Consider the following 1153433-nt stretch of genomic DNA (forward strand, 5'->3'; position numbering starts at 1 on the left):
GCTTTATTGTGGCACCTGTGTCATCTTTGTAATCGTTTTGAACCCAGTTCAGCAAGTCATTATTGTAAGACTTGACGCAATAATGCGAATCGCACACTATTAGTGTGGGGAATTCGCAATCGGCATTTTGAAGCGCCATCTTTAAAGATCTTATTTCAGCTCGCTGAGTTGAGCAGTTTCTGAGTGATTCAGTTTTGGTGATTATTGGTCTGAATTTTCCAAAGCGCCAGTGACCTTTAACAATCGCACATGCTGCGTTGTAGGAATTTTTCTCTACATCATAATGTTGTGCAAATGTGTCCATGTAGATTACACATGTGTATTGTTCGAGAGGTAGAATTTCGATTGGCAGAGGATATTCTTCTTCATATTTTAGATCTTTTAGTTTTTTCATTTTCGGGTCAAAATAGTATTTCACGTCTTCTGCAGCAAGAGAATTTTCCCATTGTATCCATATCGGATCTAATGCCACAGCATTCAAATTGCGTGGGCTTGTTAAAGCATCAAGGGCTGATTCTGCTGTTAAAACAGTTATCCTTCTGCCTTGGGCTTGGGCTCTTTCTTTTGTTACAGCAGTTTGAACCGCTATTAGAATCTTTTCAGTAGAACTGAATTTCATTTCAGCTTGTGTGTACATGTGTGATTTGTAAGCTATAGGTACCGTTTCTCCCTCATAGAGGTCAGGTACGTGAATCCGCATCTTCCTGGGATGACTCGGATTACAAGGTTGTGTACGTTTTCGCGAGTTTGTAATTTTGTTTTAGCTAACATGTCTGTTTGCAATGATCTCAAAATTTCTGTGTGTTTCTGAGTCCAATTGATTGGTTTGAAATCAGGTTTTATTAATTCATAGAGAGGTTTAACCCTCTCTGCATACATTTGAATGTATGTTCTTCCGAAATTCAGGAAACCTAGTATTGATTGTAAGTTCTTCAGCGTTTTTGGTGCTTGGAGTACAGCGCACTTCTCTAAGAAGTTGTCTGCTAGGCTCTTGCCTTCACTTGATAATTCATATCCTAAAAATAGGACTGTTAGATGGGCAATTCGTGATTTTTTAAAGTTGAATTTGTAACCCTCTGCTGCGAACCCAAGTATTATGGTGTTCACTCTTTTCAAGTGAGTCTCCAGGTCATCATCTGTGAGATAGATGTCATCGACATAAGATAATGCTTCATCATCATATATTTGTAGTAACTCTGTTACCCTTGCTGAGAATAATCCTGGGCTATTCTTGAATCCCTGTGGGAGTCGACAGAAGTGTTTTTGCGACCCCATTATTGAGAACGCGGTCAAATACCTGCTCTCAGGTGCAATGTTTTGACAAAAGAATCCATTAGAGATGTCTAATGTCGTTTTGTATTTTTTGCGCACAATGTTATTCATTAGTGCTGCACTGTGTGAGTTTTGTACTGCAAATGTTGTGCAACAGGAGTTTAAGTGTCTGTAGTCCAAAACTATACGATATGAATCGTCTGACTTGGAGACAGGAAACAAAGGATTGTTCATTTGTGAGGTGCATGTTTCAATCAACCCCTGGTATTCAAGTTGATCTAAGATCTACCTGACTTGCTTTTTAGCTTCTTGTTTAACTGGGTACTGCCTTTGTGTAGTAGGTTGACTTTTTTAACTGGATTTTGTGGTGAGGAGAATCCTCATCCCATCCTACATGATTTTTATATAATGCAGGAGCTTGGGCCACTGCCCATTTTCTTGCATATATGGATTTTTTATGAATTGAAATATGATTTGAGAAGGCAGGCATAATCATTTCTTCGCCATGAGGGCACTCCCTGACAAACTCTGGTGGCCACTCTTTCTCAGCTAGAAGGATGTCATAGCCTTTCGAAAGGTTATCCCAAAAGAGACCCCTTACTTTCCTAGTCTTATCTCCCTCTATACGTAATGTTATGTCGTATATTTTATGAGGTTTGCTAACTCTGGTGTCTGCAGTTTCCACCTAAATGTATTCATTCGTGTCCACTGTCTCCAGAAGATTCATCCGGATCTTGCGAGCTATGGTCACTTCTGCTGCGCTGTCTAGCATTGTCTGGGCCCACTCTCCATTTTTCAGTTGTGTCCTCAGTATCTTCGGCATGTTTGATTATTTTAATACTGGCTACCTTCTTTCTTGGAAATTGTAATTTTTTACTTTGATGAGCAGGTTCCTTGTCTTTGGACTTGACGTGCTCTTCCCTGTGTTTTGACCGTCCTCTTCTTTCCGATTTCTGCGAGGAAGTCTGAAAAGATCGAGAGGGACGTGTATCAATATCTTGATATCTATCTGGTTTTTTCAGATTATCCCTATTTCTAAGGTTGTATCTTTTCTCAGAGGGCTCCCTCTGGGGAGACTTGTTTCCTCGGTCTGGAGATCTTTCTCTTCGTTGAGGAGAACTTCCTCTGGACTGGAATCTTTTTTCTTTTGCAGTGGATTGTTTATTACCATCCCAACTCTTTTTTGGAGTATTTAGATTATTTTTAATAAATGTTTTTTCAGGATTTTCAGTTAGTTGGGGTTTTACTGGTTTCCCACCCAAACGATCTCTTCCTAGTTCTTCATAGGATTTTTCTATGATTCTGTCAAGTTCAAATGGTTGTTCTGCTATATCTGTTTCTTTCAATTTTTGTAGGTAAGTTATATCCTCCATTGCCAATTGAACTAACTCTCTATATGACTTTGTTAATTCTTTTATTTTAACTAAGAGTTCTTTGCTTGACATTTTATCAATGTCGGGATGTGGTGTGTAGCTGGCTAGAACCGGCCATGTCGCTCCTGGTCTACCTAGTGGACCGAGCCTGGTGATGTGATTTTGATGTTTTAGGGCGCCTTTAAACCAGAGCAGGTGCTCTTGGTAATTTAGTGGGATTTCCACATCCTCGAAAGGAGTGTATTCATCCGGAGGTTCCTCTATTTTGTAATAGTGGAATTCTTTTGTTACAGCGTTTGCTGCTGGAAAGTTTATCCATGAATAGAATACCTCTGTCTGCCGATATTCATGGGCCTCTACCACGAATATGACTGTACCACCTCGTGATGTCAGTCCATTTTCTATAAGTTTAATAGTTATAGTTCTTCTTATGTTGACCGGAATGAGTATAGCATTCGGGTCATTTTCTTGGAGACCTGTGTCATCCGCTAGGAGTTGAGCAGCTATTCTAGCTCTCTCTGCTTCATCGTCACTTTCCACCATTTTACTGACAGAAAGTTTTGTTGCAGATCAAGTTTCAAGGGAAACAAAGATTAGGTGCACAATATTTTGGAACACTGTATCCTTCAACGTTGATTAAACCAAAAACTAATACATAGGAATCTCTTCCTACTAAGTTCCGGTGGATTTTAACCTTTTACCCACTCCAGACGTCTTTTGGAGTTTTTACGGGAAAAAGGGTCTGTGTGAAAAAGCACGACTGAGTTACTCTAGTGTCTTGCGTTAGTTTATCGCCTTACCAAACGTTGGGCGCCATGTACTGTAGTTCCTATATTCCCAATAGGCTCTGCGCATTGGAATAATATAAACAGCAGTGTAGACGTAGGACTGAGGTCGACTAGGTCTCTACTGACTATATTAGACTTAATTAGTTTTGCCAGCTAGCTCAGAGGTCACTAGAAACTTTCTAGAATAAACAAGGAGGAGTTTAACTACCCTAGATAGACAAGAAGGGGTTAGCTTCTGACAACCATAAAACATGACAACTTTGCTCCCTCAGAATAAGAGTGTATCTCTAGAGTCGTGTGAAAACAATAGACAGCTATTTCACTCAGTCAATCGTGCGTACTTAGTTTCACCAGAGTGCAGAGAAATAGAGAGACGGGCGTTTTCAATAAAAGGTGTTATTTATTGAGCAGTCTTCTTTCTCATGCAAGAGAAATGAATTGCCACAATTGCAATACTTATAGTAAAGTGCGTACAGTAAAAGGAGTATTATAAAATAATACTGTAAAAGCATTGATATGGTTTCTTAGCCATATGATACTTTAAAATAGATCAAATATATACATACATAAAAACATTGACTAACATACTCAACTGGTGCTTCTAAATACGCCTTCCCCGGTGTACCTGACCTAAGCCTAATACGTGGGAAGGAGTAAGTAAGTAGCAGTTTAAGTTAAGTTGGTTTTGCCAAGAATCTGAATCAAGAATTCTCTTTAAGGGTTTAGTCAGCTCCGTACCTGGGTAATAGAATGCAGGAGGTCTGGTATCTCTCTCTCAGGACTCGATATCCCAGCAACCCGTAAGGGCGGCTGGAAACACCGGAGCTGGATTTCTCGGCAGGAGAAAAGACAGCATCTCTCTCAGTGTGTCAAAAGGGAGGGGCGGCGTCCGTGGGCTCTCGCATCAGCTGGGCTCTCGGGCAAGTAGATAGCTGCTCTGCTCCAAACCACCGTGTGTTTGCTTAAGGCAACGTTGGTATATTTATACCTGAAAGGTGCCGGGTTTGACGTAAGGTTGGACATAAGACGTCAATAAAAGATGTCACTAAGAACTGGCCGTTCTCTCAGTGTTCGCAGGAGTTCTTGGACAAATCAAAACAGAAGCATGGGGAATTCCCAGGTTGCTGGAGGTTTGGTTTGTTTAAAGAATGCGTTGTACTTTCTAGGCGTCTGGGGAAGTAGCCTTGCTTAATTTGGACTGCATGGGCTACGACTAAATATGGATATGATTCTTATGCCTTTATAAGGATATTATTTATTATAGCCATACAAGGGCATAAATTGGGAATATCGAATTAGGGTCCTAGATAGAAATACAACAGCACAACATGTATTTTTAGCATTGCGGCGGGCAGTGCTTTCAGGGATGCGCCCGCCACTGTGGCAGGCGCATCCTAATTGCCCCCACGGGACCCCCACCCTTATGGCGGGCGGTCCCTTTTACCGTGAGGATGGACGGCAGACAAAGTCCGCCCGCAATCCTAATGATGCCCTTAGTTCCAGCATAGGTTAAGAAGGAGAAGATAAGTAGGATAAAGCATAGCCCCACCAGGAGCAGCCTCCCTGCTGCTCAGCCTGCATCAACCTACTGACACTCCACACGCAAATAGGCACACAAGCATTTCATGAGGTCATCACACATTCTAGCACTCATCCTGGCTGAGCAGTAGCGGAGGAGACAGCTAGGGAAGAGGATTGGAAGCAAGTAGTATGTGACAACCCCCTCGCCCAGTGATCAGGTCAGATCACTCTGATTTACTTTCAGATTAGTGGCTTTCAAATGAATAGTGTCTCCTCCTATTCCCACTCAATCTTAGAAGACAATGGCACAAAATTGCGCCTGATTCCTTTAGTGAAAAATGTGTACCCCCATCATTTGAAGAACCTATGGATATTAAGAACAGGCTTAGGGTCTTGAACGAGGCCATCACTTCTGCTACAGACTCACTAGCACTGGTGATATCTGAAAGTGGCGAGTGTAAAATAATTGTCGTACTCTACTGCGGTGAGTGAGCATAGCTAGCGAGCCCGAACAACCTTCTCCCCCAAGAACATTTTTTAAAAAGAGTTTTGAAAAATGGTGCATTTGCAAGCAAATTTGAGAAAGCAGGAAGTTTACTAAAGCAATTGTGAATATGCTCTAAAAAAGAGAGTGACCGGCAAAACTGTCAGTCTAATCGGATGCAAATCAGACGCCGGTCTACCATGTGCTCTATCCATCTATGGCACTGTGTGCTATTATTTCACTAGTGATGGTTTGTACTAAACTGATCTGGTATTCCTTGAATTCCACAAATACCATTACTGCAGATAATGAAACATTGTCAACCCTTAATTCATTTCAGACGCAAATTACCAAGTAAAAGAGAGGATATGCCTGGTATATGTTCCTGTTGCAGCCACTTGCATGGTTCTTTTGTACAAACTAGGACCTGTTCACACGGTGAATCTAATCCTCCAAATCCCATCCAACATGAAGCAGGCATCCTCCCTCCCCTCAGCTGATCACAACTCTGCAATGGCAGCATTGTGATTGGTGTGGATGGTGACTTAGCCGGTCGCACAGGTGTTCACACCGCGGATGGGGGGGGTTGCAATGCAGGTGTTCGCGCTGGAGGATTAAAAAGAAAAACTTACATTTACCAGGTCCACTCCGACATTTTCCTGCTGCTTTCCTGCCTCGGGCAGGAACATGAAGCAGGCATCCTCCCTCGCCTCATCCAATCACAACGCGGCAATGGCAGCGTTGTGATTGGTGCAGACGGCAACTTAGCCGGGCGCCTATGGGGAGGCCATTTTCTCTATGTGGGCTGCATGCATCCTACATAGAGAAAAGGCAGAGTGCGCATGACTGGTTTAGTCAGCCTCAGCGGGGCCAACCAAACAGTCAGGGTCCACAACAGTGGAAAAGCTACTCCTCCCCCCGTCCACCCACCCGCCCCCAACCAGGCATACCCTCCTGCCTGTCCCCAACTAGGCATACAGTTCTGCTTTCTCGCAGCACGAGAAGCAGAAACAGGAAATGGTATTTAAAACACCATTTCATGTTTCCACTTCTTGTACTGCGAGAAATCAGTGGGGTGGCGCTCCTACACCCATGTGGAGGAGCCACCCCTAACTAGCACCGATTTAACTGCAACATACTCACACCCCAAAGAAAAGGCAGTCTGGTATACCCCTGACCTGCAAAACGAAAAATCTAACTGTAAAATTTTGAAACAATTTGGCATAAAACCCATATGGGGAAAGAGAAATCTACCTATAAAACCTCACTCGCTAGTTACCACAAGAACATAAAAAAGGCGCAGAAAGCCCACATTATCTTAAGCCTAAATCAGGCGGGCAACTCTACCAAGGAACTTTATTAAGTTCTCAACTTTTTTACTAAACCCATTGCTTGTTCCAGCAGAATCCTCCCACTCAGGTGCCCTGTGATAACATAGATAATTACTTTGAAGAAAAAATCAAACTAATTTATGATCCTAACTCCCTGGATCCCCTTAATCTACCGCCTTCAACCCTGAGAATGAATGATGCCTGCCTTGAGCACTTTTCTGCTCTGCAGACACCACAAGTTGAAGCAATGCTGAGAACAGCGAAATTGGGTTCTCCTCTAAATATGGCAGCCTATCTGTTTGCCTCACTTGCCCCTCCTCTAGACCCCCTCCATCTGCAACATCCTAAACACCTCTCTGAGTGAAAGGGCACTCCCACTAGAATGCAAGGCAGCTCAAGTGCTACCGAGTAGGAAAAAAGCACAGGTACCCGCTGATGTGTAGGCTAATTATCACCAAATTTCGCTCCTTCTGCTCATGAGCAAATTGAAGGAAGGATACATCAACACTCAGCTGATGGGATTTCTTGAATCTCAAGGCATTCTTGATCCTTCCGAGTCTGATTTCAGACCTAACCACTCTACTGAAACCACCCTCATCGTTGTTACAGACTACATCGAACTGGCACTGGATAACTACATGGCAGTGCTGCTGGTTTTGCTGGATTTGTCAGCTGCCTTTGATACTGTCTCTCACCACAAGCTTATTCACCACCTGAGAGAGACTGGTATGCAGGGACAGTCATTAAAGAGGCTTGCAAGCTTTCTGGACCAGCGCACCCAAACGATAAACCTGAGCCCCTTTCGATAAAAATAATAATAATAATAATAGTCACATTTATAGAGCGCGTGGTTACACTCAGCCAGTGTGTCCCCGCGCTATGGTGCAACTGCTCAGATAGCCACAGCCTAACTTAACCCATCCTAACTATCCCAAGGGAAAAATATGCGTTTTCAGTTTTTTCCTGAAGGTGCCCTCCCAGGCCTCCATCCGGAGACTCAAGGGGAGTCTGTTCCATTGCTGAGCACCAGAAAACGGAATGAGCGCCTGCCCATCCTAGCTCTCTTAATTGCTGGAACACACACCAAACCCGTCCCCCTAGGTCTAATTTGGTGGGTTGGGAGATAAGGAGTGAGTAACTCAGACAAATAGGAAGGAGCCATCCCCTAAATAATACGGTGGCAGATGCACAGTGCCTTGAACAAGACCCTTACTCTTATCGGCTGCCAATGTAGGAGATCCAGCGCTGCCTTCGAAGAGGTCCTCCTTGGGTGCATGAGAACCAGATGAGCTGCTGCGTTCTGCACACCCTGTAGTCTAAGTATACATTTTGTCATTCCACCTAGATTTAAAATATTGCCATAATCCAGGCACGATGTCACCAGGGCATGAACCATGGTCTTCCTGGCTGCGGTAGGCAGCACGTCCAGGGTTTTATGCAGGCTCCTCAGGACTCCAAAACATGCGCCTGCCACCCGCTTGGCTTGGTGCTCAAAGGAGAGTTTTGTGTCTAACCATACCCCCAGGTTCTTTGCCTGAGCACAGGGCGTAGGGGTGGACCCTAAACTCTGTGGCCGCCAGGCCGAAGACCACACTGACGGGGCTCTCCTTATCACAAGCACCTAGGTCTTATTGCCATTCAATTTCAGGCAGTTGTTAGCCATCCATGCTGTCAGCTCTTGCAAGCATGCCACGAAATTGGAGGATGCCGTGTCCTTTGCCTGTGTCAGGGAGACCACCAATTGCTTGTCATCGGCATAGGACATGACCCAGATCCCAAATCCATCTGCAATCTCCACTAGAGGAGCCAAATAAATGTTGAACAGGGTCGGGCTCAGTGTCAAACAATGCGGCACCCCCTGTCTCATTTTAATGGCTTTTGAATATTGGAGCCCTGCCTCAACTGAAAACTGTGTTGCAACAGAAATGATCTCATCCAGCTCAGTGCACTGCCAGACACCCCTCCTTTTCTCAGACACTGCATCAGAGTGTGAAGGGCAACAGTGTCAAAGGCGGCACTTAAATTCAACAGGATTAAGGCCACCATATGGCCTGCATCCACATATTACTGGATGGTTTCTGTGGCAAAAAGCAGGGCAGATTCCGTTGAATGCCAGGCCTGGAATCCCTACTGAGTGGAATGCAGGAGATTGAAGTTCCCAATATGCGCTGTGAGCTGCATGTTAATCACTTTCTCCGATGTCATACCTTGAAGCTTACTAAGGGGGTTCCCAAGGGTTCTTGCCTCAGCCCCGTCCTGTTTAAAGTGTATGTGGCCCCCCTTGCCAAGATTATTAGAGAACATGGATTCACTTCCTATTTCTACGCAGACCACGCCCAACTAATCTTATCTTTCAACAATGACATTGACTCACCCAAACATCTTTGCTGAGGGCATGCAAGCAATATCTGGATGGATGACAGAAAATGTCTTCCAGCTGAATGCTGCCAAAACTGAGATCTTGCTATTTGGCACTGCTCAAACGATTTGGTCCACAAATTGGTGGCCTGCCACACTAGGCCCTGCCTCTATTCCGAAGCCCATGGCTTAATACCTGGAGGTCCAACTGGATAACTCTTTATCTATGAGAGACCAAGTTATGGCCACCTCAGGCTCCTGCTACCACTCTCTGAGCCTTCTCTTTAGAGTGTTCCAGTGGCTGTCCTTATCAGTCCTTAGAACGCTGATCCAAGCCCTGGTCATTAGCCGGCTCGATTACTGTAATGCTCTCTTAACATCGACCAATGAATCCCTCCTGAGTAGACTGCAGATGATTCAGAACATTGCCGCATGTCTGGCTCTTAATATGCCTCCTTGAACTTCTTCCCGGACTTTGCTGAGGCAGCTTCACTGGCTTCCTATCCACCAGAGAATTAAGTTTAAACTTTGCTGCTTAGCTCATAAGTCACTCTATGGTGGGAGTCTGAGCTACCTGGCGGAAAAACTTTTACCCCCTGGGCAGATTGCTTCATTCAGAGGGTAAAGAGCTGCTTCCTGTTCCCCACTATAGGAAACTACGAACAGGAGGCAAAACGTTTGGCTATCTAGCTTCGAAATATTGGAACTCATTGCCCATGGAACTGTGTACATGCTCCAATCTCCTCTTCTTCAGGAAACTCCTTAAGACTATTCCATTGGTGGGGCGTGGCCAACAACATGGCCGGCAGGACGTGAGCTCCGCCAGCTCCGTCCCACAGACCCGCTAATCCTGCTTTGAAATCCTGCCTGGGCTGTCCCAGCCCGTGGATTCTACGTCGGAACCACCCCGGACTCGATCGCAACCCCTGACATTGAGGAGGACTTCTGGGCTCGGCTGTGTGCGGTGGTGACGACGCTGCCGACGTCCGCAGCGCCGCCCTGTACTACGCGAGGCCGCGGTCTGGGCCTAGCGGCGGAAGGCTGACTGAGGGCGATCCGCCCGACAGAGTCGAGGGTGAGCTCCTGCATCGGGCGATTGCTGCGGGGACCCTTGCGCCCTGCGCCGCGTCTTGGTGGTGTCTCCGTGGCTGGAGATTGACGCTCCTTGGGTCCCGGAGGTGCCTGCTAGTTGGCCTGAAGAGGTCGCGGTGGCGCGCAACGGAGATCGGGGTCGGACCTGAAGCCCCTTGGTGGTGGCGCTCCCTGGGCCCCGGAGGTGCCCGCTGATCGGCGCGTGGGAATTGTGGTGCCACGCAGCGAGGATCCAGCTACGTGCTGCTACCCATCCTGAGCAGCGGAGTGGGCACGGAGCACAGGGGATCCTCCGAGGCCTGTTGCCGGCTGTGAGTGCTCGGGCCCTGGAGCCACGCGGAGCCTCCTATCCTGCTGGGGTGCCCGGCCTCCTTTCCCCTTGAGACGTGTTGCGTGAGTCCTGCGGCCTTGCTCCCCCCACACCCACGCTAGACTTGGATCGCTCCCCCTGCTGGGTGCCACCGCTGGGGGCCACTGAGGCGAAGCGCTATCCTGGTGGCGTTGTTCTTGGGCTACGACTGGCGCCCACCCGCCATCTTCACCTTCGTTTGGGGCCGCCTCCGGAGCGGAGCTTGATCTGCAAACGTGGGGAGACTCCTGCTGCGACCTGTGCTTATCCCTGTGGCCCTGGGAACCAGTCTGTTGCCGTCTGCCGATGGGGGCCTCTCTGGAGTGGCGTGAACGGGTGATCGGCTGACATTTCCTTACCTTGTGCCGGACTCTCGGCGTCCGCCGTTCCAAGTAAGGGGGAGATCCGCGGCCATTTTGCTGGCCTGGCTGTGGGGTAAACTGGCTTCTTCGTAATCTGTACTGAACATTACCATTGCTGGTCCTGGCCTGCTCCTGATCTCGGCCCCTGTGCCTCTGGATTGTTGGACCTCCGGGGCCCTTTGGCAGGCGCTAACTGTGGGTGTCATCCACATCACAAGATGGCGGCTCGAGGCGGTCGCTCCTCAAAAGGCTCCCAACCTAACACTATTACCCAGTATACCACCCCACGCCTGCCGTCGCAGAGAATCACGCGACAGACGGGACCGGAGGGCGACGGCGAGAGCCCTACAGAGCCATCCAGAGCTGAACTCCTGAAGGCTATCCAGGGTTCCCACTCTGCGCTGGAACGCCAGATAGAGACTGTTTCCATTGACGTGAATCTCCTCAGAACTGATCTTCACAAGGTGGCGGATAAAGTCTCGGATGCGGAGGGCAACATCAAGCAGTTGCAGGGTGAGGTGGCCTCCCTACAAAAATCTGTTGCGCAACTTACGTCTACTACCCGCGCATTGGAGAGACGGGCTGAAGACGTGGAAGGGAGAGCCCGCCGGAGCAACATTCGGGTCCTGGGAGTTCCGGAACGATTGGAGGCTGGGAACCCTGAACGATTTCTTGAGAATTGGATCCGCACACGTTTGTTCCCATCAGGATTATCTAATGTGTTCGTTGTAGAGCGGGCGCATAGAGCCCTTGTACCCCCTCCGCGCCCGGGGAAGCTCCTAGAGCCCTCATCGCGAAGATCCTGAACTATAAGGACCGCGACTGTATTTTGAAGGCTGCAAGGGAATCGGAGTCCCTGCTTCTGATTGAAAATAGCCGTGTGTCAGTGTACCCGGACTATACCCAGCAAGTACAGGAGCAGAGGAAATCTTATGTGGGAGTCAAACAAAAACTCCGCGAGATGAAACTTCAATATATGCTACTGTACCCTGCCAAACTCAAAGTGCTCTCACAGGGCCGTGCACACTTCTTTGAGTCGCCGGCGGAGGTGTGGGAGTGGCTCGAGATCAGAGGAGACGACCTCCCTCCGGGGGAGCGAGGTGGCCTGCGTGAGACTTGGGGGACCAGACCACGAAAAAAACATCGCAGCAGGAGACGACGCCGCTCTGGGTCTCGGGGGTCTCCTACATCTCGGCCCACAGTGGGAGCGGATGGACCTATCCTTATGGCAACGGTACCGGCGGGAGCGGACCCGGGCTCGGCTGCTGCTCCTGGCCCTGGTGACATCCTGGTGCCGGACACTTTGCTGGAAGCATCTTTGGATGCGGACTTTACTGCCCCGGTGGTCCCGGAGACGGCCCTCACTGAGCCAAGGTCAGAGTGAACTATTGATTGACTGGGGTTGATTGGCCCTGTCTGTGCGGATGATCTTACTGTGGGGGCACTCCTGTGGATGCACTGCTGGATTCCCCTGGCTCGCTCCTGTCGCTGGGGAGGTTTTCTGGGGTACTGGCTCATGTTTGACCACTTGAGCCCTGGTAACTTAGGGTGCGGGGGAGGTAGATGGGGCTCCTTTTTCTCCTATGTGACTTCTCTCCGCTATTATTAACGGGGGGTGGGGACGTGCCCAGGTACTATTCTGATATTGCTGGGTCTTTTCGGGGAGCTGGAAATTGGGGTGGGTGGGGTTGTTTTGTTGTGTGAGAGTGAGAGTGGAGTGTGTTGTATGGGGTGGCTGTGTACGTCCTGGCAGGGGAAGGGCGGGGTGGCGGTTCTGGTTGTTGCTATCCTTTCGCTCGTGGGTGGGGGGGGGGGGACCTGGTTTACTCAGAAGCTCTAGGTTTTGAAGTTGTTGGAGGGTGGGTTGCAATTTATGGGGAAAGTGTTTTTAGCATCAGATGCACGTTGAAACCGATTTGTAGACAGTTTACTGATAATGTTACTCCGGCAGATTCTCCTGTGGTGGGGACGGGGGGGCGACGGGTTCTGTTGTCTTCATACTATAGTTTGATTGAGCGCTATCATGGGCCATGGGTTTTAAATTTTTAACGTGGAATGTACGTGGCTTGGGTACTTGCACCAAGAGACACAGAGTCCTCACCTTCCTTAAAAGACACGGGGTCTCGGTCGCCTGTTTGCAAGAAACTCATCTAGATGATGACGGCGCACAACGGCTGTCCAGGAAGTGGAAAGGCCAGCTTTTTCATTCCTCCTTCTCTACATATGCTAGAGGAGTCCTTGTCTGGGTAGCCCCGGGGATCCCCTGCGCGGTTCAATATGTGGAGGCAGATGTCGATGGTAGATACCTGCTGGTGCGACTTAGATTGGATGACAAGGAGCTTTTGCTCCTTAATACCTATGCCCCGAACACTGATGACCCGGCCTTCTTTTCGCAGGTCCAGGATCTTGTGGCTTCGGGATTGGATGTACCCCTCCTTTGGTTTGGGGACTTCAATTGCGTACTGCACCCTGACTTAGATCGCCACCCGCCCCTGTTGGGCACTAAGCCCCGTATGACGGCCCGTCTGCGTGACGTTATGCATAATCTTGGAGCTATAGATGTGTGGCGTTCCTGTCACCCTGCTCAGAAGATTTATACATGTTACACCCCGACGCATGGTACCCACAGCAGATTGGACCGCGTTCTTGCGGCCAACCTTACCCCGTCCTTGACCTTGATGGTCACGCACCAGGCCCGATACCTATCGGACAATGCCCCGGTGACATGCGTGGCGCAGTGGCCTGATCGAGCGGCGCGTCCGCGAACGTGGAGAATGCCCGCTGACCTCCTGTTGGACCCGGTGGGCAAGGACCGTGTGGCGGAGTCACTGTCGGAATATGTGGAACTCAACTGGGGGGGGGAAGATCTACCCTTCTCTACTAAATGGGACGCCTTGAAGGCGGTAGTGCGTGGCGTCTGTATGGGCCTCACGTATGGGGTCCGCAAACAACTGATGTCTGATTTACAGAGAGAAGAGGCTGCGCTTCAACACGCCCAATCGAGCCCGGACCCTGACGCAACTGATCGGCGAACGGAGTCTGCTGCCTTGGCCTCAATCCATGACATACTTACTAGACTTGATAAGTTTACGTTGGGCCAGTATAGGCAACGCCTCCATCGTGAGGGGGATAAATCCGGCCGCCTGTTGGCCTGGATTCTTCGCCGCGAATTCGCGCCTGAGAAAATAGTTGCCCTACGCGACTCGGGTGGCAATGTGGTCCACTCTGAATCCGATCTCCTTGAGGTCCTCCGGTGCCATCTGCAAACTATATATAGGGCAGATCAGTCCATTACAGACGATGCCTGTCACTTGTACCTTGAGGACTTGGACCTCCAGACTCTATCAGAGGCGGATGTGAAGGACCTGGACACACAAATCATGCTAGGCGAGATAACAGCAGCGATGGCCTCCCTCCCCCGTGCGAAGGCCCCTGGTGGAGACGGTTACCCAGCCGAATTCTATCATTCCTTCGGGCATGTTTTGGCTCCCCTTCTCTTGCAGGTTTATAATGAGGCTCTGCGTACTGGCACCCTCCCGACATCTATGAACCAAGGAGAGGTATGCATGATCTTAAAGCCGGGAGGGGACGGTACTGATCCCGCAGCCTACCGCCCTATAACCCTGATTAACACGGATGCCAAGATCCTTACTAAGATCTTAGCCACTCGCCTTGCCCCGTACATGACTCGACTAATCCATTCCGACCAGTGCGGATTTATCCCGGGTCGTAATACGGCGATGAATCTGCGCCGCCTGAATCATGTCCTCCATGAGGTTCGGGGCAGGGAGGATCCACATGTCTTGGTGTCAGTTGATTTGACTAAGGCTTTTGACACAGTGCACTGGGGATATTTAATGCAGGTACTAACAAATATGGGGTTTGGACCTGGATTTTGTAATTGGATCAAGATACTTTATAGGGCACCCCGCGCTAGGGTGAGATTGGGTTCAGCCCGCTCGGAGGAGTGGACATTGGAGAGAGGCACCCGTCAGGGTTGCCCCCTGTCCCCTCTCCTGTTTGCCCTTGCAATTGAGCCCCTAGCCATCGCCGCTCGCATGGAGCTCCGACAGTGGGGGATAGTGGTGGGTGCCACTACCAATATAATCTCCCTTTACGCAGATGATGCGCTTTTTTATTTGACCTCCCCCTCTGAGGCTCTCCCTGTCCTATTGCGGCTCCTGGACCGATTTGGTGCAGCGTCTGGGTTGCGTGTTAATCTCGCCAAGTCTCTGGTCTTCCCACTGGTGGGCTATGCTCAGGACTCGGACGTGGATGTGCCCTATTCGGGTTTTAGATGTGAACGAGTGGCATTCAGGTACCTTGGCATCCAGGTGGCTACGTTGGATGAGACACTACTGACCTATAATATTGACAGAGTACTCTCAGCCCTCCACAAATCTGTTACCTTTTGGAATACGCTTCCCCTTTCACTGATGGGGAGATTGGCGATTGCCAAAATGGTGATGCTCCCTAGGGTCCTCTATAACTTGCAGAATACCCTCTGTCCGTTGCCGCCCCGAGTATTTCAGACCTTAGACTCGCTCTTCACCTCCCTACTTTGGGCAGGTGGTCGTAGTAGAGTGGCTTTACGTACGGTGACGCGGAGTTGGGAAGAGGGTGGCCTTGAGGCCCCAAGATTTGACCTATACTACTACGCAGCTCAGCTTCTCCCAGCAGCTCGATGGTTTGCTGACACTGAGAACTGGGAACTAGCACTGCTTGCTGGTATGGCTGATGAAAGGACCCTACAGGAGGCCCTGATGCAGGGCCGCGGCGCTGATTGCGCCCTGCCGTATGTGGTGCGCCACACAGCAGCGATCTGGCAGCGGTTCGTTGAAAAAGTATTGAAGCGGGCGCCGTTTCATAGGGAGCTCTCGCTTTGGATCATGGCCCCAATACTTCGGTTGGAAGAGAATATGTCCTTCAGGGAGTGGCGCTCTGGCGGTTGCGAGACGCTTGCGGACCTCTACCCGAACGATTCCTATGTGTCCTTCGAACACGCCTTGGAGTCCTTTGACTTACACGAGGGACAGTATCTCCACTACGGAGCCCTCCAGGACGTGGCCAGGACTACGTGGCCCCAGTACCCAGAGGCTCCCCCGTCTACGAACGTCCTGGACATAATTTTGTCCTGTGGGAGAGGCAAACGCTTGATCTCCCTTCTCTACTCCGCTATGCGTCGGGATTCGACCCCGCCGGTGGCACTGTCTTGGGCGGCGTGGGAGGCGGATCTGGGAATGGACCTGGACCCGGGCCAACGGAAACGGATCGGGCTTCTGACCCGTAAGGTCTCCTGCAACGCACGTTTTAAACTTATCCACTTTAATTTTGTCCACCGTACTTATATGACACCTGTCTCCCTACATCGTATATCGGCGGACAGACGACATAATTGCCCGAGATGTGGGGCGCGGAGGGCGGGTTTCCTCCACCTAGCATGGGACTGCCCCCTGGTTCACGACTTTTGGCGGAAGGTGGTGACTCATGTTGCTCGGGCCACATGGATTACACTCCTTTTGGAACCCATCCACTGCCTCCTGGCACTGGTGCCGAAGCCCAGAAAGAAAAAGTTATCCTATAAATTCTTGCAACTCCTGCTGGTCCTGGCGCGGAGGCGTGTGGCTATTACATGGATGGGTCAAAGGGCGCCGGAGTTTTCCCTGTGGCTGAAAGATGTGAGAGAATGGGCCCTGGCGGAAGAGACTCACATGCAGCGCACCCGTAGAGATAGTAAGCTACAGGATGATTTGATGGCCTGGAGGGTGCTGTGTATGGAGGGGCTGGAGGAGGATGATTCTGATGCCACGAGCGCGGAGTTGTTCTCCCCCACTGCTTCGGTAGCCGATTGTACTGAGGGGGAGTGTCTGTGAGAGATCTGGAACGGGTGTAGGGGCCCTATGTAGCCACACTGCTATTCCTTGCTATGTATATGCTTAGACATAACTACGTCTCCCATGAGCCCATGCGGCACTGTACCACCCGTGCCTCCCCTGATCCACACGTACCTGTTCTGCTGTGTTCGGTCCTGTGCTACTGATGCTGTTTCTGGGGTAATTGTTTGTTGTTTAATTGGTTATTTTTTGAAATGTGCTTGTACCATGAAAAAACCGGCGAATACAGTGATACGTATATGTCTCTCGCGCACAGCGGTGGTTTGATTATCCTGCTCCTACGCCGCCCAGCCCCCGGGATGTGGGCCATATTAGGCTGTGTATGCTCCCTGATACGTGATATTATGGTTTTATATATGTGAACGGCTTTTCATGATTGTGTCTGCTGTGCCCATGTCATGTTTTCGCAATAAAAACATATTTAAAAAAAAAAAAAAAAAAAAGACTATTCCATTACTGATTATGCTGACCTGTCTTTCGCCGCCTTCTGCAGAGAGGAGCTACTCCTTCAGGGAGAATCTGGCGCTTTATAAATCCCATACAAATTACCAAAGCGTAACAGATTTTAATACAAAGGACTAGCTGTCTAGAGATGGTACGCTTTTGTACAGCCTGACCTTTCTTTGCACCTACATAGCAAACAAAGAGTTGATCATCCACCCGTAAATCTTTTTTGCGGTCAAGGTAGAAGCACAGTGCAAGTTTAGGTTCCAGACGGTAGAGTCTATCCTCCTCCTTGGGAGGGTACAGAGGTGGTAAAAATGTGGGCAAAGTAATAGTTTGTCCAATGTGAAATTATGTAACCACATTAAGAAGGAACAGGGTCTTGTTCTGAGCACCACTTTGTCTTGGTGCACAGAGAAGAAAGGGGGCTTAGAAGAAAGAGCTTGAAGCTCACTCACCCTGCGAGCAGAGGTAATGGCAATCAGGAAGGCAGCTTTCAAAGTGAGTAGCCTGAGAGGACAGTTGCAAAGGGGCTCGAAGGGAGCACATATGAGATAAGTAAGAACGAGATTCAAGACCCACTGAGGCATTATGAAAGGAGATGGAGGAAAGAAATTAGTAATGCCCTCAAACACTTTATTTACAACAGGGGACTTGAACAAGAAAGGCTGATCAGGCATCCGAAGGAAGGCAGAGATAGCTGCAAGATAAAGCAAAACCAAAGAGGATGATGGACAGAGTGTTGAACATTGCAAGCATTTACCGCCAGTCAACTGATCTGTGTTTAATCCACCATCATTCTTTAGCTCACTCTGCCACCCCAGTTCAGACATGGCCATATGCAAATCAGTTTGACCATGTGCCTCATGGGAACAGTCCAGCCTGAACTACCAAGCCATGTCTTCCCTGGACCGGAAACAGGGGACTTGAACAAGAAAGGCTGGTCAGGCAGCCGAAAGAAGACAGAGATAACTGCAAGACAGCCTTTTAAGAGTGCCCAGTGCAGAGCCCTGCTGGACCAAAGAAAGTGTATACAAGAGGACCTCTGAAAGATGGTCAGAAAGGGGATCCACAGCCTTTGAAGGCACCATGCAACAAACTTGCTCCATCTACAGGCATATACCATTTTAGAGAAGGAACGCCTGGCTGCTAAGATGACATTACAGACTTCAGGTGGAAGGTCAAAAGCTGTCAATTGTCGTCTCTCAATCTCCACACAAGGAGGTGGAGACTGGACAGATTCGGGTGAATAACCGTCCCCTGCTGCTGCGACAGAAGATTCTCCCGAAGGAGCAGTTTGAGTGGAGGATTGATGGCCCTGCTCTGGAGCTCTGGGTACCAGACTCTTCGTGCCCAATTCGGAGCCACAAGAATAAGTTTGGCCCGGTCATACTTAATCTTCTTCAGAACTCTGGACAGAAGTGGTACAGGCGGAAAGACATACAGAAGGGAGGAATTCTACTCGCAACGAAAAGCTTTGCCGAGCGAGTGCCACCTTGGAAACTCCAACGTGCAGTATTGCTGACATTGCGTACTCTCTTCAGTGGCAAACAGATCTAACCAAGCCTCTCCCCACCCCTGAAAGAGATCTTGCAGCACTTCTGAGTGAAGACTCCATTCGGGATCCACCAAGCACCGATGGCCGAGTTCATCCGCCCTGGCGTTCAGAGAACCTGCCAGGTGTTGAACCACCAGGGTCATGCGCTCATGTTCCAGCCATGTCCAGAGGTGATTAGCCATTTGACACAGAGTCCACGACCTCACCCCTCCCTGTTTGCTGCAGAACCACATGGTGGTGGTCTTGTTTGTGAACATCTCCATCATTTTCCCCTTGAGAGAGGGAAGGAATGCCTTCAATGCCAGGCAGATTGCTCAGAGCTCAAGCACATTGATATGGAGCCCGGACTCCGCTGAAGACCAGACGCCTCTGATCTCTGCCTCTCCCAGATGGCCACCCCATCCCAGGAGTGATGCATCTGTCACTACTGTGAGGTCTGGATGGGGAAGAGAGAGATATCTGCCTCTGACTCACGCTTGGTTCATTAACCACCACTGCAGTTGTTGTGCAGTTCCCTCCAAGATCTGGACATAGTTGGAAACATTCCCCTGATGATTCACCCACTGGAATTCAGGTCCCACTGCAGAGCCTTCATATGCCATCTGGTATGATCCACAAGCAGGATGTAGGAGGCCATGAGGCCCAGCAACCTCTGGGTCATTCTCATCGATGTCAGCCATAGTCTGGAGGTGGGTGACGACAGCCTGGGGCGAGCCCGCCTTCAACAGCTAGTCGTTTAGTAGGGGAAGATTGGAACCCCTGATCTACGCAGATGAGCTGCAACCACCGCCATCACCTTCCTGAATACCAGAGGGACAATGCTAAGGCCAAAGGGGAGAACGGGGAGCTGAAAATGATCACAGCATACCGTGAACTGTAGGTAGCGTAAGTGGGCCGGCAGGACGGGGATGTGGAAATAGGCATCCTACAAGTCCAGCACCACTATGCAGTCTCCAGGGTCGAGGGCAGACAGGATCTGAGCATATTCAACTTCTCCTTTCGAAGGAAGCGGTTGAGACGCCTAACGTCTAGGAAAGGATGCAGGCCTTTGTCCTTATTGGGCACCAGACAGTAGCGGGAATAGCAACCACAACTTACTTCTGCCGCAAGAACCCTCTCGATGGCTAAATTGGCCAAGAGAGCTGAAACTTCCTGGCTTAGAAGTGCCAAATGATCCTCAGACATGCGATCGAAAGACGGTGGCATGGAAGGAGGGGTAGTCTCAAAGGGAAGGGAGTGGCCATTTCGGACTATTTGCAAAACACATCAACGTGATGGATTGCCAGTGGGGGAGGTGATGGTGAATCATGCTGCTCACTGGTTGTTGATGGCCCTGAAAGGTTGGACTAGGTAGGCTTGGAGGCTGCAGCAGGAAGGGGAGGGTGGACTGGCCCACCCACTGGGTCCCACGTCCACAGCCAAGCAGAGTCTGGGCAGCTTGCATGTACCAGTGGCTAGGCTGGGCAGGATGTGGTTGGGCGCCCCTTCCGTAGCTACAAAAGTGCCGAAAAGCAGACTGAAGTGGTCAGGAAGGTGCAGCGAGGCCCAGAGATCTGGCCATAGCATATGAATCTTTAAAAGCGATCCAGTGCCAAGTCTGCTTTGTCACCAAAAAGACGACGCCCATCAAAGGACATGTCCCCCGAAAAGTCAGATGTCCTCAACCAGGCTTAGCGCCGAAGGCCTACCGACATGGTAATCGTTCTGCTTAGTGAGTCAGTGGTTTCCAATCCACATCTTATTGTGAATTTGGCTGCGTCTCATCTGCCATTGCCTGGGAGAGAATGGCTCGGGCCTCCTCTGAGCACTGAGCAACACTTGCGCAACAGAGTCCCAGATGGTGTGGGAGTATTGGCCCAAAAAGCACGCGATATTTACGGACTGCAGTGCTAAGCTGGATGAAGAGAACATGCGCTTCCCAAGGTGATCCACCTTCTTGAATTCCCTATCTGGGGAGCAGAAGGGAATGCACCCTTGGACGAAGAGGCTTGGACCACCATACTCTCTGGGGAAGGGAGTTTGGTGAGGGAAACTGGATCGCTCGGGGCCAGGCGATGGCGATGAGCAATTGTCCTCTCCACAGGAGCCCCTGTGCTGGGCTTGGACCAGGCACCCAGGAGAGCAACAGTGAGGGCTTCATTGAAGTTCAATAGGGGTTCAGAAGTGGATGCCGCAGGCTGAAGCACCTCTGTCAGGAGGTTAGTACTGACTGCCACTGAACAGAGCTCAAGGCCCAAAACCTCGGCCGCCCTTCACACCATCACTTCGTAGGATGCTCCCTCCTCTGTAGCCAGGGTAGGGGGAGAAAGCATTCCAAGGTCTGGTGAACTGTCCAGACCACTGGCTTTACCCAGGCCCTCTCTCCAGTCCAGCCCTTCTAGCTGCTCTGCTAAAGGGTCCAGCGACCCCCTCCTAGTCCTCATCACCACCTTCTCAGTGGTAGGGAACACCAGGGACGATGTGATGGATTGCTAGTGGGGGAGGGGATGGAGAATCCTGACACCCACTGATTGTTGACCGACATCGACCAACGTCGATCAGGCTCTGGGTCCATCTCAGGGGTGAGGATGGGGACGTCATCGAACGTGGGCATGGCCGGCGCAGGGGGCGCTATCACCGGGATCATTGCCAGGAAAGGTAGAGTAAGATTGACTGGCGTCCATCCGGATCCAAGCCAGGATCCGTGGGCGTCCGCCGGGGTCAGAGCCAAAGTCATCGAAGGCCTAGGACCCCCGACCGGCTCCACGAGGCCCGAATGAGCGCTGGCAGAGTCGGGCTGCTCAGGTAGAATGCCTTGAAAAATGCTTAAGTTGAGCAGAGGATGAACCGGCTCCAGGAAACAGGGGTGAGGCACGGAGTCGTCCCTGAAGGAGGCACCAGAGACAGAGCCTTAGAGCGACGCCGCTCTGAGTCTCGGGTAGTGTCAGCCGACCTAAGGGGAGAAGGTGAAGTGTGGCTGTGCTTCTCCGCCTTCTTCTTGTGCTTCGACTTACCCGAAGACCTCAATGACTTGGAGTGCGTGGACTCTGTGAGCTGCCGCGAGACCTTCCTCTCGAATGAGACCGGGAACAACGTGTCGCCGGGCTCCAATAACTGTCGGGACCGGGTCATGGTTGCGCTCCAGACACCAAAGACACACAAGCTGAGGGTCCGTCACAGGCATAAGTTTGTGACAGGCATCACGAGGATTGAACCCATTCGAGCGTTGGGACATCCCTCGGGCCGAGGAGTAGAAAGATTAGATAGAAGTCGACAAAACGTCAAAAAAAGTTAGTCAAAAAGTGACTAAGGGGTAGCCCTCTCTGGATCTGCGCTAGGCTGATGGGAAAAAATAAAGAACTGACATTAGCGCACGGGGGTGACGTCTATGTAGGCATCGCTATGTCATCCTAGCGACCACGACGCCGACGACGGACGCAGAGTTGACCAACACCACCTACTGACGCTCAGGGGTACTGCTGAGTAAAAATTCTCCGGATACAGCTGACGTCTGACATCTGGGGGAAATTCTAAGGTAAGGAATCTATCTATAACTAACTGTGTCTTTCAGATATGAAGTTTAAATATATTATGGAAATACAGATACCAGCATACAGCTACATTTCTAAACATTTTTCTAACCTAAGGCCTTCAAACTATTCCCATGTTTATGGGATTTATTTCAGCTTTCCTGATTGGCTGTGTGCTCCAGCATGCCACAGATCTTACCCTGTTTACCATAATTTAATGTCAAGTTGTCCATCGGACAAAATAGACCTTAAGTCTTCTTGTACACAATACAAATGAACATGTCTCGGGCGTCGGGCAATATCAATCCCACTCCCCTGCTGTATAAGACTTGTCTCCAGTACTACACTGTTTCTATTTGAGGAGCAGTGGTTGGGGATGATATGATCAGTGATATCATCAATTTTTTAATTTTTAAATTTTTTTTTTATCAAAGATCTTTATTCGACATATTGCATGGTACACGTTACACATCTCACAATGTCTCGTACATTTGAACATAGCAACATCGTGAAGCACCGTAGTGCGGGTACGTTGGACACAGCCATTTAGCCGGCATCCCGGGGGCCCGGCGGCAAACAGTACAGCAAGTATGCAAAGCCAACAGCGGCAAACCATAACAATGCAAGAGCACGAGTGGCGCAGTGTGTGGTGGAGGTCTCATGTCGTCCTCAACTTACATGTGTCGTGCCAGTGCTCGCAAGTTGCGTGACCAGTGTCCTGTGTGCTTGTGTACCTGAAAATCTCTTGAGTATACGAAAACAATAACAGTGATATCATCAATTATGTATACTGAGGTAGCTAGCACTTGCTAATTATATGCTTAAAGACATTACTAAAATATGTTGTCACTTTGTGTGTGCTTGTACGTACAGCACAAGCAGTCTGGTTGGAAAATACCTATTGTAAGCTTACCAAAATCTCACAGAGTACTTACAGCCCGCCTATTGCTTATTGTTGGTTAGCTTTATTGTCACTCTAAATTCATGCTTCTTACACAAAGGATTTTATTATCATCTTGTTTGTGTCCCTCCCCTGGAGCATAGGCTCTTTGCCATCCTTTGATTTGGTTGACTTGAATCCTTTTGACTTCTGTAGACCCTCATCTAATAATTACTAAAATCCAAGGACCCCCACTGAGCCATTATTGTTATTTGAGAACCCCAGCGTCAGCAGTTTTGATGATATGAACCGCAAAACGGTACACAAATTAAGACATTTTATTTAATTCACAATTCTAATATCAAATAAGGCTACCCATCGTCTGTACTATATTGTTTGATGCACTTTCACTGCTTCTATGACTCAATATGAGGATGCAACTCAATTTTTAGTTTCCAATTTACAATTATATATTCCTTCACATTTGGAGAGTTTTAAAATGCTATATTTTGTATTTTCTTGTCACACTTGTGCAGTGGACCTACAGCATGTGGCACTGGGTGTGGCTGCATCATTGTGCCTTTTCTTGTTTTTTTTTACTTTTTATTTGTCCATGTTGCATAAGGCCTTGATGAAGCTGTACATCACTGCCAAAGGGCGTTGGCATAATCAAGGCCTCAAATGTGAGTCCTAATGGCTTTGACAATTCTCGATGAGGCACATCCCCCGATAAGTCCCTCAACCTTCGCATGTCAATCATGTGCTGTAAGCTAAGAGCCACCTATCGCTGTGCAGCTGTTCCTCCAAGCACCAGACAAGCCTCTCAGTTCAGGAACTAAATGCGTAAAGGCTGCTGAACAGGATGCTGCCTCTGTTATTGTAGTGTTCATCTGTCGCAAGCTTGCAATGCTGCACAGGAAAAAGTAAATCACAAGAAAGAAAGAAAGAAAGAAAGATGTGGCAAAGCCTAAAGTTTGAGTTGTAACAAGAATGCAAGTGTTAGCTTTTGTCTTTGCCAATGCTTGTTTGTTCTGGGTGCTGTTCCCCAAGAAAGGCTGTGATGGTTTAAAGAGTAGTGAAATATGTGCTGGTCCTGCATCTCTAACTGTCACCAATAGCATGCATCCTAGAATGCTGATGTCAGAGGGGTTTCGGAGGTGTATTGTGACGTAACTGCCCTGAGGGCCACATTAATAAACATACATGTATTATGTTCGCATACATTTGTGATTAGTTATTCAGTTCGCCCTCTGTTCTTAGTTGGAGTCATCAGTCTGGTTGACATAAGTGTAAAGGATTGAATTATACGTTTAATACTGAACAGGAGCCATCTGCTCAAGTAAAAAGGCAGGCCAAGGGCCCCATTAGGATAGCGGGTGGAAAATCACACCGACCGCCATGGAGGCGGAAAACAACCATCCACCGGGACCAAGAATAAACCGGCGGTCATATTAGGATCAACCACAAATAAAAACGACCGCGGCGGTAGCGGGCTAACAAAAAACGGCCGACGTGGGCGGTGACGTCCTTAAACCGACCGCTGAGGTCGGAAATGCAGGGGAAAAGCTACACCCCGCAAGCAAAGCGGAGACACCGCACGGGAAATTAGGATTTCCCCGATGGTCCCGTGGTACGAAACGCTGTTTCCGATCGCCGCGGTCGCACACTGCAGTGAATGAGAGAGCCAGCAGAAGAGCTGCAGCATAGCCACCGCAGCGGACGGTACATGAAAAACATGGCGGACGAAGCCAAAACACCGCAACAATACCTAACTGAGCACAAATCAAAGTAGCCATGCACCACAACTACACAAAAAAATACCAATGATAAAAAAAATGCAAAAATATAAAATACAATTCCCAGGACAACCCCCACAATACACCTCACAGCAAAAGCCCATTTGGACACACCCACACAGCTGAGTATAAAAACAGCTCCTTTACTGACCACAATCCTTTGCAACACTCCAGAAGAGAAGGGCAAACACCACATCTGAAAGGAGAGGCAAAACCACACACACACCACCACCACCATCACTACCACCATCACACCAGCACCAACAATCCCCCAGCACGCAACACACCTCACACCTCAACACCACACACACCCCTGCACCCACAACACCACCATGGCAGCAGAGAAAATGCCAAAATTCAAAGAGGGAGAGTTGACAGTCATGGTCAATGAGATAGTGAGAGTGGAACCACAACTGTTTGGTAGCCTGGTCCAACAGACACCATTATCCACAAGGGTACATCTGTGGAAAAGTATAGCCCAAAGGGTCAATGCCGTAGGGACCACCCCGCGATCCAAGGAGATCATGAACAGGTGGCATGATCTCAAGAGGGTTGTCAAGAAGAGGAGCAAGAACTGGGAGCTGGCGAACCGGACTGGCAGTGGCCCTCCCATCCCACAGAAAACATTCACACCATGGGAGGAGAAGGTGCTTGCCACTCCATCCTGAGAGTCTCACAGGAGTAAGCATGGGCGGATTTTGCGAGTCTGGCGTTCGCGAATGTGCGTATTTACGGATTCGCAATTCGCAGATTCCGCGAACTCTCGCGAATATGCGGATTTTCTTTTTTTGTGTTCGCAAGGGTTTCTGCCAGTTCGCGAGGTTTGTGTACCAGTTCGCAATTGCGAACTTACTTGTCGGCTCGCAACGGCCGCGACTATGTTGTTTCTACGTCTGGTTCATCATCACAGGTTTGCGAAGTTACCCTAGCGGTCGTACATGGGCGCGGCCATCCTGTTTGCGTGACATAATTCCGTTTCCGGGCGCTATGTGTAATCTCGCAAAGTGTGCGGCTCGCTAGTACAATTTCGCGTGTGATCGCGAGGAAAATCTTGCGCGAACTTACCCACGCGGTCGTGAACGGGCGAGGCCATCATGTTTCTCATTCATTGCTATGGTTCTGGGCATGCTTTCTGTATCCTCTCTGAATCTCCGCCATCCTTTGCTTGTTTGAAGTTTTTTTTAATCTATTTTACTCATTGTTTATCCTTCTTTTTTTCTAGCTCTATATTTTTGTGTTTTCGGCTACTTTTTGTTAATTTTAAACTACTTTTTTAAACTCTTTTCTTTTCTTCTTCCCTATTCTATTTCTTGTTTATTATTTAGCTTCCTTTCTGCCCAGACCATGGTAAAGGGAGCCGGGAAGCAGCCCACGAAGGGGAAGGGTCCCGCACCCCGTGCCCGGCTCCCGTGCGGGCGTTTGAGGGGGGAGAATGTCGCGCCCCGGGAGATCTTCAGCGCGGAGGAGGTGGCCGCACTAGTTTTTTATGCTCAGCGCCGCCTCCCCAGGACCATCATGGCAGGCGGCAGGATCACTAGCGGGTACGGGATCCGGGAGCGCCGGAAGCGGTGGGAGAAGGTGTGCTGGGCCATGTACCAACAATCTCGGGTCCGGCGCACCTACAACCAAGTCACCCACCGTTGGACGGATATCCTGGACCGGGAACGCGATCTGCTGGACCTGCTCGGACTTGAGATCCCCGGGCTTGGTGAGTAGTAGTAGCTATTTCTTTACTACTCTGTTTTCTCCTGCTCTGTGTGTTATTATCTTGCAAATTTTTGTTTTTTACCAAGAGCAATAATGCTGCTGATTACATTGTAGGTAAATTATATTTCAAAATCTTCTGTGCATTTCAGGTGCACTGCTCTCCTTCTCAATAGCGCTGCTACTATGCTTATTTGTTTTCGATTTTGTGTTCATTTCATTGGCCTGTGAAATTATGCATGAGTGTAGTTTAAAGAACTGTGTAATGCTAGACACTAAGGGTCGGATATTTAATTACCGGCGCATCCCTGCAAAGTAGCAGGGATGCGCCAGTAATTGTGCGCCACGCCACCACCAGCCATGGTGCGCCGTATTTACAATGCGGCGCACCATGTGCCCAAAACGTCACCGAAGCGTTACCCTTCTGTGCCGTAAAGGCGGCGCATTGCTGGAGTTGCGTCGCAACGATGGTGCAGCTCCAGCAATGCTCTGGGGTGCTCTATCTCCCCAATGCTGTGTCAAGCCGTACGTCTGCTTCAAGCAGGCGCAGGGTTTGAGTCACGCATCATTGTCCTCAAAGTGACCGATTAAAATCTTGTAGATGTCCCTCAGCCACTTTTAGGATGCATTCCTGCGCAGGAACGCCCTCCCTTGCGCCGGAACACCCCTGATGGCGCAGGGCTTTACAACGTGATGCATCTCCCATATGCGTCATGTTGTTAATATACGCCGCACCATGGCGCCTCTTTTGTTCTGCCGTTGCGTCACAAAAGTCACGCAACAATGGAGCAAAAGAGCCGCAAGGGGCTTCTAAATCAGCCCCTACAGACTCAAGTCCAGTCCTTCCTTTGTACACATGGCGATAAGAAGAAATAGTGGTTGTGGATTGATAGTTTGAGTATTTTAATGACTGGTTAATGTAGTAGGAAACTTTTAGTGTTGTCGCTGATCTGCAATCACAATGGACTTTGTCTGTCACTTTGCGTGCTGCGGACTGCTGCCTGCCAGTCCTAGGTGAACCTTTTTAGTAGTTTGTTTAGTGAGTTACATAAGAACTTTCCAAGTCGACGATCCGCAAATCAAGCAATACTAATAACATAGTAGACCACATGAGATCGGTCAATATATCCCGCGGAATAGTTGTCTATTTGCTATTTTGCCAAAATATTTTGTTATTGTTCTTTTGAAATGTTTGATTTGGTTGACAACAATCATCCATGTTTTCGGGTCTTTCTTTCTTTCATGTTGTACATCAGATCCCCCCAGGGGCAAGAGGACAGAGGAGGAGGTGGTTGCTGCTGCTGTTGTAGAAGGCCAGGATCGGCCAGGCGAGGGCTCCTTTGCTGGCCCCAGTAAGTTTTCATTTTAATATAGAGTACCTATTTTTTCCTAGCGTTCCTCATTCGATTTTTTCTAAATCGTCTTTGATCTTCTTGTAGACTGTATCTAAATTCTTATCCTGCCTCGACTATGACTCCCTGTGGTATTACTAGATTATTCTTATTAGTCTGTCTATGTAGCTAACTAAGATTGCACATTTGGCAATTCCATTGGACTCCCATTCTAGTCAGCAATAGCTCTATGCACTGAGCCTTCCCTGGAAAAAGGGACATTTTTACTTTAGATTAGACAGTCACAAATTATTACATTGTTTTCTGTCTTTTTTCACATTTCTTTATTCCTAGACCAAATATTATATAGTAGTGAGTGGTGTATTCTAACATTCTTAAATGTACTTTGTAGGTGGAACATCTGGTGGCGGGGCCAGCGCGGAGGTGGTGGTGTTGGATGAGGAGAACACTTCTGGGGAGGAGGCGGTGCAAGTGCCGGACGACACCAATGCGCCTGTGAGGGTTCACACGGTGGTGGCGGGCAGAGGTAAGCTATATATTCCTTACTTAATGAGATTGAAGACTGCAGAATGTGCTTTCTGGCCGGGTGTATTATAAATCAACCAGGTAGTAGCCTCCTCTAAATGTACTTCGACTTAGCTGTGAAGTTTTTGGCGAGAAGAATCCCAATCAGATCTGAGATGAACTTGATGGATGGGATGAACGAAAAGCGAAAGACGGGTGTAAGTAAGTGTGGAACGACGAGAAATTTAATGATGACTGGCAAAGAAGAATGATATGTGTTTGCTTGGTCCCCGAGGTGGATGGGAAGGAAAGAATATGGTATGGTGCATGGCTAGGTGAATGATGAAGCAAGGATGGGTGGAAGGAGAACAGCCTGGGTGGGTGAAACAGAAACTGTATGTGTGCATATACTTTGAATGGATGGATGCCTGGATCATGGTACTATCTGACTCTTATATAGCATATGTGTATCTAGAGAGAGTAGACGGTCACTGGATGAACTAAGTGTTACTTTGAAGAGCATGTAACACCGCACCCGCACGTCCGTTCCAGTGTAAGAAAGGCAAGGAAAAGAAGTTATAATTTTGTCCAAATACTACCATGAATAGTAGCAGTAGTTTGTATTGCAACTGCAAGCACAGCATATATCCGGTTATTACGGTGGACACTCCCTACCTCTCTTAATAAGTTTAGTTTAGTAGTAGTACGCCATTATGTGTGGGTGTATCACTGTTCACTCAATAAAAAGCAAAGCACCTAAAGTCATCCCATATGTAATCAAATACATCCCATGTGAAGTGATAGATAATCAGAATATTTAGCTTCTTCATTTTCCTTTTCTAGTAGTCATTTGCACTGTAGGGTGAAAGTTAAGTTAATTAAGCAGCAGCCCTTTTAACAGAGTATTCTCAGTGCCACCCGTAATAGAAAAGTAAGAGCTTCACCACCTGCATGTACTGGACCGGTACAGTAACGCAAGTCTGTCTCACTCATCATGGTGTGCGTCTGTTTTTCTCGGGTGCAAGTTCACTGCGCTGGCATTATGCCGGCTTGCAGAAGATAACGTACCAATTTTCCTAAACAAGAGAGAAGAAGAAGAAGAAGACTGGTGTACTGTCATAGTCGACTGTAATGGAAGTCCATAGTGCTCGTAGAATTTGTTCCTTAAACTCCCACTAATGTTAGAGCAAGGATGAAGAAGTGGGAGGTTAGATAGATACTGGCCTCAATAGTTATGTACTGTGTTTTCAAGTTGCTAGTTGTACTGTGACACAACTTTCTGCTCAATCATTTTGTGTTAATCTTAAGGAGCATTGGTTACAGACTATGTCTTTCTTTCTTCATATAGTTGCTCCTTCCAAATCAAAAAAACCATCAAGGAAGGAGCAGGCTCGAATGGCCCGGCAACGGAGGCTGGATGCCACTGTCGCAGAATATCGGCGGCTGCTGGCCCTGGAGGAGGAGGAGACGCAGTCTACCGGTACAACATCCACTGGTACAGCTGCATCCTCCTCCGTGCACCCCCGGGCTGCCAGCCAGCGCAGTGCTCCAGCGGTACGGAGCCGGGCTACCAAAGCCAACCGCCACCGCCGAGCAGCAAAGACATCAGCTGCCCCCGACAGGAGTTGCAAGGCACGCCAGCGCCGCTTATGCCTCAGAGTGTCCTACCTGGAGCAGGAGGTCTTAACATACAAGAACTTGGTGGAGGGCCTCCGCTCCGACCATGCCACCCTCCGCAAGGAGTATGATGCCCTGGCCGCTAAAGTAAACAGCATCCAGCCGTAGTGTCCCTTGCCCCTTTTTTAGAGACTTTTGGGGGGTGGGAATTGGGGGTTGGTTTTTTTTGGGACTTTTGAAGGACAATCGTTGGGGTTAGGGAGGGTCTTGCGGGAGATTATTTTGTTAGGGCTACACAAATATACTTTTTGAAACTTTATCTGAGCATACCTGTTTTTTACTGCTTTTGAGTCTGGTGGGTGGGGGTTTAACAGTAAGTTTGTTTTCCTGAAACTTAAGTCTGTGTCATTTTCTTCCTTTAAGTGTAAATGGCTAAATGTTTTCAACACTAAGTGCCTCTCACAGAGTAAGTGATCCCCCCTTTCCCACCATGGATTTTCTCCAAATCACTTGCAACCAAAATTACACATTCCCACGAGTGCTCTAAGACCCCAGAACTCAGTTGCAAAAATCAAGAACACCCTGAAACACATGTAATCCTGCTGCTAGGGCTAACCCTAACGAACCCTAAGTTCCAAAAAGTGCCAAAAGGCTTTTCCGCATGGATTATGTACAAACCAGTTTTATCCAGTATTAGACCTTCCCAGCAATGGCCCTAGAGCTGTCAACCCAGGCGAAAACAAGTAGAAGACCCCCAAACAGCCAAAAAGCAAAAGTACAAAAATTGGGACTTTGTCACTTTTCTGAAAATTTCCAAAATCACTCAGCGCGCGCTCTGCAGCTAGGCCCTAACTCCCCTCTGCCTCCATGGATTTCCTTCTAACCTCTTGCTATCAAAACTACCCATACCCAGCAGTGCTCCCAGACACCGAAACCCACCCACAAACACCAGGAAGCCCCCCAAACAGGCCCCCGAAAATGCTACATTGAGTGAAATGTCAGAAAATGCAAAAACTTTTCCCTCATGGATTATGTACAAACCAGTTTTATCCGGTATTAGACCTTCCCAGCAATGGCCCCAGAGCCGTCAACCCAGGCGAAAACAAGTAGAAGACCCCCAAACAGCCAAAAAGCAAAAGTACAAAAATTGGGACTTTGTCACTTTTCTGAAAATTTCCAAAATCACTCAGCGCGCGCTCTGTAGCTAGGCCCTAACTCCCCTCTGCCTCCATGGATTTCCTTCTAACCTCTTGCTATCAAAACTACCCATACCCAGCAGTGCTCCCAGACCCCGACACCCACCCACAAACACCCGGAAGCCCCTCAAACAGGTCCCCAAAAATGCTACATTGAGTGAAATGTCAGAAAATGCAAAAACTTTTCCCTCATGGATTATGTACAAACCAGTTTTATCCGGTATTAGACCTTCCCAGCAATGGCCCCAGAGCCGTCAACCCAGGCGAAAACAAGTAGAAGACCCCCAAACAGCCAAAAAGCAAAAGTACAGGTGATTAAAGTTTTAATTATATTAACTGTGCAAAACAAAGAAAGACAGACACACAGGAATAAAAGTGAATAAGGACGAAAAAGTAAGTTCTTGAGTCATTGGCCCATTTTCAGGGCTTGGTGTCAGGGAAGAATAGTTTGTCCTCATACTCTGCGAATTCAGGCAGGAGTAGGTCAGTGTCACCTAACACAGAAGAAATTCCCTCATCTAAGTTGCTGTCCTCCTCGTCTTCTTCCGTCGTGTAATCTGGTACTTTGTAATCTGGTGGTATGAGGTGCTGATTCATCTTGATCATTGTTAACCTCTCCACATTTTTGGGCGAGAGGCGGGTCCGTTAGCAAGTTACAATGCCACCAGCAGCACTGAAAACACGTTCAGAAGACACGCTTGCGAGTGGGCAAGACAAGTAATTTATAGCCAGGTTAGTGATCTCTGGCCACAATTCTTTTTTCCCATGCCAATACGCCAATGGGTCAGCATTAACATAGACCTCTGTTGAGTCATTCAGATAGTCCTGCACCATCGACTCAAGGTTCTCCACGTTTCCTCCACTTTGCTTACTTTTTGCTCGGACCTTTGGAGAACCAAACCCAAGCTCAGCTAGCCAATCCTCTTCATCACTCGATATTTCTGTTGTGTCTGGGGCAGATGATCCGGTTGCCAGTGTCTTTAACGGCTGAGAGGTCACTTCTGCCACAGCCACAGGTGCAGAAGTGGAGTCTTTTGACTGGGGATGGCCTGCTGATGCTGATGTACTGCCTTTTCCTTGAATTTGCTGCTGTTCTCTTTCAAACCTCATGGCTGACAAGGCTAGCCAACGTTTGTACTTTGTAACATCTTCATCACCAAAAGGAAATAATGCACTGCCTGCCAGCGCCTTTTTGTAGCGTGGATGCAGAATAGTAGCACAAATGTAATGCTGTTCTGAGTGGATCTTTTGAAGACGTTCATCGCCAAGTAGGCGCTCTAATAATTTCTCCGCCAAAACAAAAGCTTCTTGCTTTTCTTCATCTTTTTGAAACTTAGAACACACCGCCTTCAGTTTGTGCTCCAGCATGCGCAACAATGGGATAGCTTTTCCCAAATTACAGTCCTTCCTGCTGACTGCACGCGTGAAGACCACAAAAGGACGAAGCATGTCTGTCAGGCTTTTAACTAGCTCCCATTCCGCCGCATCTAGCCTCAGGTCCTTCTGAGCTGTACCCAGTGTTAAGAAATACTGATCAAGTACCGTAAACTGCTCATACAGATGCTCAAGCATGTAGAAGGTTGAGTTCCAACGTGTTGGCACCTCCTGGATGAGTGCTTTCACTGGCATTCGACGTTCATGAAGCAGGCTCCTCAGATGCTTCCGGGCCTTAAAAGAATGGCTGAAATGGTTGCACATTTTTTGGCAGGTGGCCACTAACTCACACGCTGGACTGTCTTTATCCAAGAATTTTTTAACAACCAGGTTTATACAGTGCGCCAAACACGGCACTCTGAAATAGTTACCCAGATCCATGGCCTTAACTACATTGGCGCCATTATCCGTGGAAACATAGCCAATCTTGCGTTTTTTTGGGGACAGCCAGTGAAAGACCTTTGTGTTAAACTCATTCAAAATGTTTTCTGCTGTATGACGTTTCTCCAAGCCAAACATGGCTAGTGTTGCATATTTCCGAGCAGCTTTAAAAACTTGGTCCAGGTCAGCACCTGCGTTTAGCTTTGCTTCAACCCCTGGAAAAGAGACCCAGTGTGCAGTGATGCACATGTAATCAGTGCCTGCGCCACTGGTCCACATGTCTGTTGTCAGATGTATAGTGTGAACAGCACTCTTCTGCAAAGCTGCCCCAATCGCCTCCAGCACATCTTCATGTAGTGCTGGAACCGCAACTCGGGCAAAATAGAACCGGCTAGGAACCTTCCATTTAGGGCACAGCGCTGCCACTAATTCTAGAAAACCAACCCCTTCTACAAAAGAAAAAGGGAGAAGATCCAGCGCTAGCATTTTAGCCAGCTTAGTGTTATGCAGACGCACCATTGGGTGGTTGCGTACATATGGCGCTTCTGAAAACAACGTGGTTCTAATGTTGCCCTGGACCATTTTACGGGATGATGATGACTTGTTCGACCCAGTTACGCTCGCTGATAAATTTTTTCGCATTGGTGTCTCACTCTGTCCCACACTCTTAGTGTGGCTCACAGGGGGTGTGCTGACAGGGGTACTGGGTGTAAGTAAAGTGTGTGACGCTCCTTCCTCCTCATCATCATCAGATGGAACATCAACGTTTTCTTGACTTGCAATTCGGGCTTCCTTGATCTCCTTTAGGTGCGCAAACCATTTGACAGTGTGCTGTCTCTCAAGATGACCTCTCTGGCCTCCAGTCCCATAGTTGGTACCAAGCTTACCACGACTAACTGCAAGCTAACAAATGCTACAAATGGCTCGGTTTTCCTTTTTTGGGCAAATACTAAAGAAGTCCCAAACTGCGGACTTGAAATGTTTGTGGGGCCGGAGGAGGCGATACTGGTGGTGGTCATGCTGCTGCTAATGCCAGATGAAGTGGAGGATGCGTATTGCTGAACTTTACTACGTTGTGCACTTTGCCCACCACTAATTGAGGTCGAGGTGGATGGAGGTCCCTTCTGGCGAGTAAGAAATTTGAAAGCGGTAGGTGGTGGTGTACTAGTTAACTTCAATGATTGTGGTATTCCCATTGCCTCCTCGTCGACTTCATCATCAAGCTCAGCAGCTTGTCGGGCTAGGGTCAAAATGTCTGTTTGCTGCATGCCCGCTGGGGCTTCAGTGATGTTAGTGATGACTGCGTCATCGTCGTGAGAGTCTTCAGCAGCAGTAGTATACGTCACTTCTTGTTGAGTGTCATCACACTCCATAACTATGAGAGTTTCGACGACCTTCCTTTTACGCTTAGCTACCTTTGTCAGATCATGGTGTGCCTCAGCCTCACTCTCAGACAGCAGTGGTGCTGGTTCCCAAGTAAGATCCATATCATCAGAAGGAGATGGGCTTGAAGAAGATGTAGACACCACCACCCTTGATCTTTTCCTTGCTCGGGATGTGGAAGACAATGAATGATCATCAGGAGGAGTGGCTTCCTCGAATGATACCTTGGCTTGATTGTCGATTTCCAGATGTGCCCCTACTTCTGGAGGAACAACTATTGTGGGCACTTGTTGTGCCCCTCCATGCACCCCTGCTTGTGCATCTCCTTGGGCTGCCTCTCCTTCAACATGTACTTGGGCTTGTACTTGCACATGTGGTTGTTGTTGCGGCTGTGGTTGTTCAACACTCGTCAGATGAGTTACAACAACCTGTGTTGATTGAGGGACATTGCTGCTGCTTTCTTGCGATGAGCCAACATCACTGGACGATGGTGATTGAACAAGTAGACTGGCTGCCTCTGCAGCACTCAAGGGCTTGGACTTAAGTTGGCGTGGGGGTGGTGGCACTGAGCCCAATGGAGCGGGGGTGCTGCTCCCAGCTTGGTCCCCAGCAGATCCCGCTGCTGCTGCAGGCGTATATTTTTTTTTGATTCCCAAAAAATGTGGCGGGCGACACACCAGTCTGCTTGGTAACTTGCTTCTTCTGCTCCTCTCTGGCAATTTTCTTGCTAGAGGAGCTACGGGGAACTTTTTTTGGGGCCATCTTCTTCAGATGTCACTCAGAACAGCAGGCCTCACTTGCACAAGTTGCAGAGTTGCCTGTGGCCACACGTGACGTTGTGCTGCACACACCGCAGCAGGACTTCTTCCTGGCACTGGTGGTTCTCTTGTGCACCTAAAAGCAATGGAAGACAGAGGAACATCAGTTAAACACCCCAAAAAGTCGAAAAAACCACAAAATTCAGCACAATCCCAGCCCACCCATGGCCTCAATGATGTTTAAATTCAAGAAGACACCCCACAGAAAGACTAGGCCCATGCACCACTCACTACCCCTGGGCATAATGGATGAAAGCTATGCAAAATGGGTGCACCCCAAGCACATGTTGGCTGTAGTAGCACTCAAGATGGCCACCACCACCCACATGGCCAGTCCACATCAACAGTACACCCCAAAAAAACGAAAAACACAAAAAAATCACCACAATCCAATGCCATCCATGATGTTTACATTAAAGAGAGTGAGAGCCCACAGGCAGACTCAGTCCATGCACCACTCACTAGTACTACCCCTGGGCAAAAAGCCCCAACCAGCAGCCCCAAAAAATCGACAAAAAGCACAAAATTCAGCACAATCCCAGCCCACCCATGGCCTCAATGATGTTTAAATTCAACAGGACACCCCACAGAAAGACTAGGCCCATGCACCATTCACTACCCCTGGGCATAATGGATGAAAGCTATGCAAAATGGGTGCACCCCAAGCACATGTTGCCTGTACCAGCACTCAAGATGGCCACCACCACCCACATGGCCAGTCCACATCAACAGTACACCCCAAAAAAACGAAAAACACACAAAAATCACCACAATCCAATGCCATCCATGATGTTTACATTAAAGAGAGTGAGAGCCCTCAGGCAGACTCAGTCCATGCACCACTCACTAGTACTACCCCTGGGCAAAAGGCCCCAACCAGCAGCCCCAAAAAATCGACAAAAAGCACAAAATTCAGCACAATCCCAGCCCACCCATGGCCTCAATGGTGTTTAAATTCAACAAGACACCCCACAGAAAGACTAGGCCCATGCACCACTCACTACCCCTGGGCATAATGGATGAAAGCTAGGCAAAAAGGGTGCAGGCCTCAGACACTGCCTGTCTTCAAAATGGCCCCTTGCACCCCAAGCACATGTGGAGGGCCTGCCTGTACAAGCACTCAAAATGGCCACCACCACCACCCACATGGCCTGTCCACATCAACAGTATACCCCAAAAAAACGAAAATCACACAAAAATCACCACAATCCAATGCCATCCATGATGTTTACATTAAAGAGAGTGAGAGCCCACAGGCAGACTCAGTCCATGCACCACTCACTAGTACTACCCCTGGGCAAAAGGCCCCAACCAGCAGCCCAAAAAATCGACAAAAACCACAAAATTCAGCACAATCCCAGCCCACCCATGGCCTCAATGATGTTTAAATTCAAGAAGACACCCCACAGAAAGACTAGGCCCATGCACCACTCACTACCCCTGGGCATAATGGATGAAAGCTAGGCAAAATGGGTGCAGGGCAGGCCTCAGACACTGCCTGTCTTCAAAATGGCCCCTTGCACCCCAAGCACATGTGGAGGGCCTGCTTGTACAAGCACTCAAAATGGCCACCACCACCCACATGGCCTGTCCACATCAACAGTACACCCCAAAAAAACGAAAAACACACAAAAATCACCACAATCCAATGCCATCCAGGATGTTTACATTAAAGAGACCACACAGGCAGACTCAGTCCATGCACCACTCACTACCCCTGGGCAAAAGGCCACAACAGCAGCCCCAAAAAATCGACAAAAACACAAAATTCAGCACAATCCCAGCCCATCCATGGCCTCAATGATGTTTAAATTCAACAAATTCAACAAATCAGTTGTATCATGCACCCATAACTAACCCTGGTCCTACTGGATACTGTGGCTACCCACAATATATTTTATTTAATGTTCTGAAAAAGTTCCAAAATTGAAGTTGCAGCAACTGTAATGCCCCAAACAAACTTACTTGTGAAAGTTGATTTCTAATCCAAAAGTGATCCAAAGAAAGTCAAAAAGGCCTCAAACCAAATATCCAGCAGCATCCACAAAGAGTAATCCTTCCAGGTCAAGGTCCAAATGAAAGTGACCAGCACATGAAGAAAGCACTGGGAGGAGCCTGCTGGACAGGAACAGGAAGTTGGAGACTTTAGTGGTCCACTTCCTTCCTCCCCCCCCTCAAAATGGACTCCTTGCTAAAAAAAAGTGCAGGCAAATGTCAACCTGAGGAGTGATTCTGATAAAAATCATCATTTTCTGAAGGTTTATGCTGTTTGCTGGTGGATTTCTTGTGCAGAATTGCAAAATCTGTATTTCGCGAGTGCGAGATTGTTGCTGCCCGCTGCACCTACGTGTTCGCAATTGCGAACTCTCGCGATGCGTGCTGTGCAAGGTGGCAAGCCGCGATGACGTAATCACGGTCAAAAAAACTCTCACGCGATCACGCAGCAAGATCCAAAATGGAGCAGCACACGCAAAATATGGAGAAAAACAACTCTGCAAACGCTGAATGACGGTAAGTGAAAGCCGCTCGCCGCAAAATTGTATCACCAAGCAAAAAAAATCCGCTGCGTGCGAATTTACGGATTTTCTGCAAATTCGCGAGGGTTCGCGGATTGCAAATTTGCCGAAAATCCTCAAATTCCGCGAGCGGAGCGGATTTTACGCCCATGCTTACACAGGAGTAGCCGGGGGAACGTAGGCTGGTAAGTACAAACAAATGGCAACCACCACACTGATAAGTACTTCCTTGCACAACCCAAACACCATTGCACTGTTCACCCTCACCTAACAGGTAGGCAGCCATCTTTACTGTGAGGCCTGCTGGGGGAGGCAGGCCTGCACTATCACGCCCACCATGTCCCCTGTCCCACACCTGAGCTGGATAGAGGCCTCCTCCGCACTGTTCCCCTTCACATAACAGGTAGGTAGCCATCTTCCCTGTACTGGCTGTTTGGTTGTGGGAGGGCTGTACCACGACTCCCACCATGCACCTTGTCCCACACCCCAGCAGCATGGAGGCCTCCCCTGTGAGAAGTTAGCCTGGTATATGATGTCCACTATTCTAGTGGGCACCTTGCATCAGTCTAAACGACCCTTATTTATGTTGATTGTAAAGTAAACCTTATAGACAAGCTATCCTAGTGGTAGCATGGACCAGCAGCCTTAGGTTAAAACTTCAGAGAGCATGTGAAGCCAGCTGTTTTACCATATATAATCCCTTGAATACCAAATGAAAGGACACCACACAAGGTATATATCAAATATATATGGATTTATTTCTAACACAACCCCTCTGAACTCTTTATGAGGTCAGAGATTGAAATACATTACAAGTTACTCATTAAACATACTTTAAGTTGCACAAATACAATTCTGCCCTAGAGGCCTCACAAACCATATACTAAGTAAGCGGTATAAGAACCACTTCAAGAATAGTGAATAGACCTAGGGCCTAGGGAATCGCTGGGGCTACACTACAGAACCAAAGGTTAGGAAGTAGGAGACCCACAGAAGTCACACAGTTACTGATTAAGGACACTTCCGGGTGGACTACAACAAAACCCCTTTAAACTAGTACACCTGGATAGTCAATACCCACGGGAGCACCAGAGTACTCGAGTTACTTCACCCAGGGAAGCCGGGTGCATAGGTGTCTTTTCGTGTCGGGTTTCGTCGATGCTTTCAATGGAGACCTCCAAAAGAAGTGCTGCAGGCGGCCGAAGGAAGAGTGTCCGGGTGGATCCAAGGGTGGATCAAAGAACTGAAGAACCTGAAAGCAGAGGGGACAGAGTCTGGGTCACTAGCCAGTGACCAGGAAGGAACCGGGATGGAACCAGGTGATGTCGCGATGCAAACAGGTGAATAGGTTAAGTTTGTCTCTGCAGCCACAAGGACCAGGAGGCATCGACGACAACCAGGAGCTGTATTCGAGCTGTCCCACAAAGGATCTAGTTGACTGCGGTGTCGGTATCCAGATTGGACCCAACAAGCCTTGGTAACCGCAACCCACGCAGGAAGTGAAGATTGGCTTGTGGTCAGACCAGCAAGGTCTGAGGAGCTTCTCTTTTGGAGGAAAGCTGGAGCAAGCCTGGAGCAATCAGGAAAGCAAGACGATTTCAAAGGTTTACCTTCCGGGGGCTCACTAGCCAATGGGCTAGCAACTGGGAAGAAGTGTCAAGCTGAAATGCAGGATCAGGCCCCACGTGGCACTTGTGGAGTGGGGAGGGCTGAGCTTCAGTGCAAATGGTGATTGGGTCTGGGGCTTCTTTTACTCCAATGCACAACTGCCAGGGTGGCTTGGTCATTGCACTATTAGCAAAGTAAAGGTAGTCCGGGGTAACCAGTCCCACGTCTCTCGTGTCTGCCACTGGTCTCAGATTTGCTGTGGATGTGAATCAAAGTCGGCGAAGTCTGGAAGTCCAGTTTCTGAGATGCTGAGTTGTCGGGTTCGGGCAGGAGCATCGACAAAGCAAACCAGCAAGTTACTGGTGGTGCCTGTTTGAACAGGGTGGTCAACCCTTGACCACAAGGGAGATGTCTTCAGTCATCTTTTCAGTATAGAAAGTCGAAGGTCCAAGAGTTTTGTTTCAGAGTTTCGTTCAGGGATAATCTAATGTCTCTAGACACAGCTCCTATCTTTATACTAATCTAACGGGCTGGATTACCTGCTAGGTCCCTCCTATGGGTGGACCTGAGAAGGGGGTGGTTACACCCCTTTCCCTTTGTCCAGTTTCACGCCAGAGCTAGGGGCTGGAGTGCCCCAGCAACTGGTTTGAACCGGGCTATGCATGGAGCACCTTGTGTGCCCCAGGCAGTGTCTGGAAAAGCATCTTTCCATTCAGCCCACCCTGCCCCCAATACACTCCAGGCTGTCTGGGGAGGTGCTAGCACCTCCCTCCACAGGAAACCTATTGGCCAGGCTTCCCTTGCTGGAGTTTCGGCCAGCTGCAGGAGGTCAGACTCGTGTCTGTGGCAGCAGCAACCATTTTGTGATGCTGAGGCTCTGTTTAATTTTAACCGGGTAAAGCAGTAACCAACATGTCTTCTCCCTCTAGAAGGGTGGAATGCTACCCCCGTCGCCAGGACTGGCAGGGGTGGGGGTAGTATTCCAAAGCATTTGACACCTTACATGACATGTGTTGATAAAGCCAAACCAAAGTTAGCATTTAACTACAAGGATTATAATGCACTTAAGAGTATATGGTATGGCTATATCATAGAACAGCTTTAAAGTCATGGTTCTGAAAGCTGCAGAGGGGCTCAGCTCATGCCAGAGCACCCTCTCACATAAAACCAAGCACTCTGCCTCCAGGATTGTCGAGGCCTACCATAGGAGTGACTTATAAGTGCATATGTGTCTATATATAAGGTTAGATATAGAAATACTATATCTAAGTAAGGGGTGATTACACCACCTTACCCAAGCTGAGTGATCAGCCTGTGGTTTCAGTTTGGATGGCCAGCCAGGGGTGGCATAATACATGCAGCCCCTGGTAGGCCTTGGATGCACCTATGTCCTGGGTACCCATGGTACACTATACAGGGGCTCACAGAGGTGACCCAATACCCAATCAGGTATGTACCAAAAGGACATGGAGTCCATTTTACAGAGAGAGCAGATAACCTGGGCCCTGAATAGCATGATCCCAGGCCAACTAAGTCAACAACCAGCTAAACACTAGGCAAAAAGTTGGGGGTAACCATATAGTCAGATATCCACCTAAATACACAACCCCCCCACAAACGAAAGGAGATAAGGCTATCCTTGAACAGGTAAGCCTATATTGCCTAACTGGCCATATAAGAAAGTATGGGCGAAATTTGCGAATTCGCGTTCCGTGAATTCGCGCAAAATCGAATTAGCAATCCGCGGATTTTTGTTTTTTGCGTGTTAGCGGGTTTTTTGCAAGTTCGCGGGGATTTTTGCGTGTTCTCGGGGCTTTTTGCGTGTTCACGGGCCGCTGGCATGGCGAAGTTACCCATGCGGTCATGTATGGGCACAGCACCCTCTGGTTCACCACTGCCATCCTCTGGTTCATCACTGCCAGCCTCTGGTTCACCACTGCCACCCTCTGGTTCACCCCTGCCATCCTCTGGTTCAGCACTGCCACTCTCTGGTTCACCCCTGCCACCCTCTGGTTCAGCACTGTCACCCTCTGGTTCACCACTGCCACCCTCTGGTTCATGACTGCCACCATCTGGTTCATCACAGCACCTCTGGTTCACCACTGCCACCCTCTGGTTAACCACTGCCACCCTCTGGTTCAGCACTGCCACTCTCTGGTTCAGCACTTCCACCCTCTGGTACAGCACTGTCACCCTCTGGTTCACCTCTGCCACCCTCTGGTACACGACTGCCACCCTCTGGTTCAGCACAGCACCTCTGCTTCACCACTGCCACCCTCTGGTTAACCACTGTCACCCTCTGGTTCAGCACTGCCACCCTCTGGTTCACCACAGCCACCCTCTGGTTCACCCCTGCCACCATTTCGTTCATCACTGCCACCCTCTGGTTCACCCCTGCCACCCTCTGGTTCATCACTGTCAGCCTCTGGTTCACCACTGCCACCCTCTGGTTCACCCCTGCCACCCTCTGGTTCAGCACTGCCAATCTCTGGTTCACCCCTGCCACCCTCTGGTTCAGCACTGTCACCCTCTGGTTCACCACTGCCACCCTCTGGTTCATGACTGCCACCATCTGGTTCATCACAGCACCTCTGGTTCACCACTGCCACCCTCTGGTTAACCACGGTCACCCTCTGGTTCAGCACTGCCACTCTCTGGTTCAGCACTTCCACTCTCTGGTACAGCACTGTCACCCTCTGGTTCACCACCGCCCCCCTCTGGTTCACCCCTGCCACCATTTCGTTCATCACTGCCACCCTCTGGTTCACCCCTGCCACCCTCTGGTTCAGCACTGCCACCCTCTGGTTCAGCACTGTCACCCTCTGGTTTACCCCTGCCACACTCTGGTTCATCACTGTCACCCTCTGGTTCATCTCTGCCACCCTCTCGTTCACCACTGTCACCCTCAGGTTCAGCACTGTCATCCTCTGGTTCACCCCTGCCACCCTCTGATTCATCTCTGTCACCCTCTGGTTCATCACTGCAACCCTCTGGTTCACCACTGCCACCCTCTACCGAGACCTTTTGTGACGCAGCGGCAGCACAAACGATGCGCCATGGTGCTGGGTATTAACAACGTGACGCATCTGGGGGATGCGTCACGTTGTAAAGCCCTGCGCCATCAGGGGCGTTCCGGCGCAGGGGAGGGAGTTGCTGCACAGGAACGCCTCCTAAAATTGACTGAGTGAAATCTACAAGATTTCACCTAGTCACTTTTAGGCCAATGCTGCGTCAAAACCCTGCGCCTGCTTGATGCAGCATTGGGGGGATAGGGCCCCCTAGAGCATTGCTGGAGCTGTGTCGCAAGCGCGACGCAGCTCCAGGAATGCTCTGCTTTTACGGCACAGATGCAAAGTTACCCATGCGGTCGTTTATGGGCACAGCACCCTCTGGTTCACCACTGCCACCCTCTGGTTCATCACTGCCACCCTCCGGTTCACAACTGCCACCCTCTGGTTCACCCCTGCCACCCTCTGGTTCACCACTGCCACCCTCTGGTTCAGCACTGCCACTCTCTGGTTCACCCCTGCCACCCTCTGGTTCAGCACTGTCACCCTCTGGTTCACCACTGCCACCCTCTGGTTCATGACTGCCACTATCTGGTTCATCACAGCACCTCTGGTCCAGCACTGCCACACTCTGGTTCACCACTGCAACCCTCTGGCTCACCCCTGCCACCCTCTGGTTCACCTCTGCCACCCTCTGGTTCATTACAGCACCCTCTAGTTCACCCCTGCCACCCTCTGGTACAGCACTGTCACCCTCTGGTTCACCACTGCAACCCTCTGGTTCACGACTGCCACCCTCTGGTTCATCACAGCACCTCTGCTTCACCACTGCCACCCTCTGGTTAACCACTGTCACCCTCTGGCTCAGCACTGCCACCCTCTGGTTCACACCACCACCCTCTGGTTCACCCCTGCCACCATTTGGTTCATCACTGCCACCCTCTGGTTCACCCCTGCCACCCTCTGGTTCAACACTGCCACCCTCTGGTTCAGCACTGTCACCCTCTGGTTCACCCCTGCCACCCTCTGGTTCATCACTGTCACCCTCTGGTTCATCACTGCCACTCTCTGGTTCACCACTGCCACCCTCTGGTTCAGCACTGCCACTCTCTGGTTCACCCCTGCCACCCATTGGTTCAGCACTGTCACCCTCTGGTTCACCACTGCCACCCTCTGGTTCACGACTGCCACCATCTGGTTCATTACAGCACCTCTGGTCCACCACTGCCACCCTCAGGTTAACCACTGTCACCCTCCGGTTCAGCACTGCCACCCTCTGGTTCACCCCTGCCACCCTCTGGTTCACCACTGCCACCCTCTGGTTCATCACAGCACCCTCTGGTTCACCCCTGCCACCCTCTGGTACAGCACTGTCACCCTCTGGTTCACCACTGCCACCCTCTGGTTCATCACAGCACCTCTGCTTCACCACTGCCACCCTCTGGTTAACCACTGTCACCCTCTGGCTCAGCACTGCCACCCTCTGGTTCACCACCACCACCCTCTGGTTCACCCCTGCCACCATTTGGTTCATCACTGCCACCCTCTGGTTCACCCCTGCCACCCTCTCGTTCAACACTGCCACCCTCTGGTTCAGCACTGTCACCCTCTGGTTCACCCCTGCCACCCTCTGGTTCATCACTGTCACCCTCTGGTTCATCACTGCCACTCTCTGGTTCACCACTGCCACCCTCTGGTTCAGCACTGCCACTCTCTGGTTCACCCCTGCCACCCATTGGTTCAGCACTGTCACCCTCTGGTTCACCACTGCCACCCTCTGGTTCACGACTGCCACCATCTGGTTCATTACAGCACCTCTGGTCCACCACTGCCACCCTCAGGTTAACCACTGTCACCCTCCGGTTCAGCACTGCCACCCTCTGGTTCACCCCTGCCACCCTCTGGTTCACCACTGCCACCCTCTGGTTCATCACAGCACCCTCTGGTTCACCCCTGCCACCCTCTGGTACAGCACTGTCACCCTCTGGTTCACCACTGCCACCCTCTGGTTCACGACTGCCACCCTCTCGTTCATCACAGCACCTCTGGTTCACCACTGCCACCCTCTGGTTAACCACTGTCACACTCTGGTTCACCACTGCCACTCTCTGGTTCACCACTGCCACCCTCGGGTTCATTACAGCACCCTCTAGTTCACCCCTGCCACCCTCTGGTACAGCACCACTGTCACCCTCTGGTTCACCACTGCCACCCTCTGGTTCACGACTGCCACCCTCTGGTTCATCACAGCACCTCTGCTTCACCACTGCCACCCTCTGGTTAACCACTGTCACGCTCTGGCTCAGCACTGCCACCCTCTGGTTCACCACTGCCACCCTCTGGTTCACCCCTGCCACCCTCTGGTTCACCACTGCCATCCTCTGGTTCATCACAGCACCCTCTGGTTCACCCCTGCCACCCTCTGGTACAGCACTGCCACCCTCTGGTTCACCACTGCCACCCTCTGGTTCACGACTGCCACCCTCTCGTTCATCACAGCACCTCTGGTTCACCACTGCCACCCTCTGGTTAACCACTGTCACACTCTGGTTCACCACTGCCACTCTCTGGTTCACCACTGCCACCCTCTGGTTCATTACAGCACCCTCTAGTTCACCCCTGCCACCCTCTGGTACAGCACCACTGTCACCCTCTGGTTCACCACTGCCACCCTCTGGTTCACGACTGCCACCCTCTGGTTCATCACAGCACCTCTGCTTCACCACTGCCACCCTCTGGTTAACCACTGTCACCCTCTGGCTCAGCACTGCCACCCTCTGGTTCACCACCACCACCCTCTGGTTCACCCCTGCCACCATTTGGTTCATCACTGCCACCCTCTCGGTAACCCCTGCCACCCTCTGGTTCAGCACTGCCACCCTCTGGTTCACCCCTGCCACCCCCTGGTTCATCACTGTCACCCTCTGGTTCACCACTGCCACCCTCTGGTTCACCACTGCCACCATCTGGTTAACCACTGTCACCCTTTGGTTCAACACTGCCACCCTCTGGTTCACCACTGCCACCCTCTGGTTCACCCCTGCCACCCTCTGGTTCACCACTGCCACCCTCTGGTTCAGCACTGCCACTCTCTGGTTCACCCCTGCCACCCTCTGGTACAGCACTGTCACCCTCTGGTTCACCACTGCCACCCTCTGGTTCACCACTGCCACCCTCTGGTTCAGCACTGCCACTCTCTGGTTCACCCCTGCCACCCTCTGGTACAGCACTGTCACCCTCTGGTTCACCACTGCCACCCTCTGGTTCATGACTGCCACTATCTGGTTCATCACAGCACCTCTGGTCCAGCACTGCCACACTCTGGTTCACCACTGCAACCCTCTGGCTCACCCCTGCCACCCTCTGGTTCACCTCTGCCACCCTCTGGTTCATTACAGCACCCTCTAGTTCACCCCTGCCACCCTCTGGTACAGCACTGTCACCCTCTGGTTCACCACTGCAACCCTCTGGTTCACGACTGCCACCCTCTGGTTCATCACAGCACCTCTGCTTCACCACTGCCACCCTCTGGTTAACCACTGTCACCCTCTGGCTCAGCACTGCCACCCTCTGGTTCACCACCACCACCCTCTGGTTCACCCCTGCCACCATTTGGTTCATCACTGCCACCCTCTGGTTCACCCCTGCCACCCTCTGGTTCAACACTGCCACCCTCTGGTTCAGCACTGTCACCCTCTGGTTCACCCCTGCCACCCTCTGGTTCATCACTGTCACCCTCTGGTTCATCACTGCCACTCTCTGGTTCACCACTGCCACCCTCTGGTTCAGCAGTGCCACTCTCTGGTTCACCCCTGCCACCCTCTGGTTCAGCACTGTCACCCTCTGGTTCACCACTGCCACCCTCTGGTTCACCACTGCCACCATCTGGTTCATTACAGCACCTCTGGTCCACCACTGCCACCCTCAGGTTAACCACCGTCACCCTCTGGTTCAGCACTGCCACCCTCTGGTTCACCCCTGCCACCCTCTGGTTCACCACTGCCACCCTCTGGTTCATCACAGCACCCTCTGGTTCACCCCTGCCACCCTCTGGTACAGCACTGTCACCCTCTGGTTCACCACTGCCACCCTCTGGTTCACGACTGCCACCCTCTCGTTCATCACAGCACCTCTGGTTCACCACTGCCACCCTCTGGTTAACCACTGTCACACTCTGGTTCACCACTGCCACTCTCTGGTTCACCACTGCCACCCTCTGGTTCATTACAGCACCCTCTAGTTCACCCCTGCCACCCTCTGGTACAGCACCACTGTCACCCTCTGGTTCACCACTGCCACCCTCTGGTTCACGACTGCCACCCACTGGTTCATCACAGCACCTCTGTTTCACCACTGCCACCCTCTGGTTAACCACTGTCACCCTCTGGCTCAGCACTGCCACCCTCTGGTTCACCACTGCCACCCTCTGGTTCACCCCTGCCACCCTCTGGTTCACCACTGCCATCCTCTGGTTCATCACAGCACCCTCTGGTTCACCCCTGCCACCCTCTGGTACAGCACTGCCACCCTCTGGTTCACCACTGCCACCCTCTGGTTCACGACTGCCACCCTCTCGTTCATCACAGCACCTCTGGTTCACCACTGCCACCCTCTGGTTAACCACTGTCACACTCTGGTTCACCACTGCCACTCTGGTTCACCACTGCCACCCTCTGGTTCATTACAGCACCCTCTAGTTCACCCCTGCCACCCTCTGGTACAGCACCACTGTCACCCTCTGGTTCACCACTGCCACCCTCTGGTTCACGACTGCCACCCTCTGGTTCATCACAGCACCTCTGCTTCACCACTGCCACCCTCTGGTTAACCACTGTCACCCTCTGGCTCAGCACTGCCACCCTCTGGTTCACCACCACCACCCTCTGGTTCACCCCTGCCACCATTTGGTTCATCACTGCCACCCTCTCGGTAACCCCTGCCACCCTCTGGTTCAGCACTGCCACCCTCTGGTTCACCCCTGCCACCCCCTAGTTCATCACTGTCACCCTCTGGTTCATCCCTGCCACCCTCTGGTTCACCACTGCCACCCTCTGGTTCAGCACTGCCACTCTCTGGTTCACCCCTGCCACCCTCTGGTTCAGCACTGTCACCCTCTGGTTCACCACTGCCACCCTCTGCTTCACCACTGCCACCATCTGGTTAACCACTGTCACCCTTTGGTTCAACACTGCCACCCTCTGATTCACCACTGCCACCCTCTGGTTCACCACTGCCACCCTCTGGTTCACCCCTGCCACCCTCTGGTTCACCCCTGCCACCCTCTGGTACAGCACTGTCACCCTCTGGTTCACCACTGCCACCCTCTGGTTCACAACTGCCACCCTCTGGTTCATCACAGCACCACTGGTTCACCACTGCCACCCTCTGGTTAACCACTGTCACACTCTGGTTCACCACTGCCACTCTCTGGTTCACCACTGCCACCCTCTGGTTCACCCATGCCACCCTCTGGTTCACCACTGCCACCCTCTGGTTCACCCTTGCCACCATTTGGTTCATCACTGCCACCATCTGGTTCACCCCTGCCACCCTCTGGTTCAGCACTGCCACCCTCTGGTTCAACACTGCCACCCTCTGGTTCACCACTGCCACCCTCTACCGAGACCTTTTGTGACGCAGCGGCAGCACAAAAGATGCGCCATGGTGCTGGGTATTAACAACGTGACGCATCTGAGGGATGCGTCAAGTTGTAAAGCCCTTCGCCATCAGGAGGCGTTCCGGCGCAGGGGAGGGCGTTCCTGCGCAGGAACACCTCCTAAAAGTGGCTACAAGATTTCACTCAGTCACTTTTAGGCCAATGCTGCGTCAAAACCCAGCGCCTGCTTGAAACAGGTGCAAGGCTTGATGCAGCATTGGGGAGATAGGGCCCCCCAGAGCATTGCTGGAGCTGCGTCGCAACAATGCGCTGCTTTTACGGCACAGATGCTAAATTACCCATGCGGTCGTGTATGGGCATAGCACCCTCTGGTTCACCACTGCCACCCTATGGTTCATCACTGCCACCCTCTGGTTCACCACTGCCACCCTCTGGTTCACCCCTGCCACCCTCTGGTTCACCCCTGCCACCCTCTGGTTCACTCCTGCCACCCTCTGGTTCAGCACTGCCACCCTCTGGTTCAGCACTGTCACCCTCTTGTTCACCACTCCCACCCTCTGGTTCATGACTGCCACCATCTGGTTCATCACAGCACCTCTGGTTAACAACTGCCACCCTCTGGTTAACCACTGTCACCCTCTGGTTCAGCACTTCCACCCTCTGGTTCATAACAGCACCCTCTAGTTCACCCCTGCCACCCTCTGGTACAGCACTGTCACCCTGTGGTTCACCACTGCCACCCTCTGGTTCACGACTGCCACCCTCTGGTTCACCACTGCCACCCTCTGGTTCAGCACTGCCACTCTCTGGTTCACACCTGCCACCCTCTGGTTCAGCACTGTCACCCTCTGGTTCACCACTGCCACCCTCTGGTTCACCACTGCCACCATCTGGTTAATTACAGCACCTCTGGTCCACCACTGCCACCCTCTGGTTAACCACTTTCACCCTTTGGTTCAGCACTGCCACCCTCTGGTTCACCACTGCCACCCTCTGGTTCACCCCTGCCACCCTCTGGTTCACCCCTGCCACCCTCTGGTTCACCACTGCCACCCTCTGGTTCATCACAGCACCCTCTGGTTCACCCCTGCCACCCTCTGGTACAGCACTGTCACCCTCTGGTTCACCACTGCCACCCTCTGGTTCACGACTGCCACCCTCTGGTTCATCACAGCACCACTGGTTCACCACTGCCACCCTCTGGTTAACCACTGTCACACTCTGGTTCACCACTGCCACTCTCTGGTTCACCACTGCCACCCTCTGGTTCACCCATGCCACCCTCTGGATCACCACTGCCACCCTCTGGTTCACCCTTGCCACCATTTGGTTAATCACTGCCACCCTCTGGTTCACCCCTGCCACACTCTGGTTCAGCACTGCCACCCTCTGGTTCATCACTGCAACCCTCTGGTTCACCACTGCAACCCTCTACCGAGACCTTTTCTGACGCAGCGGCATCACAAAAGATGCGCCATGGTGCTGGGTATTAACAACGTGACGCATTTGAGGGATGCGTCAAGTTGTAAAGCCCTTCGCCATCAGGAGGCGTTCCGGCGCAGGGGAGGGCGTTCCTGCGCAGGAACACCTCCTAAAAGTGGCTGAGTGAAATCTACAAGATTTCACTCAGTCACTTTTAGGCCAATGCTGCGTCAAAACCCAGCGCCTGCTTGAAGCAGGCGCAAGGCTTGATGCAGCATTGGGGAGAGAGGGCCCCCCAGAGCATTGCTGAAGCTGCGTCGCAAGAGTGACGCAGCTCCAGCAATGCGCTGCTTTTACGGCACAGATGCTAAGTTACCCATGCGGTCGTGTATGGGCACAGCACCCTCTGGTTCACCACTGCCACCCTCTGGTTCATCACTGCCACCGTCTGGTACACCACTGCCACCCTCTGGTTCACCCCTGCCACCCTCTGGTTCACCCCTGCCACTCTCTGGTTCACCACTGCCACCCTCTAGTTCAGCACTGCCACTCTCTGGTTAACCACTGCCACCCTCTGGTTAACCACTGTCACCCTCTGGTTCAGCACTACCACCCTCTGGCTCACCCCTGCCACCCTCTGGTTCACCTCTGCCACCCTCTGGTTCATAACAGCACCCTCTAGTTCACCCCTGCCACCCTCTGGTACAGCACTGTCACCATCTGGTTCACCACTGCCACCCTCTGGTTCACGACTGCCACTGTCTGGTTCATCACAGCACCTCTGCTTCACCACTGCCAGCCTCTGGTTAACCACTGTCACCCTCTGGTTCAGTACTGCCAACCTCTGGTTCACCACCGCCACTCTCTGGTTCAGCACTGCCACCCTCTGGTACAGCACTGTCACCCTCTGGTTCACCACTGCCACCCTCTGGTTCACGACTGCCACTGTCTGGTTCATCACAGCACCTCTGCTTCAAAACTGCCACCCTCTGGTTAACCACTGTGACCCTCTGGTTCAGCACTGCCACCCTCTGGTTTACCACCGCCACTCTCTGGTTCAGCACTGCCACCCTCTGGTACAGCACTGTCACCCTCTGCTTCACCATTGCCACCCTCTGGTTCATCACTGCCACCCTCTGGTTCACCACTGCCACCCTCTGGTTCATCTCTGCCACCCTCTACCGAGACCTTTTGTGACGCAGCGGCAGCACAAAAGATGCGCCATGGTGCTAGGTATTAACAACGTGACGCATCTGAGGGATGCGTCACGTTGAAAAGCCCTGCGCCATCAGGAGGCGTTCCGGCGCAGGGGAGGGCGGTCCTGCGCAGGAACGCCTCCTAAAAGTGACTGAGTGAAATCTACAAGATTTCACCTAGTCACTTTTAGGCCAATGCTGCGTCAAAACCCTGCGCCTGCTTGAAGCAGGCTCAAGGCTTGATGCAGCATTGGGGGGATAGGGCCCCCCCAGAGCATTGCTGGAGCTGCGTCGCAAGCGCGACGCAGCTCCAGCAATGCGCTGCTTTTACGGCACAAATGCGAAGTTACCCATGCGGTCGTTTATGGGCACAGCACCCTCTGGTTCACCACTGCCACACTCTGGTTCATCACTGCTACCCTCTGGTTCACCCCTGCCACCCTCTGGTTCACCCCTGCCACCCTCTGGTTCACCACTGCCACCCTCTGGTTCAGGACTGCCATTCTCTGGTACACCCCTGCCACCCTCTGGTTCAGCACTGTCACCCTCTGGTTCACCACTGCCACCCTCTGGTTCATGACTGCCACTATCTGGTTCATCACAGCACCTCTGGTCCAGCACTGCCACCCTCTGGTTCACCACTGCCACCCTCTGGCTCACCCCTGCCACCCTCTGGTTCACCTCTGCCACCCTCTGATTCATTACAGCACCCTCTAGTTCACCCCTGCCACCCTCTGGTACAGCACTGTCACCCTCTGGTTCACCACTGCCACCCTCTGGTTCACCACTGCCACCCTCTGGTTCATCACAGCACCTCTGCTTCACCACTGCCACCCTCTGGTTAACCACTGTCACCCTCTGGCTCAGCACTGCCACCCTCTGGTTCACCACCACCACCCTCTGGTTCACCCCTGCCACCATTTGGTTCATCACAGCCACCCTCTGGTTCACCCCTGCCACCCTCTAGTTCAGCACTGCAACCCTCTGGTTCAGCACTGTCACCCTCTGGTTCACCCCTGCCATCCTCTGGTTCATCACTGTTAACCTCTGGTTCATCTCTGCCACCCTCTGGTTCACCACTGCCACCCTCTGGTTCAGCACTGCCACTCTCTGGTTCACCCCTGCCACCCTCTGGTTCAGCACTGTCACCCTCTGGTTCACCACTGCCACCCTCTGGTTCACCACTGCCACCATCTGGTTCATTACAGCACCTCTAGTCCACCAATGCCACCCTCTGGTTAACCACTGTCACCCTCTGGTTCAGCACTGCCACCCTCTGGTTCACCACTGCCACCCTCTGGTTCACCCCTGCCACCCTCTGGTTCACCACTGCCACCCTCTGGTTCATCACAGCACCCTCTGGTTCACCCCTGCCACCCTCTGGTACAGCACTGTCACCCTCTGGTTCACCACTGCCACCCTCTGGTTAACCACTGTCACACTCTGGTTCACCACTGCCACTCTCTGGTTCACCACCTCCACCCTCTGGTTCATTACAGCACCCTCTAGTTCACCCCTGCCACCCTCTGGTACAGCACTGTCACCCTCTGGTTCACCACTGCCACCCTCTGGTTCATGACTGCCACCATCTGGTTCATCACAGCACCTCTGCTTCACCGCTGTTTGTTTGTTCATTCTTGTTACCGGGGCTCACCTGCTTCCTGATCCACGGCCGGGCTTGGCTCCGCCCCTAACCTCCTCGGACGACCGGCCGGGCTTGGCTCCGCCGGTCAGTAGGAAAAACTGCATTGCCCAGGATTCTTGGCTCCTCAAGGCTGACGCTACCACCGAGCGCGCCAGGAGGCGCTTAAAGCTGCGTCAGGGGCTGAGTCCCTTGCTGTTTGTTTGTTCGTTCTTGTTACCGGGGCTCACCTGCTTCCTGATCCACGGCCGGGCTTGGCTCCGCCCCCAACCTCCTCGGTTGACCGGCCGGGCTTGGCTCCGCCGGTCAGTAGGAAAAACTGCATTGCCCAGGATTCTTGGCTCCTCAAGGCTGACGCTACCACCGAGCGCGCCAGGAGGCACTTAAAGCTGCGTCCGGGGCTGAGTCCCTTGCTGTTTGCTTGTTCGTTCTTGTTACCGGGGCTCACCTGCTTCCTGATCCACGGCCGGGCTTGGCTCCGCCCTCAACCTCCTCGGACGACCGGCCGGGCTTGGCTCTGCCGGTCAGTTGGAAAAACTGCATTGCCCAGGATTCTTGGCTCCTCAAGGCTGACGCTACCACCGAGCGCGCCAGGAGGCGCTTAAAGCTGCGTCAGGGGCTGAGTCCCTTGCTGTTTGTTTGTTCGTTCTTGTTACCGGGGCTCACCTGCTTCCTGATCCATGGCCGGGCTTGGCTCCGCCCCCAACCTCCTCGGACGACCGGCCGGGCTTGGCTCCGCCGGTCAGTAGGAAAAACTGCATTGCCCAGGATTCTTGGCTCCTCAAGGCTGACGCTACCACCGAGCGCGCCAGGAGGCGCTTAAAGCTGCGTCATGGCCCTCGTCCCGCGAGGACGCGCGCGGGACGCGCCGGACGAAGCCCGGACAAAGGGCGGACAGTCTGAGACAGGAGACAGTCCGTGACTGGCCGGAACTGGGCTGGGCCAGGACCCCTGCCTGCTTCTACTGAGGCTATAGGTGTCATTTATTTATTCTGGAATACGCTGTAGATTCTTCTAATTTGTTAGCGCTCTTTGGTCTGGAGGTGATATTTTGTTTTAATTACTAATCAACGATTCTCAAAATGTCTAAACAAAGGTCCTCATCTGTACCTAATACCATAGACAATTATCTAGTACAGGTTGTGAGCAAAATTAATAGCACTAGGCAGATATCGTTGGGATTGAGCTCACCACCGGTCATTTCTACGCAAAGTGTACTCCCAGATCCTATTGTCATAGAAGATCCGGCACAGGCACAAGTACATGCTGTCGATGCTTTGCCTTCTGAGTCATGTTTCAACGTGGATCCTAATTTCGACCTGATTACACCTCTGGCTGATAACTTAGTTGATGATCAAGGTGATCAGTTAAACTCGAAAGTAGTTGATTCACCTCCCCCCGAACCTGTGCCTGTGACTAGAGCCATAAGAGCATGCCGGAAGGGTCAGAGTAAACGGGGTGGGCTACGTTCCAGTAGGAAAAGAATTACATCTCCATTGAAAATCGCTGCTACATCTGAAGTGAATAGTGAACAAGCTGAGAAGGAGATATTCGGTGATGATACGTTTAGTAAGCTAGTTAGTATACTTGATTTAAAGATCAATTCAATAATGAAACCTTTGGTAACTAAAATTGACCTATTAACCAGCTGAGGTAAATAGACTAGGGGGACTGCAAAACAAGGCAGTGAAGGAGGTGGATAACGTACCTACTTTAGCTTTAAGCAACGCTGTACCAGCGATAAATTCCCTTAGGGATGGGATGGAGAGTAGTAGTGATGATGTGAGATCAATTCTGCCTCCTACCCAGCAGGTAGCTGATAAAGGCATAAGGGCTCCAGCTAGAAAAGATATACCATCAAACCCCATAGGGAATAGTGTGGATCAAGGCCCTGTCCAACTAATTGTTGAGGCCTCTCCTCTTGTCTTGGTTTTGGCAAATGTGCCTCCTCTAAAAACAGGTCAAATAGAATCTAGCTCTTCTTTGATTAGTAAAGCTTACCACTGGTTATGCAATAACGTATTGATATCCCCGAGAGGGAAACAGCAGCTGGCAGGGGAGATCACAACGGCAAGAAGGGTGGACTGGATAGGGCCTACCGCAAAAAAACTAAAGGGGGATTGTGTAGTCTTGCACTTTTTAAGCCCAGAAACACTCCCCGAGCTATTACAACACATATTTCCTCCTCAACGTAGGAGTGCTGAGATTGTCCCGCTGACTTTGAATTTTTTCTATAGGAGAAGTAATACAGTAAATCCTAATATTTTAAAAACAAAATGGAACCTGGTAACAAATAATTGGGGCAGGGTTCCACAGTCAAGTGAGCGGGGTATTAGTGTTGTGAACAGATTTGCAGCATTGTCAGACCTGAATGATTGCGATTGACTCGAGAAGGCAGGTAATGGTAGACTTAATGTCCTTGATGAGTTAAATACAATTTACACTCCTATTGCCGAGGACTTTGGTACTCCTAAAGCTACTTATACCCTCCTAGGAAGTTCAACTAATGATATAAACTATCTGGCTAGTATTGAAAAGACTGAACCCCCCAAGATACCTCCCAATTCTATTGTAAATCCTGATTCTGATGTGTGTGCTGCTGTTCCTTTATCGGGTTCTAATATTGGAAATACCTTTGTGCGAGCAGATGGTTCTGATGGAGAAGCAAGTGTAACGAATCCTCTACCGACAAACTCGGATGGCCCTGTGGACATTGTGGGGAAATTCTTTTCTTGGAATATTGCAGGCCTGGGTTGCAAATTGGACTCTGGAGATTGGCTTCGATTTGTCAATTGTTTTGATATATGTATATTTCAGGAGACTTGGTCGTGTGAACCACTTTTTGCCCAAGGTTACTTGAATTACTTTGTGCCAGCACTTAAAGGCCCAAGGGGAAGACCAATGGGTGGTCTAACCATTTGGGTTCGACAGTCATCAAAACTGTCTGTTAAAGTAATTGAAACCGGACATAGAGACATTCAATTAATTACAATCAACTCTGATATTTTGGGTTTAGTAGTCATCTACAATGTATATATGAGGAGTACAGGCAGTGGGAGGTCAGAGGTTTTGGCGGCCTTGGGTTCCTTGCTTGATGTTTACTCCCAAGATTACCCGACTGTCATTGCAGGTGACTTTAATCAAACATTTGAACCTCTAGTGGCAGAAGAAGATTTTATTGGGGATGACGATGACTGGCACTGGGGGGTCCCGAAACTAGAGCTGAAACCAGTTGTGCGCTGGACTGAAGATGTGATCAGTATGAATGCTCTATGTTTAGAGAAAGGACTTAGAGCATTAAATGGTAGGACACAAAGCGATAAAAGTGGGTCCATGACTTTTGACAACGGGTGGCACAAGAGCAGAATTGACTATGTTCTCTGCAGTCTGAAATTATGGCCATTGTTAAGTGACATGGAGATTGTGTGGAGGAGTGAGAGTGATCACAACCCTCTGTGTATTAAGCATAAATGGTGGTCGTTACCACATAGGCAAATCTGTCTTAGTGCCCCTGTCCCACCGCAAATTGTTCCTAGCAATAATATGCGTAGATTGAGATGGACAAACGTTGTAACTAATCAAGAGGCAATTGACAATATTAAAACTGAGGTTGAAAAAGCTATAACAACCATGGAGCAATGTAATCAATCCAGGCATGTGCTGAGGGGTGTGACCGAAATCCATGATACTCTTTTCAAGGTAATTAAGCACCACTTTTTGAAGAGGGTAAAGGATAATAGTAAGAGAGTACCCAAAAATGCAAAATGGTATAATGCCGACTGTAGGGATGCCCGAATTGCCTTAGGTGCTGCACTAAAGAGTAGGGATACTTTGGCTATTCAAACTGCAAGAAAGAAGTATAAAGTCAGTATAATGAGTGCAAAGAAAGCCTGGGATGAGCTCCACTGGTCCGAACTAAAAAGCGCCAGTGACAAGAAAGACTCTAGATTGTTCTGGAGCATTGTTAAATGGGGTGGTGAGGGGAAACCCGAAGCCCCAAATAATAATGTTCCGGAAGAAGAATGGATAAGGTTTTTTAGTATGCAGTATGCGGACTTAAACCAGTTCACATGCATTACGGATATAAATTATGCCCACTTTAAAGACAATTTCTTTAGTCCACAAGAAATCCTGGGAGCTTTGAACACTGTAAACAGCGGCTGTGCTCCAGGCATGGATGGCGTTCCTGCCGACGTCTTTATTAACGATAAGGAGAGGTGGTGTAGGTACATAAGTCTCCTTATTAATTATATTGCAAGGGGTGCAGAAGTACCGGCATCCTGGCTGGGAGCAGTAATTATACCAGTCTTTAAGAAAGGCGATCGCTCCAAGCCTGGTAATTATAGGCCAATCAGCCTTATTGATACAATACAAAAAACAATAGGGCGTGTTATTGTGAACAGGCTTCTGGATTGGGCTGAGGACAATGATGCTTTGTCAGCATTCCAAGCGGGTTTCCGCAGGTCGACAAGTACTGTGGACCATGTTTTCCGTTTTAACTTACTACAATGGAAAACTGTGGTGCTGGGCGGAGGCAGCCTGTACGCGCCTTTTGTCGACCTGCGGGCTGCCTTCGACCTAGTCCCGCGGCTGAAGTTGTGGTCTGTCCTCAGGAACCTGGGTGTCCCTGACTTTAATAATGAGGCTCCATGAATCAACATTTCGCGAGAATACAGTGGGGGGTCAGGGAGTGGAGACAGCGGATTTCCCGGTAGAGCGGGGAGTCCGGCAAGGCTGCTCAATGGCCCCAACTCTTTTTACACTGTACATAAACGGAGTCGTATCTCCCATGGTAATGGCTGAACTGGATGCCCCTTCATTAGCTGGTATTAAAATACCAATACTAATGTTCGCTGACGATACGCTTATTTTATCAAAAACTCCAAGTGGTCTGCAGCGACCACTAGCTATTTTTTATTTATTTTGTTGCGAGCATGGTTTGGAGGTTAATGTGACAAAAACGAAACTTATGACTTTTAATCCCCATCCCAGTTTTAAATCCAAAATTATCATAAATGGACGACCCTTAGAAGGGGTGAAATCTTTTACTTATTTAGGAATTCACATCTCAAATAAGAACTCGTGGAGTAATCATATAGACATAGCTACATTGAGGCACAGGCAAATATCAGGTGCTATTAGTTCAGAGCACAGAAAGTCTCTAACGAAACCTGTTAAGCCTGCTTTGCAGGTATATGAGGCAAAAGCCCTTGGCTCTGCACTTTATGGTGCCGAGTTATGGGGCTTTGAGAAGGTGGCTGCATTACAAACCTCAGAAAATAAGTTTTTCCGTTCGATAACTGGCATCCCGAAAAGCACTCCATTATTGCCCCTCAGGTACGACTTGGGTAGAAAATCGGTTACAGACCTAGTCAGACTTCGACCAATCCTGTATTGGAGGAGGCTCTGGACCACGCCTGAGCTTTCACATTATGCTGAGGGGTTTTTAGATATTGCTAGAGCGGATACATTTCATAAAAATAGGTGGCTTAATTCCCTGAAAGTATTTCTGAATGACCTTGGAATGGGTCTGCTTTGGTCAGATCCAGTTGGATCAGTCTTCCCTACTAAAAGAGTTTTAAAAGAAATTTACTGGGACAAGGTAGCTTCCCGGGGTTGGACTAGCACTAGCTTAGGTTCTATGACTGAAGGATTCTTAGAGGGTAAACTGTATCCTTCTTTGGAATCTTATTGGGACTGTATAACAAAGCCAAGTGACCGAAAACTCCTATTCCAACTGAGAGCAGGTTCATTGCCCCTTCGAGCTTTGACCTCTAAATGGGAAGGTGGCGTAAATACTAGCTGTCCTGCTTGTGGTCACGCTAACGAAACTAAGGGTCACTTTTTGTTTTCTTGCACTGCTTACCTGGATCCAAGACGCGTATGGTTAAAACCAATGTGCAAGAATTTAGGGACTACTAGTAGTCTAGCTGCCCTGCGAATTTTATGTACTACTAGCGAGATGTGGATATTAATAGCAACTGCCAAATACCTTGGATGGGCATGGTCAATCAGACGGAGACTGCTAGTCACTTGACTATTCTCTGTCTGATATACTGAATGATTAAACTGGGCAGAGACTGCTAGTCATTTGACTATTCTCTGTCTAGGTGAACCACCTGTTTACACCCATCCGTGATATTTTTTTGATATTTTCCTTTGTAGGAAACTGTAAGACTTGATATTTTTCATTTTCTTTTTAGGAAATTGTAAGATCTAACCCTTTTTAAAATGTTTTAATGGCTAATTACTGATACTATATTTTTAAACCTTGAATTGCGAATTGAGTCATGAATTGTAAATAATATGCTTTTTTACCTTCTTTTATTGTAATTGATTGTTAACTGATTTGTATTTTTAAATTGTTTCTGCTTTTATGAGAGAACTCTCGAATAAAGCATATTTTGACTTGACTTGCTTCACCACTGCCACCCTCTGGTTCATGACTGCCACCATCTGGTTCATCACAGCACCTCTGGTTCACTACTGCCACCCTCTGGTTAACCACTGTCACCCTCTGGTTCAGCACTGCCCCCCTCTGGTTCACCCCTGCCACCCTCTGGTTCACCCCTGCCACATTCGGGTTCACCCCTGCCACTCTCTGGTTCAGCACTGTCACCCTCTTGTTCACCACTGCCACCCTCTGGTTCATGACTGCCACCATCTGGTTCATCACAGCACCTCTGGTTCACCACTGCCACCCTCTGGTTAACCACTGTCACCCTCTGGTTCAGCACTGCCATCCTCTGGTTCACCACTGCCACCCTCTGGTTCACCACCACCACCCTCTGGTTCACCCCTGCCACCATTTAGTTCATCACTGCCACCCTCTGGTTCAGCACTGCCACCCTCTGGTTCAGCACTGCCTGGTTCACCACTGCCACCCTCTGGTTAACCACTGTCACACTCTGGTTCACCACTGCCACTCTCTGGTTCACCACTGCCACCCTCTGGTTCACCCATGCCACCCTCTGGTTCACCACTGCCACCCTCTTGTTCACCACTGCCACCATTTGGTTCATCACTGCCACCATCTGGTTCATCACAGCACCTCTGGTTAACCACTGCCACCCTCTGGTTAACTACTGTCACCCTCTGGTTCAGCACTGCCACTGTCTGGTTCATCACAGCACCTCTGCTTCACCACTGCCACCCTCTGGTTAACCACTGTCACCCTCTGGTTCAGCACTGCCACCCTCTGGTTGAACACTGCCACCCTCTGGTACAGCACTGTCACCCTCTGGTTCACCACTGCCACCCTCTGGTTTACCACTGCCACCTTCTAGTTCACCACTGCCACCATCTACCGAGACCTTTTGTGACGCAGCGGTAGCAGAAAAGATGAGCCATGGTGCTGGGTATTAACAACGTGACGCATCTGAGGGATGCTTCAAGTTGTAAAGCCCTTCGCCATCAGGAGGCGTTCCGGCGCAGGGGAGGGTGTTCCTGCGCAGGAACACCTCCTAAAAGTGGCTGAGTGAAATCTACAAGATTTCACTCAGTCACTTTTAGGCCAATGCTGCGTCAAAACCGCAAGGCTTGATGCAGCATTGGGGAGATAGGGCCACCCAGAGCATTGCTGGAGCTGCGTCGCAAGCGCAACGCAGCTCCAGCAATGCGCTGCTTTATGGCACAGATGCGAAGTTACCCATGCGGTTGTGTATGGGCACAGCACCCTCTGGTTCAGCACTGTCACCCTCTTGTTCACCACTGCCACCCTCTGGTTCATGACTGCCACCATCTGGTTCATCACAGCACCTCTGGTTCACCACTGCCACCCTCTGGTTAACTACTGTCACCCTCTGGTTCAGCACTGCCACCCTCTGGTTCACAAGTGCCACCCTCTGGTTCACCCCTGCCACCCTCTGGTTCATCACTGCCACCCTCTGGTTCATCACTGCCACCCTCTGGTTCACCACTGCCACCCTCTGGTTCACCCCTGCCACGCTCGGGTTCACCCCTGCCACTCTCTGGTTCACCACTGCCACCCTCTGGTTCAGCACTGCCACTCTCTAGTTCACCCCTGCCACCCTCTGGTACAGCACTGTCACCCTCTGGTTCACAACTGCCACCCTCTGGTTCACGACTGCCACTGTCTGGTTCATCACAGCACCTCTGCTTCACCACTGTCACCCTCTGGTTCAGCACTGCCACCCTCTGGTTCACCACCGCCACTCTCTGGTTCAGCACTGCCACCCTCTGGTACAGCACTGTCACCCTCTGGTTCACAACTGCCACCCTCTGGTTCACGACTGCCACCCTCTGGTTCATCACAGCACCTCTGCTTCACCACTGCCACCCTCTGGTTAACCCCTGCCACCCTCTGGTTCACCCCTGCCACCCTCTGGTTCACCCCTGCCACCCTCTGGTTCAGCACTGTCATCCTCTGGTTCACCCCTGCCACCCTCTGGTTCATCACTGTCACCCTCTGGTTCATCACTGCCACCCTCTGGTTCACCACTGCCACCATCTACCGAGACCTTTTGTGAAGCAGCGGCAGCACAAAAGATGCGCCATGGTGCTGGAAATTAACTACGTGACGCATCTGAGGGATGCGTCATGTTGTAAAGGCCTGCGCCATCAGGAGGCGTTCCGGCGCAGGGGAGGGCGTTCCTGCGCAGGAACGCCTCCTAAAAGTGACTGAGTGAAATCTACAAGATTTCACCTAGTCACTTTTAGGCCAATGCTGCGTCAAAACCATGCGCCTGCTTGAAGCAGTCGCAAGGCTTGATGCAGCTTTGGGGGGATAGGGCCCCCCAGAGCATTGCTGGAGCTGCGTCGCAAGCGTGACGCAGCTCCAGCAATGCGCTGCTTTTACTGCACAGATGCGAAGTTACCCATGCGGTCGTTTATGGGCACAGCACCCTCTGGTTCACCACTGCCACCCTCTGGTTCACCACTGCCACCCGCTGGTTCACCCCTGACACCCTCTGGTTCACCCCTGACACCCTCTGGTTCACCACTGCCACCCTCTGGTTCATCACTGCCACCCTCTGGTTCACCACTGCCACCCTCTGGTTCACCCCTGACACCCTCTGGTTCACCCCTGCCACCCTCTGGTTCACCACTGCCACCCTCTGGTTCAGCACTGTCACCCTCTGGTTCACCACTGCCACCCTCTGGTACAGCACTGTCACCCTCTGGTTCACAACTGCCACCCTCTGGTTCACCCCTGCCAACCTCTGCCGGTGTTGGATCTAGCCCTGATCTCTTGACTGGGTGAGAGTTTTCTGCTTAATTCAGAGACTCTGTCCATCACCACCCCTTGTTGTTAATTATTTTGTCCACCCTAAGCGTGGAAGGGTATGCTCAGACATGAGTCCCTTGCTCACTGCACCATCAGGATTCAAGCAAGCCGGGCCGAAGAGGCTGAAATGCCAGAAACCGGTCCCCGGTAGCTTGTTTCCTTTCCAGTGTAAGAATTGGCTTTGTAGTTTGGTTTGCCCTGTTCCCATCATGCACTGGGACAGGAACAGACTAATTTGCATACAGCCAGGTTCTGAAACTGGGATGATGCAGTGAGCTAAAAAACGGTGTTGGATCTAGCCCTGATCTCTTGACTGGGTGAGAGTTTTCTGCTTAATTCAGAGACTCTGTCCATCACCACCCCTTGTTGTTAATTATTTTGTCCACCCTAAGCGTGGAAGGGTATGCTCAGACATGAGTCCCTTGCTCACTGCACCATCAGGATTCAAGCAAGCCGGGCCGAAGAGGCTGAAATGCCAGAAACCGGTCCCCGGTAGCTTGTTTCCTTTCCAGTGTAAGAATTGGCTTTGTAGTTTGGTTTGCCCTGTTCCCATCATGCACTGGGACAGGAACAGACTAATTTGCATACAGCCAGGTTCTGAAACTGGGATGATGCAGTGAGCTAAAAAACGGTGTTGGATCTAGCCCTGATCTCTTGACTGGGTGAGAGTTTTCTGCTTAATTCAGAGACTCTGTCCATCACCACCCCTTGTTGTTAATTATTTTGTCCACCCTAAGCGTGGAAGGGTATGCTCAGACATGAGTCCCTTGCTCACTGCACCATCAGGATTCAAGCAAGCCGGGCCGAAGAGGCTGAAATGCCAGAAACCGGTCCCCGGTAGCTTGTTTCCTTTCCAGTGTAAGAATTGGCTTTGTAGTTTGGTTTGCCCTGTTCCCATCATGCACTGGGACAGGAACAGACTAATTTGCATACAGCCAGGTTCTGAAACTGGGATGATGCAGTGAGCTAAAAAACGGTGTTGGATCTAGCCCTGATCTCTTGACTGGGTGAGAGTTTTCTGCTTAATTCAGAGACTCTGTCCATCACCACCCCTTGTTGTTAATTATTTTGTCCACCCTAAGCGTGGAAGGGTATGCTCAGACATGAGTCCCTTGCTCACTGCACCATCAGGATTCAAGCAAGCCGGGCCGAAGAGGCTGAAATGCCAGAAACCGGTCCCCGGTAGCTTGTTTCCTTTCCAGTGTAAGAATTGGCTTTTTAGTTTGGTTTGCCCTGTTCCCATCATGCACTGGGACAGGAACAGACTAATTTGCATACAGCCAGGTTCTGAAACTGGGATGATGCAGTGAGCTAAAAAACGGTGTTGGATCTAGCCCTGATCTCTTGACTGGGTGAGAGTTTTCTGCTTAATTCAGAGACTCTGTCCATCACCACCCCTTGTTGTTAATTATTTTGTCCACCCTAAGCGTGGAAGGGTATGCTCAGACATGAGTCCCTTGCTCACTGCACCATCAGGATTCAAGCAAGCCGGGCCGAAGAGGCTGAAATGCCAGAAACCGGTCCCCGGTAGCTTGTTTCCTTTCCAGTGTAAGAATTGGCTTTGTAGTTTGGTTTGCCCTGTTCCCATCATGCACTGGGACAGGAACAGACTAATTTGCATACAGCCAGGTTCTGAAACTGGGATGATGCAGTGAGCTAAAAAACGGTGTTGGATCTAGCCCTGATCTCTTGACTGGGTGAGAGTTTTCTGCTTAATTCAGAGACTCTGTCCATCACCACCCCTTGTTGTTAATTATTTTGTCCACCCTAAGCGTGGAAGGGTATGCTCAGACATGAGTCCCTTGCTCACTGCACCATCAGGATTCAAGCAAGCCGGGCCGAAGAGGCTGAAATGCCAGAAACCGGTCCCCGGTAGCTTGTTTCCTTTCCAGTGTAAGAATTGGCTTTGTAGTTTGGTTTGCCCTGTTCCCATCATGCACTGGGACAGGAACAGACTAATTTGCATACAGCCAGGTTCTGAAACTGGGATGATGCAGTGAGCTAAAAAACGGTGTTGGATCTAGCCCTGATCTCTTGACTGGGTGAGAGTTTTCTGCTTAATTCAGAGACTCTGTCCATCACCACCCCTTGTTGTTAATTATTTTGTCCACCCTAAGCGTGGAAGGGTATGCTCAGACATGAGTCCCTTGCTCACTGCACCATCAGGATTCAAGCAAGCCGGGCCGAAGAGGCTGAAATGCCAGAAACCGGTCCCCGGTAGCTTGTTTCCTTTCCAGTGTAAGAATTGGCTTTGTAGTTTGGTTTGCCCTGTTCCCATCATGCACTGGGACAGGAACAGACTAATTTGCATACAGCCAGGTTCTGAAACTGGGATGATGCAGTGAGCTAAAAAACGGTGTTGGATCTAGCCCTGATCTCTTGACTGGGTGAGAGTTTTCTGCTTAATTCAGAGACTCTGTCCATCACCACCCCTTGTTGTTAATTACCCTCTGGTTCATGACTGCCACTATCTGGTTCATCACAGCACCTCTGGTTCAGCACTGCAACCCTCTGGTTCACCACTGCCACCCTCTAGTTCACCCCTGCCACCTTCTGGTTCACCTCTGCCACCCTCTGGTTCATTACAGCACCCTCTAGTTCACCCCTGCCACCTTCTGGTACAGCACTGTCACACTCTGGTTCACCACTGCCACCCTCTGGTTCACGACTGCCACCATCTGGTTCATCACAGCACCTCTGTTTCACCACTGCCACCCTCTAGTTAACCACTGTCACCCTCTGGTTCAGCACTGCCACCCTCTGGTTCACCACCACCACCCTCTGGTTCACCCCTGCCACCATTTGGTACATCACTGCCACCCTCTGGTTCAGCACTGCCACCCTCTGGTTCAGCACTGTCACCCTCTGGTTCACCCCTGCCACCCTCTGGTTCACCCCTGCCACCCTCTGGTTCATCACTGTCACCCTCTGGTTCACCACTGCCACCCTCTGGTTCATCACAGCACCCTCTGGTTCACCCCTGCCACCCTCTGGTACAGCACTGTCACCCTCTGGTTCACCACTGCCACCCTCTGGTTCACGACTGCCACCCTCTGGTTCATCACAGCACCTCTGGTTCACCACTGCCACCCTCTGGTTCACCACTGCCACTCTCTGGTTCACCACTGCCACCCTCTGGTTCACCCATGCCACCCTCTGGTTCACCACTGCCACCCTCTGGTTCACCATTGCCACCATTTGGTTCATCACTGCCATCCTCTGGTTCACCCCTGCCACCCTCTGGTTCAGCACTGCCACCCTCTGGTTCAGCACTGTCACCCTCTGGTTCACCCCTGCCACCCTCTGGTTCATCACAGTCACCCTCTGGTTCATCACTGCCACCCTCTGGTTCACCACTGCTACCCTCTACCGAGACCTTTTGTGATGCAGCGGCAGCACAAAAGATGCGCCATGGGGCTGGGTATTAACAACGTGACGCATCTGAGGGATGCGTCAAGTTGTAAAGCCCTGCGCCATCAGGAGGCGTTCCGGCGCAGGGGAGGGAGTTCCTGCGCAGGAACACCTCCTAAAAGTGGCTGAGTGAAATCTACAAGATTTCACTCAGTCACTTTTAGGCCAATGTTGCGTCAAAACCCTGCACCTGCTTGATGCAGGCAAGGCTTTATGCAGCACTGGGGAGATAGGGCCCCCCAGAGCATTGCTGGAGCTGCGTCGCAAGTGCGACGCAGGTCCAGCAATGCGCTGCTTTTACGGCACAGATGCAAAGTTACCCATGCGGTCTGGTATGGGCACAGCACCCTCTGGTTCACCACTGCCACCCTCGGGTTCATCACTGCCACCCCCTGGGTCACCACTGCCACCCTCTGGTTCACCCCTGCCACTCTCTGGTTCACCACTGCCACCCTCTGGTTCAGCACTGCCACTCTCTGGTTCACCCCTGCCACCCTCTGGTTCACCCCTGTTACTCTCTGGTTCACCACTGCCACCCTCTGGTTCAGCACTGCCACCCTCTGGTTCACAACTGCCACCCTCTGGTTCACCCCTGTCACCCTCTGGTTCATCTCTGTCACCCTCTGATTCATAACAGCACCCTCTAGTTCACCCCTGCCACCCTCTGGTACAGCACTGTCACCCTCTGGTTCACCACTGCCACCCTCTGGTTCACGACTGCCACTGTCTGGTTCATCACAGCACCTCTGCTTCACCACTGCCACCCTCTAGTTAACCACTGTCACCCTCTGGTTCAGCACTGCCACCCTCTGGTTCACCACCGCCATTCTCTGGTTCAGCACTGCCACCCTCTGGTACAGCACTGTCACCCTCTGATTCACCACTGCCACCCTCTGGTTCACGACTGCCACCCTCTGGTTCATCACAGCACCTCTGCTTCACCACTGCCACCCCCTGGTTAACCACTGTCACCCTCTGGTTCAGCACTGCCACCCTCTGGTTCACCACCGCCACCCTCTGGTTTACCCCTGCCACCATTTGGTTCATCACTGTCACCCTCTGGTTCACTACTGCCACCCTCTGGTTCACCACTGCCACCCTCTTGTTCAGCACTGCCACTCTCTGGTTCACCCCTGCCACCCTCTGGTTCAGCACTGTCACCCTCTGGTTCACCACTGCCACCCTCTGGTTCATGACTGCCACCATCTGGTTCATCACAGCACCTCTGGTCCACCACTGCCACCCTCTGGTTAACCACTGTCATCATCTGATTCAGCACTGCCACCCTCTGGTTCACCACTGCCACCCTCTGGTTCACCACTGCCACCCTCTGGTTCATCACAGCACCCTCTGGTTCACCCCTACCACCCTCTGGTACATCACTTTCACCATCTTATTCACCACTGCCACCCTCTGGTTCACAACTGCCACCCTCTGGTTAACCACTGTCACACTCTGATTCAGCACTGCCACCCTCTGGTTCACCACTGCCACTCTCTGGTTAACCACTGTCACACTCTGGTTCAGCACTGCCACCCTCTGGGTCACCACTGCCACTTTCTAGTTCACCACTGCCACCCTCTTGTTCAGCACTGCCACTCTCTGGTTCACCCCTGCCACCCTCTGGTTCAGCACTGTCACCCTATGGTTCACCACTGCCACCCTCTGGTTCATGACTGCCACCATCTGGTTCATCACAGCACCTCTGGTCCACCACTGCCACCCACTGGTTAACCACTGTCACCATCTGGTTCAGCACTGCCACTCTCTGGTTCACCCCTGCCACCCTCTGGTTCAGCACTGCCACCCTCTGGTTCAGCACTGTCACCCTCTGGTTTACCCCTGCCACCCTCTGGTTCATCACTGTCACCCTCTGGTTCACTACTGCCACCCTCTGGTTCACCACTGCCACCCTCTTGTTCAGCACTGCCACTCTCTGCTTCACCCCTGCCACCCTCTGGTTCAGCACTGTCACCCTCTGGTTCACCACTGCCACCCTCTGGTTCATGACTGCCACCATCTGGTTCATCACAGCACCTCTGGTCCACCACTGCCACCCTCTGGTTAACCACTGTCACCATCTGGTTCAGCACTGCCACCCTCTGGTTCACCACTGCCACCCACTGGTTCACCCCTGCCACCCACTGGTTCACCCCTTCCACCCTCTGGTTCACCACTGCCACCCTCTGGTTCATCACAGCACCCTCTGGTTCACCCCTACCACCCTCTGGTACATCACTTTCACCATCTTATTCACCACTGCCACCCTCTGGTTCACAACTGCCACCCTCTGGTTAACCACTGTCACACTCTGGTTCAGCACTGCCACCCTCTGGTTCACCACTGCCACTCTCTGGTTAACCACTGTCACACTCTGGTTCAGCACTGCCACCCTCTGGGTCACCACTGCCACTCTCTGGTTCACCACTGCCACCCTCTGGTTCACCCATGCCACCCTCTGGTTCACCACTGCCACCCTCTGGTTCACCCCTGCCACCATTTGGTTCATCTCGGCCACCCTCTGGTTCACCCCTGCCACCCTCTGGTTCAGCACTGCCACCCTCTGGTTCAGCACTGTCACCCTCTGGTTCATGACTGCCACCATCTGGTTCATCAATGCACCTCTGGTCCACCACTGCCACCCTCTGGTTAACCACTGTCACCCTCTGGTTCAGCACTGCCACCCTCTGGTTCACAACTGCCACCCTCTGGTTCACCCCTGCCACCCTCTGGTTAACCTCTGCCACCCTCTGGTTCATCACAGCACCCTCTAGTTCACCCCTGCCACCCTCTGGTACAGCACTGCCACCCTCTGGTTCACGACTGCCACCCTCTGGTTCATCACAGCACCTCTGGTTCAGCACTGCCACCCTCTGGTTAACCACTGTCACACTCTGGTTCACCACTGCCACTCTCTGGTTCACCACTGCCACCCTCTGGTTCATTACAGCACCCTCTAGTTCACCCCTAGTACCCTCTTGTACAGCACTGTCACCCTCTGGTTCACCACTGTCACCCTCTGGTTCAGCACTGCCACCCTCTGGTTCACAACTGCCACCCTCTGGTTCACCCCTGCCAACCTCTGCCACCCTCTGGTTCATCACAGCACCCTCTAGTTCACCCCTGCCACCCTCTGGTACAGCACTGTCACCCTCTGGTTCACCACTGCCACCCTCTCGTTCAAGACTGCCACCCTCTGGTTCATCACAGCCCTCTGGTTCACCACTGCCACCCTCTGGTTAACCACTGTCACACTCTGGTTTACCACTGCCACTCTCTGGTTCACCACTGCCACCCTCTGCTTCATTACAGCACCCTCTAGTTCACCCCTAGTACCCTCTTGTACAGCACTGTCACCCTCTGGTTCACCACAGCACCCCTGCTTCACCACTGCCACCCTCTGGTTAACCACTGTCACCCTCTGGCTCAGCACTGCCAACCTCTGGTTCACCACCACCACCCTCTGGTTCACCCCTGCCACCATTTGGTTCACCCCTGCCACCCTCTGGTTCACCCCTGCCACCCTCTGGTTCAGCACTGCCAACCTCTGGTTCACCACCACCACCCTCTGGTTCACCCCTGCCACCATTTGGTTCACCCCTGCCACCCTCTGGTTCACCCCTGCCACCCTCTGGTTCAGCACTGCCACACTCTGGTTCAGCACTGTCACCCTCTGGTTCACCACTGCCACTCTCTGGTTCACCACTGCCACCCTCTGGTTCATTACAGCACCCTCTAGTTCACCCCTAGTACCCTCTTGTACAGCACTGTCACCCTCTGGTTCACCACTGTCACCCTCTGGTTCAGCACTGCCACCCTCTGGTTCACAACTGCCACCCTCTGGTTCACCCCTGCCAACCTCTGCCACCCTCTGGTTCATCACAGCACCCTCTAGTTCACCCCTGCCACCCTCTGGTACAGCACTGTCACCCTCTGGTTCACCACTGCCACCCTCTGGTTCAAGACTGCCACCCTCTGGTTCATCACAGCACCTCTGGTTCACCACTGCCACCCTCTGGTTAACCACTGTCACACTCTGGTTTACCACTGCCACTCTCTGGTTCACCACTGCCACCCTCTGCTTCATTACAGCACCCTCTAGTTCACCCCTAGTACCCTCTTGTACAGCACTGTCACCCTCTGGTTCACCACAGCACCCCTGCTTCACCACTGCCACCCTCTGGTTAACCACTGTCACCCTCTGGCTCAGCACTGCCAACCTCTGGTTCACCACCACCACCCTCTGGTTCACCCCTGCCACCATTTGGTTCACCCCTGCCACCATCTGGTTCACCCCTGCCACCCTCTGGTTCAGCACTGCCACACTCTGGTTCAGCACTGTCACCCTCTGGTTCACGACTGCCACCCTCTGGTTCATCACAGCACCCCTGCTTCACCACTGCCACCCTCTGGTTAACCACTGTCACCCTCTGGCTCAGCACTGCCAACCTCTGGTTCACCACCACCACCCTCTGGTTCACCCCTGCCACCATTTGGTTCACCCCTGCCACCCTCTGGTTCACCCCTGCCACCCTCTGGTTCAGCACTGCCACACTCTGGTTCAGCACTGTCACCCTCTGGTTCACCCCTGCCACCCTCTGGTTCATCACTGTCACCCTCTGGTTCATCCCTGCCACCCTCAGGTTCACCACTGCCACCCTCTAGTTCAGCACTGCCACTCTCTGGTTCACCCCTGCCACCCTCTCGATCAGCACTTTCACCCTCTGGTTCACCACTGCCACCCTCTGGTTCACCACTGCCACCATCTGGTTCATTACAGCACCTCTTGTCCACCACTGCCACCCTCTGGTTCACCACTGTCACCCTCTGGTTCAGCACTGCCACCGTCTGATTCACCACTGCCACCCTCTGGTTCACCCCTGCCACCCTCTGGTTCACCACTGCCACCCTCTGGTTCATCACAGCACCCTCTGGTTCACCCCTGCCACTCTCTGGTACAGCACTGTCACCCTCTGGTTCACCACTGCCACCCTCTGGTTCACAACTGCCACCCTCTGGTTCAGCACAGCTCCTCTGGTTCACCACTGCCACCCTCTGGTTCACCCCTGCCACCCTCTGGTTCACCCCTGCCACTCTCCGGTTCACCACTGCCACCCTCTGGTTCAGCACTGCCACTCTCTGGTTCACCCCTGCCACCCTCTGGTTCAGCACTGTCACCCTCTGGTTCACCACTGCCACCCTCTGATTCATGACTTCCAGCATCTGGTTCATCAATGCACCTCTAGTTCACCACTGCCACCCTCTGGTTAACCACTTTCACCCTCTGGTTCAGCACTGCCACCCTCTGGTACACAACTGCCACCCTCTGGTTCACCCCTGCCACCCTCTGGTTCACCTCTGCCACCCTCTGGTTCATCACAGCACCCTCTAGTTCACCCCTGCCACCCTCTGGTACAGCACTGTCTCCCTCTGGTTCACCACTGCCACCCTCTCGTTCACAACTGCCACCCTCTGGTTCATCACAGCACCTCTGCTTCATCACTGCCACCCTCTGATTAACTACTGTTACCCTCTGGTTCAGCACTGCCACCCTCTGGTTCACCCCTGCCACTCTCTGGTTCACCCCTGCCACCCTCTGGTACAGCACTGTCACCCTCTAGTTCACCACTGCCACCCTCTGGTTCACGACTGCCACCCTCTGGTTCATCACAGCACCTCTGCTTCACCACTGAAACCCTATGGTTAACCACTGTCACCCTCTGGTTCAGCACTGCCACCATCTGGTTCACCACCGCCACCCTCTGGTTCACCACCGCCACCCTCTGGTTCACCCCTGCCACCATTTGGTTCATCACTGCCACCCTCTGGTTCACCCCTGCCTCCCTCTGGTTCAGCACTGCCACCCTCTAGTTTAGCACTGTCACCCTCTGGTTCACCCCTGCCACCCTCTGGTTCATCACTGTCACCCTCTGGTTCACCCCTGCCAAACTCTGGTTCACCACTGCCACCCTCTTGTTCAGCACTGCCACTCTCTGGTTCACCCCTGCCACCCTATGGTTTAGCACTGTCACCCTCTGGTTCACCACTGCCACCCTCTGGTTCATGACTGCCACCATCTGGTTCATCACAGCACCTCTGGTCCACCACTGCCACCCTCTGGTTAACCACTGTCACCCTCTGGTTCAGAACTGCCACCCTCTGGTTCACAACTGCCACCCTCTGGTTCACAACTGCCACCCTCTGGTTCACCCCTGCCACCCTCTGGTTCACCTCTGCCACCCTCTGGTTCATCACAGCACCCTCTAGTTCACCCCTGCCACCCTCTGGTTCACCACTGCCACCCTCTGGTTAACCACTGTCACACTCTGGTTCACCACTGCCACTCTCTGGTTCACCACTGCCACCCTCTGGTTCATTACAGCACCCTCTAGTTCACCCCTAGTACCCTCTTGTACAGCACTGTCACCCTCTGGTTCACCACAGCACCCCTGCTTCACCACTGCCACCCTTTGGTTAACCACTGTCAACCTCTGGCTCAGCACTGCCAACCTCTGGTTCACCACCACCACCCTCTGGTTCACCCCTGCCACCATTTGGTTCACCCCTGCCACCATTTGGTTCACCCCTGCCACCATCTGGTTCACCCCTGCCACCCTCTGGTTCAGCACTGCCACACTCTGGTTCAGCACTGTCACCCTCTGGTTCACGACTGCCACCCTCTGGTTCATCACAGCACCCCTGCTTCACCACTGCCACCCTCTGGTTAACCACTTTCACCCTCTGGCTCAGCACTGCCAACCTCTGGTTCACCACCACCACCCTCTGGTTCACCCCTGCCACCATTTGGTTCACCCCTGCCACCCTCTGGTTCACCCCTGCCACCCTCTGGTTCAGCACTGCCACACTCTGGTTCAGCACTGTCACCCTCTGGTTCACCCCTGCCACCCTCTGGTTCATCACTGTCACCCTCTGGTTCATCCCTGCCACCCTCAGGTTCACCACTGCCACCCTCTAGTTCAGCACTGCCACTCTCTGGTTCACCCCTGCCACCCTCTCGATCAGCACTTTCACCCTCTGGTTCACCACTGCTACCCTCTGGTTCACCACTGCCACCATCTGGTTCATTACAGCACCTCTTGTCCACCACTGCCACCCTCTGGTTCACCACTGTCACCCTCTGGTTCAGCACTGCCACCGTCTGATTCACCACTGCCACCCTCTGGTTCACCCCTGCCACCCTCTGGTTCACCACTGCCACCCTCTGGTTCATAACAGCACCCTCTGGTTCACCCCTGCCACTCTCTGGTACAGCACTGTCACCCTCTGGTTCACCACTGCCACCCTCTGGTTCACAACTGCCACCCTCTGGTTCAGCACAGCTCCTCTGGTTCACCACTGCCACCCTCTGGTTCACCCCTGCCACCCTCTGGTTCACCCCTGCCACTCTCCGGTTCACCACTGCCACCCTCTGGTTCAGCACTGCCACTCTCTGGTTCACCCCTGCCACCCTCTGGTTCAGCACTGTCACCCTCTGGTTCACCACTGCCACCCTCTGGTTCATGACTTCCAGCATCTGGTTCATCAATGCACCTCTAGTTCACCACTGCCACCCTCTGGTTAACCACTTTCACCCTCTGGTTCAGCACTGCCACCCTCTGGTACACAACTGCCACCCTCTGGTTCACCCCTGCCACCCTCTGGTTCACCTCTGCCACCCTCTGGTTCATCACAGCACCCTCTAGTTCACCCCTGCCACCCTCTGGTACAGCACTGTCTCCCTCTGGTTCACCACTGCCACCCTCTGGTTCACAACTGCCACCCTCTGGTTTATCACAGCACCTCTGCTTCACCACTGCCACCCTCTGATTAACTACTGTTACCCTCTGGTTCAGCACTGCCACCCTCTGGTTCACCCCTGCCACTCTCTGGTTCACCCCTGCCACCCTCTGGTACAGCACTGTCACCCTCTAGTTCACCACTGCCACCCTCTGGTTCACGACTGCCACCCTCTGGTTCATCACAGCACCTCTGCTTCACCACTGAAACCCTATGGTTAACCACTGTCACCCTCTGGTTCAGCACTGCCACCATCTGGTTCACCACCGCCACCCTCTGGTTCACCCCTGCCACCATTTGGTTCATCACTGCCACCCTCTGGTTCACCCCTGCCTCCCTCTGGTTCAGCACTGCCACCCTCTAGTTTAGCACTGTCACCCTCTGGTTCACCCCTGCCACCCTCTGGTTCATCACTGTCACCCTCTGGTTCACCCCTGCCAAACTCTGGTTCACCACTGCCACCCTCTTGTTCAGCACTGCCACTCTCTGGTTCACCCCTGCCACCCTATGGTTTAGCACTGTCACCCTCTGGTTCACCACTGCCACCCTCTGGTTCATGACTGCCACCATCTGGTTCATCACAGCACCTCTGGTCCACCACTGCCACCCTCTGGTTAACCACTGTCACCCTCTGGTTCAGAACTGCCACCCTCTGGTTCACAACTGCCACCCTCTGGTTCACCCCTGCCACCCTCTGGTTCACCTCTGCCACCCTCTGGTTCATCACAGCACCCTCTAGTTCACCCCTGCCACCCTCTGGTTCACCACTGCCACCCTCTGGTTAACCACTGTCACACTCTGGTTCACCACTGCCACTCTCTGGTTCACCACTGCCACCCTCTGGTTCATTACAGCACCCTCTAGTTCACCCCTGCCACCCTCTGGTACAGCACTGTCACCCACTGGTTCACCACTGCCACCCTCTGGTTCACCACTGCCACCCTCTGGTTCATCACAGCATCCCTGCTTCACCACTGCCACCCTCTGGTTAACCACTGTCACCCTCTGGCTCAGCACTGCCACCTTCTGGTTCACCACCACCACACTCTGGTTCACCCCTGCCGCCATTTGGTTCATCCCTGCCACCCTCTGGTTCACCCCTGCCACCCTCTGGTGCAGCACTGACACCCTCTGGTTCAGCACTGTCACCCTCTGGTTCACCCCTGCCACCCTCTAGTTCATCACTGTCACCCTTTGGTTCATCCCTGCCACCCTCTGGTTCACCACTGCCACCCTCTGGGTCTTCACTGCCACCCTCTGGTTCACCACTGCCACCCTCTGGTTCACCCATGCCACCCTCTGGTTCAGCACTGCCACGCTCTGGTTCACCCCTGCCAACCTCTGGTTCAGCACTGTCACCCTCTGGTTCACCACTGCCGCCCTCTGGTTCATGACTGCCACCATCTGGTTCATCAATGCACCTCTGGTTCACCACTGCCACCCTCTGGTTAACCACTGTCACCCTCTGGTTCAGCACTGCCACCCTCTGGTACACAACTGCCACCCTCTGGTTCACCCCTGCCCCCCTTTGGTTCACCTCTGCCACCCTCTGGTTCATCACAGCACCCTCTAGTTCACCCCTGCCACCCTCTGGTACAGCACTGTCACCCTCTGGTTCACCACTGCCACCCTCTGGTTCAGCACTGCCACCCTCTGGTTCACCACCGCCACTCTCTGGTTCACCCCTACCACCCTCTGGTACAGCACTGTCACCCTCTGGTTCACCACTGCCACCCTCTGGTTCATGACTGCCACCCTCTGGTTCATCACAGCACCTCTGCTTCACCACTGCCACCCTCTGGTTAACCACTGTCACCCTCTGGTTCAGCACTGCCAACCTCTGGTTCACCACCGCCACCCTCTGGTTCACCCCTGCCACCATTTGGTTCATCACTGCCACCCTCTGGTTCACCCCTGCCTCCCTCTGGTTCAGCACTGCCACCCTCTAGTTTAGCACTGTCACCCTATGGTTCACCCCGCCACCCTCTGATTCATCACTGTCACCCTCTGGTTCACCCCTGCCACCCAGTGGTTCACCACTGCCACCCTCTAGTTCAGCACTGCCACTCTCTGGTTCACCCTGCCACCCTCTGGTTCAGCACTGTCACCCTCTGGTTCACCACTGCCACCCTCTGGTTCATGACTGCCACCATCTGGTTCATCACAGCACCTCTGGTCCACCACTGCCAACCTCTGGTTAACCACTGTCTCCCTCTGGTTCAGCACTGCCACCCTCTGGTTCACAACTGCCACCCTCTGGTTCACCCCTGCCACCCTCTGATTAACCTCTGCCACCCTCTGGTTCATCACAGCACCCTCTAGTTCACCCCTGCCACCCTCTGGTACAGCACTGTCACCCTCTGGTTCACTACTGCCACCCTCTGGTTCACGACTGCCACCCGCTGGTTCATCACAGCACCTCTGGTTCACCACTGCCACCCTCTGGTTAACCACAGTCACACTCTGGTTCACCACTGCCACTCTCTGGTTCACGACTGCCACCCTCTGGTTCATCACAGCACCCCTGCTTCACCACTGCCACCCTCTGGTTAACTACTGTCACCCTCTGGCTCAGCACTGCCAGCCTCTGGTTCACCACCACCACCCTCTGGTTCACCCCTGCCACCATTTGGTTCATCACTGCCACCCTCTGGTTCAACCCTGCCACCCTCTGGTTCAGCACTTCCACCCTCTGGTTCAGCACTGCCACCCTCTGGTTCACCCGTGCCACCCTCTGGTTCATCACTGTCACCCTCTGGTTCATTCCTGCCACCCTCAGGTTCACCACTGCCACCCTCTGGTTCAGCACTGCCACTCTCTGGTTCACCCCTGCCACTCTCTGGATCAGCACGGTCACCCTCTGGTTCACCACTGCCACCCTCTGGTTCACCACTGCCACCATCTGGTTCATTACAGCACCTCTGGTCCACCACTGCCACCCTCTGGTTAACCACTGTCACCCTCTGGTTCAGCACTGCCACCCTCTGGTTCACCACTGCCACGCTCTGGTTCACCCCTGCCATCCTCTGGTTCACCACTGCCACCCTCTTGTTCATCACAGCACCCTCTGGTTCACCCCTGCCACTCTCTGGTACAGCACTGTCACCCTCTGGTTCACCACTGCCACCCTCTGGTTCACAACTGCCACCCTCTGGTTCATCACAGCACCTCTGGTTCACCACTGCCACCCTCTGGTTCACCCCTGCCACCCTCTGGTTCACCCCTGCCACTCTCCAGTTCACCACTGCCACCCTCTGGTTCAGCACTGTCACCCTCTGATTCACCACTGCCACCCTCTGGTTCATGACTGCCACCATCTGGTTCATCAATGCACCTCTGGTTCACCACTGCCACCCTCTGGTTAACCACTGTCACCCTCTGGTTTAGCACTGCCACCCTCTGGTACACAACTGCTACTCTCTGGTTCACCCCTGCCACCCTCTGGTTCACCTCTGCCACCCTCTGGTTCATCACAGCACCCTCTAGTTCACCCCTGCCACCCTCTGGTACAGCACTGTCACCCTCTGGTTCACCACTGCCACCCTCTGGTTCACAACTGCCACCCTCTGGTTCATCACATCACCTCTGCTTCACCGCTGCCACCCTCTGGTTAACTACCGTTACCCTCTGGTTCAGCACTGCCACCCTCTGGTTCACCACCGCCACTCTCTGGTTCACCCCTGCCACCCTCTGGTACAGCACTGTCACCCTCTGGTTCACCACTGCCACCCTCTGGTTCACGACTGCCACCCTCTGGTTCATCACAGCACCTCTGCTTCACCACTGCCACCCTATGGTTAACCACTGTCACCCTCTGGATCAGCACTGCCACCATCTGGTTCACCACCGCCACCCTCTGGTTCACCCCTGCCACCATTTGGTTCATCACTGCCACCCTCTGGTTCACCCCTGCCTCCCTCTGGTTCACCACTGCCATCCTCTGGTTCATCACAGCAACCTCTGGTTCACCCCTACCACCCTCTGGTGCAGCACTGTCACCCTCTGGTTCACCACTGCCACCCTCTGGTTCACGACTGCCACCCTCTGGTTCATCACAGCACCTCTGGTTCACCACTGCCACTCTCTGGTTCACCACTGCCACCCTCTGGTTCACACATGCCACACTCTGGTTCAGCACTGCTACCCCCTGGTTCACCACTGCCACTCTCTGGTTCACCACTGCCACCCTCTGGTTCACCCATGCCACCCTCTGGTTCACCACTGCCACCCTCTGGTTCACCCCTGCCACCATTTGGTTCATCACTGCCACCCTCTGGTTCACCCCTGCCACCCTCTGGTTCAGCACTGCCACCCTCTGGTTCTGCACTGTCACCCTCTGGTTCACCCCTGCCACCCTCTGGTTCATCACTGTCACCCTCTGGTTCATCACTGCCACCCTCTGGTTCACCATTGCCACCCTCTACCGAGACCTTTTGTGATGCAGCGGCCGCACAAAAGATGCGCCATGGTGCTGGGTATTAACAACGTGACGCATCTAAGGGATGCGTCACGTTGTAAAGCCCTGCGCCATCAGGAGGCGTTCCGGTGCAGGGGAGGGCGTTCCTGCGCAGGAACACCTCCTAAAAGTGGCTGAGTGAAATCTACAAGATTTCACTCAGTCACTTTTAGGCCAATGCTGCGTCAAAACCCTGCGCCTGCTTGAAGCAGGCGCAAGGCTTGATGCAGCATTGGGGAGATAGGGCCCCCCAGAGCATTGCTGAAGCTGCGTCGCAAGCACGACGCAGCTCCAGCAATGCGCTGCTTTTACGGCACAGATGCGAAGTTACCCATGCGGTCGTGTATGGGCACAGCACCCTCTGGTTCACAACTGCCACCCTCTGGTTCATCACTGCCACCCTCTGGTTCACCCATGCCACCCTCTGGTTCACCCCTGCCACCATCTGGTTCACTACTGCCACCCTCTGGTTCACCCCTGCCCCCCTCTGGTTCAGCACTGTCACCCTCTGGTTCACCACTGCCACCCTCTGGTTCACCACTGCCACCCTCTGGTTCATGACTGCCACCATCTGGTTCATCACAGCACCTCTGGTTCACCACTGCCACCCTCTGGTTAACCACTGTCACCCTCTGGTTCAGGACTGCCACCCTCTGGTTTACCACTGCCACCCTCTGGTTCACCCCTGCCACCCTCTGGTTCACCTCTGCCACCCTCTGGTTCATCACAGCACCCTCTAGTTCACCCCTGCCACCCTCTGGTACAGCACTGTCACCCTCTGGTTCACCACTGCCTCCCTCTGGTTCACCACCGCCACCCTCTGGTTCACCCCTGCCACCCTCTTGTTCACCACTGCCACCCTCTGGTTCATCACAGCACCCTCTGGTTCACCCCTGCCACCCTCTGGTACAGCACTGTCACCCTCTGGTTCACCACTGCCACCCACTGGTTCACGACTGCAACCCTCTGGTTTATCACAGCACCTCTGGTTCACCACTGCCTCCCTCTGGTTAACCACTGTCACACTCTGGTTCAGCACTGCCACCCTCTGGTTCACCACTGGCACTCTCTGGATCACCACTGCCACCCTCTGGTTCACCCATGCCACCCTCTGGTTCACCACTGCCACCCTCTGGTTCACCCCTGCCACCATTTGGTTCATCACTGCCACCCTCTGGTTCACCCCTGCCACCCTCTGGTTCAGCACTGCCACCCTCTGGTTCAGCACTGTCACCCTCTGGTTCACCCCTGCCACCCTCTGGTTCACAACTGCCACCCTCTGGTTCACACCTGCCACCCTCTGGTTCACACCTGCCACCCGCTGGTTCACCACTGCCACCCTCTGGTTCATCACAGCACCCTCTGGTTCACCCCTACTACCCTCTGGTAAAGCACTGTCACCCTCTGGTTCACCACTGCCACCCTCTGGTTAACCACTGTCACCCTCTGCTTCAGCACTGCAACCCTCTGGTTCACCCCCGCCACCCTCTGGTTCACCCCTGCCACCATTTGGTTCATCACTGTCACCCTCTGGCTCAGCACTGCCACCCTCTGGTTCACCACCACCACCACCCTCTGGTTCACCCCTGCCACCATTTGGTTCATCACTGCCACCCTCTGGTTCACCCCTGCCACCCTCTGGTGCAGCACTGCCACCCTCTGGTTCAGCACTGTCACCCTCTGGTTCACCCCTGCCACCCTCTGGTTCATCACTGTCACCCTCTGGTTCATCCCTGCCACCCTCTGGTTCACCCCTGCCACCATTTGGTTCATCACTGCCACCCTCTGGTTCACCCCTGCCACCATCTGGTTCACCACTGCCACCCTCTGGTACAGCACTGTCACCCTCTGGTTCACCACTGCCACCCTCTGGTTCACCCACTGCCACCCTCTTGTTCAGCACTGCCACTCTCTGGTTCACCCCTGTCACCCTCTGGTTCAGCACTGTCACCCTCTTGTTCACCACTGCCTCCCTCTGGTTAACCACTGTCACCCTCTGGTGCACCCCTGCCACCCTCTGGCTCACCACTGCCACCCTCTTGTTCAGCACTGTCACTCTCTGGTTCACCCCGTCACCCTCTGGTTCAGCACTGTCACCCTCTGGTTCACCGCTGCCACCCTCTGGTTCATGACTGCCACCATCTGGTTCATCACAGCACCTCTGGTTCACCACTGCCACCCTCTGGTTAACCACTGTCACCCTCTGGTTCAGCACTGCCACCCTCTGGTACACAACTGCCACCCTCTGGTACACAACTGCCACCCTCTGGTTCACCCCATCCACCCTCTGGTTCACCTCTGTCACCCTCTGGTTCACCACTGCCACCCTCTGGTTCACGACTGCCACCCTCTGGTTCATCACAGCACCTCTGCTTCACCACTGTCACCCTCTGGTTCAGCACTGCCACCCTCTGGTTCACCACCGTCACTCTCTGGTTCACCCCTGCCACCCTCTGGTACAGCACTGTCACCCTCTGGTTCACCACTGCCACCCTCTGGTTCACGACTGCCACCCTCTGGTTCATCACAGCACCTCTGCTTCACCACTGCCACCCTCTGGTTAACCACTGTCACCCTCTGCTTCAGCACTGCCACCCTCTGGTTCACCACCGCCACCCTCTGGTTCACCTCTGCCACCATTTGGTTAATCACTGCCAACCTCTGGTTCACCCCTGCCTCCCTCTGGTTAAGCACTGCCACCCTCTGGTTCAGCACTGTCACCCTCTGGTTCACCCCTGCCACCCTCTGGTTCACCACTGCCACCCTCTTGTTCAGCACTGCCACTCTCTGGTTCACTCCTGCCACCCTCTGGTTCAGCACTGTCACCCTCTGGTTCACCACTGCTACCCTCTGGTTCATGACTGCCACCATCTGGTTCATCACAGCACCTCTGGTCCACCACTGCCACCCTCTGGTTAACCACTGTCACCCTCTGGTTCAGCACTGCAACCCTCTGGTTCACCACCGCCACTCTCTGGTTCACCCCCGCCACCCTCTGGTACAGCACTGTCACCCTCTGGTTCACCACTGCCACCCTCTGGTTCACGACTGCCACCCTCTGGTTCATCACAGCACCTCTGCTTCACCACTGCCACCCTCTGGTTAACCACTGTCACCCTCTGCTTCAGCACTGCAACCCTCTGATTCACCCCTGCCACCCTCTGGTTCACCCCTGCCACCATTTGGTTAATCACTGCCACCCTCTGGTTCACCCCTGCCTCCCTCTGGTTAAGCACTGCCACCCTCTGGTTCAGCACTGTCACCCTCTGGTTCACCCCTGCCACCCTCTGGTTCATCACTGTCACCCTCTGGTTCACCCCTGCCACCCTCTGGTTCACCACTACCACCCTCTTGTTCAGCACTGCCACTCTCTGGTTCACCCCTACCACCCTCTGGTACAGCACTGTCACCCTCAGGTTCACCACTGCCACCCTCTGGTTCACCACTGCCACCCTCTGGTTAACCACTGTCACACTCTGATTCAGCACAGCCACTCTCTGGTTCACCACTGCCACTCTCTAGTTCACCACTGCCACCCTCTGGTTCACCCATGCCACCCTCTGGTTCACCACTGCCACCCTCTGGTTCACCCCTGCCACCATTTGGTTCATCACTGCCACCCTCTGGTTCACCCCTGCCACCCTCTGGTTCAGCACTGGCAAAAAACAAAGGGGGAAATGAGCAAAAGGGGGCAGGGTACACCCCCCCTGACCTCCTAGGTTTGATGTGGGGGTCATAAAAGGGTCCCGCGGGACACATTTTTTTTCCTTTTTTTCGATTTTCGCAGGGGGAGCGCCCGGTACGTGCACCGGGGAGCGTATCGGGGAGCGTACCACGGGGAAAACCCAGTGAAATAGGAAAATAATAATTTAAAGTGATTAGAGGTAGGGTAGGTCTGCAAAGAGTTGTTGTGTTGTTTGGGTGTTTTAAGTACCAACATGTAGGTACCAATGCTGAGTCTTAAATTTAATGTACACCGTTTCCTCTGTAGATATATTGCATGTTGTTACAGAAGTTATTGTGGTATATGGAATCCATATCATAGTCTATCAGGAAAGCAGAAACAACATGGAGGCAGGAGTTGAAAAAGAGATGTCAAATACACATTGGAGATAATAAAGTGGGAGAAAGGAAGTAAATATGAGCAAAATTACTATGTAACACAAAAAGTTGCACAGTATACTATAAGTCTGACTTTATATTATAATCAATTTGGCACTAGTTTATGAATTACATATAAAAATGAATAATGTCTCGAACAATTTTTGATTATTAAATATAAATTTATTTTTCTGATTCTTTTTCAAAATTTAATAGAACTTCTAACAATATATTGTCTGGAATGTCCTCATTTTCAATCTGTGAATCTATTGCTTCCACACACTGAACTAATTCCTGGTCCAGTGACTCATCCATAAAATCAAAGTCAATATTCTCATCAATAATTTCTTCAGCGTTGTTCTCCAGAACAATTTCGAAAGAAATATTCTGTTCTCCTTCCACTTTCTTGCTGTAAATTGCCTAAAAAATAAATATATCAGTAGAGATAGAATTGAATTTGAATTTTAAAATATTTATAGAGCGCTCTTATACCGGATCGGTTTCATGGCGCTAGATAGCCGAGGATCGGTGAAAGGCGGGCTAGGCTACAACGGATCTGGAGAACAAGAAGGTCTTCAGTTGCTTGCGGAAATCCAAATAGGAGGGAGACATCCTAAGAGGGAGTGGGAGTGAGTTCCAGAAGGATGGAGCCAGCACTGCAAATCTGCCCCCCCCGGCCTTCTGTTTCCTGAAGCGTGGGACTGACAGGAGAGCCAGATGAGTGGAGCGAAGTTCTCTGGACGGGAGATAGGGGGAAATGGCTTCGCACAAGAAGACGGGGGCGGTCCCAGATCTAGCCTGGTAGGTGATACATCCCAGCTTGAAAAGGGCCCTCTCCCTCACTGGGAGCCAATGGAGGGACTGCAGCAAGGGGGTCGTATGATTGAACCTGGGGAGGCCAAAAATCAGGCGGGCCGCCTGATTTTGAATCAGTTGGAGTCGGCGGATAAGGTAAGCCGGTGCGCCGTTAAAGATAACATTCCCATAGTCAAGGCGCGAGAGCACCATGGCCATGAGAATGAGTTTGAGTGCAGCGGCAGAAAAAAAACGTGAAACCCTCCGGATAATCCGGAGGGAGAAAAAACAAGCAGACACAACAGAACTGATCTGAGTATGGAGGGTAAGCAGTGGATTAATGAAAATACCCAAAGTTTTAACTTTGGGAGCTGGGAGGGGGGGAGGACCAAGTGAAGAAGGCCAGAAGGAAGGGGACCAGGGACTGCAACCACCCCCCGTCAGGACCAATTCGGTCTTGTCCGGGTTTAGTTTGAGGTGGTTGCAGTTCATCCACCCTTGGATAAAGAGCATAACCTTCTGGAAGTTGGAAGACGAGGAGGGGGAAGACGAGAGGTTGAAGATAGGTTGGAGGTCATCGGCGTAATTAAACACCGAGACCTCCATCTGCTGTAAAGAAAAAATGAGGGGTGAGATGTATAAATTAAATAATAAGGGGGATAGGGACGAGCCTTGTGGGACTCCACAGGTCACCCTCCTAGGAGGGGCCGTGAAGTTAGCAAGATGAACGGCCTGCTCCCTGTCCGTCAGAAAGGAGCGGAGCCAGGCAAAGGCTGTGGCCCCGATGCCCGCCGCTTGGACACGGGTTAACAAGATGTCATGGTCCACCGTGTCGAACGCGGCGGACAGATCTAACAGGACTAGGGCCTGTGGTCGGCCGGTGTCGATCCCCTCCCTTAATTGATCCATCACCGACACCACTACCTTCTCGGTCGAATGCAGCGGGCGAAAGCCCGCCTGGCGGGCGGAGAGGCCGCCCGTAGATTCTACAAAGGAACTGAGGGACCTGGTGACATGAGCCTCTGAGACCTTCGCGAGGAAAGGGAGGAGGGAGATAGGGCGGTAGTTGGAGGGCAGGGAAGGATCCGCCCCCGCCTTTTTCAAAATAGGGATGATGACTGCCGACTTGTGAGCAGAGGGGACAGTGCCAGTGCTGAGGGAGTGGTTAATAAGGGTAAGAGGAGGAGAATGGCAGTTGGAGAAGAGCTCTTTTAGAACAAATGCAAGGCCAATGTCCTGAGGGGAGCCCGATTTGATCCGGGCCAGGAGGGGGAGCAGGGAATCTCGGGTGAGGAGGGGGAACTGAATGAGTGCGGGAATAGGAAGATTAGGGGGGGCAAGGGGTGGTGTCAGAGGTGAGGGGGGGATGTTGGCCTTGATGAGGGCAATCTTCTCGAAGAAGTAAGAATTAAGGGAATTACAAAGGATTTGAGAAGGGGGGATTTTGGGGGTCGCCCTGTCGGAGGCAGCAAGCTCGTGAACAGTGGCGAAAATCTCCTTTGGTTGGTTTTCAGCTGTCAGGATTCTGCCGGAGAAGTACTCCATTTTGGCTTTTAGTATATCGTGTTCATACTCTTTCAAAGACAAACAATAGTTGGTTTTGAGAAGGGGACAGTAGGTCCGACGCCAGGCGCGTTCGGCTCTACGAGTGGCAAGCTTTTTTGTCCCTTAAGGCAGGGGTGAACCATCGATTGGCCGCATGGGCGCGTTTAATGGTCACTCTCTTAAGGGGGACGATGGAGTTGCAAGCCTTTAGCAGCCAGTTGTTTATGGCAGAGAGCTGAGTGGGGAGGGATAGGTCATTGAGCTCCGGGCTGGTTGCCGCAAGGGAGGAGCAGACCGCGGGGAGGACCGCCTTATCCCACTTTCTGGCCCAGGTGTTTTTGGGCAAGGGGGGTTTGGGCGGCCGTCCGAGGTCGGCCGTAAAGGAAATGAGGGAGTGGTCTGACCAGGAACACGGAGAAATGATAGGGAGGTCCATAGGAATGTTAAAGGACCAGATTTGGTCAAGTTGGTGACCTTTGATGTGGGTGGCCGTACTGAGCTGAGGAAGGAAGTTTAGGCTGGTGAGCAAAGCCGTAAACTCCTTGGATCTTATGTCTTCAGCTTGGTCGTTTGGCCAGTAGTTCAGATCACCGAGTAATAGAATAGCGGAGTTATTCACCACAAGAGTGGCCAAAAGGTCCTCGATAGCGGGTAAGAAGTCAGGAGTGGGCTGAGGCGGACGGTAGAGGAGTACACAGGTTAAAGGTACCCCAAAAGAAATAGAGCGGACTACTAAGCAGTCCACAGCCGGGATCACAGGGGACGGTAGGGTTTGGAAGAGGAAGTCCGTGCGGGTGATCAGGGCCACACCCCCCCCAGTCTTCCCCCCTGAGCGGTCCTTCCTAATGGCCGAGTAAGTGGGAGGCAGTATGGACAACAGACTGGGTAGCGAATCGTCCCTGAACCAGGTTTCCGTGAGGAATAGCAGGTCAGGCTGGCGTGAGTCGAGCAGATGGAATAGCTCGAGTTGGTGCCCGACCGCAGACCTGGTATTGAGGAGGATCGCAGAGGTGCCGGATTTAGGATTATCAGGGGTGCATAGGGAAGTGTTATCAGGTCTAGATGGCGGCCTAATAAGGGTAGGGAGGGTGTGATGAGGCTGTAGGAATGGAGTGCAAGGGCACGGGGGAACAGGGTAGGAATTACATAAGCCAAGTGAGGCGATGCGTTGGGTTTAAGTTCAGACAGGTAGTTTTGATTTTTTAACAGTGAAGTTATCTTTGGGCAGTGTATGGTATCAGGCTGAAAGTAGAAATATAAAAAAGTGTATGTGATAAAGCCTAAGTAAATTCATAATTATACAAGACACGCCTAACTCCATCCATAAGTATAACAGAGAAGCCTATCTCAATCTATAACTATTACAGAGGGATAGTATATAACTATCAGAAAATGTTTTCCAAATTAACTTAAAGTGCACAACATAAATACTTCACTTTCCAAAATAACAACTTACTTTTGAAAAAGCAGTTGAAGTTCTCAGTGAAAATCTTTTTGAAATGTACTTCAGGAAGTAGTAGTCAAAATGGCTGTGTTTCCCTCTCTTTTTTTATATATATTCATGTACATAACCAATCAAATGTCATGAAATAATAGTAGAAAATGAAAGTAACATTTTAATTGGTTGTAAATTCTAACACTTCAGATGTGTTTTTGTCATGTAATTTACCTCAGGATATTTAGGCAGGGCTACAGGCCAAATGGTTCAATGGAATTCCACCAAATTTGGGTAAATGGTAGGGACTGGTATGTAGTATTGCCTAATCTATATTTGGTGAACTTCTCTACAGAGGTTTTTATGTAAATTAACTTTTAAATTTTTTGGGGAGCGCTTACCGGTGAGCGCCCCGATACGCGTACCGGTAGCGCTACGGAAGTTCTCCATCTTGTGTTTCGGAAGAATTGAGACACAAGATGGAGGACAAACAACGTTGGGAATGGGTATAAGGGGGCACGGTAGGCACTCCCTGACCCCCTAGGTTTTGGTATTCATTTTGAATTACTTGTTAATTAATTTTTAATTAATAATTAATTTTTATTAATTGATAATTATTAACCCTGGGCTTAATACTACGCTAGGGAGCACATAGTACAGTACCAAAACTGTGCTTAATCATGTAGCGTAGCAGCTAAATCAACATCATCAGATGCTTTGGAAAAACAAATTTAGATGCTTAAAAGCAATGAAAACATTAGGCAATGAGAGAGCTGATGATTTTGGGGTCCCCCCTAACCTAGGGGGAGGACCAAGCAGATGCCTTGAACACAGAGGCCCCCCAGAGTATTGCTGGAGCTGCGTTGCAAGCGCGACGCAGCTCCAGCAATGCGCTGCTTTTACGGCACAGATGCGAAGTTACCCATGCGGTCGTGTATGGGTACAGCACCCTCTGGTTCACCCCTGCCACCCTCTGGTTCACCACTGCCACCCTCTGGTTCACCACTGCCACCCTCTGGTTCATCACAGCACCCTCTAGTTCACCCCTGCCACCCTCTGGTACAGCACTGTCACCCTCTGGTTCACCACTGCCACCCTCTGGTTCACGACTGCCACCCTCTGGTTCATCACAGCACCTCTGCTTCACCACTGCCACCCTCTGGTTAACCACTGTCACCCTCTGGTTCAGCACTGCCACCCTCTGGTTCACCACCGCCACATTCTGGTTCACCCCTGCCACCCTCTGGTTCACCGCTGCCACCCTCTGGTTCATCACAGCACCCTCTGGTTCACCCCTGCCACCCTCTGGTACAGCACTGTCACCCTCTGGTTCACCACTGCCACTCTCTGGATAATAATAATAATAATCCACATTTGTATAGCGCACAATCACCCGTTAGGGTCTCTAGGCGCTGCGGGGCCGTCGGGAAGATTAAGCAAGCTATTGCCCAGAGTCGCATGGTGCTGGGCTAACCTGCCGCCGGAGCCGAGGATCGAACCGTGATCCCCAGATTCCAGCGTCAGTCGCCCTGGCCGCGGCGCCACCCTCTGGTTCACCCATGCCACCCTCTGGTTCACCACTGCCACCCTCTGGTTCACGACTGCCACCCTCTGGTTTATCACAGCACCTCTGGTTCACCACTGCCTCCCTCTGGTTAACCACTGTCACACTCTGGTTCAGCACTGCCACCCTCTGGTTCACCACTGCCACTCTCTGGATCACCACTGCCACCCTCTGGTTCACCCATGCCACCCTCTGGTTCACCACTGCCACCCTCTGGTTCACCACTGCCACCCTCTGGTTCATCACTGCCACCCTCTGGTTCACCCCTGCCACCCTCTGGTTCAGCACTGCCACCCTCTGGTTCAGCACTGTCACCCTCTGGTTCACCCCTGCCACCCTCTGGTTCATCACTGTCACCCTATGGTTCATCACTGCCACCCTCTGGTTCACCACTGCCACCCTCTACCGAGACCTTTTGTGACGCAGCGGCAGCACAAAAGATGCGCCATGGTGCCGGGTATTAACAACGTGACGCATCTGAGGGATGCGTCACGTTGTAAAGCCCTGCGCCATCAGGAGGGGTTCTGGCGCAGGGGAGGGCATTCCTGCGCAGGAACGCCTCCTAAAAATGGCTGAGTGAAATCTACAAGATTTCACTCAGTCACTTTTAGGCCAATGCTGCTTCAAAAGCCTGCGCCTGCTTGAAGCAGGCGCAAGGCTTGATGCAGCATTGGGGAGATAGAGCCCCCCCAGAGCATTGCTGGAGCTGCGTCGCAAGCGCGACGCAGCTCCAGCAATGCGCTGCTGTTTTTGGCACATGGTGCACCGCATTGTAAATGCGGCGCATCATGGGTGGCGGAGCTGCGGCGCACAATAACTGGCGCATCCCTTGGGATACGCCAGTTATTGTAAATTTAGCCAACGAGGGAGCACTTACTGATTAGACAGTAGAAAGTACTCCAGTTGAGTAGAGGTATTTCACAAAAAGGTGGCATCTTCGTGGACAAACACGCAGGGCGGGATTCATTCTGCCCCCTGTTAGACTCGTTTTTTGTGCCCTTCTGCCCTCTGTTAGACTCGTTTTTCCCTTGTTTTTCTGCCCTTCTGCCCCCTGTTAGACTCGTTTTTTGTGCCCTTCTGCCCTCTGTTAGACTCATTTTTCCCTTGTTTTTCTGCCCTTCTGCCCTCTGTTAGACTCGTTTTTTGTGCCCTTCTGCCCTCTGTTATTCCCTTGTTTTTGTGCCCTTCTGCCCTCTGTTAGACTCATTTTTTGTGCCCTTCTGCCCTCTGTTAGACTTGTTTTTGTGCCTTTCTGCCCCGTTAGACTCGTTTTTTGTGCCCTTCTGCCCTCTGTTAGACTTGTTTTTCCCTTGTTTTTCTGCCCTTCTGTCCTCTGTTAGACTGGTTTTTTGTGCCCTTCTGCCCTCTGTTAGACTCGTTTTTCCCTTGTTTTTCTGCCCTTCTGCCCTTTGTTAGACTGCTTTTTGTGCCTTTCTGCCCTCTGCATCACCACATCATACCTCAGCGCTACCCCAGCATCACTCAGCACCACCACATTATCACTCAGCACCACCACATTATCACTCAGCACCACCACAGCACCACTCAGCGCCACCACAGCATTACTCAGCACCACCACAGCATCACTCAGCGCCACCACATTATCACTCAGCACCACCACAGCACCACTCAGCACCACCACAGCATCACTCAGCACCACAGCATCACTCAGCACCACCACAGCACCACTCAGCGCCTCCACAGCACCACTCAGCGCCTCCACAGCATCACTCAGCACCATCACAGCATCACTCAGCACCACCACAGCACCACTCAGCACCACCACAGCACCACTCAGCACCACCACAGCATCACTCAGCACCACCACAGCACCACTCAGCACCACCACAGCACCACTCAGCACCACCACAGCATCACTCAGCACCACCACAGCACCACTCAGCGCCACCACAGCATCACTCAGCACCACCACAGCATCACTCAGCACCACCACATTATCACTCAGCACCACCACAGCACCACTCAGCACCACCACAGCACCACTCAGCACCACCCCAGCATCACTCAGCACCATCCCAGTATCACTCAGCACCACCACAGCACCACTCAGCATCATAACAGCACCACTCAGCACCACCACAGCACCACCACAGCACCACTCAGCGTCACCCCAGCATCAATCTGCGCAACCATTCAACAACAACTGGTTCAAATATGTTCTCTCAATGTTTCAAACTTTATTACAAATGTCACAAAAAGATGTTAATATTTCACTTCTGCTCTTGGATTTTCGTCACAATAAAATACACTGAACATAATCTTCACAAAAGTTATTTACAAAAGTTTAAGCTATTGCCAATATAAATTAAAATCACTTTTATTTAAGTATTAATTATTTAAAAAAATTAAAAGCCCTTGTAATTTGTAATATCAATACAGCTAAGTCACGTAAATACAAAACATGTTGCATTACAAATGCTATAGGTGTTACATTTGCGAAAGTTATAACTATTGGCATTGTAAATGACAAAGCTATTAATTTAGCTATTTTCAAAACCAATACATAAATAAAAAAAATTGTCATTTACAAGACCAATAGCTCAAACTTTCCTAATTCGAGACCTATTGTATTGCAAATGCTTGTTTTTATATCTGTCAGTGCTTCCTGTTGAGGTTTAATTTTCGTGACAGGCGCCTCATTGCCTACTTGTAACTATTCTCTGACCCTGCTTCAAGGGTCAGAGCAGGGTCAGAGAATAGTTGCAAGTAGGCAACGAGGCTCCAGGAAGCACTTACAGGCTTACAGCAGCAGGTGCCCAAGTTGAAGTTAATTTCTTTGTATCCCTTTTGTAAAAGGTTACAAAAAATTAGCTTCAACTTTTGCACCTGCTGCTGTAACCCTGTAAGTGCTTGGCTGAAAGTTCGTCCCCGCTGATTTGCGGATTTTACCGCGATTTTGCGAGATTTGCGGATCGCGAAATCGCAGAAAATCCGCAAATTCCGCGAGCGGAACGAATTTTCAGCCCTTGCTTACATATAAGGAAGTACCTGCGCTAGCATGGTTACCCCCTGTCTCATGGTCCACTAAGCAATCCCTCACCCTAAGGGTATCAGAGGGTCTCCACCATAGGGAATCTCTACCTGTGGTGTGTTTTGGCAAAGTAAAAGGCTGGTGCTGGGATGGAGTACTGAAGTGAGGCTCCACTAATGTAAGGCTCAGCTTCTTTCAATCACTATCCACCATATATGCCTTTCTTTCCATGACTGATTTGCACTGTGCTCTTCGGGTCAACCTCTGGCTACCTACATCTGGAGGTTGGGTCCTTTTGGTGGGACTAATGGAGGGACAGGTCAGGTTTGGGACCACTGGGTTCCAGGTTTGCCTGTGTCCAACAGAGTCCATCTGGGAGAGGTTCCTACACAAGGGTAAGGGAGTTCCCTCAGAGGTTTGAGGAATTGTCACCTGGCTATGGCTGCTAGACTGGGTGCCCCATATCTGCTGATGGGGGGTTCCTCTGGACAGAGGGCCCTTTGGGATCCACTGGCCTCCCTGACCTCTACAGCCCTGGGCTGACTGAGGCAGGGGATAGAGGGGCAGGTTAACTGCTCCAGACTGGGTCCCACCTTGGAAGGGTCCACTTACAGCAGGGGCTCTGTCAGGCCAGGCCTGGCTACCTCTGGGGCAGTTTCTTCACAAGGGGTAGGGTCAGTTCCCTGAGGAGGCTGACCCTCACCTAATGTCTGGTGGGAGGGAGACTTTTCTTCCTCTCCAATGCTCTCTGTCTGTGTGGTGTGATCCATAGATTCAGGCTTCAAAACACAAAAATCTGTTTGAGTTTGGGCTGTGACCATCACAGCCCTACCAACCTTTTCAGGAAGGCCTACCATTTTGGAATGGGCTTCTCTTTCTATCTCAGCCCAGGCTGAGATCTCAAGATCATTGCCCAGTAAACGATCTACAGGCAAGTTTGTAGACACCGCCACTCTCTTTGTGCCAGTGACACCTCCCCAGCTGAGATTTACTACTGCCATGGCATGATCTTTCTGCATTCCATCAATATTAGTCACCTGGTATGTGAACCCAGGTAAAAGCTGTTCTGAGGGGACTGGTCTCTCAGTCACCATAGTGATGCTAGCCCTTGTTTCCCTATAGGCCTCAGCTTTCTGACCATTGATGTGGGGCTCCTGTCTGTACTTGCCCAAGGTGTTGGAACAAGCAGTGAAGTTGACAAACCCCACGCCACCATCACAGAAAAGAGTTGCTGTATTAGAGGACCTGGTTAGGCCACCTGAGTTCCCCAAGTAAACCCAGCCAAATTTTTGGGGGCACTCCCACCACCTGGGGGATTACTACTAGTAGTAACAGGAGGTGTTGGAGTATTAGCTGGAGGAATATTTTCCTTATTGTTGGCTTTTGGGCAACTGCTTTCAGTTTTCCAATGGCCAGGTTGTCTACATATATGACAATAAGGTTTCTTGATATTAGAGGAAGGAGTTTGGGACCCACCCCCCTCAGAGGATTTTTGGTGCCCTGTAGTGGATTTGTCCTTAGAATTATCCCCACCTTTCTCTTGAGGTTTGGTAGAATTTTTCTGCTGGTCACCGCCCTGATTTTTAGGCCTAATCCTGGTTCTGACCCATTTGTCTGCCTTCTTACCCAATTCCTGGGGAGAGGTCAGATCAGAGTCCACCAGGTGATGGTGTAGAAGCTGTTTTTGACAATTATTAAGGATCTGCTCCCTCATAATCAAATTATACAATCTTGTATAGTCTTGTACTTTGCTGCCCAATAACCAGCCCTCCAGAGCCTTAGTAGCACTATCTACAAAATCAGTCAAGTCCTGAGTATGTGTCTTCTGGGTGTCTTAGAACAGCAACCTACACTGTTCAGTGGTTAAGCCAAACCATCTATTAGAGCACTCTTCAGGACAGTGTAGTTATCAGCATCCTTATCACTAACTGTGAGGAGCTTATCTCTGTCTTTATTTGAAAAGGAGAGCCATAGTATAGCTGCCCACTGACTTTGGGGTACCTGTTGTACTTTACAGGCCCTCTCCAAAGCAGTTATCCACTCGTGGCTGTCATCCCCACTCTGGTAGGGAGGGACAATCTTACTAAGGTTTCTATGGTCCTTTGACCTTTCCCTATCTCTAGGGATGTTGCTGCCACCAGTGGAATCTAATCCACTCAACTTTTGCTCTCTAGCAAGAGCCTTTGGCAAGGGCAATTTATTGCCTCTTGATCCTAAGCTTCATTTCCCTCATCCTAGCCTTATGCTCTCTTCTCTGAGGGGAAGTCATTATCCTAATTGCTGAGGTATCTGACTCTATTGAGTCACCAGAGTGGTGGGAGTCACTGGAAAGTGACCTCCTCCTTCTGTGCTCAGTGTTAGGCCTACTTGGGGGCCTGGATTGGATTCTCTCCTCTCCAGCCCCATGTAGTCCTAGGTTGACCTGGTTCAGTTCTCCAACTTGGACCTGATCATCATCCTCTTCATCATCAGAGCCCCCTGGATTGTCATCCTGGGAATCTTCTGTTGAGGGATGCCCCCCCTTCCACCACCTGTCAGATCTGGGGTTGCTGCCTTTTCTACATCATACTCCACTAATAGATCTCTAAGGTGTCTCAGGGTTGGACTCTGTCCTTACCTCAGTCACCTGAGTGAACACAAACTTCTAAGCTCATTAAAAATAAATGTGTCATAGTTAGAAGGGACCCTGGGAGGGTCAAATTCTGTGGGGAGAGACAAACTAGGCTCTCCTCTCAAGGACATTTTCTAGTGAGGTGTGGTGTGAGCACCTATCTACACTAAGTGTTACCTACTAGAACTTCTCTAGGAGTTGTAGTCAGGGTGTGCTAAGCCCTTTCCTCTACAACAACTGAATTCTGTAGAATTTAAGTATTATAAGACGTGATTTATATGTACCTCTAGGTACCTTAATGTGATCTTTCAAATGATATGCTAAGATCACATGGTAAAACAACAGCAAGCTCTTATCCCATCCGCTGCACACCAATATGACAAGTTAGCCTGGTATATGATGTCCACTATTCTAGTGGGCACCTAGCACCAGTCTAAACGACCCTTATTGATGGTGGTTGTAACGTCAACCTTATAGACAAGCTATCCTAGTGGTAGCATGGACCAGCAGTCTTAGGCTAAAACGTCAGAGAGCATGTGAAGCCAGCTGTTTTACCATATATAATCCCTTGAATACCAAATGAAAGGACACCACACAAGGTATAAATCAAATATATATGTATTTATTTCTAACACAACACCTCTGAACTCTTTATGAGGTCAGAGATCGCAATACATTACAAGTTACTCATTAAGCATACTTTAAGTTGCACAAATACAATTCTGCCCTAGGGGCCTCTCGAACCGTATACTAAGTAAGTGGTATAAGAACCACTTCAAGAATAGTAAATAGGCCTAGGGCCTAGGGAATCGCTGGGGCTACACTACAGAACCAAAGGTTAGGAAGTAGGAGACCCACGGACGGCACCTGCAGTGTCTAAACACAGGCGCGGGTTCTCATTTACTTACAATGGAGAACGAAGAAGTCACAAAGTTACTGATTAAGGACACTTCCGGGTGGACTACGACAAAACCCCTTTAAACAAGGCCACTTGGATAGTCAATACCCACGGGAGCACTGGAGTACTCAAGTTACCTCACCCAGGGAAGCAGGGTGCATAGGTGTCTTTTCGTGTCTGGTTTAGTTAATGCTTTCAATGGAGACCTGCAAAAGAAGTGCTGCAGGCGGCCAAAGGAAGAGTGTCCGGGTGGATCCAAGGGTGGATCGAAGAACTGAAGAACCTGAAAGCAGAGGGGACAGAGTCTGGGTCACTAGCCAGTGACCAGGAAGGAACCAGGATGGAACCAGGTGATGTGGTGTTGCAAGCAGGTGAAGAGGTGAAGCTAGTCTCTGCAGCCACGAGGGCCAGGAGGCGTCGACGATGACCAGGAGCTGGATTTGAGCTGTCCCATAAAGTATCTAGTTGACTGCGGTGTCGGTATCCGGATTGGACCCAACAAGCCTTGGTAACGGCAACCCACGCAGGAAGTGAAGATTGGCTTCAGGTCAGACCAGCAAGGTCTGAGGAGCTTCTCTTTTAGAGGGAAGCTAGAGCAAGCCAGGGTCAACCAGAAAAGTAAGAAGATTTTAAAGTTTTGCCTTCAGGGGGCTCACAAGCCAACAGGCTAGCAACCAGGAAGACACGTCAAGCTGAAATGCAGGAGCAGACTCCACGCAGCACTCCTGGAGTGGGGAGGGCTGAGCTTCAGTGCAAATGGCGCTTGGGTCTGGGGCTTCTCTTACTTCAATGCACAACTGCGAGTGTGTCTTGGTCATTGCACTATTAGTAAAGTGCAGGTAGGAAAAGGTAACCGGTCCCACGTCTCTCGTGTCCGCCACACGTCTAAGATTTGCTGTGGATGTGGATCGAAGTCAGAGAAGTTAAGAAGTCCAGTTTCTGAGTCGCTGAGTTGTCTGGTTCCAGCAGGAGCGTCGACAAAGCAAACCAGCAAGTTACTGGTGTTTGAACAGGGTGTTCACTCCTTGACCACAAGGGAGATGTCTTCAGTTTTCTAGTTGGTATAGAAAGTCGAAGGTCCAAGAGTTTCATTTCAGAGTTTCATTAAGGGATAATCTAATGTCTCTAGACACAGCTCCTATCTTTATACTAATCTAAGGGGCTGGGTTATCTGCTAGGTCCCTCCTATGGGTGTACCTGAGAAGGCGGTGGTTACACCCCTTTCCCCTTGTCCAGTTTTGTGCCAGAGCTGGGGCTGGAGTGCCCCAGCAACTGGTTTGAACCAGGCTATGCATGGAGCACCTTGTGTGTCCCAGGCAGTGTCTGGAAAAGCATCTTTCCATTCAACCCACCCTGCCCCAATACACTACAGGCTGTCTGGGGAGGTGCTAGCACCTCCCTCGACAGGAAACCTATTGTCCAGGCCTCCCTTGCTGGAGTTTCGTCCAGCTGCAGGAGGTCAGACTCGTGTCTGTGGCAGCAGCATCCATTTTGTGATGCTGAGGCTCTGTTTAACTTTAACCGGGTAAAGCAGTAACCAACATGTCTTCTCCCTCTAGAAGGATGGAATGCTACCCCCGCAGCCAGGACTGGTGGGGGGGTCGTAGTATTCAAAAGCGTTTGACACCTTACACAACATGTTTTGATAAAGCCAAGCCAAAGTTAGCATTTAAATGCGAGGATTATAATGCACGTAAGAGTATATGGTATGGCTATATCATAGAACAGCTATAAGGACATGGTTCCGAAAGCTGCAGAGGGGCTCAGCTCATGCCAGAGCACCCTCTCACATAAAACCAAGCACTCTGCCTCCAGGATTGTCGAGGCCTACCATAGGAGTGACATAGATGCATATGTGTCTATATATAATGTTAGATATAGGAATAGTATATCTAAGTAAGGGGTGATTATACCACCTTACCCAAGCTGAGTGATCAGCCTGTGGTGTCAGTTTGGATGGCCAGCTAGGGGTGACATAATACATGCTGCAGCCCCTGGTAGGCCTTGGATGCACCTATGCCCTGGGTATCTCTGGTACACTATACAGGGGCTCAAAGAGGTGACCGAATACCCAATCAGGTATGTACCTAGAGTACACGGAGTCCATTTTACAGAGAGAGCAGATAGCCTGGTGCCCCGAATTGCAGGATCCCAGGCCAACTAAGTCAAAAACCAGCTAAACACTAGGCAAAAAGTTGGGGGTAACTATATAGTCAGATATCCACCTTCCTACATCCCCCACCCAGGAGCATGTGTCAGCCATTGCACGGTTCGCCCTCAACTAACAGGTAGGTAGCCATCTTGTATTGGAGGACTGTTTGGGGGTGGGAGGCCTGTATGACAACTCCCACCATGCCCCCTGTTCCACACTCCAGCAGCATGGAGGCCCCCTCCACCCAGGAGCATGTGTCAGCCATTGCACTGTTCACCCTCACCTAACAGGTAGGTAGCCATCTTCCCTGTACTCGCTGTTTGGTTGTGGGAGGGCTGTACCACAACTCCCACCATGCACCTTTTCCCACACCCCAGCAGCATAGAGGCCTCCCCCACACAGGAGCATGTGTCAGCCATTGCACTGTTCACCCTCACCTAACAGGTAGGTAGCCATCTTCCCTGTACTGGCTGTTTGGGTGTGGGAGGGATGTACCAGGACTCCCACCATGCACCTTGTCCCACACTCCAGCAGCATGGAGGCCTCACACACCCAGGAGCATTTGTCAGCCATTGCATTGTTCACCCTCACCTAACAGGTAGGCAACCATCTTCACTGGGAGGAGTGTTTGGGGGTGGGAGGCCTGTCTCACGACTCCCACCATGCCCCCTGTTCCACATCCAGCAGCATGGAGGCCTCCCCCACCCAGGAGCATGTGCCAGCCATTGCACTGTTCACCCTCACCTAACAGGTAGGCAGCCATTTTCACTGGGAGGACTGTTTGGGGGTAGTAGAGCTGTACCACGACTCCCACCATGCACCTTGTCTCACACTCCAGCAGCATGGAGGCCTCCCCCACCCAGGAGCATGTGTCGGCCATTGCACTGTTCACCCTCACCTAACAGGTAGGTAGCCATCTTCCCTGTACTGGCTGTTTGGGTATGGGAGGGCTGTACCACGACTCCCACCATGCACCTTGTCCCACACTCTAGCAGCATGGAGGCCTCCCCCACCCAGGAGCATGTGTCAGACATTGCACTGTGCATCCTCACCTAACAGGTAGGTAGCCTGTGGTTGTGAGACCTGCAACACTATGTTATGTTATGTTTAGGTCTCTTTTATAGCGCACGGCTACCCCGAGGGATGTCCCGGCGCTTTGGCAAAGAGAACTGCAGAGAAGAGCACAGCACAGCTGCTCGCGGAGGCCGAAAGAGAAAATCATACTGAGAAAATCATACGGAGAAGAGCCAGGTTTTCAACTCCTTTCTGAAAGAAAGGAGATTGTTTGACTTTCTTAAGGAGACAGGTAGCTCACTCCAGCAACGCGGGACCAAGTATCGGAAGGAACGCCCTCCGATTCGGGCAAGTTTAACAGAGGGAACAACGGCTTTGGCCAACAAGGCCGACCGTAGAGTACTCCTTGGGACATAAAAAGCCAGACGCTTCCCCATATACTTAGGGCCAATCGAATGGAGGGCCTTAAAAGCCAGCGTCAAAACCTTAAAGGTGATTCTTTTAGCAATAGGCAACCAATGCAGTCTCTTTAGCAATTCCGAGGCTTTTGCCCTGCGTGGGAGACCAAAAATGGCTCTTGCAGCCGAGTTCTGTACAATCTGCAAACGGGCCAACAGGTATTTAGGCAGCCCGAGATACAGGGCATTCGCGTAATCCAGTCGCGAGCCAATTAGAGACTGCACAATGATTGTTTTGTGTTGCAGAGACAGCAAAGGAAGAAACTTCCGAAGCATTTTCAAAATGCCAAAGCATTTCCCAGACATACCGATAATTTGGGGTCCAAAAGAGAGGCCGTCATTACATTGCACACCAAGGTTTTTGGCTTTCGCAGAGGCCACATCGGGCGGAAACATGTCCAGGGGCCACCAGGTCTTCCAGCTGGGATCCGGCGGACATCTGAAAAAAAGCAACTCCGACTTGTCGGAGTTGCACTTCAGACTGTACCGCCGAAACCAGTTGAAGACCGCACCCAGGCATTCCCTGATCAAACCACCATCAAAAGCCTCTCCCTTCTTAGATGTAAAAAGGAGCTGGGTGTCATCAGCATAGGATATGATCCGGGCACCGAAGGACTACGCTACCGCCGCCAGATGGGCCATATAGATATTGAAAAGGGTGGGGCTCAGGATAGATCCCTGAGGGACCCCCACCTCTAGCGGCGGCATTTCCGCGGAGAACGGTGGTGCCCAGACCACTTGTCGACGGCCGGTCAGAAAGGATTTAAACCAGTCCCACGAAAGCCGATCTCCCAGAGTCTAGAAAGGAGACAGACATGGGGGACGGTGTCAAACGCCACCGACAAGTCCAGCATAACCAAAATAGCCTTCCCCCCCAGATCAAGCGTCTCTCTGATGGCATCGGTGAACTCGAGCAAAGCTGTCTCCGTGCTGTAATTAGCACGGAAGCCCGATTGAGAATCATGTAAGATGTTATTGCTCTCTATAAAGTTGGAAATAGAGAGCTGTACATGTTTCTCGATCACCTTTGCCAGAGCAGGGAGAAGGGAGATCAGCCTGTAGTTAGCATGGACAAGAGGATCCAAAGTGGGCTTTTGAGTAGTGGCAGGATCAGAGCATGTTTCCAGGCCGAAGGAACTTCGCCCGTAGTCAGGGAGAGATTGAGCAGCGGATTAAGCAAGCTGTTAATTGCAGGCGCTATTTTTCCTAGACATTTCGCTGGGCAAGGATCCAACGGTGATCCAGATTGAAGCCGGGAGAGAAGATCAAGGGAGGAAGTGACGGATAGGGAAGGGAAGTCCGAAAGGACTGGACTCTTCTCATCAGATGGCGAAAGGAGGGTGGCCTGTTGGCTAGCAGATAAACAGAGGCAGGCGCCAGGGAAAGTGTCCTGAATAGACTTAATTTTATTTATAAAAAAGTCCCCAAGCTGGCTAATCCAGACTTCGGAGTGAGAATGGGATGGCGAGCTCGAGGAGGGGGAAAGGAACTCCTTTACTATCCTAAAGAGTTCTTTGCTCCTATTTTCCGCCTCATCTATTCTGCGCTCCAGGTAAACTTTTCATCCCTCGGAGATATGCTTATGATAGGGCCTAATCGCATCCCGATATATAGATTTATCATCCGGGTCATACTTGTGCCGCCACATTCTCTCTGTTTTCTTGCAATCTTGGCGCATTTTCCCAAGAGAAGGAGTGAACCAAGGGGCCGAGACATGTCTGGCCACAGATTTAACTGGTTTCCCCGGGGCGAGCTCATCAAATCTAGCTACCAGCCACTTCTGGACAGAGTCTAAATTTTCCTCCAAATTGCCCGAGAGCCGACAGGGATGATAGCGAAGAGCATCGGACAGCAATTCCACAGTAACTTGATGAAATGGCCGCCCCATCCGATTCGCCTCTTTCAGCAATCTAGAACCAGTCAAAGCAGAAGAAAAAATGCAAAAGTCGATTAAAAAGTGGTCTGTCCATAGCACAGGACGCGGCAAGGACACTTCAATCATCCTAGTCGAGAGAATCTGGTCAATAGTATGGCCTTTTATATGAGTGGGGCTGGTAATATAAGAGATCAGCCCTAAAGGAGCAACAGTATCCTGCAATTTAATGCATGCCAATTGCATGCAATGCATCGATACAGGACATGTATGATTATTTGATGTTTCCCTGCACCATGTAACAACAGCCAGTATTGCATATAACAATGATACTAAAGTTATCTCAATTGTGTAGTTTAAAGACAGCAGATGACAATCAGCTAACAGAATACTTGCACATTGCACAAAACTAACCATTCCCCATCTAATTCACAGGTGATGAAGATCTTGCTGCTGAGGACAACATCGACCAGCAGAGCCAGTCTCCACCCCCGGTACATGGACTCTCTGATGTTGAGTCCCAGGACAGTTTGGACGATGAGCTCCAGGCTGGCCCATTTGGTGTGCCAAGGTCCAGCCGATGCCAAGACCCCATCCTCCCACCACCACGTCTGCTGCACCAACAACTGCACAGCAGACCCCTGCAGTCACGGCCTGTGCCTCCACCGCTGCCACCTTGGCCACCACCACCACCACCACCAGCACCCTCCCTGTCCCAGGGGACGACCAGAACACACCACCAACTGTGGAGGGCAGGGAAAGTGTGCGAGGACCCACCGTGGCAAGGCAACAGGTCCGTGGCAGCAGGGCAGGTGGGAGGGCCAGGGTCCCCCCCAGACCTCAGGAGGTTGGCACACCATCCCTGGACCACTTCACCAGAGTCATCGGTGCATATAAACAGGTCCAGGGACAAAGTGGCCAGCCAGACAAACCATTATGTGAGCTCATCCTGCTGATGAGGTCCATTGACACATGCATTAGTCAAATGGTGGACCTCATGGCCCAGCAAGTGGTGTTGCTGAGGGACAGGCCTGCGTCACAACCAACACCTTCGCCCCCTTCTGTTGTACTGCAGGATGACAGTGCACCATCCTCCCCTGCGCCAACAGAGAGGGGTGAGTCCTCAGATGCCGCTGGCCATTCAGCAGGCCCCACACCAAAAAGATCAAGGGGGCGTCCAAAGAAGAGCCCAGGAGTCTCTGGAGGCAAAGCACCAGCCACATGCCAGTCACGGAGCCAGCCCTGATGGCAACCTTCTTCCCCACTGCATTGAATGTTTGGACTGTCTTTCTCCACACTGCCTTGGCAATGGCACTTGTCTGTTGGACTGGGTCACCACATCCATGTGGTGTCTACTCTTGCATCTCATCTACTATGACTGTCAACTCACTGCTCCTTCACCACCTTCATGTAAATATTCCCGCACCCCTCACATGTCTACTTTGCAAATAAAATACCTGACACACCAGATTTTGTGCTGTTTTGTTTTTAGTGCAATATTGACAGTTTAGAAAATGTCCATGATGTGTCCAAATGATGTACAGGATGTAGGGCTATATTATTTTGAAGCACCTAGGAAAACACAACAGAACAACAGTCACTGGTGACATTGTGGCATCACAGACATAACACTACACAAAACATACACGAGTCAACAGGCATACAAGACAATGTGCAGCAGGTGTCAACAATTAGAGTCCTGCATATGTTCACATATGTGTACAGGTGTCAACAATTAGAGTCCTGCATATGTTCACATATGCAATGTCAATGCAACCTTTCCTACACACAGGTGACTCAACATGTGCCTGTCTGTACCATCTGCCCATAGCCCTTCACAACAACAACAACCACAACAGACAATGTACAAGTCGTACATCTTCACACACCTTCAAGTGAAGTAGTGGTTGATGAGCTGTTGACGTTTCTCCACTCCACTGTCCTCATCACTGGACTCAGGTCCTTGGGCAGGCGGGGGACTTGGTTCCTCTCCGTCATCCAGGAGCACGGGAATCCCTTTGTGAATGGCCATGTTGTGCAGCATACAGCATTCCACAACGATCTTGCACACCTTCCCAGGCGAGTATGCCAGTGCACTTCCAGTCCTGTCAAGGCAGCGGAATCTTGACTTGAGTAGGCCAAAAGTCCGCTCAATGACACGTCGGGTTCTGCCATGGGCCTCATTGTACCTGATGTCAGCCGGGGTCCTGGCATTTCTTAGTGGACTCAGCAGCCATGGACGACTGGGATATGCAGAGTCACCTAGGAATGACAAACACACATTGCAATGTTGCACAGGCAGAGGGCAGCAGGTCACAAACACACAGCACGCCATATCACTAGGCATACTCACCCACAATCCAAGCACGATCGGGATGCTGGTTAGCCATCATCTGGGGCACCATGCTGTTCCTCATGAAGTATGAATCATGGGCTCCCATGGGGAAATGTATGTATCGATCCTTATATCTCATCATGGCTGTAAGAACATCCCTCAGCACCATGCTGAACATGGGTTGCGACATCCCTGCAGCGCCGGCCACGGTCTCCTGGAAGGAACCAGTTGCAAAAAAGTGGAGGGCTGCTATCACTTTGTATGTGGGTGTGATGGCTGTTGGGTAGTGGCAACGAGGCTGCAGGTGGGGCTCCAACAGATCACAAAGGGTCTTCATGGTCGCTCTGTCGAGGCGGAATTTTCGGATGATCGCTATATCCTCCATGTCCTCCAGCACTGTCAGTTGACGTATGAGATTTGACCTCCTTCTAGTTGAGATGTACATGGACACATGTCATTGACAACCATCATGAGGTGGACTCAGCACATACTGTTAAGCATGTCACGCAAAACCTTAAAATTCCATGAGAGATGCGTGGCACACAAGGTCACGTGTTTAAATTTGAGACACACAGAGGACACACCAATCCATTTTCAATACACAGGTGCCGCAAACAAAACAGAATGTCAATGGAAATGCACAATTTCTGAACACCACATTCCACATGTGCATGCCTCATACCGTACCATCCTAAAAAATGTGTAAGATGACCATGAATGCCTCACACACATCTGCTGTACCTGTTACACCTCAATGCATCATGTGAAGCTGGCACACATCAAGAGCCCAATGATCACAGTAGATGGTAAACTTGTGTGCATGGGCTGATATGGTAGCACAAGTATGAAACAACGTCATACAGTGAGACAAGCCTTGCCAAGGTCAGCAATGACCCACAACACATTGATTTGTCACACATCATTGACAACAGCTTAACACTGTCAGACATCATCAACCATCAAATGCATCAGTGACATTGCAGGGACCACAGACCAATGTGTGTCACACATATCGTGCGACCACCTGTGCATTAAATCAATTAATGGCATTGTGTGCACAATGATGTGCCATTAAACATGTTGCTGCTGTGTACTGATGCAGTGTTCACCATGGAACTTGGCATTGCATTTGACTAAATTTGCGGTAGCTACCGCCTGTCCACAGTGGTGTGACATAAGCACCACCCCCTACACAAGTGTGGTAGACATTAGCATGGAGGCATGGGCTGCTGGCAGTGGGCATGCTGTACCACAAAAATGGCAGTTGCTACCTCCTGTCCACGGCGGCGTGACACAAGCACCACCCCTTACACAAGTGCGGTAGACATTGGCATGTGTTGCTGGTGGTGGGCATGCTGTGCCACACATACGGCGGTTGCTACCACCTGTCCACAGCGGTGTGACACAAGCACCACCCCCTACACAAGTGTGGTAGACATTGGCATGGAGGCATGGATAGCTGACGGTGGGCATGCTGCGCCACACAAATGGCGGTTTCTACCGGCTGTCCACGGCGGGGTGACACAAGCACCACCCCCTACACAAGTACGGTAGACATTGGCATGGGTCGCTGGCGGTGAGCATGCTGCGCCACACATATGGCGGTTGCTACTGCCTGTCTACGGCGGTATGACACAAGCACCACCCCCTACACAAGTACGGTAGACATTGGCATGGAGGCATGGGTTGCTGGCGGTGGGCATGCTGCGCCACACAAATGGCAGTTGCTACCGCCTGGCCCCTGCAGCGCGACACCACCATGGAGCATTGCCTAGAGCCAATGGGAGTGATGTTTGCGGTGGCAGGATGCAGGTTTGAAAATCGCGGAAGGGGTGCTCCGCCACCGTGGAGCCGGTCATTGGATGCTTTTGAACGATGCACCATCGCGGTAGCGCACCCCGGGCCCCTGCGGTGCATCACCACCATGGAGCATTGCCTACAGCCAATGGGAGCGATGTTTGCGTTGGGATGATGCTGGTTTGAAAATCGTGGAAGGCGTGCTCCGCCACCGCAGAGCCGGTCATTGGATGCTTTTGAATGAGGCAGTCCTGCACAACCAATAATTGCAGCTTTGCACCTCACAAACGAGCCCAGGGGGCTATACATCTGTGGGAGTGAGCCCCACATTTCCACTGCTCACAGAGCTTGCTGCCTGGGATTCTCTCCTGCTGCTGCCTGAAGTGCCTGCTGCATGGGAACCTCTCCTGCTGCTGCCTGGGACCCTCTCCTGCTACTGCCTGAAGTGCCTGCTGCCTGGGACCCTCTCCTGCTGCTGCCTGGGACCCTCTCCTGCTGCTGCCTGGGACCCTCTCCTGCTGCTGCCTGAAGTACCTGCTGCCTGGGACCCTCTCCTGCTGCTGCTGCCTGGAACCCTCTCCTGCTGCTACCTGAAGTGCCTGCTGCCTGGGAACCTCTCCTGCTGCTGCCTGAAGTGCCTGCTGACAGGGACCCTCTCCTGCTGCTGCCTGAAGTGCCTGCTGCCTGGGACTCCTCACCACTCACTTCAACCACAGGTGTTACATGTCCACAGGGATGGCAAGAACTGAGAAGATCCGTGCCAGTCCATTCACAAGTGAGGAGCTGCAGGTGCTAGTGGACGAGGTGCTGGCACAGTACCCGAGGCTGTATGGTGGCCCCAATGTAGTGGTAAGTTATCATTGAGAGTGCTGTTGGGCAGGGCGGCTGTCAGACATGCATGGGACTGGTGATGTGTGCGACCCACTGAGGGGGTTCAGGGCAGTCATCCTGCATGTGTGTGTGATTAGCATGTAGCCTCTACGCCCTTATGTATGCATGCTATAATATCAATTTGGGCCATGCAGAGTGCCCTTGTGAGGTGTCCCCCAGTTTGGGAATTAGGGGGGATTACAATTGGTCCTGAGTCTGTGTATTGCTACTGTTGTGATAGATGTTGGTACATGACACTGTGTAACTGGTCATTTACCCTACTTTTCTCCCATACCTGCAGCTGAAGGTACACCAGCGTAAGGCCGTGTGGAGGGCCATTGCTGCAAACGTACGAGCCCTGGGGGTATCCAGCAGACGACGCACCCACTGCCACAAGAGGTGGGACGACATCAGCCGGCTGGCAAAGAACGTGGCAGAGATGATCTTTGGGCTGCAACCGCGCACTGGTCGTCTGGCATGGCGCAACTTAACACCACTGATGGTCCGCATATTGGCAGTGACTAATCTGGAGTTAGATGCACGTCTGAAGGAGCATCACCAGCAAGGCAGGGGTGAGTATTTGGGGAGGGTGACTTTGCCTGGGAGCGTATGCATGTGTACAGAGCCTGTGGCAGCGGTGAGCCATGTTATGTTCATGGGGTGGTGCTGTGATGTGTCATGTGAGTGGCTGAAGGGATTTGTGCTAGTGTCAGGCATTGTACCAAACAGCCCTTACAAGGCTGGTCATCCCTGCTGTGCTTTATCATAGCCAGGTGTGTTTGGATCCACATGGTCATTCTGCATTGGGATGGTGTCGGAAATCTATTAGTGGGTGAACAGAAGGGTCCACTATCTGAGTGTGAGTTCATGTATTCCTACTTTGCATGCACCATGATTGTTGAGGGTCACACAGCTGACAACAAGGTGCCCCAGAGTACCACTTGGTGCTTGGTATGGCCTACTTGGCATTGTGGACTGTCATGTCCTAATAGGTGAGCGTGTTCTCCCCGCAGGTTCCTTGAAGGACTGTCAGTGGCAATGAGTGTTGGGATATGATAGGTGTGGGCATGGCAAGTTGTGTGTGGTACACTTCATCCACGGGCAAGGTGTTGTGCTGTGTGGCCTCAACATGACTCAGTCATGGCCGCTATTTAGTGTGGCAGGCACTGCTGTGGTGTATGTAGTATGTTGCTGCAATGTTTATGCATGGTGTGGTGGTCAGCATGTTGATTTGGGCATCCCCTGTATGCATTGGTTGTTTTGCTTTGTCCTGATGATATCATTTATACAACCCTGCATCTCTCTCTCATGCAGAATCGCCAGTGGGCACGGAGGAACGGGAGCCGGAAACCAGTGGTGGCGAGAGTAGCAATACAGCTGCACCGGAGGCCAGTGACACAGAGCTCACCAGCGCATCTGAAGGGGACAGGAGTATGCAGGAGGAATCCGTGGCTGAGACACAGAGCACTACATCATCTGATGCGAGTGGTGATGCATCCATGCTGTCAGGCACAGGGGATGGGGAGTCTGCTACATCATCTACCACTCAACGGCCAGTGCCCAGCCTCCCATCCACTTCCTCTGGTGCTGCCCGTATCTGTGCCAGTAAGAGGGGACGAGTTACATTCACACGTGGCACCGCTAACCCTGCACCTGTGCCCCCTGCTGCACTCAGTGCTGAGTCTGTAGAGCTCCTGCGCCAGCTTTGTGTGGGCCAGACCGCCCTGGTCAATGCCTTCAGCGACCATTACAAGAAATTAGGGCAGGTGGTTGCCTACATGGAGAGCATACACTCTGACGTGGGTGGGCTCCACCGTACAGTCCAAGCTTTGTCATCCGCAGTAACATCTGCCCTTCAACAAGCACATACCACCATTCCTGCCGAGGTGCCTTTGTCCACCCCCGAGTCAGTGGCCACATCAGAGGACAGGGACCACATTTTGCATGCTTCACAGACACGATACAGCACAAGGAGCACAAAGAAGACACAACCCAAGAGGTCCCGCCCACAGACACCATCCCCACAGAAGAGCAGAGCCAGCCCAAAATGCAAAGACAAGAGCCCGTCAGGGAAGAGCAAGGCCGAAAAAGCAATGAGGCTGACATCACCCTCACAAACCTCTGAGGCATCACCAGCAAAGGACTCTCTTGTCCCTAAACCTTCACGCAGAGCTAGGTGTGCAGTGTCTGTGCCCACTGAGGAGGTGTTGTATAGCAAGGTTACACCTAGGAAGGGCACAGGCCTACATCCCCCCAACACATCAACTCCAATTCTAGGCCCAGTGAATCAGGTGGAGGAGGGCACTGTAGGGGCCACCCCAGGCAAAGTGGCAAAGGAGGGCACTGTAGTAACCACCCCATGCAAAGAGGCAAAGGAAGGCACTGTAGGTGGGACACCTGGCAAACGAGGGCACTGTAAATCGGACAAGCAGGGGAAGGTGGTCCAGAGGCGTAGCCAGACAAAGCGTTCCGCAGGATCCAGCACAGAACCAGAGGGAGTGCCAGTGTCTGAACCTGATGCGGGACAGTTGGTGTGTGTACCCATTGTGTCATCACCAGTTCCCATTAACCCCAAGACAGGGAAGCCATTTTGCATTCCCAAAAAGTGGAAGGGCACCCCTCCAACCTCTCCCACCCACACTGTGTCACAGGTCTGCATGACTCCACCTCCACGTGCCACCATACCACCTAGTCCAAAAAGCCATCCAGCTTGCGACTGATAGCGACTGATAGCCCTACATCACCGGCTTCTCTGTCTCCCCAGTCAAGTGTTCCTACTGACCCCGACACACAGCCAGCTCCAAGTCCACCTGAGAGCCAAATGTGAGTGGCAGTCCCCCTCATACACCTGTCTCTCATGCAGGTGGGCTAGTCCTGACCATTGTTTGCCACCTGGGTGTGTTGCTGGCCATGGAAGGTTCCAGTCAAACACACTCACTGTGCAGCTTCTCATGTCCTGACTCTGCACTTGTCCCTGGCCACTGGCCTTGTTGTTCACTGCTGTTATGGCCTTGCCTGTGCAGCTTCTCATGTCCTGACTCTGCACTTCTCCCTGGCCACTGGCCTTGTCGTTCACTGCTGTTCTGGCCTTGCCTGTGCAGATTCTCATGTCCTGCCTCTGCACTTCTCCCTGGCCACTGGCCTTGTCACTCACTGCTGTTCTGGCCTTGCCTGTGCAGCTTCTCATGTCCTGACTCTGCACTTCTCCCTGGCCACTGGCCTTGTCGTTCACTGCTGTTCTGGCCTTGCCTGAGCAGTTTCTCATTTCCTGACTCTGCACTTCTCCCTGGCCACTGGCCTTGTCGTTCACTGCTGTTCTGGCCTTGCCTGCGCAGCTTCTCATGTCCTGACTCTGCACTTTGCCATGCCCACTGGCCCCGTTGCTCTGCTGTGTTTTTAGTCTCACCTGTGCAGCCACTCATGTACTTGATGTGCCACCTGCCCTGGACACTGGCCCCGTTGCTCTGCTGTGTTGTACTCTCACCTGTGCCATGGACACTGGCCCTGTTGCTCTGCTGTGTTGTACTCTCAACTGTGCCATGGACACTGGCCCTGTTGCTCTGCTGTGTTGGAGTCTCCCCTGTGCCCTGAACACTGGCCCTGTTGCTCTGCTGTCTCGTACTCTCACCTGTGCCATGGACACTGGCCCTGTTGCTCTGCTGTGTTGTACTCGCACTTGCAGCGGAGCCGCGTGAGGGTCGGTCATAAGGAATTACCTTGCAGTACTCGTAGCAGACTAGCACGAGGGACCCTCACGACCGGATTTTGGCTCATGGGGTAACTGAACCCCCATGAAACAGTCAGCTACTAAGCGGCGTTGTGTTGGGTACATTGATTTACCTGCACTATATATTTCACTTTTTGTACTTTTTAATAATCGTCAAAAAGAGAAACGTGAGTAAGGTGGGGATTTGTGTACCCCAGTCCTTAAGAAGGTTTTTTTTTTTAAACCGAAACATGTTGACACAGACAAAGAGGATGTGATGCACATTGTTTTGCATGCCATACATCCCACACTTAATTTTAATAGCACCAGCCCGGGGGCCCAAATAAAGTTTTTTTGTTGCCCCACGAGCCAGGTACTTTTTAACGTGTTACAAAAAACAGTGGTCCCTATTCGTGGACACAATGGTATACTGAGCTTATAATCACACACCTGATAAGTGTTATGTCTTTTGTCCAGCCGGACAAGGAATTTATTTAACAATTTTCTTAATAAAAACTGAATGAACACATTAATAACAAGTGGGCACAGCCGTGACCCACAACATTCAGACAAAACAACGAACAGAATGGTAAAAGGAGCAAAGCAAAAATATGTCTGTGTACTTGTAGTCAGTGTTACAGACAGAGATTGTTATAACCACACCATTGCATTTCACAATATTTTAAATGTCATATTGCATACGGGGGTTTTTTGGTCGACGACGTTTTGATGCCCAAGTTAAATGAGGGGCATCATAATCAGAACAAAAATATAGTCGTTGTTGTCTTTAAATATTACACTGCCTTTTAACGCAATTGCGTATCGCATCAGGCAATTCAACGGATCAGCAGATACCATGAACAATGGAGGAATCGGTACTGCAGTTTCCAGCGTGGAAAGTCGTCTGCATTGGGAGCATAACAGCTCGATATGCAGAAGGCGGCAGCGCTGTGGCGGACGGTGGGGTTCTGGTGTTGGTGTTTTAACATCACGACAAACCCCACTACGCACTCACATAAAAATCCTCACTCACACCACACATAGTCATTGTAAGTGCTCCCACGTATTCGTAGGTCGTAGCACACCGCACCACGTAGAGGGGTGCGATGACCCAGATGATGAAGCATGACCCCAAGGGGCCTGTTGGTGTGTGAGGGGTATCAAAACAACTAGGGTATCCCCCACCACTGGAGGATACACCCGCCATCGCACGAGTGGATTCTTTTTGTTTAAAAACGTACTCTCCCCTGTGCCATGGACACTGGCCCTGTTGCTCTGCTGTGTTGGAGTCTCCCCTGTGCCATGGACACTGGCCCTGTTGCTCTGCTGTGTTGTACCCTCACCTGAGCAGCCTCTCATGTACTTGCTGTGCCACCTGCCCTGGACACTGGCCCTGTTGCTCTGCTGTGTTGGAGTCTCACCTGTGCCATGGACACTGGCCTTCCTGTTTGTAGTTTGCCTGTGCAGATTATCTTGCATTTGATCAGCATTTTGTACCTTGCTCTTGTTTACAGTTTTTCTAATGTCACATCTGTGCAATATGTGAATAACGACACTTACTCCTATTGTGTGTTTTGTCACTGCCCTTGCTGATTAAAGTTATTTTTGTGTGTGCATTTGGTTGCCAGTGCCCCAAGCTCTATGTGTCACTTCAACATTGTCAAGCTCTTTGGCCGCATCACATTTTTAAACAGGGGTGACAGGGTCTTCAGTCCATTCAGACACTGATACTTGTGTTATCTGTGTTGGCTCTTTTACCTGTCATGCAGTTCTCTTTTTAGTGGTTTGCTATTGTTGGTTACGTTGTTGCCATGTCAGGCTGGGGTACACTGCCTGCACAGGGTGTGATGCTGTGCACAGGTTTGCATGCAGGCTGGGCACTGTCATGATGTATGTGTATTATTCCTGTATATGTGCCCAGCTATGTATGTGTATGGTCATCTTGTGTTGGCCCTTCGTTCTGGTCCCCTTGCATACATGAGATGTGTGCTCTTGGGTGGTGAGGAGGTGTGCAGTGTGAAGGGTGTGACTTTGTAGTGGGTGTGGATGTGTGTGTGTCCCTGGATTGTGATAGCCACACATGTGTCAGCCAGGAGTTGTGTGCCTGTTGTTTGGATTATCCTTCCCTGTGTAAATGATTGTATGCACTTGTGTGAGTTGTTTGTTGTGTACTGTGCAGTGTGTTGGTGTGTCCATGCAGTTCTATGTGACTCCTCCTTGTTGTTTTGGTCACTTATGAGTGTGGAAAGTGTGTGACTTGCACATCAGTGTTGTGTTTGTTTGATCCTCAATGTGTGTTGTGTTTGTTTGTGTGGACTGTGTGGCCCTGCTGCTCCTCACTGGCATTGTGTATGACTATCTCTTGCACTGCAGGCACATGGTGCCTTTTACCCTCCTGTTTGGCATGGTGTGTGGTGTGATGCAATTTCCTATGTGTGCCACTTGTGCCTAGCCATTGTGGGTCTGCATTCCCTCTATTTGTGTATGGTACACACCTCACATGTATAATACTGACATGCAAGTCAGTTGATTTTGATGTCAGCTGTCCCTTTTGTTTACATGTGTATGTGCCTCCCCATCCCTTCATTTGTGAGACTGTGCCTTGTGGTGCAGTTTTTGGGCCAAGAGTGCTGTTCCACTCTGGACATGGCCACATTGGTTTATGTGTGATGTTCTTGTGCTATTCATCAGTGTGGATTGCCCTTGCGCACTTGAGCTATGTATGCTGCCCAGTGCTCTGGTGTAGCTGGTTGTGCTCTTATATCCCAGAGTGGTGCATCCTGTTGTTGTTGTGTTGGATGTCTGTGTGTTGGCTGTGGTGTAGCTTCACTTCCTGGGTGTGTTGTTGCTTTTGTGCTAAGCTGATTTGTGGTGTGTGTGTTGAGGTTGTGTCAGTCATGTCTGTGTGTAGCTGTTGTGCACACACCCCTTGTTGTGCATACAATGCTGTGGGTATGTGGGCTTGGCATTGCCTGATGTGCATCCCCTGATGTCCTGTTGTGTTTGTTGATTTGTGCTTTCATGTGCATGTGTGGTTCGTTTGATGTGGCAGTGTAGGTCTGTGCAGGTGCAATTTTGTGTGATTTGTGTTATTTTGTGTGTGAGTTTAGTTCGTGAGTGATGATGTTGTGCACTCATGTTGTGTTTGTACTCACATTGCCTTTCCACAGTTTGGCTGGCAGGGTATATCTGCTTCTGTTGGGGGGGGGTTCCTGTGGAGTTTGTGTGTAGTTTTGGTCAGGCATCTGTTCAGACTATGTTCCTCTGCAACACACAAGCCCGGATACCATATTTTTACACAGTACCTAAAGTACACAAGGAAACAAGACCACCCCGGGACGACCGATTGTCTCAGGCTGCAACTCACTCCTAGAGCCCCTCTCAAGGTTCTGTGACTTTTTTTTTAACCCTCTAGCACAGGCTGCAACCACTTACATCAAGGACACCAAACATCTCCTGTCCCTCCTTCAAGACCTGGATTTTAACCCCACAACCCAGTTCCTTGTGGGACTGGACATTGAAAGCCTGTACACAAGCCTGCCCCAAGACGACACCCTCAAGGTCCTAGAAGAAGCCCTGACCAACTCACAATGTGAACACACCACACCGAGAAAATTTGTCCTAGACTGCGCAAGATTGGCATTAAAAGAAACCTTTTTTGAATTTGAGGGAACATACTACCTCTAGACAAACGGAACGTCCATGGCCAGTATTTTTGCGCCCAGTGTGGCGGGACTATACGTCTACCACCTGGAACAGTCACACATCCTCGAGCCCAACAACCCTTTCACGGAATCAATACTTTTCTGGCGTCGATACATTGATGACGTCCTCATGATATGGGAAGGCTCGGAGGAGTCCTTGAAGAACTTCCTGACCTGGCTCAACACACGTGATCCCTACCTACGCTTCACGTATACCAGCAGCAAAGACCAGCTACCTTTAGTGGACCTACTGATTAAGGCCACCAATGGTAAACTGTCAACCACCATGTATTACAAACCCACGGCAAGAAATTCACTACTGGCCTTTGAAAGTTTCCACCCACGACCACTAAGGGAGAACCTGCCCTATGCCCAATTTCTACGCATTAGGCGCAATTACAGCAATAAGGACTACAACACACAGGCCACAGACCTTTCCTACAGACTACAACAACGGGGCTATCCAACAAGGATCATCGACAGGACCAAGAAATGGGCAAAAAACCAAAATAGAGACGCCCTCCTGGAAACACCGACCCGTCAAGAAACAACAACACCATTGACCTGTGTCACCACGTACAACCCTATCTCCAATACAGTGGCTAAAATCATTAAGAAAATTGGGAGAATCATCAACACGGGTAAACGAGACTGGGACCTGCCCCTCTTCGCCTATAAAAAATCAAACAGCCTATGGGATCAACTCATCTCTACACGGCCTAGAACCACGGAAACCACCATCAACCCTACACTACATCAAGTGTGGAACCTCCCCAAAGTAACAGGTCACTACCCCTGTGGTGTTTGCAGCATTTGCCATCTCACGACACATACCAAAACCCTCAATCTGGAAACCGGAAAAACATGGCACAAACGCAAGCACACAAACTGCAATTCAACCAACCTAGTGTACTTGATTTGAGTGCCCATGCCAGCTCCGATACGTTGGGATGACCACGAGAAAAGTACGCACCATAATCACTGAACACAGAAGTACGATTCGGTGCAAGAAGACTATCAGCAAACTCACAGACCACTTCCTTAGGCTTGGACATACCACCAATGACCTCAGATGGACAGTCATCGAACAGATCCCTATCCACCCTACAGACAACGAGAAGCAGCTACGGAACAACGCTGGATCTACAGATTGTCAACCCACATGGAGGGACTGAATGATAATATTCCGTGGAACAGCCTCAGCAGATGAGGCCCCCCTTCTGTCAACACCTGACACATCATTTCCACTCTCCCAGTGCCATCTCACCAACAGGGCCCGCGCAGGGCCTGGGAGGACAATGCCCTGTTACATGTCCCAACACCAAACGTCCTCAGTGCAACGTACTGGCTCTAACACCTAGGTTGTGACCAACTCACTCACAGTTCCTTCTCAAAATGCACTAAACCATCACTCTGTGGGACGACACCAGATCCCGCCCACTGATGCCCCCTGAACCTTACTCCACCCGGCATGGCACTTAAACTCCACGGCCCGCCTGGACCCACTACACTGTGCCAGGGTATACACCCACACAAGACCATTATAACCCCATGATGTCCCTTCCCTGAAGAGCACCTGATAAGCATGGGCGGATTTTGCGAATTGGCAATCCGCGAAATTGCGTATTTACGGATTCGCAATCCGCAAAATCCGCGAACTCTCGCGAATTTGCGGATTTTTTTTGTGTTCGCAAGGATTTCTGCCAGTTTGCGAGGATTTTGTACCAGTTCGCAAACGCGAACTTACTTTTCGGGTAGCAACGGTCGCGAACATGTTGTTTCTACATCTGGTTCATCACAGCACACTCTGTTTCACCACTGCCACCCTCTGTTTCACCACTGCCACCCTCTGGCTCACCCATGCCACCCTCTGGCTCACCCATGCTACCCTCTAGTTCATCACTGTATATTATGGGTGGAAAAGCACACCTGCCCTGCCTCAACTGACATAAATGAATTAGGGGCTGATTAATGTGTTACTGAATTTGAACTTCCTCGCTGGAACCTGCTTCCTTATCTGTAATTGCTTACTCTGAGCCTGCTGTGAGGGTCAGAGCAGGGTCATAGAATAGTTGCAAGTAGGCAACTGAACTCTGGAGGGGCCCCTCAGGAAGCACTACAGGGAATGGTTATTAATGATACGATTGAACTTTTGCACCTGCTGAGTGCTTTCAGTTTTGCAAAAATCCAAATATCCAGCAGCATCCACAAAAAGTAATCCTTCCAGGTCAAGATCCCTGGCACCTGCTTCCTTATCTGTAATTGCTTTCTGTTGCAGTGTAATTTTTTAACAGGACCTTTGTTGTATACTTGTAGCTATTCTCTGAGCCTGCTGTGAGGGTCAGAGCAGGGTCATAGAATAGTTGCAAGTAGGCAACTGAACTCTGGAGGGGCCCCTCAGGAAGCACTACAGGGAATGGTTACTAATGATGAGTTTGAACTTTTGCACCTGCTGAGTGCTTCCAGGTCAAGATCCAAATCAAAGTGACCAGCACATGAAGAAAGCACTGAGAGGAGCCTGCTGGACAGGAACAGGAAGTTGGAGACTGTGGGGCACTTCCTCCCCCCCCCCCCCAAAAATGGACTCCTTGCAAAAAAGAAGTGCAGGCAAATGTCAACCTGAGGAGTTATTCTAATAAAAATCATAATTTTCAAGGTTTATGCTGCCTGCTGGTGGATTTCTTGTGCGAAATTGCAAATTTTGCAATCTCGCAATTGCGAGATTGTCGCTGCCCGCCGCATCTACGTTTTCGCGAGTGTTTACTCCCGCGAAATTGTATAGTATTCTAGTTGGCAAGTGCGACCAAGCAAAAAAATCCGCTTCGCACGGATTTACGAATTTTCGGTAAGTTCGCGAGAGTTCGCGGATTGCGAATTTACCGAAAATCCGCAAAATCCGCGAGCGGAACGGATTTTACGCCCATGCTTAGCACCTGAACCCCCCATGTGTAATCCCCCTGCACATTCTCATGAGCCCCCACACAGTGGGTTCATCACCTCCATTCATGGCAGAGCCAATATGCAGCAACATCACTGCACACTAGCGTACGTTACCTCCTTAGCCCTGCCTAGTTGCCGCTTTATACATAAATAGAGAGGGCGCCCCTCCATTATAGTGCACAGATGGAGCGCGACTCCCCTATATGGATTAGCACTCTCTTAGATGACCGCACATTTGCACGCGCATGTAAGCAATCTAGACATTCAATTGCACCATGAAAATAAATAGAGAGAGACATACACCTGCATGCGAGTCTTTCTTCTATTTCCTCTACTACAGGCATCTTCTCGAGACAACAGGAAGCTGAACACGCCCCGTTACACGTGCCCAGGCCAGAACACCTGACACAGCTAACAAGTAACACCTGGTGCTTTCTACTGGTATTTAAGCGCTCTCTACACTGAAGCTCACTTCTCACAGAGCCTCTGCCCGGACAACAGGTTCATTGCGGGCCCAGCGACATCGTGCAGTAAGTACCTGAACTCAACTTTGTTAACGGTACAGCCACCATTCATGCTGCCCCCGGCCGTGTCTGTGTGTGCATCCTTTTACCGTTACCTTGTTGGGTCCAGACTACACCCCCCCCTCAACAGCCTTTTTCCTTTTTTTACCCCCAATTTAGAGTGCACATGGTCCTGGCCCCTGGCTGATCTCCATGCTGAGTTGTTCGCTAAAATCAGGTGTAAGCAACTCCATTTTAGCCCGCTACCAGGAGCCTTTACTTAAATGTTATGTATGTCCTTTTTTACCCCCCCACAGGTACAACTCGAGAGGAAACACCTCTTGCACATATAAGCACCGTAGCGTGTGCTTTACACACAGGGCACTGACAAACTCATATTAACCCCTGTAACACCCTACACATATAAGGTCCTGACGAAAGCCAGTAGAGGAAAAGGCCTGACTGAAACTAGTTGACCGCACAGGACGTCGGAGGCCATAAGCCTACCGTGCACGTCTGATAGCCTTTGTTTTTATTGACTGCCTGGGGCCCACCATTAAAACAGTCTTTGGGACACCCAGGACAGTATTTTAAACCTCACTCAACCTCACTCACAGCACCCCCATGAACCAAAAATAACCCGCTCCGTAGTAATCTGGTGTCGAAGCACACCTGAGGTATACTCGGTACCTCGGGTGGGGCCCGATGATGAAGCATGCCACCAACTAGGTTGGTGTGTATGGGCCTTCATAAAACCTAATGGTTTTTCTCCAGCCGCAGACATACAAACAATCTAAACCAGAGCTAGTTCTCATTGATTGCTAACATCTGTTCAGGCTACCCTGTGTGTGCGTTCTGTTTGTGGATACACCCAGGGTGTGTGTATGTGCTGGGAAGTATTGTCAGCCTTGAGTTTGTGTGGCACTGGTGTTGTGTTCCTTGTCAGCTACTCATGCAGTGGCTGTATCCCTGGTTGTCTGTTGTGTGGTGCCGGGTGTGTATTGTGCTTGCTTGTTGCTGTGCTTGTTGGTGTGCATGGGGGTGCACAGGATGGGCACCTGGCCTGTGACTTGCTGGGGTGTGTTGATGTGTGGTTGGGGCTGGTGTGTCCCTGTGGTCTCTGTGCTCTGCCCATGTCTTGCAGTGGCCCTGCCTTGTGCATTGTGCGCATGTGTTGACCGCTGTGGTGACATGACCGGGAGCGGGACGTTGCTGCTCGTTCACGGTCGATGTGTGTCCCGAATGCAGAAGGGGGACTTGTTGGCAGGTGGATGATACAGGGGTGCCCTTGTGGATGTGTTGTGACCCCCAGCAGGGTGTCTATGGTGGACTTGGACCCTGTGTCAGCCCGTGTGCTGTGAGTTGTATTTGTGTATTTGCATACCTGTGGCGTCGTCCGCGGCGACCCAGTTGATGGTAGTGCAGTAGCAGGTATATGACCGGATGCATATATAGGGCTGGGTCCATGGCGTTCATGACCGGGTGGTGACAACAGGTTCTGTGCTATGGCGCTCCGCTATCGAGTTTCCGCCGTCTCTGGTTGGGCGGTGTCTCCGCTGCGGTGCGTCTGCCTGTTTGGGCCATCCTAATTTGTGGAGCGGGGCGGACGTCATTCCGCACGGTGGTGAGTTCCCATTGGATACCACCGCCACGGTGGCGGGCGCACTTTGATGGCGGTTCACGTCGCTCCGCGGCAGATGGAAAATGACCTATGTTTTGCTATACTAATATGGCAGACGTGAGTTCCGCTGTTCGCGGGAGGAAAAAGGCGTTTTTCCGCCCCACCAGCACCGCGGTAGTGTTTTATAGGGCGTACCTTATTTGTACCAAATTTGTAATATTTCTGTAAGTAAATCCCCCACAGCAGAGGTGCTTTACTAGCATTTCTTGTAGTTACCATAGAAGAGCAAAAGTTACCCTGAGCACGCTCCTGAGTGTATCGTCTTTAGTGCATAGATTGCGCATGCTGCGCTACATTATAAATTGGAGCAGTGTAAGTTTGATCCCATTTTGAAGTACTATAGCAGTGCGTTGTAATCATGAGTAGTCAATACTCGAAAATATGTTGTCTGATTAACGTTACTAAAAGAAGATGGAGTACCTCATGCATAAAGTGCTTCACATATAACCAGTACAATTTATAAAATGTTTTAAAGAAATGCGACTAATGAAGTTTGATGTACTCAATAATTTTTTAATTAATACTGTAGAAGAGAATACATACATGATGTGAAATATTGTAAGACTGATGAAGTGGAACGTTTAGAAGATTCATGTGACCTGCGACTTCTGACCCTGCTAGCAGGCAGGTGGCTCCCCACTCCACCACACGGCCTCCAGCTGCTTCGTGCCTGTTTTCTGTTGCCTGCCTTTTTCCCAGCTGTTCCCGCTCCTCCCGCCGCTGCGTCCCTGCGGCCCTGCCCCCCTGCCCCCCTGCTTCCCCATTTGCCACCCCGCTCGCACCTCCCAGCTGTTCCTCCCTCCCTCTCCCCCTCTTATGGAGACCGCCCAGCGGGCGCGCTGCTGGCGAGCCAAAGACAAGCCTGCCTGTGCCCCTCTGCGCCCCTCCGCGCCTGGACCGTGCCCAGCACCAGAACCCCTGGACCCCGCAAACGCCACAACACCAGATTCCGCTACGACGCCAGCACCCTCTACGCACTCAATGCCGGCTGAAACCATACCTGCTTCCAAGCCGCCCCAAAACGGACTCACAGACCTTTCTCCTGCCACACCTGCAGCTTCACCTGCGACAGAGCCACCAAACCTCCAAGGACTGGACCCAACCACCTCTGCTGCATACTCCTCAACACCTGCTCTGCACGCAAACACGCCATCGAGCTCTGGGATCTGCTCGACACCTCTGCCCCAGACGTGGTCTTCCTGACCGAGACCTGGTGGAACGACTCCTCGGTGCCTAACATCGCCATAGCCATCCCGGACGGCTACAAGATCACCCGCAGGGATCGCGCAAATGGAATCGGAGGAAGAATAGCCATCGTCCACAAGTCCACCCTCAAGGTAGCCACCCACATAGATGACACCCTCAACTCCCCCGAACACCTGCACTTCTGGATCCACACCGACCTCAACACCACCCTCAGAGGAACAATCATCTACAGACTCCCCGGACCCCGAGCTCAGTTCAGCAACTCCATCGCCGACCTCGCCAGCACCCACGCACTCGCCTCCACGGACTACATCCTCCTCAAGGACCTGAATTTCCACCTCGGGAACAACAACGACGCCAACTCTGCCACCCTGATCGCCAACCTCGCCAACCTAGGCTTCAGACAACTCATCACCGCACCCACCCACGCCGCCAGCCCCACGCTGGACCCCGTCTTCTCCACAGGCACCCATGTCACCTTCAACCACACTACCGAACTCCACTGGACCGTCGACCGCTGCATCCATTTCACATTCAAGAAACCAACCACACACCACCGCACCCAACAGCTACCTTGCCACTGCTGGAGCAAAGTCACCGAAGACCAACTGATCACCACCCTTGCCCAAAACCCACCCACCGACCCCACCAACCCAGACAGCGTAGCCTGCAACCTCAGACAGTGGATCTACGACTGCGCCAACACCCTTGCCCCACTCAAGAAACCCTCCAACAACGTCGCCAGCAAGAGAGCCACCTGGTTCACGGACGAGCTGCAGACCTCCAAACGTGCATGCCGGAAACTGGAGAAGATATGGCTCCACGAACGCACTCCGGACAACCACGCATCCCACAAGCATGCCACCCACAGACATCACCACCTCATCAGATTAGCCAAGAGATCCTCCTTCAAAGACCACCTGGATAACAACGCACACAACAGCAAAGAGCTCTTCAGCATCTTAAAGGAACTCTCCAACCCCAGCGCCAACACCAACGCCAATGCCAACGACATACCGCCCTCACAAGAACTGTGCAACTCACTAGCGATCTTCTTCCACCGCAAGATCGCTGACATCCATGACAGCTTCAACACCATGACCGCCCAGACTACGCCAGGCCCCACCTCCCCTGTGAACACCACCAGCGCCAACCGCCTGACCTCCTGGTCCAACGTCAACGACGACGAGACACGCAAGGTCATGAACTCCATGCACTCAGGCTCTCCGTCAGACCCGTGCCCACACCACGTATTCAACAAAGCAGAGGCACCCATCGCACTCCAACTATGGAAGGTCATCAACATCTCCTTCGCAACAGCGACATTCGCGGAAAGCTGGAAATACGCCGAAATCAACGCCCTCCTCAAGAAGCCCAAGGCGGACCCCAAGGACCTCAAGAACTTCCGGCCCATCTCCCTGGTCCCGTTCCCGGCGAAGGTAATCGAGAAATCGTCAACATGCAACTGGCCCGCCACCTGGAAGACAACAACATCTTGGACCCGTCCCAGTCCGGGTTCAGACGAAACCACAGCACCGAGAAAGCCCTCATCGCTGCCACAGACGACATTAGGCGCCAACTAGACAACGGCGAAACATCCGCCCTCATCCTACTGGCCCTGTCAGCCGCCGTCAACACGGTCTGCCATCGCACTCTAAAGACACGCCTCCAAGAAGCCGGAATCCAAGAGATGGCCCTTGACTGGACCACGTCCTTCTTCTCCGGCAGAACCCAGAGCGTCTGCCTCCCACCCTTCCGATCCGAAGCCACCAACATCATCTGCGGCATCCCAACGGGCTCATCCCTCAGCCCAACACTGTTCAACTTCTACATGGCCCCCCTTGCACAAGTGGCCTGCCAACACGACCTCAACATCATCTTCTACGCCGACGACACCCAGCTCATCCTCTCCCTCACCAAGGGCCCGCACACCACCAAAACCAACCTCCACGAGGGAATGAAGGCCGTCGCCGACTGGATGAGCAACAGCCGTCTGAAGCTAAACTCGGACAAGACGGAGGTACTCATCCTCGGACGCACCCCCTCAGCCTGGGACGACTCCTGGTGGCCGACCACACTGGGAACAGCACCAACACCCACCGACCATGCACGCAACCTAGGATTCATCCTGGACTCCTCCCTCTCCATGTCTAAACAAGTCAACGCCATCTCCTCCTCCTGCTACAACACCCTCCGCATGCTCCGCAGGATCTACAAGTGGATCCCGACCGAAACAAGAAGAATGGTGACACAGGCCCTCGTCAGCAGCAGACTGGACTACGGCAATGCACTCTATGCAGGAATCCCAGACAAACACCTCCGACGACTACAACGCATCCAAAACGCCTCCGCCCGACTGATCGTCAACGTCCCCCGCCGCAGCCACATCACCCCCACCTGAGAGTCCTACACTGGCTCCCCGTCGACAAGAGGATGACCTTAAAGCACACGCACACAAAGCACTCCACAACGCCGGACCAGCCTACATGGACAGCAGACTCAGCTTCTATACCCCCACCTGCCAGCTTTGCTCCGCCAGCCTCACCCTAGCCGCTGTCCCCCACATCAAATGAACAACCTCTGGTGGCAGATCCTTCTCCTACCTCACCGCCAAGACCTGGAACACCCTCCCTACCCACCTACGGCAGACCCAAGACCTACTCGCCTTCATAAGACTCCTCGAGACCTGGCTCTTCGAGCAGTAGCGGCACAACCTCCCCTCAGCGCCTTAAAACCCTCATGCGTAAGTAGCACGCTTTACAAGTACTCTGATTGATTGATTGATTGATTGATGTGTAAAACAACATTAGTTTCATTTATTAATAATTTCTAATGGTCTTTTGCTTTACTCATTTATTAAGGGATTTCATTTTACATTTGGGCACATATTTGTAACCCAGTGAACTTGTTAAATTAGCTTTACCTTTTAGGCCTGATGTACAATTTAGCGTAACCTCATGTATAATTTCAGCACAAGTACCCGATGCAGTTTAACATTTGATTCATGCTTAACCTGCAATTGTGGAGAAAGCTTCATTAGTTAGCATAGTGGAGTTTTTGTTTTCTTTAGATAGCAAGTCATGAATAGATGAAGTTGGCAGAGGAAGACACAGTAACAAGCTTGGGGATGAGATCTCATGGCAGAGGAAAACAATAGCCAAGGACGAATGAAGTTGCAACTTATTGATCTGGGTAAGGTGGTGCAATTATCCATTTTGTACTGAGAACTGTGGAAATTTACCAAAGAAGGTCGTCTGGGATGGTCTACTTTGAATGCTGATGATATTATATGCTGTTTAGTGAGGGATATGGATGAGACATCTTAGGACTTCGTGGGGAGCAGACCTATGCTTTTGCGCTGAGTGGTGTTATGCTATGAGACTCATGGTTTAAGCGCTTCTATCAAAGACTCCGACTGCTGACATCTTTCTTTCCTAATCCTAAAGTTCCTAATGCTAATTAGAGAGGTGGTCCTGGTAAGGTTAGGAAAGGTTAGGACTATTGCTCATTACCAACAACCAACTGATGCAAATTAACTCTCAAATTTCCTTCCTCATTACATGCATTGTTGTAATTGAATTGGTAGTATTTTTTCTTCTTTGTAGGGTAAATCTCTTCAGGAGATTTGGATACATTCTATTTGTTTTGTATTTCTGTACTATTATGCTAAGATTGGTATATGTGAATTTGTTTTTGAATTTATAATTAAACCCTACTAAACTGCTATTCAGTTGTGGACTGGATTACTGAGTTGCCACTAATCGGTTACAGTGTACTTACATTTTTAATTGTAATTGTGTTCTCCCTCTTACCCCTCATGCAGCTAATAAGGGTCCTGGATTTTAGGGTAAATGTCTAATTGGCCCAAGCTCCCTCAAAAGTGAGGCACTATTTCATTTGCCAGATATACCTGTGGCCACCTTGGAAGAGGACCTGGCAGACACACAGGACAGTGACTGCAACCCCCACAAACAAGTAATATGGAGTCAGTGTAGTAGAGATAACAATAGGCAGCTGAGCGTGAGGAACAGCACAGTCACCAGCTCTAATTCACATGACTGCAACACACCAAACTGTGGACGGTGTTCCCCGTTCAAAAATATAGGATAAATACACTCCAATGCAGGACTGTGACCTCACAACAATGCACAGTGCTTCCCCCTAAAGGACAGCGGCCCCTAGAAAATATTTAGGATTCAGACCACTGCCCAAAGAAAAGATCCCAATCCCTCTCACTAAAGGACTGTACCCTTTGTCTGCGCCATTGATCACCCCTTATCTTCTGTAGGTCTCTTCCAGTCTCACTCCCGTCCTGTCACTTGCAGGATCTGCATCACTCTCCCATTCTTCTCTCCATCGTTGAGTCCTGGACTAAAGAGTGGCTGTAGGGTGGTGGGGAAAGAGACCTTCGGGAAGGTAAAGAGCTGAGACCGGTCATCCACATTGTACACCGAGATCCTGCCTGCCTCATAGTCCAGAAAGAGACCCACAGCCCTGGGGGGCACACGGGGAGTGAGAATAGTGCGAGAGGAAGTGAGAGCTTTATATATACCATTTCTGAGCCGCACTGTCCAGAATCCATCCTCTGGTGTTAGTTTGCTCTTCCAATTCCTGTTCACAGACTCGTCGCACACCCCCAGGATCCAGTCCGTCTTGTCCCCCACCTCCACCTCCCAGTAATGCCTCCCTGAGCTCAGTGTCTCTTTTCCCAGGACAATGCGCAAATGAGTGAATCTATGGGGTGAGTATTTCACAGGCTGTGCTGCATATCCCTCTCGCACGCTACTGTCGTCCTTGTACAGGACGAGCCATGAATGAGCAGTTTGATGATCCAGGTACACCTTAGCTGCAAAACAGAGAGAAGCAGAGATCAGGACAAATTAAACAACCACAACAGAGATCATTACTACACATCAACTTCATACAAAAAACATCTAAATTAATAAACATTGCAAATCATGACTTTCTGCCCTTCTGTCCCATACAAGTGAGGTTCCAGGACCTGGTCTGAACTCTGTGCCGGACCTGGAAGGTGGGACTCTTGATACCTGCACAGCCTCCACTCTCCCCCATCTCTGACCCTCACCGGAACCGTCCGCAGGGCCTCACCTCTCATTGTCCCCCTGTCCTCTGTGTCTGTCTTCACCTCTCTCCTCTCATGTCCTGTGTTTTCCCTAACTGTATCTATGTTTCCATTGCTCATCCTATCTCCCTTCCTCACCCTGGAGTCCAATGGACAAGTGACTTATTCATGGGACTGAAGCACTGTGAACATGGCTCTTGTGTGCCCAGTTCAGTCTCCCCAGTGGATGTCTCCTGCCTCTGTCTCACTCTGTCCCCACTTCTTCTGTTTCCTTGGGTTTATCACTCCTCTCATTTTTCACTTCGTCTATTCTCACATTCTCCTCATGGTTTTCCACATTCTCATGTGATTTTCACTGCCCTCTCTCCCTTTTTCCTCTCACTCTGTACTTTCTTTTCCTTCACTTGGTCTGTTTCTCCCTGTGTATTCATTCCTCCTTCTCTTTCTCTACTCTGGCTCCTTCCCTCGTCCCACTGTTCTTTCCAACCTCCTATTTTCTCTCTCCCTCCCAGAGACCCACTGTGCCCTTAAGAAAAGACCCTGCACTGTTTGGGAAAAATTAACTCTAGGATTATAAATTGAACCAGGTGTAAAACCGAATAAAAGAGAGCAAGAGTGAGATAAAGAGGAAGAGCGGTGAGGAAGATGGATAGGTAGGGAAAAGGGAGAGAAGTGTGGAGAGATGACAGGGAACAATGAGGAAGGAAGGATAAACAAGAGACATGAGGGAGAGGTGAACAGGGAGGGATGTGGACAGGTGTGAGGACAGCGGAGAGAAGGGTAGGAGTGGTGAGGGGAGAGTAAGAGATATAAGAGGCTCAAGAGAAGAGAGAGGACAAGGAAAAAGGAGGGAGGGTTGTGGAGAGTTGTGAGGACAGTGGAGAGAAGAGTGGGAATGTTGAGGGGAGAGATAATAAAAGAGGGTCACAAGAAGAGAGAGGTTAAAAATAAACGCGAGGGAGAGAAGGACGATGGGAAGAGAATAAAGAGTTGAGAACCGTATACCAGCTTCCCCTATCGCTGCTTGCAGAGTGGTTCTTTTTGCCTGGTTTTGTCCTTTGAGCTTTTCTTCCACCGTCCATTACTGTTGTTCTTACATTGTATCACTGTGAGCCTTGCTACTGTGAGTGTTGGTGCAATTCTTCACTTTTGCTGCTTCTGTGCAGTGAACCGGCCTGCCTCACAGCTTGCTTGTTTACACCAAACACCGCTCCTGCCTCCCAGTGCTGCGCCCCCCTCCCACGACCTACTTAATGGAGGCCGCAGCATGACCCCATTGAGCAGGTCCATATACCAGCTCCTCCCTCCCCCTTGCTGCTTGCGAAGTTCTGCCTTTTGCCTGGTTTTGCCATCTGGGCTCTTCAGCAATCCATGACTGTTGTTCGTACTTTGTATCACTGTGTTCCTTGCCTCTGTTTGCGCTGGTGCAATCATTCACTTGATTGCTGCCCTTGTGCCACTATTGTAACTCTGTGTGCCTTGCTACTGTTAGTGTCATTTTTAGGTCTCGCCGTCAATGCGCATGCGCATTGAGCAGAGCGAGACTATGGGGGCTTAAACAAAGCTTACCTACACTGGAGATTCACTGGCGATTTGATGAAGTGCATGTGCACTTTTAACTCAATGCGCAAGCGCAATTAGTTAAAATGCGCGTGCACAGCATCAAATCGTCAGCTTAGTGCCGCCAGCAGCTCTTCCCGCTCCGCCCCCTGCTGCATCAAAGGCTTGGCGCTGTGCCTCAGCCCAGCCATTCTCCTCCCCTAATTACCCCCTGTGGCATCAAAGGCTTTTTCACGGCCGGCCGGGCTTTCAGTTCACGGCCGGCCGGCCGTGTCTCCTTTTCTTTTTTTTTTTTTCCATTAATTGAATGTCTTCCAGCAAGCTCTCCTCATCCGTAGCTTTAGGTGTGATGACAGCATTTCCTTATAAGATTACTGCTCTCTTGGGAATATATGAGGGCAGGAAGCCTTCTGAATTCGGCTGATCATTATCAGAGAGTGTTTTGGTGAAAATACGGGACTTTTCTTATGCGTGCTGCTACAAAAAGAGCTCAGCTCTCCTTAGCTACGGGAAAGCTGTTTGGCTTACTTCTGCTCGCTCAGCCAGCAATTGTGCCATGTGGTGTGTTTTTAGCTTTACTAGCTCATTGGTGTGTACTGGCTTGCCACTTTGCTGGAATAAAGTACCGGCCATAACGCTGAATACAACTTTCTTTTAATTAGTTCACCAGTTTGCTGCCAAGTGAATTTGAGAGTAATAGTGGCAATCATGTTTGAAACCGCATAACGTGAGCGGAATAAGCTTGCAAGCCGCAATCACCCCACATCCACCACATCCACCATCACATCCACCACCACCTCCACATCCACCACCACCGCATCCACCACCACATCCACCCTCACCCTCAACCCCTCACCCTCAACCCCTCACTCACCCTCACTCTCACTCACCCTCACTCACCCTCAACCCCTCACGCTCACTCACCCTCAACCCCTCCCCCTCACTCACCCTCACCCTCACTCACCCTCACCCTCACTCACCCTCAACCCCTCACCCTCACTCACCCTCACCCTCACCCTCAACCCCTCACCCTCAACCCCTCACCCTCACCCTCACTCACCCTCACCCTCACTCACCCTCACCCTCACTCACCCTCACCCTCACTCACCCTCACTCACCCTCACCCACCCTCAACCCCTCACTCACCCTCAACCCCTCACCCTCACTCACCCTCAAACCCTCACCCTCACACACCCTCAAACCCTCACCCTCACACACCCTCAAACCCTCACCCTCAACCCCTCACTCACCCTCACTCTCACTCACCCTCACTCACCCTCAACCCCTCACCCTCACTCACCCTCACCCTCACTCACCCTCAACCCCTCACCCTCACCCTCACTCACCCTCAACCCCTCACCCTCACCCTCACCCTCACTCAACCCCTCACCCTCACTCACCCTCAACCCCTCACCCTCACCCACCCTCACTCACCCTCAACCCCTCACCCTCACTCACCCTCAACCCCTCACTCACCCTCAACCTCACCCTCACTCACACTCACCCTCACCCTCACTCACCCTCACTCACCCTCAGCCCCTCACCCTCACTCACTCACCCTCACCCTCACTCACCCTCACCCTCACCCTCACTCACCCTCACCCTCTCACCCTCAACCCCTCACCCTCACTCACCCTCACCCTCACTCACCCTCAACCCCTCACCCTCAACCCCTCACCCCCTCACTCACCCTCACTCTCACTCACCCTCACTCACCCTCAACCCCTCACCCTCAACCCCTCACCCTCAACCCCTCACTCACCCTCACTCTCACTCACCCTCAACCCCTCACCCTCTCACCCTCACTCACCCTCACCCTCACCCTCACTCACCCTCACTCACCCTCAACCCCTCACCCTCACTCACCCTCAACCCCTCACCCTCAACCCCTCACTCACCCTCACTCTCACTCACCCTCAACCCCTCACCCTCAACCCCTCACCCTCACTCACCCTCACCCTCACTCACCCTCACTCACCCTCACTCACCCTCACTCACCCTCCCTCACCCTCACCCTCTCACCCTCAACCTCACCCTCACTCACCCTCAACCTCACCCTCACTCACCCTCACCCTCACCCTCACTCACCCTCAGCCCCTCACCCTCACTCACTCACCCTCACCCTCACTCACCCTCACCCTCACTCACCCTCACCCTCACTCACCCTCACCCTCACCCTCACCCTCTCACCCTCAACCCCTCACCCTCACTCACCCTCACTCACCCTCACCCTCACTCACCCTCAACCCCTCACCCTCAACCCCTCACCCTCAACCCCTCACTCACCCTCACTCTCACTCACCCTCACTCACCCTCAACCCCTCACCCTCAACCCCTCACCCTCAACCCCTCACTCACCCTCACCCTCACTCACCCTCACTCACCCTCACCCTCACTCACCCTCACTCACCCTCACTCACCCTCACCCTCACTCACCCTCACTCACCCTCACCCACCCTCAACCCCTCACTCACCCTCAACCCCTCACCCTCACTCACCCTCAAACCCTCACCCTCACACACCCTCAAACCCTCACCCTCACACACCCTCAAACCCTCACCCTCAACCCCTCACTCACCCTCACTCTCACTCACCCTCACTCACCCTCAACCCCTCACCCTCACTCACCCTCACCCTCACTCACCCTCAACCCCTCACCCTCACCCTCACTCACCCTCAACCCCTCACCCTCACCCTCACCCTCACTCAACCCCTCACCCTCACTCACCCTCAACCCCTCACCCACCCTCACCCTCACTCACCCTCAACCCCTCACCCTCACCCTCACTCACCCTCAACCCCTCACTCACCCTCACTCACCCTCAACCTCACCCTCACTCACACTCACCCTCACCCTCACTCACCCTCACTCACCCTCAGCCCCTCACCCTCACTCACTCACCCTCACTCACCCTCACCCTCACTCACCCTCACCCTCTCACCCTCAACCCCTCACCCTCACTCACCCTCACCCTCACTCACCCTCAACCCCTCACCCTCAACCCCTCACCCTCAACCCCTCACCCCCTCACTCACCCTCACTCTCACTCACCCTCAACCCCTCACCCTCAACCCCTCACCCTCAACCCCTCACTCACCCTCACTCTCACTCACCCTCAACCCCTCACCCTCTCACCCTCACTCACCCTCACCCTCACTCACCCTCACTCACCCTCAACCCCTCACCCTCACTCACCCTCAACCCCTCACCCTCAACCCCTCACTCACCCTCACTCTCACTCACCCTCAACCCCTCACCCTCAACCCCTCACCCTCACTCACCCTCACCCTCACTCACCCTCACCCTCACTCACCCTCACTCACCCTCACTCACCCTCACTCACCCTCCCTCACCCTCACCCTCTCACCCTCAACCCCTCACTCACCCTCACTCACCCTCAACCCCCTCACCCTCACCCTCACTCACCCTCACCCTCACCCTCACTCACCCTCACCCTCACTCACCCTCACCCTCTCACCCTCAACCTCACCCTCACTCACCCTCAACCCCTCACTCACCCTCACTCTCACTCACCCTCACTCACCCTCAACCCCTCACCCTCACTCACCCTCACCCTCACTCACCCTCACCCTCACTCACCCTCACTCACCCTCACCCTCACTCACCCTCAACCCCTCACCCTCACTCACCCTCAACCCCTCACCCTCACTCACCCTCAACCCCTCACCCTCACTCACCCTCACTCACCCTCAACCCCTCACCCTCAACCCCTCAACCTCACTCACCCTCACTCACCCTCAACCCCTCACCCTCACTCACCCTCACCCCTCACCCTCACTCACCCTCACTCACCCTCACCCTCACTCACCCTCACTCACCCTCACTCACCCTCACTCACCCTCAACCCCTCACCCTCACCCTCACTCACCCTCACTCACCCTCAACCCCTCACCCTCACTCACCCTCAACCCCTCACCCTCACTCACCCTCAACCCCTCACTCTCACTCACCCTCAAACCCTCACCCTCAACCCCTCAACCTCACTCACCCTCACCCTCACCCTCACTCACCCTCAACCCCTCACCCTCACTCACCCTCAACCCCTCACCCTCAACCCCTCACCCTCACCCTCACTCACCCTCACAACACATATTGTGTTACAATAGGTGTCACATTTGCGAAAGATAAAACTATTGGCATTGTAAATAACAAAGCTATTAATTTCGCTATTTTCAAAACAAGCACATAAATAAAAAATGTGTCCTTTACAATACCAATAGCTCAAACTTTCCTAATGCGAGACCTATTGCATTGCTGTGCTTCTCTCCCCTGCTGCACTCTCCTGCTCTCTAGAGATGTGGCCTAACTACCAGAGCTGCCATCTAAGTCACGTAAATACAAAACATGTTGCATTCCAAATGCTATAGGTGTCACATTCGCGAAAGTTATAACTATTGGCATTGTAAATGACAAAGCCATCAATTTAGCAATTTTAAAAACCAACAAATAAATAAAATGTCATTTACAAGACCAATAACTCCAACTTTTCTAATGCGAGACCTATTGCATTTGCAATGCTTGTTTACTTTTATTGCCTCTGTTCAGCGCGCCAGCCCATCTCACGGCTTGCTTTACCCACCGCTATCGCCTCCCTACGCCCCTCCCAGGACCTACTTCATGGAGATAGAAGAACAGCCACACCTCCGGCACATCAAAGGCCAGCATGGTCTGTTCCCATCCATGCCTGGACCACGGCCAGTGCCAGGAACTCTAGTTCATCCACCCCGCACAGCTCTGACTCCACAGATCTCTGAGCCCTGGATCCAGGCGCATCGACAACAACTGCTGCCACGCATCTCCAAGCACCTCCAGAAGATAGTTCTTGTGCTGGCACTGCTGCTTCACTTACAATACCAAAGCAACCAACAATGCCAGAGACACCACAAACATGACTGCATCCACCATGCGGAGCGAGACCGCCACTGCACAACTCCAGTGCATTCTACTTAACATACAATCACTTAGCAGACACGCCACGGAGATCTGGGGCACGATTTCATCCCTCACCTGGACATCATCTTCCTCACAGAGATTTGGCTTACCCTTTCTCCGCACCAGACATTGCAACCCCCGAAGGCTACAAGATAACACACCGGGACCAAACCAACAAACACGGAGTTGGAATTACAATCACATAGAAGGACACCATCCGCTGCTCGAGCTCTTCATACGACTATACCCAGATAAGGGAGAATCTCAACTTCTAACTTCACATAGACGGAAAAAGCACCATCAGTAGCACCCTCGCCTACAGACCGCCAGGACCATGCCCCAGCTTCTGCAACGCCATCCGTGACCTCATCGCCCCATTCACCATTGACTCCAAGCACTACATCTTCCTAGGGGATCTTACCTTCCACCTTGACGACCCCAGTGACACCAACACAACCGACCTCCTGGAAAGCATTAGCAATATTGGCCTCAATCAACTTGTCACCAACACTACCCACATCGCAGGACACATGCCCGACCACCATTTCCACGTCCAGCGACAGAGTCAACTACAACCACATCTCACATCTCACAGCTCAGCCGGACCAGCCACTACTTTGTCCACTTCACCATCTCAGGACCTACCAAAACTGGCACTAGGCCCCCCAGCTCCATGTGCAGAAACTGGAAGACTATATCAGAAGACCAGAGAAACAAAGTACTAAACTCCCACCTCCCAGACACAACACCCAACCCAGAACAGGCTGCGAAGAACTTCTTCCAGTGGATCACAGAATGTGCCAACACAATCACCCTTCCAAGCCAGCCAAATCCAAAGAACCTACCAGAAGAGCCAGCTGGTTCACCGCGGAGCTGAAATCCACCAAAAATAACTTCTGGCAACTAGAAAGGAAGTGGCACACCACCAAATACACTGGACACCATACCACCTTCAAGACAGCAGTCAACCAGTACTACATCCTCCTGAAAGAAACAAAAAAGAATGCACTAGCAGACCACATAGAAGCCAGCACAAACTGCAGCAGGGAGCTATTCACCACTGTAAAAGAGTTCTCCGACCCCACAGCTACCGAGAATGACATCAACCCCTCCCAAGAGTGGACTTCTTCCACAACAAGATATCAGTCCTCTTCGAAAACTTTAAACGCCAAACCCCTGCTGCTGACCACATCAGCCAGCTCACATCCACAAACTCAAACACCAAACACCTGCTCACCCATTGGGACCTTTTCACAACTCAAGTCACAATCTCTATCATGAACTCCGTGTACTCTGGAACACCCACGGACCCTTGTCCCTACCACTTCTTCAACCTCGAGAGCAAGCTGCTTGGCAACGAGCTCAAGAAAGTCTTAAACAGCTCCATCACCTCGGCCTCCTTCCCTGAGGACTGGAAACATGCTGAAGTGAGGCCCCTCCTGAAGAAACTATCCTCCGACCTAGTAGAACCGAAAATCTACCGACCCATCTTCCTGCTCCCCTTTCCAGTGAAGGCTCCCGAAGGCAACCAGCAACTCACCAAACACCTGGTACACAACAACCTCCTAGATCCCTCGCAGTCTGATTCTGAGCATGAGCCAACCATCGATGACATCAGGGCCCTCTTGACCACAGTGAAACAGCAGCCCTCATCCTCTTGGTCCTGTCAGCTGCCTTCGGCACCATCTCCCATCACAACTTGATTAACAGACTCCACCACATCAGAATCCTGGGAAACGCCCTCAAATGGATCGCCTCATACCTCGCCGGAAGAACCCAAAGAATCCTTCTCCCACCATTCACCTTGGAACCCAAACAGATAATCTGCAGCATCTCAAAGGATCATCTCTCAGACCCACCCTCTTCTACATATATATGACCCCCCTGCCAACACCTTTAGATCTCATGGACTCAACATCATCTCCTACACCAACAACACAATGATCATCTTCTCGCAGAGAGAAGACATCTCCACCACCAGAGCCAACTACTACAGATGTATGATGAACGTTGCTGACTGGCTGAGGGACAACTGTCTCAAGGTCAAATCAGACAAGACAGAAGTCCTTATGGATGGGAACAACACCTCTCCATGGAACATCGCAGGGTGGCCTGCTAAACTTGGCCCATCCCACCCCCCTCTCTGACAGACAACACCTGCAAGCTCAGCATTATCTTGAACAGCAGGCTTATGATGAAAAAACAGGTAAAGTCATTCTCATCTGCCTGCTTTCACACCCTACACATGCTCCACAAGATCTTCAGGTGGCTCTTGCCAACACCAGAAGGGCCGTCATGCAGGACATTGTCACTAGCAGGCTGGACTACGAGAACACATTCTATGCAGGAATCACCGCACATCTCCTGAAGGCACTACAGACAATACAAAACTCAGTTGCAAGACTTATCCTCTACCTTCCCAGATGGACCCACATCACACTGCACCTCAAGAAGCTACACTGGCTCCCGATCCAAAAGAGATGCCAGTTAAAAATGTTGACCCATGCTTACAAAGCCCTGCACAACAAAGGGCCAGCATACCTCAACAAATGAATGACCTTCCACCAACCGACCAGACACCTACGATCCACCTCCCTTTTCCTCCCAGACGCCCAAAAGATCCGCTGAAGCAAAAACGGAGGACGCTCCTTCTCACACCTGGCGTACAAAACTTGGAAAGACCTTCCACTGCTCCTTAGGACCGCCTCATTGCTCCGGGAATTCAATATAGAACTCAAGACCTGGCTGTTCAAATGAACAAACCACCATGTAGTAGTTAGCGCCTACAGCACCTGGAGACCCTTCTAGGTGATTTGCTGTGCTGTAAAAAATTATAAATTCAAACAAACTAAGGGTGAGAGAAGAACAAGAATAGAATAGAAAAGAAAAACCTAAATGAGGGGGAGAAAGAGTTAAGGCAAGCAGTGGCAATACCAATAGGCAGGGCCTTAGGACCACCTCATTGCTCTGGGAATTAAATAAAAAAAACTCAAGACCTGGCTGTTCACATCAACAAATCACCAAGTAGCAGTTAGCAACTACAGCACCTTGAGACCCTCTTAGGTGATTTGCCACGGTTTATAAAACTGTAAATGCAAACAAACTAATGGTAGAGAAGAACAAGAATATATTAGGAGAGAGAACCATGAGAGAGTGGGAGAAAGAGTTAAGGCAAGCAGTGGCAATACCAATAGGCAGGGCCACAGGATTTATATGGCAGGGAAAGAACCAAATTATGAATCTGTATTGGCTGAAAAGACAAAATATGTGGCGTAATGCAGCACATTTTGCAATGGTATTTTGTCATTTGTACACATGTTAACACTGTATCACCAAAGGTTTCACCTGATTTGTATGAGTTTAACATTCATATACTGCTGTAAGCAACTGAAAGGTGACCTGCTAACCTTTGCAAAGGGTTCTCCACTGTGCGGCAAGAAGTGTTGCTACGTGTTTAGGGACTTTTAAACTGTTTGAGCTAAAAAATATTTTTTTATTGTTAAAATCTGAAGAATATGCAGCAGATTATGAATTATGTGGCAACTGAATAAAAAATCATAACTATGTAGAGAACACCGCAGCCGCAAAATCACATAATTCCAGTGGCCCTTCCAATACAGCTGGTTTGAATGTGCTAATGCATGCAAAATCATGCCCTAAAGTGCATTTACTTTAGATGACTAAAAACAACTATGAAACTGGTGCCCGCTGGGCCTTATATTCATATGCTTAACTTTACCGGCAAACACACTAATTGGTTTCTCAACTACAATTGCAAAACCCCTTAATGTGATTCAGGTTAGCAGAGCAGTCCCTATTTACATCTCACATGATATACTGAGATCCTGTGAGAGGGTCCCAGCTTGGGGTCACGTTTTGTGCAAATCCCTGCACTAACCTGTACCAGCCAGCCCATTGGGGAACACCAGGTGGGGGAAATTGCAACACACGTCACCACCGCCGGGGCTCTGGAACAGTTTCTCGCGTCGCTCACCTTGGTCCCCCTCCATCTGGTGCTGGGTGAGTGCCTGGGGTCTGCTGAGGCTGTGGAGGCTGACATGGCTCGCATGAGGTGAGGAGTGTAGGCCCGAGGCTGGTGTATTCTGGGGATGCTGGAAGAAGCGCCCACCCACAAAGTGCCCCCTCTACCTCAGACGATTCAGCATCAGGAAGGGGTGTCTGGAACTCCGCTCCTGAGGATGTAGCCCAAATCCCACTGAAACCTGCCAAAAGACACCCAAGCAATAAACCACAACCTTCCCACCGGCCACTGATCTATACTACTACTACTACTACTACTACTACTACTACTATTACTACTACCCTGTGCCCCTGGGTACACTGTGAAATCTTCTGGGGAAGTCAGGAGCTGCTGCTACCATCTACAGCCCCACCTGTGTGGAAATGTGCACCTGTTGAGGTGGGAGCTGGGGACAACGATTCCCTTTGAGGTAACCCAAAATCTAACAAAACCTACCAGGAAATGGTGGAACAAGCTACCATAATAGCTTCCTGCTGCTTTGTCTAATACTTTTTTCATGAGTCCACTGAGGAATTTTGCGAAATACTGGTGGGGAGGCTGGGTGTGGCACCTATCCTTGGCTGGCTCCCATCTGTACATGGATATGCTGCTGCTGGAGCGGGAGCTAAAGACACTGACATCATGAGGGTAGCCTAAATCCCACCAAAGCTACCATATAGCCAGACCAAATCCTACTGAGACCATTATGACCCCAACAATTTGTGACTCTTGGGGGCATATTATCAAGGGATTTATCTCCGCTTTTTTGGCTTTAAAAGCCAAGAAAGCGGAGATAAAATTATCTCCCTATCAGCAACAGGTGCTAACACGCAAATTCACATGTTAGCACACTTTTTCTCTACGCTTCCCCTTGCATCTCTAATGAGATGCAAAGGGGGCGTTCCAGAGAAAAATAATAGGAGAAATGTTGCTAAGCGACATTTCTCCTATTATCAAGAATTTCGCTAACCCTGTTAGTGATAAAAAAAAGCAGTGCTAACCGCGGTTAGCACTGCTTTTTTTACACCTGGTATTTTTCTGACTTAGCCATGATATCCTATGGAAGGTGGATATCATGGCTAAGTTTGTGAGCCCCTATCATCAAGCTAACGCCAAACTTCGAGAGATTATCGTTGGTTTTCAAGCGATAATCTCTCATTTGGCAGTTAGCGTGAGGATTTTTATCACTTTTGAGATAAACCTTGCTAATAGCAAGTTATCTCTGCGATAATTTCCGGCAATGCTTAGCGTTAAAAAATTTGTTGCTAAGCATCATTAGCGATAAATATCGCTAATCGTTGGTAATATGCCCCTAAGTAACTCACTAATGCGATTTGCCAGCACTTGCCGACCATATGCGTCAGAATTATTAACTAATAAAGAACTAGGCACTCCCTCAATTGTCAAATGGAATCAAAAGCACACATTACACTAAACTACATGGCTGATAGTTAGAGGCTGGGGTGCCGCCAAGAAGTTCAATCTGGCGGGCTGCTTTTTGTCTTTACCACATCATGCATATACTATGTCTTGGTCCTCATCTGTGACTTCTGCCCATCCTTCCTCATGCCTAGCACGAGGGGCCCTGCCCGACTACGTCTATTAGTCCTTATCTACTCTGACAGCCTAGACTGATAATACTGCAGCAGGACCACTCACTAATGCCCCACCACAACATCACAACACTATAATGGAAAGGTACGACATCAACTCATACTGCATTAAATTCCTTTGAAACCTCTCCAAACGGGCGGCAAAAAACCTCAAGCACAAAACTCTGAGAGTATCCTGAAGTGCTAACTGCAGATATCTACTAGAGTCTGGAGAAGGTGGCAGAAAAATGGATTGATCTTCAGCACAAAAAAGACCTGCCAAATGGGGAGAGAACTTCCTTCAAACCCTTCACGCAATTAAAGCTACCACAACCCACATGGACACAAGCTCACTATATCCCCACTTCAGGACTTTAAGAGAGAACTGACCTAAACTGTCTATAGAAATGGGAACATCATAGTTCAAGCCACAGAACAAAACATAGCCATTTTTGACCGACACTTCACTGCCCTTTGCATCTTCCTGCCCTCTGGTGCTACCCCTGTCCCCTCTACCATTAAATCAACTCCTCCTCCCTCTTGCAATGAGGGGATTTTTGCAACCACACTTCCACCCCCCAAATCCACGCCTCTCAATTCCCCCACGCGGTCTCCGCCCACACCCCGTCCATCCCTCTCTACTGTGGAATACCTGGATGCTATGCTTTGACCTCCAGAAATATTTATCACCCCCATCGTCCCCATGTTCTCAACCCAGCCTGAGTGACACCCTGCTCCTTTTGCCCTGCTATCTTCCACCCCAATAGGATGGCTCCTTCCTGAGCCCCCACCCATGGCTCTGACTTGCCCCATTACCCCTCTCCCCTCTACACTATTTTGGATGAAATTGCGTAATTTCACATAAAAGCAAAGAATATCCACACCCTGCCCAAGCCACTCACACCATGGATAAACTCTGACCCTGCCACTAACACTCTGCACAACCCTAAACCCAAACGCTCCACGACCAAGACGTCGCAGCAGGAGGTTGAATTAAGGTTGAATGAATGGAAAATTCCCATAATACCCCCAGACAATGCCCTCTCCTCAAGATCCTTGAACAACTCTTGCCTTCCTAGGCCACCCTCCAAGCTAACCACCATCCAACCCAACCATTCTGAACAGAGAACTATTTCCACTCCGCACTTGTTGCTTACCAACTGCAGATAAGCAAACAAGCATGCCACTGATATAGCGAATACCATCCTACAGCATAATACGGACATCTGCTTTCTATCTGAAATCTGGCTAAACAACCACTCATAACCCCACAACGATCGGATCTCCCCCCAGGATTTTCAATCATTCGCAGAGACCCCAAAGGTGTGAGGGGTGACAGAGTATGTATGTATGTATGTATTGCGACTTATATAGCGCACGTATCACCCGAAGGCATCAAGGTGCTTGCCTTGGGAACCCGTCCTGGCTTTTCCCTGTGAGATAACCCCTACTGGGTATCCCCAGGGTGAAAGCCAGGCATCCCGCAGCAGGTGGGCCGCCGTAGTGGAGATTAAGCAACTATTGCCCAGAGTTGCAGCGTGGGACCCCATGATTAGAATAGGCACGAGGCGAGAATTATCGAGTCCTTGGACATTTTGGGCTCAGGACCCTGCCGCGTCGGGAATTGAACCCTGGTCCCGGGCCAGACCTCTGCATCAGGGTCTGCCGCTCTAATCAGTGAGCCACACTCCTCCACAGAGTAATACACAAAAGCGATCTCTGTTTAACTCCCTTCCACACTCCCAAACAAACTACCTTTAAATATCTAGGAGCTCATGCTCTCCACACATGAACACAACCCTACCAAATTCCATGTCATCTATCACCCTACTGGCAAAATTCACTATTCCTTGAAGACCTAGCAGGCCTAATATCACAAACCTCACTAAAAGACAGCATCACCATTATATTAGGATTCCAAAACTTGCACCAGAACAACACTACAGACCCCACAGTACAGACTCTCCCCACCCTCTTGGAGGCAAACGATCTCATCCAACATTGCAGCATGCAAATGCACAAGAAGGGCCCCACACTTGACGCAATCATCTCCAAGCACAACACACTATCTCTGCGCTCTATCCTACCATCCGACCAGTTAGAACACAATCAAATAGTCTTTGATCTAAATTACATCCATCACCATTCTCTCCAATGCAGCCCTCCCAAGCACTGGGTAAGAAACATCCAACAAATCCCCCAAGACGAGCTAGAAGCATTGTTGTGTGGCAATTTAGGCTCTGAGTGAATTTTCCCGATTCATGCCCTTATATAGGTACAATTCACGTTGCCCTTATATAGCCATATAAATCAAGCCCTTATTTAGGCATAGCCCATGCTACCCAAACACAGGCATGGATACTTCTACCCGTACCAAACGTCACAATGATTTCTTGGAAAATTGACTTAAGCAGTCAGGAACTTCCCCTTGCTTGATTATTGATTTCTCCAAGAACTCAGTTAGTTTTACAATGAACAACTATTCCCAAGGGGTTTATTATGACGTTCATATACCCAACTTTACGTCAAACTATGGCATTCCTAAACACCTTCAAGGTATAAATATACCTTCACTTGCTCTGGCAAACTACGGTGGTTCAGAGCAGTTCGAAGACCTACTTCCCGACACAGTTGGCTACAGCAAGTGCCAAAGGAAGCTGACTCTCCAACTGACGCACTGATCAGAAAGCTGCCCTTCTCCTGCCGAGAATCCAGCTCCAGTGTTTCCAGCTCCCCTTGCGGGGTGTTGGGAAATCGAATCCCGAGACAGAGATACCAGAGCTCCTTCATTCTAACTAAGGTATGGAGCTGATTAGAACCTAGAGAATCCTTTGGTAGATTCTTGGCAAAGAAAACTAAAACCTATGCTACACAATACTTACTTCTTCCCGTGTATTAGACTTAGGTTAGGTACATTGGGGTAGGCGTATTTTAGAAGCACCAGTTGAGTATTTTAGCCTGTGTATTTATGTATGTATTTTATATGGCTTAGAAACCATACAGTGCTTTTACAGTATTATACTATACTATTCTCGCTGTACGTAATATAATTTGCAGTGTGCATAATGATTGTAGCAGTTCACATCTCTTGCATGAGAAAGAAGACTGTTCAATAAAACCTTTTTATTGAAAACGCCCGTCTCTCTATTTCTCTGCAACTCTGTAGAAACGGAGCATGCACGATTGACTGAGTGAAATACTTATCTATTGTTTCCGTGACTCTGAGAGATATATTCTTATTCTTGGGAAACAAAGTTGTCATGTTTTTGCGGTTGTCAGAAACTAATCCCTTCTTGTGAATTCGAGAAAGTTTCTAGTGACCTCTGAGTTACCTGGCACACACACAATTAAATTTAGTATATTCGATAGAGACCTAGTTGACCTCAGTCCTCCGTCAAATCTATAGGATATATTATTCCAATGTGCAGAGCCTATTGGGAATATAGGAACTCCACTACATGACGCCCAATGTTTGGTAAGGCACTAATTTAACGCTAGATACTAAAGTAACTCATTTGTGCTTTTCTCAGAGATCCCTTTTTCCCTTAAAATACTCCAATAGACGTCTGGAGTGGGTAAAAGGATAATATCCGCCATAGCTGAGTAGGACGAAAATCCTATGTATTAGTTTTTGGTTTGTTCAACGTTGAAGGATACAGTGTTCCAAAATATTGTGCACCTTATCTCTGTTTCCTTGAAACTTGCTTTGCAAACTTTCAGTCAACAAAATGTCAAATAACGACAACACCACCCGAGAACGGTGGAGCTGCAGCCAATCCATTCGCTGCAGCTTTTAATATAACAGGTTTCCAAGAGACCGACGCGGATGCTATAAGCATTCCAGAAAATTTAAAGAAAGCCATCACTATCAAACTGGCCTATCAGCAAGAGGTGGTAGGGTAGTTTTCGTGATAGAGGCACATGAATATCATGAGACAGAGGTATTCTATTCATGGATTGTCTTCCCTGAAGCAAATCCAGTAACTAAAGTGTTTCACTTCTACAAAGAAAATGAACCACCAGAAGAATACATTCCTTTCGAGGATATTGAAATTCCATTAACATACGAAGATCATGCGCTCTGGTTTAAAGACGAGCTTAATATCTGCCATTAACGTTCAGCGTCTTAGAAAAAGGTAATCTTAGTTTCTGGACAGTCATTTTCAACTTTTTATTGAGCCCAATTTATTTATTCCTTCCCCTGGTTTCTTTTCCCTCCATCGACAGGCTCAATTGGCCTTCTTCATCTCGTTTTTCAAGCTCTCCAGCCCTATACTGAATAGTGCCATATTCGGGTATCTATTGGATCATATCAGGTATTTTCATTCGTTCAAGCTGGGGCTCCAGTTGTTGCTCCTTTTTATATCGCTTTCTTTGTCCAGGTCACTAGAATGATCACTTTGCATTTTATTCCCAGATTATCTCCGTTAATCCGCTCACAACATCTTCTTGTCCAGCCATTTTTCCTTGAGGTGGTGGTATACATGTACCGACCTGGTATGCCTTTGACCTTTTACTGTTCTATCCAGAGCTGGTGTATAACAAACTGTGTGATATTGCTCTGTTTTGTTTACATCGACAGTTGCCTGCATCAATCAGCGCACGATGGTTAGTTTACCATACGGCCTCTTATGAGATTGCTTCTAGGTATTAGGTACGCCTATAATTCCTCTAGTCGTATCAGCCAGAACTTGTGCATTACAATTTGTGAGACATTGTTCTCTTCTGTTTACATCGATAGGTGTCTATATCAGTCAGTGCACGCTGTTTAGCACATCATCCGGCAGTCTAAGATATCTTTTCTTGGTAAGGATGGATCATTTTTGTTACACTTTAGGTATTGGGTTTCATGCTATTACTGTGTCTACATCACCAGTCTCTATTTTACATATTCTTGGGCTCTGGATTCGGTGCACTATTCAGGTTTATACTCTTAGTGGTTTGCACATTTAGCATCTTTAATCTTTACTTCTGATCTTGTTATATCATTGTCACTTCACTTCTTTCGTCTTTATTTCAGCTTCTTATCTCAATCTTCTTCTTCTTCATTTCAGTCACTTGATTTGTCCCATATAGCCTGTTGCACCGGCACGGCTGACCACTTTCGCCTTGCACCATGTGTTCATGTTTGTTCATCATATGGCCTCAATGTACTGTACGAACCGATATCTTGTATGTTCATGTGTATATTTTGTTTATATTCAGAGTATCAAGCGGCTCTCCTGAAGAAGGCCTGCTTACGCCGAAACGCACCTAGAGAGTGTCATCTGATCTACTAATTATCCAGAAAACCCTTGTTAGATTTTACTTTCCAATCAATTTGATTGTAAATTTTTTTTTTTTATTATTATTTTTTTTTTTTCAACAACCTTTATTGATGAATTCTCAGATAACACTACTGAAGGCCAACAACCCGGAGGCAGGCAGCAATTTAAAGTCATTAATGTCCAATAAGGCAATACACAGCCTTCATGCCGACAACATATCCTGTCCGGCGGAAACTTATAGCAAGTATCATATCCATAATATTCAGTGTTCGTTATCGTCTCTGAGTCTCAGGTTCTTAATAGAAAATCAATATACTTAACCCAACCCATCCCACCCCCGCGAACTTACCCACTGCATTTCTTGACCTATGTCCTGTGAGTTTAACCAGCACACCACACTCCCGATTCAACCTCAATACTCCCCGCCTCTACCTCTATGGCACTCATCCAGGTCGCACATGGCCCACCTCCGTCTCATACCATGATGTCGCTACCACCCATCCTCAGCTCTCGGACGTACCAAAACACCCCTAGGCATTTAGGTGATAGTTAAGTCCGATCCCCCTTTCCTCAACCACTCTACCAGGGGCACCCAAATATCTACAGGTCTGGATCTCTGTGGCGTAGGTTCCCAGTAGGAGGCCAACTGATTTTTGCAATATACAGCCGAGGTTACCCAGCCTGCGATTGTCGGTGGGGCCCTCCTTTTCCAGAAGAGCGCAATCTGTCTTTTTGCCAACAGCAGCAACAAAGCTACCAATTTTCGTGAGTCGGTGGAATATCAATGACCAGGCCTAGCAGTGCCAACACAGGGTTCACCGGAATCTCGAAACTAACAATACAGCTAATATGCCGCATCACCTCCTCCCAATATGTCGCTACCTGCCCACATTCCCAGGTCAGATGGTAAAAACTGGCTTCCAACTCCCCGCATCTCCAACACTTAGCATCAGGCTGGAGTCCCATTCTGAAAAGTTGTCTAGGTGTTCGATAAGTTCTATGTAAGTAATTGAAATGAATTAACCTCAATCTGTAGTTTGGTGAGAGGTTTTCAAGCTGCGAACAGCAAAACCCCCAGTGCTTTTCGGTAATTGTCAGTGTAGTCTCCCGTTCCCAGTCCTCTCTGGATGTGCTCAGAATCACTGGCGCAGCGGACTGCATAGTACCATATATACGAATTGTCAATTTTCGAGAAGAGCCTTTAGATAAAACTTCTTCCAGCGCATGGAGAGTGGGCGGCATCGCTGGAAACCCCGGGAATCGAGCTTTGCACGCCTATCGCAGTTGGTAGTACAATAGTACGTCAGATGCAGTGGGGTCAGTAGGCCCACACATCTTCTCCAACTACAGAAATGAGTCTACGGGGTACAGATCCTCTGCCTTGGCCAGTCCATGCTTAAGTGCTCTATCCGCCACTCCTCTGTCTGTTAACAGGCTCAAGAGAGGATTCCCAGCCAGCGGCATTGATGGAGCGAAAAGGCCTGCAATGCCTGTGCGTTTGGCTAATCTCGACCATGCCCACCTTACAGCCTCTACCGTATCAATGTCCGTCGGGGATCTCCTGTATGGATGGTAGACAGTCACGATTTCAATGGCTACGTGTGGCTGGTATGGGATCGGGTGATGCCACTAATGGAGGAACTGTGCCTGTGCACTATATGCATATAATTCGAAATCCGGGGCAGCAAGTCCCCCCTGATTAAAGGGAAGTGTCAAAAGGTTCCAGAATACTCTTGGCTGTTCCCCCACCCAGACTAGTTCCAGGACAGCAGATCTTAATCGTTTAAAGAAGTGGCTAGTAAGGGGAAGCGGGATATTCACAAAGAGGTATAGAAATTTAGGTAAAACCACCATCTTTGTTATAGGTATACGGCCCGTTAAGGACAGAGGCAACGTCTTCCACCTCTGTAACTTGACCTCCAGCCAGTCCATCGCAGTGCCGTAGTTTGCAAGCCATATGTCCTGTATGGATCTACTAAACCAGACGCCCAAATACTTGACCTCACCCGTCGTCCACTCTATAGGATACTCAGTAGCACATTGTTTAGTATCATCAGTCAGCGGCATCATTACTGATTTTGCCCAGTTGATCTGAACACCCGTCAGGCCACCGTATCTCACAAATTCTCTCATAAGCGGGTCAAAGTTCTCTTCAGGCTTAGTCATATAAATAGTCATGTCGTCCGCATACATAGAAATGAGCAGTCCCCTGGAGGTGAAGCCGATGCTACGATGTGTATGATGTTGTCTGAGCCGAGCCGCTAGCGGCTCCGTAGCAATCGCAAACAGAAGCGGCGATAAGGGGCACCCTTGCCTGGTGCCCCTAGTGATGGAAATTGGTTCTGAGATGTGACCGTTCACCCTCACCCTCGCCATGGGGGCAGAGTACAATAATCTGATGTGCTGTATGAGTAACGGGCTGAACCCCATACGTGTAAATAAAGCAAAGAGAAATCTCCATTCCAGAGAGTCGAACGCCTTGGTGGCATCCAGCAGCGCCGCAGCTGCACTCACCCGGGGGTCCAGATAATGCAACAGACCAAACAACACCCTCAAATTATGAGAGGTGGATCGTCCCGGTACAAAACCAGACTGGTCCGACAGCGCAATTTGGGGTAACATATACTTTAGCCTGTCCACCAGTAGCCTTGCAAATATCTTTGCATCCAAGTTTATAAGCGAGAGGGGGCGATATGATTCAGGGCAGGTCGGATCTTTATTCGGCTTTAGAAGCGTTATAATCATGGCCTCTCGTAGTGTGGGAGGGAGAACCCCCACTTTCACAGCCTCTAGATACACTTTGTGAAGTCTCGGCGCAACAATGTCGATGTATTCTTTATAAAAGGCCGCTGTCAGCCCATCCAAACCTGGGGCCTTATCAGCCGGCATACCCGCTATGACCTTCCTAACGTCCTCTACAGTAAACGGGAGATCCAACTACTGTCTCGCCCCATCATTAAACCATGCTAAACTAATCGTGTCAAGGTAGTCTGTAATGTCCGTGTCGCTAGGTGTGGTCTGAGACATGTACAGAGAGCTGTAAAAGTTTGTCATTGTGTTAAGTATGTGTGATGGGGCAGGCGGACCGAACTTGACAATCCCAGCGGACTGTTGGTCCGCCACCCCCCTCTCACCTTGCCCCTTTTCCCCAGTTGCCACCTTGTCCGTGGAACGAGGACCCCGAGTCGGGCTGGCCGGATGACAACAACACCTTCTGCCCCTTTAAGGTCCCGGACCAAGAAGAAGAGACCCCGCCCCTCGACAGCGTCACCGCGTCAAAAGGCGGAAGCAGGAGGACAACGACGGACGGCGTTTCCCTGGAGAGAGCTGACGACGTGGAAGAAGGACGGCGGTATCCGAAACCGAGAGAGACCGAGAGCGACACTCCAGGAGGCCAACGTTTCAACGCTTCGCCCCGCCACGTTCCCACGGGAGGAGCGTGGCTACAAGAGGTACGGGGCTGGGTAGCGGGTTGGGTCGGGCGGAGGAGTCAGCCCCGTGTATAAAGTGTACCGCCCTTAGCATAATACCCTGCCTGTTCACGAGCACTCCTACCACACCCCTTTGATTAAGAAGAAGTGCACAGTATCACTGTTGTTTCCCTCACTCCCGGCCCTTCAGAGTGTTCCCGGAGCCACGCATTTATCTGACTCGAGTTTCCTTTCTTTTCGGTACCGGAGCGGAACACGGACCGGAGAGACGTCCCCTCCCTGATCACTACCACCCCTGTCCTGATACCGGGATCAGCCAAGCTGGAGAAAGCTACCTTTCCTTTGGACCCTGCAGTGCTTGCGAGAGAACGAGCAACCCCATTAATGAAAAAGACTTACATACCAATAAAGCCTTCCCTGAAACCTTTACTCAAGGCGCCAGTGTTTCTCTTTTACCCCGACACCTCCAAACTTTCCCATCTCAGTATCCGAAACCCCTCACGTCCCGACCCCCTCGGGACAGTATGTCTGCAGGCAATCTAACTATACCGCCAGCTCCGTCCGACAGTTTGGTGATGTATCACGCCCCCTGGGTATACGCAGTAGGGACGCCAGCGTCCTACCCGCACGGTCACCCTCACCATACCGCCGCGCCTGAGCATTGTCCAGGAAGGCAGCTTCCCTCTCTGCCTCCTCCTGATACTGCGTAAGCGTGGCTCGGAACTCAGCCTGTATGGATGACGAGGGGAACGAAGCGTTGCGTTTTCCAATGCGCGAGTTCCTTCTCCAGGCGAACCAGGGTGTCCCTAATAGACATGAGCACTCCTGTCTTAAGAGCCATACAATTGCCTCGTGTAACGACATTGAAAGCCTCCCATAGTATTCCTGGCGATTCAACCGACCCCTCATTAATTTCAAAATATTCTAGCAATTTCTCGCGTAGTTCCTCTCTAAACACCTGATCGAGCAGTGCTCTCGGGAGAAACCGCCAGCTGAAAGGTTGCACGTATAGCGGCGGGATGCAGATCAGGAGCCACACCGGTGCGTGGTCCGAATACGATCTAGGGAGTTGGTCGGCCTCCACCACCCTGGAATGCATATCTTTTGACAACAGCCAATAGTCAATTCACGACCAAGCATTTCTATGGGCAGACACACATATACCCATTCGCATCCCCGGGTGCAGGACTCTCCAGGAGTCAACCAGATCAGCCTCCAGCATGATGCCATTCAAAACCTCGGCTGCCCTGGGATGATGTTCTCGGGAAGCCCCCTGCCTATCATCATCAGGGGAAAGGACGACATTAAAGTCCCCACCCCACAACAGCGCTGCACCTCCGGACATCTGAACTCTCTGCCACACGGTCTGAAAAAAGGAGGGGCAATTCACATTTGGGCCATACACATTCACTATCACCATTCGCTCACCTCAGAGTGTACCCATTAACAATATATACCTGCCGTCTGGTTCGACGATCGTGGTGTGGGTAGTCCACTGTAAACCTTTCCGTACTAATATAGCTACACCCCTAGCATAATTGGAATAGGGCACCTCGACTATTTCACCCCACCTGCTGCGACTAAACAGACATGGGGTTGCAGGAGCTCTATGTGTCTCCTGCAATAAGCAGATATCCACCTGTTTACGCAGCAAATAGGCATTTAGCAATCTCAGTTTCTTCCGGTCATTCAACCCCCTCACGTTCCAAGAAAGACGTGAATGACTTCACAGGGATTCAGTAGTTACAGTATTATACACCGCATCTAGTCTCCCTCCAATCAACCATCGCCTGCTGAGGCCAGCCGACAGGGTAGATTCCCCCATCTGAAGATGTATGAGGCCAGTACAGTACATCAGTTGAGTCATGTAATATAGCATCAGAGGACAACGGCCATGAAGCCCACAGACAGTTCAAACACCCACTAAATGTTCTCTTTTGAAATGCAACAGCCTCCCTCCCCTTCAATACCCCAAAAACACCCCTCGGCACGTCCCCTCCCACCCCACCCACAGCAACCCCCAATCAGGTTGTGTCATTGTCTCACCCTCCCCCCCACCACAGACCTCAACACAAAACAGGAACAGCATCTGTACAAAGGGATACATCCCAGGGGGTACGCGGGTCAGCTGCCACTCGCCCCTGTACTTTTGACAGGGTGGCCGAGCAGCTTACGCCACACCTATATCTCCAGGCCCCACCCTAGGCATATCGAATACATGAAAAAACATTACAGGACCCAGGTTCAACAGTAGGCGGAGGGCTCGAGAAAACATACCCCCCATCAAACCACACAACATGTTAAGGCAAACAAGAGCAACCACTGTGTGTTCACTTCAAGCCAAAACAACTCAATAGTGCATATCCCACATAACCATCATTCAACATCACTTAGCTGCGCGTCGTGTTCCTGAGCCTCCGGCGTCGACTGTTGTCTCTGTTCCTTAGCCAGCTGTTTTGCATAATTTAACACCGCTTTGGCATCAACAAAGAAAGTGGGCCTTCCAGGGCCCTGAACACGCAACTTAGCTGGATAAATCAAAGCATATTTTGTTCCTATTTGTTGGAAAATCTTCTTCGCCGGTATGAACTCCCTGCGAGCGGCCTGTACCTGCAGAGTGAAGTCCGGGTAAAGCGCTATGTCATTTCCCTTATACTGTATCTTGCCCTTGTCCCTAGCGAGGTGCAGTATTGTGTCCCGGTCTCTGTAGTTCAGCACTCTGGCCAAAATTAGCCGCGGCGGAGCGCCTGGTTTGGGTCTGGGACCTAGATATCTGTGAGCTCTTTCAATCAGGAACATAGGGGACAGACCTTCTCCGAACAAGTCCTTCATCACGTCCTCTATGTAGCGCTCCATGTTTTGAATGTCTGTGGACTCGGCAATTCCCATTATACGTACGTTATTACGTCGCGATCTCGCATCCAAGTCCTCATTCTTTTGTTGGATCAAGGCCAGCACTTTGTCCATACCTTTCACCTTTTTATCCAGATCCATTTGACTCTCCTCAGTTTCCGTGACACGTGTTTTCAGCACCCCAACTCTGCCTTACTGTTTATCCATTCGGTGGGTGATGCCATCCATTCGAGCCGCTAGTGTATCCATCTTCGAGTCGATGCCCTTCAGTCTCTCCTTTAGTTCTTGAAACATAGATCAGACGTCCGCAGCTGGCAACTGACGGGCGCCATCTTCCGACCCATCTCGATCCGCGTTTTCCGGTTCAGGCTGCTTAGACGTTTTCCTCTCAAAGGTGATTTTGGGCTGACGAGTCTCTGGCTTCCCCATTTCCTCCAAATGGACTTGTCCCACTGCCAGTCCAGCTCCGGTTTGTGTTTCCAGGTTCACACCAAGCTGTGGCGCCGTAAACTATATCGTGAAGACTCTCAATCGGTCCACACCTCCAATGGCAACAGTCGCCTCCTGCCCTGCGTAGGTCGTGAAGTCAGTCCTCACTGGCGACACCAGGAGGGTCAGTGACAATGGGGCAGGCCTCAGAAAAGCACTAAAGCGCAGATCACCAGTAACTAAACATCAATCCCGTGGCGATCGTGGTGTTGGGGCCAGTACCACGCACAGGCATAGGGGAGAAGTAGGGGAGAAGTGGGGGAGGATGGGGCGGCAATCAGCTGTCACTCTTCTGCCCTCCTCGCCCTACACAGTGCCATGGGGAGATCTGCAAATCCAAAACGCACACCCCCACTGTGTCTTCATCAGGGCTCGATGGGCACCCCGCTCCAGTCACATGCAGCAACCACAGGTGAGCTTCCCTGACCTGCCAGAAATATGCTATCGCCGCAGGACTCTATAGGCGTGGGGAAGTTACTGCAGCATCAGGCATGCTATCCATACAAATGTCGCAAATGCATGTGCAGCAGCCGCCATGTGGCACTAGACAGCTGTCTGCCACAGCCCCCCCTCCCAGTGCCGCAACTCCTGGCGAGGTATCTTTAGTGCTTCCAATGGGTACCCCCAGACTTGCCAGCTTCCTATGACGCCGCAACTGCTCCAGCCACGATCGTGCACAAGAATTTCCGACGCGACTCCTACTCACAGCCTATGCAAGTATCACGTAGTGAGCGATCAATGTTACAGCCCTCTCCAACAATCCAGCTCACTCGGAGCTCTGCTGAAGTCTGCCGCAGTACCCTGGCGCCGGCAAGGTTCTCACGCTCCCACCTCCGGGCTCTCCAGCGCTCCCCCTCCACGTCACCCCAGGGTTGCACAGATATGCAGGCAGTTAGCTCACCATGGCCCCGCAGTCAGATCTACAGCGCAATCCTTCGTGGCGCTCACCTCGGTTGTCCGGCAACGCGCCTCTATATCCCACGCCAGGCAGCAGTGAACGTTTTACCGTGGGGTCCGCCACTCAAATCTCCGGTTCCGGCACGGGGCACAGGCCGCGCCTCCTCCTGAGAAGTGTCTTGGCAAGCGCACCTTCACCGTCGGCGCCCCGTCCCCAGAACTTCAATTATATTGTGCGGAGCACACATAGGAACCTGGAGACACAGGTGGGTCCGAGAAGCGGCGTGTTTAGCAAGGATAAATGCCGGATTTCAGGCTCGGCTAGCGGAGCTGCAAGATCAAGCAGCCATTCCGCTCGGTTGCCAAGCCACGCCCGCCAATTTGATTGTAATTTTAAAGTATCTGTGGATGTAATGTCATTTTGTATGTTTTTTGTTATGTTTTTGAAATAATGATTGTTTTAAACAAAATTCTTTTTAGTACAAAATAAATATATATTTTTACAATTCTGTTTATATAAATGTTTCCTGTTTTTTAGTACACTGAGGCTGTATATCTATTGCGTGTGCCGAACCTGATTTTCGACAGGGAAGTTGTTGCCTAGGAATTATATTATTTAAAATACTGTTGCCCTGTCCTAGGAAAGTTATCTAGTTTCAAGGGGTCCTTTTTATTACATTAAAGGCGCCCTAAAACATATAAATCATATTACCAGGCTCGGTCCACTAGGTAGACCAGGAGCAACATGGCCGGTATTAGCCAGCTATACACCACATCCTGAAATTAATGAAATGTCAGATGCGTGTGTCTCTCTCGGTGGTGTGTCAGTTGCATGTTTAGCAGCGAGGCGAGTGTGGTGAATGCATCACTGTGTCACAATGGCCTGTCTATACATTCTTTTACCATTTTTACTCACCAATCTGAGCTAGAACGGTGAATTAAAAAAAAAAAGGAGCATGAAAGCGTTGTTTTAAAACGCAGCACGAAAGTGCTTAAAATTATTTTTATTTACCAATGGGAAATAAATACTTAAATAAAAAAGTATGAAAGCAATGTTTTAAAATGCAGCATGAAAGTGCTTAGACATTGTTTTTTTCCATTAAAAAAGATGACTAGTTGCAGGAGCAGGTTGGAGGACTGGATGGGGGACAAACAACCCGGTGAGCCGAGGAGAAACAACACAGTGGTCAGGGGAGAAACAACACAATCAAAAGAGAGCAACATGGACCATATGGGGGAGGAGAGTAAGCACACACAGGGGAGAGAGCGCAACACTACTGTGAGTGGGGAGAGAAGCACTGGGGCAAGCGAAAAGGAGGGGAGATCACATACACTCTCATGGGGCTACAAGCCCCTGTATATTCTTGTTAAGCCCACAATATATCTTTTGCAACCACACACTTTGCGCTGTCTGTTAGGCTCGAACTAAACTAGGCTGGCCGGAGTGGGACCTCGCTGCTTTGATCTGTTATTGCACTGTTCTTTAAACTGTAATACTATCTGGTTGATATGTAACCGTGAACGTTGTATAAAATATAGGCCTTTAATATTTGCTTGGTACTTGGGACACTAATCAGTGACGTTTTCAGGAATCCCATGGATTGCTCTGCCTTTTCCTTTTAATCTACATGTAGATAATAAAAATGTGTACTGGTTAAGATGATTAAAAAATTCTACATGAAGGCTTTTATTGCTGTAATTTTACAGGGAACACACAAAGATGAAATGTGCATATATGTATAGGGTGGAATACACTTTAAAAGAAGCAGAGCTTGCTGTTCATTTTTAGACAGTGACAATTGCAATGTGTTATTAATGGTTTATGCTGTATTTTAATAATTGTGAAAATCGAAATGTATTTTTTCGCCCACTATTACTGTGGCGTGTTATGTTCGGGCACACATTATTTTGTTTGAGAGTTTGTATTCTGTTACCTTTTCATTTGAACAGAGCAAGTGGATAAAAATTAATTGTGATAATGCTGCACAAACTAACTCAAGGGATCGAAACTATTGTCTGGTCTTTTGTTAATTCGATACTGCTGCACAAAGTGGTTTTAAGGACAAGACAACGCTAAAATGCAATTCGACACAAACATTTGTAAATGGGGGGCAGCGCTGCAATGCAAGAAGTGCCTTTTCTAAAACAAACCGGAGCAGGTATGCAAAACTGGTCCTTTCTTAAACAAACAGGACAGCAATATCCCTGGACAGGCCCCGCTCATTAAATATTCATATTTATCTGCCCCTAGCTGGCGAGCCGTCTCCACCGAGGGTTTGGGGAAATGGCTTGGTGTTCGGCGATGGATTTTATGAGCATTACTTCATGATGGCATTAGCATGTGCTTTGATCCACGTGTGAAAGGCACCGGCTCGGCTCTTGTTGCCATATCCAGATGGCGGGACTGGGAACAAACCGTGGTGTTTCTGCATCTCTCAAAAGGCTGTCTAGACTGGCCCTGCAGCAGACAGATACCGCCGCCCATCAAATTAGCGCTTGTCAGATTTATGCTAATGGCTCACCAGAACCCTTCCTGTCACTGGCAGCAGCCACGATTTACACCGCCACAGTTATTTTGTCTTTCACGGGGACGGGGATGTGATTTCATTTTTTTTTTGTAAGTCTCCCTCCGTTTCTTTGAACAGGGGTCACAGTTCTGAAAGTGAAAGCGGTGGCTGCGGGTCAGGCACCGAGCTCGATTGATTGGACAAGCTTGCTGGAGGCCTGGTTAGAGGTTTTGTTGTAGACAAAATATGCCCCTCGTCCCCGTTCCGGTAGAACAGAAACATGTGCCGCATGTGTGCCGCCCTGGGCGCGCGGAGCTTTCAAGTCTCGCCCCGGCAATCCGAGCTGCGTGCGTCCGCGGCGCGAATTACCTCCTGACAGACAGTATATCCACGCGACTGGAAATGTTTTTCCAAGTCTGGGCAGCGCCCCTTTGATCTTACCTGTCTGGATTTGAGGGGCTTGGGTACAGCGCGATGTTAAGACCGCAGGTTTCTGGCACGGCGCCCGGTCATTCCATTTTCGCCATGTGTGCCTGGGCTTCAATAAATACTATCTGCGTCATGCGCACCTACCTCCGCCTTGTAACGGCTCCATTGGTTAGTGCAGGAACACACGAGTGCGCTGCGCCATCACATTGTTGTAACAGCAGCACGTAACGGTCGAGTTTGGCGTCTTCTGTGGAGGACTAGGATAGCGCCAAACTAGCTCAAAGAAGCAGAGCAATGTAAACACGTTTTCATAGTGGTGAGAAGCCAATAATACAAAGCAGAAGAGAGGTGAGAGTATGTTTTTCTGTGCAGGACACTTATGTTTCTTAATTCCGCCCACCGCCGAGATGACGCGCACAGAGGGGCGGAGAGGGAAGAATCGCGGGAACGCCCACGAATCTGGTCCGGCCATGACGGATAGATCTCTGTTCCAATGGCTAGCCTCCATTTATGGAGCTAGCCAATGGAACAGAGGGCGGATTCCAAAGCCACATACTATTCTCATTAGGTTTTCACCTGCGTGAAAAGCTGCGCAGTGCGCAGCTTTCACTTAGGCGAAACCTAAAAATCCTAAAAGGGAATAAAGTGACAAGCGCTACTTTGATCGAGGATTCCAATACCGTAGAGACACAGGTATGGCTCCTCTGAAAAGGATGTTTGTAAATGTTTTAATAGGATGTATGTGTAAACGGATAAGCCGCTAAGCGATTATAAAATCTACATGATATTCTATTATCTTTATATATCTTCCAGAAGAAGTATTGCAAGGTCTGCCGCATCTGAGAAGAGGGAACATTCATGCAATAAAACGGAAAATTGATGAGGTAACCACATAATGTTAAAAGCCTCTATGCATTGTCTTATCTATTACTACGTTGTCCTGTCACAAGCACTGAAGAAAGTCTGCTGATCTCCCAACGATGATGCACATTGCTTCATTAATTATTATATTATTTTTTATTATTTTATTATAACACTTATAAAGCGCGCTATTACCAGTCGGTGTCCTGGCGCTGTTATCCTGGCGAATTATTAGATTGTTCTGTCACAAGTTTTTACCAAAGCTTCTTGTTCTCCCAATGATATTGTTCAAAACTACATGAGCTTGTCTCATTTGAAATCACTTACCTAGGCTTTTTCCGTTCAGCTAGTGTAAATGTATATAAAGAAAATATATATTATGGTTTTAAGAGTAAGATAGTACTTATATAGCATTTTTCCATACTGTCTTACTTATATGGATTTTGAAGAATATGATCTGACATTGTAAATATGAACAGACAACGTATAATTTTATGTCTAAAAATTATTGAATTATGGAGTAGAGTTTGTATAGGGATCATGGCCTCCCACTGAAGTGACTGTTAAATCACAGTGTAAATATGTAAATAGAGCAGTAATGGATGTGTACTATGACCAGAATGGTATCCTGGCGCTAGGAGCAGCAATTGCTTAACCCTTCCGTGCGGGGCATATTCCCCCGCTGTGCTGGGGGGCAGGGGGCGCACGCAGCGCCCCGCTGCTCATGACGAGGTCAGCTCGTCATGAGGCACGGCGCTCGTGTGCTCATGACGAGCTGAGCCCATCATGACCACACCGGTTTGCGTGGAACGCTCAGCACAGCAGGGGAATTATCCCCGCGTTTGAGCTCAGTTCATCATGAGCACCGGAGCGCCGTGCCTCACGATGAGCTGACTTCGTCATGAGCACAGAAGAGGCTAGGGAGGGAAAAAAAGAGAGACAGCAATACATCAATACAGGCAACCCTTACTTGGGGAACAACCAGCTCTTTAAGGCCTTTCTAAATTTGAGTAGATCTGTCAGTGTTCTTAGTTCAGATGGCAGCCTGTTCCAATTCTGAGCAGCCTTGACTGAAAAAGCCTGTCCACCTTGTCGGACCTTTCAGAATTTGTGTTCTGTAAAAGATTTGAAGTAGCTGACCAAAGAACCCTCCTTGGGGCATATCTCCTTAGTTTGCGCTGCTGCAGAACAAGACCTCTAATATAAAGTACTTTAAACGCAATTGACTTAAAAAGGATCCTCTGTTCCACCGGGAGCCAGTGAAGTTCCCTAAGGGCAGCAGATGTAGAGGATTTTCGTGATTTATTCAGTGTCCGTTTTGCTACAGCAACCTGGACTCTATGCAGTCTGTTAATCAAGTAGCCTGGGCCCCTAAGAGGAGAGCATTACAAAAATCCAGTCAACTGACTCTGATCCTCCTTGCAATCATTGCCTTAGGATATGTAAGAAGAACAGGAATCAGCTTTTGGAGGCCCAAAGAAGTGCGAAACACATACAAGTTACTTTATTGACCTGCTTCTCTAAGGTTAGGCGATCATCAAAGGCGACACCAAGGAAGTTGCGTACTGCCTCCGAAACAGTACAACTCAGACTCTGTCAGTAGTGGCCAAAAGTTTGGGGTTAATGGTATCAGTATTTTATTTGCAGAGCAACAGAGAAATTCTGTTTTATCCCCATTTCACTACACTGTATGTCATTCAACTGTACAAACCCTACTATACGCTATTGCACTCCACTTTACGCTATTCCACTGTGTGCCACTACCTTCTACGCTAATCCACTCTATACCATTCCACTCTATGCTATTCCATTTGAGGCCTCTCCACTCTACGCCACTTCACTGTATGGTATTCCATTCTACCCCACTGCACTGTACGCCACTCCATTCTGCGTCACTCCACTGTATGCTACTACACTCTAGGCTATTGCACTGTGCGCCACCCCATTGAACTTCACTTCACTCTAATCTATTCCATTGTACAACACTCCACTCTATGCTATTACACTCTATGCAACTCCATCTGTGCCACTCCACTGTATGGTATTCCACTCTAACCCACCTCACTAGACGCAACTCCAGTCTATTCCACTATAGGTCGCTCCACTGTACGCTACTCCACTATAAGCTATTCAACTGTACAACACTCCACTATATTCTATTCCACTGTATGCCACTCCACTGGACGCTATTCAACTCTAAGCCACTCTACGGCACTCCATTCTATGCTATTCCATTGGACGCTACTTCACAGTATGCTACTCCACTACAGTATTCCACTCTATACCACTCCAGTGTATTTCACTCCGCTCATCACCACATTTCTTTCTTTGCTATTCCATTGGCTGCCACTCCACTGTACGACATGCCACTATACGCTACTCCACTATACAGTAAACAACTTTATGCCGCTCCACTGTATGCCACCCCACTCAGCACCACTCTATTCTATGCTATCTCATTGGACGCCACACCACTGTAGGGCACTCCACTGTATGCTATTCAACTCTACCCCACTCAACCTGCAAAGAGGTGCATAGGCGAAACAGAAAAGAAGAGTTCAGCTCTCCAGACTCACCTGTAAAAACTGCTCGCAGATAAAAACCTCAAAGAGATTCAGCTGTAGACCTGATTGAGCTGCTGATTCCTCCCTTCACTCTTGACTCTCCACTGCTTTGACCGCGCTACCGTGCCCACCCACTCAGAGGAACTCCAGTCACATAGCCTCCCGTTGTAAGGACATCACAGTAGGTTCAACCTCTGGTTGTCTTCTCGACTCCCCTGGCCTGCATTGTTTTGCTTCATCTTCCAAAGGTTTTCTGTTACCAGCTTCCCTGCTCCCTTTCGAAGGGATCTGCCGTAACTGTGCTCTTCTCCCTGGGGAAGCCAAAGGAGTTGAGCGAGTAGCATGGCGAGCACGCCTGTGGGCATAGTGAGTGGGTGGGTCAGAGAGAGGGTGAACGGGGTAAATGATTAAGCTGCCAAGAGGGTGAATGGCTAATCAACCAAGCACGGTGGTCACTACCATCATGATTGGCGTTAAATGTGAATTGTGAATAACAATCCGGAGTCTGAATCCTTTTCTGGAAATCCTTAATTTTAAAGTACAAGAAAGTTTCCTTGAGCTCTTCTGAGGTACTTAGGGTGAAGGCGCCAGTGGCGCAGGTTCACTTTTAAGGAGAGAGGGGGTAAGTTTGTCTGAACTGTACCTTCCTGAATTATTGTGTTTTTCTGAGCCTGTTGGGAATTTACCTGGGCAACGGGCTCAGTCAAGAAACAACAAAGAAACGGCTGGCCTTTTTAACCTTTAATATTAGCACATGACTACTCTGTGAATTGGAAATATTTTCTTGGCCTCTCCCCTGGACATTGGCCTTCAGGGAAGACATCAACATTGCCAGTCACTGATTTAAGAAAATTAAGCGACAATACAAGTCTTTAAAATCTACTAAACCCTCACAATGTAAGCATCAAAGGGCCAGATGTACGATGGAAAATTACATGCGCAAAAGTGTTTGCGACCCGTTTGCTCATGCAATTTTCCTCTGGGCCAAGGATTTACATTATCTTGCGAGTTGCAAACAATTTGCGACTCACAAAATAGTGTTTTGCGACTCGATATTAGGAAGGCGTGGTCTCTTCCTAATAGCGACTCACCAGCAATGTACGAAAGATCACAAAACACTTGCAATTTACTGCCCTCTTCAAAAGGCTGCTAATGCCATCGCAAAACGGGCTGCATAAAAAAAAAGCTGCTTTATTTAAAAACAGTCCCAGATATGGAGGTCTGCTGAGCCCAGCAGGCCACCATCTCTGGGAGGACCAGCCATTCCCAATGGGGTCGCAAATTGCGAGTGCCTCATTAATATTCATGAGCCTCGCATTTTGCAACACCATTGGGAATAGCAATCAGTCTCTGACACTGTTGTACATAGTAAATTGGGAGTCGCAATCAAGCGCAAATTGCGAGTCACAATTTACACTGGTCGTACCTCTGGCCCAAAGACTAAAAAAATAAAAAATAAAAGACCTGTCTATGATGCATTCGGATTCTTATAACACCTCTCCTTTCATATATAAAAAAAACCCTGCTTCTACGACGGTAACAGAATTAATCTCCAGTCATTATAATCTGAGAGCCAAACAATTTAAAAATGTGATCCCTGCAATAAGCAAAACCACCTATCGCTCTGGGTGGACTACAAGGGAGAACATTTGAAGTACAAAAAAGGAAAAAAACGCAGCTCGCCTCTGGAAACAGTTTCCCCAAGAGTCAGAGCAGCAGCACATTATTAAAGGGAATGCTAAAGGAAAAAAATGCAGTTCACAATGGCTTTCGTTGCATATGGTATATGACTATATCATGATGTTGACATATATAATAAATACAATACAGAACCTCACCAAATAAGGAAAAGAGACGCTTGTTTGTACTTGCTAACTGCTTCATCATTTTCGGAATTCAAGTGCATTCAATAATATAAAATGTAATGTGGAAACATCTTTTATGCAATATACATTGATTACTGCTAAAATATTCTTAAAAAGAGGGTTGATCAAATATGAAAAACGCAACTTACATGAAACAGATTGATCGGACTAATGGATAAATTAAGCCAGGATTACAGAGGGGCCCATATCCGAGTACCCACACCCACACCATGTCTAAGCAATCGACACTTCTGCTTGCATACATGTGCATCATACTGTACACTCCATATCACTTTCACTTCTGAGCACCACACAGTTTGCACTATTGTTGCACTACCAAGAATATAATGGATTTGCAACTTGAAGCGCCTCTGTTTTTAAATTCCCGTGTGTAATTTGCACGTTCTCACACTTGGACAAGTCAAGGAAAACAAGCATTTGCATTGCAATCGGTCTCGCGTTTGTTTAAGTTAGAGCTACTGGCGTTGTAAATGATATTGTTTTTTTACTTATGTTTTGTTTGTTTGTAGTGATGTGGATGTATGTTTGTACTTGAATTATGTAGTTTGAATTGGAATTGTTAGTTGTGGAATTGTGTGGGCTGGAATTCTGTGGTGTGTAGTGTGTTTGCGTCGTGGAATTATGTGGCATGGTGAATAGATAGGGGTGAGAGCTGTATAAAATAGATAGAAAGTAAGATTGAGAGTAAGATTGAGAGGGCTAGTGGTGATTGGTGTGGAGTAGTGTAGTGGAAATATGTTGCATGGTGTGTTGTGTAATTATGTGGAGTAATTAAATGATATAAACTGTAGTGGAATTGTGTAGAATGAGATAGTGTTGTGGATTTAAATATGTCGAATAATTTCTGGAGTTGAATTGTGGTGTTTGCACTGTGATATACATACCATGTCAAATGGAGGCATGTGGTTACTGTAAATGTAAATGTAAATGTAAATGTACAGGAATTTATATAGCGCAAATCACCAAGCGGTTTCTAAGCGCTTGCTTAGGGAACCCGTCCTGGTATTCCCCTGTGAGATAACCCCAGCAGGGTATCCGCAAGGTGAAAGCCAGGCATCCCGCCGCGAGGGGCCGTTGTGGAGATTAAGCAAGCTATTGCCCAGAGTCGCAGAGTGTGAACCCGTGAATCGAGTAGGCACCAGAGCGAGAATTGTAGAGTACATGGACATTTTAGGACACAAGACCCCGCCGAGCCGGGAATTGAACCCTGGTCCTGGGCTGTCCTCTGCTTCCAGGTCTGCCTCCTCTAACCAGTGAGCCACACTTCTCCATTACTATTAGAAATGACCCAGTGCAGCACATGTAATAAACGCTGTCCAGCCAAAATCGCAGAGGCAGCCCCCAACGGGGGCAAAAGAGGCCGGCGCCATAACCTACGCCGAGCCCCCCAACAAGAACCGGATTTGTTGGCGCGAAACAGCATGCCGAGAGAGGGAGGAACCCCCGCCCCCACACACTGTAGCCGCCATGGTGGCGCCAACCCCCTCGGCCAATGGGGGCCACCGCACCATTTGAATGGCCTTATGGGGGCGAAAGGCACGAGCCGGGGCAAACTTCGCCGGGGGGATATAAGCCTGCTTCCCCCAGTTTGGCTCCTATCTTTGGAGCGGGGGAGCAGCACGGACAAAGGATTTTTGAAGTGGAGCGACGTTTCCGAACGAGTTGAGGAGTCCGGCCCGGCGGGGAAACTTTCGTGCTGCCAGAGGAGCAACTGGGACAACCGAGCGGCCTACAGCGCGTCACGGCAATCCCTGTCACCCAGGACCAGTGAGGGCGAAGAAGCTCCCCCAAGGCACAGAGACCGGAGCACCACGGGGTGCAGCCCCGGCAAGTCCGCCACACCTCCACGGCGTAAAAGACACAACCGGTCCAGGCAGCATCGCTTACTCCGACATTTAAGCTCTACCCCCATAAGTCACCAGGAGAAGGGCCACCCTGTGCTCGGAGCACCAGCCGCTGGCAAAAGGGGGACAAGGTGGGACATCTGCCCGCCCAGCGCACTCGGAGCACTACTACCGCCCGGATAAGGGGCGGTCAGGGTCTGCTGCAGGAGTCGGCATAAGCGCTCACACGCAGGTGGAGCTGCTGGCTCGGAGGACAGGTGCAACACTGAGAGAGCGCGGCAGTCCCGGGACACGAGCGGTTGCCTGGCAACACGGGTGAGGTGCGTTGAGTAAAGCGGCAATGCCTCGCTCGATTCAATCAACGGGACCGCATTGGTGAGCAGAGCAACTAAAGTGAGGCGTATCAGTGAAAGCAGCAGCACCTCACTCGACCCCAGTAGCCTACAAGGGTACGGGTGCATAAACAGCGGTGGCAGCACCCCACCCGGCACCCCCCCCCCCCCCACAAAGCGAGCAGGAGGGGGAGCTTGAAAGTAGAACTACTAGGTGGCAGAACCACACCTCGAGGCCCGCAATAAAGAAACAAGCACAAGCAGCAGCAAGAAAAGAGAGAGTTTTGGCGCGTACTCCCAGTAGCTGCACCCCACCCAGTGGCGCAATATTGTACAACCACTAGGCAAGCGAGTAACACATGTTGGTGCATATTAAAGGTGGCAGCACCCTGCAATTTTCCTCAACTAACTAGGTGCACACTGCAGGCGGCAGCACCCCGCAATTTCTCCAACTAACTTTGTGCACAGCGAGCGGCGGCTGCGTGGGGTCTCCCACAAGGGCACGAAGGATGTCGCAGAGAGGCAACAAGCGGCAACAGGAGGACCTGGGAGAGCTGCTAAGGAGAATATGCGCAGCATCACAGGAGCATGGGAGCAACTGGATGGACCGATATGCGCCGAGTGTCAACAGCGACGAGGGGACGAGTGGTCAGCAACAGGCAGACAACAACCCCCGGCTGCCAAGAGGATAAGGAAGGGACCAGCCAAGTTTGCAGGGGCAGCCCCCCCAAACAAAGTCCCCCAGAAGAAGGCCCGACCATCTGGAGCCAGCAAGGCGGTGGGACCTAGCACAGGGGCCAAGGATGCAGCAACAACCCGGTGAGCATATTAGTGCAATAGTGAAGGAATGCATTAAATCTATGACACCATTGTTGTTAAAAAGCTTAAGTGCAGGGGTGGCAGGCACGGCACCAGAGGAGGAGGTATCGGAGTTACCTCGGCATCTCTTAGACTCAGGGCAGGCATGAGTGCAGGTGCTAGGGGGACAGGGCGCGGCAGGGCCCAGGGGGGACAGTGGGGCACCATTGGTGGCCTGGGTGGACATGAACAAACTAGGCAGCAATACCGCAGCGTCCCCAGTGGCAGACCCTTGCACAAGGCCTTCTCCAGGGCCAGCATCCATGACTACAAGAGCAACAGGACTGACATGCCTCAGACCCCTAGCGGTCAAGGAGAGAATATGGAGGAAAGAGTTTATAGACATCTTCTCCCTGTTGGAAATACAGCTAGAGGGGCTCGACCTGACAACATGCGATAGGAAGGACGAGGATAAAAGGGAGAGGCCAAGGGAGCACAAGGAAAGAAATTTCGATAACTGGCTAGATGCATTCAGAATCATGGCCTGCATAATAGTAGAGAAATTCCCGCGATGTACGGCCAACCTATGGCTTTATGAGGCCAACATACATAGGGCCCAGAGGCAGTTCCCGGGTGACGCCTGGCTGGAATACGACAAGGGTTATAGGCTCAAGATGCAGACGCACCCCGAAATGGAGTGGAACGAGGAAGATGTTTCTGGCTTCATCCATAAAATATTGGTGGCCAAGGAGGCTAGGTCATGGGCAGGGAGGAGTGAACAGCTCTTTCGGACACCCTTCCACAAGGGGAGAGGGAGGCCTTTTCAAAGGTCCAGGCAGGTCAGCACGTGGAAGACATCGCACGCCAGCAGAGCACCAGCAATATGCTGTGAGTTTGAGGCAAACGAGTGTATTTATGGAACAGCATGCACGTTCCAGCACACATGCTCATCCTGCGGGGGAGGGCATCCAACAGCAGCATGCAAGCGTAGGAAGGAACAAAAGGACGCATAAAAGCATTAGGGAGCCCACAGGGGCCACAGGGAAAAAGAAGGGGGCATCCTACGAGCAAGCATGGTCACCAATCAACACACATCAGTTACGAAGGCTAGCAAACAGATATCACAACAAAACAGATGCAAGGATGCTAGTGCACGGCTTTGAAGAAGGTTTCCCGATTCCTTTTTCGTGCTCCCTTCCACCTGGCAGCACCAGGAAGCTTAAACCAGCATTATTACATCCGGGGGTGGTAACTAAGAAATTGGAAAAAGAGAAATCTCTAGGCAGAATTGAGGGCCCCCTCCCCCCCCAAAGGGTTCAAGGACATAGTTCTCTCTCCACTAGGGATGGAGCATAAAAAAGAGAAAGGGCAGTACCGGTTAATACACCATTTATCTTTCCCCGATGGCATGTCAGTGAATGACAGGATCAGCACCGAAGTATGCTCAGTGAGCTACTCCTCAATAAACGCCATCAACCTGGTGAGGGCAACAGGGTGGGGAACCCTCATGGCATCGAGTCCACTTTCCGCTTACTCCCAATACACCCCAAAAGGTTCCACTTGCTAGGTTTCCAGTGGGAGGGGCAAGTGTATTTTGACAAGGACATGCCAATGTGCTGCTCAGTCTCCTGTGCATACTTTGATATTTTCAGCACCTTCATAGAGTGGGTGCTACATGACAGGCATTCGGCGGGTGGCAAACTGCATTACCTGGTTGACTTCCTCTTCACAGGCCCGGCGGGGTCAGCAGAATGTGGACGCACATTGGCAGCATTTGAGGACTTAGCAGGCGAACTGGGTATCCCCCTGTATAGGCCCAGCAACAACCATGACATCACTGGGAATAGAGTTAGACTCGATCGCTGGGACAGCCAGGCTCCCCCCAGAGAAAGTGGAGGATTTCAGGGCGGAAATCAAGGTCCTTTGTGGGCAAGAGAAAGCCACTTCGAGGGAGCTACAAAGTCTCATAGGCAAATTAAATTTTGCGGCTAGGGTGATCCCAGCAGGCAGGGCATTTTGCACGCGCTTGTTACAGCTAACATGCGGAATTACCCATAAACACCACCATGTGAGATCAGGGGGGGTGGTCAAGAAAGACCTACTGATATCGGACACCTTCCTGACAGACTGCAACGGTACCCTGATATGGAGAGAAGGCTGGGTAACTAGCAAACAGATTGCGTTGTTCACCGACGCTTCAGACAGCACAGGCTTTGGGGCGATCTTGGGCAACAAGTTGTGCGCAGGACAGTGGCCCAGCAGATGGCATAGGGAGGGCGTGTTCAACAATATCACCTACCTTGAGCTATTCCCCATCATAGTCACACTCACTGTATGGAGGCGGTCACTGCGAAACATGAAGCTGACACTATGGTCTGATAATAAGGGGGTGGTCCAAGCAATTAACAGGGGGGCAGCTTGGTGCCCAGACACTTTACGACTAATGCGGCGACTGGTTAAATTGCAGCTGGAGGGAAATATAGACCTGAGGGCCCGAAATGTACCGGGAGTAGACAACGAAGTGGCGGATGCCTTGTCCAGAGCAAGAATGGCGAAGTTCAGGGAACTAGCACCCAGCGCGGACCAGAACATGACCCCCTTTCCGGACAAACTGTGGGACCTGGCGGGATTGACTTGTCAGAACTGATCAGCCAAGCACTCGCCCCTGAGGCAGCCAGAAGGTATAGGAAGTATGCCGCCACAGTGATGCAAGTAGGCGGCATCCTGTCCCTGGGCGACGCGGGGGCAACGGTCAGGGCAACTGAAGTATTCATAAGACGGGCTTTCAGCGCCAACATATCCTAGTCATGGGCGCGGGCCCACCTGTCCGCAATCTCACATTACAGTAAACTAGTGACAGGGCAGGATCCGGCGGCATCGCACTACATCAAGATGGCTATGAAAGACTGGCAAAGCGCTGAGGGTACAAAAAAGGACAGCAGGCGCCCAATAGACTACACCAAACTCGGCGTACTGATGGGGGCATGGCAGGGCACTGCAAAGGACACCTTTGAGCTCCTAATTTTTAGGGCAGCATTTTCAACCACCTTCTTCAGAGCGTTACGGCTCAGCAAACTGGTGGCAGCAGCAAAAACCGAGGCGCTGCTTACAAGTGGCCGATGTAGTACCAAAGGCAGGGGGCGTGGAGATCCTGCTGAGACAGTCAAAAACAGATCAGGCCGGCAAGGGGGCATTAGTGAGGCTGCGATGCATAAAAGAATTGTTGCGCAGTTTGTTGCCTGCTGGCTTTCATGGCCATACGCCCGGCCCGTGACGGTCCCCTATTCAGGCACAGAGATGGCTTACATCTGAGCAAATTCCAATTTAAGGCAATCCTGCACCTCACGCTCAGCAAAGCGGGGTTGCCACCCGCTGGCTTCGGGTCCCTTTTATTCAGGATAGGGGCGGCCACAACAGCCGCACAACAAGGAATAAGCGAGGCTGGGATCCAGGCGGTAGGGAGATAGCGGTCAAGGGTGTACTGCACTTATGTGAGGCCACAATTGCTATAGGACGATGTGGTATGCTGGGGGGAAAGGAGGGGCACCCACCAGCTGGTGGACAGCCATGTGACAAATTTGTTTGATGTCCCCCCACCAGCAGGGCGAAGACAGCGGCTGGTATAAGTGGTGGGCCACTCATTCATAAGCAGGATGCACACCTGGTGGCGACAAGGGGGCCAAAAGTGGGAGGGATAGCCAGTGGATACCTGAGTGCGATGGTACGGCGGACCTGGGATGGGATGGGGCCAGCTTCCGGTGACCCTGGCAGAATTGCAGGCGGAGGTGGCCCGGCACCCAGACATCCTGATCATCCATCTGGGGGAAACGATCTATCCAGGCTGGGGCGGCAAGCCCTCCTCCACAACATACAGAGGGACCTCACTGAGGCAGCCAAAGCCTTCAAGAGCACCACTGTGATTTGGTCGGAGCTGATCAGCCGGAGGGAATGGCACAGGGTAGAATCCTCAAGAGTGGTCGAGAATTCACGGAAGAAACTGAACCTCACCATGAGCAAATTCTGCAGAACCAATGGGCTGGAGGCAATCAGACGCGGGCTCATTCACACGGGCCGCCCGGAGTTCTACACACAGGATGGAGTGCACCAGTCTGAGGAAGGCATGGGCATGTTCTGGAGCAACCTGTGGGGTGCCATGACTATGGCAGGGTGCAGATAAGGCTTTCCCAGGGGTAATGGGGAGCCCCCAGGAAGTCGGAAGCCTCCCTGGCGGAAAACGACGGGGAGAATGGTTGGTACAGAAGCACACCGGAGGGCGGTGTGGCGGGACAGGACCACTTGCCTGAGGATGTCTCACGGATGGGCGAGGGGACCGACGGACGGCGGGTAGAGCCACTCACCTTACGATGCCTCACGGCTGGGTGAGTCGGCCTACCAAGAGGGGGTAGCAAACAGAGACGGCGCTCACGGCCCAGCCCCCCACCAGTTGGCAGGGCGCAACAGGAGTCCGACAAGGTAGCGAGTTAGGCCTAAGTCCGGGACAGCGGCTACACCCCCCTTCACGCAGAAGACAAAGAAAACCCAACCGAACCACCTGTCAGTAAAAGAGTTATTTTTGCAAAGATGTGCAATAAATATGCTGATTGTCATAATGCAAAAACATGCCACACTGCCATTGACAACTGAATGAAGGTGGTACTGACCCGGTCTCTCCAATCACTGCACGGCCCCCGTGTGCCCTGATCCCGCCTCTGCTGCTGCTACCTGCTCTTGGCCTCTCTGCCTGCTGCCTATCCTTGGGCCCTGCTTGCCAGGCTTGTCCTCGCTCTCCCCGCATCGTTTTTCCCGCTCTTTCCCACCCCCCCTCCGCTCCCCGCCGCTGCCCCCCTGCGGCCCGCCTCCTTCTTCTCTCCCGCTCCCCATTCGCCCCCCCGCTCCCGCCTCCCAGCTGCTCCTCCCTCCCACTTCGCCATAAATGGCGGGGACCGCACGTACGCACAGCGGCCACGCGCAGCGGGCGCGCCAAAGGCAAGCCCGTCTACACCCGTCCACGCCCCGGAACCCCTGGACCTCGCAGGAGTCAGCCAACCCAACGGAGATACGACGCCGCCACCCTCCTAGCACTCAACATCGGCCGACAGCCAGCCTGCTACCAAGCCACCCCGAAAGGCACCCACGGAGCCTTCACCTGCCATGCCTGGAACCTCACCTGCACTTGGCCCTGCTCCAAGCCAGCCAGAACAGCCACCAACAACAACCACCTCAAGTGCATCCTGCTCAACACCCTCTCCGTCTGCAAACACGCCGTCGAACTCTGGGACCTCCTGGACAAAACAGCACCGGACGTCGCCTTCCTCACGGAACCTGGATGAACCTCACCTCAGCCCCCGACATCGCCATTGCCATCCGGGACGGCTACAAGATCATCCGGAGGGACCGCATCAACCTGACCGGAGGAGGCATCGCCATCGCCCACAGAAACACCATCCGCATCACGACCAACACCGACGACACCCTCACTGCCGCAGAGCACCTTCACTTCCAGATTCACGTCGACCCCAAGACCACCCTCAGAGGAACCCTCATCTACAGACACCCAGGACCACGCTCACACTTCAGCGAAGCCATCGCAGACTTCATCAGCCCGCTCGCCCTCGCCTCCCCCGACTACATCCTCCTAGGAGACCTCAACTTCCACCTGGAGAACGACAAGGACAACAACACCACCAACCTTCTAGACAACCTCGCCAACCTCGGATTCAAGCAACTGGTCAACACCCCCACCCATTACGCCGGACACACGCTCGACCCCGTTTTCTCCTCCAGCAACCACATCGCCTTCAGCCACACCACCGAGCTCCACTGGACCGACCACAGCTGCATACACTTCAACTTCAGGAAAACAACGACCCACCACCACCCGCGTCTAACCCCCGTAGATGCTGGAGCAAGATCACCACCAACCGACTCACCACCTCCTTGAGCCATAACCCTCCCACCAACACCACGGCCCCCAACGAAGGAGCCCGCAATCTCACACAGTGGATCACCGACTGCGCCGATGCCCTTGCTCCACTAAAAAACCTGCCTAGCAACATGAACAGCAGGAAAGCCGCATGGTTCACCAACGATCTCAAAGACTCCAGGAAGTCCTGCCGTGACCTCGAGAAAGCCTGGCGCCACAACCAGTCAACGGAAAACATGACCGCTCTTAAGAACGCCACCCGCAAACACCACCAGCTGATCCGCACCACCAAAAGGTCATCCTTCAGAGAACGACTGGACAACAACACCCATAACAGCAAGGAACTTTTCAACATCGTGAAAGAGCTCTCCAACCCCAACGCCATCAACAACGACATCACGCCTTCACAAGACCTCTGCAACTCTCTCGCCACTTTCTTTCACCGTAAGATCGTCGACATACACGACAGCTTCGGCGCCCAGAACTCGTACCCCGCCACCGAACCTACGTCCCCCACCACTACTCTGCGCGCCTGGACCCCGCTCAGCACGGAAGACACCACCCACACGATGAACACCATCCACTCGGGCTCCCCAGCCAATCCCTGCCCACACCACATCTTCAACAAAGCTGACTCCATCATCGCACCCAAACTTCAGGACATCATCAACAACTCCTTTGAGTCCACCACCTTCCCAGAGATCTGGAAGCACGCAGAGATCAGCGCCCTCCTGAAGAAATCCACCGCAGACCCCTCAGACCTCAAGTACTTCCGCCCCATCTCGCTCCTCCCCTTCCCCGCAAAAGTCATCGAGAAAACCGTCAACAAACAGCTAACAGCTTTCCTCGAGACGAACGGCTCTCTCGACCCATCACAGTCCGGATTCCGAGCGAACCACAACACAGAGACCGACCTCATCGCAGCCACCGGCGACATCAGGACCCTGCTCGACAACGGAGAAACCGCCGCCCTCATCCTGCTTGACCTTTCGGCTGCGTTCGACACAGTCTGCCACCTCACCCTGACAACCCGCCTCCGCCACGCCGGGATCCAAGGAAAGGCCCTGGAATGGATCACCTCCTTCCTCTCTGACAGAACCAAAAGAGTGCGTCTCCCGCCCTTCCTCGCATAAGCCTCCAAGATCATCTGCGGCGTACCTCAAGGCTCCTCGCTCAGCCCCACCCTCTTCAATGTCTACATGAGCCCCCTCGCAACCATTGCACGCAAGCACAACCTCAACATCATCTCCTACGCCGACGATAGCCAACTGATCCTCTCCCTCACCAACTTCCCCGCCTCCGCCAAAGCCAGCTTCCAGGACGGAATGAAAGACATTGCGGACTGGATGAAGCTCAGCCGTCTGAAACTGAACTCAGACAAGATGGAAGTCCTCATCCTCGGCCCATCCATCTCCGCCTGGGATGACTCCTGGTGGCCCCCTGCTCTGGGCTCCCCTCCCAAGCCCACGGACCACGCAAGCAACCTGGGCTTCATCCTTGACACCTCCCTCACGATGACCAGGCAAGTTAACGCCGTTACTTCCTCCTGCTTCAACACCCTCCGCATGCTCCGTAAGATCTTCCGCTGGATCCCCACTGCAACCAGAAAGACGGTCACCCAGGCCCTAGTCACCAGCCGTCTGGACTACGGGAACGCCCTCTACGCTGGGACCACTGCCAAACTACAGAAAAGACTCCAGCGCATCCAGAACGCCTCAGCACGACTCGTCCTGGACATCCCCCGACACAGCCACATCTCCTCCCACCTGAGGGACCTGCACTGGCTCCCCGTCATCAAGAGGATCACGTTCAGACTCCTCACCCACGCACACAAGGCTCTCCACGACTTGGGCCCCGAATACCTCAACAACCACCTCACGTTCTACACACCAACCCGCCAGCTCCGCTCCGCCAGCCTCGCCCTCGCCACCATCTCATGGATCCGCAGAACCACCACCGGAGGAGGATCCTTCACCTACCTGGCGGCCAAGACCTGGAACGCCCTTCCCACCCACCTACGACTCACCCAGGACCACCTCTCCTTCAGGAAGCAACTCAAGACCTGGCTTGTTTTTGAGCAGAAGCAGCCCCCCCCACCGCTCCCCCCCACCCCAGCGCCTTGAGACCCTAGCGGCTGAGTAGCGCGCTTTATAAATGTTTTTGATTGATTGATTGACTGAGTACCCAAAAAATATACGTGTATCCCTAATAAAAACAGCGGCCAACAAATGAGAGAGTGGGGCTGAGTGCGGGGGTTATTAAAATGTAAGTATCACAAAGACGAAATCCTTGTTTGCCTGACCCTGCCTGACCCTTCTGCCTATTTTAGCACCTAGAGGCAATTAAAGTTGCAGTGGGCGCCACACAAAATGGCCAATGTTGTATTTTTTTCTTACCGGCTATTGTACATATACTTGCTTCTGTACAGCTACAATACAATACATTAGCAGAGTACTGGAATAATCCTTAGTAATATCGGAAATCACTTTTCAACTAAGTGCAAATTGATTTAAATGCGGCATTAAAAAGTCCAGGCTTCTGCACTACTGTGTTCTAAATCCACTGGGCTCCCTGCCACTCCGCCCCTCCCATCAGCTCAGCGCAGGGATGGGGGTTCACAGTAATGTAGCAGACATCCACACTGCTTCACTACCTCACCCCCTCCGAGCACCAAGCATCCCCTCCCGCCCGCCATCTCTTTTCGCTTTCTAGCAACATTAACACACATGTAAAAGCCTGCCACTAAGAAGTGGCATGAGGTTAAATGACACCCCATCCCCTGCAGAATGTGAAGAGGGGACTGAGTCTTCCATATCTCAAAGATATTTATTGCCCTGAAACAGAATCCCCCACCCAAACGGGGTCTCGGAATGGTTTGGGGCCTTGCGTTATGCGCCTGCCACTAACTCGTTAAAAGACCGCAAGTGATTAAAGAAACACACATTTCCGGCACAGGATGTCTGCCTCAAAATTCAGCAAAAAATCCACACCAACAACCATAAGTCCTTTCGTTTAGAAAATGTTAACACATCTGCCCAAAAATGCCAACAGCTAATACGCAAAGATGCAATAAACCACCGATACCTCTCATAGGTATATATTGGCTTAAAAAACTTTGTGAACACTTTATCGAGAGCATTTTGTAAAATGTGATTCCACCCACACCTTCTCTGATCTGTGCGCCCGTACTTCAACCGATGCCCGCGAGCCAAAAGCAAGACAATGCCTCCTGGGGGGATCATTTTGGCAGGTATTTCATCACAGCAGTCTCGGGTTGTAGGGAGCACCGCTCATAGCCCCCATGCGGTGAGCGTGCCTCCTAGTAAAATGATCGGGCCACACTCAACAAGAGCCGGATTGCAGAGAGAGCGTATCCAGTGACCCAAACACGCTCTCTAAAGTTAGTTTACAAGTTGCCATATTCTTGATCTAACCTAAAAAAAAATTAACATTCCAAAGAAAGACGTACAAAACATCGCGCAGAAGTTTCACAAAAACAGTGGCAACCTTCATGAAACTTGCAGGCTGCAAATAAAAACAAAAACAAGGAACAAATAACAGGCAGCTGGCGCTGGGGGGGCACAATGAGGGCGGGTGGCCTGCAAACGAACTCCAGTAGGGTGAATGCATAGGGAACATAGTGAACAGCAGCAGAAACACTACAACAGACCCCGTGTCCCGGGAGGTGGCAGCGGGGAACAGCACCGCACGGGCTAAGAGTGGCGTGCCCCAGGAGGTGGTAGCGGGGGAAGGACACTGCTCGGGCTAAAAGTCGAGCAGTGTTTGTCTCTGCCGCCCCCTTGTCATGGGAGGAGCGAAGAGTGGCGTACCCCTGGAGGTAGTAGTAGCAGGAAGATGGTAGCAGAAGAAGGGCACCGCATGGGCTAAGGGTGGCGGCCCCGGGAGGTGGTGGCAAGGTAAGGCTACCGCACCGCCCAAGAGTGGTGTGGCGGGGGAAGAGCAACATGTGGGGAGATAGATATCCAGAGCAGAAGCACCTACGTCAGGAGCTGCGCTTGTAGTGTAGGGAAGGGAAGCAGAAGAAAAAGAGTTCTGCCATATAAGTGATAAGCCCTGAAGACATAGGGACACTCTACTTGGTCGGTGATGCTCACCCTGGAACGGAACTGACGTAGTGGGCTGCGGGAACCAATTAGCAGCCAGAAACTAAGAGCAACAGAGGACCTAATCAATGGCAACCAGCAGGCAGGATTACATTCCCGAATAAGTTTACAAGATGTCTTCCAGACAGCGCATGCGCGCACAATGCTGCCTCTTCTCCGCACAGCAGTTACCTAAATAACTCAAAATTAATTGATTGGAAAACCTACCTTACGAAAACCAAATCTGCTGTGCACCACCACGGTGCCTTTCGTTTGCATCAAAAAAGCCAGACTTTTTATTTCAAAGGTCTAATTTCAGGGCAAGAATACTTATTTGAAGGGAGACTAAAGAATTTGTTCAGAGACAAGATAAAAATACTTTTGAGGAAATGGTTCATTACCTCTACGTCCCTCGTCCTCGACACAGTCATCACTAATGAGGTATGTTATGTTATGTTATGTTATGTTAAGCTCTTTTATATAGCGCTCGAATCACCGAGAGGCATCTCGGCGCTTTACTCAGAATAGCTCCATAAGAAGGACAGCTCAAGAAGGGGGAAAAACTTAGAACAGAAATGCCACAAGACAGGAAACAAAACAGAAAACGCTTTTAGGTTCCACCCCCCTCCTGCCAGGTGCTATATTACACCCAACCACTAGAAGCACATCCTGTTTTGTTTCCTGTCAGTGGTTTACTTGATGGGAGACGCTTGGGTGAGTGCCGGGCACTTACCTGCTTCGCTTGTCCTGTGGCTTCCTCCTCTGCTGGGCTTTAGGGGCTCCCGTGGACCATCGTGGGATGCTGTGGAGTTGGGCTGCTGGGCTTCCCTGTCTCCTCCTGGGCTCGGGAGGCCTGTGTTGCGGGGCTCCGCGGGTCTCCCTGTTCTTGCTGCCCAGGTTTCCTGCTGCGAGATGTCCGGGTCAGTGTGGATGTTGCAGACCTCCGTTTTCGCTGATTCCCGGTCCTTCTGTGCCTCCTGGAGCGAATTGGACTTCTGCTGCGGCTGGCGGTGATGGTTGGTGGTTGTTCCCTTAGCGCTTGGCCGTGTTTTGGGCGTGCTTTGGTTACGTTTCCTCTCCACCCCCTGGGGGCGTTCCAATCCTCTGGCCTGCTTGTGCTTGTGCTGGCTCTGCCACCGTGGGAGCGGGCTCTTACTGCCGGGCTTCGTCTCTCCTATTCCCGGGATTACTCTCCTTGCTTCGGGTCAAGGGCTGTCCATGATCGTGCCCCGGCCCCCGCGTTGGCTGCATGCCGCCGCCTGTGATCCTGAGACTGCGGAGGTGAGGGCGGTCCTCTTCCAGGCTGCTGCCAGGCAGTTTACCTTCTACTGTCACATCACGGGAAGCGTCCTGTGGTTTCAGCACAGGCCCGGCTTTCCTTCGGACGCCTGGGTGAGCTCGGGCGTGCCTGTTGTTGCGCTGGGCGCTTTTCCTGCGAGGGTTTTCTTGAAGGCCCGCGCTTGCTGTTGGCCGCGGGTTCCCTTTTGGGTGACGCCCCCTTCTACAACTGAAGCCTCAGCGGGTGCACAAGGATTGCAGCCAGGAAGACACGCGCCACCTGCCTGCTCCAGCCGCGGGGCCCGTTGCCCTTGGCCTGGCTTTCCATTTCGGCCACGAAGCTGTGGCTCAAAGGTAGGTCTTGTTCCTTTGGTGGTGCCCGCCCTCACAGGCCGGGGTTCGGATCATGCCAATGTTGTAATTGTATCTCCATGTGGTGCATTTATATGTTTCAGACCTACCCCCCCTTGGTCCGGTGTTTGGTCGTATTCAAATGCCTTCCTTTGTGAGGAGGCGTGGCTGGGCTGCATGTTCCTCGTCAAGGCTTGTGTGTATGCTGTTGCCGGGTCACATGGTCCCTTGTCTTCGTATGGGCGGCTTGGTTCATTTGCTGGCAGGCTGGTCCCGCTCAGTTTGGTTGTCGTTGGTCTGCTGATCTGGGGGTCCCTGGTTCGCTCCCATGTTGTGGCGCACTTATGACTTGTTGCCCTGGCTGGGGGCTCTGCGGCAATGACGAGGGCTCCTGGAGCTGCAGGGGAGAGTGCTGGCCTGTGTCAGTGGTACGTGTGTTGCCGGCGCTCCCGCGCGGAGGTCGGCTTTTCAGGCATGCATCTTCGCGAAGGGGATGCTCTCTTCTCCTGTGCCATGGGGACTCGGCTTCTCCGGTGGTGCTGGCCAGTGTGGATGTTGGACGGATTTCTCTCCTTATCCTGGTGGCGCTGTCTGGTTTGATGGCAGGCGTGATGGCTGTTGGTGGTCCCTCTGGTACTGCTGGCTTGTTCCTCTGACTTTCCTTACGGTCTGGTCTGTTTCCAGGGTTCTCTTTCCTGATGTCTTTTCCCATGTTCGGGTGTTTGTGGGGTTTCCTGGTGCTTCTGCCCCCGGCTCCTCTCGGGATTCGGTCTTGCCTCGGTTTGGGAGGCCTGTTGCCTCTTCTCTGTGGGTACACCCTTCTGTGTTGGGTGTCCTGCTGAGGGGGTGGTTGGACCGGGATCGCTTCACCATGCCCTGGTTCTGTCCGTGCTTTCTCCTTTGCAGGTTATGGCGGACTCCTTGCCTGTTTCTGTCCCGGTGGGCTCCGTTGTCGCCTATCTTGTGGGGCGTCCTTCCATGGTGGATGTTGGCATCCTGAGGGGGGCGTGGATGTGATGGTCTGTCTGCTTTGGTGGGTGCTGACTCTCACCTTGCTATTCGCTCTGCCCTTTCTGGGGCCTCTGTTGCCCTGTCTTTCTGTCTGCTTTCCAATCCTTTTTCCACGATGCATGAGGGTGGCAGCTGTCCGGACTTGCTGGGGTACATGGAGCGCCTCACTGGATTCCTGTCGGACATCGCTTTTGATTCTGTGCGAGCTTCTGCTATGTCCTTGGGTTCCTCTGTTGCTGCCCGTCGGACTCTGTTGCTTCAGGAGTCGACGTGGCCTTGGCCGGTCTTTCCGCGGCAGTTTCAGGAGGCTTCCCTGCGGGGTGGTGGGTCTGGCCCGCATTAGTGGGGGACTTCGCCTGGTTTTTCCTGCTTGGCGTTTGACGTCTTCCGTCATATGGGTGCTGGATGTTTGTCTCGGGGTTCCGGATCGGGTTCCTGTCACCCCCCCTCCGGGGTGGTGGTGTCTCCGACTCCTCGGGACGCCTCCCGCCGCCTGGCCGTGCTGAAGGGTGTTTGTCTTTTGGCCGGTGAGCTTGCGGTTGTCCCTGTGCCTCGGAGGGTACTGGGGATTGGTGTCTACTCCGTCATCTCCCTTCGGGGTCTAGGCTCGTTTGTGTCGCAGGTCCCATTCGTGCTGGGGACTCTCCTGTGTGTGTGTTTCCGCGGATCCAGTCCGGGTGGGTGTTCTCCACTCTCGTTCTCCAGTACGCTTTCTTCACGTTCACTTGGCTGTGGGGGTTCAGGGTTTCCTGCATTTCTGCCTGGAGGGTCGGCTCTGGCACTTCTGCATTTTTCCTTTTGGTCTGCGGTCTGCGGTCCGCCCCCCCCCCCGGGTGTTCGCCGCTGTGGTGGCTCCCTTGGGGGCGCATCTCCATCTCCTGGGAGTGTCCGTGTTCCCCTGTCTGGATGACTGGATGGTCCAGGCCCCGTCTATGGGGGTCTTGCCAGCCACCTTCTCTTGACCATGTCTATGCTCAGGGTTCATGGGTTCTTGCTTCCCTTGCGTAGTGTCATCTTGTGCCTGCCGCCCGGTGGTCCTCCATCGGGCCGTGTTCGTCTCTGTGCTGGTCACGGTGTTTCTGCCGGACTCCCGGATTCTTCGTTTCCTGTCGTTGTTGCGGATGTGGTTGTCCCTTGCTACGGCTGCCCTCCTTCAGTGGCTGGAGGTTCGGGGTCATGTGGATGCTTCTGTCTTCCCCATCCCCTGGGCCGGGGTTCATCTGCGTTCTCTGCTGTGGTGTGTTCAGCGGTGGGTCCCCTTTTTCCTGTCTTGGCCTATGCTGTTCCTGTGCCTGTGTCGCTGGCCTTTGTTGCTGCTCTCCAATGGTGGCTGGTTTCTTCCCACCTTGCCGAGGTGATGTATGTCCATTTGCCACCCCCTCTGGTTTGTCCACGGATGCCTGTGCTTCCGGCTGGGGTGTGGCTTTGGTTCGTTGGCCGGTGTGGGCCCGTTGGCTTCAGTTGGAGTCCCGCAGATCATCCGGTGGTTGGGGCTGTCTGCCTTGGAGGGGGCGCTTCGCTTCTTCCGTCTTTGTCTGTGGGGTTGCCGTGTTCTGGTGAGTTCGGTCGACTGGGTGGCGGTGACCTTCGTCTTTCACCTGGGCGGGTCCCGCAATTCCTCCCAGTATCTGGCGGCCTGCTCCTTTCGGATTGGGCGGGGCAGCTTCTTCTGGCCCTCTCTGCTCAGCACATTCAGGGTGTGGACGCCATGGTGGTGGACTTCTTGTGTTAGTGCTTTTCCTTCGTCTCTGCCCCTGTGTCTGGCTCTCCGGACCTTTCGGATGCTTTGCATGAGGTTCGGGTCTCCGAATCTGGCCCTGTTTGCCTCCTGGTCCCCTGCCCTGGTTCCCTTGTTCTGCTCCAGGACCCCGGAGCAGGGCGCCTGGGGGGGGGATTGCCTTGTTTCTCCGGTGGCCTCCTTGGCTTTTTTCTGCTTTTCCTCCTTTTCCTCTGATTTCCACCTTCTTGCTGCAGGTTTGGCGGGGGAGGGCTCTGGTGGTAGCTGTTCTCCTGCAGTGGCCGGGGTGGTCTTGGCTTCCTCTGTTGCTGGGTCTGACTGTGGGTCCTCCTTGGATTCTGCCCCACTGCCCTTTTCCTCTGGGGTCCCCGTCTTACGCCCTTCTGGTTCCTCTCTCCTTGGCGGTCTGGTGGTTGTGCGGTTGTCTCTTGGGGTCCGTGGTCTGCCCAACCGCATTTTGTCCGTGTTGCGGGCCTCTCGTGGGAGACCACTTTGGCTTCTTGTTCCTTGCGCTGGACTTCTTTTCTGGTGTGTGTTCCTCTCTTTTTCTGTCTCCTACTTCTTGGAGTACTTACGGCCTTGCGTTGTTCTTCCCCGTTTTTGCTTCATCTTTGGATCTGCAACGTGCCTTGTCTGTTAAAAGCGTTTCCTGTTTTGTTTCCTGTCTTGTGAGATACCTCATTAGTGATGACTGGGTCGAGGACGAGTAGGACTAAGAGTAATGGGGATTACCGAAAGTAATCATAGCATTTCTGCACACAGTATGGCATCATTATTCACAGTAATACGCCTTCCAGATAAGTATTCCAGTAATGCTAACCGACTTGTGGAAGCAGAATGTCAAACACATAAAAATGCTCCTACACTGCCAGCAACAAAACCAATGAAAGGCAATGCCAAGGCGACCCTGTATAATTGCAATCGGCGAGTATGGCCGCAAACCCGACCAGACTTGCACATTTTCTCAAGCAGTGAATACTATGTGTAATGAATTAGGCACCTACAATTCCTTGCTGAATACATTTGTTAACTAGGTTTACTTTGAGAGTAATTAACACAAAATAGGATATATGCGATCACCACACCGAATAGACCTGAAGCTGACAGTGATGGTATCTGCCTTACAGAGAGGATGGAAATCTAGGTCGCCAAACAGGTTTTTTTCTTTTAAATGCTCTTAAAACTAAAAAGGCTATTTCCATATTTACCAAATCGCCCGACGCGGGTCTGTTTGATAATGCCATTTTCTAATTACACATGCCTCAAAATGTTGTAATGACCATGTTCTCAGAAAATGAGCTGGTCATCTGAGTAAATTGATGTGGTTGTCGTTTCACGTAACTATTTTAATATGAAGTGAATTCACCAGTGTTTGAAGGAGCGTGAGTGAGTGTCACTTAGTTATGTATTACACAACAACAAAAAACATGCACATTCCAGATCCAGTTGCAGATTCTGAAAAGCGGGCCTTAGCTAGCCTCCCACAGCCAAAAATCTTTAGAAGATCTGGGAGTGTGATTCTCCTGGCTTCTGGTGCTGAGCAATTTTAAACACAAAAGGTAGGGAAAGCTTGTTTCTCGTGACTGATAGGAAGCTGGAAAACTAAATATTCACTCCGGAAGAAATTAAATTGGAAGTTATCTCCCAAGCTGCAGGAATTGTCCTTTGCAATGGCAATAGCTGAAACTCTTTGAATTAAGAAATGCGAGATCTATTGCATTGCAACTGCTTGTTATTGTAAGCACTGCAGACAGATACCTCATTCCATTATGCATTTACTTTGTGAGGGGCAATTTGGTACGGGCCGCCTTGAATCAGGTACTCGGATTCTCCCACGCCGACAAAGCTTGATATAATTGAGGACGACCGCTTGGTTCAGCTAAGCTGGGTGCAGCTGGGTGAGGAACCACTCCTGTGGCCAGCTGCCACCGCGGTCAGTGGTTCGGTGAGCTGGGGGGAGTAACGGATTGGGGCGGGTCACGGTGCAGTATAATTTTGTTTTGAGAATATACAACCACTATCTTTGTGAGCTGTAACATATTGCCATTGCCACATCAGCTGAGCCAAACTAACTTTATTAAAGTATACCCACCTTTCTGCTTGCTTCACAAATCAAAACTACTCGCAGAAGGAAGTGGCCCTATGTTGCAAATATGAATGTGGGCACCTTGCTAACATATAAAGTGCGGCATCTGTGCATGTAAAATGTATGCGCATGGCGGTCCGTGGTAATAATAAAAAACAAATCATGAATACGGGCGCCGTGTTAAAACATCAAGCGCGACGCCCATGAAACGGGAGCAATGGCTAGCAAGAAATTTGAAAAAGTAGTCCCTAAAGGACCACATAAACACTTTACTGTGTAAGTAAACTGTAGCTGGTCGATGCTGCTCTGTAAAAAACTGAAATGATGTATAGGGAACACCAACTAATAAGGAGCCACTTAAGAAGAGCAACAGGGGAATGAACCAATGGCAAGCTGGAGGCGGGATTACACTCCTTCTAGAGATTACAGCAGTTCTTTCAGACAGCGCCAGCGTGCCGCCTAGACTTGCCCTAAAAAGGCAGCAGTGGAAAAACTAGAACCGCACAAGTAGCTCCCTATAGATGTGGTCAGTAAAAGAGAAGCAATATTACACAATAGTACAACAGACTACACCACTGCTGCTGCAAGGTACAAATAAGTAAACTGTAAAAGTAATGTCCCCTACAACGTATGCTATTGCCTGGAGCACAACAACATTTAAAATAAGATAGTGATTTGAATAAAGAAGGAAAATAATTTAGTAGTACTGGTATGAGGCATTGGTTTCTGACAATATAATAGTTATTTAGAGCTTTAACATTCAACAAAAAATAATCCTAATCCTTCAATGTTGCTTTTTATCGACAAGATGTGATTAATTTGGATAAAATTATTGATTTGGATGAAATCCGCGCAGCCAACACGTTTCATATGAAAATAATTTCTAAGGGCCACTATTGTGTAGCACCAAAAGGTTATTAGCATATAAAATATGCCTCAATTTGTAAAGATGGACGTAGATAATGTACATTTAAGTCGCTGATGTAGTGTAATGTTCCACAAATCTGAAGTATGTGAAGCTTCTGGTGTGGAACTATTGAGAGTTCTAATAGTGTGGTGAAGCATGGTTGATGTGCCCATGTGGGAGTCACCAGAATCAATGTGAGTGATGTTTGCCTGAGATTCCGAACAAGAAATGGAAGGAGAGGCGGAAAAGTGTAAGCAAATATCCCTGACCAATTGATCCATTGCCTTTGGGTAGAAGGTGTGGGAACCTGGAGACAAAGTCTGGGCATTTTGAGTTCTCTGCTGTGGCAAAGAGGTCTATTTGTGGAAAAAGTATGGAAAGAGAACTTGTGGGTGAAGTTCACATTTGTGTACTTGTTGCTTCATTCTGCTGAGGACGCCGGCAAGGATGTTGTCTGTCCCTGGAAGGTGTTCTACCAGTAGTTGGATTTTGTGATGGATTACCTAACGCCAAATGGTTTGAGAGTGGCATGGCAGTTGTAGCGTGCGTCCCCCATGTTTTTGTGCATAGTACATTGTTGTCACATTGTCTGTCTGGACTAGGACAACTTTCCCTAGCACATGAGGTAGAAACGCTTTTAATGCTAGCTGAACTACTTGCAGTTCTAGGTGGTTGATGTGATGGTTCTGTTGGGTAGTATTCCAAAGGCCCTAAACTGTTAATGTTGTAAATGTGCTCCTCACCCTCTTAGAGAGGCGTCTGTTGTAAGCACGACTTGTGGATTAGGGTAGATAATGGGCTGCCGTTTTGATACATTTTGTGTGTTTCACCACTGCAGAGAGCGATGAGTGCGGCTATCTACCAACACTAGATCTGTTAGCTGACCATGTGATTGATTCCACTGGTATGCTAAGCATTCTTGTAGAGGAAGCATGTTTAGTCTTGCATGAGGCACTATGGCAATGCATGACGCAATCATCCCCAGTAACTGCATGAAAGTTCTGACTGGTGGATACTGGTATGTTTGAAAATTGTGAAACCTGGCTGCATTGGAATATGCTAGAGCCATTTGAGTGTTTAGAATATCTCCAAACTATGGTTTTATTTGAGAGGGTTGAAGATGAGATTTTTGTCCATTGACCGTAAATTCCAACTGATGTTGAAGGTTTATAGTAGATTGTGTGTGTTGTACACATTTGGAATGTGTGTTGGATTTTATGAACCAATCATCTAGGTATGAGAAGACATGGATTTTCTGTCTTCGTAGATGTGCTGCTACCACTAAAAGGTATTTGGCGAACACTATGGGTGCATTTGTTACTCCGAATGGTAGTACTTTGAATTGATAATGATTTTTTCCTATCCCGAATCAGAGATAGTTCTAATGTGCTGGGTGAATGGGTATGTGAAAGTATTCGTCCTTAAGTCTAGTGTTGCAATAAAGTCGCCTTGCTGTGAAAGAGGAAGTACCTCTTGCAGTGTGACCATATGGAAGTGTTCTGATAATATGTTTAGGTTTAATGGCCAAGATTGGTGTTAATGAACCATCCTTTTTGGGAATTAGGAAGTATGGTGAATATACCCCTGATTTTTGTTGTTGTATTGGGACAGGTTCTATAGCTTATTTTGTTAGAAGAGCTTGTACTTCTTGTTTGAGCAGATGTTGGTGTTCAAAAGGTAGTTTGTGAATATGAGAAAGAATATTGAGAGGGTTGCTTGTGAGCTCCAGGCAATAACCATGATGGATAATGTCCAACATCCATTTGCCTGGTGTTATTGGTTGCCAAATGAGTAGAAATTGTTGTGATATTCCCCCAACAGGTGATGAACGAATGGGGGGGGGGGGGGGGGAGTGATAGCAAGCCACTGCTTGTTTTTGGATAGAGGTGTGTGTTGGTGTACCTCTACCTCTTCCTTTAAAATTGTTACCCCTGTATCCATCCTTACACACTCCTCTAGAGGGGGATGATTGTGTCTGTGTTTTGTATGAAGATTCACAGGCATCTGTGGTATTGGTTTTGTAGCCACCTCTGTAAAAGGAGCGATGAATTTAACCTCTAGCAGGAGACTGAAGTGCTCCCATTGATTTTGTCACTTCTGTATCTTTTTTATCTTTTCAAGCGATTTGGTCTATTTGAGGCCCAAAGAGGCGTTCCTTATCAAAGGTGCATTATGAATAGTTTGTTGAACTTCTGGTTTGAAACCAGAAATTCTGAGCCATGCATGTCTTCTAAGAAGGATGCTGGTGTTGACTCCTCTAGCTGCAGTATCTGCAGCATCCAACGCACATCTGATAGAGGAATTGGAGATAAGTTTCCCTTCTTGCACTATTTCCTGGTATTTTTCTGGGAGATATTGCAATAATTCTTCCATCTCATCCAAGTGTGCCTTATCATACCTAGCCAATAGGCCTTGTGTATTGGCTATGCGCCAATGGTTGGCTGATTTAGTAGGTACTTTTTTCCCTGAGGCATCTATTAGTTTTGATGCTTTATCCGGACGTTGTGAATTTGCCCTTTTATGGGCGTTAGAGACCATTAAAGAATCCAAAGGAAACTGGCCCTTAATAAAAACTGGGTCAGATGGTGGGGGTGGGGTTATATTTTTTGTGCACCTTAGGTGTTAGGATACGTGTCCTAACTGGATCCTTTAAAATATCCTCAGCATGCCTCATCATACCCTTTAACATAGGCAAGAATTGTGATGTTCAATATGTGTTTTCTAAAGTTTCATCAAATAGGAAATCCTCTTCTAAGGCTTCCTTATGTAAAGTCACCCTAAGGTAAGAGGCTGCCCTAGCAATTAACTCCTGATATGCAGAATTTTCATCAGGAGGGGAAGGTTTAGCCGGATATAGATCCAGTCCTGTGTCTACAGGTGAGTCAATATTCTAGTTGTCCCATGGATCAGGTGGTGGCTGAGTGTCATAATTATCTCCTATATCAGGACTTGTATTTGGAGAGCCTGGCGGTGTGATGTGTAGAAGGTCTGAAGCTGGTATAATAGATACTGGTGAAGAAGGTGGAGAGGTTTGAGGAATGTTAAAAGGACTAGTAGCCATGTCCTTTTTCTTCTTGAGAGGGATTTTATAATCAGTGCCTATTTTCCTTTTAGACAATGGTATTACTGGCTTAGTTGTAATATGCCCAGTGTCAGGATTTATATATATTTCCTTTTGCTTTGGACCCAGTTTTTGTTTTACTGTTTCTAGAATAGGCTCCGGTGGCTTTAAAGGAGCATCTTCATGTTTTGGTGCCAACATTTTCTGTGCAGAGCTGGATCTGTTCTTTTTATCTTTGGAGCCTGAATGTTTTGGAATCAAAGGGGTATTGTCTCGGCTCAAGCCTGAGCCTGAAGGATTTACTTTCTGTTTTGGTGCCAAGCCGAAAAGTGGGGCATTGGAATCAGAGTCCCGGTGTCTACCATGGCCTGGCAGCAGTGGTGGCCCAATAGCCTTTTGTCAGGTTAAAGCGGGTTTGGTGGGCAAAGGGGCATTGTTACTCACGGCACCCTGCCCATCTGGAATGTCATGGGACTCCAGTTCAATCTTCAACTTGGAATCGGAGTCCTGGATGAAGGAAGCCTCTTCCTCTTCCACTGCCAATGCTTCCATCTCTTCTTGCTCGATATCTTCTCAGAAGATATCAGGGGTCTCCTCGATTCTCTGTCCACTGCATGTCTCTTCATCGAGCCCGACCGTCCCGCAGAGTCTTTTTGGATTGGAACGATCAACAAGTGTTGCAGTCTTCATCTTTATGCTCCGTGGAGTGACAGCGGTTACAGAACTTATGAAGGTCAGTACACAGGTATTTGGAATGGCACCAAGGACAGAATTGAAATTCCATTGGCAGAAGACTTGGTGCTATATCTTCAAGTCGAAGTAGATAGAGGAAAACGATCTAGGCCGAGGGCTGCTATTAGAGTTTTCCGATTGAATAATGAAAGTTTTTGTATATTTATGACACGCAGAAGGTGGAATGTGAAAGAAAACAATACCAATGAGGTAAGTGAATTGTGTACAGAAGGGATCCCGATTAACGGTTTCAAATTGGAGCGCTGCAATACACGTCTGAACCAGATGGCAGAAAGAAAACAATCTAAAAGTGGAGTTGATGCCCATGAGCATTATCACCGAAAGGAGGGGTCAGCTTACCTTGTTACTGGAAAAGGCTTCTTCAAAGATATCCAACTTGCAAACATCCGGACTCAACACTAGATGGCAGGAGTATTCAAAGCATGTGTATCTACAGCACACATGACTTGAGCATGCAATTAAGCTTTGAATGGTACCAGGAACATCTTCACTGGATTACCAGTTAGACAAGGGAGTTAGAGTCCAATCACCCCCTTGAACAATGGCTTGAAAAGTCCCTCAAACTGTGAAAACAGATCCCTCTATTAGGTAATGAGGAAAAAGCGATGCTGCTAAATACCGCTCCGAATCATCTCAGTCAATCTTGTGTTTCGCACACCATTTCAGAAGATAATCCATCTACACATCCACGTAGCAGAAATGAAAATAAAAAACTAAAGAAATAGTTTATATCAATCAGGCATAAGACGCAAGCATTCAGATCAACACAGTTAGGCAGGTCTATCAGATTTTTTTAAACAAACCTGCCCAAGAAAAAATCAAAACACCTGTTGCATTAAGCAACCCTGCCTCCCCTGGGTAGCAAAAGAGTAATGGTCACAACAACGCCTCTTCAAAGGCGGTCATCAACTTTCAAGAGAACACATTCTATCAACCATTGGCCTGTTCTTTTAGTATTCAGCATGGAAACCAATTCCCTGCCACAATGGGCCTTACAGAGAGACCGGCATGTCCAGGCCAGGCTAGGCACCGCAGCCTGCACTCACCAAACAAAACGAAATCAAAGCATTTTCCAAATAGGGGCCAGATCAGAAATCCCAGACCATATCATCACCAATTGATCATCACATTTGAAAATGTCAGGTATCTATAAAAGGGATATCAGAGAGAGACTAGTACACCCATCATTGGTGATCTTCATGGGGAAGAAACAGAAAAAACTGATTCTAACATTCTGATATTCTCTCTAGAATATTCATCTAGAAGGCATGAGGTTATTCTTAATTGTGACAAAATTCTTCCCCTACTTCGCCTGTTTTATTGATTACATGGCTGCCTTCAACAAGGTCGATCGACATATATTGTGGACAAAGCTGGCAGCCTGGGGCATTTAACTGGCCTTGCATTGAGCTATAATCTTCTTATATTTTTATACCTGGGTCAGAGTAAAGATTGGAAAAGGGTGCACTGTCTCAAAAAAACACTTTACTAATAGGGGTCTGAAGCAGGGCTTGGTCCTTGCCCCTTTATTAGTTAGCTTTTACACTGCAGACATGGGGCCAGCTCATGGGAAGGCAAGATAGTTACCTCAAGGGTCATGAACACCCATGTACAAATTGTACAGTATGCTGATGATATTGTTCTGCATGATCACACGTACACAGGGCTGCAAAGGGCAGTAAACAAACTATTTGCCTATAACTGTGAAAACAAACTTGAACTAACTCCCCCTAGGTCTAGTGTTTTGGAAAGGTCCTGAAGAAAGCAGAGAAACATGACTATCTGGCCCATGCAAATTAAAGAATTCAGCATGCTACAAATATCTGGGCATTTGGCTGACAGAGAAATGCTCACAAAGATACCACCTGGTGAAGCTAAGGCACAAAGGAACTTCAGTGGCATTCGAATTTGTAAGCTTAGCACCAAACTCCAAAGTCCTTCGTTCACCCCATTATTACATGTCGCCAGAGCAAAATGAATGTTTTCTATGTCCAATAGGCCTTTTGAGGCAGTTTTGCCTCTATATCACATCTGATAAAAATGTAATACCTTTTGGAGAGTGTTTTATCTACTCCACTGTAAACTGTTCCACTGTACTCCATGCTACACCACTCCACTGTACGCCGGTACTCTGTATGCTGCTCCAAAGTATGCAACTCCACTCTATGACATTCTACTGCAGATCTTCCACTGTAAGCAACTCCACTAAACACTAATCCACTCTATGCCACTCCATCCATGCCACTCGTTTCGATGCCTCCCACTCTATGGCACTCTATGTTTGCTAGTCTACTCTGCCCCACTCCACTCTACTCCACCCCAGTGTACGCCACTGCACGCTACTCCACTATATGCAATATACCTCTATGCGACTTAAGTCTGTTATTTCTCTGTATGCCACTCCCCTATAAAACACTCCACTGTACACTATTCCAGTCTATGCCATTTCAATGTATGCTAACCCCTTCCGAGCGGTCCAACACATAAGTTCTCCAGTGCATCAGACGGCTCCTGTGCATCCAACACCATTGCAGAAGAAATCCCTCTGGTGCAGGGACCAGAGGGATTTCTTTTACTTCCCCAAAGCCTCAGGAGCTGGGGAAGAGTTTCCCGAGCTCCCGCTGCCCCCCACTCCGTTTCTATGAAATAACGATCAGCGCGCATGTCGCGCTGATCTCATTTCTTAGAAACTGAAATGAGTCTTTAGGCTCATTTCAGTTTCACTTTCTACGTGCTCAGGGGGCTATCTCAGCTGCCCCCTGAGCACGTAGAAAGACGTGAGAGGTATCATTGAAAAGGGGAGAATCATGCTTTCCAATGAGCGATCCCCAAACAGGGATCCACCCACTAGACACCAGGGAGGGGGGAGCGGCCCCTTGGGCAAGGGCCTTTGCTCCTCCCATAATATTTTAGAATATTCAATCTTTCTACCAACCTGTGGGGCAGATGGGTGCAGTAGCCCACAATACCACTAAACATCAGGGATTTTTTGGGGGCTCTTGTCTATAGGGTGGGGGCTGCCCAAAATGGGGATTCCAGTGCCCCCTCCTCTGCGCCACAATGACAACCTTTCTGACCCTCCTGCGGGGCAGTAGCCCCCAATCTGCCACCCCGGGGGGGCAGAAAGCCGACTAGATGGCGGGGATTTGTTATGGTAAATTTGAATTAGGGTGGGGGCAGCCAATGCCCCCGCCCCACCACATTAACAGACTTTCTGCCCTCCCTGGGGAGAAGATGGGGGTAGTGGCCCCCAATCTGCCCCCCCGGGGGGAGGGGGGAGAGATCCCGGTAAACACCAGCGATTTTTTTTTGGGCTCTTGTTTATAGGGTTGGGGCTGCCAATGCCCCCACTCCCCCACAATAATTACAGTATTTTTGCCCCCCCCCCCGGGGAGCAGATGGGGGCTGGGGAGGGGTAGAAAGCCCACAAGGTGGCAGAGATTACGCTGGCTTTTTTATGCATGGGGGTGGGGCTGTCCAGAATGGGGGAACGCTGGGTGGGAGTACATTTGTGGATCCACGTAGATTCCAGAACTTTCCCACACAGAAATTTCAGAAAAAGTTCAAAAACTCCAGCTAGGCACTTTGCCAAAAAGGGTAATTTTTCACTGTGAAATAGTGGTATGTCTACCCACACAAGTAAGGTACCGTTTTTCTTGAAAGACTTTGGGGAACGCGTGTGTTTACAAACCCCACAAATCATATAAAATGCATTTAAAATGGTTGTACACGAAAAATCGAGCATTTTGTATAGTACACATTTAAGGGAAATGACTTAATTGTTAGCATATGATATGATTTTAGCAATGCTAACTGAATGAATCACGAAAATTACATTTATGAAAATGGCTCTTAGTTACAGAATAAAAAGGTCGAGACCACCCCATAGCAGAATATACAAACTGTTTTGGTTTGTGGATTAGGCTAATATTGTTTCTAGGAAGTGTTCAAGGAATTCTTGTTCTCTATGAATAGTTCTACTTTAAGCAGAGTACTCTTGTGTCAAAGTTCAATTTTGGAAAAAAAGTCAAATCAAATCAAATGATCAGCGCACACATCGTGCTGATCTAATTTCTTAGAAACTGAAATGAGCCTTTAGGGGAGAATCTTGCTTTCCAATGCGCGATCCCCAAACAGGGATCCACACACTAGACACCAGGGAGGGTGGAGCAGCCCCTTGGTCAAGGGCCTTTGCTCCCCCAATAATATTTTAGAATATTCAATCTTTCTACCCCCCCTGTGGGGCAGTTGGGGGCATTAGCCCACACTACCACCAAACACCAGGGATTTTTTTTGGGCTCCTGTCCATAGGGTGGGGCTACCCAAAAGGGGGATTCCAGTGCCCCCTCCTCTGCACCACAATGACAACCTTTCTGTCCCCCCCTGCGGGGCAGTAGCCCCCAATCTGCCACCCCGGGGGGGGGGGCAGAAAGCCCACTAGATGCTGGGGATTTTTTATGGGTAATTTGAATTACAGTGGGGGCTGCCAATGCCCCCACCCCATGACATTTACAGACTTTCTGCCCTCCCTGGGGAGAAGATGGGGGTAGTGGCCCCCAATCTGCCCCCCTGGGGGGGAAGATATCCCAGTAAACACCAGCGATTTTTTTGGGCTCTTGTTCATAGGGTTGGGGCTGCCCAAAATGGGCATTCCAATGCCTCCCACCCCTGTGCCACAGTGATAGCCTTTCTGCCCCCCCCTGGGATGTAGATGGGGGCAGTAGCCCCCAATCTGCCACCCCGGGGGGTAGAAAGCCCACTAGACTCCGATTTTTTATGGGTAATTTTAATCAGGGTGGGGGCTTCCCACAACGGGCATGCCAGTACCCCCACCGCCCCACCACATTTACAGACTTTCTGCCCCCCTGGGGGTACAATAGGGCAGTAGCCCCCAATCTGCCTCCCTGGGGGGGCAGAAAGCCCACTAGATGCCAGTGATTGTTTTGGGGGGAATTTAATTAGGAATGGGCATGCCAATGCCCCCACTCCCCCGCAATAAGTACAGTCTTTTTGCCCCCCCTGGGGAGCAGATGGGGGCAGGGGGTAGAAAGCCCACAAGGTACCAGAGATTAGGCTGACTTTTTTTATGATTGGGGGTGGGGGCTGCCCAGAATGGGGGAACACTGGGTGGGAGTACATTTGTGGATCCATGTAGATTCCAGAACTTTCTCACACAGAAATTTTAGAAAAAAGTTCAAAAACTATAGCTAAGCACTTTGCCAAAAAAGGGTCATTTTTCACTGTGAAATTGTGGTATGTCCACCCACACAAGTGAGGTACCGTTTTTCTTGAAAGACTTTGGGGAACGCGGGTGGGTGGAAATCTGTGGATCCATGCAGATTCCAGAACTTTCCACCACAGAAATGTGAGGAAAATATATTTTTTTGTACAATGTTTTAGGTTTACAAGGGATTCTGGGTAACAGAACCTGGTGAGAGGCAGCCAAGTCACCCCATCCTGGATTCCCCTTAGGGTCTAGTTTTAAAAAATGTATAGGTTTGCTAGGTTTCCATAGAGAAAATTATATTAATTAATTGACTGTAATTAGAATTATTTATTTAATTGATAATTAGTTATGCAAATTGTGTAATTAATGTATTTTTAAAGTTTTATTTTAGGTGCAGGTTGTGGGATTTGTCGGGGTAAAGAGTATGAACTAAAGTAATAATACTTTTTTATTCAAATTAATTACTTAATGATAATTTTTTAACTGGTGTAATTCTTAAATTTTTAAGATACATTCTGGGTTTGGGTTGTTGGGTGTTTAGGGGGAAGTTAATTATGAAAAGAATGTACTTATAATGAATTACTAATGTATTATTTATTATTTAATTGACAATTACGTAAATTGTGAAATTATCATATTTGCTAAGTTATATTTTCAGTGTGGGTTGATGAGTTTGTAGAGGATATGGTGGGAAGTTAATTAAGTAATTATTATTATTAATCGGAATTGAAATATTTAATTTATTGACACGCTTGTAAAATATGTAATTTTTTATGTAATATATTAGGTATGTTTTGCATTTGTAGGATAATAGGGTGGGATGTTATTTAAGCAATACATTTAAAATTATTTATTCAGTTATTAGAATTGTTTTATTTATTACTTAATATGTTTATTGTGTAATTCTTTTTTATTTCAATTACATAATAATTGTTACCTGTGATATTTGTGGGAATTTAGGGGTCCATTAGGATGGACTGAAGTCCGCCCACCACCCTAGCGGTGCTGGGACTGGCCGCCAGTGGTGCGGCGGTCCCGCCATGATAATTAGGATGCCACCACGACAGTGGCAGTGGTATCCCACATATATTACATTTTGGCAGGTGGTGCTGTAACCAGCACCCGCCACAATGCAATATATGCATGTTGTGCATTGGCATGCATAACGTGACAGGCACTGCGCGGTGCCTGCCACCTTGTGCCAGCCAATGTTGCCGACCCCACCGACCTCAAGAACTGCCGCCCCATCTCGCTGCTCCCGTTTCCTGCTAAAGTCATCGAGAAGACCGTCAACAAGCAGCTGGCTGCCTTCCTCGAGACGAACGGATCCCTCGACCTCTCGCAGTCTGGCTTCCGGGCCAACCACAGCACCGAGACCGCCCTGATCGCAGCCACCGACGACATCCGAGCACTGCTTGACAACGGAGAAACAGCAGCCCTCATCCTCCTAGACCTCTCAGCGGCCTTCGACACTGTCTGCCACCGTACGCTAGTGCAGCGACTCAGCAACGTCGGAATCCAGGAGAAGGCACGGGATTGGATCATCTCCTTCCTCGCCGGAAGGACACAGAGAGTCCGCCTCCCCCCGTTCAGATCAGAAGCCACCGAAGTCATCTGCGGCGTTTCTCAAGCCTCCTCGCTCAGTCCAACCCTCTTCAACGTCTACATGAGCCCCCTCGCAGACATCGCACGCCAGCACAACCTCAATATCATCTCCTACGCCGATGACACCCAGCTGATTCTCTCCCTCACCATCGACCCCGCCACCGCCAGAGCCAACCTTCACGAAGGGATGAAAGAGGTAGCCGAATGGATGAAGATCAGCCGCCTGAAACTGAACTCGGACAAGACGGAAGTCCTCATCCTGGGATCCTCACCTTCCGCCTGGGACGACTCCTGGTGGCCCCCCGCCTTAGGCAGCGCACCCAAACCAACAGACCATGCACGCAACCTGGGCTTCATCCTGGACTCCTCCCTCTCCATGACCAGACAAGTCAACGCCGTCTCCTCGTCGTGCTTCAACATCCTGCGCATGCTACGAAAGATCTTCCGGTGGATCCCCACCGAGACCAGGAAGACGGTCACCCAGGCCCTCGTCACCAGCCGTCTGGACTACGGCAACTCCCTCTACGCCGGAACCACCGCCAAACTCCAGAAGAGACTCCAGCGGATCCAGAACGCCTCAGCACGACTCATCCTGGACATCCCCCGTCGCAGCCACATCTCCGGTCACCTGAGAGACCTGCACTGGCTCCCGGTCAACAAGAGAATCACCTTCCGACTCCTCACCCACGCACACAAAGCCCTACACAACCAAGGCCCAGGATACCTCAACAGCCGCCTCAACTTCTACGCGCCCAGACGCCAGCTTCGATCGACCGGCCACGCCCTCGCCGCCGTTCCCCGCATCCGAAGAGCCACCACAGGAGGGCGGTCCTTCTCCTACCTCGCCGCCAAGACATGGAACTCCCTCCCGACCCACCTCCGCCTGACCCAGGACCACCTCGCCTTCAGGAAGCAACTCAAGACCTGGCTGTTCGAGCAGTAGCGGACCCCCCTCCCCTAGCGCCTTGAGACCCTCTGGGTGAGTAGTGCGCTATACAAATGCTTGATTGATTGATTGATTGATTGATTGATTGATTGTGTGGTATCATGGGTACCCCCAAATGCAGCACACCACCCCTCTAAACCCGGGGGCCCGCAACAGGTCTCAAAGAGAACTCTGCATGCCTTTCCATGGCGGAGTCTCTGCCATGGATAGGCATTGAAAATGCCTCATTGTAATATGGATGGCATTGCCTGCAAGGCACCACACTATATTATGGGTCTTTTCTGCCCGGTAGGCAAACGTGAAGATTGCCTACCGATGGAAAAGAGGCAGATGTTCTTTCCATCCGCCGCGGTAAGCCCTGCCATGCTAATGCTGTGGGGGTAACAGGCCGTCCTGCAGGGTGTTTTGGCCATGCTAATGAAAAACTGGATTTAACCTCGTCCAAATCCCATCTAAAAGAGGTGACCAATTAGTTGTCATTGTCATAAGAAATTATCTCGAAGCTGCATGCTTTGATGATCTGTACCAAGGGGGCAACGTATATGTTAAATAAAGTGGGACTTAACAACCAGTTGTACCCCCTTATCAATGAGCAGGGAAAGGGATTTAAAATGGTCCAAGGCGATCTTTCAGAAAGTCAATGAACCATTAAAGTCCTTTGCCATAAACACCAATGTTATGCAGCCTGTGAATTAGGATATTATTGGGGACCATATTGAAAGCTGAGGACAAATCCAGCAGCACAAACATTGCCCTGATACCAGTGTCAAGGGTCTTACGTGGTCTCTGTGCTAAAAAATGCTCTGATTCGCAATTGAGAAGGGTCCAGGAGCCTGTGCTCTTCCAGGAATGCAGAGAGCTGCTTGTTTTTAGTGTTCTCCAAGATTTTGCTTAAAAGAGAGAGCAGCAAGATGGGGCAGTAGTTTGAGGGGTTTCCTGGATCAGCGTTAGATTTCTTAAATAGGAGACTTGAGTAGCTTTCCAGGCCATGGGACACAGAGTAAGTGCATAGAGAGGTTGAAGAGGGACATACGGGAGGAGCAAGGAGATTCTCATCAAAGTACTGGTGCGGGGGTGTCACAGGTCATGGGAAGAGCCCAATTTTGCTGATTCTAACCACAGTTGAATCTGCTCCAAGGTGCAATGTTCAAAACTCTCCAGATGACATGTAGCCTTTGTAGAGGGCAAACTAAAGTTATGTAGATCCTCTCGAGGTCTCCGGATTATAGGAAAATTTGCAAAATTATTTTCATTTTCTCCTCATAAAAATGCAGTAGAGTCACATAAGTCCTGAGCTGCCGGGACCACTCTTTAACTGCAGAGGTTAGTGGAACAACAAGCTCATCTGTTAGGATGACTATCAGTTTGAAAGAATATGCCTGTATGTAATGATTAAATGCCAATAAAATATAGTTAAAAAAAAAACAGGCTCATAGTTTGAAAAAATCATGAAGTGCTTTAAAAAGTACTTTTGTCGGGTTGCCTGCTTGCTCATTTTTTATTAAAAATATGACATGTTTCCTGACCTTTTGAGCATCAATTTCAATTCTTCTTTGTCCGAAGAGAATTTGGACTTTCACCATTACCTTTCTTACCTTTTGCACTTGGATTTCTCCATTTTTAATTCAGCCAAAAGCAGGACGTTGCCAGGTGCCTGTTTAAGGGGAGAGATTTGCTCAAGTGCCCAGGAGAAGGAATTATGGAAGTTAGCCAGAGCTACATTTAAGTTGGTACAACTAGGAGGCTCTAAAGGAAGATAACCCTGAGAAAAGGAGTCCAATGAGACATGTTTCTATTGTGTAGTAGCATGCCTAATCTTTTTTTTATCTTTGAAAACATATTTTATTGAGTTTAAGTGATACCCTCTGGGCTGTGGCCCAGCACATACATACTGAGACATTGGGTAAATAAAAAAATAAAAAACCCAGATTTTGTATGTATAATTAAAACCAATAACATTTAAAACCAAAGCAACATTGTGTAGACATTTCCTTTACCTGTAAAGTTTGTTAACCAAGTTGTAGTGTTTGTGACACTAGAACTATGATTTTGGATGTGACATGAGGTGACCTGGAAAAGATGTGGAAACATCTTCCCTAGGGGGTCTGGGAGGGAAGGGGAGGAAGCTCTATGTCCCGGTAGTCTGCCCATTTAGACCAAATTTTAAAGGACAACCTCTCGCCTGCAAAACAGCAATTTCCGCCCCCATGCATCTGTCCAGTTCCGTCCGCCACATCCCAATCACGGGGCAGATGTTCCCTTCCACATTGAAGCAATATCCCACTTAGCTATGGTCAAGGCCAGGAATAATAGGTGTTCTTTGTACAGTTTTCCCACAATTCCATCAGTGCTATGTAATAGGAATAATTTGGGGCCCAGACAGGCAGAGACCCTATGCCGAAAGGGCTACAACACAGTACAGTCCCAGACCATGTGGCTAACATTTCCCTCATCTCTGCCACAGCGTAGACATTGGGGGATTTCTATGACACCCATCTTCCACAGACAGAGTCGAGTATAGTACACCCGGTGTCTGTATTTAAATTGTATGAGGCGGTTTTTAGAAGATGCAGCGGTATTTAGAAGATACAGCGGCTCCCAGGGGACTGGCTATTGCCTCAGCCCAGTTGTCGTCCAACAAGTCTGGAATATCTGTCTCCATGCCCCTCTAGTCTTATGAAGGGTCGTTTTGGCATGTGTTGACAGGGTCTGGAATATCAGTCTAATTTTATGGGTGTCAGATCTCCCATGAGAAGGCGGCCCTCCAATGGGTGGAATTCTGGAAGAGAGTCCAATACACAAATTGTGGGTGTGATGGCATGGTGGAACTGTAAAATTGCGACTTATGTAAGTGAAATTCTGCCTGCAGCTGGTGGAAGGACTTCAGTGCGGTGCCCTTCATCATATCCCCAAGGGTGGAGATACCTATTAGGTCCCATTTACAGAATCCCGTTAAGGGGGCAACATGTCGCTGAGGATTGCCATGACACAAGGGGGTCAACCCTGTATCTCCAAATCCAGATAGTTTTTTGACTAGCATGTGGGAGAAAATCTAGTTTCTGTTTACTATATAGTAACTGAAGGAGGGGCTCCCCCTCCATCGTGAAGTGCTCCAAAGCAAATGCAGGATCTGACGGTGTACTATACTACCATTTAACCAATGGCTGTAACTTCCCTTATCTATGTCAAGCAGAATGGCACCTGTCAAAATGGTTGTGCTCCCGCAATTCTTATACTTGGTTCAAAATATCTCTATTCCTCTGTACGGGAGCTTCTTTGCGACTCTTCGCTCCTACCTCCTGCGTTTGGTGTGGGGCAGTGGCCAACCCAGGGTCAGCTGGGAAGCTCTCACTTTGCCCTTTGAATGTGGGTGTTTTGGGGTTCCTAATTCCCTTATTAAATATTTAATTGCAATGTGTATTTGTTTGCGCCACTGGTTCCATGCAGATGCTAGAATACCGTATCTCAGGCCTGAAGCAGACCTCGCCCTCCCCTGTCCCCTTTCAGTGCTATTGCCGGTGGGATGCCACGTGATCCCCAGGATTTACAAACCCTTTCCACAATCAGTTGGGCATGGAAACAACTACCTCACGTCATTGGGGCTGCACTGCTTTATTCTCGATCCCTCCCTTTTGCTGGGAACCTCTGGATCCCCATCATCAAGGAGGCTAAAGTCCAGCAGACACTTTCGAAATTTAAGCTGGTGACCTTTGGGGATTTATTCCCGAACAATCATGTTTTCTCGCACTGTGAGGACGCCCGCTTCTCAGACGCCTCCTGTCTTGACCATTTCATTTTATGTTGGTTATTGAGTGCACTGAGTTCTACTGTCCTGACTTACCCTATAGAGCCACCTGACTGCCCTACATTGTCACACCTCATCAAGGATACCAGTGGTGACCGCTTAATGTCCAAAATGTATAAAGCTTCTATCACAGTTCTTCCGCCTAGGGATTTGAAACTGAGACAGGCATGGGCAGCCCCTATCGGACTACCCATGGCATTCTTGTTGCAAACAAACCCGTAAGATCTCTTTTAATTATAGGCATAACATCTTACATTTCAAATTCCTCTCGTGGTCCTATGTCATGCCTTGCATTGTCCACCGGATGGACTCCTCCAGGCCTCACATGTCATCCTTGTAAGACCCCCGGGCAGACTTCGTGCATATGGCATGGTCCTGTACTAGCGTTGCCTCGTTTTGGGGCTGAAGTTTTCGAGGCAATCTCTTCAATGCTAGACCGATCCCTCCCTCCATCCCCCCTCATGGCCCTATTGGGATATGTTGGAGATCTCCCCAAATCATGTCAGTGTTTTTGTGCCGTCGCTCTATTGTTGGCTAAAAGGGAGGTTGCTATTTTCTGTGGAAACAAACGCTACCGCACTGTAACGGACTGACTGTATAGCATAAATTATTGCAATACCAGTACAGAATTGTACGCCCAGTTGCAACCCCTGTATCCCTCCCTCTTGATATTTGGCAACTCTTCAAATTGTACCTATTAGACCAGACGTTGTTGAGCTCACAAGCAGACCTAGAGCCCACCACCGAGCAGTAATACTGTACTTATTGTATTTCTTCATCTCTACAATGTATGTACCCAGGGTTATAGACTGATACGAAATGTTACGTTGTGGCGAAACGTGCATAATTGTGGATCTTAAGATCTTTTGATTGTCTTTGTTGGGAAAAATCGTAAAATAAAAGCTTTAAAAACACACAAAAAAAACCTGTGGCAGCCCTAGCTGTAGTGCAGCTCTACTTCACTCATTAGAATTGGCTGGGGGCAATGCCTCATGATAAATGAAAATGCGTGCACCCGGAGCACCCAAGCGCTGTTCTTAGGAGAAATGATTAGGTGGGACATAGGAGGTCTATAAAAATGCCCTAGGGGGACCAAGGTGATAGAACATCTTACCATAAAACTGCACCTGACATTAATTAGCAATTGACGTACCAACCATGGGAATCTAAAATTTACCAAAATACAATCTCCTTGGACAGCTGGTGAATTAGGCCCTATCCAAGTACATCTCCGACAAAGCAAAATATCTCTTGCATGGAGAAAGGACATGCCTCTGTGTTGGGCTAACCAATGTCTAACCAATCTAAGGTTTTAATTAATAATTCATCTTATGATTCACGTTGGTAATTTCTTGAGGAAGGTACTCCCAAAAGTACAACCACATAGGGGCAAGCAGCAAGAGGATGGCTATGACATTTAGTGGAAAAGGAGGCTACTTCGTTTGAACACTTATTCCAAGACCCTTCAAGGTTGGATGACTATGCTGAAATATGTGAGCTATCCTGGCTGATGAGGGCTGAAAGCCCGAAACCGGTCCTAGGATGCTTGTTTCCAGTCCAGGGCAGACCTGGCTTTGCAGTTCGGGCTGGACTGTTCCCATGGGGCACAGGGTCAAGACTGATTTGCATATGGCTGTGTTCAAACTGGAATGGGATGGTGAGCAATAAAAAAACGATGGATATAGGCCCAGATCTCTGTACTGGGGTGAATGTATGACATTGTTCTCTGCATTCTGTCCATCAACTGTTGTTTTTGAAATATGTGAGGGGTCTGCTCCCTGCCTGGTCAGTGTATGAGGTTTGCGCAACTGATCTGGGGGAGCAGAGCTACTAAATGGTGCAGGAGACCCGTGTGTTAATGCTCTGCCACCCGCCAAAGGCACATCCCTTTCTGTCACCATCATGCTGGGCCGGGTAGAACCATTTTTGGTGGTGCCTAAATGGGATACATGTCTGACACTGGATGAGGAAAAAGTCAGTTTGGTCTCAATAGAATCCAGAAGTGGAATCAAAGGGGAGAGTTCTGATTTGAGCATAACTCATAGCTTCCTAAAGAGAGTCTCTAATTGGCCTGTCAGGAGTTCATAGGTTGTGTTAGTAAGGCAATTCTTCTCATGTAATGATAAGAGAGGGACGTTGTGCTGTGTGCTATTACAGACTCAGACTCTTGCGGGACATCAGAGAAAGAAGGCACAGACCTTTGCATTTGCTTACATCCTTTGCCACGTTTTGGTCTCTTTATCGGGAATCCTTGCTTCTTGACATGTATGAGGTGTTCAAAATAGCGGGAGAAAAAGTATTGTTACAATCAATGGTAGATCCTTGAATGGTGGTAGGAAAAATACTATTTGAGGGAGAGACTGATGAAGATTCTGAGGGGGAGCAAGGTAAAAGACCAGCTGGCCCACTGTTCCCACCTACATTTAAGGAAAGCCTGCGCTCAGTCACTGTGATGTCGTTGCTGATAGCGCTAACAGCACATTCCAGCGTACAGTCTATAGACCAACAGCAACCTCCCAGGATAGTTCAGAAGTGGAAAACAAGAAGGAAAAGTACATCTATCTCATTGCCCTTTCCCAAATGCAGCCTCTCTGGCTTTGCTATGACATCCACAGAGTCTCTGAGCAAGAAGGGCTCAGAGTGGGCCCAGCCCATCCTCGGTCGGCTGCAGATGGGTGCGGAAGGGTCTGCTCTTGGACCACTGGATGACCGCATCTGGTTAAAGTGTCTCCTGGCGTGGGAAATGTGGCCCTCATTGTCTCTGGCACTGTTGGTGCTTGTGGTTCTGACCCCTATGTCTCAGTTTTTTCCCTCGCAGTGGGTGACCGCACCTTATTAAAGCACCTCCTGGAGTGGGAAATGTGTCCCCCATTGCTGCTGGCACTGCTGGGGCTTGTGGTCCTGCCCCCTCTGTCTCCGGTTGTGTCACGTACAGCGGGCGACCGCAACTGGTTAAAGCTCCTCCTGGCATGGAAAATCCAGTGTCCTGGGTCTCCGGTTGTGTTTTAAAATAGATATATTTTTTAAATGATTCCTCACCTTGCTCCTCCCTCCTTCCTCCTAATCGAGGTCGATGGCGATCGGCGGCTCGTGTTTCTTTTTGGCGTGCCTGTGATTAGAGCTTTCCCCGCTGCTCGGAAGCGAGGGGGAAAAAAACGGAAAGAAACGGCGCAACGGTTTTTGCCTCCCCCGATGTTTCTACGTTGAGGACGTTTGAACGCTGGCTGCCGGTTTCAAGATAGCCGGTGCCTTCTGGAAAAGCAATCTCGTAACCGCCAAGAGCAGGTGAGCTCAGCCTTGAGTTTAAGTCAAGGTTCTCCGGGGTTGCTTCCCTGCAATATGGAGTTCTTTTTCTTTTAGGGCTCCTCAGTACCGACTTTGTACAACTTGACAGTGTCTCACGCATAGGGGGGCAGTTTCCTGGACTTGGACTTATTTGTACTCAGCACCCTGATATTGGATACATAAAAGGAGAAGGGGGAGAGGAAAAAAACGTAAAAAACTTTCGGTGCCTTTTTTTTTTTTCACGAAAGGAAACTCGAGGCTCCTAACCCACTTGACAGATAAGAGGTTTTCTTTTTTTGTGTGTCTTGGGAGAAGTGGAAACTTGGGTGGCACAACCTACTGTTTATTTGACCTCAGGGAGTGGAGAAGAGAACTCTTAGTATCGCTAAGAGCAATTTTGACAATATGGGCAAGCTCCTAAAGGCGTGGATCAAAGCTAAAGCTCGGGGACCGCTTTGACCCTGAGTGGGCGCACAGAGGGGGGCTCTAAACTTACCTGCTATCCCGGATCTTTGCTAGGCACCACACTATCGCTGGGTCCCTGACGCTGTGGTTGCCCCCGCCGCCGAGCTGGTGACAACGCTCGGCCACGGAGCGGGGTGGAAACTACAGCTCCCAGCCTGCCTTGGGAGGACAACACCGCCCACTTCCTGCACAGCGCGCCTGGAGGCGCTTAAATCCCGACAGCTTCCTCCGTGTCGCGGAGCCTGGGCAGAGGGCGGGCCATCTGTGGCCATCCGAGGCCAGAGGAGGCCGGGACGGGGGCACCCCCCTCGGTTCTGAACTAATAAGGAAGAAAAAAGACAAAAGGTACAGATACCCATTGACATTTCTCTGTTTCTTAGGTTCTTCACAAGCATCACTATAGTGGAACTGTTGAACTAATATTTGGTAGTTGATGCTGATTACGCTATGACCTCCCAGAGTGACTTGCTTAGGGGAACGATGGACTATTATATTAAGAGGGCAACATTCCCTATTGCCAGTGAACTAGAGAGAATAGATCGATCTCCAGCTATGGATAGTTCTCCCAGTATGTGTTCTCCTTCTCAGTCTGCCGATGCAGCTCCAGTTATATCACTTCTGGAGGAACTGAACAAAATGTGTAAATCCACGTATGCTCGCGTGGATTCAGGAAATGTGCAAATCAGTGCTCCTATTAGCCCAATAGCAATGACTAGTCTTCGGTCCAGCAGTCAAGTTCAGCTAACCCAAAGCACACAGGGTACCCCCCCTTATAACACGTCCAAAAGAAAACTCTCAATCTGTAGTGTCCCCTCAGGTCTTTTCTGCTAAAAGGAAGAGAGATGGGGTTAAATAAATGGGGAGTCAGGCCAAGCAACAAAAACTAAACCCAAATCTCCCACTACCCAACATTTCCAGCCCTGACACCTCAAAAACACCTATCATGCTTCTTTATTGGCCTCGATAGAAAACATGATGAAGTCAATACTATCCCCATTGATTGATAAAATGGCTAGCCTAGAGAATAGGCTCACGGTGTCGAGGAAGCAATCAAGGCCAATTCGTCACTTGTAAAAACTTTGGCAGGACCCTCTCAACCACAGCGCCCTGCCCTCACTGAAATGCCTAAAACCACGATTCAAAGTAAGATCACCCGTAATCAACTAGTAACCCTATATTTGAAAACTTCAAATCCTCCGAAAGCTGCCACAACAGCACGGAGTTCTTACCCTAGGGTAGGGCCGAACAAAGAAATGACATCACATAAGGGAACAGCCGTTAATCGTGACAATATGTCACTCAAAACTAGCCATCTACATTTGCCACCAGAGGCCGCTCCTATTGTGTGCGTCCTCTCGGGAATCCCAGAACTTATAAAGGGGAAACATGAAAGTCATCAGAACCTAAGAAATAAGGTTGTGTTCTTGCTAACCAAAAACAGACCTCTGCCACCCACCATCGATGGCACCATACTAAGCGTTAGAAGGGTGGGCTGGCTAGGACCTCTTCCTAAAGATATTGCGGGCGATTTGGTGCTTGTAAAATTTAGGGAATAACTACGTCGTCCCATATCTCCAATCTTGGCAGCCACAAATAGGAGATGGTCCTATATCTATCCGGGGCCTAAGTGAATTCTACCCTAGAACATTATATGTCCCATCGCAATGTCAAAAAGCACAGAGCAACCATCTGATGGACAGAAGTGGTCTTGTATCGAGTGGTGCCTTCATTTCCACATTTAATCAATTTGATCTACTATCTCGCTCTCCAATGATTAGCTGATTTATTCTATCAATTTAATCCCATTTTAACAGATGTTATTTTTATGAAATGAAATGTATTGGTGTATATTTATGTATTGTTGTTGCTTTTATGATTTTTATATCGAAATTGAATAAAGCTAATCGAATCGGATATTTAATACAATGATATTCATTACATCAATATTTTGGTCACAGTATTTTGGTATGAGGATATTTTGAGGGTTGATATTGTGTCAGTGAACCGTTGACAGATTGGTCAGTCATGCTCTTCCCTGCTGCGTCTATCTTTTTAATTTCTTTGTCTGGTGGGCTTGCCTGTTTTGCAAGTTTGCCCTTTTTTCTCGCTGTAGCGACCACCAGTGAATCAGGAGGCAGTTGGACTTCAATGTATGTGGGGTCAGTTGGAGATGACTAGTACTTTTTTATGATACGGGCCTTGACTAGTTCTTTAAAGATGTCACATGTGCACCTCATTATACCCTTAAGCATATGCAGATACTGTGTGGATCATTGGCTGGAGGAGAGGGTTTCAATTACGAAATCATATTCTATTTGCTCAGTGTGGAGCTTGACTTTATGGTATGCAGCTGCTTTACCTATGACAGCATCGTATACAGTGGTGTCATCTGGGGAGAGGGCTTTGTGGGGTAGAGATAGGGGTCTGTGTCTGACGGTGGTTCCATATTATATGTATCCCATGGGCCATCAAAGGTGGAATGGAGTACTGGTCTCCATCAGCCTTTTCTCCCTGAAAGAATGAATAGAACCCTTTGGAGAATATGGTGCTGGAAAAGGCGGTGAAGGTGGTGCAACAGGTGATGGTGGTGGACTGGGGTGCACTGAGCTAGTAGCTTTGCCAGCCTTTCTTCCTGTCCTTCAGCAGTACAGGAATGTCCAACGCCTCCTCAAATGTTAGCTGTCACTTAGTTGGTTGTGCACCAGTATAGGGAGGGCTTGTCAGGATTCGGACAGTATCCGGTTGTGTGTTGTACTTTTGTCTGGAGTCTATTTTTTCTTTGAGCTGTTGAATGATAGGCTCAACCGGTTTGGATCCGGCCTTTTTTGTTGTGCAAATGAGTAGTATTTCAGCTACAACACAGCTTTTGGCACCAAGGGCTTCAATGCTGAGGGTCTTGGGTCCGAAGGTGTCGGTTTCAGCATCAAGTAGGAATGATGATTCGGTGCCGACACTATAGGCTCCAATGTTTGGCTCAACTCTGATGGTGTGGGAGTCGTCTCAGGAGCATGGGTCTTCTGATGTGTCTTGGACGCAGAGCCAGGGCTGGGTGTTTCTGACACAGCTATTTGGTCAGTTCAGGGTGTTACACGACCATTTAGGATGGCCTGTTGGTGTTGGAGCCAGAATGGATTCAGTCCTGTACATACAGCTTGTTCCAGTGTGAGATCCTGCATCTCTAGTTTGGTGCCATCATCTGCTGCTGACCCAGGGCATAGACCTCCTCCTGAAGGTAATCTGGTACAAAGATGTGTAGTGTGTAGTTGGCACTGATCAGGACATCTAAAGTTGTCAAGCTCATCGATCATGCAGTGTTTTCTTGGACTAAAAGGATTTGCAGGCTTCGCAGGTTGCTTCCAGAGGGTACAGAGAGGCACAAGTTACACACCTGGTGTTGGTCGGTGCGGGGAAACTTGGCGTGGAAGCGAGGGCAAAACTCGAAGGGCATCCGTTCCATCCGCAGATGGACATGGTGCCCGCTGGTATCAAAGTAGGTTTGCCCCGAAGGGGACCACGGTTCTCCCCAACGAGACAGATTTTGATGAACGACTGAAACTGAAGAAGGATAGAGTACTAACCGTGCTCGAAACAATACCGACATTAGGCCTCAAAACCAGGTAATGACGATGTCGAGACAGAGCAGAAGAACACTCATCCGAACCTGAGGGCGGAAGAAAACAAATGAACAATGGAGCCATGACCATGCGCATTACCAGCAAGAGGAAGAGTCAACATACCTTGTACCTCAAAAGACTTCTTCAACAAAAAACAACTTGCACACATCTGAGCCCAACACTAGATGGTGTGATTATACTAAACCTGTTTTGCCTACAGCCACACATGACTCGAACCACAGTTTATTCCTTATTTTAAGCAGAAAATCTTTTGTATTAGGAGCACTGGTGAAAGACAGGCCGCTGAAGCCCCTATTTTGCAGCGTCCCCCTGCCCTTCAGAGGGGCTTCCATTCAGCCCAAGGTCAATAAATAGCTGTGAGTTAAGGGAGACTCTGGGGCCCCTCATCACATTCTGCAGGGGGAGGTCATGATTTTGTGTCAAGTCACTGATTTGGAGGGAATCCAGCAGTCAGCAAACACTACATATTTCAGAATAGGTATATGCTGGATGCAGCACTATGGCACAGAAATCCAGAGCATGTGGACTGAGGAAGTGACAACAATTAAATTAGTAATTACACATGACAGAAATAGCTCATGAATGAAGATCAAAACAATTACGTTTGATGGATATTGAGATTTCACAGTTGGAATATAAAAACAGAATATGGTCACTGTGTAAAACAGGCTCCACTTACTGGCGAAGCGCCGTGCTCGTCTCCAGTCTAAATGTGAACATAAAACAAATTCAACTAAGACTGATGCTAAAACAATTTGCCATACATTTACAACAAAGTAGAACAGATATCTGCATTGTGTTTCATTGACCTATTAAAATGAAGAAAATAAGTTTGATAATTTGACAACTTAGAGCGCTAGATGGGTATTGTTTATTGTATCAAAATTCAAAATGATAAATACGTCTTTCAAAGCAAGATTCAATTAACTGCTAGTGAATATAGTAGTGTAAAGTACCAGGTCTATTATGCTAGTAAGGTTTTGATGTGTCTCAAGCTACAATGAATGGGTTATAAAAAGGTGTTTTCTTACCTGAAAAGAATTTTAGACAGAAGAGAGCTAAGAGATGTAGTTAAATCTAGATTGGATAAGTCTAGGGTTACATCACTTAATGTGAAATGTCCCAGTTCCCCAATTTTTTGTTTGTTGTGTAGTAAGTCGGAGGGTTCTTATCTCAGACTGCTTTATATAAAATATGGAATTTAACATCAAAGAAATGTCAACTAATCGTTTCGTAAATTGTTTTAGATGTCATTATAGGGTTGGGTTTGTCTTATTGCCTGTCAAACCTTGACCACTTTGGAATACACTTGGGGTTTTCTTCCAAACGGGACTTAGCTACAAAAGGACATAAGCAAGAAATATAGAAATGCATATAATCCGTACTACGGGCACCAGATTTAACTATTTGTTGCTGTTATGAAACTATCGGGCCTCAGTAATGATGAGATTTTCGAAAATAATTATCAACTGTTTGTAACCCACTATGGGGAAAATAAGAATGTTGAACCAAAATACTGCATGGAAAACCCACTAAGGTGAATGTAATGAATTGAACTACAAATACCGCAATGCCTACGGGCGATGATGTTCAAATAGAGGTTTGCGGGGCGAAAAAATGAGGAGTTATCTGTAATGCTGACTTGATAAAAAATATAAAATGCAAATGAATATTATCACAGTATTGACTTGTATTATCGATATTATGTTTTAATGAAATAACACGTCCTCAACAAGCACGCATGTCCAAAAACGTTAATGGTCCAATATCTTTGACAGCCGTTGTAACCAAAGAATACACAAAGGATGTATAGTTGGTAGCTCACTATAATGATGGTAACAGTCATATATTTTTTCAACAAGTAGAATGGTGATATAACACTATGATGATATTAGACCAGCCTAAGATGGCGCCCGCATTCTGAATTCAATGAACTGATTGCTCGAGTCCTTCTACTATGTTAACACTGCAGTGCATGTATTGTCCCGTTTTTCGGAATCACACTGTGTGAACAAGCCGCTACGGCGGTGAAACGCGTAACGGTGGGCTTATGATATTTAATAAACCCCTAATTTGATTGCATCCTACGAGTGTTTTCTGTGTCAGCGGATCCTGAGAGCGCGAGTGGGAACGCCGTTTTTTCTGTATACCGTTTTTTCTGTATATTGGAAGCCGGTTTCTCTGCCGGACTCGTGACACCCTGAGGATTGGGGACACCATTATGGAGTTTTTTCGTTACAAATATATATATATATATAGATATATATATACAGGCATTACCTGTTGGCAGTCGCCAGTAGGTAGTTATAGTTAGGACCTATTATCCATAGGAGAACCGCAACATTCTATTGGCATTAACTTTGGCGTTGATTGATGAATCTTCTTGATATTTTCCAAACTTTTTGCCAGCTCAGTTCCGCTCCTTCCCTGAAAGTTTGTGAGTGATTGGTCAAGCAGCGGGGGCCGAGAAAAAAGGTCCCAAAAAGTTTTTCCCCGTGCAATTTCCCATAGGACCTTTAGACACGGCTACAGCCCGAACGGCTGAACGGAATTACACCAAATTTGGCAGAGAGTTAGTCCTCAGTTCCGACTTGTGCCTTTTGCTTATATGGTGTCAATTTGTACAGTAGTTCCTGAGAAAATGACGGTTAAAGTCCTTTATATATCTATGGGCGTACCCAAAGCACAGCCTGCACGCACCCTGCCGTGCAGCAGCTGCATGCTGATTGGCTGTCAACAGTCAAAATCAGAAAGTGTTGCCAGCCATCTTGTGCCTCGGTAGAACCAAGGCACAAAAAAAAACAAAAAAACGCCGCAAAATGCTAAAAGGGGGCAGGGTAGACACATCCTGACCCTTTAGGCCTGCTCAGGGGGTCCCACAAGGACCCCCAGGGCCAAATTATTTTTTTTAAAGACGTGATCGTCCCTAATCCCCACCCCCTCCTAGCACAACTCTGCAAAAGCGCCCCCTGGTGCGTTTGCAGAGGGGAAACGAACTCCCCTTGAATACTGGAGGTCCCTGGGGGTCAACTAGCCCATTAGGAACCTCCAGTTGTAACTGTAAATGTATAGTGCTTTTCCTACACTACAGCTGCGTAAAGTGTCAGAAGAGTTGTCTCCAGTGACGATGTGTGTGTAACTTTGCAATCACGCCGAAGGGCGCCAGGGCCCCTTGAGCGAGCTGTCCATCATAGAGGGTAAAGGGCGGGAAGACACTAGTGCACACTGCTAGTGTGTGCAGCGGGGCCAAACGGGCTGGGCTTCTAGGCGAGTTCACATGCCTCTTCTGCTTATAAAAGGTCAGAGAGCAGCAGAGCAGCAGATGAGGAGAAAGTAGCTCCTGCTCACAGGAACTGCACGGGGATTGCGCACGTGAAAGTTATGGATGGAAAGGCCTCCATCAAGCATCACAGCTAATTTTCGACAGTAGGTATGGGGAGAAAGCACACCTGCCGAGCCTCGACGAAGCTCACGTTTTTTGGGCTGATTAATGTGTTACTTAATTTGAGCTTTAACTCGGGCACCTGCTTTATTTATATTTGTAAGTGCTTCCTGTTGAGGTTTAATTTTGTGACAGGAGCATCGTGCCAGAATGAATCCTGCCCTGCATATTTCCTCAAAAAGTGGCCCCCGATTTGTGCGATACCTCTACTCAACTGGAGTACTTTCTACTGGCTAATCAGTAAGTGCTACCTTGTTGGGTAAATGTATAGTGCTTTTCCTACACTACAGCTGCGTAAAGTGTCAGAAGAGTTGTCTCCAGTGACAATGTGTGTGTAACTTTGCAACTACGCCGAAGGGCGCCGGGTTCCCTTGAGTGAGCTGTCCATCATAGAGGGTAAAGGGTGGTAAGACAGTGCACATTGCTCGTGTGTGCGGTGGGGCCAAATGGGCGGGGCTTCTAGACGAGTTCACATGCCTCTTCTGCTTATAAAAGGTCAGAGAGCAGCAGAGCAGCAGATGAGGAGAAAGTAGCTCCTGCTCACAGGAACTGCACGGGGATTGCGCTTGTGCAAAGGCCTCCATCAAGCATCACAGATTAATGTGTTACTGAATTCGAGCTATAACTCGGGCAACTGCTTTATTTATATCTGTAAGTGCTTCCTGTTGAGGTTAAATTTTGTGAAAGGAGCATCGTGCCAGAATGAATCCTGCCCTGCATATTTCCCCAAGAAGAGGCCACCGATTAAGCGATACCTCTACTCAACTGGAGTACTTTCTACTGGCTAATCAGTAAGTGCTACCTCGTTCGGTAAATGTATAGTGCTTTTCCTACAGTGCAGCTGCGTAAAGGTCCAGAAGATTTGCCTCCTGTGATCGTGTGCCAAAAAAAACAAAATCCGCCCGCGAGCAAAGTGTGCAAACACAGCAAATTCAGGGATACCATGGAGTATGTAGATATCTCCAGGAGCATCACACAATTCCTGACAAGCACCACGAGCTTTGTCATCTATGCCATTGAATGTAGTTGTAAACGTTGGTACATTAGGAGTCCTACCTGCACTGCAAAGAAAAGGGTCCTTGAACACCTTAGGCCCATCTCGAAAAACAACCCAAAGTATCCGGTGGCGCGTCATTTTTATTACAAACATTTCTCCAACACTGCTGAGCTAATGTACCTGATCCTAGAACAGATTCCCAAAAATCCCAGAGGAGGGGACAGGGTACTTACTCTTAGACAATGGGAATCAAAATACATTATTGATTTTCAAACTAAACACCCGGGGGGATTAAACATGGATGAGGAATTGGCAATACATCTAAAGCGTTACAGATGAAAGTTTCTCTTTTCTGTTTTGACAATTTACCCTACTCTTTGTCTTTCTGTGTGATACAGGATTAGATAATCGTGATCTGGTTATCCGCTTCTTCTGGAGGAGGAGTGTGCATTAGAAAAAATTGTTTTTAATTTGTGCATATATTGTCTTTGATAATGTCTGCTTAACACAGGATACACTCGATTTTAATGTGTGCTTTTTTCTTTTTTCTTTTGTTCTCTCTGCAGGCTGAAAAGGAAGGGGCCCACTCACTGGTATAGACCATCACAGGCAGCCTACCCTTTTCACCGAGACTGTTCCTGTCACTTCACTCCTTAATTGGGTATTGTCACTGAACTGTGTTCTACAGCACGGGTAACGGACAACTACATTCCTTTGTCATCATGCACATCACCGGTGTGTCCCAAATATGGACACACTCTAACTGTTGTTGCTGGATCACTTTGGGCACTTGTCCGGTACTGTGCGTGAGCCATATGGCATGCCAGTTCTCTGTTTTCCCAGACCTTCACGTCCTTGCTGTGAGCTGGGCACTTGCCCATGATTCGTACCTTATGTAACAGCTGGCATTGCAATTATACTTATAATCACTTAGATTATTATTATTATTTTTGACCACATAACCTTCAATCACCCCCACCCCCTTTCTTTTGTGAACAGCATTTATATTGCTGATTAGCACTCAAGTTTGGCATATTTGATGCTATTACAGCTACCGCTTAGTGCATACATATGTCATAGCATATCTTGCATTGGCATAACACTTGTGTCGAAGGTCGGGGGACCCAGTTGCTTTTTGACATATACTTCACGGGGCTTTAACAGCATCATGCAGCTCGTTGTGAAGCCTATAACGGTGACTTGAGTGAACTTTTGAAGTATTGGTTTGTGATAAAGATGAAACTTGAGCATAACATTGTATCTATTTTAGGATACCAATGACATATGATTTATTGTATGGTCTTATAACCATTTGGTTCAGATTGTATTTGTAAACCAGTACAACATGGCTGCCATTGTTGTGGGCATGTCCCATTTCTATGTTTACTGTCTGTACTCGTGAAAACTTTATTTAACTTTCACTTCACATGTGTTCTGTTCATGTGATCAGGGCTGTTTTACAGTCGAAACGCGTTGTGGATTAAAACCGGGATATACTAAACTGATGTCTTGCCTCATAACCTGAGAGCGTACTTTGAAACTTTTTTGTCTTTGGGATATATGAATGTATATATATCAATAAATATATATCTCAGTGAATATATATGCATATCAATGAATATATAAATATGTATATTAATGAATATTACAGAGTGTTAAAAAACAAATACAACAGACTTTTTCATAGTATTTTTTATTTTTTATTTTTTCCTTTTTATTCTTTACTCTTGTTCTCACGACAAATACTAATAATACAGTGGTACTGTCTACACCCACAGTCAACATGTGCTTTGCACTACACAGCACTTTTTCAGTGCTGTCACAAATTAAAAAATATGAAAATCAATTATTATTATAAAACTGAACACAATACCAAAACAACCCCTGAATTTTCCAATTCCTCTAAATCTCTTCTATACACATTAGTTTAACATTATAAGTTCTGGATTCTCATATATAATAAGAACCACCAGCAGTTTGAATCACCATCATCGTTCATTTCTAGACAATATTCATCAGTATTAAAAAACTTTAACGCATCATGTTAGCAAACAGCTTTACATATATTATCCACATGTCCTTGTACCTAAGGGACGCTCATAGCACATAGTTTATTCCTGCCCTATGTATTTGTTCATACCTGAACAGAAGCGCTTCTATTATTTAAGCATTGTCTGCAGGATACTCAATTTAAGAAACATAATTGACCTTATTGTTTCTGTTCTTTAGCCTTTCCACATATATTTGGTTTAGTGTGTACTAAGTCTTCAAATCTTAATCATCATCATACTACGTTAACATGTTTACGCGTTTTTATTCATTCGATTACAACTATCCTATACATCCTCTCCTGTGCAAAGAGGGAGTATACGAAGACGAGTTGCCATCATATTAAGTTAGCATGTTTACGCGTGTTTATGATAAATTGAATACACAACTTCTTTAGAGAAGAATTTATTATGTAATTAATCGTGCTTTCCCGCGAAAGTATTGGAAAATTACTATATCATGACCGAGACCCATTGAATATTTTAAGTAAAATTCTTCTAGTCATGTTTTCATTAGCATTTCCTAGTGTTAAATGAATGTTTGGTTATTAATCTTGGTAATTAATTAAATCTCTGTTGCAAAGATGTATTCCATAGCCCAAAAGGAAATACATGATTCATCCCCCTCATTGCTCGTAGTATTTATTCATAGTTTTTTTTTATTTAGTTTGAGGCTAAGAGACTAAGCGCCCCATTAGGATAGCGGGTGGAAAATCACCCCAACCGCCATGGAGGCGGAAAACAACCGCCTGCCGCGACCGCAGAAAAACCGGCGGTCAAATTAGGATCAACTGCCAAAAAAGACCATCCGCGGCGGTAGCGGGCTAACAAAAAATGCCCGACGTGGGCGGTGGCGTCAAAAAACCTCAGCGGCGGTCGGAAACGCAGCGGAAAAGCTACAACCCACCGCAAGCAAAGCGGAGACACCGTACCGGAAATTAGGCTATCCCTGATTGTCCCGCGGTACGATCCGCTGTTTCCGACCGCCGCGGTCGCACACAGGGGTGAATGGGAGAGACAGCGGAAGAGCAGCAGCATAGCCACCGCAGCGGACGGTACATGAAAAACATGGTAGACGATGCCAAAACACCGCAACAATGCCAAACTTAGCACAAATCAAAGTAGCCATACCCTCCAAATACACAAAGCACATACCAATGAAAAAAAAATGCCAAAAAAACTTACATTTTCCAGGACAACACCCACAACACACCTCACAGAAAAATCCCGTTTGGACACACCCACACAGCTGAGTATAAAACCAGCCCCATTACTGACCACAATCCTTTGCAACACTTCAGAAGAGAAGGGCATACACCAGATCTGACAGGAGAGGCAAAAGAACATAGCACACACACCACCACCACCGCCACTACCACCATCACACCAGCACCAACCAACCCCCAGCACACAACACACCTCACACATCAACACCACACCCACCACACACATCCCTGCACCCAAAAACACTACAAACACCACGCACCATGGCAGCACATAAAATGCCCAAATTCACAGAGAGTGAGTTGACAGTCATGGTCAATTTGATAGTGAGAGTGGAACCACAACTGTTTGGTAGCCTGGTCCAACAGACCCCATTAGTCACAAGGACACAAATGTGGGAAAGGATAGTTCAAAGGGTCAATGCAGTAGGGACCACCCCGCGATCCAAGAAGGAGATCATGAAGCGGTGGCATGATCTCAAGAGGGTTACAAAGAGAGGAGAAGCAAGAACCGGGAGCTGGCTGACAAGACTGGTGGTGGCCCTCCCATTTCACCAAAACCATTCACACCATGGGAGGAGAAGGTGCATGCCATACTGCATCCTGAGAGTCTCACAGGAGTAGCCGGGAGAGTGGAGGCTGGTAAGTGCAAACAAATGTTAACCAACACACTGATATGTACATCCTTGCACAACCCAAACACCATTGCATTTTCCACCCTCAACTAATAGGTAGCTAGCCATCTTACTTGGGAGGCCCTGATTGGGGGTAGGAGGCCTGTACCATGACTCCCACCATGCCCCCTGTCCCACACCTGAGCAGGATAGAGGCCTCCCCCACCCAGGAGCATGTGTGAACCATTGTACTGTCCACCCTCACCTAGCAGGTAGGTAGCCATCTTGCTTGGGAGGCTTGTTTGAGGGTGGGAGGCCTGCACTACCACTCCCACCATGACCCTGTCCCACAGCCTACCAAGATGGAGCCCTCCCCCAACACAACCCAGAAGCATGTGTCAGCCATTGCATTGTTCACCAAACAAACTTACAGGTAGGTAGCCATCTTCCCTGTTCTGGCTGTTTGGGGGTGGGAGGACTATACCACGTCTCCCATCCTGCCCCCTGTCCCACACCTGAGCAGGATAGGGGCCTCCCCCACCCAGGAGCATGTGTCAGCCATTGCACTGATCACCCTCACCTATTAGGTAGGAAACCATCTTGCCTGTACTGGCTGTTTGGGGGTAGGAGGGCTTTACCACGACTCCCACCATGCCCCCTGTCCCACACCTTAGCAAGATAGAGGCCTCCCCCACCCAGGAGCATGTTAGCCATTGCAATGTTCACCCTCACCTAACAGGTAGGTAGCCATCTTGCTTGGGAGGCGTGTTTAGGGGTGGGATGCCTGCACTACCACTCCCACCATGTCCCCTGTCCCACAGCCTACCAAGATGGAGCCCTCTCCCAACACCACCCAGAGCATGTGTCAGCCTTGCATTGCTCACCAAACAAACTTAAAGGTAGGTAGCCATCTTCCCTGTTCTGGCTGTTTGGGGGGTGGGAGGCCTGTACCACGACTCCCACCATGCCCCCTGTCCCATACCTGAGCAGGATAGAGGCCTCCCCCACCCAGGAGCATGTGTCAGCCATTGCACTGTTCACCATCACCTAACAGGTAGGTAGCCATCTTGCTTGGGAGGCTTCTTTGGGGGTGGGAGGCCTGCACTACCACTCCCGCCATGCCCCCTGTCCCTCACCCCAGCAGCATGGAGGCCTCTCCCACCCAGGAGCACCTGGAAGCCATTGCACTGTTTGCCAAACAAACTTACAGGTAGGTAGCCATCTTCACTAGTCTGGCTGTTTATGGGTGGGAGACCTGCATCACTAAACACAGCACCAATTGCATGCAATGCATCGATACCTGACATATACAAGTACTTGTTGTTACTCTGCACCATGTAATAACGCCCAGTATTGCACTTAATAATAATACTGAAGTTGTCTCAATTGTGTAGTGTACAGACAGTGGAGGACACACAGCTAACAGAATACTTGCACCGTGCCCAACACTGACCATTCCCCATCTAATCCACAGGTGATGAAGAACTTGCTGCTGAGGACAACAACGACCAGCAGAGCCAGTCTCCACCCCCGGTACATGGACTCTCGGATGTTGACACCCAGGATAGCTTGGACGATGAGCTCCAGGCCGGCCCATCTGGTGTGCCAGGGACCAACAGGTCCCAGGCCACCATCCTCCCCACCACCACGTCTGCTGTAACAACAACAATATAGCAGACCCCTGCAGTCACGACCTGTGCCTCCACCACTGCCACCTCTGCCACCACCACCACCACCTTCAGGACCACCTGCAGCACCCTCCCTGTCCCAGGGGATGACCAGGACACAACAACGACTGTGGAGGGCAGGGAGAGTGTGCGTGGACCGACCGTGGTGAGGCAACAGGTCCGTAGCAGCAGGGCAGGTGGGAGGGCCAGGGTCACCCCCAGACCTCAGGAGGTTGGCACACCATCCCTGGACAACTTCACCAGAGTCATCAGGGCATAATAACAGGTCCAGGGACAAAGTGGCCGGTCTGATGAACTATTATGTGAGCTCATCCTGCTGATGAGGTCCCGTTGACACACACATTGGACAAATGGTGGACCTCATGCCCCAGCAAGCGGCATTACTGAGGGACAGGCCTGAGTCCCAAACAACACCTCTGCCCCCTCTGTTGTGCTGCAGGATGACAGTGCACCATTTTCCCCGGTGGCCACATAGAGGGGTGAGTCCTCAGACGCCGCTGGCCATGCAGCAGGCCCCCCTGCCAAAGCAATCAAGGGGGTGTCCAAATAAGAGCCTGGGTGTCTCTGGAGGCAAACCATAAGCCACACGCCTGTCATGGAGCTAGCCCTGATGGCAACCCTCTTCCCGACTGCATTGACTGTTTGGACTGTCCTTCCCCACACTGCCATGCGAATGGTACCTGTCTGTTGGACTTGGTCACCACATCTGTATACGTTCACATGTGAAATGTCACTGCCACATTTCCACACACAGGTGACTCAAAATGTGCCTGTATGTACCAACCGCGCATAGCCCTTCACAACAGACAATGTACAAGTCGTACCTCTTCACCCACATTTAAAGTGAAGTAGCGGGTGATGAGCTGTTGACGCATGTCAACTCCTTCCTCCTCTCCACTGTACTCATCACTGGACTCAGGTCCTTGGGCAGGCGGGGGCCTTGGGTCCTTACCATCATCCAGGAGCAGGGGAATCCCCTTGTGAATGGCCATGTTGTGCAGCATACAGCATGCCACAATGACCTTGCAGACCTTCCCAGACAAGTATGACAGTGCACCTCCAGTCCTGTCAAGGCAGCAGAATCTTGACTTGGGCAGGCCAAAAGGCCGCTCAATGACACGTCGGGTCCTGCCATGAGCTTCATTGTACCTGACGTCAGCCGGGGTCCTGGGATTCCGTAGTGGGCTCAGCAGCCATGGACGAATGGGATATGCAGAGTCACCTGTGAATGACAAACACACATTGCAATGTTGCACAGGCAGAGGGCAGCAGGTCACACACACAGCACGCCATATCCCTAGGCATACTCACCCACAATCCAAGCATGCTCGGGAAGCAGATTTGCCATAATCCGGGGCACCATGCTATTCCTCAGTATGTATGAATCATGGTCTGAGCAGGGGAATCTTGCACACACATGTGATATGGTCATGTGCACACTACCTGCACATTCATCGAATGATAATGTTTACGATTTCTAAAAAAGTGCTCAGCGACTGTGGTGTCACCAGACCTACATGGGTGCAATCGATGGCACCAACAACATGGGGGATGTGCCCAAGGAGATAGAAGTCACCCTTCACACTGGCCAATTCTGCTCCCCTGGGGAAATGTATCGATCCTTATATATCATCATGGCTGCAAGAACATCCCTGAGCACCAGGCTGAACATGGGTTGCGACATCCCTGCAGCGCTGGCCTTGGTCTCCTGGAAGGAACTAGTTGCAAAAAAGTGGAGGGCTGCCATTACTTTGTATGTGGGTGTGAATGCTGTTAGGTAGTGGCGACGAGTCTGCAGGTGAGGCTCCAACAGATCACAAAGGGTCTTCAGTGTCGATCGGTTGAGGCGAAATTTGCGAGTGATCGCTATATCCTCCATGTCCTCCAGCACTGTCAAGTGACATATGAGATTAGGACTCCTCCTAGTTGAGATGTAAATGGACAAATGTCAATGACAACCATCATGAGATGGCCACAGCACATACTGTTAAGGATGTCACGGAAAACCAAAGACTGCCATGAGAGATGCGTGGCACACCAGGTTACATGGGTGGACCTTTGAGACACAGAGGGCACACCTCTCCATTTACAGTACACAAGTGCCGCAAACAACACATAGATCAATGGGAATGCACACATACAGAATCCCAGATTCCACAAGTGCACGCCTCGTACCGTACCACCCACAAAAGTGTGTAAAATGACCATGACTGTCTCATACCCATCTGCTGTACCTGTCATACCTCAATGCATCATGTGAACTTGGTACACAGCAACAGCCCAATGATCACAGTAGCTGGAAAACTGTCACTTGTGTGCATGAGCTGATATGGTAGCACAAGTAAGTAACAACACCATACAGTGAGACAAGCCTTGCCAAGGTCAGCACTGACCCACAACTCATTGATTTGTCACACATTATTGACATCAGCTTAACACTGTGAAGCATCATCAAACATCAAATGCATAGGTGACATGGCAGGGACCACAGACCAATGTGCATCACACATAACGTGCGTACACCTGTGAATTATATGGAATAATGGCATTGTGTGCACAATGATTTGCCCTTAACCATGTTGCTGCTGTGCACTGATGGAGTGTTCACGATGGACATTACCATTGCATGTGCCCAAAATTGCGGTAGCTACCGTCTGGCAACGGCGGTGTGATGCCATCACCACCCCCTTCACAAGCGCGGTAGCCTTTGGCATGGAGACATGGGTAGATGGCGGTGGGCATGCTCCACCACCCAAATCACGGTAGCAACCGCCTGGCAAAGGCAGTGTGACACCAGCACCACCCCCTTCACAAGTGCGGTAGCCATTGGCATAGAGACATGGGTAGATAGCAGTGGGCATGCTCCGCCCCCCCAAATCGTGGTACCTACCGCATGGCTACGGCGGTGCGACACCGCCATGGGGCATTGCCTAGAGCCAATGGGAGCGATGATTGCGGTGGCATGATGCAGTTTTGAAAATTGCAGAAGGCGTGCTCCGCCACCGCGGAGGCGGTCATTGGATTCTTTTGAACGATGCACCATTGCGGTAGCCCACCCCGGGCCCCTGCGGTGCATCACCGCCATGGAGCATTGCCTACAGCCAATGGGAGCGATGATTGCGGTGGCATGATGCAGTTTTGGAAATCGCGGTAGGCATGCTCGGCCACCGCGGAGGCGGGCATTGGATGCTTTTGAATGAGGCAGACCTGCACAACCAATTGTTGTAGCTTTGCACCTTCATTCACACTGAATAGTAGATATGCCCCATCTCAGCCCAGTATAATTGCACATGTACACACTTCTGTAAGTGGATATTTTGTTGGTGAGTCCATGTGCCCCGAGGCCATACACATAAAAACACATATGTTCACAGGACATGCTCATTGAATGCTGTCCAGTCATGCACACAGTGTTTCTAGACACAGACACAGGTAGATATGTGATGTATGTAGTGGACACACATGCATGGGACTGGTGATGTCTGCTAGCCACTGAGGGGTTTCAGTGCAGTCAGCCTGCATGTGTGTGAGATTATCAGGGACCCTCTACGCCCTCATGTATGCATGCAATCACATATGTTTGGCCCATGTAGAGTGCCCTTGTGAGGTGTCCCCCAGTTTGTGATGGAGGGAGATGACAATAGGTCCTGAGTCTGTGTCTTGCTACTGTACTGACAGATGTTGGTTCATGACACTGTGTAACTGGTCATTTACCCTTCTTTTCTCCCATACCTGCAGCTCAAGGTACACAAGCGTAAGGCCGTGTGGAGGGCCATTTCAGCAAAGGTGCGAGCCCTGGGGGTATCCAACCAACGACGCACCCACTGCCACAAGAGGTGGGACGACATCAGCCGGCTGGCAAAGAACGTGGCAGATATGACATTGGGGCTGCAACCTCGCACTGGGCGTTTGGCATGGGGTAACTTAACACCACTGATGGTCTGCATATTGGCAGTGACTAATCCGGAGCTGGATGCACGTCTGATGGAGCTTCGCCAGCAAGGTAGGGGTGAGTATTTGGGGAGAGTGACTTTGGCTGGGAGTGGATGCATGTGTACAGGGCCTGTGGCTGCGGTGGCCCATGTGATGCTCGTGTGGTGGTGTTGTGCTGTGTCATGTGAGTGGCTGCTTGGATGTGTGCTAGTGTCAGGCACTGTGCCAAACTGGCCTTACAAAGCTGATCCTCCCTGCTGTGCTTTCTCATAGCCAGATGTGTTAGGATCCACATGATCATTCAGCATTAGGATAGTGTTGGGAATCTATTAGGGGGTGAACAGCAGGGTCCACTATCAGAGTGTGACTTCATGTATGCCTACTTTTCATGCACCATGATCGGTGAGGCCCACACATCTGACAACAAGGTGCCCCAGAGTACCACATGGTGCTTGGTATGGCCTACTTGGCATTGTGGACTGTCATGTCCTAATAGGTGTGTGTGTTGTCTCCTCCTGTTCCCTCAAGGTCTGTCAGTGACAATGAGTGTTGGGACATGATAGGTGTGGGCAGGGCAAGTTGTGTGTCTGGTACACTTAATCCACGGGCAGGGTGTTGTGCTGTGTGGCCTCAACATGGCTCAGTCATGGCAGATATTCAGTGTTACAGGCACTGTTGTGGTCTATGTAGTGTGATGCTGTAATGTGATTGCAGGGTGTGGTGGTCACCATGTTGATTTGGGCATCCCCTGTACTGCATTGATTGGATTGCTTTGTCCTGATGATGACAGTAACACAACCCTGCATCTCTCTCTCATGCAGGAAACCAGTAGTGGCGAGAGTAGCACCATAGCTGCACCGGAGGCCAGTGACACAGAGCTCACCAGTGCATCTGAAGGGGACCGTAGTATGCAGAAGGAATCCGTGGCTGAAACACAGAGTACTACATCATCTGATGCCAGTGGTGATGCATCCATGTTGGCAGCCACAGGGGATGGGGAGTCTGCAACATCATCTACCACTCAGCGGCCAGTGCCCAGCCTCCCATCCACTTCATCTGGTGCTGCCCATGTCCGTGTCAGTAAGAGGGGACCAGTTACATTCACACCCGGCAACGCTGAGCCTGCACCTGTCCTCCCTGCTGCCCTCAGTGCTGAGTCTGTAGAGCTCCTGCACCAGCTTTGTGTGGGCCAGACCGCCCTGCTCAATGCCTTCAGTGACCATGACAAGAAATTAGGCCAGGTTGCCTACATGGAGGTCATACACTCTGACGTGGGCATACACTCTGACGTGGGTGGGCTACACCGTACAGTCCAGGCTTTGTCATCCGCAATGACATCTGCCCTTCAACAGGCACATGCTCCCATTCCTGCTCAGGTGCCTTTGTTCACCCCCCAGTCAGTGGCCACATCAGAGGGCAGTGACCACGGTTTGCATGCGTCACAGACACGATACAGCACAAGGAGCACACAGCAGACACAACCCAAGCGGTCCCGCCCACAGACACCATCCCCACAGAAGAGCAGAGCCACCCCAGAATGCAAGGACAGGAGCCCGTCAGGGAAGGGCAAGGCCGAAAAAGCAATGAGCCTGACATCAGGCCCACATGCCTCAGAGGCATCACCAGCAAAGGACTCTCCTAAATCTCTCCAAATCTTCACACAGAGCTAGGCATGCAGTATCTGTGCCCACTGAGGAGGTACAGGGCAAAGGGCAACATCCCCCCACCACATCAACTCCAATTCCAAGCCCAGTGAAGCAGGTGGAGGAGGGCACTGTAGGGGCCACCCCTGGCAAAGAGGCAAAGGAGGACACTGTAGGTGGGAAACCTGGCAAACAGGGGAAGGTGGTCCAGAGGCGTAACCACACAAAGCATTCCACAGGATCCAGCACGTCACCAGAGGTAGTGCCAGTGTCTGCAGCTGATGTGGGACTCTTGGTGTGTGTGCCTGTTGTGTCATCACCAGTTCCCAGTAACCCCAAGACAGGGAATCCATTTCGTATTCCCAAAAATTGGAAGGGCACCCCTCCAACCTCTCCCACTCACACTGTGTCACAGGTCTGCATGACTCCACCTCCACGTGCCACTATACCACCTGGTCCAAACAGCCCTCCAGCTTGCAAAACCACTGATAGCCCTACATCACCTACGCCTCTGTCTCCCCAGTCAAGTGTTCCTACTGTCCCCGACACACAGCCAGCTCCAAGTCCACCTGACAGCCAAATGTGAGTGGCAGTCCCCCTCGTACACCTGTCTCTCATACAGGTGTGCTAGTCCTGCCCATTGTTTGCCACCTGGGTGTGTTGCTGGTCATTGAAGGGTACAGTCAAACACACTCACTGTGCAGCTTCTCATCTCCTGACTCCGCATTTCTCCCTGGCCACTGAAATTGTCATTCACTGCTGTGTTTGACTCTCCCCTGTGCAGCCTCTCATGTACTTGCTGTGCCACCTGCCATGTACACTGGGCCTGTTGCTCTGCTGTGTTAGACTCTCACCTGTGCAGGCTCACGTGTACTTGCTGTGCCACCTGCCATGGACACTGGCCCAGTTGCTCTGCTGTGTTGTGCTCTCCCCTGTGCCATGGACACTGGCCCTGTTGCTCTGCTGTGTTGGACTCTCCCCTGTGCAGCCTCTCATGTACTTGCTGTGCCACTTGCCATGGACACTGGCCGAGTTGATCTGCTGTGTTGTGCTCTCCCCTGTGCCATGGACACTGGCCCTGTTGCTCTGCTGCGTTGTGCTCTCCCCTGTGCCATGGACGCTAGCCCTGTTGCTCTGCTGTGTTGGACTCTCCCATGTGCAGCCTCTCATGTACTTGTTGTGCCACCTGCCATGGACACTGGCCCTGTTGTTCTGCTGTGTTGTGCTCTCCCCTGTGCCATGGACACTGGCCCTGTTGCTCTGCTGGACTCTCCCCTGTGCAGCCTCTCATTTACTTGCTGTGCCACCTGCCATGGACAATGGCCCTGTTGCTCTGCTGTACTCATGACATCTCAAATAACATCACGGATGACATCATTCAGTGAATGTGTGTTTTTCTGAAAATTAAATCTGTTTTATATATGTACATCTCAAGGTCGATGGAAGAATAAATGGGTATATGAGTGTCTAAATGGATGATTTTTTTTGTAAAATTGATTGTATAACTGACTGATTAGGTGTATCTTAGTGAATACATGGGTTAGTGAGTAATGTTTAAATATGTAAATATCTGTATCAGTCTCTCGCTTTGTGTATAAGTGGCTGCATGCGTTGGTGAGTAGCTACATGAGTGTCTATGTGGGTTATTAGTTGTTTTTTTAAGTAACAGGACGAGTGTCTGAGTGTCTGTATGGTTCAGTGGGGGGTATTACTTAGTGCATAGATGCATGAATGAGTGACTCACTGTATGTGTTGAAGACGGCATGTATGCAGGACTATATGGGTGGATGAGTGTGTGTATAGGTGTGTTAGTGAGTGAATGACTGTCTCAATAGTGTCTTTATGAGTGACTACATATGTTTTAAACTAGTATATGTGAGTATCGGTGTAGGTAAGAGATTGGAAGAGTTCCTGGATAAATAAGTATGTGTTTCTATAAGTGATTGTTTAAGAGAGTAAGTATGTGTAAGTTTCTGTAGAAGTAAGAGTGGTGGTGTGTGTATAACTGTATATACAAGTAAATGGATGTTTTATACTTTGTTTGCATGTGTGACTATGTGTGTGAGTAACTCTATGGATGTGTGCCAGTGTGTAACAGGATGTGTATGTGTATGAGTACATATGATGAGTGAGTACATGTATGAGTGACTGTATAGAACTGTTGGTGAATGAGTGGATGTGTGTGTAGATCTACTGAATAGGTGTGTTCTAACCGGTATTGGTATCTCCATTCTTTTAGCCCACCAGGTACCACCAGTATGCGCCACGGAGCTGGATTGCAGAGAGGTGTTCAGAGACCATGCCCCTTTTTACAACACTCTGCAACGTAGCTCTGTGGAGCTTATTGGAGGTACCTGGTGGGCTACTTGGCCCCCAGGGGACTTCGGGATTGAAGAGTAATTAATTCCCCAAATTGAAACGCGACAAAGGGCGTGTTTGCACAGATGCCACCTCAGGCCCGCCCCCTCCCTTCACCACTGTGCAAATGCACCTGTGGCGCATTTTAAGTTGGGGGATTAAGTCCCCTTGAATACTGGGGGTCCCTGGGGTGCAACTAGCCCACCAGCTACCTCAATCAAGTGCCACAGAGCAGCTTTGCAGATAGATGTAAAAAAGAGCGTGGCCTCAGAACACCTCTCTGCAATACAGCACCCGGGACTGGGTGGTCCATCACGGACCCCCCAATTTTACTATTTAGTGCCCCAGGGAAGTGAGCCCTCGGCACAGATTTTTTTTTAATCAAACGCAAATCAAGCCCCGGGGGATGGCGGTCCCCGGGGCTCTGGGGGCCTTTGAGCTCCCCACCCATTTATTTTCAAAGCTCCGGGGTAGCGGTCCCTGGGGCTAAGGGGGCTGTGAGCCCCTCGCACACAATTTTATAAAGCCCCGGGGGGTGGTTGTCCCTGGGGGCTAAATAGCAACAAAGCACGGGAGCCCGTGCTTTTTTTTTTTCTTGGCAGGATCCGCTCACCCTGCGTGGATTTTGCCGATTTAAAAAAAAAACATGTTTGGGAGCCTGGGAGTCATTGTGGGACCCCCTAAGCAGGCCTAGGGGGTCAGTGTGTTTTTACCTTGCCCCCTTTTTGCGTTTTGCACCTTACTTTGACTGATTTATTGTGCCTCGTTCTACTGATTGGGAACAAAAGGGGTTAGGTCCTTAATGTGGTGAGGGCTAGACCTAATAACATTAGTAAACAACACAAAATGCCCAAACCACAGTTACTCAATACAATTTTTTGATATAGGGTAAGAAACACTTTATTATCGCTTCCCTGGACACCATTATTTTGTGTCAATCATTTTGTATTTTCTATAATTTGAAAAAATTACTGACAGAAAAAAGACATTGATTGCAAATATTTACAAATATTTACACGGCTGGACTAATGTTAGCAAACATTAAAGGCAAAGACTATTTACACATTTAGAAATCATTAGAACACACAATAGAAAATATTCTCACATCAGACATTATTGAAAAAATAATAATACAAACATATCAATTACGAACAACAAAAAGCTAACAAACACTGAATGAGAGAAACTAGGGGTTGGGAAGATAAATGATTAAATATCTTGTATATTTTAGTGTTGGACCAGCCGGTCCTAGCTTTAGTGCAACAGTAATACTTTATATCTCCCAACCAATACTGCCGAGGCACAAGATGGCTGCCAACACTTCCTGATTCGGAGTGTTGACAGCCAATTAGCATAAAGCTTGTGATCAGCAGGGTGCACGGATCCTGCGCAGCCATAGATATCACTATATTTATTCCTTAATTTCTCAAAAACCACTGAACGGATTTACACCATTTTTAATAAGGTCGCTTTCTTGATCTAAGCAGTACCTTTTTGACAAATTTGGTGTAATTCCGTTTAGCAGTTTTTGCTATAACAGTGTCTAAATCTTCCTAAGGGAAAATGTTTTTTTCACCACTATTTTTTTAATTTCTCAGGAACTTTTGAATGGATTTACACCATTTAGAATAAAGGGCGCTTTCTGAACCAAGGGCTACCTTTTTGCAAAATTTTGTGTTATTCCATTCAGCAGTTCGGGCTTTAGCATGTCTAAAATGTCCTATGGGGGAAATGCATTTTGGGACCCCCCCATCAGTGATGTCATGAGGGATGTCACTGACCATGTCATGAGTTATGTAATATGTGACTTCATCAGCAGTGCATTGCGGGCGCGCGAGTTATAGTTAGCTGAACTAACTATGACGGGGGAATTTCAAAGGTTTTGTATGAATGAAATGTCCAGCTAACTATAACATGTGTGAAACCTATGGTTTTTTCAATGAATATATATATATATATATATATATATATATATATATATATATATATATATATATATATATATGTATATATATAGCCGTCTGGGAAACAACTAAATAAAGACTATACTTTGTACTGAATTGGGTTCGTGCTCCATGTTCTTTTGGAAAAGGAATTCGTATGAGGCCGGCTGGCAGTGGAGTTTTTTGGAATATATATATATATATATATATATATATATATATATATATATATATATATATATATATATATATATATATATATATATATATATATATATATATATATATATAAACTTTGTGTAACGCGAAAAGCGACAGGACAGACTGGTGCCGCCAAAGACCAAACTTTGGTATGGTTCCAGGGAAGCCTTGAAAATGGGTTTCTCCAGAGACACAACGGCCTTTGCATCACGGGGAAGGCATGAGACACGACCCACTGGAGGGTATTAAGTCATTGTGCTGAATTGGTGAACTACATGCACCACAAAGCTTTGCGACCGACTGTGGGCGCCCACCAGGGGGCGAATACTTGAAAATGAGTGAAATAAGTGTAGTTCTTGTTTATGCCTAATTGGATGTCAGCGGCGTATCTCTTTGAGAAAGTTCAAGACAAACGAACGAAACATGTCAGGACTGCCGGTTGCTTTCAAATAAAGAGATGCAAGCTTCGTTGAGGAGTGCGGCTATTACTTTCCTTGTGCAAGGAGGGTGTCTGGTTAATGTTTTAACGGCGTGGTTCAGCCGTAAGCAACGCACCGCCAGCAAGAGCGCCATAGTCTGCCCGCAATTGAACCGCCTTTGTGTAACGCGAAAAGCGACAGGACAGACTGGTGCCGCCAACGACCAAACTTTGGTATGGTTCCAGGGAAGCCTTGAAAATGGGTTTCTCCAGAGACACAACGGACTTTGCATCATGGGGAAGGCATGAGACACGACCCACTGGAGGGTATTAAGTCATTGTACTGAATTGGCGAACTACATGCACCACAAAGCTTTGCGACCGACTGTGGGCACCCATCAGGGGGCGAATACTTGAAAATGAGTGAAATAAGTGTAGTTCTTGTTTATGCCTAATTGGATGTCAGCGGCGTATCCCTTTGAGAAAGTTCAAGACAAACGAACGAAACATGTCAGGACTGCCGGTTGCTTTCAAATAAAGAGATGCAAGCTTCGTTGAGGAGTGCGGCTATTACTTTCCTTGTGCAAGGAGGGTGTCTGGTTAATGTTTTAACGGCGTGGTTCAGCCGTAAGCAACCCACCGCCAGCAAGAGCGCCATAGTCTGCCTGCAATTGAACCGCCTTTGTGTAACGCGAAAAGCGACAGGACAGACTGGTGCCGCCAACGACCAAACTTTGGTATGGTTCCAGGGAAGCCTTGAAAATGGGTTTCTCCAGAGACACAACGGACTTTGCATCATGGGGAAGGCATGAGACACGACCCACTGGAGGGTATTAAGTCATTGTGCTGAATTGGCGAACTACATGCACCACAAAGCTTTGCGACCGACTGTGGGCGCCAATCAGGGGGCGAATACTTGAAAAAGAGTGAAATAAGTGTAGTTCTTGTTTATGCCTAATTGGATGTCAGCGGCGTATCCCTTTGAGAAAGTTCAAGACAAACGAACGAAACATGTCAGGACTGCCGGTTGCTTTCAAATAAAGAGATGCAAGCTTCGTTGAGGGGTGCGGCTATTACTTTCCTTGTGCAAGGAGGGTGTATGGTTAATATATATATATATATATACATATACATATATATATATATATATATATATATATATATATATATATATATATATATATATATATATATATTCACTAACTTCTCCGTTTAGGAAAAATTGGGTCGCACACCCAAAGCAGTGCTTAATCTTATATATTTATTTGTATTTTGGCATACAAAAAGGCTGTCAGCGCGTATATTGATCTACGCGTTTCGGTGTATCTCCACCTTGTTCACGATCAACGGGTCATTCCGCCCTCAATGTTTTTAAATGTTTAGTCCATTTCTCGGTGACCATTTCCTGTCACGTGATTTCCTGCCAAGCATTCTGGTAGTTGTAGTTGTGTTCCTACAAGTTATTCATTTAGGTGAATTAAATGGTTATTTCCCAAAGTCTTTTCTGCCTTCCAATAGGCCTTATAGTTTTGATGTCATTGTACATAATGGATATATACATATAGATCAATTTTCAGAAAGGTTTTTTCATTGTTTTCAGTTTCACAGTCTTTACTGCCCTCCAATGGGCAAACTTTTCACGATTTTGCATCCATAGTGATTTTTTGTTGGTTGATCTTGATCCATTACTGTTCATTGTTATTGATTTCATAACATTTTGACACTTTATAAATGAACATACAGTTCTTCAGATTGATTCAACCCATGGGGGTGCAGTGTTCTCAGGTTTAGGATGAATTTGGATTCCGTTTGCCGTAATTTTCTTTCCCGATCTCCTCCGCGATCACCTTTTGGGATCATCTCAATGCCATAAAATTTCAGTTTTTGCCAGTCACCATTGTGGAATTGTTTCATATGTTTAGCTATGGCGTTGGACCGGTCTTTGTGAATCGTTGCCCTCATGTGTTGCAAAATCCTGTTTTTCAATTCAGCCGTGGTGCTTCCCACATACATCATGGGGCATGGGCATTCCACTATATATACAGTGAATGGTGTTTTGCAAGTTATACATTGTTTGATTTGCCATTTCTTTTTGTTTGCTAAGACAATCTCCTTCGTTGGTTTAGCAATCTGGCAAACTTTGCACGAATGACATTTGACAAATCCTTTTGTTTTCAACCAGTCATCCTTTCTCTTTTTTCTGAAGTGACTATGTATCATGTAGTCCTTCAAATTTCTTGCACGCCTATACGTTATTACAGGATGATTTCCCATAATCTCTTTGGCAGTGTTGTCCAATTGGAGTAATTTCCAGTTCTTTCTCAAGATTTTCGCTATTTGATTACTTTCTTGTGAGAAGTCAGTTATCATCCTGATTTGTTGTTTTTGCTCCTGTTTTTTAGTTAATTTTAAACACTCATCTCGAGATTTCAGATTTGCTCGCTCCCAACAATTTTTCACCACTTTGGGAGTATATTTCCTTTTTATGAATCTTTCCGTTGTTGATTTACTGTTTTTCTCCCATTGATCTTGTTCACTGCTAATCCTCCGAATTCTCAGGAATTCTCCATAGGGAATACTATTCAATAGTGACTTTTGGTGGAAGCTTGTTGCCTCAAGCGTTGAGTTCGTGGAGGTAAGTTTCCTGTGCAAAGCTGTTTGTACCTGTTCATTTCTAATGTAGATTTCTGTGTCTAAAAAGATGACTCTGTCTTTACTCATGGTGTACGTGAATTTTAGGTTTTTTGTACTTTGATTCAATATGTGGAAATATTCCTGAAATTCTTTTTCTGTTCCATCCCATATGATTAAAAGGTCATCTATAAATCTTTTCCAGCTGATGACTTTGTTTACTGCCATCTCATTAGTAATGTTCCAGGCTATCTCTTGCTCCCACCATCCCATCGCCAAACAAGCGTAACTAGGACTAAAGGCAAATCCCATTGCCGTCCCGCTGCGCTGTCTGAAGGTTTCATCTCCAAACGCAAAAATGTTTTCCTCTAAGCAAATCGAAATCATGCTTAACAACATTTCATTGTGGTGTTTGTATTGTAGACTTCTTTCATCAAGAAAATACTTACATGCTTGTTTTCCCATTTGATTATCAATATTGGTCTATAATCCAACAACATCCATCGTGATGAGATGGTATGAATTTTGCCAGGGCGTGTTTTGTAAAATTCGTAAAATGTCACTCGTGTCTTGAATGTAAGAATTTAAGTTTTCCACAAAAGGTTTTAGAAAGTGGTCAATGTATTCTGCCATTGGTTCTAACAAAGATCCTTTCGCGGAGACGATGGGTCTTCCAGGTGGCTTTTTCTGATCCTTATGTATTTTAGGCAAAAAATACATTGTTGCCATTACCGGGTGTGTCACAGTTAGAAATTTCTTTTCCATTACATCAAGTAGACCATCCTTTTCCCATTCTGATAATTTCCCATCAATCTTTGATTTTATTTCCAAAGTAGGATTTTGTTTTAGTCTCTCATAGAATCTTGTGTCCTTAAGTTGCCGATATGCTTCATTCATGTACGCAGTACGATCCCAGATGATTATGTTCCCTCCTTTATCGGCTATTTTGATTTCAATTCGATCATCTTCCGCTAAGTTTTTCAATGCCAAACGTTCTTCTTTTGTTAGGTTGTCATTGTCTTTATTCCATTTTAGCTTATATAAGTCTTGTATTACTGACTCCTGAAATAAATCAATTTTGTTACCTGGTCCTAGTTGGGGGTAAAATTTAGATTTTGGTTTTTTTCCACTTAAGCCTGCCCCACTTTGGGTTACCACCTGTGTCAGTGTTAAATACTCCTCCGATATCGACTCCAAGTTCATCAAGGTTAAAAAACCTTCAGTGTCTTTTAATTGTAAGTTCTCAGCGTCTGTTTCGGCTTGGCCTTTTAGTCTTTCCTTCAGGGTACGTTCTTTAAAAGCTTTTGCCAATTGGATTTTTCTCACATATAGATATAGATCAATCCTGACCTGTGCTAAATTCATGTGGCTTTTAGGACAAAAATTAATCCCTCTTTTCAGTAACTTGATTTCAGTTGGACTCAGATGTCTGTCAGATAGGTTCACCACTTGTAGCTCATCCGAAATTATTTCCTCCTCTGGCGCATGTTCCTTGTTTTTACCCCTGTTCGTTCTTTCACCACATTTGTTTCTTTTGCCTCTTCTGATGTGCTTCTCCCTGGCCATTGCCTGCCTTTTCCTCTTGTTCTTCGTGGTTGGAACTGTGGGGCTGGGCGATTTTGCTCCCAATATTTTTGATGTAACATGAGGCGCATGTCCCCTAAAAAAGACATCTTTCTGGATTCATCAGTTTCATTTCCTTCTGATTGGTCCGCTGAGCCAAGAGATGATGCTGTACTTGACATACTTGACATGCTTGCCCATGTCATTTGTTCTTTTAGCCCGTCGAATTTTCTTGCGAAGGTAAAGATACGGCCTTCCGCATAATCTTTGGTGTCACGAATGAACTTTGAATGTTTGCGGTCCCTCACAATATCTTCATGTTTTTCAATTTGAGTTTCTAGTTCTTCTTTGAATTTGGTAAGTTCTGGTGTGAGTTTCAATGTTGAAATTTCTGTTTCAATCTCCTTAAGTTGAATTATTAATTTTTCCAGGGAAATATCAATGTGTTTGATTAATATTTCCATCAGACCCAACGAAGAGCGTAATATGAACTCACCCCATTCCTGTAGTAAGTCATTAGTTGCATCCTGATTGTTTGGCATTAATAATATGCGTAATCCTCTGGGGACACGTTGTACTTCTAAATATTTCTTGAGTGTAAATATTTCCCATGACTTGTTGATTTCCTTACGACTTAGTTTTTCCCAAGTTTTTAATTTACTGCGTGCATCCGATTTTCCTGAGGTGGTCGCTGCACTCGCCCCACTCTCGGTGCTTGTTTTTTCAAACATGTCCGTTACAAGTACATTTCTCTTGGCAGCTCTTTGTTCCATAATGCGCGCTGACTTTTAGTTGCCTGTTATTTTCGATCGTCAAAAGCTTGCTCTGTTAGATTGTGCTTTCCAACCACGAAGAACAAGAGGAAAAGGCAGGCAATGGCCAGGGAGAAGCACATCAGAAGAGGCAAAAGAAACAAATGTGGTGAAAGAACGAACAGGGGTAGAAACAAGGAACATGCGCCAGAGGAGGAAATAATTTCGGATGAGCTACAAGTGGTGAACCTATCTGACAGACATCTGAGTCCAACTGAAATCAAGTTACTGAAAAGAGGGATTAATTTTTGTCCTAAAAGCCACATGAATTTAGCACAGGTCAGGATTGATCTATATCTATATGTGAGAAAAATCAAATTGGCAAAAGCTTTTAAAGAACGTACCCTGAAGGAAAGACTAAAAGGCCAAGCCGAAACAGACGCTGAGAACTTACAATTAAAAGACACTGAAGGTTTTTTAACCTTGATGAACTTGGAGTCGATATCGGAGGAGGATTTAACACTGACACAGGTGGTAACCCAAAGTGGGGCAGGCTTAAGTGGAAAAAAACCAAAATCTAAATTTTACCCCCAACTAGGACCAGGTAACAAAATTGATTTATTTCAGGAGTCAGTAATACAAGACTTATATAAGCTAAAATGGAATAAAGACAATGACAACCTAACAAAAGAAGAACGTTTGGCATTGAAAAACTTAGCGGAAGATGATCGAATTGAAATCAAAATAGCCGATAAAGGAGGGAACATAATCATCTGGGATCGTACTGCGTACATGAATGAAGCATATCGGCAACTTAAGGACACAAGATTCTATGAGAGACTAAAACAAAATCCTACTTTGGAAATAAAATCAAAGATTGATGGGAAATTATCAGAATGGGAAAAGGATGGTCTACTTGATGTAATGGAAAAGAAATTTCTAACTGTGACACACCCGGTAATGGCAACAATGTATTTTTTGCCTAAAATACATAAGGATCAGAAAAAGCCTCCTGGAAGACCCATCGTCTCCGCGAAAGGATCTTTGTTAGAACCAATGGCAGAATACATTGACCACTTTCTAAAACCTTTTGTGGAAAACTAAAATTCTTACATTCAAGACACGAGTGACATTTTACGAATTTTACAAAACACGCCCTGGCAAGATTCATACCATCTCATCACGATGGATGTTGTTGGATTATACACCAATATTGATAATCAAATGGGAAAACAAGCATGTAAGTATTTTCTTGATGAAAGAAGTCTACAATACAAACACCACAATGAAATGTTGTTAAGCATGATTTCGATTTGCTTAGAGGAAAACATTTTTGCGTTTGGAGATGAAACCTTCAGACAGCGCAGCGGGACGGCAATGGGATTTGCCTTTAGTCCTAGTTACGCTTGTTTGGCGATGGGATGGTGGGAGCAAGAGATAGCCTGGAACATTACTAATGAGATGGCAGTAAACAAAGTCATCAGCTGAAAAGATTTATAGATGACCTTTTAATCATTTGGGATGGAACAGAAAAAGAATTTCAGGAATATTTCCACATATTGAATCAAAGTACAAAAAACCTAAAATTCACGTACACCATGAGTAAAGACAGAGTCATCTTTTTAGACACAGAAATCTACATTAGAAATGAACAGGTACAAACAGCTTTGCACAGGAAACTTACCTCCACGAACTCAACGCTTGAGGCAACAAGCTTCCACCAAAAGTCACTATTGAATAGTATTCCCTATGGAGAATTCCTGAGAATTCGGAGGATTAGCAGTGAACAAGATCAATGGGAGAAAAACAGTAAATCAACAACGGAAAGATTCATAAAAAGGAAATATACTCCCAAAGTGGTGAAAAATTGTTGGGAGCGAGCAAATCTGAAATCTCGAGATGAGTGTTTAAAATCAACTAAAAAACAGGAGCAAAAACAACAAATCAGGATGATAACTGACTTCTCACAAGAAAGTAATCAAATAGCGAAAATCTTGAGAAAGAACTGGAAATTACTCCAATTGGACAACACTGCCAAAGAGATTATGGGAAATCATCCTGTAATAACGTATAGGCGTGCAAGAAATTTGAAGGACTACATGATACATAGTCACTTCAGAAAAAAGAGAAAGGATGACTGGTTGAAAACAAAAGGATTTGTCAAATGTCATTCGTGCAAAGTTTGCCAGATTGCTAAACCAACGAAGGAGATTGTCTTAGCAAACAAAAAGAAATGGCAAATCAAACAATGTATAACTTGCAAAACACCATTCACTGTATATATAGTGGAATGCCCATGCCCCATGATGTATGTGGGAAGCACCACGGCTGAATTGAAAAACAGGATTTTGCAACACATGAGGGCAACGATTCACAAAGACCGGTCCAACGCCATAGCTAAACATATGAAACAATTCCACAATGGTGACTGGCAAAAACTGAAATTTTATGGCATTGAGACGATCCCAAAAGGTGATCGCGGAGGAGATCGGGAAAGAAAATTACGGCAAACGGAATCCAAATTCATCCTAAACCTGAGAACACTGCACCCCCATGGGTTGAATCAATCTGAAGAACTGTATGTTCATTTATAAAGTGTCAAAATGTTATGAAATCAATAACAATGAACAGTAATGGATCAAGATCAACCAACAAAAAATCACTATGGATGCAAAATCGTGAAAAGTTTGCCCATTGGAGGGCAGTAAAGACTGTGAAACTGAAAACAATGAAAAAACCTTTCTGAAAATTGATCTATATGTATATATCCATTATGTACAATGACATCAAAACTATAAGGCCTATTGGAAGGCAGAAAAGACTTTGGGAAATAACCATTTAATTCACCTAAATGAATAACTTGTAGGAACACAACTACAACTACCAGAATGCTTGGCAGGAAATCACGTGACAGGAAATGGTCACCGAGAAATGGACTGAACATTTAAAAACATTGAGGGCGGAATGACCCGTTGATCGTGAACAAGGTGGAGATACACCGAAACGCGTAGATCAATATACGCGCTGACAGCCTTTTTGTATGCCAAAATACAAATAAATATATAAGATTAAGCACTGCTTTGGGTGTGCGACCCATTTTTTCCTAAACGGAGAAGTTAGTGAATGTACAGCGGCGTGGTTCCGCCGCAGGGGAATCGCACCAGCACTGAGCGCTGCGTGACCGAAAAGATGAACCGATTTTGGAGTATATATATATATATATATATATATATATATATATATATATATATATAGAGAGAGAGAGAGAGAGAGAGAGAGAGAGAGAGAGAGAGAGTTTATTCCATAGTTTCTGAGATGTCTGGCATTTGTAGTTGTTAGAAAGCATTTCTCGTGAAGCAGACCCTTACCCACCAACTGTGGTACGGGAGGCTTTGAAATGATTTCCATTTGCATAGAATTTGTTTATTCCTTACGTTAGTAGGGAGTCCAAGAGACACATATCTGATTGGTTTAGTTTTGGGGAGGGAGAATGGGAGCAGCCGTCTAAGGTAACCGTGTGAAAACTCAAAATCTCAATGTTGAAGATTGCATTTATGGTTTTCTTAATCCCGTTCCAGATTTGGTGAAGTTTTCTACATTGGAATAAAATATTGGAAATGGTGCCTGGGGAGGTTTGGAAGTACCAGCACAATGCTGAGCCTCGAAGCCCTAATCTGGAGAGTTTTCTCAGGGTTCCAGTACGCTTTGTGCAGTAACCAGTACATACATTGTAAAAGAGTGGGAAAGATTTTTTTTTTAGGGCATATGCCCAGATCTTCTTCCATTATACATTGTTCAAGGTTGAGTGCATTGAACTTGGGTTAGATTCAATCCACTTAGTTTCGATTTCGGACGTGATTCTTTCATTGGTGTTGGTAGAGTTCAGAGGCATGAATTGTGGAGGCTGCATGGGGTTTGATGAAGTTATAGGATTCAATGTTTTCAAGGTTGTGAGTCCTGTTATACTGCAAACATTTTAGGTTGTTTAATGGGCTGAAGTTTTTGAGGAAAAAGATATTGTTTGATGACCTTTATGGCGGTGCACCTTCAACTTTAAATTTTGTGTTGCTCCATAGGGAAGCTTATTCTTAGTTCTGAATTTTATGCAACAGCATTTTATCAGCATTTTATCCAATGATCTAGGGGCTGATATAGTATCCTTGAAAATAATGTGAGAATGTTGTATGGGGATTGTTTTGATTCTTAACAGTGAAATAATTTGGTTAGTGATTCTTCAATGTGAACCTACATCGGTGTATCTAGTGTTTCAGGTTGAATCCAATTTAAAGAAATTGGGTATGTTACTGCCTTTAGAGTTTCTTGTGGGCTATTGTACCTTTATTCCCTTTCCAAAGGAATTTGGAAATTATGGCATCTATATTTATGAAGTTGTTTGTTTGTTGTATGTGAAGCATGAATGTTTATTTGTGGGACAATCATCACACACCCCCACCATTAAGGAGAATATTCTCATTTATTTTCCTTATGTCTTCTAGGTTCTTTTTTAAGGTGTAGACCAAGGTGTTTGATCTACGAGGATTGCCAGTGTAGTTTTAGTATTGTTCGGAGTGGATGGAAGAGTTAGGTTATTTTGAGGGAAAACTTAATTTTTTTCAAGGTTCAGGGTATAGCCTGAGACCTGCGCGTAGAAGTTAATTTCGGAGAAGATTGCTGGGGTGGCAGTTTCACCCTCTTTTGCGAATATGAGTATGCTGTCTGCGTAGGCGCCCTCTTTGTAGTGAGTGTTCCCAATAATTATGTCTTTTAAAAGTGTGGTGGTTATGACGGAGACATGGAGATGTTCCATGACTAAGAGGTAGCAAAGGGGAGAAAGAGGACAGCCTTGTCTAGTTCCTTGCACTAAGTTTATTTTATTGGATAGGAACCCATTAATTCTGATACGAGCCAAGGGTTGGGCATAAAACACACATTTTTGACAGATAATGGCCTCTCCAAGGTTAAATTGTGCATGACAGCATGCAGAAAAGGCCAGGAGACCTTCTCAAAGGCCTTTTCTGCATCTAGGACCATGGCCATTATAGGTGATGTTAGAAATGTAGGTTTTTGAATGATGTGGCAGAATAGTCTAATGTTGTCTGAACCATGTTTATCTTTTATGAAGCTGATGTGTGCTCTGTGAATAAGGGATAGAAAAGTTCTCTCTAGTCTGGTCACTAGGATTTTTCCCTCTTTATGAATCAGGGTAATAGCGGCTTTGGAGGTTGTACCTGTGATTTTACTGGTTTTCTCTAAGTGATTGAAGAATTAGTTCATTTTGAAAGGCTTATAAGAGCTGTTTGAAAATCCATCAGGCCGTATTTATTTATTTTTATTTATTATTACATTTCTTAAGCGCTCAGCTACCCGTGGGTTTCCTGGCGCTGGGAGTATGAAACAGTATGCCAAAAGTGAGGAGGGAGTCAAATCAGCGAACTTACATATTAAAAAGCCAGGTCTTGATTCCCTTACGGAAAGTAAGGAAGCACATTTCAGAACGCAGAGGGAGGGGTAAAGAGTTCCAAAGAGAGGGAGCAAGCAGAGAAAATGAGCGACCTCCCATTTTTGCTCTCTTGATGCGTGGTATCCTGAACTTATACTGGGTGGAGGACCTAAGTGTGCGCGGTGGAAGATATTGCTGCACCAAAATAGATAAGTAAGGAGGAGCTTTTCCAGTCATGATTTTATGCATGAAACATAATGCCTTAAATTTAACCCTGCTCTCGATCCGTAGCCAATGTAGGTTACGCATGTGGGAGGAGGCTGAGGATCTGGCGGGTAAATTACAAATAAGGCGGACAGCCAAATTTTGTACTACCTGGTATTTCTTAGTGACCTCCTTACAGGCACCCAAAAGTAAGATGTTACCATAGTCCAGGCGTGAGATGACAAGCGCCTGGACTACGGATTTCAAGGTGTCAGCCGGCAGCATCCACGAGATTTTCCTAAGCCACCTGATGATGGTGGTACAGGTGGCAGAGACTTTCACGACGTGCTGCCTGAAAGACAGTTGGTTGTCCAGGAGGACCCCGAGGTTACGGGCAGCAGGAGTTGGAACGGGAAGCGGGCCCATCTCCGGCGGCCAGTGTTGTGGGCCCCAGAGCGAGATGTCAGAGCCAAACAGCAGCAGTTCTGTTTTCTTCCCGTTTAGTTTTAATTTGTGCTCCAACATCCATGCCGAAATCTGTTTTAGTCCAGCTTGAAGAGAAGAGAAAGGGAGATGCTTGTTGGTGGAGAGAGAGTAGATGACTTGAGTGTCATCAGCGTAGGAATATATAGAGAGACCTGCCTGTTCCGCCAAAAAAGCAAGAGGTCTCACATATAAATTAAAAAAAAGGGGACTGAGAATAGAACCTTGTGGAACACCGTGATTGGAGGGAAAAGTAGAAGAAACAGAAGTAGAGGAAAAGACTTGAAACGTGCGATTAGATAGAAAGTTAGCGATCCAGGCCAGGGCAGCACCATCGACACCCGCCTCTCTCAGGGTGGACAACAAGATGGAATGGGAGACGGTGTCGAATGCGGCACTCAAATCAAGCAAAATGAGTGCCACAGTCTCCCCGTTGTCCACTTTTTGCCTGATGGATTCTGACACACCAAGGAGAGTGGTTTCAGTCGAGAAGCCAGCCCGAAACCCGGATTGAGAGCCATGAAGAAAGTTAGAGGATTCCACGTGAAAATTAAGCAGAGAGTTAACATGTTTCTCCAAGATTTTAGAGGAACATGAAAGTAACGAAATAGGGTGAAAATTAGATGGGTTGTTGGGGTCTAGGTTGGCCTTTTTTAATAGTGGGACCACCATAGCGTGCTTCCATTCGTTGGGCACGATAGCTTCAGAAAGAGAAGCATTCAAGACCTTCAAAATAATAAGGAGTAGGGTAGGGTCCAAGGAGCTCAGGATTTGAGGGGGCATGGGGTCAAGTGGAGACCCAGATTTTATGTCCTGTAAATACTTTCCTAGAAGCAGAGGGGAAATGGGATCCCAAGCAAGGAGTTGGGGAGGCGAGGAAGTACAATAAGCGGAGGTGACAGGTGGGGGAATACATGCAGGTAAAACAACATGGGTGGACACAGCAGGAGAGGAGTTAAAGGAGTCATAGATCTTCTCAATCTTTTCGACAAAGAAATTGGCCAAAGCTTCACACTGGGGGGTATCCAGCGTGGGGGCCTTGGGTACAGTAGATGCACCTGACAACTCCTTCACGATTTTGAACAGGGCCTTAGGTCTATTCTGTGCCGTGAGGAGCGTGGTGTTCGCAAAGGAAGCTCTGGCACTATCACATGACGCGTGGTAGTTTTTAAGAGCGGCCTTATATTCCGCTTTCTGACCAGCATCATAATTGGAGCGCCATATGCGTTCCAATTTTTTGCATTTAGACTTTTCTAGGCGAAGGACGTCAGTAAACCAGGGAGCAGGTGGATGAAGAATATGTAGTTTGTTCTTTTGCATTGGGAGACAGGAATCCAAAGCATTAGTCAACCAACGTTTAACAGAGGGTAGCTCCTTGATAGACAAGTTAGTGGACAATGAAGGCTTGGAATTGGTGAGATACAGATTAAGTTTGTCTGTATCCAGGCGTTTCCAATTCCTGCTGTCTTTATGGGGGTGGGTGGGCATGGAAGGGTTAGAGGAAGCCATTTCAATAGAGAAATTTACAATAAAATGGTCCGACCAAGGGACCTGCAAAGAAGATTGATACGAAATGGTCGAAAGGTTAGAAATGATAGGGTCCAAGAGGTTGCCGGCCTTATGAGTGGGGTCAGAGTTGTGGAGATGGAGATCTAAAGCTGCCAGATCCTGTAAAAGACGTGTGGAAATGGCACACGAAGCAGAGTTAAAATGAATGTTGAGATCTCCAATAACCATAAAATTATTAGATTGTGCAAGGAGTGGGGCAACAAGATCCGGAAGGGAGGAAGCCCAGCTACTCGCTGCACCAGGGGGATGATAAATCAGCGTGCCGGTTAGAGTGAAGTGTGGGGTAAGTGATAGCTTAAAAAGGCCAGCTTCGCAGTTAGGGAACTCAAGGTCTTCCCATTTACAGGAGAATTCTCTCCTGAAAATGATGGCAATTCCTCCGCCCTCTTTAAGAGGCCGGTTGCGCCCAACATAGGTGTAATCGTTGGGGAGAGCCATGGCGATGTCAGGGCCAGAGCTGTCATTTAACCATGTTTCCGTTAGAAACATGGCAGCTGGGCTAACTGTCTGTAGAAGATCAAAAATGTCTCTCTTGTGTTTTGCGAGAGAACGACAGTTAATACTAATAAATTTCAGGAGGGGACCGGGCTTTGGTAAAGTAAAAGGGAAAGAACTGCGCCGAGGGGCAGGGTTCCAAAAGGTAGAAGACATAGAGTCTATCAGCGAGGAAGAAGATTCCAGTGAAAGATTGCAGGAAGGACATGAGATGGGCGCATTGTGACAGTTAAACACAAGGTGCGAGGTACATGGGGGACACCGTAACCGCAGTAAAGCAGTACGGGAATACGTGACACCATTTGGGGCAGCGAGGCTGGGCCCTGGGCACGTACTGGCGCGGACGGGCGCAGACGGGCTTGACTTGTGCGCGACTTCGGCGCGAAGTCGGCGCTCCCGCTGCGCTCGTCCGCTGCGCTTCCTCCATTCCCCCATTAAGTACTAAGGGCGAGGGACCACTAGACCGCTCACCTGCAGGGACTAGCGCAGGGCGGAAGTGGTGTCAGGCTCCAGGAAGTGCGCACCTCGGACTGGTCCTCCGCAACAAACGGCACAAGCCGGGGCGGACCGGGACCACAAGGGCAATCAAGTATAGGAAATGCGAGTATTGCAAACAAAAGGTAAGAATAAACGTTTAAAAGTGATCAGTCCGGCGCGCTTTTAAAATCAGCCGCGGACTTTAAGAGTGGATGTGCAAATAGGCAGAGTTACAAGTTCAACATAAATGCTTTTAAAATCAGCAAAGGTACAGCTTAAAACAATATGGCAATACAGCGTCCAACACACACACCGCCACCTGTATACTGTAATCGTTACTGGGGCTGGGAGCAGAGGCACCGATTTAAATAATAGAGCGGGCTCGGCACCACTAGACCGCTCACCTGCAAGGACTAGCGCAGGGCGGAAGTGGTGTCAGGCTCCAGGAAGTGCGCACCTCGGACTGGTCCTCCGCAACAAACGGCACAAGCCGGGGCGGACCGGGACCACGAGGGCAATCAAGTATAGGAAATGCGAGTATTGCAAACAAAAGGTAAGAATAAACGTTTAAAAGTGATCAGTCCGGCGCGCTTTTAAAATCAGCCGCGGACTTTAAGAGTGGATGTGCAAATAGGCAGAGTTACAAGTTCAACATAAATGCTTTTAAAATCAGCAAAGGTACAGCTTAAAACAATATGGCAATACAGCGTCCAACACACACACCGCCACCTGTATACTGTAATCGTTACTGGGGCTGGGAGCAGAGGCACCGATTTAAATAATAGAGCGGGCTCGGCACCACTAGACCGCTCACCTGCAAGGACTAGCGCAGGGCGGAAGTGGTGTCAGGCTCCAGGAAGTGCGCACCTCGGACTGGTCCTCCGCAACAAACGGCACAAGCCGGGGCGGACCGGGACCACGAGGGCAATCAAGTATAGGAAATGCGAGTATTGCAAACAAAAGGTAAGAATAAACGTTTAAAAGTGATCAGTCCGGCGCGCTTTTAAAATCAGCCGCGGACTTTAAGAGTGGATGTGCAAATAGGCAGAGTTACAAGTTCAACATAAATGCTTTTAAAATCAGCAAAGGTACAGCTTAAAACAATATGGCAATACAGCGTCCAACACACACACCGCCACCTGTATACTGTAATCGTTACTGGGGCTGGGAGCAGAGGCACCGATTTAAATAATAGAGCGGGCTCGGCACCACTAGACCGCTCACCTGCAAGGACTAGCGCAGGGCGGAAGTGGTGTCAGGCTCCAGGAAGTGCGCACCTCGGACTGGTCCTCCGCAACAAACGGCACAAGCCGGGGCGGACCGGGACCACGAGGGCAATCAAGTATAGGAAATGCGAGTATTGCAAACAAAAGGTAAGAATAAACGTTTAAAAGTGATCAGTCCGGCGCGCTTTTAAAATCAGCCGCGGACTTTAAGAGTGGATGTGCAAATAGGCAGAGTTACAAGTTCAACATAAATGCTTTTAAAATCAGCAAAGGTACAGCTTAAAACAATATGGCAATACAGCGTCCAACACACACACCGCCACCTGTATACTGTAATCGTTACTGGGGCTGGGAGCAGAGGCACCGATTTAAATAATAGAGCGGGCTCGGCACCACTAGACCGCTCACCTGCAAGGACTAGCGCAGGGCGGAAGTGGTGTCAGGCTCCAGGAAGTGCGCACCTCGGACTGGTCCTCCGCAACAAACGGCACAAGCCGGGGCGGACCGGGACCACGAGGGCAATCAAGTATAGGAAATGCGAGTATTGCAAACAAAAGGTAAGAATAAACGTTTAAAAGTGATCAGTCCGGCGCGCTTTTAAAATCAGCCGCGGACTTTAAGAGTGGATGTGCAAATAGGCAGAGTTACAAGTTCAACATAAATGCTTTTAAAATCAGCAAAGGTACAGCTTAAAACAATATGGCAATACAGCGTCCAACACACACACCGCCACCTGTATACTGTAATCGTTACTGGGGCTGGGAGCAGAGGCACCGATTTAAATAATAGAGCGGGCTCGGCACCACTAGACCGCTCACCTGCAAGGACTAGCGCAGGGCGGAAGTGGTGTCAGGCTCCAGGAAGTGCGCACCTCGGACTGGTCCTCCGCAACAAACGGCACAAGCCGGGGCGGACCGGGACCACGAGGGCAATCAAGTATAGGAAATGCGAGTATTGCAAACAAAAGGTAAGAATAAACGTTTAAAAGTGATCAGTCCGGCGCGCTTTTAAAATCAGCCGCGGACTTTAAGAGTGGATGTGCAAATAGGCAGAGTTACAAGTTCAACATAAATGCTTTTAAAATCAGCAAAGGTACAGCTTAAAACAATATGGCAATACAGCGTCCAACACACACACCGCCACCTGTATACTGTAATCGTTACTGGGGCTGGGAGCTGAGGCACCGATTTAAATAATAGAGCGGGCTCGGCACCACTAGACCGCTCACCTGCAAGGACTAGCGCAGGGCGGAAGTGGTGTCAGGCTCCAGGAAGTGCGCACCTCGGACTGGTCCTCCGCAACAAACGGCACAAGCCGGGGCGGACCGGGACCACGAGGGCAATCAAGTATAGGAAATGCGAGTATTGCAAACAAAAGGTAAGAATAAACGTTTAAAAGTGATCAGTCTGGCGCGCTTTTAAAATCAGCCGCGGACTTTAAGAGTGGATGTGCAAATAGGCAGAGTTACAAGTTCAACATAAATGCTTTTAAAATCAGCAAAGGTACAGCTTAAAACAATATGGCAATACAGCGTCCAACACACACACCGCCACCTGTATACTGTAATCGTTACTGGGGCTGGGAGCAGAGGCACCGATTTAAATAATAGAGCGGGCTCGGCACCACTAGACCGCTCACCTGCAAGGACTAGCGCAGGGCGGAAGTGGTGTCAGGCTCCAGGAAGTGCGCACCTCGGACTGGTCCTCCGCAACAAACGGCACAAGCCGGGGCGGACCGGGACCACGAGGGCAATCAAGTATAGGAAATGCGAGTATTGCAAACAAAAGGTAAGAATAAACGTTTAAAAGTGATCAGTCCGGCGCGCTTTTAAAATCAGCCGCGGACTTTAAGAGTGGATGTGCAAATAGGCTTGGAGCTTTCCCAGGTTTAAGGGAGTGTATTGCTTTTGTATTTTCCAAATAAGAGAAGGGTTGGTTGAGGGGCATGAGGTAAGGGTCGTAAAGTACTAGGAGCAGAATGTTCTACAAATATTTCTCACAATCAGCTATTGATGTGCTTTGGTTGGGGTTATAGAGGTCATTACAGAATTCTCTAAAAACATAAGTATTTCTAGTGGGTCTATGATGGTGGTTCCCGCTTTGTTCCTAATAGATGGGATATAGTTCAGGTTCTTTTTGAATTTGATATAATCTGCTAGTGCTTTGCCTTCTTTCCTTGATTCTTTAAATTTCTTAATAGTGTTGTGTTGCACCCAGATGTGTGCTCTGCTACTCAACTGCTTGTTTTTTAATGTTTTGAGTTGTTGTAGGAGTTCCTGTTTTTAATTAACCAGGACTTCCTTTTCTAATTGTTTAATTGATTGTTCTGTCATTGACTTGTTTGTTTTTTTACTTATATTTTGAAATAATAATAATGAGGTCTCCTCTGATGATAGCCTTCATTGCATCCCACAAGGTTTCTTTAGATATTTCATTGAAAGAAGTTAGCAATAAAGCTTTTTATTTTGTCAAAAAGTCATTGGTCTTTAAGGACTTTGTCGTTGAATTTCCATTGAGTCTGTTTGGGGAGATAATGACCAATATTTAAGACTACTGAGATACAGGCGAGGTCTGAATTTAGTATTCGTTTGATCGATGAGCGGAGGCAGCCGAGGTGAGTACAATATTTGTATATAGTCTGATCTTGGGAGTGTGTTGTGTGGGTATGAGAAGAAAGTGAATTTGCTTCCTGTTGGATTGTTAAGGTGCCAAATGCTTTTTGCTTAGGTTCCTCATTTGCTTATGAGATTTATTGGGTCTGTATTTATATGTGGAATTCTTATCAATACAGTATCCCGAGGGAGGTTCAAATATGCTGCTAGGAGAATGTGAGAGTCGTTTATTAGGTCACATCATTGTTTATTTAGAGTAATCCAGAATTCAGGTTGTTCGCTGTAAGGGCGTATCTGTTAATATAGTGAAAACTGTGACTGTTTTTAACGTTGATGATTAACCACCTGCGGTCATTGTTGTGGGTGTTGTTCACTACTTCTAGATTTGCTTTTTAGGTCGAGCTTTGATCGACCAGTTATATCTCTTCTGTGGGGTTTGGCAAACCCACTGATTGTCATTGGTTACTATCTGTGGCATTAAAAAATGCTTGCTTCTTATTGGTACTTTTCTGTCAAAGTCCCTACTTTGTTTGTTAGTTCTCTTTCTGACGATTTCACTCTGAGAGCATTTTAGTTGGCCATCATACAGTACAGTGTGGGATGCCTCGCTTCCCTCCTCACATCTGGCTTTTGCAGGTCAGGCAATGTTTTTTGTTTTGTTTTATGTAGCGCGAACTCAACCCGAAGGTATTAGAGCACCAGTTACGTTACACAAGGACACATTCAGTTTTGGGAAGGCACTGGGAGATTAAGTGATTTTTCCAGAATCACTGATATTGAGCCTACGCCCAAGCTCGAACCTGATTCCCCTGCCCCAAAGTCCGCAGCTCTGGCCATAAGGCAACACCGTCTCTCCTCACATTCTTTACAGCAACAGAAACAAAAGCGGTCTTTCACACTACTTGTTTTTCTCTCCTTCAGAAAGCTGGGCTTTTCAGGATTTCACACCCACTCTGAGCACAGCCAAATCTGTTTTATTGTGTTCCTTTGTTGTGCAAATAGGGCAATAACACTAAGGCTATTCTTGCCAGATATTGAGCAGTAAAAGGGGACTGGAGTAGAAGTCAACGGCTTGCACAAGTCACACAACCACTCCCACTCTACCTGACCTGTGTTGAAGACACTGCTTTCCATCCACTTTCAACTGCGGTCTTTTGAGCTCCTGGGCATGACCCAGCCTGCCTAGCTGTTTAATTGTTCAGCAGTCTCTTAATCAGCATGTAGGGAGTGATTGTTGGTTTTAAAGATTCTCATGTATTTACTTGCCCCCAAATCCTCAACATTTCTGTGAATACATTTGTTTTGCCAGACAAAGTGTATGTTTGCTTCTAGGCATTGTTGCGGTTTGTCGGGTACAGACAGACATAAAGGGGTCATGTGAATGCTTTTTTCAAGGACAGAACTTTAGTTACCTTTGTAACATGGAGCTTGGGAAGAAAGTGATGCCCAAAGTTCTGGAACTTAGGGCACAAAGGAAATTACATACTGTCCGCTGCTGGTGGGTTGAGTGGGCTCAGGCAGAATCAAGACGATTACATTAAGCATGTTGGGTGAGTAGCCCCTGACACTTTCATTGCCGATGGTTCCACTGCTCGGTGTCGGGTACCTATCTCTGGGGATTGGTAACCCTAGACATTTTTGCATATTTGCTCTTGCAGCCTTTCTTTAAAAAAGCAAGTTTTCTTCTTTTTTTTTTAGGGTTCCGGAGTACTTTTACAGTGTGTGTGTTTATTTACAGTGGGCAGTGCAGGAGCATGTGCAACAGACGAGGCAAGGTGGGCAACCCCTGACACCGTCAATGCCAAGGGTTCCACTGTCCCGGTGTCTGGTATCTATCTCTGGGAAAGTAGCAACCCTAGAAAATATGGGGGCATATTACCAAAGGGGGCGATAGGCAATTATTGCTGATTTAGTGGCCGTTTTCAGCCACTAAGCGGCGATCATTCTATCGCCCTATTAGCAAGCTGTCGCTAACTGATGTTAGCGACAGCTTTTAGGAGATAGCGAGCGGTTTGGGGCCCGCTTTGCATGTCAGCGATGTTTATCGCTAATGACATGCAAAGTGGGCGTACCCAACCCAATAGCAACTGAAAGCAGTCGATAACGTCGCTATCGCCTATTAACAAGGCAGGCGTAGCGTTTGAAATATTCGCGCTAAGCGCGAATATCTCCAAAAACGAACGCCTGCTCAAACCAGTTCTTAGCCAAGTTATCCAATAGGAGGTGGATAACATGGCTAAGAGCATTTTGTCGCTAATGCGTGAATATCGCTGTATTCTCAGCGATATTCATGCATTTCGCCGCTATCGCTGGATATTTGAGCACAATGGAGAAAAACGTTGCTAATAGCATGTTTTCTCCGCTAAAATATCCAGCGATTAAAAAAAATGCGCTAAGCGCATTTAGTGATAAATATCGCTATTCCTTGGTAATATGCCCCTTCGTGTGTTTGTTCTTCCTGGAAGATCATAGATCCAATTCTGTAAATGCAGGATGCCTGCTGACGCTACAACTCCCTGTGTGCACTGGTGTTTTATCTGAATGTACAGCATCAAAAACACGGTCTCTACTGACATTGAATCATCTGACAACTCTGGTGTAGTGTGTAGTCTTTCTGAGGCTGAGGAATTGATTACAGCTGAGGTGAATAGTAACAACATCTATCAACAGTGATAGCCACCCATTAATAGGAATAAAAAGACCATTTACATGTTATGTTATGTTATGTTAAATTGACTCTTCTATAGCGCACGGCTACTCGGAGGAGTGTCCCGGCGCTTTGGCGAAGAGTGAAACAAGGTTAGGTACAGCATAACAGTGATCCAGACAAGACACAGATTACAGAGTGAAAAGCCAGGTCTTTAGCTCCTTTCTAAAGGCTAACAGATTGGTCATCAGTCTTAAGGATCGAGGGAGATCGTTCCAGCACCGAGGCGCAAGGTACCGAAAAGAGCGACCTCCGATTCGAGAGCGCCTAATGGAAGGAACCACCGCTTTGGCCTCGAAGGCAGACCTGAGAGCTCTTCTGGGGACATAGAAGGCTATCCGCTTACGGAGATAGTGAGGACCAATTCCGTGGAGCGCCTTAAAAGCCAGAGTCAAGGTTTTAAACGTGACTCTCTTGGCCATCGGAAGCCAATGGAGTTGCTCCAAAAGCTCCGAGGCCCGCGCCCTCCGGGGAAGTCCAAAGATGGCTCTGGCCGCCGAGTTCTGCACCACCTGCAGACGGGCCATCAAATATTTAGGAAGGCCCAAATAAAGCGCGTTCACGTAATCGAGGCGTGATCCTATCAAGGCCTGCACCGTTATTCTTTTGTGATGAAAGGACAGCAAAGGGAGAAATTTTCGTAGCATCCTAAGGATGCCGAAACATTTCCCCGTCAGCCCAATGATCTGAGGTCTCAGGGAAAGGTCGACATCGCACAAGAAGCCAAGATTCTTCACCTTTACTGCAACCGTGGAAGGAGGGGACATATCACACGGCCACCATGACTTCCAAGCCGGGTCGGGAGAGCAGCCGAAGAAGAGCAACTCGGATTTGTCTGAGTTGCACTTCAGACTATGTCCCTGAAACCACTCAAAAACGGCTTCCAGGCATTCCCGAATCCGCCCGCCGTCGAAATCCTCCCCCTTGCCACACGAAAAAAGAAGCTGCGTATCATCCGCGTAGGAGATGATCTGAGCACCAAAAGACTCCGCCACCGCCGCAAGAGGGGCCATATAGATATTAAAAAGGGTGGGGCTCAGGATGGACCCCTGAGGAACCCCCACCTCGAGCGGCGGCATTTTGGCGGAGAACGGCGGTGCCCAGACCACTTGCCGGCGGTTGGTCAGGAACGACTTAAACCAATCCAACACCGTCCCACGAAAGCCTATCTCCCAGAGTCTTAAAAGGAGACCGGCGTGGGGCACGGTGTCGAAAGCCGCCGACAAGTCCAGCATGACCAAGATGGCTTTTCCCCCTCCATCCAATATCTCGCGGATGGCATCAGTGATCTCAAGAAGAGCCGTCTCCGTGCTAAAATTAGCACGGAAGCCCGACTGAGAGTCGTGCAGAATGTTATTACTCTCTATAAAGGTGGAAATAGAGAGGTGCACGTGCTTCTCGATCACTTTAGCCAGCGAGGGGAGGAGGGAGATTGGTCTATAGTTCGCATGTGCAAGAGCGTCTAAAGATGGTTTCTTCAGCAGCGGGAGGATAAGGGCATGCTTCCAAGCATCAGGTACCTCTCCGGAAGACAGGGAGGCATTGAGCATAGGATTGATCAGAGTGTTGACTGCCGGTGCAATTTTCCCCAATCACTTGGCAGGGCAGGGGTCAAGCGGCGAGCCCGATTTGAGCCGAGAGAGCAGATTCAAAGAGGAAGCATGGGAGATAGACGGAAAAATCCAGAGCAGAGGACCCGCCGCCTCTGCAGCAGAAAGCCCAGATACTGGGGGGTCAGCCAGAGGAGAAGGTGCCGGAAAAGAGCCCTGAATGAGTTTAATTTTATTGGTAAAAAATTCACCAAGTTGGCTGATCCAGACTGCGCTATGAGCATGAGTAGGTGTGCCGGATACAGGTGACACAAATTCCCGTACAACTTTAAAAATTTCCTTACTCATGCATTCGGCGGCATCAATTCTGTGCTCTAAGTACACCTTTTTTGCCTCAAAGATGTGCTTATGATAGACATAGATAAGCTCCTTATATTTGCTCTTATCTTCAGGATCATATCTTTGTCTCCAAGCCCTCTCTGCCCTCTTACAGTCTTGACGCATTGAGGCCAAGAGTGGGGTAAACCAAGGGGCCGATATCTGTTGACCCGCAGCCTTACTCGGCTTGCCTGGGGCAAACTCCTCCAATCTCATGGACAGCCATTTCTGAAACAGTTCCAGGTCCTGTTCCAGGAAACCTGTAAGCTGACAGGGATAACGAACAAGAGCGTCGGCTAGCATGTCCGCCGTGACTCGGTGGAAAGGTCGGGACAGTCTTGTTGCGTCAGTCACCCCTCTAGAACCAGATGAGACTGTAGCTAAGATGCAGAATCTGATCAGATAATGGTCGGTCCACAGGACTGGCATAGGAGAAGATGCCTCTATAGTCCTGGTGGAAAAGATCTGATCCAACACATGGCCTTTAACATGCGTAGGACTAACCACATAAGGGGTCATCCCAAATGGACACACCATGTCAGAAAGCTTGATGGTATCAGCGTCTAGGGGTTTATCCATGTGTAGATTAAAATCTCCCAGAAGGATACAGTGCTCAGATCTGAGACACGGCACAGAAAGAGCGGCCTGCAGGTCATCGAAGAAGGTGCCCAGCGGACCAGGAGCCCTGTAGATAATGATCCCAGAACAGGTTTGGCAAGGGGACAATTTAAGGGTGAAACCAAGGGCCTCGCAGCCAGCAATGGTCTCCACCGCGAAAGTCCGGCAGGGGATGCTGTTATCCACTATAATCGCTACTCCACCACCTCTGCCGTTATCTCTATCTCTCCTAAAGATGGTATAATTTGGAGGGATAGCAGCGGCAACATCGGGGGCGGAGCTTTCACTCAGCCATGTCTCGGTGAGAAACAGACACATGATTTTAGAGTCTGTTAGCAAATTCCAGATGTCTGTGGAATGCTTGCTGAGTGATCTGGTGTTGAGCAGATAACAGGGGTACTGGGGTGAGTTACATCCGGCAGCACCATCCTCCTTAGGGAAAAGATTCCAACCACAACCCGAACAGCCCTTCCTCAGCGACCGACCGCCCGGGAAGACATGATGGCATGCAGGCGCAGAATGCCTGAGTGCAGCTAACTCGCTAGCTGAATAACATAACATAACTCACAATATCTAAAAACACCGAACAAGCTAAAAAGCCTACCACGCCGCCTCGCCGCCCTCCGAGACGCTGACGAGCGCAGACGGGCAGGACTCTGGCACGACTCAGGCACAGAGAAGGCACGCCCGCTGCGCGTCACCGCTGCGCGCCATCAGGCGAGCTTTAAATAGGCAGCTCCCCCAGTCCACGAGCGTGAGGACGCTCAAAGATGGCGCTCAGAGAAACACACCACTACAAGATGGCGCTCCCCGCCCTCTGCCTCCCCGGAACCGGACCCGCTAAACAGCGGTGGGTATCCAAACAATTAGAGTGCGGGTGAGTGGCCAGAGACCCTGAGATTAAAACCAGGGGGAAAAGAAAGTAAAATTAAAGAAAATAAAACACGGGATGATTAAAATCCAGAGTAGCGCTGAGAGAGCGCGCGTGGGCTGCAGCAAAGCGCTGCTGCAATCCTGACCTCAGGTCCAATTCGCCAGGCTGATACTAAGGCAGCTCCGCCTTAAATAGGCAGCTCCCCCAGTCCACGAGCGTGAGGACGCTCAAAGATGGCGCTCAGAGAAACACACCACTACAAGATGGCGCTCCCCGCCCTCTGCCTCCCCGGAACCGGACCCGCTAAACAGCGGTGGGTATCCAAACAATTAGAGTGCGGGTGAGTGGCCAGAGACCCTGAGATTAAAACCAGGGGGAAAAGAAAGTAAAATTAAAGAAAATAAAAAACGGGATGATTAAAATCCAGAGTAGCGCTGAGAGAGCGCGCGTGGGCTGCAGCAAAGCGCTGCTGCAATCCTGACCTCAGGTCCAATTCGCCAGGCTGATACTAAGGCGGCTCCGCCTTAAATAGGCAGCTCCCCCAGTCCACGAGCGTGAGGACGCTCAAAGATGGCGCTCAGAGAAACACACCACTACAAGATGGCGCTCCCCGCCCTCTGCCTCCCTGGAACTGGACCCGCTAAACAGCGGTGGGTATCCAAACAATTAGAGTGCGGGTGAGTGGCCAGAGACCCTGAGATTAAAACCAGGGGGAAAAGAAAGTAAAATTAAAGAAAATAAAACACGGGATGATTAAAATCCAGAGTAGCGCTGAGAGAGCGCGCGTGGGCTGCAGCAAAGCGCTGCTGCAATCCTGACCTCAGGTCCAATTCGCCAGGCTGATACTAAGGCGGCTCCGCCTTAAATAGGCAGCTCCCCCAGTCCACGAGCGTGAGGATGCTCAAAGATGGCGCTCAGAGAAACACACCACTACAAGATGGCGCTCCCCGCCCTCTGCCTCCCCGGAACCGGACCCGCTAAACAGCGGTGGGTATCCAAACAATTAGAGTGCGGGTGAGTGGCCAGAGACCCTGAGATTAAAACCAGGGGGAAAAGAAAGTAAAATTAAAGAAAATAAAAAACGGGATGATTAAAATCCAGAGTAGCGCTGAGAGAGCGCGCGTGGGCTGCAGCAAAGCGCTGCTGCAATCCTGACCTCAGGTCCAATTCGCCACAGGGTGGTTAATCATTGTCAAAACTCAAACTTAGGGGTCGATTACGATGGCGGATGGAAGGACGACCGCCGTCCTGGAGTAGACGGAAAATGCCTTTTTACAGTCCGCCAGCCGCGGTCAGTCCGTCCGCCATATTAGGATGGGAAGCACTCTCAAATGTCCGTACGCCGCGGAAGAACATGCACCGCCGCGGAAATACACCCGACCCCGCGGCAGACGTAACCAATCCAGAGACACCACCGTACGGAATGACGTCTCCGACCGTCCTCTAAATCATGATGGCGGAAAAGCAACAGCAAATCGCAGCGGAAAAACAACCTGCCTGAACACGGAGGATTCACCACAGCAGAGAGACAAAACATTGCAGAGATACCCACCACAGGCAGATCGCCGTCATGGACCTAGCTCTACACGCATTTCCTATACTCTTCGTGCTTCACCACCAGCAAGTCATGGACCGTCGCCGCCGCAGGTACGCAAACACACCAATTGCTGTCGGAAGGGGAGTACATGCCGGGGCCGTGACGTGGGGAGGGGGAATGGCATGTTGGGGAAACAGCATTTACGATAGCACCAAAATATCAACAATGCAAGGAGACAACCAGGAATGACAAAGAGAAACCACTACACACAATTAACTTGCTTTATTGCACATAATAGTGGTTCAATCCTAGAGTAGCCAGGAGCATGGGCACTGGATAGAACAGAGCAGGTACATCTGAGGCAGCACATGATGGCACAATGCAGTATCATAACAGCAACAGGGCAGTGTTCATAACAGAGCAGGTACATCTGAGGCAGCACATGAGAGGGCACAATGCAGTATCATAACAGCAACAGGTCAGTGTTCTTAACAGAACAGGTTAATCTGAGGCAGCACATAAGAGGGGCTAAGTGCATCAACAGTCCATGGCAAGGCACAGGTACATCTGAGGCAGCACATGAGAGGGGCTCAGTGCATCAACAGTCCATGGCACAGAGCAGGTACATCAGAGGCAGCACATGAGAGGGGCTAAGTGCATCAACAGTCCATGGCACAGAGCAGGTACATCAGAGGCGGCACATGAGAGGGGCTAAGTACATCAACAGTCCATGGCAAGGCACAGAACAGGTACATCAAAGGCAGTACATGAGAATGGCTAAGTGCATCAACAGTCCATGGCAAGGCACAGGTACATCTGAGGCAGCACATGAGAGGGGCTAAGTGCATCAACAGCCCATGGCACAGAGCAGGTACATCAGAGGCAGCACATGAGAGGGGCTAAGTGCATCAACAGTCCATGGCACAGAGCAGGTACATCAGAGGCGGCACATGAGAGGGGCTAAGTACATCAACAGTCCATGGCAAGAAACAGAACAGGTACATCAAAGGCAGTACATGAGAATGGCTAAGTGCATCAACAGTCCATGGCAAGGCACAGGTACATCTGAGGCATTACATGAGAGGGGCTAAGTGCATCAACAGTCCATGGCACAGAGCAGGTACATCAGAGGCGGCACATGAGAGGGGCTAAGTACATCAACAGTCCATGGCAAGGCACAGAACAGGTACATCAAAGGCTGCACATGAGAATGGCTAAGTGCATCAACAGTCCATGGCAAGGTACAGGTACATCTGAGGCAGCACATGAGAGGGCACAATGCAGTATCATAACAGCAACAGGGCAGTGTTCATTACAGAACAGGTACATCTGAGGCAGCACATGAGAGGGGCACAGAGCATCAACAGTCCATGGCAAGGCACAGGTACATCTGAGGCAGCACATAAGAGGGGCTAAGTGCATCAACAGTCCATGGCACAGAGCCGGTACATCAGAGGCAGCACATGAGAGGGGCTAAGTGCATCAACAGTCCATGACAAGGCACACAACAGGTACATCAGAGGAGGCACATGAGAATGGCTAAGTGCATCAACAGTCCATGGCACAGAGCAGGTACATCTGAGGCAGCACATGAGAGGGCACAATGCAGTATCATAACAGCAACAGGGCAGTGTTCATAACAGAGCAGGTACTTCTGAGGCAGCACATGAGAGGGGCTAAGTGCATCAACAGTCCATGGCACAGATCAGGTACATCTGAGGCAGCACATGAGAGGGGCTAAGTGCATCAACAGTCCATGGCAAGGCACAGGTACATCTGAGGCAGTACATGAGAGGGCACAATGCAGTATCATAACAGCAACACTGCAGTGTTCATAACAGAGCAGGTACATCTGAGGCAGCACATGAGGGCACAATGCAGTATCATAACAGCAACAGGGCAGTGTTCATAACAGAGCAGGTACATCTGAGGCAGCACATGAGAGGGGCTAAGTGCATCAACAGTCCATGGCAAGGCACAGGTACAACTGAGGCAGCACGTGAGAGGGCACAATGCAGTATCATAACAGCAACAGGGCAGTGTTCATAACAGAGCAGGTACATCTGAGGCAGCTTATGAGAGGGCACAATGCAGTATCATAACAGCAAAAGGGCAGTGTTCATAACAGAAGAAATACATTTGAGGCAGCACAAGGACGTGGGTCAAGCGTCCCGTCCCATGGACATTAATAATGCAAGGGTGGTTACAATGGAAAATCTAGACACCAAGTACAATGACATGTGAGTGATGGGAGCTACACCTCACAGCACAGAATCTGGTGGACTGCTTGACCTAGTAGCCTCGGACACACTGCCAGCACCGGAAACAGGAGTGTGAGACACAGCCACAGCTCTAGTGACTGACACATGAGTCATAGACCCAGACACACTGGCAGCACCAGAAACAGGAGTGTGAGACACAGCCACAGCTCTAGTGACTGACACATGAGCCATAGACCCAGACACACTGACAGCACCAGAAACAGGAGTGTGAGACACAGCCACAGCTCTAGTGACTGACACATGAGCCATAGACCCAGATACAGGAGTGTGAGACACAGCCACAGCTCTAGTGACTGACACATGAGCCATAGACCCAGACACACTGCCAGGACATTTCCCTGTACAGTGACCAACAAATACCATGCCAGCATCTGAGACATGAGAGTGGCGGACACACACAGTGGCAGTACCTGAAACAAGAGAGGGCACAACTGACACAGTGCTACTACATGAGGCATGACAGCGAACAACAGACACAGTGCCACTATCTGACACATGCGAGTGAACTGCAGCTGACCCACTAGGACCACTGAAATGATGAGCCACAGGTCTGTATGGGCCAGGAGGCAGGGTGGCTCTGGGAGCTGGGGACAGCTGTACTTGAGCGACATTGGGTTGGTCAGGTGTCAATGGTGTGTGTCTATGTTTCTTAGGGATATGTAAGGGCACTCTGGACATGACTGGACTGGTAAGTGGTGCGGGCTCATCTGAAACATCACCCATCAAAGGTGGATCATGTGCTGGTGGGGTCTGCTCTCTGGGGACATGCTGGACCCTGCTTGACGTTTGCTGTGGCCCTGCCTTCTGCCCTCTGCATCATGGGTAATGGGGGTTGCAACAACAGTGTACGCCTTCCTCTGCTTCAGCGGGGTGTGGATGGGAGTAGAGGTATGGGGGACTCCACTGCTGACACATGTTTTTTACGTTCCTTCACCAACACCAGCCTCAGGGGACGCAGGGGTGATGTATGCCTGGCCTTAGTGGAGCTCGTGTCCATGGGAGAACCCTTGGCCCTGGGAGGTGCCTTGGCCGTAGGAGGTGTCCTGTCTCTGGAATGTGCCTTATCCATGGGCGGTGCTCTGTCCCTGGGAGTTGGCTTGTCCTTTGTAGTGTCCCTGTCCATTGTAGTGTCCCTGTCGTTTGAAGTGTCCTTGTCCCTGGGAGTGTCCCTGGCCTTGGGAGGTGCCCTGTCCTTTGAAGTATCCTTGTCCTTGGGAGTGTCCCTGGCCTTGGGAGGTGCCCTGTCCTTTGAAGTGTCCTTGTCCCTGGGAGTGTACCTGGCCTTGGGAGGTGCCCTGTCCTTTGAAGTGTCCTTGTCCCTGGGAGTGTCCCTGGCCTTGGGAGGTGCCCTGTCCTTTGAAGTGTCCTTGTCCTTAGGAGTGTCCCTGGCCTTGGGAGGTGCCCTGTCCTTTGAGGTGTCCTTGTCCTTGAGAGTGTCCCTGGCCTTGGGAGGTGCCCTTTCCTTTGAAGTGTCCTTGTCCTTGGGAGTGTCCCTGGCCTTGGGAGGTGCCCTTTCCTTTGTAGTGTCCTTGTCCTTGGGAGTGTCCCTGGCCTTGGGAGGTACCCTTTCCTTTGTAGTGTCCTTGTCCTTGGGAGTGTCCCTGGCCTTGGGAGGTGCCCTTTCCTTTGTAGTGTCCTTGTCCTTGGGAGTGTCCCTGGCCTTGGGAGTACCTTTTGAGGGGGATGCCTGTGTCACATGTGAATCCCTGTCCCCCAACACCCCTTGAGGATCCTGTGTGTCAACTCCAGGGTAGCTGATGTCGTGGTCTGTGAAAGATTTCCCTGTCCTAGGGGATGGTGTCTGTGCCCTCTGTGCCCTGCCTTGCTGCCTGTGACTGTTTCTAGTGCAATACCCAGAAAATGACGCCTGGTCAGAAATGTCACTCTCCCCTGAGACATCAAGTGGTGTGGATGGGGGAACTGAAGTAGAACCTTGTCCATGCGACTGCTGAATGGCTGCAGATACTGTGTTGGATAATGACTGAACTGTTCTGTGGAGACCAGCAACATCGCCATGCATCCCCCTTCAGGAAGGCGCTAAAAACTCATCTCTTCCCCAGGACAGGCTAAGCTGCTGTAATCTGTTGGTCTATGGTTCAAAGCGCCAGGATTCCCTTTGGGTGACAGGTTTGCGCTCTATAAGTATACCACAAATACAAATACAAATCCCCTCCATGAATGCTACCACCTGCCCCAACTTTCTATCGTGGTCTAGGAATGCATTGATCATGTTGGTCTGCCCTACACACAGCTGTCGCAGCAGATCAACCGCCTCAGCACAAAGGGCACTTTGTGTCACAGGGGCAGGGGCAGGGGCAGCGGGGCCTGCACCGAAGGCCACTCTGCTCCCCCTACTCTGGCGAGCACGAGCAGTACTTGTTGCAGTTGGTGGCAGTGTGGGCCCTGTGTGCTGTGTACCGAATGAAGGTGTTGATTGCCCACTCCCTGTGTCTACCAACAGTGCTGACTCACCACCACTGTCTGAAGATGAGGACGATGGTGTCTCCACATGTGAGTCCTCAGGGACAGTTCTGTCCCCCTCTCCGGGGCTGCTCTCTTCAGTCTCAGTCTGCGTGTGTGTGATCTCGGTTCCGGATGCATTGCCACCACTCATCCCTGTCGTCTGTGGGTCAGTGCCCTCGTCCAAAGCTGAAAGAGAGAGAAAAGAGGTTTACCTAAGTGTCACACTCACGTACTGAAAGTTACAAAATCAAAACTTCCTTGACTGTTGACCAACATGTAGCACCCATCCTGCACAAGAACCACCCCTACCAGACATCCTCATGTCAGAGAACCGGGGGTGCCTGTGAAACATGTATATCAAACAAACAGGGCAAGTGCATGCAGACCACCACACATGTGATGCCATGGGACCACAGACCTCAACGGCATGTCCTGGGCCCCTGCACTACAATGCAACTGGTATGTCCACCTGGCTGACATGGATGCTAACGCTCACTCCGCTAATGGCACCAACATGCAATTGCAGCACAACATACATACCACGGATGTCACTACCGTGTCTGAGCAGCAATACATGCATGCACTCACAAGTCACAAACACATTCAGTGTGCTTACCGCTAGTTTGCTGCTGCTCCCCTCTCAACCGGGCGGACAGGTCAGGATGCGTCACAGCTATGATACGGTGCATTAGAGGGGTCATGGTGCGTCGTGCAAGCCGGGATGATCTTGGAATCTGCCCCAGTGTCATCTCCGCCACATTCTTGCTGAGCCAGGAGATGTCGTCCCAGCGCTTGTGGCAGTGTGTGTTTCGTCTATTGCACACCCCCACTGCCCGTACATCACGTGCTATGGTCCTCCACAAGGCCCTGTGAAGGTGCAGCTTGACCTACCATGATGGGAGACAAGAGGGTAATGTCAGTGGACAGTTGGCCATTCACAAAGATAGGAGCAACACGTATCTTTCAGCAGCCATGCACAGTACAACACATGTGAAGGTCCCACAGCACACCGCCAAGATTGCAGAAGCCAGGAGTCAGTGACCACCTCATGCACACCAACATGTCCCCCACTGCACTTACCACCTGTCCGGGGGCACCGTAGAGCCGTTCATAGTGGCGGAGCACACCGTCCACAAGGACATCCAGCTCCGCTGTGGTGAAGGGACGAGACCGGATCTCGCGCACTCTCGGCATGCCAAGGTCCAGGACTGTGGCACAACAGCAGCAGTTGTTGGATTGCTCAGCAGCAGCAGGTAGAGGTGATGGGTGCAGGCAGCAGTTGTTGGATTGCTCAGCAGCAGCAGGTAGAGGTGATGGGTGCAGGCAGCAGTTGGTGGATTGCTCAGGAGCAGCAGGTAGAGGTGATGGGCGCAGGCAGCAGTGGCTGGAAGCAGTGGATGTGTGCTGCTGAAATTCACACATTTATAGGGCCCTGAGCTGATATCAGTGGCACACGTCTGCAGTAATTGGATTTCCGGGGCTGCCTCATTCAAAATGAGCCAATGACTGGCCCTGCTGTGGCGGTGCACGGCTTCCGCTATTTTTGAAATCGCTGACGCGCCCCGCGTTAACTGTTTCCATTGGCTACATGTGCAAGGACCGTCACGGTCACACACTGGCAACCGCATGTGCGCGCTACCGCGATGGTGCATCATTTGAAATTAATCACTCACTGGCATTGCAATGGTGGAGCACGCATTCCGTGGGGGCGGGGCAGGCTAACACATACATTTGAATGTGCAAGTGGAAATAGCAGTTGGTACCCCCCCTTACAGTCACCTTGCAGCACCCACCGCAGACCGCCGGGTGTGGGAGGTCACCCACTGCCGGCCCTGGCCGGTCACCCACCGCCGGGTGCTGGCAGTGGGAGACCGCCCTGTGTATAGATATTACCCTGGCCTGGATGGCCCTGGCCTGTCACCCACCGCTGGGTGCTGGCGGTGGGAGACTGCCCTATGTATTGATGTTACCCTGGCATGGATGGCCCTGGCCGGTCATCCACCGCTGGCCCTGGCCGGTCACCCGCCGCCGGGTGCTGGCGGTGGGAGACCGCCCTGTGTATTGATGTTACCCTGGCATGGATGGCCCTGGCCGGTCCCCCACTGCCGGGTGCGGGCGGTCACCCACAGCCGGCCATTGCCGGTTACCCACCGCCCGCACCCGGCAGTGGGTGCCCGCCCGCACCTGGCGGTGGGTGACCGGCCAGGGCCATCCATGCCAGGGTGACATCAATACACAGGCGGTTACCCACTGCCCGCACCCGGCGGTGGGTGACCGGCCATGGCCGGTGGTGGGTGACCGGCCAGGGCCATCCATGCCAGAGTGACATCAATACACAGGGCGGTCTCCCACCGCCGCACCCGACGGTGGGTGACCGGCCATGGCTGGCGGTGGGTGACCGGCCAGGGCCATCCCTTCCAGGGTGACATCAATACACAGGGCAGTCACCCACCGGCGGTGGGTGACCACCCGCACCTGGCGGTGGGTGACCGCCCGCACCTGGCGGTGGGTGACCACCCGCACCCGGCGGTGGGTGACCGCCCGTACCCGGCGGCCTGCGGTGGGTGCTGCTATGTGACTGAAAGGGGGATACCAACTGCCATTTCAACTTGAACATTCAAATGTATGTGTTAGCCTGCCCCGCCCCCGCGGAATGCATGCTCCGCCATTGCGAAGCCAGTGAGTGATGATTTTCAAACGATGCACCCTCGCGGTAGTGCGCACATGCGTTTGGCGGGGTGTGACCGTGATGGTCCTTGACCATGCAGCAAATGTTATGCACAATTGCAGTATCAAGGATCATCTTCTGTGTTGGGGGAAGGCGTACCCGGATGGCGTGTGTACACACACTGCATGTCTCCGCACACATGTAATGTTCATAGTTGTACATGTGTGTCAGGACATGTCCGGAATGCGTCAAGAATCATTATGTCATGTCAATGGCCCGTGTCCACGTGTCTCATTTATGCCCATTAGTTGCATGTGTGGTCATACTATTGACCTTGCCAGTGGTTAACAAAGGCCAGTGATGTGAACCCAAGTTGCGTCAGATGTGCATGGCTATGTGTTGACGTCTTGGTTTTGAGGTCACACGTGTCTATTTGTACACATCTACACAGTACATCAAGGCTGTGTACCCACATTCAGAAGCTGGTGTGAGTGTGTGGTTTGTGTGTGCAAGTAGCAATGATGGGGGTATACATGCATTCTGTGTATGCGTATGTGTGTTGCCTGTTGTATGCCCATGCCTGTCATGTGAGGATGCACAGCATTGTAGGTGGGGTCATGGGTGCATGAAGACAAGGAGGGTGTGTTCCATGTTTGTGTTGTGTGTGCACGTCCATGGGTGTCTGTGGGGACGCTTGTCCACACTTGGGCCCTCAGTCATGTGATGCTGGCTGTTCTTTCAACATGTGTGCACGTAACATTGGACATGTTTGCACACAGGATGTTGTTTGTGGGTGAACATTGTGTGTATAGTTAGCTGTAGTGCCTTATATTTCGGTCACGTCACACATACAATCAGTGTCTGCAACATGTATTATTTGTATTGTGTTGGTCAAGATGTGATAGTGTGGCACAGCTGTGAGGTGTTGGTCAATTGACATCTGCTCCCATCTACTCCCACACAGGAGGGCTCCAAATGTGCATCGAGCATACACTGTGCTGGAGGACATGGTTGAATAGGAGGTAATCCGCAAATTCCGGCTTGACCGACGGAGATTGCAGGACCTTGTAGCCCAATTGGCACCTCATCTGCAGCCACGCAGGCCATATCCAGGAGCTATTATACCCACAGCAAAGGTGATGGCGGCACTTCACTTCTTCGCGACAGGCACTTTCCAGTGCACAGTTGGTCATGCCGGGGGGATGTCCCAATCCATGTTCAGCATGGTACTGTGGGATATGCTGGATGCCATGATGCATTACAAGGATGATTACATCCATTTTCCACGTCCGGCAGAGCTGGCTGCAGTGAAAGGTGACTTCTATGCCCTGGGCCAGATCCCACACGTAGTGGGTTCCATTGATGGCACACATATTGGTCTGATTCCACCCCAGGCACGTGAACCCGTCTATTGCAATCGGAAGCACTACCATTCTATCAATGTGCAAGTGGTGTGCCTGGCTGACAACATCATCGCCCATGTGTGTGCCAGATTTCCCCGGTCCGCACATGACTCCCACGTCCTGCGGAGCAGCATTGTCCCCCAACTGATGGCAAATCTGCATCAAGAACGTGCGTGGCTTGTAGGTGAGTGTGCTGTGATGACTACTGTGGTGTATGTTTGCCATGCTGTTCCCACCAATCCTGGTATTGATGTATGTGTCTGTCATCCCCCCACCTAGGCGACTCTGCGTACCCAAACCGCCCGTGGCTGATAAGCCCCCTACGGAATCCTACTACACCAGGTGAAATGCGCTATAATGAGGCCCATGGGAGGACACATCGGGTGGTGGAACGTACATTTGGACTGCTGAAGTCTAGGTTTCGCTGCCTGGATAAAACTGGAGGGGCCCTGCCATACTCACCAGGCAAAGTATGCAAAATAGTGATTGCCTGCTGCATGCTCCACAACCTGGCCTTACGCAATAATATTGAACTGATCATGGACCCTGAAGACCAACAGGTTGCTCCGCCTCCCATCCCACCCATGTCCAGTGATGAGGACAGTGGGGAGGAAGAAGGTGTGGATCAGAGGCGTCAGCTCATTGCTCGCTACTTTCCTTGAATGTGAGTAACTACCTCTTGTGCTGCTGGTCAATGCGGGATGTATGTTTGCTGGTGATGTGTGGATGTGGTGTGTGAATGCTGCCTGTTCTGGTATGTTCTGTTCGCAAATGGGTGTGTGAGATGGTGTACATGCAATGCTCCCTGATGTGTGTCCTGTGATTCACTTAATTAGTGATGAGTGTGGTTTGTGGGATGTTGCAGTACGGTGTGGTGTGATGGGTGTGATTCAGTTTCCTGACCTGTGGTTGTTGTTCTCTCATTATCCCTAGGTCATTCCCACAGAGGCATGATTCTCAAGAACATTGATCCCTGCACCTGGTTATGACAACTACTAAGACAAACCTGTGTTTAAAACATGGAGGTCACACAGCATTGAGTGTTTACGTGGTGTTTATTTACAGGGTGTGGATTGATGCTAGTGCATATTTACAAATAGGTTTGGGGGGAAGTAAGAGGTGAAGGTCATGTCACATGAAAACACCGTGGGGACACCACATTGTGTGATGTACACCTAGTCCAACAGACGTGTGCCAATGCTTGGCATTGTGGGGCAAGGAAGGGTGAAGTCAGTGGCGGCCTCTCTTCGAGCGGGTGGATGGTGGATTGCCACTGCTCTCAGCTGGATCCAGCCTCGGACGGCCCCTCCGTCTTGGAGCCGGAGCGGAGCCAGCTGTGGGGGCAGGTTGTTCAGGGACGACCTCCTTGTCAGTGGCCTGAGGTGATGGTGGCGGTGGTGTTGGTGCCCTGTCCTGCTGGGCACTTGGGGGAGGGGGAGGTGATGTGGCGCGGGATAACCACTCCCTCCAAACAGCTGTTTGCTGCCCCATGAGGTCAACACTTTGGCCCATGCGGGTGTCCATGGACCGCAACAGCTGGCAGTTTTGTAGCGAGTCTTGGTGTGCCTAATCCACCTGCACCTGCTCATAGGAGGCATGTACTCTGGCGATGGCATCCAGGGTCTCATCTGCACAGCTCACAATGGCAGGTGTTGGTGTTGTGATACTGGCCAAGGTGGTGGAGGCAGGGATGTCCTGGGAGCCTGATGGCCCTGGGAGTGTGCTTGGGCCAGCATCGTCCTCTGCACCTGAGGTGTCCATGGAATCTTCACCAGAGAGTCCTGGCTGTGAGGGGGCGACTGGTGTTGGCAGTTGCTGGTTTCACCTGTCAAGTTGCAATCACCTGAGGGACAAGAATTTCAGAATCAATGCTGTGGACATGACAGGTTTGCTGTTGTTACATTACAAATTACTATAGAATCAGGACATGGTTGTTGGTGTCATCATGTTGGTGTGGTAGACAGTATTGGGCATTATGGTGGTGTGGAGGTGGGGAGACAATACTTGGATATGTGTGGTTCAGTCCCGCTATTGGATGGTGCCCCTGTGAAGAAGGCTACCTACCTGTAGGTTTGAAGGAGGAGATGCACTGGTCAGCAAATGGTGGGTGGACTCCATCTTGCTCTGGGATGGGACATGGGGGCCTGTTGGGAGTTGTAGTGCTGATCTCTCAGCCCCCACCCACCACCACCCTCCCTGTAGACATGGGGACCTGTTGGGAGTTGTAGTGCTGAACCCAGCCCCCACCTACCCCCACCCTCCATTTAGACATGGGGTCCTGTTGGGAGTTGTAGTGCTGGTCTCTCACCCCCCACCCACCACCACCCTCCATTTAGACATGGGGGCTGTTGGGAGTTGTAGTGCTGGTCTCTCACCCACCCACCCCCACCCTCCATGTAGACATGGGGGCCTGTTGGGAGCTGTAGTGATGGTCTCTCACCCCCCCCCCCACCCACCACCACCCTCCCTGTAGACATGGGGGCCTGTTGGGAGTTGTAATGCTGGTCTCTCACCCCCCACCCACCCCCACCCTCCATGTAGACATGGGGGCCTGTTGGGAGTTGTAATGCTGGTCTCTCACCCACCCACCGACCACCACCCTTCCTGTAGACATGGGGGCCTGTTGGGAGTTGTAGTGCTGGACCCACCCACCCCCACCTTCCATGTAGACATAGGGGCCTGTTGGGAGTTGTAGTGCTGGTCTCTCACCCACCCACCCACCACCACCCTCCCTATAGACATGGGGGCATGTTGGGAGTTGTAGTGATGGACCCACCCCCCACCCATCCCCACCCTCCATGTACACATGGGGGCCTGTTGGGAGTTGTAGTGCTTGTCTCTCACCCCCCACCCCCCCACCCTCCATGTAGACATGGGTGCCTGTTGGGAGTTGTAGTGCTGGTCTCTCACCCCTACACCCACCACCATCCTCCCTGTAGACATGGGGGCCTGTTGGGAGTTGTAATGCTGGACCCACCCTCCCCCACCCACCCCCACCCTCCATGTAGACATGGGGGCCTGTTGGGAGTTGTAGTGCTGGTCTCTCACCGTACCCCCCAACCCTAAACCACCCTTCCTGTAGACATGGGGGCCTGTTGGGAGTTGTAGTGCTGGACCCACCCACCCCCACCTTCCATGTAGACATAGGGGCCTGTTGGGAGTTGTAGTGCTGGTCTCTCACCCCCCCCACCCACCACCACCCTCCCTATAGACATGGGGGCCTGTTGGGAGTTGAAGTGATGGACCCATCCCCCACCCCCCACCCATCCCCACCCTCCATGTACACATGGGGGCCTGTTGGGAGTTGTAGTGCTTGTCTCTCACCCCCCCCCACCCCCCCACCCTCCATGTAGACATGGGTACCTGTTGGGAGTTGTAGTGCTGGTCTCTCACCCCTACACCCACCACCACCCTCGCTGTAGACATGGGGGCCTGTTGGGAGTTGTAATGCTGGACCCACCCCCCACCCATCCCCACCCTCCATGTACACATGGGGGCCTGTTGGGAGTTGTAGTGCTTGTCTCTCACCCCCCACCCCCCCACCCTCCATGTAGACATGGCTGCCTGTTGGGAGTTGTAGTGCTGGTCTCTCACCCCTACACCCACCACCATCCTCCCTGTAGACATGGGGGCCTGTTGGGAGTTGTAATGCTGGACCCACCCTCCCCCACCCACCCCCACCCTCCATGTAGACATGGGGGCCTGTTGGGAGTTGTAGTGCTGGTCTCTCACCGTACCCCCCAACCCTAAACCACCCTTCCTGTAGACATGGGGGCCTGTTGGGAGTTGTAGTGCTGGACCCACCCACCCCCACCTTCCATGTAGACATAGGGGCCTGTTGGGAGTTGTAGTGCTGGTCTCTCACCCCCCCCACCCACCACCACCCTCCCTATAGACATGGGGGCCTGTTGGGAGTTGAAGTGATGGACCCATCCCCCACCCCCCACCCATCCCCACCCTCCATGTACACATGGGGGCCTGTTGGGAGTTGTAGTGCTTGTCTCTCACCCCCCCCCCCCACCCCCCCACCCTCCATGTAGACATGGGTACCTGTTGGGAGTTGTAGTGCTGGTCTCTCACCCCTACACCCACCACCACCCTCGCTGTAGACATGGGGGCCTGTTGGGAGTTGTAATGCTGGACCCACCCTCCCCCACCCACCCCCACCCTCCCCCACCCACCCCCACCCTCCATGCAGACATGGGGGCCTGTTGGGAGTTGTAGTGCTGGTCTCTCATCCCCCCCCCACCCACCACCACCCTCCATGTAGACATGGGGGCCTGTTGGGAGTTGTAGTGCTGGTCTCTCACCCCCCCCACCCTCCACCACCCTCCCTGTAGACATGGGGGCCTGTTGGGAGTTATAGTGGGGGACCCACCCTCCATGTAGACATGGGGGCCTGTTGGGAGTTGTGGTGTTGGCTGCTTTGACAACATGCAAGCCTGGGAACGTAGGAGACAACATTTGTGGTTGTTCATGGTGGGTGCATTTGAGGCCAGGACTTCACATTTGGGTGACTGTGTGGTCCAGATGCATGGATTGGAGCCTGGGAGATGTGTCTTGGCAGTTGTGCAAGGCAGACCATGACAGTGTGATAGTGGTCATTGGTTTGTACTTACCAACCTCAAGTCCCTCTTCTATTCCTTCCAGGCTCTCAGGGTGCAGTATGCCCAGCACCTTCTCCTCCCATTCGGCAAATGGTATAGGCTCCGGTGGAGTGCCGCCGCCAGTGTGTTGTGCCCGCAGGTGGTTCTTGGCCCTGATGCCGTTCACCCTTGGCTTGAGGTCGTGTCACCGCCTCTGGATCTTGTGTTTGGTGCGTGGCACGGTCCCTGACGCATTCACTCTGGTCACTATCCTGTCCCACATGTTCGTTTTGGTTGCCAAGGTGGTCTGCTGGACTAGGGTACCGAACAGATGTGGTTCGACACGGATGATTTCATCCACCATGACCTTCAACTCACTCTCTGTGAACTTGGGGTTTTTCTTGGGTGCCATGGTGTGTGATGTGCAAGGTGTTGGTGTGGTGGGGTGGGGTGTGCAGGTGTGTGGTATGTAGGGATGGTGTTGTGGGGGTTTGTGTGGTGGGTGTGTTGGTGTGCAGGTTGTATGTGTGTTTGTGTGTGTCTGCTGTTTGTGCTATTCTGCCTCTTTCTTGCAGCTGTGCTGTGATGCAAAGGATTGCGGTAATGGGAGGGATTCATTTTATACTCTGTGTGGTTGTTGTGTCCCAATGGTTGTTGCCAGTCAGGTGTTCTGTGGGTGTGGTGACTTGGGTGCTTTTGTTTGTGCTGGGGGGGTGTCATTGGGGCGTGTAGTTGTTGGGGGTGGGTGTTTCAGGTGGGTGTGTGTCCTGTTTTGTGTGTTTTCTATTTACTTCCGTCTGCCATTTTTGAATCGGTTTGACGGCAGGGGGGATGTTCGTTTGGTACTTCCGCAGTCATGCTTCGTTTGTCGAAGCATTTTTTCCGCGGTGGTCGAGGAAGGTGGTGAGTTCCGTTGGGATGGCGGGGTTATCCTAATCGTGCGGCCGGACCCTCCGCAGGTATTGCGGCAGTTCGGCCTGTTTCTGCGGTCAATTCGTCAGCGGCGGAGGGTGTTTCTCTGGTACCGTCCGCTTACGGCGGTCTTTGGTGTGATACGTTCGCCGCGAACGGTGTTTAATGTGATCCGTCCGCTGCGGTCTGTATTTGATGACAGAAATATCATAATCGCAACCGTGGATTATTCGCGGTGCGGACGGGAGTATTTTTGCCGCAACCATGGCGGACGGAACACGTTTCCGTCCGCCATCCTAATAGGCCTCTATGTTCACCAATTCCAAAGTCAGCTGCTTTACCTGTTACGTTACGCGGCTGCAAACAAAAAAATAAGTAAAAAAACATAATTTAAAATGCCAGTAGCTCTACAATTCACAAATGCAAGACCGATTGCATTGTAAATGCTTGTTTAGTTATAAGGGTGAGGATCCCATTTTTCTTCTTAATGGCAGGGGAGGCGGTAAAGCTATTTATTCTCTGATTTTGCAGGGAGTTGCATTCTTTGTGTCCTAATTTTGTTTCTTGCAAAATAATTATATAACCCTTAGATTTAGTGCAATAATCCAACATTTTCCTGCACTTTACTGGCTGATTGATACCTTCTGTGCTGAGGGAGAGTAATTCAAGTGAATAATTAATCATGGTTCTAAGTTAGGTTCTTAGTTAGGGCAAAGAGATCTGAGCCCACCCATGGCAAGTTTAGTAGTAGGTCATATAATGAATGCTGTGGTTTCAAGTGTTTGTAAGCACACAGACATGTGATGTGTGATGGCCACCTATTAATGCTGAGATTGTATGTAGTATTGAGGTTGTGTCTTTGCAGAATTACATAGTGGTATAGGGGTAATGACAAGTGGAAGAATGCTACGGAAGTGGTTGAGTGGCGTGTGAGCCAGTTATCATTTTGGAGAAGTTTGATGCTTATGATTGTGACATCTGCAGGAAAAGGGGAGCATTTATAGAAAAGGAGAAGGGACATGGAGAACAAAAAAGGGATAAGAGAAGGAGATCGGTAAAAAGAAAAACCATTTAACACTCCCATATCCCACTCACGGAGTACCTTCTGGGAGACAGGGGGAGGTAGATGTCCCCGGGGGTCTGGCCGTTGAGGGGAGGGGAAAGAGAACAGGGAGAACAGCAGTCGCCGCAAGAAGAGAACAGGGAGCTGATAATAACAATAACTAACTTGTATCTTATGCATTCGTCGTTAAACATATTAGTGTCTAAACTGCACTGTCGAAATATTACTCTATCGAGTTGCAAAACATAACTGATAATAGTAATAACTTGTCCTTAGAGTATGCATCTATATGATATTATTTGTCTTAACCACAATATTTAAACACATATTAGGGGAGGAGAGTTGGCCTAACGGCTAGGGCGGTCGACCTTCGAATCTGGGTGTAATATAGTTGACAGTCTAGTAGCTGGGGGGCGGAGCTAGGAGTAACGTAGGAGACAACATTTGTGGTTGTTCATGGTGGGTGCATTTGAGGCCAGGACTTCACATTTGGGTGACTGTGTGGTCCAGATGCATGGATTGGAGCCTGGGAGATGTGTCTTGGCAGTTGTGCAAGGCAGACCATGACAGTGTGATAGTGGTCATTGGTTTGTACTTATCAACCTCAAGTCCCTCTTCTATTCCTTCCAGGCTCTCAGGGTGCAGTATGCCCAGCACCTTCTCCTCCCATTCGGCAAATGGTATAGGCTCCGGTGGAGTGCCGCCGCCAGTGTGTTGTGCCCGCAGGTGGTTCTTGGCCCTGATGCCGTTCACCCTTGGCTTGAGGTCGTGCCACAGCCTCTAGATCTTGTGTTTGGTGCGTGGCACGGTCCCTGACGCATTCACTCTGGTCACTATCCTGTCCCACATGTTGGTTTTGGTTGCCAAGGTGGTCTGCTGGACTAGGGTACCGAACAGATGTGGTTCGACACGGATGATTTCATCCACCATGACCTTCAACTCACTCTCTGTGAACTTGGGGTTTTTCTTGGGTGCCATGGTGTGTGATGTGCAAGGTGTTGGTGTGGTGGGTTGGGGTGTGCAGGTGTGTGGTATGTAGGGATGGTGTTTTGGGGGTTTGTGTGGTGGGTGTGTTGGTGTGCAGGTTGTATGTGTGTTTGTGTGTGTCTGCTGTTTGTGCTATTCTGCCTCTTTCTTGCAGCTGTGCTGTGATGCAAAGGATTGCGGTAATGGGAGGGATTCATTTTATACTCTGTGTGGTTGTTGTGTCCCAATGGTTGTTGCCAGTCAGGTGTTCTGTGGGTGTGGTGACTTGGGTGCTTTTGTTTGTGCTGGGGGGGTGTCATTGGGGCGTGTAGTTGTTGGGGGTGGGTGTTTCAGGTGGGTGTGTGTCCTGTTTTGTGTGTTTTCTATTTACTTCCGTCTGCCATTTTTGAATCGGTTTGACGGCATGGGGGATGTTCGTTTGGTACTTCCGCTGTCATGCTTCGTTTGTTGAAGCATTTTGTGCGCGGTGGTCGAGGAAGGTGGTGAGTTCCGTTGGGATGGCGGGGTTATCCTAATCGTGCGGCCGGACCCTCCGCAGGTATTGCGGCGGTTCGGCCTGTTTCTGCGGTCAATTCGTCAGCGGCGGAGGGTGTTTCTCTGGTACCGTCCGCTTACGGCGGTCTTTGGTGTGATACGTTCGCCGCGGACAGTGTTTAATGTGATCCGTCCGCTGCAGTCTGTGTTTGATGACAGAAATATCATAATCGCAACCGCGGATTATTCGCGGTGCAGACGGGAGTATTTTTGCCGCAACCATGGCGGACGGAACACGTTTCCGTCTGCCATCCTAATAGGCCTCTATGTTCACCAATTCCAAAGTCAGCTGCTTTACCTGTTACGTTACGCGGCTGCAAACAAAAAAAATAAGTAAAAAAACATAATTTAAAATGCCAATAGCTCTACAGTTCACAAATGCAAGACCGATTGCATTGTAAATGCTTGTTTAGTTATAAGGGTGAGGATCCCATTTTTCTTCTTAATGGCAGGGGAGGCGGTAAAGCTATTTATTCTCTGATTTTGCAGGGAGTTGCATTCTTTGTGTCCTAATTTTGTTTCTTGCAAAATAATTATATAACCCTTAGATTTAGCGCAATAATCCAACATTTTCCTGCACTTTACTGGCTGATTGATACCTTCTGTGCTGAGGGAGAGTAATTCAAGTGAATAATTAATCATGGTTCTAAGTTAGGTTCTTAGTTAGGGCAAAGAGATCTGAGCCCACCCATGGCAAGTTTAGTAGTAGGTCATATAATGAATGCTGTGGTTTCAAGTGTTTGTAAGCACACAGACATGTGATGTGTGATGGCCACCTCTTAATGCTGAGATTGTATGTAGTATTGAGGTTGTGTCTTTGCAGAATTACATAGTGGTATAGGGGTAATGACAAGTGGAAGAATGCTACGGAAGTGGTTGAGTGGCGTGTGAAGCCAGTTATCATTTTGGAGAAGTTTGATGCTTATGATTGTGACATCTGCAGGAAAAAGGGAGCATTTATAGAAAAGGAGAAGGGACATGGAGAACAAAAAAGGGATAAGAGAAGGAGATCGGTAAAAAGAAAAACCATTTAACACTCCCATATCCCACTCACGGAGTACCTTCTGGGAGACAGGGGGGAAGTAGATGTCCCCGGGGGTCTGGCCGTTGAGGGGAGGGGAAAGAGAACAGGGAGAACAGCAGTCGCCGCAAGAAGAGAACAGGGAGCTGATAATAACAATAACTAACTTGTATCTTATGCATTCGTCGTTAAACATATTAGTGTCTAAACTGCACTGTCGAAATATTACTCTATCGAGTTGCAAAACATAACTGATAATAGTAATAACTTGTCCTTAGAGTATGCATCTATATGATATTATTTGTCTTAACCACAATATTTAAACACATATTAGGGGAGGAGAGTTGGCCTAACGGCTAGGGCGGTCGACCTTCGAATCTGGGTGTAATATAGTTGACAGTCTAGTAGCTGGGGTGGGCGGAGCTAGGAGGAACGTAGGAGACAACATTTGTGGTTGTTCATGGTGGGTGCATTTGAGGCCAGGACTTCACATTTGGGTGACTGTGTGGTCCAGATGCATGGATTGGAGCCTGGGAGATGTGTCTTGGCAGTTGTGCAAGGCAGACCATGACAGTGTGATAGTGGTCATTGGTTTGTACTTACCAACCTCAAGTCCCTCTTCTATTCCTTCCAGGCTCTCAGGGTGCAGTATGCCCAGCACCTTCTCCTCCCATTCGGCAAATGGTATAGGCTCCGGTGGAGTGCCGCCGCCAGTGTGTTGTGCCCGCAGGTGGTTCTTGGCCCTGATGCCGTTCACCCTTGGCTTGAGGTCGTGCCACAGCCTCTGGATCTTGTGTTTGGTGCGTGGCACGGTCCCTGACGCATTCACTCTGGTCACTATCCTGTCCCACATGTTGGTTTTGGTTGCCAAGGTGGTCTGCTGGACTAGGGTACCGAACAGATGTGGTTTGACACGGATGATTTCATCCACCATGACCTTCAACTCACTCTCTGTGAACTTGGGGTTTTTCTTGGGTGCCATGGTGTGTGATGTGCAAGGTGTTGGTGTGGTGGGGTGGGGTGTGCAGGTGTGTGGTATGTAGGGATGGTGTTGTGGGGGTTTGTGTGGTGGGTGTGTTGGTGTGCAGGTTGTATGTGTGTTTGTGTGTGTCTGCTGTTTGTGCTATTCTGCCTCTTTCTTGCAGCTGTGCTGTGATGCAAAGGATTGCGGTAATGGGAGGGATTCATTTTATACTCTGTGTGGTTGTTGTGTCCCAATGGTTGTTGCCAGTCAGGTGTTCTGTGGGTGTGGTGACTTGGGTGCTTTTGTTTGTGCTGGGGGGGTGTCATTGGGGCGTGTAGTTGTTGGGGGTGGGTGTTTCAGGTGGGTGTGTGTCCTATTTTGTGTGTTTTCTATTTACTTCCGTCTGCCATTTTTGAATCGGTTTGACGGCAGGGGGGATGTTCGTTTGGTACTTCCGCAGTCATGCTTCGTTTGTCGAAGCATTTTTTCCGCGGTGGTCGAGGAAGGTGGTGAGTTCCGTTGGGATGGCGGGGTTATCCTAATCGTGTGGCCGGACCCTCCGCAGGTATTGCGGCGGTTCGGCCTGTTTCTGCGGTCAATTCGTCAGCGGCGGAGGGTGTTTCTCTGGTACCGTCCGCTTACGGCGGTCTTTGGTGTGATACGTTCGCCGCGGACGGTGTTTAATGTGATCCGTCCGCTGCGGTCTGTGTTTGATGACAGAAATATCATAATCGCAACCGCGGATTATTCGCGGTGCGGACAGGAGTATTTTTGCCGCAACCATGGCGGACGGAACACGTTTCCGTCCGCCATCCTAATAGGCCTCTATGTTCACCAATTCCAAAGTCAGCTGCTTTACCTGTTACGTTACGCGGCTGCAAACAAAAAAAATAAGTAAAAAAACATAATTTAAAATGCCAATAGCTCTACAGTTCACAAATGCAAGACCGATTGCATTGTAAATGCTTGTTTAGTTATAAGGGTGAGGATCCCATTTTTCTTCTTAATGGCAGGGGAGGCGGTAAAGCTATTTATTCTCTGATTTTGCAGGGAGTTGCATTCTTTGTGTCCTAATTTTGTTTCTTGCAAAATAATTATATAACCCTTAGATTTAGCGCAATAATCCAACATTTTCCTGCACTTTACTGGCTGATTGATACCTTCTGTGCTGAGGGAGAGTAATTCAAGTGAATAATTAATCATGGTTCTAAGTTAGGTTCTTAGTTAGGGCAAAGAGATCTGAGCCCACCCATGGCAAGTTTAGTAGTAGGTCATATAATGAATGCTGTGGTTTCAAGTGTTTGTAAGCACACAGACATGTGATGTGTGATGGCCACCTCTTAATGCTGAGATTGTATGTAGTATTGAGGTTGTGTCTTTGCAGAATTACATAGTGGTATAGGGGTAATGACAAGTGGAAGAATGCTACGGAAGTGGTTGAGTGGCGTGTGAGCCAGTTATCATTTTGGAGAAGTTTGATGCTTATGATTGTGACATCTGCAGGAAAAGGGGAGCATTTATAGAAAAGGAGAAGGGACATGGAGAACAAAAAAGGGATAAGAGAAGGAGATCGGTAAAAAGAAAAACCATTTAACACTCCCATATCCCACTCACGGAGTACCTTCTGGGAGACAGGGGGGAAGTAGATGTCCCTGGGGGTCTGGCCATTGAGGGGAGGGGAAAGAGAACAGGGAGAACAGCAGTCGCCGCAAGAAGAGAACAGGGAGCTGATAATAACAATAACTAACTTGTATCTTATGCATTCGTCGTTAAACATATTAGTGTCTAAACTGCACTGTCGAAATATTACTCTATCGAGTTGCAAAACATAACTGATAATAGTAATAACTTGTCCTTAGAGTATGCATCTATATGATATTATTTGTCTTAACCACAATATTTAAACACATATTAGGGGAGGAGAGTTGGCCTAACGGCTAGGGCGGTCGACCTTCGAATCTGGGTGTAATATAGTTGACAGTCTAGTAGCTGGGGTGGGCGGAGCTAGGAGGAACGTAGGAGACAACATTTGTGGTTGTTCATGGTGGGTGCATTTGAGGCCAGGACTTCACATTTGGGTGACTGTGTGGTCCAGATGCATGGATTGGAGCCTGGGAGATGTGTCTTGGCAGTTGTGCAAGGCAGACCATGACAGTGTGATAGTGGTCATTGGTTTGTACTTACCAACCTCAAGTCCCTCTTCTATTCCTTCCAGGCTCTCAGGGTGCAGTATGCCCAGCACCTTCTCCTCCCATTCGGCAAATGGTATAGGCTCCGGTGGAGTGCCGCCGCCAGTGTGTTGTGCCCGCAGGTGGTTCTTGGCCCTGATGCCGTTCACCCTTGGCTTGAGGTCGTGCCACAGCCTCTGGATCTTGTGTTTGGTGCGTGGCACGGTCCCTGACGCATTCACTCTGGTCACTATCCTGTCCCACATGTTGGTTTTGGTTGCCAAGGTGGTCTGCTGGACTAGGGTACCGAACAGATGTGGTTTGACACGGATGATTTCATCCACCATGACCTTCAACTCACTCTCTGTGAACTTGGGGTTTTTCTTGGGTGCCATGGTGTGTGATGTGCAAGGTGTTGGTGTGGTGGGGTGGGGTGTGCAGGTGTGTGGTATGTAGGGATGGTGTTGTGGGGGTTTGTGTGGTGGGTGTGTTGGTGTGCAGGTTGTATGTGTGTTTGTGTGTGTCTGCTGTTTGTGCTATTCTGCCTCTTTCTTGCAGCTGTGCTGTGATGCAAAGGATTGCGGTAATGGGAGGGATTCATTTTATACTCTGTGTGGTTGTTGTGTCCCAATGGTTGTTGCCAGTCAGGTGTTCTGTGGGTGTGGTGACTTGGGTGCTTTTGTTTGTGCTGGGGGGGTGTCATTGGGGCGTGTAGTTGTTGGGGGTGGGTGTTTCAGGTGGGTGTGTGTCCTATTTTGTGTGTTTTCTATTTACTTCCGTCTGCCATTTTTGAATCGGTTTGACGGCAGGGGGGATGTTCGTTTGGTACTTCCGCAGTCATGCTTCGTTTGTCGAAGCATTGTTTCCGCGGTGGTCGAGGAAGGTGGTGAGTTCCGTTGGGATGGCGGGGTTATCCTAATCGTGTGGCCGGACCCTCCGCAGGTATTGCGGCGGTTCGGCCTGTTTCTGCGGTCAATTCGTCAGCGGCGGAGGGTGTTTCTCTGGTACCGTCCGCTTACGGCGGTCTTTGGTGTGATACGTTCGCCGCGGACGGTGTTTAATGTGATCCGTCCGCTGCGGACTGTGTTTGATGACAGAAATATCATAATCGCAACCGCGGATTATTCGCGGTGCGGACAGGAGTATTTTTGCCGCAACCATGGCGGACGGAACACGTTTCCGTCCGCCATCCTAATAGGCCTCTATGTTCACCAATTCCAAAGTCAGCTGCTTTACCTGTTACGTTACGCGGCTGCAAACAAAAAAAATAAGTAAAAAAACATAATTTAAAATGCCAATAGCTCTACAGTTCACAAATGCAAGACCGATTGCATTGTAAATGCTTGTTTAGTTATAAGGGTGAGGATCCCATTTTTCTTCTTAATGGCAGGGGAGGCGGTAAAGCTATTTATTCTCTGATTTTGCAGGGAGTTGCATTCTTTGTGTCCTAATTTTGTTTCTTGCAAAATAATTATATAACCCTTAGATTTAGCGCAATAATCCAACATTTTCCTGCACTTTACTGGCTGATTGATACCTTCTGTGCTGAGGGAGAGTAATTCAAGTGAATAATTAATCATGGTTCTAAGTTAGGTTCTTAGTTAGGGCAAAGAGATCTGAGCCCACCCATGGCAAGTTTAGTAGTAGGTCATATAATGAATGCTGTGGTTTCAAGTGTTTGTAAGCACACAGACATGTGATGTGTGATGGCCACCTCTTAATGCTGAGATTGTATGTAGTATTGAGGTTGTGTCTTTGCAGAATTACATAGTGGTATAGGGGTAATGACAAGTGGAAGAATGCTACGGAAGTGGTTGAGTGGCGTGTGAGCCAGTTATCATTTTGGAGAAGTTTGATGCTTATGATTGTGACATCTGCAGGAAAAGGGGAGCATTTATAGAAAAGGAGAAGGGACATGGAGAACAAAAAAGGGATAAGAGAAGGAGATCGGTAAAAAGAAAAACCATTTAACACTCCCATATCCCACTCACGGAGTACCTTCTGGGAGACAGGGGGGAAGTAGATGTCCCTGGGGGTCTGGCCATTGAGGGGAGGGGAAAGAGAACAGGGAGAACAGCAGTCGCCGCAAGAAGAGAACAGGGAGCTGATAATAACAATAACTAACTTGTATCTTATGCATTCGTCGTTAAACATATTAGTGTCTAAACTGCACTGTCGAAATATTACTCTATCGAGTTGCAAAACATAACTGATAATAGTAATAACTTGTCCTTAGAGTATGCATCTATATGATATTATTTGTCTTAACCACAATATTTAAACACATATTAGGGGAGGAGAGTTGGCCTAACGGCTAGGGCGGTCGACCTTCGAATCTGGGTGTAATATAGTTGACAGTCTAGTAGCTGGGGTGGGCGGAGCTAGGAGGAACGTAGGAGACAACATTTGTGGTTGTTCATGGTGGGTGCATTTGAGGCCAGGACTTCACATTTGGGTGACTGTGTGGTCCAGATGCATGGATTGGAGCCTGGGAGATGTGTCTTGGCAGTTGTGCAAGGCAGACCATGACAGTGTGATAGTGGTCATTGGTTTGTACTTACCAACCTCAAGTCCCTCTTCTATTCCTTCCAGGCTCTCAGGGTGCAGTATGCCCAGCACCTTCTCCTCCCATTCGGCAAATGGTATAGGCTCCGGTGGAGTGCCGCCGCCAGTGTGTTGTGCCCGCAGGTGGTTCTTGGCCCTGATGCCGTTCACCCTTGGCTTGAGGTCGTGCCACAGCCTCTGGATCTTGTGTTTGGTGCGTGGCACGGTCCCTGACGCATTCACTCTGGTCACTATCCTGTCCCACATGTTGGTTTTGGTTGCCAAGGTGGTCTGCTGGACTAGGGTACCGAACAGATGTGGTTTGACACGGATGATTTCATCCACCATGACCTTCAACTCACTCTCTGTGAACTTGGGGTTTTTCTTGGGTGCCATGGTGTGTGATGTGCAAGGTGTTGGTGTGGTGGGGTGGGGTGTGCAGGTGTGTGGTATGTAGGGATGGTGTTGTGGGGGTTTGTGTGGTGGGTGTGTTGGTGTGCAGGTTGTATGTGTGTTTGTGTGTGTCTGCTGTTTGTGCTATTCTGCCTCTTTCTTGCAGCTGTGCTGTGATGCAAAGGATTGCGGTAATGGGAGGGATTCATTTTATACTCTGTGTGGTTGTTGTGTCCCAATGGTTGTTGCCAGTCAGGTGTTCTGTGGGTGTGGTGACTTGGGTGCTTTTGTTTGTGCTGGGGGGGTGTCATTGGGGCGTGTAGTTGTTGGGGGTGGGTGTTTCAGGTGGGTGTGTGTCCTATTTTGTGTGTTTTCTATTTACTTCCGTCTGCCATTTTTGAATCGGTTTGACGGCAGGGGGGATGTTCGTTTGGTACTTCCGCAGTCATGCTTCGTTTGTCGAAGCATTTTTTCCGCGGTGGTCGAGGAAGGTGGTGAGTTCCGTTGGGATGGCGGGGTTATCCTAATCGTGTGGCCGGACCCTCCGCAGGTATTGCGGCGGTTCGGCCTGTTTCTGCGGTCAATTCGTCAGCGGCGGAGGGTGTTTCTCTGGTACCGTCCGCTTACGGCGGTCTTTGGTGTGATACGTTCGCCGCGGACGGTGTTTAATGTGATCCGTCCGCTGCGGTCTGTGTTTGATGACAGAAATATCATAATCGCAACCGCGGATTATTCGCGGTGCGGACAGGAGTATTTTTGCCGCAACCATGGCGGACGGAACACGTTTCCGTCCGCCATCCTAATAGGCCTCTATGTTCACCAATTCCAAAGTCAGCTGCTTTACCTGTTACGTTACGCGGCTGCAAACAAAAAAAATAAGTAAAAAAACATAATTTAAAATGCCAATAGCTCTACAGTTCACAAATGCAAGACCGATTGCATTGTAAATGCTTGTTTAGTTATAAGGGTGAGGATCCCATTTTTCTTCTTAATGGCAGGGGAGGCGGTAAAGCTATTTATTCTCTGATTTTGCAGGGAGTTGCATTCTTTGTGTCCTAATTTTGTTTCTTGCAAAATAATTATATAACCCTTAGATTTAGCGCAATAATCCAACATTTTCCTGCACTTTACTGGCTGATTGATACCTTCTGTGCTGAGGGAGAGTAATTCAAGTGAATAATTAATCATGGTTCTAAGTTAGGTTCTTAGTTAGGGCAAAGAGATCTGAGCCCACCCATGGCAAGTTTAGTAGTAGGTCATATAATGAATGCTGTGGTTTCAAGTGTTTGTAAGCACACAGACATGTGATGTGTGATGGCCACCTCTTAATGCTGAGATTGTATGTAGTATTGAGGTTGTGTCTTTGCAGAATTACATAGTGGTATAGGGGTAATGACAAGTGGAAGAATGCTACGGAAGTGGTTGAGTGGCGTGTGAGCCAGTTATCATTTTGGAGAAGTTTGATGCTTATGATTGTGACATCTGCAGGAAAAGGGGAGCATTTATAGAAAAGGAGAAGGGACATGGAGATCAAAAAAGGGATAAGAGAAGGAGATCGGTAAAAAGAAAAACCATTTAACACTCCCATATCCCACTCACGGAGTACCTTCTGGGAGACAGGGGGGAAGTAGATGTCCCTGGGGGTCTGGCCATTGAGGGGAGGGGAAAGAGAACAGGGAGAACAGCAGTCGCCGCAAGAAGAGAACAGGGAGCTGGTAATAACAATAACTAACTTGTATCTTATGCATTCGTCGTTAAACATATTAGTGTCTAAACTGCACTGTCGAAATATTACTCTATCGAGTTGCAAAACATAACTGATAATAGTAATAACTTGTCCTTAGAGTATGAATCTATATGATATTATTTGTCTTAACCACAATATTTAAACACATATTAGGGGAGGAGAGTTGGCCTAACGGCTAGGGCGGTCGACCTTTGAATCTGGGTGTAATATAGTTGACAGTCTAGTAGCTGGGGTGGGCGGAGCTAGGTGGGCTGAGGGGAAGAGGAGGAGTGAGAACAGGATGAGGGCAGTTAGATAGGGACAGGGAGGACACTGGAAGTATACAATAAAGCTCCAGTTCAAAGATCCAATAGTGTCTGTATTTCTTTGTAGCACGATGCTACAACTGGCGACGAGGGTGGGATAGGCATGATCATAGCCTGCAGAACCCAATCGGAGTGCCCTGTCCCCTGCAGCATCGAGTAAAGAATCTGCTGCCTGGTAGTGCTGCCACCTGAGGAAAGAGGTCTGCAGCCGGTGACCCTGCTCCCCCCAGCGACTGTCGGAGCCCAGAGGGAGCCACTGGATCGAGCGTTGAAACGCTCAAGAAAAGAAAGCTGTTCGCGCTGGAAGCGCGCGTCACGCCGGATGCGTGCAACTTGGCACCCCAAAAGAACAGGGGTCGGGAGCTCACTCCGACCCTGTCCAGCACCCCAGATCGAGACCACGGTCCCCCGACGTTGTGGGCGCTGTCCCCGAGAGCCCGGTGTCAAGCGCTGCTGAGCGCGCTGGAAACGGAGCCCCGGGCCGTCGGAGGTCGGAAAACCTCACGCCCGATGCGTGAGGTTTGGCATGCCAGCGGAGAAGAAGAGCGGGAACATAGAAAGTAAGGCGGGAGCCCACCCCAACCTCACCTGGTAGCTGCGGTGGTCGAAGAAAAGTGAGCCCTGATGTGTGCTGCCCCCGAGGTTGCCGGCCGGTGAGTCCAGAGTGAGCTGGCAGTGCATGAATCAGGAGAGAAAGCCTCGTGTGTGACTGCAGTGACGCAGCCATCTTGAAGTCAGGCGCTTGACAGGACAGACCCCTTGATTATCATAGAGCGGCATTTTGAAGTCAGGCAAGAAGAGATAAGCAAGCATTGGTTGCAGCAAACAAACAAGCATTGGCAAGAAAAGACAAACAAGCATTGGCGAATGGAGACAAACAAGCATTGGCGAGAGCAAAGAAACAAGCCTTGGCGAGAAGAGACAAACAAGCATTGACGAGAGCAAATAAACAAGGAGTAAACAAACATTGGTATATGCAAATAAAACAAGCATTGGCGAAGACCAAACAAACATTGGCAAAGACAAGCAAGCAAGCATTGGTACATGCCAATAAACAAAGATTGGTGAATGCAAATAAAAAAGCATTGGTACAGCAAGCATTGGTACATGCAAATAAACAAACATTGGTATATGCAAATGAAACAAGCATTGGCGAAGACCAAACAAACATCGGCAAAGACAAGCAAGCAAGCATTGGTGCATGCAAATAAACAAGCATTGGTACATGCAAGTAAACAAGCATTGGTGCATGCAAATAAACAAGCATTGGTGCATGCAAGTCAACAAGCTTTGGTATGTGCAAATAAATAAGCGTGGATAACGGCGCGTGAACAACAATGAACAAGTCTTGGCAACCAAAACAGAATAAGCACATGCAAACACGAGAGTGAATCAACTAACAAGCACGAGCAACCACAAGAGTGACTTAACAAACATGCATTGACAAAACAAATGTCAGCACGGGTGAAAACGCGAACATTGAGAAACGCAAGCGAATGCGCAGTGGCGAATGTAATGAAGTAACCCGTGTCTGTAAAATAAAAGGAGCACAAGCGAACACAAGGACCAAGCAAAGACAACAGCACAATGGAACAAGCATAAGCAAGTGCAAGAGACAGATAAAGACGACGCTGAGCACAAACCGAAGAGCGCCGAAGGGAGAAGAGCTGCTGGGCAGAACTGCAGAAGACCCAGAGGAGGGCAGTACTACAGAGGACCCCAGAGAGAGTAGAACCATCCAAGTTCATTCACCGGCGCATACTGTGATGGTTACAAAGACTATCAATTTCTAAGCAAACAACCAGACCAAAGACCTTGACCAGAATCTCCCTCTCTCATGGCGGGAAGAGACGTAGCACAGCGGGTCACTCCATACATTGAAGTACCAGCCCCAGCGGTGCAGACTGATGATTGGATCTTGGATCTCAAACGACACTGGTGGCTCGAAGCCTTGGAAGATTTCTTAAAAGCCAATGGTGAGCAAAGAGAGAGAAAATGTCTGATACTACTCCTCCATCTGGTGGGTCCTGAGGGCCGATGCCCAATCAGGACATTTTCCAAAGAGGATACAGAAATCTATAAAAGACTCCAAAGGGAGCTCTGTGCCCACCTCAACGCACAGACAGATGTGGATCATAATCGCATGGTTTTCAATACAGCACGGCAGGAACCAGGCGAACCGTTGCCAAATTTCATCACTCGGTTGCAAAGTCTGGTACGAGGCTGCCACTTCAACACTTTTACAAATGAGGATGCGGTTCGACTTCGGATAGTTGAAGGTTGCACAAACCCTGGCACAAAGCGCAAGATCCTGCAAGGTCATTGGTCGTTAAAGGAAATCATCAAGAAGGCCGAAATTGGAATGCAAATCAAAGCAAGAGACGGATTGAAGGACGTGCACCTGAGAGCAAACCATCAAGATACCTGGGAAGACAGAACTCAGAAAACAAACAAAACTGAAAGGAGAGAAAGGGAAGGCAGACCAGCAAAAAGACAACGGGAAAGATACAGTGACAAAGAAAGTGACAAGGATTACTCAGAGTCAGATTCCTCAGCGTCCGACTACTCAAAGTCAACCAAGGATTACTCAGAGTCAGATGACTCAGAGTCAACCATCCAAAAGACAATGCCAAGGAGTTATTCACCCCCCAGGAGTTCCTCAAAGAGTCATTCAAAGTATGACACACAGTACTCTGATGAGGAAAGAGCGTCAAGTGGGACAGATCGCACACCTGGACAAGAGGGCATCCTGCACAACAAGTGGGAGAGAAAGACAAACCATAGAAGAAGGGGTCGCACTGGTCAACACCGGAAGTCAGCGCAAGAACATCAGTCGCCAAGCAGTGAAGACGAGTCCAAGGAAACATCTGGCAGGAGAACACATCACCCCCAGATCAGAGGTGTTAAAGCATCAAACAAGCGTGAAGGAGAAACAGGTCGCACAAGACGGACTGATCCTCCACAGCAACAAACCAGAAAAGATCCATGCATCCATGGCTCCCGCGACAACGAAGAAACGGAGAGGAAATTGTTAACTTCAGGCGAGAAGGACAAAGAGGCAAAAGCTTGGGATCAAGCACAAGGAACAAGCACGGGATCATCAAACAACCTCCCAAATGAGACAGCATTGAAGATGTTCCAACAAAGGCACACGGAGAAGCATCTCAAAGACAACTCAAAGGGAAATAGCAATTTGTCGCGGACTACGGAATTCAAAAATCCATTACCCAAGACAGTTTCAAAGAAACGTTTGAGAAGGAATGGGAAGAAGGATCTCTCTGACGCGGAGTGCACATCTATCCGATCCTGGAAGTCGACAAAAGACTAATGGTTTTAAGACTAAGAAATTGGTAGTCTTAGGGGACTTTAATCTTTGGCTAAATGGTTCCCTTGACGGGGGGTTCCGTAACCTACTCCACTCGTGCGAAGGCCTTGGCCTTTTTCAGCATGTGGTGGGTGCTACACATAAGGAGGGTCATAGCCTTGACCTTCTCTTTTCATGTCCTCACCTGCTGCACATGGGGGAAATTTCACCCATGGACTGGACAGACCATCTCCTAATTAAATTTTATGTTAATTTAAATGTTGCCCAGACCCGGCCTGCGCGTACCACCACTGAAATTCTGTGTAGGGACTGGAAGGCCCTTGCACGACTGAGATCCTCAGATTTGGTGTTTAAGGTCGGAGATTGTTTTTCCCGGGACAAACAGGTTGACAAGAATTTTGCCTCGTTGTGCCTTAGGATTACCGCGAGGGTAGACTCGCATGCCCCTCTAAAAAAACTTAGTTGTAAGGGCAGAGCCTCTGCCCCTTGGTTTAATGATACTCTGAAATCCACTAAATTAGCATGTAAACAGGCAGAGAGGAAATGGAGGCGGGGGTACAAGGATTCAGAAAGGCTGCTTTGGAAGCTCAAAATTGTTGAGTATAAGACCTTGATTCATAAATCCAAAGCAGAGTACTTTTGCTCCACGGTCTGTAATGCTTCAAACAGTTCTAGGAGCATTTTTAACATTCTGAACAGCCTCTCCAGTCCTGATTGCTCCAAGAACTCAATACCCCCCTCGCAGGAGCTCTGTGAGAACTTGGCTACGTTCTTCAGAGGAAAAATATTGAGATAATCATCAATGATTTCAAAGTTCCCACTGTTTCCAGCTGTTCCCAGACTCTGAGCGATCAGGCCTTGGAGGGTGGGGATAATGGCCCCTGTTGGCAGCCTGCTGATCAACTATCAGAGTTTCCACCCCTAGGGGAGGAGGACTTCAGTAGGCTGGCACAGGGCATTTCCTCTGGCTCGCCCATGGACCCGTTCCCGCACAAGATCTGGAAAGAGTATGAGGTGGAATTATTTCCTACTCTTTGCCTAATTTGCAACCAGTCTCTGGCCAGCGGTATAGTTCCCGCTCGCTGGAAACAAACCTTGGTATCCCCGCTGCTGAAAAAACCATCACTGGATCCAGAATGCTCTAAGAATTACAGACCAATTTATTTATTTATTTATTTATTTTGAGAGTTTTATATAGTGCGAACAAGATCTTTGCAGATAACAGAGCGCTTTACAAAGGCAGGTGGAAGGGTAGGGGAACAAGGGGGCATAGTAGGGAGGTAGATCATCAAGTTCATGTACATAGCAAAATATTACGTATAGTACAGGTATGAGGTAGCAAGGCATAGTTGGAGCGTAGGCCATTAAAAACGCTGTAAATAATACAGAATATTATTATTATAAAAAATATTACGTATAGTACAGGTATGAGGTAGCAAGGCATAGCTGGAGCGTAGGCCATCAAAACGCTGTGAATAATACAGACATCGAGAAAAAACTGATATGAGGGAACAAGGATCTAAGCACTTTAGTCTAATATAAGTCAAAACACACGTGCATAGGAATATATAGGCTATATCATAACAAAATACTGATAGTACTGTTCGCAATGTAAATCAAATGAATTGTTCAAGTGTATTTAGCCATAAGGATACTTTTGACTTCTTTCTTAAAAAGAATGGAGGAAGAGATGAGCCTCGTTTCAGGAGGAAGTGCGTTCCAGATCCTGGGCGCCATTCCAGAGAAGGAGCGTTTGTAAGTTTTTTCCTTCCGGAATCTTCGCGGTTTCAGCAGAAGATTGTTTGTGCTCCTGGTAGTTCTGGACCCACCGGAAATTGTCAACTTATGAGTGAGGTAGCTGGGTGATTTCAGGTGTATAGCCTTGTGCGTCATGCAGGCAATTTTCAGCTGTATTCTGGCTTCCAGAGGCAGCCAGTTCAAGGATTTGAAGTCAGGGGAGATATGCGAATGCTTTTTTGATCCAGTGATGAGTCTTGCAGCCGCATTTAGTGACGCTCTCAGGGGTGCAGTTGTCGTTAGGGGGAGGCCGCAGAGGGCCACGCTGCCGTAGTCTATGCGAGGGATGACTAGAGCTTGTACTGCTGTTTGGAAGTCTTTTGCTGGGAGGAAGGGTTTCAGTTTCCTCAAGGTATTTATTTGGAAGTTCGCCCCCTTAGTAGCCTTGCTGATATGCTGCTGCATGTTGAGGTTGGTGTCGAGTGTTATGCCTAGGGATTTTGCTGAGTCCACGATGGTCGGTTGGACATTGAGTGCTGTTAGGTGCTTAAGCCATGTTTGTGCGGAAGATATTTTCGTGGGAGGTGAGATTAGGAGGAACTCAGTCTTCATTGCATTGAGTTTGAGGTGGTTGCCGGCCAGCCAAGATTGGGTGCTTCTGATCGTTGAATTCAGACTCAGGATGTCTTTGGGGGATTGTAACTTGAGATATATTTGAGTGTCATCAGCGTACATGTGAAAGTGTACATTGGATGCTTGTAACAGGGTGGTGAGAGGTTCCATAACAAGGTTAAACAAAGTAGGGGATAGGCAGGATCCTTGAGGGACACCTAACGATACCGGTACTGGGGAAGACATCAGGTTTTTGCTCTTGAATTTTTGAGACCTGTTGTGTAGAAAGGAAGTGAACCAACAAAGCACAGTCCCAGAGAAGCCCATTCTTGTCTTAAGGAGTTCGAGTAAGTTCTCATGTTTCACTGTGTCGAATGCTGAAGAGAGATCAAGAAGGATGAGGAGGCAGGTATTATTTTGATCTAAGATTTGGATGGCGTCGTCAATTATGTGAGTCATCGCTGTTTCAGTACTGTGTCCTGCTCGGAAGCCTGATTGGTGTGGGTTGAGGAGATCAAACTGTTCTATGTGCTTTGTCATTTGTAGTTGGACGCATTTTTCTAAAAGTTTGGCGAGAGTGGGAATGTTGGTAAGCGGACGGTAGTTGTTTAGATCCGTGGGGTCGGCTATAGGTTTCTTCATTAACGGTGTAACTTGTCCAACTCTGAGGGAGTTCGGGATGGTTCCTTGTTGTAGTGAGCTATTGATAATTTTAGTCCAGAGTGGGAGTAGCAAAGGGATGAAGTCTTTTACGGCGTTAGCAGGAAGAGGGTCAGTGAGGTGATTCGATGGTTTTAGGGTGCTGAGTATTCTGTCAATTTCTTCTTCAGAGTAGGTGTCAAAGGATGACCATGTTGCATTGTTTTTTTAGTTTATTTGGTGTTATGCAGTTGGGTATTGAGTAAAGGCTTGCGTCAATGAGGAGGTCGCTCCTTATATTGTCAGTTTTTTTGTTAAAGAAAGCTGAGAAATCTTCACAGGAAGGAGTAGTGCTCGTGATGTCGACAGCTGGGGGTTGTTCCTTAGATTGAGATCGGATTAGCTCGAACAATTTACTTGGACGGTTTTTTGCTTGGTCTAGCTGCATTCTCTGACTTTGAGCGTTTTATTTTCCTGAAGTATGCATTTCTCTTTTTCCTCAGGGTTTTGAGATGCGATGTCGAGGGAACTGCTCTCCAGGTGCGCTCTGCCGTTCGCATAGCCCGTCTCTCATCGTTGAGACTCCCGTTGTACCATGGGTTGGATATCTTAGTGGATACTCTTTTCAGTTGCATTGGAGCGGCCTCATTGATTATTGAGGCCATGGAGTTGAGATAATGGTCAGTTAGGTCCTGAACGTCAGTAGTGTCGGTAGGGGGGAGTAGGAGATTGCAGCTGTTGGGGGGTAGAGAGTTTGGATTGAGTTTCCTCATGTCTCTTTTCCAAACTTTGGGCATGGCGTATTGCACCGGGATGAGTTTTACTTTTTCCTTGATGAGGAATGTGATAATATGGTGGTCTGACCAGTCACAAGGTTGTATTGAGTCGAGTTGAGTGGTGCCTTCTTTGGAAATGACCAGGTCGAGGATAGAGCCTTTGTCATGTGTCGGGGTGTTGCAAATTTGAGTGAGGTCAGAAGCGGTAAGGAAACTTTTGAGGCTAATAACTACTGCGTCACCACAATCATTCCAATGGAGATTGTAGTCACCAAGGTAAATTTGTGTGTTTTGCCGTCCTGCGTTGATTGATATTGTGTCCATGAGTTGTTGGGAGAAGATGAGGTTGTCCCCCGGGGGGTGGTACATGATGTGTAGTGAGCATACAGGTTTGTTCTCACTGGTGACATCAAGGCAGAAGTATTCACAGGAGGTAAGAGAAGGAGCGGTGACTTTATTAATAGAGAGGTTGCTCTTGTAAATGCAGGCGATTCCGCCACCTGTCTTGTTGTTGGACCTGTCAAGTCTAGTGATGCAGTAGTTGGGGGGGACTAGGATATCCATGATAGGATTGGAGGATTCAGTTAACCATGTTTCAGTTAGTATGGCCAGGTCAAGGTTCCTAGACAAGATGAGGTCAGCGACCTCCGTCGAGTGTTTTTGGGCCGATCTACAGTTGAGAAGTGTGCATTTGAGTCTGGGGGTGCAAGGGGAGATGGAGGGTTCCGTAGCGAGAGGGACTTTAGTGAGGTTGTTGGGAACAGAGCCTCTGTTGCTATGCCTGGGGTGCCTGATAGGGTTGGAGAGAATCGTGGGAATGGACATGTTCGTGGTGGCTAAGCTGTTTTGGGTTGCCGGCACATATGTGCTGAGTAGGGTGTGTATGTCGCGGTCCGATAGAGTCTTGATTGCGCGCTGGGGGCGGTTGGCGGTATTGCGAGAGGGGATAGAGGTCCAATGCAAGGAGCGATTAGGATGTGTCTTGATAGTGCGCTTAGGCCTGTTGGAGGTATTGCGAGAGGGGATAGAAGTCCCATGTAAGGGGTGCCTAGGATGTGGGGGGGAGTTGATCATTCGTTGAGAAATGGTGGTGAGGGGGGGTGCTCGGTGTGCGTGAGGAGTAACTCTTTGAGCGAGTGGAGCTCTTCTTTCACTTGGAGGAGGGTGGTCATGATTGTATCCAGCGTGCCGTTGGGAATGGGGTTAGAGTTATTGGAAGGGTAATCAGCGATAGGAGGGGTGAGGCAAATGCGGGACGAGTGGAGACTGGTCGTTGCGGGGGGGCAAGTGTAGTAATGGGGAGTGAGAGTGGGGGGGAGATGTTGAGGGGGGAGTGGGGACCAGGAGTGGAGGGGGGGCTAAGGGTGGGGAGTGAACTGTTGAGGGAAGAGTGGAGGCTTGGAGTGGCGGGGTGCAGGTGGTGGGGGGGAGATGTTGAGGGTGGGGTGTAGGTCTGGCATGGGTTGAGTGCCGAGAATATGGGGGGCGCTGATGAGGGAGGAGTGAAGGCTAGGAGTGGCGGGAGTGCAGGGGGTTGGGGGGGAGATGTTGAGGGAGGGGTGTATGTCAGGAGTTGTTTGAGTGGGGGTGGGGGGGAGATGTTGAGGGTGGGGTGTAGGTCTGGAATGGGTTGAGTGCCGAGACTGGAGGGGGCGCTGTTGAGTGAGGAGTGAGGGCTAGGAGTGGCGGGAGTGCAGGGAGTGAGGGGGGAGATGTTGAGGGAGGGGTGTATGACAGGAGTTGTTTGAGTGCAAAGAGTAGGGGGGGGTGTTGAGGGAGGAGTGGGGGCCAGGAGGGGGGGCGCAGGGAGTGGGGGGAGAGAGGACACGGCTAGGGGGGGAGCTAGGTGCGGCGGGGTGTAGGGAGTGGCGGGGGTGGAGCGATTGGGGGGGTATTTGGGATGGCATAGAGTCGGGTTGTGAGGGTCAGAGACGTTAGTTGGAAGTGAAGAGTTCTGGTTCAGTTGGATTGGGGTATGTGTGGAGGGCCGACGATTGGAGAGGTGCTCTTTGAAAGTGGGGAACAGGTTGTCGAGTAGTTCCAGGTTCCTGTCTGTGGATTGAATTAGAACAATCCCGTTATTGTAAATAGTGATGGCTGTACTGCCTGGGAAGAGTTTGGATGGAGCGATGGAGAGTGAGAGTCCATGAGCGGATTTCCTGATGGTGGAGACGTTGAGTAAGGCATGGAAAGATTTTCTCCATTGAGCTCTGCGTGCGGTGTGGAAGATGATATCAGTGTTCAGGGATCCATTTACTGGAGAGAAGTAGGTGTCGGCAAAGGGTCTTTCAGGGTGGGACCTCAGGAGGTTGTGTTTAAAGCGTTTAGCGGCTTTTTTTGTGAGTGCGGGTGGGTAGATTATTTTATATGTGTGCTTGCCGCAGTGATCCATGTTAGGAAGGCGAAAGGTGGGTGTGGGAGAGTGAGCAGAAGAGATGTGCAGGATCGCAGATATATGCAGACAAAATGTAACAAATAACTGTAGACAGTATGTTACATAGGTCAACGGAGATAACTGCAGACCATATGTTACAAGGGTCAGAAGAGGCACTAGTGAGACAGTATGTTACATAGGTCAAAAGAGATAACTGCAGACCATATGTTACAAGGGTCAGAAGAGGCACTAGTGAGAGAACTAAATATATGTGTTAGCAACTAGTTGCATTATAGGCATAAAAAGAGATGGGAGCAGCAAACATAGATATATTACCTACTGGCGGTCGCCAGTAGGTATATATAGTTAGGATTTTTTCTCTATGGGATTTTTCAAAATTCTATGTCTAATAACTTTGGCGTTTGTGGACGGAATTGGCTGAAATTTTCAGGAAAATGGAACATTTTGTTTCTGAGTAGCCCCTGAACATTTGGGGCGTTTCGTCAAGGGGGGGCCGAGAAAAAAGGGGGGTCCCAAAACGTGTTTTTAACATTGAGTTTTCCATAGGGCGGTTGGCCTCACTTTTAGCCCGAACGGCTGAATGGATTTGCACGAAACTTGGCAAAATTGTAGGGACTGGTAGCCCGATGTGCCTTTGCTAGGTCTCAATATATGTGCTCCAGTGGATTTTGAGAAATTAACATTCAAAAAAAGATATATATCTGTAACAGCGGACCGGGCAGCGCTCCAGTTCGCGTACTTTTCGCGTTATGGAGCTTTGTGAAGCGAAGCTGATTGGTTCTCCGGCGTCTGTAAACATTCCAAACAGTCCGTAGCGGCCGCCATCTTGTCTCTCGGTAGGATCGAGAGACAAGAGGAGGCCAAAGCGAAGGGGCAAATGACCATAAGGGGGCATAGTAGATCCTCCCTGACCCCCTAGGTTTGATGTGGAGGTTTTAAAAGGGCCCCGCGGGGCAAAAAAAAAAAAAAATAATAATAATCGAACGGCTGAATGGATTTGCACGAAACTTGGCAAAATTGTAGGGACTGGTAGCCCGATGTGCCTTTGCTAGGTCTCAATATATGTGCTCCAGTGGATTTTGAGAAATTAACGTTCAAAAAAAGATATATATCTGTAACAGCGGAACGGGCAGCGCTCCAGTTCGCGTACTTTTCGCGTTACGGAGCTTTGTGAAGCGAAGCTGATTGGTTCTCCGGCGTCTGTAAACATTCCAAACAGTCCGTAGCGGCCGCCATCTTGTCTCTCGGTAGGATCGAGAGACAAGAGGAGGCCAAAGCGAAGGGGCAAATGACCATAAGGGTGCATAGTAGATCCTCCCTGACCCCATAGGTTTGATGTGGAGGCTTTAAAAGGGCTCCGCGGGGCGTTTTTTTGGTGGGGTGCGCCCGGTTAGCGTAACGGGAAGCGGACTGGGGAGCGTACTACAAGGAATGAAGAATGATTGACTTTTAACTTATTGTATGTTTATAGACTTTTTTTTAACTTTTTTTTCTGCTGAGTGACGTCTTGGCCTATCTTCACGGGATGCAGTCCCTACCATCTCGGCGTTTAAGCCCAGGGGGACCGGTAGTGTGGGAGAGATAACGGGGCATATTATCAAGGGGGTTTATCTCCGCTTTTTTGGCTTTAAAAGCCAAGAAAGCGGAGATAAAATTATCTCCGTATTACCTAGCTGTCGCTAACACCAGTTAGCGACCGCTAGTAGGAGATAGCGACTATCTTGGGCCCCACTTTGCATGTCAGTGATATTTATCACTAATGACATGCAAAGTGGTCATGCCAAGATGTTAGCGACTGGAAACAGTCGCTAACATCGCTATCTCCTATTACCAACTTTTGGAGATATTCGCGCTAAGCGCGAATATCTCCAAAAAGTAACACCTGCCCTGAGCAGTTCTTAGCCATGTTATCCAATGGGAGGTGGATAACATGGCTAAGAGCATTAGCTCGGTAATGCATGAATATCGCTGACTTTTCAGCGATATTAATGCATTGCGGCCGTTTTTTATCGCATTTGCGATAAACCTTGATAATAGCAAGGTTTATCTGCGATAATTTCTGACGATGCTTAGCGGTAAAAAATTCGTTGCTAAGCATCGTTAGGGTAAATATCGCTTAACTTTGATAATATGCCCCAACGTCTGTTAACGTTCGATTCGAAGGAAATCAGGAAGTGTTGAAAAACATTGTCTGCGCCATCTTGCCTTTTTTCAAATGCCACACTTTTGTCGTGCACGGCAGCCATTTTAGATGACTTGACCAGACCCACTCTCTGCACGCTGTCGATCCTTAGCATGGCTCCCCACCCTCGCAAGCATCTCCCCCAGGCACTGGTCACCCCCGCTCTCTGTCTTATGCATGGGCAATAAACCTCCCCCCATCTGCGCTGCTCTTCCCTGAGAATCACACCCTGTGCCCGCCCGACACCTCCCTTTCGCCCTATTCACTATTGCACCCTCTGACACTCCTCTTCCTCTGTGTCCGATTGTCCAGGCCGGTCCCAGGCTATCAGCTAGCCCTGCAGATGTAGTTTATGGCCCCAGCTGTAAAGAATTACCCCTCTTCAAAGGAGTTATAGTAGATCAAGGCCCACACCCGATGAGATCCGTCACACCACACGCGTTCCTACTATCTGAAAACCATCCTGTATTGTGATTGGGGAGGGGACCGAGCCTGAAGCGGAAGATTCCAGGGATGACTCTTTGTACATCAAAGTTTTTACAATTATGTGTCACATTAAAAATATATAGCACTCCAACAAAGTAGTAGGATTATAAAACTTTAATAACTTATAAATATATACAACAAAACAAAAACAGTAAAAACATTTAAACATTTTTAGGGAAAAAGAAGGAAGTAGCGGTCGGTTGTGCGAATAGTCCCAAGGCAGCATAACGTCCAGATTTCTGGACGGCACCCAGGTGATGTTGCCTGGGTACCGCACTGATTTCGGTATCCGGCGTGGGGCGTCGCGGGGGGTGGGTCATCAGTAGCGGTCTGTTGTGCGAATAGTTCCAAGGCAGCAGAACGATGGCACCAAGGTGATGTCCAGTAAGTTGCCGCCCTCCGAATAACGGCGTGGGGCGCCCCGGGGGGGGGGGGGAGGCGGCGTGAACGGGCCTCCCCAGGTGGAGCCTCGTCTGCTGTAGTGGGGCGCCCCTTTACCGTTTCAGTTGCCATTCCGTCCGCTTTTGGTCCACTGTGTCAAAATCCGCAATTCAGCTGAGTTGCCGCCCTCCGAATAATGGCGTGGGGCACCCCGGGGGGGGGGGGAGGCGGCGTGAACGGGCCTCCCCAGGTGGAGCCTCGTCTGCTGTAGTGGGGCGCCCCTTTACCGTTTCAGTTGCCATTCCGTCCGCTTTTGGTCCACTGTGTCAAAATCCGCAATTCAGCTGAGTTGCGCCCACTCTTGCGGTGCAGCGATAGGCGGCTGTCACAGGACTCTCAAAATGGCGGCAGGCTCTTTCCTTTTTGGGCCTGGTCCACTGAAATGGCCCTGGGACACCTTGGAAATCGGACGCTTGTCTGCTAGGTCTTGGACCCCATTCTTGAAAGCGTCCCCTCCGCCTTGAGGATTCTACAAAAGTCTTGGGGGCCCCCGACTCCTGTAGGCTTCCGGTGGGGAGCGGCTGCCATGATTGCTCGCGGAATGACCACGACGGAGCCACGAGATGGTGGTGCTTTCATGCTGACGCCAGCTTCAGTCTGAAACATCCAGAAACAAGGTGGGGCTTTCATCGTTTGGGAAAAAAAAATAGTTTTCATCCAATGAAAAGTGTTATTTTTAGGTCATATGATCAAGCCTTCCATCATTAGGAAACCAAAAGTAAAATGAACCAATGAAAAGTTTTATAAACAAGTCACATCACCTGTTATGCGGCATAGGGTATAAAAAGCGTAGAAAATCCGTTGGCACGTGAGGCGGCGTCAGTAGCGGACCGATGTGCGAATAGGCCGAAGGCAGCACAACGCGCCAAGATCCGGATGGCACCGAGGTGGTGTCCAGCAAGTTGTCGCACTGGTGTGGCCATCCTACAATGCTGAAAGTCGGCGTGGGGCGCCCCGTTGGCCTGTGAGTTCGCGTCAGTAGCGGACCGATGTGCGAATAGGCCGAAGGCAGCACAACGTGCCAAGATCCGGATGGCACCGAGGTGGTGTCCAGCAAGTTGTCGCACTGGTGTGGCCATCCTACAATGCTGAAAGTCGGCGTGGGGCGCCCCGTTGGCCTGTGAGATGGCGGCAGTAGCGGACCGATGTGCGAATGGGGCCAAAGGCAGCGCAACAATATTTTCTGAATAGAAGACACCACAAGGCGCTGAGATGCCAAGATCCGGATGGCACCGAGGTGGTGTCTAGTAAGGTGCACTGGTGTGGCCATCCTACAATGCTGAAAGTCGGCGTGGGGCGCCCCGTTGGCCTGTGAGATGGCGTCAGTAGCGGACCGATGTGCGAATGGGGCCAAAGGCAGCGCAACAATATTTTCTGAATAGAAGACACCACAAGGCGCTGAGATGCCAAGATCCGGATGGCACCGAGGTGGTGTCTAGTAAGTTGCACTGGTGTGGCCATCCTACAATGCTGAAAGTCGGCGTGGGGCGCCCCGTTGGCCTGTGAGATGGCGGCAGTAGCGGACCGATGTGCGAATGGGGCCAAAGGCAGCGCAACAATATTTTCTGAATAGAAGACACCACAAGGCGCTGAGATGCCAAGATCCGGATGGCACCGAGGTGGTGTCTAGTAAGGTGCACTGGTGTGGCCATCCTACAATGCTGAAAGTCGGCGTGGGGCGCCCCGTTGGCCTGTGAGATGGCGTCAGTAGCGGACCGATGTGCGAATGGGGCCAAAGGCAGCGCAACAATATTTTCTGAATAGAAGACACCACAAGGCGCTGAGATGCCAAGATCCGGATGGCACCGAGGTGGTGTCTAGTAAGTTGCACTGGTGTGGCCATCCTACAATGCTGAAAGTCGGCGTGGGGCGCCCCGTTGGCCTGTGAGATGGCGTCAGTAGCGGACCGATGTGCGAATGGGGCCAAAGGCAGCGCAACAATATTTTCTGAATAGAAGACACCACAAGGCGCTGAGATGCCAAGATCCGGATGGCACCGAGGTGGTGTCTAGTAAGTTGTCGCACTGGTGTGGCCATCCTACAATGCTGAAAGTCGGCGTGGGGCGCCCCGTTGGCCTGTGAGATGGCGTCAGTAGCGGACCGATGTGCGAATGGGGCCAAAGGCAGCGCAACAATATTTTTGGAATAGAAGACACCACAAGGCGCTGAGATTCGGTTAGCACCGAGGTGGTGTCTAGCAAGCTATGCAGCTGAGTTGCGTGCGCACTTGCGGCGAATAGGTCGAAGGCAGCACACCAATGTTTTCTGAATAGAAGACACCACAAGGCGCTGAGATTCGGTAGGCACCGAGGTGGTGTCTAGCAAGTTGCCGTACTGGTGTGGCCATCCTACAATCCTGCTCCGAATAACGGCGTGGGGTGCCCGAAGGGGGGGGGGGGGGGGAGGCGGCGTGAATGGGCCTTCCTAGGTGGAGGCTCGTCTGCTGTAGTGGGGCGCCCCTTTACCGTTTCATTTGCCATTCAGCTGAGTTTCGGCCGCTCTTGATGCTACAGCGACAGGCGGCTGCAACAGGACTCTCAAAATGGCGGCCTGTTCTTTGGATTTGGGCCTGGTCCACTAAAATGGCCCTGGGACACATTAGAACTCGGACGCTCGAATTTTTTTTCCTTTCCTCTACATGCAAAAAAAGGTAAATGCCCGGTACGTTACACGCTTCATCTGCCACGATGTACTCTCCAGAGGAACCGAAAAAAAATATAGTTATGGTAACTATACCATGCATCGTCATATGGAGAGGTGGCACCGATTAATTATAGTGCTGCATAAAAGAGAGATTTGGAGGAGAACCCCCGACCTGCCAGTACATTCATCAAAGAAGTGGCACTGACAGCATCAGAGGCAAGGGAAACGGTCCCAAATATTTAGAAGAACTTTGGAAAGATTAAAATGACATGTTTAGATTGTGGCAAATTAATTTCATGTGGACAGATGAGTGTTACTCTAATAAATACAGCATATGAACATCATCATAGTCGATGGTTGGTAGAGACATTTTGACTATATCCTGGACCTGCCCGTCCTCGCCCAAAATGGCGCCGGAATAAATGGGACTCGTAACTCCTTGTTGTGTACTGGTTGCACAACCTTGATATCACGAGATACGTATGCAGTTTTGAAGCACATGGCGGGCGGGGACGAGAATAGATTGAATATTTCGATATCCCTATTGATATTAAGTTCTGATGTGTTATTGATTACTGTACTATTGAAAGTTCGAATTAACGTCACCCATGGTACTTGCCCGCAAATGTATATCTAGATAATTTTATTGTAAGTGGCCCTGTCGTACTTTAATTATAAAATGTACGTCCACCGATTCCGCAACTGTTAGACACTTTAGTTCTTGCAACCTAATGGCCCGCCCGTTACGTTCCTCTACAGTGTAAATGTCTACTCATCATATACGATTACAGTTTGCTCCGTGGCCGGCCCACGTGGTTATAGGCCCGTATTTGTATAATGACATTTTCACAATAAAGGTTTTTAAAAGAAAACATGGTAGTAGTATATACATTGGTAAAGTTTTTAATAATAGTCACTGTTTTCGAATCAGTAAAAGGCAAGTGAAATAAAGCAGTCCAATTACATGAAGGGTAAAAGGTATAATACGCAGGAACGCAGTAAAGATAAATGGTCAAGGGCTGTTGTGTTTTCTACTCCTGCAACATAAAGTGATCGATAAGAATCTGATATTCAGGCGTATCGGCGACTAAGACAGCAGGCCGACCCTCTTTTGCTCAACGGCTCCGTCATGGGACGAAGAAACGCCCTTTTTCTCGAAAAAGGAATATATTTTACTTGCAGGACAGTTGTAAATTTTCCGGGAAAGTACATTAGCCTGGAACATTATAACATATATTTAAGAAAAAATAATGTTCGAAAGCATCATTAGAGTAAGAAAAGTAAAATGAACCAATGAAAAGTTTTATTAACAAGTCATATGACCTGTTATGCTTACGTTACGCGCTGCGCGTCGCGCCCCGGATCACTTCCGGATGCGCTAACGCGGCGCGTCATATGACGCATTACGCGACAACGCAGGTCTAGAATATAGTCAAAATGTCTCCACCAACCAGCGGTCGGAACACAACCCCTTTCAGCAGGCTAAATAGTTCTGTTAAATGACAACAGAAGGGACAGGCAACAAGAACCATCAGTCAAAGAGGGGAGGGCTAGTTCTTCTTTACCGGGTCACGTTGGGGCGCTACCGGAACTGATCGAATTGGTAGTCTACAGTGTTTCTGGATGTTTCAGACTGAAGCTGGCGTTAGCATGAGAGCACCACCATTTCGTAGCTCCGTCGTGGCCATTCGACGAGCAATAATGCTAGCCGCTCTCCACCAGAAGCCTGCGGGAGTCGGGGGCCCCCAAGACTTTTGTAGAATCTTCAAGGCTGAGGGGACGCTTTCGAGAATGGAGCCCAATCTCTAGCAGACAAGCGTCCGAGTTCCAAGGTGTCGCAGGGCAATTTTAGTGGACCACGCCCAAATCTGAAGAGCCGGCCGCCATTTTGAGAGTACTGTGGCAGCCGGCTATCGCTGCACCGCAAGAGCGGGAGCAACTCAACTACATGGTGAGCGAGACGCTGTAGTCGAAAGAGCGGGCGGTAAACAGCTGAATAGCGGAAGAGGCACAGTGTAGCAAAGGCGGGCGGAATGGCAACTGAAATGGTAAAGGGGCGCCCCACTACAGCGTGTCTTTAGGTGAAACGGATTGTGGGACAAGGTCAATAATGGAAGAGTTACAAAAAGGCAAAAAGTTCCGCTTGATCCCGGGAGCCGGCCACCTATGTCGGGGGCGATCTCAGGCTACACCAGGAGAACACGACTTGGGGAGGGAGCCGGAGCCAAGCGCCCCCTCCGAGTCCGCGCCATCACACCGTCCCTCGGGGGCCTCCGTCAAGCGGTTCAGGGTGGCACCGCATTACATTGTTCACAAATGCAGTCACGTCCTCAAACAGTCCCCACTTTACTTTGACAATAGTGAAGCTGAAGCAAGTGCAAATAGGCTTCAGACAGTGTTACAAGCACTCCTCAAAACTTTGAACCATCAGAGTGCATCAGTTTCATGCTCGATCGATTGAGCTAGCCGGATCGGGCAACAAAAAGTATAAAATAGTTATGTAAATAGTTGTTTAATAAAATGTTTTACCCTGTTACTTTGCTGGTGTGTTGTATATATTTGTAATATTTGCATAGAGTTTATCGTTATTTTGGGCGGGGTGGGTGGCGGAGCCGAGCTGTATTGCAGCCATCATGGTGTGGAGTTCAGTTCATCTCAATAGTTTCGTGTTTGTCATGAGGGGTTGTTCCTAATGTTTCTATTTTAGCGAGGTCAAAAAGAGATCCCATTAGTGGCCTACTGATTTTGCTCGATTCCTTTTGTTTTTTTACACGATTTTTCGCTATCTGCAAAGACTAAACAGAGTATTGCGACTCTGTGCTTGTTTGTAAATAGAGAATGAACCAAAGAGAACCAATTCTAAAACAGTAAATGCTTGGATAACAATCAATCAAATGGAGAGAGAAGCAGGCACGACGGATTACAACGGGGGCAAAGGCCTGCGTTAACTACCCTTCACTATCTGCAAAGAGAGAGTACTCCTAATAGAAATGAGGGGGAGGGGTGGGGGCAGCATTCAAAGCAGATCAGTGTGCATAAACACGAAAATGTTTTTACTTACCACGTACTTGACATTCGACAGCTTATGATATTTGCTATTAAAAAACCATTGAAATTCACTGAAAAAACCATAGGTTAGAGACCATATATAGTTAGGAATTAGCATTTAAAAAACCTTGAAAATTCACTGAAAAAACCATAGGTTATAGACCATATATAGTTAGGGCTTAGCATTTAAAAAACCTTATTTTACTCACACAAAACCATTGAAATTCCATATATAGTTAGTTGCACTAACTATATATCGCGCACCCACAATCCACTGCTGATGATGTCACATATTACATCATTCATGACATGGTCAGTGACATCACTGATGACATCACTGATGACATCTCAAATGAGTGGAAGTATAAGTGTCTGGACAAAGGATTTAGTAGGTGCATGACTGAATGTATGAGTGAGTGATTAAATGTGTCTCACTGAGTGCATGGGTTAGTGACTAAACTGTCTTAATTTGTGCATCATTATGTCTGTTGTTCTGTAAACTGCTGCATGTGTTGTCCAGTAGCTATATGATTAACTATATGGGTTACTGATTGATTGTCCAAGTATTTGTATGGGAGACTGAGTGTGTGTGTGGCTGGCTGGGAGGTGTGTGACTCTGTGCAGATCAATGTGTACTTGTATCAATGATTGTATAAGAGAGTAAGTATGTGTTAGTATATGTTTGAAAATGTAAGGTGCTCTATGTTTAACTGTATAGATTAGAAAATGGAAGTGTGATTGATTCTTTACAGGACTGACTAGGTGTGTGAGTAACTCCATGGATGAGTGGCAATGTGTGAGTGCCTGTATAGGTGTATGAGTGCATATGATAGTGTAAAGATGAGTGATTGTATGTATGAATGATTGTATGGGTGAATGAGTGAATGTGTGTGTAGACGTAGGAATCAGTGAGTGCGTATGTAGTAACTAGTATTGGTGTGTCAATGGTTTCAAAAATTATACTCTGTATTTAACACTGGGTGTAACAGAGGTTATATTAAAATGTGAGGAGATGCATTGTATTGTCACATGAATGATATCATCAGTGATGTGGTCATTGATGTCAAATGAGATGTCATCAGTGATGTCATTTGAGATGTCATCAGTGATGTCATCAGTGATGTCACTGACCATGTCATGAATGATGTAATATGTGACATCATCAGCAGTGGATTGCGGGTGCGCGATATATAGTTAGTGCAACTAACTATATATGGAATTTCAATGGTTTTGTGTGAGTAAAATAAGGTTTTTTAAATGCTAAGCCCTAACTATATATGGTCTATAACCTATGGTTTTTTCAGTGAATTACTATATATATAAAACAATCAGATATGCGTATAATACTGCTGAAATATTGTAGCAAAAAACATATGCCCACTGCAAGTTAATGCGTCAAGTGACGCTAATGAGCATGGTGAGTTAGGTGCAGAGTGAGTTAGGTGTAGGTAAATATATCCAAGGTACACGTAGAAGTATAATACTGCAATAAAGGCATACACTCTATCACACTGAGGTGTAGGTACATAGATATGTGAAAGTGCGCTGTAGATGACATTAGTCTCAAAGAGTCCAGATCTTACAGTAGGGTCACTTTAAAGTGGAAATTACTGGTCCATAATGGGGGTACGGCAAGGGAGATATTACTACAGATTACTGTCCCCAGACAAATTAGACAATTTTGAGCAGATGTGGTAAACAATGTACTCGAGTGTGGTGATGTAAATACCTTTTTTTTTTGCAATTACTGCTGCTCAGCAGGTTGTTCAAGATGGCTGCCAAAAAAGTATATAAGGCAGCAGTGTTAGTCCTTTGTCAGTTGTTGTCAGTATTCGGATTGAAAAGTTTCCCTTTCTGCTGAGGGCGAGTTAGTCCTATTTCTGTGTTGCTACTTCCTGGTTGCTGCTTGGAGGGAGGAACGAGACTTATCTTCGTTTTAGTGCCCCTTGAACTAGTTGGAATGTATCCTCGCGGCCGAAGTAGGGGCGGTGGTGTAATTTATTGCTTGTTTGATGATGCTTTTATGGCCCCCGCCATTTTACACAAAGGAGACCATGGCGATGCAATCCAGCCGGCGAGAATCGTTTTAAAATGCACACCCCCCGATAGAAAGTCTGGCGGCCGATCGCAGCGTCCCTGGACCCTCTGCAGCTCCGCTTCCGCTAGTTCTCTGTGGCATCCGGGGGGGGCGCATGGGGGGTGTCTATATTCGATGGGGGCGGCCGGGCTCCGTCCAGCTCCCGCTCCAGCCGCCCGACCATCCGCGACGCTCCCTGTGAGCGCGCCCTCCCAAGCTCGAGCTGATGGTGGTGAAACCTCTCCTCAGGAACTGTAGCAGACCCACCGTCCCGCCCTGGGATCCGTCGACGGTCCGGTGCAGGCAAGAGGACCCTCCGATGAGGACCCTGCTCCAGCCCTTCTCACCAGCCGGACATCTCCGGGGCTCCGGTGCAGGCAAGAGGACCCTCCGATGAGGACCCTGCTCCAGCCCTCTCACCAGCCGGACATCTCCAGGGCTCCCGCAAATCTCCCGCCGAGCTCAGGCTGTGCCCCGCGGCGCCGGTGGTTGCAAGTGCTCAGATGGCCCACTTGCTCGGGACACCCGGGGCGATCACGTCGGCTGTCACAGGCGGGCAGGACTGCTCCGCACTACGTTCCCGCTGTCCTCCCGGCGCCTCTTGGGGTCGGTCCCTCGGGTGACGGCAGTCGATCCGAGTCCACTTCCACGCCGTCCGGCACCAGTGTCCAGGTTCCTCTGCTCTGAACCTTTCGCGCAGCGCCAGCCAGGTAAGATGAAATTGTTGCTCAAATCCAGTTACTCTTCATTCCAGTTACTTGTTGTGCCACTCCAGTTACTTGTGCAATCTGTTGCTCGCTGTGGTGGAGGTGCTGCAGGGTGCTAGCAGGGATAAAGTCCGAAAACGGGATCCCCAGCACTCGGAGCTCTCACCAGGAGCTCCTACCCGGCGGCCATCTTGTTACAAAAGAGTCTCTCTGTTACCTTGTCCTGCAAAGATTGTCGAACGCAAGGTTAGTCTATCACTTTCTAAACATCTGGAGCAACATCGGCAGCTTGAAGAATCGCAATTCGGCTTTCGCCCTGCCCATGGGACGGAGACGGCCCTGGTTACTGCCATGGATGAGCTTCAAATGCGTGCAGACAGGGGACAGGCAGCAGCCCTGATTCTGCTCGACCTGTCTGCCGCATTTGATACGGTCAACCATGATACCCTCCTGAATAGACTGCGTGAGGCCGGGGTGAGAGGCTGTGCCTTACGCTGGTTTCGGTCCTTTCTGGAGGATAGACAGCAGGCTGGGTCCCTTCCCCCTTTCCAATCTGCATTTTTCCCTGTGCCGCACGGGGTTCCTCAGGGTTCGGCAATCAGCCCCATTCTGTTCAATCTTTATTTAAAACCCTTGATATCTTTGATCAAATCATATAAGATAAATACGATTAACTATGCGGACGACACTCAATTGATCCTCTCCTTTGAGGGTGAGGACCCGACACCGGTGGAGGTTTTCCATGAGTGTCTGCGGGATATTGCCGGTTGGTTACAGGATAACTCCCTTCAATTTAACACTGGTAAAACTGAGTTGCTTTTCTATGCGGGGAACAGGATCCCACATCCCTTTCCTGACAATTTCTGGCCTCAAGAAATAGAGAAAAAGGTTTCACCAGTTAAAACTGTGCGTAACCTAGGCATTATGCTAGATAACAAGCTGACTATGGAGGCTCAGGTTGCGAAAACTGTGTCTTGCTGTTTTGCCCAGATTAGGTCCCTTCGCAAGATTATGCCATTATTACCTACCCACGCTCGGGCTTTGGTGGCTAGATGTACAATCTTGAGCAGACTCGATTACTGAAACGCCCTCCTACTTGAGTCCCCCAGCTTTCTGTTAGATTGACTTCAAAGAATTCAATCAGCGGCTGCTAGAATGGCCTTGGGATGGCCTAGAAGAGCGTCTGCATCTGCAGTTCTGGCCGAACTCCACTGGCTTCCCCTCAGGCAGAGAGTACAATTTAAGTCTCTCTGCCTTGTTTTTAAAGCCCTTCATGGGCTAGGTCCTAGAACGCTGCAATCTAAATTTGCCTGGTACACTCCCACCAGGGCGCTTCGTTCTTCCTCGGCCCGGCTGGTGAGAGTACCTAGATTAAAAAAAGTCAGGGCAGGGGGAACATCTTTTGGGGTGGCTGCGGCCAAACTTTGGAACAGTCTACCTTGGGAGATTAGACAAGTTGAGAAACTTCTCCCGTTCAGAAAATGTGTGAAGACCTGGCTGTTCCCTATGGTCTGAGTTCCTTAGTACCTTCTCGACATCCCTCCTCATACCTCTCATGGAGCCTCAGCGCCAGGATGCCTACAAGGCGACATTGCGCTTTATAAGCTTTATAAATAAATAAAATAAAATAAATAAATAAATTCACTGGTATTGAGTGCTGAAAGATGGCCTCATCTTGAGGATAATAGTTACTGTGATGTCAATACAAGACTGGACAATTTATTGCTCAGGTAGTAGTTGCAAAGGTTGAGGGACAGCTGCTTGTGGCTCACTGTAAACTGCTGTGCCTAGTACTGGTGTGTCAGGAGATCTGGCGAGGCCTAACAGGACATTGTGCTATGGACTATCTGTTTTGTGTGCAGCATTGTGCCTAATAGTCTTTGGAGTTTCCATGCATCACACGGGCAAACACACCGTGGTTCCTAGGATCTGAGGCAGTTTTCCACTTTGTCCTACATGGCACTGGGAGCTTTAAGCCTCATGCAGGCTAGCACATGAGTGTGTGAGCTCAGAACAGCAAAATCAGCAGTTGTCAGCAGTGTAGTTAGTCCAGGCAAACCTGACCGCCATAATTGTGTTGCCTGCCGGGTGATAGTGAGATTCAGCAAGAGTTGTAAGTGCTCGTGTTAGCATGCGCTAGTCCTTATCAGTGGAGGTGAAGCTAAAGAACCTTGTGAATTGGGACTTCAGAGAGGCCAGGCCCAGGCTCTACATCAATCTTAACACAGGTCTAACACCAGAATGTATTGGGTATTAGTATTGTCTGCAGACTGGGCATTCAGGTTCTGCAGGAGCGCAGAGACAGTGGGCGGTGCTGTGGGACTGTAAATGGGCTCAGGTCAGGCTTCACCCGTAAGTTGGAGCTGTGAAGCTCCCTGTCAGGAGTGATGTTGGGGTGTTGCAATGTAGTATATGGGAAGGCTTGACAAGGTTTGCCTTGTATAGGCTTACATCAGAGTTTCTGATTTCTTTAGGTCAAAGACTGTCACAGGTTGCCATAGATTGCCACAGATAGCAATCAGATCCTCCTCAGGTCTCCGCTAGATCACCTCCATGCTTCATAAGTAGTAAGCAGCTACAGCAGAGTGAGCTGGAGCGGAGCTTAGTGGGAGGTGCCATTTTAATTCATCAAGTCGAATGATTATTCCTTTTGCTTACTGTATTAGGAGGGCATCAAAGCACCAAAAAGGCACTTGTGGTTGGTCTTCACCTCCTACTGTTGGTTAGTATTGAGAAACACACAGTAGGCTTCTCTTCTCATGCCATTCTCTCTTCGGTGTGGGGGAGCTTCTGAGGTAAGTGGTCATCTTGTCTGGTCTCAAGCTATAAACCTACCTAAAGCACTCAAACATGAAAAATTCTACAGTTATAGTTATATCTTTAATTTATCATTTAAGCACCACTTCTAAAGTAATTTATAACTCACATTTATACTTACACACCACCTTAAAATTCAGATAACTTGCGCACCTCCGTACACAGTCTTCTCACCGAACTCACCACACTACTTCAAGTACTACTTCAGTATACCATGCAGTGTGTTCAAGCAAATTATGTAAGTGAGATGTCATAAGTGTTGTTTTTAATGCAGTGATTTCACATGCTGTAACTTATGTAATATGCAAGAGTCTAGGTAGTACATGAGGAAGGGTCGAGTGATAGTTAATGTAAACAGAAACAGCTACATCGCTCAGGCTTGTAGTCCATAATTCTGCTAAGCCTGATCAATCATTTGCTATGAAACTACTTTACAGCAATGGTTACACTTGAGTTAGTGTCTCCTTGAAATTAAAGACCCAAGCAAATATCTCATGTACATGCTATTTCCTACTATGTACTAAGAATAAGGTTTGCTACTGAACTCATTAAATAGGAGTAAATGCAGTAATCTATGTTCTAACAAACTTACCTAGTTCGTCTGGAAGTCTTTCTGTGGGACAAGACAAAAAACATGAAAAGTTAAATTTCTTACTTAGAAAGAGAGAAATGAAAACAGAAAGATAGCATGGCTTAATGCCCATCACTCTTCATTCCCCTTCCTCATTCCAAGCCTTTGTTGTGAGGAGGCTTTGCCTTCAGAAAGAACCCTTTAGTAGCATGAACATCTTTTCAATGAGGATTATTCCCAGCATGCAATGCACTATAAAATGGAGAATTCCCTAAACCACTATCCGTTTTTTAATGTCTGCGCTTTGAGATCCTTGTAACACTTTTGGACCCTCTGTATCTTCTACCCTGAACTTCTTTGGCCTATGGTTACACCCTTAGCTGTCTATCTTGGTCCTTTCTTTTTTTGTTGCTCCTCTCCTATGTGATCCCTTATGGTCAGACGGGGTGTGGAAGGGGCATGTACTTTCTTCAAGGCCATCTTTTTCTGAATTGAAAGAACTGATGGATAGTGAAGATCCAAGAAGAGTGATGTATTCAGGTGGCAACTTGGGCATAAGTATTGCGCGCCCCTGCAGCATGTCAGCCATGTTGGATTGGGTAGGCCAGCTGCATTGTATTTTCACTTTTTCTTGTCAATGTTTTTTTCTGTCTACCCTTGAAGCAGATTGCGCATCAGCAGATGATATCAAATCCTTCTCGTGGGTGGCTCTTCGTTATTTAAAGCTTGTTGTTTGATGTCTAATGCCTATACCTTTTGGTGCAAGTAGTTAATCGGGCTCTATGACAATAGTGGAGTAAAGGTGTTTAAAACAAGCTTATAATCCCTCTCCTGAGAGCTCTTTAATAGGTCAACACTTAGAGACTGCCAGACATTCTAAGGCATATATTTGTGTTTTATTGGCTGACACCTTTGTTGATTTCATATACAAGAAAACATCAGGAGAAACAGTACCTGGTGGGGTACCCTGTTACCTTTCCTTCTTTAATGTCCTTACAAGAGAGTGTGGCAGTATTGGTATATTCACATGTACCTGACTCTAGAGCAGCTGCGTCCCGTGCAGGTAAGAGCGGTGGGGCCAGGTTGGAGGGTGGGGGGGCTGTGGGAGATTCAACAGATTACTACGAGGGAAAATTAAATAAATAATTAATTTACCCTCGTCGCATGTCGAAAGTCCCCCCCTACCTCACCCGACTCCACAGCTCTTACCTGCACAGACCACGGCTGCCCTAGAGGTGGTCTGGATGACAAGAATGGAATTCCCAAATGCAAAGGAAGAGGTCCAAAGTACCAGTTCATCCTAATCGTCTATTCGTTGAGATTTACTACAAGATCAATTTATTTTATTCCAGTAGTGAAGAATACTATCCTTGAAGAATGGAAACAGATGAAAAAGTCTACTGTTCCAAAGTTCCTGACAAAGATGCATTCGATTGATGATCAAGATCTTCTGCAATCAGTGATGCTATTTCCTGTTTTACCTAATTTGGCAGGTTGTTATTCAGGGTTCGTAGAAGACACTTCACAGTCTGGGCCCTTGGAAAGAAAGGTGAATGCTGAATGGTGCTGTGAAGAAGGCTTACTTTGGGGCAAACCCGTGGACGTGTTCAAATGACCTTTAGGAGGGCAGACTCTTGTCTTAGCTGCAACAGGCACAAGGGAGTGCACCAAAAGCAGTGGAGCTTTGTGTATCCTAGGGGGCACCAACACAGGGTGGCACCCCTGTGCATGGCAGCTTACCCTTGAAACGAGAATTGTGTCAATGATGAAAAAGCACGGTGTTTGAGGCCAAACATGACACAATTTGGTGGTACCATAATGGAGCTGGCTCTCTCAAGTTTGCTCGGTAGCCAGCCGATGTTACTACATGGACCTCTGGTCACTTACAGTAAACCTTGCTTTACAGGGTTATTGTAGGGATATATTCGTATGAACATATATATCCACACCTTTAATATAATGCACTCTACCTCCTGGGCTTAGGAGGACAACCTTAAGAGTGACTTAATTACATTAAGGCATTGGTTTGGCACTGCAGCAGAGAGGCTGCTCGTGCACGGCTGCAATGTCAGATCTGCAGATGTACTTTTACTTTGGTCACACAGGGTGGGACAATATAGTGCTGCAGCCCTAGTGACCCCTCTTATCACCCTTGTCCTGGGTACCATTGGTACTATATACTAGGGACTTACAAGGTGTGATAAGTGACCTGCCAATTGGGTGTACCAATCAAACAGTTACAGTTGAAGGGAAAAAGCACTCACACTGGGGCCTGTTAACAGGTTGCAGTGCACTTCGGATTGATAAAGTCAAAATCTAGAGCAAAAGGTGGGTGGTGACCCTGACAAAAAGGGCACTTTCTAACATTCAAATATTACAGAAAATATGTCATTTGTGGTAGTGCAAGCACTAAATTGGAATTTTCCGTTGATTACTGCTTATGTGCAAGGCTTAGTGGGGGTACTACGATGGGGACACTGAATGCTGATGAGTAAAGTGAACACACTAAGTTATATTACACGTATTGAAATGTTTGATGTGGAGATAGAAAATGTGAATCTTATCAGAATTTCAGATAAGTTTAACTGTGCTTGAGTTAATCAGGAAACTTTTATATCATGGCCACCTTATCAGCTAAAATGTTTTTGAAAGTCGTTATAGTGGTACACAAGATATCAATCATATACTATTTGTTTGCACTGCCTTTCACTATCTGCGCCATTTATTAGCGACACCTTTCTTTATTAATTATAATGAAAGTACTGTAGAGGAAGCCCACCATTAGATATTTTTTCCTGATAAGGAATTGAGTAAAAAAAATTGATTTGTGATTTTTTTTTACATTTGTCCTGCTAAGTATTTTATTTAAGTAGTACGGTTAATGCTATCTTGTGGACCTCTTTTTGAATAAAGAATTGACTGTAAACTTTAGATATTGTCTAGAGCTCTGCAGTTGCATGAAGTAGAACTCTGTACTAGAGAGCCCATTATTCTGTGTAGTATCTCATCTAAATTCACTTTCACCAAGATAGGTATTGTTAGTTAATAATTATTGTGTGTGACTGAGTTCTGACTGTCTCCCCCCCACACAACAGCTCTGAGAAGACCCTAACTGCTTGTCCTCCCTATCCTGAGTCAAGTGTGGAAGGACTGTAGGTGTTACTAGTTTGCAGAACTGTAATAGGATTGACCACAGGATACCAGAAGGAAACAATCCCAACCCCATGGTTGAGGCCCAGGGGCCCCTTCCTGCACTGTATCCCCCTGTGGGTCTGGCAGAATGTTTTAAGGTCCACCTTGCCTACTTCTGTTCCCTTAACCTTCACCATGATGAATTATAGTTTCTTTGAAAAGAAAAGAGGTCTCTGCAGAAGAGAAAGGCAACCCTTCCTTGTGCTCTCCTCGCCATCTCCCTGTCCTCAGTTAATCCTCCCTCTTGAGATTCTTGCTATCAATCAAATAAACTGGAAACTGGAACATTGGGGTTAATAGAGACAACACTGGCCTTCTGTGCCCTGCAGAGTTCTGTGCAGATAGCACATGGGGAAAATGGACATCAGAGAGTCAGAAATAACCAAATATCCAAGGGTCTGCCCTTCGCCCTCAAATCTGATGCCCCGTTGCTTCTTGCAAAAATCGAATACGCCGCACCTGGAGGCAAACCACATCTCCCTCTAAGGCTGTTACAGAGCCTTGCAGCAGAAAATGCAGAATAGACAAAAACTGTACGTGAGGCTATGAGTGCCACTCTGGTCATGTTGTAATTGAAAACAGTCACTTTAATGTTGATGCCATTTAGGCTGCAATTCCGATTGGTGTGGCACAAGGTCCACATATGGATTAGTACCCCATATTTAGGCATATGGATCACCCTGTGCAGGAGGAATCTCATGATCTATAAAACTAATTGTAAAACTTGTTACTCTCTCCAAAGTAGCACAGATGTCACATGAGGTATGCAAAAGATGGAATAGCGCTTGCTCCAAATGTGGCCAGCGCTTCAATGAACCACTTCGGTTATAGTGAACAGCAGGAGGAAAGGAAAAAGGGGGGAGGAAAGTGTACAAAAACCAGCTACAAAGGTTGACCAATATTGCAAGTACTGTTATTGAAAAGGGATCTTTGTCCCAGTCATTGCCAGAAGATGCGCAAACTGGTCCTAAATAGACCCAACCTCAGAGGGTCATGTGAAACACATGGATTAACACTAGTGACATGACTGAGGCTCAAACTTGAGCCAGGAGCAATTTCCGGCATCAGATTGGATGACAGGTGTGATCCCTATGGGAGGAGCAGCCAAAGATTGTATTATGTACAGAATTGGTTCTGCTGCGAACTTTGTGGATCAAAAGGGAACTAAGGAAGAAATCCTCAACAGTGAATATCAAAGATATCATCAACATGAGAAAGAAAACTGAAGGACTTTGGTTTAGTAGAGAGAAGGAAACCTTCAAATACAAACATACAACAAAAGGCAGCTTTCGAGGGTTTGAAGGCGTAATTTAACACGGATAAGACCATCTTAAGTTTGCCTAGTTCCACACCACATCGTTATGAGCACGTTGTTCCCTTTTACATCAGTCACTCTTAGAGACTAAAAGAGAAGCTGAGGAGAAATTAAGCAGAAATTAATTATATTCAATGTGATGTATTTCCGAAGAATCAATTATTGGTAATTGGGTATTTACATAAACTAGCAGGTCCAGCTTTATATGCAGCTAGATTTTACAATCGTAAAAGTATGTAAAAACCTAAAGCCTGTCAAAAGGGACCAGTGCAGTACTGCCTCCATGGAAGTTTTGGTTTTTAGGATTGATGCACCTACAAGAGCCTGTTGGAAAGGGGCATTGGTGTACTGTCTGCCTGGTCCAATAACACATTTTTCCATCTCATTAGTTGAAATGCTGGCCCGCATATTAAATCAGGTAATAGCTTCCTATTGTTGGCTGATTTTAATGTGCATAGAGACCTTATAGAGAATTCTGATGCTCAGACCTTTTTGGCTGACCTGTCCCTATTAGGACTAGTTCAGCATAATAAGGGCCCAACTCATATAGCTGGCCATACTCTGGATATGATACTCTCTAATTCGTCCAAGATCGTATCTGATCACCCCAGGCATGTGAATTGGTCGGACCATTCTGTTATAGAATTTTCTATGCATGAAATGACAAAATCAAAAAATTGGAATCCGGCATCATCTTTTTCGCGTAGGCAGTGGCATAAGGTTTCATTGGAAGATTTTCGTGATGCATTAATCGTACCTCAATTTGAAGTATCAGATAACATCGTGGAAGCCTTATCCAAATATAATTCAGCTATTATCAATGCTATTGATTATATAGCCCCCATGAAAGCCTGTATGAAACGTTCTACTCAGCGTCAGGAAGCTTGGTTTACTGATCAGATGCGCTTGCAAAAGCAAGCATGTAGAAAGTTAGAAAGGGTTTGGAGGAGTACGCACACTGAGGAGGATCAAATTTGCTATCATCTCTCTCTGGCCAGTTACCGTAAAAATATCAAACTTGCTCGGAAAACTCATATAGCTTTACAATTAACTCAGGCTGGTAATTCATCAAAAACATTATATCAGATTCTACAATCCTTCATTAAGCCCAAGGCTTGTGAAAGTCTTGATCTACCTTCACAACAGCTATGTGATGACAGCTCCCTATTTTTCCCTCACAAGATAGAGGTGATTTATGACAAGATCACTAGGACGAGCAGTCTAATGAGCAGCTCTATGTCATCACAGACTCCTAAGCTATCTAATCCTATATTATGCATTGAATTCCCAGCCATTACCTTGACTGAGGTTGAAGCATTAATACACCAGGTTAAGTCTGGCTCCCCCTCAGATTACATCCCTGCAAAAATGTTTCCATCCCTGGTCGAGCTGCTTGGTCCCATGATCCGATCCCTTGTCAATCTCTCCCTCACAGAGGGTCTGGTGCCGCAGGAGTGGAAGGCGGCTCAGGTAAGACCTATTTGCAAGAATTCCAACACTCCCTGGACAGAATTGTCGAATCTCCGGCCCATTTCTCTTCTTCCTTATCTGAGCAAGCTAATGGAGAAGCATGTTAACATCCACCTGTCGAAATCTATCGAACAAACTGGAGGTTTAGATCATTCCCAATCCGGATTCAGGCCAAACTTTAGCACCGAATCTGCACTTCTTTCTGTGACTGATAACATCAGAATGTCCCTGGATAAAGGGCATTCTATGATTCTGGTGCTGTTGGACCTGTCCGCGGCATTCAACACGATCTCCCATGATACTATGCTCAGATGTTTGGAAGAGGTGGGGCTTGGGCGGCTCGGCCTTGTCATGGATGAGAAGCTTTTTATCTGGCCGCACGCAGAGTGTTAATATTGGCTCGTTTCGCTCTGCACCTCTGGAGCTGCCCAAGGGGGTTCCTCAGGGCTCTTGCCTGAGTCCTACTCTTTTTAACATTTATTTTGCCCCCTTGCCTCATGAGGTCATACGGGTTTATTCCCGTGTCATATGCTGACAACACGCAGCTCCTATTCCCATTCAGCATGTAAACCATGGCGGTTCAACAGACCTTCTCTGACAGAATGCGGGCTGTATCACAGTGGATGGTTACCAACTTCTTACAGTGTAATGTGGGAAAAACGGAGGTGATGCTCTTTGGTGAGGCCCCGCTGCTATGGACGCTGGATTGGTGGCCATCAGTTCTTGGCCCGACCCTGTTCCAAAGCAGGTGGTGAAGAACCTAGGTACTCGACTAGATCAAGACCTAACCTTAAAAGAGCAAGTAAATCAGATAGCTGGCTCTTCTTTTCATGTGATTGGATTGCTCCGAAGAGTGTCCAGGCTTTAGTGCTCAGTCGCCTGGACTATTGTAACGGGCTATTGATTTCGGCTAATGACACCTTACTTAGCAGACTTCAAGTAGTCCAAAATACAGCTGCAAGGCTAGTTCAGAATGTACCTCCCAGATCACCATCACACCCTCTTCTGGAAAAGCTCCATTGGCTGCCTATCCGCCAACGGATTAAATTCAAAACATTCTGTGTCATTCATAAAGCTCTCCATAATATGGGCCCCCCTTATCTGGCAGAGAAGTTTATCCCCTATATTTCATCACGTGATCTCCGCTCCAGTAATATAACTCTTCTCCAAGTTCCTTCCATTAGGAGGGCAAGATTGGGAGGAAAGGCTATTTCTTACCTTGGCCCTCGCCTCTGGAACGAACTTCCCATTACCCTCTGGTTATGGGCAGAACACATCACATTCAGAAAATTGTTTAAAACTTTTTTTGTTTTTGTTTCAAACATCATCCCTCCATAACTGTCTGTTTGAGTGCAGAGATACTCCTTCGGGAGTCGATTATAGCGCTATATAAACCCATAAATAGATAAACCCATAAATAATAGGAGCACGTGTGCTGTTTTCTGATAGCTAAGCAACACTGAACAAGCATTGGCAAACCCAACAGTTCTGTGATTAATTTGGCAACAAATGCAAACAGTGGTATAAAGAAAATGATGATTCAATATACTTGGACATTCAAACCAGCTTTTTTAGTGTTGCCAATGCTTGGTAGTGGTAGTGATAGCAGTGTTGCTGGTAGTGTGGCAATTGTGATGGTATCAGTATTAGTTGTAGTTTTGGTGGTGGCATAAGCTGCATTGTCATGAGTGGTGACATTGGTGGTATGGTATGACAGCTGATCTTTCTGACTTGAAGGATTAACATCTTAAATTGTGGTTTTGATAATCTGTAGTGAGCCAACTGGAACATACAATGCCCTGTCAAATCTATATGCAAAGTAAGAGTTGTGGACTTTCACCACCAACCGTGACCCGCTTCATGTAGGTTTGGCATTTTCATAGAATTCTGTGCAGCGTAATCTAAAGGGGCAACCAATGTAGTTAAGCATGGTTGTCTCCAAAGCAGGTTTTCAGCAAAACCACTGAAAATGTAACTTAAACTTCATTTAGTTTCACTTTGTACATTTATAGCTGGCCTCAATAATTTTGGCGTTCCTAAAAATCTGTCATTTATCCAGCATTCTTGGACCTTCACTGGGCACAGTCAACACTGCTGAAAAATTAAGTCAGGACACCAAAGTGTGCGCTCAGCTTTGTTAGATTCATCATTGCCTAATATCTATGGATAACACAACTTGATGACCTAATTCATACTCCCCAAGCTGAATGGTGAGAGGTGCCTGTAGTCTGGTAACTATACGTACCTGATAATCAGATTAGTCGATTTGTGTCAGAACCCTGTTTAGAGGGCAACAGGGTAAACAGGGATTACTGGGCCCAACCTAGATAGTTGATGCCTTTTACTCCTGATGTCTCAGGGCCCGCCGCTCTATAGATCCTGCTCATCTGGGTCAAGCAGCTCCTTCTTCACCTGACTCTCAGTTAGAAACCTGGCATGACAGTCAAGGCTCCCTCGGAGGGAAGTGTAGTAGCAGATCAGTGACACGGTAACACCTCCATGTGCAAGCAGCACACACAATAAATCAATGCCCAGTCAAATGCTTATTTTGTATAAAAGAAGTATTTTAATTCAAATTCTACGCATGAAAAGGTAAACAACATTCTAAAAGCAACAAGGCAGTTCCCACTTGAGTCAGGCACACTATTAGTTGTCAGGCCACTCTCTGTCCCCAACTCTCATGTAGCGAGTGAGCTCTTATTCTCTATTTTAATATGGATACAATAGGGAACAATACCCATTAGGCTACGCTCGAGAGTTCTCCCCCTTTCGGACTCAGCTCGTAAGTTCATAAGTAGTCACTTAGGGCTGCAAAAACCAAAGGCAGTATATCCCATGGGGAACAGTAGGCCCAGGTCTCAGCTTACCCATTATGAGAGTATGAAACCTGTCAGCGGTATGGCACGGTCTTGGCCCAGATCAGGCTGCACACGGTCACATGGACAGTTCCTGGAAGACGCCAGCTCTCTCTCTTGAGCCATGCTTACCAGTGACCTAATGAATGAAGTTGCTTCGGCTCCAGCAAACACACGAGAAGTCCCATTTCTCCTTCCTCTGGGTTGGGCGCAGTGTCCTTGCTCAAGTGGGGCTCCAACGGCTTCCTCTCTATCCTCTGGCCATCACAGATGCAAAACCCCTGCATACAGGTGGATCCAGTTTTGATCGTACCAGCAGATTCTGGTCACTGGCAACAACCTAGACCTCGGGCATCAGCATACCAAGAAGCCCCATTTGGCATATGGGGTCATTCCAATGAACCTCATTGTCCAGTCACACTGACCTCAAGTAGACTCCTCTGATGCCCTTCCTGGCATATGCAACTTATCGCAAATGGGTGGCGGCCCGATGGATGCAACACAGTGCCTCAGAACATGGTGACCCCTCCTGGCATACAATGGCGCCTATCTCTCAGCTCATCGTGTGGGCAATGGCCAGATCGGTGCTCACAGTTCTCAGTACACAGTGTGTGCCTCCTGGAATACGTGGTCAGTGATCATACAAACTCTGCATGTGGGTGACAGCCCGATTGATGCGGCACAGTTCTCAGTGCACGGTGGCACCTTCTGGCATGCGGGGTAACCTTTTTTCTCAACGATACACACAGGCGATGCCCAATCGGTGTGGCACAGTTCCTCACATCTTGCTCAGGAGCCCCACACATCTCGTCCCCCCTCTGGATCTCGCTTCCTACAACCCGCTGTTCTCTCTCACTGGCACACCGGTCTTGGTGAGCAGGCAGATACTGGTGTTCCAGGTTCTAGGGTAGGTGGTCTAGGTTTCCCTGGTCAATGTTCTCTTGCCCAGCAGGGAGACTAGAAGGCTGTGCCCTAGCCCAGGTCACAGGCAGACGTTTTGCAGAGCTTCGCCTTCTCATGCAGCCCGGCTGGCTGCTCAGCAGTTAGCAAGTTGGGGGTCTCGATCGCCCCTACTTCTTTTCCAGACACAAAATATAATTTAGTGTCTGAGTCTGAAGTTTTTATGTTGGGAATCTGCTTCTTTGAAATTGACATCATTTTATTTCTGCTTCCTTCTAAAAGATGTATGTCACAGCAGGTAGGACTTCAAAGCTGATTAACCCATAACAAGATTTATTGGAGTAACCACAGTTCACACCTGGATGTCAGCCATAGTGATATAAGCATGAAAAGAGTAATCCTGGGCCCACAGCCTATTCTTTAGGATTCCCTTATCCGCCCATCTCTTCCTTCATGAGATGTGTCCTGGCATCTTCCTTGTGATCTATCACGGAATTAAAGTGCCCTTTGAAGTGCACATGGAGAGCCTGGATCACCCATCCTCCAGTGTTTGTCCCACCCAGCTTACAGGAATGCAGCAATACAGAAACTCTGTCTGGAGAGATGCCTTTACTCCTCAGGTTTCACCAGGCAGGCCTGGGCTTTCAAAAATTAAACCCAAGGTCCTCCATTAAATGTATCCTTCTACACGTAGGGGCTCATTATGATCTTGGGCGGAAAGCCTCCACCTGACACCGACTCAGAATCGGGACCAAACGACTTGCGGTCATCTGTTCTGACCGCCGTATTTCGATGCGGCGACGAACACTGTTTGGTTGGATTCCCATAGTTTTCAATGGGAGCTCGTCTTACGCCCAACAACTGTCTGTAACACAAGCTTCTATGGGAAATAGGGGTGTGTGGAAAACCCTCCACCCTCCACCCATGGTGCCTGCCACACTTTGCAGGGTTTTTCAGGGGGGTTCCTTAGGTACCCCCTCGGCCATCAACCGCATACCGTGTGGGCTAGGGGGCCCAGCCAGCAGCACCCAAAGTCGTTTTCCGACAGCCTTTCAATATCAGTCAGTTTGACGCAGAAAGGCTGTTGGAAATGGACATTGTAATAAAGAGGGTGGAAAGGTTGCCCATAGGGTCGTACGATGCGGTTCTGACCGACATGAACACTCCGCGAGTCGTCTGAACCGATTCCGAATAACCGTGCATTTACTTTCGACCGCAAAGATCGCAATCGGGTGGTCGGAATGAAAACCGACGAGCTCATGGAGATTCCGACAGTCAGGAGGAGGCTTTCAGTCTGACATTGTGATGAGCCCCTTAGCGAAAATACCCAGTACATTCACTGTCCAGCACTGCTGTCCTTATGCATTATGCTACCACCGGCATACTCACATGTAGACCGTGCGTTGAGTCTCAGCACTACAGTCTGTACTGTACCAGAATGTGTCACTTTAAACACATACTGGCAGCACACACACATTTACCATGTGCATGCTGTTCCACACTTCACTCTCTGTTTAGTGTATGTCTTGCATGCTCATATGCATTCAGCACATGCTTTCATCACTTATATACTTATCCATCAACCTGATGTTGGCCATGGGTGAGTTAAACACACAGCAGTAGAACTTTTAAAAAGGTGAGTGAGCCTGTAGGCCTCACTTCACTGACACAGTGAAAATGGTCCTGTTCACTACTACTGACCATTGCTTGTGCTGTTTAATTCCTGGTGAAGGCCTCCCACCACTATGAGGGCAGAACTTTGGGCACCCTCCTGGTCCATCAAGACCTCAATCTCTTAAACAGGCCTATGTCGTGGCACACATGCATGATCCGTTTTCGCATATGACAAAAAAATCAACATTAGAGATCCAGACAACAAAACAGTGGGGCACTCAGGGCAGGAATACACATCTTTGCCATGCAGAGGAAGTTTCCGTCCAAACAATTTGTGAGACTGGTTTTAATATTATTTTTGTTTTATAGGAGCATAGCTTGCATTAACAATTTTTAATAAGTTTCAATAAATCAGCTGTTTGTTAAGCGCGAGTACTCACCCGTAAGGGTCTCAAGGCGCTGGGGGGCTAGAGGGGTCGCAGGTTCCTGTCAATCAAGGAGGGGGTCTGTCGAAGAGCCAGATTTTGAGGTTTCTTGCAAAGATGGGGAGCGATGTTATCTGTCTGAGGTGGAGCAGAAGTTCGTTCCAGGCTCTGGCCGTGCAGCAGGAGAAGGAGCGGCTTCCTGATCTGTTCTTTCTGGTGCAGGGGACCACGGCGTAAGAGAGCTGGGCTGATCGTAGGTCCTTTGGGGTGCGTGGAATTTGAGTCGGCTGTTCAGGTATGCTGGACGAGTGTCGTGGAGGGGCTTGTGAGCATGGGTTACCATCATGAAGGTGACTCTAGCTTCGATGGGGAGCCAGTGGAGTGTGCGCAGGTGCTGGGAGATGTGGCAGTGTCTTGGCAGGTTGAGGACCAGTCTTGCGGTGGCGTTTTGGATGTTCTGCAGCTTGCGGTGAAGTTTTTGTTTATTCTGCCATAGAGTATGTTGCCGGAGTCGAGCCTGCTGGTGACCAGGGCGTGAGTGATGGTCTTTCTGTGTTCGAGGTGGATCTATTTGAAGGTGTACGTAGGAGGCAGAGGGTGTGGAAGCAGGAGGACGAGACAGAGTTGATCTGGCGGTCCATTTTGAGCTCTGAGTCAAGGATGATTCCTAGGTTGCTTGCGTGGTCAGTGGGGGTGGGTGGGCTTCCGAGGGCGGGAGGCCGCCAGGTGCCATTCCAGGCTTCGGGGTTTGGGCTCATGATGAGTACTTCCGTTTTGTTGGTGTTTAGTTGTAGGCAGCTGTTTTTCATCCATTTGGTGACGGCTTCCATGCCTTCTAGAAAGTTGTGTCTGGCAGTGTTGGGTTCATTGGATAGGGAGAGGATGAGTTGGGTGTCGTCTGCGTATGACACAATGGAGAGTCCATAGGTTGTGACGATGGGGGCGAGCGGAGCTATGTAGACGTTGAAAGCACTGCAGTCGGAGCTTCGAGAGTTTAAAAATACATGCTCAGTAAATTGTTGATTTATTCCAGTATAAATTGTTACAGTTGTTTGCTGTTGAAGTTTTGTCTTCCAAAAGGTCCTTATGTTGCTCTTCATAGAATGCATTTCTTAAAACGAATGCATATTCTGTTTCCAGAGACAAGTACAACCATACCTAGAGGTTTCCACCTACAGAGACACATACGTGAATTAATATTTTGTACAATATTATATATTGGTGGATAAGCGATTGGAAGGAGCAAGAAAAGGGCCAAAGCACCCAGGTGCAACTGATATTGGTTGTGTTCAGAGTTTTACACAGTGGGTGATTTGTATCTGTGGTTGCAGGAGGTGGGCAGCGGCACTCATTTTCATGTTCAGAATATAATGCTGTGCAAAACTGAGAGGGCAGAACAGGTGAAAAGAGATAGATAGGAAAACAGTGCAAAAGAGAGATAACAGAAATGAAAAATAACTTTCATCAGGGAGACAAGGAGAAAGGAAGTGTCAGATGGTGTAATAAGGGAATTTTAAGCTGTGAGCACAATTATGCATCCTTGGTGCTCAGGGACCCCAGAACTCACCAGTGTAGGTGGCGGGTCCCTAAGGAGAGATTTGGGCATCTGTTTATTTATTTAACTTCAATTTAAGCACCGGTTTTTGCTTCATGAACCTGTGTATTGGGACAGCATGAGCTGCAGATAAGGAAGCTTAAAAACAAGCAGAGACAACCACTGTTCCCTGTTTCCAACCAGAGATCTATGGAATTAATGGACAATTTCTGACTTAAGTGTACTCTGACACAGCAATGTCTTAAAAACAAACAGGTATACAATTCTGTTCTGAGACAGCTCATGTGTTCAGGATGCGGCCTTTTAAACTGGCACCACAAATAGGGAGCAATGCACACATTTGTTCTTAATACAAACTAGAAACCGTTGGTAAGAGCAAACTCAAAATGCAACATATTTTGCACTCACCTCTAACTTGGCAGTATGTTTGTACAACGCAACGGTCTGGACGAGGGCATCTGCTTACACACAGACACATACATTTAAATTATATATTTTTAACACCCAACCATGCCTGATCTATAAAGTAATGCGATTTTCTAGATTTATGGTGACATGACATGTTCACCTTAATTGGCTTCTTGTATTATTGAAAGCTCAGGCCTCCCTTGTACACTCTCAAGTGAAAAACATTGCATAAATTCATGAAACACTCACCAGATTCTTCTGAAAGTTTTTCTAGATAAAGAAAAGATAAGAATGAATGTCAGAAAAACTTCTAGAGCTTCACTTAGTTGTATCAAATTGAAGTCACGATTATGCCTTTTTCATTCACTCCCTCTTATGAGCCTTAAACAACGCTCATCCCCACTCGTTTGAATCTTGTTCCTGCAGACCTGGTTATAATTCAGGTTTTAACACACAACCAAAAATCTTATAATAGCTGACAATCCACCGTACCTCCTGGCTGCAGCGCTCTCCACTACCTTATGTAATGCTTACATATTTTAGTTTTCAGTTTAATCCGAAAATACCTGATTATAACCGACCCTGTGAACATTTCCAGACCTAGTTTAAACTGGAATACACTTTTTTAAAGAGCCCTGTCGAATACCTTGGTACATGGTCACATGTCCATTGTGACTGTGGCTCAATGAGGGTCATGAGGAATAGTGGAGGGGCATCACATATACTACTTTCCCTACTCCCTGGATTTTGATGTCGTTTTTCAAAGGTCACTGACCAATTGCTGGTATCCTGTCTTCTACAGAAACCAGTCCAACACACAGCATCTCCCATGGTCCTTCAGGAGTCGATGCAAATGCTGCATGATGCAAGGTCTCAGCAGTAGGCAGACCGCATGTGATTCACTCGCCATCCCAGGCCCACGCACCACCAGCTGCCAGGACCTGCCAGCAGTAGTACCAGTGCCTGCTTCGTCAATCCAAGACCCATTATGCCACCCACTCCCGAAACACACCACCTATTCCAGACTCCACTCTAATGCCTGTCGGGATTCTTTTTCAATATACATTTACATGTACTGCATATAAAAAAATCAACCATAAAATAATTTACAATAATACAGTGGACATGGGGTTTTACAAGTGGAATGTCGAGTCAAAAGAAGAGAATATGTTACAATGAAGCACTCGGATTTGAGCATTTACATCAAATGTTTTAAGTTTCTTTATTAACCGTTTGATTAATTATTAATGTATCATTACAGTAAAATATGTATTGCTGTTTACCCTCACCCACCGGTCTCATGGATCTCAAAACTGCAGAGTCCCCCTGCACACGTGTACTTTTAACTCAATGTAAATTGTGCTTACAGATGAAGAGGGGCAACAGATAGAAATGCCAGACCCATTGTTGATATGGACATAGGCTCCTTTACGGTTGATTGTATATCCTAAAATAGAGCATGACACATCAAGTTAAATCTATGCTGTGCGACCCTTCGTGAGAAATGTTGCATCCTAAAACAAAGATTGATAAAGTTTTTTAAACTGGTAGTTAATTTATGTAGAGTCGCCACTCTAGTGGTTCACGCTGCGTCACGACGTAGCGTGAACGGCGGCCATTTTGGATTGCGCATTTCGAGCGCGATCATCCGGGTGCCGGAGCTGTGTGGAGGAACACGCTCGGCGCTCTGTGTGTAAGCAGAGAATTTATAAATAAATAACCTGCCTCATATATACACCACTTGTCTGCCTCCTATGTACAAGCACATCTTTACAATGGCGACGAGGTGATTCAAAAAAATAAAAACAAAGAGGACCCACTGCAGAGGCACGCTGGCCCTTGGAACCATCCCCACCATACACCCACGAACCAGGGAGCCGGGGAACAGGCAGAGCCACTGCAGGAGCACATGAGGAGCACACAGAGCGCGGCAGAAGCAGTTCATTGGGTGAGCCCACGTACCGGATGCCCAGAAGGGGCTAAGAGGGGCACCGCTGCGACGCACCACGTGCCCGTGTACAGCTAGGTGTCTCAGGTGCCTCACCCTGCTAGACCACAGGCCTGTCAGTAGCGCTGGTGGATCTAGGGGCCACAGAGACAGGTGTGAAGGACGAGACCCAGTCCCGACCGGGTGAAGACGAAGAGAACGGCGTGCCGGGCAGCCCCAAAGCTCAGAACATTGCGCCGAAAGGGCGGGAAACCATGTGCGCCCAATCCACCTCAGCGACGGCGCTAGTTCCATTCCTACCGAAACCAGGCGAACCCCTCATGAAGTGGGAGAATTGGAAAGAATACATCACCAACTACATTGAGGTCCTGGAGGATGAGAATGAAGAACCGTTCACGAACGTCAGAAAAAGGAGAATTTTACTACATAACTTGGGCCCGGAGGGGATCAGAGTGTTCAAGAATTTAGTACCCAAGCAGCGGCAATCGAGTGACGATGACGTATACGCACACGCACTAGAAGAACTCGACGAACATTACCGGCCGGCGGTCTGCGTATCCATTGACAGGTACAACTTCCAACAGCGGAAGCAAGAACCGGGCGAGTCTATCGACGATTATGTGGCGGCGTTGAAGAAGTTGGCATCCACATGTCAATTTGGAGGACTCCATGACGACTTCATCAGGGACCAAATAGTGATGCACACCACAATGAAGTCGGTGCAGGACAAACTATGGTCTTGCGGAGACACCACGTTGAAAGAGGCGATGGCAATGGTGAAGAAGGCAGAATTGGCACGCAGGTGTGCGGAGGCGGCGAAAAGGGAAATGGCGGCAAGGCCTATGGTCAACAGAATAGAGGTTGAAGAACCGAAAGGAGGGAACAGGAACACATGCTCCAACTACAAAGGACCCAATAAGTGGCAAGGGAAACCAGGTCTGCCAGGAAGGCAGTCAAAGGGGAGCAAGTCATCATGCTACCGATGTGGTAGCTGGAACCACGAGGCGAATGACAGACGATGCCCGGCCTTCCGGGCTAAGTGTATGTTCTGCGGAGTTATTGGACATTATGAGAAGGTTTGACGGAAGAAAATGGCCCGCAACACGGTGAAATTTGTTGATGGGGACCAGGAAGTCGGGGAAGGAAGAGACCAAGAGGAGGAAGATGAGATACTATGCATCGAGGACCAGGTTTTGAGTGTGAGCGGTAGAAGATCGAACAAACCGGTGCTGGACATGACGATTGGTGGCGTAACAATAAGTATCGTAGCGGACTCAGGCTCACCATATACGTTGGTACAAAGGGCACTATGGACAGGAAATTCCTGCCCCGCCTAGGCCCACATCTTGAACCGCCGGACATATTACCAGTCACGTACTTAGGTAACCGCATCCCCATAGCAGGCTACCGGCCTTTGACATTCGAATTCAGGGGACGCAGCGCCGATTGCAAACTGTACGTGACAGAGAAAGGTCCATTGGTACTGGGCTGGATGGACCAGGGAGATTTAGGCATCAAACTGGACCCTGGAGGAGCAGTGCAGGTACTGTTGACGGAACCAGAACAGTGGCCAGACCTGGAGAAGTGGAAAAGAGGCTTTCCCAAAGTGTTCGGTGGTAAAGTGGGGAAACTGGAGAAGTTTTCACACAAAATCATCCTCAAGACAGATGCCACACCAGTGTCGCATAAAGTGCGGAATGTACCGATAGCCGTGAGGGAGGCGGTGCAACAAGAACTACGCGATTTGGAAGGAAATGGCTTTATTGAACCCATCACATGCGCAGAATGGCTGGCCCCCCTGGTGGTGGTGATGAAACCAAACGGCAAGGCTGTGTGTGGACCTCCGCGAGCTAAACAAAAGTATCGTAGTAGAGAAGTTTCCATTGCCCCACATTGAGGAAATGCTGGCGAAGACGGAGGGAAAGGAATGGTACTCCACCATCGACTTGACGTCAGCATACCACCAGATAGCATTACACCCGGAGAGCAGGAGGTTGACATCGTTCACCACCCCTTTCGGATGTTACCAATTCTGCAGAATGCCATTCGGGTTGGCATCGGCTGCGGCGGTCTTCCAAAAGCTGATGCACCGCCTCTTCAAAGATGTGGAAGGGGTCCAATACTTCCAAGACGACATCTTGGTCATGGGAAGTGATCAAAGGGACCATGATACCAAATTGACCAGAGTACTGAGAGTGCTGGAAGAAAAGGGGCGGACAGCAGAATGGGAGAAATGCCACTTAGGCATGCCATCCGTCACCTACCTAGGACATGAAATTGGAGAACGAGGGGTCACTCCAAAGAAGGAGAACGTCAAAGCAATTTGTGATGCTCGGCCGCCAACCAGCAAAGAGGAAGTCAGGTCTTTCCTAGGCATGGCGGAGTACTATAGCAAGTTCATACAGCATTTTGCATCAAAAACCCACCACATGCGGATGCTGACGAGAGAAAAGACGGCGTTTGCATGGTCTGAAGAGACTCAGAGAGAGTTCGAAGGCGTCAAGAAGGAGGTGACTCAAGCTATACCCCTCAGAGGGTATGACCCACAAGGACGGACAATAGTCACAACAGATGCCAGTGACAAGGGACTTGGTGCAGTCCTTATGCAAGACAGAGAAGGAGGAGCAACGGAAACCCTCAATTTTGCATCCAGGGCTTTAACGGACACGGAAAAGAAGTTCAGTGTCATTGAGAAGGAGATGCTGGCGGTGGTCTGGGCCTTGGGAAGATTTCGCCAGTTCTTATGGGGCACAAGATTTCGACTGAGAACAGACCATAAGCCTTTGGTGAGAGTCCTCACATCCAGTGGGCATGCCAACACCACCCCGAGAATAGCGAAAATGACTCTGAAACTGCTGGAAAATCGATATGATGTTGAGTACATCCCGGGTAGCAGGAATAAAGTTGCTGACTATTTGAGCAGGGCATCAGCAATGGAAGAGGCGGAAGGAGACAAGGTAGAAGAGGATGAAATGGTGGCATTGATGGAGGACCCAGAGAAAGTAATCAGCAGCCAAGAATGGAAAGAAGCATACCTGGCGGATAAGGACCTTCAACAGGTGAAGGAGTACATCACAGGAGGATGGCCGGAGAAGAAACACCTGAGTGGAGAGATGAGAAAGTACTTTGAGGTGAGAGAAGAACTCTCACTTGATGACAAAGGAATCTTTATGTACCGGGGGGACAAAGTGGTACCCCCAGAAGGGCTCATCACCAGACTGCTGGCCATACTACACGAAGGCCACTTAGGGATTGGAAAGATGAAATTGAGGACCAAACAAGGCTACTGGTGGCCAGGAATGGACACGCAAACGGAACGCCATGTGAGGGAGTGTGGCCAGTGCCAGCAAGCCGATAAGACTATGACACCTTTGAGGCCGTCCATTGGGGAATTCGACACACCGAGAAATCTGTAGGAAGAGCTCTCCATTGACATTTTGGGACCCATCCTGGATGATTAAGGAACCCCGAAATACATATGTGTCCTAGTAGACAGATACTCGAAGTGGCCAGAAGTGCATGTCAAGGAGGAGATGGACACGGACACCATATTAAAGTTTCTCACCACCATCTTCCTCAGGGAAGGCATCCCCAAAAGAGTATTAAGCGACAACGGACCACAATTCACATCCGACAAGTGGTTAAAGTTTATGGAAAGCAGCCATCATGATGGGAAAGGACTGGGAGAAGGAAGTGTTACATATGATATGGGCGTATCGCATCACCCCCACAGGAACGGGGTACAGTCCCTTCCAGATCCTTATAGGAAGAGATCCGTTCACAAAGGACAACAGGGCGTGGAAGGACAAGACGGTGACCAGTAAGTGGTCCCCAGCGGTGGTGCAAGCAAACCTTGAAAAGGCCCAGAGAATATATTCGGAACACTACAACAGGAGGAGAAATGTAAAGGACACACAGTTGGAAGAAGGTGAATGGGTGAGAGTCAAGTTGGCCACACTTCAACGGAAAGGGGACAGCAAATATAGCAAGCCACTCCAAGTTAGAGAAGTGTTGGGCCGAGCGGCCAGGCTGAGTGACGGAAACGTGTGGTCCCAGGATCGCATGGCTCGATGTAATAAAATAGTGCAATGGGCCCCGGAGGCACGGGAGCCCGAAGTGTTAGACCAAGGCACATTGGGACATGATTCTGACAAAGAGGAAGGAGAAGAAGACAGCACAGAAATGGGATGGGGAGCAGAAAGTGAAAGTACCCCACATACGAACATTGCCAGACAAAGACAGGAAAAACCAGACGTCAAGGAGAGAGTGTTGGCCCACAAGGATAAGGAGACGGAGTCGATGATTCAGGTTGAGAGGAAGCTACAGCCACTCCGGTAAGGTGCACCAGAGGCGGGCGCAGGGTAGTGAGGCCCGCCAGATTCCGAGACAATGGAGATGGGAGAAGGACTATAATACCCCCGTAGACTGTATTACTTGGTTGGACAAAAAGGGGGAGATATGTAGAGTCGCCGCTCTAGTGGTTCATGCTGCGTCATGACGTAGCGTGAACGGTGGCCATTTTGGATCGCGCATTTCGAGAGCGTTCATTCGGGTGGCGGAGCTGTGTGGAGGAACACGCTTGGCGCTCTGTGTGTAAGCAGAGAATTTACAGATAAATATCCTGCATCATATATACCACGTGTCTGCCTCCTATGTACAAGCACATCTTTACAATTTATGCCAACTAATTGAGTGCTAATCTGATTAAAATTGTAAACTTTGCCAATCTGGCTGGATTGTGTGCCATGATTTCTGTGAAGCACAGGTCTGAAGCATCCCTGCAAGTCCTAACATTCTTTGCCCTGAAAATAGAGCGTAGCTGGCGACGGCGATCTTCGGCCAGTTTGGGGCAGCAGCAGAGCAGCTGCAGCCAGGATTCTTTGCGGTATGAGCAAAGCCTGCAAGAGACAGCTTCTCCCTTACGTGCCCAGGAAGGATTGAAATCTGTGATTCGGAGTGCGGAGAGTCTCATATTTTCCTGCGGGCCTAAGCTGTCAATGCGTCGCGTAGATAAGGTTGAGCTTTCCCAAAATGTATTTGGGGAAAGATTTACAAGCCCCTTGTGCCACTTTTGCACCCCTTTTAACATGGGAAAAGTGACGCAAAAGTGGGGCAAGGGGCTTGTAAATAAGCCCCTTTGTATCTAGTGACACTGTAAGGGTACTCGAGCGACGGTTTGTAGGGTCGTATCTTTAATTTGCTTTTTTATTTATTTTTTAAATTATTTTTATTTATTTTCAGAGGAGACAATTACCTTCACCGCCAGGCAGGGCGGAATCAGTTAACCAGTGAAATCAAAACAGAAAAAAAATATCAAAACCATTGTGATTGACCTTGCTGACATTATTCCTGCACATATAGACCATGTCGCACATTAACGAGCATTTGTCACGAAAAAGTACATTCACAGTTCAACATCCCTCAGTATCAAGGTTCGATTCACCCGGAGCCTGTGTCAGGAGGTATTGATTTAAGGGTTCCATTATATACTTGGCTTTAGAAGATGTGGGAAGTTCCTCTGCTTATAACTCGAGATTTTCTTTGCAATATACCATATCTCGAGCCCAGTGGTTTACACGGGGTCAGAGTACCCTCCCAGGTGAGTGCTGTGTGTTGCTTTGCTAGCAGGAGGGTAATTCTCACAAATTTACCTAGCTTCCCCTTCAGCTGAGGTACATAGCCTAATAAGCAGATCAAAGGTGTGCACCCCATTTGAACGACAGAGATGTTCTTAATACAGTTTGTTACTTCCTCCCAGTACTAAGCCACTGGCGGGCAATACCATGCAAGGTGCCAGAAGTCCACGTCCGATAGACCACAGCGCTTACAATTGCTTGTGTCCCTTAGACCAAAGGTATATCATTTAAGAGGTGTGTGGTATACCTGGTGAACATACTTAAAGTGTATAATTCTCAGATTGACATTGGGAGTGAGTTTTCCAGTGAGAGTGCAGATATGCTCCTATTCCAATGGCGTCAGAGGGGGGTCAAGTCTTTCACTCCAGCGACTCAGACTTCTGTCAGTATCTCTCACTTTCCCCTCTCTCACTGCTCTGTACAACTTAGTGACCATCTGGCGCCGTGTGGGTGCTACTAGGAGGAGCTGTAGAGCTTTTAGTGAGGACGGTTCAGCAGGGAATGTTGTGTAATGTAATTTAACTGCTAGCTTCAAGCGATACACCATGAACTGAAATTGTGGGGATTGGTTAGTAATGTGTTGCAGATTTTCAGATGTAATAAAGTGTCCATCATGATGCAAGTCTTGCATTTGGTCTATGCCGGCCTCTATAAGTAAATGCATCGAGCTCCGTTCTTGCGTCACTGTAAGTGCTGCATGATATGCCAGTGGTATGGCCAGAGCATATAGGGGAAGCTTGTCTGTGAGCCAGGCACCAATAGTAGAATCCAGGGTGTTGTTTTCAGACCTTGGCGTGCCTCTGCGTGTGTGTGTGAGCATTCTGGCTAATGGAATGGGGTGTGCGTCCCCGTCTTCCACTGTAACGTGGGGTGTGAAGGCATGTGGATGACACCAGCATATTGCGCCTGGGCGCACAGGTAGTAAATGTATAGATCTGGGGCATTGAACCCACCCCTATCATAATCCAATGTAAGCGTGTTCCAGCCCACTTGAGCTTGCTTACCCCCAAATCAGTCTGAGCAGTAGAGTTTGCACAGTCTTAAAAAATTGGGTGGTTCGTTTTATAGGAATATTACAGAACAAATATAAAAAGCGTGGCAGAATGACCATCTTTATGAGAGCAATTTGGTCCACTAGGGACAGTGGCAGGGTCAAACATCTGTCTACTTGTTGCTCCAGAGCTACGCAAAGTTTTCCTTAAATCTCTCTTATGACCACTTCAGGGTCTCTTCAGGGTCACGAAGCACCCAAGTACTTAACCAGCTCTATAGACCATACTAATGGATACTACATAGTAGGGGGAGCAGTCATGGTTGTTAATGGTATTACTACTGTTTTGTCCCAATCAATGGTGAGGCCAGAGAACAAGCCGAAGCAAATGTATACCCGCAGAACAGGGGCAAGGTATTGTTATGGTTCGTGGATAAACAGTACCATGTCATCAGAGTATAGAGATATGCCAACTGGGCGATGCCTAAAGTTTAATGCTGACTCTCCGTGACGCTGTTGGATCACACATGCCAGGGGTTCGAGCATAATGGCAAATAATAGTGGCAATAGAGGACAACCCTGATGGGTGCCATGCTCGATCGAAAAGGCTTGGAGGTGAGTCCTCCAAAGCGCACCATCACCGACCGGTCTGAGTACAGCAGTCGAACCCAACCCAAAAAGACACACGGAAATCCCATACGAGTAAAGATGTGAAACATGTACGGCCATTTGATCAGGGTTCAGCACATGAAACATAGCAAAAATAGTTCTTAAGTTGTGGGACGTGGATCTTTCAGGGATAAAACCAGACTGATCCAGTAGTATCAAGAGTGGCATTAATGGTTGGAGTTTGTTAGCCAGAATTTTAACAAGTATTTTCACATCTAAATTAATCAACGAGAGAGGGCGATACAAATCACACTGGGGTTTGTCTTTTTTGAGTAACGCTATGATCAGGGCCTGCCGAAGGGAGGGCGGCAATCTACAGGTCTCATGCTCCTCTGCATGTATCTCAAGCAGGTAGGGTGTCAATAGATCAACATAAGCTTTGTAAAATTCAGCTGTGAGGCCGTCCGGCGCTGGGGCTTTTTTGTTCAGCAGGGAGAGAATTGCAGCCCTCACAAAGGCCTCGTCAATAGGTTGGCTGAGATATTCGCATTTACCATCTCCCAGCCATGCACAGGCAATATCAGAGAGATATACAATGCATCATGGGAATTGAAGTCTGTATACCACATGATGAAAAAAAGAAATAATGTGTGAATACAACACATTTGAAATCATTGAATAAGATGAATAAATAAAAGCACAGGAAAACATCCTAAAGATTTATGTGTTGAATTTGGCTGGAGACCCAGCAATTGGTCGAACCTGTGCCCAGTGAGACAGGCCAAAACCATTTGGAACTGCAACCAAAGTGATTTTATAGATACACTCCGGAGCAGGGAGTGTGTTACTGGAGCACGGCAAACGGTACAATTTTGATAAAAACAAGCGGTGCACAATTCATTAACCAAAATATCAGAGAGATAGTCATCTAGGGCATCTTCGTTCAGGCTCCCACGCGAGGTATACATCGATGCGTAGCAGTCCCTAAATTGGTCTACTATATCCTGAGGCGCGAAGTGTTCGTCCCCCAGCGCATCCACTATTTTGGTGATGTGATGATGTTTAGCCCGAAACTTAAGCTTGTCTGCCAGGTCTGCCCCCCCCCCACCGTATGTCCTGGCGATGTGTCTACTTGATATATAATTCATCTCTTTTTGTTCTAGTGAGTCATTTTCTAGGAGTTGCTCTTATATGTGGGCTAGTGTGGATGTGCATGGTTGGGACTTGTACTCTTTTCCCGCTCTCCTAGTGCAGTCTCTATTTTGTACAGTTGACCTCAGATATCACACAAGATGCCTGCTGTGGCACTAATGCAGGCCCCTCTCACAGTTACTTTAAGAGCTTCCCACAAGGTAGACGCACTATCAACCGTGCCTACATTCAATCGAAAGTACTGCACTATCGCTTTCTGAATAGTGTCTACATAGATAAGGTCTAACAGGGCCTCAGCGTAGAACCGCTAGGTGAATGGACGGCATGGATTAGTAGGTATAATGAAGAGTAGCCACACTGAGGTATGATCTGATAATGTGCAAGGAAGAGGCCCAACCTCTGTAACCCATTCATTGGCCCCCTCGCTAAGAAGCCAATAGTCCAAGGGGGACCAACTGTTATGTGCAGGTGTGACATGTGTAACCCCACATTACAAATTCACCAAGCATCCACCAACCCAAGTTCCATCATGGCATTCCTGATGCATTGGGCCACCTTTAATGTGCAAGATACATGGGGACTGGAATTATCTTTATTGGGGTCCAGATGTGTGTTAAGATCGCCCCACCACAAAATGGCTACCTCTGGCCAGACACGCAGCCCATTGAGCATGCGATGAAAAACTTGTGGTTTGTCCACTACACAGCCGTACACATTAACAATGGTAATTAGTGACATACCCAACTTGCCATGCACCATAGCACAGTGCCCTTCGTCATCAATGTATGTTTTGATAGGTGTGAATGGTGACCTTTTTTAACCAGGATAAGGACCCCTCTAGTGTATGACGAGTAAGAAGAAGCGAGTTTGTATCCAGCCACTTGTGTGAAATCCCAGTCTTTACTTTATTGGTCAGGTGCGTCTCCTGTAGGAGAGCAATCTGAATTCCATGTCTATCCAGATAGGCAAATATTCGTCTGATAATTTGGAGGCCCCAGGTGGTTCAGCCGAGAAGCCCGCGCTGCGCCCTCAAAGCTCCCGTCCACGCCGCGGTCCGGATCCCAGCTCCTGGCGAGGTAAGGCAGGTGCCGCACTCATGCCGAGCAGTGGTCTAAGAAGTGGCAGGCACGCTTGTCACTCTGCAGCAGTGTCTTTAGTTGCACAGCCCCGCAATCAGCCAGCAACAGGTAGCCTGGCCCAGCGGCCCGTGCCACAGACCCAATCCCCACCAGTGTTAGGTGTCTCAGGCAACTGCGCCGACAGGATCACACTGCAGGCAGGGGCCCCTGAGACTCTCACCTCTGAAGGGGGTGCGCAATCAAGCCAGCACTCTCAAGGCTTCACACCGAACACCGGTCATAGGCGTAGCGTCTTACAGCCTTCTCAACAGCTGCCACGGGTGCAATTTCTCATGCGTGCAATGGCCAGATTTTGAAACTTCACGGCAGTAGGGGCAGAGCAGCAAGTCCAGGTATCGTCAGAGGCGCAGCATAGATATTTGGGCACTGGATTTCCAATACCTGCCTATTCACTGCTTTTTTCCCAGGCTGATAGCAGAATATTGTGTAAATGCAGGCATTCTACTTCAATCTGCCAAATACCTACTCATTCACAGCCATGACACGGAATGCTCAGTGACCTGTATACCTGGGGCATGACCTTTTAAAAAAAAAACACAGCTTTACATTATGCTGCATTATTTTTTAAGGTAACTACTGCCATTTTGTGTGTTCTACTGTATGGATAACTGAATTTCAGGGAAACTTTGAAGGAGTTTGACCTGATCGTCTCTGAAATAATCTGACTACTGTTTGGGAGAAACAGATCACATCCGGCGGCCATTTTAGTGTGCCTCATGTTCAGAGCGGTTACTGCTTCAGTGGTTTCCGTGCCTCCCTCTCACAGCTGGTCTGCCTATTTGTTTGGGACTGTGGCATAAGAGGCTCTGTCACCCATAGGGTATCTGGGGCACATCCTTTTTTTTAAATAGATTTTTATTGCGCCACATAATATTTAAAGAAAACTACTGTCATTCTGCCTACTCTACTGTGGTGATAACTGAATCTGAAAGTGCCTGACATAATCTGAGCAACCTATATAGGGGTAAAGATTTGACAAATACCCTGAAAGTAAAGCCTGAGGAGCTAGAACAATTAAAACAGCACTTTTCCTTTCAAAATATAAAAAAAACAATTCAATCTTTAAAGCTAACTAAAGCTGCGGAATCAGATAATCTCCCTGCTATTAATTTGAAAAATAATTCAGATTGGTGGGCCAGCTTTTTAAAAACAACCTTCCAACAAATTCTTGCAGAGGGGTCTTGCCCGGAAAGTTGGAAGGGCGTAATTATGAGACCAATCTATAAAAAAGATGATGCTAAGTTGCCCCACAACTATCGCCTCATAAGCTTTCTGGAAGTGGGGGAGAATGTCTTCCCCAAAATATTACTAGGGGTATTGAAAGCCTGGGCAGAACAGCATGACCTGATACCCATAGAACATGGGGGGTTTAAAGAAGAGCACTCAACCGTTGATCACTGCCTTAGTTTATGGGCGCTGGCAAGAAAGGCAATAGAAGTGCGTGGTAGCTTGTTTTGCTGTTTTGTTGTTTTCCGAGCCGCATTTGACTTGGTAGATCGCAATATATTGTGGAGTATGTTGGTAAAGCTCGGAATCAACAAAGCAGTTCTTTCATTAATCCAGGCTATGCACTCTAAGAATTGGGCTAGAGTAATCCTGGATGAACTTGTGACATTATCTAAGAAGATTCAGATAATGAATGGACTGAGGCAGGGCTGTGTTTTACCCCCTTTGTTATTTTCCCTGTTTTTATCCGACCTACGAACTACATTGAGTAAAGCAGGAGGTTTAAGCCCTGAAATGGGGGGAATTTCATGTCTGCTATACGCGGATGATTTAGTGATAAAAGACATGACAGAGTTAGGTTTACAAAAGAAACTGGATACCTTTTTAGAATACTGCAATAAGAAAAGCCTCACGGTTTATCTAGAAAAAGACCAAAATAATGGTATTTGGAAAAAGAAAAAGTTCCTTCTACTGGAGACTTGGGGATGTCAGAATTGGAATAGTAGATCGGGCATGTGGTTTGATAGTAGATTAAATTGGAAAGACCACATACAGACCTTAAAAGTGAGGTCCCTTTCCACAGTCTGGGGCCTTAAACAATTTAAATAGAAGTATGGAGGCCCATCGCTGCAACCAAAACTCGCAGCTTTTACTGCATCGGTCCAACCACAATTTTTATATGGTGTCGAGGTTTTATTCATGGGGGTAAATCAGATTAGAACCAAGAGGAGGGAAAATGTGTGAAGCAGCTTCTCGCCCTCCCATCTTCAACTATGTTACAGGCTCTGCGAGTAGAATGTCACCTCACAACCGGGAACTATCGGGGAATGCAAGCAACATTTAATTTCCGGAAAAAATTGAATGGATAAGGCCCCCTCAAAATAGCATATCTTTGTAAGAAAGAAATAGAGACCAGCGATCTCACTTGGGCGGTCCAAGCAAGGAATAAACTAGATAAGTTATGTGTTAAACTTACTCTAGAGCAAGACCATTGGAATGCAGCAGATCCCTAAGTGGGAGTTATGGGCAATTGTTAACAAGAAGGCACGAGAAGAAGACTTATGCTACTTAAAGAGCAAATCTTTGGCCCGGTTTCTGATAAATGGATGGGTCAATGATGATATCTTTCGCTATATAGAAGCTATGTCTAACCCAAAGCTCAGAAATGAATTATTGAAATTTAGAGTTGGCCTGCACCCAAGTAACATTAATGGGAATATAAAATCACTTATGTCGAACGACCAAGGCCTGTGCTCTTGTGGCCTACAAGTAAAATGCAGTAGCAAAATTTTTTTGCTAGATTGTTTGTGCTTTTTAGAAGAACGGAAAAAAAATGTAAACCTATTTTTATTGTTTATAAAAGTTTTAGTAGAGACCAAGCACTTAGTTTACTGACAAAAATGAGATTTTTAAATGTGGCATGTGCAATAGGAAGATTTTGAATTGCTATACAGGAGTCAATGAATGAAATAACATAGGTTGAAAAGATCATATGCTGAAAATTCAATCTTACCCACGATCTGGGGATTGCGCAAGTTTTTGTACAAATGTATAGCTAATGTATAAGCAAGTTCTTTCTGCCTTGGTGATGAAATAAGAGCCCTCACATGTGAGCCTTTTATGATATATGTTAGTAGGCCTTCATTGTGTTGTATGCTGTTTTATGGTAAAACCTTTTTATGGTTAAATATCCCAAATAAAAATATTTAAAAAAACAATCAAATCATTTTTTTAAAACTGATTTTTATTGCGCCACATCATTTTTAATGAAAACTACTTTCATTCTGCCTACTCTACTGTGGTGATAACTGAATCTGGGGGAAACTTTGAAAGTGCCTGACATAATCGTCTCTAAAATAAGCCTGACTACTCTTTGGAGGGAAAAAAGATCACATCCAGCAGTCACCTGTTCAGATCGGTTAGCACTCCAGTGGTTTCTCTGCCTCTCTATAAGACACGGCCTGCCTATTTATTCGTGGCCCTAGAGCGGATGCACTGGTCAAATGCTCTTAGGTAGGATGACCTACTCTTCATCTCGGCTGCTTGCCTTGCGGCCTACTATATACCAAGAACCTGCAACTTCTTGTGGAATCCCAATTGAGCTTTATCAAAATGCCGCAATGTGATTTTGCACTTTTTGACACTTGCACACCACCCCAAACCCATGATACAGGGCAGCAATCACTGCCGGAAATGGACACTGTGCATTTAACCAATTCCATCCAGCTCAAGTTTTTTAACTACAACTGTCATTATTAGGAAAACACCAATCTGAACTTTTCAACTTTCTAACAATACATGGCCCAGAGGCTGTGTTTCTGACTGAAACATGGTTAGATGAGGCCTCAGCGCCAGACATTGTAGCCACTCTGACTATCGGATTCTTGTAGTGAATCGCCTCAACTAGAAAGGGGGGCATTGCTCTTATTTCTAAAGAACGGTAAGTCTGTAAAATAGAAAAACTCACTATCCCAGACTGTGTAGCTCTATAGTTCTCTCTGACTCTCTCTAATACTTTCCCCATGTAAGGAACTCTGATTTATTACCCTTGCCCCAACCCCTCCTCCCCCCCCCCCAGACCGGCTGGCAACTGGAGTTCCACTTTAATGGAGATCCTATCCCCTTACCTTGTAAAGTATGCTAGCTTTACAATTTCAATATATATTTTGAAATAAGACATGCAAAACTGCCTCATCTCTTATTGAGGATCTCACGGCCCTGGATATCCAGCTTGTCGACAATCGTCCTACCCATGAGGCTGGCCATGTGCTTCAGTCAAATTTTTCAAATGAGAAGAACCTGTGACCTGACCATGCACTACCTCTAGCCTGCTCTGACATCTAAGCAGACCCCTTTTTCCTTCTGATTTGAGTGCACTACGGCCAGGGGCAGCCCAATCCTCCTTCTCTGGCAGGGACAGTTAAAGCTTAATGTGTCTGTCTTAAACTCTATCCTAGAGTCCAACGCTATACAATTCTGTAGGCCCAGACGTGTTCATCATTGATTAGTGGATCCGGTCTGCAGTTTGACTTCCTAATTCCAGTCACGACCAAAAATCATCTCAGAACCCTTCCACTGGCACTCTGGTTCAATGTTTCTTTACGCAAGATATTTTTTTCCGATTGAACGTGGTGAACAATTTATAGCACACATGACAAAGCAAAGTATAAGTTAGCCCTAAAAGATTACTACAAAAGCAGCTATACAGCTAGAGCCTCCTACTTCTCTGGTAATATTATAGTGGCCAAAGCTGCTTGAAAACGCGATTTGAAGTTGTTAAAGAACTTTCTGATCCTGCAAATACAGCCAAGGTTGTCTCTCTTTCACAACCTCAGTGTGATGAACGAGCCTCTTTCTCCTCAAAAAAAGTTGCAGATATTCAAGCCACTTTCTCCCCTACATCAGACAATAACTTGACAGACAGTTTTGTTACTCCCCTATCACAGTAGAGTATAACTCGCACAGGGTCCCTATGCTAAGACCTCATCACTGAGCTCATTTCAACCCCTGTACCCCCAGGCTCCAGGGTCCCTACTCACTTTCATTAAGTCGGGATCACCTCTTGACCCCTGCCCTCCCTCAGTGCTCGACACATTTGGATCATCCTCGATGGACTGTCTTACACAACTTCTTAATGTCTCACTTTTGAAAGGTATAGTCCCAAGGGCATTGAAACATGCAATAGTAAGACCCTTACTCAAAATACCAAATCTGAACTCCTTCATCTGGGCAAAAAACAGACCAATTTCCCTCTTGCCCCCAGTGTCTAAAGCCTTAAAAAAACGTGAATAAATAACTCGCAATGTACAGAGAACACATTGGCTTCAGGGGCGTTACACTGGCCCCCGCAGCCCACGCGGTGCGGGGGGGCCCCTAGCTCCAAGGGGCCCCCTCGGCACTGAACTCCGGCCGGGAGAGCTCCTGATTGAGCCGGGAGGGGGCCCCCCTAAGTACCGTGCAGGGAGACCCCCTCACTTTTCGTAACGCCAGTGATTGGCTTGCTCCTCCCCCCACAATTGGGCTTTAAAGCCGGCATAGTACAGAGTCTACCTAACTGGTAGTAACAGAATATCTAAGACAACAACTTGACAATGGTGGTAACACTGCACTCATCCTGCTAGACCTCAGGACAGCTTTCGACACAGTGAACCACAACATTAATCACCAAAGGTTAATGGCTGTAGGGGTGCATGACACAGCTCTGTCCTGGCTGAGCTGATTCCTTCAGCACTGTGTCTTCCGAGTTCACACCCAGCAGCTTAGCTCTGAGGAACACCTTCTTCTATTTGAGGTGCCTCAGGACTCCATTCTTAGCCAACTCTTTTCAACTTGTTTGTAAGGCCTTTTGAAGACATTTTAGAAACACCCTCCAGTTTTATGCTGATGATGATCAGGTCATTGTCTCACTGTCATCCCAGGGGAACCATAGTACAGAGGCACTGAATTGCTGCTTCAAACAAACCTGGTCCTGGCTGAACACTAACTCTTTGAAGTTAAACAGAGAAAAGACTCCTATCCTCAGCCCAGTTGAGAGTCATACAGGCCTAGGTAATTTTGAGGCTTGATTACGGAAACATTCTTTACCGAGGGGTCTCAAAGTACCTTCTAAGGCAAGTCCAGGTAGTGCAAAATGCAGTGATTAGACTACCACTACTACTAGCCTGCACCTCGTTCTGCACTGGCTCTCATCGAAGCATTGAGTTTAATTCAAGGCATTATACTTTGTCCACAAATGTCTCTCATACATTGGGCCCTCCTACTTAAGATCACCATACATACCCAACTGGCTCTTGCGTTCTAAGGGAGGCCAAGAGGTGCCGGTGTTTATCCACCCTGTAAGTTAGTTCCCCATCAGACATCCGGAAGGCAACTTCTAAGCCTAGGAGGTGCAGTACAGACATGTAGTGGCCAATATGCGCCATGAGGACCTACAAGGAAGTCCACTCTGTGCATAAATCAGTTGTGTGTCACAATCACCCCACCCCTCCAGTGTTTGTGAAGGATGAGCACCTAATGCTAGGAATGCTCACCCTTTGCCAGGGTTGGACAACTTGTACCTAACGTTGACACCAGATTTCAAGGTTGCCCCCAAAACCTTTACACCAAGACCTAAAAAATGACTGTCATGTATATTTATATCAAAATACACAGACACACCCGAACGCTCACGCATCCTGGCACTCAAATGCTGTTTGGAAGCACCACAAGGAAGTGAGAGTATCTAACAGGGAACCAGCTAGACACATGGCATGGCACTAGGCAATCGCTGGGCCTCCAAGGCAAATATATCAATGTTGCAGGTCTTCTGCCCTGGGGATACCTAAAAACAGCATCTATGCAACAAGTTACAGTACTCAAAAGGAATATTCCAATGACGAGCATGCAGCAATATCTACCATATGCTCACTGTCGCACCAGGTTAACGTTTCCTCTTCTCATTGCCTTTCTGAGCTAATATTATTGCTTAGAGCAAGACTGTTTCTCACCGTATGTAGTGGAAAAACTAAACTTTTTGGTATAAGTACCTGCAACCATCACTGACTTTCGGAACATTGCATGTGAATTTAGGGGAAAATGATCGGTGCCCCTTAGACCTGTACAAGATGGGTATATGTTCCGATGGGTGTCCTGTCTAACCTTTGGCTACAATATATGCCAACATTTTAAAATAGGAAAGTGGGAAATTTTAAAAGAAAAAGGGGGATGTATTGTTGTAAACGTATCTAGGGCCCTTATCAAATATTCCCGATTCATGCCCTTGTGTGGTTATAACAAATAATATCCTTATAAAGGCATAAGAATCATGTTCATATTTAGTCATAGCCAATGCAGTCCAAGTACGGCAAGGCTACTCCCATAGACTCCTAGAAAGCAAACCAAGCCTCCAGCAGCCCGGGAAATCCCCCTGCTTTTGTTTTGATTTGAACAAGAACTCCTGGAGTCCAGAAAGAACTGTAAGTTCTTAGTGACGTCTTATGTCCAACCTTACGTCAAACTCGGCACCTTTCAGGTATAAATATACCAACGTTGCCTTAAGCAAACACACAGTGGTTTGGAGCAGAGCGGCTATCTACTTGCCCAAAGCCCAGCTGATGCGAGTGCTGAAGGAAGCCGACCTTCCCATTGACGCACTGAGAGGGAAGCTGTCTTTTCTCCTGCCGAGAAATCCAGCTCCAGTGTTTCCAGTCACCCTTGCGGGTTTCTGGGAGATCGAGTCCTGAGAACGAGATACAAGACCTCCTTCATTCTATAACCAAGGTACTGAGCTGATTAGATCCTTAACTTAAACAGCAGCTCACTTACTCCTTCCCTGTACGAGGCTTACGTTAGGTACACCGGGGTAGGCGTATCTTAGAAGCACCAGTTGAGTACGTTTAGTCAATGATTTTATGTATGTATATACTTTATCCGTTTTAAGTATCATATGGCTCAGAAACCATAGAAATGCTTTTACAGTATTATTTCATAATACTCCTTTTACTGTACGCACTTTACTTTATGACAAGTATTGCAATTGGGGCAATTCACTTCTCTTGCACGAGAAAGAGGACTGCTCAATAAATAACAACTTTTATTGAAAACGCCCGTCTCTCTATTTCTCTGCACTCTGGTGAAACTAAGCATGCACGATTGACTGAGTGAAATAGCTGTCTATTGTTTTCACACGACTCTGGAGATATACTCCTTGTTCTGGAGGGAGCAAAGTTGTCATGTTAATGGGGTTGTCAGAAGCTAAACCCTTCTTGTCTATTCAGGAAAGTTAACTCCTTCCTGTTTACTCGAGAAAGTTTCTAGTGACCTCTGAGCTAGCTGGCATTCATAATTAAGTCTAACATATTCAATAGAGACCTAGTCGACCTCAGTCCTACGTCTAAACTATCGTTTATGTTATTCCAATGCGCAGAGCCTATTGGGAATATAGGAACTACACTACAGTATTTTCTACATCCAATCATATTGGATCAGAAGCAATTTCAGGTCTGAGACAGCCAAAATAAAGCCATTTTTAGCTTAAAAAATTCTGAATCTCCCAGCTGAATCGGGTCTGCTCCCCCTCCCTCTTCTCCTAGTAGGTCACTGCCCTCCACAAAGGAACAACCATTTTTCCATGCATGTAGAGTGACATTTAACTATATCTAATTTTTCTTCATTATTAAATCTAAATATTCTGATGAGGGGTTCTTCACTTCAATTCATACCTGACAATAGGCAAGTGATATATTTGTGCTTTTTAATGTCCCGCATCGCAGATTTAATAAGTTGGTAAGTGCGAGATTAAAGTGCTGGGGAATAACTCTGAGCATCTAAATAATTCGCTTATAACAGTGGAGAATGGAAAAATAAAGGCAAATAGCTGTGGGGAGCAACCCACTTGGGGGAAATCAAGAGGGGCCAGCAGAGCAGCTGCCTCTAGACAAGCACAGAGAGAATTTCCAGGTCAGGGTGAGACAAGCACAGAGGTAATGCTGTGGAGAGAGGGTAAGTCTCATTTCTATATGCTTTACCAATGTCCATTCTCTTGCTAGCTGTTGCTGTACTACCAATAAAGCATGGGATCTTGTCTCTTACCCTTCCACTCTGTCATGTTACTACACCTCGCTAGATTCACAAGTTCCTTCAATTTTCTAAGACATCCATAGTAAATCAACAATCTAAAATGCACTTGAAATAATCGGTGTTTCAGTCAATTCATATTCTGTGCGCTCTGCATATCCACAAATGTCCATCTCTTTCTGGAGGAATGTATCAATGCATGATCCACTGAAATTTTAAGGGAAGATAAAATAATGTGCTTTCCAATGGCCCCATACTGGCCAGTTCCCACAATCACACCCAGATGTAGATGACTCAGGCACTCACATAGCATTTGCTGACACATAGATTCAACCTTGTACACATCCCATTAAAGGCCAAATACCCTCAAAGTACAAAACACACATTCCTATTCAGGCTCATCAATGCTCGCTCAGCAGAGCTCGATGCAACAAACATTGCAAACATCATCACCTATCACATACTTGATGACCCCTTCAACAGACTTTTCTCGGATCATTCACTCATCTTTTGGTAGAAAAAGTTGTTTCTTTTTTAAAAACCATTGAGTCTGGATCCCCTGCAGATCTCTGTCCTCCCGAGATACTTCATCCGGTTTCTGAAATCATTGCTATTCACCTAACCTTAATTATGAATAAGATCTTGGAAACAGTCTGCTTCCAGACAGCCTGGTAAAAAAGCCTCAATTGTGCCGCTTGTCAAGAAACCCTCTCTTGATCCTTCAAAAGGGAAATATTACAGGCCTATCTCTCACCTACTACTTCCAGCAAACGTATTGGAGAGAGCAATGGATCAAGAGATTATATCCTTCCTAGATTCAAACAATTGTCTTGGCTCTACAAACCAGGGTGTTAGGCCTAGAAACAGTGCAGGGTCTGCCCTATTGGCAGCCACTAAAGAGATTAGATCTATTGTCGAAAGAGGTAACAGTGCAGCCTTGGTCCTATTGAATTTGTCGGCAGCATTTGCTACGGTTGACCATCTTTCCCGAGAGAACCGTCCTAAAACAATAGGCATAAAAGGGACAGCTTTCAATTTAATCAGGTCTTTTTCGAATAGAGAACAAGTAGTGACCCTAGAAGGATACACATCTGACCCCTTCATGCTTCGTTGTGGGGTCCCTCATGGGTCCTCATTAAGTCAAACCCTTTTTAATTCTTACATCACCTTATTTCAAAAGTTGATTACTATAATGCTTTTTTTGTAGGATCTCAAACACTTCGCCTCTACAAATTTCAGACTCTTCAAAACGTGACAACCAGAGTTCTGCAGAATCTCCCTAAGGTTTGGTCGGTTTCCAACTTGATCAGGGAACTCCACTGGTTTCCCATCTGGTCATGGATTCAGTTCTAAACGCTTTGTTGGGTCCACAAAAGGCTACAATAGAAAATGTCATTCTTTCTGCAGAATATCTTCAAGTGGTATTCCCCCTCACATACCTTAAGGTCTAGCACTGCAAATAAAGTTCAGGTACCCAGAATAAGATAATCCCATTGGGGTGAGAGATGTTTTTTCCTACTCTGCAGCAAGATGGTGGAATTTGTTACCTAATCATGTACGATCTCAACCCAATCTTCTGAAATTCAGGAAGGACTTAAAAACCTGGCTTTTTGACTCAGCATCTTAATTCGTTACTTCTTTTGAGTTTTTTGAATGTTTGTTCTCTAGATCTATTGCTCTCTCATTATTTTATTTTTCCTCATTGTGCTCTATTTTTCGGGACCCTAGCGCCAGACACCTTACTGGTATTAACACACTCTACAAAACCACCTAACATACCACAACATAACATAACCTCAGAACTGCTGTTCAATCCCTAGTATTCTTGTCTGCATAATGTCCAACTTATGGCCTCCCCAACTCTACACTGGCATCCCCTAGTGTCATCCAACATGATGCAGTACATCTCATCCAGGACATGAATAAATATGATCACATCAACCCCATTCTGATGCAATTATGTTGGCTCACCTTGCCAGCTCACACCATTTTCAAAACAAGCTGTATCATTTATACAATGGTATCAGGACCAGCACCTCTTATCTTGCAGACAAACCCACAATCTCTACCGGATCTTGGCACACATGCAGCCAGAAGTGTAAAGAGAAAAAGTAAGAAAGCAGGCCTTTTTCATGTATACAACCAGGGTCGAAGACAAAATCTTCATATCCATCAGAACAGCCTAAACTCTGCTCCAAATTTGGAAATAGTTAAAGACTCGCCTCTTTAAAGACCATTACATCCCAATGCATTAAACATTCACAACCCAGCTTCCTCTCCTCTTACTCATTGACTTTATGCTTGTCTTTCACCATGTAAGCTGCCTTTTGGTTAGTTTTGCACTACAGAAATACCATATTCATACATACATATATACATGATACTCACACATTTACTAGCAATAGTTTTTTTTATTAAAAACTCACCAAGATTTCCTGAAAGTTCTCCTGCAAGTTTACCTGGAAGAAAAAATTGGACAAATGTTGCCAATAAAACTTAAGAAAGTAATTAATGGTATGTTATAATCTATTCAAGACTTCATTTGACAATTTCATGTTATTTATTGCATGTAATAAACAGATAATACCATTGAATAATAAAAGGAGGAATAATATGGTCACACCGAAATTGGTGGGTTGAACAACATGGTGTCCTGTTTTCTAGTTTCTGGTCAGCAACATCTCCTAACATTTTAGACATAACACAATACTACACCTGCAGTTTCCTAACACAGTAGTACTTATCACATAAACCATGTCTTGTCTCCTCGGGGGTAGGGAGTAGAATTCCAGCAGAGTCAGATCCTGGAACGGAGGCAGCAGCCTTGCGTAAACTAAGTTTATACCTATGATGCAGATCACCTAACTACACACACCAGGTATTGCATCCAGAGATAAGCCCAGAGATCATGAATATATCCTTGTGTTCACAACATCGAGGGTAGGCTTAGGTATATATTAGTTGGATATATTAGTTGCCTTGGTTGGGTTGTTCATGGTATACAGTCTGCTAGTAATGTTGATTACGTTGCTCAGTTGTATGTGTTTACTTATGTCAGCACACTTGCTTCAAAATAGACTACGACAGTTTCAATAAATATATTGTAAACTTCCTTTGTGTCTTTCTTTTGTTTGCTATGGACATGCATGAGTGAAAAATTGAAGGTGAAGATCTGTTTCCATGGTTCCCTTGGGAATTATAGGTTCATGTTCTAGGTTTGTTGCAAACCCCTGATGCTCTGGAAAGGTTAGGAGTTCAAGTGAGGCATTGTGAGCTAGTCGGATTTGGGCCTACAGGTACTGATGTGATACAGAGACTCAGACCCTACACCCAGAAGACCTGGCCTCCCAAGGCACAGCTCTTCTTCCAAGCAGAATCTCTGCTACAATGCTATATGTTTTTTAGCTGGGTAACCTAATTCTTGCACCCCTCACACCATTCAAATGTACTGGTTTTTAGCATTGACTTTCTCATGGCACAGTCTTATCAGCAAACATTGCTATGAACCGGGAATAATATATAACTAAGAAATGATTGCAATTTGTCCTTGTACAGTTGAGATGGGGCATCTTGAATGGCTTTTACCGGTTTAATTTTTTGGAGATACACCCTTTTCATCCACACAATGCCCCAGGTATTCCACTACAATCACACCAATCTTGCACATTTCCCTTTTGATAGTCACCCCATTTTCCATAGTTAATATTTTACACAACACTTTGTCATGAGTTTCCTTGCCTCTGCCAAAGACAAGGATACCGTCTTAAAAAATCACATTAGGCATGTCCTGAAATAGTTGATGAATTGCTCTTTGGAAAACTGCGGATGCAGATGCCAAAGCAAATAGCAACCTCACAAATTGATACACCCCTTCAGGTGTAATAAACAACGTTAATGCCTAGACTCTACATGTAACACAATTTGGCGATATGCAGACCCTAGGTCTAGAATAGAGAATAGTTTTGCCTGTCGTCAACCTCTCACCTATATTAGGCAAGGGTTGCCTGCCTACCGAGATCACTGCATTCAAGTCACAGAGGTCCACACACTAGACGAGTCCCTTAGACTGGGGTGTATAAGTAAGTTACTGATGCAGACTCAACAGAACTAGAGGCCTACCTGTACCCTCTCTCCCTCCCTTAAGTGTCTGCGACTCAGGGGGCTGATCTCGATTAGCCTATTACACTCTTTGAAATCCAGGCGGCAATTCATGGACTGTCAACGGGTAAAGTGCCTGGCTCTGATGGGCTGCCAGTTTAAGGCTATAAAATATACCAAACAGCTTTAGCCCCACAATTACCCATAGCATACCGCAACTCACAAGAGACATCTGTATTGCCAATGATACTTCGTGAATCTTTGCTGGTATCATTGCCTAAACTAGATAGGAATGCAGAACTGCTTGGCTCTTATCGTCCACTAGCATTGTTAAACACGGACTACAAGATCTTAGCCAAAATATTAGCAAATAGACTAGCTCCTATGGTACCACACCTAGTGCATGCAGATCAGAATGGATTTGTACCCGCTCGTAGCACATTCCTGAACTTGCTATGCTTCTTCAGAGTGGCTCCCTACTCTAAAGAGCGCTGGCCTCTTTTTGGTTGTCTTGTACTCGAACTTAGAGAAAGCATTTGATACATTGGAATGGGGCTTCCTATTTGCCGCTCTCAACAAATACGGGCTAGGCGACTACATCTTAGGCCTAGTAAAATTATTATACACAAGGCCCACTGCTATGGTGAAAATGGGCCCCTACAAATCAAAACCGATCCCAATCAAACGCAGTACCAGACAGGGCTGCCCACTTTCTCCATTGCATTTTTCACTGGCCATTGAACCGCTAGCCACATCTTTGCGCAAAACGGGGGAACACTGGGGCATCCATATGGGGAATGGCACACATACAGTTTCCCTATACACAGACGTCTTGTTAATATATCTCCGAAGCACCCAGGCACCTTGTGCAGAAATAGAAAGAGCATAATCTGAATTCGCCTCTGTGTCAGGGTTCCGAGTAAAATGGGGAAAATCATGCTTGTATCCATTTGCTGAGACGACACCTGACCCACCTTTACTGATTAGCAACACCCTAGTATGCTAGCAGCAGTTGGCATTCAGATATTTAGGCATCCGAATTTATAGGGAATCAGGGGACCTCTTAGAAGGAAACCTCACACGTGCCATAACAGAAGTCACGCCACAATTGTTATTCTGGCGCCTACTCACGCTGAACACCATGGGCCGCATTGCGCTTCTAAAAATGGTAGTGCTTCCAAGGCTCCGTTACCATTTTGCAAATGTACCCCTATTTATCAAACCTGAGTTCTTCCGTATGTTCGAATGGGATATGCAGCAGTTTATATGGCACGGTACACGTAGTAAAGTAGTGCTGGCCAAGTTCTATTTGCCAACTGATCATGGAGGGCTAGCATTACGTCACATGGAGTATTACTATCTGGCGGCCCAGCTACAGTGGGTGGCTCACTGGAACAGCAGCCTGTACCTAACCGATACTGCTACAGATCAGCCAGGCCACACTCACACTCAGATCATAGCGCTGGTCCACCGTGGCAGGAAAGGAGCAGTGCCAGCCCAACTAATGTTGAAAGTTGCATACAACTGCTACCACCGCACTCCAAGACTCACAAAAGCAGTGGTCCCATACGCACCCTCTCTAGCCATACTCGGCACACCCAGACAGAACCATTCAACCATCGCCACAAAGCTCACCTTATGGGATGAAGCAATGTGTTCAAACCCTTGAAGACTTATATCAAAACAAGCAGCTTACGCAGTTTGGCGCGCTAGCAGAGGGCTGCGAGTTGCCACAGGGCCAGTTCCTATTACATGCTGCACTAACGCAGACACTGTTGTGAGATATGACACAGGAGCCCACAACTCACCTCACAATACAGTATCTTCATGTACAGGGCTTGGGACAACACCTCTTTAGATGGTTCACGGATTCACTGTGAGAGCACACTGCACACTCGCTGTTTTCGCTTAGGTAGCAATGGGACACATATTTACAGTGACGGAGCACCGAATGCGAATATGCAGTCATCCTGGAGGGACCTACACATATCCCCAGAAATGCCAGGTTCCACCTCATACAGTACTACATACTGCAAAGAGATTACATGACACCGGCTAGGATTAACCAATACTTTGGTCCAGATGATTCCCAATGCCCCAGATGCAAGTTGGTTGGCGGTGATCTCTTACACATGTTGTGGTCCTGCCCAACACACTCCACCTGTTGGGAAGCAGTTGCAAAACACCTAGCATGCATCCCCGGGCGCATGGTAGACTTTACAGGGATGTCTCCTGGGACTGCTTAAGAGTTCCAAAAAAACAAACTGACGTCACGATTCATAGATCTTGGACTCATCACTAGGCACTGGAAGTCCCTAGAACCCCCACCAAGGGAAGCTTGGAATCCATAATTTAACCTCTACAGTGAAGAAAATATCCTAAAAACACTTACGGCTTTGAATCCCTCCAATCACTTTATAGATCCTCTCCAAGCAACCCACCTAAAAGACTTCATTCCAATGTTAGTGCCTCTATGGACTAGGATCATAAACACTTCTCTTCTGCAAGGAGCCATCCTAGACATCATCAAAGCTGGGCAGGTTTCCCCCATCCTGAAGAAACTATCAGCGGGCCTGTCTGACTTGAATAACTATTGCCCAATATCCAACATCCCTACCCTCCCAAAACTATTAGAAACATGTGCAGCTTAGCAACCACATAGACCCCTTCAAAGTGCTTGATCAATTCCAATCCGGGCACAGTACCGAATCAGCCATGACCCACATTTGGGATGATGCATTCGAAATATTGGACGAAAACAAAGCCTGTTTGCTAATCCTGCTCGACCTATCCTCAGCCTTTGTTACCGTCAAAAAAGAAAACTTACTAGACCTCCTGAGACATAGAATAGGACGATCTGGAACAGTTCTACATTGGTTCACTCCCTTCCTCCAAAACAGAACACAAAGATTCAAGATCAATCAATCTTTCTCCAAGCCCACCCCAACCACTTTAGGAGTAGCCCAGGGATCTTCCCTCTCTCTGACACTCTTCAATTTGTTTATGGAACCACTCACTAAGCTTCTTAACTCCTCAAATGTCCTATATCACATGTACGCAGAAGACACACAACTCTACATTAAGGTCCACTCACTTGAAGACATCAAGCCCCTTAACTTGACGCTACAGAAAACACAGACCTGGCTCGCCAAAAAACACTTAAAACTAAACACCTTCAAAACAGAATTCATCTCAATCGCCCCCCACCCTCCCCCCCTCCCCGAGCCAAACAACCGTCATCCCTGAGTGGATGAAGAACCTAACTGCACTCGATGGCCGACCTCGGATTATAGACTCTGTGAAATCGCTAGGAATAACTCTGGATAATAAGCTTAATAAGCAGAATCACATCAGTGCAGCAATTAAAAGAGTACGTTATCAGACGAATACCCTGAGAAGACTGAAACCCTTCAAACCCCGCAAATGACTTTAAACAGGCAGTTCAGACTCTTGCAATCCCTAGAGTGGACTATGGGATTGTCAGTCTCTGTAGCCTTCCCAGATCTCCGACAGACCCCCTTAGAGCCTCAATCAACTCAGCCACTAGACTCCTCACAGGCTCCAGAAGAAATTGTCACATCTCCCTTAACTTTTGTGCCCTCAATTGGCTACCTCTCGAAGCCAGAATCCAACTAAAAATTGCCTGCCTGACACACAAGGCACTGCATCACAAAACACCAAGATATCTGGCGGAGAAATGTATTTTCATTTTTTATTTTAAAGGTTTTATATAGCACTGGCTAGACCCAGAGGTATCAGAGCGCTTTACATGAGTATCAGCCCATAATTGCAGGTTACATTGTTACAAAAGGTTACATAGTTATTAGAGCCTGGCAACATAGTGACAAGTAAGGTTGAGACAAACAAAAAGGACATATACGTAAGGGAAAAAGCAGGCAAGGGGAGATATTCAGGAGAGGAGGGGGTAAGAGCAGGGGAAGTAGAGAGAATGGAGGAGGGGAAGAGGAGGGGAGGGTGATAGAACACAGCATGGAAAGAGGGGGGAGGGTGACGGGGACACAAGCCGGTAGACGAGTCAGAGCTGCGTCCAAAGTCCAGTAAATGGTGATCCCAGGGGAAGTGGTATCATTTCCCCATCTCTGTTTCAAGAGGCTCCCTAAATGCAGAGGACTCTCTCAGAGGGGTCTCTGAGGCTCCAAGGCCTACATACTGGATCCTTCCCCAAAAAGGGGATAGGGAGTGCTTTGGCAAGGGGTGCCATACCATACCACAACTGTGAGTGGCTCTCTAGGTGCTGTGGACTCTCTCAGTGGGTTCGCTGAGACTCCAGAGTATAAATAATGGATCTTTCCCCAACAAGGGGAGAAGGAGTGCTTAGTTAAAGGGGACAAAAGGACAGGGGGGCTAGGCGGTGTAGCGGGCAAGGGGAAAGATTCAGGTGAGAGGGGATAGGTCATCCATGCTTTAATCACCTCACACTTGGACTATTCCAACAGCCTATATGCTGTAGCTCCGGCATACCTAATTAAATGACTACAATTGGTGCAGAATGCCGCTGGTAGGCTGATCTGTAATATTCCCTATCGCCACTCAATCACCCCTTACCTGAGGAAACTTCATTGGCTGCCAGTCATTTACCGCATCCAATTTATATCCTTAATGCTGGCTTTCAGGGCACTTAATTGGCCTTGGCCCGGCCTATCTCAGACACAGACTAAAGCCAGTTCAGCCTGCTTGCGCTCTGAGATCTAACGATCTTCGCCTTCTCTACTCTCCCCGCTTTCGACGTTCTAGGGAGGAAGAAGGACCTTCGCTGTGGTAATGGCCAAACTGTGGAATAGCCTCCCACTGAGTCTTCGGCTGATCACATCTCAACCAGTGTTCTGACGCAAACTGAAAACATGTCTGTTTTCCAACCTATAGCCATGCCGCCTGACTCCTTTGGTGCCGCCTCAGTCTGTAGCACCGGGACACCCCCGTTGGGGCTAGCCGCGCGCTTTACAAGCTTCAAAAATAAATAAGTAAATAAATAGGAGCAAAGGAAGTAGACAATGAGAGAAAGAGTGCTAAATGGGAACAGATATATAGATAGGAGACAAGGAAAAAGAATAGTTACAGAAATATGATCGAGGTGGGCGATACAGGGAGACGGGGAGAAAAACTGTGCCCAAAGTCCGGCTGGGTAGGTGACGGTCAGGGAATAAACCAGGGCCAATCTCATCAATAGCTGAACAGAGCAGCTCCACCAGGTGTCGGACATAGTGCTCGGACTCCGCTGTCAGGGTGGAGATCAGGAGTACTCAGAGATTGTCAGATTTAGGGGAGGAGAAACCATGGTCTGAATGAATTCCAGACACAGTCTTGTTAGGAATATGTGAGGAAGAGTTGAGTTAGGACTCTTGGAAGGCAAGGTCCTGGCATCAGGGTCAGGCAAATCAAGCGGGAAGGATCGGTAGACTACCGTGAACAGAGCACAATCAAAGAGAGATGTAAGCTACCTATCTTCTTTTTCCTTTCTTATTGATACCGCCTTGCAAGTCCACCTTGCAAGTCCGTTGCCATATAGGGCAACTCTTCATGGAGTGAGCTGCCGTCTTAGGTACCAGGTCAGACAAAACAGACTCGTATTCCTCCAAGGGTGATTTCCCAATCTGCTTTCTCCTGGCGTCGTGTAGACCCATGGCGCGGTAGTCTGCAAGACACCGAGCAATTATGTTGCTCCCGGTCCAAAAATCCACACTTCTCTCGCGCGGATCGTGTTGACAGGCTCACCCGGTCTTCCCCACACCAAGGGAACGCAGGGTGCACCGGCGCTCCGCCCCGACTCGCATAGCCCAACAATGCACACACTGCCAGCAATGCACACAATGCCATCAATGCACACAATTACCAGGAGAGACCTACGCTGTTTTAGATCTGCCACGCAGTTTCCAAGGAGAATCTGGCCATTTAGCGCTGACACTGTCCTTCGCATCTCTGTGGCAACCTCGCCAGCGCCGCAGCCCAACACTATGGATGTTCTCTTCTTGGGCGGTATGCGGACCGGCCCTAGGGGCCCCCCTTGGTTGCGGTGAAGGCGTTCACGGAGTCTGCTTAGTAGTGTGTGGGGCCGGGCCAGCCGAGGCACAGCGTACGTGCAGGTTGTTGTAAGGCCTGGAGTGGTGGGTAGGAGGTGGAGGCACCCAGAAGGGTGGGGAAGGAGGAGTGTGCAAGACAAATATTTACAGGAGAAAGTGGCGCAGGATAGCCAAGGACCAGGAGGCTAGTTTAGGGGGCCGAGGAATCGATTCAGGTGAGGGCAGCCACCAGCCTCAGCACTTACAGGACCCGGCGAGGGTGGAAGCTAATACAGGCCCTTCACCAGGAGAGGCAGGGTGCCATTTTAAGACCATCTATGAGTAAAGATGTGGTCCGATATGCGGCAGAGAGGAGCGTGAGTCACAGGTTAATCTGCTTCTGGACCGGGTGCGCGCTGCCAGATCAAGGGCCCTTTAGGCAATGCTTGGCAGCAGCCGATCGCGGGCTTGTAAGTCCGTCCGGGGAGTCCTTGGCGCCGATGTCCCTAAGGTGCCGCCATTTTGGTGTCAGGCAAGCGAGCCACGGGGCAGAGCAGTCTGGAGCGCACCTCGTGGGAGAGCAGCGATGGCGCCCCATTTGTTGCGGTGGGGCCCGGCTCACATCTAGTGCTGATATTAATATGGGAGGTCAAGGTCTTAAGGTGGCATCCTCCACTGGCACAAACAGGATCCGGTGATCAAGGCTACCCGGCAGCCGCCATTTTGCCTCATGGGTTTGAGATCCTTCCGAGGTCGCGCCAGGGACGATCCCGCGTCTAATGGAGCAGGTACGGGCTCTCTAGCGGTGCGCTACCTCTTCCGCAGCCGAAAGTGGCTGGATTCAGCCCCCGGGACTCTGGTATACTGCCAATCTCAGCTACCGAACAGCACGTAGAACCAGGAGCTGCCCATTTGCACTCCTACTAATTCTCTGACCCCAATTGGCTGGTATCAGAACCCCATCGGCTGGTATCAGAACCACTAGGAGTTCCAATAACCTTCTACTGAAACCACAACGTTTCCCTAGGAGAAAACATAGAACCGTACCTTCTCAGGACTGGTCCCCAGGATATGGAATTCCTTGCCTCCAGACACATGACTGAACCTGTCCACAACATTTTTCAAAAAAGAAGGGAAAGCGATTCTTTTGGCCAAATTCACTTGCACAATTGTTTACATTCATGAATATATATGTGCTAATCTATATTAGTTACCATTTCTGTATTAATCTAACTCACAGCATTTTTATGCTTATGTGTACCACCTATATTTGCCCTGTAAAGCGCTCTGATACCTGCAAGGGTCTTGTTCACACTATGCAAAACACTCAAAATAAAATAAAAAAATTCTTGCTAATCTGGGCACAGGCGGAAAGTGTAGCGCAGCGACAGGAAGACACAATAGGGCTACGGACGCAGCTGCTGGCAGCAGCATGGGATGCAAGACTTCAGGATTTCTGTATATCCTGGCAGGGACCAGTGGAACCCCAGGCAGCCCCCCAGGAGGTGGAAGAGACATGAGGGCACATAACTGTTACAGAGTGAGGCGTACGCCAATACAAGACTCAGATGCAGGGTCCACACAGCGCCCTAAATGGCATGCATCTCACATACACACCCAGGTCAAAATATAATAATCTGCAGAGCATGGGCAGGCATCACACAACCCCAACACTTAGACAGGGCAGATGCGGGGATAACATGTACCAATGGAGGGCGGCGACAAACTCCATCAGACGACAGTTAAAGCTCCACCCTGTTGATCGCAGAGATCTCACACACAGTTTTAACTCCCTGTTACTCAGTACCCCACCACAATCAATAAGCTGCATGGAAATTGTAAACATTTAACGTAGCATGTTACATGTGTGTAGGAATGTTTCATTGACGCTTCTCTTCTGCAATGTATACATACAAATGATTATTGTGGGATTTGTATTGTTCAGTGAAAACCAAATAAACACATGTAAACAAAAAAATAGGACATGGTGCCCCCCCCCCCGGTTACAGTTGACTCTAACATTCAGATTAATGAATTGTCCATTTATGTCCTTTAATATTAGCTTAATCCTCTTTAGGGCAGGGAGTACTGGATATAAGAATTTAGCACAGATAGACTCTCTAACGACCATCTGTCCCTCCAGATCAGCAATCAAGGTTTTTGATAATGTATCTGCCTTGTTTTTGTCTGCCCGATCGAGATTTCCAGCCTGTGGTTCGGTGTCAACCGGGGTGTTATCATGAGTTACGGCTGTGAGGATTTTCTTAAATTATTGTTTTTTCAATATCCTCTTCCTTTTAACTTGTTGGCGGGAATTACATGTTAAATCAGAGTGAGCCGCTCTTGTGGGATCCTACATGATGCCCAAAAAGCCAATGAAGACACACAGATTTCTTGCACCACTACTAGCCCCAGGTATCCCAGGGAGAGTTGGATCCGGTTCTTTACTCATGGTCAGCCTACATGGTGGTGCGAATGTGTCAGTACTACTGTCACTGGGACTACCTGGAATGGAAGAGCTGCCTATAATTACTTTAGGTAGAGTTTTTTTGTAGCCCCCAAACTCTCTTCTACAATTCCAGTTTAGTTATTAATTGTCCCCATGGCATCAGTCAAAAAGCATGCAAGAGTATTAGCTGTAAGTCTTTTCTTACTTGCTGTGTCTTACGTCAGCAAGGGTGTGTCGGATTTCCTCTTCCCCGTTACAGCAGCACAGGTGTCCGCTTGCGGCATCTGCCTTGGGCCAATAATGAGGCGGACACTTGAGGTGTATTTAAGTTATTATTCAATGCCCCGGAGAGCGCCGGGAACAGCTTCCACTCACTCTGCTCGATACTGCTGCTCTCTCCCAAAATGGCCGCTCTGCGCTCCAGGGGCACCTTTACCCCTTTTACTGAAAACGACATCCACAACATTCTTCAGAATATCAACACCTCCAAACACTTCAGAGACCCGTCAAGGAAATCAAGAATGCACTCATCCCCACCTGGACAAGGATAGTAAATGCTTCTCTTTCACAAGGCAGGATCTCTAGTTGCCTAAAAGCAGCTCAGGTTTCACCGATCCTAAAAAAAAACTAATGCTGACAAATCTGATCTCAATAATTTCCGCCCCATTACTAACATTCCCACCCTAGCAAAACTCCTAGAAAAATATGTTCAATCTCACCTTTGCAATCACATTGAGAACTATCAACTTCTAGACCCACATCAATCAGGTTTCAGGAAGGGACACAGCAGTGAAATTGCTCTCACACACGTTAAAAAATGCTTGACAAAAACGAATCTTGCCTCCTGATTCTCCTTGACCTGTCATCCGCTGTCGATACAGTTAACCATGATAACCTCTATCCATCCTGCAAAATAGAATGGGTTTTGCTGATCGGGTGCTACAATGGTTCTCTTCTTTCCTTCAGCACAGATCACAAAGAGTCAAGGCAAACCACTCCCTCTCCCAGCCCTCCCCTGTACTCATGGGGGTCCCCCAAGGGTCCGCCCTATCTCCCATCGTATTCAACCTTTTACTGGAACCTTTCGCTCATTAAACTCTATGAACATTCTCTTCCACATGTATGCGGACGACACACAACTCTATTGGAAAATATCTTTCTTAGATAACATCATCTCTCACAACACTACTCTTAACATCTACTCAAAACTGGTTAACTAAGAACCATCTCCTGCTCAACACTTCCAAAACAGAATTCCTGCTCATCTCCCCCACAAACCACATCCCCGAGATCAACCTCACTGCTTTCAATTGCACGCCTCTCATCATTGACTCAGCAAAATCCCTCTGAGTCACCTTCGACAAGCACCTTAATATGAAGAACCATATCAGTAATGTATGTAAGGGAGCAAACCATTTGTTGAGGTCACTCAGAATGATCAAACCTTCCTTCCACTAAAGGATTGCAAGTAGGTAGTTCAAGCGCTTGTCTTGCAGAGGCTTGACTACTTCTGCGCCTTCCCAAATATGCCCTGGCTCCTCTAAGGTCATCTCTGAATGCAGCGGCTAGATTGGTCTCTGGCACCAAAAGATACGATCATATATCCCCAGTCCTAAAATCTCTAAATTGTCAACCCTATGAAGCTCGAATTCAGTTAAAGATTGCAGTTCTGACTCACAAAGCCCTTCACCTCCCAGTTACCTTGCACAAAAACGTGAACTATCCTGTGCATCTCGAGCCTCAAGAAGTGCCACTACCTTTCTCCTGAAATCACTTATCCTGAACAAAAAAAGTACTTGTCGCTGAGCCTTCTCCGGCGCTGCACCAAGGATTTGAAACTCTCTTCCACCAGAAGTACGCAGAATTTCTTCAACGATGGCTTTCAAATTGGAAGCTAAACAATTCCTTATGAACAAATTCTTACCCTAATAGGGATACTTTCTCATGCTAGGTTGTTGAGACTGCTTTTGTTACTCATCTCATTCTTATTGTAAAGCTCTCTGTTATTCCTTGGGATCTTGTTCGCGCTATATAAAACTTTATAAATAAAAAAATAAAAAATACACCACATATCCCCCCAATTTTTACAACAACCCAATAACAGAACAATAACAACGTGGGTGGTTGCTGGGGGATGTGTGGACTAAGGGTGTTTTGCATGTGAAGATGCAAGGGCCTAGGTAGGAGTAGGGTGTAAAAAGGGTGTTCAATTTTCATGTCATACTCCTTTTACCTCCTCGGTAACACCACAACCCTGCCTGTGTCTGTGCGTTTAGAGGTGGTGCGTGTTCTTGTTTCGCTAGTGTTTCCAGGAGGGATGATCACTGCTTGGCATGGGGGATGTCTGACGCCCATTTTCTGACCCTCCAGTACTTTGGTTCTCTTGCGGTCTGTGTTGGACTGCTTCCTCTGCATTCCTCTGAGCACTGATGTCAGTCACTTCTTCCCTGGTGCTTGAGGTCCTGCTTCTCTGCTCTTCTATTTCTGGTGTCCGTTCTTCCTCGCCAAGGGACCAACTATCATTCATCTCTGGTGGATCCCCTCCTGTCTTGTCCCATCTCATTATTCTGTTGCATCGGGCCATTCTGTTCTGGGACCATAACTTTCCATCGCTTAACAGGGCAGATCTGGCATACATTTCCCTTACTTGCAGTGGAGTTCTGAACTTGCTTTCGCCTTTTTTCCTCAGCTGTGCTAGCTTCACTCTGACCCATTCACCCTTCTCCAGTGACACTTCCTTGACTTTGTGTTGTTTGTTGTACTGGTCCGTGTAAATACTTTGTGCTTTCTCCAAGTTGCTGCGCACAATAGCTGGCGACCATTTGCTTTGTAGGGTGAGCTGCATCCATGCCGCGTTATCTCTCGTAAACGAGTCACAACCCCGCAGGATCTTGAAAGGACTATACCCGATCATAGTAGGGGTAATGCGGTACGCCCACACTGTGCATCTTAGTTCCGACTCCCAGTTCTTCCCAGCGCTGATGGCTGCTTGTACTGATCCCATGAGCACTAGGTTAAACCTCTCTGCAAGACTGTTCCCCGCTGGATGATACACCGGGGTATGCTTAGTCACAATGCCATTTCGTTCCATGAATGCTCTCCATTTATCAGACGTGAACTGTGGGCCATTATCACACGTGATAACTTTTGGTATGCCTTCTCTAAAGAAGATGGCAGTGAGAAAGGCTAGAATTGTGTACGTGTCTGCAGTTTCACACAGGTCCACTTCTGGCCACTTGGAATATCGGTCTATGAGGATAATTGCACACTTGGGTACGCTCTGTGCATCCAGAATAGGGCCCAGAATGTCTACTGACAGTTCTTCGCACTTGTCGAGGCCTGGGAACACCCAGGTCTGCAGGGCACTCTACCCAAGTCCCTAAGGTTTCGTAACTTCAAAGATTATGCTTAAATGTTTTCATAATCACTGAATACCAACAGTATTACAATGTTTCATCCAAAACAAATTGTATTCAAAATCTTTTTAGCAACAAAAATTGTCAACACAAAAGGTAGATAACGAGCAGTTTCCAACGCACTCTGATTACTTTTATAGTTCTCTTTTTTACAAGAGGTACATTCAGTTTGCATTTTGCATGAAGATTTAAAACAAAGTATTCAAACAAAAAAGCCCAATGCATTTCGGGTTTAGAAAAACCCTTCTTCAGGGGTCATATTTTCAAATCTCTATATCTTGCACAGTTGCTGATAATCGTCCTACTGGCGGACACTACAATAAAAAACAACAGAGATACCATGCTTAGTCTAAATCATTTCAATGGCAAGTGTTGAATTACATTTATGTCATTAGGATTTGCACTTGAAAGAAAAACAGAGTGTGTTTAAAGGGTGCTGGTGCCTAGAGACTAAACCGAGCGTGTAAGAATGATTGCACTCTGGAAGATACCATAACCTTTGTACATTCTAGAGGGTTCAAATCCCTGATTTCTACTGTGCCTCTCTACATGGTGACTGTCAGTGCCGTTAAAGAGGTATTAAAGTGTGTTCATAAGTCAAACTCCGTGCCTGAATATTTACAGATTCAATAGTGACACAAATAGTAAAGAGTACTCCCAGACACAAGCTTCTGGGAGTGTATTCCTAAACAAATAAAACAGTGTCAATGTAAAAGCAAATTCAGCTCGGACATGCTTAAGCGGACATCCTCCTGTATACAGGTTCTGCAATGAACGGGAACAATAGCTTTCCGTAAGTCACCCTTCGTCTATGACCGACATGCTTGCAAAAAACCCAGAGGCTCGTTCTTCACGCCATCTTACCTAACGGTTTCCTCAGTGTATCCGTCTCTTCCGTGTGCAACAAACACAACAGTACTGCCCGTAATAACGAGACTGGTTTAAACAACCGGCATATTTCTACCCTTTGCAATGTTCAACAAAACTTTATTGAAACAACTGAGCAAACCAACCCGTATGCATCAGCATCGCCAGATATCATAAGATACAAGGTTTCAATGAAAGCTGATGTGATACTCATGATGTCAGAAAACAATCTCACTTGCTACTAATATACTGTGCACTTAGATTTCAGCGAAGTCATCCAATGTGTTAATGTTATGAATACACGATAAAAGCGACATACCCCAAAAATATGAGTGCAGCGACGCCAAAAAAGTGAAAGAGAGAAAGGAGAATAGGAAACATACAGGTAGATTCATCAAGCATTTTTGCAAGCGCAAACGGTGCGAATCGCAAAAATCGGCCGTTTGCGCGCGCAAAAATGGCATTTGAGATTCATCAATGGTTCATGAACTCGCAATTTGACAATTCGCAAATAATTGCGAATTATCAAATTGCGATCGCATTTAAGGAATCTCAATTTGAGATTCCTTAAATGCTATTCATGAACCAATTAAAATTTGCGAATTCGCAATTTCCTGCCGCTATTTACCGCGAAGTCTGACTTCGTGGTAAATAGCGAAAACTTAGAAAAATGCACTTTAGTGCATTTTTCTAAGTGGTATGTTACACACACACATGTCATTTGAACATGTGTGTGCGCAACATCAGGCTACATTTCCATTTCAGGGGTGCTACAGGGTGTCCTTTGGACACCCCTGGCACCCTTGAAATCGCATTCTTATTTGCGATTAGCAAATTGCTAATCGCAAATATGGATTGAATCCCCATTCATTCCTATGGGCCTTTAGGCCTTTAGGCCCATAGGAATGAATGGAGAGTTATTCCTTATTTGCGATTAGCAATTTGCTAATCGCAAATCAGGAGGCTGTAATAATCGCAATTTATTTTGAAATTTCTACATGAATCCCGATTTGTGGGTCCTTAATAACGATTCCTTAATAATCGCTATTAAGGACTCGCAAATCGGGACATTGATGAATCTGGGGGATAGTGAATGGTGGAGTGTGGTCATGTGCATATCCTTTACAAATAAAGAGTAACATCGTTATCCTTTGCTCATTAAATGCATATACTCAAGTGAACATAACATGAAAGCAAGAACTAACAGTATTACATAGCCTGTTTACTTTCATACGTAACCACTGCACATTTGTATACTTATGCTCTTAGGAACACAACAACTAAAGGAAAAACAACATTTCGTATTGATCATTCAGACCCCCTGGACTAAAAGTCCACAATTCAGATATTGACTGGGACTTTGGAGTATATCACAGTTACTTCGTTTGGAAAGAAAGGCACTATTTACAAAGAACTGGTAAAGTCCACATTTGTAAAGCGCACAATCACCCGTAAGGGTCTCTAGGCGCTGGGGGCCGTCGGGAAGATTAAGCGAGCTATTGCCCAGAGTCACATGGTGCTGGGCTAACCTGCCGCCGGAGCCGGGGATCGAACCGTGGTCCCCAGATTCCAGCGTCAGTCGCCCTGGCCGCGGCGCCACACCTCTCCCTTGATGGTACATTCTTTGACATTCACAGCTTCCGGGTAGATAGGATTACCGCTGAGACGTGGAGTCTCCTTAGTTTTCATAATCTTGACACTGATCCATGTTGTGATGAGTTCTTGACCACATCAATAGTAACACGACCATAACCAGCTTGACATACCCGTCCCTCTTAGAACCCATATCGGCCAGATTTTGGCTCACTGATTACCATTAAGTGGAATATTTCGACGCTTGAATACAGATTGACAAATTCAGTCATCTTTACGTTTTTTGCTACATAATTAGTCATCAACAGTGTTTATATCAGTAAAATACCTCGCAATTTCATCGTATTGACGAATTTTCTCAACTATCCCAGACCCCGACCGGGTTGGAATTATCACCGGTTTTTGGATTTTTCATTCCATCTATTACGACTTGGCCCTGAAGAGTCAGAGTTGACTGTTCTCTGACGAAACACGTGTCGGCTGGCTGGTTTCTATGCAAAAAAGCATTAAAAGACACAAGAAAAGTTATGGCGATCTTTTTCTTTCCATTTGTACTTAATGTGAACGTACTCTGTTTTTGATCTTATGTGTGCACAGGCCCTTGGCTAATATTGTATGTGGTTTGGAGTCCCAAACACTAGATTAGGGGTTAGTAGGGTCTCCCCTTTCCTGTCAGCACCATTTTACTTAGTGTTATGTCGATTTGACAGCCGTCTATCCTGCTGAGTGCAATTGTTCCCATTATACTTAAAACCTTCCCTGTGGATTCTACCCATCCCAGCACTGAGGGCCCTTTTTCTGCCACGTACAGCTTGCCCTCCGCGGTTCTGCCTTTGAACTCAAACTGAAGTGGGCGGAACCCCACCATGGGAATAGGCTCCCCTGTGAAGGTGACTGGGTGGATGTCTGTGGGGAGCAGGAGAGTACCTATGGTGTGTGAGCAATCTTGGCCCCAGATGTTGCGTTGGATGATGGTGTACGGGGACCCTGAGTCTGCAATCATCAATACATGCACCCCCTATGCATAATATACATGAAGGCTTCTTATTCCTGGAACAGCCTATGCCCAAAATCTGGTCATTGTTGCACAGAACACAATCTTCTTCTTCGCCCACCCCTTCTTCTGTGTCCGAGTCCTGCATGACACATTTCACAGAGGGCTTGCTCCATCTAATTTCTTGTCCTTCCATCCAGGCACCAAAAACTCAGAGCCAAGGGAAGCGGCCCAGCCTCTTCCATCCGCGCTGCAGGAGTGCCAAGAAGCCTTAGCATCGGGAGGACTGGTTCCGCCTCCCATGCCACAGATAGAATGCAACCAGCTGCCGAAAAGTCAAGTAAGTGTGGGGGCCTCGGACGGACCTCCAATCCCGTCCCGAGCTGCAAGAGTGCAGAGGAGACTTAGTAGCATCGGGATGACTGGCTCCATCTCTGCGCCACAGATGGGATGCTGGAGGACCGAGTCCCCCCAGCCATCTGCAGAAAAGTAAGTTAAGTTAAGGGGCCTCGGACGGTCTTCAATCACATCCCAAAATGACCCTTATCTTGCATTTCCTGCATATTTGTCCTCTTGCAGGACATGTGGTAATAGTTGAAAAAATGAACTTGCAGCACACATTTATAATAATATATGTCTTTGTCATGACCATTAGTGGACTTGTATTCTACTGTATTTTAAAACTTTTCTTTTATGTGGTCTTTGATATGCTTGCTATCTTGTCAACATTTCCAGACGCCTTCCCCTTCAGCCCTTTATTCACACTCTTTGTCCTTTTTGCAATATCTATTGCTTTCTGCAGTTACATTTTCTGAATGAACTAATCTCTCATTGGTCCTTTTGTCATCCACTTGCCATAGTTTATGTTCAATTGTTGCACGGCTATCTCAAATTCATCCATTTCCTATTCTTCATCTTCCATAACTTTGAACGGTGGAAAATGTTTTAGAACCCGTCAGCCTTCTGCTTAAACATTGCGGTAGGCAGTAAATATATCACAGCCAATGTCTACCACATATGCCTCAAAGTCTTCCTTCCAATCCTCCCAATTAGTTATCGGTTCACATGGATTGCACAAAAAGGTACTGGAGTAGGCATTCCTTCAATTGTGTATCGTATAGTTCACAGTTAAATGGCTGTTCTTTATTATATATATTTTTTCTCTTTTGTTGTTCTTTCTCCTGATACGCGCTGTAACGTCTTGTTTGTTATTTGGGCCTAAAGTTTCTCAGCTTTTCTGTGGAAGAAAGAATGAGCTTACTGTAGGTAGGCAACAAGATACTAATCACGCTATGCATCTGCTACTCAACTTGCTAGGCAACAGATCCCGGGTATGTGACATGCCTTGAGCGGTAGGCGCAGTTTGTGTGGTTGTGGGCACAGAACATGGCTCCTCTTTCATATTTGTGGTCTTTTCCCCCTCTCTACAATGCTATCTGGTGTCTCACCAAAATCATCTGAATGCTACTGTGCATTGTTGCTACTGGCCACCCATGAAGGAGATGAGCCTCAGTGGGTGTACTCCTCCCAGGGTAACTGGCCACAGTTTTTGTACAGTTTTTGTACTCAGGTTGGCCTCACTTGTGATGGAGCAAGGTTTCATTCGTAAAGAAACTTGCTTGGATTCAATCCTCTTGAATAACATGTAATAATGTAAGCAACATGTTCGTGGTGAACTAATAATTGCAGTACACTTCATCTACTTCATATAGGGGAAGCTTTTAAATGTACTTTACTAACCAGTAAGCCGAGTCTCTTAATATGGCTGCCAAAAATGCAGGAATCTTCTGCGTATGCATCTACTGCATCTCCGTAGTATGACCTCTTTCGCTTTGGTGGGAATTCTTTGCAGCTGCGCAGTAGTATCAAGATGGCCGCTTGAACTTCACATGTTAATGCACATATTACGCTTAAACTAAACCTTGCATGTCTTACTAAATTGGTAATGCAATAGTTAAAATAAATTAAGGGGATTAGAGTAGGAATAAGTGGTATACATTGCATTTATTTATTTATGTATTCTAGCATGTTTTTCTTTGGCTTTGCTATTAGTTCGTATTTGGGCCCGGAGGGTGACTGAAATCTCCATCTTGACTGAATTATGCGCAAGCGCACTGGACACTGTCAAACTCCGTACTGTGACATTGAATCCCAGACAAGGACACTTTAGCCAGAAAAGCGCCTGGGAACACCGCTTCTTGACCCGGAGAGGGGAAGGAGAAAAAGTCTAATTTTGCATACTTTATTAATGAAATTGATTCTGTGTGTTTTGGGAATAAAGCATGGGAAAGTGAAACTAAGGGGAGGGAACATAGAACAATGAACCTACGAAAATGATATTACATTAGTATGGTGTGATGACCTCTCCCCATCCTATTGTGTAATCACAAGTAGGGGATTCACGAACATTGAAACATTGGGGGATGGTACATACACTGAGAATAGTATAACTAAGGTATGCTCAGTCAGTTAGTTTTGTCAGACTTGTCACAGACCTGTCACTTACCCATCACTGAAGCAGACAATGGCAGATGCCAAGGAGGTCAGTGGCGCTGCTCGAGCAATCTGAAAGAAGAATCGAGCAAGGAGAGATGGAGTGAAAGAAGAGCCAAACAGATTGCTGAGGGAGAAGAATCTGTCCATCCAGTAGGGGGAAGAATCGAGGAGAGTAGCACCAGAGAGGTGTGTAACGCTGGTGTTACACTTAGAATAGGTTACCTGTCCTGTCCTGAACTGCTGGCTCCTGACTACTCAGGAGTCCCTTTTCCAGCTCCTTGGCCAGGGGTTGGTCCTAAAACCATTCTAGGTAAATATAAATCTGTGTGGTATGTCTTTGTACCATTTTCTTTTTCCACCCTTCCCAGGTACCAATGTTATGAGATTTTACTAAGTCTTTACGATTTTCTTTGATCATTCTCTTTATAAGTTGGTGCTTGACATGTATTGGTATTTGACTCACAACATTATTGCATAGATAAAGCTTTTAAAACTCTCCCAAGTCTGTGGTCATTCAAATTAAAGGTAAATGTCATTAACACCTATTATGCTAGCAACCTGATCCATCGATCAGAGGAAATTTGAGAACTAAGGTGATAAAGAATTGGTAAGAAATGGTGCACAGGTATAATTCACTATAAAGTAAATATAAGTCCCGATCACCAGCATATGATTGCTAGCTTATTGTATGAATGGTTTATGGGCCCATGTGAGCATGGTATTTTAGAAGAAACCCAAGCTGGTAATCTCGCTGCATCAGTAATTTCTCGATAGCAGAGCTATGTTTAAGTGTTAGTTAAGATAGGTAGTAAGTTGTGTATTGGAATATTGATTTATGTATTAACCAAGACCTGTATGTATTGTTTTATGTTGTCCAGAAATCCCCAGGGATGTTGAATAGCGGGTGGTAAATGGATGCCACACTGCAGTGAGGTTACTAGCCTTGATGAAGAAAGTGTGGAAAGTTAGGTAGAACTTGAAGCACTAGTTAGGGATTATTTTCTTGCATAAAAGTGAGAGTGAGTGGTAGCAAAGAAGTTTGCGGGTGAAACTTTGGTCTTATATCACCAAGAAAGGGTAATACTGAACGAGTAGCAAGTACTTTGCTGCTTGAGTGAATAGTAAGCAGAAGAGGTTTTACTCATAGTGTATTACATTACATTACATTACATGAAGGCTAAACAGAAAAGTTTTACTCGCAGCGGAAGAAATTGACTTTCCTTTGAATTGGTAAATCAGGCACAGTAGCAAATGCTTTTATGTTTTTAATTAATGAATTGTGTAAGTGAAATTGAAAGAAATTGAGTTTTGCATTACCTTGCAAAGGAAGGGTTAGTTGCGGGTGCTGCACTGACATCACTGAAAGCCGCGCTGAGATTGGTAGAAACAGCGGGTGTGTAGCCGAGGTAAAATTGTAAAGGAGGGGTGAGTCGGGAGGAGCCAAACTGATGTCAAAGAATAGTCACGTAAGCATTGGTTAAAGTAAATCAGTAAACCAAACGTTGATTGGTCATTTAAATTAAAGACGCGCTGGTATTGGAGAAGCATTAAAGTAGAAGTAAACAATTAAGTAATCACCAAAATAGAAGTTTTGGTGTTAATAGACAGTGAGAATTGCATGTGGAATGTAAATCCTACTATGATAGGGACCCATCCAGACAGAAGATTTATAGGTTTTGCCCACGAGCAGTACATTAGAGGGAAATCCAAACACAATGTACGGAGGGAATATGAAAATGTCATTTATGCAGAAAATTTAAAATTATTTTAAAACAGATATACCAATTAAAACTAGAGAAGGGGATTTGTATTCCTCCCCCCAAAACACTTGCATAATACATGATGATAGAAAGAGGCTACAGCACCTGAATATGGTTAGAAAAATTGCATAGAATACACAAAAGGTGATGAAGTATTAGCATTCCCTGAGTACGAAACATTTAATGAAGGAGTTTTACATAATTTACGACTCCGCATGAATGAGTTAGAGCCAAGACCGAGATTAACTCAGTATGAAGCCTTAGAAGAATGGGAGACTGAAGCATTGGAGCGAGACAGAACACGATGTAGTGGTAACATAAGTACATTTTATCCCAGATTTCCTCTCGAGACCCGAGACAATCAGATGAAACAATGGAGGCAAGCAATGGTGGTAGAAGGATTATATCCTGTACTGACCGCTGAAGAAACAACAGGAAGTAAATGTACAGAGAAAACAAAACATTTAGTGACTGGTAGTGGAGATTCAGAAGATGATTATTTTGAAGATATTTTAATGAAAAATCCTCCAGCTTATCAGGAAGAATTGAATAGAGTTACCCCTAGTACCCCGCTTCTGAAAAACCCTTTACTCCACAGGTTGTACACGAGAATACAATGGAAAGTGTACTTCAAGAAAAATAAAGGGAAGCAATAAATAAAAAAAGAAGTGAGTTAATTCAGAAAATAACCCAGCTGAATGAAAATCCTGAAGCACTAACGATACCAGTGACTATAGGTCCCGTTGTTCCCTTATATGGGGATAAGCAAAATTGTCCTAAAACTTCTGTCTTGACTACACCGATCACACAACCCAGAAAAGAGAATATAATAATTGATGATCAGACAATGGTGTGTGAGTCGATAATTTCTATAATGGATTTGCCAATAACTGAGCCAATAAAGGATACATTCGACACCTAGATGTAAATGTAAATGTAAATGTGCTGGACTTGTAAAGCGCACAGCTGCCCGTGAGCGTCCCGGCGCTTGCTTAGGGAACCCGTCCTGGTATTCCCCTGTGAGAAACCCCGGCAGGGTGTCCACAAGGTGAAAGCCAGGCATCCCGCCGCGAGGGGCCGTAGTGGAGATTAAGCAAGCTATTGCCCAGAGTCGCAGAGTGTGACCCCGTGAGTTGAGTAGGTACCAGAGCGAGAATTGTCGAGTCTGTGGAATTTTTGAGCCCGAGACCCGCCGAGGCGGGGAATCGAACCCTGGTCCACAGTCGATCTCAGTTTCCGGGTCTGCCGCCTCTAACCACTGAGCCACGCTCAAAAGAGGTACAAATTTAAACCTCAACAGGGATGAAAGGCGCCACTATAGTAACCCCAGAAGAAATAGAAAGTTGGACACAGGAAATAGAAGAAACTAAAACACAACCAAAAGTATTAGATATATTTAAATTGCGAGTAGAATTGAAAGAAATGATAGCTGGAAATGTAGGGATAGAAAGATTAAATACTTTCAGTGAAGAAGAGTTGTTGTTCATATGCAGAAGTATCACCCGAAATACGAAAATATTTCATGAAAAACTAATGAAGTTGGCTTCAGAAATGGGAATTGACATATGTAAATCTAAAGTATAACAGATTCGTATAGAGCAGAATTTTCTGACAAAGATTTAGAAAACATGAATGTGTCAGGTAGAAAATTGCCAGATAAAACAATTGTTGACATTGTTACAAAAATGGGGAGATTTGGATAGATGGTAGATTAGGTGGACAAAGAAAAAGGAAGAAGCACAGGCGAATCGAGTGACATCTGAGTATTTAATGAAAGAAGTAGAAAAGGTTGAAAGGTTGTGCCCAATGAGAGAAGTACCGGGAGGAGGTTATGTACATGTCACATGGAGCCGACAGGATATTTTATCATTTACAAATGATTTTCCAAAGCTTAGAGAAAAACCAGTAGAATGGTACAGGCAAGTCGAACGGTATGTGAAAATCTCGAAAGTTTTGCTGAAGGATTTAGATGGTTTATTTGACATTGTTGTTCCTGCTGATTTATGGGCCAAATGTAAAATTATAGTAGATTGGCATATTGATGAGTACCCAAGAGATGCAAAGACAGGAGCCCTGTCAGAAGATGTAATGAAAAAATATCATCAGGTAATTTCTTACCTGAATGGAAGATTCCCCCTAAAGAAACTGATTGGATAAAAATAGACAGAACAACCCAAGAAAAGGATGAGTCGGTACATGCATAATATGAACAGCTTTTACAGGTGTTTAAGCAGTACAGTGGGTTGGAAAACATTGAAAACAAAGACATGACACATTTTGTATATCGTTTTGTGTCTGGGTTAAGGTTAACTATATCACAAATGATTAAACAGCGCATGTTAAGCTGGTAAACGAAGCCCATAGATGAAATCCTTAAGTATGCAAAGTACTGTGGGGATGAGATTGACAATAGATGAAAGAATTTAGAAGAAAAGGTAATGTGGGCCCAAGTTAAATTAGCAGAGAAGCAAGAACTTCAGCTAAGCAATCAGGCAGAAAGCTTAGGAAAGGGGAAAGGTCATGGTGAAAATAGTGGGGGAAAAACAAGAGCGCGAATGAGCAAAGAGGCTAAGAAAAAGTTTCCTTGTCACGGATGCAGAAAATTGAGCATTGGAAAAACAAGTGTAAGCTTATACAGAATAATAAGGTCCAAACTCAAAATTTAAATCCACAGACGCAGAATGAGGTGTTAATGAGGCAACCGCAGCAGGTTGTACAGAGTAAATTGCCACCTGCCCCTATGCCAGATTTTGTGAGTCAAGCCAAGTACAGTGTGGGCACCGGCTACCAGGAAGGAAGTGGTAAGAAAAATTCTGTAACACCACAGTTTCTTTTGCAGGATTCATTTTATGAGGCACGACTGCAATGACGGTGCTTGAGAGGGGAGGAAAAGGAATACGTACTTGGTGCATCCTTGCCGGTAGATCAGTCAGGTCTATATATTGATGGTAAGGTTGAAGGAAATGACATCACCTTCTTATTGGATACTGGTGCTACCCATTCTACTGTGAGAACAGCAGACATCCCAAACCTACCCTTCTCAGGAGAAGCGATCCAAGTAGCGGGCGTTTCTAATAAACAAATTAGGACCCCAATTACGAAACTAATGTAGGTATGTATTGGCAACTTTAGAGAAATGCACAAGTTTGTTGTGTGTGACTCGAGTCCCGTGAACTTGCTAGGAGGAGATTTATTGTGCAAAATGAACTGCACAATTCTTTGCACACCAGATGATGTTGCAATTCAAACTCCTGATGAACACGGAATATACAAAATCATGTTAGCTAAACAAGGAACCAAAGTGAATGACATGTTTTTTATGATGACACCAAATGAGTTACCAGGTGAGGTCCAAACTACAGTAAATCCTGATGAGTGGGATTTCACCTTAATGGGACACCCTGTAAAAGAGTATGTTCCATATTCATTCATAATTCTATTGACAAGAACTCGAACTCAGTACCTTGTTCCTAGCTGGCTAACTAAATACGAGCGAGTTATATTAGGGGCTGAGAATGTAACAATAGCCAAATGTACTATCTTAAACCCCGCAATTCTGTTGCCAGATCCATGTTTTGAAGAGGTAAAAGATGAAGTCGATCATGAATGTCTCGACATCACTGAACTAAGTACCAAGCCTCGTCCAGACATACAGGAAGAACCCTTAAAGAATGCAGAACATGAGCTGTTTGTAGATGGCTCATGTATGCGCCATGAGGAAGGAGGACTGGGTGCTGCTTATGCTGTGGGCACATTGGCTGATATAGTTGAAGCATCCTATTTACCTGAAGTCAAGTCTGCACAAATAGCCGAATTGATAGCTTTAATTAAAGCTTGCAAAATTGGGAAAAATTGGAGAGTAACCATTTACACTGACCGTCAGTATGGTTACGGGGTTGTGCATGTCTATGGCGAAGCTCTAGACCCAAAGGGATTAAATGACTTCTTCAGGAACTCCTATTAAAAACGGGAATTATGTAAAAGAATTATTTAAAGCAATTCAGTTGCCAAAAGACGTGGCCATGGTCAAGTGTGCTGCTCACTTGTCAGGAAATGATAAGGTGACAGCTGGTAATCTTTATGCTGATCAAGTTGCCAAACATTGTGCTGAATACAAACTAGCAGTAAACAAGAAAATTGATGCTGTGGAATCAACTGCCAACTTATGCTACTTGGGGGCGTAGGAACATGGGAAAAGTGAGAGAATTACCAGATGAAGCCGACCTGAAGGAAAAGGAGGAGAGGGAGAAAATAGGTTGTCAAAGTAGGGCTGATGATGGTGTGTGGCTTTCCCTAGATGGAAGACCTGTGTTACCTGACTGTATGCTTGCACCCATGGCTAGAATGTATCATGGTGCTACACACATAGAGAGAGATGCTATGATTAGACTTTTTCGACAAGATTGGTTTAATGCAAGGTTCAGGAATGTCGCAGAGAGTCTTTGCTAGAGATGCTTAACTTGTCAACAAATGAACCCAGGCGGGAAAACTGTGGTCTGCACAGGAAAAATTTGAAAAGCGGAGGGTCCATTTATAAGACTTAAGATTGATTTCATTTAGTTACCTGGTTGTCAAGAATTGAAATATGTACTTGTCATTGTTTGTTTGTTTTCAAAGTGGGTGGAGGCATACCCAAACAGAAGGAATGACAGCTTGACAGTGGCCAAAATCTTACTGAGGGAACTCATTCCACGATTCGGTTTTCTAGTAACTATTGAATCAGGCCGAGGGTCTCATTTTAATAATGAAATAATTCGATTAATTTGTGAAGCATTTAAAATTGAACAAAAACTGCACTGTGCATACCATCCAGAGTCTTCTGGAGTGGTCGAACATCTGAATGGCACAATCAAGTCAAGACTGGGAAAGGTGTGTGCATCCACCCTGTTAAAATCTAGATTATGGCATAAACATTATCGGCGCCATCTTGTCCCTTTCTAGACTCGTACGTGCGCGTAAGCAGCAACCATTTTGAATGCCATGGCCTCTCTGCCCACTGCTGATAGCCAGCGCGTCTCTCTCCCTTACTCTCCGGCCTCGCAAGCATTCCCCCGCGCTCTGACGGCCCCCGATCTCTCCTGCCTGGGCCATAAACGCACCTCCAGCGCGACCCTGCCTCAGAGCCACATCCCATGCTGAACCCCCACACTCCTTTCATCTCATCTCCCATTGATAACCTCTTCCTCCTCGTCCATTGTCCGAACCGTTCCCAGGCCACCACCTAGCCTTGCAGCTGCAGTTTATTGCCTCTACAGTAGGAACTCACCCCAAATCAAAGGAGCGGGGATTAATCAATACCTTCACACCCCTAGATCCGACCGATCGCTCACATACCCGTTCCCAGCGGAATGTCCAGCTGCGCGATAGCCATCACATGCTGGGATCGGGGTGGGAACTCTACTGTAGATGTGTGTGGGAATGGACCTGAACCGGGGATTCCGAGGATGTCTTTCTGTACTTCAAAGAAATGTTACGGATGCAATGTATGCAATAAAACCATAAACTCGTGTATAAGAGGCCAGGCCTCAGAGATGCGGTTAGAGCACCTCGAGAAGATACCCTGTTGTCTGATTTGACGTGTTCTGCTCCGTCGGAATAAACTCCTGTTTCCTGCCTTCCTGTCTCCAGCGCCTGCCTCTTTGTTTGGTAATATTAAATGGTATGAGAGGCGGCTAACGCCGGGCAAACACTGAAGGTTCTTGGTCGACATCGGCCCTACCTTTCGACAATTGGCGTCCCAAACGTGGGGCCCATCAGCGACACGTGGATCCAGTGGGAGAGGTCCCAATGACAGAGTGAACAACTGCAACGATCGGGAAGAGCTCCTGCCCGATAGACCCTCGTCTGGCAGCCGATCATCCGAACTTCACCGGTTCTGAGCAGACCTCTCTCGAGTGATCTACGGTCCTGACTGGGAACCATCAGGAGTGCCACAGCAATTACGGAGAATAGAGGACGATCGGGCGCTGGAAGCGGAAGACGAGAAACTGTCCATACGGTCCGGGTAAGGTCGTGCATCACGACGAATTGCGAATTGATTGTTTGATTGTCATTGGAAAATACTAGTATTACGCATTTGATTGTTTGGTTCTGAGAGATTCTCTGTCTACAAACGGGGAAGGATAGGAGTATTCTCCCTTTGCAGATAGTGAAGGGTGGGTAGCGCAGGCTTTTGCCCCCGTTGTAACCCGTCGCGCCTACTTCCCTCTCCATTTGATTGATTGTTATCCAAGCATTTACTGTTTTGGAATTGGTTCTCTTTGGATCATTCTCTATTTACAAATAAGCACAGAGTCGCAATACTCTGTTTAGTCCTTGTGAATAGTGAAGGATAGGTAATGCAGGCTTTTGCCCCCGTTGTAATCCGTCGTGCCTATTTTTATCCCTCATTTGATTGATTGTTTGGCCGAACATTGATCATTCGGAATTGGTTCTCTTTGGGCTATTCTCTTTTCACAAATAAACACAGAGTCGCAATACTCTGTTTAGTCTTTGCGGATAGTGAAGGATAGATAGTGCAGACTTTTGTCCCCTTTGTAACCCGTCATGCCTATTTTTGCCCCGTTTATTGGTAGTTGGTTCAGCCCGGACCGCTTATTAGAGGTGAACCATCCGGCTCCACTGGAGGGCACCCCTAATAAGGACATGTTTACTAAATATGGACTAGTCACCGTGGCTTATAGTAAGCTGTATATACATATGGGGAGTGCGTAAAGACACACTCCACTCCCAGGTGCACTGCTAATGAGGATTCCAAATCCAACGTCAGTTTCAACCATTTCAGCTTTTTTTTCAATTTAATCTTTTTCTTCATTACTTTTTACGTTATATTCTTGTTTGACCAATCCACACGATGTTCATACTGTATTTTGGCAACTTCTCATATTTACATGTGTCCATCCGGACCTCTCGTGAAAATAAGATCCAAATACATCAAATTGTTCAAAGCTGTGGCATAAATACACGAGAAAGGATCGGGAAAGTCAGTGGCCACTGATAGGATCCTTTGATAACGATAAAATAAATGCGCTGAGAACAGCCCTTTATAACAATAAGACAACACCCACTATGCTCGATAGCTTCGGCATGTGGCGCAAAGAAACAGAACAGCGGAAAAGGAGAAATGAGGTCAGGTTAGAAAAGGAATTACGCAAAGCAGCTCACCTAGCCGCTAACAAATTGAAGGAAGAAATAAAAGAAAGAGAGGAAACCAAGCTAAAACAAGATTCCGAATCATCGGGCCAGTGTCCCGTCAGGACACCCTCTACACTTTACCCCGAGCTACCTTCGAAACAGCGAACGAACGATGATTTACTACTAGGTCCCCCGATCATCTACATGCCCCCTCCATACGCCCCTTCCCAACCCTTAGCGCAGCACCCGCAACCCCCAACGACAGGCGAGAGTAGTGCCGGAGCCTCGGTCCTCATGGCCTCTGCGCCGACCGAACCCCTCGCACTCAGCGCAGCGCGAGCAGCGACTTCAGATGATCCCGAAGCGGGGAGGAAAGACCCCGCGAGATCGAATAGATTAAGTAAGGATGAACGAGCTGGGATCGACAAGATTGTAAAGACACTGGTGGTGCGAAAGGAAAGTGAGGATTATGTAACGGATATGTACAATACATATTCCAATAGCCACAGACGACACTTTGTCGTACGCCTTTGTTACCATACCCTTAATGCCTATGAGGACCGATACCAAGGAAAAGGTCCTGAAAACGACTCTGTATAGGAAAATTGATGTCGGAGACGGAGACGAGTGTGATGTGGCGAACCTCTTCACGCGTACGCTTGAAGTTTTCCGCCACCTCACGGAACTGAAACCAGTGACTAACACTACGACTCCTGCAGCGACTGAAGCCAGAGTAGAAAAAATCGACACTATGATGCCCATAAAGGAGGCCGCCCCCTATTGGGTCCCCCCACGAGGACAGGGAACACACGACGATATTAACCACCAAGATGCGAGAGGGAGGGTAGTTTACAACTGGGTTTACCAACCATGGGATCGGCAAGACATCCTGACTTTCCGAAAGTCCTTGCCTGATCTGCGAAAGAACCCCACAGCCTTCTATACAGAATTAGCCACCGCTTTGGGTTCAACGATTATGACCCTAGCGGATATTGATTTGTTTTTTGGGTTATGTCTGCCAGCTGATGTGTGGAAGCAAATCCGGAAAGTCGACCACCTTGAGCTGTTCGGACATACCTGGATACAACTCGGTGATGTAGACAAACAGCGAGAGCCGGGACAGAAACCTTTGAAAGCCATCTAGACCTACCAGACAAGGTCGTGCAGAAATTAAAAACCTTAGTCCCAGAAAGGAAGGTGGACTGGTCGGTAGTAACGGCCTGTCGCCAGAAACCCCAGGAAGACGTATCAGAATACTTCTCCCGGTTTGAAACGGTGTTCTCCGATTACAGCGGCCAGGACATGACCACTGCAACCGGACATCACTTGTTTGTCCAGAACTATGTGAAAGGCCTGACACCAGAAGTCTAGCAGAAACTACAGACTAGCGAGAGTAGTTGGGCGGCTTCCAAGCCCGCAGCTATCCTCCAGATGGCTCAATACTATGAGCGACAAAAGAACGAGAATGATCAAGCGACTGAGAAAAAGAAAAAGGACTTGAAAGAGAGGGGGATGATTGGTCAGTTGCAAGGGGTGACTATAGGAAGGGAACAGTATAGAGGGAACTACCAGTCGAATGCTCCTAGAAATCCACCCCCTAGAGACCGCACACCCGCACCCGGCGCTCCACGAACAGACCTCGATGAGAACCAGTGTGCGTTTTGCAAAGGATTTGGCCATTGGAAGTCTCAATGCCCAGTTCTGCAAGAAGCACTCAGAAATAAAGACACTAGAGACGTAGCGGGCGGGCCAAGAAATAGAGGACAGGGACGAGGGCACACAAACGACACCAACAATGACAGACCTGACAGACCGAACACGTTTGACCGTCCCCGACAGAATCAGTGCCAACAGTCTGACTGCGACAATGCCCACGACTTTGCATAGGACTGCCAAGGGCAAGGAAGGGATCCAGTCGAGCTCTATGTTGACCAGCAAGGTCCTTATGTCACCGCTAAGGTCCTAGGTACGAAGTCTCCATTTCTGGTAGATACTGGTGCAACACGTAGTGCGTTGTCTAAACGATTGATTCCCAGGGCACCCTTGTCTGGCTCACATGTGACATCAATAGGTTTTGATGGAACGCCCTCCACTAATCCCTTGTCCACACCGATCTCTTTTAACTTGGACAATAACACCACTGACACAACATTTTTGCTCTCCTCCAACACCCCCGACGCTATTATGGAACTTGACTTGTTGAAACATTTTCGAGCTACTATTAGGTGTTCACAAGACGGAGTTCGAGTCATTCTGTACGACAACCCAACGCTGCTCGGATCTTGTCACACACAACGCATGTTTTCCATCACTGACGCTGACTTGTCCTTACTCGACACCCTACCTCTGTACCTATGGGCAAAGACTGACTCGGACGTAGGACGCATGATGATAGACCCTGTACACATTACTGTTCGACAGGACGCAGTACTCCCACAGTATCGGATATCGCCCGAAGGCGAGAAGGCATTGGTAAAAATCATCCAGTCCCTGGTAGATGCAGGAGTGGTAGAAGAAGTGGTTAGCAATGTTTGCAACAGCCCTATCCTACCCATTGTGAAAAAGCAGGGTGAGGGAGAAGAAAAAGCGTACCGCTTGATCATCGACCTACGAGAAATCAACAAAGTGGTTGTACCCCAGTACCCTGTAGTCTCAGACATCACCACCATTCTGACCCTGATTCCTTCCACTGCCACCACCTTCACGGTAATCGACCTCAAGAATGCATTCTTCTCCATCCCCATTCACTCAGACAGCCGCTACCTTTTCGGCTTCACTTTAAAATCCCGCTCATATAGATTTTGCAGAGCACCCCAGGGCTACACTGAAAGTCCAAGCATCTACAGCCAGGCCCTCAAGAGACAGCTGGATGCAGTCCAGTTGCCTGATGGAGTGGTGTTGATACAGTACGTCGATGATATCCTTTTGGCGGCCGACACCACTCCACTTGCAGTCACTGCCACCATCCAACTCCTGCACTTCCTCGCGGAAAATGGCCACAAGGTCTCCAAGAAGAAGTTGCAATTCTGCCAACCTCAAGTCACTTACCTTGGCCACCTCTTGTCCAAGGACGGGAGAAAACTCACACCCGATCGAATTCAGGCTATTCTGGAGACCCCTATCCCTAAAACCCCGAAGCAAGTCCGCTCTTTGGTAGGCCTCACCTCCTTCTGCCGACAATGGTTGCCAAATTTCAGCCTCCTTGTAAAACCACTACTTTCCCTACTGGCTAAAGATGTCCCCTTCCCGCTGCCTTGGACCCCTGAATGTCAATCCTCCTTCAAAGAACTACGAGACGCCCTTTGTTCAGCACCCATCCTAGGAACCCCTGATTATACAAAGCCCTTCTCTCTCTACACCCACGAAAGGGAGGGATGCGCTTTGTCTGTCCTGACTCAGACCATTGGCCCCAAACAACGACCGTGTGCCTATTTCTCTGCCACTCTTGACCCTGTAGCAAGAGCTTTGCCTGCCTGCCTTCGAGCAGTAGCCGCTGCTGCTGTCTCTATCCGACAAAGTGAGGGAATCGTACTCTCGAATTCCCTCACGGTACTAGTGCCTCATGCTGTTGACACCCTCCTAAACCAGACCAAGACACAACACCTGACCAGCGCACGACTGGATACGAACTGACACTGCTCGCACCTCACATCACGTTGAAACGATGCACCACTCTGAACCCAGCCACCTTGCTGCCTCTGCCTGAGAACGATCCCGATGTGCCCCCAATACATGACTGTGTGACCCTCACAGACGAACAGACTAGGAGTAGAGTTGACCTCCGAGACACTGCCTTCCCAAACCCTGACGGAGAGCTATGGGTAGACGGCTCTTGCATTAAACTCCCCGACGGCACCACCTCAGCTGCCTATGCAGTTACCACAGCCCGAACTGTAGTTGAAACCGCCCGCATCACGCAACGATCCGCCCAGGCGGCAGAACTGATTGCCCTCACACGAGCATGTATCCTAGCAAAGGGGACGACAGCAAACATTTACACGGACAGCCAGTATGCCTTCGGGGTGGTTCATCATTTTGGGCTCTTATGGAAGGAGAGGGGATTTCTGACATCTCATGGCACACCCATCCTGCACGGAGATCTAGTCTCCGCACTGACTGAAGCGGTTCTCCTCCCCAAACGACTTGCCGTAATCAAATGCCAAGCACACAAAAAGGTGACAGACATCATTGGACAAGGAAATGCACTGGCCGACATCACTGCCCGAAACACAGCTGAGAACAGGACGACGACTCGCATGTACGTGACTAGGTCACAAGCAGAAAAATGGACGGACGCTAGGGAAACTATTAGGGACATCCAAATGGCCAGCTCATCACAAGAATTGACTGAATGGGCACGGGTAGGATTAAAGGACGATGAAGGCTGCTGGCGGACAAAAGACACGAACAAATGGTTGCTACCCAACTCGTATCTGATCCCCATACTGACTATGGCTCATTCCCCTGCACACATAGGATCTGCCCCTATGACCGAACTTGTCTCCCGAGTTTGGCATAACGATAGAATTGCAGACTCAGCCAAACGATTAGTCCAGCAATGTCTAGTCTGCCTGCAACACAACCCTGGGAAAGGAACTGTCGTACCTCGGGGAGGGTTTGGGGTCCCCAACCATCCATTTGAAGACCTACAGATGGACTATATCCAGTTAGAGAGATGTCAAGGACTGAAGTATGTACTTGTTGTTGTGTGCGCAAATGGGTGGAAGCCTACCCGACGCGTGACAACACTGCCATTGCCACTGCAAAAGTACTACTGAAAGAGTTCTTCCCTCGCTACGGCCTTTGCCGTATTTTATGGAGTGACAATGGCCCCCATTTTGTAGCCGAGGTTATCCAGCTCATCCTGAAAGGACTGGGGGTACGACAGAAATTCCACGCAGTTTTTCACCCCCAATCTGCTGGACTGGTCGAGCGGCACAATGCCACATTGAAACTAAAACTGGCGAAAATAGTAGCTACCACAGGACTAAAATGGGCAGACGCTCTTCCCCTAGCATTGCTGTCAATGCGTTCCACCCCCACCAAACACCACTTGACCCCTTACGAGGTCGTTTTCGGCCGGCACATGAGTATCTGGTCCGCACCCAAACCGACATCTATTCACGACGTCCCGGACGTCCTAATGTCTGACTATCTGTATAACCTAACTAAAACACTGTCTGTTATTCATCATCAGGTGCTGCAGGCCATCCCTGATGCTTCCAGGGGCCCAGGACATACCATCCAGCCTGGATATTTCGTCCTGATTCGGAACTTCCAGCGGGAGAAGAGTCTGGAACCCCGCTGGACGGGCCCCTGGCAAGTCTTGATCACCACCCGAACAGCTCTTCGAGTGGAGGGGAAGCGAAATTGGCTGCATGCACATCACTGCAAGGAAATCTCTCTGACCCTGACATCGACCCAAGACGTGACCACCCAAGAAGAGCTCCTGCACAAAGACCGACCATCCCTGAGCTGCTACCCTGCAACAGAGACACTCGAATTGGCGAAATTCCCTGATCCCACTGTGCCATCCAGAGAAGGGTATAACCTGCGACGAAAGGAGGGAGCTTCGGTTAAGTAGACCACTGACTAAGTTACCATTCTCAGAGCGGCGGCCTAACGCTACAAAGGCTGCCATGAGAGAAACCAAACGAAGTCTGTGGTTCTGCCCACTACCGAGCACCTTGAAGATGATGGAAGCGCCGGGTACGAAGATGATGGAAGCAACCGGACATCCGAAGACCCACTACAGAAACCCGAAGACAAACAGGTTACACAGCTCAAAGACTATTGCCCTTTTTATCACTCTTCTCTTTTGCCTCCTCCTCATGACTACCCTCTGGATTGTGGAAGAGAGTGCCCTGGCTCATAAGACATTTCTAACAACTGCACAGCCTACCACCATGAAAGAACACTACCTGGTTTCTCTTTCACCCCAACTCCGAGAAAGACGTAAGGAGTTCTGGAACAACTCCTTCGTACAGTTGCTGCACCAACACAACCTTGCAGCCAATGCCACAAACTGCTGGATTTGTGGGTTGATACCACATGCCGCCGGACATTCCATCCCTTTCATCCCTTCGCCTTTTTCTATCCATGGTTCCTGCCTTGCTTGGCTGATCCTCTTACAAGAGAGTTACAAGGACAATACCACCTCCAGCGAAACTATGTCACACTTTTATCATGGGGTCTGGCTGAACAAAACAGGAAGAAATGCTGCTCCCTTTTGCCCTCTGACCTCCAACGTCTCTATCCACATGGACATCCCCGCTAAAGAGCGAATTGAAATGCAGGTATTCAACAACCTAGCCCGACCCACCTTCTCCTATCTCCGGAAACGAACAGCTGCCACCCTAACTGTAGCCCTATCTGTCGTCAATGTCTCGGGCCTTGTATGCATCAAAGGCCTTGGGACACAGATGGTGGGCCACAGTGCTTGCCTCATCACCAGAACTTTGGACTCAACTGATCCACCCTCCTTTGTCACCTCTCCGAACATGTACTTCATCTGTGGTACGAAAGCCTACACCTGGCTCCCAAAGGGCTGGGGAGGTACCTGCTACATTGCATTCATCCTTCCACCAACCTATGTGGCTTCAGCAAACCATCACCGACAAAAGCGAGCACGGGACATTGAGCAAGCCGACTCTGCCGGAGCACAATTCCTGGATGCAGTTAAAGGACTCGTCCCGCTCTGGGGACCAATGGCGAACAGCCGTGCCATCCGACATTTGACCCAGGCAGTTGAAACGACAATGAACATTACAGCTGGCATCCTCACGAACAACATGGCCGAGCTTCAGGCGGTCCGCCTGGTAGCCCTTCAGAACCGCCTCGTTCTAGACGTGGTTCTTGCGGATCGGGGAGGAGCATGCCGTATCATCGGGTCCAGCTGTTGCACCTACGTACCAGACAATTCGCCCTCAGTCTACAAAGCCATTGAACACCTCCACAGACTTTCCTCAGAGGTTCATCAGGAACAAGAAGATTGGTCGCTTGGGAGTTGGTTCTGGAGTGCTGTAAAGGACTGGGGGTGGAGGTTACTTATAATTGTATTGATACCGATTGTCGTAATATGTGGATTCTGCCTGGGTATTCAATGCTTGCCACCTCTATGCTCACTTTTGACTAGCTTTATCTGCCGTAAGACTCTGGACCTGATGAAGTAGATTCACAACAAGCGGAAGAAAAGGCTGATGGTTTTACAGCTGAAGGATCACAGGCAATAGTTCCTGAAGTAGCTGATCAAGAACAACCTAGCACTAATCAGGACAATTGGATCCTAGTAGTGGACATAACTGAAATTATTGTGAGAACAAGGAGTCAAACTCGATTAGAAAGACAATGAGATTGAGGACGAGACAGGAAATGAAGAACGCACTCAGATTACAGAAAATAAAGCTAATACCGAATCTGAGGAGGATAAGATAAGGAAAGAGCAATATACTCAGACAGAAGAAAATGAAAGCAACACCTGTGAGTCTGAGGAAGGACAGATAGGCCTTAGAAAAAATGCAAAGGCAGAAGAAAATCAAGAAATTAAAAGACCTGAGCAGGACCAGTTAGGTAAAGAAAAACAAGTTCAGGAAGAAGAAGGAGAACAAAGATATATTAAACAAACTCTTGAACAGGGTCAGAATAGAGAAGAAGAACCCATCCAGGCAGAAACGGCTTAGGTTATAAGCCATGGACAAGGTCAGATAGAGAGGAATTCAGAAGACGGATATAATCAAGTTGTGCCACAAATCAACGAAATCAAGAGAGCACTTGAAGAAACTGAAAGCACGGTACAAGCTAAAAGACTCAGGAAAGGTGATACTTGGCCTAGTATTATCAAAAGGCTGAAATATTCGCTTCAGACAATAAGTGAAGAACCTGACCAAGTAAATGAAGTGACAAGTCAATCTGGACCGTCGAATGAAAAGCCAAGAAGGAGAAGTCCACGACTGAAGAGACTAAACAATAAATACAAGGGTCCTGAATGGACATATGTGATTCTTGAAGATTTCGAGAATCTGGAAATAAGTGGAGATAGTGAGGAGGAATTAATGCTGATCGAATTGATGAAGAAGTGAGATCAAACTGAAGAAAAAATAATTCCCCAGGTTATATTCTGTACAAAAGTTAAAAAGAGGAGAGAAATCTCCTTATTCTGAAATGGTTGACAATAGAGATGCTGGAAAACCGAAGCAAAGCTGCATAAAAAGATGCTGTAGAATGTGTATATGTAGCACATGTTTAGTACTTATAGTATGGTTAGCGCTGTCAATAACCATTCCCTATCTAATGACCGCAAATAAACAGAATGACACTAGTGCACATGAAAAGGTAGCTAACATTAAGCAACACAGAGTAGAATAAGAAGCACCGATGAGACAGATTTACATCACAGTGTGTATAAAAATGTTACAGATTTAAATGTTTTTGCTAATCATGGAAGTTAGTGATTGTTATGTATGTATGAAATTGCCAACATCAGTAGCAGAAGGAGTAACATATCATCATTTATCACTGACATATGGGTATTTCATGTAGTATTTTAGCGCGTCTATTTTATAGAACAAGTAAATAACAATATTATTATGCTAACATAAATATGATCTTTTCTGGATTTCCTTTGCATAAAAATATGAACCCTGTCCTTAGCAGTAGAGATTCACAATTCATGGGTGAATATTTTCTAACAATGAAAACAATAGATATAGCTGAAGCACATACGCACAATTTAACCTGTAAGTTACATGAAGAAGAAAAAATATGTTTGAATTTAGTAGAGAAAAGGAGACAGGATTTCCATAGAAAGGCCTCTGAACCGAAACCTCACATACCTAAGTGGGCTGGGAGAGAAGACTTTTGCAACTGGCAAGACTCATGCTGCTATGTCCCTGGACTTTGAAAAGAAAGGGAACATCTGTCTCCATAGGTTAAAAACAGAGTATAACAATATATTTATTGGTTCCAGTGAATGTGAGCACAATTTTCTGATAATAGGGGGATGGGGACTAAAAGGTGGAACAGATCTAGTATTTCCTGGAGTTTATTATGTATGTGGGAACAAAGCTTACTGTAAGCTGCCTGACCACTAGTATAGGAGTTGCTTTTTCGGAATCACTGGAAGCAATAAAGACAATAACAGGCTAACATGCAAGAAAAGGGTTAGATTTTCAGAAATTGTAGGAGATATATTTAGTGCATAGATACCTTGAGTGGGAGTAATTCTGAATACACAAAGAATTTGTAAATTATCTACAGTGGTGGATTGCTTATTGACTGACACTGCTGGAGGATTTTTATTGATCAATACAGAATTAGTTGTGGTATGATCTATGGTTTTACAAAATCGACGTGCTCTTGATATCTTATTGGCAAAAGAGGGAGGAGGTATGTCAAAAATATCACAAATTTGGATGAAGACTTAAAACCACTGGAAGTTGAGAGTGTATCGAAGAAACTAACACATAGTATTTCTTCCATTGGTAGTTGGTTATCTATTGTAGGAAAAGTATTATAGGTTAAATGATGATGAAAATAAAAGGAATAACACTATTAGTCTTTTAATGGTTTGGTGCAATTGCTGCAGAAAAAGAAAATGGTATGGAGTGAATGAAAAGGGAAGGGAAAGAAAATTTGGTGAAATTCAGCTGGAAGAAAAAAAAGGAGATATTTACAAAAGAATGAAGGGTTTCCAAAAGAGAAAGGGAAATTCCAAATTGATAGAAAAAATAGAGATGGGAAATTGCTAACGTTGGCATCTAGTTTAGTAATTAGTGATGGCATAGAATGCCATCAAAGAAGGGATTGATGGAGCAAGGTTTTGTACGTAAAGAAACTTGCTTGGATTCAATCCTCTCGAACAACATGTAATAATGTAACCAACATGTTCATGGTAAACTAATAATTTCATTACATTACATTTAATTCATCTAGGGGAAGCTTTTTAATGTGCTTTACTAACCAGTAATCCGAGTGTCTTAATATGGCTGCCAAAAACGAGTGAATTATCTTCGCATGCGTCTACTGCATCAACGTAGTACGACCCCTTTCGCTTTGGTGGGAATTCTTTGCAGCTGCGCAGTAGTATCAAGATGGTTGCTGGAACCTCACATGTTAATGCACATGCTACGCTTAAAATAAACCTTGCATGTCTTACTAAATTGCTAATGCAATAGTTAAAATAAATTAAGGGGATTAGAGTAGGAATAAGTGGTATATAGTGCATTTATTTATTTCCGTATTCTAACATGTTTTTCTTTGACTTTGTTATTAGTTCGTGTTTGGGCATGGAGGGTGACTGAAATCTCCATCTTGACTGAATTATGTGCAAGCGCGCTGAAAATTGTCAAACTCCGTACTGTGATATTGACTCCCAACCAAGAACACTTTAACCAGAAAAGCTCCTGGGAACGCCCCCTCTTCACCCGGAGAGGGGAAGGAGAAAAAGTCAAATTTTTCAAACATTGTAAATGTAATTGATTCTGTGTGGTTTGGGAATACAGCATGGGAAAGTTAAACTAAGGGGAGGGAACATAGAACAATGAACCTAGGAAAATTATATTACATTAGTATGGTGTGATGACCTATCCCCATCCCATTGTCCAATCACAAGTAGGGTATTCACGAATATTGAAACATTGGGATGCGGGAGATACATGTAGAAGAGTATAACTAAGGTAGGCTCAGTCAGGTAGTTTTGTCAGACTTGTCACAGAGCTGTCACTGACCCATCACTGAAGCAGACAACGGCAGAGGCCACGGAGGTCAGAGACGCTGCTTGAGCACTCTGACAGAAGAATCAAGAAAGGAGAGATGGAGAGAAAGAAGAGCCGGAGAGATTGCTGAGGGAGAAGAATCTGTCCATCCAGAAGGGGGAAGAATCAAGGAAAGTAGCACCAGAGAGGGATGTAACTCTGGCGTTACACTTAGAAGAGGTTAACCTGTCCTGTCCTGAACCTGTCCTGAACTGTTGGTTCCTGACTACTCAGGAGTCCCTTTTCCAGCTCCTTGGCCAGGGGTTGGTGCTCAAACCCTTCTAGGTAAATATAAGTCAGCGACTGTTCCACCCCTCAACCACCATCTCCCAAATACAGCAGTAGATCATCGGCGTAGAGGGAGATCATGTGTGTCCTCCCTCCCAGACACATGCCTTGGTGATGCCCCTGCTGTCTGAAAATTGCCGCTAGTAGTTCGGTTGCCAAAGTAAACAGCGGGGACAGTGGGCAGCCCTGCCTGGTATCTCTATATATATTGTACGAGTGTGATATCACCCCATTTGTCCTAATGTATGCAGTTGGGTGGTTGTATAGTTGTTTTAACCACTTGATCTATCTCTCACCTATACAGAGGCGTTCCCTTGTGGCATATAGGAAGTCCCATATCACCGAGTCAAATGACACCTAGTCGGTATAAACCTGTTCTGGTTCTCGTGTATAAGCTGTGTCATGTGGGGTAAAAGTCAAGAGGCCAGGATTTTCCTCAGGACTTTGAAGTCAACATTGAGCATAGGGAGGGGATGGAAGTCCGACGCTCATACCTCCGAACCCTTTGTCTTCGGGAGGGGTATAACCAGGGCATCTCTGGTAGAGGGCGTCGATTCACCCTTATCCCAGGCCTCCACGTATAATGCCTCCTGTTTTGGAACCACACAAACAAATGATGGACCGGATGCTGAACAAATCATACATTCACCCACAGTCAAGAGATCCGGGTTAAATCCATTGTTCTTTTGCTCACCATGCCACCCCAGTTTAGACCAAGCCCTATGAAAATCAGTCTTGACCCTGTGCCTCAATGGAACAGTCCAGACCAAACTGCCAAGCCATGTCCTCCCTGGACCGGAAGCAAGCATCCTGGGACTGGTTTCTGGGTATGGCCTTTCATCAGCCAGGTTATCTTGGATCCAGTGGCACAGTGAGCAAGGGGCCTACGTCTGGGCATACCGATCCCACTTAGGGTGAAAAGTACTACGCAAACAAATGATGGACGGAATGCTGAATAAATTGTACATTCATCCCCAGTCAAGAGATCTGGGTTAAATACATTGTTCTTTTGTTCAGCATGTCACCCCAGTTTAGACCCAGCCATATGCAAATCAGTCTTGACCCTGTACCTCATGGGAACCGTCCAGACAGTACTGCCAAGCCAGGTCCTCTCTGGACTGGAAAAAGCATCCTGGGACCGGTTTCTGGGTATGAACCTTCATCAGCCAGGCTAGCTTGAATCCAGTTTCACAGTGAGCAAGAAACCCACGTCTGGGCATACCCATCTCACTTAGGGTGAAAAGTGCTACGCAAACAAGTGATGGACGGAATGCTGAATAAATCATACATTCACACCCAGTCAAGAGATCTGGGCTAAATCCATTGTTCTTTTGCTCACTTACCTACCCCCATTTAGACCCAGCCATATGCAAATCCGTCTTGACCCTGGACCTCTTGGGAACAGTCCTGACCGAACTGCCAAGTCAGGTCCTCCCTGGACCGGAAACAAGTATCCTGGGACCGGTTTCTGGGTATTACACTTCATCATCCAGGCTAGCTTGAATCCAGTGGCACAGAGAGCAAGGGACTCACCCTCTGGGCATACCCACCCCACTTAGGGTGAAAAGTGCTACGGAAAACAAGTTTTGGAGCCAGCATCTGCACATATGTTGAGTAAAACTCCACTTGCAGACAATCCGGTCCCTGGCCATCTCTTTGAGTAAAGCACAAATTTCCATTTTTGTCATAGGCCCTCCCAGGCTCACCCGCAGAGTAGGTTCCAATGTCCCTAGGGGCAGAGCCACCAAAAAGTCAACTAAACCCTCCCACATATGTGGGCTCAGCTCACTGTACAACCCCTCGTAGTAGTCACTAAAAGTCTTGTTTACCGCCTTTGGGATGTACAGTACCGTCCCCTCCGCTGACCTAATCTGGGTAATGGGGAAGCCACCAGTTTAGGGGTGCACAAACCATGTGAGCAGTCTACCCGCTCTGCCCCCCTCAGCATATACTTGAATCTGGTACTCACATAGGTCCAGGCATTGCAGCTGCTCCAACGCCTTTTTGCGGTCCCTCCTTGTGTCTTCTAGTTTTTTATGCGTATCCACATTTGGCCATCAGTCGGGCCTCCCATCATTGAGTTTAGCCTCTAGTCTGTTAAGCTCCTCTAGTTTTTCCTTCCTCATCCCCACTGTTCGGCCAAAACAGTGTCTTCTCACCACTACCTTAAAGCTTCCTGCTCCATAGTCCTAGAGCTGGTCGTATCCTGGTTAAACTGAAAATACTCAGAAACTGCTGTCTGTAAAGAGGCTCAGAAACATGCATCTTCAGGAAAGCAGGGTCAAGCCGCCAAGTGGGGGTCAAGGTGGGCTCTGCCAGGGGGCGTACATGGATTAATAATGATTTATGATCTGATAATGTGCGCCCCAGATATTCAGTGTGGGCTATAGTAGGTCCCTGATGGGCCAAACAGGTATAAATGTCTAATCTAGTATGTAGGCTATAAAGATGTGAGTAGTATGAGTAGTCCTGTATAATCCTATGTTGAAATCTCCAGATGTCCCCCAGGTCCCACCACTCCAACCATTCCCTGAACACCTTCGTCACCTAGACACTAGTGTACCATTTAATGGGGGAGGTTTATCTGTCTAGATCAATATCAGCCACACAGTTAAAGTCTCCCCCTATCAGGGTGTTTGTTGTGTCTAGTAAGAAGAGGGGTGCTAACAGTTGCCTCAGATATTGCACCTGGTCCTGATTTGGGGCATAGATGCTTCCCAGCGTAATCACTTTGCCCAGTAACCTGCCCTGTAACAGGACATAGCTGCCCTGTGGGTCTATTAAGCAGCGGTCCAATTCAAAGGAGGTGCCAGCCCTGATTCACACTAGTGTCCCCCTCGAGAACGCCGAATAGGTAGTGGCGTATAGTTGACCTTGCCATGTACACGATAGTTGTGTCCCCTCTTCAAGTGTGAGGGGGTATCTCCTGCAGCATCACTATGTGTGCCCCCCCTGCGTATGAGGTAACTATGAATTTTGTGGTGCTTAGAGGCCGACCCCATTCCCCTCACATTCCAGGATATCATTTTCACTTCATGGTAACATGGTTGCAACATGGTAGGCATATTTATGCTCTAATGCCCTGCCAATCTCCAGCCCCCAGCCATCCCAAGGGTGAGGAGTTGGCCTAAAGGCTAGGGCGGTCGGCCTCCAATCTGGGGAACCCGGTTTGAGTCTCGGCAATTACGCTGAACATCCTGTTATTCTGGGCAAATCACTTAATCTCTCTCTGTGCCTAACCACCATTTTTTTTTTAATGAATGGGTCCTCATGTAACACAACTGGTGCTATGTTGAGCGCTCTGATACCCGATACCTTCAGGTCAAGTTTGCGCTATATAAAATTCCGTAAAATCCTGCAAGAATGAAAAACATCAGAAGTAGATGGCCTCCCTTAGTTCCTTAGCATATGCTAACTGATCAGGGAGGTTAAAAGTCCCTCCTGTAGCGGGTAGTACCTATTGAGTAGAGTGTCTCAAACCTTCCTGGCCTAGTCCCCTCTTGCCACCTCTGTTATCAAGCCATCTTCACAACTCTAAATGTCCCCATCCGAGGCAGGCGGAAAGGACCCATTCCTCTTATTTTACCATAGGGTGAGGGCCAGTCTCTGTGATCGCTGCTAGATAAGATAGTCTGCTGTGTGTGGGGTCACCACAGGGAGCACCATCTCACACTGGGCAGAGTCCCCAGTCCGACTCCTAAGATTTATGGTCGTAGGACGTCTCGGAGTCCCCCCTCCACCTGAGGTGCCATAACCTCTGCAACCACCTGTAGTGCCGCCAATCTTTCCTGCGCTGTCTGGGATGAAGATTCTCCTTGGGACCACTCAGTCTGGTTTCAGACCCATTCATAGCACCAAAACTGCCCTCATGGCTGCCATGGATGATATCCACATGATTTTGGAAAGAGAAGACACAGCAGTCCTCTCCTTCGGTACCTCTCCACAGCATGTGACAGTCTCCCACTCCATCCTCATTCAACTCCTATATGACATTGGAATCCAAGGATATGCACTTCGATGGATCTGCTTCTTTCTAACTGGTGCCTGTCACCATACCCCTCGCACACCCACTACCTCATCAGCGGAGCTCCACAAGTATCCTCCTTAAGCTTGACTCTTTTCAGTATTAATATGATCCCTCAAGCCAGCATCACTCTCATGACACCCTCTCCTATGCCGATGGCACACATGTAATTCTATCCCTTGTGGAAAAGATGCCCAGTCCCCAGATCAAGTTCAGTGCTTGTATGACTGAGATTTCCCACTGGATAATGATTGACTGTCTAAAGCTAAGACACCAACAAGGTTGAATTGTGAACTTCCGGAAGATCACCTTACAGTGGGACTCCACTTGGTGGTCAGAGCCAGGATCAACCCCTACCCCAACCTTCCATGCCCAGTTTACATCTGGTAAACTGTCTCTCTGCTTTGAAGGTAAATGTTTCATTATTAATTGCTTGTGATCGAGAGTCAGTTACCCTTTTTATCAGGAAAAAGGATTTTGTCAACAATCATAAAAAGCAAAAACTCCTTTTCCTGAACTTTACAACCAATTTCTATTACTTTGTCCCGTAAAGAGACATTTCACAGGTGGGAGAAGGGGTCTCGTCTATGCGTAGGTTACCAAATTTACAAGCTTTTTAAGTGTCAGACCAGGTTCAACATGAATGTATTTCCAAACACAAATTTCTTTAAAAAAGTTCTTTCATTTATTAAAAAAATATTTTTAAAAAACAACAATACATTGTCTCATTTACATTATACATCTTGTACTACACAAATCAATTACAAATATTATTTGACTTAGTTTAAAATCTTGATTGTCTTTGGCACCAAAACACCTCGTCGACAGTTTGTTTGTTCTCTGTTTTTATAAAATATGTTGCAGCGAATTTTTTTTTGAACTATGCCGATAAGCAAAGTTTAGAAATCCAAGTTTTTAAACTAAGTCAAATAATATTTGTAATTGATTTGTGTAGTACATTTAAACAGTCACATTTTAAAACTTTGCAGTTCAGAACACACACAGCTCTGGGTTAGTGAATAACGTTGTTCGCAAAAAATACAAAACCACAGTGGATAATTCCAATAGATTTTTCAGTCACTCTTTGACTCCTGAGAGCCATTATTTGACTGCATTCAGCTCGCTGGGCCATCAGCCTCCATATCGGAGATAGCCCACTGGATATAAGAATAGCCCTGGTGTGTTTGTGGCATGCATAGTGTAGGGGTGGGCATAGTTGGCAGAGTACTACTATGCGGTATTCCTCGAAAATTGAACAAAAACTCAGTGAATTCCAATTCCGCAACTACGCTCTGTCGAACTCCAAATTAATAAAACAGAAACCTCATATACTTTTGATAAAATAACAAGTATTTCTGTCTTTACATGCTAAAATGCATATAGTCAGGGGGGCGTGGCTAGCAAGCTACAATGGCGGACGGAGTCTGCTAGAGCTCCGGTGCCGCCGGGGCTTAACCATCCTGACAGGAGCTTCTGGGGGGGCCCAAACGAATCGCAGCAGGAGGCTTGGGAGCCGCAGAGACACTCGGAACCCCTGGTCCAAGTTTGGAGTAGCAGCGAGGGAGAACGGCCGGAGGTTGCGCCCGAGGTGTTTGCGGCCTCCCTCCTCGTGGGCAGCCGGGGACTAGATTTTTGAGCGGCCCGAGGGACCTCGGGTACTAAAAACCGGAAGTGCCGCACCTGGACCGGGGTGTACAGCTGAGCGCCCGGAGCCTCAACCGGACCGCCCGGGTGTCCTGCGTTGGGAGAACTGCCCCGTGACCGGAACGTCCCGACTGCGGGGGGCGCCTGGGAGCGGCACGGCCTGCACACATCGCGGCGCGGGACTGGCGGACCCTGTGAGCTGGACGGCACCTCCGCAGCAACACCGCTGAAGGTAGGGAAGCGGGGGTGACGATAACTGGACTCAAATTTGTGTGGCGCTCCCCCCGACCCCCGCTCCCTTCATCTCCCCATTCTTTCCTCCCCGGTTGGCTGCCAGGACGGGCTGGACCCCTGAGTGCTTCTGAGTCCATCTCCCGATACCGAGTGACGAGAACCCCGGGGAACCGGGACACTGCGCAGACACTGAGGCGGCCTAGACTGCGCTGGAACCCTAGGCACCGCGGCGCATCGGACTTTTGAGCGAAGGGCTGGCCAGAGCAAAGGCCCTATAGGAGGTCCCCCTGGGTGAGCGGCAGTGGGCACGAGTACTGGCGGGGACACCCGGCGATATTGGCGGCATTTTGTTGGGCATTCTCCCGGCACGGCTGAACGTATCCGATCCGTACCGGCCATGGGGCGCAAAAATGCCAAACCACCGGACAGCCGAGAAGGCCCAATTATGGCTGTGACCACCCAGGTGACTGCAGCGGGGGAGGCCCCCCGAGGACGTCCGGCCAGGACCCCAGTGGGGACCAACAAATGGACAAACTGGACCTAATTTTAAAGGAGATTAGAGACTCTAGGACGGTGATGGAATCGCAACTGGGTACCCTGACTACCAACCTCTCCTTACTAAAAGCTGATCATACTAAATTGGCCGACAAAGTCAAAGACCAAGGAATGGCGATAGCAGATATGACACCGACGGTTGCGGACCACACGGCCTCCGTCCAATGGCTGAAGCAACAGGTAGTGTCCCTGATGGACCGTGGGGAGGACGCGGAAGGCCGTAATCGGCGGAATAACATTTGCGTCATTGGCCTGCCGGAACGCAGTGAGGGGGCCCGCGCGACCGAATTTATGGAACAGTGGTTTCGCGACTATGTGGCCCCTGAGGGACTATCATCATTGTTCTGTGTGGAGAGGGCGCACCGGGTCCCCACTGGGCAGCCCAAACCTGGCCGGCCGCCACGCCCGCTGATCGTCCGGATACTCAATTATAGAGACAGGGACACCTTGCTGCAAAAGGCCCGAGAAAAATACCTCATAGAGTTTGAAAACCGGCGCATCTCCCTGTATCCAGACTATACTAATGTGGTACAGAAGCAACGATCATCGTACTTCGAGGTCAAGAAGAGACTCCAGAAGGCCAAGCTACGGTATGCTCTACTATTTCCGGCCCGCCTCAAGATAGTGTACAATAGGAAGACGCACTTCTTCGAAAGCCCCACTGACGTGGAGGAATGGCTTGAGGTGATGGACATTGAGGGTGACCAGGCCATAACCCCAGGAGCGTCGGTGGATACGCCCCAGCAAGACTCGGAACAAGCGGATGAAGCGTCCCTCGCCTTGGGCACGGGGCCGGGACGCAGGAGGCCCTCACGAGAACAGCAGGAAGATGGACAGCGGGGAGCCATCGCCCTGGTGGGCAACTTCAGGGAAGATCAGGCTACTATTAGTATGATCCACTCGGACTCTGAACACAGTATGGTACTGTTTCCGACTGTGACGCCTAGAGCTGCGGATGAACTACTGGACAACGGACGCGAGTGATCACCGGCGGAGATAGGAACAGCATACCCTGAAGATCACTGATATCCTTTTTCTGTTACCTGCCGGATGGCAGCACACACACGGGTGGGAGGAGGGAAGGAATGGATGACAGGCTAATATTGCAAAATACTGTACACTTGTGAGGGACGGGACAGAGTACATGCACCTCACAAATGACACACTGGTAGAGACTGAGGCAATGTAGAGGGGGTCCCGAGAGAACTTGGCACTGGAGTGGGACCCCCCGGAAGATATTTGGAATTGTTATCCTGATATTTACGCCCCTGGCGGCGCCGTTGAGACGGCGGCACCAAACTGAATGGCTAATTGGGTTAGATCTGTGCCTGGCCACCCCCCCACTGGCGTATGCACACATATTTGGTTGGTTCTGTTGCAGATTTTCTTGTTCGGCTCAGCAATGTTTTCATGCTGTGCCAGGTTAGTTTTGTTCTGGGGAGGGCTGAAGTACGTCTCCTGGCAGGCAATTGCGTCGTGCGCTAAGAGGTGCATGGCGTCATACAGTGATTATACCTGGGTCCGGTCATGGCTGAAACTATAGCGAGGTATAGACTGACAACCTGGAATGTGCGTGGGCTTGGGGCCATTCAGAAAAGACACCGGATCCATGCATTCTTATTACGTAATCACGCTCAAATCACCTTCATGCAGGAATCGCACTTGACAGTGTCCGAAGCAAACACCTTACGGAAGAGATAGAGGGGAACCGTAATTTCCACTTCCTACTCCGCCTTCTCCAGGGGGGGCTACTATTTGGGTACGCCATGGTACCCCTTTTGTAGAACTAGACCGGAGGGTGGATGAGCAGGGGAGGTATGTCCTAGTGAAGGGTACACTAGATGGCACCCTGTTGGTCCTGGGTAGTGTCTATGCCCCGAATTTTGATCAGGACACATTCCTCGCTAGGGTTGGTCGAGCGCTGGCAGATTGGGTAGGGGTCCCCTGGATCCTGGGAGGGGATTGGAATATGGTACTAGATGTGGGGCTGGATAGATCACACCCCCCTCTATAACTGACTGGAATACATAGAATGATGGACATGTTCCAAACTTGGCTTGCGGGATGGGGACTGGTAGACGTGTGACGTGCATTTCACCCAACCCACAAAGAATACTATTACTACTCACCAGTACACAACCTACACACACGACTGGACAGATTCCTGTGCTCTGCATCTCTGCTGTCCAAGTGTTCCTCATCCGAGTATCTGGCTAAAACCTTTTCGGATCACAGACCACACACATTAGACCTGCAGTGGGGTAGGGTGCCGTCCCCGGTGCCGACCTGGAGGCTCGACCCGCAGCTCTTGGAGGATGGCCCCTTCCGCAGGACACTGTCAGAGGCCCTAGATAACTACTTCCGGGAGAACTGGGACACGGCAACGTCGAACTTGGTGGTGTGGGACGCCATGAAAGCGGTAATGCGAGGGGCGGCCATTGGCCAACTGGTGGGAGCCCGGCAGGAAATTCACAAGAAATTGTGCGGGATCGAGGATCGGTTGAAAACCCTGGAGAGGGAGGCGAGCGTGGATCCTACCCGAAAGGGGGATCTACAGACTAGCAAAATCGAACACACGGAGCTATTGGAAACGTTATGGGTCATAGACCATAAAGAGTACCTATGGCGACAGCAGGCTGAATCAGACAGATCCGGGGCTCTGCTAGTCCGCCTGGTGCGAGACCGCCCTGACACCCCGGTTATCACACACATTCGAGACGGGTCGGGTAGACTAGTACACACACAGTCAGAGACTAACACGGCATTCCGAGATCACCTGCGGACCTTATACACCACTTTCCCCGTGACTGCTGCCGACGAGGTCAGTGACTTCCTACGAGACCTACCTCTTCTGACCCTGACCAGGGATGAGCGAGAGGGGATGGCCGGACCCATTACTCAGCAAGAAATACGAATAGCACTCCGATCCCTTAATCATGGCAAGACGCCGGGGATGGATGGACTCCCGGTGGAGTTCTACCAGACTTACTCTGCCACCCTGGTGCCTGTTTTAGAGACTGTCTACAAGACATCGTATGAGTTTGGGCATTTACCTGAATCAACGATGCAGGCCCTAGTTACCTCCATCCCTAAACCTGGTAAGGACGCTTTGGAGCTGACTAACTATAGACCCCTCTCGATGCTCTCCACAGAGTATAAGATACTCAGTAAGGCCATTGCTCTAAGAATACAGGCCCGACTCCCTGCTCTGATTCACCCAGACCAGTGTGGTTTCCTCCCCGGAAGGAGTACCTCCCAAAACATGCGGAGACTCCATTCTCTAATGGCGGCCACACCGCGGGAAATGCCCAGGGCTGGTTGTGTCGCACTGGATCTCCGGCAGGCGTTCAACTCCCTGGCATGGCCGTTTATGTTCGAGGTGTTGAGGCGCTTTGGCTTCCCAGATTCACTGCTTAAACTGATACAACTATTATATACAAACCCCACTGCTAAGGCATGTACCAGCAGATACATCTCGGACAGCTACCCCATACATAGGGGTACCCGCCAAGGTTGCCCATTGTCGCCCCTTTTATTTGTATTGACGTTAGATGTCTTGGCTATCGCTCTCAGAACTCACGCAGAGAGGGTGGGTATCTCCATAAGAGGGACCCACAACTTGATCTCGATCTATGCGGATGATATCCTGCTGTACTTCCGAGACTTGGAAGGGGGCCATGCGCCGTTAGCGGCCATACTTGACCGCTTCGGAGCTGTGTCAGGATTAGCCGTTAACCCGGCAAAATCTACAGGATTCTACTTCAGGGCACTACAGCACCCCCCAAATATTCAATTTGGCGGACACTTGATTCCAATAGCGCAGTCCACGTTTAAGTACCTAGGTATTAACGTATACAGATTGCCTGAGGATCAGATTGAGGGTTACATACGTAGAGCCATTAATGGTCTGCGCGGTAGTGTGGGATTCTGGACGTCACTACCCTTAACAGTCATGGGTAGAATTGCCGTCTCTAGGATGGTGATGCTCCCTCATATACTATAATATTTCGTCAACCTACCAGTCCTTATCCCTCGACAAGACTTTAATACGCTGAATACGATCCTAACCACGCTGGTATGGGGGACCGGAAGGAGGAGAATTAGTCTCCGGAAACTGCAACTGAGTACCAGACGGGGAGGCCTAGGGGTGCCGGACTTTCGGGGTTACTACTATGCGAGCCAGCTTCAGTGGCTGGCGAGATGGATTGCAGGTAGGGATCTACACGAGATTGACCTCACGTCTGATAGACTGGCACGGGGCGAATTACACTCTCTGCTTCTGCCTGGAGCCAGGATCCCTCGGGACTGCCACCCTCTATTACACACTGCCCTACTGTGCTGGGGGAAAGCACTGGCGTACATGTCAGAGGCCTCGCCTTACGCTGACAACATACCTCTACTAGGCGTGCCGACGCCGCAAGGACGACTGTCACGAGGCAGATCTCAACCCTGGACTGATGCAGGGGTAGACACAGTGGGTGATCTTTTTGGGGACGACACACTATTAGATCACCACTCCTTTTTGCAAATCACGGGGGCACCCCCGAAGCTCTACATCCTACATGCCACAGTGTCACATTATGTATGAACTAATTAGGCCCCGCAGCGAGTTAAACCTGCACAGCATGAACTGGTACACCTTCTTTATAATATGGGTAATGGGGGACGCCTGGTACACTGGCTCTACACTGGGGTTAGGGAACACGCTGCAATATCTCTTAACTCACTCCTGGACATTAGACTCCGGCGAGGTACTGACAGAGGGAGCTTGGAAGGTTATCCTAGAACACCTTAGAAAGGTGTCTCGGAACGTTAAGTTTAAGTTCATACAAGCCATGGTATTACACAGGGCATATCTCACCCCCCACAGACTACATAAAATGTTTCCAGACTCCCCCCATTGCTGTCCTCGGTGCAGAGCTGACGAGGCCGGCCTTCTCCATATGCTGTGGGCGTGCCCTTGTCTGTGGGGCTACTGGGGTGGGATTTGCCAGGCCCTTAGTACAATCACGGCCCTCCCGGTCCCGGAGGAGGTACTGCCTTGCCTGATTGGTCACCGGAAACGCCCTAAACCCCACAAGGCCCAGGTGAAGTTCCTAGACTTAGCCTTGCTGTTGGCAATCACGGTCCTAACCATGAGGTGGAAGTCTGCCAGGCCTCCCGACCTAGAGGTATGGCGTTCTGACTTACTCAGATGGGGCAGAGCAGAGGGAATGGTTTTGCGTAGGGAGGAAGAGGGAGGACAACGGAAATACCCGATTGCGCAGGAGTGGGAGCAGATGCTACTGGAGGTGGAGGAAATGGAGGGAGAGCAGGAGCCACTTCATGCAGACGGCCCCTAGGAGGGACAGAGCGGGGAGCGAGGTGGGATGGATATGTAGCGACCTAGCCCAGATAGCGTGCAGGTTGGTCAGCTGAGCATGAATACACTAGCTGAGATGCTAATGATTAAGGCCTGGACAGTATACCAGGTACTTGAATGGACCAGGAGACGTACGAAAAGGGGTGGAGGGAGAGGGGTGGGTGGGGAGAGGACAGACTGAGAAGATCATGGACGATTGTTATATATATAAGCCGAATGCACAGCAATGTAAGAGAAACTATACTGGAGGTGAATGGAGTATACTGTTTTACGGTTTAAGACTGTGCACGAATTATACGATCTGTTAGTAACAAGCTCTTACGGCTGCATCTTGATGGTCTGGAGTTACTAGTTGAGGGAGTTAAAAGAAAAGACTGTTCACTGATCGAATGTGTAATTGTATAATGTGATGATATGCAGTCGCTAATAAAGAGTTGAAAAAAAAATGCATATAGTCATTTCACAAAAGTGAAAATGAAAATTTAGTAAGCAGTGATAGAGGTGATGATTTTGGGATCCTCCGTAACCTAGGGAGAGAACCAAGCGGATGCCTTGAAAACAAGTTAAACTAAGGGGAGGGAAAATAGAACAATGAACCTAGGAAAATTATATTACATTAGTATGGTGTGATGACCTATCCCCATCCCATTGTCCAATCACATGTAGGGTATTCACGAATATTGAAACATTGGGGGGTGGGAGATACACGTAGAATAGTATAACTAAGGTAGGCTCAGTCAGTTAGTTTTGTCAGACTTGTCACAGACCTGTCTCTGACCCATCACTGAAGCAGACAACGGCAGAGGCCACGGAGGTCAGAGACGCTGCTTGAGCACTCTGACAGAAGAATCAAGAAAGGAGAGATGGAGAGAAAGAAGAGCCGGAGAGATTGCTGAGGGAGAAGAATCTGTCCATCCAGAAGGGGGAAGAATCAAGGAAAGTAGCACCAGAGAGGGATGTAACTCTGGCGTTACACTTAGAAGAGGTTAACCTGTCCTGTCCTGAACCTGTCCTGAACTGTTGGTTCCTGACTACTCAGGAGTCCCTTTTCCAGCACAAACCATTCTAGGTAAATACAAGTCAGCGACTGTTCCACCCCTCAACCACCATCTCCCAAATACAGCAGCAGATCATCGGCGTAGAGGGAGATCATGTGTGTCCTCCCTCCCAGACACATGCCTTGGTGATGTCCCTGCTGTCTGAAAATTGCCGCTAGTGGTTCAGTTGCCAAAGTAAACAGTGGGGACAGTGGACAGCCCTGCCTGGTATCTCTCTATATATTGTACAAGTGTGATATCGCCCCATTTGTCCTAATGTGTGCAGTTGGGTGGTTGTATAGTTGTTTTAACCACTTGATCCATCTCTCACCTATACAGAGGCGTTCCCTTGTGGCATATAGGAAGTTCCATATCACCGAGTCAAATGACACCTAGTCGGTATAAACCTGTTCTGGTCCTCGTGTATAAGCCGTGTCATGTGGGGTAAAAGTCAAGAGGCCAGGATTTTCCTCAGGACTTTGAAGTCAACATTGAGCATAGGGAGGGGATGGAAGTCCGACGCTCATACCTCCGAACCCTTTGTCTTCGGGAGGGGTACAACCAGGGCATCTCTGGTAGAGGGCGTCGATTCACCCTTATCCCAGGCCTCCACGTATAAAGCCTCCGGTTTTGGAGCCACACAAACAAATGATGGGCGGGATGCTGAACAAATCATACATTCACCCCCAGTCAAGAGATCTGGGTTAAATCCATTGTTCTTTTGCTCACCATGCCACCCCAGTTTAGACCCAGCCCTATGAAAATCAGTCTTGACCCTGTGCCTCATTGGAACAGTCCAGGCCAAACTGCCAAGCCATGTCCTCCCTGGACCGGAAGCAAGCATCCTGGGACTGGTTTCTGGGTATTGCCTTTCATCAGCCAGGCTATCTTGGATCCAGTGGCACAGTGAGCAAGGGACCTACGTCTGGGCATACCGATCCCACTTAGGGTGAAAAGTACTACACAAACAAATGATGGACGGATTGCTGAATAAATTGTATATTCATCCCCAGTCAAGAGATCTGGTTTAAATCCATTGTTCTTTTGCTCAGCATGTCACCCCAGTTTAGACCCAGCCATATGCAAATCAGTCTTGACCCTGTACCTCAAGGGAACCGTCCAGACTGTACTGCCAAGCCAGGTCCTCCCTGGACTGGAAAAAAGCATCCTGGGACCGGTTTCTGGGTATTACCCTTCATCGGCCAGGCTAGCTTGAATCCAGTGGCACAGTGAGCAAGACACCCACGTCTGGGCATACCCATCTCACTTAGGGTGAAAAGTGATGGACGGAATGCCGAATAAATCATACATTCACACCCAGTCAAGAGATCTGGGCTAAATCCATTGTTCTTTTGCTCACCATCCTACCCCCGTTTAGACCCAGCCATATGCAAATCAGTCTTGACCCTGGACCTCATGGGAACAGTCCAGACCGAACTGCCAAGTCAGGTCCTCCCTGGACCGGAAACAAGTATCCTGGGACCGGTTTCTGGGTATTACACTTCATCATCCAGGCTAGCTTGAATACAGTGGCACAGAGAGCAAGGGACTCACCCTTTGGGCATACCCATCCCACTTAGGGTGAAAAGTGCTACGCAAACAAGTTTTGGAGCCAGCATCTGCACATATGTTGAGTAAAACCCCATTTGCAGACAATCCGGTCCCTGGCCATCTCTTTGAGTAAAGCACAAATTTCCATTGTTGTCATAGGCCCTCCCAGGCTCACCCGCAGAGTAGGTTCCAATGTCCCTAGGGGCAGAGCCACCAAAAAGTCAACTAAACCCTCCCACATATGTGGGCTCAGCTCACTGTACAACCCCTCATAGTAGTCACTAAAAGTCTTGTTTACCGCCTTGGGGATGTACAGTACCGTCCCCTCCGCTGACCTAATCTGGGTAATGGGGAAGCCGCCAGTTTAGGGGTGCACGAACCATGTGAGCAGTCTACCCGCTCTGCCCCCCTCAGCATATACTTGAATCTGGTACTCACATAGGTCCAGGCATTGCAGCTGCTCCAACGCCTTTTTGCGTTCCCTCCTCGTGTCTTCTAGTCTTTTATGCGTATCCTCATTTGGCCATCAGTCGGGCCTCCCATCATTGAGTTTAGCCTCTAGTCTGTTAAGCTCCTCTAGTTTTTCCTTCCTCATCCCCACTGTTCGGCCCAAACAGTGTCTTCTCACCACTACCTTAAAGCTTCCTGCTCCATTGTCCTAGAGCTGGTCGTATCCTGGTTAAACTGAAAATACTCAGAAACTGCTGTCTGTAAAGAGGCTCAGAAACATGCATATTCAGGAAAGCAGGATCAACCCGCCAAGTGGGGGTCAAGGTGGGCTCTGCCAGGGGGCGTACATGGATTAATAATGGATTATGATCTGATAATGTGCGCCCCAGATATTCAGTGTGGGCTATAGTGGGTCCCTGATGGGCCAAACAGGTATACATGTCTAATCTAGTATGTAGGCTATAAAGTTGTGAGTAGTATGAGTAGTCCTGTATAATCCTATGTTGAAATCTCCAGATGTCCCCACCACTCCAACCATTCCCTGAACACCTTCATCACCTAGACACTAGTGTACCATTTAACGGGGGTGGTTGATCTGTCTAGACCAATATCAGCCACACAGTTAAAGTCTCCCCCTTTCAGGGTGTTTGTTGTGTCTAGTAAGAAGAGGGGTGCTAACAGTTGCCTCAGATATTGCACCTGGTCCTGATTTGGGGCATAGATGCTTCCCAGCGTAATCACTTTGCCCAGTAACCTGCCCTGTAACAGGACATAGCTGCCCTATGGGTCTATTAAGCAGCGGTCCAATTCAAAGGAGGTGCCAGCCCTGATTCACACTAGTGTCCCCCTCGAGAACGCCGAATAGGTAGTGGCGTATAGTTGACCTTGCCTTGTACACGATAGTTGTGTTCCCTCTTCAAGTGTGAGGGGGTATCTCCTGCAGAATCACTATGTGTGCCCCCCTATGTATGAGGTAACTATGAATTATGTGGTGCTTTGAGGCCAACCCCATTCCCCTCACATTCCAGGATATCATTTTCACTTCATGGTACAGTTGCAACATGGTAGGCATATTTATGCTCTAATGCCCTGCCAATCTCCAGCCCCCAGCCATCCCAAGGGTGAGGAGTTGGCCTAAAGGCTAGGGCATTCGGCCTCAAATCTGGGGAACCCGGTTTGAGTCTCGGCAATGACGCTGAACATCCTGTGATTCTGGGCAAATCACTTAATCTCTCTCTGTGCCTAACCACAATTTTTTTTTTTTTAATGAATGGGTCCTCATGTAACACAACTGGTGCTATGTTAAGCGCTCTGATACCCGATACCTTCAGGTCAAGTTTGCGCTATATAATATTCCATAAAATCCTGCAAGAATGAAAAACATCAGAAGTAGATGGCCTCCCTTAGTTCCCTAGCATATGCTATCTGATCAGGGAGGTTTCAAGGAGCTGACCACCAAAGCAGTCCCCTCCTCCCACCCAAGCGTCAGGGATAAAAGTCCCTCCTGTAGCGGGTAGTACCTATTGAGTAGAGTGTCTCAAACCTTCCTGGCCTAGTCCCCTCTTGCCACCTCTGTTATCAAGCCATCTTCACAATTCTAAATGTCCCCATCCGAGGCAGGAGGAAAGGACCCATTCCTCTTATCTTACCATAGGGTGAGGGCCAGTCTCTTTGATCGCTGCTAGATAAGATAGTCTGCTATTTGTGGGTTCACCACAGGGAGCACCATCTCACACTGGGCAGAGTCCCCAGTCCGACTCCTGAGGTGCCATAACCTCTGCAACCACCTGTAGTGCCGCCAATCTTTCCTGCGCTGTCTGGGATGAAGATTCTCCTTGGGACCACTCAGTCTGGTTTCAGACCCATTCATAGCACCAAAACTGCCCTCATGGCTGCCATGGATGATATCCACATGACTTTGGAAAGAGACGACACAGCAGTCCTCTCCTTCGGTACCTCTCCACAGCATGTGACAGTCTCCCACCCCATCCTCATTCAACTCCTATATGACATTGGAATCCAAGGATATGCACTTCGATGGATCTGCTCCTTTCTAACTGGTGCCTGTCACCATACCCCTCGCATGCCCACTACCTCATCAGCGGAGCTCCACAGTATACTCCTTAAGCCTGACTCTTTTCAGTATTAACATGATCCCTCAAGCCAGCATCACTCTCATGACACCCTCTCCTATGCTGATGGCACACATGTAATTCTATCCCTTGTGGAAAAGATGCCCAGTTCCCAGATCAAGTTCAGTGCTTGTATGACTGAGATTTCCCACTGGATAATGACCGACTGTCTAAAGCTAAGACACCAACAACGTTAAATTGTGAACTTCCGGAAGATCACCTTACAGTGGGACTCCACTTGGTGGTCAGAGCCAGGACCAAACCCTACCCCAACCTTCCATGCCCAGTTTACACCTGGTAAACTGTCTCTCTGCTTTGAAGGTAAATGTTTCATTATTAATTGCCACATTAATCTTACTAATCAGGGATGGAAAGGCCTGGAGAGTGTTGGTAGTAACTGACGATTGCGCATGTGCCCTGAGCTGCTGCACTACGGGAAACAGCGTTTACAACGCTATTTTCACAACGCATAGCCTTAAATGCGGTTGCTACAACCACTGCGTTGTTACCACATGCACCATTATATCGCAAGTCGTAACAACAACTTGCTGTAGGGGGCATGCAACACCAGGGAATGTGTTAAATTTTGAATCGAGCACCTTCCCTGCTGTTGCACAAACTGGAGTAGGAAGAGTAATTAATACTATTCCTAAATCCAGCGCGCCCCCTACAGCAAATCGTTATGACTTGTGATGTAAGGCATGTGTGCCGCGTTGTAAAGCCATGCGTGCTGAATGTATGCATAGTAACGTCATACATTCCTCCAGTACCAGCCTGCAAATATGTCCCAATCTCTTTCTTGACCCCCAGAAAGGAAGCCCTTTGAGCTAGAACTTTTGCTGTGAAGTTGGGAAAATGGACACTTTACTGGTACTGGTACCCATTACGTATGGTCTATTATTACGAGCACTGTGGATTAAGATATCACGGTCCTTTGTCACGTGGCCCATAGAGACATTTTAGTTGAGCATGAGCATGTTGCAGCTTGCCTGCTGCTATTGCGCACGTTACTGCACGTCTTTATTATTGCAATATTTCAATGACTGCTTTCACATGAGAACTCATCGCTGTGTTTACAGTGTGCATGTTCCTGGGATTTTGACTGAACATTATGTGCAAGGTCGAACAACAATGCCCCTTGTTATTTTATTCAGGCCAGACCTTAGCCCTTAGACAAAACATACCGATGCTGCTGTTGTTTGGACAATGTATTTTGGTTTTTAGTAGGGTACACAAATTAGGTGAGACACACTTGCAGAGGGACCTTTCCAGGGAGTAAAGCGAAACAGCACCTATGATATAAATCTACAATCTATAGGCTAAGGTGCAGGGTCTGCTGACAAAGCCCAGAGAGCTTCTAACATATGATAATACTTCTTCTTAGCAAGGGGAGAATGATTAGGCTCTATTGTCTTTTTTAGGATGACCCTTCATGATTTATGGACTGGCTGCAATGCTGACTGTTTTCGTACTATGCATTTTCCTGCTTGTTGTGACACGTAAACTGTATGTTAGGGCACGTTAGGTCAAATAAATATTTTAAACTATTTTGTGTCTCTGTCGGATCTTATTGTGGATGAGTACAGGAGTGTGAGCGAAAGGTTGTGTCTTGTTACCGCGATTCCTGAGAGATCGAGGAGTGTTGTGTTCTGGGGGTGTCTAATCACTTGGTTCTCTGTGAGTGAGTAGGAGAGCAAGTGAGACACTATAGCTAGTCGGTACTGGGCTTGTGGATACTAAGGTGGAAGGAAGACCTAGTCCCTATACACCAAGGTCCCATAATCCTGCGCATAGTTCTGTGTTTGTGCAGAACCCCTGCAACATGGTGTCAATGTTTGGTCTGGTTCTTATTCGAGAGACTCCTGAGTAGTGCTTGTGCTTGTCCACAGTTTCCTTTCACCGGTTTTCCGAGATGTCTGTGGTGAGTGGCTTAGCCTCCTAAATTGGTGTATTTATAGGTTTCTCAAGCTTGAATTTTAAGAGGTTTTATTTATCCTCTAGACCTGGTATTGCACTACATGTCGATCCTTTATTTGTCCCATTTCTAATATGTCAAAGCCGATTACTATTGCGGCACCTAAACGCTCTACAGTTACAGCGTATTTGACTCAATGTGGAGTCCCCAATGCGAGGGCTGATATAATTTTTGTTGTTGAGGTGGATACGGCTTACTGCTTCGAGGTCTCTTAATCTTGGGTTACATTTCCAGCAGTGGATGGGAATGATAATTTCTTTCATGAATATACAGCAGGCGCGGTATTTCAGAATTATCACCCTAATCGATTACTTGAAGTTCTGTTGACGGCCTGGGAGCATACTATTTGGTTCAATTGCGCCCTTCCTCACTCTGTTTCTGTGGTCAGTTTAGGACCCTTCTCAGTCGATAGTACCACTTGGCCCAGGTTGGCTGATTTCACACCTCATCCAAATTATCTTAGCAGAGCAATGTCAGTTACATACTTCAATGATACATATACATAGAAGTTTCATACAATTTATGTCACGTGATATTCAAGTGGGTCTGGCTGGAGCTGCCCCATAACCACCAGGACATGGTGATGATCTTGTCATTAGTCCCATCATGAATAATTCAGTGATGGGCAAGCGTCCACAGAATTGAGATGATCTGCCATATTGGCCTGCATAGAAATTTGAGGCTGTTTTTCTGCATACTACTCCTGTAGAAAAACACAGGATCCTTATGCTGAGATTACTGAGTGGTATTGTTCCTGCTTTAGCTGATTGCACCACCTGGGGAACGGTGTTTGCTGCGGTGGTATACACTGTGCTTTGCACCCCCTGCATGAGCATTCTACTGAGCATCCTCAAGAAGGTTCAACATGAACACGGGGCTGGCCCAGCCCTAGAGTTGGGGATGAGATTAGTGGGCATGTTCCCTATTGTCTCCAACATGATTCTGGCCAATGTCAAAAGTGAGGCAGTTAGCTTGCAAGTGCGTCAACGCCTATCGGCTGTGGCGCACGTTGACAAGCAAGGGCAGTTCCCGATTATTATTGCTGATGTGTTCACATCATTGGGTCGCAATAGTTTGGGAGGAAGACCTTTTACTCAGGTACAGAATAATACTCCTCCTGAAAAGGAGGGTTGTCCAGCCTTTCCTAAAAAGGATTGGAATAAACATCAGCTGCAGCAGCAGCAGAAGCCTGGTTCACGTGCTTGTTTGCCACCAACTGACGGTTCTGAATGTAGATATGATTTGTGTGACCGCTTTAAAATTAGGACGCCATCGAGGTTCCAGGTTCCTGATCCTTGTTCTCCTCCTTCCTTTCAGGATATGTCAGATCAACAGTTTGGTGGAGGAGGACGTCAGTGTCGCAGAGAAGGTCATTTTGTGCAAACAAGACGCAACCCGCAGCACTAGTTTGCTGTAAAAGCCAAACAGGAGGGACCACCTCAATATTATGCCCGCTTCTGGATGAAAAAAGTTGCCGCTTTGACAGCAAAGTATGCCTCAGACAGTGAGAATCCTGCTCCTCGACAGGAGTTGGGCGGTGACCCTCCTTGACAGCACGGCAGAGGTTACCATAGTGCGACAGACACTCCACCGACCTCTGAAGGCAAAAGCAACTGACACTTTTATTACAGTAGAGACAGCTGATACTCGAGCCACTCCTCCAGATAGACTTTATGAAGTAACCCTAAAATATTAAATGGCCAGTTAAAACAGTGTTTTGGGAAAACCTCACTTATTCACATGACTTTTATTGGTGGAGTCTGATTAGCCTCCCCCTTTTTCCTAGCTTCCTCTAGAGGGGAAGATATTTTTCTTCCTAGTTTTTTAAAATATGTCACTGATGATGACAAAATGGCATTTGCCTCCAAATGGGCTTTAGCCTTAGCCCCGGCGGTATATTGCAATCAGGCAGGTTGGAACGAGGGTTCCCCAGTTCATGTTATGCCTTTGCATTCTACAATTAAATAGGACGCAAACGCGTCTGATGGAGCAAGGATTCGCATATTACGCAACTTGCTTGTATTCATGAACCTCGAATAACTTGTAACAATGTAAATCAACCTCTTTGTCTTACTAATTTTCCCTTTATTCTGACATTTGGGTTGTCCTAGTGACGCTTGCATATGTGTTTACTAACTCAATAACGTTTGTATCCAAAATGGCCGCTGCTTGGCGGGTTTCTTTCTGCGCATGCGTTAGTCACACTCACGTGACGTGACGTACTTGCAGTTCTGGTGGGAATCTTTGCGCTTGCGCACTGGCTTTTAAAATGGTTGCTTGTGTCCTCACATGGTGAAGCTTGCGCTGTTGTTTCGTGTTCTTGTCTGTCTGCACTAATCTCTCACGCCATAGTATATTTTAAGTAAAGGGGTATAGAGTAGCTATTCATGGTATACAGTGTATTCCTTTATTTCTATGTTTTAATTTGTTTTCGCTTACTTTTCATGTACCGCGATATTGAGGGTCTGAGGGACACTCGAGAATCCATATTGAAATGCTGTTCTGCGCATGACAGACTTCGGCCGGTGACATTGAATGACTGCCAACCAGAGGTGGCGGCCAAACCGTGCCTGGGAAGATGCACCTTCACCCAGCCGAAGAACCGAAATGTTCTGCATTTGCAACATTTGTAATGTTTTCCATTGTATTCTGTAGAATAAGTCATGGGAAACCCAAAATCAATAGGCGGTCCCAGAATATGCAAAACTAGGCTTGTAGGAATAAATTGTGATTGATGTGTTGACCTATCCTACTTGGGGACGAATCGAAATTGGAGATTCTGACACTTGCAACATTTGGGGGGTGGTACACTGACCCGAAAACAGTATAACTAGCCTGGGTTTAGCTAGAGAAATTGTCCGACTTATCCGAATAGCTGACCTGTCATTGACCCAACGCACTCAATAGGTGACTGACACAGAGGGCTGCGGAGCACTCTGTCCGAAATATTCCATAAACTCAGAGGTTTTACTAAACCTTAAGTGCTGGCGGAGCACTTTGCTGGGGAATTCGCTACCCCAATCTGGCTGATAGCTGCAGAGAGGGTGGAGCGCAGGGGTTGCTTCCAAACTGCGGGTGCTGGTCGTTCCTTGGTGGTCCTGTCCTGATCCTAATCTGGGTTTCCTGTCCTGTCCTGGGGTGTCCATTCTGCACCTGCTGTCCTGTCGATGACTGTCCTTCCTTGGGGTTTTTCCTGTCCTTAACTGACCCGTGGCCAGGGTTGTTCTTCACACCAGTCTAGGTAAATATAGCGCTAAAAAGTCTATACTGCACCTTCTATCTTTCTGTCTTTGCTTTAATAAAGACATACCTTTGCATATGTTAATTTCCATGCTTTTCGCAAACTAGTAAAGGAAAGTCATACATTTATTTTCCTTAGCATGTTCCTATGTTTCCCTACCTTCAAAGCACATTTTTCTCCATACTGTTTATGAAATATAGATGTGGTTCATAATTTTATCCTATAAGCTGATTGAAATAAGGTTGCTAGAACTATAGCGTGTTCCATTCTTACCCACCCTATAGATGTATAGGATTCTAAAATTCTCACCCATCCTTTTTGAAGCATTATCTCAGTAGTGATATTCAATGTATGCTCCTTAAATTTGCCCCATCTATAGTTATTCATTCCTACGTTTCATCCCTGCAAAGTTTGATTAGTATGTTTCTTGTTCTTATCTTCCTTTAGACTCATAAATGGTTGCCCTGATTTTCTTCCAATATGGATATGTGCTCTTTGTTATCTTGATTATTGATTGCTTATTGATTATAAACTGTATGCTTTCTGAATCTGAACCTTAGATAAAGGTTTTGAAACTTCCTGAGTTTGTGGTCATTTATGAATATAAAGAAATATAAAAGTTGGTATTTGGTTGTCTGCCTTTCTTTTACAGCTAGCTCTCTGATCCATTGTGATCATAGGTACCCGTAACGCTGGATTGGTAAGTCGGGTACAGAAGAATTAAATAGGAAGGAACCAGGGTTACTGGTACTAGAGTGTGAGGTCACCTGATTAATGTATATGATAAATTGAAATATATGGGCCCGATACGTGTATGGTAAAATTATTGGCCGGGTGACCTGCGCGCTCTATCAGTAATTTTTTGGTAGCAGAGCTATGGTTAGGGACTAGTTAAAGTTAGGTAGGACTAGTTAAGAAGCTAGATAGGTCGGATGCTGCTATAAAGATTTTGCTGCTAAAGTGTAAATATATTGTTGATAATAACTCGATCGATCACGCGAAATGTTTTGCTTTGAAAATTATTAAATGTTTTAAATTGTTTTTCTTATTGTTATATTGATATATGTATTAACCCACTCGTTAGTAATTGTTTAATGTTTGTCTGGAATCCCCGGGGAATTGAATAGCGGGTGGTGAGGAGAATCCACGCCGTAGTGAGGTCACTTACTAGAGGAAAATTGGTGCAGGTTAGGTAGAACTGGAAGCACTAATTAGGGTTTTCTGAATGTATGTTTGAATAAATGATAGCAAAGAGTTCGCTGGAAAAACTTCTATTGTGACATAACCTAGTAAGGGTCACACAGGGAGGAGTAGCAGGTTCATCAGAGCTTGGGTGATAGCAAAAGGGTTCACTGGCGAAACTTTAGACTTAGTATATATCCCGAAAAGAAGTGTATGAGTCGAAGGAGTAGTAGGTTCCTAATGCTTGAGTGAAGGGTAGGCAGAAGAGATCTATCCGTAGTGTATGAAAAGTAGACAGAAGAGGTTTACTTGCAGTAAAACGTATCTTTCCTTTCTAGACACTCGAGTACAGTGGCGAATGTGTTTACGTTGTTAAATAACTAAAGCACTTGCACTTTAAAAGAGAAATAAAGTTTCCGTTACCTTGGAAGGGAGGGAGTCAGTTGCGGAGCTGCTCTGACGCCACTCTGTGCCGCGCTGGTATTGGTCGAAACAGCGGGTGTGTAGCGGAGCTGGAATGGTAAAGGAGGGGTGAGTGCCGAAGCGTGAGAACCTGTCTCGCGAAAAGGCCGCGCACCCATTGGTCGAAATTAAAAGACGCACTTGGATTGGTAGTGATTTTGTAAACAAAGGTTGCTTGTAGGAAGTTATATGTGGCATACGTATAGACCACACACTAGACCTGATCCCAGACATTTAGGGTTTGAGAACGATCAGTGGAAAGGGCATAACACCAGCATTATGTACGGAAACAAGAGAAAGCTGACCCTTGTAAATAAAGTAAAGAATTAGTTCAAGAAGGACAAACCTATCAAAACTAGGGAAGGAGTTGTCATTCCACCACCTAATACTCCCGCATCTTTTATGATGATTGATAAAGGGTACCACTCCTTGGAAAATTGGGTGGAATACACGAAAGATGACGGAATTTTGGCTTTTCCGTTAGAAGGTACATTTAATGGCAGGATTCTATTTAATTTGAGAACCTGAATGAATGATTTACATCCCAGACCTAGATTAACGCAATACAAAGCATTAGAGGAATGGGAAATCAAAGTTTTTGAAAGAGACAAGCCCCGATTAGACAAAGGGTTAACCAAATGGTATCCGAAACTGAAAGAAGAAACCCGAGATAAAAAGATGAAACAATGGAGACAGAATATAATAGTCGAGGGACTATATCCAATGATGTCAATGGGTGGTTCTGTGGGGGAGAAAAAGGCAGAAAAGACCAAGCACTGGGTAACTAGTGGGGAATCGGATGACGATTATCTGGAAGACTTGTTCATGAAGAATCCGCCTCCTTATAACGAAGGACCCAGATCCTCTAGTGTAGGGGATGCTTCTCGAAGGCCTCCTCATCAGGAAGGGGCTAGATCTGTAAATGTAGGAGACAGCTGTCAGGTACTTTTTTTTTTTTTTAGTTTTATATAGCGCGAACTAGAACCAAACCAAATCAGTTATCAGAGCGCTTTACATAGCACCAGTTACGTTACATGAGGACACACTTTCATTTTTTTAGGCACGGGGAGATTAAGTGACTTGCCCAGAATCACAGGGGGTTATTGGCGTCGTTACCGAGACTCGAACCCAGATCCCCAGATCCGAGGTCGAGCGCCTTAGCCGTTAGGCCAACCCCTCTACCTTCCTACAATGAGGGCCTAGGACCCATAGGTGCTAGGGATACCTGTCCAAGACCACCGTTTTGCGGAGAATCAAGATATTCAGGGGAGAGGGACTTCTGTCCGAGACCTCTATATGAGGAAGAAACAAGACCCGCAAATACAGGAAGCTTGTTCCCGAAACCTAATTATGGTGAAGGACCAAGTATGACACATCCAACTGCCCCAACTTTGACTCCGCAGATAGTACCCGAAATAAGTATGGACCGAATGTTGCAAGACAGGGAGCGAGAAGCTCTAGCCAAACAGAGAAACTAAATAATTCAGAAAATCTCCCAGTTAAATACATGCCCTGAAGCCTTGACAATCCCAGTAACTATTGGACCGGTTGTTCCTTTGTATGGGAATAACCAAGGGAGTCCAAAGACTCCGATTATTACCCCAACTGTAGCGCAGCCAACACAAGAGCCCTTAATCGTAGATGATCAGACAAGTGAATGTGAGTCTGAGGTTTCATTAATGGATTTGCCGATCAGGGATGCAGGAAAAGGTTTGCAGAAGAGACATAATCCTTTCAATACGAGAGAGATTCAAATGGAATCGACTTCGGGTACCAAGAGTGTCATGTTAGTGACTCCTGAAGAGATTGAGAGATGGAGTCGAGAATTTGAGAGACAAACTCCTCAGTCAAAACCCTTAGACATCTACAAGCTGAGAATAGAAATAGAAGAAATGATGGCAGGAAACGTGGGGTTAGACAGATTAAATACCTATTCCGAGGAAGAGCTTCTATTTATCTGCAAAAGTCTTACCCGTAATACCAGAGTATTCCATGAGAAATTAACAGACACTGCAGCTAGTATGGGAATAGATATTGGAAAATCAAAGTCATTACAGAACCCCTACAGAGTAGAATTCTCAGACAATGATTTAGAAAATATGAATGTGTCTGGAAAAAAAGTGCAGATCAAAGAATTGTTGAACGTGTTGCAAAAATGGGGAGACTTAGAAAAATGGAAAGCCAGGTGGGCAAAGAAAAAGGATGAGGTTAGATCCAAACAGACGTCTTCTGAGTTTGTTCTAAAAGAAGCTGACAAGCCAGAGCAGTTATATCCCATGCGCGAAGTGCCAGGTGGAAAATATGTGCACGTTCCATGGTCCAGACAGGATATTGTGTCCTTTACCAATGACTTTCCAAAATTACGAGAAAAGCCTGTGGAATGGTACAGGCAGGTGGAAAGGTTTGTAAAGGTGCAAAAATGCCTATGGAAAGACCTGGATGGGTTTTTCGACATAGTAGTTCCTGTGGATTTATGGACTGAGTGTAAGATTGCCGTTGATTGGCCTAATAAAGAATACACGAGGGACTCGGCTACAGGTGCTCCCTCTGATGAGGTAATGAGATAGAGAAAGGTATCAGAAAAGTTACTTCAGAAAGAATCAGAATAATTCGAAACATGCAATTACTCAATACTCAGAAAGAAGTCAGAATGTTCCTTGGAGTCGTAGGTTACTGCAGGCAATGGATTGTGGGATTTGCAGTCCTAGCAAAGCCTTTGATCAAAATGACAAAGAAAGGAGCAAAGGACCCAGTGGAATGGGATGACGAAAGCTTGACAGCAATCACGAAATTACGAGAATGTCTGTGTGCAGCCCCTGCTTTGGGAATGCCTGATTATTCTAAAGAATTTGCACTGTTTTGTGACAAACGAGACAATTGTGCACTGTCAGTCTTAACTCAGGAGCATGGTTTGACTAGACGTCCAGTAGCATATTTTTCTGCTACCTTGGATCCAGTGGCTGCTGGATTGCCCGGATGTCTAAAAGCAGTAGCTGCAAGTTGCACGAGTCTAGAACAGAGTGAATCCATTGTTATGGGACATCCTGTAACTGTGTATGTTCCACATGCAGTTGTAATCTTACTGACCAGAACTAAAACTCAGTATCTCACCCCTAGTCGGCTGACTAAGTACGAGAGGATTCTCGTAGGTGCTGCAAATGTAGTTATTACTCGGTGTAACATCCTGAATCCAGCTACCCTATTACCAGACTCAATAATTGCAGAAGCAAAGGGAGAGGTCGAGCATGATTGCATTGACCTGACAGAATTCAGTACTAAACCACGCCCAGATATCAAGGAAATGCCCCTGCCAGTAGAAGATAGCGAGCTGTTTGTGGATGGCTCATGTCTGAGACACGAACTTGTAGGTCTAAGTGCTGCTTATGCTGTAGTCACGGTAAAACGCACTATGGAAGCATCCTGTTTATTTGGAGTGAAGTCTGCACAAGTAGCCGAATTGATCGCATTGACAAGAGCCTGTAAAATTGGGAAAAATAAAAGAATAACAGTATATACTGACAGTCAGTACTGTTATGGGGTTGTGCATGACTTCGGCCAATTGTGGCTACAAAGAGAGTTTCTGACTTCTTCAGGTACTCCTATCAGAAATGGAAAAGTTGTACAAGAATTACTGGACGCAATCCAGTTACCAAAAGAATTGGCAGTGGTTAAGTGTGCTGCTCACAAATCTGGCACTGATCATGTGACAGTAGGAAATCGATATGCTGACGAAGTAGCCCAACATTGTGCCAGACACCGAATGTCTGTAAGCATCAAATTGGGGGGATATGGAAACAGCTGCCAACTTATGGTGTTTGAGGATGTGCCTACATGGGAAGAATTGAGAGATTGGCAGCATGCTGCGACACCAAAGGAAAAGGAAAAATGGAGGAAACTTGGTTGTCGACAGAGAAGTGAGGATGGTATCATTGTGGGCCCTGATGGTATGCCTGTGTTGCCTAGATGCCTGCTTGCTTCTATGGCCAGATTGATGCATGGAGATGCACACGTTGGCAGAGATGCCATGGTTCGGGTTTTCCAACAAACATGGTACAACCCAAAGTTCAGGAAGGTAGCAGAGTCACTCTGCCAGAGGTGCTTGACATGTCAGCAGTTCAACGCTGGAAAACGAACAGTAGTTGAAATGTGAAAAATTGGGAAGTCAGGAGGTCCCTTTGTAAGATTACAGATAGACTTCATTCAGTTGCCCCTTTGTAAAGGAATGAGATACGTCCTTGTCATTGTCTCCCTGTTTTCAAAATGGGTGGAAGCTTACCCAGCCAAAAAGAATGACGCCATGACTGTAGCCAAGTTGTTACTGCGAGAGTTAATACCTAGGTACGGGGTTCCAGTCACAATTGAATCAGATAGAGGTGGGCATTTCCAGAATGAGGTAATCGATCAGCTCTGTAAAGCATTCAAGATTACACAAAAGCTGCACTGTGCATATCGTCCAGAGGCTTCTGGAGTAGTGGAACAAGTAAATGGCACTATCAAGTCAAGATTAGGGAAGATGTGTGAATCTACTGGCATGAACTGGATAGAGGCTTTACCTCTTGTTCTGATGGGAATCCGAAGTATTCCAGACCGAAAAACAGGCCTGAGCCCCCATGAAATCTTGATGGGAAGAGTGATGAGACAAGCATGGGTACCAGGATACAAACTGATAAGCATTTCTGATGATTTGGTACTTGAGTACTGTAAGCAACTGGGTGACCAAGTGTGTTCTATCTCTCGCCAGATTGGGGAAGACGCCATCGCCAGTCCAACAACTCCAGTCCATAAATTGGTTCCAGGCGACTGGGTTGTACTCAAGAAGCATACTCGTTCAAATTGCCTTGCACCGAAGTGGGGAAGACAACGCCAAGTGATACTGGTGACCACAACAGCAGTGAAGTGTGCTGGCGTTCCAAAGTGGATCCATGCCAGCCATACTAAGAAGGTGATCAGAGACGAGAAAACTGACGCTGAAGGTTGTCCAGCTGAGGGGTCTCCAGACGATGGTCCTGAAGTAGCTGATGACGAACAACCGAGCACCAGTCAAGATGAGTGGATACCCATAATCGACCTAACTGATGACCCAATCAGAACAAGAAGTCAAACCTACGCCGACAGAGAGTGGAATAGTGAGGAAGAGACAGGAATAGGAGGAGACAATCAGATTATCGAAATCCATGTCAAATCTGAAGGAGAAGAAGATCAGATAGGGACAGAACAAGTGATCGACACACCTCCAAGAACTCCTGAGATTGAAAAGGGACAGATAGAGATTAGGGCGAAGGTTCAATCGGAAGAAAAGCAAAGGTTCGAAGTGCTTGAACAGGATCAGATAGAAATAGACGAACGTGTTCAGGACACAGAACTTGAAACGCCCAAAAGCCAAATCCAGTATACACCTGAACAAGGCCAGCTTAGTAACCAGGCAGAAGAAATAGATATAAGACCTGGGACTAGTCAGACAGGAAGGGAAGTAGCAGAAGCAGAAGTAACACAATCAAACGAGAATAAAAGAGCATTAGAAGAAAGCCAAAATATAGTGCCAGCTAAAAGACTCAAGAAAAAGAAAAATAGACTGAGACTGAAAACAGTAGAAGAAAAACTTTAGCAAGGAAGGAAAAGTTCACGTATAGCAGAGCAAGCTGGAGAAAGCTCCAAAAGGAGAAGTGATCGAATAAAAAGACTGAACGAAAAATATCAAGATCCTGAATGGACTTATTTTATATTGGAGGAATTTGAGGATCTTGATATAACTGACGAAAGTGACGAAGAACAGACAGCTGATCAGTCTGCCGAAGAAGACGAACCAACCTGAAGTTGCTCAGTGGAAGCTACCTGTGCAAAGTTACAAAAAGGGGTTGAGAACTTCTTCTAAGCGAAAATGTCTGATTCAAATGTGAATGGAAGGCCTAGATGTAATTGTTGTAAAACATGCTGCAAAGTATATATATGTAGTGTAGCTATAGTATTAATATTATGGATAGGACTAACAGTTTTTATTCCTTATATGATGAGCAAAAATACTAATATTGACCCTACACAGACCGTGACAAAAGACACTGAAGAACTGACAACACGAAGTGTAGAAAGACATGAGAAAGCACTTAGCATCAGACAAACTAAATCAAACTTAGAAGCACTAGATGAGGAAGGACTGCATTATCATGGAGTCAAGAACCAGACTCATTTGAATGTATTCGCAAACCTGTTAGTACATTATGTAGAAACCATGGAAATAGAAGATTGTTATGTTTGTATGAAGCTACCTACTTCTGTAGCCGAGGGAGTGACTTACCATCACCTGCCACTGACATATGGAATTTCTTGTAGTATTTTAGCTAGTTTATTCTACAAAAGAGGACCGTTACAGTACTACTACTCTAACTCAGACGTGATATTTTCTGAACTTCCTATACGTGGAAATCTGAATCCTGTACATACTAAAAGTGACGTTATACGTTATATGGGAGAATACTTTCTGACTATAGGTACAATAGATTTAAATGACGCACACAGAGATAACTTGACCTGTTCATTACATGAACAAGAGAAAATGTTTCTAAACATGGCAGAGAAAAGAAGGGAAAGTTTCTAAAGAAAGGCAAATGATAAAAGACAGAGAACTCCTAAATGGGCTGAAAACATGGAAAGCACCTCAAATGGTGGGGCGGGTCCTGCTTTGTTGCTGGATTTCGAGAGAAAAGGGAAACTTTGTCTTCACCGCGAAAAGACTAGTTATTATAATAACATTTTCATTGGTTCCAGTCAATGTGAACACAATTACAAGGTAATTGGAGGATGGGGTTTCAAAAATAGGTCAGAACCTGTGTTTCCCGGAATTTATTATATATGTGGAAACAAGGCTTATTTCAAATTGCCGGATCACTGGTATGGAAGCTGCTACTTTGGCATTGTCTTCCCGAAAATATACCATGTGAATGAAATTGCAGTGAAAACACTAATGGCTTAGTGCGTAGTAAAAGAGAAAGCGTAGGTGAAATAATGGGTAGTATCTTTAGTGCACTGATACCTGGAGTGGGAGTGGTTCTGAACACACACAGAATTTGCAAATTGTCAACAATAGTGGATCTGTTGTCTACTGACACAGCTCATTGATTTCTGTTGGTCAATACCGAAATGGTTGCGATCAGATCTATGGTTTTACAGAACAGACTTGCTCTAGATACCTTATTAGCAAAAGAGGGCAGAGTCTGACGGATGTTGAAAGCGCAACATTGTTGCACTTACATACCGGACAAAAGTGTGAAAATCGAAAAATATGTGAAAAACATTACAAATTTGGAAAAAGAACTCAAACCACTGGAGGTTGATAGTGCCTGGAAGAGACTTACTGATGGTCTCTCCGCTATAGGTCTTCTAACTTAGGTAAAAGTTTTTTGTTTAAGGTACTGATGCCAATTGCAGTTGTAGGCTTTATCATATTCCTCATATTTGTCTGTTGCAAATGTCGCAAACACACAAAGAAGTACACTGTGAATAAGAGAGGTGTGAAACGGAGTGTGGCTGAACTTGAATTGGAGGAACTGAATAATCAGATTTACAAAAGGGTGAAAAATTCTCACCCTAACAAAGATGTTAAGGAAAAACTGAATCGAATGTTGGAAGAGGTTGAAATGAATAAAGTCTGAAAAGTTGGCAACTGATTCCATTTGATTTTGTGATGATAGTAAATATCATCAAAGAGGGGATTGATGGAGCAAGGATTCGCATATTACGCAACTTGCTTGTATTCATGAACCTCGAATAACTTGTAACAATGTAATTCAACCTGATTGTCTTACTAATTTTCCCTTTATTCTGACATTTGGGGTGTCCTAGTGACGCTTGCATATGTGTTTACTAACTCAATAACGTTTGTATCTAAAATGGCCGCTGCTTGGCGGGTTTCTTTCTGCGCATGCGTTAGTCACACTCACGTGACGTGACGTACTTGCAGTTCTGGTGGGAATCTTTGCGCTTGCGCACTGGCATTTAAAATGGTTGCTTGTGTCCTCACATGGTGAAGCTTGCGCTGTTGTTTCGTGTTCTTGTCTGTCTGCACTAATCTCTCACGCCATAGTATATTTTAAGTAAAGGGGTATAGAGTAGCTATTCATGGTATACAGTGTATTCCTTTATTTCTATGTTTTAATTTGTTTTTGCTTACTTTTCATGTACTGCGATATTGAGGGTCTGAGGGACACTCGAGAATCCATATTGAAATGCTGTTCTGCGCATGACAGACTTCGGCCGGTGACATTAAATGACTGCCAACCAGAGGTGGCGGCCAAACCGTGCCTGGGAAGATGCACCTTCACCCAGCCGAAGAAGCCGAAATGTTCTGCATTTGCAACATTTGTAATGTTTTCCATTGTATTCTGTAGAATAAGTCATGGGAACCCCAAAATCAATAGGCGGTCCCAGAATATGCAAAACTAGGCTTGTAGGAATAAATTGTGATTGGTGTGTTGACCTATCCTACTTGGGGACCAATCGAAATTGGGGATTCTGACACTTGCAACATTTGGGGGGTGGTACACTGACCCGAAAACAGTATAACTAGCCTGGGTTTAGCTAGAGAAATTGTCCGACTTGTCCGAATAGCCGACCTGTCACTGACCCAACGCACTCAATAGGTGACTAATACAGAGGGCTGTGGAGCACTCTGTCCGAAATATTCCATAAACTCAGAGGTTTTACTAAACCTTAAGTGCTGGCGGAGCACTTTGCTGGGGAATTCGCTAACCCAATCAGAGTTCTGGCTGATAGCTGCAGAGAGGGTGGAGCGCAGGCGTTGCTTCCAAACTGCGGGAGCTGGTCGTTCCTTGGTGGTCCTGTCCTGATCCTAATCTGGGTTTCCTGTCCTGTCCTGGGGTGACCATTCTGCACCTGCTGTCCTGTCGATGACTCAATCAGTGATCAATCAATCAGTGACACTTATAAAGCGCGCTACATACCCGTAGGGTCTCAAGGCGCTGGGGGGGGGGGGGAGGGGGTGCCGCTACTGCTCGAACAGCCAGGTCTTCAGCTTCTTCCTGAAGGAGAGGTGGTCTTGGGTCAGGCGCAGGTCGGGAGGGAGGGAGTTCCAGGTCTTGGCGGCCAGGTAGGAGAAGGACCTTCCTCCCGTAGTCGCTCTTCGGATGCGGGGGACGGCGGCGAGGGCGTGGTTGGCTGATCGGAGGTGGCGTTTGGGAGCGTAGAAGTTGACTCGGCTGTTGAGGTAGCTCGGGCCTTGGTCGTGTAGGGCTTTGTGTGCGTGGGTGAGGAGGCGGAAGGTGATTCTTTTGTTGACGGGGAGCCAGTGAAGGTCTCTCAGATGTCCGGAGATGTGGCTGGTTCGTGGGATGTCGAGGATGAGTCTGGCTGAGGCGTTCTGGATCCGCTGGAGTCTCTTCTGGAGCTTGGCGGTGGTACCGGCGTAGAGGGCGTTGCCGTAGTCCAGTCGGCTGGTGACGAGGGCCTGGGTGACGGTCTTCCTGGTCTCGGTGGGGATCCACCAGAAGATCTTCCGTAGCATGCGTAGGATGTTGAAGCACGACGAGGAGACGGCGTTGACTTGCCTGGTCATGGAGAGGGAGGAGTCCAGGATGAAGCCCAGGTTGCGTGCATGGTCTGTCGGTTTGGGTGCGGTGCCCAGGGCGGGAGGCCACCAGGAGTCGTCCCAGGCGGAGGGTGAGGAGCCCAGGATGAGGACCTCCGTCTTGTCCGAGTTCAGTTTCAGGCGGCTGGTCGTCATCCACTCGGCTACCTCTTTCATCCCTTCGTGCAGGTTGGCTCTGGCGGCGGCGGGGTCGTTGGTCAGGGAGAGGATCAGCTGGGTGTCGTCGGCGTAGGAGATTATGCTGAGGTTGTGTTTGCGTACGATGGCCGCGAGGGGGCTCATGTAGACGTTGAAGAGGGTGGGGCTCAGAGATGATCCTTGGGGGACGCCGCAGATGACTTCGGAGGCCTCTGACTTGTACGGTGGTAGGCGGACTCTCTGCGTTCTTCCGTCGAGGAAGGAGATGATCCATTCCAGCGCCTTGTCCTGGATTCCGATGTTGCTGAGGCGCCGAACTAGGGTGCGGTGGCAGACCGTGTCGAATGCCGCGGAGAGGTCAAGGAGGATGAGGGCCGCTGTTTCTCCCTTGTCCATCAGGGCTCGGATGTCATCGGTGGCGGCGATGAGGGCGGTCTCGGTGCTGTGATTGGCTCGGAAGCCGGACTGTGATGGGTCGAGGGATCCGTTCGTCTCGAGGAAGGCGGCCATCTGCTTGTTGACGGTCTTCTCGATGACTTTGGCTGGAAACGGGAGGAGCGAGATGGGGCGGTAATTCTTGAGGTCGGTGGGGTCCGCTGTTGGTTTCTTGAGTAGAGCGCTGAGTTCGGCGTGTTTCCAGCTCTCAGGGAAGATGGTGGTGTCGAAGGATGTGTTGATGATGTCCCGCAGGTGGGGTGCGATGACAGCGTCGGCTTTGTTGAAGACGTGGTGAGGGCAGGGGTCGGTCGGTGATCCGGAGTGGATGGAGTTCATCGTGCGGATGGTGTCTTCGGTGCTGATCGGGGTCCAGGCGTGGAGGGTGGTGGTGGGGGGTGGTTGCTCGGTCATGGTGTGCGTTGGTTGGTTGTTGAAGCTGTTGTGTATGTCCGCGATCTTGTTGTGGAAGTATGAAGCGAGGGAGTTGCAGAGGTCTTGCGATGGGGTGATGTCGTTGTTTCCTGCGCTGGGGTTGGAAAGCTCTTTCACGATGTTGAAGAGTTCCTTGCAGTTGTGTGCGTTGTTGTCCAACCGGTCCTTGAATGCTGTTTTCTTGGCGGCGCGGATCAGCTGGTGGTGTTTCCGGGTGGCAAGTTTGAGGGAGGTCCTGTTGTCCGGTGTTGGTTCCCTTCTCCAGACTTTCTCGAGGGCTCGGCAGTTCTTCTTGGAGCTCTTGAGTTCGTCGGTGAACCATGGGGCCTTCTTGCTGCCGGGTCTGCTGGGCGGGGTCCTCAGTGGGGCGAGTTCGTCCGCGCAGTTGCTGATCCACTTCGTGAGGTTGTCGGCGGCCTGGCTGGGGTTCGCTGAGCTGGCAGGAGGGTGCTGGCTCAGGGCGGTGGCGAGCTGGTCTGCTGTGATCTTGTTCCAGCTTCTGCGGGCGGCCTGTTGCTGGTGTTGGTGGGTCGTCGTTCTCTTGAAGGTGAAGTGGACGCAGCTGTGGTCCGTCCATTGAAGCTCTGTGGCGTGGCTGAAGTCGATGTCTGTGCTGGAGGAGAAGACTGCGTCGAGTGTGTGTCCGGCGAGGTGGGTGGGGGTGGACACCAGTTGCTTGAGTCCCAGGTTGGCGAGGTTGTCGAGCAGGGTGCTGGTGTTGCGGTCGTTGTTGTTCTCCAGATGGAAGTTGAGGTCTCCCAGGAGGATGTAGTCAGCGGAGGGGAGGGCATGCGGGCTGACGAAGTCGGCGATGTCCTCGCTGAATTGCGTGCGTGGTCCAGGGGGTCGGTAGATCAGGGTGCCTCTGAGGGTGGTGTTCGGGTTGGTGTGGATCTGGAAATGCAGGTGTTCGGCGCTGGTCAGGGTGTTGTCGGTGCTGGTCGTGAGACGGATGGTGCTCCTGTGGATGATGGCGATGCCTCCTCCCATCTGGTTGGCGTTTCGGTCCCTCCGGATGATCTTGTAGCCCTCCGGGATGGCGATGGCGATGTCGGGAGCTGAAGAGGCGTTCATCCAGGTCTCCGTGAGGAAGGCAACGTCAGGGGCTGTGGTGTCGAGCAGGTTCCAGAGCTCGATGGCGTGTCTGTGGACGGAGCGGGTGTTGAGCAGGATGCACTTGAGGTGGGTGCTGCTGGTGTTCGACTTGGCGGGTGCTGGTGCGAGGCTGGTCCGGATGCAGGTGAACTTGCAGGCGTGGCAGCTGAAAGGTCCGTGGGTACGTCGTGGAGTGGCTTGATGGCAATCTGGGAGTCGGCCGGTGTTGAGAGCGGTGAGGGTGGCGGCGGAGTACGTCAGGCGGGTCGGTCGGGGTCTTCGTGGGCCAGGGGTCCTGGCACTGGGCGCGGTCCAGGCGCGGACGGGCGTAGACGGGCTTACCTTTGGCGCGCCTTCGGCGCACAATCGGCGCGCCCGCTGCGCGTGACCGCTGCGCGTTCGCACGGTCGCCATTTAAGGCGAAGTGCGCGGGTGGGCGGAGCAGCTGGGAGGCGGGAGCGGGGAGGGTACAGAATGGAAAAAGGGGCGGGGAAAAGCGGCGGTGGCGGGAAGGGAGGGCGGAGGGCGGCGAGTAGGCGGACAACAAGGAAGGAAAAACCAAAACACGGGGAAAATGGAATTAAAGCAAACAGGCACAATTTAACGACAAAACAAGGGCAAAATGAAAATAAAACAAAACAGGCACAATTTAACGACAAAACAAGGGCAAAAACAACCGCAGCGGAGGCAGCCGGCAACCAGCAAAACGAGGCAGCAGCGAGGCAGAGGGCAGGCAAGGGGCACACGCAGCAGCTGGTGGCCGTGCGGCGCGGGGGTGTCCCACAAGTGGGTCACACTCACCTGACTGTCCTTCCTTGGGGTTTTTCCTGTCCTTAACTGACCCATGGCCAGGGTTGGTATTCACACCAGTCTAGGTAAATATAGCGCTAAAAAGTCTATACTGCACCTTCTATCTTTCTGTCTTTGCTTTAATAAAGACATACCTTTGCATATGTTAATTTCCATGCTTTTCGCAAACTAGGAAAGTCATACATTTATTTTCCTTAGCATGTTCCTATGTTTCCCTACCTTCAAAGCACATTTTTCTCCATACTGTTTATGAAATATAGATGTGGTTCATAATTTTCTCCTATAAGCTGATTGAAATAAGGTTGCTAGAACTATAGCGTGTTCCATTCTTACCCACCTTATAGATGTATAGGATTCTAAAATTCTCACCCATCCTTTTTGAAGCATTATCTCAGTAGTGATATTCAATGTATGCTCCTTAAATTTGCCCCATCTATAGTTATTCATTCTTACGTTTCATCCCTGCAAAGTTTGATTAGTATGTTTCTTGTTCTTATCTTCCTTTAGACTCATAAATGGTTGCCCTGATTTTCTTTCTATATGGATATGTGCTCTTTGTTATCTTGATTATTGATTGCTTATTGATTATAAACTGTATGCTTTCTGAATCTGAACCTTAGATAAAGGTTTTGAAACTTCCTGAGTTTGTGGTCATTTATGAATATAAAGAAATATAAAAGTTGGTATTTGGTTGTCTGCCTTTCTTTTACAGCTAGCTCTCTGATCTATTGTGATCATAGGTACCCGTAACGGTGGATTGGTAAGTCGGGTACAGAAGAATTAAATAGGAAGGAACCAGGGTTACTGGTAGTAGAGTGTAAGGTCACCTGATTAATGTATATGATAAATTGAAATATATGGGCCCGATAAGTGTATGGTAAAATTATTGGCCGGGTGACCTGCGCGCTCTATCACGTCCATAAGTGAAATCCTCACCCAATTGGAATATCAGTGTGAAATCGAACCCTGCGTTTGATTGTTGAATAGTCCTCTTTTTCCGATATTGAAACCGGACGGTTCACATCGCATAGTTTTAGATTACAGACATTTAAACAGTCACATTTTAAACCTTTGGAGTTCAGAACACACACAGCTCTGGGTTAGTGAATAACGTTGTTCGCAAAAAATACAAAACCACAGTGGATATTTCCAATAGATTTTTCAGTCACTCTTTGGCTCCTGAGAGCCGTTAGTTGACTGCATTCAGCTCGCTAGGCAAACAGCCTCGATATCGGAGATTGCCCACGGGATATAAGAATAGCCCTGTTGTGTTTGTGGCATGCATAGTGTAGGGGCAGGCATAGTTGGCAGAGTACTACTATGCGGTATTCCACGAAGTTGAAAAAAAAACTCAGTGAATTCCTATTCCGCAACTACGCTCTGTCGAACTCCAAATTAATAAAACAGAAACCTCAAATACTTTTGATAAAATAACAAGTATTTCTGTCTTTACATGCTAAAATGCATATAGTCATTTCACAAAAGTGAAAATGAAAATTTAGTAAGCAGTGATAGAGGTGATGATTTTGGGATCCTCCGTAACCTAGGTAGAGAACCAAGCAGATGCCTTGAAAACAAAGAGCACATCTTGCTGAATGATTCGGTGGTGGTCCCATCCTCTCAGGACCACCACAAGCAAAGCATTGAAATTATTACCTCAGGCTGCAGTTCCACTAGTCATCACTAGGTGTCCCTCACGAGTCAAATGCAAACGCATTGAAAACCTTTCATGAAGCTGTAGTTCCACTAGTCGTTACTAGGTGTCCCTCATGAGTCAAATGCAAAAGCATTGACCTGCAGCTTGATGTAATAATTTCAATGCTTTTTCATTTGACTCGCGAGGGACACCTAGAAACGACTAGTTGAACTGCAGCTCTTTGTAGAATTATTTTGATATTGGATACTATAATATTCACTAATCTTGTCCCATAATGCTTTGCAGGGCCTTTGGTTGGGATTGCATGTTTGCCCATAACTGTGCTTGGGGTGGTCCTAAGAGGATGGAACCACCACTGAATCATTCAGCATGATATGGTTGTTGTAATCAAGGCATCTGCTTGGTCCTCCCCCTAGGTTTGGGGTAATCCCAAAATCATCTCCTCTCTCAAATTCAGCTTTATTCGATTTTACAAACTTGAAAATCATAAAAGCACAGATAAAAAAAGATAATTTCATTTTGCTATAGTTTCACATTTAAAAATCATCACAATTCTATAGACAACATAGGTAACATGGCGATTGGTAATTACATTGTGTTCTAAATTTAATAACAGACGTTAAAAAAGAGGAAACTGCCAATAAAATCAGTTGATTTTCTCAAAGTTGTAGCTTCAAAAACGCTACTTTACAGTATCTTAAGCCCATTTCCCTCAGAACTGGTTTAAAAAAGATTTTCCTAGGTCGTGTATAAAATTTACAAAATAGTACGCTGTGTAATGTTGTTTGACTAGAAATATCCTCGCACGGGCATAAGGGTAGATTTCCGGACCAGTCATTAACATTTGGAAATGTTATAATTCTGTGAAAAAACCCAAAATGGAAACGGGTTAGGAGCATCCGACAGAAACTACCCTGAGTCTGAGTCAGATAAGGTTGTATGCCCCGACATGTTAACATTAGTTGGTTCTCCATAACAGTTTTTTTCTCTCTTTCTTTAAGCCAACGTTTATTTTCCAGGTAAGTCAGGCAAACAGTTGTCAGAGATTTCCCATAGATTGTTTCCATGATTTCTGGCGCATCATAATATTCAGGGTGGCCAATGTCAGTCGCCATTTTTTTTAATATAACTGAGCCATGGAACTTTAGACACCTTTTCCAATTTAAGGCAATCTTCAATTACATCACGATTAAAACCAGTCTCAGTTGATGCCCATACAATATGCCAGACTAAAAACAGATTTAAATTGATAATATCGGAAATGTAAGGGAGACCAAGTTCCATATGGCAGGTAAAATTAGCAGTAGAACCAGGAACCGCCAGGAGATAACGTGTAAACGCATTTTCACATCGTTGAATCTGGTCAACCTCAACAAGCCCCCAGATACCTGTGCCATAAGTCGCTGTGGACATACATTTTGCTTTGTAAATAGCTAGTAACTCAGGGACAGGTCTACAGCCTAGTTTCTTTGAGAAATTAGTGACTGTGCCAAGTGGTCTAATGAACATCAGTTTTCTTGCCTGCATTGCCGTAGTCCAGGACCCAGACCGATCAAACGTGATACCCAAATAGGAGAACTTATCTGCACTTTCTACATTACTGTTGCTAATAAAGATGTCACATTTTTTCTTCGTTTTTTTCCCACAACTCATAGTAAAGGTTTTACTAATATTAACTTTTCAACCCTGTCATGCATGAAATTAACAAAGTTGGTGACTGTTCGTTGTAACCCCACCTGCGTCCTCGCCATAATAACAGCGTCATCCGTCTAGAGTAAAATGGGGACCGTGGTGTTCTTAATATTTCGGTAGTCCTGTCGATGCTCAATCAAAGCATTCCCCCTGCCTTCCATAGCGAATCCTGGCTCCTGCCTCCCTATACAGGATGGGTCAATTTCCATATCTTTAAGAACTCTCCACAATATTTCATGATTTACACAATCGAATGCTGAACTTAAGTCAACAAATGTCAAAAAAAGTTTCCCCTCCTTAGCAACCGTGTATTTACTTATAATCAACATTAAATTCAGACCTTGTTCAACCGTGCCCAGCTGTGCTCGGAAGCCATATTGTAGGTTTGATAGGAGACCTGTCTCTTCTGTCCAAGATTGTAGTCTGTTAAGAATCACCCTCCCCACTACTTTCAGAAGAGAGTCTAGCAGGGAGATAGGACGGTAGCAACTTTTAAAAATCTGGATCACTATAGTATCAGACCATGTGGAGATAAAACCATAACAACTACATCTACTTAAAACATTAGTTTGTAGAGGGGCCCATAATTCAATATTACTTTTATACACGTCCACGGGGCCATCCGGTCCTGGCGCTTTACCAGAGGCACTCTCTTTTAAGGCCCTAGTGACCTCCTCAATAGAAATGCTAATATCTATGGGGAATACTTCCTTCTTCACACTATCGTTAGTGATTTCTACCAATGGGGCTATCTAATTTTGTCCCATAGGATCATCATTATAGAGACCCGCAAAGAATTCAACCCACTTATCCTCAGAAATAGCAATGTCTATCTTATCAGTGTCCCTCTGTGTAAAGAATGGGGCATTCACTGCTGTCCATAAGGCGTAGTTATCTTTTCTTACACAAGCCTCGTGTAAAGTCTCCCATGCTTCTGTCTTCAATTGAGTCTTTCTCCTTTTTAAGGCCTGTTGATAGGAATATCTCGCCTGTCTTATTTCCTCTCTAGATCTATTAGGGCTATGCAATGCCTTATTCAAGAGGGTATGGGCTTTGCTACAATTTTTATCAAACCATCCCTTTGGCTTATTCAAAACCTGTTTCTGCTCCCTCATCAGTAAGTTTCAAGCCTCCCCTGATATATTACGGAAAGCATTTAAAACCTTGTTATCCACATTACCCTCAGCCAAACAGATTTCGAAATCATCAAAGTGTTATCAAATTATGTATATAGAGCACAGGATCCACTTTTGTCCACTTTAGGGAGTATCCATTACTACTAGCAAGATTGATCTTAAAATCATAGTTTGTCTTCTCTTGACTATTCGTTTTATCTGTCCTCTCCAATTCAAAAGCCATGCTAACATGATAATGATCACTCATTAAAAAATCATGTGTTGTAAAGGACTGAACTTTACATTGATATCTACTTGATACTAGGATGTAGTCAATTATAGAGTTACATACCCTACCGTTAAACGTAGGCTTAAAAGGTACAGTTAAAGTGCACAATTCATTTGCATAACCCAGGTCAAACTGAAAAAAATGTCATTTAACAGGTCCCCAATACACAGTGAGAAAAATGGGCAGATTGATCTTCTTTCTCTTTACCTAGACCACATATACCCCAATGTCTGGTGATATGTGTATTATTTGGGGTGGTGATTTTAACTGTTTGTTTGTGCCAGTATAGCCAATGGGCCACTGGCTATACCGGCACAAAAAAACAGTTAAAATCACCACCCCAAATAATACACATATCACCAGACATTTTGTCGTCCTAGCTACCCAAGATATTGCGTAGATTTTTGAGCACCCTTATAGTCTGAGGTTTGGGAATGTTATCATAAAAATTAATTAACACTAAACCATGTCCACCTATCTTGTTTATTAATAAAATTTAATAGTAGTTGCACTCACTTATAAGTTTTGTATTACATACCCCTGCCATATTGGAAACGTATGTACACAAGCCCCCTTTACTACACCTGTGCTCACTGCTAACCGCCGGTGTAAAAAAGGATCTGAAGCCAATAATGTGATGTTCCTTGTCTGACCATGTTTTCTGTAGAAAGATTATAGAAAAATGTTCTACAAAAGTTAACCATTCAGGGTTATTAACTTTGTTGGACAGGCCGCAATGTCCCAATAAAGAATTTTACAGGCCTCATTAGTATGCACCTTAGCTTGTCCCCCTCCTAGCTCACAAGGGCGCATATTTCCACATCACCTCTCTCATTGCCTTATGTTTTTCAAAGTTCGCTCTAGTGAATTGGTTATATGCTTTTGAGCATGTAAAGGTAAAGTTGATTTACCAAAGGGTTGTGGGTACAGTAGATAACTCCCTTGTGTAACGGAGTGGGAATTCTTGCATGAATTCCGTTTTTAGTGAAATTGTTCCCAAATCCAAAGTCTTACATCCATGTTGGATACAATGGGCTAGTTCTTTGACGTTGGCTGTTGACAATTTAATCTTTGATCCTTCTTTACAGACACAGCGTTTTTTACAATATCGACACGTCCATCCTCCTTTTTTGTCTTTGCTTCCTCTGGATCAATACAAATGTATTATCTACACTGATGGTTCTGCGCAGCCGGCAGTAGATTCTAAGCATGCTTATTCAGCAGCCTGCGCAATTGTGGCAGGACAGATCATTCATTGGGATTTTAAATTCTCCTTGGTGCAGACACAGTCTCTTGGCGATTGTACAGCTCAATTAGCAGTGCTACATGCTTTGGTTTTGGTACTTGAATTTGCTGATCCAGATGTTCCTACGCTTATAGTGTGCGTTTTGTTTTACTGTGTACAATCCTTCAATGACAACTTGTTCTTTTGGAAACAAAATGATTTTCATGATTCTAAAGGTAGCTCATTTAAGCATAAAACGCTTTGGGTTCAAGTGGCCACTCTTAAGGAACGGTTGCCGCTCATGGATGTTATCCATACTTTGGGCAATCAGCGCATGGGAGCGCATGGGAGCACGTGCTGTGGAAAATTCACTGCTGATGAAGCAGCCAAATCTGCAGTAGCTGCTTGTTCAATCAATCAATCAATCAATCAAAACATTTATAGAGCGCGCTACTCACCCGCAAGGGTCTCAAGGCGCTGGAAAGGGGGGGGGGTGCTGCTACTGCTCAAAAAGCCAGGTCTTGAGGTGTTTCCTGAAGGTGAGATGGTCCTGGGTCATTCGTAGGTGTGCGGGGAGGGAGTTCCATGTTTTGGCTGCCAGGTAGGAGAACGATCTTCCTCCGACGGTGGTTCTGCGAATCCGTGGGACGGTGGCGAGGGCGAGGCTGGCGGAGCGGAGCTGGCGGGTGGGAGTGTAGAACGAGAGGCGGTTGTTGAGGTATTCGGGGCCCATGTCGTGGAGTGCTTGTTCAGTAGCAGCGGTCACTAGGTCAATGACTAAAATTGGTGATGATATTCTGGCGGCTATAGCTGCTACGAAGGAGGGAACAGAACTTCCCTAAGGTTTGCCTTCACATTATTCATATCAAATGTCTTCTGATCAAGTCCCATTTGTAACTATTAAATCCGTTGAGGGTCAGCAGATCCCCAATGAGGACCACAGAATTTCTTTTATCAATGCCACTCATGAAGGCGTGGCTTCTGCGCATGGTGGAGTGACAGTGACAGTGTCTTTGTTACAGCAACATTTCTGGTGGCGTGGTTTATATCAGCAGGCATGTAAATATGTTCTTTCTTGTGACATTTGTCAACAAATTAAACCTTCTACTGTTGCACATCCACCACATAATCAAATTTACATTTCAAACCAACCGTTTGGTTGTGTCTATCTCGATCACTGTAGTTCTTTGACATCTGACTGCTTTTAAACAAATCTTAGTTGCAGTGGATTCGTGCAGTAGATTCCTTTGGATTTGGCTGCAACATTGTGTTGACGCTCGAACTATCATTAAAGATTTGCTTGTCTTTGTCGATACGTTTGCCTGTGGCACCTTCCATTCTGACCAAGGTCCTGCATTTGTCTCTTACCAGGATGTGATGATGTCTCTGAAGGTGCAGTTGCAATATTCAACTCCATACTGGCCTGAGGGCAATTTAGTTGTGGTGCAGATAATTTTTGACTTTGACAGCTAGAGTCTTAGGTACTGGCTGGGGTTGGCCGACTCATCTCTATGGAGTTCAACATGCACTTAATAATCTCCCAAGAAGATCTCTAGGTGGGCGGAACCCATAGAAAATGCTCTTTGCCATTAAAATGTTTGTGCCCAACCTTGATGGTCTAGACATTGTGGTGGCTGCTGCCAACTTTGACGTAGATAATCATTGTGCTGTGTTACAGGATCTACAAAAAGCTTGTGATTCTCAAGCAAAAGCCCATTTTTCCTCTTCCGCAGATCCGGCGGTGCTGATTCCTATTTCTGTCTGGCTTCCTAAAGTTGGAGACCAGGTATGGGAGAAACTAGAGAACAAAAAAACATTTGGCCATCATACCATGCACCGGTCAGAGCCCTTGGGTTAAAACGTACCTTTACTTTGATCGTGCCTCCTTTACCTGGTCATAAGGAGAATCGTTAAATTTCCATCAAGCTACACCATTTGACCAATACTAAATAGTATTTCTCAAGCATTCCACGCCAAGAACTCTCACTGAATCCGGTGGCTTCAACTTCCTTGACGGTTCCCAGAGTAATCGAGGGGGAGATGGAAACTTCAATATATTCATTGCCTGTTTTACCTTCTATTTCCACTAAAGCGGACATCAAGTATGCTTCTTCTCCAGTTGAGGTCATAATTGACATTCCTGAGAGTGCCATACATGATCCATCAGATGCTGCACAACCCCCGTTGTTTCAGTTGGGTTCCAGTGATTATTATATGGACCGCAACAGCTTTTCTTCTGAAACATCCTCTCTGTGCTCGTCTGTGGCAACACCCCCTACACATACCAGTCTTTTCATCATCTTGTTCAAAAAGACTTACCTGCTTCCCCCTGGAAATACATCTGGATGGTGCTTACACTCATATGCCTCTTCTTGTGTATTGGGTTTGTGACTGTGTTTTTCCTACTCATTAATGGCTATTATTTGCCTGACCGCTCTGCAGTGGACTTGGTTGATGGAGTTCTGGCTCCCCATACATCGTCTCATACAATGAAAAGAGATCAAACACTTGTGAATATTTCAGCATTCCCTGTTGCTATTGGCATAGTTTGGATTAAAATATCATATGATATGCATGGCCCGGCGGAACTTTTAAACATTGCATACATTTTCCGCATTTCCTTAGGAGATGTGGTTTAGCCAGACTTACACTCTGACGACCGGGATGTTCAGGCCGTTCATCCATTGTTTTCTGATTTAAAATATTATGCTGATTTTGACACTGAAGACTTGTATTTGAATTCAGCAAATTATGCTGATTTAGGGGCACATGCATCAATCCGCATTTTGCGATTTCTAAATAGCTAATTTTCCGATTCGCTATTTAGAAATCCCAAAATGCAATTCATGTAGGAATCGCAAAAAAATGTGATTCCTTAAAATTCCTTAGTTGCGACTTGCAAATAGCGAGTCGCAATTAAGGAATTGATTCCCATTCATTCCTATGGGCCCATAGGCCCATAGGAATCAATGGAAATTGTGCATGCAATTTGAAGGGTGTAAGGGTTCCAAAAGGATACCCTGTTGCACCCCTGAAATTCCAATTTTCACACATGTTGCACACACACATGCCCTAAGGGCATGCATGTGTGTGTACAATGTGACTTTTAAAAATGCATTTTTATGCATTTTTCAAAGTTTTGCCAAATCATCATCAACTTGAAGTTGATGGTAATTTGCATTTCTTAAAATAGAAATCACAATTTTTTGGTTGCATTGCATTTAGTGGATCGCAATTTGCGATTGCCTAATTGCAATTTAAGTAATCGCAAATATTGCGATTCCTTAAATAGCAATTTCTGCATTTGGGATGATGCATCTCAAATGCAAAAATTGAGGTCGCTAAGGGGCAAATTCGCAAAATCCACCCCTTTGCGAGAGCAAAAGAAATTGATGCATGTGCCCCTTATTCTGCTATCAACATTACAGCCATACTTTTTTACACAAGACCAACACTTTGAGACCATTTTTTTAATTTTACACAGTGGAAACATTGCCCAACACCTTTACAGGGCAGTTCTAAGACTCAACAGAGTAAATTTATATATTTTTCCAGTTACAATCTTTCAGACCCCCAGTCCTATATTTTTAGATTAAAGATCCCACCACTGACTAAATTTATGCTGGCACACACCAAATTGATTTACTCTACATCCTTCAGGAATGATTTGTCAGTAAAAGGTTATGAGCATTGGAAGGACACGATAGATTTAAAATCCATTTTGGCAGGTGCAAGGCACTGAAGTTTTGCATTGTGAACGTCTGATAACGTCTCAGATTTTATTTTTAAATGCCACGGTACAACATACTACGTGTTTTAGTTTAGCCACGGCCAAAAATCTAAATATTCCCTTGATTTCATTGCAGGCTGAGTATGTTACATGGCAGACACAAACTAACTACACAATTGAGGACTTTGCTGTCATGTTTCAAAATGGCACACTTAACTCTACAAATGTTTACCCCCTCAGATGGTTACTGTGGCCAACAAACTCCTATGCATGTCAGCTGTGTTTTCTGAATACCACAAACCAGCTTACACAAAGTAGACCTGATCCACGTTTCCCACATTCCCATTCGATTACCACATATTCAGTAGGTAAAGTCTGAGTGATTAAAGAAGTGCATGGGTAATGCCTGGGTGCATGCAAGAGTGGATGGGTAATGCATGGGTGCATGTAGGACTGCATGGCTAGTTCGTTGGTGATCGGAGGAATGCATTAGTTTTACCTGGGTGATTGCATGAGTGCAGGAGTACTGCCTGGATGATTGGAAGACTGCATGGGTAGTGCTTGGGCGTTTGCATGAGTGGATAGGTAGTGCCTGGGTGATTGCATGACTGCAGGGGTAGTGTCTGAGTGATTGAAGGAGTGCATGAGTAGTACCTGGGTAATTGCATCAATGCAGGGGTAATGTCTGGGTGAATAGAGGAGTGCATGGGTAGTGCCTGAGTAATTAGAAGAGTGCATAGGTAGTATCTGGGTGATTTTATATGTGCATTGGTAGCGGCTGGGTGATTAAAGGAGGGTAAGAGTAGTGCCTGGATGAGTGAAAGAGTGGAAAGATAGTACTCAGTTATTTCAGGAGTGCATAGGTAGTGCCTGGGTAATTTTATGACTGCAGGGGTAGTGCCAGAGTGATTGAATGAGTGCATGGGTAGTACCTGGGTGATTGCATGAATGCAGGGGTAACGTATGGGTGAATGCAAGAGTGTGTGGGTAGTGCCTGAGTGATAAGACGTGTGCATAGGTAGTGTCTGTGTGATTGCATGATTGCAGGGGTAATGTTTGGGTGATTGGAGGAGTGCATGGGTACTGCCATAGTGATTGAAGGAGTACATGGGTATTGCCTTGGTGAATCCATAAGTGCGTGGGTAGTGCCTGGGTAATTGGAATAGTGCATGGGTACTGCCTGGGTGATTGAAGGAGTACATGGGTAATTCCATACATGCATGGGTAGTGCCTAGGTGATTGGAATAGTGCATGGCTACCACCTGGGAGATTGCATGAGTGTATGGGTAGTGCCTGGGTGATTCCATGAGTACAGGAGTAATGTCTGCATGATTGGAGGAGTGCATGGTACTGCCTCAGTGATTTAAAGAGTGCAAGTGTAATGTTTGAGGATTAGAGAAATGCATATCAATGTAGTAGTAGAATTTATTATGCATGATTAATTAAAACCGTTGCATACATTAAAACGTAATAAAAAAGAAACATCTGTTCATATATATTTTAAAATGCTGTTAAAATAGTCCACATATTTGATTTCAGTTACTCATTAAAATAAAAAAGAGAAATTAGGAGGAGGAGGAGGACGTTTGCCACAGTTAATTGACCTCTTGCAATGTACTATTTAACTTTTTTCCAGTGGATCGCAGTGTTTTTGTAAAGAGCGCCATGGCCAACATAGGGAGACTCCTCAGTGTCGTTGCCTTAACACTTGTTTTCCGTCGACAACTTGCAACACATCGTCAGGAGGAACCCCTACGGAGTGATTGTAATGAAGATCACTGAGGCAAGCCTTTTTTACCACTTGTTACTATTTTAAATTTGATGAAAAGAGGGAGAATTTTTAGGACGTTAGCTCCGTTTATGACTCTTCTCCCACTTGTTCATTTTGATGGATTAATCTGTTTGGCATCTGTTGTTGAATGTTCCAAGGGCAACATGTGTGAGTTTTTCAGACTCTTGGCTGTTATGTCGAAAAACTTTGTTAGTCGACAATTTAGCTGCACTCTTTCTGGGTTGAAACACAGCAGTGCCGCTTGTCTACAGGTCCTAACTCCTTACTGTCTGAATACAGGTATTAAAAGGCTTATTCTTATGTCCCTTAGGTTATTGCAGGTGCAGATAACGTGTAATAGGTCCTCCACTCCGCAGCCACAGAGGCGACAAGGCTGATCACTGCCTTTTCTCTCCCAAGGGGGAAGAAACTGATTAATTACACCAATCCCCAAGCGTAGTTTTAAGAATTTTTCCTTCGTGGTTGTTTTTATTCCGATTTTCAAGTATGATTGTGGTTTTAAAGCTTTGTACATATTCAGTACTACCCAACCGTGAGATCGCGTGGATAGCGCATTTTTATCTTCTACGACTGACAATTGTCTAGATACCTTTGTTACGGTTTTTTTAAATACAGAGTGTGACACTGTAATGTTCCAGAGGTCTGTCAGTCCTAACAGTTTGATTGAATCCTGCAGTTACTCTATAGCTAGTGATTTTGTAGGGCGGAGTAACTCTGTCCAAATTTGGCTGTTCAGGGATCCTTCTGCTGTTTCTTTGACTTTATGCCAGCATTTTACGTATGCTCCCCTTCTTTCGATTAATTGTTTTTGTAGCCCAAACTCCAACCGTATTTGGGTGGGGAAGCATACCTAGGGAGCTGAAAGATGGCTCGATATGCGTTAGTTGTTGTATTCTCTACAGCTATTGCATCTTCCCCTTCATTGCTGAGCTGCCATATGTTATTGTAGGATGAAGTTTTGTTTGCAGGACTTTTATTAAAGGGTCAAGTGTTAGGTCCGGTAGGTGCTTCTTTTTAGGGGTTTTATAGACAAATATATTATTACCCCTTTCCTCCGCAAGGATTCTATCTGTGGTTTGAAAGTGTTGTTTTGGTCCAGTATTAATCATAGGTATTTGTAGCTGGGTGCTTGATCTAAGGAATGACCTTCCAGGAACCAATTGAAGCTTTTCTTCCTATGGTGATTTACTGCCATTATTCTTGTCTTGCTGTAATTTACTTTCAGGGCGTTCCGTTCTGAGAAGCTGTGAGTCACATTCAGGAGATGTTGTAATCCAATGTGGGTTTGACTTATCAGAACCAAATCTGCGGCATATAACAGGTTTGATAAGGTTATATTTCCTAGTTTTGGTGCATGATTTTTACACTTGGCCAGTTCCCCTGGTAAGTCCGCAAGGTAAAGATTAAAAAGCGACGGGGCTAGGACGCACCATTGTTTTAACCCTTTTGAGGTAGGGATTTATTTTGATACATGAGTCCCTGCACCAAACATTATCCTTATCCAAGTGTTTGTGTGCAGCTTTCTTAGCTGGTCCAAAAGCGGAGGTGGTATTCCCATTCCTTGTAGTTTTTGCCAGCGCTTTGTTCTGTCCACATGGTCAAAGGCGGCTGTAAAGTCTGTGAAGCAGAGAAACCGGGGATATTTCCCCTGTTTTGCTGCATCCATTAGTAAAGTTGGGGCCATAATGGTTGTTGTTGTCCCTTGACCTTGCTGAAACCCGGTTTGTGTTGGTGAAATAATGTGGTTATCTGAAGCCCAAGTTGTTAGGTCATTTACAATAAGCCCCGCAAAATATTTGGCCTCGGTGTCTATGAGGGCTATCAATCGGTAGTTTTTTTGCTCAGACCTCTTCCCCTGTTTGTAAATTGGGCTTATGATTGAGCCTCTCCAAGACTGTGGAATTATAGATGTTTCAAATGTATATTTGAAGAGAGGTTCTAGTGCATTGCTCCAAAATTCAGGATCATGTTTATACAACTTTGGCGGAATGCCATTGGGGCCTGGTGCCCCTGCCTGTCTTCCCTTTGCTATTTGTTTCGGGATCGAGGTTGTTTCCAGGCTGTTGGACTTCTCTTTTGTACTTGTATCATTACTTTGAGCCAGTCTTAAGTCCGCTTCCCTTTGTTGTTGGGTGGAGACTTGGGAGAATTTTCCATCTGAATGAACGCAGTTTTGGTTTAATGTCTCCTTTGTGGATCTGATGACTCTCTCAGTACTCGGGCTAGCGCTTAGAGCAAATGTAGAGTTGGTTTCATTAAAACAATTATAAAGAAAGTCAGCCCAGACCGCTTCGGAGATGTTAGAGTTTATACCAGGATGGGTTGGGCGTTATAGTCTGTTAATAGATTGCCAAAACTTGGCACTATTTTTCATGTTCGATTCGTAAAGTAGTTTAGCCCATAAATTGTTGTTCATTGATCTTTTCCAGTCCCATCTCCTTCGCTTTTACAGAGCTGTAGATTCACGGAGAGATTGCTGCAGTTTTTGATCTGCCGGTAATTTACAGAGTTGCCTTAAGATGTTGTTTATCATCTGTTTCATTTTTTTTTAGACACGGCTCATAGCCATTTTTGTTCAATTGACAGCCTTGCTACTCTGTTTCTGGTTAGTCCCAGTTGGTGTTTTGTCTCCATGTGACGTGATCAATTTTTCCCAACTGTCCATCAGATGATCTGAGTTTTCCTGAGCACAGATTAGTATATTTTGTGCTGTGCTTGATACTATCACCATATTGGTTGAGTTGCATCTTAGTAGTTTGAGATGTATTGCTTCAACTGACACTATATTCTTATCAGCTTCCAGTAGTAAGTCTGTCTTTGTTTTTAGCGTCAGCTCCTGTGGCATATGGTCACTCGATACATTGTTGCCTATTTTGAAAGTGGCTATTATTTTGAACAAAGATAAGGACATAAAAGTAAAATCCAGATGTGACTAGGTTTTTGCTGAGTGATATGTGGGAGCTGGTGGATTGTCCTCCTTGCAGCGACCGTTTACTGATCTTAAGTTTCGGTGTTCCAGTTCCTGAATAATAAATTTGGAGCACCGTGTTTGCTTCACTTTTTTTACGGGGCCTTGAGCTGGAATTCCCCATGCATCTGTAAGTTCCTGGGGGATGTCGTCATCATAATAATATTCACCTAAGAGGTGCGTGTTAAAGTCACCGGCCAGGATGATATGTTCGGTGTCTTCTTCCTCCATTACTCTGTTTAGTTCTTTAATCAGTTCTTTAGCTGTTTTTAATTTATATTTTGGATGTACATAAATGTTAATCATTATTACCTTTTGTGTAATTTGATTCAGGAATAATTTTACTATTGAAGCCTGGATACAACTTGGAGGAGTCATACCGATCTTTATAGGGAAGGTTTTGTTTATTCGGGTTATTGCAAATAGGGACCGTAGGCCCCCGGATTGATGTTCAAAGCCCATCCTCTTTTATTGCCGGAATAAAGCTAGAAGTATAACCTTGTAACTCAGGAGGTTTTTCTTCCCAGGTTTCCTGAATAAAGATGAGATCGAAGCGTTTTAAGTAATTTAGGACTTCTTCGTCATTTAGTTTAGATGCTAAGCCGTTTATGTTCCAAGTACACATGGTAATCTCTTTATTTGCCAGTTGTGGTTTTTGAAAATTAGACTTCCCCTGTCAATTTGGTTGAGTGGGTGTTATTGTTCGTTCTATGCTCCGCCAGTTGCTCATAGGCGAAAATCGGGTTAATACCGATTGACCTGGAGTTGAAGAGCTGCCCCTTGCTCCTTTTAGAATTTTCGTTGTTGGTAGCTGATCTTAAAAAAGGGGCTGGGTATGGTCGTTTTGGCACTGGTTTCAAGACTATCCCCCAACTTTGGAAGGTATTTAGTTCCTGTATTATTCTCCTTGCTATCTCTGGTGTTTTCCATCTGGTTTTTGTAACCTCTAGACTGGATTGAGTGCTGTTTGACTGAAATTAAATTGACAGTAGGTCCAGGGTATTAATGTTCGCGAGGTTGGGAATTGATTGCAGAAGTACATTTCCTCTATTTAAAATGTCTCCTCGACCCCATGATTTATAGTGGGGAGAAAAGATTATGGTGTCTGTCTTTCTTTATAGGATTCATAGTTTGTGTACTTTGGGAACTCCCCATTAGTTGTAGTGTGCTCTTCTGGCCTTATGTTATTTGTACTGATTGTCCTATGGTCCGTGCTATGTTGCAGCGTAGACGTTGTCTCATTAGGTTTCCTGATGATATTCTGCGCCATTGTGCCATGTTGGAAAATTGTGCTTAATGAATGTTGAGGCTCTTTTAATTTGTCCTGTGTGTGGCTACCCTGCTTCATTATTGTGTGTTGGGCGATATCGGTTAATGCATTGCTAGCTATTAGGCCCTTGCTAGAAACACTTTTCTTACGATGATTCTCCTGGTAACTCGGGAGGTTATTGTTTATTATTTGTTCTCTACCAGGGGTTATACTCGGTGCCTCGTTAGTGTCACTCTCCCTTCTTTGTGTTGTTTGTGAAGGGGAGGAATCTCCTAGCTGTGTCGTCGTTGGCTCCCTAGATCCTTCTTCCACTGCTTGGTCTGGAGAGCCTGTGAACTGAAGAAGCTGATTTGCTTGGTGCTTGATCTGAAAAAGTGTTTTCTTGTTTCTTCCTTTGCTTTTTTCTATCGCCGGGTGTTCGTTGTCATGGACTCTTTGTCAAATGATTCATTGATGTTTTTATTGTCTCCAAGACTTCAGGTTCTAGTTCCTTTTACCTGAAGGTGGGCGGGTCGTCACTCACTATATTGTGGATTTCATTTTTTGGTTTCATAATAGATATTAAAACACCCAGTATTAATGGAAGCGTGAGTAGTTTGTCCACTATTGGAGTGCAAGTGCATTCTTGTTGTTGTAATCTATCCTTGAGTGCTTCCTCTTGCCCTCGTTTTATTAGCCCATTCAAGTCGGCTAATTTCCAGTCAATCCCTGACGTAAAGTCAGCTAATGTTTGAAGTACTGTTAATTGAAGATCCATTTTGTGAGATTGGTATTGCAATGCTGCAGTTGAATATTGCATTGTACTCAGTAGTGCAGCCCAAATCGAGTCCTGGGTCTTATTGTTGTTTCCCCTGGGTTTGCACAATTTGTTAGTGTTCTTTGGTCGTGACTGTACGACGCAACTAGTTCCTCCCATTCTTGTGATGCTAAAAAAGACATATCGCCGTTAAGGTTATAGTTGCTTTCTTGAAGGAGCGGCTCACTCCATTCTGATATTGTAATGTCTTGAGATTTACCTGTTAAGGTTTGTAATTGGTTAGTTGGCTGGTGTGGAGTAATGGAAGTTTTATTTAGCGTTTTTTGCTCCCTCGGTTTGTTTTCTTCCTGGTTGACTGTTTTGCTGAAGGTGGTTTCGTGAAATCTGGAGTTGGTCGATTTTATTGGACGAAGTTGTTGCAATGCTTTGCATGTTTTGCAGGCAGTTTGTGGCTCCTCTGCCTGGCAGAGTTTGATTACATTTGGAGTCTATTCTAATTTGCGACCTGCCCAGCTGTTCCATTTCTGGAGTTGCATGCATCCTCCCCTCTGTGGCAGCCTTTGAGGGCTGTGAGGGCTCTTCGAAGATGTCTGTGATGAGCAGAGTGCTCACTGCAACTTCCTGCCTTTGCTCAATTTCAATTACCCTTATTTGTTCTTCATGACTGATATTACCGTTCTCTTTTTTGTTTGTAAGCCCCCTAATTGATTCCGACTTGTCATTTTCTTCTATTTTTTCTGGATTTTGTTGAAGTTGTTATATACTCCAGCTGATGTTTCCTCTTCCGTTGGTTTGGGGAGATTTTTCTGAATAAATTAACGTAACAGTTTCATTTGTTCCCTTAGATTGGCTTTTTGTTAGGGGTTGCAGGAGTTGATCTTGGTTTCCTGGTTGCAAAGGAGTTTGCAGTCCTTTTATTTCTCCTGTTTTTGAGAATATTATGGTCCCTGGGTCTTTTAGAAATGAAAACTTGGAGTGTATCTTGGGCTGAAATAGGGTGAGGTTTCTTGACTGCGATGAGCCCCTTATGCTTATTAAATCAAGCGTGTCGGGGCCTGAGCTCGTGGTGACTGTTGTGTCTGTTTTTTCCTCTGTTTTTGTTCCTTCTTCTGATAATGATTCTGATAATGATTTCTTTTCCTGTGTGGTTGAGATTTTTGGAATTAAGGTTTTGGTAAGGATGTTTTGAGGGAAGATCAGAGTCTCATTGGCTTCGTTGGTGTCTTTTCTAACTTCCCACGTTTTGTTTTTTGTCCAGGCGGGCTGTCTTTGCTGCTATCCCCATTTTCTCCCTCTTGCATTCTTTTTGTTGTTTTTTTCTGTGATCTTATATTTATTAGCAATTTTCTTTCTTTTCCGGAACTCATGGTCGCCTTCTAGCTGTAAATCTGTGTAAATCCGAGTTATAAGCGTTGAGGTGTTTTTGGATTTTTGTCACTTATTCCGCGGTGGGGGTAGTTGCTCGCCTTCTCACCTCGCACCTCGCACCCCGTACCTCACACTCCGGGCTCTCACCTATCCTCTCCTCTCTTTCCCTCTCCCTTTACTGTTCCTGGGTGTTGTCAGTTGCTGTACTCACTGTGGGTATTGAGTCCTGGCCACAGCTCTCCGGCCTGATGGACCTCTGACCCCTCCACCTGCTCCAGGCTCCAGGCTCCACTCCACTCCGCTCACTGGCTGCTGTGATTTCCTCTGCTGCTCGGCCACCTCCTAGTATCGCACACCTGTGAGGGAGGGGGATGGGGGCCGTTAGCAGCTGCTATCTTGGTGTTGCTGCAGTGCCGCCCCAGGGGTCCTGCCTCTCCATTTCTCCTTGGTGCAGAGACCGGCACAACCCCCGGAATGGTGTCTGTGTGAACTGTACACAACGCAGACCGGTTGAGAACCCTGCAGGGACTGCACGTCGGCAAGTCTCGAGTGTCTCGAGTGTCCGCGGGAGTCCAACAGGAGTCAGCCGGTCGACCCCGTTGTCCCCGGTGGCCCCATCGGCCCCAAACTTCCCACGGGGGTGCGATGTCTCGGGGTCCCGGCTCTACAGCTCTCTCAGCAACTCGACTCTGCGCACTCCACACTCGTCTGCGTCAGCTCCCTGTCGGCAGACCGTCGGAAAACACGAACTGGAAAACACGTGTTCCCAGCTGGATGATACCAAGTGGGTACAACGTTTGAAATATTGAGGTCTGTTCGATCGAGGTGCAGCATTTGAAATTTCGAAGATTCACGCTCCGGTTTGGAATCGAAAAAGTGTAGAGAAAGCATAGTTAATGCCTGGGTAATTGTATGAGTGTAGGGGTAATGTGTAGAGAATTAGAGAAGTATATAGGTAATACCTGGGAGAGTGGAAGAGTGTATCAGTAATGTCTAGCTGATTGCATGAGTGTACAGATAGTGCCTCGATGATTGAAACAGTACATAGGTAGTATCTGGGTGATATCATAAGTGTATGAGTACTGGCTATGTGATTGCAGAAGTGCATAGATAGTGCATGGGTGATTAGAGGAGTATGGGAACAGTGCCTAACTGTTTAGATGACTCTATGGGTAGTGGTTGAAAAAATGGATGAGTGCAGTAAAAGTCACTGTAAATATTAGTCCATATTATCATGCTTATTACATTACTTCTCCTACTTTTTTTATTAATGAAGATACAAAACTCAGTGGATCTATTTTAAAGTAGTTTTGCTGTAAACTGAATGTAAAATCTTTAGCATTACCGTCTGTAAAAAAAGAAGAAGGTAAAGTTTTATTGCATATCATAATATAGTTTTAAGAACACAACATAATTTTAGAATTATATAAAATATTCAGTTTCCTTTTTTGCTGTTCTCAGATTCTACTGAATTTCACCATACACAGTGATTTCAATGTAGATCATCATATAACAGCGGGGAAAAAATATAATCAATAAGATTGTTAAAAATGTACAACAAGTGCAACTAGGTGTTTAACTATCTACAGTTTGTAAATTACATTTTTCAACTCCATTAAATCTTTTACTTCTCTCAAGTACATTTTGGTAAAATATACATTCACATTTACATTGTGGATAATATAATGATCAAATATATAAACTACTTCTTTCAAACACAATTTTGCAAATGCAATAAGAATTAGCACAAACAATAATCCAAACACTAATTGTTCACATCTTCCCAATAGGCTGAATAATGTTTCCAAAACCATTTGCATTGCAAATATCCAAAATAAACTTGTTTATTTGTGTTTACATCTTCCCAATAAGCTGAATGAAGTTTTCAATAACTTTGGCATCAAAAATATTAGATATGAATTTGGTAATTTGTAAGGAAACCAAAATTTGAATTCCAAATTAGCATCATTACAATGAGTCCATCCTTTATTGAACTTTAAATACACAGTATATTGTCCGAATGTTGTAATAGGTCCATCATGAAAAACAATCGCCACAGCTTTAAAAGTTCTTCCTAAAATTGATACTTTGCCACAAAAAAAATATTTTCGTTTCCAATTTTCTTCCATCTGCTCTACAACGTTATAGCATTAAAATTACATATTGTCCAAATCTATCTATAAATAATATTGACAACATTTCTGATTTGCAATGAGAACATTTCATATCTTGTTTAGCTGTTTTTACTAATTAAAAGAGACTGTTTTGCAATCTGGTATCATCAAATATATGAATCGTCCAGTATCTATTTCAATGGTAGAAGAAAATGAACACTTTACACACTTATGATCCCATTTGTAACTTAGTCTAAACAAATGTTTAATTTATATTCCTTTATCTTCGAATACTTATGCACCTTGTTGTACATTAAATGTTAATTGCAAAGAATCAGTACATATATCCAAAAGATGTTGTGTGCCACAAGCAGTACGGATTTTATTTCTGATTTTAGTTCTATCAGTTACCAACTTTTGAAAAATATAATGTAATAAAGAGCATAATCTATTTTCTCGATTGCTCATAATTTCATGGTGAAGATCTTCTAGATAAAACACAACATTCACAATTACATTAGCACAGCAGTTGATACCTGAGCTATTTTCGAACTGGCATCCTACAATATCAACAACAGTGTCCATTTTCATTTTCTTTGCTGCTTCATCATTCTCTAGAATTGTTTTCTTTTTTTGAACCTCACTAGAATATTTGTCATTTTTTCGTTTTGGACACACTGTACGTTTTTCATATACAGGATATTCACCTAAGTTGGGAGCATACAGTCTTCTTAACCGATTATACTCTCTTACACAATTTGCATCAGCACTAACCTTTTTCTCATCAAAATCAATCAAATGCAAACCAGATAATGGTCTTACTCGAGACAATGTAACGGATGCCATGCCCTCTTTAAACACTGTACTTCTAATATTTACCAATGCATTATCTAAACTTAAAACATGGGATTTATGATTTGTTACAGCATATGCTAAAGTAAAAAGAAGGAAAATGCTACTTACCAGTATGCATCTGTTCTTGGCATGTAGGGCTGCTGACATCCATATCTTAGCATAGATCGCCGCCTAGTGTTGGGTCCGGATGTTTGTCCCGTGTTGTCTTGGAAGAGTCTTCGAAGTCTCACGTGATAGGTGACTCCTCCCCAGGACTACAGTGCGCATGGCATCTTCTCCATCCTCAGATTGTTTTTCGCCATTGTGGCAAAGATGGAGTATAGGAAAGTAAGAGATGACCATGTAAATGTATGTAATGAAGGTAACGATGCAGCTGCGACAGGCACGGGGGAGGAGGGTGGGCGATATGAATGTCAGCAGCCCTACATGCCAAGAACAGATGCATACTGGTAAGTAGAATTTTCCGTTCGAGGCATGTGGGCTGCTGAATTCATATCTTAGCATAGACTGTATGGCAGTTTCTCCTCTAGCGGTGGTCGCCTGTATCAGTTGCAGTGGTTTGAAATAGAGTTTTAAGGACAGCCTGGCCTACAGCAGCTTGTTGTTTGGCTTGCACGTCAACACAGTAGTGTTTTGTGAAAGTGTGTATGGTAGACCATGTAGCTGCCCTACATATGTCTTCTAATGGAATATTTCCTAGGAAAGCCATGGATGCCCTCATTTTACGCATTGAGTGTGCTTTAGGGGGAACTGTTAAAGTGCGCTTTGCTTTTTGATAGCATATTTGAATGCATTTAACTATCCATCTGGCTATTCCTGCTTTGAAAATGGGATTGCCCTTATGTTGTGGTGAAAAAGCGACAAATAGTTGCTTGGTTTTCCTGAATGATTTTTTTCTGTCAACGTAATATAAAAGAGCTCTTCTAACATCTAGTGTGTGTAGGGCTCTTTCAGCTACAGATTGCGGGTTTTGAAAGAAAACTGGCAACTCTATGGACTGATTGATGTGGAAAGTGGATATAACTTTGGGCAAAAATTTAGGGTTTGTACGCAGAACTACTTTATTGTGGTGAATTTGCATGAAAGGTTCCTGAATGGTTAGTGCCAATAGCTCACTCACTCGCCTGAGGGAGGTAATAGCAATTAAAAATGCCACCTTCCATCTTAAGAATTGTAGTTCACATGAATGAAGTGGTTTGAAGGGCGGTCCCATGAGTCTGGTAAGTACTATGTTTAAGTTCCAGACTGGAGAAGATTGATGCATTGGAGGGATAATTCTTTTAAGTCCTTCCATAAAAGCTTTGATAGGTGGGATTCCGAATAGGGACACGTGTTGTCTGTTTGGAAGATAAGCTGCTATAGCAGCGAGGTGTAGCCTTATGGATGAATATGCTAGGTTACATCTGTGAAGATGTAGCAAGTAACAGATTAAGTTTTGGATGGAGGCATCCAATGGATTGATTTGGTTATTATTACAGCAAATAAAAAATCTTTTCCATTTAGCTGTGTAACATGCTCTTGTAATGGGACGCCTTGCTTCCTTGATAATGTTCATACAATCTGGAAGCAAGTTAAGATATCCAAACTCTAAGACCTCAGGAGCCAGATCGCTAGGTTCATCTGATTGGGATCTGGGTGCCTGATTTCTCCATGGTTCTGTGTTAGCAGTTGTGGCTAGAGGCACAGTCTTTGGTGAGGAACTACTGAGAGTTCTAGGAGCGTTGTGTACCATGGCTGTCTTGCCCATGTGGGAGCAACCAGGATCATTGTGAGTGACTGTTGCCTTAGCTTGCGTGCCACTAATGGAATCATTGTGGTTGGTGGAAAAGCGTTCGCAAATCTGCCTGACCAGTTCATCCATATTGCATTGCCTTGTGACAACGGGGGTGGGAACCTGGCGGCGAAGAACGGGCATTTTGAGTTTTCGTTTGTGGCAAACAGATCTATGTCTGGATGTCCCCACTTGAGAATGAATCTCCCATTTGTGTATTTGTTGACTGTGTCGGCTTAGTAGGTCTGCTATCTGGTTGACTGTCCATGGGAGGTGTTCTGCCAGGAGCTAGTTGTTCTGAGGAATCACTCACTTCCATATGCTCTGTGCTAGGTGAGATAGTTGCAGAGAGTGGGTGCCCCCCTGTTTCTGGATGTACTACATGGCTGTCATGTTGTCCGTCCGGATCAACACAGTCTTGTTGCACAAGTATTTCTGAAAAGCTCTCATTGCTAGGAATACTGCCAGTAACTCTACGTGGTTTATATGTAGAGTCTTTTATTTGACTGTCCAGCGACTTTGGACTGTATATTGAAGGATATGGGCTCCCCAACCTGTCAGTGATGAGTCCGCTGTTAATACTACCTGTGGAACCGGCTCTTGGAACAGTCGCCCCTTGGAAAGGTTTTGTGGGTTCCACCACTGCAGAGAGTGGTAAGTGCGACTGTCTACCAACACTAGGTCTTTTAGTTGTCCTTGAGCTTGGTTCCACTGGCGTGCTAAGCATTCTTGTAAGGGACGTATTTGAAGCCGAGTATGAGGGACGATGAATATGCAGGAGGCCATCATACCTATGAGATGCATGAACACTCGAGCTGGCAGGGAATGTTGTGGCTGAAATTTTTGAATGAGAGATTGTATGTTGGCTATCCTGTCTGGGTTTGGATATGCCTTTGCTACGAAGGTGTCTATTGTTGCTACTAGATATTGCTGTATGTGGGAGGGTTTCAGATGTGATTTTGGGTAATTTATTGAAAATCCGAGATTGTGCAGTAGCTGAATCGTCTGTGAGGTATGGCTGGCACACTGTACGAACGAATTGGCTTTTATGAGCCAATCGTCGAGGTAGGGGAACACATGGATGTGTTGTCTTCTGAGGTTTGCTGCCACTACTGCTAGGCATTTTGTAAACGCCCTTGGTGCTGTAGTTACCCCGAAGGGGACGACTTTGAATTGATAGTGCTGACCTTCTATTGTGAACCAGAGGTATTTCCTGTGAGCTGGATGTATGGGTATGTGAAAGTATGCATCCTTGAGGTCTAATGTTGTGAGATAGTCGCCTTGCTGGAGTAGTGGGAGTACCAGTGGAAGAGTGATCATATGGAAATGATCTGAGTGAATGTATTGGTTCAAAGGTCTGAGGTATAATATTGGTCTGAGGGAGCTGTCTTTTTGGGGAATGAGGAAGTATAGAGAGTATACCTCTGTCCCTTGATGTTGTAATGGGACTGGCTCTATGGCACCCTTTTCTAGAATGGATTTCACCTCCTGTTGTAACAGCGCGATGTGTTCTTTGGACATTGGACGGTGTTTGGGTGGCATGTTGGGTGGAGTAGATTTGAGTTCCAGGCAGTAACCATGCTGGATAATTTGTCTCACCCACCTGTCTGTAGTAATGGCATTCCAGACTGGTAGGAATTGTGTTAATCTTCCTCCAACTGGTGTTAAGTGGTCTGGAGGGAGAGTGAAAAAGTCACTGTTTGTTGGCGGTGGAGGCTTGGGTGTTATTAGTACCACGTCCTCTGCCCTTGTTATTGTTTCCTCTATAACTTCCTCTATTGGAGCCTTTATTAAAGGTGCCTTGTGTAGTGCTTTTAAACGATGAGGCTGTTTGTGATGTGTTGCCTCTGCCTGAGCCTCGAAAGGAGGAGCGACGAAAGGAGCTCCTAAACTCTTGGAATTGAAGTACACCCATGGACTTAGCAGTGTCAGTGTCTTTTTTCATCTTTTCTAAGATGGTATCCACCGCAGGTCCACATAAGAAATCCTGGTTAATAGGTTGATTAAGTATGGTAGATTGCACTTCATTTTTAATACCTGAAATGCGAAGCCAGGCATGCCGGCGTAGCAATACAGTAGTGTTGACAGACCTAGCGGCTGTATCAGCTACATCAAGGGTGCATTTTATGGATGCGTTACTAATGAATTTCCCTTCTTGTATTAGGTCATTAGCTTTTGCTTTATAGGGTTCTGGTAGGTGTTGTAGCAATCCTTCCAGTTCATCATAGTGTGCTCTGTCATAGCGTGCTAGGAGAGCTTGTATATTAGCAATCCTCCAGGTATTTGCTGCCTGAGAGGCCACTCTTTTCCCTGATGCTTCTAGAATTTTTGACTCTTTGTCAGGAGGGGGAGCATCACCCGTTGTTTGTGAGTTTGCTCTTTTCCTAGCGTTAGACACGACTAGGGAGTCTAGTGGCAGTTGAGACCTGATGTAAGAGGGGTCTGTAGGGGCCCGTTTACATTTCTTTTCAATCCTTGGATTGAGGACACGTGCCCTGGCTGGGCCTTTAAAGATGTCTGGTGCGTGCTTTAGTACCCCTTTCAGCATAGGGAGTACACGTACACTCTTCTCAGATGTTGGGAAGGTGTTAAATAGGAATTCCTCCTCTATAGGGTCAGTGTGCATGTGTACACCATGATACTGAGCTGTTCTGTCCACTAGTTGGTTAAAAGCGTCAGTGTCGTCAGTAGGAGACGGCTTTGTTGGGTATGGAGTAGGATCGGGTATGGGTGTGTGTAATCTGTGTCATCAGGGTCATTATGATCACTCCATGTGTCATCTGGGATCCCTGGATCGTCAGGTGGTATAAAAACATCCTGAGGATCTTCCCCATGTCTTCTTCCTGATCATAATCTACAAGTGAAGGAGAATATGGCACATAGCGCATGTTAGGAGTGAAAGGAGGAGGTGTGTAAGGTCTTGAAGGGGTTGTGCCAAAGTCCTTTTTCTTAGGAGGAACAGGAGAAGGGGCTTCAGTGTCCAGACCTCTCTTGTGTTTATTGTAGACTATATGTCCTGTTTCAGGGTCTATTGGCAGTCTTTGTTGTGGATCTGGATGAAAGAGTTCTTCCTCCTCTGTCCGTGGCTGTGGCGTGAAGATTTTGCTTTTTTCGTCTCTACAGCTTTTTTCGGGTCAAGTGTCTCTTTAGGCTGGACTTTTTTATGCTGTGAAGCCTTCTTAGAGTCGACTAGGTTTTTCGGCTTGACGGCTTTTTTCGGTTCGACGGCCTTTTCAGGGTCGACGACCTGTTTCTGCTCAACAACCTTTTTCGGTTCGAGAGCTTCCTTTTGCTCGACGGCTTTCTTCGGCTCAGCGACCTTCTTCGGCTTGACGACCTTCTTCGGCTTGGCGACCTTTTTTCGGTTTGACAGCCTTTTTCGGCTCGGCGACCTCCTTTGGTTCGACGGCCTTCTTCGGTTCAACGACCTTATTCGGTTCGACGACCTTTTTCAGGTCAACAGCTTTTTTCGGCTCGACGACCTTCTTCTGTTCGATGGGCCTTTTCGGCTCGACTGCTTTCTTAGGCTCGTAGGCCTTCTTTGGCTCGAAGGCCTTTTTCAGATCAATGACTTTACTGGAGTCGACAACCTTTTGGGGTTGGGTGGCTTTTCTCGGTCCCGGGGTACCGGAAGGCTTGGGTGTGGACTTCGGAGCCGAGTCAGAAGGCGGGGCTTCTGAGGCAGTGTTTCGGTCGCGGCTAAGGCTTTTAGGCGATGCTTTGACCGGAGCCTTGTGTGGAGGTGGAAGCAGGGTGGGGGCTTTGGTACTCAATGTTTGACCCGGTGTGATCTGGTCATCGGAGTCCGACTGGTCTTCTAGGGTGACTATTTCAAGATCTTCCGAGCCCTCCGCCTCTGGGAGTTTATGTTCGTCGTCGAAAATGGTTTCCGGTTCTGGTGCCTACTGCTGCATTTCTAGTCGAGCAGCTCTTCAGTTCTGGATAGTCTTTTTGGACCGGAACAGAGCACAAGCTGGACAGTTTTCTTCGTTGTGCTCCGGAGATAGGCACCTGTTGCATACTCTATGCTTGTCGCTGTGTGGAAATTTGGCTCCACACTCTGGGCATTTTTTAAACAGGGTCCTTTCCATCAGCAGAAGGTTCACTTGGGGTCGAAAAAAGGTCCAACGACCCGGGTCGACGACCGGAGAGAAAGGGAAGTTTTGTCGAGTCGAAGGATACCGAGCAGAAACAATACAGTCGAAAGTATAAAGTTTTAGCGTTGAAAGTTGGAAAACTTCGGTCCCTATGTGCATCCGAACCCAATGGCGGAAAAAAACGATCTGAAGATGGAGAAGATGCCCATGCGTACTGTAGTCCTGGGGAGGAGTCACCTATCTTGTGAGACTTCGAAGACTCTTCCAAGACAAGAAGGTGCAAACATCGGGACCCAACACTAAGCGGCGACCTATGCTAAGATATGAATCCAGCAGCCCACATGCCTCGAACACTGTTTTCTACAAACATACAAGTCTTTTACAAGCACAAAATGAACAGCTGAACATCCAATGTTTTATCTCTTCAATCTGATCAAAGTTAATGTTCAAAAATTCAATTTAATCTCTGTTCTGAAAATTTTGAAAATCAACAACTTTACCCATTGCTCCATTTACTAAACCTTCTTCTACATTGAAATTACGCCGGAAAATTACCTAATAATTTACACATACAAATAAAGTTTTTTTTAAACCTGCAGTCTAACAGGCACATGCATCAAAAGAAAAAACGGTTGCTACTGGTATTTTTGCATTTGGGATGCATCATCCCTAATGCAAAAAATTGCAATTCAAGTAATCTCTAAATTGCGATTACTTAAATTGCGATTGCATTTAAGGAATCGCAAACTGAGATTCCTTAAATGCGATGCATTAAAGTAAAAAAGTTAGCGATTTCGCTAATAGGGGGCGCAAGTAATTTGCAAAAACTTTGAAAAATGCACTTTGGTGCATATTTCAAAGTTTCATGTTGCGCACACGCATTCCCTTAGGGCATGTGTGTGCGCAACATATGTGCACAGATCAATTTTAGGGTTGCAACAGGGTGTCCTTTTGACACCCTTGCACCCTGAAATTGCATGCACAACTTGCAAGGACCTATTGGTACTCGCAAATTGAGCATGCAAATTCCCATTCATTACTATGGACCTGTAGGCCCATAGTAATGAATGGGAAGCCATTCCTTATTTGCGACTTGCAATTTGCGAGTCGCAAATAAGGAATGTGTAGGAATCGCTAATTTTTACAGCGATTCCTACATGCATTTGCTTTTGCGAGTCCTTAATTGCGATTCCTTAATTATCGTAATTAAGGACTCGCAAAATCCTACCTTGATGCATGTGCCTGTTAGATACCGACTTTTCCAAAGAATCAAATTTTTACTGTAATTTCTTTGAGAAAACTATAGTAACTCCTTTGTGTTCCATTTTATCAATAGCTTCCATGTTCACTGTTGGTTGTTTTTCCAATTTCAAATGTTCTTGATTGAATGTAGAACACTCTTGGAATGTAGGCATTAGGCAAACTATAGACTTCTTTTCTCCAAATTATTTGTACACTAATTCAGCTGCTATGTTTTCAAAAGCAAACAACTTTGTTATAAGCTGACTTTGTAAAGCTTCTTTACTATCTTTAGTAAAAACACAAATTCTTATATTTTGAAGAACGTTTCCCTAATGTACATCACTTGCTTGTCGCATATTCTTAACAAGGTCTTCATATTCAAAATGAGACCAAATACTTTCCAGAGATTTCCTATTGTCTTCATGGACAAGTGTTTTAAAAACAGGTTGCCCTTTTACAGGAGTAAGTTGTTGTAGGTTGCCATATACAATTACATGTTTTCCTCCAAATCGAACATCATAATCTGTTTCCAAAATCTGTTGCATTCTCAAACGTACAAAGGCAGGCATTATGTTTGACACCAAGCTCACCTCATCAATAATTAGAAGTTTCATTTTCTTGCGTACTCTTGAAACTTCATAACAAGCTTCTCCAGATAGCTTATGCTATTCCAACTTATTTTCATGTTCAACTTGTAGCATGAGTAATCAATTAGTGTAATCCCTTTAATGTTATGTGCTGCTAACCCAGTTGGAGCGGTGACAACACAGGATACATGTGATTCAGTGATTTTGTGTAGATAACTAGTCAAAACTTTAATTAAGAAACGTTTTCCTGTTCCAGCTTTCCCACTGATATACATGTGAATAGGTTTAAATTATGTGCATTGGCATTCTTTTTATTATGCAATAAGCCATGCTGTATCTGTTGTGACACTTGTAGATATATTTCTTTCTGTTCAATATTTAGTTGTTCTTCTAACTTTTCCAACTCAATATTATCCTGTTGTTCTTGTTGCATTGCCATTTCTACTTCACTCATGGCTATTGCTTCTTCATTTTGAAGAATTGGTTGTCCTACTGGAGCTTGACTTAGTTGAGCAGAACTTTGATTATCTTGAGAACTGTATCTAGCTATTTCAGCTGCAATAGTAGTTTCCTGTTCAATCTCTTCATTCAACATTTGTAGATAATTTGAAAACATTGCTATCTTTACATGCATTAAAATAATCGTCATAGCAGTCAAAATCTTCAAGTAATTCCATTTCAGTACACCAAGGCTCGTAGAGTTGCAGAAGTGCTAAATAGAAAAATTCCCTTTTATCTGGAATTTCACAATTGAGTTTCCTCTGATTAATAAGATTTCCTTTGGCACGATTAACCAAACATACATCACATCCAATTACGGCAGATTTTTCTTTATTTATATTTTCTGTAACATTCTGCTTAAACCTATAATGTTGCAGTACTTCATAGAGACATATGTTTTCAAGATGTGGACTCATTTTGGTATAGTATGTATCCAACATATTTGGTTTAACAATATCTGTACTTTCCAGCTCATTCAAAGCTAAGTGTTTGATTTCTCGGAGAAATTTCAAAACTCAATTTTGTGTTGCAGCAAGACGTAGACTTACCTAAATGATTCCGTTTGACTTTGGAAATAAACTTGCAGATGTCAACCGATCCGAACATTCGTGGGATCCAATCTCTCGATGGGAAAGCATCTTCAAACTAAAGCTGTACAATTTATTACTAAGAGTCTTTTATGGTGAAATTTCTACCAACATTACTTTTAACTCCTTTTCAGATTTGGCTATATATGATGTAAAATAACGAGCATCAGAAATCAAATTGTCTGCTACATACTGAATATCCATGTTTGCATTCCACATTGTCAAAATCACTGGATTGTAGTCATTTATATACTTTGAATCTTCACTTCTTTTTATGTTGTAAGTATTCTTTGGAGGATTTTGAGTTATGTCTTATCACTGACATGAAACTGTTGATGCTTCCTCTGGAAATTACTGGAGGTGGGAATCCAAATCGACATTTTGTATAAAATGTTCCCTTTGATCTATGTTTCCGTCAATAATACTTTCCACATCGATGACTTTGAAACCGTAAAACTTGTTGTCTAAAGCAGTTTTCTCGCTTAGACAAAACAGTTTAATCAGAATCAGTTCCAATTTTAGGTGGATTTTTGTTCCATAATTACATGTGTATATGAGGAGCACCTCTGGCTTGGTACTCCTTTCTCCCAAAAAATCAGTTACTTCTCCAAGAGGTGGATTTTTTTTATTACAGATAAAGACATCATAGCTTGAAACCTATGATTAAAATATTTCCACACATTTACAGGATCCATCGAAAACTGTTCTCCAGCTGTCTTCAATTCAATGGGGGATATTCTCAAGGAAGTGATGGTGAGAGGCGTTAGCCTCCTTGTCGTAACGTCTCTCACCGCCACTTCGGAAACGCTAGGCTGCACCCTATTCTTGAGAATGTGGTGCAGCCTGGATTTTCCCCATGCAATGGCGTTAAGTTTCACTACTTAGCGCCAATCCAGACATCATTGCACCAGAGTGCAAGGGTGTCTGTGTGCAGGGGAGGGTTGTTTATGTACAGGAAGGTGCCCTTCCTGCACATAAACAATCCTAAAATACTATTTTATAACTTTCATGTGTGCTGATTCGTGCAGCGAAGATCAAAGTTACAAAATGGCAGTTTTGAAAAGGTTTGTTCATGTACAGGAAAGGACACCTTCCTGTACGTGAACAAGCCATGGCATTTTGCTTTTTCCATCTGTGCTGCACAAGGCAGCACACATGGAAAAAGCAAAAATGAGGAGAAATAAAGCATTTCTGCTCATTTCTCCTACTTAAGACCAGGAGTTTCCTGGTCTTAAGTTTGGCGCTGCCACCTATTATCGCCACCCTTGATAATAGGTAGTAGCATTGATCACAATGGGTGTTGTGGTGAAACGCCCAGCGCAACACCCACTGCACACCCCTATCATGCAAAATTTTGTGTGAAAGGGGCCTTTTTCTCAATGCAGCGTTAAGCCACTTAACGTGGCTTAAAGCAATGTTAAGTAGGTTAATCCTGCCTTGAGAATAAGGCACTGATCCTATCGCCACGGGAGCATCAGAAAAAGTGACGTTCCCATGGCGATAGAGGCTTTAGAATATGCCCCAATGTTTTTTAAATCTGAATTTGCTTCTGTAAAAATTCAAGTAAATTGTCCCATACGTATTCAGCACAGCTAAGTGTAACAAAACATGTGGGGGTTCCTAAGTTTCTCAACATACATTTAAGTTCTCCTTGATGATGACACGAATACTCATTAGCACCACGTTGACATGCCATCAAATTAATTAACTGAGATTCTAAATGATCATCTCTTTGTTGAACTTTGTCCAAGAATTCCTTTGCAGAAACATGTGTATGATGAATTCTTGTTTTTAATATGTGGTTCACTGCACATGAAAGTCCAGACAAGTCCCTTTCAAACAGAAGATGAAATAAATATGGAGCACACTGTAGAAATCTTGGATCTTCTGAGTACAATCTTGTTGTCTGATATTCTGAAGCTGGAAGTGGGGAAGAGCTGTGGAAAACAACGAGCTTCTAAACCTTTTTCCCAACTTTGTTCCTTTCGCTTTCTTTATTTGGAATAATTCAATAGTGTTTCCAATTACTTATTTTGAATGTAGAGGATGTATACTGCAATGTTCGTAAATTTCTTCACTCCTGGACTTGTCCACTTTTTAGATTTGGCCAGTTGAAATTTCTCTTTCATCTTCTAAATATATTTGTTGTTCTTCCATATAGAGTTTTATAATAAATATTCTTTTTTATAAGATATAATGTACCTTTTCGAAGTTTGGTGACATCTACTAATTCTTGCCATATTTTCCGACTCTTTATTGGTACACCATTAACTAGAATAACTATAGGTTTGTTGTAGTTTGACAGCGATTAAGTTGAGCGTTAGCGAAAGACATCCGAGTTCTAGCTGTTATCTTGACGTTTAGCGGCATCCATTTTGGATTCGTGACAGCCATTTTGTCTGCCACGTGCTGCCTCGTGCCGACCATGTGCGTTGTCCTATCTTTCTGCTCAAGGCCTTTGAATTTGCCCAGCAACAGGCTAATATTAGCATCTCTGTGTTTTTCTGCTGACCGTTAGGGTCCATATCTGCTAATGGTTAGCCCTACATTGGAATGTGTTAGCCGAGACCCCAAGACTGGTAACTCCTCCCACTGATTGATTGTGCCTCTCGATATTACCTTGTATGGACATAAAATGTGCTCTTATGCTTTGTACCGCCTTCTTTTGAGCCCCTGTGTGGGTATAAATAAACCATGTGTCTGGTAGCCCTTTGTGCTACTTCTCGTAGTGCTGAAGGGTACTGTCTGAACTTTAGCACCACTTCATGAAGTGTAATAAATTCTATGTTTTGCAATTCCAGTTTCCGTGCCAACTTTTTCCTTTGGGTCTGAGGACTACGTGCGGAGAAAGGCGAACCCCTTGCACTAGCGGGCCTGGCTGAGGCCTGCATGACAAATTGGCGCCCGGCACGTGGGGCTCATTGGCGACTCGGTTGCCCGAAGGATTGGTCGTGAGGAAGGTTCGGAACTTCCCTGAGGACGCGATCGCTGCCAGATAAGAACCGTGTCTTGGCATCCAAGGTGTTCCTTCCCTACTTTCCGATCCGACCATCCAGGCGGCGCCGGTCCTCGACTGAGATCTCTTCTGCTGGTCTGCCGTGCAGTGACGTTTGGTCGAATTTAGAACTTTGCAGTTGGAATCTGGACAGCCTATGATTGGTAAGAGCCGTTTTGCGGCGCCTGTTGTAGGTTTTGGCCTTTGGAGTGCCACGTATGATAAGGACGCTTATCGTGGCACGTTTGACTTTGGGATAGACTTGTCTACTTTGTTTGATCTTTGATTGGTTTGCATATATATGTGTTGCAACTCATATAGGCGGGCATAGCATGGAGTTTCTTTTCTCCGCTTTGATTTGTATAGAGCAACGTACTAAGAAAGTACCTTAAGCGCTCTTTCCCTATAGTAGTGTATATCTTGCACTATTTTTGAGCATGCCTGTTTGCCGCGCACTTTGAAAGATGTGCTGCTTGTTTGGTGGTACCAGTTTACGACTTGAGGAATCGCAGCCGGCTCCCCCCGAGGGGACTCCTAATCGAGACATGTATGTGAAGTTTGGTCTTTCTGCCATAATGTACAGCACGTTGTGGCATAAATACACCAAGAAGGATCCTGAGTTACGTTGGCCATTGCATGGGTTGTTTGATGCGCGAAAGGTTGAATATGTGGAGCGATGTCTGTTTGAGCAAAAGTCTAGGCGGGATATGTTTGAGAGTTTGCGAATGTGGGAGAAAGAAGTACGACAGCAAGAGAAGCGTGAGCAAGCGTTGATTGAAAAGGAACAGCGAAAGACTGTGTATGAGAAAGCGCTGGAATTAAGAAACAAAAGTAATACAGGAGTGAGAGGAGAAAGAACGAAGGTTACAGATATCTGGCCAATATCCTGTCCGTCAGCCTCTCTATCCTGTCCTTAATAAACCACAAGATGATTTTTTGTTATTAGATCGACCTCCACCTCCGTATATCGCTCCGTCTGCTCCGTCCGGGAATGATGAGGATTCCGATTCGGGACAACAGAAAGCGCGGGACACCCGATCTATGTTGTCAGCTGAACGTTTGGCCCAAATCAGACAAACTGCTCGTAAAGCATTACGTAGCACTGATTCTGCTTCCGATCTTTTTGCTATTATAAAGGATTGGTCAGAAAGGGAACAGATATATTTCACTGCGGCATTTGCTGATGAAGTTATAGAAATGTATCGAAAATATTCCCCAACATTAGAACCTGTTGATATCGCAAATGATCATAAACAGTTACGTGATGGTCTTTTTGTTTTTTCCCAGGTGGAAGACATGATTAGATGACTGGTTAAAATACGGAACGAGGCGAGATATCTGAAGGAGCAGAAAAAGCCTGCGGATACCGTTCCACAGACCAATCCGCCCGGAGAGCCGCAGCGTTCTATCTTCGTGACAGATAAGATAATACCAGTTGTCATGAAACCTATGCCAGAAGCTGCGCCTTTGTATGTTCCTCCTAAAGGAACGGGTGATAATGATGATAAAAATTCTGTCAATGCTAAGGGATATTTTATTTATAATTGGGTGTACACACCTTGGAATAGAACAGATGTAATGGCACTTAAAAATGCGTTGCCTGACCCGCGTAAAAACCCAGCCGCCTTTTACGAAGAAGTTGAGGGTGCTTTAAATTCTTGTGTCATGACTTTATGTGATATAGATTTGTTTTTCGGTCTCATTTTGCCCCCATTTTGGAGGACCGTTCGTAAAATTGATGATCGCGCTGTTCTTGGTGCCGAGTGGAAAGAGATAGAGCGCACAGATGCGGATAGAGAGCCCGCCCAAAAACGTATCAGCTAAGATTAGATCTTCCTGCAGCTATTTTGACTAAACTTAAAACGATTATTCCCCCTAAAAAGATTGTTTGGACTGTTTTAGCATCCTGTAAACAAAAGACAGATGAATCGGTTTCTGATTTCTTTACGCGTTTTGAGGAAGCTTTTCATGACTTTAGCGGTCAGTCTCATACTGACGATACCGGCAGACATCTGTTTGTCGATAAATATGTTTCGAATTTGTTACCTGGCATAGCAAGCCGTCTAAAAGCTAGCGAAAGTTCTTGGACTACGTCCTCTCCGGCCTCTGTTTTGACGATGGCTCAGTATTATGAGCGCCAAGAGGCGGAGGCGAAGGGGACCGAGGACAAGAAATCAAAAGAGTTAAAAACGAAAGTTATGTTGGCCCAAGTGTATGGTCCACCTTCTTGAGGTTATGATAGGGGCACCGAAAGAAATTATGACAGAGGTGGACGACCACCTCCCAATACTCCTTATGATCGTTTGGATGTATCTTCGAATCAATGTGCATATTGTAAACAGATTGGTCATTGGGCGTGTAATTGCCCAGTGTTACGTTCTCAGCAGGATGCTAGGGGGCGAGGTAAAGGGAGAACTGGTTCAGGTTCCTGGGGAATCGAGGAAATATGAATGATCGTGTCCGATCTGACATAAATACACGCCCACAGCAGAGACAGAACACATTTGATAGGCAAAATCAATGTCAAATGTCCAATTATGTTCAGCCTGATTTGTACGATTCTGTTCATGCATAGGATTTCCTAGGATGGGGTAAGGAATCAGTTGAAGTTCCAGTAGATCAGACGGGTCCCTATGTTACAGCACATGTTTTGGGCTCTACTGATCGGTTTCTGGTCGATACAGGAGCTACACGTAGCGGTTTGTCTAAACAATTGGTTCCGAGGGCTCCCCTGTCTGGCACGACTATTACTTCGATAGGTTTCGATGGAACACCTTCCCTTAGCCCATTGTCCCAGCCACTCCCATTCTATGTTGATAAATTCAATGCTCCATGTCCATTTTTGCTCTCCCCTAATACGCCAGACAACATTTTGGGCCTTGATATGTTAAAGTATTTTAGAGCCACTATACGATGTTTTCCTGAAGGGGTGCGAGTCATTTTGAACGATAATTACACAGAATTTGACAGAATTTGCCTGGTTACGGAAGATACTGCATTAGCCTCACTTCCTGAATCTTTATGGGCTACCTCAGACACTGATGTGGGTCGGATGATCATTCCCCCGATCCAGATTAGTGTCAAGGAGGGAGCTGTGTTACCTCGTTTGCCACAATATCGCATTTCACAAGAGGGAGAAGAGGCACTCATACGAATCGTACATGATTTGATTCGAGTTGGAGTTGTTGAAGAAGTCCCATACAATGTTTGTAACAGCCCGATTCTTCCGATTTTGAAGAGAGACACTGACACACGAGTTTACAGATTCATTATTGATTTGAGAGAGATAAACAAAATAGTAATACCACAATATCCTGTGGTTTCTGACATTACAACACTTCTTACTTTAGTCCCTCCAACTGCTACTACATTCACTGTGATTGACTTGAAGAACGCTTTCTTTTCGATCCCTATTCATCCTGATAGCCGATATTTGTTCGGTTTCACTTTGAATAATCGATCATATAGATTTTGTAGAGTTCCTCAGGGCTATACTGAAAGTCCGAGTATTTACAGCCAAGCATTAAGAAGAGAACTTGATTCTTTTGTACTGATCGAAGGTGTGGCTCTCATATAATATGTCGATGACATCTTGTTGGCGGCCGACACTCCAGAGCAGTGTGAAACATGTACTTTATCTTTGCTTTCTTTTCTTGCTACACATCATCACAAAGTCTCTCGGAAGAAACTGCAATACTGTAGACCAAAGGTAACCTACTTAGGTCACCTTTTGTCTAAGGAGGGACGTGCATTGACATCACATCGTATACAAGCAATTTTAGACACGCCAGTTCCTACCACACAGAAAGCAGTACGTGCATTTTTGGGTCTCACTTCTTTTTGTAGACAGTGGATTTTAGGATTTTCACACATTGTTAAGCCCCTGTTAGCACTTTTGACAAAAGATACCCCAGTACCTCTTCCATGGACAGAAGAATGTGAAAGTGCTTTTCGACAGTTACGACAAGCTCTTTGTTCAGCACCAGTGTTAGGTACACCAGATTACACAAAGATTTTCACACTTTACGTGCACGAAAAAGATGGATGTGCATTACCAGTGTTGGTACAGTTACACGGCGATGAGCAACGTCCGTGTGCATACTTCTCTGCAGTCCTTGACCCTGTTGCTAGAGCATTACCAGGATGCTTTCGTTCAGTTGCAGCAACAGCGGTGTCCATTCGACAGAGTGAGGGAATAGTTTTGTCACATAAATTGTTAGTGCTAGTGCCGCATGCTGTCGATGCCCTTTTGAATCAGACAAAGACGCAGCACTTGACTAGCGCTCGTCTTACAGGATATGAACTGACATTGCTAGCCCAGTCACAAGAAACGCATGATTGTATTTTTCTGACTGAAGAACAGACAAAGGGTCGCATTGATTTACAGGATACGCCCCTTCCAGATGTAGATGGTGAATTGTTTGAAATTGCCAGATGGTACGACCTCAGCCGCATATGCAATTACCACGCTTGAGACAGTAGTGGAGACCGCTCGCATACCACAGAAATCGGCTCAAGCAGCTGAATTGATAGCACTGACACAAGCGTGTGAGCTCAGTGCTGGTTTGTGTGTAAACATTTACACAGATAGCCCCTATGCTTTTGGAGTAGCGCATGATTTTGGCCTACTCTGGAAGGAAAGAGGCTTTCTTACATCTCAAGGAATACAGATAATGCATGGAGATTTAGTGCACAATCTCTTGACTGCATTGACGCTACCGAAGAAAATTGCCATAGTGAAGTGCAGTGCACATAAGAAAGTCACAGATAAGATAGGTCAGGGAAATGCTTTTGTAGATCGTATAGCACGTGAGACTGTAATGCAGAGGAATACCACTTCTATGTATGTAGTGAAGTCACAAGATGAAAGATGGCACGATGCTAGGCAGGAAGTGCGAGAGATACAAAAGACAGCTTCTGACAAAGAGCGTGAACAGTGGTCTAAAGGAGAGTTAGATGATGAAGGTTGTTGGAGAAACAAGCAAATGGATTGATGGAAGTTGCCTATATTTTTTGTGCAACCTATGGTTCAGATGGCACATGGGGTAGCGCATGTTGGAGCTATTGCAATGAGGAAAATGCTTACGCAAGTTTGGGAGCATCCAGAGATTGCCAACACAGCTAAGAGAATAGTACAGTCCTGCTTGATTTGTTTACAATACAATCCTGGAAAGGGGACACGAGTTCCGTCTGGAGGGTTTGTTACACCAACTGCACCTTTGGAAGTCCTGCAAATGGACTACATTCAACTTGAGCGGTGTAATAATTTGAAGTATGTTCTAGTGGTGGTTTGTGCCTTCAGTAAATGGATTGAGGCATACCCTATGAAAGATAATACTGCTATTACTTCTGCTAAGGTGCTACTGAAGGAGTTTTTCCCGAGGTTCGGTGTTTGCAGACTTTTATGGAATGATAACGGACCTCATTTTGTCGGGGAAGTTATCAAGTATGTCCTGAAAGGATTAGGAACTAAGCAGAAGTTCCATGCTGTGTTCCATCCACAATCTGAAGGATTGGTGGAGAGGTATAATGGTACTCTCAAGCTCAAAATCACGAAAATTCAAGCCTCCATAAATTTAACATGGCCAGATGCGCTGCCATTGGCATTATTGTCCATTAGATCAGTACCACATTCTAGGACGGGTCTTACCCCGTACGAAGTGGTATTCGGACGGCCGATGAATATTTGGGGAGTTCCAAAACCGAGTTCTGTGTATGATGTACCTTGTGTTTTAATGAATGACTATTTGGCACAATTAACTGACAGCTTGGTTTCTATTCATCAACAGGTTCGAGAAGCGCTCCCTGATAAATCCCAAGGTGAAGGCCATGAACACCGTCCCGGAGATTTTGTTATGCTGAAAGTCTTCGAGAGGTCAAGCAGCTTGGAACCAAGGTGGCGTGGACCAGAGCAAGTACTCCTCGCCACGAGAACGGTAGTCAGAGTTACCAACAAAAGGAATTGGGTCCATAGTACCCACTGCCGCAAAGTCCTGCCGACCTTGGTGGAACCTGCTGTGCTGACCGATCATCGGGATATCTTGACTTCGGAGAAAGACCCTGCTGTATCACCTGACGGATCTGTGGAGTTCTTCCCGGACCAGACGACTCCTGGAGCTGCACGCTATGATTTGAGATCGAAAAAAGTGATTTGAAGTTTTTTGTTGCGAGACTGGTTGAGCAACCGCTCTGGGTAGTGGAAACGGAGAGCCGATATGACAAGGGAGTGGGATTAGCCCTGCGTAGTGTAGTGACACCTGTCTTGGTCTGTGGTGAAGAAACCAACGTCTGCCCAGAGTAAAGAGCTCATTGACTATTTTTGTTTTTTTTATTTTTTAGTTTTGAAGATTTAGTTTTGTGACTATGAATGCTACTAAGAAGAAGATTTTAGGAGTGTTAGGTGTTTTTGTTGTTTTAACAGTCATAGCAGTGATCACCTGGTGTGTTGAGAGGGTGAGTCCTTACTCTTCCCTATCATGAGTATAAGCATTGAGAATCTTATTTGAATAACACTTTGTTCAGATGCTGCATCATACACACGATGCCACCAATACTACAAACTGCTGGATTTGTGGTATGCTTCCAGCTCATCAAAAGAAAGGTGGAACGCCGTTTATTCCACTTCCTTTTTCGCACAATGGTTCTTGTCGAGCCTGGTACACTCTTCTCTTTTCGAACAGAAAACCTGCAGTAGGTGGACTTCTCTTCCGCTTGAATAAAGAGTGTTATCAGGATGAACATGGTTATCCACAAGCGAATGGAACTATATGGGAATGGGAAGAATATCGACCGGACAATGCTTCTACACCTTATGTTTTCACCCATACAAGAGACTCTACCACAAGCAATGAATCTGTGATTATTGTAACGCGAACAAAAGCTAATCTCTGTGTGCAAAGTACTGGACGAATTCCAGTAGGAGATAGCGACTGTGTTATTGTATTAAATATGGATGGAATGAATGATAGTACTTTTCTGGCTTCACATAACACATATCTAGTATGTGGAAGTCATGAATATCATAGATTACCTATAGGGTGGTCTGGTATTTGTTATGTATCTTTTCTATTGCCCCCTGTTTTTCTTGCACCTGCTTCTTATCACCGAGATTTTAAACTGTTTCAAAATATTTCTATGAATCGTTATAAGCGAACAGTTCGGATCGATGATGTTGATCAGACAGACACTAGTCTACAGCAATATGTTGACTTTAATTTAGGTTTGTTCCCGTTTGTAGGTGCTGCATTAAACAGCAGGAAAATACGACGATTAACTAGAGTTGTGGAAGCTGTCACCAATGAAACAGCAGTAGCGCTTGGTAATATTACCGAGGAACTACAAGTTGCTAGGATTGTAACTCTTCAGAACCGAATGGTTCTGGACGTTATGTTAGCAGATAGAGGAGGAGCATGTAAAGTCATCGGAAGTAGTTGTTGCGTATACATTCCTGATAATTCACCTTCTGTATATGAAGCCATTCTTAAACTGCTAAGATAGCCTCTGATATTCATGAGAAGAATGGTACCTGGACATTTGCTGGATGGTTTTGGGCTTTGATTTCTGCTTGGGGTTGGAAATTACTGACTATTCTGTGTATCGCAGCTGCACTAATTTTCACTTGTTGCATGTGTATACATTGTGGCCCAATGCTATGTTCTATATGCATAAATGCCTGTATACTATCCAATCGAAATGCCGTAAAAGCGCAACAGTCGTTGGATAAGGAAGTGACAAATATAATGTGAATAGATATATGAGATGAATGCACAGATTACCCGAAAAGAGCATATGTCTTTAGCTAACGCTAAAAGGGTCGTCTGTTGTAGTTTGACAGCGATTAAGTAGAGCGTTAGCGAAAGACATCCGAGTTCTAGCTGTTATCTTGACGTTTAGCGGCATCCATTTTGGATTCGTGACAGCCATTTTGTCTGCCATGTGCTGCCTCGTGCCGACCATGTGCGTTGTCCTATCTTTCTGCTCATGGCCTTTGAATTTGCCCGGCAACAGGCTAATAATAGCATCTCTGTGTTTTGCTGCTGACCGTTAGGGTCCACATCTGCTAATGGTTAGCCCTAGATTGGAATGTGTTAGCCGAGACCCCAAGACTGTTAACTCCTCCCACTGATTGATTGTGCCTCTCGATATTACCTTGTATGGACATAAAATGTGCTCTTATGCTTTGTACCGCCTTCTTTTGAGCCCCTGTGTGGGTATAAATAAACCATGTGTCTGGTAGCCTTTTGTGCTACTTCTCATAGCGCCGAAGGGTACTGTCTGAACTTTAGCACTACTTCATGAAGTGTAATAAATTCTATGTTTTGCAATTCCAGTTTCCATGCCAACTTTTTCCTTTGGGTCTGAGGACTTCGTGCGCAGAAGGGCGAACGCCTTGCACTAGCGGGCCTGGCTGAGGCCTGCACGACAGGTTCACCTTCCTCTCTCTCTAAACAAACAGTTTCAATATTTTTCTTAAAATCTAAAGGTAAATACACAACTCTTCCTTTTAAACCTCTTTGTAAATCTGTTGGAGATAGCTTACCTGTTTTAGGCTCCATACAAACTATAGCCTGAAACGGGTGCACAGATTAAATAAGAATGGAGTCATATGTATTTAAATCTACCAGTTCCGTAGGAATAGCTACCAACTCTAGGTTATTATGTACAGCTCTAGCTGTCATTTTGTTCTCTTCTAATTTGTTGAAACAATATTTACAAATATGTTGATCACTACCCAACTCAAAACGACCTTCCACCAACAAATAAGCACCAAATTGCTGCCACTTATCATTGTTTTCAAAAAATACAAACATCGTTTGGTTTTTCACAAGAAACTACCTCAAACTTTGTAATTTTTTGTGCAAACTTCTCAGTAGTTCTTTCTTCTACCTCTTCTTCAACATCTACACTTATGAACCTCTCACTTTCTCTACACTCCTCTAGAGGACCAAAGAAACAAAATTGTATATCATCACAAACTTTTTTTATATCCGATACTGTACCATGCAAAAGAACAATGTTTATTTCACCTAAAGATAATTCAGGATTTTTACATAGAACAATCTTCTTACTAACTTCTGCATTTCTGACTGCTAACATTCTTAAATGATGGAAAGTACTTTGACACACTTTTCTAGAAAGACAAGCCAGATAATGACCCTGCAAGTTAGTATATTTTCTCACTTTACAAGGATCTAGTCCTTGCAATATCTTAACCTTCTGTTTCAAACTTTTATTACCATAATCTCGTAAGACATTTCGTAAAATATCAATAGATTCCTGTTGTATACTACAAATACTACTACAATCCCACTTATATTCTGCAGCTTGTGTACGTCTCCCTTGAACTTCTTCAGCTATTACTTCTTCAACATTTCTAGGAACCATCTTTTCTTATTCAATTGGACAACTGTTTTTAATCCACTAACAATGACCACTAGTATCAACTGCGTGAACTACTATATTTGGTTGAAAAAAGCTCTCTTCATTAAAAAAGGTTCAGTACTAGAAGTGTGCTTCCATTCACCAGAAAATGTTTAGCAACATTTAGTTTTATTAACTAGTCTTTTTCTTTTACTTTTCTCCTTCATAAACTGCATTGTTTTATCCAATGTTTTCATTCTCTTCAATACTAATATAAACAATTTCCTTTTCAATTCAAAAGCCTTTTCAGCTACAATATCAATCTGTTCTTTCTTGTTGTAAAATACCAGTCTTCTTTTATATTTGTTGCAATCTTTCAATACATTTTGTAGTATTCTACTTTTATACATTCTCTTCCTAATGTCTTTATATTCTTTCATCCTTCTTTTAAACATGGATTTCTTTTTCCCTATAACATGATTTTGCATTAATTTCTCCTTTTTTCTTTTCTTTCTGTTTGCTTGTAGTAGTTTTCTTTCTCTTTTCCCCATTTTGAAAATCAATTACATTTTATAAAAGGCTTTTAACAAATTATTTTGTTCTCTTATCAGAAGACTTTTTCTACAACATCACATGTTGTACTTCATCTACTTTCTGTTTTTCTCTATCCTTTAAATTGTTCTGTTTTCTTTTTGCCTTTTCTTTTGAACTTTTCTTGTCATCCTGAATATTTCTTAATAATTATGGAGAATTTCTAAAAGAAGCTACGTTTATTATCTTTCAAAAACATATTTATTATTAAAATAATTATATACAAATATTTTCATCTATGAATAAAGAAGTACATTGAGTAGTGCATAGGTGAATAGATAAGTGCAACAGTAGAACCTGGATGATTCCACAAATGCAAGGATAGCACATAATTAGTGCCTGAGTGATTGCATGACTGAAGGGGTAATATCTGGATGATTAATGGAGTACATAGCAAATCAGTGGGTGATTTTATAACTGCATGAGTTCTGCTTGGGTGATTGTAGGAGTACTGAGGGAATGCCTGAGTGATTGGAGAGGTGCATGGGTGATTTTATAATTGTATGAGAACTGGATGAGTGATTATATAAGTAAAAGGGTAATACCTGCACGACTGAAGGAGTGCAAGGGTAGTACCTAACTGATTATATAAGTTCATGGGTAGTGACTGGGTGATTGAAAGAGTACATGGGTAATACCTGGATGATTGCATGATAGCATAGGTAGTGCCTGGGGGGGTTCCTGAGTGCAGGGGTAATGCCTGGGTGATTGCAGCATGTCATATCCAGTGCCTGGATCATTTGAGGACTGCAATGGTAGTACTTGGTTGTTTTTATAACTGCATAAGTGTTGGGCCTAGCCAAATATAAAGCAGCAGACTATTACACGACTCAACCATAAGTCTCTCCAGATTGTTAAAAACAAGCATACATGCATCTCTACCTTTTCAAATCATCATTTCTAAAAGAAATATGTATACAATATTTCTGAAATATATAGAAACCTAGAAACTGAGACATGTAATAGATCTACCTGCGTGATTACAAAATGCCATGGGTAGTGCTTGGGTGATCGTATGACTCCAAAGGTAGTCGTTGGGTAATTGCAGTAGAAGATGTATAGTGACTGGCTAATTGCATGAGTGCACAGATTTTTTTTTAAACAGATTTTATTGGCATTTATCATTCAGCAAGATACAGGTACATTTTCATCCAGCCAGGAAATATCCACATATCCCAACATAGGATCCATCCCAGTGAGTTCGTATGTCCCCCCTCCCAGCCTCTGCTTATCCTATGACTGTCTACTACCTTATGCAGTGCTTGCTATACTGGATTCTCAGCAATGTTAACAATCTAACAGTACCACCCTACTACTCCCCCTCTCCCCCCTCCCCTGCTGCTGCCGACCTCCTTGCCACATTAACTCTTGCTGCGTACATGGTCTGGGTCCCATTCATACTCGTCGCATCCTTATGCCTTGTTCAAAGAGCTCACCATGTGGGTAGATGTTAGGGTACCACAGCCCAGTTATGTCTCCCCCTCAGCTCTTTCTTGATCCAGCTCCCAAGGGCTAGCCAGTCGGGATCCTGCCTGTGGCGTGCTAGGTGTCGACTCTTGGTCCTCATTCTGCAGATCATCTACCAACACCCCCCAGGCCTGTGCCCACTCCAATCGTCCTATACCTCTTTTTGCGTTCCGAAGCAAGATTCTATGTTCACAGCTTGCTCACTTAACTAGTTCCCTTTTCCAATTGCTCACCCCCAGTCCTGCCGGGGCCTTCCACTTGCTGGTGAGTTCACATTTCGCCAAAATGTATGCCAGGTTATGGAACCTGGCTGTGACCTTAGTTTTAGCGGAGTGGGGAAATAGGTTGATCAGTACATGACCAGGGGTGCATGGGATCTTCTTCTCTGTGACACGAGCTATCTCGCGAACCACCTCTTGCCAATATCCCTCTATCCTCGGGCAACTCCACAACATGTGAAGGTAGCTAGCCCCTATCTCCTGGCATCGGGGGCAACTCGCATCCTCCCGACCAAAATATCGGTTAATCCTGTCAGGGGTAATATATGCTCTATGCAGAGTATAAAAACTAATTAATTGGGATCGCGCATTGCGGGAGACCTTGGTGGCTTGGAGCAGTATATTGTCCCAATCCTTCCCCGCTATGGGGCTTCCAATGTCCACCTCCCATCTTTCTTTCAGGCTCCCCAGCGGCCCTGTGGAATTCCGTCTAATGGCTCTATAAACACATGAGACCACCTTAATGATACCGCCTGCTAGACTTATGTATTCGCATGTAGAATGTGGAGATGGTTCTAGTGTCCCCCAACCCCAATGACTACGCATGGCCCAAGTGACAGCCCCATATAGTAGAAAATGCCCCTGTGGGACATCTAAACTAGCTTGAAAGGCCTCAAATGTGAGAAGTTACCCATCGCCGAATACATTTCCTACCTTGGTGACCCCAGCGTGTGCCCACTCCTCCAACCCCCTCCACTGACCCCAGTGCGGGAGCGCCTCCAATAATGCCACAGGCATCTCCGGGGTATAAGGTCTTTTGGTTTTGGTTTTCTGAAGATACCTGATCCAGCAATTTCTTATTACTCTATGCTCTGAAGTGGTTAGTGTGCGCTGTTTAATTGTACCCGTGAATGTACTCAGGACAGCTGCTCTACTCAGGGTGAACGGGGGCGTCCTCCTGCCCGGATCTAGACTTCCTGCCACCCACTGTGTGAAGCGTTGGAGCTGCCCCGCCAGATAATATTTCTCCATATCTGGCACCGTGGCCAACACCACTCTGTGCCTGCTGGGGCCCCAGATAAATTCAGTCAGAATAGAATCGAGGTATCAGAACCACGCCTTAGGGATCCATACTGGGAGCGTGGTAAAAAAATACAACAATCGAGGCAATGCCACAATTTTCAGCAAGGATATTCGCCCCGCCACTGACAGGGGCAACGTCCCTCAGAACGCCATACTGCCTTTGAGCGATCAGAGAGCCCCCCCTATATTTCCCTCCTGAACATCAGAGAGATCATGATACACTCTGACCCCCACGTATATAAAACAGTGTGGTTCCCACTGAAGGTCTCCCCGGCTCGCCGGCGGCAGAGCCTCTCCCGCTATCGAGAAAAGTCGTGACTTCTGTCAGTTGATGCAGAGCCCAGAAAGAGCCCCAAACTCGTCCATCATATGCCTGTATTCTTCAGGAAAAGTAGCAAATCATCCGCATATAATGCGATATGGTGTGTTTGCTCTGCTAGCCGAATGCCCTCATATGGCGTCCCTGATTTTGCCACACACGCCAGTGGTACTACCGCCAGCACGAACAGCAGAGGGGAAAGGGGACACCCCTGCCGTGTACCCCTCTCCACACTGTACTTTAGGGAGATGGTGCGGCCTGTCCGTACTCGCACCACTGGGTCCGTACAGTATTTGAACCCATTGGATAAAGTCCTGCCCAACCCCATCTTTGCTAAACTGCATATAAGTATTCCCTATCAAGGCTATCGAATGCTTTCTCGATATCAATGCCAAAGATCGCCCCTTCCTGCGCCTCTACCGTACCCTGCTGTAACACTGCAAACAGCCTCCTGATGTTCAGGTTTGGGTTTCTGCTAGGGATGAGTCCCGCTTGATCTGAATGCACCAAAGATGTCATGTGTGGCAGTAGCCTGGTGGCCAATATCTTGCTGAGAATTGTAAAATCGAGGTTTAGCATCAATAGCGGATGCTATGCTGAGCACTCAGTTGGATTCTTGTCAGGCTTAAGCAGGGGAACCATTACCGCCTCCCTCGTTGTGGGTGGCAACCTCTTGCTCTCCCATGTAGCCATGTATAATTCCACGAGCCGGGGAGCCAGCTCCACCAGGTATGTGGCATAAAACTCCTGGGCAGTCCATTTGTGCCCGGAGTCTTCCCCCGTGCCATCGCTTTGACTACCCCCTGAACTCCCGTGCCGTAATCGCCGCTCCTAGTACCTCTGCGTCCTCCACCGCTAAAGAATGGAGCAGAAGGGGTGTCAAGTAGTCTGCTATCCTGCCCATGTCGCGATGGCCAGTGCTTTTATATAAGCGGGCGTAGTATTCCCTGAACCGGCCACTAATCTCCCCCAGTGTAAATAAAGGACGTCCTCCCTGGTCGTGTATCGTCAGTATAGTACTGCCCCTTCTGGATGGGTCACGAGCCATGCCAGCAATCGTCCGGCTTTGTCCCGCTCATCATGTGACATATCCATATATTTCTGGAAATCAAAGCATTCGTAGACGCTCTACTTGCACTGCCACCTCCTCCTTAGCTTCCAGGAGTTCCTGCCTCAATTCTGGGTGCTCCGGCCGCCTCTTCTCTAATGCCCCATCCGCTCTCTCCAGGTCTGCTGACGGACCCCAATAGATGCAGCCATGCAACACCCCGATCACAGCCTTGAAGGCCTCCCATTCTGTGATTCTAGAATCTGTGGTGCCCGCATTGTCAGTAAAATGATCTGTTCCCTGGTCTCTTGCTGAAAGACCTGGTCTTCAAGTGCTTCTGGTTTGAGGCGCCATGTAGGGACGAGCAGCAAAATCCTACTCCCCCAGTATCGGAGCATGAGTGGGTTATGGTCCGAGACCGTCCTAGTGAGGTATTCTGTCCCTGCCCACCTGGGTGTAGAGGCCCGGAGTGCTCAGAAAGGACATGTATATCGTGGGTGTGTGATAAATGTGAGTAGTCCCTATCTGTCGGGTTTGCCCTGTGCCATACGTCCACGAGCTCCCAGCAAGTCTGCCAATCCCTAAAAGCTCTAGCCACCACATGTACTGGGGAGTCTCGAAGAGGCGGGTGTGATCGATCCTTGTCAGTAGCTGCAATACAATTAAAATCCCCCCCTATTAGAACTGCCCCTGTCATGTACGGTGCCAGCACCCCCGACAGCTGCTCCAGAAACCTAGCGTGATCCACATTCGGGCCATATACATTGACTAGGGTAACATCCTGCCCGTCCAGCCTTCCGGAGACAATTACGTACCTACCCACTGGATCAATTTTGTGCTCTATAGGGTGGAAGGGGACTCCCGCCCGCACCCAAATCAGGACCCCCCGGGCAAATGCTGAATATGACGTGTAGAACGCCTGCCCTCTCCAGCGCCTGCGCAGAGCCTCACCTTCCTTATCCAGTACGTGTGTTTCTTGGAGCATCGCTATCTGCACCCCTCTCCTATTTAGCTGTGAGAATATTTTATACCTTTTACTCATAGAGTGCATGCCCCTAACATTCCAAAACATTATGCTGTAGGTTGCCTGTGTCTGCTGCATGAGTGCACATATTCACCCCATTGCATGCCCCAAGACCTAGTACCTCTTCGTGCAGCCTGCAGGCATCTGTTACAGAATGGCAGGTCGTGGCCTTTCCCCCCGTCGACAGCAGCATCCTTCCCCATGACCCAAAATACTAACCCCTTTCAAACATTACAAAAACAATCCCAACACCTCCTCCCCAGGACAAGTGAGAACAGCTCCCCCATCCAAACTATGCACGTCAGTGCTCAAACAAACAAAGTTCAGAGGTGGCGATCAGGCCATGGTCCACCGAGAGGTTTGCCATCCTCTTCACCCCTCCGGATCCCTTCCCCCCGGCTATCAGATCACAGATGGGCATCAGGGAACACCCGCAAGTGAGAAGTAGCATTATATTACCAACAGTCTCCTTTTCCTGCCCCCGGGCATAGTTCTGGAAATACATGCGCGCGTGGCCCACCTCACATCAGGTCGTCTACTTATCTGGGAGTTATGTGCGGCAGGGTCTGGCTGGCATCCCCCACCGACCTCGAGCTGGTCTCTGAGTCGGAGTCCCTCTGGTCTTCCCCAGAGTGTGATGCTGGTTCCCGGGTGCCTGCTGCCCTTAATGAGACCACCGCTGCGATCGCACTGGCCCTTGCTCGATTCACCTCTTCTGCCGTCTGGCTGTTCTTTGGAGAAGCCCCTCTGTCAGGGGAGCGCGGCAAGGCTTTATCCGCAGGACCATTCCCTCAACGCTGTTGCCCTAAGGGATCTTGTTCCTCAATCCAGCCCCATACGTCCTGGGGGGTGGTAAAGAAGGTAGTTCCTCCATTATGCACAATGCGCAGCTTGGCAGGAAAAAACCATAGAGTAGGACACCCCAATCTGGCGCAGTTTCCGCTTGACAGCCGTGAAGGATGCTCTTTGTTGCTGTACCTCTCGTGAAAAGTCGGGGAAGATCCATACCACACTGTTATTTAGTTTAAGCTGCCCTTTAAGACGCGCCTGTCAAAGCACATGGTGCCTATCCTTGTAAAACAAGAGACGGGCCACCACCGGCCTTGGCGGTCTGCCAGGTTACAGGGCCCCGGCCGGCACTCTGTGCGCCCGTTCCAGCGCAAAGAATGTGGACAACCCTTCCTCTGCCACTTCTGTGTGCAACCAGCGCTCGCGGAACTCCACCATATTGTTCCCTTCTACCGTTTCAGGGAGACCCGAGACTCGAATGTTATTCCGGCGGGCCCTATTTTCCGCATCCTCCGCCCGTTGCTCCAGAATCTGCAACCTTTTCTCTATGGCCGTGAGTTTGCTTAACGTCACCGCGACCGGCGGTCCCAGGCTCTCTATCTCTGCTTCCGTGGTCGTGACACGATCCGCCTGTTTTCTATGGCCCGCTCCAAGGAGGCCCAAATCTTCCCTGAGAGTGTCAATTTTAGTTTCCACCGCCAGTCGTGAGTGTTCTATGGCCTGCAGAATGTCCTGGAGGGAGAGGTCGCCCTGGGGCGTCCCCCCATCTTTTCTGGTCCCCGGGCGTAAGTCAGAGTTTCCCCAATCCTCGCCTACTCCCTCCTGTTACTCAGTGTCCCGCCTCTTGGTGGTCCGGCCCATGGTGACCGCAGGGCCAGCAATCTGTACTCCCAACGTGAGCTAGGACAGGATAAAGGTGAATGCAGGCACCCCCCGCCCGTATACGGTGTTCAAGACAGTGAGAGCTCTGCCCTGGGTACCTCGTCGCTACCTCTCCAGAGCTGTGGGCCCTCCACTCCACCCCGCAGGTGTCTCTCTTCACCGGCCCACCGTCACTCCACCTCCATGATGGTCGGTACTGGTGACAAGGCAGTCCGCAGTCAGGCCCACCATCTTGTGTACGCCTCTATCCCCAGGCCTCTTCTTGCTGCTTCCCGCCCTAGTGCCTCACCATGGACTCCTGGGACTTGCCCCCGCGCTCTTCCTGCTCTCGCTGCAGGGTCCCGTGCCCTCCTCTCCACAGCGCTTCCTCTGCTCCCTGCAGGTCACACAACTGACCGCCCCCCCTATACTCTCTACCATGAGAGGGGGTCAACTGCTTCCTCGCACACCAGGCTGTATCCGCCACCTCAGGGGGCCGAGTCTCCGCCGCAGCAGGCTCCTTCCAGGCCCCGCTCCTGTGTGGGGGCACTCGCCAGGTCCCGGGGCCCTCCGCAGCTCCTCCCCACACCACCTCCTTACCGGCAATAGAGCGAGCTCTTGCCACCTCCGCTGGCACTTGTCCTGCACCCAGGGCAGGAACACAGGGTGAGCGCCTAACAAGTCCTTCGCCTCCGGGGCCGTTAGATCAGCGCAGCCACCATTTTAAGCAGCCCATGGCTGCCAAGCGCCTGGCCCACCGAGGCTCTTCCCGATGCCGCCTACTCACCAGTGGCAGTCCCGGCCTCCACCTCTGCCCCGGGTACTGCTCCAGATGCCGTGCCCTCAGTGCCGGACAGCCCCCAAGCAGGCACCCAGGTCCACCGCTCTCCGGGCTCCGCTGTTACCGCGCAGCTGCCATTTTGTCCAGCTCACTACCTCGCCGGCTGAGTCGTCCAGCACCGTCAGGGGAGGGCTATCAACCCCTCAAAACAAGAGCCCCGGACCCCCCATAGGTTCCCACACCCTCAGGGTTGGTCTCCTTGCTCGGGGCTCCCCTGTAGCGGTCAGGATGGGGACAGAGAGGGGATCACCAACGGGAGCTCTGGGGTGCCCCTGGTGACTGTCTTCTCGCTCTCCTGCTAAGTTGTTTTTTTGCCTTGACATTTTTTATCTGTATTTTGTTTTCTGTATCTCATATTCTGGTTTACTCTGTTGGCGTTCCTCGTGCCCCTTGCCCTCTGTGCTCCCCCCGCTCCACGCTTCCCGCCGTTGCTCCCCTGCGGCCCCACCCCCTTTTGCCTTCTGTGTCCCTTCCCCTCACCCATTGGCCGCCCCGCTCCCACCTCCCAGCTGCTTCTCCCTCCCACTTGGCCTCTTATGGAGGTCGCCGCATGGCAGTGGTTGTGACCTGACCTCTGGTCGCTCCCTGCGCCGCACGGCTCCTCCTGTGCGCCCGTGACTCTCCCCTCGGCTGCCACTGACAGGAGTTCGCCACCGGAGTGCCCCTGGTGACTGTCTTCTCACTCTCCTGCTAAGTTGTTTTTTTCGCCTTGACATTTGTTATCTGTATTTTGTTTTCTGTATCTCCTATTCTGGTTTACTCTGTTGGCGTTCCTCGCGCCCCTTGCCCTCTGTGCCACCCCGCTCCACGCTTCCCGCTTCCCGCCACTGCTCCCCTGTGGCCCGTCCGCTTTTGCCTTCTGTGTCCCTTCCCCTCACCCATTGGCCGCCCGCTCCCGCCTCCCAGCTGCTCCTCCCTCCCACTTGCCCTCATATGGAGGTCGCTGCGTGGAAGCGCAGCAGACGTGTGCAGTGGACGAGCCGCTGGCGCGCTGAAGGTGCGCCAAAGGCAAGCCCGTCTGCACCCGTCCATGCCTGACCGCGCCCAGTGCCAGAACACCTGCACCCCATGCCCCCCTCTACGGTAGACTGCACTACGACTCCAGCACCCTCCCCGGACGACACCACCGATGCTGCAAGGCCATCCCGAAGCACACCCATGGACCATTCACCTGCCGGGACTGCAGATACATCAGCATCCAGCCCGCCAAATCACCAGCCAGAGAACCCAACCACCTCAGATGCATCCTCCTCAACACCCGCTCCGCTCGCAAGCACGCCATCGAACTCTGGGACCTCCTAGACTCTACCGCCCCCGACGTCCCCTTCCTGACGGAGACCTGGCTGAACGCCACCTTAGCACCTGACATCACCATAGCCATCCCACAGGGCTACAAGATCTCCCGCAGAGACCGCGCCAACGGAGTTGGAGGAGGAATCACCATCGTCCACAGAGACACCCTCAGAGTCTCAACCAACATCGACGAATCCCTCATCACTGCCGAGCACATGCACTTCCAGATCCACACCGACCCCAACACGACCCTCAGAGGAACACTCGTCTACAGACTACCCGGACCACAACCACAGTCCAGCAACACCATCGCCGACCTCGTCAGCACCCACGCCCTCACTTCCAAGGACTACATCCTCCTCGGGGACCTGAACTTCCACCTCGAGAACAACAACGATGCCAACTCCACCGCCCTGATCGATAACCTCGCCAACCTCGGACTCAAACAGCTTGTGACAACACCCACCCATGCCGCTAGACACACGCTGGACCCCATCTTCTCCGTTAGCCCGCACATCTCCTTCAACCACACCACCGTACCCCACTGGACCGACCACAGATGCGTCCAATTTACCTTCAGGAAACCAACCACACACCACCGCGCCCAACAGTTGCCACGCCACAACTGGGGCAAGGTCAACAAGGACCAACTGATCGCCACCCTCGCCCTGAGAGTACCCGCCGACCACACCAACCCCGACACCGCCGCTACAAACCTCAAACAGTGGATGAACGACTGCGCCGACACCCTCGACCCTCTCAAGAGCTCCACAACCAACCACACCTAGAAGAAAGCCGCCTGGTTCACCGAAGATCTCCGGACCTCCAAGCACACCTGTCGGAAGCTGGAGAAGAAATGGCTCTGCGACCGAACTCCAGGCAGCCTCACAGCCCACAAGCACGCCACCCGCAGACACCACCAACTCATCAGGACCGCCAAAAAGGACCGCCTTCAAGGACCGCCTAGACAACAACGCACATAACACCAAAGAGCTCTTCAGCATCGTAAAAGAACTCTCCAACCCCAGCTCCAACACCAACGACATTCCACCATCACAAGACCTGTGCGACTCCCTGGCCACCTTCTTTCACCGCAAGATCACCGACATCCACGACAGCTTCAACTGAGACACCCCCGTACCCACCACCAAGACCACCACCCCCGCGACCTCCACCCACACCAGCTGCCAGACCGCTAGGTCCAACGTCAGCAATGAAGACACCATGAAAACCATGAACTCCATCCATTCCGGATCCCCATCCGACCCGTGCCCTCACCACGTTTTCAACCTCGCCAGCACAACCATCGCACCCCACCTCCGGAAAACAATCAACATCTCCTTCGAAATAGCATCCTTCCCGGAAAGCTGGAAGCACGCCGAGATCAACGCCCTTCTGAAGAAACCCAAGGCAGACCCCAAGGACCTCAAGAACTTCCGGCCCATCTCCCTGCTCCCGTACCCGGCAAAAGTGATAGAGAAGATTGTCAACAAACAGCTAACCCGATACCTCGAAGACAACAACCTCCTTGACCCTTCCCAATTCGGCTTCCACAGCAACCACAGCACTGAGATCGCCCCCATCGCCGCCGACGACGGCATCAGGATCCTGATGGACAAAGGAGAAACAGCCACCCTCATCCTCCTGGACCTGTCAGCTGCCTTCGACACGGTCTGCCACCGCACCCTATCAGCGCGCCTTCACGACAATGGAATTCAAGAGAAGGCCCTGGCCTGGACCACATCCTTCCTCTCCAGCAGAACCCAGAGCCTCCGCCTCCCACCCTTCCGTTCAAAAACCACTGAGACCATCTGCGGCGTCCCACAGGGATCCTCCCATAGCCCGACGCTGTTCAACATCTACATGACACCTCTCGCCCACGTCGCACGACAGCACAACCTCAACATCATCTCCTACGCCGACGACATCCAGCTGATCATATCCCTCACCGAAGACCCCCACACCGCCAAAGCCAACCTCTACAGAGGAATGAAGGCCATCGCTGACTGGATGAAGGACAGCAGACTGAATCTGAATTCAGACAAAATGGAGGTCCTCATCATCGGACCCAGCCCATCAGCCTGGGACGACTCCTGGTGGCCCACATCGCTAGGCACACCCCCGGAACCCACCGACCACGCACGCAACCTGGGGTTCATCCTCGACTCCACCCTCTCTGTGACCAAGCAAGTCAACGCCGTCTCCGCATCCTGCTTCAACACCCTCCGAATGCTCCGCAGAATCTTCAAATGGATCCCTCTCGACACAAGAAAAACCGTCACCCAGGCCCTCATCACCAACAGACTCGACTACGGAAACGCCCTCTACTCAGGAACAACCACCAAGCTCCTGAGACGACTACAGCGAATCCAGAACGCCTCGGCACGACTAATCCTCGATGTCCCCCGACGCAGCCACATCACACCCCACCTGAGAGGCCTGCACTGGCTCCCAGTCAACAAGAGGATCACCTTCAAACTCCTCATCCACGCACTCAAAGCGCTACACAACACCGGACCAACATACCTCAACAACCGACTCAGCTTCCACACCCCCACCCGTAACCTCTGCTCTGCCGTCCTCGCCCTCGCCACAGTTCCTCATATCCGGAAAACCACCTCCGACGGCAGATCCTTCTCCTACCCCTCCGCCAAGACCTGGAATGCTCTCCCTACCAGCCTACAACAGGCCCAGGACCTGCTGGCCTTCAGAAGACTTCTGAAGACCTGGCTCTTCGATCAGTGACAGCCCCCCCGCGCCTTGAGACCCTCACGGGTATGTAGCGCGCTTTACAAATGCTTGATTGATTGATTGATTGATTGATTCAGGCTCCCGTCTCCATCTGCGACAGGCCACTCCCCCCTTTCATGAGTGCACACATAAAGGTTGAGTGCATGGAAGTGTATAAATAGCACCTGAAGGCATAGGTAAGTCACTGAGTAGTGCCTAGGTGAATAGATGAATGCAACAGTAGGACCTGGGTGATTCTATGACTGCAAGGGTAGTGTGTGGGTTATCACATGAATGCATAGGTAGACACTGCATGATTCTATGACTGCACGGGTAGTACGTAACTAGTGCCTGGGTGATACCATGACTACAGAGGTAATATCTTGTGGATTACAGGGTACATAGCAAGTGAGTGCGTGATGATTTATAACTGCATGAGTACTGCTTGTGATGTGATGTGATGTGAGATGGGACTTATATAGCGCGCTACCACTCCAAGGAGTATCTTGGCGCTTGGATTCCAGAAAATAACAGGTAGTAGATGAAAATCTACCAGTATAAGAAGCACATCATATGAGTCCCATGCATTCGGAGTTGGAGAGGGAGTAGATCCATGTTTTTAGGGACTTTCTGAATTTTTGTTCGGTAGTGGATTGACGCAGGAAAGAGGGAAGTTTGTTCCAAGCTTTCGCGCCAATGACTGCAATGGATTTTCCTCCTCTAGTAGACATTTTGAACCTGGAGACAAGGAGTAAATTAGCTGTGGAGGACCTGAGTGATCTTGACGGATGATATTGTTTAAAGTGTTTGCGCAAGTACAGTGGGCCGTGGTGGTGAAAGGCTCTGTACGTAATGGTGAGAACTTTAAAAAGTATGCGCTTGTGTATAGGGAGCCAATGTAATATATCCAGAGCTGTAGAGGCCGAAGATTTCCTAGGCAGTCTGAGGACCAGTCTGGCAGCAGCATGTTGGACCATTTGGAGTTTATGCAGGGCTGATTTATTAAGTCCTGCATAAAGACTATTACAATAGTCCAGCCTAGATGTTATTAAGGCAACAGCTACTGTACGTCTGGCGCTCAGGGAAAGAAGATCAAAAAATGTCTAAGACTCCTTATGATGCCGAAACATACCCCTGCTACTTCCTTGGCTTGTTGGTTAAAGGTCAGAGTGTTGTCGAACTTTATGCCTAGGTTTCGGGCAGCATTGATAGGGTTAGGGGGGGCTTCTGCCTGTTCAGGCCACCAGTCTTGTGGCGAGAAGGAATTATTAAGTCCGAAAGGAATGATTTCAGTTTTGGACGAGTTACACTTCAAATGGTTGTGTGACATCTAATTTAAAGGTTGCTGACAGACATTCTTTTAGTGTTTGTTCTGCGTTAGATTGATTTTTGTCAAGGGTCAGAACAAGCTGAGTGTCGTCAGCGTAGGCGACAGTACTAATGTTAAAGGAGGAAATTAGGTTTAGTAGGGGAACCATATACAGGTTAAATAAGGTAGGGCTTAAACTAGAGCCCTGCGGAACCCCTGTTTTAATGGTTTTTTCTTCTGAAGAAAAGTCACCTAGCCTTATGATTTGGTGCCTGTGTGCAGATAGTTTTTAAACCATTCGAACACGGTTCCTGCTATAAGTAAGGCGATGTAAAAGGATAGCATTGGATACCATGTCGAAAGCTGCCGAGAGATCTAGTAGGATCAGGACGGCATGTTTGCCCTGATCCAGGGCAGCACAAATGGTTTCAGTGGAGGACAGGAGTGCAGATTCAGTGGAGTGATGGGTCCTGAAACCTGCTTGACAAGGATGTAATATGTCATTTTCTTCAAGAAATGCCATTAATTGCTTATTTGCAAAAGATTCTGCAATTTTACAGATGGCAGGAAGAAGAGAGGTGGGAGGTAGATTAGAAAGTGTAGTAGGGTCTTGTGAAACCTTTTTCTGTAGTGGTTTCACTATTGCTACCTTCCATTGAGGAGGAATCTCCCCAGATTGGAAGGAAGAATTTATGATAGCGTTTATGTAGGGGTTAGCCTCCTGAGATATGGATTTAAGAAATGAGGGGGGACAGGGATCAGAAGGGGATCCTGATTTAAGAGTAGAAATTCCCTGTAGAGTGTCGTCAAGAGTGATGTGATTGAATTTTTCCCATCTGGGTTGATGGGGCTTGAGAACAGTTTCACTCTCAAGTTCTATTGTTAGGAATTGGGGAAAGTCGATGATGAGTGTTTCTATTTTTTGGGTGAAGTAAGAGGCTATATCGTTACATAAAGTCTGGGACGGGGGGATCTCTTGGGTAACAATATTAGGTTTAGTGCTTGGGTGATTGTAGGAGTACTGAGGGAATGCCTGAGTGATTAGAGGAGTGCAAAGATAGTGCCTGGGTTATTTTATAAGTGCATGGGCACTGGCTAAGTGATCGGAGGACTGCGTTGATCCTGACAGGGTGATTGGAGGAGTGCAAAGGTATTGCCTGGGTGATTGAACCAGGATCTAGCTAATGCAGTGGTGATTGCACAAGTGCAGAGGTAATGTCTGGGGAATTATTGTAGTACATAGGTATTGTCCTGGTGATTGCTTGAGTTAAGGGATAATATCTGGGGGATTATATGAATACATAGAAAGTGCCTGGGTGATTTTATAGGTGCATCGATAATGCCTAGCTGATTAGAGTACTATTGTGGCAGTGCCTCAGTGATTGGAGGAGTGTAAAGGTAGTGCCTGGGTGATTTTATAAATGCATGCATACTGGCGAAGTGATTGAAGGAGTGCATAGATCCTGAAAAGGTAATTGGATGAGTGCAACGGTATTGACTGGGTAATTAAACCAGTATACAGCTAATGCATTGGTGATTGCATGACTACAGGGATACTATCTGAGGGAATACAGGAGTACATAGAAAGTGCCTGGGTGATTTTATAACTGCATCAGTACTGCCTAGGTGATTAGAGTAATACTGTGGTAGTACCTCACTGATTGCAAAAGTGTAAAGGTAGTGCCTGAGTGATTTTATAAGTGCATAGGCACTGGCTAACTGATTGGAGGAGTGCATAGATCCTGACAGGGTGATTGGAGGAGTGCAAGGGGAATGCCTGTGTAATTAAACCACTGTATGTCTAACGCATTGGTGATTGCTGGAGTTATATCTGGGGGATTAGAGGAGTACATACCTAATGTCTGGTGATTCCATGATTGCATTAGTAATATACGGGGGATTACAGAAGTACATAGTAAGTGCCTGGATGTTTTACAAATGCATGTGTACTACCTGGGGAATTGGAGTAGTACTGCAGTAGTACCTAAGTGATTGCAGAAGTACAACATCCTGAGTACTAGCAGTATACTGAAACTGCAGCACAAACGTCAGGTCTATGACATGGTGTACACTTTTGCAGTGCAACTTAAAAAATTCTGTAACTACTCAGGGTGTTGGCATAAAAGCTAAATATAAGTCTGTTATAAATCTCACCATATTCCTGAAACTATACATGCATATATGCCTACCTTTTAAAATCATCATCATATATAACAGAAACAAACAAATAGACTGAAATTTATATTTCAAAGACACACCTACATTTCTGCTGTGTATTTCCAATAAACCTCTCCCCACACTCATAGAAAGTAGCCTAATCCATAATCCCTCCGGCAATATGTCTTAACACTCACTTTTATTCTGCAGCTTCAACATTCTACGAATATTGGGCCAAGTCAAACATAAAGCAGCAACCTATTACATGTCTCTTTCATAACTCTGACAATTTTCTTGAAAGCATGTATGCTTCTATCTATACCTATTGCCAAAAGCATTACACATATTAGAATACATGTGCAAATTGAAACACATAAGACAATTTTGCCACTGTGCACTCAAAATCAGATACGTTCATCAACATAATCTGTTTGATCTGTGTGCGTCCCAGTCAGGGGGCCAGTTCACTGGCACTGACAGTAGTAACACAAGAATGCTGGGAGGGAATACTCCCTCTAAGCTGGCTGGCACACTGTGAGAAGTTGGCCAGGCATATGCTGGCCACTAGTTATTGTGGGCACCTTGCACCAGTCCAAATAACCCCTTAGAGGTGATAGGTTAAAGACAACCTTATTTGAAAGCTATCCTAGTGGTAACTATGGAGAGCAGCCTACAGGCTAAGTCTTGAGGGAATGTAAAGTAGCTTGTTTTACCAGTCTATAATCTCTTGAACGACCAAATGAATGGAGACCTACACCAGGTATATATATAAAATATATGCATTTATTCTAAACACAGCCTACTAGTCTCTTTATGAGGCTAGAGGTCAAAGCACATACATTACAATTAATATATCACAGTAAATTGGCACAATATACATTAGGCCCTAGGGGCGAACCAAATCATATATTAAGAAAGTGGTATAAGAACCACGACTTAACTAGACACAAGGACTAGAGCCTGTAGAATTGCAGAGACCACAAGGAACCACCCAAGGTAGTGACACAGGGGACACGTGCAGTCTGAGAACAAAGCCGCGAATCACCGTTAGATTCTATGGGGAAAGTCGCTGTTGGAAATTTAATGATTAAGGACACTTAGGAGAGGATTTTGAGCAAACCCCTTTAGACTTAAGGGGTTCTAGGTCCAACACCCATGGGAGCACCGGAGTACTCGAGTTAGCTACCTCACCTAGGGAAGCCGGGTGCATAGGTGTCTTTGGGTCAAGCCTGGATCAAAGATGAGAGGAACCTGAAAGCAGAGGGGACAGAGTCTGGGTCACTTGCCAGTGACCAGAGGCACAATAGACGAATGCCCACCGATGTCGGGTGATTTCAGTTTGAAGAGGTGAATCTTGACTCTGCAGCCACGAAGACCAGGAGGCGTTGAGGACAACCAGGAGCTGGATTTGAGCTGTCCCACAAAGGATGTCGAGTGCTGCGTGTCAGGGACCGGATTGGACCCAACAAGCCTAGGCAACAGCAACCCACGCAGAAAGAGAAAAGATGCTTGGGTGCAGACCAGCAAGGTCCAAGGGACTCACCAAGTGGTGGAGAGTCAGGCCACTTCCGGAGCAACCAGGGAAACCCAATGAAAGTCAAATTTGCCTTCTCAGGGATCCACCAGTTGACGGACCAGGGATCACAAAGGTACCTTGAGCAAAAACACAAAGGGCCAGCTCACGGAACACTCGTGGAGTGTAGGCCAGCAATCTTCAGTGGAAAAGGTGCTTGGGGTCAGGGCTACAAGGAACCCAATGCAGAGCCTCAAGGAACATCGAGAAGCTGATGCACTTGCAAATGTGCACGGTGTCCAGGGGTTCCGGTTCCAGGGTACCCACAAGGGCTATGGGTCTCAGCTTTGCAGGGGATTCAGGTCAGGCTCAAGAAAGTCTGGAAATCTACCTCCTGTGTTGCAAATACTTCAGAGTCCAGCGGGAGCTTCGTAGATGCAAACCGCTCATATGCATCCTTGGTGCCTGCCAAGCAAAGGAGTAACTCCTTTACTCCAAGGGAGATTCTTCAGTCATCCAGCATCGTGCAGATCATCGAAGTTCCAGGATTCAGTATCAGAGTTTTGTCCAGATGTAATCTAAAGTCCTGTGGTCCAGAGTTCCTTTCTTATACCAAAGAAAGGGGTTGGACATACTCTGGAGACCCACCTATGGGAGGATCAGGAAAGAGGGGTTGCTAGACCCATTTCCTTTGTCCAGTTTCATGTCAGAGCAGGGTCTGGTAACCCCTGCAACCGGTTTGAACTGGACTATGCACAGGGACACCAAATGTGCCCCCAGTGCAGACTTCAAATCACTCTTGGAGTTCTCCCACCCAGCCCCAATACACTAAAGCCTGTCCGGGAGGTGGTTACACCTCCCTGTGGCAGGAAACCTATTGTCCAGGCCTCCCCAGCCAGAGTTTCGTCCAGCAGCAGGAGGCCAGACTCGCGTCTGTGGCATCCATTTTGTGATGCTAGGGCTCTTTCAAACTGGTACCGGGTATACAAGTGTGTACATGTCTCTGGCTCTAGAAGGGTGAAATCATACCCCCACCGCCTGGACTGGTGAGGGCGGTATGATTCCCAAGTGTTTGACACCAAACACAACATGTTTCCGTGCAGCCTTTCCAAAGTTAGGATTTACCGCAAGGTTATAATGCACTGAAGAGTATATGGTCTGGCTGTATCACAGAACAGCCCTAGAGAATAGATTCCGAAGGCTGGAGAGGGGCCCTGCTCATGCATGGGTACCCTCACACACAAAACCCAGCACCCTGCCCTCAGGATTGATAAGGCCTGCCATAGAGGGTCATTTATAGGTTTATATGCGTAGAGATTTAAGGTAGATATAGGTAACCTACATCTAAGTAAGGGGTGCATACACCATCTTACCCAGGCTGCAGTAGCAGTTCTGTGGTGTTATTTTGGAAGGCTTCCCAGGGGCGGGCACACTACAAACTGCAGCTCCTGGTAGGCCTCTGGGGTATCTATGCCCTTGGTACCTAAGGTACCATATACTAGGGACTCATTAGGGTACCCCAGTAACCAAAATGGAGTGTACCTAAAGTACATGAAATCAATTTAGAGAGGAACAGCTAGGCTGGGGTCCTAGATAGCAGGGCCAAGGCGAGACTAAAGTTGAAAACTGTGAAACATGAACAAAGAGTGGGGGTATCCATAAGAAGCAGATCCTACTCTCCTACCCGCACTTATTTCAAAACCTGAGGGTTTCTTGACAAAATGTAACCAATTTGCATGAATGTGATGATTTACACGCCTCTTCTTTTTTCAGATTTAAGAGTTTTATTCACTCAGTCATCATCTGTCAGTCAATAATCTTTTGTTTACATCCACATTGTGATATAATGTGATCATTCATTTGTAAACAACCCAATGCATTTCAGGTCACCAGATGGCCCTTCATCGGGGGTTACATTCATAAACCTGTGGGAATAAAACAAGAGGCTCTACTTAGCAGTCCAAATGGAAATAAATCATAGAAATCTGCCTATTGGCCATGTGCCTAAGTCAGCTAGCTATATTCCAAGTAATAGTTCCACGCATGCCTGACCCCGAAAGAGTCGGTGGTGAACGTGATTTGCCCCTATGAGCTTGCGCTTATGTGAGTTCATGCAAATTGGTTACATTTTGTCAAGAAACGCGCAGGTTTCCAAATAAGTGTGGCAGTCAGCTTACAGGGAGTATTCCCTCCCAGCATTCTCAAGTTGAAACATAACCACACTCACAAGACCGTAAAGGCTACACTTAACATTTCAAACCCACCTAGAGTTATGTTGCAAATTTCAAGTGAACTTTTACAGACTCTTATAAAGTGCCATAATCAATAATTCCTCTCTCAACAAATCCTAAACATCACTTTTGTACTACTACTGTTTCACTATTCTAGTACTAATTAGGTATGGAGCGAAGCGAACAGCAAAGCAACCCTTCACTTATCTTTGATCAAAGTGTTCTCATATTTCTAAAACCATGTATGCATATGTCTGTACCTTTTTGCTAGCAGCATCATATATAAAAGTAATACACAGATAAATGTATACCTGTGTTTTATACATCTATCATCTTCAGACGCATAACACATTCCATAATATACGTGCAAGTAGGCACATATTTCAATCACAACACCATCCACAGCTCAAAACTTCACAGATTACACTTCAATTTTCCCAACAGACACTTAAATTTATGCAGTACGTATGAAATATAACTTTCCACACAACATACAAATTACTCTAATAAATAACATCTCTACAAACAACTCAAACCTCACTTTTGGGCTGCTGCTTTACCATTCTACAAATACTTATAATGTTACACCTACCCAAATACAAAGCAGGAACCCTTCACATGTCTTTACTAAAAGTCTCACCATATTTCTAAAAACATATATGAATATGTCTGCACCATAACACTATCCAAACCTTAAAAATTCACAGAACAAACTTCCAATTTCAAGCAAAGACCAAACATTATGTGTCATATTTCAACTGTATCTCTACAGAAATTTAAAAAAAGAAGCCTTATCAATAATACCTTGTGTCAACATCTTTTAAACCACACTATTATGCTGCATCTTCACCATTCCACTACTTCCCACAGCATTGAACCTACCACATAAAACAACACCTCTTTGTAATACATTATGCACCTTCAATTGAATAACACGTGAAAATATATATACCAGTTGAGACACACTTGAGACAGAAGTCTATGCACACCTTTAAATCAGACAGTCTCCATCTCCAATTTAAAAGCAACAACTAAAATTATGCGCCATACTACATATGTACATATCATCTTCCAATATATACATATTATTATAAAAATCTATTTCAAACAACATTTAACTAACTACAATAAAACAAACTACAATACACATCTCTACATGAAATATATTTCAAACATCACAGTTCGTCAATAATTTTTAAAGATTGAAAATAAATCTACTACATAATACACCTCACAAATGTATAACTCCCCTTCCAAATTGATTTGTAGAATTTAAAATATCACAAACTCATAAAAGATTTTCCTATGCACACAATCAATGTAATGCACCACTCTCAGCAAGGTAAAAACAGTAATGGCAAACTTTCGCTCTCTTTCTCCACACAAATACATGTAAGTAACAAATCACATTGCTTCCTACATTATTTGAAATTATGAAACACATTTCTATTGGTTAGACATATGAACCCTTACCAACTGGCTTCTAAAAGAGCCTAAACTGTTTCTGGAATTTTTTGGAGTCGCGACTCCACCGTGCACCAAAGCGATGGGTCCGCAAATCCAAATGGGACTTCAAAAATATATTACAAATAAAAATACCACTAACACACCACTTCTAAAGCTACTACTGACTTTGGGGAATTATACCTTAATAATGTATCACCTATATATAAATTACAATTCCACATTTTAAGTCCACAGTTAAGTTTCAACCCTTGCCCCATTCTGCTTAGTACCAGTTTCCATGGTAACAGTTCATGGAACATTCAACTGAACAAACAGGTCACAAGTTCCCTATATGTTCAAGTTCAGCACGCAAGGTTACAAATGCAAACAGCAGGTGTTGTTGACTTTCGCAAAATATGAGCTTATCCTTTCTACTGTACCCTTCAAACATTTTTTACTAACCAATAATGAACGTGCTTTTTAAAGAAAATAACATGCATCCTATTTTTGAGTGTACAATGTTGTTAAACAGCCAATCAATTATCTACTTTTTAAAGAACAGCATCCTGTCCACCATTTTACATACCTCTCATTCAACGAACTGACTACCTCATCTACAGACATCTTTTGATTACTTCCAGACCTCACTTCAAGTTGATTACAGTATGGATTGTTGAACACAGCTATGTTTTCAGGTACAAAAGGTTTGCTGAATGCTGAGTATTGACAAAGATCTAGCTTTGTGAAATGTGGATCTTAAATAGATTGCACAGAGAGTATGAAAGTGGTACCAATTGATGTCTTTAGTTAAACCATTTCGCAACTCTAACCCCCTGATCTCATGATTGTGCACTGTGGTGGCAATGACCTAGGCAAATTGACTGAGGTAGGTCTGAAAGTGTTAATGAAGGACACCTTTGCACAATTGATGTTGTTTTTACCTCAAACGGTCTTTGCATACTCTAATATATTCCAAATACAGAATTAGAAGTGGTCAAATCAATTCTGTCCACAGATTGAGAAAGCTAGAAAGAATGTCAATAAAGCTGTTTCTGGTTACCTCAGTGACCATACGATGTGATACATCTATAACAGCAATCTACATTTTGATATGGAGGACATCTACAGAATTGATGGAGTACACTTCACAGATCATAGGAACAGAGTCTTTCTCAACAACCTAAAGCTGTGCATCCCCACTTACTTGTGGCTCCAACAGAGTCATAATGAAAACAAGGGCTCTTTTTTAAAGCCACCCTATAATCCAACTTGGAATCTTATTGTTTTTTTTAACATACATACTCTTTTCAATATTTTCAGGATTCGCAAACCCGTCGCAAATCTACAACACAGAAGCATGAATTCAAAGTACTACAACACAATACACTTTACAAGTTTAACTTTTAATTTTAAATGTATATATTTTTAGTAACTCTATCAATTTGAATCTTCTCATTAACTTCAACCACACTCCCTTTTTAAAACAACTTCACAAATGCAACAATACCATCTAAATGATATACTACAAAATTATTTATTTAAGGAGGAACCGCGAATCCAACGCAACGTTACATGGAGGGCCAAGCTGAGAGCCGCGTTGGAGTTGCAACTCCAAACTCGAAAGAAAAAAAAAACTCCCCACTTCCATTAGTGGTTATTCGCACTGGGGACACCATCCCCCGGGCCTGCCACCATTTTTTAAAAAAATATTCAGAAGGGGGACGAGTGGCCCCCTACTCAAGCCAATAATGGTCCCGGGGACCCCATCAACCTGGGCCTGCCACCATTTATTTTTAAAAAGATAAATAGGAGGGGGACCATCTGGCCCCCCTGCTCAGGCCCATATTGGCCCTGGGGAACCCAACCCCCGGGCCTAGCACCATTAAAAAAATAATAATAATAAAGAGGGGGGACCGTGTGGCCCCCCTCCTCTGGCCAATAATGGCCCTGGGAAACCCATCCCCCCGGGCCTGCTACCATAAAAAAAATATATCATAATGAGGGGGACCGCGTGGCCCCCCCTCAGGCCAATAATGGCCTGGGAACCCCATCCCCGGAGCCTGGCCTCAGCGTAGGGGAACGTGGGGGGAGCCCCAATTCCCTCACAGTCCCTGCCAGCTCTCCACCTTCTGCGGGAGCAACACTGCTTTTGGGCAAGGGGAGCTGCTCACATACAGCTCTCCATGCTAAAAAGCAATCTTCTTCGCTTCATGGAAGCGAGAGCAGGTTTTCTGCTCTCGCTTCCATGAAGAAAAGCAGAGTTTGCTATGGCAGGGCGGGAGATAGCAATGGCAATGTACCGGGTGGGCACCCCAGGACATTGCAGGAGCCAGGCCCTGGAGGGTGGTGGTCCCTGGGGCCTGGATCCATTGACATATTCAATGCCCCAGGGAGGTAGTGGTCCCCGGTCAGTGAGGGGGGGCTCGAGCCCCCGCAGTAATTATAAATAAAGCCCCTGGGGGGTGGTGGTCCCTTGGGCTGCAGGTGGAGGCTGTGTGACCTCCGCACATGATGCATAAAGCCCCGGGGAGGTGGCGGTGCCCGGGGCTGCTATATATTTACAAATTGCCCCTGGGACCTGGCACACCCGGGGTCTTAAGGAAAATGAAGCACACATTCATTTTTTTTTTTCTCGGAGGGATTCGCGCACCCAGCGTGACCCCTGCTGAGACAAAAATGCTTTTTTTTGTCGTTGACCAGCCCTAGAGAGTCAAGGTGTTTCTACCTTGACCCCTTTCATATATTTACAACCTTTTTCTACCTTTATGAGTTGACTCAGTTCTACCAAGCCACAAAATGGCTGGTATGGAGTATTGGCAGCCAATAAGAATGAAGCTTGTGCTCGGGAGGATTTGCGGCTCCTCCTCAGTGCTCAGATATTGATATTGTTATTTTTTTAATTTCTCAGGAACTACTGAACGGAGGTACACCATTTAAAAAAAAAAAGGTCCCTTTCTGAACCAAGGGCTACCTTTTTACCAAACTTGTTGTAATTTTGTTCAGCAGTTAGGGACATAGCCTGTTCCAAACATTTCTATGGAAATTAACACGAGGAAAAAGTGTTTTGGGACCCCCCTTTTTTCTCGGCCCTTCTGCCCCTGCTTGACAAATCACCCCCAAACTTTCAAGACATGAGCTGACCTGACCTGCTATGTAATTGCATATGAATAAAATATGCTGGAATTAATGACAACCTTGAGAAAGGAATATAAAAATGATAAACCTTTACAAGGCTACATATGGAATATGGAATACTAAATCAAAGATATTTAAAAAAAAGTGCACATTCATATCTGTTCAATTAGGATTCAAATAATTCAAAGTTTGTTATATAAGGGTCCGGATTAAAGGAGATTTTTTTGTTTCATTAAACGAAAAATCTATTATTTTTCTTATATAAATAATTCAGTCCCACCATGCTGGTATAGATAAACGGTCAGTAGACTTCCAATACTTAGTAATAGATTTGATTGCACAGGAAACAAGAAGGTCAAACAGATTCATATCCATATATGATAAAGGTATGGGAAGGGAAAAAGATTTGGTTACAATAATGTTAAAAGTTAGCAGTGAATCAAATTGAAATATATCCAGTTTTTTTTCCAAAGATTGGACCAAAACTCACAAATGAGCAGACAATCAAAAAACATATGTTGCAGAGTACCAGATGCAAGTTTACAATGCCAGCTATCTGGTGTATAATGTAATTTGACAAGAGTTAAATAGCAATTTGGTAATAGAAATGAATTGGCTTGGCAAAGAGACAAAGGCTACCGACCAGAAATATTGCAGAGTCACGTTTTCTTCATATTAACGATATCATAATTGGAATTAAGAATACGATTCCAAACTTGACGTAGCTGTGTGAGGTTGCAGGAGTTTGTAAAAATTTATTTGTTGTATGTTTTAGAAGCAATATGACTAGAGCACCTTTGCAGATTGAAAGACATCTCCATATCTGAACATAAAGAGTGAGGAATAGAACAATTATATGCATTGAGAGCTGCGTTACATAGGATGACAAACTGACAATATGCAGAGGATGGAATTCTATACTTGGATTTAAGATCAGAAAAGGTTAAAAATATGTTATTATGACAAATGTCGGAGGCATAAAATATAGATGAACTTAATGAGAGTTGTATTGAGGGGGGAAATGACAGAGGCAACATTAACAGCATGTATAGTATTTGAGGAGCAATCACCATTTTAATTGCTTTTATCTTCCTCCACCAGGATAAACTCAAAGAAGGCCAATTGTCAACTTGTTCAGTAAGGCGAGAAATTACTTTTTTATAGTTTATATCAAGTGTTCTTAACTGAATTTTGAAAATAAAATCCTAAGTACTTTAGAGTAGATGAATTCCTAATAATGTTGGTATTATTAAGCATATTTGGGGTACAATAAACATTGAGTGGAAAGAATTCGATATAATATATATCCTGAGAGTGAAGCATAATCTTGTATAATGTGCAAAACACTCGGAAAAGTGGTTATAGGGTCACTAATATCAAGTAAAATAGCATAAGCAGAAGTTTTTAGAATAGTGTTATTAACCTTAAATCCTGTATTATCTGGTGATTTACGTAGTAGGCATAATAAAGGTTCTATGACTAGCAGAAATATTAGGGATGAAAGAGGGCATCCTTTTCTCGTACCTCTATATAAGGGAAATGATTTAGAAGTGGAGCCATTAACATAAATAGTAGTTTGAGGCGCAGAATACAATGCTTTAATCATATAAAGGAATGTCTCTCTAAAACCAAATGCTTCCATAGTTTTAAACAACATTTTCCTAATAACTTTATCAAATACTTTTTCAGCATCCGAAGCCAAAAGGCTAATAGGGTACTTTATTTTGGATACTTAAGCAATAGTATAACATACAAGTCTTGTATTATGCGCAGATGAACTTCATTCATAAAACCAGTTTGGTCCAGGTGAATACGTTTTTTAAGTACACAAGATAGTCTAATTGCAATGACTTTTGCATATATTTTGCAGACTTGATTAATAAGTGGAATAGGGCCAAAGTTAGAAATCAGAGTATGGTCCTTATCTGGTTTGGGGAGAACACAAATTGTGGCATTCTTAAATGTACCCTCAGCAGAAGCATATAAAGCTACATTTTGAAACAAGGAAAGAAGAACCAGGCCTAATTAGGAGGAAATCGTTTTATAAAAATCTGCTGGGATTCCATCAAGACCAGGCACACTTTTGGACTTTAAGGATTTAATGGCAGACTGGACTTCCTCAATAGTTAAGGGAGAGTCTAGAGTATTTCTATCTGTACAGGGTAGTGATGGTAAATTACAATGAGCAAGGATTTAGTAGGAACATGGGGTTTACTATAAAGGCTTGAATAAAAATTATTGAAATTCGTGAGCTACTTCAGTAGCTGATAAAAGCAAGCGACCACTTGAGTAACGAATGGCAAGACTCTGTTTCTTATCTCTTTTAATGCATAAGTAGTTTGCAAAAATGCAACCAGCTTTATTAGCATTAAACTAGAAATGTATTTTCTGCTTACACATGTATAGATGTACACACTTGATAAGTAATGTATTATTTTCATATTGAAGGGATTTAAGATTTAGCTTAAATTGTAGATCATTCAAAGATATAAACTGTTGTTCCAATGTAATAATCTATTTCTCTAGCAGTGATAATTTGGAAATAAATAACTTGCTTTTATATGCCAATGTAGAGATGGAAACTCTTGGTATGTAACCTTTAAAATTGTCCCAATGATGAATTGTGAACTTTTGTAAAAATTCTGCAGTAGCAGTTACCAATTTGACTTGATTTTTTTCAGATAGTAAAGTGTCAGTATTCATTCTCCACCTTTGTGTATTTTGAGGAACATCAATCAATATGAGAATATGTAGAATGAGCATTAGAATACAATGTAAAGTCTTTGTCAGTAGGGTGTGCGATGTCTCGCAATGCACTTACCGTGCCTATTTCCTCCTTACTCCGTCATATCTCCTTCTCGCCCCAGGTGCCCAAGATTCATTGAGCAATTGATGAGCCTGCTCCGAAAGGCCTTCAAACTGACTTCCTTCCCTGAAATTCTCCAAACAAGAAGGTTCAAGGATCCCTCTACAACTAATGGATGAAAATCTCCTCCAGGTCCTACCAACATCTCCTCCATTATGGGAATCAAATAAGGCTCTTCTACTGCCAACACCAATAACCCTGGAAACCAAGGCTGTACCATCCAAAATGGAGTTATCATAACAATTTGACATCCCTGTTTCCTCACCATCAACAGAACCCTCTGTATAATTGAAAAACAGGGGAAATGCATAACCCTGAAGATTCCTCCAAACTTGCTGAAAAGCATCCACTGCTTCCACATGGGAATCCGCTCTCCAACTGAAATACCGATGCAACTTGAAAGTTAACCTTGAGCCAAACAGGACCACCTCCAAGGGTCTCAAAATATCCTGAATTCTCCTGAATAGACACACACTCAACTTCCAGTCACTGTAATCCTGCAGATACCTTGAATTCCAATCCACTGCTGCATTGAACAAACCTGGTAGGTACTCCGCCTGCAGACCTATTTTCTGCTCCAGACAATAACTCCAAATCAACTTTGCAACCTGAGTTATATTATTTGATTTGCTGCCACCGAACTGATTTATATTTAGGTATCAGAGTGCCTTACATAGCACCAGTTGCATTACATGAGGACACATTCGTTTTTTTGTTATGCACGAGGAGATTACGTGTTTTGCCCAGAATCTCAGGATGTTCAGCATCATTGCCGAAACTCAAACCCAGTTCCCCAGATTTGAGGTGGACCGCCCTAGCCGTTAGGCCAACTCCTCTCCCCCACTTTAATAAAAACATTTCATATCTTCAATTTTTTTCCAAAACTTTGCAGAGCTTCAAAAGACCTGCTCTCATCTCATACCCATTTACATGGCTGTGACTCTCCTTCCAAGACCATCTGCTTCCAGTCAGCTGCTGATCCAAACAAGCCCCCCAACCAGAAAGACAGTTTCCAAAACAAAAACTAATCATAACCCAAATATTGCTTAGACGTTCAAAGCTTCTAAATTTCTAACTACCAAACCAACTCCTCCTGCACTTCCGCAGATATTTGCACTTAATCTCCATAACACAAACCACTCCTGAGATCTTTAGCCTTCAACCTCTGCAAACCTCTCTAATTAAGCGGTACTCAAAAAAACACCTGAATTGAAGACAAAAATAATCCTTTTATCCTTGCTAAAGCTCATACCTCTTTTTCAGAAGCTGTTTCACTTCTGACTTTATCTTTACAATCCTCCTCTCTGGTAAACTCAAAATAGCTCAAGAAGTGTTCATCTGAAACCCCAGAAACTCCAATTACTGACAGGGTACCAGAACGTATTTCTCCAAATTTATTAAAATCCCCCGGGAATCCAGTAACTGCTGAACCACGGATATTGACTCATCAACTCCTCCCAATTCTGAGACATCAAAAGGAAATCATTGAACTACATACTCACACGAATTTCTCTCCCCCTGAGATACGAGGTCACCTGTCTTAGCACCTCCGTAAAACACTAAGGTGCTGACGACAGACCAAAAGGAAGGCAAGTAAACTAATAGCGAGTTCCCCTCCCCCTGACTTGCAGAAAACCTTGAGTCTCTATTGGAATGGTAAAATATGCATCTTTCAGATCCAATTGTACCAACCAATCATGTTTTTCCAAAATATCTCTCAATAGATGGATACGCTCCATCCTAAAATGCCTGTAAACTAGTTACCAATTTAAACCTCTCAAATGTATTACTGGACACCACCCTCTGTCCTTCTTCTTTATCAAAAATATCAAACTCACATAACCTATATGTTTGGTATTTACCTCTTCTATTGCCCCTTTCACCAGCATATTCTGTACTTCCATGCTTACCAACTCTTGCTTATACTTCTGACAAAATATTTCTACCTCCTGAACAGGCATTTCTCTGAACTCCATTGAGTACCCCTGTACCACCTTTAAAACCTATTGGTCCTTTGTTAAATTTCTCCAACTTTGAAGAAAATGTATTAATCTCCCCCCTATTTTTTTAGGGAAAGAAAAAAAATCATCCTCATACCTACCTTGAATTCCTTTTGCAAAACAAGCCATTCCTCTGGGTTGACGTCCTCTGACATTCCTTCCTCTTTGAGGATGGAAACCAGTGGCTCACTGGAAACCTCTGAAGAAAGTTTGTCCAAACGACTGGTACTGGAACCTTCAGTTACACCTTCTAGAGAAACGTCCCCTTGCTCCTGCCCTGTCAAATAAATGCCCTCCAAAAACCTTCCTAAAGGAAGGCTGAGCCTTATCCAGGGTAGTGAAAGTGGAAACGTACTTCCCTACTCCCCTTTACTAGCCTTTCACCAAATAGATATCCTTTAGGATTCTCACTAGGCTGCTTTCTTGCAAAATCGCCCAATTTTGGACTGATATGCATGAGGACTGCCTTCTGTCTCTCTGCCATTATGGCTGCGTTATCATTCCCAAGAAAACATACTGCTCTCTGAGACAAGCCTCTAAGTAACTCCATAGCCACAGACACTGAGTTTTTTCTGGCTTCTTCTGCCATGCCCAAAATTCTAGCTAGAGGACCAATTACATCTAGCAGACAATCCTAGCACTGTTTTAGTGCCCTTTCTGGGATCACAACCCATCTTGAATAAAAAATGTATTAGATCCGGATCTAGATCTGGGGTCAAGCAAGCTTTATTATCTAGTATACCCAATAGACCTTGCGCTCATCAGCAGTCAACCTTCTGATGGTACCTCGGACCAAGAAAGCCTTATGAGGCGATAGACGATTCACTGTTGCCTTGGCCAAACTGTGTAACACTTTCCCCCTCCACATTAAGCTCAGTCCCACCTTATTGGCTTTTAAGAAACAGGTAAAAACCTGGCTTTTCAACCAATAGTAAACCACTCCATGACCGTCTCTTTCCACTATGCGCAGCGCTGAGACACCCAAGGGTATTTGTGCACTTTATAAGTTGCTAGAAATAAAATAAATAAATAGTACTAAACATGAGCATCGTGCCACATCACAGACCAAGCTTAATTCTCCAATGGCTTTTTAATCCACCTGCTTATAAACTCTGCACATGAGCCAGAGGCCACCAATCTGCACTTCGTGGGTTTCTTATTAAATCTAGACTGGACATATCAATTCTCTGAGGGTACTTAACCAATCCCTTCTCCTTCCTTCCTGCCCTTTCCCTCCTTATCATAGTATAAATTCCAATCATCTGAATCCAAATGATCAAAAACAAATTCGGCAAAACTCTCAACAACCCAGTTATATGAATCATCATCAACAGGACCGTCATCATTCTGAGGTGTGCCACTAAGGACACCCTCTTTCGTGCTGCGCCGGACACCCTCTCACTGTGTGGTGCCAAGACCTCCTTTCTTACATGCCACAAACCTATTTTCATCTCTTTCAATGTTATTTCTCTTCATTTTCTTTTTACAACTTATTCCGTTAACCTGCTCATTCTCTTCCTCCTCCAAGGACCAACATTCCTCATCAGAAACCTTTCTTGCCTTTCTTTTATTTCTGAAAACTGATCCCAAAATCTCTTTAACTGAAGAACTTACCTCTTCTTGTACAATATTTTTCATATTATCGTTATTACTCTCCATTACTAATTGCTCACCTTCACATGCCACTGCTACTCCAATTTTTTTTTTTAAACACGTCTCTTTAAATCCCTCACTATTAATCATTTACTTCTTTCTGTTTTTTATATTTATTTAATAATATTTGCACCATTAAACTGCCCCCCCCACAAATATCTATTCTGTCAGGTTTTGCTGAGATCCCAGTCACTATTGTAACCTTGTACAGAAAATGGCCGCCCATAGTCTAGCAACGAAGCCGCGTACAAACCACGTGTCACATTGCCTAACTACGGAGGCCTGGTATTGACTTCCTTTTAGTTTCCCTGAACGCTGAGAGACTGGACTCTTAACAACTTCGTCAACCAAGAATCGCCACACTTAATCCTATGACGTTGCTGCGTTTCACAACGCAACACGTCATTAAACTAGAAAGGGCCGCATGGATCTGTTTCTCCCCGGCGCCGAGCGTCACCGAAGGACCTAAGGACCTGCACCTCTACGCTGCCTCGCTAGGTAATTCAGACATCAAAAACTTAACGTACAACTTCCTTCGCTTCGCTAGAAAAGCAAAATATTCTCAATTTTTTTAAATACCTCCTAATAACTGCACAGATACAAATATAATACCATCCAACTACATTACTAACAATTTTAAACAACAAAGACTTTTGACTGCTAAACACAAATGACAATGACATCATTCAATTCAATTCAATATGCTTTATTCGATTTCTTTTAAAAAAAATCCTAAAAGGTGGTACAATGAAATCATTTGTATTTGCCATCAATGTTTTATAGTCAATAAAACACACATATTTACATTATTGTTTTACGGTCATACAAAAATGGTACCGATCTTTTATAGTGCCTAGAAACAGTCATTAATAAAATGTATAACATTGTTTTTACTATCTTTAAAAAGAATATATAGACCTAGTAAGACCTTCATTAATTAAGGATTTGCAAAAATAAAAATGCAGGATGGCATTGTCTAAAACCTAGTAGTTTTAAAATTGCCTGGATCTACCTCTTTCTTTGTACTTACAGAAAAGGACTGCGTGTATTGTGGACTGCACTAACACGTCGTCACATGGACATTTATTTCAAATTTTTGACCAGTCGTTCATTACTGGGAAGTTATTAATCAATGGAAGATACCAAACCTAAAATGAGTCAGGACAAATCTATTCTGTAAACCTGTATTGTTTTTACGATAAGGCTGGATGCCATACATGGTCAGGATCAATTAATTGGACTGGGCTGTTGGCTTCGCTATTTCTGTGGAGAATCTATTTATCTCTAAAAAGAGTCATGCACTCACTTTTGAGATCTTTTCTCGCGACAGAAAGTATAGAGCTTGGATATTCCGGATGTCCCAAATCGTTTATAAAATCTTTTATATTTTTTAGCCATAGAATGTCAAGAGCCCAATCAAGCTTAGTACAGTCTCCTATTATGCCCCTGTTAAACTTGGTTTTCATGGTGATCCAGATCCTGTGCTACAAAAGAACTGGTTGTATTTTTTTTAGGTCCGTTACGTAGGGTATCCCCAACTCTGCTTAGCATGTATAAGTGGAAGAACTGCCTGGGTAGGCCAAATGGAATCTTAAAAAGGTGTTCAGCAACTGTAGGGGCTGGGTGTCAGAATAGCCCCATACACCAGCGCCATGTATAAGGGTAGAGACACATTTGCCCTGTTTATACTTAACAATTCTTTTCCCCAATTTTCTTGCATAATTCGCTACTAAAGCCGTAGACTTCAGGAATATAAGCTTCCTAGCTTTAACTGCCTGGGACCATGTTCCATTGGGATCGAAAAAGGATACCTAAATAAGGGAATGTCTTTGTAGGGTCTATCTTTTTATTATCTATGTATGTCTCTACACGTTGTGCTCCCTCTCCCACACTTCATAATAAATGTCTTTGAGATAGTAAATCAAAGACCCAAATTCTGCATGTATTCAGTGAAACTAGTTAAGACCCGTTGCAGCCCCAATTGTGTATGTGACATGAAGACGGCATCATCGGCGTAGAGAATGGCTGGTGTGGGGTGAATGCACAAGTTACTTACCTTCGGTAACGATGTACCTGTAAGAAACAGTAGTTAGTATTAGATTCCTTACCTTAGAATATCCCCAGGCATCAGGCTGGATCCGGAAAGTTTTCATCAGCAGTACCCCTCCGCGTCGGTAGGCGTCGTCTGCGGCTCCACATCCATCGTCGGCGTCATGATCGCTGGAATGACGTAGTCGGAGTACTTAGACGCCGCCCTCGTGCACTGACGTCAGTTCTGTACATATCTTTCCGCGCCAGGAATGCAGAGCCATAATAGAAACTGACACTGGTCCCATAAAACTAGCGCCCTGAAAGGGATGACCTTAACCCTAGATATCGGTTTGCAGAATGGGGAGGATGGGTGGGGCGGTAAGGAATCTAACACTAACTACTGTTTCTTACAGATATATCGTTACCGAAGGTAAGTAACTTGTGCATCTGAAAGAAACAGGTTAGTGTTAGAATCCTTACCTTAGAATAGATACCCCAGCAATACCAACACCGGTGGTGGGTCTCCGAACCAAGATCACACCAGAAAGTCCTGGAGAACGGAACGGCCAAAAAAGCCATCCAGTAGTGCTTAGCAAACGTGTGCAGCGAGGCCCATGTAGCTGCCTGACAGATGTCCTGCAAGGGGACTCAGAGCAGTAGTAGCTGCCGTGGCCCGAGTTGAATGGGCCCTGAGCCCAACAGGAGGCTCCTTTTTTGCCAAGGAGTAACACCGCCCGTCCCTTCTTAGCACTCACGTAACCAACAAAGAGCTGGTCGTCCACCCGGAACTGGCGTGTGCGGTCTAGATAGAACGAGAGCGCACGTTTTGGGTCCAGACGGTGGAGCCTGTCTTCCTCTTTCGAGGGATACAGAGGTGGACTGCCCGATATGAAAGGCTGTAACCACCTTGGGCAGGAAAGAAGGACGAGTTCTCTAAACAACTTTATATGGATGGACAGAGAGGAAAGGGGGCTTTGAAGATAGAGTCTGGAGCTCACTCAGGTAACCAGGAATGCAGTCTTAAGAGTCAGAAGACAAAGAGGGCAATTGTGAAGTGGCTCGAAAGGAGCGCACATCAAATAAGTAAGAACAAGGTGCAAGTCCCACTGAGGCATCATGAAAGGAACAGGAGGGAACATGTGCATGATGCCTTTCAAGAATCTATTTACAACTGGGGACTTGAAAAGAGAAGGCTGATCAGGAAACCTCAAGAAGGCTGAAATGGCCGAGAGATAGCCTTTGATAGTGCCCAGAGCAGAGCCTTGCTGGGCAAGAGAAAGAAGGAAGAGGAGAACCTCTGAAAGGGGGGTAGAGAGTGGATCCACAGCCTTTGCTGTGCACCATGTCACAAAAGTGTTCCACCTGCAGGCGTATACCGATTTTGTAGAGGAAAGTCTGGCTGCCAGAATCACATCACTGACTTCAGGAAGCAAGTCAAATGGCCTCAACTGTCGCTCCTCAATCTCTACGCATGTAGGTGGAGACTGGACAGGTTCGGGTGGAGGACCGTCCCCTGCTGCTGTGACAGAGGGTTCTCCTGAATAGGCAGATGAATCGTGGGATCGACTGACATACTGAGTAGCCCGGGATACCAGTAGCTTTGTGCCCAGTCCGGGGCCACAAGGATGACTTGGGCCTGGTCTCGCCTGATCTTCTTCAGCACTCTGGGCAGAAGTGGTATAGGTGGAAAGGCGTACAACAGACCGAAGCTCCACTTGCACTGAAAAGCGTTGCCTAGCGAGTGCCGCCTTGGAAATTCCAACGCACAGAACTGATGATATTGCACGTTGCTAGGGTGCGGTGAGAGACTGTGTTGAATGGCGCTGAGAGGTTGAGGCCTCCTTTTTCTCCTTTGTCAAGTAGGGTGTGGATGTCTGTTGTGGCGAGGAGGACGGTTTCTGAACTGTGTTTTTTTCTGAAGCTGGATTGGGAAGAGTCGATGATTTTGTGCTCTTCGATAAATTTTGTGAGTTGGCTGTTGATGGCTTTCTCGATGATTTCGCTGGGAACGGGAGCGGGGAGATGGGTCTGTAGTTTTTGAGGTCGGTGGGGTTCAGGGAGAGTTTCTTCAGGAGGGAGTTGACCGTGGCTTGATTCCAGTCATCGGGGAATGAGGCGGTTGATGGTGTGGCGGAGTATGGGTGCAATGGTGTCAGCGGCTCTGTTGAAGATGTGGTGAGGGATTGGCTTCATTGTCTTCAGTGTGTTTTCAGTGGTGAGGGCTGTCCAGTTGTCAATCGCTGGCTTCAGGGTGTCAGGGGTGGTTTGGCAGGGTTCAGTGTGTTTATTGTCTTTGTCAAATGTGTTTTAGATGCTCGTGATTTTGTGGTGAAAGAAGGTGCATGGGGCCAGATGTAGGTCAGCAAATACCGGTCGGTAACGGCCGATTTCGGCCGTTACCGACCGGTATTTGCTAATGGAGATGTAGGGCCCTGAAAATATACAGAATCTGTATATTTACCGATTCGGTAAATTTACCGATTCTGTAAAATACCGAATCGGTAAATTTACCGAATCGGTAAATACAGATGTAGGTGGCACTGAAAACAGTGCCACAGGCCATTACCGAATCGTTATTTACCATGGAATACTATTCCATGGTAAATAACAAATTCCTGTGTACATGCACATCTGTGCATGTACACCTGTGCCATGTGACACACATACATGCCCTTAGGGTGGAGACTGGACAGGTTTGGGTGGAGGACCGTCCCCTGCTGCTGCGACAGAGGGTTCTCCTGAAGAGGCAGACGAATCAGCCAGAACCAGGGGTGCAACAGGGTGTCAAAGTGACACCTTGTCCCCTTGCAAATTCGGTATTTTTACCGAATCGGTATTTACCGATTCGGTAATTACAGAATCCTACAGAATCGGTAAAAATTACCGAATTTTTACCTACATCTCATATACCGAATCGAGAGTACCGAATCGGTAAAATTCGGTATTCTAGAGTCCGTAAATGAGAATTACCTACATCTAGCCCTTAGTTTGTTGCAGAGGTCTTGTGAGGGAGGAATGTCCGTTGACACGCTGGTGGGTTGGGCAGACTCCTTGATGATGTTTTTTTTAGTTTTTTTTAATCTTTTTTCCTCATTCGCCTCTAACCTCAGCCGACCAAAGATCAGAAGGCTGCCACTGCTGCTCAAATTAGAAAAGTAGGCTGTAAGGTGATCTTTTCCGCCATCGTCTTCCACCTACCAGTGGTGTAAGCAACCTTCACTCCAGTTGCTGCCCTCCCGTTGTTGAGGGGAGGGTGGTTACACTCTCTCCAGAATTTGAGACTGAAGCTGGTAGCTAGAAAGGCCAAAACCCTGCTGAGTTACAGCTCATCTTCAGCACAGTCTGAGAGTTCCACTGAGGCTTAATCATGGGACAAAAAAAAACTCTAAACCAGAGTCCAGTTTAACAGACTGCTTCAAATGGCGTGCTTCTTAGAGTCCTTCAATCGGGCCAGATCTATTTTAGAAGTTTTATATACCGAGGATAACCAATCTGCTTGTATTGGGGGTGATGACTCGACCCATCTCCTACATATTTCCCGCCTGGCCAGCAAGATGGAAAAACATTTAAAATCTCGATCGGGGCCAGTGATGTCACTAAATACACCAAAGATTGTATGTTCCAGGGAAATTTGTTTTGTACGTCCCAAAATAGACGATAAACAATCTCCAATTTCCCTCCAAAATTCCAAGAGAGACGGACAAGCCCAAAATATATGCACATCCGAGGCGCTTTCTAAGTTACATTTTTTGCACCTTGCCGGTGGACCCCTAGAAATTTTTGAAAGCCTGGCTGGGGAAATGTAGGCTCTATATGTCGTGAAATAGTGATTTCTCCTCAGCCAAGCTGGCTTCATGACTGAGAAGAGAATGTTATAAGAAGTCTTCCACAGGACCTCCAGATCTGTCTCCGGGATGACTTCCCCCCCATAGCGCTTCGGCTAGCTTGAACTCGCCGTCAATAGCCTCTTCATTAGCCCTGAAGAAAGAGATCTCCTTCTTGGATACAGACTTATTAGCCAAATGTTCTTCCAGGGGATCCCCCCGGCCTAACGGACTACTCAAACTCTTGGACCATCCTAATAACTATAAATACTTAAGCTTTGATATTGCTCCCTCCAATTTATCGCTCAAAATGGCCCACGGTAAGAGAGATTCATCAACCGCAAGGTCCCCCCATACTAATAGCCCTGCGGTTTTCAAAGGGACAGCTAGCTGATCTTTTAGGCAGCTGGGAGTTCCTGGACTATCCCACATGGGGGCCAGCCTTGAATAATACTGAAGACATGTTAATTTTTTGATCCTAGCCCATATTTGAGCTATGCCACTTAGAACTTTCAGTCTGACTTTATTGAAAAACTTTTTGTCCCCTAACTTAATCAGAAAACATTCAGATGTAAACCCCAGTTGTTCTAGCATAGCTAACACATTTTACCTCTCCCTGAAGTGTCTGGGGATTTTAACAGCATTCTGGAGTGTGTTAGCTGAAAAGCCAAAAACTAGTATTGAATATCAGGGAGTGCCAAACCACCTTTCTCCCTTCTATGTCTAAGCTTCCTCCATGATATTCTAACAGCTTTGGAAGCCCAATCAAAAGAATTCATAGATTGCTGGAATTTATCTATTAATGATTTCTCAAAATTCAACAGAATAGTGTTAAATAAAAACGTTACCTTTGGCAAAATTGTCATTTTTATTAGATTTACTCTACCCAAAATAGATAATGGGAGGTGGACCCAATATTTCATTAGTTCTTGACACTCTTTCAAGATATTAACAAGATTGACTATTGCAATTTTATCTATTTCTGGAACAATCTTGATCCCCAGGTAACGCAGTTCTTTTTTGGTTTGGTATCGGCATCCCGGCAGGTTCCATGACATAAGCTTGGTTTTCTCGGCATTAACATCGTAACCGGAAACTCGGCCAAAATCTCTCGCTAGTTCAATCACCTGTGGAAAAGAGATTTCCAGGTCAGACGAAAGAATAAGAATATCATCGGCACACAGGGCCACCTTCCTCTCCCATGAGCCGCTCTTAAAAGATGTAAACTGGGTAAACAGCTCTATATATAGGTCGAAAAGGAGTGAGTGGAGAGAGGGGGCAGCCCTGTCTGGTTCCCCTTTTGATTTTAAATGGTGTAATCGTTCTACCATTCACCACCAACCTAGCTGAGGGCTCATTGTAGATACGGCAGATGGTCCGGCAGAATTTTGGCCCTAAATTTAGCTTCTCCAGTACTGCTATAAGGTATTTCCAGTTCACCCTATCAAATGCTTAAGTTGCATCCAATGTCATAGCCGCCAGGGGGATAGAGAAAGTGGATGTAAAATCTATTGCACCAATAAAATCATAAGTCAAATCAGACAAATTCCTACCTTTTACAAAGCCCTTTGGATCCGTATGTAAAAGATCACCTGCCACACCTCCTAGTCTGTCTGCCAATATCTTAGAGAATACTTTGTAATCTGAGTTCAACAAGGATATCGGCCTATATGACCCGCATTTTGTGGGAGGTTTGCCCGGTTTCAAAATTAGGGTAATATTTGCTTCCCCTCATGTGATAGGTGGTTGTGCTCCCTCTATCAAAATTTTGTTAAACATCTCAACCATGAAGGGGATAATGATATCGTCCAATTTCTTGTAAAATCTTGCAGGAAGGCCATCCGGCCCTGCAGCTTTACCCTTTTTACAATCAAAAAGAGCCTTCCTGACTTCATGATGCGTTATTTCTGCCTCCAGGCTTTCCCGATGAGTTATAGAAAGAGAAGGTAGCTGAATTGGAAGCAGCCAATCTTGTATGGATAGACTGTCGGAATCACTATCGTTCTTATATAATTCCTCAAAATAACCATGGAAGATTTCTGCCATCTCCGCCTCCCTGCTTATTATTGAGTTAGTATGGACATCTTCTATTTCTTTGATGTGATTTCTGACTCTGTCCTATTTGGCCTTCCAGGCGAGTAGCCTACTGGCCTTCTCGCCATATTCAAAGTGGGCAAGATTGCTTGCTTCCCACCTGCAGGAAATTCTTGTTTGAATTATATTTTCCAAAGAGGCCTTTAATAGATCTAATTCTACCCCTAACGTTTCTCTTAATTCTTGCTCTTCATCGGTTAAGCCGTTAATCCTATTCTCCAACACCTTCATTTGGCGCTCTACAGATGCAATTTCCTGTCTGTACTGTCTGTACTTGTAAACAGTTTTATTTGTAATCAACTCCCTTAAAAAGGATTTCAGGGTGTCCCATACGATCATAATGTCTGTCGATCCTATATTAATTTCCAAAAAGGTTTTATCCTCCTGGATCAAATGACCAGTTACAGTCTCATCTAAGAGGAGTGAAAGGTCGAAGGTCCAAACCCTCTGCTGTTCACCACCTACTAAATCCAGGTCAATCCATACTGCTGCTTGATCCTACAAATCGGGGGTTAAATATCCAATGTTTTTTGTATTACCCCTCAGATTATTGCTAATCAGTATGTAATCTATTCGTGATTTATGCCTGTATTTTTTATTGTAAAAGGATACTCCCAATTGTGTACCGGATTGCTCCCTCCATACATCACAAATAACATGTTGTTTCATCATTGCTTTAAAAAAAGCCCCTGGATTTAGAAGAAACTATAGCTCTACTTTTTGATGACTTATCCAAGTTTGGACTCAAAGCTATATTAAAATCCCCTGCCAAAATAATTGAATAAGGGAATTATAAAAGATTAAATAATATGCTCTTTAAAAATGAAGGATCGTCCTGAATGGGGCCATAATAACCCACAATTGTGAAAGGGATATCCTCTACAGAAATGTTAGTTATCACCCATCTGCCTCTTGAATCTGTTCTTACTTCTTGTAGTGTAGCATTTACTTGTTTTTTTTACTAAAATAGCTACACCTCTTACATTGGCAGTCTGACATGTACAGGCACAATGTTCCACCCACCTGAGCTTCCTACAGATATCATTCATCTCTTCTCTCAACAGGTGGGTTTCTTGTAAAATAATTACCTGAGCTGGTGTATCTCTTAAATACTGTAGGATTTGCTCCCTCCTGTTTTTTAACCCATAGGCCGTTCACATTTCAGGACAGACAGTGCAATGTTTTCATGGCGGATGGAAACCTTGGAATTTACCCCAGCCTACAGTACACCGGCACCAAACCAAAAACATAAAATCTTGATCTTCAGCTAAAGAAAGAGGAGAATGACTTTTTTTATTTTCTCCTCACTGATCCCACACCCGTGCCCTCTCCCCCCCCTGTTAGAACTTCCTCCCACCCCTCCCTGGAGAACCCTACCCCCATTTACCTGGACACATCCAGCTTCTGCCCGCTAGCAATCCCTACCTACTCCCAAAATTACTCTCACTATTTTAAGGCTATTTATATGCGTCAGCCACTAACTACATGCCCACTTATATGTCAAGAGAAAACATTTCTATTACCTGAGATATATATGTTGAAGACAGGGATAGTTGATTAAGTTTTTAGGTTCCCCAGGACCTCATCCACTTCCTGCACTGTTTTAGCAAGATACATTTTATTGTTAAACATGATTTTTAATTGAGCGGGACATTTTAATTGAACTGTTGCTTCTAGGTTCCTAAAATCGTCCATCCTTTTCCTCAACTCCCACTGTCTATCCAAAGTGGTGCGAGAGAGGTCTGATCTGATTTCAAAGGTAAAAGAAGAGTCTATGGATTTTATAGATTTCAATTTAAGGGCAGCTGTTAGGATCTCTTCCTTGAGGGAAAAAGTTAGAAAATGAATCAGGATCTTTCTGGGTTTATCTGATTTGGATGTTCCGAGGCCCTAATATGTACTGTGTCTTTAATGGGATATACAATAAAAGATTTGAGGTCCTCACCCTCCTTCCCTTTAGGTATATTTAAAAGCCGCAAGTTGTTACGCCTAGAATTGTTTTCCAACAACTCTACTCTTTCTCGAAGCACAGCTTCCTCCTTTTAAGCACTGAGATATCATTCTGGCTTCTCCCAAACCATCTTTAAACTGTCCAGTTTTTTCTCAAGTGATTCGCAGAATAGTCGAATCTCCCCCTGGTTTGATTCTGAGACTGCAAACCCCTTCTTGATGTCCGAGGCCATGGTGAAAAAGAAAGATTCCATCGATCTCCCCAAGGGACCCGAACTTCCTAAGGCTACCAAGGGGCCCTCAGATCTTACATCTGTCTCTATATTGGGCTCTACACTGACCTTTGCAAGAGCATCCATGGTCCCAACTAATGGCCCCCCCCAGTACTAGCCAGAATTATAGCATATTTTATTGGAGCGGCTCATGGCTAAATTAATTGCGGGGTCTGGTTCAGAGGGGTCAACAAGAGGCTCCAAAGGCTAAGATGACACATTTGGAGTATACAGAGGGTCTATCACAAGGGCCAACTCAGAGGCTGGAGCGGGGGGTTGGAGAAGAAGATAGTTGCAGAGACAGAGGCAGGGAAAGACTTGACTCAACGTCAGAAAGTGCAGACATTTTCGTTGATATTACCGGCTCAGATACCTCTTTCAGTGACTCTCTCTGTTTCCCTACCTCCAGCACTTGTGGAAGAACTTTAAAATACGATCTTAACAAGGGAGTTATTTTAATTTTTGCATCTGTTAACGTACCTTTCTTCTCAGATTTTTTAATGCCTTTCCCCTTATACTCCCGGTATGAGGAACTCTGACACTTATCGCCCTTATCACCCTCAGCATTTGCAGTTAGATTAACTCGGTACTCCTGTATTTTACTGGGCCCCCGATAACTTCACTATTCTGAGGCTGAGTCTTGGGCTCCTTTACACTAGAGTCTTTTTCTGCTCCTCTTTTCCTACCCTTTTTGGTCACTTTACTTCTCCCTACTTTAAAGGCCCCGCAGGCTCTCCCAGCTTCTCCACCTCCAAACCGCTGTGAAATCGGGGTGCGCTGGGTGGGCAAAGGGGACACAGAAGGCTGCTCTAACAACAAAAGATTTGCCGCCTCCAAGTCTCCTCTCTGACTAAGATTACGTAAGGAATAAGGAGGAGAGGACTTACCACACTTGCGGACCCCCTGGGCCACCGTTACCTCAAGACCTCTTTCCTGTGCTATTATGGCTGTATTTCCAGATAAATCTCTAACTACTTCTCCGGTGTCTCCCGACTCTTCACTTTCTCCCCCCGTCGCCGCCACCGTTACCCCGTCCAGGGCGAATATTCCATGCACATCGGCTCCCGCTGTCAGCGCCGCCCTGCCAGTGGTGTCTCTGCCTCGCTCCCTCCCGGAGTCGCTTCGCGCCAAACCTCCGTGGAAGAGACAGCGTGCTGCAAAACTCCGGCCCCGCCTCAGCTCCGGAGTGGCACGAAAACAGCACGGATAGTCCAGGAAAAAAAAAAATACATCTCACGTAAGAGATGCTTTACTAATTCCCAATTAGTGGCATACTTTGACCAAATGCTTCAATTGCTGCATGTTTGGAGTAGCAGGGTTTACCGCGGGCTCGTGACTGCTCTGCCTGCGGCCGCCATGTTCTCCTCCGAACTCCTTGATGATGTTGAAGAGATCTTTGCTGTTGTGTGCTTGTGTGGAGATTCTGTCTTCAATCGCTTTTTGTCTAGTTTTTCTGATGAGTTGGGGGTGGGCGTTGAAAGCAGCTCTAAAGTTGTTGTGTGCTTCTTTGGATTTGGTGTTCCTCTAGGCCTTTTCGAGGCAAAGGCAAGTGCGTCTGGACTCTCAAAGATCGATGGTAAACCATCTGGCTTTCTTGGCGTGGGTGTTGTTGTTTTTCTTGAGGGGGGCTATGGTATTGGTGCAGTCGTAGATTCATCTGTGCTCGGTTCGGGCTGCGGTGTTGGGGTCGTTGTTTCCCACAATGGTTGGGGTGAAGTTGCTGAGTGAGGAGGTGAGCTGGTCGTTGGTGATTCTGGTCCAGTTTCTTCATGGGAGCAGGTGCTGGTGTCTGTGGATGGTGGGTGCTGTGAAGGTTAAGTGGACTCATCGGAGGTCAGTACACAGGAGTTTGGTGGTGTGGTTGTAAGGTGATGGAGTTTCCTGTTGTGAAGAGGGGGTTGAGGGTGAGTACTGCCGAGTGCATTGGTTCGGTTACAATTTGGCGGTTGTCCGGGAGGGATGTGCTGTTGGGGTCCAGTTAGTTGTCGAGGTGGAAGTTGAGTTCTCCCAGCAGGGTGTAGTTTGTTGATGAGATGGCATGTGGGGAGATGATGTCCGTGATGGAGTTAGTGAACAGTCTGCGTGGTCCAAGGGTCGGTAGATGAGGGCTCCTCGGAGGGTGGTGGTAGGGCTGCTCAGTATCTTGAAGTGAAGGTGTTCCATCAGGTCTGTGGTTTCATGGGGGAGTTTGCTCAGGTGGAGGGTGGATTTGTGGACGATGGTGATTCCTCCTCCCGGGCGCTTGGGGTGGTCCTTCCTGGAGATCTTGTATCCTTGGGAAATGGTCATGTCTAGCCCTGAGGTGGTGTTGGTCCAGGTCTCGGTGAAGAACGCTACATCCGGATTGGTGCTGTCGAAGAGGTCCCAGACTTCAGTGGCATGTGGAGAGATCAGACATTGAGGAGGATGCATTGCAAGGTCTTTGGTACGGGTGTGTTCTTGCGGTCAGGTTGTGCAGGGTCCGTGTTCCTAGCGGTGCTGTAGGTTTGTCGGCAGCGGTGACAGCTGATGGGTCCGTGGGTGTCGGCTGGTGAGGCTAGCATGCAGTTGTTGGTGCGGCCCAGGTTGAGTGCGTGGAGTGCTGCTGGGTCGTAGAGTTGGCAGTGCGAAGTTCCTGGGTTCCTAGCGCTGGTTGGGTCGTGGACGGGCACAGGCAGCTTGCCTTTGGTGCGCCAGCAACACAGCCGTGCAGTGGCTGCCATTAATTAGGGGACTAGGAGGGCTGGACAGCTGGGAGGCAGGAGCGGGGAGGGGAGCTGGATTGGGATGGTCGCACTGGTCGTGCTGGTTGGGAGGGACCGCGAGGGCAGGGAAAGCGGGCAGGAAAGGAGGGAAAAGGAGGAGTAAAGGAAACATGAAATAGAGCAGAAAGGAGCAGAAATACAGAGAAGTGCAGGAAGGAGAAGAAAAAGAGGGTAGAAAAACTAGTGGAAAACTAGTGACAAAATGAGTGAAAAATTGAGCTAGAGAAAGGAAATAGAGGTCCACTATACCACTAGGGATGAGGCGCAGGGAAACCTGCGGGTGGAGGAGGGCCTCGAGCACCTAATACTCGAGAGTGCAGGGGCAGGCATCACTTAATGGTGGAGATACGAGGGAGGGGGAGCAATTTCACTCACAGTGTATTCTGTCAGTCCCCTTTCTTAAAGATCGGTACTAATAATGATTCTGAACATGTTGTAATAAAAACGGAGGAACAGCAAGCCGTTATCACTTGTGTCAGTGGGCTCCATTGGGCCAAGTTAGCTTTAAAAAGGTCTACGGTACGCCACCCGGACCAGGAGCTTTTCCTCCATTGCTAGGCTTGATTGCACCATATACCTCGTCTAATGTATTGTGAAGATCGATTGGGTAAACCCTTGTAGTAGAACAGCTGTATTTCATCTATGGTTGGCTTGTCTAGTGTGGATTTATACATATTTGTATAATGTTTCACTTATTCGTCTTCACCAATAGCAATTTCTATGGTGGGATATCATGGGGTACCAGAAAGGGAGAGGTGACTGCCCGCCAAAGAGCTGTGTTCTCTCTAGCCATTGTTGCTTTGTGTAAGGCTGTCCATGCTTCCCCTCTAATCTCCCCTTACTCTCTTTGAAGGCCTGTTTGTATTGCCGCCTGCACTCTTATTTCTCCACTGTTTCTTGGTGTTTTGTGAAGAACATGCTTCAGTTTTGTGTATGCTTTCATCAATCTAGTAGTAAACCATCCTTGATGTCTCTTATGTTCTTTTTTATTTTCCGCTGTTAGTGCCTCCTTAATTCCTCAGGCAATCTGCGCAAAGGCTTCTAAGATTTCAGCGTGTTAAATCTCCTCGTCAAGACAGGCTATCAAGGCTGATTGATGTTTACACACTATATTCTTAGTGAATTCGACTAGGTACATTTTAGACCACCGAAGTTAATACCCATTGATTTTATTAAGAACTCTGTCATGAATAAAATGCACGAGCTTGCCCTTGGTATTTATAATGGTACAGAGCTAGAATATCGATGTATAAATATCGATGTACAGAAATATTGAGGTAAAAATATCGTGGGATGGAAATATTGATGGAAAAAATATTGTGGTCAAGAATATCGATTGTTAGGTAAGTAATATTGATTACAAAAATATTGAAGGGTTAAATATTGTTTTAAAAAATATAGTTAAAATATTGAATTAATATTAATGTTATGTATTTTAGTGTTTTGTATGAAAATTGTTTGTAAATATGGTATATATGTGTTAAAATGTTAGTAGTTAATATTCTTTTAATACAATATAGCGTTTTTAGTTCCGTAGCGAGTTTTGGGTTAATAGGGGAATAGGGTGGGAAGTAATTTAATTTTATAGATTTTATTTATTACTTATAGTAGTTAATAAAACAATTTATATTGAATTTTGAGTTTTTAGTTCTGTAGCGGGTTTTGAGTTTATAGGGGAATAGTGTGGGAAGTAATTTAATCATATGAAATGTATGTAGTAATTTATATTTATTCATAATTGTATAGTTGTTCTGTTATTGAGTTAAATTTGTACATTAATTTATTAATTATTGTTTGACAATTAGTTGTTAATTAGTTTAAAATAATTATTAATAATTATGGCAATTGTTTACTACATTTTAGGTGTGGGTTGTGGCGTTTATAGGTGTTAATGGTGGGAAGTAATTTATTTTTTATTGACGAATTTGTAATTATTTGTTAATTAATTAGTAATTATTCATTGTAATTGTGTAATTCATTTTAGGTGTGTTGTGGAAATTATAGTGTTAAACAATGTGTAATTAATGACTGTTTATTATCTTTTTTAATAATAATATTTCCTAATTTAAATATTATTTATGTTAATAATAGAAATGAAATGCAACCCCTTCCCTGTGCCGAGAATTCCGGAACGGTGCGGGAGGGTCTAGGGGGTGGGCGCGGCGCTCCTGTACTTATGAAGGCTTCACGCTGTCATGAGTCACGGGCGGCGTGTGCTCATGACGGCGTGGAGTCGTCATGATCACGCCCACTCACTAATTCAGGCGGGGAATTATTCCCGCGTGGGCGGAGCGGCAGCCACATGACGACTCCACTCCATCATGAGCAAACCACGCCCGTGACTCATGATGGCGTGGAGCTGTCATGAGCACGCAACGGGTTAATAAAAATGTTTATTTTTTTATTGGTGTGGTTTTCAGCACTTTCCCTACTGTTGTACTCACTGGAGTGGAAATAGTAATTTTTCCCCCTCCGCTATCCAACACTTTCCCTACTGTTGCACTTACTGGAGTGGGAATTGTAATGTTTACCCCTCTGCTATCCAACACTTTCCCTACTGTTACCCTCACTGGAGTGGGAATAGTAATTGTTACCCCTCTGCTATCTAACACTTTCCCTACTGTTGCACTCACTGGGGTGGGGGAATAGTATTTTTTACCCCTCTGTTATCCAAAACTTTCCCTACTGTTGCACTCACTCAAGTGGGAATAGTAATTTTCCCCCTCGGCTATCCAACACTTTCCCTACTGTTGCACTCACTGGAGTGGGAATAGTATTTTTTCCCCTTCGCTATCCAACACTTTCCCTACTGTTGAACTCACTGGAGTGAGAATAGTAATTTTTACCCCTCCGCTATCCAACACTTTCCCTGCTTTTGCACTCATTGGAGTGGAATAGTAATTTTTACACCTCCGCAATCCAGCACTTTCCCTGCTGTTGCACTCACTGGAGTGGGAATAGTCATTTTTACCCCTCTGCTAGCCAACATTTTCCCTGCTATTGTAATTATTGTGTTGTGAAATATATGTTTTTTTTATCGTTTAATGTGTTAATTAACCGCTTCCGTGCGGCGCCGATTCCGCCCCTGTGCTGGACATTCCAGAACAGGGCGCGGTCGTGACGGAACCGTTCCGTCATCAGCACAGCTCAGCCGTGACTGATGACGGAACGGTTCCGTCACAAGCATGGAAGGGGTTATTTATAAGATGTTTTATTTTATTTTAAATTATTCATATATGTGTATATTTTATTTTTATATAATTTTAAAAAGTATAAATTAAATAAAGATAGTAGTTAATAAAAATGCATTTAAGTAAATATATGTATATGTACACATTTTTGTGTATTTATATTTTTTTAATTGTATATTTGTCATATTTAGTTAAAATATATATTAAATGTAATTTTTTTGTTGAAAATATTAATATTATTTAATATATTTTGTTTAAGATATATATATTTTTTAAGTCGATATTTTGTACTTCAATATTTTTTATTCAATATTATTGTACTTACCTGTTCAAGTTTGGGGAGTCGATATTTTTGTAATCGATATCTTTACATCAATATATTTGTAAACTATATTTTTTACATTGATATTTAAACATGGACCCATTTAAACATTGTTGGGCAGTTGACTGGCAAAACTCAAGGGGAATCGGTCACTTACGTAATTTTTATGCGTTTTCAAACATTTCATTCTTGTTGAGTGTCTGTTGGATATGATTATATGGGCAATAATCGAATTTGCAACTCTCCCGTTGAACAAAGGTACCAAGGGGGTACATAAATTGTTAGCAAAGCCTAAATCAAACATGAACAAAATCTCATTTAGACAATCCCCGTAGTTCCAATGTAGGAAGTGAGTGAGGTATTTTTTTATTCTTTTATTTTCAATTGAGAACTAGTTAAGCATTTGCTGCCTACTAGAAAAAAAAAAGTATACGATGTGGGCACCTAGCTGAGCCATCCATGAAGAAAGCATCCAAACCAGTGCCTGGGTTACGCTACTTTAAGGTTGAGACAATCATGGAGGTCCCACTCTCTGTGGCTGAAATTAATCTGGCCATTGATCAGCTGGCAACAGGAAAGGATCCCGGCAGTGATGACCTTCCGCTTGAATTTTATAAAACCTGTCAAGACCAGATGGTAATCGGTTCCTGGACATGTTTTAAACATTTAGGGAGGGAGGAGGCCGGCCACCAACCGTCGTGAGGCAATCATTTGTATGTTGCCACAACCCAGTAGAGACTTATTACATTGGCCAGCAAATCACCCTTTAATGAGCATTAATTTGAAAGAAATACAAGAATCTGAGAAAGGTACACTAAAACAGGATTCAGATGGAAATTCCCTATCTGGTACATCCGGGCCAAACCAGAGAGGCTTTGTGATTGGGAGGAGCACAGCACCCACGATCCACAACTTGTTTCATTTTTGTTTTTGTTTTTGTTTTTTTGTAAACAAATTTTATTAGGTTTTTTAACATTCAATAACGCATTATTTCAACACACTTTTGGATGCAATTTATGAGTGTAGTTATTGTTGTCATCAGAAAGTAAATCACAATTTCCCTCCCCTATTAAACAAACACAAATCAGAATTAAAATTTCCACCTTAGGGGACAAACATATCTTTTAGAATTCCGCTGTACTCAATTTTCTCCAAACGCCCAGGATTTGGTCCGTCAAAGCGTTGTTATAAAAGTTTATCACAACTGTAAAGTGATATTTACCAATTTCAATAATGTTTAATTGATAATGAATTTCAGAAATTGCCAAGGTTATCTAATTCACATTAAAATAATTTGATACATACGTAGTTAGCCCTACCTTAGATCTCCCATGTACCAAGGGAATTGCTGCAGTGTGAAAGGTCCTATACCCACTAATATGCATAGTATCCTCTGCCCAGGTCTCCTGAAAACAGAGAATATTAAATTTCTCTACAAAGTCCAACCTGAGGGGATTTGTTGCGTTTTTCCATAACCCTGGCACGTTCCAGAATAATACACTACATCTCTGTTAATATTACCTGTAGGTATTTTCATTAACCCTTTTGGAGTGGGGCGAAGTTGTGGGTAGAATGACTGAGTATAGGCCCGTATTTCCATATGTCCTTTCAACAGGATTATTCAATAAAGTATATGTGCCTGCATGATAAGGAGATAAAGTTCTTGGTGGCACGTCTACTATTAATCCTTTAACTAGTATTGTCCCAGTCTCAAAACTGCACTCTTATGTGTCTGGGGATATATCTAGAGTTTAAACATTACATAGTGCACCACCAGTGTCTGTCATGTTCAGTCAATCTACCTCTTCTAATGTTGGAATGCTATCAAACCGGTAATTGACCGGAATGTTATATACATAGTGTGCATTTTCATTTGCATCCCCATGTTTATTTCTTGGTCTTACCCTTATGTTAGTTGGTGGCTGATAGAAATATCCCAACGGCAATAGATTAGTACCATTACTAGTAATCGTTTTGCTACCCACTCTTCTGATAATATTTTCTACCAAGTGCGATGTTTTAAACAACAGTACCATACAAACACCATGCTAAATTTTGCGTTCTCTTCTGACCATTTTAAAATCTAAAAAAGTGCCTGCATTAGACTTATTTCCATACCCATCCAGTGCAGGGATTTATTTTTCAAGGTATCCCAGGATTCTATTTCCTGGGCGGCTAATCGCGATACGTTAGCTAACACTACTGTGTCCGCTCTTATCCTTCCTTGGATGTTTTTTAACATATCTTTGATCGAAGCCGCTCTGTTCATTAAACTGTCTAGGGCATCTCGTAAACACATGTCTAGGTCTTCCACTAATGTGAACAATTTGGTGGATTCTATTGAAGGGTTTTTAGATTTTTTTTCCCATGAAATCTACCCATTAATCCTATAGCTGGAATGGCTGGTATCATGATGTGTTTAGTATGTTTTTTACTAATGTTAATTTCTCTGGGAGTGCCTACTGGATTTCTGGGGTGTTTTGATGGCGGCTGTGTGTCACATTCACGGTCGCTAACAGTTATGTATTCCAACACATTTTGAACACAGCTATACTGGAACTGTTGGGCCTTAGAGGTCTCAGTAATTACCGCCAAATCTACAGCTTCCTCAGTGTTCATAGACACTGCTACCCCCAACCCACCTGAGTTTACCGTCTCTTCCACAGTTGTAATCTGTTTCTCAATCACCCCCATCGTCCCGGTGAGATATTTCATTCACGTTAAGGATGGTGTCGTGCCTTGGGAATGGCACTAGGACCCTGAGGTACAGGGTGGGGACAAAGATACCAGACACCACATCCGGTCAGGGGAGGGGACCAGGGGTCAGTCAGGAGCAGGACCTCGGAGCAAGAGGTCAGGGGCAACGAGTGGCAACCAGCGTGTACCAAAGAAGCAAATAAAGAAGTCTCCTGTGTTTCCTTGGTCAGGGAACACGACATCTGGTGACGAGGCGACGCACCCATCTGCGTGCTCATCGGAAGAAAACGGCGATTTTATACCAGGAGCCCACCCTGGATCGCATTGTGCCCAGAAGAAGAAGACTGCCCAAAGCGCCAACAAAGAAGGGCAGCGACGTGGGAGCCCACCCCAACCGCCGCGAGAGAAGAACAGACTGTGCCGGTAAGCGTAGTGCAGAGCAGCGCGAAGTTTAAAGGACTGGCCCGAGCTCACGCGAGAGTCTTGGCGGCCATTTTGAGGTCAGGCGTGAGGGCCAATCAGCGAGCAGCATCGCGCGGGCGGCCATTTTGAGGTCAGGCAACACCGCGATTGGCTGCGAAGTCTAGCGAGACTCTCGGCGGCCATTTTTAAGTCAGGCACAGGAGCCAATCAGCAAGCAGGAAACTCGGGCGGCCATTTTGAGGTCAGGAAAGCCACGAAAATAGTTAAAAAATGCCGATTTCAAGGGAAAAGAAGAAACATGCACAGGCAAAGTCAAGAAATAATAAAAATAAAGGAATTAAAGTAATAATAAGACAAAAACAAAGGAACACAAAAGAAATTACTGGGAAAATTAAAGAAAAAGAAGATAGAAAAGAAAGACAAGCCATAAAAGAAGGAAGAAAGAAGAAATGACAGACCCAAAACCAAGTGCACAATACAGAAGACCGCTACCATTCAGCCTTTCTGAACCACAAACAGGAATTAGATGGGAAAGTGGATAAGACGATTTGGAAATTATACGGAAGCCACGGATGTAACCAAAGCAAAGATGAGAGGTTTATTTGTAAACTTAGTGGGAGATGAAGCGGAGGACCTAATGGTAACTCTGCCGAAAGAAGAGATTGCCACCTATGACCAACTAAAGAAGTGTTTGACGGATAAATTTGATCCGCAGAGAAACTTTGATTTTGAACGATACACCTTCATGATTGCATTCCAACAAGCAGAAGAGCCTCTGGATGACTTCGCAACCAGATTGCGGAAGCTGGTGACTCATTGCGCTTTTGACAAATTTGACAATGAACTGGCAATAAGATTGCGCATCATCGAAGGCTGTCGTGACATCGATTTTCGCACAAGGATCCTAAAGGAACCAATCTCACTAGAAAACATTCTGGCACTAGGGAGTGCTGAAGCCCGGGCGACAGCACATGCAAACGAAATGGAACGTGGCAAAGGACGAGGCACAGAACAGATTCAGCGAATGACGAACAACCGCTCAGGAGGCTGGAGAAAAGAAAACAATGCCCAGACGGCGAAAAAACAGACAGAAGGGACTTGCTACAGGTGCGGACTAGAGTTCCCGCACAGAGGCCCATGCCCGGCTTTCGGCCAGACCTGCAGGAAGTGTAATGGAAGAGATCACTATGCCAGTGTGTGCCAAGGGAGAAAATTCAGAAATGACCAAGGAAGGCCAGGAAGAGCACGAATGCCGACAAACAGACACATCAGACATGTCGAGACAGGGGCAAGAAGCTCATCAATAGAATCTGAAGAAGAGGAAGTAGAAGAAAAAATTGAACGACTGTACCTCATGACCGCAGAGTCAGAAACAGATGAGGAAGATGATGATGAAAGAATATGCCTGATAGACAAGAAAAAGATAAAGAAAACAGAGTCAGTGAACATTAAGGTCGGGCCACATGAAGCAGAATTTGTCCTGGACAGCGGTGCAACGTGCAACATTATGTGCGTCTCGGAATATGACAAGATGGAAGTAAAGCCGATTCTAAAACCATCTCGAGTCAGAGTATTCACATGGGGGACCAAAAGACCAGTAACCAACATGGGAAAATTCAAAGAAGAGCTGACATACAAAGATCAAAAAACAACTGAAGAGATACATGTACTGAAAGGAGACATCCCGGCACCATGCTTACTGAGCAACGTCACGGCTCAAGTGATGGATCTTATGGCAATGACATACAGCATGTCAGAAAAGAAAAACATTCTGAAGGAATACCCCAAGTTACTAAGAGGGCTAGGAAAACTGAAAGACCGACAAATAACACTACACATTGACGAGACAGTGAGGCCAGTCGCACAGCACCACAGAAGAGTGCCAATACATCTGCAGCCACAGGTAGCCGAAGAGATAGAAGCATTGCTAAAACAAGATATAATAGAACCAGCGGAAGGACCAACGCCATGGGTATCGCCAATTGTGGCTGTTCCAAAGAAAGACACCTCAAAGATAAGTATATGTGTAGACATGAGGATACCAAACAAGGCCATTGAACGTGAACAACATCCTGGACCACACTTGGACGACATGATCAGCTGTCTCACAGGCACAAGGCGTTTTTCCAAACTGGACCTATGCAAAGGATACCACCAACTAGAACTGGATCCTCAGTCTCGGTACATCACAACGTTCTCCACCCACCTAGGTCTGTTCAGGTACAAACGTTTGAGCTTTGGAATCTCATCAGCGGCAGAAATATTTCGAGAAACAATAAGACAGATAATAAGGCCAATAAAGAACAGTTTAAATTACAGCGATGACATTTTAGTGTTCGGCAAGTCCGATGAAGAGCATGACAAAGCTCTAAGAGAAGTGTGCTCACACATGGAGCAATCTGGTTTGACACTGAATGAAGACAAGTGCGAACTAGGGCGAAATGAACTGGTTTTGTTCGGCCACATCTTCTCCAGGAAAGGAATGCGGCCGGATCACAGCAAGGTGGAAACACTGGAAAAAGCAAAACAACCAACGGATGTAGCGGAAGTAAGGTCATGCCTAGCAAGCTACTGCGCAAGATACATCAGAGATTTTGCCACTGTAAGTGCACCACTAAGAGAGCTGACAAAACAAGGACAAAGCTTCCTGTGGACTGCCGAATGCAGCAAAGCATTCGAAGAAATAAGACAAGCAGTCACAGCAGTGGATCATCTGGCCTATTTTGACCCGAGACTATGCACCGAGTTAACAGTAGAAGCCAGCCCAGTGGGACTAGGAGCAATACTGGTGCAGCATCAACAAGGGAGGGACTCCCAAGGCAAATAGTGGCATATGGAAGCAAGAGCTTGTCAGAAGTTGAAAAAGGATATTAGCAACCGGAAAAAGAAAGCCTGGCAGTGGTGTGGGCCTGCGAACACTACCACATGTTCATCTACGGGAAGCCATTTACAATAATAACAGACCACCAGGCACTCACGACAATTTATGGAAACCCAAATGCAAAGATACCGCCCACGATAGAACGATGGGGGATCCAGCTCATGGACTACAACTTTAAGATTATTCACAAGCCAGGAAAAGAGCACAACCCAGCTGACTATGTGTTGCGGCACCCTCTGCCACAGGCATCACAAGCAACAACGATGGCAGAAGAATACCTCAACTTTGCACTGAAGCTCAGCACGCCAACAACAATCACATTGGAAGAACTGCAGAAGGAGACAAAACGAGATCGCACCATGCAGGAATCAATGAAGATCACCAAGCAGCAAAGATGGAGACATGTGAACAGCAACAGCGATGTGGAAAAAGGGGTAGACAAAGAAGAACTTTTGGCTTTCAAAAGGGTAAATGAAGAACTATCGGAATGCGGAAACGGAATAATGCTGAGAGGCACACGGATAGTGATGCCCAGGACACTGAGAAAAAGGACAGTGGAGCTGGCACATGAATCACACAGAGGAATTGTAGCAACAAAGAAGATGCTGCGGGAAAAAGTATGGTTTCCGGGACTAGACAACATGGTGGAAGAAATGGTGATGCGCTGCCACATCTGTCGAATAACAGGACCGTCATCAAAGCCCGAACCACTGCAAATGTCTCCACTACCGAAAGCGGTGTGGACAGAACTGGCAGCGGACTTCTATGGGCCTTTGGAAACAGGAAGTTACCTGCTGGTGGTCATAGATGAATATTCAAGATTCCCAATAGTGAGACCAGTAGCATCAACGTCAGCAAATGCGACCCTGCCTGTGCTAGATGATGTGTTCGCTGCGTGGGGCTCACCCCAGACACTAAAGACAGACAATGGCCCACCATTCTCCGGCGAGGAATTCAAGAAGTTAATGGCGTACCTGGGAATAAATCACCGTAGAATAACGCCGCTATGGCCGCAGGCAAACGGCATGGCAGAACGGTTCATGGGAACAATCAAGAAGGCGATACAAAGAGCAAAGCTGATGCAAATATCAAATGGGCAGGCCCTCTGTCAGGTGCTAAGGGACTATCGCAACACAACTCACAGTTCCACGGGAAAATGCCCTGCAGAACTGGTACTAGGGCGCTCAAGCAGAACAAGACTGCCACAGCTAGAGGAGGCAGAGTAAACAGAACACAAGGACATCGCGACAAGAGGCAAGGAACAGAAAGCGAAAATGAAGGCGTATGTGGACCAGAGAGGACACGCGACGGGAACAACAATCAAAGAAGGAGACACTGTGCTAGTATGACAGAGACAAGTAAAAAAGTCGGACAGCGCATTCGCAAAGGAACCCCTGAGAGTGACTGAAGTCAAGGGGCCTATGATCACGGCATCAGTGGGCAGGTATCACATCACGCAGAACAGCTCCCATTTCAGAGAACTCAAAATAAAGGAAGAAGAGACGCCAAAGCAAGAACAGAGTGAAGAAACTGCACCAACTGAACCACCAACTGATGTCAGAGAAGAACGACCAAGAAGAGAGTGCAAGAAGACAAAGAGACTGATTACAGAGATGTAAAGAAAAACAATAAGGGGACAAGCATATGAAGGGAGGATAGATCTCTTCTCGCATATCTATCTCTATCTCTCTCTCTCTCTCTCTCTCTTTTATTCACAACAAAGGGGGAGATGTCGTGCCTTGGGAATGGCACTAGGACCCTGAGGTACAGGGTGGGGACAAAGATACCGGACACCACATCCGGTCAGGGGAGGGGACCAGGGGTAAGTCAGGAGCAGGACCTCGGAGCAAGAGGTCAGGGGCAACGAGTGGCAACCAGCATGTACCAAAGAAGCAAATAAAGAAGTCATTGAAACTCCTACAGTCTCCTGTGTTTCCTTGGTCAGGGAACACGACAGATGGGGTCTCTGAAATCTTTTTCTTTTTCCCAACGTGCCGAACATTTTGCAGAATAAGCAAGGTGAAAGCAAGTAGTAAACAACAATGACCAGGATGTTCAAAATGTCTGCAATGTCTATATATTTATTCGCAGTGCTTTTGTGAGCGTACTAAAGACTCAAGTGCTATACTTAGGGAAGTGAAAAATAGAAAAGTACATGCAGTCTCAACAATAGTGCCAATTTTGAGATAACTTACGGCACCCAGACTCCTGATTGGAGCCAAACATAATCGATGTTGGACAAAAGGACCACGGGGTGGCCCGGCCCTGCCTCTTCCTGTCAATGACGGACAAGGACGGGCCTGCCCTTGGCTCGGGCTTTGTCCGGGGGCGTCCCATGCAGCAGGGCATGGCCTGAACTTTGAAGTCGCTCTTGCGCCAGAAGCAATCTGTGGACCCTCCTTCTCAGCACAGCGGCCCACAGCAGCTGAGGCAACGAAGTATCCCTGTGACAGCATGTTCCTTGTTGTCCCACACAGCTGAGCATAGCCCGAAATCTTATGGCGCTCCCACAGCAGTCTGGGCAATGAAGTCCCCCTGCTGCAGCATGTTCTTTGTTATAACATCATTGTAAATAAGTGCAAACAGATATTTAACTGGTAGAGTAGTGAATGAAAGAGTAAGATCGCTGCTCTGCTTTAGTTTATATAGACTGTAGTGGAGTTCTAATTCTGGAATTTTAGGTATGGCTTTGATATGCTTTATAGTGCTGCAGTTTGGAGTGACAATAAAAGGTTAAGCATAATGTTAGCCTCCAGTCTTGACATGAAATGTACATTTTCCATATACAAATCAATGCAGGATCAAACAGGCTGTATCTATATCCAGCTTATCTTAATCTAGGGCGCAGGTCATAAAATTGCTTGCGCATAATAACAGTTTCTGTTTCAAAGTCTTGATTGATATAAACTTTATGAACTTCAACCATTAGCATTGGGATTTCTCTGACAGCCTTCCGAATAAGAATAAGATGATGGTGACGCATGGCTTTTAAAATCATTTGTCGCGGTTTAGACTGCGAAATGATGGAACACGATGAAACTTGTCGAATTCAACCTTTTCAGAGAATTTTAGTTAAAAAAGTTACGGTATGATAGTCTCCAGAAAAGATCTGCAGCATTGTGCCTCAATAGTTTCTGGCACTTTAAAAATACGCAGATTATATTGGGGATTCCTGTTTTCTAGATCAAGAAGCTGTTTCCTCAAAGGCACAATAAGATTAACCTGAGGAGACACTTGGTCAATCGCAGGATTATTATCTCTCATTTTAATGGCATTATCAGAGGTCTGCATTGTAAGCACTGCCACATCTCTCTGTAAATGCTGAATATCAGTAATATTATGTATGCTTGTATTTCTTCCAGAATTTTTTCCATTGATTCTGTGTTTGAATCCACCATTTTTGTATGGTAGGAGGAGGAGAAGATGCTTGTTTTCGTTTTTGATGGGAATTTTGTGTACTTTTAGCAACCATTTTATATAATTGCAAAAGAGAATTCCCTCAAAGACTGGTAAAATTGAATAAACGTGAAAATAGAAGATAAAATCCTCTAATTTGTGTGAAAAAGTAGGCAGAAATCCAGGGAAAAAGTGTAGCACATAACAACAAACTGAATAAATGCCAGGTGACAATAAAAAGCAGACCTTGACTTTAATACCAAAGAAAAAGGCAGAGCGGTACTTTTGAGGAGCAGCAGCAGACTGAATAAGACAGCCCTCTTTCAAGAATCATCCCTCAGACAGACTGCGAGAATGCAGGCATCTGACTGGAACATCAAACAGCAGAAGCAAAGTCACCAGTGTCAAAAAAACAAGCAAAAAAGCCTCTGGTAGGCGTCAGAGCTGCCCAAATCTCAATTCCCATGCAGTAGGAAACGTAAACACTGCAATTCGTCGGTAATTATCGTCGGAAAAACAACAATGACATCCCCCATCTTGGATAGCATGCGCTCCTGTAGTCCATCACTACTATTTTCACAAGACTGTGGGCAATGCCTCTTCTGTCGTAGTAGAATGGGAGGCTTTTAAAGTAGAAGTGATGAGTGCCTGCACGTGTACAACAATAGGTACCTGCAAAGCTATCTTAGATGACACAAAGCAAAACGGAGTCCTACCTACGTGGTCTGTATAAAGATGCCATTGCAGATCTCAACTTGTGAGATCATTTTAAGGAAGCCAGGGACAAGCATGATGGTCTCCTTGAACGCCAACGCTGTCTGGACATGGCAACATATATATCCAAAACTCATCCTGAAAACGATAAAGCACATAGACTGCTGGCGTGGCTGAACTGCACCACTTCTACACTCCAAAACTTACCATGAGAGATCCCTAAGAGGGCCTAGGGCACACTCAACAGGACATTAACTCGACTTTTATGCCATACTACGAAAAGCTTTAGACCTGAGCACATTGAAACACCTTGTTAAATATTTAAAGATTATACATGTATTGGCAGCAGCTCCCCAACAGTGGCCTGATCCGGCATGCATAGCCCTAGATCTAGAACAAAAGTTTGATACCATATTTTCGATTTATATGCTCGCTACGCTTTAGCGATTGGGCCTGAGGTCCTGGGTGCTGCACTGGATCAACCTCTTATACGTCAGACCCACAACAAGGGTAAAGACAGATCGCTATATCAAGGATAGCTACACAGTCGATGGGTATGAGACAGGGAGGACTCTTACCCTCGCTATTCTTCACCCTGGCAGTCAAACCTTAGGCAATAAAACTGATGGTCCTCGCGCATACCCATTTTTGAATGAAATTCACATTCTCTCTTTAGGCAAATAAAATGCCCATAGGTGGCATTAATGGGTAAAAGAAGGATAGGTTAGGGTTCTAGTCTGAGTGATTGCCAGTGGTTTCGATTAATTGCACGCATTTCTTTCATCGCAAGGACATCTGGCTGTGCTCACTTTGCCACTAAGCTGTACCTGACTGAAGAGCACTAGGGGGAGACCTGTCTTGGGTTGCTTGTGTTCCCGGTCTAGAGGACCAAGTTTTCAGTTCAGGCTATACTGTTCCTATTGGAATATGATCAAGGCTCATTCGCATATGGATGGGTCTAACCTTACCTGGCATTGGGGACAAAAGAACGATGGACTGGGATGCAAGCCAAAATAATTAACAGTGGCTGAGATTTTTTCAAGCATCAAAATTGGTTGGTAATGCACTCCTTGTTCATAGCTGTGCCTAATCCCGTTTTTATAATTTAATTGTGCACACTAGGTCATCCCCTTCTGATCCTGAGCACGGACAAAATTAATGAATTGCGCCTCCACATCAGGGGCGTGCTCTCCATGCCAATGGAATCAAGCTATCCAGGCTGATGAGGGCTGAAAGCCCGAAACCGGTCCTTGGATGCTTGTTTCCAGTCCAGGGAGGACCTGGCTTGGTAGTTCGGGCTGGACTGTTCCCATGGGACACAGGGTCAAGACTGATTTGCATTTGGTTACGTTCAAAGTGGAATGGCATGGTGAGCAAAAACACGATGGATTTAGGCCCAGATCTCTGTACTGGTATGAATGTATGACATTGTTCTGCATTCTGTCCATCAATTGTTGTTTTTGCATTCCACATGAGGGGAAGCATCCCCTTTGGACACTACTCTGGTCCCTAATATGGACCGTATTAGGGACCAGAGTTGTGCGCAAAAGGGACACTTCCCCCGATGTGGGGGGGAGAATTTATTAATTATTTCAAGCATCCCATCTAACATTTTCTTCTTTACTTAAGTGCAATGTCCTAAGTGCGACAGGTATGCCCTGATGTGGGGCCTGTGCTCACTTTTCAACCGGTACCAAGCTGCACCCGAATGAAGAGCCACAAATGGTCTTGGATTGCTTGTGTTCTCGTTCATAGAAGACCTGGCTTGGATGTTTGGGCTGAACCGTTCCTATTGGAGGTGAGTCAAGGCTGATTTGCTTAAGGTTGGGTCTAATCTGAGGTGGCACTGTGAGCAAATACCAGTGTCTGAGACTAATATAAGCATACCACTCATCACTTTTTTGATGCCTATCCTGCTTCAATAATTTCCCTTCGCCATCCCTGGACATTAATCTGAAGTCAGACCTAAATAAACCTATCGTAAAATCAGATGTATTTAAACAAATAATTTGCTTATGCCGGGGAAGCTCCAGGCCAAGATGGCGTCCTTGCAAGTTCCTATAAAGAATGGCAATCCATACTACTGTTGGAGAAATTATTCCTTCCCTTTGCAAATAAAGCTATGATTAAAGATTCTGCGGATGCAACAGCAGTAGTTTTTCACAGTTAGGGGAACGACCTGTCAAAACTTAAACCTGCAGATCCATTTAATTAATTGTGTTGGGGTGCAAAATAAAGGCAAATGTTTTAACAGCGAGACTTGAAAGAGTCCTGTACACATGAATCCACCCAACCCAAATGAGTTTTGTTAACGGAATACTCGTCTGCAATAATGTTAGTTTTTACTTTTTGAACAGGTCATAGAAAAAGCAAAACTACTCGAGTCTCCGGCTGTAGTCGTAGTAAGTAGCACTGGATGCATAGAAGGCTTTCAATTAGATTTATTTATTTATAGGTTTGTATATCGCTGGAATCAACTCACAGTGGAGTATCTCTGCGCTTTGACGCATGAAGAACACCAGGAGATAGATGGGGGTGGGAGCTAAATTTCATTTTTAAACAGTAAGGTTTTTAATTGTTTCCGAAATTGTAAATGGTCTGTGCATTGTTTAAGTGACAGAGGGAGTTTGTTCCATAGAGTAGGTCCTGCTATGGAAAGTGCCTTGCTTCCGGGTCTGGCTTTCTTGGCCCGTGGCACCAGCAAAAGAAGATTATTACCGGACCTAAGAAATCGAGTGGGGGTGTATGGAACAAATTTATTTTCCAAATAGGCAGGCCCTTGTCCATTTAAGCACTTGTGAATCAGGCAGCATGTTTTAAATTTCGTTCTCTGCCGGACTGAAAGCCAATGAAGTTGGTCAAGAAGGGGTTTGGAAGCAGTTCTGGGAGGGGCATTAAGGACCAAACAAGCCGCAGTATTCTGGATGACTTGAAGTTTGGCCAACACCCCTTCATTGGCAGAAAGCAGTAGACCGTTGCAATAGTCAATCCTGCTTAGAACAAGTGCCTGAACTAAAGTTCTCCTCACCGAATCAGGCAGAAGAGGAAAGACCTTGCGCAGTAGGCTGATGGTATGAAAGCATATACCTGAGATATAGTTAACATGTTGCTTGAGTGTCAGGTCTTGATCCAGACGGACCCCTAGATTTTTTACAATCGACTTGGGTTCAGGAACAACTCCCAAGTCGCTGGGCCACCAATCTGGGGACCAAAGCAGTTTAGCTTCTCCAAACAACATAACCTCAGTTTTACTGACGCTGCATTGAAGGCAGTTGGCCGACATCCATTGTGCCACTGCCTTCATACCGGCTGAAAAGGAGCTCTTCACTTCAGCGGAGATAGTTTTGAACGGGGAGAGGAGCTACGTGTCATCAGCATATGACACGGGGATGAAACCATACTTACGCATCACTCTTGCCAGGGGTGCCACATAGATGTTGAAAAGAGTGGGGCTCAAACAAGAGCCCTGTGGCACCCCTTTAGAAATCTCTACCTCCGCTGACCGATACGCACCCATGGTGACACTCTGGGTGCGGCCGGATAGAAAGCTCTTTAGCCAGGCAAGGGCTTTATTTTTGATCCCGGCGTTCGACAACCGTTCTGTCAAGATGGAGTGTGACACGGTGTCGAACGCCACTGATAGATCTAACAAAACCAGGATCACTGAAAAGCCCTTGTCTTGGTACATATGCAAATCGTCAGTCACAGATACCAGAGTGGACTCCGTACTATGCCTCGGCCTAAACCCAGACTGGGAATAGTCAAGGACGTCAGCCAATTCAATATACTTGGATAGATGGAAATTTACATGCTTTTCAGTTATTTTCCCAAGAAAGGGTAGCAATGAAATTGGCCTTAGATTAGCCAATTCAGTCCAAGGAATGGCGGTGTTTTTCCTAATGGGCCTGACGAGGGCTCTTTTCCATTCTTTAGGGACGTGGCCGGAACTAAGTGAAAGATTCACAAGTTGCTCAAAAATAGGAGAGAGCTGCTCTGTCAGAGCAGGTATTATCCTAGCTGGGATAATGTCATCCGGATTCCCACTTTTAATGTTGGTAGTCAGTGTAGAAATTTCCTCCAAAGAGATAGGGGGAAGAGATTCCAAAGAATGTATATCCTGTTTCAGCTCTGTATCAGCCTGGGAAAGTGCTGTTGTTGAGGAATCATTATTATTAACGGCACTGACTATTTTATCATAAATTTTGTCAATTTTAGTGGTGAAGAAATGAGATATCTCATCACACAACTGTTGGGATGCTACTTCTACAGATTCGCATGCTGTAGGCTTGACAAAGGTTTGCAGATCTTTAAGACTTTCGTGCATTCAGTGCTGTGAAAATTCAACAAGGAAATGCCTAGGTACATATGGTTATTGCTCTCTATGCCTAACCCACGGTGCCAAATAAAGTAAAAAGATCCCTGTAAGATCGTTGAATGCTATCACAATGCAACAGATAGGGATTGCCACTTTGAACTCTTATATTTTTATTAACAATTTAACCACTATTAGTAGCTGAAAGAATGAACCACAATAGTAAAGGGATTACCTTTTTCTCTGGTCCACAGATGGTGGCTGCAAAAAAAAGTTCAAGTGCTGATCTTCTCAGAAGATGCAGAAAGGGAAATCCCTGAAATTCTTTCTACAATAAACTAATTTGTGGAAGTTTCTGGCTACATGAAAAAACAAGGTTTCGGCCTTAAACACTATGGAATTGGAGGGTGCTAAAACAAATGTAAACAAGTTAAAATGCCAAGACATTCAATCTGGGATTATGGATCTATAAAAATGTAGAGGAATTGTAGAGATCAATTGAAAGAACCCTATTTAAAAAAGTTAAATACATGATACAGAATTGCCCTGCAAAGCATACAGGTCCTGATTACAATAGCGGGGAGACCACCACCAACAGGCTGTCATTGGCAGTGTCCCTGCCATCGGTGACTGAATCACTGCCCGCCACATTACGATAGTGGGCGGTGTGTTGGTGGTCAGAAAGACCGACCAACATGGTCCCAACGGTCAGAAGCATTCCGACCGCCAGACGGACTGTCCTCCAACCCTAGAATGGCAGTGGTGCCTGTCAGGCACTGCCGTGGGAATTACAATATCCCTTTCCGCTGGTCATTCTGCCATGGTCAACCCGATGTCAAATGGCTGGCAGAAACCGATTTGGGTGCCTGTAGCAGACCCCCCTTTCGCCATGGGGCTGGTACATGGTCCCTGGGGGGCACCTATGGTGTCCCGCTCCAAATCCTTGTACCATGTGGCAGGCACCGCATGGTTCCTGCATGTAGTGCAGGGATTTGTAAACACCCTATTTTTAGTATTGCGGCGGGGGCTGCTGACCGCATCCCCACTGCAACAGAAAATATAGGCAATGTGACTGCCGTGGTGGCAGTCACATTGTAATTCGGAGTGTGGGTTTCCATCTCGTGGGTGACCGATCCCTATTCCGAGATGATGGCGACGGACTTAAGTCCGTTCGCCATCGTAATGAGGGCCATGGATTGGAGGAGCAGGACTGAGTGCATTAAGATGAAGATTACTCCAAGGGCTAACTTAATTATCTGTATGTTTCCACTTCAAATTTCGAGGCTCATTTATGAAACATTAGTTAAACACATCTATAACTTTCACTAGAAATCCAAAAAAGCAAAAATCTCATTACCTAAACTCAGAATTAATAAGTCCCTAAATGGTTTCAACTTCCAAGATTTCTATAAATATCATCTGGTATTCTTTGTAAAACAGTGGGCTAACTGGATTAAGGCAAACAATAACTTTGCATCATTAAGACATCTAATAGAAAATAAGCTGCTGTTCCCACTAAAACCATTAGATACTCCTACAATGAAAAAAATAAATGTCACATTATCATAATATCATCCAAAAGATTGTTAATGCATTGAAATGCTTAGACAAGAAACTAGAACACTAAGGATGGCGGGCGGACTTTGTCTGCCCGCCACCCTATTGGGAAACGGGACCACCCGCCATAAGGGCAGGGGTCCCGTGGGGGCAATTAGGATGCGCCCGCCAGAGTGGCGTGCGCATCCTGCATTCCTGTCATTGTGGCCGCAGCACCGCCTGCCACAATGCCAGGAAGGCTTGTTGTGCATTGAACTGCTGGGGGGGTACCATGTGCACTCTCCACCCCCCCCAGAGTACCTGGGGGCCTGCAACGGGCCCCCGCAGTCTATTCCCGCATGCCTTGCCGCCACGGAAAGGCATCTTTCCACACCAACGTTAATATGGCTGGCCGTGTCTAACAGACACCTCCACCATATTAAACCTTTTTCCTCCAAGAAGTCTTTGGTCCAAACCCCCACAATTACTAAAAGACTACTCTCACCTCGGGTAATGCAGGAGTAAACTACTTATTTAAATGTGATCACGACCACCTAACAAATTGTCCCAACATACAGACCCTATCATGAATAATGTGACCAACTTACTCTCTTCACCACCTCTACTCTACTCCCACCACTGTTTCCAGTGGCTCTCCTTTGTTTACTCTCTTTCTGCTTTTATCATACTATATACTCCATCACAGTATCTCTGCTTTATTATATACCAAGATGAATGTCACTATCTCCACTTCTAACTGATCACTGCTACTACTTTGCATATTTTGCGAGCCAATTTGAGCTTTATTTAACAATATTAACTCAAATTAGGGTTTTTTATGGTTCTCTTTAACTATTGATATTGCAAGCTGAGAGCACATTCTATACAATTATTAACATACCAATGCAAGAAATATGTGACTATGGGCTACACACTTTACCAATTTATTGTATCACTGGATAATACTATATAGGGTCAAAACTGAAAAGTGTATGTCCGTGCTATGTTTCTCTTCACCTGTGTATGTCTCTATGAAAGTTTTGAATGGAAAGTTTGGAAACAAAAATGCTGAGCGGAATGGCCATATATTCTTTAAAGTAGAATGAGATAAGGATGTCCATGGCAATATCACAATACTGCACGTATCGCCAAATGTGTGCAGTGTGCAAAGGCAGGCGCATCTGGTTGGCCTGTAAGTTATTCTGGTATATGACAGTGACATCTTGGAGGGTATGCATGCCTAAGAGGAGAAAGTAGTAGTTGAGAGGACGGGAGTTCTTTCTGACTAGTACAACTCATCCATGCCAAAGGCTCCACAAAAAAGAATAGAGAGTAACTTCAGTGCTATGTCCAGTGGACAAGAGGGAAGAACAAGTGGTATGTTGGCCAAGTCTCCCCAAACGCTGATGAAAGAACTGAAAAAGTTTAGAAAAAAGGCTTTAATCAGTCACTGTCAGATGGGCACCATCAGATATAAGCAGATCTGACCAAAGATGTATTCTTATTAAAAACAACGTTCAGAATGTTGATTACAAGTCATGCACTCAATGGCCAAATGAGTGGAAGAAGCCACAATCTTTACAGCAGCTTTGGATGAGCAAACAAATGCTCTCAAAACAAGTGTGATGACCTAAAGAACAGATCTAGAAAAGATAATATGAAGATAAGAAATTGAAATAAATAAAAGATAGGAGAGTATATTAACACATATCTAAATAGCGCTGTTCAAAGAACACTGGAAGAAGACAGGCTTTCATGCCGTAATGGGGTGAGCAAAAAAGGTAGGGAAAACGGGACCCTAAGTTCTCTGACATAATGAGGAATGTTGTTGCCAAAATGTCATAGCTAACACTTATTGGACTACAACGGCACACTTCTCTTATAAATATGTTTTGCTCTAAATAAGCCCCAGGTCTCTGCGCACAAGTTACCCTTCAAAGCCTAGAAGGGAATAATAAAGAAAGGGCCTTACATATCCAACTGTCTCTCTCTTCTAATTAATGTGAATTTGTTTAACTCAATCACAAATGTTACCGATTATGAGGTCAATAATATCAAGGTATAGGTGTTAGACCTGACTGCCTTAGAGTGGTCTTCCCCTCAACTTTTTATCTTTCTCCTCCACTTTTCTGACCTCGGTGTTGCTGGTATTAGGACTCTGTGCACTTTAACACTGCTAACTAGTGCTAAAGTGCTGGTGCTTTCTTCCTTAAATATGGTAATATTGGTTCATCCCAAGTGACATATTTTATTTAAGTGCAGTGTAGTAAAGTGGTGCTACATGTACCCAGGGCCTGTATATTAAATGCTACTGGTAGGGTTGCAGCAGATTGTGCCATTACTTAAGTAGCCGTCCTTGAAGATCCTGTATGTGCAGATTTACTCTGCCATGTCATATTGGCAAAATAACCCTTTTGTCAGGGCCAAACCATCCCCTTTCATACATATAAATCACCCCTAAGATAGGCCCTGGACAACTCACAGGGCCAGGTGCAATGTATTTGAAAGGGAGGTCATGTAAAATTAACTTTTACATGTCCTGTTCGCGAAAAACTTACAAATACATTTTTCAGTACTGCAAGGGTCATCTTTCCCATAAGATAACATTGGGATTACCTAATTACATTTTATAAGTTTAATTACCAATTGAGAAAAAATAGGGAAGAGATAAACCCCTCAAGTCTGATATCTCTGAAATCACAATTTAAAATACAAACTCATGGTAAAGTCAGATTTCAAATTGCAATTCTGAAAATGCCACTTTAACCATTTTGTGCCTTCAGCCTGTCTCTGATCACATATCTGGGGTAGTTGGCATCTGGGATTTGTGTATTCCTACTAGACAGCCACACACAATGGGAGCTTAGGTGTGACTTGATGGGTCAAAAGCATGTCTTTGAAATCTCTCCCACTTCAAAGGCACCACTGGGTATAAGTACTGGACCTCAGACACTACCTTTTCAGTACACGTCTGGATTTGTGGATATTCTGCCAGGAAGAAGGACTGCTCTGCTGCTAAAGGACTGCCAATCTGCTGTACTGCTGCTTTGCTGAACTCCTGCCTTGATGTGCTGTCCTGCTACCTTCTTGCTTAGGTGAGAAGGACTGGATCTGCATTTTTCGTGAACCCTGAACCCAAAGTGCCTCCAAAGGCTATTTTAGCTGCCCTCCTGATCTGAAGTCTCAGGGACATAACAGAATTTTAATCACCCTGCTACTGCACCTGGACTCTGCCGTCTGAGTTGACCCTGCCAAGTGGTGCCACTCAGGTCCCAGACCCTTTGGAAGTGGGCTGAAGGTGAAATACCTTCTGTGGACTCTTCGGAACCAATGCATCTTCTGCTTAATTGCGCAATCCTGAGCAGTACCAACGCCTCAACACCCTACTGCATGGATTGTACCCGTCACAAGTGTAGCATTTATCCGAGCCCGGGAGCATACAAATAATCAGACCACACACGGAGCTCTGTATTATACTTCTTTATTCATCAGTGTAACTGTTAACTGCCCATAAAATTTCATGAATTTCTTAACAACCCCCAATCACTTACGTCACTATTCTACAGTGTCCATTAAGGATCAGAAGGGTCCAGCTATCTCTAATGCACACGACACTACATCTTCCCCCTTGTTAAATAAAAAGTACAAAGAAGTACTTTATTTATAAGAACTGTTCAATGAGTCATCGAGATGTTCAAATCAATCTTCAGAACTCGTTGCTGGAGGTTGAGGAGACATAAGAGAGGCATCCACGGCAGGCACAGGTGACAGAGACAAAGGTGCAGTCTTTGGGCTATCCGGAATCTCAGATGGACGAGTTTCACTCTGAATGTCTGAAGTCGATAAACCTCAAGGCAGTTGTTCGAAATAGGAATAATCTCTTGTGATGGACTTTCAAGGACTATGAGCAGTCACCATGTGTCCTTTACTAGTCACAACACTCAGGAGTTCAGCATCAAAAGGGGCATCAGACTTCAGTTTTCGTGTCGGCCTCACAATTACTTGGTCTCCTCTTTTGAATACAGTGCTACAAGCACTACGATGTCTATCCGCATAGGTCTTCATTTTGTGTTTGTGAGATGCATCAGTAATGTAAAGTTTATTAGTGTCAATAGATCTTTCTGTACTCCATTCTGGCACTGTGGTTACCATGGCTCTCCCAAACATTAAGGTGGTGGGGCTTTCACCTGCGGTAGAAAGGGGAGTCGACCTATATGCACAAAGAACTGATGTGAGTTCAATCTTTTCCAGTTTAGTGTGTTGAACGGTCTTCTTGAGGGTACTCATAAAACGCTCAATTACATCATTCGTCTGTGGCCAGATATGGGTGCTTTTCTGATGCTTGACATTAAGATGACTTAGAAAGTCTTGTCTATTGAAAGGCGGGCTATTGCCAGAATTCACAATCGAAGAGCACCCTATGTTGCAAAGATATTTTCTAACCCATAAATGACTGTCATGAGTAGCTGATGACAGCTTACCACAAGGTGAAAACTGGAGTATTCATCCACAACTACTACTAGAAGATGTCCATTGTCAAAAGGACTGAAGAAATCAATTGCAATATTCTTCCATGCATGCTTTGGAAAATCGACATGTTTAACAGATGTGGGGTTGTTTTGGATCACAAGCAGTTGCACAAATAACATGCCCATATTTTCTTTATAACCCTTTCATCAAGACGAGGGAACTACACTCTGTCCCGTAGAGCTTGTTAAGTAGCAACAATTCCACAATGTCCCTCATGTGCCAGATTAATTACTTCTTGTCTCAGATTCTCAGGTCTGCCAATGCTCAAACCTCGTAATATAAAGCGTTCTTGGATAAGTCAAAGTTCTTTCTGCACATGTTTTAATTCCTGGTATTCAATGTCATGAAGAGGTTGAGTATGTTTTCTCCAATATTGAGGTGTAATAATGTCTTTGAGTATTAGCAAATCTCGATCTGTGCTCATTCCAGCAATGATTTGTTCTACTGACATGGCATCAGGGGAATTGGAATTCACAATGAAGTTAACATGAGCATCAGCCACTTTAGAAGGTGTGCCATGACATGGGATTGATGCCCGTGAGGAGTAGTCAGCAGGGTTTTGATCTTTGCCTGGATGATGCACAATCATATAATCATACTCTAGCAGTTGTAACTCCCACCTCTTAATGTGAGGAGTAAGTAAGTAAGGAGGCATCTTGGCTTCAGGATTGTAAAAAATTGTGAGTAACGCCGGGTAGTAGGTAACAACCGTAAAGTGCTTTCCATACAGGAGCACAAGAAATTGTTCACAAGCCCACTCCACAGTGAGGCTTTTTTTCAGGTTGTGAGTAGGCACGTTCCATCGATGACAAACTACTGCTATCATGAGCTACAATATGTCTTGGTGAATTAGGATGTCCATTGTGCTGGGCAAGTATGGAACCAATCCCCACTGCGCTGGCATCAACAACAATCTCTGTTTGTAGTTTAGGATCAAAGTATGCCATTTCAGTGGCATTCCCAATTGCATATTTGAATTTCTTGAAGCTGTGTTCACATTCATGTGACCATCTGAATGGAACTTTTAGTTTAGTTAAGTCTCTCAACGGGGCGTCTTGTAGGGGAGGAGTGAATGACAAAGGTTGTACTTTACTTGGATCTGAAGTCATTCCCATATTAGAAAAGATATGACCTACGAATTTGAGTTTTGTTTTATAAAACACACACTTTTCTGAAATTAAAGTGAGGCTGGCATCAGCAAATATACTATCATGTTCCTTTCGGTTGGCCCCTGAAAACCAGTATATCATCACTGTAATTAAAAGCATGTTTGACTGGTTCTAATAGGTGAAGAATGACATCCTGAAAGAGTTCTGTAGTTGACAAGACTCAGAAACGTAGTATTTTATATCCTAACAAGCCAACATGAGTTGAAAAGGTAGTAATGTACCTGCTTTTTTCTTTGACTTGGTGATACCCTTTTTTACAAATCGAGTTGGGAAAAGACTTTGGCTCCATTCAGCTACGTAATCATGTCAATAATGTGTGGTCCTAGATGCCACTCTCTTTCTATTGCTCTTAGTTTGGTGCATATCAACGCAGATGTGCTAAGCTCCTCCCCTATCCTTTTTCAGCACTACCACTATGGGTGATACCCATGGCCTCGGAACAGTGGATCGCTCAATTAGGCTGTGTTTTATTAGCGTTTCAAGTTCATTCTCAACAGCCTCTTGTAAATTCAATGCAATTCGGCAATGTCATTGAGCAACTGGATGGATGTCCTCATTAATGTGAAGGTGCACTTTCATGGTCTTACGTTTCCCTAGTTAATGAAACAAGGATGGAAACTGACTCACTGTTTCATGATAGGCATTGATGCTGTAGCTTACAGAAATCAGCCCCATGTCAACAGCAGTATTGAAACTGAATACACACAAACTCGGTGAAGTGCCTTGCAGGAAATTAATTGGAGCTTGTACCTTCCGCCTTCTCATCCTTCATTTTACTAGAAATGAATCTTGATTTTGCAGTGATGGCGAAACAGCCCACTTATACACCTTGGCTTTCAACTGGGTTTCTCAGGGCACTGGAGACAGTTCATTGTATTTTTCAGCTGACATAATGTTTATCGATGCACCACTGTCTATGATAAAAGGTATAAAACACCAATTCACTTTCAGTGTGATTTTGGGACAGTGTCCAAAGACATTTTTGTGCTTTCACTTGTCGATCTCACTACGATAAAGATTCTTCCTTGCAAGAAGCTAATCCTACATGCACACATCGTCCAGTAGTCGGCATTGACATTTGCACATCCATTTTCCTCACTGTCACTTGACAATGACAAACCTTTAGAAGAGGAATTTGACGACAAATAATGTCCTTTACTTTCTGTTGGCCTCAACTGATGTTGCCGCTTTACCTTGTGGGTGTGGGTGGAACGTCTCTGGAAACTTCTGGCACCCATTTTGTTTTTTCGATGTTTTGCGCTTGATCTTTCCATCGCTTTGCAAACCTTTACAAAATGGTCTCTTTCTCACAGCCTTTGCAGATCTGTCCAATGGTGGGACATTCCCCTTCATAGGGGAAGGAAATCCACATTGACAATACTATTTCTTTCTTCTTTGGAGACATTATTGTGTGGCCTCCTAACTTGTGTTTCGGCTTGATTTTCACATTCAGCACTGATTCATTTTGGGCCATGTGAGAAGTTGGCCTGGTATGTGATGCTCACTAGTTCTAGTGATCACCTTGTACCATGCCAAGCAACCCTTATGGTGCAGGTTGTAAAGTCAACCTTATAGACAAGCTATCCTAGGGGTAGCATGGACTAAGCAGTCTTAGGCTAAACTCTGTAAAGGCATGTGAAGCAAGCTGTTTTACCATACACAATCCCTTGAATACCAAATGAAAGGACACCACACAGATATATATTGAAAATATATATAGATTTATTAACTACAATTACTCCCTGGACTCTTTATGAGCACAGAAGCACAAGCGTTAAACACAAGACAGTTTAAAATACACAAAAGTTGCACAATATGGATGAGCCCTAGGGGCCACCTAAACCATATACTAAGAAAGTGGTATAAGAGATACCAATCGAAAAGGAAGTAGGCCTAGGGCCTTGGGAATCGCTGGAGCTGTTCGGGACTAGCAGTGACTAAGTCGGGAAAGGCCCGCGGGACTCGGGTGCAATGTTTAAAGTGCACCCACTCACCAATGCAAAGTCTATGGTGCGTAAACAGTACAAAGTTAGTTAAAAAGGAACCTTCCGAGTGACCTAGAGGAATGAAACTTAAGACACAGACACTAGAGGTGTGTACCAGTGTGGGAACACTGGCGTTGCTGAGTTACCTCACCCACAGGGCGCGGTTGCATAGGGTCGAAGTAGTGTCGGGTTTCGTCACGCTGGTCGATGGTGCTTGGAGCTGAAGATGCTGCAGGCGGCTCGATGTGAAGAGTTCCGGTGGATCCAAGGGTGGATCTGAAGTTGTGAAGACCTGAAAGCAGAGGGGACAATGTTCAAAGCCACTAGCCAGTGACTACCGTGGAACCAGACTGGAACCAGGCGATGTCGGGTGCAAACAGGCGTTGAGGTGTAGCTTCTCTCTGCAGCCACGTGGACACGAGGGGTCGAGGAGGTCCAGGAGTCAGTCACGAGCTGTCCCACGCAGGTTTCTCGCTGTTGGCGGTGTCGGCAACTTGATTGGAGCAAACAGGCCTTGGCTAATGCAAGCCACGCAGGAATCAAAAAAGGCTTATCACTCAGACCAGCAAGGTCAGAGCGGGTGCTCCCTTTTACAGGAGCAAGGGCAAGCCTGGAGCAACCAGACCCGCAGTGTAAATTGAAGGTTTCGTCGCCAAGATGGCCGCTAGCCACGTGGCAAGTGGCCAGGATGGCGCATCGAGTTGCACGATGCAAAAGGGCCCCACGCAGATTGTGGAGATGCTGGAGGGATGATCTTCGGTGCAAGGGCTGCTCGGTGGTAGGGGTTCTCAGTCCCCAAAGCACAATGTCGAGGGTACCTCTGATGCTGCGCAGTCAGCTTTTCGGGGGTCTTCCAAGAAGTCCGGTCCCACGTCTCTCGGTGCCTCCACGGGTCCCTTCTTTGCAGGGACTGTGGATCGAGCGGTGAGAAGTCTGGGAGTCTGAATCTTGTCAGGCTCTGGGCTCGGGCTCCAGCGGGAGGCGGCGGCAAAGCAGACATCGAGTACCTGGTTGGTGCCTGTGTTCACAGGGTGGTCACTCCTTGGCCACAAGGGAGATTCTATTCCGTCTTCTGAGCAGCAGAATGTCGAAGTCCAGTCTTCTTCTGTATTTCAAGTTGATTCAGGATGATCTGAAGTCTCAGGACACAGCTCCCACTCTCATTCGAATCTGGGGGGCCGGATCACCTACTAGGTCCCTCCTCTTGGTGGAACCAGGAAGGGGAGTGGTTACACCCCCTTTCCTTTGTCCAGTTTCGCGCCAGGACTGGGGCAGGAAAGCCCCAGCACCGGTTTGAACTGGCCTATGCACAGGGACACCTTGTGTGCCCCAGGCATGTTTGATTCTATTCAGCCCTGTCCTACCCAATACACAAAATGCTGTCTGGGGTGGTGCTGGCACCTCCCAAGGCAGGAAACCCTTTGTCCAAGCTGCTGTGCTGGAAGGACTCCCAGCAACAGGAGGTCAGACTTGTGTCTGTGGTGGCAGCATCCATTTTGTGATGCTGAGGCTCTGTTTAACTTTAACCGGGGTTCAGGTTAGGTACATGTCGTGTCCCTCTAGAAGGGTGGAATGCTACCCCCGTCGCCAGAACTGGTGAGGGGGTAGTATTCCAATTCGTATGACACCTTACTCGACATATTTTGATAAAGCCAAACCCAAGATAGCATTTAACCGCGAGGATTATAATGCACTTAAGATTATATGGTATGGCAGTATCATGAAACAGCCAAAGGACATGGTTCCGAAAGCTGCAGACAGGCTCAGCTCATGCCAGAGCACCATCTCACACATTTCCAAGCACTCTGCCTCCAGGATTGATGAGGCCTTCCATAGGAGTGGCTGATAGGAACATATGTGTCCATTTTAGGTTAGGGATAGGCATACTACACCTAAGTAAGGGGTGGTTACACCGACTTACCCCAGCTGAGTGATTCAGCCAGTTGTGTCAAATATGGAGGCCAGGCCAGGGGTGGCACAATACGTGCTGCAGCCCCTGGTAGGCCTTGGAAGCACCTATGCCCTGGGTACCTGGGTACACTGTTACAGGGGCCAATAAGGTGAACCAGTTCCAATTTCGTTATGCACCTAAAATGCATGGGTTACAATTTAGAGAGAGAACAGCAGTCTGTGGGTCTGATTAGCAGGCCCACAGCCACATTAAGTCATAAACCAGTGAAGCAAAAAGCAAATATTTGGGGTGACCATAGGATAGCAGACCCTACTCTCCTACACAACCCCCCCCCCAAACGCAAGGACATTAGACTAATCTTGACCAGTTGTGTCTTCATGTTCTAAGTGGAAGTACCTGGAGAGACCATCTGCATTACCATGGTCAGTCCCTGGGCGGTGCTCCACTGTAAAGTCCATCCCCTGTAGGGAAATGGACCACCTGAGCAGTTTGGGGTTTTCACCCTTCATCTGATTAAGCCATAAGAGGGGCTTATGGTCGGTCTGAATCTTGAAGTGAGTGCCAAACAAGTATGGTCTCAACTTCTTCAGGGCCCACACCACAGCAAAGGCCTCCCTCTCAATGGCTGACCAACGTTTCTCTCTGGGGGTCAGCCTTCTGCTAATGAAAGCAATGGGCTGGTCTTGACCATCTACATTAAGTTGTGAAAGCACAGCTCCCACTCCCAACTCAGAAGCATCTGTTTGGACAATAAACTCTCTTGAGTATTCAGGACTCTTCAGGATAGGTGAAGAGCACATGGCCTTCTTCAGGTCATCAAATGCCTTTTGACAGCTTACTGTCCACTGAACCTTTTTGGGCATCTTCTTAGATGTCAGATCATTAAGAGGAGTCACAATGGACCCATAGCTCTTAACAAACTTCCTGTAGTACCCAGTCAGGCCCAAGAAAGCTCTGACCTGAGTCTGGGTAGTTGGAGGAGTCCAGTCCTTTATGGTCTGAATCTTACTCTCCAGTGGTTGAACTTGGCCTCCACCCACAAGGTGGCCCAAGTACACAACCTTACTCTGCCCTATCTGGCACTTGGTTGCCTTGATAGTGAGGCCTGCCTTTTGCAGAGCCTCTAGCACTTCCTTCAGGTGGACCAGGTGATCCTCCCAGGTGGAGCTAAAGACAGCAATATCGTCCAGATATGCTGCACAAAAGTCATCCAACCCAGTAAGGACTTGATTCACCAACCTTTGGAAGGTGGCAGGTGCATTTTTCAAACCAAAGGGCATCACCACAAACTGATAATGCCCACTGGGGGTAGAAAATGCTGTTTTGGCTTTAGACTCCTCAGCTAACCTGATTTGCCAGTAGCCAGCTGTCAAGTCAAATGTGCTCAAATACTTGGCAGAAGCCAATTTGTCTATGAGCTCATCTGCCCTTGGAATTGGGTGTGCATCTGTCCTGGTGACAGCATTGAGTCCTCTGTAATCCACACAAAACCTCATCTCTCTCTTTCCATCTTTGGTGTGAGGTTTGGGGACCAGAACCACTGGGCTAGCCCAGGGGCTCTCTGAAGGCTCAATGACACCTAATTCCAGCATCTTTTGCACCTCAGCCTTGATACAGTCTCTGACATGGTCAGGCTGCCTGTAAATTTTGTTCTTTACAGGAAGACTATCACCAGTGTCCACCACATGGGTACACCAGTTAGTCTGACTGGGTGTCAGGGAGAACATATGTCGATATGACTGCAAAACTTGTCTACAGTCATGTTGCTGATGTTCAGTGAGGCTGCCATCTAAGGCCACACCATCAACTGAGCCATCCTCAGGATTCTGAGTCAGCAGGTCTGGGAGAGGGTCACTCTCTCCCTCCTGCCCCTCATCTGTAGCCATGAGCAAGCCCATGTCTCTCCTGTCAACATATGCTTTCAGCCTGTTAACATGGAGCACCCTGTGGGGGCTCCTGGGAGTTCCTAGGTCCACCAAGTAGGTAACCTCTCCCTTCTTTTCAATGATTGTATGGGGTCCAGACCATTTGTCTTGGAGTGCTGCTGGGGCCACTGGCTCCAACACCCATACTTTCTGTCCAGGCTGATACTCAGTCAAGACAGCCTTTTGGTCATGCCAGGCTATCTGCAATTCCTGGCTAGCCTCAAGGTTTTTGGATGCCTTCTCCATATACTCAGCCATCCTGGAGCGGAGACCAAGTACATAGTCCACTATGTCCTGCTTGGGCTTTTTGAGAGGTAACTTCCATCCTTCCCTCACCAGACATAGGGGTCCTCTTACAGGGTGCCCAAACAACAATTCAAAGGGGCTGAAGCCAACCCCCTTTTGTGGGACCTCTCTGTAAGCAAACAGAAGGCAGGGCAGAAGGATATCCCATCTTCGCCTGAGCTTTTCAGGTAATCCTTTGATCATGCCCTTTAGGGTCTTGTTAAATCTTTCAACAAGCCCATTGCACTGTGGATGATAGGGAGTGGTGAACTTGTAGTTGACACCACATTCCTTCCACATAGCTGTCAAGTATCCTGACATAAAGTTTGCACCTCTATCAGATACTACCTCCTTAGGAAACCCCACTCTGGAGAAAACTCCAAGTAAGGCCCCGGCCACAACAGGAGCTGTTGTGGTCCTAAGTGGAATTGCCTCTGGGTACCTGGTGGCATGGTCCACCACCACCAGTATGAATCTGTGCCCAGATGCTGTAGGGGGATCCATTGGTCCAACAACGATGATGACAACGGCCTTAGATATTTGTCTTCCAACTCATAAAAACAAACCTCAAATCCATCACCCACCAGCACCATGGTTTACTGATGCGCTCCGTCAAGAAAAATCGAACTGCAAAAGATTGTAACGCATTTGGCGTTCCAAGTACAATTCTGACCAGAAATTAAAATATAAGGTAGCTCTTAAAGCTTATCATCTGTCTTGTGACACCGCCAGAGCCAATTTTGCCAGTACCTCTATTCTTACGGCACAAAATAGACCTAAGGCGCTGTTTAAAATCGTTAAAGAGCTTTCAGGTGCATCTGCGGCACCCAAAGACCCCTGTTTAAATTCTGCTCAATGTGAGGTTTTGGCCAATTTTTTCGTTGAGAAAATTGATAAAATCTACGATACTTTTAACTCTAATTCTGTTGGATCTACTAATTGCGATCCAATTTTATGCACTCCCGCTCTTGATATTAACCCTGGTTCCACTTCTGCATCTCCTCTTCTGTATGCCTGGGATTCTATTTCTCCCACACTTTTAAAAAAATATCTTCAAGATATTAAATCTGGCTCCCCTCTTGACCCAATGCCTCCTCAAGTCTTGAGAGCCCTAGATCCAGCCTTACTTCAGATTATCCTAAAAGTTCTGAATGCGTCGCTAACTGAAGCTATTGTTCCCAATGAATGGAAGCATGCTATGGTGGTTCCATTATTAAAAAAGGCCAATGCAGATCCCAACATCCCATCGAATTTCCGCCCTATCTCCTTGCTTTCATGTTTTTCCAAAATTTTGGAGAAACACGTTAACTCTTTACTTACCTCTTACGTTGAAACTTCTAATCTTCTTCATGGTTCTCAATCCGGGTTCAGGGCTGGTTTTTCCACTGAAACCACGCTTCTTGGAGTGTCGGAATCCATTAGACTAAAGGTGGACAATGGGGAGTCAGTGGCACTCATATTACTTGATTTGAGTGCCGCATTTGACACCGTCTCCCACTCCATCTTGTTGTCCACCTTGAAATCTGTGGGTGTCGGTGGCTCCGCCCTGGCCTGGATTGCTAATTTTCTTTCTGATCGCACATTTCAAGTGTTTTCTCCCACTTCTGTTTCATCTATCCTCCCTTCTAAACACGGTGTTCCACAAGGTTCTATCCTCAGCCCCCTTTTTTTTAATTTATATGTGAGACCCCTGGCTTTCCTGGCAGAACAGGCAGGACTCACGATTTATTCTTACGCTGATGACACGCAAGTCATCTATTCACTCTCTACCAATAAAAATTCTTCTTCCTCGTCCCTTCAAAATGGACTTCGACATATATCTGCATGGATGCATGATCACAAATTAAAATTAAATGGGGATAAAACTGAACTGCTTCTGTTTGGCCAAGACATCTCGCTATGGGGCCCACAACATTGGCCTATGGAGATGGGTCCTCTCCCTACCCCAACTACGAATGCTCGTAATCTTGGGGTCCTCCTCGACAATCAGTTGTCTTTTAAGCAGCACGTCGTGAAAGTCTCCGCCACCTGTACCACCATCCTCAGGTGGCTGAGGAAAATCACGTGGATGCTGCCTGCTGACACCCTGAGGACGGTAGTCCAGGCTCTTGTCATCTCACGCCTGGACTACGGGAACATCTTACTCTTGGGTGCCAGTAAGGAGGTAACTAGGAAATACCAGGTGGTACAAAATATGGCTGTTCGCCTTATTTGTAACCTTCCTGCTAGAACTTCAACCTCGTCTCACATGCGTAAACTGCATTGGCTGCGCATCGAGAATAGGATTAAATTCAAGGCTCTGTGCCTTATGCACAAAATCCTGACTGGAATAGCCCCACACTATCTATCTGTTTTAGTGCAGCGCTATGTTCCCCCTCGCGCACTAAGGTCCTCCACCCAAAATAAAGTGAAAGTACCGCGTATCAAGAGAGCTAAAATGGGAGGTCGGTCTTTCTCCCTGCTAGCCCCCTCTCTTTGGAACTCCTTACCTCTATCTTTACGCTCGGAAATGTGTTTTCTGACCTTTCGTAAGGGCATCAAGACCTGGCTATTTGATATGTAAGAGGTTGATCTAATGCTCCCTTCACCTTGTCTACTTTGTGTCTACTTTAGCGCCGGGAAACCTTCGGGTAGCTGTGCGCTTAACCAAGTGTAATTATAAATAAAAAATAAATAAATGTCAATCCCTACCCTTTCAAAGGGCACCCCCACCACAGGTAGTGGTATCAGGGGGGCCTTTGTGGTACCACCTGCTTTGCCACTTGCTTGGCAGGTTACACAGGAGCCACAAAACTCCTTTGTATCTTCTGACATGTGAGGCCAGTGAAAATGACAGACAAGTCTGTCCCATGTTTTGTTCTGGCCTAGGTGTCCAGCTAAGGGAATATCGTGTGCCAAGGTAAGAAGGAAGCCCCTAAATTGCAGAGGTATGACCAACCTCCTGGTTGTACCAGGCTTGGGGTCTCGACCCTCTGAATAAAGGAGCCCGTCATCCCAATAAACTTTATGGGTACCTTGAGAATTCCCAGCAGCCTCAGCAGCAGCCTGCTGTCTGAGGGGTTCAAGAGAAGGACAGGATAACTGAGCCTGCCCCAAGTCTGCCCTAGAAGGTCCCCCTGTCCCCAGAAACTCAACCTGATCAGGTTCAAGCTCTATAGGGACAGTTCCTTCAGGGGTCTCAGAATCATCTTCCTGTGAAGGCTGATCCTCACTTGTAGGCATTTGGGAAGGCACAGCCTTTACCCTCCTGTTCCTTGTCTTGGGAGGTACTTGGTCCATTGTTCCAGGATCCAAGACCTGAGGTTCAGAGAGGCACTTTTTGGCCTGTGACCTGGTCACAGCAAGGACATGTGATAATATCCCTAACATCTCTGCATGAGTCCTGTACTCAACTTCTGACCATAGAGAGCTCTCCAGGTCATTGCCCAACAAACATTCTACTGGGAGATCAGCACTAACCACAACTCTTTTTAGGCCAGTTACCCCTCCCCAGGAAAAGTTAACAATTGCCACACTATGTGTAGTAGTGACATTGCTGGCATTGGTCACCAGGTAATTATCACCTGGTATGTACTGTCCAGGGTCCACAAAGCTAGGTGTCACCATAGTGACACTGGCACATGTGTCCCTGTATGCTTGAGCCACTTTTTCATTAATTAAAGGTGTCTGTCTGTACTTGCCCAAATTATTGGGACTGATAGTAGGGGAAAAATCAATCTCCCCATCACAGATCAGAACAGCCTGTGTAGGAGTTCTGACTAGGCCAGAATCTCCATCAGCTCCCAAGGTGATACCCAGCACCCCCTTAGTCTGTGGACCAACACTGCCAACTGTGCTAGTGAGTGCAGGTGCCTTAGGGGCTGCAGTGTTGGGGGCTCCACCCTTTTTACAATCACTTGTCCAGTGAGTGGTGTTCTTGCAAAAGCTACACCAGGGTTTTCTTTGACCTTCTTTCTTCTTCTACTTGGAAGTTTGGGGCCCTGTTGAAGACTTCTGGTCTTTAGCTTTCTGCTCCCCACCCTTCTGGTCTGTTTTCTTTTGGTCCCCACCCTGGTTCTGGTTCTGGTTCTTTTGCTTAACTCTGGTTCTAACCCATTTGTCTGCCCTCTTTCCCAATTCTTGGGGAGAGGTTAGATCTGAGTCAACCAAATGTTGATGCAACTGCTGGTTCTGACGTTTATTTAAAATCTGTTCTCTCATAAGCAAATTATACAATCCTTCATAGTCTGTAACCTTACTTCCCAGCAACCAGCCCTCCAGAGCCTTAGTGGCACATTCAACAAATTCAGACCAGTCCTGAGTCTGTGTCTTCTGGGTATCTCTGAACATTAACCTGTACTGTTCAGTGGTTAAGCCTAACCCATCAATCAGAGCACTCTTCAGGACTAGGTAGTTTCTAGAATCCCCATCACTAACTGTGAGGAGTCTGTCTCGGCCTCTACCTTCAAAGGAGAGCCACAAGATTGCCGCCCACTGCTCCTGAGGGACCTGCTGTACTTTGCAAGCTCTCTCAAGTGCAGTCATCCACTTGTGGATATCATCCCCAACTTTGTAGGGGGGCACAATCTTACTCAGGTTTCTATTGTCATAGGACCTGTCTTTATCCTTAGGGATAGTGCTGCCACCAGTGGATCCTAATCCACTCTCTCTAGGCTGCCGTGCTCTAGCAAGTTTCTCTTTGGCCAGGGCAACTTCTAATTCTTGCTTCTGGATCCTAAGTTCAGCCTCTCTCATTTTGGCCTCATGTTCCCTTCTCTGAGGGCTAGTCAACTCCCTTCTGGAGTTGCCATGAGAACCTCTAGAAACATGGGAAGTATTGGATTCACCTGAGTGATTCCTCCTCCTCCTATGCTCCTGGTTAAGTCCACTTGGGGGTCTGAATGAGTTGGACCCACCTTCAGTCCCAAGTAAGCTTAAGTTAGCCTGGTTAAGCCTGCTGACTAACACCTGGCTATTTCTACCATCATCAGAATCACTTTCCTCCCCCTCTTCCTCTTCTTCCTCATCCTCTGGCTGAGTATCTCCAGTGACCTGGTCTTCCTCATCTATCTGGATGACAGGGGCAGGGGCATCAGTGTTATCATCTTCAGTGGGAGAGCCTCCATCTCCAGTCCCTGAGGGGCCTGGTTTGGGGGTCTTTAGAGCTTCAGACTAGTCTAACAGCTCTCTGAGGTGTCCTGCTGTAGGAGTAGGACCTGTTTTGATTCCTCTCATGGAACACAGTTGCCTCAGTTCCTTAAAAGGAAAGATAGCAAATTTGGATGGTGCCCTTGGAGGGTCACTCTCAACAGAGATAGGTCCAGTGGATCCCTCTGCTCCAGACATTGCTCTAGTGTGGTGGATGTGTTGCAATCTACCTACACTTGTGTTTTCCTACAAAACCTATCTAGTAGTTGTAGTCAGGGTGTGCTACTCCCTATCCTCTACAACAACTAAGTTCAGTAGAACTTAAGTATACTAGTCTTGTTTTAGTGTACCTATCAGGTACCTGTATGATCTTTCAAATGATACTCTCAAAGATTGTAATGGTAAAACAACAGCAAGCTCAAATCCCAATCCGCTGCTCACCAATGTGAGAAGTTGGCCTGGTATGTGATGCTCACTAGTTCTAGTGATCACCTTGTACCATGCCAAGCAACCCTTATGGTGCAGGTTGTAAAGTCAACCTTATAGACAAGCTATCCTAGGGGTAGCATGGACTAAGCAGTCTTAGGCTAAACTCTGTAAAGGCATGTGAAGCAAGCTGTTTTACCATACACAATCCCTTGAATACCAAATGAAAGGACACCACACAGATATATATTTAAAATATATATAGATTTATTAACTACAATTACTCCCTGGACTCTTTATGAGCACAGAAGCACAAGCGTTAAACACAAGACAGTTTAAAATACACAAAAGTTGCACAATATGGATGAGCCCTAGGGGCCACCTAAACCATATACTAAGAAAGAGGTATAAGAGATACCAATCGAAAAGGAAGTAGGCCTAGGGCCTTGGGAATCGCTGGAGCTGTTCGGGACTAGCAGTGACTAAGTCGGGAAAGGCCCGCGGGACTCGGGTGCAATGTTTAAAGTGCACGCACTCACCAATGCAAAGTCTATGGTGCGTAAACAGTACAAAGTTAGTTAAAAAGGAACCTTCCGAGTGACCTAGAGGAATGAAACTTAAGACACAGACACTAGAGGTGTGTACCAGTGTGGGAACACCGGCGTTGCTGAGTTACCTCACCCACAGTGCGCGGGTGCATAGGGTCGAAGTAGTGTCGGGTTTCGTCACGCTGGTCGATGGTGCTTGGAGCTGAAGATGCTGCAGGCGGCTCGATGTGAAGAGTTCCGGTGGATCCAAGGGTGGATCTGAAGTTGTGAAGACCTGAAAGCAGAGGGGACAATGTTCAAAGCCACTAGCCAGTGACTACCGTGGAACCAGACTGGAACCAGGCGATGTTGGGTGCAAACAGGCGTTGAGGTGTAGCTTCTCTCTGCAGCCACGTGGACACGAGGGGTCGAGGAGGTCCAGGCGTCGGTCACGAGCTGTCCCACGCAGGCTTATCGCTGTTGGCGGTGTCGGCAACTTGATTGGAGCAAACAGGCCTTGGCTAATGCAAGCCACGCAGGAATCAAAAAAGGCTTATCACTCAGACCAGCAAGGTCAGAGCGGGTGCTCCCTTTTACAGGAGCAAGGGCAAGTCTGGAGCAATCAGACCCGCAGTGTAAATTGAAGGTTTCATTGCCAAGATGGCCGCTAGCCACGTGGCAAGTGGCCGGGATGGCGCATCGAGTTGCACGATGCAAAAGGGCCCCACGCAGATCGTGGAGATGCTGGGGTCTGATCTTCGGCGCAAGGGCTGCTCGGTGGTAGGGGTTCTCAGTCCCCAAAGCACAATGTCGAGGGTACCTCTGATGCTGCGCAGTCAGCTTTTCGGGGGTCTTCCAAGAAGTCCGGTCCCACGTCTCTCGGTGCCTCCACGGGTCCCTTCTTTGCAGGGACTGTGGATCGAGCGGTGAGAAGTCTGGGAGTCTGAATCTTGTCAGGCTCTGGGCTCGGGCTCCAGCGGGAGGCGGCGGCAAAGCAGACATCGAGTAGCTGGTTGGTGCCTGTGTTCACAGGGTGGTCACTCCTTGGCCACAAGGGAGATTCTATTCCGTCTTCTGAGCAGCAGAATGTCGAAGTCCAGTCTTCTTCTGTATTTCGAGTTGATTCAGGATGATCTGAAGTCTCAGGACACAGCTCCCACTCTCATTCGAATCTGGGGGGCCGGATCACCTACTAGATCCCTCCTCTGGGTGGAACCAGGAAGGGGAGTGGTTACACCCCCTTTCCTTTGTCCAGTTTCGCACCAGGACTGGGGCAGGAAAGCCCCAGCACCGGTTTGAACTGGCCTATGCACAGGGACACCTTGTGTGCCCCAGGCATGTCTGATTCTATTCAGCCCTGTCCTACCCAATACACAAAATCCTGTCTGGGGTGGTGCTGGCACCTCCCAAGGCAGGAAACCCTTTGTCCAAGCTGCCCTCGCTGGAAGGACTCCCAGCAACAGGAGGTCAGACTTGTGTCTGTGGTGGCAGCATCCATTTTGTGATGCTGAGGCTCTGTTTAACTTTAACCGGGGTTCAGGTTAGGTACATGTCGTGTCCCTCTAGAAGGGTGGAATGCTACCCCCGTCGCCAGAACTGGTGAGGGGGTAGTATTCCAATTCGTATGACACCTTACTCGACATATTTTGATAAAGCCAAACCCAAGATAGCATTTAACCGCGAGGATTATAATGCACTTAAGAGTATATGGTATGGCAGTATCATGAAACAGCTAAAGGACATGGTTCCGAAAGCTGCAGACAGGCTCAGCTCATGCCAGAGCACCATCTCACACATTTCCAAGCACTCTGCTTCCAGGATTGATGAGGCCTTCCATAGGAGTGGCTGATAGGAACATATGTGTCCATTTTAGGTTAGGTATAGGCATATTACACCTAAGTAAGGGGTGGTTACACCGACTTACCCCAGCTGAGTGATTCAGCCAGTTGTGTCAAATATGGAGGCCAGGCCAGGGGTGGCACAATACGTGCTGCAGCCCCTGGTAGGCCTTGGAAGCACCTATGCCCTGGGTACCTGGGTACACTGTTACAGGGGCCAATAAGGTGAACCAGTTCCAATTTCGTTATGCACCTAAAATGCATGGGTTACAATTTAGAGAGAGAACAGCAGGCTGTGGGTCTGATTAGCAGGCCCACAGCCACATTAAGTCATAAACCAGTGAAGCAAAAAGCAAAAATTTGGGGTGACCATAGGATAGCAGACCCTACTCTCCTACACAACCCCCCCCCCCAAACGCAGGGACATTAGACTAACCTTGACCAGTTGTGTCTTCATGTTCTAAGTGGAAGTACCTGGAGAGACCATCTGCATTACCATGGTCAGTCCCTGGGCGGTGCTCCACTGTAAAGTCCATCCCCTGTAGGGAAATGGACCACCTGAGCAGTTTGGGGTTTTCACCCTTCATCTGATTAAGCCATAAGAGGGGCTTATGGTCGGTCTGAATCTTGAAGTGAGTGCCAAACAAGTATGGTCTCAACTTCTTCAGGGCCCACACCACAGCAAAGGCCTCCCTCTCAATGGCTGACCAACTTTTCTCTCTGGGGGTCAGCCTTCTGCTAATGAAAGCAATGGGCTGGTCTTGACCATCTACATTAAGTTGTGAAAGCACAGCTCCCACTCCCAACTCAGAAGCATCTGTTTGGACAATAAACTCTCTTGAGTATTCAGGACTCTTCAGGATAGGTGAAGAGCACATGGCCTTCTTCAGGTCATCAAATGCCTTTTGACAGCTTACTGTCCACTGAACCTTTTTGGGCATCTTCTTAGATGTCAGATCATTAAGAGGAGTCACAATGGACCCATAGCTCTTAACAAACTTCCTGTAGTACCCAGTCAGGCCCAAGAAAGCTCTGACCTGAGTCTGGGTAGTTGGAGGAGTCCAGTCCTTTATGGTCTGAATCTTACTCTCCAGTGGTTGAACTTGGCCTCCACCCACAAGGTGGCCCAAGTACACAACCTTACTCTGCCCTATCTGGCACTTGGTTGCCTTGATAGTGAGGCCTGCCTTTTGCAGAGCCTCTAGCACTTCCTTCAGGTGGACCAGGTGATCCTCCCAGGTGGAGCTAAAGACAGCAATATCATCCAGATATGCTGCACAAAAGTCATCCAACCCAGTAAGGACTTGATTCACCAACCTTTGGAAGGTGGCAGGTGCATTTTTCAAACCAAAGGGCATCACCACAAACTGATAATGCCCACTGGGGGTAGAAAATGCTGTTTTGGCTTTAGACTCCTCAGCTAACCTGATTTGCCAGTAGCCAGCTGTCAAGTCAAATGTGCTCAAATACTTGGCAGAAGCCAATTTGTCTATGAGCTCATCTGCCCTTGGAATTGGGTGTGCATCTGTCCTGGTGACAGCATTGAGTCCTCTGTAATCCACACAAAACCTCATCTCTCTCTTTCCATCTTTGGTGTGAGGTTTGGGGACCAGAACCACTGGGCTAGCCCAGGGGCTCTCTGAAGGCTCAATGACACCTAATTCCAGCATCTTTTGCACCTCAGCCTTGATACAGTCTCTGACATGGTCAGGCTGCCTGTAAATTTTGTTCTTTACAGGAAGACTATCACCAGTGTCCACCACATGGGTACACCAGTTAGTCTGACTGGGTGTCAGGGAGAACATATGTCGATATGACTGCAAAACTTGTCTACAGTCATGTTGCTGATGTTCAGTGAGGCTGCCATCTAAGGCCACACCATCAACTGAGCCATCCTCAGGATTCTGAGTCAGCAGGTCTGGGAGAGGGTCACTCTCTCCCTCCTGCCCCTCATCTGTAGCCATGAGCAAGCCCATGTCTCTCCTGTCAACATATGCTTTCAGCCTGTTAACATGGAGCACCCTGTGGGGGCTCCTGGGAGTTCCTAGGTCCACCAAGTAGGTAACCTCTCCCTTCTTTTCAATGATTGTATGGGGTCCAGACCATTTGTCTTGGAGTGCTGCTGGGGCCACTGGCTCCAACACCCATACTTTCTGTCCAGGCTGATACTCAGTCAAGACAGCCTTTTGGTCATGCCAGGCTATCTGCAATTCCTGGCTAGCCTCAAGGTTTTTGGATGCCTTCTCCATATACTCAGCCATCCTGGAGCGGAGACCAAGTACATAGTCCACTATGTCCTGCTTGGGCTTTTTGAGAGGTAACTTCCATCCTTCCCTCACCAGACATAGGGGTCCTCTTACAGGGTGCCCAAACAACAATTCAAAGGGGCTGAAGCCAACCCCCTTTTGTGGGACCTCTCTGTAAGCAAACAGAAGGCAGGGCAGAAGGATATCCCATCTTCGCCTGAGCTTTTCAGGTAATCCTTTGATCATGCCCTTTAGGGTCTTGTTAAATCTTTCAACAAGCCCATTGCACTGTGGATGATAGGGAGTGGTGAACTTGTAGTTGACACCACATTCCTTCCACATAGCTGTCAAGTATCCTGACATAAAGTTTGCACCTCTATCAGATACTACCTCCTTAGGAAACCCCACTCTGGAGAAAACTCCAAGTAAGGCCCCGGCCACAACAGGAGCTGTTGTGGTCCTAAGTGGAATTGCCTCTGGGTACCTGGTGGCATGGTCCACCACCACCAGTATGAATCTGTGCCCAGATGCTGTAGGGGGATCCATTGGTCCAACAACGATGATGACAACGGCCTTAGATATTTGTCTTCCAACTCATAAAAACAAACCTCAAATCCATCACCCACCAGCACCATGGTTTACTGATGCGCTCCGTCAAGAAAAATCGAACTGCAAAAGATTGTAACGCATTTGGCGTTCCAAGTACAATTCTGACCAGAAATTAAAATATAAGGTAGCTCTTAAAGCTTATCATCTGTCTTGTGACACCGCCAGAGCCAATTTTGCCAGTACCTCTATTCTTACGGCACAAAATAGACCTAAGGCGCTGTTTAAAATCGTTAAAGAGCTTTCAGGTGCATCTGCGGCACCCAAAGACCCCTGTTTAAATTCTGCTCAATGTGAGGTTTTGGCCAATTTTTTCGTTGAGAAAATTGATAAAATCTACGATACTTTTAACTCTAATTCTGTTGGATCTACTAATTGCGATCCAATTTTATGCACTCCCGCTCTTGATATTAACCCTGGTTCCACTTCTGCATCTCCTCTTCTGTATGCCTGGGATTCTATTTCTCCCACACTTTTAAAAAAATATCTTCAAGATATTAAATCTGGCTCCCCTCTTGACCCAATGCCTCCTCAAGTCTTGAGAGCCCTAGATCCAGCCTTACTTCAGATTATCCTAAAAGTTCTGAATGCGTCGCTAACTGAAGCTATTGTTCCCAATGAATGGAAGCATGCTATGGTGGTTCCATTATTAAAAAAGGCCAATGCAGATCCCAACATCCCATCGAATTTCCGCCCTATCTCCTTGCTTTCATGTTTTTCCAAAATTTTGGAGAAACACGTTAACTCTTTACTTACCTCTTACGTTGAAACTTCTAATCTTCTTCATGGTTCTCAATCCGGGTTCAGGGCTGGTTTTTCCACTGAAACCACGCTTCTTGGAGTGTCGGAATCCATTAGACTAAAGGTGGACAATGGGGAGTCAGTGGCACTCATATTACTTGATTTGAGTGCCGCATTTGACACCGTCTCCCACTCCATCTTGTTGTCCACCTTGAAATCTGTGGGTGTCGGTGGCTCCGCCCTGGCCTGGATTGCTAATTTTCTTTCTGATCGCACATTTCAAGTGTTTTCTCCCACTTCTGTTTCATCTATCCTCCCTTCTAAACACGGTGTTCCACAAGGTTCTATCCTCAGCCCCCTTTTTTTTAATTTATATGTGAGACCCCTGGCTTTCCTGGCAGAACAGGCAGGACTCACGATTTATTCTTACGCTGATGACACGCAAGTCATCTATTCACTCTCTACCAATAAAAATTCTTCTTCCTCGTCCCTTCAAAATGGACTTCGACATATATCTGCATGGATGCATGATCACAAATTAAAATTAAATGGGGATAAAACTGAACTGCTTCTGTTTGGCCAAGACATCTCGCTATGGGGCCCACAACATTGGCCTATGGAGATGGGTCCTCTCCCTACCCCAACTACGAATGCTCGTAATCTTGGGGTCCTCCTCGACAATCAGTTGTCTTTTAAGCAGCACGTCGTGAAAGTCTCCTGTACCACCATCCTCAGGTGGCTGAGGAAAATCACGTGGATGCTGCCTGCTGACACCCTGAGGACGGTAGTCCAGGCTCTTGTCATCTCACGCCTGGACTACGGGAACATCTTACTCTTGGGTGCCAGTAAGGAGGTAACTAGGAAATACCAGGTGGTACAAAATATGGCTGTTCGCCTTATTTGTAACCTTCCTGCTAGAACTTCAACCTCGTCTCACATGCGTAAACTGCATTGGCTGCGCATCGAGAATAGGATTAAATTCAAGGCTCTGTGCCTTATGCACAAAATCCTGACTGGAATAGCCCCACACTATCTATCTGTTTTAGTGCAGCGCTATGTTCCCCCTCGCGCACTAAGGTCCTCCACCCAAAATAAAGTGAAAGTACCGCGTATCAAGAGAGCTAAAATGGGAGGTCGGTCTTTCTCCCTGCTAGCCCCCTCTCTTTGGAACTCCTTACCTCTATCTTTACGCTCGGAAATGTGTTTTCTGACCTTTCGTAAGGGCATCAAGACCTGGCTATTTGATATGTAAGAGGTTGATCTAATGCTCCCTTCACCTTGTCTACTTTGTGTCTACTTTAGCGCCGGGAAACCTTCGGGTAGCTGTGCGCTTAACCAAGTGTAATTATAAATAAAAAATAAATAAATGTCAATCCCTACCCTTTCAAAGGGCACCCCCACCACAGGTAGTGGTATCAGGGGGGCCTTTGTGGTACCACCTGCTTTGCCACTTGCTTGGCAGGTTACACAGGAGCCACAAAACTCCTTTGTATCTTCTGACATGTGAGGCCAGTGAAAATGACAGACAAGTCTGTCCCATGTTTTGTTCTGGCCTAGGTGTCCTGCTAAGGGAATATCGTGTGCCAAGGTAAGAAGGAAGCCCCTAAATTGCAGAGGTATGACCAACCTCCTGGTTGTACCAGGCTTGGGGTCTCGACCCTCTGAATAAAGGAGCCCGTCATCCCAATAAACTTTATGGGTACCTTGAGAATTCCCAGCAGCCTCAGCAGCAGCCTGCTGTCTGAGGGGTTCAAGAGAAGGACAGGATAACTGAGCCTGCCCCAAGTCTGCCCTAGAAGGTCCCCCTGTCCCCAGAAACTCAACCTGATCAGGTTCAAGCTCTATAGGGACAGTTCCTTCAGGGGTCTCAGAATCATCTTCCTGTGAAGGCTGATCCTCACTTGTAGGCATTTGGGAAGGCACAGCCTTTACCCTCCTGTTCCTTGTCTTGGGAGGTACTTGGTCCATTGTTCCAGGATCCAAGACCTGAGGTTCAGAGAGGCACTTTTTGGCCTGTGACCTGGTCACAGCAAGGACATGTGATAATATCCCTAACATCTCTGCATGAGTCCTGTACTCAACTTCTGACCATAGAGAGCTCTCCAGGTCATTGCCCAACAAACATTCTACTGGGAGATCAGCACTAACCACAACTCTTTTTAGGCCAGTTACCCCTCCCCAGGAAAAGTTAACAATTGCCACACTATGTGTAGTAGTGACATTGCTGGCATTGGTCACCAGGTAATTATCACCTGGTATGTACTGTCCAGGGTCCACAAAGCTAGGTGTCACCATAGTGACACTGGCACATGTGTCCCTGTATGCTTGAGCCACTTTTTCATTAATTAAAGGTGTCTGTCTGTACTTGCCCAAATTATTGGGACTGACAGTAGGGGAAAAATCAATCTCCCCATCACAGATCAGAACAGCCTGTGTAGGAGTTCTGACTAGGCCAGAATCTCCATCAGCTCCCAAGGTGATACCCAGCACCCCCTTAGTCTGTGGACCAACACTGCCAACTGTGCTAGTGAGTGCAGGTGCCTTAGGGGCTGCAGTGTTGGGGGCTCCACCCTTTTTACAATCACTTGTCCAGTGAGTGGTGTTCTTGCAAAAGCTACACCAGGGTTTTCTTTGACCTTCTTTCTTCTTCTACTTGGAAGTTTGGGGCCCTGTTGAAGACTTCTGGTCTTTAGCTTTCTGCTCCCCACCCTTCTGGTCTGTTTTCTTTTGGTCCCCACCCTGGTTCTGGTTCTGGTTCTTTTGCTTAACTCTGGTTCTAACCCATTTGTCTGCCCTCTTTCCCAATTCTTGGGGAGAGGTTAGATCTGAGTCAACCAAATGTTGATGCAACTGCTGGTTCTGACGTTTATTTAAAATCTGTTCTCTCATAAGCAAATTATACAATCCTTCATAGTCTGTAACCTTACTTCCCAGCAACCAGCCCTCCAGAGCCTTAGTGGCACATTCAACAAATTCAGACCAGTCCTGAGTCTGTGTCTTCTGGGTATCTCTGAACATTAACCTGTACTGTTCAGTGGTTAAGCCTAACCCATCAATCAGAGCACTCTTCAGGACTAGGTAGTTTCTAGAATCCCCATCACTAACTGTGAGGAGTCTGTCTCGGCCTCTACCTTCAAAGGAGAGCCACAAGATTGCTGCCCACTGCTCCTGAGGGACCTGCTGTACTTTGCAAGCTCTCTCAAGTGCAGTCATCCACTTGTGGATATCATCCCCAACTTTGTAGGGGGGCACAATCTTACTCAGGTTTCTATTGTCATAGGACCTGTCTTTATCCTTAGGGATAGTGCTGCCACCAGTGGATTCTAATCCACTCTCTCTAGGCTGCCGTGCTCTAGCAAGTTTCTCTTTGGCCAGGGCAACTTCTAATTCTTGCTTCTGGATCCTAAGTTCAGCCTCTCTCATTTTGGCCTCATGTTCCCTTCTCTGAGGGCTAGTCAACTCCCTTTTGGAGTTGCCATGAGAACCTCTAGAAACATGGGAAGTATTGGATTCACCTGAGTGATTCCTCCTCCTCCTATGCTCCTGGTTAAGTCCACTTGGGGGTCTGAATGAGTTGGACTCACCTTCAGTCCCAAGTAAGCTTAAGTTAGCCTGGTTAAGCCTGCTGACTAACACCTGGCTATTTCTACCATCATCAGAATCACTTTCCTCCCCCTCTTCCTCTTCTTCCTCATCCTCTGGCTGAGTATCTCCAGTGACCTGGTCTTCCTCATCTATCTGGATGACAGGGGCAGGGGCATCAGTGTTATCACCTTCAGTGGGAGAGCCTCCATCTCCAGTCCCTGAGGGGCCTGGTTTGGGGGTCTTTAGAGCTTCAGACTAGTCTAACAGCTCTCTGAGGTGTCCTGCTGTAGGAGTAGGACCTGTTTTGATTCCTCTCATGGAACACAGTTGCCTCAGTTCCTTAAAAGGAAAGATAGCAAATTTGGATGGTGCCCTTGGAGGGTCACTCTCAACAGAGATAGGTCCAGTGGATCCCTCTGCTCCAGACATTGCTCTAGTGTGGTGGATGTGTTGCAATCTACCTACACTTGTGTTTTCCTACAAAACCTATCTAGTAGTTGTAGTCAGGGTGTGCTACTCCCTATCCTCTACAACAACTAAGTTCAGTAGAACTTAAGTATACTAGTCTTGTTTTAGTGTACCTATCAGGTACCTGTATGATCTTTCAAATGATACTCTCAAAGATTGTAATGGTAAAACAACAGCAAGCTCAAATCCCAATCCGCTGCTCACCAATGTGAGAAGTTGGCCTGGTATGTGATGCTCACTAGTTCTAGTGATCACCTTGTACCATGCCAAGCAACCCTTATGGTGCAGGTTGTAAAGTCAACCTTATAGACAAGCTATCCTAGGGGTAGCATGGACTAAGCAGTCTTAGGCTAAACTCTGTAAAGGCATGTGAAGCAAGCTGTTTTACCATACACAATCCCTTGAATACCAAATGAAAGGACACCACACAGATATATATTTAAAATATATATAGATTTATTAACTACAATTACTCCCTGGACTCTTTATGAGCACAGAAGCACAAGCGTTAAACACAAGACAGTTTAAAATACACAAAAGTTGCACAATATGGATGAGCCCTAGGGGCCACCTAAACCATATACTAAGAAAGAGGTATAAGAGATACCAATCGAAAAGGAAGTAGGCCTAGGGCCTTGGGAATCGCTGGAGCTGTTCGGGACTAGCAGTGACTAAGTCGGGAAAGGCCCGCGGGACTCGGGTGCAATGTTTAAAGTGCACGCACTCACCAATGCAAAGTCTATGGTGCGTAAACAGTACAAAGTTAGTTAAAAAGGAACCTTCCGAGTGACCTAGAGGAATGAAACTTAAGACACAGACACTAGAGGTGTGTACCAGTGTGGGAACACCGGCGTTGCTGAGTTACCTCACCCACAGGGCGCGGGTGCATAGGGTCGAAGTAGTGTCGGGTTTCGTCACGCTGGTCGATGGTGCTTGGAGCTGAAGATGCTGCAGGCGGCTCGATGTGAAGAGTTCCGGTGGATCCAAGGGTGGATCTGAAGTTGTGAAGACCTGAAAGCAGAGGGGACAATGTTCAAAGCCACTAGCCAGTGACTACCGTGGAACCAGACTGGAACCAGGCGATGTTGGGTGCAAACAGGCGTTGAGGTGTAGCTTCTCTCTGCAGCCACGTAGACACGAGGGGTCGAGGAGGTCCAGGAGTCGGTCACGAGCTGTCCCACGCAGGCTTATCGCTGTTGGCGGTGTCGGCAACTTGATTGGAGCAAACAGGCCTTGGCTAATGCAAGCCACGCAGGAATCAAAAAAGGCTTATCACTCAGACCAGCAAGGTCAGAGCGGGTGCTCCCTTTTACAGGAGCAAGGGCAAGTCTGGAGCAATCAGACCCGCAGTGTAAATTGAAGGTTTCATTGCCAAGATGGCCGCTAGCCACGTGGCAAGTGGCCGGGATGGCGCATCGAGTTGCACGATGCAAAAGGGCCCCACGCAGATCGTGGAGATGCTGGGGTCTGATCTTCGGCGCAAGGGCTGCTCGGTGGTAGGGGTTCTCAGTCCCCAAAGCACAATGTCGAGGGTACCTCTGATGCTGCGCAGTCAGCTTTTCGGGGGTCTTCCAAGAAGTCCGGTCCCACGTCTCTCGGTGCCTCCACGGGTCCCTTCTTTGCAGGGACTGTGGATCGAGCGGTGAGAAGTCTGGGAGTCTGAATCTTGTCAGGCTCTGGGCTCGGGCTCCAGCGGGAGGCGGCGGCAAAGCAGACATCGAGTAGCTGGTTGGTGCCTGTGTTCACAGGGTGGTCACTCCTTGGCCACAAGGGAGATTCTATTCCATCTTCTGAGCAGCAGAATGTCGAAGTCCAGTCTTCTTCTGTATTTCGAGTTGATTCAGGATGATCTGAAGTCTCAGGACACAGCTCCCACTCTCATTCGAATCTGGGGGGCCGGATCACCTACTAGATCCCTCCTCTGGGTGGAACCAGGAAGGGGAGTGGTTACACCCCCTTTCCTTTGTCCAGTTTCGCACCAGGACTGGGGCAGGAAAGCCCCAGCACCGGTTTGAACTGGCCTATGCACAGGGACACCTTGTGTGCCCCAGGCATGTCTGATTCTATTCAGCCCTGTCCTACCCAATACACAAAATCCTGTCTGGGGTGGTGCTGGCACCTCCCAAGGCAGGAAACCCTTTGTCCAAGCTGCCCTCGCTGGAAGGACTCCCAGCAACAGGAGGTCAGACTTGTGTCTGTGGTGGCAGCATCCATTTTGTGATGCTGAGGCTCTGTTTAACTTTAACCGGGGTTCAGGTTAGGTACATGTCGTGTCCCTCTAGAAGGGTGGAATGCTACCCCCGTCGCCAGAACTGGTGAGGGGGTAGTATTCCAATTCGTATGACACCTTACTCGACATATTTTGATAAAGCCAAACCCAAGATAGCATTTAACCGCGAGGATTATAATGCACTTAAGAGTATATGGTATGGCAGTATCATGAAACAGCTAAAGGACATGGTTCCGAAAGCTGCAGACAGGCTCAGCTCATGCCAGAGCACCATCTCACACATTTCCAAGCACTCTGCTTCCAGGATTGATGAGGCCTTCCATAGGAGTGGCTGATAGGAACATATGTGTCCATTTTAGGTTAGGTATAGGCATATTACACCTAAGTAAGGGGTGGTTACACCGACTTACCCCAGCTGAGTGATTCAGCCAGTTGTGTCAAATATGGAGGCCAGGCCAGGGGTGGCACAATACGTGCTGCAGCCCCTGGTAGGCCTTGGAAGCACCTATGCCCTGGGTACCTGGGTACACTGTTACAGGGGCCAATAAGGTGAACCAGTTCCAATTTCGTTATGCACCTAAAATGCATGGGTTACAATTTAGAGAGAGAACAGCAGGCTGTGGGTCTGATTAGCAGGCCCACAGCCACATTAAGTCATAAACCAGTGAAGCAAAAAGCAAAAATTTGGGGTGACCATAGGATAGCAGACCCTACTCTCCTACACAACCCCCCCCCCCCAAACGCAGGGACATTAGACTAACCTTGACCAGTTGTGTCTTCATGTTCTAAGTGGAAGTACCTGGAGAGACCATCTGCATTACCATGGTCAGTCCCTGGGCGGTGCTCCACTGTAAAGTCCATCCCCTGTAGGGAAATGGACCACCTGAGCAGTTTGGGGTTTTCACCCTTCATCTGATTAAGCCATAAGAGGGGCTTATGGTCGGTCTGAATCTTGAAGTGAGTGCCAAACAAGTATGGTCTCAACTTCTTCAGGGCCCACACCACAGCAAAGGCCTCCCTCTCAATGGCTGACCAACGTTTCTCTCTGGGGGTCAGCCTTCTGCTAATGAAAGCAATGGGCTGGTCTTGACCATCTACATTAAGTTGTGAAAGCACAGCTCCCACTCCCAACTCAGAAGCATCTGTTTGGACAATAAACTCTCTTGAGTATTCAGGACTCTTCAGGATAGGTGAAGAGCACATGGCCTTCTTCAGGTCATCAAATGCCTTTTGACAGCTTACTGTCCACTGAACCTTTTTGGGCATCTTCTTAGATGTCAGATCATTAAGAGGAGTCACAATGGACCCATAGCTCTTAACAAACTTCCTGTAGTACCCAGTCAGGCCCAAGAAAGCTCTGACCTGAGTCTGGGTAGTTGGAGGAGTCCAGTCCTTTATGGTCTGAATCTTACTCTCCAGTGGTTGAACTTGGCCTCCACCCACAAGGTGGCCCAAGTACACAACCTTACTCTGCCCTATCTGGCACTTGGTTGCCTTGATAGTGAGGCCTGCCTTTTGCAGAGCCTCTAGCACTTCCTTCAGGTGGACCAGGTGATCCTCCCAGGTGGAGCTAAAGACAGCAATATCGTCCAGATATGCTGCACAAAAGTCATCCAACCCAGTAAGGACTTGATTCACCAACCTTTGGAAGGTGGCAGGTGCATTTTTCAAACCAAAGGGCATCACCACAAACTGATAATGCCCACTGGGGGTAGAAAATGCTGTTTTGGCTTTAGACTCCTCAGCTAACCTGATTTGCCAGTAGCCAGCTGTCAAGTCAAATGTGCTCAAATACTTGGCAGAAGCCAATTTGTCTATGAGCTCATCTGCCCTTGGAATTGGGTGTGCATCTGTCCTGGTGACAGCATTGAGTCCTCTGTAATCCACACAAAACCTCATCTCTCTCTTTCCATCTTTGGTGTGAGGTTTGGGGACCAGAACCACTGGGCTAGCCCAGGGGCTCTCTGAAGGCTCAATGACACCTAATTCCAGCATCTTTTGCACCTCAGCCTTGATACAGTCTCTGACATGGTCAGGCTGCCTGTAAATTTTGTTCTTTACAGGAAGACTATCACCAGTGTCCACCACATGGGTACACCAGTTAGTCTGACTGGGTGTCAGGGAGAACATATGTCGATATGACTGCAAAACTTGTCTACAGTCATGTTGCTGATGTTCAGTGAGGCTGCCATCTAAGGCCACACCATCAACTGAGCCATCCTCAGGATTCTGAGTCAGCAGGTCTGGGAGAGGGTCACTCTCTTCCTCCTGCCCCTCATCTGTAGCCATGAGCAAGCCCATGTCTCTCCTGTCAACATATGCTTTCAGCCTGTTAACATGGAGCACCTTGTGGGGGCTCCTGGGAGTTCCTAGGTCCACCAAGTAGGTAACCTCTCCCTTCTTTTCAATGATTGTATGGGGTCCAGACCATTTGTCTTGGAGTGCTGCTGGGGCCACTGGCTCCAACACCCATACTTTCTGTCCAGGCTGACACTCAGTCAAGACAGCCTTTTGGTCATGCCAGGCTATCTGCAATTCCTGGCTAGCCTCAAGGTTTTTGGATGCCTTCTCCATATACTCAGCCATCCTGGAGCGGAGACCAAGTACATAGTCCACTATGTCCTGCTTGGGCTTTTTGAGAGGTAACTTCCATCCTTCCCTCACCAGACATAGGAGTCCTCTTACAGGGTGCCCAAAAAACAATTCAAAGGGGCTGAAGCCAACCCCCTTTTGTGGGACCTCTCTGTAAGCAAACAGAAGGCAGGGCAGAAGGATATCCCATCTTCGCCTGAGCTTTTCAGGTAATCCTTTGATCATGCCCTTTAGGGTCTTGTTAAATCTTTCAACAAGCCCATTGCACTGTGGATGATAGGGAGTGGTGAACTTGTAGTTGACACCACATTCCTTCCACATAGCTGTCAAGTATCCTGACATAAAGTTTGCACCTCTATCAGATACTACCTCCTTAGGAAACCCCACTCTGGAGAAAACTCAAAGTAAGGCCCCGGCCACAACAGGAGCTGTTGTGGTCCTAAGTGGAATTGCCTCTGGGTACCTGGTGGCATGGTCCACCACCACCAGTATGAATCTGTGCCCAGATGCTGTAGGGGGATCCATTGGTCCAACAATGTCAATCCCTACCCTTTCAAAGGGCACCCCCACCACAGGTAGTGGTATCAGGGGGGCCTTTGTGGTACCACCTGCTTTGCCACTTGCTTGGCAGGTTACACAGGAGCCACAAAACTCCTTTGTATCTTCTGACATGTGAGGCCAGTGAAAATGACAGACAAGTCTGTCCCATGTTTTGTTCTGGCCTAGGTGTCCTGCTAAGGGAATATCGTGTGCCAAGGTAAGAAGGAAGCCCCTAAATTGCAGAGGTATGACCAACCTCCTGGTTGTACCAGGCTTGGGGTCTCGACCCTCTGAATAAAGGAGCCCATCATCCCAATAAACTTTATGGGTACCTTGAGAATTCCCAGCAGCCTCAGCAGCAGCCTGCTGTCTGAGGGGTTCAAGAGAAGGACAGGATAACTGAGCCTGCCCCAAGTCTGCCCTAGAAGGTCCCCCTGTCCCCAGAAACTCAACCTGATCAGGTTCAAGCTCTATAGGGACAGTTCCTTCAGGGGTCTCAGAATCATCTTCCTGTGAAGGCTGATCCTCACTTGTAGGCATTTGAGAAGGCACAGCCTTTACCCTCCTGTTCCTTGTCTTGGGAGGTACTTGGTCCATTGTTCCAGGATCCAAGACCTGAGGTTCAGAGAGGCACTTTTTGGCCTGTGACCTGGTCACAGCAAGGACATGTGATGATATCCCTAACATCTCTGCATGAGTCCTGTACTCAACTTCTGACCATAGAGAGCTCTCCAGGTCATTGCCCAACAAACATTCTACTGGGAGATCAGCACTAACCACAACTCTTTTTAGGCCAGTTACCCCTCCCCAGGAAAAGTTAACAATTGCCACACTATGTGTAGTAGTGACATTGCTGGCATTGGTCACCAGGTAATTATCACCTGGTATGTACTGTCCAGGGTCCACAAAGCTAGGTGTCACCATAGTGACACTGGCACATGTGTCCCTGTATGCTTGAGCCACTTTTTCATTAATTAAAGGTGTCTGTCTGTACTTGCCCAAATTATTGGGACTGACAGTAGGGGAAAAATCAATCTCCCCATCACAGATCAGAACAGCCTGTGTAGGAGTTCTGACTAGGCCAGAATCTCCATCAGCTCCCAAGGTGATACCCAGCACCCCCTTAGTCTGTGGACCAACACTGCCAACTGTGCTAGTGGGTGCAGGTGCCTTAGGGGCTGCAGTGTTGGGGGCTCCACCCTTTTTACAATCACTTGTCCAGTGAGTGGTGTTCTTGCAAAAGCTACACCAGGGTTTCTCTTTGACCTTCTTTCTTCTTCTTCTTGGAAGTTTGGGACCCACCCTCAGTATTAGTTTGGGGCCCTGTTGAAGACTTCTGGTCTTTAGCTTTCTGCTCCCCACCGTTCTGGTCTGTTTTCTTTTGGTCACCACCCTGGTTCTGGTTCTGGTTCTTTTGCTTAACTCTGGTTCTAACCCATTTGTCTGCCCTCTTTCCCAATTCTTGGGGAGAGGTTAGATCTGAGTCAACCAAATGTTGATGCAACTGCTGGTTCTGAGGTTTATTTAAAATCTGTTCTCTCATAAGCAAATTATACAATCCTTCATAGTCTGTAACCTTACTTCCCAGCAACCAGCCCTCCAGAGCCTTAGTGGCACATTCAACAAATTCAGACCAGTCCTGAGTCTGTGTCTTCTGGGTATCTCTGAACATTAACCTGTACTGTTCAGTGGTTAAGCCTAACCCATCAATCAGAGCACTCTTCAGGACTAGGTAGTTTCTAGAATCCCCATCACTAACTGTGAGGAGTCTGTCTCGGCCTCTACCTTCAAAGGAGAGCCACAAGATTGCTGCCCACTGCTCCTGAGGGACCTGCTGTACTTTGCAAGCTCTCTCAAGTGCAGTCATCCAATTGTGGATATCATCCCCAAATTTGTAGGGGGGCACAATCTTACTCAGGTTTCTATTGTCATAGGGTTTCAAACAAGAAGCCCTATTCAGCCTGCATGCTATGGATCTCAGACTCCGTAACTCAAGGGGCCATACCTTATATTGGCTCACCAAACGGCCAGATCAAGCCAGTGCTGCGTTACAGGTCCGGACATGCCTTCAGACATACAAACAATGGTGTGCACAGACTACAACACATAAAAAAATTGTGTGAAAGCAAGGAAAGTACCTCACGGACGTAACACCCGAGGGGGTTCCCGGTCTATAAATGATCGGTCTACCCACTTCTCATCATCGGTTACTTTCCTTGCTAGGAGGATGAAAAGGAATGTGCCAGAAACGAGTGCACAAAACAGAAAAGAGAAATGAGAGAGGGAGTGTATAATTACACTACCTAGTAGGATAGAGAAAGTGTTTGGAAAAAGATTGACAAGTACCTACACCCAACACCAACAAACATAAATATAAAATAGTGAGGTTTGGCTGGCTGAATCGATTTTATTCTGGTGCTGCCAAACTTCACTTTTTTAAAAAAATGGTTAAATTGATACCATTAATGTTGTAACTGGACCAACATGTTTCATTGCCTTTTCATTGGCAATTTCATCAGGGCAAATGGTTGGGTCTCTTATTCTTTATCCTCCATAATTCATATGGGAACCTTGTGCTCGCACTTCATGAGTATACCGTCGAGCATCAAAAGAACGTCGTGTCAAAAGATCACGGATCCGTCTTGGAGACTCCTCAATGTGAGTCACCGCTGCCGAGTCCCTCCGGAAGCGCCGGAGGGACTCGGCAGCGGTGACTCACATTGAGGAGTCTCCAAGACGGATCCGTGATCTTTTGACACGACGTTCTTTTGATGCTCGACGGTATACTCATGAAGTGCGAGCACAAGGTTCCCATATGAATTATGGAGGATAAAGAATAAGAGACCCAACCATTTGCCCTGATGAAATTGCCAATGAAAAGGCAATGAAACATGTTGGTCCAGTTACAACATTAATGGTATCAATTTAACCATTTTTTAAAAAAAGTGAAGTTTGGCAGCACCAGAATAAAATCGATTCAGCCAGCCAAACCTCACTATTTTATATTTATGTTTGTTGGTGTTGGGTGTAGGTACTTGTCAATCTTTTTCCGAACACTTTCTCTATCCTACTAGGTAGTGTAATTATACACTCCCTCTCTCATTTCTCTTTTCTGTTTTGTGCACTCGTTTCTGGCACATTCCTTTTCATCCTCCTAGCAAGGAAAGTAACCGATGATGAGAAGTGGGTAGACCGATCATTTATAGACCGGGAACCCCCTTGGGTGTTACGTCCGTGAGGTACTTTCCTTGCTTTCACACAATTTTTTTATGTGTTGTAGTCTGTGCACACCATTGTTTGTATGTCTGAAGGCATGTCCGGACCTGTAACGCAGCACTGGCTTGATCTGGCCGTTTGGTGAGCCAATATAAGGTATGGCCCCTTTAGTTACGGAGTCTGAGATCCATAGCATGCAGGCTGAATAGGGCTTCTTGTTTGAAACTCGTTGAGTGGGGGACTGCCCTACATAGCCTCCTCTTCCCCTGGTATCCCTTTTGACTGATTTATTCTATTGTCATAGGACCTGTCTTTATCCTTAGGGATAGTGCTGCCACCAGTGGATCCTAATCCACTCTCTCTAGGCTGCCTTGCTCTAGCAAGTTTCTCTTTGGCCAGGGCAACTTCTAATTCTTGCTTCTGGATCCTAAGTTCAGCCTCTCTCATTTTGGCCTCATGTTCCCTTCTCTGAGGGCTAGTCAACTCCCTTCTGGAGTTGCCATGAGAACCTCTAGAAACATGGGAAGTATTGGATTCACCTGAGTGATTCCTCCTCCTCCTATGCTCCTGGTTAAGTCCACTTGGGGGTCTGAATGAGTTGGACCCACCTTCAGTCCCAAGTAACCTTAAGTTAGCCTGGTTAAGCCTGCTGACTAACACCTGGCTATTTCTACCATCATCAGAATCACTTTCCTCCCCCTCCTCCTCTTCTTCCTCATCCTCTGGCTGAGTATCTCCAGTGACCTGGTCTTCCTCATCTATCTGGATGACAGGGGCAGGGGCATCAGTGTTATCATCTTAAGTGGGAGAGCCTCCATCTCCAGTCCCTGAGGGGCCTGGTTTGGGGGTCTTTAGAGCTTCAGACTGGTCTAACAGCTCTCTGAGGTGTCCTGCTGTAGGAGTAGGACCTGTTTTGATTCCTCTCATGGAACACAGTTGCCTCAGTTCCTTAAAAGGAAAGATAGCAAATTTGGATGGTGCCCTTGGAGGGTCACTCTCAACAGAGATAGGTCCAGTGGATCCCTCTGCTCCAGACATTGCTCTAGTGTGGTGGATGTGTTGCAATCTACCTACACTTGTGTTTTCCTACAAAACCTATCTAGTAGTTGTAGTCAGGGTGTGCTACTCCCTATCCTCTACAACAACTAAGTTCAGTAGAGCTTAAGTATACTACTCTTGTTTTAGTGTACCTATCAGGTACCTGTATGATCTTTCAAATGATACTCTCAAAGATTGTAATGGTAAAACAACAGCAAGCTCAAATCCCAATCCGCTGCTCACCAATGTGAGAAGTTGGCCTGGTATGTGATGCTCACTAGTTCTAGTGATCACCTTGTACCATGCCAAGCAACCCTTATGGTGCAGGTTGTAAAGTCAACCTTATAGACAAGCTATCCTAGGGGTAGCATGGACTAAGCAGTCTTAGGCTAAACTCTGTAAAGGCATGTGAAGCAAGCTGTTTTACCATACACAATCCCTTGAATACCAAATGAAAGGACACCACACAGATATATATTTAAAATATATATAGATTTATTAACTACAATTACTCCCTGGACTCTTTATGAGCACAGAAGCACAAGCGTTAAAAACAAGACAGTTTAAAATACACAAAAGTTGCACAATATGGATGAGCCCTAGGGGCCACCTAAACCATATACTAAGAAAGTGGTATAAGAGATACCAATCGAAAAGGAAGTAGGCCTAGGGCCTTGGGAATCGCTGGAGCTGTTCGGGACTAGCAGTGACTAAGTCGGGAAAGGCCCGCGGGACTCGGGTGCAATGTTTAAAGTGCACGCACTCACCAATGCAAAGTCTATGGTGCGTAAACAGTACAAAGTTAGTTAAAAAGGAACCTTCCGAGTGACCTAAAGGAATGAAACTTAAGACACAGACACTAGAGGTGTGTACCAGTGTGGGAACACCTGCGGTGCTGAGTTACCTCACCCACAGGGCGCGGGTGCATAGGGTCGAAGTAGTGTCGGGTTTCGTCACGCTGGTCCATGGTGCTTGGAGCGGAAGATGCTGCAGGCTGCTCGATGTGAAGAGTTCCGGTGGATCCAAGGGTGGATCTGAACTTGTGAAGACCTGAAAGCAGAGGGGACAATGTTCAAAGCCACTAGCCAGTGACTACCGTGGAACCAGACTGGAACCAGGCGATGTTGGGTGCAAACAGGCGTTGAGGTGTAGCTTCTCTCTGCAGCCACGTAGACACGAGGGGTCGAGGACGTCCAGGAGTCGGTCACGAGCTGTCCCACGCAGGCTTCTCGCTGTTGGCGGTATCGGCAACTTGATTTAAGCAAACAGGCCTTGGCTAATGCAAGCCACGCAGGAATCAAAAAAGGCTTATCACTCGGACCAGCAAGGTCAGAGCGGGTGTTCCCTTTTACAGGAGCAAGGGCAAGTCTGGAGCAACCAGACCCGTAGTGTAAATTGAAGGTTTTGTTGCCAAGATGGCCGCTAGCCACGTGGCAAGTGGCCGGGATGGCGCATCGAGTGGCATGATGCAAAAGGGCCCCACGCAGATCATGGAGATGCTGGGGGGCTGATCTTCGGTGCAAGGGCTGCTCGGTGGTAGGGGTTCTCAGTCCCCAAAGCACAATGTCGAGGGTACCTCTGATGCTGCACAGTCAGCTTTTCGGGGGTCTTCCAAGAAGTCCGGTCCCACGTCTCTCGGTGCCTCCACAGGTCCCTTCTTTGCAGGGACTGTGGATCGGGCGGTAAGAAGTCTGGGAGTCTGGGTCTTGTCAGGCTCTGGCCTCGGGCTCCGGCAGGAGGTGGCGGCAAAGCAGACGTCGAGTAGCTGGTTGGTGCCTGTGTTCACAGGGTGGTCACTCCTTGGCCACAAGGGAGATTCTCTTCCGTCTTCTGAGCAGCAGAATGTCGAAGTCCAGTCTTCTTCTGTATTTCAAGTTGATTCAGGATGATCTGAAGTCTCAGGACACAGCTCCCACTCTTATTCGAATCTGGGGGGCCGGATCACCTACTAGGTCCCTCCTCTGGGTGGAACCAGGAAGGGGAGTGGTTACACCCCCTTTCCTTTGTCCAGTTTCGCGCCAGGACTGGGGCAGGAAAGCCCCAGCACCGGTTTGAACTGGCCTATGCACAGGGACACCTTGTGTGCCCCAGGCATGTCTGATTCTATTCAGCCCTGTCCTACCCAATACACAAAATCCTGTCTGGGGTGGTGCTGGCACCTCCCAAGGCAGGAAACCCTTTGTCCAAGCTGCCCTCGCTGGAAGGACTCCCAGCAACAGGAGGTCAGACTTGTGTCTGTGGTGGCAGCATCCATTTTGTGATGCTGAGGCTCTGTTTAACTTTAACCGGGGTTCAGGTTAGGTACATGTCGTGTCCCTCTAGAAGGGTGGAATGCTACCCCCGTCGCCAGAACTGGCGAGGGGGTAGTATTCCAATTCGTATGACACCTTACTCGACATGTTTTGATAAAGCCAAACCCAAGATAGCATTTAACCGCGAGGATTATAATGCACTTAAGAGTATATGGTACGGCAGTATCATGAAACAGCTAAAGGACATGGTTCCGAAAGCTGCAGACAGGCTCAGCTCATGCCAGAGCACCATCTCACACATTTCCAAGCACTCTGCCTCCAGGATTGATGAGGCCTTCCATAGGAGTGGCTGATAGGAACAAATGTGTCCATTTTAGGTTAGGTATAGGCATACTACACCTAAGTAAGGGGTGGTTACACCGACTTACCCCAGCTGAGTGATTCAGCCAGTTGTGTCAAATATGGAGGCCAGGCCAGGGGTGGCACAATACGTGCTGCAGCCCCTGGTAGGCCTTGGAAGCACCTATGCCCTGGGTACCTGGGTACACTGTTACAGGGGCCAATAAGGTGAACCAGTTCCAATTTCGTTATGCACCTAAAGTGCATGGGTTACAATTTAGAGAGAGAACAGCAGGCTGTGGGTCTGATTAGCAGGCCCACAGCCACATTAAGTCATAAACCAGTGGAGCAAAAAGCAAAAATTTGGGGTGACCATAGGATAGCAGACCCTACTCTCCTACAGGCCATTCCAGCCTCCATGTTAGCAGCTTCTTTGTTAGCTCATTCTTCCTCTCTAGCAGCCATGAGCACTCATTCCAAACTGTCTTGTTCAGCATGCAGTCTTAAGGATTCAGAGAGGCACCCATCTATTATTCCGAGATGCATTGCCTCTTCGTCACTGAACTTGTTGAGCTTGCAATGCTTAATGAGCAAATCCAAGCATTCTACAAGCTCATCCACTGTATCACCAGATTTCTGCCATTCTTAGTTGAAAATGTACCTTTCATAGTCTATATTTGGCACTGGATTGAACTTGGTGTTTAACGCCTCTTTTATTTGGCAGTAAGTCACTCTATCACCATGTGATATTTTCTTTATAACCTCTTTTAATCCTTCACCTGCCAAAGTCTTCAAATATGTAATGCCCTTTTTGTCATTTGCTTCTTCCAGAACATCAATGAAATCATTGAATGTTTTTATCCAGGCAGTCCATCTGTTGCCAGATTTCAGCTTTTTGGTGATATCAAAGAGGCAGTGGTTTTAGGAATGCACCAGCGCTGTATTTGATGCTCTTTTCAGCAGCCATTGGAAAAACAAAACTTCAATCAATCAATCAGGGGTTTGTTAAGCACAGCTACTTACCCGGAAGGGTCTCAAGGCACTGGGGAGGACAGGGGGGTCTGCAGGTCCTAAGCACTCACGGAGTGACGTCGCAGGTGAGTCAGCGGACTTCCATGGCCCACCAGGGTATGAGCAGTTCCGGACGCTCATGGCGATTAGTGGATAGCCAGGTCCTGAGGTCCTTCAGGAACTTGGAGAGAGTTGGTGTCTTTCGCAGGTGGGAATGGAGGGTGTTCCATGCCTTGGCCCTGAGGAAGGAGAAGGAACGACCTCCAGTTCTGTTTTTTTTTATAAGCGGTACCATGGTGATGGAAAGCTGGGCTGAGCGGGGGGATCTTTGTGGTGCGTCGAACGAAAGGCAGTGGTTCATGTAGGTGGGGCCAGTGTTGTGGAGGGCTTTGTGGGCTTGGGTGAGAAGTTCGAAACGTATTCACTTCTCGACGGGGAGCCAATGTAGTGCCTGCAGATGTTGGATGATGTGGCAATGGTGCTGTAGGTGGAGGACTAGTATGGCGGCAGTGTTCTGGATCTTCACTATTTCGACTGCTGCCCATGGCCTTTCAGTTGGTCCGGCGGGATCCCACAGCCTCCATACTTTTTGCTTGGGTGACGGCACCTGGTGCTGAGATCGGATGGCTATATTTACTCCAGTTCTGGTAAATGGAATCACATTCTCTATATATGGTTATCGCTGCCTCCAATTTTTCTCTGCATTTATATGCTTCCACTCACAGCGTTCTCTTGCAGTTGGCTGTCACCACTGGTTGCACTTTCTATACCTAGTCCTTCCTGCTTTAGCGTTTTCATTTGCATCAGGAACATTTCTGATTCTAGAACTTTATTACATCATTGCCTTTAGTGCTTTTTGGTACCTAGCTGTCACTGCCTTATAAGTTGTTGTATCGTATGAATGACAGCTCTGCGTTATGCTGTGGTGCAATAACTCTTATATCAGCTTTACAGGCAAATTTCTAGCCAAACACAAACAACTTTTGGTAAGGCCTTTGCCGTCTTCACAGACCTTGCACTGGCTGGAGTGGCACTTATCTCCATATACACTAACCATTGTTTTTTAACTTTGACTGAGGCACACGTGGTATGTACCAAGGAATACTCTCCAGGAGAGCACTCTCAGTTATTTGGGTTGTGAGTCTTACGGAATCCTCACTTGTCGCCTGCTCATCCTTCCAATCACAAGCATGTAAATAATCACACTACACCCCTCCAATCACTTATGTCACTATTCTATGGGACCAGAAGGGTCCCGGTATCTCTAAAACATACAACACTACAGCAACACTTGCATCACTCCTGCATCCCCACATCTTGAGACTGCCGTATTGCCTTTAGAACCGCCGCTACACAACACTATTCCCGATGCAAGCTCCTAGCTTCCCCGTCGAAGGCAGCCTCGACAACAAAACCAAAACTCTGCACTGCAGCTTCAATGCTCATTGGAATCGACACATTGTCCTGGCTGCGACTCACACCCTCGACACCGGCCTTCACATCATAAGCCTGTTGTCAGGATCCTCAACATCAACGCAACAGGACCTTTCACCGCGGCCTCGCTGTATCTCGAAACCAACAATTTGTCCCTGTTGAGTTACACATCTTTGACGCTGATCCATGCAGCCGTCCACAATCTGGGATTTCAGGTACTTTGTTTGAGAGGGCTTAGCTGGTTTCCTGTAGCTTGTCCACGCTCCATTATGATCAGCCTGAACTTTTGACTTTGTCCCGGTCCTGCGCGAACAGTTATCCACAGTTAGCGATTTATGATTCTTAGCTCTATTTTTCTACAACACTTAGACATTTAATATCTCCAGTTTTTCTTATTGGATTTTTTGCATTTACGTCTTGTTTTATTTATTATAGTTTGATGTTTTGTTCTATCCTGGTGTGGTATTTTTGTGTGTGGTGTTTCCACTGTTTTATAGTTTGAAGTGTTGCACAAAACTAAAGGTTTTGGAACTCAGATCAATGCTCCCTGCTACTCGAAGTAATAAGACACATATTTATTTGGTCACTAATATTGACATCTTTTCCTGAGAGTGTCTTGAGTGTAGTTGTGACTCCAATCTACATTATGGTGTGAGGTTTTGGTTTGCTCAATTACTGTGACCTTCAGTTTTAATTGCTAATCCGAACTAGATAGTATTATCCAACTCTCACTTCTAAGTGATTGGTGATTTGCCCTGTATGCCTTTACTGAAGCTCTGCCTTCTGAGATAATGGTCAAACTGTGCTGAGCTCTGGTGTTTCTCTTGCTCAGTGATACTTGACAACTTTCTAGCCTAATGTCCTGTAATATGTCTTCCAGTATCTGTGTGGTCAAGGTTCTATGCAGTTGAATGATCAGAAGTGTGAAAGCTGTTGTAGCCATGTCTGGATATGTGCCTGTGCACGTGTCAAGGTGTAGGCTGATTTTTGATGTTGAATGGTAACTCGAGAATAAAATGCTAATGCAGAATAGTGAGTAGCTTGCCCTACTGCTGTCTTTCATTTGGATCTTCATGGTTGTATAGGTGCAAAAAGGAGGGTTACTGGGGTATGGTTCAGTACCCCCAATATAACCATTTCGGAGTTCAGAAGGTAAATGACCTCTAAAGCTGCCTTTAAGTATGCTTTTATCTGGACACATTTGTGGTGTGTTCGAAGACAGGGGTCAACTGCTAGACTATATCTTCTGACAAATTCTTGCTTATTCTTTTAAAATGGAGAATGGTGTTTACTTTTAATTTCAAAGATAGAATATTTTGTAAGGTGAACTTTCTGACAATCTTGTCAAAGTAGTGAGAGTGATAGGAAATGTGTAGAATGTCAGTTTTGTTTCAAACTCACAACATTTTTTAAATATCTGTAAATAAACTGTACAACTATTTCAAAATGTATTATCAATTTCGAAAGCACAAATGTAATTCTATAAATTTTGTAGTTCAGAACTGTGATGAAAGCAAAGATGTTAATGGGATCAAAACAAATCAGACACTTGATGATGTGCAAATAATAAATATTTGCTGAAACCAATTTCATACATTTTCATTTTCACGCTATGGTTTATCAGTAAAACTGCCTGTCAGCGCGAATTTGGTAGTCATTTTAATGGAAAATCTGCTGTCTGTTAAATGATAGATTTGTGACAGTGTGCTCCAAAGGGCACTATTGGCTATATACCACACCCTTACCATTTCTTTGCTAAATGGGCGTGGCTTATTTGATATACTTACTCTTTGTGTGGCACATGGATTTTCACAATTCCTATAATTTCAGTCATGTAACATTGATGGCTGCACCTCCACTCTGAAAATTCTTCCAGCACGACTGCATGGCTGCACTGAAATTACCAAAACTAGAGTTTATGCTTCAATAATTAACTTGCAGTCACCTTTGATGGAAATCCATGTCAGAACTGCCATAAATCAGGTAAAAGTTAGAAGCAGCACATCAACACATCTTGTCTGAATATTTCACTGAATTTGGTACTTACTTTGTTTATTTACAAGATAAACGGTCCATGAGGTGAAAAGAATCCCAAGTGCTGTAATGGAGGCTGAGATTAGAAGGCGATTTAAAATGCATGAAGACATTTTTTGGAAGAAAGCATCTGAAAATTTGAAAAAAGATAGACACCCCGTTAACTTCATCAAAAGATTCACAGAGGGCAGATAGTGCTAATATTTTATCTTTCTCCAACAACAGAGAGCACAATAAGAACATTAATTATCACCTGTGGCTATCTCTCAGAAATCCAACCAGGCTATGCCAGAAAGATCAACCCATTAAAAAAGACATAGCAGATTAACCTTCTGGTGGGCTAACCACTGATTTTATTTATGGCAAATGGTGCATAAATGTGACCAGTAGAATCTCCTTTGCCTTAGCCAGACAGTACTGCAATGTGTAGAGGTGATGCTGCCAGCATTGTTTGCGGTTCAGTCTAGAGCGGGTGACTGGCCTGGAAGTCTTACAGGGTTCCAATCATGAAAAACCAACACAGAAAGGGTGCCCCCAACCAGCATGCTAAGCAGACTGGATGTGTGGGCTTGGCACTGACAATAAGCCCTCATGGCAGGTACATTTCCAATGTCGATATTTAATTTTCAAATTCCTGCCAGCCAAAATTGCTGCAGATTTTCAGATGGAGTTTTTTCCCGTATTGTCTCATCTGAAGCAGATTCAGAACTTTGGCTATGGAATCTTATTACTCTGGATAACTCTAAATCGATAACAGGCTGCATTTATGCCACTACTATTTGTTCTGGAGTCTGGCCTCTTAGAGAAAATTAGAAACTCATAATCAATCAATCAAGACACTTGTAGAGTGCACGACTCACCCATGATGGTCTGAAGGCGCTAACGGGCGGGGGCAGCTATAGGCCGAACAGCCAGGTCTTGAGACATCTCCTGAAGGTCAGCAGGTCCTGGGTCTGCCGCAGATGGGCGGGGAGGATGTTCCATGTCTTTGCGGTGAGGTGGGAGAAGCTTCTGCCGCCGGTGGTCAATCGGCAAATATGTGGGACTGTGGCGAGGGCAAGGTCGGTGGAGCGGAGCTAGTGGTTCGGGTGTAGAAGGACAGTCATTCGTTGAGGTATGCTGGTCCGGTGTTGTGGAGTGCTTTGTGAGCATGGGTGAGGAGTTTGAAAGTGATCCTCTTGTTGATCGGGAGCCAATGCAGATCTCCTAGGTGGGTGGGGATGTGGCTGTGGCGGGGGAGTCTGAGGATTAAGCGTGTTGAGGTTTTCTGTACGCGTTGGAGTCTTTTCTTGAGTGTGGTTGTGGTTCCTGCATAGAGGGGGTTACCGTAGTCCAGCCTGCTGCTGACGAATGCTTGGGTGACTGTTCTCCTGGTTTTGGTGGGGATCCATCTGTAGACTTTGTGGAGCATTCAGAGGGTGTTCAAGCAGGAGGAGGAGACGGCATTGACTTGCTGGGTCATAGAGAGCGTTGAGTCCAGGATGAACCACAGATTGCGTGCGTGGTTAGTGGGTGTTGGGCAGCTCCCAGCGAGGTAGGCCACAAGGAGTCGTCCCATGTGGAGGGGTGAAGCCAAGGATGAGGACCTGCGTCTTGTCTGAGTTCAGTTTTAGTCTACTGGTCTTCATCCAGTCTGCGACTGCCTTCATTCCCTCGTGGAGGTTGGAATTGGTGACGGCCGGGTCTTTGCTTCGGATCGGAACGGGGGAGGCGGACTCTCTGGGTTCTGCTGTTGAGGCAGGAGGTGATCCAGCCCAGGGTTTTTCCCCGGATCCCTGCGTCGTGGAGGCTTGTGCATAGGGTGTGGTGGAGGACAGTATCGAAGGTGGCCGAGAGGTCCAGGAGGATGAGGTCCTCGGTTTTGCCCTTGTCCAGTATGGTCCTGATCTCAGCAGTTGCGGCTATGAGTGCGGTCTTGGTGCTGTGGTTGCTGCAGAAGCCGGATTGGGAGGAGTCCAGGATGTTGTTCTCCTCCAGGAAGAGGGTCAGTTGTCTGTTGGCGGTCTTCTGGATCACTTTGGCCGTGAACGGGAGCAGGGAGATGGGTCGGAAGTTTTTGAGGTCCTTTGGGTCCTCCTTGGGTTTCTTGAGGAGGGCGTTGATCTCAGCATGTTTCCAGCTCTCTGGGAAGGTGGCGGTCTTGAAGTATCTGTTGATGAACTTTCCGAGTTGTGGTACCATGTTGAAGCTTGCCTTGTTGAAGATGTGGTGGGGGCAGGGGTCGGAAGGTGAGCCAGCGTGGATGGTGTTCATGATTTTGATGGTGTCTTCATCGTTGGCGCTGTTTCAGGAGAGCAGAAGGTTGGGGAGTTTCATGGGAGTAGAGTCGGCGGTGTTGTCGTTGTCTGTCATCTGCTCCTGAGTGTCGAAGCTGTTGTGGATGTCTGTGACCTTGCGGTGGAAGAAGGTACCAGAGAGTCGCCGAGTTCTTGTGATGCTGGCACGTCATTGGAGCTGGTGCTGGGGGTGGCGAGTCCTTTCACGATGTTGAAGAGCTCTTTGCTGTTGTGTGCATTGTTGTCGATGCGTTCCTTGAAGGAGTTTCTTTTGGCGGATAGGATGAGTTGGTGGTGTTTGCGTCTGGGTCTCGTGAGGGCAGTGTGGTTGTCAGGTGTCTAGTCCTTGCGCCATTGCTTCTTGAGTCTTTGGCAGGTGTGCTTGGCGTTCTGGAGGTCGGCGTTGAACCAGGTGGCTCTCGAGTCGGTGTGCCTGTTGGAGGGTTTCTTTATTGGCGCTAGGGTGTTGGCGCAGAGGTTGATCCATTGTCTGAAGTTGTGGGCTGCTGCTTTGGTCTCAGAGGGTTTGGGTTGAGGGGCTCGGGCGTGAGTGGCAATGAGCTGGTCTTCGGTGACTTTCTTCCAGCTGCGGTGTGGAATGCGTTGTGGTTGGTTGTGTGCAGTGGGTTTCTCGAAGATGAAGTGGATGCAGTGGTGGTCGGTCCAGTGGAGTTCGGGGGTTCCTGTGGATGATGGCGATTACTCCTCCTGGTTTGTTGTTGTTCCAGTGCCTGCAGGTGATCTTGTAGTGATCCGGGATGGCTATGGCTATGTCCGGTGCCGAGGAGGTGTGTGTAAAAATTACTCTATTTGATTTAGTTTAAATCATAAAAAGAGCGGCATAACCGCTAATACGCGTAAAATTCATGAGCAGGGTACAGATTAATTGATCAATTCTCGTTAAAATTCTCATAATGAAAGCTTTTTTAAAACAGAGTACAATTGATTCATTCAATCTTCTAATAGCGAGTCATGCTATAAAATTCTTGTGTAGACTGCGGACTGATTAACTGCACTTTATCACCTTGCATGGCTTGCCAGTTCAAGTTCTCTGTCTCTTTTTTCTAGTTCATTTGCAGCTAAACTCGAAAAGTTTCTTGCTTTACATGCCAATTGTACTGTCGAGCCTCCTAAACATTTTATTACGGCAGATCTACAACTCCTTATTTGTTCTCTTTTCATTATTGGCCGCAAGAGTTCTTTCCGTATGGATAATAATGCCGGACAAATGCAAAGTAGGTGGAGCAATGATTCATCTCCTTGTCCACAAGGCGGCACTCCATTGAGGACCAAGTCTGTTTCCATTTTGGGCTTAGGTCTTTAGATGAATAAACTCCCAGTCTCTGCAAAGTCAGTTGCTGCTTTTTGCGATTTGCAAAATGTTCCGACAGGTATGATTGAAGCTTTAACATTTTATATGTTGGCAACACCATCTATGCGTTGATTTTCGTGGTCAATGAGGCTTTGTCCTTTTCTGGAGATATTTGATTGATCATTTTGTTGGCTATTCGTTTGAACTCCGGATAGGATGGTATTGTGTGCCAAGCTTCCTACCTTTAAAGCTTCAATCGATTGCTTTAAAAAAATGGATAAACCGAGTTTCTCAATCTGGATTGCCTTTCAACCTCCAGCCAGCAGTAGTGTGCCAGAGACTCTTCCTCCGCTGCCCGCATTCTCCAGTAGTATTTTACCAGCGCTCCTTGTCTTGATGAGATCTGTTTTTTTAAACCGAATTCTAATCTAATTCGGGCTTGAGGAATGTGGCGCGGAATTGTGAATAGATTTTTGAAGAGGCTGGTTTGGGCGATGTTCTGAATTATTGCGTCTTTTGTGTTTAGGAGTTCTGAACTGTACGTGATTGATGGTAAAAATGTTGCTGCCAAAACCTATAATAAGTGGGTTGTCGAACAGCCACTAAGTTTTTTTTGCAAGGTTTTGAATGCAAATAATAGCTGTTTTGCTTTTGTTTCCCTCCTGATCCAGGCAGTTGCTGTTGATCGACCTAGTGGATTTTGGTATCTTTTTGTGTGGGGTTTGAAAAACACATAACCTTAGTTTTTTTAAAGTTTATATCTAATTGAGTTGAAGCTGTATATTCTGCTAGTTGGTTTATCAGTCGTGGGAGGCCCCGGGGCGTTTGAGATAACAACACAATGTCGTTGACGTATTGCAGAATTACTATTCTCACATTCCCCAGTTTTGGGGGTCCCCTAATATTTAATGTAAGTTATTATCTAAGTCGGCTGTATATACACCTTAAATAAACAGGGGGCTAGAATGCACCCCTGTTTTAAGCCATTGATGGTGGTTATTTTGTTTGTTAAATTTCGACCGTTCCCGATTTTTATTTGAACCCATGTTTTTGAATAGAGGTTAATTTTTGCCTTCAGTAGGTTTGTGGGGACTCCCCAGGATTTCATTTTTGCCCACATGGCTGATCTAGGGACCTTATCAAAGGCTTCTTTGAGGTCCACAAAGCATGCATGCAGAACTTTGGAGTTGGCAATGGCTTGGTTGGCCAAAAGCGTGACGGCAGATATGTTTGTTAAGGGGCCCATTTCGGCTAGGAAGCCTGTTTGTGTATTGGGAGATCAGTTTAGTGCTGTCGACCCAATCCTCTAGATCTTTCAGCAAATTTGCGACATAGATTTTTGCCTCTACATCAATGAGGACTATTAGTCTATAATTAGAGGGATTTGAATGGGCCCCTGATTTAAATATAGGGTGTAGTATGCTTCCTCGCCAAGAGTCAGGGATAGTGTGAGATTCCAAAATGTGAGCAAACAGTAATGATAGATGATTAGACCAAAATACTGGGTCTTTTTTAAACAGGGCGGTGCCGAGGAGGTGTTCATCCAGGTCTCCGACAGGAAGGCGAAGTCGGGGTGTAGGAGTCTAGCAGGTCCCAGAGTTCGACAGCGTGTTTGTGGACTGAGCAGGTTTTGAGCAGTATGCAGCTGCGAAGGGTGTGGCCTGCAGTGTTGAGGTGGGCAGGACTATCTGGTGTGCGCAGGCTGGTGTAGTTGCAATTTCAGCAGGTGAAGGGTCTGTGGGTGAGCTTCGGGGTGGCCTGGAAGCAGGTAGAGTTTCTGCCAGTGTTGAGTGCGTGGAGGGTGTTGGTGTCGTAACGGCATCAGGTCCTGTGGAGGTCGCTGGCCCAGGGGGGTCTGGCACTGGGCGTGGTCCAGACGGGCACGGACGGGCACAGACGGGCTTGCCTTTGGCACGCGTTTGGCACGCCAGCTGCGTGATGACGCAACGGTCGGCATTTGAAGGGGAGGGGGGGAGGGACGAGCAGTTGGGAGACGGGAGCTGGGTGGGAGGGGAGGGGTCAGAGGATAGCGGCGGGAAAATAGAAATACGAGGGGGAACAGAAGCAAAACAACAGTACAGTGGTAATCAAGGAATACAATGAAGAAAAGAGAGAAATACAAGGGGGGACAGAGCAAAACAATAGTACAGTGGCAGTCGAGGAATTAAATGGCAGAAGGCAGTACCAGGCAGGAGTACAGCAAAATAACAAGAGCAGCACCAGTCAAAAACGCAGTGAACAACACTCAAGAAGAGGAGACCAGGGCAGGCTCGAACCATGCACAGGAGGGCTGGCTGGGCACGAGGCGGTGCAGAGCACCGCAGAGCTGTTGGGGAGCTGCGGGGGGGAGTGAGAACCTTGGACCAAGGTCTGAGGATTTTCAGGTTTTCTGTGTCTGCGTTGTAGGTCCTCCCCAGCCCAGGTACATGCCAATGATTGTGCCCCACACAGGGCTGAGTATAACAAGTCTTCATTCTTCTGCATATAACTGTGAACATTCTAAACCTGCATTCAGTTCACTATGCACTAATGCTTATGTCACAGTTGTACAGAGTCTATCTGGAGTCACAATGGTTCCATCACTACAAACACACAACACTACATCTCCCCCTCTGATAAATAACAAGTTATAATTTTTTACAAATATAAACAATTAGAGCTCTTCAATGAGTCTTTATGGAGCTTGGATCACAAGTCCCGATCATGTCTTCAGAAACTTGGGACAAGCAGTTGAAATGTCATGATTGGCATTGGTGATGGAGAAACAGCAACAGTCAGGTGTTTCCTCACTTGTTTAATCAGACCCAGTTGTAGGAAGCTGACTCTTTATATACTATACCAAAAAGAGGTATGCTGTGAAAAGAGTCCAGGTATCCCATATAAGTGAACAGGGGCTTGCTCTAGCAATCCCAAGGTGCTCTCTTTGAGGTAACCCAGTCAAGCAGCCTTAGGCTTACCAGAGAGGAGTTTTAGACACTTTTGCATACACAGAGTCAATAAATGATGCACACACTCAAAAAGGGGATCCACAGCAATTTAGAAACATAGCAAGTATTTTTGTATATATTTTATAGTTTTAGCAATGTTAACCAGCAGTTCTTCTTTACACGTAATGCTTTTCTACTGGAGAAAGAATATTTACTGCATACATATACTTGCAATACTTTTCCATGTGACCCCTTTCGGTCATGGGGTGCAAGATGGTCAATTACCAAAGTTCCACCAACAGATCGGTCATGTCTGCCCTGATGAATCGAGTGCAGGAGTTCTGGAGGAGTTGGTAGCCTTGTGCGCTACACCGTAGAAGAGGAGATGGGCCAGGTGGAAATTGGCTGCAAAGGAGGACTTGGGGACAAGTTTGGGAGTTCCCAACAGGGGACTCAGTTACTGAGGGTCCTAGGAGCAGGGAGATGCAGTTGGTTTCCCTAGGTCTAGGGAAGCTTGGGTGCAGAGTCTTTGTAGCTAATTGGCTCTCATGCATTAAGGTGCTCACTGTTCAGTTGGGACCTGCAATGGGGACAAAAACAGGACATATGGGCCATTCTTAGTGCTGGCCTCTGCAGTGCTAATGTCTCTCATTGGCTGGTTGTCTTTGATGTCATTGGAGTCTGGACTGGACTGGACTTCAAAGAAGCTTTGTTGCGGTAAGATGTCTGGTCTCGGTGCGGGGAGGCTTATGGAGTTTCTGGAGTCCCCAAACTTAGTAGTAGGATGGACCTGTCCTCCTAAGGTGCACTGACCTCATGGGCTGCTACTTCCTCAGTGGACCCGGAGGTCAGCAGCTTCTTGGAATCGGTCTTCATTGTTGGTGCCTGCAGACTACAGGGAGTAGCTCCTCTACTAAAAGGGAGATGCTGGCTGGTTTGCGAAGTGCTAGCAAACCCCTGAGGCTTTTGGAGGATGTACAGCTACAGGATGAGTCAGCTCTTTGCAATTGTAGAGTCTGTAGAGGGCAGGCAGTGTCTGGTGCCATAAGTCCACAGAAGGCCTCTGTCCTTGCGGGGATCTGCTCTTCAGTGTCCTCTTCTTCTTTGTAGTCAATCAAACAGAAAGTTCTGGAGTCCGGGATCTACCTAAATACTACATTTAGGATCATTAGGTGAGTAAAGAGTAGTAGCCAATGAGCATCTTACCCTTGGGGTCACTATGCCCCCGGTATGACCACTTCCTGTGGGACTTTGGCATCACCAAGAATTTTCCTAGTGTTGGGCATATCAGGCAGCGCACCTTAGGGGTATGACAAAACTGGGTGTGCTCAACCCCTCTTCGCAAACTAATTTTTCATCTGTCCTGATGCCATATGGGACCCAGGGCAGGGGGTGGAAGCTTCCGGGTCTGGGGGATGCCAGGGTCACATATCGAAGGTGGCACAGGCTTTGAAACATTTGGCTTTGGTGTGCAGATTACTAGCCATCCTGTTTGGAGGAGATAGAAACACCTTCGAGCGCATCATTGTTCCAAACCTCTGAGAACAGGGCTTTCACCTCCGAGGAGGTCAGAAGCTTGAATGTGGTGGCAGGTTAGACTGTACCAGCCAGCCAGCCAGCCAGCAAACTAGTGGACTAGTAGGTTCCAGGGGGTACATCTAAGGTACCCTCTGTGGGTTTATGGGGTTCAGTGTAGGTTTACTAAAACAAGGTGTCTGATACCAAACATCTTTGGTTTCAGTGAAGCCATCATGCAGCTGGGGAACTCATAACCACCAGTGCCCGGTACATGTACTTAAGATGGTTTCCCTGTAGCTCAACATATATTGAAGGCAGTGTCTGCAGGCATGGCACACATGTGCCATGTTGTGTTTTCACTTGTGTTTGCACGAAGACAAGCAGCCTGCAATGGAAGTCTGCATGAGTGTGGTGAGGGGCCCTTTAGGGTGGCACAATACATGCTACAGCCCTTAGGGACCTTCTTTATTACCCATGCCCTAGGCACGAGGGATGACAGTTGGGGAACAATGGTGCAGTTTTAGGGAAAAGATCTAGCACTGGAGGCCTGGTGAGCAGGAACCCAGTGCACTTCTGTCAAAATTGCATCAAATACCAGGCGAAAAGTGAGGGTGACCATGTCAAAAGGAGCACTTTGTTGGAAGTGAAAGTAGTTTCACGTACTGAAATTTTTAGGATATTGGGCAGTCACTGTGTGCTTTCCTGGTCACAACATGAAATGGTTTAGCATCGAAAGGATATCAGACTTTCCTATTCTAGGCTGATGAACAAGCACTCGATATCGGCTAGTGAACGTGACATTCTTTTGCATGTTGACGTATGTCTGTATAGGCCTACATTTTCCTCTTACAATCCAAGTCTCTAATGCTTGTCTCTTTCTCAGTATTTTCTCTTCTGTTGGTCCTTTAAGGTAACTTGATGGTCATTGCTCTCCTGAACATCAAGGTTGCAGGGCTTTTACCTGTAGTCCGGTGAGGGGGTCAAGCGGTAAGCTCACAGAGTGGAATTCAAGACAGCTTTACGGTCAAGCTTTTCAAGAACAACAAGCAGGATGGCCTTCTTAAGAGTAAATAACCTACGAGAAGAAGGGTTTGAGGGAATTTTTTAAGACCTGCCCAGAATGAAGTCCCCCTAACTACAAACTTAATGACAAAAACCAAACTGGGGGTCTATAAGGGAGATGTTGGTGCTCCAAAATTACACGAACTGCCTAAAAAAGTGAGTACGTGCACTACACATAGTCTAACTACAAGTGCTCCTACGTAACTCCGCAAGTCGCAGCACGCCCCAGTTCGTAGAGGACTGGGATGGCCCCTATCATGAAGCATGTCACCGTGGGGAAACCCTGGTGAGTGAGGGGACTCAAGAAAGAAAAAGTATTTTCTTTCTTCAAGCTGGAGCAAGATTCAAGGAGAGGTGAGGTACACTCCCTGTACAATTCGGGTGAGTAATATAATATGGCCTGTTTGGCTCACAGTGAGGGGGCAGTGGTAGGTTTGTTCTTCGAGCAATTGGTTCTCACTGTATGTTTTGTTTCTTGCACAGATGTAATGAGACACCAGTTGATACAGAGGAAATCGATATTTGATTCATACACTGATATCCTTTATTTGATTTACTTTTTCACTTTCTAAAAGCACTAGCAGACTTTAAGAACTGTGGCCCTGACGAAAGCCTTGGGATATACTCCTGCTAGGCTGAAACATGTTGGCCCTATACATGCAGTTATATGGTTAGACTGCTTCTTTTGCACTGTTCTTCTTGTTTTTATTGAGGGAGAGATCAATTTCTAATAAAGTTTCTCTTATTGATCCTCTACCCTTTTTTAACTCAGTACACTTTTTAGTTTTTGCACTGCACTAGATCCCATCTTGATCTTAGTCTCATGGTCACCATAATGATTAAGGGTGCGACCCAGCAGAGCATAGGGAATGGATCAGTCTCGAAGATCAAGAGGCATACCATCCTGTGGAATCCCAACGTAAATGATATGAGGTAGGCAGGAAGATAAATAATATAACTTGTTTATTTAGATAGACCAGATCGCATCTACAGGAGCCCACGCCAACCGTCGCACTGGATACTCAGAATCAACTACGCAGAGCGTTCTGAGTTCTAGGAGCGAGCAGCTGTCACGAGTACACACACGAGGATACTACACATCCTCCTTCTTTGAAAAAAACAAATATAAGAAGATATATAAAAGAAAACAAACAAATGAAAAAATTATTACTAATACGAACTACTTCAACTAATACATAAATAAAGCAGAACAGCAACAAAAAGAATGTAATAAACTTTTACATAATGGCAAACAAATTACATTCCCACTTTGAAGTCTTTGAGCCATGAGGGAAGCTTTCTTACCCAAGGGTTTGATCTTTTGGTAGGAGGAATATGAGCTGCAATGCGTTTAGGCACAGAAGAGGAGAACTGCCCCTCATGAAGAGCGGGTGCACCAACAACCTTATTATGAGGAACACCAGTAATACGTGGTGATCCACCACTCAACCTAGGAACTTTAACAATTTTGGAAAGGCTCCAAACATTGCCATCTGTCAACTCTACTACCTGTCTACCTACTCTAACAACAAGCATGGGATCAGAAAAGTGTGACTCACCAGATCTAATGAAACCAGACTTCCTCACGCGTACCCAATCACCTACACTACATGGGCTACTACCAGCAGCACTGATTAAATCAGAACCAGGTGTTTTGCATTTGCCGTTAATAAGGTCCCTCATCCAAAGTTGGCTCATGTTACAAACACCCTTCCTCCCACGCATTTTTTTTGAAAGGAGACAAATCTCCCTCAAATCTAGGGGTATTCCTATAACTCCATAAAAGTTTCTTAACAGCATCATAACAATTTTCACCATTACACAGAGCCAGTTGTAAACCTTCCTTCAGAACTCTAATCCACCTTTCCACCATGCCATTACCTTGGGGATAATATACTGATGAATGTTTGTGAATTATCCCGTGGTTGCTACAAAACGACTTCATTTCAACAGAAGTAAACTGCGTGCCGTTATCAGATAAAAGTGAAACTGGGAAACCTTCTTTCTCAAAAATAGAATTTAAAAATTCAATGATGACTCTAGTGGAAACATGTGGCACAAATTTCACTTCAGGCCAATGAGAAAATTGATCAACTAAAACAATGGCATAAATTGGACTTTGGCCAAAACTCATTGGACCAGCAATATCAAGTGACACGCATTCCCAGGGCCTAGAAGGCCTAGTAAATGAATCACGTTGATATTTCACAACTTTCTGAGACTTGTCACTGACACAACATTCTACACAAGATCTAACCTTTCTTTCAATAAATCTGTCAACACCAGGCCACCAAAATTCACACCTTATTCTCCTTTTCATGCTTGACATCCCAGGGTGACCTTCGTGAGCCATATCCAAAATCGTTTCTCTAAGAGCTTGAGGAACTACCAAAAGTAGACCCCTCAACAGAGTATCACATTGAACAGATAGCTCTTGTGCAACATGGAAATACGGCAAAATACCTTGCGACAGATTTGTTTTGACAGGCCATCCATTCTTAACAAAAGACACAACATTCATGTAATCAAGATCATCACTACATGCAGTCCTCCATTCGTCTTCTTTAATACACCCATTGGACACCTCACAGATAGATACAACTTTATCAGGATCATCATCAGGAGCAACTAAATTGTCATCCTCAGTAGGCAACCTTGAGAGAAAGTCAGCTAAAACATTCTTTGCACCAGGAATGTATTCAACTATGAAATGAAAGTCTTGTTACTTGTATTGCCATCTCGCAATTCTAGAGGTAGCTTTACCAGAACCTTTGGTCGTGAAAAGATCTACGAGAGGACGGTGATCAGTTCTCACAACAAAATTGGTACCATATACATATTTGCGAAAGTATTCAATACCCCACCAACAGGCCAAGGTTTCCTTTTCCAAAGTGGAATATTTTATCTCAGCACCACGCAATGGTCTTCACGCGAAAGCAATGGTAACAAGACCAACTTTTTGTTTTTGCATCAGTACTGCGCCAATGCCTACATTGCTTGCGTCGGTGACAATGATTGACTTGCAATTGGTGTCAAAAGGAGATAAAGCAGGAGCAGAAATAATGCATTTTTTAACAAAATTAAATTGATCTTTACAATTGGTATCCCAAACAAATTGTTGTTGATTTTTCATCAGATTTCTTAAATGAGAAGTTTTGTCTGCAAAGGAAGGTATGAATTTGGCTAGCCCCAAAAAAAGACCTGAGCTGATCTTTGTTGCTAGGTTCAGGTGCATTTTCAATTGCTTTAACCAAACTCAACTTAGGAGAGATGCCTTTTTTACTAATGGAATGCCCCAAATAATCTACAGAATCTTTGCCAAACTTACATTTTTCCTTGGTGAGGGTAAGACCACTGTCTTGCAAAATTGATAAAACTTTAAATAGAACTTCAGAATGCTCACAATCATCTTTACCGAAAACCAAAATGTCGTCCTGAAAATAAAGGACATTAGACACATTTTTAAACAGGTTGTGCATGACTCGCTGGAATACAGAGGAAGCAGACACTAAACCAAAGGGCATCCTCTTGTACCTGTATGCTCCTTCGGTAGTTATAAAAGATGTAAGATGCTTACTGTCGTCATGGAGGGCAATTTGATGATATGCGTTGGATAAATCCAACGTAGTAAAAACTGCAGCATCTTTGAGTTTTGAGAACATCTCGCCAATGTTTGGAAGCGGATGTCTGTCAACCCAAACATTAGAATTTAGGTCACGCATATCAACACATAAACAAATCTTCCCATTAGGCTTGTGAGCAATTTCTTCGATTACATCAAGTGTACACAGTCTTTGAAGTTCCTTTTTAACGGACTCCCTTAAAGACAGCGGAATGTTGCGTACTTTATGTACTTTAGGTACTGCATTATGTTTCAAAATGATTTTGTGTTTAAATTTCTTTAACAAACCTAAATTGGAAGAAAAAACTTGAGGAAAAAGTGTTTCCCACTTGTTAACAGAGGATACATCAACGGAATTAACAAAATCAGAATATATCACAAAACTTGTTTAGGATGATTAGGATCAAGCTTCATCATCAAATCTCCTTGTTGTGGCCAACCCAATAGGCATGAACCATCCTTAGCCACATAAACTTTAGAAATAATGGATTTACCTTTAAAAGATAAGGTAGAGGAAAAATATCCTAGTACCTCTATTGGTTTTTTACTATAACCAAGTAACCTTATGTCAGAGGGAAATAAAGATACATCTGGAAATTCTTTCATAACTTCGTCACCTATTAAAGTGTGTCTTGCGCCAGAATCTGCCATGACTTTCATAAATTTGGAACCAATCTGTAGCATACAGAAAGGTGCATCTTTTTTTTCCTCTCCAATTTCATATACAGCAAGAAGGTCCTCATAGTCTTCATCATTAATACTATCCACTACTTGGACATCAGAATATTTGGTACGTCTGGGATCATAGGAGAAAATTCTAGGTCTGTTACGACTTTTGCACATACTAGAAAAATGGCCTTTAGATCTGCAATAATTGCAGAGTTGTCCAATTGCGGGACATCTTTTGTCCGTTGCAACGTGGCCAGGAAAACCACACTTAAAGCAAATCACTTCTTTTTTGAAACTTGGATTCATTGATGTAGAAAACGTTGGTTTACTGGAATAGTTTTCTACATGTTTCTTTCTGACAACTTGAACTTCAGAAATAGTAGGTCTTTCCACAGAAGATTCTTTTGACTTGTTTTCAGACAATTCTTTTATGCCTAATTTCATATCTTCAAAACGATGTGCAATATCTAGAGCTTTGGAGAGAGACAAGTCTTTTGCATCAAGTAACTTTTCTTGTAATTTTACATTTGCTACATTATGTACCAATTGATCTCTCACCATCTGATCGTGGAATTCTTGATAATTGCATTTGGCTGCCAAAATTCTTAAGTCTTTCACGAAATAATCAATAGGTTCAATAGGTAGCTGCTGTCTACTTAGAAATTTATGACGTGCCACAACTTCATTAACTTTTTTGATAAATTGCTTGTCGAGTTGCATAATGGCGTTTTCGTAAACATCAGTTTCTTTTTCAGAAGAATTGTCTACAGCTAGAGGAAGAAGATGAGAAAGAACTTGCCTGCCTTCGGCGCCAAGAGAATGTTTAAGAATGGCAAGTTTGCGTTTATCAGTATAATTCTCACCACCTATAGCCTCAAGGTATGCTTCAAAACCTTCACGCCATTGTTTCCACTCCAAAGGTGGTTCGCCTGGACTAGCTAAAAATGGAGGTGGAGCATTGAAACTTTCCATTCTGATGAAATATAATAATTCTGATGATTTAAATGTGTTTAGATTTGGTTAATTGTCTTTTCTCAAATGAATAAATAGATACATTAATGGCAAGTCAGAGATTATTATGATGTCATAAGCAATTGTGGTTCAAAAGTAAAGTTATAATATTGAGTAAGTCATTGTTTTAAAATTCACTTGAGAGAAAAGCAGCCCATTATGATGAAGATGGAATGTAGACACAGAAATCAGCCAGAGAATGCTTTGTGATGTTGCTCATACGTCATAGAGGGGAAGTTGCTAAGCGACGCTTTGTTGTGCTTCTTCCAGATGATCTAATTTGCCCATGTGTTGGGAAATAGTCTTTAAGTGCGCACGCGCGTTGTTAAGAACATTGAACGCGAGGTTGAGCGCATGCGTCAACTCGCGCTACTGAAAACTAAATGCGCGTTGGCTGAAAATGAAGGAAAATATATTAAAGTCTCACTGCTGGGCTGGACAAAGCGGGATTTTCACGAATATATGCAGCAACCAACAATGAAGCGTCCGAATGATTCTTGATTATGATGTAGCAGAAAGGCTTCGCAACGGTAATCTTGGTCCGGTTATACCGGGGCTGCAGGCTCCCAAATCGCGTGGATTTGTTTCTCCATCGTCGCCAGTGTGGAATCCCAACGTAAATGATATGAGGTAGGCAGGAAGATAAATAATATAACTTGTTTATTTAGATAGACCAGATCGCATCTACAGGAGCCCACGCCAACCGTCGCACTGGATACTCAGAATCAACTACGCAGAGTGTTCTGAGTTCTAGGAGCGAGCAGCTGTCACAAGTACACACACGAGGATACTACACATCCCTATTCGGATGACCAAATGAGAATATTTGATCTACATCTACTTTTGATGGGAATCCAATTTTCTCTGTACGGGTCTTATCAACAATCACAGTGGGTCCAATCAGCGAAGTTTGTTTCCTTACACATTGAATGGTAGCGAGATTGTTCTGATACTTTAAGCACGTACTCACTTTTGTAGGCAGTTCGTGTAATTTTGGAGCACCAACATCTCCCTTATAGACCCCCAGTTTGGTTTTTGTTATTAACTTCTTAAGAGTACTCATGAACAACAAGGCCATTGTCGAAAAGGGATGCTCTTCTGATGATTCACATTAGGATGATTCAGAAAGTCTCTGAATTCTCAACATGGTGAAAGGTGAGCCATTTTCAGACTTTAAGATCGCAGGAATCCCTCAGGGTGTGAAGATGCTGTCTAATCTCTCAATGATAGTTTTAGAGACCTAGCTTAAAGACTGAAGGCTCTTGACTCGTGTAGTCAATGAAAAAGCCTTGAAGAAAGAAAATACTTTTTCTTTCTTGAGTCCCCTCACTCACCAGGGTTTCCCCACGGTGACATGCTTCATCATAGGGGCCATCCCAGTCCTCTACGAACTGGGGCGTGCTGCGACTTGCGGAGTTACGTAGGAGCACTTGTAGTTAGACTATGTGTAGTGCAGATTGTGGGGGAGTGGGTGGAAAGTGATTAATAAATACCTTTCTAGTGGGCCTTAACACATTTTATTCTAGCTCCTAGGTTGGTATGTCTAAAAAGGGGGTCGCACTGACGAACCTAACTATAATGAGTTGGACCACAGTGTCAGATCAACATGTTTCGAGCTACCCCAAGCTCTTCCTCAGGACCACACAGGGACCAGCCCTGTGTTTGCCACTCCTAATGTTCCTAAATAGGAAATAAACAATTATGAAGCGTAGAAAAATAATGAATAAAGTGAACGCTGCTACTAATAAAGCATGCGTTGATGATACATACATTCCTAATGTCACATTGTATAACTGAAATGGTAAAATAAAAATTGCGTTAGAAAACAAAAGCCCCCCTCACTCTTGAGAGGGGTTGGTATTATTCTATGTCCACTCTTGTTGTGCTCCTTATGGGTGAGTTGCTCCATAATGGCGTGTGCAGTCTAGCCAGACATTGTGCCTAGAAATATTAGAAAACATGATTGGTAGTCATTACAGGTAAGCGTGAATGTGCCTAAAAGGAATCAGAGGCATGCTTATCTGACGTGCAGTGTACATGTCTATTAAACTAACATCAACATTCATTCACCACATTTAGCAGAGTAAAATCGATAATACACTCCATTTATACACAAGGTTAAGTAATTCATTACTTTTTAGTCTGAGAAATCTTGCTCCATGGACTCGGGGATGGCGGGGGTGGGCGGTGTCTCCCTGTAAAATAATCCTGCCGAAAATGAGATGTAATCAATGTTAGCAATCCCGGCAGGTATATAGGTTTTTGCGTCCTCCCACGGTCATAGGTGCCATGTAAGGAAATAAGTTTAGAGTATTTAGTCAGACCAAGTGCAGAAAATTACGTCGATAGATTCAACACCATTGGTTATGATGAAGTATTGTAATTGCCTGCTGTACCTGTGGAAAAACTGGCACTTACTTCATTTGAAGTGGCGCCGCGTCGTAGCACCTACTCTCATCCCCGTGTGACCGCATATTAATGTGTCTCCGGCGGGGCTTGGTAAAGTAGTTTCCGGGTTTCTACCACGTGGTCTAGAGAACTAGACCACGCGGGATTGTCAGTGCAATCGCCACCACCGGTGGAAAGGCTGGCGGCCATGTTAGGTGGATGCGCGGATGGGCTCCGTCACATTCCACTGGTTTTTACTTGCAAATATCGTATTGTGGTGTTTAAGAAATAATTTAGAGCATAGTAGATTACATTGGGATAATTATGGGAACGTAAAACAAAGCCCCAATATTTTTACAGTAGAAAAGTTATCAGTCGCGTTTTTGTATTATTTTACAGGCATTACTTTGCTGGTTTCAAAGAAGTTGATTAAGAGCATAGTAAATTACGTCTAGATAGTGGAAACGTAAAAAACAAGCCCCAAAGTTGTTGGAGAGAAAGTTATCTGTCAAGTGTATGTATTATGTGGTAGTTATGTGAACCATACGTTTGGACCAGTTACACACTGTACGATCATGTAGATAGAATACAGTGAATCTCCATATGTGGGGATTGCACAATGATATCTCAGTGCATGCTGGGCGCAGGGTGGGACAAGATCATTACTGTCTGCTGATTACCAGGATGTAATTCGGCAATTGGTCCCACTGTGGAATAAGTCATGATTGTTTAGTGATTCACTGAACGCACCCCAGGGTATATCGTCATTCAGGCCCTCGGTATCTGTTCGAAGTTTGAACACCCAGCGCTGTTCCCTCTCGTGCAGCCTTTTCTCTAGGTTGTCTCTATTGTTGATGTGTTCTAACACCACCCACCTTAATTCGTTGGGTGTGTGTTGATTCTCAACAAAATGTGTAGTTATTCTAGTGGCTGTACGCTTGCACCTTATGTTGCTCCTGTGTTCCACTATGCGGGTACTCACTTTTCTAGTGGTCATACCTACATAGTGGAGATTGCACGAACATGAAATGAGGTAAACTACTCCAGGTGTGTTGCAGTTGGAGAACTAGCGTAGTTCCCAATGGTAGTTGTTGTTAAAAGTGACCATTTTGGTTGCTGTGGTCAAGTGGCAGACACTACAGGTACTGCAGGGGTAGTGCCCTGTTGGGAGTGGGTGGAGTCTTCGTACACTGCCTTTATTTGCATTAGTTGTGCTTGGACGTGTGTGTACCAAATGATTCTTTAGGTTCATGCCACGTCTGTGGCTGAACATGGGTGAAGGTATGTTCAGACCCCCGCTGTTTAGTGTGTCCCAGTGTTTCTTCACTATCTTAGTGACTTTGTCTGAGGACACATTGAAGGTGGTTGTACAGATGGGCCTTTTGAGTTCTGAGTTGTTAGAAACCTTTGGTTCAAGAAGGGCTTCTCTATTGTTGTTAGAGACCCCTTTGCATGCCTTGGCTACCAGTTGTTTTGGGTAATTGTGTTGTTGGAGTTTAGCACTGAGATCCTTTGCCTGGCTTTTGTAATCTTGTTTATTGGAGCAATTCCTTCAAAGTCAAAGGAATTGTCCAAAAGGTAGATTCTGTTTGAGGTGCCTGGGGATGGAAACTGTCAAACTGGAGAAGACAGTTCCTTGCTGTTGGTTTGAAATGTGTAGTTGTAGCTAAAGTACCTTGTTGAGCCAGGATATTCAGGTCTAGAAACACCAAATGCTCATTGTGTGGGTGAATTTCAAATATGGGGCTTGTAAGTTAAGCCATATAAAGAACTCATTGGCATCTTCTTCAGTACTTTCCCAAATCAGTAGAACATCGTCTATATGACGTTTCCACAATTGGATGTAATGTAAATGGGGGTTGCTGTTGTTTAGAATCTTGTGCCTCTCTAAATGGTGCACGTTGAGACCAGCCACGCTCGGCGCAAATGTGCTGCCCATGCTGGTGCCGTGTTGTTGTCCTCATATCTAAAGAAATTCTCAGTGAGCGCTAATCTGCAACACTCCAGCACAATGTGTATGCGGGTGTGGTAGGCCCACTCGTTTTCAAAGAGAACTTTTTCAAGTATCTCAAGGGTTTCTTTGTGAGGGAGGGAGGTGTGCAGACTCTCCACATCCAGGCTGATGAGTATGCTGGATTTGGGGTCAAATGTTAGATCTTTCAAAAAGCACAGCACCGCTTTGGTGTCCTGTAGGTAGGCATCAGTCTTTTGTATGATAGGGAGTGAGAATGCATCTGCAAACTTAGACAGAGGTTCTAGTATGTCTAGAGTCCATGGAGCAAGATTTCGCCGACTAGAAAGTAACGAATTACTTAACCTTGTGTACACATGGAGTGTGTTATCCATTTTTTACTCTGTTAAATGTGGTAAATGAATGTTGATGTTAGTTTAATAGACAGGTACACTGTGCGTCAGATAAGCATGCCTCTGATTCCTTTTCGGCACATTCACGCTTACCTGTGATGACTACCAAGCATGTTTTTTTAATATTTCTAGGCACGATGTCTGGATAGACTGCACGCGCCATTATGGAGCAACTCACCCATAAGGAGCACAACAACAGTGGACATAGAATAATACCAACCCCTCTCAAGAGTGAGGGGGGCTTTTGTTTTCTAACGCAATTTTTATTTTACCATTTCAGGTATACAACGTGACATTAGGAACGTATGTATCATCAACGCATGCTTTATTAGTAGCAGCGTTCACTTTATTCACTATTTTTCTATACTTCATAATTGTTCATTTCCTATTTAGGAACGTTAGGAGTGGCAAACATAGGGCTGGTCCCTGTGTGGTCCTGAGGAAGAGCTTGGGGTAGCTCGAAACATGTTGATTTCACACTGTCCAACTCATTATAGTTAGGTTCCTCAGTGTGACCCACTTTTTAGACATACCAACCTAGGAGCTAGAATAAAATGTGCTAAGGCCCACTAGCAAGGTATTTTTAATCACTTTCCACCCACTCCAACAAAATGTGCACTACACATAGTCTAACTACAAGTGCTCCTACGTAACTCCGCAAGTCGCAGCACGCCCCAGTTCGTAGAGGACTGGGATGGCCCCTATGATGAAGCATGTCACCGTAGGGAAACCCTAATGAGTGAGGGGACTCAAGAAAGGAAAAGTATTTTCTTTCTTCAAGGCTTTTCCATTGACTACAAGAGTCAAGAGCCATCAGAATTTATGCTAGGTCACCTTGCGTTTTCATTTCAAACTACGTACCAGGAGGACGACCTAGCTTGATTACTCCTCCAACTCGCCCCAAACTTGTACTCTAATCTCTCAATGGCACATTCTTGAGTGTTAGATGAGAGACATTTGATCAATGGAAAATTGGAATATTCATCAACGATCACCATCAGGTGATGTCTGTGATTAAGAGGACCAAAGAATCCACTACAATTATTCATCATGCATGCATTGGCAACTCTGACATGTTTAACGGGCATTCATTGAATTTCAATGTCAGGCCTTTAATTCTCTTTCAACTCTGTCGTCGAGATGTGGAAACCAGACTCGATCTCTGAGAGCTCGTTTGGTGGCAACAATTCCATGATTCATGGGCCACTTCAAATATTTATTGTCACAGACTCTCTGAAATTACAATTCTTGAACCTCTTAGACTACAATCTATCTTAATAATGGACAATTAATCTTTAACATTCTTAAACTTTTGATGTTCACTGTCACTGGTAACAGGTCAAGGGTGGTGGTACCAAGACTGATGTGTAATAATGTCGTTCAGTTTCAACATGTCACTATCTTGAATTGTGGCAATGACACTTTGTTCAAACAAAATGGCATCTGGGGTGGTTGATTTCACTAAGAAATGTATGAAAGCTTCAACTATCTTAGAAGGGTTACCAGGGCATTGTAGAGGCACTTATGAGAAGTAGTCGGCAGGATCTTGTAATCGCAGAGCCCAGCCTTCAATGTGAGGCCTTTTTGCTTTTTGATTGCCAAAGATAGCCAACAGTGCTTGATGATAGGTCACAAGTGTGAATGGGTTCGACACAAGAATACATGGAAATGTTCACAAGCCAACACCACTGCTAAGCTTTCTTTCTCAGATTGTGAATAAGCAGGTTCAGTTTGGGACAACATCCAGACACAACACTTCTTTGAACATTTGGTTGTCCGTTGTGCTGTTCAAGGATGGCACCCTAGCCAACAGGCTAGCATCAACAACAACCTCAGTATAAAACTTTGGATGAAAATATGTATTTCAGTAGTGTTCTTAATAGCTTGTAGATTTTCTGTTAGCTGCTTTGTTCGCATTCATGTGACCAAAGAAAACAAAGATTTATTTTTTATTTTTCTCCAAGTCTCTTAGTGGTGCACTAACAATGGTAAAGTCTTGTATGTATCTAAAGCAATAGCTGGCCATGTCAAAGAATAAACATAACATGGAATCATCTTCTGGGGGACTGGCAGTCCCTTGCAATGTGGCCGGATCGGGTGTCATAACCCCATCGGAAAAGATATGACGAAAGAATTTTTACTTTGTGTTGTGGAACTCACATTTCTTGGCATTCAAAGTTAAACTTGTGTCAGCGAGCAGCTGACACTAGTGTGTTTTGTCATGCTCCTTCTGTGTAGCTCTGAAAACCAATATGTCATCACTGTAATTGAAAGCATTCATGACAGGCGGTAAGATACTTTGAATGACATCTTGAAATACCTCTGCAGCTGTAGACACACCTAAACCTAGTCTCTTGTAATGGAACAGAACAATATGTGTAGAAAAGGTTGTAATGTGCCTGCAATTCTCCCCGAGTTCCAACTGATTGTATCCCGTATTCAAATCCAGTCGAGAGAGTACCTTCACACCATTCAATTGTTTTATCATGTCAGCCAAGCAGAGACCTGGACTATCTAGCCTAAATATGCGCTGCGTGACTTACGATCATTCTCTGCTTGTATTGCCTTGATTTTATTATTTTAAAAATCCTATTTGCATTAGCTTCTTCGCGCTGCGCGCGTATTGGTCGCAGGCGCTTGTTCTCTTTAGTAATTCTCTGGGGAAGTCTAGGTAGAGCTTACCTGCACGTTAATAGTTGGCCACCTGCATTTTGTGGGACAGAGGGATACTGGGGCTCACTAGGAACGAATCGCACTGCTTTTGGACGCCATTTTGGGTTGGGTACCTAGGAGGGGATCATCTTTAGGCGCCATCTTGGGTGAGGGGCCAGTGGCTCGCCCTCACAGGACTCCCGCGATCCGTGGTATTTTAGATGGACACCTCCCAAGCGCGCAGCGTTGGCGTGCAGCGGGCGCGACGTAGGCTCGCCAGAGGTAAGCCCGTTTGCGCCCGTTCGCGCAACGGGCACGCCTAGGGCCTGTCATACTGCCTCTTCGGTTTCCCCTCGCATAGTTTACTCTAGTTCAGAGCTCCTGCAGCTCAGGCCGGAACAATCACCCTGCACTCAGCAGGACGCTGGTACTGGTAAGCCGGAGCTGCTTTCCTATGGCTTACTTTACGTTAGATCCCTTTGTAAGCACTATACTGAGATTGTTTTTCTCATTGAATCTCTTGGGCTTGACGTGCTGTTCCTCACGGAAACTTGGACATGGGTGGACAGTGATGTAGAGCTGGGACTGGCCTGCCCTATGGGCTATAAAATTAGACACACCCCGCCTAAAAAATAGAGGTGGAGGATTAGGTTTTATTTTTAGAGAAACTATAGCCCTCTCACAGTTGGAGATTAAGGAAGTACCTGGAAAGGGGGGACCACTCGGTCACTCCGCACTTATGGCTGGGTGCCCCGCCCACCCGGGAACCCAGGCATGCGTGGGGCGTGCCCCGGCTGGTATATCCATAGTGATGTAGCCGGAACACGCCCCTGCCGCATGAGGGGTGGTCCTAGAGTTTCCCGCCCGGAAGTCCGTGCGCTGAGGGCGGGAAGGAATACCGTCCCGCCTACCTGACAGAGGATAAAAGGCTCGAGATCGAAGAAGTCGTCCTCTTGTTCCCGCGCTCTGAAGGTTGTACCACTCGCCGCTCGTGAGCCCTCAAGGGAACAAGCAGGTCCACAACAGCGTTGAACCACTCGGTAAAGAGGGTCAACAATAAAATTGAGAGGTTGTTTCGGTCCGCCCACCTTCACAGTATACCTCACGGGTGCATCTGGGGGGATCACTGTTACTCTCGTGATGGCGTGCACCTGTCCAAGGCAGGGAACGACATATGGATTGGGGATCTCCTAGCATGGCTAGTGGGATTGAGGAGACATGACCTATAGGACTTTTGTGGGGGGGCCAGATGGTCGGTCAACCATCTGGCCTGTGGCGGTAAGGTCATGATCGGTGAGCAATTTTCAAGGTCCCTAGTGGGGGCGCCACCCAGTACAGATGGGAGCGCCCGGGGGGAGGCGGCCATTGGCCCCTCCCATGTGGGGGCGATGCCCAATACGTATGGGATCGCCCAGGGGGAGACGGCCATTGGCCCCTCCTAGGGGGAGACGGCTATATGCCCCTCCCAGGAATTTCCCGGGGGCTGGATAGCCGCTGCAGCGGAAGAGAGTGCGGGGAAAGGGGGGGAGTCTACGCTGTCCTTCTTACGGTTACCCCGCACGGGATCTCGGACGACCTTAAGATGGCGCCGAGTGGAAAAGGGGCCCCCAGGCAAGGGAAATTACAGTTGGCTACGAGGGTACAGCCCTCTGCGCAGGCGCCACTACGAGAGGGCGGATTTGGTGATAGGGATCTGACACCGGTTAAGACCTTGCCGTTGGCCCTTAACGATAGGATGTACAAAATTCGTATACAATGCACGATGCCATGATGTTAGACTCGGCTAGGAAATCTTTGTATTAGAGATTTGTTAAGGTTAGCCTCAATACCTGTCTTCATCAAGTGTAATGGAAGTTGAATTTTGTACATAAAAATGAAACGTTTTATTTTAAGTTTTAACTTTTGTTCCATATTTTAATAAATACGGCCGGGGGAGTCGTGAGGCTCCCCTGCCTTCCAAAAGCTCAAACTGTGTTTGTCTCCTACCATTGGGATTCATGGTGGAGGGGGTGGCGGGCATCCCAGACCATATGGAAAGGGGGGACCACTCGGTCACTCCGCACTTATGGCTGGGTGCCCCGCCCACCCGGGAACGCAGGCAGGCGTGGGGCGTGCCCCGGCTGGTATATCCATAGTGATGTAGCCGGAACACGCCCCCGCCGCATGAGGGGTTGTCCTAGAGTTTCCCGCCCGGAAGTCCGTGCGCTGAGGGCGCGAAGGAATACCGTCCCACGTACCTGACAGAGGATAAAAGGCTCGAGATCGAAGAAGTCGTCCTCTTGTTCCCGCGCTCTGAAGGTTGCACCACTCGTCGCTCGTGAGCCCTCAAGGGAACAAGCAGCAATTTTTGACCCACCCACCAGCCCCTGAGGCAGAAGTTCGAGAGGAAGAATAAGTAGTGATTACGTTAAAGTAGGGCACGTAACGTCGTGTCCAGTTTGAGTCCGAACTTGTGTACGCAAGGGACGACATGTTGATAGGCCTTTTTCTCCTTTGTAGATTGATAATAAACAGTATCATGTGCCCCGTTATGTTTTCTCCTGTTCGAAGAATGTTTATAGGGAGTCTCCTGCTCCGCGGGACGGGGAAAAGGGAGGAAATGCACCTAATTCTGTGACGATTTGATGAATGAATTTTTCTCAGTTAGTATGTTCCTAAAAACTGTCGTATTTATTTAATTTTTTGGTCGGGCGGTAAGGTCATGATCGGTGAGCAATTTTCAAGGTCCCTAGTGAGGGCGCCACCCAGTACAGATCGGAGCGCCCGGGGGGAGGCGGCCATTGGCCCCTCCCATGTGGGGGCGATGTCCAATACGTATGGGATCGCCCAGGGGGAGACGGCTATTGGCCCCTCCCAGGGGGAGACGGCTATATGCCCCTCCCAGGAATTTCCCGGGGGCCGGATAGCCGCTGCTGCGGAAGAGAGTGCGGGGAAAGGGGGGGAGTCTACGCTGTCCTTCTTACGGTTACCCCGCACGGGATCTCGGACGACCTTAAGATGGGGCCGAGTGGAAAAGGGGCCCCCAGGCAAGGGAAATTACGGTTGGCTACGAGGGTACAGCCCTCTGCGCAGGCCCCACTACGAGAGGGCGGATTTGGTGATAGGGATCTGACACCGGTTAAGACCTTGCCGTTGGCCCTTAACGATAGGATGTCCAAAATTCGTATACAATGCACGATGCCATGATGTTAGACTCGGCTAGGAAATCTTTGTATTAGAGATTTGTTAAGGTTAGCCTCAATACCTGTCTTCATCAAGTGTAATGGAAGTTGAATTTTGTACATAAAAATTAAACGTTTTATTTAAAGTTTTAACTTTTGTTTCATATTTTAATAAATACGGCCGGGGGAGTCGTGAGGCTCCCCTGCCTTCCAAAAGCTCAAACTGTGTTTGTCTCCTACCATTGGGATTCATGGTGGAGGGGGTGGCGGGCATCCCAGACCATATGGCTTTGAGCTCATGGGATTCTCCTTTATAGGGCAGATACGAACACTACATACCGGTGTCCTTTGTTATAGACCACCGGGTAATGTACCTTCAACTCTGCCTTAAGTGGTTGATATTCTCTATGACCTCTCCAACTCTCACAACAGACTGTTAGTGCTAGGAGATTTCAATATGTGGCCGAATGGGCCTCTGGACAATGCCTATAGCGATCTATGCCAGGCCTGCAGTAATATCCAGCTGCAACAGCTCGTTCTCTCCCCGACCCATTCAAAGGGCCATATCTTGGACCTAGTTTTGGCAGACGCTAAGCAGGTGTTGGTGAATGACATCATACCCCAATGCTGGACGGACCACGTACTTATCTCTTTTTCTCTCTACCTGCCGGCGAAATTCTCGAGCGACGCAGGGCGGAGACATACTAAAATGGGTAGATCTTGGTCCAGACTGTTACAATTACCAGTTCTGCCTACCCTACTTCCGGGGGGCTATGTGCTGGGTGACAATGTTGATGCAAGCTATATTAGTTTGTGCCAGCAAATCTCGAGCTCCTTGGATACGGTAGCGCAGCTGCGCAGATCTAGGGATAGACAGAATCGAGCGATGCCGTGGTACTCCAAAGACCTTCTACTGCTGAAGCAGAAATGCAAGCGGGCAGAAAGGGCTTGGAGGAAGCATTACTCAGATACAGCAAAGGCCAGTTTTAAACTAGTATTACAGGAATATAAAGCACAGATCAAATGTGCTAAGGTTGCCTATTTGGAGGATACATTGAACCAGGCAACTAATAAGTCGCAGACACTTTTTAAGATTGTCAATGACCTCTCTCATTATTATTATTATTATATTTAAGTTTATAGAGCGCGCAGCTACCCGGAGGTTTCCCGGCGCTAAAACCAAATTAAGGAGAAGAGAAACTGAGAAGTAGGGAGGTCGACTATTGGTTAAATAACCAGGTTTTTATCTCTCTGCGGAACTTAAGGTAACAAGATTCAGTACACAGGGACTGGCGAAGAGCGTTCCAGAGGGAGGGGGCCAGATAGGAAAACAAGCGGCCACCCTTTTTACTCTGGGTACCTGAAACCTATTCTGGTTGGAAGAACGAAGGGTACGGGCAGGGCAATAGTGATGAACCAATGTACTGAGATAGGGTGGGGCCCAGCCTGCATTGATTCTGTGCATAAGGCAAAGTGCCTTGAATTTCGTACGGCTTTCAATGCGGAGCCAATGCAAGTTACGGAGGGAGTTAGAAGTAGGGGATTTATTGGGAAGATTACAGAGCAGCCGAGCCGCCATGTTCTGCACTGTCTGTAGTGTCTGGGTTACCTCTTCACTTGCACCCAGGAGAAGAATGTTGCCGTAGTCCAGTCTAGAGGTAATTAAACCCTGGACTACGGTTTTCTGTGTCTCTAGGGGAAGCATCCAAATGATCTTTCGGAGCCATTTGATGATAGTAATGCAAGTGGAGGAGGTTTTGACCACGTGGTGTCTCATGGAGAGTTGGTCATCAAAGATGATGCCAAGATTACGAGCTGTTTTAGAGGGAACAGGGGGTTGCCCATTTGGGTGGGCCAATGTTGGGGCCCCCACAGAGTAGTGTTCTGGCCAAACAGGAGGAGCTCAGTTTTCCCCCGTTCAACTTAAGTTTATTTGCGTGCATCCACGTGGCGATGTTATTAAGCCCTACGCAGAGGGAAGAGGGGGTGGAGTGAGATCCCGTCGAGAGGGAATAGATGATCTGCGTGTCATCGGCATATGAATAAATAGTTAGCCCAGCTTGTTCCGCAATCGTGGCCAAGGATCTGACATATAAGTTAAAAAGTAAAGGGCTCAAAATGGAGCCCTGAGGGACACCATATGCCCATTTATAAGTTAGAGAAGCAGAGGAAGGGGAAAAAACTTGAAAAGTACGGTCTGTGAGAAAACTTACCAACTAGTTGAGGGCAGAGCCGGTGATGCCAGATGATTTGAGGGCATTAATAAGGATGGGGTGGGAAACTGTGTCAAATGCGGCACTCAAGTCAAGCAGGATGAGTGCCACGGTTTCCCCCCCATCCACTCGGCGACGGATGGTTTCTGAGACCCCCAACGGAGTAGATTCAGTCGAGAAACCGGACCTGAAACCTGATTGTGATGGATGAAGAATATTTCTTGATTCAATAAACCGGGTGAGTTGTGAATTAATGTGTTTTTCCAATATCTTTGAAAAGATGGGGAGGAGAGAGATGGGATGGAAATTGGATGGATTATTAGGATCAGCATTAGCCTTTTTAGTATAGGTACAATCCGACTGGCGCCACGAATATTATTCCTGCCTCCCAGGCCTTATGTGACTCACTGGTTGCTGCCTTCGAGGACAAGATCGTCACCATCCTGAACGGACTGGCTAGGCCAGGCCCTCTTCCCCGGGCTTCCCCGGACACGTCATCTAGTCTGGGTACTCCGTAAGAACCATCTATTCGGCCTCTGCTGAGCTGTTTCTCCCTTCCTGACTTTGAGGGGTTCTGTAAATTGGCGCTGACTGTGTCATCGCGTTCTCCGATGGATCCGCTTCCGCATAAATTCTGGAAGCTGTTCCAGAAGGAACTCTTCCACCCATTGTATTCCATCTGTCTTCAGTCTTTTAACACCGCGACTGTCCCGGAGAGCTGGAAATTGGCGGTAGTTTCACCCCTCCTGAAGAAACCCACACTCGACCCCACCTGCTTGTCAAATTACAGGCCCATCTCTCTGCTTCCTTTTCCGGTAAAGATCATGGAAAAGCTGGTTACCCGATCTCTATCTGGATTCCTGGAAGATAACATCGGGTTGGATGTGGCCCAGTTTGGATTCCGACCAGCGCATTGGACTGAGTCCGCGCTGGTGGTCGTGTTGGACAATCTTCGTTCGCGGGTCGACATGGGTCGGGCAGCCTTTTTAGTGCTGCTCGACATGTCGGCCGCATTCGACACGGTCAGCCACCCACCCTCATCAGGAGACTAGAGGAGATCGGGTGACAGGGCGGGCGAGGGACTGGTTAGTCTCGTATCTTAACAACAGACAGCAGGTGGTGGCATTGCCGCCTTTTAGGTCGGGAGTGCAGAAAGTAGGGCAGGGTGTGCCTCAGGGGTCGGCCATCAGCCCAATTTTATTCAATCTGTACCTCCGCCCTCTGATCCAACTGATAAGGTCCTTTGGTGTCTCAGTGTTTAATTACGCTAACGATACCCAACTGATCTTTTCCTTGGAGGGTAAAGATGCAGTCTCTATAGAGACATTCCATCACTGCATGACAGCTACAGCGGACTGGTTGCGTTCCCACTCCCTCCAATTTAACGGTTTGAAAACGGAGGTGCTGTACTGTTCCAATGTCCGCGTTCCTCGCCCTCTTCCAGATGATTTCTGGCCGTCCTCCTTCTTAGGGGCAGTGTCAGCAGCAGAGTCTGCTCGCAATTTGGGGGTTGTGTTTGGCCCCAACTTGCAATTGGATGCCTTTGCCAACAAAACCGTTGCTACGTGTATGTTGTTGCTGCGGATGTTGCGGAAAGTCCTGCTGCTACTCCCAGCACAGGCCAGACCAGAAGTGGTGCATGGGATCATTTTAAGCAGGCTGGACTACTGCAACGCTCTGCTTCTTGAAGCACCTAAATTACTGGTTGGTAAATTGCAGCGCGTTCAAAATATGGCAGCCAAACTGGCCCTCTCCCGGCCGCGCACGGCTTCTTCCATCTCTGCGCTGCGCGACCTGCATTGGCTGCCAGTGCATCAACGTATTCTTTTCAAATCCTCTTGCCTGGTTTTTAAAGCCTTGCATGGACGTGGTCCAGTTCTGCTGCAGAACTTGTTTTCCTGGTTTCCACCTCCCGGACCTTACGCTCTTCCTTTGCACGCTTGGTGACAGTTCCCAGGTTTCAGAGGGTAAGGATGGGTGGCTGCTCCTTTAGCTTTGTCGCTGCTAAGCTGTGGAATTCTCTCCCGCTTTTATTGAGGAGCCATGGTGAATTCCTGGCCTTCAAGAGAAGCCTGAAGACCTACTTGTTTCCTAGAGCAGCGTAATTTGTGTATGCATGTACTTAGCTATGTTCAGTCAGAGCGCCAGGATATCCTTTGGGTGACAGTCTGCGCTATAGAAGTGCACAATACATACATACATACATGTCGCTGTCTTTCAATTGCGTTGTTCGCTTGACCTTATCCACACAAATGCCTACAGCTCCTTCACTGTCTGTTTTCGGTACTACCACTATGGGAGAAATCCATGGAGTTGGACAAGTGGAATGCTCAATGAGATTGTATTTGAGTAAAGATTCAAGTTCTTGTTCAAGAGCTGCCTGCAAGTGAAAGCAAATTCGTCTGTGTCTTGTCCTTATTAATGTGTAATTGGACTTTCATAGTCTTGAGTTTCCCAACCCCGTTAAACAACAAAGGGAACTGATTTACTATTTTGTGATGAGCATTTATGTTATAGTTAAAAGATATCAGTCCCATATCAGCAGCGGTGCTTGATGACACACTTTCAAGTACATGAATGGGAGCTTATACTTTTGTTTTCTTATGTTCATCATTGCTACAAATGAACCTTGACTCTTTAGAGTCGTCGATGCAGCCCACGTATACACTTTAGTTTTCGATTACGTGAGTCAGTGTAATGGAGACAGTTCATTATATTTCTCCTCAGGCATAAAATTTTTGACGCACCACTATAGATATTGAAAGGTATTGAACAACCATGGTCTTTTTGTGTCATATTAAAACAATGTTTGAATGACTACGGTGCTATGTCATATCGATTTCTCTTGGACAGGTGTTTTTCCTCACAGATGGCCAGTCCAACATGCAAATTCTTCTCTGAGGTAAACATCACATGGCAAAACAATCTTCTTCACTTACACTTATCCGGCCAGATTCACAGAACTAACTGAAGACAAAATCCTAAACTTACTACTATTTTAGTATTCATATAAGGCACTTACTCAGTTTGGTGTTCACAGAAGGCACTTACACATTGATCAGTAAGTGCCTTCTGTGAACACCAAAATTAGTAAGTGCACTTACTCATTTTGTTATTCACAGAAGTCACTTACTCATCAATGAGTAAGTGCCTTTTGTGAACACCAAAATGAGTAAGTGCCTTCTGTGAATACCAAAATGAGTAAATGGTAGTAAGTTTAGGATATTGTCTTAAGTTAGTTCTGTGAATCGGGCCCAATATGAATATGGAAGAACTGTTAGATGAAGATGTAGATGTGGATTGACTTTGTTTGATGTTGATTTGCCACAGCTGATGTGGTTGCTTGGCCCTTTGGGCATGCATTAAATGTTGCTTCTGGAATATTTGGGCAGCAATTTTATCTTTGCGCCGTGATGGACTTACTTTTTCCTTCGCCTTGCACACTGTCATAAAATAGTTCTCTTTTCCACAGCCTTCGCAGATCTGCTCAAAGGCAGGACAGTTTCCTTTGTATGGAAATAAAAATCCACACCTGAACACAACTTATTTTTGGGTGGAAAATTCACTGTGGGCCTCACAACCTTTTGCTTTGGGTTATTTCTCAAATTCATGACTGACTCACTCTAGTCGCCTCTGGCCTCCGTGACAGCAGCTTGCCAATCAGCACGCTCTTCAGCTCTGGCAGCCATAAGAACTTGCTCCGAACTTCAGGGAGTTTCTTTCAACATTCTTCGCCTGAACAAATCTGACAAGTGTCTGTCAATCAACAAATTCATTGATGGTCTTACTGGGTCTCTGTCATTCTTGACTGAAGATGTACCTTTCATAATCTACATTTGCCATTGGATTCAACTTGAGAGTCATGGCTTTTTTTATTTGACCGTACATAATTTTGTCAGCTTGTGGCCTTTTATTTAAGACATCTTTTACACCTTCACTAGCAAGATTCTTAAGGTACTTGATAATCTTCTTGTTATCTGCTTTCTCAATTACATCAATGAAAACATCAAATGTCTCTATCCACGCAGTCCATCAGTCGCTAATATTCAACGTTTTGGCAGCATCGAATGGTGGTGGTTTCAAGAAGGTGGCAGCACTGCAAACATTAATGAGATTGGCTAACACTGAGGGTTTGAGCTCCTTCCAACACCACCTGTTGTCCTAGCTTCATCCATACCATCTCTAAGGCCCTGTTCTTTGCTGGCCTCTGAATCATCTTCGACAGCCTGCTGAACCTTCACCACCCTTTTGGTCTCCATGGGAGCCTGTGCTTTTGGGACACCTTGGGAGTTGTTCTGAGCCACCACTTAGCAGCTTTGGTGGTGGGCTACTTTGGGTATGGACAGCTCCTCAAGCACAACCCCGGGTGCTTTCTCAGGGGCAAAACGACTTTGTTCATTCAGCTCTGGTAAGCAGATGACTATTTTGGTATTTGAGTTTCATTGCTTAAAAGGGTCTCTTTGTTTCATACAATACCTGGTTGATCTCTGCTTCACAGCGTTGTTACTCCATATAAATGTATGGCTTTGAGTTTCTCACTAGTGCAATACCTCTTTGTGCGGCCTTCCAGTAGATACTCAGTCACCAATGTGTAGACTTCTTATTGAAGCGCTCATTAACTTCAAATGCTTTACACAGAACTAGGGCTGCGCTTTGACTTCACATATGCATGAGCAATTTGCTGGACCACAGCAAATTCTCTGGGAGAACACTGTCAATCTATGGGCTGCTTATCCCTTATCTTGTTGCCAGTTGTAGCATCCTCCCCAGCCCGGGTACTTGCCAATTACTATGCCACTCACAGAGCTTAATATAGCACTTCTTTATTCTTCTGCATGTAACCTCAAACTCAGCATTCTAAACCTGGATTCACTTTGCTACGCACTAATGCTTATGTCACAGTTCTACAGACTTCATCAGGAGTCGCAATGGTTTCATCATAACAAACTCACCCAACACTACATCCGTAAGTCTTTTTAAGCATGATAACGGTTGCTTTTTCGACGATCCCTGCACCAATTTAAAGAATCCATTAGAGCTAATCACCTTAGCTCTGTCATTGTCTCTTATGACCAGCCAACACATTTGAAGTATTCAAAAGCCTGACATACGTGTAATATTTTCAACAGCTGCTTAACTCAGTTCCTTCTCTTGGGCCGGTCCTAAAAACCTTTTACCATGCAGAATGGACTGAAGAAAAAGGGATATTTGTACTGAATAACCCAAGTACTCCCAGTGGGACTGAGGAGTTCTCACAAATGCTAGATAATATTGCATTCTTCTTGTTGAGCATTAAAATCATATCACCCTCTTATTTCAGCATATGTACACTGTTAGACTCGGCCCTATCTGGAGGGTCGCCCTTAATGTTTTACCTTCACTCCCTTTCTTTGCTGAACCCTTGGACTCTGCACACTGTACAGTGCTAACGTGCTTGTGCTCTTCTCCTTTAAACCTGCATTCGATTGCCAACTTGTATTTATTTGTAAATCCCTAGTAAAGTGTTACTACATGTACCTAGGGCTTGTAGATTAAATGCTACTGGTAGGCCTACAACATTCCTTGCACCACTGACTAAAGTAGTCTTTTAAAATATTTCTCAGGGCTGCGACTGCAGCCTGTAGTGAAGTTTTAAACTGCCATTTTGACAATGCAAAATAAACCTTTTGCCAGGTCTAAACCTTCCTTTTTCATACACATAAGGCACAACATAAGGCAGTGTGCATTATATTGAAACTGTAGGACAAATGGGGTCAAGTTTTCATGTCCTGGTGGTGATACTACAATAGGCCCAGTTTTTCCATCAGATAACACTGATTCACCTTATTACATCAATTACTTGATAACTTTGGGTTGGGAGCAGGTACAGAAGTCATGTTTACACCCAAATGAATTGTAGTTTAAAATCCTCTTTCATGGTGAAATCTGATTTTAAATCACAATTCTGAAAAAGGCAGCTTTAGAAAGTTGGCATTCTCTTTTCCTAACCATTTGTGCCTTCAGCCAATGCCTGGGTCACATGACTCTGCTGTTGAAGTTTGTGTATTCATGGCAGACAGTGAAACAAAAGGAATTGCGCATAGGCAGAATGGGCTGTTCTGCCACCCATGATGGCTGGGAGTAGAGCTGTTACCTGCATCACTTAAAATTCAATGAGCTTGCCTGCAGCACACACAAAGGAACCCGACACTAGTCTTTTGTCACCCCAAACGTCTTGGAGCCTTGGCAGAGGAAGAGAATAACTTTGCAGACCCAGATGTGGGGAGGCATAGGAGCATAGGGAATCCCTCAACTTCAAAGGCTGGTACCAGACATAGATTTTGGACCCTGAGGACACATCTTCAGCACACTCCTGTACCTGCGGAAATTACAAAAGAGGACTGCATTGGCCCCCAGTGGAGTGTCCAACTGCTTAAGGCTCCTAGAGGACTGCTCTGCTGCTACCAGAGCTCTGCACTGCTGCCTGTGGTATGCTCTGCTCTCTGAGAAGGAAGACTAGACCTGCTCTCTTCATCCTAGGCTACTTGAGTGACTCCAATTTGAGCTACAGGGACACAACAAGCTCCAGAGGCCTTCCTTCAACTGCCCAGCTTACTTGCTTATCTGAAGGGAAGCAAGATGAAGTCCAGCAAAGCCTCGCCGCACAGACAAAAGCTTCATCAGAACCTATGTTGAGCAGCGCAAAGCCCAGCAAAGGCCACACAGATTAAAGCTTTATTTGGACCAACACCGAATGACACAAAACCTTGCAAAGCCTTGACATACAGCTGCAAGCTTCATGAAAACTGGCGCCAAGCCCTGCAGAGCTTCTCTGCACAGATGCAAGCCTAATCAGCACCAACGCTGAGTGGTGCAAAGCCTTGCTCACAGCCGAGACCGTCATGTGAACTGACTGCGAATGACGCAAAGTAAAACCGTACAGACCTCACACTAAAGACATAATGTACAACTCTCAGCGGTCCTCTGACCAGACTGTACTCCATCGTGGTCAGCCTGAACTTGTGACTTTTCCCCAGTACAGCCCGACCAGAAACCCATAATTGGCACTTTATGCTTTTAGGTGCTGTACTTACCTAACATTTTGAAACCGCATATATTCAGTTCTACTGATTGGATTTTTGTTGTTCTAGTCCCATTTAATTTATTGAAATGTACTCTATTCTTTTAAATTGGTTTTGGATTTTTATTGAGCTGTGTTTTCACTTTATTACTGGTTATGTGCTGCATAAATACTTTACACATTGCCTGACTGCTTATGTGCCACCATACCAGAGGGTTAAACACAGGTTAATTCAGTGACTTTTTGTGGTTCACCCTGACAAGGATTGTGGTTGTTGTCTGGATGGGGCTTCCACCCCCCTCAACCATTAACCAAATTTCTTACATACACTTTTTACCCTGTGGAATGCTTCCAAAGATTTGTTGAGTTCAATAACACATCAAGGGGTGGTAGACAGACCCAAAAGAAGACTAAAGAAATTCTGTCCAACCCACCTAAGTTTGAAAATTCACCAGAGGTTCCCATTTGAGGACCGTCAAGTGAATGTTCAGGTAGAAATGTGTAAAAGTGTAATAATTTGCATCATGCATAAAAGTAGATTATGCTACACGTTACAGAATACAACTCTTAACTGCTTCAAGTTGATGTCTAGCTTCATCTATAAAGATTCTCTTTTTTTCACCAAAATAGAATGTTTATAAATTCACCTACATATTAAAGGGCAAAAGGAGCTTTCAATTGCCTTGATCTGGTATCATTTTGAGGTGAAACTCTAACTCTGTCTGCAACCCTCAAGTGTATTTTTTCCAATTTGCTACAAACATCAGAACCCTCTGCTATACTTGCTGGGTTACCGTACACTATAATCTCACTTGTAAATTATTCAACTCATTGTTTAGATGCTTGTTTTCATTATCTTGGGTCTGCTGGTTCACGCTATTAAGGGGAATAAAGTATTTGTGCACCCATTTGTTCTTTGATATTGTTGATGCAGTCCTGAGACCTCCGTGAGAATTACCCTTGGCTGACTAACACTCCTACTGCACCCAGCCTTGGTTGTATATAAATGCTATAGAGAAGATTGTGCTTTCTCCACCATTCTGCATTTACTGAGACCTTGCCAAATTCGATAAGGGGGTTACTGACCAAAAAACCTGTGCAGGCACTCCAACTTCTATTGGAGTTCTTCATCTGACATTGCACAATTCACATTGCCAAAGAACCAAGCTTCACCACAAGAGAGGAGGGCAGACACATATCATTATAGTGATTAGTAATGTCCTATGCATGGCTGTTTTTTTGTCTAAGGGACCTACACTCAATTCAATTCAAGTCAATACTTTATTCGGTTACAAAATATATATAACAATAAAAGCACATAATAAAGACAATTGATCAAAATATTTAAAACAATAAAAATATACAGAACAGGGGGGGTGAACCGTAAGCAAAGACAGAGAATCATTTTCAATTTATCATCATCATCATCATAAATCTTTATTTTGGCACACTGGCCATAAAAGATACATAAAAACAACACTTCATAGCACATTCATAAAAGAAGAATAGATGATTTACATGCAGGTGGATGGGTTAGGGAAAATACAATAAAATTCATAAATTAGATAAGAAGGCAAAATCTAAAAACATTATTATAAAATTCGTTTATACAGTTCCAGTAATTGGTATCATAGGAGCAATTCATATTTATACAACCATTTGATGAATCAGAGGAAGCACGTCAAATATAAACACATGAATACAAGCCTAAACAACTATAAGACCAGACCCAGTTTCTTGCGTACAAAGCTTGCTGCCAAAAGGAATCCGCTGATACAAAAGCCAATCACTTGTCTGGTGTCAGTTTTGATGATCCTGTATGCTTCTTTGTACGAGCGTACACCCATGACATTACACAGTGGCTTAATCCACTGCTTCCTGGATGATACGTACGCTACACAAAAGAAGAGGATATGAATATCGTCTTCTTTACTACTAAACTGCATGTCTCACTATTTGTTGGCTCCACTGGCTTAACCCATCGTGCTAGGGTTACATTCGTTTTCAGCATTCCTACCAAAATTTCAAATAAAGGCTTTTGGCCAAAGGTGGTCTGACCTCATCTAGGAATTCCTCAAAGTATGGAAAATCCTTGTGAGCCAAACAATTGTTTGTAATAGAACCACGTGCATGACTATTGGAGAGGTTGCATGTTATATAAGCCCAAAATTTCATTTTTACCAGTTTCTTATAACATTGCGTCAGACATAGGGGCTCTTCACAAAAATGTGGCAGCCCAATTCTACAAAGCCATGTTCGCACATGTTTCAACCATGCATTGGAATTATGCAAATCCAAACTCATTATTTCTGAAAGACCATCTCTGTAATCTCCGAGCTCTGGTGTACACCAGAGTCTCACCCAATATGAAAGTGGGCGTAGGATTGCATAATGGTCTGTGCGTTTCATGTTTAGGTCAAGCATTAAAGGTAGAAGTGGGGTGCGTTTAGGTAGTATTAAAAGACTTCTATAAAAATTGTTTTCGCTTTTCTGAAAAAGATTCCCAGCTGTTGGGCCCCAAATTTCTGCGCCATATAGCGCTGCAGACTGGGCCTCAAACTTAAACACTTCTAATGCTGGAGATACAGATTGACTAAGACTCGCCCCATGTTCTTTTTAAAATAGGCAAAGTATTCTGAGTCAAAAGTGTTTTGCTCTTCTCTGCTTGGGTTTTCCATGAATTCTTTGAATCAAGAGAAACACCCAAGTAGGTAAAATTTGACACTATTTCCAATTTCTGTTTGTTTAAAAAGAAGTTCCCCTTAAAAGTTTTATGCGGGTTTAAGTGCATACATTTGTTTTTTTTCGTATTTATCTCTAGGCCTTTTTTATTGCAGTATAGTTGGAATGAATTTAAAAGAGTTTGCAGACCTTTGGGTGTCTGTGAAATTAGGATTGTATCGTCCGCAAATAAGAGTGCAGGGACCCTTTCTCCAATCAGCTTGGGTGAATCATTGTTGCACTCCTCTAGGTGGGCTGGGATGTCATTAACAAACAATGAAAAAAGCGCGGGAGCCAGCAAGCACCCTTGGCGGACTCTACGCATTATTGGAACAGATTTTGACAATTCTCCATTTGGCCCCCAACGCACTATTGCATAATTCTTTTCATGAAGTCTTATGATCTGTTGGAGTAAGCAGACGGGCAACCCCTGCAAATACAGACAATCCCATAAACGATCACGCAAAACTAAATCGAAAGCCGCCCTTAGGTCTACAAATGCCACATAAATATGCCCTTTCCGTAAAAAAACATACTTCCAACAAAGGCAACAAAATCTAAAAACTTGATCAATCGTGCTTATACTACTCCTGAACCCAGCTTGGAACTTTGTAAGTATGGCATTCTCGTCCATCCAAGAATTCATACGTAATAAAATGTGCCTGGCAAATATCTTTTGTAAAATAACCATTAAACCGATCGGACGATAGTTTGACGGGTCATTCCTATCGCCCTTTTTAAAAATTAAAATGATTTCCGCACCCCTCCAGCTGTCAGGAAAACCTACACCAGTAACTAGAATATTAAAACGCCGATTAATATTAGGTGCCCAGACATTAATCTCATGTTTAAAAAGGTCGCCTGGGATTTTATCTAGACCTGGTGCCTTACCATTTTTAACTAGATTAATGGCTAACTCAGGGGCATATTATCAAGGACAGGCGATACATTATCGCTGCTTGTATCGGCAGGAAACTGCCGATAAAGCGGCGATAATGGCCTTGATAATATGCTCTATGAATTCCAATCGAAGCCCTGTTAGATGTGTTCACATCTAACATGGGCTTCAAATTGGAATTCATAAGTCCCCCAGATGGCCTGCCTCTAACTGAGGGTACTGCCTCTATATCGAAGGTCCTATATCCGACTCTATGTGGCATTTACAAGGCCCATGTTTCCTGTAGAAAACAGATGTCACTGGAGTCTATATAGCTGCTCCATTCAGGATCACAAAGATTTTTCCACAGGCCCGCTATGTTCCAGGATATCATTTTTATATTTGATGGAATACAACCCAACCTTTCTACATTAGGTCCATCCAAAATTATCTCTTGAGAACCCTCCGTTGGAACAGTAGTTGCCCCTATTATTTCTACTGTAGCACCCAATATTAGGGGCGGATTATGTCTCACCTGAACATCAATATCTAATGCCTCCATGTTCACCAGCTGGGCAACTGTTTCAGATTGGGGATCATGTCTCGCCTGTACGTCAATATCTAATACCTCCATGATCACCAACTGGGCAACTGTCTCGGTTTGGGAATCAGTGGTGTCATTACCCCCACCTCATCGTCAGGAATTAAAGACATTGATGAGGTTAGTCAATCAACCATCTCCAGAGTTGGTAAATCCCAGAATCTATTGGAGATGTGAAGAGGCAGTGGTGTTTCCACCCTTCTACCTACACCCTTGATAGTTGATCGATAAAAATACCAAAGTGGGAGAGCATTAATATTAGTGTTTACCTTCTCTGTTTCATCACATATTCTCAATAGGTGACGTACTGTATTAGGGCGATTAAAGTTTTAGACTATGCAGTCCCCTTCTATGTCCTTCCTTTGTTCACCAACCCAGCCTACCCTACGGACCATAATGATCTCATTCGCTTTTTGCGGGCTAAATCCTTTTGTAACCAATCCACAGCCTTGTTCGTAAGTGAATACCAGGATTCAGATTGATCTCTCTTTAGCGGGGGTACTCTTGTCAGAACTAAAACATATGGACATGCTGCTGGAGGTAATCTCAGATTGTCACTATTAGGGGTGACATTAGGATCACTAGACTTTAGGGTGTTCCTAGGCATGTTGCCATTACTAGGAAAGTGCAAATTCCCAGGTACTTGATCCAACCTTCTACCACCTAGACTCGAGATGTTAGTTCGAGGTTCGGACTCATTTAAGGATCGAGTATTCACACTTGGGTCAGCCATTACAGACAAGGGGACTACCACTGGGTTGGCCAAAGCATTCATACCAATGGGCACCTCTTTATTTCTAGCTACACTCAAAGTTTTCTCCACAAAGGCTTTCGTACCTTCCTCGAAAACATCTTTCCCCATTTTGATCATAACCTCCAGATCCATTAGACCCAAATGTATGCCTTTAATTTTATCGTCTAGGTCCTTCATTCTAGAAACCATAAGGTAATTTATTTGCTCCTGTATAGTCTGAAGGGTAGATTTAAAAATTTCAGCAACAACAGATTCCAGCGACTCAACTATGCTATTGGCACCAATGGTAGGCAAGGAATAAGCCATCTCAGTTTGTGTGCCGAACGATCTACTTTTGTGGCTTAAATTGTCTCTTACTTCCGCCTGACTGGTCATTGGATTCTGTTTTACCCCCACACCTCCCTTTTTGTTATATGTCCTTTTCCTTTGCAGCAAGGGTTTTGCTTTAGTTTTTTCCTGAGTCCCTTTGCGAGCCCCCCTCTGCCTAGTCACCATCGGCTGTGATAAAGATACCTCAGAATCTGCCTGGGATCTATCTGAAATCCAAGTGGAGACCACTGTTGTCATATCTGATGAACGCACAGGAGATGAAATATGCACACATGGTAATTGTGGTGTGTTTATAGAGGCTAATGGGCTAATGGCTTGATAAGAAGCTAAAGCTTACGGATCCAAGGATAGCCTTTTTTCCACGAGTGCAATCTCATGGCTAATAAGCGATTCTGCACGATGGAAAAAGCAATCCAAGGTTCCAGTTAAGCATTTCTGTTTGTTCATTTTAGTGCCCAAATATTCAATAGCAACTCAATATTCATCTATGTAACTGTGTTAGGATAATCACCAAATTTTACTGTGAATAGCAGGAGATAATGGAAACTAAGCCACAACAACTGGAACCCAGCTGTTATCAGGGGTAATAGACAAAGAGCAACAAAAATCCCTGGTTTACCACAAGTGCTTATAGAAAACAACTCAACAGAGGAGGAACAATACAATCCCACTGGCCCGGCCACTCATAGGACAAATGGCCAAACCTAATACTAGTACTAATAATAATATAGCAGAGTCAATAGTATATAACAGTCAGTGTTCCAAACCTAATCCTTAATATCACAGATACCTAGGATAAGAGCCAAGGGAGGTGGCCCAGCCCGGCCTCGTCAGGCCCCGGACGGCCACAGACGGTCCCGCCCTTGTCCCGGGCTTAGCCCGGCGCGGCCCGCGCGCGGTCCTGCGGCGCGGGGCTGCCCTCTGCTTAAAGGGCCTCCAGGTACAGAAATGGCGGTCGCGTCTTCCGCCACTGAGGAGCCTGGGGGATGTAGCCCCCTCCGCACTGCGGCTGCGAGGATGTGGAGTTGCGGCGGTGGGAGGGAGACCAGGACGACTGGTGGCGAGGCAGGGAGAAAAGGTAAGTTCAACAATGCCCCCTCGAGTGTCCTTAAAGCGCACGCTCCACCGGGGCTGCCCTCTGCTTAAAGCGCCTCCGGGCGCGGAAATGGTGGTGGCGTCTTCCGCCGCTGAGGAGCCTGGGGGATGTAGTCCCCCTCACCACTGCGGCCACGAGGATGTGGAGTTGCGGCAGCGGGAGGGAGACCAGGACGACTGGTGGAGAGGCAGGGAGCAAAGGTAAGGTAAAAAATGCCCCCTCGAGTGTCCTGAAAGCGCCCGCTCCACCGGGGCTGCCCTCTCGGGTTACCGTACACTATAATCTCACTTGTAAATTATTCTACTGATTGATAGTTTTCCTGCATCTAAAAACATTTTTTTTAAAAGCTGTTACACAGGCTACAACAAACACAGTCTCTAGTTGTTGAAGACGGACATATGCTGGCCGGCACAGCCTTATACCTAATGATTTTAGAATCGGGACAAGCCATATCTTGCTCTGTACAAAATAAAATTAGCAGAAAAACAAAACATGTATGGTAGATTGGTCAGAAGTGTCATCACAAGGACATTTACAAAGCTGTTTCGCCCAATCATTTGTAGTAGGAAAACTGAGTGATCTGTGCAGGGTACCCAATCTAAAGCGGATCAACAAAAATCTATCATAATCAATTGTTATAAGACGTAAGTATGGCTGCAAGCTGAAAGTAGTTAATAGTAGATTATGTGCTTGAACCATTTGTTTACTCATTTCAATGTACAATCTCCGTTCACTCAGAAAACTCAGATAGTTTCTTTTAAGATCTTTCCTACTGATACTAGTCATGGTCATTGGGTCATCATAGAATTCATGAAGACCTATATTATATAAAAATGTTTTGACATACAATAACCATTTAATACAATTCACCCCATCCAAGGCCCTACAATCATCTAGAATTCCTCGGCTAAGACTTGTTTCATAAGTTATCCATATCCTGTGCCACAACAGAACCGGTTGGATCTTTATAATGTCTTCCAAATATGTGAGACCCAGTTCCGTGTGGCAGATAAAAGAAGAGGCAGTGTTTGGGAACATCAACAAAAATCTTCAAAAAAGATATTTTCAGCTGTCTGCAGTGAACTTACATCCGCATAGCCCCATATACCGGCCCCATATGTGGCGACAGTGACAGATTTTGCTTTATAGATATCTAATAGTTCTACAGTGGGACGCCTACCCAGTTTCCTACTAAACTTTGTTAAAACAGAAAGGGTCTTAATGTATAGCAATCTCCTGGCTTTAACAGCCTGCACCCATGACCCTGTACGGTCAAACACGATTCCGAGATAGGGAAATAGCTTTGTATTTTCTATCTGATTTTATCAATAAATATGGATTTCATCTTTGTACATCCTGACCCACAATTCATTACTAAAAGTTTTCGAAGAATTAATAGTAAGACCTCTTTCAGTTATAAAATTTGCAAAGCTAGTTACCACCCTTTGCAGTCCCAAGGGGGTTCGGGCCATTAGGACCGCATCGTCCGCATATAACAATGCGGGAATGGGACGATTACCTGCCACAGGGAAATCCTTACATTCTTTTACCAGAACCTTTTCAAGATTATTTGTGTACAACATAAAAAGAAACGGGGCAAGGACGCAGCCTTGCCTCACGCCTCGTTTTACTTTAAAGTGTCCCGTGCATTCCCCGCCCATCCCAAACCATACCCGTGCCCTTGCCCCCAAATAAAACTCTCTTATAAAAGCGATTAGGACTAAATTCACTCCCAATTCTTCTAAAATCGATCACAGTTTATTATGCCTTACACAATCAAATGCTGATGATAAAACGACAAAAGCCCTGCTCAATTGTGCCCAGCTGGAGGCCAAACTGGAGGTCACTTATCACTGAATGTTGCTCTGCCCACTCCTGTAGTCTATTTAAAATGACCTGCCCCACTATTTTCACCTTCGAGTCCAGTAATGATATTGGTCGGTAACAGGCCGGCTCAATTCTATCGCCTTTTTTTATAAATCGGCACAAGGATGGACTCACACCATGTTTCGATCAGACCCCCGGAAATGGATGCATTAAATACTTGTGTCAAGAGGGCCCCATAATGGTATATTGGCTTTAAAAATTTCAACAGGGACGCCATCCGGGCTGGCAGCCTTTCCTCCCCGACTTGCAGCAATGGCCATGTTTACTTAACTCAACTCAAATACAAGTGCAGCCTGATGATTCCTTAAGACTGTGGCATATTCCCCTTCGGCACCCCTTGACAAAATACCATAGTCCACCACTTGACCCTCCTTTTCCTGTGTGGCTAGGGGTGGTTTGTCATACAGAGTCGAGAAATGCTCAACCCATCTATGTTCCGGGACTGCCAACTCTATAGTGGCTGCGTCCTTATCTCTGAGGAAAGGTAAGTTAACTACTTTCCAAAATGCACTAGAGTCTTTAATAATGGTTGCATCACGGAGGGCTGTCAGGCTTCGGCCTTCAAACTTTCTCTTCTACACTTTAGGGCACGATAATAGTCCTTTCTTACCTCTCTGATCTTGTCTCTATCTATAGGATCGTTATGTAGTGCAAGCTTAAGATTTCTGTACGCCCTAGTGCAGTTAACATCAAACCATCCCTTTTTTCTTTTACATTTATTGTTGCAGTTTACACTAATTGTCAGAGCCTTCTTATTATAGTCTGTAATTTTGTTGAAACTATCAATAATTTCTTTAGAAAAGGACCGCTTGAGCCTGTTCCAAGTGAGGTTGCCCCACCTCCGCTGCTCCTGCCCGCCGTGGCCAGGACCCTGCCCTGCTGAGTGCCGCGCACTGCCTTCGCACACCCCGCTTTCACCGCTGCTTGTCTGCTGCGGTGTGCCTGTTCCCCCCCTGTGTTTTCTGTGCGCCTGCTGCTTTGTACTGTCCACTAGCCCCCCTGGTATTTTCTCCCGTTTTCCGACCGTTTTTGCCTCCACTCGTATCTTCACCTATTCCCCCCGCTGTGTATCTTGCCTCCTCTTGTTATTTCTCCTGTCTCCCCCCGGTCCTTAACCTGTCCCCCCTCGCCTTTGCTCACTTGCCTCCCCCCTTTTTGCCTTCTGTACCCCTTGCCCCCTTACCTCCTGTCCGCTCCCTCGAGCCGCCCTCCTTCCCGCCACTGCCCCCCGGCGTCTCCACCCCCCCCTGCCCATTGGCCGCCCCGCTCCCGCCACCCAGCTGACCCGCCCTCCCGGCTCCTCACTTATGACGCCCCCAGAGCGACCGCGCAGCGGACGCGCGCAGCGGGAGCACCGATTGAGCGCCGAAGGTGCGCCAAAGGTAAGCCCGTCTGCGCCCGTCCGCGCCTGGACCGCGCCCAGTGCCAGGACCCCTGCCCTCCACCGCCGGAAGCCGACCCGATGGACCTACGACGCCACCGACCTCAACGCACTCAACACCGGCCGAACCCCGGGCTGTTACCGAGCCACACCGAGACGCACCCACGGACCCTTCAGCTGCCACTCCTGCAAGTTCACCTGCAACCGGACCCACGCCACACCAGCACCCACCAAGCCGACCTCCAGCAGCACCCACCTGAAGTGCATCCTGCTCAACACCCGCTCCGTCCACAGACACGCCGTCGAGCTCTGGAACCTGCTCGACACCACAGACCCAGACGTCGCCTTCCTCACGGAAACCTGGATGAACGCCTCCTCAGCGCCCGACATCGCCATCGCCATCCCAGAGGGCTACAAGATCACCCGGAGAGACCGCGCCAACCAGACCGGAGGAGGCATCGCCATCATCCACAGGAACACCATCCGCATCACGACCAACACCGACGACACCCTCGCACCTGCCGAACACCTGCACTTCCAGATCCACGTCAACCCCAAGACCACCCTCAGAGGCACCCTCATCTACAGGCCCCCGGGACCACGCACACAATTCAGCGAGGGCATCGCCGACTTCATCAGCCCGCACGCCCTCCTCTCCGCCGACTACATCCTCTTTGGGGACCTCAACTTCCACCTGGAGAACAACAACGACCGCAACACCACCACCCTGCTAGACAACCTCGCCAACCTCGGACTCAAGCAACTGGTGACCACTCCCACCCACTACGCCGGACACACTCTCGACCCGATCTTCTCTTCCAGCAAGGACACCGCCTTCAGCCACGCCACGGGACTCCACTGGACGGACCACAGCTGCGTCCACTTCAGCTTCAGGAGGACCACGCTCCACCATCACCAGCAACAGGCTCCCCGCAGAAGCTGGAACAAGATCACTGCAGACCAGCTCGCTACTTCCCTGAACAAGAACCCTCCCACCAGCACAACAAACCCCAGCCAACCAGCCACCAACCTCACGAAATGGATCAGCGACTGCGCAGACGACCTCGCCCCGCTGAAGACCCCGTCGAACAGACCCGGCAGCAAGAAAGCCCCATGGTTTAACGACGAACTCAAGAGCTCCAAGAAGAACTGCAGAGCAATCGAGAAAACCTGGCGCAGAGACCCAACCCCGGACAACATGACTGCCCTCAAGCTCGCCACCCGAAAACACCACCAGCTGATCCACGCCACCAAGAAAACCGCATTCAAGGAACGACTGGACAACAACGCACACAACAGCAAGGAACTCTTCAACATCGTGAAAGAGCTCTCCAACCCCAACGCGGAAACAACGACATCACCCCTTCGCAAGACCTCTGCAACTCCCTCGCCTCCTACTTCCACAACAAGATCGCGGACATACACAACAGCTTCAGCACTCAACCGACGCACGCCACGACCGAACCACCTCCCCCCACCACCAACCTCTGCACCTGGACCCCGATCAGCACCGAAGACACCATCCGCACGATGAACTCCATCCACTCCGGATCTCCGACAGACCCCTGCCCTCACCACGTCTTCAACAAGGCCGACGCTGTCATCGCACCCCACCTGCGGGACATCATCAACACCTCCTTCGACATCGCCACCTTCCCGGAGAGCTGGAAGCACGCCGAACTCAGCGCCCTACTCAAGAAACCATCCGCAGACCCAACCGACTTCAAGAACTACCGCCCCATCTCGCTGCTCCCGTTTCCGGCCAAAGTCATCGAGAAGACCGTCAACAAGCAACTGGCCGCCTTCCTCGAGACGAACGGTTCCCTCGACCCCTCGCAGTCTGGCTTCCGGGCCAACCACAGCACCGAGACTGCCCTGATCACAGCCACCGATGACATCCGAGCCCTGCTCGACAACGGAGAAACAGCGGCCCTCATCCTCCTGGACCTCTCCGCGGCCTTCGACACTGTCTGCCACCGTACCCTAGTACAGCGCCTCAGCAACGTCGGCATCCAGGAGAAGGCACTGGAGTGGATCATCTCCTTCCTCGCCTGAAGGACACAGAGAGTCCGCCTCCCCCCGTTCAGATCGGAAGCCACCGAAGTCATCTGCGGCGTTCCTCAAGGCTCCTCGCTCAGCCCAACACTCTTCAACGTCTACATGAGCCCCCTCGCAGCCATCGCACGCCAGCACAACCTGAACATCATCTCCTACGCCGACGACACCCAGCTGATCCCCTCCCTCACTAACGACCCCGCCACTGCCAGAGCCAACCTGCACGAAGGGATGACAGACGTAGCCAAATGGATGTCGAACAGCCGCCTGAAACTGAACTCGGACAAGACGGAAGTCCTCATCCTGGGATCCTCACCCTCCGCTTGGGACGACTCCTGGTGGCCCCCCGCCCTGGGCAGCGCACCCAAACCAACAGACCACGCACGCAACCTGGGCTTCATCCTGGACTCCTCCCTCTCCATGACCAGACAAGTCAACGCCGTCTCCTCGTCATGCTTCAACATCCTGCGCATGCTACGTAAGATCTTCCGATGGATCCCCACCGAGACCAGGAAGACGGTCACCCAGGCCCTCGTCACCAGCCGTCTGGACTACGGCAACTCCCTCTACGCCGGAACCACCGCCAAACTCCAGAAGAGACTCCAGCGGATCCAGAACACCTCAGCACGACTCATCCTGGACATCTCCCGCCGCAGCCACATCTCCGGACACCTGAGAGACCTGCACTGGCTCCCGGTCAACAAGAGAATCACCTTCCGGCTCCTCACCCACGCACACAAAGCCCTACACAACCAAGGACCAGGATACCTCAACAGCCGCCTCAACTTCTACGCTCCCAAACGCCAGCTTCGTTCGACCAGCCACGCCCTCGCCGCCGTCCCCCGCATCCAAAGAGCCACCACAGGAGGAAGGTCCTTCTCCTACCTGGCTGCCAAGACTTGGAACTCCCTTCCGACCCACCTCCGCCTGACCCAGGACCACCTCGCCTTCAGGAAGCAGCTCAAGACCTGGCTGTTCGAGCAGTAGCGGACCCCCCCCCAGCGCCTTGAGACCCTCCGGGTGAGTAGTGCGCTATATAAATGCTCTGATTGATTGATTGATTGATAGATGAAGTGTGTTCATCCAGGCAAGCTTTAAAGTTGTCATAGCAATTTGTTACTACTCCTGCCATAAATTCTACGGGTACCACTTTTTCCCTGCTTAGGGCATAACCATTTTGCCTCGACAATGAAATGTTCTCCAACATCAAATTAGGGCTCCTCGCCTTGCTTGCATTTTGTCTAAACAGCGAAATGATCACACTTTGAGGGAAATGATCACCTTACACAATTTGATGGTTACAGAACTCCTCAACAATCGATCCATAACGGTTAGATACCAAGAGGAAATCTATTGTAGTGAGAGCTCCACGCCTATTAAACGTGGGGCAAAAAGGTACAGGTGGGCTACATAAAGTGTTTGCGTACCCCAGATCAAATTCGAATATTATCTCATTCAGAGAGTCACCATACCTAGTATGTGGAAAATGGGGGGTAGTGGACTCCATATCATATGTGATACCACAATTCCCATTGTCTGAATATTGATAGCGGACAGTGTTAAAGTCCCCCTCCCCAGACTATATTCAGATCTTTACTGCCCGACTCCTGCAATTTAAGCAGATGGTCACTTATCGCCTTCAACACCTCTTCTAACATAGGATGAGGGGTATTATTATAGTAGTTCACAAGTATTACAACGCAAGTTGTGTCTACCGCTAATCTAATGATTTGAAAAAAGCAATCATCAACAATGATATCAGCCTTTACAAAAGTTACTAGATTTGAGACGTAAGTAAATAGCCCTGCTTTAGCTCTACCATGTTTGGAAGCTATAGCAGTAGTATACAAGGTCTTATATCCATTAATGTGTATTGGTTCCATTGTCCAGGTTTCCTGAACACTAAAGACATCAAATTGTTGTATGAATTTATTCCACAGGACATTGGTCACCTTGGATTTTAGACCTGCCACATTCCAAAACATAAAATTGCATCTGCCCTTTCCACTGGTAATTGTGTTAGATACGAGACTTTCATCTGAGCTTAAAGTCGGGGTATTGTCTCTCACTGTTATAATGAGCACTTCTTCAGTAAATACACGATTTACATTGCTGAGCGGGGCTATCAGGTCCACCTCCATAGTTACCTCTTGTGCTACAGTACCATGCGTATCAAGTAAAACCTTACCCCTCACAACAGACTCATCATTAAGTACGTTGATCATGTGAATATTATCCTGTTGTTGTAGCTCCATGCCCTCTCCAGTATGTACTATGGCCTGTCTATGGACCTGGATTAGATCAGACAAAGGTTCAGGCGCCCACATTCCAGATTTACAATTATTAAAAACTTCCGGACCTTTCAGTCAGTCTACTTCCTCCAGAGGGGCGAACTGACTTGACACCGGGATATTAAATATGGACCTACACTCATCTACAAGCCTGTCCTGGAAAATGCAACAGTGTAAGATGATCACCTTTGGATCCACCTGCGTAGTTGCTGCTAACTTCTACTCTGTATTTGGGTTTAACTCAAGTATTGTGCTACACTATTTCAGGGAACACATTCAGCAATCATTGATGTATTATATATCCATAACCTACATGATATTGTCATTATTATCTGTTGGATGTGTCCCATCTTGGATCTACGGTCGGTCAGATCTGTAGCAGATGTATGCCCCTGCACTGTTCACCTCCTGGGTCTGAATGAAATGTCCCGTCAAGACCCAGCTGCTTGCTGATGTTATTTGCCTCATATGCTGAGAATTTCCATTGCAAAACTGTCCCATAAATCTGGAAAGCTTCTTGTAGCAGAGAAACGTTCATGTGCCTTAATGGTTTGGGAAGTTTCTCTCCTGTTGCCAGCCTAAGCTTTTCTCTAATGACTGGCCTGACCCTCCCCAAACCTGACCCCATGCATCAGTGCATCAATAGAAATCTGCAACACAGCCTGATCCTGACCTGTTCAACCGTCCGGCCTAACAACCACAGAGTAAGGAACTTCTCCAAACGTAGGTCAAATCTTTGTTGTGCGGGCTCCAAGGCCTCCGAACTTCCCTACGAATTATGTCATTCATTAGTCCTTTCATTGTTGGGTGCAGACACCGAGGTTCCTCTTGACATGCCATGAATAACAGGGCTCTTGGAAAAGGTACTGTAGTACCTGATTTTACTGAGAACCATCAAGGAACAGCTGCAGTCTGCCTCCTGCCCTGAGAAATGTAGGAACAGAAGAAAATACAGAAAAATGTAGAAACAAATGTCATACCATTAGCAAAAATTACATAACCCTTCAAATATTTCGATTGTAAGTGTGACCAACAGGGAGTTGCATTATCCATGCCTGATTGCAGAATTAGGTCTGAGAAAGTGATTGCACCTGGCTGGTAGAGCTGGAGCACAAGAGTGCGGAGCCCCATCTGGTGAAAGGCATTAAGTGATTGTGATGGCTGAATCTTAGCAGTTGCTCCACAGAGATGTGTAAGTGGGTCTCGACCACTGGGAAGTGTGAGTGTATTTCACTTGTGACAGAAAAGAGAGTAAAAAGCACCATCTCCAACTTAATGATAACACAGCTGGGCTATGTTGAAGGCCCTGGTACCAGAGGGAATCTTCCTATGGAAAAACACATCCAAAATTAGCACAATATACTTCCCTTATCACTTGACGCTTAGGGTATTGAAGCCGAGCAATGCAAGGCTTAATCAGGGAGATGGTGTGGGGTTATAGACTGAGGGGCAGATCACTGTGGATGTTCTCTTGCATCACCCATAGAACCAGACACATTTCCAGATTTACGAGAAATCATAAATCTGGTGTTCCTATGCAACACCCATGGAACCAGACGCATTTCCAGATTTAGGAGAAATCGTAAATCTGGAAATGCGTCTGAATGCTACGATTCTCCAGGGGAGGTGACGGGAGGCACAACCAGGGGAAATTTATTAAATTCTCCTCGTTTCTTTTCCTCTTCTATGCGTGCTGTACACATAGAAATCACCTCTGGTGATTGGTTATGTACAGGAAGGTGTCCCTTCCTGCACATAAACGATCTACCCACGCCACGACGCAGGCATCCTTGCACCATGGTGCAAGGGTGTATGCGCTGGCACATGGCAGCAGTTTGTGCACCAGCGCAGGGGGAAGCACAGAGATGCAACATATTGTTGTAAATATGTCACATCCCTGTGCTTTGAAAGTGACTCAGTGTGGCGCAGGCAAATGGCTTGCGGCATACACTGAGCCACTTTCCTTGTAAATCTGACCCCTAGTCCTCAATAAACCAATTAGCACAATATAATAACAGAATGGCCAGCCAGTGCCTAAGCTTTTGACCTGAAAAAGTACTTTGCTTTTCAGCATTACTGTGGAAAGTAACCCTAGGCTAGTCTCATTGGACAAGCTTTCAGGATACCTTTAATGCCACTATCTCCCTTTTCGACCCTGTTGCTTCTTGGTAGTGTGTTCGAAATTTCGCAGTCATCAGTGGAGAGTCCGTCGTGCAGCAGTTTTTAGCTGGAACACACCACTTATGGGGTGAGGGGTACATTTGGTCTGTGTTTGCAGAATTAAGAGATCTGGTGAGTGGAATCAGCGCCAAATGCAGAGGCTGGCAGTTTCTGCCCCAGCTTTATACTAAAGTTGCACACAGTAGTTGTGTATTCCAAGAATCAGCTCTGAGGCTGGTTCTGGACAGTTTTGCCAATTTGTTTATTCCACCCATATTGGGGCAGCCATGGTCTTTGTCAGAAATCGAGGGCAGGAAAGTGGGGTAAAGCACGGTGTATAAAGGAGAAACTTAAAACAAAGGCACCAAAGTAAAGCAAACACATTTTGTTGTGTAGTTGCTACAAATCTATATAGGATATGCACGTTTTAGACAACATAAACTAAGGGATTGGTGTCCAGACTGATTCCAGACACACCCAAAGGATATGTTGGTATGTAGACCAGCTAGCTCACAGTGCCACTACAAGCCCCACAACCTTACCAAAGAGAGAATAGCTTCTGACAACTATCGAACATGACAACCTTGACCCTTCAGGGATCGTAAAAACCGTACAGTACTTTTTCTCAGTCACTCCTGCTTACTTGCTCTCGGAGATATATACAGAATAAATGATGGGGACGTTTTCGGTAAGCATTTATTGGTGTCCACCACCTAGTCGTGAACTCGTCTAGGAAAATTATTACCAATCCCGATGAGACCGCCTGTCTCTAATAGTGGTCGCCATCCATCTCAGTCTAAATCTTGTGGTGACTCACCAGTAAGTCATACTGTTTATCTTTATTGTATTCTTTTATATTGCTGTGTGGTATGTTCATTCCCCTACCTCTGCCCTTACTCATATTATATTTCTTGCTCAGTTCCTTAGATCGGTCAGCATTCCGATATCTCGATCTTTAGTCAGACACTTGGACTCCTCTTATTTGTATTGCAGTACAACAGAGGGTAAGCCTTCCTCTCCTAGGTGTTAGTCTGTCTGGGATCTTTTGTTATCGTCCTCTTGGTGTAGGGCTTCACAATAGTGAACGTGTGATTATTCTTGCAGCGATATCTACTATTTTGATCCAGAGCCCCGCCCCATGTTTTCTATGGTGTATCTATATGTCTGCATATATCCGCTGTTTTTAGCACTGTGGTAGGATTCTAACTTCTATTTTCTCTGTTGGTGCTTATAACCCTATACATCTGTTTCTGTCTAATGGTTGTTGCAGCACATGTATTGTATACTAGAACGACGCTGGTTCAATAAATGCTTACTGAAAAAGTCCCCATCATTTATTCTGTATATATCTACGAGAGCAAGTAAGCCCGAGTGACTGAGCTGTTTCTGCACTTATGGAGATTATCTTATTTTTTCTTTTATATCTATTTCTGTATATATTCTTAACTCTTCTTTCTAAGCTCTAAAATATTATTGATGCTGCATCTGATTTGAATTATTATATAACTTGTTGTCCCTACAGACTTATGAGGTATGTATGCATATAGAGCCCCTTACATTGCACATTCAGGAATTGTGCACAAACATGGGATGGCTGTTGGCCACAGTTACAATTTATTTCTCAGCGCCCTGATGAAGGAATTGGCTGTAAACTTCCCACCTCCGCAACGCGCGTCCGCACATTTCTTGTGTATTTGTTATTGTTATGTATTGTAATTTTATGCATGTCATTGTATATTTTTTGTTGTTTCTTTATTGATCTATTTATTTATGTTTGTGTTTTACTTCTACTTTTGAAATACACAATGTTTATTGTCTCTCATCATGGTTATGGGGCTCCATAACAACTGAGTCCACTGTTGCTGGATTTTATGTCAAATCTATGTATATGTGTGATATTTAAATGTTATTTATACAAATGATTTATACTCATTGAAAATGATATTATCCTTTTAAAATTACTTGTCTTTGGGACATGAGTATTTATGGATTTGTTACCTTTTTTGAAAGTATGTTCTATGGGGGGACTGTTCCTGTTGTTAGGTATTGGCATATAGATACATGACAATAATAATGCGTACTCCTGCGATGCAACCCTACAAGATGTACCTAAGTGTACCTAGCATGCATGTAGGTGTATAGCCAAGAATGCCCCTAGGAAAGAGCCCTTCACATTACCTGATGTAAGAGAACGAAGGACCCTATCTTGGACACCTAGCAAGGGATGTCAGACCACTGCTTGCTGGTGTGTCTGCGTGCTGGGACTTCAGCGTCTGTGTTAGAATGGAAGTCTTTCTCCTCTGGTTTGCCCAGCAAAGGGGTGGTGCTTATATACCGGACGGTACTCTCAGAGGTTCAACCTAGATGTGTCATAGCACTGTGGGCATATTGGGGACCCTTGTACAGAGTTATTATGCAGAAGATCGTAATCCTGCTGTGATACCTAGAATCATCATGCATAATAAGTTAGGCTAGTTTTCAGAGAAAACCACTCAACATTTATGCAGCACTTAACAAGGTAGAAGGTCAGTGCTAGAGCCGTTATGTAGAACAATGGTAGGACAATTGTAGGTAAAAGGTCATGCAACTACCTAGGCCTATATTGGGGTACATTGGGGCCCACCACACACCAAATGCTAAATGATGCCTTTTTAAAGAGCATAAAAAGACATTGCTAAAATATGAGCATAAAAACATGGCGTGTGTTAAAAAATAGTCAATATACTGTTAGACTGACTAAGCATGCGGAAAGCTATAGTGTTCAGTGAGAGCAAAAAAGGAAAAAAAATCATGTTTTCGAATTCCAATTTAGGTTGTTTTTTTTAAAAGTCTGAATTGTGCCCAGCACATGGAGAGCCATATGTCTATGTGTCCTGTGTGGGAGACGTAACATCACTGCTGCTTGCCTTCGCAGATGAGGGTCCCTGTAACACCTCTTGGATCAATGTCAATGGAGCAAAGGAGATACTCTCCTGTTCCTAAAGCTGTTGCTGTGGAAGCACTTGATGCTTGTAAGCCTGGTCCATTCCGACAGGAGCTGAAGCATCCCATGGAGGCTCTAAGAATTGCCAACATCAGAATTGGAATACACTGCGGACACTGCATTACATGGGCTTTTAATGGGTCTAGTAGTACATCCATGTCCGGAGGCGCAACCGACGGAGGTGTTGCATTCATATCCGCAGAATAAGCAGCAGAGTACAGCCAAGACACAGTCGACCCAGACTGATCTGAATGACAGACACCAATGCTCGCTTATCTCCCTGACAAATTATAGAACCGCTTAACGAACTCTAGCAGTCTGAACAACTAAGAGAGACTTCAGTGTCCCCACTTCTGCATCTAAATCTGTAAGGTAATTCCCAAGATCCATGGATGTATTCCTTACCCAAAGCTTCATACCTGCCTTTTCGTGGTACTGTAGACAATATGAAATTGGAATGTTGTTGCTGACAATGTTATATTCCCATGGATTAACCTATCTGTGGAAGGTGACTCGGCCACGATGAAAGGTAATTGGTCTAATATTTTAATGCGCAACATTGTATATTTTGCATCTCTTTGTGTGTGCCATTGTTGTCTGCCTGCCCGTTAAATTATAAGCAGAGAACAGAAATGTACTGTTGATATATCGCCAAGGCACATGACCAGAGCGCAATGACTGTAGTGTCCAGCTTAATAAAAGGATGGACCGTAACTGTGATTGTCCATGTTGAAGAATGTGCATGTCCTGTCCTATTATATCTATTGCGGAAGAGAGGAGTTGACCTAAAATCTAGGGTGGCCGACCTCGAATCTGGGCAGGTATACACCTGTTACAACGCAATTTTTACTCCGCACTACCACTACAACGCGACCATTACAACGCATACCATTACAACGCATTGCGCTGGGGGGCGCTCTAGGATAGGGAATAAGTTTAATTTTCTATCCAACACCTTCCCTAGTGTCCACGGGGACTGGAGTTGGAATAGAAAATTATACTTACCACTATCCAGCACCTCTAAGCGCTATGCGTTGTAACGGTATTCGTTGTAAATACCGCGTTGTAATGGTATGCGGAGTAAAAGTATGCGTTGTAACGCCATACATCCATCTGGGCAATGACGCTGAACATCCTGTGATTCTGGACAAATCACATAATCTACCCATGCCTAACAAAAATGAATGTGACCTTATGTAATGCAACTGGTGCTATGTAAAGTGCTCTAATACTCGGTTTGGGTCAAGTTCGCGCTATATAAAACTTTGCAAAAAAAAGATTTTTTTATACCAAATGTTGCCCAGTGTACAAATCCTGGATGTTAGTGTGGTCATGCAATTGTCGACCACTACCAAAGCCTTTTCTAGGTTAACACTATCAATTTTACGCAGTCTCTCCACAGCTTCCTGTTGAGAAATCTTCCATACTTCATTGTAAATAGTGTACAAGAAGCGTTTACCACGTGGTTTCCGGGGATACATTTACAAACTGCTCTGAGGGGGTGGTCGATATATGTACGGCTCCTGTGCAAGAGGGGAGGGGAAATGGGGCAGGAAGGGGATGATGTTGCTTCGCAGGTGCTTTTGCCTTGGCTGCGGGTCGGGTAGAGGCTGCTGAAAAGAGCAGCCCTTTCATCTGATGATTTTATATTTCGGATTTTCCAATTGTTAAAATTGGGTGTGTTCTTCCCACATCCATTAAAGCCTTCTTGTTTTAAAACCTAGAATAAGTGTTATGAGAGCAGACTATCCATGTCAGATCCTCTCCATATCATACATTGGGCAATAGTATCGGAATGCGCTGAAAGTGCAAATGGTGAAATATGCTAGTTTCTGGCCATAAAACACATTTTGGCATGAAAGAAGACGGAGTATGATCAAGCACTGATAAATTGCTAGCTTGTTGTAAAGTAATCCCCATGCAAACAAGGGCATACTCTTGAATAAACAGGAAATGCTCTGGAACAAACAAAACCATGATGAGGGGCGCAAAATGAATACATCCAAAAGGTGGTCTTTCTCTTACAACTGGGATGCGGGTGCACTTATGGAGCACTCACCGAGTACATTGTCCCATATGTTAACCAGCTATGATTGGAATCCCTTATAACAAGTCAATCAGCCATTTATTCTTATGGGGCAACAAAGGTGCTACAAGTGCATGCTAAGTCATCACAGTGGGTTCCCACTCAGCAGACAGGAGCGCAGGTGGTAAAATTCAATGACTCACTGATGTTGATATACAACTGTCAGATATCAGTGTGAGGTCTGTTTGGATAAAGGTGGTAAACAGTTTACTACTTTGTTTCAGATCAGAACTTGCTGAAGAACAGTTATTGCTCCCCAACTGCACTTAAATGAATAGCAATCTAATGGAAAACATGAGGCACCAGGCAGGCCCACTTCAGGCAGAGGTAAATGGAGAAGCAGCGTGAAGCTGCAGCTGTTGACCTGCATGGCCATTTTGTAGCAGCTCCTCAGTCAAGCTCCAAGCCAAGCATGAGTACACCACTCTTACTAGTTCCAAGAACTAATACCGAAAGCTGAGGGGTCAGAAGGGCCACAAGGAAGCAGGAGACAGTGGAGCAACGACTCTTCTACTATTCAGTAGAGTAAGCAGCACCCTTCCAGGCATAGTGAGGCAGTGTCTTCTGGTGCTGTTTGCAAAAGCTGTCATTTGGAATTGTCAAGACACTTTCATCACCTTGCTAAACACAAATGCACCTCTGGACAGATTTTTTCAAGCTGATGAGCACATTTTTGATGCGGCTCTGTGCTATTGAGTTTGTCAACTCTCTCCCCCCGAAAGCTTGCAATATACAACAAAAAGTGTGATAACCACTGTACTCATAGACATGAACTACTTATACATCAGTAATCATTGCAAACTGAAATGGCATAAAATACAACAAACATTGGTAAATACATTAGGTTTTGCTACATGATTAATAATAAAATGTAAATTGTAGCTAGGGGAATAGTTGTGCAATATAAGTTACTGAAGTGTTATGATTAGTTTTTTCATAAAGGCAAAATATTGTGTGGAAAGGGCGTCAGAGTTTCAACACTGGGCCACCATCAGCCAAAGTATGTGAACAAATGTGCGCAGCCAGGGAAAGGCGCAATTAACTAATAAAAATGTAGGAGAAACAAAGAAATGTAGCGTGCTTGCTGCCATGAGAAGACTTCTTAAAATGGTAAAGTAGTTCCAGCCATCAAAGCGGATGAGAAGTGGATGTGAATGAGGGATTAGGCCTCTGGATACTGATAAGAGAAACACACTAAAAATAAATGAAACTACAATGCTAAACCAGTTGAAAGTAAGGGAAACTAAAGTGACAAGCCCACAAACAAATAAAAAGTGAAGGTGGGATGTAAGCCCCTTATAAAGTACATTAACGCCTTTTGCGCTCATGACAAGGTCAGCTCGTCATGGGCGTAACCTGCGCTACGCGGATGACGAGCTGACCTTGTCACGTAACGCTGGATTTTAAAAATCGCAGCGCGCAGCGGGAAAACCGCTAGCGCGCATGCGGTTATATAGAATAGATTTCACGAGCACAGCGCAAGCAATGTGCAGGCAAAGCCTAAAAATGGCTACATATTGTTTGAATTTGGCCAAAAGCTTATCAGACACGCTGAAGAAGGCTGAAAAACATCTAGCCTCCCCCAAAGCACACAAAACCTTTCTCTTCCAGTTATTTCTCTCTTTATTTGTTTATAGGTTTATTTTATTTTATTGCAATCCCAGTTAGTCCTTTGTGGGTTCTTTTAGTGCCAGGAAGCTGCCTTTTACCAGCATACTCAATAAAAACTGCAACATTATTGTAACAGATGTAAGCCAGACATAGCTGCTGCAATATGCACTGAAAATCATAGCAGTATAAATCAATAAGCTTAAAGTACACTATAAGAAGGGGGCAATTAGTTTTTGCACATATGGAAAGGCGTTACAGGTAACTAAATAAGTCAAGGCGCTTTCAGTAATAGGAGAGAGAAACAGCACATTTAGAAGACTATATTCTAAGGAAAATGCTCAGTAGAAAGGAGTGCCTGTGGGTAAACAGGAAGCATGCTTTAAAAATCTGCTAAATTGAAGTGCCCTTCAAAGTAATTACATTTGAAGGTCTGGGTGTGGAAATTGGTGTTTGCAGACTACAAAATCCGATTGCTTTTTTCGGCTGATGTTGTTTACAAAGAAAGGCAAACGGCTAGTTTGAGCTTGTTAAACTTGGAGCATGCCAAAAGAGTAGTTTGGTCCTTGTATACTGGTCCTTGCCACCTTTGGAACGGCGTGTAAAATACAATCACATATTGAGGCTTTGTAAAAATGTTGGTGGGTTCGTTCTGGAAAATCAAGATACAACATGTTTACCACTGCATCAAACGTTTGGATCATAACCCTAAGGTGCCACAAGTACCAGGCTCCAGGCGCTTGCTTTTGTATATCAGAAATTGTGCAATATTGCAAAAAAATACTGATAATAAGATGTTTTCGAGTGAAAAAAACGCCCAGGACGGTTTCTAGGACAAACCTTCTTGCTTACAGAAATCTCGTGTAAATATGCAGCTCCCGCAGAAGGGCATTGGCAGCTGTGAGCCCCCGCCATGCAGCTGCTGTCCAGGATACTTTTTTACATCTTAATGAGCCTCAATATGTATTATGAAACATGACGAAAATTGATGTCTAAAATATAAGTGGTATTTCAAAAATTGACTTCACCTTACAGGATCCCCTGATGCATGATACCTCACCTGGCGCCCAACATTCAATACTTGATCGACTCACAATTTCCAGCATTCTAATGTGACCAATCAAGCCATACTCCCTGTAATGCTCTTCACTTAGTGACTTCCTGAAGAGCATTACTAGAGATCCTCTGGTGCATATCACACTTTGGCTTTCTAAGTAAGGGATTTCATCTTGTGGCCCCTTCTGTGTATAGTTATGTGAGTCTGCATTACACAGACATCCAACATGAGTGGCTCTGTGTGAGTTTGTATTTGGGAAGATGGATGTCTACAGGTGTACTAACCGGTGTGTAAGTTTTTATGCCTATGCCTTGCTGTAAGTGCACTACACAATGTTTATTCCCAAGGGTGTATGAGCAGAAGGAAGATTTTGTTTTGAAAAAAAAAGCATTTGTTACTCTTCACAAATATTCTCATCCTGTTCAAGAACACATTCCATTTCACTGTGTAAAGGATATTGGTACTGTGAGAAAACAACCTGGGATATGGAAGCTTGGCAATACTGTGCAAATTATATAGTCGCACATGAATGCATCCCTACATTTACAGCCACTTGGCTCTGCCAGTCTGGACTCCTCTAGGATAAAACTCGTTTGAGGCAAGATAAAGTTTGCCTCATCCATGTACTGCATGAGTTTTATCTGAGTGAGGAAACCTGTGTATTTATAAATGCTAGTGTTTCCTCCTGTGCTACTTTATGCTAATGAGGCAGTACCTTTACGATCCATCTTACATCACATATGTCGTTAATTATAATGTACCTTATCCCAGCACTCAATCAATCAATCAATCAATCAAGGAATTGTAATCACGCTACTCACCTGTGAGGGTCTCAAGGCGCTAGCAAAATGAGTTACCATTTTCTGGTCCAGCAACTTCCGTAAGACCTTGTTTACTGTTCTGACCTGTGAGTTGGCTGGTTTCTTGCGTTTCACAGCTGATTCGCGATGGATGGTCAGTGAAAGAAGTGCTCAAAGAACACTTTCTTGTAGTGGACTGGGAAGACGCCTCCAATCAGCACCTGCCCAGAGGCCCTATCTGTCCCAGCTTCGCCGGACACCACAAGACTACGCCATTGAAAGGATGACTGAGAAGAAGAAAATAACAAGTAAAGAAAATAAAGAGCTGTGGATAAGATAAGCTGGTGCACAGTAAGCACAGCTTGGGATAGAAGCAAAGCACAGTCTTCCCCCCTCGGTGATGCAGCCCATGCTCCTCTTGCTCCACCCTGTAGATGGGAACCAGTCTAGTGCTGGACGTAGTTGGCGTAGCGCCACTATGCAGAATTTTGGAAAACAATGTGTGGAAAACGAGCGCACGTCCTGAGGGTCCGTGTGCCCGGGACAGGGGCCCCTCGTGCCTGGGCAGGCTCCCCGATCTCCCCGGCCTGGCTGGGTTGAGAAGCAGGGACTGGCCCCGGGACCTGGGTTTCGGTCAGGGCCTGAGTTTGGGAACCCCTGTCCTGCAGCCTGCCAAGTGTCCATCTGCCCAGGACAAGGGTCCCTGGTGCAGAGCCCGGAGACCTGCAAGGCTCCATGGGTCCTGGGCAGTCCTCCCCTGGGTGTCTGGGTCCCAGGAGCGCCTGTGGGCTTCCCCATGCCTGATGCTCAGCGTAGGGTCTCCGAGCCCCTCCGAGCCCTGCAGCCCCCGAGCCCTGCAGCCCCCAGCCATGCAGCCCCTGAGCCCTGCAGCCCCCGAGCTCTGCAAGGGCAGGCATGAGCCCTCCAGCAAAGGCTCGGGGCAGGCAGATTGCCATTATTTCGGTCCCGGCCATCTGGTTGCACCTCTACCCTCGGCCATCTGGTCGCATGCAATGATTTCCAATGGGGTGACCAGATGGCCGGACCGGCCTGGAGTCCCGATGAGGGCTCATTTGCATCCCGGATCCCAGCCAGGGCTCCAGGAGGTTGGGCACATTCGCGTCTAGGGTTCCCTGAGCCTTGCCGTGTGCACGGGTTCTTAGTAAGAGGGGTAGCCTTCCTCCAGATTACTAGGGGCAGGGCATGCCGGGACACCCCTCCCGGGCTGGCAGTTCTCCGACAGGGACCAGATGGGCTATGCCCGTACAACACCTCCCTAGGCGTCCGGGGCTCCCTCCTCTGGCCCACAGCGTGGCAAAATGCCCATGACGGGCTCCATGGTTCCCGGGCAGTCCTCCCCCAGGCGTCCGAGCTCGAGAGCTCTGGTGGTCCTCCCCATGCCTGAGGCCCAGCCGGGGTCCCCGATCCCCCGGGAAGCAGGACACCCGAGCCCTGCGTGGGCAGGCGGCAACCATACCGCGAAGGTTCGGGGTGGGCAGAAGCGAGTCCTTTAGTCCAGGCCATCTGGTCGCACCTCTCTCCTCGGCCATCTGGTTGCCAAGAATGCTTTCCAATGGGGCGATCAGATGGCCGGGCTGCCTTGGAACTCCCGATGGGGGCTCAGTCACCTCCCCGATCTCAGCCAGGGCTCCAGGAGTTCGGACACATCCGGGTCTAGGGTCCCCTCCGTCACTCAGTGCGCACAGGTTCCCAGAAAGAGGGGTAGCTTTCCTCTGGATCACTACAGGCAGGGTATGCCGAAACACCCCTCCCGGGCTGTTCTCTGCCAGGGACCAGATGGGCTATGCCTGGGCAACAAGTCCCAGGGGTCCGGGGCTCCCTACTCCGGCCCGCGGCATGGCAAAGTGCCCAGGATGGGCTCCGTGGGTCTCGGGCAGTCGTCCCCCGGGTGTGCCGGTGCCCAGAGCCCCTGCAGGCCTCCCCGCACCTGAGGCCCAGCAGGGGTCTCCGAGCCCCCAGGAAGGCTTGACTCGGCTCAGGCAGATGGGAGTCCTTCCGGTCCAGGCCATCTGGCCGCACCTCTCCCCTGGCAGTGCTTTCCAATGGGGCGACCAGAAGGCCGGGCCGGCCTGGAGTCCCGATGAGGGCTCATTTGCCTCCTGTATCCCAGCCAGGGCTCCAAGAGGTTGGGCACGTTCGCGCCTAGGGTCCCCTGAGTCTCCAGTGCGCACGTGTTCTCAGAAAGAGGGGTAGCCTTCCTCCGGATTACTAGGGGCATGGTATGCTAGAACACTCCTCCCGGGCTGGTGGTTCTTTGCCGGGGACAAGATGGTCTATGCCTGGGTAACACCTACCCTCCGTCTGGGGGCTTCCTCCTCTAGACCACGACGTAGCCTTCCTCCGGATTACTAGGGACAAGGTACTCTGGGATCCCTCTCGGCCTAGCAGTCCTCAGCCGGCAGCTGGATGGGCCAAGATGCCGCCCCAGCCCTGGGTCTGTCCCTGGGCCTGCTGCATGGAAGGCTGTCCTGGATGGGGTCCGACAGGCCCGGGGAGTCTCCCCCGGCTGGGCTGGGTCCAGGTGCCCAGGGACCCTGGGGCGGGCGGCCTCCCCACCCCAGGCTCTGTCCTCGGTCCTGCTGCATGGCAGGGTGCCCGAGCAAGGTCCCGCAGGCCCAGGGAGGCTTCCCCTTCGCTTCTGGGCCTTAGAGCCCTGACTGTGTCCAGGGGGCTCGTCAGGCCCTGGGTCGGGTGCTATGGCCCTGGGCCCTGTCCCCTGGCCTGCCGCTCTGCCAAAGGCCTGGGACGGGGTTCCATTGTGCCTGGAGAGCCTCCCCTTGCTAGGCTGGGTTCAGGAGCTCTGGCCAGGGCCCCTGAGGGCCCCGGGGAGGGTGGCTTCCCCACCCTGGGCTCCGTCCACAGTCCTGCCATGTGGCAGGGTTCCCGGGATGGGGACCGGAGGGCCCTGGGATGCGTCCCCTGCGCCTCCAGGCCTGGGAGCCTCAGCTGTGTCCAGAGGCCCCGTCGTGCCCCAGGTCAGGTGCTCCTGCCCTGCCTGGCCTGCTGCTCCACCAAGGGCCCAGTACAGGGGTCCGCCGGTTCCATGAAGACCTCCCCTGCTTGTTAAGGTTTCCGTGGGCCCCGGGTCAGAGGGTCCGTCAGGTTACCCCTTGTGGCCTCCATGGCTGGGGCCCAACTGGGGCCCTGGGCCTCCGGTCCCCCATGCCTTGGCACCCGCTCACTCTTTCGTTGGGGCACAGAGTGACCAGATGGCTTCCCTTTCGTGCCTGGCCATCTGGTCACACCTTTCCCCTCAGCCATCTGGTCGCACCTATCCCCTCAGCCATCTGCTTGCACCCAATGCTTTCCTATGGGTTGACCAGATGGCCGGGCTTCCATGGAAGTCCCGATGGGGGCTCATTTGCCTCCCCGATCCCAGCAAGGGCTCTAGGAATTCGGGTACTTTCGCGCCTCGGGTCCCCTCTGTCACCTCATGTGCACGGATTACAAGAAAGGAGGTTATTTTCCTCTGCATTACTAGGGAGAGGGTCAGTCAGACTGCCGTAAGGTCCGGCAATTCTGAAACAGGGGAAGGCATAACCCGGGCCTGCCCGCCGGCTCCCCAATGGCCCGGGTACGCACCTGCCTCTCAGCCCCTTGCCGATGGTCCTTTTTCTCCGAGTTTGCTCAGGCAGACCTCTGTGAGGTCTGGCGATGCGGAGACGGGGAAGGCAGCACCCGGGACCGCCCGCCGGGTCACCCAGGGGCCCGTGAACGCACCTGCTTCTCAGCCCCTTCCCGACGGTCCTTTTTCTCTGAGTTTGCTCAGTTAGACCTCCGTGAGGTCTGGCAATGCTGAGACTGGGGACGGCAGCACCAGGCCTGCCTGCCGGGGCCCCCAGGAGCCTGGGTACACACTTGCCTCTCAGCCCCTTCCCGATTGTCCTTTTTCTCCGAGCCTGCTTGCCCCAGAAGCAGGCAGGGACCTTAAGCCAGCATAACCCCTGCGCAGGTTGGCCTGCCAGGGGATGCCCCAGCCGTACTCAATTGGGCACTCTCGGTCAGTTTAGGGATGGACTGCTTGGCCAGCCTCGGCTGTTGTTTTGAGCAAAGCGCTCCCACCCCGGCTGGACCGTCTGACTCGAGGGCCTGCTGCCTGGCAGGAGACCCTACCAAGCAGAGAGAAGGCCGAGTGGCCCCGGCAGCTCGAGCCCCCCAGTAGTCTGACCTGAACGGAAGGGGTTGGGTGGCGCCAGGCCCTTGGATGCTGCTGCCCGGCAGGTCCAAAGGCCCCGCGCGCCACGCCGGCATCCCTCTCTGCCCAGCATATTTCCACAGCAGCTCGGAATGACCACTCTGAAGGGTGCCACCGCTGCAAGGATTCGGCACCCCTGTGTCTCGCTCAGGCTGTGCCTCTCCCTCACGGGTAAACGGCTGGGCATGCCGGTGCCCATGCGGCCGCACCTTTCCACAGGTGACTCTAGATAACCTCGGGTCAATCGCACGTCCCTGTGACGGCGACAATACATTGGATGTCTGCCCCATCAACTTTCGATGTTACTTACTGTGCCTACCATGGTGACCGTGGGTAACGGGGAATCAGGGTTCGATTCCGGAGAGGAAGCCTGAAAAAATGCTACCACATACAAGGAAGGCAGCAGACGCGCAAATTACCCATACCCGGCTGAGGGAAATAGTGATGAAAAATAACAATACAGGACTCTTTCGTGGCCCTGTAATTGGAATGAGTACACTTTAAATCCTTTAACGAGGATCCATTGGAGAGCAAGTCTGGTGCCAGAAGCCGCGGTAATTCCAGCTCCAATAGTGTATATTAAAGTTGCTGCAGTTCAAAAGCTCGTAGTTGGATCTTGGGATCGAGCTGGCAGTCCGCGGTGAGGCGAGCTACCGCCTGTCCCAGCCCTTTCCTCTCGCACCCCCTTGATGCTCTTGACTGAGTGTCCTGGGGGTTCGAAGCGTTTACTTTGAAAAAATTAAAGTGTTCAGAGCAGGCCGGTCGTCTGAATAATTCAGCTAGGAATAATGGAATAGGACTGTGGTTCTATTTTGTTTGTTTTCGGAACTAGGGTCATGATTAAGAAGGACGGCTGGGGTCATTCGTATTGTGCCGCTAGAGGTGAAATTCTTGGACTGGCGCAAGACAAACCAAAGTGAAAGCATTTGCCAAGAATGTTTTCATTAATCAAGAACGAAAGTCGGAGGTTCGAAGACGATCAGATATTGTTGTAGTTCTGACCATAAACAATGCCGACTAGCGATCTGGCGGCGTTATTCCCATGACCTGCTGAGCAGCTTCCGGGAAACCAAAGTCTTTGGGTTCCAGGGGAAGTATGGTTGCAAAGCTGAAACTTAAAGGAATTGACGGAAGGGCACCAGCAGGGGTGGAGCCTGCGGCTTAATTTGACTCAACACGGCAAACCTCACCCGGCCCGGACACGAAAAGGATTGACAGATTGATAGCTCTTTCTCGATTCTATGGGTGGTGGCGCATGGCCGTTCTTAGTTGGTGGAGAGATTTGTCTGGTTAATTCCGATAGCGAACAAGACTCCTCCATGCTAACTAGTTATGCGACGCCCAACGGTCGGCGTCCAACTTTTTAGAAGGACAAGTGGCGTTCAGCCACACAAGATCGAGCAATAACAGGTATGTGATGCCCTTAGATGTCCGGGGCTGCATGTGCGCTACAATGCGTGTGTCTACCCTTCTCTGACAGGTGCGGGTAACCCGCTGAAGCCCGTTAGTGATAGGAATTGGGGATTGCAATTATTTCCCATGAACACAAAATTACCAGTAATTGCGGGTCATAAGTTTGTGTTGATTAAGTCACTGCCCTTTGTACACACCGCCCCTCGCTACTACCAATTGGATGGTTTAGTGAGGTCCTTGGATCGGCCCTGCCGGGGTCGGCAACGGGCCTGGCGGAGCGCCAAGAAGACAATCAAACTTGACTATCTAGAGGAAGTAAAGGTCATAACAAGGTTTCCGTAGGTGAACCTGCGGAAGGATCATTAACGGTGGAGTGGCCCGAGCGACCAACGGTGCCAGGCTGAATCCCTCGCCCGCCTCTTGCAAGCACACACCCTCAGCACAGGACCTGGCCCTGCCTTGGCGCGCCCCAGCCAGCAGAGCGGTCCACGACCACATGGGGCGCTCTGGTGAGGACTGGGACTTTGGCGGGCCTCTTCCCCCATGGAAAGGCCCGACTGATGCATGAGGGACCGGGGCGGGGGCGGCCCCTGTCCCTCTCCGAGATGGAACCCAAGCTCACCCGGCACGACCCCCCCCAGTGGTGGGGTGAACCGAATGGCAGTGCATCCCCGGGCTGGTACCACCCCTGCCTCGAAAAGGCCCTGGCGCCTGCCGGGCCCTCCCATTCCTGAGTCCTGGCCCGGCTGGGTTCCGGGCGACCGAGGAGCAGCCCTTGTCGCACGGCAGGGCGGCCTGGAAGAGAAGGGGTGAGGGCCTGCGAGGGGACCCTGGCACCTCTCGGTGGGAGGCGTGCGGGATGGGGAGCTGCCTGGCTCTTCCCTTCCGGCACCTGCGACCCATGCAAGGGTGATGGTGGGCCCCCAAGTGGACTCCCAGGATGATTGCCTGTGCCAGGGTCCCTCGCCGGGTCCTGTCACAGAGGTATGCCACTAGCGCGCCTGGCCCAGAGAAAGGGTCTGGTGACCGGTCCACCCTGGGCCCGTCCCGGGGCACCTGCCTGCATGCCGTGCATGGCTGCCTGTAGTGTCCCACTGGCTGCTAGGCCGCCCACCTATGTGGGCGGCTTCCCGGGGAGGGCGAAACCTCTCCAGATCCGATCTGGGAAAAGAGGGCGCACATGCTGCCGGGGCCCCAGGCCCACGCCTGGTGCCAGGGGTCTGCAGCTATGTCGGTTACCCACCCGACCCGTCTTAAAACACGGACCAAGGAGTCTAACACGTGCGCGAGCCGGAGGGCCGAGTGAAACTCTGTGGTGCAATGAAGGTGAGGGCTGGCATGCACCAGCTGAGGTGGAATCCCGCCTCGCTTCCAGCGGCGGGCTCACCACCGGCCTGTCTCGCCCACTCATTCGAGGAGGTGGAGCATGAGTATGTGTGATAGGACCCAAAAGGTGGTGAACTATGCCTGGGTAGGGTGAAGATAGAGGAAACTCTGGTGAAGGTCCATAGCATAGATGTGCAAATCGATCGTCCGACCTGGGTATAGGGACGAAAGACTAATCAAACCATCTAGATGCTGGTTCCATCCAAAGTTTCCCTCAGGATAGCTGGTAAAGTGAATGATTAGAGGTCTTGGGGCCGAAACAATCTCAAACTTTAAATTAGTAAGAAGCCCGGCTAGCGTGGAGTCTGGCATGGAATGCGAGTGCCTAGTGGGCCACTTTTAGTAAGCAGAACTGGCGCTGTGGGATGAACCGAATGCCGAGTTAAGGTGCCGGATGCCAACGCTCATCAGACCCCAGAAAAGGTGTTTGTTGATATAGACAGCAGGACATGGGCCATGGAATCCAATAAGGAGTGTGTTACAACTCACCTGCCGAATCACCAAGCCCTGACAATGGATGTCACTGGAGCGTCGGCCCCATACCCGGCCATCGCCGGCGCTGATAGCCATGGGGGCTAAGCTGCGATGAGTAAGAGGGCCTCTGCGGTGCACGCGGAAGCCTGGGGCAAGGGTCGGGTGGAGCTGCCGCAGGTGCAGATCTTAGTGTAATAGCAAATATTCAAACGAGAACTTTGAAGTGTGGAAGTGGAGATAGGTTCCATGTGAACAGCAGTTGAACATGGGTCAGTTGGTCCTAAGAGATGGGCAAATGACGTTCAGAAGGGACGGGCGTTGACCTCTGTTGCCCTTATTCTAATCCCCGAACCTGGAGTGGCAGAGATGGGCGCCCTCGCGCCGTCTAGTGCGGTAACACAAACGATCCCGGAGAAGACGGCGGGAGCCCCAGGGAGAGTTCTCTTTTCTTTGTGAAGGGCAGAGCGCCCTGGAATGGGTTCGCCCCGAGAAAGGGGCCCAAACCTTGGAAAGCGTCATAGTTCCGGTGAGCTCTGGCTGGTCCTTGAAAATCCGGGGGAGATGGTGTAAATCTCGCGCCGGGCCATACCCATATCCGCAGCAGGTCTCCAAGGTGAACAGCCTCTGGCATGTTGGAACAATGTAGGTAAGGGAAGTCGGCAAGTCAGATCCGTAACTTTCGGATAAGGATTGGCTCTAAGGGCTGGGTTGGACGAGGCGCCTCCCTCCGGGGCGGTGGCGACTCTGGACGTGAGCCGGCCCTGTGGATTGCCTCAGCTGCGGTGGTCGCCTCTCCCCATGCCCTCTCCCCAGGGGCGCGGGCTGGCATTCTGCCTCGGCCGGCACCCAGCAGCGGACTTAGAACTGGTGCGGACCTGGGGAATCCAACAGTTTAATTAAAACAAAGCATCACGAAGGCCCGAGGCGGGTGTTAATGCGATGTGATTTCTGCCCAGTGCTCTGAATGTCAAAGTGAAGAAATTCAATGAAGCGCGGGTAAGCAGCAGGAGTAACTAGGTAGCCAAATGCTTCATCATCTAACTAGTGACTCGCATGAATAGATAAACGAGATTTCCACTGTCCCTACCTACTATCTAGCTAAACCGCAGCCAAGGGAACGAGCTTGGCAGAATCAGCGGGCAAAGAAAGTCCTGTTGAGCTTGACTCTAGTCTGGCACTGTGAAGAGACATGAGAGATGTAGGATAAGTGGGAGGCCCTCGGGCCGCCGGTTAAATACCACTACTCTTAGAATTTTTTCACTTATCCGGTGAGGTGGAGGCGAGCTCTCGCTTCTGGCTCCAAGTGCCTGGAGCCTGCCGGGTGCGACCGGCTCCAGGGACAGTGGTAGGTGGGCAATTTTACTGGGGCGGTACACCTGTCAAACGATAACGCAGGTGTCCTAAGGTGAGCTCAGGGAGGACAGAAACCTCCTGCGGAGCAGAAGGGCAAAAGCTCGCTTGATCTTGATTTTCAGTATGAATACACACCGTTCCTTCTGACTTTTTGGGTTTCAAGCAGGAGGTGTCAAAAAAGTTACCACAGGGATAATTGGCTTGTGGCGGGCAAGCGTTCATAGCAACGTCGCTGTTTGATCCTTCGATGTCGGCTCTTCCTATCATTGTGAAGCAGAATTCACCAAGCGTTGGATTGTTCACCCACTAATAGGGAACATGAGCTGAGTTTAGACCGTCATGAGATAGGTTAGTTTTACCCTACTGATGATGTGTTGTTGCAATAGTAATCCTGCTCAGTATGAGAGGAACCTCAGGTTCAGACATTTGGTGTATGTGTTTGGCTGAGAAGCCAATGGGGCAAAGCTACCATCTATGGGATTATGACTGAACGCCTCTAAGTCCGGATCCCCCCTAACCTGTAACGATATGGCATTGCCGGGGAGGCTCGGTTGGCCTGGGATAGCCGGCCTCTCTGTGGGGGCGGGGGTGCGTAGAGCCACTCGCTTGGGGACCAGAGCGCGAACGGAAGGGGCCGCCTCCATCGCCCTTAGTGCACCGCATGTTCGTGGGGAACCTGGTGCTAAATCATTTGTAGACAACGTGATTCTGGGTCAGGGTTTTGTAAGTAGCAGAGCAGCTACCTCGCTGCGATCTATTGAAAGTCATCCTCTGAGCCAAGCATATGTCTCTGCATGCATGGTGGGTCCCTCTGTCGACCGGGCCGGCGGGAATGATACGGAGGGGGTAACGCGGGTTTGTGGGAGGCTGCCTACACCATGTGTCCTCCGGCACGGGAGCCACCCCTCCTGTCCATGCCCCACTGGGGTGTGGGGACGGGGGCCACCATCCCTTGCGGGTTGGCAGGGTGACCAGATGGCCTGGGCCAGTCGGGCCTCTCCTTCCCGCTACCCCAGTCGGGCAGGGAGGTGAACGGCAGCTCCGAGGAAGGAGCCTCCCAAGGGGCTGCCTCGGTGCGCCTGGCCACCCCTCGCCGGGCTGCAAGGGCAACTGGGTACGGCACCCTCCCAGGCCATCTGGGCTCTGGGTTGTCCCGGACCATCTGGTCACCTGGCTGAGTGACCAGATGGTGCTGTGGGCCGGGTGACCAGATGGCCCTGCGGGATGGGTGACTAGATGGCCCTGCAGGCTGGGTGACCACATGGCCGGCCGGGCTGACTCCAATTTTTGTCCTTCCCCAAAGTTCTGTATGCCCCCACTACGTGGAGGCTTCATAGTCGAGAAAAATGGGCACCCCGGGCAGGCCGTAAGGGTGAGGAGGTGGCCTGGGCTTAACCCTCCTTGGTTCCAGCCAAGGGTCCAGGCCCTGGGGCCTGGGGGTCGCCTGGCTAGGGTTCGAAAGCTGGGACCGGGCCCGAGGCTTGAGCTCCGTCCGGCAGGTCCTGGGGTGTGGGAGCACCCCATCTTCCAAGCCAGCCGAGGGTCCGGGCACTGGAAACTAGGGTCCACTGGGGACCGGGGGGCTTTCCCCAGCCTGGCTAGGGTTCTGAAGCTAGGTCTGGGCCTGGGGCTCGAGCTCCATCCGGCAGGCCCCGGGTTGTGGGAGCCCCTGTCCTGCAAGCCATCATAGGGTCCGGGCACTGGTTATGGTGGTCCATCAGGGCCCAGGGAGGCTCTCCCCAGCCTGGCTAGGGTTCTGAAGCTGGGTCCGGGCCTGGGTCTTGAGCTCCATTCGGCAGGCCCGTTGGTGTGGGAGCCCCCATCCTGCAAGCCATCAGAGGGTCCGGGCGCTGGTTACGGGGGTCCATCAGGGCCCAGAGAAGCTCTCCCCAGCCTGGCTAGGGTTCTGAAGCTGGGTCCGGGCCTGGGGCTTGAGCTACATCCGGCAGACCCTGGGGTGTGGGAGCCCCAGTCCTGCAAGCCATCAGAGGGTTTGGGCGCTGGTTACGCGAGTCCATCAAGGCCTGGGAGTCTCTCCCCAGCCTGGCTAGGGTTCCGAAGCTGTGTCCTGGCCTGGGGCTTGAGCTTCATCCGGCAGGCCCTGGGGTGTGGGAGCCCCCGTCCTGCAAGCCATTAGAGGGTTTGGATGCTGGTTACGCGGGTCCATCAGGGCCCGGGGAGTTTCTCCTCAGCCTGGCTAGGGTTCTGAAGCTGGGTCCGGGCCTGGGGCTTCAGCTCCATCTGGCAGCCCCGGGTGCGGGATCCCCGCATCCTGCAAGCCAGCCGATGGTCCGGGGGTCCCATCGGGGCCCGGGAAGGCACCCCTCAGCCTGGCTAGGGTTCAGAAGTTGTGACCGGGACTGGGCCCGGGGCTCGTGCTCCATCCCAGGTTGCGGGAGCCCCCCAATATGCAAGTCAGTCCGAGAGCTATGGACAGGGGTCTGGCCTGGCTAGGGTTCGGAAACTAGGACCGGGCCAGGGGCTTGTGCTCCGTCTGGTGGGCCCCGGGGTGTGGGAGCCTCCCATCCTGCAAGCCAGCCGAGAGTCCGGGCGCTGGGGATGGGGGTCCACCAGGGCCCGGGGAGGCTCTCCCCGGCCTGGCTAGGGTTGGGAAGCTGAGTCCGGGCCTGGGGTTCTTGCTCCATCCCAGGGTGCGGGATCCCCAATCCTACAAGCCTGCCGAGGGTCCGGGCGCTGGGGATAGGGGTCCACCGGGGCCCGAGGAGGCTCTCCCAGGCCTGGTTAGGGTTTGGAATCTGGTACTGGGCCCGAGGCTCGTGCTGTGTCCCAGGGTCCCAGGCTATGGGAGCCCCCCATCCTGGAAACCAGCCCAGAGACCGGGCACAGGCGATGGGGGTCCATGGGGGCCTGGGGAGGCTCTCCCTGACCTGACTAGGGTTTGGAAGCTGGAATCGTGCTCGGGGCCCGTGCTGCGTCCCAGGGTGTGGGAGCCCCCCATCTTGGAAGCCAGCCGAGGGTCTGGGCGCTGGTGACGGGGGTCCACCGGGGCCCGAGGAGGCTCTCCCCAACCTGGCTAGGGTTCAGAAGCTGGGACCGGGCCCGGGGCTCATGCTCCGTATGGCGGGCCCCGGGGTGTGGGAGCCCCCCATCCTGCAAGCTTGCCGAGGGTCCGGGCGCTGGGGATAGGGGTCCACCGGGGCCCGAGGAGGCTCTCCCGGGCCTGGTTAGGGTTTGGAATCTGGTACTGGGCCCGAGGCTCGTGCTGTGTCCCAGGGTCCCAGGCTATGGGAGCCCCCCATCCTGGAAACCAGCCCAGAGTCCGGGCACAGGTGATGGGGGTCCACCGGGGCCTGGGGAGGCTCTCCCTGGCCTGACTAGGGTTTGGAAGCTGGAACCGTGCTCGGGGCTCGTGCTGCGTCCCAGGGTGTGGGAGCCCCCCATCCTGGAAGCCAGCCAAGGGTCTGGGCGCTGGTGACGGGGGTCCACCGGGGCCCGAGGAGGCTCTCCCCAACCTGGCTAGGGTTCGGAAGCTGGGACCGGGCCCGGGGCTCATGCTCCGTATGGCGGGCCCGGGGTGCGGGAGCCCCCCCGTCCTGCAAGCCAGCCGAGGGTCCGGGCCCTAGGGAAGGGTGTCCACCGGGGTCTAGGGAGGCTCTCCCTGGCCTGGCTAGGGTTCGGAAGCTGGGACCGGGCCCAAGGCTCATGCTCCGTTCTGCAGGCCCCGGAGTGCAGGAGCCCCCCGTCCGGCAAGCCGGACGAAAGTCCGGGCGGCGCTGGGGAGTGGGGTCCACGTGGGGGCCCGTGGTGGCTCTGTCTGGCCTGGCTGCTTTCAGAAGCAGGGACCGGGTCGGGGCGCAGGGGTGGCTGGCTTTATCCACTACGCTGGCGGAACAGAGTTTTCTGCCCACCCCATAACCAGTCAAATGAGGAAAAGAAACAGAAGGAGGACATCAATGAGAAGGAGACAAGCACTCTAGTTGAAAACAAAGTGGCCACCGTAAAACGCCAGCACGTGCAATTCCATAACTTGAAACTAAGTAAGCCCCAATTGACTAGACTTAATTTTGAAATTGCCGTTTTCACTTTCCATTTGAATTTTAAACATAATAACACTAAACATATTATTTGCCAAATTTTCAAATAAATATACCTTTCAGTTTGTATGCAGAATAATTCACAATAGTTGTTGTGGTAAGCAAATGTTAACACTTTATTTTAATGGAGTTTTTATTGGCATGTGCCACTGAGTATTCAAGTTGTTCATCAATTTGTTGTGAATGCTACCCAAATAAATTCCCCCCTGAAGTGGATTCCTACTGTAGTGCATTCATCATCCGGAGCGCGGAGAAGGGGCATGGAGGAGCTACATTGAGATAATAATAGCGCATTGAGCTCAGGCCCTTGGGTTGCGCTGTAACTTTAAAGCAAGGGTGTATCTCTGATTTATTTTTTTTTTCCTCATGGCTGCTTGAGACCCTTAAAAGAAGTTCCACTAAAGCAGATTAACACAGTACTCTGCCGATGGGAAGCTGTTAAGATTAAACACATACAGAAGAACAGGAAATAGAAGCCTACAACCAATAGAAATGAGGAAAAGTAAAGCGAAGAGGATGTAGCCTTGCAGCTAGAGCGGTCAACCTCGAAGCTGGTCTTGGCAACGATGCTTAACATCCTGTGATTCTGGACAAATCAATAAATCTCCCCTTGCCTAACAAATTGAATGTGTTCATCTGTAACGAAACTGGTGCTCATGTAAAGCACTCTGATACCCAATGTCTCGGGTCTAGTTCGCGCGATATGAAATTCTTGTGACAAGCACAAGGACCAATAAGAAATGAAGGCAGGATGTAAGTCCCTTTTAAGATATATTTCATACAATAGATTTCACAAACATGATGCAAGCACTGTGCAGGCGAAACCTAAAAAGCCTGTGGGCTGGACACGATCACAAATTAGCAATGCAAAAGCTAAAGGGGCCTACTACAAACAAGCTGCTCCCAAGACCATATCTATGTATTATTGTTAGGTTGTTGTATTGTCACGAGCTCTAGCAGGAGGCAGAGCTAACAAATATCAAGCGAGTGAGCGGTCAGAGCTGCTGACTCCAGGGCTGGGGATCCCAGTTTGTGTCTCAGCAGTACAACACCCTGTGATTCTGGACAACTGGACAGTACTCTCAAGTGCTTCCTTTCTTTGCTGTCTATGTCCAGTATGGCAGTGCTTATTACATAAAAAATTTTTTTTTTAAATGTTATAAAATGTTTTTAAGATGTGCAACATTTCTAACTACTGTTTCATATTATCTTATGCACACTTTTTTACGGGAGTAATACACTGATACCTCAGCAAACACAAGAGGCCTCTCCAAACCTCTTCCTTGTCTCTGATTTGGCTCACAGTTTGCTTCCCATTGGCTGATAAGAGCATAGGAGACCAAAAACAGCACTCTCTGGCACACCGCTTGCAGAATCATTGAGTGATTAGCGACCTGCTTGTCATGTTCTGCTCGTGCGCCGGGAGGTACATCATACACCGGACACAGTTTCATCGTATACTCCTTTATTTGCATCGCGCATTACAGCGTGTTGGCATCTGGTCGGCTGCTGGTCAGCACGTCCGTCCCCATCTGCCTCCTAGCCATTGTGTGTCCCCTTCCTGTCCTCGTCACCGGATCTGGTGTCCGGTGACTTGGTCACTCTGCCTGAGGCCCCACAGGGTCCTAATGCCCCACTGTCCATTTCCCACACTGTCGGGTCATGACACCTCCCCCCTTGTTGCAAACAAAAGTTCGTGACACATTTACCATAGTCCTCATTCACAATTATATGGATGGGGGTGAACGAACGAGAGAGAGAGAGAGAGAGAGAGAGAGAGAGAGAGAGAGAGAGAGAGAGAGAGAGTACTTGTCATTCTACATTTCTTCATGAATCTAGTGTCTCCATCGCTTCCTTTTCCTCTATCTTCCACCGTCCATGTGGCTGCCGTTGTCGCTGCCATTTCTTCTTCCTCTGCCTTCTTTGTCCTTGAAATGCTATCTGTTTCTTGTTATTCGTTGTTGTTCGTCGGCAGCCGTTATCATCTATCCTTTCACTTTCGTCACCGCCAGTGACTCTTTGGAGAACTTGTTGTCTTGTCTCTATATTATTTCTGTATCAACACCTTTGGTCCTGGCCCTGAGGTGCCTCTTGCCTTTATTTCCTTGGTGGCGCTTGTCCGCTCTGCTCATTGCATGTCTTTGTCCTTTCTTCTTCTTTTTTTTTTTGTTTTTGCTGCTCTTTCTCCTGCGGTGTGTCTTTCCGTGTTGCTCCTTTTTACCCCTTTTTCTAGGCTTTCCTTGTCCTTTTGGCCTTTTTCTAGGCTCTCCTTGTCCTTTTCTCTTGTGTCCCTTTTGTGTCCTTTTTTCTTTTTCCTTCTTCTTCTTCTGTTATTCTCCTTTTCTTTTAGCATTTTCTGGGCTCTCCTTGTCCTTTTAGCCTTTTCTAGGCTCTCCTTGTCCTTTTAGCCTTTTCTAGGCTCTCCTTGTCCTTTTCTCTTGTGTCCTTTTTGTGTCCTTTTTTTTCTTCTTCTTCTTCTTGTATTCTCCTTTTCTTGTAGCCTTTTCTGGGCTCTCCTTGTCCTTTTAGCCTTTTCTAGGCTCTCCTTGTCCTTTTCTCTTGTGTCCTTTTTGTGTCTTTTTCCTTCTTCTTCTTCTGTTATTCTCCTTTTCTTTTAGCCTTTTCTGGGCTCTCCTTGTCCTTTTAGCCTTTTCTAGGCTCTCCTTGTCCTTTTAGCCTTTTCTATGCTCTCCTTGTCCTTTTCTCTTGTGTCCCTTTTGTGTCCTTTTTTCTTTTTCTTCTTCTTTTATTCTCCTTTTCTTTTCCTGTTTCTTTGGTCCCTTCTTTCCTCGTTATTTCACTCCTCTTTCTTCTTTCTTCTTTTCTTTATTTCCTTGTAACTTCTCCTTTGCTCTTTCTTTGTCCTTGTGTAATCTTTGTCCTTTTCTTTCTCTTTGTTGTTCTGCTTTCTTTCCTTTTGTTTTCTTTCTTTTCTTTGTTGGGTCTCTTTTCTGTCTTTTATGTAGCCTGCTCTGGCTTCTTCCACTCTCTTGTTTCTCTTTCTTATATGTGTATATATTCTTTCCTTCTTTCTCTTTCTCTATTGGTCTTTTTGTTATTCTCTGGTAATCTCTTTTCTTATTGCACCATCATCTTCCTTTGCCTTTTATTTCTCCTTTATTCTTCAATCACGACATTCATTTCCTTTGTCTCCCTTTTCAGACCTTTTCCGTGCTTATCTTCCTTTTCTTCTATGTCTTCTTTTTCTTCCTGTCTTTTCTTCTTGCTCGCGTTCTCCTTAATTCACCTTGTCTTGTGTTCTTCTTCTTCTTTGCCCTTTGCCTGGTTTTGAAATGGCTGCTCTCCTTTTTTCTATGACCTTTCCTTGAATGTCCCCTTCAAATGTCCGCCGTCATTCTCACAATATTTTGGTCGTCTTTGTTCTTCCTTTTCTTATTATGCCTCTTTATTCTCCTTACTTTTTGCCTTTTATTTCTCTGTTTCTGGCTTTTGGGTGTACTTCTTTTCTTCTCTTTTGTCTTCTTTTGCTCCTTGTTTTTCTTCTATGTTGTTTTTGTTGTGGGGGTCTTTAGTCCCTTTCTGCCTCTCTTTGCCTTTCTTTCTCTTCGTGTTCTATAATTGTCTCTTTTTCAATGTTGTCTCACTTCGCCTGTCCTTGAAATGGCAGCCCCGCTTTTCCTTATGGCCTGTTTCTCCAATGTCCCATTTAAAATGTCGCCGTTATCTCGCGAGATTTCGCGATCGAAATCTCGCTTTTCCTGACCTCATAATGGCCTCCTCCTTCGTTTTCCCTTTTTTTTAATTTGCTCAGCCGCCTGACTTCGTGATGGCCGCCGAGACTCCTGAGCTCTCGCGGGACCTCGCGCCTTGTTTTCAAAGGCCCGCGCTTTGTCTTAGCTCTTACCGCGATCTGCTGCATCTTTCCCCTGTCGCTGCTTGGTGGGCTCCCGCGTCGCTCTTCCCGTCTTCCATGTTTCTTGCGGCGCATCCAGGGTGAGCACCTTTATTCTTTTTTCTCACGATGGTGTACTTGCTGGACACACTTTGATCCACGCGTCGATCCGTTTCTTTACCTTCGTCGCCAGTTGTCATGTTCTGCTCGTGCGCCGGGAGGTACATCATACACGGGACACAGTTTCATCTTATACTCCTTTATTTGCATCGCGCATTACAGCGTGTTGGCATCTGGTCGGCTGCTGGTCAGCACGTCCGTCCCCATCTGCCTCCTAGCCATTGTGTGTCCCCTTCCTGTCCTCGTCACCGGATCTGGTGTCCGGTGACTTGGTCACTCTGCCTGAGGCCCCACAGGGTCCTAATGCCCCACTGTCCATTTCCCACACTGTCGAGTCACGACACTGCTTGCTGGCGTGGAACTGTTTAGCCACATTTAGAAACCTACTAAAGCTAATAGGAAGTTAAGTCATGCTGCCATTTATTTACATTGAATTCTGGTGCCTGTAGTTTATTATTTTATTGTAAGTGTTGGATTAGAAATACCAGACAACAATGGAAAATCGGCATAGTAAAAGCTACTTAAATCAAACATGGGTAAGTTCTTCCTTGAACACTGCGTTATTTGCAAACAAATGGCACATTATAATGCACTCATTACTATTGACACATTGCTTCACCGATAGCTCATTATCGGAACACTAATAGTGCTGGCATAGAAGCTGTATCTGAGAAAGGATGATAAAACAGGATAGCATTGTTGGTGGCAGAGGGCAGCGCTGGCCTTCAGCAATCTACTATTTAGCCCCTGGCACTCATTTTTTAATGCAATCTAAAATGTGATCTGTAGTTTCAAATGGGAGTTTCCCATCATCGATCCCAAGCAAATACCTTCAGACCTCAGTTCCATTACAATCTCCCTAATAGATGTCAAGTAAATCCAATAGTTTGCACACAGCCTAACGACTTCATTTATTTTGTTTGTCATGTTTTTGTTTGCTTCTACTTTATACTAGCTGTTTATTGAATGCTAGATGAGGTGGCACTTCCGGTATATGCAAGTAGTTTAGCCAGAAACAAATAAGACATTTACCCTACTTTTTGTTTACGTTGCGTCTTTTCATTGATGGAAATGAATTGCAGTGGAGGCTCCTCTGCTAAGGTGGAGGAGCGTTGCACCACTGCTTGAACTGTAAGGTGAATACACAAATTAAAATGATAATAACTTTATCATTTTGTTTGCTGTATGCAGCTTGCAGCTGACGCCAGGGGGAAGAGCTGGGCTCTCAGTGTCAAAGGTGAAGGACAGGGGGAAAAGTGTGGGCAGCACCTAAAGTGCGCATGATGGTTTGGCCTGTTGTTTCAGGTCCGCCAAAACATTATTTGCACTCTCCATTTTCCCCATGCAGGCTGTACTACAGCCTACGTGGAGAACATGCACAGTGGGCAGGCCCCTTCTGAGAGCCGAACCACAGGGGACAAAAAAAAAACGTACCTGATCGCTGCCTGCCACATTTTGCTCCTCCAGACTTCTTTTTCTTGGTAAAGGCTCCCAGACTGCACTGCGACCAATCATGACACTGCATGAAAGAAGCGTCAGGATTGGCTTGAGCGTTGGCAACTAGCTCTTCCAGGCAGACTGGGAGCCTGAGCCTGCTCTCTCCAGCCCCAGCAACTCAGCTGGGGCTGGAGAGAGCTTCACTGTGCATGCAAGTTTGGCCTGCCTGGGAGGGCCTTCCGAACCCTCATGTGCAGTAAAGGGAATACCCACCATTCCCCCACCAGCAGTGTCATCCTCTGGATCTGCCCCAAGACTCATCAGAGTCCAGGGGCTTAAAATAAAACTATAATAAACAGGTCTAAACCTGTTTTATTTGCTTGTGGTGCAGGGGACGGCACTCCTTCGCCCTAATGGAGTAGCTGCCACTGGAGACTACTGATTTCAAATCTAGTCTCCTACCTCCCGATTCCTGCTTGCAAAAACACGATTCTTCTGAAGGCTTCCGCCAACAGGGACTTGTCTTGTGTGACTCGGAGTATGTACTGCCAGAAACCTGATCCTGCAGGCTAAAACACAACATGTTTGTCAAGCTCTCATCACCTGCCCAAGAATTTTCTTTGTACTCCTGACAGGTAAGGAAAACATATACATTTAAATTTCTGATATCCAATCCTGCAGCAGCACATTTACAAATCCAATACATGCCAATAGATCCGATTCAGTCCTCAATAGAAGTCAAGGTTAGAAAATACATTCTCCAGATATTTTTTTTTTAAATCTCCCAATGTCCTCTAAAATGTTGCCATGTATATAGTGCAGATACATCTTTTTACTCTCATAACGTTCAAGACATTGGCCTCAGGCACAGACGGATTTAATAATTTCCACCCGCATGTTGCACATTGATCTCTGTAGGATTTGAATATATTTAGTGGATATCCTCTAGATACATCAGATGATCAAGTAGTATAACTGGTCGTTGGTCTTTTTCTACTACTCTATGTAGAGATCAGAGAGACCGATACAAAATTTACACCACATCATCTACTTTTGTGTTGAAAAAGTTGAGTAGAAAGAAAAGAAGGATATCCAGATGATGACACTGGCCACGTTTAGCAGTTGATGGAAATCTGACTGTTTCGTAATGTCTCTGTGATCGATAGCAGTTCTGATTATGGAATAGAATATTCCTTTTGGAGTTCTATTTAATAATAGTGAGTTAGATGGCTGATGGTTGCTGTGTTTTTTTTCTTTAATGTTTTTCTTGTTTGACCGACAGATTTTTATGTATTGAATACTGCAAAGCTTATTCCTACAGCCCCCTGCCCTAACTAACATTGTCATCCCAGAAAATGTTACATTGCTGGTGCATGCTCAGAGTGCAAGAAATGTGCTGACCCAGGCCATGATTACAAGTTGGGCCGTTAATTACAACCCATAGATAAACCCCTATTTACACACAGAATGGAATTACAAGTTTGGTTTTAATCATCCGATAATTATTAGATCGTTAAATTTCAGCAGGAAGGGGAACAACCAAGGTCCTGAAGCTGTGCGTAGTCCAGGAGCGGACGGGCACAGACATGCCTGCCTATGGTATGTCTTTGGCGTGCCCTCTGCGCGCACCGACTGCGTGTCCAAGTTGTGGCAGCCATTAAGTAGGTCTCGAGAGGGGCGAGGAGTAATGTAACTTCCTGTGCAGATGGCTGTTGGAAAATCCAGTAATGTCACTTCCTGTGCAGATGGATGTGAGGAAATCCAGTGATGCCACTTCCTGTGCAGATGGGCGATGGAAATGAGTCCTCTTGCTTGGCTTATTCTTTCAGACAGTTTTGGCGGGAAACCAGTGATGTCACTTCCTGTGCAGATAGATGATGGGAAATCTAGTGATGCCATTTCCTGCGCAGATGGATGATGGGAAATCCAGTGAAGTAATTTCATGTGTGTAAGAAGATGGCTCTCTATAAAGGGCACTAAATCGAAGTACATGGTGTAGAGCATGGTTCTCCAACGAGTCCAGTGGATCCCTTATTGGTTTACAGAGGCAAAAGTAGATAATACTAACGCTCTATTTGTGGAAGTGTGGGCGAGCAGTTAGGCTTATCAAAGATAGTGAAAAGCATTTGTTGTACTTACAGAGGCAATAAATGAAACACACACTCAAGAATAAATCTGTGACCAATTTGTAAAAATAATATTGATGTTTAAATAATGTTTCAGACCAAGAACCTTTTCCTACAGTACGTACTTTTTATGTTATGAATTTTAAAAGTTCTCAAAATGTATAAATTGCGCACAATAGAAGGCAATGGGAAACAAATTTAAAAAAAGCTATACAATTGCACATTGGGAGCTTCTCCGATTCGGCCGAGAGCAGGGTACTGAGGTCATTTGTAGCAGGCTCTATGAAGAAGGGGTCATCTGAAAACACACTGCACAGCTGCAGCGGTGGCACAGGTAAGCGCGGTGCAGATGGGGCAAGAGTCACCAGTTAACAGAATCGTGAAAATTTAATAAATAAATAAATCCTATTCTGTCATCTGTCGACTTGTGGAAAAGTAAATTTTGCCATGTTCTGTGTCCCTACGTGTCATCCATCATATGTTATGTGTGCATGATTAAATATGCATATGTATTCCCCATGTTCGATTAATGACGCAATTACAGTTGTGTCCACCTCTAGTATGCCAGTTTCCAGTCCTCGTGAATACTACGAATATCAGGCCTATGTAAAGCTACGTTGCCACGTTTCTCAGTGTGCACGTTATTCTATTATAAAGTCCCCGTTTCTAGGCCTCAAAAGGGCCTGGACACCAGATCCAGCTCCTGTCTCCTGAAGCCTCGCTGAGGAGCGATACAGCCCCCACCTGTATCCTCGACCCTTCACTTACTTCCTGCCTCGCAGTGCCCGGCCCAGCCTGGCTCAATCTCTGAGTCTGCCAAGAATATGTTATGATTCCAGTTATCAGTTCAGTCCTCCTTCTCTGCATTCCTAAGCTACTGAACTGCATCAATAGTTTCCGTCATTGTCTAGCCTTCACGTCTCCACGTTAGAGAAATACTGCATTTAATGGTCATTTAATATTCTTCATCACGCACTACATGTAGAATAATGCATGGTCCAGTCTTAGAATCAAGTTAGCCTTTCCTCTCCTGACTTCTAGTTTATATCAACATGTTCTCTAAACATCAGATACTAGATACTGTTTAGGTACATGTTGCCCTGACTCTCCAGACTTCAGTCTCTGCTCCTAGCACAGAGTTCATAGCCCCCAGCTTCTCCTAGTGATACGTCATTGCTAGTTTGCGCGCACCATCAGGTTAGAGGTCCCGGCTCCTTAGGTAGCCCCCTCCATGGTTTCCGCCCTATTCATGACATATTCTGTTACGTTTGCATCACATGTCTATGTATACGCCCAGTTACACCTCTTTTCGCCCTTATCTTTCGCGACTGCTACGCGTCACACCTTCTGCTCCACCCACTGCTACGCCTACTGCAATGTAATGCTATGTGTTTGCGTTATGTATATATGCTCATGTATTGTTATTAAAAGTCAGCGCGCTCATCCCAGATCCAGCCCCAGCAGCTGCTGGGCCCTGTCATCCTATTCCTATGCAGGTTGTCCTGTTCCTGTCCTTATGCTGTATTAAACCTGCAAAACTCCTACTACCTCGAATCTTGACTCTTATTTATTGAGCTATCTGTTATGATATATGTCTAGTCAAAAAGAGAGGTATTATTTATTTATTTACCACATAATGGCGCCCGAACAGGGACTTGCCCTTTCCCCACGCGTCGGTGAAGCCACGCCGACCCCCTGACCCTCTGCAGCCGTGACGGAACCATACCGTGCACCGGCAGATATTTCTGCTTCAAGTATCCCTCAGGCCCACGGAGGAGACGGAGGAGGCGGTCCAGCATCCAAACGAGATGGTGGAGGAACGCGGCGAGTCCCGACCAGAGCCCAAGCCGAGAGTCCAAGGTCCGAGGTATCCGGAGGTCCACCCGTAACTGAAGTCCGAAGTCCGTCGTCGTCGTAGCAGTCCAGTCCAGTCCGAGGCTTTCCGTTCTTGCTGCCCGGTGAGTACCATTACTGGGGTAGTATCTAGACAGGGTCAATCTAAATTGACTCTGGTCCGTGGGTTGGTGGTACACAGACTCACAAACGAAGTGTTCACCTAGGTGGATACGGGTCTTGATGCGTCCCTTTATGGGACCGGTATGTTCCGTACTGTTTCAGCAGTGCATCCAGTAACTCTAGTCTGTTCCGTTCTCGAGAAATTCTTGTGTTTCTGTTCTCAGTATTCCAGGTAATATTCTGTCCGAACTGTTATGTTATGATGTTGTTCAATGTATTTCCAATGTCGTGGTATGCCTGAATTGTTCTCCCAATTGTCATTGTTCCTCGTGTATTGTATTGTGTTCCGATTCAAGTTTACAATGTCTCTCTTTTCGAGATTACGTCAGCTAAAAACTAGAAAGGGTTTGTTAGAAGAAGCAGTTCCTGTTCCGCCGAGGGACAGTCCAGGTCATTTTATGTATCAGAAGCATGGCATAAGCGCCATATTGTATCTAGATTTATGGGTAGAGTATACCAAACGATTAGAAGAAAAGTATAGATGGCCCGTATCGGGTACATGGGATGCCGAATGCATCATGCGAGTAGAAGAAGCATTATGGAAAAAGAAAGCCAGACAGTCACAGAAAGATGCCATCGAGTTATGGCGCAAAGAAGCTCATAAAAGAACTGAAAAGGAAATCAGAAAGTCAGAATTAAGTAGAGAATCCTTAGAACGAGCACAAGAAAAAGAACTAATCGAGATTGGTGAACAAGTCAAAGCCGAACAGTCAGACAGACAGAGGCATGCCCTTAATAGGGGTATGTATCCTCTCTTTGCCGAGGGCTTGCCAAAAGCGACCCCAGAGGCATCCAGTAATTTCCCGCCACCATTAGTTCCGACCAAGCTACGTCACAAACAGACCGCAGCTGATATTTTTATTTCGTCCTATTTGGACGACACAGTCCCAGAATATGCAAATCCTGTTCGCGCCCCGCCAGTCCCTGTAAATCAGGCACTTCCCGCTCCTCCAGACACCGGAGTACCTGTTACGGTACCCCCGGTCCAGCCCGCCATACAAGTCCAGCCTGCATTTCCATTTCCCACTCTGCCAGGACGAAGAGCCTCAGTAGACGACTCTAGTTTAGGGGCCGCAGGGGGAGGTACTCCTCAAACCCCGCCGCCACACAAGCGTTTAACGACAGCCGAATTACATGCACAAGCGTCACAGCGTACGCCCAGACATCAGACTGTAGCAGAAATAAGAAAATCCCTTGCCGAATGCGGCTATGATCCAGTCCCAGGCGAGGATAATATGGTTTTATATTCATTCCGCGTAAGAAAGGTGGCCGAGTATCTAGTCACCTTACCGAATATGAAAGAAGATCTAGACAGAATATATCGTTTCATCCGTACAGGGGATGATCCAGAAAGCATTAGCGAGGCCATGTCTCAAAGGAAAGCCGAGATCCAGCTCATGATATTAAAGTTTCTGATCAATTGTCTAATAAGAGAACAAGATTACCCGTCTAAAGATCCGGCTGAAATGAAAACCCTGACAAGGTGGCGTGATAATATAGCCGAGGGTAAGCACAAGACCGTCGGTGCTATGGAGAGTATGTACAAGAAAATCCGTAGAGAAATAATAAAGATACACGACCAACGTAAAGCAGTACAAGTAAGCGAGAAAGAAAGTAATTCTGATACTGAAGAGGTAGAGGACGAGAATCCCGCCAGAATAGCGTATGTAGGAAAATCTAGATTTCCAGATCGCCATTTACGCCTAGAACACAAGTCTATTTTCCATCATCCAGCACCAGAACAAGGTTCACTAGAACAAGTGTTCCAAGCTACCGATCACATTCTGAAATCACGAATCGGTTACAGTGAGTTAAGTACCATGCATGAACAAGAACTAGCCCGATCAGCAGTCCGATGGATTACTGATTCTACCACTTTTCCAGACGAAATAGTGGCGCAAATGTTTCTGAAAATGCCCCCAGCCGAGCAACGACTGGTGGGTATGTATATGATTCAGCACCTCATTACTTTGTATGAGGGTCAGCACTCTGATCCAGGTCCGTTACATGATGTCCTGAACGAGTTACTCCAGTATAGATGGAAAGGTTTAGGTACCGACTTAATTAGTGTCATTTTAGAACAGCGTCACAAATATAGAACGTTTCTGAACCCGCATTTTGTTCATGTCTCACCTCCAGAAAGTAAACCATTTTACATGGAGAGACAGAATCCGTTACGAGAAGTCCACCCAGTTAAAGGAACGGGTGGCGAAATGCAGCGAGTGTTTGTATACACTCCAATAACAAAGATGGAACTCCTCGAGATGAAGAAATTAATTCCCTGTCATGACAAAGATCCAGCAGGGTTCCATAGAGAACTAAAAGACATGCTCCGTATGGGAGAATACACGTACCCAGATATAATTAAAATGTTAAAGGTTCTGTTGCCCGCAGGGGTGTATGAAAAGCTCAAGGAAAAAGAATGGGAGGTGGGAGAGAAAAAGATCGATTGGGCAGTTTTAGAAGCTGAAGACAAGGCACGAGTACCAGGTACCGGTCTTGGAGATAAATGTAAAGAATTACCGGAATTATTAATACAAGTTTTACCCAGATTATTGACAACTAGAAAAGAAGACTGGGATGCAATCTCAGCCTGTAAACAAAAGCAAGATGAGGATATTAGTGATTTTTATTCTAGATTTGAAAAATGTTTTAGCATCAACAGTGGCCTCAAGACAAGTAGTGAGTCATACCCTCACCTTTTTGTTACTAAATTAGTCGAGAATTCAAGTCCACAAATTAAAAATCGAGTTCTGAAAGTCGAAAGTACCTGGCAAGCTAATACCCCGTCCCAGATGTTGCAAATGCTTCAATACCACCAGAATAGAATCAGAGAAGAACAAGAACACGAAAGAAAACGTATGAAAGACACGAAAATGAAAGTACTAGTTGCACAATCTGTCCCTCAAGACAGTCAGAAGAGGGGTCCGAATCAAGCCAGTCATCCTGCAGCTCCCGTGAAAGGGAATTGCAATTATTGTAAACAGCCAGGTCATTTCATAAATGAGTGTGCAGTTCTGAAACACAACATAGCTACTGGTAAGACTAAAGAAAGACCACGTCCGCCTAGACAAGAACAAGTTTCACAGATTCCTCAGCCACAGAATGCACCACAGACAGTTACCGCACCGCAGCCTATTGCTGCAACACAGCACGTTACATCGCAGATGTACCAGTATGCACAGTCTGAGTATCCAGAGTACCAGCAGTATTCATGAAACAGCCTAGAGAGGGAGGTAGGCTTGCCTCTCATCGAGATACCTGTAGATCAAGAAGGTCCCTATGTTCACAGTCAAGTATTAGGGAAATACAGAAAGTTTTTGATTGATACAGGGGCAAGTAGGACCACTATTAGTCACGCCGAAGTTCCAGGGGCTCCGCTCTCAGGCTCAAGAAATGTTTCCCTTGGATTTTCAGGAAAACCTATCGTAAATGAGATTTCAAAGCCAGTTACTCTAGAAGTAGGTCCATTGTCCCGCACTACTGATCTGTTACTTACTAAGTCATGTCCAGAAAATCTATTAGGCATTAAAACACTGAAAGAGTTAGGTGCAGTTATATGCTGTTCCCCAGAGGGAATACGATTGTTCCTACGTGACTTTAAGGGTCACTATGTATTACGAGATTTTGATTCAAGACTGTCTAATGTTCCACAGCATCTATGGGCGCAAGGTCCAACTGATGTAGGTTACATGCAAATCACACCCTATCGTGTGACTCTCAAGCCAGGTGTAGTGTTACCACGAATCAGACAGTACAGATTGCCACCTGAGGCTGTAGCAGCCTTATCCAAAATTATTGACGAGCTCATGGCTCAAGGAGTGGTTGTAGAAACTGACTCCAATGTATGTAATTCTCCGATCATTCCAGTCATGAAACGTACTGATCCAAATGCACCCCCAGTATATCGATTAGTGATTGACCTACGAGAGCTTAATAAATGTATTATTCCGCAGTACCCAGTTGTCCCAGACATCTCTTCCCTATTAACGGCCATTGATTCCGAAGCCACGTTCTTCACTGTCATAGACCTCAAGAACGCATTTTTCAGTGTTCCTATTCATCCAGACAGCCAGTTTCTTTTCGGATTTTGTTTAAATGGAAGGAGCTATATGTTTACACGAGCTCCTCAAGGTTTCACAGAAAGTCCTAGTATTTACAGTCAAGCACTCAAAAGACAACTAGACAACATTCACATGCCAACTGACACTGCCCTGCTCCAGTATGTCGATGATCTACTGATCACAGCCCGTTCTGAACGTGCTTGCGAGCGAGCATCCCTTACAGTCTTGTATTTCCTAGCCGAGATGGGGCACAAGGTGTCCCCTTCTAAGCTTCAATTCTGTGTCCAGCAAGTGGTATACTTAGGACACTTGCTGTCCAAGAGGGGTAGGCAGTTGACATCAGACCGTATCCAGTTGATAGCGAGTCTTCCTCAGCCCAAGACCCAGAAGGAGGTACGTGCTTTTATCGGCCTCACTTCTTACTGCAGACAATGGATTCCTCAGTATGCATTTCTAGCCAAGCCACTGATACAGTTAACGACACAGGAGGCAGCCGTATCGACTGTCCTCCCTTGGACATCTGAACATACATTTAGTTTCAATGAGTTAAAGAAAGCCCTATGCCAAGCTCCAGTTCTAGCGACACCGAACTACAGTAAGCCTTTTACACTTTTCGTTACTGAACGTGAAGGTACAGCATTATCTGTTCTCACACAAGATCAAGCAGGACAATACAAGCCCTGTGCTTATTTTTCGAGCACATTAGATCCTGTAGCCCAGGCTCTGCCTGCGTGCCTCAAGTCAGTTGCAGCCACAGCACTAGCTATCAGACAAAGTGATTCCATAGTCTTAGGACACTCCTTGACAGTACAAGTTCCACATTCTGTGGAAGTTCTTTTAAACCGAACACAAACTCAGCACTTGACAATTGCACGTTTAACAGGTTATGAATTGACACTGTTCCAGCCACACATAGAAATCAGACGCTGCAACATTTTAAATCCTGCTACACTGTTACCATCAGTTACTTCGAATTCTGCCACACATGACTGCGTGGAAGTAGTTAACATTACGACAAAGCCAAGACAAGATCTGACAGATATTCCGTTACCAGACCCCGACCTGACACTTTATGTGGATGGTTCATGTATGAGAACTAGTACAGGAGAACTAGTCGCCGCGTATGCAGTGACTACTGACACCGAAGTTATTGAAACACACCGTATTGATACCCTGTCCGCTCAAGCAGCAGAGCTAGTTGCTCTGACACAAGCCTGCATACACGCCAAGAACTTGAAAGTTAATGTTTACACAGATTCACGTTACGCATTCGGAGTTGTACACGACTTCGGAGTGCTCTGGCAGGAGAGAGGTTTCATGACTTCTCATGGAACCAAGATTCAGCATGGTCTCCTTATTCAAGCTCTGTTAGATGCCATACACTTACCGACATCTATCGCTATCATGAAGTGCAAAGCACATACGAAAGTTACTGACATTATTTCTCAAGGTAACGATCTAGCAGATCGCACAGCCAAGCTTACAGCACAGACTCCAGACTTTCAAGTTAATCCGACACAGACACATACTCCAGATCCGACTACATGTATGACAGTTAAGGACCCTACACAAGATGTCATAGATATCCAGTTACATGCTACTCCCGAAGAAATCAAGAAATGGTCCGAACAAGGAGGGGTCCAGACAGATCAAGGATGGTTAACGAAGGGTAGAGCCACATGGTTTCTCCCCGACTCTATGGTTCAAGTCATTATTAATACCGCACATAGTCCAGCACATTTAGGAGAAAAAGCTATGTTAGACAGTATCCAGAACATTTGGTTCAACAAGCATTTACGAGCTGCAGCCAAACAGAAAGTCCGTACCTGTATGATATGTTGTCAGTTTAATCCAGGTAAAAGTGTCCCGGTGGAACAAGGTGGATTCCAGCCCCCTGACCACCCTTTTGAAGTCCTCCAGATGGATTATATTCAGATGGAGCGATGTCGAGGTTTCAAGTATGTCCTTGTAGTTGTATGCGCTTTGTCCAGGTGGACAGAAGCATATCCAGTCCCAGATTACACAGCCGCGACCACTGCCAAGCAGTTGGTTCGTGAGTTCTTCCCCCGTTATGGACTCCCTAGAGTCGTATATTCTGACAACGGCCAGCCATTCTCATCTGAACTCATGAAGCATGTTTCCCTTTTGTTAGGGTACCAGTGGAAGTTCCATTGTGTACGCCATCCTGAAGCAGCCGGTCTCGTAGAGAGACATAACCAGACTCTGAAAATCCGTATTGCAAAAGTGTGTAAAGAAAAAGGTGTGGACTGGCTAGTAGCTCTGCCAGTCGCTTTATTTTATATGCGCATGGTCGCACATTCCAGATCAGGTCTGTCCCCGTATGAGGTCGTATTCGGCCGCCCCCCTAACATGTGGGGTACTCCTAGACCCCGAAGTATTACCGATGTTTCAAGTAATATGCTGACAGATTACCTAGCTTCCTTGATGTCTGCCCTCAACTCATGTCGTTCACAGGTTGCCGCCGCATTTCCAGACAATACCGAGGTGGCACCGCATGAAATCGTTCCAGGATCCATGGTGATGGTCCGCAACTTTGACAGATCAAGTCCGCTGGAGCCTCGTTGGAAAGAGCCCCGACAGGTCCTCCTCACCACCCGTACAGCCGTGAAGTTGGAAGGACGCAAAGGCTGGGTACACCTTTCTCATGTCAAACTTTTTAATGGACTGAAACCCGTCTTAAAGAACATTTCCCAGGATTTGAAGGATTGCCAAAATATTGTTCTAGGACTGTCCCGCAAAAGACATTGCTACAACCCCTCCCCTGTTAGAGAAAACTCCGCAACAGGAGTACAAGCTAAAACTCCGGTCTAGTAAAATAAGTCAGTCAGTTTGATTGTCTAAGTCCTCCCCTAGGTGAAACGGTTAGACTGTTTCTGACATGTATAAAATAGACCCCCATAGTGAGAGAGTTAGTCAAAACTCAATCCGATGTATCGTTTTTCTATGTTTCATATTGTTTCTCAGCATTATGATTTCCTGCACCAGTTATGCATTTTTCTTGTATTTCCCAGTTCTTCATGTAAATAAGTCTGCTAATGCTACAGTAGAGCACACGTTTAGTGATCTGCCTCCTCATGAACTCTCTTACCGCCTCGCTATGCGAAATAACTCATTTATCCGCATGTTACATTACTCACACCAGTCCAGCAATGCCACTAATTGTTGGGTGTGTGGTCGACTCCCCCCTTTCCAGACACCGAAGGGAGTTCTGCCACTTTTTCCTTATCCATTTTCACATAATGGTTCGTGTGGAGCATGGTCCACGTTAACGTCATCCTCAACAGATATGTCTTTTCTTAACAGTACATGTTTTCCAGACAAGCAAGGTCTCCCCCACAGAACAGGGTTAGATCTAGAAAATGAAGTGTATAATTTAGGTAACTATTCTTCGAATTTCATGGTCCTGAATGTTCAGTCTGATACTACTCCAGACTTACCTGCTATTTCAGTATTACCAGTCAAAGGCGAATTATGTGTCCGACATAAGGGTTCCATACACGTAGGACATAGTGATTGTACTACTATTGTCAAGTATAGTGACAGTGGGAAATCTATTTTCAAAGCTTCACGTCATTCTTATTTTATTTGTGGTCAAACCGCATATGTTCGTCTGCCCCTCGATTGGGAGGGAACCTGTTACATTGCCTTCCTACTGCCACCAGTTTTCCTAGCCCCACCTGATTATCATAGAAATACACATCTAGTACACATTAGACATAAAAGGGAGTCCCCAATTGTCGATTATACTGAAACTGCTCTAGAACAGTATACAGATTTCAACAGAGGTTTCTTCTTCTTTATAGGACCTATCCAGAATAGTAAGCTAATCCGTAGGTTAACCAGAACCCTTGAAGCTGTAGTCAATGAGACTGCCTCTGCTCTAGGTAACTTAACCGAAGAGCAATCTGCTATGAGATTTGTAGTTTTGCAAAATCGTCTCGTCCTTGACGTCATACTGGCCGATAGGGGCGGGCCTGTAGAGTCATCGGATCTAGTTGCTGCATTTTCATTCCAAATAACGCGCCGTCTGTTTATTCAGCTATAACCAGACTCCATAAAATTGCCCATCTGATACACCAAGATCCAGGCACCTGGACATGGTCCGGTTGGTTCTGGAATATAATTTCCGCATGGGGATGGAAAATATTGTCCTTTCTAGGTATTGCAGTAGCAATCATATTCAGCTGCTGCCTCTGTATACAATGTGGCCCTGCGATTTGCGGCATTTGTGCTACCTCTTGTATTCCTAGTCCCAAGCCCCGTTCTAAATCCCGTTCCAGGATAATTCGAGACGAACAAATGATACTGTATGAAATGATAGACGGTATCATGAAAATTGATGTTTCCTGATGGAAACGTAGTGACAAGGAGGGAATGTGGAAAAGTAAATTTTGCCATGTTCTGTGTCCCTACGTGTCATCCATCATATGTTATGTGTGCATGATTAAATATGCATATGTATTCCCCATGTTCGATTAATGACGCAATTACAGTTGTGTCCACCTCTAGTATGCCAGTTTCCAGTCCTCGTGAATACTACGAATATCAGGCCTATGTAAAGCTACGTTGCCACGTTTCTCAGTGTGCACGTTATTCTATTATAAAGTCCCCGTTTCTAGGCCTCAAAAGGGCCTGGACACCAGATCCAGCTCCTGTCTCCTGAAGCCTCGCTGAGGAGCGATACAGCCCCCACCTGTATCCTCGACCCTTCACTTACTTCCTGCCTCGCAGTGCCCGGCCCAGCCTGGCTCAATCTCTGAGTCTGCCAAGAATATGTTATGATTCCAGTTATCAGTTCAGTCCTCCTTCTCTGCATTCCTAAGCTACTGAACTGCATCAATAGTTTCCGTCATTGTCTAGCCTTCACGTCTCCACGTTAGAGAAATACTGCATTTAATGGTCATTTAATATTCTTCATCACGCACTACATGTAGAATAATGCATGGTCCAGTCTTAGAATCAAGTTAGCCTTTCCTCTCCTGACTTCTAGTTTATATCAACATGTTCTCTAAACATCAGATACTAGATACTGTTTAGGTACATGTCGCCCTGACTCTCCAGACTTCAGTCTCTGCTCCTAGCACAGAGTTCATAGCCCCCAGCTTCTCCTAGTGATACGTCATTGCTAGTTTGCGCGCACCATCAGGTTAGAGGTCCCGGCTCCTTAGGTAGCCCCCTCCATGGTTTCCGCCCTATTCATGACATATTCTGTTACGTTTGCATCACATGTCTATGTATACGCCCAGTTACACCTCTTTTCGCCCTTATCTTTCGCGACTGCTACGCGTCACACCTTCTGCTCCACCCACTGCTACGCCTACTGCAATGTAATGCTATGTGTTTGCGTTATGTATATATGCTCATGTATTGTTATTAAAAGTCAGCGCGCTCATCCCAGATCCAGCCCCAGCAGCTGCTGGGCCCTGTCATCCTATTCCTATGCAGGTTGTCCTGTTCCTGTCCTTATGCTGTATTAAACCTGCAAAACTCCTACTACCTCGAATCTTGACTCTTATTTATTGAGCTATCTGTTATGATATATGTCTAGTCAAAAAGAGAGGTATTATTTATTTATTTACCACAGACTTCCCCCACCTCGTCCGTCCGCGCTTACATGCGCCGGCCGCAACTGCTGCACAGCGAGACTTAAGTCCTTGGGGTCCCACTCGAGGGAGCAAGTCACAAGGGCCTCATGCCCATGGGAGCACAGCTGGTTTGTCTTTACCCAGACTGACTGGGCTGGGTGCAGAGCAGATAGGCCAGCCAAGCATTGTACGTCAAGTCCTCGTGATAAGGGACAGTTAGGTTGCGTGGATGATTCTTGGACAGCTAGGCCACCCACCAGGTTGAAACCCACCCAGGTTTCAAGGGTCTTGAAATCTCTCAACAGGTGTCTGCACCCTGGGTTGTTGGAGTCTGAGTTGAACCCTTCATTCTTGGTATTTGGTGCAGGCGTACAATACCCCAGGTTTTGGTAGGGCACAACTCTAATAGGTCCTGGTGTCCTCTCACTTAGTGGGAGGAGAGGTCTGACCCCCTGGAGCTCTTATGACCTGGGTGCTGCTTCGGAGTCACTGAGGATCAGTACGCTCATAGACCAGACTTCGTGGTGTGTGCCTGCAGGCTGCAGGGGAGGAGTTCCTCTACCCTAAGGGAGGTTCTCGGCAATTGGTCAAAGGCTGAAGGTACTCCAGGGTACTTGGAGGCCTCACAGTTGCAGGACGAGATAGCATACCTTGATTGTTGAGTCCTGAAAGCAATAAACAGGGTTTGGCACCAATTTTCTGCAGCAGGTCTTTGGTTCTTGGGCCAGAAGCTCTTCTTTGTTCAATGCTCTTCTTGGGTCTGTCAAAACTACAGGCTCCAGGGATGCTACCTAAATACTAAATTTAGGTGCATTAAAGGGGGGTGACGGGTAGGAGCCAACGGCCTACCTTTAGGCTGCTTACACCCTCGAAGTAACACTTCCCCTGTGAGAAAGGACAATACCCTAACCCTGTTAGGTCAATTTCCTACGTCAAAACGGAGTAATTAGAAAAGTAGTGTCTACATTGCCTACCGTACCTTAGGGGTGGGGCTGGCTGAATGTGGGCACACCTCCTGATCTCGCAAATTTTCCTGCCTTTCCTCTCACCAAAAGGGGAGCAGGAAAGATGGTTTGGCATCCTCTACTATCTGGAGAGGCCTGGGTCACACTTCAAAGGCAGCATCACCTTTGAATCTTCCTGCCTTGGCCAGCCTTCCTGGACTGGGAGAGGAGTGAAGCATTTCCACCCAGAGTAGGCTGTGTTCCTGGCCTCTGAGAGGGCTTGCTCTCACCCCATGAGGTCAGACACATGTCTGGTGGTGGCAGGCTGGCTAAGGCTAGTCACAGACCATACCAGTGCTTGGTAGGTTTGCAGGGGACCCGCTAAAGGGTCTCCTGGGTGCATTTATTAATACATCCAACAGTGGCATCAGTGGGGATTTATTAAGACAAGATGTTTAGTACCAGGGAAGAGTGAAGCCATCATGGAGCTAGGAAACTCGTAATGACATATATCAAGCCCTTTCTATGGCCTGCCTGTGCACTTACAATTTTCAAGAATGTCTCAGATATTGCAGAGTCGTGGGACTATAAATGCGGGAGCTAAGTTATAAATGGGGCATTGCGGATCCTTCCTGGGGAGGCTGGGAGAGATGCCTACCCTTCGCATGCCCTATACATTGACCGTCCCATCTAGGACAAGCACCCAGGAGGTGAAATCATGGTGCGGTCCCAATGAGGGTAATGACATGGCTGGAGTGTTTGTGAGTTACCAGAATTCCTTTGTTGTGCCCTCGATACTCCCAACTCTGCCAGCACCAAGACTATGAAAGACTAGCACAAAGCCTCACTTAACTGCCCACCGATCTGAGCTCCCAGTCTCCCCTTTGCCAAGCCCAGTGCCTTTCAGCGAGGCCTTACAGTACAGAACTCTGAGCCCAACTTTGGTTACCACTCTCTCCCACTCATCGCATCCTGTCAATGGAGCCTTGCTGACTAGTGCAGTTTCTCCACTGAGGATCCTGCTCACAGTGACACATCCTAAGAATATAAGACAAGGATCATAGGTCCAGGTGTTTTGGCACATGTCCTGCATCCACCAATCTGTAAATATTCCATACATTTGAATAGTGCCTAAAACATCAATTTGATTGGTCTCAACATAGAATGCAATCCAGTCAATATTTTCATTATACTCTGTCTAAATATGTAATTGCAACTGCACTAAAAACATAAACTTGATTTGTCTCACTAATTACAACATAGGCTGCATTCCAGTCAGTAATATTTTATAATATCTTGTATTTATATGATATTGAGACTGCATGTCTTGTTCTTCTATCTGCAATTTTATTTAAAGGAGGAAATGGTTCTTAGTTCTTGCTTTTTTACGCCAAAATGGTTTGCTCAACTATTACATAAACTTAACATGATCTCCCAGCGCCAGGTCTGACCATGTAACTCCAAACTATTACCCATTTTACAGTTTTTTTTAATAAACAATGCAAAATATCCTTACCTGGATCCATGCATGCAGTGACCACTAATTTTGTCTTTGTCTTTCTGCCATAGTTTCCTCAGACCTCACTAACGAGGTCTTTTAACAACCTCAGTATGTTATTTCCTGTACTGTTAAGTTGCTGCTTATGCCCCCGCTCGCTTGAACACCCCTTATTAAGGGCCCCTTCCTCCCCTGTTCCCTCCCCTATCATGGACCCTAAAGATGCTGTTTTGCTGAATGCTGTGCTAGCCCCCTCAGGAAATGACTTGTTTTTAATAAACTACCCCTCCAACCTAACCAAAAATACAATCAGCAATCTCAAATATAAAATCCTCCACCTTAGGAAAGAAGCCTGTTTTATTTAACGCTACTTTTGCCACAATAAGGGCACCTTACTCAACGACTTATCTTCTTAACCAACCGACGTGCCAAATGGAGGAATGTTCTCTCATACTCACTCAACACCACAATAACTAAGGAAATCCCTCATGGCCATAAACTTACCATTGCACCCTCCACACTGTTCCACTGCAACACCACAATTTCGATCTACAACATCGGCATCCATACTCATTCAATCTTCAGACCATAACCTGGAACTCTTCTGTAGTCTATTCTCCTACCTCAAATACAAACTTACACGGCCGCTCCCCTTCCAATACCTTTCCTTATCCCCTCTGACTCCACCCTTAGATAACCCCCTCTCTCCACCAGCCCACCATCCCACCATCCCCCTCCGCTCCCACCCCTCTCCCCAAAAGGACACCCACCTATCTACAGACATGCGTGTTAGAAATGCTGAACTCTAGGTGTCAGGTTGTTACACTGTCCAAGTAGGAACCCTTCTTTCTAGTCAGGATAAGAGGGATACACTTCTAAAATAACCCCTGCTCACCACTTGGTAGCTTGGCATGAACAGTCAAGTTTATCTCAGAAGCAGTGTGTAATGCATTTGCACATAAAATGCAATAATGCAGTGAAAACACTACAAAAGGACATTTTAGAAAAATATCTAATATTTTGTCTGTGTAAAACAAGACCAAAAAAGAAAAAGATCCATCATACAGTGTTTAGAAATATCAATAAGCAAAAATAAACTTAAATACAGTTCCTTGAAGCCGATAGCTGCGTTCGGGGCTAACACGGCACCATGAACAACAAATCCAAACAGTTCTGACTGACCGGGGCATTGTGGGCAAACTACGGTGTCGGTAAGAATCGCAAAACAGTACCCTTAAAAATGCAGGGCATTGGTGGCCTTGTGAAGAGCCTCTAAGAGTCGGTGTTGGCATACATTGGTTCCAGAGGTTGGCGCAGGAGTCACACGCATTGTAGTTTGATATCAGTGGAGTCAGGAGCGCTGGTCTCATCAGGCGTCGGGGATGCGGTGCAAAGTGCAGCAGTGCAGTGTTCAGTGCTCTCAAGTCACATTGCAGGCAGCATTTCAGGGACAGTAATCTGGTCACCTGATTACTAGGGCTATTTAAGGCCAGGGTTTAGGGCATCTCAGCCCGGGTGTCAAGGCTAAGGGAGGAGAGGGCAAGGGTGAGTGCCTGTTTGAGCCTGTTTGAGACTGGTCGGTACCAAGGCCAGAAATGCTGTCCAATTTCTCATTCAGTAATACCCACCCTACACCATCTACATCCACAGAGTAACCCACTCACACCAAATGTACTCCACACATTTACTACAAACTAACCCTAGGCACAGTTCAATGTCTGAGCACCCACTATTAAACCACACAAACCACACCTATAGACCCTTCTATCCCAGCTACCACACATTTCTACCATCACCTACAAACAGTACACAACTATATCCTATACTTCCAACCAATCCACTCATCACTAACACAACCCAATTCTACACCATACTACATCCCATCCAGACACACACTCTCCACTCTGATTACTCTTAGCAGGCCCCCTTTGATCACTAACAAACCTATATTCAGCCTATCATCATTTGTCCAACCAACAACCTCCTCTTCTTTCTACCATAATAACACAACCGCACAACACATACACCTCACGTCACCACCTATTTTAACACTTGCAGGAAACAAGTCTAAGAGAAACATTCTTACCTCTACTTCATCCCCTCCTACACACAACATACACTCTACTAACAAACACATCACCACCACTCTACCTTACAACTTCCACTCGCAAACAATACTATCCAAACAAATCCATCTCATTAAACAAGTACACCAGCATCTCTTTTCACTACTCCTCAAAAACAAAACATATCACGCACACCAGCACAACAAAATCTCTTAAGTGCAACACCTCATAATAATTACCGTCACAAAATACAAACATACACCCACCTTTCAAACTACACAAGGAACAAACTCCAAAGCCAATCTTTCTCTCTTTCACCACACCACACCTAACACACATACAGCAACACAGCAATTCTCTTCCAAATGCCTCTCATCCATTGGACAATTTAGAACCTTACTACATGACCCACATTTTGCACCACCACTCTGAGTCATTCATCTTGCGCCCTAAACACACACAAACAATACAAGCAACGTGCCCACCTCACAAGTTCACTTCTCCATGTCTACTGCACAACAAGGTTACACCAAAAAAACAACACAGAGTACCAACTCACTCTCAAACACCGTCTCCATCATCTACACATGAAGACCCATCAAAATGCCTTCTTAGCCTGCTGGACGAGCACCACGTTACACAACAGCTACACGATTACTATCATAATACTGCTAATACCAGCAATAAAAACACACCTGCTACAAACCTACAAAATACTGATCACTCTTCTAAAAAGCAAAGTCTCACTGTCACCAAAGCACATTTTCTAAACTGTCTACTAATAAATGCTTGATTGCTCTCTAAAAACAAACATCAAATCTATGACCTTCTCACTGACGCAAAACCAGACATACTATTCATAACTGAATCATGGTTGGGAGATGACATGGCTCCAGTCCTGCATGAAGCCATTCCTCAAGGATGTGAAACGATCACCAAAAAATGTATAGGCAAAACATGAGGTAGCATAGCTGCTCTGTTCAGGCAAACATTACATATCACTAAAGTTGACAACAGCTTGATAAAGAATTGTGAGGCTCTTCTAACCAGATGCAAACCTTCACCGTCTTCCTCCTGTAAATTCCTGCTCCTTTACAGACCTCCACCTAGCAAGGCGACATTCCCAGATGCACTTCTAGCCACACTTTCAAGTACAGATCTGGAAACAATAAATTCTAAATGACTGGCTTCAGGAAGCTTTTGTCATCCTGATACCACTCAAAACCACACAACTGAACAAAAGAAAAAAGCACCTTGGAGAAATACTGAGATAAAAGACAAAAAACAACAAATTTGAAAGCTGCAACGTGCCTGGCTCAAAACAAACGCTAAACAAGACAAAGTTCGCCTATAGAAAATTAACAGATTTTACAAGTCAGCTATCAAAAAAGCAAAGAAAAGGTACTATCCAGACAAAATTCAAAATGCTAAGTGTGCAAATAAAGAATTCTATAAAATACTCAATGAATTTCATAAACCAAATTGCCTAGAAGGAATTCATCCAGTTACTCAAGATTTCACAGACAAACTGACAAATTCAAGTTCAAGTTCAAGAATTTATATAGCGCACTACTCACCCAGAGGGTCTCAAGGCGCTTGGGGATGGGGTTCATTACTTATCGAATAGCCAGGTTTTAAGTTCTTTTCTGAAGGAGGTGTGGTTCTGTATAAGGCGGAGGTGAGTGGGGAGTGAGTTCCAGGTCTTGGCCACCAAGTAGGAGAAGGATCTACCTCCCATGGTGGATCTTTGGATACGTGGAACTGCGGCGAGGCTTTGATTGGAGGATCTTAGTTGGCGGGTGGGTGTGTAGAAGGATAGTCGAGTGTTGAGGCATTCGGGCCCTAGTTTGAAGAGGGCCTTGTGTGCGTGGGTGAGAAGACGGAATGTTATTCTCTTGTTGACGGGAAGCCAGTGGAGGTCTTTCAGGTGGCCGGTAATGTGATCTTGGCGAGGGATGTCCAAAATGAGTCTCGCTGATGCGTTTTGGATGCGTTGCAGTTTTTTCTGTAATTTGGCTGTAATTCCGGCGTAGAGGGTGTTTCCGTAGTCCAGTCGACTCGTGACTAGTGCATGAGTGACAATCTTTCTTGTCTCAGAAGGGATCCAACGTAAGATTTTTTTGAGCATACGAAGTACGTTGAAGCAGGAGGATGAGTCGGCGTTGACTTGTCTGGTCATCGAGAGGGAGGAATCTAGGATGAAGCCCAGGTTGCGAGCGTGATCTGTGGGTATAGGTGCTGTGCCCAGAGCCGAAGGCCACCATGAGTCGTCCCAGGCAGAGGGGGATGATCCTAGGATGAGCACCTCCGTTTTGTCTGAGTTAAGTTTTAGGCGGCTGTTTTTCATCCATTCGGCTACTTCTTTCATGCCTTCGTGAAGATTGGTTTTGGCGGTGTTTGGGTCTTTGGTGAGGGAGAGGATCAGCTGGGTGTCGTCAGCGTAGGAGATGATGTTAAGGTTGTGTTGACGCGCGATGGATGCGAGTGGACTCATGTAGATGTTGAAGAGGGTGGGACTGAGTGATGATCCTTGTGGTACGCCGCAGATGACTTCGGTAGCCTCTGATTTGTATGGGGGAAGTCGGACTCTCTGAGTTCTTCCGGCGAGGAACGAGACGATCCAGTCCAATGCTTTTCCTTGTATTCCAACGTTGTTGAGGCGTTGTTTGAGGGTGCTATGGCAAACTGTGTCGAAGGCGGCGGAGAGGTCGAGTAGAATGAGGGCAACTGTTTCTCCATTGTCCAGTAGTGTTCGGATGTCATCTGTAGCTGCGATGAGAGCGGTCTCGGTGCTGTGTTTGGCTCGAAAGCCGGACTGTGAGGGATCGAGGGAGTTGTTGGATTCGAGGAAGGCGGCGAGTTGGCTATTGACGGCTTTCTCGATGACTTTTGCCGGGAAAGGGAGGAGGGATATGGGGCGGTAGTTTTTGAGTTCAGAGGGGTCAGCTGTGGGTTTCTTCAGGAGGGCGCTGACTTCGGCATGTTTCCAGCTTTCTGGGAAGGTAGCAGAGTTGAAGGAGCAGTTGATGACATCACGGGGATGGGGTGCGATGATGGAGTCTGCTTTGTTGAAGATGTGGTGGGGACATGGGTCGTTTGGCGAGCCAGAGTGGATGGAATTCATTAGGCGGATGGTGTATTCGGTGGTGATTGTGTTCCAGGCGCTTAGATTGTTGGAGGGCAGTTTAGGTTCTGAGGGGGGTGGGGAGGATTGTGCGTTGGAGCTGTTTTCGAAGCTGTTATGTATGTCGGCAATTTTGTTGTAGAAGAAGGAGGATAACGAATCGCAGAGGTCTTGGGAGGGAGTGATGTTGTTTGAGGCTGCGGTGGGGTTGGTAAATTCTTTGATGATGTTGAATAGTTCCTTGCTGTTATGGCCATTGTTGTCGAGTCGATTCTTGAGTGCTGATTTCTTGGTGGATCGAATCAGCTGGTGGTGTTTGCGGGTGGCTGCCTTGAAGGTGGTCATGTTGTCGGTAATTGGGTTTTTTCTCCATGTTTTCTCGAGAGTACGACATAGCTTCTTGGATTTCTTAAGGTCATCGTTGAACCAGGGGGTCTTTTTGCTGTCTTGTTTGGTGTGATGGTTTTTCAAGGGTGCTAATTCGTCAGCGCTGTGAGTGATCCATTGTTTGAATTTGATGGCAGCTTGGTTTGGGTCCGATGAGAGGGCGGGTGGTTTTTGGATGAGCGATGTGAGGAGTTGGTCTGTGGTGATTTTGTTCCATTTTCTTCGGGGAATAGGTTGTGGGGGGTTGTGGGTCGAGGTGGTTTTGTAGCTGAAATGAACACAACTGTGGTCCGTCCAATGGAGAGCTGTGGTGCGATCGAAGGAGATGTGTTTGCTGGAAGTGAAGATTGGGTTGAGCGTATGTCCGGCTATATGGGTGGGGGTGTCGACAAGTTGTTTGAGTCCGAGATTGGCCAGGTTGTCCAGAAGGGTGGTGGTGTTGCTGTCGTTTTTCTTTTCCAGGTGGAAGTTGAGGTCTCCTAGTAGAATGTAGTTCTCGGAGGCGAGGGCATGAGGACTGATGAAGTCAGTGATGTCTTCGCTGAATAGTTTACGTGTTCCTGGAGGCCTGTAGATGAGGGTGCCTCTGAGTGTGCTCCTGGGGTCAGTGTGGACCTGGAAGTGGAGGTGTTCGGCGGTGGTAAGGTTATCGTCGGAGCTGGTCGTGATTCTGATGGTGTTCTTATGGACGATTGCGATGCCGCCTCCTGTTTGGACGGTGCGGTCTTTTCGGATGATCTTGTAATTGTCCGGGATGGCTATGGCGATGTCGGGAGTTGATGATGCATTCAAATCATTACACGGACAAAGCAGACACGTTGTACTCAAACTTAAAACATAGACAAAGCACCAGCACTAACTCTTCAATAAAACAACAATCCAAGAATACTCTAATTCAGCCTCTCCATTCCTTCTAACACATTTCACACAATGAATTGATGGACCTGGTCAAAGTAAGTAGGCCTAAGTGGGCACAAAGGCATCCCCCTATTACTTTGAGGCCCAAGAGGAGGGGGGAAAGTGATCAATACAAAGAGAAAAACCTCTTATGTGGCCTATCTTATTTTTAACAGGGTATTGACTCTACTCAAAACATTTCCTTACAACATAGAGTCTCAGCACACAAATAAACTTTCTTTTTATTTATTTATCAAAAATATTTTTATACGTTTGTTTTTAATTTTCACACTTTTTTGGATTCAATTATATAAACATAGCAATTTGTACATAAAATAAAATCACAGTATTGTTTCAATCAGGAGAAAAGAAGCATTCTTTTAACTTTTCTAAACCATAATTTATATTTACAGTGACCCCCAAAGTTAACTCATCATTCTTCCATTCTCACCTTTCATTCTAGTCATACATACCAACTATCATACCACACAAACAGATATAAAATAACATCTGAACACAAATCCTACTCGGTATTTCTGTATATATTATATCCGTCAGTTCCTCAGTTTGACAGCAAAACAGAAGTCCATCAGTTTAGTTTTGATTACTTCTTCTTTTTTGCTTTGTTCTCGGGTAGGGCTCTCAGATGTGTGTCATGGCCTACGTACGTTTCGGTGAAACCAGATTAATGTCACCTTCATCAGGACCAAGAAAGCATATTTTCCATCTTAAGAAATGGTCTGGGGGTCTGTAATTATACAAATTATTGCATAGGGGTCTGTAATTATACAAATTAGTGCATGAGGGCATATTCTATACTGTATAAATAACCTAACAATACAGTCAATTTACTATCAAAAACATTAGTTAAACTACGGTGTGGTGCTTTGGAGTTAAACAACCGAACGTCACTCATGACTCACCAAAACCCGTGTTTGAAAAGCAAAGAAAATGTGATGGGGTTTAGTATAGAGTGCATTAGGAGAGCTCCTACATGCTAGGCAAGTCACAGCCATAAAGGAAAAACCCTTTGGTGAGGGCAAAAAAGAAAAAGAGTGATTTGGTAGAAGAGGCCTGCACAAGGTTTAATAAAGAAACACAAGTTTATCTTTGACCTACATGTCTCACGGGTAGCTGGAGGTGTTTTAAATCCTCTGCAGTATGGAACTTTCCAAGCAATTGTAGGGTGTAAGGATGGTTCTATTGGTAAAGGTAAAAATTTATAGAGAGATTAATATTTGTTATTTTAATTGTTTATTACTATCCTCAGAGACTAGGTACTAAGGTACCCGCTTACCCTTTAAGGATAAAATCTTCTCTCTGGGATGGAAGTCTATGATGCCAGGGTTAGGGAACTTCAATCAATGCTGGTCATCCATATTGGGGAGTTTTGATGCATCCGTTTAAAACCTGTCATGTAGGATTTATCTAAGAATTATTCGGTATTATTGTTGTCCTCGGAACCTATATAGACAATATTTCCCAAGAGGATCTTACCTAATATCAAACGTAGCTAAATGATATCTCAATCTCCGAGCAGTCTTCCTATTAATTTGGGAAGATTTAGAATTCCTGGATTTAAACTTCTCGGATAGCCAATCTACAGGAATAAGTAATTTGCAAAAAGCTGAACTGTTAGCGAGACGGCATACGTTAAGCAGGTTTTGCCTATGACATGCAATCATATAAACCATTGGTTAACAGAAAGCATCATGTCATTGAAGACTTTCTACAATATACTCTAGTTGCTCTCATGTAACGATATGCCCGGTTAAGGTGACCGTCATCTGGTTTTTTAAAGTGTGAGCCTGTCAAAAATTGAATCATCTAGAGCCACTGTGCATTTGGAGCCACGAGTATGAAACCAATAGTAAAAACAAAAATATCCCCGCATTTACCCAAAATCCAGAGATATTTAAAAGATGCTGGTAAGAAGGGGGCATAGCCAGATAGACTAGCGGCATGTGGTGGCCCGAATATGATTGCATCTGTTGTGCACCCAGTCTGTAATTACAGGAGTACCTGCTGAGATTATATAATCACAACCAGGAATGGTTTACTGAGAAACAACTGTCCTCCTGATAGGCGTAAAAATATTTACATTTTATTTAGGAGAAACTGAGGCAGTAGTTCTCGGTATAGGGGTTACTCATATGCCCACCAGGGCTGATCTACTAGAAACAGTTGCCTACCCGATAGGCGTGAGAATGTTAACAGAAATAAACACTATATTTAGGAAAAGCCGGGGCAGTAGTCTTCAGTGTAGGGGTTACTTATCTACCGGGCTTATCCCAAATAGGGATACAGATTAAGATAAAAGCTAATGAGTTTGCAAAATACCAAAGTAGAAGACCCATGTTAGAAAAGCTTGTCTATAAATGTCGGAGGGGAGGTCCTCGCGCCAAGAATTCTAATACTCCCACCCGTCAAGATCGACGTTTTAGGATAAGTAATACGAGAAGGAATGCAAAACAAGAAAGGATAGTAGCTGGCAGGTGCTCATAGGGCTAGATTGATAGTCAAAGTTGGAGCATTGAGTGATGTTACTTACCCAGTTTCTTGGCTCACGGCCACGTCTGTCCATCCGGAAGAAATCTACTGTAAAACGTCACCTTAGCTGCGTCCGGTTTTTATGGCGTAACGTTACAGGGCTTCAAAGTTGTAATTGCGATGATATGCCTAGTAACGCAAAAACGTCTAGCTCAGAGGGCGCCATCTTAAAAGGAGAAGTTCTCCTTCAAATAACTGATATTGTATATTTTTGCACCAGCAGTGTGCATTATTTAATACTCAGAAATTGATGGTAAACAATGCCAGTGATTCAACTCAGAAGTGTTCGAACTTTAAAAATGTGAACCAAATATCACGTCATGTGGCGTCAAACGTCTTCCCTCAATGGGCGCCATCTTGGAAAAGGAATTATACTTCCAAAGGAGCAATATTGTATACACATGCACCAGCAATGTGTAGTAAGGATTACTAATTGGATATCCTCAATTGAAATAGAAAAGCATCCGCTATTCTGTAATGTGCATCAATACTGCACAATTATCGCAGTGTTATTTTCGACTTTCTATCTGGGGTTAAGGACAATAAAGATATGTGTTTAAATATCAATATATCTACACATAGGATGTATATCGACTATGTGGAAGAGAGATTTTGCATTATTTATTACTACAATTGGTGACACACCTCTAATGTGTTCAAACTATGAGAATGTATAACCGATGTCACGTCATGTAAAGCAGACGTAGCCCCTCGGTGGACACCATCTTGGAAGAGGGAAAAATTACTACAGATAGAGCTGTATTGCATAAGCAAACACCAGCAATTTACAATGTTACTTACTAATGAGGTCTCCTCTTCGTATATTGGAGAGTGCCATGATTAAGACAGAAGAGTAGCCGCTATTGTATAATGTGCATCAATATTGCACAATTGTCATTCATATAGTTAGAAATTATCTAGTTGGAGTTTAAGACACTAGAGAAAAATACCTCAATGTCGATATATCTCCACATTAGTTTACTATGTGGAAAAGTAGTTGTTGCAGGTATAATACAGCTGCCATGCAACGAAGAAGTATTTATAATTAATAACAGATCCTACCTAATGTAGTAGTCTGTATCTAAAAGAGGATATGTCTGTACTGTGCACAAACAATCAGATTGTGCCGATCAGAAGACTTATCATAATTGCCAGATTGATGTTATTGATACTTGTAATTGTAATGGCTGGACTACTAAGATTTCTGTACCAATTATCACCCTGGAAGTTATAGATCTTCTGGTTCTATCTGACTCATAACAGCATTACTAGAAAACTAGGGAAAGATGTATTGTACCTATCGTAATCCCTGTAATGGAGAAGGAGTGTCACTGATAAAGGCTTATTCATAGTCCTCCAGGACAGAGGGACAACAATGTTTGCCATGTTATTGAGGTTGTGACCACCCAAATGATTTCCTCATTCAGGCCTTTATGAACCGTGTCTAAGGAAAAAATCCAATAGGTTTCTCTTTGTTTTCTTGTTTTGGCCGGATCTTTACCTGGTATTGTTTTCACACGTTCTAAGAGGAGCCACTTCATTTCATTTTGAGTGTGTTGTAAACTACGAAAGTAATTAACCAGTGGTGCTTGCTGCTTATTGGTTCTAATTGCAGACTTGTGTTCCGAGAATCTGATGCAGAACTCCCTCGAGGTTTCCCCGATATATCCTAGTCTGCATGGACACAATATCAGGTAAACAACATTAGAACTCCTACTGTTTGCCATGTGTTTGATTATTCCTGATTTATCTCCATATGTCCACTTCTGAGTAGTAATAGCCAAGCCACACGCGTGGCAGTTGGCACATCTATGATTGCCCAATGGTGGTGGTAAACCATCTATGGTTGTCTGTCTAGAATTGACCTGAGGCTTAAGTCCACTATACACTAGTTTGTCTCTGAGATTGGGATTCCTTCTGTATGCCACCAAGGGTTTCTGCAAACTATCTTCTCCTTCATTGACAGTGAGTATCTTCCAATTTTTATGGAGTATCTGCTTGATTTTGTAATTAAGGCTAGAGTGATCCACCACACAGACTAATTTTTCTAGGTTTTCCTTGGGGCTGTTGTTAATGAGGGCATTTCTGTTGTAGTATTAGGCCCGTTTAAGTGATGAACCAGTCTTCTAGGATAACCTCTTAATATGAGACATGTTTGCAGCTTTTCTGCATGTATCATAAAATCTTTCATTTTAGTGCAATTTCTTCTGATTCTTAAAAATTCCCCAAAGGGGATGGAAGCCTTTCCTGAGTCCATGATGACTCTGCTCGTTATAAACACCTATGTCACTTTATCTCGTGTAGATCAACACTGTTACTGTCTTTCCAGAATCCACTCTGACATCCTCTCGATATCAACATCTGTGAGACTCTATATCATGTAGATAGACTCACCGAGCAACAGCACCCACCATCTTCATACGTTCCAACCAGCCTTTTGCCTGTTACCTAAAACGCAAAATTACACCACTCTATCATGGTCGCGTTAGATATAAGGGTGGGCGTAATTCGCAAAGTAGCGCTACGCGAAGCTACGCGAGTGCACTTCGCACTACGCGAACTTCAGGTAGCACTCCGCGAGCTGCGTAGTAGCATGTTCGCACTGTGCAAGATGCATTTTCAATTATTGCACAGTGCGAACAAGCATCCGGCACTGTGCAATCATTGAAAACAGCATCTTGCACAGTGCGAGCTGCAGTTTTCTGCCGCTCGAGTAGATTTTTACTCAAGCGGCAGCTTTCTCAACGCGAACTGGTAGTTTCTCATTGCGAGCAGTCGCGAGCATGCACGACCACTCGCAATGAGAAACTTGACCTGCCCGCGTTGGGAGTCTCGCCGGGATGTCATTTTGCTTGCTCGCGGTCGCGAACATGATGTTGAGGACCACGAACAAGCACAAAATGACCGCTGCACTACTCTACACTGCGCTACGCGCGTTTGCACCGTGCTACGTGCAGCTCACGTAGTGTGAAGTTGCGCCAACTTTGCAAACTACGCGAGCATAGCGTAGTGCTTCGCCCAGGGTTAGTTAGATACCTCACACTATCATGTGACCTTCAATACACTCCCCGAGTCAGGTGACACTCTCGACTGCTCATAACGATAGCCGCCGAACAAGCCAGCACCTCCCGGACTCGGCAGCGCGGGTAGGTCATTTGGCTGCACACAAGGCTACTAAACGTGAGTAACAACTCTGAACCAGTGTTGGTTGATTTTACTTGTCATGTTTGCTTGTTTTTAAGGGGCGAACAGCGCAACAACCGGTTATTTTCCCCATGCAAAAAAATCCCCATGCCTGAAGAGGGTGATCCTCCTTAAAATACTTTCCAATGGTCCGAGAAAGTATTTACTGCCACAACGCGCATACAACACTTAGCGTCTAATAAGAGACCACAACATCCTTGGCACCCCCTTTTTTAAGTATACTATTGGCCAAGCCGAGAGTCGATTGATTGTAATCTGCTCATGCATCGCGTTGCGAGCCGAGCAGAACCTTACTGCACTAACGCAAGAGATTGTGCCAGGCCAAGTAAAATTTCCACATTATTTAGTGCCATTCCTATTATACTTTTCACAATAATCAGTGAATTTCCACAGACACTTACGCAGACACCGCTTTATCGACCTAGCGGACACACCATAACTGTTGAGCTGCACTTCCTGTGCCTTTGAATGCCAGTTTCTTCCTTTTTAAACAACTCACGGGGCACCCTTCGGAACGAGCCCGCTTTCCACAAGAGCCTTTAACTCCTTTACATGCATAGCATCTAATTTACTTATGCGACTGCTAAAGATTAAGAATATGGCTTCTGGGCTGTTCGGTCCCCGAAATCAGAAAGCAGCCCTTCCCGGGGGCTCTGCTTTACAACACGATTTCTTTCGAGCTATGACTTATTGAATAAACATATTTTTGAATCCACATGCCCCCAGAACTTTCTTTGCTGGTGTAGATAAATACTTGCACCATTCTGCACACAGAGGAATTGTTAAACAGTCTGTTTCCCTTTAAAACAGCATACAAACAGGGCAGAGAGCTCAGTCCTTTTTGGAAGAACCACCTTTACGCGAGTCACCTTTTCTCACGACGATCTCCACCCCTCCAAGACACCGAGGTTCATGTACACCCACAAACCTGCAACACAGGCAATCCAGAAATCAAGTTGTTTTTCCAGCCTTTGTACTGTTCTTTTCAGTTTCATTACAGTGTTATTTTGCTTTTCATTGAGTGCAACCATCCCTCCATGTATAGCCCTTGATACATGGGAGTGAAAGCCTGATGTGTTGACCGCCGGGTACTGTTGATGCCTGGAATCTAGACACTATTGGGTGAGTTCTGTACAATTTCTCTGCTGTTACCATTCATATCCCACATGGGCATAGAAAATCACCATAGCTCGCTGTGGGTATTGAACCACCACGATTGTTTAATACTTTGCTTGTGTTCAAACGTTATGTGCACACACCACTGAGTATTTGTAGTTTGAAGTCACTACAGGCACCGTCTAGCATGGTTTATCAATATATTTATCTGTAATATATGCACCCTTGTGCCTCCAATAACAGGCAGATCCAGGTCATCGCAGGTACATTGACACACTAAACATTGCACTGTGTTTTTTATGAACCTATGTACAAAACATATAATTGTTTAGTGTAGATAGTTCCATTCCTTTTGGTCCTGAAGAATCGGGAGCCAATAGACATGTACGCGAGAAACATGTTGACCGTAACAACTATTTGGGTCCCTCAAGCAGGGGTCCCTCAAGGCTTGATCACCTCGCCCATGCTTTTCAACACCTACATGAAGTCATTACCGGTACTGATCAATCAATTTCACCTCACGTTCTATAACAATGCAGATGCCAAACAAATACTCCTTCAGCAGGTATGTCCCAAAGACATTAGAAACGCACCAATTTTCAGTTTACTTAGAGCCGTGGATTAATGGATGACTTGGAGCCATCTCAAATTGAATGCTTACAAAACAGAAATACTCATGTGTGGCAATTGGAAACATTATAACCCCCTTGCTGCCTGGCCTTATGAACTGGGATCACCACCTAAAGTATTGAAGGAAGTAAGAAACCTCGGAATGACCATGGAATCCAAGCTATCGATGAATGCCCAAGTGGACTAACTAGCAAGATCAAGCTTTATCACAATAAAAACTCTGCGACAAATCATCCCCTATTTGGGATTTCCACACACGGTCCAAACTACCATCTACCTTGTTCTGTCCAAACTCGATTACGCCAATAGCCTCTACCACGGGTCACCTTTAACGACCATGAAAAGACTAGAGCTGGGCGTAGTTTGCGTAGTTTTCCTATGCGGATCTTACATAAAATCTCAGCGAAGTTCCGCAAGCGGAGGAGTGCAGTGTGAACTGCAGTTTGTGCAGGTATTCCTGCAGCTCAAGTAGAAATTTTTACCTGAGCAGCAGATCGCGCTAGCGAGCTTACCGTTCACGAACTTACCGAAAAAACTCCGTTAGCACATCGCAAAGCAGAGTTTTCTGCACTCTGCAAGCTCCGCGGAGTGCAGAGTGCAGAAAACTCCGCGAATGGAGCGAAGTTCACCACCCAGGCCTAGAAAAGACCACAACGAATTCAGAACATCTATGGTTGTCTGTCTAGAATTGTCCTGAGGCTTAAGTCCACTATACACTAGTTTGTCTCTGAGATTGGGATTCCTTCTGTATGCCACCAAGGGTTTCTGCAAACTATCTTCTCCTTCATTGACAGTGAGTATCTTCCAATTTTTATGGAGTATCTGCTTGATTTTGTAATTAAGGCTAGAGTGATCCACCACACAGACTAATTTTTCTAGGTTTTCCTTGGGGCTGTTGTTAATGAGGGCATTTCTGTTGTAGTATTAGGCCCGTTTAAGTGATGAACCAGTCTTCTAGGATAACCTCTTAATATGAGACATGTTTGCAGCTTTTCTGCATGTATCATAAAATCTTTCATTTTAGTGCAATTTCTTCTGATTCTTAAAAATTCCCCAAAGGGGATGGAAGCCTTTCCTGAGTCCATGATGACTCTGCTCGTTATAAACACCTATGTCACTTTATCTCGTGTAGATCAACACTGTTACTGTCTTTCCAGAATCCACTCTGACATCCTCTCGATATCAACATCTGTGAGACTCTATATCATGTAGATAGACTCACCGAGCAACAGCACCCACCATCTTCATACGTTCCAACCAGCCTTTTGCCTGTTACCTAAAACGCAAAATTACACCACTCTATCATGGTCGCGTTAGATATAAGGGTGGGCGTAATTCGCGAAGTAGCGCTACGCGAAGCTACGCGAGTGCACTTCGCACTACGCGAACTTCAGGTAGCACTCCGCGAGCTGCGTAGTAGCATGTTCGCACTGTGCAAGATGCATTTTCAATTATTGCACAGTGCGAACAAGCATCCGGCACTGTGCAATCATTGAAAACAGCATCTTGCACAGTGCGAGCTGCAGTTTTCTGCCGCTCGAGTAGATTTTTACTCAAGCGGCAGCTTTCTCAACGCGAACTGGTAGTTTCTCATTGCGAGCAGTCGCGAGCATGCACGACCACTCGCAATGAGAAACTTGACCTGCCCGCGTTGGGAGTCTCGCCGGGATGTCATTTTGCTTGCTCGCGGTCGCGAACATGATGTTGAGGACCACGAACAAGCACAAAATGACCGCTGCACTACTCTACACTGCGCTACGCGCGTTTGCACCGTGCTACGTGCAGCTCACGTAGTGTGAAGTTGCGCCAACTTTGCAAACTACGCGAGCATAGCGTAGTGCTTCGCCCAGGGTTAGTTAGATACCTCACACTATCATGTGACCTTCAATACACTCCCCGAGTCAGGTGACACTCTCGACTGCTCATAACGATAGCCGCCGAACAAGCCAGCACCTCCCGGACTCGGCAGCGCGGGTAGGTCATTTGGCTGCACACAAGGCTACTAAACGTGAGTAACAACTCTGAACCAGTGTTGGTTGATTTTACTTGTCATGTTTGCTTGTTTTTAAGGGGCGAACAGCGCAACAACCGGTTATTTTCCCCATGCAAAAAAATCCCCATGCCTGAAGAGGGTGATCCTCCTTAAAATACTTTCCAATGGTCCGAGAAAGTATTTACTGCCACAACGCGCATACAACACTTAGCGTCTAATAAGAGACCACAACATCCTTGGCACCCCCTTTTTTAAGTATACTATTGGCCAAGCCGAGAGTCGATTGATTGTAATCTGCTCATGCATCGCGTTGCGAGCCGAGCAGAACCTTACTGCACTAACGCAAGAGATTGTGCCAGGCCAAGTAAAATTTCCACATTATTTAGTGCCATTCCTATTATACTTTTCACAATAATCAGTGAATTTCCACAGACACTTACGCAGACACCGCTTTATCGACCTAGCGGACACACCATAACTGTTGAGCTGCACTTCCTGTGCCTTTGAATGCCAGTTTCTTCCTTTTTAAACAACTCACGGGGCACCCTTCGGAACGAGCCCGCTTTCCACAAGAGCCTTTAACTCCTTTACATGCATAGCATCTAATTTACTTATGCGACTGCTAAAGATTAAGAATATGGCTTCTGGGCTGTTCGGTCCCCGAAATCAGAAAGCAGCCCTTCCCGGGGGCTCTGCTTTACAACACGATTTCTTTCGAGCTATGACTTATTGAATAAACATATTTTTGAATCCACATGCCCCCAGAACTTTCTTTGCTGGTGTAGATAAATACTTGCACCATTCTGCACACAGAGGAATTGTTAAACAGTCTGTTTCCCTTTAAAACAGCATACAAACAGGGCAGAGAGCTCAGTCCTTTTTGGAAGAACCACCTTTACGCGAGTCACCTTTTCTCACGACGATCTCCACCCCTCCAAGACACCGAGGTTCATGTACACCCACAAACCTGCAACACAGGCAATCCAGAAATCAAGTTGTTTTTCCAGCCTTTGTACTGTTCTTTTCAGTTTCATTACAGTGTTATTTTGCTTTTCATTGAGTGCAACCATCCCTCCATGTATAGCCCTTGATACATGGGAGTGAAAGCCTGATGTGTTGACCGCCGGGTACTGTTGATGCCTGGAATCTAGACACTATTGGGTGAGTTCTGTACAATTTCTCTGCTGTTACCATTCATATCCCACATGGGCATAGAAAATCACCATAGCTCGCTGTGGGTATTGAACCACCACGATTGTTTAATACTTTGCTTGTGTTCAAACGTTATGTGCACACACCACTGAGTATTTGTAGTTTGAAGTCACTACAGGCACCGTCTAGCATGGTTTATCAATATATTTATCTGTAATATATGCACCCTTGTGCCTCCAATAACAGGCAGATCCAGGTCATCGCAGGTACATTGACACACTAAACATTGCACTGTGTTTTTTATGAACCTATGTACAAAACATATAATTGTTTAGTGTAGATAGTTCCATTCCTTTTGGTCCTGAAGAATCGGGAGCCAATAGACATGTACGCGAGAAACATGTTGACCGTAACAACTATTTCTCACTAACCGACACATAGATATGAGACATTACACTCCAATGACTGTCGGTTATACTCCTTTGAATTAGGGCAGGAGACCCCTAGAATAAAAGTCAAATTCAGGCACTCCCAGCCCTATTTTACACTAACTTTCACGTCTACACTTCTCTGGCCCCATACCCGCACTTCACAATACGGCTGTTGGATAAAAGATCTCCGGTAAAGTGCCCCTCTTTGAGCTGAGCCCGTTGGGTATTGCACCGCCGACCCGACAAGGAGCAGCCCATATGATGAAGCATGACACCTGCAAGGGTGTGTGAGGGCATTACAATCCAACAAATGGATTTCCAACTGTAGATCTCATTGAGACACAGTAGTTTCCAGCTCCCGGGTGACTTCTACTATACCTACATGAGGAACAGCACAAGCACTCCTTCCTTGATGGAATCTTTTTGGCACGATGGATGGAAGCTACTATGTTCCAAAATCTTATTTTTGGCTGTAGGTTTTCTAAAAAGACTCACTTCCAGCTGTCCTTCGCTGGCCTTGATCCATATATCTAGAAATTCCAGCTGATCCACAGAATAGTTGCACGTGAATTTAAGATTGTTGTTAGCCAGGTTCAACAAGGAGATCCGATTCTGAGCCTGTCCAAATAAAGAAGATATTGTCTATGAATCTATGCCATTGTGTTACATTTTCATAGAAGGGAGCTGCCTCATTACAGATATGTTTTCGTTCGAACTCACCCATAAAGCTGTTCGCTAAACTGGGGGCACAAGATGCCCCCATGCTGGTCCCCTTAATCTGGTGGTATGAGCTCTGTTTAAACTCAAAATAGTTGTGTTGTAACACAATCGTGAGGCACTCTAGAATGAAGGTATCAGGTCTGTCCCCAGGAACTCTAGCCAAGAGCGCAGCCACCGACTCAATGGCTCGGTCCTGGGGGATGTTGGTGTAAAGCGATTCAATGTCAAGGGTGACAAGAAGATGCATATCATGATTAAAAGGTGCATGCTCTAGTGTGGATATCATGTGACCTGTATCTTTAATATATGATGCATATTGGGTAGTAAGTGGGCATAAAAAGGCATCAACATTAACAGATTCTTCAAGTGGCTATCAAAAAAGCAAAGAAAAGGTACTAGTCAGGCAAAATTCTAAATGCTAAATGTGCAAATAAAGAATTCTATAAAATACTCAATGAATTTTGTAAACCAAATTGCCTAGAAGGAATTCATCCCATTACACAAGATTTCACAGACAAACTGACAAATCATTACGCGGACAAAGCAGACACGTTGGACTCATACTTAAAACAGAGACAAAGCACCAACACTAACTCTTCAACAAAACAACAATCCAAGAATACTCTAATTCAGCCTCTCCATTCCTTCCAAAACATTTCACACAATGAATTTATGGACCTGCTAAAAGCAAGTAGGCCTGCCCGCAGCCGTTCTGACCTGTGTTCACCGAAAACTTTCAAGACAATTCTTCTAACAACCTCTGCTGCCACTCCAGTAAGTAGAATCTTTAACGATTTCTTAACTACCGGAATAGTTCCAGAAGAACTCAAAAAGTCATACATATGCCCTTTACTGAAGAAAAAAAACTTGGACCCGCTGAACTGTGACAACTACAGACCCATTACAAATGGACCTTTCCTGGGTAAACTGATAGAAAGAGCAGCGTTCACCCAGATGTCACAATTCATTGAAAAGAATGCCATACTTTCAGACTTCCAAACAGGATTCCGACCAGGAAGAGGCACAGAATCTGCCCTCCTTGCCATCTAAGATGGCCTGAAGAACACAGTTCACAGCAACGGGGTTGCTGTACTACTCCTTTTGGACCTCTTGGCTGCCTTTGACACGGTTGACCATGACACTCTGATACAAAGACTCTACGAAACCGGCATAGAGGGGACTGCTCTAGACTGGATCGCGTCCTACCTTTGGAACAGAACTAATGGCATCCATACCCCACCTTTCTTGTCAAAACCATACTCTACAAAAGCAGGGGTCCCTCAAGGCTTGATCACCTCGCCCATGCTTTTCAACACCTACATGAAGTCATTACCGGTACTGATCAATCAATTTCACCTCACGTTCTATAACAATGCAGATGCCAAACAAATACTCCTTCAGCAGGTATGTCCCAAAGACATTAGAAACGCACCAATTTTCAGTTTACTTAGAGCCGTGGATTAATGGATGACTTGGAGCCATCTCAAATTGAATGCTTACAAAACAGAAATACTCATGTGTGGCAATTGGAAACATTATAACCCCCTTGCTGCCTGGCCTTATGAACTGGGATCACCACCTAAAGTATTGAAGGAAGTAAGAAACCTCGGAATGACCATGGAATCCAAGCTATCGATGAATGCCCAAGTGGACTAACTAGCAAGATCAAGCTTTATCACAATAAAAACTCTGCGACAAATCATCCCCTATTTGGGATTTCCACACACGGTCCAAACTACCATCTACCTTGTTCTGTCCAAACTCGATTACGCCAATAGCCTCTACCACGGGTCACCTTTAACGACCATGAAAAGACTAGAGCTGGGCGTAGTTTGCGTAGTTTTCCTATGCGGATCTTACATAAAATCTCAGCGAAGTTCCGCAAGCGGAGGAGTGCAGTGTGAACTGCAGTTTGTGCAGGTATTCCTGCAGCTCAAGTAGAAATTTTTACCTGAGCAGCAGATCGCGCTAGCGAGCTTACCGTTCACGAACTTACCGAAAAAACTCCGTTAGCACATCGCAAAGCAGAGTTTTCTGCACTCTGCAAGCTCCGCGGAGTGCAGAGTGCAGAAAACTCCGCGAATGGAGCGAAGTTCACCACCCAGGCCTAGAAAAGACCACAACGAATTCAGAACTCGGCTGCCAGACTACTCTTGTATATCAAACCGCAAGACCACATCTCACTTGCCTTGAAAGCCCTGCATTGGGTATAGGTTACCAGAAGATCCACGTTCAAGCTGCTTTGTATAGTCCACAAAGCGATACATGGAACGGGACTGCTCTTCATCAGGAATAAAATCACCAAACACATTCAAAAAAAGGAACCTCTGCTCTTGTGGCGTATTCCTATAGGTACTGTATCGATCCCCCTATTTCTGACCCTGGTCTGGTTAATAATTAACTAGCAGCCACCCAACGGCGCAACAACCCGTTATCTGATTATCCACACCACGGCACAGAAGCGCGTTATCTGATTAGGTCATAGTGCACGCCACCTCATTAGGCATGCACTATTTCTCCAGCCCCTAATAGGCATACGGAGTTCTCATAACAAATCAAACCTATGACAACCTGGGAAAATCCCTGCCGCCATTGTTTTGATTCCACCGAGAACTTCAGTAAAGAATGTGCTAACGACCAGTCCGTATGACATCCTTATTGACGTATATATGTCCATCCTTACGTCAATCTCGGCACCTTTCAGGTATAAATTTTACCGACATTGCCTTAAGCAAACACACGCGGTGGTGACGAGATTGGAGCAGCGAGACGTGCTGAGGAGCCCAGCTGAGAGCAAAGCCCACAGACGCTGCCCCGCCTTCCTGACGCGCTGAGAAGGACGCGCTGCCTTTCTCCAGCCGAGAAATCCAGCTCCGGCGCTTCCAAGCCGCCCTCGCAGGCAGCTGGAATATCAAGACCTGAGATGAGAGATACCAGCCCTCCAGACTTCTAGGTCCCAGGTACAGAACTGAATAACCCCTTACAGAGAATTCTTGAGTCAGTCCCTTGGCAACACAAACTTAACTTAAACTGCTACTTAGCTACTCCCGCCCACGTATTAGGCTTAGGTCAGGTACACTGGGGTAGGCGTGGTTAGAAGCACCAGTTGAGTACGTTAGTCAACTGTATATATGTATATATCTATTTTATCCAATTTTAAGTATCATATGGCTCAGAAACCATATCAATGCTTTTCCAGTATTATTTTATAATTCTGTTTTTACTGTATGCACTTTACTTAACTACAAGTATTGCAATAATAGCGATTCATTTCTCATGTACGAGAAAAGAGACTGATCAATAAATAACATCTTTTATTGAACACGCCCGTCTCTTCCTTTTCTCTACAATCTGGTGAAACTACGAATGCACTGAACTGACTGAGTAAAATAGGTTGTCTTTTGTTTTCACACGACTCTAGAGATACACTCTTGATTAGGGGAGAGCAAAGTTGTCATGTTCTATGGTTGTCAGAAACTAAATCCCTTCTTGTCTATCCAGAGAGGTTAAACTCCTCCCTGCCTATTCGAGAAAGTTTCTAGTGAACTCTGAGCTAGCTGGCAAACACTAAACTTAAAGTCTAATATCGTCAGTAGAAGACCTAGTTAACCTATGCCCTAGGTCTATACTATTGAAGGTATTATTCCAATGCGCAGAGCCTATTGGGATAATAGGAACTACACTACATGGCGCCCAACGGTTTGGATAGGCGATAAAACTAACGCAAGACATTAGAGTAACTCAGTCGTGCTTTTTCACACAGAGCCCCTTTTTCCCATAATACTACAAAGATGTCTGGAGTGGGTGAAAGGTCATATCCGCCAAACTTCATAGAGCGGAAACTCCTATGTAAGGTTCTTGGTCTATTCAACGTTGCAGGATACACTGTTCCAAAATATTGTGCATCTAATCTTTGTTTCCATAAGAAACCTGATCTGCAAACAAACAAAATCTTCTTGTCATAAAAATGTCAGACAATGAAGAAGAAAGAGAGGCAGCTAGAATAGCAGCTCAACTCATAGAAGAAGACAGAAGTCTAGTACAGGAAGACCCGGAAGCAATACTAATCCCGGTCAACGTAAGAAAATCTATAACTTTAAAACTTATAGAAAATGGACTGACACCGAGAGGTGGTACAGTCATATTCGTAATTGAGGCACACGAATATCGGCAGACAGAGGTATTCTATTCATGGATAAATTTTCCAGCAGCAAACGCTGTAACAAAGGACTTCCACTATTACAAAATAGAGGAACCTCCTGATGAGTACACTCCTTTCGAGGATGTGGAAGTACCACTCAAATTCCAAGAGCATTTGCTCTTGTTTAAAGGCGCCCTAAAACATAACAAACACATCACCAGGCTCGGTCCACTAGGTAGACCAGGAGCAACGTGGCCGGTCCTAGCCGGATACACACCACATCCAGACATTGAAGAAATGCCTGCACCAGAAATTTTAGTACAGCTAAAACAATTAATTAAAATACATAGACAATTAGTCCAATATGTAATGCGGACTTCAACTGTCCAACCAGTAATCAAAATTCCACAGCTGACCCCTCATCAGGGGAACACAAATAAAATTACACCACAGAACATACGGTCCTGTCTGGGTATGGTACCAGCTAAACGGGAACAAATTCCATTCTGGCTAGCACAAAAAATAACTCAAATAGAGGCGGTATTTCCAGATACCACTCCTCTTGAAAAACACAGGATTCTGACCATCTGTCTTCCAATGGGAATCGCACCACACGTGGAGGACTGTGACACTTGGGGTACAGTCTTTGCTTCCATTTACACAAAAACACATGGAGTTCCATCCATGTCAGTAATACCAGATGTGCTAAAACAAATTCAAGATGAATACGGTCCAGAACCCGCTTTAACTCTCGGTATGAAATTACTGAAAGACTTCAAGCAGGTCTCGGCAATATTACTAGCCAACATAAAAGGAGAAGCAGCAAATGTGGCGATCCGCCAGAGGTTAAAAGAGACAGATGTAGCAGACCAACCATCTGAAATTGCCAGAATTATAGAAAAATCCTATGAAGAACTAGGTAGAGATAGTTTGGGTGGAATACCAGTGAAGCCCCAACTAATTGAAAGCCCTGAAAAGGTATTTATTAAAAATAATCTAAACAGTCAAAAGAAGAGCTTGGATGGAAATAAACAATCCAATCCAAAAGAAAAAAGATTCCAGTCCAGAGGAAGGTCTCCTCGGCGGAGAGAAAGATCTCCGGACCAAATCATATTCCAATTCATAAAAAATATACACTTGCAAGAAAGTGGGCAGTAGCTCAAGCTCCTGCTTTATATAAAAATCATGTAGGATGGGATGAGGACTCTCCTCCTCACAAAATCCAGTTAAAATCACAACCCACTGCACAGAGGCAGTACCCAATTAAGCAAGAAGCTAAAAAACAGGTAAAAGAGATCCTAGATGAACTTGAATACAAGGGGGTGATTGAAACTTGCACCTCTCAAATGAACAATCCTTTGTTTCCTGTCTCCAAACCAGACAATTCATATCGTCTTGTCTTGGACTACAGACACCTTAACTCATGTTGCAAAACTTTTGCAGTGCAAAACTCGCATAGTGCTGCACTAATGAATAACATAGTGCGCAAAAAATACAAAACAACATTAGACATCTCTAATGGATTCTTTTGTCAGAATATAGCACCAGAGAGCAGATATTTGTCCGCGTTCTCAATAAATGGCGCTCAAAAAAATTTCTGCCGTTTGCCCCAAGGGTTCTAGAACAGCCCAGGATTATTCTCAGCGAGAGTAACAGAGTTACTACAAACATATGATGACGAGGCATTATCCTATGTCGACGACATCTACCTAACAGATGATGACTTGGATACTCACTTGAAGAGAGTGAACACCATAATACTTGGGTTCGCAGCAGAGGGTTACAAATTCAACTTTAAAAAGTCTAGAATTGCCCATCTAACAGTCCTATTTTTAGGATATGAACTATCAAGTGAAGGCAAAAGCCTGGCTGACAATTTCCTAGAGAAATGTGCTGTAATCCAAGCACCTAGAACACTAAAAAACTTACAATCAATTCTAGGCTTCCTAAATTTCGGAAGAACTTATATCATAAATTACGCAGAAAGGGTCAAACCCCTTTATGATCTAATAAAACCAGATTTCAAAAAAATCAATTGGACTCAAAAACACACAGAAATTTTGAGATCCTTACAAACAGACATGTTAATTAAAACAAAATTACAAACACGTGATAACACACGCAACCTTGTGATTCGAGTCATCCCAGGGAGATGCGGATTCACATACCTGACCTCAAATGAGGGAGAAAAGGTACCAATTGCATACAAATCACACTTGTACACAGAGGCTGAAAAAAGGTTCAGCATTAAAGAAAACTTTGTTCATGCGGTTCAAACTGCTGTAGCAAAAGAAAAATACCTAGCTGACGGTAGACAGGTTACAGTCAGAACAGCAAAATCAGCTTTCGAGGCATTAACAACCCCATGTAATTTACCGACAACGGCACTGAATCCAGAATGGTTATAATGGGTAAATTCTGTTGCTACAGACAAAGTGAAATACTATTTTGACCCGGAAATGAAAGACTTAAATAATCTAGAATATGAGAGAGAATATCCTCTGCCAATCGACATTCTGCCCTTACGACAGTACGCCTGTGTAATTTATACAGACGGCTATGCTCAACCACCAGGGTGGGGAGAACAAGCATACAACGCCACATGTGAAATTACAAAAGAAGTGTGGCGCGGAGGTAAACTAAGACCTCTATTGACAAAATCACACTCAGTGGAAAATAATTCAGAACAACAAACTGAAATCATAGCGTTAAAAATGGCGCTAGATAATGCCGATCGCGAATTCCCGACACTTATAGTGTGCGACTCGCATTACTGCGTCAAATCATACAATAACGATTTACAGGAATGGATTCAATACGGTTACAAAGATGACACAGGTGCAACAATAAAGCAAAAAGTGCTTTGGGAACAAATAGTTATTTTACAGAAAGAACTACTAAAGACTCACGTGATACACTCACTGAGTCATCAGCGTGATGGCGTTCACGTTGCAGGGAATTCATTGGCTGAGACAGCCACAGCGGTAGCAACTGGATCGGCTTCCGTAGCTAGAAAAAAGCGTGCAGTAAAATACATTGACGGTGAAACAATGCTGGCGGTGAAAACGTCATCGAAAGGCGACTGCTCAGCACTACCGATCAATTACCCGCTCAATTATACATACAGAATCGATGCAAACTCCGTTCCTTTTACTCGAATCCCTGGAGTGGGGGATAGAGTAATTCCAAACGAGGACAGGAGAGGCTTGTTAATAGCAGACGCACATATGGGCGAGGGTCTCAGACACCTCAAACTAAAAGATTCTCTGGAAGAATTACAATCAGTGTACTGGTGGCCAGGCATGCGCCTGCATCATCACATTTTTGTAAAAAACTGCCCAAACTGTAACAGAGATCGCAGTGGTGAAAGAAACGGTATATTACCTTGGCGTTTCACACGAGAAAGGATCAACAATAAAAAATAATGCCAATATGAATAATGCGTCGTATTAACATATAGAGACTAGTTTTCACTTATAATGTAGACCCCAACTTTCGGCTGACGCCAGAACTGTTATATCAAGATTTACAAGTCTATAATGGCATATACGCTAGAAGCATGCTACGTGATGACCATTATCTTTCCATTAACTCTCGGGCTTATGGGGAGTGCCTGGCCAGAATGAGCATTGCATTTGCGGGAATCTTCTCACTTCCTTCCTGAGGGATACGGGATGGTGTAAAGAAAAAACCAAAGGCAGAGAGCAATCTATAATAGCAAAGGTATTAGGTTCGGGAGCTGGGTGGGTCAAACTTCTAATAAGTGTCCAACACAGTCTAAATAACCTGCCAAGAAATTCTCTGAAAGGTTTCAGTCCGTACGAACTATTGTTTGGGACTAGAATGCTGATCTTAGATCTTGGCAGTCAGACTTCAGTGGTTAAAGATAAAAGCTTTGATATCAAAGATCGTTTGGCTATTTTGCAGGACTTAAACGAAACAAGGAAAGACCTGAGCAACATAAAGTTGAAACAACAGCCATCGACCACTGAAGAGAAACCACCTGTCCCAGCAAGGCCTGTCTGGATTCCAAAAGTCGGGGATCTAGTCAGAGAGAAGATCGCGGTAAAGAAGGAATTTGGGCCTTCTTACAGAAAAGCAGTTCCTGTCTTGTCTATCAACGGGACAAGATCAGTCGTACTACCGCCCCTTGCTGGTAAAAAGGAGAACAGAGTTGTATCAATCGACCTGGTAAAACCACAATCATGTGGCCGATAACAAACAGTAGGCCAAGTGGACTCCCGATAAGTAGTAGAACACCAAGGTTTGCTACAAATACAGAGGTTCACACTAAGAGGCTAATCACATTCGAAGTGCCTACAGAACATCAACAAGGACTATGCAACAAAGCAATGGAACTTAAACCTCTAAAAACCCAAATAAAAAGTTTTAGTCGAGACACACCGACCTACAATGAAGTAACATATGACTATGCTGATGAAACAAAGGAGACTTCTAGAACAAAAAGTAATCCAGAAGCAATTGGAACAATAGACAGAACAGCATCCGGCTACTTCATCAACTTCGATGATTCATCCGAAGATCAGAGTGAATCTAAGAAACAGCCATCAACAAAAACTTTCAAACAGAAAGCAAAGGAACTTTTTCAACAACTGAAAGCAACGTATCTGATTTCTCCATGGATTGAAATTTGGGTGGCATTAGGTGCATTTGTCCTCATACTTTGGCTCATCATGGTAATATGCTTGGGACATTTCGTGGAGGGAAAATATGCTACAATGGACACAGCAAGCCAGAAAATCAACTTGGTCCTTAAACCACACACATCTTCACACGTCGAGAAAAGAGAACTTTCTTCAGTCAACTTCACAGCCAATCCTATACCAGGCGGTATAGCATGGGACAAAACTGATTACGAAATCTATGGTCCGGTTGAGATCCTGAAATATCCACACCAGTTTAAGATATCATTAAGTGACTTTGTAAAACCTAGCACATTTGCTGATGATTGGGACTTTGAAAGTATTAATAATATGATGTCTGACTTAGTGATGTCTGCTAAATTTACAGAACATGATTATTTGCAGGGTTCGTCTAATTATGATGAGATGTACTGCTATAACCACTATGGTAACCATTACCTACATAAATCTGCACAACCTAGAAATGTTTTTAATTATAACCAATCGGAACATTGTGCTACTCCTCCAAAAGGGAGCTCAAAAACATTTTATGAAAAATATTCATACTTTTCAGGGTTTAACACAAGTAATGCAGAAACATTTTATTTCAAATTGTCAAATAAGACAGGTATGAAGACCATGCTTACAAACACAAAATTGATATATTCAGATTCATTTTTTGAACAAATGAATACATTTGGGTTTGATTTCTGGAACAATAACATTGAAACGAAAACAGTTTGGGGTACAAAAGATTGGCAAGTACAAGGTATAGAATCATTGTTTAGAGCCTGCATGATCCCAGAACAAATTATATTTTTGAACGACACTATTCAACAAACTACCTGTCTTGGCTTAGCCAAAATCAAAGATTTAAACAAACCGTCTATTCCTAAACCAACAACAGAGAGCAACAGCTCTATAGATGTTGAGATAGACGTAAACCATATATTAAACCAGAACAGAACACATCCTGATTGGAAACAATGGTTGATCTGGCCCACAGATACAAATAACTGTCAAGACAGATTCCTGAACAAAATACAGGGGTTCACTTTGACCAGGCCAGACCCTAGATATCCCCAAAGACAACATCCAGGGATAATTACCACATACAGTGTGGGCAAGCTCTGCCTTCAATGGCTACAAACATCCACACTGGCAGAAATTAAGCAACACCTAACTTTACTTACAGAAGGTGCTGACTTGCGTGATTTCATTATGGGACCACGCAAACAGCGTCAAAAACGTTTCATAGCGGCCTCTATATATGCAGCTTATAACGAAGCCTGGAAAGTAATTCAAATTGAGACAGCAGAGAAAATACGGGAAATTGACCGTATTAATTTGGAAAAATCACTTTCTGTGGTGGACAATGGGTTAATGACTCTATCCTCCAGGATTTATTCTCTAAACAGCATTGTGTCTTCAGCAATCGACATAATATCGCAAGACTTACTGTTGTTACAACACGGTCAGTCCCAATTGCGTTCTATTGTACAGCTTGGCTGGACGTTACAAAATCTGCGTTCAGGCTATGTGCCTTGGCGTTTAATCAACACAACGTCACTATTTAATATCTTTAACCTTACTGATAAACAAATCAGTATGGCACAGAAGGGTGCTGATTATACGATTCTGAGCATTGAGAAACTCGAGAGATTACCATTGACAATGTCAGAGCGACCTGTCATTGAATGGATAATACACGGGATACTTAATATTCCGATATCAACTTTCAGGTTTCAATACTGCCAAAAATATATACAGGCAGGCCAGTATGAAAGGTTGGGTAAAAGTTACATTAAGTCAACATGGAACTTGCCCTATACACACGCATGTGTCAGTAATAAAGGCCAGAATGTGTTTCTTAGTGGCAATAATTGTGCCAGGTCACTAAGTGGTTCACTTCTGTGTCAAGGTATTAGTTTGCATGGAGCCTGTGAAGGGACTTCAAATAACCTTTCATGTCACCAGCTAGGCACACCTGCAACAGTAATAGAAACATTCTTTAGGAGACTCTCGAACGGGAGTTACATTCTCATAGTAGATCACAGATGTTGTAGTTTGCTGCCCGGAAAACCGTATCTCATATCCGTGACGACGAAGGTCATGTGCTGTGGACGAGTATTGTATCCTAACGAAACTCCAGACAGGGAGGCAAGGTCATGGCCCAGCTTGAAAATTGCTTCTATTCGAATTGATACTTTAAGCAGAATGAAGACAGTGCTCCTACAGACGCCGACCAGGCTAACGTCATCAAAAGAAACGTATGAACTCCAAGTTGCAAGGACAACGGCAGAGATTAATTCACTGTTATCAACTAATTCCCCCATACATTTCGCAGAAATACTGAACGAAATCCTAAATATTTCTGATACCACTGGTATCTCCAGTGTATTTAAAGCAGTGTTTTCGGGTGCGTTAGTTCCATTCAAAGCCATCCTGGGTATTTTTCGAGATTTTGTCCATTTCATTTTTGGCAGACTTCCTCTTCTTTTGGGACTAGTGGCAGGTATACTATTTTTGATCCTGTTGCTTCGCTATGGCAAACATTGTCACAGACAAAACACCTGCGACAAGGGAAGAAACAATCCTAGCCATTGGGTACCGGGACCGGATAACTAAAGTCCTTGGACTAGCCCGGCTTAGAGACCTGAACATGACTTGGTTTCTTTCATTTAGACCGATGTGGCAACGTTGTGTTTTACCTGTATTAAGGTGCTTGCTATGCGGCGAAGAATGCGTGTTGGACACCTGTCTGACACTACAATCGGATGTGCCAATGGACGCAGAGACTTTGTTGGGTCCGGTCACGGCTCATGCATTGTGCTGTCCCCAGCGGCTACCAATCCTGATGACGGCATTCGTGGAGACTTCACCACTACGATTGAGGGGTAGTGAAGTACGAGATGAAAGCAGCATCGATCAGGTATGACCTTCTGTCAGCAATGCTGATCCAAACATCAATGGAGGTAATCATGCTCATGAATGCATGGTAACAACTTTTTCCAGGTTAGTGGAACTTTCACAGGAAGCTGTTGACAGTTTTTTCGACAGTCTAAATGATATGATGTTCTCACCAGAGCAGAAATAATGACTTTGAGCAAACTAGCACACGGCGTTCCCAACTCTCTGAATTTGGCCTTCAACTTTAATAATAAAGTAATATGAACAATTTTTCTCCAGTAACGGACAGCGGAACGTATTTTTCTCTTCCAACAGCCCCAAAATATTTTCAATTTTTTCGGGACACTTATCTTCTGCTTAAAGTAGAAACTATTCTTAGAGAACTAACTTTCTATTTTAGGTACTTTAGAGACATTAGCTGCCCTCTGGCATGTTCATAAGTATTTTTGTGTGTGATGAAATGGTCTCGCACTTTTCTTCTTGTATTAAGAGCCATTTCATGTGTTATTTTCATAATATTCATGCTGATTACAAATATGCGTAATAGATTTAGCATTATTATACTGCTTAAGTGCATATAGTACATATATTCATCTTTCGTATATTTCATGATTTCAAAATGCATATAATTGTATTTTGGGGTGGTACGGTATACACATACACAGCTTGTTTTGTTTACTATGCCTAGATTTGTAAATATGGACATAGTCTACGTGGAGTGGGTGTGGCGTATTCCTATAGGTACTGTATCGATCCCCCTATTTCTGACTCTGGTCTGGTTAATAATTAACTAGCAGCCACCCAACGGCGCAACAACCCGTTATCTGATTATCCACACCACGGCACAGAAGCGCGTTATCTGATTAGGTCATAGCGCACGCCACCTCATTAGGCACGCACTATTCCTCCAGCCCCTAATAGGCATACGGAGTTCTCATAACAAATCAAACCTATGACAACCTGGGAAAATCCCTGCCGCCATTGTTTTGATTCCACCGAGAACTTCAGTAAAGAATGTGCTAACGACCAGTCCGTATGACATCCTTATTGACGTATATATGTCCATCCTTCCATCAATCTCGGCACCTTTCAGGTATAAATATTACCGACATTGCCTTAAGCAAACACACGCGGTGGTGACGAGATTGGAGCAGCGAGACGTGCTGAGGAGCCCAGCTGAGAGCAAAGCCCACAGACGCTGCCCCGCCTTCCTGACGCGCTGAGAAGGACGCGCTGCCTTTCTCCAGCCGAGAAATCCAGCTCCGGCGCTTCCAAGCCGCCCTCGCAGGCAGCTGGAATATCAAGACCTGAGATGAGAGATACCAGCCCTCCAGACTTCTAGGTCCCAGGTACAGAACTGAATAACCCCTTACAGAGAATTCTTGAGTCAGTCCCTTGGCAAAACAAACTTAACTTAAACTGCTACTTAGCTACTCCCGCCCACGTATTAGGCTTAGGTCAGGTACACTGGGGTAGGCGTGGTTAGAAGCACCAGTTGAGTACGTTAGTCAACTGTATATATGTATATATCTATTTTATCCAATTTTAAGTATCATATGGCTCAGAAACCATATCAATGCTTTTCCAGTATTATTTTATAATTCTGTTTTTACTGTATGCACTTTACTTAACTACAAGTATTGCAATAATAGCGATTCATTTCTCATGTACGAGAAAAGAGACTGATCAATAAATAACATCTTTTATTGAACACGCCCGTCTCTTCCTTTTCTCTACAATCTGGTGAAACTACGAATGCACTGAACTGACTGAGTAAAATAAGTTGTCTTTTGTTTTCACACGACTCTAGAGATACACTCTTGATTAGGGGAGAGCAAAGTTGTCATGTTCTATGGTTGTCAGAAACTAAATCCCTTCTTGTCTATCCAGAGAGGTTAAACTCCTCCCTGCCTATTCGAGAAAGTTTCTAGTGAACTCTGAGCTAGCTGGCAAACACTAAACTTTAAGTCTAATATCGTTAGTAGAAGACCTAGTTAACCTATGCCCTAGGTCTATACTATTGAAGGTATTATTCCAATGCGCAGAGCCTATTGGGATAATAGGAACTACACTACACTCTAGAGTGGCACCTTGTCTCAAACTCCCAAGATACAAGAAAATAACCATGGGTCGCACATCCTTGTTTGTTCAAGCAGCCACACTGTGGAACTCTTTACCTTCCAACATAAGATCCATGGACAACGACCATATCTTCAGAAAACTACTCAAGAATGGGCTCATCCCCACATAAGCAACACACGCAAACAGAAATATACAGCACAGCCCTCTGTATATAAGCCTTTATTTGTACTGTAGATATGTACCTATATATGTGTATTGCTTTGTATAAACATGTCGAATAATTATTTTTAAAACATTTTTTTTTAAATGTGTAAGTACAACATCACTTGAAAACCAGAGGTTATCAAATGCATCTTTAATTTACATATACTTCCTTTATGCATCTATATAACTTCCATGTACGTGGATCTATATATTTATTACTTTTCTCCTAAAAAAGCATATTCAATGCACTACCCTTATTTCTCATCCTATACTTCTATCAATATCTTTATTCTACATATTCTTACCTTCTTTATGTATCTGGATACTTTGCATATACTTATAGATCTATATATTTATTACTTTCTTCTAATTCAGCATATCCAATAGACTACCCTATTTCTCACCATATACCTCTCTCAATATATCTTCTACCTCAACTCTCTGACTCATCTCAAACTTCTTTCTAATACTCTTTCCAATGCACTACCCTATTTCTCACTCTATATCTATTTCAATGTATCCTCTACACCCACTCTCTCATTCACCCCAAACCCCATATCACTACTGTGATCCCCAAAATATTCATTTCTAGAATCTGCCCTACTCTATGCCTTCTTGCATCATCTGATACCTCTTTTACTATACCGATCCCCCAAAACAAGCCTTTCTAAAATCTTCCCTCTAACTCTTCCCCTTCACATCCCTTTTTACTCATCCCAACTCTCCTCCTACTGCTATGACCTCCTAAACAAACCAAAAAAAGTCTAAATTCTTCACTCTTCTATCCCTCCACTATCCTTTTCAATCAAAATACCAGACTAACATGTCCACTTCTCACATTTTATATTTCACTATACTAATTCGCCACTAATCCTTTATGGGTTCCAGAGTAGCATGCTCCTCGACAAAAAAGCGCTTCATCACCCCATCAGGTGTAACAAGCGCTATGCTATATAAATGCAAAACCTTTTCCCTCTTCTATCCCTCCCCTACCCTTCTCAAGCCAAATAACTGAATAACATATCCATCACTCAAATTACTTTAATGGTTCCGGAATAGCATGCTACTCGCCAAACAAGCATTTACAATGCAACGGTTTCGCCTTTGGAAAAGTTTGAGCTATTGGCATTGTAAATGACAAAATTTTTATTTATGTTTTGGTTTTGAAAACAGATAAATAAATGGCATTGTCATTTACATTGCCAATAGCTCTAACTTTTCCAAAGACAAAACCGTTGCATTGTAAATGCTTGTTCATCCTGGTTTCCATATATTTTTCCCAAATATCACCTTTCCTGTATATTGAGTTCTCTCCGTTTCGCACGCTCTGTCACCCTTTCTCTCCTCTATTTCTCTTTCCACTCTACCTCTCACCATTTTCCCTCTCCGGTTTTCTTTTAATTTCTGCTGCTCTTTTTCTCTACACCTCTATTCTTTTGCCTTCTCTCTTTCTCTGTCTAACATTCACTCACCCAGGTACTCATCCTCTATTTCTTTAAATGCCCCATGTTGTCACTGTCATTCTAACATGCACTATCTGTTCCCCCTCTCAGTTTCACTCATTCTCTCTCTAGCTTTTTCTGTCCCTCTCTCCCAAGAACATATACACGCACATACAATTTCTTGTTCTTTCTCTCTTGTTTCTCTTTCTTTGTCACCCTTTGTCCTTCTTTTGGGTATCATTCTCTCTATTCTGTTGCTCTCTTTTCATAATAACTCACTCTGTCTTTCTCACACTCTTTTCTGCTAGTGCAGAGTTCATTCTGTACTTTGTGCAAAAAACTACCTATCCCTCTGTCTTCCTGTCTATTTATTCCGTGCAGCACTCTCCCCATCTATCGACCATGCCACATAATTCCACTGAAAAAATCCACTCCACTCCACACAATTCCACAACAATTCCAATCCAACCAACATAATCCCACTCCACACCATATACATCCACCCCTTCCAAAATAAAAAACAGGGGTAAAAGACATTGTCATTTACAACGCCAGTAGCTCTAACTCTTTCGCATGCGAGACCTATTGACATTGCCAATGCTTGTTATCCTTAATGCTGCTTGTTAACTAAGCAGGAGGAAGTTCCAGGGCCAGCGGCCATTGTTAGTGGAAAGGAGGCGATTTTGGTAAAGCACTGAAGAAAGACCTAGTTAGTAGTTTTAGTCAACTATCTCGAGAGGCAGGTCACGGCACATGGTTATTGTGGCAGGGTAGACTGAGGCTAAAGGTGAAGAAAATCACAGTGGCAAAATGTTAATTAACATACAAATAGTGTTCAATCTCCCTTTAATGTTGTACTTTTTTGTGTCAGATGGATTTCAAATGTCATTAGTGAATTATTGACTTCTGATTGAACTGAAAAAGCACTGTCCTTTGGTGTTAAATAGGATAGAGACCGATTGTGCATTTTAGCCCCTTGATTGATCTAAGTGTAACAATTAAGTCTTTATTTCAATCCGGGATTCGTCACTTAACCAAACTGTGTGATCTTTGTCACATCATTTTACTTCACTTCAAAGTGAAGTGTTTCATTTCCTTTACTCTCACATTTGAGAGCACCTTGCAGTATTTCAATCCAGGATGTGGTTGATACGAACCTCTTTTGTATATGTTTTACTAGACCATAATTTTGCTCCACTAGTAAAAACAATCCCATGTAATCGGCAAGTGACAATTGACTTGCATCTTCATGTACTCATGGCGTTGTTGTCACGGCACGAAGGGAGCTATGAATGAAAATAACTTCGGGGCAGATTTATGTTAACTGGCGCATCCCCAGGGATGCGCCAGTTAACATGCGCCACAGTGCGCCACTGCTCCGCCACCCATGGTGTGCCGCATTTATGATGCGGCGCACCATGGTGCAAGGCAGTGAGGATGCGTGACGCATCTCTCGGCGCACGGGTGGCGCATTGCAGGAGTCATGTCGCAAGTGCGACATGACTCCTGCAATGCACAGGAGCCACCTATCCAATGCATGCTGCGTCACCCTTACGCCTGCTTCAAGCAGGCGTAAGGAATTGACATAGAAAGTGACTGAGTGAAATCTCATAGATTTCACTCAGCCACTTTTAGGAGGCGTTCCTGCGCAGGAACGCCCCCCCCTGTGCAGGAACGCCTCCTTATGGCGCAGGGGTTTCCAACGTGACGCATCTCCTAGATGCGTCACGTTGTAAATAGGGCGCATTGTTTGCGCCGCCGTTGCGTCACATTACGTGACGCAATTGCGGCACAAGGAGGCGCAGGAGCCTCATAAATCTGCCCCTTCCCCTCTTAAATGTCACTTGATGCATTGCAGTACTATAATATAATAAGCGTAAACACTTGCAAATGTTAAAAGAAGATGCACAAAAAAATATTCTGATGTATGGCTCATGTTTTGGTTCCTACGGCCAAGCCAGGCTCTGACAGAGATCTCCACTCTCTCGAATAACTTAATTACTTGCTCTGAGCAAGCTGCTCACTTCTGATGGCGCCTGAGTTATTCATAGGGTCAGACTGGGACAGAAAATAGCTATGAGTATCAAAATAAAGGTGGCGTCTCTTAGGAAATCAGATAGATAAAAAAAATTGCCCACATTTGCAAACCGGACAGCTTTTAACCTATAAAGATAGGCTTGTATAGGTGTTAAGTGTTTTGCAAAGTATGGGAGACTGTATGCATTCTATGCTTGCTGCGGGCAATGTCTGTGGCATTATCAGGGAAATCAACAGCAAAAGTCGACGCACTAAACCATAAAAACAAGCTAACAGTCAGAAAATAACCCAAAACACTGATCTGTTAAACCAGCCCTTCTGTCACTGCAAGGCAGCCCTAAAGAAAGCCCCCTGCAATGGTGCGAATTATGGTTTGTTTTCCGCACAATTATAAATTTGCCACCTAAACCATCGTTTGCTGCATATTCTTTAGATTTAAATAAAATGTTTCTAGATTAACCGAATCAAAAAGTTACTAAAAAATGTGACAAAATGTTTTGCTGCACCGTGACAGGCCCTTTGCAACTTTCCAACGAGGTGAAACATTTGCCCAACTGCATTAACGTGTAAAAATGACCAAACAAATGTAGTAGGGTGACACAATTTGATATTACCGCATATTTTCCCTAGCCTTGCCCCATAATTTAGTCAACCCTGCGCAAAGTTTGTACTCTCCTGCCACATCACTCAAGTGGCCCTGCCTGTAGGCTATTTCTATTCTAGGTGTAGGTGCCCACAGGAAGGCTAGAGCATCGTCAGAGGGGGGGGGGCTTTTTTGTTGAAGATTTATATAGCGCGAACTCGACCCAAAGGTATTGGAGCGCTTTATAGGAGCACCAGATACGTTACACAACTACACGTTAAATTTTGGTAGGCGCGGGGGGATTAAGTGATTTTACAGAGAGCAAAGCCTCTCGCAAACCTGGTCCCCCAGCTTCAAAAGTCGGCCGCCCTAGACACACACATATCAAAAGGTCCTCACCTGACGAAAACCGTAGCAGAGGAGAGCCCTTTGAGTCCAATGGGTGTGGCGCGCCTGATATTGACCTTTTACCTTTTGTCACAATAGCGCCTCGTTGGAACAAGCGCTTCTCTGTGCGCACCAATGCTTGGCGCACACGGCCCCAGAGACAAACTCTATTTATAATCCAGCACAGAGCACCCCACTCATGGACATTGATACACTTGATGCCCGAGTGGGCGTCAGATCTGTTACTAGGAAAAGGGGCGATAATTAGCTCCTGCTGTGTCTTGCAGCCGTCAGTGAATAGCGCTAACTGAGAAAACAGGAACATTAGTTAAGGACCAATAAGGCAGTTGGGAATAGATAAAAAATCAAATAAATGGAGAGGCACTTATGGCGTATGGGGGCGTGTGTTTGTTCCAAATAGTATGGGCTGCACGAGGGAGAGAGGCTCACTCCGGCATCAGCAAATCCCTTAGGCACGCAAGGTTATTCAGCAAATCAATGGTGCCTTGTGGAGATAGGTTAAGTGGGCAGATGTGGCTGGGAGTGGGCGCTCTACATTTCAAGGGAGGAACAATGCTGCAGAAATCTCACATGTACAGCAGCGCATAAATCATCCTGAATGCGAAGAGCGGAGCTACCTTCCGGCTTCTCTGGTGGACGCGCTGAGTATGAGGGGCTGAGGCAGTGTGTTCTGTCAAAACCGGCTGCCGGAGAGCTTGTGCAGCGATTCAATGAGCCTCGGGGTATTTCCGATTAGCTACAGCTGATTAGCTAAGGCTGGGCCATATTAACCCATTCAGAGCCTCGCGGAGTCAAGTGAATTCAAGGGCCGTAGAGAAGGCATGAATCATAACAAGCATTGGCCGCACGGACGAAAAAGTAAAGCCATGCAGCCGCGAAATGAAACAAGTCAGGTCCTGGGCCGCGCTGTGATTGGCTGACGTCACGGGGGTGTCCCGGGCGGCAGCCAATCACAGCGCGGCCCAGGAATGACGTCACGGGGGTGTCCCGGGCCGGCAGCCAATCGCAGCGCGGCCCGGGACAAAGGGGCGGGGCTTAAAAAAAGCACCAGAAACGCCCCCGAATCGCGTTTTCGAGAGAAAGCGCGATTGACAGCCTCTGCCTCCCAATGGCTAGCCTCCATTTATGGAGCTAGCCAATGAGAGGCAGAGGCGGTCCGAACCTCACTACTAAAAACAAAAGATTTCGATTGGGAGGGGCTTCGCCCCTCGCCAAAGTCGAAACCTAAAAAGGGCTTCAACACCCCATCTGTGGAAGCGAGAGCTATATAAATGCAAACTTCTTTTTTCTTTTATCATTCCGCTATCCTTCTCTAGTCAAATAAGTGAATACCATACCCACCACTCAAATTACTTTCATATTTCACTATACTAATTCAACACTAATCTTTCACAGGTTCAGGTGTACCGTGATACTCACCAAAAAAGCGCTTCAATACCCCATCAGGGTTAACAAGCGCTATATAAATGCAAACCTTTTTCCCTCTTCTATCCCTCCTCTAGCCTCCAAAATCCAAATAACTAATATTCACCACTCAAATTACTTTCATATTTCACTATACTAATTCAACACTAATCCTTTATGGGTTCCGGAGTAGCATGATACTCACCGAAAAAGCACTTTGACGCTTCGTGAGGGGTAGTACGTGCAATATAAATGCAATTACAATGCAGTACAGTACAATTTGAAGTCTCTCCCACTTCAAAGGCACACATGGGTATAAGTACTGGACCTAAGACACCACCACTTTAGTATACTTCTAGACCTGAGGACATTCTTAGAGGAAGAAGAACTGCTGTGCTGCTAAAAGGACTGTCACTCTGACGGACTCTGCTGGACTCCTCCTTTGCTGTGCCTGCCATGCTGCCTCCTGCCATCCATGGCTAGGAGTAAGAAGTACTGGATCTGCATCTCTACATTCCCAGAACCTAAGTGACTCAAAGGGCTTGCCGGCTTGGCTCCTGCTCCGAAGTCGTAAGGACATCAAAGACTTCAAACAACCCCTCTACATCTGCTGAACTGTGCCAACTGTGAGTTATGCCTTGCCAAGTGGTGCCAAGCCAGTCATTGGTCCTTGGAAGTGATTTTTCTGGCTGTTTTCTATAAAATCCACGCATCACCATCATTTCACATGTCAAAACCAACGCCACTCCTCTGGCGCTGACCCATCGTCTGCTTCAAAGACTTCACAGAGCCGGTTGCATAGCTCGATGATGGAGCACTTACATCGCAAGAAGAAGATGCATCTCTGGTTGTGCAGCTCGGAACCGACACATCATCTACATCTAGCCAGATCGATGACGAGGCATCTCTTTGGGAAACATTGGCTACATTGCGGTCTTCACAACGCAATACCTTTACAGCGCGGGCATTACAACGCAAGTCATTACAATGACTTATGCTGGATGGCACTATAAGCTAAAGAATAGAATGAATTACTAATCCAAAAGAATTAACTTAAAGAATCAATAAAAACAAGGATTGATCATTTTTTGGGATTATCTTTATTTACAACCTGAGGATCCTATAATTAGGATGCAACATTGTGCGCAGGGGGTCACACCCTCCTTAGGATGTGCAGTAGTCATCGTATCATTACATCTTGTCACAGAGTGCAGTGAGGTCAGCAGTCCCACTGACCCCATCCCACTCTGTGATGAGATAGGGATTGCCACCTCCTCTCATTGGCTGACCCATAACAAGGTCAGGCAATCATAGGAGATGGCAGTCCCAATTGTTAGGAAGCACAGAGGCTTCACTCACGCCAACTGAGATCACCACTGTGGCTCAGGAAGAGACATTTTGTTGATTTCGGTGCATCCGTGCTTGTGTGTATGTATGAATGCATATGCATGTCTGGGTGCATGCTATGAATGGGGGTGTATGTTTCTGCATGTGAAAGCATGGGTGTGAGTCAGTGAATGTGCTTGGTGGCTCACCCGCCCTCTCTGCTCAAATTACTACTGCCAGTTAGATGAACTAGGATTGGTCTTTGACCAATATGGAAATCTTGCTAATGGTGTCCAAGAAAAGATCAATGACATCCCCTCTTAGTATATCACAACTCTGTCCCTAAGATTGGCTAGCCTTAACCGTTGAGAGGTCCTTATTTTACTATGTGCGACCTTCCAACCCGTGTTTTCATGTTCTATACCTGCTTCTCTGGAGCCCTGCCACCAGAAAGCGGCACAAATCTTCTCTTCCAGAGTTCAAGAAAAAAGCGAAGTTCTACCCCTCTCACCCCACATTGCTGTAAATATGTACTGTTCACATTTGGAAGTCTTAATCGTGACACATCAAATTGTAGAATGTACTTCTGCCTGCCTCTTCCTATGATGTTTAGTTAATATGGCCAGAATGTATATCGCAAATATTATCTATAGCTCAAAGTTAACCGACCGACCATCACATCTATGTACTATCATTAGTACTGTAATAAATGTTTCTAGTTGAATTGTTACGGTTGTTACTACTCCTATATAAATAAATATACACATTTTGTACTTTCACAGCACATGCAGATTGGTCAGGTTCTCACCTGTTATATGGAGTGTTGACTGCTTCCACTGACTCAGGATGGGGTTTCGGACCCAGCAGGACAATGTATTCGGATGACCATTGAAGATATAAATCGCCTTAACGTGAAACTGGAGGCTGTCATCCATAACCTTCACTTCGGTGGATGAGGACATGTTATTCCCATCTTCATCTCTCCACAGTGCTTCTGGCTCAGGATACCAGCCTGAAGATTCACACACAACTGCGATTCCTCCATTTTGTGACTTGTCCAGATAGATGTGTGGCTCAGAGCCCAGAGCTGGAAATAAAAACAAAAAGTATGTGGAAGGTTAGCTTTGAGCTTCCTACTCCTCTGTAAGAAGATTGGGCCGCAGTATTTAAAAGGGTACTCATGTCATGGTTGCTGTGCATATGCCAATGATGATTATACAAAATGAACAGTGCAGTAATTTCCTGTTTATTTTTCACAAGTTAAACTAACCACCTCTGTCATCAATTCCTACTGTAAAACATGTTACACGTCTTGGTCCCTAGGCCCAAGAATTGCACATTTCTTGTATCCCTTGACCGCCTTAATTTTCTCCAATTGTAATGCAAACCCAGGTTTCCTATATTCATTCCTGATTTATTTGCTACAATATTTTCCATTCTTTGGCACGAAACCATTGTCGAGCCAAAGGTCTTTCGATAAAATTGGAATGAAATCATAAGTTATTGCAACTGGGAAACAGGTTAGATATCTTCAGACTGTAAATAAAACAAAACCTTGACTTAGACAAATTGACCTTCGGGAAAAATTAGGTCGAAAACTAATATGGAAAATATAACATTTTCAGACGTTGCATAGCTTTAGTAATTATTTTCAAATACTTATAATAGAGGGTCTTTGTATAGTAGTTTGTTATCAATAAATTTGCTTCCAGTCAGGGACTGACGGTAATTGTCTCTAGTCACCAAAAACATGCCATGTGAGTTTTAGGTACAGAGGCTGCTTTTCTTAACACAATAACTGGGAGATCATGCCACAAGTCAAGACAGCCAACATCATGAGCACCTGAGGCCTTGGGCTTCACTGACATATTGGGTGCACAAAATGCCATTGAAGTGCAATATGCGTTTTACTCAGTAGCACACAACAGCTTCTAAGGATCGACTATTTCCTGGCGCATTGTTTTCAAACAAGGATTTCCTAGGGTCCTCAGGAATGTCAGAACCCTCCCCAATATGGGAAGAGCTTAGAAGCGGGGAAAGTGAAACCGGAGAGAGGGGTGGTGTATAGATTCTTGGTACCTTGAAAATATGGAATTCACTGATAATTTGTGAAAAGCAATTGATCAATATTTTGCAGAGAATGTGGGTACAGTTGACTTAGACAAGACACTGAGAGGCAGATAAGACGTTGATGAATGCTCATTGCAGGAGAAAAGAAAAACAAAAGAACTAAAATAAATGCAATCTATAGAGGAAGAGATTCTGGGAATAGAGAAGGTGTTTTGCTTGACACAGAGCCAGGAGATAAGGCATCATCCCAGCCGTACACAGGAATATAGAAGCATGGCTGAGAAGGACACAGACACCGGTTTCTTGGCCTTGCAATAAAGTCTTTATGAAGTCGGCAACAAATCCAGCCATCAGGCAGCCTTGCTGGGACACAGAGTACAACAGGAACTGTGTATCCGAAGTGATGTCACCCTCAGGGTTGATAGTATTGGGTAATAAAGACGTATGAGAGGCCATTTCAGATTACTTTGGAAAGTTATATAGGCCAGCTACGACAAGGATGAAATTGATACAGAAACTAGTAACACAATCAGATAATGTGGTGGGCAAATGGTCTAACCATGGAGTTGAATAGAAGTCTGGCCAATACATGTCTGCTACATATGTTTGAGGAAGCACTAAGTAAGGACCAGCTCAAATGTACCCAACGTTTGCCCACCATAGTAGTAATATTGAACGAAGCAACGCCAGCTATGACTGTGCCTCATATAAGTCTAGTTAGTTTGTTAAAGCAGAGGCTAGGATCCTTGTAAAAGTCCTAGCCCTCAGATTGCAATGAGTTATAATGACTTTGATCCATCTGGACCAATCAGGATTGAAGCCAAGGAAACACAACTGGTGATGTTCCTAGATCTGACTATGGCGTTTGACACCCTGGAATGACATTAATGTTTAAAGTATTGAAAAAAGATGGGGGTTGGCCCCAACCAAAGGGTTTGGATTGAGCCCCTATATGTGCAGCCATTAGCTAAAGTACAGGTCAATGGGGCTCTGTCTAACCCAGATGAGTTAGGCAGGATGTCCCTGTCACCTATTAATGTTAGCTTTGGACCTGCTGGCTGCATTTGTTAGAGCAGATTCTTCGGTCTGAGGGTTGTATTGGGAGGACTCATGGGTTGAAATAATGTCACTTTATTCAGATGATTTACTACTATATGTGGCTCAGCCCAATGTGACAACTGATAGGCGACTGCAAATACTTAGAGATTTTGTGAAAAAATATGCATATGGAATACATTGGGGAAAGTCACATTAGGGTGGCAATTCTAGACCTGCTGAAAGGCTGCCCAATACAGATAGCCACACATGGCTTCTGCTACCTCAGTAGCTATGTTACTGGAGATAGGAATGCTTTATTCGACCACAACCTCTAGACACTATTGCATACATTTATTTGCACTGCTGGACTTTGGAGGACTCTTCTAAAGTTCTCGCTACTCGGCAGGGCTTCCAAGTTTTAAATGATTTATTTGCCAATGTTGTTACATGTCCTTCAAAAGTCCCCGTAAAGGTTCCCAGCTGTTTTTTTCCACATACCAGGGGCTCAAATTTGGTTGGTTCTTGAAATGTTGGGGCACCACTGAAAGCACTTAGCAAGGTGATGAGAGAGATACATTATAGAAGTATAGTGCCACCAGATATTACAAAATACTAATGGGCCACGCAGCTGTCAACAGTCAAATACTGGGTATATACAACAGAGGATAAGCCTACAGTCAAGATTGACAGGCATGCCATAGGGAACGGGGCTATCCAGCAGGCGCTACACAGGCGTAGAATTGCTGCTGGCTTCCAGATACAGACACAAACAGTGGTACTGGCCTGCAGGGATGCCACACATTTCCTGGGGTGAGATGCAGTCCTGATGTGACACCCCCTGTAGGACAGTGAAATAGAAGAACTTCCTTATCCCAAACTTATATGAAAAACCTTTAGAGCTCCACTCCCTTACCATTTCTTCCAATAACCCCACCCCCATATTGAGGTCCCCGGCTAGCCAAGAAGGATTCTGCAATTTTTAAACTGAAAGGCAATAGAATGCAACTTTAAGTCTGGGAGGGCCAGTCCACATTTCGCAAGCTTACACCTCAGTTTATTCCAGGCAAGCTAGGCTCCCTTTGATGCCCAGACAAAACAGATTAATTTCCCCTGTATCTTTTCGGTTAGAGACTTGGGGAACATCAAAAGAATACAAATAAAAATGTACATCGGCCTAGGGAGAATCGCTATTTTAATTAGATTCATTCTCCCATATATAATCGGGGGGGGGGGGTTCCATCTAGCTAGTGATGTATCGACCTCCCTTACTACCCTCTCCAAGTTATTCTTTGGGATTTCTTCTAATGGTTTTATTATGCTTATTCCCAGATATCGGAACTCATTCTGTACTTCTCCCCTCCAATTCGGGAGATTCCAGCACATTATCTCGGACTGTGGATTATTAACCAAATAGCCAGATAGTAGCCCAAATTCTTTCACCAAAATTTCTACCCTAGGAATGGTTAAGACTGTGTCCAAGGTTTAAATTGGCAGGTCATCCGCATACAATGCAACCTTGTTTTTATAGGCGCCTGAACAAAAAGGAATGATCTGGGCATCTTGTCGCAGTACCTGAGCAAATGATTTGATATAAATATCGAACACCAATGGGGAAATAGGACAGCCCTGCCGTATGCCCCTTGAAATCCAAAAGCTACTGGTAAGTAAGCCATTGAGAAGGATCCTGGCTGATGACTATCCATACAAAGCTTTCAACGTAGAAATAAAACAGGGGCCAAAACCCATTATCGTCAAAACCTCCCACAGATAGGCCCAGCAGACGAGATCAAAAGCCTTAGTGGCGTCCAGTGTGACTACGGCCAAGGGGGTGGAGCGAGAAGTAGCAAGATCTATGCTGCCGATCAATTGCTGAGTAAGTTCCTGGTTCTGCCTCCCTTGGACAAATCCTTTCTGATTGGAATGTATAAGCTGGGGTACCAGTTTAGCCAATCTCCCTGCCAAGATACTGACAAAAATCTTATAATCTGCATTAAGCAGGGATATTGGACAGCACGATTCTGCCTTCCTGGTGTCCTTAGCTGGTTTCAGGATCAAGTCTATAGTAGCCTCCCTCCACGACCCAGGTACCCGCCTCCTCCCCTTATACACCAAATTAAACAGTGTCTCCCAAACTGGAACTACTTCCTCTTTTAAGAGTTTGTAGACCTCCAATGGAATTGCATCGAGACCAGCAGCCTTCCCACTCTTGGCTCTAGTCATGGCCCTTCTTATCTCTTCCTGGGTGATCGAGGCTTCCATGCACTCCTTTCCTTCTCTAGTCAATACAGGAATACCTATCTTCTCCAACCAATCTTTAAGCTTTTGAGGTTCTGGAAATATCTCTTCCGTATATAGTGAGGTGTTAAGAGAAATAACATGGTTCTGCATATCTTTCCAATTCTCGAGTACCTCGCCCTCAGGACCCGCAAATTCTTTGATCGTGTTCCTGGATTTCTCTACCCTGACTTTACAAGCCAGTAATGCCCTAGCTTTCTCCCGATACTCAAACTGTCTCATACTGCCTGCCTGCCTTCTTGCCATACACTTGCCATCCAATTTAAGTTTCTAATTTAACTGCGCCTCTTCAAGTCTTTTTAGCAGCCTCTCCATATCATCCCCACCCTTTGAGGTTTGTACAGAGGCCTCACGAATACCCACTTCCTTCTTCATACCTATCAATTCTGCCCTTTCTTCTCTTCCCTTAGTGCAGCCGATACTTTTTAATACCCTCCCAAATATATGTTTCAAAAGCATCCCACTCTATTCCCAGAGAGACTGAACTGGTGTTGATCAAGAAATACTCAGCTGTAGCCTTTTTTAGGGCAGACACCACCTCCTTATCTAAGAAGAGAGTACGCTTCAATGTCCATCTAATATTGGGATTCTGTAACGAGATTAGAGATTGCTGCTGGCCGGCCTGACTGCGCGACACTGCAGCTTGTGGGGCCAGCGGCGGGAGTGTGCAGCTGATCAGTGGGCATGAAGTGATCGTGAATAGAGGTGAAGGGCTGAACCCACCTGATGCGGCCTGCGCTTCCCGATCCTTCCTTAGAATAATATAAAGATGAACACTGTTAACGAGGGAGTAGGATACTGGGACAATTGCACGCAGCTGCCCCGGGAGAGAAGGTCACACACCACAGAGGCACCCACAGCCGAATGACTGAAGAAGGACAAGACCCTTGGAGGGACCACAAAGGACGAGGCCCCCGTGACTCACCTAAACCACAGGTAAACACGCCATACACGTCCTTGTCGTCCCCCGCTCCTGTTTGTGCGGACACTGCATCGGGGTGGCCCAAACCTAGGCCCAGCTACCCGCGGCCAGTTGGCATCAGCGCCAGGGTCCTGTGAAGCCCTATGACACAGCTGGAAAGCACGTGGCCCTAACAACAAGCAGAACGCTGCTGGAAGAAGGAGATTAACTCAGACCCGGTGGAACTCCCATTTGTCATGGCAGCCTGGCTTACGTCCTGAAAGGATCTCCACTGCTCACACTGTCCTATTATTAAAAAGAACAACACTGACCCTAGGTGCAGGGTTGGGAATTGGAGAGAGCACCCTTATACTTTCATTAAGATGTTTCAACAGCCTGAATAATAAGAGGCCCAGGGAGACACTCAATAAGTTGGGGAGTAAATCGTCTGTGGAATGGGTGCCAGAACTAATAGTGGTGCGCAGCTGCTCAACTTGAACGCGAAGACAGGACTGGTCTGAAAACATCTACAGTGACAATACATACTCACAAGCCCACACCAAAACCAGGTGCAGATACATATAAAAAATGGGACACACAAAAGATAGAAATCAGGACACTGAAGACACCATGGCAGCCTTGAACACCACGCCAGCTGAGGGGAACCCCCCACTTCCGAAGGCGCAGAGCGAGACAAATTGGACCTTATTTTGCAGGAGATAAGACAATCAGGCACAGCAATGGAACAGCAACTGGGCTTCCTCACAGCAGACATTGGTATAATTAGAGACAGCCATAAAATTCGTACAGAAAAGATGAATGTCAATAGAACGGCAGTATAAGGAATAATCCCAAAGCAAAAAGAACACTCGAACGCACTGGAAAAAATGCAACACCAGCTCGCAACTCTACAAGAACAAATAGAAGATGCAGAAGGGCAGTCACGCCGCAATAATGTGCGCATTATAAGCCTGCCAGAAAACTCAGAAGGACAAAACGCAACGCTATACATAGAATCATGGCTAAAGTCACTAATGCCCCCGGGACAACTAAGTTAAACATTCTGCATTGAGAGAGTAACACAGGGTCACAACTAGGAGGAGAGTGCAGGGTATGCCGCCTCGCCCTATAGTTGCCAGGGTGCTGAATTATAGAACCCGCGACCAGATACTGCGAGTGGCCTGAGAAAAAGTGCTGATCAATAAAGATAATGTGCGCATCTCCCTTTTTTCCAGACTACACACTAAAGTGCAAAGACAGAGAGCACAATATTAAGGAATCAAGCAGCATCTCCAGGCTTTACATTTGAAATATGCGCTCTTATACATGGCTAAACTCAAAATTATGCATGACCAAAAGAGTAACTTTTTGACATCCCAGCCTAAGCGTGGGAATGGCTTGAGAACACCTTCCCTGACCTACCTATAAATTCAGCCCACAGAGAGATGGAAGACTCACAAACCTGAATATGGCAGTCACAGCAGCACTGTTCCACAACAAAAAGGCAGGACAGAGACTCAACCCCAACACCCGAAAAGGCACTGGAAGGGCAGAGACGGGCCATCATATCTGCTGCCACTTTCAGGGACACAAGAGTAATCACGGATGAGGAATCAGCCACTGGTGGTGCAGCACAATCACAACCAGATAATAGCCTACCACTGCTCTCTTCGCTGTTGTCACAAACAGTGAACGATCTCCTCAAGTGTAGATCCACTCAAAGGTAACTGCATGGACTGGTCGGATATTTCAGGTACACTCTCTCTGAGGTGTAACTATTGAGTATCTGATATGCCTGTCAAGAAAATGGCACCTGGTTGCCTTGACCGATATAGTGTGTGTAGTTCCTATAAAACCTATACAGGATCTGCACGTTCAGACACCATTCACTGTAGGATTGGTGTCAGACTCATTCTAAACATCCCCACTTGGTCTGTTGGCCTTTGTACCAACTAGTCCACAGTGCCACTAGAAACTCCTCTTGTCAAGGAGAGAATAGTTCTTGGCAACCATCAAACATGGCAACCTTGATCCCTCAGGACAGTGGAAACAGTGTACTACTTTCCGCTCAGTCAATCGTGCTCACTTAGTCTCATAGAGGTGCCGCTCACTGTGCTTGCTTTGTTCGCCTGTCATCACCTGCTGTGCCTGACCTGCGAGGACTTCGGCTGGACTTAACTGGTGACTTTTCACGACCCCCACTTTGCGGGCGCCGTTCACAGGGCTGATTATTTGCGAACTACCAACACCGAGGGACTGCGAGGACCAGCAGGCTTTCCCACCCACGGCTGCTGCCTCTTCCCTCGGTGTCCACGCCCCTGCCTGGATCTCTGAAATACTTTTCGCGGCCCCCGCTCCGCGGGAGCCGCTCACTGTGCTTGCTTTGTTCGCCTGTCATCACCTGCTGTGCCAGACCTGCGAGGACTTCGGCTGGACTTAACTGGTGACTTTTCACGACCCCCACTCCGCGGGCGCCGTTCACGGGGCTGATTATTTGTGAACTACCAACACTGAGGGACTGCGAGGACCAGCAGACTTTCCCACCCACAGCTGCTGCCTCTTCCCTCGGTGTCCACGCCCCTGCCTGGATCTCTGAAATACTTTTCGCGGCCCCCGCTCCGCGGTAGCCGCTCACTGTGCTTGCTTTGTTCGCCTGTCATCACCTGCTGTGCCTGACCTGCGAGGACTTCGGCTGGACTTAACTGGTGACTTTTCACGACCCCCGCTCCGCGGGTGCCGTTCAAGGGGCTGATTATTTGTGAACTACCAACACCGAGGGACTGCGAGGACCAGCAGGCTTTCCCACCCACAGCTGCTGCCTCTTCCCTCGGTGTCCACGCCCCTGCCTGGTAGGGCTATATTTCACCTCACTTACTCCATGACGCAGGCCCGCTCTAGCCCATTATAGACCGTGTAAGACCGGACCGGGCCCTCCCTCCAACTCCTCCTGCGATATTAATTGTCTATGAACTGTATGTATCCTCCACTTCCCTTTTAAATAGATTTTAATTATATTTTTTAACGTTTGGATTTGAGATTGTATATTGTTCTTACACCATGTGTACACGAGGAAGTAGGAGCAAAACTGCAGCAGGAGGTGTTCAGTTAATAGGCCCTTTAGATAACTTTATCATTAGGGCAAACTGTTTCATTGATCAAGGCATCTCTGATCTAGAACATAGTGTGTCCCAAGACCTAGCTCTGGCAAAAAGATCTTCTATGGGCCATTATGCGACCGCTAGAACACCAGAGCAGGTCAGGAAGTCTGGCCCGACAGAAGTTCGTGCTGATATTCACAGCCTACCAAATGTGGTGGACTTATCAGCATCACAACTTCTATCGGATTCACAATTAAGTCTGGAATTGGAAAGGACCCCAGACTTGGCTGTGATTATTACACCAGAGGAAACGAGACAGCTGAGGGGGAGGAGGGAGGGCGCCGTACGAAAAAAAAGGGAAAAACGAAAACTCACAAAGGTCAATGAGACACGTGAGTTACCCAAAAACCAGGGGGAGAAGCCAAACCAAACCACACAGAGAGTGCAGGACAATAGGCATACTGAGCCTTCAAACCTTGTGTCAAATGAGATCCTGGGTCACGGAAGTATTGAGATATTGGCTAACACAGTAGGGGGAAGTAATGATAACGAGGCTGACAGTCAACTTGTAATAGAAATTGGAGAGTTACTTAAAGCCTATCTTTCCCCGATAGAAACCAGACTACTGCACGTTGAAAAGCAGTTAGTCAAACTGATTGCTCTCTTAAAAAACTCACTAAATAAGGGAGTTACAAAGATTGGGGGTAACAAACCAATTATTAATAAACCAGTAGGCCCACAAGTAAAAAATACGGTCACTGCAGGCGTAAATGTAACATCGAAAACCCCCACAGTTACAGAGAAGAAAAGTGTAGAAAAGCCTAAGGAACTGCAGATCAGGCAGGACAAAAATACACTCAAGGCCCCCACTCCAAATCCTAATAGGGACTGGAATATGGGAGTTTCAAATGGTAGACTAGCTGTTAACCTCCCCCTGAGGCCAGTCCTTTTGTGGTGGTGTTGACTGGGGTTCCAGAGTTGGTGGACCCCGTAGAGGAACCTAGTTGGTCATTAAAGAACAAGGTCCAATATTGGCTCAATATGAACCGACCGCTTCCATCCTATTGGTCGAGCAAGATCTTAAAGGTACGCAGGGTTCCCAGGGTGGACATGGAAGGAAAACAATTCAGGGTGACTGTGTTTTGATTAATTTCAAAGATCCAAGTACGGTGGATCATATTTGCTCATGGGGAACCCCAGGTAACAAGGAAGGTATAGAAACTAAGCGGCTCTCTTTTTTCTACCCGCCTAGGATTCGTATTGGCCCAGTCTATGAAGGGAACTGGCATAGGGTGGGCCATGGAGACCAGGGAGGTGACTGGGAGGAGTGGGGAGGTAACTTTTTCAGAAACCCTTCCAGGGACATAGCCTATAGGGACAGTTGGAGAGGAATTCCGACGACAAATAGGTATAGTTGCCTGGAGATGGTTGACTGACCATCACCGACAAAGGGGTCCCCGATTGTTTGTCAGGAGCAAGTTGACTCTACCCCCTTAGTGGTCAGCCCCTCGACCAACAATTTAAAATCACAAAAAGTCATTTTTTGGAACATTGCGGGCCTTCGCCCCAAGGTTGAAAATGGAAGCGCCCTGAATTTCTTGCAGAACCATAATGTAATCTGCCTTCAGGAGACATGGTCTACCGCCGAACTTCATCTGATAGGATATAAAACCTATTTTTCCTCAGCATTAGCAGGAACTATGGGCAGACCCAAAGGAGGATTGACTATCTTTATAGCCAACACAATACAAGGACTGAAAGTAACTGTAGTGCAGCTGGATGTAAATTACCAGCTACTGTGCCTCTCCTTTAGCAACACAGAGATTATCCTTCTGCTCAATTTCTATAATAATCTTTCGGAAGGGCAGGTCCTGAAGGTCTTGCTTAACCTGCGAGATAAGCTCTCTCAGATGACACAGGATTTTGGAGATAGAGTTAGTGTAAGCATTGCATGGGGGGGGATTTTAATCTGCATCCTTGCTCACGCAGTAGTAGTAACATCTGTGGGTTGGTGGATGAAAATGACAACCCCATAATCATTCTAGCATGGGGTCGTATCTGAATGAAGTTCTTTCAGCATTAGGTCTGACGATAGCCAATAAAGTGGAGCCGATTTCAGATTGGCTCGATCCAACATTCTTGGGGAGGGGCCATGAAACAACAGTCGACTATGTCCTATTATCGAATGCTTTGGCCAATAGAGTCATGAGTTTTGATCTGCCATTTAACACACTAAGCTATCATTCCGCCCTTAGTTTAGAACTTTATTTAACACACCCTCAGTCTTCCTCACAGACGATACTAACTGCACTAAGTCAGAACAATTTGCTTCTAGATAGGACCAATGGATACTCCCCAAGATGGGAGAAGGTAGACCCTGGGGAAACTACAGAAAAGGTGATAAGAGCAGCCTATCCATCTATTCTTAGATGCCTAGACCTAGCAGCTTTAGGGGAGGAAGTTTAAAGTAACTTTGCGGAAATTCTAGCAAAAATAAATGAAATACTGGCAGTAAAGATCCAAAGAGATCGACCCAGGAAAGTAGGGTGGTTTAATCATAGCTGTACGGCAGCTCACACAAAACTAAAATTAGCATTGAATAAAATCAACAGAGACCAACAGGCAATTAGTAAGCTTAGAAAAGTTTATAATATCGCACGCAAGAAGAGGAAGGGTGAATTAAAACAAGCCCTTTGGGACCAACTTCATAGAAAGCTCCATAGATAAAAATAGTGAGGCTTTCTGGAGAGTGGTAAAATCCCCCTTCCTAGCAGATGAAAAAAATCTCCCCAGAATTGAAGTAGCTATTGAGGAATCAGTTTGGGTGGCTCATTTCTCTAAAATATTTCAGAAAGACTCCTCATTAACAGGGATTGATGTAGCTTTAACCAATAGCCCCCCTGTGGTTTCATACCCTATCCCACTAGATTTTGACATCTCCGAGGTGCTTCAGGCTCTAAACGCTAGTAAAAACAGGAAAGCCCCGGGACCTGATGGGGTCCCTGTAGATCTATTTAAATATAACACGGATCTGTGGGCCCCGATGCTGACTAGGGTGTTTAAGGCAGTAATGGAGAAGGGCCTTTTGTATTCTTGGACCAAATCCATCATGGTTCCTATATTTAAAAAAGGAGACAGGCAGGAGGTATCCTGCTATCGCCCGATCTCACTGCTGGATTCGCTGGGCAAGGTAGTGGGTAGAGTCATGCTTAAGCGTCTCCAGCAGTGGGCCGAAGATGGTGGGGTCCTCTTGGACCTTCAATTCGGGTTTCGGGGGGCTTTGGCACAACAGAACAGGCCCTGAACCTATCAATGTTGCTGAGTAAATATGTCCACGTAAAGCAGGGCAAGTTATACATGGTGTATGTTGATCTGTCCGCTGCTTTTGATTGCGTCTGTCATGTAAAGCTCTGGTCTGTTCTCTCACAGATGGGTGTTGATGCTCCTCTTGTAGACTTTTTAAGGGAGTTATACTCGAGAGCCTCTGCGAGAGTACGATTTGGTGTAAAAGGCCAAATATCAGCGTCGTTTGGAGTAGAGCGTGGAGTCCATCAAGGGTGTGTCCTGGCCCCCTTTCTGTTTTCATTGTATACAAATGGCTTGGAGGTGGCAATGCTGAGGGGGAAGGGGGGCAGGATTTACCGCAAGTAAGGAAACGCCCGATTCCCGCTCTGCTCTATGCGGACGACGCCGTGATACTGGCCCGCACCCCGCGTGAACTACAGAAGGCTCTGGACAGGTATGCAGACTTTATGGGGAGCCTAGATTTACATATAAACATAAAAAAGACTTACGTAATGGTAGCTGACACAGGGAAAAAAGGGGCCAAAGACATATTTCTTAGCAAACAAAAACTTGAAACTACGGCCCAGTTTCCCTATTTAGGCATCATAATCGATGATAAATTGAACTGGAAAGCCGCAGTTGAGGCAAGAAAACGTCTTTTATGAGAGCTATTATAGCTCTCATAAACTTCTCTCAAAAGCTGGGCAAAAGGTCTCCGGTAGAACTTTTAAAAATCTATAACGCTAAATGTCAGGCAATAGCCCTGTATGGGGCGGGCGTGTGGGGCCATGCCAACACCAGTCCCTTGCAAGTGGCAGAAAACTCATTTTTGAGATTCTTACTAGCGGCACCTAAATCTGTCTCCACGTTCGCATCCCATATGGAACTGGGGATCCCGTACTTGGTGGACTTGATAAGAATTCAACCACTTTTACTTTGGCGACGAATTTGGTTATCGGAAAAAAATTCACTAACTAAGCAAATCATCGCAGATTGTATGTCCTTGGACCACTCACTGAAAAATAGCTGGCTTTTGTACAAGAGAAAGTTTTTGATTGACTTAGGCCTGGGGACATATTACACTACTCCTGAGATGATCCGTGAAATATCGAGGAAGGATCTGAAAGTAAGGGCACTGGGCCATTTAGAAGAATTAAGAATTGCTAATGAAGCAACGAAAGCCTCTGTTCAACATTCAAGTGCGGTCCAGACAACCTTGTCAATCCAGCCATACCTAACACACGATCTCAAGGTATTTGAAGGACTTCTTTTGACAAGATTTAGGCTAAACATCTTTCATCGATTAGTTGCTTTCCCAGTGATAAATAGCTGGGATCCAATTCTGATACCCTGCCCTTGCGATGAACTGTCAGAGCAGACAACTATACATACTGTTCTGTTCTGTAAGTTTTATCACGGCCGTCATAAGATGTGGCTGATACCCTTGTTGAAACTGTGGGGTATCAGACGATGTCGTCCAGCCATGTTGCGATTACAGTTTTTAGATTCTGAATGTACGTGTAACCTCATCGTCAATTTTTTTTAATGTATTTTTTAAACATAGAACAAACTTATGACAAGTTTGTTATTTGTGTATCGTTTGAATTTTAGAATCCCTATGTATTAGATAGCACAGTTTAGGGATCCCCAATGTTATCATGGGTAACTGTGTTCAATATGAATTGTAATGAATTTTTTTAATGGTGTGTACAATATGTTTTATATTTGCGATGCTGCTTTTTTATATAGTCTCATAGAAATACACAGAATAAACGGTATGGATGTTTTTCAATAAGTATTTATTGAACAGTCGTTATTCGAGTGTAAAATAGGTGAGCTGCAACAACCACTAGACAGTAACATATATAAATGATTAGAAGAACTAAGAAAGTAAAAGGATGGTAGATCTCTACCATCCTGCCATAATTATGACTACAGGCAGGTATATAAAATACATTACGATAAAAGTGCATACTCCTATGATGCTACCCTGACTAGATATACCTAAGTCTACCTTGCATGTATGCAGGTGTTAAGCCAAGAATCCCTTTAGGATAAATTCAACCCATTACCTTGATTGAGAGACTGTGGGACCCCGTCTTGGTCTTGAGTTGGACTCCTCACAAGGGATGCCTAGACCACTGTGAGCTTGAGTGTCTGCATGCAGGAACCTCAGTGTCTTGCGTAAGTGTGTCGGCAGGGAAGTCCTGTTCTCCTCTCTATGTCTTAGCAAGATGTGATGTTTATATACCCAAAGGTCTCCCCAGGGGTTCTACCTTGCTGTGCCACTTGTCAGACTTAGAATGGTGTCTGGAATTAACTTTATACATACTTATTATACAGGAGATGTTATTCCTGTTGAGCTTCCAAGAAACCTTATGCATAATGTATGGACTATCTACTGGTAAAAGGTCAGTCCCTTACAACCGTTATGTATGCAATGTAGGGAAGAATATAGGTGAAAGATTATGATGTTACTTGAGCCTATATTAGGGGATCTATATGGAATATAACACCCACTCCTCATCCGACTGGACAACATAATTAAATTCTAAGCTACAACTAGGCTGTCTAGGCACTGGTACACAAACAGCTATGGTCTAAAAAAACTAAAAATTCTAAAAAACAAAAATGTAAAAACAAAAGAATTGTCACTCAAGCAATAGGTCTAATGTGTCCGCTGATATAGTTCGAACCACAACAAGCATCCGAAAGCCATGTTCATAAAAAGTGTCAATATGTTTTGGAGTTCCAATTTTAGTTTGTTTAAAAAAGGCAGCATTTCTCCCAGCACATGACGAGCCAAATGTTCATGTGTCCTGGATGGTAGACGCAACATTACTGTTGGCCGCCTTCGCAGACGACGATCCCTGTAACACCTTGCAGATTATGTCAATTGAGCACAGATCATTTTCTGTACTGCCTGCAGCCAATACTGGGGCAGCCTGTGCGCCATCTGTGGCAGTTTGTACATGTAAGTGCCTGTATCTCAGCTGAGGACCTTGCGATCTGGAGATCAAAAATCTCTTGAGCTAAGGTTAAGGGCATGTGTTTCTGTAGAAGCATGGCTTTCATTCTCTTCAGAGTATCAAGCCGTATTAAAGAAACATTCAATAAAGGCCATAACTGCGTCTCCCTGACTGTGTGTGTTGGAGGAAACAATTCTTGCATACAGCAAGTAACCCTGGAGCATCCCACAACAACCTTGTTAGTTCAGCATCAAGCAACTCCATTTTGAAAGTAGCCTGAATACTGGAGTAATCACGGCTGCTGGGTTACCCCTCAAGTGACAGGATAGGTTCACTACTGAACCATTGCAGGCCCGTGCAGCGTAATATCCTTGCATATGAGAGAACCACTTGAAGCGTTCTCACAGTTTGTAAAGCTTAGAAACACTTCTAGATCCCCACTCCTGCATCGAAGATTCCTTGATCAATTCCCTACCCATTTCGTCATATCTGCCTGCTTGTTGTTGCTCTAGGCAATATTGAAACTGGAAAGTTTTGACCGGTAATGTTATATGGCCATGGATCAACCACTCTGTAGACGAAGATTCTGCCACAGTAATAGCTAATCTGTCCAGTTTTTCAATACGCAGCAATGTATACTTTGCTCCCCTCTGTGCCATTTTTATCTGCTTTTCTGTTAGATTATATGCAGAAAACAGAGATGTACTGTTGATAAAACGCCGACGCACGTAACCTGCATGCAAAGATTGCAGAGTCCAGCTCAATAACATAATAGAATACAATTGTGATTGCCCGTGCTGTAGTATGAACAGATCTTGTTCTAGTACATCAATAGCAGAAGATACAATGTTGCCCAGTGAATAAATCCTAGAAGTTAACATAGTCATACCATTGTCAACTACAGCTAAAGCTTTTCTAGTTTAATCCTATCTATTTCTCTCAGCCTCGCCATTGCTTTTTATTGGGGTTTTTTCCAAATTTCATTATAGACAGCATAATAGAAATGTGTTTGACGTGGCTTCCTGGGACCCAATAAAAAAATCCTGTAGGTCCACATCCTCTGTAAGTAAGGATAAGTGTTGTTTCACCTGTGTTAGTGTTGAGGTTTAAGCCAATTGAGGCATAATGTCCCAGCACTGTATGATGTCACCACCCCTGGATGTTCTCCCTGCCGTGCAGAGCAGGAATATCAACGTATAAACATCGAGGGACATAAATATTGCCGCAAAAATGTCGTGGGGAAGTAATAGAGACAACAAAAATATTGTGGATAAGAATATTGACTGACAGATAAGTAATATCAATTTCAAACACACCGACATTTTAAATATCGTTTACAAAAATATAGTTGACAAAAATATTGAGTTATTAATAATGTTATGTATTTTAGTGTTTTCAATGAGAATTGTTTGTCATTTTATTATATGTTTAACATTTTTAATAGTTATTCATTTATTTTAAGTTTAATTTTGTTTCCTTAGCGGGTTTTGGGTTTATAGGAGAAAAGGGTGGTAAGTAAATAAATTATATACAATTTATTGAATAATTAATGTGTTAATTGATTAATCAATAATAGTTTAATAATTAGCTGTTAATTTATTTCAATTTATCTTTTTTTTTTCTTGTCCTCATTTCACCTTAAGCATCTGCAATTTCGCATAAAGACCCCCTTTTTTTTCTTTTTTCCAAGCTGGGCGCCCTGGGTCCATGTTCTTGCATTCGCTTTTAGGCCGACCAGGCCAGCTTCTTTTGTGCGAGGATTGGTGTAATCATTGGACCGTAGGGACCTGAACCAACCTCATTTCTGCACCCCAGGTAATTAATGGTACCCAAATATTTCCCTCCCCATGGTCCAGTCTCGCCATACTTAATACTACTCCCAACCAGTTCTCATAATGCGGTGGCATGGGGTCTTTCCACAACCTGCAAATCTCCCTACGGGCCACTAGTAGCAAGCAGAGGAGTAGACCACTCGATTTATTAGATAATTGATTTGTGAGGTTATTTTCAATACCAAAAACAACTAAAGTCAAATTAAGATTAACTTTAATTTTAAAAATTTCCTCCAGTGCCCTGTCCACGTTCTCCCAAAAAACCCTTAAGTGAGCACATTTGAAAAACATATGTAAGTCGTCAGCCTCCGCTAAACCACACCTCGGACACTTAGGAGCTGAATTTGGAGCAAACCTTGCAATTTTTTTTGGTGTGCAATATAATCTATTCACCACAGAAAAGTGATTCTTCTTTAAAGAAGCTGACTTAACATACTTGTATAGGTTGTGAAGGGAAGTAAAAAACAAATCAACAGAGGCGTCTTCCAAAATTGATGAGTTCCTAGGGAGGAGGAAGATCTACATCCTCTGCGTCAATTAAAGCCCTATACCATAGCCCTACCTCCTTTTTCCTGGGATTTACATTTTGAAGTATGTTTTCAATTTCCCAGTTTCTACCTATAAGGCCTCTCTCAGCAGCAAACCTAGAGCATAATTGCAAATATTTAGCGAGAGAAGGAATCGCCTATTTTTGCCCTTAACACATCCCATGGATAGACTCCATCCGAAGATATTAAATCGGACCAGATAACGATTCCCGCCCTCCTAATTGGAATAGCCAAGATATCATTTAGGCAAACGGGAAGCCCTGGAGAGCCCCAAATTGGGGCAAAATCAGAGTAATATTTTATTCCCGATTTCGCTTTGATATTTTGCCAAACACTGAGAGCTGACCTTATTACTTTTAAACGTACCTTTTTGAAAAATCTGGGAGCGCCAATTTTATATAACACCCAATTCTCCCGCCCTCGAGGCGAACCATAGCATTCAGGATCTTCCCCCAATTAGAACCAGGAGGGCTAGAGAGTAGGCAGTGTATATTTTGTAACTGAAAGGCGAGGGAGTGCAGAGACACATCAGGAAGAGCGAGGCCACCCTTTAGTAGCCTCCGTTTTAACTTCTTCCAGGATAGCCTGGAGTTTTTGTTAGCCTATATGAAGCTCCCTATCTTACTTTGAATTTTACCCTAAGATTTCCCGGGAAGGCCGAGAGGAACAGCCCCAAACAGGTACGTCAACTTCGGCAGGATAACCATTTTGACCAGGTTTACCATGCCAAAAATAGTAAGGGGAAGATTCTGCCATTTCAAAAAGAGATGATCGATTTCCTTAGACACTTTCCTCAAGTTTGTGTCGGGGATATCCTCTATATCATGTGTTATAGTAATCCCCAGATACCTGAACTCCCCACAGTGCCTCCCGGTATAGCCCTCGACGCCCCAGCACATAACCTCAGTCTTGGAGGAGTTGACTGAGTATCCAGAGTACAGGCCTAACTCAACCAAGGTGTCCTCCACCCTGGGAAGCACCTCTCTGGGTTGTTGGTATAGACCAGCAGGTCATCAGCGTAGAGGGCCAACTTGCACATGTAATCAGATACCTGAAATGGGGTGATCTGCTCGTCAAGTCCCAAGGCTTGAGCCAGGGGTTCAATATGGATATTGAATAGCAGGACACCCCTGTTCTGTTCCCCTTTGAATGCTAAAACTCGATGTCAATAATCTATTGAGAAGAATGACGGCAGATGCCCCCTCATAACACCTAGTTAGTGTATCTACAAACTATGGACCAAACCCCATTGCTTTTAGGGTCTCACAAAGATATGTCCAATTGACTCGGTCAAATGCCTTGGCGGCGTTGTAGGCGGCAAGCGCCAATGGTTCTGACCGTGCCACCACCAGGTCAATACAACCAATTAGTTGTAGAGTTTGCTCTTGGATGTACCTTCCTGGCAAGAAACCCTTTTGGTCTTCGTTAATCAATTGGGGAGCGACCCTGACCAACCTCCCTGCCAGAATGCTAGTAAAGATCTTATAATCTGCATTCAACAGGGAAATTGGTCTGTACGAGTCAGCTCTAAGCGGGTCTTTACCGGGCTTCAGGATTAGCACTATTATTGCTTCCTTCCATGACTGTGGGATCCTACTTTCAGGGCTATAGATGAAATTAAACAGCTCACTGAATCTAGGCACTATAACGTCTTCCAAGATCTAAAATACCTCCCCCGGAAGTGCATCTGTCCCCGCCGCCTTATTATTTGTAATCTTTTTTAGGCAGCTCTTAATTTCTTTTTTAGAAATTGGACCTTCTAGCAAGTCCCGGCCCTCCCTTGACAGGCTAGGTAAATCTTTACTTTTAAGCCAATCTTCAATTAAGTCGGTGGAAGGAGCCCTATTTTCCTTATAGAGCTTTGAAAACAAAGACAGGAGACACTTCTGCATATCCTCCTGGTGACACAAAGTCGTACCACTCTCGTCTACTATCAGCTTATTGATGTTATTCCTTGCTCTATCAGATTTGATCTTCTGTGCCAAGGTGGCTCCTGCCTTTTCACCGTATTCATAATTCTCCATTTTATAAACTGCCCATTGGGCTCTAAGTTTTTGATCTAATTTGTCCCTGTAGGCCAAACGTTGGCACTCCAGATCCCTAAGGACTTGTGGCAGATGATCTGGTGGGCAGCTAGATCTAACTTTTTCCAACCTGGATATCTCCTTCTCCACATTTTTAAGTTCTAGCATCTCTTCCCTATTTTTGGAGCATATCCAACTGTGTAGCACTCCGCGGGTATGGGCCTTGAATGCATCCCAGACGTACTCCAGGGATGTTGAACCCATATTCTCAGTAAAGTACTCTACAGTTGATGTTTTGATGACTCTTATTAACTCCTCATTTGACAACATTGCCCTTGTTAGTGTCCAATTTGGAGCGGATATCGGTTTACCACTTAGATATAGGAAAGTTAATGGGGCATGATCGGATAAAATAGATGGCAGGATGGACATATCCACTAAATGCTCTAAACATGACCTATCTGTAAGAATGTAATCTAATCTTGAAGAGTGGCCATGCTTTTTACTGAAAAAAGTAAAACCTGGTTCGCCATCCTTCTTCGAGCTCCATAAATCTACTAACCCGAGCTCGTGCATCATGTTAATCACCGTCTGGCGCATACGCTGAGCTGCCACATACGGGCTAAGGTTAGACCTATATTTAGAGGGATTGAGGAGGACATTAAAGTCCCCGCCAATTATTATTGGAACAGTGACTTCTGCAAGTTTGGCCTGCACTCTAAGAAGGCAAGTCGGGTCGTCGACATTAGGACCATAGTAAGACACTATGGCTAGCTCCACCCCCCTATCACTACCTGCACCAAGATCCACCTCCCGGTTTGGTCAGTTAACGTGGCCTTAGTGGAGCTGCCTAAGTTAGATCTAAACAAAACCCTACTCCTTTGCTATGCATCGATTGCTCAGTGCAATGAAATCCCTCCACCCAATTATATTTGCCAAGGATAACTCTAGATTCAAGATAACTCAAGTGGGTTTCTTGTAAAAGGAAAACCTGGGCAGCGGATTGCTCCAGATATTTCATAATCAGCCTTTGTCTTCGGGGGCAGCGTTCGTTGACATTCCATGACAGGAAATTTATCTTATTAGATGTCATTCTATACCAGGTTTATCTCCTAGCTTTGACAAGCTAAAAGGGTACTTAGACTTAAACCTATAGTGAAAATGAGGACAATTTTTTTTACGTTTTCTCCCACTGCAACCCCACCCGTGCTCCCCCCGTCGCCCACCCACCCTCCCTCCCTTCCGTGACCCCGATCAACCCACTACACCCATAGGGAACCCTCCCTTTTTCTCTGGGCATACGCCTTTGGACAGAAGCCCCCCTTGATGTGTGGCTATAAACAAATACTTCTACACTTAATTTAGTGGATTGACTTTCCTCAGCTGCGCAGCCTGTTCATTCTTCTATTTCTTCGAAGAGACTCACCCTATTTTAATTTTGTCTGAATATTTTCGATATTCAATGTCCAGCACACCCTTAATAGTTAAGCCTTGCTTACGCATCCACTTCCACCACTGCTTCCACTGCTTTGTCTCTGATTGTTTCTATTAGGGAATCAACTTCATCAAGTTGGCGCATAATATACATGTGATTATTCCACATGATACGCAGTGACGCGGGAAATCTCAATTGGGTCTTAGCTCCCAGCGCATTCAATGTCGTCATTCTTTTCCCTAGTTCCCACTGCTTAGTGGCGGTGATATAAGAGACATCTGAACGAATAGAGAAAGAAAAAGCATTAGAAAAGGAACTACACTTTAGCTGTCCAGCTCTCAGAGCAAGAGACAATATTCTCTCCTTAATAGTGTATGTGAGGAAGTTCACCAAGATTTTCCTAGGGCGATCTCTTCCTTGAACCCTCCTAAATGGATCGCGGTGCACCCTCTGAATATCTACACTCAGGTCCATGCCTACATCCTCAGAGTCTGTCTGGATAGTAGCCTTCAGAAGGGAGACAACAAAGTTCTTAATAGCGTTCCCTTCCAGGTCTTCCGGGACGTTTAGAATTTTCAAGTTATTCTTCCTGGAATGGTTTTCCAACCGCTCGATGTCATCTTTCAAATACTGATTTTGCTTGACCATTTTACTCATTGAAGCAGATGACAAACTCAGAGCTTCCTAGATTTTTAGTAACTCTGCCTCAAGAGCGTCAGTTCTTTGTGTAACCTCCTCTACTTTCTGTGCAAGCACATCGCAGGCGGCCTGGATAGCTGCCTGGTTGGCCTCTGAGATGGTGAACCTCCTACTGATGTCATCTCTCAAACTTAACAGGATATTGGCCAACGTCCCAGGAGACAGATGGTCCTGCTAGCCCATGAGTGGGCTGAGTGGGTGGTGGGGATGACAGAGGAGACAGCTGGAGGGGCTCAAGAGTTCCAAGCAACTGATGTCCAGATTGAGACCCACCCCCTTTCACTGAAGTAATACTAAGGGTATCTTCCTGATCAGTACTCTGACTCTCCAGCGCCGAAAAGCTATTCGACAGTTCCACTGACGGGTGACTAGATACTGTATGGTCTTGCATGGGCAGGCTCTCCACACTAGCAGATTTGTTAGGTGTAGCAGAGGTGTTAGTGGAGGGCTGGAGGCTCTTTTCATTAACCACAAGACTTGCTGTAGTGATGGTGGGTAGAGTAGTAGTGGCTGGAGCAGCCATACCAGCGGAGGTAGGAATGGTCGCCATATTTAAAGCCTCAGCCTTATCCTTTATACTATTATTCTGCCCACACACCACAGTGCTGGTGGAGATAACCTTATAAAAGGATTTCAATGAAGGCTTGATTTTAACTTTAGTGCCTCCCCTAGTTTTTTTATGGCCTTTTCCTTTACCTACAGGCGTTCCCTCCGTCGCACCGGCGCCTGCCGCCTGCCTTGAAGTGGCTTTTACTACCACTATTGGGGGTGAAACAACCTTTGATTTAGGGATTACAGCAAGGCTACTAGGGGGCCTATTACGCAATGTATAGCGGCAAACCGTGGGCTCATGTGAGGATATTTCCTTAACCAGAGATAAACTGCTATCCGGGTTACTACCCACACACTTCTCCATACAATAGACAAATTGGTGCACAAGGTTTTTTGATTTGTACAATACAATACCCTCTTTATGTACCCCCAATACTGGACAGAAGCATATATTTTCCAAGTCCAGCCTAGTCTGGGACAGTGGCCCCCACCCCTTACTTGAGATCACCTTAATAACGTTCCCTGCACCCCGCACACTCTTGCTCCCAGCTCCAACCTCATTTCGCGCTGATTTAAAATCCAATGAATCAACCTCAGCATGCCGAAATAGATGCAGTGAGGGAGTCGTCGTCGCGCCCAGGGGCAGCCGAGCCTCTATCACAAGAGCCCACCGCCTCCACACCCAAGCCGCACCAAGGACGCGGCTACACGGAAGCTCTGAAGCCGCTCCGCCCCCTCTGTCCTGCCCCATCCACGCGCCGCCCCAGAAGGAGCCAGCGATGGCGCGAGAAGCACACAAATCACCGGGCGGGCAGGCGGGGGCATGAACGGGCGCGGATGAGCAGGCAAACAGGTGAACAGGCAAACGGAGAACAATGAGCAGGAAGAGTCCCCCTCCCGAAAAGAAAGGGTTATGTTGAGCTACACCGAAATCCTTCATCTAGGCAGCATCTCAGGGCGAGTCCAGCAGAGATCAGCCGCCGCAGTGATCAGTCAACCTCCTTTGAGCCACACATCGCAGGGAGCTCAGTCGCGGCCGTTAGCTTCCGGCCGCCATGTTCCCCGATGCCCCATTTCTTTCAATTAATCAATTAATAATTCATTATGTTAATTGTTTAATTAATTTTAGGTGTGTGTTGTGGTGTTTATATGTGTAAATGGTGTGAAGGGTGGTAAGTAATTAATTTTGTATTGAATAATTATTAAATATTTTTAAATTAATTTCCATTAACTAATAGTAATTATTAATTGTAATTGTGTCATTAATTTTCGGTGTGTGTTGTGGTGTTTATATGTGTAAATGGTGTGAAGCGTGGTAAGTAATTAATTTTGTATTGATTAATTATTAAATATTTTAAATTTAATTTCCATTAATTAATTGGTAATTATTAATTGCAATTGTGTCTGTCATTAATTTTAGCTGTGTGTTGTGATGTTTATATGTGTAAATGGTGTGAAGCGTGGTAAGTAATTAATTTTGTATTGATTAGTTATTAAATATTTGTAAATTAATTTCCATTAATTAATTAGTAATTATTAATTGTAATTGTGTAATTAATTGTAGGTGTGTGTTGTGATGTTTATATTTGTAAATGGTGTGAAGGGTGGTAATTCATTTTTTATTGATTAGTTCAAATATGTATACATTAATTTCCAATCAATTAATTGATTATTAATTATTATTTGTAATTGTGTAATTAATTTTAGATGTGTGTTGTGGATATTATGGTGTTTATGCTTAATTAATGATTTTTTATTATCTTTGTTATAATATATTTACATGTATGTATTAATTGTGTAAATATTGGAAATAAAATGTAATATAAATATTGATGTTTTTGTTTTTTATTGTTGTGGGTTCCAGGGCTTTCCCTACTGTTGCAGTCACTGGAGTGGGAATAGTAATTTTTGATCCTCATCAAGCAGTGGGGAAAGAAACATCGTGGACTAATATGGCAGTTCCAGCCTGCCAGGCTCGGGAAAGCCGCCATGTATGATCTTAAACTAACATGGCAGTTCCAGCCTATTAGGCTCTGGGAAACAGCCATGTTTTGATCTTCTTCCTAAACTGTAGAAGATCCTTTAGCTGTCTAAGTTCTAAAGGAAGGTTGTTCCAGAGCTTGGCAGCGGCCGAGCTGAATGCCCTGCCTCCCGACCGGGCTCTTCAGATTTTCAGAACTTTCACCAAACAGGTGGTGGCAGAGCGGAGGCACCTTGTTGGAGTGTACCATGAAAAGGTCTCTTGAAGAGGTGTAGGCCCAAGGCCATGAAGGGCTTTAAAGAACAAACACAGAGACTTAAACTGGACTCTCTGCACGTGAGTGGGAATAGTAATGTTTACCCCTACTCTATCCAGTGCTTTCCCTACTTTTGCACTCACTGGAGTTGGAATAGTAATTTATACCGCTACGCTATCCACCGCTTTCCCTACTGTTGCATTCACTGGAGAGGGAATAGTAATTTTTACCTCTCCGCTATCCAGCACTTTCCCTACTGTTGCACTCACTGAAGTGGGAATAGTAATTTTTACCCCCTCGCTATCCAACGTTTCCACTAATATTGTGTTAATTTTGTTATCAAATGTATGTTTTATTATTTTTTAATAGTTTAATGTGTTAATTAAATATATAATATTTTATGTAATTTTAAATTATTTAAATATGTGTATAATTTATTTTTATATAATTTAAAAAGTTTATAAATTGAATATAGATAATAATTAATAAAATGTATTTATATATGCCCACTTTTTTGTTTATATTTATTAAATCTAGGTTATTAGTTATAATTAGTTACAATATATATTACATTTAAGTTATGTCATTTTTTAAAGTCAATATTTTTCACTTCTATACATTTTACATCAATATTTGTGTGTCGATAATATTGTACTTACCTGTTTATGTATAGGAAGTCGATATTTTTGTTATCGATATTTTCACATCAATATATTTTACATCAATAATTTTAATGCTGATATTTTAACATAGAACCCTCTGTGTACATAGCGTGGATCTGGCCGATGGATACTGAACCCTTTTGGTATACCCCTGAATCTTTCCTGACATCTATTAGTGTCAGTGGGCCAAACAAACCATCCCTTCCAATTGGGGTCTGATCTATTGTATTGTGTAATGTCATCTACAGTACTACCTTCTTATGATGTTAAGTTACCTTCGGTATGTGACAGTGTTGGAAACCGTGGTGTGTTCAAATCCTTGTTTTTGGCTATTCCAAGACAGGTAGTCTGTTGCTCAGTATCATTCAAAAATATCATCTGCTGAGGAATGAAGCAAGCTCTAAATAGAGATTCTGTTCCCTGGACTTGCCAGTCTCTAAAACCCTAGACTGATTTTAAGTCTATAGTGTCCTCCCATAAGTCGAAACCCTGTTAAGACAGTTGGATAATAAAGGAAGCAGAATAAATCTAGTCAGCATATTTTTCTGTACTGATGTTGTTGCAACCTTATAGTAAAATTAGACTGGGTCAAAAGTATTGAACCCTGAAAAATATGAAAAACTCTATGCAAATGTTTTTGAACTACCTTTCGGTGGTGTAGGACAATGTTCTCACTGGCGATATGTGAAAATACTCCTAGGATTCTTGGATGTGTGTAGGAAATGATTACCATAATGTTGATAACAATAAATGGTGTTAAAATCTAAGGTGTCTCCCAACATTTCATTATTAGAAAATGCAGCAGATTGTTCCAAATCAGACAACATATTATTTACAGTTTCATAATCCCAATCATCGGAAAATGTACAGGAGGTAATGATATCATTTAAGGACATTTTAAATAAATGTGGTATTTTAGAAACTTCTGTCAGACCAAATATATCATAATCAACCTTGTTACATACTATACCATCAGGTATAGGATCTGCTGTAATGTTCAGTGATGACAAGTCGCTTTGTTCACAATGTGACGAGAAATGAGGTTTCAGAATCAGATTCACTTGTGATGCTGCACAGCTTTTTCGAAGATAAGTTTCATTAATGAGTAAGCTAAAAACAGTTACTAAGCCTATCCAGTAAAGAAAAAAAAGTATCCCGTGGATTACCCACAGTTCTAGCCAAGGTGACACCAGGTATGTTTTTTAAGCAAATTAAGAAGTCTTTTATTTGCTGTTGACGAGATTTTGGGGCTGGCATAGTAGTATGGCCTAAGACCTGCTTTGCGCGCATGTTATGTTAGCATGGCTTATTAGAAGTTTAAACGCCATTTTACCTGTTGCTGCTTTTGCACACAACACTGCATAGCTGTTTTTGTAAGTTAGCCTTCACGAAGGTCTACACATGAGAAAAGATTTTGTTTTCGACTTCTCTAAACTTACATCGTGCCCCTAGTCTGCTCAGTTAGTGCTGAAGCCATCAAGGTTATCAAAACATGGTAGCTGTTTTACGGCATGTTCGGGTAATGGTTTCTAGACACAAAAATTTGGCAGCTGTGAGCCAACTAAGATTCTGGCACCTTTATTATTTCACACTCGCCATGATTTCACACACTTGGGAGATTTCCGTTTCCAGGGATGCAGAGAGCCTATGCTGATCCAGATGTAATTCATTCTTACTGAGCGGAAAGGTAATGGGATCCCCCGAGCTAGCTTAGGAGACCTTCTTTAGTTTATAATACATGAGGGGTCATTAGGATGGCGGGCGGACTTAGCCCGCCCGCCATCCTATCGGTCTTTGGGACCACCCGCCATAAGGGCGGGGGTCCCGTGGGGGGCATTAGGATACGCCCGCCACTGTGGCGGGCGCATCGTGCATGTTTAGCATTGTGGTGGGCGGGGCTCTCAGCACCGCCCGCCACAATGCTAAACATGCACAAATGCATTTGCATTAACAAAGCGCAGGCACTGCACGGTGTCTGCCACTTTGTTAATGCAAATGCAGGGGGGTACCACAGGTACCCCCCCTGTGCACCCCCCACCTCTCCTTCACTCCGAGGGCCCGCAGGGGGCCCCCGAAGTGAAGACCGCATGCCTTTCCGTGGCGGCATTGCCGCCATGGAACGGCATCTATCCTGGGCCATCCTAATATGGCTGTCGATGTCAAATAGACACCGCCACCATGTTAGACCTTTTCCACCCCGGTCGCGGAAAAGCGGCGGACGGTCTTTCCGTCCGCCGTCCTAATGGGCCCCATAGTTCCTATATAGGGAGGGTGTTAAAACTAGGCACTATAGGACCTGTTTTCACCATCATTGTAATAGGATTTCTCCTTTTGCATTTTATGGAATTGTAACCATCCTGACCATATTATTTTTAATCATATGTCTGCTTGTGTTGGCTAAGATACTGCACATGAGATCACATCGTTAAAATAAATATTTTAACCTTACCGTGTCTCTTCTTTACTCCTATTGTGACTGGTATGAAAGTATAATAAAAGAGTGTTCTCACTTCCCACCATTCCTGAGTATGTACTAAGTCGCATGTTCTAGGTTGTCTAATCATTAGTTGCTTTGCTATAGGATGAAGAGCTAATGTGACACTGATGCTAACTGGTTGGGGTTTTTCTAGGTACTGAAGTGAGTATCTGGCACACCACAATTCACTGATGTCCTAGGTCTCTGTGCACAGTTCTGTGTATGAGCAGGATCCTTGCAACATGGCGCCGCCAACGAGTGTGGTCTTATTGTGAGATGCTCGAGTAGTGCTTATATCAGTCCACGACCCCCTCACTATTGTTTCCGGTTGACAGTGGTGATGGATAAAACCTACCTATACTTACATAGGTCTGTTCAAGCTTGATAATATAAAACGGTTTTCTATTGAATTACTACCCAGTTGTGCTTTTTATATTGCATTGTACCTATTTTTTCACTGTGTCGATATGGCTGAGGTTGATATTCCGGCACACAGTCTCTTGGCTGTACGGAATCATTTGCAGGATTTTCTTGTTTCTTTGGAAGGACAGGCAGTTGTTTTTATGGTATCGGCTGACGCGACGTACCCGTTTGAGCTATTTTACTCATGGGTCACGTTTACTGCGGTAGATGCTGTGTCTGATGTTTTTCACACTTACAACCCAGCTGCCGTCCCTGCAGAGTACGCTCCATATAGGACACAGGAAGCTCCAATTTCTGCTTGGCAGCATGCCGTTTGGTTTAATGGTGCCCTCCCACACGTTATAATGGCGGTCAGACAAGGGCCGTTGTCAATCCCAGGCACTACTTTGCCTGTTTTAGCTGCTTATACCCCGCATCCTAATGCGGGGCAGTTAACAGCTTCTCAACTAAGACTCCTTTATGCCTCTGCAGTGTCAGTAATAAGGGGTCTGGTTCATTACATTTCCCGCAACCTCCCGGGTGGGACCCCGGGGAGGAGGGGGGCGGCGCATCCAGTTGGGCCTAACTGACTGAAGCTTAGTCCCGTATGGTTAATGCGATTATGGGCAAGCGTCCCCAGGATAAGGATGAGATGCCAACTGGAGGCAGTGTTCCCGAATAACTCTCCTGTGGAGAAACACAGGATCCTAGCTATTAGTTTGCAGAAAGACTTAGTGCCAGACGTAAATGACTGCACCACTTGGGGTGTGATTTTTGCGGCAATCTATACTAGGTGCTTCGGCACCCGTCAATGGCTGTCCTGCCCTCCGTGATCAAGCGTGTTCAGGATGAACACGGACCGGAGGCGGCTGTAGAGTTGGGAATGCGACTGGTGGGAGCGTATGACATGGTTTGCGATCTCGTCTTTGCTAATGTCAAGGGAGATGCGGTAAGTTTCCAAGTGTCGAATGCTTTGCGTGATATCTCCAAGGCCGAGAAACCCCATCAGTTACCGGGAATTATTACGGAGGCTTATAAGACCGTTGGCCGTAAAAGTTTGGGTGTTAAGCCATTTGCTAAAAAACAAACACAGCAGCAAACGCAGCAAGCATCATCTGAGAAAGATGACCACCCAAAAGTTCAGAAACAAAATTGGAGTAAGAACAAAAAACAAGGGAAACAGCAACAGAAACAGGGGTCCCGCCCTGCTTCACCTATACCTGCCGCTACTGAGTGTACATATGAGTTGCGCGACAGCGCTACGATTAAGTCTCCTCATAGATTTCAGGTTCCTGAACAACGTTCTCCTCGGTCTTTGCAGGAAACATCGGTAACACCCACCAGTGGAGGAGGCGGCAGCAGAGGTCAAGGTGCCCAACAGAGCCTTGAGCAGCCTCGTAAGGCTGGCGGAAAAGGCAAGCAGGACGAGTTTTCGCGTCAAAGGCCCCAGTTGCAGAAGAAAAAAGTTGCTGCTGTAACAGCGAGATATGCCACAGATAATGAGAGCGCAGCTTCGGAATCTGACATGGGCGCTGACACTATTGGACTTCGCGGCGGAGATTACCATAGTTCGAGAGGCGTTGCGTCCTCTACGGAAGGTGACAGCGACTGATACCTTCATTGTAGTTGAGACAGCTGACACTACAGTGGCTCCCCCTGAAAGACTTTATGAAATTGTACTTATAATTGAAGGTGACATAGAACGTACCATAAAAGGAGTATTTTGAGAAAATCTTTCCACTACCTATGATTTTTTGTTGGCAGAGGTCAACTGGCCCCCACCCTTTGTCTTAGCTGCTCCCCAAGAGGATGAGGTGGTCCTCCCTAGTTTCGCACACACTGTACTGAAAGAGCAGGTGCTGCAGTTTGAAGAAGATTGGGCTAAGGCGCTTCCGTCGGCTTTGTACCATACTCACTGTGGATGGGACAAATGTTCGCCTCAACATGAGATTCTTTTGAGGTCTATGCCACAGCCTCAACCCCAACACCCCATGTTGCGTGATGCAAAAGCTTCCGTTGCGGAAATCCTTGAACAATTGGAATATTAAGGTGTGATTGAAACGTCTGTGTCTTCAATGAATAAAGCTCTTTTTACTGTGACCAAGCCAGATGGCTCGTACCGTTTGGTATTGGATTACTGCCACTTAAACTCACATTGCCGAACGTGCGCAGGGCAGAATATTCACAGTTCTGCTCTTGTAGATAGTCTCATGCGCAAAAGGTTCAAGACCACACTTGACATATGCATTGTTTTTTTTGTCCACAACCTGTCCCCTGGTAGGGCCTGATTTTGATGCGGTTAGGAAAGCATTCCCACCTAGGGCCTGATCCTGTTGCGGTTAGGGAGGCCTCCTAATGGCATTTGCTCCTTCCAAATTGGATCAGAAACGTGTCTTCCCGACCCAGGGCCCAATTATGATGCGGTTATGAAAATATGCTCCCATTGAAGTCAATGAGAGTCCAACCAAATCGTATCTGGAAGCATCCGGATGCATCCTTCTCCGTTGGTCGGACTCTCCCGGTCCGAGTGGGTCGGAAACCATTTCCAAACTGATTCGGTCAGGAAACTTTCCAACCCGCATCAGAATCAGGTCCTTAGTAGTCAATGGACAGTTTTTACCAGTGGGGGCAAACAGCACCACGTTCGCCGTTTGGCTATGGCCTATAAGAATAGTCCAGGCGTCTTTGCCACCCGCATTGTCTCTCTCTTGGAGAGACTCAACGCAGATGCATGTTTGTATGTGGATGACATCTATCTCACAGACGACGAACTATGGCCGCATCTGTGTCGCATTGATAGCATATTTTGTCAGTTTGCGGACTTCAGTTACAAATTTACCTTTGCAAAATCACACATTGCAGAGTATACAGTGTTGTTCCTGGGCTACGAGTTCAACAATGAAGGTCGAGGTTTAGCTCCTCACTTCCTGGAGAAATGCGCACTTTTGCGAGCTCTCACAACATTGAAGAAATTACAATCTTTACTGGGCTTTTTAAATTTCGGGCGTACTTACATTCCCGAATATGCCCAGCGTACCAAGCCTCTTTAAGCCTTGGTACAACCTGCTTTCTCCAAATCGTGCTGGCTGCCTGAACATTCAGTCATCTTGCAATCTTTGCAATCTTTGCAGGCTGATCTTCTAGAATCTAAATTCTTGTTGACTCGTGACAACCACACCAATCTGGTGATAAGAATCGTACCGGGGCGGTAGGTTTCACATACCTTACTTTTAATGAGGGTGACACAGTCCCTATCGCTTACAAGTCACACTTGTACAACTTCGGCTGAGTTGCTGTTTTCCACTGTGGAAAAAGTTTTAACAGCAGTGCAGATGGTGATTCTTAAGGAACGTGCACTGTCGCAGAGCAAGCGTATTTTGGTTGTTACTCCATATCCGACGAAAGCCAGTGTACCTAATTCCAAAGCTTTGCACCCATGGTGGATACAATGGGCCACATCCTTGACATCCCCGGATGTCACGTTCATTTTTGATTCCTCACTGCAGACTCAGGAGTATTTGCAGTATGAATTCGTTCATCCTGCTCCTCTGACTATGCGCCAACTTGAGGATTTCCGTTGTATCCTTTACATTGATGGCAGTGCGCAAGCGCTATGGTTCAAAGCATGCATATTCTTAGGCCTGCGCAATTGTGGTTGGTAATATGGTGGATGGTGAATTCAAGTCTGATGTCGTGCATACACAGACATTAGGGGACTGTACCGCCCAGTTGGCAGAGCTTCGTGCTCTGATGCTTGCATTGGAGTACACAGATCTCAGTGTGACTACTCTTATCATAACTGACTCATACTAATGTGTTCAATCATACAATGACAATCTACCCTTTTGGACTCAAAATTATTATTGTTACTTCAAAGGTCGCACAATAAAACATGAAATGATCTGGGTTTGAGTGGCTGAGCTTAAAGAGAGGCTGCCACTTGTTTTTGTAATTCATACTCTGGGTCACCAGTGTGTTGGAGTTCACACTGTTGGCTATTGTCTCGCAGATGAAGCTGCGAAGACAGCAGTTGCAACATACGCAGTAGCGGCGGTTACACGTTCCAAAAGTAAGATTGATGATGACATCTTGGCAGCTGTTGCTGCAACAGAAAAGGGATTTAATTACCCTAGAGATTTCCCTTCTAAATATTCATCATTTGAGCCCTGATAAAGTTCCTTATGTTAGAATTAACGACGTTGGTGACAGGTTAATACCCAACGCGGACCGCAGACAGACTTTGATTACAGCAGCCCACGCTGGGATGGCTTTATCGCATGCCGGTGTGTCAGCGACTGCATCTCTTCTCCAGCAACGGTATTGGTGGCGGGGTTTGTACAAACAAACGTGTGATTATGTCCTTAAATGTGACGTTTGTCAGCATATTAAACCTTCTACTGCTACACGCCCACCCCAAACACAGTTGTACATTTCTAATAAACCTCTTACGTGTGTTTATTTAGATCACTGCGGTCCTTTCCCATCTGATACTGCGTATAAGTACGTCTTAATAGCAGTGGACTCTTGCACGCGCTTTGTGTGGCTGTGACCTCAAAGGAGTGCTGATTCCAGGACTGTCATAAGGGATTGGCGTGTCTTTGTGGGAATTTATGCGTGTGGCACCTTCCATTCAGACCAGGGTCCAGCATTTGCCTCTAAGGCATACAAGGATGCCATGAGTTCTTTGGGGGTCCAAGTCAAATTTTCGTCTCCATACAGGCCTGAGGGTAATTCAGTTGTGGAGCTGATGAACCATGACTTAAAGCAATCCTTGAAGGCTAAGGATTTATGTACTGGCCGAGACTGGCTTACCCACCTTAATAGCGTTTGAACATGCATTAAATAATCTCCCTAGAAGGTCTCTGGGTGGGCGGACCCCATACGAAATGCTCTTTGGCATCAAAATGTTTGTTCCGGACCTTGATGGTCTGGACATGGCGACGGCGGCCGCATCCTTTGACATAGATGAACATTCTAATGTTTTGCAGAACCTACAGAAGACCAGAGACAGTCTTGCAAAGAAACATTTGCCCTCCACATCTGATGCTATATTGCAGATTTCGGTAGTCGGCTGGCTACCCCAAGTTGGAGAACTGGTCCGAGAGAAGATCGACAACAAGAAGGAGTTCGGTTCTTCCTATCGAGCTCCAGTTCCTGTGCTTAGTGTGCACGGTTCAAGAACAGTCATTTTACCTCCTCTTCATGGGCGAAAGGGGAACAGGTACATCTCCATTGACAATGTCAAACTACACAGGGTGGCCGATTCTTTAAAGTATGACACCTGCCGTTTCGTGTCCAGCAATGGTGCAACACTCTGTTTTGGGCCAGGATCCTGCCATTGGGCCTGATGTTGCTATTGAGATGAATACAGTTGTGTATCCTTTATTGAATACACCTGCTGGTGATCCTCCTAATGATACTGAATATACTTACCCCACTGACTTGTCTATGCCTGATTTGGAGACCTGTGTGGCTAATCAATCCCTTTTTTCATTTGACACTGGCTTGACAACATCTAAGTCCCCTTCGAAAGTTTTGATTTTTGCTACCTGGTTTAAAAAAGATTTTTTCATTCCACCTTAGACTTACATTTGGCTGGTACTTATTTCGATATTTATATTCATGTCCATCGGATTTGTGGTGTATTTTTTTCATTTTGTAAATGGACACTACGTTCAAGAAAGAACTTCAATTAGATTAATTGATGGAACTTTGGATCCCCACTCCTCTTCGCACATCATGAAGAGGGACCAGACTTTTGTGAATATAACTGCTTGGCCCATTTTAGATGGGATTGTATGGGATGCTGTAAAGTTCCAAATTCATGGGCCCACAGAGGTTATTAATGTTCCCAATGTACTCCGTGTTTCTATGGGGGATGTGGTTAAACAGAATATTTGCTCTGATGATTGGGATGTCCAGGCCGTAGAGGCTTTATTTTCTGATTTAAAATATTATGCTGCTTTCGATGCTGAAGATTTATATTTAGAGTCTGCAAACTATGGTGATTTGTACTGTAACCGTGGTAACCAAAAAGTGAGCAACCCAATATACCCTTGAGGGTTTGGGCAATAGATATGGTAGGGTGAAGATAACTTCAAGGGATTTTACTGCTATTGGATTATTAGCAAAGTTTCAAACAACAATTAGCGGCCTTACACACTGCAACAGCAAATATTTGGTCAATGTTAATAAGCCACCATAGGTGATCTCAATGAGAATGAGAGCAAAAGAAGGTGTATATGAAAAATTTGTATTTAATACTTCAAAAGGAATTAAAAAAGCGTTGACATACACGTTTTCTATCCGATCAGTAAACTAATTGTAAATAGGTAGAAAAGCGCTCACAATTGTTATAAAGAAGTTTTCCTTGACTGACATACATGAAATGTACTTCTTGTAACATTGTCATCTATTTTGTACCCTTTTAATTCCTTTTGAAGTATTAAATACAATTTTTTTGCTCTCATTCTCATTTAGATCACCTATGGTGGCTTATTAACATTGACCAAATATTTGCTGTTGCAGTTTTGCACTATCGGTACCAAGTGTGTAAGGCTGCTAATTGTTGTTTGAAACTTTGCTAAAAATCCAATAGCAGTAAAATCCCTTGAAGGTATCTTCTCCCTACCATTGTACGGTAACCAGCATTTTGGCAATCACTTTCTGCATAAGACAAATTCATTTAGAAATATGGTTAATTACACACAGTGGGGACACTGTCCGGCACCTGTTGAAGGAAGCTCCAAAACTCTTTTGACAAAGTTTTCTACTTCAATGATTTAAATCAATCAAATCCTAATGCATTTTACTTTAAGATGACTGAGAAGTCATCTTCCAAGGTTAGACTTACCCACACTAAATTACTGTATTCAAAGTCCTTTATTGACCAGTTGGCTGTTGGGGGCTATGAACTGTGAATGGATACTGTTGATCTTAAATTAGTTTGGGGTTTTAAAAGTTGGCAAGTTGGCAAGTTCAAGGCACAGAGGCTTTGCATCGTGCTTGTCTCATCCCAAACCATATATTGTTTCTGAATGCAACTATTTCACAAACGCCATGCTTTGGAATGGCTACTTCTAAAAAATTAAATGCTCCCTCATTTCCTGATTTGGGTGAATTTCCCCATTGGAATAATTACACCAGCACTTCCCTAGGTGAATTACAAGCCCTGTTGGGAAATTCCTCTTTTAATGTACTCAGCATTAATCGCGAAGGCTGGTTGTTATGGCAAACTAGTGCAAATTCCTGCCAGCACCGTTTTCTGGGTCTGGCCCCTGGCTATACAGCGGTTAGAGCAGATCCCCGTTTTTTAAGTCAACATTCAGCCAACACCTATTCTGTAGGCAAATTGTGTCAGAGTTGGCTCAAACACTCAACCTTAGCGTCAGTTAAACTGCATTTGTCAAAAGTGACTTACGCTGTTGAATTAAATGATTTTGTAAAAGGGCTTGCAGGAGGCAGATCAAAAATATGGATATAGGGGGGCGGGGCTAACCAGCGACGGAGATGGCCACCTGAAGCCCGAGCTCCTCAGCCTGCAAGCCTATCCTGTTATTATCCTGGTGATATCGGTGCCCATAAGAGAAGGGTAATACACTCCATGCTGCCCGGATGGTGCTGTGACACCTTGAGCCTGGTTCCGAGCGGCTGAGATCCGGAGAAGTGACCCTGCAGCCCAGCTTTGCAGTGCGACGCTGGGGGCAGAGCTGCGGCCTTGCGAAGGGCCGCATTGTCGACGGAGAGTGTCCGGAGGCCCTGCGGAGTGCACCGGAGAGCAGTTAAGTGCCCACTTGTAGGTTGTCCCCCGGGCGCAACAAATTGACGTGGGATTTCTGCTGCTGATGGGCGGTGCGGACGATCCTGCCGCTGGCCGCTCAGGGAGGATTGTGCCTGATGCCGAATTAACACATGCCGGAACGCTGTTCTCCACTGGGCCTACGCGATAGACGGCCATTACATGAGGTGACCTGTGGAGCTTTTGCCCGCTCCCTGCACAAACCGTTTCTTCTCGATACAGCACAACCTGGAGGCGCCACTACAAGAGAACTGGTCACCCATGATGTGGGGTGGTGCCCAGATTTCCTGAGTTTGGCCATCTTTGCCATGAGGTGCCGGCCCCCTCCGCCAGTACCCGCGGAGGGACACATGACTCGGGTACCAGCTGTGCCCAGAGGAGGATCTGTCGGCCGCCTGAGGAGCCACTGGGAGTTTGAGGTCTGACCGAAGTTGATGATAGTACCACCTTGCACTTCGGTTTGAGGTGAGAGAGCGTTGGGTCACGCGGGGCGCCAGTGAACTGCCTATTGTTGGCCTGGCTGGACTGTTGACGGATGGTTACCCCGTTATGCACTTTGTGGTTCATGTTTTTACGGGCGCTGCTGGTGAACTCCCAGTAGATTGAGGGCTTTTGCATTGCCGGGGCTGACCGTACCACTGCTTGCATCACCATACGTCTGGGCCTGGCCACGGAAACGATTTGTGAATTCTATCTCTGCGACGTTGCATAAATACCGAGACTTCCTGTTGCCACTAGAATACAGCACCTCCCTGGCATAGCGAAGCTCCGTGGAGATTGGGCGGAGTGCGACTGGGCCTGTTGTACGCCGCAATGGGCCGCCCGATAGAACGCAACCAAAGTTATCGTTTGACACAAGCAAAAAGTCGAAGAACCTGAATAATCCGCCCCCTGAAGATGACATCGGACCGGACCATGCGTCAGGCAGAGAGAGTGCCGAGCCGGACTTGCGTCAAATACTGCTCGCCATGGAAAAGAACCTACAGGGAAGCATTGCGTCTTTGGGTACCAAAATGGACGCGTTGACATATCGAATGGACCGCATGGCGGAGAGACTAGATAAGCATGCAGAACGAATAGATATTGCGGAGCGGCGTATCGGAGAGGTAGAGGAGAGCCCATACGACCCTGGATACGGAGCAAAAACAGCTTGGTAGAGTGCTCCAAGTGTTGCAGGATAAGGCTGAGGACCTTGAGGCGAGGTCTCGAAAATGTAACATACGAATAGTAGGCCTTCCTGAGAGTACCTCTACCGGTAATATGGAGCTCTTCGTGGAGGCCCTCCTCAAGAAGCTGCTGGGCGACTCAGCGTTCTCTGAGATGTTCGTGGTGGAGAGGGCGCACTGCACGTTGAGCCTGCGACCGAAACCGGGGGCCCCCCCTCGCCCGATAGTGGCAAAACTATTGAATTACAGGGACCGTGATGTGGCTCTTAAGTTAGCCAGAGAGAAACAGCCTTTACAATATGAGGGGAGCACACTGTCCCTGTTTCCTGACTTCACGGCTAGAGTCCAGGAGGCACGTCGGTTATTCGTACCCATGAAGCGCCAGCTGAGAGACCTAGGAGTCGATTATGCGATGCTCTACTGCGCCAAACTGCGGATTAACACACAGGGGCGATCTACGATCTTCACGGACCCGAAAGCGCTCCAAAGGGCTATGAAGGAATGGAAAAAGGACCAATGGAGTCTTGTGGAGGCTGAGCCGCTGGAGAAAGCATCGGGAGGATCATTGGAAGATCAAGACTGACTGCAGGTCATGTTTACACTGTTTCGAGACATTGGGGTTTACCCAGCGGATACAGCTATTTGAGGCGGGTTTTTCTTTTCCTGTAGCTTCTAGCACCTCCACGCAGCAGACGGACAGCTATGGTGTAGAACTGTGAGTGTATGGTGGCCCATTGATGACCTGCTTGGTAACAGTGAGTGGGGAGTGGCATGGTGGGGGGTCCACGCTCATTTACATTCTTCTGGTACTTGCTTGTATTTTATCAACATGTGCATCCCCTGCTGCCTGAGTTTACCCCAGCAGTGTGACGATGTCTGTAGAATCGATAGGGAATAGATGGCTAGCCGCCGGCAGGAATCCTGGTGCCTACATTACGTATGCTCCGTGGCTTAGTGTTATAACTGGGGCTCGCAGTGGGCACTGCCAGGTTACTGTGATTGCCAATGCTAATAGACACTTGCGGACTTTTATTTTAGCACAGTTTATCACCTACTTTCAGCTTTGTTAGGGCGAGGGGCCGGGGGCGGCGGGGAGACTGTTTTGTTCTGAATTTTCTAGTTTCTGAATTGCTGCGAGCTGGTTACCTATGCCCCTGTGTGTTGCACACTTGCCTTTGGTTGCTCTGTATGACCTGGGATTTTCGTTTTTGTTAAGATTGCTTAGTTGTTCTAGGATCATCTCAGAATGGGTGGTGAGGGGGAGGGAAGGTTGGGGAGTACGTGGGTGGGTTGCAAACTGGGGCGGGAGATGGGTTGAGTGGGAAATGGGGACGCGGCCAGGTTGGGGTTGGGCATGCGTGGGTGGGGGGGACGGTATTGCTGCAGACTTTTTTCATGTTGAAGTTTGACCGACTGATTGAATGTATTTCTGTTAACATTACGAGGATGATCTTCTTTGGCTGGGATTTCGAACGACACTTGCACTATTCACACGCCACGGATACAGAGTATGTTGACACACACTCTCATAAACTCTACTATGACCAGTCCAGTACATGTAGATGCCGTGACCCCTCTTTGCCCCCCCTTCTCCTGATATGCCGCATCCACCACGTGATAGTGACAGCATTACACTACTAACTTGGAATATCCGGGGTCTGAACGACCACCGGAAGGTCAGGAAGGTTCTTCAGTACCTCAACAGGCACGCGATAGACATAGCTCTGTTACATGAAACGCACTTGAGGGCGGTCAGCTCGACATTACGATATAGAGGGCTCCATACCCATGCTCATGCGGCAGGTTTCACCTCCAGTGCTAGGGGAGTACTGACTTGGGTTAACCCCAGGTCCCGGTTTGTTCTCCAACCGGTTGTTACGGACCCGGACGGTAGATATATCATCACGAAATGTACTGGCAAAAGCATGACACTATATCTGATTAATACGTATGACCCCAACTTTGATTGTCCCTCCTTTTATGTAACTCTTACGCATAAAATCAAAGACCTTGGTGACGGACACATTCTATGGGGAGGGGATTTCAATCAGACTAGGAACCCCACCTTGGATAGGTCGGACAGGCCTATTAGACGCCCGTCGGTCACGGCCCACGTTCTGGATGCGGAAATGACCAGATTGGGCATACAAGACGTTTGGAGGACTAAATATCCAACGCAGGGAGGGTACACACATTACTAGTCACAATATGACATACATACACGCATAGACTACTGGCTCCTCTCTGCGCAAAGCGCTGCAGCGCACTTATTCGGACCACTCACCCGTACTGATTACTCTTGATGCCCAGGCGGGTCAACCGCCACCTTTTTTCCTGGAGACTGCCCCCATACATGTTGCTGGACGATGTCTTTCACGAGGAGGTGGCTACAGAGATCGAGGATTTTTTCATTAGGAATGAAGGCTCGGTAGAATCATTCGCCACGGTCTGGGAGGCCTTCAAGGCGTATATTCGTGGTGTTCTAATTTCCAAACACTTTGGAGTACTTAGGTCTATCCGCGATAGACTAAAGTTGTTGGAGAGCAGACTAAAGGACATAGAGAGGTGCCAAGTCTCAGACCCGACTGAGGAACTGACGCAAGAACTAGCGCAAACAGTTAAGGAATACAACGAAGAGGCGGACGCAGAGGTCAAATACTTAGGTAAATACGCCATTGCCAGATCTTATGGCGAAGGTTAAAGGCCTGGTGCGGTCCTGGCCCAAATGGCCAAACAACGTAGGCAGAACGCAGTAAAACCGACCCTGCGCTCCCCTCTGACTGGAGAAGAGTTAGACGACTTGATGACGGTGGCGCGATTTCGCGACTACTATGCAGCACTATATGCCTCAAGGGGCCCAATGCCCGACGAACGTATCATGGATTATCTAACACACATTCAGTTGCCCTGGCTCACGAATACCCATCGGGAATTTTTGGCACGTCCGTTTGAGAAGGAAGAGATTATTTGGGCATTGTCATCAATGAGGGCATGTAGCGCACCAGGTAGCGACGGTTTTCCGGCCTCGTTCTATAAAACTTTTTCGGAGCTGCTGCTCCCGCAGCTGAAGCGACTAGTTGAGCAGATTGCGGAAGACGGGCGAATGCCACCTACAATGCGGGAAGCGGTCATTATCGCTCTCCTGAAGCCAGGGAAATCCTCAGATGACTGCGCCTCCTCACGCCTGTTGTCGCTTATTAATGTGGACGCCAAAATCTCGATCACGAATCGTATCAGCCCGCTGATACCGACACTGGTCGCCCCCGAGCAGGCTGGATTTGTACCACACCGCACACTGACTTATAATCTGCGTACTGTGTTCGCAGCTTTCCAACATACCAGACAGGAAGTGCCAGCAATTGCGGTATTCCTGAACATGGAGAAGGCATTCGATTCGGTTGAGTGGCCTTTCCTGCGGGCGGTACTGCTGCGCATGGGCGTTGGAGAACTATTTAACAGCTGATTAATGCAATATATACCTCCCCCACAGCGCGCGTCCATATAGGATCGTACACGTCAGAGCCCTTTAGAATTGAAAGAGGCAACAGACAGGGTTGCCCTCTGTCCCCTCTTCTGTACGCCCTGGTGGCGAAGCCCCTTGCATGCGTCCTGAGAGAGTACCACGGTCACCGAGGTCTCTGATTCCCCGGGTACAACTTGATAGTGTCTACATATGCTGACGACACCTTACTGTATGTTCTCGACCCAGACACGAACTTATCGAGAATATTGCGAGAGGTGGTGCTGTTCGGGTCCCTCTCTGGGATTAAAGTGAACTGGAACAAAACTGTGATGTTTCCACTCACCCCGGCCACCAACAGAGTGGATTCTGATTATACAATACAATGGACCACGGATGCCGTCAGGTACTTAGGGATAAAGCTCCATACTGACGCTGAAGTGGTCTTATGAGAGAATTACGGAGTGGCAGTCTCTAAGCTGGAAGACAACATAGATAAATGGATTGCCCTCCCACTCTCTTTGATGGGCCGTATCTCACTTTTGAAAAGATCGTCCTCCCCCGCTTCCTTTTCCTGTTCATCAACATCCCCATGGTACTATCTAGCACGTTTTTTAAACAATTGCACACCCAGATATTGCGACTGATATGGGCCGGCAAACAACCCAGGATAGCCTGGGACATACTGATCCGACTCTATAAGGACGGAGGATTACAGGCTCCTGACCTAGAGCTGCACTGAATGACTGCACTGGTGACCAGCCTGACTCCTGCAGACGCGGTCACTCCTTCCTGGCTCCCTGGCTATTGGTATCGTAGCGCTACACTCTCCACTGCATTTGTGCCTGCTTGCTCGCATTTGCTGATTTAATTATTTGTGCCTGTGTTTGAGCTCGCATTTTCCGCTATTATTCATTAAGCCTGTAATTAAGAATATCGCATCACCGATCGCATTGCCCGCATTGCTGCCCACTGCTGCCTAATTTATTTGTGCCTGCCTGCTCGCATTACATTAGTTAATAATTTGTGCCTGGGTCGTGCCCCAATCTCGTCCTGTCTGCCCTTTGTTGTTGTTTGCTGCCATTTTGTTGACTCCAGCCCGTCCCCCCCCGCTCCCGCCTCCCAGCTGCCCCTCCCTCGCACTGGTTAACTGGAACGTCCCGTCCGGAGAAGCTCTGTGACCAGCCTGACTCCTGAAGACGCGGTCGCTCCTACCTGGCTCCCTGGCTATTGGTATCGTAGCGTTACACTCCCCACTGCATTTGTGCCTGCTTGCTCGCATTTGCTGATTTAATTATTTGTGCCTGTGTTTGAGCTCGCATTTTCCGCTATTATTCATTAAGCCTGTAATTAAGAATATCGCATCACCGATCGCATTGCCCGCATTGCTGCCCACTGCTGCCTAATTTATTTGTGCCTCCCTGCTCGCATTACGTTAGTTAATAATTTGTGCCTGGGTCGTGCCCCAATCTCGTCCTGTCTGCCCTTTGTTGTTGTTTGCTGCCATTTTGTTGACTCCAGCCGGTCCCCCCCCGCTCCCGCCTCCCAGCTGCCCCTCCCTCGCTCCGCCCACCTCCACTACCCATTTATGACAGATGCATTTACGCGCAGCGTCTACGCGCAGCAGTCGCGCAGAAGGCGCGCCAAAGGTAAGCCCGTCTACGCCCGTCCACTCCTGGACCGCGCCCAGCGCCAGACCCCTTGGTCCTCGCAAACCCATCACCCCCCGCATCTCATACGACGCCGCAACCCTCACAGCCCTCAACCCCGGCTGTCCACAAAACTGCCATCAAGCCGCTCCTGGACACACCCATGGACCCTTCACCTGCCACTCCTGCAAGTTCGACTGCACCGGAACCCACACCAAATCCACCAACCCCAAACAGAGCTCCGACTCTAACCACCTAAAGTGCATCCTGCTCAACACCCGCTCGGTCCACAGACACGCCATTAACCTTTGGAACCTACTCGACACCACATCTCCGGACATCGCCTTCCTAACAGAAACCTGGATGAACGCCTCATCAGCTCCCGACATCGCCATAGCCATCCCGGACGGCTACAAGATCATCCGAAAGGACCGCACCAACCAAACAGGAGGAGGCATAGCCATCGTCCATAAGAACTCCATCCGCGTCACCACCAGCTCTGACGACAACCTCGCAACCGCAGAACACCTGCACTTCCAGATCCACACCGACCCCAAGACCACACTCAGAGGCACCCTCATCTACAGGCCACCAGGACCCCGCACACAATTCAGCGAAGACATCACTGACTTCATCACCCCACACGCCTCCCCTCCGAGGAATACATTCTTCTGGGAGACCTAAATTTTCACCTGGAAAAGAGCAACGACAGCAACACCACCACCCTTCTGGACAATCTCGGACTCAAACAACTTGTTGACACCCCCACCCACTATGCCGGGCACACGCTTGACCCTATCTTCACCTCCAGCAAGCACATCTCCTTTAATCACACCACAGAGCTCCATTGGACAGACCACAGCTGCGTTCACTTCAATTACAAAAAGACCACGACCCACAACCACCCTCAACCAATTCTTCGAAGAAACTGGAACAAAATCACCACCGACCAGCTCTTTACATCGCTTCTTCAAAACCCTCCTGCCAATTCGTCGGACCCTAACCAAGCTGCCACCAACCTCACACACTGGATCACCCACAGCGCCAACGAATTAGCAATCTTAAAAAACCATCAAACCAAACATGGCAGTAAAAAAGCCCCCTGGTTTAACGACGACCTTAAGAAATCCAAGAAGCTCTGTCGTACCCTTGAGAAAGCCTGGAAAAAAGACCCAAACACTATCACCCTTGCCACCTTCAAAAACGCCACCCGCAAACACCACCAACTAATCCGATCAACCAAGAAATCAGCATTCAAAGACCGGCTTGACAACAACGCCCACAACAGCAAAGAACTATTCAACATCATCAAAGAATTCACCAACCCCACCGCCAGCACCAACGACATCACTCCCTCCCAATTCCTCTGCGACTCCCTAGCCTCTTTCTTCCACAACAAAATCGCCGACATACATAACAGCTTTAACAACCAGTCCGAGGACCAGTCCACTACACCCACCTCCGAACCAAAACCTCCTTCGAACAACCTCTGCGCATGGAACCCAATCACCACCGAAGACACCATCCGCCTGATGAACTCCATCCATTCAGGCTCCCCAACAGACCCATGTCCCCACCACATCTTCAACAAAGCAGACTCCATTATCGCACCCCATCTCCGAGACGTGATCAACAGCTCCTTCAACTCCGCTACCTTCCCGGAAATCTGGAAACATGCCGAACTCAGCGCTCTTCTGAAGAAACCCACAGCAGACCCTACCGAACTGAAGAACTACCGCCCCATCTCGCTTCTCCCATTCCCTGCCAAAGTCATCGAGAAAGCCGTCAACAGCCAGCTCGCCGCCTTCCTTGAAGCCAACAAATCCCTTGACCCCTCACAGTCTGGCTTCCGAGCCAAACACAGCACCGAGACCGCCCTCATCGCAGCAACAGACGACATTCGAACACTACTGGACAACGGAGAAACAGCTGCCCTCATCCTACTTGACCTCTCTGCAGCCTTCGACACAGTCTGCCATAGCACCCTGATACAACGCCTCAGCAACATCGGAATACAAGGAAAAGCCCTGGAATGGATCATCTCGTTCCTCGCCGGCAGAACCCAGAGAGTCCGCCTCCCCCCTTTTAAATCAGAAGCCACCGAAGTCATTTGCGGCGTACCACAAGGATCATCACTCAGTCCTACCCTTTTCAACGTATACATGAGCCCCCTCGCAACCATCGCGCGACAACACAACCTCAACATCATCTCCTACGCCGATGACACACAGCTGATCCTCTCCCTCACCAAAGACCCTAACACCGCCAAAACCAACCTACATGAAGGGATGAAAGAAGTTGCCGAGTGGATGAAGAACAGCCGCCTAAAACTGAACTCGGACAAAACAGAAGTCCTCATCTTAGGCTCATCCCCCTCCGCTTGGGACGACTCATGGTGGCCACCGGCCCTGGGAACCGCACCCATACCAACGGACCACGCACGTAACCTGGGATTCATCCTTGACTCCTCACTCTCGATGACCAGACAAGTCAACGCCGTCTCATCATCGTGCTTCAACATCCTACGTATACTCAAAAAAACATTCCGCTGGATCCCCAACGAAACAAGAAAAACGATCACCCACGCACTGGTCACTAGCCGACTGGACTACGGAAACACCCTGTACGCCGGAACCACAACCAAACTACAGAAAAAAGTCCAACACATCCAAAACGCCTCAGCCAGACTCATACTTGACATTCCCCGCAAAGATCACATTTCTGGTCACCTGAAAAACCTCCACTGGCTTCCCGTCAACAAGAGAATAATGTTCCGTCTCCTCACCCATGCACACAAAGCCCTCTACGACCTAGGTCCCGAATGCCTCAACACGCGCCTATCCTTTTACACCCCCACTCGCCAGCTGCGATCATCCAATCAAGCCCTCGCCGCTGTCCCGCGCATCCACAGAACCACCATGGGGGGAAGATCCTTCTCTTACTTAGCGGCCAAAACTTGGAACTCTCTCCCCATTCACCTCCGCCTTACACAGAACCACCTCTCCTTCAGAAAACAACTAAAAACTTGGATATTCGATAAGTAAATTACCCCCCTTTTCCTCAAGCGCCTTGAGACCCTCTGGGTATGTAGTGCGCTATATAAGTGCTGACTTGACTTGACTTGACTATTAGAGAGCAGCTCAGGGAGCACATGCGTACAGTTGGATGCACGGTCCCGCCAATGCCCCCCACATACTTATCGAGGGTAATAGTGGCTGCTCCGACCCCGCTGCCGGCGCTCTTGGCTCGTCCTAGAGACAGGCGAATGGGACTGCTAGACTCCCTAAACTCGGTTACGCACGCCTGGTATCACCTTATGGATGCCCAGGCCTGCTCGCTGCTCTACGCACTAGATGCTAAGTTAGAGTGGTGTTCCTGGCTAGGCCCCTGTAACGACAAAGGAGTCGTATCGGCTCTACAGAAACTAAACTTAACTACTATGGGAGATCTTTTTGTCGACGGCAGTGCTCGGGGGTGGGAGAAGGTGGCTGTGGACAACGACCAGGCTGCCCAACCTCTCGTCAGGTATCAATTCCACAGAATACGGCTTGCAATGAGAGAGCTCTTAGGTGACGATATGGAGGAACCACCAGCGGTACAGACATACGACTATGTCGTCACTGCTAAATCTCCGACGCGCCTAGTGGCACGCCTTTACCATGAGAAAAGACTACCTCTTACACTAAGCCCAGATTAGCCTGGCAGGCAGACTTGGCGGTGGACCTCTCGGAAGAGAAATGGGAATATTGCTATGCCAATGTTAGGAAGGTCTCGCTTAATGGACGACACAGGTTACTACATTTTAAATTTCTCAACCGGGTGTACTATACCCCAAAACGCCTGCACAGGTATGGTTTGCGAGACAGTCCCAGCTGTGAGCGCTGTAGGGAGCTTGAGACTGATTTCCTACATCTTTCCTGGCTGTGCCCGAGGGTGGTGGACTTCTGGCGAGAGGTGTATGCAGAGGTGAATAGGGTTACGGCTCTATCGCTATCTCTGGATCCAATGTTGGCGCTGCTAGGCTACTCCAAGGAGATCGCCCCAGAGTTTTGACGCCTGGTAGACACTGCATTCCTGGTGGCGAGGAGATGTGTATCGCTCACCTGGATGAGAGGGCCCTCTCCCACTTTACATAGGTGGAACAAGGACATGACATACTGTTGCACTCAAACAGAACTGTACAGCGAATTACTGCCCCTCCGCAGTCGGCTGAAAAACTACTGGGCGCTATAGTGAGAGAAGGCCGGTGGCAGAGGAGACCGACACTGACGGTACAAACGCTAGCCCAGGGGAGGTAGATATCGGGAGACAAAACATATAACCAGTCACCGTGATACTTAAAGCCTGACTTGCATGGTGAGACACAAATGTACACTATCATAGACTGACTGCACTGATGTTGGGGTGGCTGTATGCGGCACTGGATGGCTGCGGGCACGAGGGGAGGTTACGTGCAGGGAAATTGTGTATTTATTTCATATGTGGCACGACGGCGCGGGAGATCCCCCACGGACATTATACCGGGACAGGATTGATGGTCAAGTGAACATTATGCATAACCTGTACTGTGAAATTGATTCATTGTGATGTAGTTGTCGGAATCCATGCCTTCATGACTGATTATTGCTTTGTTTTCTTTTTGTGTTTTCATGATATGCCAAAATAAAATAACAAAAAAATAAAATAAAACAAAAAGATGGATATATGCTGTTTATAACGAAGTTTGAAAACTGTCCCAAATCGAAGCTGCTTCTAGGCTCAGAGCTATTGAGCAGGCAAATTTAGAAAAGGTGCTTGCCATAGTAGATAATAGCATTAACACACTTTCTTCCCATATTTACAAATTAGATAATATCGTTTAATCTGTTGTTGATATTGTGCAAGAAGATGTTGCAGTTCTGTACCATGGACAAAATCAATTGCGTTCTATCATGCAGTGTGCATGGACCTTACAAACGTTAAAAGCTGGAAAAGTGCCTTGGGATTAAATGAACAAGACCTCTTTATTTTTGCCTTTTAATTTGACTGTTAAACAACAATTTATGTCAGTGAAGGATGCCACATTTTCCCTGTTGCATATTGAAAAGTTGGAACCATTACCATTTTCTGTGGCCATTTCAAATTCTTTGGTTTGGCTTATCCATGGGTTAATAACTCTACCCTTTCCTTTGTTTAAATTTGAGTCTTGCATGAAACACTATGCCATAGGCAGATTATAACCTTTATGTAGCAAATTTTTACATGAAGTGTAGAATCTCCCGTTTACAAATAGGTGCTTGAGGGAAGGAAAAGAGTGTACTTCCACACCAGATAACTCTTTAGTCTGTAGAAATCTGCAATTGCACGGTTCTTGTAATATTACAGCGCCGAATCTTGCATGTGTTTTGAAAGGCACTCCCGCCTCGGCTATTACACCAACTTTCACGCTGTTAGTAAACTGTAGTTATTTGTTATTAAATAATGAAGATTGCTGTGGTATGCTTGCCGGTGTTCCTTATATCGTTACAGTTTCCCAGCGTGTAGTTTGCTGTAAGAATGTCCTGTTTCCTCCTCCACATGGGGGGCTCAATGTTTCCATCTGGTCTTCTATTCCAACCTTGAAAGCAGAGTTCAACAAAATGAGTCGAATAAGAGCTATATTGTCCCAGAAAGAAGTTGCCCTTACATCTGTGCGTGAAACATTTGTCCTTCACTATGCAAACACTCGCACCGAGGTGCATGCCTTATTAAATACTGACCTGCCCCTGCATTTTGGTGCTTTGATTCACACAATCTTCAATGCCTCGTCGACCACGGGCCTAGCGCACTTTTTTAAATCAGTAAGTTCTGGCCTTGTGACGTCATTCCAAACTATATTTCATTCGATTTTTTCGTGTGTCTTCGGCGGTTTCCCGTTAATTCTCACTTTGGGAGCGAGTGTGCTGTTGTTGATTTGTTTACTCCGAAATGGATGCACATTCTGTGCCCCACAACGATCTGCCCCGGCTGCTCCAGCTTCATAACTGGATGCTAGGATACTATGGATCGCTGCCTCTGGCGACTCTGAGTGTGGCGTATGATTATCCTTCTGGTTTTCCTACTTTACTTGCCTGTTTTCCATTGCCTGGATTGTGGATTTGAATGGGCCCTGGATTTGTGTCTCTGCAACACGGTGTCTCCTGACCTGGATTTTAATCTACTAATGAGTCCCTAAGATGCTCATGATATAGATTGTTCTAGTTTCGGAATTATGTCCCACGCAGTGGCTCATGGGATTCTAGGCAATTGGAACATATGGACTGCGGCCAATGACTTTCTGGCACGCAGTTATCTCAAAGTAAGTCCGAGTTGTCCTCTGATGGTGCTAGAGGGCCCGGCTGTTGAAGAACATGAATGTTCATTTCCGTTGCTTAATTGGATGGCTGAAATGCTCATGGATGATGAAAACGACTTCCTATTGGAGGCAGTGGCAACGTACGGTGCCTATACGCTGTTGGATTGAGGTGTGACATTTTTCTCCTTCATAGACACATACTGCACTGGTGATAAAAAAAAGAAAAAAATTCTATCAAGCATGAATCATTTTTCTCTTTTTTAAGTCTTTTTCACACCATGGCCACCCGTGACTGTTTTCACTGACTTGGTTGCTTTTTGTTTCGGATTTTTTACTCCCAATTTTCAAGTTTGGCAAAATTCCTGAACTTGGTTCTGTCTCATTTGAACTTCAACTCTGCATTCTATGAATCTTGCCCCCTTTATTGTGTGTTCCCCGATCAATGGAGGGTGTAGTATGGCCTAAGGTCTGTTTTGCGCGCATGTTATTTTAGCATGGCTTTTTAGACGTTTAAACGCCATTTTACCTTTTGCTGCTTCTGCACACGACACTGCATAACTATTTTTGTAAGTTAGCCTTCACAAAGGTCTACACATGAGAAAAGGTTTTGTTTTTGACTTCTCTAAACTTACATCGTGCCCCTAGTCTGCACAGTTAATGCTGAAGCCGTCAAGGTTATCAAAACATGTTAGCGGTTTTTCGGCATGTTCGAGTAACGCTTTGTAGGCACAACAATTTGGCAGCTGTGAGCCAACTAGGATTCTGGCGCCTTTATTATTTCACACTCGCCATGATTTCACACACTTGGAAGATTTACGTTTCCAGGGATGCAGAGAGCCTATGCTGATCCAGATGTAATTCACTCTTACTGAGCGGAAAGGTAATGGGATCACCACGGGAACACCAAGATCTGCTGTATGGCACACAATACAAACTCATACAAACTCACACTTTAAAGTTGTTTTTGTCTACCAATTGCGATCTAGACAGATAGTCTGCCACCAAATTCCTTGCAAGTAGTATTGCCATTTGGCATCTCTGGGCATGGCTCTTCCACCAGTTTGTGTGGAATAGATCTGCCAACTATTTGTGGTCTGTGCGCAACACAACTGGGACACCTCAGATGTATGTCCTAAAGTACCCCACCACAACATAAGTGCCTCTTTCTCAATAGTCAATAAGTCAACTCAGACCACTATGTGATTACCTCTCCACCACCATCTTTCTTCTTTTGCAACAAAATTGGCCCAACACCATCATTACTAGCATCAGTAATGATAATGCAAAAATCACTGGGGTTGATTAGTTTTAAAAGTAGAGCACCCACAATACCAGACCTGATATTCTCTACAGCACATTGGAACTCCTCACTCCAAAAATATGCATTTACTTTTTTGACTGTATTTCTTAAGGGTTCCGTTTTTTGGCCAAAGTGTGTGACAAATTTGAAATAATATTTAAGTAAACCAAAATATTATAGCTGATGCTTATTCCTGGGATATATATCTTCCTCTATTGTTTTCAGAATTTTCAGCTCAGGTACTATGCCTTTAGCACTTTTGTGATCCACACCACTTACTTCAAACATGCATTTATCGGAACACATTGTCAAACCTCTCTCTTTCAATAACAACAAAACTCTGGTAAGCCTCTCACAATGCACCCCTACATTTCTACAAAACATCAGGATGTCACCTTGGAAATAGAAAACCCCTTTCTGGCCCGAGAATATCATCCTCATAAACCTTTGATGAACCGAAAAAGCTGACACACGGCTGCAAGGCCCATGTTTCAAATTGCTCTCCATGGGGTGACAAATGAGACGTTTGCAATTATCTGTTAAAATTATCTGCTGGTAAGCCACAGACAAATCAGGTTCCTAAACATCATACCCTCCTTCAAAGGTTATAGAATCTCAGGTTTGCAACCCACCCAAATATTACAGTATAAATTATGTAAAACTACACCCAACCTCAAAGTAGGGTGTCTTTTAAGAGCAAGAACAATTGGGTTCAACCACTAACACATTACTATAGATTCTTTAATCTCAAGCTCGCACCAGCTGTTTACTTCACACTGTAATTCATCCCTCAAGCACAGCAGTACTTTTTGAGTCATAGTTTATGGCAGTGTGTTTGAGTCTAATTTTGTGCTAAAAGCCAGGCAAACTGTTGGATCTCCACAGTCATTGTAGGACATACTCAAGCAGCTTCCATCCATGGCATCCATGGCATTGAAGAAACAGGATTTAGGTATAACATGATGTTGATGATTAGGGTTTAAAATTATATAAATTCCCTTTAATCATTCTACTTTAATAGTTTTAATCCATATTTATCTTCATATACTTCACTCATTACCCACGTTACTGGTGGTCGGGTTTTTACAAACAGACTCAGGACTTCATCCTTAGATGTGACATCTGCCAACAGACAAAGGGTTCCACTGTGGCACGTCCCCCACAGACATCTCTGCTGATTTCAAACAAGCCTTTGTCTTGGATTTACTTTGACCATTGAGGCCCCCTATCATTGGATGGGGCATACAGTTATATCTTAGCAGAAGTGGATTCCTGCTCTCAATTCAAATGGGTCTGGCCAGAGCCATTGACTGATGCCTGAACTATTATAAAAGATCTTCGAGGCTTCATCTGGACATACGCAGTTGGAACATTACATTTCGACCAGGGTCTGGCGTTTAGCTCTCAGTCTTACGAAGAGGCCATGGGAAGTTTGGGTATACCCCTGAGTTTCTCGCCCCCATACCATCCAGAGGGAAACACGGTAGTGGAGAGGGAAAACTGAGACTTAAAGCAGATCTTTAACAGTGAGGGCCTTAGGCTCAGGTCGCATTTGGGTCCATCATCTATTTGGGGTACCAGAGGGCTTTAAATAACATGCTAAGAAAATCCCTGGGTGGTCAGACTCCTTATGAGATCCTATTTGGGTTTAAGATGTGGGTCCCAGACCTCGATAATGCCAGCACAGTGTCTGCGGAAACACCCTTTGACATCATTGAATGTTTGGCTGTTTTACACGAACCAAATGACTTCCGGGACATACAAAGCAATGTCCAAGTAAATCGCACCACGACTGGAAAAGTGAAGATAATCCCGGCAAGGCCTGCTTGGATCCCAAAGGTTTGCGATCTGGTCAGAGAAAATATTGTGGACAAGAAAGAGTTTGGGCCATCCTATAGAGCCCCTGTGTCTGTCCTGGCTGTTGAAGGTGAACAATCTGTGCTTCTCCCACCCCTTGCCGGTCATCAAGAAAAAAGGTTTGTCTCCATTGATCTGATCAAACCACCCTATGTGGTAGATTCTCAACAGTAAGCCACGTGGGCTCCTGAGTAGTTACCAGTCTCCTCTTGCTACCGCCCAGGAGGTTCAGATGGAAGCTTTAATTACAATTGATGGCTGCTCTCTTAATCAAGAGACAACAATGTACAGCAACAAAGAATGTATTCTACCTGTTGCAAAAACTATGATAACTGTCAACAAGTACAGAAACACACATTTCAATTTGAACTCTTGAAAAGAACAAGGTCTACGTTAAAGTACCACAGATCCAGTATTTATCAAGTTCAACACAACCTGCTGAGATACCATGGATAGACTGGACCGCTTCTGGTTACTTCATCGACTTTGATCACTTCTGCTACACATCAGAGTAACCGCCGCCACTGCCAACTGAACTGAAGATGAGTGTTTTCAATCTTTGGCTGGAAAAAACCTTCTTTGTTTCTCCATGGTTACACCTTTGGATTACAATTGCATTACTTTTCCTGATCCTTTGGACTGGTTTTGTCACAGTGTTCTTTCAGCTTTTGAACAAACATTTTATTCCAGAATGCACTGTAGTACACATGGTAAATTTGGTCCTGAAAACCACGTGCATCATCACATGGTGAACAATGAGACTTGTTCCTCGTCAACATTTCAGCTGTTCCTGTTCTGGATCCGATTATATGGGATAGGGTATCATTCGATGTGAATGGTCCCCCTGAACATTTACAGATTCCACATTTATTTAATATTTCTTTGAATTACCTCATCATCCCTACTACTATGTTTGTGTTTTCTTTTGATGAGTTATACGATGGTACAACTAACTTTGATGACATGTTTTGTTTTCAACATTACGGACATCATTTTCTACACCAAGCTACAATTCCTCTTGAAGTTTTTAACTTTACACAATGGGAACATTGCCCTAAGCCACAAAGGAGTAGTTCAAAAGCATTCGCACAGAAGTTTGAATATTTTTATGGGTATGACACACCTGACCCAGCTTCTTTTTTTATAGGCTGTCACCATCACCTGCAAATAAAAATAAGTTAGACACAAAACTGCTTTTTTCTGCTTTTTTCCTTTCCCAACTCTCCGAACAAGGTTCCAACTGTTGGAGGGACCCAATAGATGTGAAATCTATCCGGTGGACTAAAATATAGCAGGTTCAGGGAACTGAGGATTTGTTTAGGGGGGCTCTATGATACTGCAACAAGTAATTTCCCTGACTAAAACTGTGCAACACACAATATGTCTTGGCCTTGCCAAGATAAAAGATTTGAACGCACCACGGGTTGCCACTCTTACACAATTTGAGAACTGGCAGCAGTTAACATCATACACTGAGGATTCCATAGAAGCTGTGTAAGTGTAAGCATACCCCATTTAGAAGGGATGGTTAGTCTGGCTATTTCCTCCATTTCTAAGTAACAGCAAGGGAATTACAGCAAATAGCCATGTGATATGTACAGACTGAACATTCGGGGTGGTGACAACCTACAGTGTTGGGAAGTTGTCCTTGACTAGCTAAAGACTTCAATACTGTCACAAGTACATCACTTGTCCCTTTTCTTTGATGACCTGGACCTACCAGATTTTTTAATGGGTCTTAAAAAACCATGCCAAAAGCACTTTTTATGCCATCTACAATGAGATATGAAAAATATCTCAACAGGAGGCTGCAGAAAGACTGGGCGAGATTGATAGTGCCAACTTAGAACAGGCTCTTTCAGTAGTGGACAAGGATATGACCATCTTAACCTCCAGGATATATTCCTTGGGTAACACAGTATCATCCACAATAGATGTTATGGAGCAAGACATGTCTGCATTACAACACGGACAGTCCCAACATAGGTTTATTCTATTGTTGAGTTTGATACTACATATATAACTTTCTGGCCACGTGCAATGGCTACACATTAACAACACAAATCTGTTTTCACTAACCACCTTTCAGAACAACAGATAGCTATGGCACAAAGGAATGCAAAATACACTATGTTAAATATTGAAAGACTGGAGAAATTACCCTTACAGTTGCTGAGATGGCATCCTTGTATTGGATAATCCATAAGTACATTACACTGCCAATCTCGACTTTTGACTTTCAGTACTGTCTACAAAATCATCAAGTGGGCAGATGTGAAGCATTGGTAGAAGGGTACCTATATCAACACTGAGAGCTTCCTTTCAAATTCCGGTGACGAAATAGGGATACTGAAGTTTTTCTTAGCGGTTCTGCGAGAATACTTTGAGTGGGTCCCTAGTTTAAAAAGATGTTTTGTAGCACGAAGCATGTAATACATCCGTGGTGAACTTGTCTTGCTACTTGAAAGTCTCTCAGGCAGCCTTGATACGTCCGACTTTCAGATTATTCTTGAATGAGAGTTAACTGATGTTGAACAGATGAGATTGCTGTGGGATGAAACCAGGGGTTACCTATGTGGTGACTGTGTCTTCCATCGTTTCTTGTTTTACAGAAGCCCTATTTCCACCTGCCTGTACATTTAGGGAGGATACACAATGGCCTTCAATTAATCTTAGCATTGTGCATTTTGATGCTCTGAGCAAACTAAAAGCCTTATTATTTAAAAAAGATGTGGACCTAACTTCAGTCAAAGAGACATTTGATCTTCAGGTGGAGCATTCCTCTTTAGAGATACAGGCGATACGCCACACCAACTTCCCACGTCATTTTGGGGAACTGGTGCATCGTATTTTTAACATGTACAGTACAGCTGGAAGAGCGAGGTTTTTCAGAAGCATAGGCTCTGGGCTAGTCAACACCTTCCAGATAGTGTTTGGAATAATTCCATCTTTTATTCCCTCCGTCCTCTTGACCATCTTTGGAGGTCTTCCGCGGATCCTGCTCCTAATTGCGGGGGTATTGATTTTAATATTTTTGATCAGCGATGGATGCCCCATTTAAAGATCAAATGGAGCTGTAACTGCTTCACCTCCTGTTGTGCCATGAACACATGGTGATTTGCTTTGGTACGGCTTTGCTTTGAGAACTGTATGAACCTTGGTTCCTGCTGTTCTGGCCTGTATGGCTTCACTGCGTGCAGCTACGTTCTGCTATTTCTGTGCACTTACGAGGTTTCAAAGGTCTTGTGCTTGGGATCGCCATTAGTTGAACCTACGGACATACACATACAGATGAACCCACTGAAGGCCAATGTATATACCTGTCCCTTGAGGATTCCATTGCTCCTTGCTGTGTTCTATAAGCCTTCCTGGGTTGCCTCCATGCATGGTATTTTGGATCTTGGCTTTGTCTTGATGGAACACCAATTAGCTGTCTTTGCTCCTGCAGTGGCTGATCTGTACTTCCTCTATTAACTTGCTCCGAGGTGTGTCTCTGGGATCATCATCTGCGGACGCAGGGAACAGAAATGTTTCGTCTGCCACTCGGAACACATAAACATCAGGCTCATCCGTGTGATGGGAACCTGTATTTGGCCTGGTTTTGATTTCCAACTATCTTTTAAATTGTCCATCATTTTTTAGCGTTAACATTTTTACTAGTGTCATTTAGTCATATGTAAATATGCATGTTACTGTTACATTTAAAGAGAAAAAATAGATAAGATCTCCAAAAAAAACAGTAAATGATAAACATCAGACCTAAGTTAATAACCTGGCGCTTGAGTATTCATTTGACAAACCCAGTTGTGTTTCACATCTTAAGTTAGAATCGGGAAACGTCCGTTTTTTCACAAAAGGAAATCAGAGCAAGGATCTTTCAATAGTTGAACAAGAGTAGCGAGACTTCTTTAGTTCTGTAGCGATGAAATAAAGCACAATCTATGGTCAGGGAGGAATTGTTTTGTAACAATTTAATTTTGAATCCAGACCCCACTGTCCGTAACTGAATCACTCCCCATTAGGAGACCCATATGGGTTTTATAGTTGGCACCCTACTAATTTTAATGATGGCCTGAAACCTGTTGTGTAGGCAGTGTGCTCTTTTGTATGACCGCAAACACTGAATGTTCTTCGTTTTTTTGTTGATGTCAAAAGCTGTGCTGCTAGTGCTTGCTCGCATGGGAAATTACATTGCATGACTGAGTCCAAGACCCCGCTGTAGTAGGCAAGAGGTTTGTGCCCCAGGGGATACTTTTGTGTCACAGCCACTGACATGACTCATCCAAAACTGTGGCTAAATGAGAAGAATTCCTTCTTATAGTTGGGCATTCCTAAAACGGAGGAGTGCTTTATCTCTGTTTTGAGCTTGCATGAGGCATTGTGCATCAGTTCCTCGTGGCCAGCTTTTGCCTTTTTCATTGCCTCAAGTAAGCGGGCACCAAGCTTGCTGTAGTCAAAGACCCACTGCTGGAAGTAGTTGTATAGTCATAAAATCATTTGCATACCCTGTTTCATTTTTGGTAGTGGCATACCTGTGAAAAAATCTGCATGTTCCAGCGTGATCCACCAACCGCCCACTGAGATTAGTTGACCCAGATAACTAACCTTTCGCTTTACATATTGCATCTTTCCCTTCTCTACTTTGAACTCTCTCAGCAAGTGTAGTCAGGAGAGGTCCTGATGATATAGGTCCTCAGAACGACTGCATATCAAGATGTATTTAGCATACTGTATCAGGGTGATATTCAATTGGAAGTTAATGAGGTCCTTCCTCAGTATACGATTAAAGATACTATAGGAATGACAGTACCCTTCCGGTAGTCTCTGGTATTGCAGCTGAAACCCTCAGAAAGTGAACGCGTTCAGCTACTGACTGTCCCGGTGCAGCAAAATGCTAATGAACGTGTTCTTGATATCTATTATGGAAAAAGAGCTGGCCTCTGCCGGTATGTTAGTATAATGGAGGGGTCAGGCACTGCAGAGTATTCAGGGACCACTATGTCATTGAAGGGGGCGCAGGTCCTGCACCAGCACCAGGCCCCTCCCTTATTCCTTTTGACCAGGAAGATTGGTGTATTGAATTAGGAAACCCCCTTGTGTAGGACCTCCTGATCAACTAGTGCTTGGATTGTGTGTGCTATACCCTCATCAGCTTCCTTGGAGAAAGGGTACTGGAATACCAGGGGTAAGATGGCCCCTTCTCACTGTATTATTCTAAATAGTTTGGCGGTATTGATGAGCTCCATGTCACAAGGTGCCTTTGCTCATAACTGTGGTGGTACTGCAGACAAATCTTGCACCAGCTATGTTGCCATTACCGCCATTGAAAACGGAACCCTATTCAGCAGTTCCACCCTAACCTTAATAGAATCTGCAAAGACAATTTCTGAGGCCCCTGGACACTCAATGAACAGCTTGTCATTTGTTCCCTCCCATATATTGAGACCAGGCATAACAAAGATTAAACATGCTCACAATGTGTTTGCTTGGTTGGTGGCCAGCAGGCCCACATATTCAGGCCTCAATAGCCTTCAAGCACAGCTGCACCTCCTCTTGGGGTTTCATATCATGGTGACCCTCCTGGCAAAACACAAATTTGCGGGGCAGCTGTAGCTTTCAGTCTAGCAGTCCCGGTGCATTAGCAATGATTGCCAGGACAGCATTAGAGAAGGCCGTCAGGTCGTTTGGTGTCACTCTTATTGGCTGATCAGTGCAGAATGGGTGGGTTAAAAACATGAGTCTTGATGGGGTAACCCCAGGGATGAGCTAGTCATTGTCCCATCTTCTGAAAAATGAATGGCCATGTTTATTTTGGACGTTAAATCCCTATGAGACTAGTCGGGGATGAGGGGCAATATAGCAGCTGTCCCTTCACGCAGCTTCCTTCCACGTCTGACTCAAGGGGTTTTGTGAAAGGAACCCTCATAACTGTGCACAAACCCTGCGTATCCATGGAGTCTTTGGATAAGGACACGATCCCTTCCTTTAAACATGATTGTATAGCCCATGTGTCATTTAGGAACCTGTAGGGTGTGTTATGTACCAGCACTGTCACTGTGGGTTCCTCCTCAGACTGTCATGCCACTGACAGCACAAGATACATGCAATTGGGTGTGTGCGTGTGTCATCCGTTGGATGCAGGAATGACCGTGTTGGACCTGTGGCTTATCTGGTTCTGGGAGCGGAGGACGGATTGTGACCCAGTTCCAGCTTCGGGAGTCCCCTGTACGACTTCCTCAAATCCTGCTACTATGTGTTTTATCCTTTCCGAACCTTTGCAGCAGCAACCTGTTTGATGCTGTTGCCTTCTGAGCCATTGCGGCCACAGCTGTTCTGACCAGGACCACCTGCTCCCAGCTCTGGGATTTTGCAGTTTTGTCATGGTTCCGTCCAACCTCTTCTTGTTTTCTCTCTCTCTCTCTTTCCTTCCTTTCTTGACTTGCCCATTTTACGAGGCATTACTGCATGTAGGGGATTTCCCCTCCCATATATGATGCAATACTCAACCACAGCCATGTCCTCTGGCTCAAATAATCCTTCCCTAGGTCAAGACCCATCAAATTGGTTCTCCTCCTTAGTCTAGTCTGCTAACAAGCAGCAGAAAAGGCCTGCAAAGAATTCTCCACTGTCTCTCGCTATTATCTCCATCAGGGTGAGCCTATAATTGTTATGTGCTTGGGTCCAGCAGTACCCACCCTCGTTGTTGGATTCCGGAGGACTGGGGCCCTTTTCCTCACCCCCACTAGTTGTATCACGATCTAGAACTGCTATGAATCCTCCTATGACTCAAATATGTTCACCTGAACTAGTGAAAGGGCATGTTGTCTACGTTGCTGGGGTTCGATAGGCTGAATGCGACAGACGGGGGGTCGAACTTCGAAGAGCTCTAGCACTGGACTGGGGTAATGCTGGGATTGCCTGGATCCACTGGCCTGTTAGATTGTTATACCTTACTTAACAGTTCATTGTTCATAGGGGACCCTCCCACTCCCTCGACCAGCAGACTAGTATAACCTGAAGCGGGCATCGGGGAGAGCTCCTCCATTCCTGCATATGGCTTGCTTTTCGAAGGCTTTTCGAAGATCGCCCATAGTTCTAGTAGTGCCTCTCTCCTGTCCCTTTTTGCTCTATATATTTGGTACATATGTGTAATAGTTCTAGTAGTGCCTCTCTCCTGTCTTTTTTGGCCCTATGTATTTGGTACATATGTGTGTCCTCAAGTGTTTGATTGTGTTAGTGTCAAAGGTTCCCTCGTTTAGCCAGGAAAATGCATGTGCCATAGTGTGTGCATGTTTTTTTCATGTCAGAACTTGCAATGTTTTTTAGCCTGTGTGTGGAACCTGGTTTGCATGTGTTTTAGTGGCAACTCCAATGATAAGCTGGGCAATTTTTAGGGGATAGATTCACCTCTAGCTTTTAGGGAACCTTAAGTTCTACTCTGGTTGTGGGCATATATATATACACGGGATTGCTTGTTCCAACTACTTTGCTATGAGATCAGTGTTATTTATAAATGCATCAACATGAACATTTCACAAACACAAATAGCAATGCATATGAAGGGTCACAACCTAGAGGAAATTACAATTATTAATTCAAACGCCATTGAATAGCAGACTTTAAATGCTATTAAATAGCAATTGTGAGAAATAGCAATGCCTTCATATAGCCCATTGAGTCATCGACAGAACACAATACTTAAGACAAAATACAGTAACATTAATTCACCAGCACCACAACATCAAAGATACATACATTTTCAATTATACTAAAGAAAAAACTGACTGAGAATTTGTTTTTACTTTGTCAAAAATACGTAATCCCCCTCCTAGTGCATGCTATTCTGTGACCAGGGGAAGCTTTGAGGGGTACAGATGACTAAGTGAGCCTGATAGACTGTCAATATCAGCTCAGGGACAAAGATAATAAATTATGCAGAGAGAAAGGAATAACTAGACAACCACAGGCCCTTTTTGGCCAAACACAAGCTACACCTAACCCCCAGAACCAATATATTTCCCCCTAATGCCTGAATCACACCCAGTGCACCATCTGTGTGACTCCCAGCAATCCAAATGAACAACACCTCTCACTTCTTTCAGATACCAACAGTGTTAAGAATCGGGTAGCAATGAGAAAACCCTTTTAGACTAGAAAATAAGTACCGGCTCTATATCATACCAAGGGCCCATGCATACCATTTGTGCGACACCCAGCGGTTCAAGCGTCAAACTACAATTACCTTTCCTAGCGTGCTGACGACCAAAAAAAGGTGACTTCTGCAGGAACGCGTCCGAGGCCGTCTTGTGACTACTCATTTCTGATACATAAAATAGGTAATATGCCATATTTCTGTCAGTGGCAGGGTACTCAGGTTACATTTTATCCTGCTTCCTAGTTTGACATATGCCAATTGCTGGGACTAAGGCTCTGATGTAGTCTCTTACCCTCTAACGGCGGCTTCAGGACAGACCTCCACCCCACGGATTCAGCTGAATTTTCAATCAATTAAGGTGTCTGCTCAACTTCATTGTTGTTTAACTGTGAATCTGCCCCGGCGGGGTCCGCTTCCTTTGGCTGCAGTCGGGTCGGAGGTATGAGTTAGCTCCTGGTGTCAAGGTTCATTGTTACTCACTATGCCAACACTCCCAGGAGCAGAATGACAAGATTTTCCAGATTCCGCCACTGGTTGGCCGTGCGAACCCCGACGGGGGAAAGGGGACTGAGAAGAGGCAGCATGGCTTTCTGGCCCTTTTCACTCTGCTTCCTTCTTTCTTCAGTACTGCAGTAAGCTCTTCCCTTTTCTTTCTTACTCTCTCTCTCTCTCTCTCTCTCTCTCTCTCTCTCTCTCTCTTCTTAGCATATGTGGATATCACTGTAACAGAAAGTACACCATTACTATTCCTCTTCAATTCCCCTCCTCTCTCCTTCCAACTCCTTTACTGTCTCTCTCTCTCTCTCTCCTTACCCAGAGTTGCTATCGCTTTTGCTCCTCTGTTATACTTCTATGGGGGTTTATTTCAACTGTGTCCTGCATTACACACAAAACTTTAGTACTCTTTATCACTGTGGCCTTTCTATGCCCTTATTTGCACGCATTCATTTATTCACCCACTCACTCCCTGCCTTACTTTTTCTCCTTCTGATTTCTTCTTTTCATTTCTTCCACAGGTGGTCTTCGGGAGCCAACGCTGTCAACAGGACAACAAAGGAAATTTGGAACTGAGGTACCAGAAGGGGAGTATAGAGGTTTTCTTATTACTAATTCCTATTTATTCTAAGACTATGAATTTCCCTAAGTCCTAAATCCTAACTAACTAACCAACACACAGAAGCGCTCTAACCTACGCCTAAGCCTGGCACCAAAAACTACACTATTTCCTATCTAACAGGATTCCTGACAAGAAGTGAGTTCTCCCTGAAATTCCGTTGGTGAACTACGCAGTTCAGAAATCAACCAACGCACTTCACAGCTGGTCTAGACCTCGTGCCCGGGTCCAGGAGCGCAAGACTGGACTGGCAACTGCCACTGCTGTTCTCCCTTTTGGGAGTACTTAGGAAAATGCCCGGTTGCGCGCAACAATCCCCCGCAACCATTTACGAGAGGGTGATCCTTTTGAAACCGGCTCATAAGCAGATACAGAGGAGCATTGGAGTACCTTAGCTCCTTTTCTCTGTACCCTGACAGTACCTTTCCGCAAGGTTAAACCTCTGGGCAGAGGTTTATGAGGATACTGCAAGTGAAAAATTGTGGTTAATCGAGGAGCATGAACTTCTGATCATTCCACCCAGGACCTATCCTCTGTGCCAAAACCCTTCCAGTCTACGAGATAGAAAGTTTTACCTTGAACAGACTTTGTCTAAGATTCTTTTAACTACAAATTCTTCTTGTCCTTCTACTAAAAGGGGTTCTCTGTTCCTCAATTCTTTCAAATGGGGTGAGACTTTTTAAGTAGGGAAACATGAAACACAGGGTGTATCTTCAGCTTTGGAGGTAGTTTTATTTTGAAAGTCACTGGATTCACTACTTCTTGCACAGACAATGGACCTACAAAACAGGGTTGGAAATTTCGATTTCCTTTGAGTTTTAGATTTCTAGTATAAACCAAACCCTGTCTCCTGCACGCAAATCAGGTTCTGGCCTCTTCTTTTTGTCTGCACTCTGCTTATAGTGTTCTTTTGCTTTCATTAAGTTCTTGGTGGCAGACTCGTGTACCTCACAAAGATGTTGTTCACACTCTTGAGCCGCAGGCACTGACACTTCTTGAGAGGAAACCACAGAATTTGGATGCCTTCTGTAATTCAAGTAATAAGGGGAAAAACCAGTAGAGACATTCTTTGTATTGTTATGCGCAAACTCTGCAGTCCAAAGAAGATCGGGCCACTCACCCCCTTGATCCAAAAGAAACAGTTTAAGATACTTTTTTAGCTCTTGATTGGCCCTTTCCGTTTGACCATCTGTTTGAGGATGAAAGCTCGTTGAATATTGTGTCTCAATTCCTAATTCCTTAGTGTAAGCTTTCCAAAAATGGGATAGAAATTGAGATCCACGATCAGTAATCAAAACCTTTGGGATGCCATGTATCTTAATCACACTTTGATTAAATTGTGTGGCAATTTGTTTTGCAGATGAATTTCCTTTCAGGGCAACAAAATATGCCATTTTTGAAAAGGCATCAACCATGACTAATACTGAACTGAATCCCTGACTAGAGGGCAATTCAACTATCAAGTCCATAGTTACTGTATGCCAGGGGTATGGAGGGGTAGGCAAAGGTTTCAATAAACCCTGAGGAGCCCACTTATCTGTCTTCCCATTGCACAAATCTCGCAGCCTTCCACATGAACTCGAACATCTCTGGCTAACCCTGGGCACCAAAATTGTCTCTTTAACAACTTCTCAGTTCGATGGATTCCAGAATGACCAGCCAACGGACTGTCATGGCAGTTGATCAATGCTTGTTGTTGAAGTTCTTGAATTGGTAAATACAAGGCCTTGGAATGAAATGGTAATCCATCGATAATTTCCCGAGTTGGATCCTTCAGAGCCCAACTCCGCATTTCTTCTGAAGTTAAGGATTCTTTGACTTCTCACTTGTGGCCCCAATGATCTTAGTTTCTGGAATTATTTTTTGTTAACAAATGAGATTCTTCTTTCCATCATTGTCAATTTGGGACAAGGCATCTGTATTCCCGTTATTTTTTCCCAGCCGATAAGTTATTACGAAGTCATAATCGGCAAAATACAGGGACCACCTAAACTGACGTGGCGTGAGCGTTCTGACTGACTTCAGAAACTGGAGATTCCAGTGATCGGTGAATAGAGTCACCTTATGCCTGGCTCCAGGAAGGTAATGTCGCCACTCTTGGAAGGCGTCTTTGATAGCAAGGAGTTCTTTATCCAAAATAGTATCATTTATCTCCGCCGGTTGTAGTTTTCTGGAGTGGTATGCTACCCGATAAAACTGTCCAGTTTCCTTGTGTCTCTGTGAAAGCACCCCCCACATGGCCTGCTTGGAGGCATCAGTCTCCAGGTAAAACGGTGAGTAGGATCCGCATGTAGCAGAATGGATGCAGAGGTAAAGCTCTTCTTCAAGAACTGAAAAGCATCTTCAGCCTCGGAAGTCAATTTGAAAGGTACTCCTTTTCATAACAACCTAGTGATAGGTGCTACCTTCAGGGAAAAATCTCAAATGAATCTGCGATAGAAATTTGCAAACCCGATGAAGCTCTGTATTTCTTTCACTGAGGTTGATGGAGGCCAAATTAATACCGCCTCGATCTTTTTAACATCCATGGTTAGGCCTTCTGTAGCAATCACAAATCCAAGAAATCCACAGATTTCACTCCAAAAGCACATTTTACTAGTTTTACATAAAGCTCGTTTTCCTTCAGACAATGCAAAACTCTTTTGACCTTTTGTTGGTGTTCTTCTGATGAGGAGTAAATCAAAATATCGTCGATGTAGACAATAGCGCATTGATCAATGAATTCCTTCAGGACATCATTAATGAAGTATTAGAAGGCTGCAGGTGCGATGCTTAAACCGTAGGGCATGATTTGGTACTCATACAATCCATACTTCTTTCTAAATGAAGTTTTCCCTTCCTCTTAACTTCTCACTTGGATTGAATGGTAAACTCCCTGCAAATCTAACTCCGTGAAGATTTTGGCATCTTTTAGTTGGTCTACAAGGGATAACGGTTCTTGATTGTAATCTTATTCAAGGCATGATAATCTATATACGTTCTCAATTCTCCATCACATTACTGAACGAAAAATAACAGTGATAAAACTGGGGACTGTGATCGTCGTATAAATCCGTTTTCCAAATATTTCTGAACATAATCCTTTAGATGACGGTTCTCAGCTTCGGTAAGTGCATAAATTCGACTACAAGGAAGGTTGATTTTGTAATCATATGTTTGATGTGGGGGCAACTTCTTTGACTCCGATTCACTAAAGACTTCCGCAAACTCATAGTATTCTACGGGTAGGCTCACAGTTTGCACCGCACAGACCATCATCCTTCGTTCGCATAATAAGGCTGCGGGATTTCCATTTTGTTCCTTCTGCTTTTCACCGAAGCAATGTTCCAAACAGTAACTTGAGTTAAACTTCACCGTTCGATCGCTCCAGTTAATCATTGGGTTGTGTTCTGTTAACCAAGGCAAAACCAAGATTATTCCGTACTGCGGGGCATCGATTAATTTGAATTGAATCTCTTCCTTATGACCAGCGACAGAGATGAGCTCCACAACTTCCGTAAGACTGGTTATGGAACCAGAAGATAAATTTATTCCATCAACGGCTCTGATGCTCTGATGGCCTCGCTTCTCTCTTTAGGTAAAGCCTTCAAACCAATGCTCGAGGCATATTTGAGGTCACAAAAGTTCCCCGTAGCTCCTGAGTCCATCATCATGACCACTCCTGAAAGAACACGATCCCGAAACCTTAGGGAAATCGTCAAAATGAGGTGTGGAGGGAAAGATTGCAGTGTATTAGCCACTTGGTGAGAAATTGGAGTTGTATCCTTGTTAGCAACCACCAGCTCAACTCCTTCTACTGGTGGTGCAGAGAGTTTTCCTTCGTGAAAGTTTTTGGCTTCTTGGGACATTCCTTTACAAAATGTCCATAATAAAGGCATAGATTATTCAGTCGACACTTTTTGTCAGGTTCGGTCTTAGCCGCGCCTACCTTACATGTTATGAACTTCACCTCCCATGATGCAATAGAGGAGGAAGTACTTTAGGCAACATTGCACTGGGACCTATGCTCGTAATTCTGACTCTGTTTCCTGTTTGCTTCCTGTTCGAGCATTGGGTGTCTTTGGAGCTAGCCTCTCCTGGATCGAGTGTTGTGCACAATCGGAGGCTGCTTCCTGCTCGCCGGGATTCGACGTTTGGCTGCTGCGGTAAAATTCGAAAAGCGGAGCGCAGCTGTTCGCTTAACCGCGCGCTACCGTTTCCGACTCTATATTTGGATTATGATTCCGGGAAGCGGAGCGCGGTGGTATTATCTTCGACGGTTGCTGTGTTCCCTCACACCCGGATTGGTTTCTGAGAATAGCGGAGCGCTGTGGTATCTCACTACGCGTTGCCGTGGTATCTATGGTCACAATTGGCATAAGAAGCGGAGCATAGCGGGGGTTCCACACGTTACCGTATTCTCACTTCTCTCGGATATTAAGGAGTACATTGTCCATCTTATACTGCATTGTTGAGAAGTTGAGCGTGGTGGTATTCTTGCCACACATTACCGTGTTCTCGGATCAAGTGCCTTCATATAACTATTCCACGGAGCTTAGTGGTGAAAGGAACCACAAGCTGCCGCGTTCGAGCTTATAACTTTAATTTCAAGAGGTGGAGGAAGAGTAGTACAGTAATTCCGAACTTACAACTTCACAGGATTATTATGACATTTTCCACTATAGGGAAGGAAGGGGTTTCCTAGTTCTGTAACTGCCGATTTCAAGAATTTGGGCGGCTTCCCTTATTGGAATTGCTTAAGGAATACTTTGCTTGAAGGCTAAGGCCTTAATTATGGTATGAATGTAAACATGACGCAACTGTGGATGGATGGTGCTGATGTGAGATATAACTATTTATGAGAGATTTCTGTATTTACAGATTTTACACGGGACGAGAGTGGCATTGGAGGAGCTTCTGCCTTGAGAGTGTGTTCTGCCCTCCAACAGGTATTGTGAAGTTTAGTGAGATCACATGAGAGTAGACTTGTATACATATGCCGTGTTTATATCATTGTTTTATCTCATTTCAGGTCCTTTTTCCCTGCTGTCCCCTTCCCATTCCTTTCCCTCGCTTGATGGTTCAAACACCATGTGTTTATACTTCAGGGTGTTAGTGACGTCAAGAGGTGGACCCCATTTAGCAACAACTGGATCCTGCGGAGCAAACATGCACTTTTCTTCCTCTTCTTTGGAAAGGGGGCCTTGATTGTTCCAATTTGCATGGGTTCAAAACCATGCTCTCTATCTCCAGATTTAACAACATCTGATCTGACCTGATCAAAACGAGGTACACTGGGCTGGAATTAACGTAGCCATTTTCCCCTTCTTTCCATTTGTCGATAGTCTGTCTCTAAGACCAGATCAATCAAGGCTGAAACTTCAGAAGGGCGATTTGTGATTTGTGACAAAGCGTCCTTTAAGTCATCTTTCAAGCCACGATAGAACAAGGCTGCCCTTTTGGCCTCCGGCCAATCTGTTTCTCTAACAAGTTTGTTAAATTGGGCAAGGTAGGTGACTAGTTCTCGATTCCTTTGCCTCAACTCCAGCAATTCATTATCCGTAGCCTGTGCAACATTCTGACGGTCAGAAATGCGCATAAATTCTTTCTTGAATTCCTCGAAGTTATATAAAATTAGGCCACAAAGCTGCATCTCCATTGAGGTAGGACAAGATGAAGGCCGTTCGAGAATGTGCATCCGGGAAAACAGTTGGGCGACTCATGAAATGCACAGAGCACTGAGTCAAGAAAATTTGAGCCTTTTGGGGAACCCCACTAAAGCGCTCAGGCGGGTCCAATGGAATTATTGGTACCAAGGAATGAGCAACCTGCATGGAGGACCCCACACTAGTCGCTGAACTCTGATTGAACATACTCGTCCCTGAAGGAGAGAAAAGGAACCTATTCCCAGACTCTTATCTCTTCAACTGGGCTGCCATTTCTTTGGTCTCACATCTAGTGGCCTCAATCTCAAATTTGGTTACCTTCTTTTTCTCCCTGTTAGATCTGGGGGTCTCTAGTTGGCAGAGGTAGGTACCACTGTCCAAATAGGGACCCTTGCTTCTAGTCAGGACAAGGAGATAACTCTCTAAGATAACCCCTGCTCGCCCTCTAGGTAGCTTGGCCTGAGCAGTCTAGGCTAATCAGAGGCAATGCGTAAAGTATTTGTACCAACACTCACAGTAACACAGTGAAAACACCACAAACTGATTCCACAACAGTTTAGAAAAATAAAGGTATTTATTCTAAAACTACACAAGACCAAAACGATAAAAATCCAACATACACGGTTCAAGAATATGGTTTCAAAGAGTTCTTAAGGTTGCGTTAAAGTTCTTCAAGTTGCGGTAAAAACAAACCACAGTTGCGTGAAAAGTTCACAGTTGCGTCACGTTTACTCACAGTACCTTTAGTTGCAACAAAGTTCCAAAAGCAGAAGCTGGTGCGGTGGAAAACAAGCGATGCGTCGCTCCTGAGACCCTGGGGAGGCGATGCGACAGCCCCGCTGCAGCAGCGGGCGTGTTGCGACGAATCCGGTCTGTATGGGGAGGAAGGCCACTTGTATGGATTCCGGTGCGTAGGTTCCGTAGGAAGTCTGTTCTCGCAAAGGCACGATGCGACGATCTCGTAGGTGCTGCGACGATCTCCGGGGCGACGATGCGCGGTCCAGCGGTGATCCTTTCTCTCGCAGCTCCTCGATGCGATGATTCTGCGACGACACTCGCAGCGACGTGATGCGGTCCGCAAGCAAGCGGTGCGGCGTTCTCACCCAGCGACGACAGGCTCTGCGACGATACTCGCAGCGATGTTCGATTCTCCCGCACCGGTCTGGTGCGTCCCGCAAACGGAGGATGCGACGTCTCTGGCAGCGGCGTCAGGCGCTGCGACGATCTCGACCTCCGTAGCGGCGGGAAACTTCTCGCACTGTCGGGGATGCGCTCCGCAAGCGAGCGATGCGACACTTTTCAATTTCGAAAGTCTCTCAAGCTTTTGTCTCAAGCTTCCCAGCACAGGTCCAACCTCCAGAGGCCCCACAACTGGATCAAGCACTCTAGGAGGGACAGAACTCACTCAGCAGAGTTCAGGGAAGCTGGGGGTGAAGTCCTTTTGTTCCTGGGACTTCAAAACAGGGAGCCAGCTCTTCTCAGGCCCTTGGAGATTCCTTTCAAGACAGGGGACACAGCTCACAGCAAAGTCCTTCCCCTCTCCTTGGCAGCAAAGCAACAGCAGGTCAGTCCAGCAGAGCAACAGCAAGACAATCTTCCTTCTTCAGAGTCAGCTTTCTCCTTGGCAGAGGTTCCTTCTTGATTTCCAGGATGATCTAATTTTCTGTTGTCAGGGGTCCTGTACTTATACCCCTAAAGTCTTTGTTCTCTTGGTGCATGTGGGCCCTGTGCCCGGTCTGAACCAGTTCTGGGTGGATCCTGAGCACTTTGTTTTGGTGGCTGCATCTTTCCTTTCAGAGTGAGGGGCAGGGTCCTCAGCCGCCCAGCAGGGGGGTGGAGCCAGCATTGTGGAAGGCAGGCACAGCCCTATTCAGCCCAGGTGCTAACTCCTCCCACCACTCAAGTCATTCAGCCTAGTGCTGACTCATCCATCCTGCCGGGGAGTTCCCCAGCCCCTGTCACTCACAAACCAGACAGTCAATACACAAACAGGCCCAGGCACACAGAAGGTTCAGACAAGAGAACAGCAACTTTCTAAAAGTGCTGTTCTCAAACACAGGATTTAAAAACAACCTTTCCTAAAAGATGTGTTATTAAATTCTGAGTTCAGGGATACTAGATACTTATGTCCTATCTTGTTCCTATGGGAAGAAATGCTGTTAACCACTGTAGCCAGCGTCCCCCATGTTAATCTATGGAGCAAGATAGCCTTACAATAGTGAAAAACGAAAATGGCTGTAATTCACTACCAGAACATGTTACCTGCACCAGTACATGCTCTACCTTTTACATACACTGCACCCTGCCCAGGGGGGTACCTTGGGCCTTCCATAGGGGTGACTGATGTGCACAAAAAGGGAAGGGTTAGGCCTGGTCAGTGGGGACACTGACCAGGAGGACATGGCAGTTCTAAACTGCCCATAGGCACTGCAGTGGCAGGCCTGAGACACCATTTTAGAGCTACTCATGTAGGTGGCACAATCAGTGCTGCAGGCCCACTAGTAGCATTTGTCATCACCAGCCCTGGCACACCCAGTGCACTTTACTAGGGACTTCATGGTGATACAAATATGCCAAACATGTATATTCAATCAGAATAACAATTTACCCAGGGAGCACTTACACTCTGGCACTGGTCAGCAGTGGCAGAGTGTCCAAAGCATCTAAACCAGCAAAAACGAAATCCAGCACAGCATCAAAAATACAGGAGGTAGAGGCAAAAAGATAGGGGAAACCACGCCAAAGATGCCAGGTCTAACACGTGTCCCCTCCAGCTGAAAATGGGGAGAACTACCCACCCTCTTGGGAGTTCTCTTCACTAAGGCGGAAAAACCTGGACAGACCATCAGCGTTGGCGTGTTCCGTACCAGGGCGGTGTTCCACCGTAAAGTCCATTCCCTGTAGGGAGATGGACCACCTCAACAGCTTTGGGTTCTCACCCCTCATATGCATTAACCATCTGAGGGGCCTGTGGTCGGTCTGAACACGGAAGTGAGTCCCAAACAGGTAGGGCCTCAACTTTTTCAGAGCCCAGACCACAGCAAATGCTTCTCTCTCAATCGCACTCCACCTCTGTTCCCTGGGGAGTAGTCTCCTGCTAATGAAGGCTACCGGCTGGTCTCCTCCCTCCTCAGTGATCTGTGAGAGTACTGCTCCCACACCATGCTCTGAAGCGTCTGTCTGAACTATGAACTCACGAGAAAAGTCAGGTGCCTTGAGCACCGGCGCTGTGCACATAGCAGTTTTCAGGGTTTCAAAAGCAGTTTGGCAAGCGTCAGTCCAGTCAACTCTTTTGGGCAACTTCTTGGAAGTGAGTTCTGTCAAAGGGGCGACAATGGTGCCATAGCCCTTGACAAAACGCCTGTAATACCCGGTGAGTCCTAAAAAGGCTCTCACCTCTGTCTGGGTCTTGGGGGGCTCCCAAGCCAGAATGGTATCAATCTTGGCCTGTAGGGGCGCCACCTGGCCGCTCCCCACCTGGTGTCCCAAATACACCACAGATCCCTGCCCTATCTGGCACTTGCTGGCCTTGATAGTGAGGCCTGCCCTTTGCAGAGCCTTCAACACTTCGCAGAGGTGTTGCAGATGTTCCTCCCACGTGGAGCTGAACACAGCAATGTCATCCAGGTATGCGGCGCTGAATTCCTCCAGCCCGGTCAGTACCTGGTTAACCAGCCTCTGGAATGTGGCAGGGGCATTCTTCAACCCAAAGGGCATGACACGGAACTGGAAGTGCCCCTCTGGCGTTGAAAATGCAGACCTCTCTTTGGCCCCATCAGTTAAGGCAATCTGCCAGTACCCCGAAGTCAAATCAAATGTACTGAGGTAGCGGGCAGCTCCTAACCGATCCACGAGCTCATCAGCTCTGGGGATGGGGTGTGCGTCAGTCTTCGTGACCGCATTGAGCCCACGGTAGTCCACGCAAAACCGGAGTTCTGTGGGGCCACCGGGGGTAGCAGCTTTCTTGGGGACCAAGACCACTGGGCTAGCCCAGGGGCTGCTGGAGGGCTCAATCACCCCTAGCGCCAACATCTTGGAAACCTCTTCCTTGATGCTGGCCCTGACCTTGTCAGCTACCCTGTAAAATTTCTGTTTCACAGGCAGACTGTCTCCAGTGTCCACATCATGGACGCACCAGTTGGTGACTCCTGGGGTCAGGGAGAACAGGGAGGAGAACTGACCCAACACTTGGCGACAGTCACTCTGCTGTTCTGGGGTCAGGGTGGGCGAGAGGACCACACCATCCACTGACCCATCTTGCTCCTTAACTGCCAGGAGGTCAGGGAGAGGATCACTATCCTCTTCCATTCCTGCATCGGTAGCCAGGAGCATGGTTACTTCAGACCTCTTAAAGTGGGGTTTGAGGCGGTTCACGTGCAAGACTCTCAGGGGCTGCCTGGGAGTCTTCATGTCAACCAGGTAGGTTACCTCGCTCTTCCTTTCCACCACCTCATATGGCCCAGTCCACTTGTCTTGGAGCGCACAAGGCTCCACTGGTGCCATCACCCACACTTCCTGCCCAGGTTGAAATTCGACCAGAGTGGTATTCTGGTCATACCATCTCTTCATTTCTTCCTGGCTTGCTTCCAGGTTCGCCTGAGCGAGCTTCCTGAAGCGTTGTGTCTGGTTGCGGATGGCCAGCACATAGCTGAACACATCCTGGGGGGTTTTCCCACGGGACTTTTCCCAACCCTCCTTCACCAGTGAGAGAGGTCCTCTAACAGGGTGGCCATACAGGAGTTCGAAGGGACTGAACCCTAAGGACTTCTGAGGCACCTCCCTGTAGGCAAACAACAGGCATGGTAACAAGACGTCCCACTTACGTCTCATGGGCTCCGCTAGGCCCATAATCATACCTTTCAGGGTCCGGTTGAACCTTTCAACCAACCCATTTCCTTGCGGGTGGTAAGGAGTGGTGAACTTATAAGTTACCCCACACTCCTCCCACAGAGACTTCATATACCTAGAGATGAAGTTGGTACCCCGGTCGGAGACCACCTCTCTGGGGAACCCCACACGGGAAAAGATCCCCATCAATGCACGGCCCACCACGGGTGCTGTGATTGTCCGGAGAGGGACTGCTTCCGGGTACCGAGTGGCATGGTCCACCAAGACCAGGATGAACCTGTTGCCTAAGGCTGTCTTGGGATCCAGGGGCCCTACGATGTCTATGCCCACCCGCTCGAAAGGGGTGCTCACCACTGGGAAGGGCTGAAGGGGGGCCTTCAGCTTCATTCCAGTCTTACCACTGGCTTGACAGGTTTGGCAAGATCTGCAAAAGGAACCAACGTGCTTTCTCATCTGGGGCCAGTGAAAGTGGGTGACAAGCCGGTTTAGGGTCTTGTCTTGCCCCAGATGTCCTGCAAGAGGCACGTCATGAGCCAGACCCATTAGGAAGTTTCTGAAGCGCTCGGGTACCACCAGCACACGGGCTGCACCGGGCTCAGCAAACTTAGGCTCACTATACAACAAGTCATCTTCCCAGTAGATAAAGTGATCTCTGGCTGCTCCACCTGCTGCCTGGTCTACAGCCTGTTGCCGCAGACCCTCGAGGGAAGGGCATTCTTTCTGCGCCTGGCAGAATTCCTCCCTGGAGGGACCACCTTCTTGCTGCCAATGGGTCAGCTCAGGCAATTCTCCCAGTTCGGCTACCTGTTCCCCTGTAGGTTCCAGGGCATCCCCCTCAGGTTCTGCTCCTTCCTGGACCGTGGGAACGGCTGGGGCTGGTTTCCCGCGCCCTCGGCCTCTTCCTCTCCTGGCAGGTCTCTGGGCCACTGTTTCAGGCTCCAGTTCTGCTGAATCACCCTTACTGGCTGCCATAGCACGCGTGGTCACACAGATCCACGCAGGCAGACCCAACATCTCCAAGTGAGTTCTGTGTTCTACATCCTTCCATGGAGAACTCTCCAGGTCGTTACCTAACAGACAGTCTACAGGCAAGGCATCACTGACAACTACCTCCAAAAGACCAGAGACTCCTCCCCATGCAAATGGAACTTTCGCCAGCTTGCAGAGGCGCACTGAACTGTCAGCTGCCACTACAGGGCGGAGTACACCAGGGATGATTTGCTCTTCAGACACCCACTGACACCTCACGGATGTCACGCTGGCTCCTGTGTCTCTCAAAGCCTCAACCTCCCTCCCATTGATGGTCACCTTCTGCCCATATTTCTTAGTGTTAGAGGGCAGTAAGGTTTCCTGGACCATCTCTTGGTCTCCTAGAGAGACAAGGGTCATAACCGCTAACTCCCCCCAATCACTAGAAACCAAATCCCCTCCCAAAGCTACACTAGCTAACGCTGGGGTGGGGGCACCAGTGGGTGCTTGCTTCTTCTTGGGACATTTTGGAGCTATGTGGCCCACCTCATTGCAGTGATAGCAGGTAGGTGGGCCCCTGTTGTCTTTATTGTCCCGCCTGCCCTTAGAGGGCCATGGCTGCTTAGGTTTGGGGGTTTGGGATTCCCTCCCCTGGGAACTATTTTGGGGCCCTTCTGAGAACTCCTTTTGGTTACCCTTGTCCCCCCCACTCTTCTGCTGGGGACCCTGCCCACCTTTGGCTGTGGTACCCACAATTCCTCTGTGGACCCTGGTACTGGTCCAGCGGTCCGCCTCCTTAGCAAGCTCAATGGGGTCTGTCAGCTTGCTGTCTAAAAGATGCTGGCGCAGCTCTGGAACACAAAGACTACTCAAGTGCTCCCAACTGATTAAATGCAACAACCCCTTAAAATCAGTTACTTTACTGCCCTTCATCCAACCTTCCAGTGCACGCGAGTACAAATTCACACACTCCATCCAAGTCTCAGACTCTTTCTTCTTGGAGTTCCTAAACTGCAGTCTGTACTGCTCTGGGGTAAGGCCATACCTGAGACATAAGGCCTCTTTCATATTGGGGTAGGTCATGGCACCTGCTAATTCTAAGGGCTCTAGAGCACTCCTCCCAGATGCCTCAAAATGTTTCCACAGGCCCGCCCCCCAATGCTGATCAGGCACACCATTCATCTTCAATGCAATTTCATACGAAGTGAACCAGGCATAAATATCCTCACCCCTATGGTAATTCTGTACCAGGTCCTTGGGAATATATACTTTACCCCCATGCACTGGCTGCGCGCTGCCACCATTAGAACTGGCATCCACCTCCTTGGCTTTAAGATCCAGTTCTCTCATGCTCAACTCATGAGCCAAAAGCAATTTCTTCTCTTCTAAGGCGCGGGCACTTTTGCTCTCCTCCGCCGCCTTTTCTCTCTCTTTATCCATTTCAAATTGCTTCATTTGCATTCTCATTTTCATGACTTCCAATTCATATTCTCTTACTCTCTGGTTTTCTTGTAACTCTTCTGGGGTGAGGCCCCTACCGGAGTGGTTGCTGCCAGCTCCTGAGCCTACTCTGCCCACTGGCAGATCTTTGATTTGAAAACCATTTTCTACATCCACATCATCTTCTCCCTCTTGTGCCTCCCAATGGGCCATCAAGATTTTCTGCAGCTCCTCCTTTCTGTAGGCGCTTTTTATGGGGCACTCAAACTCAAGGCAGAATTTCCTAAGTTGCTCAACTTTGTATGAATACAAATCTCCAATGGCAAACTCCATCTCTACTTCTGCCTCTTTACTGGGTGCCTTCCCATGCACAGACATGATGTGTTGAAGAGTTACTCAAAAATAGAAAAATCAAAACCAAAAACCAGTAGTATGCGGTGGCGTAGTGGTCTGCACTCACTAGTGATGTACACCAATTACTGTGGGTCAAGTACAAATACAAGTTCAAATCCCACCGCCTGACCACCAATGTTAGATCTGGGGGTCTCTAGTTGGCAGAGGTAGGTACCACTGTCCAAATAGGGACCCTTGCTTCTAGTCAGGACAAGGAGATAACTCTCTAAGATAACCCCTGCTCGCCCTCTAGGTAGCTTGGCCTGAGCAGTCTAGGCTAATCAGAGGCAATGCGTAAAGTATTTGTACCAACACTCACAGTAACACAGTGAAAACACCACAAACTGATTCCACAACAGTTTAGAAAAATAAAGGTATTTATTCTAAAACTACACAAGACCAAAACGATAAAAATCCAACATACACGGTTCAAGAATATGGTTTCAAAGAGTTCTTAAGGTTGCGTTAAAGTTCTTCAAGTTGCGGTAAAAACAAACCACAGTTGCGTGAAAAGTTCACAGTTGCGTCACGTTTACTCACAGTACCTTTAGTTGCAACAAAGTTCCAAAAGCAGAAGCTGGTGCGGTGGAAAACAAGCGATGCGTCGCTCCTGAGACCCTGGGGAGGCGATGCGACAGCCCCGCTGCAGCAGCGGGCGTGTTGCGACGAATCCGGTCTGTATGGGGAGGAAGGCCACTTGTATGGATTCCGGTGCGTAGGTTCCGTAGGAAGTCTGTTCTCGCAAAGGCACGATGCGACGATCTCGTAGGTGCTGCGACGATCTCCGGGGCGACGATGCGCGGTCCAGCGGTGATCCTTTCTCTCGCAGCTCCTCGATGCGATGATTCTGCGACGACACTCGCAGCGACGTGATGCGGTCCGCAAGCAAGCGGTGCGGCGTTCTCACCCAGCGACGACAGGCTCTGCGACGATACTCGCAGCGATGTTCGATTCTCCCGCACCGGTCTGGTGCGTCCCGCAAACGGAGGATGCGACGTCTCTGGCAGCGGCGTCAGGCGCTGCGACGATCTCGACCTCCGTAGCGGCGGGAAACTTCTCGCACTGTCGGGGATGCGCTCCGCAAGCGAGCGATGCGACACTTTTCAATTTCGAAAGTCTCTCAAGCTTTTGTCTCAAGCTTCCCAGCACAGGTCCAACCTCCAGAGGCCCCACAACTGGATCAAGCACTCTAGGAGGGACAGAACTCACTCAGCAGAGTTCAGGGAAGCTGGGGGTGAAGTCCTTTTGTTCCTGGGACTTCAAAACAGGGAGCCAGCTCTTCTCAGGCCCTTGGAGATTCCTTTCAAGACAGGGGACACAGCTCACAGCAAAGTCCTTCCCCTCTCCTTGGCAGCAAAGCAACAGCAGGTCAGTCCAGCAGAGCAACAGCAAGACAATCTTCCTTCTTCAGAGTCAGCTTTCTCCTTGGCAGAGGTTCCTTCTTGATTTCCAGGATGATCTAATTTTCTGTTGTCAGGGGTCCTGTACTTATACCCCTAAAGTCTTTGTTCTCTTGGTGCATGTGGGCCCTGTGCCCGGTCTGAACCAGTTCTGGGTGGATCCTGAGCACTTTGTTTTGGTGGCTGCATCTTTCCTTTCAGAGTGAGGGGCAGGGTCCTCAGCCGCCCAGCAGGGGGGTGGAGCCAGCATTGTGGAAGGCAGGCACAGCCCTATTCAGCCCAGGTGCTAACTCCTCCCACCACTCAAGTCATTCAGCCTAGTGCTGACTCATCCATCCTGCCGGGGAGTTCCCCAGCCCCTGTCACTCACAAACCAGACAGTCAATACACAAACAGGCCCAGGCACACAGAAGGTTCAGACAAGAGAACAGCAACTTTCTAAAAGTGCTGTTCTCAAACACAGGATTTAAAAACAACCTTTCCTAAAAGATGTGTTATTAAATTCTGAGTTCAGGGATACTAGATACTTATGTCCTATCTTGTTCCTATGGGAAGAAATGCTGTTAACCACTGTAGCCAGCGTCCCCCATGTTAATCTATGGAGCAAGATAGCCTTACAATAGTGAAAAACGAAAATGGCTGTAATTCACTACCAGAACATGTTACCTGCACCAGTACATGCTCTACCTTTTACATACACTGCACCCTGCCCAGGGGGGTACCTTGGGCCTTCCATAGGGGTGACTGATGTGCACAAAAAGGGAAGGGTTAGGCCTGGTCAGTGGGGACACTGACCAGGAGGACATGGCAGTTCTAAACTGCCCATAGGCACTGCAGTGGCAGGCCTGAGACACCATTTTAGAGCTACTCATGTAGGTGGCACAATCAGTGCTGCAGGCCCACTAGTAGCATTTGTCATCACCAGCCCTGGCACACCCAGTGCACTTTACTAGGGACTTCATGGTGATACAAATATGCCAAACATGTATATTCAATCAGAATAACAATTTACCCAGGGAGCACTTACACTCTGGCACTGGTCAGCAGTGGCAGAGTGTCCAAAGCATCTAAACCAGCAAAAACGAAATCCAGCACAGCATCAAAAATACAGGAGGTAGAGGCAAAAAGATAGGGGAAACCACGCCAAAGATGCCAGGTCTAACACTCCCTAACTGTCATGAACTCTTGCTGAATTTCCTTAAGAACATTCCCTAAATTTTTAAAATCGAACCCTTCATCCATTCTGCTCGGGTGAGTAGTGACGTGGGCTCTTCACTCTGTCAATGTTCATTGTTACTCACTATGCTGACACTCCCAGGAGCAGAATGACGAGATTTTCCAGATTCCACCACTGGTTTTCCCACAGCACCAACTCTAATAACTTGTGGCGTGCAAACCCCGATGGAGGAAAGGGGAATGGGACTGAGAAGAGACAACCTGGCTTTCTGGCCTTTTCCACTCTGCTTCCTTCTTCTGCAGTAAGCTCTTTCCTTTTCTTTCTTTCTTTCTCTCTCTCTCTCTCTCTTTCTCTCTCTCTCCTTAGCATATGTGGAAATCACTGTAACAGAAAGCACACCATTACTATTCCTCTTCAATTCCCCTCTTCTCTCCCTCCAACTCCTTTACTCTCTCTCTCTCTCTCTCTCTCTCTCCTTACCTAGAGTGCCTATGGCTTTTGCTCCTCTTCTATTCTTCCACGGCAGTTTGTTACATCTGTGCCCTGCATTACAAACAATACTTTAGTACTCTTTATCACTGTAGCCTTTCTTTGTCCTTATTTGCACGCATTCATTTATTCACCCACTCACTCTCTGTCTTACTTTTTTTCCTTCTGAATTCTTCTTTTAATTTCTTATATATTTGATCTTCAAGAGTCAACACCGTCAACAGGACAACAAAGAAAATCAGGAACTGAGGTACCGGAAGGTGAGTATAGAGGTTTTCTTATTACTAATTCCTATTTATTCTAAGACTGAGAATTTCCCCAACTAAGTCCTAAATCCTAACTAATTAACTGACGCACAGAAGTGCTCTAACCTACGCCTAATCCTGGCACCAAAAATGACCCTATTTCCCATCTAACTGGATTCCTGACAAGAAGCGATTTCTCCCTGAAATCCCGTTGGTGAAGTGCGCGGTTCAGAAATCAACCGACGCACTTCACAGCTGGTCTAGACCTCATGCCTGTGTTCAGGAGCATATGACTAGACCAGCAACTGCCACTGCTGTTCTCCCTTTTGGGAGTACTGAGAAAAATGCCTGGTTGCGCGCAATGATCACCCGCACCCATTTACGAGCAGGTGATCCTTTTAAAACCGGTTCATAAGCAGATACGAGGAGCATCAAAGTGCCTTAGCTGCTTTTCTCTGTACCCTGACTCCTGGCTGGCTTGCCCACCAGCTTTGAGCTGTTGCTCAAACATAAATTTACCTTCAAAAAGCAAAAAACAAGAGGTGTTCGGCAAAACAGGAACAGTTGGTTTAATCAAACACTTCGGCCGGGAGAACAGTTACGAAACAGAGTCTGAAGTCTGTCTCAAAGTACAATTGATCTGAGCGGGGTTTTATACATTTCTCTGGGCATCATAAAACTATTTCAGCATTACTTTTTAGGTAAATAATGAGGGCCGTTGTCTTGGAGTCATAAATAAGGTCCCCAATACCAAATGCAGGTGGGCCTAAACCTTACGTGGCTACGAGGGCCAGTGTGTAGCATGTCCAGATGTATTCCATGAGGCATACATCACTGCATGTACTGTGTGTGGTGTGTTCTGACTGGCTTAGTGTTCCATACATGATGTGACATCTGACTTTATGCAACACATTGCCTCCCTGGAAACTTTTTATTTAACCTCAGTCAAAATCATAACACTAATTTCGAGCTCATTTTAATGGGCGAATTTAACATTCATCCCTACAGTGACCTATGTTACGCAGGAGTGCAGGAGGGCCCAATTGGCTCAGTGGTTCCCCATTTTGAGCACACAAGGCCAGGAGAGGCTCTCGAAGAGTTGCTGGCCAATTTTTTTTTTTTTTTTATTGCAAGACTTTATTGCCATTTCCAACAACAGTACATACGTGCGCCTACAACTCTGAGGCCGGCTTAAAGGGTTCCATATGATTGGTATATATGCAATCGTTCAGGCCTTCTCCGGCCGTTTGCATTCTACGGATCTGAAAATTTGTTGGATCTCCAAAAACAATTAGTATACGGACATTGTAACCACTTGCATTTTATATTTTATGTAAAACAAAAAAATGAAAAAAGAACTTAATACGTGACTCAGTATTAACAGACACAATATTTCTCCTGCTTATCGGTATTAGCTCTACCCTGTTGGGTGTCGTATCTACAAGCCTCACTTGACTCCACCTCCCCTTTCACCCAACCCCTCCCATCTGCTCTTCCTGTATAAGATAAGGCGTATGTCCATTGAGCATGCCTCATTCAATACCCCGTAACAATCAGACAATTTCCGCCTCGTCCTCAGAACTATCGATGTCATCCTCCGGCAGTGGCTCGCAGATGTCCCCTCTGTAGGTGTTCCAATGCTGCCAGATCCCATTCCACTTGCGCGGGTTGGCTCTCACCTTGTACACCGCCCTCTCTGTTATCATGAGTGTGTCCATATTCCTGCTCCATTGCGCCAAGGTGGGGAGCTCCGCCGTCCCCCATTTTTGTGCAATGTCCCGTTTGGCTGTCATGAGACCTATCGTGGTCCACAGCCTACCATAATATGTTAAATCAGTAGGCCCCAACACATTCAACAGGCACACACGTGGGTCTAGTGTTAGTGTGGTTTCTAATGTTTGTGCGATGATACGGAGTACCCGCTGCCAATACCCCACGAGGCCCGCGCAGCTCCAAAGTGTATGTATGAAAGTGCCTACTTCACCGCACCCCCTAAGACAATATGAATGATCCGCCCTCTGCAATTTGTGTAGAGTCGTTCTCGTGTAATATATCCTGTGCAGGATTTTCAGTTGTACCAGGCGGAACCTAGCTGATATGCCTGCCTCACGTGGGGATGCAATAGCTGCGTTCCATTCAGATTCGTCAAATTCCCCGACTTCCTCCACCCATTTATCTTTCAGCTTTTCCAGTGGGTCAGGTAGATTATTGAGCAGTTTACGGTACGTTAGGGAAGTCGCACCCTCCTGCATAAAGTCTGTAAGCAGGCGGTCTTCAAGCGGTGAGGACTCCGGGGGTGTGGTGTCTGGTGGGATCACTGCCAGAAGGGCATGTCTAATTTGTATGTATCTAAACTGTTCTGTGTTTCCCAACTCATACTGCTGCTGAAGGGATGCGAATGGGAACACCCCCTCTCTAGACCACATGTCTCCCACAGTTGATATCCCAATGTTGTCCGTCTGGGTGAAGCCCTTAGTACGCCTCAAGTGTCCTAATGCCTTAGTGTCCCACAGCGGTGTGAGTTTCGTGATGATGTTGCTGGCCAATTTTAATGTATTTGAATCAAGCCATACCGAGGGGGAGGCAAGGGCAGTTACCTATAAGGGTACTGACCCCGGCACGGTGATAGATTATATTTTTATGACGTCTGGAATCTTACATAGGGTTGTGACGCACAAAGTAATTGTTTCGATATATAGTGATCACAAGCCGGTGCTGCTTGAGTTGCGCTGGGGCGACCCCATGGGCATTAAGAACAGCTCTTCTCAGGTGGGATCTGCTATACTCCCCAAGGACCAAGGGAGAAGGCTTAAGTGGGCAAAGGTAGTACCCGATACTTTTTTTCGAGGAACTGCTGCCTAAAATTCAGGGTAACATGGCGATTTGCCAGGACTCCAACGCTACCAATCAAGAAATTATGTGGGCCTTCGAGACTATATGTGCACATATCTCTACATAAACACACAAGTAGGCGGATTTGCTATATGTGATCTGCACATCACATTTAGTCTCTTTTCATGTATCAAAGCAGTGTATCATATCATCCCACTATTGAGTGCAAACTAGGTGTGTAATGCTTATCCACCTAAAGCATTGACAATTAGACAATCTGCCCACCCATGGTGTTACAGAATATCACATCCATAAAGTACAAAGAACACCTGTGCACAACATATCCAGTCACTTTTATTCCAGTGCCTTACACACGTGTGTCGGTGAAGCTTATGGCGTCTTACTGATGGAACTTATCATGGCTCCTGAATGAATATTTTGGAAGGGCTACACTTTCTATCTTATGTGCTTGGAAACATTGGATTAAATAATCAGACGAAGCGTACTTTTAGAGGGATTTATTGAGACGAATGTTAAGAAATATATAGTGCAAAGGATCATTGAAAACCTGCCTTGAGAAAGCCCGGAAAGGGCGAAACACGCGTCAGCTGTGAAGCACTTGATTTTAACAAAAAGAAAATAAAGTATTTTGTCTACACTACGTGATTCCCTTGGATTAAGAAGGAGTGTCTGGAAAAAGAATTTGCATTGAAACTTTGTGCTTAAGGCACTGGGATAAAAGTGACTGGATATGATGTGCACGGATCACTGAAATAATATCGACTACCAAAATATCGACTACCCAAAATATCGAGGAAAAAATATCTACAACCAAAATATCGAGTTTGTATGTACAAACAGGTAAGTACAAAAATATCGAGTACAAAATATCGTTTACAAAAATATAGTTGTAAAAAATATCAACTTTAATAAAAACAATGTTTAATTACATTAATATAAAAAATTAATTACTAAAATATAATTAACAATACTTAAAATAACTTTTAATAATTAAATAATTAATGAAAGTAAAAAAATAATATTTTTTTAATCATATTTTTTAAAACATATATATATATAGTAACAAAATTTAATTAAATAATAGCCAATATTATTAACGTACAAATACAAAAGAGTAAAAATTACTATTCCCACTGCAAAGAGTGCAACAGTGGATATATGACGTTACAACGCAACTTTTACAACGCATTACCATTACAACGTAAGTATTGGTAAGTATATAATAATTATTTTAATGTAAATTATTTAAAAATATTTAAATATAATTTAATTTAATTTCATTTCATTAAATTAAATTAATGTAAATTTAATTTTACTTTATTTTTACACTGTACCCCTGTACCCCAAAAACCCAAAACTGACCCTGAACCCTAAAAAAACCCTTTACCCAAAAACCCAAAACTGACCCTGAACCCTAACAATACCCCTTTACCCAAAAACTAAAAACTGACCCTGAACCCTAAAAATACCCCTTTACCCAAAAACTAAAAACTGACCCTGAACCCTAAAAATACCCCTTTACCCAAAAACTAAAAACTGACCCTGAACCCTAAAAATACCCCTTTACACAAAAACTAAAAACTGACCTGAACCCTAAAAATACCCCCTTACCCAAAAACTAAAAACTGACCCTGAACCCTAAAAATACCCCTTTAATTAAACATAATTAGCAATTAATCAATTAAATTAAATTAATTACCACTTACATTTTAAATAATTAACAAATATTATTTAATTACCAATTAATTAAATATTACTACCAATTAATACATTTACATATTTAATAAATAATAATTAAATTACTTCCCACCCTATTCCCCTATAAACCCACAACCCGCTACAGGAAATACATTATTTTAATTTACATAATTAGCAATTAATAAATTAAATTAAATTAATTACCAATTAAATTTTAAATAATTAACATATATTATTTAATTACCAATTAATTAATTATTACTACCAATTAATAAATTTACATATTTAATTAATTATAATTAAATTACTTCCCACCCTATTCCCCTATAAACCCACAACCCGCTACAGAATAAAATTACACAATAATGTAAAAAAAATCATTAATTAAAAATAATTATAACATAAAATGACACTTTTCACACATATTATAACATAAAAACACTATAAATAATTACATATTATTTAAAAAACGATATTTTTTACTATCTAGATTATATACTTGGATATTTTCACTTTCTATATTATTTACAGTCGATATTACTTCACTTACCTTAAAAACGATATTTTGGCTGTCGATATTCTGTCCTGTCGATATTTTCTCCAAACGATATTTAAAACTCGATATTCTGTCCAAACGATATTTTGGAGTCGATATTATGTCTGTGCACCGATGTGCACAGGTGTTCTTTGTACTTTATGGATGTGCACATATCTCGAATGACTTGTCCACCAAACCATGTCATCGGGGCAACAATCAATTTAAATGGTTTGACTCTAATTATGGGCCCTCGCACAAGCACTGAAGAACACCCTGAGAGACAAGGCACTTGTTGCTGATCTGAGGAGGGCGTACAAGCAAACAATCACCAGACGAAAAAATGACATAAAAAAGGCAGCATGGTAAAAATTACTCTCAATTGATGTATTGCCCGATAGTGGTCAGTTCTGGGCAACGATAAACCAGCCTTTTTTTTATGACTCAGAAAATACAATTATGGACTGTGTCATTCCTGAAGACAAATGGCTTCATCATTTCGGAGAAGTTTATGGCGACTCGGATTCCGGTTCCCCAAGTGTTCCACTGTTGGTGCCCGAGTCCGCGCCCCTACTTTTTAATTATGATGAAGTAGAGAGAGCAATTTTAGAGACCTCAAAAAATAAGGCCCCGGGGCCGGATGGAGTCCCTGCAGATCTTTATAGACATTCACCCAAACTTTGGGCTAAGGTTTTAACAAATGTCTTTTATGCTGCTAATGGTAACATTTTCCCTGCCACGTGGGCCACCTCCATCATTGTACCGATTTTTAAAAAGGGCAGCGAGGAGATCCCGCTTGTTACAGACCCATCTCCCTGCTAGTCTCTGCGGTTAAAATATTAGGCAGAGTCTTATTGTTTAAATTAAGGGATAATATAGAGAGCCGTGGGGTCTTGTCAAACCTACAATATGGGTTCAGAGAAAAGAGAGGCACCCTGGACCAGTGTTTGAACCTGCATCTCTTAATTTCCAAATATACGGTAGCGAAGGAGGGGTCATTATTTCTGGCCTTTATGGACCTCTCCTCGGCCTTCGACCTGGTGAATAGGGCTAAGTTGTGGCCAATCCTTTTGGAGATTGGCATTGACCCTTCACTTGTCAGCTTCATGGCGTCCCTTCACCAGGAGTTGTTTGAAACGGTCAGGGTTACTAAAGAAGGCAGGTGTACGAGCTACTTCAAATCAGAGCGGGGAGTGAGACAGGGCTGTATCCTGGCCCCCCTCAATTTGACTATTTATATTAATGGATTGGGAAATCACTTAGATGCACCAGGTGTGGACGTACCGCGTGTAGGAGATGCAATAATACCGGCTCTCCTATACGCGGACGACGCAGTCTTACTGGCTCGTACTGGGGTGGGACTACAGAGACTGTTGGACCTATTTGGGGATTTTATGGATCGGTTGGATCTGAAGATTAACGCAAAAAAAATCCCATTTAATGGTGGTTGGCCATCACAGAAACAAGTATAAATCTAAAATCTTTTTGTGCAAGGGTGAGGTTGTCTCCAGGGTCCCTGTATTTTCCTATTTAGGGGTTCTCTTTGATGAGAAGGGTACGTGGGGCCCTCAAATTAAGGCCAAGAGTATATCTGTGGCAAGATCTACGTCAGCTCTTATGGGCTTTTCAAAACGGTTGGGGGCCAGGCCCATGGGGGCCCTTTTAAAAGTATACAACACAAAATGCATCCCAATTGCCACATATAGCTCTTCTTTATGGGGCTACGTATCTCATGAAAAGATTCAAACAGTGGAAAACAGGTTTCTGATATACCTTTTGGCAGTTCCCCAGTCTACCCCAACCTTTTCGATCCACTCAGAGGTAGGCTTGGAATATGTTACAGATAAGCTGAAAATAGACCCATTAATATTCTGGGTAAAAACATGGCTCAGCCAAGAAATAACTTTGAACCATGCTATTTTGAGCGATGTTGTGGCATTGGATCATGCTAAAAGGGTACCCTGGCTGGAAAATCTGAGAAAAACATTCAAACAGTTAGGACGCCCGGAGCTTTATTTAACCCTATCTTGCATTAGGAAAGAGGATGTCAATTGGATCAAGTTGCACTTTGCAGAAAGGACTAGATTGGCTCGTGAGGAGCAGGAATTACTGAAACCGACAGTTAGATCGCATTATATGCTTTTAATTTCTCCCTCACTCGAACCATATCTAAAAATAGTGACTAAACCCTTTCATAGAGTCCTATTGACGAAATTTAGATTTAACCTGATACATTATTCCCTGGGTACTTATCAATCATGGGGCAAACCAGAAGGTTGCCCGCCCTGTAATTGTGACAATTTCTCGCAACAAGATACAATGCATTTTATTATGTTCTGCGGGTTTTATTCAGGAACAAGGGAAAAATATTTGCTACCAATCTTGAGAGAGGCTGGCTTTATCCAAGTCAGACCTGCTCTCACTTATCTTCAGATGTTGAGTAGCACCCGCAACATTTTTTATGTGGCTAGTTTTCTAGTTGCAGCAATTAGAATTAAAATGAAAAATGTGCCATTAAATGTATTAACCTAATCGATTTTTAATAACCAATCTGATTTTAACTTGATTAACTGCATCGTATTTGTTCTAAAGGGGCTTGCACTGAGTTTGTAAATATATGAATCGTTCACTTTTTCGCATGTATGTACATTTTTTATGTCTTTTATGATTTTAATTAATCGAATAAAGTGTATTTGACTGACTGACTGGCTGACTTTATGCTGTTATGGTAACATGCACACCCCTCCGGCCATGTGTGCTTTATTGGGGCCAATCTCCGGATCCCATTGTGGTGTCGCTGCACATATCTTTGGGATTGATCTGAGTTTCCTGTTCAAACATTTGTCTGCTGGCGACGTGCCACCCCATCCATCTGTGGCCTGTCAATCAGTAACCTCAGAACCAGGTTTCAGAGCCTGTCTGACCACAAATTTCTGAGTTGGGGTTGATGGAGAGTTCATGATAGGTGAATTCGATAATAGTGATGCAATTTTATTTCTATATACAAATGTATCATTGTGCACATCGACACCAACTGTTTTCAATAGTAACAATACCTAATTATTTAAATAGTCTACTCACAGCTAGACACCTCCACCATTCCCAGGATTTGATAGATTTTCAGGAGCTGCCCATACAGGTAAGAGTGGTGGGACAGTGTGGGGGGAAATCGACAGATTACGACGACAAGACGGCAATGTGGGGAGCGCAAAGTAAATTGTTTTCTTTTTTAAATTTTATTTTACCTCGTCCTCACCACCCCTATCCCCTGCCCCAGCACGCTTACCTGCAAGGGCTACTGACGAATTTTTTAATCACTGCTACATCACACGCCTTGCCCACTGTGTGAAACTGATGCCCAATATTCCCATCAAACTGAAAGTAAAATGACATTTAGTGTTCGGAATGGTGATTACATTGTGGGACATATGTACCAGGCTTGAGAATAACTATTGCTAATGCTAGTTAGTGGCAGTTTTTTTATCGCTGTTTACAGTGGAAAACTATCGCCATGTTAGCGACGTATTTACAAGACGTCCCTGGTGATAGCTTCAGGGATTGGAGGTGAAAACTGCCGCTAACAATAGCGTGATGGTGATAGGAATTCCGGCATTAGCGGGTGAAAACCAAAGATCGGCACATTGGCGGCAAGAAAACGTTGGTCAGCCCACAGTGAACTTTCTTGCCTCTAATGGAGGAAATAGCCCATCAGTCAACCACCAATAGAAAATAGGCAAAAAATACAATGACATGCAGAATGAAGCAGCCAGGGCCAAGTGCAGCACACATCAACAACCACCTCAAGCCACTCAACATCCAGGATGACCAGGATGAGAGCCTGGATGCCTTTGCTGGACTTGCATCTGGAGTCTGGTTGCCTCACTGGACCTGTGTCTGGGGCACGGATGCCTTCGCTGGACCTGCGTCTGGAGCCTGGTCGCCTCGCTGGACCTGCATCTGGAGCCTGGATGCCTCGTTGGACCTGTGTATGGTTGCCTTGCTGGACCTGCATCTGGAGCCTGGAGTGGGATGCGGAGGAGCTGTGGAGTCGATGAGCCGTGGCAGTAGACATTGAGGTGCAGCGATCGCGCGTATCTGGTGGTGAAGTCTGGCAGGTCACATGGAGACATGCTGCTGACCTGTGTGGGAAGACCACCTTAAATCCATTGGAGCTGTGAATGGTATAGGTACTCCTGCGCACTAATGTAGGGAGGTCTGCATCGCAAAATACAAGCCTCCACTACACCGGGTTGCATGGAGGGGATTACCAATGGTGGTCTATGCCTTTCTGCATTACAGGCCAGATGATGTTGCGCTGGCCGGACACTATGAATGGTGAGGCCCCTGAGCTGTGCCAAACCTGTGTGGTGTGAGCGCAGCAACTTCATGCCTAAGGGGGCCCTGCTGCATCACTTACATCAGGAGGTTCTCCAGCTGACTTTTGGTGACTGCTGTACCCAGGCTTGTGAAATCCCTGCTGGCTGAGACACAGGTTTGGAGAGAGTGCTGCAGATTGAGCCATGGTGTCAATGTCCAGGTAAGGAGAAGTTGGGACATGTAGCGGAGGAGGCACGGGGGTTGAGTCGCACAGGCCTAGCACCTGTAGATGATGCACCCCCAGTGGCAGATAATCCGCTCTGGCGGAAGAGCATAGCCCAAATTCTTTTAAGAGGAAAAATCATCCCATGATGATAACTTCCTTATGTAATCGTGCTATGTTTCCTTCGCGGGCGGGAGGGTGGGTAGGGGTGCTTCACTCATGGAGCACGTGGCAGGGGCAGAATGGCATACCCAGTCAAGTGCGCAATGACTGTTTGGTCGGCCCACTCAGTCTGCCCAAAGCAGTCATGCACACTGTCGTGTTCACAATGCAGGCTTCCTTACAGCCTGCATGGAGAACATGACCCCCCCCTCCAGACCCTGGCTTAACGCCTTGTCCTGGTGCCAATGACCAATCTCAATGCCCCATTGCAGCGCTTTTGATTGGCTTAGGAGAGAGAGTATGGCTGCCTACTTCCTGTTCCTGGAAGCAGATTCAGGAGAGCAGGAGCAACGAAGACATGGAACCCAGCCTCGAGGTAAGAGTTCTCTCATTTAAATATTTATTATACCCGCTCACACACACACACCCATGTCCACACCCAATCCAGCGTCCTTTCTGCCGTTTCCCAACTCCAAGCTGTCCAGCCCCCCGCATCACTTCTCAATAGCGGCTACTGTGCAGCCATGCATAGCGGGCGTACCCCTGGTGTGCCAAAGGTATATATGAAGTTATGACGCATACCATTAGATCGCATTCCATTACAATGCATTCTAATACTAGGCATAATGCAAAAGTAGGGAAGGTGTTGAATAGCCGAGATGTAAATATTCCCACTTCAGTGAATGCAACCCTGAAACTAACCTTTGCACCCCAAAGCAAACCCTGAACCCTAAAGTTCAACTTTAAGCTCCCAAAACACACCCTAAAAATCATATTTGACCCAAATGCACAACACAATTTTCCTAATTGACCCCAAAATACACCCCATATTTCAAATTATACCCCATAAAACACTTCAGATTTCAGCTCCGACACCCAAAACCCATACCCACCTTAAAACTAAACAAATATCCCATTACTGACCTCACAATGCGTTGTAATGGAATGCGATGTAAAGGCACCTGCGTTGTTGGGGTTGCATTGTAAAGGCATTACGATGTAATGCCTGTGTTGTAATGGACGTCTCCTGTGCCAAAGGCAAGCCATAGGCAAGCCCACCTGTGTCCGTCTGCCCCTGGACGCACTCAGCACCAAGCACCCTTCCTCTTGGACACTTAACAACAACAACAATAGCACCCTCCTCGCCATCAACCCTGGATATCACATCGCCTGCCAGGACCAACCTCTGTTCCGGACCGGACATCACCATCACTAACGGCTACTAAATCACCCACAAGGATCGCCCCGACCATACAGGAGGAGACATTGCCAACACCTACAGCAGCACACTCTGACTGACCATGCACTCTAATGACCCAACGGTGCCCATGGAACACCTCAACTTCCAGATCCGGAACAAACCCAACCCCATTCTCTGCGGTACCCTCATCTGCAGGTCCTCCGGGCCATGGACCCCCATTCTCCGATACCATTGTAGACCTCATTGTACACCAGGCTCTCCTATCCATCAACGACATTCTCCTCGGTGAACTCAAGTTCCACCTAGACAACCCCAGTGAGCAGAACACCACCCCCTCCTGGGGAAGCTCCCCAACATCATACTCAAGCAGCTAGTCACCGCAGCAAGCCACATGGCAGGACACACCGTCGAGAACATCTCCTCCGCCAGCGGGAGCTTCAACAACAGCCACACCACTGGACTCTTCTGGACCAACCATCATTGTACACATCACGTCTTCACCATGCCCACTGTACACCACCACCATCATCGCCCCCACTCACTGAGACTGAAGTTTCGTCATGTCAACTCCCTCAGCACCACCACCCCTCCAACGCTTTCAGACGATGGCACAGCAGCGCCCAACCGCAACTGATGGATAGGATATCCAACTGCGCCGACGCCAGGACACCCCTCAAGGACAGCACTGCGTCAGTACCTTACGCCTGCAATCAGGCAGGCATAAGAGTGACGCAGTGCCACAGAAATATGCTGGCCCCATGCATTGCTGGAGTTGCATCACGGTTGTGACACGACTGCAGCAATGTGTGACTTTTGCGCAGACAGATACGTCAGGATTCCAAACGTACCTGTCATTACTTGAGTCATGGAGCGCTGTCCAGTGAATACAGCACATCTGTGGTGTTGCAAGAAGCGGGTAGTGAAAAGTGTTGCAACGCTGTCTTGTCGCACCACTGCAACACTTTTTCATGAGAAAGGCCCAGGAATGCACACTATCTTATTGATGGTGTGCAGTCCTGCCCTGTTGTTTTGTCACTGGAAAGCACAGCAACATTCCTTGCATCACTGTCCTGCCTCTAACTGCAGTTAAATACAGTTTGTTTGGTCCTCCAAACTTCAAGATTCCCCTTGTAAATATTGCGAAGTCGGGTTAGCAGATGTTTTTGCATGAGAAAGCCTCCCTTGCATGCCATTATCTCTAACAGAAGTGGGGATCTTTATAATGGACGTTTTTGCCTGGAATCTGTCGCTAAAAGCTGTTAGTGACAGCTTGCGAATAACGGTGATAAAAATACTGCCACATTAGCGGCAGAAAAGTGCCGCTAACACAGTGTTAACTTCTGCTTCTTTGTATGTACGTTTACAGCCTTAGAAAAGTCCCAGGCTTGGGGGCCAGTTGCAGGGGTGAAACATGTGATGGGTTTTCCTACCAAACCAAATAAAATCAGTAGTCACCTATTGCAGAAAAAAAGTTACAAATAACCTGCAGGTTGTCCTTTATTATTGTTCATTTTACTTAAAGATATAGGGCCAGATGTAGGTGGCCAACTAGCGAGCGCTAACGCTGAAATTAGCAGAATTTCAGCATTTTGCGATTCCTTATTTTCATCTTGCATTTAAGGAATCACTAATTGCGATTCCTTAAATGCAATGTAAGTAGCCCAAAAGAAAGTGCACTTTAGCCTTAAGGAATCGCTAATTACCACCAACTTCAAGTTGGTGGTAATTAGCGATTTTCTTTAAAAAAAAATATTTTTTGCTTTTTTTAAAGTGCCATGTGGCACACATTCATGCCCTTAGGGCATGTATGTGCGCCACATGTGCACACATGCAAATTTCAGGGGTGCAACAGGGTGTCCTTTTGACACCCTGGCACCCTTGAAATAGCTCCCGCTATTTGCGATTCCTTAATAGCGAATCGCAAATAGTGAATATCTTCCTATTCATTCCTATGGGCCTCCTAGCTCATAGGAATGAATGGGTAGATATTTCTTATTAGCGAATCTCAAATAGTGAATATCTTCCTATTCATTCCTATGGGCCTCCTAGCCCATAGGAATGAATGGGTAGATATTTCTTATTAGCGAATCTCAATTTGCGATTCGTTATTAAGGAATATTAAGGAATTGCAAATATTTTAGCGATTCCTACCTGCATTCAATTTAGTGAGTCCATAATAGTGATTTGATAAAAAATCGCTATTAAGGACTCGCTAAATTGAATTTACCTACATCTGGCCCACAATGCAGCGTTTAAACACCTTTACTGAGTGATAAATGTGTAAATTATAACTAACATCAGGTAACAGGGCTTCCTTGTTTCTTAGTATGGTTATCTCGAATAACAATCAAATGATTCACTATTGGATCATGAACGGCTAAAGCCAATGCTGAAATGTTTTGCTTCTTACCTTGCTGTGGTGATCACTCCAAAACAACGCTGCAGTGGCAACTGTCTCCTCATATACCGTATATTGAGCACTAGGGGTCAGCTGCCCCCGTGATAGCACATTTAGAGAGAATGCAGCAAGTGGTTTACATCGTTGATTTGATCAATCAATCAATCAATCATGGACATTTATATAGCGCACTACTTACCCGGAGGGTCTCAAGGCGCTTGGGGGGGGGGGTGCTGCTACTGCTCGAACAGCCAGGTCTTGAGCTTCTTCCTGAAGGAGAGGTGGTCTTGGGTCAGGCGCAGGTCGGTCGGGAGGGAGTTCCAGGTCTTGGCGGCCAGGTGGGAGAAGGACCTTCCTCCTGTTGTCGATCTTCGGATGCGGGGGACGGCGGCGAGGGCGTGACTGGCTGATCGGAGGTGGCGTTTGGGAGCGTAGAAGTTGATGCGGTTGTTGAGGTAGCTCGGGCCTTGGTCATGTAGGGCTTTGTGTGCGTGGGTGAGGAGACGGAAGGTGATTCTCTTGTTGACGGGGAGCCAGTGCAGGTCTCTCAGATGTCCGGAGATGTGGCTGCGTCGGGGGATGTCGAGGATGAGTCTGGCTGAGGCGTTCTGGATCCGCTGGAGTCTCTTCTGGAGCTTGGCGGTGGTTCCGGCGTAGAGGGCGTTGCCGTAGTCCAGTCGGCTGGTGACGAGGGCCTGGGTGACCGTCTTCCTGGTGCACACTTTACATTGTGTTGATGCATTGGTGAGGGGGAATCTCGACAATCCCCCTGATATGAATGCTGCCTAGGTGTTCCCTATAACATTGGCCTTAATCCACAGCAGAACTAAAGAAGCAGCAACAGTTGTCATGACATCAGCTTCCAAAGCTACTGTAAGAGCAAGGGCTACTGCAGCAAACACAGCTCTTCAGACTAGGACACAGACAGCAACTTGTTCTCAGGGATGATGTAGTCTCTGTTAACCATCAAAATCCCTATTATTTAAGCCCCATGTACTTTCATTCTATAAAAACATCTTGTAATTAATTGTTTCTGTAAATGAACAAAGCTTAATAACAAGTCCTGGGTGAAACTCAAATCACACTGGTGTGAGTTGCGTAATTTTGGTGATTTCGCTTTTTGCTTGTTACGTGAAATTCCCGAAATTATGCCACTTTGCACAATAATGTGCCATTTACAGTAAAAACATACTTCAAATGCCCCATTCACAGTAAAAATTAACCTCAAACACATAAAAACAAGAGAACACTAATAGCTGCTGTTCACGATGTATGTGTTAAATGTGTCCTTGTGTCAAAAATGGACAGACTTGCATTTTACCCAATTATGTGCAAATTAAAAGTATTGAAATGACCCTCATACCATGGGAGGATGCTCCAGTTTTCACCCCAGATTTATTCATGGTGGTTTTTCTGTCACAAGGACACAACTCCAGGTTTATAGGGTCCGTCATTGATGTGCTAACAGCACAGTAATCAAACCCTGGGGCTGATCGTGCAATGTTCCTGTAGAATGCTGCCATCATTCGAGCACATCGAATAAAATCTTCCTGGTCTTCTCAATAGACAGTCCATGAATTCAGTATTCGTTGTTGAGCTTTTAACAGAAATGTGCTCATAATTTGGGCACTTCCAGGTCCCATAACAACCAGTCCTACAGCTGAGCTTTTCCTTGAGTAAAACCTTTATTACAGTGACAGGACCCCCATGATGGTGGTTCCTGTAAATGTTAATATATGTCTGCTGGACCGGTGAAAATCTGCAAAATTCGGAGCAAGGTTACTTCCTCAGGGAGACAGAGGGGCAGATTTACAAGCCCCTTGTGCCTCTTTTACGCCGCCGCTGAGTCACTTTTGTGAATCCAGCTCTATGGTGCGGGGTACCTACAACGTGACGCATCTGGGAGATGCATCGTGGCGCATCTGGGAGAAGCATCACGTTGTAAAGCCCTGCGCCACAAGAAGGTGTTCCTGAGCAGTGGGGGGCGTTCCAGTGCAGGAACACCTCCTAGAAATGGCTGAGCGAAATCTACATGATTTCACTCAGTCACTTTTAGGGCCATGCTGCGTCAAAACCCTGCCCCTGCTTGAAGCAGGCTCAAGGATTGATGCAGCATGTTAGAGATAGGTCACCCCGAGCCTTGCTGGAGCTGCGCTGCGCTTGCAATGCAACTCCAGCAATGCGCCGCATTTCCGCTGGGGATGCGTCACACATCTGCCCATCTGAGCACCAGGGTGCGCCGCATTTACAGTGGTGGCGCACGGGTGGGCAGATGCGTGGAAACTCTTCTGGCGCATCTCTGCTGATTAGCAGGGATGCGCCAGAAGTCGTAAATCTGCCCCGGAGTATTTTACTTTGTCGCCCTGATGGAGTAATTACCATACTACTCTGACATCTACATCGCCCTAATCTTAAAACCAGCATTATGACTGAGCTAAAAAAAAAAACACTGCCACACATTTTATGAAGGTCATTTCTATTCCTTTGATGCACACCTCTCTGAGAAGTTCCTGTAATGCTGAAAATGACTGAGCAGGGTGATTAATCGATACTTTCAGAATAAAATATACATTTCACTGACCTTCCACCTTTAGTTCCACTACTGCTTCGTCATAGAAAGATCCTGAATCATAGAAACATGTGTACAGGCCACTATCCGAATACCGGACGTTGTGTATTATCAAGGACACGTTGCCAGCTTTGATGCCATCTTTAATAAGGGTTGTCCTGCTTCTGTACTCTGCCATCTGGTTTTCTACCCGGTCCTCTCCGTCACGATACAAGTGGACAAGGTCCTGGTATTTGTATTTAAACCATCTTATGGTCATCTCGTGTGCATTGATCTCGGGTGACAGGTGACATGGTAACACTGCATCTTCTCCAGGAGGGATGACCAGGGGCAGATCCACTCCAATGACCGAAAATCTAACTGAGAAAGAAGAAGACAAAATACATAGAATAAAAAAGAGAAACTATATAGATGGACAAGAGAAGAAACAAGTAGCACGAAATGTACTAAGTGTAAATTGGGGCACAATACTCATATATGTTGCATGTTTTCCTGTTAGTGTACCATATAAAGTGCAAAGGCTCATGGACCTGTGTGAATATCAAGCCTTCCTAGGGTAAGTTACTTTGGGTAGAATCCTCTCTAATTTAAACTGAGACTACAATCTCACTAAGTACATGCCAAATAAGGTATAGATTAGGTTGATGTAGATTCCTTGTTCTGTATTGGATTCTTATTTTATTCTGTGCAAAAGATGCAGCACGCAGATTTCAATCCTTCAGAACATCCCAATACTCTTGGAATGAGACAGTGTTTGTAGGGCAAGCTCTCCATCTGACAGAGTGATGGAATTATCACTCCACCCCAGGAGCCTGCTGAAATCCATCATAGCGTTCTGACAGAGAATTGGGGTTTTCTCATCAAAACTGCTTTATCTCCTTCTCCGATCTCGAACATCATATCCGACAACTCCTAAATACATAGTCCGTACAACATATCTGGTCTGCCTAACATATGGAGTTCAAGAGATTTATCCAGTATTTAAAGGACACTAAATATATCTTTAAAGGAAGCCCCTTCATTAATTTCATGGCAGCATTTCGCAGAGTTACCAGTGGCTGTACAATTAACTAATTTTGGGTGGTATATTTGTCAACTTGTCTGGCAGAATAAACTTGAAACACGGTGGAGCAAATAACAGAGCTATTTGGCATACACTAAATAAAGTGGTTATACCTGCGGCGGTGCAGATAAGGGAACTATTTCTAACCAGTCTCTGTTATGTCCCTCAGGCCCTTATTTGTGTAGCAGTTTATAGTCTGTTCTGGGTATATAGCACTCAGAACTCGTGGATAATGTCAGCAGTTCCACTGGTTTGCATTCCTGTAGGTGTATGTTGCATGATTTAACTTAAAATCCTCATGCCGTCTATGAGGAAGTCATCCTTTTGACCCTGATCACCCCCATTTTCAGCTTGGGACTGGTGGTAACTGACTCTGACTGTGCCCTGGGCTCTGATTACCAGGATCAGAGCTCTGCTTTAAAGGTATATGGTGGTTAGGTATAATTACAATTGGCAATGAGAGACCCCTGTAAGCCCCCTAGTAATAAGGCAAGGAGGATTCAAAGTGCCTACAGTTCGCTAGTGTATAATAGGGCAAGGAGGTTTAGAGGCCCAGTAGATTTCCTGTACTGGAGTATGCACTGCTCTGTTATCTGCTGTCATTATAAAGGCAGCCTTGCTGTACAGAGTGTCTTTAAACTTAAATTATATGCAAGTTCGACTTTGGAATTAAAGGTATTTCCAAAGTTGTGATCTACTTTATTTTTACACATAACTCTCCCTAACATCGCCCCTAGGTGCAACATGGGTAGGCTGCCTCGTAACTATAAGCAGTGGCATTATAAAAGATGTTTTATAAGCCCTGGTGAGGGGGAAAACTGCCAAATTTGATTTCCCCATTGTAGATAATGGGCTCCATAGGCATTAAAATATTTTAAGTATAAATATCGACAGGAAGGAGATGTAATATCATTCAAGGTATCAAAATATTAGCTATGACAAGTCAATCAAAGTGCCACTGTTAGATTTATATTAACCAACACAGAAAATTATTTATTACATTTCTTTTCTGCAAGCCAAAGTCCAGCCGTCCAGCTGCCCTCTCCTGATTGGCTAGCCTCTGCCAGGCTGAGCCAAGCTGTCATAATGAGGTGTGAATTAGCCTGCTAGAGAGGCAATTAATTTCCTGTGGGAGGAGAACTGTAGCTGCAGAAGCTATAGGCAGGAAGGGGATGGAGTGGCCAAACTGGTCTTTAAAGTTACAATGGCACTTTGGGCCACCATCTATGTGTTCAGCGGAGCGCCGCCACCTTCTTGGAGTTGGGCCTTAATGGGGAATTTCTTGGACTTCTTCTCTCTGCTGGGGACTGCTCGTGCTCCCCCAGGATTGCCTCACCTGGAATAAGTGGGTTCCTGAATGCCCTCCAGATCTCCATTCACCATCTAGACCTTACAGAATCCCTCTTTCACTAGCCCTCACTCTTCCGCAGTAACTTCTGGTATGGTTCTGCTCTTAGACCCATTTGATATAACTATACCTGTAGATGAACTCAGATACCAAGGGTTGTACTCCCCAATCAAGGAATGATGGACTTCCTCCAGAGGGGACTTCATACATCCAACACGGAACTACCTCCTTGTCTAACTCGTCTAAACTGGACCAAATAGTAGTAGCAGTTGCCTTCACAAGAAGATTCTGAGAATTGAAAATTGATGCTGTTACAGTGGATGTTAATCTTCTCTGAGACAACCACTGGAAACTCTCAGATAGAGTTGTCCAGGCAGAAAAATCCCTAAAAGCAATCCAACCATAAATCAAAGATACTTTACGACAACAACAGGAGGGCCGTGTTCACTACTTAGAGGACAGAGCGGAGGGTCATTATTGACAGAACAACGTCCACAAGGTGGGGATGCCGGAAGGGGCTGAGAGCACAGACAGGGCTGGCGTCATGGAATCCTGATTTAAGACCCTTTTCTCCTCAGTGGCCTTGTTGCCCTTTTATTCTGTTGAACTTGCCAACCAGTTCCCTAGGAGGTGTCCTCCCGCCTCCTTGACCTTCGGGCCCGTGATGCCATCCTTGATGCATCCCTCAAGCAGAACCACCTAACAATGAAAAACAGGCACATCATGCTATTCCCAGATTATATGCTGGTGATGCAGCTGCAACAGGCTTTTTTTTATGGCGGTCACGAAAAAACCGAGGGAACTTGACATACAATACTCCCTGCTTTTCCCTGCCCACTTGAAGAGGATCTTTAACAGCAAAAACTTATTTTTCATGCATTCGCAAACAGTATGGGACTGTACGGGAGTCCCAATCTATAAATTATCCCAGTCAGTCTGCTGGGTTCGAGATGAAGTCTAGAGCACTGGTGGAGACCTAGCCTGCAAGCTTGAGTGTGCCCTGGAACCCCACCTCAAAACAATTGCAAATTACTCATCAAGCCAAACTGCAGCTAGCAGCTTCCTTCGGGGACCGGCCTTACCCCCAGATGTAGTCCCGCCACAAGTCACCCTGCAGACTGTTGATGAAATCCTCTAAGTCTCAGTTTATATCTGTCTCTTTCAGGAATCCGACCCTTTACTTTCTCATTCTGCAAACACCCCCTGCTTTGAGCCCTGGTCACCAACTCAGCTCCTTCCCACAGGCTCTCCAAAACAGGCTTCACTGTAAAAACCATGGGCTCGCCTCTCTGATGCTGTGCTCCTGCTCCGCTTTCACCAGCATGGACTGGGAATATGTCCTGTTTTGATGCGCTCCCTGCCTCATCCTCCTGGGTCTAAAACAGATTACACTTTCTTTGCTTCTTAGCAATTAGACGGTATGCGACTTGCCCACTGGCCAGTATATTCTTTGCCTGATGTTTTTTGTCTTATGTGTCTTGTTTACTTTACTGTTATTATTCCATCTCTCCACCTCCCCCTGGTGGGTTGAGTGCAACTGGAGGCCCCAAGGGGCACCCCGGGGTATACCCAGTGACGCAGTATACTATGCCCTCCAAGCCTACATATACTATGATCACAACAAGGAACACTCGTATGCATAACCCGCTCAAACATTATAAGATCCACTCTTTACTACAATGCCACAATGTTCACATACCCTATTTTTAAGAATCCCCCATTTACCAAGAGGAGGGCATCCATCTCCAAAAACATTGGAGAGGTCAGATCTTCAGCACAAACTACTAAATGTATGTTCGAGGGGTGACAACCTTGATTAGGGCTGGGGTCCCCTTTTTACTCCTCTGGGACCCACCTCTCCCTGGAATCCGACTTATACAAAATAGGAAGGGAGTATATCTCGGCAGAGTGTACAACAGTGATGTACCACCCAACCCAGGTAACTTTAACCTCTCTCTACAAAGAGGTTGCTTGAGTACTCCAATGTATATACTGGTCGACTCACATAGCACACACACATGCAGAAGCTGGCAAATCTGGTTGGCTGCTCAAATGGATTCTTTCATCTGAAAACTAGACCACCCCAGATTATGACCCCCTGTGACTACACAAATGGCTAGATCTATTCACAACAAGAACTCTGTCACACTTGCCTCCTCTTCTACAAGTCTCTCTATACTGCTACCCAATGCCGGCGGTACACAACTTTCTAGGGAAAACACCTCTTCCTAAGATAGGCCTAGTTACTCATACTGAAATAAATGACACCATTACTCCCCAGGATATTAAGGCCACTATAAAAGATCTTGCCTCGGGTAAAACACCAAGACTAGAGGGCCTTTCCATGGAGTTCTCAATGGCTCACTCTACCACCCTAGCTTCCAAGCTGGCCCGCGTTTATCAGAAGGCCCTTCAGACAGGGTCTTTCACCAACCTTTGAGAGAAGGCATTGCTAATCTGCAAACCCCAGAGGTTTCAATAGAACCTGCATCCTACTGGCCTATAACTATACATAATGTTGATTATAAGATACTTAGCAAAATCCTAGTGACCTGTCTACACAGACTTATGCCCACTTTAGACTGCCCAGACAAAAACAGATTTATACCTGGATAGAACACCTCTAGGAATAGCCAACAGCTTTAAAGACTCATGGCCCTGGCCTCACAATTTCACCATATTTATTATTTATTTATTTATTCAAAGTTTTATATAGCGCGAACAAGATCCTTACAGATATCAGAGCGCTTCACAGAGACAGGTGTAGGGGCAGCAGGAATGAACAGAGATAATGGGAGCAGTATAATAGTCACTAACATAGTAGGATAATAATAACGTACAGAAAACATATCAATATACAATCAGGTAAACAAGTAATATAAGACGGCACAAGTCATTGATCCCACTACAGAAGGGTTCAGGTAAACCTTGGATGTGTGAATGGCTTATACCAATTTCTTAGGATAGAGAGAACACTGGGTGAGGGCATCGGGAGGGTGATTCAATAAACCAAAGTGTATCATATATTGGTCGGTAGTAAGAGAGTAGCGTAGTAGTGTCACCATCAAGTAGGAGTATAGTGCCAAAGGACAAGGTGATCAGTGATACAAAGCGATGCAGAGTCTCTGATCCAGCACCTATAAAGTTCAGGAGATCTTGGCCAGAAGGATGGTTTTCACCTCTTTCTTGAAGAGTGCAGTGGAGGAGATAAGCCTGGTTTCAGGAGGGAGCGCATTCCAGATCCTGGGTGCCATTCCTGAGAAGGAGCGCTTGTATGTTTTCTCTTTCCGGAATCTACGAGGTTTCAGGAGTAGATTTTTTGTACTTCTATTGGATCTCGAACCTCCTGATATAGACAACTTTTGAGCGAGGTAGTTGGGTGCATTGTGGTGCACGGCCGAGTGTGTCATAACTGCAATTTTTAGCTGTATTCTGGCTTCAAAAGGCAGCCATTTTAGAGACTTTAAGTCTGGGGATACATGCGAATGTTTTCTTGAGCCAGTAATGAGTCTCGCGGCAGCGTTCAAGGAGGCTCTTAGGGGTGCTGTTGTGGATAGCGGGAGTCCGCTGAGGGCCACAATTCCGTAGTCTATTCAAGGGATGACTAAAGCTTGTACAGCAGTTTGGAAGTCTTCGGCAGGGAGGAAGGGTTTAATTTTCCTCAGTGTGTTGATTTGGAAATTAGCTCCTTTTGTGGCTTTGCTAACGTGCTGCTGCATGTTGAGCTTGGCATCAAGTGTGATGCCTAGGGATTTCGCCGAATCCACGATGGTAGGTTGGACATTGAGTGCTGTTAGTTTATTGAGCCAGGTTTGGGTGGTGAAAATTTTTGCCGGGGGTGAGATGAGTAGGAACTCAGTTTTCAGAGCATTTAGTTTTAGGTGATTATCGGCCAGCCAAGATTGAGTGTTAATGAGTGTGGAATTCAGATGTTTGATATCTTCCGGGGATTGTAGCTTTAGATAAAGTTGTGTGTCGTCGGCGTACATATGGAATTGAACATTGGATGCTTGGAGCAAGGTGGCGAGCGGTTCCATGACGAGGTTGAACAGTGTGGGGGAGAGGGAGGATCCTTGTGGAACACCTAGATCTGCAGGCACAGGTGTAGATAGCACATTGTCGATCTTGAACTTCTGAGACCGGTTATGAAGGAAAGACGAAAACCATTTGAGAACAGTTCCCGATAGACCCATTCTAGTGCTTAGCAGCTCCAGCAAGTTCTCATGTTTGACCGTGTCAAATGCTGAAGAGAGGTCAAGAAGGATGAGGAGGCAAGACTCATTGCGATCAAGGATTTGGAGGGCGTCATCAATTATGTGTGTCATAGCTGTTTCCGTGCTATGTTTCGCTCGGAAGCCTGATTGATGAGGGTTGAGGAGGTCAAATTGGTCAATGTGTTTTGTTAGTTGGAGTTGGACACATTTCTCCAGCAGTTTGGCCAGGGTGGGGATATTGGTGATGGGACGGTAATTGTTTAGATCAGACGGGTCAGCTGTAGGTTTCTTGAGTATAGGCGTGACTTGCCCCACCTTGAGGGAGTCTGGAATGAGACCTTGTTGAAGGGAGCTGTTGATGATTTTGGTCCAAAGAGGGAGGAGCAAGGGGATGAAGTCTTTTACAGCATTAGCAGGTAGGGGGTCTATGAGGTGATTAGAGGGCTTCAAGGTGCAGAGCAGTTTGTGTATTGCTTCTTCCGAGTAGGTGTTGAAGTACAGCCATGATGCCTTGTTTTTAGGTTGAGTGTTAGACATTCTGGTGTGGTTGGGGAATCGGCTTACATCCATGATGAGGTCATTTCTTATGTTGTCAGTCTTTAGCTTATAGAAAGCAGAGAAGGCTTCACAGTGTGGGGTGTCGCTTGTTGTGCTGTTTGATTGTAAGGGTTGTGTCTTTGCTTGAGTCTTGATTAGTTCAAACAGCTTTCTTGGCCTGTTTTTTGCTTGGTCCAACTGGCGGCTAAAGAAGTCCGACTTTGTGCGCTTTATTTTCCTGAAGTAGGCATTTCTCTTGTTCTTAAGCGTTTTGAAATGCAGTGATGAAGGGTCAGATCTCCAGGTGCGCTCTGCCACTCGCATAGTACGCCTGTCGTCACTGAGTCTACCGTCATACCAGGGGTTAGAAATTTTGGTGGAGACTCTCTTCAGTTGCAATGGGGCGACTTCATTGACTATTGTATTCATAGAGTCAAGGTAGTGGTCGGTCAGTGATTGAACATCCGAGGCACCTGAAGGGGGAAGGAGGAGATTGCCGATGTGGGGAGGCAGGGTAGAGGGGTTAAGATTCTTCATGTCCCTTTTCCAGGTTTTGGATTTGGTTGGTTGAGCCGGGTTAGGTTTAACTTTTTCGTTGATATAGAAGGTGATAATGTGGTGATCTGACCAGTCGCAGGGTTGGATCGCCCCCAGTTGGGTAGAGTCCTCTTTGGCGATGATGAGATTGAGTATCAAGCCTTTGTCGTGTGTTGGTCTATCGCATATTTGGGTGAGGTCAAGCGCATTAAGGAAAGTTTTGAGACTATTCACCACTGTGTCTTTCTGATCGTTCCAGTGGAGATTGAAGTCACCCAGGTAGACTTGGGTGGTCTGCCGACCGGCATTGGATGTGATCATGTCCATGAGTTGTTGGGTGAATATGAGGTTGTCACCAGGCGGGTGATAGATGAGATGTAAAGCACAAACTTGTTTGCCCTCGCTGGTGATGTCGAGGCAGAGGAGTTCACAGGAGGTAGGGGAGGGGGAGGTGGCTTTAGTAACGGCGAGGTTGCTCCTAAAAATGCATGCAATTCCCCCGCCTGTCTTGCCAGGCCTGTCCAGTCTAATGATGTGATAATTGGGGGGGTCCATAATGCAGCTGCTCAACTCTCAGTCAGCAAAATGACTTTGATACACTCAAACCCACTCTCAGATGGCATGCATGCTGTTTCGGTCTACGCAGACAATGTTCTGCTCTACCTGAAGGATACCCACTCATGCCTGGACAACAAAGTCTCTATGCTTGACAGGTTCACTTTGGCACCTGCCCACCTCGGTGCGATACAATTGCATTGGGAAGGCATTACGGTCCGTTATCCGGGTATCACCTTTACCATGACGATGCAGACTTGTGGGAGGAGAACCTTATTCAGTTTATCTCCTCCCTCAGAGGCCAGATTACACTTTGACAGACACACCCCCTATCTGTGGTGGGTCGAGTTGCCATAGATAAAATGGTGATACTCCCCAGGTCGCTTTTCTACTTGGTTAATCACCCATCTTTCTCACTAGTTTGACATTTCAGGACTTAAACACACTTCTAGGAGATCTGATATGGGCTAACAGCCAGTGTTCAGTTGCTCTTATCACTCGCCAATTCCCCCCAAGTAATATATACCTTTATTTGCGCATGAGTTTACAACGCATCCCATAACAACGCGGTTGTTGCAACAACAGCGTTGTTATTTCGCATACAGTTACAGCGCAAGTCGGAACAACGACTTGCTGTAGGGGCGCTGGATGCGGGAATATTGTAATTTACTATTCCGTGCGGACACTAGGGAAGGTGTTGGATTTTAAATCTGACACCTTCTTCTCCCTTAACGCAAGTAATTTTTCCGACTTGCGTTGTAATGGTATACGAAATAACCACGCCGTTGTTGTAACAACCGCGTTGTTTTGGCATACGTTGTTCCGCTTGAGAACTAAACGCTGTTTACCGTAGGGGGGCCTAAGTGCTCCCGACTGTGAGGGATACTACCCGCAGGCTAGCTGCAGTGGCTGGCCATGTGGCCATGTGGATAGCAGGAGAAGCGCTTGAGAAGACTGAAGACTCCGTGCACCACTGTGCCAAACATATACACTTGAATGGGTGCACAGACAGAATAGTGAGTTTTTAATTTCAATCTACCATAATATCGAGTTTTAAATATCATAGGTCAAGAATATCGACTGCAAGAATATTGTGGTACAGAATATCGACAGTAAGGTAAGAAATATAGTTTTTCTCTTATCGAAGACAGTACTATCGTTTGTAAAAATATCGCTGTTAATCATATCAATATTTATATTAGTGTTCTGTATTTTAGTATGTGTGTTAAAAGTATGTGATGTAATTTTTTTAGTATAGGTGTAGTTTAAAAAAAAAATTATTTGTTACATTTTTAGCAGTAAATACTTTTATATAAATACATTTTTGTATATTTTAGTTCTGTAGTGGGTTGTGGGTTTATAGGGGAATAGGGTGGGAAGTAATTTAAATATGATGAAGTAATTATTAATATTTATTTATTAGTATTTAGAATAAATGTATTATCAATAAATTATTAACTGCTTATTAATTCATATTAATTAATTGATAATTATATTAATTGTGTTCTTTTTTTAGGAGCGGGTAGCAGGTTTATAGGGGAATATGGTGGGAAGTCATTTAATTTTTAAAAACGTAATTATTAATATCTATTTATTCGTATTTAGAATTAATGTATTATTAATTAGTTATTAATTGGTTATTTAATTTTTATAATTATTTAATTGATAAGTATGTTAATATTAAACCTCTGCTATCCAACACTTTCTCTACTGTTGCACTCTCTGGAGTGGGAATGGTAAATGTTACCCCTACGCTATCCAACACTTTCCCTACTGATGCACTCTCTGGAGTGGGAATAGTACATTTTACCTCAACGTTATCCAACATTTTCCCTACTGTTGCACTCACTGGAGTGGGAATAGTAATGTTTACCCCTCTGCTATCCAACACTTTCCCTACTGTTGCACTCACTGGAGTGGGAATAGTAATTTTTACCCCGCCGCTATCCAACAATTTACCTACTTTTGTGCTCTGTGGAGTGGGAATAGTAATTTTTACCTCTGCGCTATCCAACTCTTTCCCTACTCTTGCACTCTCTGGAGTGAGAATAGTAATTTGTGCATCTCCGCGATCCAATACTTTCCCTACTGTTGAACTTACTGGAGTGGAAATAGTAATTTGTTCCCCTTGGCTACCCAAAACTTTCCCTACTGTTGCACTCACTGGAGTGGGATTAGTATTTTTACCCTTACGCTATTCAACACCTTCTCTACTGTTGCACTCTTTGGAGTAGGAATAGTTCATTTTACCTCTACGCTATCCAACACTTTCTCTACTGTTGAACTCACTGGAGTGGGAATAGTAATTTGTAACCCTCCGCTATCCAAAACTTTCCATACTGTTGCACTCACTGGAGTGGGAATAGTCATTTTTACCCCTACGCTATCCAAAACCTTCCTTACTGTTGCATTCTTTGGAGTGGGAATAGTAAATTTTACCCCAACGCTATCCAACACTTTCCCTACTATTGCACTCTCTGGAGTAGGAATAATAATGTTATCCCCTCCGCTATCCAATATTTTCTCTACTGTTTTAGTTAATGTAGTGTAAAATGTATTTTAAAAAGATTAAAAATATTGTAATATTTGTATTTGTTAAATATATATATATTATATTTTATACATATATGTTTAATAGATTTTTACATTATATGTATTACTTAAATTTTTAAATAGTTTTCACTATTTTTTTATTATATGTATTATGTACTCAATTTCACATTCTTTTTTATATATAAAAAAGATAGATTTAACAACGATATTTTTTTATCAATATTTTTGTACTTACCATTATGTAGATAGGACTTCGATATTCTGGACATTGATATTTTTGCGTAGATATTTATGTACCTTGATATTGTGACTAGATATTCTGTCAGTGATCCCATTCAATGAACTCTCCCTAACCCAGAGCCCACTTGTGACCACCCGAGGCTGTTGCATGTGACACTGCAGTGCCAGGCTAGGCTTCAGATGATCACCAAAACTCCTCTCCCTATGCTCCTGCTATCCCTCTGTGAGGCCTTACTTTGGACAGCATTACCCTTGATCAATCACAAATGACTCACTGTGGGGGGAGGGTCTCAACACATTAAGACTCTCATTCCAGTGCTCTCACTAATGACAAAATAGCACAGGCGATAAGGCCCCTTCTACCAAGTAAAGCCCTGGGCCTAACGGAGTGCCCATAGAGCTATACAAATTGAAAACAGATGCCATAACCCTGCGACTGCAGGCCATGTTTGAGGAGAGTAGGCAACTGGGTCAACTTCCACAGGACTAGAGGGTTGCAACGTTGGTCACAATCCATAAAGAGGGAAAGCCGAGGGGTAATTGCTCATCGTACAGGCCCAGCTCTCTGCTAAATGCAGAACCCAAAATACTAGCAAAACTACTAGTGAGCCGATTGGCCCAAGTTATAAACATACTGGTACACCCCGACCAGTCGGGCTTCATGCCCCACCGCAACACCGCACTAAACTTGCGAAGGCTGCATGGAGTGCTGGGCAGAGTAGATACAATTCAATGCAGTGGTGGTCGCACTGGATGCCACAATGTTATTTGACATCATCGAATGGCCATACCTCTACGCAGTTTTGGCTGAGTTGGGTTTCGGACCCAGGTTTATCGGATGGGTAAGGCTACTCTACTCAGCCCAATGGCGCAAGTAGTGGTTAACAATAAGCAATCAGAAATATTCGAACTAGGCCGCTGGACCCGCCAGTGTTGTCCACTTTCACCCTTACTCTTTGCTCTCTCATTAGAGCCATTAGCAGCAGGGATCCGAAGAGATCCAATGATAAGGGGGTTAAAATGGAAGGAGAGATGGGAAGACCGTATTTCCTTATATGTGGATGACATCCTACTATACCTTGCCTCACTGAAAATTTCGCTCCACGTAGTGCTTGACATTTTTACAACTTTGGGAAGAACTCAGGGTACAAGATTAACTGGAGCAAATACCTGCTGTATGTTCTACACAGAGATCCTCCTCCCCCACCCTGGGGCTGTCCTATACAAATAACAAAGGTGGGATTCCAATACCTGGGGGTGTTCGTCACATTGGACCCTAAACTCCGATACAAAGGCAACCTACTTCCAGGGCCGGACTGACAATTCTGGGCACCTGTCAATACCCCGTTAGGCTGGATGGGGTGGGGGCCGGTTTGGTGACAGGGGGGCGGTTTTGTTGCTGGGACCGATTTGGACCCTGAGGCATGACCGGTGAGCAAACAAGCACAATCTGCATAAAATGCAGCTGCTGTTGGTGCTCCACGCACCCTACGGGACTGTGTCCTTGATGTCACCCAAATGTATTTTAATCATTAAAATTCCACCTGTGACCTCTGACCTGGGCTGGGTGGATGCATCGTGATGTGCGGCGCGCAGTGAGGTCTACTCTCAGTCTGCGCGCCGCGGTATAGTCTTTCACCCTTAAGGAGTAGTCTGGAGACAGCACAAGCGCATTGAGGGTCGGTGAGTCGGGCAATAAAAAGTGCGTATGGAAGAGACGACAGAAAGACAGGCTGGCATGTATGGAGTTGAGCCTGCCCCCGTGTCTGCCGCCCAGCGCCCGCAGCCAATGGTGAGTGGCAGGTCATCCCCTCCCCTGCGTGAGTTTCATGACCAGGCGGGGAGGGCGGGGGACGCGATTGGGCCCAGGCCACAATTAAAAGCAAAAGCCATTAAAACACATAGCCTGCTTGGAGTTCGCTGGAAGTGGCATCACAGTCGTGAAAGGGGTTCTTTGTTGTATTAAGACACGTGGAGCTCAGTGTAACATACATTACGGATTGTCCTGGGGAACTTGAGCAGGTAGACTCAGACACACAACAAGATAACAATACAGAATCCTTTCACCAGCCGAGAACACCCAGGAATTGTGCAGATTCCTGCCTGTGTCTTCGTGCAGCGGCCTCTGTTTCACGTGATCACCATCAAAGTGCCAGTGAACTCACCAATATATGACGAAGTGGAAACAGAATAACCCCTTGAACTACACCAACCTTCAAAATCCGTGGCCGACGAAGGGCTACCCACAGGACCCGGGCCCTCTCCGGAATGCGGCCCCCGGGGAAAGCAGGTTGGCAGACCAGTCTTTTCCCCGGGGTGTTCGCGCGATAGGACGGGCGGGCAGGAAGTTAGTTTAGGGGGTGGGATTAGGGGGTGGGGGGTTAGGAGGTTCCTTAAGGGGACAGGAGGGGAAGGACTTCTTCTTCCTGTCCCCAGTGCCTCAGGGATTAGGTTAGTTTGTGTAACGGTGCGTTGGTTAGCGTAGGCGGGGAGTGACTTAGTGTGAGGGTGATGAGGATGAGTTGGAGGAAGGAGAAGTGCATGAGGTTGAGAGTTGGGGGAGGGCAGAGCAACGAGCAAGTTTGATGCTTTGCAGGAAACACAGGATGGCGCCGGTCGGGCCATCAGAGGAGGTGTGAAGCTGGCGGAGACGCGGCGGACGGAGCGGGACGCCCCGGCAACTTTATCAGGTAAGGGCGCCTGGTGGGACGCATGGGGGGAAGGGCCTAAAGGAGGGAGGAAGAAGACCTGCCGGTCGGTGGGTGTGGGGGACGGATCGGTGAAGGAGACAGGGCCCCCAGGTGACGCAAGGCCTGTGTCGCAGGATGGTAAGAAACAGGTGGCGACAGTGAGTGCGCAGACGGATAAGACTGAGGATCTGGGGGTAAAGACGATGGTGTGGAGAAATTGCGGAAGAAGTTGCCGTACATGGGCTTGGCGATGCCTTTAGGGTCGCATTTGTCCGAGAAGACGAGGGCAAAGATTTGGCGGCATGAGTACGTTGACGTGTTTAAACTCCTGCACAGGGAGATTCAGGCAAAGGAGGGGTCAAAGGAGGAAGAGTGGGAGTTGACCAGGCGGCCGAGAGTGCCGGTGACCATGGAGAACTGGACGTTGGCCTTTCTGATATATGTGAGTATCTATTGCGAGAAGCACGCGGATCGGGCGATTGCGCTGTTTAAATATATGGATGTGATCAGGAAGGCGCAGTTGCATTTTGGGGGTTATGCCTGGTTGAGCTATGACGAGGGGTTCAGGGCAAGGATCAGTGTTAACCCAGACAAGCCGTGGGGGGATGTGGACCAGGAACTCTGGGTCCAATGGATGTCGTCGACGCAGGCAGCAGCGTCTATGCATACGGCGAGTGGTCTTCCGGTCACCTACCGGTCCTTTCAGTCGCGTCCCGCCCAGTATGGGGCAGGTGGTCAGGGTTTTGTCGGAGGGCAGGGAACTCAGGCGGTCTGGACAGGGGCCACAGGGCAGCAGTACAAACCGGGATCTACTGGTGCCTGCTGGAGTTTCAACAAAGGTTTCTGCAATCTACCTTCCTGTAAATTTAAACATGAATGTTCCAAGTGTGGAGGGCGTCACGCAGTCACGCAGTGCCTCACACTGGCTACGCCCTCGGAGCAGTGGAAGTTTGCCAGAGGCAGGGGACAGCCTGGGCCGAAGGGCCCATACTCCGGTTAAGGTGGAGGCCATGGGTCCATGGCTCTCCCGGTACCCTGATAGAGAGGCGGCGTCGAGATTGTACTGGGGCTTTGTGGAAGGTTTTCGAGTTGGCTATCAGGGGCCGAGGGTGAGGCGTTGGGCTGAGAATTTACGGTCTGCAAAGGAATTGCCGGAGGTGGTGGCGCAAAAATTGGACAAAGAGGTCTCGGAAGGCAGGATTGCGGGCCCGTTTGTGGAGTGGCCGATGGTGGATCTCATTATCTCTCCTCTGGGGGTAGTGCCCAAGAAGGAGCCAGTGAGTTCAGGTTGATTCATCATCTGTCGTGGCCGGAAGGAGGTTCGGTGAATGACTTCATCGCGGAGGAAGACTCCAGGGTCTTGTATGCGTCGGTGGATGATGCCATGGGCCTGGTGCGGGCTTGCGGAAGAGGGGCGGAGCTGGCCAAGTGTGATATCAAGTCGGCCTTTCGCCTCCTCCCCATTCATCCTGCGGATTTTTCCGTGTTGGGCATGCAGTTTGGTGGGGCCATCTTTGTGGACCGGGTTTTGCCCATGGGCTGTGCGATTTCATGCGCGCTCTTCGAGACCTTCAGTTCCTTTTTTCAGTGGGCCTTTGTGGACCGCAGTGGACACCGGCTGGTGTCTCACTATTTGGATGACTTTCTGTTTGTTGGAGTGGGTCAGTCAGGAGAATGTGGCGCGGCCTTGGGTCAGTTTCAGCTGTTGGCACAGGAATTTGGGGTGTCGCTGGCACCGGAGAAGACGGAGGGGCCTAGTTGCTGTTTGACCTTCTTGGGAATCGAATTGGATTCGGCGGCCTGGCAGGCGTGTTTACCGGGTCGGAAGGTGGCGGAGATGCAGGAGGTTTTGAGGCAGGTGATCGGTGTCCGCAAGATTGAGTTGAGGTCTGTGCAGCGCTTGCTGGGTTTGTTGAACTTTGCTTGCAGGGTGGTGAGGGCAGGGAGGGCATTCTGTAGGCACCTCAGCATGGCCATGTCGGGGGCGGTTCTTCCCCACCACCGGGTCATGGTCACGCTGGGAGTGCGGGCTGACTTGCTGGTCTGGCTGGTGTTTCTGGAAGACTTCAATAGTGTCTCCTTGGATTTCGCGCGGGACAGGATGGTGTGGCAGGTACAATTCTACTCTGATGCTGCAGGAGCAGCTGGTTTCGGGATCTTCTGGGACGGCCGGTGGTGTGCGGAGCAGTGGCCGGCTCATTGGCTGCGACAGGGCAGGAGCATAGCGTTTCTTGAATTCTTTCCCCTGTTGGTGGCACTGTTGGTGTGGGGCCCGGAATTTCGGAACAGGTCGGCGTTGTTTCATGTTGACAACAGGACAGTGGTGGACCTGGTGAACAATCAGAAGGCCAAGGACCTGCGAGTGCTGCGCTTGCTGCGAAGTTTCATGCTGCTGTGTCTGCGCTTTAATGTGCTGTTCCGCGCGCAGCATGTGCCTGGCGCGAGTAATGACATTGCGGATGCGTTATCTCGTTCGCAGTGGCAGCGTTTCAGGAGGCTGGCGCCGGGAGCGGAGGCTTGCAAGACAAAGGTGCCGGAGGGTATCTGGGCCTGGGGGGAATGAGAGTGGTTGGTTTGGTGGAGAAGTCCATAGCAGAATCCACGAGGCGGGCGTACAGGTTGGCGTAGTCTGAGTTTGGGGCCTTTTTGGGCTGGACGAAGGGTGCATGACGGATGCCGAAGGATGTTTGTGAACAAGGGGTGGTGCGTTTTGTGCTGGATTGCATGGACAGAGGACTGTCTCAGACGACGATTGCGGGCAAGTTGGCAGGTGTTTCTTTTTACAGCATGGTCTATTTGTGTTTTGATCCGGCTAGGACAGATCTGCTGAGTCGTATGTTGAAAGGTTGGGGTAGGGTGAGGGCGGAGGGGGGAGGGAGGGAGTTGCCTTGCGAGGCTAACTTTTGATGTATTGGAAAAGGTGTTATGGGAGTTGCCGGATTGCTGTTATGATGGAGTTGAGGTGGCAGTGTTTCGTTTATTCATGGTGTGGATGTTTTATGGGGCGTTTCGGGTGTCGGAGTTGCTGGGGTCGCGTGGGGCACCGGGGAGGATGTTTTCGGATGTGCGTATCCGGCTGGGTATCTGGTTGGGACATACCAAGACGGATCAGGTTGGTCGTGGCAAGTGGGTGTGGCTGTCGGAGAGTGGTTGTCCAGCCGTGTGCCCGGTGCGTGAGTGGTTGGGTTTTTGTGGACGAGTGCAGAGGTCGGCTGGGGAGATTCTTGTACATGCTTCCTTGCGGCGTGTGATGCCCTTTAAGTTGTTGGCAGTGTTACGTTTGGCTTTGAGGAGGCTTGGCAAGGATCCTGCGCGTTTTGGCACGCACTCGTTTAGGATTGGGGCAGTCACAGCCGCGGCAGGGTTGGGTTGGTCGGTCATGGGAGAGGATCCGGCGGATTGGTCATTGGCGGTCGCGCTGCTGTGAACGCTACGTGCGCAAGTAGTGGGGGGGGGGGCGCGGGATAGGTGAGGGCGGCTGCGGTTGTTGTTGCAATTTTGTTTTGCCGTGGCACTAATCTTCTTCTCTTCGTAGGTTGTGTTCGGGGGCCGGGGGCCAAGACGGTCACCTGGATTATGGGACACTCGTTTGTGCACTGGGCCTCCAAGTATGCGGACAGGCAGGTGTACGGTCGTAGCCTGGGCCTGAGGAGCAGTCATCATGAGGTCCAGTGGTGGGGTAAGAGCGGAATGCGCTGGGGTGAGTTGTTGCCATGGCTCACGAAGAAGGTGTCACAACTGGGCTGCCTGGACATGCTTGTAATCCATTTTGGGGAAAAGGACTTGGTAAGACAATCGGGGGTGTCCTTGTTACACCTGATGCAGCGGGACTTGGAGGCAATGAGGAGCAATCTGGCTGGCGCCTGTATTGTTTGGACTGAGTTTATACCACGAAGGATCTGGAGGGGGGCACTTAAGCCCGCGGCCATTGAGAGGGCCCGCCGGAAATTGAACAGGGCTATGAGACTTTTCTGTGCTGATCATGAAGCTAAAGTGCTGGCTCATGGCGGGATCAGGCTGGAGGAGCCACTTCTCTTTCGAGATGATGGCGTGCACCTTTCCCACAAGGGGAATGCGTACTACCTTATGGAGTTGCGGGATTTGCTCAGTTTCCTGTGGAATGAATCGATATGGTGTAGGTGTGACTGAGTGTGAAAGGTGCACGAGTGGTGGGGCAGGTAACCACCCTCTGGGGGTTCCCTGGGTGGCGGGACCTGGGAGGGGTTGGGAGTCCATGACGGGCAGAATCACCCTTCCGGGAGGGGGTTACAGGTGCAGGATGGGGGTGTGGTAGATGGGAGTGCGATGGATGGAGATGATGGAGGAGTTTGGAAGTGAAAGGGGGAAGTGAATGGTATACGCGAAGAGGTCGTGGTGTGAATTGGGAGTGGCTATTGGAGTATGAGAGTGGATGATGGTTGAGAGACAGGATGTTTGGGGGGATTGTTAATTGTTAATGATATCATGTTGATTTTGGCTGTCATGCCTCTCCTAATAAATTGCCTTTTACGCTAACTGATGAGTGGAGTGGTTATTGCGCGATGCAGCCCCCGGGGAAAGCAGGTCGGCAGACCAGTCTTTTCACTGGGGTGTTCGCGCGATAGGGCGGGCAGGAAGTTAGTTTAGGGGGTGGGATTAGGGGGTGGGGGGTTAGGAGGTTACTTAAGGGGACAGGAGGGGAAGGACTTCCTCTTGCTGTCCCCAGTGCCTCAGGGATTAGGTTAGTTTGTCCGCCCACCCACCCTACAAGGTTTAAAGGAGTGGGGGTACTGGGCGTTTTTGTTTAACGAGTTGTGAGGCAAGCCTATTTAGGACAGGTTTGCACGGGGGTGTTTGCGGGACCTGGGAGGGGTGGGGAGTCCATGACGGGCAGAATCACCCTTCCGGGAGGGGGTTACAGGTGCAGGATGGGGGTGTGGTAGATGGGTGTGCGATGGATGGAGATGATGGAGGAGTTTGGAAGTGAAAGGGGGAAGTGAATGGTATATGTGAAGAGGTCGTGGTGTGAATTGGGAGTGGCTATTGCAGTACGAGTGGATAATGGTTGAGAGACAGGATGTTTGGGGGATTGTTAATTGTTAATGATGTCATGTTGATTTTGGCTGTCATGCCTGTCCTAATAAATGGCCTTTTACGCTAACTGATGCGTGGAGTGGTTATTGCGCGATGCAGCCCCCGGGGAAAGCAGGTCGGCAGACCAGTCTTTTCCCTGGGGTGTTCGCACGATAGGACGGGCGGGCAGGAAGTTTGTTTAGGGGGTGGGATTAGAGGGTGGGGGGTTAGGAGGTTACTTAAGAGGACAGGAGGGGAAGGACTTCCTCTTCCTGTCCCCAGTGCCTCAGGTATTAGGTTAGTTTGTCCGCCCACCCACCCTACAAGGTTTAAAGGAGTGGGGGTACTGGGCGTTTTTGTTTAACGAGTTGTGAGGCAAGCCAGTTTAGGACAGGTTTGCACGGGGGTGTTTGCGGGACCTGAGAGGGGTGGGGAGTCCATGACGGGCAGAATCACCCTTCCAGGAGGGGGTTACAGGTGCAGGATGGGGGTGTGGTAGATGGGTGTGCGATGGATGGAGATGATGGAGGAGTTTGGAAGTGAAAGGGGGAAGTGAATGGTATACGTGAAGAGGTCGTGGTGTGAATTGGGAGTGGCTATTGGAGTACGAGAGTGGATAATGGTTGAGAGACAGGATGTTTGGGGGGATTGTTAATTGTTAATGATGTCATGTTGATTTTGGCTGTCATGCCTGTCCTAATAAATGGCCTTTTACGCTAACTGATGCGTGGAGTGGTTATTGCGCGATCACCTACCTGGGGAACATTGGGAAGTAAAGGAACAGGAGATCTTGCATAAATTAGAGCCTTTGCCCAATGAAGTGAAAGGGAATCCCGGCACCAAGCCTTCTAAATGGACACAGGAAGCAAAACCTGGAAAGCATTGCGTTCCGATCCGTGGCAAACAGGTACATCCATGGAAGCGCAAACCGCTATATGATCTGCTGGAAAATCACAAGGGTGATATGAGAGAGGAACAATAGAGCAGAGGGACACCAGTAGAGCAGAAAGATACAGGCGTACAACTGAACACAGCTGCAGGGACAGGAACAGAGGTAATTGATCAGACAGAGACAGGTAGGTATCCAAACCGACAAAGAGGAAGAGAGGGGGACACTAGAACTTAGAGACAACATAGATTCACAACCAGAAAAAGAGAAAGACAAACACTAGAACACAGGGACATGAGCAGAGGGACACAGACACACAACCAGATAAGGATATGGTGAGAGGACCACTAGAACAGAGGGTCAAAAACACACAACCAGATAAAGATATATAAAGAGGAATGATAGAGAAGAGAAGAGGGATACCAGTAGAGCACAAAGATTCAGGCACACAACTGAACAAAAATGCAGAGAGGGAAACAGAGCAAATGAACAGAGAGACACAGGTACAAAACCTGACAAAGAGGAAGAGAGGGGGAAACTAGAACTTAAGAGACATGAGCAGAAATACACATGCACAGAATCAAACAAAGAGAGAAACACTAGAACCCATGGACACGAGGAGAGAGACAAACACACAACTAGGCAAAGATACAACATAGAGAGGAATGCTACCACCAGGAGGCACTACGTGTAGGGCTGCAGGGGTGCTGCTGCAATACCAAAATACCCACCATGGAGTTTAGAAGTGAATGAGCAATATAACCCCTTAACATTTACTGTAAGTTCATAGACAGAGGTCAAACGCCTGGCCATGCCTTTAGACAAATCAATGCTTATTCTTTTAACCTGGAGATTGGTGTTTTCTTTACTGTCTCCATTAGCTGTTAGGGAACCAGAAAAGAAGCACTTTTTGTAATTTTGAAGTGTGAAGGAAACAACGATTTTACTAGGATCAAAACAAAGTCACAAGACTTTACATGGTGATGCACACAACAAATATTAGCTGATAACAGATTTCCACAAATATTATTGTTTGTGCTGTAGGTAGTTTCACAAGTAAAACTGGATATTTGTGCACATGTAATGCCAATCTCGATGGAAAATGTGCTGTCTGTAAATGACTGTGCTACTACACAGTCCTCTAGTAGTATATTTGTGAGAGTGTGCCCTAATACATATCTGGCTACACCCCTCTCCTGCTGAAGGGGCGTGGCTCATTTGTAACACTTGCTCTTTGTGTGATGTTTGGATGTTTCACAACCCATGTGACTTCAGTGCAGTTACCTTGATGGCAGCACCCCCACTCTGAAAACTGAACCAGCACCATTGCTAGAAAGCAGGAAAGAAAGGATAAGGCACACAACCAAACAAAGACCAAAGGCAGACCTTGATCAGGCTGAAGCCTATATTTCAAGCTGGCTCCTTGCAGGAAGCAACACACATGCTTCATTAAAAAAACTTAAAACCGTCCGTCGGTCGGACGCTCATAAATGGTTTTCTCACGACCTTAGGGCCCAAAAACTAGCCATCCGCCAAAATGAACGGAAATGGAGGAGAGCTTACGATCCTCTTGAAAAAACTCGCTACCTGGCTGCTCGAGCAGATTATATGAAATACCATTATCCTACCTAAAGCGGCTTTCTTCTCTAGCATAATAGAACACTCAGACAATAAATCCAAGGATATCTTTGCTATCGTCAATAAGCTCGCTAACTCGGAAAGAACTTTGCCCAAGCCATTGGTCACTCAGGACCTTTGCAACTCCCTGAATCAATATTTCCTTGATAAAATTGCTACTATTAAATCCAGCATTCCGACTATGGCCCCCTCCACTCCCCTCCCCGCAATTCCCCCCAGCACCCACTCCCTAGACCATTTCCCTCCTCTCGACGCACTTTCTTTACAAGCCCTTTTGACTAGGGTTAAATCTGGCTCTCTTCGCGAGTGCTGCCCCCTCACATGCTAAAAAACATTTATTCGGTATTATCCCCTCCGATCTTGACGCTTCTTAATGCATTTCTATCCCAAGGCGTGGTCCCCAAACCTTCAAGGAGGCGGTCATTGTACCCCTTTTAAAAAAAACAGGGGCAGACCCCTCAACTCCCTCCAATTACAGGCCAATTTTCCTCCTCCCCTACTTGGCTAAGGTACTGGAGGCCCATGTCACTTCACACCTTTCAAACTTCATCGAACAATCCAACTTCCTGGACCCCTTCCAAGCTGGATTTCGACCCGCCCACTCTACTGAGACAGTCATCACGGCTGTCTTGGACTCTCTCCGCAATAACGCCAGATAGAGGAATCACCCAGGCCCTGGTCCTGCTAGATCTTTCGGCTCCGTTTTACACGGTCGATCATAACATCCTTCTCGACTGTGTCAAACAGGCCGGGATCTGCGACTCAGCCTACAGTTGGATCAGGTCCTTCCTCAGCGACCGTACCCAAGCTGTCTGCCTGGTCCCTTTTTAGCCCCTAAACTTCATACCTCTTGCGGGGTCCCTCAAGTCTCCTCGCTGTCCCCCCTCCTGTTTAACCTTTACATGTTCCCTCTGATTCAGTCCCTCAAAACATTCAAAGCCGTCACCTTCAATTATGCGGATGATCTACAACTCATCTTCACCATTGACAATACCTCTGATTCAATCCAGGAGTTTCAGAGCACTATGCTCCACATCCGTCACTGGATGGATTCCAACCAGTTGAAACTAAACCCCGGTAAGATCGAACGGGTCCTTAACGGTAAAATCAACTCTTCTGGGGCCCGCACTACTGGCCATCAGAACTTGGCTCCCTCCCCACCCCCTCCGCCTCCGTCAAAAGTCTGGGGGTGTTCATCGACAAAGATTTGTCATTAAGAACCCAAGTGAGCACAGTTGTGTCCACATGTTCTTCCAGCTTCGGAAGATTAGGAAGATAAGCCGGATGCTCACCCAGCCAGCCCTGATCCAGGTGGTGATAGCCCTTGTACTATCACACCTGGACTACGCAATTCTATTTATTTGGGCCTCCCTATCACCCTCAGTAAGCGCCTTCAGATGGCTCAAAATAAGGCAGCCAGATTGATTCATCGACTGCCACACTGGCAGTCAGCAAGGCCCCTTCTAAAACAACTTCACTGGCTTCCCATCTCTCAACGAGTTACATTTAAAACGGCCTGCATCATCTTCAAATCCCTCCATGTCCGCAGCCCTCAATTTATCATCGACCTCCTACCCAGATACATTCTCTCTCGTAACCTCCGATCTTCCAATCAAAATCTCTTGACCATTCCACCTTATAAACTTCAACGCCAGGGAGGCCGCAGGTTTGCCACTCTTGCCCCCAAACTATGGAACCTCCTTCCCTCAGAAATCCGCTCTTGCACCAACCTTTTGATATTTAGGAAACAACTCAAAACTTGGCTATTCACCCAGGCCCATGCTTAACTCTCTCTTTATTCTTAGCATCTGTCAGTCAGCGCCATGAAACCCCTGGGTGTACGAGCGCTATTCAAAACTTTGTTAACATAACATAACAAAGAGAAAGAGAAGAGAACACTAGAACATAGAGATGCAATCAGAGACACACAGGCACACAACCAGACACAGGTACAAAGAGAGCATCACTTGAACATAGGGACACTAGCAGAGAGGCACAGACACACAACCAGACAAAGGTACAAAGAGAGCATCACTTGAACATAGGGACACAGAGAGGCAAAGGCACACAACAAGACACAGGTACAAAGAGAGCATCACTTGGACATAGGGCCACTAGCAGAGAGGCACAGGCACACAACCAGACACAGGTACAAAGAGAGCATCACTTGAACATAGGGACACTAGCAGAGAGGCACCGGCACACAACCAAGTCTTCATCAGCTCAGACTTTTCAATTAGCGGCAGGGCTGGACGAGAGAGCCTCTGCAGATTACAAGGGACAGAAACCAGTGCTGGTCGGAGGCAGAGCAGGAAAAGGCTGAAAGCGAGATGTGTATGGTTTAAAGACCAAGGAGCAGGGCTTGAACCACCTGGACTGTCCTCGTTGTCCATGCATAGGGGAAGTGCCTGCATTCCTAGGCATGAGGGCGGCTCAGTCTGGGTGATGGGACCAGATCCCTGGGGTCGACCTGGAGCCATGGCCTGCCGCCTCAATGTATTGGACAAGAAGGTAAAAATTATGAAATTCATTATTTGTTATGACACAAGCTTTTTCCATGCATAAAAGTGTCAAATAAAAAAGACAAGACATGAGACTTATCAAGATATTGCAAAAATAGAAAGGCAACATGGAAAAACAAAACTTGGTAATAGAATTTTTTTCTGCAGTGAACTTAAAGCGCAGGATCGGCAGCCTCATTTCTCTTCCTAGTAACTGGCTGTAGATATATACTGTACTGGCGCGCACTTACGTCACATTTCTAGCATTTCCGGAATGGGTGGATTGTAGGTGAATGAGTTTCTGGTGAGAGGCACTTCCGCCATTGCAGCCTCAAGCCTGAGTGATAACAGTCATCAGTGGCAGCAGCCTGAGAGATGCCACTTGTAGCTGATGCCTTCGTGGGCTACATAACAGGTGTTCCTATCCCCAGGGGCAGATGTAAGCCAGTGTCTGAAACAGCTCTCCATGCATCGCTGCACACAAGGAGCATACGTTGATTCAGCACCTTCTGAGAAGCTTTTTCAGGTCCTTCTTACATTGCACATGGGGATGACAAATCCCGGACATGTGTTGCTCTGCTTGGGAAGGGCTTAACCTCTGTAATTGTTTTTATAGTGACACTAGATCCATAACACAGTGAAAACATTCATTCTGTTCACTAACAGACACAATAATGGCTTTGGATACTCCAGAAAGCCAAGCTGATCATCATACCTGAAACCCAAAGACGGGGGAACAGCATCAGCCCCTGAATACAATACAGGAGTGCTACATTACCTGGTACTATATACTTGCTATTGTGCAGACAGTCACACCTGTCTTGCTCCATCTGCTGAATACGTACATCTCTGTGCCTGTATTTGTTCACTTCGTATCAAAGTCTACAGTGATGGCTTTTTGAATACTTTTATATTGGTCCCTGCTTGTGCCTCGCAACGCCAATGGTGTTAGCCTAATAGCACTGGCTCTGCAACTTATCTGGTCAGTCTGGGCAATGATCACATGGTGTGCAGCACAGGTATCGGACACAGCTACCTTTTCTAAGCAGTGGTCAACCTGATGCCATCTTGCAGCACCCACACTGTGTGGGACGCGGACTAGGGCCACACAGTGATTCCTAGGGAACTGGCCTGAGATAACTCCTCTTAGGACCAAGAGAGCTCTGGAGTCTCAGGTAGCCCTAGTCAGTGCAGCCTATAATTAAAGATTTAGCACGCAGTGACCGCGCTGGTGCTGGTCCAACTTTCAGTGCATTCAGCGTCACGTAGTGAATAGCCTGGTGTTTGTAGTAGCTCTGTGGCAGCCACCGCCTGCTGCTGTCATCTGGTGCTACAGGGTTGGGCAGCAGGCAGCGGGGCGCCTGCTGCTCAGCAGTGCTGATAATCACTTTTATTAGGGTTGAGCAAGCAGTTCTATAGTCAAGGCTAGTACAGTGTCCTGGATAGCTGTAATGTGTGCCTCAGTCTCCTGATTTCTGGTGCTTTGCAGCAGTTGCAAGATCTTCTTAAAATTACTCGATGCTCCAATGGGTGTAATGTCTGATATTTCTGTTTACCTCCTCTTCATTGCTTGATTTTTGCTTGCAAGAAAGTGTCACTCATAGAAGTTGAAATGTCACTCACAATTACACTGAAATTGTGAAAATGTCACACACAACATTCTGAAACCTTGGCAGCTATGTTAAACTAATCGTAAATACTGCTACTGGTCTCCTCATTGGCATGTAGAAAATAGGCAACCCCTCCCTGAAGTAGCCATGCTGGCTCTGGCCGTGGAGCTGCATCATGTTTGAAACCATCATGCGCGTGTAACAAGAGGGAGAGAGAGGACTAGATAGCTAGTCCGAGTCCCCGAGGGTTTATATGTGATTAATCAAAGAGGACTAGGTGCCACTGGGTGGGCCCGATGATGAAGCATGCCACCAACTAGGTTGGTGGGTGAGGGCTTCATGAATACACCAACAAGGTGCCCGTGACAGAACTAATTAGAGTACTGCAACACTTTGGTCAACTTAAGCTAGTCCTCTTTGATTAATGACATATAAACCCTCTGGGACTCGGACTAGCTATCTAGTCCTCTCTCTCCCTCTTGTTACACGCATATATAGGCAGCGCACAGCTGCGAGAGTCTAACAACATCACCATGGCCGAGAACCATGGCCTTACCTTTACGGAGGAGGAGGTCAACGATATTCTCGCAGACCCCTCTTTTCAAGTTGATTTCAACATCGCTAATTCCATAGCCCAAACAACTGACTGGGAGACCCTCACTGAGAAAAAGAGAAACAGGATCCGCACCATCCTCCATGGAGTGATCCTAGCCCAATATGTCAAAACCAACACGGCCCCAAGAGGACTGATTGTCACCAACGCACCCAGGATCTTCCTAGATGACCCCACCTTCAGGAAGGACTGGGCCCAGATCGCCTGGCACTGCACCAGGGACTGGATGATACCAATTATAAAAACTGCCAAACGCCTTTCAGAAGCCATCGTAATTGAAATCCAATTAACAGAAAGCCACTTCAAAACAACCCTGACAGCCTACAAAAAGAAATTAGACGACCAAAATAAAGAAGTTAACGAGTACAAGGAGTACCTGACCCAAGCTAAAATTAAGAAATTTGAGAAAGACCTCAAAAAATGTAGCTATGCCAAAGTCTTTCCATACTCTGAAGAAGACTTTACCCCACCAGCCAATAACTCAAATGCCTCAGACTCCTCAGCAGATGACAGTTCCGCATCCAGTGACTCTAGCAACAGCTCACACAAACGGGGTGGCAGAGGCCGCCGCGGACAACGCTGGCCAAACACTTGGCAGGGAGGACAACCTGGACATTACTTCGGGCCCCCAACGAACTTTGGCCCAATGCAAAACCCCTACTTCGGATACCAGCCAATGTATACACCTGGCCCCATGCCCCTATTCCCAGGAAACCACGGACCCCACATGCCTCCTTTTTTAGGACAGGGCAGAAGAACACGCGGAAGGAGAAGACACAACCCGCAACCACAAGTACACTGGGCCGAAGACGGGAACCCAGTGAGCGCGAACACTCGCCAGAAGGCATCCAGCCAACCGGGAACCAGCAAACCATAAACCAAGCAACCCATGAGTCCATGGTGTTTAACCTTTCTAACATTTCACTGACACCCAAACAGGTCTCAGTACTAGAAAAGGGACTATCCTTCATGCCAACGACTAGATTGGACAAATTTAAACTGCACGTGGAACTGGCGGAGTTCATGAGGAAACTAAAACTCAAGGCCTTCTTCGAGAAACCCTCGAGGGACGACTCAACTCCCACTGAAAACCCTAATATCACAGGCCTGAGGACCAAATCCACCTTCACCCCGCCACCCTCCACAGTGCCCCCAGAGATCACCACTTTTGAATTGGCTGTTTACAATGATGTTGAGAACCTAGAACCTACCAACCACTTCAACAACCTGTCGAAGGAAGACAGAGAAATCATCCAGGAACTCAAAAACAATCCCTCTATCATAATAAAACCTGCCGACAAGGGAGGAGGCATCGTGCTCTTAGATAAACAGGACTATGACACCGAATGTCTTCGACTACTAAGCGACCAAAGAAACTATAAAAAATTGGAACATGACCCAACCAACCTACTACAAAGCACTATCCAGGCACTAGTGAAGACCGCCCATCAGGCGGAACACATCTCCAAACAAGAAGCAGAGTACCTCTGCCCCCAAAAGATAAAAGTACCATACTTTTACACAGTACCAAAAATACATAAAGGTATTCCCCCCCCCCCCCGGGCAGACCTATAGTGTCTGGCATCAACTCCCTTCTGGAACCCCTCTCTCGCTATTGCGATTTCTTTCTTAATCCACTGGTCCAGCAAACACCCAGTTACATCAAGGACACCAAACACTTACTACAAGTCATCAACAACACTGAATTCAACCCAGAAACCCAACTCCTGGTGGGCCTGGATATTGAAAGCCTTTATACCAGTATCCCCCAGGACGCCACCATCCAAGTCCTGAGACAGGTACTCATGGAGTCCCCATGGCCACACCGCACACCCAGAGACTTCATCCTCCAATGTGCCACAATAGCACTAAAGGAAAACTATTTTGAGTATGAGGGAAGCCTGTACCTCCAAACCAACGGAACTTCAATGGGCAGCGTCTTCACCCCCAGCGTGGCAGGACTCTATGTCCACCTCTTTGAGCAGACCCACATCACCCACAACACCAATCCCTATACCGGGAATATCCTCACATGGCGTCGATATATTGACGACATCCTTATGATCTGGCAGGGATCCGAAATAACTCTACAACGCTTCCTCACTTGGCTCAATGAAAGAGACCCATTCCTGAATTTCACAAGCACCTCAAGTGCAAGCCATTTGGCGTTCCTTGTTCTGAACATATGGGCCAAAGATGGCCAATTGATCACTACCACCTATTATAAGCCTACCTCAAGGAACTCACTCCTCCACTACACAAGTTTCCATCCCCGCCCTTTAAGGGAAAACTTACCATTTGGGCAGTTTCTGCGTATACGCAGAAACTGCACTCAAGCAACCGACTACAAAAATCAATCGGCAGACCTGTCTAAGAAACTGGAGGAACGAGGCTAACCCCGGGCCATCATTAATAAAACCAAGAAAAGAGCCAGGAACCAAAATAGGGAGGCCCTTCTGGAAACTGTACCCAAGGACAAGAGTGACCAACCCATCACGTGTGTCACCACATTCAACACAGCCTCCAATGAGGTGGCGAAGCCCATACGCAGAAACTGGAAGATCCTTAACTCTGGACAACGACAATGGGAAACCCCTAGGTTTGCCTACAAAAGGTGCAACAACCTGAAAGACCAACTCGTGAGCACCCGCCCCAGACCCCTGACCAATAGAGAACCCAACACTATCCTGAAAGCGTGGGGCCTACCTAAAATTTCTGGACATTATCCATGCAATGACTGTAGCGTGTGCCATCTTACCAGCCATACGAAAACATTGATACAAGAACCAGACAAAGTGTGGACTCAACGCAGCCACACAAACTGTAATTCATGTAACGTGATCTACCTACTTACCTGCAGATGCGGCCTCCGATACATCGGTATGACCGCCCGCAAAATAAGGACTAGAGTCACAGAACACAGGAGCACAATCAGGTGCAAGAAGAACATTAGCAAATTGACCAGTCATTTCATCACCCAGGGACACACCCCCAATGACCTGACCTGGACCATCATCGAACAACTACCGGAACTGGCAGTGGATAATGAGAAGAAATTACTCAGTAAGGAACAACGCTGGATATATCGCCTATCCACCCAAACCAATGGCCTCAACGACGGCATACCGTGGAACTCAGTCACACCCTAGACCTACACTAGTCACAGTTACCTCGCCTTTGTACAGTGGTGAGTCCCCCGTGCCATAGTCCCTCTGTACATAGACATAGATCATGCTCCCCCTTTATGTGCACCACTAGGCTGCCATAATCATGGGCACATGCTTAAACCCCCTTAATATTGCCATGTCAACTTTAGCGCGCAGCGCATGTGCATTACGCAGTGATTAACTGGCCGAACCACTCTGGGACGCGGCGCGTCTCACAGGCATGTTTCCCCAACATTAGCGCATACGTGGCCAACGCTGATCCCTTTGCGCCTGCGCAGATAGACCTCGCCACACCTAACACGGGTGTTGCCACTTTCTCCGTACCAACGGCGGCATATATTACCTGCTAAATAGTTGCTACATATACTTTAATTACTTTATCGCGCTATCATACTGAGCATGCGCAAAAGACTAGTGTGCAAAGCATGAGCATGAGCAGTAACATTATAATCACGCTATCATACTGAGCATGTGCGAGAGACTAGTGTGCAAATCATGAGCATGAGCAGTAACATAACAATCGCGCTATCATACTGAGCATGCACGAGAGACTAGTGTGCAAACCACGGACATGAGCAGCAACAACACAAAGGGGTAGTCTTTCCACCCTGACTATTCCCACAGGTGCAAAAAATCAAGTGGGGAAGGGTCACTTGTCCTGCATGAACCACGGTATGCAGGAAATCTTACAAAGGTGTCTCCAATAAAAAACCCTCATGCACGTGTTGGGTAGCGTGGTAAGCGGTGTATCTTGATTCTCCGCTCTTTATACACGTGTGTGCATAATCATAGGGTTAGTTTCGGTATGCAGCCTCCACCAGGAGGATCTTACCCTTGGTTAAAAACAGTAGTGACCCAGTGATGTGGACAATGTGCAGGAAAAATATAAAAAAATCACCCGGATAGCCAGAAAAAGAATTTTATTAGATCTGGGTTCGGGTGAATCCCGTGAGGGAATGCTCGAAGATTGTGCGTTCTGGTGAAAAATATTAGGTTTTCAGGGCGCACGAGCATTAGTGAAAATTAAAAATGGCCGACATGTTTCAGCCCACTGCCGGGATTCGGACTTAGGGGCTTTCTTCAGGACCAATAGTGGTAGGTGAGGGTGATACTAGTTTACTAAATGTTAGCAACTAAGTGTTTAGAAAAGGGAAAATTCTCAACCTGTTTCTGTTCTTCAAGGTCGCGATGTACCTATAAATCAGATGTGATATATATATACAAACAAAAGGGTAAGGGAGACACATAATGTAGTGAATTCACTACTTGACAACACAAATTAATGCGACTTAAAATGGCAATACTTCATAACCCCCAGTAATTGGCAGTGTCAACTCTCTCTTTCTCCAACAAACGTGTACCATGCAAAAAGAGGGTTTTGTAGTGATGGTGTGTCCTACAATCATGCACGGCAAGGTGGAGCTTGAATGTCTCCTTTTGGTCTCTTAACCACTACTATCAATACGATGTCATTAGGCTCTTTGTAACATGTGTACTGTAGTAAAGTCTCATGCAATAACATTATGAATTATTCGTATTTGTGACATTAACGTTTCTGAAGAATTCAGCTCATAACGTGCGCACTTTGGAAATATCTATAAACGCCCATGCCGTTTTAGTAATCGCGCTAGAAAGCATACCTGAAGTGTATGTCATTTACACCTCCTTCGGATAAAACAAGGGCTTCAAGGGGGCTAGATGTGGAGGAACGTGTAAATGTTAGCAAGATGGGAAGGATAATACTTGCGGTTTTGTAGCTGGGTTGGGTAGAAGTCGAGTACCTAATGCTTCACTCCTCGCGCCTTGGATTACGCTTCAGCTGCCTCTTGTGACCCGGAAGTAGCGGGGCTCCTCTTCCGGGTCGCACTTAAAGTCCCGAGTCTAGAGTAATAGAAAAGGAACTAGCTGTTTTCTGTTGTGTAGGATATCGGAGTTTTCGGAAAAATACCAATACTAAAAAGCGAAAATTGGGGTTGTACTAAATTGGAAATTTTGTATGGGCTGTTGATATTAAGGTCATCAAAAATTAACCAAAATGATTTATGTAAGGATTTTCTTATTCGGTAAAACAAGTCTGTTATTATGACTCTAGGACTTGTGATTATCTCCTGTATTCCGGAAGTCGTCAAGGTACCACTAGGTGGACTAAATGAAGATGTTTAATTATCATGTCGTAGTCACAGATAGGTGAAACGCTATATGGTCAGCTATGTACTCGGATATTAGAAGGGACCACATTGGTGCTTTTGGGGCTGTGAGAGAAATACATGGTCATATTAATGCTTCCATAAATGAGTGAATAAAGTGTATACCAAGACGTCTTATGTTTCAAGTTTGCAGTTCTTATCTCAGCACACTCAACCAGAAAATATTATCATTCAGACCTCTCGTGTCTGTCCCCAATCGATGTATCCAACGTTGTTCCTTTTCATAAAGGATCCTTTCGGCATTACTGTCCTTTGTCTCTAACGTTTCGAGGACGACCCAATTAAGTTCGTCCACTGTGTGGTTCTTTTCTAGGTAATGACAGGCCATCTTCGTTGTACTCTTTTTACATTTTACGTTGCTCCTGTGTTCCCCAATCCTTTTTTTTACTTTTCTGCACGTCATACCGATGTAATTTAGCAGACAAGGGCAGGTAATCATATATACTACATGACTGGTGTTACAGTTAGTGTGTCTCCGTATCTTCCATTTGAAATTGGGAAGTAGTTGTAATTCTGTTGTTGGCTGAGTCAAACTGCAAACTGAGCACGAACCGCACGGGTAATGACCAGTGATCGGGGGATTCCCCCAAAGATTTATTCTTTCCTGTTGTTTGACAGGAGGTGGTCTTGTATGAACCAAGATATCTTTTAGATTTCGGCTCCGTCTGTTGGCAAATCTTGGTTTTGGCCAAGAAAGAGTGCCGGATGTGAGAATCTTCCAGTTTTTGTTGATGATCTTCTTGACTTTGTCAGTTACTGGACTGTAAGTAGTGACACATGTAGTTAGGCTCTCTGGTTCTGTTTTTGTTGTTGTCTCTAATAGGCCTTCTCTGTTTTGGTTATGGGCTCGTTTTTTGCACTTATTTACCACTCGCCTCGGGTAATCTCGATCTTTTAGTTTTTCACACAGATCTTCTGCTTGGGCCCGATATTCATTGTTCTTGCTACAGTTCCGCCTTAGTCTTAAGAACTGGCTGTAGGGAAGATTTTCCCTCAGAGGACGAGGATGAAAACTCTTAAAGGATAAGAGACCGTTCTTTGCTGTTTCTTTGAAAAAGGTGCGCGTTTGTAGATATCCAGCTTCTGCGTAAATCGTGATATCAAGGAAGTCTATGCTCCTCTTGTCTGCATTGTACGTGAACTTTAAGCAGTTGTCTCTTGTGTTTATCCAGGTATGGAAATCTTTGAGTTCTTCTGCGTTTCCTTGCCAAATTAGCAGAATGTCGTCGATATACCGCTTCCAGAGCAGTATATGACGAATATAAGGGTTGGATTCTGTGTGAATATGTGTCCCTTCGAAGGTGCTCACATATAAACCGGCCACGCTTGGGGCAAAAGTACTGCCCATCGAGGTTCCATGGCATTGCAAGTACAGGGTCTCCTTATATTGAAAGTGGTTCTCCGTGAGGGCGAGGCGGCAACATTCCAAGACAAAGTGCCTGGGGGTTTTGTGTGGCCAGTCTGTGTCAAAAAGTATTTTTTCTAGCATCTCAAGCGTCTCTTGTTGGGGTAGGCTCGTGTAGAGACTCTCTACATCGAGTCCTACCAGCATCATGGAGTCAGGTGAGTATGTGACATCCTTCAGTAGATTCAACAGATCTCTAGTGTCTTTTAGGTAAGTTGGTGTTTTCTGTACCATTGGTTTTAAGTAGTGGTCCGCAAACTGTGAGAGGGGCTCTAAGACTGACCCGATGCCTGAGACGATCGGTCTTCCAGGAGGTGGTATTCGGGCTTTATGTATTTTCGGCAACGAATAAAAATAGGGAATTTTTGGATTCTTTGTTACCAGAAAATCAGCTTCTTTTTTGGATAGCCAGTTATGGGCTTCTGCTTCCTCAATCATCATCCTTATAATGGTTTGTAATTTGTTGGTAGGATCTGTAGTGAGTTTCTTGTAAAACATTTCGTCTGACAGTAGGTCAAGGCACTGTCGGTCGTAGCCAGCTGCAGATAGTATGACTACACCTCCCCCTTTGTCAGCTGGCTTGATTATGATTTGTCCATCATTTCTCAATTCATCCAGTGCTTTCTGTTCTGCTCTTGTTACATTTTGAAAGGGTCTCTGTTGGTTCAATGCTAATTCGTCTATCTCTCTCATAATTGCTTGCTCAAAAGTGGCAATTTCAATTGGAATTTGAGAGTTCAGTGGGCAGAAGGTGGACTTATTTCTCAAGGATGTGTCACCGTCTGGGATGTATTTCGGTTGATCCTTGAAGAAGGCTTTCAACTTCAGTGTACGGCAAAATTCTGCCAGTTCACATTTCGTTTTAAAGATATCGGTTTTTGGGGTCGGGACGAATCCTAGGCCTTTGTTGAGGATGCCTTCTTGTTCTTTTGTCAAGACTTTGTCAGTTAAGTTCACGATGAGGGAGCAGTGTTGGGTTTTGTTACGCTCCTCGTTTGAACCTGACGTGTTTGGTCGGACCAAGTTATTCCTCGTTTCTTCCCTCGTTGTTGTTGAGGTTGGCCTCTCCCTAAAAAAGGAACCCTGGGTTGGAAATTCTGTCCTTGTTGATGGGGTCCTTGTTGATTCATTGGAGGGGGGCCTGGGAAAAAAGGGTTCATCCAGCTCTGGTATTGAGGATTGAAAGGTTGGAATGGAAACCCTTGGTGATCCACCTGAAAAAAGGGTGGACGCCATGTGTTCCGGCCTCTTCGGTTGCTTCTCCTGTTTTGTTGTCTACCTCTATTGTAGTTGGGGAATTCGTCACCACTTTGATCCGACCCATCAACTGAGGATCCACTAGTTGATCCATAATTTGATGCATTGTCATTAAATTTGTGATCCTTATTACTATAAGGGTGGATGCGTTCCAGAGAGAACCTTTTCAGCTCTTTTGCCAGCTTTTGTAGCTTTGTCTGCTTTTTGCATTAAAATAAGGAAATTGAAGGGTCAGATATTTCCTACTCCCCCCCCCTTGATTAGCATATTCCCACAGGTGCTCATCATTACCTTGTTAACCATAGTATAAAAAGCCCACATGTCGACAGGCTCATTCTACCGGAGGACGACGGCGGGACAACAGGTACAAGGCAGGCACTGACCAGAAAGACTGTGAGTATGACAAACCTGATAAGCCTCCAAACAACAAACTGGGTAAGCGCTTCTTTCCTTACAGGCCCCTAACCCCTGCAGCCTATCTCTTTTTCTCCCATAGGGACATCCCCTTACCGCTTCCCTCCAGGAAGCCTTGGCTAATAACCCAAACCGTAAGAACAATTTTCTTGCACCCTGCCACACTAAGTCAACTCCTTACAGTGTGATTTTCGTGTTTTAGCCACACCACGCTCCTAATTAGTCGCGTATTTTCACTCTGATGGCACCACCAGTACCATCACACCTAGCCGACTATAGTCCTCTCATCTTGCACTATAGATCCGGCCACCAAAGCATTGTTGACCATATGTCTAAATTGACTACTGACTCTCTCTATAAATGTTTTGTCCTTGTCCTTAATGTTTGTTTGTACAGGTATGCATGAGAAGGGAATCCCCCTCTCACATATAGAAAAACGCCTTAGTGAGTGTATCACATAGTCTGTACCACAACACTAAGTCTGTTTTATTTCACCACACCTTTTAAAAAACGGTCCTGAGGAAAGCCAGAATACTCTAAGGCACTGGGTGAAACATGTCGACCATCTGAAGGATGCAGGGGACAGTAACTCGCCACCCTTACGCGTCCTGTAGCCTTACTTTTAACCGCTGGTGACGGCCCAGTTATTAAAATTTAATTTACCCTCGGGTACTGGGACCACCACCAAGCCGTTTTAAATCACAACTCACTCAACCTCACTCACTGCACTCTCAGCAATATACCAGCTCCGCTGTAATCAGGCGTCGTAGCACACCCGGGACATACTAGGTGTCACTGGGTGGGCCCGATGATGAAGCATGCCACCAACTAGGTTGGTGGGTGAGGGCTTCATGAATACACCAACAAGGTGCCCGTGACAGAACTAATTAGAGTACTGCAACACTTTGGTCAACTTAAGCTAGTCCTCTTTGATTAAAACCATCATGCGTCACTTAAACAGACATCAGAAACAACCCTGCATACCTAGACCAGAACTTGGCAATCTCAGGTGGACAGTGTGCACAGGAAGCCAAAACATTGCCAAATTGGAGACCAGGAGACGCTGCACCAAAAGACTGGAACGCTGCCCTCTATAGGGGTCTGGAGCAGCATCCAGACTGACCTAAAAACTGCTCAAATCCTGCGGTTCAGAAGATCCTCAAGAAGTCCTTGTTCACTAAATACTGCCAGCTTACTTGTTGGTTACCCATCTAAACTATACCATGGGCTCCTGACATTTATAGCTCCATTGCTTCGCCAGACACATTCATGCTTTAGAAGTACTTCTACATCTATTTTGTAATCATGAATTACATAAATGATTCTCGTTTGGATTTAAATGCATGCAAATTTCTTTTGTGGGCATTCTAAATCTGCCATGGCTTTAGCTGTTTTCAACCCGCATTCTCCTATACGTTTACTAGGTGAGGGTAGTTTATCCTACTCACTGAAATTTGTGTGAAGAAAGCTTGCAGTCATTCTGCCCATGCTAACGTGTTGATGCGTGTTGGCAAAGCGTGGACTGTTGCTGTGCTTTACTGGTCTTCTGCACAAAAAAAAAAAATAATCTGCAGACCGTGGTATATACCTGCCTGAGAGGGAAGCTTGCACTGCTTCCTCTTATGTTGCCTTGTGCCCCTCCTGTTAGGAAAGTGCGCATGCTTGATGCACATCTCGTAATTGTGCTGTCTGCATTAGGGAATCTTGTGCCGTTGATGTACATTTCTGAAAAGGTGAAGCTCGAATACTCTTGCATGTGCAAAATATTGAACTTGTATTGAATTATTTTCTTTAGCAGCAGCCATGTTTTGTATACGGAGATTTACGAACTGACTCGTGTTTTAGAATGCAGCTATTAATGTAGTCTGTTTTGGGCTCGTATGGGCCTGTGTGCCTGCAGCAGAGAAGTGGTTATTGTTTTGATTGACATGTGTGGTCTTTTTCCTTCACTCCATAGAGACCATCAACCTTGATGGCAGTGGAAGGCTCTCCTTCCCGGAGAAAAACCAGGGCCCGGTCAGGCTGGCAGTGTTCGAGGGCTGGTTCTTCTCATAGAGTCTGTGATCTGCTAGGCGGGGTGTTGGCTCCTCGGCATTGTTCGTGGGATACCCTGAAAGGCCTCAAGATGCCGCCCTGTGATTAATGTTGCCTTAAAAATCTGATTAGATGTTATCTCTGGCCACCGTAAATGACCAGCCCATCCATTACCAAGCAGTCTGTTCTAGTCGCTTACACTAGGCACCAGGTCCTGGCTGCGGCGATACCAGTCTCAGCACTGAAGTGTAACATATTAGTTGATGCACATATTTTCGAGATTCGAACCGCCAACTCCCATGCTACTGTGATGCCAGCACAGGGTGCGGAAAAACTGCCCATTCAGGCAGGTATATTTCCTTATCTCGAAACAGAAGTGAGAATAGCTCAGCAGGTGGGGACACTTCTTGCTCGATCTGGCTGGAGCCCCGTGATCATAAGCCATGAAGCAAAGGACATACATGCTTCAGAATATTGCCTATCAGTACATAAATCAGAATACCTACGCAGTGTATCCTCTTCTTTTCATGTTTGTGTTCTTCTATTTCTCTAAATTAACCGTAAGCGCTTTATGTATTCAGTCGCTACTTGTATATGATGCCATTGAACACAGTGCCCCATGCCCTCTAGTGGGAGATGCAGTGACATCCACCTTCATGAGCCTCCTTGCAAATAGATGCGTGTGAAATAGCAGCACGTTGGTTGTGCAGTGCAATAAATACTGCCTTACTTTCCCCCGGGTAGATTCCATCTCTGGGACTCTCACAGACTTCCTTGCCAGACTAATAGTTATCGCCCAGCTGTGGAACAAACTCATTTAAAAACAGGAACAGCCAATGCCAATTGATTGGGCTTTTGTATAGTGGATAATGTTAGTCATCATCAATGCTACACGGAAGGGGTAGCACAAGGCCTTCCCACGCTCAGTCTCGTTCTGCTGAGGAACAGGGCTTTAACTGGGCCGGGTCCTGCCGGTGTAGTTCTAAAAAGCATGCACTGAGACGGGTCCCTATTGGGCACTCTATTTTGCCCTCACCCTCAGGGTGAAAAAAACAATCTCAACTCTGCAGCAGTGCCACCCTTCGCTGCCTTTAATGCAACTTTAAAGAGCCTTGTTATCATTCTTTCAAAGTCTCATCATTTTAGAACTGACGCATTTTCAATATTATAAACTACGGAGCCATAGTTGTCGCTTATGTATCTTGAGCAACTAACATCAATTGACAAAGCCAATAGTGCTGGCTTGTTGTAGGTATAATGTTACTTGCTGTATTATGTCTCTGCGGTACAAAAGGGGGTGGTGATGGACGGAGCATCTGAACCAATCAAACACTCACACCCAGTCAAAAGATCTGGGTTTGATCCATCACCGTTCTTTAGCCCACTCTGCCACCCCAGTTCAGACATGGCTATATGCAAATCAGTCTGACCCTGTGCCTCATGGGAACAGTCCAGCCCGAACTGCCAAGCCATGCCTACACCGGACCGGAAACAAGCTTCCGAGGACCGGTTTCTGGCATTCCAGCCGTCTTCAGCCCGGCTTACTTGAATCCAGTGGCAAAGTGAGCAAGGGATTCACGTCTTCATTATGTATCTGGATGCAATGACAGACGCATCAAAATACCAATCGGGAGAACATACTCTGCTAAGCACAGGCTATTAGCTTAGGTATTTTAAGCCACGGCCTCAATGACATCGACCATGCCCCTTTGAGAAACCCCCCTAACCCCAACCCAGTTTTTGTATCACACTTAAAGCCCTGATGAAGATCATTTTAAACCTGTCGCCATGATCATGTTAAACAATAATAGGCCTCGGCCACCGACCTAATTTGAGGCCCCGGCATTTGAACCTATACAAATTATAAAGACAAACCAGAATGTCACCCCCACTCAAGATTAGAAAGAGAAATAGTTTGACGATTTATTTAATTCATTTTTGTCCACCTAGGGATTTTATTCAGGGGACTCAGAATTATGTAGTTGTAAGCCAGGAGAGAGATTTTTCCGGTTACAGAGGACTCCTTCCAGGCATCTGACAGCAAAGCTATCTCTTAGGGGTGAAATAATTCCCACAGGCACGTTCCGGAGAGCTCTTCCTCGGGTTACAGGGTCTTCAGGCAACCCTATATTCTTCAAGATGAAGCCCAAAGCTTTGTCTCTTCTGACCACATTCTGCGAGACCCCTAGAGGCCTGAGGGCTGCCCCAGTCACATGACACAATGCTGAGGGCTAAGTGAGGATCTGAGTAGGAGGCTGCAGAACAACTTATCATGGAGCTCAGGCGGATTCAGTTCGGGAATCCCAAAGAAGCTCTACATAGTAAGCGAAAAATTAGGAGCAGGATGCACTGGTACTGTCTTCATAATCGCGGATGTGATCTGTGGACCTCTTTAAGGCATTAGCTACTCAACTACATTGGAATAAATGCAAGAGCTGAGCCTTCAAAATGTAAGTCATACAACCAGGAAACTCTGCTGGAGAATAACTATAATCACACAAAACTATTGAGTTAATGAGATGATTTCTAATTGCATACAATGTTCTATCTATATTTTGTTTTACACTACCTGCACATTTTGTAGTGCTTTCTGTGTATATATAATGTGGTAACAACCAACGTACATATTGGGTTAAGGTGTTTTGGCAAGTGTGGCAGAGCTATACTTTCATTTTGGGTCCTATTCTTCAGCCTTAAATCTGCCCTGTGTCTTCACCAAGTCTCTGAGCTCATTCACGGGACTTCTCCACAAGCTGGTGATCTCTGTCCATTCATGCCTGAAAGACTGGATGATTCATAAAGGGTCATGCATAATGTCACTTCTCGGGTATGCAAGGTGCTCTGTCATCTTGGATTCTTTGTAAACTTGTCCAAACCCCCTCTCATACCAAAGTGGGCTCACCCATTTATCGACTCCTTCTCCGGGACAGATCTGTGTGCGGTATTTATACCCGATGCTCTGGCTCGCCTTCAACTCAAGTATCATTAAAATCATTTTAAACACTGCCCTGTTGTCACTAACAGTAACAGCAGCCTGGTGACTCTTGCAGCATCAGAGGCTCGCATCTCATCGGTGATAGTGAGGCCCGTGCTGTCTCTAGATGCTGCTCTGCACTCTGTCACGGACTCCGGAACTTGTATTTGCATAAGCTGATCCCTCCTTAAAAACATGGTAAAATTGGCTTATACCGAATTGGAAAATTAAATTTACTTGTAAGTCCCTAGAAATGTTGTTCTACATGTACCCAAGGACTGTAAATTAAAGGCTGCCAATGGGGCTGCAACACTTATTGTGCCACCCACGTAAGTAGCCTATTTAAACATGTACCAAGGCCAGGGCCTGTCATTGAGTCTGCCTGTGCAGTTGTAAAACTGCCACTTTGAGCTGGCAAAAGGAACCTTTTGCCAGGCCTAAAAATATTCCCTTTTGCTACATATGTCACCAGGATGTCACCACTAGAGCAAGCCCTTTCCATAAGGCAGGATGCAGTATGCAGAGTGCAGTGTATTTAAATGGTTTGGAATATACTTTTAAGTTTTATATGTCCCGGAATAGGCAAGGCTGAATTGCTACCCTTGTTCTTTGTGTGATTCTTGAATTGTTCACAATCCCATGACTTCAGTGATGTACAGGCAACATTGATGGCAGCACCCACACTCTGAAAAGTTTTCCAGTGCCAATGGCCTGGGTGCCTTTATGTGAATTGTTAATGCTTTCTGGCTAGGGTGCCATGTGAAACATTTCCATGCCAACTGGCAGCCGGGGTGATTATGTGTGACGTTTCCATGCTTTCTGGCCTGGGTGTTCATGTGCGACGTTTCCATAGGCTCTGGCCTCAGTGACCTGGAGGCTCATTTGTGACATTTCAATGCTTTTTGGCCTGGGTGCTTATGTGTGCTATTTCCATAGTTTCTGGCCTCAGTAACCTGGAGGCTCATTTGTGACATTTCAATGCTTACTGGCCTGGGTGCTTATGTGTGACGTTTCCGTGCTTTCTGGCCTGTTGTGATCAGGCCTGGGTCAGTGCCTAAGAGCGTATGTGTGAATCTCCAGTTTCAGGCCTCAGTTTACGTAAGATGCTTCATTTGAGCATTGTTTACAAAACTCGTAGCAGTCGGGCTCGCTCGCTGCGCTCACTCGCTGTGTGCCAGACGGGGGCTGGTCTGCCAAAATTTGCCAGGGCTGCTTTCAGTTCCCAGTCCGGCCCTGCCTACTTCCCCCACTGCAGAGGTTAAAGAGTGATGTTGCTAGTCGGAAGGCGCTGCCCCTTACATTGCTGGGAAGAGCAGCACTTTTAAAGATGATGTCGCTGCCACACTTCCTCTATGCCTTTCAAAACTCCCCAGATCTGGTCCCAGCGAGATATTTCAAGGAGATAGAGGGCCTACAGCGAGAAATACTGTGGGATGGTTGACCCCGAATAGCCTTGCACAAACTTGTACTCAGTTAGTTCTGATGGAGGATTGGGCTGCCGGACATCAGGAAATACTATTGGGCATCTCACCTAACATCCATAAATCATGGCACGTATTGTGGGGGAGGAGATCCTGCATACAGAATGGACAAGGGGCTTCTCCTGGGCAGAAACTACAACACAGCACTTTATTCAAGACCCCAACAATACCACTTAACGGGGCCAACAAAGCACTCTGCCCAGATCTGGCACCCAGCGAACCGAAGCTTGGGGTGGGAACAGAAACTCAAGTTGGCCACTCCTTTGTGTGACTCAGAACAGTTGGGCATCCTGGGGAAATCAAGAGGGTTTCACAAATGGGACCTAATTGGGATCTCAAAGATTGGAGACCTATGGATTAAGGGAGAGATGGTGTCTTTTGCCTCACTCCAGCGTGAACATGAACTAGCTGGCACTGAATATTTCATGTTCCTGCAGGTAAGGCATGCACTCAAGTCAAAACTCGCAGAGGGAACCACCCCCCCCCCAGAATCCTCCCCACTGGAAGACAGGTTACTAGATGGGTACCTCCCAGATAAAGCAAGATCCTTGACATACAAAAAGTTAATAAACAACACGACTGATCCCCTTGGGCCAATAGGTGAGCGCTGGGAGGGAGACAGACTGGAAGTAGATGATGAGGAGTGGCAGAAGGCGGTGGCCTCCCCAAGGGACATGGCGATCTCCTCCAGACTGAGCCTAGTTCAACTCAAAATCCTACACAGAGTGTATGTTTCAGGGCCCAGACAGGTGCAAATGGGGAGGGTGCCAGACGGTAAATGCAGGAGACAATGTGGCCTGGGGGGCACCTTTATTCACATAATATGGGAGTGTGGGAGAGTGCCGAATTATTGGAAGAAGATTCATGACTGTATGGGAGAGGTGTTAGAAACTGTGATTAGGCCCAAAGCTAAGCGATGTCTGTTAAATGTCTGGGAACCTACTGACTACACTAGCAAAGAAAAGCTATGGGTCAGTCTGGGTTTGATGGTGGCTAAAAGAAATATTGCACAGCTGTGGGGGGCAGAGGTGTCGCCGAAACTGGAGGCCTGGAAGGCGGATATGGACTGGTGCATGACAAGAGAGAAAACGGTATACATAGCACGCGGCTACCCCAGAAAATGGTCTGCTGTATGGGACAAATGGAATGTCTACAGGGGAAATATTTGTGCTCCCCCAGACTTACCCTCCTTGACGAACCGCTAACACCATGAAGACTTCAAGTTACTGTGTCTCATTGAAAAGCATCCTGTAAAATGATGCTGTCAAAGTTCTGTTGTCATAATATCTTCAATATCCAACTGTAATGTCGAATATGTTAAGGTTAATAAAAAGAATTATATATTTTTTTAAAGACTCTTATTCCAAAACTGTTTCCTCCTCTCCTCCCAAGCCCTACAAGGCCAATTTGCATTACACACTGGGCAATTCCTAACTTATGGACTAGTAACGTGTAATCTACTTGCCAGATGGGGTGTAACTGAAACTGAACCACCTATGCATCAGCTGACACAAACTCTCTATACCATAGGTACGGCCTAACACATCGTCACTTGGCTTTATAAAACACAAATCTAAGTGTTTCCCCTAACATTCAGCGATTACAGGACTCTTGGGAGACTGAATTTGGAGAGCCCTACAGGACAAAGAATGGATTGAGGTATTGGCTCTTCCTCCCAAGATCTCTCGGAATGCTAGATTTAAACTGATTCAATAATTTATTCTATGCCCAGTGCACCTTTCACCAGCTAGACTCCACAGAATATTCCCAGAAGTGACTTCTAACTGCTCCTGCTGATCCTCTGACACTGCTGACCTATAACACATGCCCTTCCCTTTTGTCCTATTGGACCCAAGTCTTTCAGACACCTTCTAACTGTATCCCTTCAATCTACTTGGTAGCAGGAGTCCAGACCTTTTTCTCTGTTTACAACATCAAGGAGCACATTCATGATTTATAGATTTAGCCCTCTTCTTGGCAAAAAAGCAAAATCACACTTAACTTGAAGACCCCACGCCCTCCTATGATACACACTTCAAGCACATCACACTTATAGTGGGTCCAAGCGGAAAGCAGTGCTTTACATAGGGAGGAAAAAAGATTTCTGTATTCATTCACTGGCTACTCCTTCAATCGCTTATGGGCTGATTTGGACAAGAGTCCCAGAGATGAAATGTTCCCTCTGTAGTGTCCTGGGTGCCCGCTCATTATGACTCGTCTGTTATTCCATGACTGCCCCTACAGTCGGAAAGCAGTCCCAGAGAGCCCCAGCTCACCACAACACTTTTTAGACAGGAGCACCACTAAGGCACAATGTCGCTGTCCCCTTACCCTGTATCACAATAGTCTCATCCCATTCCCCTAATGTGTGAGGGGGCTATATTTACCATTTCCCTGACCCTGGCTGAAGTTTGTTCTTTAGTCTTGTTTTTACTTGTCTATTGGATCGTAAATTGGTCATTAAGACCCACTCATCCTTACTGTGCCCTTTACTCATTGACTACATTTTTACTTTACTACATGACCCCATCCTTCACCCTAAGGAGGGCATTAATCAAATGTTTCTCCCTGCCACTTTTCGACTTGCCTCTGTACTCTAAATTCTCAGAGGTTAAGTGGTTACTGGGTAAATCCCTTCAGACCTGTTCCGGCTCCCGTCACATTGTGATGATGTTTTTCTTTCGAAGTTTAATGTAACACAAGTCCTTGTTGGGATTTTACAAAACAAAGCCACTGGATAGTTCTATTGTGTTGTAAAAACCAAAAGTAGCGCAGCGCATTGTGCTGCCTTCTGGTACATTGCATCAGGGAGGCATTCCATGGGTGGTCCATAGGCGTTCCCGTGCACCAACTCTTTTTTTTGCTGCAAACCTATTTCTACAATGACTTATAAACCTGGACTTGAGGCAAAATTCAGGACCTGTTCCATGCTAGCATAACAAAGAGAAATATATTTGTCTTTGAGGAGAAAACCTCAAATGATAGTTATTTTCGCATAAACTATCCTGGCCATTATACAAACACCCTTTCACTACGGCACAAGAGTACCTGCGTTGGCTCAAGATAGCACATAGTGCCCCATCGCATAGGGAGCAGAACTGTGCCATTTCTTTGAAGAAACGTTGCAGTTCTGCTCTTTTAGGGGTGACACAGTGCAGCAACTTTGCTCACTCTGTAGCACAATTTGCCCCATGAAGTATGTTGTAGTACTGTGGATGTGGCATGTTGAAGTAACACTGTTTTTTTTGTTCTTTTTTTAGTGTCCTTATTGGAGCTACAGCAGCATCAAAAAGTTAATTGTTATTTTAGCTTTTTGACTTTTACCCTTTGTCACACAGATCTCATAGACGCCCCCACAGGTTTAAAGCAATAATTCTGTCTCCTGCGTGTGACAATGAGTTTTTGAAGAAAGGTTGTAGACAGTTTGAAGCGATGGTGTCTCGGTGGATGACTGCTGCCCAGGGCCTAACTGGAGTTATAGAGGACAGCTCTGAGGCAGGATCAGATACTAAGACAGCATCTATGGGAGAGGAAAATGGAGCAGAATCTGAAAGTTTTTTTTCAGTCGGCAGAGTTCCATCCAATGACTCATCTTTCATCAATTTAGAGGACCATGGTCACGGAAGTCGTGATTACCTTTCGGTGTGTGCCTCAGAGCTACCGTAGCTGGGCAGACCAACCCAGAAAGCAGATAAGTGCATCAGCAAGCACAGTCAGAGTGATCTCATCACAGTCCCCCAATTTAGTGCATTCCCAAATTTCCCTGTTTACTGGTTGTAAAGTCTACGCAGCAATTAAATTTTGTTTTTGGCCAATTGACTACATCCAACTCTTTTTGGCTTTTAACTTCCTTGAGGAAATTGTGCAGCAAACAAATGTGCACACAGAACAATTTCTGAAAGAGCATGGACATATTCTTTGGCCTCATTCTAGTGCACATTGTTTGACTCTCACTTCCCTTGAGGAGTTGAAGACATTTTTAGACCTTAAGCTCAAAATGGGTTAGTGCACAAACCAAGCTTGCAGTCCTACTGGTCTAATCACACGATTTGGGTAACAGCTATCTTTGCTAAATACATGAGCAGAGATCGATTTTTTGCTATTGGAGCAATGCTGCAATTCAATGATAATTCTAATACATTGCCCTGGGACCACCCAGATCATGAACGGTTGTTCAAAATTCAGCTTGTCATTAAGCATTTGTTTCCAGGTTGTCAGAGATTTATACTCCTGGAAACAATTGATGATCCCTTGATCCTTTCAATGGGTGGCTGCTGTTCAGGCAGTACATACCAAGCAAAATATTATGTTCTGTCATCAAGTTGTAAATCCTGTGTGAGAGCTCTACTGGCTATGTATAAAGATTGAGTGTGTAAACAGGGAAGGACTTTGCTCTAATCCTTCCTGGTTACCCATTTACTCTAGGAGTTGGGGCAAAAAATGTATGGGAGTTTGTCCAGCCACTACTTGAAAAAGCTTATAACTTTTATGAGGACAACTTCTTTACAGGAGTTAAGCAGTTTACTGAGCTGTTCAACGCTAGCACTGTGGCATATGGTAGAGTTCGATGTCCCCGCAAAGGATTCCCACAGGATCTTGTTTGTCAGGAGGTCCAGAAAACCCAGAGCTCTGTGTTTTGTTCCAATGAAATGCTTGCATTCAAATTCCCTTATTGGCGTTATATGTACATGCTTACTACAGTCAATGAATGGAACACTTCCCTCTTCATCTTTTGTGGTCGGTTAGTGGAAGTTCACAAGCACATCTGTATACTTGCTTACAACAAGTAATTGGGCAGAGGGTGTAACAATGACCTGGTTCTTAAGCCATAACACTGGAGTCATGATGCTTGCACTTGGTAAAAGAAGCTGTTTACCCACCTAATCCAGATGGCAACACTCATACTTAGTATAAGGTTCAGCTTACTTACCTGATCCAGATGGCAACATAAATGTTTATGTTGGTTATTGCCAACCATCACGGGAAGACCCATGCCTTTTCCTTGCATACAGTTGACAATCATTGATAATCTTATTGCTACAGAAGCAGCAACCTCCACTTCATATGCTTTGGAAGATGAGGAAAGACTGCGGACTCAATACTTTGCAGACAGTCTTCCTGGAACAGCTAGAAAGGCACAACCATGTTGTCTTTGCAGAAACTGCTCTAATCAAGGAAACATGAGATTCATTGGTACTGTCCCCAATGCCCATCTCAGCCAGTCTAAGGTTTTTCTGCTTGCTTTATGTTGTATCATACAGAAGTGAAGTATTAGCAAGTTGGCTGAGGTGGAACTGCCATAACATATGTCTATCATGGCTAAGCATGGAGACATACCTTCCATGGTCCACTACTTCACTAGACAAGCAGCTCTACAAATTGTTTACATCTGCTTGCGGAAATCATGGACTTATGGATGACCTTCTCAGCACCTTTATCCACCGTCAGAGCATGGTAGGTTTTTTGTCAGCGAATAACAAGTGCATTACAGTCACCACACTGCACATAACAGCGGACGGGACATAAGCTGCAATGTCATGGAGTACCCTTTGTGGGGAAAAACATAAAGTCTTTAGGAGGTTTAGAAGAGCTTTTTAGGGATCTTAGGCAGTTTTTCCAAACATGTTTGCCTTAGTTTTAAAAGTAGATAGGCTCACTCAGCACAATGAATGTGTGGCTGGAAAGGCAGTGTTTGGCACCCCCAAATTGCATCCCCAAACTGAAAGGAGTTGTATTTAGCACAATGAGTGCACTAACAGCGCATGAAAGACACGTTTTCCTAAGCTTCAGGTAGCTAGAAAAGTAAGGTGTTAGTAAAGATTCACTTAGCAAGTGTATGGGATGAGTCAGGACTACAAGGCTACAGTGACATGACCAGGTAGGAAAAGCTTGGGCCAGGTGTGCTTTCACAGGGATATCTGTAATCATAACACCATTTACAAGAGGGTTTATTAGAAACAGATGTCCCCAGCAGGATCTAGCTGCACACACTGCAACTTCCAATCCAGGACTGATCTCTTCTCATATCACAACATTGTTCTCTTGGTTCAACTTTCCATTCCATGCTCCGGATTACATCATACACTCTACAGTATCTCATAGATTGAAGGTAGATAGTCAGGGTAGTAGAGATACACAAATGCTGCCACTTCATCATTATCGAAGGACTCAACCCATTCAGTGCCGCAGTCACCCGAATATATTTAGTTAGTCCCTCACTCAACAAAGCATATAGCTCCAAAACCATACAGAATGCAGCAGCCCCTCCGATTGATCTAGTCCTTGGTTTCATTTGTTCCTGTCACGGGCACTAGGTCAAGTCATACAAGCGGGGTATTGTTTCTATCGGCACAAGAGGGTTAGCACTGGGGGGTTGGACTTTTATGTACTGCTGCTGATTCTGGAAGTTTCCATCACAGAAATGTAAGGAATATTTAATTTTTCAGCCAAATATTGAGGTTTGCAGGGCATTGTGGGTAGGGAGACCTCATGTGATCCCCCTGGAACCTTATGGGTGTTTACTTTAAAAAATATGTATGGTTAGTAGATTTCCATGGGTGGTGGCTAAGCATGGCCCCTTAAACTGCGTGGGAACACAAGGTGGTAGGAAATTTGTGGATCCCTGCAGATTCCAGAACTTACTGTCACAGAAATGTGAGGAAAATATGTTTTCAGTCAAAGGCTGAGGTTTGCAAAGGGTTTTGGGTAAAATTACCTGGTGAGAGCCACAAAAGTCACACCTTCCTGCAAAAAAGGGTCATTTTTCATTCCAAAAATATTATTAGTCTATGTTTCGTTTTGGGCCCTTTCCTGTTGTTGGCACGTACTAGGCACACCCACACAAGTGAGGTAGCATTTCTATCGAGAGGCTCAAGTAAGGCTGGGTGGTATGAAATGTGAGGCTCCCTGCAGATTCCAGAAATTTTGCTCACAGAATTGTGATCAGAATGTGCATTTGTACTCCTAGTTTGAGGCTTGCAGGTGCTTCTTTGTAGAATCTCCTGGTGAAAGCCACAGAAGACATGCAGCAGTGGATTCCCCTAGTTGTCTAGTTTTCAGAAATTTGCAGGTTTGCTAGGTTTCCCTAGGTGTCGGCTCAGCTATGGACTAAGATCCACATCTATCCACATTGAAAAATGGTCAGTTTTCAGTGGAAAAATGTGATTTGTCAGTGTTGCATTTTGGGCACATTCCTGTCGCGGGCATTTAGCCTACCCACACAAATGAGATACCATTTTTATCGAAAGACATGTGGAAACAAAGAATAGTAGAACATGTGTTATTAACAGTTGGATTTTGCTGCATTTGTGCCTTCCAAATGTATACCAGTGTGTAAGAAAGTAGACATTTTGGAAAAATGCCATCTGAATCACATGCTGGTAATGGTACCCATATATTCAGAGATGTACAAATAGCCACTGCTCATAAACTCCATATCGGATGCCAATTTCAGAAATACAGGGTTCCCTGATACTCATTTTTTACTCTACATATTTCACCTCATAAATTGGTCAAAACCTAGGTACACAAAGAAATATCATTGTAAGTTGCAGCTCAGTTATTGGCTCTGGATACCGCAGGTTCTTGGACAACATACAAATCCTATATATCTTCACAACCAGAAAGGTCTAGCAGACCTAATGTTATATTGGTTTTGGAAATCGGCCATCATGACAAAAAGTTACAGATGAAAATGTTGTCACAAATGGCAGTTTTTTTGTACTAATTTTCAGTATTTCTTTACTTTAACAGTTAGTTTATTCGGGAAACCCTTGAGGTATCTACATATTTGACCATTCCTGAATTCAGAATTTTTATTATAGCTTTCCTGGCTCATCAGTGTGTTTCACACTGGTTTCCGTCTCAAACTGAAAGTAGGTCAAAAGCGCACAATTCAGAAAACCTCTTTGAAAAATACCAAAACTGTGATTAAAAAAGGGATTTTTAGATTCAGCTTTGCATGTTCCTGAAACCTTGGAAGATGGTGACTTTAGCACAGAAATCATTTAGTTAATGCCAAGTTTCCCTATTTTCCCCACAAAAATCAAAATATAGTTATGTTTTGCCAAGTTTCTAGTTCCCTTGCAAAGGAAACCACAAATCCACAAACGTTTAGAATCCCAAGGATGTTGGAACAAAATGACATGCATTTGGCATGGATACCTTATGTGGAAAGTTATGGAGTCCTCAGCACAACGAACCCTAAATAACCAAAAAAGGGAGGAAAAACCACAGCAGTCAAGGGGTTAGCAAACACCACATGCCCATGCAGTGATGAGACACAGGAGAGCTTGGAGCAGTGGCTAATTAGGTCCTGATTCTTCCACCCCATATTTAAAACCTGCTATGTTGTGTGAAAGAGGCAAGGCAGCACAGCAAGCAAGTTTCTCTTTAATTATTTTAACTTGTGTTCATGTTTTGATGAGAGGCCCAGCATAAAGGTGCAGAGGCATCACAACAATGGCATTAATGGGCAGATGCACCTGACCACCAGGAATATGTATTTTCATTCAGGGAAAGTGTTGAGATGATGGGTGAGATCCTGAAAAATCAGGACACTCCACGTAAATCCGGGATGTCTGGTCACCCAAGCATAGAGATGCAGTCGTTAAGATACTTTGTAGAGCACAAGTAGCCAGCTCCTCTCCCATTCCCCCAGACAATATGTCTCTGTATGTCAGATATGTTTCCATGGTTTAGCTTACACAAACAGTGCAGGAGCAAGTCATGAAAAGAGACACACATTTTGGAAGAGCGCCATCACATTTAAGAGTTTCTGCTAGATTTGATACCAATACAATATCACATCATGTACCTCACTAATGCCGAGTAATTCTGTTCTGGTTCCTGACAGTTTTGCAGTAAAACTTGAAGTAAACAGAGCAACTCTGACATTACAACTCACCAGTGAAGAAAAAGGTTTATGTGCCATTTGGTGGGTGTGACTTTCAGTACCAAGATTAGTGCAAGATTACCAGGCATCATTGCAAACTTGCCCAGCACTGGTGCAGTTTATAAATATACACAAGGCAATAATGTTATAAGAGTCACACTACTCTCTACTGTTTGGAGAATTCATAAAACAGTGGTGCTCAAAACACTCCAACACACCTGTTACCCTGATGTGTATGTCTGGATCAAAGACATTTTTGCCCAGAACCCATTCAGAGATGGAGAGTAGCGGAGCACACTGATATATATATATATATCTATATATATATATATAGATATATATATATATATATTCCAGCTCCGAAGTACCCAACGTACAAAGGAGCACCCGGACCTCAGCTGCACACAAGGAGCCTTGAATGGTAAGCACGCCTCCAGCACAACGATATCCTTTAACTGTTCAAACTGCCCTGGATGCCTGACGCGTTTCGAAGTGTCCCCACTTCTCTTCAGAGGCTTTGGCAGTTATGAAGGAGCGCTTGAGGCACCACCCCCCTTCTTGCTTAGATGCACGCCCTGGATGGGACTTATGGGACTTGTAGTGCCTCACGTCGCGCTAATGTTCAGTTGGTAACTTTTCAAGCCCACAGATGAGCCTCGCTGTGTGGAAGTCGTGCAAAATCCATACGCTGCTGTCCCATGTTCTCGGCCCGTAGTCAAGACCGCATGGCCCCCGGTTCTTTCAGGGTGGTGCTCCTTCCGCGGCATGGGTCACCGCGTAAATATTCCAGCTCCGAAGTACCCAACGTACAAAGGAGCACCCGGACCTCAGCTGCACACAAGGAGCCTTGAATGGTAAGCACGCCTCCAGCACAACGATATCCTTTAACTGGTCAAACTGCCCTGGATGCCTGACGCGTTTCGAAGTGTCCCCACTTCTCTTCAGAGGCTTTGGCAGTTATGAAGGAGCGCTTGAGGCACCACCCCCCTTCTTGCTTAGATGCACGCCCTGGATGGGACTTATGGGACTTGTAGTGCCTCACGTCGCGCTAATGTTCAGTTGGTAAGTTTTCAAGCCCACAGATGAGCCTCGCTGTGTGGAAGTCGTGCAAAATCCATACGCTGCTGTCCCATGTTCTCGGCCCGTAGTCAAGACCGCATGGCCCCCGGTTCTTTCAGGGTGGTGCTCCTTCCGCGGCATGGGTCGCCGTGTAAATATTCCAGCTCCGAAGTACCCAACGTACAAAGGAGCACCCGGACCTCAGCTGCACACAAGGAGCCTTGAATGGTAAGCACGCCTCCAGCACAACGATATCCTTTAACTGTTCAAACTGCCCTGGATGCCTGACGCGTTTCGAAGTGTCCCCACCTCTCTTCAGAGGCTTTGGCAGTTATGAAGGAGCGCTTGAGGCACCACCACCCTTCTTGCTTAGATGCACGCCCTGGATGGGACTTATGGGACTTGTAGTGCCTCACGTCGCGCTAATGTTCAGTTGGTAACTTTTCAAGCCCACAGATGAGCCTCGCTGTGTGGAAGTCGTGCAAAATCCATACGCTGCTGTCCCATGTTCTCGGCCCGTAGTCAAGACCGCATGGCCCCCGGTTCTTTCAGGGTGGTGCTCCTTCCGCGGCATGGGTCGGCACGTAAATATTCCAGCTCCGAAGTACCCAACGTACAAAGGAGCACCCGGACCTCAGCTGCACACAACATGGGACAGCAGCGTATGGATTCTGCACGAATTCCAAACAGCGAGGCCCATCTGTGGGCTTGAAATAGTTACCAACTAAACATTAGCGCGATGTGAGACACTACAAGTCCCAGAAGTCCCATCCAGGGCGTGCATCTAAGCAAGAAGGGGTGTGGTGCCTCAAGCGCTCCTTCATAACTGCCAAAGCCTCTGAAGAGAAGTGGGGACACTTCGAAACGCGTCAGGCATCCAGGGCAGTTTGAACAGTCAAAGGATATCGTTGTGCTGAAGGCGTGCTTACCATTCAAGGCTCCTTGTGTGCAGCTGAGGTCCGGGTGCTCCTTTGTACGTTGGGTACTTCGGAGCTGGAATATTTACGCGGCGACCCATGCCGCGAAAGGAGCACCACCCTGAAAGAACCGGGGGCCATGCGGTCTTGACTACGGGCCGAGAACATGGGACAGCAGCGTATGGATTCTGCACGAATTCCACACAGCGAGGCCCATCTGTGGGCTTGAAATAGTTACCAACTGAACATTAGCGCGATGTGAGACACTACAAGTCCCAGAAGTCCCATCCAGGGCGTGCATCTAAGCAAGAAGGGGTGTGGTGCCTCAAGCGCTCCTTCATAACTGCCAAAGCCTCTGAAGAGAAGTGGGGACACTTCGAAACGCGTCAGGCATCCAGGGCAGTTTGAACAGTCAAAGGATATCGTTGTGCTGAAGGCGTGCTTACCATTCAAGGCTCCTTGTGTGCAGCTGAGGTCCGGGTGCTCCTTTGTACGTTGGTTACTTCGGAGCTGGAATATTTACGCGGCGACCCATGCCGCGAAAGGAGCACCACCCTGAAAGAACCGGGGGCCATGCGGTCTTGACTACGGGCCGAGAACATGGGACAGCAGCGTATGGATTCTGCACAAATTCCACACAGAGAGGCCCATCTGTGGGCTTGAAATAGTTACCAACTGAACATTAGCGCGATGTGAGACACTACAAGTCCCAGAAGTCCCATCCAGGGCGTGCATCTAAGCAAGAAGGGGTGTGGTGCCTCAAGCGCTCCTTCATAACTGCCAAAGCCTCTGAAGAGAAGTGGGGACACTTCGAAACGCATCAGGCATCCAGGGCAGTTTGAACAGTCAAAGGATATTGTTGTGCTGAAGGCGTGCTTACCATTCAAGGCTCCTTGTGTGCAGCTGAGGTCCGGGTGCTTCTTTGTACGTTGGGTACTTCGGAGCTGGAATATTTACGCGGCGACCCATGCCGCGAAAGGAGCACCACCCTGAAAGAACCGGGGGCCATGCGGTCTTGACTACGGGCCGAGAACATGGGACAGCAGTGTATGGATTCTGCACGAATTCCACACAGCGAGGCCCATCTGTGGGCTTGAAATAGTTACCAACTGAACATTAGCGCGATGTGAGACACTTAAGTCCCAGAAGTCCCATCCAGGGCGTGCATCTAAGCAAGAAGGGGTGTGGTGCCTCAAGCGCTCCTTTATACCTGCCAAAGCCTCTGAAGAGAAGTGGGGACACTTCGAAATGCGTCAGGCATCCAGGGCAGTTTGAACAGTCAAAGGATATCGTTGTGCTGAAGGGTGCTTACCATTCAAGGCTACTTGTGTGCAGCTGAGGTCTGGGTGCTCCTTTGTACGTTGGGTACTTCGGAGCTGGAATATTTACGCGGCGACCCATGCCGCGAAAGGAGCACCACCCTGAAAGAACCGGGGGCCATGCGGTCTTGACTACGGGCCGAGAACATGGGACAGCAGCGTATGGATTCTGCACGAATTCCACACAGCGAGGCCCATTTGTGGGCTTGAAATAGTTACCAACTGAACATTAGCGCGATGTGAGACACTACAAGTCCCAGAAGTCCCATCCAGGGCGTGCATCTAAGCAAGAAGGGGTGTGGTGCCTCAAGCGCTCCTTCATAACTGCCAAAGCCTCTGAAGAGAAGTGGGGACACTTCGAAACGCGTCAGGCATCCAGGGCAGTTTGAACAGTCAAAGGATATCATTGTGCTGAAGGCGTGCTTACCATTCAAGGCTCCTTGTGTGCAGCTGAGGTCCGGGTGCTCCTTTGTACGTTGGGTACTTCAGAGCTGGAATATTTACGCGGCGACCCATGCCGCGAAAGGAGCACCACCCTGAAAGAACCGGGGGCCATGCGGTCTTGACTACGGGCCGAGAACATGGGACAGCAGCGTATGGATTCTGCACGAATTCCACACAGGGAGGCCCATCTGTGGGCTTGAAATAGTTACCAACTGAACATTAGCGCGATGTGAGACACTACAAGTCCCAGAAGTCCCATCCAGGACGTGCATCTAAACAAGAAGGGGTGTGGTGCCTCAAGCGCTCCTTCATAACTGCCAAAGCCTCTGAAGAGAAGTGGGGACACTTCGAAACGCGTCAGGCATCCAGGGCAGTTTGAACAGTCAAAGGATATCGTTGTGCTGAAGGCGTGCTTACCATTCAAGGCTCCTTGTGTGCAGCTGAGGTCCGGGTGCTCCTTTGTACGTTGGGTACTTCGGAGCTGGAATATATATATATTTATATATGTATATATCTATATATACATATACATATATATTGAGTTGGTATTTTACCAATTCAAAGCTGTAATATTGTTCCTGGAGTGATAAATGGCTTTTGTTATTTGACAGCTCGGCAAGGACTGCACTGTACTAGTCCTATGCTTAAAGACTTTGCTGTTTAAATGGCGAAAGACTTTGTCATTTTCTATCTCGGCATGGATAGCACTGTCTAATCCTATGCTTAAAAACTTTGATAGAAAAACAGATATTTGAGGTGAGCAGATCTAGAGTGTCGCTGGTGTTGAGAGTGCTCTAACAGGAGCTGCTTTCCACCTAAACTGAGACCTACCCAGAGTTCTCTCCTTCTTTTTTGCATAATTTATGCGTCACTCTATGCCTGAAAGGGTTTTGTTTTGACTTAATACTGGGTGCTCCCTTGTGTCTGGACAAAGCTATACCTCTCTGAAGAGCTCTAATTAGAGCGAAACACTGTGTCAGGGGTTGCTTTTATTCATTTCAGGTTGGCTTGAGTTGGTATTTTACCAATTCAAAGCTGTAATATTGTTCCTGGAGTGATAAATGGCTTTTGTTATTTGACAGCTCGGCAAGGACTGCACTGTACTAGTCCTATGCTTAAAGACTTTGCTGTTTAAATGGCGAAAGACTTTGTCATTTTCTATCTCGGCATGGATAGCACTGTCTAATCCTATGCTTAAAAACTTTGATAGAAAAACAGACATTTGAGGTGAGCAGATCTAGAGTGTCGCTGGTGTTGAGAGTGCTCTAACAGGAGCTGCTTTCCACCTAAACTGAGACCTACCCAGAGTCCTCTCCTTCTTTTTTGCATAATTTATGCGTCACTCTATGCCTGAAAGGGTTTTGTTTTGACTTAATACTGGGTGCTCCCTTGTGTCTGGACAAAGCTATACCTCTCTGAAGAGCTCTAATTAGAGCGAAACACTGTGTCAGGGGTTGCTTTTATTCATTTCAGGTTGGCTTGAGTTGGTATTTTACCAATTCAAAGCTGTAATATTGTTCCTGGAGTGATAAATGGCTTTTGTTATTTGACAGCTCGGCAAGGACTGCACTGTACTAGTCCTATGCTTAAAGACTTTGCTGTTTAAATGGCGAAAGACTTTGTCATTTTCTATCTCGGCATGGATAGCACTGTCTAATCCTATGCTTAAAAACTTTGATAGAAAAACAGACATTTGAGGTGAGCAGATCTAGAGTGTCGCTGGTGTTGAGAGTGCTCTAACAGGAGCTGCTTTCCACCTAAACTGAGACCTACCCAGAGTCCTCTCCTTCTTTTTTGCATAATTTATGCGTCACTCTATGCCTGAAAGGGTTTTGTTTTGACTTAATACTGGGTGCTCCCTTGTGTCTGGACAAAGCTATACCTCTCTGAAGAGCTCTAATTAGAGCGAAACACTGTGTCAGGGGTTGCTTTTATTCATTTCAGGTTGGCTTGAGTTGGTATTTTACCAATTCAAAGCTGTAATATTGTTCCTGGAGTGATAAATGGCTTTTGTTATTTGACAGCTCGGCAAGGACTGCACTGTACTAGTCCTATGCTTAAAGACTTTGCTGTTTAAATGGCGAAAGACTTTGTCATTTTCTATCTCGGCATGGATAGCACTGTCTAATCCTATGCTTAAAAACTTTGATAGAAAAACAGACATTTGAGGTGAGCAGATCTAGAGTGTCGCTGGTGTTGAGAGTGCTCTAACAGGAGCTGCTTTCCACCTAAACTGAGACCTACCCAGAGTTCTCTCCTTCTTTTTTGCATATATATATATATATATATATATATATATATATATATATGTCAAAAGCAAACATCCCTTGTTGGAGAAGGAGCGGCCAGCCAGCTGGTGCAGGTGACGAGTCAAGGACAAGGCTCGTAAATTATTTGTAATTCAAAGAAAACACCGCACTCTTCTCGGATGATTAAAGCAATTTAATCCAGTTTTGTAAAACTTCCTTCACCTACGCGTTTCGAACAGTAAATGTTCTTGATCACGGTAGTAACAAGTCCGTTTTTACTTTCTATTATTTATACCCTCCTTCCCACTTAGACAGTTAAGATGCATTGTGGGGGGGGGGGGTAGTTTGTTGCATGATTACCTTAACATTATCACTGCATAAATACGTAGTTATTTATGCAGTGATAATGTTAAGGTTGATAATAACCAGTGGCCGAATAATAATGGAGATAAGAAATTGATACAAGATTGAATTGTAATCATGCAACAAACTACCCCCCCCCACAATGCATCTTAACTGTCTAAGTGGGAAGGAGGGTATAAATAATGGAAAGTAAAAACGGACTTGTTACTACCGTGATCAAGAACATTTACTGTTCGAAACGCGTAGGTGAAGGAAGTTTTACAAAACTGGATTAAATTGCTTTAATCATCCGAGAAGAGTGCGGTGTTTTCTTTGAATTACAAATATATATATATATATATATATATATATATATATATATGTAGATATATACATATATATATATATTAGACCGAAATGCATTGGGACACCAAATGGCTAGAGAACTGCTAACGTAAAGAAACCTGCTGTCATAACAAGCGGCTGGGTCCTGCCGCAGAGAACGCACCGCCACTTAAAGGAGCCCCCACAACTGCCTACACTTAGACCCACATCTTTTGACTGCGCAAGCAATTCCAGGGAGGGGCAGCCGCCAGGGACCGGACCTTGGTTCACGGCCCTCATTGCCTCGAAAATAGGTAAAATGAGGCGAAGGTGTTTAGCAGCAAGGAACAGTAATTGCGTGCATCGCTCCCCAACGGGGCACAGCAGGAGCGGACTACGAAGACCAGAAAGCCTCAACTGACCGGCCGACTGCGGCGCCCACCAGGGGGCAATCATCCCATCAAGTCCCTAGAGTGACGCCCACCGAAGGGTTACAACATTAAAAACATGAGGCAAACGACATCCAACCTCTCCTCCTTTTGCCGATGCCACTAGCCCCCTTGAGAAAGGTCTATGTTTAGACCGAAATGCATTGGGACACCAAATGGCTAGAGAACTGCTAACGAAATAAAAGACTTTCGAAATTACCTTCAGGAGTGCGACTCACCTCATTCTCGTAAAGAAACCTGCTGTCATATATATATGTGTTTATATATATATATATATATATATATATATATTCACTGAAAAAACCATAGGTTATAGACCATATAAAGTTAGGAATTAGCATTTACAAAACCTTGAAAATTCACTGAAAAAACCATAGGTTATAGACCATATATAGTTAGGAATTAGCACCTTATTTTACTCACACAAAACCATTGAAATTCCATATATAGTTAGTTGTACTAACTATATATCGCGCACCCGCAATCCACTGCTGATCATGTCACATATTACATCATTCATGACATGGTCAGTGACATCACTGATGACATCACTGATGACATCTCAAATGACATCACTGATGACATCACTGATGACATCTCAAATGACATCACTGATGACAACATCCAGTGACTGTATTTTTCTGTAAAGTTAAAATATGTCTTACATATTGAAGAATGAGTGGATGTATAAGTGTCTTGATGAAGGATTTAGTAGGGGCATGACTGACTGTATGAGTGACTGATTAAATGTGTCTCACTGAGTGCATGGGTTAGTGACTAAACTGTCTTAATTTGTGCATCATTATGTCTGTTGTTCTGTAAACTGCTGCATGTGTTGATCAGTAGCTATATGATTAACTATATGGGTTATTGATTGGTTGCCCAAGCATTTGTATGGGAGACTGAGTGTGTGTGTGGGTGGCTGGGAGGTGTATGACTCTCTGCATAGATGTGTGAGCAGTTGATTCACTAGATGTATGGGTTCAAAAGTGCATGTGGAAACAGCTGTATGGGCGGTTGACTGTGTGCATGAGTGTATTGGTGAGTGAATGGATATCTCAGTGCTACATGTCAAAGTAAGTACATATGTAAAATACAGTACATGTGAGAGTTGACATATATAAATAACTGTGCATAAGAGCCAGTGAATGTGTGAGTGGCCGTATGGATCATTGTGAACTTGTATCCAGGATTGTATAAGTGAGTAAATATGTTTTAGTATATGTTTGAATAAGTAAGGTGTGTATAACTGTATAGTTGAGGAAATGGAGGTGTGATTGATTCTTTGCATGACTGACTAGGTGTGTGAGTAACTCCATGGATGAGTGACAGTCTGTGAGTGTATGTTTATACTGAGTGTATCTAAGATTATATAAGAGTCTGAAGAGGTTCATCATAATATCACATGAATGATGTCATCAGTGATGTGATCAGTAATGTCAAATGAGATGTCATCAGTGATGTCATCAGTGATGTCCTTTGAGATGTCATCAGTGATGTCATCAGTGATGTCAAATGAGATGTCATTTGAGATGTCATCAGTGATGTCATCAGTGATGTCATTAGTGATGTCATTTGAGATGACATCAGTGATGTCATCAGTGATGTCATTTGAGATGACATCAGTGATGTAATCAGTGATGTCATTTGAGATGTCATCAGTGATGTCATCAGTGATGTCATTTGAGATGTCATCAGTGATGTCATCAGTGATGTCACTGACCATGTCATGAATGATGTAATATGTGACATGATCAGCAGTGGATTGCGGGTGTGCGATATATAGTTAGTACAACTAACTAAAGCGGCGACTAAAGCGGCGAGCTAGGCTGCGGATGCACACTCGCTGTGGCTGCTGCATCACTTTTTAAAAACGAATGTTTATGCTGATCTTAAAAGCACTTCTGGAATTTTATTTTGTTGTGTGCTAGCGCGCAATTGTATTTCTCTTTTTAACTTACCTGCCACGCTCGTGACCCCGGTCCGCCCCGGCTTGTGCCGTTTGCGCGGAGGGTCAGTGAGAGGAGCGTCACTTCCTGCCTGCCGGCAACACCACTTCCGCCCTGCTTCCAGACATCGCAGGTTAGCGGTCTAGTGTTGCCGAGCCGGTGTAGTTATATTCTTGCTCCCAGCGCCCGGCCAGTGACTAAAGCGGCGAGCTAGGCTGCGGATGCACACTCGCTGTGGCTGCTGCATCACTTTTTAAAAACGAATGTTTATGCTGATCTTAAAAGCACTTCTGGAATTTTATTTTGTTGTGTGCTAGCGCGCAATTGTATTTCTCTTTTTAACTTACCTGCCACGCTCGTGACCCCGGTCCGCCCCGGCTTGTGCCGTTTGCGCGGAGGGTCAGTGAGAGGAGCGTCACTTCCTGCCTGCCGGCAACACCACTTCCGCCCTGCTTCCAGACATCGCAGGTTAGCGGTCTAGTGTTGCCGAGCCGGTGTAGTTATATTCTTGCTCCCAGCGCCCGGCCAGTGACTAAAGCGGCGAGCTAGGCTGCGGATGCACACTCGCTGTGGCTGCTGCATCACTTTTTAAAAACGAATGTTTATGCTGATCTTAAAAGCACTTCTGGAATTTTATTTTGTTGTGTGCTAGCGCGCAATTGTATTTCTCTTTTTAACTTACCTGCCACGCTCGTGACCCCGGTCCGCCCCGGCTTGTGCCGTTTGCGCGGAGGGTCAGTGAGAGGAGCGTCACTTCCTGCCTGCCGGCAACACCACTTCCGCCCTGCTTCCAGACATCGCAGGTTAGCGGTCTAGTGTTGCCGAGCCGGTGTAGTTATATTCTTGCTCCCAGCGCCCGGCCAGTGACTAAAGCGGCGAGCTAGGCTGCGGATGCACACTCGCTGTGGCTGCTGCATCACTTTTTAAAAACGAATGTTTATGCTGATCTTAAAAGCACTTCTGGAATTTTATTTTGTTGTGTGCTAGCGCGCAATTGTATTTCTCTTTTTAACTTACCTGCCACGCTCGTGACCCCGGTCCGCCCCGGCTTGTGCCGTTTGCGCGGAGGGTCAGTGAGAGGAGCGTCACTTCCTGCCTGCCGGCAACACCACTTCCGCCCTGCTTCCAGACATCGCAGGTTAGCGGTCTAGTATTCCCTCCCATAGGTATAAATGGCAGTATGGAGGACGCGCAGCGGACGAGCGCAGCGGGAGCGCCGACTTCGCGCTGAAGTCGCGCTCAAGTCAAGCCCGTCTGCGCCCGTCCGCGGCCGACCAGGCCCAGGGCCCCGTCGTAATGCCCCTTTGCTAACATATTCCTTCTCTGAGCTTCGTAGTTTGACTCTCCCTCTGCCCATCTCTGACCAGGCCACTAGGGCTGCCCAACAATGCGGCATCCTAGTTCCCTCAGATATTCCTACCCTGATCACTACCTCCCCCCTTGACCTTTCTCCTTCTCCTCCATCTTCCTCGCCCCCTCCACCTGTCCCTCTGAGGATGCAGTATCTAAACACTCGTTCCTTAGTCCGCCATCAGCTCGAAGTTTTCCAACTCTTGCATGATGGCTTGATCGACATCCTCCTCTTGACCGAAACGTGGCTAAATGAGGACTCCGGCCCTGACATTTTAGCCGCAATTCCAGCAGGTTATTACATCATGCAAGCCAACCGACCTGCTGCCAAGACGGGTGGAGGGGTGGCGGCCATTATCCGCTCTGAATTAAAATTCTCGGAGCTGGCTATGACCCCTATCCCCAAAACTGACTGCCTCACTATAAAATTTTCTTCACCCAAATCATCCTTCGTCTGTGTCTTGGTCTATAGGCCTCCGGATCATATGCCTCTCTTCTCCCAGCTTTTTGGCGATTCCATCTCCCAGCTATCGATCAATTATGCAAACATCATGATCATAGGAGACTTTAATTATTGGCCATCCGATCCCCACGAAAGTCATCTTTCCGTGGAATTTACGGACCTACTTGCAGCCATGAATTTCTACCAACATATTCATACCCCCACTCACTGCAAAGGTCATGTCCTTGACCAGGTGTGGACATCTAATCTTGACATTTCCCCTCCTTCGGTACTTCCCTGTCCCTGGTCTGATCACTGTTTAATTTCTTTTTTTCTTTACCTTAACATCCCTTGCCCTCCTCCCCTCACTAAAAACCTATCGGCACGTAACTGGAAGAACGCCAATATATCTGACTTCCATGCTCTACTGGCCTCTTCAGCCCCAGTCCCTGCAATCTTGGTCAATGATCAAGCCGCCCACCTAGAACAATGGCTGTTAACTGCTTGTGATAAAGTTGCTCCCTATAAAACGATCAAAGCTAAGCGTCCCCACGACGCCCAACGCTGGTTTTCTGATCAGCTTAAGACTGATAAACTTGCGCTGCGTCAGGCAGAGCGCCGGTGGAGACGCAATTACGATCCCCATCTAAAATTGATCTAAGTCACTACCCTAAATACTTATAAAAAAGCTATACTATCTGCCAAAACAGCCTATTTCTCTCAAAAAATTCTGGATTCCAACACCAAGGCTAAAGACATCTTTTCCATCGTCACTGAGCTCTCCCTGCCAGATAGGGTTACTCCACAACCTCAACCTACCCAAACCCTATGCGACTCTTTGAATTCCTATTTTACAGATAAAATTTCTACTATCAAAGATAATATTCCTCCCCCCTCATCACCTTCCACTCTACCCCCCCCTCCAATGAACCCAAGCCGTTTGATTCAGTTTCCACCTATCTCTCAAGAGGAATTCTTCGTCCTTCTTCGTAAAGTCAGTTCAGGATCACCTAATGACTGCTGCCCTCCCCATATTCTTAGAGAAGCCTTTCTGTCATGTCCTAGCCCCCCATTAGCCTTGCTTAACCACTCTCTTGCTTCTGGGGAGGTCCCTCGTTCCTTCAAACAGGCAGCGGTTATTCCCATCCTTAAGAAAACCAATGCCGACCCCACCGTGTTAAGTAACTACCGCCCAATTTCCCTTCTTCCTTATTTGGGTAAAATTCTTGAGACCTATGTTACTCGCTGCCTGAGTACCTTTATAGAGAATTCCTCCTTCCTGGATAACCAACAAGCTGGCTTTAGACCCCTCCACTCCACCGAGGCGGTCATAGTAGCCGTCATGGATGCCTTGAGGAAGGGGGCCGACAATAACATCCCCCAGGCCCTCGTCCTCTTGGACCTGTCGGCTGCTTTTGACACGGTCGATCACACCATTCTGATCGACCGTGTCAACAATGCCGGTATCCAGGGGATGGCCCTCGAATGGCTCAGATCTTTTCTGAGACATCGTACTCAGGCAGTACACTTATCTACCTTTTCTGCCTCCTATTCACCCCTTACTTGTGGGGTCCCTCAGGGCTCCGCGCTCTCACCTTTATTGTTTAATTTGTATCTTCAGCCCCTTCTTGTCTCCCTCCGGAATACCCCTGTCACTATCTTTAACTACGCAGATGACCTTCAGTTAATTTTTCCTATTTCTAACCTCCCTTCCTCCTGTTCCAACTTTCAGTCCACCATGCTCAACATCGCTGAGTGGATGCTTCATAGTCAATTAAAACTAAACCCAACAAAAACTGAGCTGGTACTAGTTGGGGGCTCCACCAATCCGTGGAATTCTAGCTTTTGGCCCCCCTCTCTGGGTACTCCACCTGACCCGGTTGGCACGGTGAAGAGTCTGGGGGTGATCATTTCGGAGGACCTCTCTATGAGGCCACAAATCAATGCAGTCACCTCATCCTGTTTTTTTCATCTTAGACGGATTCGTAAGATCAGCAGGTTCCTCACTAGAGATGCTCTGATCCTAGTCATCCTAGCATTGATCACCTCCAGACTCGACTATGCTAACACGTTGTATGCCGGAATTCCATCTATCCACCTTCACCGGCTGCAACTTGTCCAGAATCAGGCAGCTCGCCTCATCTTTCGCCAGCCTAAGTACCAGCATGTCACTCCTCTCCTACGTAGTCTTCACTGGCTTCCCATCACCAAACGCTGTCTCTTTAAGCTTGGCTGTGTCATTTTTAAGGCCTTGTCTGACTCAGCCCCAGCATTCATTACCTCCTGTCTGACACGGTACGTCCCTCATAGAGACCTCCGATCCGCCACCCTCAATCTCCTGGTCATTCCCAAATCCAGGCGGAAAAAGCATGGTGGCCTTAGTTTTTCCGCCATGGCACCTACCACCTGGAATTCCCTTCCTACTGCACTTCGTCTCTGCCCTACTTACGATCATTTCCGTAAGCTCCTCAAAACTTTTTTATTTCAACAACTACCTGAGTAACTTCCCCACCCTAGCTGCTGCTACGTCAAGAGCGCCATGAAACCGTTGGTGAACGTGCGCGGTATAAATATTTTTAACGTAACGTAACGTAACTATATATGGAATTTCAATGGTTTTGTGTGAGTAAAATAAGGTTTTTTAAATGCTAATTCCTAACTATATATGGTCTATAACCTATGGTTTTTTCAGTGAATTTTCAAGGTTTTGTAAATGCTAATTCCTAACTATATATGGTCTATAACCTATGGTTTTTTCAGTGAATTTCATTGGTTTTTTAAAAGCTAATATCTATAGCTGTAAAATGTATTCTTCTTTAAATCCCAAAATATATGTTATATGTTTATTAATAATTTTTTTTTTAATATTTTTTTTTCTTCGCTCCCGGTTCGCGAACCGGGAAGCTTCCCGTTAGCTCAATTTGATGCCGCGACCCGGTCCGCGAACCGGTAAACGTTCCGTTTGCGCAACTGCCGCGTTAGAAATCAACATCGTGACGCGTCGCGGAAGCGCGACGTATCACGTTGTCGCGTAATGCGTCTTATGACGCGCCGCGTTAGCGCACCCAGAAGTGCTCCGGAGCGCGAACCGAGGCGCGAAGCGCAGCGACCCGGAAGCGATCCGGGGCGCGTTCCGTAGCGTGTAACATAAGCGTAACAGGTCATGTGACTTGTTAATAAAATTTTTCATTGGTTCATTTGACTTTTGGTTTCATAATGATGTAAGGCTAGGTCAGGTGACCTAAAAATAACACTTTTCATTGGTTTAGAACTATTGTTTTTCCCAAATGATGAAAACCCCTCCTTCTTTCCTCACTCTGACTTTCATCTTTGTGAGAGGAAGACCTTTTTTGATAGTTCAGCAATAGCTTCATTGGTAGCTTCAGCTGGTGGACCCCCACCACCACCACCACCTCCTCATGGGAAGAGAGGACCACCTCCCCAGTTCATCAGCAACACAGAGGAGGAAGAGGATGAGCAAGAGGAAGAGGAGACAGAAGGACCACAGTTTTTAGAAGAGCAGCCCCGGGTTTCTCATCGGAAAACCAGTTTTATTTGGCAGTTTTTTTCGATCCCTGAAGGGCAGAAGAAAGTAAATGCCAGATATGTCACCTGCCTCATATGTAAGGAGAAGTTATCTAGAGGCACCTTAAAAAAATACAGCTTCGGTAACTACACCATGCATCGTCATATGAGCAGGTGGCATCCATTAAACTACAGCCGGGCAGAGATGCGTGACCAGCAGGACAACCCAACAACTCCTGTGGCCAGGTCATCATCACAGATATCTTTGACAGCAGCACAGGCACGGGAAACCGTGCCAAACATTCAGGACAACTTTGTCCATATGAAGTTCACCTGCTTGTATTGTGGAGCATTACTGTCTTGTGGTAATATGAGTATTACCTTAATCAACCGAGCTTATGAAAATCACAATTGCCCTAAACGCCGCAGACAGTAATTTTTTTTTTTGCTCCTGTTGAGCCCTTTCCAATGCCTGTTTTTTGTTGTTTCCCCTCCATCAAAAACCAAAAAAAACATAAAACTGTTCAAAAAATAAAAAAATAAAAAAAAATGTTCAGAAAAATAAAAAAAAAATATAAAACAACAAAAACATAAAAAAAAGTTCTTTTCAGAACTACCTCCCCTTTCAAAAAAAATTGCTAGAATGTTTAGCACTCTGGCAAGCTCTATTTCTTTTGGTTCGCTTCCCCGTTCGCTTCCCGGTTCGCGAACCGGGAGCGAACCAAAAAAAAAAAAAAAAAGAAGAGTTAGTATAAGGGAAGTAAACAGAGAGTAATGTAAAAAGAAAGACAGCTATAGGGAGTAAACCAGAGATACTGTTTAATAGATCTATTTACCGAAGAAAAGATGGAAGAGGGTATAATTGTGAAAAACAAAATAAAAAAGAAGTGAAAGAAAAAAAAGAGAGTAGAACAATAACAAAGAAGAGTTTCTTGGAGAATGTGAGTGAATGTTCAAAATAAGATTAAAACATGTGGAATAACAGAGAGAAAAAACAGAAAACAGAAAAGAAAAAATAACAGAAAAAGATTAATTGAAACAGCAAAGAAATGTAAATAACATAGAGCCATATCATCAACATAGCCAATAAAAGTTTTGCAGCTTTTATCGGCAGAAATGTGTCGCTAAAGCCGCTTTTGCGGCAGAAAACTGCCGCTAAAACCACTTTTGCAGCAGTTTTCTGCCAATAAAAACAGCAATAGTTTTAATGGCTGTGTTCATAATATGCCCCTTAGTGTGCTTCAACTACACAGAGAAAGCATTATGAACAAGTAGTGAAAGAGTGATCAGTCAAAGACACTAAGAGTAATAGAGACGGAGTGAGTGAACAAGAGTGAGGAACTATGAGAAGAGAGGGACTGAGAAAAAGAGTGGAAGGAGTTGAGTAAGTAGGTAATAGAGAAAGGAATGAGGAAAGTAGCAAAGGCAGGAAACTGAGGGTTAAAGAAATGAAGCTGTGGAACTAATAGTAGGTGAATGTGATAGAAAAGTAACGAAAAGAGTACAAAACATTTACCTTATAATTGTCGTTAACTTACTCACTTTTTATTTTTATACTTTCAATCTGTGAAAGAGAGAACAAACATTTGAAAAATATTAAAACATGTATTTAAAAATTAGAAAAGACAAGGGAAAAGATTGAAGGACAAACAGTTTTTCAACAACTTTGACACTTACAGAAGCTTCTGCTTCTCCAGGCCCCCTACACAGTCCTAAAGATATACATTTTAAACTAACAGTATCTTGATGCAGATGAAGTGAGGCCTATCTTAAAACATGGTGCATCTTTTGCACTGCTGTTGTCTCACAAAAGTGTCACAAGACACTAACATTTTAAATGATTGTTTCAGGATGCCAATAAGATGTGTCCTATCCAGAGGTTTATTTGAGGTGAGGCCTACTCAGGGATCCAAATGAAATTTCGAGTTGTTGAAGAGAACAGAGGACATAATACATGTGAAGGCCTACCAATGAAGTAAGTCATGTCCACTTCACTCTTTAACAAAGGCCAGACCTCTTCTGTGTCCGTGGACAGACCTAAAGTTCATCTGCACAATGTCATTCGTAAACTTAGGAAACACTGGTGATGTAATTGAAAAATGTGGAGTTTCTTTTCCTCATTTCACAATCACATCACCTGTGTTGCCTTTGGTTAGGTATCTCATAGTGCAGATGGAGTCTAGCATATCAAAGAGTACATAGAAGTTGAGCAGTATATACAACAATTTTGACATTTACAGAAGACTTAGCTTCTTATCTTGTTGGAGATGAAGTCAGGCCTGTCTTGCAACATGGTGCATCTTTTGCATCACTGCTGCATCGGTTTCATGTGGCACGGGTTTTTTACAGCATGACACATCTGCCTAGATGCATCAATTTGTAATTTTGTCGCCTCATAGCAAATCTTTTGCACCGCCGCTGCATCACAAAAGTGACGCACAGTGGCGCAAAAGAGGCATACACCTATCATAAATCTGTCCCTAACATTTGAAATGATTGATTCAGGATGACGATAAGGTGTGGCCTCTCCAGAGGTTTGTTTAAGGTGAGGCCTACTCAGGATTGCAGATCAAATTTATGCTTGTTGAAGAATACAGAGGAGATAATACATGTGAAGGCCTACCAATGAAGTAAGTCATGTTCACTTCACTCTTGAACAAAGGCCAGACCTCTTCTGTGTCCGTGGACAGACCTAAACTTCCTCTGCACAATGTCATTCGTAAACTTAGGAAACACAGGTGATGTAATTGAAAAATGTGGAGTTTCTTTTCCTCATTTCACAATCACATCACCTGTGTTGCCTTTGCTTAGGTATCTCATAGTGCAGATGTAGTCCAGCATATGAAACAGTACCCAAAAGTGCAGCACTGCATGCAACAACTTTGACACTTACAAAAGCTTCAGCTTCTGCATGCCCCCTACACAGTGCTAATTATATACATTTTAAACTGATGGTATCTTGCTGGAGATGAACTGAAACCTATCTTGCAACATGGTGCATCTTTTACACAAAAGTGACCCACAGCGGAGCAAAAGAGGCGCACGGCCATCATAAATCTGACCCTAACATTTTAAATGATTGTTTCAAGATGCCGATAAGGTGTAACCTATCCACAGATTTGTTTCAGGTAAGTCCTACTCAGAGTTGCAGATGAAATTTAGGTTTGTTGAAGAATACAGAGGAGATAATACATGTGCAGGCCTACCAACGAAGTGAGTCATGTCCACTGCACTCTTGAACAAATGTCAGACCTCCTCTGTCTCCAGGAACAGGCCTAAACCTCATCTACACAATGTGATGTGTAATGTTAGAAAACACAGGTAATATAATTGAAAAACGTGCAATTTTTTTTGCTCATTCCACAATCATATCACCTGTGTTTCCTTTGCTTAGGTATCTCATTGTGGAAATGTAGTCTATCATATGAAAGACTACGTAGAATATGAGCACTGTATGCAACAACTTTGACACTTACAGAAGCCTCACCTTCTCCATGCCTCCTACACAGTTCTACATGTACATCATAAATGCAAACAGTACAGAATTAATTATACATGTTAAATGGTTTATTTTTGCTGTTCTCAGAATGTATCAAATTTCACTAAAAACAGTGACTTGAAGGTATTCATCATATAACAGCAGGGAAAAAAACCACAATCAAAATGATTGTGTTTAAAAAACCCATACAACATAACAAATCAGAATTCAGAACTCCTTAAAGTTAACTTACTTTCCATGACGTCGAAGGATGTCCTATGAACAGCTTACACTCTGTTGTGCTGTTATTACTTTCAGCCCGCCACTTTCTGAAAGAAAACCTCCATCGTTTTGAAAAATATGTTACATACAATAAATGACTTCTCGCTCTCTACCACACGTTTCCACAAGGCCAAATCATGTCAGAGCCATTTATAACTCTTGGAATTCTTGTAAGCCAATCCCGTCATGTTGTATTTCCGCAACTTTCAGAATTAAAATGTTGAAGATCATTTTCACAATCCTGGACTACTAATAGCTTACCCTTCTTGCTCACTCATGTTCTACATTTCCTATGACACTGATACTGCTTACTATGAAGCAGACTTACACTACCTCTATGACTACTACAATTATTTAATTCTCTACATCACTTTTAATCACAAAGCAATATAAAACAGTAGACAGCATTGCAGACTTACATTCCCTCTACTCCATGTTTTGATTGGCTGCTTGAATTAGCTTATAAAAAGAAATAGTTTTTCTGAACTCATTCAAAGTGCACTTATTTTTCCATGACGTCCAGTGTTATGGTAAGAAGTTATGTCTCTGCACTACACTTATCCTCAAGGCCAAATCGTGTAGGAGCCATTAGAACTTCTTGAAATTCCTCAGAGCACATCCCGAGATGCTTTCCCTAAAATTTTGGTTTTAAAAACACCAGGTAAGAATTTTTAAGGTCATACGGCAATTTTTTTGGGAAAATTAAAACAGAATCGTTGCAGAATGACCAGCCATTTCTAGACTTTAAATAAGCTCTGTAATGTCCTGATGTTATTGAAGGACCGTCATGATATATAATTGCTACAGTTACAAAAGTCCTTCCTGATATTGACAACTGTGAAGCCACGAAATTTTTAATTAAAGTTGTCAATTTTGTTCCATCAGGCCTACATCGTTGGAACATTAAAATTACATACTGGCCATATGTTCGTATAAATAATGTTGAAATCATTTCAGATTTACATTGGCTACATTCCATGTTGTGATCAGCTGCTTTTACTAGCTTATTAAAGGAGACTGATTTACTGTCTGGCAAAGTTAAATATATAAATCTTTCTGAGTCTACACTAGTAGTACTTGATACCCTACAGTTCTCGCAGTCATGCTGCCATTGATAAGAAAGCCCAAACAGGTGATCTACATCTACACCTTCAGCATGCAATACATCAAGCATATACATTAAAAACTCCTGACAATCTTGCTGACTATTTTGAGAGAATTGTGTTTGGCCTGAACATCTGTCTAACAGATTTCGAATTTCAGACACACTTTCTATTTTTGTTCTATCAGTGCTACATTTCTCTAACACAGAATTTAACAAACTGCATAATCTTTGATCAGAATTGACCACAATCTCTTCTTTTACATTTTCTAGAGAAAACAAAACATTAACCACTACATTAGCATAGCAGTTGACACCAGAAGTGTTTTCAAATTGAAAACCAACAACATCTTCAACAGAATCCTTTTTGTTTCTGCTTATAATTTCAGGTTCATCGACTTTTCGTCTTTTTGCTACAACCTCCCCAGTATTGGTCACATTTCTTCGTTTCCGGCCTACCACACGTTTCTCAAACAAAGGATATTGAGGCAAATGTGGCGCATACTCTCTTCTCAACCTATTGTATTCCTTAACACAATCTAGATCCGCACAAATGTTTGTGACATCACACTCAATCAAGTACAATCCCGATAAAGTTCTAACTCTTGACAATGCCACATATGCCATACCCTCCTTGAACACAGAACTGCCAATATTCACCAATGCACTGTCTACACTTAAACCTTGCGATTTATGGATTGTCACCGCATATGCCAAGCAAACAGGAAACTGCTTACGGCGAACATATAAGTCTTTTACAAGCAAAAATCTAGCAGAACAACGACCAATTAGCTGTACTTCCTCAATGCCATCAAATTTAATTTTTAAAAATTCAATTCCATCTCTATTTCTGTATTTCACAAAATCAACAACATTACCCATTGATCCATTTACCAGACCTCTTTCAACATGTAAATTCCTTCTTAAAATTATACGGCAGTTCAAGCACACATTCAGACTCTTTTCAAAACCTGCAGTTTTAGATATAGTCTTCTCTAATGAATCCAATTTTGATTTCAAATTCTCAGACAAAATAATTGTTGATCCCATATGCTCTACTCTGTCAACAGCTTCCAGTTTCACAATCTCTTGCTTTTCTAAATTCAACATGTTGTTGTTGAAGATGGCACATTCTGCAAGAGTTGGCATCAAACATATTCCAGATTTCTTCTCAGTAATTTTCTGAAAAATATTCTCAGGCACAACATCTTGTTCTGGATATAAATTTGACAGTAATCGTGCATGTAAAGCTTCTTTCCCATGCTCGGTCACTTTTCCTATTCTAACATCTTGTAGAATATTCTTGTAAACTTCATCCTTCGCCTGACGCATATTTTCATGCAGTTCAGCATAATTGAAGTTTAACCATATATTGACATTGCCAATGCTCCCTAGGCACTTCCTGGTATCTTCATGCGTGAGCATTTTGAACACAGGTTGCCCTTTCACTGGTGTCAGCTGCAGAAGATCTCCGAAAACAATGATGTGTTTGCCACCAAATAACACATCATACTCTGTTTTGAGAACTTCTTGCATTCTCAAATGCACAAAGGCAAGCATGACATTGGAAACCATGCTTACTTCGTCAATGATAAGAAGTTTCATTTTCCTCAAGATTCTTGAAACTTCACAACAAGCATCTCCAGATAGCTTGTGATATTGTAATTTGTTGTCATGCTCCACTGGCAGCATCAGTAAACGATGTAAAGTAATCCCTTTAATGTTATGTGCTGCCAGTCCAGTTGGAGCGGTGACAACACAAGACAGCGATGACTCAGTCCTTTCCTGCAAATAACATGAAATTGCTTTAATAAGGAAACTTTTTCCAGTTCCCGCTTCTCCACTCACGTAGAGTCGGACAGGCTTCAACAACGTACATGAGCACTCTTTCTTCTCATGACTTAATCCATGATCAATTTGCATGGTAACTTCGTCATATATTTTCCTCTGCTCAACGTTGAGTTGTCTTTCCAACTCTTCTAAGTTAACCGCATCCTCCTGAGCATGTGCCATGGCTCTTTCCACTTCATTCATAGCAGTGGCAGCTTCATTTTCGATAACAGGTCCTCCTAGTGGATCCTGACTCAATGAAGCAGAACTCTGACTGTCCTGTGAACTGTCTCTGGCAATCTCGGCTGCAATCGTTGCTTCCTGCTCGATTTCCACATTCAACATTTCTACATATTTGGGAAAAGCAGGACATTCTATGGTCTCCTTGGCGGCAGTGACAGAGTCTTCGTAACAGAGGAAATCTCCAAGCAGTTCCTCTTCTGCACGCCAAGGCTTGAAAAGTTGCAAAAGTGCTAAATAGAAAAACTCCTTTTTTTCAGGAGATTCGCCACTCAATTTTCGATGGTTTACCAAGTGGCATTTTCTTTGCTTGACCAGACATCCCTCACTTCCAATTACAGCATACACTCCTTTCTCAGTATCTTCTTTGATGTTCCTCTTGAATATGTAATTTTGAAGAACCTCATACAGACAAACATTCTCGAGGTGACTGCTTCGATTTGGATAATATGTATCCAACATGTTGCTCTTCAAAATGTCGGTACTGTTTGGCTCCTTTTCCGCCAAATACTCAATTTCCCGCACAGGTTTCAGAACTCGATTACGCGTTGCAGCAAGACCAAGACTCGCCCAAACGATACTCCTAGATTTGGCATAGAGACTTGCTGAAGACAACCGGTCAGAACATTCGTAAGCTCCGATTTCTCGATGCGACAACATCTTCAGACTGAAACTGTACAACTTCTTACTGAGGCTCTTTTCATGGGAAATGTCCTCCCACATATCCTTCAATTCTGTCTTCTCTTTTTTGGTGATGTAAGATGTCACATACCGAGCCACAGCCATACAGTTATCAGCCACAAACTGTATATCCATGTTAGCATTCCACATGGACAAAATCACCGGGTTGTAGTCGTTGATGTACTTGGACTCTTCGTTCCTCTTCAAATTGTATGTGTTTTTAGGTGATTTCTTCATCACATTATGTCGCAGCGAAGACATCAAACTGTTTACTCTTCCTTTAGAAATCACCGGTCGTGGAAAGCCGAAACGACATTTGGTGTAGAACTTGTCCTTGTTTCGGAATTTACGACGACAGTACTTTCCACAACGATGGCTTTGGAAACGTAGAACTTTTTCTCTTAGGCTTTTCTTCTCCTTTGCGTTTGGAACAGCACACGTAGAATACTGTTGTATGAAACTCATCACTGAGTCTTCTGGATCTGTTCCAAATTTAGGTGCATCCTTGATCCACAACAGCATATGTATGTGAGGAGCACCTCTTGCTTGGTACTCCTTTCTCCAGAAGAAATCCAACACCTCTCCAAGAGGTGGATTCTTCTTATTCATGATGAAAGACATCATAGCTTCAAATCTATGATTGAAGTACCGGCATACATTGACTGGATCCAAAGAGCACAGTTCTCCGGGTGTCTTGAATTCGATGTTTTCGATGTTTCCATTTGCCTCTCGTAGAAATTCAAGTAAGTCTTCCCAGCCATACTCGGCACAGCTCAGAGTGAGGAACCATGTGGGAGTTCCTAAGTTCCTCAGCATACATTTTAAATCACCATGACGACGGTACCAGTACTCATTAGTACCACGCTGACACGCCATGAGATTAATCAGGTGAGAATCCAAAATACTGTCTTGGACATTGACTTTATCCATAAAGTCACTTGCCGAGATGTTTTGCATGTGTATACCACTTTTCAAGATGTGGTTCACTGCATATGACAGTCCAGACAGATCGCTTTCAAACAGGAGATGAAACAAATAGGGAATACATTGTCGAAACCTAGCATCTCCTGCATACAATCGCAAAGTCCGGTATTCAGAAGCAGGAATTTGATGAGGTCGCTCATCATATCTTCCTCCCTGACCTGTTGGAAAAAGCTGTGGGAAACACCGAGCTTCCAAACTTTCCTCCCAAACACTAATGGGACTCCCTTTGGCTTGTTTCATTTGAAACAACTCAATAGCATTCCCCATGACTTCCTTGGAATGCAAAGGATGAACACTATAATGTTCATATATTTCTTCACTAGTAGAGGGTTCTACTTTCTCAATTTGACCAGCACACAAATCGCTATCCTCTTCCTCACTTACTTCCTCCTCTGCAACATATATATTCTTATAGTACTTATTATTTTTTTTCAAGTACAATGTTGCCTTTTTGACTTTCCTAACATTCACTAAATCTTGCCATATTTTCTTATTCTTTGTCCGAACCCCATTAACTAAGATAACCAGAGGGTCCTCTTCCACTTTTTCTACTCCAATTGTGTTAATGTTTTTCTTCAAATCTAGAGGCAAATAAAACAACTCTTCCCTTTAATCCTCTCTGTAAATCTGATGGAGGCAATTTCCCTGTCTTTGGCTCCATTCTTACAATAGCCTGAAAGGGATGGATACTTTGAATCAAAATAGATTCATAAGTATTTAAATCCTTCAATTCAGAAGGAATCTCAACCAATTCCAGATTATTATGAACTGCTCTAGCAGGCATCTGGTTTTGATTTAATTTGCTACAACAATAAGTACACACACGTTGATCCGATCCCAAATCAAAACAATTTTCTACCATCAAATATGTTGTGAAATCCTTCCATTCACTATTATTTTCCCTTTCACTTTTTGCATATAAATCCACTAACTTAGTCTGATTCTTATAATAAGTGCGTCGACAACACACACAAGTGAAATTAGGCCTCTCACTTGATTTCACCTGAAACGTCGCAATTTCCCTCTGAAAATTATCTGTACTGGAAACCTGTACACTATCTTCCACATTACCCTCTTCTTCTTGGTCAATTTCAACATTCTCCTCTTTACTTCCAAAGTAACAAAACTCAATTTCTGCACAAATATTCTTCACATCTATTTCAGAACCATGCAAAAGAGCAGCGCATAATTGTTTAAGCATAATTGCTGGACTCTTAGCATAATACAACATTCTAACTAATTTCCTCACTTTATTATGATGCACTGCTAGCATCCTGAAATGATGAAAAACACTCTGGCATACTCTCCTGGAAAGACAAGCCAGTGAATGACCATGCAAACCTGTCACTTCTCTCACTCTGCAAGGATCTAATTCTTGCAACAACTTCATTTTCTGCTTCAAACTTTTCTTATTAAATGTCCGTACAAAATCACAAAGCAAATTGATGGAATCCTGTCGCACACTGCAAATACTACTACACTTCCAGGTGTACGCAGGACCCTTAGGACGTCTTCCTAAAACCTCATTACCTAACACCTCTTCTGTCTCTGTTGTCACAAGTTTTTCTTTTTCAACTGGACAACCATCTTTCACTTCATAAGCTCGACCACTGGTGTCAACTGCATGCACCAAATCATTATCCTGGAAATAACTCTCCTCATTAAAAAATGCCTCACAACTTGAACTATGCATCCATTCTCCGGAAAAAACTTCACAAAAATTACTACGATTAACTATTCTCTTCCATCTACTATTTCTTTTGAAATCATAAATTGCCTTGTTTAGCTTCCTAATTCTATTGATTATCAAAATAAATAACTTACGTTTAATTTCAAATGCCTGATCAATAACTTTCTCAACTTTTTTTTTTTCTCTTATAAAAAACCACTTTGGCCCGACTGGCCCGACTGGAAAAATGGCCCGACTGGAGCTGGAGGGCAAGATGGCCGCGGACCGATCCACTGAGTGAGAGGCTGCTTTTCCTCTCCCCTCTCTTGGAGTGAATAGCGGAGATATGCGGATGCAGACGAGAGTTTTTCAAGTGCACAGATGTTGAGTAATACTGGGAATAAAGGAGACACTGCTGTAACCTTCTTACAGCTGGGAAAATCGATCTATAATCGAGTCGTCTTGGCAGAGCGGCTACTAAGGTTTATTGCCAGTTACCTCAGGACCGAGGTAGTGGCTGAAGACATTAGGGAAGCGCTACTTCCAGTACTTCCAGAACGCAAGAGCAAGCAGAGTATGCCCTCGCAGATTACAACGAGAAAGCAAACCACCAGAATCAAGAATCTGGATACAGATGCCGAGATGGACTCAGCCGCCAAGAAAAGAGAGCTGAGGAAGAAAGAAAAGGAGCGCGAGGCTGAGTTGAAAGCCGAGCAGAGAGCGGAGCGCCAGGCAATTGCAGCAGCCGCCAATGCAGGTCGCGCGGAGAAAAAGGCACACAGAGCGGAGGCAGCTGAGAAAGTGACGGCGTCAAAGGAATCAACACCCAGAGCAGGAAGAGGTGCTCTGAGGCAGCCTACCTTGGTCGAATCCTTTGGCAGGGAGACATCCACAGACAGAAACAGGACCCCAACCCCGGCTGATGCAGTGGTTAACAAGACGCCATTGCCATCACCACGAGACACGGCTCCTGGAGAGACAGAGAAGGAGGTGGCAGAGTCAGAACAAGTCGGGACAGCGCAAGTGCCGAGGGAAGCCGGGTCCAGCATAGACGATCACAGGGCAGAGGGCGTTACAGAGCCAGACACAGAGGTACTGTTAAGTGGCCCTAGGATCCAGACGGAGACCGAATCCGGTAAGGATCTGCCTGATTCTATGAAGATAAGAGTGGAAGGGGAAAATGCAGGACTGGAGGGGGGAATTCCAGTAAAAACACTGGTGAACACAGTTCCAAATCAAGGCAAGAATGCAGGTGATTTAAATGGGGCTAAGGAGTCTGAGGGTAACATGACTGAGCATAATAACCAGAATAACAGTGGAGCAGGATCTGGCACTCCAGGAGAAAACTTTTTAATTAATATTAATATTAATGGTGCACCACTGTCAGTCAATCCCGCCACTACCTCAGGGCTCAATCAAAGTACAGAAACTACAGCTGCGGCTGATTCAGCAGACACCCCCAACAGCGTCACTCCTCAAGAAGACAAAGTAGATAAGGTATATGAGCAGAGGAGGCTTGAAGGGAGGGGTAAGGCTCCAGCATTGACAGAGGGGGCAGCAGACACATTGCCGAGTTTTCTACCAGGGACCCCAGGAGACGACATCTTCTTCTCTCTGAATGAGGAAACTGTTGAAATAGGCAAGACAACGTAAGTACATAAAAAGAAGGGGGACACACTCAGCTCTGAAATAACTGATTTAGATGGAAGCATAGAAGAGTCGGAGGTATCTTCCTCAGATCAGGGAACTGAGACGGACACCGAGTCAGAGACAGGTCATACAGGTCATACAGGGTATACTCAGTCTTCCACGGATGATAGTGTCGAGAAGCAGACAGTTGTAAGAAGGAAACAACAGAATATTAGGAAAACGCAAGGAAGATGTAGTACCAGACCTACTGAGAGACCGAATAATCTGATATGGGACTACTCAGCTACCTCAAGGATGTACCAGGAGGAAGGGGGAGCTAGGTCTAGGCATAATAGACCCTCAGGTTCGGGTTCTCAATCCCAAGGTCAAGGACAGGGCCCCACTATGGAGATGCTTTACGCCACTCTTAGGCAAATGCAGGAAGAGGTGAGGGCTGAAGCTAAAAGAGCAAAACGGACAAGTAAGAAGATCGAGGGGTCATTGTGTAAAGTAAATAAGTTATATGCGGAGATGGCAGGCAGAATGACAGAAGTGGAAGAGAGAACTGGCCAATTGGAGGATGAAGTCTCACAGTGGAAAGAGTTTAAGACGGCACAGGAGAAATTTAATGAGGATTTACAATGGAAGGCTGAGGATGCGGAAAATAGACAGAGGAGGAACAATATAAGGTTACTAGGGATTCCGGAGGGGGTAGAGGAGCAGAATCCCAGGGCTTACGTAGTCACACTGTTAAAAGAAGCATTTCCAGAGCTCACCACTTGGAATTGGGACGTTGAGGTACAACGGGCACACGGATTTCCGCTGACAATCAAGAAGGCCTATGGTGCCAATCAGAGTGAGAGACCAAGAGCTATGTTGATATACATAGGGAACTTCCTGGCAAGACAAGCCATTATGGATAGTGCAAGACCACAAGATCGCCGGGCCTTCAAAGGGAACTCATTCTTCGCTCGCCCGGATTTTTGTCATGCCACAGTGGAGAGGAGGTGGAGTTTGTGACAATTGATAGATCCATTTCAGAAAGCTGGGTGTGAGGCATACCTCCTGTACCCCGCAAGGCTGAAAGTAATAATAGAAGGCCACACGAGAATGTTCTTCTCAGAGATTAAAGCACAGAGTCTCCTGTCTGAGTTAAAGGAGAAAAGAAGAAGATAAACAATATCCAAAAAGTGAAAAGAAGGAAGGGGGGGGAGGGAAGGGAAGGGGGAGGAGAGAAGGGGGGGATAAGGCTGACGACCCTAGATGATATGGATTTATATGGTTTGTACTTGGCCTGAGTTGTATTGTATTGTACTAAATAGGTCTAGAATCCAAGAGGTGAAGGGTTAGATCATTCTGTATTTTTTTTCTTGTATAGACTAAGCAAGACTCAGCAAGAATCGGTTGTAGGTGGGACATTGTTTTGGACTAAGCAATGAATTCTTAGAGGTGAATAGGTGGAGCGCAGAGGGGGTTCGCTTTGTTCCTCTTTCTCTTTTTCCTTTTTTTCTTTTCTCTTTTTTTTCTGCAATCACATTTATTACTATAGGAAGAGAGGGGAGGGGCGGCTCCACTCAAGGGGATCGGGAACCAGTCATACATAGGTCAGGATTGACCTAGTTGCCCGTGGGCAGGGGAGGGGGGAGGGGAGGGGGAAGGGGAGCGCCAATAAGGGGGAGACAGCAACGAAACAAGGAAAAGAAAAAGTATGTAACTCAGATGATACAATTAGCACAGCAAGCTCAACTAGCACTGCAAGTTGGTGTAGCACAGGTAGAAGGAGTAGAAGAAGTAAAAAAGTGGGAAGAGCTGAAACAAACAAAAGAGCATATCGACTATAACGTTTGTAAAGAAAATACAATGGGATTACGAGGTCGTAAGGAAAGCTTACATAACCCTCCATGAGTGGGAGTATTAAAATTATTACTATGAACGTGTGCGGGCTGAATGACAGATTAAAAAGACAGCGTCTGGCACTGTTGTTAAAGAATACTGGGGCTGATTTTATATGCTTACAAGAGACACACATAGAAGGGAATAGGTTATTCTTACTGGAACAACTGGGATTCAGGGTACTAGCACATTCAAAACAAGGGGCGAGAATTAGAGGAGTGGCTGTACTAACCAAAAATAGAGACATTAAAACAAGGAAGAGGTTCGAGGATGAGTGGGGGAGATGTGCCCTGATTGAGTGTTTTATAGGGGAGGAGTGGGTTACCATAGGCTCTGTTTGTGGATCAACCGAGGTTGACCCAGAGTTGTTCCTCTTTTTGGATACTGAGTTGCCTTCTTGGGCGTCACGGGTGATCCTGGCAGGAGACTTTAATATTGACGGGGCCAAGGGGCTAGATATAGATACAACAGGGCAATATAAGGGAAGAAAGAAAAGAGTCTGCAGGGCAATACAGAGTTTAGTAAGAAACAATGGAATGTATGATGTATGGGGGGTCAAGAAACAGTCAGATCCTGGATATACATTTTATTCAGCACCTCACCACAAATGCGTTAGGTTAGATTATTTTTTTATAACCCGGGAACTATTAAATAATGCAACAATTGAGAGATTACCACGTATATTGTCAGATCACAACCCTCTAAAATTAACAATTGAAGGAGTAGGCTTTAAGAAGGTGGAGGGATCATGGACGTTCGAAAGGGGTTTGTTGAAAGACGATGATTATGTTACATACATGCACGCATGGATTAAACAATTCTGGGATATTAATAGAGGGAGCACCAACGTTGGGAATGCTTGGGATACATTTAAGGCCTGTATTAGAGGGGAGACGCTTAGCTATTCCATTGCTAAACAGAGGAGGGAAAAAACAGAAAGGGATCGGTTGAACAACGCTTTGATTTTGGCAGAAGCACGCCTTGAGTTAGCTACCATAGAACAGCGGGGACTCACTGAACGACTTCTAGAAGTAACAGCAGCTAGGGCAGCAGCTCTGGAAGAAGTGGCGATTAAGGCCGCTAGATTGTATAACACGCAGAGAGAGAGGAGTTACGAATTCAGTGAAAGAATAGGACGCACGCTAGCTGCACGAACAAGACAAAGAGTAGCTAAAAGTGAAATCAAGGAAATTAAAGACGAAACAGGTCAGATAATCACTGATGATAAGGGAATCGCTGAGGTATTTAGGGCATATTATAGCAGGTTATATAATGAGGAGTTAGTCCGGGATAGGAGTGAAATAGAGCAGTATCTAGAGAACATCCCGGGTAAAGTACTTAGTGAAGAGGATAGATATTATCTGGATAATGACATAAGCGATGAGGAGATAAACAATGCAATACTGGGCTTACCAAATGGGAAAGCAGCTGGACCTGATCTGATTCCAGGAGAATTTTATAAAATATTTTTACCCTCAATATTCAAAGAATTAGCGAGAACTTTCAAAGGAATTCAGCAAGGGCAGGCAATCCCAGGCAGCTGGGCGGGAGCAGACATTGTAATCTTACTAAAAAAAGGGAAGGATCCAACAGAACCTGGATCATATCGACCCATTACATTAATCAATGCAGATACCAAAATATTCTCAAAGATACAGGCAGCTAGATTCGCCAGGGTAATTACTCAACTGGTGAGTGACAATCAACACGGGTTTATACCTCACAGAGATACCACAACACATGTAAGGAAAATGATAACACTGTTTGATATTCAGGAAGGGGAAGGGAAACCAATGGCCACTTTGTTACTCGATGCTGAGAAAGCATTCGATAGGGTAGCATGGGAGTATTTATGGGTTGTTTTGAGAAGAGGGGGAGTGGGCGAAACATTTATCAAAGTAATACAAGCGCTCTACTCAAATCCAACAGCAAGTGTCAGGATAAATACAGGTCGCACGAAACCCTTTAATATTACCAGGGGCACAAGACAGGGGTGCCCCTGTTCACCTTTATTGTTTGCAATGTATTTAGACCCTCTAATATATAAATTAGAACAAAACGCAAGAATTGAACCACTACTTTCTAAGAGGGGAGATATAAAGGTTCTTGCGTATGCAGACGACATAGCGGTTATAACACCCAACCCAATGGATGCGATAAGGGAAATAGAATTAGAGGCAGAGCTGTTTGGGCGAATAGCGGGTTATGCATTGAACAAAAATAAGACACAAATTATTAAAAACGCACACGCAGATTGCACAGATGCACGGGTGGTTAACGAAGGTAAATACTTGGGTATTATTATCACAGCAGATTTAGGAAAGTTGGTGGAAATCAATATCACTCCTATTCTCACAAAAACGAAAAAAGACCTGGATAGGATACACAATCTGCATATGACACTTGTTGGAAGGGTTAATTATGTGAAAATGAACCTGCTTCCCAAAGTGCTATACTTGTTTAGAACAATTCCGCTGTTTTTTAATTTGATATGGTTTAAGAAATTAGAGAATATGGTAAATCGCTTCGTATGGGCACAAGGGAAGACAAGGAGGGCACTGAAATACATGTCACTACCTTATGATAAGGGAGGATGGTCTCTACCAGACCTCAGAATGTATTACTGGGCAGCGGCTCTGCAACAAATGACCTGTTTATTGGGAGGGATCGAAGGAGAGGAGGAATTACATACAGGGTCTTTAGAAGTGTATGGCTTAATTTTGGGAGATTAAGCTAATAATGTTTTTCTGAGATATACGGAGCCAAGCTACTTCAAGCGAACTAGGTTTAAGACATTGGAAGCCGCCAATAAGATCTGGAAGGCATTTAAGAAGAGTTTTGGTTTGGGTAGACTTCATGGATATACGAGATTAGTAGGGGACACAACATTACCCTCGGATATTTTCTCGGATGTAATCCTTAAAGAATGGGATAGACAAGGTATTAGAAACATGGGAGACTTGATGGGGGAATTAGGGGTACGGCAATTTGCAGAGCTTCAACAGGAATTCAGGGTTAGTAATAGGTCTTTTTTCAAGTACTTACAGATAAGAAGTTTTTTAGGTAATAAACGTGGTGGTCAGGCGGGATTTAAGGAGAACCCAATACTACAGATGATCGAAGCAGAGCGGCCATGTACAATTAAACGGCTGTATGCTGCATTAATAGAACATAGAGGGGACGACTTAGGGAAGTATGAGACCAAATGGATGGAGGCACTAGGAATTTCTGAAGGGATATTTACAAAATCACTAACCTTGGGGCATGAGGTACTATGTCTGGCATCATTAAAAGCACAACATTACAAAACTTTGTTTAGACTTTACTATACCCCAGCTAGGATCGCTCAGTGGGGAGGAACACAGGGGGTGAGGTGCCCGCGATGCGACAGTTCAGAGGCAGACATAATTCACATGTTCGCAGGGTGCCCAATCCTCTCACCACTCATAAATAGTATTGAAATGTTCTGTGATAAATCATTGGCTTTCAAAGTGAAATTGACACCTGATGTAATAATGCTAGGCCTCGAGGCACCCAATATACCACAACATAGTGCAGGTGGTTTCATATTTGTGGCAATGGCCGTACTACGTCTTTGCATAGCCTCTGTATGGAAAGATAAATTGGCTCCCTCTTTCCAGCAGTGGCTGGCTAAGCTATTGTATATGCACAACCTTGAGAGGGCTATTTATGCTAGAAAGGGGCAAAAAAGGGAGAGCACTGGGGCTACAGTTGTGGAAGCCGATATCCGATTGGAAAGACAGGATGTTAAATGTATAAGGGGGTAATACAAGGTAGTAGGCCCTGAAGAAGCGAATGTTAAGTTAAGTTTTTTCTTCTTTCCCTCCTACTTTAAATACTTAAAGTTTTAGTTGGTAGTCTTAAATTAGGATTTCTTTGTCAATTCTGTTATGTTATATCGTATTTTGTAAGAAATGTTATTACTGCAATATGTATCATCTGTAAATGAGTAATGAGAAATGAAAAAAAAAAATTTTTATGGCGCGGGGTGGGGGGCAAAAACTGTTGTAAAATGTCAATAAAAATATTTAAAAAAAAAAAAAAAAACACTTTCTGTTGACCTTTCTTAATATTTTTTAACAGATTGCCAATCATCCTGTTGCGGAACATTCGTTTACGAATGTCCCTAAACTGTTGTTTCCTTCTACTATCATGCACAGAGTTATCTCTTGCTCTAGCAGTAACATTTTTGATTGGCCTTTCCTTTCCGTTTAAAATGCTTCTCTTTTTCTGGAATGAAACATTTTCTGTAGTAATATTTTTTTTACTACAAATATTTCTTATAAATGTTTTTGTGCTCTTACCCGGTGCTTTCTTGGTGACTTGACAAGTTTTTTTGTTAGAGGACTGCTGCATTATATCATGTACCTGCTGTCTTTGACGTTTTGCAGCCTTTTTAAGTCTTTCTTTAGTTGGCATGCTGAAATCTTGAAATGATCTGCAGTTGAATCTGTGGTAAAATATAATAAAAAATGTTATTAACCACTATTACCAAACAGTAAATCAATAACAGCCATCAAAAACTTAACACACTACTTGACATTTTTAGTGCTTGGCAAATTTAGAATACAGAAATAGCAGAAAAGAAATGGAATTCATATTCATTTTACCTGTGCTGTTTTATATGTGAATCTGATCTAATTTTATGAGCATATTTTAATATTTTATTGAAGACACTACACATAACCTGTTTTTGAAGGTGTCTTTATTTTTAAATGAAACGGTTTACATTTTTACTTTTCATTTATTATACATTTTTAAAAATAAATGTTTATAGTTCCATAGGCTCAAGCACGTCAGCTTCCCACCCTATGTCATACAATTCTGACAAATCTGCATCCTCATCATGTTCTTCTTCATGCTCAGGATTTAAATCATCCAAGGGATCTACTTCCACTGATGTTTCAATTACGAGGTCGAGATCAACTGATTGCTGATTGTCGCTCATGTTGATGTTGTCGTTATCTTTAAAGAAAGAGAACAACAATGAGATGTTGCAGAGTAAGGCACAAATCTCAGAGACTATAATAGTAAAATTGTTTAACAAGAGTAACATTTTGCAGCTATTATTTAGCCATGACCAGCGATGCTGAGGAGGTAAGGCCTATGTCCAAGTTTTCAGTGAACAGGACTCATCTCTTCTTAACCTTGGATAAGCCTCACCAACTCTGTGTCCCCTGCTCATACTTAAATGTAAAGTGGCAGATTTATGTTAACTGACGCATTCCCAGGGATGCACGAGTTAATGTGCACCGCTGCTCTGCCACCCATGGTGTGCCGCATTTACAATGTGGAGCACCATTGAGTGAAAACAGCACAGATGCGTCACGCATCTGTGCCGCAAAAGCAGCACATTGCAGGAATCACGTCGTAAGCGCAACATGTCTACTGCAATGCACAGGAGCAAGCCACACATTGCATGGTGCATCACTCCTTATGCCTGTTTCAAACAGGCGTAATGATTTGATTCAGCAATGCTATAAAGCTGAGTCAGTGAAATCTTCTAAATTTCACTGTGTTAGTTTTACAGGGCTTTCTTGCAAATTAATGCATACCTTGCAACAAAACACCTATATGAAAACTGACGCAGGTTTCATGTGGCACAGGACTTTACAGCATGACACATCTGCCTAGATGCATCAATTTTTAAATATGTCGCCACATAGCAAATCTTTTGCACCGCCGCTGCGTCACAAAAGTGACGCACAGCGCCACAAAAGAGGCACACGGCTATCATAAATCTGTCCCTAACATGTTAAATGATTGATTCAGGATGACGATAAGGTGTGGCCTATCCAGAGGTTTGTTTAAGGTGAGGCCTACTCAGGGTTGCAGATTAAATGGAGATGGGGCACCCCTGAGCCTTGCTGGAGCTGCATGGCACTTGCGATGCAGCTCCAGCAATGCGCCACCTTTACGGCACAGATGAGTCACGCATCTGTGCTGTTTTTGCCCCATGGTGCGCCGCATTGTAAATGCAGCGCACCATGGGTGGCGGAACAGCGGCGCAGGATGACTGGCACATCCCTGGGGATGCACCAGTCATCATAAATCTATCCCTAAGCTTCTTATCTTGTTGGAGATGAAGTGAGGCCTGTCTTGCAACATGGTGCATCTTTTGCATCACTGCTGCATCGGTTTCATGTGGCACGGTTTTTTTACAGCATGACACATCTGCCTAGATGCATCAATTTGTAATTTTGTCGCCACATAGCAAATCTTTTGCACCGCCACTGCGTCACAAAAGTGACGCACAGTGGCGCAAAAGAGGCATACACCTATCATAAATCTGTCCCTAGCATTTTAAATGATTAATTCAGGATGACGATAAGGTGTGGCCTATCCAGAGGTTTCTTTAAGGTGAGGCCTACCTACATTCATGGGGAAATGAATTAAAATGTCCTTAAGACACATGAAAGCGTTTTTTTAAAGCCTTTGCAGCATTTTTGGGTCACTTTTAACATGGCTATGTAACTTAAACAATCAAAATCTAAATTTGCCAAGCACAGGTGGGAGCATATTTACAAGGAATTTGCACCACGGGGAAAGGTCTTACATTAAAATGGAAAAATGACATCAGAGACACTCAAATGCCTTATAAAGAAGCATACACCATTATGTCCTTGTCATAAATGTTAAAAGCATTCCTTTTCCTCAAAAACGATTTTCAAGTCTTAATTTGAAAACACTGCACATGGGGAAATGACTTAAAATGTCCTTAAGACACATGAAAGCGTTTTTTGATTGCCTTTGCAGCATTTTTGGGTCACTTTTAACATGGCTATGTAACACAAACTATCAAAATGTAAATTTGCCAAGCACAGGTGGGAGCATATTTACAAGGAATTTGCACCACGGGGAAAGGTCTTACATTAAAATGGAAAAACAACATCAGAGACACTCAAATGCCTTATAAAGAAGCATACACCATTATGTCCTTGTCATAAATGTTAAAAGCATTCCTTTTCCTCAAAAACGATTTTCAAGTCTTAATTTGAAAACACTGCACATGGGGAAATGACTTAAAATGTCCTTAAGACACATGAAAGCGTTTTGTGATTGCCTTTGCAGCATTTTTGGGTCACTTTCAACATGGCTATGTAACTCAAACTATCAAAATGTAAATTTGCCAAGCACAGGTGGGAGCATATTTACAAGGAATTTGCACCACGGGGAAAGGTCCTACATTAAAATGGGAAAAATAACATCAGAGACACTCAAATGCCTTATAAAGAAGCAGACACCATTATGTCCTTGTCATAAATGTTAAAAGCATTCCTTTACCTCAAAAACGATTTTCAAGTCATAATTTGAAAACACTGCACATGGGGAAATGACCTAAAATGTCCTTAAGACACATGGAAGCGTTTTTTGATTGCCTTTGCAGCATTTTAGGGTCACTTTTAACATGGCTATGTAACTCAAACATTCAAAATCTAAATTTGCCAAGCACAGGTGGGAGCATATTTACAAGGAATTTGCACCACGGGGAAAGGTCTTACATTAAAATGGGAAAAATAACATCAGAGACACTCAAATGCCTTATAAAGAAGCATACACCATTATGTCCTTGTCATAAATGTTAAAAGCATTCCTTTTCCTCAAAAACGATTTTCAAGTCACAATTTGAAAACACTGCACAGCTCCTATGCACAAAAACACCCTGTCAGTACTAATACTTCACATTTTCTCCAATTACAATTTCTCAAAGAAACAAAATCTATTTGTAAAACACTTGAGGCAAAGCAACATTTTAAAAACACAACTTTCTTCATAATTTTCTCCTTAAAGCACACTATTCTCTATCTAAATTAAATAAATCTTTTCTCACCTTAGCAAATACTTTATGAGTTTCAAAACAGTCTCAGAAACACACCACTTTGTCTTTAGCAGAGCAAAAGGTATGCACTTCAGAGTCTGCAGCTATCAAAAGCACAGAAATGCTGTAATTCTTCACACATATCTCTCATGTCACACAATCAAAACTCTTCCCTCACTTTTTTCAAATCAAAACCCTTCCCCCCTGTGCCCTCTCTGCCTTTTTTGCATAGCAACCACCTCTTAGAAGACCTCTGGTGTTTGCAAGTTCACACAACAATGTTTCAATTGAACTCTGAACTCTCAGTGCACCTGCATATCCAGTGCAATCTTTCATTTAATGATTTTTTCTTGACCATTCAAAATACATCTTTCAAAGAACTCATCCACGCACCCTAACGTTCTGTTTTCAGCAATCAAAATCCACCAATCACTGTTACTGCTTCATTAACACAGAAACTCCACAGTTTTTCTCATTTTAAACTCTTATTTTTTCAACTGCCATTTCATTGCCACACTTCATCTGACTGCAGCAGAACCTTCTCTCACCATGTTTTCTGTCTGGATTGTTGGACATAGTTACATCTACTGGGCTCAGAGGTATGCTGATAACAGAAATTTACCTAACCTCAATTTACAAGATGTGGAAATTAAGTGGTTTGGCCACAGAGGATTAAAATGTCACCAATTGATACCATTGGTGAAAACCTTTATGCATTTGCCAAAACCTGACCTGTTAATTGTGCACTGTGGAGGTAATGACTTGGGCACTTTGACTGGGGTAGGTCTGGAAATGCTTTTAAAGGACACCTTTGAGCAATTAATGGCACTTTTTCCTCAGACTGCCTTGGTATATTCAAATATATGCCAAAGACAGAAATGGAGGTGGTCGAACCAATTTTGTCCACAAATTGAGAAGTCGAGGAAGCATGTAAACAAATCTGTTTCAGCTTACATGAGAGACCATGGAATGGGCTCCGTGTACAACAATAACTTGCGTTACTACATGCAAGATATCTACAGAGGAGATGGAGTTCACTTCTCAGATGAGGGCAACAGAATTTTCATTCTGAATTTAAGACTGTGCATTGGTACCTACTTATAAGTACCTAAATGTACCATAAACCCAAAAGCTCTTCTCAGAGCTACCCTACATCTCATCACTCACAATTATTATTTTACTCTAACTTTTTTCACAAATTTTCAACAAAGTACGCTCCCCGGGGCGCTACCCAGTACGCGGACCGGAAGCTAACCTCGCGAAATTTTTTAAAAAAATGTTTTTTTTTCGCACATATGGGCCTCCTCAGCCACCCTCAGAAAACCTAGGGGGTCAAGATAAGTCTACCGTGCCCCCTTCTACCCATTCTGAACATTAGTTGCCCTCCATCTTGTATCTTAATTCGACCGAAACACAAAATGGTGGACTCCCGTAACGCTTCAGGTTCGCGTACCGGGGCGCTCGCCAGTTCGCGTACCGGGGCGCTCCCCGGGAAGCGCTCCATCAAAAAAGGTGGGAAAGTATTTTACAGAAAAACGACTGGAGACACTTTCACCAAATATAGATTAGCTCATACTACATACCAATCCCTATCATTTTCACAAATTTGATTGAAATTCCATTTAGCCATTTTGCATGTAGACCTCTCTAAATACCGTGAGGTAAATTACTTCACAAAACACATCTGAAGTGTTGGAATTGACAACCAATGAAAATGTTACTTTCATTTTCTACTTTTTTTACCTGACATTTGATTGGTTATATACCTGAATATATATAAAGGAAGAGAAGGAAACACAGCCATTTTGACTACTACTTCCTGGTGTACATTTCAATTGGATTTTCACTAATCACTTCAACTTCTTTGTAAAGGTAAGTTGTTATTTTAAAAACTGAAGTATATTGTGCACTATCAGTTAATATGGTAAACTTTTTCTGATAGTTATATACTATCCCTCTGTAGTAGTTATAGATTTAGATAGACTTCTCTGTTATAGTTATGGATGGAGTTAGGTTTCTCTTGTATAATTATGAATTTACTTACGTTAAATCACATACACTTTTTTATATTCCTACTTCCACTCTGATACTATACACTGCCCAAAGATAAATTCACTGATAAAAACTGCCTATCTAAAATTAATCCCAACAGTGCCCTATCTCTACTAATATATATTTTTTTTATCCAAATTTCAGGCAACATGGAAGGCGAACAGAAAGTTTCATTTCAAATTGTCCTGCAAGAGAGCAGCCAAGAATTAATTGATCCAAATTATATAGAATTTATGGATGAAACTTGGGACCAAGAACTACTGCAATGTGTGCAAGCAGTAGATGACCTCCTTCAAAATGAGGACATTTTACACACTCAGAGATTACAAGCTATGTTCAATGAAAATGACGACATTTCAGACAGTGAAATGTTAGAAATGTTATTAAATTTTGAAACACAATCACAATAATAAATAATTGCTTAAAAAATAAAGAAATTAAAAAATAATCAACAAAACCAACAATCAATTAACATACAGTATTTTAAAAGTCTATCATTCTTTTTTCCTAATAGTACGCTCCCCAGAACGCTTCCCGGTTCGTGGACCGGGCGCTCCCCACGCAAAAAAACAAAAAAATTGTTGTTTTTTTTTTTGCACTGCGGGGCCCTTTTAAAGCCTCCACATCAAACCTAGGGGGTCAGGGAGGATCTACTATGCCCCCTTATGGTCATTTCCCCCTTTGTTTTGGCCTCCTCTTGTCTCTCGATCCTACCGAGAGACAAGATGGCGGCCGCTCCGGACTGTTTAGAATGTTGACAGACACCGGAGAGCCAATCAGCTTCGCTACGCGAAGTTCCGTTACGCGTCAAGTACGCGAACCGGAGCGCTGCCCGGAGCGCGCTTACAGATATATATCTTTTTTTGAACGTTAATTTCTCAAAATCCACTGGAGCACATATATTGAGACCTAGCAAAGGCACATCGGGCTAACAGTCCCTACAATTTTGCCAAGTTTCGTGCAAATCCATTCAGCCGTTCGGCCTAAAAATGAGGCCAACCGCCCTATGGAAATTAACATGGGAAAAACACGTTTTGGGACCCCCCTTTTTTCTCGGCCACCCCTTGACGAACCCCCCCCAAATTTCCAGGGGCTGCTCCGAAACAAAATGTTCCATTTTCCTGAAAATTTCAGCCAATTCCGTCCACAAACGCCAAAGTTATTAGACATAGAATTTTCAAAAATCCCATAGGGAAAAAATCCTAACTATATATACCTACTGGCGACCGCCAGTAGGTAATATATATATATATATATACATATATATATATATATATATATATATATATATATATATATATATATATATATATATATATATATATATATATATATATATATATATATATATGTATATATATATATTCCTTCAAACACAATTAAAACAAAAGTGTGGCGCACACTTCTCGTTATTTTCAAATTACTTTATTCTGCTCCCGTTGGCAGACAAACGCGTTTCGGCCATGCTGGCATTTGTCAATGTCAATGTAAACATTATTTTCTTACAGTTATAGACACGTCACATCCCATCCATTTCCCCATCAGTTGAGACATAAAGAGGACTCAGTATAGATATCTCTCCCAGCTTATATGGTTTTCACAGCAGCCGTCTTAGACTACACATGGAGACACTCCTCTCTGTGTCCTGACATCATGATGTTGACAGTACTTTCCTTCCATCTTGCATTATCATGCATTCATTAATTTGTTGAATGATTACATGAGAGATTTCTTTCATATTCCATAAGATCTAGCCCTGAATGGGCCGTTACTGTGCTATAATGACTACTCATTTTAATGTTGGTAAAGTGTTTTCTCTCATTTACCGCCCTCCGGTATCCAGCCCTGAATGGGCACTTACTGTCACAACATTCCAATAAATGTCAGTTTGACATTATTTTCATATATGGGATTCTGGTGCAATTAAAAACAAACAATTGATTCAGCAAAAAAGATATATCAGAATGAGAATTAGGGCCCACTTATTCAATACAACTTCTAGATAATAAACAATTCATATGGCTCTTGGTGGTACTCTTTTCACTTGTCATCCACCATAACATATATATTACATACAAGGCAACAAAATCTCAAATAAAATTACAGATATATAAATCAGCTTATTCCTTTCTAGATCCCAATTCATTTAAGGCATAGACTTCAATTTTCACACCATTACATAACACAATCATTCTCATCTTTTCCCTAAATATTCAGTTTTTTTCCACTTATTCATGTCCAACTCTTTTCTTCTCATAGTTTTCTACATCCTATATTTCGGTTTTTAACCCGCATGTATCCACATTTCTTCTTCACAGTTTAGGCCATTTGGTGCTAAAGTGTGGAGTTCTATTATATACTTTGATTCTAACTGTCTGAGTGTTCTGATGCAAACACCTCCTCTCCTAAGAGGTGGGACCCGATCCAGACAGAAGAAATTCAATAAATTACAGTTGCTTTTATGCATTTCTGCAAAGTGCCTGGCCACAGGATAACTACTAGCTTTCTTAGTTATCGCATGCATGTGCTCTAAAATCCTTTTCTTTGTCTGATGTATCGTGCTACCCACGTACCGTAGGTTGCACGGGCATATCAGACAATAGACTGTGAAGTCTGAATTGCAATTGAGAAGTTTAGTGACATCTTTGGTTTGTTAACTGCCTGGAATAGCATAGGTTTTTACTGTGCTACAATTTTTGCACGCCTTGCATTTTAAACATGGATACGATCCCTTTATCTCGTGTACCTTTTTGGTGAAATGGCTATGCACTAGCATATCCCTAAGTGAAACATTTTTTCTATAGGTTATGCTTGGCTGTTTGGTAATCTGCTGACCAAAAGCCATATCTGCCTGAAGTATATTCCAGTGATTTTTTAAAATCTGACGGATGTGTCCTGAGTCTGGCAAGAAAGTTAAAATGAGTCTAGTTGTACCATCACTATCCATTTTCAGAGGCTTATTCAAAAGATCTTCCCTTTTGGGCTCTTCTGCCCTCGCTACTGCCATTCTAAGACCTGCTGGGGATACCCTCTTTGTTTAAAGTGATCCATAGCTTCTTTAGTGGCTTTTTTGTAGTCTTGGTTAGTGGTGTTACTTCTTTTTAGTCGAAGATATTCACCATATGGAATGCTATTCACTAGGCAGCGTGGGTGTTGACTAGAAAAATGCAGAGTTGCATTACCCGCTGTGGGTTTACGAAATAGTTTAGTTTTTAAAGTGCCACTGTCAGCATAAACTAGTAAATCTAGATATGGCACTTCTTGTGTACTGATGGTACTGGTAAAGTGGAGATTCACCTCATTCTTGTTTAAATTACTGATATATTCTTCTAGCTCTTGTCTGCTACCTGTCCAGGTGAAGAATATATTGTCGATGAAGTGGGTCCAGATTCCTATTTTCTGTGCCCACACTTCATTGGTACCTGCCCAGGCCACGTGCTTCTCCTACCAGCCCACAAATAAATTTGCGTAGCTGGGGACGAAGCACGTGCCCATCGCAGTACCCTGCCTCTGGATGTACAGTTGTTCACCAAAGGCAAAGATGTTATTATTTAAACAGAAGGATACAAATTGTAGAATCATCTGATTGTGTTCTGTAAATTTTATTGGTCTGGTTCTGAGAAAGGATTTAACAGCTGCCTCTCCCTGGCCGTGATTAATACATGTATACAAGCTGGTAATGTAAAGAGTGACAAGTAGAAAGGATTCATCCCAGCTGTTATTAGCAATCAGTTTGATGAAATCAGTATTGTCTTTAATGTAAGATACTAGGTCAAAGACGAAAGGACAAAGTACATTGTTCACCAGAATCGAGGTGTTCTCTAGAAGACTACCCATGGAGGAAACTATTGGTCTCCCCGGGGGTCTTTTCTTATTTTTGTGCAATTTTGGGATGTGACAAACGTTTGGGGTGACAGGGTGATCTGTTTTGATAAAATCATATTCATTTTGACCCAGGATCCCCTTACTTTTCCAGAAATCAATCATACCATAGAATTCAAAGATACTTTGATTATACTCTTTAGTAAAGATTCTTTCATAACATACATGATCGTTTAGTTGTCTCAAAGCTTCCATTTCAGATGTAACACTGTCCTGTATAACAATGTTCCCGCCTTTGTCTGAAGGCTTTATGACAATTGACAGATCTTCCTGTAGAGCTTTGATGGCTTTCCGCTCTTCCAATGAGATATTTTGATGTTGCCCCTTTATTTCTATGGGATTCATTCTTAATTTATCCAGATCCTTAATTACCATTTCATGGAAACTATCGATCGATCATGTCAAATGCAGTTCTTGGTATGAATCTTGATTTCTTTTTAAGATGGCTGACAATTCCGGTTTGTGCCATATCACTTTGTTTGAGAAATTCTGTGTCACTCACTGCCTGCATTGTATTTTCACCCTCCAATTCCTCCCTTAAGCCATGAAGTGCTCTTAACGCTGGTAGTTCACTTCCAGTTAGTAGATCCGTTGGGTCAATTGTCCGGTCTGGATCCACAGAGGGTTTAGATATTTTTCCTTCAAACATTTTCTTCAATTTCAATTTGCGTATAAAAAGATACAAATGTATACGCGTTTGGACGTAGTCCTATTTGTTTGTTGGACAGAATGACAGTCCCTTATGTAGTACCTGTTCCTCCATCTTGGATAATTCATGATTTGACAGGTTAACAATGGTTAGATCATTTTGGCTCACTTTTTGCTGGTTCCCCTTTGCTCCGTGTCACTCTCAGGGTGTATTGTAAATTTGCCTTTTTTCCCCTTCTTATTTTCCTTTTTCTGATTCTGGGGGTCTTGTTCTCTGCGGTAATTGGTGCCATGACTGCTGGATTATTTCGTATTCCTGGGAAAAGTGTACTCTTCCTCCGACATTATCTGTCATACTTGGCGCACCTTCCAATTCATATTGCTCTGTTTCTATTTCCGACTCTGACGTATCTCTCGCTGTCACAATTTTTGTTTTTCCTGCCTCTTGGATTGATTTTCTTGGAATATCAAATTTTTTGGCAAACGTTAAGACTCTACCTGAGTGAATACCAAAAGTCTTAAAGTTAGGATTTTTCTCAGTTTAGGAGTAGTAAAGTTAGGACTCCTAACTTTAGGACTCCTAAATGCCTTCTGTGAATACCGAAAGTCTTAAAGTTAGGATTTTTCTCAGTTTAAGAGTCCTAACTTTACTACTCCTAAACTGAGAAAAATCCTAACTTTAAGACCTTCAGTATTCACAGAAGGCATTTAGGAGTCCTAAAATTAAGAATCCTAACTTTACTACTCCTAAACTGAGAAAAGTCCTAACTTTAAGACTTTCGGCATTCACAGATGGCATTTAGGAGTCCTAAAGTTAGGACTCCTAACTTCTGCAAATACTGAAATGAGTAAGTGCCTTCTGTGAATACCAAAATGAGTAAGTTGTTGTTGTTGTTGTTGTATGTACTTTATTCGATAAAAATTTATCATAAAAGTATGTACATCCTCCAATCATAAGAACAACCCGTATATAAAACAGTAAAATACCATAAAAAGAATATATACAATAAAAACAAGGAGTCCAAAAGTGCCGCCACAGTGTGTTAGAGGTACAACAATCTACGTAGACCCGCAGTCTCCTATCACATGATTTTCTTTAACAGCTTTGTACGAGTCTTTGCTACCCCGCAGACAACGGCCAGAGACGTAGTGTCAGTTGTTAAAATTCGTTGAGCCATCCTGTGGTGTTTAAAACCCAGTTCTCTGCAAATTCGTTTCAGCCATATTCTTCTCGCCACCCTATATGCTTTACATGCAAAGAGAAAATGGGCTACTGACTCCGTAGGAGCTGTGCACCCCAGGCAGGGAGCTGGTGGAGAGCCACACCTCTTCCAGCCTGCTGTGATTTCATTAAGCGGCAGGGTCCCGAATCTCAGCATTAAATATAGTGTTCTGTCTCTGGGAGTTTGAATAAAGTCGAGAAATGGTTCGAGCTTCTTAAAAGGTTTATGCTCCAGAAGCCGCTCAGTAAGGGGTCTCCACTTGGAACTATGTAACTCCTCCGCCTGCACCCAATCCCAGTATAGTTTCTTAATTGTTTGTTTGGGTGGCGGGCACTGGCTGGCCCATGATTCGCCTAACCCTATTATTAGAAACTAGCTGTCTCAGTTTGTTTAACCATTTAATCTTATTACAGATGTTCAATTTAATGAGTTCGTTGAGGACAGACGCATAATTTGCCAATTCAGGCGTCCTTCTTAAACGAACCCAGAATAATAGTGGGTGGAGACGAACTATATCTGTGATCGAGCGTTTGCCCATGTCTTGGTAAAGGGGCTTTAGAGGGGTAGCAACTGGGAGGGAAGAAAAATCTCTCACAAACTTATTCTCAGATTTAACCAGGTCGGTGGTGTTTTCAAACCCCAATAGTTCGGACCCGTATACTGCTAAAGACAATGGTTTTCCCTCGTAAACCGCAAGGGCCGGAGCTATTGGTTTACTAGTGGACCCCCGCTGTTCTCTCAAAATTGCTCCCGACACTCGCTTGTGGCTGAGAAGCATTTTGGCCATGTGGGAGTTCCAGCTCATCATATTATTAACCCTAACTCCCAAATAGTCAAACGACTCAACCACCTCAATCAGAGTACCAGTAAGTGAGATATTATTCCTAAATCTTTTTGAAGGTGAGAGGGTCATTAGCTTTGTCTTGGTGGTGTTGATGGTTAGGCCCCTTTCCACACAAAACAAGCTAAACCTATCGAGCAGTTTTTGGAGGCCTGCTGGGATCTTAGACATCAGGAGGGTGTCATCGGGAAAGAGCAGGGTGGGTATTTTCTCCCCTGCCAAGACTGGGGCGTCGGCTGGGTCCTCTCTCAAATGGTCTACCACCCCATTAACAAAGAGAGAGAACAAAGTCGGGGCCATTACACAGCCCTGGCGAACCCCCCTGCTCACAGCCACCCTCTCTGTCAACTGTCCCTGGTTCCCCCATCTGATTTTAGCATAGTTCCCGTCATGAAGTCTCTTAATAAGATCAAGAAGAGAAATGGGGAGACCAAGGTCTTGTAACACCTGCCAAAGTTTATCGCGGGGCACCAGGTCGAAGGCAGTCTTTAGGTCTATAAAGGCCAGATATAGACTGCCTCTCCCGATGGTCACGGTTTTCCAGTAAACCGCAAAAAATCTAAATACATGGTCTATCGTGCCCACCTTCTGCCTGAAGCCCGCCTGGAAGTGAGAAAGAATGTGCCCTTCTTCCATCCAAGACCCCATCCTGGAGACAATGACCCTGCCAACTACTTTCTGGATTACATTGATTAAGCTAATCGGCCTGTAGTTGGCAGGGTCCTCTCTAGCACCTTTCTTATATACTGTTACTACTTCAGCTCCCTTCCACGAATCAGGGATGGCGTGGCCCCTTGCAATCAGATTCATTAGCAGGGAGATGAAGTTAGCCCAAAGCATAGGATCATGTAAAAGTAGGTCCCCAGGAAGACCATCGGGGCCCACAGCCTTTCCCGGGGCTATGTTCTTAATGGCCGACTGTACCTCTTTAATTGAAAAGGGTTCTACTGGTACAGTGTTGTCTGGTCCAGATCTTACAGGGGGGCTTTGTGGGGACTGGGATTCTCCCACATCACAGTACAGATTAAGAAAGTGGGTGTACCATTGTTGTTCTGTGATGTGGTTTGGGATAGGATCAGCTCTCCTTCTATTACCTTTATTAATTAGATCCCAAAATAAGGTTGAATCTTTCATCTGGGCAGCACATTTAAGCTCCTGCCTGTGCTGTTCCTCCCAGTCTCGCTTTGCTAGAGCTATGGCACTTGAGTACTTCTTTCTGGCTACTTTTACTAATATCAGATCTTTTTTGCATAGGGCCATTGTTAAAGCCTTCCTCTTCTGTCTGCATGAAGCTGTATACCAGAGGTTACTCAGTTTTACTGGGTTCCGTTTCAGCGTTCGTCGCTCATTGACAATAAAAAACGAGCCCAACCTCTCTATTGCATTACTATAAAATTTGGTGAAGGGAAGAACCAGGGTATTATCCTGGGCTGCATTAAACAGTTCCAGCTCAACAATCTTCTGCTTTATGTGCTCCTTAATACTAGACAATTTATCCTCTTGACATACTACCTTGTGCCATTTTAATCCGTGATTACAATTTGATGGCACAACCTCCTTTGTTTGCATTAACGTGGCCTTAATTGACTTTTCATTGGACAATCCCCACCTAATCTTCATGCATAAGGGGTTGTGATCACTGTCCTGGGACTGTTTTATCTCCATGTCCAGAAGATCGCCCCAATGACGGGTGTCCAGCAGTATATAATCTATAAGTGACGGGCAACTAAGCCTGTTATAGGTGTTAGCCCCTCTTAGATCGGAGGCTGTTCTGCCATTCAATGCTCTCAAATATATTCTAAGGTTAGAGCGTTGATTTGGATCGCCCTTGGGGACCATTTTTTAATTGGCGCCAAGGTCAAAATGGGTATGGCCCGTTTGACATCCTCCTCATTAGTCCCTAGGAAATATTCCTCACTTAGGGGTTCAAATGTACAGTTGAGATCTCCTGCCACAATGGCATTGGCAGAAGGGGTAATACCAGCTAATTCCAACTCCAAAGCTGCTATAGTAGCTGACATTTGTGCCCCCGGAGACCCTCTTGCGTACACATTAAATAGCTCCACATTGTTACCATTATGGGGTCCTTTGATTGTCAAGTGAAGAATGTCCTCTGTGGATGAATTGTGCATGGTGACATCCCAATTCAACGCAATGTTGACCCATATGTGGAGATCCCCGATGGGCGGCCCTTCCCTGAACTTGTGGAGGGGATGTGAAAGGTGGAATGCCCTGGTTTATATAGGGGCAACATGCTCCAAGTCTCCTGAAACAGGCAGACCTCATACTTGTCAATAAATACATTCCATTCCTGGATGGCCAATTTTTTGGGGAGGCCTGCTATGTTCCAGGAGAGGAGCTGAATCACCCTTGAATTTGCAGCCACTGTCTCTACAGTATAGTGATTAACCCAGTCTCTCACTTCCCCGCTGTGAGTTCTTGTTAATATGTTATTTGCAGATCGGATGCTCCCTTGATCTTCCCTATCTTGTAATTCTAGTGAGGGATGCAGATGGTGGACCTCATCTAGTCAATCTACTCTATTAAGACCAGATTCATCCCATTCCCTAGTTGTGGACCAGAGCGGTAAACGTCTAATTTGGAATCAGAATGCTTGGGAGGGAGGTGCGATACTCAAGGCTCAGTAAATTCTCCGCAATTTCTGGGTTGATTAACTGTAGCTCAATGCAGTCTGTCTGGGAGCTGAACAAGGAAATCCTTTTTACCCTCACCATATCCTCCCTAATGATTGACCTGCAGCTCCTCACGTGGCGTAGCCAATGGATAGCTTTATTGTGAATAGACTCACTACTTTCATTGCCAACATTGTTGGGGACCTTGGTCATATAGACTATTGTCGATGGATTTCTTAAGGGAGTGGAGTTCCTTAGCAAGCCAGGGCCATCCCTACCACTCTGTCTTTCTGTACCTAGAGGGGGGTGTCGATAGCCTACGTTGCTAAGGTGTGGGGCCAAGAGATTAGCTCTTTTTACCCGCAATTTCATAATTTCTGCATAAGATCTAATGGGGCCTGATGAAGGAGTCGAGCCAAGTGTGCCTTGAGTTGTGATCCCCAACCCCATTGATGGCCCCATTCCTTCCGTCGATATAGTAGGTGGCAATGCCCTGGTCGCTTTACTTGCTTGGGTAGATGTTAGGGAGTGAGCATTTGTAGCCCTAGACAAATCCACTTTCCGTATTAAATCTTCCATCATCTTTCTTACAGAAGCCAACTTCCTTCTCAGGTTGTCAACTTTTTCCAGTAATGCCTTATTTATATGGCCACACTTAACACACAATAGAGGGTCAGAGAGGCTGCTAAAATTGGGAGAGGCTGCTAAAATCGTTTGACAAAAACGGGTAATGAAAACTGGGAGAGGCTGCTAAAATTGTTTGATATAATAGCTCTTCAAGAGACTTGGGACCCTCTAAACAGTTTTTCCCTGGATGGCTATAGCCACTTTTGTATTCCGGCAAAACCTAGTATGGTGGGCAGAGCCAACGGGGGTTTTATTAGTTTGTTCACCCTAGAGCTGAAGGGCTCATTAACAAAACTTCTTTTCAGTCTGTCATAACTGTTTAACCCCTTCGATGCTGATGACGGAACCGTTCCGTCATCAGTCACGGCTGAGCTGTGCTGATGACGGAACGGTTCTGTCACGACCGCGCCCTGTTCTGGAATGTCCAGCACAGGGCGCGGCTACGGCGCCGCGGTCAAGGTGTTAATAGTGGAACTAACAGTATCTGACACTTCTAAAACACTATTTATCAATTTTTATAGTTCTAGTGATAACGAATATAATAATCTAGCCTTACTAGAACAATTTTTGTCTGTATATAGTTTAAATTCAAATACTTTTGAGATTATACTGATGGGGGATTTCAATACTCATCCCTGTGATCAACTTTGTTCAAATATGGGTTATGAGGGGCCTCTATACTCTGCCCCTATTCATTTCGAGCACTCTAAGCAAGGTGAGGAATTGGAACACTTTCTGGCCATCTGGAACCTTTATGAGTCAGGCTGTGGGGAGGTTGGCCATAGGGCCCCCACGTTTAAGGGGAAAGATGCAGATACAATCATTGATTATATTTTTTTAACATCTTTTATTTTATCTAGGGTTTTAAGGTACAAGACTGTGGTCTCTGTCTTTAGTGACCACAATCCTGTGACATTGGAGATGGTGACAGTGGACCTCTTGGGCTTTAAGGGCGCGTCACATAAGGGAGGGAAGGATGTGAACCTGATAGACCAGGATAGAAGATTAAAGTGGGCCAAAGTGGTCCCAGAAACCTTCATGCGGGAAGTTCTATCTAAGGGAGAAGCGGAGGTTGAAACATGCCTAAATAATAAGACGCAGGGCCCTCAGATGTTAGCCGCCTTTGATACCATCTGTACCCAAATAAATCAAAGCTTACAGATTGGGAGAACTCAGAATACACACACCGGAAAAAGGTGGTTTAATAACAGCTGTACTAGGGCACATGCTGCCCTCCTTAAAGCACTGAAGGCTAGCCCTAAAGATAGGGGGCTTATAGTAAGTCTAAGGACAACTTATAAAAAAAAGCTATACAAACTAGAAAACAGGAATTAAAAGAGGAAGCGTGGTCTAAAATTTTATCACCTGAGGTTTTGATAGACAGTGGGAAATTTTGGACGACCATAAATCAACCCTTGTTCTCGAATGAAGTGAATTCACCCCTCGACTGTAATATAGCAGATGATGACTGGATAGCTCATTTTGAGAAAATATATAGGTTGCCAGGTAAGGAGAATAGTATAGACCCTATCCTGCCTGAGAACGTAGTTTCCTTGGTGGTATTTGAGGTCGCTGAAGTCGAAAGGGCGCTAGGGCAGATGACAAGGAACAAGGCCCCCGGCCCTGATGGGGTCCCCGCCGATCTGTTTAAGGCTGCCCCAAAATTTTGGTCATTAATTTTGACAAATGCGTTTAATGTCCTGGGCCCAAATAGTCTCCCGGCTTCCTGGTCCAAATCCATAATTGTTCCAGTCTTTAAAAATGGGGATAGGCAGGACCCCTCCTGTTATAGGCCTATCTCCTTGATATACTCCTCCGTAAAAATGTTGGGTCGTGTCATCTTATATAAACTGACAGAGTGTCTAATGCACAATATGGATTTCGAGCAAAAAGGAGCACACTTGATCAATGTCTCAATCTCCAACTCCTAATTGATAAGTATACTAAAGCCAAGGAGGGGTCACTGTACCTGGGGTTTATGGACCTCTCCTCTGCCTTTGACCTGGTCAACAGGTCAAAGTTGTGGCAGATTTCATTAAATATGGGCTTTGACCCCTCCCTAGTATATTTTTTAGCTGACCTGCACTCTGGTCTTTTAGCCTCAGTGAGGGTTACCACTGAAGGGCGCTGTACTAGTCACTTCAGCTCAGAAAGGAGGGTCAGACAAGGGTGTATCTTGGCCCCCCTTCTTTTTACCTTATACATCAATGTTCTGGAGCCAGCCTTAAGGGCAGTGTCACAGGACGCGTATAGGAGATCTGGTTATACCAGTTCTCCTGTATGCCGATGACGCCGTTCTTCTGGCTCATACGGGGGTAGGTCTGCAAAGGCTGTTAGACACCTTTGGGAGCTTTATGGAGACCCTGGATCTGAAAATAAATACAAAAAAGTCCCACGTTATGCTCGTAAGGAAGTGTTCCAGGAAAAATAGAACCAAAACCTTTATTTGTGGTGCTGAGGAAATTGATAGGGTGCCTACGTTTCCCTATCTGGGGGTATTATTCATTGAAAGAGGGAGCTGGGTCCCGCAATGTAACAGTAGAAGCATTGCATTTGCAAGAACGACCTCAGCTCTTTTGGGCTTTGTAAAAAAGCGGGGGACTAGACCAGTAGAAGCAATAATAAAGGTATATAAAGCAAAATGTCTTGCGGACGCCACAAATGGCTGTCCGATATGGGGCTACTCCCCCAAGACAGAATTCAGGTGATTGAAAATAAATTCTTGAAATCAGTCTTAACAGTTCCCCAGTCTACCCCCACATATTCGATCCATACTGAGTTGGGGGTGGGATATGTAACTGATTTGATAAAAACAGCTCCATTAACATGCTGGTTGAAGACTTGGCTCAACCAAGAAATTTCACTGAATCATACTATACTTAAAGATTGTCTTCTGCTGGATAATGTCAGCAAGATTCCCTGGCTCGCTATGATGAACTTGCTATCCTTAGAGAGAGAGGAGGTAGAAATTATGAAACCAACTGTTAGAGCGAACTATGCCTTAGTTAGCTCTCCTGGACCTGAATTCTATCTCACCCTAGTGAACCGCCCCTATCATCGGCACCTTTTAACCAGATTTCGTTTTAATTTGATCAACTTTTCGCTAGGCCGTTTTCACAACTGGTGCACCCTAGAAAAGGCCAGTCCTTGTAGATGCAATAACTTCTCGACGCAGGACACTTTACATTTTCTTATGTTCTGCGATCACTATAGTGATATTAGGAAGAAGTTTCTGCTTCCTATTCTGAGGGAGGCTGGGTTCACACAGGTTAGACCAGCCCTTCTGTATTTGCAACAACTAAATACTCATCGTATAATATCTTCTGTTGCGAGTTTCTTAGTAGCCGCTGTACGATTCAGGAATAGGAGTATTAGTGCACCATCTACCTTAGCTAACCTGGATTAGGATGAATTTTATTTCTAGTCTATATTATGGCACCATTGATGATATGAAAGGTAATAGAGTCTATTGCAGTTTTATCTTGTTTTTATGAAATATTTATGTCACAATATATATTTTTTTAATTATTGTTTACGGTGTATGCTTTGTAAATAATCTTTTGTATAATTGTATCGTGTCTTTTTTTTATATTAATTTATCGAATAAAAGTAATTTGACTGACTGACTGACAATAGAGGGTCATCATTAGGGAGCTCTCTTTCATTATTTTCATGTGCTGGGTTTGCTTCTGTGACCCCTGTAATACTTTCTAGAATAGTAAATCTATTTGAGCATATTATGCCTCTCTCGGATTGGGACCCCTGGAAAACGAATTGATTCGGATGCTCTGCTACCTTATTTTGGATTTCCGTCAGGTCAGATCCCTCTACCGGTCCATCTACTGAGCTATGTACTTCACAAATGGGGGGATTTAATGGCGATTTCTTATTAAAAATTGCAGGTATCACCTTTTTCCTAGATTGAATTAAGGCCTCGGCAAAGGGATCAGTGTTCTCTACTGTATTACTGCCAGTATTCCCAGCTAGAACCTCTTCACACTCATTAACAATGGTTTCAATTCTTGTAAGCACGCAATTAGTTGCTGCGTGCGCCACCTTTTTTGCCTTTTTCCCTTTTTTGGCTAATACGGTTGGTGCTCCCCCCTCCATAGTTTTCCTTTTTCCCATTCTAAAATATACTTATGTCATCAAACAGGTCTTGCACAGATTGTCACCCATAAGTGTCACAGGCACAGGGTTAGTCCAGACTGTGCGTCAATGTTCACTTTCAAAACCTGCAAGCCCTGCTAAGTGCTAGACAGTGCCTTTTATGCTTATGTCTCGTGTTCCCGATGTTAGAGGGGTGGCCCTGCCCTGCCTCTTCCTGTCGATGACAGGCGAAGACGGGCCCAGCGCGTCCCGCACCCGTCCCGCGACGCGGGAGGCTCGTGCTTGCTATATGCGGCTCCTGGCGCTTGCTGCCCTCGTTGTCAAAGCGCGCCACGCCGCTGGGGCTGCCGGGAATTGTAAAAAACAGTTGATGGACAGAATGTATAACAATGTCATACATTCACCCCAGTACAAGGATCTGGGCCTAAATCCATCGTTTTTTTGCACTCCACACCACCCTGGGTTAGACACTGGCTATATGCAAATCAGCTGTGACCCTGTGCCTCATGGGAACAGTCCAGTCCGAACTACCAAGCCATGTCTTTCCCAGACCGGAATCAAGCATTCAAGGACCGGTTTCTGGCTATCAGCCTTCATCAGCCTGGATAGCTTGACTCCAGTGGTGTGGAGAGCCTGGGACTCACGTCTGAGCATCCCCAGCCCACTCGGGGTGAAATTGCAAAAAACACAGTTGATGGACAGAATGTAGAACAATGTCATACATTCACCCCAGTACAAGGATCTGGGCCTAAATCCATCGTTTTTTTGCACTCCACACCACCCTGGGTTAGACACTGGCTATATGCAAATCAGCTCTGACCCTGTGCCTCATGGGAACAGTCCAGTCCGAACTACCAAGCCATGTCTTTCCCAGTCCGGAATCAAGCATCCAAGGACCGGTTTCTGGCTATCAGCCTTCATCAGCCTGGATAGCTTGACTCCAGTGGTGTGGAGAGCCTGGGACTCACGTCTGAGCATCCCCAGCCCACTCGGGGTGAAATTGCAAAAAACACAGTTGATGGACAGAATGTAGATCAATGTCATACATTCACCCCCGTACAAGGATCTGGGCCTAAATCCATCGTTTTTTTGCACTCCACACCACCCTGGGTTAGACACTGGCTATATGCAAATCAGCTCTGACCCTGTGCCTCATGGGAACAGTCCAGTCCGAACTACCAAGCCATGTCTTTCCCAGACCGGAATAAAGCATCCAAGGACCGGTTTCTGGCTATCAGCCTTCATCAGCCTGGATAGCTTGACTCCAGTGGTGTGGAGAGCCTGGGACTCACGTCTGAGCATCCCCAGCCCACTCGGGGTGAAATTGCAAAAAACACAGTTGATGGACAGAATGTAGAACAATGTCATACATTCACCCCAGTAAAAGGATCTGGGCCTAAATCCATCGTTTTTTTGCACTCCACACCACCCTGGGTTAGACACTGGCTATATGCAAATCAGCTCTGACCCTGTGCCTCATGGGAACAGTCCAGTCCGAACTACCAAGCCATGTCTTTCCCAGTCCAGAATCAAGCATCCAAGGACCGGTTTCTGGCTATCAGCCTTCATCAGCCTGGATAGCTTGACTCCAGTGGTGTGGAGAGCCTGGGACTCACGTCTGAGCATCCCCAGCCCACTCGGGGTGAAATTGCAAAAAACACAGTTGATGGACAGAATGTAGAACAATGTCATACATTCACCCCCGTACAAGGATCTGGGCCTAAATCCATCGTTTTTTTGCACTCCACACCACCCTGGGTTAGACACTGGCTATATGCAAATCAGCTCTGACCCTGTGCCTCATGGGAACAGTCCAGTCCGAACTACCAAGCCATGTCTTTCCCAGACCGGAATCAAGCATCCAAGGACCGGTTTCTGGCTATCAGCCTTCATCAGCCTGGATAGCTTGACTCCAGTGGTGTGGAGAGCCTGGGACTCACGTCTGAGCATCCCCAGCCCACTCGGGGTGAAATTGCAAAAAACACAGTTGATGGACAGAATGTAGAACAATGTCATACATTCACCCCAGTACAAGGATCTGGGCCTAAATCCATCGTTTTTTTGCACTCCACACCACCCTGGGTTAGACACTGGCTATATGCAAATCAGCTCTTCCTCCAGTGAACTTTGGAACTGAAAGTTCTCGGCAGATATGTAACTCTTCTCAAGTACATTTTATGTTGTCCTTCATATCACAAATTATCTTTAGTTGCAGTAGTAATTCAATATTAAAGGTCCTGAAGAAAGCCGGGGTAGTTCACCTATAGGCTGAAACATGTCGACCATCCTGCAATAATCAGCGCCAGAGGGTAGTTTTAGTATCAAACTAATCGGCGTGTTTTTTAATTTTTGACACCAAGACTTTTGTCTGAACATTCCTTGAGTCTAAGTAGTCAATTTTATCTATCACGAACACTTGAGCACTGCACTTTTTTGAGGGACAGTATGGTCAGAATGTTGGCATTAATTCCCGGCACTATATGGCCGGGTGAGGTTTTTGAGTGATCTTCAATTCCCACATGATGAAATTCCACAATATTGGGCTGATGGGAATTGTTCTAGCGTCTGTTAGCCAACAGCTTCAGCCCACCTCTGCATCCTATTGTTTCACAGCCGCCTGTATGGATACATACCCTTTGTAGACCTGGTCTGCTCTTTTGTGTGTTATGTTCTCCCTCAGTGCTCTCACGATGTTTTGGACACTTGGCGGTGTCAACAGGGTTAGATGTACTTCGGATGAATATCCACAAAAGCGTAACCAGCGACCTATTCTCGGACAGCACTTCTAAAGTAAGTGCCTTCTGTGAATACTACAGTGGTAGTAAGTTTAGGATTTTGTCTTAAGTTAGTTCCGTGAATTGGGCCCTAGAGCATCAAGCACTTTTAGCCAATATTCACAAATATTATGTTAATCCATCAGAGATTTTTTACAAACTTGGAGTGCATAAGTAGGAGTTTAGCCCTACTTGAAATATCAATAGTGCTCTTCTTATCACAGAGTTTGGTAACTCACAAGAGTATGCCAAGCAATTCAACCAAGAATTTCTTAAAACCAATGTTGAGCTGTTTGAACTAAGGTATCTCAAATCTTGAACCCTCAGACCCACTATACTCTTTTCCTTTTATTCCTTTTTTGTTACAGCGAAAGTGGCATCACTTTTAAAATTATGTATGTTAAGAGGGCCAAAACCTAGAGATACTTCCTTACATTTATTGTCCAATGCAGCAACTCACTAGAAGACTACAAATCCTCCAGAATCATCCTCAACCTCCCACAGAGAACCCAAATGTCACCATACCCCAGGAAACTACACTGGATCCCTATACATATATGCATCCAATTCAGATTCCTCACACACACATAAAAGGCACTACACAACTCAGGCCCCAACTACCTGAACAGTTGCACCAACCACCCAGTCACCTCATGTAAGAACTTCGTTAAGAGGGCCACAGGGCAAGCAGGAGTTACTGGCCCCGACCATGAGGGTTGAGGCCTTTTACTCCTGATGTCTCACGGTCCGACTTACTATCGATCCTGAGTAACTGGGACAAGTACCTGGGGGCGCGAGGTAGGTGTGGATACAGGACACTGAAAACGGGCTCACAACTCAAACTGCACAAAGCAGCAGCAACAAATCATTGTCCAGTGAAATATTCATATGAAAAAAGTATTTTATTTCTACTGCTAACCAATACAAAGGAAAAATACAACATTAATAAATTAATGACACAGTCCCCCTTTGAGGTTAGAGCTCTAGTGTTTCTGTGGCGATTCACTGTCCAGTTCCATTTCCACATTAGCGATAGAGGTTATTCCCCATTCACTATTGGTAACATCCAGGGTGTGCGCCACTAGCAGTCTGACTCTCAAGAGTCCACTTTTATTCTGAATTAAAAACAATAGTGTTCCATTGCTACAGCACTAATTTAGCAACAAGTGGCTAGAGTTCCGGAATGCACCCCGTGCAGCTGAAGTTGAGTTCAGGTGAGTCAGCTGCACACAGCCCAGATAGGTGAATTCACTGGATGCAAAGTCTCACTCGCGGTCACACTTCAGAAGTGACCAGAAGTTCTCTACGGCTTCAAGTGTCCAGTTCCTTCCCTGGAAGGGGGTGGTTGTGATGATCCTGTCTTGGGTCTCTTGCCTGCGTCATGGTGCCCAGGTGCTACCATTGCATCCTCACTTCTCCGGTGGGAGGTGGCAGATCAGGTTGCAATTCTTGATGGCCTCAGTGATCCCTTATGGCATACAGTGTAACTGTATCTCTCATCACATGGGTTTCCAACAGATCGGCACAGTAAAATCCTTCACCTAGGCCCCTCCTGGCCCACTAACCCACAAGGCTATGGCCCATTACAATACAGCGCCCATCCTGGCATACGCGGTCACCTCCTCAGCACTACGCACAAACTCCAGCCCAAATGGCGCAGCGGGCATGGGGCTCAATTCACAGAGGTCCCCTCTTCTCATACAGGGGTCTCCTTCTCTGTGCTCCACACAAGCCATGACCCAATCTGTCCAGCAGCCATTTCCCCATACTTTGTCCAAGGAGACCTCTCGCCAGGGCATCCCACTGGACCTTGCTCCCCCCATTGCTCTCCTCTTCCTCACAGGCACACTGGTCGTGGCAACAAGGCATGCACTGGTGCTCCAGGCTCCAGGGCAGGTGGTCTTGGTTTACCTGGGTGATGTTCCCTTCACCCAGCAGGGCCTTGGCCCCCTGTCCTGGTCACAGGCAGAAATCTTGCAGCACTTTCCCTCCTCACACAGCCTGTCTGCCTGCTTGACAGATAACATTTTTTGGGCCTCAACCCCCCCCTTCTTATAGTCAATTCCCAGACACTAAACGTGTTTTAGGGTCTGAGTCTATGAAGTTTTATGTTGGGGTTCTACTTAGTTAGAAGTATCCACTCATCTGCTCTTTCTTGATCTTGAATAGCAGCCTATCATAGCAGGAGTGACTTCAAAGCTGATAGTCCTAGAGCACAGGCCATAGGAGTGACTAGAGTGACTAGAGTTCACACTTACATGTCAGCCATGTGCATCAAAGGTTAGCCCAGGGCTCTTAGCCCTACTCTTTACTGTTGTTTGGACTGGAGTAGGAATAGTAATCCAACCGCTCCAAACTCCAACAATTTCCCTACTGTTGCACTGTTTGGAGTGGGACTAGTTCATGTAACCCCTCCAAAGTTCAACATGATCCCTTCTGTTGCACTAACTGGAGTAGGAGAAAAATAAGTTACTTACCTCTAACTGTAGTTCTCCAGCATTGGAATCTTTCATAGATTTACATGCTTGAATCATTACCCAACTCGACAGCAGGGAATTACTCAAGCATGTGAATATATGAAAGTTCCAATACTGGAGTAAGAAAATAAGTTACTTACCTGTTTCTGTAGTTCTCCAGTATCGAAATCTTTCATAGATTCACATGCTTGAATCATTCCCTGAAAGTTCCAAAAATGGAATATTAGTAAATCTGACCTCTCCAAAGTCCAACACATTCTCTACTGTTGTACAGATTAGAGTAGGATTAGTAATTCTTACCCATATAAATTCCACCACTTTCCTTACTGTTGCATAACCTGGACTAGGAGTAGTGTATCTAATAAACCCAGACTCTTATAATTTTCTTAATATTGGTTAAATATAGTTCATGGTATTATTAATTTTTATGTTATTTAATTTTATAGTATTTTTAGAAAATTTGTTTTGGGGGATTTAAATTGGGGGTGCACTATGTTTAGGAGGACAGCTATATGCAGAAGAGGCTCAACCTACTAAAAGATGGTGTGTGTGATGGAGGGTCTAGCCTCTTCATGCTCAGTTTTTTTTAAGACAGCTGTATGAGGAAGAGGCTTGGAATACCATAACATCCTATGTGTGGTAATAGACTGGAGTCTTCAGCCTGAGTTTTGTCAGGGAGAAGGTTGTATGTAGAAGGGACTAGGACTAATTATAGGTAATGTCTCTAGTGTCGGACTGGCCTTTTATAAATACCTCTGGTTATGGGAACAGCTCTATATACAAGAGGTTCTGCCTACTAAAAGGTGGTGTGGCTGGTGTGGACTGGCCTCTTGATACTGAGAGTTAGGGTGACAGCTCTATGAAGAGGCTTGACCTACCTGTACATGAAATGTATGGTGGAGGCTTGGCGTCTTCAAGCTGACCCTTGTTTAGGGAGCTTGGCTCGTAATAGGTGATGTGTCTAGTGAACTGCTGACCCCTTAATTCTGAGTTTTGTTCATGGGACAACTGTATGTAGAAGGCACCCACACTACTAAAAGCTGGTGTGAGTGGTAGGAAACTAGCCACCAGCTGCAGAACTTTGTTTAGAGAGACAGCTCCATGTAGACGCATACTAAATTGTGGTCTATGTGGTGGGTGACTGGTTTTAATAAGTTCTATTCATCAATAGGAATTAAAATCAATAGCACTGAAATACAATAAATATGAAAACATGTTAGCTTTTAATTGTCATCTAAAGTGCTACACAATGTAACCACTTTTACAAGCACCGCAAAATATATATGTTCACTGGATTCCTCCTTCATTTATCAAGTGCAAAAAATTGTATTGTATTGTAGAAAAGTAATGTATCACACTCAAATTAGCACACTTTTGGAAACCAGAAGCAAAATAATTCACCTTCTGCACCTCCAAACCAACCAGAAATAAACTCAGGCGATAAAGGTTATGCATGGAGTACATTTATCCGTAGGCTTGAACCTGTTAACCAATCACAAACCAGTATTTTTATTTAAAGGAAACAGTTGCTATAAGTGAGAACCCAATGTAACCCCTCTTTACATGCTAGACTAGGGATCTACTGTGAATTTCCAGCCTGCAAGCTTCACTCAGTGAAACTGATATATCGGTATCCGAGGATTCATTGCAGCACTCAGTGAGTCCGTGTGTAACTGCACGATGGATCCACAGATTCGTAAAACACCTTGAAAAGGTAAAAGACTAAGGGAAAGTAAGGAATAGTTACTTTTAGGTGTTCTTATTGTTTCCCATCCACATCCAAATTAACCAGCAATTTCTGGTTTATTTGCAAAATGTATATGCACTCTCCATTGCATCTTTCCACCATAGACCTTTTCACAACCTCCGTTTTCATGGCAATTTATCCGAAAACCCATTTAAGCCAGCTAAAGGTCAGACGATACCTTTTACTGAAAAAAAATAATATAACAGTTATGATATATATTATCAAAATGCAAATAAGTTATTGACTACTGTACCTAATATTCAGCACTCCAACCACAACCTTTGCCCTGCCTTTTTATAGTTTGCTTCACACTCCCTTCATACTCCATACTGTTTGTGAATATTTCTCATTCTGCTACCAACAGTTCCATTGTCCTGCTTAGCAGCATCTTGGTTAGAGTGTGGATTGTGGGACACAACTTTTACCTACAGACCAGAGAGCATGCCATAAATTGTGGCATTGACAGAGATCTTGGATTTCCCAAGTGGATATTACTTGAATGGGCCACAGAGGTAGGGAGTGGCATCAGCTGTTTTGAGAGCATTTAGGATTGTGAGCACCCAGACATCATGTTTGTGCACTGTGTTGGCAACAATCTAGGCACAATCACAGAGGTTGGATTAAAATTACAAATGAAGGGGACATTGGTAACATTGACAACTCTTTTTCCTCAAACTTCCTATGTATACTCCAACATATGTCAAAGGCATAAGTGGCAATGATTAAGAAAGCTAGTGGACACTTTAATAAAGCAATTTTGACATGACGCTGCGACCATAGGATGGGGGCCACTTACCAATAAAATATCTGCTTCGACATGCCAGGAGTATACCGAAAAGTATGGAGTACATTTCACAGCAGAAGGGAATCAGATCTTCTTTAACAACATCAAGAAGTTTATCCAGTTATGCATATAAGTGTATAGTTTACACAAAGGCTATCCACTTCTGCTTGGCTCATACACAGGGGCACCGACGGACAGAGCGGGGCCTCATACTCCCGAGCGGTTGCCGGGTGAGGTGAGGTCTTCACCCACACAAGGCTGGGAAGAAGACAACCTTCTCCCACCAGTGGACGCCTAAACGTTCTAAATTCCTGGTAGATATGTATCTGTCTATTAGTAAATTTATTGTTATTCTTTACCCAACACATCACTTGTGGTTACAGTTGCAGTAGCTATTTCATATCTAAGGTCCTGAAGAAAGCCGGGGCAATGCCCCTAAGGCTGAAACATGTCGACCGTCCTGCAAAGCGCCATGGGGTAGCTTTTCTACCAGGCGTGGTTTTAAACTCTTGACACACAGGCCTCTGTATGTACGCTTTGCCAGAGCCTGGGTAGTTAATTTTTATTTTGAATTTTCATTTATCAACATCATTTGAGCACTGCACATTATTTTGTCCACTTTATGGTAAACACCATGGCTAGATTACTGACATCCATTTCCACACCAGCACTATATGGCCGGATGTGGTATGGTTTGATCAGTGAGTCCCACGTGACGCAAACTCCACCAGAATGGGTGGTCTGATGGGATTTTTTCTAGCTTTTTTCTAACTTTCTGTTTCCAATAACTACTAACAGCACTGATGCACATATGCATCCTAATGTTTCATAGTCACTGGTATAGTTACACATCATCTCTTGACCTGGTCTGCTTTGTTGTATGTTCCGTATTCTGACAAAAGGGGAGGTAGCAGACAGGTCGTTAAATATTCCCCTTGACCCTCCACACACCTTTGTTTTTGCTAGTATTGAGAGCAACTTTTTAGTTGCGGGTCTATTTAATACAGGTGCAATCACTGGTTATTAGCACCCCTATAGCTCACCCACCTTAATTGTGTATTTCGCCCTTCTGCCTACTTAGTCACTACCACATCCTTCTTTGTACGACACTTTATGACAACAACATCTTGTTTACTCTTCATCAACATGCACTGAAACCCTTGACATTTACATTGCAAATATGATGCTCTCTCATTAAGATGAGTCACGTTCTAATATTGAGTGACTGTTGCTAGCATAAACGCTCTTCAGACCATCCATGTTCTTAATTTTAAAATATAGCCATGGGCTCGTTCAGGGTTTCCCCCTCTATGAGTATTTTGATGCGGATTTAATTTAAAGAGAATGCTCATTGCTTGCAATCATCTAGAGCACAGTGACAGTAAACTTTCCACGAAACTCGTTTTCTACGATGTGAGCAAACGCTAAACTTATGAGTTTCACTTGCTGAAACATTGCAATAAGATTGGCTGCTCCACGCTGCAGTGGCGGCTCTCCAAATTGGAGATATACGCCAGCGTTATCCATTTACAATGATTTCGTACAAACTATAAGCTTAGTCCAGTGCAGACTGTCGGGCGCATGCTCTAGAGAACAGTGTCTCCCGGTTTAGTAATGCGCGCGAGCTCTTTGGTAGACACCGGACAAATTTCAAAATAACATTCCCATAAGAGGCACTCATTTTGGCATTTGCCTTAGTGTCTGAGGACAGAAATCTTTTCACTGCACGAGAGAATGGGGTTAAAACAATAAACCATTTTCGACGCTATATAACTGTCTGCGCATGCGCGACGGAGCAGTGTCTTTCATCGCGCTTTCTTATGTCGAACGCTACCACTGGTAGGTTATTTAAGGGTTTGGGGAGGCCCTACTGATACCTCCACTTCCGCTTGGCTCATACACAGGGGCACCGACGGACAGGTGAGTGTCCTAATGGCTTCCCTCTCTGATGAGAAAAGACCTGTTAGATTACACCAAGAACGTTAGATTAATAGGAGCTTAAATGGTCCCTATTTTCTACATGACTGGGTAGTATAGGGGAACTCGTGGGGTCCACTTCCTTAATACTGAAGAAGTCCATACTTATGGGCAGCCCAGTTGGTCACCTCGGGGCTATTTTCAATCTCTCCCATCAATATCACAGGATTGGGATGTAGTAGTTAGCAGTTTATATAACTGAATGAGGAGATAAATATTCTGACAACATATAACTTGTACAGAGGCACCCTCAAAGGTTTGCATAATGTCTCGCGATATGAGGCATGTCGCAGCACAAGCGATTTCTATTGTGTCGTCATGGATGTGGTATGAGGGCTTTGGTTTGACAGTTGGGCCCCTGTCACACGTTTGGTGGGTTTAGTGTGTAGAGCAATTGGCTTGGGCACCGTAGAGTTGTGTACTTACTGTGTTCTTTTTCTACACTGTAGAGCGGGGCCTCATACTCCCGAGCGGTTGCCGGGTGAGGTGAGGTCTTCACCCACACAAGGCTGGGTGAGTATCACTTAGAGGAAATACCTCTGGGTGATTGAGCTATTATGCTTCCTTCTATATATGCAGAATATAGTATATTCATGCAGATGTGTACTTTCTATACAGTCTCTCTGTATTCAGGTGGTTGTATGTTTGTAATTCAGTGTTGTTGTACAATAACTTTTGTTTGTTGATAGGAAGAAGACAACCTTCTCCCACCAGTGGACGCCTAAACGTTCTAAATTCCTGGTAGATATGTATCTGTCTATTAGTAAATTTATTGTTATTCTTTACCCAACACATCACTTGTGGTTACAGTTGCAGTAGCTATTTCATATCTAAGGTCCTGAAGAAAGCCGGGGCAATGCCCCTAAGGCTGAAACATGTCGACCGTCCTGCAAAGCGCCATGGGGTAGCTTTTCTACCAGGCGTGGTTTTAAACTCTTGACACACAGGCCTCTGTATGTACGCTTTGCCAGAGCCTGGGTAGTTAATTTTTATTTTTATTTTCATTTATCACTATCATTTGAGCACTGCACATTATTTTGTCCACTTTATGGTAAACACCATGGCTAGATTACTGACATCCATTTCCACACCAGCACTATATGGCCGGATGTGGTATGGTTTGATCAGTGAGTCCCACGTGACGCAAACTCCACCAGAATGGGTGGTCTGATGGGATTTTTTCTAGTTTTTTTCTAACTTTCTGTTTCCAATAACTACTAACAGCACTGATGCACATATGCATCCTAATGTTTCATAGTCACTGGTATAGTTACACATCATCTCTTGACCTGGTCTGCTTTGTTGTATGTTCCGTATTCTGACAAAAGGGGAGGTAGCAGACAGGTCGTTAAATATTCCCCTTGACCCTCCACACACCTTTGTTTTTGCTAGTATTCTCAGAGCCAACCAATGAATAGATGCAGTACTTAATTTATAAGGAAAGAGGTGCCAGGGCTCTCGTCTGGAGGCCACTGTCGCTTGCACCAGTCACTGTCCCTGCCATGCAGCCAATGATAGTAACAACACAACTACTAACCATCAGACTCCTACAGTGTGAACATTCATAAGAATGGCTTGGGTGGCAGGTAATAGTAATTTTGTATGTATAATGAAGCATTGCAGTTTATGTCAACAAAAGTATTTCAGGAACTCCAGAGCTTGGATGCACTGCAGTACCATGGTTTCCTATAAACACATTCACACATACTATCGTCGAGAAGAGAATACAGATGATGATGTACAAAAATGTATGTACACTGGTTAATACCCCTACAATACAACTCTTGCTAGTTCGAGCTCTGGGTGGGTCTGAACAGGATCTAGAGGGATGATATACCTGAGGAAGTAGGGGGCATTGCCTGGCAGAGCAATATGAGGCGCACATAGATCGTGTGCTCCTGCTCCACCACTGAAATCCTGAACTGATCTTAGGTGCCAGGGTGCCAGATTCAGCAGTGGTTCCCTGCTCAAACTTTGATGCCCAGGCAGCAGTGCTTAATTTGAAAAAAAATAAGTGCCAGGCCTCTCGTCAGGAGGCCAGTGCAGCTTGCACCACCCATTGCCCTAGCCAGCACTCCTGGTGACAGTACAAACACACCCGCTATCATCACACTCCTACAAGTGAGGCACTTCAGACTATTCTAGGCCCCCAATACCAGAAGAATGGTGTGGGTGGCAGATACTAGTAATTTTTAATGAAGATTGAATTAATAAACAACTGTTGTGCTCATCTCTAAAAAAGACATTCAGTGCCACTATGTGGCAAACTGTCATAATCGCCGGTGTAGGCAATTAAGTGCCAGTACAAATTAACTACTGAACACATGATAGCATTTTATTTTGTGAAAATTATTTTAACTTGTTTACTGGATTCATAGATCTAATCAAACTTTGAGAAAAATGTATCCCAAGTGTGTCTGGGGATATGTATAAGTGTATATTGCTGTGTATGTAAGAGAATGTGTGCTGTGGTCTGTGTAAATGTGTGTGTTAGTGTGTGTGAGAAAATGTGAACCTATTTGTGTGTCTGCATGTGTCTCTCAGTGTAGGAGTGTCTGTATGTTGGGATGCAGTAATGTATGTGTGATTTTTGTGCAGGTATGTGACTAAGTATATGTGTGTGTCTGTGTGAGTGGATGTGTGGGGGTGTCTATGCATGTGTGTGTAAGTATGGGTTTGAGCCTGAGTGAGTAGGAGTAATTCTGGAAAGGGGCGACCGCTCGGTCCCCCCGAACGTATGGATGGGTGCCCAAACCTCCCGGGAAGCCATTTTGGGCGGGGTGGGCGTAGCCCGGCTGGTATGCCCAAAGCGGCGTAGCCGGGGCGCGCCTTCCCCCGCCCGAGAGGGGTTGTCCTAGACACCTCGATGGAAGACCACGCCCAGTAGGCGTATCGGGGACGGGTACACGCCCTCCCGCAGAAGGATAAAGGAGCGGGAATCCAGAAGATCGTCCTCTTGTTCCTCGGATCGGAAGGCTGCACCCACTCGTTGCTCGTGAGCCCTCGACAGAACAAGCAGCAATTTTGAACGTGGTAATCTTGTTTTTTCTCTTTCAGTTTCGAGGGCCCACAGATTTCAGGACCTCGTGGATCGACCAAGGGCGGAAGACTCGAAACCATGCCTAGCAAGCAAGCAGGAAAGGGTTCGGAGACAGAGAGGATGTTACGCCTGTTGTCGAATCGGATGGCTTGTATGGACCGAAAGCTCGGACAAGTCCAGTCGCTCGGGAGAGGTTTAGCGGAGGTAAAGAAGCAATTGGCCGCATTGAACGACCCAGGTCAGCCAAAAAAGGTGATAGGCCCGGCTTTGCCGGGAATAGTCCCCGGGGGAAGAGGGAAGCGGGTCAAGGAAAGGGCGGTTTCGGGGGGGGTCCCAGTTCCAGAGGTACCTCTCATCGCCCCCCTCGTACCGGTCGATAACCCGGTTCAGAACCCAGATGTAGGCCAGCCTATCCCGGTGGTGATCACCTCTGTCGAGGACGAGGAAATACCCCCAGAATTGGCCGCACAGTTGACGGCATGGCTCAGAACAAAGGTGGGGGGCACAGCGACCCCGGGAGATCCGGCCGAAGAAGCCAGAGTGTTAATAAAGCAGTTGCGGCAATCGAGAGATGTCGCGAAGGCGAGTGTTCCTCTTGTCCCTCCACAGGTGGCGCCGGGAGTACCAGCAGCTGGTCAAGAAAAGACGGCGGCAACAACAGCCGATCCGGGTAAGCTCGCATTGCCGATGGTGGGGGATCATTCCTCATGGGTGTATCCGGGGTGACCAAATGTATCTGAACGATGGGGTTCACCTATCCAGGGAGGGGAATGATTTACTCATAGGAGACTTTGTTGCATGGCTAAGAGGTTTGAGGAAGCATGACCTATAGGAGGAGTTGGGGGGGACCGGATCGTCGGTCAACTATCCGGTCTGTGGCGGTAAGGTCATGATCGGTGAGCAGTAATTTAAAGGTCCCTAGAGTGGGGCGCCACCCACAATGGATGGGAGCGCCCGGGGGAAGACGGCCATTGGCCCCTTCCACGGGGAGGCGGCACCCACTAAGGATGGGGCGCCTAGGGGGAGATGGCCATGGGCCCCTCCCAGGGGGGGAGGCGGTTATATGCCCCTCCTTACTAATTTCCCGGGGGCCGGATATCCGCGACGGCGGATAGAGAGTGTGGGGTTGGGGGGGAGAGTCCACGCTGTCCTTCCTACAGAGACCTCATACGGGAACTCGGACGACCCTTAAGATGGCGTCGAGTAGAAAGGGGGCCCCCACCACGACAAGGGAAGTTACAGTTGGCAATGAGGGTAGAGCCCTCTGCGCATGCGCCGCTCACACAGTGAGGGCGGGAGTTGGTAGTAGGGATCTGACACCGGTTAAGACCTTGCCGTTGGCCCTTAATGCTAGGATGTACAATTTGAATTAGAGTGTATGCATTTTCAGGATGTTAGCCAAAAGTACATGACTGCATCGAAATTTAATAAATGACAAATTGTACATAATGCATAATGATGAAACTTTTATTTAATGTTTTAAATTTTGTTTCATATTTTAATAAATACGGCCGGGAGGGTGACTCCCTCCCGTCTTCCAAAAGTTCAACAATTGTCCGACTTCCCATCCTTGGGGATATGTGTTGGGAGGGGGTGGCGGGCATCCCGGCCATATGGAAAGGGGCGACCGCTCGGTCCCCCCGAACGTATGGATGGGTGCCCGAACCTCCCGGGAAGCCATTTTGGGCGGGGTGGGCGTAGCCCGGCTGGTATGCCCAAAGCGGCGTAGCCGGGGCGCGCCTTCCCCCGCCCGAGAGGGGTTGTCCTAGACACCTCGATGGAAGACCACGCCCAGTAGGCGTATCGGGGACGGGTACACGCCCTCCCGCAGAAGGATAAAGGAGCGGGAATCCAGAAGATCGTCCTCTTGTTCCTCGGATCGGAAGGCTGCACCCACTCGTTGCTCGTGAGCCCTCGACGGAACATGCAGCAATTTTGACCCACCCACCAGCCCCTGATAGCAAATGTTTGGAGAAAAATAAAGTTTTTCTGAGTGATGAAAGTATAGGCCTTTTTCCTTGAAGGAGTGAATAAAGGAATTTTGAGAATGTAAATACGGTTCGCATTGGAGAAACTTCTTCTTGCAGGAAAGATCAGTAATAGTAGTGAGATGATGTGAAATTTTTTCTTTTTTCATAGGTAAACAACTGTCGTATTTATTTGTCGGGCGGTAAGGTCATGATCGGTGAGCAGTAATTTAAAGGTCCCTAGAGTGGGGCGCCACCCACAATGGATGGGAGCGCCCGGGGGAAGACGGCCATTGGCCCCTTCCACGGGGAGGCGGCACCCACTAAGGATGGGGCGCCTAGGGGGAGATGGCCATGGGCCCCTCCCAGGGGGGAGGCGGTTATATGCCCCTCCTTACTAATTTCCCGGGGGCCGGATATCCGCGACGGCGGATAGAGAGTGTGGGGTTGAGGGGGAGAGTCCACGCTGTCCTTCCTACAGAGACCTCATACGGGAACTCGGACGACCCTTAAGATGGCGTCGAGTAGAAAGGGGGCCCCCACCACGACAAGGGAAGTTACAGTTGGCAATGAGGGTAGAGCCCTCTGCGCATGCGCCGCTCACACAGTGAGGGCGGGAGTTGGTAGTAGGGATCTGACACCGGTTAAGACCTTGCCGTTGGCCCTTAATGCTAGGATGTACAATTTGAATTAGAGTGTATGCATTTTCAGGATGTTAGCCAAAAGTACATGACTGCATCGAAATGTAATAAATGACAAATTGTACATAATGCATAATGATGAAACTTTTATTTAATGTTTTAAATTTTGTTTCATATTTTAATAAATACGGCCGGGAGGGTGACTCCCTCCCGTCTTCCAAAAGTTCAACAATTGTCTGACTTCCCATCCTTGGGGATATGTGTTGGGAGGGGGTGGCGGGCATCCCGGCCATATGAGCATATGTATGTGTGTGAGAGAATGTGTGCGAAGGTGTGGGTGTGTAACTTTATTTGTGGGGTTGTGTGTTTATGTGTTTTATGTGTAACTCTGTGTGTGTGTGTGTGTGAACATGTGGGTGTGTCTGTGAGGGTATGTGTATCTCAGTGTGTCTGTGTGTGTGTTAGTGTCTTCTCATGGGTATGTGACTAAGGGTGTAGGGGTGTGTTTGTGGGAGTAATGTGTGTATGTGTATAAATGCGTGTATGTGAATGAATTTGTGTGAAGATGTATGTGGGGCTGTGTGGGTGTGTATTCAAAAGAGTATGTGTGTTTTGGGTTCTGTAGATGTGTGTGTGGAGTTGTGTGGATGTGTGACAGTGTTTGTGAGGTTGTGTGAGTGTGTGTGTGAATGTAGAGTTGTGTGGGTGTGTGGGGGGATTGTGTGTGTCTTTGGGTCAGTGTGTGTGGCATGGAATTGTGCATGTGTGTGCCTCTGTGTGAGGGGTTATGTGTGTGTGTGAGCAGTTGGGGTTGTGTGTGGGGTAATATGAGTGTGTATGTGATTGTGTGTATGTGAAGTGCTGTGTGTGTAGTGGGGTTGTGTGGGTGTGTATGTATGGGATGGTGTGTGAGTGTATGGGATTGTATGGGTGAGTGTGGAGTTGTGTGGGTGTGTGTATATAAATGTGTGTGAGGGTGTGAGCATGTGTGTGGGGTTGTGTGTGGGGGTTGTGAGTGTTTGTGTGTCAGTGTATGTGTGTGGTTGTATGTAATGTGGGGGGTTTATGTGTGTGAGAGTGGGGTTGTGTCAGTGTGTGTGTAAGGGTTGTGTATGAGGGGTTGTGCTTGTGTGCATGACTGTGTGTGTGGTTTGTGTGTTCCTATTTACACTTTTTGCTGTGTGTGCATGTGTGATTCTATGTGTAGCCAGTAAGTGTGCTGTTTGTACATGCCTGCTCATGCACTATAGGAAAGCCAGATCTGTTGGCCTTGACAATGCTTGTTACTCCTATGAATTTTATCTACTGATGGCAGTTCTTAGTCTTCCATGTTCAGACTGCAGTCTAAGTATATGTGTAGAGCTATTATTTGTATCAAGATGTCAGTGTGCAGATTTGATGAGATTTTATAGTAGGTGTTTTTGGGGCCCCTTACTTATTTCAACATTTTAAGATAATTAACTTATCAGATAACTGCATTCAAGCATACAGCACTAGTTAAAAAATACAGGCGCATATTAGCAAGGGCGATATCGCCGCTTTAGCGGGACTTTTTCCAGCTAAAGCGGCGATATTTTAATCGCCCTATTAGCAAGCTGTCGCTAACAGCAGTTAGCGACAGCTTATATGCGATAGCTACAGGTTTGGGGCCCGTTTTGCATGTCAGCAATATTTATCGATAATGACATGCAAAGTGGGCATACCCAACCTGTTAGCGACTGACAGCAGTCGCTAACACAGCTATCGCCTGTTAGCAAGGCAGGCAAAGCGATAAAAAAAATTGCGCTAAGCACGAATATCGCCAGAACCTAACGCCTGCTCAGACCATGACTTAACCTGTATATCCAATGGCAGGTGGATATTCAGGTTAAGTCCCCATTAGCGTTAATGTCTGAATATCACGGGTTTTCCAGCGATATTCACGCATTGAGCCGCAATCGCCGGATATTTTATCGCTTTAGAGATAAACGTTGCTAATAGCACGTTATCTCTGCGATAATATCCGGCAATAGGCGGCGATAAAACAAATGCGCTAAGCGCATTTAGCGATAATTATCGCTATTTGTTGCTAATATGCCCCCCAGTACTTTTATACACTTACCTCACACTATTTATTTAAAAAACCCAGATGGTCCTGATGTTAAGACATTGCAGTAAATCATAGACACACCACTTATATCCTGCCTGTGGTCTTACCTTGAAGTGATGGGACGACGTTAAGGAGAAAGAAGATAACAGTGTAGATCATCATCTTCAAGCTTTTACTCTTCATTATCTTGAACTGCTCTGGCTGCAAGTGATAGCAATTAATATGTGTCCAAAATCTGAATAAAGAAAAGATAGCAAAATTACTTACAATTGTCTTAGACAAAGAAAAAGGAAGTCAATGTCGATGCATTAAACAATTTGTGGGGAAATGTGTGGAGGCAGTGATGCAAAAAAGAAGGCTCACCCTCTTAAGATCATCTGGTTTTAAACATTAGTACTTATTCAACGTCTGCCTAGTGCTCACCGAGTCCTGTACAGTGGATAGATGTAACATCATGTGACATGCTGCACTCCCGCAGCCTAAAAACTGCTAAATATAATTAGATCCCACTAAAAAACTGCATATCAATGTGTGATAATTAAGAGGTGCTGTCATCTGTATATAACATTCAGAATTTAGTCTGCAGAATTCAGATTTGTAGTAACACATCCTGCCTGGACACAAAGAATTGTTGCTGCATATCATTATTCAAAGGTTGATAAAGCCATTCCAAGCAATCAAAATTAGCCTTTCCGTAGTGAGAATTCTTTAGGAACAGCAAATGTTCAAGAGCTGTCAGTCTGCTTAGAAGAATCTGTCAGAAAATTCACGCTGTAATTTGTTCTTAGAAATGGCAAAGGATTCTAAAGCTGCATCCAGGGATCTGCAGGGGTAACATTTCCAATGGGTCTTACAACAATCCTGGTGATAGCGCGCAGGACCACTAGCTCATTTTACCATACTCACCTGGGCCCATAACATTCACACTTTGAACTAGTAGTCCTGCTCTTTTTACTATTATTAGCAGCCCATTAATACTTTAAGTCCTTTTAGGACTGATATCTGTAAACAATGACTTACCAATCCTTGTCACCTTAGCTATAAGTCCTAAAAATCGAAAAGGGTGTTAGAATAAATAAGTGGTATTAAACAATTTTACATCTTACTGCAATAACCACAGACTCTGGAGAAGTTTTAAATGCTTTATCTATGCAAGTTTAGGTGAGTCTTCATCCAAATTACAGAGACCATAAATTTCAAAAGTAAGAATATGATTAATAAGATATAACGTTTGCAAGAAATCAAAGTAACACCTTTAGACATTGGTACCAGAAAGACGAGGAGAGGTCATCACACCATAGGAAGATGAGATCATTCTTCATTGACTTGTATTGATCAAGTTCCCGCCCATAATTTATTTTCTCATGATTTTATTCCACCCAGCAGTATTGGTATACAATTTGAATACATTGTATTTGATACAGTTCGTTTGCCTCCTCTCTTAAGGTCAAATGTGCAGGTTCCCAGGAACATCGTGGGTAAGAAGTGTGTTGGCAGCCGTTCAATGACGGTGGCTTCATGATTTTCAGGGATTGTCTGCACAGGCTCAGCTTTTTCAATATGGAGTTTGTGTCACTTTCAGGCCCAAATACGAGCTAGTAACAAAGTCAAAGAGAGACACATTAGAATACAAAAATAAATGAATGCACTGTATACCACTTATCTCTACTCTAACCCCATTACTTTATTTATACTATAGCATTAATAGTTAAGCAGAACAAACAAAGTTTAGTACAAGCAGCAGCATGTGCGTTAGTATGAGTAAGCATGAAGCAGCCATCTTGGCACTAGTGCGCAGAAGCAAGAATTTCCCACCAAAGCACAGATACGTCACACCACATAGATGTGGCAGACGCATGCGCAGAAGAGTTCCCACATTTTCTGCGGCCATTTTAAGGCACTCGGGTTACTGTTAGTAAAAGCATATTGTCAAGCTTCCCCAGGATATTAAACATGTTGTGTAATGCAAATATTAATAGACAAAACATGTTGATTAATATGTTAAATGTTATTTCTAGAGGGCTGAGTCCAAGCAAGTTTCTGTACGTCTGAAACCTTGCTCCATCAATCCCCTCTTTGATGATATTTTATATCATCACTAATTACGAAACCAGATGCAAACTTTTGCACTCTCCCAGTTCAATTTCTTCAATTACTTTGGGAGTTCTCTTTTCACCTTTATTTTGGTAAACTTTCATTCTTTTATATATATATATCCTTCTTTAACTCTTCCATTTGAATGTCATCTATTTTTCATTTCTTCTTTTTCTTATTCATTGTATACCTTTTTCTATTTATGCAGCATTTGCACCAAATCATTATCACCAAAATTATTAGTGATATCCCCATTATTGGCATCAGTACTTTTCCTACAATGCTTCTACCAATATTAGAAACCAACTACCTACAGAGGAGAGACCATCAGTTAATCTCTTCCATGCACTATCAACCTCCAGTGGTTTCAGCTCTTCTTCCAAATGTGTAACATTTCTGACATACCTTCCAATTTCAACACTTTTATCAGGTATTTAAGTGCAACAATGTTGCGCCTTCAACATTCTACAGACTCCGACTTCTTTTGCCAACATAATGTCAAGAGCAAGTTTATTTTGTAAAACCATTGATCCAATCGCAACCAATTCAGTATTGATCAATAAGAATCCTCCAGCAGTCAGTCGATAAGTGATCCACCACTGTAGACAATTTGCAAATTCTTTGAGTATTCAGAATTACCTCCACTGAAGGTATCAATGCATTAATTATATCTCCTACAATTTCTGAAAAACTAGCTTTTCTATAACGTGTTAGCTCACTTCCGTTTTCATTGTTTCCATTGATTCTTTTTACATGGTATACTTTCGGGAATACTATTCCGAAATAGCAACTCTCATACCAATGATCAGGCAGCTTAAAATAAGCTTTGTTCCCACAAACATATTAGACTCCAGGAAATACTGGATCAGTTCCCCCTTTTAGTCCCCAGCCCCCAATTATGAGGAAATTGTGTTCACATTGACTGGAACCGATGAATACATTGTTATACTCAGTTTTCTCTCTATGGGGACAGATTTTCCCCTTCTTCTCAAAATCCAGAGACATAGCAGCATGAGTCCCGCCAGTTGCCATAAATTCCTCCCTTTCAGCCCATTTGGGAATCTGGGGTTTGGGTTTAGTGGCTTTTCTATAGAAATCCTTTTCTCTACTAAATTCAAACATATTTTCTCCTTCTCATGTAATCTACAAGTTAAATTGTGTGCTTCAGCTATATCTATTGCTTTCATTGTTAGAAAATATTCACCCATGTATTGGTAGCCTTTACTACTAAGGCCGGGATTCAGTTTTCTACGAATAGGGATTTCAGAAAAAAATGACGTCTATGTTAGAATAATATTACTGTAACTTTCCAGTTCTATAAAACAGACTAGTTAATATGCTACACGAAATACCATAAGTCAGGGGTAAATGGTGGTAAGTAACACCTTCAGCTACTGATGTTGGTAATTTCATACAAACATAACAGTCACTAATTTGCATTGTCTCTACGTAGTGTACTAATAGACTACCTGTCACCAGGTAGGTCGCCCCCTCAGCCACCACACGGTCCTCCTGTGTGGCGCTACCCCTACTACCGAGCCACCCCGAGGCGCACCCACGGACCCTTCTCCTGCCAAGCTTGCAAATTCACCTGCCTCCGAACCTACATCCCGCCCTCCGGACCAAGCAACAACAACAACCACCTCAAGTGCATCTTACTCAACACCCGCTCCATCCACAAGCACGCCGTCGAACTCTGGGACCTCCTCGACACAACAGCGCCGGACGTCGCCTTCCTCACGGAAACCTGGATGAACACCTCCTCAGCCCCCGACATCACTATAGCCATCACAAGACGGCTACAAGATCACCCATAAGGACCGCGTCAACCAAACCGGAGGAGGAATCGCCATCATTTACAGGAATACCATCAGCGTCACGACCAACACCAGAGATACCTTCACCGCCGCCGAATACCTACACTTCCAGATCCACACAGACCCCAAGACCACCCTCAGAGGAACCCTCATCTTCAGACCCCCGGTCCCATGCACACAATTCAGTGAAACCATCGCCGATTTCATCAGCCTACATGCCCTCGCCTCATCAGACTACATCCTCCTAGTGTCAGGGTCTGACGAATGTGCCTACCGAAGATACAATTGACAGAGGACTACATCTCCCATACTGCCTGGTGGTAAGGGGACGGACCGGGAAGGCATATAGCCTTTGGAGAGGCGATGGACCTCGCACGTGATTTGTCCTTTGCAGTCTGCCGTTTTGCGGACGCCCTGTTCCCGCAGAGCCGCAGCGGAGTTCTTTGTGTTGTTGTGGGTGTTCGCTGGTTCCGCTTCACGACGGCGAAGCGTAGTTACAGGTGGGCTCATAGGAGCCAGTCCGCCTGAGGCATAACCGGCTGGTATTGCCAATGTGGTTCTCGTGAGACGCTAGGAGACGCTGGATTTCCACCTCCGCGTCCTCGCGAGCATCGTTTGGATCCATCACTCGGCTGAGTGTTGACACGAGTGCATTTGGTGCTTGGGATTTTTTGTTTGGCTTGAGACGCGGTCGGGAGACGCAGGATTGCCCCCTCCCAGGCCACATCTAGCTGACGGATAGCCAACGTTGTTAGTTCTGGGGAACTGAGAGTCAGGAGACGCAGGTTTGCACCCTCCTGGGACTCTCGAATCATTCTTTGATTTCCGGATGCTTGCATCAAGAGCATTGCGGATAAGTAGCGAGACAATCCCCTGATGCCTCTGAATGGCCGGTAAGGCTACCTTGTTTTCTTTTTATTGCCATTTCGTTGTTACCAGAGTCTAAGGGGGAGCTACACTATAGACCATTCTTGGAGGTAGCAGATTACTGACTATCTATGTAAATACCTTTTGGAGCTGAATTGGAAAGGAAGTCATTTCTAGTTCACGGAGAACTGAGAGTTTGAAGAAACCAATTTCTATTAGGATTATTGTGAGCGTGAGTTTTGGTATGTATGGGTTCTGGGTGGTGTATGAGTATGGGGGCCGATGGTATGCTGGAATAAGTATAACTTCATTCTCACTCTTCTCTCATAGGTCAATCAGGTAGCAGATGAGAGAAGAATCTCAGAGAGGGAAGGGTTCATCTCCTGAGCACATACCAGGTACTGTTTAGACCCGGATTAACAGTACAGTAGAACAGGAAGAGAAGGAGTGTGTACTAACGTATGTCCTCTTTTGTTACAGGTGTCCCTCTCCCTGCTGCTCCTACCCCTACCTATCCCTCGCTTGACTGCCTTTGTGCTCTGGATGTTATAGCTAGTCAGAGTGCAGGGACGTCAGGAGGGGGACCCCTATTGAGCATCGTTCCGACCTCGAGGAGCCAGCAGCCGTGATACCTAGGAGACCTGAACTTCCACCTAGAGAACAATAACGACAACAACACCACCACCCGGCTCGACAACCTCGCCAACCTCGGACTCAAGCAACTGGTGAACACTCCCACCCACTACGCCGGCCACACGCTCGACCCCATCTTCTCCGCCAGCTACCACGTCTCCTTCAGCCACTCCACCGGACTACACTGGACCGACCAAAGCTGCATCCATTTCACCTTCAAGAAAACTACATCCCACGACCGCCCGCAACAGATCCCCCGCAGAGGCTGGAGTAAAGTCACTACAGACCAGCTAACCATGCCACTGAGCCAGAACCAACCAACCGACACCACTGACACCAACGAAGCAGCCCGCAACTTCACACAGTGGATCACCAACTGCGCCGACGCCCTTGCCCCACTGAAGAACCCCCTAGACAAGACCAACAACAGGAAAGCCCCATGGTTCACCGACGCCCTCAAAGAATCGAAGAAATCCTGCCAAACTCTCGAGAAAACCTGGCTCCACGAACAGACAACAGAAAACCTGACAGCTCTCAAGAACGCCACTCGCAAACACCACCAGCTGATCCGCACCACCAAAAGGACATCGTTCAAAGAGCGGCTGGACAACAACACACACAATAGCAAGGAACTCTTCAGCATAGTAAAAGAGCTCTCCAACCCCAGTGCCAGCAGCAACGACATCACACCGTTGCAAGACCGCTGTGACTCCCTCACCACGTTCTTTCACCGCAAGATCGCCAACATACATGACAGCTTCGGTGCTCAGACTCCGCCTCCAATCACCAAAACAACGCCCCTTACCACCACCCTCAGCGCCTGGACCCCCATCAGCACGGAAGACACCACCCACGTCATGAACACCATCCACTCCGGCTCTCCCTCCGACCCATGCCCTCACCACTTCTTCAACAAAGCCAACACCATCATCGCACCCCACCTTCGGAACGTCATAAACAACTCCTTCACGTCTGCCACCTTCCCAGAGAGCTGGAAGCACGCAGAGATCAACGCCCTTCTGAAGAAACCCACAGCAGACCCTGAAGACCTCAAGAACTTCCGCCCCATCTCTCTTCTTCCCTTCCCTGCAAAAGTCATCGAGAAGACCGTCAATAAACAGCTGAACGCTTTGCTCGAGGCAAACAACTCCCTCGACCCTTCCCAGTCCGGCTTTCGAGCCAACCACAGCACCGAGACCGCCCTCATCGTAGCCACTGATGACATCAGGACCCTGCTCTACAACGAGGAAACAACCGCTCTCATCCTCCTAGACCTCTCAGCTGCCTTTGATACATTCTGCCATCGCACCCTAACAAGCCGCCTCCACAACACGGGGATCCAAGGAAAAGCCCTGGACTGGATCACCTCGTTCCTCTACGACAGAACCCAGAGAGTCCGCCTCCCTCCCTTCCGCTCCGTGGCCACCGAAATCATCTGCGGCGTACCCCAAGGCTCTTCTCTCAGCCCAACCCTCTTCAATATCTACATGAGCCCCCTCGCCGCCATCGCAAGCAAACACAACCTTAAAATCATCTCCTACGCTGACGACACCCAGCTGATACTCTCCCTCACCAAAGACCCAGCCACCGCCAAAACCAACCTCCAGGAAGGAATGAAAGCAGTGGCAGAATGGATGAAGCTCAGTTGTCTGAAACTGAACTCAGACAAGATGGTGGTCCTCATCCTCGGACCTTCCCCATCCCCCTAGGACGACTCCTGGTGGCACACAGTGCTGGGCACCGCATTGACACCCGTGGACCACGAACGCAACCTGGGATTCATCCTGGACTCCTCTCTCACGATGACCAAGCAAGTCAACGCCATCTCATCCTCATGCTTCAACAAGTCAAGTCAAGTCAAGTCAAGAAATTTGTATAGCGCGCTACTCACCCAGGGGGTCTCAAGGCGCTTAAGGGAGAGGGGTTCACTACTGATCGAACAGCCAGGGTCTCAAGGCGCTTAAGGGAGAGGGGTTCGCTACTGATCGAACAGCCATGTTTTGAGTTGCTTTCTGAAGGAGAGGTGGTTCTGTGTAAGACGGAGGTGGGTGACGAGGGAGTTCCAGGTCTTGGCCGCCAGATATGAGATGGATCTTCCTCCCATGGTGGCTCTACGGATGCGTGGAATCGCGGCAAGGGCTTGGTTGGATGATCGTAATTGGCGGGTGAGGGTGTAAAAGGTCAAGCGAGTGTTGAGGTATCTTGGTCCTAGTCCGTGGAGAGCCTTGTGTGCGTGGGTGAGGAGACGGAACGTGACTCTCTTGTTGACGGGGAGCCAGTGCAGGTCTCTCAGGTGACCCGATATCTGGTTGTGGCGAGGTATGTCTAGGATGAGTCGAGCGGAGGCGTTCTGAATGCGTTGAAGTCTATTCTGCAATTTGGCTGTGGTTCCGGCATAGAGGGTGTTTCCGTAGTCGCGTCGGCTGTTCACAAGTGCTTGGGTGACCGTCTTCCTTGTTTCGGTGGGGATCCATCGGAAGATCTTTCGGAGCATGCATAGGATGTTAAAACATGATGAGGATGTGGCGTTGACTTGTCCGGTCATCGAGAGGGAGGAGTCTAGGATGAATCCCAAGTTGAGAGCATGGTCCGTTGCTTTGGGTGCACTGCCTAGGGCCGGGGGCCACCATGAGTCATCCCAAGCAGAGGGGGATGATCCTAGGATGAGGACTTCCGTCTTGTCTGAGTTCAGTTTTAGGCGGCTGTTCCTCATCCACTCGGCTACGTCTTTCATCCCTTCGTGTAGGTTGGTTTTGGCGGTGGTTGGGTCTTTGGTGAGGGAAAGGATCAGCTGGGTATCGTCTGCGTCGGTGACGATGTTGAGGTTGTGTTGGCGTGCGATGGATGCGAGGGGACTCATGTAGACATTGAAGAGGGTGGGGCTAAGCGATGATCCTTGTGGTACGCCGTATGTGACTTCGGTAATTGCAAAAAACAACAAGTGATGGACTGAATGTGGATCAATGTCACACACTCCCCCAGTCAAAAGATCTGGGCCCAAATCCATCGTTTTTTTGCACTCCACACCACCCTGGGTCAGATAATGGCTTTATGCAAATCAGCTCTGACCCTGTTGCCCCATGGGAACAGTCCAGTCCGAACTACAACAGCCATATCTTTCCCAGACCGGAATCAAGCATCCGAGGACCGGACCGGTTTCGAGGTAACACCTCTCTTCAGCCCGGCTAGCTTGACTCCAAGTGGTGTGGAGTGCCTGGGACCCACGTCTGGGCATCCCCAGCGCACTTAGGGCGGCAATTGCAAAAAACAACAAGTGATGGACTGAATGTGGATCAATGTCACACACTCCCCCAGTCAAAAGATCTGGGCCCAAATCCATCGTTTTTTTGCACTCCACACCACCCTGGGTCAGATAATGGCTTTATGCAAATCAGCTCTGACCCTGTTGCCCCATGGGAACAGTCCAGTCCGAACTACAACAGCCATATCTTTCCCAGACCAGAATCAAGCATCCGAGGACCGGACCGGTTTCGAGGTAACACCTCTCTTCAGCCCGGCTAGCTTGACTCCAAATGGTGTGGAGTGCCTGGGACCCACGTCTGGGCATCCCCAGCGCACTTAGGGCGGCAATTGCAAAAAACAACAAGTGATGGACTGAATGTGGATCAATGTCACACACTCCCCCAGTCAAAAGATCTGGGCCCAAATCCATCGTTTTTTTGCACTCCACACCACCCTGGGTCAGATAATGGCTTTATGCAAATCAGCTCTGACCCTGTTGCCCCATGGGAACAGTCCAGTCCGAACTACAACAGCCATATCTTTCCCAGACCGGAATCAAGCATCCGAGGCCCGGACCGGTTTCGAGGTAACACCTCTCTTCAGCCCGGCTAGCTTGACTCCAAGTGGTGTGGAGTGCCTGGGACCCACGTCTGGGCATCCCCAGCGCACTTAGGGCGGCAATTGCAAAAAACAACAAGTGATGGACTGAATGTGGATCAATGTCACACACTCCCCCAGTCAAAAGATCTGGGCCCAAATCCATCGTTTTTTTGCACTCCACACCACCCTGGGTCAGATAATGGCTTTATGCAAATCAGCTCTGACCCTGTTGCCCCATGGGAACAGTCCAGTCCGAACTACAACAGCCATATCTTTCCCAGACCGGAATCAAGCATCCGAGGACCGGACCGGTTTCGAGGTAACACATCTCTTCAGCCCGGCTAGCTTGACTCCAAGTGGTGTGGAGTGCCTGGGACCCACGTCTGGGCATCCCCAGCGCACTTAGGGCGGCAATTGCAAAAAACAACAAGTGATGGACTGAATGTGGATCAATGTCACACACTCCCCCAGTCAAAAGATCTGGGCCCAAATCCATCGTTTTTTTGCACTCCACACCACCCTGGGTCAGATAATGGCTTTATGCAAATCAGCTCTGACCCTGTTGCCCCATGGGAACAGTCCAGTCCGAACTACAACAGCCATATCTTTCCCAGACCGGAATCAAGCATCCGAGGACCGGACCGGTTTCGAGGTAACACCTCTCTTCAGCCCGGCTAGCTTGACTCCAAGTGGTGTGGAGTGCCTGGGACCCACGTCTGGGCATCCCCAGCGCACTTAGGGCGGCAATTGCAAAAAACAACAAGTGATGGACTGAATGTGGATCAATGTCACACACTCCCCCAGTCAAAAGATCTGGGCCCAAATCCATCGTTTTTTTGCACTCCACACCACCCTGGGTCAGATAATGGCTTTATGCAAATCAGCTCTGACCCTGTTGCCCCATGGGAACAGTCCAGTCCGAACTACAACAGCCATATCTTTCCCAGACCGGAATCAAGCATCCGAGGACCGGACCGGTTTCGAGGTAACACCTCTCTTCAGCCCGGCTAGCTTGACTCCAAGTGGTGTGGAGTGCCTGGGACCCACGTCTGGGCATCCCCAGCGCACTTAGGGCGGCAATTGCAAAAAACAACAAGTGATGGACTGAATGTGGATCAATGTCACACACTCCCCCAGTCAAAAGATCTGGGCCCAAATCCATCGTTTTTTTGCACTCCACACCACCCTGGGTCAGATAATGGCTTTATGCAAATCAGCTCTGACCCTGTTGCCCCATGGGAACAGTCCAGTCCGAACTACAACAGCCATATCTTTCCCAGACCGGAATCAAGCATCCGAGGACCGGACCGGTTTCGAGGTAACACCTCTCTTCAGCCCGGCTAGCTTGACTCCAAGTGGTGTGGAGTGCCTGGGACCCACGTCTGGGCATCCCCAGCGCACATAGGGCGGCAATTGCAAAAAACAACAAGTGATGGACTGAATGTGGATCAATGTCACACACTCCCCCAGTCAAAAGATCTGGGCCCAAATCCATCGTTTTTTTGCACTCCACACCACCCTGGGTCAGATAATGGCTTTATGCAAATCAGCTCTGACCCTGTTGCCCCATGGGAACAGTCCAGTCCGAACTACAACAGCCATATCTTTCCCAGACCGGAATCAAGCATCCGAGGACCGGACCGGTTTCGAGGTAACACCTCTCTTCAGCCCGGCTAGCTTGACTCCAAGTGGTGTGGAGTGCCTGGGACCCACGTCTGGGCATTCCCAGCGCACTTAGGGCGGCAATTGCAAAAAACAACAAGTGATGGACTGAATGTGGATCAATGTCACACACTCCCCCAGTCAAAAGATCTGGGCCCAAAGCCATCGTTTTTTTGCACTCCACACCACCCTGGGTCAGATAATGGCTTTATGCAAATCAGCTCTGACCCTGTTGCCCCATGGGAACAGTCCAGTCCGAACTACAACAGCCATATCTTTCCCAGACCGGAATCAAGCATCCGAGGACCGGACCGGTTTCGAGGTAACACCTCTCTTCAGCCCGGCTAGCTTGACTCCAAGTGGTGTGGAGTGCCTGGGACCCACATCTGGGCATCCCCAGCGCACTTAGGGCGGCAATTGCAAAAAACAACAAGTGATGGACTGAATGTGGATCAATGTCACACACTCCCCCAGTCAAAAGATCTGGGCCCAAATCCATCGTTTTTTTGCACTCCACACCACCCTGGGTCAGATAATGGCTTTATGCAAATCAGCTCTGACCCTGTTGCCCCATGGGAACAGTCCAGTCCGAACTACATCAGCCATATCTTTCCCAGACCGGAATCAAGCATCCGAGGACCGGACCGGTTTCGAGGTAACACCTCTCTTCAGCCCGGCTAGCTTGACTCCAAGTGGTGTGGAGTGCCTGGGACCCACGTCTGGGCATCCCCAGCGCACTTAGGGCGGCAATTGCAAAAAACAACAAGTGATGGACTGAATGTGGATCAATGTCACACACTCCCCCAGTCAAAAGATCTGGGCCCAAATCCATCGTTTTTTTGCACTCCACACCACCCTGGGTCAGATAATGGCTTTATGCAAATCAGCTCTGACCCTGTTGCCCCATGGGAACAGTCCAGTCCGAACTACAACAGCCATATCTTTCCCAGACCGGAATCAAGCATCCGAGGACCGGACCGGTTTCGAGGTAACACCTCTCTTCAGCCCGGCTAGCTTGACTCCAAGTGGTGTGGAGTGCCTGGGACCCACGTCTGGGCATTCCCAGCGCACTTAGGGCGGCAATTGCAAAAAACAACAAGTGATGGACTGAATGTGGATCAATGTCACACACTCCCCCAGTCAAAAGATCTGGGCCCAAAGCCATCGTTTTTTTGCACTCCACACCACCCTGGGTCAGATAATGGCTTTATGCAAATCAGCTCTGACCCTGTTGCCCCATGGGAACAGTCCAGTCCGAACTACAACAGCCATATCTTTCCCAGACCGGAATCAAGCATCCGAGGACCGGACCGGTTTCGAGGTAACACCTCTCTTCAGCCCGGCTAGCTTGACTCCAAGTGGTGTGGAGTGCCTGGGACCCACATCTGGGCATCCCCAGCGCACTTAGGGCGGCAATTGCAAAAAACAACAAGTGATGGACTGAATGTGGATCAATGTCACACACTCCCCCAGTCAAAAGATCTGGGCCCAAATCCATCGTTTTTTTGCACTCCACACCACCCTGGGTCAGATAATGGCTTTATGCAAATCAGCTCTGACCCTGTTGCCCCATGGGAACAGTCCAGTCCGAACTACAACAGCCATATCTTTCCCAGACCGGAATCAAGCATCCGAGGACCGGACCGGTTTCGAGGTAACACCTCTCTTCAGCCCGGCTAGCTTGACTCCAAGTGGTGGGGCAACAGGGTCAGAGCTGATTTGCATAAAGCCATTATCTGACCCAGGGTGGTGTGGAGTGCAAAAAAACGATGGATTTGGGCCCAGATCTTTTGACTGGGGGAGTGTGTGACATTGATCCACATTCAGTCCATCACTTGTTGTTTTTTGCAATTGCCGCCCTATGTGCGCTGGGGATGCCCAGACGTGGGTCCCAGGCACTCCACACCACTTGGAGTCAAGCTAGCCGGGCTGAAGAGAGGTGTTACCTCGAAACCGGTCCGGTCCTCGGATGCTTGATTCCGGTCTGGGAAAGATATGGCTGTTGTAGTTCGGACTGGACTGTTCCCATGGGGCAACAGGGTCAGAGCTGATTTGCATAAAGCCATTATCTGACCCAGGGTGGTGTGGAGTGCAAAAAAACGATGGATTTGGGCCCAGATCTTTTGACTGGGGGAGTGTGTGACATTGATCCACATTCAGTCCATCACTTGTTGTTTTTTGCAATTGCCGCCCTATGTGCGCTGGGGATGCCCAGACGTGGGTCCCAGGCACTCCACACCACTTGGAGTCAAGCTAGCCGGGCTGAAGAGAGGTGTTACCTCGAAACCGGTCCGGTCCTCGGATGCTTGATTCCGGTCTGGGAAAGATATGGCTGTTGTAGTTCGGACTGGACTGTTCCCATGGGGCAACAGGGTCAGAGCTGATTTGCATAAAGCCATTATCTGACCCAGGATGGTGTGGAGTGCAAAAAAACGATGGATTTGGGCCCAGATCTTTTGACTGGGGGAGTGTGTGACATTGATCCACATTCAGTCCATCACTTGTTGTTTTTTGCAATTGCCGCCCTATGTGCGCTGGGGATGCCCAGACGTGGGTCCCAGGCACTCCACACCACTTGGAGTCAAGCTAGCCGGGCTGAAGAGAGGTGTTACCTCGAAACCGGTCCGGTCCTCGGATGCTTGATTCCGGTCTGGGAAAGATATGGCTGTTGTAGTTCGGACTGGACTGTTCCCATGGGGCAACAGGGTCAGAGCTGATTTGCATAAAGCCATTATCTGACCCAGGGTGGTGTGGAGTGCAAAAAAACGATGGATTTGGGCCCAGATCTTTTGACTGGGGGAGTGTGTGACATTGATCCACATTCAGTCCATCACTTGTTGTTTTTTGCAATTGCCGCCCTATGTGCGCTGGGGATGCCCAGACGTGGGTCCCAGGCACTCCACACCACTTGGAGTCAAGCTAGCCGGGCTGAAGAGAGGTGTTACCTCGAAACCGGTCCGGTCCTCGGATGCTTGATTCCGGTCTGGGAAAGATATGGCTGTTGTAGTTCGGACTGGACTGTTCCCATGGGGCAACAGGGTCAGAGCTGATTTGCATAAAGCCATTATCTGACCCAGGGTGGTGTGGAGTGCAAAAAAACGATGGATTTGGGCCCAGATCTTTTGACTGGGGGAGTGTGTGACATTGATCCACATTCAGTCCATCACTTGTTGTTTTTTGCAATTGCCGCCCTATGTGCGCTGGGGATGCCCAGACGTGGGTCCCAGGCACTCCACACCACTTGGAGTCAAGCTAGCCGGGCTGAAGAGAGGTGTTACCTCGAAACCGGTCCGGTCCTCGGATGCTTGATTCCGGTCTGGGAAAGATATGGCTGTTGTAGTTCGGACTGGACTGTTCCCATGGGGCAACAGGGTCAGAGCTGATTTGCATAAAGCCATTATCTGACCCAGGGTGGTGTGGAGTGCAAAAAAACGATGGATTTGGGCCCAGATCTTTTGACTGGGGGAGTGTGTGACATTGATCCACATTCAGTCCATCACTTGTTGTTTTTTGCAATTGCCGCCCTATGTGCGCTGGGGATGCCCAGACGTGGGTCCCAGGCACTCCACACCACTTGGAGTCAAGCTAGCCGGGCTGAAGAGAGGTGTTACCTCGAAACCGGTCCGGTCCTCGGATGCTTGATTCCGGTCTGGGAAAGATATGGCTGTTGTAGTTCGGACTGGACTGTTCCCATGGGGCAACAGGGTCAGAGCTGATTTGCATAAAGCCATTATCTGACCCAGGGTGGTGTGGAGTGCAAAAAAACGATGGATTTGGGCCCAGATCTTTTGACTGGGGGAGTGTGTGACATTGATCCACATTCAGTCCATCACTTGTTGTTTTTTGCAATTGCCGCCCTATGTGCGCTGGGGATGCCCAGACGTGGGTCCCAGGCACTCCACACCACTTGGAGTCAAGCTAGCCGGGCTGAAGAGAGGTGTTACCTCGAAACCGGTCCGGTCCTCGGATGCTTGATTCCGGTCTGGGAAAGATATGGCTGTTGTAGTTCGGACTGGACTGTTCCCATGGGGCAACAGGGTCAGAGCTGATTTGCATAAAGCCATTATCTGACCCAGGGTGGTGTGGAGTGCAAAAAAACGATGGATTTGGGCCCAGATCTTTTGACTGGGGGAGTGTGTGACATTGATCCACATTCAGTCCATCACTTGTTGTTTTTTGCAATTGCCGCCCTATGTGCGCTGGGGATGCCCAGACGTGGGTCCCAGGCACTCCACACCACTTGGAGTCAAGCTAGCCGGGCTGAAGAGAGGTGTTACCTCGAAACCGGTCCGGTCCTCGGATGCTTGATTCCGGTCTGGGAAAGATATGGCTGTTGTAGTTCGGACTGGACTGTTCCCATGGGGCAACAGGGTCAGAGCTGATTTGCATAAAGCCATTATCTGACCCAGGGTGGTGTGGAGTGCAAAAAAACGATGGATTTGGGCCCAGATCTTTTGACTGGGGGAGTGTGTGACATTGATCCACATTCAGTCCATCACTTGTTGTTTTTTGCAATTGCCGCCCTATGTGCGCTGGGGATGCCCAGACGTGGGTCCCAGGCACTCCACACCACTTGGAGTCAAGCTAGCCGGGCTGAAGAGAGGTGTTACCTCGAAACCGGTCCGGTCCTCGGATGCTTGATTCCGGTCTGGGAAAGATATGGCTGTTGTAGTTCGGACTGGACTGTTCCCATGGGGCAACAGGGTCAGAGCTGATTTGCATAAAGCCATTATCTGACCCAGGGTGGTGTGGAGTGCAAAAAAACGATGGATTTGGGCCCAGATCTTTTGACTGGGGGAGTGTGTGACATTGATCCACATTCAGTCCATCACTTGTTGTTTTTTGCAATTGCCGCCCTATGTGCGCTGGGGATGCCCAGACGTGGGTCCCAGGCACTCCACACCACTTGGAGTCAAGCTAGCCGGGCTGAAGAGAGGTGTTACCTCGAAACCGGTCCGGTCCTCGGATGCTTGATTCCGGTCTGGGAAAGATATGGCTGTTGTAGTTCGGACTGGACTGTTCCCATGGGGCAACAGGGTCAGAGCTGATTTGCATAAAGCCATTATCTGACCCAGGGTGGTGTGGAGTGCAAAAAAACGATGGATTTGGGCCCAGATCTTTTGACTGGGGGAGTGTGTGACATTGATCCACATTCAGTCCATCACTTGTTGTTTTTTGCAATTGCCGCCCTATGTGCGCTGGGGATGCCCAGACGTGGGTCCCAGGCACTCCACACCACTTGGAGTCAAGCTAGCCGGGCTGAAGAGAGGTGTTACCTCGAAACCGGTCCGGTCCTCGGATGCTTGATTCCGGTCTGGGAAAGATATGGCTGTTGTAGTTCGGACTGGACTGTTCCCATGGGGCAACAGGGTCAGAGCTGATTTGCATAAAGCCATTATCTGACCCAGGGTGGTGTGGAGTGCAAAAAAACGATGGATTTGGGCCCAGATCTTTTGACTGGGGGAGTGTGTGACATTGATCCACATTCAGTCCATCACTTGTTGTTTTTTGCAATTGCCGCCCTATGTGCGCTGGGGATGCCCAGACGTGGGTCCCAGGCACTCCACACCACTTGGAGTCAAGCTAGCCGGGCTGAAGAGAGGTGTTACCTCGAAACCGGTCCGGTCCTCGGATGCTTGATTCCGGTCTGGGAAAGATATGGCTGTTGTAGTTCGGACTGGACTGTTCCCATGGGGCAACAGGGTCAGAGCTGATTTGCATAAAGCCATTATCTGACCCAGGGTGGTGTGGAGTGCAAAAAAACGATGGATTTGGGCCCAGATCTTTTGACTGGGGGAGTGTGTGACATTGATCCACATTCAGTCCATCACTTGTTGTTTTTTGCAATTGCCGCCCTATGTGCGCTGGGGATGCCCAGACGTGGGTCCCAGGCACTCCACACCACTTGGAGTCAAGCTAGCCGGGCTGAAGAGAGGTGTTACCTCGAAACCGGTCCGGTCCTCGGATGCTTGATTCCGGTCTGGGAAAGATATGGCTGTTGTAGTTCGGACTGGACTGTTCCCATGGGGCAACAGGGTCAGAGCTGATTTGCATAAAGCCATTATCTGACCCAGGGTGGTGTGGAGTGCAAAAAAACGATGGATTTGGGCCCAGATCTTTTGACTGGGGGAGTGTGTGACATTGATCCACATTCAGTCCATCACTTGTTGTTTTTTGCAATTGCCGCCCTATGTGCGCTGGGGATGCCCAGACGTGGGTCCCAGGCACTCCACACCACTTGGAGTCAAGCTAGCCGGGCTGAAGAGAGGTGTTACCTCGAAACCGGTCCGGTCCTCGGATGCTTGATTCCGGTCTGGGAAAGATATGGCTGTTGTAGTTCGGACTGGACTGTTCCCATGGGGCAACAGGGTCAGAGCTGATTTGCATAAAGCCATTATCTGACCCAGGGTGGTGTGGAGTGCAAAAAAACGATGGATTTGGGCCCAGATCTTTTGACTGGGGGAGTGTGTGACATTGATCCACATTCAGTCCATCACTTGTTGTTTTTTGCAATTGCCGCCCTATGTGCGCTGGGGATGCCCAGACGTGGGTCCCAGGCACTCCACACCACTTGGAGTCAAGCTAGCCGGGCTGAAGAGAGGTGTTACCTCGAAACCGGTCCGGTCCTCGGATGCTTGATTCCGGTCTGGGAAAGATATGGCTGTTGTAGTTCGGACTGGACTGTTCCCATGGGGCAACAGGGTCAGAGCTGATTTGCATAAAGCCATTATCTGACCCAGGGTGGTGTGGAGTGCAAAAAAACGATGGATTTGGGCCCAGATCTTTTGACTGGGGGAGTGTGTGACATTGATCCACATTCAGTCCATCACTTGTTGTTTTTTGTATGTGACTTCGGTGGCCTCTGATCTGAAAGGGGGGAGGCGGACTCTCTGGGTTCTTCCGGCGAGGAACGAGATGATCCAATCCAATGCCTTATCTTGTATCCCGACGTTCCTGAGGCGTTGTACAAGTGTGCGGTGGCAGACCGTGTCGAATGCTGCGGAGAGGTCCAGGAGGATGAGGGCCGCTGTTTCCCCGTTGTCGAGCAGAGTCCGGATGTCGTCTGTGGCTGCGATGAGGGCGGTCTCGGTGCTGTGGTTGACTCAAGGAAGGCGGCGAGTTGATTGTTGACGGTCTTCTCTATGACTTTGGCGGGGAACGGGAGGAGCGAGATGGGGCGGTAGTTCTTAAGTTCGGTGGGGTCTGCTGTAGGTTTCTTCAGGAGGGCGCTGAGTTCGGCATGTTTCCAGCTTTCCGGGAAGGTAGCAGTGTGGAAGGAGCAGTTGGTGATGTCCCGGAGTTGGGGGCGATGACGGAGTCGGCCTTGTTGAAGATGTGGTGGGGGCATGGGTCGGTTGGCGATCCGGAATGGATGGAGTTCATCAATCGGGTGGTGTCTTCGGTGCTGATTGGGGTCCATGCGTGAGGGATGGTGGTGGGGGGCTTCGGTTCAGTGGTGAGGGGAGTGGACTGGTCGCCGAAGCTGTTATGTATGTCTGCGATCTTGCTGTGGAAGAACGAGGCTAGGGAGTCGCAGAGGTCTTGAGAGGGAGTGATGTCGTTGTTGCCGGCGCTGGGATTGGTGAGCTCTTTGACAATGCTGAAGAGTTCCTTGCTGTTGTGGGCGTTGTTGTTTAGTCGGTCCCTGAATGCTGATTTCTTGGTGGTACGGATCAGCTGGTGGTGTTTGCGGGTGGCATTCTTGAGGGCGGTCATGTTGTCTGTGGTTGGGTTTCTTCGCCAAGCTTTCTCGAGGGTGCGGCAGTTCTTTTTGGAGTTCTTGAGGTCATCGTTGAACCAGGAGGCTTTTTTGCTTCCTGGCTTGTTTGGATGGTTTTTCAAGGGTGCTAGTTCGTTAGCACAGTGGGTGATCCACTGTGTGAGATTGGTGGCTGCTTGATTCGGGTCTGTTGATATGGCGGGAGTGTTTTGGTTCAGAGATGTGGTGAGCTGGTCGGTGGTAATTTTGTTCCAGCTTCTGCGGGGAACTTGTTGCAGGTGGTGGTGGGTTGTGGTCTTTCCGAAGCTGAAGTGGACGCAGCTGTGGTCTGTTCAGTGGAGACCGGTGGAGTGGTTGAAGGAGATGTGCTTGCTGGAGGAGAAGATTGGGTCCAGCGTGTGTCCGGCGTAGTGGGTGGGGGTGTTCACCAGTTGTTTGAGTCCGAGAATGGCGAGGTTGTCCAGCAGGATGGTGGTGTTGTTGTCGTTGTTGTTCTCCAGGTGGATGTTGAGGTCCCCTAGGAGAATATAGTCATCGGAGGGGAGGGCGTGGGGGCTGATAAAGTCAGCGATGTCTTCGCTGAATTGTGTGCGGGGTCCTGGGGGTCTGTAAATGAGGGTGCCTCTGAGTGTGGTCTTGGGGTCGGTGTGTATCTGGAAGTGGAGGTGTTCGGTGGTTTTGAGGGTGTCGTCGGAGTTGGTCGAGATGCGGATGGTGTTCTTGTGGACGATGGCGATGCCTCCTCCTGTTTGGTTGATGCTGTCTCTTCAGATGATCTGGTATCCGTCCGGTATGGCTATGGCGATGTCGGGTGCTGATGAGGCGTTCATCCATGTTTCCGTGAGAAAGGCGACGTCCGACGATGTGGTGTCGAGTAGGTTCCAAAGTTCGATGGCGTGTCTGTGGACCGAGTGAGTGTTGAGCAGGATGCACTTCAGGTGGATGTTGTTGGAGCTCTGTTTGGCGTTTGTGGTTGTAGTGTGGGTTCTGATGCAGCAGAACTTGCAGGATTGACAGGTGAAGGGTCCATGGGTGCGTCCTGGGGCGGCTTGGTTGCAGTCGTGGAGGCGACCGGTGTTGAGTGAAGTGAGGGTTGCGGCATCGTAAGTTCCACGGGAGGGATGGCTTTTGTGGGATCCAAGGGGTCTGGAGCTGGGTGCGGTACAGGCGCGGACGGGCGAAGATCGGCTTACCTTTGGCGCGCCTTCGGCGCAGATAGGGCGCGTCCGCTGCGCATGGACGCTGCGCGTATGCGTCTCTGTCATAAGTGGAGAGTGGAGGGGGGCGGAGCGAGGGAGGAGCAGCTGGGAGGCGGGAGCGGGGTGGCGAGTGGGGAGGGGAGCGGTCAAGCTGGAGGGAGCGGGGGTGGGGCCGAATCAGCGGCAGGGAGCGCGGCGGAGGACGGAGCAAAACCAAATCCAGGCACAATAATTACAGGGGCAATACAATTACAGCTCAATACTACAATTACAGCTCTACAATTACACCCTGCGCATGCTCCGGAAGATCTTCCGGTGGATCCCTACCGGAACCAGAAAGATGGTCACCCAGGCCCTCGTCACCAGCCGATTGGACTACGAGAACGCCCTATATGCAGGAACCACAGCCAAACTTCAGAAAAGACTCCAGCGCGTACAGAACGCTTCTGCACGACTCATCCTCAACATCCCTCGCCACAGCCACATATCTGCCCACCTGAGAGACCTGAACTGGCTCCCCGTCAACAAAAGGATCACGTTCAGGCTCCTCACCCACGCACACAAAGCGCTCCACAACATGGGCCCTGAATACCTCAACAATCGCCTCACATTCTGCACTCCGACCCGCCAGCTCCGCTCCGCCAGCCTCGCCGCCGTCCCATGGATTCGCAGAACCGTCACCGGAGGAAGATCGTTCTCCTACCTGGCTGCCAAGACATGGAACTCCGAGCCCACCTACGACTGACCCAGGACCATCTCACCTTCAGGAAACACCTCAAGATTTGGCTATTCAAGCAGTAGCAGCACCCCCCCTCCCTTCAGCACCTTGAGACGCTCAAGGGTGAGTAGCGCACTCTATAAATGCACTGATTGATTGATTGATTGAATACATTCATATCAGTTTCATTTCTATTTTTAAAGTGATGCAATTCTATCTCATCTGGGGCTTCTAAGTCTACTCTATCTTGTTTGTAGTGCGCTATCTTTCCGTGTATACTAGTGTCATTTTGTTTAGCAGCCATCAAGTAAGGTATTGCTATCGTCAGTCCTAACCATACTATGAGCACTATCAACATACTACATATACATATTTTACAGCATGTCTTTGTAAAACTTCTTTTCGAGTTTCCAGTATATCAGCCATTTTGACTAAGGAGGCTTAACCCCTCTTTGAGAATTTTAAACAGAATACACCTGTGATTTTATATCAAGTTGGCCTCACTTCTTCGATAGATTGACCAGCAATCAATTCTTCATCACTGATTTCCAAATTCTCAAAATCTTCAAGGATGACATGCGTCCATTCAGGGTCTTTGAAATTATTGTTCAGATTTTTCAGGCGTGGACTTCTCCTTCTTTGATTGCTTGTCGACTGTTCGGTTGGACTGGTCACTTCATCCACCTGTTCAGTTTCTTCATCTATGGTAACTAGGCGATATTTCAGTCTTGTGGTATTTCTCCTTTATTCTGAATAGGTATGACTTTATGGAATGTAAGATGTATTGGAATGTGGTTAGGTCATAGTGTTTAGATCTGAAGTCAAGCAGTTGAAGCTGCTGTGTCAGACTGGTTGGATGGGATTTTCTTCGGAGAATAAAACTACTTTCAAACATCTATTGATGTGTTTTTGCATCTTAAATTTTACACTGGCGTAGTCGGCACTGGTATCCTGAAGGAAGATCCTAACACCTTGCAAGATTAGAAAAGCTGAATTCTGCGGTGAAATCTAATCTACTACTTTTGATGGATCCTGTCTTTGGATTTAACTTATGAAAGGATTGCGAACTTCCATAAGATTGGTGGTTCTTTAACTTAATTAATCATCTAAAGAGAAGCTTTTAAAGATATATGCTTTGCAATATCGGCACACAAACGCTCGCTATATAAAGTTACAACATTAGCTGGGAGTGGTCAGTGTGACTTTGCGAGTGTAGTTATTTTAGAAGTGTTACTTGTATTTGAGCGGTGGAGGAGTCTAGCGATGCGCGATGCTGAATTTGTAGCACTTAAAGAAAACCATTTGTTAATTATTAATTGCTCTGGCTTTTGCCGAGAGTACTTTTTTCTGACAAGTGTGAAGTTGTTGACTTTTGCGAGTTTATCAATCTGTGAACTGATCTACATTCCCTGAAAGTATCAGCTGGCTTGTCTAATGGGGTTTTCAATTTGCGAAATTCAGTTTATCTTCAAAAAATTACTTGAACGTTAAGGAATTGTCACTCACGCGCATTGTTGTTCTTCGAATTCCTGCTCTGTGAAGCGTCTTTGATTCTCCAGTAAATAATAACGTCACTGCGTGTGTCCGGGTCGAGGTGCAGCGTCCATTGTATCTACGTCACAGCGTTATACTTGATTGGCCTCGGTGTTGCTCAGCGACGTGTTTAGTTCTACGCAAACAAAGAAGGAAGTACACGCAGTGTGATTTCAGATTGGTTTTCTGGTTGCCCAGCGACGTGTTTAGTCTTTGGAAACAACGAAGGAGCTACGCACGCCGAAAACATCGAAGCAGTCAAAATATACTGGTGTGTGCCACTTCGATTAGCGATACACACGCTTTGATTACTAAATTATCTATCTTTTGTGAAACATTTGCTTACAGCAATATGCACGTTGAACAACTCAAAGGTATTTACTTTTCTCAATTGCAGCTAACGTAGCGCAGTGTGTATCGTTTCAACCAGAGATACGCACACTTTAATTACGATACCTTGTGGTGCGTATTTTGTCAATCAGCGATACGCACACTTTAATTATTAATGATCTGTCTACACGCACTTTGAACTCCATACATGGTGAAGTATATTTTGTCTGTGCAATCAGTGATGCGCACGCTTAAACATACAAAGTTATGTTAATACAATTTCGTGTGTTCTTTCAACCAGCGACACGCACACTTTAATTTTAAATATCAGTTCACAGCGATACGCACGCTATTCTTGTTATATTTTAGTACGATTTGATTTCTCAGGTGTGCTCATGTTTTAGTATAACAATATAGTTGCAATATTTATGAATAGATGGTTATTACTATTGATTTTCAATTGGTAAAGCTTCTATGATAAGGATAAATTTGTAGGAATCCTGTTCTCACAAAATTTTGCACATTCTTCAGCATTTATTATTTCATTTGCATGTTTGGCGCAATGCAAAATGTCACTGCTGCTCCATTTTTTTTATCTTCTCCTGGCGAGCCCAAGATAAAATGGAAAAAATGGAAGAAAGTTCTTGAAAGATATGCGAGGGTATGTGGTGCGTCATTAAGTGCAGAAAGAAAAACATCTTTAATACTGCATTGTCTTGGCTCTGAAGGCCAGGATGTTTTTTATCATTTACCAGAGTTATCTGAAGCAGAAGCTGATGGTCTTAATGATTACAAAATTTGGATATGTAAGTTAGACAAACATTACCTTCTTAAAATAAGTACCATATTGGAAAGGTATCATTTCGGCAAAAGAATGCAACGTGAAGAGGAATCTGTGGAAGGGTGTTTAACTGACTAGAGAAAGTTATCCTCGTCATGTAAATTTGAAGCTTTAACTGATGAACACATAAGAGATCAATTCATGTTGGGATGCAATATGGATAAGGTCAGGGAGGAATTGTGGCTTAGAGATGAGCCAACTCTGGATGAAGTAATTGCAATTGCTGTGGCTAAAAGGATGGAACATTCTTTAAAGTGTGTTGCTATTATTAACAAAGATAAATTGGGGGACACAAAAGTAAAAAGTGTGAATGAAAAGAAATCCATGTCAAAAATAAGAGATAAAGAGAAGTATTCTGACTATAATAAGAATTTTGACTACAATAAGAAAAATCCTGGGAGTGCAAATGTATCTTTTAAATGTTTCAGATGTGATAAAAGTGGTCATTTAGCCAACAACAGAAAATGTCTGGCACTCGGGAATGTTTGTTGGAAGTGTAAAAAAAAAGGTCATTATCCTTCAGTATGCAGAACTAAGTCTCCTCCAAAGGTCAAGAAGGTTTATGTTCAAGAAGAACAGGAGGATTCTAGTACTGAAGAGGCTGAAAGTGGTCAGATAATTTCTGAATTAAATAGCATTTCCGTCAAAAAGTCATGTCCAATTGATGAAATTGTTGTTGAGGGTTCTACCACTCGCGTATTATTCGATTCAGGAGCTAAGATAACCATAGTATCCAATGAAGTTTACAAGAATGATTTGAAGAATAAGGTGAAATTGTTCAAACCTGATATCACCCCATTGGCTTATAGTGGGGGACCAATAAAATTGCATGTGTATTTTGGGGGTTTGATAGAATTCCGTAGTAGAATGATATCAGGAAAGATTTATGTGTCAAAGAAAGGGGACAGTCTGATAAGTTGGATACACCAAGGTGAACTGGGAGATTATTTAAATCCGAACTCTGAAACGCAAATCTTATTAAGGGAATCCATGTGTGTGGTTGATAATAAACATGGTGCTGATTTTGTTGAGGTCTTAAAAGCATAATTTCCTAAGGTGTTCAGGGATGGTCTTGGAAGGCTGAAGGGCTATCAGCATAGAATCAAACTTAAGAACAATTGTATTCCTGCTTCTAGTAAAGCTAGAGGTGTCCCCTTAGCCATCAAAGATGAGATGGAAAACAAGATCAAAAAACTTATGGACAATGGCATAATTGAGGTTGTTGAAGGTATCAAATGGCTTTCACCTGTGGTCGCTGCTAGAAAAGCCAATGGCGATTTGCGTTTATGCATTGATTTGCGCCACTTAAATAAAAATGTGGTCGTCGATAAGTATCCCCTCCCGAATAATAATGAACTGTTGGTCATGTTGGGTGGTGTGAAGGTGTTTAGCACCATCGATTTAACTGCAGCGTACCATTAAATTGAACTTGAACCTTCGGGCAGAGGTTTTACGGCTTTTATAACTCCGTTTGGAACGTTCCGTTTTCATAAGGATGCCTTTTGGGCTCGTTTCTGCCTCTTCAGTTTTCCAAAGGGTGATGGAAAATTTGCTCAAAGGCATCAATGGCATGTGCATATATCAAGATGATATACTTGTTTTTGGTGATGATGTTAACCAACATGATGCTCGCCTAAGATCGGTGCTTACTAAGCTTAGTAATGGCAATTTAACAGTAAAAATTGAAAAGTGCATATTTAGGTCTGAATCTTTGAATTATCTTGGTCAAAACATCTCAGGTAATGGTGTTAAGCCGAAGGATGAGTTGGTGAGTACCACTCGTAACCTGTCTGCACCTACTTCTAAAGAGGAGTTGATGAGCTTTCTTGGCATGATAGAATATTATGCTAAATGTATCAAAGGTTTTGCTAGTTTGACTGCAAATATGAGATGTCTATTGAAGAAAGGTTGCAACTTTGTTTGGTCAAAGTCATGTGAAGAGGAATTTTGAATCATTAAGGAAAAGTTATCTAATGCCCCATACTTACACAGTTTTGATACACGACTCAAGTCTGTCTTAACCACTGATGCAAGTGTAAAAGGTCTTGGCGCTGTGTTGCAACAGATTGGTCCTGATGGAATGAGAACTGTCTTGTTTCTTTCTCGCAGTTTAAGGGAGCCGGAGACTAGATACTCCGTAGTAAAGCGGGAGTCCTTAGCGATTTTTTGGGCTGTGAAGAAATTGAAGACATTTCTTTGGGATGTGGATTTTGAAATAAGGTCGGATCATAAGCCTCTAGTGGAAATTTTTGAGAATAAAGGTTTGGATATGATATCAAGCCGTATTACCAAGTGGATAATTGCCCTTCAAGAGTATTCGTTTTCTCTCAAATACATTCCTGGTGTGGACAATATGGTGGCTGATGTTTTTTCAAGATTAGTTTCCGGAGAGTGTGTTGAAAGTGAAGATAATATCAGCGATTATTTTTTGAGTGGGTGTGTGCTGTCGACTTAAATCACATTTCTAAGGAGAGATGGTGTAATGAAGTAGCTAAAGATGATACTCTTAAGGAAGTTATGACCTTAATTCAAGGAAAATGGTGTGGTTCAAAATGTGGATCTGAAGCGACCAAACCTTTTTGGTGTGTGAGGGACGAACTCTCTGTGGATAAAAGTATTTTATTTCGTGGGAGCAAACTCATTCCACCAGTGAGTCTTAGAAAAGACTTATTAGATTTAGCACATGCCAGTCATCCTGGGATTACCAAAACTAAAGAAAGGCTACGTTCATCTTATTGGTGGCCAGGTGTAGATAAGTTTGTTGAAAGGGAAATCCGGGAATGTCTGTTGTGCAACTTAAGTGATAAATCCAAAATTCCCAGGATTCAACCCATGATTGTAAGAAGTCGAGCCAAAACTGCATGGGATGATCTAGCCATAGATATTTTAGGTCCCATTAACAACTATGGTTCCTTGGTTTATCTGTTAGTATTGATAGACATGTTCTCGCGTTGTCCAGAAGTTTTATTCTTGTCAAATATTGACTCGTCTAATATCATCAAATGCTTAAAAAATTTGTTTGCAAGAGAGGGAATGCCTAAATCAATTTTATCAGACAATGGTGTGCAATTTGTTTAGAAAGAAATGGAGTAATATTTATCAAGTTGTGGTATTGTGCACAAAAAGTGTTCTCTCTATCATCCTGAAGCCAACGGGATGGTAGAACAGTTCAATGGAGTTCTCAAAGAATCTATCACTCTTGCTAAGTCTCTATCTCTTGATGGAGATCTGAAGTTCTAATGAAAATTGAATAGTATAGAAGTACTCCTCATTCCACTACAGGGAAAATTCAATTTTTTTTGTTTCGAAAAAGAGTGCCCATTACTTATCTTGAGCCGAGTTGGGTCAATGATTATGCCTTGAGTAAAGGTAGGCAAGATGTCTGTAATGAAAAGGAGTTATATGAAAGGGAAGAGAGCAAAGCATTTCAAAGGAAATCTTATTTTGACAAAAAGAAATCTGTGAAGTTGATAAGAGTCAATATTGGAGACTTGGTGGTGGTTAAAAAACCTGGTCAAGTTGGAAATGCTAATTTGAAATATAGTAAACCTATACTTGTTATTAAAGTTTTCAGGAATGCAGTCAAAACTCAAGATCATAGAGTTTGGAACCTTAACAGAGTTGTGGTGATTAGAAATGGGCAAGTTAACTTGCAAGATGAGTCACAGGATGAGTCATCTGACTTTTGTGGAGACTCTTCTCGAAATTTGCTTAAGTAGAAAAGATCAACTTCATCTTCATCTGGTTTTGATGTTCGTCGCTCTAAGAGGTCTACAAAGAGCCAAGTTACCTTGAGGATTATGTGTAACTTACTCTCCTTGTTGCAAATTCATATTTTTTTCTTCTCTTTGTTGTTGTTTTTTTTTTTAAATGTAACTTTGTTTAGGGAAGGGAGATGTGTGGTATTTCTCCTTTATTCTGAATAGGTATGACTTTATGGAATATAAGATGTATTGGAATGTGGTTAGGTCATAGTGTTTAGATCTGAAGTCAAGCAGTTGAAGCTGTTGTGTCAGACTGGTTGGATAGGATTTTCTTCAGAGAATAAAACTACTTTCAAACATCTATTGATGTGTTCTTGCATCTTAAATTTCACAAGTCTTTTAACAAAACCAGGCCATTTATCACCTTTTCTTAGCCTTTTAGCTGACACTGTGCTTTCTGATTCTTCAGATGTTCTTTTGTTTTCATTAAGTTGTGGCACAACTTGATTTCCGTCAACTTCAGGTGTCCCCTCTATCTGACCTTGTCCAGGGCTTATTAACGTTGACGTTTCTGCCTGTATGGGTTCTTCAACACTAGTCTGACCTGGTTCAGGATATGACTTTGTTGGGCCTGGAGTTTTTTCTTCGTCCTGAACCTGTTTTGCTAATCCTGTCTGGTTCTGCTCAGGTCTTGCAATTTCTTGATTGTCTTCTGCCTGTGCGTTTTGTCTAGTACCTATCTGTCCCTCCTCAGACAGAGGTGTTCTGATGGAGGTTTCGTTGGTCTGAGTATATTGTTCTTTCCTTATCTGGTCCTCCTCATGATTAGCATTAGCTTTGATTTCTGCAATCTGAGTACGTTCTTCTATTCCTGTCTCGTCCTCACTATCAGTCTGACTGTCTAAATGAATTAAATTAATGAATTGAAATGAAAATAGTATTTGTAAAGCACGATGGCTACCCTAAGGCGTCCCAGCACTATAGACAAGACGTGTGTATCGAAAAGGCCGAGAGTAAACATTTAATTAAAAAGGAATGTTTTTAAAAGTTTGCGGAAAGACAGCATGTTGGACTCTGCTCTCAGCAGGAGGGGAAGAGAGTTCCACAACTTGGCTGAGTTATAGGAAAAGGAGCTACCGCCAAATCTCGCTGTCTTGACTTTCGGGACGAGGGCGAGATGGGCTGTAGCTGATCATAGCTGTCTGGGAGGCTGATAGGGGGAGATCAGTGAGTGGCAGATGTCCGGGCTGGTTTTCCAGAGTGTTCTGTGAACAATGCACAGGGCCTTGAACTGAATTTGTTCCTTGACTGGGAGCCAGTGGATGTTTTTCAGTCCAGGTTTGATAGAGAGTCAACGGGGTATTTGAAGAAGGGTTTGGGTGGCACAATTTTGAATGATCTGAAGCTTGTGAACAGTGGATTACGGAGCACCCAGGTATAAAGTGTTCCCGTAGTCTAAGCGGGACATGATGAGGCCTTGGACCATAATTTGTCTCGCATGAAATGGGAGCAGGGGAAGGATTTTGCGTAAAAGTCTGAGCAAACCATAACAGAAGGCGCATAACATCACTGCTTGGTTAAAGTTGAGTGATTGGTCCAGCCAAATGCCCAGACTTTTTATTTTACTTTTTGGGGGGTTGTCCGAGGCAGGCGGGCCACAGTAAGTTAGTATTGATTAGAGAAGTGTGTCCCAGGAGCATCAGCTCAGTTTTTTCTCCGTTCAGTTTTAAGCGGGAACGGGTCATCCAAATAGCCACCTCCTCAAGACAGCCACTCAGATTGGGTGATAGGGCGTTTAGCTGGTTGAGAACCACCACTAGCTGTGTATCGTCGGCAGAGGTGATAATGTTTATGCCAAAAGGACGGACAATCTCAGCTAGGCTTCTTGTTCTTATTCTTACTTCAGGTATATCAGCCATTGGGATCCATTCATCCTGACTGGTGCTCGGTTGTCCTTCGTCAACTACTTCAGGATCAACTTCTTGAGACCATTCAGCTGCACAACCTTCAGCTTCAACTTCATCAGGTTCTGCTACCCTTTTGGTGTGACTTGCGTGGATCCAGTTTAGAATTCCCTTGCACTTTACAACTGTGGTGGTGACCAATATCACTTGATCTGGCTCCCCCCAACTTGGTGCTAGGCAAGATTCCAGGGTGTGATGTTTTATCACTGCCCAATCTCCAGGGTTCAAATCATGTGCTGGAGTTGAATGTCTGGCTTCAGCGTCTTCCCCAACCTGGTGAGAGATAGAACGCACTTGGTCAGCCAACTCTTTGCAGTACTCCAACACTAAATCATCAGATATAGTTAACAGCTGATGTCCTGGCACACATGCTTGCCTCATTGTCCTTCCCATGAGTATATCATGGGGACTCAAGCCTGTTTTCTTGTCTGGAATGCTTTTGTTATGAACGCACCCATTTATCAGCTCACCTTCTGTCTTGTGGTTTAATTCGAGCTCTGCCGATTTAAACCACAAGACAGAAGGTGAGCTGTAATTCGGCCCCCAGAGTTTTAACTAAAGTCCGCTGATAAAGGGGTGCGTTCATAACAAAATCTTTTAAACCCTTTCAGCTAGAAACATTGAAGGCGGCAGAGTAACTTATTAACGAAGACGTGCCGAAATACAGTAAAGTGATATAAACTACGGCACCCACAAGGGAAAACGGCGGCAGCTCTCTCTTGGCTGCAGCGGCCCACACAGATCCAGGGAAGGTTCTGAAGGTTCAAATTAAGGCGGGCTCTCGTAGGTGGCAGCTCTCGCTTGGCTGCAGCGGCCCACACAGATCCAGCAAAGGTTTACCAGTCCACGTTCCTCACAGTAGAACTAGAGGCTCTGGATTACTCGACGTAGGACTCACCTGCAAGTAGAATTTTTCGCACAGGAACTCCGATGGCTGACGGGGTAAACTCTAATGTCCTTGAGACTTCAGCAGGAGGCGCTCTCGTATTAGGCCCTTGGGTAGTTTCTTCAGCAAGCTTGGTGAAAGTTTCAAAGTCCTTTCCTCTGTTCAATCGGATAGAGTTTTGTCTTGACATCCAGAAGGAACACACTTGAAAAAGGTTTCAGCGCAGCGTTTTATACATAAAAAGTCTTTGTTCTCTACAGTCACAAATCACTGAATCCAGCCAGAACCAGTTCGGTGGGGTCGGGGAGCCCTTAGTTTACGAGGCGAAATCCCACCCTTTCAGAATGAGGGGGTCTGCCATCAGACGCCCTGTGGGAGGTGGAGCCATCATTTACCTTGTCATGCACGGCCCTGCTCAGATCAAACAGTCACCCCTCCCCATGCTCTGCATATCGATCTCTCCCACCAGCCAGGTCTGACCCAGCTGGCCCTGCTGCTACAAAATCAGATGGCCAATACACGTACTAGCAAAGCCTACAGGAAAGCTTAGGCAAGAAAATAGCTTGTTTCCAGAAGAGGCATTTTCGAACATGGGATATATAAATGGTCCTTACTAAAAAGGGTATCTCACTGTCCTGAGCTGAAACATATAAAATTCGAATTTCCTATCAGGTTCCTGGGGTCAGATAGGATTATGGAAGGTAATCCTCAGCCTGCCCATTCCGGCCTATGGGAACGGATATCTTCACAATAATAAACAGTGAAATGGAGGGTAACTCGCTGTTAGAACATGCTACACAGACCTAGGCATTATGGTTATCCTAATTCATACAGTCATCTTTACACAGGGAGCATTCGCGCTGTGGCACTGATTAGCAGTGGCACAGTGCCTAGATCATCTAAAACCAGCCAACATAAAGGATAGGAAGCGAAGAGAGGAAGGAAGACCCACGCCAATGATGCCAGGTCTAACACCCACCTTCACAAATTCTATGTGATACCATAGCAGACCATCTGAAAGACAAAGTAAATCAGATCTACAACAATCTGCCCAGCCCGTCAAACTTTGTAAGCTTGGATTTTGAATGCTCTCCAGTAAAGGTCTCCAACAGCTGTATCTTTGAGGAGGTGGCTCCTCTTAGTCTGGATTCTGTTTGCATAGCCTTGAAGGATGGAAAATCCAGATCCCCTCTAGATTCCATCCCAGCCTAGATATCAGCTACTCTATCGAATCAGCTCCGGCCATACGCTCACTACTAAATATTTTATGAGCATGGGTAAAATTCCAGCAGAAGGTGTCTAAGGGATAACTACTGTGAAGAAAATAAATGCATGTTTTTAACTAATGTCCATGATCTTGCAGGACTCTTGCAGGAATGTGAGAGGCCAGTCCCTTTACACACCCTACTAAACACATCCGTCATCTGAGAGAAAGGTCTAAAAGGAGAGCCCAGTCCCTCCCCACATCCTACTACGCACACCTATCATTACAGAAAAAGGCTTCAGCAGAGAAGCCAGTCCCCCTACACACCCTGCTATGCACATCCGTTGTCTGGGAGAGAGGTCTGAAAGTAGAGCCGATTCCCTCACCACACCCTACTACACACACCAATCATTACAGAGAGAGGTCTCAGCAGAGAGGCCAGTCCCTCCATATACCCCACTACGCACAGCCGTCATCTGAGAGAGGGGTCTGAAAGGAGAGGACAGTCCCCCCACACAATAATATGCACAACTGTAATTTGAGAGAGAGGTCTGAAAGGATAGGCCAGTCCCTCTGTACCACAACTGAACACACCCATCATGACAAAGAGAGGTCTCATCAGAGAGGCCAGTCAATACAAACACCCTACTACTTACACCTCTCATCTGAGAGAGAGGTCTAAAAGGAGAGGCTAGTCCCTCCCCACACCCTACTTTGCACACCTGTCATCTGAGAGCTAGAGGTGTGAAAGGGTAGGTCAGTCCCTCTCCACACCCTACGAGGCACACCCATCTTCCGATAGAGAGTTCTAAAAGGAGAGAGTTGTCCCTTTCCAAAACCTACTTAGCAGCGAGCGGTCTGAAACAAGAGCCCAATCACTCTCCACACCTTACTGCGTACATCTATCATTACAGAGAGGGGTCTCACCAGATAGGCCAGTCCCACCCGACACCCTACTATGCCCATCATCTGAGTAAGTGGTCAGAAAGGAGAGCCCAGCCCCTCCCCACACCCTACTATGCTCACCTATCATTACAGTAAACAAAATCCGTATTTGTAAAGCACGAACTACTCACTGTTGGGTGTCAAGGCGCTGGGGGCCGTCGTGGAAATTAAGTGAGCTATTGCCCAGAATCACATGGTGCTGAGCTGAGCCGCAGTGGGAGCCAGGTATCGAACCATGAACCCTCTGCTTCGGCGGCAGCTGCCCTGGCCGCTGCAATACACCTTTCCACAGAGAGAGGTCTCAGCAGAGTGGCCAGTCCAGCTACACACCATACTATGCACACCTGTGGTTTGAGAGGTCTGAAAGGAGAGGAAAGTCCCTCCCAAACCCTAAAATGCACACCTGTCATCTGAGAGAGAAGTGTGAAAGGACAGGGCAGTCCTTCCCCACATCCTACTACACACACCCATCGTCTGAGAGAGAGGCCTTAAAGGAGAGCCCTGTCCCTCCCCACACTATACAATGCTCATCTATCATTACAGAGCAAGGTCTCATCAGAATGGCTAGCCTCTCCACACGCCCCGCTACACACATCTGTCATCTTAAAGAGAGGTTTGAATGGGGAGGAGAGAGCAGGCAGGCTGGCAGACTGGCCATAGCAGACTGGCCATAGCGGGCACTGGGCAATCCCCCGGTGCGCCGCACGGGTGGGGGACAGTTTTGGGCCCCTGGGGGCCTATTTTGTTACAGGGCCATTTTTGCAACATAGCTGCAAAATCGGCCCTGTAACAAAATCAGCCGAAAACCGTCCCGGCAAAGAACTCGGTGACCCCTCCCCTCCCCAGGGGTGCGGCCGAGCACTCTGCCAGGGCTGGTTTTGGTTCCCAGTCCGGCCCTGAGAGCAGGTCCTCCCCACAACCTAGGGCGCACACCTGTGATCTGAGGCAGAGGTCTTAAAGGAGAGGCAAGTCCATCCACAAGCCCTACTACACATATCTGTCATCTGAGGAAAAAGTTTGAAAGGAGAGGTCAGTCCCTCTCACACCCTAGTGTGTACACCCATTATCCATGAAAAGATTCTCATTAGAGAGGCTAGTCACTTCTAAATACTACTATTTCCCTAGAATTGAGTTACGATCCAGCGGGAGTCTCACAAGAGAAGTGTGCAAGCTTCATAGAGTGATGATTCGAGATCCACATTATTGGGCCTGCCATAAGATGTTTTAAGGTCCCACAAGAGGTTCACAAGATGGTATGTGGGAAGTAAAAAAATTCCAAGTACAGGTATTTAGTAATATCATTCATCAACGTTGTTGTAAAGTGTCAGTAAGTGTACTAATGTTGGTAAACTTGTTCTATACATTGTTGAAAGGGTATTTGCCGAGGTGTAGATGTATTGATATAGCTTTTAAGAGGTACAGATTAGAATGTAGAGAGAGGCACACCTGTCATCTGAGAGCTAGAGGTGTGAAAGGGCAGGTCAGTCCCTCTCCACACCCTACTAGGCACACCCATCTTCCGATAGAGAGTTCTAAAAGGAGAGAGTTGTCCCTTTCCAAAACCTACTTAGCAGCGAGCGGTCTGAAACAAGAGCCCAATCACTCTCCACACCTTACTGCGTACATCTATCATTACAGAGAGGGGTCTCACCAGATAGGCCAGTCCCACCCTACACCCTACTATGCCCATCATCTGAGTAAGTGGTCAGAAAGGAGAGCCCAGCCCCTCCCCACACCCTACTATGCTCACCTATCATTACAGTAAACAAAATCCGTATTTGTAAAGCACGAACTACTCACTGTTGGGTGTCAAGGCGCTGGGGGCCGTCGTGGAAATTAAGTGAGCTATTGCCCAGAATCACATGGTGCTGAGCTGAGCCGCAGTGGGAGCCAGGTATCGAACCATGAACCCTCTGCTTCGGCGGCAGCTGCCCTGGCCGCTGCAATACACCTTTCCACAGAGAGAGGTCTCAGCAGAGTGGCCAGTCCAGCTACACACCATACTATGCACACCTGTGGTTTGAGAGGTCTGAAAGGAGAGGAAAGTCCCTCCCAAACCCTAAAATGCACACCTGTCATCTGAGAGAGAAGTGTGAAAGGACAGGGCAGTCCCTCCCCACATCCTACTACACACACTCATCTTCTGAGAGAAAGGCCTTAAAGGAGAGCCCTCTCCCTCCCCACACTATACAATGCTCATCTATCATTACAGAGCAAGGTCTCATCAGAATGGCTAGCCTCTCCACACGCCCCGCTACACACATCTGTCATCTTAAAGAGAGGTTTGAATGGGGAGGAGAGAGCAGCCAGGCTGGCAGACTGGCCATAGCAGACTGGCCATAGCGGGCACCGGGCAAGGGCCAGTTTTGGGCCCCTGGGGGCCTATTTTGTTACAGGGCCATTTTTGCAACATAGCTGCAAAATCGGCCCTGTAACAAAATCGGCCGAAAACCGTCCCGGCAAAGAACTCGGTGACCCCTCCCCTCCCCTCCGGGGTTGCGGCCGAGCACTCTGCCAGGGCCGGTTTTGGTTCCCAGTCCGGCCCTGAGGACAGGTCCTCCCCACAACCTAGGGCGCACACCTGTGATCTGAGGCAGAGGTCTTAAAGGAGAGGCAAGTCCATCCACAAGCCCTACTACACATATCTGTCATCTGAGGAAAAAGTTTGAAAGGAGAGGTCAGTCCCTCTCACACCCTAGTGTGTACACCCATTATCCATGAGAAGATTCTCATTAGAGAGGCTAGTCACTTCTAAATACTACTATTTCCCTAGAATTGAGTTACGATCCAGCGGGAGTCTCGCAAGAGAAGTGTGCAAGCTTCATAGAGTGATGATTCGAGATCCACATTATTGGGCCTGCCATAAGATGTTTTAAGGTCCCACAAGAGGTTCACAAGATCGTATGTGGGAAGTAAAAAAATTCCAAGTACAGGTATTTAGTAATATCATTCATCAACGTTGTTGTAAAGTGTCAGTAAGTGTACTAATGTTGGTAGACTTGTTCTATACATTGTTGAAAGGGTATTTGCTGAGGTGTAGATGTATTGATATAGCTTTTAAGAGGTGCAGATTAGAATGTAGAGAGGTATGAGCAAGGTTTGTCTATATACTTTAGACTTATAAAATGTTTGAGTGTTGATATTGCTATTTTGTAGAGTGAAAAGCTGTGGTGAGTGTTAGCAAATGTGTCTCCTGTGGAATATGTTACTTTACAAAGTTTTATTAAATGAGGTTGGTTGGCATGTTAAAATGTATTTGTGAAAAAAAAGTCCACGGAGCCAGGGTGTGGAATTTCTCAGGAGAAAAGAATAACAAATTACCAGTGCATTAGATGCAAATATGTGATTGTGGGTGAAAAATGTAGAAAGATTTGGAAAATATACTGATGTATCACTGTTATTGATTATTGACAAATATGTAACGTTCACCTTTTTGGCTATTTTGTCTTTTGTGGGAGGAAAATGAAAACTTGTCTCTGAGGAAATAATTATCTGATTATAAAGGCAGCAAAGAAGAGTCTTGTTAAGACAAGCAGGACTATTGTGAGGCTCAACAATAAATACATCTTCAAGGATAGTGCATTTATGTTGGAAGGCTGTGGAGGCACCTGTACAGTTGCGTAGTTCAGCAGCACAAGTTAGGTTTTGTGAATCGGAATTTATTGATACGCTATGTTGAGACTTCAATGTCATCTCGCCTGCCAATGACATATTAGGAAAATGAAGAGCATTTGGCAGGCTAAGGTGGCTAAAAGACTGGAAAATAAGTGCTACCAAGGTCAAAATCCAGTATGGCAAATAAAGCAGAAAGTGGTGTGTATATAGCAGCTGCTTATGAACGTTAGAATTTTTTTCATGTATTTTACATTTGTTTGTTTACTTTGTATTATAGTTGTTAATATAGTTGTTGTAGTTGTGTATTGTTGTCAAATAGATTTGTTGTAATAAAAATGTTTAGAATTAGTTTGGATTACCTTCCCTAATACTCATTATAAATTTCAAATTATTATAGTAAGCCAATATTCAATAAAACTCACAGTACCATGTTGAGGGAATATGAATTTTCTACGAGAATGCAAAAGATAGTCCGTGACTAATTAGTAGAAATCAATTCGAATTTGAGACAATTTTGTGTTGTGCAGAATACTCCAACACTGGTACTGCATACCTCTTGAATGATTTCCATGTATGTAACCCAAACTGTAATTACAAAATGCATCAAATGCAAAACCACACAGAAAAGCACCACTAAAGCCAATAATGCTTGAATTACATGTATTGTTTTCAAAACACGTAGTTATATAAGCAATAGGCTGCGCACAGGATAGGGAGAAGGTTTAAGGGAAGTGGTAGCGCTGGGTAGTGAAAGGGTACATCATGGAGATACAGAAGAATAAAATTGGATTCTTTCAAACATTCCTGGTAATCAAAACCAGTCTCAGAAGACCTGTCTGAAGCAAAACACTTATTTACATGTAATCTGTAAATGATTCTTGCACCTAATGCAATTTCTAGTATACAATAGGTGGGACACGAGTATAGGTCTTGCGTAATGAAGGGCGTCGACGTTTTGACTCGACTGAAGCATGGAGGGAAGTTTGGGCCTCAGCTGCGAGTCTTCATCAGGACGTGATGGGGCAACCTAGGGGTAAAGGGTAATTTAAAGGAGGTGCTGTGTGTATGGTCAGGATAGTGGAAGATCTAAAAGACATTGACCTACTCATGGTGCCAAGCCTGGCTACTCAGGTGTGAAGTAATTTTGCCGAAAACCATGGCCCAAAATCAACACGGTGCAAGAAGGGGGTGTCCAAAGGGCAACAACCCTATTCTGATTATTTGTCGTCGGGATGTGAATCACTCCTCTGTGGAATAGAAGGAAAGAATTGTCAGCCGGATGGCTGGCAAAAGTGTGCAATATATATACAAGTGCAGAGGCGAGTCAAGCATGGCTTTTATCCATTAGATTACAATCTAAAAAGTGGTTCTAAAAATATATACAGAAGGAATGGTGTACTATAATCAAAGTATGCCCACCTGCCCGCTTATAAGGCATCAGTGGTCCGCACTCGTTGAAAACAGGGGAAAATTCAGATTTTCCACTGTTCACTAAGTTGAAAATCATGATTTTATTAAAGACACGGAGGCTGATATTATGCATATTTCTTTAATTGCCAACTCACAGCAGCAACAGCAAACAATGCAAAGAATTTAGAATTTAAAAGGTAACATTCTAAAGTCAACAAGGTTCTGTGAATGGCAGCCATATTCCTTCTTCAAGCTGCGAACAGTCCATAGAATTAATCCATGAAGAATTGAGTAAAACTAAGAAACTTGAAATCCAACCAGAGTAGAATCCATAGCAGATTACTTCTTATTATCAGCACCTGAAAAAGTTAAACAGAAGTTATCAAGGGTGGGAAAAAGACAGGGAGGGATAATATCAGCCTCCGTGTCTTTAATAAAATCATGATTTTCAACCCACTGAACTGTGGAAAATATGAATTTTATGGCAAGGCACGGAGGCCAATATTATGCATGTTTAAAGCCTTGCCAAAATATTCGAAACTGGGCAGTCCAGAGGTTTGAAATAGAATTTCTTAAAAACAGAATCAGAAGACCAATCAGCTGTTGACAAGATGGCTGATAAACCACCACCTAAAAAGAAGGCCTTTGAAGCCATTGCCCCTCTAGCAGAATGCGCCCCAAACTTGGATAAATCAATCCCCGCCCTAGACATTACCTCTCTCACCCAGCGAGCTAGAGTAGGAGGGGAAACATCTTTATGAGGGTGTCTAAAGGAAATAATTAATTGTCATTCGGAATTGGCCCTCAGACATTCTGTTCTTTTTTCATATTCACGTATACATCTTACAACACAAAGTTTTCTACAATCGTCAAAGTTGGGATAGAAAATAGTCCTAAACATAGTTTTAGTTCTTTTTGATATGGTGAAACAAATACCCTCTGGAACAAACCTGCGACCAGAGATTTCTAGAGCTCTCACATCAGAAGTTCTCCGAAATGAAATTAAACATAACAACATGACTAATTTCAAGGCTAGGTCCCTGAGAGACAAAAATTCATGTTCGCTCCAGGACATGAGTTCTTTTAAAACGAAATCCACGTACCAAAGCGAAGAGTATTTAGCTCCAGGTGGAGCTTTAATTCTTACACTTCTTAAGAGCCTTCTTACGACATCATGTAGTCCAACAGGGAGACTATCGACTAAATCGTGTCCCGAAGAGATAGCTGATCTAGCGATATTAACGGTCCTATATGCTTTTCCCCCCGAGGAAAATTTCTGAGAGATAGTTTACAACCTCAACTAAAGGAGCTGAAAAGGGATCCAGATCCCTTGAAGTAGACGAACAGTACAATTTTTTCCAAGCCAACCTGTATGCCTTTGAGGTTCCAGGTGCCCAAGAGTCCTTGATAAGATTCGAAGCCTCCGAAGATAAGCCTGACATTTGAGAGGCTCTCCCGAAATTAAACAGGCCATTAGTCTGAGATGACCTTGAAGGACTAAATTGTGAAAGTCTCCCGAGGCGTTGATTAATAAATCTGGTATGTCCGGAAGAAGTACTGGGTCGGCAATCAGCATTTCTAAAAGATCTGGGTACCATACTTGAGAGGGCCAGAAAGGAATAATTAGGACAATATGCGGTTTGTCCATTTTGACTTTGAGCAGGACTCTCTGAATAAGAGCAAAGGGGGGAAACGCATAGCAAGGAGCGTCTATCCATGGTTGCATTAGAGCATCCACTGCCTCCGCCATTGGATCTGGTCTCCAACTGAAGAATCTCCGAATCTGAGCATTGGTGCGATTCGCAAAGTGATCTATGAGAAGGGGGCCCCAAATCTTGTTCAATAAAGAAAGATTTGATTGTTGAGTTTCCAATTGCTGAAATCTTTCAGTTGACGTGAATTCCAGTCGGCGATGGAGTTGATCACGCCAGGCAAATATTGAGCTAGAACCATAATATTTTGGTTCAGGCAAAAGTGCCAGAATTCTTTTGCCAGATCTGCAAGAGCATTCGAGCGAGGGCCTCCTAGTTTGTTCACATATCTGACCGCTGAGATGTTGTCCATCTTTAGGAGAATGCAACACTTTACTTGATCTTTTGTGAAGCTCTTCACTGCAAAAGATCCTGCCAACAATTCCAGGTAATTGATGTGCATTTCCTTCTCTTGAGCTGTCCATGTCCCTCCTGTAGTCAAGGAACCACATCTTGCGCCCCAACCCTGAAGACTCGCGTCCGACTCTATAATCATATCTGGGTTCTGACCGAATATTGCACGGCCATTCCAGGCTTCGTGGTTCTCTAACCACCAGGCTAGTTCCTCCCTGGATTCTGAATCTAGAATTACTTTCTGAGAATAAGTTACGCCTCTGTTCAAATACAAGGTTCTCAACCTTTGCATCGCTCGGTAGTGAAGAGGTGCCGGGAATATCGCTTGGACTGAGGCTGTAAGAAGGCCTATAACCCTTGCCACTTGTCTCAGGATGGTTGAGTCCCTGGAAAGTAATTTTCTGACCTCTCTGCGAATCCCTCTCACTTTCTCCATAGGTAATCTCAAGACACAATCCGAGGTCGAGATCTGATAACCCAGAAAAATAGTCTCTTGGCTGGGGATCAGGCAGGACTTCTTTTTGTTCACTATAAAACCCAGTTCCTCTATTATTCTCACCGCTAAGGAGGTATGTTCTTGAGCTTGAGTCTTGGAGTCCGACATAATGAGAATGTCGACCAGGTAGATGATTAGTCTTATTCCCCTTGACCGCAACCAAGCTGCGATTGGGCGCATTACTTTGGTAAAGCACCAAGGGGCAGATGTCAGACCGAAGGGAAGGCTCTTGAACCTCCACATGGTGTCTTTCCAAATAAACCTTAAAAGATCTCTTTGATCTTGACAAACGGGAATAGTTAGGTAGGCGTCTTTTAGGTCTAGGCGAGTTAGCCAATCTCCCTTCCTCAGAGTATCTCTCAACATGTGGATACCCTCCATCTTGAAATAGTTGTATACCACCCATTCGTTTACTTCTTTTAGGTTTATAACAGGTCTCATAGTCTTGTCTTTTTTCTCGACTAAGAAGAGGTTGCTTATGAACCCCCTGTGAGAAAGGTCTGCCTTTTCTATCGCACCTTTCTTTAATAACTCTTCTACTTCCTGAGAAACTAGATGTTCCTGATCTATTGCAAATCTTAGAAGGGGAGGTTCCTTTAGTTGAATTGGGGGAGCAATCAGGTCTATTACATAACCAGAAACTGTCTGAAGAACCCATGGGTCTGTCGTGATACGTTTCCAATTGTCTATAAACAAGGCCAGTCTGCCACCCACCTTTGGAATGGTAGAAGAAGGGTCGTTTGCCAAACATACCTTGATATCTACCTCTTCTGTCTCCTCTGTACCTGCCTCCTCTTCCCCCTCTTTGTCTTTGTGGAAAGAAGTTAGGAGAGTAGGTGGACGATTGGAAGGATGATGATTTAAATCCACCTCTGGAAAAGGAGCCTCTTGAGATACCAAAGCCACGGCCGGGGAAACGGCCCCGCATCCTCCCGGCCGAGCCAAAAACACGTTTAATGTCTTTTTGTACTTTTTGAATGGAATTGAAGGCTCCTGCATATTTGGCCATTTCCTTAACAAAGTCTTCACCGAAAAGCATTCCGTCGGCTCTTTCGCCAGATTCCTTTGAAGCTAATTCGGCTAATTTAGGGTCAAATTTCATCAGGAGGCTTTTTCTTCTTTTGATACAAAGGGAGGCATTAGCATTGCCTAGAAGGCAGATAGCCCTTTGTATCCATTGGCAAAGATCTATTGGGTCAATAATGCCGTTTTGTAGGTAGGCCTCTTCACAAATGTCGAAGATGTTGGTCAGAGGTCCAAAAACATCTAAGAGACGATCTTGGCAGCCTTTCAGGCCTTTGTCGAGTCCTCATCTTGGGTCTCTACCCATTTTGTTGAGGAATGTAAGCATTTTAGAGTCGAGCTCAGGAGTAAGAGCAACTTTATTAGGTAAAGAGGGTCTGGGACACTCTGATCTCAGTTTTGTTCTTACTTCTCTAGGTATTTCCCTTCTTATCCAGCACTGGACGTAATCAGCAACGTGTTTGATTGGTTCCCATTGAGGGGAGAAGGGGTGCTGAATTGAATTAGGATCAAACATTTGTTCCCCTAAGGGGTCAAAAAGGCAATCCGTATTTTCTTTTTTGACCTTTTTAGCATCTATTTCATCTTCCTCCTCGGAGGTCTGAAAATCAGACGAACATGAGACCAGTATGTCTCCATTACTGGAGGATTCATCGCAAATAATAATTTTGCGTTCCCCTTTCATGGCCTTCATAGCCTTATCTGTAATCTCCGTATGAGATGATCTTTCCTTGCCTTTCAGCATAAAGGGCCTTTTACTTTGAGATACATCCTCAGTATGCCTCCTCTTTTTACTGGCCTTTACACCACTACCGGAGGGTATGGAACCAGATTTGTCTACCTCCAAAGAGCAGACTTGAGCAGTTATATCTTTGTCCCTTGACAGTCTCTCCTCCATTCTTCCAATACAGTCATCGAACTTTTTACCCAATTGTGTGGCCAAAGTTGACACTGCTTTGTCAAATGAATCTTTGAGTCTCCACTCAAATCTGTTTGATCCATAATGAATGTAAGAGGGCGTTGGGTCATTGTAGAGCTGGTCTAAGCGCCCTTAATATAAATATAAAAACGAGGTCTTATTTAAATATAATATAATTATTATCAGACCCTCTAAAAAATTCAAATTAGGAAGTTATACTGGTGAAAGGGTTAAATCCGATCAACTTGTGAGGGTTAAATCCGATCAATTTGTGAGGAGCACGAAGGTTTCGTCGATCGAAGTCCCGAGGGAAAACTGTTAAACCGGCTCTTTTGCGTGTCCAAAAGATGGCCGATAGTTTTCCATGGGTTTGATAGGTAGGATCCCTATCAAAGATGGCGGTCGCGTCAGGTGACCGGGGACGGGAAGCTAAGATGGTTAAAGTGCATCTGAATGCAGTCCGAAGACCGCGCGTGTGGAGGAGAAAAGCGGAGGGGAGCCTCCGGTTAAAGGAGGATCGGAGTCGGGTGAGTGAAAGAGCGAGTGACGAAACGGAGAGTGTCTCTCTCCGTGTCAGACGGTGCACAGACATAATATCGACTCCAAAATATCGTCTGGACAGAATATCGAGTTTTAAATATCGTTTGGAGAAAATATCGACTAGACAGAATATCGACAGCCAAAATATCGTTTTTAAGGTAAGTGAAGTAATATCGACTGTAAATAATATAGACAGTGAAAATATCCAAGTATATAATCTAGATAGTAAAAAATATAGTTTTTTAAATAATATTTAATTATTTATAGTGTGTTTATGTTATAATATGTGTGAAAAGTGTCAATTTATTTTATAATTATTTTTAATTAATTATTTTTTTAATTATTGTGTAATTTAATTCTGTAGCGGGTTGTGGGTTTATAGGGGAATAGGGTGGGAAGTAATTTAATTATAATTAATTAAATATGTAAATTTATTAATTGGTAGTAATAATTAATTAATTGGTAGTTAAATAATATATGTTAATTATTTAAAATTTAATTGGTAATTAATTTTATTTAATTGATTAATTGCTAATTATATCAATTAAAATAATGTATTTTCTCTAGCGGGTTGTGGGTTTATAGGGGAATAGGGTGGGAAGTAATTTAATTATAATTAATTAAATATGTTAATTTAATAATTGGTAGTAATATTTAATTAATTGTTAATTAAAAAATGTTTGTTAATTAATTAAAATGTAATTGGTAATTAATTTTATTTAATTGATTAATTGCTAATTATGTTAAATGAAAGGGGTATTTTTAGGGTTCAGGGTCAGTTTTTAGTTTTTGGGTAAAGGGGTATTTTTAGGGTTCAGGGTCAGTTTTCAGTTTTTGGGTAAAGGGGTATTTTTAGGGTTCAGGGTCAGTTTTCAGTTTTTGGGTAAAGGGGTATTTTTAGGGTTCAGGGTCAGTTTTTAGTTTTTGGGTAAAGGGGTATTTTTAGGGTTCAGGGTCAGTTTTCAGTTTTTGGGTAAAGGGGTATTTTTAGGGTTCAGGGTCAGTTTTTAGTTTTTGGGTAAAGGGGTATTTTTAGGGTTCAGGGTCAGTTTTCAGTTTTTGGGTAAAGGGGTATTTTTAGGGTTCAGGGTCAGTTTTCAGTTTTTGGGTAAAGGGGTATTTTTAGGGTTCAGGGTCAGTTTTCAGTTTTTGGGTAAAGGGGTATTTTTTGGCTTCAGGGTCAGTTTTCAGTTTTTGGGTAAAGGGTTATTTTTAGGGTTCAGGGTCAGTTTTTAGTTTTTGGGTAAAGGGGTATTTTTAGGGTTCAGGGTCAGTTTTTAGTTTTTGGGTAAAGGGGTATTTTTAGGGTTCAGGGTCAGTTTTGGGTTTTTGGGGTACATATACAATATTGCCTATTATTTAATTAAATTTTGTTACTATATATATATGTTTTAAGAAATATGATTAAAAAAATATTTTTTTTTTACTTTCATTAAATATTTAATTATTAAAAGTTATTTTAAGTATTGTTAATTATATTTTAGTAATTAATTTTTTATATTAATGTAATTAAACATTGTTTTTAGTAAAGTCGATATTTTTTACAACGATATTTTTGTAAACGATATTTTGTAGTCGATATTTTTGTACTTACCTGTTTGTACATACAAACTCGATATTTTTGTAGTAGATATTTTCACCTCGATATTTTGGGTACTCGATATTGTGGTAGTCGATATTCTTTCAGTGATCCGTGTCAGACATCACAGATGCGGCGGCGAAGGGGATTCCTGATATTTGACAGTAAACGCGGGGAGGGGGAGAGATCTCCGGTTGTAACGCAGAAGCTCAGGAATAATAGGTTTGGGAAACCCTTGCCATATCTGAATATGGTTAGAGCGAACGTAAGGGGGGGGGGACAGCGGGAACTCGCGACTCCGTAACTGGGAGAAGGCATCAAGGGGGAAGAGAAGATTATTAAAATTCATTTCTGATGGGAAAACGGAGCGTGAAGAGAGTGGATGGATTAGGCTACGGGTAGAGTAAAGCGCACATTTGTGAAATCAGCAAGATGTAACGTTTACATTCAAATCAAAACATATGGAGGAGTAAGAAGAGACGTAAAATACAAGAAAAGCATCCTCAAGATCAGCAAGTACAATTACAGAATGTCAATACGGTAAAATCAGGTTCACAGGCCCCCAAACACGACCAAAATCAGGCAAAACAAGGTAACCAACAGGTACACAGAGAAACATGACTTATCTTGGGTGTGAGCAGCAACAAAGAAGGAATATGGCTGCCCTTCACAGAACCTTGTTGACTTTAGAATGTTACCTTTTAAATTCTAAATTCTTTGCATTGTTTGCTGTTGCTGCTGTGAGTTGGCAATTAAAGAAATATGCATATTATTGGCCTCCGTGCCTTGCCATAAAATTACATACAATGAAGGGCGGGTCTGGCGGGACTCCCAATAGGGATTAAAAGAAAGAACTCTCTAGGTATCAGGACAATCCTGTGTCCGCACTGAGGCAAACAGGTGAAGGAGAGATGCGCCAGATTTAGCACCAGGGCTGTAAATACCAGAAAGTCTAGGTCCGCAGTCCGCTCCGTGTAGGTCGCTTGAACAGGAGGCAGAGACTGAGTGTCGGTTACGCCAGAAGTTAATATGCCGCTCGGCCGTACAGGACGTCCACGTTGGTGCGCCGCCGTGCGGTGTGCGTCATGGGCCTACAGTGACGTGAAGGTACTCGGGCATGCGCCCACGTATCCATGGAAACCCTGGTGGTGATCCCAGGTTATGCGTGTCCCTTGAATGCCCGGGGAGAGGTCTATATAATGTGTGGGTTTATATACAAGTACGTGAAAATTGAAACCTGCCTATATACAATCTATAGCGTAACACTTAAATTGAGCAACAAACAATGTATACATTATGTGGCAATGCACAATGATCGTGTAACAGTTCAACGTGCAGTACAGAAAAGACACATACAGCTAATCACAACCACCACAGATTATACTTAAACAGTGAGACAATACATGTATTGCTGGACAATGTGTGCAGCAGCAAGTAAAACCAATCAAAATGCAGTTGGCCCTTATTGTAATTGACACATGTAAAAACTTAGAAGCACTAGATGATATGCATATGCAAATGCAGTTACTGGTCCAGATGCGGTGTATATCCAGGCAGTTGTCTAGCTGATGCGCAGAGTAGCTGCTTGGCGTGCTATCTCTTCATATTCATTTAATCCCTTGTTTATTGTGTTGAAAGTGTGAATCCATTTACAATCTCGGAAATTGAGGTTGTGTGAGGTCCCGCCTCCCCTTGGGTTGATGCGGACCTTCTAGATCACCCACCATCTTATGCTATCTGTACTGTGTTCAAAGCTCACGAAGTGGTCCACCAGTGGGGCTCCCTGAGTGGCACACCTGATTTTGCTGCAATGCTGTAAAATGCGGCATTTAACCTTTTGTGTCTTCTGGCCTATGTACAAAAAATCACACGGACATTGGATGGTATATATAACACCAGAAGAGTTGCAATTAGTGTGTTCCTTCATTGTGTATATGTAATTGTTGTGTGTGAAGGATCTGGTTTCTTAAGTCAGGGGACACGCCTTGCACATACCACATCTAAAATGTCCTTTAATGGGAGGGATGTTCCATAGATGTCCCTGGATATTGGAATCTTTAGGTGGGAGTAGGGATTTAACCAATGCGTTTCTAAGGCTTTTTCCTCTGCGAAACGCATGTAATGGAGGTTCATGCATGTTCAGATCATCTGCCACCATGTGCCAGTGCTTATTGATTGTTTTTTTAATCTGGTTGCTCTTAGTGCAAAACGTGGTCACACATGTAAGCCTGTCTTGAGTAGTATGAGACTTTTCTTTCGGTGTAAGTAGGACCACTCTATGATTGTGCCACGCTCTTTTCCGTGCTTTTTTCAGTAGCCTGATTGGATAGCCCCTGTCTCTGAGTCTGTTTAGAAGATCAGCTGATTCAAAAAAGTAGTCATCCCTTTTGGTGCAATTGCGCCTTATCCTTAAAAATTGTCTGAAAGGCAAGTTGTCTCAATAATGTATTCCGTTCACTAGCTTTTCTGTACAGTGTTGTGTGGAGTTTGTCTTCCTCTGCTTTAATGGTGATGTCTAAAAAGTGTATTTCCACTGTGCTGTGATCTAAGGAAAATTGTATGTCTGTGGATTGGTTGTTAAGCCAACAGTGGAAGGCGCTCAGTTGAATCTCAGTTCCTTGCCATATGAAAAGCACATCGTCAATGTACCTGCGCCACATACGGATGTTATTCATATATGGATTGTTGGTGCTGAGGACTAAGTTAATAGCTTCCATCTGACCCGAGCCCCAGGGTTGCTCAACTCATTAAGGAGGCCACTAGTAAGGGATTGGAAGAAGGGTACCTTTGCAAACAAGAGCATGACTTTCTTAACAACAAACAGCTATGCATGCCGACCATTTATACCCTTCCTAAACTACACAAAAGGATGCAAGACCCCCCTGGAATTTCACAGTGAAAAGTGACCCTTTTTTGACAGAGTGCCTAGCTGCAGTTTTTGAACCCTAGCTCTGCCGGCACTTGGGGAAACCTAGCAAACCTATACATTTTTAAAAACTACACACCCAGGGGAATACAGGATGGAGTTACTTGACTGCCTCTCACCAGGTTCTGTTAACCAGAATCCCTTGCAAACCTACAAAATTGTGAAACAAACACATTTTCCTCACATTTCTGTGGTGGAAATTTCTGGAATCTGCATAGATACACAAATTTCCACCCACCGTGCGTTCCCCAAAGTCTTGTGAGAAAAACAGTACCTCACTTGTGTGGGTAGGCCTAGTGCCCAAGACAGAAAATGGCGCAAACCGCAACATGGACACACCACAATTTCACAGTCAAAAATGACCCTTTTTTGGCAGAGTGCCTAGCTCTAGTTTTTTAACTCTAGCTCTGCAGGCACCTAGGGAAACCAAGCAAACCTATACATTTTTCAAAACTAGACACCCAGGGAATACAGGATGGGGTGACTTGACTGCCTCTCACCTGGTTCTGTTACCCAGAATCCCTTGCAAACCTAAAAAATTGTCCAAAAAACACACATTTTCCTCACATTTCTGTGGTGGAAAGTTCTGGAATCTGCGTGGATCCACAAATTTCCATGCACCCCGCATTCCCCATAATCTTCAAAGAAAAACGGTACCTCACTTGTGCGGGTAGGACTAGTGCCCACAACATGAAATGGCGTAAAACGCAACATGGACACACCACAATTTCACAGTGAAAAAAGACCCTTTTTTGGGAAAGTGCCTAGCTGTTGTATTTGAACCCTAGCTCTGCCGGCACCTAGGGAAACTAGCAAACCTATACATTTTTGAAGACTAGACACCAAAGGGAATACAGGATGAGGTGACTTGACTGCCTCTCACCAGGTTCTGTTACCCAGAATCCCTTGCAAACCTAAACAATTGTTAAACAAAACAAAATGTTCTCATAATTCTGTGGTGGAAAGCTCTGGAATCTGCGTGTATCCACAAATTTTCACTCACCCCCGTTCCCCAAAGTCTTCTGAGAAAAATGGTACCTCACTTGCATGGGTGGGTCAAGGACCTCTGACAGGCAAGGGCCCAAAACCTATTGAGGTGACATCAAAATGACCTATCACAAACCAACATGATGTTGCAAGGGGGGGTCCCTTGAGTTTTTGGCCCTGGGCTCGGCGACAATCTAGGGAAACCTACCAAACCCATACATTTCTGGAAACTAGACACCCAGGGGAGTCCAGCGAGGTATAGGTTGTGTGGATCCCCTAATGTTTTCCTACCCACAATCCCCTGCAAACCTCAAATTGAGCTGAAAAAATAATGTTTTCGGAAATTTCTGTGTGGGAAAGTTATGGAATCTCCGTGGATCACAAATTTCCTGTCACCCAGCGTTTCCCAAGGTCTCCCGATGAAAATGATGCCTCACTGGCATGGGTGGATTAAGTAGCCGCAACAGGCAAAGGCCCAAAACCTATTGAGGCGACATCAAAATTATCTATCACAAAACAACCTGGTTTTGCAAGGAGTGTCCCATGAGTTTTTGGCCCTGGGCTCGGCGGCCATCTAGTGAAACCTACCAAACAGCAAGGTATGGCTTGCATGGATCCCCTAACGTTTTCCTACCCAGAATCCCCTGCAAAAGCTCAAATTTAGCTGAAAAAATCAGGGGGTATTGCCCTGATATGCTCCAATGGGGGCATAAACACAATTTATTTGGGGGTGGGGGCATTGGTATAAAAAATGCCAGCGTAATCGTTGGCGTCTAGTGGGCTTTTTGCCCCCCTGGGGGGGCAGATTGGGGACTGTAATTATTGCAGATAGGGGGTGGGTGCATTGACATGCCTATTTTGGGCAGCCCCCACCCTAATTAAAATTTGCCCAAAAACATCCCTGGTATCTAGTGGGCTTTTTACCCCCCAGGGGTGGCAGGAAGGCTGTAATTTATGTGGGGCGGGGGTGGGGGCATGAGCATGCCCATTTTGGGAGCCCCCACCCTAATTCAAATTTGTCCCAGAACAATCCTTGGCATCTAGTGGGCTTTTTGCCCCCCCGGTGGGGCAGATTGGGGGCTATTGCCTCCATCTGCCCCCCAGGGGAGGACAGAAAGTCCACTAGACGCCAGGGAGTTTTTTGGGCAAATTTTAATTAGGGTGGGGGCTGCCCAAAACGGGCATGCCAATGCTCCCACCCTAATTAAAATTTGTCCAAAAATCCCTTGCATCTACTGGGCTTTTTTACCCCCCCTGGTGGGGCAGATTGGGGTTACTGCCCCATCTGCCCCCCAGGGGGGCAGGAAGGCTGTAATTTTTGTGGGGAGGGGTGGGGACATGGGAATGTCCGTTTTGGAAGCGCCCACCCTAATTCAAATTTGCCCCCAAAAAATCCCTGGCGTCTAGTGGGCTTTTTGCCCCCCCTGTGGTGCAGATTGGGGGCTAATGCCCCCATATGCCCCCCAGGGGGGGGGGCAGAAAGTCCACTAGATGCCAGGGAGTTTCATGGGCAAATTTTAATTAGCGTGGGCGCTGCCCAAAACGGGCATGCCAATGCCCCCACCCTACTTAAAATGTTCCCAAAAAATCCCTGGTGTCTACTTGGCTTTTTGCCCCCTCCCCGGGGGGAAGATATGGGGCTAATGCCCCTATCTGCCCCCCGGGGGGCAGAAAGGCTGTCTTTCTACTTGCCCGGGGGGCTTAGATAGCCCCCTGAGCATATAGAAAGTGAAAATGAAATGATCCTAAAGGTTCATTTCAGTTTCAGTTTCTGTGCAATGATGACAGCGCGACGTGCGCGCTGATAGCCATTGCACAGAAACCAGGGAGGGGGCCTCGGGAGCTGGGGAAGCTTTTACCCAGCTCCCAAGGCTTTAGAGGAGAGAAGGAAATCCCTCTGCTGTCTGCAGCAGAGGGATTTCCTGCCCCTGTCCTCATGACGGAATGGTTCCGTCATGAGCACAGGGGCACAATGCTCATGACGGAACCATTCCATCATGAGCATCGAAGGGGTTAAACAGTAATTTTGCCTGAGTAAGGCATGACAGGGTGTCTTAATAGTTAGTGGAGTATTATTCATGTCCCAATCTTTTAAATTGGTACAAACAAATACAGCACTCTTTAGTTGCAGTCATTTTTTTGCGCAACATAGTTTACAATGTACCCTCTTGCAGTAGCCTTAAATTAATCTCAGATAAATTGCTATGAGAGTGAGGAGTAATGTTGATATACAAAATATCAGTTATAAAGTGCTGACAAACCTTTGACAAACTCCTAGTCTTGCAATAAATAGTTATTAAAAAGTCATCTATTAGTATGAGGTCGAACAATGCGTACATCCAAATCGACTATGACTGGGGAATAATCGGAAATCATGATGCACGTATTTCAGTATTAAGTAAATTCTGTGTTAGGTTTTTATCCAGGAAGAAGACGCTATTCGGGAACTATAATGATGAGATGGATAGTCAAAAGAGTATTCCAATAGATGAGGGTTGTAAATGCGGCAGGCATCAACAGGGCCTCTATTGGAAACCAGGTGTTAGAAAGCCTTTGCTTTTTGTTGGGGCTATACCTAAGAACTGAACCTCTGTCGAGTATGGGGTCTAACTATTGCTTACAATCTCCTCCTGCAACAAGATTGGCAGTTGTCCATGACATTACTCTGGTTGACATAGAATCCCAGAATTGGATGTTTCTCCCAGTAGGGCCATAAATACTAAGAAATGCATATGATGTTCCATTGATTTTAGTATCTAGATACAACCATCGGCCAACATCATCTCAATTCTGGTTTACAATATTAACGGACAAACTTGTAAATGAAAAAGGATAATAAACCTGGTCCCTATTCACAAAAATAATCTGATGCAAAATCATAACTTTTCGACTTTTGTTATTCACAAAGTGCATTTAGGAGTAGTAAAGTTAGGAATCTTAACTTTACTACTCCTAAATTCCCTTTGTGAATACCGAAAGTTGTAAAGTTAGGATTTTGTCTTAGATTACTGTAGTGACGGCCAAAGAATGAGAGGGACGCTTTGTGGATAAAACCTTACAGCGTTTATTAAGAACAGTAGTTAACTTGACGACCTCAGCCACAGCCTCCACACAGTCAGCTACGCATTGCTCGCCCCGGCGCTCGCCTTGGAACCTTGGTCGCGGTGACATTCTAAGTGATGTCACCGCGAGCAGCTCCATTACACGCGGAGCCGCCGGGGGGAATATGCAGGTGGGAGATACCACACATCCCCCTCCCCTGCGGAATGAACACATGAGATATAACAAAACAACAATACAGCAAAGTACTACATCATGACATATTGATCGAAATGTCTGGGGGGTCTGGTCACTCTCCTGCTAGACTTAACGCTTGGGTGGGGGAATGGCAACAGTTTCTTAGTGTCCGAACTTTTGCTCCTCCTCGCATCACTCTCCCCCTCACCCTCACTCTTGGAGTCATGCCCGGGTGGGTGAAATCTCACTACTCTCCCCAGATTCCAGATTTTCCCCTCTTGAGTCTTCACAGCATTCTTGAACAATTTGGTGATCTTGGTTGGACTACTGTATCCTGACCAGCTTGCTCTACCAGTTGGGGTTCTGATCTTGATGCTATCCCCTACTTTGAATCCGGCCTCCCGTGTGGATTTCAGCTGGTCATATCTTTCCTTTCTTTTTGCCATGGCTCCCTCTTGTTTCTCTAGGCTTTTCGCTTCTTTGGAGTGGTCTGAGCATCCCTTGTGCCACCCCATCCACCCAGGGGATTGCTTGGTGTTGGGTATCCTTGCACGGAGCAGCTCGAATGGGGTGACTCCCGTCGTTTGGTGTGGTGTGAACCTGTACGCTTCTAACCGCCTCCATGCTTCTTCTTTCCAGCTTATGCCACTGGCCTTGGCCAACTGTATGCTCTCCTTGAGGGTTTTGTTAAATCGCTCGACCATGCCATTAGTTTCGGGGTGATACAAGGCGCAACGCTTGTGTTCGATGCCCCTCTCTCCAAGGAAGTCTTCCATTTCTTTTGAACACAATTGCACCCCATTATCCGTGAGTATGTTGCTGGGTAGCCCTTCCCTGATGAACACCTCTTCCAAAAACCCAATGACTGTCTTAGTTGTGACTTCACTTACTAACTTTATTTCAGGCCACCTAGAATGCAAATCCATGAGCACTAGGATGTACGGTGTGCGCAACTCTCCAGACAATGGGCCCACGATGTCCAGTGCCAACTCCTCCCAGGGTCCTTACGGTGGCGGCCTGCATACCATCGGGGGTGTCAGTTGCTTCAAGACCTTGTCACTGTTGCTGCATGGAATGCAGACTCTAATTTTCTTTTCGGTGGCAAGGTCCATGTTTGGCCACCAATAGCTCTCTCTGAGTCTTTGTTTGGTCTTGGTGATACCCATATGTCCTTCGTGGGCTATCTCAACAAGGTTGTCTCTCACCGACGCGGGTGGGACTAGTCTCGTCCCCCTGAACAGGCTCTCATCTACTATGGACAGCTCATCCTTGACAACCCAGTATGGACGCAGATTTTCCTCCCGTTTATCCTCGTGTTTCCACCTGTTTTTTATTCTTTTGCACACCTCCTCCAAGACCTCATCTTCCCTCAATGCATTTTTCCATGTTTCCTCTCCTAACGCTCTCTGGATGGCGCAGACATTTTCCATCTGAAGTTCATCCGCTTCGTCATCCACCTTTCTTTGCTTCTCCCTCGCCTCATTCTCGTTGACCAGTCTCGACAGACAGTCTGCTGCGAAATTGCGCGTTCCCGGGACATACTCGACGCCGAAAGTGTATTCTTGGAGTCCGACCACCCAACGCCTAATCCTACTGGAGATGGCATCCAGGCCTTTTTTGCTGAATACTTCCACCAACGGCTTGTGGTCAGTACGAAGAGTGAACTGTGTGCCCCACAGGAAGTCTCTGAATTTCCCCAATGCCCAAAATACTGCCAGGGCCTCTTTCTCAATCACCGAGTAGTTGTTTTCGGACTCCTGGAGTGACCTTGAGGCGAAGGCTATCGTTTCCTCTCCGTCCTTGCCTACTTGGGTGAGGACTGCTCCCAGCCCCTTAGCGCTTGCGTCGGTGGTGACCACAGTCGCCCGGTTGGGTATGTATGACTTTAAGCTGGGGGCTTCTGCAAGTGCCCTCCTTACATCTTCAAACTCCCTCTGACACTCCTGACTCCAGTTGAACTCTGTCTCTTTCTTTAGCAGCAGCCTGATGGCGTAAGTCCTTCCTGCCAGGTTCTTTATGAATTTTCCGTAGAATTCCAACATACCCATCATTGACTTGATTTCGTCCTTGCTCGTGGGAGGCGCCAGTTTCACAATGGTATTTTGTAGTTCAGCTTTGGGACATATTCCTTCAGCCGTCACCTTGTGCCCCAAGAAATCCAGTTCTGCGCAGCCAAACACACACTTATCCCTTTTTACCGTTAGTCCTTGTGACCTGAACCTTCCCAGCACGCGTCTCAGCCTCTCATCATGCTCTTCATGGTTTTTAGCAAATATGAGCACGTCGTCCTGGTAACACATGACACCTGGGATGCCTTTCAAGATGTTCCCGATGAGTCTCTGAAATACGGCGGCCGCCGAGACCAACCCGAAGGGCATCCTTTTGAACTTGTACGCACCCATAGGTGTCACAAATGCTGTGAGTTCTTGTGACTCTTCGTGTAGTTTTATCTGGAAGTAGGCCGAGGTGAGATCGAGAGTGGAAAACACCTTAGCTCCCTCCAGCATGCTCATCATTTGGGTGATGTTGGGCAGAGGGTATCGATCAGCTACGACCTCTTTGTTCAACGCCCTCAGATCGATGCAGAGCCGAACCGACCCATCCTTCTTCTTCGCGGCCACGATGGGTGCTAACCATTCTGTCGCCTCCACCGGTTCGATGACTCCAGCCTTGCACAATTTCTCTAGTTCGGACTGCACCTCTTCTTGGATGGCAATGAGAAGCTTCCTGACCTTGGCCACGACTGGCGTAGCGTTCTCTCTCAGTTTTATCTTGTGACAGTAGTTTTTTAAGCATCCTAACTCTTCTCTGAACACTTCTTTGAACTCTGTCACTACGTCTGTCTTGTGCTCCTGTATCTCTTGTATCAGGATCTGGGGATTGCTATTGGGATTAAGGTAGACCCCTAGCTCCTTCTGTGCTTGCCACCCCAAGATGTTATCCCCGACCGTGGACACATACACTTTGGACACAGTTGTCCTGTTCTTGTATTCGATTTTTCCTAGGAAATAGCCTTTCATAGAGATAGGGCGACCAGCATACCCCCCAGGCCTCAAGTCCATCTTTCTCAATATTATCTTCCCCTCTGACACACGAGTGAATTCTTTTGCATTAATAATAGTTATCCTTGAACAGGAATCGAACAATGCATCTAGCTCAGTGCTCCCCACTTTTATTGTGTCTTTTGGGCTGCTGACCTGACCCTCATCAACTTGTATCACAATTTCTTCACACGTGGCGTCATTGAAGCTTTGGATCTGCAACTCTTTGACCTGCACTACAATTTCGTCACAGACTACGTTCGTCCTGTCTCTACTCTGTCTACCGACCCCTTGCCCACTCTTGCAATACTGCTTGAAGTGACCTTTCTTGCCGCACTTATTACATGTAAACCTGAGGGCGGGGCACTCTTTGTCATTAGCAAAGTGCTCCTGCTTGCCACACCTATAGCAGGTGCCCTTGAATGGTCCTCCCAATTTGCTCACCTTCTGTTCACTACCTGCTACCTTCTGGCCTTTGATCACAGACACGGCCTCGCACTCGGTCACCACTTCACTGACATTAGGTTTGTCTTCACTTCTTTTCTCCCCGGTGTCTTGCTTTATCTCCCTGACGCACTGTAACATGTGCTCAACCTGTTTAGCTATAATGAGAACCTCCCTCAACGGTGGGTCATCCTTAAGCCACAACTCTTCACGCACACGCTCCATCCTGCAAGCCAATACAAACTGATCCCTGATCCTTTCCTCACTTACCCCACCGAACTTGCATGTAGCTGCTAGTTTTCTCAATTCAGAGACAAAATCTTCAATAGATTCCCCCTCCTTCTGTGCTCTCTTACCAAAGTGGTACCTCTCCATAATTGTGCTTGTCTTAGGGAGGTAGTGTAAATCCAATTTCTTTAGACTTACTTCTAGCTCATTAAGACCCCTTGCTTCCTGCGTCCCTAACTCTGGGAGGTGGTCTAAAACCTCCTCTCCTTCTGCACCTAGGTAATATGCTAACAATGCTACCTTCCTTTCCAAACCAAGGTTAGGCCCACACACAGTGGCGTAATTCAAAAACACTTTTTTCCATTTTTTCCATTGAATAGTGGGGTCACCTGGGTTAGTCAGGAAAAAAGGTGGAGGGGTCACACTCTGCATGGTGAAAAGTCACTGAGCGATGTTGCACTCAGAAAAACCCAGAGAACAGTGTTTTAGTTCTACTAACCACAGTGTTAATTTAGTGCAGAGTACTATTTTCAGACACAAATGAGGCAAAAACGCATATAAAACATTGGCATTCAATTCCACTTTTGCATTTGGGGAGAATGTGACCCCTTCGTGGGAACAGTGGTGGTTACGCCTGTTAACGCTGATATCAGCTCTGTATACCAGAGGACAACATTCCACACTAATAGAATTGCACAGCACACTCCCAAACTGCAGAGAGAACAACCCCACAGTTATGCTTCCTAGTATTGTAGTCTCAGCCAGCACCCCTTAGAGCAGAATGCTACAGGCTAGTTTCACAATGCACGAAGACTGAGGATCAAGGAAACACTCCCCAGTGCACAATTCAAAACGGGGTGGAAACAACTGTTTCCCTTTGAATTCGGGGGGGGGCACCTGAAGGGGAAGCACTGTTACTCTTCCAGCCTCATACATGTAAATGCAGAATGAGGGGAAGATGAAGATGCCATTCGCTGAAAAGCTGAAAGTAGTTGGGCAAACGCTTCACTGCTACTGTCTCTGATTCAAGCACAAAGCCCACTCTCCAGACCTTCAGGCCATCCTAAGCGTATTCCTTTATGACATGCGCTGAATGAAAGAAAAAAAACGTGAAGGAACACAATGCGCTCACCCCGCTTCCGTGACTGACTGTCACGAACCCACCCCTGTCTCCTTCGAGGGTGTTGTCCCAGTGCACCAGATTCTATGTGCTCGAAATTCAGTCACAGGCTGGTTGTCGAAAATGAAATAGCCGGCGCCTCACGGAATGAGTCAGACACCCGCGGCAGCAGCCGCCTCGCTCGTTCTCCTGATCACAGTCACAACTTCACTGCAGACCGATTGTAAATTTGGGTGGTCCCCACGGCGTAACTAAAGACAGCTGGGCATTCCTACTTTGTCGGGGAGGGACGGATAAATAGATCCCCTCTGACTCGCTGCCGCTCGTCTTCATGCCCCTCAGACACGCTTCTAGGCACTTTCAGCACCTGCCCGCCATTATAGTTGCTGCACCCACAATTCTTTTCTTCAGTGGCAGTACAAAGGCTAGGTGGATGAGCACAACGCACCTCACATTCAGCTGACGAAAGTTACTTTTAACCATAGGCGGAGACAGACACCTCTAAGAAGACGGAAACACAGCTGCTCCTTCCACGATCTCCCCTCTGCACTTCGCTCAGCACGGGATCGCAATATCATTCAGACATGAGGGTGTATAGTCCTCTCTTATTCATTCTCCAACTTCCGTTCTTCCTGCGCGTTAGCTAGTTGTTCAACATAGTGGGTTCAACCACCACGCTACGGTAGCTAGTAGGGGTACCTTACTTTAGTATTACATTCCGACGGGAACTTTTCTTCTGTCCGACCAGCCGTCGCTTATTCTCACACACCTGGCTGAGCGTAAGGCTGCTACCTCTTCTTTGCTTCCACACTCGACTCCGCTCTATTCTTCAATTGACGATTCCTTCCCTTCGCAGTCTGCTTCGGGAGCATCGAATTCTTCTTACTTCTTTCCGTCAGCTGCGAGTTCCGGTATTTGTCAGCGTGTTGAGGTCGTAGGTTTACTTTCCCTCGTCGCCAGTGTAGTGACGGCCAAAGAATGAGAGGGACGCTTTGTAGATAAAACCTTACAGCGTTTATTAAGAACAGTAGTTAACTTGACGACCTCAGCCACAGCCGCCACACAGTCAGCTTCGCATCGCTCGCCCCGGCGCTCGCCTTGGAACCTTGGTCGCGGTGACATTCTAAGTGATGTCACCGCGAGCAGCTCCATTACACGCGGAGCCGGGGGGAATATGCAGGCGGGAGATACCACAATTACTTTTGTGAATTGGCACTCTGTTCTTCTTTTGTGAACCTGGAGCACAATGAAAATTCTTTACTCAAGAAGACAATCTCCTTTATGGAGCAGTGGGTCTCCTGTAGGAAAGCAAAACAGCATTTTTATTTTGAAAGATGATTAAGAACTCTGTCTTTGAACTGAACTCATAAGGCCTTTAATATTACAGGAAACATGTCTAAAAGGATTAATAAAAAACTAAGCTAGGTTAGAGAACAGTGCCTCCTTAGATTAAATAAATACAACTGAAAAGGATACTTAAAACATAAATGCATTGCAACAAAGTGGACAAAAGATACATGCAAAAAACGGCTGGAGGGGAGGGATGATGGGAAAACACGAAACCACAAAACAGGGTACAACAGAGATTCCTAAATGATTTAAAAGAGAAGAGTATGGTGAGAAGTCTAAAAGTCTAAAAGAATGAAGGTAAGGCAAAAGGGAAAATTGAATATGGGCCCGACGCCAAGTGGGAAGACCAGTTCATAAGTAAAAGAAAAGATGAAGGATCGCTAACCCTAAGAGAAAGAGGGAGAAAAGAAACAATAAGTCTGGATATCGACATCTGAATGTCACTGTGTTCAAACTGGAGATTTCGAGAAATATGTTTTGTTCCATGGACTAATAGGAAAATGCATGAGAGGTAATTTTGCTTCTTTTATAGTGTTGCTAACTGGAACATAACTGCTGTGATGTTAAGACCTGTGACTAAACTCACCTTTTGGTGGAATTTTCTTTTCTTCTACACATCTCTTAAGTCCAGTGCCTTTAGGCAAGGAGTCATCTCTTTTCCTATGACTGTTATTGCCCAATGTTTTACTTCTAACATCTCTTGGCCTTACTATTGCTTGGGTTTCACTCTCAAAGGTATTCAAGCATGTTTTGGGGGACTGGCGACTAATGATGTTCAGTGGACATTCATGTGCATTTCAAAATGCTTACTTTGCAGGGCAAAAATGTATTGGAAGTAACAGACCCTCTCAACACTCAACTAGCCAGGTTGAAAGCATGACTAAGATCACTTCTTCTTTGAACATTTACATTCATAGGCATATATAAATGTGAAATACATATTACAACCAGAGAGTATATGTGGTTCTTCACAGGACTACACTTTAACTTACTTATAAGGATATACATTTGGCCCATTTAATAATCCAAAGGCTTCAGCTACAAAACATTCCCTATTTCGCCGTGGAACACCCGTAGCATTTATAATGGAAGAGAATGTATCAATGGTACTTTGAGTCCCCTTAACCCCTTCAGGGCCCAGTCAGCAGGTGTAGGTGTAACCAGCTCCTGGAGCGGACTTCCCCGATACACCTTTCATTGACAGGCGCCCATTTCTCTATATCCCTACCACCGAATGGGTATCTGCCTCTTGGCCAACATAAACCCCAAAGACACACAGCGGATACACATCCTTTTATTATTAGGGGAGGGGACCACTCTTAGTTATGGTATTTCTAGATCGAGGTTTATTCTTATATATGTACCTCTCTTTCTAGGTCTGGTGTTAGCCGATACCATTTGATTTTACTAAAATTACATGCATGATATACTTACTTGAAGGAGATTATAGTCAGCTCTCTTCATCTATGCTCTGTTGTTGTTTCATACATTTTTTTCTTCCGCTCACTACAGCACACACCATGAGGCAGTGGTCAAGCCTACTTCGGTCACTGGCTAGCTTCACTGCACCTGCAGGCGATAAAAGCACAGTCTCTGCGATTGCCAGAACATACTGCTAACCGGGAGGCGCAGCTCACCCTAGAGGTAGGGCGGCTAACCCCCCTGTGGGCGCAGACAAAGGACACAGCAGCAGCAGGACACAAGAGTGCACAAAGGAAGAAAGCCAGCGAGTGACCAAGGGAGTTTGGATTTAAAGGGTCCAATTGAGAAGACAGGTGTGTTCACAAGCACGGCCTAATAGGTGACCGGGACAAACAGTCCTTAGCTGTGCCACCTGAGGAAATTGATTTTGAGCTTTGGCGGGGGCAAGGAACTGGTACTCAAGTAAAGCGCTCCAACAACTTTCAGGTGAGCTCGCGCAATATAAGGACTATGGGTCTCTAGAACTTCATCAATGTAGTGAAGGCTGCTACTGCTGTTGAGTTTAGTTTGGTTTACACTGGTGGCCGCTAACGGTTTTAGTCTCGTTATGGACTCTATAGAGCTTCTTACCGGTGAAATCATGGCAATGGAAGGTCATACATCCAGGAGTAGAGGTTGTGCCAGATGGGGACTGAAGAGAGGCTAGCTCCTGCCCCGGGATGGAAGGTTGATTGTGTTCTGCTGTTGCGTGTCATGGTACTTGCAGTCAGTGAATCATTTCTAGCCTGAAAATCCCTAGACAGTGTATTTCTTTGGCTGGGAGTGCTCTTTTTAGGTTTAGCCCTGGCCGTAGCACTGCGAAGCAGTGCTCCGCCCAGGGCGAAATCTAATGTTATCTCAGTAGTGGGGACTCGAAACCGCCCCTTCTTCCATTGGCTAGCTCCATAAATGGAGGCTAGCCATTGGAAGACATGGTTGTCCATCACTCTTTCCCGGTCAGAACGCGAATCGTGGGCGTTTCTGACTCTATTTTTAAGTCCCGCCCCTTGTTGCCATGTGTCCCGGGCCGCGCTGTGATTGGCTGCCGGCCCGGGACACCCCTGTGACGTCATTCCCCGGGTCGCGCTGTGATTGGCTACCGGCCCGGGACACCCCCGTGACATCATTTCCCGGGCCGCGCTGTGATTGGCTGCCGGCCCGGGACCTGACTTGTTTTTTATTATTTTGGGATAGACCTTCTACCGCTTATTGCAGGTTGGCGCTGGTACCGTCCTTTCCCATTAGGAGCTCCTGTAAGCACAAACGCCCTCTGCATGACGAGGCGCTCTGGGCCTGCGCTCAGCTTGCTATTGACTTTGGCTCCGTGTCACGACAGTGCGAAGGGGCTGTCATGATGGAACGGGCTAATAAGGCGCACTGGCTGCAAACAGTGAAAGCTGGCGCATGCCCTGGGCCTCGAGCAGGGTCGGGCTGCCCTGCAAACAGCGCCTTGACTTTTCTCATTAAGGATTCGACCTGTTTATTGAATCTGGAAATGTCTGCAAACAAGCTTTCCAGGGATTAAAAGAGGAAGGGAGGGAGGGCGGGGGAGGGAGCAGGCGCGGGCCTCCAGCGAGGGGCCCTCGCTTTCCTACCCGTAGGGCACTGTCACTCACAACCTCTTTTACACTCATTAGCAATTGTGCCGGGAGGCGCTTGCTGCCCAGGGGTCGGACTGGGGGCCCAAAATCAGTCCTGGTCCTGGAGAGACTGTTCAAAGCAGCCCAGCTTCGTATCTCTCTCGCTTTCTCTTTTAATTCTCTCTCTCTCTGTCTCTCTTCCTGTCTCAGACACTCTCTCTCTCTCTTTTTCTCTCTGCCCCTCTCTCTCCCTCCTGTGTGCCGCCCGCCCGGTGCCTCACATCTTAGAACGCAGCCACCCCAATTCGTTCAACAACTGCCATTCATTTCCCGCGCAAGACACTTATTAACGTTCAGGGCGAGGCACTCTGTAAATGTTAAGAAAACACAAGCAAGTTACTCGGACAGTGTTTTTAAAAGTACTGTTTAACACCTGTCCTCGGCGCCCTACCCTGTCTGCTCCTGCGCATCGCTTTCCTTTCTGCATCAGATCTGGAAGCGGTGAGGTCTCTGCAGGATGCCAACATCCCGCCTTTAATCCTCAAAAATGATTGTTTGCAAATATGCCCCAATCTCAGTTAGATGTCGAGGCATTCCCACCGGTGCACCAAAACATAAAATTCGTTCTCCTCAAACAGTAATCAGCAATTTTTCCCAGAGCAAATATTATTTTTTCCTTGCATCTGTTTATGAATTGCTTTTCACAGCTTGAAATCACATTAGAACTTCATGAACCCCCCTTGTCTGCCTGAAATAACCACACACGCTGGTGCCCTGTGACAGCGTCACTCGAGAGATTGTACCAGCTGGGCATGGTGGCTGAGCTGCGCAAACACGCGCCGTGGCTGGGGAAGGCAGCTCACAAATGCCAATATATTCATTCACAGCAAAAGCAAAAAAATCAGATTTTACAACTGCCCCATGCTGCGAAAACGTACCCCCTTTGCTAAAAGCTTGATTGCTCATAGAAGGTCCCATCGGGGAGGAGGCGCTGTGTCGCGATAGTATGGGTCATACGCTCCTTACCCAGCATTCTTCTGGCACTAGCAGGGCAGGCTGCTGCCCCAAGCAGCCCTCATAGCAGGCCATGGAGAGCATTAGCGGGCACAGTTACCACTGGTCTGATAACACGGCAGGTAACAGTGCATGCAATATTACAAATAGAAGGCGGTGTTTCTGCGCCTCTGCCTGGACGCTGTGAATTTTCATGTCTACGATGGGGAATAACATGGAAAAGTTGTATTCATTTACCATTTTGAATTCTAGCCAATTTTATGGACATCATGCAACCCACTTTTTTTCAAATGGATATATCGCCAGATATATTGTTGAAGGCAAAAATGGGAGATTTTGTCTAAAATTAGGATTAACGCCCATTTTGGAACTCATTTTAAACCACAGACACTTGAGTAGACAGAATAAGGAGCTTGTGAGTGATGGCTCAGTGGGTTTGTTTTGGTGGGGATTCTAATGCCGAAGGACAGAACGAGGCACTTGTCAGTGATGGCTCAGTGGTTTATTTTGGTGGTGATTCTAATGGGGTTGTGTTTTATCCTTGTGATGATTAGAGCGAGTTTTCATTGGTTTGGTGTTGTATGTGGTTACTGGTGGCCCTGCAAGCTTGTACATGTATGTACCTCTAGGCCCCGCAAGAGGTTCTGACGGTCACACAGAGGTTTATGCGGTACCTTTTGAGATGGGTCACTCAGAGGTTTATGCGTAACCTTTTGAGATGGGTCACTCAGAGGTTTATGCGTAACCTTTTGAGATCGGTCACTCAGAGTTTTATACGGTACCTTTTGAGATAGGTCACTCAGAGGTTTATGCGGTACCTTTTGAGATCGGTCACTCAGAGATTTATACAGTACCTTTTGAGATAGGTGACTCAGAGGTTTATGCGGTACCTTTTGAGATCGGTCACTCAGAGGTTTATGCGGTACCTTTTGAGATAGGTCACTCAGAGGTTTATGCGGTACCTTTTGAGATCGGTCACTCAGAGGTTTATGCAGTACCTTTTGAGATAGGTCGCTCAGAGCTTTATGCGGAACCTTTTGAGATGGGTCACTCAGAAGTTTATGCGGAACCTTTTGAGGTGTGTCACTCAGAGGTTTATGCGGAACCTTTTGAGATAGGTCCCTTAGAGGTTTATGCTGAACCTTTTGAGATAGGTCACTCAGAGGTTTATGCGGAACTTTTTGAGATAGGTCACTCAGAGGTTTATGCGGAACCTTTTGAGATGGGTCACTTAGAGGTTGGTGCGGAACCTTTTGAGATGGGTCAGTCAGAGGTTGATGTGGAACCTTCTCAGATAATGAGGCTCTTAAGGCTCAGAAACCGTCTCCTGTGAGGTGCCTCACACAAGGCCAAGGACACTGGTGTAGTCACCTGTGGTACAGGAATCCTGCTTGTGATGGAGGACTGCGGTTAGTGAGCCAGAGCTAGGGATTTTGCTTTGAGGCTATGGCTATTGTAATACTTGAAATCCCCTCACCTCTATGAAACCCTACATGCAATGTCCTTTTTACAGCCTAGTGCTGACGTCACTCCTCATGCAGCAAGAACATGTTATGGATGGTTCTCATTGGACTCCTTTGCCTTCAGTACTGGATATGTAATCCAGTTATTCACCACTCTTATGTCACAGCAGTCAAAAACAATAGTTGTTGTCTCTTGTGTTGTTAACCAAGGAAAGCAATTTCTTGGTCTTTCCTCTGCGTCTGGGCTCCAGAGGCCCAAGCCCAGTTGGGGAATCGTAAATGAGAGCTACATGTTTCTTGCCACTTCCTGCATTTTTGGTGTCTCCAAGACCAGGTCTGCAAAGCACTTTCTCACTTTGAGAGCAGCTTCAGTAGAGAGGAATAGGTGGTGCAGAGGATGGTGGTTTGGGGTGGCTGGATAATAAGGGGCAGATTTACAAGTCACCTGCGCCCTGTGCATTCTACAGCACGCATTGAAAGAGGAAAAAGCCTTTTGTGATAGTTTTTGTGCAGGAAGGTGCACAAAAACAATATCCCCATGGCGCAGGCATCCTTGTACCATGGTACAATGGTGCCTGCGCTGGCGCTTGGCAGCTGTTTGTACGCCAGCGCAGGGAAGAGCACAGGAATGTGACATATTCTTGTAAATATGTCGCATTCGTGTGCTCTGAAAGTGCCGCAGCGTGGCGCAGCCAAAGGGCTTGCGGTGCCACGCTGCGGCAATTTCTTGTAGATCTGCCCCTAGGTTCTTTATTCATGGGTGGCATGCAGGAAAGCAGCATAGTTTAGTGGAAGATGGAGAGAGGGTGCCAGGAAAGTTGTGTCCTTTGAGTGAGAGACACTCTTGAGGGCAATGTGGGCGATGACAGCGAGACAGGGATTTATTTTATATATATAAATATTGAGGAAGGTGTGATTCTTTCCGACACAGCTACCTCATTTTTAGAGTTGACTTGTAACATCACAGTTACACGTGCTGAATGCAGAAGTGATAAAAACAAGCATTTGCAGAGCAAATAGGTCGCATCTTGATGACCTATTGGCCTGTACAATGGTTTTTAACCACGATGCACAGTATCCCGATGCTGTGCCACATGGATAAATTAAAACAACGAAAACTTTTATGAGGCTGAAGTCATTTTGTGGGCACACACACTATGCATGCGTACACCAACAAAATGATGCAGCTACTTTTTAATTATTTTTTATTTCGAGTCGTATCAGTAGCTAAAAACAAAACAAAATCTGTAAAAGTGTTTTTTTTAAATTTATTAAAGCAGGTGATGGGAGAGTAGGACGCAGAAGCAACACAGAAAGGTTGAGGGATACGGAAGTAACACATGGAAGGCTGGAGGACACGGAAGCCACAAAGTGATTGGAGGAGATGCAGCAACAACACAGGGGAGCGCAGGGATACATGAAAGCAACATGAGGGATTGCGTGAAGGATGCAGCACAGAGATGCACATGGGGAAGCGCAACAAGGAGGGTGTGGAGCCCAAGGAACAGGCAGCAGCACAGGGGGATAAATGCACTAAGGAGATGGCCCAAAATCACATGTACTCTCTGTGAGTATTTAAACAAAAAGAAAAAAGTAGTTTCCTTGCATCAAGCACAGACACCAGGCAAGTTCACATGGTAAAGAGGCAAAGCTCCATGGGAGGGATAAACGTAGGGTTATGAAGTTGGGACATGAATAAGAAGCAAGCAAATCAGAGTGACGAGGGAAAGCCAGTCAATAGTGAGAAATGGGCGGGCTCTAAGCCCTTCTATGTTCATGGTAATGCACAATATGCTCGCAACAGACCGCGCATGCATTGTCTAGTAAGCTTGACCCAATCATCTTCCCAAGCAAAACTCCAAACGGAATTAAAGGAATAAATAACTTCTCAAATTCTCCGGAACTTTCGTCGCATGAAATGTGTCAGCCATTAGCGGATAAGGGAAGGAAATATTTGTTGTTAAATAGTGAGTTGCTGAGATCAGTACATGGATCTTTCTACATGTAACTACACATTTTATTTATTTATTTATTTATTTTATTTTAGACATTTGTAAAGCGCGACTATCACCGTTGCAGGCATCCTGGCGCTGAGAGATCAAAAGAGACAGGAGTGAGAGCGGGCTAACAAGGGAATAGCCAAGTTGTGATCTTCGTTCTGAACGGGAGGAGTTCATTGATGTGCCTAATCTCGATAAGGAGAGTATTCCATAGTCTGGCGGCAGTCACTTCGAAGGATCTGCCACCGGCTCTGACCTTCCTGAATCTGGGAACAACTACCAGTTTAGCGTCAGAGGATCGAAGCTGTCTAGTTGGGGTATACCAGGCAAATTTAGATTGCAAGGGAGCTGGGCCAGATCCATGGAGAGCCCTAAAAACTATACAGGGCCTTAAAATGAATCCTCTGCCTTATGGGAAGTCAGTGCAGTTTTGCCAATGCGGACGCTCCATGAGAACTTCTCGGCAACCCCAGAGACAGTTTAGCAGCAGCTGATTGGACCCTCTGGAGCCTGTCCAGCAGGAACTCGGGGGACCCGAGCAGGAGGGCATTACAATAGTCCAACCTGCTAAGGATGGTACATCTGACCACTTGGGCACGGGCATAGGTAGGTAAGAGGGGCAAAACTTTCCTTAGGGAGCGAAGGATGGCAAAGCAACAGGCAGACGTTTTTGAACATGCGTCTCCATGCAGAGCCTCTGATCCAACATGACCCCTAGGTTGCGAACAGATTCCACCGGCCGTACATTGGACCTAGTTTCCGGGGGCCAAAAATTAATTGGAAATGGTTGGGGAATCCTAGTACCTGCACTGAAGAGCACCTCCGTCTTTCCTGCGTTGAACTGAAGGGAGTTATCCTTCAGCCACCTAGACGTGTCACGCAGACAGTTGTGTAGAACCTCCACGGAAGTTGAGTCCTCGCCTTCCAGGGAGAGGATCATCTGCGTGTCGTCGGCGTAGTTCACAATCCTGATGCCGAAGCTTTTGATGAGAGAAATCAGAGGTCTAAGGTATATATTAAAAAGAATTGGACTGATTGCCGAGCCCTGAGGGACTCCATGTGTTACCAGAGAAAAGGCGGACTGGAAAGGTGGCATGGATACTGCCTGCTGCCTATCCTGCAGAAATCAATGGAACCATTGCAGCGCGGTGTCTCTCAATCCCGCCTCCCACAACCGCCGCATTAGGATCTTATGGTTCACCGTGTCAAAGGCGGCAGACATGTTGAGCAGGATCAGGAACGCTGCCTGTCTTCTGCTGCGCGCCTTTGAAGCTCGTCCATAGCGGTGATGAGGGCTGTTTCGGTCCCATGGGCAGGCCGAAAACCGAATTGGTCCCCATCTAGTAATAGATGGCGTTCGAGATGGTTGGAGAGAGTGTTGCTGACCAAACGCTCAACTATCTTGGCGGGGAAAGGCAGCAGGGAGATGGGCCGATAGTTCTTAGAGCAGTCAGGGTCTAAGGTGGGCTTCTTTAACAGAGGAGAAACTAACGCCCGTTTCCAATGAGCTGGGACAGTACCAGTCACCAGGGATTGGTTACAGATTTGGTGAAGAGGGGGAAATAGTTCATCCTCAAATTCCTTCCAAATTTTGGGAGGCACCGTATCCATGGGAGAGCCGGAAACGATCCCTCTAGCTAACTCAATGAAAGCCTCATAGGTAAGTGGAGGGAACTCGAGTAGCGTTTCCGTCGTAGCCGAGGCAAGGCCAGCCAATCGGTCCACCGGAAAAACAGGACTCAGGACAGGTGGGGGGACGAGCTCCGGAGGCATGTCCAAGTCTTTAATGATGAGTTCGATTTCTTCCTTAAAAAATGCGGCAAGGTTGTCACAAAGGTCTTGGGATGGGACAATCGCATTCTTGGAACACTCCGGGTTGGTGACGCTGTTTAGTATGTTAAAAATACTCCTGGAGTTGTTGGTGGTGTTGCAAATCAGCGCGGAATAGTATTCAGCTTTAGATTTTTTAATCAGATTCTTATAAGTAGAGACCTTAGTTTTCCAGAGCTCTTTCGAGGTGTTATTATAATCGCGTCTCCACCTTCTCTCAGCTTGTTTGCATCCCTGTTTTAGATTTTTTAGTTCGTTTGTACCAGGGGCAGAGTCTTTACCCTTACAGCTACGTGTTTTTAAAGGGGCATGGGCATCGAGGACCGTTGTGATTCTGCTGCAGAGAGAGGTGTAATTTTCATCTGTGTTCAACTTCTCATTGAAGAGCTGTTCCAAATGGAACACCTCACCGGTAAGGTGCTAACGTATGAGGGCCCTCCAATCTCTGCACTTAATTTCCCTCTGCACTTAATTTCCCTAGACAACACGGGAGCTTTGTGAGGACCGCTGCTCGTGTGAATAAAGAATTTAACGAGTGAGTGGTCAGTCCAATCCATAGGTAAGGTTTCCCCCATCGCCACCAGGTCGGGGGCCGCGAAGACCAAATCTAGGAGATGACCAGCTGTATGGGTGGCTTTAGTGACAAGTTGAGAAAGACCAAAACTATCACAGGCTTGGAATAGGTTCCCGAGACCCGAGTCAAGGGTCCCGTTGCGCCAGAGATTAAAATCACCAAGGATAAGAAGCTTATGATGGGAGAAGGCGATATTAGTTAGGGTAGTTAGTAATGCTTGTTGCTGCTGAAGGCTAAATGACCCTGGCGGACGATAACATACTATCACAGTGACATTAGTCCCGGAGTGGGTCTGTATTGATAGTCCTAACAGCTCAGTGCTCAGAGTAGGGTCTAAAGTAAGGGCCTTGATGCAACATAAACTAGGTTTGGACCTGACGTATTAAAAAGCTGAAAATATGTTTGAAAGAAATTACAAGCAGCCCATTGGAAGATTCATGTCTATTGTACTTTCCACATTATTTTGCAGCAGGAACAGGACAGAATGGGGCCCAAATACTGAAAAGAGGGCAGTTGTGATATTGTGACCATGTAGTATGCTCTACCTCCACCCTCTGACGTGTCCCAAACCTCATTTTACTTCTATGATCTCCCAAATAACCACTTCTAGACTCTTCCCTCTTCTATCCTTCCTTTTTCATAGCTCTAACTTTTGCAAAGGCGAAACCGTTGCATTGTAAATGCTTGTTCCATGTTGCATCCTCTATCTTTGTTCCAAATGCTCACATCAGATGTGGTTAGAGAACAATCACATTCCTCAGATTTGGCTTTCCCGAGGCCCAGACAATTCTTTGCAAGTATCTATTCATGGGCCCGCCTTCTGACTTAGTCTCCATGAGATTGAAGCCCTCTTTTCCCATGGTGCCCCTTCTCACTTTGCCATCACACGTAAAGAGCAGGAAGTGCGTTATCTCATGGTGCACTGGGACACATCTGCGCTGCAGCAATTTCAAGTGCATCAGAATATCCCCCAGCCTGTCCTTAACCTGCCTGTCATCGGCGCACACACGCCTATGTTTTCCAGCCTTACCTGTCCTTTACCAGGGCGGCCCACCTGCAGTTGAGGCAGGGTTGCCAAGGTTATTGGCTCATGTCAGAGCATGGGGTGGAGTAGTAACTAATAGGACACTCTTGAAACTGTGAATAAACTCGAGGCCTAACAAGGCGGAGTCAGTGCCTTTCCACAGCTCCTTTATCAGTAGAGGTGGAGGATACTGTGTTTTTCTTACACCACTGCCAAGGTGGCAAATTGTGTTTTCGCACATTTTAAGCATTTTCCTGCTTCTGAAGGCTATGATCCATACACCTGTCTTTTACATTACATAGGGGCTTCCATGTGGGGCCATTTAGCAGGGAATGTATACACACTTTATATCAATGGGAGCATTTCTATGGTATAGAAATGCTTATTCTACCCTTAGCGGAAAGACGCGGCCAGCAGAAAGGCTCAGGCACTAGAGCGGTGATACTCAAAGTATGGTCCAGGGTCTGCTCGACCACAATGGGTTTTCAAGATAACTAACATCCGTAACAATGCTAAGTAACCGGGCAAGTGTTATTTACACCAACTGAAATAAAAGAAGCAAATAGGTGCCTCACACCACATAATCGTAGGAACACATTCATTTTAAGACATCTCTAAACAAACGTCAGAATATACAGTCTGTTCTTAATTAAAAAGTGTGTTTCATGATCATGCTTTCCTCCGAGGCAAGTCAGTCAACACAAGCAACCCTCTGGGTGCTCTGGGTTGTTGGTTATGATAGATGTACAACATTAAGTTTAATAAACCAAACTTAAGAGAAAGTTTCATACAGTGGATATCTTAACCACATGTATTTCTAGGTGCCCGTATATGTCAAATGAAGGCACAAGTAAAATGTAGTCAAATGCCTAGGATCACACAGTTTGGTCAAGCGGGGAAGCCTTGATTAGTCCCAGGTTTATGGTTTCAAATTGCATAAGATGTCCCTCTTCGAACAAGAAATACTGCAGGAAGTGTATAATAAGGCTCCAAGCCATCCATCAGGCATCCATATGCTGTTAGATACCTCTCCAGAGGCGGGTGCAACTGCTTGAAACTTTCACAAAGTGGCAGCACATCCAGTTGTTGCTAGTTTGTCTTGAGTCACATGCAAGTGCATCAAGTGAGCGGGACTAAGTACCTAGGTCACGCAAGTAAGGCATAGGGGTTCCAGTAGGATCCACATAAATGGGGACTGCACCAAAACATGAAACTGCAACTCTTAGATTCTGACATAATGTCTCTGCCCCACTCATATTGCTAACAGTAAAACGGCCTTTGAAGATGGTCAGCCGAACAGCACAGGATTCAACTGCATGTGGGAAATTACCTTTAGAGTATTAATGGGCATATTGTATTTATACAAAGACATGCATTGCTTAAGGCCACTTGTTTCTAAGCACCAGAAGCTGGGCATTCACGTAGCTTGGTGAGGACAGTCATCAACGTATAATAGTCTTTTGTGTCCACTATAGCAACACATTTTGATGCTCTTTCTACTAAGGGAGCCTCTATGTGGGATGAATAATGGGTGGTGAGACGTGGCTGGCAGGTTGCTCGCGTACCATGGCACCTGTAACAGTGAGTGGGGTCTGCCCATAGGGCAGAGGATTTGAGGGTTAAAGAGCATTTCTAGGTCCCCTAGGCTTTTAGACAAATGACCACTTGCACAGGAGAATAGAGGGTGATTACAAGGGGCTTTCGATGGGTAATGGCAATGGCAACGCAAGACTGTCAGTTTTATGGTAAGTAAAATGTTTGTATCACCAATTACAATGGTACTAAGAGGTAAACCAGTAAACAAGGCAGGTCTTTGGTTCTGGTGGAGGGCAATTCATTTTTGGGATAAACCAATTGAACTAGGTCCAACTTCTGCAATAAGCAACCATGGTTACAGCCCAGTAAAGGCCCTGCTGTTGTCATCCGCATTCATTTACTACAAAGTACTGTGGATAGGGAGCATATTAGTTATCACACCGGATGTGTCTCATAAGATGAACGGGTACACATGATTTGCCAAAGCTTCATTGATGCTAAGTCGTAGCAGTCAAGATCACACCACATAGGGCAAATACAAGGCCATATCCCCTGGCAGAACATGCAAAAAATGCACTTGCCTGAAATTGGTGCTTGCAATCTCATTCCATTTTGTAGTCAGAAACGGTAAATGTAAATAAATATCTGCGAATGGACTTGGCACACTCAGCAGTGAAGAAAGCAAAAGATTAAGCACATTTCTATAATCCTGAAGTGTGATAGAAGCAACAATTTTAACACAGCCAAAAACAATCAAGGTACTTACAGGTAGATGCACAATAGACAAACATTCACTGGAACCAGATTTGACACTATTAATTTGTTCGCCATAGTTTTATCAATAAAACTGCTTGTGCATGTGTCTGTTCATTTCAGCAGAAAATGTGCACTCTGTAAACCAGTGCGTGCTACAGGTTGCTTCAGTTAAGCTGAATTTCGCTCGCCTTATCACCAATGCAGCTAGATGGGTTGCGTACGTTTATCGTCTAACAAGTGTGCTGTGGTTCCAAAGTTGGGAAACACTGGGTTAGAGCACAAAAGGCTACAAATTATTAAAATACATTTGGCATTCCCATTATTCAAGAAAGGGCAGGGATCTGTACATATTGGTCTCCTTCTGTTCCCACCATCCCAAAAAGTTTTGATCCACTTGTCTGCCTTATGGTATACATTAGTAGAAGTTTGGGACTGGACGACATGCGATAGGATGGGGACATCAGCATGGCGACATAGCATCTAAAGATCGCAGTCAGATGGTGAGGGGCTTGCAGGCAATAAGGACATTAAATTAAGCAGAATACTAGGGGTACAGACCCCTCCCCCTGATTGCATTAAGATGGTAGGGCAGTGGGATTCGCAATGCTACAGGTGTTAAATTCGCCCATATAGGGGCAAAAGGGTACATTGGCAAGAAACTGTGTAAATAGAGTGGGGTTTTAAATAGGTTTTCCTTTGTCCATTTCTATAGAAGATATGCACTCTGTAAACATGAGAGTATGGTTAATGGGATCTTGCATTTAAGCTAAAAAAACGCTGCCAATCAGCATTAGTTTGTCATGCCAAAAAGTGTTGAGAAATATAGGTGTGGAGCACAAATGCGGACAATTACCAGAACACATTTCGCATTCATCATAAAGAAGGTGCAGGTAAATTTGCTCATATGTTTTTCTCCATTTCCTCTCAATCCAAAAGCATTGCCACCTTTTTCGGCACTCTGGTATACCGTTAGCATAAGCTGGCTATGGGTTACATGCGCTATTGTGGGGACACAAGCATGGCAACACAGCAGCTGTAGATCGCAGTCAGACTGATGGGTTTTGTAGGCAAGAAGGACATGAAATGTAGCAGAATGTTTGGAGAACCGTTAGAGGACCTCAGGCCTCAGCCCCTGCAGTTAGATCCACCTTTGTCTTGGTTTAGGTGGGGAGGCTCATCTGGCATCCTCGAAAGGATATGACACAGCTTAAATTCTATACATGTCATAAGATTCCTATAGGTGTGAGGGTCATGCCTAAGGTGCTAGCTCAGGCGGGGGTAGGGGTTCTATTGTTCACAAGACTCTACCCTGTCCCCGGCCAATGACCCTCTCCAGGGGGTCAATATTTTACTTGCTGGTGCAGCACATGGTTATCAGTTTGAACACTCAAATTTGGGACTTGCCAAGTAGGGGGGTAAACAAGGGCTTAGTCAACCCCCAAATTTGCCCAGAGTGCACATTTGATTATATCGCACAGAACTGTGGTTACCAAGAGAGCAGTAGTTTTATATCCCTAAGGGGTCCTAATTCTTGCCAGTGCTGTACTCCCATATAATTGTAGGTCAGCGGGTAATGAAAAGGGTATTGTGTGGCCCCCAATCAATAACTTATTAATAAATATACTCATGGCCTTGGAGGCGAACTCCAAAATGCTTACCAGTGAATCCTGAAAGCAGGACCTGGGCAGGGGAGTGGTGAATACAGGGCTCATTCAACCCCTAATCAGAAGGCCCAAATTGGCACAGAGGGCACCATAGTGACCTGACTCAGAACTGTGGTTAAACAAAAGAATAGTAGTCCGGGGAGGCCATCGAACATTCCTACGGAAGGGAAAATAAAGGCATGTACAACGACGCACCAACCGGGAGGGCTTGGTTCAACTCAAATTCAAAATCAAATAGAATGAGAAGGGCTTGGTAAATTAGGCGTGACCTCATTACTACAAACCCCACATGGTACCCCCGATAGGGACAGGGCGCACCTGTCAGAGGTAGATAGGGAATTGTCCAGTTAGAAGGACTGGTAACAGCAGGTTGCAGGAGGTTATGGAACCTGCCATGGTCGGGGCCACATCCAGGTCGTTGGAGGGGTTACATGGCGATCCGGAGACTGATTGATATTTTGTGCAGCGGGACCAATTACTGCTAAGCAGGGGAGAGTTGCTGATATTGGCACTATGAGGCTGCCCACAGCGCACGCAGTGGGCCCCTGTAAGAGGGCAGCCCTCTTTGTGTCGCATTAGGCACAGCCCGCACACCAGTCACCGAGACACCCTCCTTTGTCCGGCGCATCTGCGGTGTCATTTCAGGCTCGTAGTGGGCTGGGCACACATATTCATACCTGCCCCCACCCACTGGCCATCCTCTTTGTTCCCCGCTGACACGCTGTCAACCTCCCAACTGCTTACCCTGTGTGACGGCAGAAAAGGAATTAAAAGTATTAATGTATGAATTAGGGGTGTACTAACCTACCACATTAATAATCAAAATCCCAAACTGACTAGCTATAGATTCTCATTCGTCCTCCCTCTACAGTGAAGCTACCAATGATTAGACAACCCAGAACTCGTCACTCTCTCTTGTTATCATCATCATCATACTTTATTTCGGCCTATGAGGCCTGTCCAAAAGAGGATCCAGTTCAAGGCTCTGACCTTGGCCTTCAGGTCTACCAACTACACTGGTCCTAATTATTTAAAACTAGGACTACCCAAATATATCCAAAACAGGACACTGAGATCGAATCACCAGAGAATTCAAGCTATTCCACGTTTAAAAAGAGCTAGACTAGGCTGTCGCTCATTCTTTTATAACCGCCTCTCTCTGGAACTCCATGCCAGAGCATTTCCGAAAGGCCAATTCTGAATCGATATTTAGGAAGAATCTTAAAACCTGGCTTTTTAGTCTACCTTAGAGCCTCCCCCATCAGCCTATTCACCAGGTTTCTTTCCCACATAACTCGCTGTCAGTGCCGGGACACCTCCGTTGGAGGTAGCTGTTGCCCTTTACAAAATGCAATAATAATAATAATAAAACAGTAAAATTCAAAACATACATAAACAGTTCTTTTAAAATACACTCATCCATTGCTGACTTCATCGCATCCATATACATCTGTTTTCGGGTTTGGAAGACTCCCACGAGTTGGTCTTGACAATCTAGAGGTTGCCCTAGTATCTTGTTCATCTATAAAGTGCCAGTACAATGTATGAATATCAAAATACTATTTGTTCTATATCAATATCGATTTCTAAAAAAATGCATGTAAGGTCAATGTGCAATATCGCAGTCATTACAAATATACCAAAAAAGTGCATGTGCGGTCAGTGTGCAATATCGCAATTATAACAATATACCATTATGCTTAGACATCAGCATGTATTAATTTATGTCTGGAATGATACAAGGACTAATAGAAATAAGATATTTCTAAAGGAAGTTCAATGAAGGACCTATGTAAAGCTGGGACTGTCAGTTCATAAAATCATCAAACCATTGCTAAAAAGATAAACGCTTAAAAATAAGTATCTATTTAAAAGTGCTTCAATATTTGCACAGAAGAGTAGCAATTTTATTTTCGATACCATATAGTCTTGGCCAATGATCGTCTTCCCCGCGCATCTAGCCCACTCCATTAATTGGAGCACCACCTTCAGAGCCTGTCAGGTCGGCATTTTTCAAGGATAAAAATTGTATTTTTTATAGATAACAATTCAGTGTCGATACGATGCGCGGTTAAGGTACCTATCCCCTTGTATTTTAGACATGATTGCTCTTATTGAGCAATGCACCATTACCACTAGATAGACCCTTCTAAATAGCGACCTGATTACAAAGCTACAATTTTTGTCCTCTCTTTTTCCTAATAAAGTTGATGGCCAATAGAAATCGGCTGACTCCAAATATTTTTAGGCGAGAGTTGTCAGTTTTTAATATTCTCAGCATATCATTCATTCTCCTGACACTAAGGCACCTACCTATCAGTTTTATCCTCTTCCTTCTTGCGGAATTATATGCTGGGCAGACAAACATAATATGTGGAATGTCTTCGTCAACCCCCATCTGGCATAAAATACAGTGGGACTCCCCCTCCTTAAGTTGCGGGACTGACCATTTGGCAACAAAACTATTTATGTGCAATATACCGTATCTGAACTTCAGGTATAAACACTTTACCAGTTGTGGTTCTATATCATCAAGGAATAGCTCAAAACAAGGGGTTATTTTGTGCTGGAGGAATTGTACAGTGAGCCTGCCCTGTGTGCTGCTTGAGGTTACCCTATCTCTATTAAAGTCCCAAAATAACAGCTTGATCTCACATTTTGATTTAGGAGTCATCTGACCTGGATTCAACCAGTATCTGGTCAGACCTGGATCAAAGCGCCATCTTCTAATATGGATTGACCAAGGAAAGGAAACTTGGGTGTCAAGTGGCAACAATTCAGTGAGTGGTTCTCTGTACACTGCTAATTTCGGTGTTGTCCAAATTCTAATCCAAAATAACAGGGTTCTCCAAATTGCTAAGCACTCCAAACGTTTAATAGCCAAGTCATAGGTCAGGAGGATCAATGGAGTATGTTGAGGAAGAGCGACAAGCCTTCTTACGATTTTATTTTCTGTGATGCTTAGAGATTTGAGGTTTCCACTTCCCCCAAATCTCCGCACTGTACAGAGTGGCGGTTGGACTCTGGCCTTGTACACTTCCAAAGTGGGGGTGATGGCTTTTGAAGATGTTGCAGCTAATTTTTTTACATTGGGAATAGAAGTTTGCATTAAAATGGCCTTCGACTTCTCTGTCTGTGTAGCCCAGGAAAGTTTAGAGTCTAAGGTGACGCCTAAATATACAAAATTTGATACACGTTCAAGTTCTGTGCTATTCAGGTATATTTTATTCTTAAAACTTCTGTGTGGCCTTATCGTCATGTATTTTGTTTTCGTTGGATTCACCTCCAGGCCTTTTACTTTGCAATATTTATTAAGGCTGTGGAGCAAGTTCTGCAGGCCACTAGGAGTTTGGGACAGCAGGATAGTATTATCCGCAAATGCTAAGGTGCAGATGTAATACCTCCTAGTTTTGGCGAATCATTGACACAATTTTGGAGGTGTTCAACCAGATCATTTACATACAGGAGCAACAGAGTCTGAGCCCCGGCGCACTCCCTCTTGATTGGGATTTCATCAGTAAGCTTGCCACTTTTACCCCACTGTACCTTATCGTAGTTGTCTTGATGTAGCCTAATGATTTGAGTTAGGATCTCGTCAGGTACACCCTGCTGGTGTAGGCAGTCTTCCCTCACCCACAATACCTGAGCAAACAAACGCTGAACGGCTGTCTTACGGAAAGAGCTAAAATGTGAATGATGCTGCGAGCAAACCAACTGAAGGGCTGCCTAAGTGCCACACTGAATGTATACTGTGCGCAGGCTGGGACAGAATATTGCTAATACTTAAGCGAGGTTTAAAGCTGCTCTGCTAGCACAGCAAGACTGTATGCATGCCGTGTCTATGGAATGAACCGTCATCTCTTTCCCGTCTTACATCCTCGGGTCAGCTTAGACTGGAAAGGGAATTCGGTGGATGAAAGGCGGACTACTTTCCGGCTATCACGAGGCACCTATGCCGACTGGCCCATCTGGCAATGCCATAAGGACTAATTTGGTACGGATAAGTGCATTTGTACTATAAAATCTGATGCGGAAGGCTGAAACGTGAACACACACTCTCTCTCGCCTCCCTATCCTAATGTTTACCACCTCCACAACAACAAGCAGGCAAGACTTTCACCCATGGGTGTAAGATATATCACCCCAGTTTTTGGGATCATGGGAGAAAAGGTGGTGCATCAAAGGGGATAAAAACTCTTCTGAGTCCCTCCAGGGCAGTTAGCGCTTTGCAGAGCCATTGGCACACTAAAGTGCCTATGACAGTCCTGCTTTCGACCTTCTGACCTGTCCCTAGTACGTGTGACTAATCTGTAGGTTATGCAATGAGACAGAGCTCTGTGACTACTCTAAGGACAAGAGAAGAGCAGGAAAAGGGGAGGAAGTGATTTACTGCCTGCAGCATGCCCCGGAAGAGAACCAGTCACCCACTGGCTGGCAGGTGTAGGCTGTGGGCAGTCTAGTGCTCCCGGCCCTCCTTAAACATTGCCCTACCAGGTTTCCCAGGTCCATGAGTTATGAATTGCTCCAGTCCAAGTTTTATTATTTGCAGAGGCAAAAATGTCACCTAAAAAAAGTCTTCCTGGCACTAATCTAAATGTAGACCCATCCAGACATGACATGTAAGAGCTTTAGAGCTTACAGAGCCCGCTCTTCAAGGCTTTCCTAAAGGCACAGAGATAGCTAACATAATGAAGATAGTCCAGCATACTGTCCCATAGCCAAGCCACCTATACAGAAAATGTTCTACCACTAAGGTGAGTAACTCTTGGCTTAAGATTCTTTCTGTTGGCACTAGCATCCCTCTTTTTTAACAATTAGATATCAGTTTGGTATAACTGTAAATGTGTCTCTATGTGTATTATTAACTAGACTACAGTGGGTAGTTTTTTGTGACATGGGACGTTGTTCCTTTCATTTCATTTGATTCCCCTGGTCCCAGATTGATCTTTAAAGGGGGCCTCCCTGATTTGTTTGTTGTTTATATAATTGACACACGTTATCCACTAAATGTGCTTGCTTCTGCTTCTGTTAGTTGGGTTAATCTGCAGGCAGATTGTTAAAAGAAACTGCGGTGATCTTTGCACTTGCAATTTACAATGAGACTCAACACCTTAAGACATGTTTTCTGGCAGTTGCCTCATGGCTAAGGAACACCTAATTATCTTAAGAGTGTCTCGTCAGAATACGGACAGGAGCTGACTACATTATATGTATTTAGAGAAAAGCGACAAACTCTCTCTAGAAACAAAATGACAGTTAGCAGAAAAATTCACAGCGCCGTGACTCAGTGCCTGCTTTTAAGGCGCTGTTTCTGGCGAGCGGTATAAGATCTTGCAGCAAACATCGGCGTTTTATCACCAGTTGAAATTAAAAATAATTTCAAGGACTATAAAAGGAGTATATTGGATGACAATGACCCACAATCTGCAGTTTTGTAAAGCTCACAGATGCAAGATACCAAGCGCTGTGTAAAGTACATAACATTCCAATAATCATGTGTTATTTTTAAGGACATTGTTTAAATGTAAATTAGTGACTGAAAGCGGCTAGACTGCTTTATTTTAAGATACACATGATGCTGGTTTCACCAAATGACGCAGAGTCTAAACTGTTTATTTTTTCTGTCAGCTTTTATATTAGGGTATGCAATATCGAACAAGCATTGACTTAGGTGTTTAGTTATCCGGCACAATATCCTTGGTGCAACAACATCAAGTGGTGCATGGCTAAACACTTATAAGGTCCCAAAGGCGAGACCTATTGGCTATGCCAATGCTTGTTTGTTTATAGCACTAAGGGGTTTCTATGTACTTGAGGGATTCTTTGGCAACATCAGAAACAATGAATCTTAAAAAGACAGACATTGGAGAGAAAAGGTAGGTGTTATTTGCTTGCAGGAATATCGTAAACTCCGATTTATTTTTGCAGAGTTCCATTAAGTTCTGACAAGAGCCAAAAACGGATTGTCTGCTAGTCGCTCTCTGTCTAATGGAGCAATAGATAGCAGGTCTAGGAGACTGGAGCACAAGGGCCAAATAAGAGAGCTTTTGGTCAGGTGTTTATCGAGTAATGATTGGGCACTTACATCCAAAGAGCGGTAAACCACACATTCAAATTTAAAGGACACCAACGCCTCGCCGGCCAGCCGTTGTGGCTGCAACACAGTCGATAGGTCTGGCTTAATTTGGACACTCCCAGGGTAATGCAGGATGTGCTATTTCAATTACGCCACGTGATGTCTCAATTAGGTTGTCAAATTTCAAATAGGCTGCACGCCATTAAGTTGAAGTATGGGCGGACCAAACAGAGAGTATTCCCATAGTCTAAGAGTGATAGCAGATGAGAACAAAGTCTACAGTTACTGACCTCCTGGGTAAGTAGAGGTAGGACAGACAACTACTTGCCTAGTACATTTAAAGGCTCAGGCATAATTTAAAACTGAGTTCAGGTGCAACGCCCTCTAACACTTCTCGTTCTTTTCAAACTGTGCCCCTCAGTAGGCGAATGTGCCTATAATAGTTATCAGCTGTGGAGTCAAATAATAGCAAATGCAAATATGCTAAATCTGTATCTGTGTTGGAAACACCACATATCTGCATCAACCCAACGTTATGCGAAAGTCCACACACGTGCAGCTCAAAGGAAATGCAGCATGCATGACACCGGGATTCGATGCAGCATTGAAAGAGACATTGGGGTAGATAAGCCATTCATTTCTTTATTAAAAAGCTTTTGTAAAGCACTGATTCTGAGAGGTCAGTCACTGTCTAAGCTGAGCTCCCTTTCCACTTTTCAAAAGTCTGCATGTCCTGTTCATACAAGATGCGGTGGGGAGGACCATGGCACTCGTCCTACATACCGGGGACTCCCTAATACCGAAACGACCCATGGGAACTCTTTGGAGATCGTAAAACGTTCCTTTAAGTGTATTGCAGCGGCCAGAAGCAGGTGTCACTCAGATATGCCAAATAGAGTTACTGGTATGATGGGCAGTGACAGTGTCCCTTCTAAAGGGGATATCACATATCCCCCCAAGCCCTGCAGATGGCACAGGCTGCAAAGAACAGATTTACCTTGTCACTTAGGTTTGTCTCTCCAATAGAGAACTCATACAACATATGTGCATGTATTCACTACACATAAGACATTACATGGGGCATCTGTCAGAACTAGAGGCGTTTTTGGGTCCACGGGGCAGATGGTGGTGCTTGACTGTAGTGTCCTGCGGGACACGTTCTAGTGTCCCGCAGGAAGCTGTAATCCCAGCCACTCCCTCGAGGGCTGGACACACTGCACTCACCCACCCATCCATCATGGGTGCCCCACGCGTGACGTGGCCCCGTCAATAAAAGGGCCAGGGCGCGCGTGCTCATGGCCAGTTGAGCAACCAGGAATACTGTGTCTGAGTCAATTATTCAGTAGTATGTGGGCCGAGGGCCCACGCTACAACAATGGCGACGAGGCCGGTCTGACCTCGTGTGCCTGCCGATAGGTGCTTCGTCGTTCCTCATGGGAAGGAAATGCATCCGGGATGTGAGATCCCAACTGCCCGGAGGCTCGAGCCCAACGCCGCCGTAGGGGGGCGCCTATTGACTGGCTGCCTCCTACCCCCTTGGTTGACAAGAGAGGACCCGCAGCCATTCAACACCGGGGTGAGCGAAAGCCCCGCCACGCGAACAGGGAGTAAACAAAGGCGACTCCCGCGCTCAGGGTGACGCTGCGACGGGGAAGAGGCCGGTGCAGTAAGGGTTGGAGCCCATTCCTGGCATGTGACACGTGTCACTCTGTCATGTGGCATATGGCACAGCTGATGTGACATATTCCGCAGATTTTTTACATGGTCTTTTATGATTATCAGTTGAGGATTTCCAAATGACTATCTTTCACTCTGCTAAAATAAATACATTGTTTAAAAAAAGAAAACCAATATAAAAATAGACTTTCCCCAGCTGGGGTTTGAACCCTGGTCAAAAAACACTCATAGACCCTGTGAACTGCCCCTGTACCATCAGTTCTGCGTTGATTTTCCCAGCCCAAAGCCTTTGTGCCTTTTAAAAAGGGTGATGTCCCTTTTCTCTTTCCATGCTGGTTTTCTTCCAGTATGTCACAAATCTACACTTGATTTTCGTTATTTAAAGACAAAGAGCCGTTCCTTCCTCCCATTCTGGCACTTGGCCCATGCATTTACTTTTCTTACACAACCATTCCCAAAGTCTCATTCCACAAATTAAGGGATTTATTTCGTAGCAAACCTGCCCCCCTTCCACGTGCCAGTGCATGTCACATATCTCTGACATGCACTAGCTTCACTAAAAAGGACACAAATCTCACAGACACTGCTAGGGGTGATTTACAAAAGGGAATCTTTCATTTGGATAAAATAGAATTTATTTTTAAAAATAATTCAAAAATTGATTTTCCCCAACTGGGGTTTGAACCCTGGTCAAAATGCACTCATTGGCCCTGTGAACTTCCCCTGTACCATCTGTTCAGCATAGTTTGTCTCAGCCCAAAGCCTTTGTGTCTTTCAAAAAGGGTGATGTCCCTTTTCTCTTTCCATGCTGGTTTTCTTCCAGCATGTCACAAATCTACACTTGATTTTAGTTATTTATAGACAAAGATCCCTTCCTTCCTCCCATTCTGGCACTTGGCCCATGCATTTACTTTTCTTACACAACCATTCCCAAAGTCTCATTCCACAAATTAAGGGATTTATTTCATAGCAAACCTGCCCCCCTTCACGTGCCAGTGCATGTCACAAATCTCTGACATGCACTGGCTTCACTAAAAAGGACACAAATCTCACAGACACTGCTAAGGGTGATTTACAAAAGAATCTCATTTGGGTAAAATATAATTTTTTTTAAAAAAATTTAAAAAACGATTTTCCCCAGCTGGGGTTTGAACCCTGGTCAAAAGCAATCATAGACCCTGTGAACTGCCCCTGTACCATCTGCTCTGCATAAATTTTCACAGCCCAAAGCCTTTGTGTCTTTCAAAAAGGGTGATGTCCCTTTTCTCTTTCCATGCTGGTTTTCTTCCAGCATGTCACAAATCTACACTTGATTTTCGTTATTTATAGACAAAGAGCCCTTCCTTCCTCCAATTCTGGCGCTTGGCCCATGCATTTACTTTTCTTACACAACCATTCCCAAAGTCTCATTCCACAAATTAAGGGATTTATTTCATAGCAAACCTGCCCCCCCTTCCACGTGCCAGTGCATGTCACAAATCTCTGACATGCACTGGCTTCACTAAAAAGGACACAAATCTCACAGACACTGCTAGGGGTGATTTACAAAAGGGAATCTTTCATTTGGGTAAAACAGAATTTTTTTTAAAAAGAATTAATAATTGATTTTCCCCAGCTGGCGTTTGAACCCTGGTCAAAAAAACACTCATAGACCCTGTGAACTGCCCCTGTACCATCGGTTCTGCATAGTTTTTCTCAGCCCAAAGCCTTTGTGTCTTTCAAAAAGGGTGATGCCCCTTTTCTGTTTCCATGTTGGTTTTCTTCCAGCATGTCACAAATCTACACTTGATTTTCGGTATTTATAGACAAAGAGCCCTTCCTTCCTCCCAATCTGGCACTTGGCCCATGCATTTACTTTTCTTACACAACCATTCCCAAAGTCTCATTCCACAAATTAAGGGATTTATTTCATAGCAAACCTGGCCCCCCTTCCACGTGCCAGTGCATGTCACAAATCTCTGACATGCACTGGCTTCACTAAAAAGGACACAAATCTCACAGACACTGCTAGGGGTGATATACAAAAGGGAATCTTTCATTTGGGTAAAATAGATTTTTTTTAAAAAAAGAATTCAAAAGTCGATTTTCCCCAGCTGGGGTTAGAACCCTGGTCAAAACAACACTCATAGACCCTATGAACTGCTCCTGTACCACCTGTTCTGCATTGATTTTCTCAGCCCAAAGCCTTTGTGTCTTTCAAAAAGGGTGAGGTCCCTTTTCTCTTTCCATGCTGGTTTTCTTCCAGCATGTCACAAATCTACACTTGATTTTCGTTATTTATAGACAAAGAGCCCTTCCTTCCTCCCATTCTGGCACTTGGCCCATGCATTTAGTTTTCTTACACAACCATTCCCAAAGTCTCATTCCACAAATTAAGGGATTTATTTCATAGCAAACCTGCCCCTCTTCCATGTGGAGTGGTGTGGCTCACTGGTTAGAGGTGGCAAACCCGGAAGCAGAGGACAGCCTGGGACCAGGGTTCAATTCCTGACGTGGCAGGGTCATGGACCAGGGTCAGCAGACTTGATAATTCTCGCTTCGGTGCCTACTCTAACCAGGGATCACACTTGGTAACTCTGGGCATTAGCTTGCCTCATCTCCACAACGGCCCCACTCATACACCAGGGATGCCTGGTTTCACCTTGGAGATACCCAGCAGGGATCATCTCACAGGGAAAGCCAGGACGGGTTCCCCAGTGGTCTACAGTGCTGGGACGCCCCATTGCTGGGGTAGCCATGCGCTTTACAAGACAACATAACATTTACTTTTCTTATACAACCATTCCCAAAGTCTCATTCCACAAATTAAGGGATTTATTTCATAGCAAACCTGCCCCCCCTTCCACGTGCCAGTGCATGTCACAAATCTCTGACATGCACTGGCTTCACTAAAAAGGACACAAATCTCACAGACACTGCTGGGGGTAATTTACAAAAGGGAATCTTTCATTTGGGTAAAATAGAATTTATTTTTAAAAAGAATTCAAAAGTCGATTTTCCCCAGCTGGGGTTAGAACCCTGGTCAAAACAACACTCATAGACCCTATGAACTGCTCCTGTACCACCTGTTCTGCATTGATTTTCTCAGCCCAAAGCCTTTGTGTCTTTCATAAAGGGTGATGTCCCTTTTCTCTTTCCATGCTGGTTTTCTTCCAGCATGTCACAAATCTACAATTGATTATCGTTATTTATAGACAAAGAGCCCTTCCTTCCTCCCATTCTGGCACTTGGCCCATGCATTTACTTTTCTTACACAACCATTCCCAAAGTCTCATTCCACAAATTTAAGGGATTTATTTCATAGCAAACCTGCCCCCCCTTCCACGTGCCAGTGCATGTCACAAATCTCTGACATGCACTGGCTTCACTAAAAAGGACACAAATCTCACAGACACTGCTAGGGGTGATTTACAAAAGGGAATCTTTCTAAGCATGGGTGGATTTTGCAGATTCGCAATCCACGAATTTGCGGATTTGCGTATTTGCGGATTGCAAAAATCCGCAAAATCCGCGAATTCTCACTGATTTGCGTATTATTTTTGGGGTGTGTGTTCGCATGGGTTTCTGCAAGTTCGCGAGGGATTTGTACAATTTCGCAAATTGCGAACTTACTTGTCAGGTCGCCAGTTTTGCGAACTTGTTGTTTCTACGTGCCCAGCCTGTTTGCAAGGCTTTCTTCATCACTGCCACCCTCTGTCACCACTGGCACTCTCTTTGGTCACCCATGCCACCCTCTGGCTCACCCATGTCACCCTCTGTGTCATCACAGCACCCTCTGGTTCACCAGTGTACATTATTGGGGCAAAGCAAAGCACTGCCATCCTCTGTCAACACTGGCACTCTGGTTCACCCATGCCACCCTCTGGCTGGCACACCCATGCCACCCTCGGTGTCATCACAGCACCCTCTGATTGACTAGTGAGTGTACATTATTGTGGCAAAGCCAAGCACACCTGCACTAAGTTTTGCAAACAACAACACCTGCCCTGCCCCAACTGACATTAATGAAGGTTGGCACCTGCTTGTCTGCTCCCTTTCCTTTTTGTTGCAATAACAGGATGCAATGGCATACTTGTAACTATTCTGTGACTGTCAGATCAGGGTCACACAATAGTTGCAAGTAGGCAACCGGATTCTGGAGGGCCCCTTCAGGAAGTACTACAGGTAAATGGTTACAAATGATGAGCTCGAACTTTTGCACCTGCTCGTTGGTTTTGCTTTTGCAAAACTCGTTTTTCGGTAATTTCGCCCTATTCGCGAGACGCGATGTCGTGCGAACTCGACCGTGGAAGACGCGAACTCGTGCGAGTTACCCCAAGGTTGAGTATGGGCGCCGCCATTTTGTTTGCGTGACGTATTTCCGTTTCCGCCCGCTATGTGTAATCTCGCGCAATGAGCGCCTTGCGAATGCAAGTTCGCACGAGTTCGCGAGAGAAATCGCGTGCGAACTTACTTACACGCACGTGTTCGGGCCGCCATCTTGTTTTTCATTCATTCCTATATGTCTGGGCATGGTGTTTCTATCCTCTGTATATCTCTGCCATCCTTTGCTTGTTTTAATATTTTTTTGATCTATTTAACTTTTTTTCTATCCCTCTATTTTTCTAGGTCTATATTTTTGTGTTTTAGGCTACTTTTGTTTACTTTTCAACTACTTTTTTAAACTTTTATTTCCTTCTTCTCTACTCTTATTCTTTTTCATTTTGTCTCCTTACTGCTAACACCTGCCCAGAACATGGTGAAGACAGCTGTCAAGCTGCCCAAGACGGGCACCGCAGCCCGTGCCCGGCTCCCGTGTGGCCGCTTGAGGGCGGAAATGGTGGTGCCCTGGGAGATCTTCAGCCCTGAGGAGGTGGGCGCACTCGTTTTTTATGTGCAGCGCCGTCTCCCCAGGACCATCGCGGCAGGCGGCAGGATCGCTGCTGGTTATACCAACAGCCAGGAGCGACGGAAGCGGTGGGGGCAGGTGTGTCGGGCCCTTTTTAAGATCACGGGGGTCCAGCGCACCTACAATCAAGTGACCCACCGCTGGACCGATATCCTGGACCGAGAGCGCGACCTGCTAGACGTGCTGGGAGTGGAGGTCCCCGGGCTTGGTGAGTAGTAGTAGCAATTTTTTCATCACTCACTACTCTGTTTTTTCTCCTGCTCTGTGTGTTATATTGCAAATGTTTGTTTTAATTTTATTACAAAGAGCAATAATGCTGCTGATTACATTGATAAGAGAGGTAAATTAATATTTCAAAATCTTCTGTGCATTTCAGGTGCACTGTTCTCCTTCTCTGTGGCGGTGCCACTGCTTATTTGTTTTCTATTTTGTGTTCATTTAATTGGGCTGAGTAATGTATGAGTGTATTTTACAGAACTGCGTAATGCTAGACGCACAGCGACGTAAACGTGGCGCATCCCTGCGAGTCATGTACAACGTGATGCATCTAAGGAGATGCGCCACGTTAAGGCCTGGGCCTGCGCCACAATGGGTGCGTTCCCACGCGGGGGGGCGGGGGGGGGGCGGGGTGGAGGGTGGGGGGTGGCGGTCAGGCAGCTGTGCGCCTCGCAAAAGTGCCTGCGTGAAATCTACAAGATTTAACGCAGGCACTTCCGCGACGCTGCTACGTCAATTCTTTATGCCTGCTTGCTTGAAGCAGGCGTAAGGACTGATGCGGTATGTTGAGTATTGGGCAGCCCTGAGCATTGCTATAGTTGCATCGCGCCTGCGACGCGACTCTAGAGATGCGCCTCTCTTTCGTCACAAGATGCGTCACGCATCTGCCTACCCTTGCGCCAGGGTTTGCCGCATTGTAATTGCGGCGCATCTGCCGTGACGCAAGGTTAGTTTTGCGTTACGCATTTGTTCTGGTGCACATCTGGAGGTGTCCAGCTCAGAACTCGTAAGTATGCCCCTAAGTGTCAGATTAGCAATTACCTGCGCATCCCTGCAAAGTGTGCGGCACGCCAGCACCACCCATGGTGCGCCGTATTTACAATGCGGCACACCATGGTCCCAAAACGTCACCGAAGCGTTACGCATCGGTGCCGTAAAGGCGGCTCATTGATGGAGTTGCGTTGCAACGATGGCGCAGCTCCAGCAATGCTGCGTCAAGCCGTAAGTCTGCTTCATGCAGGCGCAGGGTTTCAGTGACGCATCATTGTCCTAAATGATTGATTGAAATTTTATATATTCCCCATAGCCACTTTTAGCATGCGTTCCTGCGCAGGAACGCCCTCCCTTGCGCTGGAACGCTCCCTTATGGCGCAGGGCTTTAGAATGGGAAGCATCTCCCATATGCGTCACGTTGTTAATATACGCCACACCATGGCGCCTCTCTTGTTGTGGCGCTGCGTCACAAAAGTGACGCAAGAACGGAGCAAAAGAGCTGCAAGGGGCTTGTAAATCTGCCCCTAGAGTAGAGGCTCAGGTGCAGTCCTTCCTTTGTAGCCCTCATTTTGGCTGAAATAGTTGGTTCTTGTTCTTTCTAAATGTTTGATTTGGTTGACAAGGACATCGGCAAGCAGCAATCATCAATGTTTTCTGTTCATTCTTTCATGTTGTACGTCAGGTCCGCCCAGGGGCAAGCGGACAGAAAAAGCGGATGCAGTGGCGCCAAAGGAGGAGGATGCAGGCCAGGGCGGCGAGAGCTCCTTTGCTGGCCCCAGTAAGTTTTCATTTAAATATAGAGGACCTATTGTTGTCCAAGCGTTCCTAATTAAATTTTTCCGAAATAGTGTTTAGATAGGAGCAAAATCAATAATACTACTGTTGCAGGGACAATTCTCCACAAACCGAACTATGGACACCAAAGACCAGAGTAATAATATTTCAGAGTGGCGTGTTTGGCACACTGTATAAACCTGGTAGTGTCAGTGGCACGGACTCCTCCTTGCAAAAATTGCAAAACCTTTCGCTCAGTCACTCTAGTCTGGAGGACCAAAAACCACAGAGTCTATTCAAGTTTAAAAGCTTTATTAAAAGCTTAAGTAAACACATATATTAAAATAAAGTTAGTTGGAAATGGAAAAGTGCTTGGTGCTGAGTTGATGAGTAATGGAACACATTTCTTGTGGTCGAACCGAGCTTTCACCTGGTTTGAAGTTGATGTTGCTCTTGTCCTTAGAAGTCCAGTTTCTGTCTGTTCAGAGAAAAATGGTGTGTGTTAAAATTAAGCAAGCATTCATCAATTATGACAACAAAATGCAGCAAGACAACAGCCTTCCCTGGAAGGAGGGCCATTTTTACTTTAGACTAGAGTAGACAGTCAATTAATTTTTCTGTTTTCACATTTCTTCATTCATAGACCAAATACTAGTGAGTGGTGTAATTTAACATTCTTAAATCTACTTTGTAGGTGGAACATCTGGTGGCGGGGCCAGCTCGGATGTGGTGGTGATCGTTGACTCTGAGTCCGAGGATCACTCTGGGGAGGAGGCGGCGCAAGAGGAGTCGGACCAAGAAGTACAGACTGTGAGGAAGGAGACAGTGGCGGTGGCGAGTACAGGTAAGCTGGATCATGGTACTATCTGACTCTTAGATAGGATATGATGTGTATCCAGTGGTGGCCCAGTGACAAATTACAATATGGTAATTACAGCAGGCTGGGACCGACAGACAGATAGAGGCAGAGACAGAGAGAGAGGAAGACAGAAGGAGAGAGAGAGAGGGAGGGAGCCAGAGGAGGGTGAGGGAGGGAGACAGAGAGAGAGAGACAGCGAGGTAGAGGGAGACACAGGGAGACATAAAGAGGGAGACAGAGAGAGAGAGAGAGAGAGGGAAACAGACATATCACCTGGGCTTCTGCCAGATCTCTTTCATATGAAAGAGCATCAAACCAAGGATACAAGTGAGTTGTGGGAAGGGAAATGGTGATTCAAGCGCCCCCCCTTGCCCCTCCCTGCGGACGCCCATGATACTGGCCTGAATAGTTTTGTACTGCGCTGGCTAGTTGCTAGTTGTACTGTGACACAACTTCCTGCTGAATTATTTTGTGTTAATCATATTCTTAAAGAGCATTGGTTACATATTATGTCTTTCTTTCTTCATATAGTTGGTAATACTAAAACCTCAAAACCGACGAGGAGTATGCTGGCTGTACTGGCCCGGCAACGGAGGCTGGAAGCAACTGTTGCCCAATATCGGCGGCTGGTGGAATTGGAGGGGGACGACACGCAGTCCAGTGCATCAACATCTGCATCCTCCTCCGTGACCCCACGTTCTGCCGGTAAGCGCAGTGCTCCAGCCAAACGGAGCCGTGCTGGCAGACGCCACCGCCAAGCAGCAAAGGCTGCACCTCACAGCAGTGTAAAGGCTCGCTTGCGCCGAGCACTCCGCAGAGTGTCCGACCTAGAGGCGGAGGTCCAGAAATGGAAAGACTATCAGAATGTGGTGGAGGGCCTCCGCGTAGATCACGCCACCCTCCAGGAGAAGTACGATGCCCTGGCCCTAAGGCATGATGCCCTGGAGGCCAAACTCAACACTGTGCATCCCTAGAGTGTCCCTTGCCCCTTTTTTAGAGACTTTTGGGGGGTGGGAATTGGGAGTTGGCTTTTTGGGGACTTTTGAATGACTATTTATTTGTTGGGGTTAGGGAGGGTCTTGCGGGAGATTATTTTGTTAGGGATATAAAAATATACTTTTTCAAACTTTATCTGAGCATATCTGTTTTTTTACTACTTTTGAGCTTGGTGGGTGGTGGTTTTGCAGTAAGGTTATTTAACTGAACACTGTCATCGTGTTGGTTGATGTGTAATAGGCCAAATGTTTTCTAAAGTAAATGCCTGTCACAGAGTTTGTTAATTCAAGAGCCCTAGGACTTTACTACTAGTACCACTGTCACTCTCTCGCCTCTCCGAATACTCCATTATACTACCTCCCATCCAAACGCTTATCTTACCTGTAATTTGTGTTTGAGGGCTGGCTCCACCTGGAATTCACAGTGTCCTAAGGCGTTCTGCAGCAGGGCCCCAACTGGAGTTTCCCGGCGTGGATTTTCTGCAAAACAAAAGCAATCAACATTAGAAATATGGCAGCGGTGCTCACAGACCCCAAAACCCTAGAAGCCCCACAGACAGCACCCCTAAGACAGGCAAGCGAGCAATAATAACGCCTAAACGTTCACGTGTAATAGGCCAAATGTTTTCCAAAGTAAATGCCTGTCACAGAGTTTGTTAATTCAAGAGCCCTAGGACTTTACTACTAGTACCACTGTCACTCTCTCGCCTCTCCGAATACTCCATTATACTACCTCCCATCCAAACGCTTATCTTACCTGTAATTTGTGTTTGAGGGCTGGCTCCACCTGGAATTCACAGTGTCCTAAGGCGTTCTGCAGCAGGGCCCCAACTGGAGTTTCCCGGCGTGGATTTTCTGCAAAACAAAAGCAATCAACATTAGAAATATGGCAGCGGTGCTCACAGACCCCAAAATCCTAGAAGCCCCACAGACAGCAGCCCTAAGACAGGCAAGCGAGCAATAATAACGCCTAAACGTTCACGTGTAATAGGCCAAATGTTTTCCAAAGTAAATGCCTAACCAATTTCATCCCTTAATAGACCTTGCCAGCAATGGCCCAGCCAAGACCCGTAAACCCAAACGCAAAAAAGTCACACTTAGCAAAATGTATTTAAATGAGGACTCACTACTTCCAGACAGTCCCTCTTTAGGGGACTCGTCAACGTCAGTTTCTTCATTGTGCAGATTCCAGGCATCAGCATTACGGGAAATGGATAGGGTGAGTCTGGAGGAGGAGGATAGACGACCAGGACTGAGTTCTTGTCAACTAACTGTTGTGAACCTGAGGAATGCTGCGGCATCAAAATCAAGACAGTTCTGCTGATGGGCTTGTTGTTGCTTGTGATGGGGTGATTACAGTTTTGTTGTGAATGTGATCAAGCACTTGCTAAAAAAAGAAAGACAGACACACAGGAATAAAAGTGAATAAGGACTAATGTTAAAGTTAATTAATTATTGACTCATTTTCAGAACTCGCTGTCAGGGAAGCAGAGCTCGTCCTCAAACTCTGCAAATTGAGTCGGTAGTACTTCTGGTAACTGAGGAGAACTTTCCTCAGGTAGGTCGGTGTCCTCGTCTTCTTCCTGCGTGCATTCTCGTACTTTGTAATCTGGTGGTATGAAGTGCTGGTTCATCTTTATCATGGTGAGCCGCTCCACATTTGCGGGCAAGAGGCGGGACCTTTTGCAAGTCACAATGCCACCAGCAGAACTAAAAACACGTTCTGAAGACACGCTTGCGAGTGGGCAAGACAAGTAATTGATAGCCAGGTTGGTGAGCTCTCGCCATATCTTTCTTTTCCCATGCCAATACGCCAATGGGTCCTCAGTAATATTGACCGCTGTTGAGTCATCCAGATAGGCCTGCACCATTGAAACAATGTTCTCCCGGATTCCTGTACTTTGCACTTCTGTGTCCTTTCTGGGACAAGGAAACCCTAGCTCACTTAGCCAATCTGCTTCAGACATATCGCCTGTGACTGGTGCAGATGATACGGTTGCTGGTGTGGTTAACGGCTCAGAGGAAAAGTCACTCACTTCTGTCACAGGCACAGATGCAGAAGTTTTTTTTTGGGACGCCTGATGGCCTGCTGATTCACTAGTAGTACTGTCTTCAAGTTCTCCTACAGTTTCCTTCCGCTCTCTTTCAAAACGAATGGCTGACTGAGCTAGCCAACCTTTGTACTCTGTAACATTTGATGTTTCAAAAGGAATTATTACTTTGCCAAACAATGGCTTTTTGTAACGTGGATCCAGAATAGTAGCACAAATGTAGTGTTGTTGTTTCTTGATATTTACAAGCCGTTTATTGCTAACTAGGCGATGTAATAATCTCTGCGCCAACTCATATGCTTCATTCTTTCCAGCATCTTTTAATTCTGAAGACACCACCTTGACTTGGTGCTCGAGCTTCAGCAACAATGGGATAGCTTTGCTCAAAGAACAGTCCTCCCTGCTGACGTCACGCGTGAAGACCTCAAAAGGACGAAGCATGTCTGTCAGGCTTTTAACTAGCTGCCATTGCTCCACCGCTAGCATCATTTCTGTGGTATCACCACCCAGGTTGTAGAAATACTCATTGACTACTGGAAACAGCTCATGCAGATGCTCAAGCATGTAGAAGGTTGAGTTCCAACGTGTTGTCACCTCCTGGATAAGTGCTTTCACTGGCATTCTACGTACATTTTGCTGGCGCCTCAGCTCCTTCCGGGCCTTAAAAGAATGGTTGAAGTGTGTGCATATTCTTCTGCAGATGGTCAGTATTTGGTCGACTGCAAGTTCTTTTTTCAAGAACTTTTGCACGACAAGGTTCATACAGTGCGCCAAACACGGCACTCTGAAATAGTAACCGTTCTCCATGGCCTTAACTACATTGCTGCCATTATCAGTAGAAACATAACCAACCTTGCAATTTCTTGGGGGCAGCCATTGTGAGACCTTTTTGTTAAAGTCATCCAAAATGTTGACTGCAGTATGACTTTTCTCCATGCCAAACATGGCTAATGTTGCATGTTTACGAGCACCCTTAAAAATCTCGACCAAGTCACCACCTGCATTTATCTGTTGTGCAACCCCAGAAAAGGAGACCCAGTGTGCAGTGATGCACATGTAATCAAGGGCTTGTCAACTGGTCCACATGTCTGTTGTCAGGTGTATAGTGTGAACTGCACTCTTCTGCAAAGCTGCCCCAACCAACTCAAGCACCTCTTTATGTAGTGCTGGAACAGCAACCCTGGCAAAATAGAACCGGCTAGGAACCTTCCATTTAGGGGCCAGTGTTGCCACGAGTTCAAGAAAACCCACATTTTCGACAAACGAAAAAGGGAGAAGGTCCACCGCTAGCATTTTAGCCAGCTTAGTGTTATACAGGCGTACAGTTGGGTGGTTGTGTTGAAATTGCGCATCTGAGGAGAACATGGCTGAAATGGTGCGCTGGACAAATTTACTGGATGATGCTGATGCCTTCTTCGACCCACTTCTGCTCAGTGTTGACATTTTCCGCATTGGTGTGTCTCCCAGACTCTCAGTGTGCCTCCTATGTGTTCAGGAGGGTGTGGTGCTGCCAGGGGTACTGGGTGCAACCAGACAAATGTCTGATGCTTCTTCTACCTCCCCGTCATCTTCAGATGAAACACCTAGTATGGGTATATTTTGGCCACTTGCCCTTTGGGATTGCTTTCCCTTGATGTTTGCTAGGTGCGCAAACCATTCGATAGCGTGCTTTCTTTGAAGATGACCTATCTGGCCTCCGGTTCCATAGTTGGTACCAGTCTTACCACGACTAACTCTAGTCTTACAAATGCAACAAACGGCTATGTTATCATACTTTGCATGGACACTAAAAAGTTCCAAACTGGGGACTGGAAACTTCTGGTTTTGCCGCACGAGATGATACTGCCAATGCCAGATGAAGCAGTGGTGTATGAGCCTTGCAGACATCTACTGGGTTGTGCAATTATTGCAGCAACCCTACTTGAGGGAGTCGAGCTGGATGGAGTCCCCCTCTGGGGAGAAAATATGGGAGCTGTAGGTTTTGTTGAACTTGTTGTACTACTTGACTGCGTTGGTGGTGCTACCAGTGCCACGTCGCCAGGGTCACGCTCAGCATGACGTCGGGATAGGGTATAAATGTATGTCTGCTGCATGGCCGGTGTGGCTGGAATGACGTGTGTGATGACTAGGTCATTGCTGTCATCCTGTTCAACAACATCAGAATGCACCACTTCATCAAGTCTGACGTTCGGATCCATAAGTTTGAGCTTTCTGGGGCCCTTCCTTTTAACATTTGATACCTTTCGCAGCTCATGGTGTGCCTCCCTCTCAGACGTCGGAGATGGTTGCCAATCTAGATCCAGATCATCATCTGATGGAGCGGGGCTTGAAGAGGAACTTCTACACACACTCCTTGATCTTTTCCTTGGTGGGGAGCTGGGAGAAAATGAATCATCAGGAGGAATGCCTTCGTCTTCCTGACATGATACCCCGGCTCCAAAGTCAATTTCCTCCTGTGCCCCTACTTCTGGAAGAACAACCATTGTGGGCACTTGCACCGCTCCATGCGCTGCTACATGGGCCTCTTCACTGACCTCTACTTGCAACTCTCCATGGACCTCTCCTTCTCGGCCTTCTCCTTCTCGGCCTGCTCCTTCTCGGACAGCTCCTTCTCGGACAGCTCCTTCTCGGACAGCTCCTTCTCGGACAGCTCCTTCTCGGACAGCTCCTTGCGCATGTACTTGTGCTTGTACTAGTAGCCCATGCAGTTGTTGTTGCGGCTTTGGTTGTTGAATAGTACTTGTGAGATGAGTTACAACCTGTGTTGATGGTGTGCTGCTACTTTCTTGCGATGAGCCAACATCACTGGTCGTTGGTGATTGAACTACTAAACAGGCTACCTGTGCAGCACTCATGGTGGGCCTTTGCTTTTTCCCCCAAAATGTAGTGGTCGAGCCACCAGTCTCCTTGGTAAGTGGTGCCACTTGCTTCTTCTTCTCCTTAGTAGAGACATTTTTCTTGCAAGAGGAGCTACGGGCACCTCTTTTTGGAGCCATCTTCTTCAGATGTCGGAACAACAGGCCGCAGCAGGACTTCTTCCTGGCACTGATGCTCAACGATGATGCGGAGTTATTGACTTTGTGCACCTAAAAGCAAACGAAGACAGAGGAACATCAGTAAATATATGTTGCATATGTAGCGCTTCAATAAATAGTTTGCAAGTAGGCATTTATGAATACACACATGCACACCACACAATATGGAAATTTCAAAATTAGGATTTGCTAAATTTTTGGGAAACAGGAATTTAACATTGATCCAAGAGAGCACACACAGAGAGGGGTATAGTTTCATGTACCACTGACTCCCCCTGGGCTAAATGGGTGAAAGCAAGGCAAAATGGGTGCAGGCCTATGGCACAAAGCTCACTGCCTGCCTTCAAAATGGCCACTTGACCCCCATCCACATGGCCAGGACCATGCCTCAAAATGGCCCCCACCAACATAGCCAGCCCCCAACCCCTACTCCAAAAAATCAAAAAACACAACACCAATCAAATCACCACAATCAAATGCCATCCATCAAGTTTCAGAAGGTTTAGGCTGCCTGATGGTGGTTTTCTGGTGCAGAATTGCAATGTTTGCAATTTCGCGAGTGCGAGATTGTTGCTTCACGACGCGAACGTGGCGAAAAACCAGCAAAATCCGCGAACAGACGTATTCTGGCCTGGGCCCCCTGGGCATGATAAAATCAGAGCACACTGGGTGCAGGCCTATGGCACAAAGCACCCAAACTGGCTTAAAAATGGCCGCCAGACCCCCACCCACACGGGACCAGGCAATAAAATGGCCCCCACCCACATAGCAAGCCCCCAACACCACCCCAAAAAGTCGTAAAACACACAAAAATCACAACAATCCAATGCCATCCATGCCCTGGCCAGAATAATGTTAAAATTAGGAAAAAACTGTTGTATCATGCATGCACCCATAACTAAGCCTGGTAGTTTTCAATTCATGTGCAGAATTGTAATTTTTTTACAATTTCGCGAGTGCGAGATTGTTGCTGCGCGGGACGCGAGCAGTGCGAACACAGGCAAATTTTTTTTTAAAAAAGCCGATTTTCGGGTAATCCGCGGGAGTTCGAGGCCCCCTGGGCATAATGAAAGCAATCAGAGCAGACTGGGTGGGCATAGGGCACAAAGCACACTGCCTGACTTCAAAATGGCCGCTTGACCCCATCCACATGGCCAGGACCTGCAGGACCATGCCTCAAAATGGCCTCCCACACATAGCCAGCCCCCAAACCCACCCCAAAAAGTCGAAAAACACACACAAAAATCACCACAAACAAACAACATCAACTTATCAACTTACTTGTAAATCAAATTTCTAATCAAAAAGTAATCCAAAAGGCCTCAAAGCCAAATCTCCAGCAGCATCCACAAAAAGTAATCCTTTCCAGTCAAGATCGAATTCAAAGTGGCCAGGAAATGGACTAAGCAATGGGAAGAGCTTGCTGGATAGGAAGAGGAAGTTGGAGACTGGGTCACTTCCTTCACCCCTCTCCAATTGTATTTTTTGTAATTTCGCGAGTGCGAGATTGTTGCTGCCCGCGCCGCGGCCCGCGAGCAGTGCGAACACAAGCAAAAAATCCGCCGCGCGCGGATTTGCGTATTTTCGCCACATCCGCGAGAGTTCGCGGATTGCGGATTTACGGAAAATCCAAAAAATCCGCGAGCGGAACGGATTTTGCGCCCATGCTTAAATCTTTCATTTGGGTAAAATAGATTTTTTTTTAAAAGAATTCAAAAATCGATTTTTCCCAGCTGGGGTTTGAACACTGGTCAAAAAACACTCATAGGCCCTGTGAACTGCCCCTGTACCATCTGTTCTGCATAGCTTTTCTCAGCCCAAAGCCTTTGTGTCTTTCAAAAAGGGTGATGTCCCTTTTCTGTTTCCATGCTGGTTTTCTTCCAGCATGTCACAAATCTACACTTGATTTTCGTTATTTATAGACAAAGAGCCCTTCCTTCCTCCCATTCTGGCACTTGGCCCATGCATTTACTTTTCTTACACAACCATTCCCAAAGTTTCATTCCACAAATTAAGGGATTTATTTCATCGCAAACCTGCCCCCCTTCCATGTGCCAGTGCATTTCACAAATCTCTGACATGCACTGGCTTCAATAAACAGGACACAAATCTCACAGACACTGCTAGGGGTGATTTACAAAAGGGAATCTTTCATTTGAGTAGGATAGAATTTTTTTTTTTAAATAATTCAAAAATCGATTTTCCCCAGCTGGGGTTTGAACCCTGGTCAAAAAACACTCATAGACGCTGTGAACTGCCCCTGTACCATCAGTTTTGCATAGATTTTCCATGCCCAAAGCCTTTGTGTCTTTCAAAAAGGGTGATGTCCATTTTCTGTTTCCATGCTGGTTTTCTTCCAGCATGTCACAAATCTACACTTGATTTTCGTTATTTATAAACAAAGAGCCCTTCCTTTCTCCCATTCTGGCACTTGGCCAATGCATTTACTTTTCTTACACAACCATTCCCAAAGTCTCATTCCACAAATTAAGGGATTTATTTCATGGCAAACCTGGCCCCCGCTTCCACGTGCCAGTGCATGTCACATATCTCTGACATGCACTGGCTTCACTAAAAAGGACACAAATCTCACAGACACTGCTAGGGGTGATTTTCGAAAGGGAATCTTTCATTTGGGTAAAATAGAATTTTTTTTAAAAATAATTCAAAAATCGATTTTCCCCAACTGGGGTTTAAACCCTGGTCAAAAAGCACTCATTGGCCCTGTGAACTTCCCCTGTACCATCTGTTCAGCATAGTTTGTCTCAGCCCAAAGCCTTTGTGTCTTTCAAAAAGGGTGATGTCCCTTTTCTCTTTCCATGCTGGTTTTCTTCCAGCATGTCACAAATCTACACTTGATTTTAGTTATTTATAGACAAAGATCCCTTCCTTCCTCCCATTCTGGCACTTGGCCCATGCATTTACTTTTCTTACACAACCATTCCCAAAGTCTCATTCCACAAATTAAGGGATTTATTTCATAGCAAACCTGCCCCCCTTCACGTGCCAGTGCATGTCACAAATCTCTGACATGCACTGGCTTCACTAAAAAGGACACAAATCTCACAGACACTGCTAGGGGTGATTTACAAAAGAATCTCATTTGGGTAAAATAGAATTTTTTTTAAAAAATTTCAAAAATCGATTTTCCCCAGCTGGGGTTTGAACCCTGGTCAAAAGACACTCATAGACCCTGTGAACTGCCCCTGTACCATCTGCTCTGCATAGATTTTCTCAGCCCAAAGCCTTTGTGTCTTTTAGAAAAAAAGGGTGATGTCCCTTTTCTCTTTCCATGCTGGTTTTCTTCCAGCATGTCACAAATCTACACTTGATTTTCGTTATTTATAGACACAGATCCCTTCCTTCCTCCCATTCTGGCACTTGGCCCATGCATTTATTTTTCTTACACAACCATTCCCAAAGTTTCATTCCAGAAATTAAGGGATTTATTTCATCGCAAACCTGCCCCCCTTCCACGTGCCAGTGCATGTCACAAATCTCTGACATGCACTGGCTTCACTAAAAAGGAAACAAATCTCACAGACAGTGCTATGGGTGATTTACAAAAGGAAACCTTTCATTTTGGTAAAATAGAATTTTTTTAAAAAAAGAATTCAAAAATCGAATTTTCCCAGCTGCGGTTTGAACCCTGGTCAACAAACACTCATAGAGCCTGTGAACTGTCCCTATACCTTCTGTTCTGCACAGATTTTCTATGCCCAAAGTCTTTGTGTCTTTCAAAAAGGGTGATTTCCCTTTTCTGTTTCCATGCTGGTTTTCTTTCAGCATGTCACAAATCTACACTTGATTTTCGTTATTTATAGACAAAGAGCCCTTCCTTCCTCCCATTCTGGCACTTGGCCCATGCATTTACTTTTCTTACACAACCATTCCCAAAGTCTCATTCCACAAATTAAGGGATTTATTTCATGGCAAACCTGCCCCCCCCTTCCACGTGCCAGTGCATGTCACAAATCTCTGACATGCACTGGCTTCACTAAAAAGTACACAAATCTCACAGACACTGCTAGGGGTGATTTGCAAAAGGAAATCTTTCATTTGGGTAAAATAAAAAGAATTCAAAAATCGATTTTCCCCAGCTGGGGTTTGAACCCTGGTCGAAAAACACTCATAGACCCTGTGAACTGCCCCTGTACCATCTGTTCTGCATAGATTTTTTATGCCCAAAGTCTTTGTGTCTTTCAAAAAGGGTGATGTCCCTTTTCTGTTTCCATGCTGGTTTTCTTCCAGCATGTCACAAATCTACACTTGATTTTCGTTATTTATAGACAAAGAGCCCTTCCTTCCTCACATTCTGGCACTTGGCACATGCATTTACTTTTCTTACACAACCATTCCCAAAGTCTCATTCCACAAATTAAGGGGTTTATTTCATAGCAAACCTGCCCCCCCTTCCACGTGCCAGTGCATGTCACAAATCTCTGACATGCACTGGCTTCACTAAAAAGGACACAAATCTCACAGACACTGCTAGGGCTGATTTACAAAAGGGAATCTTTCATTTGGGTAAAATAGAATTTTTTTTTTTAAAGAATTCAAAAATCGATTTTCCCCAGCTGGGGTTTGAACCCAGGTCAAAAAACAATCACAGACCCTGTGAACTGCCCCTGTACCAACTATTCTGCATAGTTTGCCTCAGCCCAAAGCCTTTGTGTCTTTCAAAATGGGTGATGTCCCTTTTATCTTTCCATGCTGGTTTTCTTCCAGCATGTCACAAATCTACACTTGATTTTCGTTATTTGTAAACAAAGAGCCCTTCTTTCCTCCCATTCTGGCACTTGGCCCATGCATTTACTTTTCTTACACAACCATTCCCAAAGTCTCATTCCACAAATTAAGGGATTTATTTCATAGCAAACCTGCCCCCCCTGCCACGTGCCAGTGCATGTCACAAATCTCTGACATGCACTGGCTTCACTAAAAAGGACACAAATCTCACAGACACTGCTAGGGGTGATTTACAAAAGGGAATCTTTCATTTGGGTAAAATAGAATCTTTTTTTTAAAAAGAATTCAAAAGTCGATTTTTCCCAGCTGGGGTTAGAACCCTGGTCAAAAAAACACTCATAGACCCTATGAACTGCTCCTGTACCACCTGTTCTGCAGTGATTTTCTCAGCCCAAAGCCTTTGTGTCTTTCAAAAAGGGTGATGTCCCTTTTCTCTTTCCATGCTGGTTTTCTTCCAGCATGTCACAAATCTACACTTGATTTTCGTTATTTATAGACAAAGAGCCCTTCCTTCCTCCCATTCTGGCACTTGGCCCATGCATTTACTTTTCTTACACAACCATTCCCAAAGTCTCATTCCACAAATTTAAGGGATTTATTTCATAGCAAACCTGCCCCCCCCCTTCCATGTGCCAGTGCATGTCACAAATCTCTGACATGCACTGGCTTCACTAAAAAGGACACAAATCTCACAGACACTGCTAGGGGTGATTTACAAAAGGGAATCTTTCATTTGGGTAAATTAGATTTTTTTTTAAAAGAATTCAAAAATCGATTTTCCCCAGCTGGGGTTTGAACCCTGGTCAAAAAACACTCATAGGCCCTGTGAACTGCCCCTGTACCATCTGTTCTGCATAGCTTTTCTCAGCCCAAAGCCTTTGTGTCTTTCAAAAAGGGTAATGTCCCTTTTCTCTTTCCATGCTGGTTTTCTTCCAGCATGTCACAAATCTACACTTGATTTTTGTTATTTATAGACACAGATCCCTTCCTTCCTCCCATTCTGGCACTTGGCGCATGCATTTACTTTTCTTACACAACCATTCCCAAAGTTTCATTCCACAAATTAAGGGATTTATTTCATCGCAAACCTGCCCCCCTTCCACGTGCCAGTGCATGTCACAAATCTCTGACATGCACTGGCTTCACTAAAAAGGACACAAATCTCACAGACAGTGCTATGGGTGATTTACAAAAGGAAACCTTTCATTTTGGTAAAATTGATTTTTTTTTAAAAAATAATTCAAAAATCGAATTTTCCCAGCTGCGGTTTGAACCCTGGTCAACAAACACTCATAGAGCCTGTGAACTGTCCCTATACCTTCTGTTCTGCATAGATTTTCTATGCCCAAAGTCTTTGTGTCTTTCAAAAAGGGTGATGTCCCTTTTCTGTTTCCATGCTGGTTTTCTTCCAGCATGTCACAAATCTACACTCGATTTTCGTTATTTATAGACAAAGAGCCCTTCCTTCCTCCCATTCTGGCACTTGGCCCATGCATTTACTTTTCTTACACAACCATTCCCAAAGTCTCATTCCACAAATTAAGGGATTTATTTCATGGCAAACCTGGCCCCCCCCTTCCACGTGCCAGTGCATGTCACAAATCTCTGACATGCACTGGCTTCACTAAAAAGTACACAAATCTCACAGACACTGCTAGGGGTGATTTGCAAAAGGAAATCTTTCATTTGGGTAAAGTAGATGTTTTTTAGAGGCGCCGTAACAAACACGATAATGGAAACAGTGTATATGCATGTAGAAAATACACCGACACCGGAACCTCACTTGCTTGCAAAAAATTGGGAAAATCTACATACACTTTTGCTAGAAAAATTTCCGGCAAAGCCAACAGCGAAACATGCATATGACGCCCACAAACTGCCATGGTATACCACAAAGCTAAGAGACAAAAAAAAGGAAATTGCAAAAAAATTAAGACCTAAGGCCGCAATAAACAGACAGGGAGTGGTTATAGACAATAGCGAGTTACAGAAAATGCGGAAAGAATATAAAAAAGATTGTGGAACTGCAAAAAGGCTATACACAGGGAAAATATGGGTAGACCTGCTAAGGACAAGTAAACTCCCAAATAGCAGTGAATTCTGGGGCCTAATCAACAAATTATCAAAAGGACCTGGTGTGCAGCAAAACGTAGGAATAAGTGAAACCTCATGGCTGAAACACATAGACACCCTATACAACAACCATACGTTGCATCCTCCGTGCACAGAATCAAGGAAGGAAACAAACAAGGGAAAGGATGTGGGAAATGAAGTAACAACATACGGAAAAGACAAATGGGAAAAAGAAACACCAAGCGGGACACCTATGGAGCCATCCCCATTGACAACAGTGAAACAAACAAATCTATTGATAAAAAAAATTGAAAGCCGAAGGCGCAGCTGGCCCCAATGGGTTACCAAACGCCCTATTTAAACAAGACCCTGACTTCTGGGCAAATTATCTCACCCCACTCTTCAACCAACTCTTCACCGATAAAAAGATACCACGGTCCTGGTATGGTAACATCTTCCACCCTATTTATAAAAACGGGAGCAGATTGGAACCCGGGAACTACAGGCTGATAGCCCTCATCGACGTAGAGGCAAAACCTTTTTCTTCATGTATATTACGCCATCTACAGGAATGGATAAATAAAAACAAAATAGTCCCGAAGTTCCAAACGGGTTTTAGAGAAGGCATGGGATGCACTACAAACCTCACCATCCTGTCTTTGTTAATAGAAAGAGCAGAAAAAAAGAAGGCAGGTCTTCTGGCATGCTATATCGATCTAAAATCTGCATTCAACAGAGTGCCACGAGACCGGCTGTGGAAAAAGCTAGAATCTTGGGGGCTCCCTCAGAAACTAATAGACATAATAATCGCCTTATACAGCCAAACATGGGCCAAAGTAAAACTTGGAGATGGGAGAAGGATATCACAACAAACAAATATAAGAAATGGACTTAAACAGGGCTGTGTGCTCTCTCCAAGTTTATTTAATGTGTATCTAGCAGACCTAAACAGTTACCTGCTGCAGGTAAAGGGTCACCCCCCAAAACTGGCAAATGAATCAATTCAGTTTCTGCAATATGCAGATGATATTGTGGTTTTAAGTCACACACCGATAGGGCTACAAAGGGTCATAAACAAATTAACAGAGTACTTCGACCTAGTAGGTTTGGAACTCAACAATAAAAAAACAAAGGTCGTGAGACTGGCGGGCCCGAGCAAAGGATCTTTTAGATGGTATGCAAAGAACATTCAAATTGAGGAGACAACCACATATAAATATTTGGGTATCAAACTGTGCAGAAACATGTCCATGGTGGAACAAAAACGAGATATGACAGCCAAAATACAATCGTTGACCTTCGCCTATAAACTACTCCAAAAGAAAATTCAATGCCCCTCATACAGTCATCTTCTAAAGGTCATGGCAGCCCAACTGTTACCTACCTTGTCTTATGGGTTGGAAATATGGCAGGGGAAAGAAATCGACATCCTAAATAAATTACAGATTAGTGTATATAAATCCGTATTTAATCTTTTTAAAGGATCGTCCCCAGCACAAATACGCCTGGAATTTGGATTACAAAATCAAGTCTACCAGAGGAAAGCAATTTTTGCAAAATGGTGTTGGAAACTTAGAGCATCAGAAACAGGATCACTAAACAACCTATGCTGGCTGGAAATTAAGAAACAATATGAAGAAAAAGAACCAAACACTTGGGGCACTTATTTGGGAACCGCCCTGGAGTCACTAAAAATCGAGGAGGCTTGGAACAGCCATTTGGAATGAACATCGTTCAACAAAGTTTGCAATCTAAATGCAAAGTCACTATCCTTGATAGAAGACAAAAGAATTCTAGCCAAACGCCGTCATGCTTGGTCCGTAATCAACTCATACAAAAGATTAAAACCACAACTTTACCTTGAAGCGCACTTTCGGCTATCGCTAAAAATAAAATTCATGGCATATAGACTGGGTGATCATTGCTCAAAAGATTTAATTCCAACATGGAAAAGCAAACAGCAAGAAAAGACATGCCGCCTTTGTGGGTACCACACAGAAAGTTTGTACCATCTAATGTGCACGTGCGAGACAGTAAAAAACGAAAGAAGATATTTATTGAAATCAATCCGAAACGTTTTAAGAATTCGCACCTGCAGGCAGGCGGTCACTAGTTGGTTGGGCGTGTCATTGAACATACTCATATGCCGTGGAGTAAAATTCATGACTCTGGTAGAGACTTTACTCTCGAAATGTGAAACAGAATAAACTTGGGCGATATTATTTTTAGGATTTGTAAATTTAAAAAAAAATACAAATGTTATCTTGTTTTTATACCAATGGTCATTTTTATACATGTATACTTTAAGGTTGTGATAAACCAAATAAAGTTAATTTTGAATTGAATTGAATTGTGTGGAGATAACAGGAGAATACATTCAAAGGCATTCATCACGCAGGTAACCATAGGTCCCTCCAGCTCTACTAAATCCTTACTTAGAGTATTGTCACTAAGAGTTACACTATACACTTACCTTACAGGGGGTCCCCAGCATTCTTTTCCCTATCTACCTCTATTCTGTGAAGTGAACAGGACATTGGTGAAATCTACGAATATCCATACAACATAACGAACAGGTAGTCTCCTATACTATTCTTTATCATATATCATTAGAATAATAGGGATTGGTATTAACCACTATTCTTGTCTTCTAGGAAAAGGTTAACAGAAGCCTCCCTGTCCCCTGAACAGACCACATTACCTCCTGTGTACAAGACCCTGTGTTTCCCCGCCTTTCCTTGTTTTGTTTCCCTGCTTTCCCCACACTGGCATCACTTTTTGTTACCAGTAAATATATATCTTGGTGCAGAGTGAACCTGTGAGGGGGAGTTGCGGACTGTGCGTCAGTTCCATGGTGTTTCCGAGGCAACCATATTTACCAGCTTGACAGGTGCCCTGTCCGCGGGCCCCGGACTTGGGGCTTGCAGCGGCACGTGGTAGGCTCTCTTTTCTACACGCAGGTTGAGAAAGGTGAGCAGAGAGGCTTGTTTGCGCAGCGGCGGGCAGTCACCTCTGGGCAGTGGAAGTGGATGGGGTGCAGCAGCCTGGTTGCGCAGCAGAGGGCAGACACCTCTGGACAGTGGAAGTGGATGGGGTGCAGCAGCCTGGATGCACAGAGGCGGGACAGCGATTTAGGCTTGTGCAGTTTTATGTACTCTACCATTACTGATTACATACTATGTTTCAGATGAGTAAGCTTGAGTGCTCCACTGTGTCCCGGCACGTGGTTGGAGACACACCGGTGGCAGAAAGGTGAGCTGTGAGGGTTTGTCCACAGTGTGGGCACTCACTCCCCCTCTCCATCTCTTCCTTTCTCTCCCTCACACTCTTTCTCTCTCTCTTCCTCTCTCTCACTCATTCTCTCTCTCTTTCTCTCTCACTCTTCTTCTGTTTCTCTCTTCCCTTTTCTCACACTGTTTCTCTCTTTCTTCCTCTCTCTCTCTTACTATTTCTCTCTCTCTCTCTCCTTTGATGGACGCATGATGCACAATCTTATCTTGCTCTTTGTCTAGCAGGCTGTGATTCACAGATTGACAACCCCCACAACACGGACCTCCCGCCACGTGGTGATGACTTCAGTTCCACTGAGTTAGTGCCACCAGAGCTGATCGTGTGTGCAGCCTGCGATGATACGTGGCCTTGATACACCATCCTGGCAATCAATACCCAGTCTGAATTGTGAGCTCGGCTTGGCCGCGTTATGCAACGGCTGAGGAGGTTGCTTTGGCCCGTGGTGGACCCTCTTAGACACACGCTGGTGGTGGAAGGTGAGCAGCGAGGCTTGTTTCCGCAGCAGTGGGCAGTCACCTCTGGGCAGTGAAAGTGGATAGTGTGCAGCAGCCTGGGTCCACAAGAGTGGGCTGATACCTCAGAGCAGTGGGAGTGGATGGAGTGCAGCAGTCTGGGTGAGCAGGAACGGGCAGTCACCTCTGGGCAGTGGGAGTGGATAGGGTGTAGCAGCCTGGGTGCACAGAAGTGGGCAGACACCTTAGGGCAGTGGGAGTGGATGGGGTACAGCAGCCTGGGTGCACAGAGGCGGGCAGACACCTCTGGGTGGCAGGAGTCGATGAGGTGCAGCAGCCTTTAGTGAGCAGGGGCAGACAGACACCTCTGGGCGGTGGGAGTCGATGGGGTGCAGCAGCCAGGGTGCGCAGGGGCAGAATAGAGAATTAGGCGTGTGCAGTTGTATGTACTCTGCCATTACTGATTCTATACTATGTTTCAGATGACTAAGCTTGAGGGCTGCACTATGTCCCGGAACGTGGCTGCAGACACACTGGTGGCAGAAAGGTGAGCTGTGAGGATTTTCTCCACAGTGTCAACACTCACTCTCCCTCTCCCTTTCTATTCCTTTTTGTCACTCACACACTCACACTCTTTCTCTCTCTCTCTCACTATCTATCTCTTCTTTTCTCTCTCTCACACTTTCTCTCTTGCTCTGTCCCCTCCTCTCTCTCACACTGTTTCCCTCTTTCTCTCTCTCTTCCTTGTATCTCACTCTTTCTCTCACTCTTCCTCTCTCTCTCATATTTCTCTCTTTCCCTGTCTTCCTCTCTCTCTCTCACTCTTTCTTTCTTTCTCTCTCTCTTACTCCCTCCCACTCTTTCTTTCTCTCTCCTTTGATGGACGTATAACGCACAATCTTATCTTTTTTTTGTCTTGCAGGCTGTGATTCACAAATTGTCGACGGCTGACACTTTTATTTTGTTGTTTTGTTTAAATAAAATGTTTTATATGTAAATCCATAGATGACTGAGATTCTTATTTGTCCAACCTTACATGCATCTTTTTTATTATAATTGTGCGACATCAGCCATTTTGATACATTCCAGATTTCCTAAGGTTGCTGCCAAATTTCTTTGTGGGGGGATGTGGGGGATAACGGACAAGGGGCTGGTGGCGGGGGGTGGCGGAACAGTGTTGGGTGTCCGAGCTGCATGATCGTTGGCTCCATTGCATCTGTTGTCATTCAGGTGTGGCTCTGGGCTGGGCTCCCTTTCATGTTGCAGGTTGTAGTCTGACTTTATACCAGGTCAGACCAGGTGTAAACCTCCTGATACTAAAGCACCTCATTGCCTGTTTTGTACTCTCTACAGCGATCTTGCTGGTGGTTGAGAAACTTGCAAAGTGATGTGTTCGCTGCTTTTTGGACGGGAACGCCTACTCAACATTTTATTACAAATATTTGCCGGGGTCATCCGTGACGATGCTTTTTGAGGCTGCTATCCCTGGTAAACTGGTGATATGGGCTGTTTACTCCAGCTTGTGAATGGTGTATTACATGTATCACCATTTTGTTTGAGATAATGTGCCGTTAACTAGGCGATGTTTCCTTGAGAATATACCCCGCTGTTTTTTAAAGACTTAAGAAGTACTCGAGTGCCGCACTGCGAGCCGCGCACCCATCGCTTTCACATGGGGGCCGCAATGAAGAGTCACGATAGAGTCGGGATTCAATTTTTTTTAAACGTCCATTTTCACTAATTTACATTCGCCTTGGGGACAACATCCCCGAAGCATGTCAACATGTTAATTTTTTTTTTTTTAACGAGAAGAGGGCCGCATCGGCCCCCCTCCCGTGGCCTATTTCTGGTTTTGGAGACCCCATCTTCGGGGGCATGGCCACATATATATTTTATTTTTCTACTTAGCGCTACTTTTCAAAACATGGCATTATGAAAGAGTTACTTGGACAATATAACTGCTACGAAGAGTCTTTTTTTAATGCTGGAAAAGACCGCATTCAATGGCCAATATTTCCAAACTACCTAATAATGTTAAATGAAGAAATTGGACAAGAGGAAATAATTGGAACTGACAATGCAAAGGATGGTTCACAAAGCAGCCAGAGTTCCGGACTTCTCAGTCAATATCCTCTTGTATTGCCAATAATCGAAAATGAAGCTGCCCACTCGATGAATGAGGTGGAGACAGCAAAAAAACAAGAAAAGAAAATGTTGACTTGGAACAGTTGGTGGATTAACCGAATGATGATAATAATAAAATATGTATTGGAGTGAAAGCAAATGTTCAGATTTTAAGACAACTATTTTGTATGTCAGCACACAAGCTGGCACTGGGAAAAACTTTTTAATTCAAGTTCTAAGCACTTATCTACGGAGACCACAGACTCAATTTTGTAATGTGGAGTAACAGCACCTAATGGACTAGCTGCATACAGCATCGAAGGAATCACATAGCATTGTCTATTTATGCTACCTGTGAAACACAATAATAAACCGGAATGCCAAAAATTATATGGGGAACAGATATTGAAGACAGACTCTGATGTATGTTTTGAAGGAAAGCATTTCATTGTTTTGGGGGACTTATTGCAACTTACCCCCGTGAAAGTACAACCTGTGTTTAAGACACTTTCACATGAAGAAACTTGAAATTCTTTAGGAGGTATTGGAAATGTAAAAATTTGGTTGAATTTCCATTTCAAAGAGCTAATTATAAACATGTATCAAGCATTTGATATGCAACATGGAAATATTCTGAACGATATTAGAGTTGGAATATTGTCAAATCAAGGAACACGTTGTTTGCAAACTTGACTTTAGATGAATGTATTTCCTTCAAAAAATTCAGCAGCACAGCTAATGTTTGGATTTATTCAAGAACAAATATCCATTGTATGTTCAATGCCTACTTCTTTCAATGAACAGTTGCTACAACTAGAGAAATAACAAAAATTTGATCTTACAACAATTGATAAAATAGAAAACCAAGGTTTGACAATACTGTTGACTGAAAAACTACAATCAAAACTGAATGATTTGGTAAAATCTGTTTCCAAAACTGTGGGATAAGAAAAGTGTTTACATCTTTTTAAAAATTGAAGGGTCATTTTGCGATGACATTTAAATATTGAGGAACGATTAGTTAATGAAGCCATGGGTAAAATAATTGATTTCATTTTGTATCCAAACAGAAATGAGGTTGAATGCCTAGCTGTTAAATTTGATCATCTTGAAGATGCAAAGCTGATAGCAAGATCTGTTGCACGTTTCATGCTTGTAAAAGACTTGTATGTCTGCAGAAAGCAGTTTCCAGTATCTCTAGCATATGCTGTAATAATACATAAGTCTCAAGGTTTAAGTGAAGATGCAGAATTTATTAACATTTGTAACACCACATTCAAGGAATGTATGTCATATGTAGCATTGCCATGGGCTAGAACTTTGTCCGCTTGTATCTAATAGAGTTTGATGACAGTAAAGTAAATGCAATTCAAGTTGTGTGATAGAGTATAATTGTTTCAGAAGTCTCTATGCTCCTCATTTAGGACAGTAGTCGGTTCACAAAAAGCCTAGAATCTTACCGAAAAGAAAGTTTCTAAGTGTTAATAGTGACATTCCTAAAGGTTAATAGTGACATTCCTTAGAAAAAGGAAAAAAAGAAGAAAAAAGTAAAAGTAGTGAAATTGTTGGTTACCAGTTCTCAAACCTCTATGGAGTCGACTGCCATGCCAAGGTAGTTCTCAATGTACTATTCTCCTTACCTCCTCAGGTTCATGCACACAAACATAAAAAGGATAAAAGATTGTGTTCTGTACTCTTTATCTTGTTAGTATGCTTGTGCATTGATAGAACAAAAACATATTCTGCTTCTTTTATTAAAGATCTTGCAGATCTGTGTACTGTATCTATACACTTAACAATAACACTCAAGAAAATGTGTAAGTTCCTTAATGGTAATACTTGGTATCTTAGAAGAAGAGCTATTAATGAGCCATTTGAACTAAGTTACTCGTGGCAGTGTGATTGTGAAAATTCAGTTTTGAGAAATTGTTTAAAAATACATCACAAAATAACACCTGCACATAATGTAACTCAGATCTGCTCTCAGCTTTGAATATTAGAAGAAGTTGGAAGTATATCATCCTAATGCTACGGCAATGTACTGCAGTTTGAACTAAATTGGAAACACAAATTACAAATTTTAAAGCTGCGCAAAAACATTTCTGTTTCTGGTCAAACAAATACTTGGATAGGTATTATTTTTCATGAAGGAGTAAATGTTATATCTGGGCACTACACAATCTACTTGAAACATACAACTGGATAGACAGAGTGTGACGATAGCAATCTTACATTCAAGGAGAGATTACCTTATAAACTACCAAATTCTTCTCTTCTCTTTTTGAATCAAAATATTTCGAAGGAGGATAACTACTGAAAGAAATTGAATACTACTCTTTTGAGACTTCTAAAACAGCATGTTAAGATGTGATTTGGCCTAACAAGGGTGATGTCTTCATAAGGGATTCCAAATCATGTACTGTAGTTACTCTTGCAAGAAAACAACAGCGATAGCACTACAATCCAGGCTATACATGTACTGAAAAGAAAATGGAATACTGCTAAACCTATTGATATTAAAAATATTTACTTAACCCTTTCTGTGAATGGGACGGCCGTCACGTGGGGCGTGTGTGTCGGACAGCTCCCGGCCGTACTAGCACCCACCCACAGGGGAAGCGCTGGTGCTACCCCCGTGGGCTGCCCTTCAGGTTGCCCCAACTGGGGAGGGCAGCGGAAGCCCTTCCCCTGCCCCCCACCCACATCATCTAATGACATCAGCGTACACAGCATGCTGACGTCATTACATGCAACCGGACGCACTGGAGAGAGAGGAGGTGAGTTTCTCCTCAGGGAGAGGGCGATTTAAACAAAATAGGTATCTGGGCAAAGGAAAGGGTTTTCCCTTCGTCCGATTCCGCTTTTGAGCATTTCTGCTGTACGATCAAGCATTGGATGTCATTGTGCAGCAGTAATGCCCACTAGACACCATGGATTCTTTTTTTTTTTAAAGGGATTCTTCTGTTTGCGGGGAGCGGCCCCTTGGGCAAGGGTCACTCTCGTTTGGGAAGCAATGTTTTTGGCTGTGGGGGGCAGCAGATCAGGCCATTTGTGCCCCACTAGTAGTAGTAGTATTCAATTCAATATTCTTTATTTCGTTCCAATTGCATCATAAAAGATATACAAAATACATAATAAACATGACCACATTATTATCGACAGATGTACAAAAAATATACACAGTCAAAAAAAGTGCTGGTGCATAACCAAATAATTACTGTAACCCTACACAAATAAATCGTGAGTTGGGGCTTGAAACACACTTCAATAAATATGGTTAAAAAGATTGTTAAAATATTTACAGTGTTAAAAAAAAGCATTAAATTGAATTATAACAGCCAGTTAACAATTCTCGCTAGATACGCTTAAAATGGCAGAGACGATTTTTGTCTAATAAATTTTACAGCCAAGAGAAATCTACTGATGCCAAACACAATTACTTGACTAGTGTCCGTAATTAATATTCTACCAGCTTCCTTATACGAAGTTGATCCGATATTACGGCACAATGGCACTATCCATTTCCTTCTTGTTTCTATATAGCTTGAACAAAAAAATAGAATGTGAAAAATGTCTTCTCTTGCATTATTTGTGCATAAAGTGCATTTATCGTTGCAAATTTTCCCCCATTTTGTCTCGGTTTCCCGAGTCCTTAGTATGCCATACCTATATTTTAGATACAAGGTTTTCGCCAATGGTGGCCGAATCTCATCAAGAACCATTTCAAACTGGGCCACATTTTTTACCATTAAAAATTTTTCAGTTATGGGGCCATGCTCTCCAACGTATACTGCGTCATGGCTCACAAGGGCCCAAAAAGAAAGTTTGACTATTTTCGTTGAGGACACGGTCAAAGATTCTGGCTGGCTCCAAAAATGGGATAAACCCAATTTTGTTAACCATGTTTTGACATGTTTAAACCAAGAAATCTTATTACCAGTATCTAATTTCAGAACTTCAACCAGTCCATTTTTATATTCAATTAACTCAGGGGTAATCCACAACCTGACCCATAACAATAACTGTCTTAATATTGCATGTAGATCAGTGCGTCGTATGTTCATATCGAGGAGTAGGGGTAGTAATGGAGTGTTATTAGGAACCTTTAGTAATCCCCTTATGAACTTGTTCTCCAAGATTTCAAAAGTCTTTCTACACACTGGTCCCCAGAGTTCTGCCCCGTACAAAATTGCTGACTGGACCTTGCATCTAAAGAGCTCTAATGCTGGGGTAACTGCCTTATTTGCACATTTATTATGTCTTTTCAGTATCGGAAGACAATTTTGTTTGAACACAATTTTTGATTTTTCTAATTGGGGTCTCCAATTTAATGATGAATCTAATAGTACCCCCAAATATGTAAAACTTTGTTCATAATCAAGCTTTTCTCCATTCAGCGTTAGGTTTTTTTAAAAACTTTTATGAGGATTAAGAGCCATATATTTGGTCTTTTTTATATTAATTTCTAACCCTTTTGTGATACAATACTGCTGGAACCTATCTAATAAGATCTGTAGGCCCCGTGGGGTTTGTGAAATGAGAATCGTGTCATCCGCAAAGAGGAGGGACGGAACTCGTTCCCCCCCCAGGCGAGGTGAGTCGTTGTCACAATTCTCCATATAAACTGCAATATCGTTAACAAAAAGGGAAAAGAGTGTAGGCGCCAGCACGCTCCCTTGGCGCACTCCTCTCTTGATAGGGATTGGATCTGTGAGTTCACCATTTGGGCCCCATCTTACCCTAGCATAATTATTCTGGTGTAACCCAATCACTAATTTCAATAGGTCACCTGGGAACCCCTGCTTTTTCAGTGATTTCCACAGTAAATCACGAGGAATAAGGTCAAATGCTGCTCGTAGATCTACAAAGGTAACATATAAATTACCTCTGCGGATGATAACATATTTCCAATACAGGCAGCATAGCCTTAATACCTGATCGATGGTCCCTGTCTTTTCCCTGAACCCTGCCTGATACTTAGATAAAACCGAGTTTTCCTCCAGCCACGTGTTTACGCGGTTTAGAATATGCCTGGCATAAATTTTCTGTGTTATATCTAAAAGACTAATGGGGCGATAGTTCGCTGGCTCATCTCTATCCCCCTTCCCATGTATCAGGGATATGGTCACCAGCTGCGACGACATTAAACAAATGATTTAAGTAAGGTGCCCAGATATCAGTATTATGCTTATAAAGATCACCAGGGATCTTATCCAGACCAGGGGCCTTCCCTTGCTTAACAGAAGCAATTGCTGTTTCAGTCTCTTGTATATCAAAGATAACCAATGGGTATTCCTCATTCTCTACCTGGGTTTGTATTTGATTTGGGTTTTCTGGGAGCTTTTCCTCTATAATTTGGGCTGCATATAATGATGTAAAGTGATCAACCCATATGGCTTCGTTTAAGAAAACCTCCCTTGAACCTTTATCTGGTTTGTTCCCATTGGCTACTAACTCCCAGAACTGCCTGTGATCTTTTGTTTTTGTAGCTAATAACATACTGGACCATAAATCCTCATCCCAGGATGCTTTAGCTGCAGCTATTATCTTATTGTAGCTTTTCCTTTTTGCTTTGAGTTCTACAGAGCCTTTACTTTTTACTGCATTAATCAGGTCGGATTTGGCAGCTCGGCATTCCCTGTTAAACCAGGGTTTGCCTACAGGTTTTGCATTCACCAACCCGCTCCCTTTCCTAGGTTTTTTAGTAATAAGGTCTAACAGTTTTTCACAAAAGGATTTATGCAGTCCAATGAATTCACCAGGAGTACATTCATCCACATTATAAGATTCGAATATATTCACAAATGTGGAATAAATGTTAGCCAACAGATCTTCTCTTTCAAGAATGTATGCCCATTTGACGGCCCTTCGATTATTGCTTAATACGACATTGTCGCACATTAACGGGGCTACTGGGCTAAGTATACCCTCAGTAACACCTTGTTCATTCAGCATACTAGACAAAAAACTCATTTCCAACAGAAAGTGATCGCTCTCAAAGCGTTCTCTAACCTTTAAGTCATTTGTACATGGCCACAAATTAAAAGAAACAGAAACATAATCTATCTTGCTCCTACAATTCCCCCTACTAAAGGTAAATGCTTTCGGGGAGTCTGATGGCATGCGCCCATTACAAGCCCTTAAACCATGGCCTGTGAGCAGCCTTGTGATCTGGAGGGCTAATGTGGTCCCAGGAACAGTTCCATTATTCAGTACTGGTATCCCAATAGCAACATCCTCATCCTCGTACAATTTAACCATTCCCACAATTGGCTCAAAATTGCAATTCAGATCACCACATAAAATGATACTTCCATCTTGATCTAGAGTGTCCATAAACATTTCCAATTTCTCAATACATGGTGATTCCCTATTGGCGGGACATGGTCTGTTGTACACATCTATGAGGTTTATCACCCTCTTATCTCTTGTTGTTAGTTTCAGTCCAAGTATATCTAAGGAATCGGTATTTAACATTTTTACCCCCACATCAATGGTTGTACTGATCCATATTACCAACCCTCCTGAGGCTCGCCCTCTTACTGAAGGGACGGCCGCCACTTGGTAGGTTCTATATCCTATTCTATGGACCTGGTCCGTGGCCCAGGTTTCCTGTAGCACACAGATATCAAATGTGTTCATATAGATGTTCCAATCCGGGTCACACATTTTTGTACCAACTCCAGCGATATTCCACGAAACTAATGTTATCAATGGGGGTCCCTCTTTTAAACAATGGGTACTAGATTTAATAATGGGGAGTAGATTTTCGTCAACGATAGTACAGATATTCACGTACCTATTCACTAATAACTCACTATTTTCACTATCTCCTTTCTTCAAATTACATGGCCTCATGGTTTCTTCGTGCCCATTTCCTACCAAGTTATTGTTATTGCAGACTTTTCCGCAGCCAATATCCTGGTGATTAAATGGTATATTGACCCCCCCACTCTCCTTAGAAAATGCTACACTAAGTTTGGGAATTACATAATGTAATGAAGATACCTCAGGTGTGATGGTCAATGGAATTACCTGTAGTCAATCGACAGACTCAAGACAATCAAACTGATTATGGGAGAAGAAATCATGAGGATGATGTACTTGTCCTAACCAACCTCCTCCTTGGTGCCTCCTGCCACGGTGTCTTACCATGGTCCACCCATCAGTCCTAGAGTGAAAGTAACCGGGTGGCGACGAGGTGGTCAAGTCAGCACTTCTCTGAACCCACGCTGAAATTACTTCAAGAAGATCTGCTCAGACTTCAGTGTTCATGATCCTGAATGGTCTTTCTTTGAATACTATTGATAGACCATGAACTCTACAATTTACCTCTACTTAACTTTGAAAATCAACTACTACATCTACTTTCAAGATAAGTCTCATTTATTATTTCTTTAAGACTTACTAATTCTATTGGGAGCTTCGCTGCGTGTACCTTTGTTGTGCTGGTATATCTCGATGCAGGCTCATAGATGCTTGGTAATTATAGAATTTTAAGCTTGTAATCTTCAGTTGAAGACTGAAACTTGATGGAGGAACACTCTGACAGATCTGGTGCTGTACTTGTTTTACAAGATTAAACTTATTTATAAGTTTACTCCTCTCTACTGTATTTATTGGATGCAACACTTCCCTAGTTGCCTTAAGAGCTAGGGTTCAAATTCCACAGCTAGACACTTTGCAGAAAAAGGGTCAGTTTTCACTGTAAAAATGTGGTGTATCCACATTACGTTTTGGCCCATTTCCTGTCACAGGCACTAGGCCTACCCACACAAGTGAGGTACCATTTTTATTGGGAGACTTTGGAAAATGCAGAGCGGATGGAAGTTTGCGGATAGACGCAGATTCCAGAACTTCCAATCATAGAAATGTGAGGATTTTTTATTTTTTTTTATCAAAGTTTAAAATTTTCAAGGGATTCTGGGTAACAGAACCTGGTGAAAGTCGCATAAGTTACCCCATCATGGATTCCCCTGGGTGTCTAGGTTTAAAAAATGTATAGGTTTGAAAGGTTTCCTTAGGTGTCACCAGAGCTAGGGTTCAAATTACACAGCTAGGAACTTTGCAAAAAAAGGGTCAGTTTTCACTGTAAAAATGTGGTGTATCCACCTTGCGTTTAGGCCTGTTTCCTGTCGTGGGCACTAGTCCTACCCACACAAGTGAGGTATGATTTTTAACAAGAGACTTTGGGGAACACAGAATAGTAGAACAAGTGTTATTACCAATTGACTTTTTTTGTATTTCTGTCTTCCAAATGTAAGCCAATTTGTAAAAAAAACAAGTCATTTTGAAAAATGACCTCTAATTCACAGGCTTGTGTAGGTACCCACAATTCTGGTGATGTGCAAAAGCCACTGCTCATAAACTCCATATTTTGTTCCCATTTTGGAAAAATATTGGTTTCCTAGGTACCTATTTTTCACTCTTTATATTTTACCAAATGAATTTCGATATACCCGGTAAAGCCATTGTATGACGCAACTCAGTTATTGGCTCTGGGTTCCTTGAGTTCTTGGTAAACCTACAAGTCCTATACATCCCCACAACTTGAAGGGTCCAGTGGATGTAACAGTATATTGCTTTAAAATATCTATCATACTGAGAAGAAGTTACAGGTGAAAATGTTGGCACAAATAGCTGTTTTTTCAACTTAATATCAATATTTTCCATATTCAACTGTTAGTTTCTATATAAAAACCTTGAAGAATCTACACAAATGTTCCCTTGCTTGATTCAGAATTTTGTCTAGTTTTTAGAAATGTATAGCTTCCTGGGATCCATTATTGATTTCACATCCATTTCTACCACTAACTGGAAGGAGGTTGAAAGCACAACAAATATGAAGAATTGGCAATGCCCCAGTAAAATGCCAAAACTGTATAGAAAATGTTGGTTTTCTGACAAAATTCTACCTGTCCCTGAAATCTGAAAAGATGGCAATTTCATCACCTCAAACTCTTTGTTGATGCCATTTGCAGGGAAATAACTAGACACTTTCTTCTACAGCAATTGTTTTCAATTAAAAAAACCAAAAAAACAAATGTAGATATATTTTGGCTAATTTCTAGGTCCCCTCCAGTGGGAATCCACACACACTGGGTATCTTTAGCATCCTCAGGGTGCTGGAAAAAAAGGGCACAAATTTCATGTTGATGCCTTATGTGGACTAAAGGTTACAGGGGTCTAAGCGCGAACTACCCTAAATTGCCAAAAAAGGCTTAGCACAGGAGGGGAAAAGGCCTATCAGCGAAAGGGTTAAAGTGGATCCACAAATTATAAGAAGATGATAATGTTACAGACTATATTTTCCCCCACTGTTCAGTGATGAGCATCTATTCACATTTCATTTATAGTGTATAAGTATAGAAGCTCAGAACAGTGAAGGTACGGAAAACAACATGATTAAATAATATGTATATTTGCTATTCAATTATATAAATTTCTTGTGTTTTATTATTAACAATAGCTTTTTTTATTACAGAATATGAACATTTAATAGAGGAAGTCATAACATAAAACTTTAACTCCCATTTATATTTTCTCTCTTTCTAAAGAGATTAAAGGACCACCTTTTTGGCAGTAATGTAGGTAACTAATTAAATGTTTCTTTATTCATACATCATCCATAAATGTACTTTGTAGACATAAATAATGTTACTAAAACAGCAATAAACAATAATAAAAATACACCCTAGGTTACACATATGCATACACCGACACACTAATACATAAACTAGCACACCCAAGAACACACTCATGCATACACTGACACATTCAGACACAAACTGATGTATACACTGACACACCCAGCAAAACATTAATGCATACACCAGCACATCCAGATACCATTGAAGCATACACGGACACATGCAGGCACATGATGATGTATATTCTGACACACCTAGGCACAAACTGATGTTAGCACTGACACATCCAGGTACACACTGATTTATACATTGACACATCCAGGCAGACACTGATAGATACACTAACACACCCAGGCACACACTAAAACATACACTGACACACCCAGGCACACACTGATGCATACACTGACTCACATGCACACACGTATGCATGTACAAAAACACCCAGAGACACACTCATACATACACTAACACACCCAGGTTCACACTGATACATACACTGATACTTCCACGCACACATTCTTGTATGCACTAACATACACAAACACTAATACACACACTAACATACCCAGGTACACAGTGATACAGACACTAAAAACATATGCACACACTCATACATAGATTAACATACACAGTCACAAACTAATACATAATCTGACACACCCAGGCAGACTCTAAAGCATTCACTAACACATCCACACATATACTCATACATACACTGACACACCAAAACCCACAATGATGCATCCACTGACACACCAGGCACAAAATGTTACATACACTTACACACCTAGGCACACACTCATATATACAGTAACACACCTTGACACACACTGATAATTGCACTAACACACCCAGGTACAGACTAAACACCTATGGACACACTCATTCATACACCGACACACCTAGGCACGCGCAGGTACAGATTTAGTCATATAATGACACACTCAGGCACAAAGTCATGTATACACTAACTCAACCGGGCAACAGTAATACATTCACAAACATACCCAAGTAGACACACATGCATACACTGATGCACCCAGACACACACTCATTTGTACACTAAGACATCCATGTACTCACTAGTGCACACCGTGAAATACAGAGGCACACAATAGTAAGGAGACACACACAGCTCTTTATGGAAAATATGTCAGGTCTAACAAGAACCATTTTTTATACTTAAGTTTTTTTTAAATATCTTTTTCATAACCAACTTTTTCTTCTTTTTTATTTAAAAAATAGATATATTTAATGCAAGAAACTGCAAACAAACAAATTGTATGCAAAACATTTGTATACTGAAAAATAGTACTGTTTTTGAACAGTAAAAACAAAACAACAAAAATTAACAATTATGAATCTCACCTTCTCTACCATGGTTATGATGTCATTGGTTTTCTTTACAACAAGCTCTTGGCACTTGCCACGGTTGATAACCATGGGGTTTTAGCTCACTGAAGGTTGCTGGAACCGTAATGTACCTGCAGAGTTGTCCAAGGCCAGCAGTTGATACACCAGCATCAGTTGCAATAGTTGTTCTCTCTCTGACCATTGTTAAATAAGCACTTTCATGTTGCTCTTCACAGGCTTCCACATTGATTATGTGCCATACTACATTTCTTGAGAGTGCCTCTGGAAAGCTGTTTGCCACACAGCTTACATGTACAAAGCAAGCACACACCTTTTTCTCTCCTGATGGCACTGTAAACCAGACCCAAACATCACTCTCCTTCCTTGACGAGGTACCTTCTTCATGTGGATCACTTTATTTATTTATTTATTTATAGAGGATTTATAGTGCGCATGGCTGCCTCAGCAACGAGGCGTCCCAGCGCAGACCAGAAACCAGAAGGGAGGAAAACAAGGGATTCACAGGAATCAAATATTAAGTAGAGGGGAACAGCCATGTTTTTAAGGATTTCCGGAATGCCAAAAGATTAGGAGTTGCCCGAATGCTAGCTGGAAGGGAGTTCCAAAGTTTGGCTGCCAGAAAGCCAAACGAATGACCCCCGGTCCTTGCTTTCATCACTCGAGGGACACATACCAGACCTTGGTGGGCAGAACGCAAAGCACGTCTAGGCAAATACGGCTTCAATAAGCCTGATAGCCCACTGGGGGCATGCTGTCGCAGGATTTTATGGGCAATGCACAGCACCTTAAACTGAATACGGGCTTCAATTGGCAGCCAATGCAGTTTCAAGATCACCCGTGCAGCTGAATGAGACCGTGGGAGTGTCACTAGCATACGGGCTGCCGCGTTTTGGACCCTCTGGAGACGTTTGATACTAGCCTTGTTGGCACCCAGATATGGAGCATTGCCATAGTCAAGCCTCACAAGAATGGAGGCTTGCATGATGGTTTGGTGTACTCTAGGCGGAAAGAAACCAAGCAAAGGCCTCAAACCTCTTAAGAGCCCAAAACAGACATCAGCAACAGCTCTTGTCTGTTTATCAAATGTTAATCCGGAATCGAACCAGACACCCAAGTTTTTTACCGACTCCTTCGTTGACGGTGCAGGTTTTAGATGTTCAGGCCACCACTGCTCTGACCAGAGTCCCTGATCCTTCCCATATAACAAAATCTCGGACTTGCTGGCATTTAATTGAAGGCAATTATCCTTCATCCAGTCCGAGATAACAGTCAAATCCTCTTTAAAATTCTCAAGGCTGGCACGGCATGTTTTTGAGAAGGAAATCACTAACTGAGTGTCGTCTGCATACGACACCAGGGAAAGTCCCCTGCCTCTAGCCACCTCCGCTAATGGACCCACATACAGATTAAATAAAAGTGGGCTCAGGATGGAACCTTGAGGTACGCCCCTACACAGGGCATAGTCCTGCGAATGGAAGGGCGGCACAGATACCTGGAATGATCGCCCCGCCAAGAAGGATCGAATCCACTCCAGGGCATCACCTCTGACTCCAACTGTCCAGAGCCGTTGGAGAAGGAGCGCATGGGACACCCTATCAAAAGCGGCACTTAGATCCAATAGGACCAAGGCCGCAGAGTCCCCTTCATCCAACCGGCTTCTGATGGTTTCCGTGACAGCGAGGAGAGCAGATTCAGTACTATGACGTGGGTGAAACCCATGTTTGGACGGGTCAAAAATATTATGATCGTCGAAGTGTTTTGACAGAATGGAATTAACATGGGCCTCCACCACCTTCGCCATAAAAGGGAGCTGAGAGATGGGGCGGTAGTTGCCCGGGTCATCTGGGTCAAGTGAGGGCTTTTTTAATAATGGAATAATTTTTGCATGCTTCCATACCCTTGGGACAGAGGCTGACTTCAGTGAAAGGTTGACCAGTTCAAGAGCCACTGGGGCAATAGGAGTCTGGAGTTGGCGGAAGTAAGTTGCTGCCATAGGATCAGCTGGTGAGCCTGATTTAATTTTGACACTTAGAGTCTCAAACTCCAAGGGCGACAGCAGTGGAAAAGATGTCAGGCCCTTGTTCAAACTGGCAATTGGCCCCATCAGCACAGCATCCTCATTGGGGAGATTCCCTGTGGAGAGACCTTGATAGATCAACTCCACTTTGCTCTCAAAGTGGAGTGCTAAGACCTCACAATGATGGTTAGAGGCTACAGAGGAGGAGTTAGTCGTACCTGTGCTCCTCACGTTTTTTAATAACTTGAAGATGGTCTTGGTCGGGTTGGAGCTAGTTAAGATTTTATTAGCAACAAACTCTGCCCGCGATTTGTGGATGAGCTTTTAGGCTGTGATTCTAGAAAAGCAGCTGGTGGATTTCCGTCTTCCATAATTTCTCTGTAGGTAAAAGGTTTGCACTGTTCTCCAACAAGAGACAGTCTAAAAGTGACTGGGTGTGGACTTTTGAAGAAGTTGGGTGTTGTTGAACATAATCCAATAAGAATGAAGTCTTTCCTTTTCCCAGTACGCAAATGTGCGGATTTCGTTGCAGATAAGCAGATTTGCTGCAATGTTAAAACAGTTTATTTGTGCACGGAGGTATTTAGACAAAATATCACAAAATAATTTCATCATACCAAAATATTGTATCTAAAATATCATGATATAGAAATATCGTCTGCAAGAATATCGGCCAAGAATATACATTTTAAGGTAAGTAATTTCAATTTTGAAAAATATCGTAGTCATTGACATCATTTACAAAAAGATAGTTGCTTTTCATATTGATTTTTAATTATTAGGATATATTTTAGTATATATTTTAATTGTATATGTTACAAAAGTTTTGTATAATTATTGTTTATGTTTTTTAATATAGTTTCTTCAAATTGTTTAGCAGTTATTACATTTACTTTAGTAAATATTTCTTATGTTTAGTACTGTAGTGGGATTTGGGGTTTAAAGGGGTACAGGGTGGAAAGTAAATAAATAATTAATGATTTTTTAATTATTAATAAACATTTAATTAATTATGTTAATTGTGTAATTAATATTTTAATGTTACATTTTAGGTGCGGGTTGTGGATTGTGTATGGTTATAGGGTGGGAAGTAAATTAATTATAATTAAGTAACGAGTAATCTTGAATTATTATTAATTAAATGATAAATATTTATGTTAATTCTGTAATACTGTTTTTTTAAGTGAAGTTTCAGGTGCAGGTTATTGATTTTATATGGGTACAGAGTGGGAATTATTTTAATTACAATTAATTAATAATTGATGTTTAATAATAATAATGCATTAATAGGTAGTTAAATATGTATATTGTGTGATATATATATATTTTTTGGGGGGTGGCGGTCCCCAGGGTCATTATTAGCTCCAGGAGGGCCCCGTCCTTTTTTGTCATTTGTCCCAGGTTGCAGGTTTAAAAAAATGCTTGTTTAGCCCTGGAGAGTCCCCACCCCCAAGAGGCCTAGGGGGTCAGGGTGTTCCTACCCAGCCCCCTTTTCTTGTTTTTTTAAAACCTTTTTTCTGTGACTTGGTTCAACCGAGTGACAAGGTTGCTACCAACACTTCCTGGTTTGAAGTGTTGGCAGCTAATCAGATGTACAACTGGAAATTGCTTTACATTTCTCTGCAATTACTGAACAGATTTACACCAATTCACAAAAAGGTCACTTTATGGATAAGCAGCTCCCTTTCTGTCAAATTTGGAGTAATTCTTTTCAGCAATTTAGGCTGTAGCTTTGTATAAAGTTCCTATGGAGACCATCATGGTGAAAACGTGGACCCCTCCTTTTTTCTCGCCCCCCACTTGACGATCACCCCAAAACTTTCAATACAGTAGCGGAAGTGAGTGTCAAACTTGTTTTGAACAGTTTGCAAGTATTCTTCAAACGATGCGAAAGTTATTGACAATTGAAAAATTCGCTCTTCCTGGAGAAACTACATCCTAACTATATCTACCTACTGGCAACCACCAGTAGATAATATGTATATATATTATATCACAGCACAGAAGTAATGTAACAAAGCCCAACTCAATGGCATTCAGGCCTTTTATTATGAATAAAGTTGGTAGCATGTTCATTTCCTCATGGGTTTTGGCTACTAAATAAGCCTTGATCACAGGTGAGCAAAATCCATGTGCTTTATATCATGATGAACACGTGACCTCTGGTAACATCCTATAGGCACCACAATGCATCAGTAATATCCTTGTAAAGTTGGAGACCAGTGATCAAATGGACAGCGTTTAGATGACACAGTCTACAAATAATATTTCCTCAGCATGCATGTGATTAAAATAACAGTCACAATTATTTTCCAAATATATTCTTGACCTTGCTCATATCCTGCTGTTTGGAGACTTTGTGTGGGATATATATATATATATATATACAGCAATGGACAAATCTTTACATTCGTTCGAAAATATAATGCTGTAAAAAGGCAAGAATTCAGCAGGAAAGGTATAACAACAGTGCCACAACAAGCAACAGCCACCAATGTAAGAGCGAGTGGGAAAGACGAATTATCAAGTGCAGAATCAGTTTCTTTGACAAGTGATTCTAGTTTTGACTCAGATTTTTCCAGGCAGAAAGCTCCAACGAAATTAAACCTTGAACAGGAAATGGATTTTGTTAGTGGAAGAGAGGCTGCAGACATTGAGACCGAGGCAGCAAAAGAAGCAGATAAAAAAAGAAAGAACAAGCGAAGACGAGAGAGGAGACGAGAGAGGAGACGCAAGTGCAGACAAAAATAAAAAAAATAAGAAAAAAAGCACTTGGCAGAGGAAACGGCAGTGATAAATAACAGCATTGTCAATTTATCCACAGTTGTTTTAACCAAAGCAGAGGAGCAACTACTATTGTTGGGCTTAAATTATTGCCCTGCCAGAGCTTTAATTACACAAATACTCTCATTGATGTTTTTTGCTTTATTAGAAAATGTATCATATGAAACTGGAATATGCAAATCTAATAAAGAAACTTGGCAACAATAATGAAATTGTGATAAAGAACTCAGGTAAAGGAGGACATTTGGTTATTTGGCCCAAGAAGGATTATATCAAAGAGGCCAATAGACAAATATGTGACAGAAATTGTTATGAAAAAACAACGCACAAGGAATATTTGAAAGCTAAAGAGGCTCTGTATAAGCTACTGTCATTATGGCGCAGGGAGGGACTGATTTCCAGTGATGAATTCAAATTTATGAACAATGAGTTCCCAGTCCTCCCTGTCTTGTATCTGATTCCAAAGATTCATAAGGAAATAATACCAGTACCTGGAAGACCGATTATATCAGCCATCAAAAGCGCCGGGGAACAAGTGAGTCAGTATATTGATTTTTTCCTTCAGGATCTAGTCAAAGAATTACCCAGCTATGTGAAAAATACAAGTGACTTTTTAGAAAAAATTAAAGACCTTTGCTGGAGTGCTGACATGTTGCTTATTACATCAGATTTTTAGTCTCTGTATACGAGTATTAATCATATACAAGGAATGGCTGCTGTTGAACATTTTTTGTCAAGTAGATCGTGTGAATATCATGAGCATAACAAGGCTATTATTAAGCTTATTGAGTGGTGTTTAAATAACAACTTTTTCCTGTTTGGGAAGGAGTTGTATAAACAACTCAGAGGAGTGACAATGGGTTCCTGTTTCTCCCCCAGTTATGCGTGTTTACACGTAGGCTGGTGGGAGGAACAGGTCCTAAAAAAACAGCACAAAACATGGGTCAAAGAAAAAATAATCTGTTATCTCCGATACATAGATGATATTTTCATTCTATGGCAAGGGGAAGAATCGGAGGCCCAAAACTTTGTGCAGGCGATTAATCAGAATTCCCTCAATCTCCACATCTCACATTAATAAAACAAGTGTGGAATTTTTGGATGTGAAGATATATATCAAGGATGAGAGAATAGAAACAACACTGTTTAGAAAGCCCATGGCTGGAAATGCCACGCTACATGCCACCAGTCTGCATCCAAAACATCTAATTGCCAGTATCCCTTTTGGAGAGATTTTATGATTAAAGCGTATATGCAGTACTAAAATGGATTTTGAATGTTGCCTCAATGATGTGATTAAAAGACTTAAGGCACGCGGTTACTCTGACAGTATATTACAACAGGCAATTGAAAAGGCCGAATTAAGACCTTGAGAGAGCCTTTTCAAAGTCAGTGAATCTTAAGAAGCAGCTGTTGAATCCGATTTGGCCACAGGGAAAGAGATTGCAAATAATAACAGTCCAAGATTAATAACAACATATAGCAATGAAGAAAAAAGATCAGAGCAATTGTGAAGAAGAATTGGCCGGTCTTGCTGACTGATGCTGTACTTAATCCAAGGCTTTCTAGCACCCCTACCATAACTTTTAGGAAAGCAAGGAATATGGGTACGGTGTTAGACAAGAGCAGTCCTGAAACAATCTCCAATACTATGTGGCTTAATCCAGCACATGGATTCCGTAAATGTACCAGCTGCAGAGCGTGCAAATTTGGGGTGAATACCACCCATTATCTACCTCCGTTCAGCACGCAAGATGTGGCAATTACTGGGTGCCATAATTGCAAAACAGAATTTGCTGTGTATGTCCTGACATGCACCTGTGGCTTAAACTACATTGGTAGCACTAAGCTGCAGGTGCACGTCAGGATTTTACAACATCTTCGTGCTATTCTGCACAGTGATCCCACCTATTCGGTAGCACGTCATTTTAAGAGGAGTCATAACAATGACGTTGCCTGTTTGAAATATTTTGGAAAGGGGCGACCATTCGGTCCCCCCGAACGTATGGTGGAGTACCACGATCCCCCCGGGAAGCCATCTTGGGCGGGAGGCGAGTCTCGGCTGGTATGCCCGAAGCGGCGTGGCCGGGGCGCGCCTTTTTCCCGCCCTGGAGTGGGTTGTCCTAGACACTGACACACTCAGCCACGCCCTCGGGGGCGGGCGGGGGCGGGTTGACGCCCGCCCCGAAGACGGATAAAAGAAGCAACACGCCAAGAAAACATCCTCTTGTTCCTGTGCTCTGAAGCTGCACCTCCCCACTGCACGTGAGCTCAAGACGGAACGAAGAGCCAATTTTGAGCGTTGTAATCTTTCTTTTTGTCTTACAGATATCCCGTCTGGGAATGCCTAAGAAAGTCGAAAAGCGGGTCAGTACCGATCAGATGCTCCGCATGCTCATGAAGGAGGTAGCCGATTTGAAGAAGCAGATGGCGGCTAAGAACGGGGAGGGAGGACCGAAACGGCCTTTGCCGGGAGTAGTCCCCGGTGGGAGAGGCAAGAGGTCCAGAAAGGGGGCGATTGGGGGTGAAACTCCGGTCCCTGATACCCCACTTGAGGAGCCAACCCCGGTGCCGAAGGGGGGGAATCCGATCCCCGTGGTGGTCACCCCCGTGACCAGGGAAGATATGCCTCCCGAGTTAGCGGCACAATTGGCAGCGTGGTTGGGAAAAGATAACGAGGGCACCACGGCTGATGACTCCCGGGCAGTAATGAGACAACTGCGTGACTCTAGGGAGGCTGGGAAGACACCAGCTTCTGTTACCCCGCCAGTTACGACGGCGGAGAATGCAACAGGCCCAGTTTCGGCGGCAAATGCAGCGTCTAGTTCAGGTAAGCGGCCATTGCCGATCGCGGGGGAAGGGTCTGTACCTTCACGAAGGGAGAAGGTGGCTCAGCATGTTCCACTGGAACTTAAGGAAAAGATTTGGGCGAATAAGTATGTTAATATTTTTTCTTTGCTTACCGACCATTACGAGATGGAGCATGTTAAGAGCCAAAAGGAGCTCATGCATCCGAGTGTTTGGCGCGCAAAAATGGCCGCCTTTAAGGTTGACGAAAACATTGGTACTTGGGGCAGAGCGTGGGGCATTTTTACCTCCATCATGGGTGAGCGCAGGCCCGAGTTGCTGACCGAATTGCCTATTTATCAAGCGCGTATCATGGAGTACTCCGTAGCGTATGGGGGCAATCAGTGGTTCTGCTATGACAATGTTTTTAGAAAAGCTAAGGAACATGACCCAGTGTTGACTTGGGATTGTTACGACTCCGTGTCATGGCAAAAAATGGAGAGTACTGGAATGTTAAAAGTACCATTGTCGGGGAATAGCGGGGGTGAATCTTCCCGCCAATACTCTGGGACACCCTTTCGGACGGGTGCAGGTAGCGAGTACCACTCGAAGACGAGTGGCAACGCAGGTAAAAGGGGGATCTGTTGGAATTTTAACAGAGGTAAATGTACGAGGCCCCAGGGGTCATGCAAGTTCAGACATGAATGTGGGGGGTGTGGGCAGCCATCCCATCCTGAGTCCATGTGCAGAGCCAAAACGGGTGATAACGGTGGTAAGGGAAGCGCCAAACAGGTCTGAAATAGTCCGAGGGGCGGCTTTACCTACTCCGATTGATACCATGGCAATGATTCCTTGGCTCAGTGAATACCCGGATCATGCTTCCGCTGGGGTGTTGCGGAACGGGTTTTCATATGGTTTCCGCATCCCAGTGGGGGATTTTCAGGGTGTAGCTGACTGTACGAATCAACTATCGGTCTTACAGCATTCGGCTGTGGTACAGGCAAAGATTGGGAAGGAGGTGACTCGAGGTCGTGTCGCCGGTCCATTTGACTTGCCACCGGTTGATAATTTTGTTTGTTCCCCTCTAGGGGTGGTCCCCAAGAAGGACCCGGGTGAGTTTCGGCTGATACATAACTTGTCGGCCCCACGTGGTCTTTCCGTGAATGATGCGATAGACCCGGAAGTGTGTTCGGTGCGGTACGCATCTTTCGATGAGGCCGTCGCCATGTTGCATCGCCTGGGGCCCGGGGCGCTGATGGCAAAATCAGATATCGAGTCAGCGTTCCGGTTGCTCCCGGTACACCCAGACGATCAGCGTCTCCTTGGTTTTAGGTTTCAGGGTCGCTATTACATGGATAGATGTATGCCAATGGGGTGTTCTATATCTTGTGCCTATTTTGAAATGTTCAGTTGTTTTTTGCAATGGGTCTTCACAAAGGAGACGGGTTTTCAACATGTTATGCATTATCTCGATGATTTTTTGTTCTTGGGGGCAGCCGGGGATCCAGAATGTGGACAGGCTTTAAATGAATTTTGTGTCTTGATGAACCAATTTGGTGTGCCGTTGGCGCCAGGTAAGACCGTGGGTCCCTCGACTTCCCTCGAGTTTCTGGGGATCGAGCTCGACTCGGTAGAGGGTTGTTTTCGACTACCAAGAGTAAAGGTTTTGAAATTCAGGGCATGCCTCGAAACATGTATCAGTGCGACTAAAGTAAAACTGCATCAATTACAACAAGTGGTGGGCCAGTTGAATTTTGCCCTGAGAGTAATGCCGATGGCCCGCCCCTTTTCCCGATCAATTGCACAAGCCATGGTCGGCCTGAAGGAGGGTCATCACCGCACGAGGCTCTCGGCTGAGGTTCGCCAGGATATGCGCATTTGGTTGGCATTTCTTGCGGATTTCAATGGTCGAATTGTCTGGATGAAACCAGCGGTGTCCTCTGAGGAGCTGGGGCTGTGGACCGATTCGGCGGGGAGTATAGGTTTTGGCGCCATATTCGGCACACAATGGACGGCTCAAAAATGGCCGCCATGGTGGCATGAGTACGGATTGACAAGGAACATTGCTTTTCTAGAACTTTTCCCTATTTTGGTGGCCCTGAAAACTTGGCCTGAGGGGTTCCGGGATCAGTCTGTGGTATTTTGGTCTGACAACATGACCGTGGTAGAGTGCATCAATAGCCAGGCAGCACGTTGCAAATGGATGCTGAGACTGCTTAAAGAAATTGTGTTATTGTGCATGCAGTTGAATGTGCTCTTTAGGGCAAGACATGTACAGGGGGTATTGAACCAAGCGGCTGATGCGCTTTCTCGTTTCCGTATGCAGGCCTTCTGGGGTTTTCTGCCCACAGCGGACCCGGTGGCAGCTCCCTTTCCCGAAGCTCTCTGGTCTCTCGGTGCCCCGAACTACAAAACCTCGTGGGAGAGAGTTTAGCGCCCAGGACAAGGAAGGCATACGAAGGGGCGTTCCGTTCCTATTGGTCCTTTTTGGGTTCTGCTAGGGGGGAGCTTTGGGGCCAGGAGGAGCTTGTCGTTAAATTTTTGCTGTCTTTACATCAGGCAGGCAAATCAGTAGCTACGGCCCAGAGGCATCGGGCCGCCATTTCCTTTATGGCAAAGGCTCATGGGATCCGGGACCCGACAGCGTCTTTCGTAGTCCAGAAAGCGCTACGGGGGTGGCAACGCCTGGAGGGTCGCAAAGCAGATGAGAGGCGCCCGATAGGTCTGGCGAGGTTGGCCCTGTTATTTTCCGTACTCCCGGCAACATGTTCATCACAGTATGAGACAGTGTTATTCCGAGCCGCTTTTGCGCTAGCATTCCATGGGGCTATGCGGGTAAGCGAACTAGTGGCGAGGAACAAGCGGGATACGATGGGGGGATTGTGCCAAGAGCACGTTCAGGTCAAGGGGGAGACAATGACTGTCTCGTTTGTCAGGTCCAAAACCGATCAGGGTGCGTTTGGGGACTGCATAATCATACAGAGGATTCCCGGGTCCTCCATGTGCCCTGTGGTTTGCGTAGAGGAATATTTAGCGCAGAGAGTGGCATCATGGGGGGGGACCTTTTTGAGACACGCTGACACCACCCCACTGACAAGGTTTCAGTTCCAGCGGGTGCTTGCGATGTCAATTTCGGCCGCGGGCTTGAACCCCGGAGAGTTTGGGACCCATTCTTTTCGGATAGGGGCTGCTACAGAGGCTACAGCCAGGGGTCTGAGTGTGGAGGAAGTAAAACGCGTTGGGCGTTGGTCCTCGAACTGTTATAAAAGGTATGTGCGGTTGCACATGTTATGAAGCTGTAATGATGTACTCACGCTTCTTGTTTTGTTTGGCTTTCAGTTGCGCAAGCCTACGAGGCGGGGCGGACTGTGCAGTCGACCCGACACATGTGGACCAGCGGTCAGACATCACCGGCTGTGAAAAAGGAGGTGTGGGTCGTGGGCCACTCATACGTGAGGCGAGCCGCGGACGTATTCAAAGCAGGTGACATGATTCACGTGGCTGGGGAATACGGGTACAGTGTGTCCTTCTACGGAAAGGGCGGGCTCTGTATTGACCAGTTTCAATCCTTTTTTGAGGGTTTGTTAGGGCGGACAAGGTCACCGCCGTCTATAATCATAGTCCATCTTGGGGGCAACGATCTGGTGGCCACTGGTAGACGACTTCTTCTTGAGGCAATGATTTCCACAGTAAGTTGGTTGGCAAGGAGAGTTCCAGGGTGCACAATTGCATGGTCCCACATGATCCCACGAAAGGTGTGGCGGGGGCGATTTCTGTTTCTGCTCTGAATCATTCAGTAAGGAAAATAAATAACAAAGTGAGTAGATTGTTTCGTTCAAATACTCTGCATTCTGTGTCGCATGGTTGTATCAGAGGGGACAGTATGTATTTGGGGGACGGTGTTCATTTGTCCCGGGTGGGGAATGAGTTACTCATAGGAGACATCATAGCTTGGTTAAAGAGTTTATATTATGACCTTTAGGCAGGAGTTTTTGTGGGGGGTCCGGATAGCCGGTCAACTATCCGGCCTGTGGCGGTAAGGTCATGATCGGTGAGCAGTAATTGGAAGATCCCTATGTGGGGGCGTCACCCATTACGGATGGGAGCGCTCGGGGGAGGTGGCCATTGGCCCCTCAACGGGGAGGCGGTCCCGTCTAAGGATAGGCCGCCGGAAGGAAAGGAAAGGTGGTCAAGGCCCCTTCCTGGATAGGAGGGGCTACGGGCCCTCCTGGGGAATTTCCCGGGGCCAGGACATCTGCGACGGCAGATGGGTAAGTTGGTTGTGTGGGGTTCGGGAGGGGGTTTACGCTACCTCTTAGACACCTCACACGAGTCCTCGGACGACCGTTAAATGGCGTCGAGTTCATTGGGGCCCCCGTCAAGTCAAAGGGAAATTGGTAGATGCACTTGAGGTACGCCTCTGTGCGGTTGGTCCTCTCACAAGTGAGGGTTGTATTTCTGGTTTAGGGATCTGACACCGGTTACGACCTTGCCGTTGGCCCTTAACGTTAGGATGTACAATTTCAAGTCAAATGTTTTGTAGGATGTTGGATCGGCTAGGAGAATCTTTGTATTGGAGATCTGTGAAGGTTAGCCAAACATCGTAATGTGGAAATGAAATTGTACATAATATGAAACTGTTATTTTAATGTTTTTGATTTTGTTTCATATTTTAATAAATACGGCCGGGAGGGTCACTCCCTCCCGCCTTCCAAAAGTTCAGAACCGTTTCGGTTTCCCATTCTTGGGGATTGTGTCGAGAGGGGGTGGCGGGTATCTCAGCCATATGGAAAGGGGTGACCATTCGGTCCCCCCGAACGTATGGTGGAGTACCACGATCCCCCCGGGAAGCCATCTTGGGCGGGAGGCGAGTCTCGGCTGGTATGCCCGAAGCGGCGTGGCCGGGGCGCGCCTTTTTCCCGCCCTGGAGTGGGTTGTCCTAGACACTGACACACTCAGCCACGCCCTCGGGGGCGGGCGGGGGCGGGTTGACGCCCGCCCCGAAGACGGATAAAAGAAGCAACACGCCAAGAAAACATCCTCTTGTTCCTGTGCTCTGAAGCTGCACCTCCCCACTGCACGTGAGCTCAAGACGGAACGAAGAGCCAATTTTGACCCACCCACCAGCCCCTGAGGACAGCTAGTCGTTTTGAAATAAAGTTTTGATGTGGTAACTTGATTTTCTTACAGGTTGTGACGGTTGTTGTGATAATTTTTTGAGTATGCAATAAAGATGGTCAATTTCAGAATGTGGTGCAAATAAAGGATTTTGCAGTGGTGTTGATCAGTAATCATGCTTTCAATAGGCTATAATTGTTCGTGATTTAGTAATTTAGGTAGATTTGTCGTATTTATTGTCGGGCGGTAAGGTCATGATCGGTGAGCAGTAATTGGAAGATCCCTATGTGGGGGCGTCACCCATTACGGATGGGAGCGCTCGGGGGAGGTGGCCATTGGCCCCTCAACGGGGAGGCGGTCCCGTCTAAGGATAGGCCGCCGGAAGGAAAGGAAAGGTGGTCAAGGCCCCTTCCTGGATAGGAGGGGCTACGGGCCCTCCTGGGGAATTTCCCGGGGCCAGGACATCTGCGACGGCAGATGGGTAAGTTGGTTGTGTGGGGTTCGGGAGGGGGTTTACGCTACCTCTTAGACACCTCACACGAGTCCTCGGACGACCGTTAAATGGCGTCGAGTTCATTGGGGCCCCCGTCAAGTCAAAGGGAAATTGGTAGATGCACTTGAGGTACGCCTCTGTGCGGTTGGTCCTCTCACAAGTGAGGGTTGTATTTCTGGTTTAGGGATCTGACACCGGTTACGACCTTGCCGTTGGCCCTTAACGTTAGGATGTACAATTTCAAGTCAAATGTTTTGTAGGATGTTGGATCGGCTAGGAGAATCTTTGTATTAGAGATCTGTGAAGGTTAGCCAAACATCGTAATGTGGAAATGAAATTGTACATAATATGAAACTGTTATTTTAATGTTTTTGATTTTGTTTCATATTTTAATAAATACGGCCGGGAGGGTCACTCCCTCCCGCCTTCCAAAAGTTCAGAACCGTTTCGGTTTCCCATCCTTGGGGATTGTGTCGAGAGGGGGTGGCGGGTATCTCAGCCATATGTGGTAGGGGCAATCCCTAAACCATGTAGGGGCAGGAACTGTGAGCGCCAGTTGCGTCAATTCGAAACCAAGATGATATTGGAGTTTGATAGCAAATGGCCTAACGGGTTAAATTATACTGAAGAATTGCATCATTTCTTGTAGATCTTGAGGTTCCCCTGTTTCCATTTTCTGAAAGTAGTGATACAGATTTTGTCCCTGATACAACGAGAAATAATAAAGGTCAATGAAGTGTTGGGAGATAGATACATTCGCAATTCTTTGCTTGATAAATAGGTTCCCTAATATCTATGCATACTAAATGATGATTCTCTTATGGTAACATGTTCTGTATAGCTTTGATAGCATACTTGATGTAAATAATATGTATATCACCTCCCTTTGCACTTATTTTACCGATATGATGATATTTAAAATGCTATTTAAATGGTTTTAACACTTTTACCCCCAAAAATTGGTTTATTATTGTTAACAATATTGATAGATGTTATTTATCATACGGTTTGCACTTTCCAAGCTTATTTTGCACAAATTTTGCACAGTGAACTTGTTGCTTTTGCTATATTTTGCACATGAACTCCAAATGCAATATACAGCCATTACAAGCCTCATGTAAGAAACATATATGTGTTATCAGCTTTTCTGTATTTATACAGTAATGAAACCCAGTAGTATTCTAAAAAAATTATGTGGGTTGAACATCTGTGCAACAAACGATGAACTGTATTTATACAGTCATATACAATCTTTTAAGCTTTAAAGAAGTATATATATCTCTTTTTGATGTATTTTGCACAGTATAAATTATGTTCATATCTTCTTCATTTATAAATAACCCTATATTTAAACAGTGATTTTACATGATGGAAAGTGCTGTTATATATATATGTATGTTTATAGACATATATTTCGGAGTTCAGAATATTTTCTCACTTTTTATGGTCACATGACTGAATCACGTGTTGTTTGTGGGAGTGCACTTTAAAGCATTTAAATCTTTCCATTTCACTGTGACCGATGTGTGATCAAGGGCTTTCGCACCCGAAAGGCGTCACTGCTGGAACTTGGCAAATTAAGAAAACATCTTGCCTCATTAAAGTGGTTCCTTCGCCTGCTTCGCTGGTTTTGTAAAGCTGGATGGGGTTTGGAGTGTTATTCGTTGAATATATATATATATATTCGCTGAAAAAACCATAGGTTTCACACACGTTATAGTTAAAAATTTGCATTTAAAAAACCTTAGAAATTCACTGAAAAATCTATAGGTTTCACACGTTATAGTTAGCTGGACATTTCACTCATACAAAACCATTGAAATTCCCCCGTTATAGTTAGTTCAGTTAACTATAACTTGCGCGCCCGCAATGCACTGCTGATGACGTCACATATTACATCACTCATGACATGGTCAGTGACATCACTCATGAAATCACTGATGACATATCAAATGACATCACTGATTTTGTGAGGTTTTTTAAATGCTAATTCCTAACTATAATGTGTGTGAAACCTATGGTTTTTTCAGTGAATTTCAAAGGTTTTGTAAATGATCATTTTTAAATTCATTAATTGTTGCACCAGGAGGCTGCATTGCAGAGAGCTGTAATGAGGCCACACCCCTTTTTTAATGAGGCCATGCCCCTTTTTACACCTCTCTGCAACACAGCACCCTGGCGCGTTTGCAGAGGGGGAACTAATTCCCCTTGCATACTGGGGGTCCCTGGTGGCCAACTAGCCCACCAGGAGCCTCCAGTATGTGCCAGAGAGGTGTAAAATAATTACTTTGCCCCGGGGGTGGCAGTCCCCAGGACAGTGTGGGGGGGATTGGGGCCCCCACACTTCTTTTTCACTATGCCCCCGGGATTTGCCCTCCCCCCGGAGAGTAATTTGAAAAAAAGCCGGCTGTTTTTTACCCCGTGATTTTGTGAAGAAAAAAAAAATGTTTTGCCTTGGGGGTCCTTGTGGGACCCCATGAGCGGGTTCTAGGGGGTCAGGGTGTTTCTACCCTGCCCCCTTTTTGTGTTCTACACGTTTGTTTTTCTGCTTTCTTGTGCCTCGGTCTACTGAGCACAAGATGGCTGCCAACACTTCCTGGTTTGGAGTGTTGACAGCCAATGAGCATTCAGCTCGTGCTCGGAAAGGTACACGTACGTACGCGTACGTAAGCGTACAGGACCGCGTAGCGTACGTACGCTTACCCCGCGATTTTTTGACAAAGAAAACAATGTTTTTTGGGCCTAGGGGGTCAGGGTGTTTCTACCCTGCCCCCTTTTTGTGTTCTGCACGTTTGCTTTTCTGTTTTCTTGTGCCTCAGTATACTGAGGCACAAGATGGCTGCCAACACTTCCTGGTTTGGAGTGTTGACAGACAGTTGGCAGCCAATCAGCATGCAGCTCGTGCAGGGACCTGATCGCGTACTGTACGCGTACGGTAAGCGCCTCTAGATATATCTATGATTTTACTTATGATTTTCTCAGGAACTACTGAACGGATTCACACCATTTAACAAAAAGGGTCATCTGTGAACCGAACTCTACCTCTCTGCCAAATTTGCTGTAATTCCGTTCAGCCGTTCGGCTGTAGCCCTGGCTAAAGCTCCTATGAAAAATTGCAAATGAGGGTGAGAGAGTGGATCTATATTTGAAAATATAGGCCTGTAAGGGTGCATGAAGGTTACTGAAAATTGGCTTTTGTGTGTGTAGCAGTATAACTTAGATCCTATGTACTCCCTACCTTAGAGATGTTTATATGTGGGAGAAGAGCAGCTTTACACTTGTAAAGTATCAATATTTCTAATAAATACATTGCCAGGTACCTTGGAATGTTGAACTGTAGCCGCTATTTAAAACAAAAGTAGATAAAAATAAGTTAGCATGTCATCTTCAAAACAAAGCATTATAACATTAAATTTTTCTTAAATTATAACACTGTAATATAATGTGATAAAAATATCACTTTCCATTTTTACTGTTCTCAGCTTTCATGCTTTCATGCTCATTCACCATACACAGTGGTCTGTATGTAGCGCCATCTTCAAACAGTGGATTGTACAACAACAAAAAGTGCACAGTACATCACTGTAAATATGTTATTATGCTTTACACTCACTACAATTTGCTAATTAGTTGTTTCACCTATATTTACCCTACTAGTTAAAATAAATGGATCTTGAAACGTTTTCTATTATTAAACCTGGTACTGTACTATGAAGAAATATACACCATACTTGATTCCTGGACACGGTTTTTTGAATATTATCCCTACTAGGCCAAATGATGTGCAAAAGAGAAATTGTCTATGCTGATGCAATCCAATCCAGAGTAGTTTTCAGCATGTCACCCCCAATAGGCTGAGTGATGTCCTTAGAATTTTGGTTGAAGAAATAAGAGGTAAGAATGTTGGAGTTTGGGTCATATTTTAATAAATACGGCCGGGAGGGTCACTCCCTCCCGCCTTCCAAAAGTTCAGAACCGTTTCGGTTTCCCATCCTTGGGGATTGTGTCGAGAGGGGGTGGCGGGTATCTCAGCCATATGGAAAGGGGCGACCATTCGGTCCCCCCGAACGTATGGTGGAGTACCACGATCCCCCCGGGAAGCCATCTTGGGCGGGAGGCGAGTCTCGGCTGGTATGCCCGAAGCGGCGTGGCCGGGGCGCGCCTTTTTCCCGCCCTGGAGTGGGTTGTCCTAGACACTGACACACTCAGCCACGCCCTCGGGGGCGGGCGGGGGCGGGTTGACGCCCGCCCCGAAGACGGATAAAAGAAGCAACACGCCAAGAAAACATCCTCTTGTTCCTGTGCTCTGAAGCTGCACCTCCCCACTGCACGTGAGCTCAAGACGGAACGAAGAGCCAATTTTGACCCACCCACCAGCCCCTGAGGACAGCTAGTCGTTTTGAAATAAAGTTTTGATGTGGTAACTTGATTTTCTTACAGGTTGTGACGGTTGTTGTGATAATTTTTTGAGTATGCAATAAAGATGGTCAATTTCAGAATGTGGTGCAAATAAAGGATTTTGCAGTGGTGTTGATCAGTAATCATGCTTTCAATAGGCTATAATTGTTCGTGATTTAGTAATTTAGGTAGATTTGTCGTATTTATTGTCGGGCGGTAAGGTCATGATCGGTGAGCAGTAATTGGAAGATCCCTATGTGGGGGCGTCACCCATTACGGATGGGAGCGCTCGGGGGAGGTGGCCATTGGCCCCTCAACGGGGAGGCGGTCCCGTCTAAGGATAGGCCGCCGGAAGGAAAGGAAAGGTGGTCAAGGCCCCTTCCTGGATAGGAGGGGCTACGGGCCCTCCTGGGGAATTTCCCGGGGCCAGGACATCTGCGACGGCAGATGGGTAAGTTGGTTGTGTGGGGTTCGGGAGGGGGTTTACGCTACCTCTTAGACACCTCACACGAGTCCTCGGACGACCGTTAAATGGCGTCGAGTTCATTGGGGCCCCCGTCAAGTCAAAGGGAAATTGGTAGATGCACTTGAGGTACGCCTCTGTGCGGTTGGTCCTCTCACAAGTGAGGGTTGTATTTCTGGTTTAGGGATCTGACACCGGTTACGACCTTGCCGTTGGCCCTTAACGTTAGGATGTACAATTTCAAGTCAAATGTTTTGTAGGATGTTGGATCGGCTAGGAGAATCTTTGTATTAGAGATCTGTGAAGGTTAGCCAAACATCGTAATGTGGAAATGAAATTGTACATAATATGAAACTGTTATTTTAATGTTTTTGATTTTGTTTCATATTTTAATAAATACGGCCGGGAGGGTCACTCCCTCCCGCCTTCCAAAAGTTCAGAACCGTTTCGGTTTCCCATCCTTGGGGATTGTGTCGAGAGGGGGTGGCGGGTATCTCAGCCATATGTGGTAGGGGCAATCCCTAAACCATGTAGGGGCAGGAACTGTGAGCGCCAGTTGCGTCAACTCGAAACCAAGATGATATTGGAGTTTGATAGCAAATGGCCTAACGGGTTAAATTATACTGAAGAATTGCATCATTTCTTGTAGATCTTGAGGTTCCCCTGTTTCCATTTTCTGAAAGTAGTGATACAGATTTTGTCCCTGATACAACGAGAAATAATAAAGGTCAATGAAGTGTTGGGAGATAGATACATTCGCAATTCTTTGCTTGATAAATAGGTTCCCTAATATCTATGCATACTAAATGATGATTCTCTTATGGTAACATGTTCTGTATAGCTTTGATAGCATACTTGATGTAAATAATATGTATATCACCTCCCTTTGCACTTATTTTACCGATATGATGATATTTAAAATGCTATTTAAATGGTTTTAACACTTTTACCCCCAAAAATTGGTTTATTATTGTTAACAATATTGATAGATGTTATTTATCATACGGTTTGCACTTTCCAAGCTTATTTTGCACAAATTTTGCACAGTGAACTTGTTGCTTTTGCTATATTTTGCACATGAACTCCAAATGCAATATACAGCCATTACAAGCCTCATGTAAGAAACATATATGTGTTATCAGCTTTTCTGTATTTATACAGTAATGAAACCCAGTAGTATTCTAAAAAAATTATGTGGGTTGAACATCTGTGCAACAAACGATGAACTGTATTTATACAGTCATATACAATCTTTTAAGCTTTAAAGAAGTATATATATCTCTTTTTGATGTATTTTGCACAGTATAAATTATGTTCATATCTTCTTCATTTATAAATAACCCTATATTTAAACAGTGATTTTACATGATGGAAAGTGCTGTTATATATATATGTATGTTTATAGACATATATTTCGGAGTTCAGAATATTTTCTCACTTTTTATGGTCACATGACTGAATCACGTGTTGTTTGTGGGAGTGCACTTTAAAGCATTTAAATCTTTCCATTTCACTGTGACCGATGTGTGATCAAGGGCTTTCGCACCCGAAAGGCGTCACTGCTGGAACTTGGCAAATTAAGAAAACATCTTGCCTCATTAAAGTGGTTCCTTCGCCTGCTTCGCTGGTTTTGTAAAGCTGGATGGGGTTTGGAGTGTTATTCGTTGAATATATATATATATATTCGCTGAAAAAACCATAGGTTTCACACACGTTATAGTTAAAAATTTGCATTTAAAAAACCTTAGAAATTCACTGAAAAATCTATAGGTTTCACACGTTATAGTTAGCTGGACATTTCACTCATACAAAACCATTGAAATTCCCCCGTTATAGTTAGTTCAGTTAACTATAACTTGCGCGCCCGCAATGCACTGCTGATGACGTCACATATTACATCACTCATGACATGGTCAGTGACATCACTCATGAAATCACTGATGACATATCAAATGACATCACTGATTTTGTGAGGTTTTTTAAATGCTAATTCCTAACTATAATGTGTGTGAAACCTATGGTTTTTTCAGTGAATTTCAAAGGTTTTGTAAATGATCATTTTTAAATTCATTAATTGTTGCACCAGGAGGCTGCATTGCAGAGAGCTGTAATGAGGCCACACCCCTTTTTTAATGAGGCCATGCCCCTTTTTACACCTCTCTGCAACACAGCACCCTGGCGCGTTTGCAGAGGGGGAACTAATTCCCCTTGCATACTGGGGGTCCCTGGTGGCCAACTAGCCCACCAGGAGCCTCCAGTATGTGCCAGAGAGGTGTAAAATAATTACTTTGCCCCGGGGGTGGCAGTCCCCAGGACAGTGTGGGGGGGATTGGGGCCCCCACACTTCTTTTTCACTATGCCCCCGGGATTTGCCCTCCCCCCGGAGAGTAATTTGAAAAAAAGCCGGCTGTTTTTTACCCCGTGATTTTGTGAAGAAAAAAAAATGTTTTGCCTTGGGGGTCCTTGTGGGACCCCATGAGCGGGTTCTAGGGGGTCAGGGTGTTTCTACCCTGCCCCCTTTTTGTGTTCTACACGTTTGTTTTTCTGCTTTCTTGTGCCTCGGTCTACTGAGCACAAGATGGCTGCCAACACTTCCTGGTTTGGAGTGTTGACAGCCAATGAGCATTCAGCTCGTGCTCGGAAAGGTACACGTACGTACGCGTACGTAAGCGTACAGGACCGCGTAGCGTACGTACGCTTACCCCGCGATTTTTTGACAAAGAAAACAATGTTTTTTGGGCCTAGGGGGTCAGGGTGTTTCTACCCTGCCCCCTTTTTGTGTTCTGCACGTTTGCTTTTCTGTTTTCTTGTGCCTCAGTATACTGAGGCACAAGATGGCTGCCAACACTTCCTGGTTTGGAGTGTTGACAGACAGTTGGCAGCCAATCAGCATGCAGCTCGTGCAGGGACCTGATCGCGTACTGTACGCGTACGGTAAGCGCCTCTAGATATATCTATGATTTTACTTATGATTTTCTCAGGAACTACTGAACGGATTCACACCATTTAACAAAAAGGGTCATCTGTGAACCGAACTCTACCTCTCTGCCAAATTTGCTGTAATTCCGTTCAGCCGTTCGGCTGTAGCCCTGGCTAAAGCTCCTATGAAAAATTGCAAATGAGGGTGAGAGAGTGGATCTATATTTGAAAATATAGGCCTGTAAGGGTGCATGAAGGTTACTGAAAATTGGCTTTTGTGTGTGTAGCAGTATAACTTAGATCCTATGTACTCCCTACCTTAGAGATGTTTATATGTGGGAGAAGAGCAGCTTTACACTTGTAAAGTATCAATATTTCTAATAAATACATTGCCAGGTACCTTGGAATGTTGAACTGTAGCCGCTATTTAAAACAAAAGTAGATAAAAATAAGTTAGCATGTCATCTTCAAAACAAAGCATTATAACATTAAATTTTTCTTAAATTATAACACTGTAATATAATGTGATAAAAATATCACTTTCCATTTTTACTGTTCTCAGCTTTCATGCTTTCATGCTCATTCACCATACACAGTGGTCTGTATGTAGCGCCATCTTCAAACAGTGGATTGTACAACAACAAAAAGTGCACAGTACATCACTGTAAATATGTTATTATGCTTTACACTCACTACAATTTGCTAATTAGTTGTTTCACCTATATTTACCCTACTAGTTAAAATAAATGGATCTTGAAACGTTTTCTATTATTAAACCTGGTACTGTACTATGAAGAAATATACACCATACTTGATTCCTGGACACGGTTTTTTGAATATTATCCCTACTAGGCCAAATGATGTGCAAAAGAGAAATTGTCTATGCTGATGCAATCCAATCCAGAGTAGTTTTCAGCATGTCACCCCCAATAGGCTGAGTGATGTCCTTAGAATTTTGGTTGAAGAAATAAGAGGTAAGAATGTTGGAGTTTGGGTGAAAGTTTAGCTTTGAATTTAAGGTTGCTATCATTGAATTTCTGACCATCCACTGTCACGCTTTAAGTAGACAGTGTAATGTCCAGAGGCTATATTAAGTCCTTAATTGAAGATGATAGCTGCTGTTGTATAAGTTCTTTCAGATATTGATATTTGACCTGCTTTGAAGTTTGTAATTTCGGTTTCCAGTTTAGAGCCATCTGCTCTACATCACTGCAGCATTATTATTATGTATTTTCCACTTCTTTGTATTTATAACATAGACATAACCTGCAAGCTACAATTTTGGGAGGCCATATTTTGGTTTGATGTTTTAATTAATATGTCAAAAGAGACTGTTTTGCATTCTGGTTATGTTAAGTATTGAAATCTCTCAGTATTTATATCAGTAGTAGTTGTAAATGAGCAGTCTTCACACTGATGGTGCCATTTGTAACTTAGTCCAAACAAGTAATTCATATTTACTTTTTCGTCTTTTAAATATCCAAGAATTACCATTATAAATTATTGTGCATCTTGTTGTATGTTGAGACTAAAGGTAACTGATCTGCTACATGTATACAAAAGAACTTGAATGCCTTAAATAGAATGTATTATAGTTGTTTCACTGAAGAAACGTTGGAGTAAATGGTGCAGTACAAAACAGAACCTTTTTTCACAGTTTTGTTTAATTTGATTTACAAGATTTGAAACACTACATTGAGACCCACATGTGCATAGCAGTTGATACCGGAACTAACTGGTGTCCTAAAATATCTCCTTCATTTTCTACTTTTTGCTTTTATGTGCCTTTTACCTTGTCTTGGTTTCCTTTCTTTTCATGTAAATCATTTGAGTATTTTGTAAGCTTCCATTTTGGACACATTATCCATTTCTCAATAATAGGCTCTTATACACTTCTTCACCGATTGTACTCTCTTACACAATTTCAATTGACACTAACTTTTTTCACATTAAATTCCAACAAATGGAAAACAGACAGTGTTCTTTCCCGAGACACTGCAACATATGCCATTCTGTCTTTAAACACACTATTACCGATGTTCACTAAAGCACTATCTACACTTAAACCTTGAGATTTGTGAATAGTCACAGAGTACGCTAGGGACATTGGGAACTGCTGTTGTTGGACATACAAGTCCTTTACTAGCAAAAAACATACACAAACAATGGCCAATCTGCTCTGCTCCATCAGTGTGATCAAATTTTACAGCCAAGAAATTCCATTTGTTCCCTGTTGTAAAAGTATTGAAATCAATAATTTTACCCATAGACCCATTAACTGATCCTTCCTCTACATTCAAAATACGTCACAAAATAATTCAACAGTTTTAGCACATAAGTAAACATTTTTTCTAAAACTGCAGTCTTTGATACAGAATTTTCCAAAGAATCCAATGTTGCTTTAGGTTTTGCAGGTAGTAGTATTGTTACTCCCTGGTGTTCCATTTTATTGATAGCTGTAATTTCCAGACTAGCCTAGTTTCCCAAATTGAGTAGTTTTTCATTAAAGTTGGAGCACTTTTGCAGTGCAGACATTAAACAAACTATGGAATTGTCTTCTGCAATAAAATTATACATTAGTTGTGCTGGTGTGTTTTGAGACATAAACAGTTTTCTAATTAATCGACTTTCTAAAGCTTGTTTACTGTCTTTTGTCAAAACTCCTATTCTTATGTCTTTTAGAATATCTCCATATTCCACATCAGATGCTTGACGCATTTCTTTGAAGTTTAGCCAAATATTAACATTGCCAATGCTTCCCAAAGAATTCCTCGTTTCATTGTGGAAAAGTGTCTTGAAAACAGGTTGTCCTTTGACAGGAGTAAGTTGCAGTACAACAGCTAAGACAATAAAATATTTTCTCCAAACAATGTGTTGTACTCAGTTTTTTTAAATCAGTTGCATTCTCAAGGGTACAAAAGCAAGCATTAGGTTTGAGACCATGCTCACCTCATCAATGATTAAGAGCATTCCTCCTAAACATAGTGCAGGAGTTTTGACATAGTAAAGTCTTCTAACTTACTTTCGCATTTCAGAGTGGCGAATAGCTAACATTCGAAAATGATTAAAGATACTTTGGCAAACTTTCTTTGATAGACATGCTAATGAACGCCCTTGTAAATTTGTATATTTCTCATGTTATGGATCTAATCCTTGCAAAACTCTAATTTTCTGGTACAAACTTTGCTTAGGAACTTGCATAGGAAAGTTAAAAAAATATCAATAGATTCCTGGCGAAAACTCTAAATACTGCTACAATTCCACTTGTATAGAGGAGCCTGTCTACGTCTCCCCTGTACCTCTTCAGCTATTACTTCCTCAAAATTCCTTGGACCTATCTCTTCTTTTGGAAAAAAAATACTACCCTTCACCTCATAACATCAACCAGTTGTTTCAACTGCATGTATGAATGCATTCTCTTGGGAGTAGATTTCTTATTTAAAGAAAGACTCAGTGCCAGATGTATGTTTACATTCACCTCTAAAGATTTCACAAAAGTTCGTTATATTCACAAGTCTTTTTTTCTGGCTTATTTCTTATTACTAATATAAATAGTTTTCTCTTCAAGGCAAATCCTTTATCCACTACACTTTCTATGTATTGTTTTTGTTTATAAGCTGCTGATCTACTCTTATACTGCTTTATATTTTTTACCAAGTTTTGTATTACCCTACTTCTAAATATTCTTCTACTTATCTCTTTGTACTGTTTCTGCCTTGCTGTTACATGACTTTTTACTTTACAACATTATTCATTTTCAATATGAGTTATTCCTTTTTGTTTCTGAGTTGTTGGCAAAGTTTTCTTCTTGCTCACATCATTTTCAATATTTTTTATTTTTCTAATGACTGTTCGAAGAAACTGTTTAGTTCTCTTACCAGGAATTCTTTTTCCTGGATTGTATTCTGTCCACTTTGTCATATTTTGTATTAATATATTTTCAAATGTTATTCCTTCTTTTGCACTTTTCTCCTTCAGTCCTGTTTGTCATCCTAAATCTTCTGTTTTAATGCAAGTAGATACCTAAAAACAGAGTCGAGTTTAAAGTTTATCTTGTATATTAAAATCACAAATATATATTATTTTACTATTATATAATAATCCAGTTTAGATGCTAGTAATAGGGTTTGAGAGAATGTATAGTTGCTCTTGGATGATACTGAACTGAATGTACAACACTGAAAATATAACTTCACATATAAGGCTGTAGGTGCAAACGTACCTCACTAAAAGTTGCTGTTAAGGACAAAGCAACATGCCCTATGTCGTAGCTACATCTTACTTTTGAGTGACTTATATTTGGCAATGTAGGAGATAAATGTTTATAAGGGAGTTTTAAATGTAAATTCGCCTGAGCACTAGAATTCGTTCCCAAAGTGTACCAATCCTCAAACATATTTAAAGTAATACCTGTTTTGGAGGTTCACTTGGTAGGCTTAAGTCTTCAGTACATATTTCAGTGAGTATTTGAGTTCCTCTGTGGTGTTCTGTGTGCATATATGAGAAACCTTCGTAGCACATCAGTGGTAATCATTGTGACAGCATGCCTCTGTAAATCTATATCAAAGGGCTGGCGTGGATTGTGTCTTGGGTGTCTCAGTGAGCAATTAGTTATTTAAGTGACTGTCTCACTCCCTCCGTAACCGCTAGATACCTAACAGTTGTGTCTGAGCATGTCAGTGAAACTTTAGGCACTTCTGACACTCACTGAGGAATGTATTAGTAGCATTCTACTTTGCTATCTGCTTACATAACATTGAACTCAACGTGCAGCACCGAAAACATAAGTCTGCACATAGGCCTCTAAGTGTGCACATAACTCACTAAAAACTAAGTACATGCATTAGCTTTCAAACATATAGCAGTGTAGCCTATGGCCTACCTACAGTTATATCTGGTAAGAGAGGACATTAATGTTCATGAAGGAGTTTTAAAATAGCTAGTCGGCCTAGCACTAGAACTGCTTACAGTTGACCAAGTGTACCAGGCCTCAGACATATTTAAAGTAATTCTTCCGTTGATGGTTTACTTGGTAGACTTAGGTCATTACTACATTTCTGAATGAGTGGGTTCCAGTCCCTCTATGATGGTCTGTTTGCCTATATATGACAGTTTCTTAGTACATAACTGGCAATAATTGTGAGTGCATGCTTCTGTAAATCTATATCCAAGGACTGGCTTGGATTGTCTTTTGGGTGTCTCAGTGAGTAGTAAGTTATTTAAGTAAGTGTCTCACTGCCTCTATTAATGCTAGATACATAACAGTTGTGTCTGAGCATTTCAGTTAAACTTCACACAATTCTCACACTGTCTACAGGATGTATTAGGACCTCTCCACTTTGCTATCTCCTTACATAATATTTACATCAATGTGCAGCAGTGAAACCATAAGTCTACTTTTAGGTTTCTAAGTGCACACCTAAACCTAAAAAAGTATAAGCTTTTAAGTCAATAGCAGTGTCCCATATGGCCAAGCTACCGCGTACGTTAACAGCACATTGAATGTGGTGGAAGAGCAGGTTAACGCTTGATGGAGAAGTTTTAAAAAGTAAATAATACTATTAGTACAAATGAATTCAATTGCTCAAGTATATCAGGCCTGAGACATATATATTAGTAGATTCCCTCTTTTGTATGTGCGCAGCTAAAATTCCAATCAATCTCAGTCAGTCAAAGTATAAGTAAACATATGGTCCTCTAAATATACATACAGCTCACTGAAACGTCTAACAACATGTGACACGTTTTAACCACATAAGAGTATGCAGCATGCCCTACCTACAGCCTACAATTCGGATGACTTATATGTGATAAAACTGCACAAACATATTAGGGGGTGTTTGTCCTTGGTATAGCCTGCCGAATGATTTATTATCTAAATTCCTATTTATGAGACTCTTTATATCTACATAACAATTACTATTCAAATAGTTCTAAAATGTCATATACACCTGGCTTCATCTCTAAATCCACATTTAAAAATCTTTACATATATCTTTAACATTTTATTAGTAGAACTGTAAATTTTGTATAATAAAATATCACTTATAATACACAATCTTTAAATATATATTTACAAAATTATTATCCATATTATTTACATACCTCTTAATGTGGTTTGTTGATGCTCAAAAATTACCACTATTTCACTTCAGACTTCTTTACACAGAAAATAATTAGCACCAGTCTCTATAAGGAAGAACCAGTAATGGCAATTTTTTCCTCTTTTTTTCCACTGATAGTGATATCATTAGCAAATCAAAACATTTCTTACATTTTATTCTTGTTGGCATACTACTTTTCATTGGTGACTTTTTTTAGCCCTTTATCAATGTCCTGATAAAAAGCCGAATCTGGTAAAGCCTATGGGTGGATTTGCAACCCCATTGCGGCGCACAGCGCATTCCCCCCATGTAAGTCAGCGATACAGTTGTGAATCCATACGAGAGTCTGTTATAACATTTGCAATGATGGTAGTATATATTTTCATATGCATATGCGATGCAATCACAATACTGATTTAGAAAAAATATATATCCCAGTATGTAAGAGCTCAAAACTGATATACTTTCAAAAATGAAACCACAATGTACTTGCAACCCTTCCCCCATACTCCTATAGTCCAGTTACCATAGCAACCTCCTTTCAAAGACTCTACTGTAGCGATAGGTCATACGTTCACTGCACAGGTGTGGTTGAGTATTTCAAAATGTAAGCATATCCAGTATAGCGTAACTTGTGTAAGATTTTATCACAGCCAATAAGAGATGTATTTACTTTAGTAATTAAATCACAACCTATTTTCAGGTGTAAAATGTTGTGCAGCAGCCAATGTAATACGTGCTTTATTTTAAACAGTGCAAAAACAACAGTTGATGGACAGAATGCAGAACAATGTCATACATTCACACCAGTACAGAGATCTGGGCCTTAATTCCATAGTTGTTTTGCTCACCATGCTATTCCAGTTTGAACCCAGCCATATGCAAATCAGTCTTGACCCTGTGCCCCATGGGAACAGTCCAGCCCGAACTGCCAAGCCAGGTCCTCCCTGGACTGGAAACAAGCATCCTAGGACCGGTTTCAGGCTTTCAGCCCTCATCAGCCAGGATGGCTTGATTCCAGTGGCATAGACAGCACGGGACTCACGTCCGAGCATACCCAGCCCACTCGGGGTGACAAATGAAAAAACAACAGTTGATGGACAGAATGCAGAACAATGTCATATATTCACCCCAGTTCAGAGATCTGGGCATAAATCCATCGTTTTTTTGCTCACCATGCCATTCCAGTTTGAACCCAGCCATATGCAAATCAGTCTTGACCCTGTGCCCCATGGGAACAGTCCAGTCCGAACTGCCAAGCCAGGTGCTCCCTGGACTGGAAACAAGCATCCTAGGACCGGTCTCGGGCTTTCAGCCCACATCAGCCAGGATAGCTTGATTCCAGTGGCATGGAGACCACAGGACTCACGTCTGAGCATACCCGTCACACTCAGGGTAACAAATTCATAAACAACATTTGATGGACAGAATGCAGAACAATGTCATACATTCACCCCAGTACAGAGATCTGGGCCTAAATCCATTGTGTTATTGCTCACCATGCCATTCCAGTTTGAACCCAGCTATATGCAAATCAGTCTTGCAGCTTTGCCCCATGGGAACAGTCCAGCCCGAACTGCCACGCCAGGTCCTATCTGGACTGGAAACAAGCATCCTGGGACCGATTACGGGCTTTCAGCCCTCATCAGCCAGAATAGCTTGATTCCATTGGCATGGAAAGCACAGGACTCATGTCTGAGCATACCTGTTCCACTCGGGGGGACAAATGCAAAAACAACAGTTAATGGACAGAATACAGAACAATGTCAAACATTCACCCCAGTACAGAGATCTCGGCCAAAATCCATCGTTTTTTTTTGCTCACCATGCCATTCCAGTTTGACCCCAGCCATATGAAAATCCTGTGCTCCATGGGAACAGTCCAGGGAAGCCTTGGCAGTTCGGGCTGGACTGTTCCATAAGGCACAGGGTCAAGACTGATTTGCATATGGCAATGTCTGAACTGGGGTGGAGTGGTGAGCAAAATAACAATGGATTATACCCAGATCTGTGACTGGGGGTGAATGTTTTGCCAATGTGCAACATTCCATCCATCATCTTGTGTGTTTTGCAGTGTGCCCTATGTGGAAAGGGTATGTCCAGATGTGGGTCCCGTGCTCACTACGCCACTGGAGTCAAGCTATCCTGGCTGATGTTGGCTGATAGCCAGAAACCGGTCCTAGGATGCTTGATTCCGGTCCAGGGAAGACATGGCTTGGCAGTTCGGGCTGGACTGTTCCCATGGACTTTACATGCCAATGTCTACACGGTCGGGAAAGGGTAGGAGGGTGGGGGGGTTGCGTTAGTGGCACGCTAGATCAGTTCATTACCCAAGCATATTCGGTTCTTGAAGATGAAATTGCTATTACCGAGCGGCGCCTTTCCACTGAACCACTGAACCGTAAGCGTTTTTCTTTGGGACCACTATCGTTGGCTGTCTCCCCTGCCAACATTGATGAGCGCACTGAAGGCGCCCCACTCGGCAATATAGCTCTCAACAAAAGAAAAAGAGTCGGCAGCGGCCAGAAGGGGGGACGCCCGAAAACCTCTCAGAAATTTAAATCAAAAATACATAATGTAAGCGAGAAAACAATGGGCCCGGGGAGGTCAGCAAAACCTATATCTCTACCACCAACAGTCGAATCACCTGCCGGTAGCCCGGTCTCTGGTAATTTATCTGAGTCGGTAACCCCTTGTTTAAAGCCACTTCCTTCTATAGGCACCATACGCCAGACTCCTCTTATTGCCCACATAGAGCAAATTGCGAAATCACTTATACTCCCGATACTCGAGAGGGTAAAGGTATTGTCGGAGAGGCTGGACAGATTTGAACAAGCCACACTTGACAATTTTTTTTCCCTCAAGACATTAATTAAGCTGCATTCTAGAAATAGACAGGACGATTGTGAACCGAGAAAAAATCCTCTGTAAGATTCCACACCTATACCTGTGTTGGAATCGGCAAATATTGCAGCGACTTCTGGGCCTCCGTCGGAAACGAATCCTGCAGCAATAGAACCCATAGTGCCCAGCCTGGTAGAAAATCCACGACTTCAACCTCGGCTAAAGGAGTAAAAGAACTCCTCCGAGGCGCACCCGTGCAGGGCCGGGAAGCAGATAACAACCAAAGCAAAACAGCCAGGCACTGTAGCGATCAATTTACATAAAAACAAAAGCCTGGTATGGCAACGTCAGTTAACCAAAATCCAACCCATATCAGTCTGCCGCCCGAATATCTACCTTATGTAGTGGTGTTAACTGGAGTTCCGCAGCTTAAGGCTAGCAAATTGGAATCTTACCACAAACTCAAAAATAAAACTACCTATTGGTTGAATAAGAACAGACCGCTCCAGAGCCAAATTGATGGTCCGATCGTTCTCGTAAGAAGGGTAAATTGGGTTGGCAACAGGATTAAGGATATCTCTGGGGACTGTATCCTTGTACATTTTAGGGGCGTAAGTGTTGCGAGGTTCATATGTAATCAACAGTTTGGCCAGGATTGCAGTGGAATTGACACCTATGATCTGAGCCACTTCCACTTGCAATCTGCCTATTCGCAGCACACACAGAATCCCCATTCTCCATTCTGGGGGGGGGGAGCACAAGGTGGGCCTACTCTTAACAATCACTTTACTTACATAGCACCCGCCCTTAACAGAAGCCCTGACTTTTACGGGTTGGATTGTGGATATTGACATGGTGACTACTGCCCCCTTAATTTGTCATTAAATGCCATTCATAGGACTTGGTCTACTGGTAGCAGGATGTTTGTGGAGCAGCAAGGGATCTTCCGAATCTCTGACAGTGTTCTTCCAACTAATGCTGCTAGCCGCATAAATAGGCTAGTGCGAGAACCATCAATTACCCAGAGTGGGAGCCCAAGAGAGAGGGAAAACCTCAGGAGACTATAATTTGGATCGGAATAAATGGCACTCAGGTAATTTGCGACGAATCCCATGGAATCAGTCCGACCCTGCCAGATCAACTCACTAGGCTGGGAAATACTCCTAGCTCGCAGGTTATTACTCTGTTGCACCCAGCAACAGACCCTACTGGGTTACGAGACAACACATATCTAGCACCAATACATATATTCCCGGATTTAGCTGTAGTCGATCCTCCTATAAGGATTCTGAGCTGGAATATAGCGGGCATTTCTAAGAAATTAGATCTGCCTGATTGGAACATCTTGGTTGAGTCTCATACAATCTGTATTTTCCAGGAGACCTGGAGCCTGGTGCCCAACTATAAAGTCGACTATACCACCTTTTTCTTACCAGCAGTATCCCCCCCCATAGGGAGAGGCCACCCTTCAGGTGGGCTCCTAATATGGGTTAGCATTTATCTGGGATGTAGCACCAAGCAAATGCAATGTAATTCCCCTGACATCTTAAGGATCTCAGTAAGTGGTGCACAGAGAGGGAGAACAATGGAAATATTTAACATATATGCCCGAGGCACTAAAGGTGGCGCTCCATCCTCCATAGTCACACTTCTGGAAAACAAACTCAGGCAATGCCACCACAGCACGCATGTCCTGGTTGCAGGGGACTTCAATTGTACATTTGAGCCCCTTGCGGCAGAGGACATCCTAGATATCTCTGAGGATGATGCTAGAAGGGGTATTCCTACACTTGCAATCCAACCGATAAAGAGGTGGTCGCAACGGGTTATACAGTTGAATACACTAGTCATGGAGTTTGGCTTAAGAGCAGCAAATGGTAGAACTCCTTCAGATCCAACTGGGGCCCACACGTATAACAGGGTCAATCATTCCACAAGGATTGATTATATTCTCCTTGATTTTAAGCTTTGGCGCTTCATGCAGGATATCGAAGTTCACCCGACTACCGATAGCGATCACAATCTACTTTCTTTGAGTCTACACCCTCTGTGGCCGTGTGTGCACGGTCCTGTAGCATTAACTGAAACAATGTCAACCTTAGAAGTTCGTCCATCCAATTGTGGGAGGCGCCTGAAATGGAGCAAAGTTGCTTTGGATGAGAGGAAAGTCAAAAATATTGGGGCCCTCCTGCTAGCAGCACAGACTAAGTTGGATATAACTCCTGCAGATCGATGTAATCCATCTAGGATGTTGGTAATATTTCAAGACACCATTAAAGCCTAATGGCAAAAAGGGCTGGTATACAACAAAATGCCGTCATAAGAAATCTGCATTAATCAAGGCAGTTAAGTGTAAGTCCCAAGCGCTGATCCAGCTGCCCAGTAAAGAGTGTAAGCAGACTGTTTTAGAAGCAAAAAAAGAGTGGGAGGACCAGTATTGGCAAGCACTTAAGGAGGCTAGCATTGGGAGAGATACTGACCACTTCTGGAGTATTATAAGATCTTAGAATAGTCTTGTTAATGACCTTATAACGTGCAATATTGCAAATGAAACGTGGTTCGACCATTTCTCAAAACTGTATTCGTGTCCACATGGTGGTTTAAATGAGTCCATTTCTCAAAGCTTTTCGGCAACCTTGGGAGAACCTAATAGCTACATATTTACAGAGAAAGAAGTGGAAAATGCGATTAAGTGCATTGTGCCACATAAAGCAGCAGGTCCCGATGAAATCCCCGGAGACCTTCTTCGATCTGACCTGCCCAAATGGGGAAAGCTTATTCCCATCTTAATTAACGCCATTGATAACGGCACTACAATCCCTGAGTCGTGGAAGGGGACAGAGGTCGGCCCAATCTTTAAAAAGGGGCACAGGGGCGACCCTGCCAATTACCGTCCAATAAGCCTGATCGATTCCACCCAGAAGGTTGTCGGGAAGGTGGTACTTGAGAGAATTTTGCAATGTGCAGATGAAAATTAAATCCTCTCGGACTACCAAGCGGGATTTAGGGCTGGCACTGGGACTCTAGAGGAGGCATTTAGATTGCTACTTATTTATTGGAAAGTGGTTCTTATAGGAAAAGGCAGTCTTTACCTCGCGTTCATGGATCTAAAGACTGCCTTCGACCTGGTACCCCGGGAACGTTTATGGGGAGTGCTGTCTGAAATGGGGATTCCTTCGAACATCTTGTCAATATTAGTGAGGCTCCGCAATGGTAACTTCGCTCAAGTGAGGTGGGGCCCACAGGGGCAGAAGACAAATAGAATTCAAGTGAATAGGGGTGTCTGCCAGGGATATGTTCTTGCTCCCACGCTGTTCTCACTTTACGTGAACGGTGTGGTGGAGTACCTGCTGAAAAGTCAATCTGATGCACCATCCCTGGCGGGCGAGCAAATTCCAACTCTCCTATTCGCTGATGACACCCTCCTCATTTCTAAGTCCTCTGTGGGCCTCCAGAGCGTTCTAGATAGTTTCTAGTCCTTCTGTATCCTGAGAGGGCTTGTAATAAACACAGATAAGACCAAGTACTTGGTATTGAACCCACCAAAAAAACTTGGCAGGCCCCCAGCCTTGAACCTTGTATCTTTGGAAAGGGTTACCGTTTTTGATTATCTTGGAATACGCATTTCCGATACCATGCAGTGGAACCCTCACATACAGAAAAGGCTTTTATGAGATAAAAGGGTAGTGTGGGCCATCCTCAAGGAACAACGCTCTTCATCAACCAGACCTATTGCTCCGGTTATAGAAATATTCAAGGCAAGAGGAGTAAGCTCGGCCCTATACGGAGCCGAACTGTGGGGTACAAGTAATATGGAACAGTTAACAAGATCTGAAAATATATTCCTTAAACATCAAATGGCACTCTCTCAGAGCACCCCTATGGTCCCACTGTTACTTGATCTGGGGTGTCATTCGATTAATGACCTGGCAAAAGTCCGACCGCTCTTATTATCCCCTAGAAGGTCCGTTTGCTTGTCAGGCATGCCATACACAGTTTGACCTCTGTGTGGAGGAAAGAAGTCAACTATGGGAATCAGTTGCATTGCAAGTTAAAGTGCGAGAAACGGTCCCGATAAATATCATAGGGGACAACCCCATCCTGGGGAGCAAAAACCTACTTTGTAACACTCGTTCGCTAGTGAAGCATTCCACCCAGGTCTGGGATCTTATATCTACGGAGGAACCCGACCTCTGTTTTTTAACAGAAACGTGGCTTAAGCCCCATTCAGTTCCAGCTATTACACTGGGTATCCCATTAGGATATAAAATAGCCAGGATGGACCGCCCTAATAAAATAGGGGGGGGGGGTGGCAATTGTTTACAAGGAGGAACTGAACATAGTCATTCTTGAGGAAATTAGTACTCCTCAGATGGAACTATTAATTTTTAAACTTAGCTCTAACCCCCTGGGGACAAAGGAAGGGTGCATTGGTGTACCGCCCACCGGGCCCGAGTGGGAAGTTTTCTGTTGCACTTATAGAGGCCTTAGCACCGTTTGTACAAGAAAACCAGGACTTTCTTCTGGTAGGGGATTTCAATGTCCATAGTGAGTCAGAGAAGTGTATGGAGGCAAGAACCCTCCTAATGGACCTGGACTCTCTAGGACTGAAAAAGATCAATCATGGACCCACTCATGAGGCAGGTCATACTTTGGATCTAGTTATGTCCAATTCATCTTTAACCAAATGTATGACACCCACCCAGGTAGAATGGACAGATCACTTCATCCTAAAGTTTTACACTGCTGTCATTGATAAGCCACGAATTCAGATCGCCTTGGCTACCAAAAGGAGACCTTGGCATAAACTAACCACGGAAGTCTTCAGAGACAATTATAAAGCTCCCCTGTTTAAAAACTCTACAGAAGATGTAACAACTGAGCTGAATAGGTTTGAGGAGTCAGTTAGGGAAGCAATAAACATCACTATTCCGCAGAAAGTATACAAACCCCGCCTGGCTAATAGGCAAGAAATATGGTTCTCTGAGGATTTGAGATCGCTGAAACAAAAAACCAGAAAACTGGAAAAACTGTGGAGACAGTCTCGGAGGCTGTAAGATAAAGAACTTCACAGATCCTCCCTTAAGTTGTACCATAAGGCCATTAGGGCTGCTCGAAAAAATCATATTGCAGCACAACTAACAGAGGCTGGGAAAGACTCTAAAGTATTGTATAACATCTTACAAACTTTTACCAGGCCGGTAGCCTGTGAGACTGCAGAGGTTGCTTCCCAAGGTTTGTGTGATGAGATCTCCCTATTCTTCATGAAGAAGATAGATGTAATCTATGAAAGGATAATGGCTTTGAATACAGCTGCGGGAGCAGATAACAACATCTCTCAGACTAATGCACAACAGGTGCAACCTATTCAATGCCTTACAAGCATTCCCCCCCCATCTCCTTAGAAGAGGTAACCTCACTGGTCACTCAAATTAAGAGCGGTTGCCCTCAGGACATCATCCAAGCCCGCATCATGCCTAGGTTGGCAGAAGTTCTGGGGCCAGGAATCCAGAATCTAGTTAACCTCTCTCTTAGTACAGGGGAGGTTCCTATAGACTGGAAAAGAGCGCTAGTGAGACCGCTGAGGAAAAACACTGCTATTCCCTGGACGGAACTGGCTAATCTAAGACCCATCTCTCTCCTCCCCTTTTTGGGCAAAATTATAGAGAAATTTGTAAATCGACATTTGTCGAATTACATTGAACAAGTAGGTGGATTAGATTCTTCCCAGTCAGGTTTTAGGCCAAGACACAGCACCGAGACCACCTTGTTGTCAGTCGCAGACAATCTACACATGTTCCAGGATAAAGGCCATTCTGTTATCCTGGTTCTGTTGGATCTGTCTGTGGCGTTTGACACCGTGTCACACAACATCATGACCACCAGGCTAGCTAACATCGGCCTGGAAGATAAGGCGCTGGCTTGGCTGAGGAGTTTCCTGACAGATCGCACCCAAAGGGTCACCCTGGGTGCTTATCGGTCAGATGAGTTGGGGATCTCAAAGGGGGTGCCACAGGGCTCTTGTTTGAGCCCTACCCTTTTTAACATCTATGTGGCGCCCCTAGCTAACATCATGAGCTCCCATGGTTTCATCCCAGTGTCATACGCGGATGACACCCAACTCCTCTTTCCTTTTAAAATCCTCACGCTGTGGTTAGGAACTCCTTTGCTCAGGGGATGAAGGCAGTGGCTCACTGGATGGCATCTAACTTCCTGCAATGTAATCTTGCTAAGACGGAAGTGATGCTGTTCGGTGAGGCTAAACTTCTGTGGACCCCTGACTGGTGGCCTCAAGATCTGGGCCCAGTCCCCGAGCCCAAGCAGGTGGTGAAAAACCTCGGCGTCCGATTAGACCAGGAGCTCTCCCTAAAACAACATGGCAACCAAGTGGTGGGTTCCTGCTTCCATATCATTGGGATGCTACGGAAAGTATTTCCTTTGCTGCCAGACTCTACTAGAAAAATCTTGGTGCAGGCTCGAGTATTGAGTCGCCTGGATTACTGCAATGGGCTACTACTGTCAGCAAATGAAGCAGTAATTTCCAGGTTTCAGGTGGTACAAAATACCGCTGCTCGCCTTGTTCTAAACCGGCCCCCTCGCACCCCCTCTAAACCCCTTCTGACCATGCTGCACTGGTTATCCATCAAACAGAGGGTGAAGTTCAAAACCTGCTGTACAATACATAAATGTTTACAGGGGAAGGGCCCTGCTTATCTGTCCAATAAATTCTCTCTTTACACACCCACGCGCTCTCTGAGATCTAGCGAACAGGCCTTGCTGCGTGTTCCTAGAGCTAAAAAAGCAAGACAAGGAGACAGAGCCCTTTCAGTTGCTGGCCCAACCCTATGGAATAGTCTCCCACTAACTGTGAGACTTTGTAAGGACCACCTCCCATTTAGGAAACAATTAAAAACGTTCCTATTCCAAAACTGCTAGCATCCACTGCCAGTACTCGTTATTTGCATTATGGCTGCCAAAGGCGTGGAGATACTCCTTCGGGAGTCGATCCCAGCGCGATACAAACACGCAAATAAATAAATACAAATTATGGGCTCGGCTGTGGAGAGTGCCGGAGTTAGCAAAGTATGCGGAGGGTCTGTCGGAAATAATGTCCCTGATGGGATAGCATAAAATTAAGTGGCTTAAAGATGTCAAATCCTTGCTTTGTGATTTGGGCCTCAAAGATGCATGGGAAAATAGATCTGCCCCACCAAAAGCAGTATTGAAGAAACTTTATTGGAGTTGAATATCTAGTAAATGCAATTCTGATTCCAAACTAGGCCGAATAACCGATGACTTTTTGAGGATCAAGGATGTTACTTTTTGTGAATCCTATCTTGACATTATTCAGAAGCCCTTTGATAGGGCTTTGTATTTCAAATTTAGGGTTGGTATATTACCAATATGTGAATTGACTGCCCGCTGGACAGTCCCTTTTCAAACATCCCCTTTATGCCAAAATTGCGAGTCTAGAATAGAATCAATGGCACACATCCTGTTCGTATGTCCGGCATATAAATCACTGAGGAACTGCTGGCTCAAACCGTTATGTAGAGAACTGCCATTCTGTAGCGCTGAGCATTTTTAAATCATATACTCGATTATTGTATGTATGTGGTCTGTCAAAGTTTTTAAGATGGGCTAAGAGAAAATATCTAATCTGTGATTTTACTCTTATGTGCAAGTAGTTTTTACTTTTCTACCTTGCGTTTTATCCTCGATGTAATATGTGTACTTTTTAAGAAAAATTGTAAGAAGTTGGCACCTAAGTGTTCATGTCGACAAAAAACGATTTTTTTATGATGTTAAAGTATTTTTTTATGTTCATGCTTTTAAGATATGTTTTTATCGAAATAAAGCCTTTTTCATACTTATACTCATATTATAACAGTTGGTATTCAGATATTCTTTAAACATTTGTAATTCATCAACTGATCCTGTCCGTATCTTTAGAATATCATCTATAAACCTTCCCTAGTAATGGATATGCTCTATCCAGCTTGAACCTGCCCGTTCCCATACCCACTCCTCCTTCAACCACCCCATGAACAGGTTGGTATAAGACGGAGCAAACAAGACGGAGCAAATCTAGATGCCATGGCGGTTCCACCTGTTTGAGGTACCATTTCCCTTCACATAAAAACATGTTATTGTCCAGTATTAGTCTAGTGATTTGTAGCAACATTTCTATGTGTGAGAGTAGACCAGCTGTTCTCTTGATCAGATAATGTGTTATTGACAGCATCCCAAACTCTGTCATGATATTGGTATACAATGATACCACATCTAGTGTGACTAGTATCATACTTTCACCCCAAACCATATCACTCATCAAATTCAGTACATGTTTTGTATCCTTAATATGATATGGTAGGTTGGTGACAAATGGTTGTAAGTATGTATCCATAAATTAATCATGATAGTCGTCCTGTCAGGCCCCCTACTACAGATAAAATTTGCCGAACAGGTGGAAAGGCGGCTGTCTTATGTATCTTCGTTAAAGTGTACAGGCATGGGAACATGGGCTGCCTATTTTCAGAAATAAATATTCCTCATCTGAGATCAGTCTGTGTTCTTGCGAGGTCTTTATATGTCTGGTAAAGTCAGCTGTAATTCGTGGTATAGGGTTCCTGTCTAAAGGGTGATTATTATGTTATGTTATGTTATGTTATGTTATGTTATGTTATGTTATGTTATGTTATAGTCATTTATAAAGCGCTGCGATTACCCGAAGGTGTCCTGGCGCTGGCCACTAATTTTTTGAGACATTGAGACAGGAGTTCGGGGACAAGACACACAGGGTTGAAGCGTAAAAAGTCATGTTTTCAATCTTCTCCTAAAAGTGAGGCGATCAGGGACTTTTCTCAAATACAGGGAAAGATCATTCCAGGCCTTGGCAGTGTACACTAAAAAGCTTCTTTCCCCCTAAGAGGCCTTTAAGATGTGTGGCACTATCATCAATTTGGCTCCTCCGGAACGTAGGGTTCTTCTAGGTATGTACCAGTGCACTTGTTGTTTCAAGAAGTCTGGGTCAATACCATTTAGTGCCTTGTAAGTGGTACAAAGTGCTTTAAAGTGTACCGGTTTCCTGATCGGCAGCCAGTGTAGGTTTTTAATTTCCTTAGAGATGGAGGCAGATTTGGGAGTACCTGTAAGCAGCTGAGCTGCTGCATTTTGCAGCAATTGCTATTTATTCAAAAAACGTTCTTGCAAGTTTAGATACAGGCTGTTGCAATAATGAAGCCTGAACATGATAAGCGCCGTAACTACAGTCCGCTGGCTACTAGCCGGCAGGAAGGGAGTACTTCCTTAAGCAGTCTGATTATAAAAAAGGTGTAAGATGCCACTGAGTTGACTTGATCACCAAAGTTAAGTTTTTCATCAATGATGACTCCTAGGGTTTTCACCTTCCTAACGGGGGCTAGAAGAGTCCCCATATCATCTGGCCACCACTTTGGGCTCCAGAAGTTAGGATTGTTCCTGACCAGGATGACCTCGGTCTTTCCTGAATTTAGTTTCAGGCAATTTTGTGACATCCAGCTCCCGATAGCTGCCATGCAATTGTGGAATCTGATGTCAATTCCTGTTGTCTGACTGGGCCGCAGAGCCACCACAATTTGCGTGTCGTCTGTAAGGCTGAAACCAAATGACCTAATCAGAGTTGCCAAGGAGGAGACATATACATTAAAAAGCGTTGGGCTAAGGGAGGACCCCTGAGGCACTCCACACGGCAACATGAAAGGTTTAGATTGGAAATCACCCAGAGCCACAGTTTTCGATCTGTCCGTCAGAAAGGATTTCAGGAGTTAATATTCTTTGCCTTTTATGCCGAATGCCAGCAGGCGATCCATTAGTACATCGTGGTGGACCGTATCGAAGGTTGCAGACAGGTCCAGCATAATTAAACCTGCCTTGCCTCCCCTGTCCACAGCCTCCATTATCTCCTCCGTCGACTTTATCAGGGTGGTTTCTGTGCTATGCCCCTCTTTAAACCCATAATGAGTAGGGTCAAAAACGTTAGTTTTGCATAGGAAAGTGCTAAGCTGCGTGTTTATGGCTTTCTCGACCATTTTTGCAGGTAGTGGGAGGCGCGATATGGGACGCAAATTATTAGGTTCCTTTGGGTCCAAATTAGGCTTTTTTAGCTGAGGCAATATCGAGGCCAACTTCCATGGCCTAGGGGAAATAACCTGCTTCAAACATAGTATTAAACAGCGGCGTGAACATGAGGGCTACGGGACTGGACAAGGGTCATAGGGGGAGCCTGATCTTGCGGAGAGCAGCAGAATCTCTGTGTCTGTTGGGGACAGAGTCCCGAAATCTATCAAGAACCGGGGAGGTATCAGAGATTGGCCTCCTACCCTCCAACCACACTCCTGCTCCCTCCAGGCCTGGGTGACTGAAGTCTGAAAAAATGACCTCTACCCTGTTCAAGAAGAACCTGGCGATGTCATCACAAAGTTCCTGACTTGTTTCCACTTTTGTCGTGCTGGGGGAAGCCAGACTAGAAACTGCTTTAAAAAGTTATTTGGTACAGTTATTTGCAGCGTTAATTCGATTCGTGAAAAACATTTTCTTTGCTTCGAATATAAGTTGCTTATAAAAGGCAAGGCTTTACCTATAACTCTTTTTATCCTCATCCTTATATTCTTTCCTCCAGCTCCGTTCAAGAGACTTGCAGGAGAGTTTTCGTCTCCTCAGTTCTTTTGAGTACAGGGGGATGTGGGATGGGATCTTCTTGGACATAATGTTTTAACAGGGGCTAGTAGATTACAGGCTGACTCCACCCATGATGTGAAATGGGTGACCGCCTCCTTTAGTCCTGAAGGTAACTGACCAGCAGATGCTGTAGTTGGGGCTTGAAGGTCCGTACTTTCAGTTTTATTCCAGGCTCTACTTTTGATCTCAGTCTTAGAGCCTTTCTCGGTCTTATTATGGTTGGCCTGGGTTATCTCAAATCTAACACTCACGTGGTCTGTTCACGTCAAAGGCAATGAGCCCGTGAAGCACAGTTGGGGGTGGTTTGAGAAAATTCCATCAAGAGTTTGACCTGCCAAGTGCGTGGAATCCGTCACCTGCTGATTTAGGTCAGCACTCCTCATCAGATCTAAGGGTCATTTAATAACTCCAAGTGTAATTGAAATCTCCTAGGATTGTAAAGGAATCTGTACAGAGCTCCTCTTCCAACAGATTCCCAATGGAATTAGGAAAAGTGCTCCTAGGTTCCGAGGGTCTGTACAGTAAGATCACGTTGAATGTGTGATGGTAAAATAGACTGAAACTAAAGGAGAGAGCCTCACAGGCCAAGTTTGATAAATTATGGCTAAGCCCCCACCCCCCACTCTTTATTGGCCTGTTGAAGTAGTGGCAGAGATACCCTGGCGGAGTGACTGTTACAATATCGGGCCTGAACTTTTGTCGGTCCAGGCTTCGGTGATGAAGGCGATTTGAACATTCTCTCCCTCGATAAGCGATGCACACTCAACACTGTGCTTCACCAAGGACCTAGCATTAAGCAACATACATTTGATCCCCTTTGAGTTATTCTCCATAATTTTCATAACTTCTACATTGGTAAATTTATTAGGCTGGTAGCTGAGCCGAGGTGTGAGGAGTTACAATTGTGGCAGGTGATTGAGGAAGACCCTAGTCTCGTATTAAACGTGAGACACAGACAGCCAGAGGATTTACCGGCTGGCTTCAGGACCAGGAGCTGAGACCTGGAATAGTACATGATGATTATCCCCCCAGAATTCTGGCGGGTGCTGGTGCTGTGCGTGGACGGGTGCAGACAGGCTTGCCTTAGGAACGCCTTTGGCGCGCTATCAGCGCGCCCGCTGCGCGTTTCCGCTGCACTGTCGCATCAACATGGCAATTTATATAGTCAGGGAGACTAGTCCGCAGCCCTAAACTTCTCCCAAAATGGCATCCCGACTCCACACATCTCGGGAGGCCGCCTGTGTACACCCAGCCCCGGGCACACCCACCATTAATCCCCGCTCCCCCGGAGGTTGGCAGCGTGAAGCAGCAGCAGGTAGGACACAGTGCAAATGCTCAATTTTATAAAAACAGTACTAGCATTGTATTAAAAAGTATAAAAGGATAAAAGAGTAGAAAAACGGACCGCTAGGGTTCCGTGCAATTTAGGAGAGGAAAAGTGAAAGTGCAAGAAATGAATGAGAAACTCTGGCCTCAAGCCTCAGGAGTAAGTGAACACCCTCACACCCGCCCTTATCTGCTTCTCTAATAATTATTGTCACATCATCTCTTAGTACTTTCAGTGCCCTTCTTTCTTTGGCCGTCAGATTATTGTTGCCTGGTCATGACCTATTCCCTGTGGTGTATGGTGCCACATCTAGATATCTACACACATTCTTAAAAAACAGGTCGCAGCAGTTGTCCACTGGTAAATTGGGAGTCCATGTAGATCTGGATTTGTGCCCACTAGTAATAGTTTGTTCCGTGTCAATATTCAGATCTGTCAGTAACCCTTTCACACTAGTTCCCCCATCATCATCCGATGTCAATGATAATAGGTGTGGTGTCAATTGCATCTTGTATGGTGATTTCACTCAGCACTGGGGTCGGATCAAAGGGTATCTCAGTTATGATGTGTGTTCGAAAATATTTTTCAAGTTTAAGACTACGGACAAATTTGTATATGTCAAAATTTACCAGATCAATATTCAAATTTGCAGATGGACAAAAACTGAGGCCTTTCTTCAGCGCTTTATTCATATCATCAGACAATATCTTATCAGATAAATTCACAACCTTAACATCCATTTTGCCATCCTCAATCGTACTTCTCCCTATTTCTTCTTGGTCTAAGACCTTGTGCACATTCCCGCTCTGTCCCTGACTGATCTCTTTGATCCCTTCCCTCGTCTAGTCTTTCTCTACCGCCTGGGCATGTGTTCATTTTCCAATTGGCTAACAGTATTCTCTGTATCTCCCCTTAAAAAACTGTTTCTTCCTTGCTCTCATGTACTGTCACCAGAGCCCTGGTTCATCTCGTTATCACTTGATGTTATACTCAATGAACTGTTGCTTACTGTTTCAGATGAATGTCCTATATCACTCTGTACTGTTTTTTTTTACTGATTGATCAAACTTCCTAGCAAAAGTGAAGACTCTGCCTTCTAGATAGTCCCTTTAATCCCTCTTAACCGCATGCATGCGGGGCGAATTCCGCCCGTACGCTGGGTTTTGCGAAAGCGCACTTTACGTGACGAGCTGGGCTCGTCATGAGCGTGCGAGGAGGCTACGCCATGACGAGCCCAGCTCGTCATGAGCGTCGAAGGGGTTAAATGTCCTTTTTTTATGTAGCTTGATCTCCTCCTGGTGTTAGTTTAGGACTTCCTGTAATATTTTATAATTCTTTGGGTAGGTTCTGGTAAATTAATTTCTTTGATTTCTTTTTCTATCTCCTTGATTTCAGCCTGAAACTTGCCTACTTTCCTTTCTGCATTAATAATTAAAATCTCCATTAGATTCATGGAGTTCTTTCTCCCATCTTATAAGGAGACCTTCCTCACGGTCATCGTATGTGGGAAAGATTTTGGCAGGTAGACCCCTGGGAACACGGTTAAGTTTAATTTATTGTTTAAGGGTGGTGGTGTCCCACGACTTGGATTGTTCATTCATTTCTAGCCTCTCTAGTTTCTTAAACTTCTCCTTGATACCCTCATTCCTGGCGGGTCTAGTTGTCACACATGCCTGCACTTAGGTTCCTGAACAACTCCTCTGCTATTTTTTCTCTACCTGTTGTTTCAGTCATAATCCTAGTCGTCTTAACTAAGTCGCTAATATGCTGGAAAATCTGATTCTATAGGTGGTGCTGCCCTCCACATATGTAACAATAGTAAGGCAAGGCAATGGCTGGGAGATTGGCGCACTCAACCAAAATGTCTCAATAAAGTATTGTAAACAGAACAATTTTTTAAAACAAATGTCTATATATTAGCTGGTGTTCTGGAGGAGGAAGAGCGATCCATTCTTCGCTAATGGGACGGTTCCAAGACTTAATGTTGTTGTTTTCCAGGCACACAGAACAGAATTGAGATAGTAGTTCCCAAAGTCTTTTTATTCCTTGATACTGATGACAAAAAGCCCTTTTGCAACACATGTTTTGTCTCAAGCTGTTACTTCCTCAGGGAAAGATATTACAACAAATCATAACCTCGGATTTAAAAACGAATATTAGATTCAGATTTGAAACATTTGTTTATGGTTTTAGGAGTTGTGACCGACCACAACCTTGGTAGCATGCTTTAAGGGTTTACAAAGTATTTTAGTAGGTGTTTGGTGTGTTTCTCAACTCAAAGGCACCCTGTGTCAAGCCTCAATCTTGTGTCTCAAAGTGCTGTGTTCATGAGGTTTTATATTAGTGGATAAGAATATCCAACTCATAGACACCCTTTGTCAAACCTCTAGTCTATATCCTATTGTGCTGAGGTTTTAGGTGTACTACGCTCATTTGCATCACATGGGGTGATATTAATTAGTTTATTTTAGGCCCAACTCAGTCAATACTCACATAGTTTCCTCACACAATCTCAAAATAATAGCTTGTCAGGTAGTATCATAAGTCGTCACGTCCAACTAAAACCAATATGAAGTCCATTATTAAATATCCAAGTCAATCCTGAAGCTCTTAACCATAGTTCTATTGCGCCTGGGTGCCCGGTCTTACCTCTATCTTGAATTGCTGAGCTTGATATCATAGAAAAGTGATTGGAAGTATCTGTAAATGAAGCACATCATTTACGAGCAGTCTGACTCATCTAAGGTCCTCATACAGTATACAAATCTAACAGTTCCATCCATCAACATTCAGCCCTGACACTCAACCAATGCGCATCTATAAAATGAATAGCCTCTACATTTGAGATCATCATACCAGTCTGTCTTAGGTATCGGTGCACAGCTCCAGGTGGATCGCGTTCCAAAGATTCCCTCTGATCATAACTATGTGTTTATCTATCCTGCGCCCTGGTATAAGAGCATCTATTATTTATTATCTTTATTGTGTGATTGATAAAAATCTTTGCAATTAAGCTGAAAATACAAAAGAAGGCACCTTTACAAAACGCATGAAACAACTAATTTCATTACAATGAGGTTAGTTTAAGACCGTTTAAAATTTAACAATGTGTTTATATTTTTATGTTAATACTATTTACTACAAGTAAGAATTGTAAAATCTATTTAAACAAACCTAGATTAAAAATTGAAAGCCGAGGGCTTCCAATTGACAAACATTAACTTAGGCTTTTTCTACTTGCTGTACCCTAAAAATTCACAACAAATCAAACAAGAAGACTGCTTAACAGCTCAAGATTATGGATCTGAAAGTGAATTTTGAATGTTGGCGGTTTTAGTCAATTTGTGTGCTAGCAGGAGGATTTAACATGGTTTTTGCTATTTTCAGGAAACATACCAATCTACAAGCCAATTGAATGTCTCCTACTGCAAAACAGGCTTTTAATGCTTGTCTGCGTGTTCAAAGTCGTCTTTGGTTCCAGAGTTGTTTTAGTAATAGTCTTCGCTCTTTCTCTAGACCTTTGCAGCTGCACAGTAAATGCAAAACTTCCTCTTTTTGGTCACCGCTGTGTCTACAGTTTGTTGTTATTTCCAAGCGTTTCCATGGGGGGAGATGTTCTTTTGCTGGTAGAACTCCCATCCCAATTGCAAGAAAGATTCATTCACAGTCCGTGAAAACCCTGTTCCCAAATAAGCTTGTGGTAGAGACCTGGTATGTATAACTCTGAATGACAAACCACCCATGGGCCCTCCTGGTGAGTGTGGCGTTATCTTCTTCCAGAGATAGTGTCTTCACTGTTTTGTTTACTTGCTGCTTGAAATATTTGTGAGTCCCGTTCACTTCCCAGAGGTCTTGTAGTGCAAGAGAGCTTATTGCTGTCTGAAGATAGACCATTGCGGGGCAGTCTTTATTCCTTTCCAGTTCTTTCCATGAATATGAATTCAAAGTACCTGTCTCAGCTCCCTTTATTTTGTGCCAACATTTGGTGTAGGCACCCTTGCGTGCTATTTGTTGTTTGTGGAGGCTGAACTCAAGCCTTTTTTGCGCTGTCGAAGTGTACTGTGGGAGGTTGAATATTATTCGCATTCTTTTGGACACCACCTTAACTAAGGTGGTCTTGTCTCTCCCTCTGATACATTCACTGCCGTAAGTTATCGACGGTTGTAATCTTGCTTGTAATACTTCTAGCAAAGGGATTAAGTTTGGACCCGTTATTTAACTTGATGCTCTTTAATGCAACAGCCAGATATATCCCTCTGTTTCTGATCACCGTTTTTTGTTGCCCAAAAGTTCCTTTCCTGTCGAAGATTATGCCCAGGTATTTATATTCTTTGGCAACCTCCATCCTCTGATCCTATAGAGCCCACTGTGGTTGTTGTTTTTTGCATTTTTGATCTAATATCATCACCTTTGATTTTTCTAGGTTTATACTTAGCCCATTCTTATCAGAAAAGCTACTTGTCGTATTGTTAAGGTGTTTTGTAGGCCTACTGGAGTTTGGCTAATCAATATTAAATTGTCCACGTACAGAAGTGTAAGGCCCCCTAGATTTGGGGCATAATGGTTGCAGTTATCGAGCTCTGCTGAGAGGTCAGACATGAAGAGATTGAACAGGGTCGGGGCAAGAATGCAACACTGCTTCAGCCCCTTAGTAGTTGGTATTTCCCTTGATAAACAATTGCCTGTCCCTAGTTTTATTTGAATCCAAGTCTCAGAGTGGAGTAAAATTAGTAGATTCAAAATGTTTGTGTCTATTTCCCAGCCTGATAATTTAGTCCAGGGTTTCCCTCTGTCTATTCTGTCAAAAGCGGATGAATAGTCAATAAAACAAACAAATAGTGTTTTTTTAAGTTTTATGGTGGCATCTATTAAAAGAGAGAGAGCAAGAATATTTGTCGTTGTCCCTGTGCATTTTTGAAAGCCTGTCTGGTTAATGGGAATTAATCTTTTCATTGATGCCCATTCGATAAGATCTTCCAATAAGAGTCCCACAAAATATTTGGCATCTATATCTATTAGAGCAATGAGCCTATAGTTCTTTGCTTGGCCTATAGTTCTTTGCTTGGCCCCTATTGCCTTTTTTATAGACCGGGGAGATAATTGATCCCTTCCAAGAGTTGGGGATTCATTTTGCATCCCAGATGTTCTTGAAGAGAGGGTGCAGTTGCTCTGCCCAATAATTTGGCTCCTGCTTGTAAAGAATTGGGGGAATTCCGTTCAGCCCAGGGCCCCCCTCCTTCCTGTCTTTTGCGATTCTGTTCTTGATCTGTTTTGTTGTACCTGGGAAGTTGATCTCCTCAACTGGGTGTTTTTTCGGGCCTCCACATCTAGCTGCCGGACCGCAGTGTCTTGTTTTGTTCTGTCAGCTTTTGTATTGAAGTAGTGCACTAAGTGTTTTACCCAGGCCTCCTCAGTTATGCGGGTGTTGATTCCAGGAGCCTTAGGATTCTCTAAGTTGTTTACTGTGCGCCAGAATATTGTGCTATTGTTAGTTTTTGCGTCATATAGCAATTTAGCCCATGTTTTTCTGTGTTTTCCTGTTTTATTAGCCAAATGATCTTGTTCTTACTGCATTTTAGCTTCCGCAGCTCCATCTGTGCGCTGCTGTCGGGACTCTTTTTACGGAGTCGGCGGAGTGTTCTGTTAATGTCGCTTTTTATTTGCCTTAATTTGCTGGTTTGGGTTGTCGGGGATGGATTTTATTACTATTTATGGGCCTGGTGGGTAATTCCTTTTGCTTGTTTGTTCCATTGATTGCTTTTGATGGTTTTAATTTGGAGTTAGCTGGTCCAACGTTTTTCAAGAAATCCTCCCAGGCATTTAAACTATTGTAATTTCTTCCCAGCAAATTTTAGCCTCTGTCAAAAGTTTTTCTGTGTCGCTCGTTTTACATTTGATTCTTTTGCAGTTTGATGGGACCATTACATTTTGGGCTCCGATTGGGAAGGTAAATGCTGTTCCCTGTGCCGTCAGGGTCAGATCTTGTGGCTGGTGGTCGCTACAATCTGAGATTCCAATCTTAAAATCGCTTACTAATTTAAAAAAAAGTGAGTAGGATAAGAAAGTATAGTCTATCGAAGTACTAACTGTGGAATTATGGTAGGTTGCTGCTTGGGGGCGGTCACCAAGTGTTCGCCCATTTAATGATATCAAGCCCAAACGTGTTAAATCTATTAGTGTCTTTGGATAGCTTAGTTTGTTTTCCTCACATGCACTCTTCCTGAGGTAGTACCCCCCTTTCAAGCAATTGATCGTCTGCAGGCTGATCGTTTCCGGGGCTCCTTGAGAGGAACATATTAAAGTCTTCTGATACAATATAATTTCATATTTCCAATTCATAGATAAGTTTATTCAGTTTTGACACCAGGGATTTTGCGCCGATTTCTTTCCTGTTTGGGTGCAAGTAAGTGTTTACCAGAATTAGCAGTTGTTTGATTTTTCTGGGGGCTACTATCTCCATCTGTATTGCGTTAATTCCGTTGTTTGATATATTCTTATTCAGCAGTTCTTTAACAGTATTTATTGTTTTTATTGAGGTATACGTGGTGAGGCCTCCTTTCTGATGACCAAACTTTTAATTTCTGCTTGCTGGAACGTGGTATGATTTATAACCTTGAAAATGAAACGGCTCTTCCAACCAGGTTTCTTGGAGTAGAATTAAATCAAACTGCTGGAAGTACATCAATAGATCTTTGTTCATGGTTTTCGATCCTTGGCCATTTATATTCCAGGAACATAGTTTTAACGATGGCGAATTCCTGTCTTGTTCTTTAATCCGTCATGGACCTACAGATCTGGTGTTGATAGCTTTTGCTACCCAGGTCCAGTCTTTCCCTATATCCTTCTCACCTTTGTCCCAAAGCATTGGGTGACTCTAGCCTTAGGTTCAACTGAAACTCCACGGGCTCCTTTTAACACAGATTTTATAGGCACTCTGGTCAAATCTCTTCTTTGTGCGTTGTCGTTATGTTCTTGGAAATGTCGAAGTAATGTCTCTGGGTAACTGACTTTGTAATAGGGTTTTATACGGATCCCCCATGCTTGTAATTGATGTACCTCTTTTAATTTTTTCTCCACTATGTCTCCAGTAAGCATGAGCGCAAAATCCGCTCCGATCGCGGATTTTGCGGATTTTCGGTAAATTCACGGTCCGCGAACTCTCGCGAATTTACCGAAAATCCGCAATCCGCGAGCGGCGGATTCTGCGGTCAAAAGTTCAAAGCCTAATTTACGATGGCGCCGGCAAGCTGCCAGCGCCATCCTCAAATAGTTACTTAATTAGCTTCAACAGGAAGCTCTAATAGATAAGATACAGCAGGGGCTCGAGCGCCTGCTTTATTTTATCAGTTGGAGCTTCCTGTTGAAGCTAATTAAGTAACTTTTTCAGGATGGCGCTGGCAGCTTGCCGGCGCCATCGTAAATTATTTCAGATGGGGGAAAACGGTGGTGTCTTCTTGAATAAATATGAAGGGCAGGGTTCATTCTGGCACGACGGTCCTGGCACAAAAAATAAACCTCAACAGGAAACACTTGCAGATATCAATAAAGCATGTGCCCTAGTTGAAGCTTAAATTCAGTGACTCATTCATCAGCCCAAAATCAATCGTGAGCGTTGTGGAGGCTGGGCAGGTGTGCCTTCTTCCCAAATATGAGAAGTCTTACCAGAGAGTAAGAAGCTGTCCTGAGCACTCTTAAGGCACAGACGTGCGTAATATAAAGTTAGTTTTAGGAAACTGGTGAATTTTTAGAAAATGCTTTATTCCTTATTGTAAATCCAAAGGGAAGTTCATGGTAACAGAAGACTTATTTTCATATATCATAAATCCATTTTAAAGCAGATCCATTGTAAATTCATGGAATGAAATTAGCACATAGTGAAATGGAAAGACCCCAATGCATTTCGTGCTAGATTAGCACTTCTTCAGGGGGATATAGTTTCTAAAAGGAAAAGAAGAAAAGAAACTTTGTCGATCGCTGAAATACACAGGAACTTGAAAGACACGCAAATGTGCGCCCAGTAAAAAAAGAATTGAGAGGGCCACCACCCGTCACGTGATCAACACACCATGTGAGAACGCCAGGTTAGACCAAAAGAATTAATGAATAAAATAAATAAATGTGAGTGTAAGCATCAAAATGTGTATCGTTTAACTCGTTTTTACTGTGCCCAGCGTTTTGTTAATTGATGACTCCTTCTTAAACTTTGTATAGGGCTTGTATTGGTCACATATGTGTTTGTAGATATTTTTATTATTTCTTTATATTCTTTATTCCTGTATATATTTTCCTTTGGTGTTTCGAGTGAGTTTCCACGTTCCTTTATTCCTTGCTATTTTTGTATGTTAGGGTACTTCTTTCCTGTCTATTTTCGTTTCACCTCCCGGGCTTCGCTCCTTCATTTCTAGTCCTCTGTTTATTATTACTTTTTGTCAACTCGTGTCACAGTTTCTCTGTTTGAGCCGTCTTTGGTCCTACTTCCATTTCTATCTCTCACCGGTGTTCTTGATTACGGATGCCAGTTCCCACCGGCGTCTTCTGGGTCGTGTCCCGCACTACAGACGTGTTCCTCTGTACACGCACGTTCTTTTTTGGTGATGGGTAAGTTTCTGATTCATGTTTTTGTTGTTTTACGGTGGCGAGCTACCAATGTCACTGGGTGTTACTCTTGGGGTTTGTTTTTCTCCTCGTCAACTTCGCGCTTTCCTGGTTTCTTCGTGACTATTTTCTGCACATCATTAGTTTTCTCGTTTCACTTGTAATTATTTTGTATAATGTTGATACTGTGGTCTACACTTCTCACTTGCCACTTTTGATGCTTACACTCACATTTATTTATTTTATTCATTAATTCTTTTGGTCTAACCTGGCGTTCTCACATGGTGTGTTGATCACGTGACGGGTGGTGGCCCTCTCAATTCTTTTTTTACTGGGCGCACATTTGCGTGTCTTTCAAGTTCCTGTGTATTTCAGCGATCGACAAAGTTTCTTTTCTTCTTTTCCTTTTAGAAACTATATCCCCCTGAAGAAGTGCTAATCTAGCACGAAATGCATTGGGGTCTTTCCATTTCACTATGTGCTAATTTCATTCCATGAATTTACAATGGATCTGCTTTAAAATGGATTTATGATATATGAAAATAAGTCTTCTGTTACCATGAACTTCCCTTTGGATTTACAATAAGGAATAAAGCATTTTCTAAAAATTCACCAGTTTCCTAAAACTAACTTTATATTACGCACGTCTGTGCCTTAAGAGTGCTCAGGACAGCTTCTTACTCTCTGGTAAGACTTCTCATGTACTATTTGTGTCACACCTTATGGAACCGGAAGGTGTTATCCTGAGCACCTAAAAATCATTTTCACCTCGTTTTACTATTGGAATATTGATTTACTTATTGGAGTGCAGCGGTTTGCTCTTCTGTTGCTTCTTCCCAAATATACCATCGAAAATCCGCTGTGATGCAGGCCAGAGGCATTTGCATCTTTGACTTTCACGAGCGCAATCCCCGTGCTGTTCCTGTGACCAGGAGCTTCTGTCTCTTAATCTGCTGCTCTGATCGGTCTCTGACCTTTTATACACACAAGAGGCATGTGCGCTCGCATGGAAGCCCCGTCCGTTTGGCCCCGCCCACACACTCGAGGAAGCCCCGCCCCCAAATCCGCCGATCCGTGAATCCGCAAATTCGTGAATCGTGGATCCGCAAAATCCGCCCATGCTTAGTCTCCAGTGATCCAGGTAGTTTTTGTTATTACTTGTTCCGACAGGTGTTTATATCTTTTGAATTTTACGGATTCCAGATCTTGGGTAACTAATCCTGCCAGGTTACTGATGGAGTTAAATACTCGAAGAATGTTACTTCTGTTTAAAATGTCCTCTCGACCCTTTGATCTATACTCTGGAAAAAACAGAATTGATTTGAGATCATTGTGGTGGGGGGTGTCCTGAGATGTTTCGGTTTTTCGTTCTGTTTCTGTCCTCTGAAATCTCCTGGATGACTGAGGGTCTTTTCCATATCTCCACTTTGAGGTTAGTATCAAATTCTTGTGTCTGCATTTTTGGTACTTTTGCAACGGTGAGTTCCTGGGTGTCAATTTTCCCTATTTTTTGTTTTTCCGCACTTTCTGCGGTTTGGTTTGCTGTTCTTTTAAATTCTAAAGTATTCATTTCGATCAATGTTTTTATTCCTGGAACATCTTGCAGGTCTGTTTCCTCCTCTTTTCCTTTTTTCTCATTTCTTGCAGTTGATACTGTTGAACATTTGGTCTGCAGGATCATGCTTTGATCCCTTTGGCCAAAGTTTGTTAATGATTTTCTGCTTCTCATGCAAAGTTGATTCATCTCTGATTTCTCCTTGTTCTGTCTGAATCTCTGTTGGGGTTTTGCTTGCCAGTTGGAAGAAGAACTTTATAGTGGAAGTTTTATTCATCCCTTTTCTCCTCAATTTATGTAGCTGTTTCGATGATTGCTTTTTACTGAACTGTTGGTCTCCTTCTTCTAAATTGCTTAACTGCTCGATGGAGTTGCTCTGGTGCTTCTCTTCTTGTTATTGTGTGTCTGGGGCCCCTGTTTGGTCTGGTCCCATAGGTTTTCTCCCTTTGGGGCTGCCTTGTTCCCCAGGTTTTTCTTGTTGTGTCAGTCCTTTGGTGACTCCTTCTCCTATCTTCAGATCGTTACTTTCTTTGAATGATACCTCTATGCTGTTTCCTTCGTTGGTTAGGTCAAATAGATTCAATGCCTCTCCTATTCGGTTGCTTTGGAGAACCCTTTCTGGTGTATTTCCTTCTCTTATACCTTCTACATTTCCCCTTACGTTTACGACTCCCTTGCTTTTGGTATTGTATGCATGCTTTATATCTGTTAGGGGATTGCCCATTACAGCCGGTAGTGTGGCTAGTTTATCAATGATTGAGTAGCAGGTGCAACTTGGAGGGTTTATTGCCGTTTCGGATTGGGCTCTCTTAATCAAGTTTTTCAATTCTGAAAGCTTGTTATTGATATTTGTAACATGCCTGGCTAGACAGTTTCGAAGAATTAATTGAATGTCCATCTTGTCAGAGTGGTATTCCATAGCCTTTGTTGAAAGTTGCATTCTATTTAGTAGGGACGCCCATAGATTGTTCTCTTCTATTTTTAAATCCTCAGTCTCTTCCTTAGTTGTTTTTCCTGTGTCCTGCTGTGATGTGTCGCCCTTTCTCTGGGAGTAGGTGGAAACCCTTTTTTCCCACTCTTCCGTTTTGAGGAAGGATATGTTACTTCCGGCAATAATGGGAGTCTTGCAGTCATGGAAGATGACCGGTGTTATTCTGAGACTCGGAGGATAGGGACTATGATCGTTGGATCCGGTCCCTTGTCCCGGCTAGAAAGCGTTCTTGGATAGGGCCTTGTTTGGTCTAATAAGGATTTATCTATACTTTTTTGTAGGGTCCTTTCTTCTCTGCTTTTTGTTGGTTGTTCAACATTGTCAGTATTGCTGTCTTGCCTTTCTAGGGGGTTATCGGGGATGGAAATGGAGGCTGCTACATTTGAGGTTAATACCGATATGTCTCGTGTTGCATTTGTCCCATGTTGACGGGGTTGAATTTGGATATTTGGTTCCAGTGGAACACTCAGGGTTCCAGGAAATGGGTAATGTAAAGTTTCCTAAGGTTTGCTTGGCTTCTTTGTTTCCTTTCTCGTCATCTTCCTCGTTCCTCTTTACAGGAGGCTCTTCTATGATGTCCTTGTTGCATTTAAATTGCTTCCAATATCGCTCATGTTCTTGATCTTGGCTACATGTTCTTTCTCTGCTTTCCTCTGTTTTTAACTTCAGATGTTTCTTTCTACCTCTGTTGTTTTTCTGTACAAACTCAGTTGTTACCCCTGTTGTATCTGTTCTCTCTGTTCTTCTTGAAGAAGTTTGTTCTGGGCACAAAGGGGAGGGGAGTTCCTTTTGTATGTCATTACTGAAATTTAACACTGCCGCTGCATCTTTAACAAAGGAAAATTTGGAATAGATTTTTAGTTGATAGGAGGTTTTTGGTGCTTTCACGAGCGTTGACGCTGCTCCCTCTGTTTCTGTTTCCCTGTCTAATTTCACTAGCACTTCATAATAATATTCCATATTGGCCATTGCATCTTTTGTGGTTGTTTTTTCCTGGGTGCTGCCAGATACACTGGTCGGTACTTTAAGGATCTTATTTTTCTTTTTCCGATTATTGATAATGTTGTAATGCTCCGCCTTTCTTTACCCGACCTCATGTCTATTTGTCTGTTTATCTGTTTGTCTGTCAGAGTCTAATTTGTGTTGTTTGCTGGTGAAAACGCTTAATGGAGGGCTGAATTGGGCTGCTTGATTGATAGTCTGTGTTATTCATAATTTAAAACTTCTAACTTCTATTATTTTAGCACAATCCCTGCGTGGTTGCGATTTATCAAACAATTGACAGCCCCGCTTGAGCCCTGTTTGAGTTGGCTTAAATTGAATTTAATTTTTTTTATTTGAATGCTGTTTTCAATAGTTTCCCTAATAGTCGGTTCGGTGTTGGATTTTTTGTGTTGTCTAACAGCACCCGCAGAAATTCTGGAAACAAGATTAGTTTGTGAATTAGTTGGGTGCAAGAGCAAAATTGGCCCACTTCCATCTGGCCAAATTTGTGTTCTAAGATTCTTTGCCTAGACCCTAGGTTCATAGTGGCAATGGACTAAATTAGATCGATTTGGACCTTCATTTTTTGTGATTGCCAAAGACTTGCTTTAGCTATTGTGTCTTTGTTTAAAAGTTAAAGAGGCCAGAGTTGATGTTGCTGGGCTTGCCGGGCTGACTGCAGCACAATCGCTTTTGTAGGAATGATGGGAGAAATTTGGATTGGGACTGGGACTGGGAGCCCTCTTGAATACTGGAGTTTGAGTCAGTGAAGCTTCCATATGGGCTTCTAGTTGTGCTTCTAATGAAGCTGGAAACTGGTCTGACAATGCTCATCACTCATAGTCTAATGTGCTGTGCCTCCTGGGCTCCTTATATAATGGTTGTGGCTCCACAGTGGTTGGTAGCCTGGCTTGGGACCCTAATTCCATGGATGGATAGCTGGTTGATGAGAGGTAGAAGTGTGGACTTGAACTTGTATGAATTTGTGCATATATCGTATGGAAATGTATCTGAGGGGGCACACCCTTTGTCTCAAAGTCTTGGTGTAGCATAGGGTATGAATTAGCTCGGGTGAGTTTGCTCCCTGTGGTTCTTGGTACCTCCAAGCCCATCAAGACTGACCTATTTGAGGATAAGGCGCGCCTTATATGTTCCTTGGGACTCTTTGAAAGGTGGGGGAGAGGGCTCTTGTGGGATTTCTTTAAAAGAGCGTTGGATCCGGCCAAAAGATGAAGGATAAGCGGGCTCGTTGCCAAGTCTTTCCAGTGGCATGTTGATCTACTGATGCGTCCTGTGATCCATCACGGGGTAAGTTTGTGTTTGAGTGAAACCAATAGACTCCAGCCACTGGCTCCTATGTCCCCTTTCGAGCTCCGGATTCATACAGGTCGTGACCACCTGAACGCTTTCTTGGATTGAGGTAGGGCTCTTATATAGGTGGTCAGCCAGCCTTTTCCTGACTGGTTTTGTTTTTTCATAATGCTGTGCTGTGAGCCTGGTGTGTAATGGCCCACTGTCACTATCTCCTGGAACTGCGGAGCACTCTTCAGTTCCTTTCTTATTTTTAGTACAAAAAGGGAGAGGAGGGGCCTTCGTGAGGCCTTCGTGGAATTCCAGCAGCCCCCTCTGGAGAAAAAACAAGGCCAAGGTTGCGGTGGGGGCCACTTCCGCCACCAGTTGCAAGGAAGGATGTCACCTAGGTCGTGGAGTGCTGGGGCAGCTGGTACTCTGTCCCGCCGTAGTCGGAGAGAAGCCCCTCGCCCCCAACCCTGCACCAAAGGTCCTGGAGAAGGTGTGGTAGGAGGAGGGATTCCAAGCCGAGGGGATGCCCCTGGAATCCCAGTGGCCTGCGGGAGGCAGCTGGAGGAGAGAGAGGAGAACCCGAGCGGGAGCATACAGGTCCACCCGAAGCCACACCCAGGCCTGTATGGGCTGCTTCTCTGGGGCCCAGCTCTCATTCGCAGCCAGCAGCTACGCTGTTATGCTCAGGGCCCCCTCCCAAATTGTACGCCTACCTCCTGCTTGCCGCGCTGATGTTGGAGCTGGTGCTGGTGTCTGTGCAGGCCTCAATGCCAGTCCCCCTGATGGGCTGGGCAGACTGGAGGGCTCGTTCCCCTGTCTCTGAGTCCACCACAGGTTGCTCCAGGAAGCTCCCGGAAGCCTAAGTACAAACACGGAAGTCACACAGCTTTCTCGCGTACTCCAGACAACCAATTCAAAAACTGTCCAATACACTCATGAGTTTTTGAGTGAGTCTGTGAGAAGGTGCATGCATGAGTCTCTGAGTGGGTCTGTGACTGGGTGCATGAGTGCCTGAGTGGATGTGTGCGTGTCTGAGTGGGTCTGTGAGTAGGTGCATGAGTCTCTGAGTGGGTCTGGGAGTAGGTGCTTGAGTGTTTAAGTAGGTCGGTGAGTGGATGTTTGAATTTATATATGTTTTCATTAATATGGCAAGGTTCACGACTCAACTGTGAAGGTACACGGGGCTGTGTTGAGCGGCACAATGGGGTTGTGAATCGATTGAACAAGAGAAAAAGAGTTTACATTATTTACTCACTAATAAGACTTATTCTATAAACTGTAGCAAAAAAGGAGTATGCAGTTCCTATAGGGGGGGGGGAGGAAATGCTGGAGGCTAGGTTGGTCAACACCCCTGCTCTAAAGTAGAGTCAGGGTGTCTCCCAATATGGGAAGTGGGGCCCTCACGCACCAGGAAGGGTGTCATGCTTCATCATAGGGCTTGCTCCTCGTCAGGCCGGCGTTGCAATGCTTGACAGGCATTCTATGAGGGGCAATTTGGCGGAGATATTTTTCCCAAGTCATACGGGTGAAGTGCAGGTGAGGGGCCTTGTGGCTTAGATGTGATAAGAAAATGTGCAGGAGGATAAAATGAGGCAAGGTTGTGCTCCAAAATGAGTTTAATCTGTGAGGCCACTCGTATCAATTAAAAACATCAGGGATGTCACTGCCCATTATAATGATCAGAGGTGTCTAGGTTTGCGTAGTTGTGGTCAACACGTTTCTCGCCTGTTGCATAAAGAATCACTTGGCAATTCATCAGGACCTATAGTTAAGCAATATCTACACAGTGGTTGGTTTGTAGAAATAAACCAATCACTCAGTCAACCTAGCAATGAGGTACTTTAATTTATCAATGAGTAGAACCAACTTATGGAAATAAAGATAAAGAAGGGAACATAAAACCATGAACCATGTTTCCCTGCAGCTGGGGCGGTGACGCTCTGCAAAAGGACCTATCTGGGCTTAATCTTTAACTTGCCAGAATACCTCGGTGTGCTGCTTGGTTACCCCCCGCCGCTGCTGGCTGATACTCGCGGCTGCCGAGCGGGGGTTACTACAACATCCAGAAGCCCTTGCCTGAACATGCCCTCTCCATCACGCGCCCGGTGGTGCTGAAAAGCCCGTGAGCACTCCGGTGGTGCAGGTGCCAGTGTTTGTTTCCCTGCAGCTGGGGCGGTGACACTCTGCAAAAGGACCTATCTGGGCTTAATCTTCAACTCGCCAGAATACCTCGGTGTGCTACTTGGTTACCCCCTGCCGCCGCTGGCTGATACTCGCGGCTGCCGAGCGGGGGTTACTACAACATCCAGAAGCCCTTGCCTGAACACGCCCACTCCACCACGCGCCCGGTGGCGCTGAAAAGCCCGCGAGCACTCCGGTGGTGCGGGTGCCGGTGTTTGTTTCCCTGCAGCTGGGGCGGTGACGCTCTGCAAAAGGACCTATCTAGGCTTAATCTTCAACTCGACAGAATACCTCGGTGTGCTGCTTGGTTACCCCCGCCACCGCTGGCTGATACTCGCGGCTGCCGAGCGGGGGTTACTACAACATCCAGAAGCCCTTGCCTGAACACGCCCACTCCATCACGTGCCCGGTGGCGCTGAAAAGCCTGCGAGCACTCCGGTGGTGCGGGTGCCGGTGTTTGTTTCCCTGCAGCTGGGGCGGTGACGCTCTGCAAAAGGACCTATCTGGGCTTAATCTTCAACTCGCCAGAATACCTCGGTGTGCTGCTTGGTTACCCTCCGCCGCCGCTGGCTGATACTCGCGGCAGCCAAGCTGGGGTTACTACAACATCCAGAAGCTCTTGCCTGAACACACCCACTCCATCACGCGGCCGGTGGTGCTGAAAAGCCCGCGAACACTCCCACATTGCGGGAGCGCGCGGGTGCGCACGTGCAAAGCCCGGGCAAAGGGCGGGCCGTCTGTGGACGTCCGGGGCTGGCCAAGGCTGGGCTGGGCCACCCTCCTTGGCGGGACTCCTCTCATAGACCCCGGTTCTTCAGGCTATCGATACAGCTGGACTGGTAATTACCACTTGTAGATTCCTTCGTGGCACCCAGCTTTATGGGTTTTGCCTACTATTAATTCACCTTAAGTTTGTGGTTGTACTGTATTTATAACATGGGCAAAAATACACCCGCCACGCAAGGGCCAAAAAACAAGAAGGTCATAACCTCTACTACCCCATTACCTAGTCTTACAGCCATAGATAAAATGCAGCAGAAGACCATTGGGGTGGTGGTAACAGCCATCGAGAATACGGAAAGACGTCTTTCTTTCCCCCCTAGTCTGCCACCACTTACGTATTCAGATAACATATCTATGGCTCTGGCTAATTTATCAGATTCATTACTCACAGTATCTTTTGCAAGGTTTCCTGGGGCAGGGACTAATGAGAACTGCCCTGAACAGGAAACAACCCCAATCGAATGCTCAAATTTAGGAAGTAGGCTTTCATCAACTCCTACCATGTTGTCATCGAGTGGGAATGTGAGTCAAGCCCCTCCTCCTCCTACTGTTGATGACCCGATAGAAGTAGAAGGTCATGATATATGTCCTAGTACCGATTTGACAAATGGGGGCAGGGAAAATACTGATAGTCCACCAGCACGTACAAGGGGGCAAAAAGCGAAGAGTAAACTCAAACATATTACAAATGAGCTACCAATAAAGCAAGCAGATAGTTAAAGGTAGCAGGAAACAACAGAGGGAAGCACATAATAATATAGGGCAAAGTGGTGATAAGGGCACAGGTCAGTCAAATGACATTGTCACCAAAATCCCTGAGGCAAGTACACAGTTGGGGAATGTAGGTTTCTGGGTGAGAATGGAGACCCTGCTTTCCACCTTATTAGGACCCATTAGCTCTAAGATCTTAAACATTGAAAAAAGGCGGGGCGCTATAGATGTGCAAATAGCCAAAATCATTAGCACAGAGATTAGTAACAATGGATCTAAAGCTAAAAACAATAACACTAATCCAAAAGTAGTTGCCCATAACAAAAGCCCTGCTCTGATTCCGCGCACAAGTAAAATCATAGTAAGCACGCAATCAGTAGCGAAACAGCCATTAAAACCTAGCTTATTAAAGGTGGTCAGCTCAGGAGGAGTAACCCCAGTTACAGGCAACAGCAAAGCGATACCCGCTGATCAGGTAGATAGGGGTGTGAAGAACTGTCCCGTAGACAAGGAAGAACAGATCACAGCATCTAGTGTAAGACAGGCCCCGGCCCGCATTAATTTTCCTCCGGAATGTGGGGCTTATGTTGCGGTTTTAGTTAATATCCCCAAATTAAGAAACGACCAAACGGAAAATTCCGCGAGCCAAAAAAATAAAATCCTCCATTGGCTGTCTGCAAATTGTAACTTTCCAATGGAAGAAGCTAATCAAATTATCCTAACGCAAAGGGTGGGGTGGGTGGTTTCCACTCAGGAAAAAATTTGAGGGGGACTGTATAATTATAAATTTCAGATCCCCATATTGGGCCCAGAATATGTTGGCTAACGCCCCACTCCCATCACCCTGGGAGTATAACACAACCCTTCTCCCTTTAAGTTACTTTTACAGGCATCTAATGGATCCTAATCTTTACTCCAGGAATACTCCCCTATCATGTCACCAGGTAATGCATCCAATGTTTCCCAGGCCCCGTCCATGCTTTACTATTCCTACTTATAATCGGTTCCAGGCCTTTAACTCACTTGAGGAGAACGATTGACAGAGAATGAAGTTAGAGTGTCAACAGACTAACCTTTCTGTAAGGTCAAGAGGGGAATACACAGAGGAGACAGAAAACATACCACCGATCCTTTGTACCCAAGTGGCCCCTTTTTGTGAACCGCTAAATCTAACCATACTATGTCCGCAGAAAATTAGCGATGAGGAGGAATTACATAGAGCATCTAGAACTACCCACACAATGGCAGGAATAAATATCCCTACAGCTGTAGAAGAACTGGAAACAGTATATCAAAACCCAACAGGAGTAAATATAGCCACTAGAATAGACCTCGATGATGATATGGTAACATCACGGACAGAGACTCTTGCCATAACTAAAGGAGTAATAGGAGGTTATTCACTAGTTAGTTGGAACTTAGCGGGCATAAAGGGGAAGTTAAATACTCCATTTTGGAAGGACTTTATTACTGCAGGGTATGATATTATCTGCCTGCAAGAAACGTGGTGTCAGGAACCGATCCATGTAGAAGGATACTCCTCATACTGCTTAAATGCTATTAGTTCCTCGTCTTAAGGAGCAAAGGGTGGCCTACTACTGTTGATTTCCAACAAATTAACTGTCTTCAAAACCAGAAGTTACTCAGTAGTGGAATCCCATAGCCAGGTGTTGCGGCTGGAAAGTAATAGATTCAGAAAAGGGGGTGGTGATGAACAGAGTGCCTGAATTAAGCAGACCACTCTTACCCAGTCCAAAGATCAGGGCTTGATCCATCACCGTTTTTTAGCTCACTGCACCATCCCAGCTCAGAACTTGGCTATATGCAAATTAGTCTGTTCCTGTCCCAGTGCATGATGGGAACAGGGCAAACCAAACTACCAAGCCAATTCTTGTACTGGGAAGGAAACAAGCTTCCGGGGACCGGTTTCTGCCATTTCAGGCGTCGTCGGCCCGGCTTGCTTGAATCCTGATGGTGCAATGAGCAAGGGACTCACATCTGAGTATACCCTTCCACGCTTATGTTGGACAAAATGATTCAGAAAAGGGGGTGGTGATGAACAGAGTGCCTGAATTAAGCAGACCACTCTTACCCAGTCCAAAGATCAGGGCTTGATCCATCACCGTTTTTTAGCTCACTGCACCATCCCAGCTCAGAACTTGGCTATATGCAAATTAGTCTGTTCCTGTCCCAGTGCATGATGGGAACAGGGCAAACCAAACTACTAAGCCAATTCTTGTACTTGGAAGGAAACAAGCTTCCGGGGACCGGTTTCTGCCATTTCAGGCGTCGTCGGCCCGGCTTGCTTGAATCCTGATGGTGCAATGAGCAAGGGACTCACATCTGAGTATACCCTTCCACGCTTATGGTGGACAAAATGATTCAGAAAAGGGGGTGGTGATGAACAGAGTGCCTGAATTAAGCAGACCACTCTTACCCAGTCCAAAGATCAGGGCTTGATCCATCACCGTTTTTTAGCTCACTGCACCATCCCAGCTCAGAACTTGGCTATATGCAAATTAGTCTGTTCCTGTCCCAGTGCATGATGGGAACAGGGCAAACCAAACTACCAATGGAAAGTAATAGAGGCACAGACTTAATTCTAATTATTTTTCTTTTTTTTTTTTTAAATATATTTATTTTAGCCAACGCACAGTTATCACATTACAGCGTATACTTTCAAATAATACAATTCATTTTCTTTACAGTACACTACTTGTCAGAATTATTTTCAACAAAATCGCTATCCATCCATCTAAACATCCTACTAATTTCATTGAATTAACATCATCTTTAAATTCCTACAGTGGCTAGAGCAAAAAGCCTTCAATATTTCCTACACTAATCAGTCATCCCCAACCCTTCTCTCCATTTTATAATAGGGTCCCATATCCTTAACCCCAATCTCCTCTTTTTCCTGCCCTTCCGAGCATATATGTTTTTTTCCAGATTGTATGTTGACAGGAGATTAGACAACCAAACTTGCATTGCTGGGGGATTTTTATCCAGCCAGGCCCTGGCTATGCAGAGCCTACAGACTGCCATGGCGACGAAAACAAAGTCTGCCTGATCAATATTGCTATCCACCACTATTCCTAACAATATTTCTACCGGTGTTAGAGTAATCTGGATACCCAAAGAGTTATCTAGAAACTTCTCTATCTCTTTTATCACTGTATGCAGTTGTGGACATGCAGCAAATATATGTATTAGATCTGCTTCGGTGGAGCTACATCTCGGGCACGTAATGTCTACACTACCCCCCCATTTTGCTTTCTTTGCTGGTGTGTAGTATAGCTAATAAAGAGTTTTATACTGCTGCGATTGGAGCGGGGCTGAGCAGAGCAGTGTACGACCTAAGTCCAATGCCTCTTGAAACCAAGTAACTTCCCCATCTAATTTATCTGCCCATTTAACACTATGCTTATCTCTATCATCTATTTTTGTTGCTAACAAGCTTGCATAGAAGCTCCGAATTGAGCAATCCCCTCCTACTCGGATTTTCTCCAATATCTCTACCTTGGCAAACCCCACAGTCCCACCCTGCTTATTCCCGAGAAAGCTTCTTACTTGTAAAAATTTAAAGAAGTCTCTTCGGTCTAGTCCAAATTTACTCATTAATTCTGTATATTGTACAATCCCCTCCATACTCCTCAGATCCCCTATTTGCACAATCCCCTTTTCCAACCAGCCTGCCATTGTGGTGTCCCCAAATATCTGTGCCGGAAAGGATACATTTTTATACAATCGGGTGTACCAATTATATCGGCCCATACCAATTTTTTTCATCACGGCAATCCAAATCTTACTTGCGGCTTGGACAGTCTTAAACCTCGTTCTTTTAAAATAAACAAAATCAGTACAATTAAGAAATGAATTTTCTACCTCAGTTCCCAACACTATAGAATATATCCTAGTTGATTCATTTGTTGTTCTAACATCCAACCCGCCCCCTCCAATCAATCCTCGCATATATTGTAGTGCAGATGCCCAGTAATATAGTCTGAAATCTGGTGCACCCCACCCTCCTCTTTCTCTGAGTAATGACATAAAACGATACGCCCTGCGAGTCTTGCCATGGGCCCAAATAAATCTGTTCAAGATGCTTTCAAGATCGCTAAACCATTTTAACTCAAAAAATAACGGTATCGTCCTATAAAAATACAAAAATTTGGGCAATATTAACATTTTTATCACGTTGGTACATCCTACTAATGACAGGTGCAAATTATTCATTCTATTTAAATCCATTTTGACTTTTGACATTAGGGGCGCTAGATTAATCTGCACCAACGAATCTAAATCGGCTGTAATTGTGACCCCCAAATAAGTCGCTGAGGTCACAACTCTTGAATCATTGCAGATGGTGTGGCGATTACAGACTATCTGAGTTTTAGTGCTGTTTAGGCTGTATCCAGATATGTGACCAAACCTTTGCGCTTCAGATTCTATTTCCCCTATGGCCATGCTGGGATTAGGTGTCATAATAGCCACATCGTCCGCGTAGGCTAGCGTCTTTGCCTCGGTCCCATTCAACCTTATTGACAGGATCCTTGGATTAGCCTCTAGTTTCCTTATCAAGGGATCGAGGTAAAGGGCAAAAAGCAGTGGGGAAGACGGGCAACCTTGTCTAGTCCCTCTCTCAATCCTAACTGCTGATGAATATCCTCTATTGACTCTGATCTTTCCTGAGGGATTCTTATACAAAGTCTGCATTGCGGTGATAAAGCTGCTCCCCATACCATACCACTTTAGCGTTTGCCACAGATATTCCCAGGAGACCCTATCGAACGCCTTTTCGGCATCCAGAAAGAGTGCCGCAATAGGATCTCCCAGGACATCCGCCGCATCAAAAGTTGTAACCACCTGCCTGATGTGTTGCGTGGTACTTTTGCCTGGGATAAACCCGTGCTGCGTATGGCTTACTAGGCCCTCTATCACCTTTGCCAGCCTATTTGCCAAGATTTTAGAGTACACCTTGGTGTCTGCGTTCATGAGTGTAATAGGCCTATATGACCCTGCGAGTGTTGCAATTTTACCTTTTTTCAAAATGACAATGATATCCGCTTCCCCCCATGAGGCGGGTATCATGACCCCCTTCTGGGCCTCCAACATGACGTTAAACATATCCATTCCTATGGCTTGATGAAATACTTTATAAAACTCTACCGGGAGTTGATCTGGACCGGCTGCCTTACCTGATGGTAAAGTACTTAATGCAATTATAAATTCCTCCAAACTAAAGGGGGAATCCAATCTAAGTTTTTCTTCCCTAGATATAACAGAGGGAGTAATATCGCTGAGATAATTTTCGACCTCGCTTACTATTCCTGTCCTATCCTTAGTATACAATTCTTCATAGAATTGCCTAAACACTTCCCTTACTTTTACTGTTTCAATGACCATGGCCCCGTTCCCATCCATAATCTCAGCGATATCTGATGCCGCTAACCTTTGTCTAGTGCGAACTGCCAATAAGTGACCCACCTTCTCGCTTAACTCATACACAGCTTCCCTCTTGGTTAGATAGCTCTCTGCTGCTTTCTTAGATATGCTTTCTGCAGCTTCTGCTCTAAGGGCCATTATTTTAAGCAAGTGTTCTTCAATTGGAACATTCTCCCGCAAATTCCGCGCCAGTTCCTCCTCGGTTCTAATCAACCTTTGGTTAATTTCCATAATTTTGAGCCGGGCCTTCTTCTGAGCTGAGAGCACGTAGCTCATTGTTTCCCCCCTTATCCCTGCCTTGAAGGCATCCCATACTACCCCCGAAGGAGCCGTGCCTTTATTAATGTCCCAAAAAACCCTAATCCAAGCTATCATATATTCCCTATATGCTTCATCCTTCAGTAGGTTTCTATCAAATGTCCACTGTGTAATCTTACGCTGTGCCTGTCCTAATTTGATGGTTAAAATCAATGGGCTATGGTCTGAGATGATTCGAGGCTGTTTCTCCATCTGGGCCCCAGCCAGCAGGGGAGTAGAAATCAAAAAGTAATCCAACCTAACAAGTGTCCTGTGGGGGGCTGAGTAGTATGTGCTGCCATCTGTTGCTGGTTTTAGTTTAATCCATGGGTCAACTAGAGAGTTATTTGCCACCATGTCTGTCAATGCCCTGTGGGTTCTTTTTTTCCTCCCTACATAAATCCTCCCCGTCTGCATAAAAGAGCTACTGGGATCGTGAACGTTAAAATCCCCACAGCAAACAATGGGCTCAGGCCACAGAGCTAGCTCAGTGTCCAGGAATTGAAATATCTCCGGATCGTCTTCTGTAGATCCATACACGGAAACTATAGTGCACCTCTCCCCCTTAAACCTGATTTCTAGTATCACCCATCTACCCCATTGATCCTCCTTCTTCTTTATTACCTCTACATCACTGGGTCTCCCTAATACTGCCACCCCCCTATGTTTGGTACCCTGCTTAGAATGTGCCAGAAGAGAAAAACCTAATTGCTCTAACAAATAGCTTTTATTGGCTTCAACGTGAGTCTCTTGAAGGCAGACCAGATCCAATTGTAGTGTCCTAAGTAATGCCGCAACCCTTAATCTTTTACCGGCTTCATTCAAACCACAGATGTTAATAGTAGCGATTCTACAACTCATTAAAATACATCATAGGATTTGGCCAACCGTGCAATCTGATATTTGTCAACTATGTGCCATCTTATGTTTAGTGCGTACTGTATTATTTTAGCTCCCTGCGCGCTGAATTGTGAGTTCCTGTGCTGTTTCTCAGCCCCTGCGTCACCTTGTATTTTTATGTTTTCAACCCTTTTCTTACCCCCTAAACCCACCCTACCCCCCCTCGGTCTCCTACCCCCCTCCCCCCTTTACTGGCAAATAGGTCCGTAGGACCTATGTGTAGCCGCTACAAACTAGTGGTGATCGCTCCTCTCTCCCCCCCACCCTTCCAATAGATAAAAACCTATGGACTTTATACCCCCTCTGTGCATATTGGATTAATGTCGGATTATATAGCCTTACTCTAATAATTCAAATTTTCTCTTCAGCTTTCTTCCGAGCATTTTTACACAAATTGCGCTTTCTCAGCCCCCTTTCTGTGATTTAATCTCCTCCAGGAACTCTTGGGCCTTAATCTCGGAAATTCTAATTAATTTCTATAATAATAATTTTGATACCTCTAGGGAAAAAATTCTGTTACCTTTAGAGAAGGAAATTGAAAGAGTTTTGGAAGTACCTACAGGCTCGTTACCAGCTTATGGGCAGGAGATTTTAATATTCAACCATGCCCATTGGCATTGGGGAACCCATGTGGATTCAGGAAAGAGATAGATAATTATGGTGGGGAAGGTACAGACCATCTACACTTCCCTCATTGTAACTATGGTTCGTTACTAAACAAATTGTTAGTTAAATTTGATCTGGAATTATTAGCCTGTAATAAGAACTAGAATAACATCAGTTGGCCTACGTTCACAGGCAGGAATGCGAACACTAATATTGACCACATCTTAATTTCCAGTAATAGTGAATGTTCTAATTTATGGGTTAATGAAGAAGTTTTAAGTGATCATAATAGCATATCTATACTTTTATTCTGTTGGGGTAATAAACCCCTTAATACTAACGTCTGCTCTAAGGATATAGTAGCCTCAAGACCAAACGGTATTAGAATCAAATGGGCTGGCATTAATCCCTCCAAAATTCACAAAGAGGTAGTGGACAAATGCAGAATCGAGATAGAGTATTGCCTTTGTGACGAAGTTAACACTGAAATTTTGCTCTCAAGTTTCATCAGGATCAATGAAACTATAGAAGGTATTTTCAGTAAAAAATCTAGGGGAAAAAGAGATGTTAGGACGGGCTGGTTCGACAAAAGTTGTACAAAGTCACTACATGAGTTAAAACAAGCACTGAGCACAAAGCCCCGGAATAATATAAGTATTCAAATGCTACGCAATATGTATAAAATAACCTTGATCAAAAGGAAAAAGGAGCTTCAAGAAGAGGCATGGCAAAACCTTAATCTAGCATCTGAAACGAATAACAGCAAACTTTACTGGGAGATTATAAATAGTCCCTTCTTAAAGAATGATAGTATACCAGAAAAAACATCATTTGTCGATTGCAATGCGTGGATCGAACATTTTACCATTATTTTTAACCCAGATAGGATGATTTTAGAAACAGTTTTGCAGGAAGACCCTGCATGGCAGCCCATGCCCCACGGAATAAGCCTAGAGGAGGTATATGAGGGTTTAATTAACAGTAAAGGAGGGAAAGCGCCGGGCCCAGATGGGGTCCCGGTAGACTTGTTTAAAACCGAAATGAACCTTTGGGCACCACTTTTAGTAAGATTTTTTAATGCGGCAGCGGTAGGAAGCTTACCACCCTCATGGAGTCAGTCGGTAGTTATACCCCTTTTTAAGAAGGGATCAAAATCTGAAGCGTGTAACTACCGTATGATCTCGCATCTTGATGCATCAATTAAAACTATGAGTAGGATAATGTTGAAAAGGTTAGAAACTTGGGCTGCTGAAAATGCAATTTTAACCAAAGTACAATATGATTTTAGAAAAGGCTTGGGGACACTAGAGCAGTGCGTTAATTTGGATCTCCTTATTAACAAATATACCACTGCTAAGGACGGTTCACTGTTTCTCTGCTTCGCAGACTTGAGTAGTGCCTTCGGCCTCGTAGACCACTCTATTTTATGGCACATTTTAATTGATCTAGGTGCACCTAATGAAATTATACACTTCCTAGCCAGGCTTTATGAGAAACTGTCATGTAAAGTACGTTATGGACCCTTAGGTGAATGTACCCCCTCTCTTAAAGTTTCAAGAGGCATTCGACAGGGTTGTGTTTTAGCACCTTTTTTATTTTGATTATTATTAATCGGGTCGACTCAACTTTGAGTCAGATCCCTGCGGATGCACCACATATAGGAGGGAAGGCGGTCCCCATATTATTATATGCGGACGACGCTGTTTTAATATCACGCACTCAGGTTGGTCTCCAATGACTTATTGATAATTTCATGATATTTATTGAAAGCAGGAGACTCAAGGTAAATAAAACTAAGACTTTTGTGATGACATGTGGGAGAAAGGTCAAGTCAGCAAGCTCTAGTTTTTTTATTGACAAGGACAAAATGCTACAAGTTAAATCTTTTTGTTACCTTGGGATTACATTCTCAGGGGATGGCACATGGCAACATGAGTTTGATAACATCAGCTTAAAGATGAGCAGGAATACCAGTAGTATTTTTAAATTTGCCTCAAAACTGGGGGTCAGAACTATAAAAGATATGATGGCCATCTACAACGTACGATGTACTTCATCGGTTTTGTATGGTGCAGGGGTATGGGGGCACAGAACTTTGACTCCCACGCTGTTGTGTGTGTAACGCTGCTGTGTATGCTGTGTATGCAACGCTGCTCCTGCTGAATCGCCGCTCGACACTCGCGAATTTTTTATCACTTTGCACTACATTATTTTAGTGTTAGTACTGCGCTTAGACCCCTACTCCTGCCGCATTTCCCGCATTATAATCGGCATAACCACTCACCACTTTGGTGAGCCCCGTGCTCTGTTGTCCCGACCGCCATCTTGGGTGTGTATCCAGGGGTTTGACACGCTCCCAAGACGCCATCTTGGGTAGCGTGCTAATGTTTCTGGGGCACTTGACAAATGGTATTTTAGGGCTTGGAAGGCTAACGTGGGACACAGAACTTTGACTGCCACGCTGTTGTGTGTGTAACGCTGCTGTGTATGCCGCGTATGCAACGCTGCTCCTGCTGAATCACCGCTCGACACTCGCAAATTTTTAATCACTTTGCACTATATTATTTTAGTGTTAGTACTGTGCCTAGACCCCTACTCCTGCCGCATTTCCCGCATTATAATCGGCATAACCACTCACCACTTTGGTGAGCCCCGTGCTCTGTTGTTCCCGACCGCCATCTTGGGTGTGTATTCAGGGGTTTGACACGCTCCCAAGACGCCATCTTGGGTAGTGTGCTAGTGTTTCTGGGGCACTTGACAAACCTATTTAAGGACCTAGTATGCAGGCGCGCAGCGTAAGCGTGCAGCAGGGGCGCGCCGGAGGTGCGCCAGAGGTAAGACAGTTTGCGCCCGTTTGTGCACGGGTCGCGCCAGGCGCCGGGAATGCTGCCTCTTTGCCTTCGGCCCGCTTAATATACTCTAAAGAGGAACTGGTAAGTCTGGATCCATGTCCCCCTACGAACTGCAGATTAAATACCATCTCTGCCAGTTGCCTGGAATTACTGGCCTGTGGCTTGCTCAATGTAAGATCCCTTAGCAAGCATCATGTAGAAATTGCACTCCTCATTGAATTCTTTGAGTTGGACATGCCCTTCTTAACAGAGACATGGACCAGACCTGATAGTGCGGTAGAGTTAGGCCTAGCCTGCCCTCCGGGATACAAAATTAGGCATAATCCCCGGGTAGGGAATAGAGGAGGTGGTTTGGGCTTTATTTTTAGGGAAGAACTAGACTTTTCGCAGTTGGAGATTAGGGAGGTCCCGGGCTGCGAATTAATGGGTTTCCTCCTAAAAGGTCAGGGAGGTGTTTTGCACTCTGGAGTGCTGTGTAACCGACCCCCGGCCAACGCTTTGTCAGCTGTGAATGAGATAATAGATATCTTTTATGATCTTTCTAATACCCATGCTAGGCTCATGGTTCTAGGAGACTTTAATCTCTGGCCCAATGGACCTATGGACTCAGCCTATAAAGACTTGGTTCAGGCCTGCTGTAATATTCATCTGCAGCAGCTGGTGCTTTCTTAGACCCACCAAAAGGATCATGTCTTAGACCTGATCTTTGCGGATGCTAGTCAGGTCGCTATTCGGGATATTGCCCCCCAGTGCTGGACGGACCATGCTCTTATTCATTTCTCCCTCTCTCTTCCCGCCGCTGTATCAATGGGTGGCAGCAAAGAAGCTTCTACTAAGCTTAGCAGGCAATGGTCCAGGCTCTTGAAATATTCGAGCCTGCCAACCCTACTCTCATAGGGCTTCACCCTGGGAGGTAGCGTGGAGGAGAGCTATGAGATCCTTAGCCGGCATATCACTGACTCATTGGATCAACTGGCCCCTCTGTGGAAAACTAGGGATAGGACTAAGTTTGCCATGCCTTGGTATTCGCAAGAGCTACTCCAGCTGAAACTTCAGTGTAAGCGGGCGGAACGAACCTGGAGAAAGCAGTACCTTGAGTCTAACAAAGTTCTGTTTAAACAGACTCTGTTGAAGTAAAAAGCACAGATTAAGTGTGCTAAAGCCAGGTTTTTAGAGGAGACGCTGCTGCAAGCAGCTAATAAATCCCAGACCCTGTTTAAGATCGCTAAGGACCTCTCTCGCCCTGCCGGTGCCATCAACGATGTTCCGGCTTCCCAAGCCTTATGTGATTCTCTGGCACAAGCCTTCGAGGATAAGATTGCTACTATTCTGAGTAACCTTTGTGCCCCGGTCATCCCTTGTCCTCAGTGTCTGCCTGACCCCGCATTGTTATCTACTTCAGGGTCATTGGAGGAAGATGGAAGGCAGGATTTCCGTGTTTTGGCCAATGGGGTGTCCTCAGGCTCCCCTCTGGATCCGCTACCTCACAAGATCTGGAAAATGTTTCAAGAAGAGCTCTTTCCCCCCCTTCATGCCATCTGCTGCCAGTCCCTCAGTACCGGTCGAGTTCCCGATTGTTGGAAACTGGCCGTGGTCTCTCCTCTCTTGAAGAAGGCATCACTGGATCCCACTTGTGTGGCAAACTTCAGGCCTATCTCGTTGCTTCCCTTTCCTATTAAGATCTTGGAGAAACTGGTCACTAAACATCTGTCCAGTTTCATGGAGACGAACATCTGTTTGGATGTGGCTCAGTTTGGCTTCAGGCCGGGCCACGGCACTGAGTCAGCATTGGTGGTAGTTCTGGATGACCTACGTTCGCGTGTCGACCTTGGTTGGGCAGCCTTTTTAGTGCTGCTCGATATGTCGGCCGCGTTCGATACGGTCAGCCATGCCATCCTGGTTAACAGACTGGAGGAAATCGGAGTGGCCGGCCTGGCCCGGGATTGGCTGGTCTCCTATCTCGGTGATAGACATCAGGTGGTAGCCCTGCCGCCCTACAGATATGTCATCAAAAAAGTGGGACAGGGCGTACCACAAGGGTCGGCCATCAGTCCTATTCTATTTAATCTATATCTCCGTCCTCTGGTCAGGTTGATCAAGTCCTTTGGTATAACAGTCACCAATTATGCTGATGACACGCAGCTCATTTTCTCTCTTGAAGGTAGGGATGCAGTATCCCAGGAGACCTTCCATCGCTGTATGACAACTACTGCAGAATGGCTTCGTCAAAACTCCCTGCAATTTAACAGCTCAAAGACTGAGGTACTGCACTGCTCCTTGGATCGTATCCCAAGGCCTTTGCCAACGGATTTTTGGCCGTCTCCTTCCCAGGGCATTGATATGGCGGCAGACTCTGTTCGAAACCTGGGTGTGATGTTGGGAGCCAATCTACAGCTGGATGTATTTGTGAACAAAACTGTGGCCACCTGCATGATGTTGCTTCGCACATTACGCAAGATACTTCCTATGCTCCCGGTCCACGCCCGCCCAGAGATAGTGCGTAGTATCATCTTAAGCAGGCTTGAATACTGCAACGCACTCCTTCTGGGGGCGCCAGCCATTTTGGTTGGCAAACTGCAGCGAGTACAGAACATGGCTGCTATGTTGGCTCTCTCACGGCTACGCTCCGATTCCTCTTCTCTGGCGCTTTATGATCTTCATTGGCTGCCAATTATCCAGCTCATCCATTTCAAGGCAGTTTGTTTGGTTTTTAAGGCCCTTCATGGGCAGGGGCCCGTCCCGCTGCAGAAGTTGTTCTCATGGTACATGCCGGCCAGAGCGCTGCGCTCTTCATCAGCCAGCCTGGTGGCAGTTCCTAAGATTATGAGGACTCGGATGGGCGGGCGCGCCTTTAGATTTACCGTGGCGAAGCTGTGGAATTCTCTACCCTTTTCGCTGAGAATCGTTGAAGATCTCTCCTCCTTTAAAAAAGGCTTAAAAACTTATTGTTTCCCCAGGGCAGTGTAATTGCCATAACAGCATAACATCACGGTGTTCCAAGTGTCAAGCGCCAGGATACCCTTTGGGTGACAGTAAGCGCGGTACAAATAGGCGATACATACATACATACATACAGTACAATCCAACTCTCCAGGGAGATGAAAATAAATTTCTTAAAAAGTTTCTCTGCGTACCTACCTTGGCATCCACGGAACTTGTACATAGGGAGGTAGGAATCGAATATATCTCTGACATAGCCGCACTACGCCGTCTGCTGCTATGGCGTTCCATTTGGGCCAAAACAGAAACACAGTTTACAAAAGAGATTATTCGCGATTGCCTGACGCTTGATCATGTATCCCGTATTTCTTGGCTCAAATATATTTATTACTGGTATAATCTCCTGTTTGATTGCAATATTTTTCTTGAACCTGAGAATGTTGTTTTAATCCCCAAAAAAGAAATAAAAACAAGATTTCTTACATACAAAAAGGAGAACCGTGAAAAGATGTCTCGAAAGTTACCGACTGTGGCCTTTTATCGGGACCTACAATTAAATATCGGCTTTCAGTCTTACCTTTCCATTGTTACTCAAAATTCCCACCGTTTTGTTTTAACGCGCTTAAGATTGGGCATTGTACACCATCTAGTAGCTTTTCCTAAAATGAAATCCCGATCAGACTCCGTATGCCCATGTGATATGCTTTCAAGACAGAGTTGCTGCCACTTTTTATTGTTTTGCAAATTTTATTCTTCATACAGGAAATTTGATCTAAAACCTATCTTTTTAAAAAACCATGTTCGTTCCACAAATATAGCAATGAATCTAATATGTTCTTTGGAAAGCCCAGACATTTGCTTTTTTGTTGCGACATATATACTGAAATGTACATCTGCCAGGAAATCCATAGCGATCTGATATATTTGACTGTGTTATTAGAAATTTGACCTGTCTGTACATCTATTCATATTGTATGTATACTTTTGATTTAGGGTATAGTCCCTGGTAACATTATATTTGTATGACAATTTTTTTATGTATTCCAGGGTTTTAACGTGATATAAATGTTTTCCTTGTATTTGTTATTTGATGGGAAACTTTGCTCATGAATTGTAGTATCAAAAGGATACATAAATGAAATATCCATTTTAGGCTAATTGATGATTTTTAATATTTGTAATCGATTGAAAAGTTTATGTGTTTGCTTTGCTTATATGGTTATGTTTTATAAACCGAATAAAGCATTTAAACTGAACTGAATAAATTATTCACACAAAGCAATGCAGCCTTCAAAACAAAAGGTGAAAGCATGCCACATACACATGCACAAGTGGTTAGTGCAACACAAAAGGTGTTTGGCCGGACACAGATAAAAAGCAAAGTTGTGGCAAATGTGGCACACAGCAAACACTCACAGTAACCAACCACCGTAAATATTGACGTGCTAAAACTCGCCCGACTCGGGTTTGAATCACGCCTCATGGACTAGCAGCAGAGGAATGAGTGCTACTAAAGAGTTAATGTCATACTAGTTTAGGAGAAAAAGGAAATAAAAAGACACGCTGGGTACGGAAGCAAAAATAGAGCAGCCAGCACGGGGCGTCTTACCAAGGCTGAGTGATATTAGGTCGTTATTGCCGGGGAGTAGGACAGAGTCCTCTTACTTACAGTTCTTCCGGAAAAAAGGTTCTGGGAACCTATCCCTCACACCGTATGGTCAGGAGGAAGGAGCGTAGGTGTGTCAGGCGGGCTTAAGTAACCGATGGCCAGCTGGAGAAGCAGTGGAGACGGAAGAGCTCTGGGTACGCGCTAGCACATACAGTGAGGAAAGGGGTAGGCAAACGAGGCAGCCAACTTGGAAGGTGGTGGGTTGCACAGCCATGCCATACTTTGGTGGCTAGAGGTGTTAAGTCAGCTCATTAATGGTGCAGCTACAAGATGTAAGAGCATAGGGAAATAGAAAAACTGTTTGCCATGCTTACACTAAGGCGGTCTGTAATGGCGGGCCAATGGGTAATACATGGTGGATACAGTTAAACCATGCCCAGCGACAGGTAATCCAGCTACATAATGGAGGAGAAAGTGGGTGAAAGGCTGAGCCTAACGCCAACATGTCACGGTCTTGATCTGTAAAATCGCGGTCAAGGGACAGTGTGGTAACAATGGGGCACACTGGATACAGATTGCACATGCCCAGTGGTGGAGAAACACAGACTTTGTATGTGTGCTGCACTGTACAGCATACATACAAAGTGGGAAAAGATTTCAAGTTAGTCTAAGCATAGTATTTTGTACTAGAAGGCTGCTGCACTGCATTCCGTGAGAATCTAGTAAATCTGCTCCCTAGTATGCAGATGCATTTATCATCTGCATGTCAGGCCATACACGATATTAGTGAGAACATGCTTAGCAAATGATAAGGGTCCACACTGTTCTGTAATACTGTTGCTCCTATCCGTTTCTTCTTTCTTTTGTCATGAAGTGTGGGATTGGGGAAGGAGCAGGTGCTGGCCAATTTTGGTTGCACAAGGAGTGCCTTGTGTGCCACAAATTGCAAGTTATGCTATAATTTGCTGTTTATAGGTATCATGAGTGGGCATCCCCACTGCCCCCACTGTGTCTGTTTTTTACCCAGGTTGTAATGATGTATGAAACAAAAATCAAAAGAAACATCGACGAAAAAAAAGCATAACACAGATGTTTCCAACTGAGTATAAGCATTGGTGGTCATACATAAAAGTAACAACCTGCACCCCAATTAGAAGCAAGCCTAAGTAAACACAGGACACAACACAAGTCTAAAATTGTGCAAGGCAGCTGTGCATTAATTACATCCAACCTACGCTATACAACAACTAACCTTACAATGCAGACAAAATACAGCAATAAATATAGATACTAATATTCAGAGTCCGACTTTAGTTCAGGTTCATAACTTTCACATATGTCTTTATAGCCTGCAGTCAAAAAATATAAATTATATAATTATTATTCCTTTTTTTAGATACTCCTTTAAGACGAGTTTCTGGGCTTCTTGCAGAACTGCAGAACATCTGGGCAGGGAAAAGTGAATTCAGATTTTTAAGGGGCATCTGAAGAAGGACTGATTGTTGTTTTTTTGGTCTGGCACCGGCCATGACCTTTAGATTTTGATACAATTATACATATTGCATGTCTACTTATAGGGGCTTTCAAACAGCCCTCTTCATCCACTGGTCTGCTGCTGTCACTCATTTATCTTCCACACCCTACAGCTTACATCATGGGGCAGTGGGTCAGCCCACTTCAGCTATTGGCTAACTCCACTGAGAGTGACGTCATTCTACCCTTTTACAATGAGCATACCCACACACAAAGTAGTTCCCTTCAGTGCCAGTTACTACTTTGGTAATGTATGCTTTACGAGTCACAAAATTATAATATTTTGGGGGTGCCGCTCGCACGGAGGAGTTTGCCTGCAGAATCCCTGGTGAGCTACAGGAGTAGCTAGTGACTTTTCCAGCCCGCTGTGTTCCCTGGCGTGAGGAGGTGTTGTTGCGAGGCCGCAGAGGAGGCGAGAGGCGCGGCCCCGGGACTGCGAGGACCAGCCTACAACAGCCACAGCTGTGTCCTCTTCCCAGGTGAGCCGCGCCCCCTCCCAGTGCCCGCCCCCACCAAGTGCTCTTCACTCCTCGCGGCCCCCGCTTCGCGGGTGCCGCTCGCACGGAGGAGTTTGCCTGCAGAATCCCTGGTGAGCTACAGGAGTAGCTAGTGACTTTTCCAGCCCGCTGTGTTCCCTGGCGTGAGGAGGTGTTGTTGCGAGGCCGCAGAGGAGGCGAGAGGCGCGGCCCCGGGACTGCGAGGACCAGCCTACAACAGCCACAGCTGTGTCCCCTTCCCGGGTGAGCCGCGCCCCCTCCCAGTGCCACGCCCCCTCTCCACTAAAGCGAATAAAAGCAAGCCCAGCTACGCGCATCGCGGGACGCGCGCGGGGCGAAGACCGGGCAAAGAGCGGGCCGTTCGAGGCCGGCAGAGACCACACCGGGCCTCCCCTCTGACGTCGTGCTTCTTTCAAGACTCATTTCCACTCTAGTCAGTGACCCTGTGTGTTCCGTTTGCCATGGCTACTAGAGCATCCAGGAGTAAGGCTGTCCAACAGTGTTCTAGCACTCTGGAAAAATTCTTTCCTAAGGCCAGTGCTGTGGCAAACAAAGGTCAAACAGTGCTAGACATCGTCCCTGAGGTGGGCACAGAAAATGTGATAGTGGACTTTTTGGATTCTTCTTTAACTGAGGTTAGCACTCCACTACCCCTTGACGCCACTCACTTGTCACTCTTGGATAGTATTGACCAGACCATTGAGTCAGTCCTACAACAAATCAGGACCCCGTCAAACTTCCAGAGGGATAGTGAGTCCTTGCGCCTCTCTGGGGTTGTAGAGCCCTCTTCCAATGTGATCTGTGCGGAAACAACCGAGTCGCAGGATGGGGGCCAAGTTGTATTACTAACAGAACCCGCAAGAAGCAGTGGGGACCTTCCATCGAAAAGGAAAAGGTCAAGGACGTTAAGAGGGGCAAAAAGGGCCAAAGTGGATGCAACCAAGCAAATATTGGATGTCAGTACGGACATCTCGGCTTCTCCCGAGGTCTTTTCTCCGGGAATTGGGTCCGATCAATCTGGCCTGACAGTAGCTACAGCTGCACCAGTGTGCTCAGGGCCCTTTATATTTGGTGGGACCCCTCCTAACATCGTAGACTCCTTAATTAGCTCATTTACGGATATCCTTAAGAACTTATTGAATCCCTTGTCTGTAAAACTGGACTCCATAGTAGCTAGACTCATGGCTCTAGAAACTTCACACAATAGAAACAGTCCTAGTTTGGGGTTGGGTTCAAGTACAGAGACGGTTCCTCGGGAATTAGTGGGGAATAGACCTCCTACTGCTGTAACAAGCACCCAGGCCCAGTCTGGGGTGCAACACAGTATTATCAGTAACCCTGCCCCCCAAATGCCCTCTTCACAAACGTCTAGACCCCCTGTCCCCGCTCCAAGAAGATCTAAGCAATCCACACCACCGCAACAAAAGGGTGAGGGGAGTGCTGCCAACCGTCACATTGGTCGCCCCACTAGCCTTAATACTAGGCGCAGGGCGGTCAATCTGCCCCCCGAGGCAGTGGCGTATACGGCGATTATGGTGGGAGTTCCGGAGCTCACTGGTGATGCTAGAGAGCCACAGGACTCACTCCGTAATAAGGTAATTAGCTGGCTTAACATCAACAGGCCCCTCCCTCCTAATATAAAAGGAGACGTATTGATGGTCAGAAGGATCCCATGGATTGGAGTTACCGCTAAGAATAGGGCGGGGGACTGTATCATAGTCAGCTTCAAAAGCCCACTGGTTGCCCCATATATTTGCAACTGGCTAACAAGACCTGACAAGTCCAACATCGATTTAGTGTCCCTCTCACACTTCTACCCAAATGCTTGTAACCTAGTTGTGGGGAGGGATCAGAGTTGGACTAGAGTGGGCTTTGCAGTAGATGGTTCACGATATAGGCCCAAGTACAACACACTTCCCGCTCACGGAAATTTCATCCATCAGAATAGATTCTCTTGCTTGGACCAAGTAGATTGACCACAAATGGGGGACACACCACAGCATTTAGAAAAATCTGCCGATGGGGTTCCAGTCAGGGGGGAGGGTATATCTGTTCCTGTAACCGATAAAAAGGTCCAGGTCCTTGTCAATGAGGGGATGACCTCCTTGGGAACTATCCCGGGTCAAGCAGAGGTATCATCAAGTACACTGACTGCCCCCAATATGCAATCAGTGGAGGTGGCTGTATCATCCACCCCTCCGCCTATTACAACTGGCCCGAGTGACTCTAACGATCCTACAGTTACCATCCCGCCCGCCTCATGTGGGGCAGGCCTGCAACCACAAGGTCCAGGGCTGAGAATTCTTTCCTGGAATGTGGCAGGCATCAAAAGCAAGGCAGGCACACCGGAGTGGGATCTCCTGGTAAATGGCAGCGACATCCTCCTTTTCCAGGAGACATGGGCAAGGGAACCACAAACTAGTAGGGGGTTTGATATCTTTGAAATTCCAGCAAAATGGAACGGGAGGGGGAGACCCTCGGGAGGTTTAGCGATCTGGGTTGCGAGTCACATTGGGTGTCAGGTGGAAAGGATGGTCACACTCTCACAGGACATCCAGTGTGTGCTGCTCAGATGGCCCAGCAGAACAACATGGGCCATTGTTAATGTTTACTCACGACCAGTTGCTGCGGCCAACGAATCCCCCACCCTAGATGAACTGTCTTCCTTTCTAGGTCAATTGCCAGGTGACCTCAAAATAGTGATGGGAGGGGACTTCAATTGCCATTTCGAACCCCTGGATGGTCTAAAGGAGGGTGCTTTCACTGCTGAGGATGACTACTGGGGAGTCCCTCCTTCCTCCTCACCTCACCCCAAAGCTTGGTCCCCGCTGGTAGTACAACTTATGTCCCTCACCCTGAACTTTGCACTGAGGGCGTGCAATGGACGCACCCCATCTGACACTCCCTCATTGTGCACATTCAACAAAAAGGGTCACGAGTCAAGGCTGGACTACATTTTAACAGACATCACCATGTGGCCCAAAGTTTACGATTTCAGGGTGCTTGCGAGGACAGATAGTGACCATAATGCTCTTTTATTGGAGATACAGCACCCAGTCCCTGCATTAGGGTCGCTAACTACTGACTCTGGTGATGATCAGGGGGACACGCTCCTCACCACAAATAGGCGTCGGGTGAAATGGGGGAAGCTGATTGACAAAGAAGATGCTATGAACAAGTTATATGGCCTAGCACTCCCCAGGTTTCAGGAGGTGGACGTTCTCATAAACCAACCAAGACCCCTTGATTACAATGAGAGACTATCTGGCATTCATCAGGACTTAGTGAGGGACCTCGCCGAGGTCTTCAATCGGGTGGTAAAATCAAGAAGGAAAAAGACTCGTACCCCCACTTGGTACACCTCTTCCTGCAAGAAGATTAAATCTGAGCTAATTTTCGCTATCAAAGAGGGCAGCGACAAGGCGAGGGTAGTAGCCCTCAGGAGGGAATATAAGTCAGCACTGGCCAATGCTAGAGCAGAGTGGGATTGGAACCATTGGCATGATCTGTCTGAAGCCCTAAAAACCAAAGACTCTAGGAAAATATGGGCCCTGGTAAACAATGGGACGGGGGATCTCAAATCCGCACTGGAACCCAACATCGCCTCTTCTGTTTGGGAGGCCCACTTCGGAGCACTTTATCAAGAAACCACTTCATGGCCCGAAGGGACGGCGGTGGAGTCCCCCTGCTCCCAGGATATGGCCCTGGAATTCTCCTTAGGTGAAGTGGTGACAGCACTGGAGCGCGTAGCGCCGGGAAAGGCACCGGGACTGGACAAGCTACCGGGGGATCTTTTTAGACATCATCCTGACATTTGGAGTACGTACCTTCTTATCCTCTTCAACGCTATATTAGGAGGTATGGCGGTCCCATGCTCTTGGTTAGGGGCTGAAATAGTGCCGATATATAAGAAAGGGTCTCCTCTGAGCCCGGCTAATTACAGGCCAATTAGCCTTATAGATGTCCCCCAAAAGCTCCTTGCGCGCCTCATTCTGAACCATCTTAGACTGGGTAGAGGATAATGACATCATGAGTCCCTTGCCGCTCGTATTGAGGCTCTTACCGAGTGTTCCCTTGCAACCTGCTTCACGCTACAGGAGTAGCTTTCATCTGCCCAAACCATCGTGCCATCAGAGGGAGGAGGAAGCCTTCGCGAGGCCGCAGAGGAGGTGAGAGGCGCGGCCCCGGGACTGCGAGGAACAGCGTCAAGTCCATCAGCTGTTTCCTCTTCCCGCGTGAGCCGCGCCCCCTCCCAGTGCCACGCCCCCTTTCACTCCATACTGATTTAAACAAGGCCAGCAACGCGCATCGCGGGACGCGCGCGGGTCACAGCCCGGGGCGAAGCCCGGGCAAAGGGCGGGCCCGTTTAAGCCTGGGCAAGTCTGGTCTGGGCCAATCCATATACATCCTCATCTACACATTGATATCCATATTGCATAATGGTCCCGATTTGATCATAATATCGAATATTACATCTGGGCTACAGCGCCACTATGACAACCAGGGCAATGAGAAACAAGACGGCGCAAGGAGTGGGTCCGATAATTGGGCCGATTGACCAATTCATCAACAAAGCTAATGACGCGATCAATCAGGGGATCGTACTCCTAGAAAGACGTGTTTCTCAGGACCTAGCAGTAGCACGAAGATCCTCAATGGGCCTTTTGGCTTTAGCCAAAACACCCACTCATCAGGAAACAATTGTCCCATTATTGCGAGAAACCCGCGCTGATCTTCACACCATTCCAACGAGTGTTGATCTATCTGTCACCCACCTCTCACTTGGAGAAGATACTCTGGACGACCTTGAAAAAACACCTACTTTGGCGATTAGTCCCACTCAAATCACCCAAATTCCCCTGCTAACCTTGACTGGGTCACAATCTTTAACCGAGTCCCCACTTTTAATAGCAGTTTCTCCATTAAAAACCGACAAGGAGACAAGGGAGGGCCCCCTTCTTAACCAAGATAACACAAGATCAGCAGTTAAGAATAAGATTAAGCAAAAAACTTTACCAAAGCGTATAAGGTCGAAAAAAACGCCCTGCAATAACTACCGGAACAACGCAAGTCATGCATTAATGGTCAATGCGGATGACCCCTCTGTCTTAACTGCATCGTCTGACGACGTCCACAGGGGTCACGGTGCTGCCAACTCAAACTATTTTGAGCTCAATTCACAAGTGCTAGATGTAATCAAGGACCTGATAAAAACTCAATTAACACCAATAGAGCGAACCCTAAACAATATCGAAAAACAAATGGCAAGACTAATTAAGAATACTAGTCATCTTACACCACCTATTACCACCCTAGCTTCCTTGGCTCCCACGATTACCACCCAGCCTAAGTCAGCCATAGTAAAAAAACCGACACCTATGCTAATAACTCTCCCGAAACAGAATCCCCAAAACAATAGCACAATAGCTGCAAACAATTCTTCAATGTCCAATACTATATCACTTACCACTAATACAAACACCCAATTAGCCAATGCACAACCGGCGAGCATACACGTACCATCTCAAAAAGGACCACAAAAATCAACACAGAAACCCACACAACTTAATCAGTCTACTGCAAAGTCCCAGCAACCAAAGATACCATACGAACAACCATATAGGTCTAGACAGATTCCGGCACGCATCACCCTTCCACCCGAATGCGGAGCCTACGTCCTTGTATTGGTAAATGTACCTACGCTCAAACAAGAACAGAGTGAAACAACATCATCCCTGAAAAACAAGGTACTCCATTGGCTAAGTCTGAACTGCAATTTCCCACTAGAATGTGCTGGGGAAATTTCCCATACGCAAAGAGTAGGCTGGATAGGCCCTCTACGTAAAAAATTCGAGGGGGACTGTGTAGTCATTACCTTCAGAAACCCCCAGTGGGCCGAAAAGACACTACCTAAGGCACCCCCACCCTCCACATGGGAATTCAACACAACCCTCCTCCCATTGGGCTATTTCTATAGGCACCTACTAAATACAAACAATAATATTCCGCCTACCTCTATGAACCCTTTCTCAGAAAGATCTTATCCTTCCACTTCCTACCCTCCCATTTCCTACCAGAATCCTAAGTTCCTATACCCAACAGGCTCGGTACAGTGGCATCAAAGCCAAACGCCCATACCGCCACCTATCCATCCTTATCTCTCTGAAACCCCGCAGCAAGAGAACGGAGATAATCGATGGAGACAAGCAGCCCCTCTACTAGCTACTCCTTTTAATATCCCAACATTTAATAGATTTAATGCCTTCTCCGGCTTAGATTACAACGATTGACTTCCCAATTCTTATTCCATCGGGGAATTCTCACAACCAGACAAGTCGGAGCTGACCCCATCATCTAATTTACGCCCTACCCTCAAAACACCTTCAACGCACTTGCTTCTAACTTCCAGTAATCCCATTTGTTCAAAAATTAATCATGAAGTTATGCCAATTGTAACATCGCCCCCAATCAACCGGGAAGCCGCTGAACGATTGGCTAACATAGGCAACTCTGTTGATCCCATTTTAGATACTTTGCAGATCCATTTTACTTTTTGGAACATCGCAGGCCTCCCCGCAAAGAAGGACGACCACGATTTCCTGAGTCAGATCAATTTGAGCGGTTGTATCTGCCTACAGGAGACGTGGGCTATAAGGCCAATACACATACTGGGCTTTAAAACCTTCTGGTCACCTGCGAAGAAATCAACCTCTGGCAGAAATAGCGGAGGCTTAGCTACTTATATTAAAAACACCCTTCCCGTGGATGAGATAATCCCCTTAAGATTAGACACAAATTTTCAGATTATAGTGGTAAAGGTCACTAAACAAAGACTATATTTCATTATAAACTTTTACAATAACCTCTCTCACTCTGATATAAGTACTTTACTCCCAGAGATCTCCGTAACATTGCAAGAGCAACGAACTAAACATATTAAAAAGACATGCACAATAATCTGGGGAGGAGATTTTAATCTTCATCTATGTAGCAATAGCGATAACAATAAGTGTGGTATTAGTGATGAGGCTGATACAAACCTTACGCACTTTTCGCATTCTAATGTGGGGGAAACAATGAACGAAATCATGGATGAACTAGAACTAAGTTTCGCGAATGAAATAAAGACTCTACCTGTTCAATTCCAGCCCACGTTCAACGGAAGAGGTCTAGTAAGCCTAATTGATTTCATATTGATCTCACCACTTATAGGATTCACCATAGAAGACTTCAAGGTCCCTAGCAATCCTCTAAGCGACCATTTCCCCATCATTATGGTTCTTGCTGAAACAATAACGAACAAACCATATGACATTCTGATCGCTCTAAATCAAAGCGATTTAGAATTAGGTTCTTTGAATGGTTTTACACTGAAGTGGGGTAATATTGACAAAGAAGCAACAACAAAAAAAATAGTTGTAAATAACCAAACGGATATTATAAATTGCTTGGATTTTAACATACAACCAACCGACACCATAGCAAGCTTCCTGACAATTACAACAAGTATACAAAAAGAACTAACCAGGAGGCACAAACAAAGGCCCCACCCAAAGAAAGGTTGGTTCAACTCAGCATGCACCAAAGCATCTACATGCTTAAGGGAAGCTCTGAATAGTGATCATAGGGACAGAGATGAAATCATCAGACTGAGAAAGGAGTATACAGTCGCCTTAAACAACAGGAAAAAAGAAGTAAAAGCTGAACTATGGTCAAAATTGATCCAAAGCTCGGAACAAAATAATAGCGCCTTGTTCTGGCAGGTAGTTCGTTCCCCATTTCTAACAGAGAAAAACAATTCTCCATCAATTGACGTAGCTATAAGTCAACATGAATGGGTGAGCCATTTTACTAAAGTCTTTGCGAAAGATCCGACTGAAGACACAGACCAGCTTGAATCACTGTCACATATTGCCTATCCTTTAAATCTTCACTTTTCCCATGAAGAGGTCCAAAAAGCTTTAAAATCCTCAAAATCAGCTAAAGCCCCAGGCCCGGATGGTGTTCCTGTTGACGTTTTTAAACACCTCCCAGATCTTTGGACCCCTTTACTAACTAACGTCTTGAACGCCACCACCGAAGTAGGTATTTTGGAGTCCTGGAAAACTTCAACGTTGGTACCTATCTTTAAGAAAGGAGATCGAAACAGCCCAACATGCTACAGGCCGATCTCTCTCCTGGATTCATTAGGCAAGATGGCAGGACGAATACTCCTTGACCGCCTCCAGGAGTGGGCTACTGACCACAAAATCATTTCAGACTTACAATACGGTTTCCGGGAGGGACTAGGAACAGTTGATCAGGCCCTAAACCTGTCCCTACTGGCGGGCAAATATTTGGAAGCTAAAGGGTCCTCATTCCACATGGCATACGTCGATCTCTCCGCAGCATTTGACTGCGTGACACACTCAACGCTGTGGAGTACAATCTTGAAAATGGGAGCTCCTACGCCAATTGTGGACTTTCTCCGTGAATTGTACACAGGCACCACAGGTAGGGTAAGATTCGGGACAAAAGGTGAGCTCACTAATCCTTTTAGGGTGGAAAAGGGGGTCAGGCAGGGGTGCGTACTGGCCCCCTTTCTATTCACCCTCTATACGAATGGCTTGGAGGCTGCCATGCTACAAGGCAGCAAGGACCTCCCGTTAACAGCTCGCCGGCAAATACCAGCACTCCTATATGCCGACGATGCTGTTATTTTAGCAAGAACACCAAACGAACTACAGATGGCCTTGAATAGATACTGTGACTTTATGGCAAGTCTAAATCTGAAACTAAACGCAAAAAAAACTTACATAATGCACGCAGGGGAGAAAAGAAATGCAAAAAATAGGAAGCTATTGGCACAGGGTGAACATCTGGATAGGACCAAAACCTACCCCTACCTAGGGATCGTCATTGACGAAAAATTCAAATGGACTCCAGCTATTAACGCAAGAAAATTGGTATTCCTTCGAGAGACATCCTCGCTAAAAACCTTCTCGCAGAGATTGGGGCAGCGACCAATTAAAGAACTAGTCCAAATATATAACTCAAAATGTGTAAGCACAGCAACATATGGGGCGGGGATTTGGGGCTTCACAAACGTGGATTCAATTCAAAGAATAGAGAACTCTTTCCTTAGATATTTGTTAGCGGTGCCTAAAACTTGTTCCACCTATGCCTGCCACATCGAGCTGGGCATTGATTACATTACAGATATTATAAAACTGCAACCAATAATGCTGTGGCGCAGAATATGGGTTACCGAGCAATGCCATCTGACAAGGGCGATTATTCAAGACATCTTAACGTTAGACTACTCTAAGAAAATCAAATGGCTGTCATATGTCAAAGCGCTACTTACAGATCTCGGATACAGGAAGTACTTTGATTATCCATCGCTGATAAAGGAAATCCCAAAAAAGAACCTAAAGAGGGAGTGTCTAATTCACCTACGTCAGCTACGCTTATTAACTGAGGTCCATAAACCATCTGTCCAACACTCCATATTAGTCCAGACTGTGTTTACTGTTGAGCCTTACCTGAATTTTAAAATAACACATTTTGAAAGAATGCTGCTTACTCGATTTAGACTCGACCTGTTCCATCTGCTAGTCGCATTCCCAGAGCAAAATGCTAGGACATCTACACTTCCTATGTGCCCCTGTGACTCGGTGTCCTCACAATCAACGATACACACAACGTTATTCTGCAAATTCTTTACTGAGCCCCGTAAACGTTGGATATTGCCTATCTTGAATTTCTGGGGTCTTCGACAATGTCGCCCAGCGTACCTAGCATTACAGTACCTTGAAAATGAAAACTATGCAAAGGCGATCGTATTTTATCTTAAATTTTGCATACGCCATCGCACAAATTTATAAGTATGAACAATACCGCTATTTCACATCAATGAAGGAACTGAGATAATAGGAAAATTGTACGCTATCGTAAAATGTCGAAAAAAATCTTGCACAAACGGAACTGACAAGCACTTGCTACTTTCAATAAGTTTTCTCTTAAACAAAATGCATATTTAACTGTTTTTTTAACTTTTTTTAAATTGTAAACTGTCTTTTTTTCTCATTGAACTTTTATGGTGTTTTTTATAAAACTACCGAATAAAGTTGTTATTGAATTGAATTGAGTCTGAGACAATTCTCTTTACTCGAAGCAATTGCGAGTAGGGAAGATGTAGTTTGAGTGGACTGGGGTGAAAACTCTGATATGCCAATAGGTTATTCCGATCCGTTGCCTTGGTGTAAAGCGTAGTTTGGAATTTGTTTCTAGTTTTTTTAACTGTGACATCCAAATAATCAATTTGACTTTCATGTATATTGTAGGTGAACTGTAATCTTTCATCCACACAATTAAGTTGATGTATATTGGTGATTAGTTGTTCTTTTGTGAGCTTCCATAATATGAAAATATCATCTATGTACCTTAGGTATAATTTTATCCCTTCTTTCCATGATGGATTGTGTAGAATGTGGTCATATAACTGGGATTACTAATTTATGTTATTTGTTAGATTAAAATATATGTTACTGTAGTATGGTTTTGTACAAGCGAACACTTTGTGATAGATACAATCTTTACGTTGTTTCACAGATTCCCTTGATGAAGGCCTCTAGGCCGAAATGCATTGGAAAAGGAATGTAATTTTCGTGTATTTTGAAAATTAACTGGATGATGACTGCACATGGAACAGAAAGATTATTGTAACATGGAAATAAGCTCAAATTGATTAAAAGAAAAAGCTACGAGTATAAATAAAATACTTATGAGACTTTACACAAAATCTTGTTGAAAACTTTATTAGTTTAAACTTGGCTGATTTATTCAGCACAATTGACAGTGCCCTAGGAGACACTCGCACCGTAGGGTGCCAGTGAAACACTTCCAACTAACTCATTTACCTATAAGTGGACCAATGGGGGTGATAAAACATGTCCCTGCTGTAACATCCATGAGGAAGATGACCTCCACATCTTGTTTGTGTGCCCTGCATATCAAAGGCCCAGAAAATATTGGATAGCGCCGCTCTGTAAGAACCTAGGGTTTAGAGAGTATGCACAGGCACTCAGAATGATGAAAACCAGTACCTTGGGCCACATTGTGTTCGCTGTATCCAAATTTTTAATGGCAATATGGCTGATTAGAAAGAAAAAAGCCCCCTGAACCTTTTTTAATGAGAGAGAATTTTATACAATGTACAATGTATTTAAAATGTATTTTAATGTATGTAACGTCTTGCACTGCATCTTTTATGGTCTATATGGCCGAAATAAAGAATTTTTGGATTTGGATTTGGAAATATTTTGGCTTTTAGACTTTTTTTTCAGTTTCATAAGTGTCCAGCAGCTTCCCGGATAATAAGCACAATGTGGAGCGGTGCACCCCCAGAAAGTTTATATCCAATAATAGCAATTAAGTCAATTCTTTTGTTTGAGATAAGTCTTTTTATTTCAAATAACACAAGCCTCAGCCAACACGTTTCGTCCAATGGCAATTGGACTTCTTCAGGGCATACTGTGGTTGAGTAGATGATGAGGGATCAAGCCTCTACCTGGGAAGGATCAGGCCAGAGGAATTTCGATCAAGATTCCAGGACGTGGGCAACAGGCCACCTTTTACCATACACTATGGTCCTGCCCCAGGGTACGCCCATTGTGGGTGGAAGCCACAAATTATATGCACACAGCCCTGGGGAAAACTATTACACTTACACCACAGCTCGGGATATTGAATATACGGGAGGCCAATGACCTAACGGAAGTCAAGAGGCAGTTTACAACGCTGGGTTACACACTGGTTAAGAGGGGTGTGGCTAGAGGCTGGGCTGGGGGGACATGTGCCCACCTCGTGTCACACTGAGGGCCAAAGAAATGGATCGATGTATGCTGGCGGAGACCGAGGTCTATAAGGCACGAGGATGCCCCAAGAAGTGGGATAAGAAATGGTCACAGTGGAATGCATACAGGGGAGATTTGTGTGTTTCGCCCACAACTGAAATGGAAATGCGAAGGCAGGAGAGACTGGTAGGAGATATGTGATGAAAACTTCATGCTAAATACTTTAATCGTACTATCTTATCGGAAATATGCAAAATGTTGTCCAGTCATGTACTGTATTATTGTGATTTATTCAATAAACAAAGTTTAAAATCAAAACATCAACAAAAAAAAAAAAAAAAGATTCCAGGACCAGGCCCTTATCAAGGAGGCGCTGGCGTAACAGCCCACTGAACTCGGCTCACTTTTGTCATACCCCAATAGTTGGCTCCATCACATGACTTCTGTGCAAACCCTGAAGATACCAGTTGCTGGGACACCGACTACAGTGATCCCAAACAAAGGAATTGACCTAATTGCTATTATTGGATATAAACATTCTGGGGGTGCACCGCTCCACATTGTGCCTAGCTTCTAATCGGCTTTGCAGTTTGCACCTAACAGCGGCAGGTGCAGGAGTCTCAACTGCACACCAACCACAGTAACTTGGAACCCACAACATTAGGAACTAAGCAGCGAGGTGCGGCCACTGTGGTACTCCATTGGTCCGTTGGTAGTGCAGCTTCCCCAATAATAATGTATTGCAAAACCGATAACAAAACAAGCATTTACAAAGTCAAAAGAGCTGGCCTATTGGCTTTGCCACTGCTTATTTAAGGCAGGTCTTTGCAGCGCAGATGCCCTGAGACAGAGAGCTTTATCGCCATACAGCGCCAAGTGCCTCAAAGTCAGTAACAGTCCTGTTAAACTCTACAGGTGATGTACACACAAAGCCAATGTCGTGGCTTACACACATACATGGCTGGGTTTATGAGTACAAGGTATCAAAATCATTTGTAATAACCAGCACCACCCCAGGATTGTATGTTGTGAATTATTGTACAGAAATAAATCCCGCTCAAGCTGTGGGAAGCGGGCCTGCCAGGACGGGGTTTCTCTGGTAAATTTCAGGGATTTGTGGGTTTTCCCAAACTCGATTCCCCTCCAACCACTTCACATCACAGCACAGAAATGGTGGTGGGCTATTCAAATCCTTAAATGTACTCGTTCCAAAGGCAGTAGTAAATCCATACCCAAGGTGTAAAGTACCCTTCCTCCACCTATATTCGGACGCCCCGCAGCCCACCCCTTCCAAAGAATATCAAAGACAACACCTACCCTCTTTCCCGCCCGATTGCGCATACTCTTGTGAAATGTCCATGGTCTTACTCACTACATCAAGCGAAAGAAGGTGCTTTTCTACTTACAGACTAAGAGAGCAGATATTGCTTTACTGCAAGACACACCTCAAAGCTCTTGAGTCCGAAAAACTCTGTCTTGTCTGGGTAGGCAAAGTTATTCATTGGTGTATGTCATCACGGGCTAACCGTGAGGGGTGCCAGCTGCGCAAATGTGGAGTTGCCATACTCTTCTGCAAATCCCTGCCTGTCATGATAGTTAAAACATGGACTGATCCAGATGGCAGATATGCCTTTGCCAAGCTAAAATTTGGGGACAAGTCTGTGTGTGTGGGCTCAGTGGATGACCCAACAGGGAATAAAGGTTCCTCTTTTTTCTCCATCTCAACCGCCTCCTCGTAGAGATGGGAGCAGGGAGCTACATTATCAGGGAAGATTGGCCCCTCGCCCGAGATGCAGTAGTAGATAGGACAGGCCCCTTGGTTAAAGGGAACGATGGAGACAGGGCCCTATTGAGTAACATAACCTCGGATCATGGCCTTACAGGCCACTGGCATCTCTGCCATCTGTAGGACAAGGTATATACCTTCCTGACAAAGGTTCATGACACCCAATCCAGACTAGATTACTTCCTTGTCTCCCATTCTGTGGTAGCAATCGTCAGCGAATCACAGATACTGGAAGCCGCTCTATCTGATCATTCACCAGTCCTTCTAACTCTTACCTTAGGCCTTGCATCACCAGGCCCCAAAATGTGGCGCCTCAGTATTCAGAGACACCGCTCACCCCATGGTAAGGCCCAACTGTAATCACACATGTCTAATTACCTGAAAGACAATAGGGCCTCGTTCTCCAGTAGAACCCTGTGGGTGGCTGTGAAGACGACCATCCTCGGACAACTTATGCGAGACGTGGCGGCAGCCAACAAAGAAGCTGCTCATCGACGTACAGATCTGGAAAGGCAAATTCACTCCTTACTCACTTATACACCTTGCACCCCTCAACATCCACCTGATGCCAACTGAAGCTAGCCTGCATTGCTCTTACTAACTTGCACACCTCCCGACTGAATATGTTTACAGCATTTAAAAGGACATCACTATGAACAAGGGGAAAAGGCTGGTCGCCTACTGGAGGCACAGCTAAAACAAAGAAGCCTCAATAGCGATCCGAACTATGTCCAGAGATGTCCTCACCCGGCCTCAGGACATAGTCAATGAATTTGCTGCTTATTACAAACAAGTGTACACCCCGGAGGCGTATGCTATTGAAGAACAGGAATCTGCATACCTCGAGAATATTGAACTACCGCCTCTCATGGAACAAGGCAGAGAATTGCTGGAAGGTGATATTATCAGAGAGGAAGTCGCATCAGTCAAAGCCAATCTGCTTTAACACAAATCCCTGGAGGATGATGGATTCCCAGCAGAATACTATAAATGGTCAGGGGAGGAGACAGTCGATACATTACACAAGTCCCTGCAGGAGGCTGAAAGTACAGCATCCCTAGGTTCTATATCCAACAGATCACTGATTGCGGTCATATCCAAACTGGGTAAAGACCCTCTTCTGTGTAGTAGTTACCAACCAACCTTCTAAATGGCAACATCAACATTCTTACTAAGAGGTGTAGGACTTGCACAGCGGTAATTAAGTAATTGTAGTCAATAGTGTGCTTTATAGCGTGCGAGCAGGGTTAAGCGCTGTCTGTACCATCCAGCGAAACTGAAGACTAATACAAAGCTCCTCCCGATGGAAGGAGACACCCCGTTGCACCGCTCTGTGGTTCAGACTGAGAAGTCTATCAGTTTAATCATGAACATTATTCGTCTTGGGGTTCCAAAAAATATTTAATTGTTCATCAAAGTTTCCATCACACATAGGTTACTGCTTGTACATCCAGCATTAACATCATCAGATATAATTCCTTCCCCAATGCATTTCGGGCTAATGTGTAAGCCCTTCCTCAGGGGACAACTCTACAAAAAAGGAACAAATCAACATGTCACTGTGTGTGCTCAAACCATTCAGGTGCACACATTATCACATATCACTGTGTTTGTGACCGGTGTTTAAAAAATCAAAAAAAGTGCCCGTATGTTCAGGTGAAATCCAACGCTCATGCGTGTGTTGTTTGTTCAAAAGTGTGATCTACAGTCGGAAAAGAGGATAACGTTTAGATAAAGGTCCATCCAGCCCATAAACATAAAAAAGTCAGAGTAAAAGCCACCTTATACCCCGGTCACCGGACCGTGAACTTAACAGAGATCTAAGCCGTTAAACATGCATTGGCGTGAGCCGTGTACTCACGGACTGTTTCAACCAGCTTTGACGCCGTCTCTGAAACAGAACAGCGCGTGTTAACCAGGGGACGTTAACTTCATTACTACATCTACTAACGCGGTCTCATGCGGGAGTACTTACTCGGTGATGTGTTCTACAGCGCGCATAGCCGTCAATGTGTCGGGAACCCCGGCGGTGTGCTCACTGGGTGCAGTTTTTACCGGCTCATGCATTGGAGTGAAAAGTGAAAACGGACTAATGAAAACCAGTGTAAACGAAAACGCGTCGGCCATATTGGGTGAGTCCTTCCCCAAGTGTACACGAACTAAATCAACGTGAAAGAAAACATGGTCACATAGGATGAACTTCAGAAACACAATGTATAAGCATAAACATGACTAGTTACAGATAACATAAAAACTCAATACGATCATTCAGACCGTGTGGCTGCATCGATGCCATGTAGCGAATCCAGAAATTTTCTCTTTTTAGCAATGTCTCTTTATTGTTGTAAGTGGGGGTGATTTGTTCAAGTATGACAAATTTCAGTTGAGCTACAGAATGTTTTTGTTCTGCGAAATGTGCTGCAACAGTAGATTTCAAGTTTCCTGTTCTTATATTGCTCTTATGCTCAAGTAAACGGGTCCTGATTTTCCTCTCCGTATGTCCAATGTAACACTTGCCACATGGGCACTTGAGCATGTAAATTAGATTGGCTGAGTTGCAGGTTGCATTCACTTTTAATTTCACGGGATGACCCTTCATGGGGTGACTGATAGTGTTCCCAAGAATACAATTATTGCAATTGCTGCAATTGTAACAAGGACGTAACCCTTTGAATGTGGTGGATTCTCCTTCTGTAGTGGATTTCTTCAGAATTTCCTTCAAATTACGACCCCTGGTGTATGCAAACATGGGTGGTTGATCAAAGATACCCCTGAAATCTGGTTCAAATTTTAACAGTGCCCAATGTTTACGAATGATGTTCTTGTAACAGTTACTCAAAATGCTATATTTGGAGACCACCACCATCCTGGTGTTAACTGGTTTCACGTGGTGGTTACTTCCTGTTTACAAGTATCTGCCGAAGATACTATTCTTTTCACTTCTTTTCTGGTTGAGAATATGTGTTTCCATGGGAAATTGTGCCGCGCCGTCCTATGCGAACATTGTGATGAAAGCGTTTGAAGAAACACATATTCTCAACCAGAACACCTGGTTAAGGCATGGGAAAATCTTCTTGAGATTTATTGATGACATTTTTATTCTCTGGAAGGGAACAGAGTTGGAATTAACAGAATTTCTTAACACATGGAATGACATCAACCAGCGAATACAATTCACTTGGAACATGGATAGAACGTGTATACATTTCTTGGATGTGGAGATACAATGCAATAATAGAAATTGGAACACCACGATATTCCGGAAGCCTACAGATAGGAACTCACTTTTACATCACCAGAGTTTTCACAGACCCGGGCTAAAGCAGAATTTACCCTTATCGCAACTGATGCGAGTGAAAAGAATAGTATCTTCGGCAGATACTTGTAAACAGGAAGTAACCACCATGGTGGAAAGATTCAAAATTCGTGGTTACCCACAACAAATCTTAGATACAGCAGTCAGCAAAGTTGGAGACATGAAAAGAGAAGATTTGTTACAACCAACCGTGAAACCAGTTAACACCAGGATGGTGGTGGTCTCCAAATATAGCATTTTGAGTAACTGTTACAAGAACATCATTCGTAAACATTGGGCACTGTTAAAATTTGAACCAGATTTCAGGGGTATCTTTGATCAACCACCCATGTTTGCATACACCAGGGGTCGTAATTTGAAGGAAATTCTGAAGAAATCCACTACAGAAGGAGAATCCACCACATTCAAAGGGTTACGTCCTTGTTACAATTGCAGCAATTGCAATAATTGTATTCTTGGGAACACTATCAGTCACCCCATGAAGGGTCATCCCGTGAAATTAAAAGTGAATGCAACCTGCAACTCAGCCAATCTAATTTACATGCTCAAGTGCCCATGTGGCAAGTGTTACATTGGACATACGGAGAGGAAAATCAGGACCCGTTTACTTGAGCATAAGAGCAATATAAGAACAGGAAACTTGAAATCTACTGTTGCAGCACATTTCGCAGAACAAAAACATTCTGTAGCTCAACTGAAATTTGTCATACTTGAACAAATCACCCCCACTTACAACAATAAAGAGACATTGCTAAAAAGAGAAAATTTCTGGATTCGCTACATGGCATCGATGCAGCCACACGGTCTGAATGATCGTATTGAGTTTTTATGTTATCTGTAACTAGTCATGTTTATGCTTATACATTGTGTTTCTGAAGTTCATCCTATGTGACCATGTTTTCTTTCACGTTGATTTAGTTCGTGTACACTTGGGGAAGGACTCACCCAATATGGCCGACGCGTTTTCGTTTACACTGGTTTTCATTAGTCCGTTTTCACTTTTCACTCCAATGCATGAGCCGGTAAAAACTGCACCCAGTGAGCACACCGCCGGGGTTCCCGACACATTGACGGCTATGCGCGCTGTAGAACACATCACCGAGTAAGTACTCCCGCATGAGACCGCGTTAGTAGATGTAGTAATGAAGTTAACGTCCCCTGGTTAACACGCGCTGTTCTGTTTCAGAGACGGCGTCAAAGCTGGTTGAAACAGTCCGTGAGTACACGGCTCACGCCAATGCATGTTTAACGGCTTAGATCTCTGTTAAGTTCACGGTCCGGTGACCGGGGTATAAGGTGGCTTTTACTCTGACTTTTTTATGTTTATGGGCTGGATGGACCTTTATCTAAACGTTATCCTCTTTTCCGACTGTAGATCACACTTTTGAACAAACAACACACGCATGAGCGTTGGATTTCACCTGAACATACGGGCACTTTTTTTGATTTTTTAAACACCGGTCACAAACACAGTGATATGTGATAATGTGTGCACCTGAATGGTTTGAGCACACACAGTGACATGTTGATTTGTTCCTTTTTTGTAGAGTTGTCCCCTGAGGAAGGGCTTACACATTAGCCCGAAATGCATTGGGGAAGGAATTATATCTGATGATGTTAATGCTGGATGTACAAGCAGTAACCTATGTGTGATGGAAACTTTGATGAACAATTAAATATTTTTTGGAACCCCAAGACGAATAATGTTCATGATTAAACTGATAGACTTCTCAGTCTGAACCACAGAGCGGTGCAACGGGGTGTCTCCTTCCATCGGGAGGAGCTTTGTATTAAACATCAACATTCTTGCCAGTATACTGGCTGCCTGCCTACATAAGGTTATCCCATCCCTTGTACACCACATGCAGGTCGACTTCATCCCAGGCCGCTCCTCCAGAAACCACATACATACCATAGCCCAGGCTTTGTGTGCCGGAAGATGCAGTTGCCCTCTCCCTAGACACAGAAAAGGTGTATGATCGCATAAACTGGAGATACCTCTTTGCGGCCATGAAGCGCTTCGACCTGGGAGATCGGTTCATTTCCATGGTCCACTTGCTCAATGACAGCCCAGTAGCCCAAGTCAACTGCGGGGTTTCCTTTCAGGCACCTTTAAGACACGACGGGGCACGCGTCAGTGTTGTCCCCTCTCCTCCCTCCTGTTTTTGCTAGTCATGGAACCCCTGGCTTCCCTCCTCCGTCATTCACCACGCCTAGAGGGCATACCCACACCAGGAGGCATCTCCAAATTATACTTATATGCCAACGACATACTACTCACTCTACAAGATCTACCAGACTCCCTCCCGGCACTGTTGGAGATAATTGAGGACTTTGCAACCTTATCTGGCTACAAGGTGAACTGGGACAAGAGCGAAGCTCTCCCTCTCACATTGGGCACCACAAAGCGGCGATTCATGGATACCCCTTCTGCTGGAAGCCCTCCCACCTCAAATACCTTGGAGTCCTAGTCAACAGAGGTCTGGAAAGAATGGTCGCAGACAACCTAACACCCTTGATAATGTAAATGAAAATGGAATTCAATAAATGGTCCCTCCTGGGCTTCTCCATGTGGGGTAGAGTACATGCCGTTCGTATGGTCACATTGCCGCACTTTGCATATATCGTGGGGATGCTGCTGCCCCTTATCATTCTGTGCTACATAGGTGCCCGAATACGGGGCTCCATCTGGGGAGCTGTCCACCCCCGTCTAGCCACGTCGAAACTCATGGCATTGAGGTTCCGTGACGATTTTACTCGTGTTTGTAACATTGTCGTAAATACGTAATTTTGGTATCAGTGAACCGCAAATGATCCATTTAGTATATCCTGGTGTTTTCGCTATGCTACGAGCAAGAGCACTCCTGTTACCAACACATTTGTGATTTACCCATGACATCCATCTTAGAACACGGAAGCCATTTTGTATTCCTTGCCCTCACATAGTCAATGGACACGCAATGACCTCTTTTTATTTAAGGATACGTAGGCCTTAACCGGCGATTCACCTTGCGAGTGACACGTGCACCTTAGGCCAGCAACGCTGTAGCAGCATGACTCGGCAAGAACTGCCTCCCCAGCCTGAGGCCAGTCCTGCTATACTGGTTCTTGTATTCGTTGGCCTGATCATGATTAGGCGGCCGAAGCTGGTAACCGTGCCCATTTACGACCCACAAACATTTCTTATCCTGTCTTTCTATCTTCTGCACCTGGCTCTGCTCCTTTCCTTCTGGGCCTTTATTAGGGGGAGGTAACGAAATTTACGATGAGGCGGTCCGGGTCTTGAATGAAGAATTGACATGGGATTATGATGGACTAGTGGGAACCCCTCATTCGTAATGTTTTGACATCAGATACTGTCGACGATTCCTGTGCAACGCCAAATATTTATTGTTTAAGACACGAATGCTTAGAACTGTGGTAACATGTAAAGAATTTGCCTGAAGCCCAATATTTAGTATATAAGGAGCAACCCTCTTTGTACAAATCGAACAGGCTCCTAGATACTGCCCATGTGTAGTTTCTGTGACTTCTGTGTCCCTGCAGTAATAAACCTTTGGTCTTTGACGCCACCATCGAGAAGCCCGTGTTTCTGTTTGTTTGTGCACCGAGACAGGTGGAACTCCGGGGTCTTCGGGTGTTATCCCTGACACCTCTGGACGGAACCAAAAAGTCCAGAACTCCAATTGGCGCCCAACGTGGGGCGACGTCATTCGGTACCGGTCCAAAAGCCTGAAGAGTTCGAGGAGCTTCGTGTGAAGATTTCAGAGGGAGGCGCCCCACTTCATCGATCCCGGCATATCGCAAAAGTGGCCCCGACGTTCTCTTCCACGAGGGTTCCCGTTCAGACGGCTGCAGTGGTCCGTTGCCTTGACCGTCGCCCTGTCTTGGACCCGAGGTGCAGTCCTCAGTACGGCGAAACGTGACGGGTTTCTCCTTGGTGACGTCTTCAGTGCCTCAGTTAAGTATTCAGTGGTTGCTAGTTGGTTATTTTGTAAGGGTTGCTCCTATTTGGATAATCCTTTTAGTTCTCAGTTCAGTTCAGTTCTGTAAGGTTATCACTGGTTATTCTGGTTACGATAATCATTCTGTTCAGTTCAGGTATCGATACATTTGTCAGTTCTGGTAGGCCTAAGTTCTTGGTTCGAGTGCGCATCTTTTCTGTTTGTGTCTTGTTTGTTTTGTGTTCCGGATTATAAAATGGTAAGTCGGAAAAATTGTATGTTGTCTTGTTTTAGTTGCAACAGTGATTCCCAGTTGGAGGACTCGTGTTTGGTTCCTCCGATTGGAACTCCCCTTTATGATCTATATTGCAAATTTGGTGTGGGCCCTATCTCTTATAACGAGATATGGATCCACTACACAGAGAAAGATGGTGTCCTTAGTTGGCCACTACATGGTAGTTTTGAACCTGAAGTTCTCGATAATCTAGAAAGAAGGTTGTTTAAGAAGAAAGCCCGGCCGGCAATGTTTGATTCTTTTCGTTATTGGCGAAAAGAATCTAAACAGAGAGAAATTAAAAAGTTGAAGAAAGAACAGAAAGAGCAAGAGTTGACTTTAGAACAGTCTGCTAGGCAGCTGCAACTCAACGAGTCTGAGAAAGCGATGGAGGTGGCCGATAGAGAGCGTAATTTAGCGATAGACAAGTGCTATCCTGCTTTGCCATCGAGTACGGCTAAGATAGTAGAGGACCCTGAAAAGGATCCCCTGTTGTCTTACTTGTTACGATCACCCCCACCGTATGCACAGGGTGCTACGGCTCCACCTATACCGAATGTTCAATTACCGGTTGCTGGACAACCTGGTGTCCCTGTTCCCGCTCCCCTGAATCAAGTTCCTGTACCTCCTGTGGTCAATATTAATGTTCCTTTGCCAGCCCCTCTTCTAGGGCTGCCGGCTTCTTTACCTATGCCTGTGTCGCTTACACCTGCTACTTCACAAGCTATTTTGCCTGCTACTCCTACTGTTCCTGATCTATCGGTTCCAACTGCTACTCTATTTACTGCTTCTGCTAATATTATGACTCCGCTTTCTGTTCGTCGAAGAATCACTGATTCTGTCTCTAATATTCTATCTCCCTTCTATAAAACTCTGATTAAGACTCCTACCTCTGACTCTGTGCAGAGACGTAGTCAGCTTCCCAGTACTGAAGAAAGAGGAATATTAGATTCCACTGCTCTTAGATGGGTTTCGAAAGTTGGAAGATATAATGTACAAGATGTATTAGATACATATATGCAATGGAACGAACCGACACAACGATATGTGTTCGATGAAATGTGTTTCCTTCTACGTGAGGAATTGGAAGAGGATGACCCTGAATCAAATCTAGGAGAATTAATTAATGTTCAGAAAGAGTTTGCTACAGGTATGATAGTTGGTCAAAATATAAAAGAAGCGATGGAACTGATTTTAAGTTATAGGAATGACCCATCCCTTCGTTCACCAAGAGAATTAGAGAAACGTAGTACGAAACAAAATCGTCAATACCCAATGAGAGAGGTTCCACCAATTTGGCGTGAAGCTGTGCAAGCTAATGTAAACCTTGGTATTGCAGCCGCTCCGGCCCAATTCCAGAGAGTATGGATACATATTCCATGGAAGCGAGCTGAAGTATTAGCCGTGAAACAGGCCTTGCCAGATCCGCGTAAAAATCCTGCAGGATACTACAAAGAGTTGGCTCAAACAGTTGACGCTTGTGTATTGAATCTTGCTGACATAGATCTGCTATTTGGTAATGTAGTACCGCAACCAATTTGGGCTAAAATTCGTAAAGAGAATCATCCAGTTGCCCTAGGTGGTGATTGGGCAGCTATAATTGCAGCGGATGGTCAACAAATAGGTGGTTCCAAACCTGAACCTTTAATTGCTAATTTGCCTGGTAGAATAATCGATTTAATGAAAACCTTGATGCCAGCATTGCGCGTTAACTGGGACAAATTGTCCGCGTGCAAACAAAAGAAAGACGAAAGCGTCTCCGACTTTTTCACAAGATTCGAGGAGACTTTTGTGGATCATAGTGGTCAGGATATGAGCACAGAAGGAGGCCAGAGATTATTTGTTGATAAATTTGTGCACAATCTGTTGCCAGAACTTAGTAGTAAATTAAAGAATTCTGAAAGTGCGTGGGCTGTCTCTACGACTGCGCAAATACCTGCGACTGCTCAGTACTATGAAAATAGGGATAAAGAAGAGAAGGAAAAATCAGATAAAAAGACGAAAGATTTAAAAACTAAAGTACTTTTACAGCAAGCTTATCCGCCTCGCATGAATCAGACTAACATGCAGCAAGGGTCTTATCAAAGAACGGATTATAATTTTCAAAGGCCACAATACCAATGGAATCAATGTGCTTATTGCAAAATGGAAGGTCATTACAAAAGTGAGTGTCCAGTTCGAACGCAAAATAATACTGCGGCAGCTCAGAGAGGTCGTGGTAGTTCTATGCAAAACTCTAGAGGTCGAGGACGAGGTGCTATGCCTCCACAGACAAGTGATCGCCCCTCTAATTATTTCGACCAGCGAAATGGACAATCTGCCCAACAGAATAGGTCTCCACAGTATCATGTTGAAGACTATTATGAAACTAGTGAGGAAGTTCAGCAAAATGAATACTAGGACAGCCATGGACAAAGAGAGGGAGTAGTATCAGTACCAGTAGATCAGAGTGGGCCTTATGTCGCGGTAGCAACATCAGGTATAGTCGAACCGTTTCTGTTGGATACTGGTGCAGCAAAAAGTTCTATCATACATGCGAAACTCCCTGGCGCACCTTTGTCTGGCTCAACAAACGTTTCAGTAGGTTTTTCGGGCGCCCCTGTTCACAACCCTGTTTCTGGTCCTTTGTCTATTTCTGTTGGACCCCATCAATTGAAAGCACCCCTGATTTTGACGACAGGTTGTAACGAGAATCTGCTTGGTTTAGACTTGTTAAAACGCCTGTACGCGACATTGTACTGTTCTCCAGCAGGAGTACAGCTTACGTTGGGTAAAAGAATAATCTCCCCGATGTACTTGTCGATGGATGCGCTCCCACCAGAGCTGCGTTCACTCCCTGATACTCTTTGGGCGACTGGTCCTAATGATGTAGGTCTATTGGAAATTCCACCCTATGTAGTAACTTTGAAAGCAAATGTCAAACTTCCACGAATTCCACAATACAGAATCTCTAGTGAAGGCGAGCGTGCGCTCCTACTGATAGTACAAGACCTGATCAAGAAAGACGTTATAGAAGAAACTAGAGGTAATGTCTGTAATAGTCCTGTACTGCCTATTTTGAAACGAACTGACCCTACAAAGCCTCCAGTATATAGGTTCGTAATTGATCTTAGAGAGGTTAATAAAATTGTGATCCCACAGTTTCCTGTGGTACCAGACATTACTGCATTGTTAACGTTGATTCCTGCTACAGCAGCATGGTTTTCGGTTGTCGACTTGAAAAATGCCTTTTTCAGCATTCCGATAGCCGAGGAAAGCAGAGATATCTTCGGTTTCTCTCTAGGAGGACGAAGCTTTAGGTTTAAACGCGCTCCACAAGGCTATTGTGAAAGCCCATCCATTTACAGTCAAGCATTAAAAAGCCAGTTAGATTCCTTTGTACTTCCTCGTGGTTCTGCTTTAGTACAGTATGTCGATGATCTTCTAGTGGCTGCCGATGACAAGGAAACTTGCAAAACAGCTACAATTTCTTTATTGCATCACTTGTCAGATTTGAATCACAAGGTGTCACCTTCAAAAATGCAATACTGCTGCCAAGAAGTGACCTACCTAGGTCATCTCTTGTCAAAGGAGGGAAGGAAGTTGACCCCAGAGAGAATAAAAGCAATTACACAGATGAATGTTCCTAGCACGCAGAAAGAAGTACGTGCCTTTTTAGGTATTACCTCATATTGTAGGCAATGGATCCCAAATTTTTCTCTTCTAGCAAAACCATTGGTAGCCTTGACTGGGAAAGGTGTTCCGAGTCCGGTACCATGGTCTGCTGAATGTCAGCAGAGTTTTTCTGAGTTACGAAATGCACTGTGTTCAGCACCTGTATTGGGTACACCCGACTACAGTAAGCCATTCACGCTCTATGTCCACGAGAGAGAAGGTTGTGCATTGAGTGTTCTGACGCAGAAATTTGGTGATAAACAACGCCCTTGTGCGTATTTCTCATCAACGTTAGATCCGGTAGCCAGAGCGTTGCCTAGTTGCTTGAGAGCTACAGCCGCAGCTGCAGCTTCCATTCGACAATCTGCTGGTTTAGTAATGAACAACATGCTAGTAGTTATGGTTCCTCATGCTGTGGATACACTCATGAACCGAACCAAGACGCAACACCTTACCAGTGCTAGATTATCAGGTTATGAACTGACACTGTTAGCTAGTCATATTCAGATCAAAAGATGCAATGTATTGAATCCAGCAACATTGTTGCCGACTAGCCAAGAGTCGAGCGATTCCGAACCACACGACTGTTGTTTCAAAACTGAGGAAGAAACAAAAGGACGAATCGATCTAAAAGACACTCCGTTATCAGATCCAGATGGCACGTTGTATGTTGATGGGTCTTGCTTCAAATTGGAGAATGGTGATGTGACTGCTGCTTATGCAGTAACAACTTTGAGTACGATTGTGGAGACTGCAAGAGTGAGTCAGAATTCTGCCCAGGCTGCAGAATTGATCGCGCTAACAAGAGCGTGCGTTTTAGCTAAGGGAAAGAGAGTGAATGTGTTCACAGATAGTCAGTACGCGTTCGGCGTGGCCCATAGTTTTGGCCGTTTGTGGAAAGAAAGAGGTTTCATTACGTCCCATGGGACTAAGATTCAACATGGTCAGCTAGTTAATGACTTGTTGGAATCTCTAACCTGGCCGACTGAAGTTGCGATTGTGAAATGCAGTGCTCATAAAGCAATCACGGATGATGTTGGTCGTGGGAATGCTTTTGCTGATGAGACTGCAAAACAGACAGCTAGAAATGTGATGAGTAGAATGTATGTTGCAACGTCTGCAAGATGGATTTCTGAGTCTGGAATGTGTGAGGACACAGTGGAAAGCGTGAAGGAAATTCAGAAAGAGGCGACTGAGGAGGAAAAACTTGCATGGAGAGAGAGCACGGGTAAATTGGACTCGAGTGGGTGTTGGATTGACTTGTCGGAACAACAGCGTTGGATGTTGCCTGATGCGTATGTGCTTGCAGTAGTAACGATGGCACATGGAACAGCGCACATCAGTTCAAAAGGGATTTGTAAGATGTTGGCTCCGGTCTGGAAAAATGACGGGATTAGTAAGTGTGCAGAGAGAGTGGTGAGAAATTGTATGGTATGCTTGATGCATAATCCTGGCAAGGGAATCCCCACACCTGCAGGTCATTTCGCTCCTCCTTCCTGCCCCTTTGAGGTGATCCAGCTAGACTTCATTCACATGGATCGTTGCAATAATCTGAAATACGTCCTAGTGGTAGTTTGTGCTTTCTCCAGATGGATCGAAGCATACCCACTGAAGGACAATACTGCCTTATCCACTGCCAAAATTCTTCTTAAAGAATATTTCCCCAGATACGGAATGCCACGGATTGTATGGTCAGATAACGGAAGTGAGTTCGTAGGGAAAGTTATGCAGAGTGTGTGTGCCGGCCTAGGGATTAGACAGAAGTTTCATAGTGCGAATCATCCCCAGTCCGCGGGTTTAGTCGAGGGTTACAATGGCACCCTCAAACTGAAACTTGCTAAGATACAAGCATCCACAGGTTTGTCCTGGCCAGACGCATTGCCTTTGGCTTTGCTATCAACAAGAGCAACCGTACATTCTAGAGTAGGGCTTAGTCCTTATGAAATAGTTTTTGGCCGTCCTGCAAATGTTTGGGGGGTACCTAGACCGAAAGAATTTAAGCAGCTGGAATACCCAATGTTAATTGATTACCTTTTCGACTTGACTGCTAAATTGAGTCTTATTCACCAACAGGTTTTCGATGCATTGCCAAAGCCACCGGAGAGTCCAGGCCATCAGCTGAAACCAGGTGATCAGGTGGTCATCAGAAATTTTGCAAGAACAAAAAATCTTCAGCCCAGATTTATTGGCCCTTTCCAAGTCCTGCTAGCAACGAGAACTGCTATTCGTGTGGCCGGAAGAAAAAACTGGATCCATACGACACATGCTAAACGTGTGCCTCTGCCACTTCCTTACGACAACTGGGTAAAGAAAGGAATCGGTACCTCTGAAACGGAACAAATCCCCAGGTTCATACCTTTCAGCGATGCAGAACTAATCACGGATTCACCAAATTCTGACTCTCCTCCTGAAACTGCTCTTTTGAACCCTGAACATTTGTCATCCACACCCAATGAACATTTGCCATCTGCACCAAAAGAACATTTGCCATCTGCGAACGTGAACATTGCAACGTCAGCTGAAAATACATTGTTTCCAGATCAGACAGCTCCTGCAAAACTGAGATACAACTTACGTTCTCGCAATATGGACAAATAAAGCAGGAAACTGCCTATTTTCAGATTTGAATTTGTTATACATTGCCTCCAGCCAGGAAGTTTGCTAATACCTTGTATTGTTTCTTTTTATTTTAAAATTGCCTTGCCGTCTGGGTAGCCGTAGGGTCGTGGCTGTGTGCCTAGTTGAATCTGCGGGGGTCAGACACAAGGTCGATCTTTCTGTTAGTTCTGGGAACTCCCAGGGCTGATAGAGGCATTTTCATCTACGTACACATCATCAGTGGTCGCGAACGGTCGTAGAAGATGGAGCTTCCTGAGCTACAACGAGAAAATGTAATTTATGTTCGCAGAAATAGACTGTACAGAATACTTCACAGCAAATGCTTTCTAATGCAATGTGCAGTTACATTTTTAATTGTTTTGATAACGTTGGTGGGTGGAATCATCTTTGGTGTACATTTGATTTTTATGCCAGTAACTACAGTACCTCCCCTTGATCCTACTACTTCTACGGTTTCTTCTATGCATTCTTTTCACTCATTTCCTGAACACGAACAAGCTCGACGCTCAGAATTTATTAACAATACATTTGTACAGCTCTTGCATCAACACCAACTGATAGTTAATACTACAGACTGCTGGGTGTGTGGCTTGATACCCCACACTATGGATAAAGGCATTCCCTATCTAGTCTTGCCTTTCAGCTATAATGGATCATTTCAGGCCTTTCAGACCATTTTTTCATATGCCCTTGAAACCTATCCTCCGCGTCCACCACGGTCCACTAAATACAACTCAGCCAACAAAGCTTTAGTCCAGGGAATTATTGACATGATTAAAGACGTCAATAATACTCCATCTTATCCTAGAGATGAATTACGGGTGTATTTGAGTTGGAACTCTACAGAGTATCGCCTTAGTTTGGGAGAAAGCAAGCGTAAAAGCTCCACTTCAGTTTGGGTCGTGCCTCACCGAGGTCAGGTCTGTTTGCAAGGAAATGGGAGAAATCTGAGAGCTCAGCTAGGGAGGAGTGAGTGCGTTGAGACTTACGTATTTCCGTCTAACTCCTCCCCTGCCTTTCTGACTGCTAGGGGTACCTACTTCATCTGTCAGGACAGAGCATATACATGGCTGCCTGCTGACTTTTCAGGTTCATGTTATATTGCTCGATTGTTACCCCCGACATACACTGCTTCTTTAGATTATCACAAAACCAGAGTAGCAAGAGGTGTCTTCAGCAAGGAAGATACCGCTGGTCAAGAAGCTGGAGACTTTTTCAAAGGTTTCCTTCCGTTTTGGGGGCCTATGGCCAATAGTAGAAATCTTCGTCAACTAACACGGGTAGTTGAATCTACTATTACAGAAACTGCAGGTGCCCTTAGTAACTTAACAGCTGAGCTTCAGGCGGATCGTCTCATGACGTTGCAGAACCGTATGGTTCTAGACGTAATACTTGCAGATCGAGGTGGGGTATGCAGAATGATCCAATCGAGCTGCTGTGGCTTTATTCCAAATAATGCTCCAACAGTCTATGAAGCAATCTCTAAGCTACACAAGATTTCCGACTCTATACACGTAGACAAGGGAAACTGGTCCTTCATGGAGTGGTTTTGGACTCTGGTATCAGCGTGGGGATGGAAGGTTCTGATGGTCATTGGTGTCATCCTAGTATTTCTGTTCTCGTGCTGTCTTATTATCCAATGTGGTCCCGCTCTGTGTAGTCTCTGTGCTGCAACCTGTTTCAGAAAACCACCTGCATTAGGAGAAAAGGCACGAGACAGGATGATGATACAACGACATGTCACTGACCTAATGAGCATAGAATTAGACTCTGACTCTGATATAGACTGAGTAATTGCCTATGTAAGGGCAAAAGGAGGGTCTGAGGTTCCGTGACGATTTTACTCGTGTTTGTAACATTGTCGTAAATACGTAATTTTGGTATCAGTGAACCGCAAATGATCCATTTAGTATATCCTGGTGTTTTCGCTATGCTACGAGCAAGAGCACTCCTGTTACCAACACATTTGTGATTTACCCATGACATCCATCTTAGAACACGGAAGCCATTTTGTATTCCTTGCCCTCACATAGTCAATGGACACGCAATGACCTCTTTTTATTTAAGGATACGTAGGCCTTAACCGGCGATTCACCTTGCGAGTGACACGTGCACCTTAGGCCAGCAACGCTGTAGCAGCATGACTCGGCAAGAACTGCCTCCCCAGCCTGAGGCCAGTCCTGCTATACTGGTTCTTGTATTCGTTGGCCTGATCATGATTAGGCGGCCGAAGCTGGTAACCGTGCCCATTTACGACCCACAAACATTTCTTATCCTGTCTTTCTATCTTCTGCACCTGGCTCTGCTCCTTTCCTTCTGGGCCTTTATTAGGGGGAGGTAACGAAATTTACGATGAGGCGGTCCGGGTCTTGAATGAAGAATTGACATGGGATTATGATGGACTAGTGGGAACCCCTCATTCGTAATGTTTTGACATCAGATACTGTCGACGATTCCTGTGCAACGCCAAATATTTATTGTTTAAGACACGAATGCTTAGAACTGTGGTAACATGTAAAGAATTTGCCTGAAGCCCAATATTTAGTATATAAGGAGCAACCCTCTTTGTACAAATCGAACAGGCTCCTAGATACTGCCCATGTGTAGTTTCTGTGACTTCTGTGTCCCTGCAGTAATAAACCTTTGGTCTTTGACGCCACCATCGAGAAGCCCGTGTTTCTGTTTGTTTGTGCACCGAGACAGGTGGAACTCCGGGGTCTTCGGGTGTTATCCCTGACACCTCTGGACGGAACCAAAAAGTCCAGAACTCCAGCATGCCGCATGCATGGTGGTCCAGGTCTACCATCTGTGGAACATTACTCTCTAGCCCTTCACCTCTCACAAATTGCGTATATCCTCCCTGGCATTCCAGACCCCCGCAATGGGTTGCATTGGAACGCTCACTCCTAGATAATAAAGAAGGCCTGAGCCCTCTCTATGCAGAACACCCTCCCCAACAACCCTCCCCGCACCCAGTGTTACAGGCTACACAAAAGAACTGGAGCAGCGCGCATCGTCTTATGGGAGTGCAACATCGTCTGCACGCCAAAGCTCCGCCCTGGGGTAATGACAATATCTGCGTAGATAGAAAGCAACTCCATTGGCACCAGTGGAAGTCAGCAGGAATACAAACCTTAGATCAGGTAATGTAACATAATGTAATGTAAGATAAATTTATAAAGCGCACTGCCACCCATCGGGCATCCTGGCGCTAAAGAGGGAGAGCAGAAGCAACTGTGATCAGAGTCAGCTAGATGTTAAATTCTAGAAAAAAGCCAGGTTTTTATTTGTTTACGAAAGGGCAGAAGGTCATTTATCTGTCGCAGCTCCAGGGGTAACTTGTTCCAAAGTCTTGCAGCAGCCACACTGAAAGCTTGAACCCCCCAACTTAGCTCTTCTAGACAGGGGTACTTTCACCCAGTTGGCTGCAGAGGACCGAAGGCAGCGGGGAGGGGCATACCAGCAGAATTTACTCTGCAAAGGTATGGGATCCAATCCATGCGATGCCTTAAACACAACACAAAGGGATTTGAAATGGATCCTCTGCACTATATGGAGCCAATGCAACTCTGCAAGGGCCTGAGAAGAAGAAAAATAGCGGGGACATGACAGGGCCAGCTTGACTGCCATGTTCTGAATTCTCTGCAGTCTGCCAGTTAAAAACTTGGGAGACTCCTGCAGGAGAGAGTTACAGTAATCCAACCTGCTCAAAATCACGCTCCTAACTACCAAGGAGCGTGTTTGAGCAGGAAGCAAAGGAAGAATTTTCCTCAGAGCCCAAATAAGGGAGAAACAATTCCCCATGGTTTTATTAACATGTGTCTCCAAGGTTAGCTCCTTGTTAAATGACACTCCCAGATTGCGGACCGACTTAGATGGTTGCAATGGGGGGTCCGCAGGGATAGGCCAGAAGCCGAACGGAAGGAAATAAGGCACTCTCCCACTCTTGGTACATAGAATTTCAGTTTTATCTGCATTAAATTGCAGAGAGTTGTTTCTTAACCATTGGACCACATTCTGCATGCAGATATAAAAATTCTCCAGTGAGGATGACTGTTCTCCCTCCAGTGATAGAATCAACTGGGTGTCATCAGCATAATTTACCACACCTATACCAAAAGATTTGATAACATCCACCAGTGGCCTCATATAAACGTTAAAGAGAATAGGGCTCATGGTGGAGCCCTGTGGCACCCCATGGTCGATCTTGGTAAACTTTGATTGAAAAGGGGGAGGGCCACGGCCTGACATCTATCAGATAGATAGGAGTGGAGCCATTTCAATGCCTGACCTGCTACCCCAACTCCTTGCAGCTGTTCCAATAGGACCTTATGATTGACCGTGTTGAATGCCACAGACAGATCTAATAGGATCAAGATGGCATGTTGACCCTTGTCTGCACGCAAACAAAGGTCATCCAGCACGGTCAGCAGTGCAGTCTCAGTACCATGACCAGGGCAAAATCAAAACTGAACCTCATCCAGTAGGCCATTAGTCTCCAGGAATTGGGAAAGTGCCCTGCTCACAAGGCGCTCAATGATCTTCACAGGATATGGAAGAAGTGAAATAGGCCTGTAATTTTTAAGACAGACTGGGTCCAGTGAAAGCGTCTTCAATAAAGGGGAGACAACTGCTTACTTCCAGCAGGAGTGAACCATCCCACTAAGCAAGGATTGGTTGCACAGCTGTCTGAGAGGAGGAAACAGTTTGGCACTGAACGCTTTACAGACCCTGTGTGGAAAAGGGTCTAGAGGTGAGCCAGAATAGACTCCAAGCGCAATCTGCTCAAACACATTGGTGGAAAGAGTGTCAAAGTGGTCCAAAAGAGGCATCTGAGCTGAGGTCTCCCTCAACACTCCCGAATCCTTCTGCCCAGCCAATGAGAGATCACTAATCTTATCAACCATACTGTTCTCCTCTAATCCTTCAATGATTTTATTAATCTTATTATCAAAGAAGGCGGCCAGACTGTCGCAGAGTTCCTGCACAGGGGGGATCTTATTTTTAGTACAGGCTGGGTTGGCGATATCGTTCAATACCTTAAAGACACTTTTGGAGCTATTGGTGGCATTCAAAATTACATCTGCGAAATACTCTGCTTTAGTAGAGATAATGCTTTTCTTATATCTAGAAATGTCTTCTTTCCAGATAGATTTATCTATGGCAGAGTAACCCTTCCTCCATTTCCGCTCTGCCTGGGTGGTAACATCAAGCCCTTCTCACTGCTGAGGGAGGAAATTTTCCTCTGTTCGTGACAGCACCTGCAGTTATGGCACTGCCTGAGATGATGCCTCGGATGTTCCGCTAATAGGTCATGATCGGTGCCCAGTACTCCTGTACGCTGACGATGCTGTTTTACTACACGTACATCGGTCGGCTTACAGAAGCTTCTAGATGCATTTGGGCTTTTTATGAATTCATTGGACCTTAGGGTAAATACTGCTAAATCCCATGAAATTACCTTAGGCAGGAAAAACAAGAGCAATCTTAGATTTTTTTTTGCGAAGGCACAGAATTAACCAGGGTGCCCGCGTTTTTATATTTAGGGGTTTTGTTCGATGAAAGAGGGAATAGGGCCGCACAACATAAGGTCAAGATCAATGCGATAACTAGAGCAATTGCGGCAGTAAATGGCTTTGCACTGCGGCTAGGGGCAAAACCAGTAGAGGCTATTTTAAATATATACAAATACAAGTGTATAGCAATAGCTATGTATGGTTTACCCATTTGGGGCTATAGGCCGATGGAGGGGTTACAGAGAGTGGAGAACAAGTTTCTCTGCAATCTTTTGTCGGTCCCCCAATCTACTTCAACTTTTGCTGTACATCAAGAATTATGGATGAGTTATATAATGGATAAATTGAAGCTAGCCCCAGTGACTTGCTGGTTAAAAACCTGGCTTAATCCACAACTTGCCCTAAATCACAGAATCATAAGGGATTGTACCTCTTTGAATGGAGCTAATAAAATTACTTGGCTGTATTACATCAAGAATCTATTAGCCGATGTGGGCTGCCAAGATCTTTTTAACCACCCAGATAAGATTGTGCATGCTGATCTGGTGCGGGTCAGAACACAGCTCCTGAATGAGTGGTCAAGTGAGCGAGAAGAGTTGGAGTTAAGGAAACCGACCGTTAGAGCACATTACCTTTTAAAGACTGTACCTACGATGGAACCATATTTGCAAATTGTAAATAGGCCATTACATCATTTGCTTTTAACTAGGTTTCAGTTTAATCTTATGCACTTCTTTCTAGGTAATCCACAAGGGTGGTGTAAACAAAATGAGCTAGGGCCTTGTACCTGTGACAATTTTTCAGCTCAAGATACCATGCATTTAACCATGATCTGTGAACATTATAATGATATCAGAAAGAAGTTTTTACTTCCTGTTCTAAAGAGAAAGGGATTTACCCAGGTTAAACCGGTTCTAATGTACCTCCAACTCTTGAATGAGCCTTGCGAATTTTTTTATATAGAAAGTTTTTTTGTAGCAGCTGTGAGACTCAGGAATCTACGTAATTGATTGTCTTTGTTCAGATTGTTTTACATATTTATTTTTGTTTTAAATCCTGTAGTGTATATTTCTGTATTATAATATGAATTTTATTAAATACTCTGGCCAAATGTATTTTGTAAGGGTCTATATTGGTATGTTCTGTACTTTCATGGTTTTATTTAACCGAAGAAAGTGATTTGAGTGACTGACTGGCCTCAGCCCCAACCCCTGGACATTTTGCTTATTCAAAGTCCTCCACAACTGGTACTGGACCCCCCTGCACAGGGCCGGCTTATTGCAGCACTCGCAGTGCTGGAGATGCCCGGGTACTATTTGCGACGTCCCCCACATTCTCTGCGAGTGTCCTTCCGTTCAGTCCTTTCGAATCTATACCCCTACGCCTCCCCCTCACTGCTCCCACTATCCTGTTACACAACATCGGGGACTCACCTGACCTCCCCTCGCCCCCAACACCTTCTCTTGCACACAGTGCTTTCCACAACCAAACTATTCATTCTCAGGCAATGGAGATCGCCCTACCCCCCCCCCCCCCCCCCCCCCATCGCAGGATGACTGGATGGTAGCGATGGTCCAGACGGCATCCCACGAGAACGAGGCTCCAAGACCAAGAGGAGATATATAAACAAACGTGGGAATCCTTTCTCCGGTAGCCTATACATTGAGGAGTACTATACCCACTACTATACCCCCCACCCGTACCCATCCCCCTGCACACATAGATATGGACTGGCCCTCGCTCACTCACCACTCCTCCTTTATCCCAACAACCCGGTCCCAAATATAGACCGTGTCATCCCTAGACATATTGTCTACCCTACCCTAAACCTCCAGACCCCACACGCCCATCTCGCCCATCTCCTCCATGGTACTTCCCTTACCAACACCAATGAACGCTGACCCTAACATCTGGCAGACACACAATCAGTGCAGACTGGTGCCTCCTTCGTCTTCCCTGGCTTCGGACTTCTATAACGGAGGCCTCTTTGCTTCCCTTACGGGAACCCCCTGCTGTAAGTCCTGCCGCTATTGCATAATTGACCTACAGCACAACACTGAAATGATAAATGCCTGATACCTTATATTCTTTTTACTGCAATATTGTTGCTGTGACAGATATGCTGGTCGATTGATGTATACCCTTTACGTACTCCCCTTTTCCCCCTCCCTCAACCCTCCCTTATCCCCTCTCCCTCTTATTCTTTCTGTATCCCTTATTCCTCCATGCTCTGATCTTCTCCCCCCCCTCTCACACATCCCCATCCCACCTCCCCCCCGCCTCAGAACAGCTGTACGTTCACTGTCTTATTTCGTCCTTTTATCAATGACTGTACATTGTACAGCTTCATCTGCACAGCTATGTTAAAACCTTGTTATTCAATAAAAAAAATACCACACAAAAAGAATTCATAGCAGCAACAACAAACTTCTGGAAGTCGGCCTGGAGACTTGTTACTAGCGCTGCTTGTTAGGAAAACTACTGAAAATGTTTGCAAATTACAAAAGTACTAAATCTGCACCCATGGGGTGCAAGAGGGCTTTGCAATCAGGGGGTTCAGAAACAAAATCCAGAATGCATACATTCAGTTGGGTGCCCAACAGAAATCTATCTTTGCTGTGTGGGTATGGAAAAGCATTTATTTGTTAGGTTAAACCGGAAGTGGGCATTTAAGTTCGAATCTCGAAGTCTCACTCAACAGCTGTGATTCTTGCAAATCACAATCTCCATGCTAAAATAGTGTGTCCATATGCAAGCATGGCAACATTTTAGAAGAGAAAAGAGGAGAGATTTAAAAATAGTAATCGGGAGAAAAAAATCCCACATTGAGCTCTATTGAAGGAGAGGCAATTTCAAGCGGAGACAGACAAATAGGAAGCCATTTTTCTCTTCCAAATCAAGAGTCTCCCGCCGGAATCAGGTCTATTGTCTGTATGCCTTCTGTGATTTAACTGGTACGCTTGAAAAAAAAACTTCTTTTTGGGTGATTATTTCAGGCTGACGGCAGAATCTTCCAAATTCATGGGACACTTCACCACGTCCAAATGACGCGAACGCGAACCTTCGGGTGCTTTTTTTCTAATTTTCTGCTTGCCAGATTGTTAGCGATGCGGTCTTTTACCTACGCCTACTCCTTTGCAGCGCTGTGCCTTTTATCGTGCGCATTCTGGCTTTGCAGCGCTACACAAAAACGGGTGGTATAGTTCTCCACGCTCAATAACACTCACGTTCTTAGACAGAATACTGCCCCTGCCCAGTCGGGTCGCCAGCTGCAGGTGCATTAAGCCGTCGATCTACCTTGCTAGCATACACCGCTCACACGTTTATGATGGGGTGAGACTACACTTACCCGATGACGGCCGGTACATTTGCCCCCTCAATCCGCCTAGGCCGCACCCAAGAACACTTGGAGCAGGACAGCAGCACGGCTCACCCAGTACAGCAGCAGTGTCCTGTTCCTCTCTCCCTTTTCTGCACGTGGTCCCCTACAACTACATTTGAAAATCAGAATGCTGAAAAGTGAGAGTGAAAGTACATTTTTAGCCTGCCAAACAGGCTTGGGGAGCCAGGGGTTTGCAGCTTCATCTACGCTTTGTTGTAGTAAATACACTTGTCAAAGCCTGCATAGTAATACCCTGGGCTGCCGACTTTGTAGCAGCCATGTTCGAGTGTCGGTGTTAGCTCTGACATTCTATGATTCTGGGTAATCTGTGTTTTTTAACCTCTCCCGGCGCCTACCAATAATGAATGTGTCTGTGGGTAGTGTAACTGGTGCTCATGTAAAGTGCTCCAATACCTTTGGGTCGAGTTCTATAAAACTGCAAAAACTGAATAAATGTACCTAACGATTTCTGGTAGTATAATGATAATGACTTTTTATTATGTTAGTGGAATACAAAAAGACAATTTTTGATCTTAGTCAAAGCACCTTGTATTTAAAATGTTATCATGTATTAATTATGCTTTTTTATGTGATACTACGGTTTTATTGTGAAACTTGTTTTATGCAATTTTGTAATGATTTTAAATAATCACTCAAAAAACTACTACTTCTACTACTACTACTAACGATTTCTGGTAGTATAGACAGGATTACTCTGGAAGCGAGCTCAAAATCATTTGATGATCATCCAGTTAACTTACAAAGAGGGCAACTAGAATTATGTGGCATTGGTAAACCAAATAATGCAGGAGGAATAACTAAATCACAGGTAAAGAAAAGCCAAATTCAGCAAAAAAAGTTGGCAAATGGGGTATATTCCTCATTATTCGGAAAAAACAACTGCAGAATTGTTAATTCCAGGGGCATCTTGGCTCCTTGTCCCCTTGAACAATCGACTGTCAGTGGTAGCGACGTCAAGCAGTCACAGGCTTCTCAGGGAGGTACATAGTTGCCAACTGTTAGACCTGGCACCATTGGCGTGGGTCTCCCTTCCATTCTTTGCTGTTGCCTCCTGTCTTTATGCTATGTTTTTGCTGGTTTAGATGCTTTGGGCACTGTGTCACTGCTATTCAGTGCTACAGTGCAAGTGCTCCCTATGTTAAATTGTAGTAATGGATTAGTGATTCCATGATTAGCTTATTTGGTTTACTTTTCAGACCCTAGTACAGTACACCGTGTGTGCCCAGGGCTTGCAAATCAAATGCTGCTGGTGGGCTTGCAGCACTGATTGTGCCAAACACTGCAACAGCTTGTAAACTGTGGCTCAGGCCTGCCATTGAGGGTCTGTATGCAGCCTAGGGCTGCCATGTTGACTTGGTAAGTGCACCTACTCCCTTTTCTACATATCAGACAACCTAAGGTAGGCCCAAGGGCAGGGTGCATTGTATGTAAGAGGTAGGACCTGCTCTGATGTGTGCAGCATGTCCTGATAGTGAATTACAGCCAATTTTGTTTTTCACTATTGCAAGGTTACCTGTCCCCATTGGCCAGAGTGGGCAGTTTGACTATTACACCTTATAATCATAACTGACCCAGGGAACATGCTAGAAAAACGAATTTAGTATGCCTGAACTCAGAATGATAAAATACATATTTTAGTGAAGTTGGTTTTAACATACTGTGTTTGAAAATACCACTTCTGGAAAGTAGGTATTTTCTTGCCTAACCATCCAGCCTGGCTCTGCTAGGTTGTGTATTGCATGTCTGGTTTGTGAGTGACAGGGGCTGGGGGGCTCCAAGAGACATGGTGAGTCAGCACTGGGCTGAATAGACCTATCTGCATGAGGAGTCGTGGGAATAGTACCACCGGGCCTAAAGAGGGCTGTGCCTGCCTTCCACACTGCTGGCTCTACCTCCTGGGGTGTGTCTGATGACCCTGGTCCACACTGACAAAGGAAGAAGTTGTGCACTGGCAGAATGTACCCAGAACTGGTTTGGACTAGGTACAGACATTCTCTGCCTTCAGAGACAAAGGATTTGAGTGTATAAAAGAGGGACCCATACCCCAGAACTTTAGATCACTTCTGGGAATCAAGACAAAACTTTGCTGAGGAGAAGAACTAGGAAAGTGAAGGAGGAGGCTACCCCTGTTTGGGGGTTGGCCCCAGTGGTTGCTTCATTGCCAAAGAAAGGAGAAATGGACTGAGTGTGCTTTCATCACCTTGAAGAAGATCTCCAAGGGCTTTTAACTTTGAGCTTGTCTCCTGCCTGAAGTCTCAGGGATACAAGACTTCGCCACCAGCTCCCCCCTGAATTCCCTTGCTGGGGATTGAAGTGCCTGCTGTTGTGCTGGGCCTTCTGAGAGACTCTCCAGTCAGCACAGACGAAAGTGCGGAGACACCGACGGACAGAGCGGTGCTCCTATCAACCTGAGGTGCAGCCAGGTGGGGTGAAGCGCCATCACCACTACAAATGGTAAGTGGTTGATCATGAAACCTGAAATTTATAGGTGATTGTTTTTAATCTCACTTTATAAGCAGTCGTTTCCAACAGAAGAAAGCATTGGAACTATTCCATCTTGATATGCTGAAACATGTCGACCAATATTGCTTACAGATATTATGTTAAATCTGTATTCTCACAATTTTTTTAACACTTGGACATTTGAGAGATATCATTAAAACTCACAATCTACTCATCTGATCCAATTTTACTTATGCACTCACATTTAGTGTTTAATTCACTCTTTTGCACTGCTTATTCAGTAACCACAAACAATTTATATCCTCTTGAATATACCAACCTCTTTTTTGTTAACACGGTTATTTAACATCACACATAGTCCTAGAAAAACACCAGTAGGCTGTGTTGTTTTGTCTTGTCTCCTGGGCAAGGAGAACCCAAATGATGTTAAAAAGGGCGGTATCGAATGGTTACTGATGGGAACAATTGCCCATTGTTTGAGTTTTTACCAAATGGCATATTGTTCTGGGTTTCTTTATTTGTATTCTGTTGGGGTTCGTGTCCACAGGTGAGCTTCATACTTGACCCTTAGATACTGTTGTCGTTTAGAACCTTCTGAGAGACTGCCTGTTGCTGGGAACTGGAAGCGCAACTCAACGACGAGAAGCGTTTGCTGCCACACCAGTTGCTGTCGCATCACGGATGAAGCATGCCGCCGCTGTCGCCATCACATCACCGAAGCGTGTTGCATCCCCGGAGAAGCGTGCCGCAGAGGTCGCTGTCGCATCACCGGGGAAGCATGTCGCAGGGCCTGTCATGGCTCAGAAGATCACCGAGATGCCCCAACGGCCGTTGGACGTGCACGCATCGCATCTACGTTGTCGCATCCTAACCAAGACGCCATTTTGTCGCATAGCACCGGATCGTCGCATCACATCAAGGCGCCATCTTGTCGCATCGTACTGGCTAGCAGTAAGAAACTGATGCATCACCTCCCCACACAGTAAGGAAGTGAGCATCAACTCCCCTGTGCAGCAGTAAGGAACTGACACATCCAGTCCCCTGAGTGTAAAGAACCAATGCATCACCTTCCCTGCGACCCTTTGGTTTGTTTTGCGTAAAGCATCCAAGGCACTTTAAGAGTAAAGTGTTGCATTTGCAATCTAAAGTGAACAAAGCTATTTCCTACCATTTTAAAGTCTATTTTTGTTTACAGTATTGTGGATTCTTGTTGTTTGGTCTTGTGATAAGTCTATATAAAGAATACTTATTTTTCTAAACCTGTGTGGTGTCCCACTGTAGTATTTTCACTGTATTACTGTATCTGTTCAAAAATGCTTTATACACTGCCTCTGATATAAGCCTGCCTGCTCGTGCCAAGCTACCAAGGGGGTGAGCAGGGGTTATTTAGGAGTGTAGCGCCTTACCCTGACTAGACGCAAGGATCCCTATTTGGACAAGGGTGCCAACCATTGCCAACTAGAGACCCCCAAATTTAACATTGGTGGTCAGCGGTGAGGATTTGGACTTGCATTTGTGACTCCTATACAGTGATTGGTTTGCACTACTAGTGAGTGCAGACCATAACGCAACCACATACATTTGGTAGAGTTTTTTTTCCCTTGAACTGCTTTTCTATTTTTGTTCATTGAGAACTGCCAGTCTTTTCTACCACGAGTAAGCCAGCATCCATTGCATCTGTAGACATTGAATTTTGAAGTGGTGAGAATTGATGCTTACACTGTGCCTAACCTCAAAGCTCTATGTAAGAAATTTAAAATCTCTGTGAAAGGGCTCACCAGGAAAGAGGAATACCAAAAGGCTCTGAGGGCCTGGTTGGAATCTAGGAATGCCAGTAAGCATCCTGAAGAATCAGTGGTGGATGCAGAGAATGAGGATGGGCAGCTTGAGGGGCTAGTGTGCCCAACCGGGGAGAAAGTACCTTCCAGGGCGGCCAGGAAAAGAAAATGCATTTTGAACATGAGAGAGTGTTGAGGGAATTGGAACTCAAAGCCAAACGTTTAGAGGTTCCTCCCTCTGGTGGCAGCGCACCACCAGTGCCTGTAGAAGCAAGAGCCTACATCCCCAAAGAAGTAGTTAAGGATTTCCACACAAATGAGGAAAATGGTCAATGGTTTAGGGCTTATGAAGCTGCAATGTTGGCCCACTGGTTCCCTGAGAAGAATTGGGTAGCAGGGTTGTGGGGCCGCTTTGTTAGTGATGGGTGGGACACGTTGCTAGATTTACCTACAGAGGAGCAGGTGTCCTATGCCGACATGAAGGGAGCCCTAATGTCCACGTATGGTTTGATCCCAGAGTTGTACAGATAAAGGTTTAGAAACTGCAAGAAACTAGAGTCTATCACATGGGTGGAATATGTGTCTTTCTTTTGCAGAGCATTGGATGGTTGGGTGAAGGGTAGCAAAGTGGATAATTTTGAGGCGCTCTATGATTTGCTTGCATGGGATCACTTGTCCAATAATTGTCTTCCAGAGCTACGCCAACACCTGATTGACAGTAAGCTGACTAACCCTAGGAAGCTTGCTTAGGAGGCAGACCGCTTGGTGAACACCCGGGTCCACAAGGGTCATGTGGCAGACTTCACCAAAGGTGGGCAGGGTCCCCAGCAGAGGAGTGGGGGGTACAAGGGTAAACAGAGGGAGTTCCAGAAAGGGCCCCAAAGTAATCCCCAAGGGAACCAAGGGAAGGGTTCCCAGCCTCCCCCGAGAAGAAGGCAGAGGGCCCAAGACCTGTTTTAAGTGTGGTCTAGTGGCTCACTGTTCTTATAATGCTAGATGTCCCCTATATGGGAAGACAGCATCCATTGGTGCACTGCACCGGAAGATGGCAAGTGTAGCCCTGGAGGAGGAGATGGGTGCCCAAGGTAGGTGAGGTCCCGCAGAGATGTCCCTAGTCTCTTTAGGAGACTGTGAGGTGGTCCCCAGGACCCAGCTGCCTGATAACACTAAGAAGTACAGGCAGTGGGTGACCATCAATGGCCATAGAGTGTAGGCTCTTAGAGACACCGGAGCCAGTGTGACAGCTGTCAGTTGTCGGTTGGTGTCTGAAGAGCAGGTGATCCCCAATGCATTTTACCCAGTTGTTGCCATTGACAAGACAAGAGGCTACTGCAAGGTGGCTCAAGTTTCCTTTGAGGGGGGGTCTCAGGTACTCTTCAAGTACCTGTGAGGCCAGCCATGCATGTTTAATGTCTGTGGGGTAACGATTTGGAGAGCTCCCCTTGGGCTAAGATGGAGCGAAGTGCTCATTTAGAGATTTTGGGTTTGCCTGAGTGGGTGTGTGTGACCATGGCAGCCAGTAAGGGTGTTCAAGAGGACATGGAGCCTGAAAGAGTGGCCCAGGTGCCCGCCTTAAAGAGAAGAGGCTGGGGGCGTGGGAAACCCACTCCCACAGTTCCCATGGTCCAGGAGGAGGCAGACCTTGAGAGGGATGCCCTGGTACCTATAGCGGAACAGGTAGCTAAACTGGGGGACCTGCCTGAGCTGACCCATTGGCAGCAGGAAGGAAGACCCTCCAGGGAAGAGTTCTGCGAGGAGCAGAAGAAGTGCCCTTCTCTTGTGGGTTTGCGGCAGCAGGCTGCAAACCAGGCAGCAGGTGATCAGTCTGGATCACATTGGATCTACTGGGAGAATGGTCTCCTGTATAGTGAGCCTAAGGTTTCTGAGCCTGGGTCAGCCCATGTTCTCCGAGGCCACCGAAGTCATCTGCGGCGTCCCGCAAGGATCATCGCTCAGCCCCACCCTCTTCAACGACTACATGAGACCTCTCGCAGCCATCGCACGCCAACACAACCTCAACATCATCTCTTACGCCGACGACACCCAGTTGATCCTCTCCCTCACCAGAGACCCCGCCACCGCCAGAACCAGCCTCCATGAAGGAATGAAAGACATCGTGGAGTGGATGAAGAACAGCCGCTTGAAACTGAACTCAGACAAGACGGAGGTCCTCAACCTTGGACCATCACCCTCCGCCTGGGACGACTCCTGGTGGCCCCCAGCCCTGGGCACCGCCCCCAAGCCGACAGACCACGCACGCAACCTGGGCTTCATCCTGGACTCCTCCCTCTCGATGACCAAACAAGTTAACGCCGTCTCCTCTTCATGCTTTCACACCCTCTGCATGCTCCGCAAGATCTTCCGATGGATCCCAATCGAAACCAGGAAGACGGTCACCCAGGCCCTCGTCACCAGCCGGCTGGACTACGGAAACACCCTCTACGCCGGAACCACAGCCAAGCTACAGAAAAGACTACAGCGCATCCAGAACGCTTCCGCCCGACTCATCCTGGGCATCCCTCGACGCAGCCACATCTCCGGCCACCTGAGGAACCTGCACTGGCACCCCGTCAGCGAGAGGATCACGTTCAGGCTCCTAACCCATGCACACAAATCTCTCCACAACTTGGGCCCCAAGTACCTCAACGACCGCCTGACCTTCCACACGCCCACCCGCCAGCTACGATCCGCCAGCCTCGCCCTCGCCGCAGTACCACGTATCCGCAGAGCCACCGCCGGAGGCAGATCCTTCTCCTACCTGGCGGCCAAGACATGGAACTCCCTCCCCACCCACCTTCGGCTGACCCAGGACCACCTCACCTTCAGGAGACAACTCAAGACCTGGCTGTTCAAGCAGTAGCGCCCCCCCCTTCCCCCAAGCGCCTTGAGACCCTTCCGGGTGAGTAGCGCGCTATACAAGTGTTGTGATTGATTGATTGATTGATTGATTGATTGATGTGCTGGTGGTACCCCAGAGCTTCAGAGCCTTCCTACTGGAGCTGGCTCATGATGTGCCTTTAGCAGGAGATATGGGACAGGACAAGACCTTTGAAAGGCTTGTCACCCACTTTTATTGGCCCCAAATGTGCAAGAGTTCAGACACTCATTGCAGGACCTGTCAGACTTGCGAGGCAAGTGGAAAGAGTGGGAAGAAGCACAAGGCTCCTCTCCAGCAATTCCCTGTTGTCAGCCCCCCTTTAAGAGGTTGGGTATTGACATTGTGGGGCCTCTGGATCCCATGACAGCCATGGGCAACAGGTTCATCCTGGTCTTGGTGGGCCTTGCCACCCGGTATCCGGCAGCCATCACTCTCTGGACAGTGATGGCCCCCATGGTGCGACGTGCACTGATGGGGATATTCCCCCGCGTGGGGATCCCCAGAGTGATGGTATCAGACTGTGATACAAACTTCATTTCTAAGTATATGAAGTCCATGTGGCAGGAGTGTGGTGTAACCTATAAGTTCACCACTCCTTACCACCCCCAAGGTAATGGGCTGGTTGAGAGATTTAACCGGACCCTCAAAGGCATTATGGGTCTTGAAAAACCTATGAGGCGTAAGTGGGATGTCCTCTTACCATGCCTTTTCTTTGCTTACCGTGAGGTGCCACAGATGTCCCTAGGGTTTAGCCCCTTTGAACTTCTCCATGGTCGCCCAGTGAGAGGACCTCTGAGTTTGGTCAAGAAAGGCTGGGAGCAAGCTCCCAGGAAACCTCCCCAAGATGTACATAGCTACATGCTGGCCTTCAGGAACCAGACTAGGCGATTCAGACAACTCGCTCAGGCGAATCTGGAAGCCAGCCAGGAAGAGATGAAGCGGTGGTATGACCAGAATGCCACTCTGGTTGAGCTTCAGTCTGGTCAGAATATGTGGGTCATGGCCCCAGTGGAGCCTTGTGCGCTCCAGGATAAGTGGACCGGACCATTTGAGTTGGTGGAGTGCAAGAGCGATGTCACCTGCTTGGTGGACTTGCGGTCCCCCAGGAACCCTTTGCGAGTCCTACATGTCAACCGCCTGAAGCCCCACTTAAAGAGGTCCAAAGTGGGCATGCTCCTAGCAACAGATGCTAGAATGGAGGAGGAGACTGAGCCTCTTCCTGACCTCATGTCTGCAACAGAGCAAGATGGGTCAGTGGATGGTGTGAACCTCTCTTCCACCCTGACCCCTGAGCAGCAGAATGACTGTCACCAGTTGCTGGAACAGTTTTCTGATCTGTTCTTCCTGATTCCCTGTGTCACTGATTGGTGTGTCCACTGATTGGTGTGCCCATGATGTAGACACTGGGTACAGTCCTCCTGTTAAGCACAAAACTTACAGAGTAACTGACAGGGTGAGAGCTTGCATCAAGGAGGAGGTCTCCAAGATGCTTGCGTTGGGGGTGATTGAGTCCTCTAACAGTCCTTGGGCCAGGCCAGTGGTCTTGGTCCCAAAGGCTGCTTCACCGGGTGTCACGTCAGAACTCCGGTTTTGTGTGGACTATGCAGGGCTCAATTCAGTCACCAGGACTGATGCACACCCCATCCCTAGAACTGATGAGCTCATTGATCGGTTAGGAGCTGCTCGGTACCTCAGCACGTTTGACTTAAAGTCTGGGTACTGGCAGATCGCCTTGATTGATGGGGCAAGAGAGAGGTTAGCATTCTTCACACCAGATGGGCACTACCAGTTACAGGGATTGCCCTTTGGGATGAATCATGCCCCTGCCACCTTCCAGAGGTTGGTCAACCAGGTGTTTGCTGGACACGAAGAGTTCAATGCCGCCTACCTGGATAACATTGCAGTGTTCAGCGCCAGTTGGGATGAACATCTGCACCACCTTTGGGAAGTGTTGATGGCGCTGCGGAGAGCAGGCCTCACGATCAAGGCGAGTAAGTGCCAGATCGGGCAGGGTTCCGTGGTGTACTTGGGACACCAGGTGGAGAGTGGCCAGGTGGCACCCCTACAGCCCAAGATTGAGACCATCCTGGCTCCGGAACCCCCAAGACCCAGACAGAGGTGAGAGCCTTTTTAGGACTCACTGGGTATTACGGGAGGTTTGTCTAGGGGTATGGCAGCATTGTTGCACCCTTGACAGAGCTGACATCCAGGAAGCAGCCCAAGAAAGTGAACTGGACTGCCACCTTTCAGAAAGCTTTTGATGCCCTTTAGACTGCCATGTGCACGGCGTCCGTGCTCCCGGCACCGAACTTCTCAAAAGAGTTTATTGTCCAAACAGACGCTTCAGAGCATGGTGGGACAGACCAGCCCGTACTGTCACAGATAAATGAGGAGAGCCTAGACCAACCTGTAGCTTTCATTAGTAGGAAGTTACTTCCACGGTAACAGAGGTGGAGTGCAATTGAGCATGCAGCATTTGCTGTGGTCTGGGCATTGCAGAAGTTCAGACCATACTTGTTTGGGACTCACTTCCGGGTTCAGACAGACCACAGGCACCTCAGATGGTTGATGCAGATGAAGGGTGAGAATCCAAAGCTGTTGAGGTGGTCCATTTTGGTACAGGGGATGGAATTCACAGTGGTACACCACCCTGGCACAGAACACACCCAATGCTAATGGTCTGTCTAGATTTTTCCACCTTAGTGAAGAGAACCCCCAAGAGGTTGGGTAGTTCTCCCCACATTTCAGCTGGAGGGGACACATGTAAGACCTGGCACCATTGGCGTGGGTCTCCCTTCCATTTTTTGCTGTTGCCTCCTGTCTTTATGCCATGTTTCTGTATGCATTGTATGTAAGAGGTAGGACCTACCCTGTGTGTGGCATGTCCTGATAGTGAATTACAGCCAATTTCGTTTTCACTATTGCAAGGCTACCTGTCCCAATAGGCTAGAATAGGCAGTTTGACTATAACACCTTATAATCATAACTGACCCAGGGAACATGGTAGAAAAACAAATTTAGTATCCCTGAATTCAGAATGATAAAATACATCTTATAGTGAAGATGGTTTTAACATTCTGTGTTTGAAAATACCACTTTTAGAAAGTAGGTATTTTCTTGCCTAACCATCCTGCCTGCCTCTGCAAGGTTGTGTATTGCATATCTGGTTTGTGAGTGACAGGGGCTGGGGGGCTCCAGGAGACAGGGTGAGTCAGCCTAGGCTGAACAGACCTATCTGCATGAGGAGTGGTGGGAGGAGTAGCAACTGGGCCTGAATAGGGCTGTGCCTGCCTTCCACAATGATGGCTCCACCTCCTGGGGTGCGTCTGATGACCCTGGCCCACACTGACAAAGAAGAAGTTGTGCACTGGCAGAATGCAGCCAGAGACATTCTCTGCCTTCAGAGACAAAGGATTTGTGTGCATAAAAGGGGACCCAGACCCCAGAATGTTAGATCACTTCTGGGAATCAAGACAAACCTTTGCTGAGGAGAAGAACCAGGAAACTGAAGGATGAGACTACCCCTGTGCTGAGTGTTGTTTGGGGGTTGGCCTGCAGTGGTTGCTTCATTGCCAAAGAACAGAGAAAAGGACTAAGTATGCCTTCATCATCTTGAAGAAGATCTCCAAGGATTGAAGTTTGAGCTTGCCTCCTGCCTGAAGTCTCAGGGATGCAAGACTTCACCACCAGCTAGCCCCTGAATTCCCTTTCTGGAAATTGAAGTGCCTGCTGTTGTGCTGGGCCTTCTGAGAGACTGCGTGTTCGCTGGGAGCTGGAAGCGTGACTCAACGAAGAGAAGCGTGTCGCCGCTGCAGCAGTTGCCGTTGCATCCCTGAGGAAGCATGCCACCGCTATTGCTGTCGCCATGACATCACCGAAGCACGTCACATCACCGGAGAAGCGTGCCGCCACCGCAGAGGTCGCCGTCACATGACTGGAGAAGTGTGCCGCAGGGCCTGTTGCGGCTCAGAAGATCACTGAGTCGCTGCACGGCCTATGGGGGTGCACGCATCGCATCTACATTGTCGCATCATAACTAAGATGCCATTTTGTCGCATCGCACCTGATTGTCACATCGCATTGAGGCACTATCTTGTCGCATCGTACCAGAGAGCAGTAAGAAACCGACGCATCACCTCCCCACACAGCAAGGAAGCGAGCATCAACTCCCCTGCACAGCAGTAAGGAACCAACACATCCACTCCCCTGAGTGTAAGGAACCGACGCATCACCTTCCCTGCGATCCTTTTGTTTGTTTTGCGTTACACATCCAAGGTACTTTGAGAGTAAAGTGTTGCATTTGCAATCTAAAGTGAACTAAGCTATTTCTTACCATTTTAAAGTCTATTTTTGATTACAGTATTATGGATTTTTGTCGTGTGGTCTTGTGATAGGTCTATATAAAGAATACTTAATTTTATAAACCTGTGTGGTGTGCCTCTGTAGTATTTGCACTGTATTACTGTATGTGTTCACAATGCTTTACACACTGCTTCTAAATTAAGCCTGCCTGCTCGTGCCAAGCTACCAAGGGGGTGAGCAAGGGTTATTTAGGAGTGAAGCCCCTTACCCTGACTAGACGCAAGGGTCCCTATTTGGATAAAGGTGCCAACCATTGCCAACTAGAGACCCCCAAATCTAACGCCAACAATTCCCCAAAAATTCCAGGGATGCTTTGCAGCACATCTATCAATTACTTACTTGAAAATTTACCACACCCACTGTTCCAAAGTTTCACCCACTCTGCCAACCCACTTAATTAGCATAATTCAACTCTGCCTACTTATCATAGTGCAGGCAATAGGGTCTACACAATTAAGAGAAAATTGCAGGAAATTGAGAGAGGAATTTCAAATTTAAGGCCAAAGTAGGTGAGTTGGAAACATTCTTCCATTCAACTGCATTGGAGAAATTTTCCAACACTGACACTCTGGTCTATAGTTTGAAATTCCAATTGCAATTCCCTGAAATTCTCTCTTTATTGAATAGACCTTTATATCACCAAGTTCTCACCAACACTACCATGCATCCTTGGTATGCAATAGATACATTGGCAGCACAGCATCTATACCAGGCAGGTGCATTTTATCACTTTTTGATGAGTTGGGTATCTGCGGATTATTCGCGCTCTGAGGTCATTGGGAGCTGACTATGGCAATGCAGAGCTGCCGGTGAAGCCTCCATCCAGGAGGGCCATGTGGTGCATGTACCGCTCCACTCGTCGGGGCTGGAGCCCCTCGTCTCTCCACCCCCACATACACACATCTGCTGCCCTGGCCGGCGTGGAGATGTGCGAATGATGCCTCTGGTCGCAGTGGACAGCGCTGATGTGCTTGCTTTTAGCGCGTCCCGTTGCAGGGACTGACCTGGGATAGTGAATTACCCGGTACCGTCTCCAACTTCAACAGTTGGCAGCTATGGAGGTAGTGGGTGGGTGGGTTTACTCGAGCTCTGGACTCAACAGTAACACAACTGTGCAGTAACTAAATGTCCAACCCAGTGCTTGACTTTCAAGAAAAAAAAGAAATGTAATACTAGAATAGAATATTACAGAGAGAGTACAGGCAAAGCTCAAGTTAGTTTCCTAGGGTATGTTAGGTAGGCCTGGGCTACTATCCTATATGTCCCCACCCCCTCTCTCTAGCCCCATGGGTTTGGGTAATAGCATGATTATATCTCAATTTCATATCTTCCTGCCCCCCAAAATAGCGACAGGGCACCTGGTATTAAGCAGCATTTGAGTATGATAACATGCTGTAAAAAGAGGAACATAATGCTGCATTGTGGGTGATTATGTATGCAGTGTTCTCTATGTTATCTATATATCTTGAACTTTTAAAGAGGATTGTGTGAAGTTGGGAATTTAAGCAACTCCAAACATTACATTGTTTTTTAAAATGTGCAAAGTTTTCAAAGTGTTTAACAGAGATATACAAAAACAGCCCTTTGCAGCAGCGAGGAGCCTTTCTCCTAGTGTGTAGTGGGTAAAGTTGGGAATCTGTACACACCTTTGCAGTGGAAATAGTTTTGTCACTTTGTGAGTGAAGAGTGAACCTATGGATACAAAGTATATACCAATGCTTGAGAGAACAATAAGAAATCTGCAGATACTATGCAAAATGTTATTGACTGACAAGTAATGAGTTTTTCTTGCACAACAGAACACATGTATTGTTTTTAATTAATATTCATGGAATAAAATAGTTGTTTAAACAATATTCAAGAAGGGGGTATCGCTTGATGCCAGGAGAAGATGGCCGCTCTCCGGTGACGCTCTGCGGCATCTCGGGAGGGTTTTTTGATCTTTGTTATGGCAAACCGCATATCCAGCCGCTAACCTGGGCTCCCTCAGATCATGAACCTCACCTGACTTCATTGGAATGACTTTTGTTGATTGGTGAGCAGCGTTGTGGCTCCTTTTTCCGTCAATGTGTGCGGCGTGTTTTCCTCACGGGACTCGCGACTGCCATTTTGAATTTCCTGATGGAGTCTCCGCTCTCATCACAACTCTTCTGTTTTTGTTGACTACTCCCCTCAATGCCTCTTTCATCTTTGTTTCACATTCCCTCTCTACATTTTTTATTGAGGAGATGTGAGAAGGATCATTTCGTCATATTTTCTGTCAATATGTCTCTTTGACTGTATTCCACATGACAGCTCTCTACTGGCTTTCAATAGCTTACATTATTTGAAGGAGGTGTCCATTCAGGATCTGATTTTTTTCTATAACATATTTTTCTCCCATAAATCTACTAATCTCCCCCAATAATTTCAGCACTTTTGCTGTCCGTAACTGTGGTCTGTTTTATGGGCAGAACAAAGCCAGTGAGGCAATCAACACACTTATCTGCTTCGTCATCTCCTCTCAAAAATTATAATCCTTTCAATATTCTTCACTCCAGCATGAAAGAGGGTTCTAGCAATAATGTACCGCACCCAGTGGGTACTTCATCATCTTCCTCTAATATTCCAGTTCCAACTTCAAAACCTTTGCTCAAATCATCGGTTTCTTCCTCTCTCTTGTCTGGCAAACATGTCAAAAAGGACCCCCAATCTCCTGTCACTTCTCCTCCACCCACACCTTTGGACTTACTTTTGGAAGAAATTCGTGCCCTTTGTCCTCATATGGAAGAAACTAATAATTGCCTGCAAGCGTTGGAGGATAAGGGGTCACAAAAGGAAAACAAAGTTGTGCAAGTGGAACAACGTGTTGATTCTATTCAAGGTGTGGTAAACCGGATTTCAGCAATGCAAACGGAAATTATATCTCTTAAAAAACAAATTGAAAATCTTGAAAATTGTAACAGATGTAATAACCTGCATCTATATGGTCTGATGGAGGGGCATTTGTCAAGTATTTTCTTCCAAAAATCCTGGGTATTCCTGACTCTCCAATTCTCAATATTCAGAGATTGCATCACTTGGGACACAGCCCACGTTCTTCAACTCCTTCTACAAGTTGTCATTATGTATTTATTAGAATACACTGATTTATTGAGAGTATTACAAGCAGCCAAATTTAAAGATCGGATAACCTGGCAGGGTTCTAATCTCTTTTTTCCCACGATTATGCGAAGGAAATAGCAGACAAGAAAAATACATTTTTAGTTATGAGACCAGCACTGCGAAATCCTAATGCTAGATTTGGCCTGTTTCATCCATGTCTGTTCAAAGTAACTTATAAAAACAAACAATGAATTTTGAAGATTCGTCTTTGGTGCAACACTTCATCGATAACTGTAGAGTAGAAGACATGGACATTTCCAGTCTTTCCAATATTTGATGTTATGATGTGTAATTTCTCTCTTCTGCAATGGTTTCTATAATACTCTTCTTCTGAATGACGTTAATTGTTTGAGTATCGAATTCTTTTTTATGGTTTCATGTTTTCTTGTTTCTTCTGTCTATATTAGGTGTGGTATCCTGTGTATTTGATCCTTGTGAATACTGGTTCGTTTGGATGAAGTGTCTTCCTCCCCGACCTTGCCCTGAGCTGTCTGGTCAGTTGTGTCACCTTCCTTATGTGGCTTCAGCACCCCCGTTTTTGGTATGTCTTTTTTGATGTATTTGTTTTGTCCTATGTATATTTAGTGTTTGTTTCCTTTCTTTTCCTCTCTCTTTTTCTTCCTTTCTTTCTTTCTTTCTCTAACTTATTATTTTTCTGACAATCCTCTCATTTTCTATGTCATGGTTCCTGTTTCTTCCTTTTTCCTTCACATCATTTTACTCATTACTTCCTTTATAATCATATTCTATATTTCATATACATTCCAGTTCCCTGTTATATTTAAAAAAAATTGCATTATGTATTTAGTCTATTCTATCTTATTATAGCTCCATTTTTTTCCTATTTTTTAACTTACGTTGTTTAATATATTTATTCTGATATACATGGCTTTGCAAATTGTATCTTGGAATGTTAAAGGTTTAGGTTCCCATATAAAGCGTCAGAGAGTATTAACTTATCTTTCCAATTCAAAATGTGATATTGCCTTGCTACAGGAAATTCATATTGTGGACAAGGAAACTGCTAAACTTAAACGACAATGGGTAAGCAATGTTTTTGTTTACCCTGGTAATGGTAAACATAATGATGTAGCTATTCTGTGTCACAAACGCTTAGATATTCAATTGCTATCATAAGAATCAGTTTACCATTGAGTTTTACTCCCACTTTTCTCAACTTCTTCTCCCTAAATTTCCTCAGCTTTTCCTTTTCTTCATATACTCTAAATATTCCAGTGACTCTTTCCAGGATGCTCTAATTTGCCTCCTTGCCTAACAAAATAAGGACCCCTTTTTTGTGTAAAAATTCCAGACCCGTTTCTTTGATCAATTTAGATGATCACATATTTGCAAAAATATATGCTGTCCATCTGGAATTCTTGTTACCTCAATTAATTGGAGGGGAACAATGTGGCTTTATTAAGGGACGTCATATTGCAGATAATATTAGATTATTTTTCAATGTCCTTAGTAAATCCAAGTCTTACAAACATTCTTTGGCGGCTATTTCCCTAGACGCCGAAAAAGCATTTGATCGAGTGAGTTGGCCTTTTATTTTCTCTACTCTTTCCTGGTTTGGTTTTTGTGGTGATGTAATGCTAATGGAATTGTGTGATATCAGTTGGAATGTTGACAAGCATACTGCTGTGAGTGTTCTCTCTGTGGCAGTTACTATTTGTGCCATGGCTGTGCCTGCTGGAACGGCTCTCTGTGCCCCTACTATAAATACTTTATATGGAAATCCACTGCTGTGTCGATTCCACTATTCCTCATTAGTTGGTTCTGTAATAATTATTATCATCTTTACATGTTAGCACTATTTTATTCTATTCTATCTTATTATAGCTCCATTTTCTTTCTATTTTTTAACTTATGTTGTTTAATATATTTATTCTGATATACATGGCTTTGCAAATTGTATCTTGGAATGTTAAAGGTTTAGGTTCCCATATAAAGCGTCAGAGAGTATTAACTTATCTTTCCAATTCAAAATGTGATATTGCCTTGTTACAGGAAATTCATATTGTGGACAAGGAAACTGCTAAACTTAAACGACAATGGGTAAGCCATGTTTTTGCTTACCCTGGTAATGGTAAACATAATGATGTAGCTATTCTGTGTCACAAACGCTTAGATATTCAATTGCTATCATAAGATTCTGATGATTTAGGTAGATGGGTGTCTGTTTCCCTTTTAGTTAACAAAATACCTATTACTCTTTTCAATTTTTATGCTCCTACCTCTCCCAATAATGCCTTTTGGCCCACAATTCTGTCCAAATTGATGAGTTATAAAGATGATTATCTATTGGTGGGTGGAGATTGCAACATGGTAATTGATCCTGTACTTGATCGTAACTCCAAAACCAAATATATTTCCTCTCCTATACACACTCAATTTACTTCTACCATTGCGCAACGATCTTTAGTGGATGTGTGGTGACTTTGCAACCCCACCCTTTTAGAATATACCTTTTTCTCCCCGGTACACTGTTCTCAATCCGGATTAGACTATTTATTCCTCTCTCATCCTCTTGCACAACACATCACTCAATCAGATATTGGTCCTATACTTATTTTGGATCATGCTCCAGTATTTTTAAACATGGATCTCCTTCCTCCAATTCATGGTACTAGACGATGGAGATTTAACGATTCTCTCATGTTACATCATAACTTTACCCAAAGTTTTAAATCCTTTGCTAATACCTTTTTCCTTGAAAATGAACACTCACTTATCCCCCCACAAATTATATGGGATGCTTTTAAAGCTGCGTCTAGGAATTTCATTATTTCATGTTTATCCCGCAAAAAGAATTTATATCCTCTTGAATATACCAACCTCTTTTTTGTTAACACGGTTATTTAACATCACACATAGTCCTAGAAAAACACCAGTAGGCTGTGTTGTTTTGTCTTGTCTCCTGGGCAAGGAGAACCCAAATGATGTTAAAAAGGGCGGTATCGAATGGTTACTGATGGGAACAATTGCCCATTGTTTGAGTTTTTACCAAATGGCATATTGTTCTGGGTTTCTTTATTTGTATTCTGTTGGGGTTCGTGTCCACAGGTGAGCTTCATACTTGACCCTTAGATACTGTTGTCGTTTAGAACCTTCTGAGAGACTGCCTGTTGCTGGGAACTGGAAGCGCAACTCAACGACGAGAAGCGTTTGCTGCCACACCAGTTGCTGTCGCATCACGGATGAAGCATGCCGCCGCTGTCGCCATCACATCACCGAAGCGTGTTGCATCCCCGGAGAAGCGTGCCGCAGAGGTCGCTGTCGCATCACCGGGGAAGCATGTCGCAGGGCCTGTCATGGCTCAGAAGATCACCGAGATGCCCCAACGGCCGTTGGACGTGCACGCATCGCATCTACGTTGTCGCATCCTAACCAAGACGCCATTTTGTCGCATAGCACCGGATCGTCGCATCACATCAAGGCGCCATCTTGTCGCATCGTACTGGCTAGCAGTAAGAAACTGATGCATCACCTCCCCACACAGTAAGGAAGTGAGCATCAACTCCCCTGTGCAGCAGTAAGGAACTGACACATCCAGTCCCCTGAGTGTAAAGAACCAATGCATCACCTTCCCTGCGACCCTTTGGTTTGTTTTGCGTAAAGCATCCAAGGCACTTTAAGAGTAAAGTGTTGCATTTGCAATCTAAAGTGAACAAAGCTATTTCCTACCATTTTAAAGTCTATTTTTGTTTACAGTATTGTGGATTCTTGTTGTTTGGTCTTGTGATAAGTCTATATAAAGAATACTTATTTTTCTAAACCTGTGTGGTGTCCCACTGTAGTATTTTCACTGTATTACTGTATCTGTTCAAAAATGCTTTATACACTGCCTCTGATATAAGCCTGCCTGCTCGTGCCAAGCTACCAAGGGGGTGAGCAGGGGTTATTTAGGAGTGTAGCGCCTTACCCTGACTAGACGCAAGGATCCCTATTTGGACAAGGGTGCCAACCATTGCCAACTAGAGACCCCCAAATTTAACATTGGTGGTCAGCGGTGAGGATTTGGACTTGCATTTGTGACTCCTATACAGTGATTGGTTTGCACTACTAGTGAGTGCAGACCATAACGCAACCACATACATTTGGTAGAGTTTTTTTTCCCTTGAACTGCTTTTCTATTTTTGTTCATTGAGAACTGCCAGTCTTTTCTACCACGAGTAAGCCAGCATCCATTGCATCTGTAGACATTGAATTTTGAAGTGGTGAGAATTGATGCTTACACTGTGCCTAACCTCAAAGCTCTATGTAAGAAATTTAAAATCTCTGTGAAAGGGCTCACCAGGAAAGAGGAATACCAAAAGGCTCTGAGGGCCTGGTTGGAATCTAGGAATGCCAGTAAGCATCCTGAAGAATCAGTGGTGGATGCAGAGAATGAGGATGGGCAGCTTGAGGGGCTAGTGTGCCCAACCGGGGAGAAAGTACCTTCCAGGGCGGCCAGGAAAAGAAAATGCATTTTGAACATGAGAGAGTGTTGAGGGAATTGGAACTCAAAGCCAAACGTTTAGAGGTTCCTCCCTCTGGTGGCAGCGCACCACCAGTGCCTGTAGAAGCAAGAGCCTACATCCCCAAAGAAGTAGTTAAGGATTTCCACACAAATGAGGAAAATGGTCAATGGTTTAGGGCTTATGAAGCTGCAATGTTGGCCCACTGGTTCCCTGAGAAGAATTGGGTAGCAGGGTTGTGGGGCCGCTTTGTTAGTGATGGGTGGGACACGTTGCTAGATTTACCTACAGAGGAGCAGGTGTCCTATGCCGACATGAAGGGAGCCCTAATGTCCACGTATGGTTTGATCCCAGAGTTGTACAGATAAAGGTTTAGAAACTGCAAGAAACTAGAGTCTATCACATGGGTGGAATATGTGTCTTTCTTTTGCAGAGCATTGGATGGTTGGGTGAAGGGTAGCAAAGTGGATAATTTTGAGGCGCTCTATGATTTGCTTGCATGGGATCACTTGTCCAATAATTGTCTTCCAGAGCTACGCCAACACCTGATTGACAGTAAGCTGACTAACCCTAGGAAGCTTGCTTAGGAGGCAGACCGCTTGGTGAACACCCGGGTCCACAAGGGTCATGTGGCAGACTTCACCAAAGGTGGGCAGGGTCCCCAGCAGAGGAGTGGGGGGTACAAGGGTAAACAGAGGGAGTTCCAGAAAGGGCCCCAAAGTAATCCCCAAGGGAACCAAGGGAAGGGTTCCCAGCCTCCCCCGAGAAGAAGGCAGAGGGCCCAAGACCTGTTTTAAGTGTGGTCTAGTGGCTCACTGTTCTTATAATGCTAGATGTCCCCTATATGGGAAGACAGCATCCATTGGTGCACTGCACCGGAAGATGGCAAGTGTAGCCCTGGAGGAGGAGATGGGTGCCCAAGGTAGGTGAGGTCCCGCAGAGATGTCCCTAGTCTCTTTAGGAGACTGTGAGGTGGTCCCCAGGACCCAGCTGCCTGATAACACTAAGAAGTACAGGCAGTGGGTGACCATCAATGGCCATAGAGTGTAGGCTCTTAGAGACACCGGAGCCAGTGTGACAGCTGTCAGTTGTCGGTTGGTGTCTGAAGAGCAGGTGATCCCCAATGCATTTTACCCAGTTGTTGCCATTGACAAGACAAGAGGCTACTGCAAGGTGGCTCAAGTTTCCTTTGAGGGGGGGTCTCAGGTACTCTTCAAGTACCTGTGAGGCCAGCCATGCATGTTTAATGTCTGTGGGGTAACGATTTGGAGAGCTCCCCTTGGGCTAAGATGGAGCGAAGTGCTCATTTAGAGATTTTGGGTTTGCCTGAGTGGGTGTGTGTGACCATGGCAGCCAGTAAGGGTGTTCAAGAGGACATGGAGCCTGAAAGAGTGGCCCAGGTGCCCGCCTTAAAGAGAAGAGGCTGGGGGCGTGGGAAACCCACTCCCACAGTTCCCATGGTCCAGGAGGAGGCAGACCTTGAGAGGGATGCCCTGGTACCTATAGCGGAACAGGTAGCTAAACTGGGGGACCTGCCTGAGCTGACCCATTGGCAGCAGGAAGGAAGACCCTCCAGGGAAGAGTTCTGCGAGGAGCAGAAGAAGTGCCCTTCTCTTGTGGGTTTGCGGCAGCAGGCTGCAAACCAGGCAGCAGGTGATCAGTCTGGATCACATTGGATCTACTGGGAGAATGGTCTCCTGTATAGTGAGCCTAAGGTTTCTGAGCCTGGGTCAGCCCATGTTCTCCGAGGCCACCGAAGTCATCTGCGGCGTCCCGCAAGGATCATCGCTCAGCCCCACCCTCTTCAACGACTACATGAGACCTCTCGCAGCCATCGCACGCCAACACAACCTCAACATCATCTCTTACGCCGACGACACCCAGTTGATCCTCTCCCTCACCAGAGACCCCGCCACCGCCAGAACCAGCCTCCATGAAGGAATGAAAGACATCGTGGAGTGGATGAAGAACAGCCGCTTGAAACTGAACTCAGACAAGACGGAGGTCCTCAACCTTGGACCATCACCCTCCGCCTGGGACGACTCCTGGTGGCCCCCAGCCCTGGGCACCGCCCCCAAGCCGACAGACCACGCACGCAACCTGGGCTTCATCCTGGACTCCTCCCTCTCGATGACCAAACAAGTTAACGCCGTCTCCTCTTCATGCTTTCACACCCTCTGCATGCTCCGCAAGATCTTCCGATGGATCCCAATCGAAACCAGGAAGACGGTCACCCAGGCCCTCGTCACCAGCCGGCTGGACTACGGAAACACCCTCTACGCCGGAACCACAGCCAAGCTACAGAAAAGACTACAGCGCATCCAGAACGCTTCCGCCCGACTCATCCTGGGCATCCCTCGACGCAGCCACATCTCCGGCCACCTGAGGAACCTGCACTGGCACCCCGTCAGCGAGAGGATCACGTTCAGGCTCCTAACCCATGCACACAAATCTCTCCACAACTTGGGCCCCAAGTACCTCAACGACCGCCTGACCTTCCA

The 1153433-nt window shown here is 46.3% G+C and overlaps 1 protein-coding gene and 3 pseudogenes across 1 annotated transcript; 3 read left to right on the plus strand and 1 right to left on the minus strand.

The window, feature by feature from the left end:
• Window positions 1-121801: 121801 nt before the first annotated feature.
• On the minus strand, window positions 121802-784317 carry LOC144752847 (butyrophilin subfamily 1 member A1-like). Its single transcript, XM_078640685.1, has 8 exons — window positions 784258-784317; window positions 783430-783820; window positions 690329-690607; window positions 556601-556717; window positions 319315-319326; window positions 295188-295208; window positions 199727-199753; window positions 121802-122346 (listed from the first exon to the last, which is right to left on the minus strand). The coding sequence occupies exons 1-8, from the start codon at window positions 784315-784317 to the stop codon at window positions 121802-121804; spliced, it is 1452 nt and encodes a 483-aa protein (XP_078496811.1).
• On the plus strand, window positions 620814-621495 carry LOC144757175 (18S ribosomal RNA; annotated as a pseudogene).
• Window positions 622403-623629, plus strand: LOC144756759 (28S ribosomal RNA; annotated as a pseudogene).
• LOC144756720 (28S ribosomal RNA) lies at window positions 623632-625137 on the plus strand (annotated as a pseudogene).
• Window positions 784318-1153433: the final 369116 nt, after the last annotated feature.

Source organism: Lissotriton helveticus, chromosome 5_1, assembly GCF_964261635.1.
Source record: "Lissotriton helveticus chromosome 5_1, aLisHel1.1, whole genome shotgun sequence".
Taxonomy (NCBI): Eukaryota; Metazoa; Chordata; class Amphibia; order Caudata; family Salamandridae; genus Lissotriton; species Lissotriton helveticus.

Excerpts from the sequence above, each read along its gene's own strand:
- LOC144752847 (XM_078640685.1), bottom strand. The coding sequence starts at position 784,317 with ATGATGTTCGAGATCGGAGAAGGAGATAAAGCAGTTTTGATGAGAAAA. Across the intron at positions 690,608-783,429 it reads AGTGGAACTAAAGGTGGAAG|CTCTGGGCTCTGAGCCACAC; the intron begins GTCAGTGAAATG and ends TTTTATTTCCAG. Across the intron at positions 199,754-295,187 it reads AAGACTTCCAGACGAACTAG|ACTGGAGACGAGCACGGCGC; the intron begins GTAAGTTTGTTA and ends GTTCACATTTAG.